The 1,137,580-nt window shown below is 45.7% G+C and overlaps 2 protein-coding genes across 6 annotated transcripts; both read left to right on the top strand.

Annotated features, from left to right (window-relative positions):
* Positions 1-233,726: 233,726 nt before the first annotated feature.
* On the top strand, positions 233,727-798,564 carry DNAJC6 (DnaJ heat shock protein family (Hsp40) member C6). 4 transcript variants are annotated; one of them, XM_069641980.1, is made up of 20 exons: positions 233,727-233,945; positions 378,806-379,019; positions 506,880-507,030; positions 546,782-546,831; positions 547,006-547,154; positions 556,804-556,926; positions 562,288-562,421; positions 562,992-563,186; positions 602,803-602,920; positions 639,247-639,326; positions 659,702-659,895; positions 660,008-660,091; positions 674,694-675,125; positions 684,160-684,306; positions 696,686-696,766; positions 732,762-732,896; positions 735,366-735,632; positions 737,945-738,093; positions 769,657-769,833; positions 790,786-798,564. In XM_069641980.1, exons 2-20 carry the CDS (start codon positions 379,007-379,009, stop codon positions 790,888-790,890), a joined length of 2,784 nt encoding a protein of 927 aa, XP_069498081.1. In that variant the 5' UTR covers positions 233,727-233,945; positions 378,806-379,006; the 3' UTR covers positions 790,891-798,564. The 4 variants fall into 4 exon arrangements, with proteins under 4 accessions (XP_069498081.1, XP_069498080.1, XP_069498079.1 ...); XM_069641979.1 differs by lacking the exon at positions 378,806-379,019; XM_069641978.1 differs by lacking the exon at positions 233,727-233,945 and having other exon boundaries at positions 378,493-379,019; positions 660,008-660,061.
* A 47,857-nt stretch (positions 798,565-846,421) lies between these two features.
* Positions 846,422-1,023,952, top strand: LEPROT (leptin receptor overlapping transcript). 2 transcript variants are annotated; one of them, XM_069641977.1, is made up of 4 exons: positions 846,422-846,485; positions 982,453-982,528; positions 1,016,690-1,016,876; positions 1,021,566-1,023,952. In XM_069641977.1, exons 1-4 carry the CDS (start codon positions 846,479-846,481, stop codon positions 1,021,680-1,021,682), a joined length of 387 nt encoding a protein of 128 aa, XP_069498078.1. In that variant the 5' UTR covers positions 846,422-846,478; the 3' UTR covers positions 1,021,683-1,023,952. The 2 variants fall into 2 exon arrangements, with proteins under 2 accessions (XP_069498078.1, XP_069498077.1); XM_069641976.1 differs by lacking the exon at positions 846,422-846,485 and adding an exon at positions 934,069-934,252.
* The last annotated feature ends 113,628 nt before the right edge of the window (positions 1,023,953-1,137,580 follow it).

Raw genomic sequence — 1,137,580 nt, 5'->3', positions numbered from 1 at the left:
ACACAAGCATCTTGCTCTCTCATCCAGGTTGTTTTTGCATCTGTGAAGTCTTAATATAATCATCCAGGATTGGAAACTACCATTTCGATCTACACCGCAGAGTGGCCCAACTTCCCTGGAATTGTCCTCTGGGCATGCATGCTACAAGATGAACAAGACATCTGGCATCGTGTTCTGGAACTTCTCTTGAAATGAAAGTTTGTACTGTATTCATGGCATTGGGTATAAGAGTGCAGACGTAAAAACTCTCCTTGGATGTGCTCTCTCCCACCTTTCTCATGTGTTGATACCACATGTTATTACCCAAGTGTGCTGCATTGTCTAGATATGTATTTATCCCCTCACTCACTATCTTCCTCTGCATTTCTCCTACATCTCCCAAATACAAGGTTTGTATACTGTCCACAAAGTGAATCAAAAGCAGTTTTTATAGTGGGGAGCACCATATGGGCCTTTGTCTCAACAGAAATACCAGTGTAATAGTGTAAAAGAGGAGGAATAGAAAGACAAAAAGAGTAATAATACAGGTATATACTATGAACAGGACCATTGACATCTACTTTTCGTGCCATCCTGTTGCTGGTTGCATGTGTCCATTCTCTAGAACCATGTCAGCTTCTAGCTTCCTCATTTTTAATACACTTCATCAATTTATTTTACACCTGTAGTTGCATTATCTGTTCATTGATTGCAATTAGCAGCCTTATAATCACATGGCCATTTTTAGGATCATGTAAAAAAGTGTGAATATCAACCTCTCTTCTGACGAGCAGGATAAGCTTGAAGGATAAATACAAAAACAGCAAGCACAAGCATGTGCACATCACTGTCTGTGAGGACCATAGAGGTTCGCTACTTAGAACAAGTATGCACCAAGAAATGAATCTGGATATTGTGCTTGTTTCCCATTCCTAATCAAGAACTGATGTTTAGGCATAACTTTGATAAGTCAATATAATTCTAAAGCACATTTTTCAAGATTCCTAAGACTCTCAGCAAGGGTTTGCACTCCTACTAAAATATCTATATGGAGTGTCCATTTGAGTCTTAGTCCAAATGCAAAATCTGCATTCATCAACTGGTCGCCTTATCGTCCTCCTTCTTGGTCATCAATCGAGTCTGCACACGCTGAAATTCTTTTTCTTGTCTTGCTTCTGGATCGGCAACGGTGGAAGGGTAGGTCTCACCTTTTATAGGATTTTATGTCATTTAAGTGAAGCCAAGCTCGTCTCCCTTGGACCTTCACAGCTGAGGGTGTTCTGTTTTCAACGCAAAAGGGGCCACGAAAACCTGGCTCAGGCCCCTTTTTGATGCAGTTTTTCACTAATACAGAATCTCCAACAAACACCGTGGGTGTCAATAAAAGTTCACTTGATCCAGTTGTTGAATTGTCTTCATCTGTGTTATGAGATCGACCCCCCTGATGCTTTATTGATCTGCAATGAGAGAGATGCTAGAGGTCATACATGTCAAATAATCATGTAGTTCATCAACTAAACTTTTAGCTACACTCTGGGCATCACTTCTACTTCTAGACAGAGGTGTAACAGGCATTCTCATTCACAGCCCTGTTACTATTTCGGGGGGAACAGGGGGTGGTCCGAACCAGACTGATTCTGAAGAGCATATAAAGCTAAGGGTAGGCAATATAGCCATCCCTTCTTCAATGTAAATGTAATCTTGGCCATCCTTTCTTTAAGGAGGCAGTTGAGTCTCTCACATATCCTGTTTTCTTGTGGGTGATAAGCAGAAGAAAACTTGTATTTGAACAGATAGGGCTCCTACTGAATATAAAACACCTCATTCACAAAATGTAGCCCATTGTTAGATCTCAGCCCCTCACACACACCCGATCTTGGAAAGACTTTGCGTATTAAAAACATTGCTGCGCATGTTGCATCAGGGTGTGTGCACTGACCTGCCTCAATGCACCTGGAGAAAGGACACACCACCACTAGTAGATACCTATATCCATTACAAACCTGCACCATATTGACATAGTCAATATGTAAATGCTGAAATGGACAATTCGGTTGAGGTATTACCCCTCTAATTGTTCTCGGTGTATGCCCACCAGTAAACTTAACACACGATGCATTTCAGCATAAAGAACGCAACATGCATGTTCTAACAGATTCAGCATGAACCAGTCATCTGCAATCGCTGCAGCAAGACTATCCCTAGTTACATGCGTGGGGTAATGCATCTGTTAAAGTGCAACGTTTAACAATAAACTGTCCTCACCAGCTTTCCAGTGCTATCTTGTTGCCATAATGCTTCAGTGGGGGATAAAGAACACCCCCTTCACTTCGATAATTCCTGCTTATACTGCAACGCACTCCCTTGAATCTCCATTAATTGGGTCGTCGATAATTTATTAAACCCTTTTTGTATTACCATGGTCATGACTACCTTTTCTTAAACACTCGGGGGTATCAAAACTCAAAATATCTGGAGAATATGCAACCCTTTTGTCTTCTATGTCTGCGGCTTTGTTCTTGCAAGAGACCAAATCTGTTTGCTTAGTGTGAGCTGTGCACTTAACGACTGCTATGGCCACTGGGAGTTGTAGTGCCTGTCCAATAAGGATGCGTGCTGCACTGGTGTGCTGTCCGCATGTAGGTAGCCCCTCCTTTTCCAATGTGCTAGCCCTGTGTGCACGGTTGACGTCACATAGGCGGAGTCACTGTACACGTCACTTCCTGCCCTTTGTGTTTCTCGAGCGGGACAATATGCGCCACCAATTCAGCTGCTTGTGCTGAAAAGTGAGACAGTAACTTTGCCCTTGCTACAACTTCAATTTCTTCATTTAACTTGTGCCTTACTACTTATGCGCCTGAATGCCTCTGCCCACTAGTTTGATCAATTTTTGAAGAACCATCAATAAAGAGAATTTTCCCTCCTAACAAAGCATTTTCTTTCATACAGGGTAGATCATCATAAAATTCAACATAATTTGCACAGCCATGCACATGATCGCCTTCTTCTATTGGCTCAGCCACAAACATGGCTGGATTCACTATATTGCATCTCACAATTTTAATCGTCGGATTCAAAATCATTATCTCATAGGCTGAAGCTCTTTGGGATTTCAATGCACCCTTGGGTTTTTCTAAAATGGCAAACGGAGCATGCTCCACAAAGAGAGTCATAGAGCAACCCATGACAATACTTGTAGACTTCTCAATTGCAAAAGCGGCGGCTGCAAATGACTGTTCGCAAGGAAATTGTCCTTTCAGAACGGGGTCTAAAATCCCACTGTAATATGCTAAAGGCTTGTACCCTAATGTGGTCCACTGTGTAATTACTGCTCTCACGACTGTCCCCTTTTTGTGTGAAAACAGATACAATTTCTTTGCATAATTGGGAATTCCTAAAACGGGGGCTGTACAGATTGCTTTTTTCAATTCCTCAAACCCTTCCTCCATTTCTTCAGTCCACTCTATCTTCACTTTATCCACATGTGCTTTCTTTAAAGCTTGCAAAAGGGGTCTCATGTATGATCTGTAATCAAACACCCAGGCTCTAACATAGTTGCATAGTCTCAAAAACTGTTGCATCTGTTTCACTTTGTTTGGCTTTGCAGTTTTCATAATCGCCTCAGCCCTTTCCGGTGTCACCTTCTTTCCTTCATGTGAAATCAACTGCCCTATGTATAACACTTCTTAGCAGTATTGTATCTTTTCTTTGTCTACCTTATATTCCTTGTCTGCTAGAATAGTCATCAACTGAATCGAGTCTTGCCTGCGCTCATCTTCCGTCATGCTACAAATTAAAATGCCATCTACGTACTGTATCGCCGCACTCTTAAGATCAATATTGGCTAAGTCCATCTGCAAGACTCTATTAAATATTAATGGGGACTCACAGTACCCCTGGGCAAAAGAGTATGTTTCAGTTGAATTAGGCAGACCGTAAAAGTCTTGCCAGTCTTTATGCAACAGGATTGAGAAAAATGCATTTTTAAAATCGATCACCATGAAATATTGAGCTTCCACTGGGATACTGCATAGTATCATCTCCAGGTTGGGAACTAGAGGAAACTCTGCTTCTACAATACGGTTAACCGGTTTCATATCATGTATAAATCTCCACGACCCTCCCTTCAATTTTTTTGATCAGATACACAACGGTATTACACGATGATTCTGATGACACCAGAAACCCTTGTTTCATCAGTGCTGAAATATTCCCTCATCAGCCTCTCGAGACATGGGGTACTGTCTTGCTAGAGGTGAAATTTCCCCTGGCTTCAGTTTTATTTTGACTTCCCTTATTCCTTAAATAGGCCTATGTCATAAGGGCCTGTCGTCCACAGGACGCTTAGCACCTTTTCCAAGTCTTCCTGAAAAAATGCTGGATGCTGCTGCATTATCGCCATTCGCTGTGGGACTTCCCTTTTCTCTATTCTTATCCAATATGTGATGCTCATAAAGAACACTACCTGATAGTCTGTTTGGTCTTCCCTAAACATGTCGTCATCAGTGATGTCAGTCAATCTGTACCCTTCAAGAGCTATTACTGTTCTCTGTGGTCTACTCTCATTGTCCATTCCTTCAAGCATCGCCATTTCCCTCTGTACTATGGCTGCTTCCAATTCTATAAGGATAGTCTGTCCCCCCTCTTCATCCATAGGTATCTGTGGCCTAAACAAGAATTCATCAGGTATCCTGACACTTTGTTCAACAAAACTAGGTAGCCATGTCAGTAGAATGCTCACTCTGACACCATCTATCACTCCTAGGTGTTCCCGTTCTCAGGCCAGTAACTGTTCCAGTTGGCAGTTGGCTAAGACGAAATAGAAAAATAAATCTCCTCAATGATGGTGAAGGTGTGAAGGTCAAATACTTCTGGGAAGACAAGTATTCAAATTGAATTCTAACTTATTCTTGGTAGGACCTTAGTTTATGCAAGTGCTCAAAATTGTGGCCCCAATCCCATAGCCTGAACTTGTTGTTAAACTCTCTTACAATGATGCTCACAACGTCCTCCAAACACACAGACCATCCTATTTCATTAGAGATGCTTGCGATCTGTTAAACAAATGGTCGGGTCAATGCTTTGCCACCTCCTACCATATGTTGCCCCAGTCAGCTCTGTAGGGGAGACATAGGGTCTCTATGGCCTTTATGTACACTAGGCCATTCCGCAACAACATTATACCCAACAGAGATGTCAGACCCAGCTATATCCATAGTGCCTCCACTGGCATACACTGAGAGAGGCCGAGGAGTGCCCTCCATACCCTGCCTGCCAATCTGTTTAACCAGATCATATTTGTCATAGGGGTAGCTTCCAACCCATATTTTATTGCTGGTAGTATGTTTTGTTTTTATTCCAGGAGGACTCCCTCAAGGCTATGTCCTGCAGTTTGTCCCACATAGGCCCTCAGAATTGCATTACGTGCTACTCCATTTTGTGTTTTTGTTTCGATCAAATCCACATACTTGTTATCAGCCCTCATCTGTATACCAATATATTTATATATTAGTGCCTTTTTCTTATGTCAGCCAATATAGTAGTTGTTCTCCTGGCTTTTACATAGGATCTACTTACCACCATACCCTGGGTCTCATCCATATTAATGATCAGCGCATCTTCCAGGGCAGATTTGATCAATTCAGAGAAGGCCCTTCTGATCCCAACTAAAGCGTGGTCCATTAGGACCACATCAACTTCGGCAGAGAATCCAGTGTTTGCCAACTCTGGGGCATGGGGGAAACTATAACGGCTAGTCTTGAGGGCAAGTCTGCCAGGTAAAGGGTTAAATAGCATGGGAGCCAGTATACAGTCCTGCTTTAGTCCCTGCTTGATGGTGATCCTGACTGTGCAAGTGCCCATGCTACTCTACCTCGCCTGTGCACTTATTCCCCCATGGAGCTGATATATAATTTGCAACAAAGACTTCGATACAGCCCAATCATCCAGCTTGCGACACAGTCATTCTCTATTATGTCAAAAGCGGACTTAAAGTCCACGTAGGCCGCATATAGTGGAGGGTTTCCATGTCCTCTGGCTTCCTCAGTATGCAGAGCTTAGGACAATATAAAACAAACGTATACCTACTTGTAGGTAGTAAACATTACTTAAACTGTATAACATGGTAAATAGTGTTGAAACTATTGGGTGGATTTACATAACCCTCTTCCATAATGAAAGGTAATTTACAGCGAGTGGGAGTGATAGAGCTATCATAAGTACACACAATACACCATAAAGAGGTGGGTAATTTACATAGATTCATAACTGAGACTAAAAACATGAAGCATAAGGCGTGGCTAGCAGTGCCGACTATGCAGACGTCTTGCTGATTGCCTTTGTGTGAATCCCAGCAATGATGCAAATTTCACTGCTCCCAACTTTCATCCGTAGAGCGAGTGCTGCTGTTCCAACATCATTGGGGAATGGGTGGACGTAATATCATCTGTGAACTTTGACGGTAAAACGAAAGACAGAGGTATCTTCCCAATATGAGCGCAGCAGTGCCTTTCCAAAATGCTGCACATGCATATTCGAGAGAGCTCTCCTCCCACCCTCTCGCTTCCACTGGCTCCTTTGCCTGGGTTCGGGGCCACTGAGCATCACACTCTGGCTGCCACAGGATCAGGGCGGTGTAATAAGAAGTCTTACGGTCGGCAGAACCAAGGAGCGTTACACACCCGGACTGCCGATGAGCAGAAGCAGCCCTGCCGAGGATCATTACAGCACCACGTGGAACACTGGGCACCTTTATCTGCGGCCCAATCACAACACCGAATGGCGGCAATGAGCCACTGTAGCCTTAGCAGCTTGCATGAACCAGCGGTAAGAACACTGCCCAAGCGGTATGGATGCCTCTGCCCGTCGCATCACATAATCTCGAAGGGGGATACCAGAAGTGCAACAGGCTGGTGAAATCCTTGGTTCTGCTGCACGGTGCCCCTTAAAAAGCTTGCAAAACCTCAGGCAGTTTACGAGGGTTGAGGGAGAGAGAACTGCCCGCCATATCACGGTCTACAGGTGCCTGATCCACGACAAACCTTTTTCAGGGATGCCTACCCCTGCATATAGTAGAGACAGCATAACGATTTGACATGTCATTTCATTGGAAGGTAGAGGGAAATTAAGCTTTGGTGTTGCCTGCTCATAACAACGTTGCCCCCCCCCCCACCCCCTTGTTGCGACACGTTTGGGGAGGATCTCAGGGCATCACAAAATGTCAAGACATTTGAAATCACAAACAAATGTGGACATAACCACAATGCTATTGCCCCCAGATAAAGGGGAAAAGGCAGAAATGGCAAAAACACTACCAGTGTCCCCAGACAATCCTGCAGGCCTATTGGCCACCAAGGAAGACATCCAAGCCTTCGCAGCCGGCATTAAGACTGAATTACATAGTTGCAGGGCTGAAATTTCCACCAAAATTGACCGGTTGGACCAGAGGGTCTTGCATGTGGAACAAGGGACTGGGAGAAATGGAAGACTTGGTAACGGTTCAATCGCCGATGGTGACAGAATTACAGCACAGGATTCAGATCTTGGAAGAAAAAAGTGAAAATATGGAAAACAAACATGAGGACATGGAAAATAGAGCCTGCAAGAACAACCTGTGCATTAGAGGGATTCCCTCCTCGATCGTGGATCAAACCTTGAATGACTATGTCGTTAACCTTTTTCACACTCTCTTGCTGCATCTGGACAAAGAGTTGTGACTTTTGGATCAGACCCACATGTTTCAAACTCTCCTCCCGATGTGATTACTCGTGTCCATTTCTTTACCACCAAGCAAGAGATCGTCTTGGCTAGCCACTCACAGGGGAAACTGACCTTTCAAGCAACTGCACTGCAAATTTATCAGGATCTAGCCATAACGGCACTACAAAAAATACGCTCCCTCAGACCTCTGATCTTAATGCTGCAGGATCAAAATATTAATATTGCTGGCTCTTCCCCTGGACTCTGCAATTTATGTTCAAGGGAGCGTTCTGCACCATCAGCATGTTGAAAGAAGCGGAGGCTATTCTGAAGGACTCCACTTTGAATGAAGGCAGTGACTCCCCAGCGGCATCTCATGGGGCTGACGCTAGCGAAGCCCCTAAACCAAGATGCACCACCTGGATAAAGGTTGTCAAAGGAGAAAAACCAGGGAATTCCCCACAACACTCCTGATTGTATATTGGTGTTAAGATACAGCGAAACCCCAATGCAACTTACAATTTCCGGATGACTGGATCAGGAGCCGGAGGAGTGATCTTCTTCAGCTCTGGGCTACACACAGTTCATGCCTGGCCTCGTGTACGTTGTCACCTAATGGCTGTTGGGGCACTTTGCCATTTGTTTTTTTGGTTCTTTTGGATTTGTTGTTTGTGAATTTAAATGGTGTAGTTGAAAAACAGTTGTTGAATGGACTCCTAGATCTCCTGGTTCTTTATGACAAGTGAGTCTATCCTGAATCACCCCCCTGCACTTCGCCTTTGAACCCTCAAGTGACATCTCGATCCCATCAACAGTTGAAATGTCTGTCCCTCAAAGTAAAAAGGCTGAAATATCCTGCAAAGCGTGTCAATTCTTCGACTGAAAGACATGGACAGTACTGTAGTTCTATTGCAGGAGACCCATCTACTCCCCTCAGACTTTTATTGCATTTGTTTTCTCTGACTGCACATCGTTACCAGTCGAGGTCCCACAAAAACCCTTTGATTGCATTCAACAAAAAATGTTAGGATGGCGGGGTAAGAAAGCAATGATTTCCAAAGGGGTAATGATGGGGAGCACCAGGATTGGAGGGCTCAAGGTTCCTGACCTGCGCATACCACACAGAAACAATGGCTACATTTGCTTACCTCATCCAGAGTTACGCTAAGGGTTTGGGACTGGGTTTTGAAACAAAAAAGGATCTCAAGGGGCATTATGCAGACAGGTGCCTTTGTGAACTGGAAATGGGGCGGCCTTCAAAGCGTTTCACTAATGTTCAAGGACTGGCACCCACACACCTTTGAGAATTGCAAGGTAATATTTCATCTGTCTGAAACAGATTTTCCAATACGCAGCTACACCATTGGATAACACATCCATTACTAGACAGAGGGCAACACGCACCTTATCCGCTATCAAGCTTACCCTAAAAGATGGCCCACAAGCTGGCAGTGTCTCCAGGATATACAAGCTTTTAAGGAATTACATTTTGCTTGCTTGCCATACATACATGAGCACCTTTGTGGAAAGGGATCTTGGATATTCAATAGATGACCCAACCAAACCTTGATAAACATATGGACTGTTCTTCTTCCAGATGTGTAACCAATAATGAATGCGCCCTAAAGCTCCTATTCCACTGGTATTACTCCCCAGTGCAACTGGATTACTTTCAGTCAACCCTCAACCCGACATGTTGGCGTACGAGTGGGGCACGAGGCACATACTATCACATGTGGTGGGACTGTCCACTGATTTGCACTTTTTAGGAAGACATTGTTAATATAATTGAGGCCATCACACATATTAAACTCCTGATGCAACCGGAGGTCATTCTGTTGGGGGTCCCAGTTCAAGGCATCTATCCTAAATCCGGGAGAACCGCCAAGCTGATAACAGTTTCTCCTGGCAGCTAGCACAAAACTGGAAGTTGCCCGAGGGCCCATCTCTAATCATGTGACGGATTAAGGTTTGGGACATTCTTGTTGCTGAGAAAGTCATGGTGGCCAAAGAAGGCTTATTGCACCAACTCACTGATAGTTGGGCCCCACCTCTGGACTTTGATCAGCACTTCCCTGCTAGAATGTACAAATGTAGGATTCCAGGCCTGTATGTACAGATCTCCTCATGCCACCAGTCTCTCCCAATTACTATTTGGTTCCTGTGGGGGGGGTGTGGGGTGGATGGTTTATGGGATTAAGCAATTCTGTTATGTCTGAATTTTAAAATGTAATGTTACCCCGTGTGAACAACCGAATAAATATGTGTTAAAAAAACATTTATGTTCTTTATCCTCATACTAGAACTACCAATAGCAAATTAAACCAGATCCCATACTGGGGGATATCCTGAAGGAACTCTGCTATTGATAAGAAAATACAATTAATGTTTTAGGAAATGTTTTATGGTGCATACTGTGAGAAACAGGAGGGTGGTGTCACATATAGACCCCAGTGAATCTTTGTTCAGGTGGCCAGGGCACAGCCACCACCTTTGGATCCAGACCTTAGGGGTGGACCATTACAGGACGATCCCCTGGACAGGGGGTCATTGGGGACTGGTGGAGGAATGCCCTCCAGTGAGAGGCGGTATTCCCCCTTTTGTCCGACACGCCCCTACCAGACATCCCCTCTGTCTTTGGAGGATATTGTCAGCAGAATCCTGTCGCACCTCAGGGGAAATCAAACCATCTTTTGACCCTTACAAGTAACCTTGTCCCCCACTATTCTAAACCCAGAGGACAGTTAATGCATCCCTCCTTTTCTGACATGTCCTTAAACAAGCAATCGACCGTCATGACAGGAAACTACAATTCTCATAATTCCCTTATCCCACTGAGTTACCCATGTACTACAACTAGAAAGAATGCCTCTAGTAATATGGAGTGGCCCTGCCCCACTGAGACCAAGCAGGGTCAAGCACACAATCATAATAACATCCATTCTGCCTTTAAAAGACACATTTTCCATCACAACTCCACCTCCCCAATTTCGAAAATCACTAGGAAGAAGAGGAGGCGACATAAGAATAAAGATTACTCAAAACCACACAGAGAGAGAAGACATACTTCCCCATGTTGGTACTGAACTGTCCTACTAATATTCAAGACAGAGGTGGCACATGGCGAAACCTTGACCTCAGATCTGAGCGAGGCGAGTCTTTTCCTGACAGAAGGCGTGGCTGGTGAGTTTCTGAGTGAGGGGAAACCTGGCACGCGTGTGAGGCTGAAGCAGTAACTTGTCCGATATATATGAACTTTTCTTGTGAGCATGAAATCCACTATTTAACCATAAGGAAAGGTGCATTATGGGATATGTAGTGGAAATACAACATCAAAGACATCTGCACCCTGCCTATAACTTGTGAACTGTGTACAGATGCTACAGAGTAACAGAGTAGTCCAGCATAGTGAAAGTGCCCAATCGAAAGTCTCTGTTTAGACGAACATTTAAAATGGTGAGAAAATGTGAATTGAAGGGATTGGAAGTTTAGGGGAAGGAAAAACCCTACAAGTGCTACAATTGCAAGATCCGAGGGAGGCCTACGTGGAATCAAGTGTTTCTTGTTGAAAGAGGTCCGAGCTCGACTGAGGGAGACCTACAGGAACTTTTAAATCCCTTGTGAAAGGTCTGAGCCTGGCTGAGGGAGATCTGCAAACAAATATTGTGCCTCATTACAAGATTGGCGGTAAAAAAATCAGAATTCCGGCATGCCTGTGCTACCGTGTCCAGTGGATTCAGAGTCAGCGTGCATTCACATTCTGGCATGCCAGAAATGGTAGCACCGGCATGCCGGTAACACCAGCAAACAGCCCCAAAACACCCCATACCATCATCCTCACTGACTCTGATTCCGGCTCCGCACACACGGACCTACCGGCACCGCTGTTACCGGTACCAGTATTACCATGACTGGAAATAACTTGATTGCCGGAACAGGAAATGTACCAGCTTCCATTAAAAAAAAAAACACAATCCATTGTAATCCTCAGTGCACAGGAGTCAGAGCCCTATCCATAGCACTGAAAAACATACCCAGGCATGTCCTTAAGGCAACCTGCTGCACGGAGGTGCAAGCCGCGATTCAGTGTAGCCAAACTGAACATGTTGGTGGACACGCTGATGGAGAACTCTGCGGAAGTCTTCTGCAGTGACCTACAGAGCCAAATCCAACTGAGCAAAAACGCCATCTGGGAGGAGGTCGCCCGGAAGGTGTCCGCGGTGGGACAACCCCCAGAACAGTTGGGGACTGCCGCCGCAAGAGGTGGGATTATCTATGTCTCCGGCTGCGGAACCTCCTTGCCCCGAGCGCGCCCATGGCACGGCCACAGGAGGGGGACCACCATCTCCAAACAAACTCCAGGCCTGGGAGGAAACCTGCAGCAGCATAATGCACCTGGATGCGATCGAGGGAGTTGGAGATGCGGAGGCTGGAGATTTCACATCCAATGAGGCTGGTGAGTTGGAGATGCGGAGGCTGGAGATTTCACATCCAATGAGGCTGGTGAGTCCCTGTAAGCCCAATGTCATATCACACACCTTGTAGCCCCAGTGCTAATGGGTAGACCAACATGTCAATTATGTTGTACCGGAGGCCAGTATAGCCCTGCTGGCAGTCAACCACCGTCAACCTGGTTGCACACATCCACATCAAACCTGCCTGCAACCCACACCCATAGACCGCTCACACATTACTCCGGTCCCCTGTATTTCCCCCACAAGTTGCACCTGCAGGCACGCAGACAAACATCCCTCTGACACTGCACAGCTGCTGTTGTCACTGCCGTGCTAACACATGCCCAAAGTCACGTCAGTGTCAAGGACCCCCACAACCAGCAGATGACAAGATGCACACATCAATGATACATGTGGCACACATGTCCCACCCATCATGTCCCATCCTGCCAAATCACCATCAACGCAGCAACTGCCATAGGTAGCAGACACATGTGTAACACATCCGTGTCACAATCAGACAACCCCATGTCATACAGCTTGTGTGGCACACCCCTAACACCCAAAATGGAAAACACCAGTACCCCAGGCAACAGGCACTGCACACACCATGTACACACACTGCACATGCACCCACACAGCATCCCCGACACTTGCTTGTGTGCACCATGCCATGGCCATCACCATGTCCATGACAACGCACATACATCTGAAATCACTAGTACTTATGTCTTTCTGATGAATCCACAACCATCACTGATGCCCTGCCTTTCTAACATACGCAAGCACATCATCTTGCAATGAGGCCAAACAGCCGACCACATCGAGGAACACCAGGGCATGCCACCGCCGAACCCCCACCACCTCCACCCAGGATTCCAGTGCATCCAATTGAGGAATTCAGGACAGCCAAATTTGGAGGCACTACACTGGATGCTCAGGGTCCCCTTTTGTGGAACACTCTTCCAGCAGGTATACGGCAGATCCAGAGCTATACCGCGTTCAAACGTACCATCAAGACTCACTTATTCAACTTGGAATAACTTTCTGACCCATTGCTCCTTCTCTTTTCTTGTTTGTCCTCGTCTTGTTCTTGTTCCATTTGCGCCCTGGAGCCCACGGGCATGTTGGCGCGTTACAAAAATTAAAATAAATAAATAAATCCGCCAACAGACTGGAGCGGGCAACTACTCCAGCCGCCCAACCACCACCGGAACAGGAAGCACCTGTTGGCCAACCACCACTCCGACAGGAGGCACCTGTTGCCCAGCCACCACCCTGACAGCAGGCACCTGTTGCCCAGCCACCACACCAACAGGAGGAACCTGCACCCCTTATGCAAGGGTGTCTACCCGACAACATTGGGGAAGATGGTGGGGCAGATAATGTGTCAAGCAACCACAGCTATGCCGATGCTGTTGGATTCAGTCCCCTGGGCCCAATGAGCCTCCAACCCAGACAACCACCACCCCTATGCAATGTTTGTGATATTGAGGGCCGCCTGTCTAGGATGGAGGCATGACAAGAATCTATGCACACAATGGTGCAACACTACCTGGATGAGGCCTGGCTCATGCGGGACACACTTCAGGACACATCCAGGAGGACCGCACGGATGCTGAGCAGAGCCACACAAGGCATTTACCATCTGGCATGGCGTGGGAGGGAGGGGAATGGGTCAATCTCAACCCTGGTGGAGTTCATCACTGTGTTGGTGCCAACACTGGCTGACCAACAGCACATGCCCTTGCCACTGTCGCCATCCTCAAGTACCACTGCCACAAGTTCCCTACCGAAGGCGTAGATCACAGCGGCTGACTCGCCCTGCAGAAGGGCACATCCCTCGGCATAAAAGGGGAAGTAAATAGGACAGAGACTGGGTGTGTGTGGGGAGGGATAGTTGGGGAGGGGTTTTAGGGATAGTTGGGGAGGGGGGATATTTGGGGAGGGGTTGTGGGGATAGTTGGGGAGGTGGTATGGGGATAGTTGGGGAGGGACAGCTGGGTGGGATTGTAGAGGAAATTAAGGCCTATCACAAATGTAAATAGTTATTTTTGTCAAAACATTTTTGGTGTAGAAAAATAATCATGACTGGACATTGATCTTTCAGTATGAGTGCATTTATTCATGTGCAGTGCCCAGTGTGGTCGATGTCACGTGCCGTGTGTGTAGCAGGTGCTCAAAAGTAGTGGTGTATAAGGTCTCCACGTCTGGCACGTCTATCATTGCCATCATGGCATTGGGCATTATCCTCATCAATACTTCCTCAGCCTCTGGTGGCAGCATGTCCATGTCAGGGGCCAGGGAACATTGTGCCTGATGCACATGTTGTGCAACATGGCACATGCCAGCACACTTTTTCCCACCTTCTCAGGGCTGTACATGAGGTCTCCCCCAGATTTGCTGAGGCAGCGGTACCTGGCCTTCAACAGCCAAAAGTATGCTCAATTGTGCAGCGAGCGCGTACATGGGCACGGTTGTACACCTGTTTGTGCCTGTTGTGGGGTTGCCTGACGGGGGTCATTAGCCATGGCATCAGGGGATACCCAGCATAACCTGCACGGGATCAACAGAAAGAGTGCATGTCAATTTCCTGGTCATTTCATATTGGCACAGGCTGTATAGCGTTCATTTGAGAAGACTAACATGCACAGGCAGAATTGATTTTAGATGGCATATGTTCTTTTTCGTGTACCAGAAGGGAACCTTGTCAGGATGCATGTGGGGTGTGTGTTGTGCTGTTGCATTCACATGGACCATTCACAGACAACATTACCTCTAACAATTTCCATGCAACTGACACAAAGGGATGTAAATGTCACTAATGTGTCACAGATTAAAATCAACTATATGTACAACGGCACTTTTAGCATTTAAATGGTATGCATTTGGGATTTAGTGCTAGTATCGGTATGCAGTCTTTATTACGAATCCTTTATATAGACATGCTTATATATCGTAACCCATATGACGAATACACATATTGATGATATATGTGTGTGTAGGGTAAAGGGTTAAATAATTGCAATAAGGGTGGGGGAGGGTATTCAGATGTGCGAAACAGTGAATCGGGTGACCCCGCCCCCTTAAAATCATATATTAGTGGTAGTTAAGTATTTTCGTAATTTTGAAGTTTTGGTCTTAAAGAATTCCATTGGAAGGTGTTCCTTATGAAGACATGACACAGGTACTAACAGGCAGTGTACCTGTCAAATGTGTGTGCATCATCAAATTATTTTGGGGTAGCAGCTTCTGGATTCTCGGGCTTAAGCATCATGAGTTGTGATTTTTCCTTGACTGTGTTTTGCTTATCAGTGCCACTATGGTGTGGTACATTCTGGTACATGTGGTTTTGGTTTATTGCTGGACCGAATAGATGTAGTTATGTATGCACTGTATATTTTACATACATGGAGACAAGGCTGTCAAGGATTTGCGCTCTGGCATGCTACTAATGTGTTGCACCTTCAATTACACCTACTCACTTGCACATTTCATGTCCTCACAATGCTGAGTAGGGTCATGCCCCCTTCAATGTGTGAGGTTTATTATTGTGACAATTGTGGGTTATAATGTTCCTTGCTCTTATTCTTCATCTACCTTTGCCTTTTAATGACCTTCCAGCCTCTGTGCACTTTCCCAGAGGTTTGGTAATTGTTTCAGGAAATTGCAGTAGGAATTATGATGGATTAGTGCATGCAGTGTGCTCATCCACTGGTCATGGGTTTCATACTGGGCCATATTCCAACACTCCACATGGCCTTGTAGTTAGACTCATCCTGCAGCCAGGTACGATGTACAGTGTGTTGTGCCATGAACCGGAGCAGCGTAGAATTCTGCAGCAGCATGAAGTCATGTGTAGAGCCTTGGAATCTTGCACAGCAATGTGTGATGAGGTGGTGGGCATCGCACACCATCTGTACGTTGAGGGAATGGTACAGCTTTCTGTTGCGGTACACTACATCCACAGCATGCCTGACCACCAGCTCCACATGTGTGCAGTCCACCGCACCAATTACATTAGGCATGTCTGCAAGTGCATGGAATGCTATTTTTGTGGCATTTACCTCCTCAGCAGTCCGTGGTAAGCTGATGTGGTCCCGTACGTGGGACAGGAGTGTATCTAGCACCTGGAAGAGCATACGGGAGAAACAGGGTTGGGAGATACCATTCCGCTGCCCCACTGTGTGCTAGTACGTGCCTGTGGCAAGAAGGTGTAGCACAGACACTACCTTCAGCAAGGGGGGATGGCTGTCCGGATATTAATGAGGCTCACCAGGTCATCATGTATCAGGTCTACTATAGTGGAGATGGTGTCCCTGTCTAGCTGATACAGGGTGTGGATCTGAGCAGGGGTGAGGTGCAATGGGGTGGCCCTTAGGCGAGGGATTGGTGGCTGCCTGTGGGGTACAACCTGCTACATATTGGGGATTTGCTCGGCCATGATGGCCCTCCTTCTCCTCATGTGCCTCTGCTGCATCCTTCGCCCCACTGCCTCTTCAATCAGTAGCTCTGCAGGCATGTCCTCCAGCTCCAGTATTGCTACAGCTAATGCTTGAATTGTGGTTCTGGAAAGGGTGTGGGGTGTCGGAGTGGTCCTTTTGTGCTGTGGCACAGAGCATTGGGTCCACCTGTGCTGATTTTGAGCACCTGTGATATGATTATACATACCAGAATCCACTTAACGCCTGGTCCGCGATGCCAGTGATTCTGGCATTCTTTTCACATTGTTTCCGGCATGTCCATGCTGGTGGTTGCATGTCCATGCACCTTGGAATGTGCACTAACTTATGCCATGCCGGTATCACACGCACAGCTGTCAAGTGTCTCCGCTGATACCGGCAACAGTGTTGCTGGATGCGGTGGGTCCCTTGCGAATCCAGTGTTACCGTTGTCGCTAAACGGACTACACCGGTCCGCAAAAAGGTGCTGGTATGGATATACCGGCAACGCTATTTCCAGACCGGCAAGCTTGTAAGGAGGCCCATTGTATTTAAATAGGGTCTGAGCCTGAGGTAGACCGAGTACAAACTGTGAGCCTTGAGACCCGAAGTGTAATACATTTGGGGAAGGTAGCCCCCTGCAATCATTGTTGAACTTTTACAGTAAACGATCTGAGCCTGACAGATTGGGACCAAAGTGAACTATGTTTGTGAAAGGTCTTTGCCCGACTGAGGGGGACACACGTGAACTTTTTGTTGAAACATCATTTAGAAGTGGAAAGAGAGACTTTAATGTGGAAGGCCAGGCAGGCCACGATCCACATTTTGGAACTGTTTATTTTGTTGAAACCCGAGCCAGAGTTTGTCATCCTTCCTACAAGGACTGCTGTCATGGCCATTGGGCAAGGGCCCAGGCCTTCCGCACCCTCAGGGTCCAAATGGACCATCACCTTCAGGGTCCAAATGGACCCAGTCCGGCGCCTCTGGTGCCAGGCTCATAGAAAAGTAGGCTTTGAGTGGCCATAGAAGAACATTGGGAGGCATGTGCAAGAATCCCTGGAGAGGCAAGGTGGAGCCACAAGGTCGGGCCAAAGGGAGGGGCCAGAACCAGCCTATTTAAGGCCAGCCCGACCACATGCCCCAGCTTTGCGTGATTCTGCTTTGCAGCATGACGCTTACCGGTGTTCCTCAGCTCAGTTCCTGTTACTCCACCTCTGAAAACCATCTTACCTGAAGCGTGCAACTCATTGCTAAAGGGGCATCTTACCTTATTCCAGCCGCTCCATCGCTGAAGGCGCACCTTACCCGATTTCAGCCGTTCCATTGCTGAAGGCGCATCTTACCTTATCCCAGCCTCTCCATCGCTGAAGGCGCATCTTACCTGATTCCAGCCGCCCCATCGCTGTGCACGCACCCTACCTGCTTTCCATCGCCATCGGATACGGAGCCTTTCCTCACCCGATCCGGACATCCAGCGACGCGGGAGCCCCTCTTCTTTTCTTTATCATCACGGTATCTTTATCCGGGGCCGCAGAACGGCCTTCGAGCATCCAGACTCTGCTCCACGCCGCCAGACCGCTCCTGCAAGGGAAAAAGAACACAACAGGTTTGAAATCTTATAAATAACAAACGCTTGGCCGCTCCATAGCTGAGTTTAGAACTCCATTATAATGGCCAACTTACCTGCTGACTTGAGAGCTCTATCATCTTCACCTATTGGCAAGAGAAGAGATATTGCAAGAGTTATTTTATTATTTTACAATCAAGGCAAAAGACTCACTGCCAAAGACATTATAATGAATGAGCAATAATCATAACAAAAGACTTACCTTCCAAGTGGATTGGTCGCAGCCGGTCTGGATCACTTCCTCAGCCCAGTGAAGCAACTAGGCCCACTCTAGACGCCCTGCTGAAGGAAACAGGATGGAGAGCTCAACATTACAAAACAACAGCATCCAGAACAGCCTACACCGCAGCAGCTGGGGAAGATTGCCGATACAGGGGAGCCAAGTGACCCAACGCCCCTGCAGAGACCAGGTGATCGTAACAGAATGGGAAGCCTCTCCGAATCCCTGCCTGGGCATAATGGAAACCTCTGAAACTGACCAGTTAGCCCAATTACTGGGGGAGCTGCATGCTGAAGTGCAGGCCTCAAGACAAGAGACTAATTCCTTGAGAAGAGACCTAATAGTAGCCCGGGATCGGACGGGTGAGTTGGCAAGGCAAATGCTACAGGCACACGCAGGACAGGTTCCGTTACCCGGGGTTAGACCAACTCTTTTGCCACCACCTTCACCTCCAGTGCAAGTGGTCCTTCGGGAGGCAGTCCCGCTGGTGTAACGCTCACCTGACTCCCACGGAGGCACTGATCTGGACTGGGTTGCTGTGGCCTCTTCTAGGGTGATGCGACTGGACAGGACCCCCGAATCTTGCTTGTCTAATCCGCAGGAGAATCCTTCTGCAGATGGAGAAAGGGGGTTAGCTATCTACGGAGTGGCTTTGGCTTCCCACCTCCCAGTTCACTCTACGTTGGCCACCTCCTAAAATTCCCCCCGCTAAGTCTCACCTTAGGTTTTGAAAGGATGAACTCTCCATCCTGCTTCTGGTGCAGGGGTGCGTGTATATCCAGTTACTTCACTGGTTAGCTGGAAACGTGAGGTTCAAGTTCACCTGACTTTCCAGGCAAGTGCCGTGAGTATGTAGTTCGTAAAAGTTCAAGAAAATAATCTCCCTTTCATCTGTCTTTGAAATCTGAAGTCCGTTCCTTATTACAGAAACTGCGGGAGTTTTAGGAGTGAAGAATGGAATCGCCGGAAATAACGCAGGTGGATAAGAGGTAAGATGATTCCTTGAAAATGTCTTTTAAATACATCCAGTAATGCTTTGTCTTTTTTCCCCTTAGGGGCCGGGGTACGGTAACTGCCCAAGAAGCAGCGCCGACCCGAGATGCTGACAGGACCCGCCTAGTACAGACAAGTAAGTATTAAAGATGGAACCCAGGTTTCATCATAACGATCCTGCTGCTCACCTTTTGTCTTTCTTCTTCCACTAGGTGCAGGTATGCGGTGGACCATGCAGAGGGTCGCGATGAAGAATGAAGATGTTTCGTGGACAGGTGAGTGAGCACGGCGCTGCAATGAGCGACGCGAAGCATTTAAAATAAACTCTTCTTCTTCAGGTAGCCGGCGTGACGACTCCGGACACAGGTAAGCAACTGGCAATGTTCTTGTTCTCACCTTCTCTCTTCTCTCCTCTCCTTCTAGGTGTTCCAGGATCTAATCGGGCGTGGCTGGAGCCGGGATGCAGGAGCTGACACGGTGAGCGTCCAGCTGCTAGGAGCAGAACAACTCGAAGCGTGAGCTGCTGTCTGGGCGTGGCTTAAATAGCCTCCAAAGAAGTTCCAGGTATGTATCCTTCCCCAACCAGGTATGTATCCTTCCCTGACCACGCCCGAGTGGCAAAATAGTCCCACAGGTAAAGTAGTCCCATTCAGGCCTCAAGGAGGCCTGGATGTTGCAGCATGATCTGCATCAGGTAAGTTTACACAAAATCACTCTTTACATAAGTTCACTTGTTATGAGCCTGGCGCCTATGGCGCCAGGACTGATGTCCAATATGAGCCTGGCGCCAAAGGCGCCAGGACTGAGTCCACAGGGCCCCTACCAGGGGCCGCTGGACCTCCCCCCTGAGAACATGATGTCTGCTTCCGGGGACGCTGGATCCGATCTGGCTCCTTGGGGGTAGGCATCATGACAGCTGGCTCCTCCAGAGCGCTTCTTCGGCGACCCGAACAAATACGCTGTGTTCATGAACCAGTGCCGTCTCCACTTCTTGTGCCGACCAGGAGCCTTCCCTAATTACAGCGCAAGGGTGGCTTTTGTACTTTCGTATTTGGGAGGCTGTGCAGCTGACTGATCTGTCCAATTGGTAACCTAGGATGATCCAATACTTCGGAACTTTGGGGAATTCCAACGGGAACTGGAAAAACTGTTTGCCAGGCACACCCAAGGACAAGCATTAGACAACGAACTACTATCTCTGAGACAAGGGAGCCATTATTTATTGACTTACATTGCCATCTTCAACTGCATCATAGCACAGACTAATTGGCCAGAGGAGAAAAGGACCACACTTTTCTACCGGGGGCTACGGGGTGAGCTAAAAGATGTACTAGCTCAAGTGGTCAATCTGCCCGAGTGTTGTGTGGAATATATCAACCTGACGGTGCAATTGGACCATCGCTTACAAGACTGAAAAATGGACCACACAAGGGCGGAAGGGAGATCAGTTTACATGCAACCTCGGGACAATCAAACCAAGGGTCGAGAAGCTACCGAACCTATGCAAATTGGGGGATTGCGAGCTCCCATTTCCAAGGCTGAGAGGGAAAAAAGGGGACAACAACAACTTTGTTTATATTGCAGAAAAGCTGGACATCTTTTGCAAGATTGCCCTATTAAACCCCCCAAGAAAATGGTAGGTGCCACGGAGAATGGTAACGAAGAAAAGGAATAGAAGTGGGGAAACTTGGCTGCATGGCAAGTGTAGGGGTCCACTTGTCTAGCGGAATTAAGAAAGTTGTACAGACCTCCCACCTTGTCATCCCGGTACTAATAACCCACCACCAACAACCGTCAAGAGTCCATGCTCTAGAAGCCTACATAGATAGTGGTGCGGTGGGAAACTACATCGATCAGGATTTGGCTGCACGGATAAGCCTTCCAATTCAGCAAAAACCACGCTCGGAAAACGTCACTGCCGTAGATGGCTCGCAGCTATCTTCTGGGCCAGTAACTCAACACACCGATAAGGTAATGCTGACATGTCAGGATGGTCATCGGGAAAGTATTTTGTTTTATCTTATAGCGGCCCCCCAGTTCCAAATGATGTTGTCAATGTAAACCAGGACCAGAAGAGACATTGCAAGAATTATTTTATTATTTTACAATCAAGGCAAAAGACTCACTGCCAAAGATATTATAATAAACAAACAATAATCATAACAAAAGACTTACCTTCCAAGTGGATTGGTCGCAGCCGGTCTGGATCACCACTTCCTCGGGCCAGTGAAGCAACTAGGCCCACTCTACGCACCCCTGCTGAAGGAAGCTGGACAGAGAGCTCAGCATTACAAAACAACAGGGGCAACACCAGCATCCAGAACAGCCTACACCGCAGCAGCTGGGGAAGATAGCCGATACAGGGGAGCCAATTTGAGGGCGGGCTCCAACCGTGCCCCAGCGCCCCCGCGGAGACCAGGTGAGCATAACAACCACCTTACTCCATGTGGTCTAACATGGGGAGGAGAGCCGAGTCGGCCACATTTATTATTTTGAACACCGATTTTTCCTTTGCATACATTTCTCCTTTTTATACTTTTGTGTACAATAGATAGAGTAGGCATTAGGTTTTGTTAGCATAGTCCATTTTGATTTGACAGACACTATTAGGACTGTGTTATTTATTATTTGGTGATTGTGCATGCTCCCAAACTTAGATATAGAGCTAGATAGGAGTTCTACCACCCCGTCTTTGCTAAATAAACACCCTTGAACTGTGCTTCTTTTGGGCCCGTCTTCATTCCTGATTCCTGTTACGCTCACCTGGCTCCCACAGGGGCGTCGGTCGGACCCGGACAGCTGCGGTCTCCACCCACGTGATGCTTAGTGCAGCGATGACTGACTGGATCTGCCCTCCTAATCTTGTCTGCTTATCCCGTAGAAATATTCTCCTGCAAGTGGAGAGATGGATTTAGCCACTTGTGGATTCAAGTGATGACACCCCCACAGTCCTCCCCAACTAATCACCTCCGAAATGCCCTCACAGCAATCTCACCTTATATTCTTGAAAGATGAGCTCTCCATCCTGCGTGGATTTGCAGGGGCGCGTTGATTCCAGTTACTTCACTGGTTTGAAGGCTCGGGAGAGTTCTGGAGAGTATTGACTCTGAGGTTCCTGGTGAGGACCAGTAAGTATTAAGTTCATAGAGTTCAATATGTCCGATGTGCACTCTTGTTCCCCCCTTCCTTTCTTGTCTTGCAGCTGGCTCGTGAAAAGATGCTCTTGTGGCAGCTGGTGGCGCTCAGGTAAGAGTCTGTATTACCCGGCGCTGTCCGGTAAATGTTGCACGAGGAAAACGTGTTGTTTTGTCTCTCTTTACAGATGCGGCACGTGAAAATATGGAGAGTCACAAAAGGATGCCTCCGGTGGTAAATCAGGTAAGTCTATGGTGGTAAGAATTATATCTGTTGGTTCCCTTGGCTCACCTTGTGGTTTTCTTTTGTCTCCTAGGTGCAGAAGTTCGGTGAAGAAATGATGGAGGCAGCGCCGACCCGAAGGATGCTGTGAAGACTGGTGAGTATGGCGCGGCGCTGCAGCTGGAGGTGCGGCGCGTGCAGAAATGATGTTCTTTACAGGTCCGGAGACAAGATGGATTCAGAATCAGGTGTGGAATAGAAATAAGTTTGTTTTCTAACCTTGTCCCTTTCTTTCCTCTTTGTTTTAGGAGCTCCGGATTCGAGGCGGGCGTGGCAGAAGACTGGATGCAGGCTGCAGGCACGGTGAGTGTTATGCTGCTGGATGCAGAATAACGCGAAGCGTGTGTTGCTGGTCGGGTGTGGTTGAAATAGCCTCAAAAGTAGTCCCAGGTAAGAAGTCCCTAGAACCACACCCGAGTAAAAAATAGTCCCTGTAGAAAAATAGTCCCTTTCAGGCTTCATGTTGGATTGCAGTCATTTGTAGCATGGTCTGCCTGAGGTAAGTAATGACTATGAGCCTGGCGCCTTAGGCACCAGGACTGATTCCTACTATGAGCCTGGCGCCTGAGGCACCAGGACTGAACCCAGATAGCCCCTAGCCGGGGCTGCTGAGGTTTCACTAATTGTCTAGATGCCTGCTCCCGGGGCTGATGGGCTTGGTCCGGATGCCTGGGGGTAGGCATCATGACAATTCCATCCCTACATATGGTGTCAGTGGTGGGATGGGACTCAACTGAAACAAGTTGGGAACCTACAATCTTGAAAAGACTTACATCCTTGTCATTGAAGAATACTTTCCTCATCCGCAAGTTAAAATGGGAGTTGTATTCAAAACCAGGCAATTTTACTTTTCAGAAAGAATGTTGACGGCAACACTTATCACCTTTTTTGCCCTCAAAATGGTCTAGTACAAAGCAGAAATAAAATCATAGTCTCGTTGAGGTTAAAGATAGAACATCCCCAGGACCGGTTCATCTATATTACTCCCACCGAAGAAGGAAAGTTAAACATGTTACTCCTTTCCTGTGGAGATAATATTACATTCATGTTGCTACATTTCTCACCAAATTGAATAAAGATCCGTAGGGGAGGGATAGTGGGAACCTTAGTCTATGAAACCCTGTAGAAAACACTCATAAAACTGGGGACGTAACACTGCTGAACATTTTTTTTTTCCTAATGTCAAAATGGAGAGATTCATTAATAATATAAGAACTAAATAATGGCACGCCTGTTGAACTACCGAGACCAGGACTCCCTGCTGCAAATGGCACGAGCCATTGGCCCCATAACCTAAAATGGAGATCGAATCGGGTTTTTCCCCCCGACTATACTAAGGAGGTCCAAAAAGCCTGTCAATCCTTCGAGTCTGTCAAAAGAAAGTTGCATTCACTTGGTGTAAAGTACACGCTCCTCTTCCTGGCGCAGCTTAAGGTCCACTATGAAGGAACCGTGCACCTCTTTCATAACCCAAAGGAGGCATGGACGTGGCTTGAAACACAAGTCTTGTCACTGCCAGAACACCGAATGCCGAAAGGACGACCCAGAGGAGAACCAAGTTTGGGTCAGGTCCCAGCAATAATAGACCCGCAAGTGATTGAGCAAGAGGCTCCCATGGAATTGATGCCCGGGGAAATGGGCAATGGATGACTGGGTGCCCACCAACGCTGAACAGCACCTTTGTAACTGGCCCAGAAACAGACAACTACAGCGGTTACAGGATCAGTGGCACTGACTCACACGACCTGCTGCGCAACCAGTTGACACAGTTTTTACACACCCAGATGGTGCAGAGTTAGGGCAACAGGTGCTTCGAGTTTGGGTGGAGTACAGGGAGGGAAGGAGGGACATTTCGACAGCCACTGTTGGCATGATGGGGCTTTTCATAAGGTTAAGAAGGTACTCGGGACACAAGGGCCAGGGGTGAGGGGTGACTCACACTGGGAAAGGTCGGTGGATGCAAGGGGCGAAACTGGAGAAAGTGGTACTTCCTGGGCAGTAATGGGATTCCCTTGGGATGATGGCTCATGGAGGGAAGATCACAGTGATGACCTGGAACGTGAATGGGTTGTGTTCCGGGTTTAAGAGGAGGCTAGTACTGCAATTCCTCAACAAGCTCTCCACTGATATTGTTTTGCTCACAGAGACTCATTTAGCAGGGACTGAATGCAGATTCTTCCTCAGATCTAATTATAAGGTGGCCTTCCACGCAGATTTTTCCTGGGATCTAGGGGAACACTTATACTGCTGCACAAGACGGTTCCATTCCAACTGACGGAAGTGAGAGCTGACCCAAAGGGGCGCTATGTCCTAGCCAGGGGCAGACTAGGGGGCGATACTCTGGGAATGGTAGCAGTCTATGCCCCCCCTCCCCACTCTCCGCGAATCTCCTGACAGAGCTGCAGGGGCTCATGCTTCAGTGTCAGGCTGATACTTGGATACTCGGGGGTGGGGGACTTCAATGAGGTGATCGATCGGGGCCTACATAGGTCATATGTGGGCTCTAGAAACCTGGCAACCTGTACTAAATTACACTCCTTCACTGAAGCCCTGCGGTGGGTCGACACGTGGAGGTGGCTGCATCCCACCGAGAGGGGCTACTCTATGTCATGGATCAACTTCTTTTTTGTCCCGGCACACATGACACACCGACTGCTGTTGGCCAACTATCTGGCCAGAGGGATCTCAGACCACTCCCCCCTGATCATGGAGCTAAAAAGCGGGAGGGAAAAAAGCCAAAGGGAATTGGCGCCTCAACACCTATTACTTAGGGGACACCACATTCGTGGATGGCCTTGCAGCTAAGACCGATGAATATTTTAAGGTAAACATAGGGTCGGTAGACAGTCCAGTCACGCTCTGGGAAGGATATAAAGCCACGTTATGGGGGGAAGCCCTATCAATGGTGGCAGCCAAACAAAGGCAACATGTGGAGGATGTGGAGCTGGCTGAGAAGAAAGTACATCTCGCGGAGGCAGAATTTCTCGCCTCTGGGCCGCAGAAGGCCAAAGGGGTGCTAATCACAGCACAAGAGGCACTTCGCAATATCGCACTAGATAACGCTAAAGAAGCTCACATGGCGAGACAGAGCCAAATTCATGAAACTGGGGACAAAGGGGGCAAAATGCTGGTCTGGCTGGAAAGGAGGGACGGGGGCTCAAGGCATGTCTGCGCCCTGCGGGATGCCAGGGGGAGGAAATCACCCGTAATACAGATATAGCCGAGGCCTTCGGTCAATATTATGAAGCACTATATAGCATGGGGGAAGTGGACCATGACACTGGGGATCCAGAGATACTGAACCGGGTGCCTATCCTGAGACTCTCCGACAAATGAGCTTCCAAACTGGAGGCTGATATATCGGAGGAGGAGGTTGCCGCAGCAGTGGCACAGCTACAGACCGGGAAGGCACTGGGGCCCAACGGATTTCCAATAGAGGTCTGGAAACGCCTGGGTGAGAAAGTAGGTGGCCACATGCACCACCTCTTCCTATAATGTAAACGAGATGGGGCCCTCCTACTGGATCTTAAAACAGCAAGTATAGTGGTCCTCCCAAAGCCTGGCAAGCCCCCAGAAAACTGCGCCTCATATCGGCCTTTATCCCTAATAAATGGGGAGGCCAAAGTCCTGGCCCGAGTCTTAGCCAATCGTCTAATGCAGCTGATCACTTCACTGATACACCCAGACCAGTGTGGGTTCATGCCAGCCAAGTCTACGAGAATGCACATGCGTTGGCATGGCACCCAAAATAACGGATGAACTGGCGCTCATCGCCATAGACTTTGAAAAGGCGTTCGATACCGTGAGATGGGAATCGCTATGGAACATAATGCAAAAAATGGGTTTCGGCAAAAATGTCAAGGCCTGGGTCCGGCTATTGTATACCTCCCCCATAGCAGCGGTAAGGGTGAACCTTCACACTTGAAAGAGGCACGCTGCAGGGATGCCACTTCTCGCCACTGCTTTTTGTTCTTGCGATAGAACCCCTAGCAATACAGCTCAGAGAAAGCCCAAACTGGGTGGGATTTAAATGGCCATGGGGGGAGAAGATAGAGTATCGCTCTATACGGATGACCTCTTAATATATATAAGCAATCCCAAGAATTAATGCCCAGTAGTGACAGGGATACTACAGGAATACCAGAAATTCTCTGGGCTCAAAATAAACTGGCAAAAATCTGTTCTATTCCCAATACAGGGTGAGACAACATGGCTCCCCTGGGAGTGCCCATACAAAGTGGCCGCAACAGGCTTTAAATACTTGGGAATCCACTTTAGCCCACAACTAGAAGACTACATCCCACTCAATCTGACTCCTGTGATGAAAAAGTTTGCATCAGTCACCATACACCGGCAATCTCTCCCACTGACCCTATTGGGCAAGGTTGCCCTGTTTAAGATGCTATCCCTGCCCAGGTTCCTATACGTTCTGCAGAACCCCCGCTCCCAATCCCAAAGAAGATCTTTACTGACATGGACGGATCCTTGAGGGGGTTCTTGTGGGCGGGGTAAACAACCATGGGTGGCAATGAAAACACTACAACAATCCATGTGGGAGGGGGGATAGGTTTGCCCAACATGTGCAGATACTACTGGGCAGCTCAGCTGGGGTCCGTGAACGACTGTCTACATGGGGGCCAAACTCTTCCGCACATCGCTGCGGAGCGAAGAAGATTGAGAGGTAGGACACCCAGCCAAGCCATATACGGGGGGAAAACGATACGTTGACACGCTACCTGGACCCATGAGACACACATGCCAGGTCTGGGCAGAGGCGCACCAGGACATCGGGTGGGGCCGGCAGCCAACCCTGGTGCAGCCCATATGGCATAGTTGTTACACTAACCTGGTGTCTGCAGGGACGTTGGGGCACGGTTGAAGCCCTCCCTGGACTTGGCTCTCCTGGATCAGTCTCTGCTCCCAGCTGCTGTAGTGTGGATTGCTCTGGTTGCTCGCATTGCCCTTGCGAGATGGGAAGAGGCAGGGAAAATGCTGCGGTTGAATTGCGATCCCCCTCGAACCCTTCGTTCCAGAGTGAAATGAGCATACGTTTTCCCATATGGTCTCACCTGTTGTTTTGTAAGGATGAGCTCTCGGTCCTGCTTCTCATCAGCAGGGGCGCCGTTGAGGACCTAGTTGCTTCACTGGCCCGTGTGCGTGGTGGCCCAGTCCGGCTGCGACCAATCCACTTTGTAGGTCAGTGTTCGTAACTATGATTATTGTCCGTATCCTTTTAATGACTTTTCCCAATGATTATTGTCTGTAACCTTTGCAATGTCTTTTCCCAATGATTATTGTCTGTAACCTTTGCAATGTCTTTTCTCTCCCCCAATAGGTGTAAAGATGGCCACGCAGTGTCATGGTGTTGGCAGCGTGTCCAAACAGTGCCAAAGGAGAATTGAGCGGGCCCCACTCGAAGGTAAGTAGGGTTTTATGGTTGCACGCGAGGCTTATGAGTTGTGCGGCCAAGCGTAAGATGTTCATGCAGTGTCTAACCTGAGCGTTCCTTTTATCTTGCAGGGATGACCTGGCGGCGACTGATGGAGAGCGACGATCCAAGGACCTGTCGGCGGGTGCCAGATGGATGGATCTGAGAGGATGCTGGAACAGGTGAGGATGCTGCCCGACACCGATGTTTCCGGGAATCCGGTAAGAAGCTACGTGCCACAGGCGATGGTTTTGCAGAGTCAGGTAAGGTGCGCGCTGAAGATGCAGAGTTGGAATCAGGTAAGCTGCGCTCGAGCGATGGTATGGCTGGAGTCAGGTAAGATGCGCGCTGAAGTTGCAGAGTTGGAATCAGGTAAACTGTGCTCGAGCGATGGTATGGCAGGACTCAGGTAAGATGCGCGCTGCAGATGATGTTCCAGAACCTGATGAGGGGCATGCTGAGATGGAATCGGGTAAGTGCTTCAGACAGCGGTAAGTGTTACGCTGCACACAGCAGACTAACACGAAGCACCTGCATGCCGGTGGGTCTGGCTTAAATAGACTGGCCCCAGCCACTCCCCTTTAGCCCCACCTTGTGACTCCACCTTGCCACTCCCACAGACTTCTGCACGTGCCTTCCAATGCTTTCCAATGCCACGCCTGGCCTGGAAGCACGTGCCTTAACCATGATGTGTGCAGAGCACACTTTCTTATGAGCCTGGCGCCAAAGGCACCAGAACTGAGTCCATTTGGACCCTTTTAAGTATATTGGTAGTGGCCCTTGACCAGTGGCCATGACAGCACTCCCCCTCAAGGCCCCTCTCATGGGCGTTCCCCTTCCTGGTCCTGGGTTGTCAGGATTGTCTCGATAGAATTGCTTGACTAGTCGTGGAGCATGGACAAATTCAACGGGTTCCCATGTGCGATCTTGGGGCCCATAACACTCCCAGTCGATCAAGTAGTATAGTTTTGATCATACTATCTTGGAATCCAGTATGCTCTTGACCTCATATTCTGGTTCTCCTTCTATGATCTCTGGCTCAGGTGGTGTTGTGATCCAGTGTCGGGTTTCATTGGTTTTAGATGGGAAACATGGAACACTGGATGGATCCGCATATTGGCTGGTAGATCCAATTTCATGGCGGCAGGGTTGATGATGGCTTTGATGGGATAAGGTCTGAGGTATCTTGGGCCGAAGGCCCGAGGTCCCTTCAAAGGAATGTTTTTTGATGCCAGCCATACTTTGTCCCCGACTTGATAACGCAGAGCCTCTCTTCTGTGTCTGTCCGCAAAATGTTTTTGTTGTTCCTTTGTCAGTCTAGAAAAATGGATAACTCTCATATTTGACGGCAAACGTATGTTGGTGGCCGTGGGCCAACCGTCTCATGCACGATATGACAGATATATAGGTTTCCGAGTTTGCCAATGAACGACCATTTTGATGTAACAAGGATCGCCATTTTGTTTTCTAACCATTGCTCATTGCTTTCTGTTCTTATTGCTTTGCAGCACATTTTCTGCTTACACTGCTTGACTGAAAAACATTGTTGTCTGCACGTGAAAGGACAAGGCCACAGGGCCGCGAGGATAACAAGAGTTCGTTGAAACACAACGTAGGCAGCGCCAGGAAGGAATGCCCGGCTCCCTCCCGAATGTAGCCTTGAAGCAGAGCTGCAGGGCATTTAATCATTTCGCAGCTGCCAGCCAGTCTCGTTATATGGTAGAATATGTTAAAATAAAGCAGCTAAAGGCTTGAATTATGCTCTTCTTACGGCCCCCCTTTACTGAGACCTGTAGAGCGTGTCGGCTCCCAGGACACGAATAGCACCTCATAGATAGCAAGGTCTGGAATGTGACTCTTCCCCCGTATGTAGCTCACTTCCAAGAACAGAAGCACTGTGTTCTGTTCAACAATTGAAAGATGCCTCCGCACTTGCAAATTGCATATTGTTACTAGAATAGATATTCGAAGGTGTCATAATTGTCGAAAGTGTCCATCATCACACTGAGTTCAAAGAGACCCAATAAAGGGGGGTGTTAAACATGTCATAGCTGATTGTATGATATGCATTTTGTATATATGTAACTGATGTACGTAATTCACTCTCTTGCGTCCCTCAAGGTCTAGAGATACATGTCGTGGGGCGTGAGACCGAGTTGCCGAACTGAGACTATTTGCTTTGCAATAAACCCTAGCTTTGGGAATACAACCTCGTGTCTGGCGTATCTATTGTGTGTGGTGACTTGCCTTGTTTCCATAGACGTAAGGGACCCCTAGGGGCCCCTTTCAAGATGGCACCTGAATAGGGACCCTCCCCCACTTGTTCCATCGCATAAGTTGTAATTGAGTCAAGGCGGAGAACGGCGAGGACGGGACGATCGAGCCGGGATCAAGAGGTGTTCGGGGCGCCCTGTAGAAGTGATGAGAGATTCCTTTGCAGATCTGCACACATCTGATCCCTGATCGATGTGCCTGGCTAGAGAACAAGGAGGCGAGGGTCCCGAAACGAGGCGGAAGCCAAGAAACGCAGACACAACATCATTGGTTGCGTCAGTATACAGACGACTTGTGTCCGGAAGGACAAATTGATTTATCAGGTGAGTCATTCCCCGATTCAAAGTAATCCTGATATTGGTTGAGAGTTGACTTTGCAAAATCAAACGCCCTAGGTAAGGTTGATTAACCAGGGGGAAGGTTGAAACATGCCTGGGGTATTGTCCACCCTAGCAGGGTTTTTCCGCTGTGGTAGACAATCTTTGGAAGATGGCCAAATTGCACCACCTGGGGGAACGCCGGCATATGAGATGTATGTGAAGTATGGAGTGGGTGCAATAATATTCTGTGTGACTTGGCATAGGCAAACCAGAAAGCAACAAGACCATCAGTGGCCGATTAATGGTTGTTTTGAGATAGCGAGAATAGATAACTTGGAAAGGGTGTTGATAATAAAGAAAGCGCGTCCTGCAGCATTTGATATCGTTAAGGACTGGAGAAGGGAAGCAATGCTCCGATTTAGAAGTAGAGCCAAGCATGCGCGCAGGCATAAATCGAAAGGTGAAGTAGCGGAAGAAATGGAAGAGGAGGAGTGGAATGAGAGTCTAAGGAGATCAGGTAGACGTGACCAGTTGAATATGGAAAAAAATATACCCACAACGAAAATTGCACATAGCAGATGAATTGATAGAAAACATATTGATCCATACAAAACAAGGTCCAAGATCAGAAGAGAGGCCAAACACGTCAGTAACTAGTGCCCAAACACCGCCCGAAGCCCAAACTCTCCCTCCTGTAGCTCAAGCCCTCTCACAGCCACAGACCACGCACGTAACACTTCCTATCAGCCAACCAGGCCCGCAGCAGACACTCCCTGTTCCCATTGTCACATCCGCACCTCCCGCCTTAGATACAGACTCGGTACGGTCTGTCCCTCCCGGGGTTGAAGTTGAAACCACGGGGGCGAGAGGCGGGATTGAGCAAAGTAGATGCACGAGGGTAACTCGCAGTGAGATCAGCAAAGAAAGGAAGGTGGAATTGCAGCAACATGCAGAAATGTATATAGACAGTAATGATGGGACGGCATTATTGGCTTTGATGTATGACTTCCGAAGAAGCAACGAAAGACAGGTAGTGTTGGAATGCATGGGTGAATATTTGGTGGAGAGATGGAAACAGTTAATTGGGAAATTACCACTGCAGCGATTGTTAGATTTGAATGCATTAGCACGCTGTAGGGAGAGGGATGAAGGAAGTGAGAGAACATGTATATGGACTTTTTGAACTTAAAGATGAATTAGATAATGATTATGCCGAAATGTTTACTGCACCTGGGTACAAGGGTAAGGATATCGGGAGACATAGGAAGGAAGCTGTAGAGCCGTATATACAACGACGATATTCATTGTCGTCAGTGCAGAGGGGCAACAAGTTGAAAGTATGTATACGAGAAGCGTTTAGATGGATGTCGGATCCCAGTATCCCCACAATGGAGATACATGAGATATTTGATGAATATTCCATGCCCATGAAAAGAAAAGCACTGCAGTCGATGGCTGAACATTTACTAGACAAAGATATAAAAAAACAATAAGGCCAGCCCACCTGAAATAATGGAAGTATATAAGAGAGCACTAGAGCGAGGGACAGAAGAAACAGCCCTATCGCTTGATCTGGGAATATTGTTACACATGAGAGAAGGGGGAGGGACAGTAAGTGGGGAATTTCCTATGAGAGAGGTACCACCTACCTTTGTGCCCAAAGTAGAGGTTCCCGCAGCGGGCAACATAGTGGCGTAGGTAACACCAGCCCATTATACCACCCAATATGTGCATGTCCCCTTTTCCAGACAGGAGGTGAACAACATAAAGCAGACGATTCCTGATATAAGAAAGAATCCTGCAGGTTTTACAAGGAAGTAGAGTTCTGCCTGCAATCATCCGTGCTTACTATGGGTGACATAGACCTAATATTCCCAGTGATCCTGCCAACAGACATATGGAAGCAAATAAGAAAGGTGGATGACATAACGACCTTTGGCGCCACATGGGCGGACTTGATAATAGAAGACAGGAATAAAGTGGTTGGAGGAACACCGGGACCGAACCTGGTAGCATTACCAGCACGCATAGTACAGAAATTAAAAGAAATTGTCCCAGAGAAAAGAATTCAATGGGACAAATTGACTGCATGTGTACAAGGCAAGGATGAGTTAGCAACAGATTATTTTAACAGGTTTGAAGAAGTATTTGCAGACTTCAGTGGGCAGGATTTGAGCTCGGAAGCAGGAAAGAGGTTATTTGTTGACAAATATGTGAGGGGGTTAAAACTTCCAATCCAGAACCTAATAATGACATCAGAGAGTGCATGGCAAGCAAAAACGCTGGGCGAAGTATTACACATGGCCCAATATTATGAGAACAGAGTGACTGCGGAGAAAGAAAAAGAGGAGAAGGATATGTAAATCTGAAAACACGGGTACTACTGCAGCAAGTAGTAGGACATAATAGAGGGAGAGGGAATGCACAAGGAAGGAGTTATTCGAATATGCATGCGGGACCAGTGGGACCAAATCAGTGTGCATATTGTAAGGAGGAAGGACACTGGCGAGCGCAATGTCCACATCTGCAGAATAGAAATGGGTCTGGTCAGAGGAGACAGCATAGAGGGCACCAAGGAGCGAATGGACCAAATAGGAATAATATGCAGCAGCACCACAATAATGGAGGTAATCAAAACCAAGCCCAAAACCAAAGTGCCCCTAACCAGAGTCAGGGACAGCAAAACCAACAGTATGGAAACCAGAGTGGCGGAAATAGAGGGAAGAGTGGGAATGTTTTCGATACACAGCCAAACACCTATTACAGTAATAGTAATGATTACACATCGGACGATGTGTTATTTCCCCAATAGGACAGCCCAGGACAGGGGTCGGAACCAGTGTCTATTCCCGTGAATCAGAGAGGACCCTACGTAGAAATGAGAGTCGGGAATGAGGAGCACCGCTTTCTTGTAGATACAGGAGCGCAAAAGTGTTCAATAGAATATCACTTGGTTCCGGATATACCACTGTCAGGGCAAAAGAATGTTTCCGTAGGGTTCGCAGGTACACCAGTCATAAACCCAGTGTTGCAACCAGTCCCAGTTACTATAGGACCATTCACTGAACAATGTCCTTTCCTTTTAACAGAAAATTGTGGGGAGAACCTGTTGGGATTAAATTTGTTGAAAAAATTAGGTTCCGTTATACATTGCACGGCAGACGGGGTGTTCCTAACGATTTGGCCACAAGATGCCCCTGTGTCAGAATTCATGTCTGAAACTTTACCAGGAGAACTAAGTAAAGTGACAACCTGTATATGGGCAATTCATGACAACGATGTAGGATGCTTGAAAATAGAGCCAGTAAAGATCATTTTGAAAGAGGGTGTTACACTACCGCAAATTCCTCAATACAGAATTTCGGCTGAAGGTGAAAAAGGATTGAAGAGTATTGTTACAAATTTGGTGAAATTAGGGGTGATTGAAGAAATTACAGGCAGTACATGCAACAGCCCGATTCTTCCAGTTTATAAAAAAGGAGGCAATGAAGTACCATACCGTTTCATAATTGATTGCGCGCGCTAAACAAGGTAGTAGATCCACAATTTCCTTTAGTGCCAGATGTCACTACAATATTGACATTGATACCTGTTTCAGCAGAATACTTTAGTGTAGTTGATCTAAATAAATGCGTTCTTTAGCATTCCGGTGGACAAGGACAGCAGATATTTGTTCGCGTTCACATTAGGAGAATGATCATTTACATTCACGCGGATTCCACAAGGTTACACGGAAAGTCTGAGTATTTACAGTAGAGCATTGAAAGAGCAGCTAGACATGCTAGAATTACCAGTGGGTTGCGTACTCTTGCAATACATAGACGATCTATTATTAGCTGCTGACACAGAGGAGATTTGTAAAGAAAGCACTGTATTACTACTGTCACACCTAGCGGCACATGACCATAAAGCTAGTTTGAAGAAATTTCAATATAATCGAAAGGAGGTAGCTTATTTGGGCTACCTACTTTTGAAAGAAGGGAGAAGGCTAACGCCAGAACGCATAGAAAGTATTTCTTGTATGCCTATTCCAAAGACACAGAAAGGAGTCAGAGCCATAATAGGCATGGCTTCATATTGCCGACAATGGATTGGTAATTTTGCGTTAATTGTGAAACCGATGGTGAATTTGACTAGAAAGGATGCGGTTATGCCTCTACAGTGGGATGAGGAATGTCAGAGAGCATTTGATCAATTGAAAACTGCATTATGTTATGCTCCAGTTTTGTGCACACCAAATTATGAAAAGGTTTTTAGATTGTGTGTGAAAGTGAAGGATGTGCATTGGCGGTTTTGACACAGGAACAAGGTGGAAGAAATAGGCTGTGCGGCTATTTTTCTTCTGTGCTGGACCCTGTAGCACGCGCACTACCACGATGTTTGCGATCTGTCGTGGCAGCTGCTGCGTCAGTGAAACAAACGGAAGGGATGGTATTGGGGCATACTTTAATTCTGATGGTGCCACATGCCATAGACGTTCTATTAAATAGAACACAGACGCAACACCTCACCTCTGCTAGATTGACAAGATATGAGGTTATCTTTTTCGCACCCATATCCAAATTATGAGGTGTAGCGCTTTGAATCCTGCAGAATTAATGCCACTACCCATAAAAGAAATTGGTGACAACGAATCACCCCACCATGATTGCTTAATGGTCACTGAGGAAGAAACAAAGGGGAGAGTTGATTTAAGTGATACCCCACAGAAAGAGCCAGATGGAGAGTTGTTTTGTGACGGCTCTTGTTTTAAATTACCTGATGGCACGACAACTGCCGCGTACGCTATCACTACCCTAGAGAGCGTTGTAGAAAGCAAAAGACTCCCCTACAACTCGGCAAAAGCCGCAGAGATAATAGCATTGACCAGAGCCTGCAAGATTTCTGAAAATGTGAATGTGAATATATATACTGATAGTCAGTATGCTTTTGGGGTGGTTCATAACTTTGGTCGACTCTGGGCGGAGAGAGGGTTTTTGACATCACATGGCACCAGAATTCAACATGGCCCTTTGATTGTACGATTGCTGTCTGCACTCACGTTTCCAAAGCGCCTAGCAATAGTGAAATGCGAGGTACACAAAAAGGTAACATGCAAAGTAGGAGAGGGAAACGCGTTTGCTGACAGAATTGTGAAACAAACTGCCACTGATTTAAATACCAAAATGATGACGGTTCAGACTGAGGAAGCACCCTGTATGATAGAAAATGGAGTTGCCACTGTCAAAGAAATGCAGGCCGAAGCTACGGCCGATGAAATTCAAGAGTGGGCAGAGGGCTCTGCTGAGTTGGATCTTGAGGGTTGTTGGGTGGACAAGGGAACTAGAAACTGGATGTTGCCAAATTCATATGTGACTGCAATGGTCACAATGGCCCACAGCCCTACTCACATCTGTGCGAAAAAGAGAATACAGCACCTATTTACAGTATGGCAGAATGTACACATAAAGAAGAATGCAGAGAGGTTGGTGCAGAACTGTATCACGTGTTTACAACTCAATGTAGGAAAGGGAACAGTGACTCCAATAGGCAGTTTTGGCCCGCCCTCTATGCCTTTTGAGGTAATCCATTTTGATTTCATAGAGATGGAGAGATGCCAAAATTTGAAATATGTCTTAGTGGTGTTCTGTGCATTCAGCAAGTGGGTGGAGGCATATCCCTTAAAAGACTGCACAGCAATGAGCACGGCAAAAGTAATGCTTAAAGAATATTTTTCCCGTTTTGGCTTGCCCCGTGTCCTATGGTCAGATAATGGCCCACATTTTGTGGGCGCAGTGGTGTTACAGATATGTGCGGGTCTTCAGATTGATAAGAGATTCCATAGTTCAAGGCATCCGAGTTCGGCCGGTCTTGTGGAGAGGCGCAACGGGATTCTCAAGTCAAAAATAAGCAAGATATGTGCAGGAAGCAAGTTGAGTTGAGTGGATGCATTGTCAATAGCGCTATTATGCATGCGTATGTCTGTACAGGCTAAAACTGGGCACTCCCCGTACGAAATCGTAATGGGGAGGCCGGCAAATGTTTGGTGCGCACCTCAGCCAAAACGACTTCGAGAGGTAGAACATCCTGTGCTTAGTACTTATTGTGGCCTTTTAATGCAGAAATTGCATTTGATTCATCAGCAGGTGCAGGAGGCTTTACCAGTGAGATACACCTGTCCGGGGCACACGCTGGAGCCAGGAGACTGGGTGCTGCTTAAAAATTTTAAAAGAAAGACATTGTTGGCACCAAGGTGGCGCGGCCCCTATCAAGTACTCTTGGCAACGCAGACGGCGATACGGGCGGATGGACGGAAGTCGAGGATCCATGCCACCCACGCCAAAAAGATTCCAACTTCACTGAAAGACTTGCCTGACCCAGACGACCGGGAAGAGACAGCGGTCCTAGAAATGAAAGACACTGTTGCCAGTAAGCCGACACCAAATCTGCCCAAGCGAGAAGTGAAACTCGATACAAACCTGAGACGATTGCCAAAAAGGGGGAAGGGCAAAGAGTGCCCCAACGTTGCCCAGCAGAATCTACATCACTGTTGGCCGACACGAAATCTGCCTTGCAAATACCGGCAGACACTAAACGTGTACCCCTTTGGCGCCCACCAGCACTTGCCAGCACACCAAAGACCGAATCTGCATCACTGGCGCGGTGCACACCAGCACCTGCAGTAGCGCCACAGGCTGACTTTGAGCCTGGGTCTGGAAGTGCACCGGCACTGTTCACGGATCACACTACCAGGAGTGAGGCGATATAATTTGCGGCCTCGAAAGACAAAGTGATCCACAGTTATTTGATGTTTATGTCAACCTCTGGTTCCGCTCATGGACAGAGAAGGAACTAGAGGTGTAGCGGAGCGAAGCGTGAGAATTGTGCAAGTCGGACAATTCAAGACTCGCAGCTCCTCGGTGCGATCATAAAAAGTACATGTGTCTGGAACCATAGCGGACAAGCTGGGCGCACATGGTACTAAGGCAATAGATAACTGATCAAAAGTCCTCTGAGCAGTGTGAGGAAGGACAAGTGATCTTGCCTAAGAACAAATAAGCAAATCCAGTCTGTAAAGGACTGGCAGAACTGAACTGTGACAATTCCGTTGAACTTATTGACATCAGAGCAAGTGCAACGAAGTGAGATATCCACGACGAACTCTAAAAAGAAAGAAGAAGGGCGATGAGAAACATGTCGGAACCGGTTTCAGCCTCCTCCTGCACCGCTGCTGAGAATGAGTTCATTGTAAAGACTGTAAGCTTAAGAAAAACGCATGGTAAAAAGAATTGTATGCTGGCACTGACAATAATTATGTGCTTTATGAGTGTGGTAGCACCAATAATGACAGCCCTAGTATTATGGTATGTGGAATCGATACACCCATTGGGAATGTTTTTACCAATAGTTAATATATCCACTGCTGAAAGCCCAGTTCAGGTGATTACTTATACCTTGTCCCCAATGGAACAAAGACACAGGGAAGGGTTTGGGAACGAAACGTTGTTATTAATTATGAATATGGCACATGCAATTCTAAAGAAAACAAATTGCTGGGTATGTGCCCATTTACCGCAGCATGCTGGGAAAGGAATAGGTTGGTATGTACAGCCATTACCATTACGTTCTGCATGTAGTGCATCTTTAAGTGCAATGTTCTATGGGAAATGGAATAAGAGTAGTACGGGTCAAATAGACAGAACAAACATGAATGAGTTTGAGGAAATAATTATGAGGCCTATGGGTTGTTCCATATTCCATAAAGCACAAGTGATGACCCCAGAGCCTACGAGGAAAAGTACACGAAAGATAACACGACAAAATAGACGAGATAGACTGTCCCCACCAGTTAAAACATCTGTGATGACGTTTCGTGTAAGAACAGACGGGAACAAAGATACTGGAGGAGAGTTTCCCCTTCTTACACGGTGAATTATAACCCAAGAACTGTCCCTTTTTGTCTAAAAATAAGAAAGGCTCCTATTCAGTCGGAACATTTACTGGATGCATGAATACAGTGGTATTAAAATGGGAAATAGAACCAGTATATGTGGGAGATCCAGTTTATTTTATATGTGGAGAGAAAGCATATCCTTGGTTGCCCAGAAACTGGGGAGGTACACGTTACCTAGGTCTACTGTTCCCAGGAGTGTTCCTCTTAGAAACAGCAGACATGGCCAGACTATCCAGATCTAGAGCCAAAAGGAGTAGCGAAGGTGTTCTGATAGCGACTGACGTAGCAAAAACATTCATTCCATTTTTGGCCCAAATAGTGAACTCCTATAACAGAAGGCAGCTGTCCAGAATACTAAAAAAATACCAAAAACACAACGACGGATATACTATTTAACATGACGTTGGAAGAAAAAGGAATCAGGTTAATGACGCTGCAAAATAGAATAGCTCTCGATGTGATCCTGGTTGATCGTGGGGGAATTTTCAAGATTGTGGGATCAGCGTATTGTGTATTTGTAGATGATTATTCCCCTACGATTTTTGAAGCAATAAAGAAAATTCATGTCCTAAGCTCCGAACTCCCTACTGGAGAAGGAGGCTGGGGAATAGAGTCCTGGTTTTGGGGAATATTGCGTTCTTGGGAGTTGGAAGTTGATCTCGATATTAGTAGTGGTGTTTTGAATATTCATAACGTGCTGTTGTTGCATACACTGCCTACCGATAGTTTGCACTGAGGTAAATGAGGGATGTACTAAGGGATGTTTGCATATGATGACAAAAAGAAAACAAACTTATGGTCGGCTGACCAAGACACAAATGAGATGAAAACAGTAAAAGCATTGATGGCTATAGATATTAATGAAGATGATGATGCTTACAGTAGCATGCAAAATTCAGACATAAGTACTTCAGACTTAATGTCATCAGAGGAGGATACAATGAATGGATGAGACGTTTGGCATATGGCCAAAGGAGGGTTTGTCAGTCTAGAAAAATGGATACCTCTCATATTTGGCGGCAAACGTATGTTAGTGGCCGTGGGCCAACCGTCTCATGCACGATATGACAGACATATAGGTTTCCGAGTTTGCCAATGAATGACCATTTTGATGTAACAAGGATCGCCATTTTGTTTTCTAACCATTGCTCATTGCTTTCTGTTCTTATTGCTTCGCAGCACATTTTCTGCTTACACTGCTCGACTGAAAAACATTGTTGTCTGCACGTGAAAGGACAAGGCCGCAGGGCCGCGAGGATAACAAGAGTTCGTTGAAACACAACGTAGGCAGCGCCAGTAAGGAATGCCCGGCTCCCTCCCGAATGTAGCCTTGAAGCAGAGCTGCAGGGCATTTAATCATTTCGCAGCTGCCAGCCAGTCTCATTATATGGTAGAATATGTTAAAATAAAGCGGCTAAAGGCTTGAATTATGCTCGTCTTACGGCCCCCCTTTACTGAGCCCTGTAGAGCGTGTCGGCTCCCAGGACACGAATAGCACCTCATAGATAGCAAGGTCTGGAATGTGACTCTTCCCCCATATGTAGCTCGCTTCCAAGAACAGAAGCACTGTGTTCTGTTCAACAATTGAAAGATGCCTCCGCACTTACAAATTGCATATTGTTACTTTAATAGATATTTGAAGGTGTCATAATTGTCGAAAGTGTCCATCATCACACCGAGTTCAAAGAAACCCAATAAAGGGGGGTGTTAAACATGTCATAGCTGATTGTATGATATGCATTTTGTATATATGTAACTGATGTACGTAATTCACTCTCTTGCGTCCCTCGAGGTCTAGAGATACATGTCGCGAGGGCGTGAGACTGAGTTGGCCAACTGAGACTATTTGCTTTGCAATAAACCCTAGCTTTGGGAATACAACCTTGTGTCTGGCGTATCTATCGTGTGTGGTGACTTGCCTTGTTTCCATAGATGTAAGGGACCCCTAGGGGCCCCTTTCACCTTGGCTCGGTTAAAGTTCTCGGTAGCCGCTTTAAGGGACTGAGTAATGGTTTTATGGAAGGATGTGATTGCTAGCATTTCCAATTCGTCAAGCGGATCAAAGGAGGAAGTCCGAGGATGTCGGCCATTCATTGTGTAGAAAGGGGTCTGTCCTGTGCTAGTATGAATAGAGTTATTGTAGGCAAATTCAGTTAACCAAAGAATGCTTTTCCAGGACCCTTCCGTCTGTTGTAACATACACCTCAAGTATTGCTCCAGAGTCTGATTGGTTCTTTCCGTTTGACCATCGGTTTGAGGATGGTGACTTCTGGATGAACGAAGATCGATTTGAGCTATCTTACAACACCTCCTCCAGAAAGCTGAGACGAATTGAGTTCCACGGTCAGAAACCAATGCAGACGGGAAACCGTGTAATTTGACAAATTGTTCCAAGAATACTGTGGCCAGAATAGCAGCAGAGGGAAGCCCTTTTAGTGGAATAAAATGCGCCATTTTGGAAAATAGGTCTACCATGACCAGGATTGTGTTAAATCCATCACAGGGCGGCAGATCAGTAATAAAATCCATAGACAATGTATGCCGTGATGCTGGTGGTACTGTTAATGGATGCAACAACCCTGCAGGACTTGACTTCTGGGATTTGTTTTGCGCACAAACACCGCAAGTTGCGATAAACTGGGCAACGTCTTTTCTCCAGGTAAGCCACCAATAATTCTTTTGGATCTTGGCTCAAGTCTTAGCAATTCCAGGATGTCCTTCCACTAACGACTCGTGGTAGTTGGCTATTATTTTGTTTTGCACTTCTTTGTCTTGGATATATAGCCTTCCCTGAAAATAAGGTAAGTTATCCAGAATGGAGTACTGGTCCCCCTTACCCAACCATTCCTACTGGGTTGCATGGTCCATTCGGGATTGGAGGTCGATCCAAGTCTTCCCAGCAGGCAGTTGCAGCAATCTGATTTTTAATCCATTCTTCGGGAATAATGGCTACTGGCTCAGATGGAGTGAAAGCATTTTTGCCCTCTATCATACGTGATAGGGTGTCTGCTTTGCCGTTACCCACTCTGGGTCTGTAAGTAATAATGAAATCGTATTCGGCAAAGAAAAGAGCCTAGCGCAGCTGACGCGACGATTGGGCTTTAGAAGTTTTTAAATACTGCAGGTTATGGTGATCCGTGATAACAGTGACCATGTGTCTTGCCCCTAGAAGGTAGTGCCTCCAAGTTTTGAAAGCTCCCTTAATGGCCAGTAGTTCCTTGTCTGTGATTGCATAGTTAATTTCTGGTGCAGAAAGTTTACGGGACCAAAATGCTATGGGATGTAGCTGTCCTGTCTATGGATCCTTTTGTGATAACACTGCCCCAATGGCAACACTGGAGGCATCTGTTTCAACCACATAAGGCAGATCAGGTCGAGGCTGTCGCAGAACAGGTGCTGAGGTGACGGCCTGTTTTAATTCTAGGAAGGTGTTCTCTGCTTCGGAAGGCCAGACAAATTTTTATTCTTTCTCAGGAGAGAGGTGATTGGGTGGACGATCTGTGAAAATCTTGGAATAAATTGTCTGTAAAAATTAGCAAACCCGAGCACTCTTTGCACTCCTTTGGTAGTTGTTGGGGATGGCCACTGAAGAATAGCATCCACCTTGCGTGTGTCCATATGAACTCCTTGTGGGGTAAGCATGAAGCCCAAAAACTCGACTTCCGTGACATGGAAGAAGCATTTTTCTAATTTGGCAAACAGCATGTGCTGACAAAGCTTTTCCAGAACTGCCCTCACATGGCCAACATGTTTCTTTGGATGTTGAGTAAATAAGGATATCATCGATGTAAACAAGGACGCAGACGTCCAATAGTTCGTGAAGCACATCGTCATGAAGAACTGGAACGCCGCCGGGGCATTGCATAGCCCAAAGGGCATCACCTGATACTCGAAAAGCCCATATTTGGTCTCGGAAGGCTGTTTTCCACTCGTTGCCCCGTTTAACTCTCAGAAAGTGATAGGCTCCTCGTAGGTCTAGCTTTGTATAGACTCTAGCATTCTTTACCTGATCGAGCAGTTTGGGGATAAGTGGCAGAGAGTATCTGTTCTTAACAGTGATTTGATTCAATGCCCTATAATCTATACACGTTCTGAGGTCGCCCTCCTTCTTGGGTACGAAAAAGAGAGCCGAGGAGGCAGGGGACTTAGACGGTTGGATGAATCCGTTAGCTAGGTACTGATCTAGGTAAGTCTTGAGATGTTGATTTTCTTGCTTTGTTAAAGCGTAAATTTGACTCCAAGGGATTTGCGCTGCAGGGACCAGATCAATCTAGCAGTCTTAAGGCCTATGTGGAGGCAGGCAGTGTCGGATTGACCCCTCGGCCTTTCGGCCCGTGGCCGGGCCGAAATCGTCCCTGGGAAGTGGTGGCCGGTTTCTGGCCATGCCTGGGCCGGTTTGGAAGAAAAAAAATTGAAAAAAAAGATTTTTTTTTTTTTCCAAATGTTTTTTTTTTCAAAAAGCCTTTCATACTTCTTAGGTCTAAACATGAGTACTAATACAGGTTGGGTGATATTGTATGCATATTTGTTCTATAAAAAAAGAGCCTAAGCGTAAGTGCTATACAATAACATTATCATTTAGCCTTGGAAGTCTGCTTGCGTGTACTTAGGAACAATGCTATTTGATGCCACTTCCTGTTTTGTCAAGGGGTGAAAGGTCATATTTCATCACTTCCAGGGATGTCACTTTGGGGTGGGGTAAAATGGCATCACTTCTGGTGATGTCATCAGAGGTCAAGGGTCGTGAGGCGATGGATGGGACACTTTTTTGAGGCGAGGTGTGGCCACTTTTTTTTGGGTGACCGGGCCTATTTATTGTCCCAGTCCGACACAGGAGGCAGGGTGTTTGCTTGCTCCTTTTGGAACACATCCTGATAGTCCAGATACTCAGGGGGTAAGGCACCAGAGAGCCGCAGGATGGATTTTGTCTTGACTTTTGGGCTCTTCACGTCCTTGTGGTAGCAACTTTTGGCGCATTCTGGAGGAAAGGTCAGCACTCATGTTCGCCAGTCAATCCTGGGGTTATGGGTTTCTAGCCAAGGCATTCCTAGGATCATCTGGAACCGGGGGGTCCCAATGAGATAGAACGAAATGTCTTCCCAATGACCGTCCTGACACATCAGCATAACTTTGTTGGTATGTTGCATCACTGGGCTGTATGACAACTGAGAGCTATCCACTGCGGTGACGTTTTCCGATTGTAGCTTCTGCTGAAGGGGAAGACCTATCCGTGCGGCCAGATTCTGATTGGTGTAATTGCCCGCCACTCCACTATCAATATACGCTTTCAAGGCATGCACCTTTGATGGTTGCTGGTGGTGGACCAAGAGAACCGGGATGACCAGTTGTGAGGTCGGTACTACTTTCTTCATTTCGCTCGACAAGTGGACCCCTATGCTTGCCGGGTGTTGGAGTTTTCCGGGGTTTGTTCTTTTTCCTCATTACAGTTGCACCTACTATTTTCTTTGGAGGTTTTATTGGGCAATCCCGAAGGAAATGTCCTGCCTTGCCATAATATAAACAGAGTTGTTGTTGCCTCCTTTTTTCTCTCTCCGCCTTGGAGATAGGAGTCGTAATACCCCAATCTGCATGGGCTCGGTTGGTTCATGAGTCTTGACTTGATTGTCCCGGGGTTGCATATAGACCGATTTCCCTTCAGTTCTTGTATGGTCCATTTTCCTGTCTTGCAACCTATGGTCCAATTGTACCGTCAGATTAATGTATTCTGCACAACACTCGGGAGGACTGACCACTTGGGCTAGTACATTCTTTAGTTCCCCAGGCAATCCCTGATAGAACAGTGTGGTCCTCTTTTCTTCAGGCCATTTGGTTTGTACTATGAGACAATTAAAGGTGGCAATATACATCAGCAGATCATGGCTTCCCTTTCTGAAGGACAAAAGTTTGTTATCTAGAGCTTGTCCTTGCGTGTGCCTAGCAAACAACTTTTCCAATTCCTGTTGGAAGTCTCCAAAATTGCTAAGTAGTGGATCATCCTGGTTTACTAATGGTATGGACCAATCTGCTGTGCTGCCTCCCAAATATGAAAGTACAAAGGCAACTCTTGCACTATCGTTAGGGAAGGCCCCAGGGCGACACAAAAAGTGAATATGGCATATTTGTTGGGATCGCCAGTGAATTGTTCGGGCGGGGCCAAAGGCACAGCCCCTGGGTGTGCCACTTGGACTGGTGGTGATGGCTGCGGTGGCAAAGGGGTTGGCGCGATTCTGGGTAGTGGAACCTGCCCTGCATGAGTTTGAAGCATCTGCCTCGCCAGATGGTCAGTTTGTTCTTGGGCGATAATAAGGTCTCACCTTAAGGCATTAGTCTCTTGTCTGGAGGCATGCACTTCAGCTCGTAGTTCCCCCAGCATTTGGGCCAACTGGTCAGTTTCCGAGGTTTCCATAACACCTATGCAGAGGTTCAGAGAGGCTCAGCATTCTGTTATGCTCACCTGGTCTTTGCGAGGAAGTTGGGGCACGGTTGGAGCCCTCCCTGGACTTGGCTCTCCTGGATCAGTCTCTGCCCCAGCTGCTGTAGTGTGGATTGCTTTGGTTACTGGCAAAGCCCTTGGGAGAAGGTAAGAGGCGGTGAAAATGCTGCAGTTGAATTGCGATCCCCCTCGAACCCTTAGTTCCAGACTGAAATGAGCATACGTTTTCCCATATGGTCTCACCTGTTTTGTAAGGATGAGCTCTCCGTCCTGCTTCTCATCAGCAGGGGCGACATTGAGGACCTAGTTGCTTCACAGGTCCATGTGCGTTTCAGCCCAGTGCCTGGGACCAATCCACTTTGTAGGTAAGTGTTCATAACTATGATTATTGTCCGTATCCTTTGCAATAACTTTTCCTAATGATTATTGTCCGTAACCTTTGTAATGTCTTTTCCCAATGATTATTGTCCGTAACCTTTCCAATGTCTTTTCTCTCCCCAATAGGTGTAAAGATGGCCATGCAGTTTTGGAAGCAGGTCCAAACGGTGCCAAAGGGGAATTGAGCAGGCCCCACTCATAGGTAAGTAGGGTTTTATGGTTGCACACAAGGCTTATGTGTTGCGTGGCCAAGCGTAAAATGTTTATGCAGTGTCTAACCTGAGAATTCCTTTTATCTAGCAGGGATGTCCTGGCGGCGACTGTTGGAGAGCGGCGATCCGAGGACCTGTTGACGGGTGCCAGATGGATGGATCTGAGAGGATGCTGGAACAGGTGAAGATGCTGCCCGACTCAGATGATTCCGGGAATCGGGTAAAAAGCTACACACCGCAGGCAATGGTTTTGCAGAGTTAGGTAAGGTGCGCGCTGAAGATGCAGAGATGGAATCAGGTAAGCTGTGCTCGAGTGATGGTATGGCTGGAGTCAGGTAAGATGCATGCTGAAGATGCAGAGTTGGAATCAGGTAAGCTGTGCTCGAGCGATGGTATGGCTGGAGTCAGGTAAGATGCGCGCTGAAGATGATGTTCCAGAACCTGATGAGGAGCGTGCTGAGCTGGAAACAGGTAAGAGCTTCAGACAGTGGTAAGTCTTACGCTGCACACAGCAGACTAACGCGAAGCGCCTGAATAAGGGTGTGGCTGGCTTAAATAGCCTGGCCCCACCCACTCCCCTTTAGCCCCGCCTTGAGGCTCCACCTTGCCACTCCCACAGAATTCTGCACATGCCTTCCAATGCTTTCCAATGGCCACGCCCGGCCTGGAAGCACGTGCCTTAACCATGAAGTGTGCAGAGCACACGTTCTTTTGAGCCTGGCAGCAAGGGCGGCAGTACTGGGTCCATTTGGAGCCTTTTGAGTATATTGGTGGTGGCCCTTGACCAGTGGCCATAACAATAATGCACTCCTGGGGGAAATACTGAAGGTGGGGTACCTGGAGAGCTGGGTGGCGGGTGGGATTGACACACTGGCGGATATCATAAAGGACGGGAGACCCCGGTCGTTTGGGGACTTGCAGCTGGAACACAGCCTGGTAATGGGTGAAGGGTTCATACACAGACAAATATCCAACGCTATTGCAGCCCAATTCCCCACCCCAGATGATATTCCAAACAGCTCCCCGCTCGAGGCAAACCTATTTACTACAAACATCCCGACCTTCTGGGCCAAATGTATGGGAAAGCTGTCTGCCATAATGAGAGCCCTGATCCCCCTGGAACCAAAACTGGCAATACTGGGAATATGGGAGGACACAGACCTCAATAAAGAGGAGAAGACCTTCGTGGCAGTAGCCCTGGGTCTGGTCAAAAGATTGATTGCAGCTGCCTGGGCCTCAGCGGAACGCCCAAAACTAAACCAGTGGTTGGCAGAAATGGATTGCTGCATGGCCTTGGAAAGAAGAGTCTACAGAGCTAGGGGATGTCCTGGGAAATTCACGAGGATCTGGGGGAAATGGAAAGACCGGGTATAGACAATGGGAATAAAAGGAAGCCAGATCTGGGGGGCATGGCTTAACAGCCATGAGCTAGGACGTCTTTTCTGTAGGCTCCCGCAGATCCGTCTATGATCCTGCACCACAAGAAGAAAATAATGTAGCCTGAGTCACTTGAACGGCAAATACAGCCATGGGAAACCATGTGGCACGATCTGAACGTGCCCCAGAGAAGATTGGAACCGAAGAACGGCAACTGCAGCTGAAACCGCAACGGGGTCGGACAAAGAGACACCAAAAAGAAAATGGCGGTCAGCTCTGTGGTATGAACATAGGAACACAGAGCCCAATAAAGGAGAAGAACCGTAGAACAGACGGATAGGAAAAGCCTGCGCACACCTGCACGCAAGCTGTGAGGAGGAATCCGTGGTGTCTGCGGACCCCCGATCAGCAGTCAGCTGAGACGGCCGCCGCGGCAACCGAGGTCCTTGCATTGCACACATTGACCAATGCGCACCGCACATGAAGGAGAAGAAAGTGTACCGGAACAGGCCCCCAATAGTTGGGCGAGTCGGCGGGGGCCCATGGAAAGTGGGTGGAGCCTAGGCACACAGCCCTGAGCAGGCAGTGGGGGCCGAGTGATAGAGCGTCAGCGGCCTCACAAAGGCTGCTGCAACGTTGTTGCAAAGGCATCCGTGGAGGCACAGGAAGCCTCAAAGTCACAATAAATGCGCGCGATCTGACGCGCGGCCGCGGACTGTGCATCGGATCAAAGGATCCAGGCAGAACCACCTGGGGAAAATAGATATATTGTACCAGGAAGACTGCCCAGGGACAAACGAAAAGAACAGGCTCCCAGCATGAGAGATGGCGCTCTGAGAGGCCACTCAAGCCTATGGCACATAGAGTGCATGAACACAAGGCAAGTAATAAGGCAACAAACACAGCAGACAGAGGAGAGATAAGACCTACCTCCTGAACAGCTGGATGGCATGACAGGGGAAGCCAACCCAGCAGCAGTAAGACCCTGCGAGATGTAAAGCATGGCCAATTGAGGGGACACAAAGAAAGGAGATACCCTGCACTGGTGGAACCTGATCAGCGCCTGACCCCCTCTGCACACGAAGGGGCTAGAAATTATGTGGAGTTGCACCTGGGATCATAACCCATAACTGTGAAGGACCCCATAGACAACAGACACCACTGCAGGCAGAGCTACGGACAGGACAGGCTTGTCCTGCAAAGGGACCTGGTATGCCAGCTGTGGAAGGGCACCTGGCTAAAAGCCTAAAACAAGAACACTATTGGACCTGCTGCCCACGCTAAGAATATAGAAGAGAGGAGAGTAAAGGGTGATAACCTTTCCCCCACGAACTGTCTGGAGGAAGAGAATTGTAGAGAGGAACGGGAACAGGACCCGACGAGACAACTGTGACCCCTTATAACACTAAGTCAAGGGTCCGACCGCATCGCTTAAACCAGCTGCACTGCTGTTGAAAAGGCCCCAAGTAGTACAATGCACGGGCTGGAACCCGTGAGAAACAGACACCACCGTAAGCACACTGCAAGATGGACCAGAGGGAAACCACAGCCCCACAGGAGAAGAGGAAGCCTACACCCAGCTGAAGGGCACTGTGACCTCAATCAGCATATAGGTAGCCCCCTGACAAAATCTAACAGTAGGCACAGAAGGGTAGGCAAAACATACCCGGACCTCAACTGCCTCGAACTTTAACGCTGTGATATAAGGCAATGGCATCCAAACCACCAAAGACAAAGGGGAAACAAGCCACAATGGAAGACTTCGCAAAGACACCACAAACAATGGAGGGGGTCAAGAACAAAGAGAGGCATGTACAGGGAGATACATCTCCAGCACCTGGCGACCAGCAAATCCTAGAGGCTATAGCAAACCTGAAACTGACATGGGAAACAAAACTGGAGGCAGCCATGACCACACTCCAGGAATCATTGGAGGCTAAAATCGATGCAGTACAGGTGGATGTCAACCTATTGAGACAGGACGTACGTCATTAGCGGAAAGGACAAGCGAACTAGAGAAAGATGTGAAAACGAACACAGCTGCCAGCTCATACAACAGAGATCCATGCACTAAGACAACAAGTAAGCAACTTGGAAAACAGAGCAGAGGAAGCCGAAGAGCATGCACGAAGGAACAATATACACATTGTGGGACTCCCGGAGGGGCAAGAAGGATCGAACCCCACAGAGTATGTTGAGTCCATGGTGCTACAAGAGATAGAGGGGAGGACACTCACTCAAGGATTGGCAGTAGAGAGAGCGCGCAGGGCGCTGACAAGAAACCCCCCCCCGGGAGCTCCACCGAGACCGATCATCGCTAAAATACTAAATTATCGAGACCGAGAAAGGATCCTGGAACATTTACACAAAGGAGGCACTATACAAAGGGCGTCTGTGTCTATCACCGCCTATCCAGACTATACACTCCAGGTGTAAAGGAGACAACTACATTTCGGAACGGTTAAAAGGAGGTTGCGTGAAGCCAACTACAAATACATGTTAATGTACCCTGCTAAGTTGAAGGTGTTTCACAGGAATCGAGCAATATTTTTCGAGACTCCGGAGGAAGCGACAGAATGGCTAGATGCACAGAAGAGACGCAGAAGGAGAGAGGCACAGAGTAACGAGAAAATGTTTCCAGATAGTAAGGTGCCGTATGAACTGTGACAATGGGACTTGATTATAGACACAGGATGTTAGACAATGATGTGCAAAACTGATGAGGCATTAAAGCTGGAGGAGAGAGAACCCAAACTCATACCCCAATAGTTAGGTTAGTTGGGTTGCTGGTAGTGCAGTAACCCCCTGCTGGGCTCCTAGCACCGGCTTGCCAGGATAGGACCAAATGCGGGATCGCCTGAGATCCAAGGATGGAGCTGGGCAACAGTTGGGGACAGGAGGGGAGGCGGGAGGGTGGGGAGTTGGGGAGCGGTAGTGGTAGTAGTAGGGAAACGAGCTTATACCCATGGGCTAGGGCGTGCAACACGAATGACAAGGAGGGATAGAGGTGGGAAAGGGTACGGCTGACAATGGTAGACCTTAAGATAGTGACCTGGAATGTCAGAGGAATTAACAGCTACTTAAAGAGAAACAAGATAATGATGTATTTGAGGCAGAAAATTGACATAGCCCTACTACAGGAAACCCACCTTACGAAAGACAAACAAGAGGTAATGCGGGGAAAATGGAAGGGCACTATTGGGGCAACATACCCAGCATACGCCAGGGGAGTGACCACCTGGATCGCTCCACTTGTACCCTTTCAGCTAGTACGGTCCACAGAGGACCCGGATGGGAAGTTGATGGTGATAAAGGGATTGATTGAAAACAGAGGTGTGTATAATCAACACATATGCCCCCAACCAAAATACCGTGACCTATTTCAAGACATTGTATGGTAAAGTCAGCCCGTACTTGGGAGGGATAGTCATATGGGGGGGTGACTTCAATTGCACGCTAGACCCGGGGATGGACAGATCGGATAGGAGACAAAGCAAACCCACCCCAGCTGCCAAAACTTTGAAGAATCCAATAGGTGATTTTCAACTAGAAGATATCTGGAGGTTACACTACCCGCAAGATAGATATTACTCACACCATGCGGCCCCACAAAACCTGCACACTAGACTGGACTACATGTTTGTCTCCACAGAGATAACTGGAGAGATTGAGCTGGTGGAATACAAAGCGAGGGTCATCTCAGACCATTCCCCATTGATGTTGACATGGCAATACCTACCCCTGAGAGCGAAGATCCCCACATGGTGACTCAGAGCTGAGGCATTAAAAGATGCAGTGTTTAGGGAGGACCTGAGAGAGGACATCCTGGAATATTTTGAAGAAAACACTGAAAGTGTAGATTCAGCGGGCACTCTGGGGAGGCGTTTAAGGTGGTGGTGATAGGAGTGGCCATATCAAAATCCAAAGGGCTCCAGGGTGAAATAATCTGAGAACTACAGGAAGCTGAGAGGGAGCTAGAGCCAACCACGAATAAGGGAGACAGCTCCCCGGAGACGGCCGAAACCATACGTACGCTACAGCGAGAATTTGAGGGACACTGGGAGAGGCTGAGTAACCTAAACTATAAGAAATATGTGGAAAGGCAACATGCGTTCAGAGATAAGCATGGGAGGTTACTGGCATGGTTATACAAAAAGGAGGCACTTAGGTAAACCATCAGGGCAATAAAGGGGAAGAACAGCCAGATATTAGATATCCAAGAGGGAGTGAACACAGGGTTTCTCGAGTTTTACCAACAATTGTATGGAGACACAGCAAGGGGGGAATGGAGCGAGATAGTGGAAACACTGGAGGATATACGCTTGCCAAAATTGAGCATGGAAGAGAGAGAAAACTTAGATGTCCCGATCACGTTGGAGGAACTGGAAGCAGTAGTCAAGCAGCTACCTACCGGGAAGTCCCCAAGGGGGAGTTTTATAAGATGTACGGGTCAGAGGTACTCCAGCCCCCCACCCACCCATTGCTGAATATGTTAAAGGAAGCATGGGAGACAGGCAGGCTACCAGAAACCCTCAGAGAGGCAATCATCATCCCGCTCCTTAAGCCCAACAAACCTAGCACTGACTGCGGGTCATACAGACCACTATCCATGCTAAATCAGGATAGCAAGATTCTTACAGCGGCGCTACCAAACAGACTGAGACAGGTTATAGGCAAACTCATACACCCTGACCAGACAGGATACGTGCCGCATAGAAGCATATCTGACAATCTAAGGCAGCTTCACCAGGTCATAGAGCAATTAGAAGGAGATATACAAGACATAGCAATTGGGTCACCAGATGCGGTGAAGGCCTTTGACTCAGTCAAATGGCCCTTGCTGATGGTGGCCTTGAAGGAATATGGAATAGGGCCTGGGTACCTGAAATGGGTTATATTGCTGTTTAGCTCTCCACTGGCCAGGGTTAAGACGGGAGCGAACATTTCAGACAAATGGCAGCTCAGCAGAGGCACCAGACAGGGTTGCCCCTGGTCTCCGATGCTGTATATCCTCGCATTAGAACCTCTTGCAATATATATGAGACAACAATATGAAACAGTGGGTATTTATACGAAGGCAGGACCCCACCTCATATCACTGTACGCCGACGACATACTGCTACATCTGAGATATCCAGAAGAAAACCTACAGTACATCCTAGAAGTAATGGAGCGATTTGCGTCGCTCTCTGGGATTGCGGTCAACCCCATGAAATAAAGCTTATTTCCATTGGGTAGATATAGAGGGACCCCATAAGAGAACTTACCAGTACTGCAGATACCCTGGGAGACTAGGTCCTTTAGATACCTGGGGATTGCTTTTTTATCACAGAGTGGAAGACGAACACACACATAATAGGGAGAGGGCACTAACACATTTGGAGAATAGCATGAAATTCTGGTCAAAACTCCCCCTGGCCATGATGGGGAGGGTAGCGCTGTTGAAGATGGCCTATCTGCCCAGGCTATTACACTTTTTTGTGAACATCCCTTATGCGATACCCAAGCGCTTCCTGGACAAATTACATAGCCTATGCAGGGGCTTTATATGGCATAACACCAGGAACAGGATAGCCTTATGGAAATTGCAAAATACATATGATAAAGCGGGCATATAACTGCCCAATTTCGAGATCTACTACATGGCCAGCCAACTTCAGTATGTGGCGGAATGGCTGACAGAGGACCCCACAGCAGAATCCAGACTGTTAAAAGCCAAATGTATCTCGTTTTTCCTGAACGAGATGATATGGGTGCCCAAATCAGAAATGAGAGAGCGACCTAGGCTGGTGAAACTGGGATGGGAGATGTGGCGTAGAGCTTGCCGAGCCATAGATAACCCGATCCCATGTTCCCCGCAGACGCCACTAGTGACATTGCTGGGTGTAGATGAGCAGTTACGGAAGACGATCCGTAAGCACTGGGAACCGGTGGGTATAGCCCCATTGGGAGACCTATGGAAAGAAGGGGAAGTAACTAAATTTGAGGAGATAGCAGAAGAAACTGGTCTACACCCGGGGCAATATATCACTTGCACCAGAGTGGTGCAGAAGGTGAAGGAAACATGGCCAGAAGAGATGCTGACTAATCAGCCTGATGAAGTTGTAGAGACAATCTATAATGTCTCGGAAGGTGGACTTGAAGTCTCCCGAATCTATGAACTATTGATGTCTAGGGTGGGCAAGGAAGTGACACAGTTGAGACAAGACTGGGAAGATGAAGCAGGGGAGCTCATGCATGACGGGTTATGGGAAAGAGCCCAAAGATATCATTTAAAAAAGTATCTAGAAATGTGAGGCTGCAACAAACCCAACTATACATAACTCATAGGGCATATATGATCCCTCAGAAGATTGCCATGTTTAAGAACGCGGGAACACAGGCATGCCCTAAATGCGGGGAGGTGGATGCAGGGATGGTGCATATGTTCTGGACATGCCCTGAGATCAGTAAATTCTGGTGTGAAATCACGCACCGGCTAGCCGAGAAGGGAATTAAGCTAGATGTGGAATCTGTATGGGCTTGTATGATGGGGGGCTTTGTAAGACCTCGCAACCTGAGACATGTAAGTAAACTGAAAGACCTGGCCTACATACTGGCCAAGCGCAGAATCGCCATGGGCTGGAAGGCAAGCCACAGACCTAGATTAGAGGTATGGTGGCACGATTTACGAAAATGGGCAGAGGCCGAAACAGTGGTATGGTATGAGGCAGCCAGCGGGGGAGGGGGTGGTGAAACGGAAACCTTAATGGCCTGGAGACACCTGGTAGCTACTCTGCAAGGGTCCACCCAGGGCTGCATGAACGATCAGAACTCCTCGATAAACACAGATGAGGAAAAACCCTCAGCAGCAACTGAAGCTGGAGAAGTGGGTGAATAAGCTCGAATTAAGGGGGGAGGGTAATGAGAAAACAGTGACCACCTGATTTTTTGTGTTTGCTGCTAGATAGCTGAGATATGCACTGTTAAATTGGGTTTTGTTTTTGTTTGTTGTTGTTTGGATTAAAATAATAAAAATGGTTTAAAAATTATAAGATTAATACGCATGAACTTAATGCACCATGCGCTGCTGTACCTTGTTATGTGTTCTGTACTGTTTAAAATAATCAACAGAATAGTTAAAAAAATAATAAAAGAACTATCTTCCCCAGAAAAAGCAGCATGTTCCCTTATAGAAAGAGTGCTCACGACTAATCCTGAAACCTCACCAAACAGCCCTACATTTGAGTCTTCTACTACTTTATCAGAGGAAGTTAAATCCATCTCTCTAGAACGTTGTTTATTCTGTGGAGAGTTGGGCCACGGTAAAGAGATCTGTGTTTGGGATATGGAGGAAGAACTAACGAGGACCCAGGAAGAAGAAAGAAATCCTTTCCACAGATGTCCCACACCAATTCCCTGGAAATTGAGAGACCTGTGGGTAAACCCAAATTACAATAGGAAGAGGATACAGATATTATCGATTTTCCTGAAGATCATATTAATGGGATGATCTCAGGGAAAGACCTTTCTAAAATACCTTCGATAAAATCACTCACCAACCTCTCTTTCCAAACATCATCTAGGGACCAAAAATCTTTTTCTTGCAGAGGGTTTGGGCATCTCATGAGGTGTTGCCCCTTGAAACAAGTCAACTCACCCACTCAGGACTGTATGCTAGATTTCATAGACCAGTATGCAGATTTTTCCACTGGAATAACTCCATGTGAAACACCCTTGTCTAACCAGCATCGGGGGAGGTTTATTTGAGAAACCAAAGGGTGGTTTCACATATAGACCCCGGGAATTTTTTGTTCAGGTGTCTGGGGTACGGCCATCCCCTTTGGAACCAAACCGTGGGGGTGGACTAGTGCGGGAGGATCGCCTGGACGGGGGTCTTTAGGGACTGGTGGAGGAATGCCCTCGGGTGAGAAGCAGTATTCCGCCCCCTTTTGTCAGACATACCCCTACCAGATATCCCCTCTGTCTTTGGAGGATATTGTCAGCAGAATCCTGTTGCACCACAAATCTTTAACTTATAAAAGGGAAAGCGAAAACAACAGGGGAAATCAAACCATCTTTTGACCCTTACATGCAACCCATTCCCCTCCTCTTCTAAACCCAGAGGTCATTTAATACATCCCTTCTTTTCTGACGTGTCCTTACACAAGCTATCTATCGTTACAATGGGAAACTACAGTTACCATAATTCCCTTTCCCCACTGAGTTACCCATGTACCACAACTAGAAAGAATGCCTCTAGTAATATGTGGTGGTCCTGCTCCATTTTCTATCACAACCCCCCCTTCCCCAATTTCGAAAATCACTAAGAAGAAGAGGAGGCGACTAAGAAGAATAAATATTACTCAAAACCACACTGAGAGACCAAAGACAGACTGCCCTTTGTTAGTACTGGACTGTCCTACTAATAGTCAGGCAAGGACAGGCAGACCCAGCCCAGAACTCTCACCTGCAACCTGTTAAAGAACCCAGGAAGAACAGAAAACGGCAGTTGGAGAACTGAAGGCAGGCTGCGTGGCCCATATTGCTACTTGGGCCAAGGAAAAGCGAGACGATGGTGCGCTGACCCAGTGTGGCTGAAGCCTTGCTTGCTGCCTGGACAGAGAGAGACAAAAAGCAGGGAGAGCTGTCCGCAGCAGGCCAGATACAGTCCAATGCTGCTTTCCCTGGGTGAATGTTGATCCCCAGGGCCACAGAGGGGTAGGTGGTGAGACCCTGACCTCAGATCTGAGAGAGGCAAGTATTTTCCTGATAGCATTGCATGGCCGGTGAGTGAGTGAGGGGAAATCCGGCACATTTGTGAGGCTGAAACTTGAACTTGTCAGAAATATATGAACTTTTCTCGTGAGCAAGAAGTCTACTATTTAACCATAATGAAAGGTGCATTATGGAACATGTAGTGGAAATACAACCTCGAAGACATCTGCACCCTGACTATAACTTGTGAACTGTGGACAGATGCTACAGAGTAACAGAGTGGTCCGGCTTCGCAAAATTGCCCAATCAAAAGTCTCTGTTTAGATGAACATTTAAAACTGTGAGAAACTGTGATTTGAAAGGATTGGAAGTTTAGAGGAAGGAAAAACCTACAAGTGCTACGTTTGCGAGGTGTGAACCCGACTGAGGGAAGCCCACGTGGAATCAAGTGCTTCTTGTTGAAAGAGGTCCCAGCCCGACTGAGGGAGACCAACAGGAACTTTTAAATCCCTTATGAAAAGTCTGGGCCCAACTGAGGGAGACCTGCAATCGAACATTGTGTTTGAAAGGTATCCAAGCCCGACTGGGGGAGACCCAATATGAACTGTGAGCTTTGAGAACTTTAAGATCCTAAAGAGAAGGTCTGAAACCGACTGAGGGAGATCTGAAATGTAATACGTTTGGGGAAGGAAGCTCCCTGCTAGCATTCTTGAACTTTTACTGTAAACGGTCTGAGCCCGACAGAGGGGGACCAACATGAACTATGTTTGTGAAAGGTCTGAGCCCGACTGAAGGGGACCCACGTGAACTGTGTTTTGAAGGAGTCTGAGCCCGACATAGGGGGACCCATGTGAACTGTGTTTTGAAGGGGTCTGAGCCCGACAGAGGGGCCCAATGTGAATGTTTTGTCGAAACATCATTTGGAAGTGGAAAGAGAGACTTTAATGTGGAAGGCCAGGCTGGCCTCAATCCATGTTTTGGAACTGTTTATTGTGTTGAAACCCCGAGCTAGAGTACGTCATCCTGCCTACAAGGACCGGCTAACTCTGTGTGATCTGACGTGGGCAGTAATGCGTATTCAGCCACATTTATTATTTTGAACACTGATATTTACTTTATATACATTTGCCCATTTTACACTTTTTTGTACAAGAGATAGGGTAGGCATTAGGTTTTGTTTGCATAGGCCTTTTTGATTTGACAGACACTACTAGGATGCCGTTATTTATTATTTGATGGTCGAGCTTGCTCCCAACCTTAAATATAGGGCTAGATAGGCGTTCTCCCACCCCAAATTTGCTAAATAAGTATCCTTGAAGTTTGCTTAATTTGTGTCTGTCTTCATTTATGATAAGCCTTCCCTACAATACTCTGAAAGGGCGTGTTTAGATTTATCCTAAAAGGTTCTTGAGTGATAGAACAATCACTACACTCCTACTGCAGTGAACTTGACAATGATACACTTGACGATCTCTCTACTGGCTCCCGGTTGCTGCAAGGATCAAATTCAAGTCCTGCTGCATCCTCAATAAGGCTGTCTGTGACTGGGGACCACGCTATCTACAACTGGCTGTCACTGAATACTCTCCCTCCAGAGCTTTACCTTCTTCCGGCACCAACTCTCGGTGTCTCAAGCGCTTCGCTAAACAGTGAGCTGGTTGCAGATCTTTCCTCTGCAGGCTCCCTCCTATGGAACAGCCTCCTCTTCCACTGTGTCTTCAGCCGGGTCTCCTCAAATTCCAGAAGCTTGTCAAGACATTCCTTTTCACCTTCTCCTTCCCTTCCTCCCTCCTCTGCTAAACCCCACAGTTTCTGAGATTGGTGACCAGGGACCTTATGTGCTTTCCTGGGTCCTGGCTTCCCACACCCAATCACCTTCAGCATCCACACGCTCCCAGCACTTGCCTTGGCACCCACCTGCCTATGCCACCACAGGCCTGCACTGATTTATTGGCTGCTGAATACTCTCACCAAGTCACTTAACAGCTACCTGCTGCCCAGCACTGCCCTCTTTGGTACACTTGGCACTTACCACCCCACCTCCTCACCCCTTCTCACGTGCATGTTCTGAATGCTCACCGGGGCTAGTAGGTCCGCCTCTATCTTTCATTGTTATATTTGCTTTGCTTTCCCATGTTCCCTCACTGTGGCCCTGTGGGCGATTTGAAACACAATTTACTTCATGCATAAACGCCTTACAAATGTACAATAAAATATAAAATACAGTAGCTGTGATCTTGGAGCTACTTGTGTGCAGTACAGACTGAGGACACCATCTGACCGGCCATGTTGACTACAAACAGAAAATAGGTGGCGGTCATGCAGTGTCTCTGCTACACAGAGCCCATGGATGGTCTTCATCAAAGTTTCATGCTCATGGCAAGACATCCATGCCCACCAAAGCTTTTGCCTGCTTCTTTGTATTCTGACCCCTGCTCAAGCCGTGTGCAATGTGCAAAAACAAAGCACATGGGCTGTACTACAAAACAACATGGCCTGCTGCCATGCACAGAATAAAAAGAGCACTTTGAAGGAGGACCTACCACGCGCCAGTTGTAGTTCGCCTGTATTTATCTTTTTTCTAGGCACTGCCTCAGTTATATTATGGGTGACTTGTACAGCACTTCATGCTGGGATCCTCCATACTATAGGCGCTGGACAGGAGATGGAACCTATGTTGCAGCTCATTATCCAAACTAAGATGAGTTTGCTGTCCCTGACCTTTCCTCGCAGACTATTATATGCAGGCTGCACATGGTCTGTGGTGGAAATGCAATAGGTATCCAGGGCATGGCCAAGGACCATGGCCTCACTGTATTGAGCCATCCGCGCTTAGAAACCTCTGGGCATTAAGAGCGTTATAAATAACCTCTCATATCATATATCATGCTCGCACCCCGCCCTGTGGATGGCCTCGGGGTGAATGGCAGTATAGTCAGGGCCTGGTGGCAGGCACATTTAACATGCATATTAACCTAAAGCCCCAGAATGAATTGCTATGGGTTTGCATGTTCTCATGTGGTTCAGTCTTTTCAGGAAATGACATGAATTGTGAATGTTCACAGCATCTGTGTTTTAAGCTACCGTTTGAGGGTCATGCAAGCAGAAAAATAGGCTAAACGATGGAGCAAATGGCCTGTTGCATTCGAGTTTCGAACGTGGCTGTCCAAAGAAATTGATATATTCTAATGGATTTATTCTGATGATAGACCCAAAGAGAATGTCATTTTTAGTTTGGGCTATAAGGTGTGGTGCTTGTGCCACGTATAACCCGATATTGTTGCTTTAGAGTACAGAGAAGGAGAAATGGCATATGAGGAGGGACAACTCCCGACAGCTTGTCGGTGTTGTTTGGTTATTTTCCCACCCATTGACTGCCCAACACCATGCTACTCCCTATGGCCATTCCTACCCCGTTCCGGCCCCTCTCCACTCAAAACACATACTCGTGGGAGATCTTTGAGCTCACTTTAATCAAGCCTTATCATCACACCTTGCACTGCCAGGGTTTTTTACAGCAGTCTCCTTTGAGTTAATAACTTAATTCGAGTTGTGAACCCACTAATGGTGTAATACAAATGTTTTAACAACATCTGTCTTAAGTCACTTGATTTATAAGCACTAGTGTCCTTCACTGAAGTCCTGCTAAAAACAAGCATTGGTGAGGCCAACAGTTTTGGCTTGTGTATAAGTATTAGGCATTTGCCAAGCACTGCTATTATATGCCCAGGTACTCACACAATTGTATTCCTGCTATCATCAATGGCCAGTTAATACCACTAAGGCAGTGCCTGGCAAGTGTCTTTGCCATGCGTACAAAAAGCCCAAACTGTTGGCATTGCCAATGCTTGTTTAGGCAGCGTTCTGTACATTTAAATGAAACCAATAAATTTTATACTTGGACATCCAAGCTACTATTTCTGCAGTTTATTTGATTTTCCGTTCTTGCACGGAAATGAGATGGACTCCTTAAGTGGCTCAGTGATGGTCACTGATACATGACTTATGATAAACATCACTAATGCAGCAAAGCAATTGTTCTGGGAGATCTGCTGATAAATTGCATCTATTAAAGATTATTACTGAAGCATTCCAGTTGTGCTTCTTGGTAATATACAATTGAAATTAATATGTTTTCAAATTCAGAAGCTGAGTAATTATTTTTTTTACATCCTGACAATTAAATTTATAGAGATCAAAATAGGATTTGTGATCACAGTAAAGCACATAGAAAGCATCCTCTGTCTGTAGCTCGCACAGGACTTGTCCATGCCTTACTCCGCATTCCAGCGCACCCCTTTATCATTATTATTATTGGGGTATTTATTGAGTGTGGACCTAGCTTCAGGAAGCAACAGAGCACTTTACAATCATAGGGGGAAGAACACAGTGATGGAAGTAGAGAAACAAGGGAGCGGGGAGCTACCAGGTGAGGGGGAAGGCAGACAATTTGGCCGCAGGGGGTCTCCCAGCAACTCTGAGCACCACCCCCACTGTTCCCACTGTCCGAGCCAATCCTTAATAGCCAGATGGAAGTGGTGATGTAGGACTCAAAGAGAAGGCTTAACCCTAGGGCTGCTTCTGTGTAGTTCAGGGGTGGAAGCCTCTTTGGTTCTTGATAATTGGCGGCGGGCGAGTAATGCAAATTTCAGATAATCAATTTAAATTTTATTGAGGAAGTACCAATTCAGCTTTGCCAAAGGTCAGGTCTCTAAACAGAAAGGGGGTCTTTTTGGAACGTGTGGGCCTTGCACACAGAGAGTAACACAATTTATGAACATGAACTGTTAGAACCTGTTTTCTACTCTCCCCATAGATGGGGGATGGTAGAAAGCACTGTAATGTAATTGACCACTATTGCATTGGGAGGTAATCTACCCTTTTACAGTTTCTTACAAAAGGAAAGAGTCAGGAAGTTCTCTGTAAATATATGGTATTGGTCAAATAAAGGTAATCTAGTGGAAAGGGGCTTTCCCGCAGAATCTTCTTGAAATATATTGCCACTGGTGCATTTTAAAGCATGTTTATAAAGATGAGCCCTTGAAGCGATCCACTACTTTAAGATCTGCCACCGCTTTATCTAACGGTGAATTCCACTGCATCAAAAAATGCAGTTATTAGATGCAACCTCTGCTGAGATTAAACCAAGGATTTTCATTGGTTTATCCACGTACCACCCAAAAGTATCAGAGAGGCAACTTCATGTCGATGCGAAACATTCAAGCCACAGAGGAAATGCTGCTGCCCAGAGCTCGTGTGCCGAGAGAGAAACCGTCCATCATCCATCCGGTGACATGAGAAGAGCATGTGTTAGAGAATGTGGAACTCACGTGCAAAGAGTATGCCTTCATCAGAGTCAGTGTGCCAGAAAAATACGTAAATCAAACTGCTGTGCCAGAGAATATGCGCCCAAAGATAGGTACTTGCCATTAGTTATGTAAGCACATCTTTTATTTTTTTTAACGAATCAGGGCCATCTTAACAGTTTTTGGGGTCTGGGGCACAGGCAGGCTTGGAGCCCTCTCAAATCCATGTCCTACTCCCCACACCCCCATCAAAACCGGTCAACCCCCCCGCTCCCCGAAACCCCTGCCCTCCTCCCAATCTGAAAAATGTAAGGGATTACATACCTTGAGTCAAATTCAACAGATACTCGTCTAAGCAAATGCCCTGATTATGCATGGTAATCCCAATTACTCCAGCTCTCTTCTTTTGATCACCTTACAATAGATCCAAGGCGCACATCTCTACATGCGTTGGCGGGACAGGGGGGCATTTACATTCCTAGTTTAGGCTACAAGCTCCCGTCTATAGGAAAAAGCCCTTATTTGCGACTTGTAACTCATGCCCCCATTGGACAGCCTAAGCACTCTCTCGCTACAGGGCAGGGTGTCATTTTCGCACTGTCCAACTAGCCCTAGCCTTTGGCACATACTACACATCTTTCCCTCTCGTCCGCAGGTCTCTCTCTGTCCCTCCCTATCTGTGTATCTCCATCCATACTGCATGTATGCGCGTGTGCAGTATTATCTCTCTACCTATAGAGACGGCGAAAGAGAATGCTAGAGTCTTGCTCTATCCGCATAGGTGGGTCTTGAGATAGGCTTTGGTATACACATAAAGTAAACAACATGACAAGTAGTAGCAGTGGGCTTGCACATGTGCCATATTGCCTGTAGCAGTAGCTCCTCGCTAGAAAACATTACTATTTGGAAAGTGACCCCCCTATAAAGGTGGTCCTGGAGCTCTTGCTGTGTCGAGAAAGTGTCAGGCTGGCATTCAAGGGATCATCTGTGGAACTCCTGGGTGAGGGAGGGGAGTCCTTGTCAGCAGTCAGCACCCCGTGCTGATACGCTATACTCCTCTTGGGTGGTGCTGGGCTGTCAAGCCACAGGGACAATGCATATGGCACAAGCTAAAATTATTGGCCTTGCAAATGCGTGTTTTTAACAGGATTTCGGCGAAGGACCCAGGGAGTTTTTATAAATCGAGTGGCTGAAAGCAACCTGGTTAAGAATTCTTTTTTTTTATTGCACCAGTAGCTGGTTTACGACTGCCATGAAGTCATTCATTCTCAGAAGGCTGCTTTGAAAAAACACTGGCATGAATTTTGAGTGCAAAGTTTTTTGGTAAGGCTTGATAAAAGCGAGCTCAAACAGTTCCCATGAGGAGAGGTTTTGGGAATGAAGGGGTAGGAACTGGGTGGAATGGCAGTAGGGATTAGCATGGCCATGGGCAGTCAATGGGTGGGCAAATCACTAAACAACACCAGCAAGCTGTGTGTTCCTCCTCATATGCCATTTTTCCTTATCGGTACTCTTATGCAATAATTTAGGTGTATACATGGACGTCATTTAGGGGTCGCCAGATGTCGCAACTGCAACCTCTGAGGTCTCCCTTGCGACCTCTGTGGTCGCCCTTGCAACCTCTAGAAACCAATTTTGTTTTTTTATGCAAGCTCCTGAGCTGTGGCCAGCACCATGTGGCTCTTTACTTCTGGGGCGGCTGGCTTTCTTGTTCAGGCTCCTTAAAAAAAAATAAGAAAAATAAGAACAGGAGTGCCACAAGTCTAACACTTTCAGCACTGACCCTAAATAAGAAAGAATAGGAATACCAAATAATGTGTCTTTCTGGAATTCTATACAATAATTGCTAAAGGTTTATTTCAGGCACACTTCAGGGGGTGAGTCACTGATTTAGTCTGTTCTTAAACACCTCAACTCAGCCTTTCATCCTTCTGAGGGCAATAAATGAGTACCAACACAGGTTGGGTGATATTGGGTGTATATTTTTTCTATATAAAGCGCTTAAGCGTAAGTGCTATATAATAACCCATCATTATCATTTGGTCATGGACGTCTGCTTGCATTCACAGTAATTTGGTAATATGGGCCTATACACATTGATCTTAACGATACATGTGGTGATCCATTCTTGTATGAAATGTACATCACATAATAGTGATATTGTAACCATATTTTTCGTAGTGTACAATGCTATGTGATACCACTTCCTGTTTTGTCAACGAGTGTTCCATCGCTTTCTGCGATGTCACTTCGGGGTGGCGTCAACTGACATCACTTCCTGTGCTGTCATCAGGGGTCAAGGATCGTGTGATGTCACATCCCTGGCATTTTGGTGAAATGACGTCCCTGAGTGTATAAGTGTCGCAACCAACACCTAATAGCCAAACTAAAAAGAAACGTATCCTGCTAACAACATTCAGAACAAATGTGCATATATAATAATCTACCCTGAATCTGACTATAAATTCCCATGAATAACAAAAGAAGGTGGCTGTCAAGGACCATCAGATGATAATGGACATAGCACAAAGATGCATCTTCTTCCACGGAATGAATTTAAATCACATCATCACTGGCATTAGACACCCTTATATTTTGTGCACCTTATGAAACAACTTGATGAACGTTAACAATCATGGGCCTGATTTACAAAGTACTTTTCAATGGGATTTTCCAATAGAACAAAATGTTTTTGTAAATCAGTCCTCATATCTTTTCACAAAATCCCAGCACCCAAGTTTGAATATGTGAACAGTCACACTGTAATTCCTCATCCGGCAATGCAATCTTGACCAGCAACATGACATCCCCCAGATGTTATTACTTCGACCCTCTCCACCCATGAGACCCAAGACCAGCGTGGTCCCAATGATGTCAACCCTGTGATCTAGTTGGCTCAAATGTGTGCTGGGCATGTCTTTTCATACCCTCAAAAAGCAGATTGTGTGAAATTTCGATGCCTTATATATTCGCCATTTGCTTCCAATCGGGTCACTTGGATTAACCTGTATTCTCCAGTACTGCATACGTTTGCAAGCCGGCCTAATTGCTTTCTCTTTGCACACACCTCCATGTTCATCTGTCCACGGGAGTTGCTCTTCTCCCCAAATTCCCTTGCATTGTTTATTTTCCAAGTGTATATATCTCACCAGAAGCCCTAATCCTGTCACCATTGCTTCACACAAACCAATCTTCTCATCACAGAGCACCATACAAGATATATGGTTATGCCACCATAAGAACTTAGGGTGGATAGGTTTCTAGTTCATGTTGTATTTATAATATGTTTACAATTGCTACAGGAGGAAATTCTGCCAAAAGGAGAAACACCTCTTCGAACCGGAAATGTTGCCAGCATGTGTCAATGGGGCAGAGGCACACACTGTGTAGGACCCCTCTGCACATGCCTGATGCAGCAATGATGGAGTCAATATCCAATAATTGGAACAGCTGTTCATACTGGCATTTGGCCTATGCCAAAGCACTCCCACTGACGGCTGATATGAGTAGATGCCTACAGAAATCTATACTTAGGCATTGTGAGTTGAAGCAATTTGCCCAGGATCACACATTGGCAAAGTAGGCTTCGAGCACAAAATACCCTGGTGTAGGGCAATTTTGCACCAGTGCAGGAAGTTTTGCAGTGACATCAACATTGAAAGAGCAGCACACAAATGGAATTTGCAAGGCTTCACTGGGGCAATATTTTTGCAGCAGTAGATTGGCCAAAGCAGTGAATCTTTTTTTCATGATCATTGCAGGTTTAAGAAAATCATCGTAATCATACATAATAAAGACATTAAAATGTGGGCACACATGATTTCAAAAACTCCTAAATAATTTAAAATTAAAGTTCATCTGGAGGATAGCTCAGGGGCAACGTGCTCGTCTTGGAAGCAAGACGACACAGAGCAACACAGGTTTGATCCCATGGTCCGCGCTTGGAAACCTCTGGATATTAAGCGTGTTATAAATAACCTACCATATCATAAAATAAAATGCTTGAACATTTCAAAAACATTCTTCCAAAATAATTCTTTGCACTGCTTCAACCTCATCCAAAAAGAGTTCCAAATGTCAACAGTCTGGTTAAGGAGCAGTTGTCCTGGATTACTTACTACCCACAGACAGTGCCAAAAGACCACAGAGCAGTGGGGCACTGTCTGGCAGCCGAGCAATTTCTGCAGACTGGGTAGAGGTCCCCTTGGTTAAAAAACAGTAAATTCGGCCCGAAATCACATCCCTTTAAAACATGTATTAATTTACCACTTCACATTATGCGACTGGAACTTAGGCTGCAGCTTGGTTTCGTTGCACACTGACCCAGGAGCGCAATTCTTCCTGACTCACACATTATCTGCTGCCCGTCTGCAGCTGACCCAAGTCAGTGGATAGCACCCGAGCTGGAAAGCCATATTAAATTGGGCAGGCCCCTGGAAAGCACAGCTTGTGCATCTGCATTCCTTTAACTCTGGCATGCTACATGTTCACACTCTCTTGAGACCAAGAACTAGCAAATCCTCTTTATGAGGCTACGCGGTGTGAATGCCTGGCAGCGGCTTCTTGTATTTAGGTTCCATGTGGCCGCGGACAGCTTACAAGTTTAGCGTAGAAATGGCACACAGGTTCTACAGAGCGTGAAGAAAGGCGCTAGATTCCTAAAGTGAATGTGCCCTTCTTGTTATGATAATCCCAGGGCCTGATTTACAGAAGCGTTTTTTCAATGGGAAACTCCCATTGAAAAAGGATTTGCATAGCAGGCCTTAAATGTATTAATACGGAAAATATAACAACATGGACCAGTGGATTGAGGACGGCAATATTCCCTTATTCTTTTGTTTTGTCATTTCTCCCATCACACATTCATACTCACACTCTCATATCTGAAATTCATCTTGGATACTCATAAAGGTGACTTCACATATATCATCATCTACATCAGTCAGTTAACAAAATGTTTTTTTGTCCCTTTTTTTAATACAGGTGTAGATGTCTGTGTATCAATATCACAAACAGAATTACAGGTCGACATCTGTTTCGGTTGTCTAAACTGGCACTATCAATCTTGCCCCTTTGTTGTTTCAACCTTCATCAGGACACAAAGTGAAGTACTCATTGTGTCTTGCTTCTGGTAGACTGGGGTGAGCCACACCATCTATAATAAACACATAATAATAAAACCTATTGTCATTTGTCCACTTGTCATCCTCATTTGTTTAATCACTATTATTGTGTCACAGTAACTCTCCTAATGTTTACACACATCCCACTCACCTCCACATTTAGTTGTCGGAGGCGGTGTAGATGTTGTGGACTAAATCCTCCACAGGCTCTCGTATTTAGATCAATTCTTGGAACTCGGCCTGCAAAATCGAAGAAACTCAGGCTTTACTTGCGCATTGGTTCCAGTTCAAAAGTATCTCAACCTTGACCGCAAAATATTATTATTTATTCTGAGTACAGAGGTAGTATACTCACTTTCAGTTTAGTAGTGGGTAGCAAGGTCTCAAGTCCTGCTGAATTCCCTCAAAAGATAAGTAGTCTTGTTCACAATGTAGGGCGTATCCTTTCGTTTCACTTTGCATTGGAAACACCATTATTTAGAATATGCTGGGCCACCTGCTCCGGAGTTCTATTTTCACATCCCTCTATGTATATAACATGGGTGTATTTAGATACTTACCACTTTCACCGTGGGCATCTCCTCATTCTCTGTTCTAAAATTTCATTATTTTGTTTTGTTTGGTGCTGATGACTGTCGTCTTTTCAGCCACTCCTCTTTTTTTTTTCCTCAATTCAGTTTCTGCAAACCAGTTCCACAGTACCTCACTAGTTTGCACATTAAATGTGCATACAATCTGCAAATCAAAACGTCTCTCGTCAGAATTCTGTTTGTCAGTGCTTGTTTGCAAAATGGCGCATGTTACTTTTTATTGTTTATCTATCGCCCTTCCTTGGTGCATACTGTTTGCCCTCTCAATTGTAGCATATAGAGTAAACTTAATGCTCTTAGAGTTTCCTCGCGTATTACACGATAAAACATTTTATGTCCGTTTTATGTTTCTTGTGTGCACCACTTTCCGTGCGGCATAGTGCTACCAAGGGCATTTCCCAGCTTGTTAATAATTCCTCTGCTTTCTGCGATATCTCAAAGGTATTATTCCTTCTGCGCACATTCAACTTACAAATTCTGAGTTGTTTGGGTAAGCCTGCTTTCCCTGCTTTCCCTGCAGTGTGATGCTGACCTAGACTTTCAACTGAATGCTGGTATTTCGTCCATGTTTTACTGCACCCTAGTAAAAAAGAAATCCACTTTTTGGATTGGATTGTTTTGGGATTGCTTCTGGCTTGTTTTCAAGCTGCAGATTTTTTTTGCATTTATTTTGGATTTTTGGGGGATTTTTCCAAGCAAGGATTTACTTGTCTTGGGTTGGAGGATTTATTTTGGATTTTTACTAACTTGTTTCTCAGTAAAAGCAATCCACTAACACTAATTGGCAGGCACACATTTTTACAGTATTTATTTCGGATTTTTTGACAAGCACTGATTGTTTGGTCTTAAAGTGGATTTAGGATTTTTTTCAACTTGTTAATCAATAAAAACCAATCCAGCAACACTACACATTTTTACTGCATTTATTTTGGATTCTTTTACAAGCAAGGATACATTGGAAGATTGATTTTTTCCAACTTGTGTCTCTGTAAAAATAATCCAGTAACAAAGGCACACATTTTTACTGCATTTAAATGTTCGAAAAATAATGTCAAACTAGTTTCAATGTTGATTGCAGTTATTTAGCATTTTAATCTGGTTAAACATTTCGCAGAGTTAAGGTTTTATTTATTTTGCGTTTTATTGGCGCAAATTACAAGTCCAACTGCACTTAACTAATTTCTCCAGTAAATAATGCCTATTCGCTAACATTCGGGGTATAGCAATTTGTAGCAATGTGTAGAAGAAATGGCTAACACCTCGGCCATCCCATCTCCCTTTGGTGCAATAAAAATTCTACTCTGCTTAACTATTTCTTCATCAAAAAATGCCCTGTCGCTAAGCTTTATCTTCACGGTATATGATTTGCAGCCATAGGAATAGCACTCTATCCATTGTCTTCAGTGGCTTTAGTGGCTTTGCCAATGCTTGTTTTAAACGTGGCTTCAGTGGCTTTATCAGTGGGACAGAGTCTGATTAGGCACATTAGGTGAATAACCAATCATATACTCTTGAATAAGATATATACAAGAAATTGAAACAAAAGATACTAAATGTCAGAAACTTGCAATTATGGTAAAACATTTTTGAGGTGACATCTCAACTTGGATTTAGCTACCAAGTGTGGGCTATCAGGAGAGCCGCTGGTGAAGCCCAGGAGGAGAGGGGCTGGTGTTAATGCCCCATGTCTGCTGTAGTGAAATTGTTAGATAAACTGCCCAGATTGAGACTGGTCTCGAGAGTTTTTCCAATGTCATTCTCGGGTGGTTTTTGAGCACATTGCCAATACTGACCCGACTGAGTCCGGTCTCTGGTATCCGGTCTCTGCTCTCAAACCTTGATTCCAACACCCCCTGTGTCCTCATCTTACTTGATCTCTCTTCTGCCTTTGACATGGTCAACCATGCCATCCTGCTCAACCGTCTCCATGATAACCTGGGTATCACCGGTCAAGCCCTGGCATAGCTGACTTTTTTCCTCTATGATCGACTCTCCCCGGTCCAACTTTGGTCCTTCTTCTCCTCTATCTTTATCTCTACCCGTGGTGTCCCCCAGGGGTCTAACCTCTCTCCCTGGCTGTTCAACCAATACCTGGTACTTCTTGTCCACTGCATTGCCGCTCTCTGCCCCAAGTTTCAGTACTATATGGATGACACTGAGATCATTTTCAGGCTTCCTTCGCGCACCTCTTCTCCATCTCTCATCTCTGACCGTCTGTCTGCTATACAGGAGTGTTGTGCCACCAATGATCTCTGCCTTAATGCCAGTAAGACTGAGATTCTCCTCATCGGCACACCCGCTCCCTCCTTTCCTGTCACTCTCTGGTCATCTTCGACTCCACACTCTCCTTCTCTCCTCACATCTCTGACGTCTTTAAGAAGTCTCATTACCAGCTGCACCTCTTCAGATGTATTCTTCCTTTCCTCTCATTCCCCCAGAAGCTAACTGTCTGCAGAGCTCTGGTGCTCTCTAAACTGGATTATTGGAACAGCCACTTTCTAAATCTGCCTGCTTCTACTCTCCGCCCTCTGCAACTCATCCAGAACAGGACTGCGAGACTTGTCCTTGGCCTCAAGCCCAGGGGTCATATCTCTCCAGGACTGAAATCTCAGCACTGGATCCCAGTAGCTGCGAGGATTAAGTTCAAAACCCTCTGCATTGTCCACAAGGCCTTCTGGGGGCTGGGGCCTCGGGCCTCAATACCTTCAACTCCCTCTTCCTAAATATCTTCCTTCTCGAGCTCTTTGCTCATCCGCCTCCAACTCCCTCAGGGTCAGTCGCTTCTCCAAGCTACGAGTTGGTGGTAGATCTCTTTCTTCGGCTAGGGCCTCCCTCTGGAACTGACTCCCTGCCTCCTTGAAACTTGAGGCGAACCATCTCCGGTTCCGGAAGCACCTCAAAACCTTCCTCTTTGCTTCTGCTTTCTCTCCTCCTCTCCTCTGCTGAATTCCTGGCTGAAACTGTACTTACTGGTAACCTGGCCACCCTCTGATCTCGGGCCCAGGTCCCCGCCCCTGCCAGTTACACACCTGCACTACCTCCCTGGCAATCGCTGCACTTGGGGACTGTTTCTGTATCCCTACACTGGGATTGTACCTTTTTACAGTTCTAAAAATGCTACCACTAAAGGTTCAAACACTAAAAGTTCGATCCTTTGGTGGTAGCATTGTAAAAAAAAAAAACAGGGGCTGCGATGGTGTCCCTCGCAACACCCCGCTCACTATACTTTATAGTATAGTGAGCAGGGGGTTGCAGGGGGAACCCCTGCAGACTTCCGTTAAAAAAAAAAGAAAAAAGAAAAGGACCCTATGGCGCCAGTTCCCGATCACGGAAGTGAAAGGGAACTGGCGCTGCAGGGACCCAGCGTGAAGAGGAAGGTAAAGGGGTTTGTTTATTTTAGGGGTGTGGGTGGGGGCGTGTTGAGGGTGTGGGTGGGGGTTGTGTCATGGGTGTGTTGTGGGTGTGTTGTGGGTGTGGGTGGGGGTGTCGGTATGTACGTGTGTTCGCATGAGAAAGGTGCAAACTGTTGGTAGTTCGCACCTTTCTCATGCAAACTTTCCAGGCCACGGGACATTCAGCCGTGGTCGCATCACGTAGATCCCCCTAAACTCCCCCACCAGCACTTGACTCCTGATGTCTGCACTTATCCTTGCACTTGCCACCAACTGGCTCTACTTCTCTTATTGTTATTTATTCTATTACCCCTTGTACTGCACTGTCCCCCCCCTCCCACTCTGCACTTCTCCTCCTCCCCCTTCCTCTGACCTTGCACGATCTGAATGACACTTGGCCTAGTAGGATCGCTGTCTGTGTGTTCCCTCTGTTCCCCCTCCCTTGCTGTGTTGCGCCTTGAAACACTTGTGTATAGGCACGTTATGAATGCCATATCATATCAGGTCCACTTTTGTCATTTGTGATGCTGTGCTGTATTATTATTGGTGAACACCTTTGCTGTGTGTGTGTTGTATCTGCCAATTTTCCCCATGCACTTGCACGATTCAAATTCAACGTGACAGAAGATCCTCTGTCTGTTCTCCCTTGTCTTCTCCCCTTAATTGCACTGGTAAAACTGCAGAATCGCTGCCAGGCCTATTTGCTGTGTGTCAATGTTAAATGTATGTAACGCACTTACGCTGCCTGTGCAGACTATTATTGTCTCCGAATTTCAAGGGCTGTCAGCGACTTTTCATTTTTGCCATGTTCCCACCCTCCTTGAGTGCTTTGAAACACTTTCCAGTGTATTGGCGCTAAATAAATACACAATACAATACAAAATAAAAGATGGTCAGCCAGAAGGAGCTGAAACATTAACCCCCCACTGAAAAGCTACACATCCTTCTTTTTCAGCAAGTGGCTGATGTGGAGAAACCTGTGTTACAGGGTGACGAGGTACTAAGAAAACTTCTGTATAGCCCAAGCAAAGTGACTCACAGAATGGCTCCAGCAAACGCAGCTTGTAAGGCAGGCTCTGAAAAGCACACATTTAAAGCCCCAGACAGAAAGTAATATAGAAAGGAAAGTATTTCTGTGTTGTAAGACTGCTGACCAGCAATATGGGGGCAATTGATGGGGGGCCCCCACGGACCATTACCAGACCATACTAATCCAGGACCAGTTGGTCAAAGGAACAGAAGTGAAGGACCAAATCCCAATGATGTACTTTTATAAGTTATTCACATACAAGAAATTAAAATACTAATTGCCAGAAAAATAAAATGTATTTTTGGTAAATGCTTAAATAAAATATTATGTCTGGGTTGTATGTATGTTTGCGTAATTTTGTTTTTCAGGGGGAGTCTGCTTGTTTAGGGCTTGTTTTGAAGGGGAATTGAGCTTAATTTTTTCCTCCTGACCTGGCAGCACACCAACAGCAATGGCGAATCGAGCAAGTGTGGGCGTCGGCTTTGGATCAAAAAACCATGCTAAGGAGGCTGTGCACACTGTTTTGGGGTTATTTTTTTGTGAGTGAGGATTGTCAGGGGCCCAAATGATAATTTCTGGTATTTGAAACTCACGAATAGCCTAGATCCAGGAGGGGCTGTTGGTGGAGGTGGGGGAGGGGTGTCCGGTGTCCTGCTCGCATTAGTTGGAAAGTCTGGGCTCCCACTCGAGCCCATTCAATCTTTGGTCACTTGGCTGTATAGCACTCTACCTTAAAGTGAACTATGAATTCAAGATATTAATAATGTATTATGAACTCCGTTGTTACTCCGATTTTTTTTTATATAACTCTTCAGAGTCAAAACATTTTTTAAACGCAGATACCACTGGTTTGTAAGTAAAGTCGGAACTGTTTAATTCGTGACTGCATGCCTTGGCCTCATCTGGGTCCCCGAACTGGAGAAGTACAGGTTGGCCCCATGTCGGAGGTGAATACTAGCTTTTTGTAAATGATGTTGAATACATTTGATTATCCAGATAAAATGAAACGATTTGTGTCAAACTAGAAGCCATCCTAGGTATACGCTAGGCTTTAAAATTAAGTATTTTTTTTTGTTGCTGACTTTCATTACCCATTAAGAAGTGCCATTTGTTGCTATTAGAATGTGTAAAATTAATGTTTGTGCTTCTATTTCAGTGTACTGGGATAGAATGAATTTGCATCAGAAGCTGGCCATCGAACATTGCCTGGAAATGGCTCTTCAGTGGAAAATGGGGGAGTGCCAGAACCACTACAGTGTTTTAATCTGATCCCGGTCCGGTAACAGCATAAGAAGTAAGCACCCCTTGAGTAAAAATGAAAGTTGGTTAACGCCCCTATTCAAATAAATGCTTAATTTTCGCTGCCAGTATGCAAATGAAAACATAGTCTTCCTGCTGCCTCATCTCTCCCCTCTTCCCCCGACATTCCTGTGAAGACATCTTGGGGACATCTTGGGGTTGATACCCTTGTTTAATTTGCAATAGACTATATGCCTAAGCCTACAGCCCTATAATGTTGCATATTGTGCTTACAAAGCTGTTTCACCAAAGCATGATACAATGTTAATAATAACCAGTTAGGCTTAAAACTAGAAAAGCAGTAAGAAAACAAGATAAACAAACCACCATAAAGTGAAAATATTCTTGTGGATGCAGCTTTATTACATATAGAAATCTGAACATTTTCCATATCTTGATATAGATTTTCAATTTTGAGAAACCTAATCATTTTTTATTTCTTATCTGCTCAGAGAAACATTCTTCTTGTTACAGACATTTTGTTGGAGATTGTGATGAAGGCAAAAAGACAGATGAGCAACTTGGCATGCCACTGCTGGACATTGAATGTAGCAAAATGGAAGAAAGGGGAAGATTCATTGGATTGTCACGGACAAGAATTTATAAAAGGTACGTAATGCCATTTAGAAGGTAGATGTGAGCTTAGAGTCCTTTGGATAACCTGCATGCAATGGATGGGATGCAGAATAACTCTGACACCAAATAATCGAACCAACTCAGGAAGATGGCAAAGGTTTCTGTTTTAATATCTAAAACAGGGAGTCACAATGGATGTACACTTGAGCACTCAGTAAATTTCACAAAAAATGACATCTTTATACTAAAGCTTTGAACGGCTTGCATTTTCTGCAGTGCATTACACACGTGCAATCTTTTCTTCGCATATGAAAGTTTACTTGATTCTTAACTTTGTGTTCAGTTTCTATAAGGTCCATATATTTTCTTCAGCCAGTATTCTCAGGGCGTTGCGCTTTGTCTTTTGTGCCATCATCTTCCCTTTCACTCTTTTTCATATTCCTTCGTGGAGTTCCTCCCACAGTGTCCACTCTTCGGAAATACATTATCTCGGGGGTACCTTTTTTCGAATATTCTTCGGTGTATGGTCACAACTGCTGGTGTCAAGCATGGCACAATCTCGGGCTTCAAACAGAGAGGCGGTAGTGGGGGCTGGGCTTCCTGCAGAGGCATTCAGCTGCTCCTCTACCCATGTTAAATATATTTATTTGCAGATTGTACAGTGCAAATTGTCTACTGTGCTTCCTTTCATCCATGCATCCCTGTGCGAAGCCCATCTTCAGCAAAGTTATAATACTTGTTATAATCCTTTCAAGATCTACCTGTTGGGTAGATGTGTTTTGCTAGCTCTTTTAAAACTATTTCCACAGAATTCTTCCTTTTTGCATTTCAGAATGTATCCGTTAAAGTAACAGAAATGGACCTTGCAGAACTCTCTGCTGTTGAGTACTGAAAAGCACTGCCAAACAAAATTGGTATCTACCGAGTGAAGCGGATGGCGCTACTTGTATTTCTATGCAAGTCTACTTGCAACTTAAGGAATGCAAAATGTATTATTTTTCAAAACATTTAGTTATTGTATCATAAACTGCTACCTGGGATGTTTTAGGGACCTTCCTTGTGGCCTACCCCCCCCAAACCATCTCCCCGTGGGCCCTCTTGCTCCCTGCGTTGGGGTTGGGTACTCTCTTCCCCCTTTCTCCCACGCATGATTTTGTGTTCTCCCCACTCCTTCACCATTGCTCCCTGGGCAGGGCCCCCCACCCGACTCCCTTGCTCTGTGGGCTTGCCCTGGGTCTCCATTTGACTTATTGGTTGGTTTCTGGGTCCCCATTGGACTTCTTGGTAGCTCGGCTGCGTCTGGGTACCTGCTACATAATTGATCCCTGAGTTGGGTCCCCAGCCTCCTCCCTTGCTCACTGGGCTGGGTCCCCGCCTGACTCCCTAGCTCCCTGGGCTTAGACTGGCTCCACATTGGACTTCCTGGCTGGTGTTGTTTTTTTAATCCATGCATGTCCACTAATTGTAAAGCCACCAGTTCTGGGATTGCTACAGTCATGCTTGTACACTTTCAGGTTGAACATCATTGTGCTTCTTTTAATAAATACAATTAAATAAAAATCATGTGTTTAATTCTTTTTTTCTTTATTTTTTAATACATAATATCCCATTAGCCTTGCTTGGCTTTCCTGTCATTGGGCCCAAATGACTACTAAGACCTAATGAGTGTAATCACTTTTGGAGGGTTGGGATTTTTATAGGATTGTTTTCAGTTTAAATCGTCTCCACCAGGGAGGGTTTCTAATTTACATATTTTGGGTGTGTTAAACCAAAAGGAAGCCTAATGCAATCCATTGCTTTTGGGATTGCATTGCTTTTGAATTTTAGTGGATTGTTTGGGGATGGCATTTCTTTTGGATTTTTATAGGATTGTTTGGGGATTGGATTACTTTTGGATTTTTAGTGGATTGTTTAGGGATTTGATTACTTTGGATTTTTATAGGCTTGTTTGGGTATTGGATTGCTTGTGGATTTTTAGTGGATTGTTTGGGGATTGCATTGCCTGGATTGTTTTCGGATTGTATTTCACTGACGATTGCTAATTAACATATTTCGGGTGCATTAAGCCAAAAGGAAGCCAAAAGCAATCCACTGAGTACAATGGGAGTTTCTGCAGTTAAAGAGGAATTAAAGAGGATTTAAATGTTTGGGAAAATCCAGTAGCAATCCACTTTCAATCCAGATTTCTTTAGTAGGGCATTGTCTAAACACTCACATAGGCGTTATGAATCCCGCTCCCATTAACCTTTCCCAATCGGAGTTCTACTGACTTCCTACTTTACATACTCCCATTATAGTATGATGTACCTTTGTTTATACCGTGTGCATCGTCTAGTTGTCAACAGGTGGGCATTATCCCATTGTGCTTACCTTGATTTGCTACTCGCAGCGTTCTGGCAGTCTGACGAGCGCATTTGTATCCGCCCTCCTCGCTTCCCACTACCATATGAAAGTTCGATAAATATAGAAAGGGGACGAGGATACTCTGCTCTCGCTAGTTGCTATATTTCTTTCAAACATACTTAAGTCAAGTTCATTTAAGACACCCGCGTTTGGTTAGGAAAAACGAATTCTGATTCTATTCTGGCATAGTTAATGTTAATTGCCATGGTCCCCTCACAGGACTATTTCTTGCTTGACATCCATAGTAATATTCTCCCGGATTGCAAATCAATGGGGCTGGTGGACTATAAACCTCATGTACTCAGGGGAAATATTATTGTTATCTTTGGCATTAGTCACCATAATCAAGTGGCAAAGCTCAATATGTAATGGGTATATTCTAATTCTTTGGATTCATTATCTTTATCTCAGTTGTCACACCTCATGTGGTGTTGCTAAATGTTATACTTCGCTGGCCAAGCTTTCACAGAACATCTATGATATCATGTATACCTTATCTTTTTATGATAAGGTTATTTCAGTCTCTTTCGAGTGGCTAATACCCCAACATTTTGTGAAGGAGGCTAACTGAAGGCTTCCCATTCTAAAATATATGAAAAGGGCTTGGGCAAAAGGAGGTTGAAGTTCATCAAGATATGGTTCATAGCCAAAGTCCTGCTTTATCCTAAAATAACCAGTGCCCACTTTGAGCTTGTCACTTGCCAGGACTATTCCTCTTCTTGTGTGAGAAACCATTGCCTCTTTCTTAAATGTGTGTAGTAACTGGGACCACTACAGGAAGTACAACCATGATGCAGGAACTAGGCAGGGATAAGGTAAGGATAAAAGTAAGGTACTTTATTAGTTACAGGTCAAAGGTAGGAGTTAACAGGAGAGCAGGCTGTAACATACTTCCATGTCCCAGCTCCCATCCTGAAGTCCCTTCCCAATCGCCAAACCGCAGAACTCCCAGGCCCCTTGCATGCCATAATCCCTCACACATTCCAGGGACAGCTCACAGCACAACCATCAGAGCATGCAAGATACCACAATTTATTAGCCAAGGCATTTGTGTTATTCTCAGAGTATAACCAAAGATCTTGACCGCCTAACTCAGAAAGCTTTTTCATTACATGGACAATCCACAGCAGACTCCTTCCCCTTTCCGAACTCATTACCTGAATTTTTCAAGTGACAGAGAATGCCATAATCTTAGACCATACAATACAGGCTTCATAGAGACCTTACTTTCTATTCGACTCAGATCAAGTTGCATCCAAATTACCATATGGGGGCACTTTGTGGTAATTGAAGCAGGTTTTAAAAAAAGGCCGGAAGTGGACGCACAGTCCCAAAGTTTGGCTTGAAAGGTAGCGACAATTGTAGCCTGCTTCTCATAAAATTCTAACGCTGCCTTTACTTCACCCCTGCCATGCCGGGTAAAAAAGGCGCGGGTAGCTCCACTATATTTTTCAAGATTTGAACAAGCTTTAACAAGTTGAGCAAACCATTGACCATTCGAGTGGAAGTGAGTGCCAACATACTCATAGAAAAAGACCTGCTCAAGCTCAATGGCCATCTACCCTGATATCAAAAACCTGGTCCTTAGCAAACCTGTGCTTGAAAACCAGGGATTTGGTTTTGGTGATATTCAAGAGCAGTCCTAGTTCCTCACATTTCCTGATAAAAGTCACCATGGTAACTTTAAGACCCTGTTTAGATGTGGCCAACAATACAACATCATCTGCAAAGAATAGACAGGGGCAAGTGTCTCCTCCCTTTTTCGAGGGATCCACACCATTTTGTAAAAGGGCTTCTATCAACTCAATATAAATGCTGAAAAACGGGGGGGACAACACGCAACCCTGCCTAATGCCCTTTGTAACTTCAAATTGTGGAGTAGATTCACCTGCTAAGCCATGCCTTACAACTACTTTATTGTTACAGTAAAGCATTTGGGCACAATATATTAACTGAGATGGCATTTCTCTCCTTTCCAATGTTTGCCAGAGAAGATTGCATAATACACCGTCTAATGCTGTTTTAAGGTCGACAACAACTGGATACCATTTCATTTTGCACAAAACGGTTTTAGGGAGAAATCTCATATATGTGCTAGTTCCCTCCAACTTGGAGACCCCTAGCAACTTTGCTGGATTTTGAGTCTTGTTTTTTTAAACCTGTAGAGAGTGTGACCCTTGTTCCCACTTTTTCATGTATTTAAATGTGATTGTGTACAGTGTTTCTTTTGGTTATGGAGTCTGATAGGCATCATCCTTTACATTGTGTCCCACAGCACCTTCAGTGCAGTGGCACAGGGAAGTCTTTCAGATTTCCCAAAGGTTTAAATACCTTCTCTTGGTTAAACTACTATTTCCAAGAGCAGTAAAGTGAAATTGACTTTACTTACATTTGCAACTTTCTAGACCCAGAACACACTAACGTACAATAGGGTGCTGGAGGGGTTACCTAGTATCCCCTTTGTCTAGCTTCTCATGTAACATTTTTATGTTACCCTGTTCTCATTGAATGGCAGGTGGCCTTGGTTTTGTTTTAACTACCATGGTGTGCATTTACCGCTATCTGCCTTTGCAGCTGCAGTAAAGCACCCAAGTGTGCCATTTTTGTCAAAATGGCCCCGGTCTTCTTTTTTCGCCATTTCTTTGTGGAAAGGTCCTTCTTGAGATTTACTCTGCACACCAAACCAGGTCTGGTCCAATTGTTCATTTTGCCTTTGGCGGAATTCACGAGTGAAGCCCTACTCTGGCTCCAGGGTGTCTGGGGTAGGCAGGAAGTGAGGGAGGTGCCCGAAACTCCCTGTGCTTAGTCTCCTAGGAAACCTAAATGCACTCTGTGATGATTGGCTGGCTGACTATCAGGCAAGGACAGCCACCCTGCTGGTTGATTGCCAGTTAGGCTGGAATGAATGGGAGAGAACTGAATAAAAGGCAAGTGTTTTGGCTTGGAAGGCAGAGTTGACGACTGGACGAAGTAACCGAAGAAGAGCTTGAAGAGGACGCATGCTGCAACTCCTGGACCGTTGGTTTGCCCGGTGAAGCCCTGCTGCAGTGCCGAAACGCCAATTTTGCATCGACAGAGAAGCCCCTGCAAGGATGACTTCTCCCCTTGAGTTGGTGGGACCAATCAACTCCAAAGTAAGCCACCTGGACATCCATCTCCCAGCAGGTTGAATTTCCACAGGGTTGCTGCTGGAAACCGTATAACCTGGGAGAGGAACACAGATTGTGTGTGTTGCTTTTAAGCTGGCCAAGAGCTCCAGGAAGATTCTCCGGACTCCCAGGAAGCAGGACCGACTAAGCCCGAGCCCCCTCAACAGAGTGTGGGACACCAGAAGCAAGGAAAATCCATCTCGACAGCCAGGAACCACTGTGTTTCTATTTGCCATAGACGCGAGGAGCTGAAACACTGAACTGCCACTGAAAGTGAAGTTTGCCGGATCCGAGTTTTGACCATCCCAATACAGTGCAGGAGTCCCCCGACATCCTCCCTCTTGTTCCCACGACAGAGGCCCAGGAACAGTGGGATCCGCAGACCTGCACAGGAACAGGAGTCCTCTACTGCATCTTTTCATCATTTTAAAGGTACTGTAAAAAGTCTGAGAGAACTTACCTCTTACTCTAGAGTTGCTTGCATCTTCTACTACTCACAAGTCTAATCAGCTTGTGGCCCTACATTTGATTCTTCTTTTTGTCAAAGACTTCTAAAACATTGTGGCAAGACTTTCTACTTACCTACAAAGAAGTGCTTCAGCTTACATAGACATTTGCCTATTGACTTTGGCTTAGCCTCTTCCACTGAATGACTCTTATTGGAGGATCTGAAAGTATTTGCCTGCTTAAGAATATTTGTGGTCTCTTGTTTGTTCTAAATAATATTTTCCTTTGACTTATTGCTATATGATCCTAAATGCAACAGTGATATATTAATGTCCCCAGCACCCTACCAATTGAAGTCACCTGAGGTTGTAGGTCATGTCTGTGGGCCATCCCAAAAGGGTATCTACTGATTTAGAGATATTAAGAGTGTGTATTTCATGAAGTGTGTTTGAGTGTTACTATTATATTGCTCCCTTCTGAAGAAGGCTTATTCTAACTGACTGATAAATACATTAATAATTGTTTATTCAAGAAACCTTGAGTGCAAGAGTTTATTTGAATACTTGTAGCTGTAAATCTCTGTGTAGCTCCACTGCAGCTCACATTGACCCCTCTTGAGAGAAGCCTGGCTTCTCAACACACTACCAAAACTGTGTAGTACAAGCTTATTCCAAAGGTTGGGTTTCCTATAACTGTAGTCCGAGTTGTTTGTAGTGTTCCTAGAGGGTACTGCATAAAAAACCTTGCCTAACAGACGGTGTACTTTTGAACCAGCAGATTGAGGCGAAAACTTTGGTCAGTGGTAGCCATACCAGACTGAAACCCCACTTGGAGGAAGCTAATGCTGTTGTTACTTTGCACCCAGGATTGAATACGAGTCTGCGTGCCGGGGCTGTCGCACCCAGTAGGTCTGACCTGCCAGGCGCAGCACCCCGATAGGCAGACTTGTCATGGAAGCACAGGCATTGTTGGCAACTGTGCCAGTGATTCCGTCCCCCTATGGGAATCCGGTGCCTGACTTCCCGCGCCGCCGGGACTTGTAACTTCCCGGTGGCACCGGGAAGTCAGGCAGCGGATACAGTGTTACGGAGTTGGTGGCAACCCCCCGGTTGCACCGGCAGGTTACCGCCAACCTCATAAAGAGGCCTACAATTACCTTAGCAAATAGCTTCACCGCAGAGACACGCAGACCAGGCTTCCAGTGCAGCCACTGTGCACAGCCTTGCCAAGGACACAGAGAGAGGGAAAGTTTCTAGTTAATGGAAGAGAAAGGGCACCTGTAGGAATATAAACTGAACATCCTCATATATGCAAGCAGGAGAAATCAAGTTTGTGGTGCCTGCAAATGTGATCTGAAGCTGGGATACAGAGCCTATAAGTTCAAGCCAGGCTAGGGTAGCTTTTCCTATCCAACCAAAGGTAGGATGATACAAATGTAATACCAGGTTCAAAGCCGAATGTTCTGTCTGAAGGCCTAGGTTATCAGAGATGGTAACTTGTTGAGAACATGCAGCATCTTCGGGACTGTTCTCACCACCTTGAATAGTTGCACTTGGCCTGGTAATTTCTTAAGCTCCAATGCTGAGAAGGCCCTCTTTGCCCAATCCCCACCCACCTTCCACATTAAGCTCAAACTTTGATGCATTGCCCCTTTACAGCACACTAACCTGAAATGTCTTAGTTGCATTTAGAAGGTGGTCGCAGGATTAGCCACCAGATAATGTTTTAGCCAATCGATCTACTAACCCCCTATACAACGTTTTTGTAGTCTACCATACTAACCAATCCTGATCCCCGCTAGGTTTTTTGTGTTTATCTTTTTGTTTGTGACGCCACACAGCAGCCTCAAAACTGGATGACGGACTCGAGGTTGGAGAGAGACTACTGGAGAATGTTGCATTGTTCATGTCTCAATCCCTGTTAATCATTTTTGAGTGAAACAGTGAAACTTTTGTCGCATGGCTGGACTCTTCCATTCTTAGAAAGAAAGTGGTGTCCATAATGACGGGCACTCCCGTCCCCTGCACACCTTTATACTGAGTAAATCAGTCAAGAATATTTCAAATCCATGTGAAGGTCATGTAAGTACAAGTTACATGTTGTTGTTTCTTGATAATGTCGTAGAAAATGATGATATAAACTTGGATTTTCAAATTCTTCTTTTATAGTCAAAATAAATGTCACACAACGTGTTTCGGGAATCACTCCCTTCGTCAGGTGCAAATCAGATCACTATAATACAATAAAGAAATGTACATTTTTGGGGAAATAATACATTCAAGCTGCTGATGCACATATATAATCCATAGGATAATCGATATTCATGAGAATTTGTTACACATCATTGACTCGACAATATTGAATGTACACTTCCTAAGGGGAATTCATTATTAAACTTAAGATCTCAATAATAGTGTTTTCATAGCAGTATCCCCGAAAGTCCAAAACCAGACTGTAGAATAGACGTGCACGAAAGGTACGTGAATAGTGTTGAGCCAAGTATCCCTAATACGTATACTAAAGTGAAGCATGACTAAATGAGAACACCCAGCGTATCGTGCTAAATGTAGTATGGGTTCCAGAGCGTAAGTAAGAAGAATGGAAAAGTACCTAGATGAATTAGGGAAAGAGCTCCCTGTGTAGCTGAAGTACTGAGTACAGTTCGGTCATGGAGCCGATTCAAGGAACAGCTCCTGAATATTGAGTGAAACAAAAAATGGTCTGGTATGAATGTCAAGATGTATCATACGAAAATAGCATAAACCTATGAGTAAGTAAAATAATGTACCTCGAGGAAAGTCACAGCTAACATTTAGTGACACTGTTTGATCAGGACTCCAAGAACAGTTGGAGTTCAATGCAGCATAGATCGCACACTTTTCAAATAGCTTCGATGCAACTAGGGAAATGTGCATACATTACCGAATGAAAAAGCTACTGTAAAAAGTCTTCTATTATTTTAGGAACATAGTCTGGAACTAAACTTTGAAGTTCGCAGCGGTATGTCTAGGAAGCGGAATCGGCCCCTGGACTCTTCTATTCTTGGTGCATGGGGATTTCCTCGGCTTGGTGCCTCTTCCTGGTAATTGTAATTGGTTATTCATAATGTGCTAAATACCCAGAGATTTTTAAGCACAGACCCAGGGATCGAACCTGTGTTGCTCTGCGTCGCTTTGCTTCCAAGGCGAGCGCGTTTCCCCTGAGCTATCGTCCTGAGACTTTATTAGGCAGGATTAATAATTCCTCTGCCTTAATTCAGATGGTAGCAGAGGACGGCCGCTAAGACCGCCAGCAATTGATCTAATTTTTCCGCTGCGTGCCCCAAGGGATGTGTTGCGACCTGCACGGACCGGATTGAAAACCACATGTGGACACTGAGAAGATCGTCAGCAACCGCCTTGGAGAAATTCCTGCCCACTCCCCGTGGGACACCAAGCAGACCAGATGGAAGAGTGGGAGTGACGGTGCTTCATTTTGGGGAGAGAAATTGTTGTTTCGTGATTTGTTTTTGTGTTATTTATGGAGTACACCTGTTTCCAGGCGTTAGCTAGGTTACAGAAAAATTATAGAAGTATACCTTTTTTAGGCACTAGCTTAATTTACGGATGAATTATTTATGAATACCTGTTTATAGGTGGTCAACTTAGTTTCGTATGAAGAGATTTTTACCTATGTACAGACGCTAGCTTAGGTCGCAGAAGGTGGTTTCTTAGTGTATCTTTATATATGTATTCCAATGCTCTGGTGCAGAAGGACCACATGTTTTCAATAGTTTGTATCCCCTGTGATTTGAAAAGCAGGATTATGGCCGTTGGTAATTTGCGATATTGTGTTTTGGGATATTGTAGGGTTTGAGAGCGCACTCAAAATATTGGGGTTCTGCATTAGGGCTAGTGACATCACACAAAAGGTTTTTAATAGGACATGATACGTTGACACGAGGGTGAAGGCCGGCAGTGGGGCACAGAATTGTTGGCAAAATGTAAAAAAAGTAAACATGGAAAAGATGGTGGTTTTTAACTTGACGAAGTGATACTGAAGCTGTAAAGCAGTGTTGTACCTTTTGGGTTGGGCTCTAGGAGCATGTGGAAGAATTGTGGCTTGGCCTTTAAGGGCGGAAGAATAGAGTGTGGTTGGTGCACAGAGCATGCTTTTGTTGGTGTTGGTGAAGCCGGAGAGGCAGGTGGAGTAAATTCAGAGGTGTTGCGGCTTTGGAGAAGTTGATCGAGAATTGACGATAATTGTGACAGTTAATTCGATAATTGTTGAAAAGTGTAAAAAAAAAGAACCCGACTTGGGATCAAGTAAGTATCGGCAGTAGGAAAGTGACTCGTCATAAGGAGGGATACTCCCCTAAAGCATATGTGCAAGTCCATTCAGCATTATCAGGACAAACTATGCAAGTATAGCGCGGGATGGACTTGTGATACAGGGGACAAAATGGTGAAGCCATGGCCCAGGGAAGGCAGTTTTTCAGATCTGTGCTGCAACGCATGACCTCGTTTTTACATGCTGCATATAAAGGGAAACAATGGAGTAACCAATTAGCTATACAGGAGCTAGCTATGGAAAATGTTTGAGGACAAGGAAGAAGACCCACCCAAGACAAAGTGGATTCTTTGCCAGCATGATGTGGGGGGACAAGCGCCCAAGGCTCCTCGGCCACCTCCGCAAACCACAGACCCTTTGACAGAAGGCCAGGTATTTTACCCCTTGAAGGAATTAAAATCAGCAGAAGGATACACTAACCCTGTTTATGCACCTCCTGCTTATAGTAGCGAAGACCACATCTAGTGGAGCGAAGCTGGTGAATAAGAAAACATGGACTATGATTGATGAACACAAAGAGTGCAGCGACCTGCAAGAGAAGTTGAATGGGGGCAACAAGATGCCTCAGGGACACAGTGGAGACAATGAGGTGACAGTCCCACCAAATGAGAGGGTGGGAGGACAGATAATGCTCCTGGATTGAAGGCCTGCAGCAAAACATAGAAACATTGAGGAGGAAGCTAAAGAACAAAAAGAGAAAGAGGAAGAGGACAGAGAATGGGCAGATATAAGGGAGTAGGTGAAGAAAAAAGAGAGAGCAGAGAAGGAAGGACAGGAACAATTGAGAAAGGAGGCAGAGAACGTAGAAGAGAAGGAGAGAGCAGAGACAAAAAAAAGAAGGCAGAAAGAAATAGGGGGAAGGCGATGAGAAAGGCTGAGGAAGAAAAGGAGAGGCAGTTGCAAGTGAAGAGAGAGAAGAGGAAAATGGAAATTGAAAGACTTGTTAAGGAACATTGACTCAGAGGGGAAGAATAAAGAGACAGAAGACAGGAACAGGAAAGAGAGAGAAGTAGATACAGATGACTTATACCGTTAGATGACATTATGACAGGACCAAAGCATCTAATGACGAGGAGCAAAAGGATATACAGGGGAGAATAGGGATACTGTATAGGAGCAGGAAGGATAGTGCTATTGCCCCTAAGGAAAGCAGGAGTATAGGGGGGGTCCCCATTGAGGGGGGAGAACAATTCACAATTCTTCTTTTCTCCAGCTGAGCGTGGAGAGCGGTCGCCGGTGGCCTGAGGGGATCAGCAGGCCTGGATAGCCCTGCCTGGGCCTCCGTGAGTTTTGTGTTCTTTGTGCTTTAAAAAAAAAAGGAAAAAGAAAGTGAATTGTTTCCACGCGCTCCCAGCGCGGTGTTTGGCCTGCTCCTGCTCCCCCCTCCCACTTCCTGGTCTTCCCCTCCCTCCCCGCCTCCCTGCCCGCCCACACCCCCCCCCCTTCCTCTCCCTCTGCCTATAACCTTCCCCCTCCTGGGCAGCCCTCTGCCCGGCAGCCCCCGCGGCTAAGGGCCCCAGGCCAAGGGCGACTCCTACAGTGCGGCTCCCTGTATGTCTGCAGGTGTCCGCAGGGGACGCCAGGCGCCAGCTCCTCCGCTCTCCGGCCCACCCCTCCTCACCTTGCTCACCTCATCCGCATGATGCCTCGCCCCCCCTATTCCAATTTTTTGGTAAACTAGAGTGCTTTTTCTCCCCTCGCAGGATTCTCAAACTTAGGTGGCCCTGACCTACTACGCATTACTGTTTGCTCTGCATTGTGTTAAACTAGGGTGTTTTTCTCCCCTCGCAGGATTCTCAAACTTAGGTGGCCCTGACCTACTACGCATTACTGTTTGCTCTGCATTGTGTTAAACTAGGGTGTTTTTCTCCCCTCGCAGGATTCTCAAACTTAGGTGGCCCTGACCTACTACGCATTACTGTTTGCTCTGCATTGTGTTAAACTAGGGTGTTTTTCTCCCCTCGCAGGATTCTCAAACTTAGGTGGCCCTGACCTACTACGCATTACTGTTTGCTCTGCATTGTGTTAAACTAGGGTGTTTTTCTCCCCTCGCAGGATTCTCAAACTTAGGTGGCCCTGACCTACTACGCATTACTGTTTGCTCTGCATTGTGTTAAACTAGGGTGTTTTTCTCCCCTCGCAGGATTCTCAAACTTAGGTGGCCCTGACCTACTACGCATTACTGTTTGCTCTGCATTGTGTTAAACTAGGGTGTTTTTCTCCCCTCGCAGGATTCTCAAACTTAGGTGGCCCTGACCTACTACGCATTACTGTTTGCTCTGCATTGTGGTAAACTAGTGCCCCCCACTCACTTCCTGTCTGCATACTCGTGGCGTCCGCTTCCCCTCCTTCTCCATGGTGCTCTCTATCTCGCCTATCTACTCTAACTGCTTCTCCATTGACTATACTGCTCTCCTCACTAAATCCGGTAGGAAAAAGTTTAAAAAGGACATCCTGGTCTCCAACCCAGGCCTCCCTATCGCTGACACCTACACGAGCGCCTGCTCCAAGGAAACTCTCACTGACATTCTCTTTTTCGTGCCTTCACCTGACCTATGGACCCCTCACATGGTCGCTGTGCTCTCTCCTTTCTCCACCTCTCCCATTAATGGTGGCACCCGTTGGGATGTCCTCTTGGCCCCTTTCCACTCCTCTAAAGCCATCATTAATGTCTATGCTAACGGGACCGTCTTGGTCCAAGGCCCTCAGGCCAACCTTCACCTCTTTGATAGACGCTTCCCATGCCTCATCAACCTCCTCTCCGCTCCCGCTGTCCCCCCTCCTCTGTCCTCGGCTACCTTGCCTCTCCCCTCCCTCCCTGCCCCTTTTCTTGCTCCCTCTTCAACTCCTTCTCTAACACCTCCGCAGGGCGTACCTCTGATCTGTACCCCTCCCCGGAAGTTTTTCAAGGGTGGCAACCTTCTCCACATTGCCACTCTAAATTCTCGCTCTGCCATCAAGCACTCCTCTGATATCTGTCGCCTTCTTGAGGAACTGGACCTCGACGTCCTCGGTCTCACTGAGACTTGGTTCACTGCCAGCTCTGCCACCAGCTTCGACACACTCCTACCTGACGGCTACAAGATCCTCTCCGTGCCCAGGCCCAACCGTTCAGGGGGTGGTGTTGCCCTTATCTTCCCTGAGTGGATTCCTGCCACTGTCACTCCTACGCAGACCTACTCCTCTTTTGAATGTCTTGTCTGCCGACTCTCTCTCTCTCCTAGCCATTCCCTTACCGTGGCTACTATCTATCGGCCACCTGGTCAAATTTCCTCTTTCCTCTCTGAGTGGGCTGACCTCTCCTCCTCACTCCTGTCCTCAACCACCCAACTCCTCTTTCTCGGTGACTTCAACATCCACCTCGATGCCTCCTGTCCCCCCACTGGTCTCTTTCGCGAACTCTGCAACTCTCTCTCACTCTCTATTCTCCCGTCTGGGCCTACTCACTCTGCAGGGCACACTCTTGATGCTCTGATCTCTTCTGACCTTCCCCTCTCCCTCCCTCTCTCCACTCCTCTCTCCTGGAGCGATCACTTTCTCCTATCCTCCCACCTCTCCCTCCCTACCCCACAGGCAAAGCCACCCTCTTCACTGCCACCCACCTTCTCGGTCATCCGGCCCATGAAGCGCGTGTCAGTTGAGGCTTTCGCTGCTACCTTCTCGCCCCCTCCCCCCCCGGCTGACTCCCACCCTGACACAGCCCTCTCCATGCTCTATTCCTCTATATCTGATACTCTCGATATCCTTGCCCCCGTCATGAGAAACCGCCTGAAGCCCAAAGCCAAATGTAACTCCTGGTATGACTCGGATCTCGTCACCCTAAAACGCAAGTGCAGGGTGGCAGAGAGGAAATGGCGTGCTTCATGTTCATCCTCTGACAAACTGGCCTGCCGCCTGCTCCAAAAGCAATACCGGCTCTCCGTTCTCACCAAGAAGAGAGCCCTTATCCAAGCCCGCATCTCTGAGGCATCTAACAACTCGGCCGAACTCTTTAAAATCTGCAAGGAGCTGGCCAACCCTGCTGCAGTCTCTACCTCTCCTGTCCCCTCCCAGGCCCTCTGCACTGCACTGGCCTCGCACTTCATCTCAAAAACTCAGGACATCCTGTCCTCGCTCTCCTCCGCTCTCCTCCCTCCCTCTCTTCCCGGCTCTTCCTCTTGCTCTCTTGCAGCAGCCCCTCCGCCCTCCTTCTCTGCTTTTCCACCTTTTTCTGCTGATGAGGTTTCCAGACAAGTCCGATCTATGAAAGCCTCGTCTAAACAGGTTCACCCCTGTTCCTCCAAAACCATCAAGGACCACATCGACTCCCTGGCTCCTGCCCTGGCTGACTTTTGCAACCACTCATTCGCCTCTGGAGTCTTCCCATCCCCCCTCAAGCACTCCCTTGTGCACCCCCTCCTCAAGAAACCCTCTTCCGACCCCTCCTGCCCGGCCAACTATCGCCCAATCTCCATTACTCCCTTCCTGGGCAAACTCCTGGAGAAACTGGCCATCTCCCATCTTAACCTCCATGCTGAATCTGTTGGTAATCTTCATGACCATCAATCCGGCTTCAGAGCGGCCAGAAGCACGGAAACTGCTCTCCTGAACATCCGTGAGGACCTGCTCCTTAACCTCGATTCCAACACTCCCTGTGTTCTCATTCTGCTCGATCTCTCCTCTGCCTTTGACACTGTCAACCATGCCATCCTGCTCAACCGTCTCCGTGATAACCTGGGTATCACTGGTCAGGCTCTGGCATGGCTGACCTCTTTCCTTTCCGGTCGACCCTCCCAGGTCCAAATGGGCTCCTTCCTCTCTGACATCTTTTTCTCCACCTGTGGTGTCCCCCAGGGATCCAACCTCTCTCCCTGGCTTTTCAACCAGTATCTGGCACTCCTTGCCCACCGCATCGCCGCTCTCTGCCCCCACTTCCAGTGCTATGCGGACGATACCCAGCTCATTTTCAGGCTACCCTCGGCCTCCTCCTCTCCTTCCCTCATCTCCGACTGTCTGTCTGCTATCCAGGAATGGTGTGCTGCCAATGACCTCTGCCTTAACGCCAGTAAGACTGAGATTCTACTCATCGGCACACCCACTCCCTCCTTCCCTGCAGCTCTCTGGCCGGCCTCCCTTGGCCCCCTTCCCGCCCCTACTTGCAAGGCTAAAAACCTCGGGGTCATCTTCGGCTCCACACTCTCCTTCTCTCCTCATATATCTGACGTCTCTAAGAAGTCACACTACCAGCTGCACCTCCTCAGAGGTATTCTTCCCTTCCTCTCCTTCCCCCAGAAGCTCACTGTCTCCCGAGCCCTGGTTCTCTCAAGGCTGGACTACTGTAACAGCCTCTATCTTAATCTGCCTGCCTCCACTCTCCGCCCTCTGCAACTTATCCAGAACAGAACTGCGAGACTTGTCCTTGGCCTCAAGCCCAGGGACCGTATCTCTCCAGGACTGAAATCTCTTCACTGGCTCCCAGTGGCTGCGAGGATTAAGTTCAAAACCCTCTGCATTGTCCACAAGGCCTTCTGGGGCCTGGGGCCTAAATACCTTCAACTCTCTCTTCCTAAATATCTTCCTTCACGAGCCCTTCGCTCATCCGTCTCCAACTCCCTCATGGTCAGCCGCTTCTCGAAGCAACGAGCTGGGGGTAGATCTCTCTCCGCAGCAGGGGCCTCCCTCTGGAACAGCCTTCCTGCCTCCCTGAAACTTGAGGAGAACCATCTCCGGTTCCGGAAGTACCTCAAAACCTTCCTCTTCGCTTCTGCCTTCTCTCTCCCTCTCCCCTGCTAAACCTGCTTAACTCCCCACTGAATTCTGCACTAAACCTGCATCTGGGCCACTCTCAGCGACCTCGGTCCAGGGCCCAGCCACTCTCCACTTGCACTGCCTCCCTGGCTCCCCCTGCACTGTGGGACTGTCACTGTATCCCCACAGCCCCCCTTCCCAGCACTTCTCAGCACTTGCTCTGCACTTACCTCGCACTTGCCACCAGCTGGCCCTTTTTATTTATTATTTATTATTTTATTACGCTACTTACCTTGTACTGCACTTCCCCCCCACCTCCTCCCCCTGCACTTTCTCCTTTTCCCCTTACCTCTGCACTTGCGCGATCTGAATGACACCTGGCCTAGTAGGATTGTTTGTCTGTCTTCCCCTTGTTTCCCTCCCTCCCTGCCTCGTCGCGCCTTGAAACACTTGTGTATAGGCGCGTTACAAATACCATATCATATCATATCATATCATACTGGATAGAAATTGGGGAAACGACAGGGGAAATGCATGTTGAAGAGGCTTAATTTCAAAGACAGTGATGACAGCATGGGAACCATGGGGTCAGACAAGGACCTAGTAGAACGTGTTGAAAACGAAGTTAGGAGGCCAGGGAGCGGGAGACACTATGGGACAGAGAAGAGCACATGAAAAGGGGAAAGCTAGAACCTGAGGGACGCCTCAAGCGTTACGTTACAAATGTAGATCATATAGCACAACTTACTCCATATGTGCAGAGGTTGAGAGTATTATTGGGATGAAAGAGAACCAGCATGATCAGAGCATTTACAGCCACAAAAGACACAGGGAAATATGACAGGGGTGTGGGGCTGACACAGTTTCCATTACTAGAAAATGGCAGATGACCGTGTTGGAAACAAGCAGGGTACTCCAGAGTGACAGAACACAACACAGCGTACAATGGAGCGCCGTTCAATAACTACAGAGCAGTCCTATGGCAGGCTCTGAGAGTGCAGTACCCAGACACATCTGAAATAAGCATGATTATGGCATGCAAAATGTGTGAGGACGAAGACCCACTTCAATACATTCAGGAGATACAAGAACGTTGGCATCTTGAGACGAGGGAACTGTGGGATAAAACAGTGGGTTTATTTTACCACATACTAAGTCAATGGCCAACAAAGCCAGTACAGAAGCAATGAAAGAAATCAGAAGGGATGGGGGCGAAGCCGTGGTCAGAAATTCAGCTGACTATAGTGCAGGAAAATGCGAGAAAGAAATGCAAGGAAAGAAAGCAGGAAGAAGCAAAGTTAGTTCCGAAAAACTGTCAAGGTATACAATGGAAGGGGCAATGGTGATGAGTGGAGATGGCATAGTTAATCAGAATGCGCAGAATCAACAAAAGGTGGAAGAGGGAAGGCTGGTGGGAAGAGAAGGTGCCAACTCTTGGCCACAGGGAAGAGAAGGGGTTACCAGGGGGAGAGAAGATGGGTACCCAATGCAGCAGGTTAGAGACAGATTTACCGAAGGACAGCCTAGACCCACGGGAGGTCCACCACAATGCTGGACATGCGGAAGAATGGGCCCCATTTCGTGAATGTATAGAAACAGAGGTGGCATGCAGCAGAATGGGGGAACAACATATCAACCAACATAGCAGGCCGAGCAGCCTGACTATTATGCCCAAGATCACATGCAGGCACAGACAAATGAGCTGCAAATGGCACCAGCACAACGTGTACCAGTACAGTCACAACAGCCCAAGGTGTACATATCACAATCACAAGGACACAAGCAGATACGGTAAACATCACAGCAAGCACCAGCGCAGCAGAATGCTGTTGCCACAAGACACGCATCCTCCGTGATACAGACTCCCATACAGAGGCTAGGGGGAAGGACTATAGAGGGGGTTAATCTCTTCATACAGACGGGGGTGACTTTATATCCACAACAGACCAGCTCACAGAGTGGCTTGATGTGTTTAATGGTATCTGTTTCCCCAGAACGGAACGAGGAATCGCATGTAGGGGCAACCATAGGTGACAAGACGTTCTCTTTTTTCGTGGATACGGGTCGACCAGTATCCCCCCTGTAATAGGGCGGGGAAGTACGAAGTACCCAATGTCAGGCATTGCCATGAATGCTCTGGGGCTATGGATTTGGTTCCTTTTACTGATTACCTTCCAATTTCTATAGGGGAACATGACCTTACCATGCCACTGTTATATTCCCGACAGACACCAGTTAACATAATGGGAAGGGATATGATGAGCAGGCTTAATATGACCATTTCAGTCACTGAGCAATGGATAGTGTGTTCTACCCCAGGAATTTACTACATGAATGCACAAGAATGTATTCATGCATTTTGCGGTAAGGCCGTACAGTGGGGGGTGCCTGTAGACCCCAAGCTATTTCAATACCTAGTGCTATTAGCATGGCTTCTAAGGATACAGGACAAACTGCTTTGTTTGTGGAACGTTTTTTGTTGTTCAGATCAGAGATTCCCTTAGATGAGGAAGAAGGATGGGTGTTTCCACTGGAATTGGAGACAGTTATAGTGAGAGACAAAAGGATAGTACTACACTGCACTGATGACACAGGATGAGCATGAAGAGCAGTGATTGCGGTAGGAGAGGAGCACGGACTGACTTGACAGATGAAGAATTGTTTCAAGAGGACTATTCGGACCTTGAGACAGTGTTATTTATGAGCATTACTTGCTGGGTGAGCATTCCTTACAGGGAAGTACCAGAGAAAATGTCCCTACTGAAAAAGACGCCAGCGTAATTTCTCGAGGAAGACTTAGCGCAGATACCAAGCATGCTATGGACCAACAGCCCATGTGACGTTGGCTTATTGAAAGGGGTGGGAGCTTTCAATCTCAAGTCAGGGGCGATTTTACCAAAATCAAAACAATATCCTTTATATAGGGAAGAAGACAAAGGCATTTTTGAGACAATTTCTGCTTTAGTGCAGCAAGGGATTTTGGTGCCATCAGAATCACAGCGTACAAAGGCAGTGTACCTGGTGAAAAAGGCATCAGGGGGATCATGGCATTTTATTCTTGATTTGCACCCTCTGAACAACTTTGTTGAAGCAGAATTCCCGTTAGTTCTCAATCCTGCCACAGTATTGTGTAGCATTCTGCCAGAAGCTACTCATTTCACAGTGAAAGATTTGAAGAATGCTTTCTTCTCTATCACACTTCACAAAGAGTCACAGGATCTGACATAATGTCTACATAGAAATAAATAGTGGAAATAATCAAGACTTCCTCAGGAGTACTGCGAGTCTCCTTATATATTTAATAGGGTCCTCCAAATGGACCTAGGGAACATACATTTGGACAGCATGGTTATTCAGTATGTTGACGACATTTTGATAAGTTGCAGGTCACAGGAGCAGTGTGAGAAACCTGAGGGTATTCTCCCAAGTAGACCTTGAGAATCTCTTATTCAGGTGGCCGGGAAGGACTGGTGCTCTCAGATCCCAACCCTGGGGGTGGATGAATGAGGGAGGATCACCTGGATAGGGGAGCCCGGGGTTATGCTCTGGGGAATCCCACAGGCGAGATGCAGTATCACAACAGGGAAGAAGGTGAGGAGGACGAACTCCCTAAAGCTTTTGTAGGCTGCTCCAAATCTACCTCCCTTCCACCCAACAAATCTCCCTTACACGAATCCAACAATCCCCCCGCATCTGGTTAATCTATTAGGAACTGAAACCCTGTAACTACATCTTCCAAAATCCATGTCTTCCTTTTACCTACCCAAGTACTCCTAGTCATTTTTCTCCATGTCTCCTCTGATGATTATTTCCCAAACGCCCAGTCTACTTTGACAAAACACTACTGTCCCCACAATCCCCCCTATTCATTTCACAAACCCTACCAAACTCACCCTTTCGAGCTTACCAAGCCCCCTAGGACGAGGAATATAATTTCTTATGACACCTTTTCATCATCCTGCTTAGCAGGATACGTATAAACTCAACCCCCGCCCCCTTTCCGACACAAACACTTTCTTACACCGTGAAAGACAACAGACTAAACTGAGAGCTGTTTACCTGACATATCAGAGTCAGGCAATTGACAATAACTACACATACCTGATGTCCCCTTTCTCTCCCCCACAGGGGTAAAAAGTGGAGCACAAGAGCACACTTTGAGCAAGACTCAAAGTGTCTTTGAGCAGCTATTCCGAACCGACAGTTCAAACAGAGGAGAAAGACGGTAAGACCTGGAGGGACAACGAGGAGGGAATTGCCCGTACCCTTTTCAAATCAGACCTGCAAAGCCTCTGAGAGGGAAATCATAAGACTGGGAAAAACAGCTAGCGTGTTGTGTGACAGATGTCAACAGCACACAGGGCCTTCCCGCACTGATAGCCAAAGTGGGGAGAAGCGCTTGTAGCTGTGGTGCCATCATTGACTCATGAGACAAGAAACTCCAACAGTTCAGCACAGCCAGTGAGTCAGAGATCTGATATGATATGGAATTTATAACGTGCCTATAAACAAGTGTTTCAAGGCACGATGAGGCAAGGGAGAGGGAACAGAGGGAAGACAGAGACAACGATCTTAATAGGCCAGGTGACATTGATATTGCGCAAGTGCAGGGGGAGGGGGGAAGTGCAGGGCTGAGGGGAGGCAGTGCAATATATAGGATAAACAGTAAAAATAAATAAAACAATAAATAAAAAGTGCAGCCAGCTGGTGGAAAGTGCATGGGTAAGTGCAAACATCAGGTGTCAAGTGCTGGTAGGGGGCTGTAGGGATGCAGAAACAGCTGGCAAGGGTTGGCAGGGGGCAGTGCAGGTGTGCAACTGGCATGGAGAGGACCTGGGCCTGAGATCAGAGGGTAGCCAGGTAACCAGTGTAGTTTCAGTTTCAGCCAGGAGACCAACAGGGGAGAGGAGGAGAGTAAGCAGAAGCAAAGAGGAAGTTATTGAGGTGCTTCTGGAACTGGAGATGGTTATCCTCAAGTTTCAGAGAGGCAGGGAAGCTGTTCCAGAGGGAGGCACCAGTCGAAGAAAGAGATCTACCACCAACCTGTTGCCTGGAGAAGTGACTGACCCCGAGGGAGTTGGAGACAGATGAGCGAAGAGCTTGAGAAGGAAGATATTTAGGAAGTGACAGTTCAAGGTATTGAGGCCCCAGGCTCCTGATGGCCTTGTAGACAATGCAGAGGACTGATAGTAAACGAAACTGTGCTGGGCCCAAGGTTGCAGGCAGCAACATTGTTGAACAAAGAACTTGTGTACTTGAACTTTAAAAAAAAAACCCAGTAAAGGTCCAGAGGCAGAGTGGTCTGGTGCTGCTGGGGCACTCATTCAAAGGACTCTGACTGGAACCTTTTTTTGCTTTGCTTTGTTGAAACTACGAGAACCACGAGGCCTTAGCGGAGGTCGGCGTGAGATGTCAAAGTGGTCATACCAGGGTCGAGCAAAACCCCTCTTACACTTAAGTCTTTGAAAGGTTGAGGAAAACTGATTGAGCTGTGAAATTGGCAAATGTGAACACGACTAAAAGATGCCTGTGGATTGGGGGTCAACAGTGATGTACGCGTGAAAATTATGGCGACCAGTGTAAACCCGGCTGAGGGATGTCCACAGTGAATAGTTGTTTAAAAAGACATTGAGACTTTTGAATGTTACATTTTGAGTGAAAGGCCATAGTGACCCCGACTGGGGGATGTCCACAGTGAGTGGTTGGTCTGAGCCCATCTGAGGGAGGCTAATGTTGAGAGAACGATCAGAGCCCGGCTGAGGGGAATCCACAGGCGAAGAGTTTTGGGAAGGAGCTAGCACCATCCTTCATTCCCAAGCACTTTAGAATTAGACAAGACTTCTTTTAACTGTTTCGACACTACAAGAGACCAGGGGGAGGACCAGCACTAAAGAGGAGGTAGTTATTATTTAAATGTAAGGTGCAAATAACTATTAGCTGAATAAATTGGTAAATGTTACATTCTGTTTAGTTTTTCTCAAAGCACGGTAGAAGAAGGCTCTCTGTCAAAAGGAATGTTGCCTGCACTAAAAATAGACTACAGGCATTGCCATGGTGTTCAGGAGATGTGACAGGCCAGCATGTAACTCAGCAGCTGTTTGCTTTCTGTCAAAAAGCCCAGGCAGGCTAAGGCTTGTGCACACATTGCCGAATTATGGAACAAAAGGTTTTGAGGAGATTATAAGACCAGATAAAAATATCAGTTGAATGAATGAGATATGGAGAGCATGACGGGAAAATATTTTTACATATAAACGTTCATAATGCAGCAAAATGATGAAAACAGGAGCTACAGTGTATGTTTGCATAGGCTAGCAGTATGTTAAGTAGCATGTTCTAAATGGAAATTCGACAATGAAGGAAGGAAGACTGTAGCATCCTTTGTAGGGAAGAAGGACCGTTTTGGATGGAACCATGCCCATATCCAGAGATGCCACTACAGCAGGTTAAGAGTATATAAGCTCCTGCCTGGCTCCAGTCTGTAGGAGAATGAGACGGTTGAGGGACACCATTCAAGCAGCAGAGTTCTTTGCTCCTATCCTCATGTCTGTATAGATTAAACTTCTCCTTGAAAGATAAGATTCTTGGCCTTGCTTCCCTAGAGGGGTGCATTTACTCTGGTGTGTGCGTGATTAGGGCTACCCGTATAATTAAGCGGTACCCTTGTAAGTTGGGCTCCCTTACAAGAGTAATCACCAAAGTGAAGGATTATTGAAGAGACTTTTTGTTTCTTACCTATGGTCCATCAGACCTTCTAAGGCAAGAGACTTTGCAGAAAAGAGACTTGGCCCCAAGAAGTTCCTGGTATCGTTGAAAGGAACCTTAACTTTGTGCTCAAGAGTCCCGCCTTGTCCTGTGCCAAAAACGTGGGGAAGGGAGACCACAGCCATACCATCCTGACTTATTATTTGGTGAGCACTTCTTTCTTTTCTTGTAAACATTATCCCACACTATTTTGTAACTTAGCGGTAAGGATTGGCAATCGTTTCTTTTAGTATAGGTCCTTTTTATTTGACAAGATGCCACTAGTACTGCCGTATTATTTTTTGATGGCTGTAAACTTGCTCCCATCTTAGATTTATGTTTAGATTAGGCATTTTTCTCACCCATTCATGCAGTTTAATAAACACCCTTGACCTGTGATCAATTGTTCTGTCTTTATTTTTGCCACCATGAGTTCCTTACAGCAGTGACAAAAGGACTTGGTACAGTTGTTGACAGTACTAGCGGGAAAGGACTACAGGGTAGACAAGGCACAGCTACAATATTGCTAGAGTGAGGTTTTATACATTGGACAGTTAATATCACATGAGGGCAGGAAGGTAACCCCTGAAAGAGCAGAGCCGATTTTCAGAAAGCCACCACCACAGGCTGGGAGATAAATGCAGCAATTCTTGGGCCTCTGTAATTATTGCAGGACCTGGGTATTTGACAACAGCACTTGCACTAGACCTCTTCTAAGCGGGCTCATGGAGGCCCAGATGGGGTACGGTAAACTAACATGGAAAAGGGACATGACTGAGTGATTCAAGAAACTGAAATGGGGCAATATGCACAGCCTTAGTGTTCGGTATTCCAGATTACAAGGCAGAATTGTACATGTTCTCACACTCCAACAGAGTAGTGGTGACGGCAGTGCTCACAGAAGACGACCCTAGGGCATAAACCAATAGCTTACGTCAGTGGACATTTATATCCAGTAATGTGGGGTCACTATCCTTGCAAACAGGCATTGGCTGCTGCTGCCTTTGCAGTAGAGAAGTCAGCAAATGTCACAATGGGCTGTACCACCATGCTGTACATGGAGCATGCCCTTTTTACCATTCTTGAAAAGCCAAAGAGCACATTGACCACGCAGAGAGCAACTGGATACGAGGTAATCATCTCGAATCCAGTGACAAAAGTAGTAAGGTGCAGAGTTGTAAGCCCATCGACATTCATAGCCGAACCAGTGGAAGGAGAAGATTGCGTCCATGACTGTACCACGTACATTATGACGACATCCCTAGAGCAAGGGAGAATGCCCTTTGAGTGGGGAGGTACTCTTTATTGACAGGTACTCAACTATTGACCAGACCACAGGAGAGAGACATACTGGACAGCAGTAATAAAGCTAAAACCGAGCAGGACAGTTGAAGTAGTGGCGAGTTTGAGATTTTTCAGCACACAAGGCAGAATTAGTAGCTCTCATAATAGCATTAGAAGCGAATGAGGACTAGGAGATCACAGTGTACTCTGACTCCACCTATGTGACATACATGCAGGTCTGTCATGTTGGAAAAGGAGGGATTATCAACATGCTGACGGCATACCAGTGCAGCACATGCCCCTATTGCCTAGACTCAAAGATGCGCTGCACCTCCCATCAGCCATAGTGGTAGTGAAGTGCCAAGCCCACAGAAGGGGGCAGGATGCGATCTTCCCCGGCAATGAAGCCGCAGACACAAAAGCAAAGTGAGCAGCATATTTCACAGAAATAAACAAGTTTGACACCCCACCTAATAAATGCGCACGCACGATTAACATGATATTGCGAGAGGGATATAGTTCATTGTCCGTTACCCAAATAGTGGAATTCCAGGGGTGAGCACCAGCAGAGGAGAAATAGCTGTGGATAAAGAGAGGGTGTTCAATATCTCCCACAGATGTACTCTGGCAACAGGAAAGCACCGGAAAACCAGTGGTTCCTTTTGCATTATTGCAGATTGCGCTTACGCAGCTGTACTACCCTACCCACCTCAGTAAAGATGTTCTTGCAGCACATATAGGGGGAGACTGGTTCTGTCCCAATTTGGCAGAATATATTGCCACTTATATGCACAATTGTATAGTGTGCCAAAAGTTGAAGAGGGTCACACGTTGCGTGTAGTGTGAGGAGCAATACCGCGCTTAATAGGCCCCTCAAACATCTCCACATAGATCATGTGGACATGATTCAAGTATGCAATATCTACAGGTACATGATTGTGCTAGGGTGCCCATTTTATCGCTGGATCGAAGCTGGTCCATGCTCACACGGCAATGCCCTCACAGTGGGCCAGGGAGGGTGCAAGGTCCTGCATTCAGACAATGGACCTCACTTTTCATAAACAACATTTTCGAGCACATTTCAGCCCAGCTGGGGATTACGCATACGTTTTCCTGTGCTTATCACCTGCAAGTGAATGAGATTTGTGTATGCCTCAATGGCTTGTTCAAAGAAAAAATTGACAAAACAATGGTGACACTGAAAAAGGGGTGGCTTCATTGCCTGCCCCTAGCCCAATTCTCATTGCACAATCAACCTGGATCCGACCACTATTTTACCCCCATGAGGTGGTGATGGGACGATGCAGCACCTCCTGCTTGCTCCTCCCACTAGAGCGTTGACAGATGTCCAAAATGTTGCTACCTGTTCTCAGTGATGAAATGTGTATCTTGCTTCGATGATGGCTAGTGCCTCTTTTATCTCTCAACAGTTAAGGTCCCGGCTGGGAAGGTCAAAGAAGAATGATGAAGACAACACAACAGTAGAACAATCTGAACTGCTTAAGCAACCGCCTCTTTATCCAGGAGATCCTATACTCTTGAGAAACGTTGTAATATCGTGGCACAAGCCGAGATTTGACGGCCTGCTCACAGTAGAACAAGCAACAGACACAGCCGCCAAGCTAGTGGGTAAATAGGCATGGAACTACTTTGGTAATGTCAAGCTCTGCAGCAGTGAGACCCCCTGGGGTGAACCGTAGACAATCCCACACAAGAAGAACAAGAAGAAAAAGAAAAACAGCAGCAAATTCAAACACAATCAAGAACTAGAGCTAGACCAGAGCAAATTGAAATGTGAGATTAAGCACATTGGGCCTCATTAGTTTGGCGGTAGCCTTGCTGGTAAACCTGGCAGGCTGCTGTCATACTTCTGAAAAATTTCCAGCACCGCGAATGGGCAATTACTGGGGCATTCTGGCCTCGCCGGACCCGGTATTTGCCCATTTGCAGGCACCAGAAAATAATGCTCCGCATTCCCATTGAATCCCATAGGGCTCAATGGGAATTGGGAGGTTGGATGCACCGGCACCATTCAGAATGGTGCCGGTGCATCTGACATGCTGTGCTCGTGGGTGCCGCTCTGCCCGCCAGGTCAGACCTGGCTGGCTGAAAGGCACACGTGAGCACAACTCATAGTTTGCCTGTCCGGGAACTACGGTACCAGCAAGCTTACTGGTACTGTAGTTCCCGGACTGGCAAACTTGTAATGAGGCCCATTGTCTTTTCTTCACACTAGGTGGCTACTGCATATATTTGAACTGTCTTTCGACAAGTGATTTCACACATGTACACACATTAAAAGGCACTTTATGAACTCGTATCAGCTTTGGAGCAGATGATACCAGCTAAAATATTTTTCTATGCTTTTCTTCTATATGTACACACACATGTCCAGTATTAACAAGAAGCAGCGTACCCATTATTACTTTGCTTGGGGACCCAAAGGTCAAGCGACTGTTTATTACTGCATTAGCACAATATTACCATAGAAGAGTTTAATTACTCTAACAAATGACAACATTGACCATTAAGGTCCTGATTCACAGACGTGTTTTATTATGGTGCAATCCCATGGTAAAATGCTCTGTGAATCAGGCCCTAAGAGTTCTGATAAGTTTTGATGTCGGATGTTTTGACAAAGTCAGAACCGTACAGCACTATACGACATGGAATCTGAGGGCAAAGCAATTGTATTAACATTCTGTGCATTCTGCTGTCTCTACCTATTTACCCTCTTTGCATTACAAAAGGTTGCATTGTCTCATGCACAGACTGAATTATATGTTAACACAAACCCAATTCCAGCCATCACTGAAACCATATCTGAACAGGCCACTAGCACTGCCTGAGAGGTAAAAAGGCTCACGCGAAGTGAAGACATGAATTTTTAACATATACATGTCCATCTAGCCAATTCAGCCCACGTTTCTAACATGTGCTATCAGCACATGATCAAGGTGGGGAGACAAGCAACGAAGGAGAGCTGCTTTGTGTGCTCACTCATCCCTGATGCCATGAGTGCTTCCAGAACATTCATAGCCACAGAAGTTCCAAAAGCCAGAGGAAAATGTTTTATACATCTAGCTCTCTACACCACAAGAGGCTGATTCAAGGGAAGATGGGTCACATTGCGATGGATGTCACAGAAGACGTTCCAGTATGAAGATCGCTACATCAAGACTCAAGCTGTGACAGATGACCACTGGAGTGTAGACAAAAAAATAGAATACATTTTGGATGGCCCAAACAAGGGAGGAGCCAGAACAGTGACACAAAAGGAGTTGCAATGCCTAAAGACAGGAAAAATTGATACAGGACTGCCAGGATGATGGGAGAGACTTCAGCTGCTGGTGTATTCACAGGAGAAGGGTGGTTGGAAGGAATGGTGGGGTGCAAAGCATATGCACTCTTGAAAGTTCCAGTAGAAGTGGTACAGAAAGAAAATGAAGATTGCCTCAAGGAATGGTTGGCAAGCACAAAGCTGCTCACATCGGTGGAGAAGGAAGTAGGTCCTACGCCAATCATACCACTCGAGAATGCTTCCCTGTGTTTCCAGAATGATGATCCATTGAAAGCTGTAGTGAACAAAGGATGCAGACAAACATCGAAGATACCGGGAATGAAGGTCGGTACTGTAGAGATAATGGATCACTACTGGGCCTGTGGGTCCAATGCATACATGCAACTACTGCCAAACTGGGAAGGAATATGCTCTCTAGATAGTTGAACACACCATCATTAGTAGTGCCTCGGAAAGACATACAAGTAAAGGGATTTCCCAAAATGGAGGTACACTAAAGGAAGAAGAGATCAGTGGTGCTCACAAGAGTGATACGAGGAAACTACATTGCATCTAAGATGGAAGAAGCACTCAATGTGATACCAGCAGAGCACAGACTGTTCAGCAGAACTGAAATGTTCTTTGCATCAGTTGTTCCTGGGCTCCAGGCCAACTCAAACACCAAATGGCTCTTGATTACCAGATGGAAACGGTTGCAGACAATACATTTGACAGTGAAAGGGTTCAGTGCTATCAAAAGAGAACTGAGAGCTGTCCGACTGATGACCCTACAGAACAGATATGTTCTAGATCTCCTCACAGCAGTGCAAGGAGGCAATTGCACCAAGCTCAGGCCGCCTTGCTGCGCATACGTACCCTCAAATGACGGAGAGAATGGAACACTCACAGAAGCAATGACCTGCATGCCAAGATGGAGGCAGTAACAAACCATGTTGTAGAAAATGAAGATTGGCTGACATATATCTTTTCCTGGATACCATTGTGGATGTGCAGTTGTCTGAAGGTACTCATAGCTGCCTTAGTACTAGTATGATATGATAGGATATGTCATTTATAACGCGCCTATACACAAGCGTTTCAAGACGTGATAGGCTCGTACTACTAGCCTTCTGTGTTATTACAGTAGCTACAGCACAGATCAAGAAGCCCACCGAGAAGACAATGGGGATGAAAATATCACTGGAAGTCGAGACAAAAACAGACGTAGAGACACAGACTTTCGATGTATTACACTCATACCTGAAGCTATGTGCTCTGTTTCCTCCAGGCACAAAGTTCTCATTTCTCACAGATCCACACAACTGTATGGGAAAATGGGTATGGTGCAAGCCCGACAGAGACCCAACATCCCGAACCACACCAGCCCTAAACCTCCCCTTCAACCACGATCACCCACTCATCTGACATACTCGAAAAAATTAGGTTACGAAATGGTTAATACAATAGGTGACAACCACGAGTAAAGAACCTTGTTTTTTCACCAGGAAACTAGTAACGGCTGTGGAAAACCGTCATTACCTGACAGAACATCTCCTGAGAAAGTGCTGCAGGCAATCGATTGAGGTTCATTCAGATACAAACCAGGTAAGACAAACGAACATGAAAGTAAACACCATTAAATCAGATAACACACAATAGAGTAAAAAGACATATAGATAAAACATAATTTTCTCGGTTACTTTAGGTTGGCAAATGGAGAACAAAGTGGAGTTCATAACCACGCAAAAGAGAGGAAGGCAGTTAATTTTGAATGGATACGTATTCTACAAAGAAAGCCAAAGAAAAGACCGAATTTACTGGCGCTGCACAGAATATACAAAAACTAAATGCAACGCAAGAGCGATAACAGTGGGCTCAGAAGTACAAGGCAAACATGAACACAACCATATGCCTGATCAAACTAATATAATCATCAGAAATACCTTGACAGAACTAAAAAGAAAAGCCATTGAACATCAAGGGGAAAGTAGTGGATCTGTGCTTAGAGATGTTTGTGGCAATTTACCAACCCATATAACAGCACAATTGCCAGCAGAGAAACTAATGCAGCGCACAATAAACCACACAAAACAAGTGAAAGAAAATCTGCCACCGGCACCGATGTTATTTGAGGATGTAATAATCCCGGATGTTTACAAGGTAACTGCCAAAGGCGAACATTTTTTCCATGCCACAATTGAGATGAACAGTGAGAAAATATTAATATTCTCTACAGCAGCGAACTTTGAACATCTAGCTCGTAGTAAAAAATGGCAAAGTGACGCGACATTTAAGATATGCCCACAACCTTTTTACCAATTTTACACAGTGCATGGAACCATAAATGATAAAATAATACCACTAGTATATGTTTTAATGCCGAAAAAACTGAAGAAGCACACAAAATCGTGTACAGTAAAATTAAACAAACGGCACCAGAATCAAACCCAGAAACAATAATCATGGACTATGAATCAGCTCAGATTAGAGGATTTTCGACAGTGTACAGAGAGACTAGGGTTCATGGATGTTTTTTTCATTTTACGCAGAGTGTTTGGCGAAAGATACAGAAATTGGGATTAGGTACAAAATATACAGAGGACAGTTGCTATCAGTTTAACATTAAAAAACTTTTTGCTTTAGCGTTTGTACAAGAAAATTATGTTATTGATTTTTACGAACATTTGATAGACAGTGATTACTATAAAACTCATGAAGAGGACAATACAAACTTACTGGACTACTTTGAAAACACTTGGATTGGGCAGTTAACTCGAAGTGGAAATAGACGCAGACCAAAATACCAAATACAATTATGGAATTGTTACCATGGAACGATGGAGAATACACCAAGAACAAATAACACACTAGAAGGCTGGCATAGCCACTTAAATAAGAATTTCAGCATCCACAATCCAAATCTATGGCATTTTCTAAAAGATTTAAAAATAAAAGAACAACACCAGGAATTTCGGTTCTCACAAACACTATCATTGGCAAACCAGGCACCAAAACGTAGATTTCAACGTGGAAAACAAATTCAAACGATTCAAAGTACTCTGGATTCCATTGTGGGATAGGTACAGTAAATCCAGACAATCCAACCAGGAAATCCATTAATCCGAAAAAAAACAAAACCAGTAAGAAACAAATCCATTACTCTAGGACGAAGGACGACGAAAATCCAAATGTGAAGCTGCAATCCATGAGAATGTTCAAAGAAAAAAGGCATGAAAAAAACATAATCCGGGAAAGAAAAAAGTATTAATCCAGACGCAAACACAGAAGAAACAAAAAAATCCACGATCCACGGTGCATAAAAGGAAAAAGAAAATCCAAATCCAAACGACCCAGTAAATCCAGTGAAAGAAACAGGATGCATCCAAGCGAAAAGCAGAAAAAATCCCAAAAATCCAAGAGCGGAGTAACAGCCAGTCGACCGCGGGAGAACTGTTCGCAGAATGAACTTTAAAAATGGAGGTTATGTTTACGTGCAGGACGTAAGAACCAAAAAATAAGTATTAGTACTTAACTAAATATATGTTTAAAGCAATATCACCATCTAGTGGACGTTTAATATATTAAAGATTTCAAAGTTTAATTAAAACATATATATATATATATATTTACCATAACACTTTTTAAATTACATATGGTTACACTTTTAAAATTATATATTGTTACATTTCGAAAAAATAAAGAAACTATTCGACATTATTGGTTTTCGACATTTTTTTTTTCTAAACATTTTTTTCGACATTTTGACTGTCTAAATTATTGCTTTCTAAATTATGACTTACCACCATCATGGTCACTTGGGGGGAGTGGTGAAGGTATGGATCCCAAAGCTGCCTTTCAACAGGGAAAATGGTCAAGGAAGTGTGGTCAATCTCTTGACCAGAGGGGGGATTTAAGAGGGAGACCTAAACATGGCCCTTGTTGCACCTATCCCACTCTCATCTCGGTGGCAGGGAAATGAAAGGTCCCTCCTACCCATGGTTGATGTATCGCAGGTGTGAGAATCTCTATTCATGCAGACAGCCATTCAGACTCTACCCCGATGATGTTGTTGAAGAGACGAGCTGAGCCTGCAATCAATGGAGCAAGTCAACTGACTGTAATCTTGAAGAAAGCCGATGAAGTCATGACTGGCACCATGACATAGATGCTTTAGACATGAAGCACATAGGCATCCCTGCATGAAGCTACGCAGACACTTCAATTAATTTTTGGTAGACACAAAGAACATGCTTATGAGTCACTTAGATAGACGACTGACACACTGTTGCTATGCAGGAACCGCAAGTTGCAGAAGAATACATATGAACTGCTTGCTGATGCTTAAACACAACTAACATTGGGAGCCATGTAAATCAAAATGCAAGCCACTATTACATTGGAATTAATGTAAAGAGCTGAAAGGACTTGAGAATACAGAGAGGGGCTGATAGACTGATACCGCAGAGACGGCCAGACCAGGCTTCCAGTGCAGCCACTGTACACGGCCTTGCCAAGGACATTGAGAGAGGGAAGGTTTCAAGTTAACAGAAGAGATAAGGCACCTACAAGAATTTAATCTGAAAATCCTCATCAACACAAGCAGGAGAAATCAAGTTTGTGGTGCCTGCACATGTGATTTGAACCTGGGAGACAGAGCCTATTCATTCAAGCCATGCTAGGGTAGCTGTTCCCATCCAACCAAAGGCTGGAAGATATAAAAGTAATACCAAGTTCAAAGCCGAATGTTCTGTCTCAAGGGCTAGGAGATTGGAGATGGTAACTTTGGGGCTGTTCTCACCACCTTGAATAGTTGCACTTGGCCTGGTAACATTCCTAAGGTGCAAGCCTTAGAAGACCCTCTTTGCCCAATCCCTATCCACCTTCCACGTTAAGCTCACACGTTGTTGCATTACCCAATTACAGCACACTAACCTGAAATGTTTTAGTTGCAACATTTAGAAGGTGGTCGCAGGATATATTTTATCCAATCAATGTACTAACCCCTATACAATGTATATGTAGTCTACCTTAATAACCAATCTGGATCCCCGTTAGGTTTTTTGGGTGTATCTTTCTTTTTGTGACGTCACGCAGCATCAAAACTGGACGACATACTCGAGATCGGCAAGAGAGTAATGGAGAATGTTGCATTGTTCATGTCTCAATCCCTATTAATCATTTTTGAATACAACAGTGAAACCTTTGTTGCATTGCTAGACTCTTCTATTGTTGGTGCAGGGGATTTTTTCTCGCCCCGGTTCCACTTGCTGGTAATTAGGGAGATTAATAATTCCCCTGCCTTCTTTCAGATGGCCAATCTGTCATTGCTTGCCCATCAGCTACTGTGCCACAAATGGCTTCTTTGCGTGTTCTTACCCATCCATTATTGTTGACAGAATGCAAAATAAACTGAAACTCCTGTCATGTTGGTGTTGTGGATCAAGAGCCCAGACACCGTTCAACCTAAAGACCAACATAGTTCATTTGGGACAACGGCAGTGTTGTGCCAAAGTAACCAACATAGACAATTATAAAGTGCAGTTAAAAATAGGCAGAACGGTGATGGAACTCAACCTCAAATATAAGGAAACCCAGAGTTCGTAATGTCTCTCAGAGTGTGGTAGTACAGGAATTCCGTTCCAGTTTGGGCCAATGGTGCTCCAAGAGAAAGTTCCAACAAAGTTTCCTGCACCCTTTTCTCCATCTGTAGACCAGTCCATCTACGGTGCACAAACCTACGGTGCTGCCTCAAGGAAGGAGGGTGAAATAGAGCTGGAATTTCTCTGTCAGGAGGGTGTATAGCACCTGCTCTGATATTCCAGCATCTATGAGGACCTGGACTTCTGGCAGCAGGGTTGGACTGGCCCATAAAGTTGTCTCGGGAACCAATGAAAAAGTGGCCCACGGTTGCAAATGGCATTTCATTCCTTTTTCAACACTGTTTGAGTAGTCAGCAAGGGCGGTGACAATGGGCCTCATTCTGACTCCTCCGGTGTGTTTGGATAAAGTGTGGTGCAAATTGTGCATTTTAAAGAATATTTATTCAGCTACACTGGTCAAAAGTGGTCCACTTTGACCTAAAAAACTGGCCCACACCAGCATTTTTTGTTTTCGGTTCGACCCTGGTCCTACTGCCCTATAGGCCAGTCCGAGCCTGTGTGGCAGCCTGCCAAGGCATGGAGGAGAGACTTCCGGTCTTCCTGAAGGTTGAGTGTCCTGGATCCCTGCCCTCTACAGCCAGAGTCTTGCTCTCGGCCCCCTGTTCTGACTCTGTGAGCTTGAGACAGCCTCCCTGTGGGGTGCGTGTCCCCCCACCTACCAGTATCACCTGCCTAAGGCCAACTGGGCCCACAGGAATCTTCCTGGTCTCCGTATCGTCCTCCATCTGCCAATCTTTGCTTTCCTACTCCCTTCCTCCTACCAACCCCATCTCTCACTCTTCCACACCTCCACTCCATACCTTTTATGCCACCAAATGGAATCTCTGCCAGATTCCACCTATCACTCCGTGACGATCTCCAGTTCCCTGATGCCCACCTTCAATGACCCTATCATATATTTTAACCTTCAGGCCCCTTTCACCAACATTCTGACATATTCCACACTCCTGCTCACTGTCTCCACCATCCTCTTCAACTTGGCACAATCCGCCTGCTGCTATTCTCTACCAATCTCCTTCTCAGCCTCTCTGGATGACTCTTCCAGAGCTTTCCCAATGTCTTGCGTTCCATCAGCAACCACTTCCAGATCTGGCACTGCACTTTCACCCACCTCGCTACATTACTATGAGGTGCAGAGTGGACGGATTGATGATTGATTGTGAAAATGTGAGCACGGGTGATCATTCCTTTAAATTAATGCTAGAGCATCACACAGCCTTATTACTGATATGATAAAACATGATATGAAAGGTTATTTATAACGCGCTTAATACCCAGAGGTTTCTAAGCGCGGACCGGGGGATCAAACCTGTGGCGCTCCATGTTGTCTTGCTTCCAAGGCGAGCACGTTGCCCCTGAGCTATCCTCCCAACAAATTAACTAGTGAAAAGATCAATGCCTCAAAAAGGAAAGTGAACATGAGCACAAAACCATGTAGGTTGGGTGATTCTTTTTTTAAAAGAGGTTAGAAATAACATCCTGGTATGGCCATACCGCTCTAGACTCTACTTTAGCTAAGTCCCTGCTCTTTCCCTCACAGCCCCTCTAGCCTCCCCCATAGCTAAGGCCCTGTGCTGTGCATGACAAATACAAGAGCATGTGATTTTGATGCGAGCGGCAATGCTATGGGATCTCCTGGTCATGGGCCTGAGGCTACCAAATACTTAGCTTTTTTGGCCTGAGCCAGTTCCTCCTGCTGGCTTGAGGGTCTCCTTAAAGTCATCAGTGCTTCTTCCAAGAATAGTGCTGCAGTGGGTGGGCTTGGCGAAGCATTGCACACAGCTCCCATGCGCTTCATGCTTCCCTTTTGCTGCTGCCGTGTAGGTATAGGCGCCCACCCCAGGTCACTGCCTTGCCTTATTAAGACAGCCAAACGTTTGGAATGTGTCCGGTGTATGCTACTGTTAAAATGCATAACAATGACTGCATTTGCTGCGCATGAAGACTGACTAAAATGCATCCCATTTTTTTATAAATACATGTCAAACTATATTATTTCTCAACGTTGATTTTTTACTATTATTTACATGAAGATGTATTAACTATTTCTTTCAGGCAGAGTTGTGTAATGCAGGATGTCTGAGGCCTTAGCCCAGCTAAGTTAATAAGGCATTTCGGCCATAAACAATACCTGCTGGGAACAAGTCCTTCTTGGTCTTGTTCTTGCCTCCCCATACCTAACCAAAGGATTAAGGGAAGGAGTGACCCATTTAGCCAGAGTCTTATCAATGGTCACATCAGTGCTATAAGGTGAAATTAAGGGGAAATTGATGAATTCTCACTTCCAGTCGTGCTACAATAAGTGTGTCTCTATCAATATACCCTGCGCTATCAGGGGGGGCTTCAGAAATCTGCCCTGAGGGCTCCAAGCCATCCAAAGTCAGACCCTTGAGCTTTGTAAATCAGCATCCGGGGTGGGGGTTGGTTGCTCTGATCGCAGGCTGAATATCACAATCTCAGCCCCCACCCGTTCCAAGCATCCTGATGGCTGCTTCCCTGTCCTGCCACCTTCCCCCAACCTTCCACTCTCTTCCCCTCGGGTCTCTGGTCCCTTCCCACAACCCTAAACTCACTTACCTGACTCTATCCTTGGCACCGCCCCCGCACCAGCTGACGCTCCGTGTTCCCGCCAGCCGGCATGGAAATTCAAGAGGAACCACAGCAGCCATTTTAAGTAACTATTTCGTCCCGGTTATTCAAACAAAATACATTGCTGTTAAGAATAACCGCAGGATGCAGACTTGAGGTACCAGGTTTATTGTTAATACAGAGATTTCCCTATGGGAGGGAAAAGGCGCTGCACAGGGCACTGTCGTCGGCTTCATTAACGGCTCTCCCGTGCCTGTCCAGGACCATGGTTATGGTTCTGGAACCACACGGGAGAGTATCCCATAACATTTGCACCCCGGGTTTCCGGATTGAAAACACAGTGCGCTAACAGCAATGGTAACGGTCCCGGGGCATATTGTTAAGGCACTCGCTGTGCTCATGCCTATAACTTGGGCACCGTGCCGTTACCTGATTCGGCCAGCCAGATCTGATGTAATTGCTATAGTGTGTGCTATCATCTTTGTGCAAAACAGTAGCCAGCAACAACGTATCTAACTGTTGTCATTTAATCCTGAGCGGGACATCTCTATGCACCACCAGGTCCTTTCCTTTAGTCTGGCATACTACGCGAAGACCTCCCTGCTCAAAGGCCTGGGGTTGAGCTTCTATTGTGGAGAACTACCACTCTCAACCCTGTATGCACAAGCATTAATACCTCAGCAACAGCAATCTAATCACAAATTCCAAACAACAGTCTAACTGTTGTCATAAAAGATTAATTAATTGATTAAAAGAAGCGAGCCTGGTGGCGCCCAGACTGTTGGCTTATGGAGGTAACCAAGCATGCTAATATCACTTGGAAAAGACCAAAGCTTGCACAAACACTTCGTCCGGGAGCAGTGAGAAAACAGGACTGTACTCTGCTAATTGGAGGATGGACAGGGAACCAGAGAAGGGGGTTACAAGAATGGTAGGTTTTTGTTTCAATTGTTATTCTTTTTAAAATAAAGAAATGAGTTGGCTGCTTAATAGGAAATGCAAAAGATCACATGATCTTCATGTGAAATTTAAACAATTTCGATTCTTAAAATCATAGCTATTTTAAAGTTTGCTTGGCACGTCTGTCTTAATCCACGCAAACGGCGTCCTTTTGTTCCGTCATCTTAATGGAAAGCTGAGGCTCAATCAGGGAAGAAATGTCTAAGCTCTGGTGAGCTGAGTCACACATCAACGTTATTATCGCAAAGGCCTTGATTTTTATCCTCGCGAATAATTCATGTCAAAACAAAGACTGAAGCCTTTCACCACAAGGTCAGACATTAAACCGCAGAAAATGTCACGTTCTCAAAGAGCCATTCACGCTTTCTAATGCATTCAGGGCGCAGATGCGTAACTATCTGGCCTAGTGCTTTCCATGTCTGATCGAAAGAAATATGGATACTGGTGATAAGGGACTTAAGGCTGCCAATTTCAACATGCGATGGCGTTGGAGACATAAGGCAATTGGCTCAAAAGTAACATCAGCTGCTGTGTACAACATTATTCCTCAGCGAACTGAAGAGGTTGCCTCTCCTAGACTTGCGTATGTGTGTGTTTGTAAATGTATACATGTATACACACACACACGCAGACAATGGGCCTCATTCTGACTCTGCCGGTTTGGAAACAACGGTGCCAGTAAGATTACCAGCACTGTTGTTTCTGGACAGGCATATTACAGGTCTGCCTGCCGGAGTCGCCAATGCAACAGGGCTGATCCTTCCGGGCACAGCAGCCACGGTAGATAGCCCCCTTACAGAAGTACCAGCACCATTAAGAACAGTGCCTGTGCTCCTGTGTCCCCACTCCCATAGAGTCCTACAGGACTATATACAGGACATTCTATGGGAATGAGGAGTAACAATTTGCCGGCGCCTGACTTCCCGGCCGCCGGACTCGTAATGAGCCGGTGGCACCGGGAAGTCAGGTGCCACTAAATTATTACAGGTCTGGCGGCAACCCGCCGGTAGCACCTGCAGGGTTACCGCTTAACTCGTAATGAGGCCCAATGTCAATATTACGGTGGCCTTTATTTAAGCCCAGCATAACATTGATGGTATTTGTTAAACATACCTCAATGCTCCAATCACAGAAATACTGGACGGCATTACATTGAATCACATACTGCACTGTAAAGGGAAAGGCCATAGGTAGCCCACTTTGAACACCGAAGATATCCTCCTAAATCACACATTCTGCACCATACATGGTCAGTCTTTATACATCAAAGCTATCCTTCGAAATCGCATGCCCTGCACCATGCATGGTCAAGCTTTATCTCCCTGTATCATGTGTCCTGCACTGTCATATACTATACCATACATAGTCAGAACTATGCCTTCAAATTGCAAATAATACACCAGACCTGTTCAGGCTTTAGACAGCAGAGCCCTCTTTTAGTATTGCAAAATATCTGTTTATGAGTGAGGGGATACCTTCCTGTCTCCAGGAGACGCCCTGTGGGGTCAGTTCACACGTCGTGCATGCCTGCATTAGTGGCAACGCTTTAGACACCAGAGCTATCCCTAGTGACAAGGTCAGTAACCTGCCATTGTGACAAGGAGATAGGAACCCCTCTCAGCCTGGAGTGGGAGGCACACCATGGTGAAAGCCAGAGCCAGTCGTACCCCAGAGGGAAGTCGGTGGCAGTTGGGAGGGCCCATAGTTTGGTCCCCTCCTCAAGTGCCAGTACCCGCTTACATCACCCCATGCCTCTTCACATCCACGATGGACAAGTTTTCTCTAGGCCTAAAGCCAGTGCTACAACCGTATGAGATCATAACTCCACAGCACAGACAGCAACCCACGTTATAAATAGTTTAGAGCCAGAATCTCCTAATCAGAAAACATAGAGCGAGGCCTCGGTGGAGGGAGCGGAGGACCTATGCGGATGGCAGACATGCCGGTGGTCTAAAAAAGATCGGGAACTGCACAATGCAGCTGGTCAAAGTCATAAGAACTGCGAGAACATAAACAGACGATTTGTCGGCCCGCGTATCTCTTCTCATGGAGGTCGACTAATTGAGGCCACGTTTGGAGATTCCAGCTCCAGATAGTGTGCGAAAAAAGATTAAAAGGGTTTCCCTCACAACAAATATGACGATATCAAGAGATAGTGAACACTGGAGGCACAGGGGTTGAAAAGGGATTACCTTTAAAATGGAAATAAACTGTCAGTCCTGATGAAGGCCGCTCTCCACACAAATGAGGGAGGACGCGTGGGATGGGTGTACTTCCGATATCCTGGCTGAAACACAATGTGTCGACATTTTTCATCATACAACATCCCTTAAATTGGATAATTGAGACCCAACAAGGCTAAAACCAATGTCACAGGAACAGGATTGATGTCCTTGGTTGAAATGCCACACAGGTAAGCTAGCTATCAGAAATGTGTCTATATAAAGGACTGCCTGATAACTTAGGGACAACAGTCGTTTTTGGCAATAGGTCTTCCTACCATAGCCCAATAGCTTAAAAGAGTTTTATTTAAAATTGTGCACATATGTGCTAACATTTATCCAGTGAATTGTAATGATGTTGATTAATATTTGGTGTTAAATATTTTAACGTACTAAACAGAGCTGTGAAGATGAAGAAAAATATACTTTGTATAAATAAGTGGAAATAAATGCAATTTCATTGTTGGACATATTTTTCAATGAGAATAATGAATGCTTGTATGTGCTGGCATGGAGCACAACAGTTCAGGCTTGGAGTTGAACTAAAGTAATTATGAGGGTGGGGTTGCCTATTTGCTTTGCAGCATTCTTTGTTGATGATATCAGCCTACCTTGGTGTTGGGGAGTAGGCTGGTAGCAGCTATAATTTAATTTCGGCTTCCCCAAGGGTGAAAGCCATTTTACTGCACTGGTAGCTCAATGTACCATTTTTGTAATCACTGGTGTACCAATGTATATTTTGATGTTCTCCTATGAGCCATTTTGTATTTTGGGACTTCCTTCGTTCAGAGGCAACCATGACCCCTCCCCCTCACTTCCTGTGGGGTAGTTTGGGCTAGTAGATATCTAGATGGCTACCCAGAATGGTTGGCTACCTGACTCCTTGTCCCCTTCGACCGTCCCTTGGTGATTGGTGGGCTGGCTTTGGCCAGTTCCTTTTTGCAGTGGTATTAAAGACTGCCTGCCTGTGCCTGCACTATTACTACTCAGTGCCTGGAATTTGGAGGAAGCTCATCTGCTGACCTGCTGAAGGAGGTTTTCCACCAATTCCCACCGGTTCTGAATTTTACTGGGTCATATGATCTTCTTAAAACTTGCTCACCAGCCGAGTAGTCTGGATAAATATATAGTTCTGAAGCCTCATAACAGAGAGCCCCCTTCTCCCTGGCCATTCGCCGAATTAGGTCTCTGTCACAATAATTGAGCAATCTAGCCATTTTAGTGCATGGATGGGCCCCCAGCTTAGGGACAGGAGCAAGTGCGCGATGCACACACTCGACCAAGAATTGTGCAGAGAACTTAGAGTGGTCGAACAATGCTTTTTAACAGATTTTCAACATATGTTTCCATGGGACCCTTGCAGGCCGATTTGGGTATCCCAATTATGCAGATATTGTTATGCCACAAGCATGAATCCAAATCCTCGCATTCGTTATGGGTTTTGCCGACCTCTAGTTTCAGCTGCGAGATGTCACAGTCCTGCCTGTTGATCCTGTCCTCCGTGGCTCCAATCCTTGTTTCATTTATACGAGTGCTTTCCTTCTCCAGTTTAGATTTGAGAGAGCTAATGGTCGACACAATATCATGAAGCTTCATATTAACAGTCAGGAAACCACTCTGCATAGCAGCCAACAACTGGCACTCACAAGCATCTACAGATGTTGATGCAGGTTTGTTGGATATGGCAGGATCTGTAGTGCCCGCTGTCCTGGCAGGCGTGTTGGTAAGTGAATACATCGGGCCTCTTTCCTGCCGCCGACCCTTTCGTAATGATAATCTCTCGTGGTACCGAAGTACATGCCGTTCTACAGATATGCCCACTTGTGAGGATCAATGGATGGGTATGGGGAGAGGCAACCCAAGAAGGGGGTGACTGTCGAGAGACCGAGGTTTGAGGCTCGCCAACTATGACCTCTTAAGATGCTAACCCCCTGGATGACACTATGAGGTACGGGAGGCGGGTGCCACGGCATGGTTGACCCCAAGGCAGGGAGATTGAATGTAGGGTGACAATCCCTGTATGTTGCAGCACAGGTCCTGCAACAGAACAGCCTGATATTGAGAAGCTACATTAGATCAGAGGGTCCTTGGATATTCGCCCCGGCAGTAGAGGCATAAAATGGTGGGCAAATAGAGATGGCGTAGTGAAAAGGCTGCTGTCTGAGTCCCGCTCAAATGGAACCCAGGCAGCAGAGCAAAGCCAGCAGTCAGGTGGGCCGACGGTGTACTCCATGGATCCCCACTCAAAAAGGGGGGATATGGATGCAGGGGGGAGACAAGGCCCCCAGCCAGAATTAAACCAAGGGCCGGGAAGCCCTCAAGGCCCAGGTGAGAAGGTGGAGTTGCAGAAGGATACCAGTGTGGGGGTCTGCCCATGTGCGGCAAGGCTCAGCACCAATCTGTAGTGAGTCAACACTGGGTAATAGAGAATAAGGACCAACAGGCCCGCCGCCAACTCAGCCAGCCAGCACACAGCAGGACCATCCAGCAGTAAAAGGAGAGAAGTCGGCTGATGCAGGCAAATTCAGTTTGTAATCAATAAGCTGGGGAGGCGGCCGCCCAGCAGGTGTTAAACGGGAAGTCATATTGAGCCTCCTTCTAATATATATTGGCCTAAGCCTAGTCACTCCACGAAGAAAACCGTGTTGCAAAGTTCCAATTTTAGATCGACTTTGCCGCCATTTTAGGATCATCCGTCATTTTGATTTCTGTTCATATGTAATTCTCTGTTCTAAAATGGTGGACTGTGTTTCCAACTTGTAACCAAGCCTTCCCGACCTCTGTGCCTAGTTAATGATTAGACTGTCCAAGGGCCGAATGTTTAAACTAGGTAATGAGATCTTGTCCCGTACATGACTTGTGGTTTTAGGATTGTCTGCACTAACAAGCCTCATCCACGAACACACATCAAGGACAATGTAATGTAAATATCGAGCATGGACACTGGAAGAACTGCATTGTGAAGGGATATGTGCTAAGACTTACTGCTAAATCCAGGAATACACTTTGCCATTGTAACTTGTTTGTAATATAAACCAAATGTAATCCGTGAGCATATTATTGTATGAGCCATAAGTGAACTCGGCACAAACTCTAGACCACAGATTATTAACATGCGGAGGGGCTAGACATTATTACTAAATTGAATAAATATGCAAGTGTCTAGATGTCCAGTACCTCTCACTCCTCACATTGACAGCTGGTACTCATTGTGATGTATTGAGAGCCAGATAGCTATTTGCATTTCTGTTTCTTTGTAACTGTACAGTAGATTAAAGATCTGTGAATCTTTGCAGCCTATGTTTGGTGTATTTCCTTTTGTGGTACTCAGCCTCGATATTTCCTCTTTGCTTTTACAGATGGTGCCAAAATAGGGACCCTCAAGATTGATGCCATCTCGTTGAAGGTTGACGTGGCTATCGGACCGGGATCAGACAGTGAAAAAGGGGGCCCCTTTCTTGGATGAGATGCGATACCTCAACAGTACTGCACGACCCGATCCCTGGAAGGTGAGCCCGTGGTCCGAGATAGCATCTTGACCAGGGTCCTATATCGAGGCGGGCAATTTTGCCGAAATCACCAACCACGTGGGTCCTTTGATGTCCTTAGAAATCCGATCGGACCTCCTTTGTCCTTTGATCAGGTGAGTCGTGACCCGATTCTTAAGTATCCTGATAATTTGTTTTGGCGCATTGTTCTTGCAAGTACAATTATTGACCAGGTAACACCAGGAATCTGATATGCCTGAGAAATATTCTGCCTGCTTCATGGCGTTATTCCGCAGTGACAGAAAATCTTTGGAATTTAGCCGTCCGGCGCCACCGGAGGGGTCTCCGGCGTGTACTATTTACTGTAAGCACGGCATTGGTAGTATAGTGTTTAATGATATTTGGCACAGACAAATTAGATATGCTTCTGAACTTCAGTGGCCAACCAATGGTAGTTTTGAAATTCCTTGTATAGAATATTTAGAGTCTATATTATTTTTTTAAAAAGGCTGGACCTGCAGCATTTGATGTATTAGAGAATTGGAAAAAAGAAGCTATGCAGCAACTTAAAAGTAGAGAAAAACCTGTGCGCCGTCATAGGTCCAATGCTGAAAAAGCATTGTTATATGATCAAAATAAACAGTCCGAGTCAGTTAGAAATATGGATAGGGCTTTTCAACTTGGTATTCAGAAAATATATCCGTCTAAAGACTTTCATGTGTCTGATGAGTTAATTGACACTTCTAAATGAACGAAGGCCTGGTGCCACTGCGCCACCTCCGTATGTACATATCCCTGCTGCTTTACCTCTTCCTGCTGTCGTTCCTCCTCCCATAGTAATTCCTGCTCCTCCTATTGTTCCTCCTTTTGTTCCTCTTCCTCCGGTTGTTGTTCCTCCTCCTATCGCTACTCCTCCACCTGCACCTCCGCCTTTACCTACTGTTACGGGTCTGGTGGATCTGTCTTCTGCACCAGTGATAGCACCTTTGTTACCGATTGTATACGATTTATCTACTCTTTCTCTTCCGAGTGGTTCTGTTTCACTTGTAGTTGATAAGGGAACGGAATCAAAGATTGTAACTCGTAATATTGTGTCTAAAGAGAGAAAGCACGATTTGATTGCATGGGCCAAACAATGCATGGAGAGGGGTGAACAATCTGATGTTTTTGCCACACTCTCTAATCTAGAAAGTTTTCCCGAGAAAAATGTTTTTATCGAAGGGTTGGGAATTCAGAATGAAGAAATTGATGGTGGTAGCTTTAACGCTATTTTTGTACAGAAACGGTTCCTTCCTTGTTGTAAGTCGATTAATGAGGAAACACAAATTTGTACAAAAGATGTGATTAGATGGATTTCAGACCTGTCGATATCTCCCGTAGAAGTATATGACACGTATAGTCAGTATACGCCAGAAATGCAGAGGAAAGTGATACAGGTTATGGTAGAATACCTGCAGGATGAATGTATGAAGAGAAAGATTTGTTGTCCTGCAGAATTATTTATTATCTATAAGAGAGATTTTTTGACTGACTCTCCTTCAGCTGCTTTAGCACTCGATCTAGCCCTGTTGCTCAGTAAGCGTTTAGAGTTTCCTATCTCTCAGTTGCCTAAGAGAGAGGTTCCGCTGACATTTGTCCCAAAAGTCGAGGTTCCAGCTGATGCCGGAACAGGTGCTACTGGGTGGCATTGTAGACAAATACGATGGGTCTGCAAAAACCTTTTGTGGATTCCTTGACTCTTGTTTAGTCCACTTTACCTTTAAGCCCTAATATTTTTCAACTCCCAGGGCGAAGGTGGGCTTTATAATCTCGCACCTCTCCGGGAATGCACTGACTTGGCCTACTCCTTTAGTCAATTCTGGAGATGCCCTTCTGGATGATTACGATGGATTCATACAGGCCCTTAAAACCATGTTTGATCACCCAGAACAGGTCTATAGTGCCCAGGAATGTCTACTTGACTTTCGGCAAGGATCCCAGGACATGCTTATGTATGTCACACGATTCAAACAATTGGCCAAGGAAGCGGATTGGTCTTCAGAAGCAAGCTTTACTCTTTTCCGAAGGGGGTTAAATGAAGAAATAAAAGACGAATTAGCCAGAGTGGCTTGTCCAAGTTCATTCCAGGCCCTTATGGATCTTGCCATGCAGATAGACTTTTGTATCCAGGAAAGGAAGGCAGAGAGGAAAAAGACCAAGATGTCTTTCCAGAAAGTTTCCCTTGAGACCTCATTGAAACCCAACCCTACTCCAGTCTCTGGTTGCCTTCCGTGGACCCATATCCAGAAAGGATGAGAAGGATCCACACGGGCTTATGCATGTATTGTGCCTCGGATAAACCCCTAGTTAGAGAATGTCCTCTAGCCCCTCCACAGCGTTCGGGAAACGCCAGCTCCTGATCCTAGATGGAGCAAGGCTTCGGGAGAGAGATGTTTGCTCCACATCTATTCCATCCTTGAACTCTCCTGGACAGAACAATCTAGTGATTCTACAAGCCCTCCTATCATCATCCAAGAATGAGACTTACCCCATTTTGGCCTTGGTGGATTGTGGGGCTATGGGAATATTCATTGATCAAGATTGGGTCTTTAAACACCACATTCCATATGAAACACGAAGTATCATGCAACCTGTGGAGGCGATCGACGGAAGACTTCTCACTTCAGGACCTATATCCTTGCAGACCAAAGAAATCCAACTCTCGATAAACCATCACCAAGAGTTGATGAAATTTGACATCATCAAGTCAGCCCGTTACCCCATGGTACTGGGTATGCCCTGGTTGCAGAAACACAATCCTTACATCAATTGGGCAGCAGGATCCTTGTTTCTTGGTTCTGAGTTTTGCATGTCTCACTGTCTATGCCCGGATTCCTCCTTGACAACTTCCGAAAGCACGCCAACAGACCAGCAAGGCCCACTCATGGTTTCAAACGTCATGCAGGTTCCTAGGGCCTATCAGGAATACGCTGATGTGTTTTCAACTGTTATAGTCCAGGCCCTAGCCCCTCACAGACCTGAAGACTGCGCTATAGACACAGAACCTTCAGCAGTGATTCCCTTTGCGAGGATTTTCATTCTATCCGAACCGGAAAAAAAGGCCCTTAGAGAATACTTGGATATCAACCTTGAAAATGGCACCATAAGACCGTCTAAATCTCCAGCTGGAGCTTTGTTGTTTTTTGTTCCCAAGAAAGACACTAAAGAGCTTAGACCTTGTCTTGATTATTGTGGATTGAATCAGTGCACCCTCAAGGACTGCTATCCCTTGCCCTTAATCTCTGATATCCTGGAAGCGGTGAGAGGGGCTGTGATCTTCACGAAGTTGGATCTCAGGGGTGCCTACCATCTGATCTGTATCAGGGAAGGAGACAAATGGAAAACAGCCTTTAGAACACCCTTTGGTCACTTTGAGTACTTGGTCATGCCCTTCGGGCTTGCAAATGCCCCCGCAGTATTCCAACGCTTCATGGATAGGGTGTTTTCTGACATGTTGTTCCTCTTCGTCATTGTTTACCTGGACAATATCTTGATTTACTCCAAGGATCCTCAAACGCATGAAGATCATGTAAAGGCAGTTTTGCAATGGCTACGTGAACACAAACTCCTAGATAAACCCGAGAAATGCCTTTTTCATGTCACTTCTGTTCATTATCTAGGATTTGTCCTTAGTCCAGAAGGAATAGGAATGGACCATTCAAAGGTAAAAGCTATACTATCTTGGCCTGTTCCCACTTCTGTGAAACAGATGCAATCCTTCCTGGGGCTTGCCAATTTCTACCGGAAATTCATACCATCCCTTTCTGAGATAGTTCAACCGATCATTACATTATTGAAAAAAGACACCCCCTTCCTCTGGACCCTAGCCCAGGACAAGGCATTCCAACGATTAAAAACAGAGTTTACTCAAGCCCCTATCCTTGCTCAACCCGATATTAATCGACCATTCCTAGTGCAGACGGATGCCTCTAACTAATAATAGGAGCAGTGTTAAAGCAAGAATTCGAGGATAAATTAGAGCACCCCATTGCTTACCTCTCACGAACCCTAACTTCCAGCGAGACTCATTACTCCGTCTTGGAAAAGGAACTGTTGGCCATCCGTCAAGCCTTCACCGAATGGCGGCATCTACTTCTGGGAGCTAAACATCCTGTCCAGGTCCGTACAGACCATCGAAATCTTCAAGTTCTGCAATCTATGGAATGTAGGAATAGCCGTCAAGCCCGTTGTGCCTTCTTCTTTGCCTAGCACCAGTTCCACATCCATCATGTCCCCGAATCACAGAAGATAATTGCTGACACTCGACGTCCTGATTACGAAACTCTTGAAGATCGGGCCTAACCAAAGATGTTTCACCACACAATTTTTGTAGCTCAAGCAGTCAATCTCCTGGAAGACATTCGAATGCAAACCCAGTCCTCTGAAATCTGGAAAGAATTCACAGGAAAGATTCGATGGAGTCTAAAAACTGGAGATGGATATTTGTTCAAGTACAATGCCCTGGTCATTCCCACACAGAGACTGCTACTATGGATTATTAACCTCTGTCATGACACTCTTCACTCCGGGCATCATGGTGTCACCAACACCCTTCGTCTCGTACAAAGACAATTTTGGAGGCCCAAAATGAAAACTGACATTCAACGGTACATTCAAGCCGGCACAGTCTGCAATCAAAACAAACATGATAACAAGAAACCAGCAGGTCTCCTACTCCAACCTACACTACCTTCTAGGCTGTGGGAGTTCATCGCTATGGACTTTATCGTGGCATTACCACCATCTATGGGCTATATGACAATCATGGTCACCATTGATTTATTCACCCACATGGCCCATTTTACACCATTGTACAAATTGCCATCTTCCTCAGAACTCGCTGGCATATTCCTGGAACATATATTTCACCTTCATGGACTCTCATCCAAGATCATATCAGATCGAGGACCTCAATACATCTCTCAATTCTGGAAACATCTATGTCGTATTCTTGGAATCCAACGTGCTCTCTCATCGAGTTATCACCCACAGACTAACGGAGCTACAGAACGTGTGAACCAGACCCTGGGACAATACCTTCATTGTTTCGCCACCAAGGTACAGGACAACTGGTCACTCCCTATACCCATGGCTGAATTCACTTACAACAACTCTGATAATTTGGCGTCAAGACCAGCCCTTTTTATTGCAGCCAAGGATTCCACACGTCAGTTCTACCTTCCATTCTCCCACATCCCACACCTGTACCAACAGTTGACTCCTGGATTGAAACTCTCATCAATGTTCACAAGGAAGCCAAAGAACATTTAGAAAAGGCCCGGACTCACGCTAAACATTATGCGGATACCAAAGGAAGACCAGGGTCTTCTTATGCCGTCGGTGATCAGGTCTGGCTGTCCTAGAAACTACTGCCTCGACATTTACGACCAAACAAACTAGCCCCCCGTTACTATGGACCTTTTTCCATAAAGGAAATCATAAACCCAATCACATTCCGGCTCAAGTTATCAGACTCTTGGAAGAAGATTCATCCAGTTTTTCACACTTCCTTATTAAAACCTTACATCCGATCCTCCCGGAAATCCTGCAGACCCAACCCTGTGGTTGTGGACAATCAGCTGGAATATGAAGTATCCAGAATATGCGACTCCAGGTATAAACGGGGTCAACTTCAATATTTGGTCGAGTGGAAAGGATATCCTCCGAGTGAAAGAACCTGGGAACCACTTTCTAATCTGAATACCCCTCGATTGCTCAGAAGGTATCAACTCATACACCCGGGCAAACCTGGTGGAACACGTTTTCGGAGGAGGCATGCTGTCATGATGCACAGAACGCGCCTCTTTTGGACTTCCTGGTCCTTGTCACAACGGGGCTTGAACTCTTTGATACTCCCAACATGGCCATCTAACGTGGTACGTCTTGCCCCAGCTTCCACGTCGGACGTAGCACATTCTACAAATAGACCATGCCCCCGCGGCCCAGCGCGTCTCAACGCTATCGCTGTAGTGACTAGACGTGTGCTACGTAGTTCGCTGAACTATTCTCCTGTCCTTGGTTCCCGGACCATCTAATTTCCCAATTCATTCCTCCCTCATCTCTTTACCTTGTTTCCCGGATTTTGTGTACCTCCTTCATGTACACTTCCTCGCTTCCTGGACGCCATTAGACTGTTCCCCCACGTTTCCTCAAAACGCTATCCCGCGGTCTAGTCTTTTTCCAACATAGCCGCCCATTCGTTACTCGGTGGCTCAGCGCATTGCAACTGTGCATACCCGTGTTGCATGCGCTCCTTTCTGTGAATCCTTCTGCGGTCTTAGTCCGCCTTCATTTCCCTTTCCCCCGCTTCCTAATTTCCTTCCTTGCTACCAGTCTACCCGTTTTACCTTGCCTCTTTCTTCCTGGATCCCTGCCTCTCCACCTTCTTCTACGTTGTGCTCATTCGTGGCAGTTGTGTGTTGCATCCTCACACCCGTCTTTGGAGTGCTCCTCTGGAGATTTCTGCTTCAGTAACGTCAAGTTACCTCTCATCAGATCAGCCTATCGACAGTCCTCTTCGGTGCATTGTGGTTTTTTTTTATGCCCTAGTGGCTTTTTCTCCTGAAACATATCTGGCTGTCGCGGAGTGGAGTCATTGTGAATTTCTCTATATAGAGTCACAGTGGCTTCCTTTCGAGTCAGACCGTATCTGCTCACAAAGAAGAAGTCTCCAGCGCGACACCCCCAAAGAAAGAAGCTGAACTATTCTACCTCATCAGGTGTGGAGGAGGAAGGGACTCTGGGGGTACGCAGTAATTCTAGCAGTGAGGAGGACATAGCAGATTTCGTGGTCAATCCAGTAAAAAAGTCTGATAGTCTTGAAAGTATCCTGGAACGCTGAACGCATGCTGGAGTCAGAGGAGACTCGCGCGGGCTTGTACAAAACCCGATCCGTGCACAAGAAGACTTCCTCCAAGAAATCCTGCAAGGAGCGATCTCAGGTGAGAAGGTGGGAATTCCCTGACAAAAGATGCCACAGCAATGACAACAGTGAAAACCATGCTTAAGGAATATTTTCCTAGGTTTGGTTGGCCAAGGGTCATCTGGTCAGACAATGGTCCACATTTTATCGCTGCTGTAATTCTGCCGATATGCGTAGGATTACAGATCGATAAACGGTTCCATTTGGCTAGACATGCTCAAAGTGCTGGATTGGTAGAGAGACACAACAGAATTATAAAGAACAAGCTTGCTAAGATGGGTGCCGGCACCAAACTGAAATGGCCGGATGCCATTTATTGTTATTGTCGATTAGAACAACCCCACAGACTAGGACTGGGCTCTCCCCTTTTGAGGTGGTTATGGGTAGGCCAGCTAACATTTGGAATTTGCGTAAGCCAAAGGCCCTGAAGGATATTGAACATGTACTTCTTTCTGATTACTGTGACCACTTAACTAAAAATCTGTAGTTGATTTATCAACAGGTGCGAGACTCCCTCACAGTTAAATACAAGGGGCCAGGTCACAGTATTCAGCCTGCTAGCTGGGTGCTAGTAAAAGCATTCAAAAGAGTATCCTGTCTCGCACCGCGTTGGAGGGGCCCTCATCAGGTCCTACTGGCCACACAGACCACAGTACGAGTGACTGGACGAAAGCACTGGATCCACGCGTCGCATGTCAAGAGGATACCCTTCCCTTTGCCACATGATACTGTCAGGGGTAGACCTGGGGTGGCACGCAAAAAGCATGCAGCGAAACCTAAGGTGAAGAAGCTGGTGGGTGCCCTGCACTATGGGCCAAGTTTTGTGGATGTGTGTAGTGTTCAGGTAGGATGGGGAAGGGTGCTGCCATACAGGAGACTGCTTTGTCCTCCCTGTAGACTGCAGGCACTGCAAGTGCATCGAGACTACACTTCCCAGCATGCCTCGCGCACAGACAGCCAATCAGGGATCGGATCGGGCGTGGTACGCCCCATCGCGCATGCGCGAAAACATCAGCACAGGGCTTGTGCTCGAGATCGCCGGGGAGAAGGACGTGAGACACCGAGCTCCGCCCCGCCTGATTGAGAATCCAGCCCCTCGCCTATACTCAGATAAGTTGGGAACGCATACCCAGGGGATCGAAGCCGCGCAATACTCAGTCCTGAGAAAGCCCGTAGAGGGAGTTTTGGGAAGCGCAGGGGGCACAGTCTCCCAGTCCATATCGCTCGCCCCTGCGCCGGCATACGAGATAAGTACTAGCCCTGGGATAAAAAGTGTTTAGCAGCGCGAGTCATGCAGATATGAGGAACGCAACTTTGGCATTGTAAAACGGAGATTACCCGCGCCCCAAGCCACGCGCGGCGAAGCTCGCTCTGGCATTTTTACTGACGACTTGTTTGCTAAAAAGACAAGCACGGCGAGCGGCATAGTCCATGGGGAGCCATATCATTAAGCCTGGGAAGAAAGTATGAATGCGGCATGGAGTGAATGACCATGTGTATGTGTGACCAAGAATAACACATATTCTTTCTTTGTAGCGGAAGACGTGACCAGTCTACACCATTTTAGAGACGCAGCACAGACTGACAGCTTATCAAGGACCAAGCACTTGGACCGGACAATGAACCCAAGCTAAGTGTTGCATGCTAGTCTAACTGTGACAGTGGTTGCCCACTGCCAATTGAACTGCTCAAAGGGGTCAAATGTTTGTTTATGTGATTCATAATTCAGAAAGCGTACTGTTTGGCCCAGCCTGTAGGCACTGTAGGCATTATCATGTGGTGTGTTATGAAGATGATGATGAAGGTGTGCAGCAGTTGGGCCTCACCCAATCTCCCTCTACCTACCCATTACCTCGCCCTACTCCTTTTCCCGGTTTTCCCACAACCCCCCAACCTATCCAATCAACGAGACCCTAACCCTCTTTCCCTGTCCTGGTCACGAATGCCTGCGTAAGCTTCGTCTTGCAGGTATCAAGACCAGTGTGGGGGTAGTTGGTACATCCACTCCTGCGCCAGGTACCGGTGTGCAACCCTGACAGATACAGAAGATACACAAAATCCTACCTGCTCTGCTCCCAGCGATCATTCAGCATTGAGCAGAATCGAGAGTCCTTCGGAGACTCTCCCTGAGCCCGTGGGGCCTGGGGAAACAGCCGCTTTATCTCCACACTCTCCTACAGATACTTTTTCATCACTGTTACGTTCTGTTACAAATCTACCACTTCCATCAGGAAGCAACGACACGTTGTTCGCAGATCATGCCGTATCCAGAGTCACAAGGTACGATCTGCATCTACGGAGATCGACTTACTGCGCGGTTCGGCTGAGCCAACAGAAAAATCATCATAGGGCTTACCTTTTGGCCCTGTTCTTTTGCATTCAAAGAAATCTGTTGGCTAGGGATAGGGAAGGACTAAGAAAAAGCGCAATCAGGTGATCGCCAGCAACTAAACTCTGGATTATTTCGTTTGAAGAAACAATGCCTGCAATCGCTCTCACTCATATGGAACAAATAACTGACTGCGTGGCCAATCGAAACAATGGACAATCAAATGCATGGTCTCTTAAAACATATTGTTGTTTTGTAATTATGTTAACCGGCTTCACAATAGTAATTGCTTTGGGATTTTGGTATTTGGAAGAAGTACATTCGCTTGAAATTTGTTTGCCCACTGAAAATGTACCTACTGTTTCTACACCTTTTGTGCATCTGCATACTCTATCTCCTTGAGACTCTCAGCACAGACAGAGTTACCACAATAACACTTTCCTACTCATCATGAATGCAACACATGCCATTTTTAACAAATCTAATTGTTGGGTCTGCTCGCATTTACCGCAACATGGAGATAAGGGGTTGGACTGGTTTATTCATCCTTTGCCTGTGACTACTGCATGTTATGCTTCTTGAAGGGTGCTATTCTTTGGCCGATGGAATGATAGCATCTCGGGGAACTTTGATGGAACGAATTTGAATGATTTTGAGAAATGAGTTCTAACGCCCCAGGGATGCTCAGTTTTCGCAAATAGGAGCAAGCTTAATATTGCCTCCATTAGGCCTTCTGATAGACTGTGCCGACCTTTTCAATCTTTGATCTCTTTCAAGATGGCGCCTATAGGCAATAGGGATGCCACGCCACCTTCCTACACTGTTAACCACAGCCCCGATTCAGTTTCTTTCTGCATACAGACGAATGGTACTCAGTCAATGGGCGATTTCAAGGGCTGCACCAACGTTGCAAACTTGACCAGTGAGGATAGACCTTTGTATGTAGGCGAACCTGTCTACTTCATTTACGGTAATGAAGCCTTCCCATGGCTACCTAGGGATTGGCAGGGAACCTGTTATTTAGGAATTCTGTTACCCGGGGTATTCATAGCGAACACCATAGGAATCTTAAGGCTCGTCCAAGGCGGGATGAGAATGGTGATACTTCATCACAAGTTCTGGGTGACGTAGCGAAATCTTTTGTACCTTTTTGGTGACAAATATTGAACTCTGAAGATATCAGAAGACTAGCAAGAGTACTGTAAAGGACCATCAACCGGACCACTGACATACTCTATAACATGACTTTAGAACAGAAAGTGATAAGGTTAGTGGCCCTACAGAACCGGATGGCATTAGACGTCATCCTGGCTGAGCGTGGTGGAGTATGTAAATTAGCGGGATCCGCTTGTTGTGTTTTCATGCCAGATTCCTCCCCAATCATCTTTAAGGCTATGCAACATCTGCACGTCCTTAGTTCAGAAGTGCATGTTCCTGAGGGAAATTGTTATCTTAACGCTTGGTTCTGGGACTTCTTACGATCCTGGGGATGGAAGATACTTTTAGTTTTTCTGATTATTCTGGGTGTTCTGTTGTTCTGCTGTTGCTGTGTACAATGTCTTCCTGTCATATGTTCCGTATTAGGAGGATGTTGTGCACAGACTATGGGAACATTAGGACAAAGGGTACGCGCACCGGAAAGAATGACCAATGAATTTGTGTTGAAGGAAATTTCTGTTACAGACCTTATGGCGATCAATATCTCTAATGATTGTGATTCAGGGTGTATGGACATTGAGACGTGGAGTTACTCGTAAAGTGACTAAAAGTAGTTTAGCACTTGGCTTAGGCCAAAAGGAGGATTTGTTAAACGGGAAGTCATATTGAGCCTCCTTCTAATATATATTGGCCTAAGCCTACTCGCTCTGCGAAGAAAACCGTGTTGCAAAGTTCCAATTTTAGATCGACTTCGCTGCCATTTTAGGATCATCCACCATTTTGATTTCTGTTCGTATGTAATTCTCTGTTCTAAAATGGTGGACTGTGTTTCCAACTTGTAACCAAGCCTTCCCGACCTCTGTGCCTAGTTAATAGTTAGACTGTTCGAGGGCCGAATGTTTAGACTCGGTAATGAGACCTTGTCCCGTACATGACTTGTGGTTTTAGGATTGTCTGCACTAACAAGCCTCATCCACGAACACACATCAAGGACAATGTAATGTAAATATCGAGCATGGACACTGGGAGAACTGCATTGTGAAGGGATATGTGCTAAGACTTACTGCTAAACCCAGGAATACACTTTGCCATTGTAACTTGTTTGTAATATAAACCAAATGTAATCCGTGAGCATATTATTGTATGAGCCATAAGTGAACTCGGCAGGAACTCTAGACCACAGATTATTAACCTGTGGAGGGGCTGGACATTATTACTAAATTGTATAAATATGCGAGTTTCTAGATGTCCAGTACCTCTCACTCCTCACACTGATGGGCTGGTACTCATTGTGATGTATTGAGAGTCAAATAGCTATCTGCATTTCTGTTTCTTTGTAACTGTACAGCAGATTAAAGATCTGTGAATCTTTATAGCCCGTGTTTGGTGTATTTCCTTTTTTGGTACTCAACCTCGATATTTCCTTTTTGCTTTTACACAGGAACAATCCAACCTCCATCACAAGAGCAGCAGGTGAGCTGAAACCGAAGTGGCCCCAGGCAGGGGAGTCGCGGACAGCCAGAGGTCGATGCAAGGTGGGCGTGGGGTCAGGTTGCACGATGGAAGCAACCAGCCAACTGCCAGAAGTAGAGTAAACAGGCCGCTGCACAATCAGGTCTCAGAGAAGGAGCACTCACCAGGTTGCGCTGCTGAGGCACGGCTGCGGGGCAGATGCCGTCAGCTAGGAGGACGAAACTCCAGATTCCCAGCCGATGGGCTGCCTCATAGTGCCAGGGCGTGCTGAGCTTCGACCCCAAATCCAAACACCACAGGGCAACTGAGGGCCAGGAGGTTCTGAACGGAACACGCCGCTCAATAGCCACTTCTCTGCCTGAGGAATGAAGGCAGGCTCCAACGTCTCCACTGCCAGCCAGGCACGTAATGGTACAGAACCCGACAACAGTAGCACTATTCGTTCAAGGATGGCGCTGCAGGTGCACCACACAATCAGTCATATATAGAGATGCTTTCAGTGCTGTGTCAACCGTAGAATCGAGGATTTATGATGAAAAAGGATATCATGGGCCCGAAGCTCGCAGCTCAAGTGACCATCGTGCTGGCTGCTCAACAGCGCCCCCCAGTTCTGAATTTTAAAACATCACTTGGCCATACTGGCTCTGTGTTGTGGTTTGGGCATATCCCGGCTGGGATAATCTGCTGCAAGTTCAAGCGGACTTCCTGCATGCTCCTGCTTTCTCCAGCAATGTTATGAATCGGCTCATTCATCCTGAGACAATTTTCTAGGCTGTTCACTGCCATTTCGTGCTGTTTTGTACCAGGGTCTCCCACCACTGGTTACTGCCATCAGCTGAAAAGGGGGGTGAGACCACTACACTGCCTCACCTGTCACTTGGCCTTTGCTAGGTCACCTCCACAGCTTCCTCATTGCATGACTGCGTTCTGTGTTTGTGCCAACCTCCTTTTGTCTACTACATAGCCAGAATACATCTTTCTGGGTTCTTCCCTCTTCAGTGAGTCATCCTTGCTGGTGTTTTACTGCTGACTTGAGGGGCTGCTTATTCTTTTGTTCATCTGGCTGTTACGATACGATATGATAGGTTATTTATAACGTGCTTGATACCCAGAGGTTTCTAGGCGTGGACCCAGGGATCGAACCTCTGTTGCTTCATGTCGTATTGCTTCCAAGGCGAGCACATTGCCGCTGAACTATCCTCCCGAGAGTACTGGTCCAGGGTTCAAGTCCTTGGTAACCGAACCCCTGTAAACCATACCTAGGAATAAGTCTTAACTTGCCTGTGTTGTTTTGCCTTGTTAGAGCCATTTTCATTAAAACTGTGAGTACTTATCTCTGTGTTTTGGGGTGGAACCTTATTCAATATACTCACTCTTAGGGGTCCATTTGAACCAGGGTCGACATTCTTTGGGAGGAAGTTGCTACCGCATTTGCCATTTAACATGGGGGTCTTCCTGATTTGCTGCATTTTCTTTTAGGGGTTCGGGGCAGAGGCGGCGTAGACAGGGTAGGGCCTGAGCGGGCAAGGCCCTCCCAAAATCTGTAAATGCTCACTCAGCAGCATTGTGTGGACATTTACCCAACTACATTAGCATCAGGCTCCAATTGTTAGACAATCCTGGCTACGCCTCTGGTTCGAGATGTCTTGATTGGGATTCCTTCTGGTCTTTCCTGAGGTTTTGTATTTTTAGTTATAAAGCACTTATGCCTAAGCACTGCACAAAAGGACAAAGCCATCCAAATTCATGATTAAACATGCAAAATACAATTCGATTACAGAGTAGAATTAAGAGGGAGACGTCAGAAGAAATGTGCTGATTCTAGAGCAGAAGGCAGACAGGGTGGAAGAGAGATTTAAAAGAAGCAGGGAGTTCCAGTACTTCTGAACATAAAGAGCAAAAGATGGAAAAGGAGAAGGGGCACAAGGAGACTTAGGGAGATTTAGACGCAACAAGAAGAAACGGGGGGATCTATGTGGTTTTACCTGCTAGAAAATGGCGAATGACAATAACAGTGCATAGAAAGCAGAAAATAAAATATCAATTTTTATCTTTTTTCTATTTCCGGGAATCCCTCCAAACACACAATTCCCTATGTGTTTAACCTCATCCCAACTCATCCACACCCCTTTTACCCCCTTACCCAAGCCCCTATGTATATATTTACAAAATGTCAATGTTTTTCTCTCTGTTTTCTATTCGCTGTTATTGTATTCTCTGTAATTTTTTTCATTATTTTCACTGGATACCGAAACAAGGACTGAGAACAAAGAGAACGAGGAGGGGAATATAAAAGAAATGAGAGAGGAGAGGTAGGGTGAAGGAAGACCATGGAGAGATTTGAAAACAGTACATAAGATGTTAAAAAGATGGCGGGATTCACAATAAAGCCAAGATAGCAAGAGTAGAGCAGAGGAAATAGAGGAACGTGGAGGGAGGGAGAGAAGAGTGCTAATACAAGTATGACATACAGAGCAAAGTGGGTGCTGATAAGCAGGAACACCAAACATCAGAGAAGTGCAGCAGAAGAGACGAGAGAAGATGATGGCAAAATAAGGGTTTTAGTATGGAACAAGGTCAAGAGTTGGCGAATAATCGTTGATATATCAAGTAAGTGAAACAGACATATGTTGGCAGTGAGCGTAGAATTGAAAGTTACGCCAAGCTTGTGATCAGAATCAAAGAAGGGTAATAGAACAGAAGGAAAAGAGAGTACCGAGTCAGAGGGGTGTGAACAGAGGAAGAAGCACAGACGAGAATGTCCATCTTGGAGGGATTCAGACGAAGAATGCGAAAGCGTATCCACTGCTCGATTGCAGGCAGGCATGAGGAAAGAGAAGTGTGAAGAGAGCCAGAAAAGTCTGAGATAGAGAACCCAAAGTTGAAAATAACATCAAAAAGACGAGAGGTATAAAAGGAGAAAATGAGGGGGCTTAGAACCGAACTGTGGAGGGACACCATTCAGAAGAGATGTGGGAGGAGAGTAGGAGCCAGACCCAGAAACAGCAAAGGTGCGGTTATGGAGATAAGAATAGAACCAGAGCAGGACAGAGTCAGCAAAGCTGTGTCTGTGTGTAGGAACTGTTTCCCTCCTGTAACACTCTTATTAATTATATTTGCACCTTTTTTATTATTAATATAATATGCCCCAGAACGGCAGAATTAATGTAGACCATCAGTGTTGACCGCAGAGGCATCCATGGCTATTTTTTCCTTTGCAAAAAAAGGGTTGGTTGCCGTTTCTTTCCACCATGTCTATATAACAAGAGTGGGACGTTCCTTTTAGACACTGTTCTGTGTGTTGTGCCGGTACTAAGAAATGTGTACTGTTTTATTAGACTTTCGTGTTCAGTTTTTCTCACCTCCTCCTATCCCTATATGTTGTGTGCCTATCTGTGATAGTAGACCCACATTAAAGTACTGGTATGAGGAGAGGTTCGTATTTGTAGTGATAGAGATATATATGTGTAACATAATAAAGGTATATATTTTTCAGTATCTCAGTGTGGTGTGTTTTCTAGAAAGAAGTGCATGGACTAATTATACCTTGTGTCAGGCTGCTTTCCCTACCTGATAGTTTACTCTTGACGCCCTATCCAAACTTGGACTTACCTTTCAAGAGAGTGTTGGCTTCTCAGGGTTAGTGGTTGCACAGCGCTCATTAGAGAGTTGTGCAAAGAGTGACGCAACACCAAGCAAGTGGCTAGAGAGACTGCAAACATGAGATTTCATTTATATTGGACTGCCTATCCTATTACCTCACCCACACACACTTTCTCACACTTCCAGCATACTTTCCTTCACTTTTCTGCCACGACTGCAACCTCTTCAGGCCTACGGATGGTGCACCCAACTTTGTGCGGTACTTTTAAGAATCTACACTTCACTGTCTCTTTTCTGCTCGTTGTTTCATCTTAAACAATCCCCTGCAGCTTTGAAGCATAACACTGAAACCAACGTTCTGGTACTGCCTCAACAACTAGTGAATCCTGTGGGGGGGGGGATTTTATTTTAGCCTGTGTTTGTGTGCTCGGTTTGAGAGGAGTTTCAGGCTTTTGGGAGACAGCAAGGTCTGGTAGAAATGAGCAGGGATTCTGGCCCTTGTTCTGACCAACGCCTGACCAATGCTGTGTGCTGGCCCTTCCATGGCCTTTGATGCATCTCTCAGTCTGCCATCCAACGTACTATGGAAGATGAAATGGGGGCAGACGTTCTTAAATTGCAGCAAGTCCTTTCACTGAACCAAGGGGGAATGACTCAAATAAGCCTTAGAAAGTCACTTGTGGTAATGAATGGAGTTTTCGGACTGCCCACTTCTGATCTGCCAATTCGCAGATCAGTGTTTGTTGTAAATGGGCTACAATGTATCTATCGGATACAAATAGAAGGTGAGGAGTTGACTGTAGCAAAGCGAGGCCCACAACAACAGGCCAGTGGCAGGAGTGTGGAACTGCAGGTTTTGTCATGTAAGGCCTACTCCCCTCTTACCTAGACTAATAGACCTCGCTACGTAGCCTAGCAGGTATTGTGCGAATTTACCGAAAACAAAAGTATGAATGTACAAAAAGTCCTAAAAATACATGTACTAAAAGTTCTAATTATATATATATATATATATATATATATATATATATATATATATATATATATATATATATATATATATATATAATATATATATGTTAGTAATATATTAAATAATACATAATTCAATACATATTTTGTCAGGCAAGTTTTTATTTATTTTGTTTTGGCCACTAGATGGCAATAGAGTAATTTAAAGCAAACAATATATTTGCCGTATAACTTTTTTTTACAAGTAAAATGTAATGTCTATTTTGCGTCACTAGATGACATTTGAGTCCTTTGGATTTTCTTTTTCAGGTAATATTTTGTATTAGTTCTGTAACTTTGACCATTTCCGCTCGCCATTTTTTCTCATTTCTGCACCGGTTTCGTTTCGGGTGCATGTGCTTCTTTTGCGCTCATGGATGTCTATGGTTTTTTGAGTTTTTCTTCATTTTTTCTGTTTATTGGAATCGTTTTTTCTATTGGATGTGGTTTTTGGATGGATTTTGTTTTGAACGGATGTTTTTTTATTTGGATTGCAACTTTGGATTTCTGTCAGCTGTGGATTTAACAGCAAATTTTCCAAATGTAAGTAACAGTTTCTATTTCCTTCTAATGTTAATGCACAATTTAACTGCGATTTTCCTTTTACATGTGGTTTCTTTATGTAACGTGCAAGTGTGTATTTTTTAACTGGTTTATTCACACTTTTTTTTATTTTACTGTGTTTTTTAACTTTGCAAATGTTGAAAACACAATGAAGTTGATGTTGAAGGCCAGGCTGTTTAGATAGTCCGTTAGTGTTAAAGCATTGCAATTTCTGCTCTTTCCTTTAGTTTTGCAATGTTTTCTATACTTTTGTATGTTTCTTTGTGCTGTCATTTCCCACTTATGGTTTGATTAATTGCGGTTTCCTGTAATTTTTTCTAATTTTGTAAGGTGTTAATGAACTTCCATATAGTAGATTTGTGGTGTCCCACCGCCCAGTTCATAGCATGATGCCATCCTTCCAATTTATTACTGGTTTTAGGGGTTTCGTTCAGTATTGCTTTGTAGCAATTCCAGTTATCAATTCTTATTTTCGGTTGCTTTCTACTGCTCCTTTTTAATTTCATATGCTGCTACTAAATGATTTATCTGTACAAATTTTAAAGCATTGTATTTTTTAATATAAAACTGAAATTCACTGTCATTCACATAATTTTGTTGTAGGCCATGTTTTTGCAAATTTCTCCCTACAGCTTGATTAAAATGGAAGTAGCACCCTTATATTTCAATGTCCTTAAAACGTCCTAATTGCTTTCATTGCTGATAACTCATAATCCATAATACATTTCTTTTGGTAAGATTCTTGTTACTCATTTTCTGTTTGATATAATCAAACACATCTCGATATATTTTCTCGCTCTTTTGACCCATCAATATGTATATAAGTGGGAAAAAATTATCACATATTTTGCCATGTATACTGTATAGCTGAGTAAAAGGTTTAGGACAGCACTTAAATGTGCCGTCCATTATCCATGTTTTGCTGAACTTTAGACGTGCCAAATTGTGTTCGATGGTGAATATTAAGTATTTGCTTGTTTCATTTTCACTTTCATATAATGAGAACTGCTGACCGTCCTGCGTTAGGTGCATATTTTCTGGTATCTGTACATCACTAATACGCTTTGGTAGCGGTTGCGTATTTTCATTTGGTGCTCGCTGATATATTACTTGTCTTTTTAACAGTTTTGAATTTGGCATCTCACTTGATAAATGTTGCGGCACTTCGCTCAGTACTTGCCTGACAATATTGCCACTGCTACCCACGTCTGTTGTGGCTTTTCTTTTTAAAACAATTAGCCTTTGTTTAACTTTGATTTTGCTTGTATTTGACACATGATTATGCTCTCTCACGTATTCAACTATTTCATTTTTTGGCCATGCGCGTCCCCAACAATTATATTTTTTATATTCGGCGCATTTCCACCATGTTTTCTCTTCTTTTTCAATATGATATAAATATCCAGAATTCAGAAGTTGCCCATTCCCCTTAACTAGAATTAAATAGGTAGCTTTTTCCATTTCACACATATCCTACGGCATTAAAATAAACACTATTAGTTTTCCTTTTAACGTTATTCGACTCTTTTTTAATATTGTCATTTGTTGATTCTAAACTTTCATTTTTACAATTTACTGTGTTTTCAATGCATTAGCAGATGTAATGTTGTCACTGGTAAATACGTACAGTCGCTTTCACTCTCTTTTCACTCTCTTTCCTTTCTCTCACAGAATTCTCAAATGACAGGTTAACTTTTGTTTTCGGCCGTTTTTATTCATTCCCTTCCTGGCTTTGTTTTCTCGCGTTGTCTCTTATCCAATCATTTAGCCACATTTGTCTTTCGTATGAGGAAGTGATTTCTTAAATCTTAGTGTCCTTTTTCAAGCATTTCCTTACTCTATTTACTGACATTCAGACTTTTTTCGACACTGCAGACCTTTTGTATGCAGTCTTTACCGTCGTGGGACATTCAACCGCGGTTAAATCACGAAGATCCGTCTAGCAGATCTTGGGTTTTTCTCCATGTATAACATACTACCAAGTGTCTCCACCAAATCAATAGAAAGTAGATTTGCACACTGAAACTGTAAACATCTGACCTGCACCCATAAACACAACAGGTTTCACAACTGCTTCGCCCACTGTCCACTAATGACCCCACCTTTTTCTTGCAGTGCAATGCACAGAAAGGCCACCAAAAGTAGCAGGGTGTTCTACAAGAGCATTTACATAATATGAAACCGCACTGATGATTCCCAATGAGGGTGAAACACGCATGTGGTTACCTGTGTCCTTGAGAGCTGTCAGTATAGGGCTGATCAATCTATGCGTACAAGAGCACTGCTCGTAAGAAAACATTTTGAAGGGAAAAGCAGGCTTTTGAGCTCATTTGCACACCCACAATTCATTGCGCAGTGACTCTGAACTAGAGGTGAACTTCCACGGATGGCTATCAGGAGATGCTGTGGCAAGTGTGACGTCTTTTCTGAAATGGCCTAGTCTACTCTTATTAATATATTTATTTCAGAATTCAACGTGCCTTAGGCTTTAACACATTATTGAAGCTGCAGGGGATAGAAAATGAGCCCCTATTTGGTAGACCTGACGTGTAAACTATGCAAACATTACATTTGTATCTTGTGCTAATTGTTATGCAGTTGCTCACACAATGTGTGGTTGATGCCTGTGTAACCCAAACACGCAATAAAATGATGATCATCTTCACAGCAGGTTTAACCGGCTGATTATGACCCGCCACTTTAGGATACTAGTGCAGCAAGGGAGCTTAAAAAAGGGCAGTACAGTTCCACAATTCAGTCAGGATAGTTCACCTCGCAGGTGAGTATCGCCCGATTTACATGCTTTTGAGTACAGAGGTATCAACACAGATTTTGTGATAATCAGTAGTGGTAAATAATTATTATGGGAGGGGCATGAATATTACCCCTAAGTATGCCTTAGCAACTAGCATAGCACGGGAGCCCAAACTAACCAAGGGGGGTTTGTGCAGGTTCTCCCTCAAGAAAGGTTTTTGAATAATGGGTTAAAATGCTGAATTATGCAGAACACACTTAAAGGTGTTTTAGAATTTACACTCAATGTTTTTGGGCTCTGTGTAAAGCAAACATGAGTATGTTCCTCAATGTTTGATGTCTGTCTCTGTTTTGCGCTATTAAGCCTCCTGGGCAGTGGTGCGCAATATAAACATAATAAAGAAAAGTGAATAATTGGGTAAAAAGCCAGATAGTTTGACATTGGTTTTGTAGAGTACCTCATTTAAAAATCCAATAGATGCAAGTACCAACATTGCTAGGAACATACTCATGTTTGCTTTACACATAATGCCAGTAATGATATCATAAGGAAACCGTCCATGTTGTTTCTTCAAATATAGGGCAGTATCGCCACGCAAGAACATACTCTTTTGGGCGTTGACATTAAAAATGCCATGCCACAATAAGAAATCATTTCCAAACATGCCACAACAAAATGCCAGTCTAGCCATAAACACCCAGTAAAAAATGCCATGCCAAAGAAATAGATAAACCGGCTGCATCAAAATGCCAGTCTCGCCAACAACAACACTTATCATGCATGCTTTATTATAGATGCCCAATAAAAAATGTCATGCCAAGGAAATAGCTGGACAGGCTGCACCAACATGACAGTATAGTGTGATGAATCGTACGGATGCCAAACACTTCCTGATCCTGACATTGGGGGTGGTGTACTGCAGGATGATCACCCGGGATAAGAAAAGTGTCAGGGGGGTGATGGATTCTTATGGGATGAGACGCGATATTCAACCTCCTGTAAAGAAGATATCCTACAAATAACACAGTATGTGATGGCTTGTTGTCATCATCATTTCATTGTTCCACAAGTGGACTATTTGAATGTGAACTCTTCAGTGCTTTAAGTAATAAACATTGTTATAACCCAAGAAATGCAGATGGTTGTAAATCCCCCTAGCTCCCAAAAGCATAACAAGAGGAAGTTATATAGTAATAGCAGTCTTAAGACCAAAAATCCATATTCCTCTTCTCAAACCTGCATTATAACTAATTCATGTGATATCCCTTTGTTAAATGTCTTAGAAAGTAGAAATCAAATTTTTAATAAAGAAGTATTAAGAGGGTGCTCGGAGTGTGTGGTCTTGCTGTGGGTCACTTTGCCCGATTTTCTTCTGTTTGCATTATTTCAAGATTGCCAACTAATCCTTATTTTACTCTTGGAATTGTTACGCTCACCTGGTATCCACGGGGACGCCACCCAGCCAGTTGGTCGTTGGTGCCCTTCCCAATGATTCCCTGGTGTGGTCTTGGTGTCGATGGGATTCCGCCTGGAAATGAAGACTATATTAGGACTGGGCGACCAAGGTAAGTTTTCCCCCACCTCCCTTGTGTTTCCAGCCCCTCCAGGTTCTCTTCTCACCTGGTTGTCGGAATCAGTGGGCTCTCCGTCCTGCTCTCTGGACAGCGGCGCGTTGTCTTTTGTGGGCGCGGGCGGTCCAGTTACTTCACTGACTGCTGTCCTTGTAGTGTCTTTCAGGTAGGTCTTATTGCGATTGATGGCGTCGTAATTCTTGCATGCCTTTTCTCTGTTCTAAATGTCTCTTTTTTTATCTCCCTAGGAGCGCGGAGTGTCCGCTTGGAGAACTGGATATGCTGGTTCTCACCGGGAGATGATGGCGCGCTATAGCGCTATGATGCGGTAAGGAGGCGCTTTGCGTAGCGCAGCAATGTGTTGTCCTCACTGACCTGTGCTTTTCTCTTTTCGTAGGTCGCAGTGAGTTCCCAGCGCAGATGGAGTTCCGGAGCTATGCCGGCCGAAAAGCAACCAACTAGGTAAGTCTTTAAGCGCTTTGTGGTTGTAATGTCTCCACTACCTCCTTTAATGATTTCTTCCTCCTTTTCGCAGGTCCTTCGATCCGGGCGGTGAACTCCACCAACAGAGCTGCTCAGGAGCTGCCAGCAGTGAAGGATGATGAATGCAGGTAAGACTCAGCTGCTAACTATGTTCTTGGCTTTTCTGCAGGTCCGGAATTTTCCAGGCTCGTGAGAAAGCTGGACACAGTGAGCGTCACGTTGCTAGAAGCAAAGTAACGCGAAGCGTGTTGTCTTGTTCGGGTGTGGTTTAAATAGCCACTGTAAAGTAGTCCAGGTAAAGTAGTCCCTAGGCCACCACACCCAAAACACTAGACCGCATAGCTTGGTTCTAGGAATCAAGCTATGTGGATGCCTCCATGTTGGCTGAAAGCCTAAATTAAGTAGTTCCTCAAGCAGACGTCTTTCCTTACTGATGAGCCTGGCGCCAAAGGCGCCAGGACTGGCCCCAAGAGGGCCTGAGAAGTGGATGCCAGGCCTTATTAGTGATCCAAGCCCTTATTCCACCTGGCCAATGGGCTTGCCAGTGGGGATCAGGGATGAGGGTCGTGACAGGAATTGCTGTGATTGGCTGGAGCCTAAACCTCATTCAACTCATTGGTTCATTGTGAGCTCCCGCCCCTTCCATTCGAGGAAATGCTCAAAACCGGAACCTTGCGTGCATCAGCACATGCGCATCGAGAGAGTGTGAGGTGAGTACTGTCTTGCTGTCTTACGGCCCTGCTGCCCTGGGCTCCAGCACGGGTGAGCAAGCAGACATATTCAACTCCTAAATATTTTATTAGATCTGCTCCTCACTCTTTGGCATATTATACGTGCCTGTATTCTAGCACCTTAAGTACTGGTTCATATATACACTTCCTTCACACTCAGCATTGTGTCGTGGAGGAGGAGAGTTGGACTAAGCCTACCCCTTAAGTCAGTCAGTGTTCCCCGCAAACACGCTGGGTAGTGGTTCTGATTCAACTAGGAGTTGACTGGTTTACAACTTAAGGAGCAGATAGGCAAAGAATAAATCAATGATGTATTTTTTCTCTTCCCCCCTCGTTAGTACGTAAGGAACATATACAGACAACATTGACTGGTTTCTTAAATATGAACCAGTGTTTGTCCATGAATATTCCATGACCAAAATTGTCTGTTAAGCATAAATATGTGAGAGATTCAGTGCAAGGTGGATGTGCAGACCATCCTTAACTATTCCTATTGGAACCTTGGTTTCACCTTCCATGTTGAATTCAAATACACTAGACGATTTACGCATGGCAGCAGTGAACTTAGATGGGACCACACTTTTATAAGCTGGTGTGATGAACTTACAGTCATCCATTTAGTTGGAACATTTGGATCCCGATGATGTATTACACTGTTCTGTTGTGGGTCTGATCTGTGATGTTTTCATCTTGGCCCTAGCAATCGCGAGTGAGCTGGCTAATAGAGTGCGCTTTTTTCCTTGGTCCTAAGCGACCTTCCTTTGAGGGGGGAGGATTCTAAAGAGGAGGTTCAATTACACAGATCCTAAGCAGGTGGTTTGCCTGAGGCTTCTTCAGCTTCTTTTACTACATCTCCCCATCTCCCCAGGTTGTTTAGTGCGAGGGGATTTCACTTGTGCAATACACCTACCATTTTTGGAAACGGCTCTGTGAATATTTTGCATGCTAATAGGTTCTCCCGATAAGAAAATGATCACTGCTCTACTAGAGCAAACCTTTCATCTAGGGAGCAGATTGTGGATGTGTTTTTTTCCAGGTACTATCTAGGATTATCAACTCGATGGATCGAGGTAACAACACGTTAGAATATGAATTATGTGAGGTCCACCCATCCATAAAGGAAGTACGGGGGAAAGTGTCTTTCTTAGAATGTTTTAATTTGGCTCTTGAGTCTAAAGTGTCTAAACCTGCAGTGCACGAGGAACCTAATATTGCTATTATTGTGGCTGAGGTGCTTAAGAGGTTGTGTGATGAAATTCTGTAACTGAGTATAAAGAAGTTGGCGCTACAGACCACGGTCCCTCTTCACCCTTGAGAGACTTAAATACATTGGAGTCCTTTTCTCAAGGTGCGGTAGATATGGGGGTGGTTGCTCCCGATATGTATGTAGCGACGTGATGAGTCAAAAAGATTACACTGATCACAATGTTGTACCTAAATTGCTTTCTCATGCAAATACTAATAACAAAGTAGGCCTAAATAAATAATAAAAAAATCAGAAGGCCATGTCTAAGCAGACAATCAGGGGCTCAAGGAAATGTTTGCGTGGCCTATATTTGGCCCCTAATATGAGGTCCTGTAAATAAGTGACATTGAAATCTGTGTCCTTGGGTAATCAGGAAGATGGTCTCTCTTCAATTCAGTTAAGGGAGACAAAGATTGAAAATTCTCTACAATTGGTCCCTTGTACCTCTGATGATATCAATAAAGCCCCCAAAAAGTTGGTCATATTTACAGATGATAGCATCAATTCCATCTGTTTTTCTGTTTATTCTGATGGGTGGGAAATTCCTGATCTCACCCCCCGAGGTCTTGAGCCTCGTTATGCCCCAAGGAGATTTAGATATCAACATTAGGGAAAAGATTAAAGAAGCTAGGGCCACCTTGTTTGCCATACCTGAAAAGTGGTGTGTGCCACCTTCTGTTTCTAACTTAGCAAATCATGAGCTAGCCCCAAAGATGCCCTCTGGGCCAGTGGTGGGTCCACTGAGGTCAAGCCATGTAGTCCCTCCATATGATTTAGTCACTTCTGTAAATTCTCCGCCGGAAAGTGTGTTTCTAATCTTCCATACTCTGGAAGAAAAGGGACAGTTAATTAATAAACAGGTCATTGTGGCTAAATCAACGACACATGTGCCAGTAAATGGGCCCCTGTTACCAATAAGCAAAACACTGCCTTTTCCTTTACCTAGAATATCAGATGTTGAGTAGGAATCATGTGTTCCTATAGGCACTTTAAAGGTTAAATCAGTTGATGGTGACAATCCTCTTTACTTAATGTTGGAGCCCAATTTCAGACTAAGAGGTTACTACCCCCTTAACAGACAATACATTTTGGCTTTATTCAAGGAGATATCTAATTTGTCAACAATTACGCCATTGAATATTGCTTGTGTAGTATTTGTTGACAACGCTAGAGTGAATATGGTTACGATTGGTCCATTTTCGAAAATGATACGGGTTTGTACTTTCTGAAACTGAACATTTTAAGACAACGGGCTCTGAATTGTATGGCGTGGTTGATGGTTCTAAGAATGAGGGGCTTCTGCCTAGAGAACCTGTGAATAACCCAATGTTTGTTTGTGAGCCACTATTAGTGAATGTGAATTGTGGGCAGACTCAAGATTCTCAAGTGGCAAATGGTAATAAAGGGCCCAATCTAAATCAGGGAATATTTTTTTATTTACGATTGGGCCCAGATTGTGAATGCTTTGTATATAAAAAACAACTATCTGGGCAATTGAAGTACAAATAATCTCAACATCAATATTTTATCATGGAACACACACGGATTGCATCATTTGTTGAAGAAAATAGAGCCGTGGCAATCATTGGATTTAATATGTTTTCAAGAAACTTGAATTATAGATGAACTGATGCTGGATGGTTTTACTTTATGTTACACGCCTGCTACTAGAGGACTGAAGGGCCGCCTAAGGGAGGCCTTCTGTGTGCATTGAAAATGAAGAACAAGGTAACTTTGGAAACGTTGTCTAATAATAACCCGAATATACTTGCACTGAAGCTTAAATGGTGGCAGTATGGCTGTAACAATTGCAAATGTTGTGTTGTCCTTAACATCTATTTAAGGAATACCTTGGAGACTTTTTTGTGATTTATTTGCCATTCTTACCATATGTATGTGTGATGACCGCGCCTCTCTTATTGTTTTAGGTATTTTAATAGTGAATGTCTTAATAACAAATTGTATTGTTTGAAAGATAGAATAAATCGTTCTTCATGTCAAAAAAGAGAGGTAGATTAATAAGGGAAGGTCTAGAAAATTGGAACGTAGTCGTAACAAACAGTTACATTAGTGGGGATTTACCTGCTGCAGTGACATGGTCTAATGGTGTTACAGCGTCAACGCTTGACCACATTTTTGTGTCCCAATACCTATTCCTTTCATGAAGCTCAATGCAGGTTCAATTACACATTATGGGTAGTAACCATAGTCCGCTTCTTTTGACTTTGTCATTAGATTTAGCCGGAACGGGTGATATTTCAATTCCTCTGTTAGAAAAAAAGGAGCATGATCATGCCGTTCTCTGTAAACCATATATGTCAATTAGATGTAATTCCCTCATTGAGAATACTTTTGTTGAGGGTGACTTCTCAAACCTACTTCTGGGGATTATGCTCCTTTCTTGTCTAGGCTATTAAGTATTTCATCCTTGGTTATTACTTGGGGCGAAGTTGTGAAGAACATACATAGCACAATTTTGGCAAAGAAACACAATTTAAAAAAAGGAGCTAAGAAGGGCTGTGAGGAGGTTACCCAATGCAGGGGGTTCTGGTATTGCTACAATTAAGCTGCTAAAGCAGAAGTACAGAAATTGGGGAAATGCTTACAGGGTGCTTAAACTCCAGCATAAAGCTGAAAGAATGCTAGCTATAATGCAGCCCAAAAATGACCCTGATTTCTGGTTTTTAATGAAAACCCCCCTTACCTAGGCCTCTCTACAACTGCACCCAATTTCGAGGGAGATATGGGATGATCACTTTACCAATTTATAAGCTTATAGAGATGTTTGTGAGGAGGACCTAAATGAGTGCCCTTTCCAGGAGGAAACATGGAATGGCAATGTCTATCTAATAATGTTGAAGCTATTATTCGAGCAATTGGTAAATGTATGATCTCTAACGCTCCAGGTCCTTATTGCCTGTCAAATGCATCCCTTAATTCTGCACCCTTCCTGTGGGCTGAAAATGTAAATTTTTAATTAAAGTTATGCAAAAAATTTGGCTCAGTTTCTTTAAATTACTTGTTTTTTGCTGACAACATCGTTTTATTTGATTTTACACCGGTTGGATTGCAGTGGGCATTATCTGCTGTAAATAATTATTGTAAAGGTTTGGAGCTAACCTTTAGAGTTGAGAAATCTAAAGTTCTAGTCATGAATTCAAAAAGAACCGTGATGGCTAAACCTAAGATGGTAACCTATGTGGGAGATTACTTGAACAGCTGGATCATATTAAATATGCGGGAGCGACTATAACCGCCAAGAGAGTGTAACAGGTCCCAGCTCAGTCTATTGTTTTATTAACTTCCTCAGCGATTACCCAACTGCACCAACTTCATTTAAGATTTGCCAAATTTTCTTTAGCACTAGTCCTACTATATTATCATCAAAGATTAGTACCTAAACTAATTTATGGCGCAGAGACTTTTTGGGGAAAAAAGAGATTGGGCCAAGGTGGAAGCAAGAATTTGGGAACAATTTCTATTTTTACCTCAAGATGTTCCAATGCCAGCTATTTGCCATATGTTGGGTACTCTTTCCTTAGGCTCGTGAATAACCTGGGGGCATTTGCACTTATACCGAAATGTCTTGCTTCCCCCCGAAGTTTCTCTGTTTACTCTTTTTGACGATCTCATGAGCGCTAATTCTTGTCCAGTTTTATCCGAATGGAGTATTTAGTGCAAGACTTATGTGTGTGTGGTTAACTGACTAATTAATTACTCAAATGTCTTCTTTGTTTAAAGAAAATGCTGTTTTCACATGATTAGGTGTCAAATAGACAATTGGTAAGTACATATAAACTGTTTCATAATTTTTGATATGATATCAAATCTTTTAATGTTTTACAATCTTTTTATTGAGGCATCCGTCTAAACAATGTTGAAATTTGAGGGTACGGTTAAAATTAGATTTGTTCCCTACTCAAGGTATTAGCGCTAGGCTAAAAATATCTAAACACACAGTTGTGTCACTTTTGCCAAAAAGAGGTGGAAACTCTAGAACATGTGTTTGTTAGATGCAAGGCATTGGATCATCTGCTTAACCAGTTGTTTGATACATTTGGTCCAGTAGAAGATGAGTCCTTGCTAAATACCTTATGGCATTGTTTGTTATGTGACCCTTCTACTGCTCTATGTAGTGCTGCTACACATTTTTTATCTTCTCTATTTTTAGATGAACAAATTGTATGTTGAAGTAGGCTGTACCATGAACTATGGGACTTTTTCATTGCTCACTGTATTGCTGCTATCTACTTACTATGAAATGTGTTTTATTGTCACAAACATTTTCTTTTCTGATTTTAGTCTTTTGTACTCTTCTTTTGTCTGTGTGAAAAGCTTATGATAAGCTATATCACACAATAAATAAATCAATTAAGAAGAGGTTAAGAAAACAAACTATCATTAGGGACTTCAAGTCCAATAATTTCCTCAGCACTGGAACGAGGAAGAGCGATGCAAAGGAACAAAGAGCATGAGGGGTCAGCTAATTAACAAAAATGACCCAGACCTGAGGGAGACTGAGAGGCTTAAAGGCCCCCTCAGGTGCAGGTAAAGAGGAAGCAGGACTGGAAAAGTTAGTGCGGCCCATACATGCTGTGGAAGCAAGAAGTAGAGGAGCAAGAAGACGCCAAGATCATGACGGGTCCTGAGAGGCACTGCGCCTCTAAAACTCAAAACTGCAGAGTTTACACAGATGGAAGCATAGAGAAGAAACACCTACCCTGTAGGACTACGTTGTGCAGAGGTTGCGCAGTGGGAAGCAGGCATGGTGTGAGCACTCCAGAGGTCTCAGGTGGCTGGGTTACACCAGAGACTCTTGGGAGACAGAGCTGCTACAAATCAGTGTGTCGGAAGCAGCTGCAACTAAAGAGAGAGAGTGCCATGGTCGGGAAAAGCCACAGGTCCAGCAGTCCTGCAAACACGAAGTGGAACACCTTGAAGTGACTTACCAGGTGAGTCTGAGACAGACGAGTGACTCTGGGGTGCTCTGGTGCAGGCCACATGTTTAGCGCAGGCAGGATCACTTGCGACCAAGGGAAAAGCAAGCTAATAAGCATTACGTATATTGAAAACTCAGACAAGCAAGTTAATAAGAATTACGAACACTGAACTATTGAACATTGACAAAAGTGGCTAATGTTCAATCCAAAGAACCCTAGAACTGAATATATGAGTTTGAGAAAACACCAACAACCCGGTGGGGAGCCCTTATTAGAATCCCAGGTATACTACCAATACCCAAGCCAAGAGACATTAAAGAACAGGCAATATCAGTCTAACAGAAGCTGCCAAACACAAGAGGGAAATGTTGAAAAGCCCCAGGGTTGTCAAGGTTGTGACTCAGGTTCTGCGATACCTATAATTGTGGTTTATTTAAACATACATTGCTACAGTCAAGGTAGACGCAGAAAAAAATACTTTATCCTGATCACTATTTTGGTATTGATGCAGAAGGGAAAGAAAGGTTGCAAACAAGTTGGAAGAAGCTATCCAGAGGGAAATGACCATCGTTTGTAGAAAAGTCCTAGTTTGATCAATGTGCATGTTCTATTCCCTGAAAGCTGCTTGAGTTATGATACCAAAGAAGACTACTGAAGTTATTCTAATCTGAAAGTTACTATTGAAGCACTTTTCTGTTTGGATGTTGAAGAAGTAGGCGGGCAGGAAAGTATACCCCTAAGGCAAGAGGTCATTTCCCAGAAGAGATCTGGTGAAAGGATAAACCAGGTAGCAGAAGTAGCAAATGCTGAAGAGTGGTACTAATAGAAAACAACACATTGAGTTGTGACATGGGGAAGAATTGTGAAGGCTGGTTGAAGAAAAGTTACAATTCTTTCTACAGTTAAAACTGTGGTGAACCATCCTGATCAAACTATTTATTGTTGCCACACATGTGAGACAGTTCTTATTCCAGGAGGCGTGAGAGCTTTTGACTTGTTCACGATATTTTATTGAAAAAACAGAACTTTGTGAATTTGAGTACAAGAACTTAAGAACTATACTGGAACTATGCTGGAACTTTGTGTTAAGACGGATTTCCTTGTTTTACTCTTCAACTGTGGGGAAAAACCTTGTTTTGATCTGGGGAAGAGAAGTTTGCCCAGACCACTATAAGAGAAATTGATCATATTGTGAAGCAGGTCATATGTTTATTTGTATTTATTTGACCCGTGCTGGAAATACCCAGGCATCTTGGTGCAACATCAACACAAAGAATTTAGCGCAGAAGTGGTGCACGCGGCTGGCGCACAGAGGGAGCGTGCACCAGTCTGTGCCAGCCGCGTGTGCCAAAACCCATTTTGACGCGCAGCGTATTCGTGGATACTAACATCCAAAATCAGCCGTAGCACAGAGTACAAGAGCGACCCGGCAGCAGTGCCAGTTACTCCCCCAACCCTGCCCCGTGCGCCAAAATTATCGCACAAATCCAGTACATGGCGCAAAGGCCAGTGGACCATCATACAGCCCCCCAACCACAAAAACGTGTGGAAAACTCCAAGGGCACCCCTCGGAATATGCATACCCCGCTCGTGCCAGTGAAAAAGTGTGAAAAACTCCCCGCGCACCCCTCGGAATACGTGTACCCGCTTGCGCCAGCGAAATCGCGTGTAAAACTCCCCCCCAACACTCGGAATATACATACCCCACTTGCGCCAGCAAAAACTCATGGAAAACACCTCGCCCATCCCTCAGAATACGCTACCCCGCTTGCGCTAGCAAAAACGTGTGGAAAACTCCCAGCGTACCCCTCGGAATACGCGTACCCCGCTCGCGCCAGTGAAAAAGTGTGAAAAACTCCCCGCGCACCCCTCGGAATACGCGTTCCCGCTTGCGCCAGCGAAATCGCGTGTAAAACTCCCAGCCCACCCCTCGGAATATACATACCCCACTTGCGCCAGCAAAAATGCGTGGAAAACACCTCGCCCACCCCTCGGAATACGTGTACCCCACTCGCACCAGCGAAAACCCAATGAAAACTCCCCGTGCACCCCTTGTAATGCGCATACCCCACTTGCGTCAGCAAAATCACGTGGAAAACTGCCTGCGCACCCCTCGGAATACGCGTACCCCACTTGCGCCAGTGAAATTGCATGTAAAACACCCCGTGCACCCTTCGGAATACGTGTACCCCGCTCGCACCAGTGAAATTGCATGGAAAAAGTCCCCCCTGTGGTGCGGGTTGCCTGCGGAGCATGACCAGGGGTGAAGGGCTGCCTGCAGGGCATGCCCAGGGGTGACGGGCTGTCTGAAGGGCATGCCCAGGGGTGAAGGGCTGCCTGCGGGGCATGCCCAGGGGTGGCAGGCTTCCTGCGGGGCATGGTAGGGTGGATGGGCTGCCTGCTGGGCATGCCCATGGTTGAAGGGCTGCCTGCGGGGCATGGTCAGGGTGGATGGGCTGCATGCGGGGCATGCCCAGGGGTGAAGGGCTGCCTGCGGGGCATGGTCAGGGGTGACGGGCTGCCTGCGGGCCATGGTTAGGGTGGATGGGCTGCCTGCGGGGCATGGTCAGGGTAGATGGGCTGCATGCTGGGCATGCCCAGGGGTGATGGGCTGCCTGCTGGGTATGGTTAGGGTGGATGAGCTGCCTGCGGGGCATGCCCAGGGTGATGAGCTGCCTGCAGGGCGTGCCCAGGGGTGAAGGGCTGCCTGCGGGGCGTGCCCAGGGGTGAAGGGCTGCCTGCGGGGCATGGTCAGGGTGGATGGGCTGCCTGCGGGGCATGCCCAGGGGTGAAGGGCTGCCTCCGGGGCATTGCCATGCATAAATGTACAACAGAGCAACACAGTGGCAACACATGACTGAGGCAAGGCTCATAGAGACATGCACAAAACCAATGAGAGTACGCAACACTGATAATGAAGATATATGAAATGTATTAAAAAACATAATAAAATACATAATGAAAATCACACTTGCAAATTAAGAAATAATGAAAGCAATACCAAAAAAAAAACTATCCAATGAAAATCAAAAATCCCCGACATGAAAACTGAAAAGTGGTCCATCGTCAAAGTCCAAATAAAATAAATATAAAAAAAACACAAAACACCATTGACCCATGGGATGTTCAAATAAAGAAAGTATGTACAAGTCTGGAACTATATACACTGCAAGTCCAAAAGGAAACCTACCAAAAATCCTATAAAACAAAACTATGGACATAAAGTGGAGCAAAGTCCATGAACTCCAAAAAAAATATAGAAAACAAATGAAACCTAAGCCTAAAGAACTATGTACAAAGGCGGCGGGCTAGTCCTGCGGCTCACTCTTTGATATTCCGGGCCAGGGCATCATCGAACTCCACGTCAATGTTCCAGAAGCGGGCCTCTTCCCTGGCCTCGAGGTCTCGCAGGGATGCAGCCATGGCCTCCTCCAACTCCCTGCGAATTGCCTCCAGGTACCCAGCCCGCCTCAACACCCAGCACATGGAGTTCTCCGCCCTGACCATTGTGAGCTGGGCCTCCTCTGCCCGCCGTTGCTCCGCATCTATCTGCTGGCCCAACCGCTGCGACACGGAAGACACTCCCAATCCTGGGTCCTCCTGCCCGAAGGCTGATGCCTGCCCCAGGGCTGTTGATGGCCCCAAGCCATGATCGCTTCCACCCTGAGCCTGCTGCTGCCGTGCACATGCCCTGTCTGTTGATGCCTGCATATCCTCCTCTTGCTGGGGTCCAGTTGGTGGGGTGGCCACCCCTGCTGGACCTCCGACTCCCGACTGTGGCAGGGATGTGTCCTCCACCAGCCTGGCCACTGGCTCTGGGGCAGCTCCACAGGGGGTCCAGGTGATACTTGGGCTGGAAGATGGCACGGAGGACGACTGGCGCATAGGGGGTTCAGTTGAGGAGGGGGTCACAAGAAGTTCCAGCACACGGATGAACCCAGTGCAGATGACCTGTCCTAGTAGGTCGACGTGGCCAAAGAGGGATCCGAAATTATGTGCATTGTCCAGACGAGAACCCTGCACGTCATCCCGAATCCCACGTTGGCGCAACGCCACCCCAGCTAGGACAGGCTCAATACGGTCACGGATTGCAACGTCCGCAGAGAGAGGAAGGCCAGTTGTTGTATGTGCATCCCCTCCCTGAAAACGGGTCTGGAAGGAGGCATCCCTGCTGGTGCCGAATGATGCAGTCACATGATCGGGGACAGGATTACACACAGGCACCTCTGTGGCGGCCTGTGCTGCCTCCTGTCCCTGCCCCTGGACTGCACCACTAGCACCAGTGGAATCCCCCCCCTCCAGGCCCCGTATGTGGGTCTTCCACGGCCTCCTCCTCAAACAAACCTCCCACCAACCTGCCATCTTCCTCCAAAGGCCTCTGTGGGGACTCAGCTGCCCCTACTGCTGCCTAGGAGTCCACCGACAAACACCGTTTCTTGGACCTATCCTCGGCAGCTGCGGTCATGGACACGGCACCAGACTCCTCTCTGTCCTAAGAGACGACTACCCGGGTGGGGAGCTGGGCCCTGCGTCTCCGGGGCAGTGGCATCCTTGCCCCTGTGCTCCACAGCACTGTCTCTGCCTTCTTCATCAGACAGGGAGAGACAGAACACAGGCATCAGGGCACTGTACAATGGTCGTATACACACATGACAGTTGCAGATGAGTGGCAGTGTCAAACTTCACAGATGGCATCACACTCCCCAACACACATATCATTTGAACCCACACACATGCACAAATTAACAGGAATGGTGCATCAGGCAGCAGCATCCATACACACACAACAGCATGAACACCTAAAGGTCAGCCTGACATCACAAGCAACACGGGGAGTGCCAAACACATGCACCCATGCCACCAGACAGACATGCATCTGCATAGCTCTCAACCATTTGTCTTGCAAAGGCGGGTGAAATCACCCGATTTTGTTTCTGGCGGGTGAGACGCCCATTGGAATGAATGGGCGTGCAGGAGGCCTGGCGGGTGAGTCAGCCCTTTGCAAGGCGGGTGACACCCGCCAAAAGCGGGTGAGTTGAGAGCTATGCATCTGTACATCTCCACCACCTGTCACAGTGCAATCACCGGCAACTATGTCACATCTGCCAATCGGCTCACTACATATCTGTGTCACATGCATCCATGGCGTATCACAGTCGCACACATGTCAAACACACACGCACATGTACACCGTGCACATACATGAAGGTGGGACCAGCATCCGTGTGTCACACCACAACCATGGCATAGTACATACACAGAAATGCTAACATGTGTGCATCTGCACATTCATTTGTGCATCATGCTTTGGAACACATACACCATTGATGTGCATCACACATGACTGGACTCACATGCGGCAGGCTCATGTCCCTGCACATACACATCCATACATGGGCCTTTCCAGACATATGTCCATCCTGCACACTCCTGGAACACCTCAACATGCACTGCGTCCAATCAGTACACATGGACACTTACCGCTCAACTCCGGACTGGTCTGCCTCTCAAGGACCTGGAGGTGAAGCACTGGGCGTATGCGTTCCTGGACCCTCATCTCGTCGTTGGTAAGGCAGACCCGGCACCCGTCTGCATCCAAGAGGTGCCGGGCCTTCCTGAGGATCCTGGACCTGAAGACCTCCCAGCGCTTATGGAAGTGTGGTAGGTCGTGGGTTGCCACCCCCTCCGCGTTGATGGCAACCACGTTGTCCATCCAGATATCCAGATCCTTCTTCGTCCATCCATGTCGGCTCGTGTTCTTCCAAAGAGGGCATCATAATGCACCAGGACTTGCTCCACCAGATGCCAACCTCTCCTGCTGTGAAGCTGGCAGCCCTCTGCCTCTCTGACTAGGGGTTGCTTGTGGTCTCAGATGTTGTTTCCCCCGACATGGAAACCCCTGAGGCAGGTGTGGGTGTGCAACTGGGTCCTGGTGCTGGGCTGTGGAGTGATGGAACTGCAGTCGGGAGTCTTCTGTTCCAGCAGGGGTGGTCACAACAACTGGACCCCTGCAGATGCTGACGTGCAGACACCAAATAGCAGGGCACGTGACCAGCAGGCAGGCAGCAGCAGATGGCTGGTGGGAGTCGGCTCGGGGTTCTGGGGGGCAGCAAAATGGACTTCTGGGCAGGAGAGTGGTCTTCCATATGCTGTTGTGTGGCCAGCTTGATACAGAGTGATTTTGCACGTGACAAAACAGCACATCAGCGTGTAATCCGAGGAAAGGCCCTTAGTGCGTGGGCAGTTTCCTCGGCACGGGTGCATCTGCACATGCAAAACCAGCACGTCCAGGTGTGAATGCGTGTAATTCGAGGAAAGGGTCTTAGCGCGTAAGCGTGCCAGTGACGTTACACACATGGGTGTTGCCTTTAGCACGGGCTAAAAGTGAGCGCGGGCCAGCAGTCCACTGTACGTGCTGTTCGTGGAGACCAACCTTTTTGCTTACTCTGCTGGAATCACACGCAATTACTTCACAGCGTTTGAAGTTCGTACCTCTTCTTTTGGCAGGTTGTTGCCTACGCGCACAAGCACGTGTGTTCTCTTTTTTTTCCACTCACGGCAGTCAGTGAGTCGCGCACGCTATTTTTCCCACTGTGGTTCCCCCTGTGCATCGCGTACCGCTTTTGAGGTCATAGTAGCCCGTGTGTCCACGCGTACGTGTTTTTTGTGTCCCTTTGTACAACACTGTACTGCTGGAGGTTAAATCCACGCACGTGGGCTACCGGGGTCGCGTGCACATTTTTCTTTTGTAAAATTACAATGTATTGTTTTTATATTTTATCCATTTCTGATTTTTTTATTTTATTTTTATTTTCGGGGGTGCCTGAGCATTGCGTGACCTGTCATTTTTCCCCAGGGGTCACAGATAGCCTTGCAGGAGCACTGGGGTACCTATTCCATCCAGTACCCTGCCCCCTTCTAGCCAATTGCCCAGGACAATTGTTGAGTGCACCTCCCATTGGCTACTTTCCATCTGTGCCATGGTTGGGAGGCCACCAAAGGCTAAGGGCGGCAAAGCTGGGCATCTTCCCAGGGCTGGGCATGGTCGGGCATTTGGGCACAGAGACCAGAGAGGACAGGGAGTCCAGGGTGGCCAGGGTGGCTACAGTGGCTACAGAGGCGGAGGAGGCAGGGGTGCCCCACTGGTGCAGGATGCCCAGCCACGTGCTGGTGCAGACATGCCACCACCCCCTGTGGCTCCTGGTGATGCAGCTGTTGCATCACAACCTGGTGCCCATATGACCCAACAGCAATTTACATCTGCTGTCATGGGCCCACCGGTGGTGGTAGCTGCAGGTGCAGCTGTGGGCACCACCACCCGGGCTCTGGGTCAGGCAGCACATGTTGCGTTGTGCAACGAGGACTCCCAGGACGATTTCCATCTTGTCTGGAGGTGCAGGTCACGTGTGTCTAGTGTAGCTGTGACTGGAGCGCACGTATCTGGGGCAGTTATGACATCTGCTGCCCCAAGCAGCTGGGTGGTGGTAACTGCATGTGCAGATGCAGCCAACACCACCCCAGCAGTGAGTCAGACCCAAGCCAGACCTTCTGTCCTCATACCAACACCCACTGCCTCGGTCCAGTCCACCAGCGCCACTGCCTCCACTGATCGGGGCAACATTGGCCAGTCAGGGTCAGTACCAATGGCCAAAAGAAGGAAGCGTGCTCCTGCGCAAGAGGCTGAGACCCCAGACACGCCTCCGGCCTCCGGCACGTCAAGGAAAAATCCTTTCTGCAAGCAGGAACTGGACTTCCTTGTGGACTACGTGTCAGAACACCAACGCGATATGCTTGTGGGCCCACAGTGCCATACAACGCATCACCAGCGTTGGTTCCACTGGCAGCATGTTGCAGATGGTGTGACAGCCATTGGATTCCAGGTGCGCATGGCTCAGAACTGCTACAAGTGTTGGAATGACCACCAACGCAGTGCAAAACAAAAGCGTGCCTCCAATTATTCCATGTCTCTGGTGACTGGTGGTGGGCCACCACCAGAGGAGGATGAATTCACTCAGCATGAAGAGATCGCTTCAGAGTTCATCCCGGAAGAACAAACCCGTGGAGTGGAGAGAGGATGGATTATGATGCATTGTCTGGTGAGTATTGATGCGTGTAACTCAATGACATGTGTGACCCTCCCAGCCACAACTTGGCTCCTTCCTTTCTTCAATTTCCCTCTCTACCTGTGGTGTTCACTAGGGGTCTGACCTCTCAGCCTGACTTTACAAACAGCACCTGGCAGCTCTCGCCTACTGCATTTTCATTTTCTGATACGACTTCCAGTGCTATGCTGATGACAACCAACTCATTTCCAGGCTGCCCTTGGCCACCTCTTCTCCCTTCCTTATTTCTGATAGACTCATTGCCATTTGCAATTGGTGTACTGCCAATGATCTCTGTCTAAATGCCAGCACGACTGACATCCTCCTCATGGGTACATCTTTGCCATCCTTTCCCCTCACTCCTGGCCAGCCCCACTTGGCACTCCTCTTACATCCACCTGCAAGGCCAACAACCTCAGGGTCACCTTTGGCTCAACACATTCCTTTTCCACACACATTTCTGACGTATCTTGAGATAGATTAACTTCTTCACCTGCTCAGGGGTACTGTGACTTTCCTATCATTCACCTACATGCTCACAGTCTCTCATGCTCTGGTTTACTCAAGGTTGGAGTACTGTGACAGGCTCTTTCAATATTCAACCTGCCTCCACAATACACCCTCTACCACTAATCCAGTACAGGACTGCAAGACTTGTCCTTGGCCTCATGCCCTTGGATCCTACCTTTCCAGCTCTGTAATCCCTTCATTGGCTACCAGTGGATCAAGTATGATACTTCAGACCCTCTGCATTGTGAACAATGATTTTTTGGGACTGGGTCCAAAATACCTTCAACAATCCCTCTGCCAATTCCTCCCCTCTTGGGTCCTTTGCTCCTCTACTGCACACGCCCTCCAGGCCAGTCGTTAATTAAATAGATAAGCCGAGAGCAGATCTGTGTGTACAGCTGGGAGCTCCCTTTGGAACAGCCAAACTTGAGGAGAAACATCTCTGCTTCCGGAAGCACCTCAAGACCTTCCTATTTGTTCCTGCATTAGCCCCTCTTCTCCCCAGCTGAAAAGTTTCCTCTGTTGGCACTGTGCCCCTGCACACACTCTGTCCTTCGGGCCCAGGCACCTGCTCACCCTGCCTCCCTGCTGCACTGCCTCCAGGCCTCCCATTGCAATGGGTCCTGTGCGTGTGTAACGCTCACCTGATTCCCGTAGAGGCGCCGGTCTTGACTGGGCGTATACCGTATCTTCAAAGGTGATGTGTAACACACGGCTGGCTCTTTGGGCTGGACCTCTGTGCACTGTATGTCTGGCTCGAAGGGTAAGATGTCTGCAGATAGAAAATGTGGGATTAATGAACTGGGTTATTGAATGTCTCTCTCTTCTTCCCTTTCTCTTCTCCTGTAGAACCCCAAAGGTTAACGCTCTCACCTTAGGTAAGTGAACACCGTGCTCTCCATCTGCCTCGAGGCAGGGTGCTGTAACCAGTTTCTTCACTGGATAAGGGGAGCAGACCTCTTGACTTCAGAGGACTGCTGTCCGTCGTTTACTGCACGAACGGTAAGTTTCGAGTAATTCTAATGTCTTTAAAGTCTTTAGTAATGATGTCTCTTGTTTTGCAGGGTTCCGGCGATGGCAGATGGCGGGCTGAAGTGAGTTGAAGATGGAGCCCGTGTGATGAATAGAAGCGCCTGGAAGCACGTAAGTAAGCGCTTGTTGCCTGCTTCAGATGCGCTCTAACTGTCTTTTTATTTTGCAGGTACAAGTTCGGGGCGGCTGCAGGGTGCCGGAATACCCACTGGGTTAGATGTGGAAAGGAGTAATGGCACGTGAGTATTAAAGTTCCCCAATGTCTTTAAACGCACCTTGTTTTGTCTTTCAGATGCGGGATGCAGCGCCGAAGGCCTCCGGAGCGTGCAAAGAGTTGGTAAGCTTTTGTCTTTCAGATGCCAGAATGCAGTGTGAAGACCTCCGGAGCGCACGAAGAGTAGGTAAGCCTTTGTCTTTCAGATGCCGGAATGCAGCGCGAGGCGTTGGTGACAGCCGATGGACCAGGTAAGTGAAGAGCTGTCACTGAAGACCGTAATGCTAACCTGTTCTTTCTTGTCTTTATAGGTGTTGCTGAAGACTGGATTCAGAATGGTAAGCCTTTTTCCTTAGGCCCAGGATCAGATGCAGAAGACACGATGAGCGTTCTGCTGCTGAGGATGCAGAATAACGCAAAGCAAGATTCATCCATCGGGTGTGGTTTAAATAGCCTCCTGTAGTGCTTAGGTGTCTCCTTCCACAGCCACGCCTAGGTAAGAAAAGAGTTCCTGCTTTCCAGAAGAGTTCCAGTGTTCTGAATCTAGGGAGTGGCTCCTGCCCCACCCAACAGGAAAAGTAGTTCCAAACAGAAGAGGATCAGAGACTCAACTGGCAGGCAAGTAAGCAGCATGGTCTGCTGCAGGTAAGTCCACCCAAGCATTATGAGCCCAGCGCTTCCAGCGCTGGGACTGGGCATATTTATGAGCCTGGTGCCACTGGCGCCAGGACTGGGTCCAAAAGGTCCCAATTGGGACTGGTTGGCACTCGGAACCTGGGTTATGGATCTGCTTCCAAGGGAGTTGGGAAAACCCTGACCTTTTGGAAGCAGAGCTCATGACAGCGTGTACCCATACAGTCCACCACTCTTCTTCTCGCACTCAACAGTTTTGCCCTATCCAAATTATCTTGAACTTGCCACTTGCTGGCTGCACTACCACCTTTTGAATGACTATTCTATCATTGGACTTCATTTTCCTTCTTTGGTCTCCTCTGTTTGGCACGTTCCCCTTCTCCCCCTTCCAGGGTCTTAAACCCTTTATCCCTTCTCCATGCACTTGCATGTTCTCAGTGTCACAGTGCCCAGTATGATAGTTGTTTTGAATTCCTTTTCTCCCTGGTTCCCCTCCCTTTGCTTGTTTGCGCTCTGAGCCACTTGCGTACGAGTGTAATCTTGATGAGATGCCATATCATGTCATATACATCATTTGTCCTTGGTGCAGTGTGTCTCACTCTGACTGTATGATAGCAGTGGCTCCCCATGCACATATGTGCACAATCATGTTCCATGTGCAGTCCATGAATGCCCCTAGGTGTCCTTGACCACCTGCTCATTGTAGTATGTGTCCAGGATGATCCAAGTGTCATTTCATTTGGACAGCTATGTTATGCTCACTGTAGGTCTGTGTGTCATCACGCACAACTTCAGGCTGTCCACATCTGTATCATGCACATGGCTCCCCTTGTTACAGACTGACTGCCTCTTTTCAACTGGTGTTGTGTCTTCTACATGCATGGATGTACTATTGGTGGTTCCTCATCTGTCCTCCATCATGTCCACTTCTCATCGGCTGTAGTGACATTTGAATGACGAAATGCAATAGACACATGCCAACACTGTCTGGCAATGCAGAGTTCTGTGGGGAACCTTTCATTGCCATGCAGTGCCTCCCTGCTATTGCCCAGAGGGTGGGTGTTTCACGGTATCCATGCTACATGGTGCATGCCATTTGCACATGATGGCTGCAATTGTCCTTACACTGCCGTCATGTTTGGAGATTGTCAACACTACGTACGTGTTGATGTTGGAAGGGGCTACACATGTACTGCACCGCACACACCCACCCCTGTGCCAAGTAAAGCCCTTCAACATGCAAACACAATGCTGCTGTGTGATGGTGACCTGACATGTATGTACCCATGTCCCTCCTTTCACTGTATAGAAAGGCACTAGCGTAGGTACCTCCTGTGACACATGTACTCTGCATAGTGGATGGTAGTTGAGTGCTGCACACGAACAGGCATGTTACATGTGTCATGGTGTGTTTGGTTTGATTTCTAGCTGTGGCTATTTGTGTGTTCCCACATGCTTATGCTAGGTGCCATCTCTTTGTTGCCATCTCTCATTTCTGCCTTGGATATGTGCCTGCTAGATGTTGTGTGTGATGTGCAACATGCAATACATGTGTTGCCTTCACATTTTGCACACATACTTTTCTGCTTTTGGGATACCCTTGCATTGCAATGCGACTGGATGCATGTTGGGGTTTGAGTTGCCTGTGACATGGCTGTTTCATTAGTTGGTTGTCAATGTTGTGAACTGTATGTGTGTGGTATGTGCTACTGACATGCGTGTCCTTGTTTCTTTTCTTTATGTTGCAGGTGATGAGGCACTGGCGGCAGAGGATAAAGATGTCATCCCAGACACGGTGGTCAGATCACATGACCAACCAGGCACCAGTGGTGGTCGTGGGGTGGCAGCCCACCAGAACCCACTGGTGCTCCAGGCCATCGTATCCAGAGCTGACTCTGAGTAAGCCTCTGATGTATCCTCTGACCACTATGTTGAGCCGGATCTGCATCATGACGTGTTGTCGCTGGTAAGTGATCCTATGTTGGATGATCTTCTGTCCGTGACAGCTGCAGTAGGGGAGCAGGCAGGGTTGGAATGTCCACCTGTGGTGGTTACGGGTGCCGGTCACACTCAACACCAGTTGGCCAAGTTCCTGGGCCATTTGGTCAACGGAAGGATGCAGTCCTGCAGCCGTGGGCAGCACCAACACAGCAAGGACCAAAGCTCCTTGGGCCCAGCAGGTGTGGTGTCCGGCAACGCGGTGGCCGTGTGCCACTGGGGTCAACTGAGTGGGAGCGTTCCATGATTGCCAAAGCACAGCAACAGGGGGAGCAGTTGAGATGATTGCTCAAGGTATGGAAAGTGTGACCCATTCCATCCTCCCCTCTGTAAGGCAAATGGTGCTCCAGCAGCGGGCTACGCAGTCCACGTGCCGCTCACTCAGGCTGGGCATGGTGGCATCTGACAGGGCACGCCGGACTGAAATGGTGGCTCTGCGTCAAGCACTTGATGCCCAAGCAGAGGCACACCGTGAGGCCTTGAGGGTGGAACACCAATCCCTCCAATCTACTCTGGCTGTGCTCTGGATGAACGAGAGTAGGCGGACAGGAGACAGGATGGTGCAGCTTGAAAGAACCATCTCAGCTGAACTCCATGCAAGCCGGGAGTTGCTTCGTTTGTCATGTGAGGCCATGCAGGCAGAACTCCATCTTACACGTCAGTCCTTGCAGGAGGAAGCACGTGTGACACATGAGGTAATGCATGCTGACCTACGTCTCATTGCCATGCAGGACCTGGCTTACCAGACCCGCACGCTTGCTGCCATTGAGGGGGCAAGGCGTGGCTAGGCGTGGTGAGTCAACAGAGCCACATCCACCTTCTGATTTCCATCCAGAGGGTGACGATGACAACCTATCTCCCACATAGGTCGGGCCGTGCAGGCACTGAGACCAGTGAGTTTTTTTAAATCTCAACATCTACACAGGTGGGTGTTGAGGTGCACCCTCTACCTCCCCCTCCTGGGTGCCCCCCACCCCCTGGGTCATATATGGCCATTTTTGATTTTTTACATTTTTCCTACAATTTATTGATCTTTTCCAGGAATTTTTTTTTCTGCAAATAATAGTTTTTTCTTATGATTTGTTTCATTTCTGGTAAGTATGTTTATTTTTTTATTTTTTTCAAAATTTAGTTTAAATTATTTCTATTACTTTTTTGTTACTTTTTTTTACAAGAAATTTACTTTTTTTAATTTTGAATTTACTGATTATTTTAATTTTTTTCCTGCAAATAATTGTTTTATTGATTTTTATTTATTGCTGAGTTTTTATTTATTGCATTTTCTTTTGTCTATTGTGCATTAATGTGACAGTGTGGTGCTTTGTGGCATTGGAAGGCATCCATTGTGTGTTCCAGCTGGGCCCATTCCGGCTTGCCTTGTGTATGTGTTTTGCTTGTGATCGTGACACATATGCTACTCCTGCTTCCCCTTTCCATGGGCTCGCAAAGGATGGCTCGGGGTAACAGCATCTCACATAGGGCCATTGGGCTTCCATCATATCTGTGGCCAGCCTGCAGTCCTACTTGTGTGTACACCCCTAGTGGGTATTCCGGATGGATTCTCCAATGCATGTCTGCACTTCACTTTGGTGAGTATTATGTTGACTGTGCATTTAATCATGTTGCTTATGATATATGTTCATGCACTTCCTGCTGTAGGTGGTACCATGCACCCTTTGGCTGAGTAACACACACTGATGGTGGGAGGGGTCCGTGTGCTGACAATGTTGAATTGGGACGATTTCCCCACAGTGATTTGGATATGGCACATGAAGGCTGCATGCTGAATTATCCATGTCACCACCCATTCCTTGCTTGCACCACTTTGGCCATCTTGCAGCCCTGGCTGGTGTTTTGATGTGCCATTTGAAGTATGGCCGCATTGCTCTTCACTTGACTGTCATGTTTGTGTTCTGGACCTGCTCCCCCCTCCCATTGGTTGCACTTGGCCCTCGTGACAATCCCGCCAACCAGGAGGCTGAAGCCTGCCACCACCACCAAAAGCCCACAATGGAGCCCCTGCCTAGCCCTGTCCACCAGCCTTCTGGGTCCTTTGATTGTCACCCTGTCTCCCTCCCCTTCACCATCACATCCCCTCCCCTTCTGCACCGTCTTCTTTCCCTGTGTGTGCTTTCTTCCCCATCTCCCCCCTTCATGCATTTTGACCTTGGCCCCCTCCTCCCTTCTCTCCTCCCTCTCCCTTTCCACCACCCTTTCCCCTCCTCCTTGTCCTCTGTCTGCCATTTTCAACCACTACCCCAAATGCCATCAGGCATGGTGATACGTAGCCGCTTGTTCTTTGCAGACATTTCCCCTTCTGCCTCTGTCCATCCGGCCCCCACCTTCACCTTTTTTAGTATTGTTTTAGCACTTACTTTTATCATTGGTCCCTCCACCACTGATTACAGGTCGTCTCTTCCCCATTCCCTTCTGTCTTTCTTCTCTCCCTCCCCAGCACTATCTTGATTCTTTGTCAACCTTCCACAGTTTCACTTGTTTTGTTACTCTCTTCCCTCCTCTTCCCTCACTCCCCTCCTTATGTGACTCCTGCACTGCAACTATTGCCGTCAGGCATAGCAATGTTGATGCTAGTTTTGTTTTCCCACATTCCCTCCCTGGACTCTCCCTTATTGTTCCAGACACTTGTAATATGTACTTTGATTTGGTAGTTCATTTTCACTTTGTGGACTGTTTGAAGGACTTGTTGGAATGTACTGTTCTTCTCCCTTGTTCCCTCCCTCATTGAGGCACTTTGATGAACTTTGTGTGTAGGTCGTATAAGGATTTTCAATGAATCAGTGATGGGTCACTGTCTGCTATTGTCGATGTGGGGTACTCTGTACAGGATATGTTCTGCTGGTCAATGAATGATCCTATGTTGTGCTTTATTTTGAGGTGTCAGTGGATGGGTGTGGTTTAACACACAGGGGGGTCGTTGAGTGCAATGTTCACATGTGCTGTGTACAGGACACTGAGGCTCACTTCATTTCACATGCATGTATTCGATGCATGTCCCCACTGATGCAAACACTTAGGCAATGCCCCTCCCACCAACTACGTTGACACCATGCACACACGTGCACCCAGATTGCCTTCTTAGGCATGCTGTGTCCCGACAATCCATGTTCACTTTCGAGTCATTGATTGTGTAAATGCATGACAGGGTACTATTAGGTTGATTGCACTTTTCTAAATGATGCTCAAGGAGTTTCCCCAATGCAATGCACCCTCACTGTGCTGTCCAGTGAGCGGTGTGTTGCAGGCCACACACACACAGCTCACAGTGTTTGATATGGCAATTTTCGATTGTCCAATGTGCATGCCAACAGGTATTCTGACTTTTGTTGCTTGCACCACTGGTGGCATGCATTTGTGTCACCGTTTTCAGGGTGTGAGGTTTTGGTCAGTGATTCCATGTCAGGTGTGATTGTCTGGTGCCTATTTACTTTTGTCATGTGGCACTTCATGATTATTGTGTCATGTGTTGTGCATATGGTTGAATGTTTTGCCATTGCATACCATGGTATGGTGTGGCAGATGGGGGTCATGGGGGTTGGGAGGGTTTGGGTGGCATACCAGTACTTTCATGCCCTGTTTTGCAGGGGGGGGATATGCAACTTGCAAGTGTTCCTTTTGGTCACATGGGATTGGTTGTGTTTATGTAGTTAGGGTTGCACACAATGTGGCACTTCCGTGGACTCATTCTCAGGATGGTAAGGTTGTGACAGTTAACTGTCCCTTTCTCCTCCTCGATTGGGACCTGGTATGTGTCAGGCCTGTGTGCACTCCGCAGGGGTTGGAGTTTAGGTGAAAAATGTGGCCACAAGCTGGGTACGGGCTGCCTCGCCACATGCCCTTTCCCCTCCCATGCGCAGCGGCCGTGCGTGTAGTTGGGGATGTGGGGGAACCACCATGTCCACCGGTACGCCATGCCGTGTTGCAACTTTGTGCATGACACATGCTGCCACAATGATCCTGCACACTAATGGGGGTGAATATAGTAGCTGTCCACTGGAGCGGTCAAGGGAGCGGAAGCGTGTCTTGAGCACTCCGAATGTGCACTCCACTATGGCCCTGGTTGCAATATGGGCTGCGTTGTATCTTACCTGGGGTGGTGTGGTGGGGTTCCATATTGGTGTCATCATGTAGGTGCTCAGAGGGTAGGCACTGTCCCCTGGTAAGGTGATAATGGTTGTCATTAGTTGGGCTTGTGTATTTGTCTGTGTGTGACATGCATGCATGTGCACAGGCATTTGTACTCACCTAGGAGCGATGTGTTGCCATGCTTCCCAGCTTCCAGGGCCCGGCACAGGGCGGATATTCTGAATATGAAACTGTCATGGGTGGCCCCTGGATAGTTTGCATAGAGAGAGGTGATGATTCCCTTGGCATTGCATACCACCTGCACGTTGATGGAATGCAAGTGCTTGCGGTTTCGATAGTTGTGCTCAGTGGCCCTAGGTGGATGTAGGGCCACATGGTTGCAATCTATGGCACCAAGCACTTTGGGGAAGTATGCCACCCTGTAGAATTCCAGGACCATGGCCTGCCTTTCTGCGGGTGTTCTGGGCATGTATATGTGCCTGCGCACTGAGGGTCGCGCAGTGATGATTGCCAACAGCTGGTGTAGGCAACGTGACTGCGTGGGCTGTGAGACGCCCCCCACTATGGCAGTTGTCTGCTAAAATGACCCAGTGGCCAAAAAATGCAGTACATTGAGCACCTTCTCCAAGGGGCTCAATAATTGGGAGCACATGGTGGGTGATGTGAGTTCATCCTCCCACTGCCTGACCAGCTTTAGGATGATATGAGGTGGAAACCTATACCTGCCATAGACCTGGTCATCAGGCATCCCAAAAAGGCTGGTCCTGGGCAGAAAAATGCAGGGACTGGCTATTCTCCTCCTCCTGCAGTGTCCCAAGATCACTGCTGTGAGGAATGGGACATTCATTGTAGCTGTATATGCTTGTCTGTTGTTTGCGCGCACTTTTATGCTGCGTGGGGGTGCTTCCGCCTGCTTTCATTTAGCGGATGTAACTGTGCGTGTGCGTGTGTTTTGACGTGTGTGGGTTTTCCCTATTTGATTCCATCAATACGTGTTGTTCACTAGCGTGTGGGCGTTGCATGTGTTTCCCAGCGGTACTTCCCACGTTACGCCTACATTTTCACGTGTTGTTCCCCATTCCCCGTGTCCTGCCCCCTTTTTAGGTGTGTGTGCGAGAAGTTGTGCGCTTTCCCCGTTCCTGTCGCGCAAGCGTTTAGAAAGTCGCAGTTATGTGTAAGGTAAGTGCAGATTTGGCGCACATCCCGGAAAAAACAAGCGCAGGCTCTTCCATGAATCGCACGCGTGTGATCCGCAGGTGTGCACCAGCTTTTTCACGCTTGCGGCAGCTTGCACCACAAATTTCGGCACAAATTTATTCCATGAATTACCCTCAATATGTTGTATATTTATGTTGTATTGAATTGCCACACAATTTGTTTTTGTTTTGATTGTTGTATGGGTGTGACGGTTAGATATCCCGTTAGTTTATTTTAGGCAGGAAAAATCCTGAACAGGGTAGGGATAATTCTGGTCTAAGGGTCCAAAACCAGGGGGACACCTTTTAGTGGTTTTAGGTTAGAGAAAACAACCACACAAGAAATTAAGGAGACTCTCAAAAGTATGCATCCGACTATTTGTCCGGGAGACCTACTACCATCAAAGGTAATTTTTGAACACCAGGACATTTTTATTCCGTATTTATGTAGATTTGTTAACACTTTTTTTAAGCATAGTATTATTCCGCAATCAATAAAAGATGTGACAGTCACCCCCCTGTTGAAAAAACAGGGGTTGGACCTGGTGAATACAATAATCTACGGCCGATCACAAACACATTGTGCTATCTTAAATTGGTGGACAAGGTTGCGGCCACACAACTCCAAATACATATGGAAGCACCCTGAATCTTCCATAGGAAACAATCGGGATCTAGATGCACCCATGGCACTGAAAGTTCTTTGGTCGATTTACAAATGCAAATGCTGGGGGCTTTGGAGAGAAGTGGATCAGTTGTTGCTGACCCTCTTAGATCTGTCAGCAGCCTTTGATATCCTAGATAACAAGATACTATTGGGGAGGCTGAGGGTGACAGGGGGGCTCTCTGAGGAAGTGATTCATTTGACGGATCAAAAGACCGGAATTAAGGCATCCAACCATATACCAATGACACGCCAGTCACGAGGATCCAAAGTCAAATATATTTATTCAATATTAGCATTTGATCAAATGGATTTGATCAAATGGATCTCAGTGCCCCAAAATGTAAAGGACACTGTGAGGAGAGAGAGAGAGAGAGAGAACACAAGTACAACAAGCACATATATAGCAAACTTCACAGCATTAGAAGGCATTGCCCCCTTTGTCCAGACATCATCAAGCTAGGGTAAAAGGGGCTACTGCGTAATTCATTATACCAAAACATTCTACACTCTTGCTGCCAGTGCCAAGACAATTTATTATCTGAGAACCGGGTGCATCTGGATGGTGGAAAACATATTATGTTCCCTATGTTACCTCTTTGCGCTAAGGTCAGACAGTTCTCAAGCAGGAATGAATAACAACTCCGGTGGGGGAACACATACATCCATGTATATTTCTTTCTAGCTGCCTGCTATAATGGCCTAACTAGACAGAACGGCACCTGGGTTTGCAGATTATTCATGCTTATGTATAGCTTCAAGGTTTTCTCATTATAAGACAAAACAAATCATGTAGCAGCCTGGCATCCCTAACTATGTGAGCAACTCAAGGTTCAAGCAGCGGTCGGTTACTGTGCTGAAGCTGAAAACCAGAATATATATATATGCAATGAGCAGAGAGCAGAGCAAAAACTCAAAATGGCCTCCTTACACAAAATGGATCCTCAAGCAATGATTTTCAGGTTCACATGTTGCAACATTGTTTCATGATGCAAAAAAAGATACGAGTGGCATAGGCCAACATATAATCAGATGGCATAGTTGCATTTATATTTCTACAGAGCCTCCTTTTGGCCTAGGCCAAGAGAATCACCCAAAAACTGCATCTTTCTCAGACCAAGAGTCTGAACTGTCGTCATCGGAACAACCTGATTCATTTTCATCAAAAATGTCAATGGACATTAATTCTTTCTTCGTGGCAACTTATGCTACCATTGCATTGTTGGAGATTTTAGACAGTTCGGGTTTCAGCTTGATCTTTATGACAGATTGGGCACAGCTACCCCCTATCATGGTGCAAATGGCGGGTTAACACTGCACGCAGCAACAACAGAAAAGTATGATACTGAGTATTATGGCCAACCCCAGGATCTTAGCATATCCCAGAACCAGCCACCAATGTTCCAGTCACCCTTGGGAACATGAAATTCTGTACTTAGTAAATGCAACCTTTTTATTGCTTTAAATATTGTGGGGGAGGAGTCAGGTATGAAAACACAGCACACAGACCCCACTAATTTGCATACACCTCCATGCTCCGCCAGGATGACGTCAAACACAATCCTATTTTGAAGGGCCACCAGCCTGATTGTCTTTTGCTCTAATGTCATATTATACATTATGTCTGTTGTTTCATTGATCGTCTTCTCCAGAACTCTGGCCAATCTCCTAATGTTGTACGAGTTTATCACTTGTCCACAGAAGGGTACAAAAGATTTTGCCACATACCCAAAAATTTCCCAGGCTGTATCACCATCTGTTTGCTGCCTGGGGCGTGCTTTGGAAATTGTGGAAGTAGTTGCAAGATATACTCCTGGCAAGAGTATCCCAAAGTAACAGGTACCTCCCCAATCCCTGGGTAACCATGGGTATGTCTCATCCCAGCATACAAAATAAACAGGACCGACCCCCTATGTACAATGGTCTGTCTTCATGCCCTAAGACGGCAGTATTTGCGCACCAATCAAAATTGCCCATTTGGCGAGTGCCATTTTTTCGCATACAAAACGGTACAGAGTGTGGGCTATGGTTTATTGTGTAGGAGGCTGGCATGGCATCCCTGTTGCCCATGGGAGCCATCTTGAAAGTGATCATAGATTGATAGGGTCTGGAAATCCTATCGACAGGTCTGGTGGATGCAATGTTTGGTTTGCTTTTGTTTCAAAATATCGAACAACCCAATGGTGTCAATACAAGTCCCTCAAAATCATTAATGTTAGTACCATCAAAGTTCCCTGTAGCGCTATCATTCCATCTTCCGAAAAATAGCGCCCTACCAACCCAGCCCTCTTTTCCCATGCTGTGGTAGATGTGTGCAAACCCAGCAGTTTGTCTTGTCCAGGATGGCATGCGTGGCATTCATTATCAACAAGAGTGTTGTTGTCATACCCCCCTCTATGTTTAACATCCCAAGGACAGAGAGTATGGGAAAGGACGTGTGGGATCACCATTGTGGTCGTGTTCATAGTTGGTAACATAGTATCAAGCGGATGTAAGTGCTCCAAATACCATAACAGGATTATCAGAGCTATTACAACACATGCGAATACCGTGATCAATATACATTTGGCCTTCAAGGACTATTTTTTCATTTGCACATGCCTAACTTCATCAAACTGGTCACCAGCATTGTCTGTACGGGCGGCCCCAAACAGAGGCATAGTTCTCTAAAAGTTTCTCAGCATCCGTTTTAGAGCTTTGCTGTCAACCTCTTACAGTTTCTTCATAGGCAGCACCTGATCGCACTGTTAGTCTTGTCTGTAGGCAGCTTGTCTGTCCTTGCCAACCCCTTGCCCTCTTTCAAACTTCCAGCAGAGGGTTGATGAGGGGGCTGGCGTGATTCAGGTATCCTTTAATTTGTTGGTTCAAACAGAACGCAAGTAGATCACAGAGGTGTCGGAACAATGAGCGTGCTTGTCCCCACAAGGACCAAAGACTGTACACCTTCAAAAAGCACCGGGAAAGTGTGGGTCTGGCTCATATGCTCCCTTTCCCTAGCCCCTCTCCCCTGCCTTTCAAGTGGCAGTGCCGAAGATAAAGGCTACTGCAAAGTTGTAGCGTTCTTCTTGCCACGTGGTCACAGATTGTACCTGGTTGCACCAGGCAGGGAGTGATCAGAAAACAAAATGCTGTTGTCTCCAGAAACAGGTGCAGATGCAGAGACAGCGTTGGTGGAGGATGATGCAGACAATAAGGAAGGCAGTGAAGATGGTGCTGCAAGCTCCCCAGACTCTTCAGGCTCAGGAAGTAGATTGAACTCAGGCTTGGCATTCTGCGAGTCGATCAGTGGTGATGTATTCTGAGAGATGGAGTCATCGATGTCTTTGTCATCCCACTTGTCGTAGGGAAGAGGAAGCGGGATCCGCTTAACGTGTGTGGCATGGATCCAGTGCTTTCGGCCTTCGACACATGCTGAAGTCTGCGTGGCCAGGAGGACCTGGAAGGGGCCCTTCCACTGAGGTTCAAGGCAGTTTCTCTGATCAAAGTTTTTCGTGAGGACCCAGTCCCCTGGCCGCAGACGATGACCTGGCCCTTCGTATTTGGCAGGAAGAGCCTCTCGCACCTGCTGATTAATCAAACGCAAGTTTTGAGTTAACTGATAACACCAATCGGCCAACAAAGTGTATTCTATGTCACTCAACTTCCTGGGCCTATGTACATTCCATACGTTCGCTGGACTCCCCATGATGATCTCATGTAGGGAGAGACCAGTTCCTGATTGTGCGGTTGTCCGCATTGAGAGTAAGGCTAAGAGCAAGGCATCTGACCATTTCAATTTGCTTTGGGAGCATATGTCTGCAAGTTTATTCTTCAGAATACCATTGTGACATTCCACAAGTCCCGCACTCTGAACATGCCTCGCTGAATGAAAACATTTGTCAATTTGCAGGCCTGCGCATGTTTGAGGTATTACTGCTGCAACAAAATGCGTGCCATTGTCAGACCAAATTATTCTTGGCAACCCAAACATGGGGAAGTACTCCTTCAGCATGGATTTGGCTGTAGACATAGCTGTACAATCTTTCAGTGGGTGGGCCTCAACCCATTTACTAAAAGCACAAATAACCACCAGGACATATTTTTAGTTCTGGCAATGCTCCATCTCAATGAAGTCAAAGTGTATCACTTCAAATGGTGTGGAGGGAGGAACAAAACTACCTTTTGGTGTCGGTGTTCCCTTTCCAGTGTTATGTTGCAGACAGACCATACAGTTTTGGACAAGTCGTTCAGCAACCTTTGGGATGATCTTGTTATACCAGACAGGGTCTAAAAGCTGACAGATTTTTTTCGCACATATATGTGTCGGACCATGTGCCATGGTGACTATGGCGGCAACATATGCTTTTGCTAACATCCATCTTTGTTTGGTATGCTCAACCCAACAACCCTCATTGTCTAGTCCTGCGGGACCCTCTGACCATTGTTTGATTTCTTCGGGAGTAGCTTCTGTCTGAATTTCCTTTACCGATCCCTCCCTCCATTACGCAAGTGTCAGTGACCCATTTTGCTGAATCTAAAATGTACATTTTGAAGTGCACGTCATTTGCAGTTTGCTTGGCAATTCTGTCAGCAAAAGCATTTCCTTTTCCCAAGTCATCTGTCCCTTTTTGATGTGCGGCGCATTTCATTATTGCTAGTTTGGTTGGGAGTGCGAGTACCGACAACATACCGACAACAACTGCACTATCAAAGTGCCATGCTTGATCTTCGTGCCATGCAATGTTAAGAAACCCATCTCAGCCCACAGACGTCCAAAGTTATGAACTACCCCAAATGCATATTGGCTATCGGTAAATATGTTTAAACTAAGACCTTTAGATATTTCACAGGCTCTAGTCAAGGCGATTATTTCTGCAGCTTGGGCCGAATTATATGGGATTCGTTTACTTTCTACAACAGTAGTCAAAGTGGTGATAGCATAGGCAGCAGTGGATGTGCTGTCTGGTAATTTGAAACATGAGCCATCACAAAACAGCTCTCCATCTGGTTCTTTCAAGGGTGTGTCAGTGAGGTCAACCCTTCCCTTAGTATCTTGTTCAGTTACAAAAAGGCAATCATGTGATACAATGGGCCTCATTACACGGATGGCGGTAAGGGCTTACCGGTACCTGTATTTTACCGGTACCGGTAAATTCTTACCACCTTACTACGAGGTCCCTTTGCGGGTTGGGGAATTTAACACCTGCTTTTTGCAGGCGTTAAAAACCAACCCGCAAAGGGACCAGGGAGCTAATTACGGTACCGCAATTCGCGGTACCGTAATCAGCGCCTTCCCCATTCCCATAGAGCCCTATGGGGCAAAAATGGGAATGGGGAAGGGCAATGGTGGAAGGGGGAATTACCGCCCCGCCAACCTTGGAATAGGGCGGTAATTCCCCTTTCCACCAAGGCGGTGCCGGTATTTTACCGGCATGAACCATGGCGCTAATAGCGCCATGGTTCACCGTCATCCGTGTAATGAGGCCCAATGTCACAGTTTTCTGTCTCCTGTGGAGAAGGTAGCAATTCAGCCGGATTCAGACACAACATCTCTTCATTTGGATATGCAGAGCAAAAAGAATCAGCTTGTTTCTTGTTAGCCTAGCCGACGTGAGATGTGTCTGCGTTCTGTTCAGCAGAACGTCTACTGAGTGAGATACCATGACGGTGACCCAGAACCATCCCCTCACTTTGCTTTACTGATGTGGCGGCAGCAGCAGCAGCTCTCAGACAACGCAGCAAAGAGCATGCAACAGGATCCAGTGTGGAGGAAAAATAACCTCATGGTCTACTCTTACCCCCATGGTCCTGTGTCAATACAGCCAAAGTGCATCCATCTCTTTCATGTACATACAGGACAAAGCATTTTTCATAATTTGGTGTCCCCAAAACTGGAGCTGAACACAATGCAGCTTTGAGCGAATCGAATACTGTCTGACAGTCCATGGCAAGGACGAAGGAATATCCTTTTTCGTCAACACCAACATAGGCTTAATCATCAAACTAAAGTTTGGGATCCACCGTCTACAATATGAGGCCATGCCAATTAAAGCTCTGACCTCTTTCCGCGTATTTGGGACAGACATATCAGATATGCTCGGAATTCGTTCTGGCGTCTAGCGTCTTCCCTGTTTCAACAGGAGGTATCCTAAATAGGCCACTTCCTGGCAACAATATTGGAATTTCTTAAGTTTTGCTTTATGGCCATGTTCTGCTAAGTGTGTCAATAACAATACAGTGCCCTCCTTGCAAGTGTCCTCTGAATCTGCGGCTATCAGCAAGTCATCAATATACTGTAATAATGTGCATGTGGGGGGTAATTCTAATGTATCCAACTGTTCTTTCAGGGCCCCAAATACACACCATCCGGAGAACAATAAATCACAGCATTCAATTTCTTCAACAAATTTAACTCCAACAAATTCTCGCCACAATTCTTGGTCAATGGGAATGGACACTGCTCAGTGAAAGGACCCAATGTAATGGGCACCGACATTGAAACCGGGCAGATTACTGGTGTACCTGAGAACCCTACGGAAACATTATTTTACCCTGGAAGTGGTATATCTGGAACCCGCTACTAAGAACACATGCTCCCTATTCCCAATTCCTATTTCTACGTAGGGCCCTTTTTGATCAATGGGAATAGGTACTGGTTCCAGACCCTGTTTGGGCTGTCCTATGGGAAAAGTACATGATCAGATGTAATGTTTTCAGTTTAATATGCATTGGAGGGTTTATCGAATATGTTCCTGCCACCTGTATTCTGTTGGTGGTTCCCCTTGGCCTTCTTAGGGTTGTGTCTGTGGCTGCGATTGAGATTATTTGCATAATTATTTCTTCCAGGGCCCCTTAGGCCTGGACATCCCCTCGATCGCCTAGATAGGTTACCATTCGTTCTCTGCTGGAGAATTGGCCATTGTGCACGCCAATGGCCTTCTTGTCTATAGTATGTACATTCGTTAATCGATGGGGACCTAATTGGGCCTGGCCCTGTGGTGCGTACTGTCCTCTAAACTGTGCGTTACCACCTCTAACTCCCCTTGCCACTTGCTGAAGAAAAACCCTTGTTTTCAATTCACCTTTCTTTTTCTCCATCATATCCTTGTCTGCATTGACTCTATTTTCATAATACTGAGCCATGTGTAGAACCTCAGATTGCGACTTTGCTTGCCATGCGCTTTCAGACATCATAATCAGTGTCTGTATTTCGGGCAACAAACCTCGCACAAACTTGTCGACAAACAATCTTTTACCTGGTTCTGTACTCAGATCTTGTCCACTAAATTCCGAAAACACTTCCTCATACCTATTAAAATATTCTGTAGCACCTTCCGACTTGTTTTGCATGCAATCAGTGAATTTGTCCCAAACAATCCTTTTCTCTGGGACAATCGTTTTCAATTTAGTCACAATGTTCATAGGCAATGTTAAGATAATCTGCGGCAGTCGCTCACCAGCCTTCCTATCCCTGTCTGCTTGTGTCATGGCAGCCCATGTGTCACCTAATCTTGGCCCGTCATTCACAGACCTAATCTGTTTCCATATGTCAGAGGCAAAATAACAGGAAATAACAAATCACTATCGCCCAATGTTAACACTGATGAATGCAAAATAGATTCAATTTCCTTATAGAATCCAGAGGGATTCTTTCTAATATCTGAAAACGATTGTTTAAGCGTATTTACTTCTTGCCGGGAAAATGGGACATGGACAAACTGGGAAATGTAATGCGCCTCAATCGTGCGTGTTTCACCTCCATTAACGGCTGGAATTATTACCTTGGGAACAAATGTTGGCGGAACCTCTCTCATATGTAACTGCATAGTAGGCGGGTCAATCATGGGAAGGTCTAAACGTCTATTCGACAACAGGGCCAGATCATAAAACAACGCAGTCATTGGGGTTTCTGGTAAAAAAGCTCTTTTATCAATCAGCATTAAATCAGCCGGACAACATGCGTTACTCTTCAAACAATCGTCCTGTAAATACTCGACCATCACCTGTAACACTTTCCTTTGCATCGCAGCAGTGTATTGGCAAAATGTATCATGAATTTCAAGCGGGGAATAGTGGCATCTGAAATCTATCTAAGGGCATCTCTCACACAAATACGCATCTCTTCACTAACCAGTTTTGAAGGAGGGAAGTACTGCTTCTGAACATACGATGTCTGCGTCTTATGCTTGTCTACAAGTGATTTGTGTAAACGATCACGTTTTTTCTTGAACACAAATATTCTACTCAAATAATTTTGCATCTTCACGCTGTTACTACAAGTCCGGGCAAGGACCACATGGTCATGCAATTCTTGCGGCGCAACTTCATCCGTTAAATCACCCCATATCTCAACCAAATATGAAGCCATTCTTTCAAGCAGTACCTTTTGGTCGGTGAAATCCCCATGATCGGATAAAGAAGCCAAAGTGGCACATTCATCGCCCCCTTCAACATATGTTTTAGCCCACCGGTGCAAGTCCATCTTCCTTTCTTTGCTAACTGTACTACGGGTTTCCCTCTAATCATTATAAACCTCCGACAACGGGGCAGAACCACTTGGATGAGAGTCAACATGCAAATCTGCCTCGCTAGGCAGCGGCAGAAATGACGCTGGCAGCGCAGATGGGAGAGAGGCAGTAGTAATTGCAACAATTGGCACAGGTGCCAACACAGGAGGGGGCGCAAGCAGAGGAGCAGCCGGAGCTGGTACATAGGGAGGTGGTGCAGTGGAATCATCAATTGGGTCAGACCTTCGCTCATTCAATATCTTATTTATTAATTCATCTGACGCATGCATATCCTGAGAGGGATATATATTCTGTATCTCTAACTGGAATGCCCTGTCTAAACCTCTGATTTTATCTTCTTGTCTCTGTTGGTCATGCTCTAATGCTTTCTCAGCATTAGTCTTATGTTTGCGTGCATGCTTTTCTCTACTTCACTAGCGTTTTTTTGCTTCCTTCCTCCAGTCCCGTGATAGTGTCAAATGTGGCAGGCCTGGCCTTTTTGCGTAACAATACAGTTTGTAAATGTGCTATGCGGGTTAGCTCAAAACTTCCGTAATTTGGCCATTGAAGTTCGAGTTCATGCCTAGTTTATCTGTGCCAAATCGTGTTAAAAACTATTACTCCTAATCCATATTTTACATACATTACATATGCCGCTGACCCTTTGGGTGGAGCCGGTTGGCCATATTCCAAAGATCGACTTCCGCAATGCAAAAATCTAGCAAAGCAGGATGCCAATTTCCCAGGCATAGTTACAACCCATACTCTCTTTACCTGGGTGTTTGCTTCTTGCAAGGCAACTCTCAACAACAAATATCAGGGATTTCGGGTATCGGGGCACGACTCACCTGATTTCAACAATCGTCTTGAAAGACGCAGTCGTTGTGTCTGGCGTGTCCTGGCCCAAACTGCCTCGATTCCGGGACCCTCGCCACCGTGCTCGCAAGACACAGTCTGCCAGCAAGAGAAAGGCTGTGCGCAGATCTGCAGAGGAATCACTTCTCACTTTGCATAGGGGTGCTCCTAAGGCACACGCCGATCTCGGTCCGATCACCTCGTCCTCGCTCGTCTCCGCAATGGGGCATCAGTGGGAGGGTCCATATTCAGGCGCATCTTGACAGATCAAAAGACTGGAATTAAGGCATCCAACCATATACTAATGACACGACAGTCACAAGGATCCAAAGTCAAATATATTTATTCAATATTAGTATTTGATCAAATGGATCTCAGCGCCCCACAATTTAAAGGACACTGTGAGGAGAGAGAGAGAGAGAGAGAACACAAGTACAACAAGCACATATATAGCAGACTTTGCAGCATTAGAAGGTATTGCCCAGCCCCCTTTGTCCAGATATCATCAGGCTAGGGTTCAAGGGGCTACTGCTTAATTCATTATACCAAAACATTCTACACTCTTGCTGCCAGTGCCAAGACAATTTACTATCTGAGAACCGGGTGCATCTGGATGGTGAAAAACATATCTTGTTCCCTATGTTATCTCTTTGTGCTAAGGTCAGACAGTTCTCAAGCAGGAATGAATAACAACTCCGGTGGGGGAGCACATACATCCATGTATAATTCTTTCTAGCTGCCTGCAATAATGGCCTAACTAGACAGAACGGCACCTGGGTTTGCAAATTATTCATGCTTATTTATAGCTTCAAGGTTCTCTCATTATAAGACAAACCAAATCATGAAGCAGCCTGGCATCCCTAACTATGTGAGCAACTCAAGGTTCAAGCAGCGGTCGGTTACTGTGCTCAAGCTGAAAACTAGAATATATATATGCAATGAGCAGAGAGCAGAACAAAAACTCAAAATCGCCTCCTTACACAAAATGGCTTCTCAAGCAATGATTTTCAGTTTCACATGTTGCGACATTGTTTCATGATGTGAAAAGTGATATGAGTGGCGTAGGCCAACATATAATCAGATGGCATAGTTGCATTTATATTTCTACACATTGGGTGAGATCATTTCTGGAGTGTCGCACATCAAAGGTTCACTGGGGAGATAATGCATCTCAGGCAGTATTATTGGTATGTGGAGTCCCCCAGGGGACATGTTTGTCACCATTGCTTTTTGATATATATATATATATATATATATATATATATATATATATATATATATATATATATATATATATATATATATATATTCAGCCACTGTGTCAGGAGCTTGAGCAGTTAGGCTTCTTTTTTACCAATTACGCGGATGACTTCCAGCTCACTATGGAAATAAGTGGAAGTTATACTGAGGACCAAATGAAACTCAAAAACATATACCAAATAATCAGGTATTGGATGTCCACAAACTGGCTATGTTTGAACACAGGAAAGACTGAGCTAATGATTTATGGTTCCATACAAGCCAGGCAAAGTCTTAGTCAGGCCTATGCAAGTTTTACAATCGAGGACAATCAGATTGTAGTAACGACCAAGGTTAAGACCCTTGGCCTTTACATGGAGGCAAATTTAAACACAGATACTCATGTTCAATCGATTGCAAAAAATACAAATTATTATCTTAGAGTTTTAAGGCTAGTGAGCCCAATGATCACTAAGGAGAACTTTGCTAAGCTGGCAAGGGCTGTAATTCTCTTGTGTCTGGACTATGGTAACTCCCTCTTTGGAGGAGCTAGTAGAAAGTCCATACAAAAACCTCAGATAACTCAGAATGCAGCCATGCCTATTGTGTATAAACTAACGCGGATAGACCCAGTATCCTTAGTTTGGAAAGAACTACACTGGTTACCTGTAGCAGCCAGAGTCTCGTTTGAAATACTGACTTTTGCACATAAGTGCATATTGGGGATAGCTCCCCAGTATCTTAGAGACAGGCTGGTTTTATACCGACCTACGAGAGACTTGGGATCAGCCAAAGCACATCTTCTTAAAGTTGAATGTATAAAAAGAGCCCAGGGAAGAGGTTGCTCCTTCCCGGTCCTGGCAGCATGAGCATGGAACGAACTGCCCGAATTCATGCGAAAATAGGGAAACCACACTGTTTTCATGAAACTTTTGAAAACTCAGTTATTCATGTAATATATGGATCGTCAGAGTACTCCCTTCTGTATTTGTTCCGTGCCTGGACGCCTTAGGGCTTTCGCGCCATATAAATAATTTTACATAACATAACCTTAGTGAGGCGTTTCTTCAAACTGTTTATTTAATAAAATAGCAAAAGTTGAAAACTATTTACAAAGTTGTCCACCTCACATTTCTGACCCTTCACACTAGGCAGGTAATAACACTTATCATGCTTGCTTTATCAAAGGTTGCCCAGTGTGAAATGTCATGCCACAGTGAGAAATGGCTATACTGGCTGAACCAAAATATCAGTTTAGCCATGTAATAAAATGCATCATAATTGCTTTATCAAAGATGCCCAATACAAAATGGCATGCCACAATAAGAAATGGTAGGCTGGAGGCACCAAAATGCCGGTCTAGCCACATAATAAAACGTATCATGCTTGTGCTATCAAAGAAACCCAATACAAAATGTTATGGCACAGTAAGAAATGGCTAGACAGAATGCAAAATGACAGTCTAGCCACATAATAACAGTTACCATGAATGCTCTATCAAAGATGCCCAGTAAAAAATGTGATGCCACAGTAAGAAACAGCTAGACTGGCTGCACCAAAGGCCAGTCTAACCAAGTAATAACACATATCAGCCTTCCTTAATATCAACAGTATTTTTTACTCGGCATCTATGATAGATGACAATGAGCAGAAAGTTCCCTATTAGGGAACTAACGTCCCCTGCACATTGTCTGGGCTCATAATTGAGCTAAACATTTGAGAGTGACAGATGTAGTACGTATAAGGACTTAGACTGTCAATTTGTGATAATTTAATGACTTTTCAAAATATTGTAACCATTGCAAATGGTAATTTAAACAACAAAAGTGCTCAGAAATATCATCCACATGAACATTCAATTAGTAATTTAAGCTGAATTTATTTTTCTTTTTCATATAGCCCAATGTGTTTCTAGAAACTCTCTTCATCAAGGCGAGCAATCATAATGTTTCTATTTTCTAAAAAGGGATATCAAACGGAAAAATTTGAAATCAGTTTTATTTCTGCTTATTGAATCAATTCTAATATTCAATTATAGTCAGTCGTGCTCAACTTATCACACAGTTTACAAAGATAGCTAGGAATTTAGAAATCACTAAACCAAAATGCAGTGCAAACAATTTTGTCATGCCATGGTTTACTAATTTGTGATCTTATTTTACCAGTGATCATACATTTCAATTATCCTCTAAGTGGTTTGTATCAATCTTAGCAATGTGAAATTTCCCAGAAATTGCACGCCACCACTTTGGCCCAATATCATAGGTTCAAAAAGTTACCCATAGGTATACGAGTATATCTACGTCCAATCTTGTGTAAGGAGAATCAAGACTTTATTAAATGCTGGGAACAGATCTTAAATAAGTGTTCACTGGACCTTATCCTACTAACAACTGAGGAATTAGCCAAATCATTGTCAACCATCAACCAGGAAAAAGAGGAAGTCACACATCAGTTGTCTAAACTTAAAACAGGGGAAGATTTCCGATTGATTCTGGAGTACACTAACTGCAAATTGGACTCTTACAAAAAAGACATTGAGCAATGAAAAATATGCAAATTCCATAGGGACATTCTGGACTATGCCCGGGACATTACCTACATGTGGCAAGAGTTCTTTAACAATACCAGACATACACCTACTAGACCAGGAAGACAACCACTTACAAAAAATAATTCTGATAGCAGTAATGTCGCTAGTGGCGAAGGTGAAAATACCAGTACAATAAGTATAACGATAAGTAGCCTAGTGATACCTCCAACAGAAGGTACAGTAGCATCACAACAACCAAGCACATCTTCAAAGACAAACACCTTACAAATACCTTTTTTTAGGCAAAGGCAGACCCGAAGAGGGAGAAATAAAACCAAGACAAAAGAACAAATAGAAAAATCCATTGTACTGAACATCTCGTCTAAACAACTATCCAAAGCACAAATGGACATGCTTAACCTAGGGATTTCTTTAATTCCCACTAACAACGCCACCATCTTTGAGGAAGAGGTTAACCTATTTAAACTAATTAGAAAAATTGAACTAAAGGTTTTCTTTGACACCCTCCCTGAGACAATGGAAGAACCAATTCAACCTGAGTTTCTTGAAATGAGAAATAAGAGTACATTTCACCCGCAAGTGAACCATCCACTAATTAACATGTTTAAACTCAAGACTACTAAAGATCTTAGATGCCTAAAATATGACCCAGTACTCAAAGGCAATATCAGAAAACACCAACTAAGATTGATCAAGGATTTGGCAGATGACAACATCATCACACTCAAACCGGCAGACAAAGGCAGTGCACTGGTGCTTATGGATACAACTCTATACAATCAAGGCTGCCTTACACTTCTATTGGACACAAGAGCATATCTCACCCTAGACAATGACTCAGTGACTGCTATTAAAGAATTGATTAAGGAGACAGTGGATAAAGCACTAGAAATGGATTGGATCTCTGAGCACACTAGAGCATTCCTGATCAAAAAAATTCCCTATAACACCAGTATTTTACGCATTGCCTAAAAGTCATAAAAGTGTTACCGATCCACCTTTTAGACCAACTGTAGCAGCGACAGAGAGTGTTTTTCATCCTTTGGAAAATTATCTTGACAGAGCAAAACAACCATTGGTACAGGTGACTTCAACTTACTTAAAAGACATTTCACTTTCTATGGATATTGGAAGAAGTACAAATTGAAGAATCTAACTCAATACTGTTCACATTAGATGTGAACAGCCTCTATACATCGATCCCACACAATGAGGGTATTGAGGCCATGGAGGGGTTCTTGTTGCAACATGATGAGACCCTGGTACATAATGTATTTGCAATTCAACTGATGAATATAATACTCTACAACAACTACTTCAGGTTTGATGGCAAATACTATGTACAGATATCTGGCACATCGATGGGCTCATCAGTGGCACCATCATTTACCAACATGTTCATGTACTTTTTTGAGAATTCCCATGTACTGTAGACACAACCTTGGATGAACAAAATCAAATGCTGGAAACATTATATACACAATATTTTTGGAATCTGGCAAGGCACAGAGGCAGAGCTTTTACAATTCTTCGAATATCTAAACAGTTGTTATGAAAGGATAACATTTATCATTGAGACTGGCCGACTGGAAATACACTTTCTAGACATCAACATTGTCCAAACAGGGATCAGATTTACAACTAGCATCTATAGGAAACCGACAGATGCTAATAATACTTTACATTTTATAAGCTTCCACCCGAAACACGTAAAAGAGAATCTGCCCTTCAGCCAATTGCTAAGATTGAAAAGGATTACATCTCACCCAGCGAGTTTACAAAAAGAATACGAAAACATGAAATCTAGATTCTCAGAAAGAGGATTTCCAGAGGAGATTATTAACAAAGCGATCATCAGAACAAAAGGACAAAAACGAGAAGGTCTGCTCAAGGGACATGGGAAGAAGGAGAATACCAGACTTATCCATTCACTGAAATTCCCAAGTCAAAGTTATCAAATTAAAAGAATCATCACCAAAAATTGAGATTTAATTTCTGTTCCCTGAACCACCAATGCTCGCATACAAAAGAGGGAAAAACCTAAGAGATGAGTTCATTATAGCAGAAAGACCAAAAAGACATGAGCAAACCAAAATGTGGCACATTTGCTTGCCTCAACTGTCAGCATTGTAACAACTTAATAAAAGGGGACTATATCAGACACCCTAACACAAGCAAAAAAATACCTCTGAAGGACTATGCAACATGTGACAGCAAAAACATCATATACACATTACGTTGTCCATGTGGCAAATATTACGTTGGTAAAACGGCTCGTAGAGCTAAAGAGCGGTGGACAGAGCATAAATCCAGTATCAGAACAGCCAACATAAAATGACCAGTGTTAGGGCACTTCAAGGAAAATGGTCGCAGCACAGATGAGATGTACCGTAGTTGAGGTATTGCACCCATTACCAAGAGGGGGAGATAGGGCCAAAAGACTCTTGCAAAGGGAGCTGTATTGGATACATAAATTGGATGCCATGACTCCTTTGGGGATTAATGAGGATTACTTCCCAGGACCTTATCTCTAACTAGGACAATGATACATCCCTCCATAACTAGGCAAGGCTCACACGCCAACAGTTGAATACTTAGAATAATAGATCTAACAGATTGTGAAGGTAACATTTCTTCTGTTAATAACACATAAATTGGGCCTACACTTACGTTTACTATTCAGGACCATTGCGTATTTAGAAAGGGAACTCAACTGAGACAGAAAACTATCTATGTCTAACACTAAGAATGTTAACTCTAATAGAGACAGAATTGAGACAGAAAATTATGTTTGCCTAAACTCTCAATGTTTAACACCAAGAATGTAAACCCTAATTGGGACAGAATTGGATTCCCTATGTGGGTACTAGAATCCTATGACTGGTTCAACTCGCAATACATGTTATACATAGAGACATGTTTTGGATGTGAATAGAAATATTCACCATTCGTACTATATTCTGAGATGCTTTTAATACTTAGAATGTGAACTCAGCTGACGCAGAGTACAGGTTCTCTGACAGGGCTCCTTACAAGCTCAAGATGCATATGAATTATTGCCATCCTTTATTCTCTTTAACGGATTCTATTTTAGAAACTTTGTTGCAACAACATAGTGACTCTTATGGGAATGTAATTAGAGGAATGAATGACCAGTAGTCATCCATACTGCTTAGTGACTCATCCTTTTAGTATGACTATGACACCGATTCCCGCCAAGATACATGGGATTTGACAGTTTTAAGATATAACTCCTTCCCTATTTTTTATAAAAGTAAACCACTGGACTATGACACCAATTCCCACCAAGATACATGGGATTTGACAGTTTTAAGATATAACTCCTTTCCTGTTTGACCCATTTTTAGATTGGGAGAATTTTTACCATTGGGTTAAAAGCTTTTACATTGCGGCGAAACACATTCTTTTGACATTATTTTGAATTCATTGGGCATGCCTACATTGATAGACATTCCCTTGATCTACAGTCAGTGCATCAGCGTTAGCTTCAATTTACTTACATTTCATACGTTATAAACTAGATTTGACACTACGTGTTGTTTACATGTGATGTCAAGCACGCTTTGCATCATGATGTCATCTTTACATGCTACTATTAATAGCGGCCTTCTTGGTTTCCATGTCCTGTTTGGAACACGGAGCACCAGAACAGATTCAGACTGCACTGAATAGTAAGTATTCTATAGTATTCTATAGTGTGAGAAACCTGATGGTATTCTTCCACCTACTCCCTCAGGATCTTCCATTCAGGTGGCCAGGGAAAGGCCATTGCTTTTGGATCCCGACCCTGGGGGTAGGCATGCGAGGGAGGATCACCTGAGTGGAGGGTCACAAGGGATTGGGAGGAGAATACCCAAAGGAGAGAGATGGTATTCCCCCATTCCCAATAATACCCCAACCCACTCTCCCTCAGCCTTCATGGGATATTTTCAATCACACCCCATCTCCCCTTCCCCATTTCCAACAAACACTGAGACAAGGAAGATGCAACTAAGATCAATGAGGATTACCCATAGGAAAAGCATTGGGAAACAAGACAAGGCCTACTACTATTGCAATCTCCCACTACGCTGTCCCACTAATAGAGTCAGGCACTTTATCCCAACTGTGCATACCTGACTCTTCCCTACACTATAAAAGGTGGGGTTCTGCCAGAAGCAGGACACAAGCTGGGGAGGCAGAATCTGAGGAGCAGAGAGCAACAGGAGCATAATCTTGGAGGAGAGTGGCGTGCTGAGACGCTGACCCGGTGTTGGTGAGGGGCTGCAGCATGGCTAGGGAGCCGTACCTCCAAGAAGCCGTAGTGAGGCAGCCTGCATCCTGTTGACAACAGTCGGTAAAGTGCTTGTTCCCTTGGGACCTGTGCCCTTCCCAAGGGTGTCTGAGGGGCAGGTGGTGAGACGCTGACCTCAACCCCGCATATCCAGAGGGAGACTGCCTATCAACGTGACGCTGCCTGGTGAGTTTCGTGAATGTCAGAGAGAGAAACACTGCAGCATGCGTTTGACTAGATCTGAGCGGTGGAAAGGCACAGTTTGCAAAGCGCCACGGAATGGAAAGAGAGAGAAAGCAAAAGTACAGAACGTGTAAGAAATTACAGAACGAGGGAAAATAGAAAGAAGGATAAGGAGCTAGTGGTGCTGAAAGAAAGTAAAGCAGAGTAAAGGCATGTGAAGTGTGCAAGAGGCACGAAAATCAATCAGAGAGGTACAAGTGTGTACGATAAAGGAAGGAACTGTGCGAGAGGCACGATATAAAGACAAGAAACCAAGTGTGCACTGTGAAGAAAAGGGTGCAAGTGTGCACAGTGAAATAAAGGAAACAAAGGGAAGAAATAAGGAGTGCAGGAAGCACCGGAAAGGGAAAGGTTGTAAAGAAAGAAACAGATGGGTGCAATTGTGCACGCTGTAAAGAGGAATGCATGCCAGAGAAAATAAAGCAAAGGAAGGTGCAAGTGTGCACGATAAGGCAAAGGAAAGAAAGGAGAGCAAGGAGGGATACAGGAAGCACCTGAGGGTTAAAGGTTAAAAAGGAAGAGCAAGAAATAAGCAGAGTGGTTAAGGGTCAGAGTGCTCCCGATTGGGAGGAGCAAAGAGCACAGTGTTCTCAAAGGTCTCCGATACTACAACTGTACAGTGAAAGGTACATCCTGACTAGGAGAACTGTGTTTGTTTAAAGACTAAAGGGGCCTAAGCTTGGGGAATGTAATCCTGAGAGGCCTAAGAAGAATTGTGTAAGAAACAAGAGGTACATTCCCACCAGATTAACTTTGTTTGTTAAAAGACAGAATGGGGCCTAAGCTTGGGGAAGGGAACCCCGAGGGGCCTAATCAGAACTGTGTATTCTTTGTTTTGTTTGGAACTGGAAAAGTCCAGGCTTGGGGAAGGGAACTCCAAGAGACCCACGGATATTGTGAACTTTGTTGATTTGCTGCAAGAGCCCAGTGTGGAAGGTTCTAAGGGCTACCTTGCCTTTTTAAAGACTTCCTCGCACATTTTTGTAAAGAGCGAGGGCAAGCATAGGTTTAGACAAAGACGGATTCTTGTTTTGGACTTTCAGACACAGACAGCCCTTAGAAACATCAGTTAAGGGAACCATCCCTTTAGAGTTAGGGCCAGTTAGGCATTGCACCAACCCAGAAATCTTAGTAAATAAAGGTCTTGAAACTAACATCTTTGAGTCTGTGGGGGTCATTACGAGTGTGGCGGTAAGGGGTTAACAGCACCGGTAAGGATGCCGGTGCCATTAACCCCTTACTGCCGTATTCCGAGGTCCCTTAGTGGGTCCCACTAAGGCCGGCTGGTAAAAACAGCCGTCCTTAGCGGAAGCCGTTAAAGAGCCAGGGAGCTAATAACGGGCCCGTAATTTACAGACCAGTTATTAGCTCCCACCCAATTCCCATTGAGCCCTATGGGTGCTTGAATGGGAATGGGAAAGGGTTTTTTGAATGGGGTCTTATCGGGTTCTCCAAGGTTGGAATGACCCGCTAAGTCCCCATTCAGAGAACCCGGACATGACTTTGGAGGCAGCAATGGTGCTAATAGCATGCCTGTCTCACATGTGTCAAAACCTATTTCCGTCCCGTACATTCTTTAACTAAGTAAGGAAAAAACAAGGGTCTTCTTTATACAGAAGAGCGACTCTCTTCTTCTGGACTGAAGTGTTGTACTCACTGCCTGGTGATGAGGTGATGAGACTTGTTCTCCAGATTATATAACCAAAAAGCTCTAACAGTTCTATCGGAAGATTTCTCCATCAATATTAGGCAACAAAAGAAAGTCTCTTCAAAGTACTTATGTATCCTTAGACATTCCCTCTAAGATTGGAAGAAAGATGCTCTATAAAGTGGTTGAACTGCTTAGGGAAATGGGTTACGACCATTCCCCTGTGGCCGAAGTTCAATCTACTAATGGTAAAAGCTTCCCCATGCAACAGTTGGGTTACTCCTGATGGGTGTGGGTGGTCCGTCTTCATTTTCAGTGATTATGTAGGCTGTCAACAAAGCTCTCAGTGGGCCTCATTACGACCCTGGCACTAATGGGTTACCAGCGCCGTAAAAGGCTGCAGCACCGTTAACCCATTAGCGCCTAATTACGAGGTCCCTTTGCGGGACCCGGCCTTAACGGCTTGTCTAGACCAGCCTTTAAAGTAGGGACCCGCAAAGGGACCTTCGCGGTAAGTATGGTACCGCAATTTGCGGTACCGTACTTAGCGCCTTCGCCATTCCCATTATGCCGTATGGGGCAAAAATGGGAATGGGGAAGGGCCATGGGGAAATGGGGAAATACCGCCCCGCCAACCTTGGAATGGGGCGGTATTTCCCCATTTCACCATGGTGGACACGTTACGTTACCAGCACCAACCATGGTGCTAATAGCGCCATGGTTTAGCGCCGGTATCGTAATGAGGGCCAGTGTCTTTTTGGAAATGTTCCAAAAAGTCAATTACAAAGACAGAGGACTGGTCATGTCTAGCTGCATCTTTAAACAATAATTATAAGCGGCTGGGGGAGTGGGGCACTGTCCTCTAGGATAGAGTTGTGCACGAGAAATTAACTATATTGTCTTGGAACTCCAGAGGTCACAACCACATCATAAAAAATCACTCATTGGTACAATCGTTGAAAAATCATCTTGATTCTTCAAGAGCACTGGATTCGTTTCCCAATTGTTTTGGGTGATTATTAGGTTGATTTTCAAATAGCTGTACGAGCAAAGGGCAGACGTCTTTCAGGTGGCCTTCTCATTGCTATTAAAATGTCCTCTTTATTACATTATGAGGTCCTTACTGATTCAACATATGGGATCTTGGCTATAATCGCTAAACTAAAGTTTGGGTCTGGGCAGAAATCGTTGATGATTATTAACATATATTGAAACCCAGCCCAATACCCTTTACCATTATTCTTGGGCAAAATTAATCAAATCTTAAATGAAATTTGTGGTAACTTGGAGAATCAAGAAGTGATTATTGCTGGAGAGTTAAACTCTGGTTGCAGACCGGCAATTGATACAAATACTTATACCACACACGTCTCAACTTATATGCAAATGGAAAATGTACAAATGATGTAAAGCGGGTTGACTTAATGCAATCATGGGCACTCTAGATGTTGAATGGAAATGTGATGGGCAACTTTCCTGATAAAAACACCTGCAGGAATGTGTGCTCCAAATCTTGTTTCAACTATATATTGCTTCTGTGAAGTTGTGTGCTGATTGCAATTCATTTTCTGTTCAAAATACACAATTTAGCGGTCATCCATTTCTTGTTGCACATGTTGCTGCTGGTATTACTACATCTATTTGTCCCCATGTGTCAAATCTGTCAATTAGCGGCCAGGGAAATCGGGTTGCACTGAAGATCAATAATATCAGATCCTTCAATAAACATACTGCACAATTAGTTCATAAATGGACATTAGAAGAAAAGTTGAACGTCTTTGCTCAGAAGCCTTTTGCAGCTTTTATTTATAATCTACAACCTCAAATAAAAACGTTATCATTGAGTATGAGTAAAACTCATCTTTACACCATGAGGTTCAGTTAAAGAAAAGACAGCTTAGATCGGAGGTCAGGCAAGTTCAGAAGTCGACAGCAATATAACTATACATTTTATATTGACTTTTTATTTCAATTGTTTTGCAGCAGTCATACATAAAAAGGTTCTTCTTTACCCATAACAAGTTTGCAAATAATAAGTCGATCAGAGTCAAGATATTACTTAAGATAACCTCAATCTTAAATTTAAAAATGTGAATAAAATGCTTTTAAGATCAAAGAACATTTTATTAAAATCAAAAAATAGCTAGTTTTCTGGTGGAATTAAAATCTTCCTATAAAAGGTTATAATTCTCCATTCTAGCCAATCAGAGTGAGGGTAGACCCAATTCTACCCCAGAGGTTTCGAGTATGGTTTGTTGTGATTACAGCTAACATATCTCTCATTCACATTGGGAGAGGGGAAATCGGTGACTTTGATGCCAGTTTTTGCATTCTCTCCAAAATCTGACAAACCTCTGGGATCATTACCGAGATATCTGACTAAAACGCTTTTTGGAGAGGCCAATTTGTAAGATTTAATTTCCTCGCGTGCATGTTTTAACATGAATGAATGGCTTTCTATGGAGGATTTCTGGTGTCACCTTTAAAGTGGCAATGAAACTCTGCTGACAATAGATGTACTCAAATTTTGGTGTAACACAATAAAAAAAATGTGAAATAGGGAATGAGATGGAACAAGACATTTTCACTTCTTCAGCAATACTAGTTTTGACACAGCAATCACTGTCTCTAGGTCATCCTGGTTATTTGTTGGCCACTTGAGTAGGGGGATATGATATTTTACTTATAGCATGCCTATACATGTGTTTCAAGGCGCAATGGTGCTGCTGCCACTGTACTGAATAACTGTAGAGTATTATGCAGCCCTGCAACCCACCATTCGTGGATGATATCCCAGGTGAACTAAGAGACCTTCTCCCTATCGATTAGACACAGAAAAGAGTGTTCAACTCTCTGTCCAACCAATAAGACAAAGGGTATGGCAAAGGAGAGCGCCGCTGGGCACGCAGTAGCTGAAAACAGAGAAGAGAGTGTCAGTATACAATAGATAACGGAACAAGAACAAACAACACTGCACCCAAATGATTGTTACCTGTGATATACTGGAGGTCAGGGAGGAGGTGGTAGAAGGATGGGAAAGAGCTACAACCCGATGGAATGATGATGCATCTAGGGAAAGGATGCCATACCCAGGTGGCCGGGGTCACAGGGAAGAGGTATGGGGGAATCTGCAGTTCCGGTACCAAAGTGGAGTTCCAAAAACTGTTCCAATAGCCAAAGTTCAAGGTCACAAGGTTCAGGTGTCCAAATGCCAATTAACCAAATCAAAAAGGGCAATACTAGGGCTGTCCAATATCCAAAAAACTAAAGGTATCATAGTCCAGAAATCCAGCAAGCACAATGCAATTCCAAAAACACACCACTAGCCTAGTCAGCTACAAATCAATGAGTCATAACCTGGAGGCATTTAAATAACCAGCAGAAGCTGTTTCTGGATTGTGTCATTGTGTGTCATGTGCCTGTCAATGCGTCACGTCATTGCGGGGGCCTGCGCACCTCCACTGATGTAGGAGCTGTGACTGCTGTGCAGCATGAGCGAGACACTAGGGAAGCCGCCAGGAACTCTGCATCGCCCTGGCATGATGCAGTGCCATGGGCAACATATGGATATGGCTCAGCAGGCGTGTGGTAAGTTGAAAATGCATGACGCCAGCATGGGCAGACCTAAAGCAGTTTATGTGGGTACTTTTGCTGGGTGACGTAAGAAAATGTGTAACTAAGAGACGTAACTGGCCAGCAGTGGATCCTAGAACAAGTACACCACTAACTCAGGCAAGACAGAATCTATTGGTAACAATTCCCGAGGTCTGTCTGAGAAAAACTGACTGTGCGAAAATGAATAGGTGTAAACAAAACAAAGGAGAATATCCTGCTGATTACTTAAACAGACTGAAAACTGTGTTCTCTGAGAAAAACCTGAGGGCATCCTTACACCTACTCTCCTTGTATCCTCTTCTCAGGTGGCCAGGGAAATCTCTTTTGGACCCTGGGGGTGGATATGCAAGGGAGGATCACCTGGGTGGAGGGTGCTAGGGGATTGGGTGTACAGGGTTAATTTTTATTGTGGTGGGTTTTAAAGGGTTAAAACATGGGGTTAAGCGCGGACCCCCTACAAAAAGATTAAAACATTTTAAAAAATGCATTCAATTAATATTTTGTCATTAGAAAATCAGGACATTTTTTAGGCAATTTCATTAGATGTAAAAAATGTGATGCTAATTCCATAAACCCTGCCACTAAAGGTCATCTATGTGGGTTGGCAGACAAAGCTGCTGGCTGAGCTTGTGAGTGTAGCAAGTCATTATATAGTCTCTCAGGAACAGAAGAAAGAAAACACTTAAGCAAAACTCATGGCATTGCAACTGCAAGGTTTTCAAGCCAGAGACAGGGGCTCTTCAGGGGGAAATGAAACGGGATAAGGGGAGTTTGATGTAGAGACTCTGCAGACACCTATGACGGGTGACAACAGGTCATATTCGTGAGAAACCAGAGGGTGTCTCACCCACTAGTGCCCTGGAATCTCTCTCTCAGGTGGCCAGGGCATGGCCATCGCTTTTGGATCCAGACCTTGAGGGTGGACCAGTGCAGGAGGATCACCTGGGTGAGGGGTCTTCGGCAAGTGGGGGTGAAGCAGTCGATTGTGAGACATGGTATTCCCCCCTTTTTTGCTCATCTACCCCATCCTACTTTGTTGGATTCTCAGAGGTCCCAACCCCCTCAACCCCCTTTTTACACAAACACTAGGCTGAGGAAGAGGGTGACTGAGAGTAACAAGACTAACTCCCATACATTGTACTGGACATGTCCCATTAATCGGGTCAGGCGAAGTCAGGCACTTGACTTCAAGTGCATAAACCTAATACCAATTAGCTCTCCTCACACGGATAAAAGGCAACACCTAAAGACACACTCTGAGCAAGGCAGAAACACAATTACAAGCAGGACTTCCGGGGGGACGGCAAACCTACTGAAGCAGAGCGACGGACCAATGGACGAGAGCAGAATGTGGAAAACCCCAAGAGTTCCCTACTGGTGGTCGTTACCTCTGACAGGCCGCAGAAGTCATGTGGAGAAGGCCAGATTATGCATTTCAAAGACATCAGCGACCATTCTGGGTGAACGGCAGAGTTGGTGAGGCGAGGCCAATCCCGTGGTACTGACCTTTACTCGTGAATTGGAAATCGTAAAATCAAGAAAGAAACGCACAGGGCCGTTGAGCTGGCAAGCGACCAGAGAGATTGGTGTGTTAAAGAGAGTTTGAAGTAGCAACATTATGTCGCATGTGAAGGCCGTATGCATGTGGATGAGACGTGAAGAAAGGCAAACCGCTGAATGAACTCTGAAAAAGTAAAAGGACAACCATGGCATCAGCGATACTGAGTAACGGAGTGGTCTGGTGAAAGAAAGTAGCCCACTCCAAAGTCTCAGTGGAAGGTGCATTGTTTGTAACCATAAAGTGAATAAAATGCAAAAGCAAAGTAATCCAAATGACCTCCTAGAGAAGGGGAGAGAAGAAGTTTATTTTGAACTACAGGTCGAAATGGTCCTGCAAAGGTCTGTAAAGAAAGCCACGCAGATTTGAAAGTCTTCAACACCTGAAAGTGGTCTGAGCCCGGCTGAGGGAGACCCCAAATGTAATAAGCTTGGGGAACGGAGTGCCTTTGCAAGTTTTGTTAAACTGTGTGCTAAAGAGTTCTGAGCCTGACAGAGAGGGACCCTTGTGAACTGTGTTTGAAGAGGTCTGAGCCCGACAGAGGGGGACCTACATGAACTTTGCGTTGAAACAGTATTTTGGAGGTCGGAACAAGAGACTTTAATGGTGAAGGCCAGGCGTGCCTCAATCCATGTTTCAGAACTGTTTTTTGTTCTGATAATCCGAGACAGAGTGTGTCATCCTGCCTACCAAGACCACCTTACTCCATGGGGACTAACGTATGGAGGAGAGGTGATTTAGCTAACTTTATTAATTTGTACACTGATTTTTTTCTTTGCATACATTTCCCCCTTATTCACTTTTTGTACAAGAGATAGTGCAGGCATTAGATTTCGTTAGCATATAAGGCTATTTTGATTTGACAGATTCTAAAAGGACTGTTTTATTTATTATTTGATGGTCAAGACTACTCCCATCTTAGTTATAGGGCAGAGTAGTAGTTTTCCAACCCCGAAACTTCAATAAAGATTTTTACAAATTGTACCTATTGTGTCTGTGTCATAATTGTGATACCAGGCCTGCCCTACATAGTACAGTCTGTAACTATAGTAAGCAGGAGGGTCACTTGAAGTTTGAATGCCTCAACTGACGAGAGCAAACCTTTCTCCCCTCCCATGTTTTCCTATCTTTCTCATTCATAATACCAAAATGGCTTCTCCGGAAAATAAAATCGTACTGGGATAGCCTGAGAGATAGTAAAGTTAACCTTGTTGATCAAAAAGGGGCTCACGTACAGTGTATGATAGAGGAGCACGCTATACACTGCCTTGTGAATATCGAAGCCAGCCAATTAAATTGTTCCTTGCAAAACTACTGTTCCTCTTTTGTCTACTACTATCAAATCTGTTGATATTTCTAATGTACCTATATTGTACTGGCAGAGGGATTACTTACACTACCAGGGCCTAAATATGTAAATTCCAGCAAGGATCTTGTTAAATTATTCTCACAAGTTCACACTTGTCTCTGGTCTCAGAATGACAAAGAAGTAGGTTTCATATACAACATACAGCCTGCTAGGATCAGGGCAGATCCCTATAAGCCTCTTTCAGAGGTCCTTCGGGACTCAGTGCATCCTGATACAGAAAAGTGTATAGTGACTGTTATTAACTCACTATCACATAAAAAAATAATTTTCTCAACTTCAACCTCTAGTAGCACTCCTATTTTACCTGTAGAGAATCACAGAAAAGACACTGGGCCTCATTACGAGGTAGGAGGTAGCCATGGTGCTATTAGCACCATGGCTTTCCCCTTACCGCATTCCAGGTCTGGGTTCTTGGAATAGGGACTTACCTGGTCATTCCAACCTGGGCCTCATTATGACCTGGGCAGTAAGGGAATACCGGTACCGGTAAGGGCACCGGTACTGGTATTCCCTTACCGCCCAATTCCGAGATCCCTTTGCGGGTCCTCCCTTAACGGCTGGTTTTACCAGCCGTTAAGGACGGGACCCGCAAAGGGACTTTGGAGGTAATTACGGTACCGCAATTTGCGGTACCGTAATTACCACCTTCCTCATTCCCATTGAGCCCTATGGAGGCAAAAATGGGAATGGGGAAGGGCCATGGTGAATGGGGAATTACCGCCCCTGCCAACCTTGGAATGGGGTGGTAATTCTGCCATTCACCATGGCGGAATCGGTAGTTTACCGGCGGCAACCATGGCGCTAATAACGCCATGGTTACCGCCCGAGTCGTAATGAGGCCCCATGAGTCCTCTGCATCCGCGTCTCATTCCTGGTTCCTCACCATACCAATTTTGGTTAACAGTGCGATCACCCCCTTTTGGCTTTGTGTGCCACCCTGTGGTGTATGTGAGAAAAATAGGGCAATCGTACTTTTGGTGCAACCAGGTGGTCATCCAGGAAGCATCCATGCAACAGTCTGCACGATCCTGCAAGGATGTCAAGTGAGGCCACTGCATTCGGTTGGTTGGACAACCATATGCCCAGCCAGAGAGCAGGGAAAGCTACTCTATCAGCCAAGACATGTTCTTTTGTAACTTAGCTGTGAAGGGGTAAGTGAGCAGAACAATTAACAACAGAACTTGGTTCAGGCAACATTGGAGCATCAAAGCGGGCAGAACATAAAGAGCATATTTTTTTGGTGATGCTGCTACTGTCAGGAATCCCAACCTTTTCCACAATTATCCAAAATCATACAGAACTTGAAAACATATTGTGTACAGTTTGTTTTCTGGGCTAATTTACATGCTTTCATTAAGGCTGCAAGTTCTGCTATCTGAGCAGAAAACACATTGGGAAGTTTGGTGCTCTTAATATAGGCTGTGGAGTGCTCACAGCATAGCTAACAATAAGCCTGCCTTCAGCGTCACGGAAGAACAAAAGATCTAAAACGCAATATGCATTTGATAAAGGTACACTGAGAGTATCTTTCTGGGCCATGTGAGGGTAAATGTGACAGACAAACAATTATGCGGTTCTCCATCAGCTAGATTGGGCAATTAAGGGGCAGGATTGGGAACAGGGCACTCAGAATAACGTGTGATGACTTTGACGGAATCCGTTCATATTGTGAAAGACAGGAAGTATAATGATTCTGTGTTTTTGTTTTAAGCAGCAGGGCTGTGATAGCCTGAGGCACTGCAGCAGTTATAGAGGACAAACACCAAACACCCTCACAATTATGCTGCCAGGGTAGCAGCTGCTAAAGACCAGAGACAGAGAGGAAACCGAGTGGCAACAGGATCTAGAGCAATGCTGTAGTTTTCTAAAAGGAAGTGTTGATCTCCATGTTTTCTGTTAGCTCTGCTAGAGCAACCCCATCTTTTTAATGACAGAAGAGAGTGAACAGTTTCTTGCAATCAGGAAATCTAAGGATGGTCCAGTGAAAACTTTTTTTTAAGGGTCAAAATGTGTTTTCTACTTCTGGCAAGCATATCAAGGGTTCCTGAGTATCTAGAAATGTAATATTCTCTGCCGTTTTAACAAGAGCAGAATAACCCAATATGCATTGTGGATAATACCCAACCATATCCAGCAATGATTAAATTTGAGTGATAGTGGTAGGTTTAGACAATTTAACAAATGCCCCAACATAGATGTGAGATGATGGGTACCTGCAGGAGTATCGTTATCCAAATAGTGTAATCTTGCCTGACATAACTGTAAGCATTGATTCAAGGCTATATGAACATTTGTGTCTGTGGGGGTTAAAAACACTCTAGTGTCTTGTGTATAGGCTTCATAAGCGGGGGATGGGCGGGGGCAAGGAGAACAGGCCAAAGCTGTCTTATCCCCATTCTGCACAAGTACAGCTTTTCCAGGAAACACAATTTCATCAAAATTATTTTTCAATATTTAAGAACAGAAGGTGGGAGACTGTGGGCCTCATTACGAGGTGGGCGGTAAGGGATACCAGGCACCGTTAATGAGACCGGTGCCGGTAATCCCAAGGCCGAGCTGGAAAGTCTTTGCTGCGGTCCTCTCACATCTCCTTGCTCGCCTGTTGTCCTGATCGCTGGGCTTTCCCGGCAGTGACTAGCAAGTTAAATCTCCTTGTTGCTTTCAGCTGTTCCATCTTTAAACTCCCACTTCAAGGAAGGGAGTTGCTCGGAGCCAATAAGCTTCCTCCAAGCACCAGACTGCTCATTCTGAGTATTCAGCATTACTCAGCTCCTCTTCCTCATCTCAGTCTTTATCATTCTGTTTGTTACAGAATATTGAGGGATACTGTCAGCAGGCTATATGGGTTGTTGAATGGGATGATCACAGTATGACATCAAGGCATGAGGAATGGAAGGGATATCTTCAAAAGGGAAAGGGGTATACCATGTCTCAGCTGATGATGCCGCCCCCCTGAGGGTTGCCTCCCCTCATGTGATCCTCCCTCAAATAGCCACCCCATGGTGAGGATCAGGTGGTGGTTGCCTTCTCCTGGCCACATAAGGAGAGGCTACCTCTGGGAAAGGAGTGATGACATTGTCAGATTCATCACAGTATGCAACACATTTTTCAGGGTTGGGAGAAGCTTGCCCCTCTAGAAAGGTAGATACAAAGACTCTGGGAAATCCCTAATCAAAGACTTTATTTTATTTTGTAGTTAAAGAGCAGACTTAGCCCGAGAGCAGCGCAGTGCTATACATGATGTGGGTAGCCAGCGTTTGGACTGGCATCTTTTGACAGTAGTGCAGTACTGTGAGTTGCGGTCTGCACATCTTTTTTGCATGTAGGCAATGTTTGCCCTGGTTCTTATACCATGCCAAACTACACTTGTCGTTGTGCAATTGTTTTCTTATATGTCCCAGTGTTTTTAAAAATAGGGCAAACTTTGCCCTAGTGATAATACTGTGCAACTTTGAACTCTTGCACCGTTGCAAAGTTTCTGTAATCTGGCCCCTGAATGGTATATAACTCATGCTATGTTACAGTATTGACAGGCATTAAATAAATGTATTACAAGGGAAAAATTATCCCAACCTGGTTACATGGCCTTGAGATCTTAACCTTCATGAGAAATTATCTTTAGATATTCTAAAGGGACTGTTATGGAAGAAATGTCTCCGACTACCCTTACATTTACCAATACCATTAGTTAAAATAGAATTAGGAATTCAATCCTTGGACTCTATAGTCCTATATGTAAAGCTGATGATATTTTTCAAAATACTTAATCCACAGGAAAATCCGCTATGTGAAGATTTGAGAACTGGGTGCATCATGGGTTCCTCCACTATTTTGAATCAATTATACATGGCGTGCCAGAGAGCGCTGGAAAACAGGATCAAATAGTGACGATTTACTTTGTAATCGAAATACGGTGAACCTGAAAGTGAACATATGGGATATGTGCAACCAGAATGAACACATTTGGAAACAGAAAGTACATGAACACTACAGACAGACCACTCATAGAATGAATAGAATGCCCATTCATCCAAAAGTGTTTCCAGCGCGTAAAATAAGAACTCGCTATCTCAGATTCAGGTGGAATATCCTAAATACATTGGATGTAATCGGGCCTCGTAGAGGGATTGAACCCTGTGAAAGAGTCTGGCTACTCTGTAAAGGGAAAAAAGAAACAATGAAACATCTCATTCGAGAGTGACCTGCGACCATGGAAGCGAGGTATCAGTGGCTTCACCGCTTCATATCCGAGATCCGAATACATCAATCTGAACCCTTGGGGTGTCTTTTATTAGCCGGCACCACAAATCTGTAATCATAGCACTTGTGCACTTTAATAAGGAAATGTTGTGTTTGTAGAGTTCATAGAGCTTTAGTCTTTGCACTGTATGGGTAGGTATCTATGTTTTTAACTAGCTACCTATCAATATACTATTATGTACGAACTCCATTTTTGACAGATAAAGCTCCATATCTCTTAACAGTCCTTAGCACTACTGGCATATGAGTCTTGTGACTTCTCATCTTTATTTTCAATTTGTTTTTTATATAAATGTATACATTGTAATATGAATTGTATAGGTCGGAGCACTGTTTCATTAATTTGTGATAGGTCTATACAGGTATGTGTAAACCAATCACAATACAAATACAAATAAATAAACAATGTATCTGAAACATCCATTCACAGGTTTCCTTACTGTAACAGTCCTACCAGATTCTGCTGACTATGAACACTGTAAAGTGCCAGGAACTACCCATCTGTGCCATTCTGTAAAAGGAGAGAGGCTCTTAGGTATAGTCTGCCTTCTAAACACTGCTAGTGTTCTGTTTCCCTTACTATTGTGAATTATTGGACAAGATGAGTTGCCTGAATATGAATATGAAGATGGATGTTTTAAAACAATGGTACCAGGTCCAAAGGCTCATCTTAAAAGAAATAATCAAACTGTCAACACAAAAGACATAGTAACTTCAGCAGATGTCAAAAGCTGGACGTGGGGGAAGAAGGGTAGAGTTGTTTGGCAAGGGAGTAAGTGTGGGACTGCTTGAAGGTATTGGGGAGTACACTAGGATTTGGCTTTCTTCCTGGTGGAGTTGAGTGTGCTTTTGGACACGTTCTCCCAGAATGCTATGCCCTTCTTAACTGGGTTTCTGCTGAAGATTACCAAAAACCTTTCAGTAACTATGCCTAGCCTGTATAGGTCAGCAACAACCACGACTACCACTTACACTGCTTTTCTAAACACAGATACAATCAAATGGCCCATGCTCTCTGCCATAATAATAATAATATGTGAAATGTGGTGCTCGGTTTATTACCTGGAAGTTGGGAGGAGTGAAATACCTAGTTGGCCCAACCAGGATATAACACCCTAGATGCACGCATTGTCTTGTTCCCAAGGTGAGCACATTGACCCTGAGCTATCTTCCTAAGCGGCTATAACTTGGGTAGCTTGATATTCTACTAACATTTTATATTTTGAAAACCAGGAACTGAGTCAGATCTAATGGCGAATAAGGAATAAGGTAGACACCAAGACCTTGCTTTTCGCCCATGTGCACAGCTTTTCACGTTGTGACTCGAAGCCATTGCTGAACTGTTTACTTAGTTGTTGTAATTATTGTAACCAATGCTTTGACGTGGTGTGCTTTATAAATGACAAAATAAATAAATACATATGTGACATAAAGAAACAATGTGACACTCCTGGGAGAGATTCATTTCTTCACCCCCTTCTTGGAAGGAAGACATATGGTAGCCGCTCACTATTTCTGTATGAATGATGATGAAGAGGGACCATACTGTTTTTGGACAGTACACCTAATACACTATGACACTACTACTGAAAAGCTGTGTTCCAACAAACTTAGAATATCATGCATAGAAATTCGCCCATTTCCAGGTGTGATGCGCGATCTGCGATCTGATCCAATATCCCTTTCCAATACACTGTGTCCAGCATATTTCTGGGGTATTACTGTTGTAGCAACCTGGCAGCTTTTCAGGTGAGAGCATCAAAGGTATATATAATGGTGCATAGTTGGTCCATATTGGGGGATTCTATAGGTCAAGGGAAGGTTAAGCTATCCCTACCCTTGTCAGGATGCCAAATAACCTCCAATTGTTCGAAGGGTGATGCTTTTCGTCTAGCTCAAAAGAAGAGCTTGATAAGGACATTGAAGCGAGGGTGCAAACTGTGATGTTGTAGCGTGGAATGTTTATAAAGGCCAGTAACATGTTGAAAGATAAGGACAATTAGAAAAGTCACATGGCATCCTTATTAGGGCACAAGGGGGGCTTGGTGAACTGCAAATCACCTCTTATCTGAGTACAATGACCAGATAGATACCTGCAAACAAATTGGTTCTGAATATCACACCTGCTGGTGAACAGATTGAATGGGACATGGCTTGCTCAGAAGTGCAAGAGTTTTTGAATAACCGGCTCCAAACCAGGCCGGTGGTTCACATGAATGACCCTAGGATACCACCGGACCGTGGCCATGGTGATTCATCAGGAAGTTCTCTGCTTGGCAATGCAAGCACTCACAGTGCTCAGTTCAAGTTTACGGGCGGGTTTGAAGAATGTGGGCTCCCACCTACTGAATGCTGTCAGGTCACTGGACAGGACGTCTACTGGATTGGGTGATGCATCCTCTTGTTTTGGAAATAAAGGATGATGATTGGGTGATGCATCCTCTTGTTTTGGAAATAAAGGATGCTGATTGGGTGATGCATCCTCTTGTTTTGGAAATAAAGCATGCTGAAGGACCAAGCCGGTGTGTCCTAAGAGCCCAAAGGAATAACTCCTGATGTCTGGTTATGAGTCTGAAACTGATGGGAGTTCCGTCCAATAGAATCTCCATAGCTATAATGTATGAGTAAACGTAATACAGGTCTGATAGTAACAGTGGCACAATATCCTGGAAAGGAGTAGGCAAAAGTGTTTGCCTTTAAATTAATTATTTAATGCAAACAATAGCTGTATGTGGGCGAGTAGTATTATTATGACATTAATTTCACACTGAACACACTATTTATTGGCTAATCAGAAAATATAAGTAAGTACACACTATGGCATTCCATTTAATTGGCCACCATTGGTTACCCCGCATTTTCAAAATGTGCTTGACATTCTACCACTAATACGCAGGATTTCAGATCTAGTAAATCAGACACGTGCTACAGACTACTTACGACACTGAGAAATGCTCTTTTCAGACATCATACAAAACTGGCCCTTTTTGAGCTGGACAGGACACAGTAATTTTCCTTGGAGCATGAGGTGTAGAGTCAGGAAAGGCTAGGAAAGCAGCTGCACAGTGGAGCACTGGGTGGCTGGGGACAGATGAAGAACAATCAGTACTTGAGCCATTGGTTTTGGAGAACACCTGAGCTGGTTTCTGCAATACCCTCACCCCATGATGAACGGGCTGTGCCGGGGATGGTAACTGAACTGTTATATTAGCCGACTGAATCGCATAGACAGAACAGACGAGCAGGTTTGCTTAGGCACCCATGAAAAACAGGATGTATTCACCAATGCTTTGGAAATTGCAATTCAGAAGCTACCAATGAAACCAGTTTCAAAATCATAAAAGGACCAATGAAACATGGCTTGAGCTTGCTGTGACATTGCAGGATGTGGTTGTTTTTCATTGTTTGCCAAACTCAGTTGTGGACTGCATAGACAGGAGACGGTATCTGGACTTTCCATCGAAAATGAATTAATCATTATTCATTCGATGTAAAGACCATAAACCACAGGAGATATTTATCGCTTATGATCAGCAATTTGCTTATAATTGTATTTAACATGTTGTAGCCCGTGCTGGTGATTGAGGAGTATGGGGACAATCTTCTGGTTCTGGAACATGCAGGGGTGGCAACCTACCAGGCAATACGGAACATACCAATGGATAAGATTGCGGTAGGGAAATTTGGCTAGAGGAAGGAGTTCACTCCAGATGTCTTGGTCTTATGATAGAACAGACTCTCTGCAGTTTTATATCATGCAGTTAACCCATTCCATATGGCCATCCATTTGTGGGAGGAAAGTAGTCTAGTGATGAACTTGGAAACCTAATTGTTCAGCCGGAGTGTGCCGCCAGAGTGTGCCAGAATTTAGCCTGAGTGTGGTTCAACTCAGACCACTCTGTCAGGCAAGCCGCAAAGACAGACATCACAAACAGATGTGCCAGATTTTCTGCAGAGGGTATTGCTGTGAGTGGAATGAAAGGTTCCATCTTGGAATAAGTGTTGACTGCTACCCACATGATCATTTTCTTATGTGATGGAAGCAATTCAGTGATACAGTTCATAGTTACATCCTGCCATTGGTTATCAGGAACCTTTAATGGCTGCAAGAGCCCAGAACGGGGTTTTTGAGTTTCCTTCTGCTGTTCACAAACTGTGCATTGGTTTGGTATTATTCACCATGTGGGACCCCCAAACCTGATGGTGGACCATCTCTCATTTATGTTGTTTTGTTCTGTCTGCCCTGAATTGTGACACCACTAAAGGGGTTTCAGCAAATTTCTGACAACAGTACATGCAGCCAGACTTGCAATTATACCATGCCTTCTAGGATTGGCTGCCACTGAGAGCCCTATTCTCAACTTGCGCAGTGAAGGTGCTAAAGCGCACAATTCACTGTGCCAAAAGAGGACTACTATTCTCAAGTGGGCCTGGGCATCATCGTAGAGCACGACAGTGATCTGTGAGGATTGCACCTGTTTTAAACTGTTACGGGCGCAATCCAATCTCAGCAGCATTTTTGTAAAATAACGACAGACTCGTTATTTTACGAAAATATTGCCGAGAACACAGATTAACATGTTCCTATACACCAAAGTGAGATGCTTCAACATTGCAGGATGTTGAAGCTGCTTACTGTGGTGTATAGAAAAGTGTTCATATACACCTTTATGGTGTATATGAACACTTTCATTTAAAGCGAGCAGCTTCAATGTTGCAGCATGCAACGTTGAAGCTGCTTGCTTTGGTTTAAATGAAAGTGTTCATATACACCCGTGTGGTGTATATGAACACTTTCATTTACACCAAAGCGAACAGCTTTAATGCAAAGTTGAAGCTGCTTGCTTTGGTGTACATGAAAGTGTCCATATACAAAACACAGGTGTATATGAACACTTTCATCTACACCAAACAAGGCTTCTTGTGGCACTCCTCCAGTTTAACGGCACCAAAAGGGTACCGTATTTGTGCACTAGTTTAGCGCACATATTAAACTTGCGGAGTGCCACAAAAATAGGCTTCCAAAAAGCCAGTTTCCTAATGTGGTGGTTGCTAGGTTGGTTTCCAACCCATCCCAGCAACCGCCAAATATATTCCGAAAGTGGCGCATTCCTTCCGACTTCGGAGGAATGCGCCACCTTCAGAATAAAAGGTCGTTAAGCCTTTTAATGTCCTTTTCGGAACTCAACACCTAGATGAGAATAGGGCCCTGAGGGTGTCGTGTCACAAGCTTTATTACCTCTGGAGCTTGCACTGATACTCTGACTTGCTTCTCTAGTCATGACAGAGCTCTTATTACAGTTGGTTAAATGGGCTTCAGAATTGCTAGAGGGTCCACTAGTTTCGTGGAGTTGGAAATTGTGGAGGGCAATGTATCAGCTTTCACCTAAATCAGGCCAGGACGGTAAGATAATATGTAGTTGAGGGTGAAGGTGAAAAACCACATCCACTGGCCATGCTGAGGGGTGAGACAATGGGGTTCATTTAGGAACATCATAAACAGGGTGCAAAGATCATTCCAGCAGATGATGCCATTGCATGAATCCATTTTTTCTATCCAGAACCTTGATTGTAAATTGGGTAATTGCGTAATTGCACTATGCTGGGGTGAGATTTCATGAGTAGTAGGCTACAGGATGAATTTACGTGGCCTTTCCCTTCTAGGACAGTAGAACTCCCACGACACCAATGAAGGCATATTCAGAAAATGATGCTTGTAAATATCAGGATGCACAAAGACTGCATTGAACAGACGGCTTCCTTGAGACTGGTGAAGACTTCTTGCATGGCTAAATACCATAACATGGGAACAGATTATTGGGTTTGTTGCTTAAGAGGTTGCGCTAGCTGGGAAAAATCTTTTACAAATAGTCAGTAAAAGTTGTAAAAATCTAACAATCTCTGGATTTTAATGAGATTGGTAGGTGTGGGCCACTCCAGGACTGCTTGCATCGTCTTCTGACCCATTTTCACACCGTTGAGCATGAGAAGATGGCCCAAAAACTCCACTTCCCTTCATAAAAATATTGTGTTCTTAATTGTTTTAGTACCTCCCAAATGTTGGATATGTTTTTGTCTATTATGGAACTAGGTGAGCATATCATCCATGTACATGGTTATGCAAACCCCACACAAATCATAGAATAAGTTGATGATGAAGTACTGAAAGGCAACAGGAGCATTGAAAAGGACACAAGGCATGACAGTGTACTCAAAATGGCGTACTTAGTTTTGAATGGGGTCTCCCAATAGTCCCCTTCTCGGGTTCTTTACCAGATTGTACGCTCCATGGAAACCAAGCTTGGTAAACCATGAGACATCTTGAATTTACGCGATGAGATCATGAATGAGCAGCAGTGGATAGAGATTCTTAATTGTTATCTGGTTTAGTCCGTGTTAGTCACTGAATAGCCACAGTGCTCCAAATTTCTTGTTTTAAAAAACAAATGATTGGCGATTCAGCAGGCAAAGTAGAAGATAAAATAAACCGCTTCTGCAGTGATTTGTCCACGTACGTCGTCATGTCACATTTTTCTTCAATATACAAAGAAACATAAATAATAAATAAATAAAAATAAACAAAGAATAAATTGACTTGTGTGGAATCTTCTGATCAGGGGTGCGATTGATCAGGCAGTACGAGGGACAGTGTGGGGGTAGTTTATCATCTTCTGCCAGTGATAACACATCTGCAGGCGCTTGATATTCAGGTAGAATATCACTCTCAAAGGGAAATACGGCAGTGTTAGCTGCAGCTATCACAAGAACGTAATTGACAAACACAGGGATCAGGCAGATTTTCCGACTGCTCTGAGATGAACAAATTACTTGTTTCATAGATTAGTTGACACTAGGATTATGCTCAGACAACCAAACAATTCCCAGATTAACTTCTAGGTTTAGCATATCGATGAGATCAAAGCAAATGTACTTCTTATGATCCCGAAAGCGCATTCGTAAAGCCATCGTCACATGAGTGAGGATAGATTGGATCCATGTACATTGTGGATTGACATGCGCTGAGACTTTAAGGACATTGGTGTTGGATGATTGCAGATCCATAGAGTTGCTGGTGGCTCCAGCATCAATGATAGTGGCACCTTTCACCAGTGTTGCAGTTCCTAGAAACAGAATGAGTTCATAGATGTGCGGGGATGTGATCTGATGACAAGGCACATGGGGAGAACAAATAGAGGGTTAGATATGCTTGAAGATATGTTACCTGTCATCTCTGAGCTGCAAAGTTTGGCATTACTCGATAAGGGGCAGTCTCATGCAAAGTGACTTATGTTTCCACAGTACATACACAGACCTTCCAGATATCTTATTTCTGTCCTCCAATAACCCATTATCCATAGTCATGGATTCTTCCTGGACTAAGGTCTTGGCAGGATCAAGAATGAAAGGGTTCAAAACGTTCCATTTTCTTGCACCCATACTAGCGATCCTGGATTGTCCTAATCAATTAAAAGTGCCAGAGCGATAAGCTCTTGGGTGTGGCTGGTGTGGAGGGCACATGTACTATGGTGTCTGTGTTGTAAATCAGTCATTTGACTATCCTCCGATTAGAGGAGCTCAGCAACCACTTTTTGAAAATGAGCAAAATAAGCAAACCCATTCCTAGTGGCCTGTTTCAATGTCAACATTTGCACTCACTGGCCTTGCACAGTGAATGTCTGGAAAGCATTTTCTTAAATCAGCACTGTAGCCTCTGTACTCCCTAAGAACATGGCCCTTTGGACAGAGTGATGGGCTATCCCAGGTTAAATCATCACTCCTAAATGCGAAACAATGAACAAGACTTTGCACTGATAATTTGGAAACTAAAAGGGCTTTAAAATGTGGGAGACACTAGATTTGTTAGAGTTTATAATTATTTTGGTCACCATAGAAACACTCTAGTATGGGTAATGTGTAAGAAGCATATTGGTGATTCTTGTGTGGTAAAGGATAATGAAATGGCCTTGCTCTCAGATTCCTGTCCACATGTTCTTGAAGTGCCTTGACCGAGTCGCACATTGCAGGTGTTTCTGATCACCTGTATGCTGATGTAGCCCCTGTTTCCCGGCCCTAGTCCATGCAAGGGTGTACTATTCACTCTCCGGAGCAGGTACAGTTCCCATGAATACCACCACCTTGGGTAGGGAGAGGCGCTGCCCCTGCTAAAATAAAATCAGGAGATGGACTACATCCGGAGTTCTTAGATCATTAAAGGACACCGAAATAAGAATGAATTTTATAGGGATCCCAACAGGGACCCCTTTTAAAAAAAAATAAAACCACTTATACTTTTTATACCTTTTCCCTAGAATTCCCCTGGCGTGAGTTCCAAGTGACTGGGGATCTGCTACATCAGCTCACCCTTCCTTGGAGGGGTCTCAGGGACCCTTAGAGTGAGCCTGGCACAGCGTACCCCCCGACCCAAACCCAGGTACTACCCACATGGAGTGTGAGGTCAGAGGATGCCCTCTTTGTGTGGTCCAATCTTGCTAGGTGGTCTCAGGCAAGCCGCCACACTATCGCACTACCTCACGTCAGAGTAACCCCCTCTAAACCGCCTAAGTTAAATAATGACCATATATATAACGTCCTACCCCTACTTAACTTTAAGTTTACTTAACATACCCCCTAACATTGTTCTACTCTTCTGGGTGAGCCCCATTGGCTGGGGGCGGCCATCCGATCTCACGGCTGCACACGCAGAACGTTACAAATCTTTGGGGCAGCACTGTTAGCCTGGTGCTGCCCCGTCACTGCTCGGCTCACGCCTCCATCGTGAAGTCAGGTGCCGGTCTCAGTACCATGGGGGACACCTTATGATCAGTGCTGCATCAGCAGCTATGGTGAGGTCAGGAAGCATCCCCATGGCAACAGGGGACGCCACCATGATCACCACCAGGTGCCACGGCCTTCTTCTGGCACGCTCCATCAGCAATGTGTCGTTACACGCATGGTGTGGGTTACACACTTCACCTGGGCGGCCCTTGGCTTTTCTTCACCTCGTCCACTCAAAAGAGCAACACAGGATTTCCTCTCTCCTCTTCACCCGGGTTGGTCGGCGAGGCCAACCCTGGTCTTAACCTCCTGGGTGGAGCAGGCTTCTCAGTTTCCTCATTTCACCTCTTGGGCTGTGCCTGGCATACGCAGCCCAGGAGGATGTTTATGAAGGGTCCGTCTTGTTGGCCATGAGGCGGGCCATCAGGGGTACGGCCAGGCAGCCTGGTCTAGTCTGCCCACTACACGCGGCCTGGGCCAGGCTATTCTTTGTCGGCCTAGGCAGCACCTGGCAAGCTGGCTAGCCTATGCCATACATTTCACTGGACCCGTCCTGTGTTGCCCCAGGTCAGGCCGACAGGTGCCACGGCCCAGGGTAGCCGAGTGGCCCCTTGCTTCAGCAGCTTGCCCCCCTAACTCCCTCTCTGTGGGAACTTCCCACACGCCACTCTGCACCATCAGATGAACTTAGGCATGGGGGGTGCTTGAGGCAGCGACCCCTCCGGGTAAGTCTTTGTTTTTTCTCTCTCTCTCTCTCTCTCTCTCTCTCTCTCTCTCTCTCTCTCGCTCTCTCTCTCCCCCCCCCCCTCTGGGCCCCCCTCCCTGCCACCTTCTAATTGCTGTCTTTTCATTTGGAATCTTCCATCCCTCCATCCCCTGCCCTAGCCATTCCTGTGCAGGGGATGGAGGGATGGAGGGGAGTCCCATGGTGGGCTGGATGGATTCTTCCAAACACACACACAGGACAAAGAATCAAAACACACACTACACATTTAATAAAAAAAACCTTTATTACCCTGCTTTCTTCATCTTTATTTTTAGGTGTTCCCAGAGCGACACACATGCCGGGACCCCTGGGGCCATGGGCTACATGTCTCTACTTTATTGTCGTCCAGCTAGGCTGTTAATTGTTGTAACACAACAGAAAGAGGCATTAGTCCAGGTACAGAAAGGGGGAAAGACAGTCAGTCAGACTTTTGACTCACCAATACTGCACAGGAGATTTTGTGTGCTGGTACCAACCCTCCTATGTCCAAGCGCTCCTCCAGGAGATAACGATGTACATCAGAAAGATATGCGGGCTGGGAACGTCTGTGCAGGACAAGAATATGTGTCAATCCTCAAGCTGTGACCTGTAGAGCCAGCAGGGCTGGGACAGCAACTGCACAGTGAAATACCAGTGGGACTTTGGAGAGATGAGGCATAATCAGCAGTCGGGCGTGCCTAGGATCCTCCCATCAGCAGGAGCTCAAGCCTCTAGCGTACCCCAGACTCCACAAAGATGGTCTGTATAACTACACTGGTTACAGGAACTCTGGGGATGAAAGCTAGGAAACGGCATGTGATGGGATTAACTTGTTTGAAGGCACTAGCAGGGATGGGACATGGAGACAAAGAATGAGCAGACAAAGAGTTTAGCTGGAATCTTGCCAGCCGGACGAGATAATGAGGATGAATTACATTGCAAGGTGAGGGCTGTGGGCAGGGAGCTAGCCATCACAGCTCGCCTGCACCTTTTGTTAGTGACTTGACCTGTGCAGAAAGAATTGGAGGTAACTTCTGCAGTATCTCCAGAGAGCTTAGAGACCTGCAAAGCAAGTTGTCTGCAAACCTGGTTCCTGATAGTCGTTCAGAAAAGCAGAAAATGCATACAACAAAGGCTACTACTTAGGCATTACACGTATCCACCACAAAATCCAAGTTAGAGGAAATGGAAAGAAGTATATTTTTGAGAGACATTTGTGCCACCTTCTGAGCAACCCATTTGAGGAAACCCACTTCAAAATGGCACTTCACAGTTCGATCTCCTGCTTCCTGTTACTATGGATTATGGATAGAGTCAAATGTGTCAAACAGATCAAAGAGTCGCATCAGAGCAATATGGTTCTCATGTACACTTTATGAATGTACTGCATGCCAAAGAAATTTTATCTTATTTGACTATGAACAAGATAGGGTGAACTGGAATTCTTGAAGGAATTTGTTCACAGGAAATGTTTACTTAATCATCTATTGTTAGTAGTGTCAACAATGGATGAAGACTATCCCAAGGTCTCCTAGGATCTCTTTGGACTTTGATTAAAAGCTTCTTGCCAGTTGCATTCATTGTGTGTGCTAGGCCGGAATGTAATACTATTTATGTGGTCTGCTGACTGTGCAGAACCAGTGCTGCTTTTTACCACTGTGGCTAGACCAGGTACAATGAAGGAATATAACCTTTAGGGGGACTCATCCAGCAAGCCAAACCACCAGTGGAATTCAGAGGAAATGGAAGGTTGACATGGTTTGTTAGTAATGCTTGAAATGCCTAGATAATTGGCAGGCCAACAGTCCAGGGATTAACCAACAGTACTGCCAACCATCACTATTTGGCTATAGTAACATTTCTAAGAGCTATTTTGATCGGCTTAGCCTGTGGAGGGGCCCAGACTCGCATGGCAATGCAAACTAAATTGTTGTGAGATAGTTTACTGGATTGAACCCAAGTGGCTAGTCAATGATGGAGAAAGTACCATCCTAATATGCTGTTTGTGTCAAGATCAAGTGTGAAATGTTCATGGGTTAAGATCAACTGTTATAATTGATCAATATTATCCACCAGCTCCTAAAGCTGCCACGGTCATTGAATGGCTATATGTACATGGCATGGTTGCAATTTCTGTTTGCATATCTACCTAAAGTTGTCACTTTTTCCTGGACCAAATGTTTTTATGATGGTAATTGGTAGTGATATGATATGATAGTTTATTTATATAGCGCCTACACACAATGTGTTTCAAAGCGCTTCAAGACAAGGGAGGGAAAAAGGGAAAATAAAATAACATTTTTACAGGCCATGAACAATACAAATGAGAAATTAACTATCGTACTCGGCCTGACGACATTTCAGATAGTTCAAGAGCTAAGACATAGATAAGGAAGGGAGGGGGCGAGTGGAAAGGAAATGGAAACAGAACAGGCGACTACAATACTAGGCCTGACAACATTTCTGGTAGAGCCAGAGAATAACAAAAGGCGAGGGAGAGGGGTGCAGAAAGGGAGGGGAGGAACAAAACAAGCGACTATCGTACTATGCCTGATGACATTTCAGATAGTTGGGGGGGCAGTTAGGGGGAGGAGACAAACAAGGTCTCTATCATAATAGGTCCAGGAACAATTCGGACAGAGCAAGTGCAAAGAAGAAAGTAAGGGGAGGAGATAGGAAAAGGGAGAAAGGGAGAGGAGGATAGACAGTGAGTAAGCAGTGAAAAAGAATGGCAAAGCAAGAGGGGAGAGCGAATACAATTGCAGAAGTCAGTAATAACACATAATGTTGCGAGCGAACACAAATGCAAGCCAGGATTTAATATGAAGATGGGTATAGCCTGATTCAGGGCCACCATGAGTACAAGAGGCAGGGGAAGTCCAGCATGAGAGTTGAGAAAGGGTGACGCACCATGAGTCAATGAAGTCCATGAAAATCAAATCCAAGCATTGGCCACAAGACAGTAATGGTGAAACCAGAATGTATCAGGACAGACTTCTGCAGAGGTAAGATGTAGGGGCGTGTGGGCTGGAGAGGGCTTAAGAGGGGGAAGCAGGGTAGAAGAATCAAGCAAAAACAGGCAACACCTGTATGCGAGGAGTGGGGGAACAACGGAACATTGCAGGGAAAAAGAGGGGGGTAGGGGGCTCAATGGAGCAACACGGGGGCCAAGAGGAGGGTGTGGGGGCACAATGAGCAACGCAGAGGACAAGAGGGGGGCACAACGTGCAACACAGGGGACAAGAATGCATGGAGGGTCACAATGGAGCAACACAGGGGACCAGAGGGGGGTCGGGCGGTACAACGAAGCAACACAGGGGACAAGAGGGGTGGTGGGGATCACAACAAGCAAGATAGGGACAAGAGGGGGCTGGGGGGCACAACGAGCAACAAGGCAGACAAGAGGGTGGTGGGGCACAATGAAGCAACATGGGGGACAAAATGGGGTGTAGGAGGAACAATGAGCAAAACGAGGGACATGAGGGGGTGGGAGATCACAACAGAGCAACATGGGGGACAAGAGAGGGTGGGGGGCACAACGAGCAACACAGAGGACAGGAGGGGGTGGGGTCACAAGGAGCAACACATGAGTCAAGAGGGGGATGGGGGCACAACGAGCAACACGGGGGACGAGAGGGGGAGGGGTGCACAATGAACAACACAGGGGGCAGAGGGGGGTGGGGGCACAACGAGCAACACAGGGAACAAGTGGGGGGTGGGGAGGCACAAGGGAGCAACATGGGGACACGAGGGGGGTGGGGACACAACGAAGCAACACAGGGGACAAGGGAGGTGGGGGGCACAACGAGCAACATGGGGCACAAGAGGTGGTGGAGGGCACAATGAACAACATGGGGGACAAGACGGGGTGGCGGGCACAACGAAGCAACACAGGGATAAGGGGGTGTGGGGCACAATGAGCAACATGGGGGACAAGAGGGGGCTGGGGGGCAAAACGAGCAACACGGAGGACGAGTGGTGTGGGGGGACACATCAGATCAACGCAGGGACAAGAGGGAGGTGAGGGGCACAACGAAGCAACACAAGAACAAGAGGGGGCACAACGAGCAACACGGGGAACAAGAGTGGGGTGGGGGCACAACAAAGCAACATGAGAGACAAGAGGGGGTTTGGGGATATAACGAGCAACACAGGGGCCAAGAGGGCAGTGGGGGGGGCACAACAGAGCAACACGGCAACAAGAGAGGGGTGGGCGGCACAACAAGCAATACAGGGGACAAGAGGAGGGTTGGGAGCATTATAGTAGTGGACAGGGAGCAGACAGGACCTTTGATGCAGGTCTTAGGTGAAGAGGGCCTGCTCCCACCTCCCGGTTGCTGCCATTGGTTAAAGGTTGCCAGCCAACCAATGGGAGGGGGAGCAGGCTCGAGGCTCAAAGCAACAGGGAAGCAAAGGTTGGCGCAACGTGCTTGGTGATCTTGGAGGGTGACAGTGGAAGGCAGAAGAATCAGATGAAAGGGGAAATCCGGAGCATAGAAGAAAATTACACGCAGTGCATGCGCTGTAGTCGGATGGCATCAAGTGATAGACATATTTTATAAATTGTGATCCGAAATGTCAGCAGACATCGCGCCGAGGTGCGCATTGCCCAAAATGCAGTAAAGTCTTACCCACATCACCATGACACATAGGAGGCATCGGGGAGGCAGGGGTATGGCTACAGGAGCATCAGCCAGCAAGGCTGCCATCCAGGAGAGGAAGTGAAGAGAAATTACTTCCCCGAGCCTAGTTGCCGGCCTTAGGTGAAGAGGGCTGGCCCCTGCCTCCCGGTTGCTGCCATTGGTTAAAGTTGGCCAGCCAACCAACGGGAGGGAGAGCAGGCTTGAGACTCAAAGCAACAGGGAAGCAGAGGTTGCAGGAACGTGGTACGGGCATCTTGGAGGGCCACAGGGGAAGGCAGAAGAATCAGATGAAAGGGGAAATCCAGAGCATAGAAGAAAATTGCACACAGTGCATGCGCTGTAGTTGGATTGCATCAAGTGGCAAAAATATTTTCTAAATTGTGATCCAAAATGTCAGCAGACCTTGAGCCGAGGTGCGCATAGCCCAAAAAGCAGTAAAGTATTACCCACATCACCATGACACATAAGAGGCATCTGGGAGGCAGGGGTACGGCAACAGGTGCATCACCCAGCAAGGCTGCCATCCAGGAGCAGAAGTGAAATGTGGAAATGTAATTTCGAATGCATATCATAAATTTGATATCCACAGCATTATTTGATAATATGTACCTGTGTCTTCCAAATATATTTGGATCCCTGGCTTTAAATGTGCAACGATGTTAACCTGATCTTATAATACACACTTCATATGATGTATGACAACCGTGCTGTCTGATGGATTATTGATGAAAAAAGGCAGAAGTAGATATGATTAGATGCCTATAAACATGGTAAAATCAGGAACACAAAGGGGTGGATTCACAGAGAAATTATTGGTAGTAACTCTGACTTACTCTTGATTTATTACTTGAGAGAGAATATCTCTGCGAGCAACTCACAATTACTGCTGGTAACCTCATTGTGAATTGGCCCCAAAGAATGGCGTTAAGGAAAAAGCTGAAATGTGTTGGTTTTTACCATATATTTGGTTTTTACCACATATGCACGGAACATTGGTTTCGGTAGGACCATAAAACAGTAACTTGTATTCTATAATTTGGATCATTTATGTATCATAGAACACATCTTTTCATGTGGTGAAGTGCACGAAGAATTGAACACCTTTATGGGGTAATTTCTATTTCATCCAGTGTGTTACAGTTTACGTAAAACCTTTTCACACTTAAAAACATTACATTTTTAAATACAAAATTACATTATTTCACATGTCAATAGAACATCATAACATTTATAAGGATACACTCAATAAAAGCATTTATTACAATTTAGGACAATTAACAAACATATTAATACCATTCAACAGTTTTTTAATTGCCATCCACAATTTTGTGATGGCGATGGTTAAAGACATTTGGTTACTAACTGAACAGCGGGTCCAGAAACTACAACTTGTAATTGCCTCCAAACCGTGTACAAATTTCCTGAGGAGCCTGATATGTATGTCTTCCAAACTTTTGCATATAGTTAAAACATGAGGAGCATCTTCCATCATATGTTCAAGTTGGAAAACCATACACTATCTATATTTATTCTCAATATCGTACCAATAGTCACGCCCCACAAGAGTTGGGCAACAGATTCATCCTCAACAAGAGAGAGATTTGCCTACATCTGGGCAAGGCAAATATCTCTGGGGTTCGAGGTATGTAAATCCCAACCTTGAGAAGTCACTTCGGGACTTCAGGCATGTTACATTTTCTTTGTTTTTACACCAACTCCAACTCTTAACTTTGCTCATAAATCCCTTCCTTAATAACTTGTATTTCATTTGGGGACCCAGACAATATCACAGTGGCTCTTGATTTCTCGCAACTTCTTTTGGGAACCTCCACAAGGGCAGATCCAATCAGGGTAACTTGCGGCCAATCCATATCTTTCATAGCTTTTATATAAGGCCCACCATGCTTTATATGTAACAAAGTGATTTAATACATCAAGCCTAGCTTTCACCGCATGGACTGTGTAGGGGCTCTGCGAGGGGGACTTAAAAGCTTTCTCCAAAGCAATCACTCCAATTTATTTAGCTCCATAACACAACTCTTAATATTTGCCTCCAGCCCCTATAAAATATACGTTATCAGCTTCTGCTCATATACAAGCCAGATGCCTTGTAGACTATAAGCAGCAGTTCTCGTGGCAAATCTCTTCATGGATGCTAACAGGGTCAGCACTCTTCCTTTTTTACTGCCCCATAGTTCCTTATTACTTGGTTTATCCACCATCGTATAACCTAATTATACGTATGAATTCACCTGCAGGATGGAACCAATTTCTCTCAAATGAGTTTTCCTAAGACTAAATGCCATCATTTTTGTTTTCTTAATATGTATCAGTTACATTTGTCATATTGTATGAACGCCTTAATACTTCTATTTAAGCCGACATACATATAACCTTGTATTATTACGTCGTCTGAATAGGCCAACCAGGGGACTTGTTCGGAGCCAGGTTTTGGTGGGAAGTTATAACTACCCTTTAATATTTCCAGTAGAGCAGCAATATAAAGATTGAATATCATAGGTGCCAAAACACAACCATGCTTTAAGCCTCTCCCAGTACCAATCTCCTTGGTTACTGGACCCATGCTGCTCAATCTCACCTGGATGGTGGTGTTATTGTGCAGTTGTACCATTGCCAATAGACGCAACAGCCCCTCTGGGATGTTCCACTTTTTTAAGTGGCCCCAACGAATGGCTCGTTCTATAGTATAAAAGTCGGCAGCAAAGTCTATGTATAATGCTTAGAGCATCCGGTTGTTTCTACTACAAGCCTCCTTTATTAGAATATTTAATGTCCATATATTATGCACAGTAGACGAACATTTCCTAAACCCTGTCTGAAATGGGGATCACACTCCTGCCGTAATGGCCCCCTTTTGGAGCTACCATAACACTATTGATGCAAATATTTTGCTCGTAATATCCAAAAGAGCCGGTAGTTTATAGTTTGCAGCGCAAGAAGATTTTATACACTGGTGCTATATGAGATTTCTTTCATGAAGTGGGTATGGTGCCATTCACAAATTTGCTTTCAAACAACAATGCAAGAGGTTTCACCCATCTCGTAGGATCTTTTTTCAAAACTAAATTTCTATGGCGTCTGGAAGGGGGAAAGCAAGGTTGTCCATTTTTGTAGGATGACAAAGACATTATCCTCTGAAATATCTAAGAACGAGGCCAACGGTTCTGAAAGACGTTGTATATGTAGTCCTCTGGCCTGATGCCCAAGTATATTTTCAACATATTGGATCCAGACTGTTTTCTCGATAAGACTGATTATCCACTTTTTCTTGTTACCACTCACACTATTAAGCATGTGCCAGAGCTTCTTTGAGTTGCCTTTCAATATATATATATTTTTTAATATATTTTTTGATGTTCATTGTCAAAAATAACATCTTACATTGATATGATCTGATATGATATGGCATTTGTAACGCGCCTATACACATTTCCGTTTCCAGCAATAGTCATGCCATATTGCCAATCAAGTAAATACACAGTAAACATTCCCCTTCAACACCCCACCGCCTGCCCTAATGCACCTCCAGCTCTGCATACAGCCCTATAGCTCCCATTATATACAGCCCTGTAGGTCCCATGATAGGCGCTTGACAGTACCGTTAAATTAGAAAGGTACACTTGAACATAGATCATCCATTTACGTCAATGCATCCGCCTTATTTTCATGGGCTTTAATATCTGAGGGATATAGTAAACTGTCTAACAATCCAGTCCATTCTGTCCCATTCGGCATCTGCAGGTTGGAGTACATAGCTTCCAGCCTAATCAGCACCACAAACTACACTCCAGCCTTTTTCTGTATGTCTTTTTCCCAATCCCCAATCTTAGGGCCCACTGGAGCAAGCCAAGTCATGGCAATGCGCCTCTATGCCAGCATCAATGCTAAATCAGCCATTTATCCAACTTTTTTTAAACTTTTTCATAGGAAATTGGCCCAGCAGGCAGGCTAATGGAGTCAACTCCACCAAGGTGGCCCCAATTACATGCATTTTCTCTACCACCACGTTCCAGAGGTGGCATATTTTTGTACACAACTATAGCATATGTCGGAATGCTGCATCGTTCCCTCCGTATATAGGACAACAAGTGGACCTGGACAGTTCATTCTATGTAGACATAATGGCGTCAGGTAAGTTCTTTGTAATATGTTGCATTGTGTCAGCTTCAATCGCGCATTGGAGACACCGACAGTGTATAACTACATATGCTGTCCCATTGTGTATGCTCAAAGATTATCTCAAGATCCTTTTTCCATTCCAGTTTCTTGGTATTCCTTTGCAATAACCCATCAAATATAGATATGGGTCAATGACTCACGTTTAGGTCACATATGCTTGCCTTTAGGGGACTGCTCTCTGGTTCCTCCGGTAGTGACAACCATTATTTCCGTGCTCTGCCTGTGATCTCAGCATAAAAAAGATAATCCCCTTTATTAATGTCCCAGGTAACACAGAACAGCATAAACAGACATTTTTATAAAAGTCACCCAACACAGATAAACCCTGCAGCTGCAACTATTCAATACTTTCTTGATGTGTGTTCCCTGGTTGTCTCTGCACACAGGCAAGGAAATATTGGGGGAATATATGGGTGCACCCTCAATAATCTTTTGTGCACGTTGCCATGTATCCTTTCCAAGTGTAATTAAAGTGCTAAGGACGAGTATACTCGTCCTTTTTACATAGACTTCAATAATAGCCTGGACTTAAGGGGTTAAAGGTGCCCAGTGCATCCCCTTAGATGATACCTATATTACTGCTTTGAGTATATATGTCCTGACCAATTTTTCCAGTAGTCGCAGTTCAGGCGTCTTCTCGTCTGATAACCATTGTGCTAAGTACTGCATTTGGGCAGCTAAATAATATAAAGTCGGGTACATGTAGGCCCCCTGATTGGTCATTTCTCTGCATTGTGGATAAAGCGGAGCTATGTCATCACTGGGCGCCCGAAAAAGTTGCAAACTGAAATTCTGAATGCAAACATGCAGGCGTGCATAGATCATCACATAGCTCTCACATCCATTGTGCAATAGCGCATTCCCAGCCTTACGACTGCGGGAGACACCCCCGCAGCCCCCAAACCTCTTATACCAGGCAAGGGAAGCAGGGGGACACCGCCAATCACCCTGTGCAGTATAACAGGGAATCAGCTTGTTCGTTTACTGTGAATGCGCAGTAAACGCACATTTGTTATTTTTTGGGGATCATTTGGGGGTGATACGGATAAAGCTACCCTCCTGCGATTCTTTGCCCAAAGTATCGCACTCATAAGAGTATTCAGTTTCCGAAACATGGTTTTCGGTTTGGCATAAGGCACTTTAGCAAAATAATACAGAAGATGAGGTTAAATAACCATGGTTGTAAGTGCTACTCTGCCCATCAACAAAGAGGGTAATGTATTCCAGAAAACGGAAGATTTTTGTTTCCCTTCTATAGCCCTTAAAGTGTTATCACTATGGGCCTCTCGAAACTCCCTTCTAATTTGTATCCCTAGATATGTAAAAGAGACTTCCTCCAATGTAATTGGTAGCCTATCTCTTGTCTTGCTAAACTTGCAAGATTTGTGCTTGTTAATGTGCACACCTGACATCGTACTAAACGAGTCGAGCACCTCCATCAGGATCGAGACATTACCCTCTCGGTTTGAAACATACAAAAGCATGTCGTCCGCATATAGTGAGACAATATGGACCTCCCCATCTATCTGTATGCCAGCATCTAACATATCCCTTTTCAACATACATGCTAACAGTTCCAATGCCAAGGCGAATAGGGTTGAGGATAAAGGACATCCTTGACTCGTACCCTTTATCACTGCCCATTTGTTGGATATACGTTTCCCTGTCCTGACCTTGGCCGTAATAGACTTATACAATAATTTGATCCATTTAAGCATCGCTGGTCCCACATTAAATTTGGCTAGCATGGCCCATATACATTTCCATCTCACTGAGTCGAATGCCTTCTCATCATCCAGGTGGATTCCCTCTCTGCCTGGTGGGGGTGCCAGCCAATCAGGTGGCTAGGAACGTGGGCTTGAACTGCAGGTAAAAGCCTGCGTTCCATCATGCCGCCTGACGGCCGACTCACCCTGCCACCATCTTCCCCCACCGTCCGTCTCCTTACTTTTAATTTTTTACATGGCTCCACACCCCTATTTACCATATTTCGGTGGCAGCGGGCCTCTCACAGGCCGCCATGGAAAGGGAAAAGGGGCTCCGTATGGAGGCCCGCCTTCCCTTTCCTTGGCGGCCATCGTTGTAAATTATTTTTCTATGTTCAAAGAAACGCGTGCAGCGTCCGATTGAATGAACGAACATCCGTTTTTTAGCACCCCAGGTTACCGCTTTGGTAGCCTGGGGTGCTAATGGCCTTGCAATGGGGGATAAACGCCACAGTTTTTTATCCCTAGGTGCTAATGGCCTTGGAATGAGGGCTTAACACCACAGTCTTGGGCACAGTCTGTAGTATGGGCTATGATATGTTGGAGTTGCCTCAGATTATGTGGGGTATCCCAATCAGCATAAATCCAGTCTGATCAGTGTGCACTAACCCAGTTACAACTCTTTGTGACCTATTGTCTAACAACTTACTCTCGATTTTAACGTCAGAGTTCAACATCAAAAGGGGGCGATGTGCCCCCATATCCAGATGACCTTTACCCGGTTTGGGCAAAGTGACTATTACTGCTTCTCTCATCGATGTAGGAAGAAGGCCTGTATCATATGCTGGAGCAAGACCTTCATCAATTTTTCACTAAGTTCTCCACTGTAAGCCTTGAAAAACTCTGCAGGCATGCCATCCAGCCCAGCAGACTTCCCCATGGGGAGGAACCCTATAACATCTTTCACCGCCTGCAGAGTCAGCGGTTCATCCAGTTCTGCAGACAGGGCATGGTTTAATTTGGGGATATCTATTAATTCCAATGTATTTATCATATCCGTCCATTTGCATGGTGTTTGTTCTGTATATAGCTGTCCTTTTGTTGACTCACCACTCTTCCCTACATGTTTCTAATCTTCGGTTTTAAATGAGTCCTCATTTCTTAGTTGACCACACATGCCAGTAACCTACCTACTTGATCACTGTGCCTAAGTAAATGACTTACATGACTTATATGTACCTCCTAATCATGTTTACCCAGGTCTTCCCATTTTGTGATACATTGTTTCCTAAACTCTTGTAATACTGTCTCTCTACCCATAGGGCTCCCTGTCCTGTTTTCTATTCAGTCTAGACTATTTTCTATATCACGTACTGTTCTTCTCAATGAGGCACGCACACCATGTGTGGAGGATATGCAGAAGCTCCTCATCACCACTTTTGATGGCATCCCATTGACCCTTGATTTATCTCAAAGCAATCAACTATTTGTGTTCCCAGGTCCTCTCTATAGGATGTGTCTCTCAGTCCTTCCACCCGCAGCCTCCACATGGGGATACTAGCCCTACTTTCATTTATCCGAAGTATCAGTTCCAAAGGAGATTGGTCAATGTCCTTCCAAAATATTGCATGACATGTCACATATTAACATGTTCCCTACCCAAGAAAAAAAGTGATCAATTCTTGTATATGTCCCATGTGAATTTGAGTAGAAATGTGGGTGTTCCATTCACCACAAATCCACTAAATTCCAGTTAGTTAAGGTCTTGTTTAAGGACTGAGAGGCATTGGATGTATGAGTTGTGCTTACCAACCTATCTGTAGTCGGGTTAATCATGCAGTTGGAGTCACCTCCCCACAACCAATTTTGCCTACCTATAGTTAGCACATCTGTTCAACATTTTGGGGGGAAAATCCTGATTGTCCACTTTGGCTTCCTATAAGTTAATTAGACACACTTTGCTGCCTTCCAGGATGCCTAGCGCTATGATGTATCTCCCCTCCGGGTTGGAGTGTGTTACTGAAATTTGAAGTGGGACCCAGTGCCACACCATACCTTGATCAGGGAGTTTAGTCTAACGGGGAGCAGGTGCGTCTCCTGAATAAAGGCAATGTTTCTTTAAATAGGCTCTCACCAAGCACCTCTTTGTAAAATTATTCAAAACCCGCACATTCTATGATATGCGTTTAATCAACCCAGCCATTGTGGTGTATCGAGTAGTACCCTCTCCCAACTACCTACAGATGCCTGCCTGGTTTCTCCATTAGGGGATGCATCTCATGTCACACCCCTTACTTTCAGCAGACGGAAACCCCTTCTCCTGGTGTCTGACCTATCAATAGACTATTGTTGTTTCCTTGTTTCATCATTTGAGAGCCTAAGGTGTATAACCAACCTGAACAAAACCAATAGAACTCTGAAAACATTTAAACTTCTTGACAGCACATGGCCACCCAAGATTTCCTGAGCTATAATGCTCATGTGTTCGGTCTGCAGCTCACGGGGGACCCCAGAATCTGCAAGTTGCACACGTGCGGGCCAACTGTCTTCCAGAATGTCCAAGGAGCCATTTGTCGAAGAAGACAGCAAAACCCAACACCCAACAAAGCACCTGACCAGTGTCACCCTCTGGTTGTGTTAACTTACCGCAGATCAAATCAAATTGCTTTCAGCCTTCATCATTTGAAGAACCCCTTTGTAAAAAACTGGGCATCTCGCTTAGGTTCTCAATGGACCTTCAGGATCCAGTTTGTTTCAGCACGGGGAGGCAACATCCATCTGTGAGCTTGTGGCATCAATATCTACCCCTCCAGCTAGGGCATCTTCAGCACTAGTCCTATGATTTTCCTTCAACGCCTCTCTCAGGACCGTCCTCTGTGCAGATATCGAACCCCTGTGGTTGAAGTCAAAGCAGAGCGTCCACTGGCCAGTCAAACAAAATTGAACTCCTTCAGTGCAGAGTTTTTAGTTTTGCCCGGGAATAACAGCATGTACCTGATTTGTGCTTGCTTCATGATGGTCTTAATTCTATCCATGCTCTGCGCCATGTCTGTCCCTGCCATGTGTAGTCTTGGAAATCTGCCAGAGACGTGTTGCCTTGTGGATCCTACCTCCATGCTGCTGATGGCGGTTATCAGTTCCTTGCTCATAATCTTTGCTACAATAGCTCAGGATGGTGCCCCAGGTGGTGCTCCTGGTGAACGCCCGATGTGCTCTTTCCACCACAAATCCCTGTGTTAAGTTAATTGATTGATTGATTTAGGTTTTTATAAACCATGCATCCACCGGAGGCATCTTGGTGCTGGAGAAAACAACAGGGGCAACGTAGCCTAAAACAGGTGCGTCTTAATGACGCACCAGAAAACAAGATGATCTTCTATGATATGATATGATAGGTTATTTATAATGCGCTTAATACCCAGAGATTTCTATGTGCAGACCCGGGATCAAACCTGTGTTGCTCCGTGTCCTCTTGCTTCCAATGCAAGCACGTTTCCCCTGAGATATCCTCCCGAGCGCGAAAGTTAGGAGGCAGTGAGTTCCACAATTTAGCAGCTGCGATAGAAAAGGAGCACTCCCCATTCTGTTCATGGTCTTGGATTTGTTTCATTCTTGGCCTCATAACGATGCGATAGTTTTGAAGCAACTGTTCTCCAAAATAGCCATGTTATTCTGTCTCATTTCCATCAAAAGGGTTTCAGATATCAGGGCATTGAATGTTGATAAAAAGTGTTTTCCCCGCAAGGAGTGACCTTCTGTGTCTCTAGGAGAACTAAGTGCATGATTTCTTCCATTTCATATCCAGAATTTCCAGAAGATTGTGTGGTGCAATGCTTTTCATGTTTTGAATTAAAGACAGAGGGGCTGAGGGCCTCTGGTTCCTCTCAGCTGCTAATTTCTTATAGAATACCCCATAAGGCTGTGTCCCCAGCCACTTTAGCCAGGTTTGTTAGATGGTTCATGAAGGAAGCATGTATTGACATTTCTTCTTTTGGATCACATTCAGTAAGGGGTGCAATGGCTTCTAAGGCCACTTTCCTGGGGGGTAAGTTTGGAGAAAATTTTAAAGGCAGCTGATTCGTCCAGAAAGTCCATGTTCAAGACATTTTATCCTAAACATATTGATCATGTTGCATTTCATGTGATGCAAGGGCTTTAAACTTGCATAATATGAAGCCTCCTGCCTTGACATAGAATGGTTAATCCCCCTCACTAACGTGATAGGGAGTTTAGATTCTATGAAAGACTAGGAGGAGAGTATAATCCCACCAATTTTCGATTTGTTTTGCATACAGCTTTGGGGGTGCAAGAAGGACCCGCAGCAGGTCATGAATTGATTTCCATCCACACTGCAGTATTTGGTCTTCAGGGATGGCGTCTGGTGTAGTGCAGCTGCAGAAGAGAATATGTTGTTTGAGTGAAGGCCTTAAATGGGCAGGGTCTCTGCCTATTTGTTGTTAGTAGTGCCTGACCTGACCTTCATCTTGGTTTGGGATTCTCCCCTTGAATATGACTGAAATACTGTTTTCAGTCTTCAGTTAAAGAAACTTGTTTTGTGTAAAAGTGTTTTCTTTGCTGCTGTGGTGTCAGATAGTAAAGATTGTTATGTATAATACTCACCTCCTTGTCTTTAATAATATCTAAACCCCCTCACACGTTAGTGGGGGGGATTAACCATAGTTTTTATTTCTTTGCAGGCTGTAATTGGACTTGGAAACAGAAGTAACTCTGCAATTAATGCACTTACTTGTTGGGATGAGGTCCCAAACTGTGTCTACGTTAGCTGCACTATTAGCATCACCGACAGCAGACTGCATGACTGCAAGCAGCACTCCAGATAAGGTGCGTATAAGGCCTTTTTACGCACAGACATCTTGTCAATATGGCCGTTTTAATTCTTCCTTGTGTACCACTTACACATGCTATTTATGGCAGCACCCCCATAAATCATAGAGCTCACTAGTGACAGCCTGGCTAGCAGTAGCTTGCACATCCACTCTTTAGTTTAGCAATCAACACAGTACCTTGAAAGAAGCAACTGGGAGGAGTCATGCTCTGTTTCATTTTTTTAACACTCTCCTCTGTTAATCATTCTATCAAGATAGTACTTTCTGAGTAATGTAAAAGGGAATTAGTGTTTTCTTCACTTTGTTCAACTGCCTGCATTTTGTAGGTTGCAGTGTTATTAAAGCATCTTTAATCATGAACAAATCACTTTGTTTTAGGTCACATGTAGTATTGTGTCAAATTAAAATTGTCTTAACAAGGGCTGCATTTCTGCTTAATTGGTTTTAATGGAGGCAGGGCAGTTGCAGCAGCATGGACATTTGATACTTTGCTTTCTTTTCATCACAGAAGCACACCAATTGCATAGCTAGGCATGTGGTCTGACTTTAACTCAGTTTCTGACCACCCACCAGAAGCAGCTACAATGGATACAGGTAGAAGCAGTGCTGTACATATTTTCAGTGACACAGATTGTACCTGTACCTCTCAACAGGACTGCTATATATTCAGGCAAATAAGCCTAATTTATCAACAGACCTTCTATACTGTACGCATGTCATCGCACAATTGCAAATATTCACAGCAGGGCTGATTGCATCATGCCCACATTTCTTAGCAGGCCTGCAATGTTTTGGGACAGTACCTGAATTCTTTAACAGAGCTGCTGTTAAAAAAGCACGAACATGTTTTCGCATTTTCTGCAACATGCTAACGTACAGAGCAAGAACAGTGTCTGAGCTCTTCCCACCAACCTCCGACAGTGTGAGAAGATGGCATTGCTGTCATATGCTTCAATCCCTTCTACTGGGTCTTGCATTTTTCAAATCTTCTGCTTCTCCCATGTCCGAGTTCCACTGCCAAAAATCTAGCACATTTCAAAGCCTCATTATGAATCTCCTGACTAATGTAGGAAACTCCAAACTGGCTTAGAGCTATTGACAAGCCATTTATGTCAGGCAAGCCTCACATGGAACTACCAGTGCCCTAACCCTATGTGCCTTTCGGTAACAACAGCCTGTTGGGAAAGGTAGCTCGATGAGTCAATAGCTCTGCTGCAGAGATTGCATAACTTGATAGTTCATATCCTGGTAATAGGTGAGTTAATGAGTCTGCACCAGAGACATGCATTTAAGATGCAGGTAACATTCATTTGTAACACAGTTGACTTAACTTTGACTTATCAAAAGGACTACTAAATGTTCAGTGATTCAGAACACACACATTTCATCCAGGATGCTCTACTTGTTATGGCTCAGAACACACAAATCATCAGGGCTGCTATACCTGCAATTGCTCAGGCCACAACTCTTAAGGGCAGCTGTGCTTGTAATGGCTCAGAACACTCAGAACACACACCTCATTTGGGCTGTGATACGTTTAATGGCTCAGAAGAAGCACATCCCATGAGGACTGCTAGATGTGTAATGGCTCAGAACACACATCTCATCGGGGCTGCTATACTTGTGATGGCTCAGAAGTAGAACACACCCATCCCATCAGGACCACTATCATTTTAATGGCTCAGAACAGGCTCATCTCATTTGGACTGCTAAACCTGTGATGGCCAGAACAGACATATCTCATTTCGGCTGCTACACATGTGATGGCTCAGAAGAAGCACACACCATGAGGACTGCTATACTTTTACTTGCTTGGAACAGACACATCTAATCTGGGCTGCTATACTTGTAACGGCTCAGAACACACACCTCATCAGAGCTGCTATACATGTGATGGCTCAGAATACACACCTCATCAGGGATGCATTACCTGTGATAGCTCAGAACACACAGCTCTTCAGGTCTGCTATACTTGTAATGGCTCAGAACAGACACATCTCATTTGGGCTGCTATGCCTGTAATGGTTCAGAAGAAGCACATCCCATGAGGACTGCTATATGTGTGATGGCTCAGAATACACACTTTATCAGGGTTACTATACCTGTAAGGGTTCAGAACACACAGCTCTTCAGGGCTGCTATACTTGTAATGGCTCAGAACAGACACAGCTCATTTGCGCTGCTATACTTGTAATGGCTCAGAAGAAGCACGTCCCATGAGGACTGCTATATTTGTAATGGCTCAGAACAGACACATCTCATTGGGCTGCTATATTTCTAATGGCTCAGATCACACAGCTCATATGGGCTCTTATACATGTAATGGCATACAGTGTTGGTAAAGCATCTGAATTCAAACAAGTGCTGCATATGGACAGACAAACCTCTAACTCTATAATTCCCAGCCTAATGGCCAAAAGACAGTTTGCACACATCTAAAAAGGAGCACCTAATGGTAGAGCTGCACTAGATTTTTGAAAAGAAAAGGCATTTTCAGATGTTTGGATATTTATTGGTTCAATGTTAAAAGAGAAACAGAAACACTGGAGAGGAAGAGCAACTCTGAACCTAAGCAATACAGAAGGACAAATGTGTGGCAGTGGGGGGGGAGAAGGGCAAGGGACAGAGAACATACTAGACAATCCAAACGAGGAATTCGAGCAACAGGAAGAAAGAGCAATGAGCTACATGATAGGGCAACAAAGAAAGTGAGAAGGGAAACAGAGTTAATAATAGGACAAACACACAAAAGGAGTGAGGGATAGAAGCAGAGCAAAGAGACATTTGGAGACAGTAAAATAAAACAAAGATCAACAGCAGGTGGGGAGAGATGGAAATGGAAAAGCAAGAAGAAAGATAATCAAAAGGAGTAGTAACCACAACCTAGAAAATGAAAAACTAGATATAGCCAGAGTAATGACATGAGAGACGAAGAGGAGTTATATCAACCGATACAGCGAGATATAGGAGGGAAAAAGCAACAGTAGAATTTCGAGATGGGGGAGGCAGAGTGACAGAGAAATAGACCGCAAAATGTGGCATTGCAACAATTGAGGGTGAGAGGTAGAGCGTCAGAAGGTTAGTGACAAGGGAAACAGAGTAGCAAAGGGAAGGAGAGATTGATCAAAAACAGAGTAGCTGACAAACAGGTAGTGTCAGGCAGCAACAGTAGGCCCGGGAGGCAGAGAAGTGATGCTTGTAGAGGGAGGGACTTGATTTATGAATCACCCTATGTAACTAGCTGGCATCTGTACAGTTTGTGTGCCCAAGTATCATGAAGATGAAGCTGGGTAGTATGCATCTACAGGTTTCTTGTGTGGGGAAAATGTTTTCAACAGGTGCAATAAATTATTTAGAACCACTTTGAAATACAGCTGTTTTGTCACTTAGTTTTCGAACAAAGTTTTGTTCGAAAACTAAAAACAGTTTTAATGTTAAAAGTTTTAATTTTATGCACAAATTGGATAGTTGTCAGACACTTTTTACTTTCTTGCGAAGGAGGAAAATAATTTTTACTCTCTTGTAATTGGATTTACTCTCTAATTCTAAAAATGGACAGTAAAATACTCTCACTCCAAAATCTTATCTGCAGCACTGACTGCAAGTCTACGCACGGCACAGTGGAGTTTAAGCCTTCCGTCTCAGGTGAGATTGATGAAAGCAGGCTCACCGTCAGCCAGCCACTGTAATACAGGGAAGGTCTGCATATGAGAGGATTCTTCTTGCAAAACCCAAACAACACTGCAAACACGGATTGGAAGTCAATGAAGAGCGCCCAAACCTTCTGGTTCCAAATGCAATTGCATTAATTCCAGGGTGTGAGTGGGTCAGTTTCATCCTTTGTTTTAGTGATTTGTAACCAATAAGAAATAATTTCGCTAAAATTGTAAGATAATTGCTATCTCCACTGAACAACTCCTTTTTGTATACGCAATGCAAAGTGGCCATGTATAGCACACTTCTGATGTTTTGGCAGCCTCTTGGTGCATGGGTCTGACATAATGGGAAAAAGGCCAGCAGGAGTTTGTGGGGTTAGAGTGGGAGGTGTGACACCTGAGGTGTTTGTGCATGCAGGCCTGAAATATCCAAGTCCTGTGTACCGGTATGTTTCCACAATGGAAAAATACCTATTTCTTCTGCATTTTATTAGGCACAGACATCATGAAAGAGTTTTACTGTGGCAATGCTGGCATATAGAATCTGGGCACAGGCATCATGAACATGTGCTATACATTGGCAATGCTGGCATAATCACATTAACATAACCCAACATATATTGTGGCAACCTGGATCATGAAACTGTGTTTTACAGTGGTAATGTAGGCTTATACTGCTGTACACATACATTTACTATGACATTGCTGGTATTTACAGTTGCAGTGTTGGTATATACTGCAAGCTCATGGAGCAGAGTCTGCATCAAAGCCACCCATCAAGCAGCAGTCTCCACTCTTCACCCTCGTCTTGTCAAACTGGATATTAAATTATGCCTCCTATTGTAACGATTGTGTGTATATTGGCCTACGCCAAGTTGCTTAAAACTGTACGCGAATAACTCTCTACGTCAAGGTCTTGCCCTTAGAAATTGATGTAAGCCGCCATCTTGAATCGAGCCACCATTTTAAGTTCTCTTGCTGTGTAAAAGTCACCCTGTACATCAAAATGGTGGACGATGCCATTCCGAACAGAATCTGGTCGTCATGACCTCAGTACAGCTAATGTATAACTTGCCTACAGGCCACTTTTTAAGGTCGTGAACTTAGACCTTGTCCTTCTGTTGACCTGTGTGTAAATGGATTACCTGTATCAACGGAACTGATCTATGCACATACTGATGTATATATTAAAAGTTGACCTGGCAGAGACCCTAGACCAGTAATACATTCATGGAATGGTTAACTCGCGAAGGGGTTGGACAACAGGCTGGAGAAATGTATATAAGCCTGAATATCCCAATGTACAGTCTCTCACTGAATACATCGAACCCCGTTGAAGTTCGTTGTATTGTACTGAGGGCCGATAGCTATCCGATCTGTCATTGACTTTGTCACTGCTTGACCTTAAAATAAAGTACTTTGTGTGTTCCTTTGTAACCAGTGTTTGGTGTGTTTCCTTTGGGTTTCCCGGCCTCATATTATTTTTCTCTTTTCACAGTTGGTGCCCGAATAGGAACCCTCAATATTGATGCCGGACCATTAAAGGTTGACGCATGCTATCGGACCGGGATCGGACGGTGTGATACTACAGGCCCGACTGAATGAGACGCGACACCTCTACAGCGCTGCACGATCCGATCCTTGGACGATAACCGTGCGGTCTGAGACAGCATCTTGACGAGGGTCCACTTTTGAGGCGGGCAAATTTGCCGAAATCACCAAACACAAGGTAATATTTGTTAGGTAAGTTCTTTGATAAACCGTACGGTCCTCCTTAGGGTTGGTCAGGTGAGTTGTGACCCGACTACAGCGCTGCATGATCCGATCCTTGGACGATAGCTGTGCGTTCTGAGACGGCATCTTGACGAGGGCCAACTTTTGAAGCGGGCAAATTTGCCGAAATCACCAAACACAAGGTAATATTCGTTAGGTAAGTTCTTTGATAAACCGTACGGTCCTCCTTAGGGTTGGTCAGGTGAGTCGTGACCCGACTCTTAATTTAACCCTGACAATTTGAATTTGGCGCATTGTATCTGCAGACACAATTATTGACCAGGTAACACCAAGTATTTGAGAAATGCCTGGGATATTGTCCAGCTGCTTTAGGGCATTATTCCGCAGCGATCACAATCTTTGGAATTTAGCCGCCCGGCACCACAGGAGGGGTCGCCGGCGTTTACTATGTATTGTAAACATGGCATTGGAAGTGTAGTATTTAATGATATTTGGCACAGACAAACCAGACATGCCTCCGAACTTCACTGGCCAATCAATGGTAGTTTTGATATCCCTCGTATTGAATACTTAGAGTCGGCCTTGTTAAAGAAAAAGGCCAGACCCGCAGCATTTGATGTTCTACAGAATTGGAAAAAAGAAGCGTTGCAGCAGCTTAAGAGTAGGGAAAAACATGCGCGCCATCATAAAACGAACGCTGAAAAGGTGTTGTTATATGATCAGGACAAACAGTCTGAGTCAGTTAAGAATATGGATAGGGCTTCTAAAGACCTTCATGTTTCTGATGAGTTTCTCGACAAATTGTTAAACGAGTGAAGGCCTGGTGCCTCTGCACCACCTCTGTATCATCCTCTTCCTGTTGCTTTGCCTCTTCCTGCTGTTATTCCTGCTCTCCCTGCTCAACCTGTTGTTCCTATTCTTCCGGCTGTTGTTCCTCCGCCTACTCTACTACCTCTTCCCATTGCACAGTAATAACACCTCCATTGAATCTGCCTGCACCTCCACTCCCGGGTGGTTCTGTACTGACTATAGTTGATCGGGGTGCCGGGTCGAAGTTTGTTACTCATAATACTGTCCCTACAGATAAAAAGCAGGATTTGTTTGCATGGGCTAAGCATTGTATGGAGAGAGATGATCAAGCTAATGTTTTTGCCACACTGTCTAATATGGATAATTTTCCTGAGAAAAATGTTTTTTTTGAAGGTTTAGGGATTCATTTATGCATAATGTGGGGTAAATTAAATAATGTGGATCTCCCACAATGGCTGAGGGATCTGAATACTTTAGCACTTTCAAGAGACACTGTGGAGAAAGTACATGAGCATGTCGAGAGGTTGTTTGAGTATAGGAGAGATTTGGAGAAGTTACGGAATGAGGATAACGAAGAAGAGAGTATGTATGTACAGAAACGATTTCTTCCGTGTCGCAAATGGGCATATGAGGAAGCACGAATTTGTACAAGAGATGCGATTAGATGGATTTCAGATTTATCGATAACTCCGGTTGAGGTATATGACACATACAGTCAATATACGCTAGAAATGCAGAGGAAGGTGATTCAGGTAATGGTAGAGTACCTGTAGGATGAATGTGTGAGGAAGAAGGTTAGTTGTCCCACAGAGTTACTGGGTATTTATAAGAGAGCTTTTTCACTTGACATTTCTTCGACTGCTTTAGCGCTCGACTTAGCTCTGTTGCTTAGTAAGCGTTCGGAGTTGCCTATATCTCAGTTGCCTATGAGAGAGGTACCTCCGACATTTGTCCCAAAAGTTAAGATTCCCGCTAATGTTGCAGCGGGAACAGCTGCTGTGGACATTCCCGCACATTATGTATCGCAGTTTGTTCACGTCCCGTTTTCACAACAGGATGTGAACACTATTAGGCAATCTATTCCCGACATTAGGAAAAATCCGACAGGATTCTATAAAGAGATAGAGTCCGTCTTGCAGTCCTCAGTGTTCACCTAGGCGATATTGACTTGTTATTCCCTGTACTCCTGCCCGTAGATTTGTGGAAGCAGGTTAGAACAATAGAGGATGCACCTGGGTTGGGAGATACGTGGGCGAATATAACTAGGCTTGACGGGGAAAGGCCAGCTGGTGAGAGACCGCCTCAGGTGATACTCACTTTGCCTGACAGAATAATTGCGAAATTAAAAACTATAATTTCCGAAAAAAGAATTATTTGGGACAAGCTTACGGCCTGTGTCCAAGGAAAATCTGAGGGTGCCACCGAGTCCTTTAATCGGTTCGAACGAGTATTCTCCGACTTCAGTGGACAGGATTTAGGCACAGAGTCTGGGAAAAGGTTATTTGTGAACATATTTGTGCATGGATTGCTGCCTGACATCCAGTCACAGATGATGTCTTCCGAGAGCGCTTGGCAGGCGAAAGCCCAATCAGAAGTCCTGCACATGGCCCAGTACTACGAGAACCGTGTCAATAATAAAAAAGATAGAGTCGAAAAGAGAAAAGGAGACTTAAAGACTAAAGTATTGTTACAACAAATTGTTAGAGGCCCCAGAGGGGGTAGTTTGCAGATTAGAGGTCAGTATGTTCCACAAGGAAACGTGCCCTTGGGTCTTGTGAACATTAACCAGTGTGCCTATTGTCGCCAGGAGGGTCATTGGCGTGCACAATGCCCCGTCCTTCGACAGAGGTCGAATAACACATTTGGGAGTATGGGTAGACGACCCAGAGGTTGCCTCGGGGTGGGGGGCCCTGGTAGAGGTCAGTTTTCACAGGATCCTCAGCAACCTTTTTCACAGGACAATCAGACTTCGAGTGTGGATACTAGAAACATATTCGATCACCCTTCTGCTGCTTACCTCTCTGAGGAGCTTCCTCTTGACGATATTCTGTTTTGTTAGGATTGCCCAAAGCAGGGTTTGGAACCTACACCTATTCCCGTTATTCAGAAAGGTCCCTACGTTGAAATGGTAGTGGGAAATAGGAAACATCAGTTCTTGATAGACACTGGAGCACAGAAGTGCTCCATTGATCATTCTCGGGTTCCAAACATTCCACTGTCAGGGCAAACCAATGACTCCGTAGGGTTTTCTGGCACACCAGTCATTTGTCTGGTTTCTTCGCTGGTACCTATTTCTTTGGCTCCCTTTACAGACCACTGTCCATTTCTTTTGACCTCGTATTGTGGGGAAAACTTGTTGGGGTTGAATCTGTTGAAGGAATTAAATGCGGTAATTCATTGTTCATCTGATGGAGTGCGTTTGACGATTTCACCACAGAAGTTTTCTGTTTCACAATTTTGTCTAGACCTTTGCCACCAGAATTCAGTAATGTCCCGGAGTGTTTGTGGGCGGCTGACAACAATGATGTCGGTGTTCTACAGATTGAGCCTGTTAGAATAGTCTTGAAACATGGTATTAAGCTGCCACGTATCCCGCAGTATAAGATCTCAGTTGAAGGTGAGCGAGCTTTGAAGAGCATTGTTTCTGATTTTGTGCATCATGGGGTGATTGAGGAGATTACAGGAAGTTTGTGCAATAGTCTGATCTTACCCGTATACAGAAAAGGTGATAATGCTATTCCGTTTCGTTTTATAATTGATTTGCGTGCCATCATTAGAGTTGTCGCTCTGCAATTTCCAACTGTGCCTGATGTGATGACGATATTAACTATGATTCCAGCTATGGCTACTTAGTTCAGTGTTGTGGACCTGAAGAATGCTTTCTTCAGTATTCCTATACACAAGGACAGTAGATATTTGTTCGTGTTCACCTTAGGGGGACGCTCGTTCACATTTACTCGTGCACCTCAAGGTTACACCGAGAGTCCTAGCATTTATAGTAGGGCCTTGAAAGAACAGCTTGATGACTTGCTTTTAGCAGCAGATTCTGAGAGCTCTTGTAAAGAGGGCACTGTATTGTTGTGCATCCATCTAGCTAAGCATGGTCACAAAGCTTTGCTTAAAAAGTTTCAATATTGTTGCCAGGAGGTCGCCTATTTAAGCTACCTCCTATCAAAGGAGGGAAGAAGATTGACACGTGAAAGAATAAAACACATTTCTGGCATGTCTGTCCCAAATACACAGAAGGAAGTCAGAGCCTTAATAGGTATGGCTTCTTACTGTAGGTTATGAATCCCAAACTTTTCACTAGTGATAAAACCGATGTTGGCTTTGACAAAGAAGTGCATTTCTTCACCATTGCCATGGAAATCGGAACATCAACAATCATTTGAGCTTCTCAAGACTGCATTATGCTCTGCACCGGTTTTGGGTACACCAAATTACAACAAGGCCTTTGTGTTGTTTGTGCATGAATGTGATGGATGTGAGTTGGCTGTATTAACGCAGGAACATGGAGGGAAGAATAGGCTGTGTGGTTACTACTCTTCCGCCCTTGATCCTGTCGCATTCACTTTGCCAAGATGTTTGCGAGCTGTCACTGCTGCTGCCGCGTCTGTAAAGCAGAGTGACGGAATGGTCCTAGGCCATGATCTAACCCTGATGGTGCCTCACTCTGTAGATGTTCTATTGAACAGAACCCAAACGCAACACCTCACTTTCGCACGATTGAATTGATTTTGTTTGCTCCCCACATCCAAATTAGGAGGTGTTGTGTTCTTAATCCAGCTGAACTCCTACCTTTCCCGCAAAATACTGTTTGCGGTGATGACGAGTCACATGACTGCCTGTATACTACTGAACAAGAAAAAAAGGGCAGAATTGATCTTAAGGACACTCCTTTGGATAATGCGCAAGGGGAGCTATTTTGTGATGGCTCCTGCTTCAAACTTCCGGATGGTACATCCACAGCTGCTTATGCAGTCACTACATTAAGGATGGTTGTAGAGACCAGGAGAATTACGAATAACTCTGCGCAGGCCGCAGAGATTATAGCATTAACCCGAGCTTGTGAGCTTTCCAAAGGGCTAACGGTGAATATATATACTGACAGTCAGTATGCTTTTGGGGTAGCTCACAACTTTGGGAGACTTTGGTCAGAGAGAGGGTTTCTAACTTCACATGGGACCAAGATTCAGCATGGCCCCCTGATAGTACAATTGCTCTCGGCGCTCGAGCACCCTAGTCAGTTAGCAATCATGAAATGCGCAGCGCACCGCAAGATCACAGATGATGTAGGAAAAGGGAATGCTTTCGCTGATCAGATAGCCAGACAAACTGCCACAGATCTTCGCACAGAAATGCATGCTCTAAGAGAAACTAGGGATGTCTATGTAATGGACGAGGATATTGGGTCTGTGCGGGATATCCAAGCTGATGCCACAATGGAAGAATCTAAGAAATGGGCTGAAGGCTTGGGGAAATTAGATGATGATGGGTGTTGGGTGGACACAGTTGAAGGGAAATGGTTACTTCCTAATGCCTACATAGTCATGATTGTTACTATGGCACACGGTCCCACACATGTGTGTGCTCAACAGATTACGAAAATGTTAGAGAAAGTCTGGGTAAATGATAAGATTTAAAAAATTGCTCACCATTATGTCCAAAATTGCATGATTTGCCTACAGCACAATGTGGCAAAGGGGACGGTAACTCCAAGGGGTAGCTTTGGGCCTCCTTCTGTCCCGTTTGAAGTGATTAATTTTGATTTTATTGAGATGGAGCGGTGCAATAGCTTAAAATATATCCTTGTGGTCATTTGTGCCTTTAGTAAATGGTTTGAGGCTTTCCCTGTCAAAGATGCTACAGCCATGACCACTGCGAAAATTATGGTAAAAGAGTACTTCCCGTGGTTTGGGTTGCCAAGAGTCATTTGGTCGGACAATGGTCCACATTTTGTTGCTGCTGTAATTTTACAGATATGTACGGCACTAAATATTGATAAGCGATTTCATTCGGCTAGACATCCTCAAAGTGCCAGGTCGGTAGAGAGACATAACGGTATCCTAAAGAACAAAGTCGCAAAGACGTGTGCCGGTACCAAACTAAAATGGCCGGACGCCTTACCGTTCGTGTTACTAGCCATGCGCACTATCCCTCAAACTAAGACTGGGCTCTCTCCATTTGAGGTGGTGATGGGGAGGCCTGCCAATATTTGGGGTCTTCCGAAACCTAAAGCACTAAGGAGTGTTGAGAATGTATTTCTTTCAGACTACTGTAACCAGTTGACTAAAAATCTGTATTTCACGCAACGCATGTCAAGAACTTCCTCACCCAACGCTGCACGTTACAGAAGAAGCAGAACCCCTCACTAACGCTGCAATCGATGATCCTGAAGCAGCAAATAGCACTGTGAGTGAGTCGGAGAATCTCTCTGAGCCCGTGGGGCTTGGGGAACCGTCCATTTTGTCTCCACAGTCTTTGGAAAAGTCATTTCCGGAAACCATTGCTCCGAATTCTGCAACTTCCGTTGCCCCGATACGTTGCTCCCCTCAGGAAGTGACGTTACCTTATTTCCGGATCAAACAGTACCGGGAATCTCCAGATATAATCTTTGGTGGAGAAAATAGACCTACGGCATGGTTCGACTGTGCATTAAAAAAAAAAAGGAAAGGATCCTCAAGGGCTTGCTTTTGCCCAAATTTGAGAAAGAGGATTCTGTTGGCTAGGGTTGGGGAAGGACTAAGAAGCCGCACGACCGGGGGGTCGGCAGCAATAAACATTGGGGTTTCCATCCGAAGACTATGATGCCTGCCACCGCTACTGCCCGTATTGGGCAGTAGCGACTTGTAAATAAGGGGGTGACCAACTTGGACAATGAACAATGTGCCTGGGCCTCAAAAACGTATTGCTGTGTTTTGATGATAATAATTGAGGTTTTTATAGTAACTGCTTTAGGATTCTGGTACGTCGAGGAGATTTATCCTCTAGAGCCTCTTTTGCCAACTGAAATTGTACCTACTGTTTTTACTCCTTTTGTACATTTGCATACTCTGTCACCTAGGGACTCTCAGCGTAGACAGAAGTATCACAACAATACTATGATGTTGATTATGAATTCGACACATGCCATTTTTAACAAAACCAATTGTTGGGTCTGCTGGCATTTACCACAATATGGGGATAAGGGGCTAGGTTGGTATATTCATCCCTTACCTTTGACGACTGCTTGTTATTCCTCTCTTAGAGCACTGTTCTTTGGCCGATGGAATGATAGCATCTCGGGAATTTTGATGGAACTAATTTGAATAATTTAGAAAAACGTGTTCTGACTCCCCTGGGATGCTCGCTTTTCGCAAATAGGAGTAAACTCAACGTTGCTTCAATTAGGCCTTCTGATAGACTATCTCGTCCTTTCCAATCTTTGATTTCCTTTAAAATGGCTCCAATAGGCAATAAGGATGCCGTGCCTCCTTCTTACTCTGTTAACCATAACCCCGATTCAGTTTATTTCTGCATACAGAGGAATGGCACCCAGTCAATGGGAGATTTTAAAGGCTGTGCCAACGTTGCAAATTTGACTGGGGAAAACAGACCTCTGTATGTAGGCGAACCTGTCTATTTCGTTTGCGGTAATGTAGCATTTCCCTGGTTGCCCAGGGATTGGCAGGGAACCTGTTATTTAGGGATCCTGTTACCTGGGGTATTCATAGCAAGCACTTTGGAAGTTTCAAAGGCTCGTCCACAGCGGGACGAGAATGGTGATACCCCCGCACAAGTCCTGGGAGATATAGCAAAATCAGTTGTGCCATTTTGGGGGCAGATAGCAAATTCTGAAGACGTCAGGAGACTAGCGAGAGTACTGGAGAGAACCATCAACCGGACCACAGATATACTCTATAACATGACATTAGAGCAGAAAGCGATAAGATTAGTAGCACTCCAGAATCGGATGGCATTAGATATCATTCTGGCTGAACGTGGTGGAGTATGTAACATAGTGGGGTCTGTTTGCTGTGTTTTCGTACCAGACACCTCCCCAACCATTTTCAAAGCAATTCCGAATCTGCACGTCCTTAGCTCAGAAGTGCATGTTCCTGAGAAGAACTGGAATCTTAGAGCTTGGTTTTGGGATTTCTTGCGGTCTTGGGGTTGGAAGGTGCTTTCAGTTTTGCTGATCATTTTGGGAGTTCTGCTATTCCTTTGTTGTTGTATCCAATGTCTGCCTAGTATATGTTCGATGCTAGGGGGATGTTGTGCTCAGGCGATAGGTATGATAGGACATAAAGTATATGCCCCGGATAAAACTTCCAAGGAGTATGTGTTAAAAGAGATCTTAGTGAACGACCTGATGGCCATAGATATCTCTGACAGCGATCAGGGTGTATGAACGATGACGTATGGAGTTACTTGCAAGGAGATCCGAAGTAGTCTTAGCACTTGGCATAGGCCAAAAGGAGGGTTTGTCAAACTGGATATTAAATTATGCCTCCTATTGTAACAATTGTATGTATATTGGCCTATGCCAAGTTGCTTAAAACTGTACGCGAATAACTCTCTACGGCAAGGTCTTGACCATAGAAATTGATGTAAGCCGCCATCTTGAATCGAGCTGCCATTTTAGGTTCTCTTGCTGTGTAAAAATCACCCTGTACATCAAAATGGTGGACAATGCCATTCCGAACAGAATCTGGTCGTCATGACCTCCGTACAGTTAATGTATAACTTGCCTACAGGCCACTTGTTAAGGTCGTGAACTGAGACCTTGTCCTTCTGTTGACCTGTGTGTAAATGGATTTTCTATGCACAAAGTTGACCTGGCAGAGACCCTAGACCAGTAATACATTCATGGAATGGTTAACCCGCGAAGGGGTTGGACAACAGGCTGGAGAAATGTATATAAGCCTGAATGTCCCAATGTAAAGTCTCTCACTGAATACATCGAACCCCGTTAAAGTTTGTTGTGTTGTACTGGGGCCGAAAGCTATCCGATCTGTCATTGACTTTGTCACTGCTTGACCTTAAAATAAAGTACTTTGTATGTTCCTTTGTAACCAGTATTTGGTGTGTTTCCTTTGGTTTTCCCGGCCTCATATTATTTTTCTCTTTTCACAGTCTGAGCTGCCCACCTTCACAGCCACCGTTCCCTCCTGGGGGGAACTGGAGCCCCAATTAAGCCACAATGAGCCAGCACAATGCCTTGCCAGGTCCTGTCTTGCAGAGAGGCCATTTCCTAAGCAGGCATGCTGCCCACGGGCCAACAAAGTCACATGTTCCTCATTAATCCTCAGACCATTGACACCCGACCACCAGGCATCACTGTAAAGGGCAGCAATGTTAAGGACAAAGACAGTTTGGCCTTGTTTGGTCCTTTCTTTAAAGTCCTAGGTTCTGGTCCAATTGCCTGTACTGCTATTACCTCTACCCATAACAACCTCCACCACCATGGGAAATGCACTTGGACTGAAACTTCAATAGGAATGAGACTGATCACTATCGAACAACTGCCTTAATTTTTATTTTTAGTTGCAATCAGCTTATAGCCTTAATAATTGTTTTAGTCACTACTGTCCTATAGCCTTAGTTTTTATTGTTTATTTTTTTTATTTATACATGTAGCCAGCATAGGCTTTATATAAAACAGACAATTACAAGACATCACATTATTATCAATAGACTTAAAAACTGTAACGCAAATATTTCAACAAGACATCCATTACGCTTTCAACATTCAGTGGGCACAATCATTATTCAGTTAATGCTTTTAAAATCTTCATAATTTCTACATAGAATGTCATCATGTGATGTATCAGGTTAGTATCACTACCTTCCTTCAGATTAGACCACAGAACTTTCTTTTACTAGAGTATTGCCGCATAGTACGTGTTCTTAGAGTTGTTAGACTCTCACCTGCTCACAGTATATGCATAAACGACACTTCCGATCGTGCGTGGTATACGCATTCTTGCTCCCACTGTTTTCAGAACTTTTGATCGGTTACACTTGCAGAACAAATAATTGCGCATGCTGTCACTATTAATGTAAGCATCAATATGATTGCACCTAGTGATGCGATTTGACCAATATGCCATAAAGGGACCGCTGTTTACATGCGATGCAAGCCTTACCATGTCTATTCTTGGTACGTATCTTTTATATCTGCCTTCTGCTCTGTACTGCTGGGCACCGGGATTCTATGCCATGTGCTCGCCTGCTGTACCAATTGAGAACAAGCTGCGTGTATCCCTTGTTTAAAAATGTGCTGTAAAATGCAGCCTTTTAACCCCTTATTTTCTAAATATTCTTTCTGGAGGGAAACCCCAGTGGCCCACCTAGGTTGGTGAGGGTGCCCTCTCTGTGCTTGCTTGCTCGTGGCCTTAAGTGGGAAATCGTTCCACCCCTCCAGTAAAACAATTCAACAACTCTCACTGTCCTTGACAATAAATATATGTTGCAATATACAATTCTGATGTTTGCCTTCAATGCAGAGGAGGCGTGCCTGTTTGTAATCTTTAATACGGTTTCATTTAGGGAGTCATTGCTGCACTGTAAATATAGGTTGTTAAATTATTATCGCCGACATTTTAATTTGTGGCTCTAATTATCTGCTTGAAATGGAGCGAATGAGAATTCCAATAAATCGACGTCTGACTAAGGAAATCCATGCCATGTTTTGTAGCCAATGGGTGATGGGGTGGCTGCCTGCTCGTTGGTCCTTCCCTTCATCACCCCCACGCGATTCCAGCACAGCCTCACGCGCAGCTGAACTGAATTGTCACGGGAGGCTGCCCCCGCGCGACAGTCATAGCCTGGGTGACCTTTGACCGGCTATGAATATCAAATCAAAAGTCGGCGTGTCACAAACCACGGGTGCCTGGTGGCGCTGATCTGCAGCAGCCGCAGCAGCAGCAGCAGGAAGACGCCGGGGATGGACGGGACTGCAGCTGAAGGTAGGGCGAGCAAGGACACGATAGGCTGCACGAAACGCCAGCAGAGAGTGATGCTGCAAAACCGCGCGCGCGGTAGAAATTCCCTGACAGCGCGCAGTCACTCCGCCCGTCTCTTTCTAGTCAGGAAGCATGCCTGACAGGCTGTCATTGCGTAGTGTCATGCCTCATATTCCCTTTTTAGAATTAAGATATGCTGAGTCTAAATGCCCGAGGGAATTTCTAATTCCGCGGTAGGTAATTCTGTCAACAGGAAGCTAATGATTAAGGGCACGAGATGTCCCCGTGGCGTGACGCTGCACGCGCACGGCATTGCGACTGCACCGTGCAGTTCCATTACCAGGTGCCGAGGGGGTGCGGGAACTCGGGATGCCCCCTCAGCGCGTCGTCATTCCGAGGAATGTTGCGTATCCCTCGCGTTATAACGCCGCTGGTGCTTGCCTGCAAGCCGCCGCCGCCGCCGCTTTAGAGTATTAATCGCCGCTGGCTCTTGCGCAGAGGCATTATTGCTCCCGGCTTTAAGTTTGCCGCACATGGGGCATTTACACAATTATTTCTCCTTGATGCGTGAATCACGCGCTGGCCTTCGCAGGCTTCTACGTCGGTGCACAGTGAGTCGGGACTCTCGTGTAGGGCAAGAATGCCGGGGCTGCGCGACATTATCACGTCTCACGTGCACTGTGCACGTGGGTCCTTTAACACTAGAAAGCAAGCGCTGTAGGAAGGAGGAGAGAGAGTGGAGGTTCAAAATCAAGGCAGTTTTGAAAGTATAGTGGGGAATCTATCCTTCTATCTACCGATCTGGCATTCACCCTTTCTGTCATCATATCCTCACGCCTATCTGTTCGTTTGTCTCTCCGCCCTTCTTTCTCTATCCATCCATTCCTCTTTCGCTAAATATATGCATTTATATATCCGTCTCTATATTTCTCTTTCTCTCCATCCATCCATCCATCCATCCATCCATCCATCCATCCATCCATCCATCCATCCATCCATCCATCCATCCATCCATCCATCCATCCATCCATCCATCCATCCATCCATCCATCCATCCATCCATCCATCCATCCATCCATCCATCCTTTTAGCTATGTGTTGGTGCGTGTGTGTGCTCTGAGAGAGAGGAACACGCATACAGAGAGAGCCGGAGAGAAAGAGAAGTGCAATTTCTTTGAAGTACTAAAGGAGAAGTCTTACACTATGGCTATGTGCACACACGTAAACACTACTAAAAGAAAAGTCTTACACTATGCATATGTACACACACACACACAGGCAGAGTTGGGTTGTTCCTTTTTAGATGGCTATCTTCTTTCCCAGTGATTGCTGGGTTGGTTACACATTTGCTGGATCCTTGAATTCCTGAACGTGTTTGAAGTCGCAGCGACATTATTTCTATTTTACTTACGAGTACATTATTTAATAGTGACATTTCAGTTGGTGTGCAAGCTGAAATCGGCGCAAAACTGCGCATTCTGTGTTTGCGTTTCTTTCTCTGAAAGTGCACTGTTTTGCAGTCAGCGGATCTCTGAAACGCATGCGATTCAGTTCTGCGGATGCGGCTCCTAACACGAAGGCTCAGTGCAACCAGTTACTGATCCCATTAATTGTGGACATGCCCCGAGATGAGCCGCACAGAGGCCGTGCCGCGCTTTGTTGTCTTTCCGGAGAGCAATTGTTATGTCCTTGGACGTGGATTGCGCTCATCCAGTTGCCAGTGTAATCTCTGACATGTAACTGCTGACCGGACTAATCTGTTCCAGACACATCCAGCCATCTCTCCCAAAGATTAATCCTCGGCTAAGCTTCATGCTGCAGCCCTGAACTCTGCACACTTCTTTTACTCATCAGATTATCTGCAAAGTTCCTTTCATTTTTTTTGTTCTGCCATAACCAAACATTTTTCCCCCCAATACTTTTGTCATTTGGTTGTTTTCAATCCTTTGACAAAAGTTTAAACGTTAATACAAAAGCAACATTTATCATATAAAATCAATACAAAAGCATCGAATAATTTTATTAACAATATACAATCATCAGGTAATACATTTTAAAATGTATAATAAAAATACAAAGATGACTCAAAATTCATTCAGGGCTCAATGAGACTAAAAACCCCACAACTGGTAACACAGTTGATGTAACCCGACAGGCTAAACACAAATGCAAAAAAGGGCGTCCTTTATGCTTAGAGTGATTAATAATTCTGTACTTTTCACACTAAAAAATGCACCAGCTTTTAGGCTGCATTCTCCAAGGCTAGAATACTTACATGTTTTTTTTTAATTGCAACAGAATTTCTGTTGGAAGGAGCGGGGCCCGAAACTGCCATCGTAGTCCCTATTCCTACCACCAGGACTGTCATCCTTTTCTCCCACGGTTGATAATGGCTCAGGAACTTGGTAAGCCCCCAGGCCATTATCCAAGACAAATGGAAAATAAACGGACCACCACCATGGTGGTGTGCATCAATCTCTCCCGCCACATAGGATTCCCAATGAATGCAACTGTTATGGATCCCTAGCCTGTCTGCCTGCTTCAAAATATTATGTTGGCAAAGGAACCTGCAGATTCTATGAATTTAGGAGAGGAGTGGATTTCTCACTCTGTGTCCAGCTCCATATTTGGACTCTGATCAAAATGGGCGTCGAGCCAGAGAAACAAATGGAGAGCATATCCTGTGTTTCACTGCCTTAGGGTAATTTGGGCCCCAACAAAATGACGGTCATAGACTGCTGGCTGCTGATATCCTCGTCTAGCGCTGCAATCCATGACACCCTCAGTCTCGTCACCTCTCTTTGTGTGTACTGGATTTCACTTATTTAGCTCTAAAGATTGGGGTCCCCTACCTGCTGTTGGATCCACACTTCCCGTGAGAATGAGCCTCTCTTGAGTGATTTTTTTGCAGCAGCTTCTTACTGTTATCTCTCTTGCAGAGTATTTATGGTGGCAGATAAAGGGCTGATGATAATGCCTTTTCCTTTTAATCAACGCAGCTGAATACAGCTTTTAGAAGTCACCTTTCTCCACTCCATCTCCTAACTGCTTCATCAAAGGAAGTTTTCAAATCCCCTTCCTGCTAAACTTTACACCCACACCTATCCCTCCTTCTGTGAAACCATACTGAACTAGTGATCTCTTTACCTGCCTTCTTGTGGTCAAATTACCCAAGCATTAAAAAGATTATGTGAAGCTGTCACTCACCCAGACCAATGTGATTGCCCCAAATGTCATCACAGATGAGCGGTAGGCTGACTGTCTACTCTTAAAATTGTTCTGTCAATTAGCAAAGTTAAATAAAGATTTTTAGTCCATTTGGTATGCAGGCTTCTAATTGTATTTGACCTACTGTTGAGTGTTCTCAATGTCACTGGGCCTAGTAAGATCGTTGTTTTTGTCCTCCCCTGTTCCTTGCCTTGTCGCGCTCTGAAACACTTGTGTATGAGCGCGATAGAAATAAAATATCAATTTCAATATCAATACTGGATTGCAACATGATAAAAAAAGAAATTTTGTGGATTAGAAACATTGTTGTTAACAAGTGTACCTTTATAGAGAACGAAGCATCTCTTCCAATTTAGCATACACTTTTTATTTTCTTTATATTTTCAATTTGTTGCCTTATGGTTTTGCATAAACAATTGTCAAAAAGCATTCCAACATCCATTATGATTATATTCACTATAGATTTTATACTCATAGTAGAACTGTTTTCACAAAAAGTAGGACTGCTGTTCTTTTTGCCTTACGTAAGGAAGCATTCTTTCTCTGTTTCAAACAATATAGCTCTTCATCAGGGACAAATCTGAAATATAGTTAAACAAAGTACCTTAGTATAATGAATGCTGTTTCAAACCAACAAATACATACATCCTGATTATGTTGTAGTTTGCAATCTATATGAGTCCTTTCCGGTCAAAGATTCTGGATTGTCAAGTCCAGATATGAGAAATCAATAACAGGAAATCATTTTTTTTTCTTTTTTCAAATTACGATGCAGCTATATTTGTATTTGGGTTGTAAAAAGACCACTTTTCAGAGTAAGCTAAAAATAAATGTCTACATGTGTGTCTAGCATACATTAAAGACGTAGAGAGGCACTTTCACACTCGTTTTCGGATGTTCGGATGTTGAGAACGACGAGTGTACAGCTTTCTGCATATTCCTCCGACATCCGTCAATTCTACATGGTACAGGGTCTGCCAGTGGAGTGTCAAATGCTGCACATTCACTGCAGTTAGGATAGACACCCCAGCCTGCACTGCAGTTAGGATAGACACTCCAGCCTGCACTGCAGTTAGGATAGACACCCCAGCCTGCACTGCAGTTAGGATAGACACTCCAGCCTGCACTGCAGTTAGGATAGACACTCCAGCCTGCACTGCAGTTAGGATAGACACCCCAGCCTGCACTGCAGTTAGGATAGACACTCCAGCCTGCACTGCAGTTAGGATAGACACCCCAGCCTGCACTGCAGTTAGGATAGACACCCCAGCCTGACATCACAGTGAGGCAATCATGATGTTTCAGCATTAAACAGAGCCATCACACATGTGCAATCTCTACAGTGTGTGTTTGAGACACCTGACATGGTTCATCATCCCCAGAAAGGCATGTAAGTAGCCATGTTTTTCAAGGGAAGGTGGTGTCAGCATGGCACCGGATGTCTCCAGGAGCAGTACACTGCAAAAGAAAGGCATTTCCAAAAAATGATGTTAAGGAACCCTCCGGAGATGGGATTCTCCCTGGTGCTCTAAGACCACTTTTGTAGTAATAGGGAATGTGTGCTCTTCCAGAAGAAGGCGGTTTCATCCTGGGACTCTCTTATCCCAGTACCAGGCAGACATCTTCTCCTGACAGGATGCACATTCTCTTATTTGATTAGTTAAGAATATTTTGGAGCATAATACACCAGGAATGTGCTCAATCCCATAGTAACTTGTTTCACTGAGACAACACTTGAGTCAGCATCACATATAAATTCCAGCCGGGTAGACGCGTCCATGCAGTAAACATGAGCTGCGAATTTAATTGAATTTTTGTGCTTTCTAAAAAAGGAAACATTTGGAGTTGCAATTTATTTGCATGTTTTTTTTATTAAAAAAATGATCAGGAGCATATTGTTTTTTATTGCATCAACTATTTGTACTGCTAAATCCTTAATCAATGAACCAATTGAATATCGCCGCCAGGGAGAAAAATAGAGATTATACATTCTCTTTTTATGTACATTTAGTGAAATGGCAAAACAAGTGAATATTATTGTTTGGCACTCACGGTCTGAATCCAAAGATGCTCTGTTTTCCCTTCAGCTGCATGCAATCTTGTTTGATTTGAGATTGTGATGTGAATATTCAGCGCTGTGCAAGAGATACTCTAGTCTGCAGGATCAAGAGAAAGATTCTTAGTTGGGGGTAACAACAGTAGGAGAGTGTCAGATCCGTGCACTCTGGGTGGATGAGCGCCTCGTTGCACCCAGAGTCATTGGGATCTCCATGTGGCCTCCGTCGTAGGGATCACGATGGTCACTTGGGTCATCGGATGGTCATGTTATCACAGATCTTTCATAATGATTTTGCAGGAACCAAAATAACTGCCTTCTGGCAAATTGACCTGAAAATTAGCATTGAGAAATGATGTGGCAAAAGGTCCTAGTCAGTGCTCCCCACCTAGGAATGTGCGAGCGCGTAAAAATAAAGAGTTGATCAATGAAGTCATTGCATCCATTTGTAAGGAGATATAACCACAAGTCCCAGAATTCCGAGAACACAAACCAGGACTGGAAGGCTTCTCATGAATATAATTGGGATACCTGAGAGCTATGTGACCGAGTCTTCAGTGGATGGTGCTAACCTGCAGGTGGAGAGAGCAAATAAGACATTTAGGGGAGGCATCTATCGAGCTGACTGATTGCTCTGCACTGTAGCGCAGCATTGCACCTAACAGTTCTAACAATACCTATGAACACCACTGACCACTAAGCCACCTACATTGTATCTGCTCTCGTGGGGGTGGGTGCCATGGGGTGGTACTAAATGTGCATGTCAGCTGGGGAGGGCTGAGGGTTGTGCCTCTCTATTCTTCTTTAATGGGAGCATGCAGAAATGTAGAGGGCTCCCCTTATTTGCATCGTGAAAAAAGCATTAATATCAGCGAACACCCCCTTTAAAGTGCAGAGGTTCGAAGTTAGTGACAACTGCAAGCAACCCATCTGCCAGGTTCTACCACGCGAATGCTGCACTTTTATTCTGGCACACATTTGAAAAGAGATGAGGAACACAGGCTTACATGCTGCATATGCATTGTAATAATTGCAGTTTGGATGTTGAGGATCCCTTGTGGGTGGGTCAAGTATAAGGACCTTAATAGCGCGTGCATACCCATATCATTATACATTAGGTTGACGAGGCTAAGACAGATGCTATCAGGGCAAGGCAGAAGCGGGCAGGATTTCACATATGTTCAGGTATTCCAAAAGGACACATTTCCAAAGAAGCTTAAGTCAGCAGGACGAACTGGGGAATGGGCTAGTAGCGGATTAAAACATCCATGGTTCTTAATAGTACGACAAATATTTTAATACATTATTTTAAAAAAAATCTTCCTTGTTCACAGTATTGCCAAGTAAGATCCTACTAATTGGAAAAGTGAGATCCAGTAGTTTCAAAAACATAGATTCGAATTTTCTTAATCAGTGCATGTTTCCACCAGTACAGATTCTAGGTTAACAGAAATGTAAAATGTGTGCTCATTTAAAATAAATAAATAAATAAATCAGTTATAGATTACTATTTGAAATTGGAGTCTGTGAAAAATATAAATCATAACTTATGGATCAGGGTTTCTTGTGTTCAATTGAACTCTCTTTTAAATTGTTTCAAATACAGCAAATTAGAATATAAATAACAGTCCTGTGATCTACCACACTCCCCAGCGCGACGTGAAGTGGGTCAGTGAATGTCTGGTGCAGTCATTTAAGGTGGTTAAATGAAGTCCCTCTCTCAAATAAGAAAACAGTATATACAAGAAGCTACGTAAGGTGGAGGAGAGACCCCCTAAAACATGTCTTGGTGGAGATCACCCTTAAAAACATGGATCTTACAGGCTGTGATGCTTCTGTTAACTGCTCTCCAACTTAGAACCCACATTAAACTAGATGTTGCCATAGAGGTATGCACTGTACTATTGTTGCTACCATTTTTTTCTCTGACAAAAAGCTTTTCTCAGCAAGCATTTATGGAGCTGAAAAATCCTTATTCACCACCAGAAAGAGTTTTCCTCTCAAGATTCAGACATAGAACGATGTAGAGGAGCCGATGTATACATCCACAGGATACCCCCCATCCCTACCTCCTTTGTATCGGAGACATGAGAGCGTGCCTTGCCTGACACCAGCTATCATACCCGTACCGCAGCGAGTATTTGGAAGGAGATATCCATTGAGACAACCCTATCGAATGTCCTCTCGAATTGACGACAACCTACAGGAGGTACTCCCTGAAGGAATATAAGAAAGAGCTAAGCAAATTAACTGATGACGTTATAAGAACGTGTGCGCGACGTCCCGAGATACCGAATGAAGACGAAGTATGGATCCTAGAGGGCAAATAACGAAGTAAAGAAAGTGGACTATCAAAGTTGAAAAGAAAAAGTTTACATGTTAACCAAGTGTGGCAGAAAACAGAAGTTCAATGAATGTACAGACGCTGAAACGCAAGGTAGATCAAGTCATCGTATAGGCTAGCTATGAGTAGTGAATAGAAGGTGGAGCCGCCATTGTATAGAAACTGGACATTGGTCTCATAAAATAAATAAGCCCAACCCATGAAAGGGGAAGAAAAAGCTGTGTCGCAGCAGAATAACAGGTTGCTGAAGCTGCATAGCGAGGCTGCCAGGCCTGTAGTCAAGATCCTAGAAATCAAGGTCAGCCATCTACTCTGAAGAAGAACGAGTGTGCAGAGGACGAATTCTCTAACTTTAAGGTGCAAGAAAGAACACAAAGTATGCCACGTTTTAGTTCATTGAAAGCATTTTAAAGCTGCAGAATGGACCAAATCGTGGTCTCTTGTCACATGAGCCAGTTCGAACTTGGAGTTCCAGACACAATAGCGAGTGCCCTCACTCCTGTGCATTCCCAGGATGAGAATACTCTGCAAGGCCAAGTTCAAAGACAGTTTCATGGCAGAAGGCATGGGTAATGAGAGATGTTGGGCTAATTGGGTGGTGAGGTAGCTTCATGTCCTATCTCCCTGCATCTTGGTCTTGGCTTACGTGCTGCTAAATTAACCGAATGTTCCAGACATGGCACAAGCGTGCTAACCAATTGTATTAGTCCGTATAACAAAGGACCCTATATCTTAGAAGAGCAATGAAACACGGTGTAAATATTTCTTCTTAAATTACATGTTTGAAGAGGTAGGCATAAGTTGTACACCCGATAAAGGACTGCCAATAACAATCTTAGCTCCTATATGATTGTATATTTAGATGTTTCCCTTAACCAATCGCGACCCTGGATAGGTTTTTCACTATTGCCACGCAGTATGACGTCACTCTGACGCATAATTAATATATTTTTTGTTAAAATCACTGAGAGACTGAGCGTACGTCTATTGATGTTTGTTGTAACCTCCCTGTTTTAGATACATTGTTAATAAAACAGTATCTTGCCAGCTTCTTGAGTTTGTCCGGTTATTGGCACTCTGGTGTAATGCCATCCATTAACAGATGCATGTTCCAAGGGCCTTAAGCTCATGTGGTAGCAGTGCGGATGGTTCCAGATCCAACCTATTTTGACTTCAGAGTTTTGGACCATCGGGCATCCTCCACCATTATCTGGAAGATTGTGGAGTTTCCTGTGGAGATTATTCTGGTGGAATCCCATCCATTAACAGATGCACGTTCCAAGGGCCTTAAACTCAAAGACAAACATTTGTAATTGCCCCATGCACAAATGCAGAACACAGAGCTCTGGTGAAGTAAACCAGCAGCCATATATGTTTTTAGATTTGGCACATGCAGTGGTGCTTCTGCCACTTGTGGTGAAAACATTGTTAACAGAAAACAGAAAAGAAGGGGTACAGGACAAATGGACATGACCCTTCAAGGTTGTAGGCAAACTTGGAGAGGTGAATTATTTGGTAGACTTGGGCAACCCCAAGGAGGCCCCTAGGGTCTTTCATATCAACCGCCTGAAGGCTTATGTTTCCAGACCAGAGAGAGGAGCTTTGCTCTTAGCTTCTAATCAAGAAGAGGAGTAGATTGAGCCTCTCCCAGATCTTCTCAGGGGACACCCTTTGGATGGGTCTATAGGAGTTAAACTCTCTTCTAATCGGACTCTGCATCAACAAGAGGAGTGCAAGGCTCTGTTAAATCATGTTCCCCCTCTGTTCTCACTTACACCAGGCTAGACACCTTGGGGCCAACATGACATTGATATTGGTGATAGTGTACCTGTCATACTGAGGGGCTACAGAATGTCAGATGATGTGAGAAATTACATTAAAGAGGAGGTCAACAAGATGCTTGACCTTGCAGTGATTGAACATTCCACAAGTGCATGGGCTAGCCCTGTTGTGTTAGTGCCGAAAGCAGGTAACAAAGAACTTTGTTTCTGTGCGGACTATAGAGCCTTGAATTCATTGACTAAGACTGATGCCCATCCTTTGCCAAGGACAAATGAACTGGTGGATAGGCTGGGCTAAGTAGAATTCCTCAGTACTTTTGAATTGACAGGTGGTTATGGCATATTGCCAGGACTGACCATGCCAAAGACTAAACAGCATTCTCAACTCCAGAAGGCTTGTATCAGTTTAAGGCCTGCCCTTTGAACTAAAGAATGCACCTGACACTTTTCAGACAATGGTCAACCATGTTTTGAATGGGTTAGAGCAATTCTGCATGGCATACTTGGTTGACATTTCAGTGTTCAGCCCCGTTAGGCAGAATTATATGCTGTACCCTCTGGGAGCACTACACACAATTAAGACTACATGTGACAGTACAATTTCACCTTTGGTACAAGCCTGTACTACACAATTATAGTGGTAGCAGTAGTGGAGCAGCCAGACTTATCTCAAGAGTAAGTGAGCAGTACAAGGAGTTACACAAAGGGACAGCAATTACTATGGTTCAGGCAAACACAACAAAAGTAAAAGAATATATATTTATTTACTCAACAGTTGTTTAACATTTCACTAGTCTAAGCAAGTCCAAAATCACAATCACCAATACACCACACCACTTCCCTTAAATTCCAGACAAGTTAAGCTCACAAATGAAGTGGGAGCAAAATAGCACTCCAGCAATTTAAAAGGGAGGAAAGACAAAGTTATTAGAAACTAGGCAACACCAACAGGTAAGTAATCAGGGCAGTAGAACAGAGAGACTACAAGGTTAAAATCAGATAGAAAAGGCTTAGGGCAAAAGTCAATGGTTCAAAAGTCTTTTGCTCAAGATAATAGGTTCAATGTAGTTCACGTAAAGTTTGTGGCACAGATTCCAGATGAGGTTGGTTGGTAGAAAAGTTAGTTCAAAGAGAAGAGAAGGACAAGCCCTCGGATTGGAGAAAGATTTCAAACACTTTCACCGCGGCTGACCAAAACGGACAACCGGATTTGCAGAGTACCTTAGAACGGAGAGGGAGCTCTAGCTGAGGCGGACATTCCTGGTGGTTCCTGCAGGCTCACGGTTCCTGAAGCGACTGTCGGACGGACACGGAGTAGGAATACTGGAGGGTCCTGCGCCACCCTGGGAAGAAACCAGCAGCAGAGCAAATCAATGAATAAAAGGTGCGCTCCTTAAAATACAAGCAGGGTCCGACCTTCATGGCTATCCGGCCCACTGTAGCTCTGTACAGCGAATTCGACCAGACGAGCGGTCCTGGCTTGCAGTTTGGCCGAACTGGTTGGTCCCACCAGCTCAAGGGAATAAATTTCCTGGAGGATCGTCTCTGTCATCGGATTTGGAGATTCGGACCTGCAGCAGGGCTGTCATGATGCCTACCCCCGGGGACCCAGACCAAGTCCAGCAACCCCGGAAGCAGGCATCAAGTTACCCCAAGCAAGCCCAACAACCCCCCATCTAGGGGCTATTTGGGTGCAGTCCTGGCGCCTATGGCGTCAGGCTCATATGGAGAGTCAGTCCTGGCGCCATAGGCGCCAGGCTCATAGATTAAAACTTAACTGATGCAGACCATGCTGCAAACCTACCTGATGCAGACCATGCTGCAAGAGCTCCAAGCCAAACGTGGCTTGGAAGGGACTATTTTACCTAGGGACTATTTTTTCACTTGGGTGGGGCTGGGGAGGAATACTTACCTGGGACTACTTTGGAGGCTATTTAAAACACACCCGAAAAGAAGCACACGCTTCGCGTTATTCTGCTTCCAGCAGCATAACACTCACCGTGCTTGCAAGTCTGCATCCAGTCTTCTGCCACGCCCGCCTCGAGTTTGGAGCTCCCAGAAAAAGGGAGAAAGAAGGAGAAAAGGTTAGAACAAGAGAAATACCTTTGATCCTTACCTGAATTCCCAATCCATCGCGCCTTCGAGCTGGAAGAAAGAAGTTATTTTATGCGCGTCACCTCGCCTGCTGCAGCGCCGCGCTGAACTCACCGACCTTCGCAGCATCTTCACATTTCACCGCATCCTCCTGCATGTTCCCACCGCACTCTGGCACCTAAGGAGAAGACAAGAACAGCAAGGTGAGCCAAGGGAATACACAGAGGAATACCCCCCATAGCCTTCCTTGATTTTACCACCGGGGGTACTATTCTTCTTCACGGGTCGGCGCAGCTTCCACTGCATCCTAGCCGAACCCCGGCCCCTAAGGGGAAACAAAAGGACAGCAAGGTGAAACAAGGGACTAACAAGGGGAACCCTCCTCACCACAAAAGACTTACCTGATTTTACCGCCGGAGGCATTATTCCCCGAGACTGCATACTTTCTCTCAGCGCCTGAATAAGGGAGAAAGCAACAGGTTATGTATGGACATTATTTTATCGAACTGTGTTGGATAATACAAATCCTTACCAGAACATTATCAGTTGCCACGAGGAACTCGTCAGTAGGGTCAAGCTGCAACCTGCAAAGAATCAGACAAGAGTGAAAGTCATTCATTTGAACTCTTACGAACTACATACTTACGACGTCTTGCCGGGAATATCAGAGTCAATATTGTCCTGGAACTCACCAATTCCTTCGAGCCAGTGAAGCAACTGGTTATCTACACACCCCTGCGCTCAATGCAGGATGGAGAGCTCATCTTTTCAAATCATCATGTGAGACAATAAGAGGGGACATCCAAGGTGATCGGTGGGGAGAACAGCGGGGTGGGGGATTTACGCTCATTCAACTCCACGGGTGGTTAATCCCCTTTCTCCATTTGCAGAAGAATATTCCTACGGGCCAAGCAAACGAAGCTAGGTGGGCCAGTCCAGTCCGTCATCTCGGCCCTACATGTCACATTGGTGGAGACCGCAGCAGTCCAGTCCAGATCGACGCCTCTGTGGGAGCCAGGTGAGCATAACAGAACGCAAAGCCTTCCTACAAATTCCCACCAAGGCGTTATGGATACCTCAGAGACTGACCAATTGGCCCAATTACTAGGGGAACTGAGGGCCGAAGTGCATTCCGCCCGTCAAGAAACCAATGCCCTTAGGAGGGAACTGATTTTGTCAAAGGAGCAAACTGATGACCTTGCTAGGCAACTATTGCAAAGCCAGGCTGGACAAGCACCCCTACCTGGTTCCGGGGGAAATCCAGCTGCTGTGTTATCGAGTAACCCTGTCCAAATAAACCTACCTGGAAATATTCCATTAGCTCCACCCGAACGCTTTGCTGGAGATCCCAAAAGGTTCGCCGTGTTTATGAACCAATGCCGCTTACACTTTTTATGCAGACCTGGAGCCTTCCCAAACGATCAAGCCAAGGTAGCCTTTGTATTGTCATATCTCAGCGGCAGTGCAGCTGATTGTTCAATTCCACTAGTTACTCAGGATAACCCAATTCTTCGGGATTTTCAGGGCTTTCAAACGAGCATGGAAAGACTATTTGCCCGGCACTCCCAAGGACAGGCCCTGGATAACGAACTTTTGTCCCTACGACAGGGTAACCAGGACCTTCTATCTTACATCACAACCTTTAATAGGTTGATAGTGGAAACTGGATGGCCTGAGGTAAAACGAATCATGTTATTTCATAGAGGGCTTCGAGGAGAACTCAAGGATGTCTTGGCTCAAGTCGTGAACCCACCTCAAGACTGTGCTGAATATATAGACTTAGTGGTCCAGTTAGATCACAGACTTCAGAACAGAAAGGCTGATCGAGCCAAGTTTGAGAACAGGGTGTTGGTCAAAACCCACGCTAACCCCAAAGGAGCAGAGGCTTCAGAACCCATGCAAATCGGAGGGGTTAACAGACCCTTAACCCAGAAGGAAAGAGAAAGGAGACGACAAATGCAATTGTGTCTATATTGTGGAACTTCTGGGCATTTTCTATGGGATTGCCCTGTAAAACCACCCAAGAAGGTGGTAGGAGCTGCTGATAAAAGCCATATGGAGTCAGACTTGGGTAACAACCACGCCCGACAAGCGTAGATGTCCGCTTGCCAGGCTTGAAGCAGGATACTCAGACCTCGCATTTCATCATACCAATGGTCCTCGTAGATCCAGGGCAGCCATCGCGTATGCACGTAGTAAGGGCATACATTGATAGCGGGGCCATAGGAAATTATGTGGACTACGAATTGGCTTCCAGGATGAATCTGCCTCTCTGCCGAAAAACCACCTCAGATGTCATCACCACAGTTGATGGAACTGAAATTGCCTCAGGGCCTGTAACTCATTCCACCGCAGAGATGACATTATTGGGTCCGGATGGGCATCGAGAGGCTATTGTGTTTGATCTAATCAAGGCCCCACAGTTCCAAATAATACAGGGGATACCTTGGTTGGAAACACATAATCCTTGTATTGATTGACGAGAGAAGAGAATAACCTTCCCGGATTGTGCGCAAACCTGTTACCCAAAGAAAAATCTGAGCGCAGGCCTGGCCACAGTAACCACAGCAGTCATGCAACTACCTCCTGAGTACCAAGAATTCCAGGATGTCTTCCAAAAAGAACAGGCAAACACCTTACCTTCTCACAGATCGTACGATTGCCAAATCAATCTCATACCCGGTGCACAACCCCCTTGTAGTAGGATCTATGCCCTTACGGAACCTGAGAACCTTCACCTACGACATTACTTAGACCAGTACCTTGCCAATGGCTTTATTCGCCCATCTAAGTCCCCTGCATCTTCAGCTTTGTTCTTCGTGCCCAAAAAGGAAGGTGACCTCAGAACATGCATAGACTACTGCGCATTGAACCAGATAACTGTTAAGAACCGATACCCATTGCCTCTGATCCCTGAACTACTAGACCAAGTGAAGGATGCTTGCATATACACTAAATTAGATCTCCGGGGGGCATACCATCTGGTACGTGTAACAGAGGGCGACGAATGGAAGACTGCTTTCCGCACTAAGTATGGGTTATTTGAATACCAGGTGATGCCTTTCGGGGTTGTGCAATGCACCTGCAGCCTTCCAATACTTCATGAACGATGTCCTTCGTAAACTCATTGACGTTTGTGTTGTCGTATATATCGATGATATTCTAGTATACTCCTCTTCAGAATTTGACCATGTGAAGCATGTCCGAGCAGTCCTTGAGAAATTGCGCCAGCACAAACTATATGCAAAACTGGAAAAATGCGTTTTCCATGCCACAGAAGTTGAATTCCTTGGGTTTATCCTGACCCCAAAGGGAGTCCGAATGGACTCACGAAAGGTGGACGCAATCCTTAAGTGGCCATCACCAAGTTCAGTTAAAGGAGTACAAAGTATGCTCGGCTTTGCCAATTTCTAACGTAGATTCATCCCAGATTTTCCACATGTTGTACATCCCATCACAGCACTCTTGTGAAAAAATAAACGCTTTATGTTGACTGAAGAAGCTGAAAATGCCTTCCAAGAGCTGAAAGCGAAATTCACGTCTGCACCTGTATTAAAGCTCCTGCGCCCTGAACTTCCATACATAGTGGAAACTGATGCATCCAGTCTAGCCACGGGAGCTGTCCTGTCTCAAAAGGACCCTGAAACTGGCCAGCTTCACCCAGTAGCGTTTTGGTCCAGAAAGTTCTCGGCACCTGAGTTAAACTATGCGGTTACCGATAAGGAGTTATTAGCCATTAAATCCACCTTCAAGGCTTGGCAGCACTATCTTCTCGGTGCCAGGCATACCATTACTGTGATCACCGATCACCGGAACTTACAGTATTTAAAGATAGCCAAGGCCCAATCGTCACGTCAACTCCGATGGGCATTGTTCTTTGCCGAGTTCGATTTCGTGATAACCTATCGACCATGTAGTAAGAATGGTAAAGCAGACGCCTTATCCCGAATAGGGATGGGAGAGGCAAAAGTGAACCCTGAACCAGTACCTATAATTCCCGAACAAAGGATTCTTGGCATGACTTCTCTACAGACTCTAGAGGACATTCAGGCAAAGATCCAGCAACTCTTTGATTCTACAGCATTGCAGGACTGGGTAAAGAAAGGCCCGAACTACTCTGTCACCAATGATCTGCCTTATTACCAAGGATGGCTATTTCTGCCACACAAGGAACTACAAGAGCTAGTCATTTCCCGTTATCATGATACCCTAATGGAGGGGCACCCAGGTATTGCAAAAACTGAAGCTAAAATTAAAAGATAATTCTGGTGGGCCACCTGGCGAAAGGATATTAAATCATTTGTGATGTCTTGTGGCATTTGCGCCCAAAACAAAAGTCAAAAGAAAAAACCAGCTGGACTCTTACAACCTTTAGACATTCCGCCTACACCATGGCACACCTTATCGTTAGACTTTATTACTGATCTACCCCCATGCAATGGATTTAACACCATTCTAGTTATTGTGGATCTTTTTTCCAAGATGGCCCACTTTATTCCTTTAAAGGGATTACCTTCTGCTTCAATCCTGGCCAAGGAGTTCCTTGAAAACATTTTTCGGATACACGGATTTCCGTCCGTATTGGTCTCTGACCAGGGCAGTCAATTGATTTCACATTTTTGGAAAAAATGCTGTCAATTGGCGCAAATCGATGTGAGGTTATCGACCAGTCACCACCCCCAGACCGATGGTCAAACGGAGAGGACCAACCAGACTCTCAAACAATACCTGCGTTGTATGTTACATCAGACGGAGAGTAATTGGAAAGACATTCTTTGGATCGCCGAATATGCATACAATAATTCAGTACACTCTGGAACTGGACAAAGCCCCTTTTATACCTTATATGGGCACCATCCTCGAACCTCAGATATTGACTCACCCCAACACTTAGAAATCCCGCAGTGGACCATCTGCACACTACGATTACACAAGCCTTTAAGGAAGCAACTACACATTTAAAACAGGTGAAAAAAAAATTACATAAAGATGCTGATCGGCATGGAAGTGATTCTCCACAATACCAAATAGGGGACCAAGTATGGTTAGCCACAAAACATATACCTCTAAAGGGAACACGGACCTTTAACCCCAGATATTTGGGACCTTACTCTATTAAGACCATTCTCAACCCGGTGGCTGTCAAGTTGGACTTAACTGCTAATATGCAAGTTTATCCCGTCTTTCATGTGTCACTTTTGAAGCCAGTACAACCAGGGACAAGACTAACCAAGCCGCCAGACCCCATCCTTGTAGACGGAGAACCCGAATTTGAAGTTAAGAACATCCTGGACTCCAAGCTGATGAAGTCAAAACTTTTTTATTTAATCGACTTGAAAAGTTACGGACCACAGGAAAGGTCATGGGAACCTAGTGACCATGTTCATGCACCCCGATTGGTGAAAAAAAATTCCACCGGAATTTCCCAGACAAACCGAAACCACAGGGAAGAACGACTTTAGGAGGAGCATTGGGGGGGAGTGCTGTCATGATGCCTACCCCCGGGGACCCAGACCAAGTCCAGCAACCCCGGAAGCAGGCCTCAAGTTACCCCAAGCAAGCCCAACAACCCCTGCTAGGGGCTATTTGGGTGCAGTCCTGGCGCCTATGGCACCAGGCTCATATGGAGAGTCAGTCCTGGCGCCATAGGTGCCAGGCTCATAGATTAAAACTTACCTGATGCAGACCATGCTGCAAACTTACCTGATGCAGACCATGCTGCAAGAGCTCCAAGCGAAACGTGGCTTGGAAGGGACTATTTTACCTAGGGACTATTTATTTACTCGGGTGGGGCTGGGAGAAATACTTACCTGGGACTACTTTGGGGGCTATTTAAACCACGCCCGAAGAGCAGCACACGCTTCGCATTATTCTGCATCCAGCAGCGTAACGCTCACTGTGCCTGCAAGTCTGCATCCAGTCTTCTGCCACGCCCGCCTCGAGTTTGGAGCTCCCAGAAAAAGGGAGAAAGAAGGAGAAAAGGTTAGAACAAGAGCAATACCTTTGATCCTTACCTGAATTCCCGATCCATCGTGCCTTCGAGCTGTAAGAAAGAAGTTATTTTATGCGCGTCGCTTCGCCTGCTGCAGCGCCGCGATGAACTCACCGGCCTTCGCAGCATCTTCACATTTCACCGCATCCTCCTGCATGTTCCCGCCGCACTCCGGCACCTACGGAGAAGACAAGAACAGCAAGGTGAGCCAAGGGAATACACAGAGGAAAACCCCCCATAGATTTACCTGATTTTACCACCGGGGGTACTATTCTTCTTCACGGGTCGGCGCAGCTTCCACTGCATCCTAGCCATACCCCGGCCCCTAAGGGGAAGCAAAAGGACAGCAAGGTGAAACAACTAACAAGGGGAACACTCCTCACCACAAAAGACTTACCTGATCTTACCGCCGGAGGCATTATTCCCCAAGACTTCATACTTTCTCTCAGCGCCTGAATAAGGGAGAAAGCAACAGGTTACATATGGACATTATTTTATCGAACTGTGTTGGATAATACAAATCCTTACCAGAACATTACCGGTTGCCACGAGGAACTCTTCAGTAGGGTCAAGCTGCAACCTGCAAGGAATCGGACAAGAGTGAAAGTCAGGCATTTGAACTCTTACGAACTACATACTTATGGCGTCTTGCCGGGAATATCGGAGTCAATATTGTCCTGGAACTCACCAATTCCTTCGAGCCAGTGAAGCAACTGGTTATCTACGCGCCCCTGCGCTCAATGCAGGATGGAGAGCTCATCTTTTCAAATCATCAGGTGAGACTATAAGAGGGGACATCCAAGGTGATCAGTGGGGAGAACAGCGGGGTGGGGGGAGTTACGCTCAACTCCACGGGTGGTTAATCCCCTTTCTCCATTTGCAGAAGAATATTCCTACCGGCCAAGCAAACGAAGCTAGGTGGGCCAGTCCAGTCCGTCATCTCGGCCCTACTCGTCACATTGGTGGAGACCGCAGCAGTCCAGTCCAGATCGACGCCTCTGTGGGAGCCAGGTGAGCGTAACAGGGCTTCACTGAGCAGTTCAGTCGTGGTAGGGGTGCTCTTCTTTATGTTCCTCATTGGTTCTTTTGTTCCTGTGGTGACTCTGCTCTTTCAGTCCCAGAGACCTGGTTTTTATGCATTTTTCCCCCATTCATACACCCTGGCTGTCAATCACACAGCAGGGTGGCTTGCCTGGCAAGGCCAGTCCCCTTAGCCAATCAGACAAGAGTGCGACTTGGGTTGTTAAGGCAACTCATGGCAGGGGCCCAAAGATCCCTCCCTCACATCCTGCCCCTCTAGACTATCAGGCGCCTCAAGGAGGGCTTCTGTGCAGAAGCCCGCGAAAAGACAGCGAACAAAGGAATCATCCCCGGTTTGGCGCACAGATTAAAACACGAGAAAGACTTTAACAAAAAGAAATGGCGAATAAACCCAGCTGGAACCAAAATAAAATATATTTGATCAAGCGGGTTTATGTTCGAGGCTACTATAATAGCCTGCAACAATACCAGGTTTATATAATATAATCGCGGTAGGAAAGTTAGGGTAGATACCACTGCCACCAGCCAAGTCTTAGTGTTAAGGGAGCAAAACAAGGTTCCAAGAGGCACCGACAAAAAGGGATAAATATTAACCCTTCCCAATACTCCATGTAAAATGGGATGTACTAGGTCTGTGGTTTAAAGTGACTATATAAAGTTAATGGCAACTTTACATGTTTCTGGGGGACAGGAGTCAGCCCCAGAAAAAATGGAGTCAGTGGGAAGTCTCAAAGACAACCCTGTGTCACTGCACTGACGGTGCTGTGTAACACACACAAAAAGTGGTGCACATGGAGTAGGTGAGGCTCTAGTGCCCAAGATCACACAAACAGTAAACATACACACAGCAAAACACATGTAAGAGTGGGAAAAAAGGCTCACACTCCTACCAGGTGAAATAAATAAATCCTAGAAATCCAGCAAAGCTGCTGGGGGACTCTTTAGGTAAGGGAAATCAGCCATTTATGAGAATTCTCCCCAACACTGCCCCTCCCCCTCCAGACTAAGGGACAGGTGGATTTAATCCACTACCTCTAGTCGGTTAAAAACATCCTAGAGAGACCATCAGCATTTTGGTCGTGACATCCTGCTCTCTGCTCAATGGCAAAATCAAACCCTTGCAGGCAGAAGTTTTGGGTTTTCCCCGTTCATTTGCATTAACCATCTCAAGGGCTGGTGGTCAGTTTGAATCACAAAAGTAGATCCATACAAGTATGGTCTAAACCTCTTCAAACTCCACACGATGGCAAAGCAGTCACGCTCTATGGTTGCCCACCTTGTTTCTGGTTCCTTCAGTTTCCTACTGATGAAGCAAATGGGGTGTTCCCTACCTTTCTCATCCAGTTGACTAAGGACTGCAGCTATACCTATATTTGAGGCATCTGTCTGCACAATAAAGGGTTGGTGATAATCAGGAGCACTTAGGACTGGAGCTTGACAAAGGGCTTTCTACAGGCTTTCAAAGACTTGAAATGTTGGTGAGGAGATAACATTCAAGGGAGAAGCTATGGTCCCATAGTCCTCAATGAAATTCCTGTAGTACCCAGTGACGCTTTGGAAAGCTCTCACTTGGGTTTGAGTAGTACGGGTGGCCCCGTTTTGCACAGCTTTTACTTTGGTGGGCAATAGCCTTATCTCACCTCCTCCTACCTCATGACCAAGGTAGACCACTTTACTCTGTCCAATTTGATATTTGCTTGCCTTTATGGTCAGATGGGCCCGCTCAAGAGCCTGCAAAACATATCCCAGGTGATCAATATGTTCTTTCCATGTAGGGCTGAACACTGCAATGTCATCCAAGTATGCCAAGCAGAAGTCCTCCATCCCATTCAGAACTTGATTAACCATCCTTTGAAATGTAGCAGGTGCATTCTTTAGTCCAAAAGGCATTACCTTAAACTGGTAGAGGCCTGCTGGGGCAGAAAATGCAGTTTTCTCCTTGGCATGGTCTGTTAGTGCTATTTGCCAATAGTCTGAGGTTAGGTCAAATGTTCTGAGGTATTTGGCTGAACCAAGTCTATCCACCAGTTCATCTGTCCTTGGCAAAGGATGGGCATCAGTCTTAGTGACTGCATTTAGAGTTCTATAGTCCACACAGAATCTCAACTCCTTGGATCCTGCCTTTGGTACTAGAACAACTGGACTAGACCATGGACTTGTAGAGGGCTCTATAACCCCGAGATCAAGCATCTTGTTGACCTTTCCTTTCATGTGGGATCTCACATGTTCTGACATTCTGTACCCCCTGCTTTTGACAGGTAAACAGTCACCAGTGAGGATATCATGCTGGCCCCAAGGGGTCAATCCTGGTGATAGTGAAAACAGGGAGGCAAACTGATTCAACAGAACTTTGCACTCCTCCTGTTGTTCAGAGGTCAGCTGAGAAGAGAGATTAACTCCTTCTATTTGTTCATATAAAGGTTGGCCTCTGAGGAGGTCAGGTAGAGGTTCACTCTCCTCTTCCTCCTGAGCTGAAGTTAGAAGCAGAGCTCCCACTTCTGGTCTCGAGACATAAGCCTTTAAACGGTTGGTGTGAAAGACGCAGGGAGTCTCCTTAGGTCTGCCTAAGTCCACCAAATAGTTCACCTCTCTAAGTTTGCCCACAACCTTGAAGGGTCCTATCCATGTGTTCTGCAAGGCCGTCTGCCTTGTGGGGAACATAACTAATACAAGCTGGTCTTCAGAGAACTCATCCATGCTGGCCTTCTGGTCATACCAATGTTTGACCAGAGCCTGACCTGCTTTCAAGTTATCACTTGCTTCTGCCATCATGTGTGACATTCTCCTCCGGAGACCTATCACATAGTCAGTCACTCTGACTGGCTTGGGGCAAGGAGCACTCTCCAACCCCTCCTTCATCAGGGCCAATGGACCTCTGACTAGATGGCCATAGAGAAGTTCAAAGGGACTGAATGCAACTCCCTCCTGAGGGACTTCTCTATATACAAAGAGAAGGCATGGCAGTAGAAGGTCCCACTTTTTCTTAAGGGGTTCCTCTAAAGCACCTATCATGCTCTTCATAGTATGATTAAAACTCTCTACCAGTACATTTGTCTGTGGATGTTAGGCTGTAGAGAACTTGTAGGTTCACAGTTTTTCCACATGGCTTGCATGTAGTGGGACATAAAGCTGGATCCCCTGTCGGATATCACTTCCTTAGGAAACCGTACTCTGGTAAAAATACCAAGTGGAGCCTTAGCCGCATCCTGAGCCGTAACAGTTCTCATAGGTATGGCTTCTGGGTATCTTGTAGCATGATCTACTGCAACCAGGATGAACCTGTTCCCTGAAGATGTGGGAGGGTGAAGGGGACCGACAATGTCAATGCCCACCCTCTCAAAAGGAACTCCCACCACTGGGAAAGACACCAAGGGTGCCACATTCTTGGCTCCACTCTTGCCAGAGGTTTGGCAAGTGTGACAGCTCCTACAGAATTTGTCAACTTCTGAACCCATCCTAGGCCAATAGAAGTAGAGAGAGAGAGAGCCTTTCCTTGGCCTTCTTGAAACTCAAGTGACCAGCCAAAGGTATATCATGGGCTAACTGTAGGAACTGGAGTCTGTTAGCAAGGGGCACTACAAGTCTTTTGCAGTCCCCAGGGGTAGACTCAGTCGGTTCACTGTATAAGAGGCCATCTTCCCAGCTTAACCTGTGCTTTCCAACTTCTTGTCCATCAAGTTGGTTAGCAGCCTGTTGTCGAAGACCTTCAGGAGTAGGACACTCTCTCTGTACTTTGCTAAAGTCTGTCCTGCTGGGTCCACCTTCTGCCAGTAAAGACTGCAGCTCAGGATGTTCAACAGGGTCAAGATCTCAAACTAAGACAGTGTCTTCTTCTATATCTGACTCTTCAGATATTGGTTCAACCACACAAGGTTGCACCTCACACTCTGCCTCAGCAGGTGGAGTAGTCACAGGAGTGACCTTGGACAATCTTGGTGAGGTCCTTTTTGGTAGCACAGGGGTGCTGTCTGACTTTTTCCTGGATGTCTTGGGTTACCCCTTTGCCTCATTCTTTCTAGAAATAGCAGCGAGGGGAGTAGGAGTGACATTTTCCTCCATCATCTCCTCTGGAGAGCCTCTCAAGGTTGTCTCCCTTGCAGACCTTGTGAGCTCCTGTTTCCTTTTACTTGGAGGCCTGGGGGGGGGCTTGACACAACTCCAAGAGCTTTAAGGTCATTACCCAACAGGACTCTCCTAGGTACTTCACTCTGCACACTAACAGGTATCTTGACAGTCATATCATTACACTGGATGAGAGCTGGTAACTGGGGAAGCATTTGCACAGGGCCTCCAGCTAACTTGGTGAGGTGTTTGGGTACCTTATCAACATCCTCCACCTTGAAAAATGATTCGTCCGCCACAGTTATGCTGGCTCCAGTGTCTCTGATGGCAGGGGGTTCCTGACCATTCACAAGAACACTATCTATATAATACTCTTTAGTATTATCTGGGATGGAATTATAGACATCTAAATGCTGTTGTTCCCACAAGCCCACAAGCCCAGGGACATTAAAGAAACACTAGCTGAGACGCTCATGGGTTCTTCAGCCAGTAGGTGAAAGTTTCCACTTGCCATAGGTACTTCTTCCTCTGGGGCAAAGGCTAAGGAGACAGTGTGGACCCCTGAAGGTTTACCCTTACATCTGGGATCCCCTTTCACATGGTCACACAAACATAACATTTCCCAAATGGTTTGATGACTGGGGGTTTGTTCTGACTTCCATCTGGTTTGGGTCCAGATGGTGCACTAGCCTGATTTGATTTCCCTTGTGGTTTACCCTTATGTTGCTGTTTGTGGCCCTCTTTTGGATTGGAGGTATTAGAATTCTCTTTGTTGTCTTTCTTTGGCTGTTTCCCCTCATCCTTTTTCTGAGTAGCCCCAGAATCCTTGTGAGTAGCCCTGTTGGCAACCCATAAGTCAGCAGCCTTAGCTAACTTCTTTATATTAACCATCTGGTAGAATTGCATGGGTATCTCATCCCCTATTCACCACCAGGTGCCTCATTCCAAGCTTGTGCTTTGATGCTACAATACCAAGGAAAACCTGTATTAACATATAGTGTTGAAGCTGGACAAATAAATGCTCCACCAATATTGTTCTTGTCTAACTTGACGAACGGACAGACCTGCATATATATGAATGCCATGATCACATAGATCGCATTCTGATTACTGGCAAAAGTGTATATAAATGTAGCAGAGTAGCAAAAGCAAACTGTATAACGTCATCATTGAAAAATGTAATACATGCAGCATAATGTAAAAAGTCTTTTGATGCATTTATGCAATATAAAATATACAGATGGCATATACATCAAGTTTTACTATATAACTGTGATGTTGCATGAAGGCAGCATCTGTGTCACATGGAAGGGGACATAGCGGATCATGTGTAAAGGGGAGGAATGGGAAGGGGAGGGATTATTGTTATGGAGTTTGAGGAAGAACAAAGACGTGGAATGTAAACCTCCTCCGGTGTCTGCCTCTCTTTAATGCATGCCACATGAAAGAGGCTGTGTATAGCTAGATAGCAAGACCCCGGCGGGTCTGAGTCTACCATAACTAAAAAAATACTGAGTGACGAAACTACATACAGAGTGCTATGTAGAACAATAACAATAATGTAATGCAGTGTTATAAGATAGTTTTTAGATGTCATTTTAATGGCCATTAAATAAGTGAATAGAAAGACAAAAGTACTTTCATGCACTAGATCATCATTAGTGTTCTGAATCTGTTCAAGAATGTTTATAATTTGTGCCATTCATCTGAGTCATTTAATCCTGTAATATGGCATCTAGTAAGAATGATTAATCACTGTTCAAACTCTATAAATTTGTTCTTATCATTTTGTTCATCATTACTTAACCTTATTTTTCGCAGGATATAGTCCAAGTAAAGTTGTTATATTTATGCCCCATTAAGGTGAGATGCTAGTTGTGCAGTCACAATTGTGTTACGAATGCAACGTTTGTGTTCGGCAATACTTACCATTTATCTTTCTTTCAGTTTTGCCAATACACAATGTATTGCACAGACACCAAATTGCATTGATGACCATGACCATGCACCTGTTCTCTGTGTACCTGAACCAATAACTATCCTTACCCCTTTGAAAAATGCTACCAATATTGCAGCCAGCACCAATGGGCCCAACACCCTTACCAGATCATACAACACCCCTATTAGAGTTAAAATTCCAATGTCCCTAGACCTGAATAACACACACTACTCTCTGGCCAAAGTAAATGCCCCTTTGGGCCTCATCCTACCATCTCCCAACCTAGAAGCTCCACTTCCACTTTGGGTTGTCCTTATAAATGTGCGATCCATCCTAGCCAACACTCTTGACATTTCTGATCTTATCACCTCCAATATTCTAGATCTACTAGCTGTCACAGAAACCTGGCTACATTCTGCAGCAGGCCACTCCACCTCCACCTCCATTGCCATCCCCGACAATTACACCATCTTCAGGAAAGATAGAACAAACGCCAAAAGGGTGGGGGTGGGCCATCATTGCCAAAAACCCCATATATATCAGAGAATCAAACATCCATTCCCTCCAATCAGGAGAGCGACTTTCAGTCAAATTGACCCTATCCCACACAGCCACATTAACACTACACCTCATCCACAGGCCTCCTGGCCCATCAACATCTTTTGGAGAAGACATGATATGATATCATATGACATATCACAGCTCCTCTCACTGGATACCAAATATTTGTCCAAAATGTCCCGATGAGCAATGTAAATGTTGGTTTTAATGACAAAACTGATACCCACGCCTCTGCCTTATCCAACTGCATCGAAGCCCTTCAGCCGATGCATAACTGGCCCCCCTCATAACAAAGGTTGTATATTAGACTGGTTTATTGACTTCAACTGTAACATTAGCATCCTCTCCAATATGCCCTGCACTTTGTCAGACCACAATTTTATATCCTTCTCAATTCCATTGAATAACAGACCCTAGTTATATCACAACCTCCACGAGCCACTCTTGCAAGAAATTCCTGGAACATCACACCAGCAGCCTACTACCATTGCTGAAGTCCGTCACAGACCATCAACAGTCACTAAATGACCACACCACAATGATTGAACTATGTAACCAATCACTCCTATCTTCAATATAGAAGGTGGCACCCATCAGAAAACATAAACCTAAACCTCTTTGTCACATCAACACCTGGTTTACCCCCAACCTTAAAACCCTTTGCATATCTAAGAGAGCAGCTAAGACCACCAGGAAAAAAGACCCATCAGCCTCCAACAAAGAGTGGTTCACCTCTCTGTCCAAAATATACAAACAGGCTATTCTTCTTGCCAAATGCACAATTTACAATGACATAATCCAAAAAGCAAGCTCAGGTACCCGAGAGCTCTTTGCCATATTGCGGGAACTAGAATCACCAATTCCCCCTTCAGACAACTGCCTCAGAGACACCACCTGGTGCCCCAATATTCAAAGTGCCTTACTGCACAAAATTACCCTTTTACAATCCAAAATTCTTGCCTAAAAATAATGTATTGGCTTCCAAGCCACCGCCTGACCCTTCATCCTCACCACCCCTCCTCTATACCCCATGGTTCAAGTTCACCACTGTCACTGACCTAGAAGACACTAAGATCATAAAAGGCCTGAAACCCTCCAGATGCCAATGGGACCTTTGCCCAGCTGCTGGCATCAAATACTGTGTGGGTGACCTTGCTTCATTCATTACTTCCCTAATCAACAACTCCTTTTCCACTGGGATTGTGCCTGTGAACTTTAAAGATGCCTGTGTCCTCCCACGCCTGAAGAAACCAGCCCTAGACCCTAAAATCCCAACTAACTACCACCCCTTCCTACTCAAAATACTGGACAGAGCTGCATTTCTAAAAATTCAGAAGCACCTTGAAAACAACAATCTCCTAGGGTTACACCAGTCCGGATTTTGCCCAGGCCACGGAACATAATCAACACTCCTTGACTTAAACATTAAAATGTATGAGCTCAAAGACAAGGGTAATCTTGCCCTCCTGCTAGACTTCTCAGCAGCCTTTGACTTAGTGTACCACAAAATACTTTGGTGGCACCTTTACTCCATTGCAACAGCTTGGATCTCTTCCTTTCTATCAATCACAACAATGAGAGTTTTCTCCTCTTCCGCATCAGCCCATCCAGCCCCAGTCACCTGCAGAGTCCCCGAAGGCTCCTGTGTCTCCCCTACTCTCTACAATAGCTTTACAAAGCCTCTCTTTGACCTAATTGACAACTTGGCTATCTCCTACACTAACTATGCGGACGATACCCAAATCCTCCTCCCAATTTCTGGCTCCTATGACACAGACTCCAAGTATCTCACCAAAATCTACCAAACCATCCAAGCCTTGATGGCCTTACACTCCTTATGCCTAAACAACGACAATACTGAGTTACTCTTGATTGGATCTCAAACACTTCTAAATAGACTTGACGATAAATACAAATCCTTCAAAATCGACAGCATTACCATTGCAGTCTCCAAAGAAGTCAAAACACTGGGGGTCTACCTAGACTCATCCCTCTCACTTTCTAGACAGGTAAACGCAATTGCATCATCAGCGGCCTACATAACCAAACTTATTAATTCAACTTCAGGTGGGATACAAAGTATGGTGCCTTGAAAGCCCTATTCAGGATGAAACTTGAACAATGGAACTGGTCTAACAACTACGTACATTTATCAACCTTGTGATCCTATAGACGTGTCTCAAATGTCACTCATAGTTACATAAAACCCAGACCTACCTCTGACAGAGCTCAAGTCCGGCTGTTCGCAACCTAATACTTATACTATGCACAAACAAAATCCCACTCTTTGTTTCCTGGGGTGCCTACCTCAGGATTCCACTAGCCCAAAGAGTATGCCGCATTTGTAAACTACCAGGAATTATATAGACAGCAAAATATGTCTTTACAGAATGTAAATTGCTGGGCCCAATGTACATGACTATGCTTGGTAGATATGTTCATAGCTACGACACAATACAAAGTGAGGCGTTTTGGGACTACTGCTTAAACTCAGAGTCAGAGAGTTTTCACATTCGGTTGTATTTTCTGTGGTGCCACATTGTAAAACTATTACCTGCAGATAGGAAGGCCTCTCAGCAATGCTTTTGGGACAAATTATTCACTGCGTGCAACCCGTAGTTTATTTGTTACCAGATTGTATGTAGCGTTGTGTTTTGTTGATTTTATACCAAGCGTAGTCATGTACATTGGGCTCAGCAAGTGTTCTACTCGTTTAAATATGGCTTACGTGTGCCCCAATGCTATGTACCATTTTTCCTCTGTTCTTTTAACTTGTTTGCTTCTTTCCCTGTTGTAACCAGTTCGTAATCTCAACACGTATTTTGAAACTTACTTCAGATTTGGAATTGTGTTGCCATATGAATTGAAAATCGTTTAGGTAATGATGAATGGTGAATTGCATTTTAAATAGTATTTTAACGGAAACTATTAATTAGAATTAAATGTTCTGTAAAGTTTCTTTAAGAATCAAATACAAATAAATAAATAAATGAATGAATTAATGCATGCAGACCCTTCCTCTCCACAGACAGCTGCATGTCAATTGCCCTTATCATCTCCAGATTAGACTATTGCAACACCCTTATCGCAGGGTCTACCTCCTGTAACATTAAAAAATGTCAAGTAATCCAAAATAACACTCTTAGAGCAGCGTTGAACAGTCCGAAAAGAGAAGCCAGAGGAAGTGTGCACTGGCTAACCATTAAAGAGCGCATTCTATTAAAAACACTAACACACAAATGCCGTCCAACACCGCACCCAGATACTTCTAAAGAAAATGTACAAATCCCAATCCAACAGACCTACACAAGCTTCACAATCACACCTCCTCACTATCCATAGATTCAAAAAGTGGGCGTTGCAGCCTCCCAGCAATAGCTGCAAAATAATGGAACACCTTACAACTACACCTAAGAACTGAACCTTCGATCTTCCATAAAAGCATCAAAACTTCTCTCTTTTCATCTGACCTACAACACCAGACCTCCTAAATCTGAGCAAAAACCTATGCACCACGTTCCTTACGTGCATTAGACTAACCTTCTGTAACCAGCGCTTAGTGATTATACGCCCTTTTTGCTATTCTTTGATGCCTTCTATGTAACTATGAATATTGCCTATTTTTCTCTTAATGTTATACTAAGATGAGCATTCTGTAACCAGCACCTCAATGCCCTCGGGTTTGGTGCGCTTAAGAAATGTCAAAATAAAATAAATAAATAAATAAATGCTAGTATTGCAATTGTTGAACATATTTTTTTTCCATTGTGTAGCAAGGCTGATATTGACTTTGACACTTCTTTCAGTTAAAGGGCAACAAATGCAACTACGACATGGAGTTGTGTCCTTTGGGAAAAGGCATACTGCTTGTTTCAGTAATCATCAATTGTTTTTTCACCGTCCGAGATACATTGTTTTTCATTAGCAAATCTCTTACGTTTTACCCTTCTGTAGGCAAAACATGGACATTTCAAAGGAATTTTTCCTTCTTCCAACACTTTCCAATTTTTCTTGATGATTTTTTGTACTTGGTTAGAAATGTGAGTGAAATTACTGAAAAATACTAAATTATCATCATTTGGGGATTTCACATTAAATTCGAGAAGAGCATCTCTTGTTATTCTTTGTTCTCTTGAAAGCTTTCCATATAGTTTTGTCCGAGTACCCGCATGCTTACAACATATGACTTAATCCAGTGGTCGCTGTCAAAAAATCATTTCTATTGCAACTATTTATTTTTAAACAAAAAATTGGCCCTCTGGCAAATTCTCTCTGAGATGTTTTGGGCGACAGCTGGTAAAAAGGAGGAGAGAATTGGGATCCGTAGACTTGTTATACGGTTTGACTTTAAGGTTTCTGTTATCACTATCTGCCCAGATTGTAAGGTCTAAAAAATGTATATCACTATTGTTGGAACTCAGTTAATTTCAAGCAGGGATTTTGCTCATTCAACCACAGGAGAAACTGGTTTAGTTCATCTGTTGTACCTCGCCACACCATTAAAATATAATCTATGTAGTGTTGGCAAGTTATTATTTTATCTCGGAAAGGATTTACATTGTTGGCAATACTGGTAAATTCTATATTCTCGACGTATAGGTTAGCCAATGTTGGGGCTACTGCAAAACCCATGGTGGTACCATGAGTTTGATGATATAATTTACCATCAAAATAGAAGTAATTTTCCATAAGGGCAATGGTGAAGGAATTGGGTGTCGTACCCTCATGTCATTTACAGTATAATAATTCTTCGACCATTGCCAACGTCGCCCGCTTGGGGAATTTTGGTGCATAATGAGATAGTATCGAATCCCACAAGTAATTCACCATTCCGATCGAAAGGATGGCCTTCTGCAAGTTTAATCGCTGCAGTGGTGTCTTGTAACTATGAAGACATACGTTTCACAAATGGTTTCCGTTGCAAATCTGCACATTTTGCTAATGGTTCGAGAATGGAGCCAGTACTAGAAACAATGACCTGGAGGGTAATACAGTGTTTTATGTATCTTTGGAATTATGTACAATTTAGGAATGGTAGATTTAGAGGCTACTAGAAACTAGGCTTCTTGCTTGCATATCGAGCCTCTTTTTTTAAGGCTTTATCAACTTTAGTGGAAATAAGGTGCTTTGCAACTCAACACAACCACAGCACTCCTGGGAACGTGTTAGTTACATTTTTAGGGGCAAGTCACAAGCACCACAGCGGTAAGGACAACCTGTCCTACATAGGTTAAAGGCTGCACTGGCAACCAACGAAGACACATACTAGGAACCCTAACACAATAAGAATCGAGACAACAAAGAGGCAATCAGCCCAAGGACTCACTGGCATAACTGAGACCACACCTGGTCAAATCCCCTAGCAGCTACAAAAAGGCCAGACCTGCTAAAATCGTCTAAGGATAAGATACAACCTAGAGGCGCAGTACAATGCACAAAGTGAGTGAAGCCAAGAAGGGTGGAACAAAAGAAAGGTTCCCAAAACCGACCACCACCGAGAATGACATGAGCAGCAGTACCTCAGGCCACACAACCTTGACCTCATCACTGATGACCTCGCCCCCCAAGGATCTACGGAGGATCTTCAACTCTATGCAACAAGGCTTTGCCACACTCAATGATAAGCTTGACAGCATAACTATCAATGTAACATCAATCAGGAATCAGCTGGAGAAAGCGACAAAACGTATCACTGAGCAGAGACAAGGATCAGCATGACTGAAGACACACTTGAAGCGTTACAGAACACAATAACCAATATGGCCAAAGATCTAGGCACAGTCAAACTGAAGTGTGAAGATCTCGAGGCGAGATCACACTGCAACAATATACGCATAGTAGGAGCCCCCGAGGGTGCACTTAAAGGCCCGATGGAACTGAGTGTCGAAGAACTGCTAAAGGACCTGTTGGAAGATCCAGGATGGTCGGCAATGTTTGTCATGGAATGGGCGCACATATCACTGGCTGCTCATCTGAAACCAGGTGCCAACCCAAGGCCAATAATAGCAAAACCTATGAACTACAGAGACAGAGACCTAGTGCTACGGGCCGCCAGAGACAAGCAGGAATTAAAAATGGGATCTAATGTGCTCTGCATATTCCTTGATTACACCCTGGCAGTACAGTAAGAATGGCAAACATTCTTGGGGGTAAAGAAGATGTATCGAGAACGTATGATACCATATGCAATGTTATATCTGGCCAGATTATGCTTGCATTACAAGATTAAACCCTATTTTTTTATGTTTCCAAAAGAGGCAGTCACCTTTGTTGAGACAAACATTCCCTTACCTGATAAGCAGATGCCTTGAGGAGATGATGCCAATTAGTGAGATCCCCTGAAGAGAGAACAGAACTTGCTTCAATAGCCGAACTGTCGTAGTGGTTTGTACTTTCAATCACAAGATGCACTTTAGTCACTACCCACAAGTGTACAATGCTGTGTTGTTTTTCTAGCACTCTGCTGATCGACACAATTCATCATGAGTGATATCAATGAAATCAAGATACAAAAACATAAGCAAAATGATGCTAGCATTAGCACCTAGGCTAACACATAAGGCCCCAATATTGATGATCTGGAGTATTATACCAAGATCTTTTAGAAATGCGCTAAATACCCAACTGCTCAAATCATTTGTGGGGGAGACTTCAACACTATACTAGATGTGCTCCTAGACCGGATGTCGAATACCCCTAGGTCTCTTACTGGAGCATAGTTATACACACACAAATGGAAGACCTGGGTCTGAAAGACGCCTGGCGATCATTACATGGGCCACAGAGGGCATGCACCTTTTACTCATCGGTCCACGACATGCACTCCAGGATCGATTTATGGCTGGTATCGCAGAGGGTCTTGAGCTGGTCATCAGAGGCTACAATACTAACTAGAATACTATCTGACCACTCACCGGTGCTACTGTCAATTGCTATCCCTGAACTCACCCCGCAAAGAACAACATGGCGCTTTAAGGCAGCTGCACTGACAGACCCAGTTTGGAAAACTAGTCTGGCAGAACATGTCACCTAATTCTTTGAAAACAATGATGGTTCGGTCACCAGTCAAGCAGTTCTGTGGCAAGCCTTTAAGGCCTATATTAGGGGCACTGCCATGTCCACTAAACTGGCAGTACTCAGGGGTATATGGCGTGAACTGGGGAGAAGGGAGGAAGCGATAGCCAAGCTTCAGGAGCAATATGCAACTGCCTCATTGGCACAGACGGCTACTGCCACCAAAACACACCTAGACGAAGTCCGCGCAGCTGCAGATTGAGAATTGCGCTACTTCGATAGACAAGCGGCCGCACAGAGATATGGCGAACAAGAAAGACCGGGCAGACTGCTAGCGCAGATGGAACGCAGGGAAAGGAGTAACACGAACATCCCATGTATAACCAGGAGGGATGGAATTGTTGTCACACGTCAAGAAGAAATTAGCAAATTCTTCTACAACTTTTATGCTACATTATACTCCCACTGGGGGAGGAGTTTCCAGTGGTGCACATCGCTGACGAATCGGTCAACGATCGGCTGGAAGTTGTGTGTTGCATAACTAGCCAGGTCCCCGGATATCCGAATTGCCAGATATCGAAAGCCATGCCACTCCACTTGATAGGGCAGTCCGGGGGGGTAGCCTGCGCTCCACCCTTTACCGGAAAAAGAACAAATTATCCCCAATTAATTCTCAGTCTGCTAAACTCGCCAAAGCGGATGAGCATCCGCATCACTATAGGGCAAGACTGGGCTGGGTCCCCCAGATATATCAGAAGATCATCTGCATATAGAGACCTCTGGTCTTCGTGCCCCTCCGGCCATCTAAATCCCGTCCAAGCTGTGCTCTGGCAAAGCCACAAAACAAGTGGCTCAATCGCGAGGGCGAAGAGAAGGGGAGAGAAGGGGCATCCCTGCCGCATACCCCTGCCAAGAGGAAAGGGTCGGGAGGTCCGCCCATTCACCCTGAAGTCTGCCTGGGTATTTTTAAGTAATTGTACCCATCCCAAAAATGTATCTCCAAACCCCATGCGTCGCATAATTTCCCAAAGGCTGTCCCATCGGATCGAATCAAACGTCTTCTCAAAATCTATCGCCAATAAAGCAAGTGGTGTATCTATAATGGGAGCTTGTTCTAGTGCCAGATGGAGGCGGCGCAGATTCATTTGGGTCGACTTATGTGGCATAAAGCAGCATTGGTCTGGGTGGACCAGGGTTGGAGCGACCGATTGTAATCGGTTAGCTAAGAGTTTGGCAAGAACATTGGCTTCACTATTAATTAGCGATATGGGCCTATAGGAAGCACATCTTTCAGGGGATTTGTCCGATCTGGGAATAACCACGATGGTCGCCTTACACAAGTCTGGTGGATGGGTGCCCTGTTCACGGGCACGAAGAAACATTTTATGGAGGGGGGATGCTATTTTGTCCCCACCCAACTTTTGCCAGGTTTCAACCGGAAATCCATTAGGGCCCGGTGTTTTCCCCGCTTGCAATTGTGTTGTAGCCTCAGCAATTTCTGCATCCGACAGGTCGGAGTCCAATTGCTCCTTCTGTTGTGCTGAGAGAGATGGCAGTGTAATATTGTCTAAAAGGGAGGGGTCCAGTGAGAGAGCTGGAACCCGATATAGGTCAGCGTGGAATTCAGCAAAAGCTTCCGCTATCTCGGCGTCCTACTGGCAACGTTAGTTGTGTGGAGTGACAATTTTCCGGACATGGCATTGTTCCTCATCCCTTTTTTCAAGCCAGGCTAGCATTTTGTCCGCCTTGTCTCCAAATTCGTATATCCTTGCTCTGGAATTCCAGTGGGCCTGTTTGGCATTGTCCAGCACCATATTCCGAAGGCGCTCTTTGGCGCGCTTAAGGGACCCGTGAATCTCGGTGGTTGGGTCGGGAATTTATTTATTTTCCCAGCTATTCACCTCCCCTTCCGCTTCTATCATTTGGAGTTGTTCTTTCCTTCTATTTGCTGTCCAGGAGATTATCTCTCCCCTCAGCACCGTTTTATAGGCCTCCCATATCGTCACCAGGCTTTCCACTGCAGCTTCATGGATCTCAAAGTATTCATTAGTCACTTCAGTGAGGCGATCAACCAATTTGGCGAACCCAAGGTAATAGTTGTTCAATCTCCATGTTCTACGGGGGATTATACCATGCATTTGCAATTCCACCGTCATTGATGAATGGTCCGAGATACCATGGGGAAGAAGCTCCGCGGACATTGCCCTGTGCAGGTCGGTGTTTGGAAGGAAAAAGTAGTCCAACCTAGACAGAAAGCTGTGGGCTCCCGAATGGAACAAATATCCCTTAGTTCCCGGGTGTAGTTCCCGCCACACATCCCGGAGGCCCAAGGCAGATATAAAGTTGGCCAACTTCATGGGGGTGTCAGGGTTTCGGTGCCTAAGGTGGGTGCGATCCATGATATTACACATGACATCGTTGAAATCTCCCCCCAGAATCCACATGTCGGTTTGATGTTTTCCCATAAGTGTGGTCAGCTCGTCTAGGAATTCTTGCCCCAGTCCCGGTGGTGAGTACACTGAAGCAATAGCCAGCTTCTTACCCCAAAGTGTTCCCAAGATTAACACATAGCGACCCCTAGGGTCTTGCTCTACAATTTGTGGGACAAACGGGATGCGTTTATGTATCTGGATAAAAGTACCTCTGTATCCCATTGTGGACGGTAATTAGTTCCTTGAAAGAAGGCACAGTTTGACCCTGCCAGGCGTGTCTCGGTTATCAGAGCCATATCAGGGGAGTGTCTATTCAGAAGTTGCGTAACAAGGCACCTTTTGATCCCAGAGCCCATTCCGTTCATGTTCCAGGTGAGCAGTTTAAGAGATCTGGGACGATCAACGGATGACGGCTGGGGTTGTACGGACACCATTTACAGCACGTAATGGGGATTCTTCCGGATGTCATGATCAGAAAGAAAGGACGGTAGCACGCTGGTGTGTGCTGTGGGGGTGAGGTTCTTGTGTGAAGTAGTGTGATGTCCCTCGTACAAAGGGTTGTGATTGGATCGTCATGTGAACATGTGATAGCCCCGAAACAACAAAAAAATATGCAAACTCTCCCCTTCCTCCCACTCCCTATACTCCACCCCAACACGAAGTACCTGTCACCCAAACATTGTTGATACTCAAAAGCTTAGGGCGTCAGCTTAACACTCCAATACTAACAAAAACAAAAAGAAAAAACTCTATCAATGGGGGGGGCCTTCCTGGAGCTCCATCTCCTGCGCCATCTGTTTGAGTCATTAGTGTTGGATTAAATCATATGGCAAGAACAGAGACCAAGAAATAGTGTGTTGTTGTGCCGCGACAATCCGCAATGTTTCTTTGGTGCTGGACCGTAGCCTGCTCATCGTTCATTCCGGTCCGCTGCCAGTTCCGGGGCATCCTGTACCAGCACTTCTGGATCTCTCACAGGGGAGGTGTGACCTGGTCTAGGCCGGGGTCTCCCTCTCTGTCTTGTTGGTCTCACGGTCCAGTCGCCTTCGATGTGAGCCTCTGCCCATTTCCATGCTTCTTGCGGGTCATTGAAATGTACTGCGGTTCCTTTATGGTAAATTTTGAGCTGGTGTAGTCAGGAAAAAAATTATCCGTTGTGGGTAATTGTCTGAAGGAGGGCATCTCTGTCCCGGTAATTGAGCAGTTTAGCGATTACCGTTCGAGGTGGCGCACCTGGGATCGGTCTGCCCGAGGGCATCCTGTGGGCTCTTTCCACTGACAAGAATTTGGAGAAGAAGTGAGGCGCAAAGATATCCACGAGCCATTGTTCTAAAAATAGCTCTATGCTATGCCCTTCGTCTCCCTCCGGAAGTCAGAGAATGTGCACGTTGTTGTGGCGAGATCTTCCCTCTCCCTCATCTACTCTGGATTCTAGGGTTTTCAGACGGTTCAGGGCTTGTGAAAGTTTCCGGTTGACGGCGTTGATGTTGTCTTTCGCTTCGGAGATACAGTGTTCCGCCTCCCCTGTTCGGGAGGTAAGCTTTTGAAGATCATAGTGCAAAAAGGAAACATCTGCCGCAATGCTGTCCATTTTGATCTCCATAGAGGAGTGAGACCTGGCGATGGCGGCCATCACGTCCCGTAATGAAAGAGTATCCTCGCCAGTGGGGGAGGTCGGCCGCGTTGCTTGGCCCGTCGGTGCCGGAGTGGTGGCGACTGCAAATTGATCCATGCTTCTCTGTGTGGACGCTTTCTTTTGTTCATCCTTGCCCATCTTTGTGGATTATGTGGAGTTTGTGCTCTGTTTGTGGAATCAACGTAGCGTTGTCAGTAGGCTAAGGCAGAACCTCTTTCAGTGTCAGGTATCGCGAGCCGGAGGTGGCAGGGTTCGAAAGTCTTTTTCCCCCCAAGTCGGTCTGTCCGAATGCTTCATCAGGAGGGGCCACATACTTGAGGTGCGCCTGGAGGCGCTGGCGGTGGCTCTGACCCAATTATCGGGCTCAGTCCCGCCTTCCCCCACCACGCAGTCGGCAGTCTCACCGGGATGGTCTCCACCTCGGGCGATCTCCCTCAGGGCAATCCCCCGACTCGGGGACAGACGGGCTGTTGGGCCAGGACCGTTGGGCGTGTATCCCACGTGATGCCGCTGCCAGGGCACCAGAGCGCGGCGATCCCAGGAGCCCCTGGCGGGAAAGTAGGTCATCCTCCTATATCTAGCGTATGATCTGCAGCTCACGCGGCCACAAGACAAGCAGGCTTCCTTGGAAGCTGTACCCTCCGTCAGTAGTCTGGTTGATGTGTGCTGCCTCTGTCTCCCCTATCTACAGGATGTTCCTCTCGGCGGGGTCCGGGCTCTAACTCCACTGCCTCCTGGGTCCGCGCACCCCAGTAGCACATGCAGCTGTGGGGGCAGCCCGCCTCAGGCAGAGTTGTCGCCTTCCACCTCTCTTGTTTCTCGGCGGACCCTCAGTGGGTCAGCATCTTCGGATCTCATGGCCACAACCTCCCGCCGCTATTCGTATATTCAGAGGCAGGCCATCGAAGGTCGTCTATGTCACCGCCTCTGGGGTACGCAGTGCAGAGCCGGCACGGCCACCCCGAACAACTATCTGGTCGCTTCGTTCAGGTGCCGTCGGCCATTTTGAGACCTGCGCCTTCAGGGCTACCGGCACTCAGCTGTCTTCAAAGTTTCTCAATTGTCCAGCCAAGTAGACACAGCAGACTTGGTCAGCCGAGGCCCCCCACCTCGCGGGTTCAATCGGTGCTTTCTGTTGGTTTTTTACCCACGAAAATGAGGCGCCTGCAGGATCTCATAGGGCTTATGTCCGCATCGTTCGCATGCAGGCCACGCCCCCCAAAACTTTACATGGTTGACTTACTCATTTGTACAGTGCTTTAATGACACGCTCTTCAAAAACAGTAACTTCTGCTGTATAACTACTAGAAGGAGCACAAAACGTTGAAGGAGCTCTAAAACCTGTCTCATTATTTTGTCGCTGAAACGTTTGAGCAAAATGCTGTTTCAAATGTATCTTTCTAACCAATTGTCGAAACTACAATCACAGCTGAAAATGTTCATGTACGATGTAAGTAGATAAGTCGTCTAATAAGCCTTTCTGCTCTGTGTCAGGGGTGGTTCCTCATCCCATTCTGTTCGCATTGTGTCCCTGCCTATTGGGTTCTTCCTCTTCTGCTTTTATATCTTTCCCTTCCTCTGGGGGTTCCGTGTGATTGAAACAAGTCTCTATCGCGTGTTGTGTCATCTCTAGAGCTGACTTCACCTGCACTAAACAAAGTATTAGTGACCCTGACTCTCTTGGCATTGGACACTTCTAAGTTGGCTGTGAATGTTTTTTTCGTGGGAGAAATTGGACAAATCTTTTCTCATCCTACGGATGCGATCTCTTATATTAAAGTCCTTAAATTCATCAAGTTCTTCATTAATCTCCTCTAGATGCTTTTTGAATACTTCTAGTGACACTCATTTTTTATTTCGTCTTCTAGTGTAATTATTTTGTTCACCAATATATCACTAATTTCTCTCACAGTATCTATGATCAAGATTGTCCAATCTCTCCCTCATTGGTACTCAATATAACTCCACTGGATAACAAACTCCTTGTTATCCAGAAAGAGACTGGGTTTGTTTCTTACTGTCAACCCTTGAGGCAACGTGCCTTTTCTTAGATACTCTAACATAATCGTACCATGTATTTCTGTAAGAATTACTCTTTTTTTCAATTGAAGTAGCTCATCCAATTTGTCAGGTTTGACGAAGGGTGGACTATCTCCATCTGTTGTGAAAATTGGCACTCTAGCTAGTAATTCACTGACATAATTCTCATAATAATGTTTTGTTTTTTCTGTTGCCATAGGTGATTAGCAGTCACTAGCATGAAGCCACTTTTCACTACCTTAATGAATAGGTAGACTCTGAATGTCTCATGACTGATAGCATACTAGAAACAAATATACCTAAGAGATACTCTAGGGGAAAAAACAGAGAAGGTCACCCGTAGTAAAGAAACCAATAGTACAAATGAGACCTTACCAGAAGATAAAAGTAAGCCCATGCCTGCACCTACAGACTGGGCCCTTCCTTTGTCCGCATTCACCTGGCCCACAATGTTGCAGCGCCATTTGTGCACTGACTGCGGCACCAGCTTTGGGCTCTCTAGTAAGGTGTGCTTCCCCTTGGCCTTGTGTTAGGCCCCATCTCGCCCTTGCCTGCACCACCATGTGTTGGCTTTCTACACTGTCTGCATTCATCTTGTTACCATCACGGTGCACCATTTCCTCGCTGCCATCAGCACCAGTTTTGTGCCTTACAGTTATGAGTGCTTCACCTTGGCCTTATGTTGGGCCCTCAAGCGGCTATGCCGGCACCCACAAGTGTTGGGCTTTCCTTTGCTCAGCATTTTTTATTCGCAACATTGTGGTGGCCTTTATCCACTGACCGCAGCTCCATTACTGTTCAGCATCAGGGAAGGTGTTATTCTCCTGGGACTTTTGGGTGATATATCGCCCAAGCCTGCACCCGTTTGTGTCAGGCTTTCATTTCTGCTGGTGCAATTTTCTTATGGAGCTGCACTGTGAGCCCCTGTTTCTCCTCCGCTTGTTTTCCTGCTACAGGAGCTATTGCTTTGCGCAACTATTGGCTGACCTTTCGTTGGCTTATCATAAAATAATTATTTTAGGAGATTTTAATCTTCACCCTAATAATGCTCTTGATCTTTAAGCTGCCAAACCTATTTAGTCGTTTACTGAATGTGGCCTGCATTTTAGTAATCATTCGGCTGGCAATCAGCTTCATCTCATTTTCTCAAATATTGCTGAACTTCTTTCTTCCTCCCCATTGCTGGTGCTTTGGTCAGATCACTTTCTGATTCCTTTCTCCTTTCCCTTTGCTCAGCCTGAAATCAGACTGAATTCTCAAACCAAGTTCCAACGTCGCTGGTTTAATATTCCTCCTGATACCATTGCCAAGTCTACTGTAACTTTAACTCAACAAGGCATTCTCACAGATATTAATCTCTGTGACTCTTTGATTGAGGCCTTGCAATCTACTGCTGACCTCCTGGCACCTTCTAAACTGTCTATTGTGCGTGCCAAACACTCTGCTCCATGGTACTCACCCGAACTGTGAACTTTAAAACAAAAATGTAGACAAGCTGAACATAGATGTAGATGGCACCGCTCTCTGGATTCTTCGGCTAGACTGGTGTATGTTCAAGCACGTAACACTTACCAATGCTCTATGAAAAATGGTAAAGCTCTAAACTTCGCTGATCGCATTTTGAATGCTACCTGCTCTTCTAAATAATGAACTCAGGTGGCTAAGGGACTGACCACCCCGGTTCGCCCCCTCCTATCACCTTGCTTACGCAAGCACATTGTGACCGTATTGCGCTCTTTTTTAAAGAAAACATTTACAAAATTCAGGAACAGATAGCTACTGAAAGACATGTCCTTCCCCACTCCTCGGAGGCTTCTTCTTTCTCGGTCAAGCACTCTACCAATGCTTTTAAGTTTGTGACGGTGACAGACACTATGGTCTCCACTGCCTTACTTAAGCTTAAATCTGCTTCCCCACTGGCCCACTTCCACTTTGTATCCTTCAAACTCTTTCCCATGAACTCGTCCCTTTATTCACGTCAGCCTTTCAACATTCTTTCTCAACTGCATATATTCCTGATTTGCTTAAACACACTGCAATCTCTCCCTTATTGAAGAAACCACACCTTGATCCTGTTGCCGTGGAAAACTACCGGCCAACAGCTCTCCTTCCTGTTGTCATGATATTGCTTGAATCTATCGTCACTCCACAACTTTCTGTCTTTTTTTAAACAACCCATCTCCTCCATCATTTTCAGGCTGGTTTTCACCCCGGTACGGGTACTGAGTTTGTTCTGGTGTCCCTTCTTGATGATATTGCTTTACTTCAGGACAGCAGAGAGATGGGTATTCTTATTTTCCTCAATCTCTCCACAGCCTTTGACACCGATGACCATGACAGACTCCTCCACTGTCTTCATGAAGCTGGAATCTCTGGCACTCTTTTGAAATGGTTTTTGTCCTTCCGCTCCAACCGAGTTCAAACTGTCTCTCTCCCTCCTTTTACCTCTTCTCCCACCACTTTGGACTGTGGAGTCCCTCAGGGATCAGCCCTTTCCCCCTTTTGTTTGACCTGTATATGCTGGCTCTTGCCAAATTAATTTCCAGTTACGGTATACATTTTTTCTCTAGCCGATGACACATAGATCCTTTTCCATCTTAATGCCCTCTCTACTGACTCTCCTCTGAAGCTAAAGGACTGTCTTTCGGCAGTCGCAGATTGGATGTCCTATAACTGACTCAAGCTTAACGGTGATAAGACTAACGTCTTGTTTGTTGGCTCAACGTGTTCTGACTCATCCTGGACTACTGACTATTGGCACTCGTCCTGAACCTTCCTCTGTTGTAAAAAGCCCAAATTTCAGAAATCCGCCAAACTGGCTTTGCCAAACTTAAACTACTTAAAAAGGTTCCCCCCTTCCTCCCCACCGAATCTCGATCTAATATTGTGACAGCCTCCATTATGGGGTCAATTGATTATTGTAATGATATCTATCTTGGCCAACCTGAATCCCTGCTCCAACGACTGTAGATTGCTCAAAACTCAGCAGCCCGCCCTACCCTAAATGCCCCAGACTGGCTCACTTCCGGGACCTTCTTCGCCAACTCCACTTCCTCCCTATGAAAAGCTGTGTTATGTTTAAAACTCTCTGTCTTGTTCATCGAGCTATTCACAATGCTGGGGCAGAGTTTCTGCAATCCAAACTGGTACCTTCCGGACCATGCAGAGCACTCCGTTAGACTAACCAATCTCTGTTCTGTGTTCCTTGTTTATAACTGGCCCAGGCCGGGGAAGGTCTTTCTCTGTGCTCAGTCTTACTTTGTGGAATGCTCTCCCATCTGAGATTCCCAATATCTCTGAGAAGACTTTTCTGTTCTAAATTCTCTAGTTGCTTCCTCTCCTCTGCCTCCCTTTAGCGCCTTTTGCCATCACTGGTCTTGTTCATGCTTTATTAAGTCTCAGGACAATAAAATACAATACAGGTGCCCTATTTCAATGTACTCCTCTTTTTTGGCCTCACTGAGTGGATGTCTCCCCCGCTTGCTTCTCCTGAATATTCACCACCTCTGTGGACTAATTCGTCTCAGTCCAATCAATGCTGTTTAACAAAGTGCATGCAGTGGACATTACAGTCACAGCTCTCTACTCTCCTCCTTGAGGCCTTCACCAGAAGAGGAATCCACCCACCTAAAGGCATCTTGACTCTACTACCCAATGACTTCACACTGACTGACCGGGCAGCCCTGGAGAGGCCAAAAAGACACTGCTTCTTTCTTACGTCACCTGTCTTCTGCTAGGCCACCTGGTGAGGTCTTTGTGCTTGTGCATCTCTCTGCTTCACCCTATTTCCTTCCATCTCTTTCCCTTCTGCCTCCAACCATGTTGCTCCCGATCTCACCTATTTATTGTAACTGTTACTCTATCACTTATCTTTTCTCCCTCTCGAAGCTTGGAAGAAAGTTCAAAAAGAATCTCCTGGTCTCCAACCCAAGCCTGCCCATTGCTGACACCTACATCAATGTACCTTCCAGGCAGACTGTCACAGACATCCTCTTTGCTGCTCCCTCCTCGGCCCTATGGACTCCTTATATGGTTTCTGTCCTCTCTTCCTTCTCCTCGTCTCCCATTAATGGTGGCACCAGAATGGAATTTCTCTTGGTGGGTTTCTCATCCTCTAGGTGCATCATTAATATCTATCACAATGGCACTATCATGGCCCAGGGCTCTCAGCCCAACCATCTCCTTCTAGACAGGCATCTTCCGTCTCTCATCAATTTCTTCCCATCTCTCGCCACTCCTCTGGTGCCCATTCCCCTCCCCCCCTTCTCCACCTCCGATGGGTGTACCAAGCCCCTTCTCTCGTAAGACCTTCAAAGGTGGTAACCGATCCACCTTGCAATGCTCAACTCTCGCTCTGCAGTCAACCACGCTTCTGATATCTGTTTCCTCCTCAAAGTCTTTGACTTTGATTTACTCACCATCACTGAGATGTGCTTCACTGCCAGCTCTATCACTGCTTTTGACACACTCCTCCCTCAGGGTTACAAGATCCTCTCCAAGTCCAGGCCTAACTGTTCTGGAGCCAGAATGGCCTTGATTTTCACTGACTGGATCCCGCATGAATGCCTCGTCTGCAGGCTTGGCGTCGCTCCAACCCCTTCACTGACTCTTGCCACCATCTACAGGACCCCTGCTCTGGTCGCCCTCTTCCTCTCTGAGTGTTCTGACCTCACCTCTTCCCTTCTTGCCTCAATCTCCAAACATTTCCTCCTTCACTACCTCAATATTCATCTTCACTCTTCCGAGGTGACCACTAGAGGCTTATGTAGCCTCTGTGATCTTCATCCCTCAGGACTGACACACTCTGCCGGACATTCGTTGGATTCTCTCATCTCCTCCGACATTCCTCTCTCCAACCTTCTCACTAATCCTCTGCCGGCACTGCCTGTCTCCTTCTCGGTCATTCGACCAATGAAGTTAGTGTCAGTTGCTGCCTTTGCTTCCACCATCATTCCCCCTCCCACTCCTGCCACGGACGCCCACACTGACTCTGTCCTTGCTAATCCTCACCTTTCTATCACCATCATCCTGGATATCCTTTCCCCTGTCACAAGGATCTGAATGAAGCCTGCCTCCAAGCGCAACACCTGGTATGATTCTGCCCTAGCCTCTCTGAAACGCAAGTTTCGAGTGGCTGAGCGGAAATGGCAGGCTTCGGTCTCATCCTAGGAAAAACTGGCCTGTCACCTGCTCCAAAGACAATGAAGACTCTCCATTCGCTCTAAGATGAGGTCTGACACCCAAGCCTGCATCTCCGGGGCCACTAACAACTCTGCCAAACTGTTCAAAATCTGCAAGGAACTCACCAATCCATCTGCAGTCTCCACATCTCCCATTCCATCCCAGACTCTCTGTACCTCTCCGGCCACCCACTTCCTTTCCAAAACTCAGGACATTCTGTCCTCTCTTGTGCACCCCCTCCTTAAAAAGCTATCTTCCGACCCTTCCTAATCTGCTAACTATCCCCCTATCTCTGTTACCCCCTTCCTGGGCAAACTCCTTGAGAATTGTGCCTTCTCCCAACTGACCCAACACTCTGATTCTGTCGGCTGTCGCCATGTCCACCAGTCTGGCTTCACAGCTTCCAGAGGCACGGGAACTACTCTACTGAACACCCGTGACAATTTTCTCTCTAATCTTGACTCTAAGTCTTCCTCCTTTCTTATCATCCTGGATCTCTCCTCTGCCTTTGACATGGTCAATATGCCAAACTGATAAATTGCCTCCAGGACACCATTAGCATCACAGGTCTGGCTCTGGACTGGTTGACCTCCTTCCGCTACCAACAGACCTTCTCAGGTCCACCTGTGCCCTTTTCTCTCCCCAATACACTCTCTGCCTGCGGTACCCCTCAAGGCTCTATCCTCTGGCTGTGGCTTTTCAATATCTACCATGCCCCTTTGGCCCATCTTATCTCTTCTTTCACTATTCACTTAGTATTATGCAGATGACATGCAGCTCTCCTTCAAGCTCCCCTCTCCTTCCTCCTCCTGTTCCTCTCTCATCCCTGACTACCTGACTGCCATTCAGTCTTGGTGTGCTGTCAATGATCTCTGCCTTAATGCCAGTAAGACTGAGATCCTTTGCATTAGGACCCCTGATCCCTCCTTCCCTCTGGCTGCCCTCTATGGGCCCCTCCCCTCTCCCACCTGTGAAGCAACAAACCTTGGTGTCATCTTTGATTCTTATGTCTCCTTCTCTTCTCACATTATGGACCTTGCCAAGAAGGCCCGCTATCATCTGCACCTCCTCAGAGGTATTCACCCTTTCTTCACTTTCCCCCAGAAGCTCAATGTCTCCAGAGCTCTGGTCCTTTCTAGGCTTGACCTCTTTAACAGCCTCTTCCTCAATCTTCCTTCTTCCTCCCTTCATCCCCTTCAACTAATTCAGAATAGGACTGCAAGTCTTATTCTTGTCCTCAAGCCCAGGGACCGCATCTCTCCCGCCCCAACTTCCCTCCATTGGTTACCGCTTTCTGATAGGATCAAATTGAAGACCCTCTGCATCATCCACAAGACTTTCTTGGGACTGGGAGCCCATTACATCCAACTTTCTCTCCCTAAATACCTCCCTGATGGAGCCTTTCGGTCTTCTTGCTCCAACTCTCTGTGAACCAGTCGCTTCTCCAAACACAGAGTGGGGGTAGATGTCTCTCCTCTGCAGGAGCTTCCCTCTGAAATAGTCTCCCTGTCCCTCGCAGGCTTCCGCCTGATCTCCTTAGGTTCCGGACGGTCCTCAAGACCCTCCTTTTCTCCTCCTCCTTCCTTCTCTATCCCTCTCCCTTGCTAATCTCTTTCCTCCTCATCTATGACTGGCTCCTGGTTCCCTTCTGAGTTATATAGGGCCCCACCCGCCTCCTAATCTCCCTCATCCCAGCGTTTTACATGCTTTTCATGGCACTTGCCCATGGGACTCCCTTTTACACTTGTACTCCACCCTGTTTCCCTTCACTTACCACCTTAGCACTTCGTTTGCTCTGTCTTGCACATCCCCCTTTCTCCCTCCCTCACACCTCTTGTTCTGCATTTGCACAATCTGAATGTCAGAAGGCATAGTAGGAGTGTTATTGTATCTTTCTCCCTTGTCCCCCCTTTTGTTGTCTTGTTGCATCTTGGAATACTATTTATTGCCTTGTAAATATCATTAAATACAAATAAATAAGCCTCCTCTATGCATGGACCGTGCACAAGACTGGATCATAGGGGCACCTATCATTAACCATCATAGATACCAGGATGTCCTGCAAAAGTGGGGCTGGACCGACCTCCTCTTGATTCATACATGAGGAAAAGTCTGTGAACCTGCCATCCAGTGTGAGGCAAAAGAGACCAGAGCTGCTAAATAGTATAGCTCCATATCATTTGATTTCAATTCCCCCCTGTTCACACAATCCTCTAATCCCCCGCATTGCAAGCCTGTGGTGCTGATGCAGTGTTCTCAAGCGAACTGCGAGTGGTTCCGTGGCAATTGCAAATAGTAGCAGGGATAATAAACATCCTTGCTGCGTACCCCACCCTAGTTGAAAGGATGCAGAGTGTTTTCCAAATAGACAATTTCTTGCTGTGATACCTGTGTACATGACTTTAACACACTGAAAGTAGTATGCAGGCATCCCAACCTTCTCCAAAATCATGAACAAGTACTCCCAAGCAACCGAATCAAACACCTTCTCCATATTCAAAAGCACGACAATCACTTGCACAGAGGGATCGATTTGGGCCTCAACAGCAAACATCCGCTTCATGTTAAGTGCTGTAGAGCGACCCGGGACAAAGCCTGATTGATCTAACTGTACAATGGAAGGGAGCTGGGGAAGTAGTCTCTCCACCAGTATCTTAGAAATAAATGTGTGTCCATGTTAATATGGGATATTGGCCTATAAGAGGTGCAGTCCATAGGATCCTATCCTGGCTTTAGAATCAGGGAAATTATGCTCTCCTGCACTGCAGATAGAAAACAATCCACCCGCAGGGCCCCTTGTCTGACCAGTAATAAGCGATCAGCTATCTTGGGGCCACATTCTTTTAGATATTCTGCGGTAATCCCATGAGAGCCCGGAGCCTTAGATGTGGGGAGATTTTTATTCGGTTTCATGATATCATTAACAGTGATGGGAACATTTAACATTTCTCTGGTTGCAACATCAAGTTCCGCTAGTGGGACCTCCCCAACAAAGTGCGGAAATTCAGCCACTCTCCTTTTCAATCCTGTGTTGCATGCAGCCCATTTTAAACACAATATTGTCCAATATTCAGTTCACAGAGTTGAAGCCAGAATTCATCTGGGCTAAAAAAAAGTGGTTAAATCCGCACTCTGGTGGGGAGACACTACTTCTCCCACAGGATCATGTGCACCCCTTAGCCACCATTGTGTCATCTCGTATGGGGCTGTGCCCAGAACAAGGACCCACAAGTTTCCTTTTCAGCAGGGGTCCCTGCTGCAAGAAAGACAGATTTGCTTGTTTTTTATTTCCTTTCGCCATCCACCTCACCTCCCAAGGCCAGTGCTGCAGGACTCCCCATGGCGTTGTACAGGGAGACAGTATCAGAGTGTAGAGATCTAGGCCCCTGGGTCAATACCACCAAACAGAATGCAGCACCAGCATTCCAAAACACAGCGCGTGCAGTTAGTGATGCGAGGGTTCCTCCACACAAAATAGTACCCAAACGTCTATTAATATGGTCAGTTGAGAGCCTCACAAGCCTCCAGGTCATCCGCATATTTCCTCAGCAGGGCCCCACATTCAGGCCCACTAACTCACACCGAGGGCTCTCATTATCGTCTGAGCTCCACGTGGCAAAATAGCACCATGACTACCACCAATCTCGGAAACATCATTCCTTATGTTTGTCGTGAAAAACAAAAAGTGCTAAATTATCCTTGTACAACCAATTGCCACTAAAACAATTCTAAATTTCAAGACAATCTTTTAAAACAATTCTCAGGTTTCGTACCCTCTCCTCCCTCCTGTCAGCTGAACCGACTGTGATTCCTTGGATTCCACTTAACTTAATTATTAGTAGACTGTTGTTCCCCAGGCAACAGTGGGGGCTGTGCCGGTGTCCCTCTGAACATCATGGAGATGCACCCACATTTTAATGCTGTACACTTTTACTGCCGTGAGAGTAGAGAAGATGATCCTATGGGGTCCGTGGAATCTGGGTCCGTGGCATTGACAGTCGTTCCAGCGACGGACATAAGAGCGAACAAAGACCCTCTCCCCAAGGAGTAAGAATGGATGCTGATACTTGTTTGGTCCCACACCGCCTTCAATCTTGTTTTGCTGATGAGATGCAGTAACCTATGAAGACACAATTCTAACACTCCTGGTTAAAGCCTTAAGATAGTCCCCAAATTCATTTTCCAGAATTTCTGCTGACTTATGTACATCAGCACCTATGCGTGCGGGTGAGAGAGGTGTAAACATTCTAGGACCCGTCACCACATCATGGAGACTAAGGTGGTGATCCTTTTCAGGCTTTTTCCACAGACAAAACAATGCTAATGGAAGGCAATATAGGTATGACTTATGCAAATCAGAACACATTCTTGACAATTGGGTTTTCAACAAGCCATTGAGACTACAGTATACAGGGCAGGCAACTATGCCTTTTGGGACATCATTTCAATTTTTGGGATATCTGGGAGGGTAGATGTGCTGCTGCCATCGCCGATCGGTCCGCAGCATTGTTACTAAATGCTACAAAGTCCACTTGGTTAGTATACAGAGTGCATTTAACAACCCCTAACGCCACAGGCAATGTTAATGCATCAATTACTCGTGAAAGCAGCGCAGCATGCTGCACAGAGGTCCCATCAGATCTTCTAAACCCTCTTTTCTGCCATTTAGATAACCCAGAATGTATTGTTGTGGTGACATACGCAGAGTTGGAGTAGCTAGTGAATGCCTTCCCCTTACTCATTTCCAGCTCCCTCATAGGTCACACAATCATGAACATTATCACCACGCTGCACTGGATCAGCCAAAAAAGTCGCTGGCTTTACTACGTGACATCTAACTGGTCGAATTCAAGCTTTTGACAAAATAAACTCGTACCCTGAAACTCTCTGAGTAGTCAAAGTTGATTTAGATTTTTCCAAAATTGAAAAACTGCATGCTCCATGTACAGTGTCACCGGGCAGCCCATAGTAATGGCTGAAGATTTATGTATTGCAGAGACCACTGATGCAAGAGATTACTCAGACAGAAACTGACCCTGCATAAGTGAGTCTAACAACCCACTATAATAGGCCAGGGGTTTGTGACCTAACAATGTTTTCTGTGTTAGGACTGCTGTCATTACCTTCCCATCTGTACCTTACCATCTGCGCTCTGTAAACCGCTCTCTTTTGCCTGTCCCCAGAGTTCATGGTGCGAGAATAAGAGGCCGCTCTTTCTCGATCAGAGCTGCCATGTTGTGGAATGCTCTTCCAATTGCCCTTCGTGCCTGTCTGACTCATACTCTTTTTAGGAAAGCTCTGAAAACTTTGCTTTTTTAGTCTATCACATAGTGTTTTCTTTGTTTCAATCATAGTGCCAGGTTACCTCTTTTGGTGTTGGTTGCACTGTACTTCGGTACGAAAACTGTTAATATAACATAACAACATAACATGTGTATGCGGAAAAAGAAAAAAATGTTTTTTGGTAAGCTGGAGTCGCCAAAACTGGAGCATTACTGATTGCAGTCTTGATCTCCTGAAAACAAGTTCTCATTTCATCTGACCACTCGATCGGATTCTGCTCTTTCTGTGCTTCCTTGAGAGCTTGCAGCAGGGTCCTCGTGTAAGTATAGTAGTTGAAAATCCAAATCCTAGAATAGTTACAGAGCCCCAAAAACTGTTGCATCTGTTTTACCGTAGTTGGTTGAAACATGTTCTGAACTGTGTTGGCTCTCTCGGGCATTACCCTTCTCCCTGCACACAATAGTACCTGTCCCAAATACACTGCTTCTGTTTGACAATATTGCAGTTTTTCTTTGTCCACTTTGTAACCCTTCTCTGTGAGCATGGTGAGGAGCCTGACTGAGTCTCCTCAACACTGTTCATCTGAATCACTACAAACAAGTAAATTGTCCACATACTGCATTACAGTGCTGGACATTTGTAAGTTCCCCAAATCCTTCTGAATAACTCTGTTAAAAACACTTCGAGACCCACAGTACCCCAGGGCTAACCGTGTGTTCAAATCTCTGTTCATGATACATAAATGCTGTGAGGTATTGGGAATCGGGTTGCAAAGGAACCAAGAAAAAGGCATTTTTCAAATCCATAATTGTGAAGTGGGTCGACCCAGTAGGGATGTTACAGAGAATGGTAGCAGTAGTTGGTACCACCGAATATTCTGCTTCAACAATGTTGTTCAGAGACTACAAATCCTGAACCATCCTCCAACTCAACCCCTTTGCCTTCTTCTCAGGGTAAATGGCTGTGTTATATGGGGACACACAAGGTTCTATAATGCCTTGCTTCAACAATGCCGTAATGGTCTCTAAAATCCCTTTGTCTGCTTCCTAAGACATGGTGTATTGCCAAATCCATGGTAACATTTCTTCTGGTTTTAATTGTATTTGCACTGCCCCTACACATTTCAATAACCCCACATCATGGGGATTTTTCGTCCATAAGTGGTCCGGCACTCTCTCCAAATCCTCCTTCCAATATGGCGATGTTTTTCTCACGATGAGCATGGTCTGTGGTACCTCCCTTTGCTCCACCATTACCTGACAAGGCACTCCAATCTCAAAGACCATTTCTCCTGCGTCCTCCACATCCTCCAAGAATTGCTCATCAGACACGTCTCTTAATGATGAGGTTGGATCAATAGACAACTCCCTCTATCTCCTGTGACTTGGCAGGCGGGAACAAACATTCTAGTGGTGTCTGTCATGCCCGATCTCTTATTTCAGGTACCCAACTTAACACTATCATTACCCCATACAAGAATAAAGCAGAATGTACTGGCACCCCACTAATCACGCTGTTGCTACAATACACAGGGAAAAGCACTGCTCCTCTTAATGGGTACAATCTTGGAGTTGAGCATACTATGCTGTCCTTTGTGATCGACATATTAACTTGCTCAGAAGGTCTGTTCCCAAAAGGTTCACCTGAGTATCTTTGCAGTATAACAAGGAAGCAGATAAAGTTTGATTAGCTACCTTGATACATAAATCTTCAGTGTATGGAACCGATAAGACAGCCCCAGAAAATCCCTGCGTGTCCATTGCTTTGTCTGATAGGGAAATCCACCTTCCTTAATACAGGATTTCGTGGCCCCTGTGTCGACCATGAAAGAGAATGTCTGTTTACCTACCTTTACACCTATCTGGGGTTTCTCTTCTGGATCTGTAGTAACCGATAGAATTGGACATGTCAGAGATACCTGTGGGCTGGCCTATTCCTGATACATTTGAGCACCAGGATGCCAAAAAAAGGGTTTCCTCAGAGTACACCAGTATAATGGGTAACTGTCCCATTCGGTAGAGGATTTTTCTCCCAAGCCTGTACTGGTGCCTGGGCTGACATGGTCAGTGCATGAGTCTGTGCCATTCCAGTTCCCAGGTTCTGATCAACCAGGACTTGCTGCAATGGCACAGAGTTCTGGGCATAGTGCGATATTTGGGTATTCATGTGGAGGGGACCTGCGTTAAAATACTGTGGTTGACTTTGACAATCCCATGACACATGCCCCATTCTTCCACACACCCAACACTGCACTTCATACATTCCTCCATACCCCATTGAATTGGGGCCAATTCCTCCAAATCTGCCGAATGACACAACACCTCGCGAAAATCCACCCTAACCCATAGAAATCCTCTCATCAGTCTTGGTTCAGGTACATACCCATCCGTCCATGATTGTCCCATTCCAGAGTCTATCTGTCCTTGTTGTCCCAACTGTCCCTGCTGTCCCTTTGTGGGGCTGGTTATCATCGCCCCATCTAAACAAATCTTCTTGTTTTCAGGACCACCTTGGCCTCAGCCTTTTGTTCCTGGTCAATACTCTACTTTTCCTGTCGCCTCTTACAAAAATGCACAATGTGCATCTCCTGCCTTCTCTTCGCCTCTATCCATACGACCTTGTCTAGGTCATGCTGTACCTCTTTAGGCAGTCCCTTTTTCAACATATGATAAACAATCGCCACATTTTTGTCCCATGCTTCTCCTGTCTCTGCCCTCCACATCTCCTGAATCAACTGAATGAGGGCAGTGGGATCCTTGGCATATATATTTCATTATTTTTTATTTAAATATAACTTCATTGTTTTTGCCAAAATATAATTTATGTCTTGCATATCAGGATACATTATCCTTAGCACTCCCCAAACTTGTGCCCTATAGTTATTGAAGGCAGCTCCATCATGGGTGTTCGTGTCTAATTGAATTCCCGGATATCCCACCTTCTTCCACAACTTCCCCCGTCAAGGCCATGAACAGGTTTTTCATGTACCCAAATGCCAACATGACACTGGCAGTTTGCTTTTCTAGAGCATAAATCGACTTCCCCGCCCCTGCAGTGAGTGAAGGAAGCATCTTCATTAAGTTATTCTGGTCCATGTGTGACCACAGGACATAATACACCCTCCCCTGACCCTTCTGGAGTAGTGGGTATTGAGTCACTTTTGCCTTTACTAGGGCTTCCCCTAGCTGTCTTTGCCTTTCCCTACAGCCATGGGGGCTCCATGGCCCACCCGAAGACCCCATGGCGTACTTTGCAGTGTCCTTACTACGCGGGAGGCGTAGTTGTCACACATGGACCAGAGCATGTCTGTCTCCCAGTCATCCTCCTCTTCCTCCTCTGTCCCTTCTATCACATCCCTGATCCTTCTGTGGGGATGAACACACCCTTGGTGCTACCGTAGCAAGCTGCCTCTCTTTCCCTCAATTCTAATTTCGCATCTGTAGTGGTGCTTTCCTTTTTCATGTCCACACTTACTCCCGTTATGACAGATTTATCTAGTCATATAAGAATCTGAACATGTCTCCATCTTCCTTCCTCCATTTGCTGAGTTTCTTTGTTCTCGTCTTCCTGCTTTTTACTCCTATCATGTTGTACCCATGCCACTTTGCTCGTTCTTGTCTTTCCACTACTCTCCGTAATCTATCCTCTATCCTGGAACCGGGGGGCAATTCTCCCCTCACTGTCTCTCCTTCACGCCTATTCCTTACAATGCTCTCTCGCTCTGGCTCTTCTAGTCCCAAGGTTAATGCTGATTTATCCTTAAGATAGACTTTTCTTCTTTCCTCTTCCATTCGGGCTCGACAAAAACCTTTACTAAAGAAGTTGTTACCCTTCTGCTTCCCTCATACTCCTGTCTCTCGAAAATTGGTGCCGATGGAGGTGTTACTCTTGACAGTCGGAGTAGTCCAGAGTAGTCACTGGAGAATATGGAGGTTCAAACTCTGGATTTTTACACCCTTCTGCGGGTGACAACGGATAGCACCCATATTGGGGCGGTGCAGAAAGAATTCCTGCACCTTCCTTCCTTGTCCCTTCTTCCATAGCCACGACCTTCTGGGTTTTCCCGCCATTCTCATATAACCTCCATAGCACCAGGATATTCAGTCTATTGTCCAATTTCGACCCTTTATATTTGGTCCCTAAGAAAGTACGCAGATTTTCCAATGTATGCTTATCACAGGACCCCTCATTAGGCTACGGTTTAGACATCATACCCTTTGTTTCCCTCAACCATTCCTGATGATATTTCAACATGTTTATTTTATGTACGCGGAGCACTTGACATAAATGATTCAATGGAATTTCCATGTTTCAACAAAAAAACAAAATCTCGATATTATAAAAAATAAAAAAGTCAGTACTAAAATGACTGCATAAAAATTCCTTTTCAGTCTCTTTAAAGATTTTTCCCACACTCACTCTCTGCACTCACTTCTTTATCATAACTGCCTCAATAATACGTATTCCTTAACCGTGCACAAAAGACAATGGGTCTCATCACGAGTTGGGTGGTAGCCCTTAAATGTGGCGGTAACAGTCTTACCACTGCATTTAAGGGTCTGCCGAATCTCAAATCTGGCAGCATTTACCCTGAGCACTGGGGCTAAATGCACCAGAAAAATTCAAATTTTTGGCTCGATTACCGTGCAATAATACCACTGGCTGTAATTGCACAGAAAATTCCCCATTGGGTCCAAATAGGGAATGGGGAATTATGTTTACCGCCCAACCCATGATCCAGCAGTAATACTGCTGGATGGGTGGGCAGTAATGCAAATACAGTTGGGCGGTATCCCAGTCTGGATACCGCCCAACTCGTGATGAGGCCTAACATCTTATTAAACCCCGCCGGCCCAAATCCTTTCAATTCCTTTGAAATTTCACCTTCTTTGGAGCATAGAAGGAGCGCAATATTTTCCACTACAACACCACTGTATCTCTTCCTCTTTTCACAAGTATGGCCTTTTCTACTAGAGAGCCATCTTTCCCGAAACTACCAGAAGAGATCCACACTATGTTAGACTAACCAAGAGACTCGAGTTGCAGAGTCCGCCCACGCAATTAGTACAAGTAAGGCCTTACCAAGCTATGCCTCAGAAAGTTATCTACGAGTGGTCTTACCATAAGATGCCACCTCACTCTTAGGTGAGGGCTCCAGGCAACCAGTCAAGCAATCTGAAGGGTATCGAGACTTTCCCCACGAGTAACACACTGCTCTGAAGGACTACATTGCTAAAATAACGAACTATATAATAATAAAAATGTAACAACATAAAACAATTCATATACTTCCTAAAACACATTCACCCTTCAACCTGCTTAGTCCTTTCTAATCCCACAAACACATCTCTTGCTCTACCTAAAAAAAAACAAACATGAAAACCCCTGTTTCCTTTTTCTCCTACTATACCCCACTAGGTTTCCCTCCCAAAGATGCACTTAAGTGGATGCCAAAACCTCGAAGTGCTCAGAACTGGTGCTCCCACAATCGGTTCTGCTTCACAGCTGGGCTGCAGAATTTACGCCTCGGGACCAGACAGGCCTCTTGGTCCCTGTAAACCACTTATTTTTTGTGTACAAGTTGGTCCCTGCAGAGAAGGACCACAGTCGAGCTGGACTAACAGGACACCCCCAATATTATCAGAGAGCCTAAGGTTCCTACCTGGCTCACCTCTAGAATTAGTAAATGTCCTTTTTTCCATAAAGCAAGTACAGGCAGCGGGCATGGGGCTTAGATTACATCTAACAGTCACACTAACCCTGGTCTCCCTGAACCACACAAAGAACACACGTGTCGGCTGTGACAAGAATAAATTACCATTCACACAATTGAATGGCTGCATTTTGCTTATCTGAATACATTTGGGATTTGTACTAATTCTAAAGAATGGAACATTAGATTATTAAGTCTTCTGCACTGTACAGCTACACAACCCATATTGTCTTGGCACATTATATACTGTTTGCAACAGTTAATACACTCCCCCAGATACTGTTACAAAGGCATCCCCCAAACATGATTAGCTGCCCTGTACAGAGTAATCTAAAACCCACACAGATCATTGGAAACAGACATTATAACACAATCCTCTAAAAACATACGATTAACAGGTTTACATTTCCAACATGCCCCTTCCCAAAAACCTCTCCATATTTGGTGGCCTTGCCTCTTAGTTACACAACAACATAATTCCTATTAATGACGCACACTGACCTGTCCCAAAACTACTGAAGCACATGAAGATGAAAGACACGTAGATTCCCTTTTGACATATTTGTGTTTGCTAATCGCATTGCCCAAATCTGTCCAGTGTCTGATTTTTAAGATTTCTACGTGACTGACCTTTCGTATTCACATGAGTTCCGCCCACTCTCTGACAACACAATCGATCTCTGGAAATGTATTACTACTGATCTCTGCAAGTGCCCTGGGAGAGGCCACCTGTTCCAAACAACCACGCCAGTTCACAAAATGCCTATCTCTTACAACAATGAGCTTTCCTGTTTACCAGAGATCATATCTTCCGTTTGCAGATGGCTCAATTGCTGGAGGGCAAACTGAACGCAGCCACTCCGTTCACCAATTTACAAAATCTGTTCCCTGACTGCTGAAGGGGGCCTTTGCGATCCTTTGCCGCGATTGTGAAAACACCCTTCTAATGAATCGGAGACCCATGATACACAGAGCAACCAGACCTCATATATTTCACATCTTTTACTAAATTCGAAAAATACTTCCCATACATGGATACCATTATGTGTGTATTTTTATACCTATTATGATCTCCTCTCATAACCACCGTTCATACAGCTAAACTACACATGCACATATTGATCACCTGCTTCACGTGAGGGGCCCTACGTTTACAATGTTTCATCGTTATGTTTCTGCGCGCATGCAAATCTACGAATGTATCACCTCTACACAAAATAACACAAAGTAACCCAAATGTAACACTTATCCCATTTAGCTTAACTATTGTAATATTTGTAGCAATTTGCGAAAGTGACAGAAATGATGATGATGATGACGTGTCCACGCCCCAATCAGTGGTATGGTGTGCGAAGTTCAAACATTTCCAATTTCCCAACACCTGGGATACCTAAGCCACCAAATACTGCTAAAAGATAGCTGGACTTTCCAGTTCATCCAGCCACCCTACCTGTATTGTCCCTGTATCCTTTTATTGTTTTGTCCCCGTTCAGTTTCTCTTTTTTCCTGACCTGAGTTGTAGCCTCTCAGTGTCGACTTGCAGGATTTATCATCCTCAACGCCAATACTGTCTTATTCCTTTTTCCACCATTGCACTCCCCATGTAACTTAAACACGTCTCTTAAGCCCTATCCATCTATGTATCTTTGGGCATTTCACTGTTCCGCTCTGCACAACGGGCCCCTACTCCTGATAGACAATAAGCCATGCATAATGCTATATTGAACATTATGTTACTGCTCTATCTGTATGTCTACCCTTCCTTCAGCATTTGTTTTTCATGTTCCTTGTACCATTTGTTTTCTATTTACATTACATTACACTCCCCTGGTTTAATATAAGATTTTGCAAAATGATTTATGAAGTGTAACTTATCCTTGACTAATGTTCAGAAGACAGTGCATGGATTTTCCTTGAATCCTGATTTTCATGCCACTTTCCCCAATTCCACTGCCTTTTCCATTCGGTCAGCAAGGTGGCAAAATGAGTCTCATTTTCCTTGCAGTATCCTCTCCCTCAATATGAGTTTTCAATGTTTGCCTGATCCAATCCAATGATTTTGTCAAAATTCCCAACCACATTGGAAGTATCCCATAGCTCAGTGCACGAAGTTTCTGATGGCTGAAAATATGTGGTAAAAACCACAAGCCTGGATTATGTGAAAATGTTGAATATAGTCTATTCCACACAATCCCAGCTGGTTTCTGACTTTTTCTCTAAGGTTTGGCATCTCATTCATCCATTTGTAAATTGTACGTGGCATATTATTGCACCATACAAAAAAGTATTGATGATAAGTTATTTTTTGTTCTTTCTTTGACATCACAGATGAATTTGTGCCATTGGACAGTGCTATGCATATAATTAGCCCCTTGACCTTAGATTCAGAGAGATGTATTTTCCTCTGTCTAAAATGAGGTTTTATCATTACAGGTGTGTGTCTATGCCTTATTACTGTTGTGTGAGGCACATTTTTGATACTGATTGGCAGTGTCTTGAAGATGTGCATGATATAGCGTCTCTCCACATTGCCCTGAAAGCCATGCTCAGGATTTAATCTCAGAGACAAGCAGTTCATTGCAGCATCATTTAAAGGGCCATGTACTGCGAAGATGCTCTTCCCTTGCCAAAATGCTTTTCACAGGGAGTCTCCCTGTCCTCACTGTTACATCACACGAGGCCATATTTGATTCAAAAGCAATAGATATCACTCTAATGAATTCGAGCAGGTTTTATGTCTCACTATCATGACACTGAAGACATCTACACCAGTGTGTAACCTCCTGTGGTATCAGAAGAAAGCCTACAGATTTAATGATGGATCATCGAGCACCATCACAGCCATGATGTAGTTTCCATGTTAGTGGAAGTATGCCTAAGTTCGTTGCTACCATAACATTGAGTGCATGTTATTTTGCTCTGCCTATTGGAAATTCAAACAGCTTCAGACTGCACAACCACATCATCATTTAAAGCCTAACAAATCCAACACATTTCGCCAAGTACCCACCATCTGGAAGTCGATGGCGCACTTACTCTGGCATGCTAGAGTAAGACATCTCAGATCGGTGTTGGATGTCAGCCAAGAAGAACTTTCTGAAATGTTATAACTGTAGCATACATGGCACATGTGGTCTAATGAGTTTGTCAGCTTACAAAAGGTCCAGCGAAAAGGGCGGGATGTGAGTTTCAGGGCAATATGGGCCTCCTTTGAGGAACATGTGTATGATTGGTTAAACCGACAGTGATATGAGGATGTTTGTATAGGCTGTATTGTGCTGTGGTGGTTGTGGCAAGCTCCTGGACTCTTGGGTGCATGGCCAGAGGTGTCAAGTAGTGTAATAGTATGTGTACAGAAGTGGACATGGCCTCAAGCGGCTGTCTTATGTGTGTGGGTTGTGACCATTGTAGAGATAGTTGGGTGCATGGCTGTATTATGGTGTTGTGATTGTGGCCAGCTACTAGACTCTTGGGTGCATGGCCGTAGTCTGCCAACTGGCGGCAAGTAGTGTAATAGGATGTATACAGAATTGGACAGGGTGTGTGGCAGCTGGGTTATTGGACTGCCCAGAGGGTTGTGGCTACTGGGTAGATGGCTGTATTATGCTGGTGCAATTGTGGCCAGCTACTAGACTCTTGGGTGCATGGCAGCAAGAGTCTGGCCATTGGTTGAAGTAGTGTATTGGTATGTGTAGAGAAATGTACAGGACTGCAGGCGGTTTAGGGTAGGGGAGTGGAATGTGAATGATTGCAAGTACTGCAAAAGTATGTGTACAGAAGTGGACATGGCCTCTGGTGGTTGGTTTATGTGTGCGCGTTGTGGCCAGTGTGCAGAATGTTGGGTGCATGTCTGCATTATGCTGTGCCAAGAACCTGCCCACTGGATTGTGCTTTCACTCAGGATTCTGCCCACTGGTCATAGTACTGTAATAGTATGTGTAGAGAAGTGCACAGGACCTCAGGCAGGTGGCTTATTGCACACAAGAATCTGCCGACTGGTTGCAAGTACTGCAATAGCGGCTGCTTTATGTGTGTGGGTTGTGGCCACTGGGCGGATTCTTGGGTGCATGGCTGTATTATGCTGGTGTAATTGTGGACAGCTACTAGACTCTTGGGTGCACCCAACAGTCTGCCCACTGGATTGTGCTTTCACCCAGGATTCTGCCCACTGGTTGAAGTACTGTAATAGTATGTTTAGAGAAGTGCACAGGTCCTCAGGTGGGTGGCTTATTGCACCCAAGAGTCTGCCGACTGGTTGCAAGTAGTGTAATAGTATGTGTAGCAAAGTGTACATGGTGTGTGGCAATTGGTTTATTGGACTGTCCTGAGATTCTTGGGTGTATGAGAGTCTGTCCAGTGGGTGCAAGTAATGTAATAGTATGTGAACTGAAGTGGATAGGGCCTCAGGCAACTGTCTTATGTGTGTGGGTTGTGGCCAGTCAGCAGGTTTTTAGGTGCATGGCCATATTATGCTGCAGTGGTTGTGGCCAGGCCCTAGACTCTTGGGTGCATGCATGGAGGCCATGGGGGCCTGGCCACAACCACTGCAGCATAATACGGCCATGCACTCAAGAATGTGACACTGCCATATGGATTGCAGAAATATGTGTATAGAAATGCAATTTTCTGATTACAAAGAAGCATGACACCAAATAATCATATACTCACTGTATACATTGCTGAGGCACTGTAGACCTGTTTTGAACTCAGTGTAGAATACAGGTGAGGTGCCACTTGTAGATTAGAATATTGTGGCATGTGGAAGTGCAGGAGAAATCTGTGTTGATTGTCTGTGGTAAAAAAAAACATAACATGTTAGGATAGGTACTTGACAATGTGGTATTGCATTCAATTTCAGATATATTTCTGTACTTTGTGGACCTTCATAATTAGTACTTTACAAGTACCATGCTTTAAACAAGTGTACTGTACAATGTGCTCAGTCCTGTGTTTGTTTGCATAATCATTCGGTCTGTGGGGGTAAAAATCCATGCAGGTTAATAATAAAAAAACTTAATTTGTTGTTATGTGGCACACTGTTTCATTGACGTGTGCACTGCTTACAGGAATGTTTAAGTTGCATATCTATGTGTTGTTGCTGTTATAAGTTTCAGTGGGAGGAATTTAAATGGTGTATGATGTTCCTTTTGAAAGTGGTGGTAGTATGGTTGCAGTTAGATTCCATTTGGTGTATTCTAACTGTTTATCTGTTTTCCTTTTTTAGCAGTAAGTCTCTGTTTACACGTTTGATTGATGTTGGTGTTTTGTAAGTAGTGTAGCATTGGAAACTAATATTGCAGAATTGTGGGGGAAATTAGATACCTGTTGGCGTATTCTCACTTTTGGTAGTTTGAAAGTTGTTGAGGGTAGGTTTGTAGTACTGTGATTGGTGAAGGTTGATTTTGGCAGTTTGCCCGCTGGAAGTTATACTATAGTGCTGCGGGTGCAGTAAGATAGCAGTTGGGGTATTCTGGTTGTTTATACTTAATAAGTGTTGAAGGGTTTCCTCAGAAGAACTTTCATTTTTGCTAGTGGATTTGAATTTGTGTCATAATGGGAAGTAATATTGTACTATTATGGTTGTAGTTAAATACCAGTTGGCGTATTCTAAATGTTGAAAAAGGAAAGAGAGGAGGGCACCACTTGGTAGTAAGAAATGTCTATACCTCTATTAAAAGAAAATCTATAAAGATACTTTAGCCTGGAGCAGCCAGTCCATAAAGGATCCCATAGCACCGGGATCTATTCAAACCAATATTCTCCAAAAAACAAAGTGGATCCACTTTGTTAGGAAAGGCGCTTCTCAGTTGGCCCCAATAAATGGTTGCTGTTTGTTGGATAAATGCTCATAGTAACAAAAACTTTAAATGAATGTGAGACAGAAAATGTTTAATGCACATTTCTGAATTGTTGGATGAAAATCTTCTTAATAGATAACACATAGAGCATCCATCGAAAATTGTCCATAATACTATGGTGTTAGTGCCAATGCATTTCGGTGAAAACCTTCATCAGGGCAGTATTACAGCTCAACATGATACATTGTATATTTATTCTATTAACAACAATTTTAGCAATATTATTAACAAAGGTTGCAAAATTCATTATAATGTAACGAATGAAAAACACGTACCCATTCGTGAAAACACATCCGTATGGAGAATTGGAAGCAAAAGGAAAGGCAATTCAATTAGTATTCTACGGTACTAAAGGGTGTGTCAGTAATTCAACAAGCTTACAGATACTCCATACCTTCATAGGGTCTCTGAACGCCTGGTAAACCTCGTCCCTTGTTAGCAAAACGTAAAAATCTGGAATGAAATATAATTTTAGAACCAGGGGTAAGCCCCTCACTAATTTAAACTAAGCTATAAGTCCTAGGGAGTGTCAAATCTTACCTGACGGTTTGTAAGACGATTCACCCGCAAGTGCAGCGTCCAGCGCGCTTGCGGTGTGAATGATTGTGTATTTAAGGGTAACCATGGAGACGAAGCGAGGCGTCGTGGTCACAAGGAAGCACGTACGCCTCGCGCCCCACCCCCTGGCGTTAGCCCTGGGGCGGGGATATCTCCATGGTTACAAGAAGCTTGTCGATTACAGCCTTCTTAGTAAAACACCAGTGGGTACGATTGTATATGGGAGCCGGGTTAGTAGTATCAAAAGTACACTCTTAGAACTGGCGGGGAAGCTCTTAATACACTCTGTCTCGTGTAAACGAGGATGTATGGGTATTATAACATGACAAAGTGTTAATGGCTATGATGAACATGATTATATCCATTTATTAACTATTCGCATTCATCGCTGGGGTATTAAACGAAATTGGTAGGGGTCATCGGACGGGTATCTAATATAATTAATTACTCCAGTGTTTTGAAATTTTTGGTAGTAGAAAAAATCGCACACAGAATTTATGTCCATAGCGGTAAAATGGAAATTACTACACTTTAAATGTGTATACCCACTCAAATAGGAGTGAAAAATACTAATCAAACAGTTAACAATAATAAACAGAAAATCATTTATCACAGCAAATTCTGTCCATCTACATGAGATAACTAGCCCATTTCTCTCAACCATGATTAAGCAATTCCAGCCTGAACCTGTTGGGAAAAAAATTATTCATTGAGTCCCAATACTTCATAGATAGCACATATAGTTGATCTCTTCATTGAGCCCTCTCGGTGTGAGGGAGCTCAAACGGTCAATCCAAAAGGACTCTCTTTGGTCCATCTTTCTTTGGAAATTCCCATGCATTTCTTTTTTCATGATCACTTCTAGAATCACAAACCGGATTTGGGCTAAGTTATGTTTTTTCTCATCCCAATGTCTTGATACTGCTGAATTCACGTTATGGTTCCTTATGCAAGATCGATGTTCGTTCCATCTATTCTTTGCTGTTCTGATAGTTTGGCCCACATAATATAGTCCGCATGGGCATTTGATAGCGTAAATAACATTTTGGGAGTCACATGTAGCAAAACTCTTAAGTTTAATTGTCTCTCCTGTGTAGGGATGCTTCACTGTCTCTCCTTTTATGACGTAGCTACAATTACTACAATTCAAACACGGGAAAGTGCCAATCTTTGTTGTGAATTTCCCTTTTAAAGGTGGTTTTGTTTGAACCAGTCTGTCCTTTAGATTCTGGCTTCGCTGATATACAAATGTAGGAGTTTCCTTAAACAGTTGTTCAACTCGTTGATCGCATAGAAGCATATTCCAGTGTTTCTTGATGATACATTTAATGCGATTGCTCTGACGTGAATATTTGGATACGTAAACCAGCGGTGGAACTTGCTCTTGTTTCGTGTTGACCTTCAATAGGTCTTCCCTCCTCTGGGTGGCTACCCGGGATTGGGCTGCGTGTACTTCTTCATCTGAATATCCTCTATCCAAAAACTTTTTGCCCATCTCTAAGATGGCTTCCTGATAATCCTCTGGGTCACTTACAAGTCTTTTCACCCTCAGCATTTGACTGTATGGGAGGTTCTTTATGAGGCTTGGCTGATGGAAGCTAAGGCGATTAAGTAGATTATTACGGTCTGTTGGTTTACGAAAAATGGTGGTCTGGTATCCCATGGTGGTGATCTTGATGTCTACATCCAAAAAATGGATGTTGCTGAATGAGTATTCATGAGTGAATTGAATTCGCGCATCAATGTTGTTCAGGTATTCAAAGAAATTTAGCAATTCTTCCTCTGTATCTCTCCATATTCCAAATATATCGTCGATATATCTTATCCAGAGGCCCAATTTAGAATACCAATTCTTATTCTTTAGTATGTTTTCCGATTCAAATTTATGCATAAAGGAATTTGCATAGGAGGGGGCCATAGTGGCTCCCATAGCTGTACCTGCCATTTGAAGATAATATTCATCCTTGTATCGAAAATAAGAGTTGTTACTAATGAATTCAAGGAGTACCATTATAAACTCTTTCTGGGCTGGTATTTCTTCTGCATTTAGTAGCATCCACTCTACAGCCTCTCCCCCTAAATCGTGCGGGATCGACGTGTAGAGGCTCTTGACGTCGATTGTGAAGCAGATATTCTGGGCTTCAAATCTGGTGGAATTCAACAATTGTAAGAAGTGGGTTGAGTCCTTAATGTATGTATTTGTTCCTTGAATCAGTGGTTGCAAGAAGAAATCTACATATTTGCCTAAAGGTTCTAATATGCTATTCATTCCTGCCACAATTGGTCTCCCAGATGGACCAAAGAGAGTCCTTTTGGATTGACCGTTTGAGCTCCCTCACACCGAGAGGGCTCAATGAAGAGATCAACTATATGTGCTATCTATGAAGTATTGGGACTCAATGAATAATTTTTTTCCCAACAGGTTCAGGCTGGAATTGCTTAATCATGGTTGAGAGAAATGGGCTAGTTATCTCATGTAGATGGACAGAATTTGCTGTGATAAATGATTTTCTGTTTATTATTGTTAACTGTTTGATTAGTATTTTTCACTCCTATTTGAGTGGGTATACACATTTAAAGTGTAGTAATTTCCATTTTACCGCTATGGACATAAATTCTGTGTGCGATTTTTTCTACTACCAAAAATTTCAAAACACTGGAGTAATTAATTATATTAGATACCCGTCCGATGACCCCTACCAATTTCGTTTAATATCCCAGCGATGAATGCGAATAGTTAATAAATGGATATAATCATGTTCATCATAGCCATTAACACTTTGTCATGTTATAATACCCATACATCCTCGTTTACACGAGACAGAGTGTATTAAGAGCTTCCCCGCCAGTTCTAAGAGTGTACTTTTGATACTACTAACCCGGCTCCCATATACAATCGTACCCACTGGTGTTTTACTAAGAAGGCTGTAATCGACAAGCTTCTTGTAACCATGGAGATATCCCCGCCCCAGGGCTAACGCCAGGGGGTGGGGCACGAGGCGTACGTGCTTCCTTGTGACCACGACGCCTCGCTTCGTCTCCATGGTTACCCTTAAATACACAATCATTCACACCGCAAGCGCGCTGGACGCTGCACTTGCGGGTGAATCGTCTTACAAACCGTCAGGTAAGATTTGACACTCCCTAGGACTTATAGCTTAGTTTAAATTAGTGAGGGGCTTACCCCTGGTTCTAAAATTATATTTCATTCCAGATTTTTACGTTTTGCTAACAAGGGACGAGGTTTACCAGGCGTTCAGAGACCCTATGAAGGTATGGAGTATCTGTAAGCTTGTTGAATTACTGACACACCCTTTAGTACCGTAGAATACTAATTGAATTGCCTTTCCTTTTGCTTCCAATTCTCCAAACGGATGTGTTTTCACGAATGGGTACGTGTTTTTCATTTGTTACATTATAATGAATTTTGCAACCTTTGTTAATAATATTGCTAAAATTGTTGTTAATAGAATAAATATACAATGTATCATGTTGAGCTGTAATACTGCCCTGATGAAGGTTTTCACCAAAATGCATTGGCACTAACAGCATAGTATTATGGACAATTTTCGATGGATGCTCTATGTGTTATCTATTAAGAAGATTTTCATCCAACAATTCAGAAATGTGCATTAAACATTTTCTGTCTCACATTCATTTAAAGTTTTTGTTACTATGAGCATTTATCCAACAAACAGCAACCATTTATTGGGGCCAACTGAGAAGCGCCTTTCCTAACAAAGTGGATCCACTTTGTTTTTTGGAGAATATTGGTTTGAATAGATCCCGGTGCTATGGGATCCTTTATGGACTGGCTGCTCCAGGCTAAAGTATCTTTATAGATTTTCTTTTAATAGAGGTATAGACATTTCTTACTACCAAGTGGTGCCCTCCTCTCTTTCCTTTTTCATCTGTTTTCCTACTTGGCACAAAGAGGCGGAGCACACAGCTTAAGAAGTTTCAATACATAAATACGCAAATAACATTTGAAGTAAAAATTAGGATGTCTTACACAGACATCGAAGCCCTGACCACAAATCGGGCTGACACATTGGGCTTTTCGACAGAAGAAGCAAATGCTTTATTGGGTCTTATAAAAGACAGTGGTTTCGGAACTGGGAACAGCAAACTCCAAGATCCCACACAACAGGTTAAACAACTAGAGTACCTTATACGTAAAGAAATAAATCGCAAACTACATGCAATAACCTTAGGAAGATACCATAAGAGTCAACGAATTCCAAGGGGACTACGCATTCAATTACGCCCCACATTATGCAAGGAAAGTAAGACTTTCGTAAAGAAATGGGAAGCAATACTCAATAAATGCTCACTAGATCTGATATTACTGACCATACAGGAGTTGGCAAAAGATTTAGCCGGTCTTAATAAGGAGATTCAAGAGATTGAAGCAGCTTTAACGGCAACCTTAACCAGGGAAGAAGTAGATGCAATCCTGCAAGATATTAATGAAAAATTGGTGGAATACAAAGCTGCATTAGAATCTAAAAAAATCCGGAAATTCAAAAGAGACACTTACGACTATTTAAAGGATGAAGTGTACAACTGGATGGATAAGTATCCTCCACCACTAAGGAAACCCAGACCCACGAATTCTAGTGAGACATCCAGCTCAGGTGCAGATATCGAGAGTGAACCTACAAGTCGGGAAGAGGCCAGCACGGCAAGTACTTCCAGCTCCTCGAGAGCAACTGAAGAAGCACCATCAAGAAACGTTGCTGCCCCTTTTTTAGACAGAGGAAGAGGAGAACTCGAAGGGGGAAGTGAAAAACAAAGAGGGAAACCCAACACGAGGTTACAACAAAAGAAAACATAGTGATGAATCTTTCCGCAAGGGTATTAACTAGTAAAGAAACAGAGACACTGCAGAAAGGATTAAGTTTTGTCCCTACGTATGACAGTACACTGTTTGAGTCCAAAATAGAACTTTACAAACTAATCAGAAAGATGAAACTTAAAGTGTTCTTCAACGAGCTGGAAGACCAACAAGCCAAAGAAGAAACAGAGCTGAAAGATTTTAGAAGTAAAAGCACGTTCATTCCTCCAATAAGTGTACCTTCTATTGAAATTTTCCAAAAACAGGTTGCAAGAGATTTCGAAAAACTCAAGTTTAAAGGACATTCACCACGAAACATGAAACCTCATGAATTAAAATTGATACGAGATTTATATGGAGACTCGTCGATTACAATAAGGGCTGCAGACAAAGGAGGAGGTCTTGTTCTGTTAAACACACAAGAATATGAACAAGAGTGTGAAAGGCAACTTAGTGACACTAATACTTATGCCAAATTGCCACATGATCCGACACCAGAGATAAGAGACAATTTAAAGAATTTGCTTGACAAGGCGGAAGAATTGGAGTGGATAAATCACCATACGAAGAAATTTTTGACAAATGCTTGCCCTAAAATACCACACTTCTACACACTGCCAAAGGTGCACAAAGATCCGGTTAGTCCACCTGGGAGACCAATTGTGGCAGGAATGAATAGCATATTAGAACCTTTAGGCAAATATGTAGATTTCTTCTTGCAACCACTGATTCAAGGAACAAATACATACATTAAGGACTCAACCCACTTCTTACAATTGTTGAATTCCACCAGATTTGAAGCCCAGAATATCTGCTTCACAATCGACGTCAAGAGCCTCTACACGTCGATCCCGCACGATTTAGGGGGAGAGGCTGTAGAGTGGATGCTACTAAATGCAGAAGAAATACCAGCCCAGAAAGAGTTTATAATGGTACTCCTTGAATTCATTAGTAACAACTCTTATTTTCGATACAAGGATGAATATTATCTTCAAGTGGCAGGTACAGCTATGGGAGCCACTATGGCCCCCTCCTATGCAAATTCCTATATGCATAAATTTGAATCGGAAAACATACTAAAGAATAAGAATTGGTATTCTAAATTGGGCCTCTGGATAAGATATATCGACGATATATTTGGAATATGGAGAGATACAGAGGAAGAATTGCTAAATTTCTTTGAATACCTGAACAACATTGATGCGCGAATTCAATTCACTCATGAATACTCATTCAGCAACATCCATTTTTTGGATGTAGACATCAAGATCACCACCATGGGATACCAGACCACCATTTTTCGTAAACCAACAGACCGTAATAATCTACTTCATCGCCTTAGCTTCCATCAGCCAAGCCTCATAAAGAACCTCCCATACAGTCAAATGCTGAGGGTGAAAAGACTTGTAAGTGACCCAGAGGATTATCAGGAAGCCATCTTAGAGATGGGCAAAAAGTTTTTGGATAGAGGATATTCAGATGAAGAAGTACACGCAGCCCAATCCCGGGTAGCCACCCAGAGGAGGGAAGACCTATTGAAGGTCAACACGAAACAAGAGCAAGTTCCACCGCTGGTTTACGTATCCAAATATTCACGTCAGAGCAATCGCATTAAATGTATCATCAAGAAACACTGGAATACGCTTCTATGCGATCAACGAGTTGAACAACTGTTTAAGGAAACTCCTACATTTGTATATCAGCGAAGCCAGAATCTAAAGGACAGACTGGTTCAAACAAAACCACCTTTAAAAGGGAAATTCACAACAAAGATTGGCACTTTCCCGTGTTTGAATTGTAGTAATTGTAGCTACGTCATAAAAGGAGAGACAGTGAAGCATCCCTACACAGGAGAGACAATTAAACTTAAGAGTTTTGCTACATGTGACTCCCAAAATGTTATTTACGCTATCAAATGCCCATGCGGACTATATTATGTGGGCCAAACTATCAGAACAGCAAAGAATAGATGGAACGAACATCGATCTTGCATAAGGAACCATAACGTGAATTCAGCAGTATCAAGACATTGGGATGAGAAAAAACATAACTTAGCCCAAATCCGGTTTGTGATTCTAGAAGTGATCATGAAAAAAGACATGCATGGGAATTTTCAAAGAAAGATGGACCAAAGAGAGTCCTTTTGGATTGACCGTTTGAGCTCCCTCACACCGAGAGGGCTCAATGAAGAGATCAACTATATGTGCTATCTATGAAGTATTGGGACTCAATGAATATTTTTTTTCCCAACAGGTTCAGGCTGGAATTGCTTAATCATGGTTGAGAGAAATGGGCTAGTTATCTCATGTAGATGGACAGAATTTGCTGTGATAAATGATTTTCTGTTTATTATTGTTAACTGTTTGATTAGTATTTTTCACTCCTATTTGAGTGGGTATACACATTTAAAGTGTAGTAATTTCCATTTTACCGCTATGGACATAAATTCTGTGTGCGATTTTTTCTACTACCAAAAATTTCAAAACACTGGAGTAATTAATTATATTAGATACCCGTCCGATGACCCCTACCAATTTCGTTTAATACCCCAGCGATGAATGCGAATAGTTAATAAATGGATATAATCATGTTCATCATAGCCATTAACACTTTGTCATGTTATAATACCCATACATCCTCGTTTACACGAGACAGAGTGTATTAAGAGCTTCCCCGCCAGTTCTAAGAGTGTACTTTTGATACTACTAACCCGGCTCCCATATACAATCGTACCCACTGGTGTTTTACTAAGAAGGCTGTAATCGACAAGCTTCTTGTAACCATGGAGATATCCCCGCCCCAGGGCTAACGCCAGGGGGTGGGGCGCGAGGCGTACGTGCTTCCTTGTGACCATGACGCCTCGCTTCGTCTCCATGGTTACCCTTAAATACACAATCATTCACACCGCAAGCGCGCTGGACGCTGCACTTGCGGGTGAATCGTCTTACAAACCGTCAGGTAAGATTTGACACTCCCTAGGGCTTATAGCTTAGTTTAAATTAGTGAGGGGCTTACCCCTGGTTCTAAAATTATATTTCATTCCAGATTTTTACGTTTTGCTAACAAGGGACGAGGTTTACCAGGCGTTCAGAGACCCTATGAAGGTATGGAGTATCTGTAAGCTTGTTGAATTACTGACACACCCTTTAGTACCGTAGAATACTAATTGAATTGCCTTTCCTTTTGCTTCCAATTCTCCACACGGATGTGTTTTCACGAATGGGTACGTGTTTTTCATTCGTTACATTATAATGAATTTTGCAACCTTTGTTAATAATATTGCTAAAATTGTTGTTAATAGAATAAATATACAATGTATCATGTTGAGCTGTAATACTGCCCTGATGAAGGTTTTCACCGAAATGCATTGGCACTAACACCATAGTATTATGGACAATTTTCGATGTATTCTAAATGTTTACAGTTTTTCAGTTTTGCAGGGTATGTGGTCAAGCACGTTCATTCTTGTTTTTGGATTTCAATTTTGCACTTTTGTGAAGTGCCTTCGTACTATTATGAATGTAGTTACTTGCAGCTGTGTATTGATTGCAGTGGTATGGGCTTTGTTAGACAGCTGTTGCCTTATTCTAACATTATTCATTGAGGAAAGTTTGTAGACCCTCATACTTAGTATTTTTTTAAGTACTATGTGGGAAAGAATGTTAGTGTGTCCTTTCCACAGTTGTTGTTTCTGTGACTATAATCATTGGGTCATTGGGGAAAAAACTGTTAGCAGCGCAACTGATGTCCTCATGGACTAGTTGGTGTATGCTAAGTTGTTCCAGTTTCATAGGGCAGAAGGTTATTTTTCATTTCAATTACATATCTGTTGGTGGGTATTCGGCAGTAGGTTATGTTCATTTTGTAGATTTGTGAGTGCATTTTGGTTTCAAGAATATTAAGTAGGTATTTGCAAGATTTTCTGGTAATCTCTGGTTCAGAGTAATGGAAGTATCATTGCATTCAAACCATCCACATGTCTTTTTAATGTATGCAGTATAGTGACCTGGAGTGGTTGCGGCGCCTGTGTGGTAGATTATGCCTACTGTTGTGAAGGTTTTCTTGCCAAGTGATACTTGCCTGTGTGTGAAGCTAATAAGCTTGCAGTTGTTTTTGGTACCATCTGCCTTGTATCGTAAAAGCATTACTATTACATATTGGCTATGTGATTGTATTTGTAAGGTGGAACGATTGTCTGAATTGCAAGTAGTACATAACATGCCATGGTTTGCATTTTGTACAAGCTGTTGAAATGGAATGGATTCACAGTTAGGTATACATATATACACAAAACGCTTGTTAGGGACTTGTTCCTGCCCCCACATGGCTGCAGAGAGTGCATGTATGTTTCCCCATTTATAAGTATGTTTTTGCTTTCCAGTACTTGCAGTAAGTACATTAGAAATTCTTGTGGATCTTCCTGTGTGTTTATAGTGAATCTCACCATTCCCGCACAGTAATCCAATTCCTGCCTTATTCCTGAGACACTGTAAATGTTGTCAGGGTTGTTTGTTGCCCTGCGCAATTTAAGTAAATGTTTTCAACAATTGGTGGCAATTGGAATATATTGATTGCAACATTTGCATAGCAATCTACACCAGTTGTGTTGGAAAATTTGAATGGACCAGATAGTTCTGTGTCACAGTCATTTGATGGAATTCCACGTGCTTCTTTTGAAGAGGTACTTTCCTTTCTTTCATCAGTTGTGTATGCATTTGCCTTTTTAGTACATACTTCTGTGGTTGTGGTAATAATTGAGGCAGTAGCAGCTGCTTTCAATTTCTTGGGTGGTACTTTTGGGAGATCACATATAACTTGTGTTTAGACTAGTTTGCTTTTACAAAGGTTGCCTTGTTGAGGAACAGGGTACATTTTGAGATGGGTGCGTAGAGGGCAAGCAGTCTGTTGTATTCTACGATGCAAGGAATGTCAGGTTTGACTTTGCTTGCATCAGAATTGACAAGAAATAGTCCTTCAAGTGTACGTAAGTGTGACAGTGCTACGCAACTCATGCCTTCTTTAAAGACTATGCTGCCAATGTCAATCAATGCTTGATCTAGGCTTAGACCTTGTGATTTATGAATAGTGACGTGTATACTAGAGACAGAGAAAACTGTTCTCTGCACACATATATGTCTTTGAAAAGAAGGAATCAGGCTGTTGAGCATCCTATCATTTTAACTTCTGAAAGTTTGTCAAAGTGGATGCTGACAAACTGAATGTTGTTGTCACGTGGGTATGTCTGAAAGCCAACAACTGTACCAAGTGTTCTATTAACTAAACCTTGCTCCTAGTCAAGGTTATGCATTAGCAATACTCAAGACTTTAAACACAATGTTAACATTTTCTCCAAACCAGCTGTGTTGGAGATAGAGTTTTTTAAGCTATTTAATCGTGCTGTGGCATGTTGACACATAAGTACTGTCATACCGTGCATGTCTAATTTGTCTGTGGAGTAAATTTGCTCTATTGGTTGCATTTCCTTTTTCAACATTGTTTCATTGAATTGTGTACAGCTTGCTAGGGTTGGCATTAAGAACATGTATTTTACATTTCTGTTTGCTAATTTTTCCATGACATCAGTAGCATATGTGTTATGCCCGTATAGCTCATGGATGTGTCTGCTACATAAGATAGACTGTGCTTCCTTAAAAAGCACACCAATCTGAATACTTTTCAAAATATTGGCATAGGTGAAGTCTGCAGTCTGACGCATGTTTTCAGTTAGTTCTCTGTATTGGAAATGCTGCCTCAGATTTACATTTCCTATGCTGCCAAGTGTGTTACTGCACAGTTTGTGTCCTAAGGTTTTATAAATAAGTTTACATTTCACTGGTGTTCATTGAAGAATATCTCAGAAAACAATAACATGTTTTCCTCCATAGAGTTATTCGTAGTCCGTTTTGGGGGACCTCTTGCAATCTGAGGTGAATCAAAGCCAACATTAGGTTGGAGACAATGCTCACCTCATCTATTAGGAGCATTTTCATTTGTTTCAAAACTCTGCGTAGATCCATAGCAGCTTTTGCTGAAAGTTTGTATCAGTCTAATTTGTTTTGGTGTTCTACTGGAAGGAGTAGCAATCGGTGTAAAGTAACACCACCTATGTTGTAGGCAGCTAAACCTGTGGGGGCAATTACAACAGCTGAAAGCTTGTTGTTTATTAATTGTTGGAGGAACATGCTGATAATTTTTATTAAGAATGTTTTGCCTGATCCAGCTTGACCACTTACATACATGTGTACAGGTTTATAGTTTTGACAGGTACACGTTTTAGTTTTGTGCTGCACACCATGTTCATTTGCTTTAGTTACTTCTAGGAAAATGTTACGCTGCTCATTATTGAGTTGTTATTGCAGTAGAGCAAAGTTTCTTCAGATTGTTCATTCTGACACACGGTCTTTTCTACTCCAGTCATGGCTAATTCTGCCTCATTTACTATGAGTGGCTCTCCAAATGGTACTTGGTTTCCTGTAAGTGAAGGTCGACTGCTCTCAGGAGTGTCTACATTTAGTTTTGCTAGAAGTTCTTCTTCTTGTTAGCATTCATAGTCTAACATGTTTGTGTACTGTGTAAAGTTTACTTCTGTTATAGTGCTTTCACTTGCATTGAAAGCATCTTCATAGGAGGCATTGGTGTCTAATAAATCTTCCTCTTTTCTCCATGGTTTAGAAAGTTGCAGTAGGGTCATGTAGTAAAGTTCTCTATGTTGAGGAGTTTTTAATGATAGCTTCATATGATTAATGAGGCTGCGGTTGGTAAGTTTAACCAGGCTGCCGTCACAACTTTCGACTATGTATTTACCTTTTTTCTCATCTGGTTTAATATTATATTTGTATGAGACATTTTTGGCTATGTGGTATAGACACATGGGGCCTCATTACGAGTATGACGGTCTGGAAACAACGGTACCGTTAAGCTTGCCGGTACTGTTGATTCTGGACCGGCATACTCCAAGTTCTGCGGGTGGGTGCCCTCCCGCCAGCCAGGTCAGACCTGGTGGGCGGAACAGCACCCACCCGCAGACCATGCGGATGCACCGGCACCATTCTGAATGGTGCCGGTGCACCCGGCCTCTCCATTCCACCCTACGGGGCTCAAATGGGAATGGGGAGCATCTTTTACCGGCACCCAGGAATGGGCAATTACCGGGTCCGGCAAGGCTGTAATGACCCGGTAATTGCCCATTCCTGGGTGCCAGTAAAAAAACAACTCTGGCGGCTACTGTGTAGTCGTAATGGGGCCCATGGTTTCCAAAGTACTACTCCTTTCTGGGTAATATTTGTCCAATAAATTGTTTTTCAAAATGTCCTGGCTGTTGGCATCATTTTTGGCTATTGTTTCTATGTCTTCGTACTATTTAAGAACTCTTTTTCTGGATGCAGCAGGACCAAGGCTTAGCCACACTATGTTTTCTGATTTCCCATATAAGGTTGTGCCAGTTAAACGGTCTGCGGCTTCGTAGCAGCCATATTCTCCATGAGAGAGCATTTTTATGCCAAAGCTGTATAATTTTTGTGACAGTGTTTTGTCAGATGATATGTCATCCCAGAGGTCTTTCAGCTCTGTTTTCCCAGCTTTGGTTAAGTAGGCTGTGATATATCGTGCAACTGCAATGGAATTGTCTGCAATGTACTGCACATCTATGTTTGCATTCCACAGGAGGGCAATGATTGCATTGTAATCATTGATGTACTTTGATGCTTTGGTTCTTTTTATGCAGTATGTGTTCTTAGGTGATTTTCCTTTCACACTGTGTCTAACAGAAGACATGAATCTGTTTACTTGTCCTTTTACTGAAACTGGTTTAGGGAAACCAAAGCGGCATTTGGTTTAGTATTTGCTTTTGTTTTTATATTTGCGCCAACAGTAATTGCCACACTTGTGTCTTTGAAACCACAAAATGTGTGCCTGTAGGTCACTATGTGCGCTTTCTGAAGGGATTTTGCAAGTGACATATTTGTGAATGAACTGCAAAACAGTGGTATCACTGTCTTGGCCAAATTTAGGAGCATCCTTAATCCAACAAAGCATGTGGATTTGTGGTGCTCGTCTGGATCGATATTCTTTCCTCCAAAAGAAGTGTTGCACTTCTCTGAGGGGAGGAATTGCTTCATTACAGATGAAGTGCTGCATGGCAATAAAGCGGTGATGGCAGTACCTTGACACATTTACATGGTGAAGAGAGCAGAGTTCTCCTGGTGTTTTCATGTCTATCCCAGCATTGTTTTCATTTGCTATGCGTAGGAAATTTTGCAAGTCTTCCCATTGTTCTGACTTGAGTGTCGTGTAGACCGATGAGACCTCCGTCCCCAAGTGACGCACAGGGGAACTAAATAGAAACCCGCTGTACGACCTTTGAGGCCACAGGTGAGAGATGTCTTCTCGGATCCACGGAGCCTCTAGGAACACCGATGCTGCTGTCAAGAGGGAATGAGGTTAAGCACCAGGCAAGCACAATACAATAAGGAAAACAAGTAACTAAAGTGTCTTACCTATCTGGTGTAATGGAGACCCAGGTGACCTAGTAGGGAGGTTCGAGGCTCATTAGATGCGGCGGTCCCTGGAATGGTAGAACCGCAGGTTCAGCGTGGATGAAGAGTAGCCACCTGTGGGAGTCAGGGCTGGACTTGAATCCCCAGTAGGGAAAAGGCGTAGAAGATCAGCAAGGTACCAAGGGATGATCCAAAGACAAGTCGAGGTGCAGTCCAAATATCCGGCAACAGGTAAAGAGTTCCAAGCAAAAGTACCAAGGGGTGTCCGAGGGAGTCCGTGATAGATTTCCGTGGTCAAGGTAAACAAGGAGCAAGTTGTAACGCCAAACAGTGTCCGAAGCCAGCTGAGAAGCAATGAGCGTTCTGCCTCTCAGTACTTTATACTGATCGCCCCTGGGTCACGTGACTTCTCTGGATCATGTGACGTCCACCAAGATCACATGGGGAACGCCGTAGTGTATCACGTGACTGGCGTGAGGACGTGAGGCCGCCCTTTCTGCTATACGTTCTCCAAGGCAGTTGCCAATGCAGAAAAGGTTGCAATCGAGCCCGTACACTGGTACGGAGTTTTCGGTTCTGTGGGTTCACCGAATCACTTGAGCCTCGAAGCTTGGGAGGAGGTGTTGGGGGAATGTGGGCAGTGTTCTGACGTGTCGTGGCCTGGTGTGCAGAGGATCGCCTAACATAGCCCCCCCCCAACGGCCCACGACCCCGTGGGCAGGACGGATGATCCCTATGGAAGCGGGCAACCAACCGCGGGGCGTTCAAATCAGACGCGGAAACCCACGAACGCTCCTCCGGGCCGTAACCCATCCAATCCACCAGATACTGGAGTCTACCCCTAAACCACCTAGAACCCAAAATGGCCGACACCTCAAAAACATCAGGAGAGGTCAAGGACACCGGCGCAACAGGGGTACGAAGACGGACTGAGTCGGGACAGGGTTTGAGGAGGGAGACATGAAACACAGGATGGATACGCCAAGAGCTGGGGAGTACTAAACGGAAAGCCACCGGATTAACAACCTGTGAGATCACATACGGACCGACAAAGCGAGGCAGCAACTTCCGGCAACCCACCAGTCGAAGATGCCGGGAAGATAACCAGACCCTAGAACCCACCACCAGAGGGGGAGCAGCACGACGCTTGCCATCCGCACGGGCCTTCATGGAGGCCTTTGCTTCAGTGAGATGAACCACTGTACTTGCATGAATAGCCGAAAGATCCCTAAGACATGTCGTGGCCGCAGGATTCAAAGAACCAGAGGCATCAGGGACCGGCAAAACCTTGGGATGTTGACCATAGAGGGCGTAAAAAGGAGAATAACCAGTAGCTGAATGAGCCGCGTTGTTATACGCGAACTCCGCAAGCCGCAAAACGGCCAACCAAGAGGACTGATGTTGCAATATGAGGCAACGAAGGTATTGTTCCATCGATTGATTCGTCCTTTCGGTCTGGCCATCGGTCTCCGGATGATAGGCCGAAGAATACCTCGTATCGATGCCCAACAGTTTCGTCAAGGACCTCCAAAACCGAGAGGTGAACTGTGAACCTCGATCGGAAACAATGACCGAAGGGAGGCCGAATAACATAAACACATGTTCAAAAAACAAGTCCGCCAAGACAGGGGCCGAAGGGATACCCCTACAAGGAACAAAACGGGCCATTTTAGTGAACGTGTCCACCACTACCCAGACGGTGTCAAAGCCTTTGGACTTGGGGAGATCGGTAACGAAATCCATTGTTAACGTATGCCAGGGCCTGGGAGGTACCGGGAGTGGAAGCAACAATCCAACCGGTCGACCCCTTTGATGTTTAGCCTGAGCACATACCGCACAAGATCTGACATAACACTCTACATCGCGCTTCATAGAAGGCCACCAACACCAACGCTTGAGAAGATCTAAAGTGCGCTCTTGTCCGGGATGGGCATTAAAGGGAGCGTCATGAGACCACTCAAGGGCTAGGTTACGTGTATCAGGTGTAGGAAGAAACAGGCGTTCATGTACGAAAGGTAGACCATCAGAATATACAGGATCCCATTCTCGCAACTGGTCAGAATGATTGCTAGTCCAGGACCGGACCGAATCTAATAGTGACAATGAGGGTGTACAGAGACAAATCACATGGCTTTTACCGAGAACAGTGTCGGGGAATGTAGGCAACTGGACCCCACCCGGAGAACGTGACAAGGCATCCGCCTTCCCATGTGAAGTGCCAGGACGGTGCATGATATGGAAATCAAAGGCGGAAAAGAAAAGATGCCATCGGACCTGTCTGCTATTGATGCATTTCAAAGAAGCCAGATCCTGTAGGTTCCGATGATCGGAGTATACCGTGACGGGATGTCTAGCCCCCAGAAGATGATGACGCCAGACACGGAAAGCATCCATGACAGCCAAGAGTTCTTTCTCCGTGACGGTATAATGAGACTCAGTACTGGAAAACTTACGGGAATGATATGCAACTGGATGTAATTTGCCTGTATTTGGACATGTTTGTGATAATACCGCACCGAGGGCAAAGGAAGAGGCATCCGCCTCAACTATGAACGGAAGATCAGGATTAGGATGTTGGAGTACCGGTGCGGTAGTAAAGGCGGTTTTCAAAGCCTCAAAAGCCTCCTGCTGTTCTCTCTGCCATTGATAAGATACCTGAGGACTAGTCAGGGCTGTAAGCGGGGCTACAATTGTGGAAAAGGAAGAAATGAAACGTCTGTAAAAGTTGGCGAACCCTAAAAAAGCCTGCAAGGATTTGAGTGTACGAGGTACTGGCCAATCTAATACTGCTTTGACCTTAGATTCATTCATGGATAACGCCCCAGGGGTGATGTGAAAACCCAAAAACTCGACAGTTGTCTTATGGAACTGACATTTCTCAGGTTTGGCAAACAAGGAATGTTCTCTCAAACGGGTCAATATTTCTCGGACATGAATCACGTGTTCATCAAGGTCACGAGAAAAGATTAGGATATCGTCCAAGTACACAACCATATATACATCCAATATATCCCTGAATATGTCGTTCATGAATCGTTGGAAAGTGGCCGGGGCGTTACATAGGCCAAAGGGCATGACCAGATATTCGTACAAGCCATACCGAGTGCAGAAAGCGGTCTTCCACTCGTCTCCCTCGCGGACGCGTACTAAGTTGTATGCGCCGCGTAGGTCGAGCTTAGTGAAAACGGAAGCGTGTGTTAAATGGTCTAGAAGTGGAGTGATTAACGGGATGGGATACCTATCCTTTTTAGTGATAGCGTTAAGACGCCGATAATCTACACAAGGGCGTAAATCCCCCTCCTTCTTAGGTACAAAGAAGATAGGACTTGCCGCGGGTGAAGTGGAGGGGCGGATATGTCCTAGTCGCAGGGCGTTCTGTACATAGTCTTTCAATGCCAGTTCCTCCGAAGGGGACAAAGAATAGATCCTGCCCGAAGGAATATTGGAATCGGGAAGCAGTTCGATTGGGCAGTCATATGGTCTGTGTGGAGGGAGTACTTCAGACGAGCCCCGGTCGAACACTGACTCGAATTCTCTGTATTCTGGCGGAATCCCAGATACCAACCCCCCAACAGTATGTGTATGCACAAGCTCCGGATCGTCGACAGTCAGTGCGAGTTGGGCTAAGGCCCCCAAAGCCCGGGAAGGTGTGTCAGGGGCTTGATGGACCGGAAGACAATAATTCTGACAGATATCAGACTCAAAGACTACAGTACCTGACTGCCAATTGATCAACGGATTATGTTCATGTAACCATGGAATCCCTAGGATGATGCCGAATTGGGGTGTGGTGATCAAATCAAAACTCAGGGTTTCGGTGTGTACTTCTTGTATGGTTAACAAGAGGGGTGCGGTTTGCTGTTTGACAGGACCAGAAACCAGTGCAGAGCCGTCCACGGCTTGGACATGTTCTGGTCGTGTTTTCACCACTAAAGGTAGGTTGAGGGAATGGGCCAAATCAATATCTATGTAATTACCAGTGGCACCTGAATCAATAATGATATTGACTGCATGAAGAAGGCCTGTAGAGGGACATAGGGTAGCCTTTACAGAAATGGGTTGAACACGAGTAAAGGCAAGGGAGGTACCCGGAGAAGATGACGGAACACTCGACCTGTTCTCCGGTTCTAAGGTCGAGCCGTCCGAAAAACCTGACTCTTCCTGGGCCGTCGAGGACACTCTTTCACGAAATGTCCAGTGGTACCACAATAAAAGCATGCATTATCCACCCTTCTACGTTCTCTCTCAGATGTTGTAATAGGACTACGTAACCCTCCCACTTGCATAGGTTCTTCGGTACTGGAAGCAGGAGTGCCAACAAGAGTGGGAGAGGAAGTGGCCCCCAATTCAGCTCTACGCTCCGATCGTCGTGCATCTACCTGCAAGACCAGATCAACCAATTCCTGGTACTGAGTAGGCATAGAAGGGATCACTGCTAGTGCATCTTTCATGGTGTTACTCAACCCCCTATAGAAAACCACCGCCCTCTTGTTTTCTGGCCATGATGTTTCCGCAACTAGCTGATTGAATCGGGTGATGTAATCTATCAGAGACCTTTTACCCTGAGTCAATTCCAACAACTCCAAATCCCTAGACTGTACTTTGTGTCGGGTATCGAATACTCGGGCCATTTCTAGGACCAGCAAATCAAAGTCGTAGAGAACTGGGCTGTTGTTCTCTAACAGGGGATTAGCCCAAGCGGCTGCTGTTCCGGCCAAATGGGAAAGGGCGAAGGCAGCTTTAGCAGTGGTGGTGGAAAAAGCCAAAGGTCTGCATAGGAAATGTAACTTGCACTGATTAATAAAGGTTCTGAACTTCTTGGGATCCCCTTGATAGCGTTCAGGAGCAGCTAGGGGGGAAGGGGTTGGAAGTATCATCGGAGTTGGGACTACAGGAGCAATAACGGGAGAGGGCGTAGTGGAGGAGCTGGCATCGCCAAACTCAGGGTCTGCAGGAAGGGAATGTTGAACACTTTGTATGGAATCTAACCTTTGATGGATCACAGCGTTTGCGGCGGCCATATCTGCCCTTAATATTGTAATTGCCTGAACCAAAGCAGCTATGGGTTCATCCGTGGATCCCTGCATCGTCTGACACGACTATACGGCTTCTCAGTCTGTTCTGACTTGAGTGTCGTGTAGACCGATGAGACCTCCGTCCCCAAGTGACGCACAGGGGAACTAAATAGAAACCCGCTGTACGACCTTTGAGGCCACAGGTGAGAGATGTCTTCTCGGATCCACGGAGCCTCTAGGAACACCGATGCTGCTGTCAAGAGGGAATGAGGTTAAGCACCAGGCAAGCACAATACAATAAGGAAAACAAGTAACTAAAGTGTCTTACCTATCTGGTGTAATGGAGACCCAGGTGACCTAGTAGGGAGGTTCGAGGCTCATTAGATGCGGCGGTCCCTGGAATGGTAGAACCGCAGGTTCAGCGTGGATGAAGAGTAGCCACCTGTGGGAGTCAGGGCTGGACTTGAATCCCCAGTAGGGAAAAGGCGTAGAAGATCAGCAAGGTACCAAGGGATGATCCAAAGACAAGTCGAGGTGCAGTCCAAATATCCGGCAACAGGTAAAGAGTTCCAAGCAAAAGTACCAAGGGGTGTCCGAGGGAGTCCGTGATAGATTTCCGTGGTCAAGGTAAACAAGGAGCAAGTTGTAACGCCAAACAGTGTCCGAAGCCAGCTGAGAAGCAATGAGCGTTCTGCCTCTCAGTACTTTATACTGATCGCCCCTGGGTCACGTGACTTCTCTGGATCATGTGACGTCCACCAAGATCACATGGGGAACGCCGTAGTGTATCACGTGACTGGCGTGAGGACGTGAGGCCGCCCTTTCTGCTATACGTTCTCCAAGGCAGTTGCCAATGCAGAAAAGGTTGCAATCGAGCCCGTACACTGGTACGGAGTTTTCGGTTCTGTGGGTTCACCGAATCACTTGAGCCTCGAAGCTTGGGAGGAGGTGTTGGGGGAATGTGGGCAGTGTTCTGACGTGTCGTGGCCTGGTGTGCAGAGGATCGCCTAACACCCATGCATACTCTGCACAACTTAAAGTGACAATCCATGTGGGTGGGCCAAGGTTGCATAGCATACACTGTACACCTGTGTGATGTCGGAACCAGTATTCTTTAGTACCATGCATGTTTGCAAGAGATTTGTAATATTTGACTGTAAAACTTCATCTTTCTCTTGCACCTTTTGAAGTAGCTGCGTAGCAGATATGTTAAAAAAATTGCAACCTGTTTTCAATGTGTTCGCAACTCCGTAACATAGAGTTGCTAGTTCACTTTCAAAGAGGAGGTGGAATATATATTCAACGTTTTGTCTGAATCTGGGGTCTTCAGAATACATTCATAAAGAGCAGTATTCTGATGCTGTTATTTGTATGCATCTTTCATCATACCTTCCACCTTTTCCAGTAGGAAAGAGCAAAGGAAAGACTTGTGCTTGTACACTTTTTTCCCATATGCTGATTGGAGATCCTTTGGCTTGCCACATTTGATTTGTCTCTAGTGCATTGTCTATGGTGCCTTTGGAGTGCAGTGGGTAAATTGCATGTTGGTCTAAAATATAGAGGCTGTAGTAGGATCTAGAAGTTCAAATTGGCCAGTTGACGAGGAATCCTGAATTATTTCTGTGGTTTCTCTCAGGGTTTCTTCAATGTTTATGTCTTTGTAGTATTCATTGTTCTCTATAAGATAATGCAGTGCTTCTCTCACTTTAAGTTTACTAGTTGCTGCCAATTTGTTTTGTCTTTTGTAGGTACACCATTCACTAGGATAATCAAAGATTGATCTATTGGCCATTGCACTCCCAGGGTGTCTACCTTTTCTTTAAGATCTAATGGCAAATAAACTACTTTGCCACAAATGCCTTTCACTAATTCAGAAGGAAGCAAATTGGCTGTTTTCGGTTGATGGTGTATTATCGCTTGAAAAGCGTGCACTGTTTGGATTACAATGCTCTCATACAAATTAAGCTGTTGGAGTGGTTTTGGAAGTGGGAATAGTTCCAAGTTATTAGTTTGTTTGTTTGTTTGATATTTATTATGCTCGCCAGACCCGCAGGTATCAGGGCGCAAGCAATAAGAAGTCATACAGCTTAGTACACAGGTTGCATTGGTTACAAGTAATGGCAAAACATCTAGTCTAGTAATTATTGGTGTATGGTACATAAGCAGTGGTAGGAAAAATATAAACAATCAAGATGCAGAGGAAATGTACAGTTATTTACACGTGTGGTTAAATTCTACCAGTTCATTTGTCAGTATTCTCTAAGAGTCATGTAATCAGCTTTTGTCTAAATTTGGCAAAGGTGTGGTCCATTCTGAGTGGGGTGGGTAATGAGTTCCATAGTTGAGCCGCTTTAACTGGGAAACTGGTACCCCCAATCGTGGATAGCTCAAAGCGAGGCACCTGAAGGCAGTTAGAGTTAACTAGTCTCGTGGGTCTAGTAGATATTTTTCTGGAAAATCTTTCTATTAGATATCGTGGTGTGTTGTTATTTAGGCTTTTATGGATGAGGGAGGAAGTTTTCAGTTTGATTTTCTCCAGTGTGGATTGCCACTTGTGTTTTCTTCTAGTTTCAGAAATATGTTCTTTCCTGGAGATACTGTGTGCAGCTCTAAGGACATTATTTTGGAGTATCTGAATTTTGTTGGTAATATATTTATTTGTTCCAATGTATAGTGCATTACAGTAGTCTAGTCTAGATAAGATGAGGGCTCTAGCTAGGGTCATACAGCTGTTGGATGAGAGGAAGTGTGTGCCTGCTCTAATTAGTTTGCATGTGTATGCTGTCGAGGAGGCTAGGGAATTTGCCTGTTTCGTGAATGTTAAGGTGGAGTCTAAGTAAAAACCTAATGGTTTTACTTCCTTGGCAACCTTGATAAGATTCCCATCAATGATGAATGATGAGTAGTTTGTGCCAAGTCTAGTAAGGAGAAATGCGGATCCCAGGATGAGAAGCTCTGTTTTGTCATCGTTCGGACAGAGGCCGTGAGTGGCCATCCATGTCTGAACGATGCTGTAAATTCTATTCAGCAGTGCTGAATCCTTGCAGTAGTCACCGGTAAGTGGTAGGAGGATCTGGGTATCATCTGCATAGTTAAGTGATACCCAGACGGTCCAACTCATCAAACAGGGGCTTGGTGAATATATTATACAAGGTTGGAGAGACACATGAGCCCTGGGGCACCCCGCAAGTGATGGGGATGGGGTCCGCTGCTGCTGAGAGCGAGAAGACCCTCATGGTTCGGTCACTGAGGAAGGATTGTATCCACGTTATAGCCTCACTGGAGAAGTAGGCAGCTGAGTCCAGGTGGCTACATAGGACGTTGTGGTCCACCAAGTCGAAAGCCGCCGACAGGTCCAGGAGGAGGAGTAATGTAAGCTTTCCATTGTCTCTTAGTTTGTCTATTTGGGCTTTAAGATCAATAAGAGCAGTTTCTGTGCTGTGTAATGGCCGGAAACCAGATTGGCGGGAGCCTAAGAGTTGGTTAAGTTCTAGGAAGTTCTGGATTTGGATGTATGCTAGCTTGTCTAAGATCTTCAGTAGGAATGGCACTGTGGTGATGGGCCTGTAGTTAGTCGGTATGCCGGGGTCTAGCGTTTGTTTTTAAGAAGGGAGAGTACCCAAGATTCCTTAAGATTGCTAGGTATCGTGCCAGATGTGACGGAAGGATTACTAAGTTTGGTAATGAAAGGTGCTAGATCCCTCGCAGCATCCTTGATAAATTGTGCTGGCCATTGGTCACCTCTACAGTTAGATGGTTTGAGACCCAGTATAACTTTCTCAACCTCTATAATGGAGACTTTGGAGAAGTGAAATTGGGTGGCATGCTTAATTTTAGATGGAGTTGTTTTGTTGGGTGGTGGTGTGGTTACAGTTAGTGTAGCTTTCTTTAGTGCTATTTTGTTTTGAAGGTTAGCCACTTTGTTAGCTAGCGCATGCTGGATGCCAGCGCACCATGTTTTATCTTTGACACAGTTGTCTTGGGCTGTAATAGGATTTTCTAATTCTTTTAGAATCGTGAAAAGTTCCTTCATGCTAGAGTTTGCTTGCATGATTCTAGTATTGTAGGTATCTTTTTTGGCCAGAAGTATATCCCTCTTGTATTGGATGAGATTTTCGTTTTCTTTAGTTTGTTTTCTACAGTGGGGGGAAGTTTCCATGCAGTTTCGCATTTTCTTTTGTCTAGTCTTAGGTTTTTTAAATGGGGAGTAAACCAATCGTTGAGGTGGCTTTTAGGCTTACTATTTCTAAGTTTTAGCTGGGCGATATTGTCAAGAGTAGTGTTCATAACTTTGTTATGCTCTTCAACTAGGATGCTAGGATCCATATTGTCAGGTAAGGAGTTGAGGGTGGGCAGGTGGGCAGGATACAAGGGAGTATTTTTTGTAAAATGAATTTTTGGGAGGCTTAATTGTGGCTATGTTAATGTTGGTAGGTGTAGTGCTAGCACTACTGGTAGTTCTTCTTAATACATTTAGTTTTAGTTTTACATTTTGGAAAAGAAGTCACACTTTGTTTCCTGCTACCTGGTACCGTTTTGCTGAGTGACTGTATTAGCTGTTTTGTTTGAACTTTTTGTACAAAGTCTTCTAGAGGTGGAGGGCCATTTTGCCTGGATTGAGTTTTGTTTGCTCTATTTCTGCGTTGTTTGAATGGAGTTGGGTTTTGGTAGGCATTGTCTTGTGTCTGTTGGAGAAAAAAGGAAAGTGTGGGTATGGAAGTTGTGCAATGTATTTGTGTGTGCTGTGCATGATGGTAGGTATATGCAGAGGAGTGTGAGTGTGCAAAGGGTTGTTACTTTTCGTTGGGAAGGTTGTACTGGTATGTGTGTGTGTTCCTGTGGGAAAGGTTTGTTCATTGTGTATGACAGTGTAATGTGGTTGAAAAAATAAGGACATCACAATGTTTCATAAAAGTAGCGGGTATCAACATATGGGTGTTCTGATGACAATAGAAACCTGGCAAGGTTCAATGAGTAAGGGTGAAGTGAGTGCCCTAAGGATGGATAAAACTGTCTAGGCTACAATACAACAACACTAGACTGTCTGAGTAACAGGCAGAACACTACAACAGTACTGCACTTACTTTGTTGGATGTGAAGAGTTGGTGTCTTCTGGGTTTTATCTTCCAGCATTGACATCACTGGCTTTTAGGAGGCGGTTCTTTACTGCAGTTGCAAAAGAAGGATGTTAGTGGGTATGAATGTTAATGGTACAGTAATAGCAGTAGGAGAACATATTCTTTTCGATTCTAGGAGGATTTGTTGGCAGGAAGAGTTAGTGTGTGTGTGTGTGCAATTGTAAAGTACTGCATTCGAGTGGGTACTTGGGAAGTATTAGTATTGTTGGTGGGGGGCTTGTGCTGCAGTGATAACTGTGGCATATGGGGCCGCAGTTTTGGAGTGTGTGAGATGTTTCTGCACTATTTCCAGTGGATATAATTAAATACATATGCAATGATGGTCAAGCCCCCTAGAAATTCCTTATATGAAGATTTCTGACATTATGCTGGTGAAATCCAAGCCACAGTCCTTGGCTATCTTTCAAAGAATAATGGAGGTGAGCTTCTATAAGATTAATATCACAAAGGAAGATCTTTGGTTGCACCCAGCGTACGTAAAGAAAAGACTATATGAATGGGATTGGTCCACAACTATAGATGAGATTGGGGGCTATCAACTATATTGTAAATTTGCAAAATTCACTCATAAAAGATGGCCTAGATTAAGATACATAGAATGCTTTCCATGTGAAAAGATTTGTTCAATCTACATGCGTTTTAGAATGAACCAAATGAACACACAAGTATTAGACAAAAAGCGCTTCAGATAGTTGCAGTTTTTGTGTGTATGATCAGCAGCCAGAAACTATTAAAAATCTAGTTATTTACTGTCCACATTATGAAGAGATCAGATTTGCTCAGTTGGGAGCAGCTAATATAAGAAATACATGTCTGCCAAGAGAAGGCTTATGGTCCAAGTGTATGGCGAGTCCCAATAATTCATTTTTGTTTGCATTGGGCCGATTGCTCCTAAAGATTGAATCAGATTTGTTAAACCTATTGCCTAACCAGTCTGTGTAGAGTATGGAGTAGTCGAAGAACAAGATGTCTGATAATGATATATGCGGTCAAGTGCAAATCGTAGATGTCATTAGCAGTGAATCTTTGTTTCTAACTTCTGCAATATGAAAAGCGTGTGATATGAAATCTAGCACTGATCTAGGAACTGAGAAATGTAGTTAGTACTCAGTCTTGATTTTAATTTTGTGAAAATCTGAATATAGAATCTGATGCATCGAATATCTATTTAGTTGTTTACATTTTTAAATTTTCTGTCTAATCTTGGTCGAATTTATGTATTGTATAAACAAGTTTACTTATAAGTTTGATTCAAGATTGATGTTATCCATGTAGAATGCATAAGGGAATATTGGATTTTTGTTTGGCTCTTCATTTTAAGATGTATATGTTTTTAGATATGTATGTTCTATTGATTTATGTCTTTTGTTATATATGGTAAATTGAACGAACAGAGTAATTTTATATGAAGTATGTGTAAAATGTTTTTTAAAACTGAAATGCACAATAAAAAAAACAAAAAAAAACATGTTACACAAGGGATGAAAGGGTAGGGAAAGGGCACCAACCACAGGGATAGGAAAGGACAGATGGAGAGAGGAAGATGTTTGGTGTGCCTCATGGAGGTATGGGGCACTTCCTTCATGGTCACGGACCGTAGCCTTGAAACTACTCAAGAACTGCTGTAGTGGCACTCAACCTACTACCCTGTTCGAAGGCGACAACTCTCCGGACTACTGCTTTGTGGCTGAATCTCAGGTGTTGCTGCATGGAGGTAGTCCCATAACTGTACAGCCCAGGTTTGCAACGACTGAGTGCCATGTGGCACTCTTTGCAGCGAACATTGGCCACACTACCTATGGGCTTATCTCCAACGGTGGTAAAGAGCTTCCACACCCAAGACTTAAGTTGGCAGCTGAGTAGGGACTTACACTACCTCATTCTCTTCATCCTCTTGTTCCTCCTCTGCATCAACATGCCTGCCCCCCTCTCCAGGGTGTTGGGGAGGTGGTGGTGGTGATGTTGGTGGGTGTGGGGTAGGTACTGAGGCAGAGGCAGCAGCAGCAGCAGAGGTAGACATGGACGCCATTATCCAAGTAAAAGTAGCCTGGAACCAGGAACAGAGCAATCTGCAAAATAGCAGGAACATAGCAATATGCTAAACAGTAACCTGCAGCAGTAGTCTTGGAACTTTAGCAACAGGAATGCTAATTACAGGCAAGTGCTCTGAGCACCAATCCAGCAGTAGCAATGCCAATGACACCAAGTGCTCTGTCATGGAAATCCAAAAATAGATTGAGGACGAGCACTGGGGTGTGGACTTTTATAGGGGTGCTCAGGAGTACTTAGCAGACAGTAGCATGCTTCGCGGACCCTTCAGAAAGTTCAAGAAAGTCTCCAGATGGCCAGGGGCATAGTCTGGGACGTCTGCAAAGGTTAAGCTTCATAATAAATCACTTTTGAATGGGCCAAAAACCACTTTTTGGGTGTTCAGGGACCCAGACCCTGTTCGTGAATAAAGGCCTGTGCTCAGCGTGGGTGCGGTCACATGATGACATCGCGAAAGTTTGCGAATGGGACAGCTGTCCGTATGACACCTATTGCGCGGGCTCCGTTCTGCGCATGTGCATAGGTGTCGTACGGACAGGGTTGGGGTCCCCCAACTACTTAAAAGTGTGACACATGTGCGGTGGACAATTCCGAACAGGCGCATTGTTCATAGGACCCAGGGGATGAGATGCGCATGCATCCAGGGGTCCGCCAGACAAGGGAGGGGTCCCCAAAGTAATAAAAATACGTCACCGCTTTGCGGGCATCACGGACAGGCCCGTTGTTCGTAGGACACGGGGGAAGGGAGGCGCATGCGGCCAGGTGTCTGCCGGACATGGGTGGGATTCCCGAAGTAATTAAAATACGTCACCGCTTTGTGGACATGCCAGGCAGGCCTGTTGTTTGTAGGACCCGGGGGAAGTGATGCGCATGCCCTCAAGTGTCCACCAAACAGGGCATGGGTCCTTGAACTAATTAAAAGTATGACAACTTTATGGACATGACAGACAGGCATGTTGTCTGTAGGACACAGAGAATGTGATGCACCTGCGCCCAGGTGTCTGTAGGACAGGGGTAGGGTCTGCCAACTAATCAAAGGTATCTCACAGCTTTGTGGTCATGCGGACAGGCAGGGAGTCTTACGGACACCTCCATTTTTGCAGACTTTCCGGACAGGCGTGGTGTCTGTAGGACATCTCCATTTTGATTAATTGCGGACATCCAAGGCAGTCGCATGCTTCGTGGACTCAAAACGGTGCTTTTAAAAAAAGAAAACACATACACACACACACAGCAACAATGTAGACATAGAACTTTATTTGCACACATTAATACACACAATTACGAAAAGGAAGGGGTATCAGAAATGGAAACCTATACAGGGGAATTAGGGTTTTCCACAAGTGGGGCTTCAGGGGAGGAAGGGATTGAGCTCTCATCGTAACGTCTTTGTGTACAGGGAATTTGTGGGGATGGGGTTGATTGGGACAGGGGGAAGAAGTATGTGTGCAGGTGGGGCAGTGGTATTTAATATTCTCCAAAAGGGGGGGCATTGCCTAGAGCACCATTGATGTGGTTGCTCGTTTAACGGCCTCCGTGGGGAGCCCTCTGATATGCAGGAAATCTGGCGGTTCCTGCAACTTAAAGAAACCATAGCTGCCGCACCCGGTACACTCCAAGCACAGCTGGTGCTAAAATGTGCGGCTGTCTCTCCCCCTGAGCTCCCGAAATTGGTGAATGAAGTAATTGCCCGCCGGACCCAGCAGCATCAAGGAGCACTCTCTGTCACAAAACTGGAGTGGACCTGGTGCTTCCGAACAGCAGGTGCAGGACTCGTGGAGGCGCTGCCCCCACCCACTGCATGGTGAGCGAGACAACAACTGAGAACAGTGGCCCATCGCGGCTCACTCTGGGGGCGCGCTACCTGGCTCCCTGCCTGCCTGCCCGCCCGCCCCGCCTGACATCCTCTGATCCCCGTACCTGGGGCTCTGCGGCTCCCGATCTGTGCACACGGCAATCCAGATCCATACTGCGGGGCCAGCTCGCCTCCTCCCATGGATCTGCTCCGGTCGGCGACAGCGGCAGCTTGCAGGCTTCGGGCCTGAATCCAGCACAGCACAGCTCATCACCCCGCCACGCGCCTTGCAAGGCCTGCCTGCAGCAGTGAGGGGCATGTAGCCCGAAGCCCCAGTGAAAGCCCAGTGAAAAGTGAAAGTGAAAGCCAGTGAAAGCCAGTGAAACCCAGTGAAAGCCCCAAGCGGGATATCCATGCTGAAGCCCGTGGCCTGTCTGCATCCTGGGACTCCTGTGGGGCGAACATCCAGATCTAGAGCCCAGTGGAGGGCCAGCAGCCCCCCCCTGCAGAACTGACCCTACCTGGGTCCCACGTCCCTCCTACCAATTCCTGGGGTGCCCCGGCCCACCCAGCAACCCATCACTCCCCCCCACCAAGGTGCCATGAATCGACCACATGATGCTGGACAAGGGTAGCCCTCTCCTCTCACCCTCATCGCCCTTGGGAGAAGAACAAAACCTTCAAGAGCCCCGGTGAAGGTGAGCGGGGGTCCTATTGAAGCTTGCAACACAATACACAAGCGATCCTGCAGGAGAACCCTGTCCCAGCTGGAGGGCGCTACGGTACTGATCTACTCTAGGCTCTACAGTCTCATAAAGCCCCCTGGGGCACCCAACATCCTCCTAGGGTGCCCCAGCCCACTCGGCGACACATCCCCCCCGCCGAGGACATTCCCGGACGACTTACAATGCCAGGAGAGGAGGCCTTCCCCCCCTACCTCCTTCGCCTCCGGGACCCAAATATAACAGTTGGCTCTCTTCCTCCAGGCCCAACAGGTCCGCTACAGATGGCTCTTCCCAACAGCATTACAATTCACCTATAAAGGTACTCTACGAAGAATCAGCCACCTAGAGGACGCTGCACAAAAAATGCATTCACTCTCACCCGGGATGGCCTCCCCAGGGGCCTCCAACACTGCCACAGTTGGGGATCCTATGCCCCCGCCAAAAGAAAAGCGAAATACATGGACAAGGGTCCCAAGGGACAGAAGGAGGAAATGACCGTATGCTACAAGATGACGCATAAACAGTAGGCCGGGAATCTATGACATCGGATACCGATAGCCCACAACCTCGCACAACCGGGGTCTGAGTTGACACAACCCTACTTTCCTTCAGACCCGGTTCTCCCCGCCCTCGACAAGACGCCATATACTGAAACGCTGCAGAAGAACCATCTCACATCCACAGCAGCGGGCCCCCCCACGGCTCCTGCCCACTTCCGAGGTATGTTACACCTACAAATCCTTGGAAGGCCAGTTATAGTCTGGCCGCAAGTTCCAGCCATGTTGGCTGACCCCAGTTGTCTGGCCCAGTTGGCCTGGGGTGGGGCCGGCCCTACAAAGCCGGCACTCCCGCTAGTTAACACCCGGCCTCCCTGTTGGAGGCAGGGACTAAAAACCCAAGAGCAGGATAGCAACCAATCCTATCTATCCGAGGAATGGCCGACTTCAACCCGACCCATAGCTCTCACTTGAACCCACCAGAGGTTCCCCCCCTCCCACCCGGGATCATAGCACCTTGAGAGTCATCTCCCTCAATGTCAGGGGGCTGAACTCCCCTCCCAAACGTAAATCTATCCTGCAGAAGCTCCAGGACGAGGAAGCAACAGTGGCCCTGCTCCAGGAAACCCACCTACTGCCAACAGACTTTGGGCGCCTACGCTCACAATAATTCCCAAAGTAATTCATTGCCTCAGGTGGCAACAAGAAAGGGGGCACAGCAATTCTCTTTAAGAAGGGACTGAACCCCCACATCCTGGAAACTAAACTCTGCCCGGAGGGAAGATTTGTGGCGGTGAAGTGTCTCTTGCTGGACCAGCTGTATACCTTCATCTCGGTGTATGCCCCAAATACGGGGAAAGTCGCATTCTATGAAGCCTTGAACACCGCCCTGGTTCCCTTCACAGAGGGCCAAATCATGATGGGAGGAGATTTCAATGGAGTGCCAGACCCCACGAAGGATAAGTCACACCCGGCCTCCTCCGGACACTTTGCCCTTGCCCTCGGCCTGCTACGATTATTCAGGACCCTGGAGGTTGACTCATGGTGGATGTTGCACCCCTCGGAAACGGATTTCACCTTCTACTCCTACGTCCACAGAACCTTTTCGAGGATCGACCTCGTCCTGACATCACCACAGGTACTCGCCTTCACCAATGAGGTGTCCATTATCTAGAATACTGTCCGACCACGCTCCGGTGACCCTCGAGATCCGCACTCGTGATCCGTCCCGGACAGCCCGCCGCAAATGGTCACTGTATGACCCAATGCTGAACAAAATGCCAATAAGGGACGCCATAGCAACATCAATCTCAAACTTCTTCCAGGAGAACCCCAACGAAGACACTTCCTCGGCCAATACCTGGGACGCCATGAAGGCGGTCATCCAGGGGGAACTGATAGCCCGTGGAGTGGCGTACGACAGGAGCAGGAGGCAGGAGCAGGAGGCAGACACGCATGGCCCTTGAGGAAGATCTTCGGGAAGCGGAAGCTAGGCATGAGGATAAAGGATGGTCCCCCAAAACACAACGAGCGCTCCGGACAGCACGGAAGAAAATCGAGGCGCACTATGCCGAATTTACGGCACAACTACTAGCGAAGGCCAAACAATTTTATTACGTCAGGAACAATAAAGCAAACAAGTTAATGGTAGCAAAACTCGCCAAAATCAAGAATAGCACCATTATTGGACTGCGAGACCCCCAGGGCACAAACCAATACTCGGAGCCGGAGAAGCTACAGCTAGCAACTAACCATCTTGTACAAGTGATGTCCGCACAGCCACGAAACCTGCAGGATCAGACAAAATATCTGCAGAAGGCCACCCTCCCTCAGCTGAAGCCCTCAGCTCGGGACACCCTGGACGTGCCAATCTCAGCAGAAGAGGTAGAAGAGGCTATTAAAATGTGATTAAAATGTCACCGGAATGCTGCAGCAATGCATAACTGTACTTGTTTCCTGCCTTGTTTAAAATAAACATATTTAAAAAAAATATGTATTCTCCAAGATATGTCTCTATACAAATTATTTTAAGTCTGCAAAAGTGTTCAGCAATTACTCAATTTTTGCCTCCAGGCTCTCTAGTTTATTTTGTACACTGTTCGTTTCATTTTCTATGTGCCCATGCACTTGTGGAGGAGTTCCTGTTTCTGGGCCATTCCTTTTATATCCCATATGTACTGTTAAAGAACAAAATATGTTTCAGGTACATGTGAAGCAATGTGTATTAACTGTCTTATTTATGAAACTGCACTGTGTACTGTTGGAGTTACTGGCACTCATTACAAATATGCCGGTCCGTAAACAATGGTACTGGTAAGCTTGTCGGTACTGTTGTTTCCGGACCGGCATAGGTCTGACCTGGCAGGCGGACCGGCACCCGCCCGCAGACCATGCCGGATGCACCAGCGCCATTCTGAATGGTGCGGTGCATCCGGCCTCCCCATTCCCATTGAAAAATTGGAATGGGGAGCATCTTTACCGGCACCAGGGAATGGCCAAGTACCGGGTCCAGCAAGGCTGTAATGACCCGATAATTGCACATTCCCAGCTGGCGGTAAGAAAATGACTCCGGCTGCAGCTACCACTGGCATGGCTACCGCCGTAGTTGTAATGAGGGCCACTGTCTTCACTCATTTCATCACAAGGGACATTTTCTTCCAGCCAGTCCAGGGTGCTTGCGATTTCTGTGTATAAAAAGAGAAACATGTTTTACTACTATTGTACACAGAACAAACTGCACAGTTATAGGAAACAATATAGTGTACTTACCAATTTGTAGTACAGTTTTGCTATCAGTACTTTGCACTCGTCCCGCTGACAGTTTTTTCTCAGGTTGTATGTAATGCAGCATTGAGGTAATACTGTTGGAAGCACAGGTTATTTTTCTGCTTGGTGCATTGCATTCTGTTGCACACTCTATGCAATTGCATTGCTGATTTTGTAAATACAGAGTTTGTACACCTATTTAAGTTTTCGTTACAATTCACTTATGTGTTGGTCTTTAAAGATGTTCTATTTCTTTGCTGAATGCTATCATAATGTGAAACAAACCCTGCGCTATTCGGCAGTGTGGATGCTGCCTGACGTCCACGTATACAATCGCATGGTCCGCGGCCTCTGTGGTTATCAGCATGGGTTTAGTGAGTTCAGTATGTTGTATGGTAAAAGGGTAGCCTGGTAAAACCTATGAAATTCAGTAAAAACACTTTGTTGAAGGGTCATAGTTGTATTTGTATTTACTTTATTTGTAAAGCGCGCCTGGCCCAAAGGCATCTGCGTGCCTATCTTAGGTTACAATAATATAGTATACACACAGCAGATTTACATAGAAGCATATAGTAGAAATCACAAATTATACATACAGATAGACAGAAAAATAAGGGTCAAGTCGCAGACATGCAAGGATGAAATAAGGCTTAATATAATTAGAAGACAATTACAGAAGATAAGCAGTGTATTTACAGAATGTGAGAAACTGGAAGGTATGGCAGCAAGGTCCTGCAAAAATACATAAGTGATCAGTGTGCCAGTAGGGAGTTTTGGGCATCTTGGGTGACCAGCCACAACTTGACTTTACGCTTAAATGAGAAGGAGGAAGGTTTGGTCCTGAGAGAGATGTGCAAAGAGTTCCATAGTTTGGAAGCAAGAACTGGGAAGCTCGCCACGTCTGCTTTCTGCAGTATCTGGGTATGTTCTCGGCGGGCAGGTAGAGGTGTGGTGAATGAAACGATTGTCCAGATAGATGGGAGCCTGATTAGGCACCCATTAGTGCATGAGGGCAAGCATTTTAAGGGATATTCTTTGGGTAACTGATAGTCAGTGTATACTTCTCATGATGTCTAGATGTGTTAAGATCTAGGGAGATTTAGGGCTGTCCTGATGCCATTATTTTGACTTACCTGAGTTTGTTTAAATTGCGTTGGCTTGTCCCTAGGTAAAGTGCATTAAAATAATCGAGTTTGGACATAACCAAGGTTTTCGCAAGGACGGTGCAATTGGCAGTACTGAGGAATGGACGGCAAGCTGTGATGAGCTTGCACGTGTATGCAGCAGCTGAGATTACAGCATTGGTTTGTCTGTTGAGCGATAGTGTAGAGTCAAGGTAAATTCCTAAAGTTTTAGTATCATTGGAGAACTTAATGGTGTTGCCATCAATATTAAAAGCTTTAAATGACGGATCTAGTCTGTTAGTCAGTGTTGAGAGCCTAGGATGAGGAGCTCTGTCTTGTCGTCATTAAGACAGAGCTTGTGTTGGGCCACGAAACCCAGATAGTCAAGTATGTCAAAAAGTGGTTTTGTAAACACATTATAAAGTGTAGGAGAGACACAAGAACCTTGTGGCACCCCCACATAGTACTGGTGATGGATTGGCAGAGGCAGACTGGGAGAAGACCCTCATGGACCTGTTATCCAAGAAAGATCTGATCCAAGTGGTGGCTTTGTCTGAGAAATGGGCCACCATTTTAAGATGACGGCAGAGGATTTGGTGGTTAACCAAATCAAATGCCGCTGATAGGTCAAGGAGTAATAGCAGGGCCAGTTTACCATTGTCTTTTAGATCCTCAATTTGTGTTTTGAGGTCAATGAGTGCAGTTTATGTTCCATGCCTAGGCCAGAAGCCTGATTGTCTAAGGCCAAGAAGTTTATTTGATTCCATGTATTTCTGTATCTGCAGATAAGCTGCATGGTCTAGGATTTTAAGCAGAAAAGGGACAGTGGTGATGGGCCTATAGTTAGTAGGTATGCTTGCATCCAATCTGGGTTTCTTCAGAAGAGGGATGACCCAGGCATCCTTGAGGTTGTCAGGGACTGTGCCGGAGTTGAAGAGGGAGGTATTAAGAGCAGTGATGAAAGGGGCTAGTTCAAGTGCAGATTCCTTAATAATGGGAGCAGGGCAGGTATCGCCCTGGCAGTTAGAGGGTTTGAGTTTGCTAATGATTCTTTCGACCTCTGGGATAGTGAGTGGTAACAAGCTGAATAGTGTGTGTGTGTGTGTAATGGTCGAGGTTTTGCCGAAGAGGGGGTTAGGCTTTGGGTCGTTTCTGAAGGCAGTTATTTTTGTCATTAATTTTTCATTTGGAGAGTAGATATCTTATCGAAGAGTGTTTTTTGGATGTTGGCACACCAGATACTGTCTTTGCTGCAGGTATCAGGGGGGCAAGAAGGGGACTCTAGCTCGTTTAGAATTTCTAACATTCTAAAAATGTAACGTTATGTTTAAGTTGCGCTAATAAAAAAACCTATCAAATTCAGTGAAAAAACTTCGTTAAAGAGACGCTATGGTTAAGTTGTGGCAATAAAAACCTATGCATATTATGGTAACAAGTAAAACCGCAAATACCCAGAAATTTGCCAGTTATGGTAAGCTAAGCAACCATAACTCGCACCACCACCATGCACTGCTAAGACTAACACTGATGACATTAAAGATGACACCACAAACGTCATTGATGACATCACTGATGACATCACATGTGTAGTTTGTTCTCATGAAATGTCCCTACAAGGGATTGTGACTATCATGATGACAAAAATGTGTGAGGGGTGTTTGGGAGACATATTATGAACTATGTCTTTCATTAAGGAATGGACTGATGTAAACAACATTCCACTCCAGTGTTCTTTCTAGTACAGCAACCTACTCATACATAATCATATACATTGGCTGCAGCATGCACCATAGAGGTGCAATATTTATAATGTTGCAATGTTGGATAATAAAATGGTGAACGGTTAAGTATCAGACTTTTGCATACTGTGCAACATGTCATAACTAGCTAATAAAGCATCACTTACTACACTCTTGTACTGCTACAAACAAAACATAAAGAGACCACAAGGCATACAAATCTGCGGCATTTAGACGGACTATACAGTTACCCAAAGAGAAGCAGTATCATCAGAAACTGTTCATAACCTAAATGTTTATGTTGATGTACAGAAATGATAGCTGTGTTTCAGGCCTGCTTCTTCCCCTCCGAGGCGCAGCCAGGATTGTCTAAAATGTTGGGCCTGAAGCTAATGTAGATGGGCCCGCCACAGTGACATTAACATCTGCAAATGCCCACAAATTGCTGTTCATTGGACATTTATATATTTTGGGTGGGTCTTGCACGCTCATGCCCTACCCTGTTGACGTCTCTGCTTCCCCTATGTATATGCATCACAAGATGCGACTGAACCCTAAGGAAAGTACTGTAAGAACATATGAGAAGGGTAACGTCCGCAAATACAGTACCTTTTGAATTTTCCGTTTCTGACTGTCAGTGAAGAAAACCAATTGGCCTAGATATGCAGTGAACAAAAACAAGTGGCCCAGATATGTGATGTCATCAGTGATGTCATCAATGTTATTTGTGATGTCATCTTTGATGTAATTGTGTTAGTTTTAGCAGTGCAAAGTGGTGGCACGAGTTATGGTTGCTTAACTTACCATAACTGGAAAATTTCTGGGGGGTTTCGGGTTTACTTGTAACCATAATATGCATAGATTGTTATTAGTGCAAACTAACTATAACGTACCTTCAACAACTTTTTTTCACTGAATTTGATAGACTAACAATAGGGAGTATACAGGTAAAAACATAAAGTGGCCATATGTAAGCAGTAATCCACCAAACTTTCAAATTGAAGTGATAATATCATCGCCATGTAGGCTATTTAGGCCTTAATATAGTGGCACTGTAACGAGGGGATACAGATTACATTCAAATAAACTGGGTAGTCTAGAGATAGGAGGAATCAGAGCCATGAAATGTGCAAATAATGCAAGTGCAAATAACAAAAAAGTAGGCTCTGACCATCAATAAAGTCATGGGAACAGTCATGAATGGAATGACCTACAAAAGTATATCTCATGTCTAGTGCAAATAACGCAAGTGCAATAATGCAAGAAATAAACAGATAGCATGTATCAAAAAGGAAGATAAAATGCTAATACATACACGAGAAAATATCAAATATTGCATAAGGCATAAGCAAAGCTACTGATCATGCAAGATTTGTTATTGTAAAAAACTCTTGAATTGATGTTACTAAGTAAAACTACATATTCACGTTCATAGATGAAAGTGCATAGTCCAAGTACAAATAAGCATGAATGTAAACTCTACACCTAGTGCAAAATAATAATCCAATGATGAGCTACAGAATATTAAAAGTAGTAAAGCTATTTGTTACCTTCAATTTAACTTCATCCACCCTCTTTGATACTTCTCAGACTACCATAGTCTATATACAATATTAGAGACGGTTTCTCTCAAATACAAAAGCAAAGGAAAACTGCAATATTGACCACATACATGAACCACCATAGTACACAAAATTCTAAAAACAGATACAGCAATAATACATAATCAATCTTGAACATGTCTATCATTACAGTGCTAGACAAAGTCGTCTAGCAAACTTCTGAGTTTCAAAAACACTAGTAACACATGTAAGTCAGTTTAAGAACACAAACAATTCTGTGTCTCCATTTAGCCCTCCTGGTTTCATAGTTTCAAATTGTATGATAAATTTGGCTTCCAATTGTCTAAGTCTAAGTTGTCTATTGCCTCCTCAGGGATGTTTTGGCACATGTGCTAATCCTGTGAAGTTCATGCAGCGAACATCTTTATTGTGTGCTTCCAAAAAATGTAATGCAATAGGATAATTCTCATCAACATTCTTAATGGCTCGATAGTGTTGTAGAATTCGAAGCTGGAGTAGACCTATAGTCGAGCCTATGTATCTCAATCCACAGAGACTTCCAATAAGGTAGACAACAAACTTAGACAAACAATTAATTTGGTGTCTGTAGATCCAGGTTTTGGTTTCTTTGCAAGCAAAATCACACATCTTACAGTTCATACATTTGTAGAAAACCAAGGGACTGCCTTGCACTGGGCAGCCAACACTCATGAAAGCAACCTCTTTGCATCGTATTTGGTGTCAGAATGGTGGACAAGGACGTAGCCTTAGAGAAACTGACAGACATTTGTTCTTTAAGTGTCTTTTGAAGGCCTTTGTCCATAAGTAAGACAGGCCAATGCTTTTTCAGAATAGATCTGATCTCGTCTGCTTGATCAATGAAAATGGTGATGAACCTAACATCGTCTGATGCAGTGTGTTTGTTCTTTATCTCACCCTTCAAAAGATCATTTCTCTTTGTCAACGCGGCTTTCTTCAAAGTTCTAGTAACATTTTGAAAAGAATATTCTCGTTGCAATAACCTATCCTGTATGTTCACAGATTCTTTGAAAAAATGTGCTTCTGTAGAACAATTGCGTCAGGCCCTCAAAAATTCCCCATAACGTATTGCGTTGATAAGTAGAGCTGGGTGATGGCTTGTAGCATGGAGAACTGAATTGCCACTAGTCGGTTTTCTGTACAGGTCAGAGGTGAGTTAATCATATACCACTGTGAAATTGATGTCTAAAAAAGTTAAAGTGATGGTGCTAGTTACCATAGTTAGCTGTAGGTTCATGACATTGCTATTTAAATGGTCAACATAAATGACAAGTTTTTTCTGGGGTCCATTTCAAATTAAATGAACCTGTACCAAATGACTATATGTTCTACATACTCATCACACTGTTCACTCCAACCTAAGGTTTGCTCCCACCAACCCATGTACAAATTAGCATAGGTGGGGCCATGAATGAGCCCATGGCTTGACCCCGGACCTGTCTGTAGTTTACCTTGTCAAAAACATAGAAATTGTGTTCCAAACAAAACATTAACATGGTTAAAAGCATGTGACAAATCAACTTCCGGGGCACCAGTGGTCCAGGGATGTGTCTATCACTATATTTGTTTTTCAGCGTGCATTTCAGTTTTTTTTCAGAATCTCTTTCAGTTTCTTTGTGTTTGCATATGGGTGATTTGTTGGTAGATGTTTATATATGTCTGACTATTTGAAACTCTTGGTTAAGCTGCGCTGTGGATGTTTTATTTATTCATTTTTGTATTTGTGTTTATGGTTTAAAAAATAAACCTTGCACAAAACAACAGTTAATATAATGATTTCAAAGAGTCGCAGAAATGTAATATCAAAATGTAATATTTTGGTTCAAATTTATTCACAACGTGTTACAGAGCAGAAAAAGAAAAGAAAACAAAAGAAAGGAAGAAATTAAATAATCACTTGGATCTTAATTCCAGCTATGCCTCCCCTTATAGGTCAATAGATAACAACCTTTTTTGTTAAAATTAAACAGTCATTCATATACCAAAGCTACACTTGTATAAGTCCTCATAAATCTATAGGTGCATAGACTTTTCCTTTTGCTGCTTGCTGATGTGATCTCTGCTTTGGGTACTGCTCTATTTTGTCCCTGATCATTTTGATGCTCCATGTTTTGCTCTGCTCTGACTCCTGCTCGATGCCCTGCCTCTAATCATTTCCTGGCTTCCTGCTCAGCTCTCTGTACATAACCAATTTCCTGCTCCCCGCTTGGCCCATGCTCCTCACTACGTCTAATTTCCTCTCCCTACTCCCTTTTGTACTTCCTGATGTTTTCCCTATCACTCTGTTCTCCAAACAATAATGTACCTCTACTCTCTTCTGCTCACCACTCTTGCCTCTGCTTTATGTGGTGCCCCTGATCCTTACTTTTTCTGCCCTTCTTGCTCCTTGCAAGTTTTTCCATTTTGTCTTCTGACCTGGCCCAGACTTTAGAACATACCATTGTTCTTTTACACATTATTGGCTGTGCTTCACACCCATATGGTGTCTCCCCCTCTTTGAGGACACTCTAGTGTAATTGGAACAGAGCAAGAGTAATAGTGAGCCCTTTTTTTCACTTCACACATGAAACCGTTGTAGTGTCTCACCCTAAAGTTCCACCACACATGCGTACACACACCCCTGCTGATTAGCCTCCTTGCTCCGATGTGTCCACATTGGCTGTATTCATCCGAGGGTTAGCCCCGCCAGGCCAGAACATGACATCTCTCCCGGGCCAGCAGAGAACATGTCCCTTCAGCTATTTATGGTTCTTCATTTTTTCAATAAAACGCACTGGCCATCTGATGCACCTGACGGGACGAGAAGGTAAATTGGTCTGCTTCATGTCGTGGCTCCTGTCTATCCACCATTACTTCATCCTGCAGTCCCCTATCACCGTCTTCAGTTTCTCTCTTGCAGTACCTTTTGACATGAGACACATTTCGGGTGATCACATGGTCATGCCGTCAGGCTATTACCATCTACCCCTTGACATTTGAGGCAGTTAAGGGTCTCGGATCAAACCTGGAGTGCTATTACCCTGCGACAGACTAAAACACGATCTCCAACCTTTATTGATGTTCCCACAGCATAATTCCGATAATCAGCCTATATTTTCATCTCCTGTTTCTCAAGTTTATCCACCAATGCCCCATCTTGCACATGGATGGTTATCTGACCAGGTAGAAGAGGGAACTCTGCTCTCAGTTTTCTCCTGAATATCAGCTCTGCTGGGCACCTATAACCTTGTAGAATGTTGCACAGTCTGGTTGAGTGACATGGAATGTAGCTTGTTTTGTTTGAATACCTTATTGAGATTGCCCATGAATCTCTCATGTCATTGGCCTGAGTCAACACACAAGTTATATTTTGATGGTGAATTTCCATGTATTGCATGAACCAGGAAAACTCCATATGACTAAATGGCGGTCTGTTGTAAGACTTGAGCACATCCAGCATTCCCCATGGTAAGAGTATGTCATCAGGTTCTAGGATTATCGTGCTTGCTGGGGTATAGGGGACCAAATGTACTATGGGAAACAGGGAGTACTCATCCATGACTACCAACCAGTACTTGCAATCTCTAAAGGGTCCAAAGAAATCAACCGCTATGTGCCTCCACACGGCACCTGGTAACTGGTCTGTCCAGCTGCATTGTGCTCTGACACAGATGACACAACCTGCTGATGCATAGAACAAGTACATCTATCCTGTGAAACCACAAGGTGTCTCTGATTTATCTCTTTGTAGCACCAACCCCTTGATGTCCTTCATCCAGTAAATTGACCATTTGTTGTCAAAGCTCTAAGTGACAGTTCGGTTGCCTCTCATGACAATCCTTCTGCAGACACAGAGCACTCGTCCTTTACCTGTTTGTGTGCACACAGGTAAACTATGGGGTTGCTTCTATCTTCCAGGCCTCTAGGATACACAGAACCCCATCGTCTGAACACAATCAGCTCCTGTACCCCGAAGCGTGCCAATTCACTTAGTGCATTCTCCAAGGTGAGTGGATTTTATTGGTCCAGATGGGAGAGTCTGAGTGAGAAAGTGGACGTGTTCTTTGGACAGAGAGACATCAGATGACAGATCATAGAGTGGATGCCAAGATATGGAATCAGCTGGCTTGCTCTCCTTGCCTGGCTTATAAACAATGATGAAATTGAATTGGTAACCTGCCTTAAACTAATTGGAGGTGAAAACGCAAGTCTGCAGAGAGGCAGATCAGTTTAAAGTTTTCTTCTTTGACACTGGAAGTCATATATGGCCTCTGAAGGGACTGTTTTAATGGGCCATTTTCATCTTAAAAGTCCACTTCCACTGTGGCGATTCTGTCTAACATCTGTGAGACAGGCATGGTATCAAGATAGACACAGAAACAGATGAGAATGGGATTTCCCTGCCTAAATAAACTAAGGGTCGTCAAAGTCAAAATGAACAAAACAAAAAGTCTGTCTGTGTCTAAACCTATGTTTGCCCTCACAACCAAGAGAAAACGAATAGTGATAAGATAGTTCAACTGAAAAGTGGTCAACCTAAAGTCTGGAGCAATAACGAGCTCTGGTGGTTTAGTTCATCCAAATGCCTTCTCTTCAGAGGACTGGTTCACTCTCTGGGCTCAATACAGTTCAGTTCAGCATTAACGTTGACAAAAGATTTAAGGCTCCCTTCCCCAAACTGCAGGTTCTGTTCAACACAAAAGGTCACAAAGGTGTTCAGGGTTCCCTTCCCCCTCCTGCAGGTTCTGTTGAACACAAAGGTTCACAAAGGTGTTCAGGGTCCCCTTCCCCAAACTGCAAGTTCAGTTCAACAAAAGAAGTTACCAAAGGTTTGAGGCTCCCTTCCTCATACTGTACACAGTTCCACTCAGACACTCTTCACAGGTTTCCTCACCTCTCAACACCTTGGTTGTTGCTCCTCCTGGTCTTGGCGCAGTTCCGGACCACAAAGTCTACCAATCACAGGTCACGGAACTAGTCACCCTAATCCTGCCTCTAGCCTTTTCCTTCTTCTGGCAGTTTGTCTATTGTTCTCTTCTCTGGGTCCTTCCTTCTTAGACCCAACTTGTCTTAAAACGCTTTCATGCCCGCTTTGGGCTTCTCATTGCTTTCTTTCATCTGCTTTTTATATTTGGCTCCCACTTCACTAGCTCCCCATGGCACTCAATGGCCCAGGAGTCGTAGCCTGTGTTACACTGTTTCATGAATTTTCATTACTGGCCAGGCACTTCCTTTCAGCTTCGTGGTTCTGAATCTTTGCAAGCCTGTCATATGTGATCACACAGTCACAATGTATTTCTGTGTATAGAAGCACTCAGAGTTTCACAATGACTCTGAAACTCACCTGCGTTTGCGTCGTGATGTCAGAGGTTCTTGTTTCCCCTCACGGAGACAGGGCTTCTCCACATGCCCCTTTGACAACCTTGAGCTGGAACAGCCAGCCAGGGTAACGAGCAGTCTTCAGTTTGCAGCCCAGGGATCGCTCACAGAAGCGGCTCTCTGGAGTTCTTTTCTTCAGCTCCCTGTAGACACGGCTCCCTTGCCACACTGTGAATCCTCCTATGCAGACCTTCGGCAGCTCGATACTCTGCTCTCTTGGTGACACCATGGGACTGGACACAACTTCCTGATGCTTCTTGCGCTCTCACCAATCGCTTCCCCTCTCCCAGGGCTTCCAGCTGCACTTATAAACATTCAATCTTTGTTAAAGACTTTCAGGTGTTTCTCTCCTGATTGGCTTGCCTGACTCCACTCAATGCAATCATTGGGACATGCCTGACCTTCAAAGACTGTAGGTTGCATCTCCTTCAACCCATTACTATTAAGGTTTTTCACCCAGATCATCTTCTTCATTTGAGGATGCCTCTTCCTCCTCTCAGTACTCCGCATATTGGTGGGAAAGAAAACACAGTTGCGGTAGCCTGAAAATGTAGAGGTGATGCTCCTTCACTTGTCCATCCCCAGGGCTGGGATCCAAAAGCAATGGCCTTTCCTTGGCCACCTGAACAGAGGATACCCGGGAATAGGAGTGAGAATACCATTGAGTTTATCACACATCTCTGTCTTCCAAATGTCAATAACTGTGGTTGTCCAATCCCCTTTCAAAGATAAATTTGAAAGGGCATGGATCTTTGCCACAGTTACAGACATCACTCTGTTTAAAATGTAACAACCTTTCTCAAACAATTCTCACTAAACAGAAATGCAAACTTTTCTTCCTCCTATTTTACCACTGTCGCTCAATCACTTACAACTCGAATTCAAATTTTAATGATTTTCTGGGTCACAATCTCTACTTCTCTGCACACCTTAGGCTGCAATATCAATGCCACATAATTCACTGCAACACAAAGCTTCCACATACATTCATGGGCTCTGAACAATTTAAATAGAAATAATGAATTCAATTTGAAGAAAAATATTTCACACTTCCATTAAATTCAATTGCAATGATGAAAAATAATCCACATGCTAGTCCCCTCAGTTTCCAAGGCTACAGTTATTGAGATAAAGCATTTTGTAACACATCCATCAGCATAAGTATCTATGCATTTAATTCATCCTGAGCACGCATGTAGCATGGATTGAATGTATGAGAGTCCAGGGGAAATCTTTCATTTGTGAAAAACAAAAGATTAGTTTAAAAAATCCCTGCCTATCCAATTACCTCGACTTTTCCTTTATTCAAAATGCTACCCCCTTGCATAATAGACATGTCAGAATCTCAGCTCCATTATAAGGGCCTCATCACGAGGTGGGCGGTATCCCTGTTGTAATACTGGCCAACTATGATAGCTTTAGTGCCCACCGGTCCAGCAGTGTTACCGCCGGATCACAAGTTTGACGTTAACGGTAAATCCCCATTCCCCATTGGGTCCATTGGATCCAATGGGGTATTTTCGGTGCTAATACTGCATGCTAATACAGGCAGCTAAATGGGGTTTTCATGTCCAGACAACTAGACCATTATGTATATAAATGGCTTGTAGAAAAGACAATGTATGCACCACTTCTATGTAGGCTAGATTCTCTTCAGTGATGTTACTTTTTAATTACTGGACAAATGGTACCTTTTTCTTTTTCAATGGAAAACTTTAAACAGTGAGAGAACGGGTAGAAAATAATCACCCTCTCCCTTTGTCCTGGAAAACTTTAGCTTTAAAACAATATTCTGCTTGATGGTATACTCAGGAATTACTTCAATTATATTATGTTCTAGGTGTGCACACAGTGGCCCTCATTACGACCCTGGCGGAGATCGTGGTGCAATATGCACCATGGAGCACGGCGGAAAGCTGCCGATACCGCCATGGGGGTTGGCGGATTTACCGCCCCATGCCGACCTTGGCGGGGCGGTAAATCCCCATTCCCCATTTTACCCTTCCCCATTCCCATTTTTGCCCCATAGGGTATAATGGGAGTGGGGAAGGCGTTAATTACGCCACCGTAAAATACGGTGGCGTAATTAACAACAAGGTCCCGTAGCGCCATGGATTTCTCCGCCTGGAAAATCCAGGCGGAAAACGGCTCCATGGCGCTACGGGAACTCGTAGTAGGGCGGACGGGTCCACCGCGAATACCGCTGGCGTAAACCCACTCCGCCAGGGTCGTAATGAGGGCCAGTGAGATGTCTATTTAACTCCCCAATAATTCTTCTGTGCTGGATATCATTAAACAGAGAGAGTGAAGGGATCTCATTGTAGACACACCATGGGACCTAATCTATCAAATACATCTTTTTCCAGAAGCACATACCCTTCTGAAATGTTCCCTAACTTCTTGGAAATGCACAATCAATGTATATATTCCTACCCCTCAGTACTGATGAATCACAGGGGCCAGGATTTAATCGACTTCCCTTTATACTATCACTCCCCTCAGGATTATTTCTTCTTTAGAACATACTTGCATATGAATTTGATTTGGCTTTATCACAGACAGGTGGACATTAGCCGGCAAGATGGGATCAGCTTTACTCCACAGCCTGCCTGTTATTTCTTACATTGAAGAAGGAGTAGGGCTTTAACTCCTAGTAGGGCACACTTACAATGTTCCTATATGTGAAAAGTACAAATATCAAATTATAAATAGATACCATGACAAAATAATATCCAAAATAACATTAAAAGATCAATCAAATTACACTCTATTTACATTTCAAAGCACATTTCAAATATAATTTTTAAAATGTATCAAACATGTCCAATCATGTCCAATAAATACTTTAAAAAGCGTAGAAAACTTGTACATAATTGTGTACATTTTTTTTAATTGATACATTATTAAATGATGTCCTTCTCACACACCTCCTAGATGTATCTTCAGCCATCAGCCACCACAAACATCTCTCAATAATACATTTGGGGTTTTAAAATATTTTTCCACCCAAAGCCATACATAATAAAGTGCAACTTGCAACAAGTCCAATTCTGAAGTGAGGCCAACATGTTCAAAAAGTCTCTGACTTAATTGTATCATAGTTATATTCAAACTTATCAAGCATGCTCATGTATACCAATCCCAGCATCCTACATTCAACGAGCACGTGCTTCGCTGATTCCAAATGGGTGGGAAGTTTGCACATTCGACAAAACCTCTTCTGCAACGGAATACCCTATTGTGACCGTTGGAGTGTTAATTACTTACAGATTTTGGCTTATAGCTTATTGATACTTTTTGGCACACTTTATTTTTCCATCTCAAGGTAACATGCATGTCCCTGCAGATACTATGATACGTGGCACACTAGTGTGCACCCTTTCTTCAGGACAATATAAAATGTGCCTAATTTACATAATTAAACATCAAATTAGAAAATAGAGCACTACAATCTGAACATTTCACAAAAAGAACTATGTTGCTGCAACATCTACTTCCAGAATTATGGGAAAGATGGTCCCTGTGTAAGATTTAACAGACATTTAGTTCTCACCTTATGTATATTAGTCAATAACAGATCATCTGGTGTCTTCAGTTCTTAATATGAATGACCTAGGCATGGCAGTAATAATGTCTTTGAAGTTAGATGTTCTTGGGCCTTATAGATGTTCAGGTAATCTTTGTTTTTCCATGTATTATCTTGTTCTGCCTTCATGAGGGACAGGGACATTGAAATATCAGATTAGACAACACAGATCAAGCAGGCCAAACTGAACCCTCCATTAGTTGTTCATTATCTTGAGGCCCCCATACACAAATGCAATCGATAAAAACACTGGCTTAGGATTGATAGGCAGTTCAGTCTCCCTGTGACTAAGTTTCTGGCCAGTTGGTATCTTTATGGCTGAGCCCCCCCCAGTTAATCTCTGTGAGAAAGCATGGGACCTGGTTTACATCTTATTTTGGGGGAGGTGGCATGAGCAGAATACAGATGTCAGAGTTCAGTTCTAGTTTCCCATTCACACAGTCAGCTTTTACATATACTTTTTCCTGTTCTCCTTAAGTTAGCATTTTCCACAAAAACACAGTAGGTTATCCATTTTAATAAACAGTTATACCATGCTTTCTGGTACTTGGACATCATTATCTTCGGCCTTGTCAATGATAGGTTTTTTTGAGTGGCTCCAAAACATTGCACGTTTTGTTTGTGTGTGTGTTTTCCAAAGGTCTTTCACAGGTCGCAGTTGTAAGGAACTCCTGGTGGCAACAGTAAAGACAGACACAAGTGATCACAATTCAATTGTGTTTATTAAACTGTATAGGTAGTTTGGAAAAATGCCTAATCTCAACCTAAATCTAAGATGGCAGCAAGCTTCGACCATCAAACAATGATAAGGCAGTCCGAGTGGCGTCTTGTCAAAATAAAAGGGCCTATACTAAAACATCTATTGCCAATCCTTACACTTAAGACAAAAAGAAGTTTGGGATAATGTTCATTAGAAAGAAGGAAGTGTTCACAAATAATAAGTCAGGATGTGGTAGTCAGGGTCTCATTTCCCCACGTTTTCAGCACAGGGCAAGGTAGGATTCTGGAGCACAGCACACGCTCACATTTTTCGAGCACGAGCCAACAGTTCCACTCTTAGGAATGAGGGCCTTCGGTGGTTAAGTCTCTTTTCTACAAAAAGTCTCTCGCCTCTGAGGATCTGAATGGTGCCAAAATAATAAATAAAAGTTCCTTTCGGTACACACATTTGGTGATTCCTTTTTCACCCCTGGACCCCCCCTTTTCTGGGCTTAGATCCAGAAAAAGTTCTTAATGATATCAGGCCCTTCGGTAGTTAAGGTTTCTTGATTCCAAGGGCCTGACAGGTTCAACGTTTAAAACAAAAGTTCAACAAAAGTAATTTTCTGGTTGTCCTTTGGGCAATGCTCTTCACCCTTGGGTCCCCCTCTTACGGATCAGACCACTTCTCTCTGTCGGGTTCACTCTGGCATGGCATGGATTCAAAGACTTTCCCTTTTGCCCTTTTCTTTTTTGCATTCACGGCTCGGTGGGTGTTGGCATCTCACCCTTGGATGCCCCTCTTCCGGGCTCACATTCTACTTGACTATTCACCTCCCTCCATCTGGTTCACTATGGCTTTCAATGCAATTTTGTCTGTGACATTCCCGATTCTTAAAGTCTTTTAAACAATTCACTGTGCCCATCCCTGAGCCGGGTTCACTCTTTTCTTTTTTAAACATTTATCTTTTATTGGCATTTCAGGGTACAACAGAGGGCAAGTAAGATCACACGGATAATGATTATACGTAGATATGTATCACAGTGTCCGACAATTAGGTGTACCACAATCAAATACTGGCATGCATCAAAAATAATGGTTCTGACATAATATAATGTTCATTTTGCATTAATCTGAATGAGCAATTGTAGTCAGGTAGGTGCGAAATTCAACCCTGATAGCATGGGTTCTGGATGAGGAGGGTACAGATTTTCGTTTTTTTGGGCCCAGGTTAGCACCTGTAGCCATTCTGTTTCCCTGTGGGGGGGAGGTTTGCATCTTTACATTTTAGGAGGATGGCCCTTTTAGCAATCATGCAGTCTATATGTGCATATGATCGAAGGTTCTTACATCTGATATCAGGCCACATACCAAACAGTGCCCTGAGAGGGTTGCGTTCCAACATGAATCCCACCACTGTGCACACTATTTCTAGGAGTTTGTCCCAAAAACGACTTAACTGGGTGTAGAACCAGAACATGCGGAAAGTCAGCGCCTAGGGCAGCCATGTTCACTTGAGAGGGACATTTTGGATAATCTCGCCGGGGTATAGTACAGGTTGTTTAATAATTTAAATTGCATAAACATAAACCTGAAGTTAAGTGATACTTCCTTTGTATGGGTGCACGTATGCCTCCATTGGCCATCAGTGAGGTCAGTACCCATCTCCCTGGACCAACCGTTGGGTGCTCGTGACGTTTGCGGAGCCATTTTACTCAGCACCATTTTATAGAAGTTGGAAAGACTGTGTCTGCAGTCCCCAGAGTTGGCGATGTATGTCAGGATAGGGGCCTCAGGTTGTTCACAGGGGTAATTGGGCCATCTGGCAGTCACTGCAGCATGGATCCTGTAATATTGGAGCAGTTCCCCTCCCGATGACCCATGTCCTGCTTTCCATGTAGTAGGTGTGATTCATTTCCCTTCGGGGGATATAGGTCGGCCAGTGCTCTGTAGCCCAGACTTCCTATTTCGGCTGAACTGCTTTATCCCTGGTAGGGCATAACTCAGGGAAGTTCCATATGGGGAGCCATCGATAGTATGGGTGGTTAGTCCCTGTAAGGGCAAAAAATGACCGACATGCTCTCAGTGTGGATGCGACCGGGTCATAAGGACAGTCGTCTCTATATTTATGGTCCAACACCACCGTCTTGAGGTCCGAGTGACCTGCAGCTAGGGTCTCCAGTTTAACGTGGGGGTGAGGGCTGTTCCATAGGGTACCAGAATGTAGCAAACTGTGCCCAGGAAGTAATACAGTATAATTCTAGGTGTGGTGCAGTGAATCCCCCTCTCTCGTATGGAAAGGTCATGTCCACCCATTTCATATGGACAGCTCCCAAGTGCCATAAGAACTGTTCAAAGAAACTGTATATCCCGGCGAAGTAGGACTTTCCCTGCCAAATCGGGACATTGGCAAATGTGTAAAGCATTTTGGGTAAAATCATCATTTTAATCAGGGAGATTTTCATAGCAGGGGAAAGGGGTAATGGTCTCCATCTATTCAGCTTATTCTCCACCAGTGTCTAAATTGCCTCGTAGTTGTGACGGACCAAACTGGAGTGAGTTCTAGACACCGTCACTCCCAAGTATTTAATATGGTCTGGCGACCAGCAGAGTGGGAAGGCACCACAACAGTCCAGGGTTTTGTCAGTGAGTGTTACGCTCACCTGGTCTCTGAAGCACGGTTGCAGCCCTCCCTGGAACTGGTTCCTCTAGGTCAGGCCTCTTCCCCTGCTCCTGTGTTGTGAACTGTGCTGGTTGTTGGTACTGCCCCTGCGAGAATACGAGAGGTTGTGAGAATGCTTTGATATGGCTGTGGTTTTCCCTCGAAACCTTCTTCCCAGAATGTGGTGAGCATGTGCCTACCCATATAGTCTCACCTGCTTATTTATGATGGTGAGCTCTCTGTCCTGCTTCTCACTGCAGGGGCGCCTTAAATAGACCTAGTTTCTTCACTGGTCCATGTATGTGGCAGCCCAGACAGGCTGTGGCTGAACCACTTCAAAGGTAAGTGTTCTTCAAAAATGATTATTGTCCGTATTCTTTTGTAATGTCTTTTTGCCGTGATTATTGCCTGTATCCCTTGTAATGTCTTTCCTTCTCCCCAATAGGTGATGAGAGGCCCAGCGGAATTGCGGTGCTGGAAGTTAACCCCAATGAAGGCTTGAGGAGCTTACTGTGTCCCAATAGGTGGTAAATTTGGTTCCAAGGTCAAGCGCAAGGATTATGTTGCGTGCGACCTTAGCGTAATGTCTTTATGTTGTTCCTAACCTTGTTTGTCCTTTTCTCTTGCAGGGATGGCCTGGCGAAGTCAGATGGGACTGCTGCTATCCGAAGATCTTATCGGCGGGTGATGGATGCCTGGATCCACGAGGATGCTTGCCGAAGATGGGCTCCCGAGTAAGTGGTGGAAGTCGGGATCAGGTAAGGTGTGATCCGACTGCGGTTGCTGCTGGAATTAGGTAAGGATGCACTTCAGGCGATGGTATTGCTGGAATCAGGTAAGATGTGTTGCAGGCGATGGTTATTGCGGGAACCAGGTAAGATGCGCTGAAGACGATGGTTATTGTTGGAATCAGGTAAGATGCGCTTCACACTATGGTATTGCTGGAAACAGGTAATAGGCGCTTCAGGTGATGGTATTGCTGGAATCAGGTAGGATGCGCTTCAGGCAGTGGTGAGCGTTATGCTGCTGAAAGCATGCTAACACAAAGCACTTGCATGCAGGCGGGGCAGGCTTCAATAGCCTGGTCTCAGCCACGCCTCTTTGCTCTGCCTTGTGGCCCCACACTGCCACTCCCAGAAGATGCTGCACGTGCAGCCCAATGTATTCCTATGGCCACGCCTGACCTGGATGCATGTGGAGGCCCTGCAGGGGAGGAAATAGCACGTGCCCCAGAATAAAAATGTACAGAGCACATTTTCTCATGAGCCTGGCGCCAAAGGTGCCAGGACTGGGTCCAACTGGACCCTTTATGTGATGGAGCTTGTGGTCCTTGCTCTGTGGCCATGACAGCACTCCCCCTCAAGGCCCCTCTCATGGGTGCTCTTCCTCCTGGTCCTGGTTTGGTGAGGTTGTTATGATGGAAATGTCTGATTAGTCGTGGGGCATGGACAAATTCACTAGGCTCCCATGTACAGTCTTGAGGTCCATAACCTTTCCAGTCTATAAGGTAGTACAGTTTAGATCGCACTATCTTCAAATCCATAATGGTTTTGACTTTGTATTCCGGTTCTCCTTCTATGATGTCGGGCTCGGGTGGTGCCTCAATCCGAGTATCTGGTTTCATTGGTTTCAAGAGAGAAACATGGAACACCGGATGGATCTGCATATTAGCTGGTAAATCCAATTTCATGGCAGCAGGGTTAATGATGGCTTTGATGGGGTAAGGTCCCAGGTACCTGGGACGGAAGGCCGGAAGGCTCGGGTTCCTTTCAAAGGAATGTTCTTGGACGCCAACCAAACCTTATCCCTGACTTGATAATGCAGAGCATCACTTCGATGTCGGACTGCACATTTTTTCTGTTGTTCTTTGGCTCTGGTCAGGTTTTCAGGTGCTTCTTTGAGGGTTCCAGTGATAGTCTTGTGCAATGTTGTAACTGCTGGCATTTCCAATTCGTCAAGTGAATCAAAAGTGGACGTTTGAGGATGCCGACCGTGCAATGTGTAGAATGGGGTCTGTCCATTGCTAGTGTGGATGGAGTTATTGTAGGTGAATTCGGTCAACCAGAGGATGATTTTCTAAGACTCAGTTTGTTGTAACACACACCTCAGGTATTGCTCCGAGGTCTGGTTGGTCCGTTCAGTTTGGCCATTGGTTTGGGGAAGATGACTCGTGGATAACCGGAGCCAATTTTGGCTATTTTGCAGCACCTCCTCCAGAGATCTGAGACAAATTGTGTTCTGCGATCTGAATTCAATACCGATGGGAAACAATGTAACTTTACAATTTGCCCCAAAAACACAGTGGCAAGGACGGAAGCAGTGGGAAGCCCCTTCAATGGAATAAAATGGGCCATCTTGGAGAATAAGTCTGCAATAACCAGGATTGTGTTAAACCCCTTACAGGAAGGAAGATCAGTCATAAGGTCCATAGACAGCGTATGCCATGGTGCTGGTGGTACAGTCAAGGGACATAGTAACCCTGCAGGACTTAACTTCTGAGATTTGTGTTGTGCGCAGACACCACAGGTCGCAATGAATTGGGCAATGGGCCTCATTACGAGTCAGGCGTTAAGGGTTTTACGGCGCCGTAAACGGCGCCGACCCTTAACGCCTGATTACAAGGTCCCTTTGCGGGATGGTGATTTTAACGCCTGCTTTTTGCAGGCGTTAAAAACCATGCCGCAAAGGGACCTTGGTGCTACGTACGGTGCCGCAATTTGCGGCACCGTACTTAGCGCCTTCCCCATTCCCATTATGCCCTATGGGGCAAAAATGGAAATGGGGAAGGGCCATGGTGGAAGGGGGAATTACCACTCCGCCAACCTCGGAATGGGGTGGTAATTCCCCATTCCGCCATGGCGGAGTCGGAAAGTTACCGGCATGGACCATGGTGCTATTAGCACCATGGTCCATCCGCCAGGGTCGTAATGAGGCCCAATGGGCCTCATTACGACCCAGGCGTTATTGGGTTAACGCCGTCGTTAACCCTTAACGCCTATTCTGATTTTAACAGCTGCTTTTAGCAGCCGTTAAAATCCATGGCGCTAACCTGCCATGATGCTAATGACGCCACCGTAATTTACGGTGGCGTAATTAGCGCCTTCCCCACTCCCATTATGCCCTATGGGGCAAAAATGGGAATGGGGAAGGGAAATTGGGAAATGGGGATTTACCGCCCCACTCACCTTGGAATGGGGCGGTAAATCCGCCATCCACCATGGTGTAAACGTAGTTTACACCATGGTGGTAAAGTTGGCGTAATTACCGCCTGGGTCGTAATGACCCCCAATGTCTTTTCTCCGGGTTGGCCACCAATAGCCCTTTTGAATTTTAGCCTGAGTCTTGGCAATCCCTGGGTATCCTTCCACTAATGATTCATGGTAGTTTGCTATTATCTGGTCTTGTAATTTCTTGTCCTGAATATATAGTCTCCCTTAAAAATAGGGTAAATCATTTTTGATAGTGTATTGGTCTCCCCTAGCTAGCCACTCCTGTTGTGCTATTTGATTCATCGGAGATCGGAGATCGGTTTTCAGTCATCCAAACAGGCGGTTGCAGCGATTTGGTTTTGGGTCTGTTGTTCGGGATTGATGGCCACAGGCTCAGATGTTGTGAAAGGTTCTTTGTCCTCCCCCGTGCGTGATAGGACGTCTGCTTTCCCATTGCATACTCCAGGTCTGTAAGTAATGACAAAATCGTATTCTGCAAAGAAAAGAGCCGAGTGAAGCTGGCGTGAAGATTGGGCCCTGGCAGTCTTCAAGTATTGCAGATTACGGTGATTTGTGATAACCGTGACCATGTGTCTTGCTCCTAGCAGATAGTGTGTCCATGTTTTGAAGGCTCCTTTGATTGCTATCAGTTCCTTGTCAGTGATTGCATAGTTTAATTCCAACCGTGGAATACTTACGGGACCAAAATGCTATGGGATGTAATTGCCCCGTGTCCGGGTCTTTTTGTGATAATACTGCTCCCATGGCTATGCTGGAGGCGTCTGTTTCGACCACATATGGCACGTCGGGTCGAGGGTGCTGAAGAACTGGTGCTGAGGTGAAAGCAAGTTTCTGCTCTTGGAAGGCTTTTTCTGCTTCGGGGGACCAGAAGAATTTCTTATTTTTTCTCAGTAGGGAGGTAATTGGATTAACTATTTGTGAAAACCTTGGAATAAACTGTCGAGAAAAATTGGCAAATCCAAGCACACTCTTTACCCCTTTTGTGGATGTTAGTGACGGCCACTGAAGGATAGTATCCACCTTGCGTGTGTCCATGTGTACTCCTCATGGGGTAAGCATGAAGCCCAAAAATTCAACTTCCGTGACATGGAAGAAATGTTTTTCCAATTTGGCAAACAGCCGGTGCTGACAAAGCTTTTCCAGAACTGCTCCTACATGGCCAACATGATCCTCCTTGGACGTTGAGTAAATAAGAATGTCATCAAAGTAGACGAGTGCACAAACATCCAATAATTCGTGAAGCACATCGTTCATGAAGAATTGGAATGCTGCCAGGGCATTACATAATCCAAAGGGCATGACCTGATACTCGAAAAAGTCCATATTTGGTTCGGAATGCTGTCTTCCATTCTTTTAGGGAGAATTCTCCAGAATGTCTAATTTCCCTTACCTACTGAGTCCCTCAGCAGCTTTGCTGGATTTCTAGGATTTATTTTTTCACCTGATAAGAGTGGAAGCCTTTTTTTCGCACTCTTACATGTGTTTTGCTGTGTTTTACATTATTGTGTTCATAGACTATGGAGTCTCACCTACTCCATAGGCATCATCTTTTTACTGTGTGTCAAACACCACCTTTAGTGCAGTGACTTCCTAGTCTAAACTTCATTTTCTGAGGCTGACTACTGTCCCCAGAACATGTAAAGTTGCCATTGACTTTATTAGTCTTTTTAAATTCACAGACCCAGCACAAACTATCTTACATAGAGTACTGGAAAGGGTTAATAGTTATCCCTTTTTGTCTGTCTCTCATGGAACATTATTTCGTTCCCCTTTCTTTAAGATTTGGCTGGTGGCAGTGCTATCTACCCTCTTTTCCCTACAGCGGTCTATGAAAATAGCCTTGGTACTGTTTTAGGCTAAGTTAGTAGCCTCGAACTTAAACCCGCTGGACCCTTTTTATTTTATTTCGGTTCCGGCTGGGTTTATTCACCATTTCTTTTTGTAAAGGTCTTTCTCGTGTTTTACTCTGCGCGCCAAATCAGGTTTGGTTCCTTTGTTTGCCGTCCTTTGGTGGGCTTCTGCACAGAAGCCCTCCTTAGGCACCTGAATGTCTGAGTGGGACAGAATGTGAGGGAGAGGTTTTGAGACTCCCTGCTGTTGCACTCTGTATGATTGGCTGTGGTGACTGTCCCACCAGGACAGCCACCCTGCTGTGTGATTGACAGCCACCCTGCTGTGTGATTGACAGCCACGCTGTGTGAATGGGGAAAAACTGCATAAAAAGCAGCTCTCTGGGACTGGAAGGCAGCGCCACTGGATTGAGAGAACAGAAGAGAAGCTGGAGGAAGAGGTCCACTACCATGACTGAACCTCCCGGTGAAGCCGTGCTACGTGTCCAAATCTCCAAACTTCGACGACAGAGAAGATCTGCAAGGAATCTTCTTCCCTTGAGCTGGTGGGACCAACCAGTTCACCAAACTCCAAGCCAGGCCTCCCTCTTCTGGTCATATTTGCTGTGCACAGCTCCAGTGAACCGGATAGCCAGGAGGACCGGACCCTGCTTGGGTTTTAAGAAGCACACATTTTATTTGTCGCTTTGCTTTGCTGCTGATTTCTTACCTGGGCAGTGCAGGACCCTCCAGTCTTCCTCCTTCCTGTCAGTCTGACAGTTGCTTCAGGAACCGTGAGCTTGCAGGATCTGCCAGGAACGTCCGCCTAAGCTACAGTATTCTTCTGCTCTAAAGGTACTGTGCAAACCTGGTTGTTTGTTCCGTCCGACCGCAGTGAAAGTGTTTGAAATCTTTCGCCAATCCGAGGGCTTGTCCTTCTCTACTCTGTAAAGTAACTTTTCTTCTGACCAACTTCATTTTGAACTCTTGACAAAGACTTAAACGTGAACTACTCTGAACTGTGTGATCCTCTGCAAAGACTCTGAACTATAGACATTGGCCCAGGCCTATTGATTAGAATCCTCATTATAGCAAGCCTTTTATAGATTGTCCTGCCTACTTACTTGTTGGTGCTGCTTAATTGTGAATAACCTTGTCTTTCCCTCCCTTTTAAATTGCTCGAGTGCCATTTTGCTCACACTTAATTTTGAGCTTAACTTGTCCAGAACTCATTGGGTGTTGTGTAGCATATTAAGAGTGTGATTTTCTGCTGCTTTACTTTAGTGATCTGTTTTACAAATGATATGTAAATAAATGTATATTCTTTTACTCAGAAACCTTGAGTCAGTGTTTGCTTGAAGAATATGGATTGCTGTCCTTTGTATAACTTCTGATACTGCTCACTTTACTCTTGAGATAAGTCTGGCTGCTCAGCCATCGCTACCACTTTACTGTGTAGTACAGGCTTGTACCAAAGGTGAATTTGTACTGTCACTTGTAGTCTTAATTGTGTGTGGTGTTCTGCCTAACACATTCATCTCCCTTTTTAACTCTCACAAGGTGATAGGCTCCTCGTAGGTCCAGTTTTGTGTAGAGTTGAGCATTCTTCACCTGATCTAGCAATTTCAGGATGAGTGGCAGGGGGTAGCTATTATTTACTGTGATTTGTTTCAGCACCCTATAATCTATACAAGTTCTTAAGTCACCCTCTTTCTTTGGTACGAAAAAGAGAGCCGGGCGGATGAAGCTGTTAGGTACGTACTGATCCACGTAAGACTTCAGATACTGGTTTTCTTGCTCTGTTAGAGCGTAAATTCGACTGCAGGGGGTTTGTGCTCCGGACACCCGATTGATCTGGCAGTCGTAGGGTTTGTGTGGAGGCAGGGTGTTTGCTTGCTTCTTCTGGAACACATCCTGGTAATCCAGATATTCAGGGGGTAGGGAACCAGAGAGCCCCAGGATAGATTTTGTCTTGAGTTCCAGGCTCTTTACGCTTTTGAGGTAGCAGATATTAGCGCATTCTTGAGGAAAGGTCAACACTCGTGTTCGCCAGTCAATCCTAGAGTTGTGGGTTTCCAGCCAAGGCATTCCTAAGATCATATGGAACTGAGGCGCCCCAATAAGATTGAAAGAGATGTCTTCCCGATGGCCATCCTGACACATCAGCATGACTTTGTCGGTGTGTTGCGTCACTGGGCCAGATGACAACTGAGAACCATCCACTGCTGTGACGTTTTCCAATTTTAGCTTTTGCTGGAGAGGAAGGCTTATTCGTGCAGCCAGATCTTGATCAATATAATTTCCCACCGCTCCACTATCAATATATGCCTCCAAGGCATGTACCTTTGAAAGTTGTTGGTGGATGACCAAAAGTACCGACATGACCAGATGTGAGGTCTGTACAGATTCCTTCTTTTCGCTCGACAAGTGGACCTCTACGCTTGTCGGGCGTTGGAGTTTTCCGGGTTTTGTTCTTTTTCTTCTTTGCCATTGTTCGTTGCAACTACTATCCTCTTAGGGGGTTTTACCAGGCATTCCGAGAAGAAATGTCCTGCTCTTCCGCAGTATAAACAGAGTTGTTGTTGTCTCCTCTTTTCTCTCTCCACCTTGGAGATCCCCTGATCTGCATAGGCTCGGTTAGTTCACAGATTTTGATTTGATTGGCCCGGGGTCGCATATAGACTGACTTCCCTTCAGTTCTTGTGCAATCCATTTTTCGATTCTGCAACCTGTGGTCAAGCTGCACCGTCAGATTGATGTACTCCGCACAACCTTCGGGAGGGTTGACCACTTGGGCTACAACATCCTTTAGTTCCCCACGCAATCCCCAATATGAGAGTGTAGTCCTCTTCTCTTCTGGCCAATTTGTCTGTGCTTTGAGACGATTGAAGGTAGCGATATAGGTCAGCAGATCTTGGTTTCACTTGTTATCCAGGGCTTGTCCTTGGTGTGTCTAGCAAACAATTTTTCCATCTCCCGTTGGAATTCCCCAAAGTTTCGGAGAAGCTTTGCATTCTGTTGCGCTCACCTGGTCTCTGAGGGGACATTGGGGCACGGTTGCAGCCCTCCCTGGAGCTGGCTTCTCTGGGTCAGGCTTCTTCCCCTGCTCCTGTGTTGTGAACTGCACTGGTTGTTGGTACTGTCCCTGCGAGAATGCGAGAGGCTGTGAGAATGCTGTGATATGGCTGTGCTTTCCCTCGGACCCTTCTTCCCAGAATGTGGTGAGCATGCGCCTACCCATATCGTCTCACCTGCTTATTTATGATGGTGAGCTCTCCATCCTGCTTCTCACTGCAGGGGCACCTTAGATAGACCTAGTGTCTTCACTGGTCCATGTGCGTGGCAGCCCTGACCAGCTGTGGCTGAACCACTTCAAAGGTAAGTGTTCTTCAACAATGATTATTGTCCGTATTCTTTTGTAATGTCTTTTTGCCGTGATTATTGTCCGTATCCCTTGTAATGTCTTTCCTTCTCCCCCATAGGTGATGAGAGGCCCAGCGGAATTGTGGTGCTGGAAGCGAACCCCAATGGAGGCCTGAGGAGTTTACGATGACCCAATAGGTGGAAAGTTTGGTTCTAAGATCAAGTGCAAGGATTGATCAAGTTGCGCGCGACCTTAGCGTAATGTCTTTAAGTTGTTTCTAACCTTGTTTGTCCTTTTCTCTTGCAGGGATGGCCTGGCGAAGTAAGACGAGACTGCAGCTATCCGAAGATCTTCCGGCAGGTGATGGATGCCTGGATCCGCGAGAATGCTGGCCGAAGATGGGCTCCCGAGTAAGTGTTGGAAGCCGGGATCAGGTAAGGTGTGCTCCGACTGCTGTGGCTGCTGGAATCAGGCAAAGATGCTCTCTGACTGCGGTTTCTGGTGGAATCAGGTAAGATGCACTTCAGGCGATGGTATTCCTGGAATCAGGTAGGATGCGTTGCTGGCGATGGTTATTGTGGGAACCAGGTAACATGCGCTGCAGGCGATGGCATTGCTGGAAGCAGGTTGGATGCGTTGCACGCAATGGTTATTGCAGGATCCAGGTAAGATGCGTTTCAGAAGATGGTATTGCTGGAATCAGGTAAGATGTGTTTCAGGTGATGGTATTGCTGGAATCAGGTAAGATGCGCTTCAGGCAGCGGTGAGCATTACACTGCTATAAGCAGACTAACGCAAAGCACTTGCATGCGGGCGGGGCAGGCTCAAATAGCCTGGTCCCAGCCACGCCTCTTTGCTCTGCCTTGTGGCCCCACCCTGCCACTCCCAGAAGATGCTGTACGTGCATCCCAATGTATTCCTATGGCCACGCCCGACCTGGATACACGTGGAGGCCCTGTAGGGGAGGAAATAGCACGTGCACCAGAATAAAAATGTGCAGAGCATATCTTCTTATGAGCCTGGCACCAGAGGCGCCAGGACTGGGTCCAACTGGACCCTTTATGTGATGGAGATGTGGTCCTTGCTCTGTGGCCATGACAACAAGGTGGAATATTTTGGTTTTAGAGAAGTTAATTGTGAAGACAGCGGGTCACCAGCAGTTACTCGACTCGGCTTCTTAGTTTCAGGATACTTTGATCCTATCCTTTGTTCAGTGAGAACTCAAGAGATCGACATGATATGGGTTTTGGAGCCTTCTCTTATCCAGAATCTCCTTCACGCCAAAACTAAGAGAACCCAATGGAAGATCTGTTCACATACAGGCACACCATATGTGGACCAATCATGGACCACTGTGGTCCCAGGCATTCACAACACACCAGAATCTCTGGCACCCAGGATGTGTATTGGAACCAGACAGTCCAACCCAGATCCTGGAAGCACACTCACAAGGCATGCAGAAGCCTCCGAAAGCTTGGCATTTCGCGGGAGAATGCATGCCCAAATAAGGACTGACCCGGGTCGGCTCGACCTGTGGAAGGTGAAGGGGCAAGATGGCCAAAGGACAGGACAAAGAATCTCGTGGCATGGCCATTTTGGATCCAGGCCACCTATTTGTGCCAAACGCAGTAAATGCGGTTTACCTGGCAGAAAAGGGTTAAAAATATATTAAAAGATAACCTGTCACCAGCCCTGTCCAAGGCACATCTGCACTTCTCCTAAAAAATCCTTCGAGAGTATCTAGGGCCTTTAGAAATGACAGGAAGACCCAAGTGCACTATACTGTAAGGTACATTGTGCACTTGCAACATGTTGCAAAAAAGTTGCAACATTGACAAGGACTAAGGGAAACAAGGTCTGCCAATACTGACTGTCTTTAAGGGCATGTTAGTTTCCCCATAACAAAGTTAATGAAACGCCCAGGGGAGTGCAGCTGAAGGCTGTGCTTCTCTGGCAAAGTCAGACTGTGGTGTTAAACAGCAGCAAAAAGTTGGGGGGTACACAACTGGAGGGAAAACTTCACATAAAATGGGAATCCTTCCTAACACTTGCCACTCCCAGTCCAAGGGCAGCGGGAATTAATCCACCTCTGGATGAGTCTCATGTTCAGGTCGGTTAAACATTCTGTACAACCCATCAGCATTGCTATGTTGGACGGTTTATGGTCATAAGACCGAAAAAAAAAATCTCAAAAAATAAAATCTCAAAAAAAGTCGTTTTTTTTTAATGACATTTTTTATTCGAAATGGGGGTGGGGGGTTCCCTCCAGGGGGGTTCCCTCCCCAAACCCCCTTTTTTAATTTTTTTTTTTTACCATTTTTTTTTTTAATCCCGGACCCCAAAATAAATATATAATTAAAAAAAGAGAGTGAAGTCAAAACCTTGAAGGCTTATGGACCAACTGAGCAACTTTGGATTCTCCCCCTTCATTTAATTTGCCACTTTAAGGGCTTATGGTCGGTTTGCACAGTGAAGTGGGTCCCATAGAGGTAGAGCCCCAGCTTCCTTAGGGCCCACACAACAGAGAAATATTCTTTCTCAACTGCGGACCACCTTAGCTCTCTGTCCTTAAACTGGCGACTAATGAAGTCAGTAAGGTGTTTCTTACCCTTCTCATCTACTTGTGATAGTACAGCTCCTGTCCCAGTTTCAGAGGCATCTGTCTGCACAATAAAAGGTATTTGGTAATCAAGGGCCCTGAGAACAGGGACCTGGCACAAGGAGCCCTTTAAGCCATGGAAGGCCTTCCCACACTCTTCAGACCAAGTTACCTTCTTGGGTTTCTTAGGAGTGGGGAGAGCAGTCAGAAGGGCAGCTATGATGCCATAGTCTGTCGTGAAATTTCTGTAGTACCCAGTGAGTCCTAAAAAGGCTCTCACTTGGGTTTGTGTAGTGGGGGTAGCTAGTCTTGTACTGCTTGTACTTTACTGGGTAGAGGCTGTATCCCCCTCCACCTACTTCATACCCAAGGTAGACCACTGAACCTTGTCTAATCTTGAACTTACTGGCCTTTATGATCAGGTGGGCCTTGTGTAGAGCCTGCAACAAAACCCGAGGTGTTTCACATGATCCTCCCCGGGGGCACTGAACACTGCTATATCATCCAGATATGCTAGACAGAATTCATCCAACCCATTAAGGACATGATTCACAAGCCTCTGCATTTTTCAACCCGAAAGGCATTACCCTGAACCGGTAAAGACCCTCTGGTGTTGAGAAGGCTGTCTTCTCCTTGGCATGTTCTGCAAGGGCTATTTGCCAAAAGCCTGCAGTGAGGTCAAATGTGCTGAGGTATTTGGAGGCACCCAAAGTATCCACGGCTCATCTGTTCTAGGCAAGGGGTGTGCATCTGTCTTGGTGACAGCATTCAGAGCCCTGTAATCCACACATAACCTCAACTCCGCGGTGCCTGCCTTCGGAACCAAAACCACAGGGCTGGACCAAGGACTACTAGAGGGTTCAATCACCCCAAGATCCAACATTTTGTTGACCTCTGTCTTAATGTAAGAGCTTACTTTGTCTGACATTCTGTATATCCTACTTTTGGTAGGTACACTATCTACTGTGTTAATGTCATGTTTGCACTGAGGTGTCAAACCAGGAGTTTGTGAGAACAAGGGGCCAAAAATGCCTACGCAAACTTTTTACCTCAGCTTGTTGATGAGAAGTCAGGCGAGGGGACACTTTGACACCCTCAATGGAGATATCAGAAGAACTGCCCTGGAACAGGTCAGGGAGAGGTTCTGACTCCTCCTCCTTAACATCTAAAGCCAGCAGCAGTGCAGCGATTTCAACTTTTGGGATGAAAGCCTTCAGTCTATTTACATGGAACACTTTTGGAGCTTGTCCAGCTCTTCCAAGGTCCACTAATTAGTTGATCTCATCCAGTGACTCCACCACAGTGCAAGGGACTGACTATGTGTCTTGTAAAGCTCTAGGCCTTATAGGATTCATGATCAGGACTTGCTGACCTTGTGTGAAATGTAATATTTATTTATTGTGATATAGTTACATTATAATCTTTACATAAATGTACATATAGCGATATACATATATACACACATATAAAATATAAAATATAATTAGAAACAACAGAATAGCATAGAAAACCATGAACATATAGTTGTAAATCCTGCTTTCAAGTAGAACAGTAGCACAATTCTTGTTCAGCTTATTATAAGGTTATACCCAGACCAGCTTCCACTCTCAGCCAGATGTTATACAATGCTATCAGCAGACTCATACTATTGGAGTTAACACAATGGTGCCAAAAAAGTTCTTCCTTAATGTACTCATGATTATGAACATATTTCCCCAGGAACTAATTAATCGTGCTGGTCATTACCAGGCATTCTGTTAAAACATGCTTAGCTGACTCTAATTGATCTTGTAATTTACACAAGTGCCAAATTCGCAAATCAGCAGCAATTTTATCTTTTCTCCCTGAAATCATCAGAGTAGGCAATTGCTCCAATCTGAGTAATAGAATAAAACGTCTAAGCCTTACTGATGGACAGAGGTTCAGGTAACTCTGGGGCTTCATAAAGTCATATAATCTGTGCTGCAGAAACTGATAACTTTTTAGGCTCCTCAAATGTCCATAGTTCTCTAACCAGTCCCAGAGATCTATTCGTTTTCCACGTGCCCTATTTACCTTATCAGAGTACCCCCCCTCTGTTGCCATCCTATTACACTAAACATTTTAGTCATCTGATCAATAATTGAAAATGAAGTGTTCTCCCTCGCCATTTCCTGATGTACAGCTGTTAGTAGTCCATTGCTTGTGTCTCTGGTCATTCTTAGGTACAGTGCTGCCCGCTTTTTCAGCACCATGGCCTTCAGGGAGATCAGCCCTAGCTCTAACCTTATCAAAGCCATTGGGATACCAGGGGGCAGACCAAGAATACGGTGCCAGAATCTCCCTTCGATCACCTGTAACCATTTGAGGTCCATCTCCAGGAGGGCTTCCAGTCCGTATGTTATAGCTGGGGAAAAAGCTTGTACATATAGATGGCGCGTGCCCTTTAACGTACAACCTCCCTGCTTGATGGTAAATCTGTAAAATAGGGCTGTTAATTGAGCCGCTTTTATGACACGCGCTTGTTTACATGCCACAAAGTTACCGGCAAGTTCGAAATCGATACCTAGGTATCGGTATAGTGGGGCATACAAGATGTTCACCATGCCTACCGTGAGCTGCACACAAGGTACTTTCTTATTGGTGTACCTCATAACCTGCTTCTTCTCCAAATTGATGCTAAGGCCGGTGACAACGGCATATTCCCAAAGGGTTTCTGCCGACCTCTGAATCCCACTAATGGTATAGTCATATATTACCAAGTCGTCTGCATAGGCCAATACGGGGCAAACAGCTTTGCCAACTTTGGGAGGACAGTTTTTTGCAGCAGATATTGCTACCGGGATGTCATAAATATATAGATTATATATTAGGGGTGCTGTGACACAACCTTGTTTTACTCCCCTGTTTTGGCAAACTTTGGCTGTCATGCGACCCTCTTGATCTAGTTTCAATCTGACTGTATTGTCTTGGTGTAATATCCTGAGATAGTATAACAGACCTTCAGGGCAACCCATGGATTTCAATTTTTGCCAAAGGCGCTCCCTGGGGATAGAATCAAACGCTGCTGTGAACTCTATGTATAGGGCATACAGGGGAGGGACCCCCCTTTCCTAGCCCTAGTGCGTAACAGGTCCATTACCAGAATATTATAAGCAGTGAAATATCCCTGTCTAAACCCACTTTGGAATTTTGATAGTATGCCAAAAGTCTCCACCCACAACTGCAGTTCTTTTAACAGGAGTGAGGCGAATATCTTCCCCGTGGCGTCTAACATTGAAAGTAACCTATAGTTACTTGGATCTAATCGGTTTCCCTTTTCAAACACTGCGATAAGTATCGCCGTTTGCCATGATCGAGGTATTTTGCCTATTTTTAAGATCTTCTCGTATAGGATAACCAGCAGGCTAGCCCAGAACTCAGGGTGGGATTTAATGTCAATGTTGGCCAGCCCATTAGGACCAGGTGCTCGAGAAAATTTGTATTCTATGATCTTATTCAATATGACTTTGTATGATACATTGATAGGTGCCACTAGTGGAGGGCTGCCTAATGGTATTAATTTCTCATCTATTGAATTAGTATTTTGATTTTCCAGGAATGTTATCCATACCGTAGCTTCAATGGGATTTACTAATGGACCTTTCCCTGCCCCTCGGGCTTCGCACAGAAGGGACCAGATTTTACGAGTCTTACCTTCGCAGATGGTTTTCACCAAACTTTGCCAGGAAAGATTCTTATCTGCCCTTTTCTTAGCCTTAATGGCTGATCTGTTTTTGATCCTTCTGATATTTGCATGTAATATCTCCATGGGGCCATTGATTTCCTAACATTGCGTAACTCAGCTCTAAGTTTCCTTTTCATGTCTCTGATCGTTTTATCATAGGGCAGTTTTTTTTCCTCTGATCTTATCATAATCCCCATAGGAGCAGCAGCATGCTTTTCTGCAAAGTCATGAATCCAATCCTCTATGGAATTGATTGTCATCTCATCGGACTTTGGGAAACAGCATGGACTATCCAAGGCCAAGGCTTTCATTGCATGGGTTAAGTTTTTGTCTGACCAAGATATCCTTGTGCATGAATTATTTGTAAGTGCATTGCCCATATTGCTAAAAAAGCATCTCCCCTCTAGCAATATTCAGCTCACATATCAAGACGGCATGATCGCTCCAGTCAATAGGAATGACTATCATATCCTCAACCTGTAATTGAGTTTTAGGGCACACAATTATGTAATCCAAGGTGCTATAGGAGGTACCGTTTGACCATGTATGATGACCAGGATAGTCACTAATCGTTCTCCCATTTAACATTTCCATTTCCCAGCACTCAAAGAGATGTTCCCATATTCCCCCCACAGGATCTTTTTTTGTATGTTCCATAGCTCCCTTCTCATTCAATTTAGGGTTCTGAGTTATCCTCCCATGCCCAAACATATGACAGTTAAAATCACCAGCAACTATTATTCCTGCATTACCAGATGTTATCAACCAGTTCGCCAGAAGATCATGAAGAGCATCTTGCAGTTGTTCTCTTTGCACAGCTCCAGGGGGATTGTATAAGCTCACCAGTAGGAATGTACCCTATCTCCCTTATTGTCAGGGATCACTTCTACTGCAATCAAATTACTTTCTAATTTAGTATTAATCTGCCTCGAGCCCAATGTATTATCCACACCCATGATCAAACCTCCGTATGGCCTGCCTTTTTCCCCTCTTTTTGAATGGTAGATCACATATCCATCTAATATTAGGGGATTCATGGCCCATGTCTCTTGTAAACAAAAACAGCTATGTCTATCTAGCAGTTTCGTGGAGCCCTCCAAAGATAGTAGATGAGTGAAACCATGACAATTCCAGGACAGTATGGTAAAATGTCATTGTTTCACAAGAACGTCTGGAATTGCTTCCACCAGCCATTTTAGCACTTGTTGGACGTCTGATACCTCCACCTGCTTCCCTTTTAGTGGTCTTGGGCAGTCTCTATCTGCCAGAGGAATGTCCGGCTCGCCAACCGGACAATTTGTATCTATTTCGTTCAGATCAGTGTCAACCTCCACATCCACCGCTCTCAGTTCCTCTTTGTAGCTTCTTATTAATTGCGCTGTAGATAAGAATTTATAATGCAGCACAGAGACATTAGGATTTGGGCCTTTTAGTGGTTCCATAAATTGAAAATCATCGGATTTGAGGACCCGTAGTTGTGGTACTGAGTTCAGTCTCATCAAGAACTCTGAACGTGAAAGCCATTTGTTGTCCCCACTTTGATAGAGATTCTTGATCAGACAGACTCGATTCTCCACAACCTCCTCTTTATTGTCTGTGATTGCAGTCAATGACACTCCAAGGTTTTCCATCGCCATCAGTTGACTAATCTCCTTTGCCTCCATTATAACCTCATCATCACACACGATGTCCACCTGCGAAATATCCATCTCCTCTTCCAGCTCGTTCACCTTTGCTTGCTCAGGTAGCAGCCAACTCTTTAGGCAGCCCTCGTCAGCTGCCTTTCTTTTCTTGGCTCTGGTTGCTCTTTTCTTGGCTTTCTTAGAGGGGAGCCCCTTAGAGCACTGCTCCACCTACTGGGAGGTCATGGCTTTCACTTTTTTGTTCTTTCCGACTCGTCTAGCCAATCTTTGCTGTTTTCGTGAAATGAATGGGTCAGGACTATCCAGATTCCGATCTATCTCTGAGCTTTGCTGTTCATCCAATTCATCTGCTATGTGTATGGCTTCTGAGAGTTTGCCTTCTGTAGACCATGTTGACTCACTGCAGAGGAACCCACATCCCCAATAAATCCTGCGCTTCCCAGGAGGTTCACCCTCAAGCTGGGAGCAGGCCTGTCTCCTTAGGCCTTCCAAAGATGGGCACTCACATTGGCCCTTACTGAATTCTATCCTGTCCGGACCATCTTCTACTAACAAACCCTGTAGTCCAGGATGGTAATTGGGATCAAATGTTTCAGGTAACACCTCTTCCTCGTCAGGTTCAGGTGTTTTACTAAATACATCCACCTCAGTGGTAGGTGAGTTAGAAGGAATATTCTCTTTCCCTATTTTGTCTTTCTTGACTCCTTTAACCTTGGGTTTCCCCTTTGGCTTAGGCTTGGCATTGGACTTGGCCAATGCAGTCCTTGTTTGTGACCTTGTGCATGGTCTTTCTGCTGTGTCACCCACAAGCCCTAGAGCTCTGAGATCAGTCCCCAAGAGGACCTTTCCTGGGACATCTCTCTGAATGCTCACTGGAATCCTGGCCACTGTACCATTTATAGTAAGATTTACAGGCATATTTGGGAACTTGAGAGGTGGGCCATCAGCCAATTTAGTGGGTAACAGGGGAGCTCTGGCAACTTCCTCTGGGTCTATCAAGGTAGAATGCACTACAGTTCTGCTGCACCCATTACCCTAAGTGCAGGAGTATCTGTTCCATTAACTGCCGCCAGAGTCATTTTTTTCCGGCGAGCGGGAATAGGCAATTACCGGGGCATTACAGCCCCAGCAGACCCGGTAATTGCCCATTCCCGGGCACCAGAAAATATGACTCCCCATTCCCATTTCAGTCCCATTGGACTCAATGGGAATGGGTAGGGTGGTAGCATCGGCACTATTCAGAATGGTGCCGGTGCTACCGTCAAGGTCTGCGGGTGGGTGCCGGTCTGCCTGCCAGGTCAGACCTGGAGGGCGGAGAACTCGGAGTATGCCAGTCCAGAAACAATGGTACCGGCAAGCTTACCGGTACCATTGTTTCCGGACCGGCATACTCGTAATGACCCCCACTGTCTTGAAAATAGTGCTTGGTAATATCATGATTCCTACCATAAGCCCCTGAGACTTTAGGCTCTCAGGAACCCAGGGAAACTAAAACTACCTCAGAGTCTATCCCACTGGGAAGGAGTCTGAGTCTGAGGAGAAGAATGCCCTGTGATCTCTTCCTCCTCACTAGAGGAGAAGGCCAGATTCGCAGAGTGGAACCCCAAGGTTTTGACCTTAGATCTGGGGCCCCCCTTCACATGGTGACTTGCTCCACAAGCCACACCAGATCCACTGGGTCTTGGGACATAGGGAGGCTTACTGTAATGAAGGTTCTGTTTAGAAGGATAACCTCCACTACCCTATGTGTTCTCTTGTGACTTACCCTTAAATGTATTTTTATGGCTCTTTTGGGAGGAGGTTTTATCAGATCTACCACCCTCCTTATCTTTGGACTTTTGCCCCTTGTCCTTCTTACCAGGATGAGTCTTGTCCTTATGGGAAACTCTATGTGACACCCACAAATCTGCTGCAATGGCCAGCTTGTTAGGTTCTAACTCCTTTGAATCTGCCAAGTGCTGCTTAAGCTCAGGGCAACAAGATGCAAAATATGTTCCAGCATGACAACACATATCATACCCTCAAAGGTGGAGAGGTGATAGCCTTCAACCCAGTTCTTCAAAGAATCGGTCACATATGACACCCAAGTACTACCGTCTTTCTTTTTGTACTCTCTGAACCTCCTCAAGTATTGGGCAGAGGTTTTCCCAAACTTTAAGATGAGAGTTTGCTTCAACTTTGCAAAATCTACTCTTTCAGCCTTTGACATCTCCATAATAGCACTGCAGCCAGTCTGGCGAAGTCTGCTGAGTAACCATGCAATCTTATCAGCATTCACAACCTTTTGATCTCCACATGCATACTCAAATGCATTCAACCAGTCCCTAATGTCATTCTTCTCATCACACACACTGAGCAGATCTTTTGGAAATCGTGGGTGAGAGGAGGACCCAGCCCCATGTCCAGAACCCTTGGTCCATTGGAAACTTGAAGATTGGCCAGTTCCAATTGGTGATCCCTGTCCTTCTGTTTTTCTGTCTGCTCTATCTTCAGCCTAGCCATGTGGAAATCAAGCTCCCTCTGCTTAAAAACCAGCTCTTGTTTCTTGAATTCCAGCATGGCCTCAGCATCAGAACTTGCAGAGGAAACCTTAGACATTGCATTCTCTCTGTTACCATGGGTACCATGAATGAGGGCAGTGACAGAACTGTCAGTTCTGTCAGTGGGAGCAGCTCCACCTCCTTCTGCACTCTCATCAGTGGTTATGGCATCAAGTTGCAACTCTTGCCATTCCATGATTCTTTGAATCATGTCCAATTGTGTACCTTGAGCAGGTAAACTTCTCTCAGCACACATCATTTTAGGTGTTTCTGATTTAGAAGCATAAAAGGTTATGTTGGTAATTGTTTCCATAATTTTAGATATGTCTATGGCCTTTACATTTATCACTACTGGGTTACTATGTGTCCTGGGTAGGGGTAATCTGACATGCCTTCACTAGTGCGCAACACTGGATACCTTCAGTCCTATCCCACCTCTGTACACCAATGTGTTAAGATGGATTTCTGAATTCTGACCTAGTGGGCAGAGGTTCAGAAGGCCACCCTAGTTTCTTGGAACAAATTGGTGGACAAGCCAGACCAATCAAGGTAGCACTGGCGGCGGCCAAGACTATGTCTCATGATGGGTGAGAGTGACTAAAAAAGACCTCTATGAGCACACAGAGTAAAGGGCACTTACAAATCACTCCCAGTCAGGTGTATATGTATATATATTAAAAATACAAATACATTTATTCAAGGCCTTTGAGTTTCAACGCAATAGTTATTAACAGTAACACTTATAAACCAACATAATCTTACTAAAATACATATATATAAGACCTAGTGGCCTAAAGGGTTAATGCACGAAATAGGTCCACAACCTAGAAAAGGGAAGGAAGCAGGTGTGCAAAGAGTCTTTAGGCAATTCTGCAGTAGTCACAAAACCTAACTGAAAGGCAGTCCAGTCCCTAAGAAGAGGGGAGCCTATTGCTCAAATGTACTTGCAATGCTAGTGCACGTGGTAGTGAAGATGGGCGAAATGGGGTCTCTTGAAGGGTCTGTAGCAGCTCAGGAAAGTGGGTGAGGTGATGCAGAACAGGTTGCCACTATTCATGGAGGGTCTCCCCGTGAGGGCAGAACAGGTTCCAGGAGTTGGGAATAGTTCATTAGCTCAGGCTATCTGTGGATAGAAGAGGGGCCCTCAGGAGCCACCCATGTGTAAAAATGGATAGATGCACTAGGGGCTACTGGTAAGGGTTGCAGTTACTCACCAACCCCTGGCATACTCCGGACCAAACTTTGGCAGTCGAGCCACTTCAGGTGCAGGTTCAAATGCAGCAATTCTGCTGCTCTGCGTCTTTCTGCAACGGTGTTACAGCGTTGATTCCCAAACGGGACAGTGGGGATTTCTCCACTCCCGGTGGATGGATGAGGCCAGTTTCACTGTAGCAGGCTTCAGGGCACAGAGGGGCACAGCTGCAATGCACCTGCAAAGTTTGTCACCATGGCTGGGCGACACGGTAACCAGGAAAGATACATGATAACCATGTGTACTCTGGTTCAGGCGCTCTCTCTTTACTCCAGACCTGGTAACGCCAAGTATATGAATTCGGTGTGAGAGTGCCGTGAACACTGAGTATGCGATGTACCAGGTTTCAAGGGCCTCCTCGAAATGGCGGTGGTATCAGGGCAAAACTCCTGCGCAAGCTGGTCAGCGCTCTAGTTGGCTCAGGGACACTTCCGAGAAGACTTACTTGCAGGGTTTGATGAAGGTGCTGAGAATAGTTGGTCCCACTATTCCAATGGGTCGAAGCATCTTCGCAGACCTCTTAGTTCGATCAGATGCAGAGGGGTCCTGTGGGACGACAGCAGGCTTATGATGCCAAACCTTCTAGCGGGTCACCAGCAGTTCCTCGACTCAGTTTCTTAGTTTCAGGATACTTGGATCCTATCTTTCCTTCAGTGAGAACTCAAGAGATCGACATGGTATGGGTGTTTGAAGCCTTCTCTTAACCAAAATCTTCTTTGTGCCAAATGAAGAGGACCCAATGGGAGATCTGCTCACATACAGGCACACCATGCATGGACCAAGCATGAACCATGGTGGTCCCAGGCATTTACAGCATACCAGTCTCTCTGGCACCCAGGATGTGTATTGGATCCAGACAGTCCAACTCACATCCTGGAAGCACACTCACAAGGCATGCAGAAACCTGCAAAAGCTTGGCTTGTTGCGGGACAATGCATGCCCAAATAAGGACTGACCCAGGTCGCTCATTCCTGGGGAAGGTGAAGGGGCAAGATGGCCAAAGGACAGGACAAAGAACCTTGTGGCATGCCCATTTTGGAGCCAGGCCACCTAATCGTGCCAAACCCGGTAAACAAAGTTTACCTGGCAGAAAAGGGTTAGAAATATATTAAAAGATAAGCTGCCACCAGCCCTGTCCAATGCACTTCTACACTTCTCCTAAAAAATCCTTTGTGAGTATCTAGGGCCTTTAGAATTGACAGGACGACACAAGGGCACTATACTGTAAGGTACATTGTGCACTTGCAACATGTTGAAGAAAAGTTGCAACATTGACAAGGACTAAGGGAAACAAAGTCTCCCAGTGCTGACTGTCTTTAAGGGCATGTCAGTTTTCCCATAACAAAGTGAGTGAAAAGCCCAGGGGAGTGCAGCTGAAGGCTGTGCTCCTCTGGCAAAGTCAGACTATGGTGGTAAACAGCAGCAACATGTTGGGGGGGTACGCAACTGGAGGTAAGGCTTCACATAAAATGGGAATCTTTCCTAACACCCTTGCTAAGAATAGAAGCTGGAATGCAAATGCTTGTATTTCCTTTATGCATGTTAAAGTGCTTGTGGTGCTGTTTGGGAAAACAGCTAATGAACATGCAGTATGAAAATGGATCTGTGTGATCCGACCGCGGCTTCTTTTAACACGACAGAAACGTTTGCATGGGAAATGCAAGAACACAAAATGTTCATACATTTCCCATGCAAACATACAAAACACACACCCCCAACACATTCCCACCCACACCCCCAACACACCCCCGCACACACCCTACTTACCTTGCACCAGTTCTCTTTCACTTTTGTGAACGGGAACCGGTGCCGCATGTGTGAAGTTTCAGGACTGATCACACATTGTGTATTGGTACTCAATTTGGTTTGGTGCAGTTTGCTGTACATTGGCGTGTGCAGTGCATAGAATTACGTCTCCCACTAGTGTCTAGTTATAGGGTGTTTTGTGCATGTTTGCACTGCTCCAGTGGCCCATTTGTGTTTTTATCGATGTTACTGTTTATCTGCAAGTTTGTGTGGATGTTAGTTTACCTGAGTGCATCTGCCAGACCTTGAGTGAGGGTGTTGGTGTTGAATTTTCCAGATTCTTTGGGAAATGGTGAGCTGTGTTGTTGTTTTTTCTGGTGGACAATTTTGAATGCATTGACTGATTAGGAATATTGCACAGCGCTCCATTGCTTCACAGGCTATATTGAACCCAGGGCATATAGGAGTGAGTTGTTCCGGAGCGGTTGATGCATACCTCTGTCGTGTGGCCTGAGAGGAGACAGCTGAGTGTCGCCAGTTCCTGGGCTAATTCATTTGATGTGTGTGTGACTGCCTGTGAGGATAGTGTGTGGATGGTATTGTTCCTCATAAAAGGCATGCTGGTTAGGTTTCCGAAGATAACAGGTGGGGGAAGTGTAGGCTTTTGGGCATATGCCAGTTGTGCTTTTCCTCGGTGTGGATATGTTTTTCCTGTTGGTTGTGGTTTATTGGTGCTTTGTACTAGTGTTGAGCATCCACCCTTGTAGATGCGTTCCAGTATTTCCTATTGTGTTGGTCCATAAATGATGCCACTGTTTACGGCAGATGAACATACGAGATGAGAAGAACCCTTTATTAGATCGTTTTTGTCTACATTTCTCCCAAAAAATCAAGGATCATTTGGTGGCTTTATTTGTATTCACTAGGCTACAAGGCTGGTCTAGAAATCAGATGAAAAATGAGTGATACATAAAGACAGATTAACTAGGGTAAGGAGTCACAAATATGGGACAAAACAAACGGGTCGATGGCAAGGGCAAGGAATAAAAACGAGATATGTTTGAGACAATCCTTGTTGTGTATTTAAATAATCCAGCAGACTGTCAAATTGGGCTGGGTTGGGTTGGGTTCGTGTCAGTAGCAATGTCCCATGGGCTTTCCCCCCTGTTCAACAGAGAATTCTGGTGTCTCCCACTTTTCTGCACAGCCTGATAGCAAAAAACTCGGAGATAAATAACTTAAATACAAGTTCAGATCGCCTGCTACTGTCCTTGGTTAAGTGGACTATTTCATGTCCTGCAGAGTTCTGTGTAAACACTGCAAGTGTTGGCTACCACTTAAGCGTGAGTGTAACGTGTGGGTGAGAAGCGTAGCATTAAGTGCGGGGAGGATAAGACATGTGAGCCAGTTGGAAAGGTCAGAGGGAGGTGGGTTAGTGCCCCATCTGCATATGTACCTGTGAGCTCAGGACTACACAAGTAAGAAGTCTAGCCCTACAAATCATCCCGTGGTGCTGTGAACTGCAGGAATGGATAACCTGAGCTAGGAACAGTAACACCACACCTAGCATTGCAAATATTGAAGACACATCTTGGTTGTCTTGACAATATTTCAATTTTTAACCCCAGAGATAACGCCCAGTTCCCTGCCTTGTGTGCAAAATCAACTCGGCTGTGGCTGGCTTTATTTTTTCTGAAAAAAGAAGCTGCTAATTTCAGAGCCAGATTGCGAGTAAAAGCCCAATTAATTAGAGTACGCCTGCTATACTCTCGCATCATGACAAACTGCTCTGACCTTTTGACCCATTACTCACTGTGATCCTAGGCAAGTGACATGTCCACTGCGAATGAGAATTTCCAATATTTGGCAAGGGCTGCCTCATTACTACCCCCTCATTTGACTAGAACCCCATGAAGAAGGATGTTTTTTAATCCTTTTTTTCCCTTAACTCGCATCACTCGCACACACACATGTTAGAGCGTTCAGGTTGTCGTGTGTCAGTCGTGAGCTGGAAGCCCAGTTCCTATATCAGCCTTTGTCTTCAATTAGTAGCCAGTAGTTTTCTTTCCCATTTTTAATGGGGGACCACAAGTCCCAGAATGCAAATAAAGTAACAGGACAGAATGACCGTCTCATATCTGACACTGAGCAACTTGGGAGCACTGCTATGAAAATTCCCAAACATGCACAAAATACCCTTAGGTTTTTTTTGTGCAGTCAGAATCGACTATTGATTATAGGGTGGCCCTCACACTTTTTCTAGTGCTTTCACACATCTCTCATAAGCGGACACAAATGCCCCCTGCTGAGACCATGGAAACTGAGGAGTATAGCCTCATCGATGCCTCTCCCAAGTCATCATCGATGCCTCTCCCAAGTCATCAGCCTTCGCAAAGTTGCAAAAGTAGAGACAGTCCTCTTCTGCAAATCTTCACGGGGATGATGAGTGCAAATGTCAGCATTTTGCAAAACCCGCCAATGTGAGTTTAGCAGCACAGTTTCTTTAGGTATTGTTTAGGCAGCAAGGGGCTGAGGAACACTTTCCAGAGGACATCTCTTTCCTATGCACAGAAACGCATGGGGTGGTGGGGGAGAGGAGGGGTGAGGCCTGGCAATGAACGCAATACAGTAGTCAGGATGTGCTGGCTTAGTACACGGGTACCCAACCTGCTGCTCGCCAGATGTCTTGAACTACGACTCCCATGATGCCTCCATTGACTATACTGCCTGGGTCTGCTGATAGTTGTAGTCCAAGACATCTGGGGAACAGCAGGTTGCCTAAACCTGTTTAGGCGTGTGTACCTGAGAGAGTACGATGCAAATAAGATTAATGTGTTCATAGCTAAAATTTAGACAGAAGAAGATAGCATGGTTTTTCTAGAATCTCACTTTTGGGTGAAGTGATGGATCCAGGAGTAGACCACGCAACCTTAGGTTCCAAAATCAACAATTTAGCCACACAACAAAATGATCACTGCATGTTTTACTGTCATGTTATCACTGACAGTAAAAGAGAGGGGCCTGGGGCAGGCGGCTCGGATAGGAAGTCCAATAACACTGGAATTTTAAATGTGCAGTATCTCCTGCTCTTCAGTAGGTACTGCTCTCTGCAATAAAGATAATAACCTATCATGTCTATGAAAATAGGGGCAACAAGTACAAAGACTCATTGGCCCTCATTAGGACCTTGGCGGAGAACCATGGTGCTATTAGCACCATGGTCCATGGCGCTAAGTTGCCAACTCCGCCATGGTGGTTGGCGGACTTACCGCCCCATTCCGACCTTGGCGGGGCGGTAAGTCCCCAATCCCCATTTACCCTTCCCCATTCCCATTTTTGCCCCATAGGGCATAATGGGAGTGGGGAAGGCGTTAATTACGCCACCGTAAATTACGGTGGCGTAATTAACAACAAGGTCCCTTAGCGCCATGGATTTTAACGCCTGCAAAAAGCAGGCGTTAAAATCACCATGGCGCTACGGGAACTCGTACTCAGGCGGTAAGGGTCGGCGAAGTTTACGCCGGCGTAAACCCCTTACCGCCTGGGTCGTAATGAGGGCCATTGTATTGAATGCCCAAGACCTGTTGACCTAGTTTGTCTTTAATGTGAATAACTATAAATAAAACAGGCATGTGGCTGACGAACATTTTGTGCATTTGATGAAGTTTTGATCCTAGAGGTTTCGACTTTTAAACTACAGTGGGAATTGTCATTTGTTAGTTGCCCATGTCAACTTCAAGTTATCTCCATACTAGTCTGTGACCCGGCTGGTACAGATTGGGGGAAATCATATTTGCATGTCATTTGCATGGGCAGAAGTGGGCATGGGAGAATGGAATCTCATTCGGGTGCAGACGTACTGGGGGCCACTTGGAAGGAAAGAGCATTAGCGAGGACACTGAAGAGTGGTGCGTGGGAGGCTAGAGTCAGGGTGAATGCAGATGGTGAAGTAGAAATTACAAATCTCATTGTTGGGGCTGATGACCAGGATGGCTGATGTGCTCCTTCTTTCAGAAGAATACAATGGTGGAGATGAAACAGTTGATCTCATATTCATCAGAAGTTGTCTCCGCTTTGAAATGTTGAGTCTCTTTGGATGCAACATCTCGTCTTTAGTACCTGTATTTGTTGCGTCTAATGGATTGTTGTCCTTCGAACAGAAAGGCCTATTCCGGGCAGCAGCCACAGTGCCAGCTGTCGTGAACAGACTGGGCAAAGTGGAGATCGGAAGGAAAAGGCCAATGGGAGAAAGCCTAGCCAGGCACAAAAACAAAAAAAAAATACACCACCAGGAGAGGTGAGGATAATGACAAATCCTTGATGGCAAATCCTTAGAGGGTCTGTAGGAGGCTCTGAGCGATAACTAACACCCGGAGAAGTAAACAGCCTGTGTACATACAGGATCTCCAGAATGGTCTGTACAGAGGCAATGAAGTGCTGAAGGCAAGAATGGAGGATCACGAAGGAAGCAGAACTCGAAGAGAGACCAGGACTGACAGAGAGAGTAGTGGGGGAGGCCAAAATGGGGGACGATGGAAGCAAACAAAGGAAGAGCAAGAAAAACCAGTGTCTTACCCGGGCCGGGTAAATGAAAGGGTTGAAATGTGCTGGTGCTGCGCACCCTCGGAATACAAGTAGGATGTGCAAATGCCATATTGAAAACGATTGGACCGGTAAACGGTCCTTGTTAAAGCAACGTGATGGAACACAAACGTGAATCCGCTTCCATTGATGCCAGAAAGACCATCGGCGTGCTGTGATAGGTGATTAGGCACAGCTTTTTGGTGTGTTTTGTATGTTTCTAAAGAATCAATCATTTAATCATTTTTGGTAGGCAATAATGCACGCTTGTGAAAGATATATTTCGTTTTAGGTGTATGATCTGACAATAGGTCAAATAGGGAGGTAGGGCGGGAATTGCTAAGATGTTTTCTCTGATTCCATTTAGAAGGCCTGGTGCCTCCCAATGGGGTACACACGTTCAATGAGGTCAAGTATTTTCAATTAATCAACAAATTAAAAATACACCACTAATAGAAACTGGAAGGAAGAAAGAATGCATTGATAGAGGGGTGATTTGCATCACAGTGTCAGCAGACAGTTTTTAGTTTGTAACTTACATATTTTTTAATGATTTCTTTGTTGTATAAATTGTATGAACTATGGCGCAACACGATCAGATTTCACATACTTGTAGCTGGATACCAATTATTTGGCTCCAATCTGTTGAATCCTTCGAAACCAAGATACTTGAGCAACAGTAGCCTTGTGGTTTGCCTTCCTCTGTAAGGTAATATCCTTTCACCTTTAAATTTAACAGCCATAGTCAGCTGGAAGTTGGACGGGGGTACCACAAAGACATTAGGGATCGAGATGGGGGTACGCCAAGGGTGTGTCCACGCTCCCAAATTATTCTGTTCATTCATTAATGGGCTTATCAAAAGGTTGCTTGAGTTCTCTTCAGATGCTGATCTTTGAAAGGTACAACATCCTGCGCCTCCTCTTTGCTAATGATGCGGGACTCATGTCACTCTCACCAAGTGGCCTGAAGTCGCAATGATCTGAATTCATGGAATTCTTCAGGGCTTACAGCTTAACTATTAATATAGGTAAGCCGGAGGCCTTGGTATTCAGCCTGGCAATATGATCACGTGCAAGGCAGGCATAAAGATGCAAGTAGATGAGGATCTTATTGAGCGGGTTGAGACCTATGGGCTGTGTGTAAAGGATGATTGTAGATGGATCGCGCAAGCAACTAAAACTGGCTTGACTTTATCGACATACAGTTGTGCGATTGCCAGATTTAGTAAAGAGCATGGGAGTGTATTGGTTAGTGTGACCATTGAAGCCTACAATTTGCAGGGTGGACAGGAAGCCCTGTATGGGGCAGATCTATGGGGGCATGTGAATAATAGCTCAGTGCCTGTAATTGAGAATAACTTTATTAAGAATAGATTATGTCTAGTGCTCCAAACAAGTGCTCCAAACTTGCTGAATCATTTGGAACTTGACCTGCAGAGGATAGGCTCGCAGTGCAGATCCAGACCTTTTATTTTATTGTGCAAGACTCTGGACTACACCAACATTGTATAAATACAAGGAGGCGGTAAGGGATCTAATGGGCCAACCAGGTGGAAATGTGCTGCCGTAGTTTTCACCTATAAGTAAGGACTTTGCTGCCATTGAGCTTGGGGCACTATTCATCTGACCAGAGCTGATGTGTATCTCAACCAAGTCTGTGATCAAAATAGCCCTTAAAGCTAAAGTAGAGTCTGGTTAATCAGAAAACCAGAATATAAGCACATAGATATTGCAAACAAACTCCTGGTTATGAGGAATATTTAGATTTTGTTCAGCCTAAAACATTGTATGTCAAACTGCGACTAGGTATTCTAACAGTGAGACAATGGAGTTGCAACTCGACAACTGGTGGAGAGGTAGAATAATATCCAATATGTGGCACCACAACAGAAAGCATTACTCACTTCATGCTTATCTGCCCAGGATATTTGGACATCAGAAAGACATATCTAAAATCTCTGTTCTTAGGCAGGTCAATTCGCACCACGGATCAGGCGATGATATTGTGCCGTAATTCGAGTGATAGTCTAGGGGTGCATTCCGTGGGCAATTACCTGACCAGAGCATAGAGTCTGAGAATGACACGAAAAAAACTGTTGCCTAGTGATATCGTGATTAATGCCTGTTATAAAATGGTGACTGTTGGGATTGGGAAATTCCTGCATTTTCTGTGTTTTAATGTGTATTGTCTCATAGAATGCATCCCCCTTTGGACTGGATTTATGTTGAAATGCAGCATATTATAGAATGTATTTATGCACATTGCACTTTTCGTTTTTCAATGATTCATTGAAGTGCTCGTCTGCTTAAAAGCTCTGAAATGCTGGTATAGGATGTATTAAGCATGGTTTTAGGGGAATTTGTATTTATGGAGCTGAGTATTTTAAACATTTGAACACTGCCTTCTTTAATGTTGTCTTTGTATATACTTTTATGGCATGATGGCTGAAATAACGCTCAAATTAAATAAAATAAAATTTAACAGAGATGAAACAACTTTCATTTTTATCCATCTTTCCATTGTTTTTTTTTTTCTTTCCCAATGGGGAGTACACCACTTGTATAGGATATGGGTTGTTTGACCGAGGTCAATAAATTTGTGGCAGAATTGACCGTAGTTGATTTTGACGCAAATTTATTTGATCTTCAGCCAAACAAGCCAAATCCCTGTCCCGCCAGAAGCCCTATATCCACCCCCCTCCTCCACTTACCTGATTGCCGTCCGCCAGCGCTTCTCTTACACCCGTGCAGTGCAATTTCCGTCCATGCAACGTGGGTCACAACTGACGCCGAAGGGTCCTTTCTCAGTTTTTTAGTTTTTTAAAGTCCCACGCTTGCTATGTCCCGGAAGCGGGGGACACCCCCGGAACCCCTGTTCCCATTATAGTTAGCAAGGGTAACGGGGGACACACCTGAAACCCCTGTTCCCCTTGTTCGCTATAATGGAACCGTATGGCCTAGTTGTACAGATTGTTGGTTGTACGATCATGTCGTACAGCCTAAATTCAGTCAACTAGGCCATGCGGTAATTTATTTTCGGTCAAATCGGATGATACCCTTTTATAGCCTTGAATGTCTACCTTCTATGCCTTGACGCTTCCTAAACTAAGTTCATCCCACCTGACCCTACACTTTTCTTCCCCTTCCCCCCTTGCCCTCTTCCTCCTGTATGCAAGTGGAACATTATTAAACACTGAAAAATATAGTATGTGAGCATGTAGCATAATTAAAACAGCAGGAGCCACTGGAACAGTTCCCAAATACATGTGACATAACCATATGAATATACACTGCTTCATCCAGATGTGGACCGCCTTCATCCATTTCTTCAGTGTGGTGATTATTGTCACAGTGCCTATTGCTGTCCTGTCAGGCCATTGCTGCTTTTACTTGGAGCATTATCGTGTCGTTCAGCTCCTTATCATTGCTCTGGTCACCCTTCCTGCCACCCATACACCTCTCCCACCCCTTGCATCTCCAAACTGAAGGACCTCTTCTGCTGTGCCCCGGCGCTGTTTCCCCATTTCTATTTAACCCTCTTTGATGAATGCAGCAGCCCCAGAGACCCTACTGATAGCCCTGTCCTTAGTGCTCCAGGTTTTTTCATGTGATGTTAACAGCTGTTTGGACAAAAGAAATTTAGTAGCGGCCCAAACTGTGTGCTTGTTGTAAAAGCTAGTCGTGTTGTTCTTTTTGGGACTATTTTAGGCCATCCTACAAATAAGGGCTAAGGAGGGAGTGTTCGCCTCCAAAAATGCTTATATCGCGCAGAGCAGATGGAAAGCCTGTTTTGGAAGGCCATCTGTATGCTTTGTTTCCAGTTGCTAGAACTACATCCATGTTGCTAGGTACTTGGCAACACCGACATACATGAATTTGTGAACTTCTACACTCTGCTTGTTTGGAGTCCAGGGCAGCACCATCTGAGCTGGTTTAATGATGTCGATCCATTGTAGTCCTAGGACGAAGTGGGTGGCATAATTCTGTTCCTTTGTAGCTTGGTCGGAAATGTGGCTAGAAATGACATTCCAGTAGTTAATGCAGAAGAGGTTAACTTGAAGACCGGGTGATTTCTTCGGCCCGCAATAGCAACAGTCTACAGAGGCCGCAAAACTGGGAGAATGCATTATTGGCAATACTGCTGACCTATGATACAAATGACAGATTTGCAAGTTACAAAACTCAAAAAGAAGGTGTCATTGGAGAGCCTGTGATTGGCAACCGTTTATATGTTATCACAGTCTCCAGTTCCCTGCAGCAAGACCTCTGTTTCTAAGCACGTAGACATGGGGTCTCCAACATGTGGATCGCCTATATTTTGGACTGCAAATGCCATGAACCCACACCATTGACTGTGCTAGTTAGGACTGATGGACGTTGTAACCTCTGGAGAGACAATGACTGCAGACAACCGATTTAGCCAATGCCTAATTTGACATATTCATTCTTGAATGTAAAAGAGACACCCAATAGTCTGCCAATGGCCCCCATATTTTTCTGGTATTAATTCATGGAACCCATAAACATACACAGGTAGCCGATATCAGGCTATTTAAGAGTTTTGCTAAGATTAGCCTCTCTGCATTGAAAGGTTTCGACATCAGAACCCATGGCACTCACCATAGGGATCTCTGAGATCAAGGATGCCGGTTTCACCTAATAGTTTGGGTTTGATGACAAAGGACAGGAGTCATTGCAAGACCGTTCCATGAGAAAACCTGATGCTCCACACAAGCGGGCTTTGGCCCTCTACATTAAAGGCCACTAAGAGGCTGATGAGAATCAGTGCAAAGCGTATTCCCTGCATGTGAGCAATTCTTCCCTAATATTCAAGAGTGTGGGTGCGGCTTTCTGTTAAGATTAGATGCTTGAACAGTGTTTTGTTCCCGATGAAGATACAGTTGGGCAGAAACTACTGTTTCAAATATTTTTATCAGACATGGGAGGCCAGAGGTCAGTCGATAGTCATTCAGGGGCGTTAGGTCTGCCTTACTTTGTTAAAGGAGGATTTATAATCTCTTGCTTGAATGTTAACCATATGAATGGAGGCTTTAATAAATGAATTGATGCTGGGGCGACATCAGACTGGCAGAATTTGATGGCTTTTGTACTGCAAATATCTGTTGACACTTCAGATCTTGGTAACGGCATCCACCTGCACCAGAGTAAACTGGTTGAGCATGGGTGGACGATGAGTTCTCCAGCACCTAATTATGGTTGCACCTCATTAAGGAGGGTGAAACTCATTCACTGAATGAGTAAATATGTTCCAGAAGTAACAAATTGCTGTGTTACTCTTGGGATGGACCTCTATGCAGGGCTCAAGCCCTAGAAACAAAAGGGGGGTGGGGTGACAATGACTCATGCATTGGGAAGTAACGTCACATGAAGTAAACAGATCCGAAAATTAAATATGTAAATGTCATTAAGCTTGTCTTTCACAATTGAAGAAAGTTCACAGACAAAATACGTATTTGCCAAGGGAACATATTTCCCAATAACACCTTTTAAAGTTAAGATTATTTAACAAAACATGTCATTTATAGGGTATGCAGTAGTAAAATCACCGCAAAAATGGCGCCTGTGCAACAAATTGCGGTAAAAATGCTGTGGTTTGACTCGGTAAAGGTGTACCCCATTATGCCATTTAAGGGGAGCGGGATTTGCATTGGTGTCCCCCGCTCCCCTTAAATGATATAATAGGTCTGGGGGTTGCGGGGGTGTCCCCATCATCCTTTACATGGATTGCAGCAGCAAAACCACTGCCTTTTTGCCGCAATTTTTTGTGTAAACGGCCATTTTTGCCGCAATTTTAACACATGGCACCATTTATATTGGGCTGTCAATATCCAACATGTCAGTGGTCTGTTATCAATCATTCTTGTGGTCTTGCGGTTAGATTTCTTGCCTCCTGCTGATGTGTTAAATGTTTACATTTTTTTAAAATCATTAAAACACACATGGGACTGCGTGAACCCTTTCAAAAAAGTAGACGGGTGCCGTGCCCCCGCGCATCCTGCTACTTGAGCCCTGTTAGGTAGTAGATTTAGCGACGTACTTTGGTTGTGGCACGTAGGCTGTTGTGTGTGCCTTGTAGTGCCTTGTAGTGGGATATCTTTGTTGTGAGAGGAGCATACTGATTTAACAAGTGTTGGATTTAACATTCCACGCAGTCAGGACTGGTTGGTATTTTCTAATCTTCCCTTCAGATTTCCATCTTACATTTCCAGGGTGTGGGGCTCTTCTGGGAACCCTGTTTGCAGCCTGGATTGCTGGTTTTGGCTCTGTGGGGTTACATTGCGAGGGCCTCCAATCGGCAGGCCTTATGCAGAGCAATCTGTGGGTAGTTTAGTGGCCGTGTCAGGGCAGATGGAATGGCTGCTTCTGGCAGGGGTGAGGTATGTGTCTGCTTATCTACATGAGAATGGTGAAAAGGATGGGGGCGTGACCAGACCATGAGTCGGACTTCTTGTGGTGTGCGGCTTATTAGCTAGAAAGGGGACATGAGTGCGTGTGGCCTCGTGAAACACTATGCTGTGTGGAGAGACCAAACTGGCAGTGAAGACTGTCACAGTGGCATATTTCATCCTCACTCTCCCTGCTCCCACTGCCTCAGTCGACCCCGTTCACTTTTTAAAAGCTATATAGGATTCACAGATGAACGTTCACATGAGGTGCAACAACTCAGAGCCATGGGTCACTGGTGCCACTATGCACCTGTCAGGAAAACCAGCTTTGGGCTGAAGCGTGTGGTTAATAGCTGTGTGGGGTTAAGGGTGTGCTCTGGTCCGTAACAAGAATGTTATGAAAGAAGGGGGGACTGACAGCAAAAACGCATATTCTGCAGAGCGGTGTAGCATTATATTTGCTCATTTCCTTCTCGCACACATGGGTTGGCTGTTTTTCTTGATTCCTCTACTCTGATCCTCCCTCTCCAGCCTACATCTGCAGGAGTCTGTCCTGATACATTCTGGTTTCACCATCACCGTCTTGTGGCCAATGCTGGATTTTACTTTGATGGACTTCATTGAGTCACATTGTGTCACCCTTTCTCAACTCTCATGCTGGACTTCCTTTGCATCTTGTACTCATGGTGGCCCTGAATCATGCTGTTCCATCTTCATCTTGTATCCTGGCTTGCAACATTATGTGTAACTACTGACTTATGCAATTGTATTTGCTCTCCCCTCTTGCTTCTCCACTCTTTTTGACTGCTTACTCTCCTCCTCTCCCTTTCCCTATCTCCTCCCCTCCTCTCCTTACTTTCTTCTATGCACTTACTCTATCAGAATTGTCCCTGGTCCTAGTATGATGGCAACCTCGTCTGTCTCCTCCCCCTCCCCTTACTTGTTTTTTTCCTCCCCCCGCCCTCCAGCACTATCTGAAATGTCGTCAGGCCTAGTACGATAGTCGCTTGTTTTGTTCCTCCCCTCCCTTTCTGCATCCCTCTCCCTCACCTTTTGTTTTTCTCTGGCTCTACCAAAAATGTGGTCAGCCCTAGTAAGGTAGTCGCCTGTCTGTTTCCATTTCCTTCCCACTCTCCCCTCCCTTCCTTATCTATGGGGGTCATTCTGACCTTGGCGTTAAGGGGTTAACGGCTCCGGTAAAGGTGCTAGAGCCGTCAACCCCTTACAGCCACATTACGAGTTCTGCTTGCGGGACCCGCTAAGGACGCCTGGTAAAATAAGGCATCCTTAGCGGGTTCCACAAGCAGACCAGGGTGCTAACAATGGGCCTGTTGTTAACGTGCCCATTCTTAGCACCCTCCCCATTCCCATTGAGCCCTATGGGGGCTCGAATGGGAATGGGGATGCATCGGGTCCGGGTTCCTTGAATGAGGAATTACCGGGCCCTCCAAGGTCAGAATGGCCCTGTAATTCCTCATTCAAGGAACCAGGACCCGGTACCCGGTATGGGGGTAGCCATGCCGCTAACAGCGGCATGGTTACCTCCATACTCGGAATGACCCCCTATGTCTTAGCTCTTGCACTATCTGAAATGTCCTCAGGCCGAGTACAATAGTTAATTTCACATCCTTACTGTTCATGGCCTGTAAGAATGTCATTGTATTTTCCCTTGTTCCCTCCCTTGCCTTGAAGCGCTTTGAAACACATTGTGTACAGGCACTATATAAATAAACTATCATATCATATCATATCATGAAACATGTGACTTCTAAACGCGGGATCGAGATTCAAACCTAGGTTGCGCTGTGTTGCCTTGCCTCCAAGACACACGCATTGCCCCTGAGCTATACTGTGTATGGGAACTTGGAAATAAGGCGACAATTGCAATTGTTCTAACATTATTGACTGCTGCAAATCAAAGTGACAGCAGTGGGCGTGGCAGAAGCACATCAACTCCTGCTGTACAAAGAAACAACTACTATCGCCGCAACCCAAAGGGTTTCCTAATAATAAGCTAGTAAAACAGGCTTTGCACAGGAAGTAAGCCATCTACCATGTCTGGGAGCTTCCACTGAGTGTAATTGAAGCATTTTTCATTCAAAAAAACCATTGGTACCTTATTTTAATATCGGAAGCATGAAAGATGAACCAGTCTGGTTCATCAATACAGGTTTCGCATAGCTCTCGGAAGCATGTGCGTTAACTCGCTGAATTATCTTTATGGAGCAGTTTGCTATTGGTCCACAAATGGACTCCCGGTATTATTAAGGTTAATATGCTAAGAGTCTAAACAGTTCGTAACTACATTTTAAAGCGCCTAGCCATCACGTGGGTACGTGTGTGCGCTAGGCAAATACTATATCAATCTACGTAGTATTTTGTAGCCTACTATCTGCCCTGGATGTTGATGTTTTGTGCAGTTAAATCCCAAGAGTGGAAATATGCGTGTTGGGTCAAATAGGTTGATAATGGGGATTCCCGTGCACCAATCGCATTTCTAAGCTAAACATCTCACCGTGTACTGCTCTTGTTCAAACAATGCGTGTTTAAGATATAATGTATTATTTTGGATCATTCTAGATGAGAGGAAATAGCCATGCACGACTGTACACCCAGGGATGGTGGTCACACACACATACCAGAGCAGTCACGGGGCTGCATGCTGAAGTGGAAGGGCCGGTACCCTGCCTGCGTGTGGGAAATGGGAGGATGAAAGGCAGGCGAGACAAAGACACCTAAGGCTTCCGGGGAGAGGGGCGGAGTCGCGGGGAGGGGGTGGGCGAGCTCCCCTGGCAGGAACTGGAAGTGCCCCCTCCTCCTTGCAGCCCACCCTCTCGGCGCCCGAGCGCTCTGCCCGCGAGCTATGGGAGCGCAGCCGCATCCCTGCCAGGCAGCCTAGAGAGCCGGTGGGCTTTGGGAGAAGTTGGGCCCGCTGCCGCCGAGCGCCCGCAGGCCGACCCCCGTGAGCGGAGCACCCCCCCCCCCGTGCGGCCGCCCACCTGCCCCATGAGCCTCCTTGGTAGCTATCGCAAAAAGAATAATAATGACGGCTATGAATCTTTGCAGCTCGTGGACGGTGACTCGGGCGGCAAGGAGAGGCCCGGTGGAGGCGGCGGTGGCGGCGGCTTCCGGCAGTCAGTGAGCGGGGCTGCAGCGGCGGCTCCACCAGGGCCACTGGCGGTGGCGGCGGCGGCGGCAGCGGCGGCGAGGAGCCCGGCCAGGCAGCAACAGCACCAAGCGGAGGAAACCAGCAGCATCCTCAGCACCATGGACAGCTCAGGTCAGTCTGACTCCATCTCAATTGAGCAGGGCAGGGACCCGGCCTCTCTCTCTCCATAGAGATGCACATTCTGAACCTTATAATGACCACATGAAGGCGCATCCGGCATAGGTTAGGCCTTTCCATCCCTGAAAGTAAGATGTCCGGCGCTTTTAAGAACATGTTTCAGCTTTAAATGTGTGATTATTCTAGGGTTTGGAAACGCTGCAGCAGACTACAGTGTCAATAATAGGAGACTGGTGTAATCCTCGGCGCACCTTGGCGATTAACAGTCACTCACACGTTGTTCTGTCAAATAATTCGACTCTGTTCCCCAGAAGGCATCGGCCTGTCTGGTGTTTTACTAGGATTCTAAAATATCCCCTAAATGATCTTTCTGAAGAGGCAATCTACACGGTTGCAGCTGTATTTGTCAAATAAAATGAAATTCATTGTGTAAGAGTGACTGTGCTATATTGACGTTCTGCACAGCTCAGCCTGTAGCCCCCCATTCTCCCACGTGACGTCATACTAAAATGAGCATCTTTGCAAAGATGAACCTCGGGCGTGGGGCGTAGTTCCAGTTCTTCTTTAGAAGTGAGTTAACGTGATGACAAGTACATGCTCAGTTGGAAATTCCAATGGGCCGGTTCCAGTGCAAAGAATGTGTAGCTGGTCCATTGGAAATTCCAAAGGAATCACGAATCCCAGCAAACCCCAAAACGTGATCTTTTGTGAAGAAGTATTATTAACCAGTAGTACATAAAATGGGATCTCAATAATTTTACTTTTTGGAACAACCACCTCTTGGTAGTCCAGCAAATAGGCCATCATTCAATGCGTGTACATATTATAAATTTGCCAGCAGGTGTTAATGATTAGGTTTCTATGTGGTCGGACTCCCACCTGTTGTGTTGATTCCAATCACCAAGATTGACATGTGCAGTGTCTGGGCCGTTTCAAATATGCCTCCTTTGTAACCAGGAAGTACATAATGTTCAGTTATACGAGCTCAAATATAAATGGCTGAGGAGGCGGCCAATCTGTAACGGATCTGTACATATGGGAGTCTTCCTATATTCCTCTTTTGGGGACACTAATGGATGTCTACTAGAACATGTCTGCGGTGCATTGCTAGTGTGGCATTGGTTCGCAACATTAAACACTCTGCCGATTGTTAAAGCTGTTGTTTCTAGGTTAGAAGCATACATGTAGGCTGTCAATATGAGTTTGCTGGTAACACGCCATTAGCACCAGCGGGTTACTGACAAACTTGCTTTACTCTTAGTGGCACCCGATATCCCGATTTTACTGGGATATTACGGGTACCGCCAACCCGGAACTCCATGGAATGAGTTTGCTCCTATCACCGGCACCTGTATTAACAGTGCCGGTGAAGGGGCAATTCTTTGGTGGAAGGGGCCTGAGCTCCCGGCAGGTCAGTCATGCTGCTAGTTCACTGGCCCTACCAGCAAACTCAGAGTGTGCTCTTCCGGTAGCAATGCCGGATCCGGTGTTACCAGAATTCTTTCCAGCATTATTACCGGAGTGGAAAACTTAGTGGGTCATCTTTACCTTTGTAAAGGCATGTGACCCCCACATGGTCTTTGCCTGAAAAAACGCAGCTCGTAATTTCTTTTAGTGAGAACGATGCACAGCATGCAGATTAACAATCAGTTTCACATGGATGTGTGTTTTGTTTTTTTTGTCATGTGCTTTGTAATGTTCACAATGGTGATTATTTTGATGGGGTGTGGTAAGAGTATCACAATTTACTGGCGTAGAAATGGACCCTGCCAGAAAATTACAATGCATCCAAGTTTCGTTGCCCAGTGCTTGGATGAGCGGCAATGGGGCGCATTGTTAAGGCCGCTCCGAGTACCACATGCACCCCTGCATTTCTGCTCCAGTGATGCTCATATCGAGTCCCCTCGTAGTGGGGTGGCAGGCACCTGTACGCATGCACAGGTCCCTGCCATAATACACCAATTAATATTACACCTATCCAATAGCGTCAAAGCAGATTCTACACCAACAGCATCTATATATACATGTTTACTGCTGTCAATTGATTACTATTATCAAAACATTCCTACCCCTTCATCACACAGTGTGAATATAAGTGGCATGGCATGACAACAAAGAGCATTGATTGCTTTAGTAAAATGCATTTGTAGCACAAGAAAACAACGCTTGCTTTAGCCGAGAATAATGGTATCACACACAGCTGCCATGGTGTTGTTACGTATCGAGTGGACCTATATAGACGAGGTCATAATTGTAATAAAAAAGGGACTATGTTGTGTAAAAGGATAGCACGAGCATGGTTATGTGTTTTTATTGTATTGTAATTAGTTTTATAATGAAGGCGAAGGAATGTTTTGATAATAATAAATTGACAACTGTAGTTAAAATGTAAATGTAAATGCTGTGGGTGTGGAATCTGCTTTGACTCTATTGGACAGGCGTAATATTAGTTATTGTTTTGATAATCAGGGCTGACCTATCCCAGCTAGTTTCTCGGTTCCCCCTTCAAGTGTAGTTTTGGGAAAAATGCACTGCCTTCATGGCAGGCAGCGTTTAATTGTACACACTGCTTGCCATGCGAGCAAGGCAAGCAGCGTTTACAATGAATCCCTATGGAGTCCGACGGCTTTATGCTGGTGCATGAAGAAGGCAGGCTCCATAGGGATCCGCAGCATTTGTGCCTGCATGAAAATGAATGCTGGCATACATGCTAGGGTATTTGATTGGTATGGCAGGGAGGAAGGGAAGCGGCGGAAATACAAGTTGCATAACCAGTGGACCCATATGCAGGCAGACTGGTAACGTGCCCTGGGTGACATTGAAAACATGCCACATGCTCCCCCCCACCCACCCAGGTACACACGAAACATTGGGCAGGTGTTGGCAATAAAAGGGCGTGGGGATTTATTGCACAGTTATGGTCATAACAAAACATAATCATAATTACAGTAACCATAAAATGCTGTACTTTTGGGCATCAGGTTCCGAGGTTACCCCCTCTGGCCCAAGCCACTATTCTTTTCCCACGACAGTGTGGTCACCGTACAGTGACCTGTCTTCTTTCTCATTCTTCTCGTCCTTTTTCTCAGGGTGGGAGGGTTCTGGGAAAAAGAAGAGACTCTGAGTGCACAGAGTACTCTTTGGTTTGGGTCCCTGTGCAGGGACCACAAACTGGATTGCTTGGGTCCCCGTACAGGGACCCAAACTGGTTCTGTTTTCTGCTGCCTAAAGCAGCTCCTTATATAGGACCCGGGCGCTGTCCCTAGGTCTTTCTGTGTGGTGGGGGGCAGAGCTGTGGTGCCAGCCCCCTGGCCGGCTACGGCCGACAAACGATGCATCTTATGGTGCCTAACAAATGCTCCCCGCCTACTTCCTTTTTTTGCGGGGCCTGGTGCTTCGCCTCCCAGTTGGAGGAAGGCAAGGTGTTACTTAACACGTGCCCTCCCCTCTGTGTTTCTCCGGGTCGGCGACTGTGCGTCGCCTTTGTAGTTGTGGTGGGGGAGAAGGGGAGCACTGGCCCCTTTGTTGGGCTGCTGCTCGCCCCTCTCCTCTGCCTGGCTGCCATGGGACACAGGTTACCAGGTCTCGCCTGGTGTCTGCGGCGTTGCCCATTCTGACCCTCCTCACCGCCATACACATTGACGAAAATGGGGTGTGATGTTAATGGAAGTGGTGAAAGCCTTATTCAAGGCTTTTACTCCTTCCATTAATGATACGCCCCTGACCAACATGTGCCCCATTGATTTTTGCTGCGGTCGAAGGTGGTGTGGTGTTGCACGTTTGGGCATTCATACCTAGCTTTGTGAATGGTTGTATAACAGCACATAAACTAGGGTCGGGCTGGATTACTGTGCATGAATTACACCCATTCATTTAAAACTATCAAAATTGCACGGAGAGGACTGTGAACACGCCAGCAGATACATCCGCTCAGTGTTATTTACCATTTATTATTTAAAGACCCCACTATAGACAACAGTAGTGTGCAAAATGCAAACGGGGAGAGCATAATACGTGACGCGGTAGTTGATTCCCAGTTGCTAGATTCTAAAACCTGTTATTTTACTCTTAAAATACAATAACATAGCTGCCAACGGTTGGGATGCACCATACGGGTGGCACCACAGGAAACGGACACTCCTACTCTGTGCTGGTTTTAGCAATGCCATCTGCGTCCAGAACATTGGCCTTTTCATGAACCGGCAGCTAGGACAGAGCAGTGAATGCTGGCATGGCGTGGCCAAGGATGAGGCAAGCAGCCATGTGCTGGGAGCCTGAATGTCATTTCATCTCTGTATGTGGAGCATAGTCACGTGCCATTGTCATAGCAAAGAGAGTCCACAAGCCAGCAAATGATGGCTGCTGTGGATTATTGGATGAAAATGACACCAGGCCTATACTGCGCCGGATGCAGTGTTAAAATGCCATCAAGAGAATACAAACAGTTTTTAAATTGGGGCTGGGATTTTCAAACCCAGCACATAGTGAAATCATGTAGTGTCTCCTGAATGACCAACACGTCTGCATACGCTAAAATGGAATTACTTGTATAGGCATTACGGATATCTGGAAAACTCTTAAAACATCCAATAAATATAAAGTCTTCACAAATGTGTCAATAGTTCAGCTTGAAAAACCCCTCCTGGAATCAAGAGTGTGGTCGACAGTGGAGGCTACAATGTTTTCTCAGTGTCAGTCATTGTGAAGAGGAGCTAGCTCGCCTTGAGAAGCCTACAAAATCATTATCGGAGTGTGGGAGCCGAGCGTGGCCGGCAGTGAATATTGCACGTTTTTCTCAGTGCTGGTCATTGTGAGGAAGAGCTATCGCGCCTTCAGCAGGCTACAAAATCATTACCGTTGTGTGGAGTATGGGAGCCGAGTGTGGTTAGCAGTGGAGGCTACAGTGTTTTCTCAGTGCCAGTCATTGTGAGGAGGAGCTACCTCGCCTTCAGCAGCCTACAAAATAAGTACTGTGGCATGGAGAGCGGGAGCTGAGTGTGGTAGGCAGTGAAGGCTACAGTGTTTTCTCAGTGCCATTTATTTTGAGGAGGAGCTACCTAGCCTTCAGTAGCCTACAAAATCATTACTTCGGAGAGTGACGCGGAGTGTGGGAGCCGAGTGTGGTCGGCAGTGGAGGCTACAGTGTTTTCTCAGTGCCAGTCATTATGAGGCGAAGCTACATCGCCCTCATCAGCCTACAAAATAAGTACTGTGGCGTCTAGCGTGGGAGCTGAGCTTGGTCGGCGGCGAAGGCTACAGTGTTTTCTCAGTGCCAGTCATTGTGAGGAGGAGCTATCTCACCTTCAGCAGCCTACAAAATTATAACCGCGGCATAGAGCGCAGCATGGAGTGTGAGAGCCGAGTGTGGTCGGCAGTGGTCTGCAGTGTGTCGGAGTGCGAGGATGCGCAAATCCAGTTTGGTAAACCCACAATCTTTACTAAACTGACTGTGTGCCTGAAGCGGTTTGTGACCCCATCACTCTGCTGGAAACGACCCACGCAAATAACTCTTTTTCACTCATTCAAAAACGTACTTATAAAGCAGTACTTGGCCTTCCACTGACCTCTCTGGGTCCCCCACTCTTATTCAAATCATTGTGGGAGCTTTTGAAAACTGCCATTTGAATGACATTTTTAGTCACTCTACAAACAGCGTGACCCCATCTTCGCCCTTCACGGGTGTAGTATTGAGGGGGGCGGCTAGGCGTTGGAAATGTCTAAGGTATATTACCTGCGCAGGGAAGGGGTGAATACCTTGATAAATGTGATAATGGCACAGGTGCATTTAAATGAGAACCAATAACACCACAATTTCAGTTTGTACCCGACTGATCTGTCATTGCCTTAGGCCCCAATCAACTCAACATTGTTTGGTGGTCTGGAGTACACGCTCATGGCGACAAATATACAGAAGAAAATAAATGAATGCTTTAAGGCGAGGACATTTTGAAGTCTAGGCGATGCTGATTCGTTTGAAACAGTAGTCAATAATAGCCAACACCTGCAAAGTGAAGAATTGGAAAGGGGCTCATTGAGTTCCCCTTCTAGCCCGATCTTGGGTCTTCAGAGGACTCCAATTCAGCCGATTAGGTTTACACCGAGCCATAATTCAACTCTCTAAGTGAGCCATAGACTCATTTGAGTTGTCAGCTATGGTGGATCGCACCCAAAGGGAACACAGTAAAATCCAGACGACGGAAACCGCCGCCATTTTACCTGCTCTGAACTTTGTTTTAACATCACTAGTAAACGGCTTCAAACTGTTGAAAAGTGAAGTCCAGCTACAATCGGCATTCTGTTGGAAATGTCCAAAGATGCAAGTAACACCGAATCAACATTAGTGGGCTTGAAGACTGTACTAAATACATCAATACTGGATTCAACAAAAGACTTGAAGGCGGAAATTGTGAAACAAGAAAATAAAATCTCTGAGTTACAAAAGGACATTGGTGCAGTCAAAGATATGAATAAGGACGGAATGCTAAATAGTGGTGGTACAGATGGGCTAGAGGCATCTCCAGTAATGGGTTTAACTGTTGGTGAGCAGAATTCTCCACATTACTTTTTTGACCTGACGATACTCAGATTTCAGAATCCGTCCTAGAGGAGTTTAGATGACTGGCACAAGCAGCCGATGACTCGCTGATATGCGGAGCGTCAATTGCTGACCCGACGGAAGTGGTCGATGTCAAACCCCCAGAGTCGACAGTACCTCAAGAAGCTGGGCAAGAGGGTGGGAAGAGCAAAAAAAGGAACAAGAAAAATCCAACAAGGAGGTGACCAGTTGGCCCCCAAATCCAAAAATCGAAAGTCCCAAAAAACAAAATACTCTGTTAAAACAACATTTTTGCAAGGCTTATCGACTCCAAATGTAAAACGTAATCGAAGCACACAGAGAATGGTGCTCCCCACTGAGAATTTTGAGCAGCAAACATCGTCCGTGGATAATAATTGGAAAGCGAATAAATTACCCAAAACTAGCACAGCCTCAAATATAGCTGTAAACACCAAAGTCTCTGCGAGCTCCAAAATGTCTATACGTGAAATCTCTACAGCCAACATCAACAATATAGGTAAATAAGACCCGAGGTCTCTAGAGGATAACGTGAATCCCATAGGAAAAGTGAATATTATAACCTTGGGAACTAAGACAGATGGAGTGGCAGACTTGAAAAGACTCGAGACAATTTTTTATCGGAGTAAAAAACAGAAAGCGTTTGATCCAATCAAGGATGCAGTAAGAGACCCCAAAGACACCAAATCTAGGGATAAATGAGCAGATTGCACAACTATCTCAGAATCATATGTTAAGGTCACTTCAAACGCTATAGGTCCGATAGTCATGTAAATACAACATGACAGTATTGTAGATGGAGATCTCTCAGGGTGTCAGGGGATGCTTGTGCCCCTTTTAACAAGCCTACCTCACCGTCATCACATTCTCTATACCAAGGGTCTGGCTCAGGATAGAGAAGAAGTGTGGTGATTAAAGGGCACTTAATTGTAGCAGAATCCTATCACTCCTGAAGAAGACCCCTATGCTATACATGTTCTCATCAACAGACATTGAATACGTTCATCTCATGTAAACTGTATTTACATCGCAGAACTAGAGCTAAAATCATGCCCTGGCAGGGGAGCATAAACAGTCTGGGAAAGGCCTAGTCCTGAACCTGGCAGTGCCAACAGCATCTTTGCTGCATTATTTGAGGAGGGTGATGTTTCAACAGAGGTAGGTAAAAAACAAAATGTGGTCCATACTACTGGAAATAATTGGCTAAGTAGTCGATAAGTGTCATGGTCATGAAGTCAGGGGCACAGGCATGCAGGGGTCCCATGCACAGGAGACCTGGGCGGACACTGTCCTCACGCCTTTGGCACCAGGCTCATGAACAAAAGTAAACAAGAACATCCATTTAACACCAAAAGGCTTTTATTATGGACATAGCACTTCAGATGCATTAACCTTGAACATTCCATCCATTAAGCAAGATGCATTAACATTCCATCCATTAAGCAGCCCCAAGTGTATTCTTGGGTGTGGCTGCTAATGGATTGCCTTTGCACGTGTTCACTCTCTAGGAGTGGCACGGTGTTGCTGATAAGCCGACCCTAATGGGCGTGCTCACGATCTCAGCAATATAAGCTGCCCCGATCCTCAAGACAGACGCTTCGCGTTATTCTGCAGTTGCAAGCGGCGTAACGCTCACCGTCGCCTGAGGTTAGACTTACCTTTAAAGATCCTGCTTCCTGGTCATCCTGCTTCCTGCCAACTTACCAACTAGAGGGAGCTGTTCTTACCTGTACATCTCTTCGGTGAACCAAGTATTCACCTTTACACTTTCTGGAAATCCAAAATCTTCATCTTGGCACTGCAGCACAACACACTCCATCATCAACAGCAGCGCCTGCAAGGAAAAACAGAAGACAAGGTTAGACATTGAAAAAACAGTCAGTTTAAGTTTGCGCTTCACCATACTTCACGCTTTTCCTTAAACCATCACTTATCTGCTGTTGAACATTGCAGTAGCATCCATCTTCCATCCGGCCACGTCTCGCGTCTCACAGCTGCATTGAGGCCGCATTTCCATCTAAGGGAAGAAAACAGAAGAGAGAAATTATTGCAGGCATAAATAGGAGCAACATATAAAGACATTAAAGAGAATTAACAGCATCACAAGAGCTCAATAAAGACTTACCAATCATAAGGAGAAGCATAGTCTCAGCTGGACTGGATTAATCCTTATCAGGGATCAGCGAAGGAACTAGATCCCAATCGATGCCCCCCTGCCCGAAGTAGCAGGACGGAGAGCTTATCTTCCATAATTCACAGGTGAGCTTTATGGGCCGGCATATGCTCACAGAAACCGTACTTTGGGGTGAAGTGTTCGAGAGGTACAACAGTCACAGTTTGGCACACTCACACACTCTTATCTCCACGCAGGAGCAGTATCACCACGTACCACTGCTCATGGCTTTTCTAATGAGAGAGAGGTCTGAAGGAGGTGATTCAAGTTCAGAGAGGGCTGCAACCGTGCCCCAAAGCCTCTGCAGAGACCAGGTGAGCGTAACAGAATATAAAGCCTCTAATACTCTCTGCCTGTTATGGAAACTTCAGAAACAGATCAGTTAGCCCTCTTACTAAGGGAATTACGGGCTGAAGTACATGCTTCAAGATAGGAAACCAATGCATTACGGAGGAATCTTATTGTAACTCGAGAAAGAACTGACGAATTGGCAAGACAAATGCTACAAGCACAAGCAGGACAGGTTCCACTGCCTGGAGTGACCCATTCTTCTCATTCTTCCACACCACAACAATCAACACCGGTTCATGTGGTTCATCCAGGAGCAGTGCCTCTAGCCCCTCCCGAACGCTTCATCGGCGACCCAAACAAGTTTGCTGTATTTATGAATCAATGTCACCTTCATTTCTTGTGCAGACCAGGAGCCTTTCCTAATGACCAAGCCAAAGTGGCGTTTGTACTCTCGTATTTAGGAGGTAGTGCGGCGGACTGGTCTATACCTTTGGTAAATCAAGATGACCCTTTAATCCGGAACTTTGGTAATTTCCAACATGAGATGGAAAAATTGTTTGCCCGTCATATTCATGGACAAGCACTGGACAACGAGTTGTTGTCACTCAGACAAAGGAGTCAAGATCTATTATCCTATATTGCAACCTTCAATCGTTTTACAGCCCAGACCAACTGGCCAGAAGGGAGGAGGACTACACTCTTTTACCGAGGGTTACGAGGAGAACTTAAGGATGTGTTGGCGCATGTGGTGAATGCCCCTGAGAGGTGTGCAGACTACATAGACCGGATGGTGCAACTCAATCATAGGTTGCAGAATCGGAAAATGGATCAAGGTAGATCACAGGGACGGTCAGTTTACGTACGACCTCGTGAGAATCAGACTAAACCACATGAACAGTCTGTGCCAATGCAAATTGGTGGCTTACGAAGTCCCCTTACCAAAGCAGAAAGGGAAAAAAGGAGGCAACAACAGCTTTGCTTATATTTTGGACAAGCAGGTCACTTCCTCTGTGACTGTAAAACCACCCAAGAAAACATTTGGGGTAACAGACAAAAATGATGAAGAAGAAGAACAGAGCACGCAAAACGCCAATGTCCGGCAATGTAGGGATCCGCTTGTCGAGCATAAAAAAGGAATCCGTACAGACCTCACATCTACTCCTTCCAGTGCTTTTGGTGAATCACAAGCAACCATCAAAAATACATGCCTTGGAGGAATATATTGATTGTGGAGTTATAGGTAACTACATTGACCAAGATTTGGCTCTCCGAATAGGCCTTCCTCTCCGACAGAAGCTGAAATCGGAAAACATCACTGCTGTGTATGGTTCTCAGCTATCATCCGGCCCGGTGACACAATACATCGAGAAATTCAAGCTTGTAAGAGGACATTACTTTCGAGCTCATCGCTCATCGGTTCCAGATGATACTGGGAATGCCCTGGCTGGAGACCCACAATCCTAGAATCAACTGGCGAAAATGAGTTCTGACATTTCCTCATGATTGTGCCGACACATATTACAAAAAAGATGACACGAATCTGAAACCGAAGAAAGGAATGGTGTTGGGCCTCATCAGCTCCTTACTGCTTGAATATCAAGATTGCCAGGATGTCTTCAAAAAGGAGCAAGCCAGCGTTCTGTCCCCGCACAGACCCTACAATTGTCAAATAGATCTTGTCCCCGGAGCCCAGATCCCTTGCAGCCAAATTTACACTCTGACAGAACAGGAAAATCAGCATCTTAGAACTTACCTGGATCAGTACCTGGCGAATGGTTTCATTCGCCCATCCAAGTCACCTGCTTCCTCGCCCTTATTCTTCATGCCTAAAAAGGAGGGGGACTTACGAACTTGCATCGACTATATAGCCATCAATCAGATCACAGTAAAAAATTGATATCCTTTACCACTTACACCAGAGCTCCTGGACCAAGTGAAACATGCTCAAATCTACACAAAACTGGATTTAAGAGGAGCATACCCTCTTGTAAGAGTAAAAGAGGGAGACAAGTAGAAAACGGCCTTCTGCACGAAGTACGGCCTCTTTCAATAAAAGGTCATGCCCTTCGGGCTATGCAATGCCCCAGCGGCGTTCCAATTCTTTATGAATGATGTATCCATGAACTACTGGACGTTTGCGCTCTTGTTTACATTGATGACATTCTTATCTACTCAAATTCCATGGAAGAACATGTAGGCCATGTCCGGGCAGTGTTAGAGAAGCTTCGACAACACCAATTGGATGCCAAGTTGGAAAAATGTTTTTTCCATGTACTGAAGTCGAGTTTCTCGATTTCATGCTCACACCACCATGCTCACACCACAAGGCGCACATATGGATACACAAAAGGTGGATGCAATCCTCCAATGGCACTCACCAACATCTACGAAAGGAGTGCAAAGCGTGTTCGGATTCGCCAACTTTTATCGTTGGTTTATACCTGGGTTTTCACAAATTGTACATCCAATCACATGCTTGTTAAAGAAAAATCAAAAGTTCCATTGGTCGACAGAAGCTGAAGAAGCCTTCCAGAAGTTGAAACTAGCATTCACTACAGCACCAGTCCTTCGACACCCACGACCAGACCTACCTTACATAGTTGAGACAGATGCTTCAAAAATAGCCATGAGAGCAGTATTGTCACAACAAGACCCTGAAACAGTACAACTACGCCCTGTTGCATTCTGGTCACGCAAATTTTCAGCCCCCGAGTTGAACTACACAATCAGAGATAAGGAATTACTGGCGATTAAAGCAGCATTCAAGGCCTGGAGACATTAACTTCTTGGGGCGAGACATATGGTCACTGTCATCACGGACCACCGTAACGTGCAATACTTGAAAACCGCCAAAGCACAATCCTCGCATCAACTTCTTTGGGCTCTCTTTTTCTTGGAATACGATTTTATTATCACTTATAGACCTGGAGTACGCAATGGGAAAGCATACGCTCTGTCATGCATGAGTGAAGAAAAAGAGGCTTTTACAGCATCCGACCCCGTGGCCATAATTCCTGAGGAAAGGATTCAAACCAGAATAGCTGCCACCACGTGTGTGGATGACAAAAGAACCACTTTGCAATCCCCGATGGATCAATCAACACAACAGGAATGGCTGTAAAAAAAAGGTAACCAGTACACCATCAAAGACAATCTACCGTATTTCTAAGGACAATTATATGTCCAAGACCAAGAACTGCAAAATCAAATCATCACAAATTACCATGATTCATTAGTGGAAGGACACCCAGGAATAGCCAAAACTCAGGCTAAGGTAAAACAAAACTACTGGTGGCCAACCTGGCAAAAAGACATTGCCTAATGTATTGAAACCTGCAGTGTCTGTGCACAACACAAGACTCAGGAACAGAACCCCGCTGGCTTACTACATCCCCAAACAGTACTGCCAGCACCTTGGCATACCCTGTCGATGGACTTCATCACAGATCTTCCATGGATACAACACCATATTAGTCGTTATGGATTATTCTCCAGAATGGCTCATTTCATCCCTCTGAAGGGACTTCCAACTCCGTCAACTCTCGCTTCTGTGTTCCTAGAGCAAGTTGTTCGATTGCATGGATTTCCATCAATGTTAGTATCGGATTGCGGAACTCAATTTGTTTCTGCCTTTTGGAGAAAGTGTTGTATGATTGGCAAAATCGATCTCCGGTTGTTCACAAGCCATCATCCTCAAACTGATGGGCAAACTGAACGAAGCAACCAAACTTTAGAGCAATATCTCAGGTGTATGTTGCAACAGTCCAAGGATTCTTGAAAAAATATACTCTGGATAGCTGAGTATGCATACAACAACTCTACAATGTGCACGGAAGACATCCGAGGACATCAGTATTTGATCCACCTGATACCCTGGAAATGCCAGCCATAAAAAACTTGCATAAAACCATCACTCAGGTTCTTAAGGAGGTGACAGAGCATCTGACCAAGGCTAAGGAAAGACAAAAACTGTTTGCTGATCGACATCGGAAGGAAGCTCCCACCTACCAGATTGTAGAAAAGGTGTGGTTAGCATCCAAATATATTCCCCAGAAGGGGCCAAGAGCCTTCCGCCCAAGATACCTGGGCCCCTATACTATAAAGTCCATTATCAATCCTGTCGCCATGAAATTGGAGTTACCATCTCACATGAAAATTCATCCCGTATTTCATGTTTCTCTCCTCAAACCAATGAAATCCAATACACGGTTTAGGTCTCTGCCAGAGCCCGAAGTAATAGATGGAGAACCAGAATATGATGTCAAATCCATCCTGGGCTCCTAGGTGGTTCGATCAAAATTGTATTACCTAATTGACTGGAAAGGTTACGGACCTCAAGACGGAACTTGGGAACCCAGTGAACAAGTCCATGCTCTGCGTTTAATCAGACAGTTCCATCGCAATAATCCCACCAGACCAGGACCGGGAGGAGAACCACTCTTGAGAGGGGCCTTGAGGGGGGTGCTGTCATGGTCATGAAGTCAGGGGCACAGGCATGCACAGGAGACCTGTGTGGACAAGGCGCCAGGCTCATGAACAATAGTAAACAAAAACATCTATTTAACACCAAAAGGCTTTTATTATGGACATAGCACTTCAGATGCATTAGCCTTGAACATTCCATCCATTAAGCAGGATGCATTAACCTTGAACATTCCATCCATTAAGCAGCCCCAAGTGTATTCTTGGGTGTGGCTGCTAATGGATTGCCTTTGCACGTGCTCACTCTCTAGGAGTCCAATGGACCTCCTAATGGGCGTGCCCACAATCTCAGCCATATAAGCTGCCCCAATCCTCAAGACAGACGCTTTGCGTTATTCTGCACTTGCAAGCAGCGTAACACTCACTGTCGCGCAGTGCCGGCTGCTTACATTGGGCGGGTGGGCGCCGCCCCCCCACCACAGAGAGAAGAAGAAGAGAAGAGAGTGAGTCTCTCTTTCTCTTAAGAGTTAGTTACGTTTTGTGCAGAGCTGCAGATTCTTTATTTATCTATTTATTAATCTGCCGCTCTGCGCGGCCTTGAAGCCTGAGCTGCTGGTGGCCTGGCCCAGGCCTGCTGCCAGCTACTGCGGCGGGGCGTCCAGATTTAGTAGCTTTTGGCCAATGTAGAGTGCGTGGAGCTTCTGGCTCCACACACTCTACGTAACCATTCGCCCATTGAAGAGGCTGGCGGGGCGCTGGAGGGGTGGCCCTGCACTCTTTGGCATTCTACGCAAACAGCGTAGAGTGTCTTCTCCTCCTTGTGGGCCATAGCAACAAGTTGTGGATGGATTGTCATTGGCTGTTTGCCAGACATTGTGTGGTGGGTGGAGTCGGATCATGGGCACAAGTTGCCTCGCCCTCCTTCTAGTTCTTTCTTTCTGAGCCCCCCTGTTACTGCTCAGCTGCTGGTCGACGTGGACTTCTTCCAGCCAGGGACCTCACCACCACCAGGCCCATCCACAGACGAGACTGGTCACCGGACGTGCTGCCTCGGCTCGCCTGCTGCCTGTCCTCCTGACGGAGTTCAGTGCCCAGGCAGATTGATTAACAAAGCAGGTAAGTTAATTTAGTAACTGCGACTGAATCTTGCCCGCCTGAATACGCGCTGCGGCCCGCACAATGCTGGTCATTTACTTGTGTGGGCCGCGGCACGGGCACGGCATGTGTTCGGGGTTGCAGTAAGTTAATTTAAAGTAAATTGCTTGTTTAATTTCTGCTGCGCAGCCTGCGTAGCTGAATCAATCCAATCCTTCCCACGGGCCGCCTTATTCAGTGATTCCGAATATGCGCTGAACAGCTGCGGCCTGCATGGTCGTGACTCGTGCACCACAGTACTTGTGTGGGCCCGGGCCGTGGCGCGTGTTCAGGGTTGGCAACTTGCAGTGTATGCTTAAGCTTGTAAGCTTGTAAGTTCAGGCCTACAAGTTTAGGGAGAAGCATACACTGCAACTTGCAAGTCTGCAATGGGGGTCCGGCGCCGGTGATGTATTCTCTCGCCCTCCCGCTTTGCTTTGTTTGATTGAGCCACTTTGCTGTATGGTTGGAATCAATTATTTTATGGTTTTATATTGTGTCACCACTCACCGCCGGTGACACAAATAAAACCATAATATTGATTCCAACCATCAGCGGCCTCACACACTGGAATACAGTTTTTCGCATTGATGGGTTCTACTCTCTGCTAATGCAAACGCTCCCCGTTAAGCAAGAGCTTGTGCTTTCACTTCAAAAGGCCCTAGGGAAGGAACCGCTTACATGAAAACGGGGCTACAAACATTTTTAGTGCCAGGATTGGAACACGTGTTGGTGGGACTGCTGTAACACCGGGTCTTTTGGTTGTAGCCCTGGATAGAAGGTCAGGGGCTACAAACCAAAATGCGAGCTAGGCCTGAGTCCCGACGGTGAGTCCCGAGGACTCCCGACCATACCTACATCAACATAGTCAGATCTTTTCCAGACCTAGCAACACCCCTGCGCTAAAGTTCTTCCATTTTGGGTCATTGATTGTCATTTGTCTGTATCTAATTATTGTACCATATTATCTTGTATAGCGTTCTGGCGGCGGCACTCTACACATGTAATACATGAAAAATGAAATGAAATTAAATGAAATGTAATCGTTTTGAGAGTTACCTGCCTAGTGTTTTCCGGGCTTTATGTGGTCTTTTACAGCATGTACCAATTTGGGAAGAACTAATACATAGCAAACATATATTTCACTTTTATTTTAATCAAACCTGTGTGATATCTTATATAGAACTCAAAATCCTAAAGAGAAATGAATGTGGAGAAATAAATCATTATCTGAGTTTAGTGATGTTTTATATTAGTATGGCTAGTTTTTTCTGAAAGTATTTCTTTAAAAGGCACTTTCCCACACCTCTGTGCCTTGCAGGTACCCCTTCCTGTCACTGTCAGAGGTGGGGTTCTTCGTGTTTCTGCTTCTCGTTATTAGAAACAGAGGCCCAGCTCCCTGAGAACTGCAGTTTTGGGAAGACGGATTCATCCCTCTGCTATGACATTCAGGGTGTGGTGGTTAGGAGGGGGGGTTTGCAACAGTTTTGCTTGATTGGTGCGGGCGTGAGGCAGGTGGTAGATGCGCGGGAGAAGGAGGGAAGGGCAATGTACAGCATTGTGCGGTCCCTGTTGCTTGGCGAGACCGCTTTACGGGTGGCTGCAAGTTTAGTGTTCAGAAGCTAAGGGTTAAATGCTGTGGAAGCCAAGGCTTCTATTGTCTCTGTATGCTGCTTGTGTCGAACATAGCGCTTTGAGGTGCTGGCAGTCCAAGGTAGCGCTGTGTGGTGCGGGCAGTCCATGGTAGTGCAGTGTGGTGCTTCTGGAGCTCAATGGCAATGCTGGTCACTTGGCTTGAGGATAGTGATGTTTGATGCTGCTAGATTGCTGTGCAGTGTATTTCATGGGGCTGATGGCAATTCTGGATGGTGGTTGATGCTTGGTTGCATTACTGTGCACTTTTAGGGGTTGCTGGTAGTGCTATTTGCTGCTGCCACTTGATGATAGTGCTGGACATTACAGCTGCTCTGAAGCCCCACAACTCAGGTCAGGGCCATGAATCCACACACCTGACCCTTGGTTATGAATATAATATGGCATTTATAACACGCCTATACACAAGTGTTTCAAGGCGCGATGAGGCAAGGGAGGGGGAACAGAGGGAAGACAGACAACGATCCTACCTACTAGGCCATTACTGACTATATAATGAATTTCTTTATGCATACTCCATAGTACCAGCTATTCTCAATACAAGCTAGTGTAAAGTACACCATCACACTTGCACACGTAAGAATAGTCTACCACCATTAATATGTAAAACCTAATGCTTTTTTTCATATTTCTGTGGGTTTTTTGGACAGTAAATTGCACATTTTGTAGGCCATTTTTCCAAAAGTTTCCCAGGGGGAGAACCCCCCGCACCCTCCTTGGGGAGGGGGGGGGAGGGTGGGCTCGCTACAAAATTCACCCTGGGAAATGTACACCCCACCAGCTTTCAAACTCACCAGCTGCCACTGCTGTCGCCTGAGGTCAGACTTACCATTGAAGGTCCTGTTTCCAGGACATCCTGCTTCCTGCCAGCATACTTACCAACTTGGGGGAGCTGTTCTTACCTGTACATCTCTTTGGTGAACCAAGTATTCATCTTTATACTTTCCGGGAAGCTGAAATCTTCATCTTGGCACTGCAGCACAACACGCTCCATCATCGACAGCAGCGCCTGCAAGGAAAAACAGAAGACAAGGTTAGACAGCGAAAAAACAGTCAGTTTAAGGTGGCGCTTCGCCATCCTTCGTGCTCTTTCCTTAAACCATCACTTACCTGCTGTTGAACATTGCGGTAGCATCTATCTTCCATCCGGCCGCGTCTTGCATCTCACAGCTGCATTGAGGCCGCATTTCCATCTAAGGGTAGAAAACAGAAGAGAGACATTATTGGAGGCATAAATAGGAGCAACATATAAAGACATTAAAGAGAACGAACAGCATCACAAGAGCTCAAGAAAGACTTACCAATCATAAGGAGAAGCATAGTCTCAGCTGGACTGGACTAATCCTTATCAGGGATCAGTGAAGGAACTAGATCCCATTTGACGCGCCCCTGCCTGAAGTAGCAGGACGGAGAGCTTATCTTCCATAATTCACAGGGGAGCTTTATGGGCCGGCATATGCTCACAGAAACCGTACTTTGGGGTGAAGGGTTCGAGAGGTACAACAATCACAGATTGGTGCACTCACACACTCTTATCTCCACGCAGGAGCAGTATCACAATGTACCAACGCTCACGGCTTTTCTACTGAGGGAAAGGCCTGAAGGGGGTGATTCAAGTTCAGGGAGGGCTGCAACTGTGCCCCAATGCCTCCGCAGAGACCAGCTCAGTGTAACAATAAATTGAGGGCCTCAGAAAATGCACTTTAATGAATTATGACCTTTAAAGTGTTGGACTGGAACACGCAGGGTTCCACCTCTTTTAGCCCAAAGGGGATGAGAGAATTTGTATTTGGCATCCACGATTAGATCCTAGTCCAGGAAACATGGCTGATCTAGAGATTACATTTGGATGGGTTCCTGATAGTCGAGCAGTTAGAGACTAAAGGAAATAGTGGTCGACCAGTTGGTGGCCTATTGATTGCTGTCCGTTCATCAATAAGCCCAATTTGGAACTCATATCGAACTCAACCACTGGCCTTCTTGCCGCTTTATTGACATTTAGAGGTCCAAACTCACCCCATATGATTGTGGTAATAAATATCTATTTGAACTCTGCCTCTTCCACTCTAACCGACTTCTTGGAATCTCTGTCAGAACTGCTGTTAAGGATCAAACTACAATATGGTTGAGTAGGAATTATATTAGCAGCTGATTTAAATTCCAGTTCATTAAGTCCTCAAGGTTCGGCAGAGATTGTCTAATCAAAGAACCAACTTCAAATGGTGGGATATGGCGGCCCTTTCTTGCTAGCTCGGATTTTATAATGACTAATGGCAACATAAAAGGTTACACTCCACCAGCCTTTACCTGGACACGTGACAACACAGGATCAACAACAGATTATTTATTTTTGTCGAGGGATCTGTTTGATAGGTGCTCAGATTTCTGAGTGAGAAACAGCTCATTAGACAAGGTGTTACTGAGAGCGTGCTCCCCTTCAAAATGTGTGGATTATCTCTGGGGGTTGGATCCCCCAGGTCAATCATCTAAGTCGAATCCCTCTACTCATACCCACGCGTTGGATGAAGAAACCCATCAGCGAAAAAGAGATCTTCCAAAATTACACTCAGACTATAATGTCGAGATGAAAAAGTTACGTAACAAGTATAGAGGGTAGTCTCGCGCTAATAGGAATTAGGGTGCAAAATTAAGGGGAGCTGGGAGCTATTTACCTCCTGCTTGTTGCCTAGAAGAGCCTGGTTAGTTTGAACCAAACCACTTTTGGCTTCCCAAGCCAACTAATGCACAACAAACACACCAATGTGAATTTGAGTTTGGGACAACCTATAAATAAACATTAGGACACATCTACACAACATTTGAAAGCATAAGGGGTCATAAATAATGCACAAAAAGATGTTTTGCATCTTATGTGGGAGTTAGATTTGCAGAACACTATGTAGTAGCTTTGTGATCCACCATGGTAGCTCTTGGCCCTGCTCTGGTAGCTCCTGGTCACTTGTTGATGGTGGATTCTAAGGAGCTGCTTTTAACTCCTGCTTATCCAATCTTAATTTCGATCCCTGAGTTACTTACGACAACAGCAAGGTGCAGAGATGATGTTGATTGTCTTGCACAGCAATAGCTCGCGCTGTTTTTTGGCATTAGTTAATAATATGAATTGCAACCAAAATCAGGCGCAAAGTAATGTTATATCTGATACAACTTGGTGCAGATTCTTTGGTAATGGGTACAAAACACCAAATAAGAAAATGCATAGTGTGAGTTATGAGGCAAATTGGAAATTAACCCTAAACAAAGATCTAATAGCAGACCTAATTAAAAAGTCCTCTTCTTCCAGAGCCTCAGGTCCTAATGGACTGACTAATCTAATGCTGTAACAGAATATACAGCTCTGGTCAATGATCATTTTCGTGCTATTCAATGAAATATTGAACAAGCACAAGCTTGCAGCATCTTGGAAATCAGCTGTTATTATACCAATTTACAAGAAGGGGGATTGGATTGGGCTGATCCTGCAAACTATCGCCTGATTGCCCTGCTGGACGCAGACAGCAAGATCTTTGCAGGGGCAGTGTTAAGAGCTCTGGAAGAGTGGGTAAGCAAGGAAAGGTCATTCTAAAATTCCAGACAGGTTTTAAGAAGGGTCTGTCTACTTACGCTTAATGGTTTAGTAATATTGATCGTATTCAACAATTCATGGAAGAAAAGTGGCCCAATACTATACAGGGCCTTGTTAGACCTATCAAAGGCCTTTGATACAATCAATAGGGAATGACTGTGGTGGAAACTAGACTCCTGGGACCTGCCTAAATCATTATTGGCAATACTAATAAGTATGCATAAAGAAACAAATCTAAGAGGAAGGCTGAATACCACAGATGACTTATCAAGGGGAGTGTGTACTGAAAGGGGGATTAGACGCGTGCATTGTCACTCTGCTCCTGTTCAACTTATATTTAGCTGATTTGGCAAATTCTCTAATTCCTCACCCCTTGATTAGCCCGAAGATTGGCGGGCAATCTATAAATTAGATAACCTATGCCGATGACATTGTCCTGCCGGACCACTCACCAGTAGGCCCTCAACGTCTCCTAAATGCATTTGGTGAATATATCAGGAAAAATGATCTTTTGGTAAATCCTCAGAAATCAACAATTGTGGTTTTCAAAAGGCCTCAGAGGATTGCCCCTTATTTTAAGTGGCAATTACTGGAGCAACCTGTGCCATGCGCGAAAGAAGACACTTATCTAGGTCTTTAGGTGTCACAAATCCAAAAGCTAAGTCGTTTGGCATTGGACATGGAACACAATTTGGCGCCTCTGGTGGCGAAAATCAAAAAACTGTATAGTTGTTAGGAAACACAGTGGCACTCTGTCTTACCTTCTGCGGTGTTCTGCCATCAGGTCCTCGCGTGGATCTTCGGCGCGATTTTCTTTCCGGCGTTCTTCGCCATTTCGGGCAAGGCGGTTGTTCATGGCGACCAGGACCCGTTTCGCGGAGCACTGCAGGTTGCCATGGCAACTGGGACGGCATTTCCGGCGTCCCGGTCACGTGCGACAGCATGCAGGCTCACGTGACCCAACCTTCTCAAGGATCTGCAAAACAGTGCCGCGGCGCTCCTGATTTTGAGCTGTCCCATGTTTTGATTGCTAATTGATTTATGGTAATTTGACCCCAGCTTTGTCCCACGGATTACGCTGCACTCCTCCTTGTCTGGTTAGTCCCTGTTTTGTTGTCAGACCTTTGGCTACGTTTTTTGGACTGCTTACTCGGCCCTTGATATTGACCTGCGCGTTGCTGACTTCCTTTCTGTTCACCGGAATAGTCCTTGCTAGTTCCTTGTCTCTTTTGGTGTATTGGAAATAGAGCTTCTTTTTATTAATTTTTCCTATCTTTTGACTGTCTCAATCTATGTGATCCCTCCCGTGACTCTACCTGGAATTCTCTGCTGCACGTCTGGACCACAAATCTACAAGCTTTGGATTGGTACCCCTCTGGAAACAACCAACTTCTCTACTGACGCTACAGGAATTCTCCTTCTCCAACCCACGCTTCATTGAACTCCCTCTATCCTCTGGTCCCAGGGGTGCTTACCTTCTTTAGGCGTCCTCGTGCCGTCGTGTCCGGTTGCATATGTGACTAGAGACTCACTACCTTAGAAGTAGGCGTCCTCGTGCCGTTGGGTTCGGTGGCAATTGGGACTAGAGACTTGCCACTTCAGTTTTAGGCGTTCTTGTTCGTTGGGGTAGATTTCCCCTGGTTACCAGAGGAACTTGCCTCTACAGTCAGTCCAGTGGTAAGTCATCTAACCCTTTCTGCTCTGGGGTTCTATTTCTATTCTATCCTGATTTTTGGCTTACGTTGTTTCTGTTATTTCAGGCGAATAGACTTACTGTTTCCAAGACCTGATTATTCCTTAGTCTGTTATTCCCCTGACGCAGGTTAGTCTATTATTTGTATATTGTAATATAGGAATACGGGTTCGTTGTGATTGGTGGTAACTGCCTTCTATTTTACAGGTACTTTCACAAACTGGCTTGTCACCAACTACTTTGGGGTACACTGCAGTCATCCAAGGGCAATCCACGGCATCTTCTGGTCTCCATCTTCTGGTTAATACCTTCCTTGGTGTGTTTTGGTTTTCCTTATCCAAGGGTTGTATTACCTTGAAGATTTCCTCAGCTACACTACAACTGCAAGGCCCACCGGAAATCTTACAATAGTGCAGAATGACCTTTTTCTCTAATCCCTATACTAAACTATTATGAAATTAACGTAATCCCTTCATTGTTATACAGTTTGGAGACATGCTTGCACTCACAGGATTTTAATTGGGCTAACATAGAGGGAAGGATCTGGAAAAAAACCTTACATCTGCCTATGGGCCTCTGAAGAGTGAGCCTGAGATACGAACTGGGCCTTCAATTGATGAAAGTATACGTAGACTGGAAGATAATTTCCATGTACAGGTCGACTGTGAATCGACAGGCAAACACTTTGTGCAAGGACATTAACCATGAGATGCAGAAGGGCTCAAGTTCTGTCTTGAACCAGATAGAAAATGATGTTGCCAAAGTATTCGCACAGCGAAGACCTAACAGCAAATCCGATGGGTGTAAAATCATCTCTTCTGCGCCTAGACTGGATCAAAACTATTAATTAAATGCAGGGATTAACTTTAGCACTGTTGCAATATGGCAAATCTTGTGGCTATCTCTCTAGATATTTGACACGCTTCCCAGATAAAAACATGAGGATGGACTTTTTGAGGCTGAGCCTCAATTTGGTCAACTCAGGTGACAAATTGAGCCTCCAGAGAAAAGTTAACCTCTAGAGACAGCCATTATTCTATGTGTAATTAAATGGTTGTTCAAACCTTGAAACATATTCTGATAGACTGCAGGAGCACTGTTGATTTGAGATGTTGTTTACTTGGTAGATTTGTGGACAAACTTGATTGCTTATCTTACTCCTTTTGGGACATGCTATCGGCTGATCATGAAACAGGGTTAACCATACAGGTATTGGAGGTGCTTAGAACACTGGGTTTTTTAACAGAGAAAAAAAAATTAGGTTATAGGTAATAGGACCGAAAACAAAGAACCGAAAGACAAAAGGATCGAATCAAGAGGATCGAAAGTCAAAGGTTCGACATCAGGTAGAAATCATGTAAAAGGTCATTTGATCGAAACCAAAGAATCGAAGATAAAACAACACAACATATGAAAATTCGATTGATAAAGGGTTAAAACCAAAGGTCTGAACAAAGATTAAAGAACCTTGTGTAGAAGACATATGCACAGGTGACAGTTGAAAACAAACTGGCAGTGCATGAGAGAAGGTGACTAGGAAACACCAGCTGACACAAGAGAAAGCGAGAATAACGTATTACCTGACTGAAATCATCTGGAAAGTGAAACGTATGAAATTGATGAAATACTAGTAAAATTGGCACGTTAGAGTCAGCGAACGATATTTAACGATAAATTTCACTATTTCAGATACATACTGAGTACGAAAATGGAGTATATAAAATCTCAAATGGGAGGAACCCAATTAGTATTTGAAGGCTACATCTATAATAGAGAAACGACACATAACGAAAGTAGTTACTGGAAATGTACAGAAAAAAAAATTAAAGTGTACAGGAAGAGCGATAACAGAAAATGGAAATATAAGGTGTACAGGAGAACGCAATCATATGCCTGACACTACAGCTATAATAATTAAAAAATCGATAAATGAGATTAAAAAAAATGTAGCAGAAAATCGAAATGAAGCAAGCAGCGCACTAGTGAAAAAAACATATGAGAAAATGCCACTCCATGTAGCAGCCCAAATGCCAAACACGAAACTAATGACAAGAAATGTAAATAGACAAAAGCAACAAAAGGAAAACCTGCCGATGGCACCACAAACATATCTAGACATGCATGTACCTGAAAGTTTACAAAATACTGAAAAAGGAGAACAATTTCTGTTGGCAACATTGGATATAAATAATGAGAAAATATTGATTTTTACTACTTGTACTAATTTATCACACCTAGGAGATTCATCGATATGGCACGGAGATGCAACTTTCAAATCATATCCAGCACCCTTTCATATGTTTTATAGCATTAATGGAACAATTAATGGAACAGTATGTCCTTTAATTTATGTTTTAATGCCAGGGAAAACCGATGAACTCTATAGATGTGTAAATACAAAAAATCAAGGAATCATTGCCAGATAAATCACCGAAAACAATAATCATGGATTTTGAACAAGGTCAGTTAAAAGCTTTTGAAAAAACACACCCAGACACTCTCACACAAGGATGTTTCTTTCATTTCGGACAATCAATATGGAGAAAAATACAAAAATTAGGCCTAAGAACAGAGTACATATAAAACAGTGACTTTCAGCATAAAATCAAGCAAATATACGCATTGGCATTTGTGTAAGAGGACAAAGTTATTACATATTATGAGACATTGATTACAACACCATATTTCACCAAAAATGAGGACAAATTAGCTGATTTAATGGATTATTTGGAAAACACATGGATAGGACAGTTAACAAGAAAAGGAACAAGGCGAAGAGCAAAATACCCAATAACAATTTGGAATTTTCACCGATCGGTAAAAAAAAACTGGCCAAAAACGAACAATATCCAAGAAGTTTGGCATATCAAAATAAACAGGGAATTCAATATAAATAATCCAAACTTATGGCATTTCGTGAATCACCTTAAAATGAAACAAACATCGCAAGAAATAAAAATAGCACAAACAATTTCACTGGAAAACACTTATAAACAAAAAAAAAAATACAGAGATTACGAGGAAAGAATTGCAAGCATAGTGAACAATTTCGAAACGATGGAAGCAATGCAGTATTTAGAAGCCATTTCTTAAAAATTAAAATGCTAAAATAAATAAACAAAAACTCACCAAAATCACCATCACTGTAATGCAAGTGAACTCACCAAAACGAGGAAGTCCAAAATCCATAGAAAAGTTAAAAAAAACACCAATCTAGGAAAAAAACATACGAAAAGTAAATCCAAGAAGAAAATCCATAGAAAAGTTAAAAAAACACCAATCCAGGAAAAATAAAAAACATACGAAAAGGAAATCCAAGAAGAAAAACTCCAATAGAAAAGGCATCCATGCAGCGTAGCAATAATCCATTCTCGAACAAAAAAATCAATCCCAAAAAACCGTCTCCATAGAAAAAAAACATCTCCGAGATGGAAAAACAGCAGATCCGATAAAAAATATGAGAGCGGGTACGGATGGGAACCGGTCCAGGAAAAAGGAACTCGCAAAATGGCGACCACGCCAGTTTACGTAATGTGGGACGTCATATGTTGGCCGCTGGATAATAAATATAAACAAAACTTGGATACTACAATAAGTAATCCAACATCGCCATCTACTGTTACAAAAGTTTGAAAAAGTTTGCAAATGTTAAATATATTTATTTAAAATTGCAATATTAATGTTTATATACTACATTAACTATGTTATTTATACAACATTAAAACATTAACTATATGTTATTTATAAAGCATAAATGAAACATAAAATACAAGTAAAATATATACAAAACATTATTAAAATGCTAATAAAACCAATATTATTAATACAAAATTAAAGAGTAACTCATTATTTTTATTAAATTTATTGATCGAAAATGATCGAAAATTATTCTCAAAAATGACTTTTTGAAACTATTGTTATTCGAACAAATGTATCCTCACCTATTGCAGTCGATCCTTTTCATTTCGATCCTTTGACTGGACACCAACACATTATATGGCAATCAATGAATTTTGCTTTAATCTTTTTTTTCCCCTTGAAATTAATTTTAATGTATTGAACATTATTTGTATTTGATATATGAAAAGTCGAACATTTGGTTATATCACAATAAAAAAAAGAAGGCAGAGAGCACTCCAAGCCTTATGCTCCTTTTCTTCTTAGTCGAAAATATTAACACATTGGCCGTCATTACGAGTTCGGCGGTAACCATGCCGTTATTGGTGGCATGGCTGCCGCCGAAATCGCGTCGGGGTCCGGGTCCTCGGAATGAGGACTTACCGGGCCATTCTGAGTTCAGAAGGCCCGGTAATTCCTCCCTCCAAGGACCCGGACACTTTCCTTCCCCATTCCCGTTTCATCCCGCATAGGGCTGAATGGGAATGGGAGAGGGAGAAAACAACGTGCCATTACGAGATGGTAAGCACGCCTGGTTTTCCCAGGAGTGCTTACCGTGTCCCGCGAGGGGAACTCGTAATGCGGTGGTACGGAGTGAACAGCCCCGGCACCTTTTACGGCACTGTTCACTCCGTACCGCCAGGGTCGTAATGAGGCCCATTGACTCCCAATCCTGCAATAAAAAGAACACTATAATGACAGGTTTCTGATAGGGAAGCCCCTTGCCCTTCCCCCCTCCTTACCTTATTCAACTAGAACAGCATTCTACTGCTTCCTACGGTTGGTAGATTGCCACTGTATAAATGAAAACCTACATGTATACATACATACAAGATCTTATTGTTGTGCTTTGATTTATATGAATTGTGGCTTTGCATTGCTGCACCATATTTGCTCTTTACGTGGAAGTATAGCAGCTGATGAAACCCACATACTTGTTCATGTTTCTGGAAACCAGCAATGGACTTTCGCACCACCTACCCCAAAGCTTTGACTTGTATATCATGCAGATTATTACACCGAGTCTGTTCTGGCCGAGGAGAGTTTGACGCATCACAAAATTAATCAAAACTCTAATCCTTATGAGATAGACATTAAAAAGGAAGCATCGAGGCAGAAAATAATACCTAAAGTAAATGAAAGTACTGTAAGTAGTACAAAATGTGGTAACTGATAGCCCATGTCTTTAGAACCCTTGTTCAAAGATAAAGGTAATGCCACTTGGTAAGCAGCATGTTTTGGACATGTGAGGCAGTTGGGGTGTTTACTGCATTTTGTTTCCATGTTCTATGACACTTATGGAATAGCCCATCTCTTATTTATGGACAGCATGCCAAACAGATTCTTTGCTCATGTCCTGTGTGTGTGTGGAACATTAACAACTTCAAATAGGGGTAGTATTGCATGTTAGATATCCCATTGCCAGAAGAAGTGTAAGAAGTGTTTTCATGCTATTTGATCCATACAGGAGTTTTCACCAAATCTTGAAACTTAGAAGGATATTCAGGGTATACTGGGAGAGTACTCTCTTGTACAGCGAGCCCAAGAATTCTGAGGCAGGAGTCAACCGGAAGTTGGTTGTGCCCCCGTGTTACTGGTGGTTCCTACTGGACTTAGCTCAAAACATTCTAATGGTGCGTCATGTAGGAGTGACCAAGAAATCTGACACGTTGTTTGCTCATTTATACTGGTTCCCGGTGGGTGTAAATATGTAGGAATTTGTATGGTCTTGCCCTACTTGTCAAGCATCCAGTAAGTCTGGTAGGGCAACAAAGCCCCCCTAAATTCTCATATTAGTGGTTGGACGGCCTTTCAATGGAATAGGCATGGACATTGTGGGTTTTTTGGATTCTCAGTCCACCTCAGGGACCTGTTACATTTTGGTTATGGTAGACCATGCCACCTGGTACCTAGAAGCTGTACCCTTGAGAAGCATCAAAGCTCATGTGATGGTAAAAGCTATTTATGACAGGAGATCCCACTTCATATCTGTGTATATGAAGACCAAGTGGGGTGAATGTGGGGGTAATTTACAAGTTCTCCACAGCCTTTCGCTCACAAATCAATGTCATTGGCGTGTTATAGTCAACTGTATCTCTGCCCTTGGCTTTGCTTCCATTCCCACTAATTTCTTGAACTGTCTCTGTACTTGCTCTGGCAATCCCTGACACAGAATGTGGTAAAATACTGGCACTGTTTTCCCCCACGGCTCCCTTGTTTCCAAAGTCCAGTGTTCCTGAATACTTTGAATGTAAGCAAGCGGATATTCATCATCTTTCATCTTACTTGCCATAATTGCACCTATATTTGGCGTATCAGGATACTGTATCCTGAGTGCTCACCACACATCTGCTCTACAATTATTAAATGGTGCACTGTCATGAGCTGTGTTCTGTGCTGTGACACTTGAATATCCTGCTCGTGTTCAAATGTCATCAGCCCTTTCCCAAAGAATGGCCCTTTCCCAAAGAATTAACATATTTTCTGTAGCACCAAGCCATCCGATCCCTGTCTTTGTAAGATTTTGTGTCCCCTTCTGACAGAATTCTGCCCTTTTTATCAAGAACACAACCTCTAAACCTTTCCAGAATTTAGACAAACGTGCGCAAGGAGTATGGCCTAACACCTCTTAAAATGTGCACAGAAAAATCACAAGAATAAATGATATTATTATATAATTTTAACAATTTCGTTCTATGAATTATCCATCTTTTTAAAATTATGCTCTGGCCCAGAGGGGTGTGGTTTCCCAAAGCACATGGTGGAATTTCTGGTTTGCCCACTTCCTCCAAGCTTAGCTTGCTCACAGAGGCACTGCTCCTCCCAGTTTCTTTCAAGAGGAAGCCATTTACGACCCCCCTAATTTAACATTTGCCTGAGCCAAGGAAAGCTCATTGTTCTGTTTCCTGAAGCCCCAGGTACCCCACCCCTAATTCAATCAGAGAAGTGTAATCTCCTTTGGTGGGAACAGCAGAAGGCAGCCAGGCCTGTGAATGCAGTTGCTGGGCAAGTTTCAACTCCTGTCGGGGGTAGTTGCCGGGCAGAATTCAATCTCTTCAAGCCAGGCTTCAGCTAAATGTCACTTTTGTTCCAGTTTTCTTCATTCAAATCAAACTTACAATTTTTACACATGCAGCTAGAACGCTGATTCTAAGTTCCAAACTATGACATTTAAACAGTTGCAACCTATGTGACACTCAAAAGTAGGTCACTCATTTATTTTAAACATTTCGATTTTAGTGGTTTTAAATCCCATTTCACTTAAGCTGCTGACATCCACAGCTCAGCCAGTTTTGTTATAAACATTGCTTTAGGCTCTTCATCTTTCCAGATTTTGTATGCACACAAGACTACATTCTGCCAAATGTCTGCTGGTGTTCAGTGAGATTTTTGAATATCTTGCAATGTTTAAATTAGGCATTTTTACCTTGCATTTCGGAGAAACAAATGTGATTTCAAAGCACTTTTTGAGCTAACAGGCACTGCTGTTTTTCCTTTGGCACCACGTTTCACTCATGGCACTTCTGGCCCATCACGCTCGCACTGGTGGGTGGCAGGCCAGGCGACCATTTTGGTGTGCGCTAAACTGCGTGGTTTTCCTGGATTCTGGCGCAAATGTGGGCTTTTCCGCCATCTTGGATTTTCTAAGCCCACAGCACCAAATGTTGTAGCATAATAGTTCAAACCTGGGTCAAGACACCTGACAATCCCCGCTGCCCGACTGCACTTTGATTTCGAGTCGAGGGGGAGTCAGGTGCAAAGGATGTTTTGATCCACGCGCTGGGATGTTCGCATCATCTTCTTCCGATTCCGCAGATGGCACAGTTCAGCATCTTTTCCTCCATCAGGGTGGATCGATCGGTTCTCCTCGCCGGTCCTGATGGGAGTATTGGGCGGTACCCCGGGCCCCTCGGATCTTTGCTCCCGGTCCCCGGGTCGTCCTCCTTGGACAGTCTCCATGGTTTCATCTCTCCTAGGATGACAAAGCAAAAGCGGCAGAAACATATTCATAGACATTTCCCCACCACTATTAATGGTGGGGCGAACATATACATTTTATACATCAGGAGACATTTGCATTCAATTGTATAGGCTATATGTGGAATATTTTAGGGTTGGACTTGTATTACTCTGGAGCGGCCCCCTCTGAGATTGCAGAGGACTCCTCCAGTTGCTGCAGTGTGTGCCTGGGATGGCAACACTTTAGCTGATTTATATGGACCCACTTGTCTTCCCCTTCCGCCGAACTACCTTTGGGGATGCGGATCTTGTAGGCGACTGGGGAGATCTTGTCTACAATTTCAAAAGGTCCTTTCCATGTAGGCAAAAATGTCCGCTGTTTGGCCTGGTTCCTTTGGTAATTGTATAGATAGACCCGGTCTCCCACATTGTATTCTTTCCTAGTGGTCTTCAGGTCATAGTGAGTTTTCATACTCTCGGCTGATCTTTCTAGATTCCGCTGAGCATAGGCAAAAGCATGTTGGAGGTGTTTCCTTAAATTCTCAACATATTCATGAGTAGTGGAAGCATTGATTAATGTCTGCTCTTGGATCCTGTAGAGCAAATGCTGGGGAAGCACCATCTTGCGTCCAGTCATCAGCTCAAACGGTGACATTTTAGTTGCAGATGAAGGGGTAGATCTGATGGCCATTAGGACAAGAGGTAATCAGATATCCCAACGTGGCCCAGAATCTGCCACAAACTTTTTTAAGATGCTCACAATGATTCTGTTGTATCTCTCCACTGCACCAGAAGAGGCTGGCCGGTAAGCAATATGTAGCTTCCTTTTAACCCCCAGTATCTCCCACATTTTAGTCATTACTTCGCTGGTAAAATGGCTACCTCTGTCTGACTCAATCCTTTGGGGTAGACCAAAACGCGAAAAGATGTGGTTGATCATCAGGGCAGCTGCTGTTTCTGCCTTGCAGTTTGGGGCCGGGAGACATTCCACCCATTTAGTAAATAAGCATGTCGCCGTCAACATGTACTTATTTCCCCTAGAGGAGCGAATCACAGGGCCCTTGAAGTCGACTTGCAAATCTGACGATGGCAGTGTCATCCCCCTCTTTTGGAGAGGCGCGAGGTGTGTGAGGGATGTTGGCTGAAATTGTGCACACACAAGACACCCATTCAAGTATTGTTCGAGATCCTGCCCCATGTGTGGCCAGTATGCAACCTCTCTTAAGATCTCAAGTTTTGTGTGAACCCCCCTATGACCGGTGGTGGCTGCATCATGGGCGTGACTTAACAACAGGCTTCGGAATGAGGTAGGGACCACCCACTGATCATGGCCAGCTTGGGATTTCCTTACCAACAAACCATCTTGGATTCGGAACATTTTTGGACATTTCATCAACACTCTAAGGTCCTCTTTCCCAATGTAATTGGTATCCGTCAGGGGAAAGTTCTCAGGGTCCTCAATGTGTTGGTAAAACTTACCAATTATTGGATCCCCCTTCTGAGCCGTAATCAAATCAGCATCTGGGGTCTCCTTACTCCATTGTGCAGTTGAAAGATCATTGTGAGCATTTGTCTGTGACCGAGTGATAGCAGTGACCTGGATTGCCCCCAACAGGGACTCAATCTCTATTAGATCCCCTTGGATGGCTCGAGTTTTGGCCAGCTGATCAGCTAAGTCATTTCCAGTTTTGTCTGGTCCCTCTACTTTGGAATGACCCTTGATCTTTTTCCAGTAGATGGTCATCCCATTCACAGTGACCAGATCATCAATGTTTTGAATTAACTTCCCATGTTTCAAGGGTTTGTTATTAGCACATAACATGCCTCTGGTTTTCCAATGAACCAGGTGCTCCACGAACCCGTTCCGTACATAATCCGAATCTGTGATTATGACCAGTTCGTGGAGTTGATGTTGGACAGCAGTGAGGATGGCTTGATACACAGCCATCAACTCTGCCACCTGACTACTTCGGGGACCAATTTTGTATCCAGCGGAGGGTTCTGGGGACTCATTCACCCATGCATTCCCTACGCCGGCCACAAGTTCTTTTTCCCCGTTGTTGTCAACATGGTAAGAGCATCCATCCACATATACAGTGGGCATTCCCTCACACTTGTCTTCTTCAAAGACTTTGTGTGGGGAATTAAGGTATGCCTCCATGTTGTCCTTGATTTTTAGACTTTCGTCCTCGAGACAGTTTTCTCTGGCACAATCATGCAAGTCAGCCAGGCCTTGCACAAGGGAACTCTTCTTGTTTTGGCCATATCTGACCTCCACAGGAAAGTCTTGCATTGACAGAATCCAGAAAGTAATTCGGGAATTACATTTCCAGCCCGGATTCTTTCACTTTGGAGATATTGCAGAGGCTGGTGCGGAGTCTCCACTATGATGTGTTCCCCCTGGATAAACGGGTGGTAATTCTTCAATTCCCACACTGTTGCCAGGAGTGCCTTCTCACAATCATTGAATTTCTCCTCGACAGAGGATAAAGTTTTGCTCGCATAGGAGATTACTTTATTGACCTTGTCATGCTTTTGATATAATACCACAAGCAAGCATGTATTAGAGAACCCTGTCTCCAAGAAAAACTCCTTGTTTCTGACAGAGTAAGCTAGGCAAGGCGCTTGTGAGAGGCTTCTTTTGAGCTGTCTTACTGACTCAGATTGTTCTGGACCCCATTCCCACTTGACCCCCCCCTTCAAGAGATGAATCAGGGGTCTGGTGATCTCTGCGTAGCCCTCAATGAACTTTCTGCTGTAATTGGTCAGTCCAAGGAGGCTCCCCTGTTCCTGCAGAGTTGTGGGGTCTTTCAGTTTCTGAAGTGCTTCCACTTTCTTTTCCTGGGGACAGAGACCCTGAGGAGTAATCTCATGCCCCAAGAAATTAATACGGGTTCTACACCACTGTGCTTTCTGAAAGGAAAGTTTTGCTCTGGCGGCCCTCAACTGTGTCAGAAAATAACAGATCTCAGCTATGCGTTCCTCCACAGATGAACTTTTGATGAGGACATCATCTACATAAGCCAGGTTACCCCTTGCACCCAGGTCGGACATGGCCTTGTGTAGGAAAATGTTGAATTCATTGCCGGAGTTGAGGTATCCGAAGGGAGTTTGGGTCCATGTGTACTACTGGCCCCCAAAGGTAAAAGCCAGTTTGTATTGGTCCTTCCTACTGACAGGCATGGTCGAGTATCCATTTGTCAGGTCTATTGCAGTGAATACCTGTGACCCCTGGATCTGGGCCAGCCCTTGGTCAATGTAGGGAAGAGGCCATCGGGAAGTATGGGCCCGTTTATTGAGCTCCCTAAGATCAGCACAGAGCCTCCACTGGCCGTTTGACTTCAATATTCCCAGCACCGGATTATTGAAGGTGCTGTGGACTGGACGGATTATTCCCCGGGACTCAAGGTTCTTAATTATTCCAGTACTGGACTCCATGGATGCAAGAGGCAAGCGATATTGCTTCACAAACACTGGAGTCATGCCAGGGTCCGTGGGAATTGTTGTTGTGTGGATATCAGTGCGACCACAGTCATATGAGTCCACTGCGAAGAGATCTTGGAAATCCAAGAAAACTTGTTTCAACTTTTGCTTCTGTTCCAGAGTCACACAGGCATCAGCTAGGTTGACTCTCTCTTCCACCATCTGCCTGAAGCCTGGAAAGACTTCTGGTTTTGCTATCTCAGAGGCCTCCTCCAGCTGGGTGGAGAAGTCCCTGGTCAGAGTGCTGATTTGGACTGGAGGCTTCAGGTGGGAAAGGCAGCCCTCATGGACCTGGAAAATCACCTCATCCCTTCTGAAGTCACAAGTCACATCTTCCGTACCAAAAGGGCAGGAAGTGTACACCAGGAAGTTCCCCCCATGCCGGGTAAAGATCCTGTCTGGTGTTGTATTGTCATCACTGTCACTGTCAAAACAGTCCTTGGGGATTGGTCCTAACAGTTCATTTCCTAAATCAATGGAGAAATGTCGGTCATCAACCGCCATTCCAATAATGGTGCCTGCGGCTAGAGTAATACTCTTTAAGTGGCTGTTATCCACCTCTATTGGAACGGTGTCGTGTTCTATGTTGACTAATGGTGTTGGGTTTACCCCCGACCCTTGCTGTTGGAGAGAAGCACTTAGATGAATATAAGCATCAGGGTTTTTTAATTTTTGTCCTCTTTTAACTTTCACTTCCAGGGAGAATTGTCGGGTCTTTTCTGGGATGGTGACTTCCCCTTTAATCTGAATTCCAACTGCATAAGGTAGCAATTGAGCTGACCTAAATGCTTTTACTGGATCATCAAAGCCCATGGGATTATCCGCTAATCGGGACCACGCTTTGAAGTTTATTAGGTCCAAACTAATGGCAAAGCGATTGAGAATGTCACTGCCTAAGTAAAAGGCGGCAGTGACGTCTCGCACGACCCAACAATTATGGACTATGCTCTTGTTGCCAATGGAGATTTTGAGCATACACCTGCTTGGCAGGAGATCTTTGGAATTGGGTGCTTCCAGGTCCATTTCCCATTTGTCTATCAGTTTGAATGTGGGAATGGCTGGATCTTTTGGGAGTTGGCGGAACATGGCTTCGCTGATGAAGCTCTTACCGTTGTTCACACACACTCGGGCGAGAACAGAGTCCTTCCCATCATTTAACTGAACAGGGATGAACAACTGCTCTCCAATTTGCTGAATATCAGCCAGGCTCGGAGCTGATTTCACATCTTTTGGACTATTGGAGTGGGAATGTCTGATTGTGGATTAGTAAAGAATTTCAGAGTGTTGATTTTCAGAAATAGAGAGGACCCCCCATCACCAGTCTGTTGTCCTACTGCTATTACTGTCACGCCTGGAATTTGGTTGTTCTGGAAGTGAAATTCTACAGATTTTTGTTCAACCATGTGGTAGGTGCCGTTTAAACTAACCTGGTTGACACTCTGCTTTAATTTTATTGGTCGGCTAGTCTGGGTCCAGAGGACCTTGTTTACGCAATCTATTAGGGGTGACAACCTTCTCAGGAGGTCATTCCCTAGTAAACAAGGGGTGCCCTCTGGAGTCACTACTGTGACCGGGTGTTTCACCTTGTGTCGCCCAATTTTGATGTCCAGATCTGCAGTCCCCTCGATGGGAATTTCCTTCCCTTCAAAGTTCTGAAGTTGTCCAGGAAGAGAGGTGAGAGGAATTCGGTAATTCTCCCCCCTTCCTGCATTTAGTTAATCAAAGGCCCTTTTTGGACAGAAGGGTAGCTTGGGATCCAATGTCCACCAGTGACAAAATTGTACCCTGCCCCTGTACCTGTACCGGGGCATAGTATCTTCCCTCCTTCTCCTCAAGGGGCACAGATAATGCTCATTTCTGGACAACTGGTGGGCTAATTTTCTGGTTTTGGACATTGAGAAAGAAGAGATTTGGGCAGAGTTCGGCAGGAAGTTTTGGGAATCTGAAAGAAAAAGTTGGCAATTGGATATTGATGCGGTTTTGGGTTCCCCTGGTTCCGGTTCTGGGCCGCCCCCCCCCCTTTTGGAGGCAGTCACCCGGGTGGGTTTGAACCAGGGGTTTTCGGTATTGTTGGTTCTAGGATAGAATGATGGGCGGCGACAGCTCAATCCCCACATCTACCCAGTCTATTGATGCGGTTTTGGGTTCCCCTGGTTCCGGTTCTGGGCTGCCCCGCCCTTTTTGGAGGCAGTCACCCGGATGGGTTTGAACCAGGGGTTTTCAGTATTGTTGGTTCTGGGATAGAATGATGGGCGGCGACAGCTCAATCCCCACATCTACCCAGTCTGGGTTGGAATCCCTTGGGACCCATTTTTCCTTGGGAGGAGTTCCCCCATCTCTGAAGGAGAAGATCCTTTTCCCAGGATCCTCAGAGGATCCCTCTCCCTCAAATTGGAAGACCAGTACCTCCTCCACTGAAAAATGGGTCTGTTTGGGTCCTTTGTTTCACCTACCTCCTCTCTGCTCCTTGGGTGGCAGACTTTCAGGGGTAGGAGATTTTGTTTCCGGTTCCTGGGTTTCCAGGGGCTGTTTATAAGTGGGGAAGGAAGCTTCCTCCAATGCTTTACACCCCCTTCCCCTTGTGCCTTCTCCCTGGGAACCTGTGGGTTATCGGGATGCTGCCCCCGTCATTGTTCTGGAGCACCAGGCCCAGAGATTGGGGCATTCTGCGCCGGCATGCTCATCTGAGGGTTCTGTTGAGCCCTCAGCATGTGCCCCAGATCCCGTGCCATATTTTGGACCTGACGCTCTAACTGGGAAACCCGCTCAGGCTGATACGGGGTTCTATTTTCTCCCCTGGGCTGATCCCGGGAAGGGTAGCTATCCCTTCTCTGGTAGTACCCCGGATTAGGGAAGATTTGGGTACCCCTTCACCCTTGGCCTCCCCTCTCCCGGATTAGGTTGTCTGGGCTCAGGGAATTGGGGTAAGAAGGATGGATGATTTTGAGGCTGGAAATTGGGTGGATACCTGGGAAAAAAGTTCTGCCCAGGGTTTGGTGAATTTCTGCCCTCCTGTGGGCAGTTAGGAGGGAAGTTCCCTGGGATGCCTGCCCATCCATTCCTGGGTGGTACTGGGCTATGAGCCCCATACTTTTGTCTGGATGGTAATCTGCCATCCCCGTGGCCTTGGGCTCATGTGCGCCATGGGACATGGGGGTGGCAGAGTCCAAGGACTGGGAGAGATGAAGGCCTCTGGTACTAGGGCTCCTGAGGTTATGCTCAGGTGTTTCCCTTTCCCAGCGAACCTCATCTCTATCAGTCCCTGCTCCCTGTTGCCATGCAAGAGCCTGTGCTTTCAGTTCCTCAGCTAAGGCCTTACTAGACTCTATCAGTCTCTCCTGCATGGCTACCTGTTGCTGGAGCCTATCATTGTGCTGACAGCCTCATTCTCTCTCTGTGCCTCCTGGTTGGTCCTGGAATACTGGGCCAGTAATTGCTGAAGGAAGGTTACCTCCTGATTCCCTTCCCTACTGGCCTGTTCCTTTCTTGCCAGAGCATCTTCCACCCTCCTGGTGTGCTCTAACAAGTTCTGATGCTCTTTTTGGAGGTCACTCAGTCCCTGGAGGGCCAGGTGATTTTCTTCAATTTATTCTTTTAATTGTCAGACTTCCTGGCCTAAGGTGTCCCTTTCCTGACTAAGAGCCTGCATCTTTGCCGCCAGGTCGTCCCTCTGCCTTTTAAGGGCCACAGCTTTCTGGCGCTCTTCTTCAAATTCTGTCTGGGTATCCAGGTCTTTCAGAATCAGTTTGTTGCTCTCTGCCTTCTCCCTATCTAGGTGGCTTTGCAGGGTGACTACCTGCTCTGCGCATGCCCTATTGAAGTCCAGTTGTTGCTCCAGCTTTTACTGGCTCTGCAGTAGGGCGTCCAAACCTTCTTGGTATTCCTTCTGCAAGGCCAGAATTCTGGTATCCTGGTCAGACTTTTCCTGTTGCAGGATACCCATATCCTCTTTTATTTTAATGATATACTGCTTACTATCATTTTCTGACTCCTGGCTCCTCTGCAGCCTCTGCTCGAAAGAGACCAGGTCAGATTGGGCCTTCTCTAATGCCATCAGTTGCCTGTTTGCCAGATCTTGGTCTTCAGCACATTTGTCCTGTATGGCTCCCATATATAAATATAAATATTCCTTTATCCTGACAATCTTGTCGTGCTCATCTTTGGCCTTAGGGGCCATATATAGTTCGCTCAGGGCCACTTGTAAGGGACCCTGATCTCTCCATTTATCTGACCCAGTTAAAGTGACCTGTTGCGCGATTGCCTGCAACCACACATTCTGTTCCGGTTCAGTCCACTCACCTCTCAAATAGTTTATGTAAGAGGTGCTCTCTAGCTATCTTCATATCTACCAATGTCGTCATTCTGGAAATTGATTTCCTTCCTGACTTACAGAAGTTTGTATTTTATTTTGCAAAACAGACCGTCACCTTAGAGCGTTCCTTTGAGGAGTGTTTTTACAATGTAATACAGCGTGGTGATCCAACAGGATTTATGTATCCTATCAGTTAGCAAACTGTATCAAGCTGCACAAGTGGTAGATCTAATCCAGAAGTCCCGGCTCGAATCCCCACTCTGTTAATCGACTTCAATTCAGTACTCCAACTAAGTCAGTGCCTAGTCTGGGATGCTCAAGGGAAGCCCTTATTTATATATTTTTATGACTAGTTCATAAATCTGGATGATAAACCCTTGTATAACGCCCCTCTCTTTGAATCCCCCTGACCTCACTGAGCCAAGAAGTAGGTTTGTTTTGCAAATTAAAAGATTTATTTTACAAATTAAACAATATATATATATATATATATATATATATCACACTTTTATAAATAAATTAATACTTGATAGCACTCTTATGAATATGACAGTGATCAACAATGAATAATATTATACGAGCACACTTTTTGTAATTACTTAGGAGTTGGTATAGAGATGATAAGGTAGCTGAGAATGCTTTTATGGTTTCAAGGAAAAACAATGATGGAGAGAATGCAGCACAGAAAGAAACTGATATGGTTTCAACAAGAGAGAATATAATCACTTTTCCCCTATGCAATATAAAGAGAGGGGAAAAGAGAGCACCCATTCTTCAGGAATACATCAAATGCAATACCAATTCAGTTCCCCCCTAGCAAGCCTAGAGCAACAGGGATGATTTAAAAACACAGGCAAAAATACTTTAAATGTGATTTGCAAAGAAGTGAAAATATGCTAAAAATGATTTTAATTCCCTATAGGAGATTCAGGGTAGGTGACAGCTACTTTGAATGAGTTCAGGTCAACACTAGCAATGATTCATGAGGGATTATCAGGTTGAAAACGAATTTCAGAAATGCAAGCAAAAGACAGCTATTTTGACAGGTGAAGTTTGAGCTAGTTGCAATTCGTGGCATTTTTTCCGAGTGCGTCGAGCGCGATTACGGAAAAACTATAAGGAGTAGGGCTTGTTGGAAAGCTGAGGATCTTAGCTTTAAGATGAAAGTTAAATCTCGTTCCTAGCATGTGCAGTTCCAAAGACACAGACAATTTTGTGAAGGTAGTTTCTCGAAATTAAAGTAAACTTCAGAATGACAAAATGACACTTTTACAGGTTTAAAATCGGGGAATGGACACACGATTTCTATGATGCAGTTCTGGACAGGTTTGAATCAGATTATTTTAGACTAAGAGATTGGTTCTGGCACAGTTTTCAGGATACTCACTCCTAGTCTTGGAAGGAATGGGACTTTTTCACTGATCTGGTCAACAGGTTTGGACTGGACTCCGGGCGGTTGGTTCTGAAGTCACAGCTATCTGGGTCAGCTCTGCTCTGCTGGTCTGGATCTCCGGTTCTGGCAAAATTTCTTGGCACTGCACAGCGGTCTGGTCTGGGTCTGGTCTGTGGTTCTGGATACAGCACTGCTTTCTGGGTTCTGGCATAGGGTTCTAGCCAGAATCAAACAGCACAGCCCGGCTGTTGAAGAGTTGAGTTAGGTTGCAAAAGATTTTGAGGCCTGCTGAAAAACGATTCAGCTGGTGGGTCAGGCCCCTCTGCTACAAGTTCTGGAGTCTGGATTCTAAGTTCTGATTCTGGAGTCTTCTGGATATTGTCTAGTCCGGCAAAATGCTTCGCAAGAAATCAGTTTGAAGTGGAAAGTGAATCTCCCTACCTAGGTCCCAGTGGCTCCTTTTATGTCTTTTGAAAGTGGGTGGGAAGGCTGACTTTCTATGCCCAACCCTCTGAGGATCCTGATAGGTTAGAGAATCTACCGTCCTCTGATTGGGGAAGAAAATGAAGTGTCATCGTGATGAGGTAGGTTTATGGGTCAGAGGATCCTCCCCTTGTCAATTTGCACACAAATCTCTTTTTGATCCAAATACATATTTATCTATGTACAATGTTTCTAATATTATATGTCCAGTTAACATATTTTCTGTAGCACCAAACCATCCGATCCCTGTCTTTGTAAGATGTTGTGTTCCCTTCTGACAGAATTCTGCCCTTTTCATCAAGAAAACAACCTCTAAACTTTTCCAGAATTTACACAAACGTGCACAAGGAGTAAGGCCATCAGATGATAAAGTGTCAGATTTTTAACATACAGACATTTGGAGTAATACCTTATTTTCCGCTGCTACCCCCAGAACATACCACAGAGTCCTAACACCTCTTAAAATGTGCACAGAAAAATCAAAAGAATAAATGATATTATTATATAATTTTGACAATTTCGTACTATGAATTATTCATCTTTTTAAAAATATGCTCTGGCCCAGAGGGGTGTGGTTTCCCAAAGCACATGGTGGAATTTCTGGTTTGTCCACTTCCTCCAAGCTCAGCTTGCTCACAGAGGCACTGCTCCTCCCAGTTTCGTCCAAGAGGAAGCCATTTACGACCCCCTAATTTAACATTTGCCTGAGCCAAGGAAAGCTCATTGTTCTGTTTCCTGAAGCCCCAGGTACCCCACCCCTAATTCAATCAGAGAAGTGTAATCTCCTTTTGGTGGGAACAGCAGAAGGCAGCCAGGCCTGTGAATGCAGTTGCTGGGCAAGTTTCAACTCCTGTCGGGGGTAGTTGCCGGGCAGAATTCAATCTCTTCAAGCCAGGCTTCAGCTAAATGTCACTTTTGTTCCAGTTTTCTTCATTCAAATCAAACTTACAATTTTTACACATACAGCTAGAACACTGATTCTAAGTTCCAAACTATGACATTTAAACAGTTGCAACCTATGTGACACTCAAAAGTAGGTCGCTCATTTATTTTAAACATTTCGATTTTAGTGGTTTTAAATCCCATTTCACTTAAGCTGCTGACATCCACAGCTCAGCCAGTTTTGTTATAAACATTGCTTTAGGCTCTTCATCTTTCCAGATTTTGTATGCACACAAGACTACATTCTGCCAAATGTCTGCTGGTGTTCAGTGAGATTTTTGAATATCTTGCAATGTTTAAATTAGGCATTTTTATCTTGCATTTCAGAGAAACAAATGTGATTTCAAAGCGCTTTTTGAGCTAACAAGCACTGCTGTTTTTCCTTTGGCACCACGTTTCACTCATGGCGCTTCTGGCCCATCACACTCGCACTGGTGGGTGGCAGGTCAGGCGACCATTTTGGTGTGCGCAAAACTGCACGGTTTTCCTGGATTCTGGCACAAATGTGGGCTTTTCCACCATCTTGGATTTTCTAAGCACACAGCACCAAATGTTGTACCATAATAGTTCAAACGTGGGTCAAGACACCTGACAGCTCCTCGTCATATATCTCTGACGCTCCTTGTCATATATTAATCAACACCCTGTTACATTTCTTTTTCCACAATCCCCATTCCCTTATTTTGCCAGTCCCCTCAATCTACTCACCATTCGCTTTTCAACTCAAGCTCCTCTGGATCGTCCCCTCCTCCAATCAGCCACCATCGCCTTTGGTCCGCTCAGCACCTGTGGAAACCAGGAGGGATTTTGGGAAATAGGAACTCGTCCCACCTATATCGATTTGCTTGTGAGAGTTCTATATCGGCCGCTGTCCACAGGAAACTTTGCAATCCTCTTGCTAAATGGCAGAGGATGTCTGATTTTCCAAAAATGCTAAAAGCCTACTAACCGACTGACTTGAACCATCCTCTTTCTGCTACCAAGTGAACTCATAGGTCCTTTAAGACGAGGTAACAGTATCTGAGATGGATGGAGAGGCAGATTACTCATACATCAATAATCAGACCGACTCAGGAAGTTGGCCAAAACACAAATGTTTTAGTTGCAATTATTTAAAACAGGGAGTACAACCGGCACCAACAGATGCCGCACAAGTATTCTCTCTCAAGAGTTCTCAAAGCATTTCATAAAACACAGCTCTATACTAAACATTCATCATCACTGACGTGATACTACGTGGCAAAATAAGAAAACATACTAGGGGATGTGATAGGCTTAAAGGAAACATCTACGTATACTTTCCATGGGAGACTGGACTGTGATTGGGTGCCTAAGGTCAGGTGGACAGCTATGCGCACCCCTTGTGCAAGTCATCTTCTGTGTCATAGTAATACACAACATTTTATTGGATTGTCAAACTATAGGGCTCTTTGCTATGTGGCCCTCAATGATTGGTTGGCACGCTTGTACGCTTCTGGAATATTCCACTTGCTAGCTGCATCCACGCTGGTACCCCAGGTGCTGGAGGGGTTGGCCTGACCAAGCCTCCCCACCCAATTAGCCCAACATCTATCATCACACCTGCGGTCTGCCATTCAATTCGTTTTTTTTTTAACTCAGCCTTGCAAAGGATCACTGTCCCTGAGAATAAAAGGAAGTGAGAGCATGGCCGTATCTTCTGGTCTCAGTGTAGCTCGCCCCAAAGTCCATTTTCATTTAACCATGTGACAGGAGACCATGTTTTGAGCTCCTTCGTTGTATTTAATACTATTAAATTAATAAAACCTGGCACTTCGAGTGATTTTTCATTACACCTCAAACAGGAGCTTGACTCACCTATCACTGTATCTTCTCGAGTAGATAACCAGGTTCTTTGCGGCCTCAACTCTTGACAGTGGGCCATGCAAGCCTTCTCGATCCTCCTTCGCGGTCAGCTGTTTTATTCTACTGCGCCGCACTTTCGGCCCTTCTATTCAATGGCTCCAAGTTTGCTAAAATGCTCTGTGTAACATCCAGATTCTATACACACTTATATACATTGGTGGCACCGCCTGCAGTCTATTCACTACCTATAGCCCACACTTATATATATTGGTGGCACCGCCTGCAGTCTATTCACTACCTATAGTCAGCCTTAAGATTGCTTGGTCTACTTGCGTCACTGCATCTGTACATTTGTGAAACGGCTTTGCATTTTCTTCAGTGCTTCTCCGCACCTGCAATCTTTATTTTGCTCCCAAAATGTTGTTTGATTCTTTACTTCACCATCAGATTCTATAAGGTGTATGTACTCTCTTCATTGGCAACTCTTCTGGGTGCGTCACTTCTGCTTCATGTGACATCACCAGTTTTCTCTTTCACTCATCTTCACACTTCTTCCTTCAGAAGACTGTCATTTCTTTGCGGATACATCATATAGGGTTTTCTCAATAGATACCTTTTTTCAAGGACTTTTTGTGGTGTATGTACCATTACCGGTGTTGCGCATGTCGCAATTTCCAGCTGCCAACATATAGGCAAAATGGGGGTGGGACTTCCGCTAGAGGCACTTGGCTCCTCCTCAACACCTTTCTGGACACAACCTTTTACAGAGAGTGCTCCCTGAGTTAGACACTGCCCAACATTTGTACCTCCTTGTTCTGCTTATATGGCTTTTTCTTTATATTTTTCATTTATATTTTATTTTGGTTATTTATTGGGCGCAAACCTAGTTTCAGGAAGCAACAGCGCAATCTACGCTATAAGTTGCATAATGCTATGAAGTCAGTCATTGAAGTGAATTAGCCAAGAACAGCTTAAGACTCTGCACCCTTGCAACTGCTCATAGAACAAGGAATAGTGCATTTATACCTCGCCAGCCATCACTTATCTTTTCCTTCCTCCCTGCTCTCATCATCTGATGGAAAAGACCCAACCTCGTGACTTCTTTTTGTGACCCCTAGCACTGTGTTCTCACAGCAGGAATGTGCTGCAAAGTGACAAAGTCAAGCTTGTCAGTGTCCATCCACACTAAGGATGCGCGCCGAGTGAATCCAAAGTCTAACCTTGAGCATGTCTCATACATAGTTGTTTGAGACCCTACAAATACCCCCCTTTCCTTGTGTTGGAAATTATAGTCTCCTTTTTAGCACACTCATGGTTACGATAGTGTATTTCTTGCCACATTTCTTTTCTCCATAGCACTTTCAATAGAAGCTATTCATCATCATTGCCAGTGATGTCAATATTTAGATGGACTCCTACCCTGACCCAGTACTTATCTGACTGGTTTACTCTTTATTTTCCTCAGATTCGACAGGAGTGATATGAGGCCACACTTATAATGACACATTCTTTGTCCACTGTTTACCTTTTCTGCTCCATTGCCTCTAACATGGCCTTAGCGATTCTCATTCATATAGACAGGCTGATTCATGGAATTAATGTGCGCTGAAATTTTCGGCGCACGCGTGCGAATCGCAGCGCAAGTGCGAAAATCGCAGCGAAACCCACGCACAGCGATTCATGGAAGTCCGTGCGCGTGTAAATCCCAGGATGTGTGCCAAAATTCTGTGTAGCGCACGCTGGCGCACACGTCTCCAAACAACGTGTGCTACGCGCACAGCGAAATCGCACATAGCGCTGCGCACCCAACAAAAGTAGGTGGAACAGGGGGCTTGAGACGCGGAATGGGGAACAACGTGTGAAAATGTGGGCGTCACGGGGGAAGTACAGGAGGCAAATGCACGGAACAACCACACGCACGTTCAAAACACGTATTCATGGAATCGAACGGGGCTAACACGTGCGCCAAAGAAGACGCGCTAATCCGGAAACACGTACACCAGCAGAAAGCATGCGTACATGGACCCACGCAGCATAAAAGTGCGCGCAAACAACAAACAAGTTCAAACGCCAGGATGAATATACCGTTCCTAGCAGCAGTGGTCGTGGGATACCGCAGGAGGAGGAGGATAGTCAGGCCCAGAATTTTTACACCCAGAACCAGCCTTTTTGGGATGCCTGATTACCAGGTGTATGGGAGGTACAGGTTTCCACCTCACATAATACTCGACCTGGTCAGTGAGTGGGAGGATGACCTCACATCACCCACCCTGTGCTCCCAAGTACTCAGCCCCCTGGAGAAGGTCCTCACTGTACTGCACTTCTTGGCCACTGGATCATTTCAGCGAACAACTGCTAAAGTGGGGGGGGGGTGTCACAGGCCACGCAGTCACGCTGCCTACACCAGGTGTTGGCCATCATGACTGCATGCCCATCAGTCCGCAGGCACATATACCTGCCCAGAACACCTGCAGAAAGGCAGGCTGCCGTCCAGGATTTTTACGGGGTCGCACAATTACCCAAAGTGCTAGGTGCCATTGATTGCACCCATGTGGCTCTACGTCCTCCCAGGGCATCTGGGCACATCTACAGAAACCACAAGCACTGGCATTCCATCAACGTCCAGGTAGTATGTGATGCCAAGGGAATCATCACCTCAGTATATGCCAACTATCCAGGGTCCGCCCACAACAGTTTCATTTACATAATGTCAACCCTAAACCGGGACCTAGGAGCTGGGCGGCATGGCGATACATGGCTGCTCGGTGAGTATAAATACCTCTGCACATGCATGCATGTCACATACTGAGTAATGTCACAACCCCACTAATGATACCCATCATCACCTCTCCAGGGGACAGTGCCTACCCTCTGAGCACCCACATGATGACGCCAATTCGGAACCCCACCACGCCACCCGAGGTAAGATACGACACAGCCCATATTGCAACCCGGCGCATAGTGGAGCGCACATTCGGAGTGCTCAAGTCACGCTTTCGCTCCCTTGACCGTTCTGGTGGGCAGCTACTATACGCTCCCCCAGTAGTGTGCAGGATCATAGTGGCAGCATGTGTCCTGCACAACGTTGCAACACGCTGGGGCCTGCCGGTGGACATGGTGGTGCCCCCACATCCCAAACCACATGCACACCCGCTGCGCATGGGAGGGGAAAGGGCATGTGGTGAGGCAGCCCGTACGCAGCTGGTGGCTAATTACTTCACCTAAAATCACACCCCTGCGGAGTGCAGACAGCCCTGGCACATACCAGCTGACAATCAATGATGATGACATAAGGGACAGTCAACTGTCACTACCATACCAGCCTGAGATTGGTCACCTGGAAGTGCTACATTGTGTGCATCCCTACCTACTTAAAGACAACCAATGATGTGTGATAAAAAGACACACATATTCATGCTGCATGAATGACTACCCCCTTGCAAAATACAACATGAAACTAGTGCCATGTCACCCAACCCCTCCCATCTCAGCTACCCAAAACACCATGGCATGTCATGCAATGTGAAAGCAACCAAATGAATGCACAACACATGACACAAGTGTCACAAAGTGCACTGTCTGAAATGGAAACAGGCCACAGACAATATGCTCCCAGTAATCAATAAGAAACAGCACACATGAACAAATACTTACCAGCAACACAATACAGAAACACAGGATGAAACAGTGGCAAAATATGACAGTACAAAATCAATGTAGTGCAAGTCTTACAACCTGAATACGCCAGCACATCGACCCCTTCCAATTGTACAGTGTTACTGCCACGCAAATGTCTCAGTGTACTGCATACAACCTGAAATCCATCAGCAAAGTAGACAGCCTTTTGAAGACATGAGGAAGGAACCTGCAAATTAGGAGGAAGACATGGATGCACAAGCACATATCAATACACCATGCAGTGTACAAAACAACAACAATATCCACTAGGAATGTCTACACAGTATTGACTACAGACTGCCCACACAGCTCATGGGAGCCCAACGTCACTGTGTAATTCACTGTCACTTGGTCACACCCTTTGCAAGCCCATTGAAACGGGAAGCAGGAGGGGTGTGTGTCTCACGAACCCAAGCATTTAACCTTAACTCAGGACGAGCCTGCATGTGCCCAACAGGAATACAAGGCAACACACTGTAAAAAAAATTTACAAAAATAAAAAATGGCCATGTGGGGGCCAGGGGCTGTGGGAGAGGCCACCCAAGAAGTTCGAGGACAGGGTGCACACCAACACCCACCTGCGTGGATGTTGCGAAAAAAAAATACCTCCTTGGGCTCATGGCCTGCACGGCTATGCCATTGTGGGAGAACTGCTGTCGCTCTCCTCACCCTCTGCCGCTGCATCAGGAGGTGGTGGCACTATGGGAGGCAGCCCATGCAAAGCCCTGGTATGGTCCTCCATGGCAGCAAGCATGCAGGTCTGGAAGGTCTCATTCTGGAGGATTAAAGTGCGGAGATCCCCATGCAGCACCTCACGGGTTGCCTGCATTTCTGGACGCATGGCCTCGTGTGATGCCCGGATCTCCTCACGTGTTGCCTGCATCTCAGCTGAGAGCAAACGTGTGAGCTGCCCCAGCTGCTGTTCTGCCCTAAAATTAGTGGAAGCCGCAAGGTCAACCAGAGTCTGCCTGAGGGTATGTAGTTCTTCCCTCAGGGCTTCCCTGTGGTCCTGGGACTATATTGATATCGATTGGCGCAGAGTCTCCAGTGCCACCCGTTGATCCCTATTAGACGCCAACATGTCTTCCCTGTGTGATTGGCAAATAGAGTCTGTTGCCTGCTGTTGTTGCTCCATCTGCCTTTCAGGGGGCAGAATGGAAGTGGCCACCCTCTTCATTGCCTGAGCCATCATTTCTACTGATGCTGCCTGTTGGGTTGCAATACTGTACATGGAGTTTTCCCATATAATATTGCCTAGTGGCGCACGGCCACCGCGTCGACGGGCACCACACCTGTTTGGGGCAAGGAGATCTGGACCTTGCTGTGCTGGCACTACCTGAGGCTGCAGGACTGCATTCCCCCTCTGATCTGCTGTCCCAGGAACAGAATCGGATGCTGTGGAGTGTGACCCTGCATCCGTAACCGCCAAAGGCGTACCTACCAACACTGAAATCCCCATAGAGGGTTCTACCCCTGGTCAAGGTGGGTTGGACAGAACAGAATCCCTGCCAGAAACACTTACCTGCGACTGCACATAAGTCTCATCATCCAACTCAGCACCTGAATAGAGGTCTGGGGAGGTGCACCCAGAGGCACCCCGGGACAGTATGGTCTGCAGTAACATTGGGTTTTCACCCACCACCACACCACGTCCCCCACTGGTGCCCGGTCGTGCCTGAGATTCCTCCTGGGTCTGCACCATCTCCTCAACCTCAACAGCACCAAGTGCGTCATCATCTGCAAAAACATGAAAGACAACAAATGGAAACAGGCATGAGCACCATAGCCAACACATAGGCCGTGAAAAGCCAGAGATCCAGTACATGAATTACACATGTCCCATATGACTATAACCCTGCCATGCATGCACTCTCAAAGAGTTGGAAGTGGAGTCAAAAAGGCAGACACTGGGGAGAGCAATATGGATATGCAACACATTTGCAGCATGTTGGGTAGCACTAGCATCACACATCAGGATGTGAATGCCATGTCCAAAACACATACATGGCACATGCCACCACACAGATGTCATGTAGCATAGCCACAGTAAATTACAAAACTACAGCAATATGTCAGTGAATGAGTAATGTCACACATCCATGTCACATCAACATGATGCGAAGATTGATGCTGAATAGTGTTGCAAAATATGCATGTGCCACACACTGAAGCACATCCAGTGTCCAATAACACAGTCATTGTGGGCCGATTAATGGTTGGTCCCTTTGACATCACAGGAAACACCTGTCATCTTCCACATGCAAACAGGCCCTTATGAAAATGTTCTGCAGGCCAAGACTCCATCGGCCTGAATGGTCTAATCATTAACATAACCGTTTGAAAATAGTGCCCCAGTGTGCGCTGTGAACAATGACCGAAACATAGCACATATGTCACAATAGTGCAGAAAAATGTCTAGCAAAAAGTGGAGAGTGGAACCAATCAGCCTGAATGAACAATTACAAAATGTGAACTATGTAGTTGCAAGATGACAGTTCAAGGTAAAGTGCACTAATGTGTGCCTAATTGGCAACTGTGGCCAGAAGGGATACAGTCATAGCCAAATCCAAGGCACGTGAATGTATGGGAGGAAGCAAATGGGTGACCCATAGCACTCAGGAGTACAAACCCTCACCTGGCACTGAATCAGAACCCGTCACCCAAACAACATACACATGGATTACACACACACGCATGGCCACTCACCGGACAATGCTTCGTAATCAGGTAGATCTCCCACACCTTGGATCTGTTCCTCTGTGACGAAGGTCCCAGCAACAGACTCATGTTCAGTGAGTTTGTTGTCCTCTTGTGGAGACCCACTGCCAGTCACCAGAGTAGCGGCATGATTTGAGGCCAGCTTGTTCTTTGCTCTGCATTTCAGGTCATTCCACCGCTTGTAGCAATCATCAGCTGTGCGCCTCACAAATCCAAGGGCACTTATGCAGTCCACGATGGTCTGCCAGTGTGCCCTACGTTGACCAGGTGTGGTTTTGCACCCTGCAGTCACCAACACTTTGCGGCTATATGCCGACACATAGCTCACAAGTGCATTAAGTTCCGGGTCATTAAAGCTAGGCTTCCTTGACGTGCTGGAGTGTATAGCCGTGTCTGGGGTCTCAGCCTGTTGTGCCAGAGCACCCTTCTTCCTCTTCTTTAAAGGTGGAGCGGAGCCAGAGTGGCTTACGCCGCTCTGGTCAGTAGAGGCAGAAGCACCGGTGGACTGGGTAGTAGGAGTGTGGGAATGCACAATGACCATAGGTCTTGTTGCAGGCATTGGTTGCAGGGAAATGTTGGCAGGGGGAACGTCTGTTTGATGGACCTGGACCGACACTGTCCTGGCTGGGATAGTCAGAGCTTGGGCAGATGGAGCTGCAGCTGCCCCTGCAGCTTCCCCACCCTGCCTACTCGGGGCAGCAGATGACATAGCTGCCCCAGATCCACGTGGCTTGGTGACAACAACTTGCACCGCCACACGTGGCCTAGACTTGCTGACCTGGAAGTCAGCCTGGGAGTCATGCTGTGCCAGGTCGGTGCCACAATGGGCTGGTCCAACAAAGGCTGAGCTGGGATGGTGTCAGCCACTTTTCCTCAACCATGGGGAGGGGGCATGGGTGTCCCTGATTGGTCCTCCACACATGGGGGTATAGGGGCACCCTGCAAATCCCAGCCACGTCCCCTACAGCGCCCACCACGGCCACCTTTTGAAGGTCGGCCACCTTTGCCTCCCTTACTGCTTGGTCGCCTCCTAACCATGGCACTGATGTTGTTGTTTGTATGGGAGTTGCAGTAAACAATTGTCCTGGGCAATTGGGGGACAAAGGGGTAGGGTACTAGATGGAATTCGTACCCTAGTGCTCTAACAAGGCTGTTTGTGACCCCTGGGGGAAGATGACGGGTCACGCAGGCAGCCCAAAATAAAAAAATAACGTGCACGCAACCCCTTGTAGACCACGTGTGTGAAAAAATGTACCCGCACTATGCTGTGACACCCAGAAACACAAAAATAAGCGTACGCGTAATACACGCAGCCTACAATGACCTCTGAAGGGGTACGCGATGCACAGGGCAAGCACAGTTGGTAAATACGTGCACGACTCACAGTCTGCCTGGAAAAAGAATGTGAAAAATAAGCGCGTGTGCACGTTGGCAACACCCCCGCCAAAAGAAGAATTGTACGCTGTCTGAGGAGACAGGACAAAAGAAGAAGTGAACGCTGTTTGAGGAAACAGGCCCAACAAAAAATCTGAAAAAAGCTATCAGAGGTAACAGGGAGTACAAACTTGAAACGCTGTGAAGTAATCGTTTGTGAACCGACAAGAAGTAAAGAATTCACCCACTCGCTCTCCATGAAAAGCACGTACAAGGAAATGGCATCCGACACGTAGCTTTGAAACCGGCCCACATGTACACGTCACATACGTGTGTACGCGCTAAGGCCCTTTCCTCCAATTACACGAGCTGACACTCGGACGTGCATTTTTTGGACGTGTACGATGAACATGCACCCGTGTTGATGGAAACGCCCGCGCGTGTCACGTCACTTACGCACGTAGGCCCTTTCCTCAGAATACACGCATCCACACGTGGACGTGCAGTTTTTCCATGCGCGATGCCACGTCATGAGGGAAACGCCAGTGCGGGTCACGTCACAGAAGCGTTTACACGCTAAGGGCCTTTGGTCCAATGAAAACGCGTACATGTGCTGACGCGCTTGTGCGCTAAGGGCCTTTCCTCCAATTACACGCTGATGTGCAATTTTTTCATGTGCCAAATCACTCCGTATCAAGCTGGCCACGCGAAAACACACGGAAGACCGCGCTCCTGCCCAGAAGGCCGAATTACTGCTCCCCAGAGCCCTGAGCACGCTCCCACCTGCAATCTGCTGCTGCCTGACTGCCTGCTGCCCACGTGCCCTGCCATTTGCTGCCTGCACATCAGCCAGGGGTGCAGTTGCTGTGACCACCCCTGCTGGAACTGAAGACTCCCTACTGGGATTCCATCGCTTCACAGCCCAGCCCCAGGACCCAGTTGCCCACCCACTCCTGCCTCTGGGGTTGCCATGTCCAGCACAACACCATCTGGCAGCACTGGCAACCCCCAGCCAGAGAGGCAGAGGGCCACCAGCTTCAGTGCCAGGGAAGTTGGTGTCCTGGTGGAGCAAGTCCTGGGGCAGTATGATGCCCTCTTTGGAAGTTTGCGCGCCGACAATGAAGGACAGACCAGGATCTGGATGGACATCGTGACTGGAGAAAACGGGAAAAATAAAGGGGTGGACCTGCACTTCAAATCCTGATCCTTAAGGTATAGAACAACAATATCCACGATTGGATCAGTGAGACGGGATGACACTCTTTTAGTACATATTCACATTTTATTGGCTAAATTTAGCATATATAAAAAACATTTTTCGCAATATAAAAAATCCGTAAAAAACTTTTCATAGCAACATTCATAGCCACATACAAAACTCATTCATATTTCCACACATATGATCAGCACCCGTGACATTTCATTTATCATTAGGTTACTTTAGAAATACAACTTCATTACACATATTACAGAATAGACCCAGTCCCTAAGATTAGGTGTCATGATGTATCTAGCACCAGTTTTTTTGGGTCAGGTATTTATTGTACAGAAAAAACGTCGACACGTGTTTCGGTCGGAGACCTTCCTCAGGACGTGAGGCAAAGTAAAGATTCATCGCCCCAATTCTTAATGTGTAAGGGCCCGTAACCAATCTAAAAACAATCATAAAAACAAAGTGTCATCCCAATTTATTTAGCAAGGTGACTATTAGTGTCACAATGTGTTCCCGATTTATGAACACATTAGATCCCTACTCACCCCCAAGTTCCAAATCGAGAGAAGGTGAACGGAATGCAGAATATTAATTCTCCACTGGACTCAGTGCAAGTACTGAACCTGTGGAACCAACAACAAACAAATATTTCAAAATTCTTTCCAGCTATCCAGCTAAAGATTTCAACTTTAGCCATTAGACTACGCAGGTCACAATCATATACAAAAACCACACTTACATGTGCCCATGGTACAACTTGGAACCAATCGTCGTGGTTTTGCCACTGTAAATTGCAGCGTAGAAAAACACGCTTGATGTTTCACTCACAGCGTTCTGCCAAGAGAAACATATATATGGATCATATCCTTTATGTAACTCCAAAACACCTCATAGTGTCTATGCGTGAAAAAGACCCGCATGGGAATAGATATTAACCACTCACCCTACTCAGTGTTAATATCATCACACCCCAGTGACACAGTGGGAATGAAAAAACATGTGCCCATGCTATTTTCAGAGAATAAGTGTCCTCTCTTGTCTCTCCTAATAGCCCGTTCTTAATATATTGTGGCTACTAGTCACCGCGTGAAACGTAGATACCAGCATGCACCCCCATTAGCTAAAATCGATTCGGAACAATCATGGCTGTGCCTTGGTAACTCCCTCTTTTATGAAATATACTCTCAGGATTGGGAAATATATCATGACGGTACATGCACCCCGTATTATTCGTATCACATCCAAAAACTTTCTCATGCGGTGGATAAACTCAACTCCGGCGCTCCGCGTCTGTCCTTGGCGCACGTTTCATAAAAATAGGGTAAGTGATACCAGCATGCACCTGCCGAATGGTCTGTGCCTCATGAATGGGAAAACTTCCAACATACAAAAAATGCCGAAAATTGAAAACACAAGCCTCAATCGGCAACGGGTCTAACCCATCCTGACTTGTGGTGCACGAGAAAAGCACAGGAATACATATAACGGCGCAGTCCATATTTAGAAAGACAGTGAGTATTTACCGTGACGCGTGCATCAAGTATCCTTCCAGCATGGCAACCGCGTCTGCCTACAACCACTTCTTCATTCATGGAAAACTAAACATAGGTGAAGGACTATCTCTTATAAGGGATACTGGCCTTGCTAGACACTAAAAAAGTACTAAAGAACACATTTAGGCGGATGCACAAGTATATACTTATACGTATGTTTCCTACATGGTAACATTGATGATACCAAAGGCCATAACAACAACAAATATTGTCACAACGTCATACCCAAATTGGAGATAAAAATGACAACCCAAACCATGGAAAAACAGGTGGCGCAGCAGTTGCACTTATTACGAAGGGCCATTTTCACATGAAGAAAAGGCCAAAATACTACCTTGCGAAGGAAAAATGATGATACCAAAGGCCATAGCAACAACAAAAGTTATCGCCCTGTCTTACCCAAAAATGTAACCAAACGTGATACCCACAAGCAGTGACAACACAGTTCTAATAATCACGTTATTTATAGAGGACGGAAAACCCAAGCCGAGAGCCCAAATAAATTATAGAGCTGCCTAATTCAAGGAACTGGGTCTGTTTGTTTATAAATCATCGTATGTGATTACCTCACACGATTTTTCATTTGTTTTACATTTGTCCTTCAAACAAAATCATTGGTCAGCATGACATTCAGAAAACCATGTGGCCATATCTTTTTACATTTTGTTATTTTAGGAAGACAAAATTACCACAATATGCCAGAATATTACACAATTTAATTATATAAAGACTGACTAGAGTAGAGCAAAACAACTTTTGCATATATTCTTTTGTACATCATATCACCAGGGAACAAAAACGCAAAAGGATGGTCCCTTTGCTGGCCCATGTATTTCAGTGTATAACCCTATATGTGTATTTCATGCTGTACTGTAGCAGCCAGACTCATTGAGATATTACAAACATATATATGGACACATTTCCTTTACTCTACAGGGTGAAGGTAAAACTCATACATTTTAGAATGGTATTCAAAAGCATGCATCGCCCAGTTTAAAGATATTGAGTATCGGGACCCTTTCCAATTAAATCAATTGTTTATAACCAAGTTGTTCCATTCCACCGATACATTTAACCCTCTATGGACTGTATTTAGGGTATGGATCCGTTTCTGTTCAATGCGGTGTAATGTTATACCAATATCACCTCCTCTCATGTTGGGCTTGATATGTTGTAATACAAACCACCTCAGATCTGTGTCTTTATGTTGCATTCTCACAAAATGTTCAACCAATGGTTTATCTGCTACTTTATTCCGTATACAGCTTCTATGCTCAGATATGCGCTGTCTGATTTCTCGTGTGGTTTTACCTACATATAGTAAATGGCATGGGCAAGTAATAACGTATACAACATTCTTAGTTAAACAATTGGTGTGGCAATTCATTTTCCAGATTCTCTGACCATATTGGAACTCACGTTTTGTCTCAGTCAGAGGACATGCAACACAACCGCCACACTTATAGTGGAAATACATGGGCCAGCAAAGGGACCATCCTTTTGCGTTTTTGTTCCCTGGTGATATGATGTACAAAAGAATATATGCAAACGTTGTTTTGCTCTACTCTAGTCAGTCTTTATATAATTAAATTGTGTAATATTCTGGCATATTGCGGTAATTTTGTCTTCCTAAAATAACAAAATGTAAAAAGATATGGCCACATGGTTTTCTGAATGTCATGCTGACCAATGATTTTGTTTGAAGGAGAAATGTAAAACAAATGAAAAATCGTGTGAGGTAATCACATACGATGATTTATAAACAAACAGACCCAGTTCCTTGAATTAGGGAGCTCTATAATTTATTTGGGCTCTCGGCTTGGGTTTTCCGTCCTCTATAAATAACGTGATTATTAGAACTGTGTTGTCACTGCTTGTGGGTATCACGTTTGGTTACATTTTTGGGTAAGACAGGGCGATAAATTTTGTTGTTGCTATGGCCTTTGGTATCATCATTTTTCCTTCGCAAGGTAGTATTTCGGCCTTTTCTTCATGTGAAAATGGCCCTTTGTAATAAGTGCGACTGCTGCGCCACCTGTTTTTCCATGGTTTGGGTTGTCATTTTTGTCTCCAATTTGGGTATGACGTTGTGACAATATTTGTTGTTGTTATGGCCTTTGGTATCATCAATGTTACCATGTAGGAAACATACGTATAAGTATATACTTGTTCATCCGCCTAAATGTGTTCTTTAGTCCTTTTTTAGTGTCTAACAAGGCCAGTATCCCTTATAAGAGATAGTCCTTCACCTATGTTTAGTTTTCCATGAATGAAGAAGTGGTTGTAGGCAGACGCGGTTGCCGTGCTGGAAGGATCCTTGATGCACGCGTCACGGTAAATACTCACTGTCTTTCTAAATATGCACTGCGCCGTTATATGTATTCCTGTGCTTTTCTCGTGCACCACAAGTCAGGATGGGTTAGACCCGAGGCCGATTGAGGCTTGTGTTCTCAATTTTCAGCATTTTTTTTTATGTTGGAAGTTTTCCCATTCATGAGGCACAGACCATTCGGCAGGTGCATGCTGGTTTCACTTACCCTATTTTTATGAAACGTGCGCCAAGGACAGACGCGGAGCGCCGGAGTTGAGTTTATCCACCGCATGAGAACGTTTTTGGCTTTGTGATACGAATAATACGGGGTGCATGTACCGTCATGATATATTTCCCAATCCTGGGAGTATATTTCATAAAAGAGGGAGTTACCAAGGCACGGCCATGATTGTTCCGAATCTATTTTAGCTAATGGGGGTGCATGCTGGTATCTACGTTCCACACGGTGACTAGTAGCCACAATATATTAAGAACGGGCTATTAGGAGAGACAAGAGAGGACACTTATTCTCTGAAAATAGCATGGGCACATGTTTTTTCATGTTTTTTCATTCCCACTGTGTCACTGGGGTGTGATGATATTAACACTAAGTAGGGTGAGTCGTTAATATCTATTTCCATGCGGGTCTGTTTCACGCATAGACACTATGAGGTGTTTTGGAGTTACATAAAGGATATGATCCATACATATGTTTCTCTTGGCAGAACGCTGTGAGTGAAACATCAAGCGTGTTTTTCTACGCTGCAATTTACAGTGGCAAAACCACGACGATTAGTTTCAGGTTGTACCATGGGCACATGTAAGTGTGGTTTTTGTATATGATTGTGACCTGTGTAGTCTAATGGCTAAAGTTGAAATCTTTAGCTGGAGAGAATTTTGAAATATTTGTTTGTTGTTGGTTCCTCAGGTTCAGTACTTGCACTGAGTCCAGTGGAGAATTAATATTCTGCATTCCGTTCACCTTCCCTCGATTTGGAACTTGGGGTTGAGTAGGGATCTAATGTGTTGATAAATCGGGAACACATTGTGACACTAATAGTCACCTTGCTAAATAAATTGGGATGACACTCTGTTTTGATGTTTGTTTTTAGATTGGTTACGGGCCCTTACACATTAAGAATTGGGGCGAAGAATCTTCGCTTTGCCTCACGTCCTGAGGAAGGTCTCCGACCGAAACACGTGTCAATGTTTTTTCTGTACAATAAATACCTGACCCAAAAAACTGGTGCTAGATACATCAAGACACCTAATCTTAGGGACTGGGTCTATTCTGTAATATGTGTAATGAAGTTGTATTTCTAAAGTAACCTAATGATAAATGAAATGTCACGGGTGCTGATATTATGTGTGGAAATATGAATGAGTTTTGTATGTGGCTATGAATGTTGCTATGAAAAGTCTTTTACAGATTTTTTATATTGCGAAACATTTTTTTTATATATGCTAAATTTAGCCAATAAAATGTGAATATGTACTAAAAGAGTGTCATCCCGTCTCACTGATCCAATGGATATTGTTGGACATCGTGACTGCCATCAACGCGGAGGGGGTGGCAGTCCGCGACTTACATCATGTCAAGAAGCGCTGGGAGGACTTCAGGTCCAGGACCCTCAACAAGGCCGGGCGCCTCGCGAAGGCAGCGGATGCCGGGGCCAGCTGTTGGACCACCAAATGAGGGTCCTGGAACGCATATGCCCAGCACTCTACGTCCAGATCCTTGAGAGGCAGACCCGTCTGGAGTCGAGCGGTAAGTGTACATGCAGAGTTATTGGACGCTGTGCGTGTCTTGGTGTGCCAGTAGTGTGCAGGTTGCACATGTGTTTTTGTAGGGCCATGTAGGGATGTGTATGAACATGGGCGTGAGGCTGCCACATGTGTGTCCTCTCATGTGTGAGACACATTAATGGTGTATGTGTTGGTAAGCATGCTGGACAAATGCAGGTGTGGGAGCACACATGTTTGAATTTCTGTGTATGTACATTGGCATGGTTGTGGCATGGATGGTGGTTCCTAATGCATGTATCTGCACTGTGTACATGTGCATGTGTGTGTATTTGACAAGTGTGCAACTGTGATGCAACATGGATGCATGTGACACTGATATGTAGAAGGCTGAATGGCAGATCTGACATGTATGGCGACCTCATCACTGCAACAGTTGGAGGAGATGTAGACATGCATGTAAGTGTGGTGGCGCGTGTGCATGTCTACTGCACTCCCTGTGTTTCATGTGATGTCTGGCTCACCTTTGAATGCTCATGCTGTTGTATGTGTATGGATGGTGCTGGCTGTTGTGATATGGCTGTGGAATTGCTCAAGTGTGTGAGTTGAAATGACATGTGTGTTGGGGATTGTGATGCCATGTCTGAAGTTTGACACTTCCACTCATGTGCAACTGTCATGTGTGTATCAGTCCATTGTACAGTGCCCTGATGCCTGTGTCCTATCTCTCCCTGTCTGCAGCGTCAGCTGATGAAGAGGGCGGAGAGGGTGCTGTGGAGCACAGTGGCAAGGGATCGCACCACCATCTGGACATGCAAGGCCCGGCTACCCTCCCAGGTTGTCATCTCGTCAGGGAGTGAGGAGTCCGGTGCCGCGTCCCAGGCTGCAGCTTCCGAGGGTAGGTCCAAGAGGCGGAGGTCTGAGTTGGACTCCTCGGCAGCAGAAGGGGCAGCTGAGACCCCACAGGGTCCGACGGAGGAAGATGGCATGGAGTCATCCAGGTTGGTGGGGGGTTTGGTGGAGGAGGAGGCCTTGCAAGGGACAGACACAGGGTCTGGAGGTGGGGATTCCACTGGTGCTAGTGGTGCAGTGCAGGGGCAGGGACAGGAGGCAGCACAGGCCACTGCGGAGGTGCCTGTGTGTAATCCTGTCCCCGATCCTGTGACTGCATCATCCTGCACCAGCAGGGATGCCTGCGTCCAGACCCGTTTTCAGGGAGGGGATCCGCTTACAACAACTGACCTTCCTCTCCCTGCAGACGTGGCTATCCGGGACCGGGTTGAGCCTGTCCTGAGTGGGATGGCGTTGCATCAACGGGGCATGCAAGGTGACCTGCAGTGTTTTCGTGAGGACACTGCACGTCATCTCGAATGCCTCGTTGACCGCGTTGACCTACTGGGACGGGTCACCAGGGCCGGATTCCTCCGTTTGCTGGACCTTGTTCCGACCCCTCCTCACCTGAACCCCCTATGCGCCAGTCGTCCTCCATGCCATATTCCCACCCATGTATCACCTGGGTACCCTGTGGAGCTGCCTCTGACCCTGCGGCCAGGCTGGTGGAGGACACATCCCTGCCACAGTCGGGAGTCGGACGTCCAGCAGGGGAGGCCACCTCAACAACTGCACCCCAGCCGGAGGAGGATGTGCAGACAGCAAGAGCCAGGGCACAGGCAGAGGCACAGCAGCAGCAGCAACAAGGTGGGAGCCATGAAGGCTCGGGGCCTTCAACATCGGAGGGGCAGGCATCGGCCAGAGGGCAGGAGGACCCAGGAGCAGGACTGGAAGTGTCTTCCGTGTGGCAGCGGTTAGGCCATGCTATAGATGCAGAGCGGCGGCGGGCGGAAGAGGCGTGGCTCACCATGGTCAGGGCAGAGCTCTCCATGCGTCGGCCGTTGAGGCGGGCAGAGTGCCTTGAGGCCACTCGCAGGGAGTTGGAACAGGCCATGAGTGCCTCCCTGCGAGACCTCGGGGCCAGGGCAGAGGCCCGCCTCCGGGACATCGACATGGAGTTCGATGATGCCCCGGCCCGGGACACCACAGAGTGAGCCGCAGGACTTGCCCGCCGCCATTGTATATAGTTAGTTAGTGTTAGGTTTCCTTTCCTTTTCTTTTTTATTTTGGTTGCACTTGGACAATGCACCACGTTTTTGTATATAGTTTTTTATTAGGTAGTATTTTTGGTAGGTTTCATTTCATCAGTTGGGCTCATGGACCCTGCATTGTTCATTTGTACATAGTTCACCATTGGATTATTCTCATTTTTTTTATTTTCACCATGGAGCAATGGATTTCACTTTCTTTTTTCCCTTGAATTTGCTTTGTTGGACTGTGACTTTGGACATAATTTCTTTTGGATTTCTTTGGATTATGATTTTTATGGTTTTTTATTCTTTTACGGACATGCAGCATTTCTTTAATTATTCCTATTGTTGTGTGTTTTCTTTTAATTACATTCATGTTATGTTTAATACATTTATTCTTCATACTTCGATGTGTGGTTTTATCTCATTGGTTTCATGCATGTCATGATATGGATTTTCACATTCACTTGCACCAATTGTGTGTGTGTGACGTACATGTGTTCATTTACATACTTGCCTTTGGGGTTGTATCATGTAATTGCCTTTTCTATGTGGGTGGATGCAATACTTGGTTGGGTCTTTGGGCTGGGGAGGCTGGCCATAAGGGCCATGATTGAGGATCGTCATGACGTAGGGGCAGGGGGACATAAGTGGGGGCCTGCTGGCAGGTGGTCCACATTGCTGGGAAGTGGGGGTGCAGGGGGACATGAATGGGGGCCTGCTGGCAGGTGCTCTGCACTGCTGGGGGGTGGGGGTGCAGGGGGACATGAGTGGGGGCCTGCTGGCAGGTGCCTTGCACTGCTGGGGGGTGGGGGTGCAGGGGGACATGAGTGGGGGCCTGCTGGCAGGTGCCCTGCACTGCTGGGGGGTGGGGGTGCAGGGGGACATGAGTGGGACATGAGTGGGGGCCTGCTGGCAGGTGCCCCGCACTGCTGGGGGGTGGGGGTGCAGGGGGACATGAGTGGGGGCCTGCTGACAGGTGCCCTGCACTGCTGGGGGGTGGGGGTGCAGGGGGACATGAGCAGGGGCCTGCTGGCAGGTGCCCCGCACTGCTGGAGGGTGGGGGTGCAGGGGGACATGAGTGGGGGCCTGCTGGCAGGTGCCCCGCACCGCTGGGGGGTGTGGGTGCAGGGGGACATGAGTGGGGGCCTGCTGGCAGGTGCCCTGCACTGCTGGGGGGTGTGGGTGCAGGGGGACATGAGTGGGACATGAGTGGGGGCCTGCTGGCAGGTGCCCTGCACTGCTGGGGGGTGAGGGTGCAGGGGGACATGAGTGGGGGCCTGCTGGCAGGTGTCCCGCACTGCTGGGGGGTGAGGGTGCAGGGGGACATGAGTGGGACATGAGTGGGGGCCTGCTGGCAGGTGCCCCGCACTGCTGGGGGGGTGCTGAGGAACATGAGTTGGTGATCAGCAGTGCAAGCTGACATGTGGCTTGGCTCGGGGGCATGCCCATGGTGGATGGGCTGCCTGCGGGACATGACCAGGGGTGCAGGGTAGTCCCCTGTGGTGTGGGCCACCTGCAGGGGCCGTGGAGGGTGTCGAGGGAACACCTGGGAGGACCCACACTGCCAATTCACGTGTAGGACTCCCCGCGCACCCCCGAAATACACCTACCCTGCTCATATCACGTGTGAGACTTCACGCAAACCCCAGTTATACACGTACCCCGCTCGAACAGGGGCAATCGCGTGTGAAACTTCCCACGCACCCCTGAAATACACGTTCCCAGATCCAGTCGCGTGTGAGACTTCACGCGAACCCCAGTTATACACATACCACGCTCGCACAGGGCCTTTCGCGTGTGAAACTTCCCGCAAATCCCACGTACCCAACTCGCACAGAGCTAATCGCGTGTGAAACTTCCCGCAAACCCCAGTAATACACATACCCCACTCGCACAGGCCCTTTCGCGTGTGAAACTTCCCACGAACCCCAGTAATACACATACCCCACTCGCACAGGGCCAATCGCGTGTGAAACTTCCTGCGAACCCGAGTAATACACGTACCCCACTCGCACAGGCCCTTTCGCGTATGAAACTTCCCACGAACCCCAGTAATACACGTACCCCACTCGCACAGGGCCAATCGCGTGTGAAACTTCCCGCGAACCCCAGTAATACACGTACCTCACTCGCACAGGCCCTTTCGCGTGTGAAACTTCCCGCAAACCCCAGTAGTACACGTACCCCACTCGCACAAGGCCAATCGCTTGTGAAACTTCCCGCGAACCCCAGTAATACACGTACCCCACTCGCACAGGCCCTTTCGCGTGTGAAACTTCCCATGAACCCCAGTAATACACGTACCCCACTCGCACAGGGCCAATCGCATGTGAAACTTCCCGCGAACCCCAGTAATACACGTACCCCACTCGCACAGGCCCTTACGCGTGTGAAACTTCCCGCAAACCCCAGTAATACACGTACCCCACTCGCACAAGGCCAATCGCGTGTGAAACTTCCCGCGAACCCCAGTAATACACGTACCCCACTCGCACAGGCCCTTTCGTGTGTGAAATTTCCCACGAACCCCAGTAATACACGTACCCCACTCGCACAGGGCCAATCGCGTGTGAAACTTCCCGTGAACCCCAGTAATACACGTACCCCACTCGCACAGGGCCAATCGCGTGTGAAACTTCCCGCGAACCCCAGTAATACACATTCCCCGCTTGCCGTGCTGGTACAGGGTTAGCGCAGCCCTTTGCCCTGGATTGGGGATTTTGATGGCTTTTCCCTGCGTGAGGGGCATTCTTGGGGGCGTAACTGGCGCTGCTGCAGGGTCGCTGCGCCACTGTGTGCCACGGCTGGTTTTGGTAGCTAAAATCCATGAATACGCTGTGCGCGGAAATTGATTTTAGCACACGCGGCTGGTGCAGAGATTCACATACGCACACTGTGCGCCAGCCGCGTGCGCCACTTGTGCGCTAAATTCTATGAATTACCCCCATTATGTTAAAATGTCTGTCACACCAAAGTCTTAGGGCCTCATTACACGGACGGCGGTAAGGGTTTACCGGTACCGGTATTTTACTGGTACCGGTAAAACCTTACCGCCTTACTACGAGGTCCCTTTGCGGGTTGGAGAATTTAACGCCTGCTTTTTGCAGGCGTTAAAAAACAACCCTCAAAGGGACCAGGGAGCTAATTACGGTACCGCAATTTGCAGTGCCGTAATAAGCACCTTCCCCATTCCCATTATGCCCTATGGGGCAAAAATGGGAATGGGGAAGGGCAATGGGGGAAGGGGGAATTACTGCCCCACCAACCTTAGAATAGGGCGGTAATTCCTCTTTCCACCAAGGCGGTGCTGGCACATTGGTCCACCGCTGTCCGTGTAATGAGGCCCTTACTCACTTGATTCAATTCCTGGGATGGAGGGCAATACCTTTACCTGGGGGTCTTCCTTACAGTCTTTTCAAGACACTGCCCATAGACCTCTCCCTTTTAGTCCCATGACGAAACCTCCCATCCTAGATGACCTCACCAGTCTTGACCATGCTTTCCCTGATAATAGTGGAAAACAGAAACAAAAGCGAAAGTGTGGTACACTTGGGCTTCTGGAATTATGGGAAAGAGGTAGTAATGTAAGCAGGTCCCTGACACAAAATCTTCATCATTTGCACTGTGGGGTGCAAATGTAAAGGGCATAAGGCAGCGTACAATGACTTTTTCCCTTCACATTTGAACTCTGCAGTGCAAAGTTAGTGAACACTGCCTGGCATGGTGGCATGCTAGGCATCATTTACATTTTGATTGTGAGTGCCCGCTGCTTGTCGTGCTGGTTTGGCAAGCAGTGCTCACAATTGAAATTAAACACTGCCCGACATGCGTGAATTATAATTGTACACACTCCCTGCCATGCTTGCATCTTTAAAGTCTTTACCTACTGCAGGCTCATCACAAACAACTTGCTACGATCTAAAATACATTGATTAACTTCTTAAAGAAAGAAATCACGAAGTTTGAGACCGAAATTAAAGATATCCCAATCACTGATTTGTTTGGAAGTTCTCCTCCCGTAGGGTCTTCTCTAAAGGTTTGTCCCATGAAACCTGACCCGAGTCAGTTTTGTGCCTTGTCTTTCTCTAATACCGTCCATCTCACAAAGAAGAGTCAGGCTTTGGTCATGCAGAGGATTTATGCCCTGGCTGCATTCATAAACTGCTTACTGATCCCACTGTACTGGTAGTTACTGATTTAATAAATGTCTGATAACTTTTCTTCAGAAGGCTTTTAAGATGTTGAGCGATCTAATATCTTGACCCTTTGTTTCTGTTCTCTCGATTTCAACAGTAAAGACATTACAAATGAGAAAAGTTACTTTTGGTGCCCCCCTTCACGAGTGGCAGATCCAGGCCTCGAGATAAGGGTTGTGCCAGGACTCTTTACGCATGAAAATCTTGTAAATATGGTAGTCTTATTATTTTCCTGCGTACATTTACACATGAGTTTAGAGCAGAGGGCAGTGCAAAGGTCAGGTTACTGGACAGAAACCAGAAGGCCTCTTTTGATTTGTATCTACATGGATATAATTGCAAGCCATAGAGAAAAGCCTCTGAAACAAAAATTATTTCTCTGAAGCCTTTCAAAAAAGGAAACTGCACACCGTGATAAAAGAAATTATTTCTTTCCATTCAGCTTCAGCTGTGCTGTGTGTAGATGCTCATGGAGCAAACAGAGCATTGTGCATATTTATTTTCCTAGCATTATAGGATTGTATAATTAATAAGATGGAAAACTAAGTTGCAATTGAGAATTAATCTTTTGTAACAAGTTATGCTTTTTTCCAGTGAAAGCAAACCAGTATTGCACAATTGTATTTTTCAGAGTGCCTGTTCTGTGTGCATAATCATACAAGGGCAGATCATGTTTACACTTCTAATTTAATTTACACTCTAATTATACAAACAGTGTGTAAAATAATGAGTATGCACAGTCTAGTTTACATACATTCATCTGTGCGGTCAATGGTGTACATTATTATATATGTTCAGTGGCAGCAGAGTCTTTGCTCAAGGGTGAGTGATTGTCATTACACCAATCACCGGCGTTATAGCCTCTTAAATCTTCAAGACTGCAATTAAAACATCCAAAACCTGAATCTCCAGGAAGTGCAAGCGCTGTTCAAAGACAAACAAATGAAAGTTACATTTCTTATTGAAACTCAGCAAAACCTGTCCCTGTGATTATCCAGATAGGTATTTAACTGTAGGTAGCACTTCATACATGCTACGTCCAACATCTAGGCACGGTTATTGGTATACCTCAGTTGATACTCCGTTTACCGACGTCTGAAGGATGTTAGCCAATAAGATAGCTCAGCTGGTTGAGTGGTCGTTGCTGCGATCTGGGCGTGATCTGTAGGTTGCAGGTTCCAATCCCAGTAAGGCCAACTCAGCCTTTCATCCTTTCGAGGTCGCTAAAGGAGTACCAACTTACGGTTTGGTGATAATTGTGATAAATATGTTCTATGTACTGTGCTTGGCAAAAAGCGCTATATAAATAACAATTTGACTGTGAAATTAGGTATAGAATTTAGCATGGAGTCCTTGCCTCTCTGCTCTGTTGCATCCTAACATTGGCATACCATTAGGTAGTAATAGCTCCAGGAAATGAGGAATTTCATTAAACATCAAAAGACAATTTTGCTATTGGACCTCAAATCACACAATACAATTCATGTTTGCTTTACTATGTAATTGAGTAGGTTTTTTTTTGATATGATATGATAGGTTATTTATAACGCGCTTAATACCCATAGGTTTCTAAGTGCCAACCCGGGGATTGAACCTATGTTGCTCCGTGTCATATTGCTTCCAAGGCGAGCTCCTTGCCCCTGAGCTATCCTCCTGAGTCAAACAGTTTCAACATTTAAATATATATACAGGAGAGATCAAATGGCCAGACCTTAGAAAAATCATGAAAGGTGTATTCTGTCACAATGCAGAAAGCTGCTGCTTGGTAATTTTTTCCATTCAGTTTTTGCACACGTTGGTTGGATGTCACATACGGTTATAGGTAATAGGACCGAAAACAAAGAACCGAAAGACAAAAGGATCGAATCAAAAGGATCAAAAGTCAAAGGTTCGACATCAGGTAGAAATCATGTAAAAGGTGATTTAATCGCAACAAAAGGATCAAAGATAAATCAACATTACATATGAAAATTCGATCGATAAAGGGTTAAAACAAAAGGTCTGAACGAAGAGTAAAGAACGTTATGTAGAAGACATATGCACAGGTGACAGTTGAAAACAAACTGTCAGTGCGTGAGAGAAGGTGACTAGGAAACACCAGCTGACACAAGAGAAAGCGAGAATAACGTATTACCTGACTGAAATCATCTGGTAAGTGAAACGTATGAAATTGATGAAATACTAGTAAAATTAGCATGTTCGAGTCAACGAATGATATTTAACGATAAATTTCACTATTTCAGATACATACTGAGTACGAAAATGGAGTATATCAAATCTCAAATGGCAGGAACACAATTAGTATTCGAAGGCTACATCTATAATAGAGAAACGACACGTAACGAAAGCAGTTACTAGAAATGTACAGAATATAAAAAATTAAAGTGTACAGGAAGAGCGATAACAGAAAATGAAATATAAGGTGTACAGGAGAACACAATCATATGCCTGACACTACAGCTATAATAATAAAAAAATCAATAAATGAGATTAAAAGAAATGTAGCGGAAAATCGAAATGAAGCAAGCAGCTCGCTAGTGAAAAAAACATATGAGAAAATGCCACTCCATGTAGCAGCGCAAATGCCAAACACGAAACTAATGATAAGAAACGTAAATGGACAAAAGCAACAAAAGGAAAACCTGCCGATGGCACCACAAACATATCTAGACATGCATGTACCTGAAAGTTTACAAAAAACTGAAAAAGGAGAACAATTTCTGTTAGCAACATTGGATATAAATAATGAGAAAATATTGATTTTTACTACTTGTGCTAATTTATCACACCTAGGAGATTCATCGATATGGCACGGAGATGCAACTTTCAAATCATGTCCAGCACCCTTTCATCAGTTTTATAGCATTCACGGAACAATCAATGGAACAGTTTTTCCTTTAATTTATGTTTTAATGCCAGGGAAAACAGAGGAACTATATAGATGTGTATATACAAAAATCAAGGAATCATTGCCAAATAAATCACCGAAAACAATAATCATGGATTTTGAACAAGGTCAGTTAAAAGCTTTTGAAAAAACATACCCAGACACTCACATACAAGGATGTTTCTTTCATTTCGGATAATCAATATGGAGAAAAATACAAAAATTAGGCCTAAGAACAGAGTACATAGAAAACAGTGACTTTCAGCATCAAATCAAGCAAATATACGCTTTGGCATTTGTGCAAGAGGACAAAGTTATTACATATTATGAGACATTGATTACAACACCATATTTCACCAATAATGAGGACAAATTAGCTGATTTAATGGATTATTTGGAAAACACATGGATAGGACAGTTAACAAGAAAAGGAACAAAGCGAAGAGCAAAATACCCAATTACAATTTGAAATTGTCACTGATCGGTAAAAGAAAACTGGCCAAGAATGAACAATATCCAAGAAGGTTGGCATAGCAAAATAAACAGGGAATTCAATATAAATAATCCAAATTTATGTCATTTCGTGAATTACCATAAAATGAAACAAACATTGCAAGAAATAAAAATAGCACAAACAATTTCACTGGAAAACACTCATAAACAAAAAAAAATACAGAGATTACGTGGAAAGAATTGCAAGCATAATGAACAATTTCGAATCGATGGAAGCAATGCAGTATTTAGAAGCAATTTCTTACAACTTAAAATGCTAAAATAAATAAACAAAAAGTCACCAAAATCACCATAACTGTAATCCAAGTGAACTCCCCAAAACCAGGAAATCCATTCTGAACACATCTGTAACAGGAACAATCGATAATCCAAGTCCTAAATCCATAGAAAAGTTAAAAAAAACACCAATCCAGGAAAAAAAACATACAAAAAGGAAATCCAAGAAGAAAAATCCATAGAAAAGTTAAAAAAACATCAATCCAGGAAGAAAAAAAAAACATACGAAAAGGAAATCCAAGAAGAAAAACTCCAATAGGAAAGGCATCCATCCAGTTTAGCAATAATCCATTCTCAAACAAAAAATCTATCCCAAAAAACTGTCTGCATAGAAAAAAACATCTCTGAGATGGAAAAACAGCAGATCCAATAAAAATATGAGAGCGCGTACGGATAGGAACCGGTCCAGGAAAAAGGAACTCGCAAAATGGTGACCACGCCAGTTAACGCAACGTGGGATGTCATACGTTGGCCGCTGGATAATAAATATAAACAAAACTTGGATACTACAATAAGTAATCCAACATCTCCATCTACTGTTACAAAAGTATACATGTTTGAAAAAGTTTGCAAATGTTAAATATATTTATGTAAAATTGCAATATTAATGTTTATATACTACATTAACTATATGTTATTTATACAACATTAACTACATGTTATTTATAAAGCATAAATGAAACATAAAATACGAGTAAAATATATACAAAACAATATTAAAATGCTTATAAAACCAATATTATTAATACAAAATTAAAGAGTAACTCATTATTATTATTACATTTATTGATCGAAAATGATTCTCAAAAATGACTTTTCGAAACTATTGTTATTCGAACAAATGTATCCTCACCTATTGCAGTCGATCCTTTTGATTTCGATCCTTTGACTGGACACCGTCACATACATTTTACTAACTTGCAAATGAGAAGAGTCATTTTTACTCTCTTCAAATCACATTTACTCTCAAAGTTTAAAAACAGGGAGTAAAATACTCCCGCCTCAAAATCTTATCTGGAGCACTGGGCAGATCATTCTTAGTTTTGCCTTCTTAAAGAGTGGATTGGTATTTAATTAGAGTTATACAATATCCCAAATAGTCTAACTTTTGTAAAACATTGAACCTTGAATTTAGGACTGTACACCTTGCCTTTGGAATTCGAAGCCTCGCTCCTGCTCTGGCCAGTGCCGAGATGGGTGGCAACGTGCTTAGAAATCCTACGAAATTAACAGAAGCTAGCAGCATACAAATCCTTCCTGGTTGAACTTCTGCCCTTTCAGGCATATCGCTTTGCCATGTGATTGCATTAGTATTATGTGACTGAACGGGTTTACTTGCTGTCTCAAATTCAAACGAACCCGATAACTGGCTTACACATGGTGATAGAATCCATGCATGTCTTCTTTTTCCTGTGGAAAAAATACACCACACTGGTTAATCCTCTCCCGTGAGTAAATTAAGTTGACAGTTTACACATGTTATCTAAATCACTGATGTAGCTTTTCATAAGACAGAAACATTTTGCATTACTAAAATGATGTCCGTAGCCCTGATATCTATCTTTGAATTAAGCAAAATACATGTCCTGTGTTGCAGTTTAGCTTTAGACATTTTTACCCTGGCTTGTCTGATGAATGATCAGCTCTTTGGGATGGGCGCCAAAGAAGCAAGAGATCAGACACACACAATGATGTTTACTTTCACTTGATATACAAAGGCGAGGACTTAATAGTTAAGAGGTGCAAATGCGTTGGGATGGTAACTGAGAAGCTCCTTGTATTGTTGAGCAGAAAACTGTGAGTATCCCAAGAGAAGTTTTTATCAGCTGAGTGGGCTTCCGTGGCAGAAGATCTCAGGCTTTGGTGTTTCTGCATCTCACTTCTTGCCAGGATGCCACCCAGCCCTAGTGTTGTTCGGCTTAGGGCCATGTGCCACTTCTCACTGAGATGACACCCGGCCTGCGTGTCCTTCGGGGTTAGGTATCCCATACCCCATTTCTTATTGGGATGCTGCCTAATATGAATGTTTCTTTAGTTCCTGGGTTTTTAGCCTAGAGATCAAGTAGCCAAGAAAGGGATGGTTCAGTGGGGAGGAGAGTCCCTGATTACCTGCCTTTGTTTCCCATCTGGACCCTACCCCACTTCTTTGCTCCTCTGGGCCCCAACTGTCTACTGCTCCTGAGTTCCTCTGACTCATTTGGGTTTCTCCTTCATTCTTCCCACTCTGTGTCCTCTCCTTTGTCTCTTCTTCTCTGCTGAACTCCTGCTTGTTCACCCCTTTCGCACTTCCCTCCTTTGAATCCTCCCTCTCTAGCTTCCATGCTTCTCTTTGAGCTTGTCGGGGCTAGTCCTTCCAATCTTGGAGCGTCTTACAGTGGCTTTGTGATTCCTTTAGCCAGAGAGCCTCTACATGTCTCTCGCCTCCGTCTCTATTGAAAGCCTTCAGTGCTAATAAGTAATAAAGTCTAATCACCTTACCAGAATCATGACTCCCTCTGCACCTCCGTTTCTTTTTGTCAGCTCTTCAGCCGGGTACCCCTTCCTGGCCACCTTTGATCTCATTTCTCTTTTTCAGTTTCAGCAAAGGGCGCACTGCCAGTTTGCTATATGGTGAGAAGCAGCTTATTTGGTAGGCCATGGTAATGGCTCTATTTCTTGTCATTCTGAGCTGGAACGTGCCTTAATCCAAATCATGTCTTCTTGACTTTTAGGGCTGGGATACCTCAATTCCATGGAATGTTCACTTGCACTAGAAAAAACAAAGGGCTCCTGGCTTGGCCCTGATCTGCCCAGGTAGGCTTGAAACTTTATAGTGAAATGATCAGGGTGACTGAACTTATGTGTACTCATCACATTGACCCTACACAAAGAAAAACATTGCTCCTGATCAAAGTATGAGCAATTCAGTAATTTGCCCTGTTGTTTTAATGCATAAAATGTAATTTTCTAAATTGTTTTTCAGATTAGGACACACATTGATAACAAAAACATCTGTAAGCAATACATAGATGTTCTGTCCAGATAAATTGACTGGAATTGAATGCAGATGGAAATGTATCATCCCTTACAGGAGCTAGGGATTTTGGTGAAAAAATTACATGTGAATAAGTACAAAACAGTACACAATTGACAGTGTTGACACTACAAATTGGGGACAAAAAGGTAGTCGACACTATTGTGTTTTGGCCAATTCATCAGCTATTCCATAAAGCTGGCAAGTGGTTGGTCTTCATCAGGACGGGAAAACAAGTTGAAATGAAGGTGTCCTACTGTTCTCTGTCATAGAATGACAAGAGATATCTGGTTTAGAGTGTATATTGTTTCAGTGTTAGTTACCATTATTTATAAGATGCATCCAAATGCCAATTCATTGAAACAATGAAATGACCTATTCCTATGAAATAGGTCTCTAGTCTTACCGTGTAGTGCGATTGTCACGGCATGAGTTGGTGAAAAACCTCCTGTGTTAAATCTAAGCGACTGCTGCCACCTTTTCTGGTATTTCTTGTATGCCCAAATCCCTATGGGTAACAAGAGGGAAAACCCACAATGCTGCTAGTAGGGCTAAATTCCTCCATATACGTTCTATACAACTACTATATTGAGTCTGTCTGGTGGTTAAAATACGAGTCTTACCCTTGGAGGAAAAAGCGCTGGGTACTAAGTCCTTTTGATGGACGTCTGGATACAGATCCCCTGTGTAAATTATTCTGCCGAGGTATATCCCATTACTGAAAAAAGGAAAACAAACGGGTTTTAAGTCCCACTTGGTTATGCTACGGAATCAGGCCTGTATAAATATCTAGATGTGAGGATCTTAAAGGCATGGTGATCGATTAAAAATGGCTTTCATCAATAATATTTTGGCAGAATCCTCTCATTCACCCCTGTGTGTTTTTTCGGGCGCTGGAGTGCGTTTTTCTTAATAATTTGTGATTTGGGCATTAGTATAACGACTGGGCACAGAAATGGCCTGCGAGAGGCTAAAACTATAGCCGCACTCTCAGACGTTTCAATAGTTTGTAATGAGCTTGATCAAAGCTAATAAATATTGTTGTTGCAGAGACCGGTCCTACTAAAAAGGAGGTACCACGGGGCATTTGGTGTACCCTACTGACTTCCGTGAGACCATGTACAACATGTGATATTCACACTGATCAAGGCTGCGAGTCATAGTTATTACGCTTGTCTCTGTGTTATATAAAGTTTCCTGGGCATAGTCGACATATACTGTTGCCGAGTCTCATACAGCAATTAATTGTAAAGTTCAGATCCTAGAATTATTGCGGTCTTCGGAGAGAATAAATCCCCCGACACGCTGTCTGCACTGTCCGTGCGGTGCTGCAGCCGAGTTGCTGTGAGCGCTCTAAAGTGCTGTGCAGCATTGGCATGGTAACGCTTGTGTTTCTAGTCGGGCGGCTATTTTGGACTCTAGGCGTAACTACGGGGAACGCACGAGTTGAACTACTGTGTTACAGGGGCCGGATTTTAATTCAAAAATGCCCATCTGTGCCCCTGATGGCCGCATCATATGGAGCCTCACATTTGATCTAATTAAAATTGTGAAAATTGAAAACATATGTATATACGAGACTGAAACGAGTAAATAGTCACGTGTGCATGCTGAGCCTTAATCACTTGTTGCCATGGTGGTGTCACAATATTCTCCATTGGTGGATGCAGAGCACTCATATTGTCATTGCAGTGTGATTGAGTGCATTCTTTTGTGCAACAAGTTATAATGTGATGTAGCGTCATATTTTCTTTTTTCAAGTAGAGTAAACATAACGAAAACAACATATTTCTGATGTAGTGTGACATTGAATTGGCAGGCAGTACATTGTTCATATTGTAAAACTTGATCAGCATACATGTGAACATCATTTTTTTTTTTAGTCGATGAATGTGTGGGTTTAATTCTATGAGCAGTCTATCAATGGAGAAATACTTTAACTGCTCTTTTGCAAAAACATGGTAATTTTGTCTAAACCGTATATTCAGAAACAAAAATAGGGTTATTGCTAGTGTCTTGTTCGCTAGAAATGTCTTAGCCAACCAGTTGTGGGTATGATACAATACACAGTCTACTTCGCCTCATGGTTGGAAACATGGTGCAACAAGTACAGTTTTCTGCAATGTAATGGCAACTACAGTCCAGAGGATATGTTATCATAGTTAGACCTGGTGTCACAAGAGAAAACTTGTCCAGGTGATTCTGATGGCTTTTGTATTACGCATATCAGTAGGGCTTACTGGTGGGTATAATGGAGACCAATACTGACTGATAATCCACATCCTGAAAGTATGGGGGTGCTGGGGTATAGGCAAGAAACCGTGATGAGGCTTATTCATTTTTTTAGGTGTGCCAGAAATGTTTCCACTCAACAGCGATGTTGAGGCCATCCTTTACTGTGTCGAGTCGGTGAACCCATCTTTGTTCCAGCTTAGTCAAGGCTTTGTTGATGTCTCCCCCTTGTCTCTGCAGGGTCATCTGTTGTAGCACAAACCATTTGATATCGTTATTGGAGTGTCCCATTTTGGTGTAGTGCTCTGCTAGAGGCTTGCCTGGCACGCTGTTCTTGATACAGGACCTGTGCTCGGAGATTCTTTGCTGGATTGCTCTAATGTTCTTGCCAACGTATAGGAGTCCACATGGACGTTCAATGATGTAAATGACACACTTGCTGTTGCAATTTGTGTGTGTCGCCAGTTCCCAATGGATGTTCTTATGACTAAATGTTTTCTTGGTGTCTGTAAAATCACATGCGCTACAGTGGCCGCATTTATAGTGGCCTTTTACCGGGAGTAGATCCCACAATGTGTTTGATTCGTTGGCAGAGTGAATGTACGTGTGTACTAGAGTATCCTTCAAGTTTGTTCTCAATTATGTGCCAATGTTTATTCACTGCGCTCTTAATCAAGTTACTTAATGGACTGTAAGTAGTGACGCACACGAGTTTGTCCAATGGTGTTTTAGTCTTTGGTGTCAAACATGTGTTTTTGTCCATGTTTGCCGCTCTCTTTCTGGCATCACTGATGTATTTTTTGGGATACCCTATGCTTAACAGTCTTTCTTGTAAATCATTAGCATGTGATTCAAAATGAACCTTGTCAGAGACATTCCTCTTGATCCTCCCGGAATTGCCCATATGGTAGGTTGTATTTGAGTCCTTTGGGATGGTAGCTGGTGAAATGCAAAAGGCTTTTGCCGTCTGTAGATTTTTCGGTAAAGTTCCATCTTTAGTATATTTCCTGACCTGTATATGTGTAGATCGAGGAAATCGATTGCATGATAATCCCACTGCATGGTGAAATTGATGTGGGGGTTCCATTTTTTGAGCCATTGATGGAAAAGTACCAGTTTGCTGTTGGTCCCATTCCACACCAGGAGGATGTCGTCGATATATTGACTCGATAGGGCTATCTTGTCCCTATATGGGTTGGAGTTTGAGGTGATATGGTCTGCCTCATAGTGTGCCATATACAAATTCGCCACATAAGGGGCAAACGTTGCCCCCATGCTTACTCCCTTTGTTTGTTTATACAGCTGGTCTTTAAAAAGGAAGAAGTTCTCTGACATTGCCAATCTCGCACAATTCCAGATGAAGCTGGTGGAAGCAGACAGGTCTTCAGAACCTCTAGTCCCTCTTGTTGCGGGATGGAAGTAATAGGGCTTCTACATCCATGGTTACCAGGATACAATTACTTGATAGTTTAATCCTTTCCAAAACGTGTATCGTGTCTGTAGTGTCTTTGATAGCGGGGTTCAATGAATTGGCATTTAGATGCATTTTATAAATAATGTTAACTAACACTGACCCAATACACACTTTAAACCACATATGTCTTGTTGTCATTCTCAGACAGAGAACAGTAGGACACCTTCAGTTCAACTTGTTTTCCCGTCCTGATGAAGGCCAACCACTTGCCAGCTTCATGGAATAGCTGATGAATTGGCCGAAGCACAGTAGTGTCGACTACCTTTCCGTCCCCAGTTTGTAGTGTCAACACTGTCAATTGTGTACTGTTTTGTACTTATTCACATGTTATTTGTTCACCAAAATCCCCAGATCCTGTAAGGGATGATACATGTCCATCTGTATTCAATTCCAGTCAATTTAACTGGACAGAACATCTGTGTGTTGCTTACAGATATATTTGTTATCAATGTGTGTCCTGCTCTGAAAAACAATTTTGAAAATTACATTCTATGCATTAAAACAATTGGGCAAATCGCCAAATTGCTCATACTTTGATCAAGAGCAATGTTTTTCTTTGTGTAGGATCAATGTGATAAGTGCATATCACCCTGATCATTTCACTATATATGTTCACTTGCACTACATGTTACATTTCTCAATATTGGCACATGCACATTTTTACTAACTGAATCATATAATAGCCTCAGTAACTAACAGTATGCTTTCATATTTTAAAACTGACATTAGAGCCTGATTTACAAAAATGTTTTCAATGGGACTTTCCGATTAAAACATGTTTGTAAATCGGGCCCTTAGATTGTGTACTTTTAGACAAAGGGATTGAGGGCACACTTATTTTAGCATCTTTATTAAACACTGAAATATTGCAAGCTTTGCATTATTATATGTATGACATTCGTTTCAAATGCAAGCACAAATCATTATTAAAATTGAGGTTATGGAGTATACAATCAATATGCTCAATTTTCTTTAAAAAGCCAAAGGCTGCTGTGGTCTAAGTAACACAGTTTGCTTGCCTCGTTGCCACTTTACAACATGTTGAGCTGAATAGAGCTGAGGAAGTGTGCCTTGTAGCTGTAGAAAGAACTCTCTAAGCACATTCGTGTAGCCCTATATTGAAGTCCAGTCAATATTTTAAAGCACTTGGCCATTTGCATGTTTACCAGTCTTTCGGGGCCTAGGTTTCCTCGTTATTCTGGGCTATTATAAAAACAGTAACTTTTCCCTTTTAAGATATCATTTGCGTTGTTTTCTTTTTATCAGGAGCTTTCATTAATGGCTTCTTTTCTTTGCAGTTATCACAACAATTAATCAATAACGTATTTAATAAAAAGGTTTTCTGAACATCAGAACATTCATTAGCTCTGTTCACACCCGGGAACATTTCATTAAATACATTTTTAATGTTTGAAGCATTGAGCAGTTGCCAATTTTTGAAGCTTGTGTATTCCGCGAGCTTCTGTGTATATGCATTTATGCACCCACATTCTTTTCCCTTTTTCCAATGTTCGTTCATTCCAATAATGCAAGATTTATGTCAAGCTGTGGCTACTTGCCACCAAGACTGCAGCGTACACCATCTCTTGTGTTCCTAGGTAGTGTTTCAAGACTTCCCCTCAACCGAGATGGCAAGGCAAGCAATTGAAGCGCAAGTTGACGCTGTACCACCAATGGTAACTGCTGGTCATAGCCCAGCAGATTTTAGTATTGGACTAAGGGTAGGGGGTCCATTGTTATAGGGGGTGATTTTGCTTACAGCTCAGTGTGGACATATCTCCTGTGACCATTAAGAGTATACTTTTGCTCTTTTTCCAACCAGTAGGACTATCATGCATTGCCCCTTGCCCCCAATAGGAATCCTGTGCCTATTTTGAGTTGCTATTGCTGTGCAATAGAGTGTTCATTTGGTTGTTGTGTTATTTGTTGAACATTGGGTGAAGCCTGCATGACATGTGTCATCACATCTTGTTGGTACTCAAGGACTCCTAACATGTTCCGACATAAATACCTCTGATAGCTGTTCTGCCTTCTAGGCATACATCTATCAATGCACTAAGGGCAACTTACACAACATATAGCAACACGTCAATGGGATTTCACAATTATTGAAAATGAGAAACAATACCCCCAGTTAGGAGAGCATGCATCTCACTGTATAATTTCAGAATGAGGGTTTGCATGGAATTTCCATTCACACTATTTTTATTGGAATATAAGTAACTTCTTAAAAAATGCATGCATACATGAATATTCTTTTAAATATCTACGGCCTCCACAGGCTGAAAACTATCAACAACTCTCTGTCAGGCTATGAAACTTCATTATTGATTCATAGTCTGCATTTTCAACTGGAATGATGCAGGTTCAATTTAATTGGATCATGATTTTTAAATGTTGTGCACACAAATGCACAGAATTACTATCTATAATATCATATGATATGATATGGCATTTATAACACACCTGTACCGAATGTTTCTAAACGCGACAAGACAAGGAGGAGGAAACAAAGGGAGGACAAAAAAATTATTTTACCACGCTTGTGTCATTCCGATTGCGCAACTGCAGGGAAGAGTGAAGGGGAGAAGTGCCAGGAGGAGAGGGGAAGGAAGAAGTGCAGGTAACTCAAAAAGTGCAGCCAGCGAATGGCTCCTAAGTGCAAAGAGAAGGGACTGTAGAGTTGCAGGTACAGACCCTTGAGTGCTGGGGGAGCCCATAGGCAGCACAAGGGAAACTGGTCATGCAGGAGCCTGGGCCCGAGTTCAGAGGGTATCCACTTGACCAGAGCGCGGAGCAGTCAGGTACGTCAGCATGGGAGAGGAAGAGAGAAAGTGGAAGCAAAAAGGAAGGTCTTGAGTTGCTTCTAACACCAGAAGTGGTTCTGCTCAAATTTGAGAGAAGCTGTACCAGAGGGAGGCCCCAGCAGAGCACAGAGATCTGCCACCAACTCTCTGCTTGGAGAAGCATCTGACCCTCAGAGTTTTTGTCCCAGGGCTGCTGAGATACGATCCCTGGGCTTGAGGCCAAGGACAAGTCTTGCAGTCCTGTTCTGGATAATCTTTAAAGGTTGAAGTGAAGAGGCAAGCAGGCTTAGAAAGAGGCTGTTGGAGTAGTCAAGCCTAGAGAGGATCAGAGCTCTGGAGACAGTGAGCTTCTGGGGGAAAGTGAGAAAAGCAAAAATACCTCTGAGGTGGTGCAGCTGATAGTTTGACTTCTTAGGGACATCAGAGATGTGAGGCGAGATGGAGAAGGTGGAGTCGAAGATGACACCAAGTTTCTTAGCCTCAAAGGAAGGAGCTGGAAGATGGCCAGAGTGGGCGGCCGGAGAAAGAGAGGAAACGAGGGAGCAGGTCCCCCAATGAGGATGATCTCAGTCTTACTGGCATTAAGGCAGAGATCATTGGTGGCACACCATTCCTGAATTGCACCCAGGCAGTCTGGTATGAGAGAAGGAGAAGAGGTGGCTGAGGGGAGCCTGAAATAGAGCTGGGTGTCATTCGCATAACGCTGAAAATTGCAACAGAAAGTAGCGATGCGGTGGGCAAGAGGTGCCAAGTAGTGGTTGAAAAGCCAGGGAGAGATGTTAGACCCCTGGGGAACACCACAAGTAGCGACAGAGATAGAAGAGAGAAAAGACCTGAGCGGGTCGGTCAGTGAGAAAGGAGGTCAACTAGTCCATTATGCACACAACTGAGAAAGTTATTTTAGGTTGGATTGAATTGACATCTCACTTCAATTTACATAGAGTGATATTAAATACATGTATTTTGATAACACCGATCCAAACCACCCCTTTTCAGATTTAGCAGTAAAATAGTTATAGAGTGCATATATCAATTCTTTTGGGGACATATCATACTCACTTTTGTTAGTCACTGGAATCATGAAGCCTGTAGAAATCTGTATGTGTTCCCAGGGGAATCATCATCATCAGGTTTCCTTCTGCAAATCCCTTCTGGAAATGTGTCATCCACCTAGAACGGGAGCCTTCCTTTCAGCAACCCTTAGGCACTACCCACTTCCACAAGTAAGTAAACCTATCAGCTGACAAAGGGTCTGTAGCCTCAGAGCAAGATAATGCAAAGTGTGGGAATTTGAGCTGCAGAAATAGTTCAGAGAAGCAAGATCTTTGCTTCATTAGTTTAACAAACATCTGGAAACTTGGGTGATAAATTCGGGGAGAGCATGCGTGTTCCACATGAGTTTTAAGAAAGGTGCAGAGACCAGTTTGAATCGGTTCTTAATGAAACGCCTAATAGATCCATCTAGACTTCTCACTAGCATACTCCTATATGGTGCGCTTCTGGACCTATACGCATCATTCGATTGCATTGACCGTAACATGCTTTGGAATAAACTGTGGAATTGGGGCATGCCATCTGGGCTCCCAACAAGTATTATGTTACTCCACAGTAACAGCTCAACACAGTTCAGGTTCGATATGGGAGGCAATCTTTCGAAAGAGATTAACACCAGCATGGGTCTAAAACAGGGATGTGTGCTGGCCCCCTGTCTTTTCAATTTATATTTTAGGGGCCTGGAAGATGAGCTTCATGATATAAGATAATTTACCCCTAAGATTGAGTACAAGCATATTAGGTGTTTAGCTTTGGCAGACATTAATTTATTGGATACAACAAATGTTGGGCTTCAAAGATTGATAAAACTGCCATAATGATTTTTAAAAGTGGCACAAAACAGGATGGCTGCAGTTGGTATACAAACAAGAACAAATTAAGGATCTGAATGTACTTACTGTATCTGGGCTACCCTGTTCTTAACTCGTGCAGTAAAAGCGATGTAACAATAAGCCTTTAAAGAAGTTGATTCTATTAGTAACTCAAATGAAAAGCGTCAAACGAAATTTTGCAGGGTCTCTCTGTTGCTGCTACTAAGATTTTATAAACATAAGGTGGTACCTTCTTTATTATACTGTATCATAGTTTTCGATACACCTGGGGGAAAAGGAAAATTTAGGGATAAATCGAAATGAGTGGGGTATCATTAAATGCAACTTCAGCCCTGCTAGGAAAGAGTGGATTACAAAGATAATTTCTAGAAGCGTCCAGCCACATCCCAAGAGAGATCTAAGCTCATTCCACATGAATCTCCTAGTACGACTCAAATGCTTCCAGGTTGCCTTGCTCAGGGTGCTACTCACAGATGAGCGACAGATCAAACAAAGTCACCCTCATTAGCTTAAACCCTTGTTTGAACCAAACTTTCCTGGCTCTTGGTGACCATTATGCAGCTATGGATTGTGTAGGAGGGTATTTATTGTCTCCTGAGTATTAACAGAGCCCAACACAGCTTTTTTTTTCTCCAGACTCATTGGCAAGCATGGTGAGGTTAGGGAGGTTTGCCATTCTGTATTTTGCTGGACTGACAATTGTAATGTCTAAATGTTGCAAGGTTTTGTAGGCAAGGAACTAGAATCACAGTGTTTATCCCATAGCAATCAAAGAACATCCCTGTGGTCACTTGCTTTCAACCTCCAGATGAAATACCGCATAGGCCGATTATATTAGGTAATCACAGCGGCCAATCAACACAAGATCAGACTTTCACTTTGACACCATTGACAGGATAGGCAAGGGATATAAGGTGGGCACAGGGTGACATAATGGGTAATACAAAACACCTGAATAAATTTATATTGTTCATTTTCAGTTTTTACTGTAAATGTCTACAAATTATGCATCGATGATCCTGGGGAAGAAAGCCAAATTATCTATTTACTGTATAAAAAATAGATGTAAAAACCTGATACCTGTGTCTGCAGGATTGACAATCATACGCAGGAGTAGTGACAAAGATGGGGATTAAGGTTGAAATGGGATTAGGCAAAAGAGGTTGAGAAAAGATCTTTTTCAGCATCTTGCCAACAACCAAATGTCTAACGGATAACCATACCTCAGTTGGAGGGGAGTTCTAGACCTCAAGCGTGATAGAGGAAAATAGCTGGTTCTGAGTTTGTGTTTTCCATGCAAGCTGAATCTCTAACCAAATCCCTAAAAAACATTTCACCAGTAATATATTGGACGACATAATTAATGCATGCAAGAGTGGTGATTTGACTGAATTTTGGAAATTGGTAGTGGGCAAGGACCCTAATGTACACGACCTTCAACCAGGGACGTTGTTTCACCAAAATGCCTGGAGTAGCGGAAGTGACATCACATGACCCTTGACCTCTGATGACATCACAGGAAGTGATGTAATTTGACCCAACCCCAAAAGTGACATCACTGAAAGCCATGGAACACAACCTTTCACCCCTTGAAAAATCAGGAAGAGGCATCACATAGCATTGTTCCTAAGTACACAAAGAAAAATATGGTCACGATATCACTATGATGTGATATACATTTCATACAAGAATGGATCCCCATATGTATCGTTCATACCAGTGTGTATAGGCTCATATTACTGTGAATGCAAGCAGACGTCCAAAGCCAAATGATAATGATGTGTTATTATAAAGCATTTACACTTAAGCGCTTTATATAGAACAAATATACATACAATGTCACCCAACCTTTGTTGGTACTCATTTATCAACCTCAAAAGGAAGGATGAAAGGCTGAGTTGGGGTGTTTAAGAACAGACTAAATCAGTTTCTCACCCCCTGAAGTGTGCCTGAAATAAACCTTTTAAAGAGTCTAGCAATTATTGTATACAATTCCAGAAAGACAAATGATGTGTTATTCCCACTCTTTCTTATGTAGGGTCACTGCTCATAATGTTACACTTGTGGAACCCTCTGTTTTTTTTATAGAGACCTGAACAAGAAAGCCAGTGACTCCAGAAACAAAGAGCCATAAGGCACTGGCCACAGCCAGCCCAGGAGCTTAAATTTAAAAAAGAAAAAAACAAGATTTTTTTGAATTTTGACTTTCTTTATAGGGGTAGCAAGGCAGACCACAGGGGTAGTTGCGATCCCTGGCAACTCCCAAATGATGTGCCTGCCTCCTACAGTGTACACTAGACACAGATATATGCTGAAAGCCTTTGGATGGGCTTTATCGTGATCAACAAGAGCCCAACTGTGAAATTCAGCTGCTCTTTGGAGGCTTACTAGAGGACAGGGAGCCACTCATTATTATACTAAAGGAGGTTGAGGGGGCAATAAAACTCTGAGGGTTGGAAAGGTGCTGGTACCTAATAACATACCAATCGACCTTTATAAGGATAAATTGAGGATGAGGGCCCCAGTGCTGTGTTGTGTTTTTAATGCTGCTGTTGGGAAGGGTCAGGTCTCACAGTCATGGCTTGAGGCTGAACTTGTTCAAGAAGGGAAATAAAGATCTACCAGGGAACTATAGACCCATCTCCCTTCCTGACGCAGCCGGCAAGATTTTTCACAAAGGTGGTTTTGGGGCACTTACAGTCATGGGTTGACCAGGTGAGTATTACAAACCAGTATTATAAACCATGTACACTTGGGCTTTCAACAAGGAATCAGCACTTTAGACCAGAGCTTCAGACCCGAGCTGATATTGGAAAAATATACTAAACTGAAAAGAGCTAAGGTTATGCAATATTTGTTTACCTTAAAATGGCATTAGAATGTGTCCCAGATGGTAACAATGAACAATTGCAGGTACTAAAGAAAAAGAATATTCCGGAAAATATGTTGGCATTCCTCAAATCACTTCACTCAGTAATCAAGGTGACTGTTCGATGGGGACTAGGTGGGAAATTGACAGAGCCTATTTAGGTGCAAAGGGCAGTACGGCACTAGTGCGTATTGGCCCTTCTCCTCTTTTGCGTTTATATAAACAATGTAATGAAGGAGTTAGTTAGGAGTTGCCTGGACCTGCCGAAAATGGTCATGGAAACGTTTCCGGTGTTGTTCTTCGCTGACGATGCAGTCCTGCTGGCAACTACTCCAATGGGCTTGAATCATACCCTGTCAGTATTCAACTGAAAGTGCTAAGAACTATGTCTAGAGCTAAACAAAGAAAAGACCAAGCTAGTGGTCCTGTGACATACAACAGCTAAGAGTGTGAAACTGAATGTCACTGTAGATGGCACTCAGTTGGGAGCAGGTAATATAGAGGTGTAATTAGGACATTCTTTACAAGTCATGGCAGGGGGGTAATCACTACAGCATTACAAATCTATAGCTTACAAGCCCCCCCCCCATCAGCTTTGTATGGAGCAGAAATTTGGGGCCACACGATGGCGCAGTCTGAGTATTATTGAAAATAAATTCATGAAAACCCTAATGATGCAGCCAACGGGAGCGCTAGTCTTTGCGCGCAATGTGACTTGTGTCCTATTGAAGCTCTGATTAGCTCCAAACCCCAGCTTTATTGGGTAAGGATTTGGTCTACTCCATCCGTATTTGGTCTACTCCATCCTTATTTAAATATAGAGAAGCCTTCCTTCGTCTGAAGGCTATAGATCGCTTCCTTGATTTAAGAATGTGACACTAGTGTGAGAAAGGCATGGTATCAAGAGAGACACAGACTCAAAAGTATTTGTTTTAAAACCTTTATTCCTGGGGTGGTGGAACTCTAAATGGATGGTTCCCTTAACTGATGTTTTTATGGCCTTTGTTGTCTAATAGTCCAAAATAAAGGTCTGCCTGTGTCTAAACCTATGCTTTCCCTCACCATGTACAAAAATGTGACTGGAAGTCTTTTGAAAAGGAAAAATAGTGGTTCAAAAAAATGGCAAAACCAAAGTCGGTTTTAGGTGGTCTTCTCACCAGGCTGTTTGTGAGACCTTCTACACAGGGCCCTTACAGTGAATTCAGATACCTTCAATGTCTTTGAATTCCTCGGGCTTCCCTTCCCCAAGCTTCAACCTATTCACTTTCAGCGTCTACCTTTCTCAATAGTCCTCTCATTGTTCCCTTCCCCAAGTTCAGGCCTCTTCCAGGTTTCAAAACACAAAGTCAGTGTCTTCAATAGGCCCCTCAGGGTTCCCTTCCCCAAGCTTAGGCCCATCTAGTTTCAAACACCAAGACACCTGGTCAGGATGTGCATTTTTCTTATGTACAGTCTTTCTTGCATATCATCCTCTTATGGGGTACAATCAGAGGCTTTCGAAAATGCCAGGCTCTTTGCTTTTCCTCAGCGCGACCACCCTGACCCTTTGCCCCTTCCTTTCCTTTCCCTTTTCCGTGCACACTTGCACTGTCATTTACTTCTTATCTTAGTTGTCCCTCTTGCACACTTCTCTCATGTTTCTGAGCACTCTTGCACTTGTTTCTTTCTTTCTGGGTCACTTACACCCTTTTTATACCGTCCTTTCCTTTTGTGCCTTTGGCACCTTTTCCACAGGCTTCTAGCTCCCTTTTCATTAATATCTCTTCATTGACCAACACGCACGCGTGTCTCCCTAGGTTAGCGGTTATACTGTTACTTGTATCTTTGTTGAACACTTCCTGTCAGCTTCAATCGAACGGTCATTCAAACGCAGTTCTCTTTCTTACACATTTCTAGCGTTACCGTGTATTGCACTCTTCACAACCCGGCTCTGCAATGCTTTCAGACTCACCGGGCTGACTTCTGCACTGAAGCTTCAAAACAGTTCTTCGCTCCAAGGTCAGGCTCTCACAGCTTGCCCCTCAGACACTCCTGGGCTGTCTCACCTGCCCAGGGGAATGAGAACTTGCATACGCAGGTTCTGCAGGAGAGCGGCACTCCTCTCGGCTCCCATACACTGACTCTTCTTGGCTCTCTGGAGACACGGCTCCCTTGCCATGCTTCTGCTCTTTCGCACTGCAGTTTCTCAGCGTCTCGGCATCCCGGTCTCTGGCCTCTGGTCCTGGGCAACTCTGGCATCTCCTCTCTCCTCCCAATTCGCTCTCCTGCTTGCTCTCCTACTCGCTCATACATAGGTGTCAGACCACACCTTTTATAGTGAAAAGACCATTCAAGTGCCATCAGGTGTGAATAGTTACTATTGAATGCCTGACCTTGCCTGACTCTATTAGTGGGGCAACTAGAATTCTTGCTATGGTAGGTTCCCCTTGTTTTACCCATGTTAGTCCTACGGGTAACCTTTACTGATCTTAGTTGCCTCTTCCTCGTCTCTGTATTTGTTGGAAATGGGGAGGGAGAGATGTGGTGAGACGGGAGATATCCCACAAATGCTGGGGCAGAGTAGGTTGGGGTGTTTTTGGGACTGGGGAAATACCATGTCTTGCCTTTGGGTATCTTCCTCCCAATCTCTTGTGACCCTCCACTTGGGTGAACCTCCCTCGCTTGTCCACCCCCAGGGTCGGGATCCAAAAGCAATGGCCCTTTGCTGGCCAACTGAATGGAAGATCCCGCGGGAGTCGTGGGATAATACCATCAAGTTTCTCACACTAGGCTTGTTGCAGCTAAATCTGGGCAATTTATGGAATACAACACAAGAAATTACTGTCAGCACAAACACCTTTGTTAAAAATGTATGTATAGAGGTATCAAGGCAACGTATGGAAAGAGCTTGACAGTTCTTAAGTACTGAATGGTTATACTTGAGAATAAAGCAGGATTTCAGGTAGGAAGCTTATTTCGACATTATTAGTCCACAATTTGCACATGCCCTCTATATCCAATTCTGCACTAATACCCTGTAAGTGGCATGCTTCACAAAAACCTGGCATGGGTCTAAAAGAACAAAATGCTGGTTCTGTGGGGGCACCAGAAGAGTCTAATCCCAGTGTTTAGACTGATGAACATATGACATGTAAATGTGGCCATAGCTTAATGTAGAAGTACAGACAATTCAATGTTGCAAAATGTTTACATCGGGCTTGGTTGAGGAGGGAAACATTTTCAGAATCAGCTTACCCCCTCATGATGTGACTTCTTAATCGAATGTATGATGATTGGGCATACGAAATATGGGTCTTAATAAGCTGCCGATATTTTATTTATTTATTTATTGCATTTATAGAGCACACTGGCAGCGCTGTTACAAGGGTGTGTCTTAGTTACGAGTTACATACTTTGCTTACAGGTTACAATCGGCATAGCAAAGTTAGGTTATATGGGTATAGCGTAAGGAAATTACAGATGGTTTAGTTACATGAGGCAGTTACAATCAGAACATTGCTTTACAATGGGTGACTTGTAAAGTGGGGGGTGGCAGGTTTAGATGAACAGCATAGTTTTGATCGCTTTGTAGAAGGCTAGGTGGGATGATATTCCTCTGAGGTTGGGTGTCAGGGAGTTCCACTGGATAGTGGCAAGGATCAAGGGACGCTGGAGCCTCCCCCCCTGCTCTCAATACCTTGGGCACTGCGAGTAGATTGGTGTATGAGGTTCTGGTAGGTCTAGCTGTGTGTGGTCTTGTAATTCTTTCTGTACTGGGGGGCTGCTTGGTGGATACATTTGTGTGTGAGGGACAGTGTTTTGAAGATAACCCATTCTTTAATGGGGAGCTAGTTGGCTTTTTCCTGACAGCTGATATGTGGTCCCTTCTGGAGATGCCGATGGCACCCCGGAGAGCATTGGTTTGGACAGTTTGGAGTTTTTCAATATTTCTTGTAGAGGTGCCAGCCAGGAGGGCATTGCAGTAATCAAGTCGGGACCCAATTATGGCTCTAGCTATAGTTAAGGCGTTCTGCTCAGTAACGAATAGATTTAATATTAATATTATCGTTTTATGAAATGTTATAATGTATTTCCTAAGTGCTGCTGTTTTTGTCATAATGTGCTTTTATGGTTTTATAGCCGAATAAAGCTAAAGTGAGGTGAATGGGCATGAGAGCATTGCACTCGCCGGAGATAACCCTACCTTTTTACTGACGCTAAAGTGAAGTGAGGTGAATGGGCATGAAAGCATTGCACTCGCGGGAGATAACCCTACGTTTTTACTGACGCTAAAGTGAAGTGAGGTGAATGGGCATGAGAGCATTGCACTCGCGGGAGATAACCCTACTTTTTTACTGACGCTAAAGTGAAGTGAGGTGAATGGGCATGAGAGCATTGCACTCGCTTGAGATAACCCTAAGTTTTTACTGACGCTAAAGTGAAGTGAGGTGAATGGGCATGAGAGCATTGCACTCGCTGGAGATAACCCTACTTTTTTACTGACGCTAAAGTGAAGTGAGGTGAATGGGCATGAGAGCATTGCACTCGCGGGAGAGAGCCCTATGTTTTTACTGACGCTAAAGTGAAGTGAGGTGAATGGGCATGAGAGCATTGCACTCGCGGGAGAGAGCCCTATGTTTTTACTGACGCTAAAGTGAAGTGAGGTGAATGGGCATGAGAGCATTGCACTCGCGGGAGAGAGCCCTATGTTTTTACTGACGCTAAAGTGAAGTGAGGTGAATGGGCATGAGAGCATTGCACTCGCGGGAGATAACCCTTTGTTTCTACTGACGCTAAAGTGAAGTGAGGTGAATGGGCATGAGAGCATTGCACTCGCGGGAGAGAGCCCTATGTTTTTACTGACGCTAAAGTGAAGTGAGGTGAATGGGCATGAGAGCATTGCACTCGCGGGAGATAACCCTTTGTTTCTACTGACGCTAAAGTGAAGTGAGGTGAATGGGCATGAGAGTATTGCACTCGCGGGAGATAACCCTATGTTTCTACTGATGCTAAAGTGAAGTGAGGTGAATGGCCATGAGAGCATTGCACTCGTGGGAGATAACCCTATGTTTTTACAGAACTTGCTGGTTGACTACCTATGAGAAATGTTTAGATACTGTGAGCACGTTTGAAAACTATCAGTACATATATAGCAAGCCTGCTGCAAAGAATTACTCCCATCTCTTTGTGAAAGGACTAGTAGCTGGTCCACTAACCCCAGCTGCTGTCACTGAATAAACGGGTTAGCTTTTTAACATGTGGTTTAGACACGGTTGGTGATAAGCGCCATAGGCAAGAAAAGGTAGCCCAGCCCCCCAACCACATTCTGTCAGCCATTGCATGCCAAAAAGTCAGGAACATGCCAAACGGTTGGGTACGTATGGAGGAGCTGGCAGGGGGGTGGCTTTCATCCTCTGCTAGTCCCATCAACCACTTCCAAGACCCCAATTTTTTTGTAAATCAAGGATTTGCAAGAAGATCATTTGGACGCCCAGTATCAGAGAAACCAATGGTGCCAGGTGTGTTCTTGGAATTTGCAGTTATAGGATGTGAAAGGTCTGTCACTACAAATGCACTAAATGACCCTGACTTGTTAGTGGATGACTTTAACCCACCAGCTGAATGGGGATCAATTATCCAATGCATAGCAAGGAGCCGATGACAGGCCCGATATTTGGCAATGCTTGGAGGCATAGGCTATGGGTTCCTAGTGCCTTCAGTCACCCCCTCAGCTCATTCACATCTCTGAAGTATGGACCTGCGGGGAAAGACTTGTGGGCACAAGGATGAGAGCAGCACTTTGCCTCTGACATTTGGGGAAATCGACCCGTGGTATGTTCATTGTGATGTTTTTCATTCCTTGTTGTGTCTATTTGTGACACCATGGCCCTCACTATAAGGTTGGCGGAATGGGTTTACCGGCACCGGTAAACCCGTTCCGCCCTATTACAAGGTCTCCTCGCAGGACCCGCAATGGGCGCCTGCAAAAACCAGGCGTCCTTACCGGGTCCCGCGACGGGACCAGAGAGCTAACAACGGGCCTGTCATTAACGGGCCCGTTGTTAGCTCCATCCCCATTCCCATTGAGCCTCGAATGGGGATGGTCCGGGTTCCTCAGACGGGGAATTACCGGGTCCGCCAAGGTTGCGATGGCCCGGTAATTCCTCATTCGAGGATCCCGGGCCCGGACTGCGGTATGGAGGCAACCATGCTGCTAAAAGCACCATGGTTACCTCCAACCTTCTAATGAGGCCCCATATGTTGGATGCTGAGAGCTCTTATTACAACATTTTATGGAGGATGCATTTCTATGAATCTGTTAAAAGGACATATCTGTAGATTGGTTCCTGCTGCTTCCACATTGGTGCAAGATATATTGCTTGTTTAATCTGATCCTGTCCCCTATTTCCATGACTGTTCTTGCATTTTGTTGTTATGTGCGTGTGGGCGCACACGCATGCATGTGTGGCTGCGTGTGTGCGCGTGCATGTGTGTGCCTCTAGTCATTTGGGTTTCTGCGGTGCCCTTACTCAATGTTGATCTTCTATGAGTTTGTGTTTCTCCTTTTTTGATTTCCCAGTGTTACTTCACAACTCGATTTCCACAAAGACATAGCTTGATCGCTGAATGTCAGAGTAATCCGCTGCAGCACAATATGACAACGAATACATAAGAAAACACATTAGCGGTCTCCTCTTCTACTATACACGATGCTGGTCGGACTAGTAGCGATTTATTTACTCAGATCACCAGCAACAGCAACTTGAGTCCAAACTACTAATCCAGCACTCAATTGTAACAACAATCATCTCACACAGGAAAACGACCTGCAAACTCATACAACATGCACGGTTCTTTGTGGATTCTTTACTCTTAAAGGATGAAGAGAACACAAAAGCTTGAGTATACTACTCTCTTTGGAGTAAATTCCCTGCAAATAGAGCAAACTGCATAATATTGTTGTATGCGTTCAGCATGCTTAGACACACATAATCTGAACTGTCCAGTTCAGTGCTTTGTGTAGGCCGTGCCAGGAATGGGGCAGCTCCTTTGTTTGAGCTTCTGACAGGGAGACTGATGAAGCAGCTTTGCCTCCAAAGGCTGCATTGTGCCGGCTTATATTTGCATTCTGTTAAAGGAAAAGCATTTGCCTCATGTATATTTGTCTCCAAATCTTTTATTGACATCCTGGTTTGCTTGCCAATTTGTATATAGTTTGTATTTTCCTTTCCTGAATATATGATATTTTTTGTTAAAGAAATTGTACCGGCAAACTAAGCATACGCGAGCAAAACTCTAACCCTTGGATTGCTGCGTTTTTAGCATACCTTTCCCTGCGGTTCGAGCTAGGTGGACCGGTCCTGCACCCACATGCTTCTAAAGGAGCACGTGTGTAGAGCTTGGGACAGTTGGCAGTCGGAATCTGTAGAATCAGGAGCAAATACACAGAACTCTAGAGAGGGAAGTTCATTTGTCTAGCTAGAGGGTTATGCAGGATTGGAGTGTAGGTCAGGTTAGAGTAGTTTGAAATTGATAACAGTGCCTAGCTAGAGTTTGGTAATTAGGGTAAGATTCGGAATGGGCAGTTGGGGGTTGGATCCCATGTTTCGTGGTTGGAGGAGAAGCGGAAAAAAGCATTCCTGCACATACGGTCATTGCATAGGTGAAGGGGAGAGCTCACCAAAGTGTTTTTAGTCACACGTTCATTTTCTAGGTGGAGGAGAGAGTATTCTTAAAATAGGAAAATCTGGGGTTCGTAAGTAGACAGTGCGCTAGTTGATACCACAAATATAGGGAGATAGTATGGCCTGCTGCAATGGCACCCTTCCACTGGCGCCACCTAGTGAACACCAGTACAGGTAAACATGAAGTTGGAGATGGAAGGTAAGCTCAGTGCGCAGATCCCAAAGTTCTCGACGAAAGTCCATAAAACAGCGTATTGTTTTGGCTTCCAGTCCCAATTTATTGGTGACAAAACAGCCGACATTGGGAGCATGCTGATTTCTTGCTGCTACTTTGTCATGGGGATTTGACCCCACTACATTTAAGAGCTATTGAGCTTCAGATATTCCTATTCACTCTTAAGATACTGTCATGATGCCTACCCCCGGGCATCCAGACCTAGTCCATCAACCCCGGAAGCATGCATCATGTTACCTGGAGCAAACCCAGCAACCCCTGTTAGGGGCTATCTGGGTACAGTCCTGGCGCCCATGGCGCCAGGCACACATGGGGCATCAGTCCTGGCGCCATAGGCGCCAGGCTCATATGTTAAAACTTACCTGATGCAGACCATGCTGCAAGGGATCTAAGCATCCAAGCCCATGTGAGGCTTGAAGGGACTATTTTATCTTAGGGACTATTTTGTTACTCGATTGTGGCTGTGGAGGAATACTTACCTGGGACTACTTTGAAGGCTATTTAAACCACGCCCGAAGAGCAGCACATGCTTCGTGTTATTCTGCATCCAGCAGCGTAATGCTCACCGTGTCTGCAGTCAGCATCCAGCATCCTGCCACGCCCACCTCGAGTCCAGAGCGCCTAGAAAGATGGGAAAGAAGAAGAAAGGTTAGAACAAGAACTTCACTGGATTTCTTACCTGATTTCGGATTCAGCGCATCTTCGAACCAGAAACAGACTTCATTTAAAATGCGTCGCATCGCCAGCAGCAACTCCGCGCCATACTCACCGTTCCTCGCAGCATATCTACAATCCGGTGCTGTCTCCATCACCTGGTTGCCGCATTCCAGCACCTAAGGGGGACAAGAAAACAACAAGGTGAGCCAAGGGAACGAACAAGGACAATCTCTTGCCACCATATGCTTACCTGATTTTACCGCAGGAGGTATTATCCACCAGCACGCCAAATCTTCCTACGCTGCACCTGCAAGAAAAGAGAAAGCAGCAAGTTAAACCTTGGCATCATTTACCGGACAGTGTTAAAAAACACAGACTCTTACCTGAACGCTTTCAGCTGCCACAAGACGATCATCTTTTGGGTCTAAGATGCAAAAGAAACAAGGAATTGGACAAGAGTGATTAATCGGACATTTTTAACTCATTAGAACTACATACTTACGGCCTTTCGCCCGGAGGTTTGGAGCCAGGATTTGTCCAGAACTCTTCCAATATCCTCAAGCCAGTGAAGTAACTGGCCATCAACGCGCCCCTGCATTCTTCGCAGGATGGAGAGCTCATCATACAAAACTATAAGGTGAGCTTTGTGAAAGGGAATGTCAGAAGTGATAAGTGGGGACGCAGTGAGGTGTTAATACTGAAATCCACGGGTGGCTAATCCCCTTTCCCCGTCTTTAGGAGACTATTTCTACGGGTCAAGCAGACGAAGCTAGGTGGGCCAGTCCAGTCAGTCGTCTCTGCACTACGCATCACGTTGGTGGAGACCGTGGCTGTCCAGTTCCGCTTGACACCCCTGTGGGAGCCAGGTGAGCGTAACAGATACATACCCAATGGAGGGCAACAATTCTCTTGCTTCACATACTAATCTGCTTTTCACGACTCTGGAACCACGCCTTGATAACGACCTGCAAGGTCGAAATACGTGTCGGCTGTTTTGTGACCAATAAATTGGGACTTGAAGCCAAAACAATACGCTGTTTTATGGACTTTCAATGAGAGAGTATTCTTAGGTGCACATATTTGTTTCAGATGGGAAAAGAGCACACTAAAGCATTCTTAGTCACACATTCATTTTTATATGTGGAGGAGAGAGAACACCAATACATTATTAGTCATATTTTCATTTTATAAGCAGAAGAGAGATGATGCAAATGCATTCTTGGTCTTACTAACATGTTCAACTTATACATAGAGGATGGAGTACACCAAAGCATTCTTACTCATCTGTTTATTTTATACGTAGTGGAGAGAGCATGCCAAAACATTCTTAAACACACATACTTTTTTTAAGTGGGAAACGTGCTCCTTCGAGCATTATTGGTGACACATTCTTTTTACATGCAGAGGAGAGAGCACAACAAAGCATTCCTAGTCAAATGTTCATTTATGGGTACAGGAGAGAGCAAGCACCCAAGCACATATTCAGTCACATGTTCATTTTTTAGGCAGAGGAGAAAACACTCTAAAGCATTCTTAGTCACATGTCCCTTTTATAAGCAGTGGAGAGAGCACTCCAAAATATTCTGAGAAGCACACCATTGTTGATGGTGATAAGAGACCATGCAAAAACATTTTTATTCAAAGAGTATTTTGTTGGTAGAGGAGTCACCAAACCATTGTAAGGTGTGCGTGAATTTCTTTAAGTGAGAAGAGAGCACGCCAAGGCATTCTTAGTCACAAGTCTTTTTTATCGATGGAGGAGAACACACCAAAGCTGTTGTGTAGTCTGCTTATTATACTACATTTGAGATAGATGTGTATTACAGGGCCTGCGATAGGAGCTGTTTATTAAAATTAATTTTATATGTGATGCCATCAGTGATGTCATCAATGCCATTTGTGGTGTCACATTTCATGTTCTGGGTGTTAGTCTTAGCAATGCATGGTGGTGGCGCAAATTATGGTTGCTTAGCTTACCATAATTGGCGAATTTCTGGGGTTTTCAGGTTTCCTAGTAACCATACGTCACTTTAAAAACATTTTGTCATTGAATTTCATAGGTTTTTATTAGTGCAACTTAACCATAACGTCCCTTTAACAGCATTTTCTCAGTGAATATATATGTATATTGGACACAGGTGGTGAGAGTCACAATGATATAGCTCAAGATGGTGCAGGCATTGACAAAGCCATAGAATTGTCAAGTTCAAGCAGTGTGTACAGGAAGCAGGTTTTACGTCCTCCACATGCTTCAGTTTACAGTACTTTCCAAAGATGGTCAAAAAACACACATGTTAATGGTTGTACAACTTGGCAGACAGTCACATCAACGGTATTACCCAAATTGTTCGTTTACAATTATTCGAATGAACAATTGACCGAATTTAAAGCGTCACAATTGACCTTTTCACAATTGACCGAATATATATATATATATATATGGGTGTTGGGGGGTTTAGCGTTGGGTGAGAGGTTGTGGGCGGTTTCCCCCCACATATATGGTACAATTGACCTTCACAATTCGGTCAATTGTGAAAAGGTCAATTGTCATTTGAACAGTTGTAAAACGAACAATTCGTATACAACCACATCAACACCACTACCATCTCTAGCAACAACAAAAAAATATAGCATTCATCGCAAAGTTCACTAAGCAGACCTTCAGAATGAGGAGATGAAGTTAGGGCCTCTCTCACTTCCCAAAAAAGTCTTCTGTGTCCAGTTATTTCACAGCTTAAGAGCAACAACCACTTATTTCAGTCGGCTGTCAGTGCAAAAAAAGCATTGTGCTAGGGAAGCTGACAACCAATTTGGGCACCTCTTCCCTGTGGGTCCACATGAGATGCATCATCCACAAGTTTGGCAAAAGGAAAAGCCGACCCAACACTACTACTGGCAATCGATACTTTTGCAGCACCATCCCGCACATTTTAGCAGAGAAGCTTGCAAGTACATAGCTCTTTAGAAGTCCATTGGGAACACCTTATTTTCCAGCTAGTCCTTCGATCTCAAGACAACATATTTCCCCCTCAGTGCACCAGCCCACGGTTCCGCAGGCTTTTGAGCATGTTACGAAATATCACAAGTCTGCACTACTTCATGAGCACTACAGTGCCATGCGGCTACAATCAGGTTCTGGAAGCAGTGGTAATGAATGAGATTGAACCACTTTTAGGGTAAGAAGGTGTAGTTGATAATGAATATGCAGACCAGAGCTCAAGTTCAAGGGCACATATTTCCTGGCCCCCATGGGACAGTGGATAATCTTCAGCAATACCCCTTAGCCGCAATAACCAGGAGAGCAGGCCCTCCATCATGCAGAACTCAATGTCCTGTATCGCGGTGGAGGTGGATGGTCCATTTGCTGACGTGGCCAATACGGGGGTGTTCTCAGATGGGGACCACACCGCATGTGTGCCTCACCTCCAGACTCAGGCTGAGGGGTGCCCTGTGGGGTGACCTGTGGGGAGAACTGTGGGCTTGGGGTTTGCACAGCATCCTCAGCCAGGGTGCCTCCCTCGTGAGTGTTCTCCTCATCATGGCCCTCTTCCTCATCACCACAAACTACCTCCCCGACAGAACTCGTGGCAGCCGACTGTGTTCCGGCATGCTACAATTCATCGCTTGTGGCCACGTCCTGTGTGACGGTTGACTCCTGGGGTGTGGCAGAAGGTGTTTGTTTGTCCTGTGCTGGGGGCTCTGAAGATGGTGGTGCACTGGTGTGTGCCTTGCGTGGCACTCGGACCATCCGACTGCCCCTGGACGTCGATGGCCTGGTGCCATCGTCCCTGGCCCTGGGCCTTTTGGCAGGTGTACTGGCCTGGGCACCTGCTTCACGCTCATCGCTGTCTGTATCCGTGCCTGTGGAGGACAAAGAGAGGCAGGGCATCAGTAATGGTGGGACATGCATCATGCATGCATTGGTGTCTGTGCAGTTTGTGCCATGTAGATTGTTGCATGCTTGTTGTGGCAGACAGGGTGCGTGCTATGTTAGGGGGGGTGGAATTGGCATCCCTCAGGTTTTGATATGTTAGCCGTGGTGTCGGCTGTGGGGCCTACAGGTGTGTTGTGGCTTGCGTGCAGTGTGACACATGCTGTTAATCTGTGTGTCGGGTGTGTTTTGGGAATGGGTGAAGCATGCAGCATGCATGTTGATGTGGCAGTGGTAGGGCCAGAATCTAGACAGGGATATGTGTATGTGTGAATGATGGGCCATGTATTGGCTTGCATCACTATCACATGTGTTGGCCGACATTGTACTTTGCATGTCAGTTGTTTGTGGGGACACTCACCTTCAACAGCTGATGATGGTACTCCGAACTCCGCTGCACCAACTCCTTCAATACCCTTCGTGTGTATTGTGGAGCTGCACGTCTCTTCCCACCTTGTAAGTTCTATGGAGGAGTGGGCCCCGCCGCCTGTTGCCTGCCCCTGGCTGCGATTTGCTGACAGGATGTTTCTTACTCGCAGGTGAAGATCGTCGCACCGCTTCTTACAATCCTTCACGGTGCGTGCAGTGGTGCCAACCGCACTGACCCTCTGCGCCACATCCTCCCAAATCTGCTTCTTCCGGAGCTGTGCCGAACGCCTCAGGTGTGCGCAGAATACCATGTCCGCCTGCTCTGCTAAAGTGTCAGCCAACATATTTAGTTCCTCGTCACTAAATCTTGGCTTGCGCTGGCGGGGAGCGCCTTTATGGGTGGCTTTAGACATCTTCTTCAAGGTGTGTATGGTATTTTGCCAAAACAGGTCCTGTCTATCAAGGATGGCAATGGATTGTGTTTTTGAAGACAGCCGCCGGTGCATTTCCTGTTCCGGCGCGATGACGCTACTTCCAGTTCCGCTGATGACAGAGCCGGTAATACCCTTAGCAATATTAGCAGGTCCGTTATTTAGGGGTGGTCAGGGGTGGAGGAGGTATCAGCGCATTTCATGATGCCGCTATCGGGGTTTTGAGGGATGTTACTGGCATGGCGGTATGTCCATTACCGGCATGCCAGTACAGCCGTTACTGGCATGCCTGTACATGCGTGCACGCACTCTCGTATTCAGCCGCTATTTGTGGCATCAAGGCTACACGGACGCGTGATTATCGCCATGCCGGTAATGACGAGATTTTACCCCAAAACTCGTAATGAGGCACAGTATGTACAAAGGGATGGAGATACCTCAGTGAGTTAAGTGCTAGTTGGTTGTAAAGGAGTTCATGTTGCAGCCAGTCAAGTCTTTCAGTTCCAGGAGCAGACTCGGATCTGCATCCTTGCAATGCTGAAAAATGTTATACTGTTATTTGAATAGCATTAATATAAGTTAATAGCAGTGCTAAAAAATGAGAAGCTAAAATGTGCAAGAACCGTACAAAAAGGGATTCATTCATACTTCTTTTATACAAGACGTTTTGATAAAAGTTTCTTCATTATTTTCAGTTTTATGTAGAATGTGGTACTTAGCCAATCTGCTGTATTAAACACAGGCAACGGATTCTGCTTGCGAAAGAAATCAATCCAGAAATATTAGTATGTTGATGTGAAGTTAGGAAGGCAGACAAAGTCGTCTATTTGGTAAATTGGAGACTCTGAAACATGGACAGCTGTTCTCAAATTATTGGTTCTCTACTTGACCAAATTGTGTGATCCTGGGCAAATCACTTTTAATTATTTATAACATCTTATTTTCCTTAACTGCTCACACTGAGGACACGTACAAGTGCTTCACTTCAGGTTTCCAACTAACAAGCTGAAGCATTTACCCTTAAATGGGCCCTTAAAACTCTCTGCCCTCCCACTTGTCCACCTCCACACCCACAAACACTATGCATTTTGGCCCTCTTTGACATTCTTGACTAGAGGGACATTTGTCTTAAAACTGCCAGTGCTGGAGGATGGCACTGATGGCTCAGTATCACAAGACTATGGGCCTCATTACACGGAAGGCGGTGAGCCATGGAGCTATTAGCGCCATGGCTCATGCCGGTAAAATACCGGCACCGCCTTGGCGGAAAGGGGATTTACCGCCCCATTCCAAGGTTGGAGGGGTGGTAAATCCCCCTTCCGCCATTGCCCTTCCCCATTCCCATTTCTGCCCCATAGGGCTCTATGGGAATGGGGAAGGCGCTAATTACGGCGCCGCAATTTTGCGGTGCCGTAATTAGCTCCGAGGTCCCTTAGCGGGTTGGATTTTAACGCCTGCAAAAAGCAGGCGTTAAATCCCCCAACCCGCTAAGGGACCGCGTAGTAAGGCGGTAGGGATTTACCGGTACCGGTATTTTACCGGTACCAGTAAATCCCTAACGCCATCCGTGTAATGAGGCCCTATGCCTGGTTAAATGAGCCTACACTTGACAATTAATGGAAGCATCTGCACCTGTGAGGCTTATCTTATTTATTATGATTAAACCTGGCACACAATGTCTTTAACTGGTATAAAATGGCAATACCTGCACAATTGAGGCTGCATTTGACTTCTGCTAACAGCATAGGGTAGATTCATACGGCTACCTATGGCCTTTGATGTCTATACATGACATATACAGATTTGCCTAGCATACAATGTGGTACGAGAGGCTGCATGTGGCATACTATAGTTATGCCTGGCACGTTAGGTTTCAACTGGTCTGAAATTTTAGTAACACGCCATATTAGGCTAAGAACGAACTGCTACTGGCCTTTGATTGTTCTGCTGGATGTGCCCCTGTAAACTCATGCAGTACCCATGGCAGATTGAGGCAGGACTATAGTAAATATATGGCTGGAAATTAAAATAGCCTTTAGTACTATTTATTATCATGTAAACCTTACACTTATTCTAGGTATTCATTATTACAATGTGTGATGTCACTGGGGCCTCCAATCATATGCAATAACTTCCTGTGATGTCACCAGAGTCAAAGGTTATATGATCACATTTCCTGTGATGTCATCAGGTATGTGATTTCGCTTCCGGTACCCCTTGCATTTTGGTGAAGTGAAATGCCTGGTGTAATTCAAATCCTCATTTGCTGGAGTGTCTGCAGGAGCAGTGCCGTGCAGTGTCTGAATACTGCAACAGCCATCACTGCCAATTGGAGTGTGCCTAACACCTCCATAGTGACAAATGTAGGAGAGTGTTTGCTCTTTACTTCAGCCTTTTGAGGAGGCCACCCATTGGTATGGCGTGTACGGCATGTCACTAAGTGAGATACTGCCACTGCTGAATCTGTTGTAATTAGCAATATCCAGTGCTGGATTAAACCATGGGGAGGCCCCTAGGCAGTCGAAATGTTGCCCTCCGCCAATCCCCCTGGAAATTGATTTCTATACATTTTACATTTTCTGCAACACTCTATTTTGATCCGTTGTCGCCGGCCCCTAAAGCAGTGGGGCTCATAGGTAAGTGCCTACTTGGCCTAATGGATAATCCGGCACTGGCACTATCCAACAGAATAAAGAAATATGACATCCCTGATGATGCAGATGCAGTGCAAATGGGCGTGAAACTGTTCTCAACCTTGCAACAGAATCTGTACTTTGTTGTCATTGAGGGGAATATGGACTACCTCACACACCACCCCAGCTTTTGCCCAGCTCCACTGGCTTCCCGCTCTTCAGAGAATTGCCTTCTAAGGACTCAACACACATCTTAATTTTACAATAAACTGAAACCCAGTACCCACAAAAACACCAGACAACGGAGTCAGCATCTTCTACACATTCAGCTCTTCAGACTAACATGTACACAAAAAAAGGCGTTTATCCAGTGGGCACTCCAAGCATGGAACACCCTATCACTTCACATCTGCAATGCACCCGGCATCATCAGTTTCTGAGAGAACCTTAAAACATACCTGTTTCCTTACATGTTGTAACTTCTGTTTCACCTCCAACCTTTTGAGCCTTTGAATTTTGTAAGGCTCTCCGAGAACATCTGGGTAGGGTCAGCACTGAACAAAAAAATCAAATAAAAGAAAATATTATTGCATAACTATCTTCTGGCATCTCTCCTTGACCTATGGTTTAAAGTCCAACTGGCAGCGATTATACAAAATGGGCGTGAGGCTGAGAATGTGGACTGCAGAGGGTTGCCATTCACAATGGTCAGAGACCAACAAGCCGTTGTTGTACCCCTTTGCTGCAAAGTCGGTTATCGGAATGCCCACGCTAATCTTCAGCTTCTGACACTGTATCAGGGGGTACCATGATGAGCTTTGCAACCACAAGAGACTGAGTGATGCACTTTATGCAGTCTGCTTGCTGTATGCATAGGTGCTCTAAGAATTTGGAGGCTCACTGCAGACCATATGGTGAATGTCTGTGTTGATGATTATTCACTAAACTGCAGGCCCGCCAAGCGGCCACTGTGGCCATCTGTGCTTGTCTGTGGAATACCTAACCTGCCCCCGGCTAGTGTGAAATGTGAACGGGTATTTAGCATGGCTGAGGTTACTGTCTCAGACCACAGGAGCCACCTCATGGTAATGTGAGAGAGTTTACTTTCATAAAATTAACAAGCATGTTACATATGATATGATATGATATGGCATTAATAACGTGCCTATAAATAAGTGTTTCAAGGAGCAACGAGGCAAGGGAGGGGGAACAGAGAGAAGACAGACACTGATCTTACTAGGCCAGGTGTCAGTCAGATCGCGCAAGTGCATGGGAAGGTGGAAAGGGAAAAGTGTGTGGGAGAAGGAAGAGGGAAAAGTGCAGTACATGGGACAGTAGAATAAATAAGATAAATAAAACGGCCAGATGGTGGCAAGTGCAAGGTAAGAGCAGACATAAGTGCTGGTAGGGGGACTGTAGGGATACAGAAAACAGTTCCCAGGTGTGGGGGTTGCTAGGGAGGCAGTGCAGGTGTGCAATTGGCAGGGCCTGGGCCCGAGATCAGAAAGGGTGGCCAGGTAACCAGTGCAGTTTCAGCCAGGAATTCAGCAGGAGAGAGGGGGAGAGAAAGCAGAAGCAAAGAGGAAGGTTTTGAGGTGCTTCTGGAACCAGAGATGTTTCTCCTCAAGTTTCAGGGAGGCAGGAAGGCTGTTCCAGAGGGAGGCCCCTGCCGAAGAGAGAGATCTACCACCAACTCATTGCTTGGAGAAGCGACTGACCCTGAGGGAGTTGGAGGCGGATGAGCAAAGAGCTCGAGAAGGAAGATATTTGGGAAGAGAGAGTTGAACGTATTGCGGCCCCAGGCCCCAGAAGGCCTTGTGAACAATGCAGAGGGTTTTGAACTTAATCCTAGCAGCCACTGGGAGCCAGTGCAGTGATTTCAGTCCTGGAGAGATACGATCCCTGTGCTTCAGGCCAAGGACAAGTCTCGCAGTCCTATTCTGGATAAGTTGCAGAGGGCAGAGAGTATAATAATAATAAATAATAATAATTTGGCATTTAAATAGCGCTACGAACCCTCAGGTATCTGTGCGCTGCTTATTATTACCCACGGTGTGTGGTGCTCATTTATCGACCTCGGAAGGATGAAAGGCTGAGTTTGGCCCTGCCGGGATTCAAACCTGCGTTAGCAAGCTCTGCACGAATGTCAAAGTGAGCGCTCTACTCGCTGCCTCTATGCAGGCAGATTTAGATAGAGGCTGTTACAATAGTCCAGCCTAGAGAGAACCAGGGCTCTGGAGATGGTGAGCTTCAGGGGGAAGGTGAGGAAAGGAAGAATACGTCTGAGGAGGTGCAGCTGGCAGTGTGACTTCTTAGAGACGTCAGAGATGTGAGGAGAGAAGGAGAGTGTGGAGTCGAAGATGATCCCGAGGTTTTTAGCCTTGCAGGTGGGAGCGGGAAGAGGGCCAAGAGAGGCCGGCCAGAGAGCTGCAGGGAAAGAGGGAGCGGGTGCGCTGATGAGTAGAATCTCAGTCTTACTGGCATTAAGGCAGAGGTCAATGGCGGCACACCATTCCTGGATTGCAGTCAGAGATGAGGGAAGGAGAGGAGGAGGCCGAGGGTAGCCTGAAAAAGAGCTGGGTATCATCCGCATAGCACTGAAAATTGGGGCAGAGAGCGGAGATGCGGTGGGGAAGGAGTGGCAGGTATTGGTTGAACAGCCAGGGAGAGAGGTTAGATCCCTGGGGGACACCACAGGTAGAGAAAAAGATATCAGAGAGGAAGGACCCAAGTTGGACCTGGGAGGGTCGGTTGGAGAGGAAAGAAGTCAGCCACTCCAGAGCCTGACCAATGATACCCAGGTTATCACGGCGATGGTTTAGCAGGATGGCATGGTTGACAGTGTCAAAGGCAGAAAGAGATCAAGCAAGATGAGGACACAGGGGGTGTTGGAGTCAAGATTGGAGAGCAGGTTTTAACAGATGTTCAGGAGAGCAGTTTCCATGCTTCTGGCAGCTCTGAAGCCAGACTGATGGTCATGAAGACAACCAACAGATTCAGTGTGGAGATTAAGCTTGGAGATGGCCAGTTTCTCCAGGAGCTTGCCCAGGAAGGAAGTGATGGAGATTGGTCGATAATTAGCCGGGCAGGAGGGGTCAGCAGAGGGTTTATTAAGAAGAGGATGCACAAGGGAGTGCTTCAGGGGGGATGGGAAGACTCCAGTGGCGAAGGAGTGATTGCAGAAATCGGCCAGGGCAGGAGCCAAGGAGTCAATGTGGTCCTTGATAGTTTTGGAGGAACAGGGGTGAACCTGTTTCAATGAGACTTGCATAGATCGGACTTGTCTAGAAACCTCGTCTGCAGAGAAAAGGAGAAAGGCAGAGAAGGGGGAGGGGAGGTGGCTGCAGAAGGGCCAGAGGAAGAACAGGGAATAGAGGGAGGGAGGCGATAGGAGGAGAGTGAGGACAGGATGTCCTGAGTTTTTGAAATGAAGTGAGAAGCCAGCACCGTGCAGAGGGCCTGGGTAGGGACAGGAGAGGTAGAGACTGCGGCAGGATTGGCCAGTTCCTTGCAGATTTTAAAGAGTTCAGGCAAGTTGGTAGATGCCGCAGAGATGCAGGTTTGGGTATGAGCTCTCTTCTTGGTGAGGACGGAGAGCCGGTATTGCCTTTGCAGCAGGCGGCAGTCCAGTTTGTCAGAGGATGAACATGAAGCACACCATTTCTTCTCAGCCACCCGCACTTGGGTGACGAGATCTGAGCAGTGGTCGATGTGAGCGGTAGCGGTCGGGAGCCGTCGGGAGTGGTGCTCCTCTACTTTTTTAAATTACCTTTTACAGCTCCTATACTTTTATTTTAAAAATAAACCATTCCAGAATGGTTTTGTTTTAAAATAAATGTGTAGAAACAAGTTGAAACTTGCACTTTGAGTGCACTGCACTGAACGTTCCCTTAAACAGCAGGTGCAAGTGGTTGGGTGTGTGTATTGTGTGTGGGAGGGGTCGTGGTGATGGGTTTGTGGGGAGTGGGTGCAGGCCAGCAGGGAACATAGTTCCACTACTTCTTTTCGTACACCGTACACTTCGACCACTGGATCTGAGTCATACCAGGAGTTATACTTGGCTTTGGGCTTCAGGCGGATTCTCAAGACGGGCAAGGATATCAAGAGTATCAGATATAGAAGAGTGAAGCATGGAGAGGGGGGTGTTTCAGGGTGAGAGTCTGCCAGAGAGGGAGGAGGGGGTGAGAAGGTGGTGGCGAAAACCTCAACTGACATGCGCTTCATGGATCGGATGACCGAGAAGGTGGGTGGCAGTGATGGAGGTGGCTTGGCCTGAGGGGTAGGAAGGGTGAGGTGGGAGGATAGGAGAAACTGATCACTCCAGGAGAGAGGAGTGGAGAGAGGGACAGAGAGGGGAAGGTCTGAGGAGATCAGAACATCGAGGGGTGTGCCTTGCAGAATGAGTCGGCCAGAGGGGAGAATGGTGAGTGAGAGAGAGTCACAGAGGTCACATAAGAGTCCAGAGGTGGGGCAGGAGGCATCCAGGTGGATGTTGAAGTCTCCAAGAAGGAGGAATTGAGTAGTTGAGGCTAGGAGTGAGGAGGAGAGGTCCACCCACTCAGAGAGGAAGGAGGAAATCTGACCAGGTGGCCGATAGATAGCAGCCACAGTAAGGGAATGGCTAGGGGAGAGAGAAAGCTGGCAGATGAGGCATTCAAAAGAGGAGTAGGTCTGTGTAGGAGTGACAGAGGCAGGAATTCACTCAGGGAAGATAAGGGCTACACCCCCACCAGAGGGGTTGGGCCTTGAAGTGGAGAGGTTCTTGTAGCCGTCAGGTAGGAACGTGTCAAAGCTGGTGACAGAGCTGGCCATGAACCATGTCTCAGTGAGACAGAGGACATTAAGGTCAAGTTCTTCAAGAAGGCGGCAGATCAGAGGAATGTTTTACAGCATAGCAAGAGTTAAGAGTGGCAATGTGGAGAACGTTGCCATCCTTGAAGGTTTTCTGGGGAGGGGTACAGATCAGAGGTACACCCTGCAGAGGTGTAGAAGGAGGGCAAAGAGGGAGGGGGAAGGAAAGGTAGCCGAGGAAAGGGGAGGGGAGACAACCGGAAAAGAGAGGAAGTTAATGAGGTGCGGGAAGCGTCTATCAAAGAGGTGAAGGTTGGCCAGAGGGCCTTGGACCAAGACGGTTCCATTAGAGTAAACATTAATAAAGACCTTAGAGGAGTGGAAGGAGGCCAGGAGGACGTCCCAACGGGTGCCACCATTAATGGGAGAAGAGGAGAAAGGAGAGAGCACAGCGACCTTATGAAGAGCCAATAAGTAAGGTGAAGGCACGACAAAGAGGATGTCGGTGAGAGTTTCCTTGGAGGAGGCACTGGTGTAGGTGTCAGCGATAGGGAGGCCAGGGTTGGAGACCAGGATGTCCTTTTTAAATTTCTTCCTACCAGATTTAGTAAAGAGAGTAGGATAGTCATTAGAGAAGCAGTTAGAGAAGATAGGAGAGACAGAGAGCACCAAAGAGTAGGTGGCAGAGGAGGGGGGGAGGGAGAGGAGGAGACACTGGTGAGAGTAGGAAGACAAGATAGTGAGCAGCAATTAAGTTGCGCAATAGGACAGTCTCTCAGGGTTAAAGAGCTCACAATGCTCAACTTTAGAACCGGTGAGACGCCACCTAAGTTTGGGAATCCTGAAAGGGGAGAAAAGGCCTAGTTTTCACAGTGCAAAATTTTAAATACTGAAACGGTGCTTATTACAACAACATGTGGCGAAGCCACCTACGTTTGAGAGTCCTGAAAGGGGAGAAAAGGCCTAGTTTTCACAGTGCAAAATTTTAAATACTGAAACAGTGCTTATTACAACATGTGGCGAAGCTACCTAAGTTTGAGAGTCCTGAAAGGGGAGAAAAGGCCTAGTTTTCACAGTGCAAAATTTTAATTACTGATACAGTGCGTATTACAACAACACGGGGGACAGCACAGCCGTGTTTAAGAGTCTAAAGGTGGGGTAGGTAGGGAGGCTAGTGGGACTAACCAGTGGAGACTGGCAACTGGCGTCCACTGCGGACACCTGTAGACACAACAGGACCCGCAACCGTGGGAGCCGCCCTTTACCTAAGGGGCCCTTAGCCGTGGGGCTGCTGGGCAGGGGCTGCCCTGGTAACACCTGTAATGAGGAGGAGGGACGTGAACCAGCCAATCAGGGTGGGCTGGGAGGTCTGGGAGGTTAGGGAGGGGACAACCTGCAAGACCACGGAAGGGGAGAGGTGGCAGGGGAGCACACAAGGGAGAAAAGGAACAAGACAAAGCTTTTAAAATACACACGGCCCGTGCAGGGCCAGAATACCTTGTTATGGAGCCTGCAGTCACCAGCTCAGCCCTGGATGGAAGTGGCGAGCGCAGTGAACTGCTACGCTACCTAGCTTGGCCCGGGAAGGCACACCAACTAATCACGGAGGGCTGGGACGGGTGGGAGGCAGGAGGGAGGGAGGGGACAACCTGCAAGACCACGGAAGGGGAGAGGGGTCAGGGGAGCACACAACGAGGGCGAAAAGGAACAAGACAAAGCTTTTAAAATACACATGGCCCAAGGATGGTGGAATACCTTGTTATGGAACCTGCAGTCACCCGCTCAGCGCTGGATGGAAGTGGCAAGTGCGGTGGACTGCTAGGCTACCTAGATTGGCCCGGGACCAACCAATCAGGGAGGGCTGGGAGAGCTGGGAGGCGGGGGGGAGGTAGGGAACAACCTGCAAGACCACCCGCTGAGCCCATATCAAGACTATAGTGAGAGGGCACACCAGCACCAGGATTTGGAAGACCAAACGGTATCATCAGATGAATTAAATTTGAGTTCTGTAAGGTACGATAAGTTAGTTTCTCCTCAAGTTAAATGTAATGTATGGTTCATTTCTACTTCTTTTAATGCTTAGTTAAAGTGCTCCCCTTAATTTAAAGCATACTTAAGTTTACATTTTCTGCCTAATTTTTTACTTTATTCATTCCACAGCCCAGTAAGTGGTGACATTGTACTCAGTGGAGATTCTACCTCAATTAAGAGGCAGCCCCCACAAAGACTCCTAAATCACTCCAAACTCCAGGGCCTAGCCCAACCCCAAAAATGTCCTGTTTTTGATGGTTCCACCTCATTCAAATGTATCTCTACCTAGTGGTGATGCATAATTCCCAGCACCATTACTATTCAGCCCAGTGAACAGTGGCATTGTGCTCCCTGGTGGTTCTTGGCCCTATCTACCAGTGAAGGTATGGCCAATAACTGTGCTCTCTGGTGGTTCTGCCTCAATGCATTTGGCTCCTCCTACTAGCAGAAGCACTGCTGATTTCTTCTGGGCTCAGTCACCTACACAAAAGTAGGGTGGTGCAGGAGCATGTGCCTCAGCATGGAATCCTCCTTTGGCATGTTGTTCATCTCCCCTTGACTTACGGTTCTGCATGCTAGGTCATTCTGTCTGTCCTCCCCTGGCCAAGTAGCACCATGCATAGAACTCCACCAACAGAAGGCCATAGTGCAAGTGGTGGTAAAGCCCCTGCTTCTGCTTGGTGATGGTGCCAATTGGTCGAGCTGTCCTGGGCTGGACACTGGGGGTTGGGAAGGTATTTGCACTGGCTGAAAGCCCGGGTGGCATCCGAGTCGCTTCTTGCATGACTGGCTACCCCCCTGCAACACCAACAATGCAATTAACAGCATCAAATGCCCGTGTGGCATCTATTACGTTGGCTACACTACAAGGAAGTTCAAAACACGATGGAATGCACAATGCTCCAATGTCACCATGAACAACCCAAGGTCACCGGTAGCCATACATTTCCAAGAAGCAAGGCACAACATTAGGCAAATGAATTTCCAGGTTCTGGAGACGGCTGGGGACAGAAGATACAACATGGACATTGCACGACTATTGAAGCAGACAGAAACACAGTGAATACATCTTTTGGGCTCTCTACCTACTCATGTCATAAACGAGGAACAAGACTTTGCTTGCTTTATTTGAAGCACCATGAATATTACTATTTACTAGGAACTATAGGAATATTACTATTACTAGGATGAGGGTTTTATATTTATGAACTATACTTTGTGACCTGTCCTCCAGCTTTAAACATGTCTTTATCCCACGCCAGGTGCTATGATGCATACATCTGGATATGTATTGTAAGTTTGTGAGTTGTAGTTGTGAGATCGTGTTTTATAATTGGCCTCGACTTTCCTCTAACCCCTTGGGTACAAGACCACGTCTGGATGAACATTCACACGAATTCATATACATCACAAGCCTGTGGACTGTAGACGTGAATGTGGGTCTTGGAATTGGCATTGACTCCCCTCCAATGCTTTGGGCACAACACCATGGTATGTTGATGTACGAATACCACTTATGTATGTGTTAGATAGAATTGGCCTGTATCTTTTCTATTGACATTTCCGGCAACTACCGTTCAGTGTTCTCCCAGGACATGTTAGGCAGTCTTACACAATGTATTGTTCTGACCAGACTCCTACTCTATTCTCTGCTAACCCAAGATGTCATCTTAACAATTGGCTAGCTTTCCATCGGTTGAATGGATTTTGGTTTTGTCTGAATAGACACACCTGTATGTAACCTTTTCTAGGTGGCTCCTCACTAGCTTTCTAGTGTATTTTTATCCTCCTTTTGGATCTCCTTTTGTTAGACATGAATTGCCAGTTTAATCTTGCTTTAGTGCCCACTAGTACTTCTCAGAGGACTTACCCTCATAATCAATATAGTTATTTACCGACAGGGTCAACTAGACATTACTCATTCTAGTACCTCTCTAGTATTTACCCCACTCATACCTTCTTAATTAGTACAGAGGCTTGCCGTTATTGGTGTTTGTAAATCAACTATCTTTGAATAACGCATTGCAAATCATTACGGAATGTTTTTTTTTACTCGTGACATCATTACGCTCCTTTGATGACATCGCCACGCTTGACGTAGAATCAATCCCAGGTCTCCCAACGGGTTATGAACAAGCCGCTCAGCTCCCTCCTGGATGCTGTTGATGCCGCATGCACGAGACGTCCCTGTAAGGTGCCGGGATACACATGTGCAAGGATACACATGTACGTTTTCTCACATGGAATCTGACGTCCATGGACTCCATTATGAAGTACCTAATATTTGTCAGTGAACTGAATCTGTCTTGTGTAAGCAATAGCAAGGACGCTCACATCATCAAATATTTGGAATCTTTCCAACAATAGTGTTAACCCACAGAACCTTTCTTGTATAAATATTAACCAAGGACAACCTCGTCCATCCAGTACTTGGAATCTTCTGACCAAAACTGTCAGCGGACAGAAACTACAGCTCAAAAGGAGATTGGTAGTTCCATTCCGCAGTGCTGTGTTATCTCTTGTTTTCTATTTGCTAGAACATTGGCTCTTGTCCTAGGAAAACCCTATATAGCAGTTAACTGCTTTTATTTATACAAGAGGACTGTGGTGTGCCAGACTCAAGGTCACTGGTGCACAGCCTAGTTTCTCACACAGAACACTGATGTCATGTACTTTAACTTTGCAAAAGCAAATCTCACAGCTTGCATTTTTACTGAATATTAAACTGCATTGCATTCTGCATTAACACCTAAGCATCAAAGGCTGGGCCTACGGCTCAAAAACATGCAACTATAAGCCTGGCTGACATGGCTTGACACGACTTATGTTTCACATATGTTACATTCAGAGCACTTAAAAAATAAAATATAAAGGTGGATCTATTTGCTGTATATTGCTCAAGGATATCACTTGTAGTATGGACCGTTTGAATCATCCTCTGCCCTACATACTGTATGATTGCACATATGTCTACGCCTTTCATGTATGCACCCTGGTGCAGAGTTTGTAACAATAAAGCAATAAAGATAACCAATGAACGATAAAGAGGAAAACAAGGTTTCTGGCTCCGTAAGAATGGTGCAAACAAGAGGACTGGGGTGGTCTAGCAATATAGAGTCCTGGAATGTACTGCTTAGAAGAAGATAACATGAAAGGTTGCTGAATATGTGCTATACAGGTTTATTCTAAATTGTAAGTAGTATTGTGAGTAGTTCCCATTTTGGCCATCTGGTTTTGGGGGCCTGGTTGAGCAATGTTTTCTATGAACTGAACGTTCCTATTACAGTATATTGTACAAAAAGAAGTACACTCTTAGCAGAGGAAATACAGGAATGTTGTCAGAATGCTTCAAGGAGTCAAAAACCCCAAAATAATGGAAGGTTCCTTCAAGAGGTATTGTTTAGGCGGGCAACAGGCATTAACCTAACTGTCTTCCACAACAGTCAAATCAGTGCTCACTGTGATGGAATCTTATGGAAAAGAAAATTCTCTGGAAGGAAGCAATTGTTTTTCAGAGGCTGAACAAGGCTGCACTCAATGTATATGGCTGTATGAGGCGGTGTCTCCCAGCAGGTCCTTGATGAGTCATGCTGCATCTCAAAGCGGAAGGAGGGTAAAGCAACACACAAAATGAGTCTACAAACAAATTGATTTAGTGTAAACAACCTTATTTACAAATTGTTATGCATGAAAGTATGTATGCACCTATGTAACACCTTATGACTTTCAAAGTATGCAATACAAATGACATATTTATAGAAAATAAGGAAGTGTCTCGTGAGATTGTGATACACTATTGTGCACACTGTGAGCTATGCTCAGTCACCACGTCAATGGGAAAGAAACTGATGTGAGTGAGTGCAAAGGTTTAGAATACAGTGTCTTCTGCCAGGCTTGGCCGGACTCCCAGTTGTTTCTTGTGGATGCTGGACCACCTTGGAATGCTTTACATCGTGCATTTATATTTTTAGTCATATGATATGATATGGTGGGTTATTTATAACGTGCTTAATACCCAGAGGTTTCTAAGCGCGGACCCGGGGATCGAACCTGTGTTGCTCAGTGTAGTCTTGCTTCCAAGCCGAGCACGTTGCGCTCAGCTATCCACCCGAGATATGCCTTTTTAGAGGCCATTTATGGACTTGAAGAGAAATACTTTAAGAAGCCCGTCGCAAATTGAAAAACCTGAATGGTACACAGTACTTCCTTGAGAAAGGGCATGTATAGATCTCGTCATATGATGGGAATGAGATACAGCTGAAGAAATTAAACAGTAACCAATGTGGTGTAGAAGCAACAGGTGTCAGCTCAGCTGTAAAGGATCAGCCAAATTATCTTTCTACTTAACATACTCTTCAAAACCAGCGGAAGGCATCAGCCTACATATGCACAAGGCACCTACTTATATCTCATCCCCAACCTTTGTGCAGATGTGCACTTGAAGAGGTAAGATTGAAAACAACGCTTCTTGGGGGACGCTGTTGAGCAACCTGAAGATGGCTGCCTAGCACTGTGGCTCAGTGTTGAACTAACGAAAATCCGTGTTTTCTTGGATCCCCCTGCATTGAAAATCAGCCCACGCAGAGTTGATGGTGTGAGCGGCTGTGGTCCAAAGACTGGATGAATTGACCGATCCTGTGCACTGTTTGGCCCCCCTGCGCTGCGTGTGTATGGGTGAGTCTGCTGGCTCTACTGCCCTGGCTTCCTCGACTTGGGGCAAGCTGTGCAATGTCTGTGGGCCTGCGGCCTTACCCGAGCGAGGAAGTCCCACGCTGGGCGCCTGCACTGAACGCTAGTGAACGCCTGGGACCCTTGGCGCCTACCATCGCCCAACGGCAGGAAAGCTTGGGGGGGCGGCCCCCAGTGAAGATTGCTCTGACTCACCCTGTGTGTTGCCCGCATCTGGCCGCCCGCAGGTTGGGATGGGGGTCGGCTGTGATTGAAACCCCTGTGCGCCTGATCCGGCCTGTGAGATCCTGCCCTTGATCGACGGGGGCCCTGCAGCGACCATCTCAGCCGTGAAAGTAAGTCCTCCAGTGGGGATCGGTGTGCGGCGCTCAGAGACACTAATGCGCCCACACCGCAACGCTGCACTGTTCCATCCGGCCACCAAAGGTTGAATGCTGCGTGGAGGAAGCGTGTGACCCGAGCCCTGTGCTGCATTCCGTGGCCTCCAGTGGGGGGGATTGTAGGGTGAGCCAGGAAGGAGCTGGCGCCACTTAAATTCAAATATGGACTGAACTGGACACGTGCTTGGTGAGACGCAGGAGTTCCCCCCACAAATCGCAGGCAAGTGCGCTCGTAGGGGCAATTAAATCCGGATCCTTTTTGTAAACCTCCCGACTGAATTGGACTTTGTACACCCACCCAGGCCCTTGCACATTACTCCCCTGCTGCACCTCACTCCTGGCTGGTACCGTTGCCTGGTGCATAGCGCGCCACGTCTCATCCATGCAATGCACAACAGATCTGAGCTCTTGAACATGTTGGATGCACCGCTTGGGCAACATTGATTATGGCGATATCATGCCTGCCCCCATCAGACTGGCTGGGCGTGCTGGGTTGCTCTGCACGCCAATTCATGGCCCCACACCCAGGACTGGAGAGAGGCTATACTACCCACTGAACCGTGCTCTGGCCTGGCCACGGCTGCTAGCTCGTGCCCACGACTGCTTATTTTGCTCTTATCCTGCGCAAACACCCTTGCTGGCACATATCTGTATACTGGCGTGCTCCACTGACAGGATTGTTATGTCCGGGAGCAGGCCACTGCCCCCTGATCTTGATGCTATGACCGAGGGACACGTTGATGTGTAATATACACCCCGACCTTATACACAACTAGTGTAGAAACTCATGTGAGACAGATGCAGCGCCGGCTCCAGAGCTCTAGCTCACCCCATTTCTGATCCATGTGGCTCTAGCCAGAGGCAGCTAATACATACCTCCTAACTGCTCTGGGTGGGGTGCTCTGGGGTGGTGGCCTGGGCCCACTACGCGTCTTTGGGATGGCAGCTGGACCTAGCTGCGCTACAACTGCCCCAGGGTCAGGGGGCGCTCTGAGGCTGTATTTGTGCTGACCAACAATAGCCGTACAGCTGCAGCTACCCCCCAGGAATCCTACCCATACAATGTCAACTAGATCCTGAGGCGTAGACAAGGTCGGAGCCATGGACAAATTTGCTAAGTCAACACCTAAAGCTGAACAGGGGCAGTCCGTCCCCACCCGTGAGGAAATGGACATGCCAGTGGATGCTCCTGTCCATGACCTCACTAGCATGATGGAATCCATGGCCAAAAACTTTGCATCCTTCCACGAAAAACTGGATGACATAAACACAAATGTGGCATCACTCAAGTCCAAATTAGACCAGCAGGGCACCAGGGTCACTGGGGCCGAATAGGTTGTACACTACATACTCCACACAGTCCAGGGGAGTGTAGACACTAATCTATAAATCTGTCAAGTATGTGCTAACGAAAATCCTGAGGGGAGATATGTCATCCTACATTGTGTGATATCAAACTGGGAGTACTTGCTGGTGAACACATACCGCCCGAACGTTGACACGCCTGAATTTGGACCTCCAGGCTCATCCCTCCACTTAACTTGTTCCTCGGTTACCTTTGCATTGCTGCCTTGGGCCATGCCATGCATGACCAACATAGGCAGCCTCTCTGTCTTCTCATGTCACGTTGCTCCACTCGCCTGATGTCTGTTATATCTCTTCACTGCTCCCAGGACTTCTAGCTGTTTTTGTGGCAGCCATGAACACATCCCTCAGACACTTGGTGACTCTCTCTTGCGCTCTTCGCTGCTTTCCCACCATGATCTCCATAACCGCTCCAACAATCTGGGCTCTCCTGTTTAGTCCTCAAGCTGTGTCCAACGCCACCAAAGTCAGGGGGTATCAAAGCACTCACATGGCATGATCTCCTCAATGCCTCGATCACCTGGATCCATCTTTCCCTTGCCCCTTCCAGGTCTCCAGATCTTCTGCCTTTTTCCTGTGTCACTTCACCTTCTCATACCAGTCTCCATTGGTGGGGACTCCCTTGACATGTTCTTATTGGCCTCAGTGGTTTACTAGTCTGTGTCCTCCTCCTTCCGGATGGATAACCGGTTCTGCCTTCTGATCATATGGTCTGATAGGGGAGGGGTATAAAACCTCAGGCAGCCATCTTCGTTTTCATTTTTAATCATCCCTGGAACTTTCCGGTCAGGGGTCAGCGTTCTGACATCATCATGCCGGATTAGGTGTCTTGAATACCCAAGATAAGTGCCTTTATGTGTGCTTTTGTGTTGCAGGAGGGTGGACACGCAGTGTCAGCCAATGAGGAGTACACACCATGCTGAGCATACTGCAGGAGGCACTTGGAGTGACGCATCCAGTTAAAGGACACTTCGAGGAAAGAATGCTTTTTTCCAGGAACAGTTGCCAATGTGTAAAGAAACCAGATGGGACCGAATCCTTTACCGACCCTTACTCGCTCATGGTTAACGATGTCTATTTTTGGACATGGTCGTGATGACCACATTTCCCCGTGTTCGGACCCCAACGCCACCCTCGGTGCCCCTTTCCAGACGTTTCCCTGTGTAAGGGTCTTTGCCTTCTGCTTGGGGAACTATACTCTTTTGATTCTCCCTGAGTTGTCTTCTCTCCCCCCATCCCTCCTGACACCTGGGCTTTCTGTTCCACCATCACATTTCGTGCTGTGTTATATATGCTGCCACTTCTCTTGGTTGACCCCCCGCCCCCTGTCCCTGAGTTCTGTGCTCCCTCTCCCTTTTTATTTGTAGAACGTTTAAAGCATGTCCTGACCCAAAGGTAGTGAAGCACTGTATATTCATACGGACACAGGATTTAAAAGGTGATTTACATGCCCACATGTCATGTTGCTCGCCCCCTCTGGGCACTGCATAGAGCGCTTGATCAGCATCCTCACGAGTCTTGAGCTGCTTGTCCTGCTTGTCCTAGCATTTTGCCATGTGGCAATATGTATGTAGCGCCTGCCTCTCATCAGGCCCTCCGGTCCTCTTCATTGTACCCTCTGCCATGCCGGGCCCCTTCCACAGCATGGTGACACCGTGAGCACTTCTCCTCAGGTTGGGGGCCGTGGGGGTAGGGTAGCTATGGAAGCAGTAATTGTGCAGCTCCCGCTCCATTTCATAGCACCAGAGCCTCCGCGGAGGCCGTGGGTGCTTGTGCTACTTAAAATGTTGCATGGAACATGTGCACACACAATGCCATGCTTTGCGAATCATTTTGCATTGCACTCCTTTTAATGCAGAAGGATGAGAGCACCATTCATGTATGGAATGACCTACTGAGTCCAGTCGATGTACATGACATGTACATGACAAACGTTGGCAGACTGGTGGCCACACCATCAATCAGCCTAAAACCAAAAGACATTGCTTCCCACATTTTAATTACATTAGGAGATGTAGCACCCCCTCCCTCCTCCTCCACCCATTTAACTTCATGGCCAAGCTGCTTTCAATCTTTTGTTGCCCCCACTATGCTCAAGGTCAAGTGCCCCCCACCTCTATAAACTTGGATGTCTGCATCTAAGTGTTGCTTGGATGATGATTCCTGGGCCTCCTGTCCATCAGTTCCATGGTTTGCACCTGTGCCTTCTTGGGAAACAAGGTGTTTGCTGTACCAATTGTACAATGCGTGTTTCCCTGTATCCCTACCGATTACTTATAAAAGCCTGCACGCCTGCCTCGCTGCACTTCCAACGTTTTACAATGTTCCGAATACTATTTGTGTAGAATTGTCTACTTCCTGCTTTGTTCAACACCCACTGGTTTCCTCTGCACCGCATGTCCGCCCAGAAATATTTAAATACACAAACACTGGAGATGTATTGCATCAATCGAGATATCCTGCAAACACGGGATATACCACTCTCAATGAGGAATGCATGCTTACCTCCTTCAGACAATTCTCTGATGGAAATACATTTCATTCTGTAGTGTAAAACATCCGCAACACCTAGTGCTATTTTGTGATCTATTGATTTTCTTAGTGATTTGCAGCTGCAGCTCGTAATATCACATTTTTCTGGCTGATCCCGCATTTCAGACAGCAAACGCGGTTATTGCCTGGGTGCACATTTTATATTTTGCAGCTGTTTTGGTCAGCACTCTGTGATGTCCACTTGATTGACCTGCTACATTAGCTGCTCTTCCTCCCTGGTGTAGGACTATAAGATTGCAGTTGTGTTGACGTTCCGCAGATCAGTCCCCAGGCCACACCATTTAACCAGCAGCACAGTCTTCAGCAAGAATTGTGTGCTGAGCCCCACATCTCATATTGGCGTTCTTCCTCATCATGATGAAATCACAGGTTTTCCTTCTTAGAAGGAGTGGACAGGTGTAAATATTTCCCATGGATGCGTGCGAGCGACTAAGCATGCCGATGGAGCGCCAACCAACCACAGAGAGCCCGGTGAAAATGCTGCATTTTACAAAAACACGTTTTGTGAAGAATTGGGTGAAAAGCCATAGAATTTCAGATCGGTTTAGGAGGCTAACACAAGTAAAATAAAACCTACAGATGCCAAATCATCAACAATGCAGATGAGCAGTTTCCAGTTCACTTTCATGATGCCTTTGCACACAGCATATGCCAGTGTTCTGCTGGCGTAATAACATATTTTCATGCTGGCTGGGCCCAATAATGGCAGTATTAATACTGTAAGACAGGAACGTGCCAATATTTGTCAACATATATTGTGACAAGGTCATGGATCTGACCCTGTCAAGAGGGGATGGGGTCCCTTTTCAGACTGGGGTAGGAGGCCTACCAGGGTTTTCTCCAGTGCTGGTCCTGCGCATAGGCACAATGTAGGAGTTAGGAGGGCCCCAGCCATTCTTCTTTCTACTGGTGCCTGCATGTTTGAAATGAGTACCATCTTTTCTTGCCCCGTGCTTGAACGGCACAATGCTGGTACAGTCTCTTTCTTGTCCCATAGGACTTTAACGACCAGCATGCCTAGTGGTGGAAAATCAGGGAAGCAATCTGACCAAGGGAGAGACCAGGAAGACTTTCAGGGCCTCAGAATAACCCGAATGGCAGCCCAACAGAAATAAGCTGAAACGTGACACAGAAACACAAGAGAATAACCACTCCAGCATACACAGAGCACTCCATTCTGCTTTCCAGCCATTGTAACGTAACGTGCTTACCCACAAAGACAATATGCTTACCTGTGACGGGCCGCAGAGCGCTAACCCTGTCATACCGGCATCCCATACATTCCAGAAATCCCTTAGATGAACTGTGACATTGGTATTGCTTCTTACTGCAGCGGGCCACCATAGCCTAGAGCCGGGGACTGGTGTGCAAGAAGCAAGACCAATATACCAAGTGGAGGAAGGACAGTGCAGAAGCATGTGTAAGAGGATTGCTAAAGGAGCATGTAAGGTGAGATATTGGTTTGTGGGAGAGAGTGTTACTTTGGGTTCAGTGTGTGAGCAAGTTGTGTGAGTGGAACTAATGGAGAGCAGGGCGTGAATGGGAAGTTGACTGTGGAAGTGAAAGGAGAGTAAATGTGAGTGAAGTTGTGGGTGAATTCTAATGGTTTTGAGGGGAAGAGACCTCATAGTAGAGGGGAAGCAATAGTATAGACACATCTCGAATTATGGTGTGGAGAGTAGTATTGGTGTGGAGGAGAGTGGGGAGAGAGAGTGAGTAGTAGAGAGTAAGATCAGAGGGTGGAAGTAGTTGGTAGAAAGAGGAAGATTGGAGGGAGAGAAGAGAAAGTGTGAGGGAGGGGAGTAGTAGGGAAAGGAGTAAGAGGAGGAAAGGGAGTGAGATAGAGTGACATATGGAGAGGAAAAGAAGGGTGCATAAGGACAGGACCAAGTAAGGCCTGAGTGTCTGGAAGTCACCAATCCTTGCATTATACTGCATTAGGGACCTTAGGTTAGGGACCGCCTAGATTGTTCCCAGAGTGAAGTAGAAATAAATTGAATTTGCCATCAGAGCCAGACAGACCGCTTCTTAGATAGCGGGGTTACTAATTCCTAGATTCAAGCCTGAGCTTGAGGGAAACCTAGGATAATGAGTGAATGGCCCGCACCAGACAAGACAAAGAGGGATGGACTTCAGCAAGCTCCTTTACCATTCTCAAAATATACCTCCCTGCTCTGTCTTCGGTGTGTTTTTGAGGCATTCTGTGACAATATGTTGCCACATAAGAACACAGTCATACTGGCTCTGCTAAGAAAGCCAGTTCATGTTGACGTTGTCAATAAAAGCCAATATTTCCACATACGAACACTGTCATTTTGGATTTACCCATAATACTATTGTAAAAAACATGTCCATGCTGGTTGTGCCAATATATGAAAGTATTGCCGTGTATGCCAGTACTCCCACATAAGAACATTTATGTTGGCTTTGTTTATAATACCATGCCACCTCAAGAAAAGGTGTCTATACTGGCTGTGCCCATGTAGGCCAGTATCCTCTTGTAACAATACTCACTTTGGCTTTGCCCAAAATGGCAGTAATAATATCATGCCACTTAAAGAAAAAATGTTTTTGATGGCTTGCCTATATCGGGCTGCTTCCTCGTGTAAAGAGAGTCACTTTGGCTTTAGGAATAATGGTAATAAGGTTATACCACTTAAATCAAAAATGTTGATGCTGGCTGTGCCCATGTAGACTAGTATCCCCATGTAAGAGCACTCACATTGACTTTGCTTATAATGCAGTAATAATTCCCTGTGACTGCAAGAAAACATTCCATGATGGCGCTGCCCATGTATGCAAGTGTCCCCCTTTAAAAAGACTCACTTTTGCTTTGTCCATAATGCCAATAATAATATTATGGCAGTTCAAGGAAACCTGTTCCATGCTAGTGTGCACCGCTCCTCCAACCCCACTTGCGCCGCTCTGGCTTGTCCTTTCTTGTAGAACTCCTCCTTCTTCCTAGGCCTTGCACTGGTTCCTCTGGTCACCCCAGTTTATCGCTGCCTCTCTTTCCATCCTTTCTACATTGACAGGCATACATTTATTATCACTCGCATTCACCAGTCCCTAGCCCTGCTGCATTCACACACATTCATTCTTTCCCAGTGAAATTCACCACCCCTATGCACACTGTCACACATAATACTCATACCTGCATGCACATACACACTGCAGTCACTTTCACACAGGCATACACGCACACACACCATACCTTCTCAAAATCACTGTAGCTTCAGGCTCCAGCTTTCAATCTACTGGATGGCCATCCAATGCACCATATAAGGTGGAACCAGTAAGCAGGTGTAGGTGTCAATCAAACACTCCTTTCTGAGTCCAGACCGACATGCTGAGTTGTAGGATTTCACTTCCCAGGCCCTATCCAGCAAGGAGGTATACAATAGTGCCCATTTGGCATGTTTTGGGGTGCAGTACCCTAGCTGTCCATGCAAGACTGGGGAGATACAATGCCCTGTCCTTACATAGCCCATTTGGCAGCCCCAGCTCGGTTAGTCCATGCAAATGGAAACCTTGTTTTCTCAAAAACACATCTGGCCCTGAAGCACTTCTGCAGCTGAGGGAGTTCTCAGGCGTTCAACCGGCGACTTTGGCTCATCCATGTCATTGTTGATGTCCTGGGTGTTAGTCTTAGCAGTGCACGGTGGTGGCGCGATTTATGGTTGCTTAGCTTACCATAACTAGCAAATTTCAGGGGTTTTTCGGTTTTAGTTGGAACCATAACGTCCGTTTAACAAAGTTTGTTCTTTGAATTTCATAGGTTTTTATTATTCCAACTTAACCATAATGTCCCTTTAACAAAGTTTTTTCAGTGAATATATATATTTTATTTTGTTTGGCTGAATTTGTTTCAACCTTTGAAAATTCACAATTTACAATTCAAAATAACATCTAAATCAATCAATATCTAAAAACCTATTTTACAATATTTCGTAACTTCCATCCATTTTAGAGCGCTCACAAAAAGATACACTAATACTCACTCACATGGTCAATCATTTCAAACTGAACTGCAAAATGTATAAGTCCAGCATCAATATATATATTATGTTCAGAGCTTATATTTTGAATTTAAACAGTTTCACCATTTTTGTCAAGATCAGTGTGTTTTGAATAAGGAGTCCAAAAACTGAACTAGCGCAATTTTAATTGTTATTCTGGGAGATGTAAAAATGTTATGCCAGACCTCCGTCAAAGATAAAATATGTATTTAGTGCCACATTATGCCCACACAATGAAGTTTACACCATTGATTTTCAGCCAATAGATGTAGAACCAAAAACGTTCATGATGGTTAATTGTACCCTCTGTTTACTTTTGTTTTTGGCAGTTAAAACCAGTATGCCAAGTATAAATTCGGTGTGCACTAGGGATATATAGTTGCTGTCATTTAGGTATTTGTTTGGGTCAGGATAATCATACCAGTCATTGTCAACACACTGCTTTGTTTTTGTGTCCCTTCAGTTTGGTGCTCTCCGTCGGCATGCCGTCGCTCTTGCTCGTTGTTGCACACTGCTTTGTTTCTGTGTCTCTGCAGTTTGGTGCTCTCCATCGGCATGCCGTCGCTCTTGCTCGTTGTTGCACACTGCTTAGTTTCTGTGTCTCTGCAGTTTGGTGCTCTCCGTCGGCATGCCGTCGCTTTTGCTCGTTGTTGCATGCTGCTGCGGTTTCCTCCCCATCCCCACATTTTTGGTGCCTCACTGTGTTATCTGAACACAAAGGAGATACCCATTAACTCTCCTCGCGACCACCCTCTTCATTCTGGTTATTGCCCTGATGTACTTGTTTTCCTTCGACCCAGTCTTACCGCTTACGAGTGTAGCTTCTTGCTGCTGTGTCTCAAAGGCAGCAATTAGAATGTCCTCAATATGGCAGTCACTACCGGATGACTGTGTACCCTTCTTTTTAGCTCTGATTCACATTTGTTTTAAAGGTACTTCAAAACAATGACAATATATCCCTTCCTCATCAACCTTTTAAGGTTCTACACATTGCCAAAATTGTTCATTTATTATGGGTTGGGAAAGGAAATTGGGCTGGACCCAGTAACCTTGCAAGTATATTTGCAACAGGGTTGATGTTCTATGCGTGACCTAGGAGAGTCTACTAGCTCAATCCCTTGAAAGGTGATCACAGAGTTTGTCACAATGCTATATCATTCTTTTTGGACCCCAAATTATGCCCGACATACTCGGTGATATGAAGTCTCCCGTTTACCCAGTCCCTTGATACATAGGTGATTGGTATGCATGGCCTCATGGCTTTAAACTTTAAGGGGTCTTATAGGGGTGTTGTTTCCTTTTGCCACTAGGTTATAACAATTTGCATCATATAGGGTCACCATTTTGATATTGGTCAGAGTATACCTCAACAGCAATAGTTACTGATCAGCCCTTGCATTCCATGGCAAATCAGGTAGGAGCAGCATTCCCACCTCAATGTTCTGAAGGAGTTGTGCCCAATTGTAATAATTGAAAAAGATGTGCTGATTGAATTGTCTTAGACGGTAGGTTAAAACTATCTCAAGTTTTTCGTAATCATTATGACCGTAAACGTTATATTATCGATGCTTACTTATGGAGACAGTCACAATCGATTGGAACGAAATTGAACATATAGTTCAGTATGGTATGGTATTGTTTATTTATTTAGTGCCTATACACAGGCAAGTGTTTCAAAGCGCTCAAGGAGGGTGGGAACAAGGGAAAAAAATGAACAGTCGCTCAGAGTCCTTGAAATTCTGAGGTGACAATAGTCTGCACAGGCAGAGTGAGTAAAACATACATTTAACAGTTTGGGAGATAGCAAAAAGGCCTGGCAGCATTCTGCAGTTTTAAGGGGTCAAGACAAGGGAGAACAGACATACGATCTTCAGGTGTGGTGCATATGGATCGAGCAAGTGCACAGAGGGTCACAGAGGGGAGGGAGGATCAAATGCACCAAGTCGGTTGAGACTGGGGTATGTGCTGACCAAGAAAAGCAGATTTGGATAATTAACTTAGTGTAGGCTGAGGGTGTCTGCTTGAGTAGAAGATTTGATAAATAGGAAGGCAAAGTGAGAACTACAATGCATCCCTGGCGTTACTCCTCTAACCAATCCAAATTGTCTTTTTTAAGCCCTAAAGTGCCCATTGGCATATCTTTGCATACTTTGTTTTGATGCAGTTTTTACTGTTAGCTGTAAGGTGGTGCTAAAGTGGCACCTATAAGCCAAAACAAATTCTAGAAGGGAGATGTGATATTATGCGGTGCGCACAGTTTGTGGGTGTTGTTTGGTTTTTCCCCACTCATTGAATGCCCATTGCCAGGCTAATCCCTAAGGCCATTCCCACCCACTGCCCGCCCCTATCCTCCCAAGCACATCCTCCTGGGATCTCTTTGAGCTACTTTATTCAAGCAGTAACTTCAAACATAGTGCTGTAAGGGCCTGTCACTGTTATGACAAAGCAGTCTTCAGGGAGGTAACAGCTTAATTGCAACTATAGCTTCAGGACTGGTGTAAAATAATTGTCTTAACCAAGCGTGTCTTCAGCCACTTTATTTGTAAGCACTATACTTGCCCTTTTACTGAAATCCTGTTAAAAACAAGCATTGGCAAAACCAACTGTTTTGGTTTGTGCATAGGTATTAGATAGGCATTTGCCAGGCACAGCTATCATATGCCGAGGTACTCACAACATTGTGCAGCTGTTATCATTTTAGGGACAGGTGGTACCATTATGGCAGTGACTGGCAAATGCATTTCCTAATGCCCACACAAAAACAAAAACTGTTGGCATTGCCAGTGCTTGTTGATATGTTCTGAGCAACGTCTTTCCTTTTGTCCAGCTTAAACACATTCCCACATCTTATACATGCCAATGCCATTAAATGCATTTGTGCTTTCACATAGGCAAGGCACAAAAGCTTATCTTAAGATTAACTCCTAACTATGACCGGCAACCTGAACCCGTCATCCATTATAGACGTTAATGGACACAGAGGGAGGTGTCGAGCTGGTAATAACCCGCTTTCCCGGTGCGGCAGGTCCAAGCAAAGCAGAGTGTCTTCACCAAGTGCTTAGAGAGATTATGGCCAGGAACGCTCCTCCGTGTGGCCATTAGGGCCATTAACATCCGGTCCATCTCAGGTGCTTGGCGTGGGATGCTGTGAGGAGAATAAAATGTGGAAAAGCGAGGAGACAGCAGCAGGATTGGTTCAGCTATGGATACGGGCAGCAAAGTGTATATTGATATGGGGGCAGTGATATCTCTTTAAAGTTAAAAAGCTATAGGGTATTATTTTGTGGAGCAATCAGCCTATGCATTGAGGGAGAGCATGCACACTATTTATTGCTCACCTTAGTCTTATGCCCGCAGTGTCATGAACCATCGGACTCGTCCCTTCTGGACTTCCTGGGCCCCGACCCATAGAGGCTTACACTCAGCAGTACATCCAACATGGCCACCGAACGCGGAATGCTGCGCACCAGTCTCCGTGTCGCACGCATCACGTTCTATAAAGCGGCCACACCCTCGCGGCTCTGCACGTCTCAACGCTACTGTTTACTGTGGTTGACGTGTGATGCCGAAGTTCGCTCTCGTTGACTTCTTGTTCCTGGTTCCTTTGAACCCTCCACATCCTCCTTTCCCTTGCCCTCCTTATTATCCCGGATCTCCGCGTACACTCTGCCGAGTGTAAGCTTCGCTGTTTTCAGGAATTCCCGGACATTCAGAACGATCCAGGATTCGGATCGCAGAACGCATGCTGGAAGCCGAGGACATTCGCGCGGGCTTATACAAGACCCGTACCGTGAGCAGGAAGACTCCATCGAAGAAAGAACACAAACAGGTGAGAAAGGGGGAACCCTTAACAACAGAAGTTCAGAATCTCAAGGCCGAGAATGGCGCATTAAAACAGTTAGTCCTATCACGTGATTCCGCGACCAAAGAGAGTGTATTGCTGGGCGGAATAGTGGATAAATATGATGGCTCATCAAGAAACCTTCGCGGATTCCTTGATTCGTGTTTAGCCCACCTTACTTTTAAGCCCTATTACTTCTCTACCCCCAGAGTAAAAGTGGGCTTTATGATTTCGCATCTTTCAGGGTGCACTAACTTGGGCTACGCCCTTGGTTAACTCTGGAGATGCTCTCCTGGATGACTATGATGGTTTTGTACAAGCTTTAAAGGCCATGTTTGACTGCCCAGAACAGGTCTACAGTGCCCAGGAGCGGCTACTGGACTTCCAACAAGGTTCCCAGGATATGCTGACCTATGTGACACGCTTTAAGCAACTGGCCAAGGACGCAGATTGGTCCCCAAAGGCCTGCTTTACCCTTTTTCGAAGAGGATTGAATGAGGAAATCAAAGATGAGCTAGCAAGGGTAGCTCGCCCAGGTTCCTTCCAGGCTCTTATGGATCTCTCCTTACAAATAGACTTCTGCATCCAGGAAAGGAAGGCGGAAAAGAAGAAGACTAAAATGACTTGCCAAAAAGGCTCTATAGAACCTTCCTCTAAAGCTGAGCCATTTTCTGCCCCCTCTACAGACCCAGAACCTATGCAATTGGGGGCCTTCCGTGGACCCATATCCCCGCAAGAAAGAATGCGACGGATCCACACTGTGCGTATTGTGCCACAGACAAACATCTTGTGAGAGAATGTCCCTTGGCTCCCCCACGTCGTTCAGGAAACGCCAGCTCACGATCCTGGATGGAGCGCAGTTTCGGGAGAGAGATGTTTGCTCCACATCTATTCCATCCTTGAACTCTCCTGGACAAAGCAATCTAGTGATCTTACAGGCCTTCCTATCGCCATCTAAGAAAGAAACCTACCCTATGCATTGGTGGATTGTGGGGCCATTGGGATATTTATAGATCAAGATTGGGTCACTACCCACCACATTCCATATGAAACTCGGGGTATCATGCAGCCTGTAGAAGCTATCGATGGAAGACCCTTCTCTTCAGGACCCATCACCTTACAAACCAAAGAGATCCAGCTCTCCATAAAACATCATCGAGAGAATATCAGATTTGACATCATAAAGTCTGCCCATTATCCAATGGTGCTGGGTATGCCCTAGTTGCAGAAGCACAACCCATACATCAATTGGGCAGCAGGATCCTTGTTTCTTGGTTCTGAACATTGTATATCTCATTGTCTATCCATGGATTCCTCGTCATCCTCCCCAGAAGACGCGCCCACAAAACAGCAAGGCCCATTCACAGTCTCAAATATTATCCAGGTTCCTCGGGCCTATCAAGATTACACGGATGTGTTTTTAACTGCTATCGTTCAGTCTCTACCCCCTCACAGACCTGAAGACTGTGCTATAGATACTGAGCCTTCAGCAGTAATCCCCTTTGGAAGGATGTTCATACTATCCGAGCCAGAGAAAAAGGCACTACGAGAATACTTGGATACCAACCTAGAAAATGTCACCATACGATCCTCCAAATCTCCAGCAGGAGCTTTGTTGTTTTTTGTTCCCAAAAAAGATACCAAGGAGCGAAGGCCCTGTCTTGATTATCGTGGCCTAAACCAATGTACCCTCAAGGACCGTTATCCCTTACCCTTAATCTCGGATATCCTGGAAGCGGTGAGAGGAGTGGTAGTCTTCACGAAACTGGATCTCAGAGGTGCCTATCATTTAATCCGTATAAAGGAGGGTGACGAATGGAAAACAGCCTTTAGAACACCCTTTGGACATTTTGAATATTTGGTTATGCCCTTCGGACTTGCCAATGCCCCGGAGGTCTTCCAACGTTTCATGGACCGAGTGTTCTCCGATATGCTGTTTCTCTTTGTCATAGTTTACCTGGATTCTAATATACTCCAAGGACCATCTCAAGCATGAAGAGCATGTTAAGGCAGTCCTACAGCGGTTACGTGAACATAAACTCCTGGCTAAACCCGAGAAATGCCTTTTCCATGTCTCTACTGTTCATTATCTAGGATTCGTCCTCAGTCCTGAAGGAATAGGAATGGACCACTCAAAGGTAAAATCCATACTATCCTGGCCAGTCCCAACCACCGTGAAACAGATTCAATCCTTCCTGGGGCTTGCCAACTTTGACCGTAAATTCATACCGTCCTTCTCGGAGATAGTTCAACCAATCATTACACTGTTGAAGAAGGATACTCCCTTTCTCTGGTCAGCAGCCCAAGATAAAGCCTTCCAACGACTGAAATCAGAGTTTACACAAGCCCCCATCTTGGCTCAACCAGACATCAATCGACCTTTCATAGTGGAGACTGATGCCTCTAACTACGCCATCGGAGCAGTTCTCAAGCAGGAACTCGAGGACAAATTAGAACACCCCATCGCTTATCTCTCGCGAACCCTAACTCCCAGCAAGACTCATTATTTTGTCCTAGAAAAGGAACTGTTAGCCATCCGTCAAGCCTTTACAGAGTGGCGTCATCTACTTTTGGGGGCAAAACATCCTATTCAGGTCCGTACGGACCATCGGAATCTTCAAGTGCTACAATCCCTGGAATGTAGGAATAGTCGTTAAGCCCGCTAGGCCGCCTTCTTCGCACAGTATCAGTTCCAAATACAACATGTTCCTGGAACTCACAACATAATCGCTGATGCCTTATCCCAACGTCCCGACTATGAAACTCTTGAAGATTGATCCTTTCCCAAGATGTTTCCTCACACAATTTTTGTAGCCCAAGCAATCAGCCTCCTGGAAGACATTCAAATTCAAACCCAGTCCTCCGAGGTCTGGAAGTAATTTACTGGAAAGAATCGATGGAATCTCAGAACAAAGGATGGGTATCTGTTTAAAGGCAATGACCTGGTTATTCCCACACAAAGACTGCGACAAAGGATCATGAACCTCTGCACGAGACCCTCCATTCAGGACATCATGGCATCTTCAAAACTTTCCGTTTGATACAAAGGCAGTTTTGGTGGCCTAAAATGAGAGTCGATGTCCAATGCTATATCCAAACCTGTGCAATCTGCAGTCAAAACAAGCATGAAAATAAGAGACCGGTGGGCCTCCTACTCCAACCGACACTACCAACAAGGCCCTGGGAATTCATTGCTACAGATTTTATTGTAGAGTTGCCACGTTCCAGGGGATACACAACTATCATGGTTACCATTGACTTATTCACTCACATGGCTCATTTTACGCCCTTATACAAACTACCATCTTCCTCAGAACTTGCTGGAATCTTCCTGGAACACATATTCCGACTTCACGGACTCCCTTCCAAAATCATATCAGACAGGGGGCCCCAATACATATCTCAATTTTGGAAACACCTATGCCGTATACTAGGAATCCAACGGGCCCTCTCCTCCGGTTATCATCCCCAGACCAATGGAGATACTGAACGTGTGAAACAAACCCTGGAGCAATATCTTCGTTGTTTCACCACCAAGGTCCAGGACGATTGGTCACTTTTGATACCTATGGCTGAATTCGCCTATAACAATTCGGATCACTCGGCTGTCAAAAGCAGCCCTTTTTTCTGTAACCAAGGGTTCCATCCTTCGGTTCTCCCATCCTTGCTTCCACATCCTACACCAGTCCCTACACTCGACTCCTGGATTGAAAACCTCATCAACGTGCACAAACAAGCCAAGGAACACCTTGAAAAGGCCTGAGCTACTACCAAGCTCTATGCAGACTCCAAAAGAAGACAAGTGCCCTCCTATGCAGTAGGTGATAAGGTCTGGCTATCCTCAAAACTACTGCCCCGACATTTACAACCGAATAAGTTGGCGTCCCGGTACTATGGTCCCTTCTTCATAAAGGAGATTATTAACCCAGTGGCCTTCCGACTCAGACTACCAGACTCCTGGAAGAGAGTCCACACAGTGTTTCATACATCTCTACTGAAACCATACGTCCAGTCCTCCCGGACTGCTCCAAGGTCTACACCAGTGATTGTCAATGACCAGCTGGAATATGAAGTGTCCAGAATATGTGACTCCAGGTACAGACGTGGTCAGCTGCAATATCTGGTTGAATGGAAGGGGTACCCTCCCAGTGAACGCACATGTGAACCATTCTCAAAGCTTAATGCCCCCAGATTACTCAAAAGGTACCACCTTATACACCCCGGAAAACCTGGAGGAACAGGCCTTCGGAGGAGGCATGCTGTCATGAACCATCATACGCATCCCTTCTGGACTTCCTGGTCCCTGACCCATAGAGGCTTACACTCAGCAGTACATCCAACATGGCCACCGAACGCGGAATGCTGCGCACCAGTCTCCTTGTCGCACGCATCACGTTCTATAAAGCGTACACGCCACTGCGGCTCTGCACATCTCAATGCTACTGTTTACTGTGGTTGACGTGTGCTGCTGAAGCTCGCTCTCGTTAACTTCTTGTTCCTGGTTCCTTTGAACGCTCCACCTTCCTCCTTTCCCTTGCCCCCCTTTTCATCCCGGATCTCCGTGTACACTCTGCCGAGTATAAGCTTCACTGTTTCCAGGAATTTCCGGACATTCTGAACGATCCAGGACTCGGATCGCGGAACGCACGCTCGAAGCCGAGGACATTTGCGCGGGCTTATATAACACCCGTACCGTGCGCAGGAAGACTCCATCGAAGAAAGAACACAAATGGGTGAGAAAGGGGGAAACCTGTGACACTCAGCCTCTTAGGACAATAACTTTGCAAACTCATATACACAAACATTAACACATGTTAAAATATGTATTACAGCTGATGGATGCAGAACACATTTGTTCTTTCTGCCCCACCTGGTGGGGTACATATCTCATCACTGTGGCAAGGGTATAATACTCTTATCACCAGGAAGCTCACATGGTCTCACATAAAAAGTGGGCAGGCTAAAAACCTCATCGGTTGAAAAAGATCATCTATTTTGTGGGGGGTATTGCTCATCATGTAGGGAGTGTGACTTCACCGCTTGTGTTCAGTTTGGTTCCTTATTAAGGCGGAAAGACTGTATCTCCAGAGTAAGCATGCTCTTCCTGAGAGCGGGCTGGGGGATCAGAGCTTATCGGGCTGTAAATCACTGGTGAGTAAAAAAAATCCAACTTGGAAATCATGAAGAACATAGCCTGGGAGGGCAGTATCATGCTCATCATTGGAAGGGGGAGGGCCAGTTCCCTGGGTCGATACTCAGGCCTCATCATTACAGCCGCAATGCACATCACCCAGGAACACGTGTAGTTTATCATTGAAGCATAATGGAGTATGGAAATCACAGAGTGCCTCATTTAAGCGGGAATGGTGTATCATTGGGCAACACAAGTCCATGAGGTTCAAGGTTTTAATACTCCAAAACAAAAGAGATTCATAATTGTGAATGCAAGCATTCATCACTGGGGGAAAAGGTCATGAATGGTGGCTAATCTGTGAGCTGACAGAATTATCACTAAAGCTAATCAAAGAGTGGGATCTCGCCAGTGAGGACGATGAGCCACATCTATGAAGGGAACAAACTCATCAATCGTATCAAGTAGCTTTCCCAGGACGGGACATAGGGCGCAATATGCCTTGGAGAAAGACATGGACATCTAGAGCAGGGTGCTTGATTGCTGCTCCTCATTTATCTCCCAGTCAGGATTGAAAGTGAAGCAAAATCCTAATGTTCTCAAGAGTCAATTGTGTTATTCATGTTGTTTACTATATTCATAGATCTACTTTGGAATCTGATTGGCAGAGTTTGATCCCCCATACGCAAGTATGCGGATGGCACACAGTAATTCATAATGGCAACACCAATTGAGGGTGGTAGAAATATTACTTAAGAGAGATTGAGCTTTGGAGGTCCAGACATTTTTCTAAACTAAATCCATCAAATACGAAATGGCGGTCTCTGGCTATTCATAAGAGACAACTTTCCATAGAAAGGGGGTTGATCTTATTGCCATCAGGCGGGGGTCATTATATGTTTGCCAGTAATTCTGGTGGGATACCGGCAAACAGACCTACCGTTACCTGATATCTTGGTTTTACTGGAATATAACATGTGCCGGCAACAGGGGTCATTCTGCATTCCTTGGACCGCCATTGGTATTATCAGTGCTGGTAATACCGGCTTTTTTTTTGATGGGGGGGCTTTTGGCTGGAGGTAAATCAGTCAGCCTCCACCTGCAAACTGGTAGTTTGACGATTCAGGGAACGTGGTGATAACCGAATTACCACCACGTTTACCGCCACTTTTTCCACACAGCCAAACTTTTAATGAGGCCCTATGACTATGATTGTTCTCATTTTCACAGAATCACAAGGATTTAGACTTGACACCCAGTTTCACTAGTTCCAACATGTTGAGAATCCAGGAAAACCAGATAAATGGTCAGTTGTTTCCTCAAAGGGAAATAATTGAATACATCTTGGTGGTTCCTTTTCGCACAGTACTCTGGTAAGCCTCAATTGGTTCAGGTGACTTTGACTTGCCCCCCCCCCCCCCGCCCCTAAAATCAACCCTTGCTCTTCATAAAGTTATCCAGCATGGAGAAGAAGCGAGCAGAGGTTGTAAATCCGACTTTTCATACATTTGGAAACATTACAGATATTTGTTGATAGCAAAAGGTAACATAATTAACAACCTTATTAAATTATGAAAGTCAGTACTTTACAACAATGTGTGCACAACACTTACAACAATACTAATAACATTGTATACTTGATGGCTATACACATGCTCATAATTCACAAGAAGTGTTTAGTCATTCATTGTAATGTTTGATTTTAAATTGTATAGCCTAATCAGTGGGCAATTAGTGAGACAGACTATTGCTTTGTAGTGGTCGCTGCCATGAGCCAGAAGGGCACGGCCACGAGACACTAGTTCTATAGTGTCTGTGCTTGTTGCCACTGGAGGAATGAGTGCATAGCAGAGAGGCTGCATTATGCATACAGTGAGGCATTGTAGTTCCTGTCTCTCAGTCATCTGGTTAATGAACATCTTACGGGGTCTGGAAGGTTCAGGTCGCAGAAATCTGCTGTGAGTGGGGATGGCAAAATTCCGATGGTGAAAACACTTTTGATGGGCATAAAATGATTCCAATGTTTGTCCAGGACAGGAAAAAGCTAAAGACATTTCTTTTTCGCTCCTTTGTAACATTTCATTTTCAGTCATTGCTTTGTCTGTTCTCAACATATCAGTTTCAAAACCTGCCTTATTATCTAATATGTAATTAAACTGATTAGATATTTGTGGCCAAATATAAATCGTTCAGTTGCAACTGTGTCTTTTATATGTACACCCAGAATAAATAAATTCATTTTTGGGAGCAGAGGGCGTATCCTTGAGGACCACAAGCTGAACTTAAGTAGAGAACTGGTCCGGTCACTGCTAAAACGACAACTCAGTGGGACTATATCACCTGATCACTCGGTGACAATAACTAGAATAATGATGGGTTCTAACAGATTTCAAACCCTGCTCGGGATATGATTTAGTGCAACAGAGGCATTGGTTTATCTATGTATAGTTTATTAATCTGAACAAATACAATGTACTTGTCTCTATTCAGGTGCCTCGTCACCAGATATGGATGCCAACTATGGAGGAGGCTTACTGGATATAGTGAAAGGAGGAGCAGGAAGACTGTTCAGTAACCTAAAGGACAACCTTAAGGACACCTTAAAAGACACCTCTTCAAAAGTAATGCAATCCGTAGCCAGGTAAAGTACTGGACGTTGTGTTTGTCCTGCTCTTTATTTTGGAGTTATTGTAAGTGGGCCACACCTTCCGAAGAGGACGTTTCACTCGTAATCCATTGCGATCAAAACGGATGAGTTCGGTAAGTGAGTAGGTCTGGATTGGGGAGGGAGACGAGTGGAATGTCAAGTGAAGGGAAGAAGGGACAAGCAAGAATGGGGGCGGGAGTGATAAGGGGCTGCAAGGGGGTCCCATGGATTTGCCATAATGTATTATTGGTTATTTATAACACGCTTAATACCCAGAGCTTTCTGAGCGTGTACCCAGCGATCGAACCTGTGTTGCTCCGTGCCGTCTTGCTTCCAAGACAAGTGCATTGCCCCTGGGCTATCCTCCCTGCTAAGCGGGGACGGAGGAAGAAGGGCAGAGGGATGGATGTTTGGAAAGTACTGCAGTTTGGTGAGTGGCCCCCAGAGAAGCAAAGGTGGGCCGGGAACATAGCAGGAAATTCATCATTTTTGCAACCCCTGTTGCGCCACACTCCCTCGCTATGGTGGGGTGGGGGGTGCGAGAAGGATTCATTTTTCAAACAGAAAAAGGACCAGTGTAGAAGCAGGGGCAGGAGGGGATTGGCTGCCCCACTTGGCACTGCGGCCCTATTAACCGGCCCTCTGCCCCCGCTCAGTGCCAAAAGCTGCCTCTTGTAAAATGGCCCTAAAAATTCAGTTACAAATGATACATTTATGCAAAACCTGTAAAGGAGCTACGTGCAAGTCCCAGATTGTTGTGGAAACCATCCGAGGAGAGTGTATCCATGACACCAGCAGCGGCCTATGCATTCCACCCACTATGTCTGTATTCTGGAAAGGTTTTAAGCAGTGGCTGTGTGAAGTACCAGCAACCCAGACCCAGAAAAGGACACGTGCATTCACAATTCCAGGAAATGATTACAGGTTTGGGATTAGCGAAGCATCACCCAAGCCTTGCTGGAATAGAGGAAATCCTGACCTGTGTGTCCGCGCACATTAGAACACATCTGAGGAGTAAAGTCAGACAGGAGCTGGGAAGGGCGCAATGTAGGGGCAAACCTAAATGCTTGCAGGCATAAGGCGCCTCACAAAGCATGTAACACACCAGAAGAAACTTCCAGTAAAATTCCCATTTAGGGAGAAAGGCATTCCAAGAAAACACATCATTCGCAACACCAACCACTTCAGTGTCTCACACATTGGTGCGTATGATCTGCTACAGTTACACAGTTAAAAATATCAATGTAAACACGTCATTTCAGTGCTGGAGGAGAAGGATACAAATGTAAATGGCTGCACAAAATGATATTGAGCAAGTGCAATTATGTTGCTCTGTACGAGTCAGTTGGCCAGTCAGCATTTTATTAAACATGCATTTAATAGACGTGCCAATAAAATTGATGAAAGCGTTACAAATCAAGTTGGCTGATTGCGCTGCTTATGTTAAGTTCTAGAAAGTAAAAGACTGCTTTTATGATACGCTCTCGTTGCTAAGCAGAGTGTTCCTGTAGAGCACTCATTATGAATCCACAGAACATACATTACCCACATTTACATTATTGCACGCAGAAAATAGGTGATGAGTGAAAATGAAAAAAAGAAAAAGAAAATGATTTAGTTTACGCTACAAACTCAATGTCAGCATAAATTGAGAAGATTGTGATAGAATCAAATTGTGAGGAATTTACATTTTGGAGTAAAATAATTGATTTCTCTTATAAAAAATGATTTTATATAAAAATTTGTTGTGTGAATATTGTTGATAAATTTGATGCGTGAATAACTAAACATTTGGTTGTATATACAATCCAAATTGGATGTGCAGGGGATGGGTGAGTCCCACAAGTGTGTGGACACCTGTTGTCTGTCCACAGAACCCGTTCGTAGAACGGGTACTTTTTGCTAGTAATAGTATATACCAAGATAATTCACATGATTCCATGAAAGCGCCCTTGCTACAGAAGCTTCAAAGGGGCTACAACATGGAGATGAATTATAGCACTGATTAGATTGTGTAGCCTTCGATCTTGCTTTATGCCTTTCCTCCCTGTAACAAAGTCTTTAATGTCGGGGCCTCTACACAATTTATCTGTATCTGGCCTGCGTCTACTATTTTTTGAGTCCTCCTTTCCTGAATTTCCAATTTGCCTCTTGTAGTGTAGATCACATTATCCATTCATTTGAGGGGATAAGCGTCTGTTGGCATCACAGCTTTCCAGAGAGTTGGATGAGTGCTCAACCTGATGGCCATGGATTATGACGCCCACTTCCTCCTGAAGACATGCTAGTTCAGCTTCTCCACAAGTCAGTAAGGAAGTTAGGACGGTCAGGAGGCTCTTTTCATTTGTTCCCTGTTTTCTAATGCCTCTGGAACATTAATTTACAAATGTGGACTTTGTAAACACCAATTAAAGAACAGACACAATTGACAATTTATGGTATTTTCCTCTACAAGTAACTCATAATGTAATGTAATGGGCAATCGTATAGCACCTTTCACCATTGGTATGATCTCAACACACTGTAGGTTGAACACCCTTGGGGACCAGAGGCCAAGTATAGGACATTTGTCAGAGAGTTATAGAATGTGTGTGTGCATTTTAGCCAGTACGAAGGTAGGTAGGGGTGGCCAAATCCCTGCTAGTCACCACTGTTGAGAGGAAATGTGGGTGGGTGCAGATAGGTAGTCTGGAGAGTATGTGAGAGAGATATTATGGGTGCAGCTAGAACACATTTGTATTGTGGGGGTAGCTGCATTCTAATGGCAGAGGAGTTGTACAAAGTATGTGAAGCAGGAGAATTCATTATGTTTGCAGCTAGACTGAATTTTATTGTGGTGTAGAGAAGGAGCCAAGTACCCCCACCTCCACCAACTCGCCCATAGTGCCTATATGTGGGGAGCCAGAGTGTGAGACACGTCCAGTACCAGTGAAAATACTGATACCTAGGAGAATCTTGGAAGCAAGGTTCCCATTGAGAAAGCCATATCTGCATACGAGACAGAAGATGAATGGTGACGTCACACAAAGCAAGACTGACGTGTATAGAAAAGATGCAGAGACGAGAGAATATAGGAAATTCTATAAGGTATCAAGAAAGTATCAAAGATAAGTGTCATTTTGGGATCAAGATGAAGAAGCTTATGCAACGACATAGATCAAAATGTCGAGCTGTTTTACACGTGTACGTATGCAAAGAAACGTAAGCAGTATTCTTGAGGCTAGCTTTATAGTGAATAGATTGCGGCATGCGCCAATATATACATATATAGGAGTCAGTAAAGAATGGATGTTTCCACCACGTACAATAGCAGAGCTGAGCAAAAGAAGTATGGCCGCTTTTCCAGTATGTCGCAGTTAGAAAAACAAGTGAAATTACAGGCGAATCTCAGACAGGCGAAGCTGGATGAGCCAAGAAGCCAAGACCGTATCAGGCTGCAGTGAGCTGACATTGGATACAAATCGTGTGAAAGAATGGAGCTCCTGTTCAGAAGGCATGGACAAAATCAAGAAGACGTCAGAGGTCTATTAGAAAATAGTATTTTTAACACTCTAGAAGCTCGATTTCGTGGTCTTCAGTGACGTGGGGAGAAAATGTTGGACGAACATGATGGTCACACATACGCATGAGGGCAGAGCGTGTCTTCACTCCTCTGAATTTCCCAGAGCAAAGAACACTCCAAAGGACAAGTTCAAAGTCCTAATTGACAGCAGACCACTGAGGTGATGATGGATGGATATATTAATTGGTGGGAATCTATGGTTAAAATGAGCTCACCAGCACCTGGACGCCCATCCTAAGTGCTGCCATACGTAGGTGGAAAAACTACTACTGACGGCGGTTAGAAGCCAACCAATGATAGGGTCCTCTAGTTATTTAGCCAATAGAACGTTGTGTATTTAATGACGTTCATAGTGACCTGTTTGAAGGGAGGGCTTAGTTGCCCCGCCTGATGTTAAGAAGCCTATCATTTTATTCCACTGCCTAAACGAGTATGGATTATATACTTAGATGATCTTGTTAGACCCTACCGCACTTGGCACTAGGTTTTTGTATTTTTCCACGTAGGATGACATTAGTAATACGCAGGTTAACGTCACCTATGACAATTTTTTGCAATATAAGATTGCTTTTTTCTAAGATGCATTGAGAGATTTTGCGCTTAGACGTCCGTTCGTGTCCGTTGCACTCCCTCTTTTAGATAATTGATATTAAAACAGTTATCCTTTTGCCAACTACCTGAGTCGTTGCTATTATTGATGTTTGAATAATTTCTGCATCCACCATCCATATTAAAGGTATTGCTATCTCATCTTATGAGGCTGGGAACTCCAGTTCAGTGGGGATAGCTGCATTCTAAAGGCATGGGTGTTATGCAAAGTGTCTTAGAGTAGGGCATGGTTGATGAGGTTGTCTGGAGAGTATGTGAGAGAAAACATTAGGTGTGCAGCTAGACCGTAATATACAACCTTTGTGGCATCCCTTAATCAGAATACACTTCAAGTTAGGTAGACATGCAAAACAAATGGCTTAAGAATAAAAGAAGATATTTACATTCTCCTTAATGGTTTATCTGAAGTGTATAGGCTTGGGGAAAGTGTATGTGCAGACAATGAAATTCAGAAGGTTCATTTGCTTATATATGGGGTTTTTCTGAAAACTCGAATAGATTTCACTATGCCGTTGGCTGACAATCCTATACCTAGAATATAGCAATGAATAATATTTTTACTTGTATGAAACCGAATGCTATGTAATGATAGCCGACTGGAGACCATCTCAGCTCTAAGCTAATTCAAGCATTTGTGACGAGTTCCCCTGTCTGACCTTAGTGGTGGATAGTGTGGTTGTCAAGAGGGCGGGTGCCACACAATCTACGTGATGCTGGGCCCGTTGGCCACGTGGCAAGAATCACCTTACTACCCCACTATGCTAGGAACAGGGCGAAGTACATGGGGCAAGAGAGGATCCTGACACTTTACAGGATGGTTGTATTAGCGGATGACATTACCATCAGGGTGGGCTGCTTTATCCCAGACTCCTCATGGAAAATCCCACAGTGTTGAAACATCAGACACATTTATCCATTGTAGGGCCTTCTACCACACAGACAGGAAGTGGATAGAAAAAAAGCAAGCATCCACACGTTATCACAATACAATAGCATACACAATCCCAGAGTAGACGTCCACGAGGTCCCATTTGTGGAGAGACACTGACCTATTTCATTCCTACACAGTCTAGGGGAATCATTCAAGATCTCTCACGGGCAGAGAGACACCATCTGTCTTTGATCAGAAGCTGTCACCATGAACCATAAAAGGACTACCCAATGCTCTCTGTACATGAGCGAGCACACTTATGTGTACCCTTTGAATCCAATTCCAAGATGACGGACCACCAGTAAGATGACTCAGTGAGCAGCTGGAAAGGGGCAGGGCTAAGGCAGATCCACATGTGGTAGTGCCCACCTTGCAAAGAATTCCTGGAACTGCCCTCAGTGCAATCTAGTTATTTTCTCTATTACATAGTTCTTCGTCTGTTAGAGGATCCCTCATCCACTATTCTGTAAGTCAACTAACTATAGTTGTGCTTTTGTGCGCATTCCGCTACAACTCACTGACGGGCTATGATGCTAATGCCTGTGGCTCGAATGTTGGGTTTCTTCAACTGTGACTCATTCCGGACTGTGCCACTGATGGCTGTGCTTTCTTCAGCTACATGTTAAATGCTTCTCAACACCTACCCTGTATTGGCCACCAAAATGCTCACCGAAAGGTCACTTTGAAAGCAGATTTTCACCCATTCTAATTTTTGCTTTTCTCTCCACCTACCTCAGCCCTGCAGCAGCCCCAACAGATTCTCTTCCAGTAAAGGCAACACAGTTGTGAGCTCTTCTCACCAAGAATGCTTCCTATTTTCTTTTCCTTTTCGTCCCCGTTCTCCCGAAAACTAACTACAAAATTCATAATCTGTTTCTGTATCACCTTTCACACCGGGACACCTTTACATAACTTAAAATAAATTCCAGAAAGTTACCTTAAAATGAAACCTTGTCATGCCTATTTGCCAACACAACTCAGCGGCAATCAAAACTACAATGGCCATCCATATTTACCTGTGACATATTATTGTGCAAAACACATGCTTGCTTGATGCCTTCATGCATCACATCCCATACTTCATACCCTTGACGACATATCCATCGCTCTCTTGCTTTCTAACTATGTTTGAGCTATATGAAACCCAAATGCAAATATATACGTAATTACTTCTGTACTACTGCTATTGCTCCTTTGAACAGGGGTGCTATGCAGACTGTCACCCCGTATCCCACTCCTCGTGTTTGCCATCAGCTTCTACAGTAATAGAGTAACCATTATAGTGCTAGGAAACCGCACGCATATGCTTATTATCAACTCCCTATGACCCACTCTCATTCTTACATCTCAACATCCACAGCTACTACTGTCAGGTCTCCTACTGCTGTGGAGGCATTAACTCCTTAATTTCTACAGTCTCCCCGAGACAGGTTTTCTGAGGTGAAGATCATCCACCATCCCCTGGCCACCAGTCCGTCCTCCTCCCTGAGCAAACAATTAATCCTTTTACAAGTCAAATTCATCAAGCCTGAGAACTTTTTTTATAAGGTCGCTCACCACCAGGTTGACCCTACCTTGAACTTGTACATATTATGGAAACCTGGTTTACAGATAACTATTCTACAGAAGTAGATGACTTCCTTCCAGCAAGCTACAAAATTCAGGTCAGCAACATGGCATTTCCCTCAACTGTCCTGCCTATCGTCACACCACCTTGTTACCTACTTACTGCCCCATTGCCTTCAAAAGTGTTGCAGGCTAATCAAGAGACAGGCAACGGGGGTCACCTCTTCCAACTTTGTAGAGGTCTTCAGATCCTCTGCCCACCCTTGCCCCTCCTTCCAAGCAAGATGGTAACCGTGAGTAATGTTTGCAGGCCGCCTGTTGGACCTGGCAGAGCTGGCATTTAGCTGCAGCTTGAGGGAATCGCTGCTTACGCTGTGCCATGGTCCCCTGGATTCCAGAAGTCATCATTCTTGCTGTTATAATAGGTCCAAGCAGGGGTGTTGCTAGGTCTGGAAAAGATCCGGGGCTATGCTAATTTTGGGACTGTCGGGACTTGGGGCTAGCTAGCATTTTTGGTTGTAACCCCTGAGCTTCTATCCGGGGCTACAACCAATAGACCCAGGGCTACAGCCCCTTTAGCCCCCCCTAGCAACGCCTCTGGGCCCAAGTATATCAATAAAGAGGAACACTCAATAAACAGAGTAACACGAAGTACATGAGAAAACCCAGCTTTATTCAGATATGAACTGCCGGCAGAGCATACAAATGAAAATCTCAAAATGGCGTTAAGAACAACAAGGTTTTAAGTTAGAAAAATGTCACTGCTGATGACATGAATAGAAATTATCTTAAAAAACGTATATTCGTGTTTTCAGTTAGTGGAACATAACACTCACTCTCAATCAGCAACCCCACAACAGAGGACATTTTGTCTTCCTACCTCATGGGGAAGACAAATTCATATCATATTCAAAAGAACGGCTATGTGCAACACAATCTCATTCCCTGTTGTTTAACAGAAATGGAAAGTAAAGGACTTTCACTCTGATGTTATCGTACCCAATATCTAAAAAATATATCTTTTATTATACCCATCACCAATACAAAATAAAAAGATATTATGAAATGTTAAAAACATTAATACAGTGCACACTCATAGAATCTCGAATTCCTATTGCACATCTGGTGTGTCATACACGTAAATTCGTTCTCAAAATTCGCAATTGTCCCAAACACATTATGTTGGAACGTGAGTAAGGGCCACACTGGTCAAAATGTATCTACACTCATACAATTGCCCTACATGTACATGTTTCAGTCCGCGAGGCGTTAATCTGCTGGATGTTCTTCAGGGCCCACACAAATACTCCTATGCACGTGCCTCCTGCACACTGGCTCAGCATTGACTGTGTTATTTTTTTTTTTAGATCTGCTGCCTTCCAAGCTAACTTTTTGTTTGGGGGGAGGCTTTATTTGTGGTCTTGCAATTTTCATCTGGTTGATGGACTTTCACCTTTACTGATTTTATGAAGCATCATATCAAATGTCTTCCTATATCGGTGCTCTTCTGTTCTCTTTGCTTTCTGTTTTCTTGTTCTCGGCTGTTTTCATTGTAACCATTTCACCAACTCATTCATTTTGGTAAAGCGCTTTGGCATAAAGCGCTATAGAAGTCAATACATACCAAATAACAAATGCTCACTCGTTTCCTGCTTTTCCAGAATATTGACATTGCACTAATTCTCTTTATGTTCTCGCTGCCACTATCATAAAAAGATGACATCTCCAAATAAAAACTTCAGCAAATGGCGGGGTACTTGCCCGCACCTAACAGACTAATAGAAAACCTGATCTGCACTGCTTAAAAACAGAGACACCTTAGAGACTACAACAAAGGAATACATCGGAAACACAGGGCATTTCTCCATTTGCATCATTAAAACATACCTGCCAAAGTCTCTGTGTTTGTAAAGAGCTTACAATCCTTTTCATAAAAACTCCTTTTAACTGGACACCTTGAACAAACCCAGTTCCACTGACGTATTCCTCCATGACATCCCTTACTGTCTGTAGATAAATCTCCACTACAGAACTCATGAAAACGTTTACCAAGAAGAATGCATCATCAGAAAAGGTACTACTGTGCCCTACCATCTTTAAAATATCTGATAGAAAATATCTGATACAAAATATCTCTACTCCCGTCCCAGTGTTGGCAGCCTTTATAAGCAGCTCATTGTTCCAGGTTGTGTCCCAGACTGCTTGAAGAGAACCATTTTCTCCCCTCGTCCCAAAAGGCCTACAGTAGAGCTAAGCATCCTGGCCAATGTGGTGAATACCACTGCCTAACTTTGTGGATGACAGTGGGGTGGTCAAAGGGACAGGAGGCCATGTATGCTGGAAGATGCTAGACATAGCAGGACATATATGGTGGATCCCCAGAACACCCCAAATGTACCCCCATGATAAGGCAGAGCCAGTCAGAGGAGCACTCAAATACCCATAAAACTCCATGCACAGTTGTGGGAAACGGGGGCTTCAAAAACCCTTAAATATACACCTTATCATACGGTGTACCCACTCAGAGAGTCATTCAGGCATCCTAGTCAGACCCAAACACACAACAAAAGAAATTAAACCTTCCCTGTTAATGTAATGCAATTGTCATTTGTATAGCGCCTTTCACCATTGGAATGGTCCCAACACGATGTAGGTTGAATGCCCTTGGAGGACAGAACTCCAGGTATGCGAAATTCATCAGAGAATTATAGAATGCGTTTGAGCATTTTAGCCAATACTAAGGTAGGTACAGGTGGCCAAGTCCATGCTAGTCACCCATGTTGAGCAGGCATGCATATGGGTGCAGAGAGGTTGTATGGAGAGTGTGCTATGTGTGTAGCTTGACCAAATTTTATCATGGATGATAGCTGCATTCTAAGTGCAGAGCTGTTGTGCAATGTGTCTTAGAGTAGTACATGTAGTGAAGTGGTGCTGAAAGGAGGTATTCTGGAGAGTATGCAAGAACAGAAGAATCATTATGTGTGCAGCGAAACCACATTTTTAACTTGAGGGATAGCTGCATTCTAATGGTAGACGTGTGGTGCAAAGTGTTTTAGAGTAGTGCATGATAGCAGATATGTGTGTGTTGGTGGCCGTGCCTTCGGCTAGTATCCATAGGCATGGAGTGAGATACGTACCTGTTTGTCCTGGCTGGTTCTTAGTTGTGTAGATGCAGCTGGATTTAAAAGGGGGTGAATTCAAAGTGCGGCTAAATTCTGGCCATTGGCTATATAAATGCAGTATTGCCTACCCTCAAAGATTCATCAAGCTGTGAATACAATGGCTACCCTCAAAATTCATCTAAATGCAATATATTGGCTACCATCAAAATTTTGCTAGATGTAATACATTGACTACCCTAAAAAATTAAAATACACATGACAGCCTCAACCAATTGCTATGAAGATGGGAGGAGAGGGTAAAAGGCACATAAACAAACACAGGACTACACCACAAATGCAGTACCCTCTAGAAGTAATCCATCACAAAAAAGGATTGGAAATCACACTCAAAACATAGGTAAATCCTTCCAAAAGAACCCAAAATAGGCTGCAAACTCCATACCAGATGCTTGCTGTACGGGATAGCTAAGGATTACTAACAGGAAAGAAGGCCAAATCAGTAACAATGGACTACAAAAACAGAGGACAGGGATACCTGACTGCCTCATCCAATTGCCATGAAGAAGGGATGAGAGGGGACAGAAACAAACAAATCACTTCACCACAAAGGCAATGCCCTTTATAAGCAATACAGCACAAAAAAACAGATTGGAAATCACACTCAAAACGCAGGTAAATCCCTCCAACAATAGAACCCCAAACAGGCTGTAAACTCCTTACCAGGTGCACGTTGTACAGGAGGGCTATGGATTACTGCTGTGGGAGTGTCATTTATCAGGTTTTGCACGGACACATGGGGCTTCTCACTGCAGCAGGATGACCATGCATAGAGTACTGAAGTGACACATGGGGCTTCCCATTGAGGCAGGAGTGTAATGCATTGCATACCCCAATAAATACAGTGATCCACATGACAATAACGGACCCATGGAGATCCCAAGTCTACACCAACCACCAGCATCAATTGTTGCAACCTCATCTCAGTGACCAGGCAATCAGTGCACTGCCTGCCATCAAAGAACAATCCCAACCTGGAGATCTTTGCAGGCCTCTACATCCCTGACTGCATCCCTTTTGTGTTTCTAATCACCGTCAAGCAGATGCTCATGGACTTCATAAACACTGCAGCCCCTTCAGATGACACAGTTCAACAAATGCATTGCACTATGAATTCATTCCTGCAAAGTTAGTGATCCAATACAGTGAAAGACTCAGAACCATGAAAAGGACCTTTTATTCTCTATTGAAAGTAGAGTAGGTTTACAACATAAGATTCTATACTGTGAAAAGCATGTTCCTGACCGCTAAGGATGTCAACTGATGTGCTGGCTTTGAGGTTGCATACTATTCTTACTTTTGGCCTTCAGATGGTGCTGTAATCGCTGCATACAAGCCAACATTATTGCCATGGAAGGACACATAGCCTATGGGTGTTTTGGGGATTTGTACCTGACCATTGACTGCCTACGGTTATTCCCACCCACTATGTGCCCTTTGAGGTAACTCTATGCTGTCTGAGCCACCTTCTGAAACTTATGGGTCGATTCATGGAAATAATGTGCGCCGAAAATTCCCGCGCAGAGGTACCAAAAACGTGTGAATCGCAGTAAAAGTGCGAAAATCGCAGGCAAACCAGCGCACATCGATTCATGGAAGTCCGTGCGCGAGAAAAACATTGGATGTGCGCTAAAAATGTGCGCCGCGCATGCCGGTGCACAGGTCATCCAACAGCGTGCGCGACGGCTACTGCGAAATCGCACATAGCGCGGTGCACATCTCAAAAGTAGGCGGAACACGGGGCGTAACACGCGGAATGGGGAACAACGTGTGAAAATATGGGCGTCACGGGGGAAGTACAGGAGGCAAGTGCGCGGAACGCCCACACGCTCGCCTACAACCCGTATTCATGGAATCGAATAGGGAAAACCAGCGCACGGTCAAAGACGCGCACAGGGCCAAACAAGTACGCCACAAGAAAGCAGGCGGTACTGCCCCTGCGACTGAAAAAAATGTGCGCCAAAATGTGCGCTAACAAAAAGCACCCATATACAGCCATGATGAATGGGCCATACAGTGGCCCTCTAGGACAAATGAGGTGCAAAGGGGTACCGACAAACACGGACACCCGCTGTGTGAAAAATAGCATGTGCGTGTGTTCCTGGGTGCTCCACACGCGATTGGCCTGGCTACGTGTACTTCGGGGTGCGCGGGAAGTTCCACACACGATTAGCCTGGGTACGTGTACTACAGGGTGCGCGGGAAGTTCCACACGTGATTGGCCTGGGTACGTGTACTCCGGGGTGCGCGGGAAGTTCCACACGCGATTGTCCTGGGTACGTGTACTTCGGGATGCGCGTGAAGTTCCACACGCAATTGTCCTGGGTATGTGTACTTCGGGTGCGCGGGAAGTTCCACACGCGATTGACCTGGGTACGTGTATTCCGAGGTGCGCGGGAAGATTCACACGCGATTTCAGCAGGGTACGTGTATTTCGGTGGTGCCGGGGAATGCTACACGTGATTTGGCCATGTGGGTCCTCCCAGGTGTTCCCTCTACATCCTCCACGGCCCCTGCAGGCAGCCCACACCACAGGGGACTACCCTGCACCCCTGCTCATGTCCCACAGGCAACCCATCCACCAGGGGCATGGCCACCAGCCAACCCACATGTCACCTTGCACTACTGATCACCAACACATGTCTCCCAGCACCCCCACCCCCCAGCAGTGCAGGGGCCCCCTCCACCAGGCCCCCACACATGTCTACCACCACCCCCACCCCCCAGCAGTGCAGGGGCACCCTCCACCAGGCACCGACTCATGTTCCCCTGCACCCCGACCCCCCAGCAGTGCAGGGGCAGCCTCCACCAGGCCCCCACTCATGTCTCCCACCACCCCCACCCCCCAGCCACCAGGGGCAGCCTCCACAAGGCCCCCACTCATGTCTCCCACCACCCCCACCCCCCAGCCACCAGGGGCAGGCCCCCACTCATGTCTCCCTGCACCCCCACCCCCCAGCAGTGCAGGGGCAGCCTAAACCAGCCCCCCACTCATGTCCCCATGCACCCCCACCCCCCAGCAGTGCAGGGGCAGCCTCCACCAGGGCCCCACTCATGTCTCCCACCACCCCCCCAGCCACCAGGGGCAGCCTCCACCAGGCCCCCACTCATGTCTCCCTGCACCCCTATCCCCCAGCAGTGCAGGGGCAGCCTACACCAGGCCCCCACTCATGTCCCCCTGCACCCCCACCCCCCAGCAGTGCAGGGGAAGCCTCTACCAGGCCCCCACTCATGTCTCCCACCACCCCCAACCCCCAGCAGTGCAGGGGCAGCCTCCACCAGGCCCCCACTCATGTCTCCCACCACCCCCACCCCCCAGCCACCAGGGCCAGCCTCCACCAGACCCCCACTCATGTCCCCCTGCACCCTCACCCCCCAGCCGTGCGATTTGCCTGGGTACGTGCACTACGGGGTGCGCGGGAAGTTCCACACGCGATTAGCCTGGGTACGCGTACTACGGGGTGCGTGGGAAGTTCCACACGCGATTAGCCTGGGTACATGTACTTCGGGGTGCGTGGGAAGTTCCACACGCGATTAGCCTGGGTATGTGTATTTCGGGGTGCGCGTGAACTTCCACACGCAACTGGGCCTGTGAGAGTGGGGTACGTGTATTCCAGGGGTGGGCGGGAATATTTACTCGCGACTGGGCCTGGGAGAGCGTGCTACGTGTATTTCCGGGGTGGGCGGGAAGAGTCACACATCCGCCTACGACGCGCCGAAAAATAAATGGTCCAATCCTGAAACACGTACGCCAGCATGAAGCAGGCGTACGTCGACCTGCGCAGCATAAAAGTGCACGCAAACAACAAACAAGCTCAGACCCCAGGATGAATATACCGTTCCTAGCAGCAGTGGCCGTGGGTTACCAAAGGAGGAGGAGGAGGATAGTGAGGGCCCGAATTTTCACTACCAGAACCAGCCTTTTTGGGATGCCTGATGACCAGGTGTATGGGAGGTACAGGTTTCCACCACACATAATACTGGACCTGGTCAGTGAGTGGGAGGATGACCTCACATCACCCACCCTGTGCTCCCAAGCACTCAGCCCCCTGGAGAAGGTCCTCAATGTACTGCACTTCTTGGCCACAGGATCATTTCAGCGGACAAGTGCCATAGTGGGTGGGGTGTCACAGGCCACGCAGTCATGCTGCCTACACCAGGTCTTGAACATCATCACTGCACGCCCATCAGTCCGTAGGCACATATACCTGCCCAGGACACCTGCAGAAAGGCAGGCTGCTGCCCTCGATTTCTACGGTGTGGCACAATTCCCAAAAGTGCTAGGTGCCATTGACTGCACCCATGTGGCACTACGTCCCCCCAGGGCATCTGAGCACATCTATAGGAACCGCAAGCACTAGCATTCTATCAACGTGCAGCTAGTATGTAATGCCAAGGGAATCATCACCTCAGTATATGCCAACTATCCAGGGTCCACCCACGACAGCTTCATTTACCGAATGTCTACCCTAAGCCGGGACCTAGAAGGTGGGCGGCATGGCGATACATGGCTGCTTGGTGAGTATGAATGCCACTGCACATGCATGCATGTCAGATGCAGAATTATGTCACTACCCCACTAATGATACCCATCACCCCCTCACCAGGGGACAGTGCCTACCATCTGAGCACCCACATGATGACGCCAATTCGGAACCCCATCACGCCTCCAGAGGTAAGATACAACACAGCCCATATTGCAACCCGGGGCATAGTGGAGCGCACATTCAGAGTGCTCAAGTCATGCTTTCGCTCCCTTGACCGTTCTGGCGGGCAGCTGTTATATGCGCCCCCAGTAGTGTGCAGGATCATAGTGGCAGCATGTGTCCTGCACAATGTTGCAACACGCCAGGGCCTGGCTGTGGACATGGTGGTGCCCCCACATCCCCAACCACATGCACGCCAGCTGCGCATGGGAGGGGAGAGGGCACGGGGTGAGGCAGCCCGTACGCAGCTGGTGGCTAATTACTTCACATAGAAATCACACCCCAGTGGAGTGCACACAGCCCTGGCACACACCATCTGATAAGCAATGATGACTCGACCTGACAATTAAGACGAACAAAGGGACAGTCAACTGTCAGAACCATAGGAGCCTGAGATTGTTCATGTGGAAGTGTCACAATGTGTGCATCCCTACCTACACAAACACCACCAATGCAGTGTCATCAAAAGACACACTTCCATGCTGCAGAAATGAATACCCACTCGCAAAATACTACATGAAAACAGTGCCATTTCACCCAACCCCTCCCCGGCACGGCCACACAACACACCATGGCATGTCATGCAATGTGAGAGGAAACAAATTAATCCCCACAACATGCCCCAAGTGTCACCAGCTACAGTGTCCCTAATGGAAACATGGCCACACATGAAATGCTCACAGTAATGCAGGACCTACAACACACATTACCAAATACTTACCAAAAATACCAATCACCTACACAACCTCCAACCTACCTTAAACATGACATTACAGACTTAAAAATTTGCTAGTCTCACTACCTGATGATGCCAGCCCTCCGAACACTTCCAAGTATACAGTGTTAGCGCCACGCAAGAGTGTAGGTGCACTGCTTACAACATGGACTCCAGTTCCAAGGTGGACCGCATTGTGAAGACATGAGGAATGGACCTGCAAATTAGGAGGATGAGATTAATGCAGAGGCACATATCAATACACCATGCAGTGTACAATACAACAACAATATGCACTATGAATGTATACACAGTATTGACTACAGACTGCCCACACATCGAATGGGAGTCCAATGTCACCATGTACGTCAATGTCACTTGGGCACACCCTTTGCAAGCCCATGGAAACGGGAAGCAGGAGGGGTGTGTGTCACAAAAACCCAAGCATCTGAACCAAATTCATGACAATAGTTTTGCAAAGGTAGCGGGCGCCCCTCTCTCGAAACAACAGACTTGATAACCTGTTCAGTGGTTATTAGCCACTTGAGAGTTTGCAGCCACTGCTTTTACTCACTGTGCCTTTCACAGATGGGAAATATCCATTTTCATATCAGTCTTTGTCCTGCCCAGGGGCAGTCCAGCACCGAAATGCAATGGCAATTCCAACCTGAACAAGAGTACCACCAGCAACCCCATACACGTGTTTCATCCTTGTTGGGGATCATCAGTGAGGTGAAGCTGATGCCTCTCTAAGCACAGTGAGAGGGAGACCACGTCTGGTTGCCCCCAGGAGACCTAGGGTTACCAATCCCATGTTCCTTGAAAAATAGTTTTGCAAAGGTAGCGGGCGCCCCTCTCTCGAAAGAACAGACTTGATAACCTGTTCAGTGGTTATTAACCACTTGAGAGTTCGCAGCCACTGCTTTTACTCACTGTGCCTTTCACAGATGGGAAATATCCATTTGCATATCAGTCTTTGTCCTGCCCAGGGGCAGTCCAGCACCGAAATGCAATGGCAATTCCAACCTGAACGAGAGTACCACCAGCAACCCCATACACGTGTTTCACCCTTGTTGGGGATCATCAGTGAGGTGAAGCTGATGCCTATCTAAGCACAGTGAGAGGGAGACCACGTCTGGTTGCCCCCAGGAGACCTAGGGTTACCAATCCCAGGTTCCTTGAAAAATAGTTTTGCAAAGGTAGCGGGCGCCCCTCTCTCGAAAGAACAGACTTGATAACCTGTTCAGTGGTTATTAACCACTTGAGAGTTCGCAGCCACTGCTTTTACTCACTGTGCCTTTCACAGATGGGAAATATCCAATTGCATATCAGTCTTTGTCCTGCCAAATTCATGACAAGCCTGCATGTGCCCAGCCACAATGCAGCTTATGCCCATGGGAGCCACACAAGGCAACACACTGTCCCCAAAAAATAAATAAATGAATAAATAAATACATTTAAAAAAAGGGCCATTAATGGGCCCGGGGGAGTGGGGGAGGCCACCCAGGAGGTCTGAGGACAGGGTGCATACCAAAACCCACCTGTGTGGATCGTGCGAAAAAAAAACACCTCCATGGGCTCATGGCCTACATGGCTACCCTATTGTGGGAGTATCACTGCTGTCGCTCTCCTCACCCTCTGCAGCTGCATCAGGAGGTGGTGGCACTATGGGAGGCAGCCCACGCAAAGCCCTAGTCTGTTCCTCCATGGCTGCAAGCATGCGGGTGTGGTAGGTCTCGTTCTGGAGGATAAGTGTGCGGAGGTCCCCATGCAACAACTCACGGGATGCCCGGACCTCCGCCCTAGTTGCCTGCATCTCAGCTGAGAGCGTACGTGTGAGACGCTCCAGCTGCTGTTCTGTCTTTCTGTTTGTTGAAGCCTTAAGCTCAACAAGAGTCGTCCTGAGGTGAAGGAGTTCCACACTCAGGGCTTCCCTGTGGCCCTGGGACTGTATGGAAATGGCTTCCTGCAGAGTCGCCAGTGCCGCCCGCCTGTCCCTGTCGGACGCCAACATGTCCTCCCTGTGTGACTGGTGGATGGAGTCGGTTGCCTCCTGTAGTCGCTCCATCAGCCTTTCGGGGGGTACAATGGAAGTGGCCACCCTATCCATGGCCTGAGCCATCATCTCTGATGATGCTGCCTGTTGGGTTGCCATACCGTATATGGATAGCTCCCATGCGGTATTGCCAGGTGGCTGACGGCCACCACGTCGGCGGGCACCACACCTGTCTGGGGCAAGGCGAACTGCGCCTTGCTGTGCCGGCACTGCCTGAGGCTGCAGGACTGCTTTCCCCCTCTGATCTGCTGGCCCAGGAACAGGATCAGATGTCGCGGAGTGTGACCCTGCATCCGTAACCACCAAAGGCGTACCTGCCAACACTGACATCCCCATTGAGGGTTCTAACCCTGGTACAGGTGGGTCGGACAGAACAGAATTCCTCCCAGGAACACTCACCTGCGATAGCACATAGGTCTCATCATCTGAATCGACACCTGAATACAGCTCGGGGGAGGTGCAGCCAGAGACACCCCTTGAGAGCACGACCTGCAGCAGTTGTGGGTTCTCACCCACCACCACACCACGTCCCTCACTGGTGGTCGGTCGGCCCTCAGGCCCCTCCTGGGTCTGCACCATCTCCACAACCCCAGCAGTATCAAGTGCGTCATCCCGTGCAATGACATAAAAGAAAACAAATGGAAACAGGCATTAGCACTATGGCACACAATTAGGGCTGAGAGGCTACAGAAACAGTACTTGATTGACACATGTCCCACATGACTAAAACCCTCCCATGCATGCACCGTCACTGCGTGTGAAGGGTAGGCAGATGGCACACATTGATGACACCAAGATGGAAGATGAACACATTTGCTACATGGTGCCTAGTGGCATCACACATTGGCCAGTGATTGGCAGGTCAAATACACATGCCATCACACAGATGGCATGTACCCTAGCCATGAAGTGAAGAGGGAGAGGAGGTCACCAATTGTTCATTCAGTCCAGTTTGCTAATGTAATTGATTTTTTCATTGAAATGGTTCAAATGTGTAACCTGCAGCTGCCAGTCCAAAATGGTCCTGTAGCACAGGGACATGTCTAAACAAATCATGTCCAGGAAACAAAGCCAGTCCACTGTACCATAGCCATGTCAGACATGTGACAATAGGACTGAGAAATCCAGAGTAAAAGTGGTGGTATGCAAACAATCTGCCTGAATAAACAGAGGTAAATAAGCAACAATGTTGTGGCAAATGACACTCCAAGGGCAACTGGCGTGGTGTTGGGCTGGATGTCTAATTTTGGCAGAAGGGATGCTGCTATAACCAAATGCTGGCGCGCAGAATGTATAGGAAGAGGCACATGGGTGACCCAAACCACTCAGGCACACACACCCTCACCTGGCACCCAAACAGAAGCCCTCCCACACACACCATGCACATGGATGACACACACATGCATGTGCACTCACCGGACAATGCCTCGTAATCTGCCAGTTCTCCCACGCCTTGGATCTGTTCCTCCGTGATGTAGGTCCCAGCAACCTGCTAATGTGGAGTGAGTTCTATGTCGTCTGCTGGAGACCCACCTCCAGTCACTAGAGTTTCGGCATGACTTGAGGCCAGCTTATTCTTTGCCCTGCGCTTCAGGTCATTCCAGCGCTTGTAGCATTCATTAGCTGTGCGCCTCATGATTCCAAGGGCACTTATGATGTCCGCAATGGTCTGCCAGTGTGCCTGACATTGTGCAGGTGTGGTCTTGGATCCTGCAACAATCACCATTTTGCGGTCATGTGCAGACACATACTCTACAAGTACATTCAGTTCGGCCTCATTGAAGCTGGGCTTCCTTGACGGGCCGAACTGTGTAGCCGTGTCTGGGGCATCAGCCTCTACTGGACGAGCACTCTTCTGCTTGGAAGGTGGTGGGGATCCTGAGTGTCCTACGCCACTCTGGACACTAGGTCCAGGAGCCCCGGTGGACTCTGTACTAGGAGTGTGGGATTGCACACTCAGCATGGGAGTTGGTGCAGGCATTAGCTCAAGTGTGATGGTGTTAGGGGGAATGTCAGCATGATGGACTTGGACCGACACTGTCCTGGCTGGGTGTGTGAGAGGTGGGGTGGATGGAGCCGCAGCTGCCCCTGCAGCCTCCCCAGCCTGCCTACGCGGGCCAGCAGATGACCTAGCTGCCCCTGATCCACGTGGCCTGATGACACCAACGTTCACCGGCGCACGTGGCCTAGACCTGCTGACCTGGAAGTCAGCCATGGAGTCACCCTGTGCCAGGTCTGGTTCCAAAGTGGGCTGGTCCAACAAGGGCTGAGCATGGATGGTGTCAGCCACGTTAACCTCAACCAGGGGGGGGGCATGGGTGTCCCTGACTGCTCCTCCACACATGGGGGGCTAGGGGCACCCTGCAAGTCACGGCCACATCCCCTACCGGATCCACCACGGCCACCACTTGGGGCTCGGCCACCTTTTCCACCGTTACGGCTTGTTCGCCTCCCAGCCATGGCACTGATGTTATTGTGCGTATGGGAGTCGATGTGAACTATTGTCCTGGGCAATTGGGGGTCAAGGGGGTTGGGTACCAGATGGTAATCGAACCCTAGTGCTCTAGCAAGGCTGTATGTCACCCCTGGGGAAAGATGACGGGTCACGCAACGCACAGGCACCCCAAAAAAGGGAAGTAAGGTGCACGCAACCCCTCCTAGACCACGTGCGTGGAAAAATAAACCTGCACTATGCTGTGGCACCCAGAAACACAAGAATGAACGTATGCGTGTCACACGCAGCCTAGAATGACCTCTGAAGGGGTACGCGACACACGGGGCAAGCACAGATGTGAAATACGTGCGCGACTCACCGTCTGCCAGGAACAAAAGCGTGAAAAATATGCGCGTGTGCGCGTTGGCAACACCCCCGCCAAAAGAAGAATTGTACGCTGTCTGAGGAGACAGGACAACAGTAGAAGGGAACGCTGTTTGAGGAAACAGGCCCAGGAAAAAGAGGAAAAGAGAAAAAGCTGTCAGAGGTAACAGGGAGTACGAACTGGAAACGCTGTGAAGTAAATTGCGTGTGAACTGACAAGAAGTACAGATTTCACCCACTCGCTCTCCACGAAAAGCACGTACAAGGAAATGGCGTTCTACACGTACCTTTTATACACACGTCACAGACGCGCATACGCGATGAGGCCATTTCCACCAATTACGCGCTTTGACACTCGGACGTGTATCTCTTTTTTTTTACACGCGCCATTCTCTACGGCCATGCGCGTGACGTCACAGCTGCGCATGGGGGCCTTTGGGCCAATGAAATCGTGTATTCGTGCAGACGCGCTTACACGCTAAGGGCCTTTCCTCGAATTACACGCAGACGTGCAGGACTTTTCACGTGCCAAATGACTCCGTATCAAGCTGGCCACGCGCAAGCACACGGAAGACCACGCTGCTGCCCAGAAAGCTGATTTACTGCCCCCCAGAGCCCCGAGCACGCTCCCACCTGCCATCTGCTGCTGCCTGACTGCCTGCTGCCCACGTGCCCTGCCATTTGCTGCCTGCACATCAGCCAGGGGTGCTGTTGCTGTGACCACCCCTGCTGGAACCGAAGACTCCCGACTGGGATTCCATCGCTTCACAGCCCAGCCCTAGGACCCAGTTGTCATGTCGGGCACTGCAACATCTGGCACCACTGACAACCCCCGGCCAAATAGGCAGAGGGGCACCAGCTTCAGTGTCAGGGAAGTTGGTGTCCTGGTGGAGCAAGTCCTGGGGCAGTATGATGCCCTCTACGGAAGTGTGTGCGCCGACAAGGAAGGACGGACTCGGATCTGGACGGACAGCGTGACTGCCATCAACGCGGAGGGGGTGGCAGTCCGCGACTTCCAACATGTCAAGAAGCGCTGGGAGAACTTCAGGTACAGGACCCTGAACAAGGCCCGGCGCCTCTTGAAGGCAGCGGATGCTAAGGGGCGCCGGGGCCACTTGTCGGAAGATCAGATGAGGGTCCTGGAACGCATATCCCCAGCGCGCCACATCCAGGTCCTTGAGAGGCAGACCCGTCTGGAGTTGAGCGGTAAGTGTACATGCATCATGATTGTAAACTGGCCGTGTGGTGATGTGCCAGTAGTGTGGCGTTTGCACATCTGTTTGTATGGGGCCGAGCATGGGTGGGGGTGTACAGGACCGTGAGGCTAACACATGCGAGCGCTGTCATGTGTGAGACATGGATGATGCTTGTGTGTGTAGGCTTGCATGCCAAATGCAGTTGTGTGGGCACACATGTTTGTATGAATGTGTATGTAAGTAGGCATGTTCATGATGTCACGCATGTATGTTGTTTTCAGCTGCATGTATCAGCACTGTGTACATGTGCATGTGTGGGTATCTGACAAGGGTGCAACAGTGATGCAACATGGATGCATGTGACAGCGGGATGTGGAAGCCTGATTGGCAGATGTGACATGGATGCCCATCTGAACACTGCGACAGTTGGCTGAGGTGTACACATGCATGCAAGTGTGGTGGTGTGCGTGCATGTGTAGTGCACTCCCTATGTTGCATGTGATGCCTGGCTCACCTTTGCCTGCTCATGCTGTTGTATGTGTATGGATGGTGCTGGCAGTTGCGATGTGGCTGTGGTATGGCTCATGTGTGCATGTAGAAATGACATGTGTGTTGCCAATTGTGATGCCATGTCTGAGGTTTGCCAATGCCACTCATGTGCAACTGTCATGTGTGTATGTGTCCATTGTACAGTGCCCTGATGCCTGTGTTTTATTTCTCCCTGTCTGCAGCGTCAACTGATGAAGAGGGCGGAGAAGGTGCTGTGGAGCACAGCGGCGGGGATCGCACCGCCAGCCGGAGACGCAAGGCCCGGCTCCCCTCCCAGGTTGTGATCTCGTCGGGGAGTGAGGAGTCCGGTGCCGCGTCCCAGGCCGCAGCTGTCAGGGGGAGGTCCAAGAGGCGGAGGTCGGAGTTGGACTCCTCGGCAGCAGAAGGGGCAGCTGGGACCCCACAGGGCCCAACGGGGGAAGATGGCTCAGAGTCATCCAGGTTGGTGGGGGGTTTGGTGGAGGAGGAGGCCGAGCAAGCAACAGAGACAGGGTCTGGAGGTGGGGATTCCACTGGTGCTAGTGGTGCAGTGCAGGACCAGGGACAGGAGGCAGCACAGGTCGCCGCGGAGGTGCCTGTGTGCAATCCTGTCCCTGATCCTGTCACTGCATCTTCTTGCACCAGCAGGGATGCCTACGTCCAGACCCGTTTTCAGGCAGGGGATGAGCTCACGACAACTGGCCTTCCTCTGCCTGCGGACGTGGCTATCCGGGTCCGGGTTGAGCCTGTCCTGACTGGTGTGGCGTTGCGTCAACGGGCCATGCGAGGTGACCTGCAGTCTTTTCATGAGGAGACTGCACGTTATCTCGAATGGCTCGTTGACCGCGTCGGCCTACTGGGGCAGATCACCCAGGCCGGATTGCTCCGTTTGATGGGGCTTGCTCAGACCCCCTCCTCAACTGAACCCCCTATGCGCCAGTCGTCCTCCGTGCCATCTTCCCACCCATCAGTCACCTGGGTGCCCTGTGGAGCTGCCTCTGACGGTGCGGCCAGGCTGGTGGAGGAGGCATCCCTGGACGTCCAGCAGGGGTGGCCACCTCAACGACTGCACCCCAGCCAGCGGAGGATGTGCAGGCAGCAGGAGGCAGTGCACGGGCAAGGGCGCAGCAGCAGCAGCAACGTGCTGGGAGCCATGATGACTCGGGGCCTTTGACATCGGAGGGGCAGGCATCGGCGGAGGGCAGGAGGACCCAGGACGGGAAGTGTCTTCCGTGTGGCAGCGTTTGGGCCACGCCATAGATGCGGAGCGGCAGCGGGCGGAAGAGGCACGGCTCACGATGGTCAGGGCGGAGAACTCCATGCGGAGGGCCCTGAGGCGGGCCGAGTTCCTCGAAGCAATCCGCAGGGAGTTTGGGGGGAACATGTGGACGGCCCTGCGGACCCTCGGGGCCATGGAGGAGGAGCGCCTCCGGAACATTGAGCGGGAGTTCGATGATGCCCTTGCCCGGAACATGCCGAAGTGAGCCGTCGGACTAGCCCGCTGCCCTTGTAAATAGTTCTGTAGTTAGTGGTAGGTTTCCTTTGGTTTAGCATTTTTTTTGGACCTTTTGGACAATGGGCCAGATTTTTGTATATATTATTTTTTTTTTAGGTAGTGTTATTAGATAGGTTTCATTTCTTCTGTTGGGATCATGGACCCTGGATTTTTTATCTGTATATAGTTGACTTTTGGATTTTCATTTTTTTTTATGATTTCCCCATGGAGCAATGGTTTTCGATTTTAATTTTCCATTGGATTTACTTTTGTGGACTGTGACTCTGGACACCTTTCGTTTGCATTATGATTTGTGGTTTTGTATTATTTCACGTATCTGCTTGTTTTTTTTTAAATAATTACATTATTGTTTTTTTATTTTTGGTTCAATTTATGTTACGTTTAATACATATTTTTTTCAAACTTGTGTAGTATCATCTCATTGGTTTCATGCATATCATGATATGGGTTTTGACATTCACTGACACCCATTGGGTGTATGTGAGGGACATGTATTCATTTTCAAACTTGCAATTGTGGTTATATCATGTTTTTGCCATTTCTAAGTGGGTGGATGCAATACTCAGGTGGGTGTTTGGCATTTGGAGGCTGACCATAAGGGCCAGGGATCTAGATTGTGTTGACATGTTGGCTGGGGGACATGAGTGTGGGCCTGGTGGAGGCTGCCCCTGCACTGCTGGGGGGTGGGGGTGATGAGAGACATGGGTGGGGGCCTGGTGGAGGCTGCCCCTGCACTGCTGGGGGGTGGGGGTGATGGGAGACATGGGTGGGGGCCTGGCGGAGGCTCCCCCTGCACTGCTGGGGGGTGGGGGAGCAGGGAGACCTGAGTGGGGGCCTGGTGGAGGCTGCCCCTGCACTGCTGGGGGGTGGGGGTGATAGGGGACATGAGTGGGGGCCTGGTGGAGGCTGCCCCTGGTGGCTGGGGGGTGGGGGTGGTGGGAGACATGAGTGGGGGCCTGGTGGAGGCTTCCCCTGCACTTCTGGGGGGTGGGGGTGGTGGGATACATGAGTGGGTGCCTGGTGGAGGCTGCCCCTGGTAGCTGGGGGGTGGGGGTGCAGGGAGACATGAGTTGGACATGAGTGGGGGCCTGTTGGAGGCTGCCCCTGGTGGCTGGGGGGTGGGGGTGCAGGGAGACATGAGTGGGGGCCTGGTGGAGGCTGCCTCTGGTGGCTGGGAGGTGGGGGTAGTGGGAGACATGAGTGGGGGCCTGGTGGAGGCTGTCCCTGCACTGCTGGGGGGTGGGGCTGATAGGGGACATGAGTGGGGGCCTGGTGGAGGCTGCCCCTGGTGGCTGGGGGGTGGGGGTGCGGGGAGACATGAGTGGGGGCCTGGTCGAGGCTGCCCCTGGTGGCTGGGGTGTGGGGGTGATGGGAGACATGGGTGGGGGCCTGGTGGAGTCTGCCCCTGCACTGCTGGGGGGTTGGGGTGGTGGGAGACATGAGTGGGGGCCTGGCGGAGGCTGCCCCTGCACTGCTGGGGGGTGGGGGTGGTGGGAGACATGAGTGGGGGCCTGGTGGAGTCTGCCCCTGCACTGCTGGGGGGTGGGGGTGGTGGGAGACATGAATGGGGGCCTGGTGGAGGCTGCCCCTGGTAGCTGGGGGGTGGGGGTGCAGGGAGACATGAGTTGGACATGAGTGGGGGCCTGGTGGAGGCTGCCCCTGCACTGCTGGGGGGTGGGGGTGATGGGAGACATGAGTGGGGGCCTGGTGGAGGCTGCCCCTGGTGGCTGGGGGGTGTGGGTGCAGGGAGACATGAGTGGGGGCCTGGTGGAGGCTGCCCCTGGTGGCTGGGGGGGGTGGTGGGAGACATGAGTGGGGGCCTGGTGGAGGCTGCCCCTGCACTGCTGGGGGGTGGGGGTGATAGGGGACATGAGTGGGGGCCTGGTGGAGGCTGCCCCTGCACTGCTGGGCGGTGGGGGTGATAGGGGACATGAGTGGGGGCCTGGTGGAGGCTGCCCCTGCACTGATGGGGTGTGGGGGTGGTGGGAGACATGAGTGGGGGCCTGGTGGAGGCTGCTCCTGGTGGCTGGGGGGTGGGGGTGCAGGGAGACATGAGTTGGACATGAGTGGGGGCCTGGTGGAGGCTGCCCCTGCACTGCTGGGGGGTGGGGGTGATGGGAGACATGAGTGGGGTCCTGGTGGAGGCTGCCCCTGGTGGCTGGGGTGTGGGGGTGCAGGGAGACATGAGTGGGGACCTGGTGGAGGCTGCCCCTGGTGGCTGGGGGGTGGGGGTGGTGGGAGACATGAGTGGGGGCCTGGTGGAGGCTGCCCCTGCACTGCTGGGGGGTGGGGCTGATAGGGGTCATGAGTGGGGGCCTGGTGGAGGCTGCCCCTGGTGGCTGGGGGTGGGGGTGATGGGAGACATGAGTGGGGGCCTGGTGGAGGCTGCCCCTGGTGGCTGGGGTGTGGGGGTGCAGGGAGACATGAGTGGGGGCCTGGTGGAGGCTGCCCCTGTGGCTGGGGGGTGGGGGTGATCGGAGACATGGGTGGGGGCCTGGTGGAGGCTGCCCCTGCACTGCTGGGGGGTTGGGGTGATAGGGGACATGAGTGGGGGCCTGGTGGAGGCTGCCCCTGCACTGCTGCGGGGGTGAGGGGGATAGGGGACATGAGTGGGGGCCTGGTGGAGGCTGCCCCTGGTGGCTGGGGGTGGGGGTGATGGGAGACATGAGTGGGGGCCTGGTGGAGGCTGCCCCTGGTGGCGGGGGTGTGGGGGTGCAGGGAGACATGAGTGGGGGCCTGGTGGAGGCTGCCCCTGTGGCTGGGGGGTGGGGGTGATCGGAGACATGGGTGGGGGCCTGGTGGTGGCTGCCCCTGGTGGCTGGGGGGTGGGGGTGCAGGGAGACATGAGTTGGACATGAGTGGGGGCCTGGTGGAGGCTGCCCCTGCACTGCTGGGGGGTGGGGGTGATGGGAGACATGAGTGGGGGCCTGGTGGAGGCTGCCCCTGGTGGCTGGGGGGTGGAGGTGCAGGGAGACATGAGTGGGGGCCTGGTGGAGGCTGCTTCTGGTGGCTGGGGGGTGGGGGTGGTGGGAGACATGAGTGGGGGCCTGGTGGAGGCTTCCCCTGCACTGCTGGGGGGTGGGGCTGATAGGGGTCATGAGTGGGGGCCTGGTGGAGGCTGCCCCTGGTGGCTGGAGGGTGGGGATGATGGGAGACATGAGTGGGGGCCTGGTGGAGGCTGCCCCTGGTTGCTGGGGGGTGGGGGTGCAGGGAGACATGAGTGGGGGCCTGGTGGAGGCTGCCCCTGGTGGCTGGGGGGTGGGGGTGATGGGAGACATGGGTGGGGGCCTGGTGGAGGCTGCCCCTGCACTGCTGGGGGGTGGGGGTGGTGGGAGACATGGGTGGGGCCTGGTGGAGGCTGCCCCTGCACTGCTGGGGGGTGGGGGTGGTGGGAGATGTGAGTGGGGGCCTGGTGGAGGCTGCTCCTGCACTGCTGGGGGGTGGGGGTGATAGGGGACATTAGTGGGGGCCTGGTGGAGGCTGCCATTGCACTGCTGGGGGGTGGGTTGATAGGAGACATGAGTGGGGGCCTGGTGGAGGCTGCCCCTGCACTGCTGGGGGGTGGGGGTGATAGGGGACATGAGTGGGGGCCTGGTGGAGGCTGCCCCTGCACTGCTGGGGGGTGGGGTGGTGGGAGACATGAGTGGAGGCCTGGTGGAGGCTGCCCCTGGTGGCTGGGGGTGGGGGTGCAGGGAGACATGAGTTGGACATGTGTGGGGGCCTGGTGGAGGCTGCCCCTGCACTCCTGGGGGGTGGGGGTGATGGGAGACATGAGTGGGGGCCTGGTGGAGGCTGCCCCTGGGGGGTGGGGGTGCAGGGAGACATGAGTTGGACATGAGTGGGGGCCTGGTGAAGGCTGCCCCTGGTGGCTGGGTGGTTGGGGTGCAGGGAGACATGAGTGGGGGCCTGGTGGAGGCTGCCCCTGGTGGCTGGGGGGTAGGGGTGGTGGGAGACATGAGTGGGGGCCTGGTGGAGCTGCCCCTGCCCTGCTGGGGGGTGGGGGTGATAGGGGACATGTGTGGGGGCCTGGTGGAGGCTGCCTCTGGTCGCTGGGGGGTGGGGGTGATGAGAGACCTGAGTGGGGGCTTGGTGGAGGCTGCCCCTGGTGGCTGGGCAGTGGGGTGCAGGGAGACATGAGTGGTGGCCTGGTAGAGGCTGCCCCTGGTGCCTGGGGGGTGGGGGTGATGGGAGACATGGGTGGGGGCCTGGTGGAGGCTGCCCCTGCACTGCTGGGGGGTGGGGGTGGTGGGAGACATGAGTGGGGGCCTGGTGGAGGCTGCCCCTGCACTGCTGGGGGGTGGGGGTGATAGGGGACATGGGTGGGGGCCTGGTGGAGGCTGCCCCTGCACTGCTGGGGGGTGGGGGTGATGGGAGACATAAGTGGGGGCCTGATGGAGGCTGCCCCTGTGGCTGGGGGGTGGCGGTGCAGGGAGACATGAGTTGGACATGAGTGGGGGCCTGGTTGAGGCTGCCCCTGGTGGCTGGGGGGTGCGGGTGCAGGGAGACTTGAGTGGGGTCCTGGTGGAGGCTGCCCCTGGTGGCTGCGGGGTGGGGGTGGTGGGAGACATGAGTGGGGGCCTGGTGGAGGCTGCCCCTGCACTACTGGGGGGTGGGGGTGATAGGGGACATGAGTGGGGGCCTGGTGGAGGCTGCCCCTGCACTGCTGGGGGGTGGGGGTAATGGGAGACATGAGTGGGGGCCTGGTGGAGGCTGCCCCTGGTGGCTGGGGGGTGGGGGTGTAGGGAGACATGAGTTGGACATGAGTGGGGGCCTGGTGGAGGCTGCCCCTGGTGGCTGGGTGGCCCCTGCACTGCTGAACTACTATATTAGTGCCTTGAAAAAGCCAAGGAAGGGCGAAACACACGCACGTGCCTCCTAGTTATGTTGGTACCAATTTATGATTTAGGCAAAAAACTGAAAAACTAAGGAAAGTCATATAGAAGATTATGTCATAAAACATAATTGGGGGCCTGGTGGAGGCTGCCCCTGGTGGCTGGGGGGTGGTGGTGCAGGGAGACATGAGTTGGACATCAGTGGGGGCCTGGTGGAGGCTGCCCCTGGTGGCTGGGGGGTGGGGGTGCAGGGAGACATGAGTGGGGGCCTGGTGGAGGCTGCCCCTGGTGGCTGGGGGGTGGGGGTGGTGGGAGACATGAGTGGGGGCCTGGTGGAGGCTGCCCCTGCACTACTGGGGGGTGGGGGTGATAGGGGATATGAGTGGGGGCCTGGTGGAGGCTGCCCCTGCACTGCTGGGGGGTGGAGGTAATGGGAGACATGAGTGGGGGCCTGGTGGCTGGGGGTGGGGGTGTAGGGAGACATGAGTTGGACATGAGTGGGGGCCTGGTGGAGGCTGCCCCTGGTGGCTGGGGGGTGGGGGTTGTGGGAGACATGAGTGGGGGCCTGGTGGAGGCTGCCCCTGCACTGCTGGGGGGTGGGGGTGGTGGGAGACATGAGTGGGGGCCTTGTGGAGGCTGCCCCTGGTGGCTGGGGGGTGGGGGTGGTGGGAGACATGAGTGGGGGCCTGGTGGAGGCTGCCCCTGCACTGCTGGGGGGTGGGGTGATAGGGGACATGAGCGGGGGCCTGGTGGAGGCTGCCCCTGCACTGCTGGGGGGTGGGGGTGATGGGAGACATGAGTGAGGGCCTGGTGGAGGCTGCCCCTGGTGGCTGGGGAGTGGGGGTGCAGGGAGACATGAGTTGGACATGAGTGGGGGCCTGGTGGAGGCTGCCCCTGCACTGCTGAGGGGTGGGGGTGATGGGAGACATGGGTGGGGGCCTGGTGGAGGCTGCCCCTGCACTGCTGGGGTGTGGGGGTGGTGGGAGACATGAGTGGGGGCCTGGTGGAGGCTGCCCCTGCACTGCTGGGGGGTGGGGGTGATAGGGGACATGAGTGGGGGCCTGGTGGAGGCTGCCCCTGCACTGCTGGGGGGTGGGGGTGATAGGGGACATGAGTGGGGGCCTGGTGGAGGCTGCCCCTGCACTGCTGGGGGGGGTGGGGGTGATAGGGGACATGAGTGGGGGCCTGGTGGAGGCTGCCCCTGCACTGCTGGGGGGTGGGGGTGGTGGGAGACATGAGTGGGGGTCTGGTGGAGGCTGCCCCTGCACTGCTGGGGGGTGGGGTGATGGGAGACATGGGTGGGGGCCTGGTGGAGGCTGCCCCTGCACTGCTGGGGGGTGGGGGTGGTGGGAGACATGAGTGGGGGCCTGGTGGAGGGTACCCCTGGTGGCTGGGGGGTGGGGGTGGTGGGAGACATGAGTGGGGGCCTGGTGGAGGCTGCCCCTGCACTGCTGGGGGGTGGGGGTGATGGGAGACATGGGTGGGGGCCTGGTGGAGGTTGCCCCTGAACTGCTGGGGGGTGGGAGACATGAGTGGGGGCCTGGTGGAGGCTGTCCCTAGTGGCTGGGGGGTGGGGTGGTGGGAGACATGCGTGGGGGCCTGGTGGAGGGTGCCCCTGCACTGCTGGGGGGTGGGGGTGATGGGAGACATGGGTGGGGGCCTGGTGGAGGCTGTCCCTGCACTGCTGGGGGGTGGGGGTGGTGGGAGACATGAATGGGGGCCTGGTGGAGGCTGCCCCTGGTGGCTGGGGGGTGGGGGTGATGGGAGACATGGGTGGGGGCCTGGTGGAGGCTGCCCCTGCACTGCTGGGGGGTGGGGGTGGTGGGAGACATGAATGGGGGCCTGGTGGAGGCTGCCCCTGGTGGCTGGGGGGTGGGGGTGATGGGAGACATGGGTGGGGGCCTGGTGGAGGCTGCCCCTGCACTGCTGGGGGGTGGGGTGGTGGGAGACATGAATGGGGGCCTGGTGGAGGCTGCCCCTGGTGGCGGGGGGTGGGGGTGCAGGGAGACATGAGTGGGGGCCTGGTGGAGGCTGCCCCTGCACTGCTGGGGGGTGGGGGTGATGGGAGACATGGGTGGGGGCCTGGTGGAGGCTGCCCCTGGTGGCTGGGGGTGCAGGGGGAAATGCGTTGGTGGGCAGTAGTGCAAGGTGACATGTGGGTTGGCTGGGGGGCATGGCCATGGTGGATGGGGTGCCTGCAGGACATGTGCAGGGTAGGCCCCTGTGGTGTGGGCCACCTGCAGGGCCCGTGGAGGGTGTAGAGGGAACACCTGGGAGGGCCCACACGTGCAATTCATGTGTGGTGCTCCCCGCGCACCCCTGTAATACACGTACCCTGCTGCTTTTGCGTGTGATACTTCCCGCGCACCCCTGGAATACACGTAACCTGGTGGAATCGCGTGTGATACTTCCTGCGTACCCCTGAAATACACGTACCCTGCTGCTTTTGCGTGTGATACTTCCCGCGCACCCCTGGAATACACGTACCCTGATGGAATCGCATGTGATACTTCCTGCGCACCCCTGAAATACACGTACCCTGCTGATTTTGCGTGTGATACTTCCCACGCACCCCAGAAATACACGTACCCTGCTGCTTTTGCATGTGATACTTCCCGTGCACCCCTGGAATACACGTACCCTGCTGTTTTTGCATGTGATACTTCCCGCGCACCCCTGGAATACACGTACCCTGATGGAATCGCGTGTGATACTTCCCGTGCACCCCTGAGATACACGTACCCTGCTGCTTTTGCGTGTGCTACTTCCCGTGCACCCCTGAAATACATGTACCCTGCTGCTTTTGCGTGTGTTACTTCCTACGCACCCCTGTGTCAAGATGTGCGTCCCGTGGACGCTGCGTACCTGTGTTTCCTGAAGGCTTGCCCGCCGGGGTCGCCAGGACGTTGATTGTAGAACGAAAGATGACAGGGTAACGCCAAGAACCGGCCCAGGTCCCGTCCTGATTTGCAGGATTGAAAATGGGTCTGATTCCTGAAGCCACGGATGGACACTTCCCTGGATTTACGTGGTGCCAGAACAGTGCGAGCACTGAACAGGGTAGGTCGGTAGATGTTAACAGCAAGCTTGAGTGCATTGCTTGTGATTCTGCGGAGACCCTCTCGAAGATGGTGGAAGAAGGCAGCTGAGACTGTAGTATGGCAGCAACTGCAGGCAGCAGAAAAGGCAGAGTAAAGGTACCGTAGAGGCACTGGTACCCAAGCACAAAGCAGAGGAGTATTCAGGCAAGGGAAGGTGGGCAGGCAGCAGAGGGGTAAGGCGGCAAGAAGGGAAAAGGAAGGGACAAGAGGCTCCAGACCAGGACCAGACTAAGCCCAACCCAGGGAAGCCAGACCCCCAACCAAGGAACCAGACCAACAGGACAGGGGAAGGCAGGGCAAACTGGAAGGGAACAAGGAAGGCAAGCGGAGTAACCAAGTATGGACAAGGTAATCCAGTAGCGAGCGGGAGGTCAGGACCAAACTGCGTTGAGACGCGGCGAGTACAAGACCAGGAAGCTCTTTTATAGAGACTCGGCATGGAAGCGAGGCTTGACCCGCAATCCGAGTCGGCGCATGCGCGGAATCAAGGTATTCATGGAAACGAGGCTTGAACCACAAGCCCGTTCCCTGCCGCTTCCGCGTATGAACGCATGCACCCCGACTCGCCCGGAGCGGGCACGCACCCCAAATGAGCAATGACCTCGGAGAATGCACCTTCAGCCAAGACGATACCGCGGGTACAGCCGCCAGGCATCTCCCCGCCCACGAGGATACGGACATTCCTGTTCCCGGGTGAGTGTCCTAACACCATGCCCCCTCCCAGAAAGACCCAGGGCCCCCGGTTTACAAGGATGGCGTAAATAGAACTCACGCACCAAACGAGGAGCATGGACATTCCCAATAGGTTCCCAAGTTCGGTCACAAGCTGAATACCCCTCCCAATCCACCAAGAACTGCAATTGACCCCGATGGAAACGAGAATCACAGATTTCCCGGACCTCATATTCAGGAACACCCTGTACCTCAATGGCCGCAGGACGGGAGCCCGAGCGCCCATAGGGGTCATCCAGGTAAGGCTTAAACAGGGAGACATGAAAAACGGGATGCACCCGCCAGGATGGGGGCAAATCTAGTTTAAATGCCACCGGGGAAATCCGTCTAGTAATTCGAAAGGGCTCTAGGAAACGGGGAGCAAGTTTCGTAGGTAAGTTGCGAACAGGTAAGTTCTTGGAAGAAAGCCACACCTTCCCTCCAACCCTAAATGTGGGTTCAGGGGTACGCCTCCTATCTGCCTGGGCCTTCATGTCCTCACGTGCCTTAACCAGGGTACCAGTCGCCTGAGCATGCAGTCTTCGGATCTCTTGAATCAGCTGATCAGCAGAGGGAACCGTGCTTGGTCGTACAGGAGCAAACGGAAAAAGTCTAGGATTGAGTCCATAGGAACAAAGAAAGGGGCTTAATCCTGTAGCAGAATGGTTCGAGTTATTATAAGCCACCTCAGCTAAGTCCAAATGCAATGCCCAGTTGGTCTGAGAGGCATTGGAAAAACAGCGCAGATACTGTTCCAACGTCTGATTGGTCCTCTCCGTCTGTCCGTTGGATTGTGGATGATAGCCGGAACTAATGGCCCGATGTATGCCCAGGTGACGACACAGCTGTTTCCAAAAAGATGATATGAACTGGGAACCACGGTCCGAGATGATCTTATCGGGTAGTCCATGTAACCGGTAAATGTTGTGCAGAAATGCTCGGGCCATGGAACTAGCAGAGGGAACTTTAACAAAGGGGATAAAATGAGCCATCTTGGAAAAACAGTCAACTACTACCATTATGCATGTGAAGCCCTCGGAAGGTGGTAGTTCCACTATGAAATCAGTAGCTATAGTATGCCATGTATATGGCGGTGTCTCGATTGGTTGGAGTAGACCAAGTGGCTTCCTTCTGGGTATCTTTACTTGGGCACATACTGGACAACATTACACGTATTGTTTAATCTGTTTAGCCAATCCTGGCCACCAAAACTGTCTGGCGACATGTTCTTGTGTTGCACGTATGCCCCGATGGCCCCCAATCTTCGAATCGTGAAATGCTTGCAAAATGGCAATTCGAAGAGAGTCGGTAGGTGCATACAATCTCCTACTGAAGAAGAGCAACCCCTCGTTCTCACTAACTTGGGGTAATTTCAATAGTTCCGTTCTGTAGGGATCTGCCAACGTTTCTTGTAAGAACATATCCAGACAATGAGACACGGAAAACAAAAAATGTTCTGGGGCTAGCAATAGCTGATTCTGGCTGTCTTGCTTGATGTCTTCCAAGGAGCGAGACAATGCGTCTGCTTTCAGATTCCGAGCATTGGGTATGTAAGTGATTGTGAAATCGTAATGTGAAAAGAAAAACGCCCAACGGGCCTGGCGGGAAGTGCAACATTGAAGAGATCGTAGGTACTGTAAATTTCTATGGTCGGTACGGACCTCAACAGGAACCCGGCCTCCCAAAAGGTGATGGCGCCATTCTTCAAAAGCTAATTTGATAGCTAAAAGTTCTTTCTCGATCACGGCATAATTCCGTTCGCTTGACGTTAATTTTCGGGAAAAATAAGCCACTGGGAATTCAACATCTGACTGCGGGTCCTTCTGTAGCAGAACAGATCCAACGGCGAAATTCGACGCATCTGCTTCCACAATGAATGGTCTACTCTCGTCGGGATGATGTAGGATGGGAGAGGTGCTGAAGGCTTCCTTGAGACGTTCAAACGCATTAGTAGCTTCCTCATTCCACACAAACGACGTCTTACTGCTGGTTAAACTGGTTAAAGGTGCTGTGAGATTCGAGAAACCTGGTATAAAGCGCCTATAGAAATTGGCGAATCCAAGGAATCGCTGAAGGGCCTTCACATCATTAGGTTGTTGCCATTCTTGAATTGCCCGTAACTTAGTTGGGTCCATCTGTATGCCAGAACAGCAAATCACGTACCCAAGAAACTCAATCTTGTCTTGATTGAAGAGACATTTCTCAGCCTTGGCGTATAAGTGGTTCTGACGTAAATGGCTGAGAACTTCTTTGACATGTAAAATGTGTTCCTTCTTATCTCTTGAAAAAATCAGTATATCATCTAGATATACCCACACAGATATTCCGAATAAATCTGAAAATACGTCATCCATCAAATGCTGGAAAACGGCTGGGGCATTGCATAGTCCGAAAGGCATTACACGATATTCATAGTGCCCCAAGGGTGTCTTAAAAGCCGTTTTCCACTCATCACCAGTCTTAATTCGTACCAGATGATATGCCCCTCTTAAATCCAACTTAGAAAATATACAGGCAGAGTGCAAGGATTCCAGGATATCACGTATTAGAGGCAACGGATATCTGTCCTTCCGAGTAAGATCATTTAACTGCCGATAATCCACACAGGGACGTAAAGTGCCCTCCTTTTTCTTGACGAAAAACAGCGGAAATCCTGCAGGAGACTTGGAAGGGGTGATATACCCTTTCTGAAGACAGTCGTTTAGATATTCTTGTAAGGCTGTTCTTTCTTTGGGGGATAAGGAGTACACTCGTCCATGTGGAATCACAGAATCTGGCAACAGATCTATGGCACAATCAAAACTTCTATTAGGAGGCAGAGGAATGTCCCCTGGTTCCGAAAACACAGAAGAGTAGTCTGCATATTCAGATGGTACGGTAGATATCTGGCATACATAAGATATTCCATTCACCTCTGTCTGTGTGGCAGTTGTGGATATCCCAACAGATAACCCTGAGGAGGAACAATCCAGTAAACAACGATCTGAATTAAATGTCAATGTAAGGGTTACCCAATTAATTTTAGGGTTGTGATACAACAACCAGGGTAAACCCAACACGATCGGATAAAATGGTGACTTAATCACATCCAAAGATTCTTTTCCTGATGTTCATTGATCCACAACTGCAGAACTCCGGTGTGATGTTGAATGGGACCAAAAGACAAAGGTGTACCATCAATGACCTCAATCGGTGTAGCTTGATTCTTCTTAAGTAGAGGTATCTGGTTCTTCTTGACGAACTCAACATCGATATAATTGCCAGATGCTCCACAATCTAGAAGACCCATGATTACAGTTGACTTGTCCTGCCAGAGTACTTTAATTCGGAGTACCAAAAGGGCTGCGGGTGACATGGGCAGTAAGAAACCATCGGTATCCGGAAGGACTGGTTTAAATGGTGGGCCTGTCATTGCCTTCCTTATACATGACAGGCCTATTAGTTTTCCGACTTCCTGAGTGGTCGTAACTGACAAGTACCCAAATAGTGCCCGGCTGCACCACAATACAGGCATAAGTTCAAGTCCCTTCTTCGTTTCCTCTCCATCGCGGACAAAGGTCCTCTGAGTGCCCCCAATTGCATGGGTTCCGGACCCGTTTCTGATCTACTTGAAGCACCAGCAGGTAATGGAAAAGACCTGGAGTACGTCCTCTCCAACCGACGTCTTTCTCCCTTCCGCTCAGCCAAACGGTGATCGATTTGAAGAACCTGTTCCTGAAGTACCTGTAAAGTATCCGGTTCTGGTATATGAAGAAGTTCATCCTTGTACTCCTCTCTCAGGCCCTGCCGAAAAAGCGTCTTTTGTGTTACTTCTGGCCATTGAGAATCCGCCGCCAATTGACAGAACCGACCGATGTATGTGATCAGATCACTTGAACCCTGCTTTAAATCCATCAATTGATTTTGTGCAGTGGCGGCCAAGTTAGGTGACTGGAACACTTCCAGGAACGCTTTCTCAAAGGCAGCAAAATCACTCAGAATTAGACTGTTTGAGGACACCAAAGGAGCTGCCCATGCAAGCGCATTTCCGGTTAGATTCCCTAGAATATACCCAATCTTCGCCTTCTCGTCGGTGAAACGGGAAGCCTGTAACAAAAAATGAATCCTGCAATGATTACAAAATTCGGCCACTCTTCTAGAATCCCCATCAAACTTCCTGGGTGTCTTCTGTGCCATGGCAGAATCAACCTGAGTTGTGGTGCTAGTCCTATGCACCACCATCTGACGTAGTGTCTCATTTTCTAGACGAAGCGCTGTCATTTCAGCCCTTAAAGATCTGATTTCGTCTCTAAGATCAGAGGATTCCTCCATCTCTGGGTCCGAATCGGAGGTTAGGCGTCTCAATCTGTCAAGATGTGCGTCCCGTGGACGCTGCGTACCTGTGTTTCCTGAAGGCTTGCGTGCCGGGGTCGCCAGGACGTTGATTGTAGAACGAAAGATGACAGGGTAACGCCAAGAACCGGCACAGGTCCCGTCCTGATTTGCAGGATTGAAAATGGGTCCGATTCCTGACGCCACGGATGGACACTTCCCTGGATTTACGTGGCGCCAGAACAGTGCGAGCACTGAACAGGGAAGGTCGGTAGATGTTAACAGCAAGCTTGAGTGCGTTGCTTGTGATTCTACGGAGACCCTCTCGAAGATGGTGGAAGAAGGCAGCCGAGACTGTAGTATGGCAGCAACTGCAGGCAGCAGAAAAGACAGAGTAAAGGCACTGTAGAGGCACTGGTACCCAAGCACAAAGCAGAGGAGTATTCAGGCAAGGGAAGGTGGGCAGGCAGGAGAGGGGTAAGGCGGCAAGAAGGGAAAAGGAAGGGACAAGAGGCTCCAGACCAGGACCAGACTAAGCCCAACCCAGGGAAGCCAGACCCCCAACCAAGGAACCAGACCAACAGGACAGGGGAAGGCAGGGCAAACTGGAAGGGAACAAGGAATGCAAGCGGAGTAACCAAGTATGGACAAGGTAATCCAGTAGCGAGCGGGAGGTCAGGACCAAACCGCGTTGAGACGCGGCGAGTACAAGACCAGGAAGCTCTTTTATAGAGACTCGGCATGGAAGCGAGGCTTGACCCGCAATCCGAGTCGGCACATGCGCGGAATCAGGGTATTCATGGAAACGAGGCTTGAACCACAAGCCCGTTCCCTGCCGCTTCTGCGTATGAACGCATGCACCCCGACTCGCCCGGAGCGGGCACGCACCCCAAATGAGCGATGACCTCGGAGAATGCACCTTCGGCCAAGACGATACCGCGGGTACAGCCGCCAGGCATCTCCCCGCCCACGAGGATACGGACGTTCCTGTTCCCGGGTGAGTGTCCTAACACCCTGATGCACACGTACACAGGACAATCGCGTGTGGAAGTTCCCGCAAACCACTGAAATACACATTCCCCGCTTGGCGTTTGCTGTTTGCCAGCCCTGTGAACTGGTCCAGGGTTAGCGCAGCCCTTTGTGATGATTTGGGGATTTTGAAGGCTTTTCCTTGCGCAAGGGCGTTCTTGGGGGCGTAACTGGCGCTGCTGCAGGGTCGCTGCGCCACTCTGCACCACGGCTGGTTTTGGAGGCTAAAATCCATGAATACGCTGTGCGATGAAAAGGATTTTTTCGCACGCGGCTGGCACAGTGTATCGCACGGGGACACTGTGCGCCAGCCGCGTGCGCCACTTTTTTGCGAAATTCTATGAATTACCCTGTCAATGTCTTCATTGCAGCTTTAAACTACCTCTTGGTGGAATAGCTCGAGAGCAGCGTATTGCTGTACAGAGTGTGGGTAGCCAGCATTTGGGCTGGCACCTTTTAACAGTTGTGCACTACTGTGTTCTATGTGCATTGGTATGTGCGTCAATTGGAATGAGACCTTGGTCAGGTGTCGTTGAAAGAGTCATGCAGTATGTTTTCAGCATCAAAATCACCAGTCTAACTAGTGGACACTGGTTAGATATTATATCAGTATAATTGAATAAGAACTAACACCATTTACATCTTGCATCATACTGCTCTGCAGTCGAGCGGGATTGGTAAATGTACGAACATTTGTTTACTATTGTGATGACATAGCACGCTACTACGTGATGACGTCACTACCAAGCTCCGCAATTTAAGTCGGCCACTTTGTAACTGCATTACACGCAGCTACCACAAGGAGAAGAACACATCCCTCTCTAGGAAGCCTAGGTAAGTGAGCGCTAGACTAAGCTATTAACATAGCTGCATTAGGAATAGACAATCTTTCTCTTTATACAGATTAGTTAAAATGCCTTACATTTTTAGAAACTTGCAGCTGTGATATGGTGACTGGGATGACCAGTTTTTTAGCTTGAAGACCTTCAATCCCCTATGTTTTCTCTGCTTCAAAATAGGGTAAGATACCCTTATTTATACACAGATTACTCCATATATTTGGATACCAACAACACTTAGACATATTATGTGGCATCTTTTCACAAGAATGTAACAGGATTTTCAATTGAAGTTTCTTGAATACTTTTGAGACACAGTAGACCCACCACTATCGATGGCCATTTACCAGTATTGAACTGGGTAAGACATTACTTAACTATTATTGATTGTTCCAGTTGGCTTGATAGGGGTTGATTTGTTTGCCTCTTAATCAAATTTCTGAATGAAAACGGACTGCAATCTTTCTTTTTTAGTCATTTAAATCAATTACAAAGGTCAGAAGTACAAAACAATGTAGATCATGAAAACTAGAGAGCAGATTTAATGAGGTCTACTATTAGCCCAGTCTTATACGATCTGACAATTATGAATTTATTTTTGAGAAACACATGAATGAATGGTTATGAACTTTACCTATGTGATGAACTTTATCTATGTGGTTGAACAGAAGCCTAAATTTGAGAAGCACTTTCTAATGTTGATTTAATCAGAAAGATGTGAAGTATGACTTATTCTTCTGAATTAGTAATTATGTTTTTGAAATCTTTTTTTAGATGTGATTGAATTATAGAATTTGCCCCTGAAGAAGAGATGATTCTCGAAACGCGTTGGGCCTTTTGAATAATTAAAACTATACATGAAAACTACAATTGACAATGATTTTGTGCTATCATTGAAGATATCCTGTAAAACTGTAATCATGTGAATTGACAAAAATGGAATAATTATCTATGATATATACATTGTGTTAACAACACTAAACGCAGATTGTGTGGCTCTAATTTTGAGCTTGTGAAAGTGTGCAGGGAACTTATTCTGTGTTCAGTCATTTTTGATGTCATCAGTGTGCTTATGAGCTGTGCAATGAGGCACCTGTCTCATTTCAGGGGTTTTGTTGTATTAAATCAGCATCTTGACCTCCCTTTAACTAAGGTTTTTTCCACTGAATATATGGTTCTCTGTTCTTTCATCGATGGACGTATTTTCGATGGTTTGTTTTTGAAGCTTTTTTTTCCTTGAAAAAATTCATTGAATGTTTTCTTTTCTTTTTTTGGTGCAGGGTACCCCCATCCCCTCTCCCATATTGTTATTTATGTATTCCCAACCACTCCAACCCCTTATATGCACTTCCCCACCCCCCTATACTTTTCAGAGAAATAACCATCGAAAAAAAGGGCAGTCGATGAAAGAACGGTTTAAGGAATATATGTATATTTACATAATCTTTGTCCTTTTTTTTCTTTACAAGCTAATGAACAAGATGATGTTTGAGTATGTAGAGTACTTTCAATAATGTAATGTTTTTATCATTCTTTCCAGTTACACAAAGGGGGAGTTAGACATTTCCTACATTACGTCTAGAATTATTGGTAGGTCTATTCATTATTTTATGATTTATTTAACTTTGAAAGATAAAAAAGAATCTAATTGGCACTTTTGAATGCAAACTATGGACCGTTTCACATTACCTCAAATTCATCCCATCATATATTCCTCTGTTGCTATTTTGGTCTCAATGTTTCATTGTGTCATTTATCTTACAGTGATGTCATATCCTGCAGAAGGTGTAGAGTTAGGTTTTCGAAATCATATAGAAGATGTTCGGTCTTTTCTCGATTCAAGACATCTTGATCACTATACTGTGTTTAACCTGTCCCAGAAGTCGTATCGCAGTGCCAAGTTCCATAACAGGGTAAGTGTTGGATGCAGAGTATCACCTAAACTACAGAGATTGAATCAATGAAATGCTATTGTTATAAGACAAACAAAAGAAAACAATGTCATTAAGAACCTTTTCATACTGAAACATTTCACTCCGGTAACTTCACCAAGTTCATCTGGCATGCTCTCAATGGGGCCAGACTCACCCTGGCCCAGTGTTGGAAAATTCCCTGTGGGTCCCATCACAGGTGGCGAAAACTGTGGAACACCTGGGCAATGGAGAGAAGGACTTCCATCTTGTACAAAACCTTGCCCAAAATCCAGCATGCCTGGGCCACCTTTGCTGACCCTTGTTCACCTACATTGAATAACACTTATAGGCCTGCCTTGTTTAAATCCCTGTCCTCACTTTTACTCCCTTTGGAACTTCCCAAGATGGATATCCTTTTTTTGCTTGCCATCGACCTGTCTAATTTATTCTCTGTTCGCCCTTGTTCTGATGCTCCCTTTTTCTTCCATCCTTGTTTGCCATTGTCTACCTGGTTCATTTCAAAACTTAAATAAAGTTGTAGGAAAAAAAAAAATCCAGAAGGTGTTTGTTGCATTAATTCCATGGAGCACAGCAATTTGCTGAGTTAGTGCTTTGACTTCGGATGTACAAAGTCTTTTTTAAAAAGTGTGTTTCACACTATCAGCATTTTTAAAAATAGATTATGTTTATGGTTTCGGAAAAAGCAATCCTCACATTTCCATTTAATTTATAATGATTCCGTTTTATTTAAAAGCATCCCCTTTACACAGTCTAAAATAATAATGCTTTGGGGCTACACATGCTTCACTCTTTCGTGAGAGCTTTTTCATGGGTAATCAATTTAACATTGCTTTCATTAGGAAGCTACCTATAGAGTCTGGGGCCAGCAGGATACATTGTCCAGTAGTGTGACTGCAGTTCTTCCACCATTATAACCTAAGTTGTAATAGTTATTTAATTTGTAATACACTTTTCTCTTGTTTCAACATGTTACGTGCTCTATTCTCTCTGTTACAGGTTTACATTCCTGAAGCTATATGATTATTTTGAAAATGTCATTTAAAATTTGTTCATATGCAGGAGGAGAGTTAAATCTGGTTCAAAATGTGGCTAATTCATGGATGGTATTGCCAGATGTCAAGACAAATACGGAACTTACATTTTGTGTAGTTAGACTGGGCTTTCAGCCTGATTGTATAATATTTCTAATTTCTAAAAACAGGTGTTACAAATACTTACTCATAATCTTGCTTTACTGAAGGTTTTTACTTTATTCTAATTTATAACATGGTCATGGCCACTATTATTTTGATTTCAAAATGGTTGCATAAAGACATTACATTTTCAGTTTCTCTTAACTATTAATGATAAACAACAGCTTTCTTCTAATTTGTATTAAATATTTTTAAAAAATCTTAATTAAAAGCACAAATTATAAGGTAATAACATGGGGGGTGCAAATTCAAATCTTAACTCTTTCGGTAATAAGTGAACAAGTGTTCTAATAAATAACTCTTTGCATATCTGTTAACCTGGCCTTGCAATACTTTATATAAACATGTTCCCTTTATATTGAAAATAAGTAAGGCCTAGGCCAGATAATTGAATGTATACTCATTCATCTACTTGGTAACTATGACAAAATGGATACTTCTCTCCAGGTTTACAGGAATGAGTAATGGATAAAACAGCCACTGAGTTATCCCAATCATAAAGGTGAAGCTGGCAGGCATACCTCATTCGTCCCTTTAAGGTCACATGGGTCGAAGACAGACTATGCTCATTAGGAGAGATATAAGCTAGCATAGAAGCAGACAAAACAACAATAGTACTGCAATACCAAAATAAAAGTGTGTCCAACCTAGGTTATATCAAATTAGTATACTTTAATTAAACTCAAAATACAAGCACACTAATCAACAAAACTATGACCCACCCTCTTTCCTTTGCTGATCCGCCAGAGCGCCAGGGGACCACTCCGGTGGTGATAGTGCGTGATATAAATATCCTTTAACATTAACTTGTAAAAGACGACATAGCACTATGTAACTTAATGGAAGTGAGCACTGTGGTTCTGAAGACAGGGGTGTACAAGCAACAATTTCAGCCGCAATGTTAAGTTCGCTGAAGATTTATTTTAAAAAGGTGAGGTATTACTAGTCAATTGGGCTCGTTAAAGCAGGCGAAATGGAACAGAACCACTTCAGATACCTTTAATGCGTGATTTGGGTGCTCAACAGAATCAGTGCCATGGTGCTTTAAATAGGCTGAGTCGGAGACAAGAGGTTTTGAGTCGGTTGCTACCAATTTATCACAGAAGTTGAGACAGTCGCATTGGCTTGAGATGGTCCAACGATGCAGTGGGTTCCTGTATCAGTAATCAGCTCGAATAATGGGAACAGCAGGTGGTGGGTCGGTTTGGCATCTTGATTCAGTGGAATCAGCTTGAATAAGTCTAACGAGGTGATGCAGTTCTTCGGTGGTGATCGGCTCACATAGATGGAGCACAGGCAGGTGAATGGGTCAAGTCAGTACCTTGACAGCTGGACAGCGGATCAAAAAGTGGAGACTGTCAAAGACGGCTCCAAATGCTTGCAGCATCTCAAAAGCACCTCGAGAGAGCTGGCTCGAATGGGTCAAAGCGAGAAAAATAGGGTCTTTTCTTGATTTGTGGTTGCTGGAGGTACCCGTCCAGGGTCTCTACGGGAAAAGTAAGCAGTTGAGCTGAACTTCCCAGCAAGGAAGGTTTTTAGAGAGCACTTGCTGGACCTGCCACCTCCAGTGAGCAGGTTCGGGGCTCAGATTGCAATCGGCCTCGTCCAGCCAGCAGATTACCCCAAATGTTCCTCTGGGATGTCTTCACCTCCCTGGAAGAGGACTTTGGAGCAGACCGTACTCCCCAAAAAGTTCCAGCTGTAATCCTTTATTAGTACAAAGATGATTCAACAGGGCAGATGGTATCACCCCTTTCAAAAGGTAATTTTCCAGTGTGTAGCCTTTTGTAAGGTGTCAATTCTGGGCTGAGTTTTCTGACTGGTGATGGCATACCCAGGGTTATTTGTCTGCAGAAAGTGGGGAGCGGGTACAGGAATGTTGGGAGCCCTGGTAGACTCCCAGATGGTGAAACCCTTTTGTGGACTGGTGTTTCTCTTGTGGCTACTTTAACTCAACTCTCTTCCTGTCTCTTCCTTCATCAAAGTGTCTCTTTTAATTACCACCTTGGAGAGATTTCCTTTGGATTAGCAAAGCCTGTACTTTGAAGCATTGAACCTCAATTTGCCTGATGGGGGCAGTCTCTGTATTCCTGGAAAATGACAAACCTTTCCATAGGGAAGCCAAAGGAATTTTCTGGGGCTGAAACGTAGCCCCAAAGAGTGAATACACAGTAGTCCATGGCAGGACAGTCAATAGAAACCAAAATGACAATGGGCCTCATTAGGACCCTGGCGGTAAGGGGTTTGCGCCAGCGTTAGCTGCGCCGACCCCTTACCGCCAACTACGAGTTCCCATAGCGCCATGGTCATTTTTCCGCCCGCTTTTTGCGGGCGTAAAAATCCATGGCGCTATGGGACCTTGGTGTTAATTACGCCACCGTAATTTACGGTGGCGGAATTAACTCCTTCCCCACTCCCATTATACCCTATGGGGCCGAAATGGGAATGGGGAAGGGTAAATGGGTCAATGGGGACTTACCGCCCCGCCGACCTCGGAATGGGGCGGTAAGTCCACCATCCGCCATGGCGTAAACGGACTTTACGCCATGGCCGGAAAGTCCGTCGATGCCGGAAAAAATCCGCCAGGGTCGTAATGAGGGCCAATAAAATGACAAAAAAATGTTTTTCGCCAGTATTATTGTGGATTCCTAGAGACCACTGTGTCATAACCAGACATGTCTTATATTGATATTTTCATCTGCCACCAGGTACTGGGAGCACAAAGTTATATAAATTATTATGTCATATGGATCATGGGCACCTACCGTTAAAATGGGTTTCAGCAACTGTTTGCAGAAATGCAAATCACTTTCTGGATGCCATGTTGACATATGATATGATAAGTCATTTATAACGTGCCTGTACCCAAGTGTTTCTTGGCATGACAAGACAAGAGAGGGAAGGCAGAGGGAGGACAAGACAAACGATCTTACTAGGCCTTGTGTCATTCAGATCATGCAAGTACGAGAAAGAGAAGTGCAAGGGGAGATGGAGGGGGGAAGTGCAAGGGCAAGGGGAAAATAAGGTGCAATGCTCTGAGTAAGTGCAGCCAGGGCAGCACGGCTCTGGGTAGTGCAAGAACAAGGGACTGCAGGGTTAAAGTTACACCCCCTAAGGGCGTGGTAGGCCCAGAGCCAGTGCAAGGGTCACTGATCAAGAAAGAGCCTGGTACCCAGTGAGACTCTGAGGGTAGCCAAGCAACCAGTTGGTACAGCAGAAACCTAGACATTTAGTACCTGATTCACATAGATTTTCACTGGAGCAAATTAGCAACTGCCCATTGCATATTTGCAACTGTGCCCTTATAATCTAATCACAAAGACTTACACTGGAGCAAACGATTCAATGCCTGGAGCATCTTTGACATCCCCTTGAGCAAATCTTTGTCAATGGCATTTTATGTAAGCATTTCAAAGATGCTCCTAGCATCTCTAAATTTGCTCCACTTTTAGGCGTTGCAGGGATGGTATAAGGAAGCAAGAGCAGACCTTGGCAACACATGAGCATCTCCTGATTCCCACCGATGCAATTGTGGTGATTCAGGAAGAATTTTTTTATAATTGCCATTGGCTCAGAGAAAAGGAAGCTGCTTGGTTGACTGTGCCAAGATTGAAACCTGTGATCATTAACTTATTTGCATTTGACAGCTGACACATTATATGCATGTATCTCTGTTTCAGGTACTTGGCAGCATAATGAACGTTGATCCAAACATGAAGAAACACAATGTCAGGACTCTCATTTTCAGCCAATGGAGAGAATTTGCTAATGAAAGTTGAAGCTGCAAGGGCCGCAGTTTTGCAAAATCCTCTATTCTGACCCCTGCGAATAATGGCATTGATATTACTTGCCGCCCCTAAATAGTGATGTGTCGCCTAAGGTCTGTTTAGCTCAGGGGTGTTGCTAGCTCTGGAAAGGATAGGAGGCTAGGCTAATGTTGGGACTGTCAGTACTCAGGGCTAGCTAGGCTTTTGGTTGCATCCCCTGAGCTTCTATCCGGGGCTACAACAAAAAGACCTGGGGCTATATCCCCCTCAGCGCCCCTTAGCAACGCCTTTGGTTTAGCAACACATTGACATGCGTGAGCAGCATCATGCCACATGTCTTTCAGACTCTCTCCTTGTATCTCTTTGCTTTGAGGCTGACTTTGAAAATCAAATAACCTACCTCTAACTATAAGCCTAGGATTAGAATTCCTACTATCTTCTTCCCGGCCTGCCGCCTCCCCGTCCCTACAATACCATTAATTAAAAGCCCACAGAAGAAGCCAAACGAAACCATCTTTAGATACAAAAGTATTAAACTCTCTGCACAATCTTAATATTGAGTTGCTCTTCACCTCAGCACGTTAGAATTATTGCCCTCATGGTGGGCGCTTTTTTTGATAGTTACTGCTTTGTGTCCTTAAACTGCTGTGACCAGTGTCACACGGGTAAACACTGGCAGCAGATTCGCTGTCAGGCTCCTGGTGGCAAGAGTTAGATGAATTCATGAAATTCACAATTAACACGTCATTTAATTATCTCACAGTTCAACAACAATTCAAGTCATTTTCAATGTTCATGAATTAGCACCTGTAGTGGCTGCGTCAACCAATAAGAATGCCCGGAACATGGGCTGTATTTTGCAGTACAAGCCCGCGTCTTGAGCATTCGCGTGGCTGACTGCAGCCTCCCCTCCAGCACGACTCACACTACTAGCCTTTACTTCCCTAAATATCTTCACCTGTCTGCTGTGCTCTTTCCTCTTGGCCACACTACTAACCCAAACACAAGTGTGAAAGGCCATGAAAAGAAAAGAGGGTCTCTTTCTCGGACTGCCTTTCCTTTTGGCATACTGCCCATCTTGGAATGAGCTTTGTTTTCTTTAATGTACAGGTGGCATGGTTTCCCTTTGGTCTTTGGTACAGTCCACTGCAGGCGGTGATATTGCTAAAATACAAATCGCTGAACATTCTACTGTGGCTCAGAAAATACAAGTTAGGATTCAATTTGTATGTGTTGTGAGGTGCCCTTTAACATAAGGGCTAGTGGAACATTGGGAGCCATTGTAAACACTTTGCATGAGGTGAGATCTTAAAGAAGTACCAAGACGAAAGAAAGGAAAACGTTCCCTAACTTTTTATGAGGAACTTGGGTCACACCCTGCACCATCACAATGGAAGAATCCATAAAATGCTGTTCTCTAGAATCATCTCCTCTTCAGTATTCCCACTAGAAGTGCAGATATATGAAAGGGGCAAAACAGATAACTCTCATACATAGGGTTGAGGACCCAACAATGGGTGCCCCTATTGCCTTCGTAATAAGTAGAGACACAGCTTTAGAATATATTTTACGGCATGAAGCCCGCAGTGATACCTACCTGTAGCGGGAGGACTGCTACTTTAGAGTAAAGCGTTTTACAGTAAGAAATGTATTTGTTTCAATGTAAATAAAACTCCACCCGTGACTAGAAGTTTGAACATCTCTGTCGTTCTGTATCACAGCCCCAAAGAAGGTCCATGGATTAATGTATGGGTCTGAAACAGGTTGCGTTGTGTTTTGAATAAACACATCAGATGGAGCTTTGAATGTAGGCATTGTTGCATATAGGGAATACCTCCAGACACCTGCAGATTGTACTTTGCAGGATTTACACTCACTCCACCGTTGAAGGAGCAAGGGATATAACTGTTTTGAAAAACAAATTATATTAAGAACATTTAAAAAAATGATGTCATAAACCTACTGTACTACTTTCATGTAACTAAAAAAAAGTTGATACATTTCAAATGCACTACTTTTAATAATAATTTAAACTAGGTGGTTTGTTAATAAAATATCTTCTTTTAGTATTCCCAGTTCTAGAAAGTATAACTCAAGGGCATGGGTACAAATTTGAGAGTGATAGATGCTAAATTTGTTAAATTAATCTGGGGAATTTCCTTCTGTATATGCCTAGTGTTCTCCTTTGATATACCTCCAGATGTGCCTCCTCACCTACCAAAAGGGAACTCTGCAAGTTTGTTGAGCAGGATTCTAGCCACATGAAAGAGTTATTGCCGGATATACAAAAGGAAGCACATAACATCAATGATGTGTTCTTGCGAGAACTGAGGATACATGATGACTAGCAATGCTGATCAGAAGATGAAAAGTCCCTGTGAGATCTGTGGTAAGAGGCTGATGAGAAGTGTGCCCGGAAGGTGAAAAGTCCCTGCAAGCGTCGAGGAGAATGGCTGGCATGCAGAGTAGGCTGGAAGTTGATAGGGCCCTGTGTCACCACTGTTGAGAGGCTGAGCAGCAGTGCTGACCAAAAAGCAGCCAGACCCTGCAAGAGTTGTTGAAAAAAGTGGACAAGCAGTGTTGGTTGGAAGCTTTCGTGTTGGTGCAAGAGCCAAGTACAAAGACCGGTGAGCACTAAAGGCTGCAAAGCAAAGAGCCTACTGGGGTGAGTGGGGGATACAGAGATACAATCTTCAGACAGACAGAGAGAAGGACGGCTTGCAAGCCTATTCCAGGTGTCATCCAATGAAATCATCGGAAGTCCCGGAACGTACCCACATCTGGATGTCTGCCATTAAATCTATAAGCAGTTCCAGAGAGAAAGAGAAAACAAAAGAAAAAAGGATGTGACACACCATATCCTGAGGAAAACGAGAGCACAGCCATGCTCCATACTGGACCGTGTACTGTAGGTACTCAAGCATGTAACAAACACCAGCAAAGATTGTGAGAGTGAAAGAACAACCACCCTGCACCACAGAACCTGTAGTCGCAACAAACACCAGTAAAGATTGTGAGAATGAGGGAGCCACTGCGCTGCCTCGTGGAACCTACTGTGAAAGTTCCCATGCATGTAACAACCATTCAAGATTTTGAGAAGGAGAAAACATCCGTGGTGTATGATAGACCTGGTAGAAAAGGTCACCAAGTGTCTACCAACTGCCAATGAATATCATGACAAGAAGAGAAGAATCCACACTGTATTTCAGAACCTGGAGTGAAGGTTTATAAGTGCATAAGAATGTTCAATGGGTATTGCACAAAAATATTGTAAAAAAAAAACAAATGGTTGAAATGATCGGATTTCGGCTGTACCAAAATTACGCACAGCTGAAAATGCAGAACATTTCAACCATTCTGTTTTCATTATAGCGAATAAGGGAATCAGGGGTGGGGTGGGGGTCTCCCTGCATCAAAAACAACAAAGTTTTTAAAAAAAAAGAAATAAAGAAAAGGACCCTGCAGCACCGGTTCACATCCACGGAAGTGAAGGGAACTGGTGCTGCAGGGACTTGGCGGCACACAGCGACGTAAGGGGTGGGGAGAGTGGGGTCTATAAAGGCCATTTGGCTGTAGGGTGCTTATTTTCGCATACGAACATTTGGAATTAGACATTTTCGTGTCCAAAATGTTCATATTGGAAATAATCATGTACATCCTGTTTAAATAAACATTGAGAAAATACACATGTGAAGACAATGGTATAAGAAGGGCAGCTCCCCTGCATCCTGGAACCCAATTAGCAGCTTTGCGCATTCTCCACTGTGCTAATAGAACGTTGGTGAAAGAGAGAGGCCAGCGACACATCCAGGGACCTTCAGTGAAACTTCCTCAGACTAATAATATAGGCAGCCATGGAAATCCTGAACATCTAAAATTAGATGGGAAAACATATTCTTAATTAAATGTATAAGTCTAATGCCATCCTTGTTTAATGAGCATGTCACGTAGGTTTAACTGGATAAGATTAAATTGAGTTAATACATCATATGTCAGAAGAACATTTCTCTTACCTGATCCCATGCCATCAGGATCTCCTTTATCCAGTCCTAGGTTTGTTTCACTTTTCCATGATAATCATGGTGTTACAATAAGAACCAAATGAGACGCGCCATTTGCTAAACAGACCGAGACCAAGTAGAGAGGATCCTGATAACCTGAAGCTAGTTAGAAAATAACCGAGACCCAGTAGAGAGGATCTTTATAACCTGAAGCCAGTTAGAAAATAGGAAACCTTGCAATCTGGAGTGTCTTCAAGGATCTTTATATGTGAAATCCCTAATTGACGGAAGGTTTTCTTTCTTTTTTTCTCTCTCTCCTTTTTTCTTTTCTCTTCCTTGCCCCCAATTTCTATCTATCCTGTTCCTTTTTCTCTATCCTTTAGGGACATCTGCCCCCTGTATATATTGTACAAAGTTGTATTGAATGTTTTCATTTGATTTTTGCTTATTGACCTTCATATTGTATCTTTATTGCCCTTTATTGCAAAATTCTAATAAAAAGTGTTTTAAAAAAAAAGAAAATATTAAACTGCTGCGGTTTAGCCAGTCCGAATAGCTAATATATTTAAAAATGAAATACTACATATTTGTATCTATGAAGACTGTATGATTTGTCGTGCAAAATATGGATAAATTGTATGTACTGTTTTGTTATCCAATCTCCAAGGTTTCGGAGTGCAGTTGGCCGGTACGGCAAGCTCCCAGTTTGCACAATCTGTATGCTGTGTGTAAGAATATGCATAACTGGTTACAGCAGAACCCAAAAAATGTCTGTGTCATCCACTGCATGGTAAGTACAATACAACGTTTTGTGATGTGTGGATACAAGTCTTTAGTGAAATATTTGAATTGCATATCACATGTTTCCATTATGTTGGAACAGAAATACTTTTTCAGAGTGCAGCCTTGCTAAGAAGTTTAAGAATGCATCTACCAATTTCTGATTTTATTTTAATGTAAACATTGCATACAGTGTGTTTCTCAGGCTTCAGGGAGGCACTTTTGAAGTATTGAGACACAATTCATATGTCAATGAGAAAAACAAATATACCATGATGCTTACAGGACAGTGATTGCCAGATAGATGTAAGTTAATCTCCAAACAAGTATGTTCAATATAGCGACAACCCACACATTAGGGGCATGGATGGCCTGTAATATTCCCAGCCCTGCACGACCCTGAATGTGGGGGTTATCGGTTTTAGTACCCTAAGGCACCAATTGCATTTTTGCATTTTGCTTTTTTTTATGGAAAGGGGCTCCACCCATATTGCTCCGGTCTTATGTTCCTAAAAAAGGCTCCAAACAAAGATGGCCGCATTTGACATCAGAGGCGCATTAAACCATGAAGAGGAGTGAACAACAAAAAGTGAGGTAGACGTTCATACCCAAATAAATTCGGTTCGTTTTTTTAACTCATGTTTTATTGCAAAAGAGGGCCCATCACATTAAAATTGGTCATGATCTGCCCCTAATGAACCAATCCAATCAAGCCCAGACTGCTATTTCAGCATTGTGCTTTTCAGGACACATGCAATCACACGTGCATTGTGGCACTGATAGGCCTCATAGATGATGCACAGCTTGATTGTCTAGGTTAAGTGAACATGAGACTGTCAGACCACTGCATTGTGGTCAGCGGGACCAGTCCTGTTACTTGCCTGAAGAGTCGAGATCAGCATGGTGACAAACGTGCTGTGACATGCAAAGTGGTGTGTGGTGTTGGCTGCAGCAAGACAGCCCAGGGCACATGAGCAGCATGCAACTCGGGACATTGCACCCAGCATGGTAGAGGGTGATCAAGGTTTTAGACTGGTATCTTCGGCCTTGTGTTGCTATTAGACTGGAAACGTGACCCTTGGGTTTCCCCAGCAGGTTACAAAGGCTAGAAAGAGGACTTTTGTTTTATTTGTACACTACAAGATGTCTGCCATAATCAGTTGTGTGAGGCTATTGCAAGATAGCCAACCGCTTTCTGAGGGTTATTCTGTCCCTGTTCTACTGGGTTGCAGAAGCTGGGCACGCCTTCTTCCTGTGAGATGATTTTGATTATTATCTGGATGTCAGTGTCTTGATGGTGGCCCCTCACATGCTTCCTTTTCTCGTGTTGCTGCTGAACTCATCATGGATACATAATGGTGGACTGTCAAAGTAGGAATATTACTACTGTAAAAGTTATTTAGAATGTCTCTATACAAACTAGATTTGATTGTGAAGATGAATGGTAAAATGGTGTGTTAGTGATATACACATAGGAGAAATGTCTACACAAAAATGCACTATTTGCACAAAAAAACTTGTTCACAAAAAATATATGTTGATTGGAAATTAATTGTTGTCTTATAATTGTTCAAAAATGTATTTTATGAAATTGTAACAGAATAAAATGATATACTTTTAATAAGAACACACTCTCTGGTCCTCAGCACGCGCTTTCTGAAACACATTTATTGAATTTTTCAGCACATAGGGCATCCTCTCTGTTTAGCATATGCTGATGAACTCATCGACAGCATCTTCCTTTTTTTGCTGCTTGGAACTTCAACGGGTATCTCGTATAACTGTGTTATTTCCTGCTTTGCAAATTTTCCTCCATTGGAGACTTATTCAAGTGGACATTCTGTCAACCTCTGTGCTGTTTCAAGAGTAGAAAATGGGATTACTGTCATCCAACCCTTTCCATCTGGACATACCCCAATCACAAGTAGTTTTGAATTAAAGAAAATTATTATGTGCAGTAGCACCACAGACTGGGAACACATTCCACAAGATGCCTGCCACGTTATCAGGCATTTGTGGAATATGTACTTGCAGCCTACAATGTTCACAGGAAATCTAAATGAAGAATTTGTGCCCATATGTATGCGCAAGCAATGCTGAACTATGTGGACTTAAACAAAGATTCAAAGATACATGAATAGAGTTAGCCAAGTCACTAGTACATACTATCTACCGAGCTTTTATCGTCTGATCAAAGTTCTTGCAAACAAGCCCATGAAACATTAAACCATACACATCAACCTTCATTTCCTTCAATGCTGACCTACTGTTGTCTATTAGAGACATTCATTTAATCACAGATGTGAGGGTCTGTATCACCGGAGGTATGTGACCTTGTTTATCTTTTCTTTCTCATTTAGAATGTTTTATTCCAAATAGATCTCGATTAGCAAGGACCATAAAAATAGCAGAGTCTGCTTTGTAAGTCCAGAACATACAGTATTGGTGGGTAAGATTAATAGCAACACATTTTGACAACATCTACTTCCAAAACAGTCACAGGGCCATATGAAGAACGTTGTAGGGATTGAATTCGGAGCGTAGACAAGTAGACAGAAATGCAATGATTGAGATGATGACCATTGCCCTAAAACGAAGGGTGCTAATGAGGTATGTATAGTGAATTGTGATTGTTCTTTTCTAATGCGCTTAATGCCAGGAGTCCAGTTTGTAAGCGCAAGTTCATTCCAATTAGAGTGTCTACTAGCTATTGTTAACATAACCAATCATTTACAAGTGACTTCATGCAATTGTGTCGGTTAACTGTTATGTTCAAAGGATTTTGCTTGAATTAAAAAATATAATCAGAGAATCAAATAAGACGGGGCGAACATTCCACTGGCCTATTTCGCAGCCCACACCGAATCCTCTGGCTCGGAATATGTGTACTGGCAGCACAAAAGAGCACCACACTGGCGCATGGGCTCAGCATCGCTTTAGGCCAAGCAGAAGAGCCACATCTCCCAACTCTCTTGCACTCCTTTTGTTGGTTTTGTTAGGGATGTACAAGGCAGGCCCGCAAAGTGTGTTTTAGATGAATTTTGGTGAAGGTTGGTAGTCCCTCCATGGCAGTGTGCTAGTTTTCAGTGCTTCGTGACCTCCATGTGCTCCCTATTGTATTTATTATCCATCCCTCTGTTACCTTTCCTTTTTTCCCCTTGCTTCACCTCATAGACATTTTAATATATATGAAAAAAGAATTTCCCTTTCCTTCCCACTGTTGCTTTTCACCTTTGTTTTCCCATAAAGGTTAATAAAGCAACCACAATCCCTTTTTCCTTTTGTATTCCCAAGCTAATTTAGCTGTATGCTTGGCCTTTTTGTCCATGTGTTTCCCTTATTTTGAGCCCAAAAAATGAAGGAAAACAATGTTCACTTTTGTATTTTTGCTTGATTGTGTGAAACCTCAAAAGCCTTTCAATTTGTGTGTGAAACAGAGAATATCTCCCGTGTTTTAGGCACTCCCTTTGTGTATCTGAGAACCTTTTCCAATTGTCTCATATGAATGCATTTGTTTAGTATTGTCATACGCTTGCCTTTGTTATTTGTATATTGTGAGTCCCTCCTTACTGATAAAGCGCAGGCCTGGGCAATATATTTGGAGGGAGAAGAAGAATTTCTCTGCTAACGAGGATTGAATTGCCACTGCCAGGTCATTAAGGTGAATGTTGTGCCTCTTGTGATTGTCGGAGTAAATGCGAGATGCCCACAGCCAGAGCACCTGTTGATAAGGTCGAAGACTTATGTGGGTACATTCCAGGAAGGGGGAAGGAGGCAGGGCAGACAATGGAGCATTTGCTACTGTCGTGGGAGAAGGAAGATGGGGTGGGGTAGGAGGCAGGACCGCTGGAGTGGGCCATGCCAGTGCACTGGGACCTTCGCCCAGATGTGTTGGAAGTATCTCGTGAGGCGTCTAGGGAGGACTTTCAGGTCCTAACTGCTTTAATGGAGTCAGCGTTCATTTTAGCTGTGTATACTCTACAGAACGTCCTGGACATGGCTGGAATTGGCTTTTAGGTTGCAGAGGAAGTGGTGGTTGCCAAGCAGGAAGAGGGTGTATTAAAGATCTAGGAGTAGTGTAGCAACCCAGAGGACTCGGACTTGTACAAGGAAAGGAAGCAGATGGTGGCGCTGCAGGAGATGGAAGAGAAACAGGTGGAGACATGGGTTGTCTCTCAGCAGATGGCTCAGGAGAAAGAAAGGCGTCTGCATCTGTTCCTGCCCTTAGGGGAGGCAACTTCGCTCAAGCCCTGAACTTGCATGGCGGCCATTACTGGAAGGGTTGTATCACTGCATAATTGGATTAAGTTAGTGCATTTTCTGCAATGCAACTGCCAACATTCCAATATTCTCAAATCAGCATCTATTTTAAAGATCTGTTCCCCTGTGGCATTAATACCCGATCCGTCAGGCCAAATAGGGTGTTAAAGCCATTAGCACCCCAGGTTACCAAAGCGGTATCCCAGGGTGCTTAGAAAAAAAGGATTTTCCCTCGTTCAACGGGACGTCGTGCACGTCCTATTGAACGAGGGAAAATCCTTTACAAAGATGGACGCCATGGAAAGGGAAGGCGGGGCACCATACGGAACTCCTCTTCCCTTTCCATGGTGGCCTGAGGGACACAAAAAGAAGAAGCAGATGCAGCGGCAGGACAACCTGCTGCCGAAAAAAGGTAATTGGGGGATGAGGGACTGGGATTACAAAAAAAGAAAAAGGGAACAGAGGGTGGGGGAAGATGGTGGTGGGGAGAGATGGCCGTCAGGAGGCTTGGAACGCGGGCTTGTACTCTCATGTGATAATGTATTTTAATGCCAGAAACCTGACGAAACATAAGATAACTTGACATTTAACTAATATGGAAAGAACAACCCAGTTGTTGGGGAGCTGGGGGAAGGTGTCTGATGGCAGATATGCTAATACAGTGTTCAAGAAGTGACATGATTAGGATCGGTTAACAATATAGGTGGCTGTTATATCACATTCGAAAAGCATACTCCGTGTTTCCAATGGAATAATTCCTATCATCACTAAACTTACTGTCAAAGAATCGTAACATTTCTGAAGCATATAAGAGAAAATACTAAGTAATTAATTGTGTGTGAATCTCATGTTTGCCAAAAATAAGCAGCTGTACTCTTACATGCTCTATAACACTGATTAAAAATATATTACAACGATTCAGCAATCCATTTGTTATACAACGTTTCTCACAAGGCATAGCCTCTCTGAATTACTGGACTGAGTAAATTGGCAAACTGATGATTTGCTAAAAGAATTCACAGATTGATTGATTTATTGAGATTAAATATTGAACGCTTTCGGAAGCTATCAAGACATCCCTGATAAAGTGCTTTGAATTCTTACTCAACAGGATGGCCGTGCAGCCTCAGCAGTCTTAGTCAGTGCTATGTTTTGTTTCTGTCATCTCTTCTCCAATCCAGTGCCTGCTATTCAGTTGCTGAACTCAAAGCGCCCAGGAATAGGACTTTGGCCATCCCACCGGAGGTACTACTGAACGTTGTTTGAATTTGAATCAAAACAATTTTTATTTATGCCTGCTGTTAAAACTATTTCATGCTAGAAGTGTTTTCAAAAGATGTTCCTGTAGCAGGGAGCAGTCAAATGAGATTTTGAAATCGATCATGGACAGCAGGGATAATGCCTTTGGCCGTGAGTGAGTCTTGTTTAATAGCGTTAGAAATGGCAGAACATTACTCAACTGTTACCAGCCAAAAGGATTACATAGTAAAGAAAAATCTTTTACAATCATGCTGTGTATGCGCAAATAACCAGATTTGGAGGGTAAGTGCGGTATTGACCACGCTAGCCATTACCAATCTTGGTAGTATACTAAAAGCAATGGTACTGTGTTCCTGAAACGTAATATATTATCCCGGAAATAGAACTGCAGAAGCGCAGTAGTGCACTCTCTGCAAAACCACTCACACGAGGCCAAAGGCTTGATTCCAATGAAGCCTTTACACGGATGTGCCATCCTAAGAGCGAAGGGAATGGATTCATGCAAAGTCTCGGAATAGTTCACATAACAGAAGGTTTCACTTTCTTGTTTTGCAGATACATTGGCTATATTTGTGACCTGGTGGCTGACAAGCCCACCCACCCGCACTGTAAGCCCGTTAACATTAAGTCAGTCACCATCAGCCCTGTTCCTTTTTTCAATAAGCAGAGAAATGGATGTCGACCGTTCTGTGATATTCTTATTGGAGAAACCAAAATATTTACAACATCGCAGGATTATGAACGGATGAGGCAAGTGGTTTTATACTTTTTTCTTACTTGCAAGTTTTATCATTTCTTTATTATTTTTATTTGATTCTTTTACATTCCGGTCATAAAAATAGTGTACTTCCAGTCAATATGAAATGTAATATATCAACATAGTTTATCGCAAATTTTAGTCACTAAATTTCAATCAGTAGTTCACATGCATTCTTACCATACACTAGCTCATGTCCATTTATTTTTTCTATTTCTGTCAGAAATATTTAGTACTACTACTCTCCAATGTTGCTATTACGTTTCAGAGCAAAGGGAGACAATATTGATGTAAATGGGCTTTCAAGGATGTGTCACAACATTCTGCACTTTGATTCAGCCACCTTAGTGCCATGTTGAAGTACGCCTTCATTGTAGTGTGTCATCGAGTCATGAAGAAGGATCTATGTGATGTTAACGAATTAAATTACAGAGAATGTTTTTTAACCGAAATGTGTTTAATGAAAGAATATCGAATTTGTTTCATTTTTTTATTTGCGTGGTCCCCGCCAAGCTACCCATTTCCCTGTGCGTTTGAACCCTCCCCACCCCTTTTTACCCTTTACCGCACCACCATATATATTTTAATAAAACATTTTTTTTTCGTTATTATGGTTTCATTAAAAAAAAACATTCTGTTTTCTATTGACTAAAATTACTGGATACCATGAAGAAGGCTTGAACTCCATGCTCCTCGGATGTTTGAAACATCATGAGAGAAGTACATCGCCCCTTGCCTCTTGCTGCCTTCCAATATGGGCCTTGCAATGCTCCCACTGCTATGGTCATGCTCAATGGGTCAGAGGAGCAATGTGACACTCTAGTTCTCTTCTGCATTTGGCTCCATTATAATGCTGGTGTGCTAGAGAAGAGTGCAACATGACTACACTCTCTCCTGTGCTGACTTTCTCTGCCCTTCTTCCTGTATCCATACAGCCTGCACCTGAGACGCAAAGCAGTACAGCTCATCCGTCTTGCTCAGGGCCCTATTGGAGATTGGGGGTGGAATTAGTATATTGCAGTGTGAGTGACATGTAATGGGAATTCCTGGCAATGGGCTAAGTACCTGCCCACTATATGTGAATCATCTAAGGAAATGAGGTGACCACTCGAGCAATTGGTGGTGATCCCAGTGCATTGTATGGCAATTATGAGAATTCGGCCATGCATTTAGCATTTCACAGCAATCCTTGTCAATATGGTGTAATTAGGAAAGATTTATCTTTTGGAGACTTTCCCTCTATAGTTTCTATGGACCCCCAATCTTTTTGCTTTTTTAGTTTTTTTTTTTTACCTATTCTGACTTTTTGAGGGGAAGTAAAGCCTTCAACTTCACTTCCCCTGCCTTTTGCTTATTTGTTATGGGGAAACGGATCAGTCCTTCAGACTATCAGTACTGTGAAACCATGTTTCCCTTTTTGTCTTTGGCTTTTTGTAACTGTTAACAATGCAGTGCAATGGGGATACATTTGTATCATCCTAGTCTTTTACACTTGGGATTTTTTGTTTACTTTTATAAGTGCCTAAAGACAAGCTAGTGGCAGCAATTATATGTTGACCATTTTTGTGTTATTTTGAGTGTGCAAATTTGCATTTACCACTTATGGCTACTAAACATTGGGAGTGCCCCAAAATGGCCAGGCCACATGTTTTCACCTGTTCTTTGGTCATATTGTTGTTTTGCCTTCTTCCTGACTTGCTAGGTCAGGAAATCCCATATAAGGTCATGCACTTGCTCTGGAAATCGGCAGTTGTGTGTGTGGCTCAGGAAGGCAGGGGACTGTCTGGTCCCATTCCACATTTCTGTAAACAGAGAGACTAGGTGTGGGGCATGAGTGAAACCAATAGATGTCCCTGATTGGACAACTAATGGATGTTTGAATGGTGCAGATCCTTACCATTGGTGGGTTTTGACTTGCTTTCAGGCTAGTTTTTGGATAAGAAAAGGACTCCTCCAGCCATTTCTTTAGATCAGTGTTGGAGCCAAGAATCCCTCATAGAAGAACAGCTGATTGAAGACCTGAAGAAGTCCATGGTCCCTTCCTGTGTCTGGCCCGGTAAATCCCTGTTGGACTACCTGATCATGCAAACAAGCTGTGTGGTGCTGCAACCCCTGGACTTGTGGGACCAACCAGTCTCAACTTGTTCTCGAGGATCCAGCCGTCCTGAGCCTTCAGAAGTTTCCCTGGACCACCCAGGAGACTGTCTGGCTGTCCAGTGGGCTACCTCACTAGAACCATTGCCGTTCAGTGTTTGCAGCCGGAACTCTGGTGTCCCCCAGCTTGTGGTATAAGTCACCTTCCTGCCAAATCTCCGCTTCCTAGCTTCAAGGGATCCTGTCCTGGAAGGTCTTCTACAACCACAACTGGAACAATGCCTACCGTCGATTGTGTGCAGTAGCTGTCACCGGAACTCACCTGCCCACATATGTGAAGTGTCCTAAAGAGGGCTGCACCAGTGTTTTCTGCATTTCTCCATCGCCAAAGGTTGCACTATGCTCTTAGGCCTGACTGGAAGAATCCTTGCACCTGCAGAACCTGGCACCTCAAACTGGAACCAACGGCAGGAAATGCAACCTCCAACAACCCCTAAGGAGGGAGTAGAGCAGTAGAAGGTACACACTGTACCTTCTGTATTACCTTCTACTTTTTTCCCTTCTACCACTGCTGGTTCTACCTCTGCGATAAATCCACAACCCACTCCGCAAGCGAATGCTCCTTCTCGCACTGAGTCTGTATCTGGGTTTCCTTCTATTGAACACCTTGTGTCTATGAAAATAGACAAACTCTTGTCTAAATATGCTCTGGCTTCTATATGTCCATCTAAACAGTTTCCTGTGACAACGGGAGGCCCTCCATTGATGGATGTACACCCAAAACAAAATAAAGCTGCTGCCGTGCCCACGCAAATGATACCAATTTATTTGAATCAGATCCCTAGTACCCAACTTGGAGATAAGACTAAACAGTTGCCTGTTAAGGCCTTTTCCAAGAAACACGACTCAAAGCATTTTCTCCACTCTTGGTGATTAAATGCAGAACTTCTCCGTTCCCCAAATATGACTTAAACCGAGCTAGTATATTGTCAATATTTGCAGAGATTCCACTTTTGGAAGATATTAGCTCTGCAGATAATGAGCAGATAGAATTTCTCAATGATCATGACTTCTCTACTTCCAGGATTTGGTTACAGTCAAGAGCGGTTTTAAATGCTTTGTGGACAGCTCACCTTGAACTATGTAAGCGATATTCAATCAACACTACAGCTAAGTCAATGCCTAGTCTGGGATGCTGAGGAAAACCCTTATTGATGTATTTTTATGTCCAGTTCAGTACTCTGGATGACAACCCTTGTATAACACCCCCTTCTTAGAATCCCCCTGACCCCACTGAGCCAAGAAGTAGGTTTGTTTTGCAAATTAAAATGTTTATTTGAAAAATGAAACAATATATATATATCACACTTTTATAATGAATTAATATCTGATAGTACACTTAGACATATGATGTGGATCCACAATGGTTAATGTTACAGTGGTACACTTGATTACTTAGGAGTAATATAGAGGATGAGGTAGCTGAAAATGCTTGATGGTTTCAAGGAAATGCAAGGTGGAATAAAATGCAGTACAGCAAATAAACTTGATATGATTTCAACCAACAACAATGTAATCACCTTTCTCTGGCAACTCACTCCCCCCTTTATACAATATAAGGAGACGGAAAGGAGAGCACACAGTCTTCAAGAATCCCAACAAATCACACTTTATAATGCAATACACAGTTCCAGTTCCCCGAGCAAGCTTAGAGAAAACAGGTATGAGTTTAAACCACAGGTGAATTACTTTGAAATGTGGTGGCAATGAAGTGAAAAGGTGCTAAAATTTCTTTTAATTCCCTCTAGAGGTTCAGGGTAGGTGATGGCTACTTTATATTAGTTCAGGCTCATTTTAGCAATGCTCTATGAGTAACTAGCAGGTTAAACGAATTTTAGCAAAGAAAAGCAAGGACCTGCTGACTTTTTTACTGGAGAAGAAATCAGGCCAAATTGCAAATCGCGGTAAAATTCGCGAGTGCGTGAATCGTGATTACGGCAAAAGTATAAGGAGTAGCATGTCGGTGCTCGCCTCGGCGTGCGGCGGTTTCTCTGCCGGCTCGTTCCTCTTTCTTTGGAACGAGCTTCCACTCCCCTCCCTGTCTGCCGGTTCATCTGGCGGTGGCGCTCCCTGCTCCAGTTTCTACCTCGCCGATCTCTCTGCACTTTCTCGCTTCCTCCTCCTTGTCTCAGTCGCTGCTTCGGCGGCGGGCGTTTTTCTCCTCTTTGCCGCACTCGCGGTTCTCCAGTTTTTCCCTTTCTTCTTTCTGTCTTGTTTCTTCTTTGGAAGCGCTCTCTTTCTACCGCGCCTGTGTTTCGTAGGGCCGGTTGCTCCGTGGCTTCCTTCTCGCCTCGGCTGGCGGATCCCTTTCTCCTAGGGATCCTCCTCTCTCCTGCACCTTACTCCCGTTCATCGGAGTTTTGTCGTTTTGGACTTACTTCCTGTGGTCAACCCTGTGGATCTCGTCTCTTCTTCCAGTCCACCAGCCACATTGGATCTTCGCCTACTTCTTTGCCAGAAGTCTCCTAAGGGTTTTTTCCCACGTGTGGGTTTTTTCCCTTTTTTCCGGCCTGTTCCCGGAAGAGGGGCCCCAGGACGGCTGTCCAGTCAGCCATCACTGTGGCTTCTCACCGAGACAGGCAAGTGCTACCTAAAAAGGAAAGGGACTACCTAAGCCGGCAGAATCTACGAGACTCAGATCACTCTGAAGACTCAGGTGAGGAGAGTGTGGAGGGACAGGAAGACGAAGGGGTTCGACAGCTTAAGCATTCACAGATTGAAACACCAAGAAAGACCACGATGTCAGCCGAAGAACAAGTCCAGGAGCTATGGAAGGCTTTCCAAGCCATGTCACTGGAATTACAGGGGGTCAAGACTGAGAATGCCCTTCTCAAACAGATGGTAGCGGTCCGGGAACCCTCACATCCCCCAGAATTACCCCCTATGGCTCTTTCTTCTGGAAAATTTGATGGCTCACCTAAGAAGGTAAAGGAATTCTTGGTGGCCTGTACCGTTTACTTCACCTTCAGACCTCACACTTTCTCAACGGACCAAGCCAGAGTGGGGTTTCTTATCTCTAATATGACGGGGAATGCTTTGGCCTGGGCTTCTCCGCTAGTGACAAACGGTAATGCCATCATACAGGACTTCTCTGGGTTCCAGAACCTACTGAAACAGACCTTCGAGCGACCCGAACTATCTTTTACTGTGTGTCAGGACTTGCTGGATGTAAGACAGGGTGCTCTAGTTGTACTGTCATACATCTCCTCCTTTAAGATTCTGGCAGCAGGGGCGGGATGGCCAAAACAAGCACAATATGCTGTATTCAGGAGAGGGTTGAGAGATGAGATCAAGGATGAGCTTGCCAGATCTCCACGCTCTCCCACGTTTCCAGATCTACTCGCTGATGCTCTCCACATCGAGTACCGTCTCCAAGAGAGAAGGGCAGAACGTCGGAAACAAAGAGGATTGGGTAATCCCGTAGACCCTCCTTCACACTCTCCCTCTGGACGCTTCTCTTCTACTCAGGGCGAAGAACCGATGCAAATCGGAGCCACAAGGGCACCTCTGTCATCTGCTGAGAGGCGGCGAAGAAGAGAAAAAGGTTTGTGCGCCTATTGTGGTTCCGACCAACATGTTCTAAAGGACTGCTCTGAGGTACCGGAAAGGAAGGCGGGAAACGATTACCCTCGGCGTCAATAGGGACTGGTAGCCGGGGGTACTCAGATCTTCTTCAGCGTCCCTACGTGACACTTTCGTGTCGGCTTCAGAATCCCAAGAGGATTCCAGACTGATGGTACTACCCGTAACCTTGAACGTCAAAAGTGTACCGGTGGAAACATTAGCCTTACTGGATTGCGGCGCGGCAGGGAACTTTGTGGACACTCTGTGGGCTGACAAGATGGGTCTTACTCGGATAGTCCGGAAGGTGGGTCAGAAAGTGGAAGGAGTCGACGGTACACCTTTGTCGTCCGGACTCATCACTAATACTACCGAACAATCTCCTTGGTTATCAACCAACACACAGAGGTCCTGCAATTCGACATTATTAGAGCCGCGCATTTCCCCATAATCCTAGGCATTCCTTGGCTTCGGAGGCATAATCCGCATACCAACTGGACAGAAAATCGACTGAGTTTTTGTTCCACATACTGTTCGGTCAACTGTCTTCCTCCCGATACCAGGGGAGATCAACAGTCGGTTAGGGTTCTCTCCAAGGATCATGTGGGTATTCACGCTCTTCCTAATTTTTGTGCCGAATTCTCCGGGGTCTTCCAAGAGAATCTTCACGCTCGGCTACCTCCTCATCGGCCAGAAGACTGCTCAATCGATCTCGAACCTAATGTACTGGTTCCATTTGGGCGCATGTTCTCTCTTTCTCAGGCCGAAAAGAAGGTATTAAGGGGCTATCTGGATACCAACTTGGAGAATGGTTTTATTCGACCTTCGAAGTCACCCGCTGGAGCCTCCCTGTTCTTCATCAAGAAGAAAGACACAACTGATCTCAGACCCTGTATTGATTACCGGGGCCTCAATAAGGTTACGATTCGTGATCGGTATCCTATGCCACTCATAACCGACATCATTGAGGCGGTACAAGGGGCTCGAATCTTCACCAAATTGGATCTCAGGAACGCATATCATCTGCTTCGCATCACCGAGGGGGACGAATGGAAGACAGCTTTTCGCACCCCCTATGGTCTTTTTGAGTATAGAGTGATGCCGTTCGGTTTGGTGAACGCACCGGCTGCATTCCAGAGATTCATGGATAGGTTGTTCTCGGATCTGCTGTCGGTCTCGGTCATAATATACCTCGACGACATCCTGATTTTCTCCCCTAACATGAAGGAGCATATCAAACACGTCACCCAAGTTCTGTCTCGTCTTCAGGAGAATCAGCTGCTAGTCAAGGCCGAGAAGTGCAAGTTGGCAGTATCCTCGGTTCACTATCTCGGATTCATTCTTTCTGAAGAAGGGGTTGCCATGGACCAAACCAAGGTGAATGCTATTCTTGATTGGCCAGCCCCTACTTCGGTTCGGGAAGTCCAAAGATTCTTGGGATTAGCAAATTACTACCGTAGATTCATCTCAAAATTTTCGGAGGTAGTTTACCCGTTTACGCGCCTACTCAAGAAGGAGGCGGTTCAGTTTTTCTGGTCGGACGAGGCCGAGAAGAGTTTCGGTTATCTCAAGAGTTTGTTCTGTACTGCTCCCATCCTTCAGCATCCTGATCAATCACGGCCATTTATTCTGGAGACCGACGCATCAGCTGTCGCAGTAGGAGCGGTTCTTCTCCAGACCATCCAAGGTGTGGAACATCCCGTGGCATACATGTCAAAAACTCTTTCTCCCAGCCAACTCAATTATTCTGTACTGGAGAAAGAACTACTGGCCATGAAGCTCGCCTGTGAAGAGTGGCACCATCTTCTACTAGGAGCCAGACATCCGTTTCTGATTAGGACAGACCATAAGAACCTCAAGGTACTACAAGAGTTGGAGTGTTCAAATTCCAGACAGGCCAGGTGGGCCCATCTTTTTGCACAGTTTGAATTCCAAGTCTCGCATATCCCGGGATCACAGAATAGTCTGGCGGATGCCTTGTCACGCAAAGACTCCACCAAAGAACACATGGCAATCAAGAAGGAGTCCATGTTCAACCGCAACCAAATCCTGGCTTTTGTTGGTTCTTTCCTTCAAGAGGTGAAGACTGCCCTAATTCAGGAAAGGCCCCAACTACCCCTACGTCCTACCTCTCCCTTTCAACAAAGAGGGGACTGGCTTTTCTATAAACAGAAATTGTACATTCCTGAAGGTCCTCTTCGCTCTAGAATCCTGAAGTGGAGTCATGACTCTCGCTCGGCCGGCCATAGAGGGGACGAGAATACCCTTGAGCTTCTCTCTAGAACGTTTCTTTGGCCAAACGCTAGAAAGGAGACCTATGAGTATGTCAAGGCTTGTCCAATTTGTGCCAGAGCCAAATATCGCCTGGGGAAACCTTTGGGTCTGCTTACTCAGGTCGAACTTCCTGCTCGTCCATGGGGTCTGATATCCACTGATTTCATTGCCGATCTGCCGGTCTCGGAATCCTGTACCTGCATTATGGTTACGGTAAACGCTTTTTCTAAGCTGGCACATTTCTCTCCCCTTCCAGGTCTGCCCACTGCTGCAAAGGTGGCAGAGGTTTTCTCTCGGGACATATTCAAGTTACATGGTCTCCCCGATAAGATAATATCGGATCGGGGAAGTCAGTATATCTCGAAGTTTTGGACTGCCTTGTGCAACCGGTTGGGCATTGAAAGAGCTCTGTCTTCGGTGTTTCACCCAGAGACCAATGGTCAGACGGAACGCCTGAATGCGACCCTGGAACAATACCTAAGGTGTTATATAACTCAACATCAAGACAACTGGGTCTCTCTGCTTCGAACTGCGGAGTTCTCGTACAACAATACCAGGCATTCCGCCACTGGACTCTTTCCTTTCTTCTGCACTTATGGGGTTCACCCTCGTGCTGTGTTTCCAGAGGTTTCCAGTTATACCAACTCCCCGACAGTGGAGGAGGTATTAGGGAATATCAAGGAGGCCCAGACTTCAGTTATTCGGAGTCTAGAGGTCAGCAGGCAATGGACAAAATCCTGTGCCGATCAACATCGAAAAGAATGTCCAGCATGGAAGCCAGGTGATCAGGTGTGGTGGTCCACCCGGTTTCTGCCCAGATGGACATGGCCTTCTAAACTGTCTCCTCGTTTTCTGGCACCTTTCACTATTCTCTCTAAAGTTAATCCAGTCACCTATCGCCTCCGGCTTCCTTCCTCTCTTCGCCGCATTCACCCTGTCTTTCATTCCTCTCTTCTCAAACCTTACTGTCCCGACCTTCACCATAGATCTATTCCCAGATCTACCCAGGCACGTTCCCCGGAGCCAGATGAGTATGAGGTATCTCATGTCCGTGATTCCAGGTATTATCGCGGGCATCTCGATTACCATCTGTCCTGGAAGGGTTACCCTGAGTCGGAGGACTCATGGGAACCGGCTTCTAAAGTTCATGCACCAAGGTTGCTGACTACTTTTCACCGCCGTTAACCAGGGAAGCCCGGTGCGGTTAGGTGGGGAGGAGGTCATACTGTCATCCGCAATCGCTACCGCGGGTGGCTGCTCCTTCCACGTTGGAGGCTGCAACCCGGCAGGTAGGGCATTGCAGTCCCTTCTTTGTGTTTGGTCTCGGGACATTGGCCAATCGTAGCACTGCCGGAAGTTATCTGCCCATCATTCCCGGCAGTCGCTGCGTTTCAACCCTTAGCTGGCGCTCTCTCCAGCGGCTCTGGTTCTTGCGCTCTGTTTTCTTTTGGCTCTCCCAGCTGTGCCCTCTGCTCGCCTCGGCGTGCGGCGGTTTCTCTGCCGGCTCGTTCCTCTTTCTTTGGAACAAGCTTCCACTCCCCTCCCTGTCTGCCGGTTCGTCTGGCGGCGGCGCTCCCTGCTCCAGTTTCTACCTCGCCGATCTCTCAGCACTTTCTCGCTTCCTCCTCCTTGTCTCAGTCGCTGCTTCGGTGGCGGGCGTTTTTCTCCTCTTTGCCGCACTCGCGGTTCTCCAGTTTTTCCCTTTCTTCTTTCTGTCTTGTTTCTTCTTTGGAAGCGCTCTCTTTCTACCGCACCTGTGTTTCCTAGGGCCGGTTGCTCCGTGGCTTCCTTCTCGCCTCGGCTGGCGGATCCCTTTCTCCTAGGGATCCTCCTCTCTCCTGCACCTTACTCCCGTTCATCGGAGTTTTGTCGTTTTGGACTTACTTCCTGTGGTCAACCCTGTGGATCTCGTCTCTTCTTCCAGTCCACCAGCCACATTGGATCATCGCCTACTTCTTTGCCAGAAGTCTCCTAAGGGTTTTTTTCCCACGTGTGGGTTTTTTCCCTTTTTTCCAGCCTGTTCCCGGAAGAGGGGCCCCAGGACGGCTGTCCAGTCAGCAGTCACTGTGGCTTCTCACCGAGACAGGCAAGTGCTACCTAAAAAAGAAAGGGACTACCTAAGCCGGCGGAATCTACGAGACTCAGATCACTCTGAAGACTCAGGTGAGGAGAGTGTGGAGGGACGGGAAGACGAAGGGGTTCGACAGCTTAAGCATTCACAGTCGGTTCTAGGTTCGTTGGAAAGCCTAGAATCTCAGCTTTAAAATGAAAGTTAAACCACAGTTCCGAAGATACAGACAATTTAGTAAAGGTAGTTTTTCAGATTTAAAGTAAAACTCAGAATGACAGGTGACAGCTTGCAGCTTTAGAATGACAGATGACAGCTCGCAGCTGTAGAATGACAGATGCCAAGATTTCTTGGAGGCAGTTCTACTTATGTTAAAATAGTTTGGATTAGATTATTTTAACTAAGAGATTGGGTTCTGCACAGTTCTGGCGGATACTCACTCCTAATTTTGAAATGAAAGGGCCTCGTCACGGATCTGGTCAACTGGACTGGACTTCGGGCGGTTCTGCTCACAGCGTCTGGGTCAGCTCTGCTCTGCTGGTCTAGCCTCTCTGGATACAGTGGACTCTGGTTCTGGACACTGCTCTGCTTTTTGGTCCGGATCAAGTGGATTCTGGATGTAACACTGCTTTCTGGGTACTGGCAAAAGTTTTTGGCAAAGAGTTCAGACAGCTCGCCCGGCTGTGGAATAGTTTGCAAATGATTTTAAGGATGCTGAGGCCTGCTGACAAATACTTTTGCTTGCAGTGGGCCTTCTTGGTTCAAAGTTCTGTAGTCTCTGTTTAGCTTGGAAGTCTAAGTGTTGTATCTCTGGGTGTGAAGTCGTCGGTCAGCACGCTACGCAGCAAATGGAATTCAATCTCCCTAGCTGGGTTTCAATGTTCCTTTTCATGTCTTTAGAAAGTGGGTGTATGCGTTGGTCATAACTAAACCTGCCCCTCTCACTTATCATTGGCCAATTCCTCCTCTCTCCCTTGATTGGGGGAAGGAAATGTGAGTCAGAGTGATGCTGTAGGTTTTATGGTCAGAGGAACCTCCCCTTGTCAGATTGCACACAAATCTATTTCTGACCCAAACACATATTTATCTATGTACCATTTTTCTAATATTATAGGTCCAGTTAACATATTTTCTGTAGCACCAAACCATTCGATCCCTGTCTTTGTACGATGTTGTGTCCACTGATGACAGAATTCTCCCCTTTTCATCCAGATAACGACCTCTAAACCTTTCCAGATTTTACACAAATGTGCACCAGGGATATGGGTTACAGATGATAAAGTGTCAGATTTTTAACATGCATACATTTGGAGTAACAACCTTTTCTCCACTACTATCCCCACGAACATCCCACAAGGTCCTAACACCTCTTAAAATGTGCACGGAAAAATCCCAAGAATAATGATATTATTTATGTAATTTTAACCAGTCCGCACTATGAGTTATCTATCTTTTTAAAATGATGCCCTGGTCAAAAAAAGGGGTGTGGCTTCCCACATCACATGGTGGAATAACTGGTTTATCAACTTCCCCAAGCTCAGTTTGCTAGCAGAGGCACTGCCCCTCCCAGTTTCTCCCAAGAGGAAGCCACTTTACGGCCTCCCCAATATAACATTTGCCTGAGTCCAGGACAAGGCTTTGTTCAACCTCCTGCAGTCTGCAGGTACCCCTCCCTTAATTCAATCAGAGAGGTGTGATCTCCTTTTGGTGGGGACAGCAGGATGCAGCCAGGCCTGGGAAGAGTGGCTGAGCAGGTTTCTCCTGTCGGGGATAGTTGTCAGGCAGAATTCAGCTAAATGTCACTTTAGTTCCCAGTTTTCTACATTCAAATCCAACTTACATGCAGCTATTTTTTATAGATACATTAAATAATTACTTCCTTCAAGTCATTTCAGAATATAGTTTTACATTGTATCCACCTCTTAGCAAGTCTTTCCTTGGCCTGGTTTTGGTTCATTTGTTCAGTTTTACACAAAAGTCTGGTGATTTTAAAACGCCGGCTTTCTGATAGTGGTGAGCACCGGTACTGCATCCATTTTTGACATTAAGAAAATGAATTCTCAACAGTTCTGGGTTGCTTTTGGCAATCAGCATTGCCATTCCCAATGGTTTCAGGCTACTGTGTGTGTAGCCCAATGGTGGTTTTAGGCAGTGCCCTCCTGTGCTCACAACATAGGCAAAAATGGGTGGCAGCCTATTCTTCATGTTTTCCCTGTGCACTCTCTGGGGAGTTCTGGCCATCATGATGTTTTCAATGCCAGTACTGCACAGTTTTATATTAGGGCTTGGATGCATGGGTAAAAATATCCCACAAGCCCCCCTTCTTGCGATGGCCATTCTGATCTTTCACTGATGGAACTCGCAAGATCTGGGATGTTCGCCTCATCTTCTTCCAATTCCGTAGATCGCACAGTTCAGCATCTTTTCCTCCCTCCAGTCGATCAATCAGTTCTCCTTGCCTGTCCTGATGGGAATATTGGGCGGTACCCCGGGCCCCTCGGATCTCTGCTCCCGGTCCCTGGATCGTTCTCCTTGGTCAGTCTCCATGGTTTCATCTCTCCTAGGATGATAAAGCAAAAGCGGCAATACCTATTCATAGACATTTTTCCACTACTATTAATGGTGTGGCGAACACATACATTTTTTACATCCGGTTACATTTTTCAGTCTTGTTTTAAAAACCAAGATAGAACAGGAAGCATTTTTACAAGAATCATAATATTTCAGAGACTACATGGGATAATTTAGGTTGGAACTGGATTAATCTGGAGCGGTCCCCTCTGGGATTCCAGAGGATTCCTCCAGTTGCTGCAGAGTGTGCCTGGGATGGCAACACTTTAGCTGATTTATATGTACCCACTTGTCTTCCCCTTCCGCCAGACTACCTTTGGGGATGCGGATCTTATACGCTACAGGGGAGATCTTGACTATAATTTCAAACGGTCCCTTCCATGTAGGCAAACATTTTCGCTGTTTGGCCTTGTTCCTTTGGAAATTGTATAGATAGACCCGGTCCCCCACAGTATATTCCTTCCTGGTGGTCTTCAGGTCATAGTGGGTTTTCATGCTATCAGCTGATCTTTCTAGATTCCGCTGAGCATAGGCAAACGCATGTGGGAGGTGTTTCCTTAAATTCTCCACATACTCATGAGTTGTGGAGGCATTTATCAATGTCTGCTCTTGGGTCCTGTAGAGCAAATGCTGGGGAAGCACCATCTTGCGCCCCGTCATCAACTCAAATGGTGACATTTTAGTTGCAGATGAAGGGGTAGATCTGATGGCCATTAGGACCAGAGGTAATCGGATATCCCAACTTGGCCCAGAATCTGCCACAAACTTTTTTAATATGCTCACAATGGTTCCGTTGTATCTCTCTACTGCTCCAGAAGAAGCTGGCCGGTATGCAATGTGTAGCTTCCTTTTAACCCCCAGTATCTCCCACATCGTTGTCATTACCTCGCTGGTGAAATGGCTACCTCTGTCTGACTCAATCCTTTGAGGTAGACCAAAACGGGAAAAGATGTGGTTAATCATCAGGGTAGCTGCTGTTTCTGCCTTGCAGTTTGGGGCCGGGAGACATTCCACCCACTTGGTAAACAAGCATGTGACGGTCAACATGTACTTGATTCCTCTAGATGAGCGAATTACAGGGCCTACGAAGTCGATTTGCAAATCTGACCATGGCAGTGTCATCCCCCTCTTTTGGAGAGGTGCACGGTGCGTGAGGGATGATGGCTGAAATTGTGCACACACAAGACGCCCCTTCAAGTATTGGTCAAGGTCCTGCCCCATGTGTGGCCAGTATGCAACCTCTCTTAAGATTTCAAGTGTTGTATGAAACCCCCTATGACCGGCGGTGGCCGCATCATGGGCGTGACTTAACATCAGGCTTCGGAATGAAATAGGGACCACCCACTGATCATGGCCAGCTTAGGATTTCCTTACCAACAAACCATCTTGGATTCGGAACATTTTTGGACATTTCATCAACACTCTTAGGTCCTCTTTCCCAATGTAATCGGTATCCGTCAGAGGAATGTTCTCAGGGTCCTCAATGTGTTGTTAAAACTGACCAATTATTGGATCCCCCTTCTGAGCTGTAATTAAATCAGCATCAGGGGTCTCCTTACTCCATTGGGCAGTTGAAAGATCATTGTGAGCATTTGTCTGGGACCTAGTGATAGCAGTGACCTGGATTTCCCCCAACAGGGACTCTATTTCTATTAGATCCCCTTGGATGGCCCCGGTTTTGGCCAGCTGATCAGCTAAGTCATTTCCAGTTTTGTCTGGTCCCTCTACTTTGGAATGACCCTTGATCTTTTTCCAGTAGATGGTCATCCCATTCGATGTGACCAGATCATCAATATTTTGGATTAACTTCCCATGTTTCAGGGGTTTGTTATTAGCACATAACATGCCTATGGTTTTCCATTTAACCAGGTGCTCCACGAACCCGTTCCGTACATAATCTGAATCTGTGATTATGACCAGTTCGTGGAGTTGATGTTGGACAGCAGTGAGGATGGCCTGATGCACAGCCATCAACTCTGCCACCTGACTACTTCGGGGACCAATTTGGTATCCAGCGGAGGGTTCTGGAAACTCCTTCACCCATGCATTCCCTACGCCGGCCACCAGTTCTTTCTCCCCGTTGTTGTCAACATGGTACGAGCATCCATCCACATAGACAGTGGGCATTCCCTCACACTTGTCTTCTTCAAAGACTTTGTATGGGGAATTAAGGTATGCTTCCATGTTGTCCTTGATTTTTAGACTTTCGTCCTCCAGACAGTTTTCTCTGGCACAATCATGCAAGTCAGCCAGACCTTGCGCGAGGGGTCTCTTCTTGTTTTGGCCATATCTGACCTCCACAGGAAAGCCTTGCATTGACAGAATCCAGGAAGTAATTCGGGAATTACTCACATTTCCGGCCCGGATTCTGTCACTTTGGAGATATTGCAGAGGCTGGTGTGGAATCTCCACTATGATGTGTTCCCCCTGGATGAACGGGCGGTAATTCTTCAATGGAGTGCCTTCTCACAATCGTTGAATTTTTCCTCCACAGAGGATAAAGTTTTGCTCGCATAGGAGATTACTTTATTGACCTTGTCATGCTTTTGGTATAATACTGCCGTCAAGCACGTTTTAGAGAACCCTGTCTCCAGGAAGAACTCCTTGTTTCTGAAGGGGAAAGCTAGGCAAGACGTTTGTGAGAGGCTTCTTTTGAGTTGTCTTACTGCCTCGGATTGTTCTGGACCCCATTCCCACTTGACCCCCCCTTCAAGAGATGAATCAGGGGTCTAGTGATCTCTGCGTAGCCTTCAATGAACTTTCTGCTGTAATTAGTCAGTCCAAGGAGGTTCCTTAGTTCCCGCAGAGTTGTGGGGTCTTTCAGTTTCTGAAGTGCTTCCACTTTCTTTTCTTGGGGACAGAGACCCTGAGGAGTAATCTCATGCCCCAAGAAATTAACACAGGTTCTACACCACTGTGCTTTCTGGAAGGAAGGTTTTGCTCCGGCGGCCCTCAACTGTGTCAGAACATAATGGATCTCCGCTATGTGTTCTTCCGTAGATGAACTTTTGATGAGGACATCATCTACATAAGCCAGGTTACCCCTCGCACCCAGGTCGGGCATGCCTTATGTAGGAAAATGTTGAATTCATTGCCGGAGTTGAGGTATCCGAAGGGAGTCCGGGTCCATGTGTATTGCTGGCCCCCAAAAGTAAAAGCCAGTTTGTATTGGTCCTCCCTACTGACAGGCACGGTCCAGTATCCATTGGTCAGGTCTATTGCTGTGAATACCTGTGACCCCTGAATCTGGGCCAGCCCTTGGTCAATGTAGGGCAGAGGCCATCGGGAAATATGGACCCGTTTGTTGAGCTCCCTAAGGTCGGCGCAGAGTCTCCACTGGCCGTTTGGCTTCAATATTCCCAGCACCGGATTATTGAAGGTGCTTGTACTGGACGGATTATTCCCCGGGACTCAAGGTTCTTAATTATTTCAGTAAGGGACTCCATGTCATGATCTCTGCTTCCAAAAGATCAGGACTTGCCCGACTCCCTTGGAAGCAGACCCATAACCCCGGTTCCGAGTGCCAGCCAGTCCCAATTGGGACCTTTTGGACCCTGTCCTGGCGCCAGTAGCACCAGGCTCATAAAGATGCCCAGTCCCAGCACTGGAAGTGCCGGGCTCATAATGCTTGGGTGGACTTACCTGCAGCAGACCATGCTGCTTACTTACCTGCCAGTTGAGCCCCTGATCCTCTTCTGTTTGGGACTACTTTTCCTGTTGGGTGGGGCAGGAGCCACTCCCTAGGTTGAGAACACTGGAACTCTTCTGGAAAGCAGGAACTCTTTTCTTACCTAGGCGTGGCTGTGGAAGGAGACACCTAAGCACTACAGGAGGCTATTTAAACCACACCCGATGGATGAATCTTGCTTTGCGTTATTCTGCATTCTCTGCAGCAGAACGCTCATCGTGTCTTCTGCTTCTGATCCTGGGCCTAAGGAAACAAAGGCTTACCATCCTGGAATCCAGTCTTCAGCAGCACCTGTAAAGACAAAGAAAGAACAGGTTAGCACTACGGTCTTCAGTGGCAGCGCATCTCTTACCTGGTCCATCGGCTGTCACCAACGCCTCGCGCTGCATTCCGGCATCTGAAAGACAAAGGCTTACCTACTCTTCGCATGTTCCGGAGGTCTTCGCACTGCATTCCGGCATCTGAAAGACAAAAGCTTACCAGCTCTTCGCACGCTCCGGAGGCCTTCGGCGCTGCATCCCGCATCTGAAAGACAAAAGAAGGTGCGTTTAAAGACATTGGGCAACTTTATTACTCACGTGCCATCACTCCTTCCCACGCCGAATCCAGTGGGTATTCCAGCACCCTTCAGCTTCTCTAAAGCTCCAAACTTGTACCTGCAAGATAAAAGGGACAGTTAGTGTGCATCGTGAAGCAGGCTACAAGCGCTTACCTACGTGCTTCCAGGCGCTTCTATTCCTCACGCGGGTTCGATCCTCAACTCTCATCAGCCCGCCATCCGCCATCGCCGGAACTCTGCAAAACAAGAGATATCATTACAAAAGACTTTTAAGACATTTGAAGCGCCCAGAACTTACCGTTCGTGCAGTTAACGACGGACAGCAGTCCTCTGAGGTCAAGAGGCCTGCACCCTTATCCAGTGAAGGAACTGGTTACGGCACCCTGCCCCGAGGCAGATGGAGAGCTCGGCGTTCACTTACCTAAGGTGAGGGCGTTAACCTTTGGGGTTCTACAGGAGAAGAGAAAGGGAAGAGGAGAGAGGCACCCAATAACCCCAGTTCATTAATCCCATATTTTCTATCTGCAGACATCTTACTCTTCGAGTCAGACATACAGTGCACAGAGGTCCAGCCCAAAGAGCCAACTGTGTGTTACACATCACCTTTGAAGATACGGCATTCACCCAGTCAAGACCGGCGCCTCTGCGGGAATCAGGTGAGCGTTACAGAACGCAAAGCCTACAGTAAAACTCCCACCCAGGCGCTATGGAAACCTCGGATACCGACCAACTAGCCCAGTTACTTGGGGAACTAAGAGCAGAAGTGCATGCAGCCCGTCAGGAAATGAATGCTCTAAGAAGGGAACTGATTATTTCCAAGGAGCGAACAGACGATCTCGCTAGACAATTGCTACAGTCACAAGCCGGACAAACTCTGTTACCCACATCAGGGGTAAATCTTCCTTTAACATCCTCTACGAACCCAGTGCAGATCAACCTACCTGGGAATCTACCTCTGGCTCAGCCCGAATGATTTTCTGGTGACCCAAAGAGGTTTGCAGTATTCATTAATCAGTGCCGGTTGCACTTCTTATGCCGGCCAGCAGCCTTTCCAACTGATCAAGCTAAGGTAGCTTTCGTGCTTTCGTACCTTAGTGGCAATGCGGCAGACTAGTCGATCCCTCTAGTTAATCAAGATGATCCGGTTCTCCATGATTTTCAAGCTTTTCAGCTCAGTATGGAAAAACTGTTTGCAAGACATTCACAGGGGCAGGCCTTGGACAATGAGCTCCTTTCATTGCGACAGGGTAATCAAGACCTTTTGGCTTATATTGCGTCTTTCAACAGACTGATAGTGGAAACTCGATGGCCTGAGGACAAAAGGATTACGCTGTTTTATAGAGGTCTACGTGGAGAGCTCAAAGATAGTAGTGAATCCCCCGCAAGACTATTCGGACTATATTGACTTAGTCGTTCAAATTGACCACAGACTGCAGAACAGGAAGGCCGATCGTTCCAAGTTTGATGCTCGAGTATTTTCCAAACCACCAACTCCTACCAAAGGAGTAGACTCCGGGGAACCCATGCAAATAGGGGGCCTGAAAGGACCACTAACACAAAAGGAGCGGGAAAGGAGAAAACAGCTGCAATTATGCCTCTATTGCGGAAACTCAGGGCACTTTCTTCGAGACTGTCCGGTGTAACAAGCCAAGAAGGCAGTAGGAGCTGCAGTTACCAGGGTCACAAACTCTGAGCAGGGAAACGACCTCGCCCGACAAGAATAGAGGTCCTCTTGCCGAGCGTTAAAACCAGTTCCGTGACCTCGCATTTCGTGATACCTATGGTCCTCATTAGCCCTGAACATCCGGATCGATTACATGCGATTGAAGCTTACGTCGACAGCGGTGCCATTGGCAATTATGTGGATCATGAAATGGTTTTGAGGATGAATCTGACTCTTTGTCCAAAGGCTGTAAAGGACGTCATTACTACGGTGGATGGTACGGAGATAGCCTCTGGACCAGTAACGAATACCACCCAAGAAGTGACGCTAGTAAGTCAAGATGGACACCATGAGAAGATCGTGTTCGATGTGATCAAGGCCCCTCAGTTCCAGATTATTCTAGGAATTCCTTGGTTAGAGAAGCACAATCCTCAGATCGATTGGCGAGCAAGAACGGTTCAGTTTCCAGAATGTGTCTCTACTTGTCACCCTCGACCTGGTGTTGCACTGGCAGCAATTTCCTCGGAGGCTCCCCAGTTACCTCCTGAATACCTAGAATTCCAAGATGTTTTCCGGAAGGATCAGGCTAACTCTCTACCTCCTCATAGGTCTTATGACTGCCAGATAGACCTGATACCTGGATCTACTCCTCCTTGTAGTAGAATTTATGCCCTCACCGAGCCTGAGAATCTTCACCTCCGACAATACCTGGATCAATACCTAGCGAATGGGTTTATTCGTCCTTCCAAGTCCCCTGCTTCCTCAGCTTTGTTCTTCTTTCCAAAAAAAGAAGGGGACCTTAGAACTTGTATAGATTATCGCGCCCTGAACCAGATCACCGTTAAGAATAGATATCCGTTACCTTTGATCCCTGAACTCCTGGACCAAGTCAGAAAAGCATGCATATATACAAAGCTGGATCTTAGAGGAGCCTACCACTTGGTACGAGTAAAAGAGGGCGATGAATGGAAGACGGCCTTCCGCACCAAGTATGGGCTATTTGAATATCAGGTCATGCCCTTCGGACTTTGCAATGCCCCGGCCGCCTTTCAATATTTTATGAACGATGTCCTCAGAGAGCTCATAGATGTGTGTGTTGTTGTTTACATTGACGACATCCTCGTTTATTCTTCATCGGAAACTGAACATCGGAAACACGTGAAAATGGTCCTCGAGAGATTGCGTCAACACAAACTTTTCGCTAAGTTGGAAAAATGTGTTTTCAACGTGACTGAAGTTGAATTCTTGGGATTCATATTATCACCTAGCGGAGTGCGTATGGATTCAAAGAAGGTCGATGCAATTCTCAAATGGCCATCGCCTTCCTCCGTAAAAGGTGTTCAAAGCATGTTAGGCTTCGCTAACTTTTACCGCAGGTTTATCCCCGAATTCTCTCGAATAGTCCAGCCCATCACCGCCTTGTTAAAGAAAAACAAACGTTTTGAATGGTCTACCGAGGCGGAACAAGCTTTCCAGAATTTGAAGACTAGATTTATCTCTGCACCGATCTTAAAACATCCTCGCCCAGAACTCCCCTACATCGTTGAAACTGATGCTTCGAGCCTTGCCATGGGGGCAGTTCTATCACAAAAGGACCCAGTAACCAATCAGTTGCATCCCGTGGCATTTTGGTCCCGCAAATTCTCGCCTCCTGAAATCAATTACACTATTACTGATAAGGAACTTCTAGCTATCAAGTCCGCCTTTAAGGCTTGGCGGCATTATCTTCTGGGGGCCTGACACACCGTTACTGTGATTACAGATCACCGAAACCTGCAATATTTGAAAACCGCAAAAGCTCAATCCTCTAGGCAACTCCGTTGGGCACTATTCTTTGCCGAGTTTGACTTCATAATTACCTATCGACCTGGTACAAAAAACGGTAAAGCTGATGCCCTTTCTCGGATGGGCGTGGAAGAACATTTGATCAATCCTAAACCTGTACCTATCATTCCCGAACAAAGAATTCTAGGTGTAATCGCCACACAATCCATAGAGGAAGTTAAGGATAAAGCCAGGCTACTGGTAACTCCAGCAGACATACAGAATTGGCATCTGCAGGGAAGGGACTTTACGGTGAAGGACAACCTATTATATTTCCAAGAACGGTTATACCTGCCCAGCACAGATTTACAGAAAAAGGTAATCTCTTGTTATCACGATTCTTTAATGGAAGGACATCCGGGTATGACCAAGACCTCGGAAAAGATCAAGCGCTACTTCTGGTGGCCGTCTTGGAAAAAAGATATCAGAGACTTTATAATGTCCTGTGGAGTATGCGCCCAAAACAAGAGTCAAAAGGAAAAACCAGCCGGCCTCTTACGCCCTATTGACATCCCGCCTCGCCCTTGGCATACGCTTTCTATGGACTTCATCACCGATCTACCTCCATGCTCCGGATACAATACGATCCTAGTAATCGTGGACCTATTCTCCAAGATGCCGCATTTCATTCCACTCAATGGCTTACCAACAGCAGCAACTCTGGCCCGAGAATTTCTCGAAAACATCGTCCGACTGCACGGTTTTCCTTCAGTTCTAATTTCGGATCGAGGTAGTCAATTTATTTCTCATTTTTGGCGAAGTTGCTGTCGGTCGGCTCAAATTGATGTGAGACTTTCGACCAGCCACCACCCTCAAACCGATGGACAAACTGAGAGGACCAATCAAACTCTGGAACAGTATTTGCGCTGCATGCTACAACAAACTGAAAAAACTTGGAAAGATATCCTTTGGATAGCCGAATATGCCTACAATAACTCTGTCCACTCGGGAACTGGGAAGACCCCGTTTTTTCTTTTATACGGTAGTCACCCTCGAACCTCGGAGTTGGATCCACTCCAAGATCTTGGAACACCAGCAGTAGACCACCTGCATTCTACAATCACCCAAGCCTTTAAGGAAGCCGTTTCTCACCTTCAAAGGGCTAAAGAACAATACAAGAAAGGAGCAGACCAACATCGGAAGGAAGCCCCCCAATATCAAGTAGGAGATCAAGTCTGGTTATCCACCAAATATCTACTTGTACCGGGGCATTATATCTTCCCTCCTTCTCTTCAAGGGGGCACAGATAATGCACATTTTTGGACAACTGGTGGGCTAAATTTTTGGTTTTGGACATGGCGAGAGAAGAGATTTGGGCAGAATTCTGTGGAGAGCCTGGGGAATCTGAAAGAAAAAGTTGGCAACTGGAAATGGTTTCAGGTTCTGGGCTGCCCCCCCCTCTTTTTGGAGGCAGTCATCAGGATGGGTTTGACCCATAGGATTTTGGTATTGTTGGTTCTGGGATAGAATGATGGGCGGCGACAGCTCAATCCCCACATCTACCCAGTCTGTTGATTAGGTTTTAGGTTCCCCTAGTTCCGGTTCTGGGCCACCCCTGCCTTTTTGGAGGCAGTCACCAGGATGGGTTTGAACCAGGGAAGTTTGGTTTTGTTGGTTCTGGGATAGGATGATGGGCGGCGACAGCTCAATCCCCACATCCACCCAGTCTGGATTGGAATCTCTTGGGACCCATTTTTCCTTGGGAGGAGTTCCCCCATCTCTGAAGGAGAAGATCCTTTTCCCAGCGTCCTCGAGGATCCCTCTCCCTCAAATTGGAAGACCTGTACCTCCTCCACAAAGTGGGTCTGTTTGGGTCCTTTGTTTCGCCTACCTCCTCTCTGCTCCTTGGGTGGCAGGCTTTCAGGGGCAGGAGATTTTGTTTCCGGTTCCTGGTTTTCCAGGGTCTGTTTACAAGTTGGGAAGGAAGCTTCCTCCAAGGCTTCACACCCCCCTTCCCCTTGTGCCTCCTCCCTGGGAACCGGTGGGTTATCGGGGTGCTGCCCCCATCATTGTTCTGGAGCACCAGTCCCAGAGTTTGGGGCATTCTGTGGTGGCATGCTCATCTGAGGGTTCTGTTGCGCCCTCAGTATGTGACCCAGATCCCGTGCCATATTTTGGACCTGGCGCTCAAGTTGTGAAACCCGCTCAGGCTGATACGGGGCTCTATTTTCTCCCCTGGGCTGATCCCGGGAAGGGTAGCTATCCCTTCTCGGGTAATACCCCGGATTGGGAAGATTTGGGTACCCCTCCACCCTTGGCCTCCCCTCTCCCGGATTAGGTTGTCTGGGCTCAGGGAATTGGGGAAAGAAGGATGGATGATTTTGGGGCTGGAAATTGGGTGGATACCTGGGAAAGTAGTTCTGCCCAGGATTTGGTGAATTTCTGCCCTCCTGGGGGAAGTTAGGAGGGAAGTTCCCTGGGTCAGGTGCTTGGCTGGATCCCCCCCTTGGGCTGGAGGAGTCTACGCATAACCCAGGATGGGTCGGTTTCCCTTGTAACGGGGACTTACATAATAAGAGGAGCGGGGGACCCCATTTGTGGGACTACCTTCTCGACTCCCTGTCTGTGACTAGCCCGAGGGCCTTCTGGGCTGTGAATTATTTGGTGCAGGCATGTTTTTAGGCCCCCCCATCTCCAAATCTAAAACGGGGGCAACCTTTACCTCCGCCACCTTGGCAGCAGCAGGGGTGCTGTTGGTTTTGGGGTTTTTCTGCGCATTACTTTTATTTTCTATGGGCTTCTGCACCTCATAGATCCGGGTAGCCTGTTCAATGACCCAGTCTAGTGACCTCTTCTCGTGAAAATCTCTCACTAGCTGGGTCATGATGTATTTGGGCAAGGCATGGAAAAAAGTATTGACAAATTCTCTGCTGTCCGTGCGCACCCTCTGGTGGTCTGCGCAAAGGCACGCTTCAATTCTTGCACAAATTCTTGTGGGGCCTGATCCTCCCCACATTGCAAATTATAGGCTGCCTTGCGAGCCTCTTGAGGATTTCTATGAACAGAGAAATGTTTCAAGATAGCCGCCCTATATGCGGACCATCTTGAATGGTTTTGGTCCTCCAGCCCTGCAAAGAAACTGGAGTATTCTGGGGAGAATGTCCACTTGACGTACTGGATGCAGCTATTGCTGTCCTTCAAATGGAAAGTCTCCATCATTTGCTCATAGAGCTCCAAGTGTTCCCAAACAGAATACTTGGCGTTCTTATGATAAGGCGTGATAACACTCCTTATTGCCTTTATTTGTTTCAATGAGTCCTTAAGCAAGGCCCTTTTTGCCTTATTGGCCTTTTTGGTTCGGGTAACCCTGTCCATTCATCCTCTGACTCCGAAGCACTGCTCCCAGAGGTGCCCGTCTGATCTTCCAGGTTTTCCCGGATTCTGCGAGCCTGGGAATGGCTGGCAGAATGTGGGGACCTGGTCTCCTGTGTCCTGTAACGCTCAGAGGAGTCTTCAGATCCCTCCTTGCTGCCAGGATTTGATGGGTACCTCCCCCCCCCACTGACCTAACTGGGCAGAGGTTTTCAGGATGCCCTTAATGGGTCTACTCTCCTGGGGTTCCCCACTAAATTGCACTGTGCTTGGGTGCCCATACCCAGATGCCCGCCCCTCCATTCCTGGGTGGTACTGGCCTATGTGCCCCATACTTTTGGCTGGATAGTAATCTGCCATTCCTGTGGCCCTGTGCTCATGCGCGCCAGAGGACTTGGGGGTGGCAGAGTGCTGGGACTGAGAGAGATGAAGGCCTCCCGTACTAGGGCTCCTGAGGTTATGCTCAGGCGTTTCCCTTTCCCAGCGAACCTCATCTCTATCAGCCCCTGCTCCCTGTTGCAATGCAAGAGCCTGCGCCTTCAGTTCCTCAGTTAAGGCCTTACTAGACTCTATCAGCCTCTCCTGCATCGCTACCTGTTGCTGGAGCCTATCATTGTGCTGGCAGAGAGCCTCATTCTCTCTCTGTGCCTCCTGATTGGTCCTGGAGTACTGGGCCAGTCTTTGCTGCAGGAAGGGTACCTCCTGAGTCCCATCCCTACTGGCCTGCTCCTTTCTTGCCAGAGCCTCTTCCACCCTCCTGGTGTGCTCTAACAAGTTCTGATGCTCTTTTTGGAGGTCACCCAGCCCCTGGAGGGCCACGTGATTTTCTGCAGTTTTTCTTTTTAAATGGCAGACTTCCTGGCCTAAGATGTCCCTTTCCTGACTAAGAGTCTGCATCTGTGCCGCCAGGTCGTCCCTCTGCCTTTGAAAGGCACCAGCTTTCTGGCGCTCTTCCTGAAATTCTGTCTCAGTGTCCAGGTCTTTCAGAATCAATTTATTGCTTTCCTCTTTCTCTCTGTCTAATCGAATTTGCAGGGTGGCTACCTGCTCTGTGCATGCCCTGTTGAAGTCCAGTTGTTGCTCCAGCTTTTTCTGGCTCTGCAGTAGGGACTCCAAACCTTCTTGGTACTCCTTCTGCAAGGCCAGAAATCTGGTATCCTGGTCAGCCTTTTCCTGTTGCAGCGTATCCATATCCTCCTTTATTTTAGTGATGTACTGTCTGCTGTCATTTTCTGACTCCTGGCTCCTGAGCAGCCTCTGCTCAGAAGAGTCCAGGTCAGATTGGGCCGTTTCTAACGCCATCTGTTGCCTATTTGCCAGTTCTTGGCCTTCAGCACATTTGTCCTGCATGGCTCCCATATGTAAATATAAATATGCCGCTACCCTGGCAATCTTGTTGTGCTCAGCCTTAGCCTTAGGGGCCATATATGGTTCACTCAGGGCCACATGTAAGGGACCCTGATCTCTCCATATATCTGACCCTGTTTCAGTGACCTGTTGCGCGATTGCCTGCAACCAGACCGTTTGGTCCTGATGAGTCACTCACCTCTCACAAATAGCTTATGTAAGAAGTGCTCTCTGGCTATTTTGATGTCTACCAGTGTCGTCATTCTGGAGATTTGAGTTCCTTCCTGACTTACCGAAGTTTGTATTTTATTTTGCAAAACAGACCTTCTCCTTAGAGCGTTCCTTTGAGGAGTGCTTTACAGCGTACAACAGCGTGGTGATCCCACCGGATGTATGTATCCCGTCAGTTAGCACACTGTATTTAGCTGCACAAGTGGTAAATCTAACCCAGAATGTCCCGGACGAGCCCCCACTCTGTAAGCGATATTCAATCAACACTACAGCTAAGTCAATGCCTAGTCTGGGATGCTGATTAAAACCCTTATTGATGTATTTTTGGTACATTTGATTACTTAGGAGTAGTATAGAGGATGAGGTAGCTGAAAATGCTTGATGGTTTCAAGGAAATGCAAGGTGGAATAAAATGCAGTACAGCAAATAAACTTGATATGATTTCAACCAACAACAATGTAATCACCTTTCCCTGGCAACTCACTCCCCCCTTTATACAATATAAGGAGATGGAAAGGAGAGCACACAGTCTTCAAGAATCCCAACAAATCACACTTTATAATGCAATACACAGTTCCAGTTCCCCCAGCAAGCTTAGAGAAAACAGGTACGAGTTTAAAACACAGGCGAATTACTTTGAAATGTGGTGGCAATGAAGTGAAAAGGTGCTAAAATTTCTTTTAATTCCCTCTAGAGGTTCAGGGTAGGTGATGGCAACTTTATATTAGTTCAGGCTCACTTTAGCAATGCTCTATGAGTAACTAGCAGGTTAAACGAATTTTAGCAAAGGAAAGCAAGGAGCTGCTGACTTTTTTACTGGAGAAGAAATCAGGCCAAATCGCAGTAAAATTCACGAGTGCGTGAATCGTGATTACGGCAAAAGTGTAAGTCGTTTCTAGGTTCGTTGGAAAGCCTAGAATCTCAGCTTTAGAATGAAAGTTAAACCACGTTCCTAGGACAAACGGTTCCGAAGATACCAACAATTTAGTAAAGGTAGTTTTTCGGATTTAAAGTAAAACTCAGAATGACAGGTGACAGCTTGCAGCTTTAGAATGACACATGACAGCTTGCAGCTGTAGAATGACAGATGACAAGATTTCTTGGAGGCAGTTCTACTTAGGTTAAAATAGTTTGGATTAGATTATTTTAACTAAGAGATTGGGTTCTGCACAGTTCTGGCGGATACTCACTCCTAATTTTGAAATGAATGGGCCTCGTCACGGATCTGGTCAACTGGACTGGACTTCGGGTGGTTCTGCTCACAGCGTCTGGGTCAGCTCTGCTCTGCTGGTCTAGCCTCTCTGGATACAGCGGACTCTGGTTCTGGACACTGCTCTGCTTTTTGGTCCGGATCAAGTGGATTCTGGATGTAACACTGCTTTCTGGGTACTGGCAAAAGTTCTTGGCAAAGATTTCAGACAGCTTGCCCGGCTGTGGAATAGTTTGCAAATGATTTTAAGGATGCTGAGGCCTGCTGACAAATACATTTGCTTGCAGTGGGCCTTCTTGGTTCAAAGTTCTGTAGTCTCTGTTTAGCTTGGAAGTCTAAGTGTTGGATCTCTGGATGTGAAGTCGTCGGTCAGCACGCTCCGCAGCAAATGGAGTTCAATCTCCCTACCTGGGTTTCAATGTTCCTTTTTATGTCTTTAGAAAGTGGGTGTGTGCGTTGGTCATAACTAAACCTGCCCCTCTCACTTATCATTGGCCAATTCCTCCTCTCTCCCTTGATTGGGGGAAGGAAATGTGAGTCAGAGTGATGCTGTAGATTTTATGGTCAGAGGAACCTCCCCTTGTCAGATTGCACACAAATCTATTTCTGACCCAAACACATATTTATCTATGTACCATTTTTCTAATACTATAGGTCCAGTTAACATATTTTCTGTAGTACCAAACCATCTGATCCCTGTCTTTGTACGATGTCCTGTCCACTGATGACAAAATTCTCCCCTTTTCATCCAGATAACGACCTCTAAACCTTTCCAGATTTTACACAAATGTGCACCAGGGATATGGGTTACAGATGATAAATTGTCAGATTTTTAACATGCATACATTTGGAGTAAATACCTTTTCTCCGCTACTATCCCCACGAACATCCCACAGGGTCCTAACACCTCTTAAAATGTGCATGGAAAAATCCCAAGAATAATGATATTATTTATGTAATTATGACCAGTCCGCACTATGAGTTATCTATCTTTTTAAAATTATGCCCTCGTCAAAAAAAGGGGTGTGGCTTCCCACATCACATGGTGGAATAACTGGTTTATCCACTTCCCCAAGCTCAGTTTGCTAGCAGAGGCACTGCCCCTCCCAGTTTCTCCCAAGAGGAAGCCACTTTACGGTCCCCCCAATATAACATTTGCCTGAGTCCAGGACAAGGCTTTGTTCAACCTCCTGCAGTCTGCAGGTACCCCTCCCTTAATTCAATCAGAGAGGTGTGATCTCCTTTTGTTGGGGGCAGCAGGATGCAGCCAGGCCTGGGAAGAGTTTCTGAGCAGGTTTCTCCTGTCGGGGGTAGTTGTCAGGCAGAATTCAGCTAAATGTCACTTTAGTTCCCAGTTTTCTACATTTAAATCCAACTTACATGCAGCTATTTTTTATAGATACATTAAATAATTACTTCCTTCAAGTCATTTCAGAATATAGTTTTACATTTTATCCACCTCTTAGCAAGTCTTTCCTTGACCTGGTTTCGGTTCATTTGTTCAGTTTTACACAAAAGTCTGGTGGTTTTAAAACGCCGGCTTTCTGATAGTGGTGAGCACCGGTACTGCATCCATTTTTGACATTAAGAAAATGAATTCCCCACAGTTCTGGGTTGCTTTTGGCAATCAGCATTGCCATTCCCAATGGTTTCGGGCTACTGTGTGTGTAGCCCAATGGTGGTTTTAGGCAGTGCCCTCCTGTGCTCACAACATAGGCAAAAATGGGTGGCAGCCTATTCTTCATGTTTTCCCTGTGCACTCTCTGGGGAGTTCTGGCCATCATGATGTTTTCAAAGGCCATTACTGCACAGTTTTATGGTAGGGCTTGGATGCATGGGTAAAAACATCCCACAACTATTTGAACTGGATTTTGAACTGCAGATAGATAATTTGAGAACAACTGCGAATACAGCTCCTACTAATACGAAACAACAGTTTTCAGAGTCTTTGCCTTAATCTACTGTTGTATCAAAAGGTCTGGCCTCGAACCTATTGCAGTGCAAGTGCCGATGTTCAAATAGTTAATCATAATCTCCCTACTGTGTTACCTCTGTCTTTATTAAGTTGGAACACGAGGCGTTTTAGACATCTTCTGTCCCCCTCGATTTATAAACTGGCTAACTACGATATCATCCTCCTTCAGGAAACTTGGTTGATTCAGTGACCCTCTTGGGACAATCACCATATTATGTCGAACCCGGCTATTTGTGCTGCAAAAGGTCGACCTATGTCTGGGCTTATGGTCCTTTTGAGAACCAGTCCTTACATCCATCTGATTTCACAGGAGGACTACACTCCCTATTTGCAACTGGTTCAACTACACATTTTTGACACTACTTACTACATATTTAATGTTTATTGGAATCCGGCACCACAAACTACTGGCGCATTTTTGAAATCACTTGAGACTCTGTGGCAGAAAACTCTATTGAGCCCTCTGTACACTCATGTAATCCTGGCCGGCGATCTGAATTTACACTGCTTGGATAACAGCAAACCCTCTAACGCAGTTAGGCTGAGACGTTGGACCAGTTTTGTGGAATCCAGAAATTTGATTATGGTCAATTGTAAATTCCCTGAAGATAACCCACCCCCCCCGGTCGACATGGAGGAGGGGTACGATGACAGCAACCATTGACTTCATCTATGTCAGCCGCAATTTATTCCACTCCTTAACTGGATTCTACATAGTACCTGCCGCTGAAAGTGACCACGATAAGTTGAACTTGCATTGGTCAATTAATAAGAACTTTGACTACTCTACTGCTGCTATTTCTGGTACAGTCCAGGTAAATAATTCAAGAAACCGGCTACGCTGGACTGAACCAAAGCTGATTCAGTTTAATATGAAGTTACAGACTGAATTTCAGAACTTGTTGACTTCTACTTCTTGTGAGTTTTATTACACCAAACTGCTATATTTATTTTCCTCTACGTCTAAGCCGCACAGTAAATGCCCAAATTTACATAATTTTGACCAGAACATGCAGAAACAAAAAGCAGCACAATTGTTGCCAACTGAACTTCGTTGGTCTACTTTTAAGTTAATCAAAACTAATTATAGGAATTGGAGGCGTTCATACCGGGCCTTTCTGTTTCAATCAGACGGGGAATCCATACTAGCACAACTGGCTTCCAAAAACACTGCGGGCACATGGGCGCTAATTAGTAAGACATATAAACACTCTCAAACACTCTGCAAATCAATTATGTCTCTCTGCCTCAGTGGCTCGCTCATTTTTCCAGTCTATATGCTGCACCTACTCCACATCTACCCCAACGTTCTCCTATCTTAAAGGGCCCCTTCTCTCTGTTGTTTACTGAAGAGGATGTTTCTCACTACATCCAAAAAGCCAGTAGGTCTAGAGCTCCTGGCCCGATGGCCTTTCAAACCTGGAAACAGTTCCCTAAAATCTGGTCTGCCATCCTATTTGAGGTTTTTAATCAGGTGGTGTCAACCCAGCGGATTCCACCCTCCTGGTGTAGCTCGATAATTGTCCCAATATTCAAGAAGGGTGATAGGCATGATCCAGCTAATTATAGGCCTATCGCCCTTCTTGACGCTCCTGGGAAATTTTTGCTTCCTTGATTCTGTGAGATTTACACCTGTGGATTGACTCTGTGAATATGCGAGACAAGTTTCAGACTGGCTTTGTGGCTGGAAAGGGCACAGCTATTAATATAGCTACTCTCACCTCAATTAGGGCCCTCTGTCAGCAGCAGGATCAGTCTATTTTTATTGCTTTCATTGACTTTAAGGAAGCCTTTGATTCTGTTGACTGTTCTTTAATGTTGCATAAATTAGTTTCAATGGGCTGCCCCTTCTCTATAGTCAAATTAATATCGATGCTTCATTCGAATACTTCCATACGTATCAGGCTTTCTTTAGATGGCCAACTTACTGCACCCATTCCAACATTTTGTGGCCTTAAACTGTATCCTTGCTGCTACCATTATCTTTTATCCTTTATATGGGTGCAAGGTTTATAGATATTAAATCTGATGCCTCGAAGTTGGGCCCTCATCAAATTTCATGGGTCTTATATGCCGATGACCTTATTCTTTTATGTAAAACTCAAGTGGGTCTACAAAGACTGATTAATGGTTTAACATCATATGTAGCTGAAAATACCATGACCATTAACTTAGCCAAAACTCATATTATGGAATGCTATAATTGTAAACTAAAGAAACGGAAGCAATTTATTTGGTCCCTGGGGCAAGAACGCATTTTAACTACATCTACATACAGATACCTAGGAGTTATGGTTAACAACTCTGCAAATGATACTATTCATGTTGCTGACATAAACATGAAACTCCAGACCCTAATTTCTCAATCAAAAGCTATCCTCTACAAATTTAGTACATTCTTTTGTAGCCACCTTCTTTCATTTTACTCTTTGAAAGTGATTCCTATTCTTTCCTATAGCGCTGAATCATGTGCTCCAAAAGCACGTCTTTTTTGGGATCGAATGGAGGGCAGGTTTTGGCGATCGATTTTTAACTTGCCCAATTGTGTACCCATTGCTCTAATCCTCTTTGAATTGGGTTTACCATCTTTGTATAGTATGATAGCCTGGAAAGCAATTGCATTATTGAGAAAGTGTCTTATCGCCTTACAATATGTGGATATCTCTGGGGTTCTAGCGCAATACCTATTACAATCAAACCATCACTACCCATTAAATTGGTGAAATGTAGTTGCAAACATTCTTATTGATGCCGATATCACAATCGACACCCCAGTTACCAATCCTAATTGCGCTAAAACATAACTTTATCAAAGGGATTTGATTTATACCAGAGAACTGTGTTCAAGTTATAAAGATTGGGATCCCGCACAATATGGATATGAAAGGTATAGAATTCCTGAGCCTTATTTAATCAAATACCCATCACACAAATTTAGAGGAGATTATATGCGGTTTCGCTTAATCTTTGGCCTACCAAGGAAATTCAATGTAGACAAAAGATTTTATTACCTAAGGAGAACATTTGCAGATTTTGTAAATGTATTAACCACCCAGAAACCTTGAAGCATATTGTTGCATACTGCCCCGAACTACGTTCCAAACGCTGCAAATATTTTTTCCGTTATTTCAAACAACTAAAATCTATTGACAATCAAGAATTTTGGCTGCAAGTATTTGGTGCTAAACAAATGTCTATTAAACTGGCTACTATTGGATATTTGAATGAATTGGAACTTTAAGATTTTAAAAAAATAACTGGGTGAGGAAAGAGTTAACTTATGAGAAATGTTATTGTATTAATTATCAATTGTTGTATCTCATTATTATGTATATCTGTTTTGTTTTATATGTTTGATTATAATTGTATTGATGGAATTTTCATAAATTGAAAGGTTGTTCATTCAGCCAAAACAATTTAAAAAATGTTTTTAAAAGAAGCTACACAGAACTCAGAGTGCCCCTTGGACTAAGCCTGGCAGCTCGTCCATTTCTACCAAACCTTTGGGTACTTCAGGCCAAACCTAAGAAGTGTAACCCAGTTCACCCAAGCTGGGCTTTCCTAAATTCCACCACAGGCAGTACTTTGGTAAAATCTCCTAACAAATGATGTTTCAGTGGTGGGATCCTTGTAGTTTGGACACACTGAGTCTTTGGGACACCAGTGTTCAAGAAAACCATCCTCTAAGGCTGGTTGAACAAGTTTGTAAGCGTAAAAGAAAACTTAACAAAACAGTATGGAAAACTATAAGCAAGAGGCCCTTGCTCAATTTAAGGTAGGACAACTTAGAGAGTTGTGCAAAGGGATAGGCCTTAGCTGTAAAGGGAACAAATAAGAATTGATTCAATTGTTGATGAACTTTCAGAAGTCCCCAAGCAAATCTGTGTCCACTAGATCCAACATTGACTTGATGAGGATGTTGAGGAAGATTGTGAAATGAATCTTGATCTGGAGGAAGATGACATAGACTTGGATGTAAATGCAGCAATAGCTGGAAATGTAGCTGCAACCTATTCCCCCACATCGGTCATCTTACACCATTCCTCCTGAAATATGTTTGGAACTGAAGAAACAAAAAGCCAGGATTGTAGAACTGAAACTGCAATTGGACCATAGGAAGCTGGAATTTAGAGAAAAAGAAATGAGACATGAGAAAGAGATCTTTTGATAACTCTTCTTCAGATTCAGGGTCCTCTGGTGTGGATGCTTCCAGAACCAGAAATCCAAAGTTGCCAAAGGATCTGGTGAGTATGTGTGATGAGAAGAGTGATATAATTGACTTTTTGAACATTTGAGTTAGCATGTAAAATGTAAGAGGTGAGTGCTGTTGATCAGGTCCCTTGGGTGGGTTCTGTCTATGCTCCCCAGATTGGATATGATGTGATTCTGGAAATGGATGCTGCATATAGGAAGGACTACAGTTTGGTCAAAGAAGCCCTCATAGACAGATGTGGGAAGAACCCTTCCCAATATCTGGAAAGATTTAGGGAACATAAGAAGAAAGATGGTGTGTTATGGGCAACCTGGGTGCGTACATCCCTTTAGAACCTGGGTTCCATGTGATTTCATTGAATATTTTAAAAGAATACGAATTTGTAAAACAACATTTTTTGTCAATTTGGCTGCACATATATGCACGGGGAGACCCCCTGCAGCTCTCACCGACCCTATCTTAATTATAACGATTACCCACCTCCCACATATATTAATGGTCAAATCCGAGGAAGAAAATGTGTTGAATTCGTATTTAATGAATTCTTCTATGATGTAACCTCCGCTTCCTGAACATGGATGGGTGTATTGAAGGCCACAAAGTGAGAAGGTTTGATGACATGAGGCTTCATGCTAGAAAGCATTTTTGATGCCTGTTCCCCAGAATTGAGACAGCACCTGGCTGACTCAAAATAATTAGACCTTAAGAAGCTAGCAATTGCTTTTGACTTGTGGGTAGCCAACAGGCTACTCACAAGGACTCTGGGTTCCTCACAGGAAGGAGGAGGGGAAGAAGAAGAAGAAGAAGGAAGAGGAACATAATTCCAATAAAATCCAATACAAAGAGGACCACAAAAGGAACACAGATAAACACTATGGGGAATTCAATAGGGCTAGTGAAACCTCTGGAGCCAAACCAGAGAAAGGTTACCAGAACCTCCCCTTCCAAAACACTTTTGGCAAGTGTGGGGTTTGTGGGTCTTGTGACCATGTGAAAGGGGATCCCAGATGTAAGGGCAAACCGTTGGGGATTCCATCTGTCTCCTTAGTCTTCACCCAAGAAGGAGGAGCTCCTATGACAGGTGCCGTCTTTCACCCTCTCACTCAAGAACAAATTAGGGTTCAAGCTAGGGTTACTTTAGTGTCCCTTGGTTCCAGGGAACAACAATATCAGGACATATCTAACTTCATACCAGATAACACCAAGTGTTATTTCAAGGACAGTGTTCTAATTAATGGTCAGGAAACCTCTGCCATTAGAGTCACTGGGGCCATCATCTCAGTGGTTGATAAGTCTTTACTCAGCTCAGAGGAAGTAGCTAAGGCTCCTCTGAGACCCATTACGCTTGCTGGAGGCCCTATCCAAATTCTCCCCATAATGCCTATGCAATAACATGACTGTCATGATTCCTGTCAGTGTTCAGGCAGAAGTGCCCAGTTCTGTGCTTTTGGCCAATGACCTAAAAGGCCTTAGGTGTTGTCTCAGACTCAGCAGTGCCCCCAAGGCAAAAGACAAGGGCTCAAACAAGGAAGGCTAGAGAGGCCACCTTGCAGGACCTCTCCAAAGAGATCAGTAAGAAATTCAGTGCCTTTCAAGAGTAAAAGGGCCCCAATCCCAAAGCTTCCATTAGGAGAAAAGCTCCTATGCCCTGAAATGCTTATGGTCACCCCTGTGACCTCCAGCTCAGGCTGACTTGACTGAATCCCCAGAAGACCCACCTACTAGTGACACAGGGGTGAAGGAGATTCAACGTTGTTTGAACGATCTGGGTCCTAGAGACCAGCCTGGCCTGCAGACTTTGCTTGCAGAAGGTGGACCCTCTGGGGCAGACTTAAGCAAGGGGCAAAGAGACTGTCCCACTCTTGAAGGCTTGCACAGGCAAGTTGATTCCTAGCGTGAAGGGCAAGATCCTGGGAAGCACAGGCTCTATTGGTAGGATTGGCTCCTAAATAGTGAACCTGTAGAGTCTACTCCCGGAGACCACAGGAGACTTTTAATGCCCCAAGAAGTAAGACCATTACATTTGCAGTTGGCTTATGAGGTGCTTCTTTCTGGTCACATGAGTACCAAAAAGAACAAGGAAAGACTCTTTCTTTCTACTGGCCCCCAATGGGTGCAGCAGTAGACAAACAATGCAGAAGTTGTCACACTTGTCAGTTGGTTGGCAAAAATGATTCCAAGAATGTAGGACCCTTGGTGCCTCACCCAGATATGAGAACTCTTTTTGAGAGGGTTGAGATTGACGTTGTTGGTACCACTGAACCTCCCACTTCCTCAGGCAACAGATCCTTTCTTATTGTAGTGGAGCATGCCACTAGATACTCTGAAGCTATTTCCATGATAACTGTTACTGCTCAGGCAGTGGCCAAATATTGTTTTTTTACCAGAGTAGGATTTCCTAAGGAGGTGATCTCTGACAGGGGGACAACTTTATGTCCCACTACATGCAAGCTATAAAGGTGGTGTAGGACCAATTTCTCCCTAAAGCGGGATTCAAATCAACACACCAAACAGTGCCCACGGAATACACTTCAGAACTCTGGCTGAATATTCCTCTAACATCCTTCACATCATCACATTCTCAGTGCATTCGTAGCATTATTTGTCTTCAGGAGCAACCCAAAACGCTCATGTACAAAATTATATTTTATTCAGTAACACAAATATAAAAATAAAACAATACAAAATACATTCACCTAAAATGAAATCACTGTTAAAGAATGTATTATGAAGTTTTTATATTTTTTATTTTTTATATAGTTTTAATCAAACCTTTAAAAATACAAAACAGTGGCACTCTTATTCCATTACTCAGTTTAGCATCATCCATTAAATTAACACAGATTATTTGTCATTTCAAAGTTCATAAAGTGTTCTCCTTAGTGGTCAAGTTCAGGATTTGTATGCTCGACGTCAAGACGTTCCTTTATGACTCGCAGAAAAGTGGACCATGGAAACATCACTGATCTGTTTGACCCATCAAACATTACTTTCCACCAGTCATCGGCACTCAATGTCTGTTGTTTGTTAATTACAGCACCCAAAATTTGAGTTCTTTGGGTTCAAAGCGTTGGCAAAACAACATTAAGTGCTTCAGTGTCTCTTTGCCATTATTGTGATGGGGTTAGTAAGGTAAGCCTCAATTTTCTTCTACTGTAATACAGTCATCCTTAAGGCAAATGTTCACTGCACAAAACACAGGGAATGTGTTTGGACTCTGTTCCATATACCTCACGCCTCTGGATGTTCTCTCCTCTCCAGTATTTCTTTTTGGTTACTGTGACAAGCCCTCTGTTCAGGCTGGTGGCAGTGTACCTTTTTGTACACCATTTTGTGTTCACCATTTTGTGGACTTTTGTCACAGGCTGTTGTTTCAGCTGTGGTAGGGGATACAAGTGTCGCCATTTACCCCAACTGGTGGTTTTACTTTCCTAAACCCTGCACATGAGGACTTGTCCTTTCTGGACCCTTCTTCTACCTATCTGGGTAGGGGAGGATTATCTCTTTACCTTTGTCTTTGGTGCGCTTCCCAAGGAAAGCCTGCAAAGCTTCTCTGAGTGGCAGGACAGCGACTGGAGAGGTGACCAAACCTCACCTGTCCTTTGTCCTGCAGCGTGCCTGATTGAAACCAGTTCAAACTGGGATTCTGGCTAGCCCCATTGGACAACCACCCCCTAGGTTTGAATGGTGCATCGGCCATGACTGGTGGACTCAGCCGGTGTTTTGGAATAAATTCTGAGGTTCTGGAATTCAAACTCAGAGTAGACCACTGGAACACAAGTATCCAAAGAGGAGGATGATGACGGATGCCGTCAGCAACTTCCAGTGACCGCCAGAGCTGTTGAATAACCGCTAATGCCTGACCTCGACTTTGACGCGGCAGGGAAGATCTCAAGAAGACTACTTTCTCCATAGTCTGGTGGGCCAAACTAGTTTCGGGACAAGCTACAATTTGCGCCTTCACTGAAAGAGCTGCGACCACCACGGCCTGCAATTCACCAATCCCCAGAACGTGTGCTGGATTGCTGTGCATTGTCTCTGGAAACACGGTTTAGCCTGAAACTATGTGGGCACCTTTCTAAGCCTGCAGCATCTCGAACCATCTGCAGAAAGTCTCCTTGCCATAGGTGAAGACTGAGAAATGGAGAAGAGTTGACAACCATCGCTCCACCGAGCCCGAAAATGGCTCCAACGAGCCAGAACTGATAAGATCCATCTGCATGAGAGCTGTCACCAGATCCGCCGAAGTCCCCTACTTCTGTCGCTAACCGTCTTGCAGCAACTGCTTCTTCGCTTGATGGTACTGTCCATCTCCTGGTAAACTTACCTGGAGCCTACTTGCTTGATCCTGACACTCTGGGGGCTGCAGATAATGTGTATCTTGTACCCCTCCAGGGCTCAATAGAGTTACATTGGGAGAACAACCCTTTGTGCTCTAGCAGGAAATCTGTCTCTCTGGGACATTGGTCCTTGGGGCAATCCTTCAGGGGGTCATCCTAACTTCCCTGAGCCTGTGAAACCAACCATTGTCACTTACCTGCAACTGTAGGGAATCTAGAGGGATCCTACCACTCTTGACACTGTACTTTGCTTTTCCTGCCTTTTCTGCCTAACCCCTACCCTCTGGACAATGAGAGACTCCTACCGGATAGGATTGGACTCATAAAACAGGTTGTATACAAAGTTATGAAAAGTTACAAGGGTTTGGAAAAGAGTTTACATATATGTTTCAGTTGGCTTTATTATGTGATGTATTACCCTAGATGCTATTCTGAACATATATACCTATGGATGCCTATGGGTTACCTGTGCTAAGAATATAGCAAGTGCTCTTTATGGGAATATTCTATTTTTACTTACGTGTGCACCTTAGTGTATATAAATTCTTATTTATGTATACATAACTTTACAGTGTACAAGTGTTTCTTTGAACCAAGGAGTTATCTAAGTTATGTGTACCTACTACAGCCCTCCTCCCCCCTCAGACTAACCCTGCCGGCTCGTCCACTGCTACCAAACCTTTGGGGAATTCAGGCAAAACTTCTCTGTTCACCCAATATGGGCTTGCCCAAGTTCCCCTAACAATGGCGATACCCAGCAAACGCTGTATGTACCTGTGTATTTGAAATCAAGAACTGGACTATGTTGTGCATAGCTGGGCATATAGTGGCATATGGTGTGTCTTGTTATATGATATCAGTACTTATTGTTTTGCCAGAAGTAATACCATGCAATGTTGGAAATGTCTGTGCTTTTCATGAGACTACCTGGCACTGGTGAAAATGCTTCGGACTTTGACTGCAAAACCTGTCCAATTTGGGAGGGTCTGGATTTTCATATCGAAACCTGGCAATAATGTGAGTTGCCTGGGACTGTGATGGCAATAGTTGGTATATGATAGCAATACCTTCCATATAATGTGAGTACCAGAGCATGTCATGGCAACATCTGTCAAATGATAGCAATACCTTCCATAAAATGTGAGTACCAGAGCATGTCATGGCAACATCTGTCAAATGATAGCAATACCTTGGCACATGATGGCAATCAGGGACCATGCTAATGTCGGAACTTTCAGTCCTCGGGGCTAGCTAGCCTTTTGATTGTAGCCCCTAAGCTTCTATCCAGGGCTACAACCAAAAACACGGGGCTATAGCCCCGTCAGCCCCGCCCTAGCAACGCCTCTGATGTCAATGCTTGGAAAATGCCTATAAAATGTCTATATTAATGGCTAAACAATTGTTTTACATCGCTATTCCTTCATAGTATGTGTCCTCCTGTTTGTTAATTGAGGTAGATATGCTTTAGTGGCCGAATTGAGAAACATTGTACCTGGCCTCTTCGTTTATAATCCCATCTATGACAGTTAAGCAAAACAAAGTGTCATTTTGGGCGAATCACTCCATGTCTCGAGCTGTTAACACAGATACGATAAGTCCACCTATATGTGGTGTGTAGTGATGCCTCAATTGTAGGTTGACACCATGTCCTGGCTTCTATCATCCAGTTCCACCCTTGGCCCACATATTTTACAGGTCTATGTACTATATTTTTGGATTTGTAAAGTGCGCTACAGCCCAAAGGCATCGAGGCGCTGTTGAATGAAATGGTCTTGGTTACACGTAAGACGGCTTGGCTCTGGGTTACCTAGAACATGCAGCCCAACAGTAGGAATTTCTCAGGATACATACCCAGGTGGTTCAAAGGGAAAGCATACCTCATACAATGTACGTTTAACCTAGTGATGAATAAAGAAGAATACATACATAGGTGGTTACAAATTTAGAGTATCATACAGTCGCAGTGAGGGTTTCATCATAGATAGTAATACCGTACAGCCTAAATGGGTGCCAGTGGTTCATTAGTGACACAAGTAGTACTATGCCATACAAATAGCATGGTTTTTATTGCTTTGCAGAAGGCCAAGGGCGAATCAATCCTTCTAATGTGGGGGGGGGAATAGAGTGTTCCAATGGGTCGCGGCCATAGTAGGGAAGCTAGTACCTCCTGTTCTAACTCTCCAGGTCTTAGGAGTGGCGATTTGTTTGGTGTAGGCTGATCTGATGGGTCTGGCTTAGATTGGCTTGGCTATTCTTTGGACTATAGTGCCACAAATGCTCGAGATGATCCATCAACAGTCAATGGTCTCTTTAAAAGGCTTTTCGGAACTTGGTCTGTGCTTTATCACGTGCCAAAAATGCCTAAAGAATATATTTGACTTCTTAAATAAGGTTCTCTGTGTAGTATTTTAACAACCTGCCTTTTCACGCTCACACTTCCTGAACATTGAAATTCACATCGCACTACTTCAGACCAACATCTCTTTATGTGTCTGTATCAGCCTTCATTCATATTGCTGGTTTTTTCGTTCCGATCGTGTATTTATGGCAGAAACGCACTGATGATACGACATGTACTGATATTGTGCTGTTGATTAAATCTCCCTTTTATGGCTTTAGGGAATTTCGAGTACAAGAAGGGAAGGTTGTTATCCCTTTGGGAATCACAGTCCATGGAGATGTTGTAGTTTCCATCTACCACATGCGATCAACCATCGGTGGACGACTTCAAGCAAAAGTGTGTACCTTTTTACATCTTTTTTTTACTGCACATAGGTTTTATAGAAAATGTTACACAATATAATATGTATATGAATCAGCAAAAGCGTCTCTGCAGTTATAGTAAAAGTGGATTCCACAAAAGGAAAATACTTTCCAGCTTAGGATAACTTTGGTACTGTTACACGAATCTGCATAGCACTCCTATGGGAAAGTTTTTGTGAAGTTCATCTGGGGGTGGTTAAGATATAGGGGAGCACAAGCGCACATTTTCCAGGCAAACCTCCAAAGGCAACTTTTGCTCTCACCTACAGAAAAAAAACTATCTTAGATCTAAGTTGTAATAATCACTTAATTTGGTTGAGACCGAATGCCATCAGCGAAGGTGTGCAATTCTGAGCTTTTTGATTTTTGCTGTGCGGAATGATGGTGGTTTTCTCTCTCAGAAAGTGGAATATTCTAAACAGGAATCACTTTAAAAATGCTTGATGCTGAAAAGTTTAGTTCACACACGTATATTTTGTTGGACCCAACTACTGACACACCAGCAGCTGCAGTGTGATTTGGCAAAATGGCAGCTACAGAGTAAGTGGCCTCAGGAACACAATGGAGAAGTCACACCAGGGAGATACCTACTGAGGTTCCTTTGATCTGCGGAAGACAGGGTATGAGGGAAAGGAAAGCATAGCTGGAGAGGACCTCCAGACTGGGGAACAGTGACAGCCATCTTTGATTTGCAAGGCCCCCACTTCCTTACTGAGACACCCTCATACTTCCTGCAGACAAGGCAGTCTGGGAACTGATATCACAACAACTAACCCTTGTTACTTCAGCAAGGATTGGCCCCTTAAAATAGGCTTGGTATGCACCAACCCACTCTGTCAAAGTGACTATATGAGGGGGCAGGTGCGTAGGAGACCCATCAAATCTGGGGGGGGAGGACAGGGGACACCTTGGGGACTTTTTATTTTATTTATTTGTTGTGTTTTAGTCAAATAACTGGACTTTTCACAAAATCAAAATAGCAGTACGTATTAAATTACATATAGCATCACTGTATAAAACAAGAGAAAAGAAAAGAAAACCAAAGAAAATTAAGAAAAAGAAAAGCAGTTCAGAGTATAAAATCCTCCAAGCAATGGACCTTAAGAGAGATATTTTATAATACTCTATTTAGAGAGATCTTTTATAATACTCTCACCTGCGCTTTAAGTGCAGATGCTTTATGGAGTTTCGCCAACCCTTCCTATCCTATTCCACTTGGACCCTCAATGATGGAACACTTTACAGCAGTGTATGAGTTGCAATCATACCTCAGCACTAGGGTCTTCCCTGGATTTACATGGATGGCGGAACAAGTGCTGTTTTGAATCTCAAGGCTCTGCTTTATTTTTTTCTGGGTCACCCAGATGGTGGTGGGTACCAAAAATGCAGTTGCATCCCCATTTGAAAACAAGCGTTGGCCACGCCAACTGTTTGGGCTTTAATGTAGGCATGGAAAAGGCCCTTACCAAGCACCGCCATAGTGGTATCAGGTACCCACTGATGGTAGCAGCTGCAAAATGGTGCAAGTACTTGAACATTTAATAGCAGTGCCAATACGTATAGACAAGCAAACACTTGCCATTGCTTGATTTTAGCAGGACTTCAGTGAAGGAAATGCATAGTGCTAATAGAGTGATTGATTGATTTTTGATTGATTGATTGTTTATTTGTATAGCACCTATACACAATGTGTTTCATCCATCCAACAAAAACCCATGAAAGTTGCTAAGATAGCCCTAATAACATGATGCTGTGTCGCAAGGCAAGATGCCACGCACACTGGCACCAGCTCCCACTAAAGGACAGGTCAGAGGTGAATATATACCTTATTTAAGGTTAGTCCTGACTTTAGACCTAGGCTGCAGGTAGGATTGAGTGGAAAGGGAATTGATGCAGGAACAGCCTGCTGTGACTGTCTCTTCCTGGAGAGGACCCAGACAGGGGTGCATATGACACTGGGGCAGTGGGAGAGTGCCAAGCCCGAGCTCCCACGTTCCCTCTAATAAATCCTCCCCATGCCGGCCTGCACCTGGGAGAGGGAGGCCACTTTGTGTATTATCAGGCCTAATCAATGCGCAGACAGATATGGTGTAGTGTATATATCTGCAATTATTTCAACAAACGACTTGTAATCGTCCTCATGCAGGCCTCGTGAGCATGGCTCAAGTGTTAGAAGAAGACGCATTTTTTGACTCCACCATTATCTGGGAACATGAGGCGAGGCACCATTCTTCCTTGTACAAATTTCCCCTCTGTACCCTTCTCTACTCCACATTCTCATCTGCTGTATACCCTTTTCTCCCAAGTCCCTTCACTGCACCCCACACCAAGTTATTCCTCTGACACACTGCCCTCTGCACTTTCTCACTTGTCTGTACTTCTCTCTCATTTGCAAAACCCGAAGCATCTCCTATGCCATTTCTGCCCTACACCACTCTCCCTGGGTGCTGGTCTTTCCTGCACCCCTCTCTCCCCTGCACACACTGGTCACCCTGTGCTGCAAACCATCTCTATCTTTCATCTGCACTCCGTTCTTGTTCCCATCTCTCCTCTCCGTTGCTCCTCTCTTTTTCTGTCCTCTGCACCCTTTCTACCCCTTTTCACTTTGTAGTCCCACACTCTACTGAACCCCAGTACCTCACTTACCATTCCCCCATGTCCAGCACCCCACAACTCTCATCTACAGTTACTCAGCACTTTCTCCTCAGTCTTCAGAGCACCCTCGACATCCTGGCTTATATTTCACAGGTTTTCTCTTGCACGCCTTGCATGACCAACCACTCCATATAGCTTCTCAGAATAAGCTGGAACAGGCATGCCAGATCCATGACCTTAAAAGGTCCCATTGATACCTGCAAGCATTACCTCTTAAGAAATAGTAAGGAGCATGGATATTTGGAAGGGGGGACAGACACACTAAGTCCACGTACTGCTGAGGCTCTACCCCCAAAATCTGATCGCACTGCGACTTCTCAAGTACACTGACAGAAATAGCCAGGCTGAATAAAACAGGGTGAAGCTTAGCCAAGACCTACAGAAAATGAGCGCTTGATTTCTTTTAAGAGAGTGCAGGATAGGCCCCAACAAATGGTTTACTTTGGGCATGGACAGAGTTCAGGTCTGTGCTGCTAATAGTTTGTTTTATGGAATATAATAACACTTTGGTCATAGCGCTTCATGCTAGATGCTTTCAGCTTCTAGGCAATGTAATACCAGGTATTATTATCCTCATTTGAACAACACTGAATTTATGAAAGGTTAAGTGGAACCTGCTGCTGGGTTTGAACTAGCGAAATGCAGGTAGCCCTCATGTTAGAGACCAAGCTTTAGGTGTTGTACTATCCAAACTTCAAGCCGGTGTGATTTGGTGGGAAGAGGTGGAGGGGTGTGCCTTAAGTGAGGCCTACAGATATTAGAAGAGTATACATCAAGTGTTTTCCCTTGCCTACCTTAGATATTACTATGGAAAAGAGCACATATCCCATGTAGCAGCCCTTCTTGAGATTGGCTCATCCTCATTTTACTTTATATGGTTTCAAGAGGATTTTGTATACAATGTCAAGCCATCTCAGGCAGTGTCTGCCCTTTGCAAGCCAGGCCTGGGGTACAGGGACATCTTGGAGAAAATACAGTCTTCGCCAGACTGTGTGATCCTGGGCGAATCGTGAGACACCCCCCCCCCCCCCCGACTGTGCATCCTTTTCTACATATGTTTACTTGGGATCACCTAGAAGTGACTCAGTTGGCAGTGTACACTATAACGAAACACCTCAATCGTAAATGTTCTAACAGAGTTTCTTGTTGCTCCATATATGCTAAGCATGTTGAGTGAGTGTGAAGAAGGACAAAGTGCAATAGATGTCACCTCCAGCTGGGGACCCGGTCTCATTTTGGGAAGCAGTTATAGATACATAGAATTTGTAATGTTTTTTTGCAGAGAGACGTATCAGGTGCAGTCAGCGTGATCCAACTATAAGGAAATAAACTAGAAACAATCTCAAAGTAACCTGACGGTTTAGAGGCACTAGTATACTGTAAGCAGCAAAAATAATCGTCACGCCCTTCTCCTTAAAAAAGGCAATACATAATATATTAAACAGTGTTGTGGTATTTGTATAGAAACTGCATGTACATGTCAATATATACCGGCTGCCATTGTGCACCCTTGATCCTCTGCTGTATAGGTGAATGGCCTCCGTATGTTTTGAGCGGACTTGCAAGCCTGTGTTGGCCAATGCTTGGAGCTTAAATGTGAGCCGTGGCTAACCATCAGTAAGGAGCGAACAAAGAGCTGTTCCGAATAGTGATGTTCCTCTCTGGTAGGGGGTGGGGCACACTTTCATGAATTGAAAAACATGAGGGTGGCACTGGCAGGGCCTCAGGTTTTTCAATTAAGGAAAGTGTGCCACTAACAACGTCAGATATACAGGTTATAAACATGCGTGGCATGTTGCAAACTGATCAGGGAATCCTGGCCTCTTAATATTTCATTGAAACATTAAGAGACCAGGATTCCTTAATGAGTTTTGCAACGAGCTGTGCATGTTAAGAAACTGTATATCTGACATTGGCACATTGAATTCACCCCAAATAAATCCATTGCCAACGTCAGATATACAGTTTATAAACAGGCGTGGAACGTTGCAAACTGATCAGGCAATCCTGGCCTCTTAATGTTTTAATTAAGAGGCCAGGATTCCCTGATCAGTTTTGCAATGTGCCACGCGTGTTTCAAAACTATATCTGACATTGGCACAGCCGTCCATTCCCTCCAATAAATCCTCCCCATGCCGCCCTGCACCTGGGAGAGGAGGGGGGGCACTGGACTGACTTACCTTACAGTAGCTACTGCCTGCTCAGCCTGTTCTCACTCGATAACACACATGCTGTGACAAGCACAGAGTGCCTGCAGCACGCGTCCCTGCCTGGCTTCTCCTTCGTTCTGAAAAACGGAGGCTGAGGCTGCGCAGCAGTGCTCTGCGCAGGCAGGGCACGTGCAGTTTGTTTGTTCCCTGGCCTGGTTTTGTAGGTTAACACCAATCCAATACATGCAAGTAACCAACAGTGCACAGGAACATTAATGCTTTGATATTAAAAATGCCATGCCACAATGAAAACATGTCCAACTGGCTGCACAATGTAGACCAGTGTAGACACGTAATAACATTACAGTAAAGCATGCCACGCCTCATTTAGACATACCTAGACTGGTTGCACCAAAATGCAAGTCGAAGCAATAACACTCATCAAGAAGAGAACAAAAATTCAAGCCCACGTCTCTGTGGCTTCTAACAACACAGCCAAACTCTTTAAAATCTGCAAGTAACTGGTCAATCCTGTTGCGGTCTTTACCTCTCCTGTTCCCTCCCAGGCCCTCTGTTTGGCTCTGTTTCTCACTTCTCTGCTAAAACCCAGGAAATCCTGTTCCCCATCTCCTCTTCCTCTCCCTCTTTTTCTCTTGGCCCCCCTTTGGCCAGCTCTACTTCTATTCCTCCTTTCTCCTCTTTCTCTCTGACAATACCTGATGAGGTTTCTAGACAAGTCTGATCTATGGAGGTTTTGTCCAAACAGGTGCTCCCCTGTTCCTCTAGAACCATCAACGACCATATTGACACCCTCTCTCCAGCCTTGGCTGATTTCTATAATCACTCTTTCACCACTGGAACGTTCCCCTCCCCCTTAAGCACTTCCTTGTACACCCACTCCTCAAGAAGCCATCGACCTTTCCTGCCTGCCTGGCAAACTATCACCCAGTCCACATGACCCCTTTCCTGGGCAAACTGTTGGAAACAACTGCCCATCTTCCAGCTTACTCTCCACACTGAATCGGTTGGTTGACTTGATGACCATCAGTCTGGCTTCAGAGCTGCCAGAGGCACGGAAACTGTTCTCCTGAACACCCATGAAGATCTGCTCTCTAACCTTGATTACAGCATTCCTTTTGTCCTCAACCTCCTTGATTTTTCCTCTGCTTTCGTCACGGTCAACCACGCCATCCTGATCAATCGACTCCATGAGAACCTGGACATCATGGATCAGGCCCTTGAGTGGCTGACCTCCTTCCTATTGGACGGCCCCTTCCAGATGCAACTTCTTCACTTTCTATCCACCACATCTCTCTATACCTGTGGCATTCCCCAGGGCTCCTTCCTCTCACCCTGGGTTTCAACCTCTTCTTGGCCCCTTTGGCCCACCTGATCTCCACCTTCTCCTATTATGCAGATGGTACTCAGCTTTCCTTCAGGCTCCCCTCAGGCTCCTCTCCTCTCTCTCTCTCTCTCATTCCTGACTGTCTATCCGTAATTCAGGATTGATGCACATCCACCGATCTCTCCCTTAATGCCAGTAAGATAGAGATCCTTCTCATTGGTACCCCTGTTTTCCCCCTCGCACTCTGACCACCTGCCTTGGGCCCTCTTCCTTTGTCTTCCTGCGAGGCAAAAAACATTGTTTTCATCTTTGACTCCACTCTCTCTTTCTCTCCTCACATCTCAGACATCGCCAAGAAGTCCCACTACCAGCTGCTCCTCCTCAAAGGGACTGTTCCCTTTCTCACTTACACCCAGAAGCTCACTGTCTCCAGAGCCCTGGCTCTCTCTAGGCTGGACTACTGAAACAGCCTCTTTTTCAGCCTGCCTTCCTCTACTCTCTGCAACTAATCCAGAACAGGACTGCAAGACTTATCCTTGGCCTCAAGCCCAGGGAACATATCTCTCCAGCCCTGAAATCCCTCCACTCGCTCCCGGTTGCTGCAAGGATCAAGTTCAAGACCCTTTGCATTGTCCACAATGCTTTCTGGGCCCGCTCCCACACTACATCCAATGCTCTCTTCCAAAATACCTTCCTTCTCAAGCCCTTCGACAGCTACCTCCAACTCACTAAGGTTTAGACGCTTCCCCAGGCAGAGAGTGGGGGGAGGTAGATCTCTCGTCTATGCAGGTGCCTCCCTCTGGAAAGGCCTCCCTGCCCCTATCAAACTTAAGTCAGACTGCCTGGAAGCAGCTCAAAATGTTCCTCTTCTCCTCTGCTTTCTCTCTCTCCCTCCCCTGCTGGCCTACCTGACAGACCCTTCAGCTGTACTGACTGGTTGCTGGGCTACCCTCAGAGTCTCACAATGTCCAGACTCTTTCTTGATCAGTCACCCCTGCAATGCCTCTAGGACTAACACGCACTTAGGGGCTGTAACTGTAACCCTACAGTCCCGTGTTCTCCGTGCACTACCCAGAGCCACATTGCCTTGGCTGCACTTACTCAGAGCATTGCATCCCTGTTTTTCCCTCCACTCTCCCTTGCACTTCCCCCTCTCCCTTTCCCCTGCACTTCTCATTCTCCCACCTGCACGATCTGAATGACACAAGACCTAGTAAGATTGTTTATCTTGTCCTCCCTCTATCTTCCCTCCCGTGTCTTGTCGCGCCTAGAAACACTTGTGCACAGGCACATTATAAATGACTTGAATCATTTTATCACAGATGCCCAGAAAAATATACAATGCCCCAGTAGGAAACAACTAGTCTGGCAGCACCCAAATGCCAGTCTGGCCAGGTAATTACACTTAGCAGGACTGCTTTATCAGAAATGCCCAGTTATAAAATAAAGTCATACCAAACTGAGGAATGACTAGACTGGCTGCACCAAAATGCCTATGTAGCCACTAATATCACATACCATGCCTGCTTAGCCTGGACATGGTCAACCATTATGATTTGTCGGACAATCCTGCCCTCCCCACAAACATCCTCTCTCCCTCCCATCCCTACCTCAACCTCCAAAATCGGCTCTTTGGGCCAGAATTACCTCCACGTCCCTCTTCCTTGTCCCAGATCTTACGTATGAGGCTCCTTGACTCACAGGTAAGTACTGGGATGAGGAAGAGCGGAACTAGGAGTAATGAAGATTACATGTAGCTAAGTAATGCATTACCTCCATGTACCTCTACCTCATCCCAGTACATGCGTATGAAACAGAGTGCCTCATATGCAAGTACTGGGACGAGGAAGAATAGGGCTAGGAGTAATGAAGATTACCAATAAGTAATCAAGGCATTAAACACAAGTAGTGGTGCAACACCATTGAGTTGACTGGGATTCACCCCCTGCCCCCGAAATGTTGGGCTATGTTGACTCGACCTGGCTGACCTTCAGAGCAGTTGCCGGACAGAACAGGATAAAGATTTTAAACGGCACCTTGGTTTCACTATTAACAAGAGCCCAGCAATTACTAACATAAAGCATTTCACTGTTAGTACCTGCATTCAAATGCCAAATTTTTTATGCAATTGAAATCGTGATGTGGGTTTAGTACTTGCATGCCAGAGGAGTGATTGGAAGGGTAGGGGAGGCCACTCAATTCTCGCAGTAGTCCATAAGTGGGAGCTTTCAACCTTAAAGGAGAGAGTTAACTGCTTGTAGCATTGAAGCTACACTAGAATAGTCTCATTAAAAGGCGTACAGAAATTAGATGCCCCACACAAATAAGTTTGCCCTTCCTCAACCGCCCGTGAAGTTAGTGCCTCGCCCAACATTTGAAGGGTTAACCCCCCCGAAATGTAGGTTTTGTTGTACCCCTGAGCGCAAGCACACACACCATTCACCATATACACACATGCACACCCAACCATCCATACATACATTTAAGTGTGCACTCTCACCATACATGCACACGAAGGCAGCCATCCATACATTTAAGTGTGCACCCTTTCACCATACAGGCACACCCAGGCAGCCACCCATACATTTAAGTATGCCCTCTTTCACCATACAGGCACGCACACCCAGGCACCCACCCAATAATTTAAGTGTGCACCCTCTCACCATACACTCCCGCAGGCAGCCACCTATACATTTAAGTGTGCACCCTTTCACCATGCAGGCACACCCAGGCAGTCCACGTACATTTAAGTGTGCACCCTTTCACCTTACACTCACACACACATCTGTCATGGGGTTTAGGGGAGCCCTATTACTTCAAAAATAAATGGTTTATTTTTGAAGTCACTTTCACTTCCATAAAGAAATTATTTCCGTTAAGGACCGAACCATAACGGAAATAATTTCTTTATGAATGCAGAGTGACTTCAAAAAGATATTGTTTCTTTTTAAAGTCATAGGGCTTCCCCAACCCATGACATGGAGGCCTCTGGCCTAGGGTCTTCCATTGCATGGGGTGGGGGGGGATCCATCGGACTTCAAAAAGAAAGTTTCTTTTTGTAGTCCATCTGCCTTCATAAAGAAATGATTTCTGTTACAGAAATAATTTCTTTATGAATGCAAATAGAAATCAAAAAGAAACAATTTATTTTTTGGAAGAAAAAAAAGAATGTCATTTTTTTTCTCTAAGTGGGACCTCCTCCCAGGACATATGCTGGTGGCGCCTCCTGCAACGCAGGGGCTGCGGGGGCCTGTTATGCCAGTGCGTGGGGCAGCAGCAGAAGTTGCAGACAGTCAGTCTACTGTAAGCTTGAAAAAGTAAAAGTAGACTCTACTTTAACTTTTGCAAGCTTACATGACAACTGCAGCCTGCAGTGCAGGATGCAGTCGTATTTTACAGCATATACACAAATAATCTGGGGGGATAAAAGCTATTATATCCCCCCACTTATAATTGTGGGGGTGATTTGTCCCCCCCATCTCCCCATGTCCTACGCCCATGAGAGGGGGTGAGGACCCCCCTTAAATAAATTATCTTTTAGCTCCTTTTGGCAAAGCATCCAGAAAAACCATCTTGAAGAATCATCTTGAAACCATTTTGAAGAAGATTACACAGGATCCTTCTTCGGGTAAAACTGACCCAAAGGCCCCATGCATTGGGGAAGAAGACAAGGTTACCGAGGAGGGTGCAGACCCTTTCCTTAAATTTGTCAGGGGAGTAACTGAAGTGACCTGCTGGGAGAAAGCCTTGAATGCAGCTAGATACTGATATCCTGTCTGCTGAAAAGGCAAGCCCTGCAATTGTCCCAGCAACCTTCCTGGCTAGGAAGGCTAAGAAGGGCACAAGATGGACTCTTCTTTTCTACGGCCTGGTCTATGGGCCCACAGCCCACCGTGGAACAAAAGAAGCTTCCTTTGGCTCTTTCTTCATTGTTATGCCGCTATGAGCTGCTCTGAGTGTGGTTCAAGCACCTTCAAGCTCCTGCAAGGACCAAACAGAACTGTCTTTGATACTCTCTCAACTTCAAGCCACTTTGAGTGCCTCAGAGCTATTCTTACCCATACATTACTGCCTATTCCAAACTTCTTTGAGCCATTGGTCATTTCCTCATGTTGAACTGCAAAACTGCACTGAATCCTGTCTAGCCAGCTCACCCGACTCAACGCATCAAAACGTGCCCAGAATCCGAGCTCAGTGCTGTTGAGACCATAAAGAAAATAAGATGTTCAGAAAGTATATAAAGTGGTTCTGTTCCTCTTGCCTTGTTCTGTGGGCCTTAGTGACATATAACGCCCCACTGTATGCCTTAAAAAGGTATTCTTTAACATGTTTGACTTGTATACACAGCTATTTACTTGTCGATCCCGGTTCTGTAAACCAAAACAAAAGAGATTGGCTGGATGGTTTATGAGTAATCCCAACCTCTGGTATAGCTCTGGGCAACCCTCCAGACCATGGTTCTTCAGCCTGCCAAGCCAGTGCAGAAAGGAGAAAGACCATATGCAAATCAGGCATGGGCACACAACAAAATGGGCAGACCAGCCAAAACTGCTTGTCTCATCCCTTCTGCATGAGACAAGAAGCAACCTAGACATTCTTTGACCTCATTGGGCATAATCGGTGGGGTGACCATCAAAGCAGACACCAATAAACATCATTCCTTTCATAGCTGGGCCCTGCTCACAGAGCTGACATTAGTGCACTAGTGTGATATCAAATTGCTGTGGCTGTATAATTGTGTGCTCTTATCAGTCTCCCTGCCATCACCACAAATATCTTGTATTTAAAGATGTATGTGCTACCAGACTGACCAAGGCATACAATTATTATAATGTAGATTAATGAGAGGTGCACAAGATTAAAAATCCACCTCTGTCTGTGGGGACTTGTCCAGCAGCAATCAGGAATGTACATGTGACAGTTGAACCTGCTATGTGCCACTGCAAAACTGGAGCTGATGGTGCCTGTAGCTCAGCAAAGACACATATGTGCACTATAATGTTGGCATGGATCATTTTTGAAAGGGGGTTGAGTAGCACACCTCCACTTCAGAAACAGAATTATCTGCATCATCTTAGTATTTAGAAATCAAAAAGGTTTTGCCTATTTGGACCTTATCAGATGGCCTTTTGTCACAGCCCTTTACGGGAGAAGTGGTAAAATTCCAGCACTTTGGAGCTGTCCCTGACCCTGTCTACTCTTTGTAGACTTTAACATTTTGTGAGATTAACTTTAGCACTTGATTTAAAAATGTTTTTTTAATATTCAATTGTAGGTTTTTCCCAGGGAGAAGTGTGTGTAGCGTATGGGTGTATGTTGTTTAAGTGTATGTAGTATGAGTGTTTACCATAAACGTGTATTACAGTATGAGCCTGTGGCGTATAAGCCATACGGTCTACATTTGATACATTTACACAATTTGCATCTTGTAAATGATTTCTATATATATGAAAATTAAAATAAATGTATTTGTAACTCTGTTGTCAGTTTTTACGTATAGTAGTAGACATGTAGGTAATGTACATTTCATACACATACATGTTCATTAAGTGAAGGACATGTTCATTAATTTAGCATGCCATCAAGCCCATCTATACAGAGGCGACAGAGTAGCATAACTGTTTGTCATTAGTGTGTGTGTCATAAGAGCATGTGTCTTAAGATTATATGGTGTAAGGCGTAACAGTGCAAGTGTTTGGCGTATAAATGATTTACATTTCAATACATCGCATATACACATAAACATGTGGGTTGTAAGACTGTGTGTCATAAGTACATATGTTGTAATAGTGTGTGTTGTAAGATCATGTGTGTGTGCTGTAAGTGTGTGTGGTTGGTACATGTGTGTGTCGTAAGAGCCTGTGTTGTAAGATTGTGTGCTATAAGAATGTGAGTTATAACAGTGTGTGTAATAGGTGTGTGTGTGTTGGATGAGCATGTGTCATAAAGCATGTTTTATAAGAGCATGTCTTGAAAGTGTATGTGTGTCTTAAGTGTGTTGTGTCTATGTCGCGTCTGTGTCCTATGTGTGCACATCATGTGTGTACTGTAAGTGTGTGTGTCGTATGTGCATGTGTTGCATGTGTTTATGTGGTAAGAGTGTGTGTGTCATAAATGTGTGTTTCTATTTTAATTTTAGTATTTATGCTTTTGGCTAATTCAAGCCTTTTGCATTACATGCCATTAAAATCCATACATTAAGTGTGTGTTTTGTATGTGCATGTGTCATGAGAGTGAATGTCATAAGATTATGTGTTGAAAGTGTGTGTGTGTGTTGAAAGGGTTTGTGTCACAAGAGTATGTTTTGTAAGAGCTTGTCTTGTAAGTGTGTCTAAAGTGTGGTGTGTATGTGTCGTAAATGTCTGTGTCGTAATTGTGCATTTCGTGGGTGTGTGTCATATATGCTGTATGTGTGTGTCATAAGAGTGCATGTCATACAAATGTGTGTTGTAAGTGCATGTGTCCTAAGAGTGTGTGGTGGAAAGTGTGTGAGTGCCTAGCATGGTAGTGTTTGGCGTATAAGTAGGGAATGAGTGTTTGATCTAAAATTATGAATGCACATGTCATATGAAATCTTACTTTGAAGTTAGGTTTGACTTTCATGTGTGCTTTTTTATACATATAGAAGGCTTATCAGATTTGTACAGTTAGTACATGTATGCAATTTACATCACCAAAGAATGGTTTTTAAAGTCAGTCCTGACTTTGATGGGAATGTTCAGACATATATTAGGCTACATGTACAAAAGGTACATCTACCACACAGTCATATACGGTTTTTATAATAAATGCACATTCATTCTGCTTATGGATTATATGCTTCCTCTACATAGGTAACATTAAAGTGAATTGGATGTGAATCTTTAATACGTACAGAGGGTGTATGTGAGTTTTAAAACGTATCCATGTAAGCAATTTACATCTTCTGAAAACATGACTTCAAAGTCAAAACTTAAGACAAATATCATTGTACATATCCCACACATAGGTGTACAGTTCATATATTAAATGCACATTAATTCTGCTCTTGTTATACGTCTTATATATATTAAAGTTCCCATTAAATTGACCTCCAACTTTGATATGCGTTATCACTATGTCTAAAGGACATACAGGAGTTTTGCATTTCGTACATGTATGCAATGTACATTTCCTGTACATCTAACATACACCAGAAAACTGACATCATTGTCAGTCCTAACTTTGATGTGAGTTTTCATATGTGAGTCGAGTACATGTATGCAATTTACATCTTCTACATGTACGTGTATAGTTCTTATGAATTATGCATATTCATTCTGTGCATGCATCCTATATAGATACAACTTAAAATGTGTATCGCAAAATTGGCCAGCTCAATCGTTTTGCAGTGCATCAATCATGATACTATGTAAGTGCATGCCGACAATTTTGAACTTCAAAGTGGACAATTTTGAGAAATTTGAGCCGAAAATGTATGTTTTTTCTTATGTGAAAACTCCATGTTAAAAGCAGTTTGCATGAGTATTTGTATATTATTGATTTATAAAGCCCTTTCACCAAAGCATTGTACATTAAAAATAGTACAGTAAGCAGAATTTGGCAATTTAAACTCCAGTCATAGTTTCAAGAAGAAGAAAGCAAGAAGATTTTCAGATTAGAGCGAAAGAGAAAGAGTATAGGAGGATCGAATACCAAGAGGTGGTGAATAATAATGTTTAGGGGTCAATAGTGAGAAAGATCTAAAGTGGGATAGGGCAAAGGGAGGTTTAGGAACAACCAGAAAGACCTGATTTTGGAAGACGAGATAGCGAGGAGGAACATAGAGAGTCAGTACAGAAGACAGAGGGGGGGGGGGGGCAAGCATTTAAATACTAACGTAATCAGGAGTCAAAGGACAGCCAGAAGAGAGAACGGAGGCAGGGATTAATAGAAGCATGGGGAGAAAGACAAAAAAGATTAAGAATAGAGGAGTTGAAGATAGAGTCTACGGGACAAGATGGTAGGAATAGGGGTAGTGTGAAACAATAGTTGAAATGGGATAGCACAAGAGCAGAAGTAAGGACCTTAGTTCTGTTACAAGAGAGGAAAGAGTGGGCTTTGCGAACTAAGAATAACGAGGAAGCTAGTGGAAGAACAGATGGAGAAAAAGATATGGAAGTGGGAGGAAGTGGGGAAGGTATAGAAGAAGAAACAGGGACAAAAGAAATATCAGTTTTTAGAAGTGTTAGGGTGGAGGAAGTGAGGGTGCTTTCAGGATTGTATTTAAAGAAAAACAGAGGAGAAAGTAGCATAAAGAGTTCAAAACATAAACAAAACAAAATTAGCTTGAATACAACTCTCCTTGAACAAATCAAAAATGTTTCATGCAATGGTGGCTGTGGAATTCTTCTGATTTATTTCATGGAAGGGTTCAAGAGTTCAAGAGTTATTAAAATAAATTATTTTATTTTCTGAAACTGAAGGACAATTCCTCTTAACCTAAACTATGCTGTATATATATATAAATATATATATATATATATATATATATATATATATATATATATATATATATATATATATATATATATATATATATATATATATATATATATAATATGCATTCAGCCAACAAGGCTTTACATATAACACATTATTCATTTACGATACATCTTCCATCACTAATTCATATATAATATAACAATTATGAACATTTTAAAACACAACACATAGCTAAAATCCTATTTAAAAACCAGAATTCCATATGACAATCTTTCTTAAATGGATAAAATGGATAAAATTACATCATCAAAATTGATAAAATTGCATCATAAAATCTCATCATATGATAAATCAACCCTGACATCTTGCTACCAACATAATAAAAAGAACCCCTTGTAGGTAGTGTCTTTTCGTCAGCAATGAATGTTAGCATGTCCACACTTAGAATTGTGAATACTAGCCTGCGTCGCATCTAGATAGAATTGTGAATGTTAGCATGTCCACACCTAGATAGAATTGTGAATGTTAGCATGTCCACACTTAGAATTGTGAATACTAGCCTGCGTCGCATCTAGATAGAATTGTGAATGTTAGCATGTCCACACCTAGATAGAATTGTGAATACTAGCATGTCCACACTTAGAATTGTGAATACTAGCCTGCGTCGCATCTAGATAGAATTGTGAATGTTAGCATGTTCACACCTAGATAGAATTGTGAATACTAGCATGTCCACACTTAGAATTGTGAATACTAGCCTGCGTCGCATCTGGATAGAATTGTGAATGTTGGCATGTCCACACCTAGATAGAATTGTGAATACTAGCATGTCCACACTTAGACAGAATTGTGAATGTTAGCATGTCCACACTTAGATAGAATTGTGAATACTAGCCTGCGTCGCATCTAGATAGAATTGTGGATACTAGCATGTCCACACTTAGATGGAATTGTAAATGTTAGCATGTCCACACCTATATAGAATTGTGAATGTTAGCATTTCCACACCTAGATAGAATTGTGAATACTAGCATGTCCACACTTAGATAGAATTGTAAGTATGGATCAATCGGAAGTATGGACACTAGCAGCTGCGCTAGTCATGTGGAGGGGGTGAGGAGCATGCAAGGTTATTAAGGGAGCGGGCGGAGGGGACAGCTAAATCCTCAAACGGCCTCGAATGCAAAAACGGGCACGTACCTCCTGAGGCTCAGGGTGTACAAGCATCCCGTCATGTAAGATTACACGAGCCCAACCGGTCCACTCCAGGATAGAGATACAAACTAACCAATACCACTAACAATTTCCTTCTCTGCATACACCTCCCAAACTCCAAACCAAAAACAACCACAAACCTCTAGCGCAGCAAACCGCACGAACCTCACTACACTGCAACAACAAAACAAAAAACACACATAGACTTGCACATCAGCACACGACGACTACCAGCTGCATACACCCCAGGACCAACCGACGGAACCACCGGGCTGAGGCTGCCAACAGCACATCACTGCAATCTTGCAATTTTCCAGCGCCACCCACTAACCCACCCCTCCCTCCCTCTTTCAGAGCCGCCAGAGCGCCAGGGGACCACTCCGGTGGTGATAGTGCGCGGTACAAATGACCTTTAACATTAACATTAACATTAACATTAACATTACATTATTTTCACATGTGATGTCATCAGTGATGTCATCAATGATATTTGTGATGTCATATTTGATGTCCTGGGTGTTAGTCTTAGCAATGGACGTAGATGGTACGATTTATGGTTGCTGAGCTTACCACAATGGGGGAATGTGCAGTGTTTTTTGGTTTCGCTGTGAAGTGTAACACCCCTTTAACAAAATGTTTGTACTGAATGTACATATATATATATGTGGCAGGGAACGAAAACAAAGGGGCTAAACATGTGATGTCGTCTGTGATGTCATCAATAATATTTGTGATGCCATCTTTCATGTTCTGGGTGTTAGTGTTAGCAGTACACATTGGGGATGGCAGGTATGGGCGCTTAGTTTACCATAACTGGCGAATTTCAGGGGTTTTTCGGTTTTAATTTGACCCATAATGGGGAGGTAGAATGTTTTTTTTTTAATGAAGTACACAGGTTTTTGGTAGGGCAACTTAACCATAACGTCCCCTCAACAAAGTTTTTTTGTAGTGAATTTTACAGGTTTTTGGGAGGGCAACGTAATCATAACGTCTCTGTGGCAAAGTTTTTTTTAAGTGAATGCCATACGTTTTTAGTAGTGTAAATGCATCGTGATAAAACTGTAACTAACATTTTGTACTACACTTATCAGAGTTCTAATACTAACACATAAGCATAGTTCTGTAAGGGAACATTTGAATTAACTGGCCACCTTAAAAAAAAATGTACAATATCCTATGCTATTGCACCGCATGGGGGCGTGTTGGCAAAATCATACACACTTCACAATGTCATGTCTAACTGGTTAATAGTGGGAAAGTACATTGGGTGTTCTGGTTGGAAATTGTAATTATAAATGTTCCGGCGCAGAATTCCACAATGCAAGTGTTGAACACAATACAAGCACAAATGCATACCGACGTATCTGGATCAATAAACCCCATTCCCCTCCAAAGAGTGCGGAATGAATGCCATTAGCAATCAAGATTTTGCAGCACTGATGCGTGGTATCAAAAAAGAGGATTTTTTCTCTTCACCCGGAATGCCTCTGGCTTCTCGATGAAGAAAAGAAATCCTCAGTCAAGATGGCCACCATAGAAAGGGAAAACGGGTGTAGGATAGAAAGCCTTCTTCGCTTTCCATTGCAGGCTGCAGAAAGCAAAAATGAAACGGTATCCCCGTAATGGGAGCACCACATGTGTGTTCCTTGACAAATTTGTGGTTATGAGCAAGATCTTTAGCACAAAGACAGTGGCTGATGGACATGGCGACCTAAATGCCATGTTTTGTCCCTTCCAGTAAAGACCAGTAGCCACATCCACGACATTGTGGACATTTACCATACATAGAGGCTCCCCCTCAGAGACGGAAGCTGTACTGTTCAGTTGTTATGTACATCATGACAATTGTTAAAAATGAGAACACAATGACATGCACAAGACAAAGCTTTTCGGTCGTTGTCAATGACGTCAGAACATGTGTTCTACATGTAGTAATTTTTTTTCTATAAAAAAGAGTGTAAAAAACGCAAAGAAGTACTGTACTTAAGTTAACATAAAATCCCAAAGAAACTGTGTGATGTGAAGGATAATGACGTCAGAAATACTGGCAGCAACACCATTACCAATCACCTTTCCACATATAATGTCGTAAGTGGAGCAAGTCGAAAGGTGTACAGATATGTGTATTTTGAGGGTGTAACCCTGTATTATTTCACAAATTTTCTGGCCATAGGGCATCTGCGTGACAGAAATTGGCCTGATGGTGACAGAAAATGGCCAGACGGCACTAAAGCATATGAGATGGGCCTGACACTCCTGCACCCAATGCAAGTGGTGCGCAGTAGCTTTCCTAATAATGTTCCTTGGCTGCTTAAACAAATGCGTCCATGTGGATGTACGTGCTGTGATGGAGCAACTATAAAAGAACACATTACGTCCTGCAACGTAGCATACCACATTGTAAAAACAGAGAGTACATTTGTAAAGAAAACACGAACATATAAGAATTAGTACATACGTTTTATTTTACAATAAAGTGAGCGAAATTATCACTCTATGTGATTAGTAAAATAGTTTGGTTTCACAATGACCTGTGTGAAATGATCGCTCTATGCTCATTTTCATAGAAGTGGAATGGTTGTCTTTTTGGGTGACAATGACAATTTGAAAGGCCACGTTCTTTTCTCACACACAGAAAGTTAGCGGTGCTGGCAAAGTAGTCAGTTTCCTCCCACAATCATGTGCAAAACGACGTCCACCGTTCGGATGTAGACCAGCAGAAAGGATGGAATGTTACTTGTTATGACGACAGAAGCGTGTCTCTTTGGTAACAATGAAAATTTGAAAGGCCACGTTGGTTTTGTACACACAGAAAGTAAGCAGTGCTGCCAATGATCGCCCTATGCACATTTTCATAGAAGTGAAATAGTTGTCTCTTTGGGTGACAATGACAATTTGAAAGGCCACATTCTTTTCTCACACACAGAAAGTTAGCGGTTCTGGCAAAGTAGTTGGTTTCCTCCCACAATCATGTGCAAAACGACGTCAACCGTTATGATGTACACCAGCGGAAAGGATGGAATGTTACTTCTTATGACGACAGAAGCGTGTCTCTTTGGGTAACAATGAAAATTTGAAAGGCCACGTTGGTTTTTCACACATAGAAAGTAAGCCGTGCTGCCAAAGTAGTCGTTTTGCTCCCACATTGATGTGCAAGACGACGTCAACCGTTCTGATCTACACCAGCGGAAAGGATGGAATGTTACTTCTGATGACGACAGAAGCGTACACACACACAGGGCCGACACGATCATCCCAGTGAATTATGACGCTCAGACAACCGGAGATGAACAAATGGAGTTGATGGGTGCAAAATATGTAATCCATGACAATGAAAATAGGGAAGGAAATATCTGACGGGCAAAAAGGGGAAAAAAATGTATGAATGCGCAACCTTTGGATAAACTAAATTTATGACACATAACATTTTTATTGAAAATGTAATTAAATAGGCTGAAATGCAGTGGGACCCTATGGAAGGCGACAATGTGCAATGTCCATATTAGGGTTAGAAAATGGAACGGTACTGAAAGCTGGAATGTCGTTATTAATAATAAAATTATTGTTTGGAGGTAGCAGCGCGGTGGAATACCAAACAAAATGTGTAGCACCACGCAGCCTTTCTACAAAAGAAAATTTTAACACATACTTATTTTAGTAAAAATTATTATAATTTGGGGTAACGTAGTGGTATCATACAAACGTCAACAATGTGCAATGTCCATAATGGGCAAAAGCATGACACCGGAACATTAATCTTGTAAATCTTTATGAAAAAAAAAAATGTATGCGGGCAAAGTGAAGAAATACTGTCAGTGTGCTATATAGTTGGCAGACAGAGACTTACATGATTTGGACGGCCTCCATTGCGTGCGCTGCAGGCAAACAGTAGTGTGTGGGGATCAGTGGCTGTTCGGGAACTAATTTTGCATGCTCGGAGCAAATATTTTTGAAGCATAACCTTATCAAGCGATATGTTTTTCAAACTGTTACTCTCTAAATTCTTTCTACTCTTTCCCTGTACGTCAAGGTTAAAAAACAAGGGACCTTTATGGGTGTCGACATATATGCGGCTGTACTGAGCTCATAGTGAAAACAGAAAACGCAGTGGCCTTCACTCTGAATGCAAATACATTCTCATTTTGCAACAACACATCAGTGGCTATTCATGAGAACGGCTAATCGTCGACACGTGCAGAAGGGCTGTGTGTATGAAATAGTGCAGGTGGCAGTCTCAGATTTCAAACAGTAGGATGCCAGCCTGACTTGTAAGCGATATTCAATCAACACTACAGCTAAGTCAATGCCTAGTCTGGGATGCTGAGGAAAACCCTTATTGATGTACTTTTATGTCCAGTTCAGTACTCTGGATGACAACCCTTGTATAACACCCCCCTCTTAGAATCCCCCTGACCCCACTGAGCCAAGAAGTAGGTTTGTTTTGCAAATTAAAAGGTTTATTTGAAAAATTAAACAATGTATGGGAGAGATACTTTATATTAGTTCAGTCTCTCTTTAGCAATGCCCTATGAGTAACTAGCAGGTTAAACGGATTTTAGCCAAGGAAAGCAAGGAGCTGCTGACTTTTACAGGTGAAGAAATCAGGCCAAATCGCAAATCTCGTTCATAGCACAAACAGTTCTGGAGATACGGACGATTTTGTGAAAGTAGTTTTTCGGATTTGAAATTTTAAAGCTCAGAATGACAGATGACAGTTTTCAGTTTTAAATATGACAGAATGACACAATTCTAGGAGGCAGTTCTAATAGGCTAAAATAGTTTGGATTAGATTATTTTAAACTAAGAAATTGGTTTTGGCAGAGTGAGTACTCACACTATATTTTTGAAATAAGCCGTCAAGGTCTGGTCAGGTTGGACGGGACTACCGGCGGGTGGTTCTGAACAGCGGTCTGGTCTCTGGTTCTGCTCTCAGCACTGCACAGTTCTGGTCTCTCTGGATCTCTGGTCTCTCTGGATCTCTGGTCTCTGGAGGTTGATGGATTTGAAGTCTGGAGTCTCCCGGCAAAGCGTCCCGCAAGAAAGTGGAAAGTGAATCTCCCTACCTGGGTTTCAATGTTCCTTTTTATGTGTTTTGAAAATGGGTGTGTGCGTGGCATAACTGAGCCTGCCCCTCTCTACTTGTCATTGGCTCAATTCTCCCCTCTCCCAAGATTGGGGGAAGGAAATGTGAGTCAGAGTGATGCTGTAGGTTATATGGTCAGAGGAACCTCCCCTTGTCAAATTGCACACAAATCTATTTCTGATCCAAATACATATTTATCTATGTACCATTTTTCTAACATTATAGGTCCAGTTAACATATTTTCTGTAGCACCAAACCATCCAATCCCTGTCTTTGTACGATGTCGTGTCCACTGATGACAGAATTCTCCCCTTTTCATCCAGATAACGACCTCTAAACCCTTCCAGATTTTACACAAATGCGCACCAGGGATATGGGTTACAGATGATAAAGCGTCAGATTTTTAACATGCAGACAAGTAAGTAACAACCTTTTTTTCCGCTACTATCCCCAGGAACATACCACAGGGTCCTAACACCTCTTAAAATGTGCACCGGAAAATCACAAGAATAATGGTATTATTTATATAATTTTGACCAGTCCGCACTATGAGTTATCTATCTTTTTAAAATTATGCCCTGGTCAAAAAGGGGTGTGGCTTCCCACATCACATGGTGGAATAACTGCTTTGTCTACTTCCCCCAGCTCAGCTTGCTAGCAGAGGCACTTCTCCTCCCACTTCTCCCAAGAGGAAGCCATTTTACGACCCCCCCCAATATAACATTTGCCTGAGCCCAGGACAGGGCTTTGTTCAACCTCCTGCAGTCACCAGGTGCCACTCCCCTTTCAATCAACAGGGCCATGTGATCTCCTTTTGGTGGGGCCAGCAGGATGCAGCTAGGCCTGGGAAGAGTGGCTGAGCAGGTTTCTCCTGTCGGGGGTAGTTGTCAGCTAAATGTCACTTTAGTTCCCAGTTTAAATCAAACTTACAAATTTTACATATACATTAAATAATTACTTCCTTCAAGTCATTTCAGAATATAGTTTTACATTGTATCCACCTCTTAGCAAGCCTTTCCTTGGCCTGGTTTGGGTTCATCTGTTCAGTTTTACACAAAAGTCTGGTGGTTTTAAAACGCCGGCTTTCTGATAGTGGTGAGCATCTGCATCCATTTTTGACAGTAAGAAAATGAATTCCCCACGGTTCTGGGTTGCTTTTGGCAATCAGCATGCCATTCCCAATGGTTTCAGGCTACTGTGTGTGTAGCCCAATGGTGGTTTTAGGCAGTGCCCTCCTGTGCTCACAACATAGGCAAAAATGGGTGGCAGCCTATTCTTCATGTTTTCCCTGTGCACTCTCTGGGGAGTTCTGGCCATCATGATGTTTTCCATGCCAGTACTGCACAGTTTTATGGTAGGGCTTGGATGCATGGGTAAAAACATCCCACAAGCCCCCCCTCTTGCGATGGCCATTCTGAACTTTCACTGATGGAACTCGCAAGATCTGGGATGTTCGCCTCCTCTTCTTCCAATTCCGTAGATGGCACAGTTCAGCATCTTTTCCTCCCTCCAGTCGATCAATCAGTTCTCCTTGCTGGTCCTGATGGGAGGATTGGGTGGTACCCCGGGCCCCTCGGATCTTCGCTCCCGGTCCCCAGGTTGCCTTCCGTGGTCAGTCTCCATGGTTTCCTCTCTCCTAGGATGCGAAAGCAAAAGCGGCAATACCTATTCATAGACATTTCTCCCCCACTATTGATATAGGGGGGCGACATATACATTTTAGAAATCAGAAGATATGAACATATACATTTTTTCTTTAAATTAGGAGACAATAACATATATATATATATATATACAAGAATCACAGAATTTGATATGCTATATGTGGAATATTTTAGGGTTGGAACTGAATTACTCTGGAGCGGTCCCCTCTGGGATTCCAGTGGATTCCTCCAGTTGTTGCAGAGTGTGCCTGGGATGGCAACACTTCAGCTGATTAATATGGACCCACTTATCTTCCCCTTCCGCCAAATTACCTTTGGGGATGCGGATTTTGTAGGCAACAGGGGAGATCTTGTCTATAATTTCAAAGGTCCCTTCCATGTAGGCAAAAATGTTTGCTGTTTGGCCTGGTTCCTTTGGAAATTGTATAGATAGACCCGGTCCACCACGGTATATTCCTTCCTGGTGGTCTTCAGGTCGTAGTGGGTTTTCATGCTATCAGCTGATCTTTCTAGATTCCGCTGAGCATAGACAAAAGCATGTTGGAGGTGTTTCCTTAAATTCTCCACATACTCATGAGTTGTGGAGGCATTTATCAGTGTCTGCTCTTGGGTCCTGTAGAGCAAATGCTGGGGAAGCACCATCTTGCGTCCGGTCATCAACTCAAATGGTGACATTTTAGTTGCAGATGAAGGGGTAGATCTGATGGCCATTAGGACCAGAGGTAGTCGGATATCCCAACTTGGCCCAGAATCTGCCACAAACTTTTTTAATATGCTCACAATGGTTCGGTTGTATCTCTCCACTGCTCCAGAAGAAGCTGGCCTGTAAGCAATATGTAGCTTCCTTTTGACCCCCAGTATCTCCCACATCTTTGTCATTACTTCACTGGTGAAGTGGCTACCCCTGTCTGACTCAATCCTTTGAGGTAGACCAAAACGGGAAAAGATGTGGTTAATCATTAGGGCAGCTGCTGTTTCTGCCTTGCAGTTTGGGGCTGGGACACATTCCACCCACTTGGTAAACAAGCATGTAACGGTCAACATGTACTTGTTTCCTCTAGACGAGCGAATTACAGGGCCTACAAAGTCGATTTGCAAATCTGACCATGGCAGTGTCATCCCCTTCTTTTGGAGAGGCGCACGGTGTGTGAGGGATGATGGCTGAAATTGTGCACACACAAGACAACCCTTCAAATATTGGTTGAGGTCCTGGCCCATGTGTGGCCAGTATGCAACCTCTCTTAAGATTTCAAGTGTTGTGTGAAACCCCCTATGACCGGCTGTGGCCGCATCATGGGCTTGACTTAACATCAGGCTTCGGAATGAGGTAGGAACCACCCACTGATCATGGCCAGCTTGGGATTTCCTTACCAACAAACTGTCTTGGATTCAGAACCTTTTTGGACATTTCATCAACACTCTTAGGTCCTCCTTCCCAATGTAATCGGTATCCGTCAGGGGAAAGTTCTCAGGGTCTTCAATGTGTTGGTAAAACCTATCAATTATTGGATCCCCCTTATGAGCTGTAATCAAATCAGCATCATGGGTCTCCTTACTCCATTGTGCAGTTGAAAGATCATTGTGAGCATTTTTCTGGGACCTAATGATAGCAGTGATCTGGATTTCCCCCAACAGGGACTCTATTTCTACTAGATCCCCTTGGATGGCCCCGGTTTTGGCCAGCTGATCAGATATGTCATTTCCAGTTGTGTCTGGCCCCTCTACTTTGGAATGACCCTTGATCTTTTTCCAGTAGATGGTCATCCCATTCGATGTGACCAGATCATCAATATTTTGGATTAACTTCCCATGTTTCAAGGGTTTGTTATTAGCACATAACATGCCTCTGGTTTTCCAATTAACCAGGTGCTCCACGAACCCGTTCCGTACATAATCCGAGTCTGTGATTATGATCAGTTCGTGGAGTTGATGGTGGACAGCGGTGAGGATGGCCTGATGCACAGCCATCAACTCTGCCACCTGACTACTTCGGGGACCAATTTTGTACCCAGCGGAGGGTTCAGGAAACTCCTTCACCCAAGCATTCCCTACGCCGGCCACCAGTTCTTTCTCCCTGTGGTTGTCAACATGGTAAGAGCATCCATCCACATAGACAGTGGGCATTCCCTCACACTTGTCCTCTTCAAAGACTTTGTGTGGGGAATTGAGGTATGCCTCCATGTTGTCCTTGATTTTTAGACTTTCGTCCTCGAGACAGTTTTCTCTGGCACAATCATGCAAGTCAGCCAGACCTTGCGCGAGGGGACTCTTCTTGTTTTGGCCATATCTGACCTCCACAGGAAAGCCTTGCATTGACAGAATCCAGGAAGTAATTCGGGAATTACTCACATTTCCGGCCCGGATTATGTCACTTTTGAGATATTGCAGAGGCTGGTGTGGAGTCTCCACTATGACGTGTTCCCCCCTGGATAAACGGGTGGTAATTCTTCAATGCCCACACCGTTGCCAGGAGTGCCTTCTCACAATCGTTGAATTTTTCCTCCACAGAGGATAAAGTTTTGCTCGCATAGGAGATTACTTTATTGACCTTGTCATGCTTTTGGTATAATACTGCCGTCAAGCACGTATTAGAGAACCCTGTCTCCAGGAAGAACTCCTTGTTTCTGACAGGGTAAGCTAGGCAAGGCACTTGTGAGAGGCTTTTCTTGAGTTGTCTTACTGCCTCGGATTGTTCTGGACCCCATTCCCACTTGACCCCCCCTTCAGGAGATGAATCAGGGGTCTAGTGATCTCTGCGTAGGCCTCAATGAACTTTCTGCTGTAATTAGTCAGTCCAAGGAGGCTCCTTAGTTCCCGCAGAGTTGTGGGATCCTTCAGTTTCTGGAGTGCCTCCACTTTCTTTTCTTGGGGACAGAGACCCTGAGGAGTAATCTCATGCCCCAAGAAATGAACACGGGTTCTACACCACTGTGCTTTCTGAAAGGAAAGTTTTGCTCCGGCGGCCCTCAACTTTGTCAGAACATAACGGATCTCCGCTATGTGTTCCTCCAAGATGAACTTTTGATGAGGACATCATCTACATAAGCCAGGTTACCCCTCGCACCCAGGTCGGGCATGGCCTTATGCAGGAAAATGTTGAACTCATTGCCGGAGTTGAGGTATTCGAAGGGAGTCCGGGTCCATGTGTACTGCTGGTCCCCAAAGGTAAAAGCCAGTTTGTATTGGTCCTCCCTACTGACAGGCACGCTCCAGTATCCATTGGTCAGGTCTATTGCTGTGAATACCTGTGACCACTGAATCTGGGCCAGCCCTTGGTCAATGTAGGGCAGAGGCCATCGGGAAGTATGGACCCGTTTGTTGAGCTCCCTAAGGTCAGCGCAGAGTCTCCACTGGCCGTTTGGCTTCAATATTCCCAGCACCGGATTATTGAAAGTGCTGTGGACTGGACAGATTATTCCCGGGGACTCAAGGTTCTTATCTATTTCAGTAAGGGACTCCATGGATGCGAGAGGCAAGCGATATTGCTTCACAAACACTGGAGTCATGCCAGGGTCCGTAGGAATTGTTGTTGTGTGGATGTCGGTGCGACCACAGTCATATGAGTCTACCGCAAAGAGATCTTGGAAATCCAAGAAAACTTGTTTCAACTTTTTGCTTCTGTTCCAGAGTCACGCAGGCATCAGCCAGGTTGACTCTCTCTTCCACCATCTGCCTGAAGCCTGGAAAGACTTCTGGTTTTGCTATCTCAGCGGCCTCCTCCAGCTAGGTGGAGAAGTCCCTGGTCAGAGTGCTGGTTTGGACTGGAGGCTTCAGGTGGAAGAGGCAGCCCTCATGGACCTGGAAAATCACCTCATCCCTCCTGAAGTCACAAGTCACATCTTCCTTACCATAAGGGCAAGAAGTGTACACCAGGAAGTTCCCCCCATGCCGGGTGAAAATCCTGTCTGGTGTTGTATTGTCCTCACTGTCACTGTCAAAACAGTCCTTGGGGATTGGTCCTAACAGTTCATTTCCCAAATCAATGGAGAAATGTCGGTCATCAACCGCCATTCCAATGATGGTGCCTGCGGCTAGAGTAATACTCTGTAAATCGCTGTTATCCACCTCTATTGAAATGGTGTCATGTTCTATGTTGACTAATGGAGTTGGGTTTACCCCCAACCCTTGCTGTTGGAGAGAAGCATTTAGATGAATATAAGCATCAGGGTTTTTCAATTTTTGTCCTCTTTTAACTTTCACTTCCAGGGAGAATTGTCGGGTCCTTTCTGGGATGGTGACTTCCTCTTTAATCTGAATTTCAACTGCATAAGGTAGCAATTGAGCTGACCTAAATGCTTTTTCTGAATCATCAAAGCCCATGGGATTCTCCGCTAATCGGGACCAAGCTTTGAAGTTTATTAGGTCCAAATTAATGGCAAAGCGATTGAGAATGTCACTGCCTAAGTAAAAGGCGGCAGTGACGTCTCGCACGACCCAACAATTATGGACTTTGCTCTTGTTGCCAATGGAGATTTTGAGCATACACCTGCTTGGCAGGAGATGTTTGGAATTGGGTGCTTCCAGGTCCAGTTCCCATTTGTCTATCAATTTGAATGTGGGAATGGCTGGATCTTTTGGGAGTTGGCGGAACATGGCTTCACTGATGAAGCTCTTACCGTTGTTCACACACACTCGAGCGAGAACAGAGTCCTTCCCATCATTTAACTGAACAGGAATGAACAACTGCTCTCCAATTTGCTGAATTTCAGCTCGGCTCTGAGCTGATTTCACATCTTTCTGGACTATAGGAGTGGGAGTTTCTGATTGTGGATTTGTAAAGAATTTCAGAGTGTTTTCTTCCAGCGCGGAATACCACTTTAAACTGGAAGGAAGGTTGATTTTCAGAAATAGAGAGGACCCCCCCTCACCAGTCTGTTGTCCTACTGCTATTACTGTCACGTCTGGAATTTGGTTGTTCTGGAAGTGAAATTCTACTTGGTCAGATTTTTGTTCAACCATGTGGCAGGTGCCGTTTAAACTAACATGGTTGACACTCTGTTTTAATTTTATTGGTCGGCTAGTCTGGGTCCATAGGACCCTGTTCACGCAATCTATTAGGGGTGACAACCTTCTCAGGAGGTCATTCCCTAGTAAACAAGGGGTGCCCTCTGGAGTCACTACTATGACCGGGTGTTTCACCTTGTGTCGCCAAATTTTGATGTTCAAAACTGCGGTCCCCTCGACAGGAATCTCCTTCCCGTCAAAGTTCTGCAGTTGTCCAGGAAGAGAGGTGAGAGGAATACGGTAATTCTCCCCCCTTCCTGCATTTAGTTCATCAAAGGCCCTTTTGGACAGAAGGGTAGCTTGAGATCCAGTGTCCACCAGCGCTGAAATTGTACCCTGCCCCTGAACTAGTACCGGGGCGTAATATCTTCCCTCCTTCTCCTCAAGGGGGCACAGATAATGCACATTTTCGGACAACTGGTGGGCCAATTTTCTGGTTTTGGACATTGCAAGAGAAGAGATTTGGGCAGAATTCTGTGGAGAGCCTTGGGAATCTGAAAGAAAAAGTTGGCAACTGGAGATCAGAGCCAATGTGGGTTCCCCTGGTTCTGGTTCTGGGCCACCCCCCACCCCCCTTTTTGGAGGCAGTCACCAGGATGGGTTTGAACCAGGGGATTTTGGTATTGTGGGTTCTGGGATGAGATGGCGGCGGTAGCTCAGTCTCCATATCTCCTCAGTCTGGATTGGAATCCCTTGGGACCCATTTTTCTTTGGGAGGAGTTCCCCCATCTCTAAAGGAGAGGATCCTTTTCCCAGGATCCTCTGAGGATCCCTCTCCCTCAAATTGGAAGATCTGTACCTCCTCCACAAACTGGGCCTGTTTGGGTACTTTGTTTCTCCTACCCCCCCTCTGCTCCTTTGGAGGCAGACTTTCAGGGGCAGGAGATTTCGTTTCCGGTTCCTGGGTTTCCAGGGGCTGTTTACAAGTGAGGAAGGAAGCTTCCTCCAAGGCTTTACACCCCTCTTCCCCTTGTGCCTCCTCCCTAGGAACCGGTGGGTTATCGGGGTGCTGCCCCCGTCATTGTTCTGGAGCACCAGGCCCAGAGTTTGGGGCATTCTGCGGTGGCATGCTCATCTGAGGGTTCTGTTGAGCCCTCAGTATGTGACCCAGATCCCGTGCCATATTTTGGACCTGGCGCTCAAGTTGTGAAACCCGCTCAGGCTGATATGGGGCTCTATTTTCTCCCCTGGGCTGATCCCGGGAAGGGTAGCTATCCCTTCTCTGGTAGTACCCCTGGTTGGGAAGATTTTGGTACCCCTCCACCCTTGGCCTCCCCTCTCCCGGATTAGATTGTCTGGGCTCAGGGAATTGGGGAAAGAAGAATGGATGATTTTGGGGCTGGAAATTGGGCAGATACCTGGGGAAAAAGTTCTGCCCAGGATTTGGAGAATTTCTGCCCTCCTGTGGGAAGTTGGGAGGGAATTTCGCTGGGTTAGGTGCTTGGCTGGATCCCCCCCCTTGGGCTGGAGGAGTCCACACATAACCCAGGATGGGTCGGTTTCCCTTGTAGCGGGGACTGACATAATCAGGGGAGTGAGTGACCCCATTTGTGGGACTACCTCCTTGGCTCCCTGTCTGTGACTGGCCCGAGGGCCTTCTGGTGTTAGAGTTATTTGGTGCAGGCAGGTTTTTAGGCCCCCCCATCTCCAAATCTAAAACGGGGGCAACCTTTACCTCTGCCACCTTGGCAGCAGCAAGTGTGCTGTTGGTTTTGGGGTTTTTCTGCGCATTATTTTTATTTTCGATGGGCTTCTGCACCTCATAGATCCGGGTAGCCTGTTCAATGACCCAGTCTAGTGACCTCTTCTCGTGAAAATCTCTCACTAGCTGGGTCATGATGTATTTGGGCAAGGCATGCAAAAAAGTATTAACCATCTCTTTGCTGTCTGTGCGCACCCTTTTTGTAGTCTGTGCAAAAGTACGCTTTAACTCCTGCACAAATTCTTGTGGGGCCTGATCCTCCCCACATTGCAAATTGTAGGCTGCCTTGCGAGCCTCTTGAGGATTTCTGTGAAAATGTTTCAAAATGGCCGCCCTGTATGTGGACCACCTTGAATGGTTTTGATCCTCCAGCCCCGCAAAGAAACTGGAGTATTCTGGTGAGAAGGTCCACTTTACATATTGAATACAGCTTTGACTGTCCTTCAAATGGAAGTCTCCATCATTTGCTCATAGAGCTCCAAGTGTTCCCAAACAGAATACTTGGCGTTCTTATGATAAGGCGTGATGACACTCCTTATTGCCTTTATTTGTTTCAATGGGTCTTTAAGCAAGGCCCTTTTTGCCTTATTGGCCTTTTTGGTTTGGGTAACCCTGGTCCATTCATCCTCCGACTCAGAAGTGCTGCTCCCAGAGGTGCCCATCTGATCTTCCAGGTTTTCCCGGATTCTGCGAGCCTGGGAATGGCTGGCAGAATGTGGGTACCTGGTCTCCTGTGTCCTGTGACGCTCAGAGGAGTCTTCAGATCCCTCCTTGCTACCAGGATTTGATGGGTATCCCCCCCACTGACCTAACTGGGCAGAGGTTTTCAGGATGCCCTTAGTGGGCCTACTCTCCTGGGGTTCCCCACTAAATTGCACTGTGCTTGGGTGCCCATACCCGGATGCCCGCCCCTCCATTCCTGGGTGGTACCGGCCTATGAGCCCCATACTTTTAGCTGGATAGTAATCTGCCATCCTGTGGCCCCGTGCTCATGTGCGCCAGGAAACATGGGGGTGGCAGAGTCCAGGGACTGGTAGAGGTGAAGGCCTCTGGCACTAGGGCTCCTGAGGTTATGCTCAGGAGTTTCTCTTTCCCAGCGAACCTCATCTCTATCCGCCCCTGCTCCCTGTTGCATTGCAAGAGCCTGCGCTTTCAGTTCCTCAGTTAAGGCCTTACTAGACTCTATCAGTCTCTCCTGCATCGCTACCTGTTGCTGGAGCCTATCATTGTCCTGGCAGAGAGCCTCATTCTCTCTCTGTGCCTCCTGATTGGTCCTGGAGTACTGCGCCAGTCTTTGCTGCAGGAGGGTTACCTCCTGAGCTGTGTCCCTATTGGTCTGCTCCTTTCTTGCCAGAGCATCCTCCACCCTCCTGGTGTGCTCTAACAAGTTCTGGTGTTCTTTTTGGAAGTCACCCAGTCCCTGGAGGGCCAGGTGATTTTCTTCCATTTTCCTTTTTAAGTGGCAGACTTTCTGGCCTAAGGTATCCCTTTCCTGACTAATTGCCTGCATCTGTGCCGCCAGGTGGTCCCTTTGCCTTTGGAAGGCACCAGCCTTCTGGCGCTCCTGATCAAACTCTGCCTGGGTATCCAGGTATTTCAGAATCAATTTATTGCTTTCCTCTTTCTCTCTGTCTAATCGAATTTGCAGGGTGGCTACCTGCTCTGTGCATGCCCTGTTGAAGTCCAGTTGTTGCTCCAGCTTTTTCTGGCTCTGTAGAAGGGAGTCCAAACCTTCTTGGTACTCCTTCTGCAAGGCCAGAAATCTGGTATCCTGGTCAGCCTTTTCCTGTTGCAGCCTATCCATATCCTCCTTTATTTTAGTGATGTATTGTCTGCTGTCATTTTCTGACTCCTGGCTCCCGTGCAGCCTCTGCTCAGAAGAGGCTAGGTCAGATTGGGCCTTTTCTAACGCCATCTGTTGCCTATTTGCCAGATCTTGGCCTTCAGCACATTTGTCCTGCATGGCTTACATGTATAGATACAAATATGCCGCTATCCTGGCAATCTTATTGTGTTCATCTTTGGCCTTAGAAGCCATATATAGTTCACTCAGGGCCACATGTAAGGGACCCTGATCTCTCCACGTATCTGACCCCGTTTCAGTGACCTGTTGCGCGATTGCCCGCAACCAGACCGCCTGGTCCTGATGAGTCCACTCACCTCTCACAAATAGCTTATGTAAGAGGTGCTCTCTGGCCATTTTGATGTCTACCAGTGTCGTCATTCTGGAGATTTGAGTTCTTTCCTGACTTACCGAAGTTTGTATTTTATTTTGCAAAACAGACCGTCTCCTTAGAGCGTTCCTTTGAGGGGTGCTTTCACAGTGTAAAACAGCGTGGTGATATAACCGGATATGTGTATCTGGTCAGTTGGCACACTGTATTAATCTGCACAAGTGGTAACGCTAACCCAGAATATCCCGGCTCTGAGCCCCCACTCTGTAAGCGATAATCAATCAACACTACAGCTAAGTCAATGCCTGGTCTGGGATGCTGAGGAAAACCCTTATTGATGTATTTTTATGTCCAGTTCAGTACTCTGGATGACAACCCTTGTATAACACCCCTCTCTTAGAATCCCCCTGACCCCACTGAGCCAAGAGGTTAGTAGTAGGTTTTGCAAATTAAAAGGTTTATTTGAAAAATTAAACAATGTATATATATCACACTTTTATAATAAATTAATATCTGATAGTACACTTAGACATATGATGTGGATCCACAATGGGTAATGTTACAGTGGTACACTTGATTACTTAGGAGTAGTATAGAGGATGAGGTAGCTGAAAATGCTTGATGGTTTCAAGGAAATGCAAGGTGGAATAAAATGCAGCACACCAAATAAACTTGATATGATTTCAACCAACAATAATGTAATCACCTTTCTCTGGCAACTCACTCCCCCCCTTTATACAATATGAGGAGATGGAAAGGAGAGCACACAGTCTTCAAGAATCCCAACAAATCACACTTCATAATGCAATACACAGTTCCAGTTCCCCCAGCAAGCTTAGAGAAAACAGGTATGAGTTTTAAACACAGGCAAATTACTTTGAAATGTGGTGGCAATGAAGTGAAAAGATGCTAAAATTGATTTTAATTCCCTGCAGGAGGTTCAGGGTGAGGGAGAGATACTTTATATTAGTTCAGGCTCACTATAGCAATGCCCTATGAGTAACTAGCAGGTTAAACAGATTTTAGCCAAGGAAAGCAAGGAGCTGCTGACTTTTACAGGTGAAGAAATCAGGCCAAATCTCAAATCACGGTAAATTTACTTGCGCGCGTCATGCGTAATTACGGAGGCAGTATAAGGAGTAGGAAGTCGGTTCTAGGTTCGTTGGAAAGCCTAGAATCATAGCTTTAAGATGAATCGTTCCTAGCACAAACGGTTCCGGAGATACAGACGATTTTGTGAAAGTAGTTTTTCGGATTTGAAATTTTAAAGCTCAGAATGACAGATGACAGTTTTCAGTTTTGAAGATGACAGAATGACACAATTCTAGGAGGCAGTTCTAATAGGCTAAAATAGTTTGATTAGATTATTTTAAACTAAGAAATTGGTTTCGGCAGAGTGAGTACTCACACTATATTTTTGAAATAAGCCGTCAAGGTCTGGTCAGGTTGGACGGGACTTCCGGCGGGTGGTTCTGAACAGCGGTCTGGTCTCAGCACTGCACAGTTCTGGTCTCTCTGGATCTCTGGTCTCTCTGGATCTCTGGTCTCTCTGGATCTCTGGTCTCTGTAGGTTGATGGATTTGAAGTCTGGAGTCTCCCGGAAAAGCGTCCCGCAAGAAAGTGGAAAGTGAATCTCCCTACCTGGGTTTCAATGTTCCTTTTTATGTGTTTTGAAAATGGGTGTGTGCATGGCATAACTGAGCCTGCCCCTCTCTACTTGTCATTGGCCCAATTCTCCCCTCTCCCAAGATTGGGGGAAGGAAATGTGAGTTAGAGTGATGCTGTAGGTTTTATGGTCAGAGGAACCTCCCCTTGTGAAATTGCACACAAATCTATTTCTGATCCAAATACATATTTATCTATGTACAATTTTTCTAATATTATAGGTCCAGTTAACATATTTTCTGTAGCACCAAACCATCCGATCCCTGTCTTTGTACGATGTTGTGTCCACTGATGACCGAATTCTCCCCTTTTCATCCAGATAACGACCTCTAAACCTTTCCAGATTTTACACAAATGTGCACCAGGGATATGGGTTACAGATGATAAAGCGTCAGATTTGTAACATGCAGACATTTGGAGTAACAACCTTTTTTCCGCTACTATCCCCAGGAACATACCACAGGGTCCTTACATCTCTTAAAATGTGCACCGAAAAATCACAAGAATAATGGTATTATTTATATAATTTTGACCAGTCCGCACTACGAGTTATCTATCTTTTTTAAATTATGCCCTGGTCAAAAAGGGGTGTGGCTTCCCATATCACATGGTGGAATAACTGGTTTGTCCACTTCCCCCAAGCTCAGCTTGCTAGCAGAGGCACTTCTCCTCCCACTTCTCCCAAGAGGAAGCCATTTTATGACCCCCCAATATAACATTTGCCTGAGCCCAGGACAGGGCTTTGTTCAACCTCTTGCAGTCACCAGGTGCCACTCCCCTTTCAATCAACAGGGCCATGTGATCTCCTTTTGGTGGGGCCAGCAGGATGCAGCTAGGCCTGGGAAGAGTGGCTGAGCAGGTTTCTCCTGTCGGGGGTAGTTGTCAGGCAGAATTGAGCTAAATGTCACTTTAGTTCCCAGTTTAAATCAAACTTATAATTTTTACATATACATTAAATAATTACTTCCTTCAAGTCATTTCAGAATATAGTTTTACATTGTATCCACCACTTAGCAAGTCTTTCCTTGGCCTGGTTTGGGTTCATCTGTTCAGTTTTACACAAAAGTCTGGTGGTTTTAAAACGCCGGCTTTCTGATAGTGGTGAGCACCGATACTGCATCCATTTTTGACATTAAGAAAATGAATTCCCCACAGTTCTGGGTTGCTTTTGGCAATCAGCATTGCCATTCCAAATGGTTTCAGGCTACTGTGTGTGTAGCCCAATGGTGGTTTTAGGCAGTGCACTCCTGTGCTCACAACATAGGCAAAAATGGGTGGCAGCCTTTTCTTCATGTTTTCCCTGTGCACTCTCTGGGGAGTTCTGGCCATCATGATCTTTTCCATGCCAGTACTGCACAGTTTTATGGTAGGGCTTGGATGCATGGGTAAAAACATCCCACAGACTGCAGTAATGATGTGTATGTGTTGTAAAAGGAACACAATAAGTTCATTTCGTACAATGAGTTGTAAGGTGCACCGTACGATATGACAATGCTAACAATAATTATTCATATTTCTTTTTCATCTACCACGTCTCTCTAAAGCTCACCTTTCCAAGCAGTGTTCCATAAGTGCAAAAAGTGCACTGGTGTCTTCTCAGGGTAGGTTTGTTACCGCTGATGTTTGCGTTCAACAGAAAACGAAGTAAACATGGCGGCCGTATCGAAAGATTACGACGCACTTCACGCTGTGCCACAGCCAATCGGTGCAAGCGCAACATGGTCGCGGGCAGCACGCCACGGAGTAGCCAATTGCAATCTTGTCTACGGAGCGAATAGGGAAGTGTGTCCGCGGAGAGGACATAGATATCACTAATTTTTACATACATACTTTTTGTTGCTTTTTCAGGTAACTACTGAATGGATTGTCACAAAATTTACAAAAGCACCTTTCACGTCCAAGCCCCTGCCACTGGCGCAAATTTGGTACAAATCTGTCCAGCGGTTTGCCCTGTAGCCGTGCGCAAAGTTTTCCCCCATTCAGTCTATGGGAAAAAAAGACATTTTGGAACCCCCCCCTGTAACTTTTCCCCCCCTGGACCAAACATCACCAAACTTTGCAAAAAAAAATTCAGAGTGGCCCATATACTTTTTCTGCAAAGTTTGGTGAGGATTAGTCCAGGTGGAGCGGAGTTTTAGGCCGCCCAAAAAGTGCTCTTCCCATGGAAACAGCAACTTAACCATAACTACACGGCCACTACCGTGGCCGTGTAATATATATACATATATATATATATATACATCTAATAACATCTACGATTAGCATTTGATGTTACCCCTAATTCAGGGGACTAAGTTGCAATAGTTTAACAAATGAAATATATGAAATATATCCATATTATATGTTATATTTTAGAATACATGATTTACGTTGATTTCGTATTCAATGTAAAATGTGTGTATTAAACTAAATAAACTCAGCTAGGTTGGAAACTGCATACTCTAAGCATTGTTGGGAGTCTGCAGGAAACATAATGGAATGTGTACTTTTTATGTTTGTCAGTGCTTGGGTTTTAAGAGACGGATTAAAAAAAAAATTCTTCTGTAGGAGTAGTATAATTTCACAGCACATGCACATGCAGAGTACATCTACAATGAAAACACTAAAGTTAGACATGTATTTACATTTTATTCTTGGCTAGTCTCTTGACACAGACAACTTACTGCCTTCTTCTGTTCTTCCTGCTTCACATTTTCTGTTATGCTCCCATACTTTATTGGGACTTATTTCCTCGTGTGACCTGCTAATGCCCCTTCTCTCACCTCCTTTCATCTCCTAATGCCTCACTTGCAACCCCTGTTGTATCCCCTTACTCTTCTCCTGGTACATGATTGCTTGGTTTTCTTTATTGCATTGATTTAATTATTAAACATTTTTTGATAATGGCGCACTGCAGAAAATGTTTCTGGCCTCGTATCAGCAGCCAATCTCCACCAGACGTTTCTAATGTGTACGACTATGTACTTTTATCAGCAAGTTGAGAAAGGGTGTACTTGTGAACACAGGTGAATTGGTGCTATGCGGCAGCATCAGAAAGACACGTGGTGAAAGGCGATTTATAAATTCAATAAAGTGCAATACAAATGTGGTGACTAATCTGTAACCAACACATTAATTTATTATTTGAATTGTGTGTTTTGAAGAGATGTCAAATACTTTGCATCTTTTGCTTCATTTCAGATGTCAAACACACAGATGTTCCAGATACAGCTCCATACTGGCTTCATAGCGCTTGGAACATCGGCTTTGAAATTTACAAAGTAAGTACAAGATGAATCTAACAGAAAACCAAATGGTTGCATTTAAGATCTCATCTTTGGGATAAGGCATTCCGTTTCTCGGGTAAGTAAAGGTAAGTAATGCTGCTGGCTTAACCGGGAGAGCATGAAGGAGCCATGTGGAAGGAGATGAGAGAAAGAGAGAGAGAGAGAGAGAGAGAGAGAGAAGGAGAGGAGAGAGAGAGAGAGAGAGAGAGAGAGAGAGCAGCTTGGTTTGATGAGCCCCAGTGGTACCAAGGATCTTAAGCAGATATGTGAAGGCAAAGCTTGTGGCACGACAGTGAGCACCAATAGGAAGCAACAGAGATGTAATGGAAACACAGGCTTCGGAAAAGGCCAGCAGCATTCTACTTCATTATCTCATTCTAAAAGCAGCACTCCACACTCCAGCCTTTAACTCAGAAGTGTAAGTACACACATAGACCATAGACACACACACACACTCTCTCTCCCCCCCCCCCATCTTCGCCTAGGCATAGCCCAAGGTTTACACAAACACAAGTCATGTATTGACGCAAACAACTCTGAATGTGACCTATTTGTGAGTCCCTGGTCACCCTTGATCCTAGTGGGGGTAGTCAAGATCAGTACATCAGACATATCCCAGTTGACACGGCTGCATCTTTCTCTTTGTTAGACGCCTGTGCATACTTCACAGCCCACAGGCTGCACAAGGCGATGGATCACCTCCCTGCCTATCTATTTAGGGGAAAAGCTCCAGGCCTGAGCATGATTCCAGCTGAAGTGTGTAAGCATTCTCAAGACTGGGAGCTTCTGTTAAGTCAGTTATTCCTGCCTTTGTTGCATGTAGTGCATTCCCTGTTTCGTGGTTAAATTCCATTATTATAAATACCACTTTTGAAGAAAGGTCCCTTTAACGCAGTTACCCCGGATATACCGAACAGTCTAATTGATAACAACTGTAAAACCTTAAGACACAATGGGCCTCATTCCAAGTTTGCCGGCCCGGTAACAACGGTACCAGTAAGCTTGCTGGTACTGTTGTTACCGTACCGGCAAACTATGAAGTCTGCTCGCCGGAGCCTTTTCACTCACCAGGTCTGACCTGGCAGGCGGAATGGCACCCGCGAGCAGATCTACACGGTAGCACCGGTACCGTTATTAACGGTGCCTGTGCTACATGCCTCCCCATTCCCATTGAACCCTATGGGGCTCAAATGGGAATGGGGAGCAGTTATTATCTGCACCCGGCAATGGATAATTACCGGGTCCGGCAGGGCCGGAATGCCCCTGTAATTGCCCATTGCTGGGTGCCGGTAAATTCATGACTCCGGTGGCAGCCATGCTGGTAATTACTGACATGGATACCGCTGGACTCAGAATGAGGCCCAATATATTAAAAGAACTAAACAACTGGATTTAGGGATTAGCGAAAAAAAATCCGCCCTGAATGGGCCCAGGGGAGTTTTAGGCCGGTGCTTTCCAAAATCGATCAGATTTTCACGCTCACACACTTGATTAATAATTATGCCTTTGCAAAGAACATGTCTCTATATGTCACTTTCTTGGCCTTTACGTTAGCTTTTGACCTTGTTAGAGAAAAGCTATGGGCCAAATTAGCAACAAACATTGGTAATGCCAACAGTTTCGGCCTTTGTGTAGAGATGGCAAAAGCATTTGCCACACACTGCTGTAGTGGCATTAACTAGCCATCAATGTTAGTAGCTGCACAATGGTGCAAGTACCTCGGCATATAATAGCAATGCCTGGCAAATGCCTAAAACTTATACACAAGCCAAAACTGTTGGCTTTGCCAATGATCATTTTTAACAGGACTTCCGTGAAAGACACACATAGTGCTTATAAATCGAGTGGCTGAAAGCAGACCATGTTAAGATTTTTTTTTACACCAGTTGCGTGTTTACATTTCCAATTAAGTCAATCACTCTTGTAAGACTGCTTTGAAAAAGCACTTCGAGCACAACGTTTGATGATAAGGCATGATAAATCTAGCTGAAAGATATCCCAGGATGATGTGTTTTGGACGGGGGGAGGCAGAAAGTGGGAAACAATGGCCATTGGGATTAGCATGGCCATGGGCAGTCAATGGTTGGGTAAATAGCCAAACAACACCAACGAGATTTGTGTTGTGTCCTTCCTCATATGCCATTTCCAAATTGATACGGATAGGAGTCTGCTTAATATCATCATGGCGTTGTACTCCAAGACTACTATCCAGATGTGTGTTGGCTCCAACGGACAATTAACAAAGAAGATGTTGACAGACAGAGGAACACAGCAACGTTGTTTATTGGCACTCGTCCTTTTTTGCCTCTATACTGACAACATGGGGTTTCATTACAGGTTTGCCAGTATCATGGAGGTAAATACACCAGGATAGCAGTAAACTGTATTACCGTTAACAGCACTCGATCTGGCAGCATTACCGCTGGATTACGAGTGCTGGCAATGGTTGTAAATTCCCATTCCATGGAGTCAGATTAGACTCCATGGGGGGATTTGCCGGTTTTATTGGCAATGGTAATACCGGTGGCGATAATACTGCTAATTTCGCTAGTAAGACGCCTGACTTATTTATTTCTATTTTATGTATTTGTTTATATAGCGCTGCAGCCCACGGGCATCAGGACGCACAAAAAGAAATAAGATAGAACATGAAGCACAGGACAAATGAGCGTAAAATAAATTTAGCTACCAGATCTATGTGAACAAATATATTTTCAGTTGCTTACAAAAATGTAGTAGATTACTTTCCAGCCTAAGAGTCAGCAGCAGGGTATTCCGTGCTTTAGGTTCCAGCGTACTGAAGGATCTTCCATTTCCCAGTATACTTTTGGCTTTAATACCCTTGAGTAGTCCAGTTCCTGAGGACCTTAATGTTCTGCTGGATTCATATTTTGTCAGTCTCTCTGAAAGGTAACAAGCTCTTAGCTGGAGGTAAATCAGGTGCCCGACTGTGAAACATGTAGTTGGCCGGTGCGGAAAGGTGCCGGTATACGGTAAGACTGGCACATTAATTCCGCACCGGCCACCTTGTAATGAGGCCCATGGTGTAGGAAGTCCTGGTTGCATCTGAAGACATTCCATCCATTTCCGGGAAATCGGCCCCTCTGCCTTTGTATGCAGACGACTCTTTGCTATTGGCTTGGAGTCCAGATGCACTGAGAGCCCAACTAAAAGCAGTGCCAGAGTATTGCAATAAGAACCAATGAATTTTGAATAAGCCAAATCTAAATTGAGCTTCTTTGGCAGGAAATCTGCAGAATGTACTACTAAACCCAGTTACTGTTAGGAGGTCTTTAGTATACTTCCTAGGTCGATGAGGGGGGTGTAACAATATGCCATTAAGGCATTGGGGATGAGCGGGATATCCTCAAAAGGTAAAGTGGGATACCATGTCTCATCCGATGATCCCATGGTACTCTCCCGGAAGTTGTCTCCCCGCATATGATTCTCCCTCATATAGCCACCCCCATGGTCAGAGGAATGCACCTGCCACATTCCAAAGGTTGGTCAACAATGCTGTGAATGTGTTGGATGAATTTTGCATTGCATATCTGTATAATATAGCAGTCTTCAGCCCCACTTGGGAGGAACATGCTAGACACCTGGAAATTGTGTTACAGGCTCTTCAGAAGGCTCATGTGACCACAAAGGCTACCAAGTGCCAGACTGGTCAGCGTTTTTTGGTCTGCCTTGGGCATGAGATTGGTGAGGGCAAGATTCAGCCTCTTCCCAGTGAAGTACAGGCTGTTCAAGACAACCCCCACTACCCAAATCCAAGTGTGACCTTTCCTAGGTCTCACTGAGAATTACAGGAACTTTATAGCAGACTATGGCACCATAGTTGCCCCTCTGACTGCCCTCACTACTCCTAATAAACCTACAAATGTTTCTTGGTCTGAGGAATGTGAGAAGACCTTCCAAGACCTGCAAGATTCCCTTTGTCAGGCTGTTAAATAGCAGGCAGGAGCCAGTAATTCAGCTTCAACAAAAGACAGTTTCTATTCTCCAGCATGGGGTCTGGCATGGATTCACATGCTCATGAATATTCCCCGTCGTCAGGCTGGGAATCCTCGGTAAAGAAAAAATCAGTTTCAGTTTAGTTTCTGAACTGTCTTTCTCCTAATAACCAATCACTCGCCTCTGGGTCATACTGTCCCCAGCCAATGACTGCCCTCTACCTAAGCCCCTCCTCTGGCAGCCATCTTCAGATTTTTACTGCACGTTCAAGTGTTGGGAGTCCTTGTGCTATAGCTCTCGAGCTTTTACTGCGTTTTGTGATTTTTCCAAGAGTTTAATCTCATTTTCCGGTCAATCGAGCCTCAAGCTCCACCGTTTCTACTACCGATCAACGGGGACCCGTTTCATAATTTTCTATGCCCCTCAAGGGCAAAGTTTTCATCGAGTTCCGCTTCTTGGAGGATTCCAGAAGATGGTTGAGGCCTACCCCGTGTGGACATGGCCCAGGACAAAGGGAGCACGACGCTCGGATCCAAGCTGTTCAGGAGCTGCCCTGGATGCAGATTGCAGAATCGCTTCAAGGAGGTCGAGCATTCTAGTTGCCTCTACTGCCTTCATGAAGATAAAACGCACGTGGAGAAGGACTGTGCGTTTTGCAAAAACATGTCGGAGCGGACCATGAAGGATCGGCGCATACGCCTCACCAACTGGCTGGAGGGGAAGAGCCCAGCAGCAGGTGAGAAGAAGAGGTCCGAGCGGTCTTCTAAGTCCTTTGAGGGTGCTCCGGCGACAGGGGCCCAACAAAAGGCAAAGCACCGCGAGTCTGCATGCACCGGGAACGCCGAACGGTCGGGCTCCTCGGCTGCCAGGCAGGGCGCACTTTCACTGACGCCATCAACCACGAGCCAATGCTCTGGCTCGGGGAAAAGGAAGTCGGAGAACCCGGATAAGCTTCGGGAGAAGTCCCGGTCGATCCCGACAGAGACAGCGGAGGGGGAGCGAGCCAGCGACCCTACCCCCAAGGCGAAGGCCTCAAGCGCTTCCAAAGTCGTGAAGGCCTTGATTCACCCGGCTAAGGCCTCTTTAGAGGGAGTCGTGCCAGCCCTGGCCTAGCCTGTGGAGGCTACCCCAGTGGAGGTGACCTCGGGGCCCAGAGTTTCCCTGCCACCTTGGAGGGAATCCTTTTTTCAACCCATCGAGAAGAACCCCGTGAGAACCCAGGTGGAAAAAGAGGGGGGGCGGTGGCCATCAGGGATACAGCCTCTGAAGAGGAGCTGGCTGAAGTCGTGAAGATCCTGGACAAGAAGTTCGAGGAAGTCCTGTCCCGCGGGAGGGATCCCGATGAGGCGGACGAAGAAAGCGACGGTGGCACTGATGAGGTTCCCGTGGAGGTGGAGGATTCCACTCCCCAACCGTTGCGCCTGTCGCAGCCAGTACCTGGGCCACAGGATAACTCAGGAGCAATCTTGATGGCGATCCAGCCTTTGTGTACAGAGATAAGGACAAAGTTGCCCTTACCCCCAGCGGACGACCTAGCGGAGCCTGGACCATCAGGAAGCCCTCCAAGCACATGCTGGGATAGGTGGAGGAAGGTTAGTTACTATCGTCGCTGGACTTGGAGGAGGCCTACATCCACTTCCCCATTCTAAGGGGACATCGAAAGTTTGTCAGATTCATAGTCCAAGGACGGCAATACCAGTTCAGGGTCCTCCCCTTCGGATTGAAGTCGGCGCCCAGGGTATTCACCAAGTGCCTAGCACCAGTGGTGGCGTGGCTGCGCCTGCAGGGTATCCACATCCACCCCTACCTGGACGATTGGCTCATCCGAGCAAGGACAAAAGAACTCGCCGTCGAACACACAGTGAAGACCGTCCAGCTGCTCACGGATCTGGGATTTTCCATCAACTTTGCGAAATCTCACTTGGTTCCGTCGCAAGTCACACTGTTCCTTGGAGCCAGGCTCGACACAGTGGCGCAATTGGCCTCCTCATTGGAGGAAAGAACGAAGGTCATCCTGGGCAAGGTGCAATGGCTGTCCACCATGGACGAGGCTAGGGTAAGGTCCATCAAGTCCCTCCTTGGCATGATGTCCTCATGCATCTACCTCGTGCGCCTGTGCAGGCTGAGGATGCGTCCACTACAAGAGTTCCTTGACGCCCGTTGGATGCAAGCGGCGGGCAGCTTCGAAGAGAGGATCTCGCTCAACAAGACCTTTTGCCAAGCGATCCGGTGGTAGGCCACCCGCGCTGGCTGAAGTTGTGAAGATCCTGGACAAGAGGTTCAAAGAAGTCCGGTCCCGTGGGCGGGATCCCGATGAGGCAGAAGAAGAAAACGACGGTGGCACTGACGAGGTTCCCGTGGAGGCGGAGGATTCCACTCCCCAACCATTGCGCCCGTCGCAGCCGGTACCTGGGCCACAGGATAACTCAGGAGCAATCTTGTTGGCGATCCAGGCCTTGTGTACAGAGATATGGACAAGGTTGCCCTTACCCGCAGCGGACGACCCAGCAGAGCCTGGACTGTCAGGAAGCCCTCCAAGCAAGCGGAGGAGAACTCATCCCACACCGCCGTTCCAGCCGGCACAGCCCTCACAGCCTTCATCTCCTTCCCCGGATCCGAGGGATGACACGGGAACGGAGACGGCCATGACGGGGACCAATGACGACGGTGGTGACGACGGGATGGGCCTCCCATCACCACCTCCTCGGGCCTCTCCGCCTGACGAAATTGGCTCCTTCCACGCCATGATCGCCTGGGCATCCAAGCTCTTCCAGCTCTGCCCTGTAGAACAGAAGAAGGAAGGATTCCGCTATCAACCTCGTGAGGCCAAGAGGAAGACGGTCCTCTCGGTTCCATTACTTGACGACATCTGGGACGAGGGGCTGGAGCTCCTGAAGAACCCGTCCACAACCCCTGCCAAGAGAGACCGGTATGAGAAGAAGTGCCGGGTCCCGGATTCTACCCCCATGTGCCTTAGGGCGCAGCCGACCCCAGATTCGGTCGTCTCAGCGGCGGCCAAGAAGAAAGCAGTGAGAGCGACGGCTTCGACTTTGACCTCCCCGCCGGACGGCAAAGGGAAGAAATTGGATGCCATGGGATGACCGGACATCTCGTCAGCGGCGACGACGATTAAAGCGGCCAATGCCCTCGCGATTGTGCCCCGCTACGACAGGGAGCTGTGGTTTAAAATCGCTCCTCTGCTGGACTTCCTCCCGGACGACAAGAGGGCTGAGGCCCTGGAGATCCTGCCGGAAGGCGAGGTGTCATCAGACCACGACATAACGGTGGCCACAGACATTGCTGACACCGGCTTCTGCCAGATGGGCAACGTGTTTGCCTTCGCCGGCGAGGTTGGCTCAAGGCAACCGATTTCCGACAGGATGTGCAAACCAGAGTTTTGGACATGCCTTTCGACGAAAACAACCTGTTTGGCAAGACAGTGGACGAGTCACTGCAGGCCATCAAGGCGGACACAGAGACGGCGCGGGCCTTGGGAATTTTGCAGCAACGACGGCCGCCCTTTCGGAACTCCGGAGGCAAGCAAGGTGCCTCCATAGGATTCGTCGGTGGGTCCTCGACGTACCGCCAGGCGGCCCGTTCTTCGTCGCAGGAGCCCTACAGAGGACGCGGCAAGTCAGGAGGATCTCGTCTTCGTTGTCAAGGAGGCCAAGGCGGCAAGGCCGCTACCAAGCAGGACTGAACCGGCCGTAGCGTCGGGCCCCCATCTGAGCACCCCGGTGGGAGGCCGGCTGGCGAAGTTCGTCAGCGTGTGGGTGTCCATCTCCACCGGCCGATGGGTGCTGGATGCCCTGGCCCACAGGCACACTCTTGAGTTTCTAAAAAAGTGCCCCTGCATTCCACCCATGGCCAGGAAGGAAAACTATGTCTCTCAACTGCTGCTGGAAGTAAGGGCGATGCTCAAGAAAGGAGCCATCAAGCTCTTCCCAAAGAGGCTCTGGGGCTCCGGAGTGTACTCACAATACTTCCTCATGAGAAAGAAGACCGGCGGCTGGCAACCCATCCTGGACCTTCGTCGTTTAAACAAGTACATCAAGTCTCAGAAATTCCGTATGGTCACCCTCCAGCACATGCTGGGACAGCTGGAGGAAGGTGAGTTCCTATCGTCGCTGGACTTGGAGGATGCCTACATCCACATCTCCATTCTAAGGGGACATCTAAGGTTTCTCAGATTCATAGTCCAAGGACAGCAATACCAGTTCAACGTCCTCCCCTTCGGATTGAAGTCAGCGCCCAGGGTATTCACCAAGTGCCTAGCACCAGTGGCGGTGCGGCTACGCCTGCAGGGGATCCACATCCACCCCTACCTGGACGATTGGCTCATCCGAGCAAGGACAAAAGAACTCGCCGTCGAACACACAGTGAAGACCGTCCAGCTGCTCACGGATCTGGGATTTTCCATCAACTTCGCGAAATCCCACTTGTTTCCGTCGCAAGTCGCACTGTTCCTGGGAGCCAGGCTCGACACAGTGGCGCGGTTGGCCTCACCATCAGAGGAAATGACGAAGGCCATCCTGGGCAAGGTGAAATGGCTGTCGACCATGGACGAGGCCAGGGTATGGTCCATCAAGTCCCTCCTCGGCATGATGTCCTCGTGCATCTACCTTGTGCGCCTGTGCAGGATGCGGATGCGTCCACTACAAGAGTTCCTCGACGCCCGTTGGATGCAAGCGGCGGGCAGCTTCGAAGACAGGATCTCACTCAACGAGACCTTTCGCCAAGCGAACCTGTGGTGGGGCACCCGCGCGCATCTCGCGGCGGGTATGGATGGACTTCCAGACCCCGGCACATCAGGAGACGGTGACGACGATGCCTCCCTGGAGGGATGGGGAATGCACACCAGAGATCTCCACGCAAGAGGCCTTTGGCTCCCGGAGGAGAGGTCACTTCACATCAATGTCCTGGAGCTCTGAGCCGTGTTCTGGGCCCTCAGGTCCTTCCTTCCGATCCTCAAGGGCAAGGTGGTGAGGATCTTCACTGACAACACCACCACAATGTTCTACATCCGGAAGCAGCGAGGCACCAGATCCCCAGCCCTATCCAAGGAGGCCCAGGATCTGTGGCACTGGGCCGTCGCCCAAGGGATGTTTCTGGTACCCTTCCACCTGGCAGAAATAAAGAACACCATCGCCGACTCACTCAGCAGGGAGCTGCGCTCGTGCCACGAGTGGGAACTGCTGCAGGATCAAGTGGATCTACTATTCCAACGATGGGGCAATCCCCAGATCGACTTATTCGCGATGGCAATGAACACCAAGTGCCAGAGGTTCACCAGCAGGTTTCCCCAGCCGGGGAGCATGGGCGATGCCTTCTCATTCCCCTGGGACGGCCTGTTCCTCTATGCGTTCCCGCCGTTACTGTTGCTGCTGCGACTCATCAACCAACTCAGACGGTCCTGGTGCAGGATGATCCTCGTCACACCGGCGTGGCCGAGACAGATCTGGTTCCCGGACCTTCTGGACATGTCAGCGTACCCCTCAGTCAAACTGCCGATGGACGCAGATCTCCTCTCCAGAGAAGGAGGCGCCATCCTCCATCACGACCCGGGGTCACTGAACTTGCAGGCCTGGCTCCTACAGCATTAGAGTTTGGAGAGTATGATATCCCGGCGGACTGCAAGGAGGTGCTTGCAAAGGCCAGGGCATCCTCAACTCTCAAGTGCTATGGACACAAATGGGAGAGGTTTTCTGTCTGGTGCCGGGCACAGAAGATTAACCCTCTGCGGATTACTGCCCCTCAAGTGCTGCCGTACTTGCTATCACTGGCCAAGGCGGGGCTGGCCCATGCCTCCATCAAGATCCATCTGGCGGCTATCTCCCGCTACACAACAGAACTCTGGGGCGCTCATCCCTGTGGTCCCATCGCCTGGTGAAGGAGTTCATGAAGGGACTGTTCCGATCTTTCCTTCCGGTGAAGGGTCCGGCCCCGGCGTGGAAGCTCAACGTGGTGCTGACCAGGCTCATGGGGCCACCATTCGAGCCTCTGCATTCGGCACTGTTGAAGTTCCTGTCGTGGAAAACTGTGTTTCTTGTGGCCATCACCTCCGCACGACGGGTGGGAGAGATCCAGGCCCTTTCCTGCAAGCCCCCATACCTGAGTTTCCATGAGACAAGGGTGGTGTTGAGGACGCGCCCCTCCTTCATGCCCAAGGTGCTGTCGGACTTCCATCTCAATGAGCCCTTGGTGTTACCTGTTTTCTTCCCGTCGCTTTCGTTGCCGGCAGAGAGGAATTTGCACTTGCTGGATGTAGCTAGAGCGCTGAAGTTCTACGTGGACCGCACGAAGAGTTTTCGGAAGACATCACAGCTGTTTGTGAACTTTGGACCTGTGAACCAAAGGAAAGCCCTCTCGAAGGCTTCCATTTGCAAATGGCTCACCGGCTGCATCATGACTGTCACCGGTTGACGAACCGACCGTTGCCCGGTCGTCCGAGTGCCCATTCGACCAGAGCGATCCTATCTGGTGTACCCCTGCTGGACATCTGCAGGGCTGCTACATGGAGGTCGACGCACACCATCACGAGATTCTACTGCGTCGACTGGGATTCCAGGGAGGAGTTCAGAGTCAGCCAGGCAGTGCTGCGCAACCTGTTCGCCTGAAGGTGGGCCTGGTGAGGAGGTAAGAGATGCTTAATGTTGAGTTGATGAAATGCTTAATGTTGAGCCTTGCCACCTCCCGTGGTTGTGCATGTGTGTACTGCTATGTATTCTTATATTCATGAGCATGTGAATCCATGCTGGAGAAGGAACAAGTTACTTACCTGTAACATTTGTTCTCCAGCATGGGTCTGGCATGGATTCACATGCGAACCCTCCCACCTACCCCTCTGCGGCTCTTCACTTGGTCCTATTGCCACTTTACGTGCTACCAAATCCGAAGATGGCTGCAGAGGAGGGGCTTAGGTAGAGGGTAGTCATTGGCTGGGGGCATTATGACCCAGAGACCAGTGATTGGTTATTAGGAGAAAGACAGTTCAGAAACTAAACTGAAACTGATTTTTCCTTTCCCTTAAGTGCAGCTTTAGTAACTCATAAAAGGCTCATATTACTGGGTTTTAAGAGCACAAATATCCACCTCTGGGTGCCGTCTTCTTAAATGTCAAAGGTTCAAATGTTCATTCACATCTGAGCGTTTCGGGTGGGGTTTCGCATAGAAGAAAAAGAAAATGAACTCACAGTGCTTCCTTGTCACAGAAAGCTACGGCTGTTAGACCTGAGTCTCATATGCACACAAGCTCATTCACAGCCGACCCCACTGCTTGCTGCCAGCTTTGTTGCTCTGCGAGCCCGTATTTGTAAAATAAATTGCTCGATGTTGCTTCGGTGTCAGTTCTGTGGAAAGTGAGGAAACCAAGAACCCTGTTCCCTCGCTGTCTTCACCTCTTCCCGTGGCTACCACTGCGGACCTGTTTCCTGGTTTCTGTGGTCTGGTGTAGGGGTTTCCTCAGTCCCGGTGGCAGACCGACCTAGTACACCCACTGGAAGCCAGAGACATCCGTGGTCCACTCTTTGGCCCTCGTACTCGATTCCTAGACAAAAGTATCAGGAGACACAATGAGTTCCTGGTTGCCGTTTTTAATGGTACATCCCCTCTTTCCCTCCCCTCTCCAGGTGTGCCCAATTCTTTCCACCTCCCCTCAGGCAACCCCTCCCTTCCCCTGTCCACATCCCGAGTCGTTCCCTTTGCTACTCCCTTGGTCTCGCTGACGCTTTGTTCAAGCCCCCAACCTCGTACTTCGCCAACCCTGTAGTTATTCCTGCTGCGGGCATAAAGTAAGGGAATCCTCACATTAGTTAACCATCTTTTATTGGATTTTAGTTTTAATGTAGTATTCTCGGGTCTGTACAGAGGCATTATGGGAGTGGTAGTTCCTGGTCCGATTTCGACTGTTCAGTTACTTCCTGCGATTCCTAACAGCGATATATTGTCTTTCCGTGGGTGCATGGTTATCTCATGTCGCTTGGGCGCCTCTTTGTCATCAGTTGGTTTTACTGATTCCTTTCCTCTTCGCCCGAAATCACAGTAGCCTACAAACACCGGGTCTCTAGTCGTGGCAGCTATTCGCTCTCCCAGGTCTGAGTTTTCTTGCTGGTTTTCTGTTTTTTATTATAATGCCGGCCATCCCCTCGGGCCCCGTGCAGCCCAGCCTCACACAGGCACAGGTGCTGAGGGTACCTGATTACCAGAGATCTTTCATAGTGCATACAGATGCCTCTGACACTGGAATAGGAGCGGTACTATCACAGCCTGATGACAAAGGCAGGGAAAATCCTATATGTTTCATCAGTTGCCACATTAAGGACAGAGAGCTCAGTTGGCCTGATGTGGAAAATTAATGTTCTTCCATTGTGTGGAGCCTTAGGAAGCTGAGGCCCTACCTCTATAGGACTCACTTTATTTTGAAGACTAACCATAGGCCCTTAAAGTGGTTGATGAACATGAAGGGAGAGAATCCTACATTGCTCAGGTGGTCTATAAGACTTCAAGGTTTGACCTCACCATTGAGCATTGGCCAGGTGTTCAACATTTCCTGAGAAATATCCTGATCTTGTAGCCAATTTTCAAATTAAATATACTCATCTGGTGGTCCTAGGGGACTTTAATTTAAAATACTGTTCTCCCAGGCCCCCTACTCTCATCCTATTTGCTGAAAGTATTGCTGATCTCCAACTTCATCAACATGCTGATAGCCCAACTTATAAATTGGGCAACATACTGGATTTGGTATTTTCGCCTAAACCCCTGCTTACACTTCAGGTTATTGAACCCATCCCTTGGTCTGACCATTTCCTGGTCTCTTGTAGACTGGAAATTATTGGCAAACCTGTTATAACTCTGACAGAGAAGATCTGGCAGCGCTCCTGGCGTGCTGTGGACACCTCAAATTTGGCTACTTTGATCCAAGCCAAGTGCAGCCGTGAGTCAGCTGTGGATTGTCTTCTATGTCCGAGGTCTTCCTCGAAGTTGCTAAAATGGTGGCCCCTCTTCGGTTGATTCAACCCCGTAGACTGCCCCCTGAACCATGGTTCACTAATCTTTTGAAAGAAGAACACCTCACATTGCGCCAGTCAGAACATAAATGGCGTAGAATTTATGATCCTGCTCTTAAAATTCAATATAAAGCACATTTCGCTGCATATTCAGCTAAAATTGAAGCTGCTAAAATGGCACATTTTACTACCAATATTGAATCAATCCTCTCTTTCTCAGCCAAGGGCCCAGTTTGCTGCTGCCAAGAACCATACTTCAGTGGAGAGGCTCACCCCTACTGTCACACCCACTCAGGAGCTCTGTGACGTTCTGTCTCACTTCTTTATTTCTAAGATTGACGCTATCAGACAAACCATCGCTTTGGCAGTGTCAAGGGCTGGACCCATTGATAACACCACCCCCCCCCCGATGTCTCTGATCCTACCATTGTTAATACTTGGTCTATCTTCCCGACTTACACCGAGGAAACCATCTTAACAGGTATTGAAAAAATCAAGTCATGCTCTCCCTCGGATGCTATTCCTTTACGGATCATGAAAGATATTGCCCCTGATTTACTATCAGAGATTACCAAAGCTATAAAAGACTCCTTTCAAACAGGATATGTCCCCCGGGAGTTGAAGTCTGCTAGGGTGATCCCTCTTTTGAAAAACCCACTTTGGACCCTACCACTCCTTCTAATTTCTGTCCTATTTCACTTCTCCCTTTTCTGGCTGAACTTTTAGAATCACTGGTGACCCCCTTACTATCTACTTTTCCAGAATCTTCTAATTTGCTGGACCCCGTTCAGTCCGGGTTCCGTCCCGGTCGTGGCACAGAGTGTGTTCTGGTCGCCATCTTGGATGATATTACCAGGCTGGTGGATGCAGGTGGAGTGGGTGCCCTGATTTTGTTAGACCTATCATCGGCTTTCGACACTGTTGACCACTCCATCCTGCTATCACGCCTCTCCTAGTTTGGTAGTAGCTTAGTTGCGGATCGCCCTCAGACCCTCTCGATGCCTCCTTTTCTCTCTGTTCCTTGTCACCTCTGTTGTGGAGTGTCTCAAAGCTCCTCTCTGTCACCTATATTGTTTAACCTCTACATATGGGTCCTTGTGTGTCTCATCCGCTCCTTCGGCATCAGGTGCTACTCCCATGCCGACGACACCCAGATACTGATAAGATTAGAACTTGATCAGACTCAGGTGTCGTTGTGCTTGCGGGGGTGCCCGACTGCTGTCGGAGACTGGATGAACCACAACAGGCTCAAATTGAACAGGGACAAGACTGAGGTGATGGTGGTGGGCTATCCCCCTGATCCTACACTCTGGGTGTCCTCCTTCTGGCCCTCCTCCTTGGGACCCCTGCCGATTCCGGTTAAGAAAGTGAAAAACTTGGGTGTGGTTCTTTCTGCATCCTTATCTATGGACCAACAAGTCTCTGTGGTCTGTCATGCTGGTCATTTCAGCTGAAAATTCTAAGAGTATTACCCCTGATCCCGGTCCCTCTGCACCCTCCCGTGGTTGCTGCCATGGTTCTATCACAAATAGACTATTGCAAATCTTTGTATCTAGCCCATCCCAATGGCCTGATTAAACGGCTGCAGCGGCTGCAAAATTTGGCCGCAAGGGTAGCCAAAGGTTCCCCCTTTGGAGCGCTCATCTCCCCTGTGTTATGGAACCTGCACTGGCTCCCTGTAGCTCAACGGGTTGAATTTAAGCCCTTGTAGATTGTACACCGTGCCCTTCATGGTCAGGGAGCAGAATACCTAATAGTTTATGCGCTATCACCCTACTCGACACCTTCGCTCAGCCACTTCCAAGCAATTGGTTGTTCAAAAGCACAACAGAGACCTGCTTGGCGGCCGGGCTTTCTCTATTGCTGCAGCAGTTCTGTGGAATAATCTCCCACTTATAAAGAAAACCCCTAACTATCTGGAGTTTAGAAGGCGGGTTAAAACCTACCCATTTTGAATTGTCATGGGGCTGTCTCTATCTCTCTTAGCGGCATGATGCCTTTGGGCGATCGTGCGCTTTACAAAAATCACTAACATAACATAACATAACATTACAATGCTGATGGGCTTAGAATGTATAACCGACTGGAACAGGAGTTCCATCCAGGGGTGGATTAGTTCCTCCTGTCACTAGTCTGGTGGAGGGGGGATTGTTAGGTATGTTTCGTCTTTTAAGCATAAGCAACTTTCTCTCCATATTCTATGGACCCCCAAACGTTTTGCTTTTGTTTTACACCTTGTCCTGAGTTTTTAAAGAGAAGTAAAGGCTTCAGCTTCTCTTCACTGGCCTTTTTGCCGATTTATCACGGGGAAACTGACTAGTCCTTCAGACTGTTAGTACTGGGAAACTATGCTTCCCTTTTGTCTTTTGACATCCTGGGGGGTTGAGGGGGGCTTCGTTCGAGAGCCCAGCTTGAAATGTAAAAAAAAAGAAAATGTTTTTTTTTCGGTTGGAGGATATGGCCTTTAGTCACAGACCGTTTGAATAGTACCCAAGAGGGTATTTTGTGTTAAAATGTAAGCAAATGGTGATATTTAAAGACTATTTATTGAGCAACAATGGTCAAAACTACTAGCTGCATAGTGAAGTAACTCATCAAACTGTCCCACATCGGCCAAAAAAGTGGCCCATTTTGACTGGCCTACACTAGCATTTTGCATTTTTAGCACGGGCATTGTCCTATTGCCCTATAGGCCAGACCGAGCCTAGCAGCTCTTCCATAATGGCCGAGGGGGCATCCACCCAGTGGCCCCTTCACCCATTATGGAGGAGCTGAGGAGCCAGCCCAGTGAAACACTGAGCACTCCCTCAGCTGCTTTTTCCAGCGGAGGGCGTGATCCTGGGCTGGCTAAACTTTCAAAGTGAAACACTGTTTCCCTTTGACAGTTCAGGTCCCCAGACGCACATGTTCACTGAGCCATGCAAGGCTGGGGGCGTTTTGCTTCGCCAGCCTTGCATAGCACATTGGAAATGCTGACTCGGGCACTGCATGTGTGAGGGGGAGCTCCTGCGCCTCCTCGCACATACGGACAGAGCAACCTGGAGCAGGGCATTTCAGCACCCACGCGCAGGCCAATGCAGAAGGTACATTTATGTTAATTTATTTTGTATTTAATTATGTGTATGGATGCGTGTATGCTTGTGTTATGAGTGAGTGTATGGTGGTGGGTGCTGAGGCGCTGTGGAGCCCAGAGGACAGGGGTGGTATTTATTTTACTGGATATCTATCATAGATGTCCAGTCAAAAATGCCATGCTTTCACCCCTGGCCCACCCGTGCCAATTGCAAACTGTTTGGCTTTTTACCCATTTTTTATAAATGATGCTCTAAAATGCAACATTTTAACCCATTATTTTAAAAATATTAATGGCTGTAAACCCCCCCGAACCTCCCTTGATTGGTTTGGGCTCCGTCGCTGCGCTCGGTCACTATGGCATTTTTATGGGAAATATTTATGCCCCTCCACTTAAAAAATTCACCAGCTCCCACTGGCCCTGAAACTGTGTTGGGAATGGAGTGGGGGGAGCTCAGGGACTGTGGTGGGAGCAGGATGGGTGGGAGCCATGGGACAGTGGTGGGAGCAGGGTGAGAAGAGTGAGATGAGGGAGCCATGTGACTGTGATGGGAGTATTTGGGGGAGCCCAGGCTCTATACTGGGAGTAGGGTGCAGTGACGGTGTGCAATATTTCATAGCCATTTGTACATACGGTCCATTTGACATTTTTGGGGGGGTCCGGCCTGCCCAAAGTTTGCTCAGGGGGGGGGCGGCAGGCTAAAAACGTTTGAAGACCACTGCCCTAAACTTACACTAAAGGGAGTTTTAGTTACTTTTAAATGTGCCTAATGACAAGCTGGTGGCCGCAGTTACGTTTTTACCATTTTTGCGCTCTAAGATTCTCCATCAGTTGGCCATAAAAGCTAAAAGAAATCTCGAAGGAGCCGATTCAACGGTAATAATCCTGATAGAGAATCCTTTGAAAGCAAAGAAGGTCCTGGAAACAACTGGAAATGGACTGGATTAAAACAGGACTGGAAATGAGACTGGTAAAACTGAAGAATAGTTTCCTAGTAGTGGAAAAAAAACTGGGAGAGTTGCCTAAGTATCTGCTAAAACATCCCAGCAGTGAATCAAGATATGTCTTTCTTAAGGCCCTCCTTAACCTAATTCATACAGGCGAGATCCTAAGTATTAGAGGGCAAAGCCAGAATATCATATCATTTTGTAAAATGTGTGCAACTCAAAATAAGCAAAATCTGCGTCATTTACTCATAGAATGCAAAGGAACTCGGAGAACTTTTGGAATCGCTTGATCTCGGGGCATAACGCCACCCTGATGATTGCAGTGGGTCAAGTCCTTTCAAAACTTGGCATGACCCATTCAAGCGTTGGGCAGAACGGGACCAGTGCCTCACCAGTCATTACGGCTTTATATAACAGTAGAAACCAATAACGTAATTTGGGTTGCAGGTTTCCGGGGAAATGAGGGTTTCTTATTTTTTCTTATTTTTTTTCTATTTTTCATATCTTTTTTTTATTTTTTTATCTTTTCGATTTTCTTTTTAGCCTTCTATTCTATCGATGTTTCTTTTTGTTAGGCATATTTTCCATTTTTGATGAAATGATTTGTTAGATAACTGTATTTTTACTGTGGTAAATAGACAAAATTGCTGTTTTTTATATTTTGTAAAGATCTATTTGATCCAAACAAATAAAATAAAAAATAAAAAAAATAAAAAAAATAAAGAAATCCATTTTATCAGCTACAACATATGGAAGGTATGGCCTGTGCTAAGTTATAAAAGTAGATTTAGAGTGTAAAATTGGAACAACGGTTTAATGGATATTGGGTAAAAGTGAGCATTTGAAATAACATATATTCCTATGTAGGTAAAGCTGAGTAAGCCGTTGGGTGAGACTAGGCGGTTACCTATAGCAACACCAGCAGAGATGGTATCAACATGTTGATTTGCTTTGGCAGCATAATTCCTTGACATGCCCTGGTTGAATTACCCAGCCAGACAAAAAGTGGTGTACTGCAAAAGTGAATCTAGGTTTATTACTGGAGAAAAAAGCGGGCTCTAGTTGGCGACCACTCCTGCGCTAAGCTCTAAGTTCTTAGTACTCTCGTAGTGATGTATGCAAGGTCACAGGTTGGTACAGGTGAGGCCCACACCTCTTTGGTTAGGTTGAGGAAAAGATCCTTGCTACTTTGCACTGGTTATTTCCAAAAGGATACATGTCCATGCTGAATGCGTTTGATATGATGTACGTTTATTTTAGTTAAGACTTATGGTCTTGAGTTGGTCAGCCGACACGTGTTTCGACCTGTAGGGTCTTTATCAAGGTTGATGTTAACAGTACACATATCCAGTAGTAATTGATATGGGTAACAAATGTGTGTGCTAGAGCTTGACTAAGTGAATCATTTAGTAAATCCATTTTTGTGTGCATAGGTAACATTTTGCAGTGTAAGTTACATGGTAATTGGTAGTACATGATATATACATTTGTTTTTAATACATTTGTTTTGGACAGTGCCAATGGAGAAGGAAAAGAGGGGGGAAAAGAGCGAGAACAGAGATGGGTTAGTATCGTAGTTCCTTATGATTGTGGGGTATGGGGGTCAAGTTATATTGGCGGTTTGTACTTATGGTCTGGTTTAGGTGGGGATGGGGTCTGGATTCCCAGATGGGATCCCCTGTTGGGGATGGGCTGATCTTATGTGGTCCCAGTATTGGGGATTAGATATTCCTGTGGCTGAAAATAAGGGCGGTAGTACTTTGTTACTTAGTGTGGCAATTTTGCAGGTAAGTATTTTTAATTTTGCATTTGCAAATTGCTTGTGGGGTGGACCATGCATGCCTCCAGTGCTGGTGATCTTGCCGTGTGTTCCAGTGCATAGCTTATGGTCCTGAGGGGTGTGAGAGGTGTTGGTCCCTGTGCGTTAATGGCATGTGAGAGTGAAGCGCAGTGGTATAGCGTATTGCTGAGTGTGAGCGATAATTATTAGAAAGGAGGGGGTTCGCCGCCATCTTTCGGTGGCTTATTGCCTTGAAAACACCCAACTATCCCCATGCGTAACAACATTTTGGGTGTCATTGTTCTCCTTATCGTCATGCTTTTCGTGGGTAAATCTAGATGTCCGAGCTCATGACCTTTTAACACCAAAAGATAAGGGTCACTGAACCATGCTATGTTCTAGAGCCCCATGATTTCAGCTGAACAGTAGAACTGTTTGGAAGAACTTTTTGATATCTATGAGTTAACAACAATCAAAGTATTTGGTACATGCAATGTGCACACTGATGAATGTAATGTTATATGTATACATACTGTAAACAATGAATACATTTTGCAGAATTAAATTATCAATTCAGAAATGTTTTTGGGAAAACATTGTGACATTTTTTACAAATTGGTGTTGCATTTGTCGGCGTGTGCTCAGGCATTGGGGAGGGGATTCCCATATCCCTTCTTTTTTGTTGATAGTAGTCCCACATTTGCCAGTGGGATTTGATGTTAGCACCTTTAAATTAATTGAAAAGTCTCTGACAAATTCCAGAATTTCATTATATACGTCCTGTAAGGGAGGCATGGTATCACAAGTACGACACTGACACAAAGGATACAATTTGTAAAACCTTTATTGAAGTTTCAATGGGGTTGGAGAAACTCCTACTTTGCCCTATAGCTAAAATGGGAGTGGTCTCGACCATCAAATAATAAATAAACAGTCCTAGTCCGTCTCTGTCAAATCAAAATGGCCTATACTAACAAAAACCAAATTCCTGCCCTATATCTTGTACAACAGATATGAAAAGGTGAACATGTTTGCAAATGAAAGTCAGTGTTCAAATAGAAAGAATAAATGAGGCAGAGTCAGCTCTCCTTCCCACGTTGGACAGCACGGAGTAAGGCAGTCCCTGTAGGCAAGATGACACACTCTGGCTGAGGTTCTTAACACAAAAGGTAGTTCGAAACGTGGATTGTGGCCCGTCTGGCCTTCCACGTTAAAGTTACTTTCCAACTTCCAACACACAGTTCACAAAACAGTTAACGTTGGTCACCAATTGTGAGAAATTAGAAATTACAGAATCTATACCTTTTTTAAATGTAACTAAACAATACATGTAATATAGAAAAAACACTGCAGGGTGTGTCTCAGTACCTTCCCTGGACTGGTAAGGACGTTGCATCCGTATAAGGGAATGGGGTTTGATGCCCTTCAAACTTCTCATTGACGCCTTCTGTGCCTTTTGAGACTCCACTGATGTTTAGTATGCTACTTAAATGATATAACTTGTTAACTCAATATGTTACAGCGCTTTCATCATGTCATTGCATTTAAAAACGACAATGATGATAAACTTACATTTGAGAATGCAATTGTTCATTAACATTCAGGCCTGAACTGGACGCATGTGACTCTCCAGACAAATATCCCCAACTTTTCCACGTGATCCTGGACATTGAAATAGAAGCGGCTGACAGGCAGACAGATCTCACCCCTCCCTGGGAACATTTTATAACAAAAGACATTAATCCCAACATGCTCTTTTCTTCTCAACAAGAACATCAAGATGCTCTCGCAGTTGGAGGTAAGAGCTGAATTACTTTTACAATCAACCATTCTTTTGATAATATTTCATTATTCTGCTTTTTAAAGATGCATCCTGATATTTTCTTTGGATTCATGTTTGTGTTTTGCAGGGAAGCCTCCGGTTGAAGTACCTCAAGATAATTTACGGACCGCTGCAGGGCAAGGTGCATTTTTTCCATCTTTGAATTGGCAAGGTACTTTCAGATGAAATTCTAACTACTGGCAGTATGCCTTCTGACAGCCATGTTATGCCGCTGGCATTCATGCAGTCATTGGGAGAAATAGAAGCCGGAGGGCCTGATTCACACAGATATGCATCAGATTAAGTCAAGAGATGGCTGTTACATCTTAGATGTGCAGCTCCTACCTTGCCCATGATTCACACACCCTAAAACCGGAACAAATCTAATGATTCCTGGAGCTTCTCTGAGATTCCGCTATACTAATCATGGACATCATACACATGCGCAAACAGTTTTAGGCTGATTCCGGCGCTCCTCACAATATTTAAATAGAGTAGGTGCAAAGCCGTGTAACAGAGGTCTATTACCCTTAGACTGTAAAGGGAAATAATGCTGCAAACTTAAGTAACTAGACCTCAAAGTGTTTCGCGCTTAACTGGGCATGCTTATGGTATGCCCAGTAAATCAAATAGCACGAATATAGGAGTTAATTCGTGAAGGTTGGTTTCTAAGTCTGTTGTCCTTTAAGACAGTGTGCCCATCCGTATATTAGCCTTGCTTTGTTAAGAAGTCTTATGTTCTAAAGAATATATAAAGACTGTTACTTTTTCCCAATTCGTGTGGTTTAATTCAAAGTAACAAATTCTTGCATTCAGGTAGTTATACAAGATGAAAGACAAATTGCATGCACAAAGTTCTGATACGTTCAGTTCAAAGTTCTTTTTGCAAAAAAAACAAAATTGTTATGAATCCTGTTACATCACAGGGGAATTCAGTTACGCTTGGTGAATTGGGTTTCAATAGCTGATAGTCTCTAATGTAGAAGAATAATAGTTGTTGGATTGTGTGTTTTTGATCACTGTTGCTCCACAGTTCGAAATTGCACTCTGTTTGTACCTTGAATGCACAGAAATAGTGATTTAGATTCTTAGCCCTCTGATTCACTGTTACTTCACAGTTAATTTGCAGTATTTGAGGTTTGCAAGAATTCCATTTGTTACCATCACTTATGTAAATATTCTCATGTTGAGATTGTGCCTTCTTATTCTACTACCCGACACGTGTTTCACCGTCTGTATTCCGACGGTTCCTCAGGGGTATTATGGTAAAAATATTAATACTTGAGAGATATTGCCAGGTTGGCCTTGGTTGGGTTGTGTGATTGGTCTTGTTTGAGTTACTCCTAATAAGAGTTAAGGAAAAAAAAGAAAAGGGGGAGAGGGAAAAGAAAGGAATCGTATAAAAATGATAAAGCAAAACGAGGGAAAAGTTACTGCTGTAAGCATACATTTTATCTGTTTGTTTCAGTCTGGTATTAAACCAAACGGCATATCACATTATGGTTTGTAATATTTGGTAGCTAAACTGGTGGTGCCATGGGTGTTAGATTTTAACAATTCTAAATTACTACATAGGGTACATAAATCACTTTGAGCACTTACTTGAGTGGCCTTTATGGTGAGGTAGGTTGACAGTGTTTTCCACATGTTGTAATGAGAGTTCTGAGAAAGGGGGTACAGATAGCAGTTTCCTTTGTCCCTTATTATGTAGAAAGTGTTTTTTTAGCTTGGACATCTCAGGAAGCCTCCAGAGTTCTCCAGATTTGCCTCTTTTGTAGGCTTTTTTTTATGAGATATATGAAAGCAGGTGCAAATCCAGATGCTCCAGGTGATCCTGATTTTCTCCTGTGCATATGTTTGTGAACCGAGCCCTTTATGGGCAACTTGGCACGATAGTAGAGCACATTGAAAAGTTTGAATGGATGTGGTGCTTTGTGCCCTACTTAGCACATTTTCCAAATTCAAAAATAATGCAAGTAAATGTGAAGAGTCCATCTAGAATTGTTGTCTGGTTCCATTTTATCTCCACTTTGATTTCTCGACTTTTCTGTGATCCATACATTCAACACGCTGACGTTGCTTAAATTAATATGGCTTTCACCCCCGCTTTGGGGGCAGATATGGATGGTAATGGCCTGCCAGCCCGAGCCTAGAGATGGGGCCCATTACCAGCCATGTCCGCCCCCTACACCGGGGTTGAAAGCCACTCGCACTCTGGGGTATATCCGGTGTGCGAACAGTTTATTTGTTTCCTCTGGAGATTGACTGCACAAGTGAAGCCAATCTCCCCAGAAAGAAAAAGAAAAGATGGCTGCTGCCATTGGGAAAAGGGGCCCGGGAGCTGGAGGAGCACCGTGACCGGAGCACAAAGCTCTGGTATAGCAGGTAAGTGGGGAGGGAGGCAGGAGGTAGGAAGGGGTATGGTTTGCTTTGGGGGGTGAAGAGGAAACAAGGAGAGGCTTTCTATTGTTTCCCCACATAAAAAAAAGATGCTGCCACATGGGTAAGGGCCCCGAGTGGCTGGAAACAACTGCCATTGAATTTGTGTTTATCGTTTGCTGTTCCAGCCACCTGATTGGCTGAGCGTCCTTCCCAGGATACGAATATGATTTAGATCTCCACAATAAGGGCCTCATTATGAATGCTGTTGTAATTGCAGCACTCAATATACCACTACTGCATGCAAACTGCATGCAGTAAGGGGAAAGGTCTGCATGCTTCTGAGTCATGAAAATCCTTCCGTTTTTTTTCCAATTCGAGTCCTCCAGAGCTCTGTGGGGAAATACCACATTACCACACGTGGGATTACATCTGGTGATGCTTTTCTGTGGAAGAAATGTCCTCCACACAAAAGCAGGTGGACACAAAGAGGTTCAGTAATGAAACTCGTAGTGTGCCTGTTAAGTAAAATATGCAGTATTTCCAAATACCACTTTTAACATTGCAAAGAAACTTTTAATGACGTCCTAACTGTTTTTAAAAGATTATTTTTTGTCATCTGAAAACAAAGAGTTCATTTTGGTTTCTCTATTAAAGAAACAGCAAGGTGCAAGCCATTTAGACACTTTGGTTTGCTTTGGACATCCCCTACAGGAAAGTTTCTAACCGTTTCCATTAAGATTATACTGCTTGCTTTCAACAGGTGCTAGCAGGTACTGGTCCGGCCTCTTCAACCCACTGTTTACAGCAATATATGATTATATTTAAGTGGTCATGTGCTTAACCCAAATTCCACTCTGTCACCCTGTTAGGTAGATTTTCCTTCTTGGGTGAAATTCTCCCCACTGTGTGAGTCCCCCAGCATTTTTGCTGGACTATTGCATTTTTGGACTGATTCTCCTGAGTGGGATCCTTTTTCCACACTCACTTATTATTTTACTCTAACCTTGGGAACCCCCTTTCTCTCTCTTTTGTACTTTTTAATGGAGTTATGCTTTCCTCCATGTTTTCTGGCATCTACATATTATTATTTCAGCACCCAGCACTTTCTGTGCAGTGTTTCTGCAAGCTCTGTGAGCTTTCCTTTTTACTTTACCCGTATTAACACAAGTTAGCAGGGCAGGGGGACACCCTTATGTTCCTCCTGTATTTTATTTTGTGAGATAAGCAAGCCCCGTCTTATGTGGAGTGCTGAGGGGAAACATTGTCTCCCTTTTCCCTTTTCCCACGGTTTCAGTAACTTTTAGTTACTGCTAAAAGTTCATCTGGCAGTCTGATGGCAGTGTACTTTTTACATTAGCTTTTGTGGACGTTTGTCGCAAGCTGCCATCACAGCTGTAACAAGGGCCACTACGGTCACCATTGCCTAAAATGATGGCTGTACTTTTTTAAGACCAGCTCATGATGACTTGTTCTTACTTGAGTCTTCTTCTACTTGCTTGGGTGTAGGAGGTCCTGATGGGTGCATGAAAGGACAGGAAGTGGGGGAAGTGACAGAAATTCCCCAGGTTTTTGTCCTCCAGTGGGCTTGCCTGGAACCAGTTTGAGCTGAGAGGCTGGCTGTTCCCTTTAAACAGTCACCCCCCAGATTTGCTTAAAGCTTGTCTGGTGATTGGTGAGCTCAGGCCGTGTTCCTGCATAAAAGACGAGGGTCTTGGAGCAGAAACTCAGAGTCAACCACTGGAAGAAGGACGTCCGTAGTCACTACCTGTGACTGCCAGTCCCAGCTACAAATTCTGTGCGACAGGAAAGCCGCGAAGCAGATGACTTCCTCCCTTAGACTGGTGGCCATAACCAGTCCTAAAACGAACTGCATTTTGCACTTTGCCTGGAAGAGCTGCAACCTCCATGGCCTGCAATTCACCAGTACATGGGGTCCTGTGCCATTTTGCGGTGCAACGTCAACCAAAGCACGGTTTCGTACAAAACTTTGCAGGCATCCTCCTGAAATCCCAGAGATTGTATGCCACTCCTGAAAGTCTCCTCAGCCAATACAAAGACCGAGAACCAGAGAAAAGTCTACCACACAGAGCCGTCCTTCATCCGAACCCTGAAAATTGCACCAAATAGCCAGTGCTGCGAAGACCTTCTGCTGGGCGTCCAATTCCTCAAGAGAAACCACCAGATCCATTGCACAATTATTTTCTTCAGTCCCCAAGACCAAGAAACTCGAACCAGAGTCTGCTGTCACCTCTCCTTGGGGACCGTCCTGCTGCACAAGCTTCTTCACTGATAAGGTACCATTCAGTCCCTAATTCTTACCTTGGGCCTGCTTTGTTGTTCCTGTGCTTCAGAGGGTTGCAGTTAAGCTGTTACTTGCATTCCCTCCTAGGCCGCCATTGAGCTACATTGGGGTGGACAACCCCTTGTACTCTATACAAAAGAAATATTTTGCTGCTTACCTGTACACTTGAATAACTCTTCATAGACTCTGCCTTGTTTGCTGCTTACCTGCTTTTCTTCTTTTGCAATGGTCACTGGACTCCCTGTGCCCCTCTCGATTCTGTGAGACTCACTTAGTCTAGGGCTGGACTTCCTCAGATTTGGTTAAGCAGGGGTTAACTAAAGTATATACGGTGGTCTAAAGTTTACATACCTGTTTGAGAAGATTCTACCACTTCTGTGTTACTTTAGAAGTGTTCTAAAGTATCTTTTATCCTTTTGCTATTGCATATTATTCTGTGTTCAATGCTACTGTGTGATAGTACTTGAAGCTTTAGTATATATAAAATAAAGATGTATTTTTAGAGAACTGCCAGTGTGTAAGTGTTTGCTTGAATAAAGTTTATCGTGACAAATCTAAGAATGACCCTTCTCCCCTAGAGACAGACCTTTCCCATGGTGCCAGACGGGTACATCCACAGTACAATAGTCCCCCATGGGAGCAGGGGAAGAGGGGGGCGCAACGAAGGAGGATCACATGGGGAAGGAATCCCGTTGGGATTTGATAAGGCCACCATCAGAGAAAGTGGTATGACCCTGCTTCAATACACTCAACCCCTTCTCCAACCCTAAAACCTCCTACCCCCTCTCTAGATACAGCCAATGTATTTTGCTGTCATGTCAGTCAACCTAGCATGCATTACAAGAGTGAAAGACCAGAGAGAAGCAGAGTGAATGGTTTAGCTTCTGAACGCCAGTGACCGGCCCAAAGCAGTACAAAAATCCCATGCATGAATCTGAAAGAAGCTCAGCTGGGACGCAGACGACAGAGAGTGATCCTCTGAGGAGGAACAGCAGGAGCCGTACACAGGAGCAGCTGACACGAGTCGCGAGGAAAGCCATAACCAGAGTAGAAGGAGAACCTGAACATTGTCCACGATAAAGGGACTACTCGGGTTGCTGCCAAGTGTATCCTCTGAGCTTCCTAAACCCTGTGAAGTGTGCGCAAGAAAGAACACACAGCCTGGAAGGGTCAGAAGACTGCTAACACACGACAGACCCCGATGGATACCCTAATGCTACTGGAGCTCAGAGAAGGGACACAGCTGCCCAGGTACAGCTGGTACCTATGAGGAAGAAACAAACAGGTACACGGGTTACCCAGGAGGTGCTAAGGTCTGAGGAAGCAACAGGGTGAACCCAGAAGCTGGAAAAAGAGGGTCTGGGACCCTGAAGCATAGCAAGAAGAGTTGTATACTTGGCAGGAGAGTGAACCAAGCAGATACGACGCTAAGTGCAAGTCTGGGATCCACACCCAAACAGAAGGGTCAAGAATAAGAGGGTCTGAGACCCTGATTGCAAACGAAGCAAAGTAGGAAGAGTTGAATACTTGGCAGGAGAGTAAACCAGGTAGATACAAAGCTACAGTGCAAATCTGGGACCCGCCACAACTAAAAGGTCAAGAATGAGAGGGTTTGAGACCCGGATTGCAAATGAAGCAAATCAGGAAGAGTTGTATACTTGTCAGGAGAGTGAACCAGATGGATACAATGCAACAGTGCGAGCCTTGGACCCGCACCTATATGAGAAACCAAAGTTTAAAGTGACAAAGATTAAGAGGGTCCGGGACCCTGTGAAAGAAAGAGAGACAGTTTATGAGATAACACTTGCTTGGCAGGAGGCTGAACCAAGCCATGTAAAGTATTGCAAGTCTGGGATCCACACCCACATGAAAGGTTGAGAATAAGAGGGCCAAGCACCCTGGAACTGACAGAAGGAACCCTACGCTTGATAGCAAACTGTGCCAAATTTGTAGAATAAAGAAGTATGAACACAAGACGCATTCCCTTTAGAATTGCCCAGTGACACTTTACCAAAAGGGACAGAGGGGCTCAGGAACCCTAAAGAAATGGGCATAATATAAGAAGAGGTCTAGGGGAAAGGAGCACATCCCTAGCATTGGCATCTGGTATTTTTGGAAAATTATTTTGCATCACTTTTTATTACCAGAGAGAGTGAGAACTTTTCCGTTGGTTGAAAATACAAAGAACACTTTTTACTTTGATAAGAGATCATTCTTGCATGGTTGCTTTAGATTGTTAGTATTAGGGACAGAGGTAGGGTTTGAGACACAATGGGGACTGACTTTTTTAGTTTTGGATGCCCTGACAATGTCACTAGTTTTATTTCAAGTAGGGAAACCTCTCTTAGAATTAGGGATATAGAGGCCTTTTTTAATCAATACAAGTCTATACTCAGAAGATATGCCAGCATTGTGTTCAAGCCTTACTACTGCACCCTTACAGTGTGTTCCAAGTACTGTGTGCCTCACTACAGACCCCACCACTCCTAGACTAAGCCTGGCTGATCAGCCATTTCTACCAAACCTTTGGGTATTTCAGACTAAACCTAAGGGGTATCCGACTCTTCATCCAAGGTAGGCTTTCAAAAGTATTATCACAGATAGGACTTTTGTAAAACCTCCTAACACACCCAAACCCCTGAAAAATGTGGCAAACTCAACGAATAAGTGAACGTTTGGTTGTTTCAAGTTTCAGTTTGGATAACATCATTTGTATTTAAACATGCTCAACAGTAGGCTGGCAGACAAATGCAAAACCGCATTAACCATATCATCTAATGGCCCAGTGGATGACGTCATCAGATACAGACGCACAGAACAGCCTGGATGGCCAGCTGTTCACATGCATATAGTTTTTCCATCTACCACTATCTAGACCAATAGTTTATGCTTTTAGTGGTTGCACAAATCCGAAACCTTACAATTGAATACATTGTGTGAAAGCTCATCTATTAACCTGTGTTCTTGCGAATGTGCAGTGTTATACATAATCAAGTAGTTGAAAAGGTCAAAGTCAAAGCCAAAGCCAAATGACCAGAGGGTCCAATACAAATATTATCCACTTAACCCTTTTGACAGCTCGCCCTGTGCAAAAGGCTAGGATGTGGCAGAGTTCAGGTGAACGCCAGCTATACTAGTAATATTAGAGAATGGTGTTGCCTCATCTGCAGAAAGCCCAGTCTGCAAGAGTCATATTTAGTATGTGTGAATGACAGGAACAATAACCCCCAATAATCTCATATAAACCACTGTGGGGAATTCTCTGACCGCCAAATCTATCAAAGACATAGGACGATAATTCTGAAGCTATGAAAAATCCTTTTCTAGCCTTTGTGCCAGTGTTTTTACGGTATAGCGACAGTAAAATGCAAAGAAATCTATTGGCTGTAATGAAATGAGAAAATGAGTGTGCATCGCATATAGTTTTCCGGTTAATATCCCGGGCATGGTCCGTTGTGGTGCCTTAGTTTCATCTTTTACCTTTCCAATTGTTATCGCTTCCTACAACGAGACACCAAAGCTAGAGGAAGAACAGAGTGGGCAAGAGATCATGATAGAATAATACAACTGAATTTCAACAAGTGAACACAGAAAAAAGGAAGTGGCGCATTTCATATGCAGTTGGGCTGAAACCCTAATTTGCAGGAAGTTATCAAACATATGAAGCTTATTTTAGGAGTCAGCAACCCATATTGCACACACTAACAGAGGGCATATGGGCATCATAGTTATGACCGTGTTTGCTCAGAAACCCCCTGCCAGAATGGTTGTGTCCCATTCCCTGAGAATTAATCTTAGCCACAGGCTTCTTTGACCTTCAGTGGAGGAAGCCATTTGTGCATTTCAGCAGCCACAACACATGCACCTCTCAGAATACAAATAATACAAATCAAAATGTGATACTTTGTATCACATGAAATGATTCAGAATACGTTGGCATAAACTATTAAGTACTTCAGGTGACAGACGAGAATGTTCAGCAGACAATAATTAGGGGCAACTCGTTCCAATGTATCCAAATTTCGGTGGGCAATATAATCAGTTATAATTGTTGGTTATCTTCCTGCATGTAAAGTTTTATGAGTTAATTGCATGTATGTGCTTAAATGTGTTTGCAGATAGGAGATGCTGACAGAAAAAACAAGAGGCACAATGCCAACTATACACAAATCCAGATCAGGAACACTATGTCAACGGCAGGTCTTACCTTTGCCGATTTGTTGTTCTTTTTTAGGGAATAATGGTCTAACGTTTGCAGAAGCCACCTTCCCACGGTAACCTGACTGGGTTGGTGGCCTCTGGGACAATAACCAATTGAGGGGAAAAAAACAAAGGGAAAAGAAAAATCTGAGTCTGGATTCCCAAGAGCGTTGCAGTACCGGCTATAGGACGAGCAAAACACACAAAAAGATTGGAGTCCAGCAGGATACTGAATAGGACTCAGGAGGCAATTCAGGAAGACAGCGAAGCACAAGGAAGGAAGGGGGAAGCAGAACGGAGAAAAAAGTGTAGAAGAACAAGGTAAGAATTTAGGGCTAGGCAAGGAATAGATCAAGCTACACTATAACGCAATAAAACGCAGCTTACCGGGTCTGCCGCTATCTGAAGTAGTGTTTGATAACAGAATCACGGAAGTGGAAATGCCACCATGCTGGGGGGCACCGCAACCATGCTGGTCGCCATCTTGGAATGGGAAAATCCAGCAAATGGGAGGCTGCAGTAAAAAACAAACAAAGACCCCGAAAAGGTCTGGAACGCCAGCCCCTGTGTCGCTGAATGAGGTAAGGCATGACAGTATACCCCCCATCCAAGACCAGAGGGACCTGGTTTCCATGGGTGTAAGCAATGAAATCTACCAACAGACGCGGAACATGAACATGAGATGCCATTTCCCAGGAATTGTCACAAGGATGAACACTTTTCTAATCTATCAAATACTGTAGGCATCCAAGGCGAAATCTAAAATCACAAATGCCAGCAACTTCGAATTCATCAGAGGCAGTGCCAGAAGGCTGAAAATGATGAAGAGGGACTGCCAACAGCACAAGCCAACAAGGATTTCAGCAAGGAAGAATGAAAGACAGGATGTATTCTGTGCCAATGGTCTTTAAGGTGCAAATGAAAGCAACTGGATTGACTTGTTCTGAAACCAGAAAAGGTCCAAAGTACTTAGGAGATAGTTTAGACGGGACCAAGTGGCTGGGAAGAACCTTTGAAGCCAGCCAGACCTTGTCACCGGGATGGGACTCAGGAACTTCAAATCGTTTCTTATCCACCTGGATCTTGTTACAGACTTTCGAGTTTTCTAGACTGCGAATAGCAGTCTGTCGGGCTTCATGCAGTCTGTCAAGGTGAGCTTTCAAAGTGAGAATCAGTGTCTCTTTTCCGATTGACAAAGGAAAGGCTCTTGGGTGGTAACCATAGGAACAAAAGAATGGAGACATATGTATAGCAGAATGATAAGAGTTATTGTAACAAAATTCAGACATGGCCAAATAGGACTCCCACTCATCTTGAGCCGCTGAAGTAAAACAGCGTAAATACTGTTCCAAGGACTGGTTGAGTCGTTCGGTCTGGCCGTTGGATGGTATCCAGACGGCATAGCTCGTTCAATCTTCAAAGAGTTGCACAAATGGAAGCAGAACTTGGTTACAAATTGGTATCCATGGTCTGAGATGATCTTCCGTGGAAGGCCTTGAAGACAGAAAAAGTATTTTTTTTAAACCTGAGCAGTTTTCGAAGCTGTAGGCAGCTTATGTAAGGCAGAGAAATGTGCCAACTTGGAAAAGCAGTCAACTGTGACCATAATGGAAGTGAAGCCATTTGAGGGTGGTAGATCCACTATAAAGTCTTTGGAAACGGGATGCCATGGTCCTCACAGAACAGGATCTTGATGCAGTTTCCCTGGGGGCAACCGATGTTAGGGTTTGGATTGAGCACATACAGCACAAGTAGATACATATTGGATGACATCCTTAGCCACCGTGGCCCACCAGAAATACCTGAATAGCAATCGTTTTGTGGCTAACACACCTCCATTTCCTGCCATTGGTTTGTCGTGGCACAACTGACGTATTTTGTTTTGTAAAACTGCTGTAGGAACAGTCTATCCTGAAAGAACAGTCTTGGTTTGATAGCAAAAGTAAAGGATTGTCCAACTGAAAATCTTGAAACAATTCCAAATTCCATGTAGCATCCCATATTGCAGACAAGAAGGGTGATACATGTCTGATATAACACTGGTCAGCAATAATGGAATCTGTGCAGGGAACAGATCAGGAATGTAGTCTTGCCTTCTAGTGCAATATGCAATTGTATTTTCTGAGCCAGGAATGCAAGTTATCTTCAAATCATACTGCAGGAAAAAATAGGCCCATCAAGCATGTCGGCTGTTTTGACAATGCAGCTGTTGGAGGACTCTTAGGTTCCGGTGATCCGTCCTGATTTCAATGGTGTGAACCGACCTCCTAAGTAAATGTCTCCATTCTAAAAGGGTCTGCTTCATCGCTAAAAGCACCTTTTCTATTATGGAGTAATTAATTTCACAGAGAAGAAGTTTCCGTGAAAGGTAGCAACATGATGTTCATTGTTTTCTGAATCCTTCTGCAGAACACCTGCACGAATGGCCACATTGGAGGCATTGGTCTCCACGATGAAGGGTCAGGAGGTCAGGATGGCACACTATAGGTGGGGAAGAGAACAGTGAAAAGTGAAACGTTTTTATAAAGCAGCCGCAGCTTCCGGTTTGCACACAAATGTCTTGTTGCCTTTTAGCGTGTCTGTGATAGGTGCAGCGATTTGAGAAAAGTGCTGGATGAGCTTACAGTAAAAAATGCAAAGTCCTAGAAAGCTTTGTACAGTCTTCACAGAGTTGGGCTCCGGCCAATTGGTTACAGCTGTTATCTTTTCCGGGACCATTGAACCCCCTATTTAGACAGAACAAGTAGGCCAAAGAAGATTGAAGAAAAGACCACTTTTCTGGTTTACCTAACAGTTGGTGGGTGCACAGTCTATGAAGGACTTCTCCCACATGGGTTATATGTTCCTGAGGGTTGGACGAATAGATCAAGATGTCGTCCAAGTAGAGGATAACATTGTGATACAATATATCAGCAAAGACATGATCCATGTATCTTTGGAAGACAGCTGGAGCAATAATTAGGCTGAAAGGCATCACTTTATATTCCAAATGACCATACAGGGTGCAGAAGTCGGTCTTCCACTCATCGCTTTGTCTGATGCATAGTAAATGATAGGCACCTCACAGCTTGAGTTTGGTGAAGATCTTTGCGACTCTCAGGGCTTCAAGTATATCAGAGATTAATTGTCATTGAGTCCCTGATAGCCCAAACAAGGATGTAATTCTGTGGAACCCTTTTTAGGAACAAAAAAGAGAAAGGCTCCCGCCGAAGACTTGGATGGAACAATAAGATAATTTGTTTGATTGATATCAAGGAACACTCTTTGAGTCTTCTTCAGGCTCTGATAGCTTCAATTGCACAATCAAACGGGCCATGAGGAGGAAGAGATTTCTCCTCTTGATCACTAAATACATCATGGAAATCGGAATACTGAGGTGCAATGGTATGTATACAAGACACCAAAGAAGAACCATGCTGCGAAACCTGAGACGAAATCTGTACCACTTGGTTCTTCCTTTTTATGCAATGTTGCAATCAGTATTCAGAACCTAGAAATAATGCCCGAGAGGTTCAATTGATGTAAGGGTTGTGGAAGCGCAGCCAGGGTATTCCAAGTATGATGGGGGAAATGGGCAGTTTTATCAGATCAAATTAGAGGGTTTCCACATGATTGACAGTTGTCATGTGCAAAGGAATTGAATGCTCCTCAACTAACCTCAAAACCAGGGGCTCTCCATCAACACCTTTGACTACCACTGCTTTGGATATCCTTTGTCTGGGTATTTGATAATGCAGAGCCCAGACATCATCCATGAAAACCCCTGCTGCTCCATAATCTACCAACGCTGGAACAGAAGTGAAAACGCCGTCCTTCCACTCCAAAGCAACACTGATCACAAGTAAACTGGAGGACGAAGTCTGGGATACATCATTAGTCAACAGTGGTGTTTTTTCTAGAGGTCCTCAGGCCGTAACCAATTGCATAGGCTCAGGAACCTCCGGGCCTGAATCTGTTCTACCAGCCGTGCGTGGAAGCTGTGTTAGGGGAACAGACCTCGAACGTCTCTTTTCTGACTTTCTCTCTTGTAACCTATACTCCAACTATAGGACCATTGTAAGTAGATCCTGAAAGGTAACAGGCTGTGGAACCTGGGCTAGCTCGTCTTTCAACTCGTCATTTAATCCTCGCCTGAATAGAGTGAATTTGGCCTCCTCAGGCTATCTAGTTTCATCAGCAAGTTGCTTGAATTTTGTCACGTAACTTAGACGGGAAGCAGATCCTTGTTGGCAGTACAGCAACTTCTCCTGTGCAGTATAGTTCTGGAAGTCCAAATATCTGTTGCAATTCAGTAACAAAGGCATCCAATTGGTCCAGTAACGGACTTGCGGTTGTCACAAAAAGAGGTGGTCCAGCTTAAGGCACATCCAGTTAAATGCAACACAATGTAATCAACCTTTGATCAATCGTTAGAGAATTGAAGAGGCTTGAAGATGAACTGAATCCTGCAAGCATTCAGGAATTCTTGCAAGTGTTTTGGACCGCCGTCATATTTTTCACAGGCAGGGAACAACCTCTCGGTCCATAACAATCTGGCGCAAGGCAGCATTCTCCTAATGCAATGCCTGCACTTCGGCAGTCAAGTTCTGCACGGCCCGAGTAACTGTTGTACCTGATCCATTGTAAGAACAGAATTGGCAGGTTTATTTGCCGCTTTATTCTGTCAACGCCAGGTCTTACCTTCACCGACTCCGTTTTTTATTTTTGGGAATAACACTCTATCGTCTGCAGAACCCACCTTCCTGTGGTAACCTGACCCGGTTGGTGGCATCCGGGACAATAACCAATTGAGGAAAAAAAAACCTGAATGGAAACAAAAAAAGTATGGATTCCCAATAGCACTGCAGTACCGGCACCAGGAGAAGCAAAATACACCAGAAGACTGGAGCCCAGCAGGATACTCAATAGGACTCAGGAGGCAATTCACTAAGGCAGCAGAGCACAAGGAAGGCAGGGGAACCAGAACGGAGAAAAAAAGGGTAGAAGAACAAGGCAAGAGTTTTGGGATAATAAAGCGCAGCATACCAGGTCTGCCGCTGGTTGAAGTAGCGTTTGATATTGGTATTCTGGAAGCGGAAATGCCGTAATGCTGGTGGGGGCACCGCAACGATGTCGGTCACCATTTTGGAATGGGAAAATCCGGCAAACAGGAAGTTGCAGCAAAAAAGTGAACGCAGACCGCAAAAATGTCTGAAACGTCAGACCATGCGTCGCTGAACGAGGTGAGGCATGACACACTATGACTGCTCTTATGCAAAATTATAGTATTTATTATTGTACTAGGTTTTATGGTTGATGTTATTTTAACTGTACCCTGACTTGATGTTTGTACATTTACATTTTTATAAGGGGGAAATATACTGTTTTCCTGTTTTCGGGGTAGAAACAGATAATTGTGGCAAAAATGTGCTGGCTGTTTTTTTATGTAATGTGGTGTCATGTGTTGATTTTAATTACGATTTTAGTGCATTAACACATCTTCGGAACTGACATCCCTGGTTTATTTTGCTAATAATAGTGAGAGCTACATCGGAAATTACACAACCTCCACTGCTTTTCAGAACTGCTAATGAATGGTGTACTGCTGCAAAGTGGAACATCCTGACTCCACTGATTGCTGAGTTCATACCAGATTGAAACCCGTGGTCACACTTGCCAATCTTTAAAGTATAGCAGCATAGATCGGCCACATAAAAAAGAATAATTCAAATAAGGAAATGATAAACAATTTAGATATTAATATTAACAAATTCGACATAGCTTGAAGGGGTGTGTGTAACATTAAAGTGTAAACTCTGATTGGCCACGTGCTAAACATAAGAGCCAACATAATGCATTTAACAGTAACCCTAATATTAACTAACAATGCTACTTTTTTGTTACATCTTAGATCAAAGATCTGACAGGACTGGCGCCCACCCCAACTCTGAAGATCGAGCCGCATTAGTCCATGAAGAAAGTGAACAATCAGACGATGAACTGCTGTCACTCTCCAGCCAACACAGCAATACCAGCGCGGAGAAGCAGCACGGAACACCAAAGCACAACAAAATCCAGGAACCGCAGGTGCCTCCTCCACCACCTGAGGATGTGGACCTTTTGGGCCTTGATGGGTGCCCTGCAAATAAGGCTTTCTCTTCCCAGCCAATGGCTCCACCTTCTAACTCAGACTTGTTAAGTGATCTGTTTGGAGGGGTCCCACCGGCAGTGCCGTCATCAGGCGATGATCTGTTTCATGGTGTTGGGTCCAGTTCGGCCCAGTCAACCCCACGGAAATCAACAGCCTCACCTTCCCCATCACCTCTGCCAAAAATAGGAGAAGGTAATGTAAATATATTCCGCCGCAACGGTTTCATTTTACAGCAAAAGCTTTGCTATCTGGCACTCTCATATGTAGAATGGTCTATGAATTGGCATCCATCATGGCCATAATAGCATCAATGCAGTTTGTAAAGTGCCAGATTACTAAGTTTAAAGTGTGAATAACAGAGCATTCCAGATACCAGTAGTATGTATAGATAGTAAAGATAGTATGCTGGCCAATGCTGCAGAAGTCCAGTTACTTGTTTGCTTCGAATATTTATTTCCTCTATTCACTGGGACTTTGCCATTCAGAATACAGACATTCTGATGGTATCTGTAATATTTTGTTATCTGGACTACTTGATTCCCCAAGGGAGGAAAACCGATACTTTAGGATACTTTAGAGCCACAAATAATGAGCATACTTAATTGTTTGCATATTACTTTTTTCTAATTTTCTTCATGTTGAACCTGGGTACAAATACAATTTGACCATCTAGAGCATGCTGTTCAGGGGTAAAATGCATTTCCATCCTTGGGCTGTATAGAAAAAGGAATGAGTAAACAAAGAAAACAAATGGTTGTCACAATTTCAGAACAGAGCAAGGTGGATCCTTAAATAAAAATACCCCCCTAATTGAATATTCAAAGCAGAACATTTTGGAAGAACTGTGTTGCTAAATCTTTAAAGAAAATGGGGAAGGTACCTAGAATGATACTCAGTACGCAAAAGGGTTTGGCATCACACTAATTGTCTATCTGGAATGCAGCCAGACCTACTGCAATCCCACCCAAAGTTTTTAAGCAAGTGGACTTCCATTCATCTCCTATATCTTCATGATTTTTTCAAAATATCCGATCTACACAACTTTATTCACTTAAAAAAAGGGCTCACAAATGAACATCTTGTACGTTAAGTTTCATAGTAATAGACCATGAAGTGTTCTGCTGGTTAATTCCAAGTGCTGTCTGTTAACACAGTTTTTCTTAAGTCCACCCACAGGGACTTAATACAACTAAACCTTGGGCAAAACAGAAACTCTTAGTATAGGCCTGTTCCACTCAGTAGAGGGGTAGCTATGGCAGAGCAGTCAGGCGTATTTTAGGAGGGAACGAGAGGACTGTAGGAAGGTACAAATAACTTATAGAATGCATATGCTCCCAAGAAACACTTATACACTGATTTATTGTAAAAATAATGGCTTATTTTATATACACACAGGCAAAGAGAATTCTTTGGAAAGGTAAGTACTATTATAAGTCATAAACACAATTATAAAAACCAACACAATACTTATGGTAATTAAACCAAAGTATAAGATGCATTTAGAATTGCAGTATTCTATGCAAGGTGAGTAAAACCCAGTGCTACTCATTTAGAATGGCAGTATGCCATTCATGGGGAGTAGAACCACATCAGTAGACTTTTAGAATGAGAGGTAAGTTGAATTTATTAGTAGTAAACAATGTTGCAAGCAAGCACTTTGCAACGCATGCAACGTATTCTGTTTCAGGAATATACATTGACACCAATATTACTTTCTTGAATAGTGGAACTGAGAGAAAGTATCACCAGGACAAGTGGTCCTTCAGGACTGCGGGAGGAATGCCCTTGGGAGAGATGCAGTATTCTCCCCTTTCCGACACACACCCATACCCGACACCCCCTCTGTCTACATGGGAAATGTTAAGCCAAGTCCCATCCTACCCCACTACCTTTCGCTAAAGGAAAGAAGGCCAGAGCCTCATGGGAAACCTCATTTACCCAAAACCATACATCTACCTGCCCCGATCTGACATTATCCTACCCAATTTTCCTCTAATTACCAGAAAACACTACAACTTCCCAACTCCCCCTTCCTTTTTTATACAAACACTGAGATGAAGAAGAGAGGGACTGAGAGAATGAAGATCACTGAGAAGGAACAATCAGACACAGAGGACAGATTCTTCCTTTTTAACAACAGACTGTCCTCTTAACAAGGACAGGCAAGGTCAGGCCTCCCTCTACAACCACTCACACCTGATGCGAGTTGACTCTCCCAGGAAGTATAAAAGGTGGAACATACGGGCATACTCTGAGCGATCTAGGGACGCTGAATGGTGCACGGAAGCCAAAGGGAGAGAATCCGAGCTGGAGAGACCCTGGAAGGCCTGGAAGAAGTAGGACTGCCTGATTGCTGGACCTGTGAGTACAGGGGAGGCTGCAGTGTGAGGAGGGAACTGTACCTCCAGGTAGCCAAACCAGGGGCAGCTGGGATTACTTGGTGGTGCCCACACCAGAGCCCCTGCCCTGGGCAAAGCATGAAAGTCCCGGCATATGAGGGGGCAGTTCCCTTGAATTCCTGCAGCTCCCAAAACCTGGTGAGCTAGCGAACTGGGAGCAAAATCAGAGTGAAGGATTATGGGACTTGAAGTCCAAAGACATTTTGGTGAGAAAAGCTGAACAAGGTGGAACACAAGAAAGTGCAGAACTTCCGGGGTGAAGGCGAACCTACTGGACCAGAGTGACCAACAGAGGGATGAGAGCAAAGGGTAGGGAAACTCAGGAGTTCCCTTCAGGAGGTTGTTGCCGCCAAAGAGGCATGAAAGACACGTGGATAAGGCCAAATCACAGACAAGAAGACTGCATTGTGTTTCAAGGATGACAGTGACCCTCCCGGGTGAAAAACAGAGTTGGGGAGGTGAGGCCAAGCATGTGGTTAACCTTGACTCATGAATTAAAATTGCAAATACAAGAAAAGGAATGCACAAAGCCGGTGAGTTGGCGAGCGACATGAAAGGCTGTTGTGTGTTAAGGAAAGATTGAAGTTGCAGAAGTATATCGCACAATTGAAGCCTGCACGCGTGAGGGTGGGATGTGAAGGAAGGCAAACATGTGGTGAAGTTTAAATTACCCCTAGCTGTGAAACCAGTGATACAGAGTAGCAGAGTGGTCCGGTGAAAAGAAATAGCCCATTTGGAAGTCTCTGCCAAAGGTGAAATGTTTTGTTATGAAGCGATACAATGAATGAACTAAAAAGCGTAATGATCAAAATTAACCTCCACAAGAAGGGGAAGTAGAAAGGTGAATGTTGAACTTTTGTGCTTATGAGATCGAACTACCCAGAACAAGAGACACTGGGGTAAATAACACAAGAGTGCGGGCTGAAGAGAAAGTCGAAGTGGTCCTGGGGAGGTCTATAGTAAAAGGCTTGCACATTCGAAAGTCTTCGACATCAGAAGAAGGTCCGAGCCCAACCAAGGGAGACCAGATGTGTGATAAGTTAGGGGAAGGAAACCCCTAAAGGATGTGAATTAAGCTTGGGGAAGGGAACCCCTGCAAGTGCTGTGCTTTGAGAGGCCTGAGCCCGGTCTAGGGAGACCTACGTGAACTTTCTATTGAACTATTCTCTGAGAGGTCCGAGCCCGATCGAGGGAGACTGGAAGTCTGATAGGTTAGGGACAGGGAACCCCTAAAGTATGTGAATTAAGCTTGAGGAAGGGAACCATGCAAGTGCTGTGCTTTGAGAGGTCTGAGCCCGATCGAGGGAGACCTACGTGAATTTTTTGTTGAACTGTGTTTTGAAAGCTGGAACAAGAGACTTTAACATGGAAGGCCAGGTGGGCCTCGAACAACGTTTTGAACTGCATTTATTTTGAGAACCTGAGCCAGAGTGTGACATCCTGTCGACAGGGACCACCTTGCTCCGTGTTGTCTAACGTGGGTAGGAGAGCTGACTCAGCCACATTGATTCTTTATATTCTAACACTGATTTTCCTTTGCATACATTTTCTCCACACATATTTGTTACATTAGAGCAAAGGCTGGTAATAGGTTTTGTTAGCATAGGCCATTTTGTTTTGACAGACTCCACTAGGAGTGTGTTATTTATTGTTTGATGGTCGAGAGTGTTCCCATCTTAGATGTAGGACAAGATAGGCATTCTTCAAACCCCTTTTTCAGAACAGTAAAGGTTTTCCAAACGTATCTTTTGTGTCTGTCTTGCTTTTGATACCATGGGCTCCTCATAGAACACAATTCACATTTAAGCAGTAACTTATGAATTACTTTTCAGAAGGGCAGCATGCACTTGAAAGATAAGTACGAACTCAGTATTACACATTTAGAATGGCAGAATGTAATTCAAGATGAGTAAACCCCTATTGGTAGTAAAAACTTACACTTATTCTGTTTCAGGAATATGTAGGCAAACCAACATTACTTTTTAGAAGAGTGGAACAGAAATCAAAAGTAATTAAATAACTTTGTATGCTTTTTAGAATGGCAGTAAGCAATTCAAAGGGTAAGTAAGACCTTTGTAACAAGTGGTAACCCATTCTGTTTTAGGAATATACAGTTACCACGGTAACACGTAGCAAGTAAGTACTTTGCAACACTTGTTATATTTCCTTTACAGAGGCCTTATACTTTAGAATTCCTTCCTTATTCTAGTGCATGAGTGTTCTCAGAAGCAAAAGGGAGGCACTGGTGGTCCAGTGGTCAACAGTAGGCAGGTCAGGATTAGGCACAAACTGTAAGAAAGTCTGTGTCCCAGAGTATTTCTCATCAGACAAGTAAGTACAGACTTTAGAGTTAGTAGAAGTGGTCAGAGACTTCGTAGAAAGCTCCCTAGATGCGTTCCAGCATTAGGCCTGGCCGAATGGTATGGGTGAACTCCGAACTACAAGAAACCAAATGAAGAACGGTCTTTGCTGAACGGATTTGCCTTGCTTGCTCAGTCCAGCACTTTGGTGAGGGGGACTACAAAGAGTGGAATCTTACTTCTGGAGGTTCAGCAGGATTCCACTGAAGTTTCAGCAAGGTTTGTTTAGAGAAAGACGTTGCACAGCACTCAGCCTCAAGGTCCCAGGGAATTGACGGTTTGCAGCCCAAAAATGTCACAGCTCATCATGCAATGGCTCGTAATACAGGTCTTCTTAATACTGATTGGTCCCCCCAGTCCAAAGGTCGGAATCATTGTCTTTGTGACTCCTCTGTTGCATGGAAGAAGGGGTCAGCACAGGCAGCGGTTACACAGCAGGCATCTCTGGCCACTGGAATCAGCCACAGCTGTCTTCTCTTCTTCTTCCTCATTAGATTCAGCTCCAGTGTTTGGCTTATCATCAGCTTCCAGATACAGGCCATTTATCCAGGAACCCAGCCAATCAGAACACATGCTACATTTAAACTTTGGGGGTTGGCTGTCCTTTGAAGATGGCCAGTCGCCCAGTTAGGACTTGTTCCAAGCAGTTATGCCAGAGGAAAAAGGGCTAAGGAGTTTTAGACTTCTCCCTCATTCCTCACTCTGGAGCCTCTGCGGGCTTCACAAAGGTTTCCTACAGATGACAAAAATCAAACAAGGACCTCCCCCTCCCAGGACAGCAGAAGAAGGACCAAGAAAGGACAAGCACACTAAAAATGGCGAAACACGCATACAACCACCATTTTAGGTGAATGGTGACCCTAGCAGTCTGCGAATAAAAATCACACAAAGGTTGGGAGAACACTTCGACTGCCACCAGTCATAATTGTAAGCTTGTCAACTTAACAGAAATGTTACAGGATCAGTGAGAAAGGGAATACTATAGGCCTCATCACGAGTTGGGCGGTAACGCTGGCGCTAATAGCGCTGGCGCTATCTGCCCTACTGCCAAACACACCATCGTTATTAGCGCCAGATCACAGGTTTGGCAGATTTGGAAATCCCCATTCCCCATTGAGCCCATTCGGGAATGCCCCATTCCCCATTGGGCTCAATGGGGAAATTTCGCGTTCATACCGCCGGCGGATTTCCCGCCGGCAGTATGAGCGCAAATTTTCAGCGGATTTCCCCCCAGCTCAGAGCTGGGGAGAAATCCACCGAAGCTCTGATTTGACTGACCCTTAAATCCGGCGGTAACAGCGCTACCACCGGATTTAAGGGTTACCGCCAAACTTGTGATGAGGCCCTATGTATTCTCTCATCAGTCCACATAAGGTGCGGTGTGCTGATCTCACAATGGGGAGTTTGTAGAAAGGATAAAAAGTATCCTTTTACCTTTAGTTCATACAAGAAACTCAAAATAAAATAAAACGCGATGCCCAAGGGACCCCGAGCAACACTGCACAGAAAGTGCTCTGTGCTGCAATAATAAATTTCAAATGCCCAAAAAGTTATAGGGTCTCATTCCAAAAATAAAGAATGGAGAGTCATAAAAAGGGCACACATAAAAAGATTAAAAGAAAGGGTGAGTGGAGAAAAAGGTCCTACTTACTCAGGAAAAATAATCCACTAGTCCAGCAAAACGTGCGGTGGATCTCACAGTTGCGGGGCTGATTAAGCATAAATATGAAAATCTAACCAAACATTGTTGAATAATTAACTCAAGAAGAAAATATCTGAGCACACTGCTGGGGGGTTTTGATGTACCCTTTCTTCTGGCCCTATTTTCAACAACTACAGGAGAGATGCCAAAAAATAAAAAGCATGAACACGAATACATTGTTACTGTAGACTTTATACCAACAAAACAACAGAAGACAGAGTCAGCAAAAGAAGAATGTTGAGCCAACCATTCCTCACTACACAGAGACTGGAATAGTAATATCTCACCCCAACACTGCTTTCCCTAGTTGGAAGTCTGCCCAAGACACTAATATTATTCATCTTACTGTATGCGGACGATTCCACCATGTTAGATAGAACTCCAAATGCTCTTAAAGCCCAATTAAATGCTATTACGCAAGACGTAAGCTCTTTTTGAACGGAAAGGGTCTTGTTACCGGTGCAGTGGTTACACTAAAATGGGTCTACAAAAGAGCGACGACAAACAATATTTAGGCTTTGGTCAAGAAAATGAAAGAATTCTTAAGTCTCAGCCGAAAATGAGTAAAGGGGCCTGAACAATAGAGATTTGTTAATTTACGGTAGATGGTGAAGTTAATCAAACTTAATTCTAACTCAGAAAAGCGTACTTACTTAGTTAAGCAGACGTCGGGTATAAATAATCGTCTGTGTTCTCGAAACTTCTCCTCATGAATATTCTACTAGGGTCTGGAGTCGGCGGGAACTCGCAACAGACTAATTCATAGAAAGCTTTGTTTCTGGAGGTTTCACATGCGCATGTTCTGGTGGGATACCATTGAGCTAAGTAGTGTGCACATTGCCCACTAGATGGAGATCACTACCGTACATTACACGTACATAGTTTGCACCAGATTTTTTTACAAACTGACAGCTGGCAGAAGATAAGCTTTTAAGAGACAAACAGTTATGTGAATCTGATGTCTCTGGGTTATGTACTTTTAAATTGTTAATGAGTACATTAGATTAATATAATACTTTCTCTATAGAGTCTTTAATGTGAAGTTTTCGTATCTTTGAGTTCATGGATTTTGTTCTATCTTTTAGGAAACAATTTAAGAAAGCTTGATTGAAATTTTCTTTCAAGATCAAATCAATATTATTTTGATCTATTTTCACAGGGCCCCTAAAAGGACTGGAGCCCCTAGGCCGGTGCCTACTTTACCTATTTGGTAATCCAGGACTGTCTGTTGTGCATTCAAAAATGTATATTACTGGTAGGATCCACTACTGTACATGAACCATTTCCATTGTCAAGATGAGAATAGAAATTATTACAAATATAATTTCCCTGATGTGTAGATATTTACCGTAATAATGCTGATGGTAGTTCAATAAATCCACCTCTTTTGCCGACACGATGCTGGTAAACCTGTAATTCGGGGCATTCCCTTAGATTACCACAGCAATAAAGGTAACTTCTGTCAACAGCAATCATCACAAAAGAACCTGCCTGGCCTGAATGAAGTGAAATACCATTACCTTCATTTTTCACCCTAAAAAAGACTTGGGGGGCAGGGGGGTGACCAGTAGAAGTCATTAGTGAATACACAAGCCTGGGTCAACCAATAAGCAGCAATCTAAACTGAATCCAAATCTCCACTCCTTTATGAGTAAAGGGGATCTGCACCCAGGGAAGGGAGTTTAGCCAATCAGGTGGCTGGAACAGCGGGTGAGAATAAACAATTCCTGCCCGCTGTTACAGCCACCCGGGGCCATTCCCCATGAGGCGCTTTTTTTTTCTTCTGATTTGGTGAGGCAACAGGGAGGCTCTCCACATTGGAAAACCCCAGTTCCCCGTACCCCCACCCCAACATACCTCGAGGCCAGAGCCTTGCACTCCGGTCCCCGATTCTCCTCCCATCTGGCCCCTACCATCGAAATGTTCAGAGGACGATGGCCATTTTGGAACATGTTTATCATGACTGCTGTCATCCGAAAAGGGACCTTTTTCCAATTCAATGGCAGCCATTTTTTTTTTCTCCAACGGGAGATGGGCTCGCACAGGGTAAATCCTGAGGTGCAAATAACATTCACGCCCCAGCTGGTGGGTGGACATGGGGTTTAAAGGCCTACAGCCCGAGCAGAGCCCCTCGCTTTGCTCGGGCCTACCAAAGCTTGGGCTGGTGAGCTGTTAAACCCCATGTCCACCCCCCAGCCAGGTCGTGAAAGCTGTAATCATCGGATAATGCCGCCCTAAGATTTGTATGGCAGCAAGTTTGGCTTCAATAAATGCTATGCGGATAATCCCTAAAAGAAAGTCTCAAATACTGATGCGTTCCACTGGATCTAGTACTTTTTCTCCCTTCAATGCGAGATACAGAACACAGAAATACAGACCACTACTGCCACTTTTTCAGACTGCATAGCTGAACTGGATTTTCATTCTATTATCATATTCCTTTTGCACATTCAGGAAAATGATCAAAATGTAATTTGATTGTCTTTGCACAGATAAAAGGCCTGACCGGGATGAAATTTCATAGGGAATGAACATCTACCTTAAAAATATACCTTCTCAAAATGTCTTTTTATTAGTACATATTTTAATTCTTCTGCACTCTATTATTAAAGAAAAGAATATTCTTATAATTAAGAGCTGAAAGTGGTACAGAATGCTTATGCTTTAGAAGCACACACCTTTACAGGGTTTGTGGACGCTTCTAATTTTGAAGGTAGAGTATGTCATAGAGAGAAACTAATATATCCATTATCTTTTATGGACAGTGTTTGACCCGTTTGGAACAAGTCCTAAAAAGTCTGCCCCAGATCTGTTGGGTTCCTTCCTTGGTACACCCAATAGCACCAGTGATGCGTTTCTTCATGGAGCAAGAAGTCCTTCACCCACAATGCACAGCGATCCTTTCAACATGGGTAAGATAAACAGAGTGCCTGTGTGTGTTAAATGTAAACTAGTGGTAGTCACTGAGCTATTGACATTTGATAATTATAACTTGTATTTAAGTAGGATTCCTAAGAATATGTTGGTTGCTAAATAAAACTGATGAGACAATCCTTTTTCCAGTCAATGTATATTAAGATATAATCCCACTTCTAAAATCAAGTTTAATTCTGCTCGTGCCACATATCATGTAACAATGCATAATAAAATCAGTGTTTTCAATACATGTTATTAAGTTATTATTCTTTTATAGTGCACACATATCCACCATAGTGATTTTAAAGTGCCCAGCATTTTCGGGTTAGAGGCGAATTGTGACCCTGCGCAGGGTGGCAGCCAGACCATGGTCTTTGTGTTGAAAGGAAAATGGGAGCAAAGGTTTGCAAAAAACACTGAATTTTCCCTTTGCCCTTGTGTCAGCCTCCTCTACTGTCTTTTTCATGAAACTCTTAAACAAAACCATGTAATGTTTTCATATTGTTGACCATTAGCACAGAACACAGTATTTCTGTTACTTTAGTTCCTATATGGTTGCAAACACATTCTTTTAGGACATTTTCTTTCCTTAATCACAGATCTCTCAGTTGATGAAGGAAGCACACATCCATTTTTCTTCAGAGTGATCACTTTTAGCAAAAGCTTGACTTCCATAAAAACAGGAAATCCCATATCTTATAGAAAAGTGATCTCGGCCAGTTTAGAAGGCTCTTCCCAAGGCAGAGAAATAATGTACCTAATGTTATAGTAGCTGTACTGTAGGACACCTGGGGTCCCGAAGCACACCAAGACCACAGAAGATAAGCTCCACTATTTATTTGGGGACTATGTACAGGTAGCGGACAACGAAAAGTGAAAATTGGAATCCTCCCACCTATAATAATAATGATAATCCGGATGGTCTCTACCCCAACACAATGTCTCTCTTGTTGGATGCTTATAACTATAACTTTGGGCCTCTGGAGTCAATGTTTGAGCCTCCAAGTCCATTTGAGGTTACCTTCTCTCCTCTCCTTAGGCATTAAAGGTTTGTAGGGATCCCGACCCTTTTCCTTTACGCTATTCTGGATGCAGACGTTCTGTGGTCTTGTACCCCTAGACTTTCTCTGGCAACAAACCACCTTGAGGGTGAAGGCGTTGGTCATCACAGGCAGGAAGAACTAAAGATGTGCCTCAGGGTTGCAGTGCATACCCTTGGCTTGATGCCCTTCTTTGCCTTTCTGAACTTACAGTAAACTTATTGGCTCCGTCTCATTTCCCCTTCTTCCATTTGGTCTTGGTTGGCTCGACCTTCTCTTCTCTTCTCTTCTCTTCTCTTCTCTTCTCTTCTCTTCTCTTCTCTTCTCTTCTCTTCTCTTCTCTTCCCTTTGTCTTTCCTGCTCACATTCTCCATCTAGTGTCAGTGATTCTGCATCACTCCTGGGTCCACCTGTCCATACATCCTCCTGTTCCTGATGTTCACCACCTTATTCAAACATCCCTATTTTGTTGGTATCTCCTCTAGCTCCTCCTGCACCTAGCCTTGTTTACCCTTCCATTGTTCCTAGGTCCTACTTCGAGATCTTCCTCTCTGTCAAATCCTCCTGATAATCCTCATATCTTGCCAGGTCCTTTGCTCCCACCTCCCTTCTATACCCAGCTCCTTGTTTAATACCACTAATTCCTCTTCCCAACTCGCCCCTCCATGTGTTACCAACTCCTTTCTCTCTACCTCCTTTTCTCCACTCTGGCCTCTAGTTATTACTAACTCCATTCCACCTCTCTTTCACCATCCCTGCCTCCAGTTATTTTCACCTCCTTTTGCTACACTGCCTTGTGTAAGGAAGGCATGGTATCAAACAGTGAAGACAGAAACGAGTGATCACAGTTCAAGGGTGTTTATTGAACTTCAGTGGGTTTGTAGAACGCCTGTCTAAACCTAAATCTAAAGATGGAAGCAAACTACGACCATCAAATGATAACACAGTCCTAGAGGAGTCTGTCAAAATAAAATGGCCTATACTAATAAACCTGTTTTCAATCCTTACTTTTAAATACAAAATAGTGTGGGATAACAATGTATGCAAAAGAAAAGTGTTCAAGAAATGATATGGCAGGATAGGTGAGCAATTGGCTTCCCTTGCTCAAGTTTTAAGCACAGGGCAAGGCGACACGTGCAGGCTTTGCACACACTCTGGCTTCTTGGCCACGAGATGACAATTCAACACATATGCATCAGGGCCTTCCATCAAAGTCTCTCTCACAATTACAGTCTCTTATTTGCAAAGGGTATGATGTAACAAATAAAACACAAAAAGCCTTTGTTTTGTCAGGGTTTTCACTTTCACAAATTCAAGACTGGTCTCCCCCGTTTGGGCTCGAACCATGGATCCCCCTCAGCCAGGCTCAGATCCTCGTTGCTACAATGTTCACAACTTGGTCTCCCTCATTCGGGCTCAGACCTTGGATCCCCCTCGTCCGAACTCAGATCCCTTTTGATACCAGAATTGAAGACCTTCGAATGTGCGATGGGTTTTGATTAAACCATTGCAGGACCACTTCAATACACTTCACAAAATGTACACTTTTCATCAATCTTCTACTTTCGTTTCTCTTGTCCGGATACTGTACAGAGACCTTGGACTGAGCACATTCACAGTGCTGAACCACTCTGTCAACAGTATAGTACCTTTCCTTTTAATGTTCAAATATTCAGCAGCAATTTAGCTTCACTCGCGTCTTTTATCACATGTGTTTAACAATCTTTGTTCCAGCGCTCTTTTTACAATGTTGCCGCTTGCAACCTTGACTTCAACACAGACCGGTGTAGCATCGGTCTCCCCAACTCACTGACTGTGTTGTTCTCTGTCGCTTCTTTGTTCTTGGAGCCAATGTAGAGACAGTTACGCTGGAAATAGGAATATGTTCAGTGCTGTGCTAAAGCCAGCAGTTGCATGACAGCTTGAGATCCTGAAAGAGTTGCTGCTTGAAAGGAAAAGGTAATTTCTCAGGTGCGCTTCTTCTTTTTTTTTTGGCACACGGACCAAACGCCCTTTCGTAGACCGCGGAATACTTAAAGGAAAATATTGATTTAACTTCTCATTCAGGAATGTGGTGTTCTCAGATAGGATGCTTCATGGAAAATGTTCAAGGCTCTACATTCACTGCATCGTAATAAAGGGAGCTAGAGGAGTACCTATAGAGCTATTTCACTATTTTATTTCATATGCTATGCCAGCCTATGTTCCTTGTGGAAAATGTACATTAAACATGACACCTGTTTAGGTTGGATCATCAAAAGGATGGAAAAACATGCCTTTATTACTTCTCTATAAGCCAAGCAAAGCGCTGATTGGCCAGAAGGTTTGACATTCCTGTCAATTAGTGTCAAACAATTCTGGCTGCCTGATTGCTCACAATGCTGGGCATGCTGGCCAATCAGGGCACACAAAATATTCTGGTCTTTTGGCAGAACTAACCACACATTCTTATTGGCAAGAATGTTCAGTCTCTCAGATTGGGTGGTATTTTTTTTTCAATCACAGGTAATCATGGAGCCAAAATCTTAATTTCGCACTGCCAGGTGTAATGTTAGAGGTGGCAAATTATGCACCAAATCTACCCTTCCAATCCATAGTATTTAATATGTTATTTTCATCCATACCGAGTGGGATGATAGCTACATTTCAGAATAAGGCTTTCTTTAACTTGATCCGTGGTATTCCGCAAATCTATTAGTGAGATTAGGGCCGATTTCCGGGTTCTCGGATATTTGTCTTCCAATCCAAATCTGCCTAAATCTGCTATAAGAGCTCTAAATCTTCATGGAAGTTTGGGAGAAGTACAGACAGGTTTGTTTGGGCTAATTGGAGGGTAACAAACATACACAAAATAAGATTCAGAAAGGGAGGGTTTGGGTAAGGCTCGGTGGGAGGTAGCAATAGGAAATGGAGTCCAGTGCATCCATGCATTTTATCTAAATTGGACAGTACATTGAACTCTGCAGTAAGGCATCTCAGCTGATGAATGCACCTCCTGCAGATACCTATGTGTAACCTGCAGGTCCCAGGTTTGAATCTGGATAAGAAGAACTCATCTTTTCATCCTTCTGAGATTGATCAAATTAGTAACGTTGAAGTGTGGAATTGTAAGATTACATGCCAGCCCAGCAGAATCAGTCACATGTCAGGCATGCATGGGACTGCATTTCATCATTCAGCAGTCAACACACTGTGTGCCATTGAGGTTTATAATATTACAAAATAGTGACTGTATAACAGACATGGGCATCTAATAAACCTTTAGGGCTGGAGAAGATTCGGTCATGCATTGGGAGTGCATTAAGGTTCATCCATTTGAGTTTTCTTCCATGAGGACTACTGAGTTTATTTATCTAATAATAGGGGGTTCCCATGGGTGCAGATGAATGACTTCAGAAAGGCCAGTAGGGCTGAGGTGGAGTCAGCCACATGTCAAGCATTCATGATGTACACTCTTGACATTCCTAAAGAATAGACTTTAGTCGGGTACAATTGCAATGGTATGAGCTCTGTACCTGGAGAAAAAACACATATCATATATCTACATTAGGAGAATGCTATAATTTGTTTGCTTTGATTGTTGGCACGGACAGGTCTGACCTCTCAAACAAATATCTACAGAAACATTTCACCAACATGAAATGTTAAAAGCTGGACCCAAATCCCTCAAACTTTACTTCAAACCAATATACCCAAATACACTGACATTCTGGTTATTTGGGTTTCAGCTGAATGTCCTTACCCAGGCTTAGTCAGGAAGAAAGTAGAGAACTGAGTTCATCAGAAATATCACACCAGTTTGAAGGTACCTTGAAAGATATCATGGGCAGATATCAAAAGGATGGCCTGCATCTTGACAACATTAGTAAATCCATTTTGAGAGACGCTAATGAACAGTAAGAATACGAATGGTGGCTACTAATTGCATGGTCTGAACTCTCCCTTTAACAGTTACAGCTTGCTATACCACCATGTTTGAAGATAAATTGGCTTTGATATCCATGTGAATAGCTCATATCTTTAGTGTAAAGCCATGTTGCTATAAATCGTAAAGGGACAGAGATAGATGAGGAGATATTTGTTTAAGAGCCACAGGATTCCTAGCCTCAAAGTGTTATTAACACCTATATCTGGATTTGTGAAGACTAGTCAAAGTGATTTGAATAACCGATTTCTTTAAATGTCAAACAGTGACTCACAATACTATTTTAGGTCTCTCGTGCAAGCAGCATGGATCCATGTGCCATAATTATGTCTGCATTTTCTTTCCCATTTCCATTGACATCTTCTAGATTCTGTTTATTTTTACAGTGGTGCTTTAGCCCAATCACATATCCTTTGTGTTGTACTCCGGACTGGCCTATAGGGCATTAGGCCCATGGCTGAACCAAAAACGCAAAATGCAGGTGTGGGCCAGTTTTTTGGATCAAAGTGGGCCACTTTTTTGGCCAGTGGGGTCCAGTTTGATAAGGTACTGCACCATGCGGCTAGTAGATTTGACCAGTGTTGCTGAATAAATATTGGTTAAAATGCACAATTTGCATCACGTTTTATCAAAAAACTCCCCCTTGGGTACTATTCAAACAGTCTGTCACAAAAGGAATGAATTGTCATTTGCAACTGTGACTCTCTTTTTCATTGTTGCCCGAGACAATTGTTTGCCCCAGTCCGACCCTGGTTACTGTGAAGTGGAAAAGGCTTGAACGCACTTGGGTCTGAAGAAGGGTGCTCTCGTGAGGTACTCTTTGCTAATAAACATGCAGCTCCCTAATTTGTTTCAGTGCTTTTTCATTGAATTCATGCTGCCTCTATTGCATTGTGACCCGCTCTGCGTGGGGTTAACTCCTGTTGTGCTGGGCATGGTTGCAATATGTTGCTTAAAGGGGGGGTCATGTTTACCCTTTTTCTTATACTTCCTGTCAGAGCTGTTCTTCGCCTGTTTAGCAAATCTGACCCTCAGGTTCTAGAGTTTACGGATTGTTTCGGACACTGGGCCCCTTTACAGAAGAGACACTCTTTTTAAATGTAGTCACGGAGGTCTGTACATCCCAACACAGTAGTCAGAGTTCGAACGTTTAGTGTTTTACTATTTGCCTCAACACGTCATAGGCCACCACATTATAACAGACGCCCTATCTGTGGGGAGACTAGCCGCCGCGTCTGTCTGTGTGCTGCTTGCATCTTGGGCCAGACCCAATGATCTCCTGAAGGTTATCATTTGTATCAGCACTAGGGGTCACTTTGTCCGATTTTCCCTTTTTGTCACAACTCGTGTTGAATTTACCATTTTCTAATATTGGAATCTGTACCTCAACTCGCACGCTGAGGCCCTTCTTTCTAGAACGTGTTCTCTTTTCTACATAATCAGTATTTTTTTGCAGATGGTGACGTAGTCCCAGAGATCCAGGACACTTTGTTCCAGTTTTACTTGTCTATGTAGTGTTTTACTTATTTGCTCAGCATCTCTCAGGCTTTAACTGCTTTTTTGCCGCCTCTGTGATTGAGCGATTTTAGATTCTCAGCACCTCTCAGGGCCCAAGTGCTTCTAACTTCTCAACACCTCTCAGGGCTCACGTGCTTTTAACTTCTCAGCACCTCTCAGGGCCCATGTGATTTTAACTTCTCAGCACCTCTCAGGGACCACGTGCTTTTAACTTCTCAACACCTCTCAGGGCCCACATGCTTTTAACTTATCAGCACCTCTCAGAGCCCACGTGCTTTTAACTTCTCACCACCTCTCAGGGCCCACGTGCTTTTAACTTCTCAGCACCTCTCAGGGCTCACGTGCTTTTAACTTCTCAGCACCTCTCAGGGCCCACGTGCGTTTAACTTCTCAGTACCTTTCAGGGCCCACGTGCTTTTAACTTCTCAGCACCTCTCAGGGCTCACGTGCTTTTAACTTCTCAGCACCTCTCAGGGCCCACGTGCGTTTAACTTGTCAACGCCTCTCAGGGCCCAAGTACTTTTAACTTGTCAACGCCTCTCAGGGCCCAAGTGCTTTTAACTTCTCAGCACCTCTAAGTGCCCATGTGCTTTTAACTTCTCAACACCTCTCAGGGCCCATGTGATTTTAACTTCTCAGCACCTCTCAGGGCCCAAGTGCTTTTAACTTCTCAGCACCTCTCAGTGCCCACGTGCTTTTAACTTCTCAGCACCTCTCAGGGCCCACATGCTTTTAATTTCTCAGCGCCTCTCAGGGCCCAAGTGCTTTTAACTTCTCAGCGCCTCTCAGGGCCCAAGTGCTTTTAACTTGTCAGCGCCTCTCAGGGCCCAAGTGCTTTTATCTTCTCAGCACCTCTCAGGACTCACGTGCTTTTAACTTCTCAACACCTCTCAGGGCCCACTTGCTTTTAACTTCTCACCACCTCTCAGGGCCCATGTGCTTTTTATTTCTCAGCACCTCTCAGGGCCCAAGTGCTTTTAACTTCTCAGCACCTCTCAGGGCCCATGTGCTTTTAATTTCTCAGCGCCTCTCAGGGCCCAAGTGCTTTTAACTTCTCAGCTCCTCTCAGGGCCCAAGTGCTTTTAACTTGTCAGCGCCCCAAGTGCTTTTAACTTGTCAGCGCCTCTCAGGGCGCAAGTGCTTTTAACTTCTCAGCACCTCACAGGACCCACGTGCTTTTAACTTCTCAGCGCCTCATGTCACTGCAGTAGCTCTACAAAACCTCCATCCTTCTCCAAACATCGACTGATTCTGTGAGTTTCGTGTTCTCTCTTTTTAGGGATCTATGAGGACATTCTCTGCCTCTTGAGAATATACATATTACTCACACAGCATGTGTGACAGTGTATGTTAAGGTTAGCAAGTATTTGTACTGCACTCATCATCACCGTTATGGTCTTGCGGCGCCTGGCCTTGTCTGAATATGTAGCGTATTTCTCCCCACAAGGATGTTGCCAGACCTTTCGTTTGTGGATAAAGGAAGGTAAGGTTGGAATGTTTGACAATGGTAGAGGGTGAAGGGGGTATCGGGGGGTAGATGGTGAAAAAGGATACTACGATAAAATAAACACATTCTGAGGTGAGAGACAATAGGGGTGAGGATGCTGGGAAATGGTTATGGCTGTTGGGATGATAGTCATTGGTGTTCATGAGACGAGGAGTCAATGATGTACAGCCCAGTTTTACTTTGGTAACAATATCTAGACCGACCAAAATAAGGTGCTAGATGATGTTGGTGATTGGTTGTGTGATTGGATTGGATTGGATTTTATTTATAAAACGCAACGTTCGCCTAGAGGCATCTTGTTGCTCCCTGTGGGACAGCGAAAGAAAAAAAGCCTAAAAGAGGAGTGTTTTAAGAGTTTTGCAAAACGTGCAATGAGCAGGGGTAGCTCTACGCAAGAGAGGGAGAGAGTTCTAGAGAGTTGCAGTAATCACTGAAAAGGAGCGACCACCAATACGACTGTACCTGCCTAGAGGGACAGTCAGCAGACAGGCATTAGCTGACGGCAAAGCTCGGCTCGGCTCCGCTCGGGATGTAAAGCAAGAATTTATCCCCAAGATATTCTGCCCCCTGGTATAGAATGGCCCAGTGGACCAGAGTGAGGAACTTGAGTCGTGCTCCAATGGGCCCTAATATTCTGGAGGTTATCACCAGTTTGTTTTTCAAGAAACCCCCAACACCCCTTTATCAGGTGAGAGTACTGATATAAGGAGATTAGGGGAGAGGAGAAAAGGGGACGTGTGGGGATGCAGTCCAGTGTGATTATGTTCTTTAGGCTGTGCATTGGGTATCACATATCATGGGGATCAATACATGTGGAACTAGAAACACTGTGAGCTAGGAAAGTCCAGTTGGCTCTTGAGCTAGTAGACCTCAGAAAGCTAGTTGTGGTCCCTCATATATTCTAGTGGTATTGTAGAGTATAGAATATTTATCTAGTGGGGATAATATAGTATATAAAGCCCAAAATGGTGTGTTGGTGAAAAGCAAATTATTAGGTGTGTAGTACTAGAGAGGTTACCTAAGGTTCATGACATATTATTAATGGGTGTTTTATTGCACCAGGCCACTATCATAGTAGTCTCTAAGCATGTAGCCTTGTCCACGTTAATGGGCATGTGTCTACCCCAGGGACTAAACGATCTTAGTATGCTGGAATCAATGAACTGGAAAGTAGTGCGATGTAAGAGACGATGACTGGGAACCAAAAATGGCCCTGGAAAGGTTCTTCAAAGCAGCCCCATATTACACCTTGTGGAGTAAGCCCACCACCTTTTAGCAGGGTTGGGGGGTAGGGTTGGTTCTCCCTCAAGAAAATGTGTACGTACAATGGGTAACCCCGTAAAAGAGACCCATTGGGAAATCTCCACAGTTCCCTGTAGGCCAGTCCACTGCTGATTGGAGAGTGGGTGTATATGTATTGTAGATGTATATTTACATCTATGTTCTGGGTGCATGAGAGGCTTGAGATGTGCGTGGGCTCTCCTTGATATATTGTGGGCAAGGTTTCCTGGGTCATCCTATGGGTAGACTGTGTCATTTTAAAGGTCGAGATAGGGATATGCTGACAAAAGGCTGCTGACAATAACATCCTTTATGAACATAATGGAAGACAATATAGGAAGTACGGCAGAAAAGGATACGCAAGGCATTAAAGCCAGGAGAGGCCGCTGCACATCTGGAGAGGGGATTTATCCCATTCAAAATTTTGCTACATGGAAACTGATTCTTGGAATCTTGTTACATTCTATCTATGACTTACATGGACAACGGAACATGAATTTCGAAATTACACCCATTTAGGAACTGAAAACATATAGACAAATAAATTGTGTATTTTGAGACTTCATGATACTTTGATACCATGAGAAGCCAATACGAATTTCAAGAGACAGCAATTGCTGATAATTTTTGTTGGCCTTGAGAATGACCAGGGGGTCGAAACACGTGTTGGCTGTCTACAATCTGAAGAATAAATACTTAACTTTTGAACTAACTGATTGACTGCAGCAACACCTGCTTTATATTAGTGAACTCTTATCAAATATCAAACTCTGTGGGAAGTTTGAGGGAAGTAGACACTCGCTGCCACCCTCACCATCTATTTCTAACCATAATAATTTCCTTTTTTATCTATTTTCCAGGAAGATTGAACTGTATACCTATGAATCGAGAGTGGTAACTAGCGCACACTCAAAGATTGATCCCACACCAGCAACTATTGGCCGAACAGCAAATCTGTCTTCCAGGAAGCAGAAAATTAGGTGTATGATAACTTTTTCCAGAGATATATCTTTTTTCAGAGATAAAGGATACACAATGGAAAAGTGGTGTATATACGAATATGGTTTCATAGCAGAAATAGTTACAAGCACAAAAGGAAATCATCCAATTTGATGTTATTATTAAGACGCAGCCATTCGCTGTTAATGGGGAATACACGTGTAAACCTGGGTAATCCATGAAGAGATTCCATGTTGGTGCCACACAAATCCACGAAAGGCTTACGTATAATCCACAGCATAGAAGATCCCATTGTAAAACTTGATAGATTGTGTAGTTAGTAAACGCTTTCCTGAAAAGATGAGCAGTGATTCCACATAAGTAATGTTATGTTAAATTGATTTATTCCATGTACCACTGCCAGGGTCTCCAGGTGCTCCTGTGGCTCCGTAATGTCAAGTGGGAAGGGTAGGTTAGGGCGGAGTGCAGGGATAAGGCAGGTGTTGTGCTCAGCTGTTGATGCGTTTAGATGCTTGTGTGCTCTCTGGGTGTGTTTTGTTTTGTGAACTGAATGCTTATCGATTCTGGATGGGCAGCGGCCAGTGTTTGTGTTTCTGGGTATTGGTGACTATGGGGATTTGTGAGTTGGTTTCAGAGTGATGTGAGGTTTGGGTTTTTTAGCAAGGTGGTTCCCTAGCCATCTGAGCGAGTGTGGCACGTGTGGGGTGAGGGAGGGTGGTAGAGAAAAGGAAATGGTTAGTAGGTTTTTGGGTGGTCTCTGGATACTGTGCCGCTATGCTATTGTTTTTCTTTTTTGTGGGGCTCATCTGTACGCTGGTATGAGGTAGGATTGATGGGACAAGAGTAAAAAGAATGACTGTATAAGCAATAGCTATGTCCTCACATCTGTTCCTTGCACTGAAGTCCTGATTAAAAAATGGCATTGGCAACACTTACAGTTTTGGCTTGTGTCTAGGTGCCCTACAGCATCTCTCTGTCTGCCACTCACTGCAGGGTCAAACACTGGCCTTACAGCTTCTTTATCGACTTGCCTCTTTAATTTATTCTCCTGGTACAGCTCGATACTGGTCTCCTGCCAGCCTCTTATTCTCTGCTCCAGCTGTCTTCACAACCTTCTGAATTTCAGCTTCTTTCACTCTGCTTTCTATAGGAACATGATCTTCGTGGCATGCCGTTCCCATTGCACAGGTGTGAGCCCTTCCTTTAATAGGTCTCGCTCTGACCTTGGTCCGATCCTCATAAACATAGAAACCAGATTCCCTGTGAATTCTATTTCTTTTCTGCTCCTAACCTCTCATATGAACTACTTTTAGAGGGTGACTGGTCAGACTGCATAATCATGGCTGGGGAAGGCTGCATCATCTTTTTTTTTACTTCTCCTTATTTCTCTATTCTTTAACTTCTGGGCATCATCTGCATTGGAAGAGTTCTTGTAGTAAGGCCTTAAGCAAGTGGTTACAGAAAATATAAATTGCAGTTACATTCGAAATGCAGTAGTTGGGAGTTATATGGGCAAAGGAGCATAATCGCTGCATTATTGATATAGTGCAATATACCGTAATGATTGTTTAATAAGATAATCTGAAAAGAAATTAGTACATGGAAAAAACTGATTTCAGTGAAAGTGGAACCTATTAGATACTGGGCAGTATTTTGGTGGTAAATCCACTGGAATACCGATCAACGGAATTACCATTACTGCCACTTGGTTCTGTGGAATTACTGCCAGTTTACAAGTGGTGATGGCGGTGTTAGTCCCCATTAATTTGGAGCTCATAGGACTCCATTAGGGATGTTGGCTGAATTATCACCGGCAGAATTACTGGTGCAGTAATTATGCTGATTTTGCCGATTTGTCGGCAGAAAGTGGGAGGAATTCACTCCAGCATGATGCTGGAGGGAAATTCCCACTCCAGGGCCATACTCGTAGTATGGCAGATTGGGAAAAGTGGCGGTAATTCCATTGCCACCACTTTTTACCTGCACCGCCATACTCGTAATGAGCTCCACTACTGTGTTTTCGGCACCACGGTTGCTGATTCAATATGTTTTTTGGCTCTCATTTTAATTCAGAATGCTATATCATTGTATAATAAATTGCATTCATATACATTACTACAACAACCCAATGTTTGTTAATCCAGCTGCTTCCGGCACCCCATCTGTTTCAATTCAACCTGATACTTCCGAACCCTGGCAGTGGAGCAATACGTCAAGCACACAGGGTAAGTACCATTTCTTTTTTTTAAATGTGTTATTTTTAATTGTGACTGTAAACAATGCAGATTTATTCTATTGTGGTTAAGAGCTCCTCCTGGTCTCATCGTAAGAGGCAGAGACATTCCAGTGCACCATATCCCCAGCCTCATGTCACTCACTATGCTTACCCTGGTAACATCAGATGGAAGTAAATGGCCCTTTGAACAGCTGAGGGGAAATTTAGAGAACTCTCTATTGGTCCTTGGACGCGCGGCCGCGGAGTCCAAGTATCCATTAATGAGTGGGTAAAATGATTTTCAGAGGGATGCAAGTTAGCGAGCACTTTTCACGTGCTCCATCGCAGACCCAATCACCTGCAGTCGCAGGGCCTTTAGTGGATCAGGCTGGCCCCAGCGTATCAGTTTTGGACAGAAGAAAGTGTGGTACTAGCGTGTTCACAATCTAAAATCAAAATGGCTGCCACAGGTGTAATAACGTTTGCTTGTAGACAGCGACGTCCCGCCACTATGGGCGGGTGGCGGCACCCCCCCTGCCTGAGTGGCAGGTCTCCACCTCTCCTGAGTGGCAAATAGCACTGTCCACCTGTGTGCTTTATTTGCATAGGGGATTTGCACAGGGCGACTGTGCTGCTTTTCTCTTAGCGGAGGCATGCCACTGCTGCTCCATTTAAATTGTTTTGCTTGTATGAGGAGCTCTTTAGACAGCAGTCAAGTACTTAGGCACTGCTAAATTGCTTTACATAGTTACAAAATCCACCTCGAATGAGGGAAATAAAGTATAGAACTGACTGCTGATAAGCTACAGGGATCTACAGTTCTAGACATTGAAGGATTCATTTTCCTTCGGGCGGGTGGTCTGTAAACAGCATGCACACAATTGCACATATGCTTTTTACAAACCAAAGTCATTTTCATAAATTTCTATGGCAGAAGGGGACATAGATGATACATAATACGTTTCGGAACCAGCGCCCCATTCACGCCACCATACAAATCCTATAGTATCTCCTGCTACATCAGATTTGGATGTGGGTGGATATAACATGGTTTTCCCATGGCATCTGCTTATTGACACTCAAACAAAATGCTCTGTTTCCGCAGGAGTCCATTTAAATATCTTCCTGCATGCACATACATTGCCGTTGGCATTTGAGACTGCATGCATTACAAAGTGTACATATGCACTGAAACCCAGGATTGCACGGATTTGCATGCATTGGTTGCACCTTATAATGCAAACAATCAAAGATGCACTGAGCTAATCATGTTGTGAACAGATGCTACACTTCCACATCTTAAGCAACACAAATTAGATCAGGCCCTGCCAATAAGCATTGCATTCAATTTTAGTGAAAGGAGATAACAGGGAAATTGGTTTATGATCTACAAATACATTTAAGTTCCCCTCTGTGTCAGCGACAGTGAACCACGAAAACAAGAACAGGTGAAACCACTTAGCAGCAAATCCATTATTCTAAGGGAGACAGTGGGCCTCATGACGAGTTGGGCAATACCCTGGTAGTAAATCCGCCACAATACCACCCAGCTTAATTACTGTTACCACCACTTCGTCCGGCGGATTACAAGTGGTAGTGGCGGTGTAAATCCCCATTTATTTTGAATCCATTGGACTCAATGGGGCTTTTTTGCCAGAATACCGCCGAATCTGCCAATTTTTCGACGGTGAGGGGAAGAATTTACCAATGGGATTTTTCCGGAGGAAAATCCTCCTCTCCAGGCCCAACCGTATAATTTGGCGTAGTGGTAAAGTTGGCGTTAACGGATTCACTGCCAATTTCACCACTTAACGCCATACTTGTAATGATGCCCAGGCCTGATTATAAGAACTCTCCCTCCGAAATAGAATTACCAGCATCCTTTTGTGTTACAAGAATCAAAAACGCTTGGGCTTGCCTACCCGTGCAGATATCAATCTGTCACACCTGCGTGTGTGTGCACTTATTGCTTTGAGCTGGGCATTGACTATGTGCTTGATGTTGTTGTTGTTGTTTTGGGCATTACGAATGAAAAGTATCGAAGTGCTTGACCCTACACAGAGAAAGGTTGAGAATATTTGCGATAGGTTAGTGAAAGAGTCACAATAATAAGGTTTTAGCTCTTTTTTTAAATGCAAGTAGATATTCTGGTAAATTGTTCCCGTGTCTATCGGCTAGAATCATGCATGACTGGCTTGATCACAAATGCGTTTGAATCCAGGGCTCTGCATAGCAGATTGCTTCTTCAAGGGTGGGTACAAGTGTGCTGCTTAAGATGAGCTTTAATGCACGTGGGGAATATTCCATCTAGAGCTTGATGGGTATGGGTTAGCAATTTGAAAACAATCCTATATTTACCCACAGCCAATGCAGTATCCTCAGGATTGGCGATATGTATATTACACAGCAACGGTAGTGGCTGTGTAGTTATGGTTAAGTTGCTAATCCCATAGGAAGAGCACTTTTTGGGTGGCTTATAACTTCGCTCTCCCTGGACAAATCCTCATCAAACTTTTATGGCCCACTCTGAAGTTTGGTGAGGTTTGGTCCAGGGGGGGCAAAGTTATAGGGGGGGTCCCAATATTTTTTTTTTCCCATAGACTGAATGGGGAAAAAACTTTGCGCACGCCTACAGCCCAAACCGCTGGATGGATTTTCACCAAATGTGCGGCAGGAGCAGCGACTCGGTCCCGAAATCGTGCTTTTGTAAATTTGGTGAAAATCCGTCCAGTAGTTTTTTTTAAAACGATTTTTTAAAATGATCAAAAAGTAGGTCTAGAAACACTTCCCTGTTCGCTCCGTGGGCAGGACACCGATTGGCTAATCGGCTCGCGTCATGTCCGCGACCATGTGACGCATTCGCTGATTGGATGGTGAAGAGCGTGAAGTGCGTCAGATTGTTCTGATGCGCCCGCCATCTTGGATCCGCCGACAGCGCTGCGGCGAACAGAGGTGAAATGTCGTTTTGGGGAGTGTTTTGGTGTGCAAAGGTGCTTGGGGAGTTTTGGGGAGTCAGAGATGGGTCAAATACTGTATTTGTTTAGGTGGCAGGTGCTACTGATGTATTCTCCATGCCCGCGCTGTCCGGGATATCCGTAATTAGTGAAAATGAGGGGTGTCCTAAGGACAGTATTCCGGTCCGTGCTGTCCGCAGGCAAGTTGAAACTGCTCTAAGGATACGCGCGGTGTACGCAGACATAAAAATTGCCCATATGCCACAGTTAAAATGTTTCATTCTATGGGTGTGATATGCTGCAGTGGTTGTGGCCAGGGTCTACAGTCTTGGGTGCATGGCCACAGGCCATGCACCGAAGACCGAAGATATAAGTACTGAAGTTATAAGCCAACATGGGTGTGATATGTTGCAGTGTTTGTGGCCAGGGCCTAGGGTCTTGGGTGCATGGCTGAATTTATATGCACCAAAGTTATAAGACACCATGGGTGGTTTATAACTTTGCTCTCCCTGGATGAATCCTCACTAAACTTTGTAAAAAGTGTGATATGGGTGGGCCCATATAGACAGTTAAAATATTTGATTCTATGGGTGTGATCTATGGGTGTGATATGCTGCAGTGGTTGTGGCCAGGGCCTAGAGTCATGCACCCATGACCGAAGTTTCATGCACTGAAGTTATAAGCCACCATTGATGGCTTATAAGTTCGCTCTCCCTGCATGAATTTTCACCAAACTTTGCAAAAAGTGTGATATGGATGGGCCCATATAGACAGTTAAAATGCTTGATTCTATGGGTGTGATCTATGGGTGTGATATGCTGCGGTGGTTGTGACCAGGGCCTAGAGTCTTGGGTGCATGGCCGCAGTGGCCATCCACCCAAGACTCCAGGCCCTGGCCACAACCACCGCAGCATATCACACCCATAGATCACACCCATAGAATCAAATATCTATCAAATATTTGCAAATCTACAGTTTGTGTACTGTTTGATTTGTATAGTTTGTATGTGAAGTTTTGGCTAAGTCATGTCATTAAGATTGTAGAGTTGGGTAACCAGCACTGCAGTATAACATATCCATGGAAGTAAACTTTTTGTATTTTGGTGAATGGTTAGATGTTTGCTTCAATGTTTCTGTTATGCAGCAGTATTTATGCGTTGTATTAGAATATACTTACTGTTTGATTTTTTGAGATTGGATATATTTTTTTCATAAATTGGGTAACTGGAGCACATATTCTTTTTCAATTTCTGTGATAAAAGAAAAGCGCATGTTAGTGTATGTATTTTATAAAGACTTATTACATTGCATGATAGACATTTCAGCTTTTTTTCGACCCTCATATTTAGTAGTTTATAAACCAGTGTACTATGCAATTTGCTCAGTTTCTGTGTTTGTTTTTCAAATCATTGGGCCTCATTATGAGGTGGGCAGTAAGGGCACCGGTGCCGGTAATCCCTTACCACCCTACTACAAGGTCCCTTATATAGTTTTTTAATTGAAGTTTTGTTAATGTTTAAGTACAGTTTAGTTATAAAATTTTGGTTTTAAGAAGATTAAATAAGCATTTGTAAGATTTGCTGGTAATCTCTGCTTTACAGTAATGGTACTATCATTATATTCGAACCATCCACATTTCTTTTTTATATATGCAGTGTAGTGACCTGCATTGGTTGTGACTCCTGCGTGGTAGATTATACCTATTGTTGTGAAGGTTTTCTTACCAAGTGATACTTGACCATGTGTGAATCCAGTCAGCTTGAAGTTGTTTTTGGTACCATCTGCATTGTAATGTAGAAGCATTAGTATTACGTATTTACTATGTGTTTGTATTAGTAAGGTGGAGCGATTATCTGAATTGCAGGTACTACATAATCTACCATGGTTTGCATTTTGTACAAGTTGCTGAAATGGAACGGATTCACAATTAGGTATGGATACATACACAAAGCGCTCAATAGGGATTTGTTCCTGTGCCACATTGTTGCAGAGAGTGTATGTATGTTTCCACATGTATGAAATCTGGAAGATTTCATTTATAGGTATGTTTTTGTTTTCCAGTACTTTGTAGTAAGTACATTAGACATACTTGTGGATCTTCTTGTGAGATTATAGTGAATTTCACCATTCCAGCACAGTAGTCCAATTCTTGTCTTATTCCATGAACACTATACGTGTTGTCAGGATTGTTTGTTGCATTTCTATGAAGGACTAACATTTGCAAACACAATTGGTCTGTACTGTGTAAGTAAATATTGTCAACAATTGGTGGCAATTGAAATAGAATATTCATTGCTACATTTGCATAGCAACTTACACCAGTTATATTTGAAAATTTGAATGGACCAGATAGTTCTGTGTCCAAGTCATTTTTTCGGGGTGTGTGTTGCTTCTTTGAAGAAGTCCCTGAGTTACTTTGAGTAATAGGTTCTTCTTTGGTTGTGGTAATTAATAAAGTATTAGCTTCTTTTACTCTCTTTGGAGGATTTGCAGTGAGATCCTGTTGCATTTCTGTTTGAATTAGTTTTCTTTTACAACGTTTTCCTTTTTGTGGAACAGGATATGTTTTTAGATGGGGGGTGTATAGTGAAAGTAGTCTATTGTATTCTATAATGCAAGGAATATCAGCGTTTACTTGCATCAAAGTTGATTAGAAATAGACCGTCAAGTGTACGTAAGCGTGATAGTGCTACGTAGCTTATGCCTTCTTTAAAGACTGTGTTCCCAATATCTATCAATGCTTTGTCTAGGGTAAGACCTTGTGATTTGTGAATGGTGACTGCATATGATAGACTTAGAGAAAATTGTTCTCTGCGTATATACATGTCTTTGAAGAGAAGGAATCGAGCTGTTGAGTGCCCTATCCTTTTTACTTCTGAAGGTTTGTCAAAGAGAATATTGACAAACTGAATGTTGTTGTCACGTGGGTATGTTTGAAAGCCAACAACTGTACCCAGTGCTCCATTACCTAGTCCTTGCTCTACGTCAAGGTTACGTTTAAGCATGACTCTACAGTTTAAGGATAATTTTAATATTTTCTCCAAACCAGCTGTGTTGGAGATAGAATTTTCTAAGGTATTTAATCTTGTTGTGGCTTGTTGACACATGGGTAGTGTCATACCATGTACGTCCAGTTTGTCTGTGGAGCAAATTTCAATTATTGGTTGCATTTCTTTTTTCAACATTGTTTCATTGAATTTGGAAGAGCTTGCAAGAGTTGGCATTAAGGACATACAATTGACATTTTTGTGTGCTAATTGTTCCATGACATCACTAGCACATGAATTATGGCCATAAAGTGCATGGATGTGCCGGGTTTTTAATATTGCTTGTGCTTCTTGAGATAGTATACCAACTGTTAATTCTCTGTATTGGAAATGTTGCCAAAGGTTGACATTTCCTATGCTGCCGACAGTTTTAGGGCAGAGTTTGTGTCCTAAGGTTTTAAAAATAGGTTCACCTTTCACTGGTGTCAATTGAAGAAGATCTCCGGAAACAATAATGTGTTTTCCTCCAAAGAGCTCTTCGTAGTTTGTTTTAAGTACTTCTTGCAATCTGAGGTGAATCAAAGCTAACATTAGGTTGGAGACCATGTTCACTTCATCTATTAGTAGCATTTTCATTGGTTTTAACACTCTGCATAGTTCCATTGCAGCTTCTGTAGAACGTTTGTAATATTCTAATTTGTTTTGGTGTTCTACTGGAAGGAGTAGTAATCGGTGTAAAGTGACACTGCCTATGTTGTAGGCAGCTAAGCCTGGGGGGGGCAGTTACAACAGCTGACAGTTTGTTGTTTGTCAATTGTTGAAGGAACTTGCTGATGATTTTGATTAAGAATTTTTTGCCTGAACCAGCTTCACCACTGACGTATAGTAGTATAGGTTTGTAATTTTGGCAGGTACATTCTTTATTTTCATGTTGTACACAATGAGCAATTTCTTTTGTTACTTCTTGAAAAATGGTACGCTGCTCTTTGTTCAGTTTTGATTGTAGTAGAGTTAAGTCTTCTGTATCTTCTTCATAGTGACACATGGTGTTCTCTACTTCTGTTATAAGCTAATTATGCCTCATTTGCTATTAGTGGCTGTCCCAGTGGTTCTTGACTTCCTGTTATGGAAGGTTGACTACTGTCGGGAGTGTCCTTATCTAGTTGGGCCTGGAGTTCTTTGTGTTGCTGTTCATTGTGCAACATTGTTTTGTATTGCGTAAAGCTTATATCGGTGATAGTGCTTTCATTTGCTTTGAAAGCGTCTTCATAGGAGTCATAATTTTCTAGTATCTCTTCTTCTTTTCTCCATGGTTTAAAAAGTTGTAGCAGGGACATGTAATATAGTTCTTTATGTTGAGGAGTTTTTAATGACAATTTGATATGATTAATTAAGCTTCATTTGGTAAGTTTCACTAAGCTGCCTTCACAATCTGTCACTCTATATCTACCTTTTTTTCATCGGGTTTAATATTATTTTTGTATGTGAAGTTTTGGGCTATGTGGTATAGACACTTGGTTTCCAAAGTGGTACTCCTGTTCGGGTAGTATGTGTCTGGTAAATTGTTTTTCAAAATGTGTTGGCTGTTCGGATCAATTTTGGCTATTGTTTCTCTGTCGTCATATGATTTGAGAACTCTTTTTCTAGATTTAGCAGGACCAAGACTTAGCCATACTATGTTTTCAGATTTTCCATACAAATCAGTACCGGTTAAACAATCTGCAGCTTCATAGGAGCCGCATTCTCTATGAGAGAGCATTTTTATGCCTTAACTGTACAATTTCTGAGATAGTGCTTTGTCCGATGATAGGTCACTCCAGAGTTGTTGAAGCTCTGTTTTTTCTGCTTTTGTTAAGTATGCTGTAACATATTGTGCAACTGCAGTGGAATTGTCTGCAATGTACCACACATTTATGTTTGCATTCCATAAGAGAGCAATGATTGCATTGTAATCATTGACATATTTTGATTCTTCTGTTCTTTTTATGTGATATGTGTTCTTAGGTGATTTACCTTTAACACTATGTCTAACTGAAGACATGAAGTTGTTCACTTCACCTGTTTCTGTAAATGGTCTAGGGAAACCAAAGCGGCATTTGGTGTAGTATTCCCCTTTGTTTTTGTATTTGCGACGACAATATTTGCCACATTTCTGTCTTTGAAATTGCACAATTTGTGCATGAAGATCACTATTTGTTATTTCCGATGGAATTTCGCAAGTGACATATTTTTCGATAAACTGTAAAACAGTGGCATCATTGTCTTGACCAAATTTAGGAGCATCTTTAATCCATAAAAGCATGTGGATATGTGTTGCTCCTCTGGCTTGGTATTCTTTTCTCCAAAAGAAGTGTTGCACTTCTCCGTGAAGAGGAACAGTTTTATTATAAATAAAGTGTAGCATAGCAATGAAACGAAGATGGAAATATCTTGAAACATTAACAGGATCAAGAGAGCAAAGTTCTCCAGGTGTTAGTATATCCATGTTTGTTTTATTTTTGCTTGATATGCATAGGAAATCATGTAAATCTTTCCATGCATATTCTGCACAACTTATTGTAACAAACCAAGTGGGTGGGCCAAGGTTTCTTATCATACAACATACATCTCTGTGACGTCGGAACCAGTACTCTTTCGTACCACGCATGTTTGCTAACATATTTGTAATGCTTAATTGTAAAACCTCATCTTTTTCTTGCAATTATTGATTAATTGCGTAGCTGACATATTTTGAAAGTGGGTTCCTGATTTCAATATGTGTGCAACTCTGTAAAATAGAGTTGCTAGTTCACTTTCAAAGAGTAGGTGGAATATGTATTCCACATTTTGTCTAAATCTGGGATCTTCAGAATACATTCGTAATGAGCGGTATTCTGATGCTGTTATCTGAGTGGGTCTATCATCGTACCTTCCTCCTTTGCTAGTAGGAAAGAGTAGAGGAAAAGCATGTGCTTCTATACTTTTTTCCCATATGCTGATTGGTGACCCTTTGGTTTGTCGCATTTGCTATGTTTCTAGTGCATCATCTGTGGTGTCAGAGTGTAATGGATGAATTATATAATGGTCTAAAATATTGGATACTGTAGCAGGATCAGAAGTTCAAATTGACCAGTTTCTGGTGACTCTTGAATTATTTCAGTTGTTTCCCTTAAGTTTTCTTCAATATTTATTTCTTTGTAGTATTCATTATTGTCTTTTAGATATTGCAAGGCTTCTCTAACTTTATGTAAGTCTACAAGTTGTTGCCAAATGTTTTTGTCTTTTGTTGGTACACCATTTACTAAGACAATTAAAGATTGCTCTATTGGACATTGCACTCCCAAAGTGTGCACATTTTCTTTCAGATCTAATGGTAAATAAACTACTTTGCAACAAATGCCTTTCACCAATTCAGGGGGAGCTAATTTTGCTGTTTTTGGTGGAAGGCGTATTATTCCTTGAAATGGGTGCACTTTTTGAATTATAATGCTCTCATATAAATTGAGTTGTTGCAGGGGTTTTGGTAGTGGGAATAATTCCAAGTTGTTTGTGATCGCACGTGAAGGAGTTTGGTTGTTGTCAAGTTTTGTAGTGCAGTAACTGCAAAGTATTAAGGGGTCAGTTATTTCATATTTATTTTCTGCTAAAAGGTAGAGAGCTAATTCAAACCATTTGGAATCTTCATTGTGTTCTATTTTGTATGTTACATCTACAGTTTGTGTGTTACTTTTATAAAAAGTTCTGCGGCAACACCCACACACATGGTTTGGTACTTCAGCGGATGTACTTTTAAATTTTTCACATACTGATTGAGGAACTGGCGTAAAGATTTGAAAGATTTTTTAGGAATGTTACACATTGACGTGCATGGCCATTTGTATACTGGACGTTCTGGTTCAGTCGAATGGAGAGGTAATTCTGAGTTTTCTGGGGATATTTTTGTAAGCAGTATTTCTTGTTCCATTATGGTATTATTAATTTTTTCATAACCTCATCCACTGATAGGTATGGCAATTGTGTTTGTTTGGTTTTGTTTGTATGCTCCTTCATTAAAATATGGTTCTGTGCTCGTGGTGTGACTCCATTCGCCTCCACAGATATTTAAGAAGTTATTTTTGTTGAGATTCCGTTTATTGAGAAGTTTTTTGTAATTTAGTAGTTAGTTTTGTTAGTGCTTTCATTCTGTTTAACACTAAAATTAATAACTTTCTTTTGAGAAGGATTGCACTGTCTATCAAAGGTTCTAAGATTAATTTTCTATGGTAGGTTTGAAGGGTTGTGGATGATTTGTCTCCTGTTTTTATAAGATTCTGAAGGACTCTGTGATGGAACATTTTTGCTAAAATACTTTTTTTGGTATGGTTACTTGCTAGTATATCAAGATTTATAGGAGCAGTTTTAGCAGTAGTGGTAGTCGAATTCTTGTTAATCATTTTCTGTTTCGGTTTACATTTTGATAGAGGAGGCAAAGTTTCTGTACTGGAAGCTTGTTTTGTTTCACTAAATGACTGTATTAGCTGTTTTGTTTGAACTTTTTATACAAACTCTGGTAGAGATGGATGCTTATTTTGGACATTTTATTTTGATTTGCTCTAATTCTGCGTTGCTTTCTACGGACTTGCTTTTTGGTAGGCATTCTTTGGGTCTGTTGAAAAAAAAAAGAATGTATGGGTTGGGCTGTTCTGCAATGTATGTGTGCTGTGTGCATGGGTATGATGGGAAAGATGTATGTGGTGGCGTGTGATTGTGCATTGGGCAGCTACAATTAGTTGGGAAGGCTATTCCTCTATTTGTGTGTTACTAAACCGCGGTTCAGATGAGAGTAGAAAGTGAGCTAGTGGCGAGGAGAAGCATTAATAGTAAACCTAATGGTATAAAATTAAAACAGTTCTTTGTTTTGTAATACTAAAATTCTAGGGGTTGAGTATGTTATTTGTGTTCCAAAAAACAGGGATTTGTGTGCCATTCTGCCTGCTAATCCCTGTTTAATAAATGGGGATTTGTGGGCAGAATGGTTCAGAAATCTCTGTTTTTTTTGGTGCGCAAATTACATGAATGAACCACACAGTGTGTTTGAGGAACAGTAAGAATATGTACTTACTCTTTTTTTTTGGAATGAGCAGGTTTCTTCGGATATGTTTGTAGTTCAGATGCTATTGATTTTCAGGAGAGTGGTCTTCACTGCAATTGTAAAAGAAAGAAGTTAGTAATTTTGTGTGTTTGTAGCACTGATGTTAATGTAGACGTTGATCTTTATGTTTTTGTAGTAGTATTCTTGTTTGATATCTGAACATAGTGTATGCATGCATTTCATTTCATTTCATTCATTTGACAATGTGCAGCCTTTATATTTTAGTTCAACATGCTTTGCAAATGAGTAGAAGGTGTGTTGTAGATAGCAGACAGGTTTGGAAGTGACAGTTGATTATAGTAGATGGGAAACATTTCAATAAGTTAATTTTATAGGTTATGCAGGTTTAGTGGTATTACTCTGTTTATATGCATTCATAAGAGTTGTACATGTACATACATGCCAACATTTTGTAGCAGCTAGGAGGGAGATTCTCTCCGAGCAATCGGGAGAGCTGAATTTCCCCTTAGAATGCATTGGGATTAGAATTATTTTACGAGGGAGGCAGTACAAAACAGCAACATTTTTGCCAATGAAATCGTGAGTCTCCCGCCTAAATCGGGAGGTTTGGCATGTATGTATGTACTGTGAATACAATATCGGGAACATTTATTTTTCCCATAGGATTGCATTGGGACTAGCATTAATTTAGGTGGGAGATTGTAAAAAATAGTGTGATTTTTCAATGAATAATCGGGAGTCTCGTGCCTAAATCGGGAGAGTTGGCATGTATGTATAGGTTATGCAGGTTTAGTGGCATTACTCTGTTTATATGGATTCATAAGAGTTGTACATGTACTGTGAATAAAATATGTATACCTGTAGTTTGTATTCATGCATGTAGATATAAATACAGCTGTAAGTAGAAATCTTGGAGAGTTGGAGAGTAGTTTTTGTAGTAGGTGCTTTCAAATGATATGAGACTTGTACTCAGAGTGACCAACAGTACATTTGAAGTGTGGAACTCTGATGATGGAGTTAGATGTAGAGGTCTTGGATGTGATTGGTGGATGGTTGTGTGACTGCTTAGCTGTATCCAATAAGGGAATGGCACAGAGAGTGATGTGGAAAGGGTAGAAGGGCTGGTAAGAGTTACGCGCTGCGCGGACACCGTGGCTGTTCGCGGATAGGGCGTGCCACATCTGGGGTTTTCTAGCAAATCCAGTATGGAAAGTGGACTGTAGGGATCAGCCAATTAGATGTTGACGTTGTGGATTTATGTAGAAAGAGAGTGTGTGTAGTGAAGTTGGCAGAGGTGGAGAAAGTCAGGATGTTGGTGCTCAGAGATATCTTTGTGCATACTTTACAGCAGTATGCTCAATGTAGGCATGTGGCAAACAATTTCGATGTTAAAGGAGTGGAGGTGGTGTGGAGCGCTGTGCCTGATTGCAATGTAGAGCGAATTCTACAAGTTTATGAAGATATGGGCAGGATGAACAGTCCCCATATGGTAGTTTTGCACTATGGGGCTTTCCATTTGGGCTACGTCAGTGCCCCTACTTTGTTGGTAGATTTGGAACAGTTGGTTCAAGCAGTAATGAACATCCTTCCAAATGCGAAAGTAATTTTTTCCAGATTACTACCTAGGGCAATATGGGACAATAGTTCTGTTTTTTGTCCTCAGCAAAACATTGCTAGGTGTGCAGTCAACCGAGGCATGTCTGCTTCCATGCTTAGTTAGAGCTGGTATGTTTTTCTGTAATAATGAGAATATTGATTCGAGTAATGCTGTTTATTTTAAAGAAGATGGCATTTCCTTATCTTTTTTGGGAAATGCCATGCTGTTTTGGAATGTAAGGGTTGCTTTGGAGAAGGTTATGTGAAGATTTTAGTAGTAAAGTAAAAAGAAAAAACCCCAAAAAAAATACAAAATATCAGGTGTCTGCCAGACATCTGCAAAAAATACAAAAAAAGGCTCTTTTCAGAGCCAACCTCAAAGGGGAAATGGGGCACACTATTTAAATTTACATTCACCAAACTTAGATTTTCGATATGTCCGCGGACATGGCGGTAGTCTGCGGCCAGCACGTATTACATACAGGGATTCTGGGGTAGAGAGGCATGCAAATGAGAATGAGCGGAGCTAGGGATTGGTCAGTAAAGTTTACTGGGTGTGTTGTGTAAGGAGAGATTTTGTCAGAACGTCTTTTTCCTGAGAGTAGAACACATAGCTATGGCTGTGTGTTTCCGAAAACAGATTATCTGGATTTTGGGAGACTCATGGATACATTGGTTGGAGGTGCATGCAGAACGCTGTGGAGTAGCTGCAGATCTTGGATTCCCTCATGTGGAAGTTCACTGGCATGCAGTGCGTGGAATGAAATGGCTGGACTTGGTACCTCTCTGTGCTACTTTAGAGACAGAGCATCATCCAGACATAATTATAATTCATTGTGGAGGGAACAGTTTAGGACATGTGTCTGGAATTTCTTTGCAATTTGCAATGACAAATGTGACTGCGTTCTTCTTCATTTGCTCCACAAATGGAGAAAGCGAGGCGTAATGTCAATAAGGCTCTTTGTGCCTTTCTAAGAGATTTTGGCATGTCCTCTTTTCACAATGAAAATATTATGTTTCGCAGCACATACATTTTTCGCAGAGATGGAGTCCATCTTACCTATGCTGGCAATCACATTTTTCTGAGAAATGTACAAAATGTATTGCAAACTTTTTTGGAATTACAGTCATCTATTTTTCTGTAGATGTTGACGATTTCAAGTTTTTCAAACACACAAAAACACAACCAAAAGGTTATTTTCAGAGCGAGCACTTCCCCCCAGAGAAAAGTGCATTGGTTTTGCTAGGGCAGCACCCTAAAGCTTTATATGTCCTAGGACTGTCGCGGACTTCCAAAAAATGCACAGGACCCAGCACTATTTATTTGCCACTTTTATTTTTAAACTGTGAAAGGCGGCTCTGAAAAGAGCCGTTTTTTTGGATTTTTGTTTTTTATATTTTTTGTTTTTTTTTTACACATGACACACTAGGAGAAGATGGCAAAGGAGGCTGAGGAAGGGACACCAACCACAGGGATAAGGGTAGGTGGAGAGAGGAAGATGTAGGGTGGGCCTTACTTAGGTAGGTAGCAGGTCCTCTGCTGCTCCGTGATCGTAGTCTCGAAAGCACTTCGAAGACTCTCCCCCCTGCAGAGTACTGCGTCGCAGTACATACACAATATTTTGACCCTCGAAAGGTAAGGGTCAACAGCATTGCAAATGGCCTGTGAAGCAGCTGGAGGGATGTGCTCTCCCACAGGAGTGTCTCTTGTGGTGAGAGGAGCGGAAACAGAGGATGCTGTAGAGGAACTCAACCTACTACGTTTATCACAAGGTGCAACCTTGCGAATATCCCCACTGTGGAACGACGTTAGGTGTCGCTTCATGGATGGTGTACCAAAGTTGTAGGAAACACGTCTCCCGCGACTCAGCACCATTTTGCACTGTTTGCAGGTGACCTTGTTCGCACGTGCTTTTGGTATGTTACCATGAATGGTAAACAACCGCCACACCCAAGACTCCCGGCGAGTGCTGGTAATAGGGAGTTCCTCGACCTCATTCTCTTCATCCTCTTCATCCTCATTCTCTACATCCTCACACCTGTTCCCCTCTGCAGGCCCTTGGGGAGGTGATGGTGGTGAGGGTTTGGGGGTGGTGCTGAGGCAGATGTAGCAACAGAAGCCATGGATGCCATCAGGGTTGATGAGATAATCTCAGCAAGAGCAGCAAAGGCAGCAAACATCAATTTGCAATAGCCAGAAGTACAATGAAGATCAGCTCTGGGGTGTGGCCTTTTATAGGGGTGGAGGGGTGCGCTTCGCGAACAGATCAAACACCCAAAGAGGTTCAAAAAGTTCCAAAAAGTATGTGGAAAGCCAGGGTCATTGTCTGGGATGTGTGCAATGGTGAATGTTTACTGTAAAATCATTTGGATTGTCTGAAAAAGTTATTTTAAAATGTTGGGGAACCGGACAGTGTCCGCAAATTAGGACACACGCTCAGCGTGGGTGCGGTCACATGATGACGTCGGGAACACGTCGTGAAGGGGACGGGTGTCCGCAGGACAGTAAATGCACGGGAACTGTCGTGCACATGCGCGCTGGGGTTCTACAGACAGTGTTTGGGTCCTCAAATAAATTCAAAGTGCAACACAAGTGAGACGGACAGTTACGGACAGGTGCGATGTTCGCAGTACTTATGGGTGTGGTGCGCATGTGCGTAGATGTTCTGCAGACTGTACAGACAGGTATAGTGTCCTTAGGACACCTCCATTTTGTTTAACTATGGACATCCCGGACACCGCGTGTGTTTGTTAGGACAGTTTCAACTTGGCTGTGGACGGTGCGGACAGGTATAGTGTCTTTAGGATTCCTCCATTTTGTTCAGTTACAGACATCCCGGACACCGGGAGTGTTCTGAGAACAGTTCCATCTTGATTGCGAACGGTACGGGCAGGTATAGTGTCCTTAGGACATCCCCATTTTGTTCATTTACGGACATCCCGGACACCGGGTGTGTTCTAAGAACAGTTCCATCTTGGTTGCGAACGGTACGGACAGGTATAGTGTCCTTAGGACACCCCCATTTTGTTCATTTACGGACATCCCGGACAACCGGGTGTGTTCTAGGAACAGTTCCATCTTTGCTTGCAAATGGTACGGACAGGTATAGTGTCCTTAGGACATCCACATTTTGCAAATTATGGACATTCCGGACAGGCGCGCTGTATGCGGACATTTTAACTGCTTTTTAAAAAAAATAAGACACAAAGGATTTCATTAAAAGAAACATAATATTTTTTTTATTATATACATATACACAATTTATGAAAGAGAGGGAGAAGCAGAAACGGATACAAATATAGGGGAATTAGGGGTTTGGAGAGGATGGATGGGAGGGTATGAAGGGATGGATGTCTCATCAAAACGTTTTTCTTGGTGTTGAGGGTTTGGGGATAGTTGACTGGGACATGGAGAGGGGGAACAGGTACATGTGGGACAATGGTATTTAATTTTTCCTTGTATGTGGTCCTCCACGAACTGTTTCAAAACATTGAAATTTTCCTTGAGCATGTCCATTTTCTGTTCCATGTTTTGCAGAGTCTTTTTCAATATGTCTTTTGGTGTATTATTTTCAATGTTTGTATGGTCTGTTAAGAATAAATATATATATATGTAGAGTACACATAAAGTAATGATTATTAATTTGCTTATATAGAGAAGTGTGTACCATTAGTATCACTGTCTTCAGACATTTCCTCACGTGGAAAATTTTCCTCAAGCCATTCCAAAGTACTGCACATTTCTGTGTGAAAAACAAAAATATATACATTTTAGTGTATCTAATACAAAATGTTTAGAAATATATAAGAAAAAAGAAGTTACAGGTTTGAAGTTGTCTGGGTCGGGGACTCCCTATCCACCACGCACCTTATTTTTGGACAATTGTGAGTCAGCCTGCAGCCTGGCTCCTGGTTTGTCTGGGAACCAACTCCAGGGTTCCCAATATGCTGAATGATTAGGTGGGACGACAAACCTGTGGATGATGATGGGTGCTGGGGGGATTCAATAATCCAAGAAATAAGCAGATTTGCTTCGGTTTTGGTTCATGGTCAGGTCAAAAGAGTCGTATTCGTGCTTGTAATTTTTTACTTTATTATTGTTTTTGTCGATTCACCAGAATAGATAAGAAACATCAAAGTGGCAGTTAATGCCAATTGTTCAACATTGGTGAGTGCCAACAGCCGACGCGCGTTGCGACCTAAGTCTTTTTCAGGGCTGTGAGTTGTGAATTGATTGGGTGGTTAAGTGCAGTAAATGGCGCAATGACATTATTATAGACCACAAGTAGATTGGAAAAAATCAACATTGAAAGTGAGATCCAATGATGGCCACATGATGTTATCAGGGTATGCATGAGGTGATTATAAAAGCAGTCATGGAATATTAGCAAGGTATGTTGGTTAGGTTATTAAGTGGTGACGGTGAGTGAAGGTGAAGTGGGTTACAAACAGCAAGACAGTAGTATTCAGATTAATGCATATTGACATTCATAACAGATGGTAACATTGGTTAGGACAGCGCACGAGCAAAGTACCAAGGGAGAGAGAGGAAAGGAGAACAATTTGTTAGTTGGGGGAGAGAGCCAAATTACAATAGTAGGGCAATGAGGTGTGGAGGAGGGTGTTAAGCTTAACCAATTGAGTAGGATGGAGGGCTCTGATTCGAGCTGATGGCTGGTCCTCCCGGGTCTGGGTGCCAGTAAGGCTGGATAGTCGGTTCTGTGAAAATTATGGAAGGAGGATTATAATCCGTGGAGAGAGACAGGTTGGGAATTGCACCCGTATTGGGGGTGCATGTGAGGACATAGGTGGGTAGATGACGGGGGGGGGTGTGGAGCGGCAGTTGTGCCGTGTGGAAGGAGTGGATTGGAAGTTTAAGGCAGCCGGGGGCTGTGTTGAATGCACAGGCTCTTAATGCGGATGCAGAGGAGAGCAGTGTGGGGGCCTGATGAGGCAAGCGATAAGAGCGGTAGCCGGTAGGCGTGCTGGAGCGAAAAGGAGTAGTGGGCTGAAAAGGAGTCGTGGTGTTAGCACGGGTCATGGAGGAGGCGAGGGGCTGTGGGTGCGAGTCCCTAGATGCAATGCGGTGCATGGGTCTGGTATAGGACCCGAGGCGGTCAGTTGAAGGGTTGTGGGCGTGATAGAGGAGAACCTCTGAGAATAATGAGGTTTAGGTGTGGTGGCTAGGACAGAATTTAAGAAAAGGCCCGGTAGTGTGGTGCTGGGCATGCTGGGACGGTCAGAGAGAGATGACACAGCTGCTGCGGGTGACCGGGAAGCGCGAGTGGCGGTATGATGGTCGGAAGGGTCTCTTGTTGGGCATTAGCAGGGAGGACCCAAGGGACGAGTCGGGGCACCGCGCTAGTGCAGCAGGCATGTCAATTAGGCCAGGATCTTACCTAATGCCGGAGTCGGCGGATAGGAGCCGATGAACTTGTGTCACGAAGAGAAGCGTGATGCATGTTGTGAAGACTTCCTGGTTAAGTGTAAGGCTCAATACGATTGGTCGCTGTATGGAGTGAGCTGATTGGTTGCTTAAAGAATTACCCTGATTGGTTATCCTATGGTTGCATACTAGAAGTGTAGACGGTCTAATCTAATGTTGAGGATGAGTGATTGTAAACTCATGTCTCATGGGGATGAGAAGGTGGACATGTTGGATTGGTGAGTAACAAGTAATAAAGGTGGAGAGAAGGGAATGGTTGGGTTTGAATTAGTTGGGGTAGCATGAAAACCGTGCGGTCACATGGGTCATGGAGTGCCATAGCCCCAGGAGTGTTAATGTAAAGCGCATTAGATGATGGCTTGCATGGAGGTAGTAACCCCCTTGTAGAGAAGTGGTAAATGGTGAAATAATTGCCCTGATTAGTTACCCTATGATTGCATGCTAGGAAATTAAACGGTCTGCTCTAATAAAGGGGATGAGTGATTGTAAAACTCATGTCTCATGGGGATGAGACGGTGGACATGTTAAAAATGTGAGTAGAAAGTAATAACGGTGGTTCGTTTTAGAATTGTTAGAGTTGCATTAGGACCGTGCGGTCACGTGGGTCATGGAGTGCCATGGCCCCAGGAATGTTAATGTAAAGCGCAATAGTTGATGGCTTGCATTGAGTGAATAGGACCCCGATCCCCTTGTGGAGGAGAGAGGGGGAGGAGGCACTTGGGAGAATAAGGGCAACACAATAGTAAGGGGGGGGTCAGGATGGAGTGGCACCCCCAGTTGGTGGTGACCAAGTAATGGGGGATGAGTGGGCCAGGCCTATAGTTGTGACACTATATCAGAGTTGTAGATGGGTTCCAGGGTTCACATGGAAGAGAGCACAAGTACATTCACAAAAAGACATGGAAATCATGGTCACTGTTTAATCCAATTGTGATGGTTCTGTATTTGCATATTAAGCGAGCTTCTCTTTGGCGGAGCAGTAGTTCCCTCTCACCTCCTCTTTCGTCTGATGGTATTGATTCAAGTCCCACAAAGGTGATGCTTTCCTTGATATCCAGCTGGTGTTCTTCTTGCCAGTGGAGGGCCAGTGGGTATTTGGTTTCTTGCGATTGCAGGGAGCCGAGGTGTTCCCTAATTCTTGTTCTGAGTTCCCTTTTGGTACTTCCAATGTATTTTCGATTGCATACACATATAATAGCGTAAATTACATATTTGGATTTGCAATTGATATACTGTTTGATTACATGTGTATTGGTTCCACTGAATTTTAGGTTCTTAGTAGTTGTGGCGAATTTACACATGGAGCACATTCCATATTTATAAAAACCTACAGGTTTGTTGCTCGTAAGCCAGTTGTCATTTGTTTTTAGAATCGGTTCCATGAAGGATGGGCTTGAGATGGTCTTGAGTGTTCTAGCCTTAGTATAGGTCATACTGGGTTTGTCAGGTATCCATGCTCTGATGTCTTCATCAATTGATAGAATGGCATATGGGATACCTGACTAGATGTCCTGGGTGTTAGTCTTAGCAGTGCACCGTGGTGGCGCGTGTTATGGTTGCTTAGCTTACCATAACTGGTGAATTTCAGGGGTTTTTCGGTTTTCCTTCGAACCATAACGTCCCTTTAACAAAGTTTTTTTACTGAATTTCATAGGTTTTTAGTAGCACAACTTAACCATAATGTCCCTTTAACAAAGTTTTTTTACTGAATATATATATATCTCAAAGTGTTGGTGACTGTACATGCCGAGGTGTTTTGTAGCATTTGAAGATGTTTCACTACATTGTCAAGAGTGCCAGCATAAAGCAGATTTCACTGATCAATCTTGGAACAGATGATAGCACTTGCAAATGAGGCAAAATACAGTTCTGAGAGAAAGCGGCACAGTTGCCTCAGCAAAATAGGATGATAGATAGTGGAGTTAGAATGCATTAATCTGTGGACTTACGTGAGAGGGGAGACAAATATAACTCCCAGTGTTAGATGATTATCTTCGAACCTGAAGAAGATATTACTGGGTTATTATAGATGGAGACAAGCAATAGCTCAGTCTTTTAACCCTAGTCAGTTGTCTGTCATCCATCATTCAACCTGCTAAAAATATATACTGTATTGAGCTGCATTGGATTGATGATCATTCCTAAGACTGAATATGATCTGCATATTGTCGGCATAATTCTGGGAGACCACTTCCAGGTCTACTGGTAAATCATGGAAAGGTCTCATATAAATGTTGAACAGCAGTGTCTACGAACAATCTTTTGAAGAATGGGAATATTCATAACAGGGCGCTACTCGAGCAGGCCTCCCGGTCCGGGGCTGATTTATGTACAAGAGGTGCGCAATCCATGCTTGGTTGAGATCATTCCGAACATATGTATCTTAAAATGAGATCTTTATATAAGTCAAAACACAAATAGTACTTATTTCATCCATTCCCTAAGAACTGTAGAAGGGCATGGATCATCTGGACATGTTTTAGGATTCAGACTGTCTAGTAAAGATATAGTAGAGAATTCAAACTGGGGAGTAACAAATATGAGCAGAGGGGCAGACCATGTTATTTCTTTTGAAGTAAGTTCAGTGTTTGAATTGGGCACCAGGACATGAAGGGGATAGTTAATGCTGGACCTGACAATGAGTGTAAGGTGCTAAATAGCTTTTTTCTGTACATTTATTTTAAATTGTATTCGTTTTAATGTTGTACAAACAATACAAGGGACCAAAAGTAGGAAGCTCCAACAATGTGCAAGCACAGACACGTTAAGTCTCTTGTTTATGGCAGTAACAACCTTTATAGTCCGCACCAACTAGTGGGTGGGTGTCAAGGTGGTAAAAGTAATGGGACCAAAGCCCTTCTCAGATTTGCCCCGAGGTATGTCTGTGGAGGTTTAATAAAGTAGCACAGGACATGCAGGGGAGCCCTTGCGGGACAGTACACTCAGACTTTCACAACAGGTCGCATTAAGGGAACCTAAAACCAGCCGAAAGCAATAATAAGCCAACAGGAACACACATGTTATTCAACAACAACCACACTATGTGAAAAAGTGATAATTGAGGCATTTCACTCATGTTTCAGAACACTTATCCCGAGTCGTCGCCAGGCGGTTGTCCAGCAGGGATGGATTTCAACAGATTATCAGCTCCTTCTGTGTCCCAAAAAAGATAGTCCTTTCCATTCATGGAAATCCGGAGCTTGGCAGGTCGGAGGAGTCCTGCTTTAATGCTGCACTCCATAAAAGCCTTCTTTATAGCATTCAGGGACCTCCTTTTCTTTGACCCTCATACTCCAAGGTTTTCTTGGCCGCTGCAGCCTTCAAGATCCTATCTCTGTCGCGGGAGTCGCTAAGCCAAACCCGAAGCATGGGGTCCCCAGCCAACGTCAGCTTTGCTGTAGATGTAAATGTTTTGAGCCTGTAGCATTTGTCAACATATATAGGGTCTTCGTCCACCTCAAGGTCCAGCAACTCCGGTAGCCAAGTAGTAACAAAGTCTATTGGGTCATTTCCTGAAACCCCTATAGGGATGCCAATAACACAGATTTTCTATTCTGTTTTCCATTGCCTTGTCACCGACTGCACTTCCTGACTGATTTTCCGCACCAAGGGCAGAGTTTGTGAGCACTGATCGTCCAGCTTGCTGCTCTTTTGTTACAGCATGCAGGACCTTGCTTCTAGCTGAGCCACCCTCTCCGTCAGTTTGTCAAACTTACTGTCCATTCTGGACATTGACTGCTCTATCCGACCCAAAACCGCCATGACAGGGTCCTGGGGAGTGGGTTTATCTTGGCTGCGTTTGCCACTACGGAGCGCAAAAAAGTCAGTTTCCTCAGGGATAGTTTTTTTGGGTCTTTCCCACTGCCATTTGCACTTTCTGCCTCCTAAATAAATGCAGGACTCGGAGATATACTTAGAAGGTGGATCATGCTTCAACGTCCGCTCTGCAAGACTCGGGGAAACATAATGTGCCAGCCAACTCTAAACGGCACCTCTCGCTGTGCTTTCGAATACCTCCTTACAGCTCACATCCTCCCTGTTCGTTCCACCCTACCCGTCTTTAAACCTAGTGACCCCTGCCCTGAGTCATTTCCCCTGCGGTGCTGCTGCTTACAAGGCCAATGCAGGTGCCTGCTTGCTCACACCCTCCAGCTGTGGCCACGCGCCCCCGGAGCTCCTCTTCATTCACTCCAGCTGGGCTGTGCGGTCCTTACAAGAGTGTGCAGAGTGGCAAGGCACCCTTCCCTTGACGCAAGTCACCCCTCTTACGACTCTTCTGGGACTCACCCATGGTACACTCCCACTGCTCCAGCTGCTTTGTCCTTCCCCCACTCCCGGCGCACACCACTAAGGCCTCAGTCTAAGCGCCAGAGAGGTCTAACGCTCCAGGGTTCGAGCCAAAGCTGCACAGTGGTTCACCAAAAGACCGGAGCAAGCCTCGCCGCCTCACGGTGCGACAAAACAGTCCACCATCGCATCATCCTCATCTCTTGCCTCATCTCAGCCTCATCTCTCAGCCTCTTGGACTGAAGCTTCACAGTGGAGCTGCCATCTTGTTCGTGCTCTCAAGCACTCTCCGTTATTCCACATTGGATGCTTTGATTTTTTTTTTTTTACTATAGACCTATTTCTCTGTTTACCTTTCTTATGAAGCTACTTGATGCTGTGGCCACACCGCAGCTCAGGTCTTTTTTTTAACACTTTATTTATAGCACTTGACATTACAACAAAAGAGTGAGCATGGTGCAGCACTAGGCAATAACAGCATGAATACAAACATTTGGTGCAGAGCAACGACAATCATGTAGAATGAACATTGCATCTGATCACACAGAAAGCATATAAGTAAACAACGATTAATGTATAGGTCAGGTGGAGTTGTTGGTGGGAGAAGACTCAGACGACCCATCCACAGCATTGGCAGAAAGAGAGGAGATGTAGGAGCGGAACTGGGACCACATTGGAGGTTGTAGGGACACCCAGGCCTCCTCAGTATCTGAGGCCCAGGTCACGGCAGCCATCCACTGTGAATGCGTGGGGACATGGGGCCTGAGCCAGCATAACAGGAAACAAGGAGTTGCAAGAAGCATGCATAGTCCCGCCAACCTCCTAGAGTCCCAGCCAAGACCGGGAAAGTCATGATAAAGACATCGTAGTGCAGATGGGGTAATATCGTGGTCGAGGATATCAGACATTGTGGAGCAGATCTCTCCCCAGAATTGGGTAAGGGATGGGCAGAACCAGAGCATATGGAAGTAGGTTGCATCCTCAGAGCCGCACCTGGGACACCTGAAGGAATGATCTGGTGATATGTGGTGTAGCCTGATTGGAGTGTAGTGGAATCTGTGTAAGATTTTGAATTGTATAAGCTTGAAACGCGAATTAAATGACACATTATGGGTACGAGCACACATATGCAATGATCAGTGATATCGATCCCCAGGTCCTCTGACTAAGAGCATCTGAGATAGTCAAATGGAGGTGTAGACTTGGATTGTAATAGGGCATATGGACACCTTCCCTCTAAAGGTATTAGCGTTCATGAGTTCGGCTAAAATAGGATCATCAGGTGATATAGTCGGAAAACTCGGGTAGCATCTTAAGGCCTGAGTACTGAAGCCAGATAGGTGATCTCCGCCGTAAGACCTCAGGTAAATCAGCCCACTGCGAGAAGTTGCCCTGAACAAAAACATCACAGATAGATTCAAAGCCGACTCTGCCCAGAGGTGCACTACAGGGACCGGAATACAGGGAACACCCGTAATGAAATTCCAGAGGGGCAGACAGCCATGAAAAGGGCGATACTCGTTAGACAGCGACCAGATTTTAGATAGAGAAAGAAATGTGGTGCCCACTGGATCCAACGGACTACAACTAAGATTTGGGGGAGAGAGAACCAGGAAGCGAATATCGCATTCCCCAACCACCCGCTGTTCCAGTCTAACATGCAGAGGAGGATTCGTAGTATTAAACCAGTGCGATGCGAATTGCGCTTGGACGACCAGCCCATATTTTTCAAAGTTGGGAGCTCCGAAGCCGCCACTGTCCATTGAGGTAGCTAGAGTGTCTAGTTTAAGGTGAACTGCACCAGAGTGCCATAGGCACGTGTTAATCGTGCGGTTTAGAGATTGGAAAAATTCCCTACCGGGCCAAAGAGGAAGGCTGAGGAGGCGTTAAAGGGGTTGAGGAAGCACAATCATTTTTAAGATACCAACCTTGCCTGCTAGAGAGATTGGAAGTTTAGCCCATCCCGAACATTTCTTAGTCAGTGATTTTAAGTAGTTTTGAAAGTTCGACTCAAATACTAATTCAGATTGACGGGCGACGACTGCCCCAAGGTAAGTGAGTTCGGATTGTGACCAGGTGAATCTCATCATAACGTCGGGTGGAGGAAGTGTGGCGTTGGTGAGGGGAAACAGCATGGATTTGGAGCAGTTCACCCTAGTCCAGATATCCGTCCAAAGTGAACAAGTGATTGGGGCGAGGTTGTGTTCCGGTGAGCAAATAAAGTGTAGGGAATCATCAGCATATAGGGAGACAAGATCAGGTGTACCCAGTAGTCTCAGGCCTCGGTGCGAGTGCATCTGTCGTATCCTATCTGCTAGGGGCTCAATGGCTATGGCGAAGATTAAAGGGGAGAAGGGGCACCCCTGTCTCATGCCTCGGGCGATGTGAAAGAGCGGTGAACATCTGTCCTAAGTACGACCCTGGCGACTGGATCTGAGTATAATAATTTAACCCATGACAGGAAATGGGGACCGAAATTACATTTATCATGCACACGCCAGAGATAATCCCATGAGACAGAATCAAAAGCCTTCTGCATATGAGGGCCGCCGCACGACCTGAGTGTTAGGGTCAATTTGGTTAATAATGTTAAATAGATGGCGACGGTTTAGAGAGGTAGATCTTCCATGGATAAATCCCGACTGGTCTGAGTGAATGATGTGAGGCGTGTAAGGGGTTAGACAAAGGGCCAAGATCTTAGCAAAGATCTTAATGTCACAGCTAATTAGGGAAAGGGGGTGTTACAAACCGCATAGGGTAGGGGGTTTGCCCGGTTTCAGTAGGACTGTTATAATGGCCTCATGAAGGGAGGGTGGTAATATACCCGCCTCGCAGGACTCCTCCCATAGTACCAGAAGTCGGGGGACTAGCCGCGATTTGTATTGCTTATAAAATTCGATCGGGAGGCCGCCAGAGCCAGGAACTTTGCCTGAAGCCAGGGAGTCAATAGCTTCGGATATTTCTTCGGCCATAACTGGTGTGTCCAGATCATTGCGAGTTTCATTGGAAAGGACGGATAAGGGAAGGCTATCCAAAAACACGTCCACTTCAGAACTACGGGTGATATCAACATTCGAATATAAGGATTTGTAGCATGCTAGAAACTCTGCATTGATGTGCCCTGGGAGAAGGGCCAGAAAACCATCAGGTTTCTCTATAGCAGGAATATAAGGGGAACTCGTTTCCTGGTGGAGTAGCCTGGCCAAAACACAGCCAGGCTGTTCACCTTCTCCATACCTCCTGGCGCGAGCAGGACCGTCAATTAATTTCCTTTCACGCTCAGCATGCATGCGGAATGTATCTAATTCTATGCCGATGTTGGAGAGGAGCTCAGTGGACTGTGTCTGGGCATATTGGGCCTCAAGAGAGGAGAGTGCAGCTTCACTTTTTTATATGTCCCTTCGGATCACTTTAATGATCCCGGATTCCTTAGAGATGGCAATGCCCCTGATGTAGGCCTTCAAAGATTCCTAGAGGGTGGCCTGCGTGCGGGCAACTTAAGTGTAAAATAATCATCTATAGCTGATTGCAGGTCCCAGTTAAAGGCTAAGTCCGAAACGGACTGCGGCTTCATCCTCCACGACCAGGTTTTTTCCTGGTCAGAGTCCCAGTCAAGGGAAATTATCACCGGGGAGTGGTCTGAAAACATTCGGGGTAGGATTGACATATGCGTGATGTTCCTAATGAGTATGTCAGATGTGAGCCACCTATCTATCCTGGAATGCGAATCATGTACAGAGGAATAGAATGAATACATTCGGGAATCAGGGTGTACAAGTCTCCATGCGTCCAATAGTGATAGCTGCGATAGAGCGGCCAGAATCATTTTAGCAGCACTGGAAAGTTGGCGGGGCCGAGAATCCGATCTATCCCAGTCAACATCAAGGATCGTATTGAAGTCCCCACCCCAGGGGATCGGGACAAGGGGGAAACCAGCAAGTAGGGAGACCAGGTGTGTATAAAATGCAGGGTCGTCTGTGTTGGATCCGTACACATTGAGAAGTACAACCTCTTTACTATGCAGTCTGCCGTGAAGCAAGAGGTGACGACCTAATGGGTCTACATGTGATTTGATGTGTTGAAACCTCACACTCCTAGGAATCATGATCATGACCCCCCTGTTTTGGGTGGAGTAGCTTGTGTAGTACCTTTGGGGACCCCAAGTCTTGGCAAACCTGTTTCACCCCTCAGATCTAGTGTGTATCTCCTGTAAGAAAAGGATTTTAACCCTGTGGCGTTCCACATACAACTGTAAATTCTGCATCTTTTTATAATTTCTGAGACCCCTCACATTCCAGCTCATGCAGACCAAGTCCTGATCAGCCATCAGGGTAACCAAACAACATGGGAAATACTAGATATTGGGTCAGATGTCTATCAATGAATTGCGTACACCATAGTATGAGCACATACTCAAGCCCTACTTCGCATGTCAAGCATTTTTTGTTGTAACTCCCCCCCCACCCCTTCCCACCCACAACCTTCTCTCAATCAGAGGACTGAAAACCCAACTCCCAACAAACGACAACAAAAACAACAGCATCAACGCCTGGGGTTTGTGCACATTTTGGGCGGTGATGCTTCGGAACCGGGACCAAAATTAGGATCAAAGTGGCACTGTGTGCTAGTGATGAGCAGAGACAGGCAGACCAAGTGCAATAATTAGAGCAATCCAAGGGTGAATAGAAGTGTGCAAATAACATGACAGTCGGTACATGGAGTTCCCAGCATCAGGATACACAGGGATCAGAAAACAATTGGGCACAGCATACCATCTTAGGCAATTTACTCCACATGATATGATATGATATGGCATTTGTAAGGCGCCTATACACAAGTGTTTCAAGGCGCGATGGATATGATTGTGTAACCAAGCGTGGATGGACGGAGAAATGTAGTGTACAACATTAGTGGCGGATCATATAAGTGGAGGGGCTGAACAATTTAAACAACATTAGCAGGGCAGGAATAACCAGTCAGCACAGGGCCGATTCAAGGGCCACCCCAGCCACAGGGCTGGGGGATCAGCAAATGACCTACGTGCATTACATGTCAATCATCATGGCATGGAGCATGATCATATGCACAGGTGAACTCATCCAGGAAAGTGATAGTCAATAAATTTGGAGACCTCCTCAGGGATGGTAAAAAAGAAAACCTGGTTGGAGTGTTTGACCCTGAGCTTGGCTGGATATAGCATTGAGTATTTGACCCCAAGATCACGCAGCCTCCTCTTGGCTGCAAGAAAGGATTTACGCTCCTACTGGACTGCCACAGAGAAATCTGGGTATAAGTGAATCCTGGAGGATCCTAGGTAGAGGTCTCCCTTGACCCTTGCAGCTTTGAGCAGGGGGGCATCACGGTCACAGTAATTTAAGACTTGTGCTATAATAGGGTGCAGTGGTGCACCCAGCTTTGGTTTGGCTGTAACTGTGCGGTGAGTCCTCTCAATTGCAAATTGAGGTGAAGGCTTTGGAGAGTCAAGGAGTGCCTGCAAGGTCCGTTCAACAAAGTCTTCCATGCTCCCCCCGATCTTGTCCTCGGGGACCCCGATGATACGAATATTGTTGCATCTAGAGCGCGATTCGAGATCCTCATTCTTTTTGGCAACCTCAGAAATCTGTCTGGAGAGTGTTGAGATATCAGCCCGAAGGCCGCACCCACTCTCATTTCAACCTCAGTGACTCGGTTGTCAGTCTTTTCCATGTTGGTTTTAATTGATGGTACCATTCATGTCATCCAGTTTGGAGTGTAGGGTGGTGAACACCTCACTCATGAACTCCATCATTGATTAAGATTCAGGGGGCTCAGGAGGATCCGATGCGGACGGTTCATGTTCCGAGATGTCGCCAGCAGGTTAGGACGGTGTTTTAGTGAACATATTGATAGAACTCTGTTTTTTGCCGGCACCTTTTGTCATGGTTCCACGGGGAGTCAAACATTGATAATTGAACAGTTTGAACAGGGCACAGCCGGCTCCAATGTTCAGGCCCCCTGCTCGGGCTCAGTGAAAGTGGTGATTCGAATGGCTAGAACCGAGTGGTAGTAGGACGGTAGGTGCAGGAGAGCGTATTGAGTTGCAGTGAGTCGGTGGTAAGTAGCTATATGCATAGAGTCAATTTCCGGTGTACCACAGGAGTCTGGCCAGATGTATGGGATCCTGTAGCCTCACACGCGATCTTGGGCAGCAGCCCAGAAAGGGGGTGTAAAGAGAAGAAGGTGTTGGGGCCACCCAGGGCAGCTAGGCATATATGAGATCGGCAGCTGGATGTAATATTGATGGTGGATTTTAGCCGGGGGAGCCGATCATCCCGAGACCAATCACATGAGTGCTGCAGAGTGCATAGGCCAGACCTCCGAGTAAGCATACGCTAGTTCAGCTAGTATGGGTATCCGAAGTTGCATGGAGGTCCTGCAGAGTGATTATAGTTGGTTGCACATAAACAGTAGTAGATGCGCTCTTGGCAAGGTTAGATTGGCATTGGCAGACTCACAGAGCTTAGGTAAATCCCTGTTACGCTGTAGGGTAGGTAAGGTAGTTGGATGATGCGATGACCCCAACCCTAGGGGCGTCAGGGGAGTTCAGTGGGGAGCAGTGCCGGTGAATGAAGCGAGTTGCTGGTGAAAACCCCCAAGCAAAGCGGCGCTTGACTCAGCTAGCCTCGGGTGTTATTATGTGACTTGTGTTCCAGAATGCTGCACCGAAAGTGCAATGGCGTCCCCAATCATCAAACGCAGGAGGAGACACTGAAGAGGAGGCAATGTTCCCACCCAAAGGCAGGTGGGGCGAAGCACCATGCGAACCCCCAGATCAGCGCCGCAGTCAGCCGCTACCGTGGACTCACCGTGTGGGCAAGGAGGAGTTCCAAGCCTCGGGGGAGGACGCAGGGTCGTTTCCAGTGTTTCACCGGGCCCACAGTAACGGCTGCCGGGTTAACGCAGTTGAGGCAGGGCGGGCAGATAACGGGCCGGTGTATGCTCTAACGGGCGGGATTCCAAAAGATGCACGGTCTGCTAATTCTATTGAACCTCTCCCCTGCTTTTTGACCCTTTTGACCTGGGACATCGATTTACCAAAATGCCAAGGGTAGCGGAAGTGACATCACACATCCTATATCATAGGAAGTGATGTCACATGACCTTTGACCTGGATGGCATCAGTTCCTCTTAAACCCTGGTGAAATAACAGGAAATGGCTTACAGGCGTAAAAAGATTTACATAAATGTAACATTTATCAAATACTAAATCGGTACAATAGCAGACTAGGATATTTTTTAAACCAACCACATTTTAACAAGGGTGCTGTCTTCATATGCCATGGATGCGGGTCATAATATGATAGGGTTACACCCAATAGACTCAACATAGGGACGAGCCACTGCCATAGATATGCCACTTCAGCATTGTGTGGCCAGTTACTTCCATATTATGCCAGTTATAGCTGTATGTCAGGTATTTAAATGATCAGTGGAGCCCCTACATTGCCAGTTGCTGCGATATTACAGTACCCAGAAATCCAGTAGATGCAAGTCCAAAACAATGCACAGGAGCATTAATGCTTTGATTCATGATAATGATTTATTTATATAGCACTTTCGCCAAAGTACTATTCATAGCACATAATTAAATACAATTATCATTTCATCCCAAGTTGGAACTCATTTACCTACCTCGTAAGAATGAAAGGCTGAGTTGGCCTTGCCAGGATTCAAACTTGTAGATCACAAATAAATCGCAGCAGTGAGCACTTAACACGCTGAGCTATCTTACCGCTTTGCTATTAAAAATACAATGCCACAACAAGAAAACATGTCAAAACTGGCTGCACAATGTAGGCTAGACATGTAATAACACTTATCATGCTTGCAGTAGCCTCAATGATGCACAGTAAAACAATGCCATGCCACAGTAAAACATACCTTGATAGGTTTCACCAAATTGACAATCTAACCACATAATAACACTTATCATGCTTACTTTATCATAGACGCCCAGAAGAATATAAGAGGCTACATTAAGGAAAGTGTAGACTGGCTGCGCCCAAATGCCAGTCTAGCCAGGTAATTACCCTTCTGATTGCTTTATCAGAGATGGTCAGTACAAAATGTCAAGCCACAGTAAGAAATTGCTTGATTAGCTTCACCAGCATGCTATGTCTATGTAATACCACTTATGAGGCTTACTTCATTATACATGCCCATAAAATATGTCATGACACAGTAAGAAAAGGCAATACTGGCTGCTCCCAAATTCCAGGCTAGACAGTTAATAACACTTATCATGATTACTTTATTATGAATGCCAAGTACAAATATCATGCCACAGTAAGAAATGACTGGACTTGCTGTACCACAATGCCAGTCTAGCCAATAATACATATCATGCCTGCTTTATCCTTGATGACCTTTATGTATTAGCACACCCCTCCCTTGCCCTGCCCCACCCTTCCCACACGTCTCCTCTTCCTCCCTCTCTCCTCCAGCCTGAAAAATCAACTCCTCGGCCCAGTATTATCTCAATGTCCCTCTTCCTCATCACAGTACTTATGTATGAGGTAAGGTGCTTCATAGGAAATTACTGAGATGAGGAAGAGTCTCACTAGGAGTAATAAAGATTACCTGTAAGTAATCCAGGTATTTCACGAAAGCACATACATTCACACACCACTTACTCCTTTTACATGCACTCATTCCCCATTCACTCATTCAGCTATTATTGATATTTATATTTTATTTGTATTGTGCGTGTACACAAGTGTTTCCGAGCGCAAGGCAAGGGAGAACAAAAACAACGATCTTACTAGGCCCAGAGACATTGAGAACGTGCAATTGCATGGGAGAGAGAAAGGGGAGAAGGGCTGAGCAAATGAAAAAGATACATAATAAATATATAATAAAAAGCAACAAAAAGTGGTAATGCAGCCAGAAAGTGGCTAGTGCTGGGATTAAGGCAACAGACAGGCAGACAGGGTGTGTCTGGTAAGTGCAGGGGGGGGGCTGTATGGTTATAGATACAGACCCCAGTGCAAGGTATTGACAGGAGGCATTGCGGGTGGGTGGCAGAGTGAGTAGGTACTTGGGCCCGGAGGTCAGAAGGTAGGCCAGGTGCACGGTGCCAAGAGAGAACAGATCAGCAAGGGAGAGGAGGGGCGAAGGCAGAAGCAAAGAGGAAGGTCTTGAGGTGCTTCCGGAACCGGAGATGGTCAGCTGTTGTGATAACCAGTAAATGGGGGATTCAATGTAATAGTTTCAATATACTACAGTTCAAAGAGGGGCTATCTTTACCATGGAAAATGCAATTATTGATAATGCACATTGATTTATTTCCTGTTACCATTTTTCTCTGTAAGACATCACATTTATTTAGAAACATTTATTTACAATCATTATTGAAAACATCTCTGTGTAAAGTTACCCAAAATTCCTCTGATCTCCATTTCCACTGGTTCTCCTTCATTAATTTGTGACAAAGAAGTAGAGTCTAATTCTGTTTCTGATTGAAACAGAGATATATTATTCACCTCAGTCTTTCTAATAACTGATAAGTACTAGTTTTCCTACTGTCTGCTACTTAAGTTAATATAGTGGGAGTGGCTCACACAACTGAGATATCTCTAGACTTGGCACCACCTCACTCACTAATTTTAGTTTTTTCTATTGGGTGTTGTGTAAACCAAAACTATTGCACTGGCAAAAACAACTAGGAGAGCAATGACACGTGAGAAGCTACAGCTTGTGGATGTTGTTTAGTAGTTTACCCGACCATTGACTGCCCATAGCCACGCTAACCCCTATGGCCATTCCACCCACTACCTTTCCTTCCATCCCCAATAACATCCTTCTGGGATCTCTTTGAGATAGCTCTATCAAGCAGTAACGTCAAACTTTCGCCTGACAGTGTTTCTTGTAACCAGTCTGCTGAGAGTTAATGGCTTGATTGCAGCTGTAAATATGCTATTGATGTAATAGACATTTTTTAACCAAGCGTGCCTTCCGCCACTTGCTTTTTATATGTTACATGCAAACGTCCTGTTAAAAACAAGCATCTGCAAAGCCAATGGGGTTGGCTTCTATATAGCTATTAGATATCATATGCCTGATAAATCACACAATGTTCCAGTTGTTGTCATCTTATAGCCAGGGAGTACTAATAGTGCAGTGCATGACAAATGTGTGTCCCATGGCTACAGAGAAGCACAAACTGTTGGCTTCGCCAATGCTTGTTTTTGTTTAACTTTTCCAACTCATTCCTGTACCCTTTTGACTTTGTTATAATACTATATGCCCCTCTTAAGTACCTTGGGACATAGGCTGAAGGCTGCAGTAAATAACATAGCTGGTTCAGAGGCAGCACCTCTTCCATTAGTACCACTCTTGCTTATTCTTCCTTTTCTACCAGTGTTCTTCCCACACTGGTCCACAGAGTGCTATTCAGTTCGTCTACAGGCAAGGTATGTTAATGCTGACTGTACGTTTAGTTCTTCCAATCATGTGTTTTCTTTTTCGTCACCCACCTGATTTTCGCCCAACATATATAGCTCACTAAATTGAGTTGAACTCCCAGACGCTGGCAGGCCGTATTTAGTAGTTTAATCAGTTGGCTCACATGGTCTTCTTATTCAGGACCGGAGGCAGCTGTGCTATTTTGTACTATTTTGCTTTCGATACATGCACTCGCTGCTTGCCATAACGAGCTCTTAAGAAAAGGCTCAAGTACATGCGTGCGACTTGCAGATTCCGCTCATCATTTTTCATAGTTTTACAAGCAAAGTGAGAATATAATTGAACGCATTTAATGGTGATACCTACGTTTCCTTTTTACCATTCCCTTGCGCATGCGCCTGCCGCCGTTCATTATAAGCTTCTTTAATAGTGACGTGATCCTGAGATGTGATACATTACTCACACCGTCCAATTAGTTCGTTAATAGACGACTCGCTTGGTAATTCTGAATGTCAACTATTTAGATTCGCGTTCTCAAGCAGATGAATAGTTGCAAGGATCTTTTTATTTTTATTTATAATGAATTGGACATATGAAAAGCAAACAAAGCGAATAGAACAATAAATGGCTTTTAACACTATTAACGCGATAAAAAATAAAGCATTTGAAGAAATGTTCTATTGAACCAACACAGTAGAAACTTTGAGAAGCTAAATAAATTAATAGAACAAGGGGAAAAAGAGAGAAAAGAAAAGAAAAAAAAAGGAAAAATAAATAAATAAAAACAAAACATAAAAAAACACACTAAACGAAAAGAACACCTCAATACGATCATATACATTATAAAAACATGCAAAGAAATTGGCACAAAATACAACAGTCTAAACCAACATATCCATACTGCATCATTCCTCACTTCCTGAGACACCATAATATTGTTTATTTAAGAGTCTTTCTCCCCTAACTCTAGTTCTTTTAGGACTGTGACTACTTCAAATGTCAAAAAGACTTCCTCACCCGATGATAATGGCTCCCAGAAAATATCAGTATCACCTTCCTTTCCTGGCTCAAGTTACATTCCTCTGACATCGGTTAATATGTCTACCTCAATGCCTCATTCACATCCTGTTCACTGTGGAGGAGGCTTGACTGTTGAGTTAAAATACAATTGGGAACTGCTTCAATTAATTTTGATCTTAACCATGTTAGCCCGCTACCAATTTTGAACTGTCTTAATTGTGTTTTTGTATTTTGACAGAGGGAAAAAGCTGATAATTTTTCCTCGAGCAATATCTTTCCTTGATAAACATCCTAATATTTTGCATTTCTCTCTCATCTGTACAATTTAACAGCTTTGGGCTCACAGGGACAGATTAAATGGGTGTTTTTATTTGTTACGCAAATTGTACAGCAGTCGAAAAGAGAAGATCCCTGATTTGCCATCCCATGCATCTCAGATTTACTAAAAAAAAAAAAAAAAAAAAGCTGCGTCACCTCCAGTGAGCAGTAGCTTGGGTCACAAGGCCAAAACATGTTTGGGGATGCTTGTTGTCACGTGCAGAAGGGATGTGACCTAGTATTCCGGGCCTTTCGTTTTGTAATGGCTTGGCAGGCAAAGAACGATGGTCTGAAGTGTTGCCCAGAGCAATGCCAGCCATCACCTCTTTTGTTTTGCTGTAGTCATCCCCAGTGCGACAGGTATGCCCAGACGTGGGTCCCGTACCTGCTGGGCCTAGAGACCCAAGCTACTCCTCACTGATGAGGCCCAACAAGGTCGAAACATGTTTGGGCTTGCTTGTGGTCTCGTGCTGAAGGGATGTGTCCTAGCAGTTTGGGTGGGACTACCCCTTTTTGGGTGGGGCCAACCCTGATTTGCATATGGTCTTTCCCCTTTAGTAATGATGTGGCATGCGAAGTGCGATGGTCTGGAGGACTGCCCAGAGCAATGTCAGAGGTTAAGATTAATTCTAAACCTTCGCAATTCACACGGTGATCGACAGCGACGTAGTAAGCAAAGAAGCTACGGCACCATTCATAGACACATATGAGTGATTTCAGCAAGCGCACAGAAGGCGCTTCGGAGTGAAGACTTCCAAACAACTTGTATATCAACCTGTGACACTGTAAAAGAATGCTTCAGATGACCCACCACTGTGAGACTTTGCGGACATCACAAAATCCTTTTCACCTGTCCTGAAGACGGCACCTCAAGATTAGCAACCCACAGGGTGCCAGAAACACCACTAAGTGTCTACCAGACAAATGTGAAGATAATCATACCACATTTGAAAGTCACCATGTGGACTAACCCACACTGCAATCAGCTGTATGATTAAGTGCAATTGTATAAGGTTGTTGTGAGAAGCCTTGAATAGTCTATTCTCACCCGTAAAATCACGGGCAAACAAAAGGTTTCGGATGATGACGTAATGTGTTTAGTGATCATAAGAAAAAATGTGTTTATGTATGTAAAGTAATTGGGGTGTTCTTTTGATATACAGACCACCTAAAGGGATCTGTACTAAGTGTGCTGCAATCCATCCCAGGCCAGAGTCATACAGGTGGGGTAGCCTAGGTCCATGTTACTATTATATTCTAAACCTTCAAGCCATCACCTCATTGTTTTGCTGTAGTCACCCCAAGTGGGACGGGTATGCCCAGGCGTGGGTCCCGTGTCTGCTGGGCCTAGATACCCAAGCTACTCCTCACTGATGAGTCATAACAACGCGAAACATGTTTTGGGATGATTGTGACCTAGCAGTTCGGGCTGAACTGCCCCTTTTGGGGTGGTGCCAAGCCTGATTTGCATATGGCCTTTCCCCTTTTGTAATGGCATGGCAGGCGAAGAACGATGACCTGGAGGTTTGCCTAGAGCAATGCCAGAGGTTAAGATTAATTCTAAACTTTACAGCCATCCCCTCTTTTGTTCTGATGTTGCACTGCTTACAGCATTTCTGGCTTCCAGCTCCTGCAATAAGGGCGGACAGCGACACACTGAGCACACTTTGTGCGCACGCTTCAGCATGACTACAGGTTTTTAAACATTGGCATGGTGGGTGGTTCCAAATAGACTGTCACAGCTCAAAGGGCGCTCAGACACCACAGGTTGCCAAGATTCCAGGCAGTTCTGTTTCTGACCATCCCCTTCTACTATAACCAGAAGCAGGTAAAGAACTTCCAACTAGCCAAGATTCAATAAACTGCCATTTCTTTCATTTCAGGAGGTGTAGGTCTAAGGAGCAGATCTGCTGCTACCAGCCCCACCGGGTCTGTCCACAACACGCCAACCCATCAGTCCAAGCCACAGCATTTGGATCCTTTCGCTGACCTCGGATCACTTGGTGCCAATTTAGCAGGTTGAGTAAAAGAAGCATTAATCACAATATGTAACACGGCGCTCTGGGGACCATAGAAGAGAGACTGCAATCAGGGTGTATACTTTGTCCAAGAAGAACATCAGGAGTGTTGTTGGGAGTGTTTAAGTTGGAGCTGTAGCTACTTTGTAGGCGATGGATGAAATAAAGACAAGGAAAGTATTGTTGGTGAAAGGGTGTGAGGAAGCGAGCTGGGTCAAGGACTGTATTATGAATATCAGTGTTTTTTAAATAACTCCTTCGTGGGGGCGGATGGGGGCAGTTAGACAAAACTGTCTTGGTCCATAAATAAGTTGTTTAAGACTTCAATCTGTATGAAGTCAACTGGGTCATCCCCTTGGCATTTAAGACTTCAGGCACAGACTTACTCAATGACCTCAATCAAAGCTCTGTCAGACAACCCAAACACAGCCATTGGGCGCAATATTAGACATAGGGCTTGGGTGATAGGGCAAGACAGGCAAGTATCAAAGTCTGGTTTATATAAACTGTGTTTGATTTTGCAGATTAAACTGCACTGTTGTATTGTTTTGGTCCATGGTTGTTAAATTGCACAGGTGAATATTGCTTCTGGCGGTGGAAAATTGCCACTATTAGATTAATCTGTTCAGATGATAAGAGGAACATGTTCTAAAGTAGTCACAAATAAAAACATTTATGTATCACAAAAGGCCAAAAAGAAGGATTTAAATTCGTTCCTACAGAGAAAACATTCAGGTGAGCAAATCAAGCATCATTGATACGGTGCAGAGGCCGTTCCGGCCAACATGGTCCCTGTAGACACATTTAAAGACCTGAGAGCTGAGAGGGCGTTCCACAAAGTTAACAGGCCCATGAGGCCCCATATGGTTTGATGGTGAGGTCCATAAAGCTATTAGAACCCATGTCGCCCTTGAGAGTATATCGTTTTTATAAATACATAAATGTTGTATTCTGCCAGAGCAGTCATAGGGATTTGGTTGCAGATGCGTTGCTGGTAGCGTTGAAATGTAGTGCTCTGACCAATCTGCTTCCTATACAAACCAATCTCAGAGCTGCACTGGATAGAAAAGTCCACAGATTGTCTGATGAGAAGGCCTGTTGAACTTTCGAAGGGTTGTTATGATGGTTAGAACCTGCTGTCCACAATGTATGAGTGTCTAAATAAAATAAAACATGATCTAATGAACCGTGATCTTAGTTCAATGGAGGGGAAACCGATTAAGAAGTGGCTCGGCAGCTGGAGTGAACAAGTGTACTTACATGCCATTCTTTTTGGGGAAATAAAGTGGGAGGACTATGACATGCCACGTAGCTGCACGTAGGATCCACGCTTTGGGATACCATTCTCAGTAATGGACTTAGTGTAAGGAAATGAAGATAGACAACAACCATGATACCGGTTAATATGTGCTGGAAATTAAGGGGCTCAGGATAACATGACATGAGGTCAAACAGGTGGCAATCAAGATGTAATGCAGTGAAGTGCATCTGGCATCTGAGAGTCAACCCCGAGGGAGCAGTATGGGATTGTGAGAAGGATATTACATGTTTCTTATCCAATTACCACAATGTTTCCAGTATTGTAAGCAAGCAAGGAGATCCATGGTAATGTTTAGGTTTACAGAGATGATTGTACTCGAAAGAAAAAGGAAGTGGTGTTACAGCAAAGGTCATTGGTGAGGCCTCATCTAAAGAATTGTGACAAGTCGTGGACTCCACATTTCCGATAGATAAATATAGATTGCTGCTACTTCAGATAGAGATCCGTCAGCATTGCACCGTGTTTCTCCGCGCAGTCTGCACGAGAAGACATCTGAATGAGACATTGACATGCCTCAGGGGTGTACATGAAGGAAGGGAGGAGAGTGTGACCTGCAGCACGTGCAGTTCTAGATTGAAGATCTATGAGCTACCAGAGATGGCCCTAGTCTGCTTCTTCACAGCAAGAGTGGGGAATTCATTGCACTGCCTTCCGGAAGGAGCGGTGGTAGGTACAACTAGTTAATAGAATTCAGAAAGGCATAGAACAGACAAAGCAGCAGTGTCAACGTAGGGGCATAGGTAGAGCACGTGCCTTGTAAGCACATTTGAATTATTTTAAAGATAGACTTTTCAAATGTATTGTCAATGATCACTTTCAGAGGACGGCTTTGGGTGCACACATTGGTTAGCCAAAGAAATGTTATAACATTGGTAGGACATATAGATAATAACAATTAATTCAGAGTAGTAATGTGTGCACACAAAGCCACCCTCTTAAAGTGGTCCATTGATGTGTAAATGTAGAGAACAGTTACAGAAGAAGATGCGAGTGAATAATGGGTGTTCGTAAAATAAGGAATTAGGGTTCTTTTTTTCTTTTTAACCTTCCAATTTGTGACAAGTTTTCTTATCATGAATAACATAAGTAGATGTTCTCATAAACAAGCCTTGCATTTGATTGCTTTGCTTCTTGTGTATGTTCTGTAGGTGGCTCCTCGTTTGGCAGTAGGCCTACCACACCAACTGGCATGGGTGGGGGATTCCCCCCACTGAGCTCCCCGCAGAAGCCATCACCTCAACCAGGAGGCGGTGGAGGCTGGCATCCAAGCACAGGGTATTCTTGGCCCCCGTCACAGACAAAACCTCAGCAAAGTGTCCCGCATTCTTCCCCACAGAACAGACCAAACTACAATGTCAGCTTCTCGGCCATGCCCACCGGTCAGGGCGATCATCGCAAAAGCACAAGTAACCTTGGTGAGTAGTAACATGTTATTTGTACAAGTGTCTGTCTCTTGACCAAAATTGTCTCTTATCGGATAATATTATTAGTATGTGTTATCAATCCTGAGATCATTACTGCAGTGTTCAATATATTTTTGGAAGTATTAGTGATCATACTTATACAGGGACATCAAGAAATTGGCCTGTGTGGGAACTCACGTTCGCATTTATCCATTCATGAGAATCCTTTAGCGAATGCTTATAAAACACTGCAAATATCTAAGGAGTTTTACACTTTTGCAATTCAGTCCAACCATATCACGAAAGAGATGATCTTCGCTGAAATACTAGGCCACATCCCCTTTGCCATACTCGGATCACTCATCAGGTGGCATTTTTGTGCTTTCAATGAGGGTCTAGTAATTAGTGTTCTTCTGACGCCTAATATCAGACTCTGCTGCACTGATGCACAGTTCTGATACCCTCACTCACTTACCAGCCATCTGTGCTGGCCTCACTATGTGAGCGCATCGACTCACTGATTTGCAGAATCACAATTCATTGGAATTGAGTCTGGCTGCTTTGATATTTCTTGAGGTAAGGTGAGACTCCTTCACCATTTGCACTGATTTTCTGTGCACTACAGTGATAGGGTTTGGGATACCTGAATAGTAAATGCAGAAACACCTAGATTTGGGATACGTGGATAGAGGGATGAACACCTGAAATGGGGCACAACAGTAAATGCAGAAACACCTAGATTTGGGATGCCTGAAATGGAGGTACAACAGTAAATGTAGAAACACCTAGATTCGGGATACCTGGGTAGAGGGGGAAATGCCTGAAATGGGGGCACAGCAGTAAATAGAATAACACCCAGATGTGGGATACCTGGACAGAGGGAGAAATGCCTGAAATGGGGGCACAACAGTAAATGCAGAAACACCTAGATTTGGGATACCTGGATAGAGGGAGAATCGCCTGAAATGGAGGTTCAACAGTAAATACAGAAACACATGGGGCCACAGCAGTAAATGCAGAAACACCTAGACTTGGGATGCCTGGACAGAGGGAGAAATGCCTGAAATGGGAGCACAACAGTAAATGCAGAAACACCTAGATTTGGGATACCTGGATAGAGGGAGAATCGCCTGAAATGGAGGTACAACAGTAAATGCAGAAACACATGGGGGCACAACAGTAAATGCAGAAACACCTAGATTTGGGATACCTGGATAGAGGGAGACACGCCTGAAATTGGGGCACAAGAAAGTCCTGTAGACTGCCCGGTGAAAGTGGCCCGGTGAGTCAGAAAACAAGCCTGTCCAGGTAGAATGTGATTACTTGTAATATCCTTCTGCCTGGGCAGATATATTTACTGCATGCCTCTGTGGTGCCAGATTTCCAAAGTACATAACCACTGGAAGACAGCACAGCACTGTTGGCCCTTCTACAGTGGCCGCCTCACCCGTGCTAGATCAGTTGGAGTAAGTAGAAAAGGCTGGGGGCAAAGAGCAGTAAAATCAGGAGTGGTATGGTGGTATTTGTCATCTATAGCAGGCCTGGAAGCTTAACTCCAAAGGGGATAAGGTACGAATGGGAGTAGGACTAAGAATAAGGCAATAAGGGCACCTCCTCCAACTGTGTATTACCACAACAAATTATCTAGAAGGCTCCCCTGAAAGAAGTGGGGTGAAACCCTCTCAAAAGGTGGTAAGAAAAGAAAAAGGGAAAACAGGCAACATGAGATATCCAGTACCTGTAACTCGCTATTCAGTCTTTACAGAATAAATCAAGACTATGAAAAGGAACAAGGAAATCCACCAATCAGGCCAACTGGCCAAGTACAGGATTGGTGCATGGGAAGCAATCAAGGTGTAGACAGGGAACTTTCTGCAGGCCGCTGCTGAGGCACTGATTTCTCCTCTGTCTGATTTTTAAAGGCCAGGATCCACTCCCTTTGGTGTCTATCAATCCCTAGCATATAGCACAGGTCAGGCACCTGCTTGAACATAGGTGGTCAGGCAGAACAAGCGTTGTGCTCCACATAGCTTCAGTGCATCCTGGATATGGATGTCACTGAAGCCGGTAGCTGGAGTACAGCCTCCATCTGCCCCCTTCCTGGCCTGTCCGAGATGTCCCAGGATTCGCCCAGCCAAGTCAACTATAGAAATGGTGTGATGGCTTCCCACTAGTGCAGGGTCCTGGATCCTAACAGGTGGACAGTACATATTGTGAAAATATGGCACTTTGGATGCATGAAACTGCGCTTTAACACTATAAAATTTACAATTGACAAATAGCTGCTTCAAGTATTTACATAATTTTTCTAATTCACTTTAAAGATTCTGCACATAAAGGGCCTGCTGACAATTTTGAAGACTTGCTCTCAAGTCAAGGGTTCAGTGCACACAAGGACAGGAAGGGGCCCAGAACGATAGCAGAAATGAGAAAAGAGGAAATGGCTAAAGAGATGGATCCCGAGAAGCTAAAGGTAAGAGCTCTGCTCATATTGCGGTTATGGTAGAGGAGCAAGTGCAAACTGAGTGTCCCATTCTCTCCATGTGACTGCGGGAAACGGGCTTCCATGCATTTATGCCGCCACGCCAGAAATGCTGGGATTGAACCTTTCTATGTAGCTTGACCATATCTATCATAATCAGAAAAACAATATTCACCTCCACATCCGCTACACACATTCTCGAAGATGTCCAAAACTGAAAACTCCTAAACTACCAAAAAACATTTTGTTATAAAACATACCCTATATCGTTTCCCTAAAAGGCCTTGTTAACATTTATTTTGCTGAGGAAAACACATAATCAAACCTACCTATCTGCAACAATGCCTACTTAAATACTATCCTTACTGAACCCTCTGCTCATCTACCTCCAACCTTCTGCGAGTGAGCTGGTTCTACAAGCAGAGATTTGGAGGGAGATATTTATCCTCAGCAGAGGCCTCCCTCTGGAATAGCCCCCCTGCCGCCCTCCGTCTTGAGCCTGATCCCCTTAAGTTCTGGAAACTCCTAAAGACATTCTCTTTCTCCTCTTCCTTCTATCTCCCTCTACCCTGCTAACTTCTCTTCTCCACTTTATCCCTCTCTCCCTCCTTTCCACACAGTTTGCTGACTGGCCGCTGGGTGTGCCTCAGAATCTCACAGTTCCTTGGCACCCTCCCCAGTCCTCTCGCACTTGCCTCCGGGCCTGCACTTTCCATATCGCTACTACACTAGGTTAAGGACCCATGATAGTGGTATCTCGCAGTAATTACCCAAGTTTCTGACTGACTGGGCGCACTTGGACTGCCCTCCCCCTGAACTTGTGCTCCCCCTGCACTTGTTCCCCCCTCCTCTCTCCTGTACCATCTGTGCACTTGCAAGATCTGAACGTACCATGCCTTGAAGATCATCATCTATCTTCCCTGTCACCCCTTCTTGCATGGTGGTGCCTCAATGCACTTGGAAAAACTGCAGAATGGTGGTCACACCCATTTGCTGTTATCTGCACTGTTATTTTGTATTATGTGACTTACTCTGCCTGTGCAGACTTGTATCGTTCAGAAATTCAAGGGCTCTGAATGACTGTTGTTTTTTCCCTTGTCCCCCCCTCCTTCAGCTCTGTGAAACACTTGCCTTGTGTATAGGCGCTTTACAAATAAACATTACCATACCATACCAAAAAACACACTGGGCATGATTGTAAGTTTGGCGGTAGCTGTAAAACATCCAGTAACTACCATTACCAGGTCTTTTACCACCTTGATACCAAAACTGTTGTTTGTGCCCGCTTTTGTGCAGAGGTAAGTACCTCCGCACAAAACCATTACTGCGTGCAGTAGTTATTGGGTGTGGTAGTTATCATATGCAGTAATTACCAGGTCTCATTGAGTCATATATAACTTCAAAATATGGAATAACGAAAGGTCCGCGTGACTTGGAATCATGCAGACCTTTCCAGCACCCAGTAATTACTGCAGTTGGTAACGTTCAATGAGCATCCACCATATCACCATATCAACATTCAATGTCAGACAAGGTAGCAGTTAACCTGGGCCATCTGTGACATCTTCTCAACAAAATCAAGCATTGTTTGAGCCTCTACTTATAGCTCCTTCCTGATCTACTAACTATTGAAACACGCTTCCATTTTTGGGCAAACTTTCTGCGATTTTTGCTCCTCCACCATGTCCTGTCTTACACACAGGTACACTGTTGGAATGGATCAAGACACGAGAGAGGCAACTTTACTTTGCTCCATCTGCGCAAATCTTTTAGTTTCTCCCTAAGAGCACAGTCAATTCTATTTAAGGATGTGCTGAAATGGTGGATGGTTTTGGAAGTGGCGTGCTGTTACCCTGACCAGCGTCGCTCCCCATCTCGACTCATTGTCTAATTGCATACATTTACGCAGACCGTTCAATGGCTGATTAAAATAGCTTTGTTATAATTCTGTATTGTGCAATAACACTGTTCTGATCTGGCATACGCATATTGACTTCGTCGTCATCATTCATGCTGCCCGTACCATTGATCTCCGAGTCCGTCACGTTTATCATGTCATGTGTACCATAGGATCTAAGAGTGTCGGTCCACTGGTCTATAAACGCTTCATTTCCACTCGACTCAAGCTGGGCTTACATGTTCTTCACCACGTGTAGATATATAATCCATCAAATCACTTCCTCGTATGAGGTATTTGATTAGGTTCCTAAATACGATGTGATAGTTTCCCTTGCAACATTTTGCAGTATTCCAGAAGATGTTTTGATGTTTGTTAAAGTAGACGATATGCTGCAATTTGTTCCCTTTCTCCCACACCAACAGCAAGGAGGCAGGGACGATACATGGGCATCTTTAAAAGCTCCAACACTTTATTTGTTCCCTAAAAATTATTACAGAATGCTTCCACTTGTAGCCCTTCTATCATACCATCTGATACTCTTTTTAAAAAATGTGTTTATTTGTAAATCAACATACAGGAGAAATTATACGAACGCATTACATGTAGCTTCTCAAATCGTGCAAACCCAGAGTCCCCTTCTCCCATCCCATACGTTCCCTGGCGAGCATAGTTCTCAGGCCTTAATTGGACTGGTCTGGTGGCAGTAGCGGGTCGTCCATAGCGTGAAGGGCTCTTGCAATCAGGCGCGGTTTGTGGGTCAGGGCCGGGTAGTTCAGGTCATAGTCCAGTACTGGCACCCAGATGTCTCGAAATCGGTGAAGCAGTCCCGCTTTGGTCGCTGTGACCCTCTCGGCTATTAAAATATCCCAAAGTTTAACCCAGCAAAGGGCCATCAAGGGTCCGCCAGCAGACTTCCAGGTGCGGGCCACCGTGATCTTAGCCGCTAACAAAAACTGGGACACTAAGGCAGCTCTTCTCCCCGACCGCGGGTATGAGTCTGGCAGTGGAATCCCTAGGAGGACCTGTTTGGGCGTGAGCGGAATGGTCACTTGGGTGACATCCTTTATGGTAGCTAAGCAAAGAGTCCAGAACTCCTTCACTTGGGGGCAGGTCCACCACATGTGGAAGTAGGATCCTGGAAGGCCGCAAAGTCGCCAACAGTGGGGGTCTAGTGCCGGTTGGAAGTGGTGAAGGCGTTGAGGGGGGTAGTACCAGCGCAGGAGTAGCTTATGGGCACACTCCCAGTTGGTAATGCAGCAGGATGTCGTCCGCGTTCTTGTCCAGATGTCCACCCACCTGTGATCCTCAATGGTGTGTCCGAGGTCCGTTTCCCATTGAGAGATGTAGGAAGGCCTAAACTGGGGGGGTCCTCCTGCAGCAGTCTATATAGGGCAGAGATCTTTCCCTGGGCCGTTAGGTCGTTCACTGTCAGCTCTAGTGAGGTGAGGGGTCTCGTGGCCGCCGCACGGGTCTGCGGGTGGGAGCACCAGTGCCTAAGTTGGGCGTAGGAATACCTATCCGTTTCCGCTAACTGGAAAGTCATCTTGCAGCGTTCAAAGGTTAGGGGGGAATTCCCCTCGAAGAGTTGTCCCAGAGTGGTGAGACCCCCTGCAACCCAGTTTCTAAAGTTTTTGGGATGGGCCCCGGGGGAAAGGCTGGTTTGAGGAAGATTGGGGAGAGCGCGCTCAGGTCTCCTGGGACACCCCGGTGACTGCGAGCCCACTCCCAAACCTTTATCATTTGTTTTGTGCTGTTAGAGTGCCCAGCCAACTTCGACGTAAGGCTGTAGATAGGAACGGGAGGAAGCGCAGGGGGAGAGAAAGGCAGGATTGTTCGATTTCCACCCATTTCGGCCAACTTGTAACAAGCCCCCATGCTTGGAGGTGGGCTAGTTGCGCTGCCATTTGGTATTTATGGAGGTCGGGTTCCTCCAGGCCTCCCAGTCTCGTGCTGGCGGGATGCGTGCTTTCTTCCCCCTCCAGATGAAGTCCACCATCTTTCTTTGGAGCCGCTGTAGGGGGGGAGCGGAATGGTGATCAGGAGGGCGGCACAGGCATAGAGGAAGCGAGGAAGTAAGTTCATTTTGCATGCCGTGATGCGGCCTAGGAGGGAGATCTCTTGTGATTGCCAGCGGGTCAGATCCTTTTCTAGTTCCTCGAAGAGTGACGGGAAGTTAGCCCGATAGACTTTTGTTGGATGTGCGGGGATCTGGACCCCCAGGTAGGGGATCGATATTATGCTCCACTGGAAAGGACCTCTCTCCTCCAAGGACTCTCGTTCAGCCGGGGTCAAACCCACTCCCAGAGCCGCTGACTTTTGGAAGTTAATCGCGAATCCCGAGACCATCCCAAAGCTGTGGATTTCAGTTAAGGCCTCCCTGATGGATCCCTCAATGTTTGTAATGGTGAGCAGAACATCATCCGCATAGAGGGCCACTTTATGTTGCGCAGAGCCAATACTCAGGCCACTGATTCGGGGGGGTTTTCCAGACTCGTTGAGCCAACGGCTCCATGGCCAAAGCAAAGAGCAAGGGGGACAGAGGACATCCCTGTGTCGTTCCGCACGTGAGGGAGATCGAGTCCGATAAGTGGCCGTTGATTCTCAGCCTAGTCCTAGGGGCCTGGTAATTCACAAAGATCATTTTCTGGAAGCTCGGGCCGAAGCTAAAGGCCTCTAGAGTGAGACGCAGATAAGACCAGTCCACCTTGTTGAACGCTTTGGTTGCGTCCAGCGCCAGTAAAGCTAGTTGTTGGGAGTCCCGAGTGGCGATCTCAATTAGGTCCAGAGCCTTGCGGATGTTGTCTTTTGTCGACCTATGGTGAATAAAGCCCATTTGATCTGGGGTCTATGATGTTCGGGAGGATAGGTGCTAGACGATTGGCCAGGATCTTGGAGTATATATTGGCATCCAGATTCAGCAAGGCAATGGGTCTATACGAGCTAATGTCGTGGGGGTCCTTCCCAGGCTTGGGGATAAGGACTGTGATAGATTCTTGCATTGTTGGGGTGACCATTCCAGTGGCCACGAATGAGTTGTAGAGGCGGGCCAGGGGGGCCAATAATTGGGGCCGAAAGAGGCCTGAGGCTCTAGATTTTAGGCTCTTAATGGCTGCCTCCACCTCCTCGGTCGTAATCGGTGCTTCAAGGTCTTCCCTGGCTGCCAAGGACAGGTTCGGGAGGGCCGCCTCTCGAATGTATGAACGTTGCTTAGTCGGATCCTTCGGGGCCGCCGTCATTATTTCCAGTTGGTGGGCGGTTGCCAAGCGTACTTTCTCGTGGTCCGCGTAGTGGATCACCCCCTGCGGATCACGGCGGCCCAGGATGGCATTCCTACTCTTCACCTTTGCCAGTTTGTTCACCAAGAGTTTGTTGGCCTTATTGTTGTGTGCATACTACCATTGCTTGGTTCTGGTTAGCAGATTTGCCGTAGCCTCAGCGTAGTGAGCTTCCAGCGTTTTCCTAGCCATTTGTAGGATCCTGTAAGATTTGGGGGCCCAGCCCTTCCTTTTGTGAGTAGCTTCAGCTTCATGGACCTCAGCCTCCAGGACGGCTCGAGTCGCCTGCTTTCTTTTGTGGAATGCGGTACCTTGGGCGATCAGCTCTCCTCTAAGGACCGCTTTCATGGTATCCCAGGTGTTGGCCGGGGAAGTGTCCTCGTCCCGGTTTTCAGCAAAAAAATTCTTGATGGAGCTTGCAATTGAGTCTCTCACAGCCATGTCCCCCAGAATAGGGTCATATAAGCACCACCGGCGGCGTGGAAGGGGCTCCGGGTCATGGGACCGCAAGGTCAATGTAACTGGGGCATGATCCGAGAGGATCCGGGGGCCAATTACCACATCATCAGTGAAAGTCAGGATCTGTGGGGAGGTCAAGATCAGGTCAATTCTAGAGAAAGTACGATGCACATATGAGTAGAAGGTGAAGTCCCTTTCATCTGAGACAGTACCCTCCAAGAGTCTACAATGTTCAGCGTGCGAAATAGGTGGAGCAGGCCAGTGGCCAACTTCAGGTCTCTGGGTGTCGGGGGGTGGGACCTGTCCTTGAGAGGGTCCGGGGCCCCGTTAAAGTCTCCTCCAATGACGATATGCCCCTCAATGAATGGGAGGAGGGAGTCCTCTAGGTCCTGGTAGAAGCCCTCCTGGTATTCGTTCGGAGCGTACACCGAGATGAGGGTATAGGGCTAGCCATGTATGGTGCATTTGATTGCAATGAAGCGACCCTCTTGGCATCGTCGTGAGTCAAGGATCTGGGGCTTCAGGTCTTTCGTGAATAAAATAGCGGTGCCTCCCTTCTTAGTTCCGTTAGAGGCGAGGAATTGCAGCAGAAAGAATCTGCTTCGTAAGCGAGGAAAGTCCACCGGAATCAAATGTGTCTCTTGCAAGAAGGCAATTGAGGTCCCGCCGTCCTGTAGCCTCTGTAGAATTGATTTCCTCTTCGGGGGGGAGTTCAGGCCCCTAACATTCAAGGTGGTGAACTAAGTTTCAGATGCGAAGGTTGGTCCGGAAGATCCACTTGCTGGGGGGGGGGTCGTGGGGGAGTTAGGTCAGCCATGGACGTGAGACCGTAGTCATTTCGGGGTCTCCTGTGGTAGAGGGTTTTTTAACTGGTCTAACTGGCCTCCAACGGGAGGAATTCACATTCACGAATGACCTCCAACGAGAGGTCCAAATTGCGGTCAGGGGGTCGATTTAGAACTATCCACATGGCTCCTAGGCGCCCAGGCTGTCATCTGACAGCGCCAACATGGTTGAAGGTGTCTCCAAGGGTAGGGTAATGGCATCCGCCTTGGAGGGGGTTATGGACCACATGGGGTCCGCGGCGAGATGTAAAAGCTTCAGGCGTTTCCAGTACCATGTGTCTGGTGCAGGCATTATAGCGCTTTATTTAGGTTTGCGGTTCCTCTGCACCCTTGACCATGGGGTCGGTTTCGGCTTTGGGGAGGTCGTGTCTAGAGCCGGCTTGTTCGGCTCGGAGCAGAGGGGTCTGAGGACCCAGGGGAGTCCGGATGAAGGATTGATGCTGCATCGTCAAGGTGGCTGATGGTGCGCAGGGTGCCCTTGTACAAGAATTGTAGAGCCGTAGGAAAAAGCCATCGATAACGGATCTGCTGATCCCAGAGAAAAAGTGATTAAGGCCGGAGCATCCTGCACTTCTGAAGAGTCAGTGGGGAGAGGTCTTGGAAGATCTGTATCGCGATTTCCTGGAATGAGAGCTTGTCCTTTCAACGGCCAATAGCTGCTATGGCCTCCTTGGTGGTGTAGAAGTGGACCCTAGTGATCACATCCGGGGGGAGTCTGTATCGATACCCCGGCGAGGGCGCAGCCTGTGGGTCCGATCCAGCAGGAGTTGGGTCTCATCCAAGTCTGGCAGGAGAGACTGAAAGAAGGTGCTGACATATTCAGGGAGCTCCCGATCGGAGATTGAAGCGGGCACCCCGCAGAGGCGCAGGTTGTTGCTGCGAGAGCGGTTTTCCATGTCCGCCTGCTTATGTTCAAGGATTTCGGTTCTCGCCACTAGCGACTGGACGGCGCGTTTAATTTCCGTTAGCGAGGTGGAGTGGTCGGTGGTTAGGTCCTCGACCTCCCCAACCCTCTGTTCTATGTCGGCGACTCTTTGTTCTGTCTGTTCCAATTTGGCGGTGAGTTCCGTCATGCAGGCTCTAAATTCCGATTTAATATCGCTCATGAAGGCTTGGAGATCCTCCTTGGTCACAAGTGACCTCCCGCCGTCAGCCGGCTTCTGGGGAGTAAGTTTGGGGGGGCCTGCTTTCTTACCCCTCTCCGAGGCTTGCAGCATGGTAGAGATGTCGGTTGATTTAGGGAGCTTTAGTGCTTTGGTCATGGCTCTGAGGCGAGGGGACATCGCCCAAGGGTGAGTCTCGTGTCCACGTTCCACGGAAGGCAGAAGAAGGCGGCCAAATAGATGTATGGGATGGGTAGGGCCAGGGCGTCCCAGGCGGTGGAGCAGACAGGTTAAACTTCCAGATTCTCACGAAGCGGCACAGTTCATTGTGGTTGAGCAGTCCAGCAATATGGGTGGCCGTCTAGGACGATGGCGGCGGAGACCTCCGACCCCCAGCCGGTGGCAAGGTGACATGGGCAGGGGTTCCCCAGGAAGTCGAAGAGGGTGACACACTGCGTATGGGGTCAGGGCTAGTGGGCTAGAGGGTCCTCTGACCAGGTGGGGTCTGGGAGAAACAGTAGGCTCCCAAGGGGGGATGTTGCAGTGGGCCCCAGAGCGACCCCGGGAGAGGCTGGGAGCAGGTATGCTGAGGGGCTGCCAATCTCACCTGGGCGATGTGCGTGGCCCCCACACGAGCCGGGGTCACGCTGTAGCTGGAGGGCCTCCGATGGTAGCCATGGGAGGCAGGGCCTCACCCCCGGGAGCAGCAGGCAGAAGGCAGGCAGGGGCGCCACAGGAATCGAAGAGGGCGCTGGTGTAGGGCAGGAGAAAGCCCCCTCAAGGGTCCCGCAGAGATAACAGGGACACCAGCGGGGCCGCCGCTGGAGGTGGGCGGTGGGTAAGCCTCCGGCTCCAAGATCAGTCCAAGGCCCACGGGGCCGCTGCCACTGGTGGTGCAGCAACTGGCAGTAAGTCGCCGGAGCTCCAGCAGCGGGCCTTGCAGCGTCGAGGATCAAGCACAGGGGGGGGGCGTCCCGCTGCAGGATGTCGGGTGGTGCAGGCCTCATCCGTGGGCCCCCGCTATCAGATGCAGTTCAGGGCTGATGATGAGTCCCAGCCGCCAGCTTGGGATTAGTCGCGGAGATGCGGCCGCCATTTTGGGCCGTAGTACGGGTGTGGGCGTCCAAGCTCCCCGTCGCATTTTCACCATTGGCAAGAGCGTTATGCACTCAAAACGCTGTCATGGACCTCAGCAGCTGAAGGCTCGCCATCTCGTATCACGAACCCGGCTGGAAATGGGCAGAATTAGGGCTTAGCCGCGGGCCCATGTGGAGGCCATCAAAGGAGCTGCCTCATCGCTGGCGCTCCAGGCCACGCCCCCCCATCTGATACTTTTTAACAGAATGGCATAGTCATCATATACCATCCAGGATTGGAGGTTAACTTCTTGCATATGACAAGAACGCTTTGGAGGCACCGTCAATGGTTCCTTCTACTTCGCAGAGGAACTTGACTCCAGCCAATTATTCCAGTTTTGCAGAACTTTCTTTTGCTTCAGTGATTCCAAATCCCTTGAGACTGTCTCGTGCAATCTCACTTCAGTGTGCACGAATCTCGTATGATGCAGATTTGGTTTAAGCGTGGATCTGTGGAGTTCTTCAGGCAGCTAGATGATCTCCTCATTGCCAATACCCCAGTTATATGTCAGTGTAACTTGGCCGCATATTTTGATGTGGTTTGTTTCCTTTGGTTTGTTACCAGTGTGAGGTTTTTCTTCGCACTTAAGAAAGTGCAACATCAACTCTGTGGGCACTATCCCAAGTGGTTATGAATACTTTTAGACCAAGGCCGACTTTTCAGCTAACACTCGATCTAGTCGCTAGTGGCGAGAACCCAGCATTGGCCAATTTCCAGTCAATACAAATATGGTTTAGAAATCTCATAAATAGCCTGGAAATTATTCAATAAGTGGTGGCTGTTTGAGTCCACTGCGAACTCTGAATCCTTCACACCCTCTGCTTCATAAACCCGGGCACCCCTGGGATATGTGACCCCACTGCATGGCTCCAACACCATCCACTGCAGTAAATCCTCAGACAAATGCATACTGGTTTTAGTCCTGGCCTCCAGGACAGCCACTCCATTTCTTTGCTGGCCCTCACCCAGCACATCCCAGCCCCACCACTCACTCATTCCTCTGACAGTTTTACCTCCTAACTGAGTGACTAGACAGTTCTCTGTAACGGTTTATTGTGAATCCACTCTCAACACGGTGTCACAACCTTATCCCCTTCTAGGGGTCACGGGCCCTTAAGGACCTCATTTGGCTCGCCTCGGATGCCCTGGAGCCAGTCTTGGCATTGCAGGCATAGGAGACGCTTGCAGGAACAGGGTTTCAATGAGCATTGAACCAGCATGGCCGCCCCCAGGTGGAATACAGGAGAACTGCATCCTGCGGTCTAGCTTCCAGGGTGGGGCCCGCCCCAAAGACACCTGGGAGACCGCCTTTCTATTTAAACCATGCCTGTCTTGAAGCACGCGCTTCGCGCTTATCTGCTTAGGAGCGTGACGCTCATCTGGTCCTGTCCAGCATACCTCCGGCTTCATCGACATCCAAGGCCCGAATCTTCTCCATCCTTACCTGCATCTCTGCATCCGTCGGCTAGACGGTGTCCTCCGGCTTCGTCGACGTCCAAGACCAGTCTCTTCTTCATTCTACCCTGCATCTCTGCATCCGTCGGCTAGACGGTGTCCTCCGGCTTCGTCGACGTCCAAGACCAGTCTCTTCTTCATCCTACCCTGCATCTCTGCATCCGTCGGCTAGACGGTGTCTTCCGGCTTCGTCGACTTACAAGACCAGTCTCGTCTTCATCCTTCCCTGCACAGCTGCATCCACCGCCTGGGCAGCACCCTCTCCTCCCGGATTTTCGAGGACAATTCACCTCCGGGCCGCCATGGCCTGCAAGATAAAGCAAATCACAGGTTAGCCATTTGCAAGGACGCTTCCGTGCCGCTTGGCGTTCACTTACCTGTTCGGACTCGCCTTCGGCTACTTCGCAGTATCATCACCTGCAGCAATAGTAAGAAGGTTACTACCGGCGAATTCATCACGGCAAAACCCCACCCAAAGACATTGTTCCACCAGTCAAGACTCACCTGAATACTTACCTGGATAGGAGTTGCAGCCGGCCTGAACTCCGGCCCTCGCCAGTGAAGTAACTCAGCGATACGGTGCAACATCGATGCGCCCCTGCCCAGCGTGGCAGGATGGAGAGCGCATCTTTACATTATACAAGGTGAGAGCCATCACTGGGGGAAAACTACAGGGGGAACCCGGGTGGAGGGTCTCGAAGAAGGAGTTGTTTCTAAATCGCCCCTCCTGTCTTCCAGTGTTACCTCTACCGATTCCAGGGGCAGGCGAAGGGTTCTGAAGAACTTCCCGGTTATCGAGAGGCGCCCCCGTGGAGACACAAGGTGAGCGTTACAGAACGCGAAGCACTAACTTAATAATCCACCTGGGCGTCTAGGATGGAACCTTCAGAAACAGATCAGCTAGCCCAGTTGTTGGGACAGTTGCGTGCCGAAGTCCATTCCGCGCAGCAGGAGACCAACGTGTTACGAAGGGAACTGATTGTCGACAAAGAGAGGTCGGAGGATTTAGGGCGGCAGCTTCTTCAGTCCCAGGCAGGACAGGCTCCCTTGCCCAGATTGGGTCCGTCCACCTCAGCCACCACCAGTAATCCAGTTCAAATCAATCTCCTTGGAACCGTGCCACTAGCTCCTCCTGAGCGCTTTGCGGGAGATGCCCGGTGGTTCGCCACTTTTATGAACCAATGCCGCCTCCATTTTCTGTGCCGACCAGGGGCCTTCCCTACGGACCAAGCCCGTGTTGCCTTTGCACTATCTTACCTCAGTGGGAGTACAGCGGATTGGTCTGTGCCGTTCATCAGTCGAGATGACCCGCTGCTGCGAGACTTTGATGGGTTTCAACGGGAGCTGGAGAAACTCTTCGCTCGACGCCACCATGGGCAGGCTCTAGATCACTCCGTCAGGGGAGTCAGGACTTGCTAACCTATATCACTACGTTCAATCAGCTGGTGGTCGAGGCTGACTGGCCGGAGGATAAACAAACTACCTTGTTTCATCGGGGTCTTCGTGGAGAGCTAAAGGACGTCTTGGCCCAAGTGGTGGACCCGCCCCAGAATTGTGCTGAATTCATCAGTCTGGTGGCACAACTGGATCGTCGCCTACAGGATAGGAAGAGTGACCGTGGGAGATCGGATTCGCGTCCCTTGTTCTTACATCCCAAGGAACACTCCTCGCGGGGCCCTGAGGGAACCAGTGAACCCATGCAGATAGGAGGTGCCAGACCTCTGTTAACCAAGGCCGAGAGGGAGAAAAGAAGGGAGATGCAGCTGTGTCTCTACTGTGGCAAAGCAGGCCACTTCTTGAAGGAATGCCCGGTTAAGACCCCAGACGAGCACTCGGTGCCACCGATAAGGAAACTCTGGAAGAGGAATCGGGAAACGACCAAGCCCGGCAATTGTAGGGGTCCAATTGTCGAGCAGAGAAACCCAGCTTCAGACCTCCCATTTTACGCTACCGGTGATCTTAATTCCCCACCAGCAGTCGACCAAAAAGCAGTCACTGGAAGCTTACCTCGACAGTGGGGCAGTGGGGAACTATATCGATCAGGACCTTGCGGTAAAGATGGGCCTAGCCCTGTGCTCCAAACCAACTGCAGAGATGGTTACCACGGTTGATGGCACCAACATTGCTTCAGGCCCCGTCTCAGAGTGCACCAGTGAACTTACCCTTCTGTGCGAAGATGGGCATCGTGAAATCATAGCCTTTGATTTAATTAAGGCGCCCCAATTCTGGCTGATCCTGGGAATGCCTTGGTTAGTGGCTCACAATCCTCGAATTGACTGGCGAGCTCGGGAACTGGTTTTCGCCCGTAGCTGTACGCATACCTGTAACCAAAGGGACGAAAGGGTCGAAAGGGACTGGCTCACACCCTTGGAGGGGTCGTGACCCTGCCTGCTCATTGCCAAGACTTCCATGATGTTTTCCAGAAGGAACAGGCAAACACGTTGCCTCCCCATAGACCTTATGATTGCCAAATCGACCTGCTGCCCGGAGCCCAGATTCCATGTGGGTGCATTTATGCGCTCACTGAGCCTGAAAATCAACATCTTAAGGCATACTCGAAGCAATACCTGGCCAATAGCTTCATCTGCCCGTCCAAGTTTCCAGCCGCGGCGCCGTTATTCTTCGTACCAAAAAAGGAAGGTGAAAGTGAGAACATGCATCGATTATCGTGCATTGAACCAAGTGACTGTCAAAAACTGCTATCCATTGCCCTTGATTCCGGAGCTACTGGACCAGGTTAAGGAAGCCCAGATTTACACAAAGTTGGACCTAAGAGGGGCCTATCATCTGGTGTGCATCAGAGAAGGGGACGAGTGGAAGACGGCCTTCCGTACAAAGTACGGCCTATTCGAGTACCAAGTAATGCCGTTTGGCCTCTGCAATGCCCCAGCCGCGTTCCAATACTTCATGAATGAAGTCCTCCGAGAGTTCATTGATGTCTGTGCTCTTGTATACATTGATGACATCCTGGTGTATTCCACGTCTGAGCAGGAGCATATAGGGCATGTGCAGCGGTCCTGACTAAGCTTCGTGACCACCACCTTTATGCGAAACTGGAAAAGTGCTTGTTCCATGTTACGGAAGTGGAGTTCCTGGGCTTCGTTCCTTCCCCCCAGGGCATTCGAATGGACGCACATAAGGTGGACGCAGTCCTCAATTGGCCAGCCCCTACCTCAATCAATGGAGTCTAAAGCATGCTGGGGTTTGTGAACTTCTATCGTCGCTTCATCCCAGGTTTTTCTCAGATTGTGCACCCAATCACCTCGTTGCTCAGAAAATGCTACAAGATTTTCACCTGGACCGAAGAAGCAGAAAAGGCCTTCCAAGAACTCAAGACAAGGTTCACCTCGGCCCCCATTTTACGTCATCCGCGTCCAGAGCTCCACATGGTGGAAACTGATGCCTCCAGTCTGGCCATGGGGGCGGTTTTGTCCCAAAGGGATCCGCTAACTGGTCAGCTACACCCAGTAGCCTTTTGGTCGTGCAAGTTCACGCCGGCCAAACTCAACTACGCAATTACCGATAAGGAGTTATTGGCCATAAAGGCGGCTTTCAAGGCCTGGCGGCACTACCTACTCGGGGCCCGGCACACCATCACGGTGATAAGAGACCACAGGAACCTCCAATACTTGAAAGCGGCAAAGGCCCAATCTTCATGGCAGCTGCGTTGGGCTCTATTCTTTGCAAAATAAGACTTTGTATTAACATATCGACCTGGTGTCAAGAACGGCAAAGCGGACGCTCTCTCCCGCATGGGCACAGACGAGTTGGCACATACGCCGCCTGATCCAGTGGCTATCATACCGGAGAATCGGATCCTGGGCATTACTTCTACTTTGACCCAAAGTGAACTTCTGTATGAAATCCAACAGGTTCTCACCCAGGAGCAGCTACAAGAGTGGGCCTCCAGAGGAAAGCACTACAGTGTCAAGAACCAACTGCAATATTATCGTGAACGGTTATTCATCCCGTTGAAGGAATTACAAGAGCAGGTCATCTCCGGGCATCATGATTCCCTTAAGGAAGGCCATCCAGGCATCACCAAGACTCTAGCCAAAATCAAAAGGAACTACTGGTGGCCCACGTGGCGGAAGGATGTGATCGAATTCGTGGCTTCGTGTGGAGTGTGCGCCCAAAACAAGTCCAGCAAGCAAAGACCAGCTGGACTCCTTTAGCCCCTGGCCATCCCACTAGGCCCGTGGCACACATTGTCGCTGGATTTTATCACCGACCTTCCCCCGTGTCAAGGCTTCGATACCATCTTGGTGATTGTGGACTTATTTTCCAAAATAGCCCACTTCATCCCCTTTAAGGGACTCCCAACTGCCTCCGGTCTCGCCAAAGTCTTCTTGGAACAAGTCGTGCACTTGCATGGATTCCCGTCGGTCTTAGTATCTGATCGGGGAACTCAGTTTGTGTCCAGCTTCTGGAAAAAGTGCTGCTCCTTGGCCCAGATAGACATCCGTCTATCCACCAGTCACCACCCTCAAACCGATGGCCAGACCAAGAGGACAAATCAGACTCTTGAGCAGTATCTGCGCTGCATGCTTCACCAGGGAGAAGGGGATTGAAGAGAGTTCCTATGGATCGCAGAGTACACATATAATAACTCGTTACACAGCAGCACGGGGCAAACACCATTCTTCACGATCTACGGTCGCAACCCACGGACTTCCGGACTAGACATCCCTACCACCCTGGAAATTCCGGCAGTCGAGACTCTGCATACGACCATCACCCAAGCTTTCGCCAAGGCTCAGGAACAGCTATGACAAGCCAAGTCGCGCCAGAAGAAGTGCACGGACCAGCATCGTTCAGAAACTCCTGTCTATCAGGTGGGAGACATGGTGTGGCTTGCCTCCAAGCACGTACCAATCAAGGGAAAGCAAACGTTTCGTCCACGGTTCTTGGGACCGTACCCAGTGGAAGCTATCATTAATCCAGCAGCGGTGAGGCTGTCGTTACCAGCCAACTTGCGTATACACCCAGTTTTCCATGTGTCTCTCCTGAAACCCTTCAAACCGGGAACCCGTGTAACAACCCCACCTGACCCGATCATCAATCAAGGAGAACCTGAGTACGAGGTAAAAGACATCCTGGACTCCAAGGAGGTAGGGTTGAAGCTTTACTACCTGGTGGACTGGAAGGGGTATGGACCTCAGGATAGGACGTGGGAGCCTAGTGAGCATGTTCATGCCCCTCGTTTGCTCCAACGCTTTCATCAGACATTTCCCTCTAAACCCAGACCTGACCGGAGAACTACCCTGAGAGGGGCCTTAGGGGGGAGTGCTGTCACAACCTTATCCCCTTCTAGGGGTCACGGGCCCTTAAGGACCTCATTTGGCGTGCCTCAGATGCCTGGAGCCAGTCTTGGCGTTGATGGCATAGGAATAGCTTGCAGGAACGGGGTTTCAATGAGCATTGGACCAGTATGGCTGCCCCCAGGTGGAATACAGGAGAACTGCATCCTGCGGTCTAGCTTCCAGGGTGGGGCCCACCCCAAAGACACCTGGGAGACCGCCGTGCTATTTAAGCCACTCCCGTCTTGAGGCACGTGCTTCGCGTTAATCTGCTTAGCAGCGTGACGCTCATCTGGTCCTGTCCAGCATACCTCCGGCTTCATCGACATCCAAGGCCCGAATCTTCTCCATCCTTACCTGCATCTCTGCATCCGTCAGCTAGACGGTGTCCTCCGGCTTCGTCGATGTCCAAGACCAGTCTCTTCTTCATTATACCCTGCATCTCTGCATCCGTCGGCTAGACGGTGTCCTCCGGCTTCGTCGACGTCCAAGACCAGTCTCTTCTTCATCCTACCCTGCATCTCTGCATCCGTCGGCTAGACTGTGTCCTCCGGCTTACTTCCAAGACCAGTCCCGTCTTCATTCTTCCCTGCACAGCTGCATCCACCGCCTGGGCAGCACCCTCTCCTCCTGGATTTTCAAGGACAATTCACCTCCGGGCCGCCCTGGCCTGCAAAATAAAGCAAATCACAGGTTAGCCATTTGCAAGGAGGCTTCCGCGCCGCTTGGCTTTCACTTACCTGTTCGGACTCGCTTTCGGCTACTTTGCAGCATCATCACCTGCAGCGATAGTAAGAAGGTTACTACCAGCGAATTCATCACGGCGAAACCCCACCCAAGGACATTGTTCCACCAGTCAAGACTCACCTGAATACTTACCTGGATAGGAGTTGCAGCGGCCTGAACTCCGGCCCTCGCCAGTGAAGTAACTCAGCGATACGGTGCCACATCGACGCACCCCTGCCCAGCGTGGCAGTACAGAGAGTGCATCTTTATATTATACAAGGCGAGAGCCGTCACTGGGGGAAAACTACAGGGGGAACCCGGGTGGAGGGTCTGGAAGAAGGAGTAGTTTCTAAATCACCCCTCCTGTCTTCCAGTGTTACCTCTACCGATTCCAGGGGAAATGTGAAGGGTTCCGAAGAACTTCCCGGTTATCGAGAGGCGCCCCCGTGAAGACACAAGGTGAGTGTTACACACGGGAAGTTCCTTCCCTCCCCACCCAAGGTGTGATGAAACAACCTGTTTAACAGATTATTTTATTCAGCCCTACTTCAGACACATAACATGCCCCTTGGACCTCCCCCCGCACCATTAGCTAACAATGAGCCAAGAACCAGGTCAGTGTACAGGAAATATAGTTGTATTTATTTTAATTAAAACTAATAGTCAATGTCAAACACCACTTTATCCGTGCACACACAATAAACTTCTCTCAACATAAATAAATCACAAAAGTTAGTTGAAAAGAACACAAATCACAATTCTTTACTTTCTATAAATTGCACTTCAAGAAATATTTAGCTGGTAGTGAACACATTTATAAATGTAGTGCTGCACAATTTTGATTTTCCTGCGTGTTTAAAAACTAACAGTAGGGTTTCAAGATTGGTACGAATACATATGGCATTATGATTTCACCTACATTTTTGGTTTAAAATAAACACAGGGTGATTTAGTGGTCAGATCCCCTACTTTGGGTTGCGTTGCGTAAGTCGGACAGAAAAACTAGAATGATTTGGGGAATTTTGGATTCAGACCCCCCTCCACTGAAAGGCCTGTGTTAGGGGAAAGTTGGACAAAAGATTGGAGTGATTTAAGAACAAAGACACCCTTCTTCCTCAAAGAAATCTGGTCAACAGGACAAAAAGGATTACCCATTTAAATTATAGTCTTTAGTTGTTCACCAAACACTGGGAAGAGAACTTTGTTAATTTCGAATGTTAACAAAAAGCACCCAGTAGTGTTCCACCAAATGGGGAATTAATTGAATCAATCTTTTTAGTTAATTAGGCTATGGATCTACACAGTTTTGCTGCCTCCCCCACACCTTAGAAAGGGAAAGGATTTAAGGCAAGCAGACTCCCCATCTTTTGGTTTCTCAGGGCTCGGTTCTACTTACATAGGAAGCCTCAGTTTAAAGTGCTGGACAGTCAGCTGCATGTCAGGACACTCTGGAAAGGTGGGGCAGGGGTCTGAAGGATGGCCTCCCACTCTCCACCATAGAACCCGGACAGTGTTTAGGACTTCCTAGCAATAGTCAGCTCCTCTCAAATGCACTCTCAGCAATATCCTCTGGTGTTTCCTTGCAGCTGTCAGATTGTAAATTGCAGCAGCACTCTTTTGGTGGTAAATTTCAGCAGCTCTGTCCCTTCCTCCTAGAACGGTCCCCCATATATAGCAGCAATGACACCACCAATTGTACAATCCTGGGGGAGACCCTGCAAGAGTTCACACAAATGGGATTGGGCAGTTACCCTTCTCTCTCCTCCTAAACCCAGCCTCCCTCTCAGGATTTGAGTAGGGGTCTAGAGCAGACATATGGTAGCTTAATTTATAAGCCCCATTCGTTCTCACGTCAAATTTAAAAAAGAAATCTAGTTAAGTGGCAAACCTTGATAATGTTACTAATAACTGCCATAACATATATATTTTCCTTATAAATTAATCATGGGGAATTAAATAAGACGACAGCCAGGTCCACAACATTTTGCACGGCCATGTGGCAATTTTCTGCCATTTCCATAAAAAGCATAACAGTTATGAAAATGTAAATTCCTACCCATATTCCTAATTTTACCCTTCACGTGTTTGCCAACTCTTACCTTTGTGACATTTCCAGATCAGCCCGGAACCTAGTTTAACTGGCCATTACAGTTCCCTAACTCGCAGGTGCATGAATTGTATAGCTCCAGAATCACCTAGAAATTACCTGAAATATGGTACATAAATGAAGAAAATCCAGTTTATGGTTTCCAGGAAAAAGGCCTAAATGATAATTGTCCTTTTAAAATAATAGTAAATCTTCATGTGGGACAAATGGCAATTCTCCCGCCTCCAGGCCATATGGTCTCACTGGGCTCTCCTGTAACCAGAGCTTTTTCTTTCTCAGTCTCTTTGAAGTGGGTTACCTGTTTGAAGTTGATGTTTCGGGCTCTCTTAATTGAATTGTTTTCACAACTACCCTCTTCACACCTACTGTCTACATTGTGGTCATGCATCAGCCAAGCAAAATGGTCCTGCAGAGACAGCCAGTCTAAAGAACACTTGGCTTTCCACAACTTCCAGAGCAAGCCACATTTTATTGCAGTTGTAAACACTAGGATGCCAGCCTTCCAGTGTTGAAGTTTCTTGTGACATGTGTCCAACAGCCAGTAACAGGGCTTGCCTCTGGCCTACAGACATTCTTCCATGGAAACAAAGTGGCTTTTCAAATGTCACTGGTATTTTGTATGGAAAGAACATAATATACATTATTTTTTGTCAACACGCACAGTGTCTTTTTCCTTGACATTTTTCCTGTTATCAGTGGTATATTTTTCCCATTTAAACTGCAAATACACATGTCAATCCTTTTTTGGGGTCAGTGTTTAAAAATCTTGCTTTTCAGGTGAAAGGGACCTTCAGTTTTCACTTGCAGCCACAAGCAAAGCCATGTTTGTGTCAGTGTTGAAAGATCCTGCTTTTCATGTGAAAAGGACTTCAGTTTGGGGCCTTTGAATGCACCCCACATCTCAGCAACCGACCCAAGCAGATTGCTGCTTTTTTTAACAACCTCTCCCCAAAAATAGTGACCACAATAGCTTTGTAGCCATCTCCCCTTACTGTGCTTGGGCCTTCAGCTGAATCTTTAGGTAGACACTTCATTTGTACCATACAATTTAACTATGACTTTTACCCCTTGCTGTTTTCTGTGAACATGGCAAGTCAGCAAATCTTAATATCCTCTCCACTTATAATGTGCAGGCCACATTTCTTTTACTACAGAATTCCAGTTGTATAGATGACATTAAACAAAATGTTTTGTAGTGTTCTAAAACTGGTGGTGGGAGTGCCCTCTCCTCTTCCTGGTCCATCCAGATGCACATGGTCCCCTCTGCGGTGTAGGTACAGGCAGTAGATGTAATGAGGACTGACGAAGAGGGAGAACTCACTCATAAGACAAACTGTCACATTATTAATCATACTATATAATAAAAGGACAGATGTATGTTTGGCCGAAGCCGTAATGCACCTGCTTCACCTGTTACCACCGCTAGAGGGAACTGTTGCCTTACACATACAACAATAAGACTTCAGTTTGTGCAGTAGAGACTGCCTGCTTCGCCTGTTATCACCGCTAGAGGGAGCTCATGCCTTACACAAACAATAATAAGGCTTCAAGTACATCTTCCAGGCAAACAAAATGTGTAATTTATCAATGTTAAGACACAATTAGCTGCAGAAAAGGCCCAAGACAGAGATTCCACTTTGATACAACTTTGACAACTTACCTCAAGTTGCATACACCAAGGAAATATATACATAACAAAATATATAAACAGAAATTCATTTGATTAAGCTGCTCAATGGAAATGTAACAAAAGCAATAATGTGAAACCTCCACCAAACACAATGCCCTGTGTACACAGGCTTTTGCATTAGTTATGAATAAAAGGACATGCATTCACACTCTCTGCCTCTGGCTTTGACTTCTGTCCTGTCCCGAAAGCACCTAGCATCAGAGACTCAACGACTTCTGTTCTACTTGCAAGTCCATCACACCAAGGCAGGCAGCCCAATAATGGTTTATCTTAGCACACTGCATTTTAAATTAAGTACTACCATCTGAGTCTCTTGCAACTGAGAACAAAGTCAATAACACTGAACCCAAGTACCGTCCTTGTTGATTTTGGAGATACTGGAAATATTTGTAGTTAACGGCACCAGGGCTCACGCTGCTCTGTCTTTGCAGTGTCAGCCACTGTCTGCCTGCCCCCCTGAAACTCATCATCCCTGTGATGCTTGGAACTACTCATAGTCTCCCAGGCGGCTACAGGAAGACTGAGTCCAAGCACCACCTAGCAGTGTCCTCAGTTTATTCTATTACTTAATAAACAATGTATAAAAGATGATCATGAGGTTAGGTTACAACCACCTGTTTAGCAGAGCAAGGTGTGAGGCTTCAATGCAAAATTAAAGGATAGAGGATCTTCATTTCCACTAAATAAAGAAAGGCCTGGAAGCTTGGCACTGTAAAAGAAAGTGGGTGTGCCCCTCAACCAACATATTTATTATTAAAGGGCTAGGCGAGGCAAGTGGCTCACAACACAAGCCCTGTCTGATCTGCAACGCCAATGCCCACATTGCAGTCATTAAAGGTAAGCATCACTGGATGTTGTCCGGTCAATATAGTTGTTTTCATTCAAGTTTCAGATGACCTCATAACAGTCAATGAATATGGTGGGGAAAAATATTGCAAACCAATGTTAAGAATTAGCACATTATTCTTCATTTACATATTTCCTAATGTGAGGGTTATCTTCAATTCAAATCCCACCATTGTAGAAGACCCCGTGTCACATTAACCAGTGGCTTACATTGAGGCAATGTGATGGACTGTAGCATAAACCTTATAGCAGTTAGATTTCAAACAAGCGTTGTCATTGCAAGTGTGGATGACTCATGCTCCCAACCTCAAAGACAGCAGCAGTAGGGAATGTCAGGCAGGCAGACGGTGGAGCATGCAATACCTTCGCCACCCTGCCACTAAAAAGGAATCAGGAGTCACATCCAAATAGCTGAAACGTCCCAGGCCACGGCTCAGGAAAAGTCCTTTCTGCAGTAAACAGAACCTCTCCAGCAGTCGCCAGACAAGATGGCTATCCTTGAGTGGGGCTATTGAACTTCCAGATGATTTGACAATGCATGATCGCAATGCCTTCTAACTTAGGGTTCTTCAGTGTAGGTGAGCATTGGCCCATTTTGGCATTGTCAATGTTAGTTTTCTCTTTGCATTAATTTTTTCTTGGCTACACGTCCTAGAATATATGAAAACCCAGTCCTGGACAAAGAACCCCCTCGACTTGTGGTATCTGAATCGCTCAGTAATAAGCATGGCATCCCTTACAGAAGGCACAGGTGGGCAATGGGCATCACTTTCGACTTGCAATTAAGCAAATGAAGCACATCTATGAATTTTCACACATACAAGTAAAACTGTTCTTATAGAAAGTATTTCTGAAAGAAATGCCGGAGTTGCACCTGTGAAGAAAAAAATGTGCAGGTAAGCAGGAGCAGATCATTTGGCGATAAAGTCAGCCACCGGAAAAAAAAACGAAAAAAACATCCTGTTATATATCTCACACACTCTTCTCAAAGGTGGGGTTTGGAGTGGTGGGCGTCAAGCTCAACAGAGGGGGTTGGCTGAACCTGATCGTACAAGGCTCCTTGTAACATAGATGAGTCAACGGACTACATTTCTCGATCCTGGCATCACATGATTAACCCAGTAAAAGACCAGCACTGTAGGCGATGCCGTTTCAGTTGAAATGATAACACGCCCAAACATGACCGCTGCGCGCTTCATGGTGCATTTCTCATGTTGCACCACCGCCTGGTGGAGTTTTTATAAATTGCAGAAGTGTTTGTTTTGGTTTAAATTAATCTAAGATGTTCAGGCATTTTATGGGATGAAAACGTCCCACTGCTGTTTACCATTGCCCATGAACTATGTTCGTGAGTTTCATTATATTTTACACCACTGGTACAATGTGTTCTTATGTCCTTCTAGTCTGTGAGGGTCCGGGACTTTAACATACCATACATATGTTTCCCTACGTGCCAAAACCCCACCTGCATTGGCTTTTTCCATGCCTGAAAAAGGGCCTGACATTTGCAGAACTCCCTTGCTCTCCACACTGCTGGAGGATTTTCAATAATGAGTCAGTGAGAAGAGGAAGTTACACCTCCTAAAAAACAATGTACATTTGAAAAGAAGCTGTCCAAAACAGATGTCTGGCCAAGCAGCAAGGAGAAACATAAGGGCTGCCACGAATACCTGGGGAAAATACAACCAAACACATGAATATATTTTAAGAGTTTGGGTCTTTATTTGGAATTCAAGAAACTGAAGTTGGGAATAAAGTGGAAAGGAAGTCACAGGGACAAGCAAACTAAACCATCTGAAGGGATATGTCTCCTATAACCTAATAGGACTCTTACTGACTTGCCTTTGTCCCGTTTTGTAAGCTGTTAAGTCTCTGGTCAAGATTGTGTGTCAAAAAAAGCCTTGCCCAGGGGTCCTCTCCAGTTCTCTGAGGTCTCCTGAGACCCATTTTAAACCTCATCTCCAGTGGTATGGCTCCCGTTTCGCCACGTAGGACCCCTAACCTCAACAGTTGTGATATGAAATCCAAATGTTGAGACAAGTCCATAAATGAATTATATCCTTTCCTTTACCATATAAGGTAAATGACACAATAAGCCTCTTCCAAGATACTCTTCAGTTTTGCTTTAGAATGGTGTCCTCAAATGTCTCTCTTCGTGTCACTCCCTGTCCCTTACAGTCTCCAAGCACAAGGCTCTCCATCAAATGCTCTGCTCTTCATGGGTGACATCTCCTCCTAGGCCACAGACATCTTTTAGGCATGGCAAGATATTGTATTGTAGCTCCAGGATCTGTTGCAGCAAGTTCCACAGTTTCTCCCAGAGAGGGTGCCTAAGTGCCTGGTTAGCTTCTGGTTTACTTCTATCGCTTGGGGCACGAACCTATTACCCATGCCCATCGTACTTCCATACTCTCCAAACTGATACTCATGCACTCATACCTGGGGGCCTGTCGCTATACTGTGCTACTTGCCCTCAGGCTGGATGCTGTCTACCCTCGCCAATGTTCCTAAGTGTGTTCGTCCTCCCACTTTTCCTTGACAACAGAAAGGAATGTGTTGTCTTTTTTGTGTCTGTTACTTTCCCTGCACCTCCAAGGCACTTGTCAGCATCTTTCTTCCTGACGTCCTGCATCTTCAAATTCCCTCCAATCATTGTTTTCTCTTCCTGGCAACTGCCCCATTTGCCTCTCTACAATGTTTTACCTCCACGTCTCTCCTTCTCTCTCTCTCTCCATCTCTCTCTCTCTCTCTCTCTCTCTCTGTCCATTTCTTCTGCTCCAATACCTCTGCCTGTACAAACTAATTATGCCACACCTCCTCCTCCTCATGCACCTTCCAATCCTCCTGCACCTTCCACTCCTCCTGCACCCCCACCCCATGCACCTCCACTCCTCCACCTTCCACTCCTCCTGCACCTACACCTCCTCCACCTTCCACTCCTCCCGCACCTACACCTCTTGCACCTTCCACTCCTCCTGCACCTCCACCTCCTGCACCTTCCACTCCTCCTGCACCTCCACCTCCTGCACCTCCACTCCTCCACCTTCCGCTCCTCCTGCACCTACACCTCCTCCACCTTCCACTCCTCCTGCACCTCCACTTCCTGCACCTCCACTCTTCCTCCACCTCCACTCCTCTTGCACCTACACCTCCTCCAACTTCCACTCCTCCTGCACCTACACCTCCTGCACCTTCCACGCCTCCTCCACCTTCCACTACTCCTGCATCTCCACTCCTCCTCCACCTTCACTCCTCCTGCACCTCCACCTCCTCCACCTTCCACTCCTCACGCACTTCCACCTCCTCCACCTTCCAATCCTCCTGCACCTACACCTCCTCCACCTTCCACTCCTCCTGCACCTCCACCTCCTGCACCTTCCACTCCTCCTCCACCTTCCACTCCTCCTGCACCTACACCTCCTGCACCTTCCACGCTTCCTGCACCTACACCTCCTCCACCTTCCACTCCTCACGCACTTCCACCTCCTCCACCTTCCAATCCTCCTGCACCTACACCTCCTCCACCTTCCACTCCTCCTGCACCTCCACCTCCTGCACCTTACACTCCTCCACCTTCCACTCCTCCTGCACCTACACCTCCTCCACCTTCCAATCCTCCTGCACCTCCACCTCCTCCACCTTCCACTCCTCACGCACTTCCACCTCCTCCACCTTCCAATCCTCCTGCACCTACACCTCCTCCACCTTCCACTCCTCCTGCACCTCCACCTCCTGCACCTTCCACTCCTCCTCCACCTTCCACTTCTCCTGCACCTACACCTCCTGCACCTTCCACGCTTCCTGCACCTACACCTCCTGCACCTTCTCCTACTCCTGCACCTCCTCCTCCTCATGCACCTTCCACTCCTCCTGCACCTACACTTCCTGCACCTTCCACTCCTCCTGCACCTCCACCTCCTGCACCTTCCACTCCTCCTGCACCTCCACCTCCTGCACCTTGCACTCCTCCTGCACCTTCCACTCCTCCTCCACCTCCTGCACCGCCACTCATCCTGGACCTACACCTCCTAAACCTTCCACTCCTCCTGCACCTCCACCTCCTGCACCTTCCACTCCTCCTGCACCTCCACCTCCTGCACCTTCCACTCCTCATGAACCTCCTCCCCATGCAACTTCCTCTCCTCCTGCACCTTCCACTTCTCCTGCACCTTACACTCCTCCTGCATCTCCACCTCCTGCATCTTCCACTCCTCCTGCACCTCCACCACCTTCCACTACTTCTACCTCATCAATGCTTATTGCTCTGCTACTCTGACCACTAACCTTTCTCTCTCCTTGCTTATATACCCCTCCCCCCCCACACACCCTCTCTAAACTGGGTTTGCCCTATTGCGGGGCACCTTGAATGTTTAATTGGCCTGCTCTGAGGAATGGTGTTTGGTTGAGCATCAGATTACCTCAGAAATGTGTGATTGACTTCCCCAGCGTTGCTGGCCGCTGTGGACTGAACCTATAACAGGATGCTTCAGCATTTTGATTTCTACACTGTTACGCATGTGCATACTGTCACGTACATCGGGAGTGGGGGGCAGAGCCAGCAGAGCTCTGCTCTTTTTTGCGGTCACTCAACCACACAATAATACATGGTGAGCATATTTGTGGGCTTGATTTCTCTGGTATTGTTTCAATTGGTTGCTAAGCAGCAGGGCTCAAGTCGAGGGTACACGTGGGTGGACGGAGTCCCCCCTCTTTTTTCAGAGGGCACCCTGATATGCTAATTTCTGGTGATGCCACATTCAATTGGTATGTTAATGAGTCCCCCCCACTTTTATTTTAGGACTTGACCCCTGCTAAGCAGTGATATCCCTTGTCTCCACATAAGCTTGACACAGGGTATTGTCATGCATGTTTTACAAAGTCCCCCTAAACGGGACCACGGTCTATGCCCTGCTGACCCAACCTCCTGCTTTGGGGAGAGCAGCAGATCCACCCCCCCCCCCATGCTGCCCGAGACCACACATCACCTAGCGTCTTTTCCGTCACTCCAAGCCAGCAGCTAGGGCTAGGCAGGAGACATCGTCACTGGGAACCGGTGAAGTGAGAACACCCAGTTTTGCCTGTTCATAGTGGCCGAATCAAGTAAACCTTGAATAGCGCAGTGGACCCACAGACCCATCTCCTGCATGGGGCACTACCCCCCACCCCCAGCCAAAACATCTGTTTGCATATCCAACGTGTGAAGGAGATGTGAACGATGCAATGGTAGTTTATACCAAATATGTTTTCACGCAGTTATTTTATGGTGCATTCAGCTCCATCAACTTTTCAGGATATACAAAGAGGATATCAACCTAGATCCCAAAACGGTGCATTCTAGTGGGTGTGGAAGAGTTTGTGAATACTGCTCGTGTGCCACCCACCCAATATGCCTAAAGGTCCATATCTCCTGGCAGAGGTGGGCGTTCAATGACTGACCGTACACTCAACTTGTTTGATTTATTATCTGATCCGTTATTTGGAAAAACGTGGAGAAGAATGACATTTTTGGATACAGGATCACACATATTTGCAGCTGCTCCATTCCATTCAATGCCCACATGTAGGTGACATGGACAATTATTCTGCAACAAATGTATTCTGAAAGGACCTCTGACAAAAACATAGTGATGCCCACAAGCAGATCTGCGTTATTCCAGGGTTTCTATGAAGAAGCCATTGGGCTGCGCTCACGCCATTTCAATACGAGTTAGGTCATGAGCTTGATATGATATGATATGATAATGTATTTATATCGTGCTCGTACACAAGTGCTTCAGAGCGCGACAAGGCAAGGGAGGGGAACAGGGGAGAACAAAACGATCTTACTAGGCCCAGTGACATTGAGAACGGAAAAGTGCATTGAAAGGGGAGAGTGGAAAGTGTGGAGCAGAGAAGAACATAAATAAAATAAATAGATAGTAGAGGCAATAACCAGTGGTAGTGCAGTCAGAAAGTGCTGTGTTTAAGGCCGCAGAATGGGTAAGTCTGATAAGTGCAGTAAAAAAGAAGAAAATGGGGGTGTGGGGAACTGTATGGGTACAGATACAGTCATCCAGTGCAAGGGGTGGCCAGGAGGCAGTGCATGAGGGGGGCAGGGTGAACAGGTACCTGGGCCCAGGGAACAGAGGGTGGCCAGGTGCACGGTGCCAAGAGAGCAGTTCAGCAGGGTAGAGGGAGAGCGAAAGCAGAAGCAAAGAGGAAGGTCTTGAGGAGCTTCCAGAACCGGAGATGGTTCTCCTTAAGTTTTAGAGTGGCAGGGAGGCTGTTCCAGAGGGAGGCCCCAGCCGAAGACAGAGATCTACCCCCAGCTCGTTTCTTTGAAAAACGACTGACCCTGAGGTCCAATAAAGGACTCGACCCTCAATGCATCCGGCAGCTGAGAAATACTGTAGATGGTTGTCCATTATGCTGGGTTCTCGGTAGAATCAGCCATCCAGGGGTGACGCTAGGTCTGGAAAAGATCAGGGGCTAAGCTAAGGTCAGGACTGGCGGGACTCGGGGCTAGCTAGCCTTTTGCTCGTAGCACCTGAGCTTCTATCCAGGGCCACGACCAAAAGACCTGGGGCTATAGCCCCCTCAGCCTTCCCCCTAGCAACGCCTCTGCAGCCATCTACAGAGGATGTGCTCCTTGAAGTCCATTATCCCCTGAGTAATGGCTATGTGGCCTGTGCCATGCTTGGAGATACCCCCAGACAAGCACTTACAACTGTGAGTTACTAGATACGTGCCCTCTCTTCTGAAATGTGATTCCGTTGAGCCATTCTAGTGCGACTGATGTTTTGGATGTGGATCCTCCCCCTCTACTGTTTTGCATGCACCTGCACCTGCTCCTCCTCCTACTTCATGACTCAGTTCCTCAAACATAACAAAAACGCACAATTACTTAACTGGACTTGCACTGGGCTAATAAACACTGCATGAAAATCCAGAATGCTTTTTTACCCCCTTAGGTTATATGCCATTACAGCCCAAATACCCTCAGTGCAGGAGGCTCGTAAGATGTCCAACTAAAACCTATCCTTGCGCGCGCGTGTGCGCGCGCACGCACGCACACACACACACACACCCCAAAGTAAAGTTCACCCATCCCAATCCCAGTCTGCAAAGTCATGCATGAAAGTGGACTCGCATTGTAGTCGGCCATTGCCAGTCCAAATCTCAACAAGCACCAAAGATTACTCTGCAACCTGAGTCCTGTGAACTGCAAGGATATGAGCTGCAACACAGTGCTGCCGTCCTCCTCCAAGAAGGGAGTCTGTGATCTCAGACAGGCACCTGAGAGTACAGGAAAGTGAAGGGAATGATACTGTAGTGTCCAGAATCCTGCAAAATCCCCTCAAGACCACTTACTTCCCTAGATCCAGAGTACAGCACTGCACCCCATCCATCAACACACACTCATCCTAATGTTAAATGATCCTCGTCTGAGGGTGCACTTTCTCCCCCTTTTGGTAGTAGGTGTCAGACCTTGTGCAGAAGATTCAGAGAGATATGAGCCATTGCTGGTAATTTTTAATGGTACAGTGAAATGGCAGGAAAACTGCTCACATGTGGGAGGAGGAGGGGGCAGACAGTGCTCAGAGGTCTAGAGAATATGTCATCTTGAGTACAGCCATTGATGCTTGACACATTACTAACTGGCCTTTTCATCAAGGGTGGACAACAATCATTCACCTGAAAAGGTGCACATCGACAATTAGGGGCAATACCAGGCACTGTTCAGGAGGTTGGTTAACGATTTAAATGACACCTGGCCTAGTAAGATCGTTGTCTGTCTTCCCTCTGTTCACCCTCCCTTGCCTCATCCCGCCTTGAAACACTTGTGTATAGGTGCGTTATAAATGCCATATCATATCATCACACCATATCAGTGTGGTATCCAAGTCAGTATTACAGTAGCATTGGAGCCAACGGACAGAACATTGAAAATAGGGGAAAACCAAAAAGAAATGAATTGATAGGATCCCAGTCGGTCCAGGGGGATACTTTCGAACCTTGTTCCAGAAGCTGCTTCCTTTGGCAGGTCAAGTGTCATGATCATGAGGCACGCGCAAGGATAGGCTTAAGAACAGCATGGCACAGCATTGCCTTTTGAGCAAGATGAGACCACCAAACCCTTGAGCCTGACAGCATTTTGATTGAAGAAGGGAACACTCGGCAACAGGTCCCCTCGGCTACCGAAGCCCCGGTTTATAGTCTTTTGTCTCTAGTCAAGCGTTCCTTTCTTCACGATGGAAAATTATACTTTTAACAACTGATCCAATTATTATTGTTATTTGTTTCTAAACTATGCCTATATCAGCTATTACAAAGTGGAGATATTCAATTTAGCTCACCCGCTGTTCCCTTTCCCAAGTACAGTGCTTTTCTCTGGAGGAAAGCTAAGGGGCAACGTGCTCGCCTTGGGAGCAAGACGACGCGGTGCAACACAGGTTCCATCCCTGTGGCCGTGCTTACAAACATGTGGGCATTAAGCGCGTTATAAATAACCAATTACAAACCACTGCACATCAGCACCAATAGCGTAATCATCAAGCACTAGCGTAAGGGAGGAAGGAAGGATAGCTCAGGGGCAACACGTTTGGCTTGGAAGCAAGGCAATGCAGCGCAACACAGGTTTGAATTCCGATCCCGCGCTTAGAAACCACGTGTTGGTATTAAGCATGTTACAAATTAACAATAAAATAAATAAATAAGTGCATCAGGTCACAGCACCATAGGTCACCAGGCATGTTGGGGGTTGGCTCTTCAGGGCAGCGAATAATGTTACATGCCGGCTATGGCAAAAGACCTGTATTAAGGAGGTGTTGTTTGCATCTGGTTCCCCACCGTGTAGAGAGGGAAGTATACATGCAGTTTGTCTTTAGCCGCATCAGTGTAAAGGAAAAAAAAATGTATTGGAAGCTGCATGCCCAGAACAATGGTGAAAAGTAGTGCACGTCAGACGATATCACAGCTGTCGATAATGGGATGGGTGGCTGTACAAGTAAAGGTCAATTAGGGGTTCTGTTCAAACCTGTTTCTGTTGGAAAATAAGGCCGTCACCATAGTATCATCTTTACCCTCCACCTCGTCAACCCTTTTTTTCACAGAAGGGAACTTTACAAACTGTGGCCACAGTAAAACATAACGCACAGCCCTTGAACCTCTGTTTAGGGTATTTGCAGCGCACAACATTATTGTATCACGACCTGTCTAGGGTATATGGTTCATTCCTGTAATCCTCCTTTTGCAAAAATAGATGTGCATGAAATGTATGGTTACATTTAAAACTAACATTTTTTTTTTAAATCTAGGGTGGAGAAATTAAACTGGCCACAAGGTGGCAGTATTGAATAAGAAATAGATAGCAAGATTTTTTGGAAACTTCAAGATTTTGTGTTTGGGTTTGGGATTGTGACAATTGGGACAGATTACACGAGCCGGATTCTCAAAATATACATATGGTAGCCCCCTGGGGTACCTGCTGGAATATGCCTGGAAGGTGAAGAGGCATGTGCTTTTTTCGGATGTAGCCTTTAAGCATCACCACCTGATCTGTGCAGAACATGCACCAACATTGTATTATTGGTAATTTACTGGCAGAAACTATGGGCCTCATTAAGAGTCCCAGTATTAATGCATGCGTTATCTCTCCTCCAAAAGCATTGTATCCGGAGCTGTTGGAAACCGCCTGCTTTGTTTGGAGGAAATGTCCTCCACAGAAACCATTTCCCCATGCGGTATCACTTCATTTCGCCAATGCAGTCCAGTCATACCTGCCTAACCTCCGGAATTTTTCCAGAGACACCGGAATTTTAGGCATTTCTCCGGGTCTCAGAAATTATGTCGTTCTTTCCGGGTCCCGTCATATTCTCCACCTGATTGGCTGCTGCCGGTAGCCAATCGGGTGGAGAAGTGGGCAGGACCCGGAAACGGCGCGAAATGTTCGTGCCCACTGCCTGCACCACTATATGAGGCCGCTCCTGGCGGCCAGCATTCTCTGACTTTTTCTTTCCTTTGCCTCAAGGCGACCGGCGACCGCCGTAATAATACTGCTTTCAATCCATGTCCATGAATGATTTTCAGTGCTATAGTAAGCAAAATGAAGGTGGCGCTGCAGCGAAATAATCTCCCTTGTCTCTTCGTAGTCTCTTCATGCCTGGTGCATAACATTGCACATATTGTTCACCATTATTAGTCGTCTAGGCAAAATGCCTCTAACGTGGACTAAAAGTTTACTACTAGCAATACACACCAGGGAGATGGCAAGATGGCTGGTTACTGTATACTATTAGCCATGCTAGATGCACCAGCTAAAGTATTGGACAGAATTATTGGCTGAAATTTGACAGGTGGGCGGGGCGTGTGGGCAGAGCCAGGTGCAAATGGGCAGGGTCTCGTGTGGCTGTGGGCGGGGCATACATCTCAGGAATTTTGATTTTCAAATGTAGGCAGGTATGAGTCCAATAGGTCCCAACTATGGGGAAAAACTAACGGGTGCGAATGACTCTTAAGCATGCAGACCCTTCCTATTGCAGTGGACACACTGCATGCGGAAATGGCCATTCTGCTGAACTCTTAACGAGGACCAATGTCTCGTCAGTAAGTTTAGAACTCTCTGCTGATGACACCTAACTGCAGGTTTTACTAGAATCATGCTGCGTAACTGCTGTGTTGAATGTGTGTGTGCAGTGGTATTGCTGACGCTGGACTGTCCGTTTCCTTTCAGCTTCTGGACTGGATTGAAGGGAAGGAAAGAAACATACGGGCCTTACTGTCTACAATGCACACGGTTTTGTGGGAAGGGGAGAACAAGTGGAAACCTGTTGGAATGGCGGACCTCGTGACCCCAGAACAAGTGAAGAAAGTCTACCGCAAAGCAGTTCTTGTTGTCCATCCAGACAAAGTAAGTGCACCTCGGCCAAAATATCTTGCAATCAAGAATGGTGGAAACTTAGTGCAAAGTAGATGCATTCAAACAACAGATGTACAGTCCGGCGTTTCACTCTTTCTCCATCATGCTTTCTTAGCATCGGGTCCTCTTAGCAAGCACCTCGTGGTGCATTAATTCGTTTATTTTCTGTGAGTGAGTGAGTGAGTACAGAATGGCCTGGCCCATCTGTGAACGAGCACTAGGACTCTTCTTCCTTAGAGTGAGGCCGAAGCTACATCATTATATAGCGGTGCTACTGCTAAATGTACACTAATAAACGTAAGCCGCCACTCCTTCCTGTGCAGGACTCCAAGGCAAAGTCTCCCCTCATCCAACATCCACTTACTTGCTTAAGGTAGATCATTGTCCTGGCAACGGCAGCGTTTTGGACGCTTTACTGTCTCTTACATGACTTTCTTTAAAGACATTTACTGTGGACTAATTTAATCTGAGTTTTAATGAACCCCGTGATAGCCAGGCCACCAAATGTTAGCCATAGTTACATGGTCTAAGGCTCTATTTATTTATTTATTTGTTTTAATTTTTGATAACGCACCAGCTCGCCCAGGGGCTATCAGGGGGCTCATCAACCCTCACATATAAAATGACCATATGCTGGGGAATGACCAGCACTCTGTCTCCCCCAAGACTGGACCGGTCATTTGGCCATTCTCTTTCCTATACAGGTGAAAGACATACCAAGCCGAGAAGAGGCGACACCCTCCACGGTGGAATCTAATTACTTTGCCATTTGGTGTATGTAAGAAACTGGCCGTGTATGTTTTTAATAACTATTATTTAATTCTATAAACACGAGCATCTTGCCCACCTCCAAATATGCCTCCTATCTCCAAACATCCTTACAGTGCCCAGTTCCAGATGTTTAAGTGCGTAGCCAATAATAGCGGGCACACCCATATCTATATAGGGCTTTTTGAAGGCAGAGTATTTTACAGCATATGGGCCGTATTACGAGTTCGGCAGCGCATGAAAAATTGGCAGTAATGCGGTTGTTACCACTTCATTACTGCTGCATTACCGCACCACCAAATTACATGTTTGGCAGTGAGGTGGAGGAAAAACCTCCGGCAAAATACTGGAGGTAATTCCGCCGCCTTACCGACAAAATGCACCCATGTCGGCTGTATTACTGCTGGTGGTAATACCGCTGAAATCCTCAACGGGGACTAACACTGAGAAACCGCCACTTGTGATCCACTGGTAATACCGCCAGACCAAGTTGCAGTAAGGGTAATTCCACAAGATTGCACATCGGCAGATTTACCGCTGAGATACCACCAAACTTGTAATGAGGCCCATTCTGGCAGATGAGCGCAATGGGATTTTTTGAGACTAAAATGATAGTTCTCATTCCCGCCTGCTACTTTTTAAGCAAGTATAAATATACTATACATTTTTCAAAAAATAGGTTTTTTTCTTGCAATGCGGACTGTCTTTATATCTAACAATTCCTGTTGCTGAATAGAAGCTCTTTATCATATGGACAGTCTGTACACCAGGCAGCACAATAATAGTTATTTTTTTTTTAAGTGCTGCTCATGCATGAAAATGGTCCGCCACAGACATTTCCGTTGCTCCCCATTTTTCCCTGCTTGATGTATTGGACTGATTCTAGGGTGTAGAGCAGGCAGGTGCATTGCTTTTCTGGGGGCCCATCATCCATCTGAGGCTTATACATTCAGTAGCATTAGAATTGCTAATAACAGCTCTTATTGCAGTACTTGCCTGCATGAGGAATCTGGAAAGTGCAGTATTACACCTGACATTACAAATCCTGATTTTGGCTCTCACTGAAACGCCCACCACAGAGAACCACAGCTGCGCCCAGAATTCTGCTGAATTGGTTGTGTGCATCCATGCTCTTTGCATGTTGTGTAGGTTGGGAAACGCTATGTTACCATGTCCTTGAGTGCTTACGGGAAAATAGTGCTTCTTTGCTCAGAGGAAAAATAGTGAGATAATTCCTCTTAAACTCAGCCAGATACCCCCAAAACATGTATTTTACCACCAGCATGAATGAGGCGTTTGTTTCAGAGTCTCTGACACAGACAGAGGTGCATAGAGCTATATTATGCCACTTATATCTAATATTGTGATACTACACTTCTGCAAACAGTGATGCGCGGTAAGTCCCTCTGTCTCATTTCTCTTTAGTTTTCCCTCATCTCTGAGGCTGTTGGTTTTGTGCGAAATAGTGTAACGAGCCCACTGTGCAGCTCTGATTAAAAGAATTATTAAATTCTGGGCAAAGGATCGCATACGCTGACACTTGCGTATCCGTGGCCCATCTTGTGACATTTTGATTTGTTCATGGAAGAGATTTAAAAAGGCACAATAATCTGGGTGGTCCCAGGGTCTGGTGCCTTTTTACATGCCTGCTGCTAAAGAAGGGGCAATGCAGGTTGTCAATCACATGCATGCATGCAGGGGAAATCCAGAGGCCTTCAGGCCACTCCACAACATTGAAAACTGGATTACCTCGGCTTTGCACTCCTTCGCCCCTAAGGAACCTTTTACAAATCTTGCAAAAGAAGAAGTCAGCAAAAAGCCCCCCTCTGTACGCTGCCCCACCCCGCCCACAACTCAACCACAGATTTCCAACAAAAATTGGTGGAAATCGGGAGGGAAAACAAAATACAAAACCACCATCAGCTACGCTTTTACAGGGCGGAAGTCATCACAGCCAAGGAAACACAATACTCCCAAAGCAAAAATTGGGCACAACACAAAGTAAATGTTCAAGATCATGCAAGAATCCAAGGCTCTGTTTGCTTGTAATGTGACCCCCACCCCAATGAGTGAACTTTGCAATCGGAGTGCACCCCATTTCAACAAAGCATGCATCGCAATCCAAGAGCATCTGAATAATAAAGGGTGTCTGCCTCTACCCCCCACTAACGAAACAACATCCATGCTTCCACCACCACCCCTTCTGAAAGTCTTCTGCCTATCCATTAGGGATGACCTCTTCACCACCACTGACTCAGACAACCGTACTGGATCCCGGGAGGATATCTGCTCCCCCCCACCCCCACAATCTGTTCAAACTTCATCTCAATATGTCCGTAACTGATACCTATTTTACTATCCTTCCATCAGCCCCGTGAGGGTCATTTTTGCTTCCATCAGCCCATTCTCAAACACCCCATTTTACTGGAAAAGTCCTGGAATAATTCATATATGTCCAACTCCGGGATTTCATCGAAACAAACAACCTCCTGAAGAGGCACGTCCTGGCTTCAGACCATCTAAGTCATCAGAATTAACTCTATGCTCATTCTGGAACACACTCGAGAATAATGCAGACAGAAAGTCAGAGAGCACGGTCATCCTCTGGACCTATAAACTGTCTTTGACACCATCAGTCACAAGATCCTCCTAAAGTGGCTGGGAGACGATGGAATCAAAGGAACAGATCTACACCGGATCACCTCCTTCCTCACTGGTAGAACCGAAAGCACTTTCAGGGCTCCCCACAAATCCTAACCATGGCCACTGACCAGTGGGGTAACCCAAAAATTCACACCGTCACCTCTTCTTTTCAACATCTACATGAGACAGGACACCACTTATGCACCTCCTCAACCAAGCTGGAGTAACCTGCCCGAGCTAAGCGTACGACATATACATAATCTACAAACTTCAGAAGAAACCGATAATAAACATAAAAATATACCCTGCACAAGATGGCATGTCAATAACATCAAACAGACTGAAACTCAACCATATCAAACAGAACTGAGGATTTCCAATCAAGGGCCATCTAAAATTGCCTCAAGCCCCTGGTTCAACGAGAGCCATTCCCAAAACCATACTCTAGGCTAAGGATTTTGGAACCATGATGGACAGTGCTCTAACACAGGTAAGAGCTATTGTCAGAAACTGCTTCTTACTAGACCACACTGCATCATACCATACGTAACATTCTGCCATGTGAAGACAAAGGACAGTGGATATGGCAAGGGAAATGTGCACAACATCACACAATGATTACGTATGTATCAAACAACACCCAAGAAACACGATGCATACAAGTAAACACCAATGTTGTCCAAGTAGAACATGATACAAGTATATGTAAATGAATGTGGGATAAGCACTTAGATACTCTGTATAGTTCAAAGGAAAGTCAACAAGCTCCTCATGCACAATCACTATTAAGGGTTACTGTCAGAGTTGAGTAAAACCTACAACAGCAAAGAGAGGCTAACCTAATTTGTGAAACTTTTGACAAACAATAAGTAGGACTAGTGCTTACAGAATAGAGAGGAAAACATAGGCACTTAAAGATGCAGAAAAAAACGCACACCTAACAATCGATAGGCGACCAAGGGAGGATTGCAAGGGAAAACCAGGAACAGACTCAGAGAGGGAATCGGGGAAAACACAATTACAAGCCCAAACCCCCCGCCCCCCTCCCTCCTCCGCACACCACCCAGGCAAGGGAAGGAAACGGGAACCCAAATAGGAATTCTCTCAAAGATGGGTAATCTAAATAATCAGGTTTACAGTGCAGAACACAGCAAGGGCAAAGATCTATGCAAGAAAGACAAACGGTGCTGTTCAGGAGCAGACACACACTGGAAAGTGCCATCTCAAAAGGAAGGGATAACTAGAAAGGTAGCAGAAATATAAATATGAAACCAAACTGAAAATCCAAGGATTCAGGAGCAGGGATCAAGGAACAAAGGAACAAGAAGCTCGGAAATAGAAACTAAGAATAAAGAAGAAGGGATTGGCTACAAACAGGAACACTGCAACAAACGGGGGTGGGAGGGTTTGGGGTTCCCCCACATTTTTTTAAAAATAAAACATTCTGAATTTTTCATTGTAAACGTTTCGTTATAAAATACCACTCTGTTTTTTGATTCGTTATAATCACATGTAACCGTCATAAGGTTTGGAAGTCTAATAGGGAAGGGGCTACAAAGCCTGCCTTCGCGTGACTGGAACAAGATCAATGGCAGCGAACAGTGACATATTCACCCACAAAGCCATGGATGTGATCTCTCTAGTGCTTTGAGAACTGGTCCAGGCAAATATCCTCTATCTCAGACTGATGGATTACCTCATGCAAAAGCTACAAAAAGTTCAAAATGCTGCAGCCTGTTTACTCCTCAGGTTGGAAAGGTTTGAAGATATCTCCTCACCGCTTCTCACACTTAATTGGCTTCCTGTCAAGAAAAGGATACATTTGAAAGCAGCCCGTTACTTCACCCAGCGTGCCTACCACGGGAAGGGCCCACTTTCTTTTAGAAGCATGTTCCAGCATTAAACGCCCTTCAGTACAGTACAGTACCGCTGCTTTATTGTCTTGAACTGTAACAGGAAATGACAGGAAGGATCCTCATTCTCCGTACTGACCTCGAAACTCTGTAACACCCTTCCTATACATCTCTGCATAAAAGAAAACCACCCAACATGCAAGAAACTACTCTAGACAAGGCTCTTCAACTAAACAAGCAAGAGAAGAAACAATGAAATAATATAAGAAATAGTGAAGAAATAATGACCTGAGAGTTGCACAACACGTGACTACAGAATCCCCCACCAAGCATATATGCAGAAAAATATTCAGCCCACCTCACATAACACTCTAAAGTGTCAATCCAGCCTAACAGATTCCTCAACCTTGCAAACCTTGATCACAAGCCTCTCCTCGCACCTGAAAGGTTGATTGGGGTCAGAAGCTAATATTTCATACAAATATCCTCTGCAACCCTCGCATCTTAATCTTAATCTTACTTAGGATACAATTCCTATTTATCATCCAAGCAATCCGCTGAAGACATCTAAGCATAAGATATTGCCTGATTACAGATACTATTCTGTGGCATGGTACTGGAGTGGACCACAATTGTACTCCCCAAGGAAGAACACTACACCCAAGCCTCACAAAGCAGCCTAGCCCTAACCCAAGTGCTTTCACCTATCATCCTCTTCCACCAAGTAACTCCTCACTACTAAAATCTTTTAACCCTACACTATTCCTCTACTATCAACAAACCATACTAATGTTGCTCACGACCAGGGGGCTGCCCGTAAATCGATCCTGTGTTGGTATATATAAACTCCCTTCACAAGAACAGTGAGTTACCATATCTGCAATCAGATAACAGGTACTTCCGTCCTGCAACACCACAGGCTTACTGCATCTGCCTTCTGTGAGGTGCCAGGAATGAAACGCAGACAAAGAGGAGTCATCTTTGGATGTAAACTTTTATTTAAACTTTTATTTAATGTAATACAGGGGTTGGAAAATGCCTCACTATCCCTTATCTAGGAGGTATTTCACTACCTTAACCAAAACTAATGGGTCTGTCCTTTGTCAAGATGTCCAAAGCAAAATATTTGTACTGTGTTCGAAATCCTTTTCTAGCCCTCACACTCTAAAACAAATTCTAAATTGTGAAGGATATTGTCTCAGGTTTTTAAAGTGCACAAATGTTCAGATCCAACACAAAAGGGTAAATACAACTAAAAATATCCAAGTGGACAGCGTTCACAGTTCCAGGGAATGGCTCCTTTCCCCGGATTCCGTTTAACAAAATGAGAAGTTCCAACAAAGAATAATCCAAGTTCCTTGTAACCCCAAGAGGATGACTCTCTCCTCGCTGTTCTCGGGGAAATGGCTACCTTCCACAGGTTTCTCTCTACATTCAAGACAGTTCAAAACACTTAGGGCATGGGTCTTCCTTGGGATTCTCTTTCACTGTTTTACAATATGTGTGAGGGTCCCAGACTTGCAGGTTACCTAGTATACTCTCCTGCCAGGCTCTGTTCCACCTCTACAACCATTCATAATCTCAAGGGCATGGCTCTTCCTTGAGATTATTTTCCCACTGTAGTTTATTACACACATTTGATTGGTATGTTCTCCCACCAGGCCTTAGATCCAATCTCTTTCACTTTCCTCCATACACTTGCCTTTGCCTGGTATACTCTATGCCAGGACTTATATTCAATATTTCAAACACTTAGCTGCAGTTTCTTTACAAACACTTGGCTTCACCTGTTATACTCGCATACCAGGACTTTATATAGTTACTTTTCCTTATATACAAAAAATTAAATGTGCCCAATGTTGGCTCATCGACCCTTGTTTAACAAAGTCTGTTTCAATATTTGCAGTGTCTCTCATGCTTCTCTGCTTCCACCCTTTTCAATCTGCTGGTTTGCGTGCGTTCCATTAGCCACTGTGTCTTTGCTGTGTCCTTCCTTTCTGTGCATGGTCCACGCTGCCTGGAACTCTCAGGCAGCGGGCTTCCTGCACTTTGGATCCTCTTCACACCGTTTGCATTTGCCTTCTGTGAGAAACCTAAAGGTGTCTCTTTGTTTAGTCCCCAGGTATCTGTCATCCAGGTGGCCAGGACACGGCCATCACTTTTGGATACAGTTCCTGAGGGTGGACTAGTGCTGGAGTGGGACACCAACGGGTGAGATGTGGTATCCCCTTCCTTAAACACCATCATTTCCCCATCCTAGCACATAGGATATTCCAAAACACTGCCCCCCCACCCCTTTTCCGACACGAACACTTTCGCACAACACGAAAGACAATGGACAAACACCAGAGCCGTTTACCTGATATGTCCCAATACAAGGGTCAGGCAAAGTCAGGCAATTGACCAGAATCACACACACGTGACGGCCCTTTCCCTTCCCCACAGGGATAAAATGTGGAGCACAAGAGCACAGAACAAGCAAGGCAGACAGCACGACGTGAGAGCCAGTTCCGTCTAGCAGTTAAAGAGGAGGCGAAATACGGCGAGAGGAGACCAGGGGGAGAAGTGGCCTTGCCCTTATCGAAAGAGATCCGTAAAGCCTCAAGAGAAGGAATCGTAAGGCCAGGAACAATAGCCTGCATATGTTGGACCAGATGTCAACGATACCCGGGCGCCTCCTCCGCTGACAGCCAACCTGGGGAGAGACGTATGGCCACATGGTACCAGCCTTGACTCTACAGGCACGAAAGCAACGCTGTTCATCACAATCCATGAGTCGAGAGGGAGAACTGGTGAAGAAACCAAATTGTGCTGAACATAAGTAGCGAGAGGCTAATTGAACTTTGAATACAAAGAACTGTTAAGAGAACAGGGGAAAGCCAGCAGAGCAGAATCAGACACCACGTGGGTACGCGCTTGTAGTGATTACCCTATTGTGGAACTACAGGTACCAGAAATCCGTGGGAGAAAGGCGAGAAGAAGGGTCGAAGTTGTCATTCAGGGGTCATGCAAAATCTTCTGTACCGTTCAAAGTCTTTGACCAACCGATGATCGTGACGCAAAAGGAAAGTGAATCCCGCTTGGTGAAGTGAATGCATAAATTGTGTATCGTAAAGGTTGGCCAGAGTGAACCCGGAAGAGGGAAGCCGACTAGCAGGAATCAAACCTGAAGATTTGTTAAAAAGGACATTAAGATTTGTGAAGCAAGATGTATTACAAGACAACGAGAAGTGAACTGTCTTCCTTGGCAATTGGGGACCGAGCCCGGCCGAGGGAGATCCTGTCACATTCCGGGCTAACTGGCGGTGATTGCCACGGATACGGCTGAGCCGCCATTAGGATGTTCCACCACGTTTTCCTTTCCGAACGGCTGCATTGCTCTAGTGTTTTCCATCATGCCCGCCGCTGGGATTACTTAGTTCCTGTATTCCCAGCAGTCGGCGTGTTGCAACCATCTGGTTCGGCTTTCCAGCTCTTTTCGGTTCCGACGCTAGTTTTTCTCCTTTTCATTCGGCTTCATACCAAAGCGCTCTATTTGCCTTTTCACTCGCTCTCCTCCCTGTCCTTTTTCCTTCTCTCCCGGTACGCTGCATTTGTGAATCAGGTCTCTCTCTCTTTCTCTCTCTCTTTACTAGGCTTTTCACTGTAGGTCCACACGCTTGTCATGATGCATACCCCCGGGCATCCAGACCACGTCCATCAGCCCCGGGAGCAGGCATCATGTCGCCTTGAGAAAACCCAGCAACCCCTGCTAGGTGCTGTCTGGGTTCAGTCCTGGCGCCTATGGCACCAGGCTCATATGGGACATCAGTCCTGGTGCCATAGGCGCCAGGCTCATAGGTGCACACTTACCTGATGCAGACCATGCTGCAAGAAGATCCAAGCCCATGTGAGGCCTGGGTGGGACTACCTTACCTTAGGGACTATTTTGTTACTCGGTGTGGTCGGGGAGGAATACCTACCTGGGACTACTTTGGAGGCTATTTAAACCACGCCCGAAGAGCAGCACACGCTTCGCGTTATTCTGCATCCAGCAGCGTAATGCTCACCCTGCCAGCAGCAGCATCCAGCCTGCTGCCACGCCCGCCTCGAACCTGGAGCACCTAGAAAGAAGGAAAGAAGCAAACGTTAGAACAAGAGTATTACCTGATTTCTTACCTGATTCCGGATTCATCGCATCTTCAAACCAGAGGAAAGACTTTGTTTTAAACGTGTCGCATCGCCAGCAGCAGCGCCGCGCCATACTCACCGTTCCACGCAGCATCTCTTTGATCCGGCGCTGTCTCCATCTTTACATCGCCGAATCCCGGCATCTAAGGGGAACAAGAAACAACAAGGTGAGCAGAGAGAACAGACAGAGACAATCTCTTTAGCCGCCATATGCTTACCTGATTTTACCGCCGGAGGTATAATTCTTCAGCACGCCACATCTTCTAATGCCGCACCTGTAAGATAAGGAGAATGCAGCAAGTTTAACCCTTGGCATTATTTACCGTACAGTTTTGGGTAACACAGACGTTTACCAGAGCGCTTTCAGCTGTCAATCTTCTTATTGGGTCAAAGCTGCAAGATAAAAGAGGAATTGGACAGAAGCGAATTGCAGACATTTTGAACTCTTACGAACTATATACTTACGGCCCTTCTCCAGGACCTTTTGGAGTCAGGATTCGTCTACAACTCTTCCAATATCTTCAGGCCAGTGAAGTAACTGGTCATCAACACGCCCCTGCGTGCTTCGCAGGATGGAAGGCTCATCCTTCAATAATATAAGGTGAGATTTCTGAGAGTGCGCTTCAGAGGTGATTAGTGGGGAGGACAGTGGGGGTGCTATCACTTGAATCCACAAGTGGCTAAATCTATCTCTCCACTTGTAGGAGAATATTTCTACGGGCAAAGCAGACAAGATTAGAAGGGCAGATCCAGTCAGTCATCGCTGCACTACGCATCACGTGGGTGGAGGCCGCAGCAGTCCGGGTCCGACCGACGCCCCTGTGGGACCCAGGTGAGCGTAACAGAATGCGAAGCCTATCTACAGATCCTCACCCGGGCGTTATGGAAACCTCAGAAACCGACCAACTGGCACAACTATTGGGGGAACTTAGGGCGGAATTGCACTCTGCTCGCCAAGAGACTAATGCCCTCAGAAGAGAACTAATTGTATCGAAGGAGCACACAGATGATCTCGCTAGACAACTGCTGCAAACTCAAGCTAGACAAGCACCCCTACCTGGTTCCGGGGGAAACCAAGCTCCGTTGTTATCGAGTAACCCTGTGCAAATAAACCTACCAGGAAATATTCCATTAGCTCCACCCGAACGCTTTGCCGGAGATCCCAAAAGGTTCGGCGTGTTTATGAACCAATGCCGCTTGCACTTTTTATGCAGACCAGGAGCCTTCCCAAATGATCAAGCCAAGGTAGCCTTTGTATTATCATATCTCAGCGGCAGTGCAGCTGATTGGTCAATTCCACTAGTTACTCAGGATGACCCAATTCTTCGGGATTTTCAGGGCTTTCAAACGAGCATGGAAAGACTATTTGCCCGGCACTCTCAAGGACAGGCCCTGGATAACGAACTTTTGTCCCTACGACAGGGTAACCAGGATCTGCCAACCTATATCGCAACCTTCAATAGATTGATAGTGGAAACCGGATGGCCTGAGGAAAAACGAATTACATTGTTTCATCGTGGAGTTCGGGGAGAACTTAAAGACGTCTTGGCTCAAGTTGTGAACCCACCTCAGGATTGTGCAGAGTTTATAGACTTAATGGTCCAGCTGGATCATCGACTCCAGAATAGAAAGGCTGATCGAGCTAAATTCGAAAATCAGGTATTGGTTAAATCCAACGTTGCCCCCAAAGGAACAGATGCATCAGAACCTATGCAAATTGGGGGGTTAAAGGACCCTTAAATCAAAAGGAAAGGGAAAGAAGAAGACAGATGTGTCTGTACTGTGGAACTTCAGGACATTTTCTACAGGATTGCCCTATAAAACCACCCAAGAAGGTGGTAGGAAAGAGCCTGATTCGGAAAACGACCACGCCCGACAAGCGTAGAGGTCCGCTTGCCGAGCTTAAAGAAGGACACTCAGACCTCGCATGTGATCATACCAATGGTCCTAATTGATCCTAGACAACCCTCACGTATGCACGCAGTAAGGGCATACATTGATAGCGGGGCCGTAGGGAACAATATGGACCACAAATTGGCTTCCAGGATGTATCTACCTCTCTGCCGAAAAACCACCTCAGATGTCATCACCACAGTTGATGGAACTGAAATAGCCTCTGGGCCTGTAACTCATTCCACCATAGAGATGACACTATTGGGTGAGGATGGGAATCGAGAGACTATTGTGTTTGATCTAATCAAAGCCCCACAGTTCCAAATAATACTGGGGATACCTTGGTTGGAAACACATAATCCTTGTATTGACTGGCGAGAGAAGAGAATAACCTTCCCGGATTGTGCACAAACCTGTTACCCAAAGAAAAATCAGAACGCAGGCCTGGCCACAGTAACCACAGCAGTCATGCAACTACCTCCAGAATACCAAGCATTCCAGGATGTCTTCCAAAAGGAACAGGCAAACACCTTACCTCCTCACAGATCGTACGATTGTCAAATCGATCTCATACCCGGTGCACAACCCCCTTGTAGCAGGATCTATGCTCTTACAGAACCTGAGAACCTTCACCTACGACAATACTTAGACCAGTGCCTTGCCAATGGCTTTATTCACCCTTCCAATTCTCCTGTATCCTCAGCTTTGTTCTTCATGCCAAAAAAGGAAGGTGACCTTAGAACGTGCATAGACTACCGCGCACTAAATCAGATTACGGTAAAGAACCGGTACCCATTGCCTCTGATCCCCGAACTACTAGACCAAGTAAAGGATGCGTGTATCTACACTAAATTAGATCTCCGAGGGGCAAATCATCTGGTACGTGTAAAGAAAGGCGACGAATGGAAGACGGCCTTTCGCACCAAGTACGGTTTGTTCGGTGTGTAATGCACCAGCAGCCTTCCAGTATTTTATGAACAATGTCTTTCGTGAACTCATTGGCGTCTGTGTTGTCGTATACATAGACGATATCCTTGTGTACTCCTCCTCAGAATCAGACCATGTTGAGCACGTACGTGCAGTCCTTGAGAAACTACGCCAGCACAAGCAAAATTGGAAAAATGTGTTTTTCATGTTACGGAAATTGAATTCCTTGGATTTATCTTGACTCCAAAAGTAATCCGAATGGACTCACGAAAGGTGGACGCAATTCTCAAGTGGCCATCACCTAGTTCAGTTAAAGGGGTGCAAATCATGCTCGGATTTGCCAATTTCTACCACAGATTCATTCCGGACTTCTCACATGTTGTACATCCCATCACAGCACTTTTGCGAAAGAACAAACGTTTCTTGTGGACCAAAGAGGCTGAAAAGGCCTTCCAAGAGCTGAAAGCGAAATTCACGTCTGCGCCTGTCTTAAAGCATCCACGCCCAGAGCTCCCATACATAGTGGAAACTGATGCATCAAGTTTAGCCATGGGAGCTGTCCTGTCCCAGAGGGATCCTGAAACTGGTCAACTTCACCCAGTGGCATTTTGGTCCAGAAAGTTCTCGGCACCCGAGTTAAACTATGCGGTTACCGATAAAGAGTTATTAGCCATCAAATCCGCCTTTAAGGCTTAGCGACACTATCTTCTCGGTGCCAGGCATACCATTACTGTAATCACCGATCACCGGAACTTGCAGTATCTAAAAACAGCCAAAGCCCAATCATCGCGCCAACTTCGATGGGCATTATTCTTTGCCGAATTTGATTTTGTGATCACTTATCGACCAGGCTGTAAAAATGGCAAGGCAGATGCCTTATCCCGAATAGGAATGGAAGAAGCATATGCGAACCCGGAGCCGGTGCCTATAATTTCTGAACAAAGAATTCTTGGCATAACTACTTTACAGACACTAGAAGAAATTCATTTAAAAATCCAACAACTCTTCAATCCAGCAGCTCTGCAGGACTGGGTAAAGAAAGGTCCGGATTACTCCATCATCAATGACCTACCCTACTATCAAGGACTACTATTTCTACCACACAAGGAATTACAGGAACTTGTCATCTCCAATTATCATGATTCCCTAATGGAAGGTCACCCAGGTATCGCAAAAACCGAAGCCAAAATTAAGAGACAATTCTGGTGGCCCACCTGGCAAAAAGATATAAAGTCATTTGTGATGTCTTGCGGCATTTGTGCCCAAAACAAGAGTCAGAAGAAAAAACCAGCTGGCCTTTTACAACCTTTGGATATTCCACCTACACCATGGCACACCTTATCTTTAGACTTTATTACTGATCTACCTCCATGTAATGGATTTAACACCATTCTAGTTATCGTGGATCTTTTTTCCAAGATGGCCCACTTTATTCCTTTGAAGGGATTACCTTCTGCTTCAGTCCTGGCCAAGGAGTTCCTCGAAAACATCCTTTGAATACATGGGTTTCCTTCTGTATTGGTCTCTGACCGAGGTAGTCAATTCATTTCACATTTTTGGAAGAAATGTTGCCAATTGGCGCAAATCGACGTAAGGTTATCAACCAGTCACCATCCCCAGACCGATGGTCAGACGGAGAGGACCAACCAGATCCTTGAACAGTACCTTCGTTGCATGCTTCACCAGACCAAAAGTAATTGGAAAGATATTTTATGGATTTCCGAATATGCATACAATAACTCTGTACATTCAGGAACCGGACAAAGCCCCTTTTATACCATATATGGACACCACCCTCGAACCTCAGAACTCGATTCGCCTCAGCACTTAGAAATGCCTGCAGTTAGTCATTTACATTCTACTATTACACACGCCTTCAAAGAAGCGACAGAACATTTGAAGCAAGCAAAAGAAAAATACAAGAAAAATGCTGATCTACATAGAAGTGAAACTCCACAGTACCAAATTGGAGATCAGGTTTGGCTAGCTACAAAACACATACCTCTGAAAGGAACTCAGACTTTTAATCCTAGATATTTGGGACCTTACACCATTAAGGCCATTATCAACCCGGTGGCCGTCAAACTGGAATTACCCTCCAATATGCGAATTCATCCTGTCTTTCATGTTTCACTTTTAAAACCAGTTCAACCAGGAACAAGATTAACCAAACCACCAGATCCTATCTTGATAGATGGAGAACCTGAATTTGAGGTGAAAAACATCCTGGACTACAAGGTGGTTAAATCAAAACTTTTTAACTTAATCGATTGGAAAGGTTACGGGCCACAGGAAAGGTCATGGGAGCCTAGTGACCACGTTCATGCACCACGATTAGTGAAGAGATTCCATCGGGACTTCCCAGGCAAACCAGGACCAAGGGGAGGAACGACTTTAGGAGGGGCCTTGAGGGGGAGTGCTGTCATGATGCATACCCCCGGGCATCCAGACCATGTCCATCAGCCCCGGGAGCAGGCATCATGTCGCCTTGAGAAAACCCAGCAACCCCTGCTAGGGGCTGTCTGGGTTCAGTCCTGGCGCCTATGGCACCAGGCTCATATGGGACATCACTCCTGGCACCATAGGTGCCAGGCTCATAGGTGCACACTTACCTGATGCAGACCATGCTACAAGAAGATCCAAGCCCATGTGATGCCTGAGTGGGACTATTTTACCTTAGGGACTATTTTGTTACTCGGGTGTGGTCAGGGAGGAATACCTACCTGAGACTACTTTGGAGGCTATTTAAACCACGCACGAAGAGCAGCACACGCTTCGCGTTATTCTGCATCTAGCAGCGTAACGCTCACCGTGCCAGCAGCAGCATCCAGCCTTCTGCCACGCCCGCCTCGAACCTGGAGCACCTAGAAAGAAGGAAAGAAGCAAAGGTTAGAACAAGAGTATTACCTGATTTCTTACCTGATTCCGGATTCATTGCATCTTCAAACCAGAGGAAAGACTTTGTTTTAAACGCGTTGCATCGCCAGCAGCAGCGCCGCGCCATACTCACCGTTCCACGCAGCATCTCTTTGATCCGGCGCTGTCTCAATCTTTACATCGCCGAATCCCGGCACCTAAGGGGGACAAGAAACAACAAGGTGAGCAGAGAGAACAGACAGAGACAATCTCTTTAGCCGCCATATGCTTACCTGAATTTACCGCCGGAGGTATAATTCTTCAGCACGCCACATCTTCTAATGCTGCACCTGTAAGATAAGGAGAAAGCAGCAAGTTTAACCCTTGCCATTATTTACCGGCCAGTTTTGGATAACACAGACTTTTACCGGAGCGCTTTCAGCTGTCAATATTCTTATTGGGTCAAAGCTGCAAGATAAAAGAGGAATTGGACAGGAGTGAATTCCAGACATTTTGAACTCTTACAAACTATATACTTACGGCCCTTCGCCAGGACCTTTTGGAGTTAGGATTCGTCTACAACTCTTCCAATATCTTCAGGCCAGTGAAGTAACTGGTCATCAACACGCCCCTGCGTGCTTCGCAGGATGGAGGGCTCATCCTTCAAGAATATAAGGTGATATTTCTGAGAGTGCGCTTCAGAGGTGATTAGTGGGGAGGACAGTGGGGGTGCTATCACTTGAATCCACAAGTGGCTAAATCTATCTCTCCATTGTAGGAGAATATTTCTACGGGCAAAGCAGACAAGATTAGGAGGGCAGCAGATCCAGTCAGTCATTGCTGCACTACGCATCATGTGGGTGGAGGCCGCAGCAGTCCGGGTTCGACCGACGCCCCTGTGGGAGCCAGGTGAGTGTAACAACGCTCCCCTTTTGTACGCTTTTCTCTTCTCTCTCCTCCCGCCTCGGCCAGACTCCCGCTGCTAGCTCCTCCTATCCCACTCTCTTAGACTCCTAGTCTGACACTATTAGCATACTAGTTGTCCTCCTTATTACTCCTGTGGGTTGGATTGTTACATCTGCTGCTCTGCCTCCTTGTATTTACTTACCATCTGAGTGTTGTTAACATCCCTATCCATTCGGAAGGAGGCCAGCTACGCCCATAACACCCAGGAATTTTTTTCTGCCTTTTGTTTTTTTCCCCCTGATTGCCTGTTCCCGGGGCTGGAGTCGTGGTGCGGTTTGTCCTAAATCCACCACAGCTTCTACCCGTGTCAGGTCACCCGCATCAAAGAAAGAAAAGGATTATCTGGCCCACCGGCAAGGCATCAGCAAGACTCCTACCTTGGACTCAACAGGTGAGGAGAGTGGTGCTGAGAGTGGGGAGGAAGGGACCCCATTTCTGGAGAAAGAAAGTCCTTCGGGGGAGTCACAGGACAGATCCAGGGGTGAAAAGATATCACCCAAAGTTCATTGAGAATGGAACTGTTTAATTAGTCGAGTACGACTGTGAGAGGTCTGCACCCGGAAGAGGGGGTCCTAGGTGTGAAGTCGCCACACAAAACCATTACCTGGAACAGAACGTTTGTGTTTGTTTGTTGAGAGTATCAGATCTTAGAAGGCAAGGAACTTTTGTTGCAAAGAGACTTTAACCATAGGAGAACCTGATAGCTGGAGTGGAACTGTCGGCTCATGCTGGGGAAAGCTCGAGTGTGTGCAGTGCTCAGGAGACCCACCTTGTCCCGTGCTGAAAATGTGGGGAAGGGAGAACCCTGGTAATCACATCCTGACTTATTATTTGAGAACACTTCTTTCTTTATTGAAACCCTATCCCACACTCTTTTGTATTTAGCATAAGGATTGGCAATATTTTGTTTTTAGTATAGGCCTTTTTATTTTTACACAACGCCACTAGAACTGCCTTATTTTTATTGGATGGTCGACGCTTGCTCCCATCTTAGATTTAGGTTTAGTTTAGGCCTTTTCCACCCTGAATTTACAATTAAATAAACACCCTTGAATTGTAATCAATTGTGTCTGTCTTTACTGTTGCCACCATGAGTTCCTTACATATGGTGTCAGGATTGGGATGTGACTCAATTGAAAGAAATTGGGGAACCCTACAATTTCAAAAACAGAGTCAGATAGCCTCTAACCCTTCCTTTACCAGCAAGGAATCGATAGGGGTTGATATCAGTAGCAGTAGGGAAGCTACTATCCCCCCTGGAAAAGAGGAATCATTCCTATGAATTTCGTTTTGATAAGCCCTGTGGGGTGCTACATCCGATTAGGCCCAAAATCTGGCCTAGCATGGAAGTTCAGGATAGATGTCTTGGCAGGCGTTATTGATCCCGAATTCCAGAGAGATGTGAAGGTTCTCTTGCAGAATCATGGGGAGGTCCCTTTTGAGGTACGCTGAGGAAATCAGATTGCTCAGGGAACGTTGGAAAGAGCTCTATTCCCTCAATTTAAAGAAAGTGAACCAGATGAAACAGAGAGAGGTAACTTTGGCTTTGGGGAAGCTGACAAATCTCTTAACAGCAAAGCAAGGAAGAGGACGAACTTACCATCTATCCCGACCTGGTCTATGCCCAGCAAAATGATCCATTCCTTGCTGAAGCCTTCTTACAAGCAATTCCAGAAGAAGAAGGTAGAGAGAAGGGCAGTCACTTTTTTTTCTTCTTAAAACAAGGGTTACTTTATAGGAAAGAAACCTACATCGAGGTTTTGGTTAAAACCCAGTTAACAATACCTAAGAGTCATCGAAAGGTTGTGCTAGAGATCACACATTCCCATCTTACTGGAGGGCTTTTAAGACAATTTAAAACACAGGCACATATTAGTGGGAAATTTTATTGGCCGGGTATCCATGCAGATATAAAAACTTTCATCCAGACATACAAAATATGCCAGAAGACCAGTCCGCACATCCCATTACCTTCCTCTTTGAACTCATTGCCAATCATAGAACTCTCCTTTTCGAGAATTGGCATGTACATAATAGGTCCCCAAGAAACATCTACATTGGGAAATAAATATGTCCTAGTGATCATAGACTACGCAACCCATATATACTGAGGCAGTCCCAAAGCAAAATAACACCACTCAGCAGATCCTTCTATCATATTTCTCCAGGGTTGGGTTTCCCAAAGAAGTACTCACAGACCAAGGCTCACACTTTAAGAGTAAGCTTACGTCCAAAACCAAAGAGCTACTCCACATCACTATGTTGCGAACTTCAGTGTACCACCCACAAACCGATGGTCTGGTAGAAAGATTCAATAAGACGCTAAAACTAATTTTACAGAAATTAGTAGACATGGACGGGAAGGACTGGGACCAGATGATCCCATGGGCATTATTTATCCTTGGAAAGGCCCCCCAAATTTCCACTGGTTTTTCTCCCTTTGAATTGCCCCTTTAAGCAGTCAAAATCCCCAAAGGGATGACTATTGCTCTGATAATGTTAATGCTGGTGGATTCTCCCTTCAGATCCATCTGCCCTATGGACCAGCTGTGTCACTTGAACAATGGTTCTATAGGATATTTTCAATTTCATGTTGAATTCTCAAACTAGTCATTTCATACCACCTGTGTTCAAATATTGGCTGTGTAAAAATATGGACTTCTCTACTCTATTTTTTTAAAAGAATTGTACATTTATACCAAATAAAAGAGAAGACCGCCAGCCCACCCCTGATCATCCCTTCATTTATGCCACACCCTCACCCTTTGTAAGCTTCCCATGGGCTGGTCTCAGATACCTTGTGCATGTTTGTTCTCTCCATTTGTTATATTACCTGTGCGTGACTCCTCTTATTGTTCTGCAACTGAGTACTTTCCATAGTAGACATCAAAGAAGGGTTGAGTGTCCAGCAAAGCTGCTTCATGATTCAGGAAAGAAATAAGTGTTTTGTTTGGCACATTTGAAAGGGTCTCCATTTGTAATTTATAATTCCCTTACTAAAATATGAAAATGCAACTGACAGATAAAGTATTTCTGAAATATATGTATTATATATGCGATTGAGATGATTCACTTGTAATTTAACATCATCCCAATACAATCTAGAATAATAATGAGCTGTATAACAACTATGTGGAAACTAACTAATACACTGGCAAACACTCTTTTGGACCCGACGGCTGATGCCTACTTCTCTTGTGTAACTTTGCTGGCACTTTTAAAGTGGGAAGACTATGAAGTTTGGCAAATACGTGGCTACCACGGGCACCAGAGAAATTCATAAATATGCCTTCCCACTATATAAAAAAACCATGAAGACCATATTAGCTTGGTATGACTACGAACAATCTATGGTAAATCTGCATACTTAAAACTTTGCCAAAGAATTTGTGACATATATCTCATTTAGATTGGAATTACCCTCATATGTTGAGCAATTTTTGGGTAACTATTTAATATGGGATTATTTGCACTTAAAACCCAACACGGTTAAATCTGGGGAAATTGAAGGTGCTTTGCATCAGCCCTCTGTAGCTAACAGGGACTGTCGCTTATCTAGGACAAGTGCACTTGAAATGGTTCGACATCTGTCATGTGAATGTGGCTCTTCGATTGACCTAAGGGTGCGCATGATGTGTTCCGCAGTGAGATCTATCTGGAAACACACTGTGGAGGGATTTTATGAGTGGTAAAAACCACGCCTGCATCATTTATCTGACTGCTGTGGAGAGATTTAGAGAAGATTTTTCAAATATTAATGTGACTGTTAATTTAGTTTGTTGTGGAACTGTATTTGGATCGCTGTGAAAAGTTGAATAAACTGTATCACAAAAAATAAACAAAATAGAAATATATATATGCATTTGTAATTGATGTTGAACAGTGAACATTTACACATTTCAATGTTAAAATCGAAAATGTCTCTGCAGAAAGACGGTCTACCTTATAGTTATCATCAAAGTCTTTGACCCCAAGGTTCTTTTTGCATCAGACGTTAACAGCACATAGTTATTAGTGAGTCAAGCAATGCTTGCCATAGATCAAGCCTTCAATTAACCCAGGGATAAAGTGTAGTGATTGCTATTTCTCATGCATATATGGCTTAGTACACGTTGCACAATCTATACCTGAGGTTTAAAATCTCCTGCACTAGGTAAGCTATGAAGATTTCTTCTTCACTGCTTTGGACCATAATGTAATTGGATCTAGAAGGAAAGTTCTTACATCCTAAATTTACCAATAGATTTTTGTCCTGCATCTCCCTTTGCTACTAAATTCAAAGACGGCCTGTGGGGGATCCCAACACCTACACCAAAGCAAATATAGCTTTATTTACTTCCCAGGAATAGGTGTTATATGACTATATTACAGTATTTTTGTTTATTTATTATTTTTCATTTTATTGTTTAAAGCGCAGACCTAGCTCAAGAGCAGCGGACCACTGTACAGAGCGTGGATAGCCAGCATTTTGGCTGGAATCTTTTAACAGTAGGGCAGTACTGTCAGGTATATGCGTCCATTGAAATTAGTCTTTGGTCAGGTGGTGTTGAAAGAACCATGTTTTGAGAGATTTGCAAAATTGGAGAATTGCAGTGGCATTCCGAGCTGACACTGGGATCGAGTTCCAGAGTGTGGGTGCATGACAAGAGAAGGATTGTGGATCAGGCAACTAGGAAAGCGTGCTCAGATTCTGATAACATTGTACTCGGGAATCATTCTGAGAACGGATGTTTAACATTACCAACACTTCTTCAATAACTATTTATTTGATGCCGGTTCTCCACTGCAATGTCTGAGCAATATTTCTTCAACATGAACACATAGACCTACGATAAACATTTATTTTTTGATGTTACTTTAATTACAGGCAACTGGACAGCCATACGAGCAATATGCAAAGATGATTTTTATGGAGTTAAACGACGCCTGGTCAGAATTTGAAAGTCAAGGCCAAAAACCCTTGTATTTATGAACCATATCCTCGAATATTGGCATTATTCAAAGTCGGTTTGTGTTTAAAGATTTCTTAATTGTACGGTGCTGGGACTCCTGCAGGCAAACACAAATTCAGTCTAGACGAACATGGCTACAAGCATCAAGTCGAAGAAGTCATCTGACACCTTCCCAACTGGCGACAGACTTGGGAGCTATGATCTTTCACTCCCCGAGATGCACTTGGCTTTCTGAAAAATATTCACGGAAGGACATTTTAAAAAGCTGCAGCTGTTGAGGTATTTCCACAATGAGTAAATTAGGCTAGCTGAAGGTAATGTATAGATAATTGCAAAATAAATGTTAACAGAACTGTGCACGTGGCAGTATGTTATGTGATTTATAAACCAATAGTTTGGTTCTTACTGCTCAGAAACTAATATGGTGCCAGAGACCAAAAAGATCAACAAGTAGAAAATGATCATTGTACAAATATTGTATATTGCATTTTCAGTTTTACTCCAGAAAGACAGCGTCCCGAACAAACCATGCATCGAGGGCATTACCTAATGAAGATGCCATTTTATGAGCCGATGGGCAAAGACTATGAAGAACGTAGATTTGGGTCAATTCATTAAGAATATACGATTGCATAAAAAATCTGATTTTCGATGTAAACAATGATTTGTTATTGTGTTATTTAACTCCTGGTAAAATGTGTTTGGCCTGGGTGGTATTGAAAAATGTCCAATCCAGCCCTGCCTTGGCAGGAGGTCATGTGAGTCATTAAACAATTGCAATGCAAGGATGTAGGAGTAATTTGCTCCCCTGTTTATTTTAAAACAGTATCATTAGCTGGTGCTTTTAATGGTGAGCCGATATTTTGTTAGCCCCTTTGGAATAGGTGGACTAAAATAATATTGTTTTGGTAATTAATTAGCAAATGCTGTTTTAGTAATGACACTTATTATTTTTTTTAAAGGCTAAAGTACACTGATTTTCATCATAGGACTCATAGTGCGTTACTGGTAAATTGATATTAGCTTGGATTTACAAAAAGGCAATTCACACGTTTCAATATCAGTAGAGCATACTCAGCTGATATTTTAAAGAAATACACTATAAAGTACAAACCCTTTCAAATGACCATAATGCACACCGTGCTGAATTACATAAGATGATTATACACACAGCTTCCATTTGAATTTTCAATTTAAAAACGTTTTTTATTTTTTTTACATTTTCTATGGAATCTATGGATTTTCTTAACCTCAGAAATGGAAATGCATTGATGTAGGAAATAGAGATTTAGTTCTAAATGATTACTAATTAAATGGGGCTCTTTCTAGAAGGGGACATTTGACCAAGAAAACCTGAAAGGAGTAAAAAAGTACAGCACGCAGTTTTTAACCACACATACATTTCTTACACTCTTCGAGGTTATTCTAGCAGGTTAATTTCATAAAGTTACAATTGAAACATTACCTGCGCTGTTAGGTTTTCTATGAAAGATTGCATGTTGCACCAAACAATAGTGCTTTTTGTGCTTGAAAAATCACCATATGTGAATGTGGGTGCAGGTTTGAAAGGAAGCCAACAATGCCTAGAAATATGCTAAAATAATATTCAATATTCCTTTTTAAAGTGTAAAGGAACCACGAGATGATTCACCCATGGATGTACTCTGCATGTTAGACACATCCGGAATTTGAATGATCCAGGCAGAGACAAAACGAAGATTAATGTTTCCGTTTGTCATTTTCTGAGTAAATAGAAAACCTGCTCAACACCTTTCACTAGTGGACGTGCGAGTTTACATTACACAGATGCATAATAAAGCACAGTTGGGTGCACCCAGGGTAAGCCATGACCTTCCCACAACCTGTGCATGAATGCACATTTATGTTATAGAAACAAAATGGCTATCTGCCTGGAATGCACTGTGGAACACTAAAACATTTGTGTCATCAAACGTCTGCTTATATTTAAAAGATATGTGACGTTCTTGTATAGCGTTTCTTAACTCTGAGTGAACATATGCGAATTAATCATGTTGAATAAATGAGAGGATTGATACAGGTGTGAGAATAAACATTAATGTATCAATCAATTCTATTTTTTAATGTTTCTGAATACTCCACTCATTTGATCAGGGTTCTGTCCTTTGAAAGATTTCCTTTGCAAACGTGCCCTTATCGAGTTAAAGTGGCATTATCGGTTTTAATCAAGTTTTAGTTGATCATGTTTTTCCAATCAAGGTCAATGACATTTCCAGGCACATGTAAGAACTTTTTGGATCCGAGAGGGGTTGTTGGAAGAAATATAATTCCCGCCACATCTGCACACTGAGAGCAAGTACCCACAGCAGGCTCATGGTTTAGAAAATGTAAATGTAGCTCCATATTTTGACAACGTCTACCTAAAACATTTCTGTTTTCTAATGTTTCTGGATTCCTTAATCTGCCTTAATCTTTGGTCACTCTATTCACCTGGGTTATGTCCTTTTCAAAACAAATGTTACACTTGACAGGTATGGTACCTTACAGAGAAAACTAACAGATAAACTACCTTAGTCTACTTGTGAACCTTTTCCACCAGTGACTATTTAGAGGCTATAATTGTTCGTGCCCATCACATTCATGTCATAATGACATTAGTAAAATCGTTTTTTCAGTCTTAGAGGGAAGCGACTAGATAATCGTTAATAAATCCTTCTCTACCAGCAACGAGCAGGGAAGGAGAACGCTCATGCTACTTTCTCCCATCTACTGCTTAGTGTAAGCTGAAAAGCAGAGAAGTCACATAGTGGCCTCCACCCTTTGTTCCCATAAGATGCAAAGGTAGCGGTCACAAAGTGGAAGATGAGCCCTACTGCAACTTCTAGCAAATGGACGTAGGGCAAAGACTGGAACGTTGCACTGTTATTCTTTCCCAATGTAATCAGAATTCTATTGACAGTGTGTGAAGTAGCTTTTGCTTTTCAGTTGATAATTGAGTGATAAAGTCCACACATGGATCGCTATAGCCTGGTCTGTTCACTGTAGGGGATGCAGAATCCAGAGGCTTCTTTTCTCTGCCGGTTCATTCCATATACTGACACTTCGGTTACTATGACGATTAGGGAAAGCATGCATTACTAACGCCTACGAATAGCATCTAGGAACCATTCAGTTTGTAGTGTATGCTATACACATCTGATTAATATGATTCTTATTATTATTACAACCATTATTTTTAAGGAAAAACGCTTTGATTATTACAAGTGTAACATTACATGCATTTCAGCATGATGCGTGATATTGGCGTCTAAACCTGGAAATAAACGAGGACATTATATGAAATAGCTAACCCTAACCTAACAAAGCTGTTGATACATGACCGTGCATAGTACAAGCCGTTGAAAAACATTGCAAACTCTGCAATTTAAGTGATGTTAGGTTTTCACTTAAACTCACATTAGTAGTGAAAAACAAGAGTCACGGGGCCTTGCAGTCTTTCCTCCACGTCAAAGCACAAGGATAAAAGGTTACAAAATAAAGGGTCAATATAGTAATTTAATGAGCTCATTCACCAGCTAGTCAATTACTGCTGCATAAGTACAGGGGGTGCACAGCAACTGACCTATAAAATGCATGCAGTGGTGGTCGTCCAGGATCTGGCTCCTCCATAGCTTCATACAGTAACTGCGGGGAATGGAGCGTGGTTTCACCAACTATTCAACACTAAGTCAAAGATTAATGAGGCAATCAGTCCGTTTTCAAGGTCCATTGCTGTGCTCCTTAGGTGTGCTTACCTTGTTGCGTTACTGCTTCACTAGATAAAGCAAAGCGTGCAGAGGATGCATGTGGACCCTTCATGCCACAGCAGTGCCCTTGGCCGAGCACAGAGCAAAACATATCCTTGGCCAACATCAGCTTGCCTGCGACATAGGCAGGTCCTTAAACAGGTGCTCAGAGGTTGGTCATCCACTTAACTTGGGCCTACTCTCAGCACCTGTCCTTGTGGGTGTAAATGGAAACTAATGGGCTTGTATGTAGTCTTTCGTTTTGAGGACCAGTCCTGTATCGAGGATCTCCTCTGAAAGGGTGTGTAAGGTAAAGTTTTGCTGGTTGTGAACTAGCAGAGGTAACTTTCCTTGTGTGCACTTCTTAGCATGAGTTTCATGCATGGCATTGCTCCTTTTATTAAGAAAACGATGCACTTGCCTTTGTGATGTAATCAGTAACATCATGAGGGTTCTCTATCCCCTCAGTTGACCCCACATTTCCTTATAATGCTAGGATTTGATCTGTACATCTTCTCTTGCCTGTCTGCTGTTAATTAGTAGTCATGTGCACATTCAATAACACATTTGCTGTGACTGTCTATTTTATGGGGATGCATTTGCTGTTAGTTACTTGACAATTACACATTTTGAATGACACATTCAATTAAACATTTATTTTCTGGGGTCTGTGCTCTAAAAGCAATGCCCAGCTCTCACAACCATATTAGGGTCATGTGCATAATGTAAACTACTCTCCCAGTAACCACATTGATGCTGGCAGTGCATTTCCCCATGATGGTCCTTAAAGGGATTGCCATCGTGAAATGAAAACAACATTAAAATTGTTACCCTTTGCAAGAGGTATAATGGCAGCAAAACCGTGATTGATATGGGTGCTGTCGAAGGTTCTGTTCTGTGCATTGCATATACCTCTGCAGCGGTCCCAAACAGGCGCAGAGATGTGTGGACATTGTGGTTTCCTTCGTACAATCCCCACTTGCCTAATTGTCACAAATGCACACATTCTAATGACTTTTGTGAATCAGCCGCTATTTTTCAAGCAAGCAACCAAAATGGTGTTATTGCTTGCTTTAACTTGATTGAAACAAATTCTGTGACTTGAGCTGCACATTCGCTACTGTTTGTACATATTTCTAAGTTAAATTTAATGTGCCCAGGCATTGCTAACACATTGGTGTTCAGAGAATTCCTCAGCTGTAACAATGGAATCAAAAGGTCTGGCATGTCCAGTCAAACTGTTTTGTGACCGCCAATAAATGAACGGTTTTGCTACCTGAAGATTGTGGCGTTGAACCCATTATTATGATTGTATTTATTCAGCGTGAACCTGACTTCGAGAAGCAATGGAGCACTTTACAGAGTTATACAACAATACAGATGCATAACAGAGCGCTTTACAGAGGTATTCAACAATACAGATGCATAACAGAGCGCTTTACAGAGGTATTCAACAATACAGATGCATAACAAAGCGCTTTACATAGGTATTCAACAATACAGATGCATAACAAAGCGCTTTACAGAGGTATTCAACAATACAGATGCTTAACAGAGCGCTTTACAGAGGTATACAACAATACAGATGCATAACGGAGCGCTTTAAAGAGGTATACAACGATACAGATGCATAACGGAGCGCATTACAGAGGTATACAACAATACAGATGCATAACAAGGCGCTTTAAAGAGGTATACAACAATACAGATGCATAACGGAGCGCTTTTCAGAGGTAACCACAGAACAGATATACAGCAGGAGGTGGGATACAGAGGGGCACAGAGGAAGGCTAAAACGGTAAACGGGTGGCAGGGAAAGGGGGGCAGGCGGCATCTAGCGAGTCAGGTGGTGTGAGGGGCTTATGCGAACCCACTGCTTGAAAGACTCAAAGCCATTGGAATCAATTGTTTCTTTTTATTGGATCTCAACTTCCTAAAATGTCTTTTCATATAGCAGACAGGCCATCTTGAGCCACCACCATAATATATAAAATACACCATTGACCTTTCCTCTCTTAACATCATGGTGTACACTATTCACTTCCCAATGTTTCCCGCAAAATAAAACTGGATTTCTGGATGACTACACTTGCTGTTGAAACAGTCTGTTGTCTGCAAAGTATCTCATATCTTGACCTTATCAAGGATAACATGTATCCCTGTGGACACCAGTCGACACAGTCATAATTTGATGAGTCAAGAGAAACACATTATTTCAGCCGTCTGCCAAGTGCACACCGGCAAACACCATCGCTTAACTGTAAAAAGGAAACCTGAAGAATGCCGTTCTTCTGACGAGGGATTGAGAAATCATTGGTCGACCTATTGTTACTTTCAGAACTTCTTCACTGCTGCTCTTTTCTCCGTAGTTCTGAATTCACACAGAACCACACTATAACTGGTCAGTCTGTGCTTCCAAATTATTCTTCAATTTACATAAATTATGTGTCTCTGATCGGATGTTGGATCTAGAATGGTATGTCCATGAAGCCGTGACACTACATTAACTGTAAGGCCGGGCTTAGTCGCCTATTAAATATAAAATGTCAGTGTTGTGTCCTGTTTATCGACAATGAATATGTATGAAGAAGATATACAAATAATAACTTTAAATGGACATTGTTGACATATTTCAAGTACATATCAAAACTGAATGTATTTTACTATTCAGCGAGTAGAGGAGCGCAACTGGAAAATGTTGACAAATGAAGGGAAACGATAATGATTAATATCTTCTAATTTACAGGCACAGTTAATCTGAAAAGAATTTACTGGAGTACCGCTTTCCTTGTAACATTTTTTAAAAGAAAAGTTATTATAATGTAATTGTACATTTCCTCCATATCATTGATCCAAAGCCATTCCGTTTTTCCAGTTTAACATAATGCTAGGGTTATTTAGAAAAATTGGAAACCTCTTTTATGTTGCCATAATTAAAATGGCTTAAGTTATGGAGCAACAGCACGTAATCATTGTATGATGTTCTCCAAATGTTATCTATCTCCGGAGAAATGCGATAGCTTTAGCACCAGTTATATTAAGCGGGGTGTATGCACAGTGCTTTTTTAAGTAAATAAGCAATTCCACAGCACAGGAGTTATTTATACAACACGATGTCATGTTTAAACAGTGTAATCTTCTTTACGACCTATTAAATGACAGCCCTCCCTCATTATTTAATGAGACATGTCTTCAGGATCCTATTTTTGACAAACAAATCATCACTACCTAACATGTAAAAATCGTTGTACAGTTTGGGTTAAAGAGACAATCTTTATTTCTATGTGTTACATTTTCATGTTTTGATGGCAGAAGTGCTGTAGTTAATACTATTGCCTAATTTATTCATGCACTATTCTGTGACACGGTACATTCTACGGAAGGCAATTGCAAACGTGCCACCCAAAGGGTTCAGACATGGTTAGAATGAGGCCTTTATCTGTTTTGTCAATTACTGATCCATGTAATTAATTTGATCACCCCCTGACAACAGTGTATCTGAAATAAGATGTCATTGTTTTCTTCCATATGCAAAATGTATATCTGTTTAAGAACCTTAACATAAACAGCATAGTGTTCTATTACTTATTATCTTATGCTAAATAATGTCGAGCTTTGTTTCCATCAGGGTTGTGCTTGTCATATTTAAAAAGTGAACGGAATGTGGATCATATTCCTGTGATTTTGTGATTACTTTTCATTGTCATATGTACACTCTTTTGTGTGGATTAGGCCTAGCTAAGAAACATTTCATATCAATTTACTGTATATTTTGAAAATACCTAATACATTTAGAGGAGTGCAAGCATTCAGCATTTAATTTGCATCTGCCCCAAAAGTATCAATACATCCTGAAAATATGTCACTAAATGAAAACATTTTTATGTTGTTCATTATTTGAATGAATAAACTGCATGTTCTTAAATCCCATACTAGTATTTTAAATATGTATGCTTGGCTTATTATTGTATTACAAAGTGTTAACATTTATTTTACTAATTATACAAAAAGAAATTATCTGTATGATTAATTTAAATAATTTATTGAAATTCTCGGTTGATATTTATGTACATTTTATAAATAAAAATGAGGAACAACACAAACGTTGAATAGGGTTTTGTTGTGCTACATGCATCAGTTGGATAAAACGTTTGGAGTTTTGAAGAAAAAAACAGAGACGTAGAACCGCACATACAAACTGCTGAAGATATATCTAATATGGCTGGTCACATGGAAGTTAAGATTGTAGTATTGAAGCAACACAGAATGCCTGGAGAACTAGTGTCCACCTCATGTTAGATGGGTTGCATAATTGTACGGTCTCATGTGGAGAATTACATAGAAAAGTCAGGAGAAACCTGGGGTGAGCTGGATAATGCCTTTCCGGGCATAGGGGATTTATGGAAACATTAAAACTATTAGGCACTACTTCCACCCTCAGAGTCAAAGTCAAGTAATGAATCACTGATGCAGACCATGCCAAAGTGGCAGGATATAGCTTGAACTGAATCCTATTTGCTGATCCACTGTCAAATTAATTCAAACCGGGTTCACCTTTCCATCCCTAATCTGTGTTCCCTACAGCAATCCTCTGTATCCCTTCTCGTCACATTTCTCTTAGTGATTCAGTTATTTTGATTTGATTTTGGAATTTAGAGTGCACACAGTAAAACTAATATGATTATAGGCATTAGGCAATCAAAACCAGAGAATATTTTGTTGATGGAATAATAGACATCAGCATTATATTGTTTTCTCATTTGATGCAGGAACATTTTCAGCAATCAAAATGCATTTTAGTTTTAATTTATGTATGAAGAAATCTGAATGGGAACATTCTGTTGAAATGCAGACAAAAGGTATATCAGATTCACAGAATCTACACAATTATTATAATCTTATCCTGTGATAGAAAGAAGAAATGCTAAAACAAAGCAGAGTAAACATTGTTTTGTGTTATAATGGTTGCTTTACCCTCTGTGGCGTGGTGGAGAAGGGAGTCGGAAAAAGGAGTGACATGTTTCAACAAACCTTTATTTAAGAAATAATGAAAATAACCTACTCTCCACATCTCTAAAGGGTTACCCTGACCTAAACAAATATCAACTTGGGTGCTTATTGTGAGGATGTTTGACCAAACATAAAGTGTCTGTCCTCTGTCCAATAACCCACTTTAACTCTACCAATAATCTATGAAAGGGTCCAGCATCCAAAGGAAAATAGGACTCGGAGAATGACTCGCTTCTTTTGGTGTACTGGCTCAGTCTTTATCTCTTTTCCAACAATCCTTAGCACTAGCTTCTGTTTCAACAGAGTATGGTCAGGAGAATGACTCCCTTCTACTAACCCACCTTGCACAGCCTTGAGGACTGTCTTGGGATAGTCTTGGACAATAGTCCTCAAAAGTATTTTCACTTCTTCTCAAGGGCTCCTGAAGGCTTGCTTTACAGTTCCAGCAATTCTTCCCTATTTTATGACGTTATGAAGATTACCTCCAGACAGCTCTTGTCGGTTATCCTCTATAATCCTACTTGGATTACCACTGTGATGAGGGAGATTCCTCCAGATGCACTCTTGACTCTTAGATCTTTGGATATCACTACTGCAACGAGGGAGATTACTCCTGATGCTCTCATAACTCCTGGTTCTCTGGGTATCACTACTGTGATGAGGAAGGTTACTCCAGAGGTTCTCTTGACTCTTGGGTCTCTGAGTACCACTACTGTGATGACGGAAAATACTCCTCAGGCTCTCGTGACTCTTAGTTCTCTGAGTATCCCTACTGTGATGATGCCGATTAATCCTGAAGTTCTCTTGATTCTCTGGGTATCATTACTGTGACAAGGGAGATTACTCCTGAGGTTCTCTTGATTCTCTGGGCGTTACTACTGTGATGAGGGAGATTACTCCCAAGGTTCTCTTGATTCTTGAGCTGTCCCAAACCTGTACTGGGTCCCCTGCTGCTCCCGTTATGTGTAGCATGTCGGGACTGCATCGCTGGTTCTTCTTGGGGTGATGGGCTGACTCGTGTTGCTTCAGTGCATCCTGATTTCTGCACTCTGTTCCCCGCTTTGTCCTTCGTCCTTCGACTTGGGCCACATGGCTTTGGTACAGTTGCAGGATGACACGGTCCATCTGCCCAAGGTCATGCCACTGCTGGGTTCTTTCCCACTCTTCCACCGATCAGGAGGTTGGCCTAAACTGCAGTGCTTGGCAGACAGTTCTTTGGTGTCCACGCCGCTGGGGATCAGCTCTCTTGCAGCTTCTCGTTCCCAGGTTTGAACTTCACCAGGGCTGGACGGCTTCATGCTGGCTGCTCTCTCCATTTCCCAGTCCTTTCTCACTTTTTATTTCATGTGGCTGGATCCTTCCCAGCGAAAGGTCAGAGTCCTTCTTTAATGTTGTTGAGATAATCTTTATGCCTCCTTGGGACCAACTCTTCTCAGAACTATGCTAAGGCAACCTGTTATTATCCAGCAGGTTTCTTTGGCTCTTCTTTGTCTGGGTCATATTACTTCATGGATCAAAGATGTAGGCTTTGTGAATACGCCTGCAATGCAGTGAAAATGCTGGGATCACTGGGCTGAGCCTTTACAGCACATTTGGCGTGTGAAGGATTGATGTGCTGGGAATTTGTTCAAGGGCACACACTTGATATTGATCTGCGAGAAAGGGAATTGGTCGATATTAATCAACAGCAGATCATCCGTATAAGGAACAACTGCGAGCGAAGAAGGAAAAAAAAGAAACCTACACCATACTATGAGAGAGAACCTCCGTTTATACGCAGAATAGAGTGAGAGAAGAAATCCTGGAATAAACACGTGGATTTGGTCAGAGTGAGAGTCAGTCCATAAGAAATTGGTTGAGTCTAAAGGCTGAGTTAGAGTATTAGAGTATTAATATACAGATTGTGCCACCTATAGTAAAGAAAGGGAAACAAACACTGTGTTAACAAACCATTGTGGATAGTGATTGATGATACACTGTCATTTTTTTGTAATATCAAGACAGATCACTGAGAGGGAAGTGTGAGTGAATGATGGGATAAAAGAATGTGAGCAGGAAATTTTGAATTATGTAGATGTAATATGTTATTTTTATAAACAATTTTTGTAACAAAACAATATGTATTTTTGAAGTGAAACAGTGAGTAAGAGTATATTGTAATCCTCTATCCACTGGTCCATTGTGTTATTTTTTCTGTATTATTGCCTGAAGGACCAGGGATTGAATTCAGGTACCCCTAATTTTTGGAATCAAAGATGTAGGAGACATTAACATAACAGACAGTAGGGTTATCAGAGAGTTCTGACAGGTACTTAGTCCCAAGGGAAAAGAGGTTAAGGAGTACCTTCACAGAACAGGAGTCCTTATCCCCATAAGGGGGGTCTCTTCCTGTGAGGTCCTGCTTTCAACCACACCTAGAGGGACTATTGGGTAGCAGTCTCCCCTACTGAGCCTCACAGGGAAGGGCTCCTCCTTGGGAAGAAGTGAGGAGATCCCATGAATCGTCACACCTCTCCATCTGACCATTAGTTTGTAAATGACAGACAGATGAGTTGGGCTGTTGTACAACCAATTCTTTACTTATAGTGCCCCAAAACTTTGAAATGATCAAGAACTCATGACAGGAATAATTACATGTGAAAACCATGCAAATGTCATGTCTCAACTAAGGGCACAAAAAACCAACTAGAAGACAAAAAGTAACCTCTAAGAAGAGTAAAATATGGCATCACAGAGAAGGTAGGCCACTCCATAATCGATAAGCAATTCCACAATTAAATCAGTAGCAATTGTATGCCATGTTTATGGACAAATCTCAAGGGACTTTAATATTCTGATCGACCACTGATATTCTGGGCTCAAACAGGAAAAGTAACAGATCTGAAAAAATCCACAGACAAGGACAACCAACTCTGAGATAGCCTTAATGCTCCATATCGTGATATAGGTGCAACAACAACTAACTAGCCGGCATGCACCATGTAGTGTAATTCATCATCAGTTAGTAGAGACAACGGGGATACACATTTTGGGTCCAATCTCACTTTGGAGAGAGAACAAAATACATATCCAACAACTGATTCTCAGGCGTGTATGTTCTGAGCTGAAGCAGCTACACAAGGCAAACCTGCGTACAGCCTATAAAAGGCATCTGCCTTTGCATTCCTGCTGCTTACTACACAGGTTATAACAAAAACATACTGTGCAACAAAGCAAGCCCAATAAAGTACCCAATCAACACCTGCAAATTCTGATGATGTGATTAAAGTTCAAATGAAAACAATCCCCCAGAAAACAAATGTCACCATTCAGAATAGGGCGGTGTAAATGCCAACTCATGCTATGTAACAGAATCATTTATTTCAAAAGTAGTAATGGAATTAGACAAGCAAAAGGTAGGATGCACAACCCCTTCAATACAGTAAACAATGCTTTGAATTTGGCAGTAGAAAGGAACGTGTAAATAATGGCATTAACACAGATGCATATATTTAGATGTCCAGAAACTATAACAGCACTCATGAACTGACTCCGCACAATTTGTCTGATCTCTGTTTCATAGGTTCAGCTTACTACAGTTTGATCTGTGGAAAGACGGACATTTAAAGGTTAGTAGATCTGGTAGTTTCAACATCAGTGAAATAAGAGGGACTTATTGAATAGTGGAGTACAAGATATCAAATTACAGGTCTATTTTTGTAGGGCGTGTGATTGTGAAAGGAAAAATGGCTTCCATGAGAACTAATATAGTAAGTAAATGTATGAGTTACATCATATAGGTTTACGTGAGACTAGAAACAAAAGTGCTTTAGAGTAAGCAGGCATTTTGGCAGAAATGGCCACTGCAGTAATCAACCTAATAATGCAGAGAAACGTGTGCAGACTTCAACCAATACTCGGTCTCTGAGACATATTGATAGGACAAATACCCTTAAGGCAACCAATCAGATTATGCAGCGATTTGCAATCACATGACCACCCGGTTTAAATTAGCAGAACGTGTCCTAAATCAGAAATGCGTAAAACATGAGGAACCCATCAAAGGGGTTTAAAAACGTGTTGTGCGAGTGGCATGCAAAATCTTCGCAACAAAAGAGGGTGAAGAAGCAATGTTTAAAATCCTTGAGTGAGTCTTCAAATGCCTTGTCAACTACCTTGAGGAACACTCTCTTTATGACCATTCACAATCTCCACCAAAACAACACTTGGCAACATCTCCAAATGTCTAGCCACAGCCTATCACTATCACCTCTCCTCCATTATAATCCTTCTTGATCACTTTGTAGCCTTTGACACTGTGGATCATCACTTTCCTCCAAACCCTCTCTTCCTTGGCTTTAATGGCACCTCGCTCAAATGGGTTGGCTCCTAAACCTCCGACCACTGACTCTCCATTTTCTGGAATACTAACACATCCTCTGCCACCTACTTCCTGTGGGTGTGCTCCCAAATATGTGTCCCTGGCCCACCCCTGTTCATGCTCTTTGGTTAAGCTCATATTCTCCTTTAGCATTCACTTCCAGCTCATTGCTGATGACACCCAGATCGTCTTCTTCTACCAATCCTTCACCCCACCATCTCTCAAACCATCACCAACAGCCTCACAGCCATCCATCACTGGAGGTTATTAGGCTGCTCTTCCAAAACACTTCAATGCTAACCCACACTCCCATCTCTCATTTCCTTCCTAGCGGACATCCTCACTCCTTCACCAAAGGCTCGCAAACATGGGCTTCACCTTGGCTGTGACATTTAACTCCAACAGTTGATTACAGTCACTGCCACAGCTATGAATTTCCTCAACATCAGAAACATTCACCCCCAACTCACCAACCATTCAGCCAAATTGCTGATCTCTGGTCTTATTCTCAGTAAACTAGAATACTGCTCAAGCGTACTCCTTGGTCTACCTCTCAACTCCTTCTTTTCCCATAAGAAAGTCCTGAACTTTGTGACTCGCAACTCAACAACCCAATCCATTCCTCTGTCAAATCTGCACAACGCTACCATGCTGGGTGGCTCTCAATGCAAAATCACTCACTTGATAAATTGCTTCTTTTTGTCTTCAAATCCATCCACAGTCTTGTCCCCCTACTTGGCTGTCTGCATTTCCCTCTACTCTCCCTCACAAACACTATGCTCCTCCTCCTTTTTTAAATTCTCAGTCCCCCACAAACCGCTGCACTTTCTCCCATTTCTGCTTCTTCGCCTAATTTACCCTACCCCACTGGAAAGCACTCCCCAGATAGTACACTCCTGAACAAGTTCAAATACATTACATCATAACAGTTGCATGTCGTCAATCTGTGAGTTAACCAGGTTTATCGTGTGAGTACTGCCCATCTGGCAAATGTTCACCCATCCAGACCACCCTTAATGTAACTCTGCATCCTCACCTATACATGACAGGTAGTCTCGGAAGGGACCCTGAATATGCTTAGGCTAGCTTGATGTCACAACCAGCGTCACATACCCTACCCTCCTTCTCATTAACATAAGTTAAATATTTGAGCCATTCACCACCTGTGGAAGCCATTGTAGATTTCCAGTATTTCAATTTAGATGTTTTTGCTATGACAAATCCAATGTTAAACAGTCCACACACAGGTTAGATACTTTGCCAATATTGCCCAGGAGGTATTCAGGCGGCGAGAGCACCGGGGGATTGCCCACGATATCATGTAGCACAACTGCCACCTCCTGCAAGAACCTCCCCACCCTTGGGCAGTCACAGAACATATGGAAGGAGTCTGCCCTCCAGCATTTTAAACATTCATCACTCATTTCCAATGAGAACCTGGCCAGCCGCACTGGCGTGTAATACAATTGGTTGAGCACCTTCAACTGTATAAGTTGAATAATCGTGCATTAAGCAAGACTTCTCTTGTAGGGAGACAATATTTCGGACATTGCACATCCTGTATCTCCACCGCCAGATCCCGTTCCCACTTACTGTGTGCCGTATTACAAGGAGACTTACCGGCTTAAAATAATCTATACAGGTTGTAGATCAGTCTTCCAGTACCTCCAGTCGACACCACAGCCTCTATGCAACCTTGGGGAACCGGCTCTTGCAGGAACGATGGCCATCTACAACTGAAAGCTGCTTGCATCTGGAAATATTGTAAAGTTTTAATGGGAGTATTAACCAATTTCTCCACAAACTCCTCCAATGTCAGAAATGCCCACCCTGTACATAAATTCCCCAGGAACCATCTGTCTGTTGGCATCCCAGGACACTTGAACATCAGAGTCATAAGTGGGAGGAAGCCAGGGGCAATTCCATAAGGGCATCCCAGCACTGTATGGAGCGCTAGCTCCCTTCCTTTTAAACAGTCTGGACCATGGGTTGATGGTGGTACGAATCAGGTAGAAAGTTCAAGAGTCTACAACCATCAAATTATAATGACGCAGTCCTAGTGGTTGTGAAAACAGAAAAAAAATATGAGGCCGGGAAGCCCAAAAAGAAACACACCAACACAGGTTACAAAGAAACATACAAGTGCTTTATTTCAAGCTACAACAGTTACCAAGTCAATTGACAAAAGGATAGCTATTTGGCTCTCAGTATAACATAACGAACTTCAACGAGGGTTCGATGTGTTAGTGAGAAAGAGCGCACATTGGAATACCCGGGCTATTTATACAATTTGTGCAGCCCTTGGCCAACCCTCTTGCGGGTTAACCATTCTGCGAAATACAATACTGGTCTTAGGGTTCCTTGCCAGGTCAACCTTTAATATATGCATTTCGATTAGTTTCGCTGATATAAGTACTACATTTACATATAGGTCAACAGTAGGACAAGGTCTCTGTTCAAGTGGCCTGCAGGCATATTAATTATTCAGCTGTACGGAGGTCACAACGACCAGAATCTTATTCGGCACGTCATTTGGCCTCCATTTTGATGTTCAGGGTTACTTCTGCATAACAAGAGAACCTAAAATGGCGGCTTAATCCAAGATGGCGGCTTACATTGATTTCTCTAAGGTCAAGACCTTGTTGTGGAGTTTGTTTGCGCATGATGTTTAGACAACTTGGCGTAGGCCAATACACATATGACTATTACAATAGGAGGCATAATATTATTTCTATTCCGACAAACCCTCCTTTTGGCCTATGCCAAGTGCTAATACTATTTCTAATGTCTTTGTAAATAACTCCATGCATTGTCGTCCATACATCCTGAATCGTTATCTGTAATATCTATAGCCATTAGGTCGTTCACCAGAACCTCTTGCAACACAAACTCTTTAGATGCTCTATCTGGGGCATACACTTTATGTCCTATCATGCTCACCGCCTGAGCGCAACATCCCCCTAGCATTGCACATATACTAGGTAGACATTGGATACAGCAACAAAGGAATAGCAGAATTCCCAAAATAACCAGTAAGACAGAAAACACCTTCCAACCCCAGGATCGTAAGGAGTCCCAGAACCAAGTACTAAGACTCCAATCTCCCACAGCAACATGCACTTCTGAACTAAGGATGTGCAAGTTCTGTATTGCCTTGAAAATTGTCGGTGAGGAATCTGGTGCGAAAACACAGCAAGCGGACCCTACTAATTTACATACTCCGCCACGTTCTGCCAGAATGACATCTAATGCCATCCGGTTTTGGAGCGCTACCAATCTTATTGCTTTCTGTTCCAGTGTCATATTATAGAGTATATCCGTGTTCCAGTTGATGGTTCTCTCCAGTACTCTTGCTAGCCCCCTAATATTTTCAGAATTCGCTATCTGTCCTCAAAATGGCACAACTGATTTTGTTATATCTCCCAATATTTGCCCAGGGGTATCTCCATTCTCGACCCGCCGTGGGAGAGCCTTAGAAACTTCCAATGTGCTGGCTATGAATACCCCAGGTAACAGGATTCCTAAATAACAGGTTCCCTGCCAATCCTTGGGCAACCAGGGAAATGCTGTACTACCGCAAACAAAATAGACAGGCCCCCCTACATACAGAGGCCTGTTCTCCCCGGTCAAATTTACAATGTTCACACAACCTTCAAAATCTCCCATTGACCGGGTGCCATTCCTTTGTACACAGAAGGGAACTAAGGTGTCGATTAATGGAATTAATGTGCGCTGAAAATTCCCGCGCAGAGGTGCCAAAACGTGCGATTCGCAGTAAAAGTGCGAAAATCGTAGTGCAACTGCGAAAATCGCAGGGAAACCAGCGCACATCGATTCAGGGAAGGCCATGCGCAAGAAAAATATCGGATGTGTGCTGAAAATGTGCGCGGCACACGCCGGCACACAGGATATCTTACGGCGTGCACCTCGGCCACAGCGAAATCGCACATAGCGCGGTGCACACAACAAAAGTAGGCGGAACACAGGGCGTAACACTCGGAATGGGGAACAACTCGTCAAAATGTGGGCGTCACAGGGGAAGTACAGGAGGCAAGTGCGCGGAACGCCCACATGCTCGCCAACAACACGTATTCATGGAATCCAATAGTGCAAACCAGCGCACGGTCAAACCAGCGCACAGGCCCAAACACGTCCGCCACAAGAAAGCAGGCGGTAGTGTCCTTGCCCCTGAAATAAATGTGCGCCAAAATGTGCGCCAACAAAAAGCACCTATATACAGCTATGATGAATGTCACATACTGTGGCCCTCTAAGACAAATGACGTGCAAAGGGGTACGCGACAAACACGGACACCCGCTGTGTGAAAAATAGCGTGTGCGTGCATTCTGTGCTGCGCGGAAAGTCCCACACGCGAATAGCCTGGATCCGTGTATTCCGGGATGCGCGGGAAGTCCCACATGTGAATTGGCTGGGTCTGTGTATTCCGGAGTGCGCGGGGAAGTCCCACACGCGATTGGCCTGGGTACGTGTATTTCGGGGTGCGCGGGAAGTTCCACACGCTAATCCTGCAGGGTACGTGTATTCCGGGGTGCGTGTGAAGTTCCACACGCGATTGGTCTGGGTACGTGATTCCGGGGTGCGCGGGAAGTTCCACACGCTAATCCTGCAGGGTACGTGTATTCTGGGGTGCGTGTGAAGTTCCACACGCTAATCCTGCAGGGTATGTGTATTCCAGGGTGCGAGTGAAGTTCCACACGCTAATTCTGCAGGATACGTGGATTCCGGCGTGTGCGGGAAGTTCCACACGCTAATCCTGCAGGGTACGTGTATTCCGGGTGCGCGGGAAGTTCCACACGCGATTTCAGCAGGGTATATGTATTTCGGGGGTGCCGGGTAGTACTACACGTGAATTGACCGTGTGGGTCCTCCCAGGTGTTCCCTCTACACCCTCCACAGCCCCTGCAGGCAGCTCACACCACAGGGGACTACCCTGCAGCCCTGCTCATGTCCCGCAGGCAGCCCATCCATCATGGCCATGCCCCCCAGCCAACCCACATGTCACCTTGCACTACTGATCACCAACGCATGTCCCCCTGCACCCCCACCACCCAGCATCCAGGGGCACCCTCCACCAGGCCATCACACATGTCTCCCATCACCCCCACCCCCCAGCAGTGCAGGGCACCCTCCACCAGGCCCCCACTCATGTCCCCCTGCACCCCCACCACCCCCACCCCCAGGGGCACCCTCCACCAGGCCCCCACTCATGTCCTGCTGCAACCCCACCCCCAGCATCCAGGGGCACCCTCCACCAGGCCCCCACTCATGTCCAACTCATGCCTCCCATCACCCCCACACCCCAGCAGTGCAGGGCACCCTCCACCAGGCCCCCACTCATGTCTCCCATCACCCCCACCCCCCAGCAGTCAGGGGCACCCTCCACCAGGCCCCCACACATGTCTCCCACCACCCCCACCTCCCAGCAGTTAGGGGCACCCTCCACCAGGCCCCCACTCATGTCCCCCTGCACCCCCACCCACCAGCATCCAGGGGCACCCTCCACCAGGCCCCCACTCATGTCCAACTCATGTCTCCCAGCACCCCCACCCCCCAGCAGTGCAGGGTGTTAGGGAGAATTCTCTGTTTAGGCTGAATTTCCTAACCTAGTGAGTCCCCAGCAGCTTTGCTGGATTTCTGGAGTTTGTTTTTTTACATCCTGCCAAGAGTGAGACTCTTTTTCTCCCACTCTTGGACATGAATGTGTGTAATTCCTTTGAATGTCAATGTGTTCTATGGGCTATGGGGTCTTTTACTCCATAGGGTCTCATATGTTTTTCTATGTGTGTTACACCGCACCCTCCATGCCGTAGCACTGGGGCGTCCTAGCGGACCTCCATCATAGACTCCATACCCGGGGACTGACTACTGTCTCCCCGGGGATGTAAAGTCACCATTGGCTTTACTAGACCTAAATTTACTAACAGAACTAGTACAAACCATCCTATTGTGGACGTACTAGTAGGGGTAATTCGATTACTCCTGGGTCTGTTATTCGAGGGGGCACTGTCCCGTCCCCCCTCGTCGAGTTTTGGCTGGTGGCAGTGGAAACTACTTGTTATATTCGACCCCGAATATAACCCTATGGGATTCTTCCCATTGTTGGAGGTTAATACTTTTTCTTGTTAATCTCTAACATACCACCGGTTTATTTATCTTCAATAAATCTATCGGTTGGTATTTTCTACCAGATCTCGGTTTTTAAAGTGGCGTCTGTGTTCGTCTCTGTGACTCCTAAACCAAAGGTTGAGCCCTTTGTTCCACTTTTGGCGGGCCTCTACACAGAGGCCCTCCAAAGTGGTGCCATTCTGCCTGGGTACCACAGTGAGTGTGGGAGGGGGTTTAGGCACCCATGACTGAGTGGCCTTGCCAACTCAAGTCGCACTCTGGTGTGATTGGCCCAAGTGGTGAGCCACCCCGCTCACCACTTAGCGTGTTTTGAGTGAGAGCTAGGCTGAATGAAGGGGGGTTTTCTGCATAAAAGCAGGGCTTTTGGGACTGGATCTTCAGAAGTCGCCACAGGACCTAAGAATCCGACGAGGGTAAAGCTGAGCCGACCTGCAACGACGACACCTCCGGTGGAGCCCTGCTGAACCGACTCACCACTTCCCGACGACAGAGGAGATCTCCCCGCCGGAGAGTCTCTTCCCCGGACTGGTGGGAACAACCAGTCTCCTTTGCTTTTTCTTCGCTCCAGGACGCAGTGGTCGAATTGCCCGTGCAGGGCACCCCGGCAACCGGATAGCCACTACCCCTGTACCACGACCAAAAGGTGGTGCCTTGTGACAGAGCACTCCGCGGCTGGTCTCTTCCCTGGTGGTGCAACGATCTTCAACTTTCCTTCGACAACGAGATCATCTCTTCTCTTGGCAAAGACCCGACATGCATCCACCACCAGGAACAACTGCCCCCGCCGGAGCTGTCTCTCCACAAACAAGGTACCGTGTCCGCCTGGCTTCCCTTTCTGCCGGATAGAGTGAGGTGTCTTAATCCTCGCCTCTCCATTGGGTCGCCTCCAAGCTTTCTTAACTTTCTGTTCTGAACTGGTCCAATCTTTCCATAACAATTTGCGACAAAGACTCTAAGCGCATTTCCACTGAGACACTTCTTTGGGTCATATCGCCTTGCCCTCTCCGAGTGGGCCTGGCCTCAGAACTTTCTGATCTGCAGTAGACCCTGCCTTACTTGCCTTGCATTTGTTCGTAAAAGTGTTGGTCGCGAGTGATTTCATAACTCACGGATACTAGAGTGCCATCTAGGTTAAAGCATACACCTCTGTCTGCAAATAAATGATGCCGTTGAACCTAGACTTGTCGAACTATTGTTAGGGGGATTGATCTTTTTCTTATAGTAATTGTGATTGAAGTTGTTTGCCGTATTAGTGCCAGAGTGTTTTTCATAGATGTGTTTTTATAAATAAATAACTATATATCTTTACACCGAAGCCTTGTGCCGTGTTTGCTTGTTCTACTGTGTAAATTGCCCTATGTTGTATACTCCACATACTGCCTAACTCTTCTTGAGGGAAGTCTGACTGCTCAGCCACAGCTACCAAGTGAATCTGTGTGGTACAGACTGCTACCAAGTGGGTTTACTGCCAAACACCTGTAGTCCTAAATCTTTTGCAGTGGTCCCAGAGGGAACTGCACAGGTTTCCGCCTAACACAGGGCACCCTCCACCAGGCCCCCACACATGTCTTCCATCACCCCCACCCCCCAGCAGTCAGGGGCACCCTCCACCAGGCCCCCACTCATGTCTCCCATCACCCCCACCCCCCAGCATCCAGGAGCACCCTCCACCAGGCCCCCACACGTCTCCCATCACCCTCACCCCCCAGCAATGCAGGGCACCCTCCACCAGGCCAAAACTCATGTCCAGCTCATGTCTCCCAGCACCCCCACCCCCCAGCAGTGCAGGGCACCCTCCACCAGGCCCCCACACATGTCTCCCATCACCCCCACCCCCCAGCAGTCAGGGGCACCCTCCACCAGGCCCCCACTCATGTCTCCCATCACCCCCACCCCCCAGCAGTGCAGGGCACCCTCCACCAGGCCACCACTCATGTCCAACTCATGTCTCCCATCACCCCCACCCCCCAGCAGTGCAGGGCACCTTCCACCAGGCCCCCACTCATGTCCACCTCATGTCTCCCAGCACCCCCACCCCCCGGCAGTGCAGGGCACCCTCCACCAGGCCCCCACTCATGTCCCCCTGCACCCCCACCCACCAGCATCCAGGGGCATCCTCCACCAGGCGCCCACTCATGTCTCCCAGCACCCCACCCCCCAGCAGTGCAGGGCACCCTCCACCAGGCCCCCACTCATGTCCCCCTGCACCCCCACGCATCAGCATCCAGGGGCACCCTCCACCAGGCCCCCACTCATGTCCAGCTCATGTCTCCCAGCACCCCCACCCCCCAGCAGTGCAGGGCACCCTCCACCAGGCCCCCACACATGTCTCCCATCGCCCCCAACCCCCAGCAGTCAGGGGCACCCTCCACCAGGCCCCCACTCATGTCTCCCATCACCCACACCCCCCAGCAGTGCAGGGCACCCTCCACCAGGCCCCCACTCATGTCCCCCTGCACCCCCACCCCCCAGCATCCAGGGGCACCCTCCACCAGGCCCCCACTCATGTCCAACTCATGTCTCCCATCATCCCCACCCCCCCAGCAGTGCAGGGCACCCTCCACCAGGCCCCCACTCATGTCCAACTCATGTCTCCCAGCACCCCCACCCCCCAGCAGTGCAGGGCACCCTCCACCAGGCCCCCACACATGTCTACCATCACCCCCACCCCCCAGCAGTCAGGGGCACCCTCCACCAGGCCCCCACTCATGTCCCCCTGCACCCCCACCCACCAGCATCCAGGGGCATCCTCCACCAGGCGCCCACTCATGTCTCCCAGCACCCCACCCCCCAGCAGTGCAGGGCACCCTCCACCAGGCCCCCACTCATGTCCCCCTGCACCCCCACGCATCAGCATCCAGGGGCACCCTCCACCAGGCCCCCACTCATGTCCAGCTCATGTCTCCCAGCACCCCCACCCCCCAGCAGTGCAGGGCACCCTCCACCAGGCCCCCACACATGTCTCCCATCGCCCCCAACCCCCAGCAGTCAGGGGCACCCTCCACCAGGCCCCCACTCATGTCTCCCATCACCCACACCCCCCAGCAGTTCAGGGCACCCTCCACCAGGCCCCCACTCATGTCCCCCTGCACCCCCACCCCCCAGCATCCAGGGGCACCCTCCACCAGGCCCCCACTCATGTCCAACTCATGTCTCCCATCATCCCCACCCCCCCAGCAGTGCAGGGCACCCTCCACCAGGCCCCCACTCATGTCCAACTCATGTCTCCCAGCACCCCCACCCCCCAGCAGTGCAGGGCACCCTCCACCAGGCCCCCACACATGTCTACCATCACCCCCACCCCCCAGCAGTCAGGGGCACCCTCCACCAGGCCCCCACTCATATCTCCCATCACCCCCACCCCCCAGCAGTGCAGGGCACCCTCCACCAGGCCCCCACTCATGTCCAACTCATGTCTCCCATCACCCCCACCCCCCAGCAGTGCAGGGCACCCTCCACCAGGCCACGACTCATGTCCAACTCATGTCTCCCATCACCCCCACCCCCCAGCAGTGCAGGGCACCCTCCACCAGGCCCCCACTCATGTCCACCTCATGTCTCCCAGCACCCCCACACCCCGGCAGTGCTGGGCACCCTCCACCAGGCCCCCACTCATGTCCCCCTGCACCCCCACCCACCAGCATCCAGGGGCACCCTCCACCAGGCGCCCACTCATGTCTCCCAGCACCCCACCCCCCAGCTTTGCAGGGCACCCTCCACCAGGCCCCCACTCATGTCCCCCTGCACCCCCACGCATCAGCATCCAGGGGCACCCTCCACCAGGCCCCCACTCATGTCCAACTCATGTCTCCCAGCACCCCCACCCCCCAGCAGTGCAGGGCACTCTCCACCAGGCCCCCACACATGTCTCCCATCACCCCCACCCCCCAGCATTCAGGGGCACCCTCCACCAGGCCCCCACTCATGTCTCCCATCACCCCCACCCCCCAGCAGTGCAGGTCACCCTCACCAGGCCCCCACTCATGTCCAACTCATGTCTCCCATCACCCCCACCCCCACCCCCCAGAAGTGCAGGGAATCGTCCACCAGGCCCCCACACATGTCCAACTCATGTCTCCCAGCACCCCCACCCCCCAGCAGTGCAAGGCACCCTCCACCAGGCCCCCACTCATGTCCCCCTGCACCCCCACCCACCAGCATCCAGGGGCACCCTCCACCAGGCCCCCACTCATGTCTCCCAGCACCCCCACCCCCCCAGCAGTGCAGGGCACCCTCCACCAGGCCCCCACTCATGTCCCCCTGCACCCCCACCCACCAGCATCCAGGGGCATCCTCCACCAGGCGCCCACTCATGTCTCCCAGCACCCCACCCCCCAGCAGTGCAGGGCACCCTCCACCAGGCCCCCACTCATGTCCCCCTGCACCCCCACGCATCAGCATCCAGGGGCACCCTCCACCAGGCCCCCACTCATGTCCAGCTCATGTCTCCCAGCACCCCCACCCCCCAGCAGTGCAGGGCACCCTCCACCAGGCCCCCACACATGTCTCCCATCGCCCCCAACCCCCAGCAGTCAGGGGCACCCTCCACCAGGCCCCCACTCATGTCTCCCATCACCCACACCCCCCAGCAGTGCAGGGCACCCTCCACCAGGCCCCCACTCATGTCCCCCTGCACCCCCACCCCCCAGCATCCAGGGGCACCCTCCACCAGGCCCCCACTCATGTCCAACTCATGTCTCCCATCATCCCCACCCCCCCAGCAGTGCAGGGCACCCTCCACCAGGCCCCCACTCATATCCAACTCATGTCTCCCAGCACCCCCACCCCCAGCAGTGCAGGGCACCCTCCACCAGGCCCCCACACATGTCTACCATCACCCCCACCCCCCAGCAGTCAGGGGCACCCTCCACCAGGCCCCCACTCATGTCCCCCTGCACCCCCACCCACCAGCATCCAGGGGCATCCTCCACCAGGCGCCCACACATGTCTCCCAGCACCCCACCCCCCAGCAGTGCAGGGCACCCTCCACCAGGCCCCCACTCATGTCCCCCTGCACCCCCACGCATCAGCATCCAGGGGCACCCTCCACCAGGCCCCCACTCATGTCCAGCTCATGTCTCCCAGCACCCCCACCCCCCAGCAGTGCAGGGCACCCTCCACCAGGCCCCCACACATGTCTCCCATCGCCCCCAACCCCCAGCAGTCAGGGGCACCCTCCACCAGGCCCCCACTCATGTCTCCCATCACCCACAGCCCCCAGCAGTGCAGGGCACCCTCCACCAGGCCCCCACTCATGTCCCCCTGCACCCCCACCCCCCAGCATCCAGGGGCACCCTCCACCAGGCCCCCACTCATGTCCAACTCATGTCTCCCATCATCCCCACCCCCCCAGCAGTGCAGGGCACCCTCCACCAGGCCCCCACTCATGTCCAACTCATGTCTCCCAGCACCCCCACCCCCCAGCAGTGCAGGGCACCCTCCACCAGGCCCCCACACATGTCTACCATCACCCCCACCCCCCAGCAGTCAGGGGCACCCTCCACCAGGCCCCCACTCATGTCTCCCATCACCCCCACCCCCCAGCAGTGCAGGGCACCCTCCACCAGGCCCCCACTCATGTCCAACTCATGTCTCCCATCACCCCCACCCCCCAGCAGTGCAGGGCACCCTCCACCAGGCCACCACTCATGTCCAACTCATGTCTCCCATCACCCCCACCCCCCAGCAGTGCAGGGCACCCTCCACCAGGCCCCCACTCATGTCCACCTCATGTCTCCCAGCACTCCCACACCCCGGCAGTGCTGGGCACCCTCCACCAGGCCCCCACTCATGTCCCCCTGCACCCCCACCCACCAGCATCCAGGGGCACCCTCCACCAGGCGCCCACTCATGTCTCCCAGCACCCCACCCCCCAGCTTTGCAGGGCACCCTCCACCAGGCCCCCACTCATGTCCCCCTGCACCCCCACGCATCAGCATCCAGGGGCACCCTCCACCAGGCCCCCACTCATGTCCAACTCATGTCTCCCAGCACCCCCACCCCCCAGCAGTGCAGGGCACTCTCCACCAGGCCCCCACACATGTCTCCCATCACCCCCACCCCCCAGCATTCAGGGGCACTCTCCAGCAGGCCCCCACTCATGTCTCCCATCAACCCCACCCCCCAGCAGTGCAGGGCACCCTCACCAGGCCCCCACTCATGTCAAACTCATGTCTCCCAGCACCCCCACCCCCCAGCAGTGCAAGGCACCCTCCACCAGGCCCCCACTCATGTCCCCCTGCACCCCCACCCACCAGCATCCAGGGGCACCCTCCACCAGGCCCCCACTCATGTCTCCCAGCACCCCCACCCCCCCAGCAGTGCAGGGCACCCTCCACCAGGCCCCCACTCATGTCCCCCTGCACCCCCACCCACCAGCATCCAGGGGCACCCTCCACCAGGCCCCCACTCATGTCCAACTCATGTCCCCCTGCACCCCCACCCCCCAGCAGTCAGGGACACCCTCCACCAGGCCCCCACTCATGTCCCCCTGCACCCCCACCCACCAGCATCCAGGGGCACCCTCCACCAGGCCCCCACTGATGTCCAACTCATGTCTCCCATCACCCCCACCCCCCCCAGCAGTGCAGGGCGCCCTCCACCAGGCCCCCACTCATGTCCAACTCATGTCTCCCAGCACCCCCACCCCCCAGCAGTCAGGGGCACCCTCCACCAGGCCCCCACACATGTCCCCCTGCACCCCCACCCACCAGCATCCAGGGGCACCCTCCACCAGGCCCCCACTCATGTCTCCCATCACCCCCACCCCCCAGCAGTGCAGGGCACCCTCCACCAGGCCCCCACGCATGTCCCCCTGCACCCCCACCCCCCAGCCATGCGATTTGCCTGGGTACGTGTATTCCTGGGGTGCGCGGGTAGTCTCACATGCGATACCATCAGGGTACGTGTATTATGGGTCCGCGTGAACTTCCACACGCGATAACAGCAGGCTACGTGTATTACGGGGTTCGCGGGAAGTTCCACACGCGATTGCCCTGGGTACGTGTATTTCGGTGTGCGCGTGAAGTTCCACACGCGACTGGGCCTGTGAGAGTGGGGTACGTGTATTCCAGGGGTGGGCGGGAATATTTACTCGCGACTGGGCCTGGGAGAGCATGTTACGTGTATTCCTGGGGTGGGCGGGAAGATTCACACGGTCGCCTACAACGCGCCTAAAAATAAATGGTCCAATCCTGAAACACGTACGCCAGCATGAAGCAGGCGTACGTTGACCCGCGCAGCATAAAAGTGCGCACAAACAACAAACAAGCTCAGACGCCAGGATGAATATACCGTTCCTAGCAGCAGTGGCCGTGGGTTACCAAAGGAGGAGGAGGAGGATAGTGAGGGCCCGAATTTTCACTCCCAGAACCAGCCTTTTTGGGATGCCTGATGACCAGGTGTATGGGAGGTACAGGTTTCCACCACACATAATACTGGACCTGGTCAGTGAGTGGGAGGATGACCTCACATCACCCACCCTGTGCTCCCAAGCACTCAGCTCCCTGGAGAAGGTCCTTAATGTACTGCACTTCTTGGCCACTGGATCATTTCAGCGGACAAGTGCCATAGTGGGTGATGTGTCACAGGCCACGCAGTCACGCTGCCTACACCAGGTCTTGAACATCATCACTGCATGCCCATCAGTCCGCAGGCACGTATACCTGCCCAGGACACCTGCAGAAAGGCAGGCTGCCGCCCTGGATTTCTACGGTGTCACACAATTCCCCAAAGTGCTAGGTGCCATTGATTGCACCCATGTGGCACTACGTCCCCCCAGGGCATCCAAGCACATCTATAGGAACCGCAAGCACTGGCATTCCATCAACGTGCAGGTAGTATGTAATGCCAAGGGAATCATCACCTCAGTATATGCCAACTATCCAGGGTCCACCCACGACAGCTTCATTTACCAAATGTCTACCCTAAGCCGGGACCTAGAAGCTGGGCGGCATGGCGATACATGGCTGCTGGGTGAGTATGAATGCCACTGCACATGCATGCATGTCAGATGCAGAGTTATGTCACTACCCCACTAATGATACCCATCACCTCCTCACCAGGGGACAGTGCCTACCCTCTGAGCACCCACATGATGACGCGAATTCGGAACCCCATCACGCCCTCCGAGGTAAGATACAACACAGCCCATATTGCAACCCGGGGCATAGTGGAGCGCACATTCGGAGTGCTCAAGTCACGCTTTCGCTCCCTTGACCGTTCTGGCGGGCAGCTGTTATATGCGCCTCCAGTAGTGTGCAGGATCATAGTGGCAGCATGTGTCCTGCACAATGTTGCAACACGCCGGGGCCTGGCTGTGGACATGGTGGTGCCCCCACATCCCCAACCACATGCACGCCCGCTGCGCATGGGAGGGGAAAGGGCACGGGGTGAGGCAGCCCATACGCAGCTGGTGGCTAATTACTTCACATAGAAATCACACCCCTGTGGAGTGCACACAGCCCTGGCACATACCATCTGATAAGCAATGATGACTCGACCTGACAATTATGACGAACAAAGGGACAGTCAACTGTCAGAACCATAGCAGCCTGAGATTGTTCATGTGGAAGTGTCAGAATGTGTGCATCCCTACCTACACAAACACCACCAATGCAGTGTCATCAAAAGACACACTTCCATGCAGCAGAAATGAATACCCACTTGCAAAATACTACATGAGAACAGTGCCATGTCACCCAACCCCTCCCCGGCACGGCCACACAACACACCATGGCATGTCATGCAATGTGAGAGCAAACAAATTAATCCCCACAACATGCCCCAAGTCTCACCAACTACAGTGTCCCTAATGGAAACTGGCCACACATGAAATGTTCACAGTAATGCAGGACCTACAACACACATTACCAAATACCTACCAAGAATACCAATCACCTACACAACCTCCAACCTACCTTAAACATGACATTACAGACTTAACAAATTGGTAGCCTCACTACCTGATAATGCCAGCACTTTGAACACTTCCAAGTATACAGTGTTAGCGCCACGCAAGAGTGTAGGTGCACTGCATACAACATGGACTCCAGTTCCAAGGTAGACCGCCTTGTGAAGACATGAGAAATGGACCTGCAAATTAGGAGGATGAGATGGATGCAGAGGCACATATCAATACACCATGCAGTGTACAATACAACAACAATATGCACTATCAATGTATACACAGTATTGACTACAGACTGCCCACACATCAAATGGGAGTCCAACGTCACCATGTACGTCAATGTCACTTGGGCACACCCTTTGCAAGCCCATGGAAACAGGAAGCAGGAGGGGTGTGTGTCACACAAACCCAAGCATCTGACCCAAATTCATGACAAGCCTGCATGTGCCCAGCCTCAATACAGCGTATGCCCACGGGAGCCACACAAGGCAACACACTGTCCAAAAAAAATAAAATAAAGAAAAAATCAAAAATGGCCATTAATGGACCCAGAGGTGTGGGGGAGGCCACCCAGGAGGTCCGAGGACAGGGTGCACACCAAAACCCACCTGTGTGGATCTTGCAGAAAAAAAACACCTCCATGGGCTCATGGCCTGCACGGCTACCCTATTGTGAGAGAATCACTGCTGTCGCTCTCCTCACCCTCTGCAGCTGCATCAGGAGGTGGTGGCACTATGGGAGGCAGCCCACGCAAAGCCCTAGTCTGGTCCTCCATGGCAGCAAGCATGCGGTTGTGGAAGGTCTCGTTCTGGAGGATAATTGTGCGTAGGTCCCAATGCAACAACTCACGGGATGCCCGGACCTCCGCCCTAGTTGCCTGCATCTCAGCTGAGAGCGTACGTGTGAGACGCTCCAGCTGCTGTTCTGTCCTTCTGTTTGTTGAAGCCTCAAGCTCTACAAGAGTCGTCCTGAGGTGAAGGAGTTCCACCCTCAGGGCTTCCCTGTGGCCCTGGGACTCTATGGAAATGGCTTCCCGCAGAGTCGCCAGTGCCGCCCGCCTGTCCCTGTCGGAAACCAACATGTCCTCCCTGTGTGACTGGCAGATGGAGTCTGTTGCCTGCTGTAGTCGCTCCATCAGCCTTTCGGGGGGGACAATGGAAGTGGCCACCCTAATCATGGCCTGAGCCATCATCTCTGATGATGCTGCCTGTTGGGTTGCCATACCATATATGGATTGCACCCATGCGGTATTGCCAGGTGGCTTACGGCCACCACGTCGGCGGGCACCACACCTGTCTGGGGCAAGGCGAACTGCGCCTTGCTGTGCCGGCACTGCCTGAGGCTGCAGGACTGCATTCCCCCTCTGATCTGCTGGCCCAGGAACAGGATCAGATGTTGCAGAGTGTGACCGTGCATCCGTAACCACCAAAGGCGTACCTGCCAACACTGGCATCCCCATTGAGGGTTCTAACCCTGGTGCAGGTGGGTCGGACAGAACAGAATCCCTCCCAGGAACACTCACCTGCGACGGCACATAGGTCTCATCATCCGAATCGACACCTGAATACAGCTTAGGGGAGGTGCAGCCAGAGACACCCCTTGAGAGCACGACCTGCAGCAGTTGTGGGTTCTCACCCACCACCACACCACGTCCCTCACTGGTGGTCGGTCGGGCCTGAGACCCCTCCTGGGTCTGCACCATCTCCACAACCCCAGCAGTATCAAGTGTGTCATCCCCTGCAAAGACATAAAAGAAAACAAATGGAAACAGGCATTAGCACTATGGCACACAATTAGGGCTGAGAAGCTACAGAAACAGTACTTGATTGACACATTTACCACATGACTAAAACACTCCCATGCATGCACCGTCACTGCATGTGAAGGGGAGGCAGATGGCACACATTGATGACACCAAGATGGAAGATGAACACATTTGCTGCATGCTGCCTAGCAGTGGCATCACACATTGGCCTGTGATTGGCAGGTCAAATACACATGCCATCACACAGATGGCATGTACCCTAGCCATAAAGTGAAGAGGGAGAGGAGGGCACCAATTGTTCATTCAGTCTAGTTTGCTCATGAAATTGATTTTTTCATTGAAATGGTTCAAATGATTAACCTGGAGCTGCCAGTCCAAAATGGTCCTATAGCACAGGGACATGTCTAAACAAATCATATCCAGGAAACAAAGCCAGTCCACTGTACCATAGCCATGTCAGACATGTGACAATAGGACTGAGAAATGCCTAGTAAAAGTGGTGGTATGCAAACAATCTGCCTGAATAAACAGAGGAAAATAAGCAACAATGTTGTGGCAAGATGACACTTCAAGGGCAACTGGCGTGGTGTTGGGCTAGATGTCTAATGTTGGCAGAAGGGATACTGCTATACCCAAATGCTGGTGCGCAGAATGTATTGGATGAGGCACATGGGTGACCCAAACCACTCAGGCACACACACCCTCACCTGGCACCCAAACAGAAGCCCTCACACACACCATGCACATGGATGACACACACATGCATGTGCACTCACCGGACAATACCTCGTAATCTGCCAGTTCTCCCACGCCTTGGATCTGTTTCTCCGTGACGTAGGTCCCAGCAACATGCTCATGTGGAGTGAGTTCTATGTCCTCTGCTGGAGACCCACCTCCAGTCACTAGATTAGCGGCATGACTTGAGGCCAGCTTATTCTTCGCCCTGCGCTTCAGGTCATTCCAGCGCTTGTAGCATTCAGTAGCTGTGTGCCTTATGATTCCAAGGGTACTTATGATGTCCGCGATAGTCTGCCAGTGTGCCAGAAGTTGTGCAGGTGTGGGCTTGGATCCTGCAACAATCACCATTTCGCGGTCATGTGCGGACACATACTCTACAAGTGCATTCAGTTCGGCCTCATTGAAGCTGGGCTTCCTTGACGGGCCGGACTGTGTAGCCGTGTCTGGGACATCAGCCTCTACTGGACGAGCACTCTTCCTCTTATGCTTGGAAGGTGGTGGGGATCCTGAGTGTCCTACGCCGCTCTGGACACTAGGGGCAGGAGCCCCGGTGGACTCTGTACTAGGAGTGTGGGATTGCACACTCAGCATGGGAGTTGGTGCAGGCATTAGCTCAAGTGTGATGGTGTCAGGGGGAATGTCAGCAGGATGGACTTGGACCGACACTGTCCTGGCTGGGTGTGTGAGAGGTGGGGTGGATGGAGCCGCAGCTGCCCCTGCAGCCTCCCCAGCCTGCCTATGCGGGGCAGCAGATGACCTAGCTGCCCCTGATCCACGTGGCCTGATGACACCAACGTGCACTGGCGCACGTGGCCTAGACCTGCTGACCTGGAAGTCAGCCATGGAGTCACCCTGTGCCAGGTCTGGTTCCACAGTGGGCTGGTCCTACAAGGGCTGAGCATGGATGGTGTCAGCCACGTTACCCTCAACCGGGGGGGGGCATGGCTGTCCCTGACTGGTCCTCCACACATGGGGGGATAGGGGCACCCTGCAAGTCACGGCCACGTCCCCTACCGGATCCATCACGGCCACCACTTGGGGCTCGGCCACCTTTGCCACCCTTACGGCTTGTTCGCCTCCCAGCCATGGCACTGATGTTATTGTGCGTATGGGAGTCGCTGTGAACTATTGTCCTGGGCAATTGAGGGTCAAAGGGGTTGGGTACCAGATGGTAATCGTACCCTAGTGCTCTAGCAAGGCTGTATGTCACCCCTGGGGAAAGATGACGGGTCACGCAATGCACAGGCACCCCAGAAATGGGAAGTAAGGTGCACCCAACCCCTCCTAGACCACTATTGGGTGGAAAAATAAACCTGCACTACGCTGTGGCACCCAGAAATACAAGAATGAACGTATGCATGTCACACGCAGCCTAGAATGACCTCTGAAGGGGTATGCGACACACGGGGCAAGCACAGATGTTAAATATGTGCGCGACTCACCGTCTGCCAGGAACAAAAGCGTGAAAAATATGCGCGTGTGCGCGTTGGCAACACCCCCTCCAGAAGAAGAATTGTACGCTGTCTGAGGAGACAGGACAACAGTAGAAGGGAACGCTGTTTGAGGAAACAGGCCCAGGAAAAAGAGGAAAAGAGAAAAAGCTGTCAGAGGTAACAGGGAGTACGAACTTGAAACGCTGTGAAGTAAATCGTGTGTGAACCGACAAGAAGTACAGATTTCACCCACTCGCTCTCCACGAAAAGCACATACAAGGAAATGGCGTTCTACATGTACATACACACGTCACAGACGCATATACGCGATGAGGCCATTTCGACCAATTACACGCTTTGACACTCGGACGTGTATCTTTTTTTTTACACGCACCATTCTCTACGGCCATGCGCGTGACGTCATAGATGCGGATGGGGGCCTTTGGGCCAATGAATGAACGTACGTGTGCTGATGTACTTACGCGCTAAGGGCCTTTCCTCGAATTACACGCAGACGTGCAGGATTTTCACGTGCCAAATCACTCCGTATCAAGCTGGCCATGCGTAAGCACACGGAAGACCACGCTCCTGCCCAGAAAGCCGAATTACTGCCCCCCAGAGCCCCGAGCATGCTCCCACCTGCCATCTGCTGCTGCCTGACTGCCTGCTGCCCACGTGCCCTGCCATTTGCTGCCTGCACATCAGCCAGGGGTGCTGTTGCTGTGACCACCCCTGCTGGAACCGAAGACTCCCGACTGGGATTCCATCGCTCCACAGCCCAGCCCCAGGACCCAGTTGCCCACCCACTCCTGCCTCTGGGGTTGTCATGTCGGGCACTGCAACATCTGGCACCACTGACAACCCCCGGCCAGAGAGGCAGAGGGGCACCAGCTTCACTGCCACCGAAGTTGGTGTCCTGGTGGAGCAAGTCCTGGGGCAGTATGATGCCCTCTTCAGAAGTTCCCGCGCCGACAAGGAAGGACGGACTCGGATCTGGACGGACATTGTGACTGCCATCAACGCGGAGGGGGTGGAAGTCCGCGACTTCCAACATGTCAAGAAGCGCTGGGAGGACTTCAGGTCCAGGACCCTCAACAAGGCCCGGCGCCTCTTGAAGGCAGCGGATACTAAGGGGCGCTGGGGCCACTTGTCGGAAGATCAGATGAGGGTCCTGGAACGCATATCCCCAGCGCTCCACGTCCAGGTCCTTGAGAGGCAGACCCGCCTGGAGTCGAGCAGTAAATGTACATGCATCATGATTGTAAGCTGTGCGTGTGGTGATGTGCCAGTAGTGTGCAGGTTGCACATCTGTTTGTATGGGGCCGAGTATGGGTGGGGGTGTACAGGGCCGTGAGGCTAACAAATGCGAGGGCTGTCATGTGTGAGACATGGATGGTGCTTGTGTGTGTAGGCTTGTATGCCAAATGCAGTTGTGTGGGCACACATGTTTGGATGAATGTGTATGTAAGTAGGCATGTTCGTGATGTCATGCATGTATGTTGTTTTCAGCTGCATGTATCAGCACTGTGTACATGTGCATGTGTGTGTATTTGACAAGGGTGCAACAGTGATGCAACATGGATGCATGTGACAGCGGGATGTGGAAGCCTGATTGGCAGATGTGACATGGATGCCCATCTGAACACTGCGACAGTTGGTAGAGGTGTACACATGCATGCAAGTGTGGTGGTGTGCGTGCATGTGTAGTGCACTCCCTGTGTTGCATGTAATGTCTGGCTCACCTTTGCCTGCTCATGCTGTTGTATGTGTATGGATGGTGCTGGCAGTTGCAATATGGCTGTGGTATGGCTCATGTGTGCAAGTTGAAATGACATGTGTGTTGGCGATTGTGATGCCATGTCTGAGGTTTGCCAATGCCACTCATGTACAACTGTCATGTGTGTATGTGTCCATTGTACAGTGCCCTGATGCCTGTGTTTTATTTCTCCCTGTCTGCAGCGTCAACTGATGAAGAGGGCGGAGAAGGTGCTGTGGAGCACAGCAGCGGGGTTTGCACCGCCAGCCGGAGACGCAAGGCCCGGCTCCCCTCCCAGGTTGTGATCTCGTCGGGGAGTGAGGAGTCCGGTGCCGCGTCCCAGGCCGCAGCTGCCGGGGGGAGGTCCAAGAGGCGAAGGTTGGAGTTGGACTCCTCGGCAGCAGAAGGGGCAGCTGGGACCCCACAGGGCCCAACGAGGGAAGATGGCACGGAGTCATCCAGGTTGGTTGGGGGTTTGGTGGAGGAGGAGGCCGTGCAAGCAACAGAGACGGGGTCTGGAGGTGGGGATTCCACTGGTGCTAGTGGTGCAGTGCAGGACCAGGGACAGGAGGCAGCACAGGCCGCCGCGGAGGTGCCTGTGTGCAAGCCTGTCCCTGATCCTGTCACTGCATCATCTTGCACCAGCAGGGATGCCTACATCCAGACCCGTTTTCAGGCAGGGGATGAGCTCACAACAACTGGCCTTCCTCTGCCTGCGGACGTGGCTATCCGGGTCCAGGTTGAGCCTGTCCTGACTCGTGTGGCGTTGCGACAACGGGCCATGCGAGGTGACCTGCAGTCTTTTCATGAGGAGACTGCACGTCATCTCGAATGGCTCGTTGACCGCGTCGGCCTACTGGGACAGGTCACCGAGGCCGGATTCCTCCGTTTGATGGGGCTTGCTCAGACCCCCTCCTCAAATGATCCCCCTATGTGCCAGTCGTCCTCCGTGCCATCTTCCCACCCATTAGTCACCTGGGTGCCCTGTGGAGCTGCGTCTCACGGTGCGGCCAGGCTGGTGGAGGAGGCATCCCTGCCACAGTTGGGAGTCGGACGTCCAGCAGGGGTGGCCACATCAACGACTGCACCCCAGCCAGCGGAGGATGTGCAGGCAGCAGGAGGCAGTGCACGGGCAGAGACACCGCAGCAGCAGCAGCAACGTGATGGGAGCCATGATGGCTCGGGGCCTTCGACATCGGAGGGGCAGGCATCGGCCGCAGGGCAGGAGGACCCAGGACGGCAAGTGTCTTCCATGTGGCAGCGGTTGGGCCACGCCATAGATGCGGAGCGGCAGCGGGCGGAAGAGGCACGGCTCACGATGGTCAGGGCGGAGAACTCCATGCGGAGAGCCCTGAGGCGGGCCGAGTGCCTCGAGGCAATCCGCAGGGAGTTGGAGGTGAACATGTCGACGGCCCTGCGGACCCTCGGGGCCATGGAGGAGGACCGCCTCCGGGACATTGAGCAGGAGTTCGATGATGCCCTGGCCCGGAACATCCCGAAGTGAGCCGTCGGACTAGCCCGCTGCCCTTGTAAATAGTTCTGTAGTTAGTGTTAGGTTTCCTTTGGTTTTGCATTTTTTTTGGACCTTTTGGACAATGGGCCACATTTTTGTATATAGTTTTTTTTTTATTAGGTAGTGTTATTAGATAGGTTTTATTTCTTCTGTTGGGATCATGGACCCTGGATTGTTCATCTGTATATAGTTGACTGTTGGATTTTCATTTTTTTTATGATTTACCCATGGAGCAATGGTTTTTCAATTTTAATTTTCCATTGGATTTACTTTTGTGGACTGTGACTTTGGACACCTTTCCTTTGGATTATGATTTGTGGTTTTGCATTATTTCACGGACACGCTTGTTTTTTTTTTTAAATTCACATTTTTGTTTGTTTATTTTTGATTCAATTTAGGTTGCTTTTAATACATATTTTTTCTTCAAACTTCAATGTGTAGTATCATCTCATTGGTTTCATGCATATCATGATATGGGTTTTGACATTCACTGACACCCATTGGGTGTATGTGAGGGACATGTGTTCATTTTCAAACTTACAATTGGGGTTCTATCATGTTATTGCCATTTCTAAGTGGGTGGATGCAATACTCGGGTGGGTGTTTGGCATTGGAGGCTGACCATAAGGGCCAGGGATCTAGATTGTGATGACATGTTGGCTGGGGGACATGTGTGGGGGCCTGGTGGAGGGTGCCTCTGGATGCTGGGGGTGGGAGTGCAGGGGGACATGAGTGGGGGCCTGGTGGAGGGTCCCCTGCACTGCTGGGGTGTGGGGGTGCTGGGAGACATGAGTGGGGGCCTGGTGGAGGGTGCCCTGCACTGCTGGGGGGTGGGGGTGATGGGAGACATGAGTTGGACATGAGTGGGGGCCTGGTGGAGGGTGCCCCTGGATGCTGGGGGTGGGGGTGCTGGGAGACATGAGTGGGGGCCTGGTGGAGGGTGCCCTGCACTGTTGGGGGGTGGGGGTGATGGGAGACATGAGTCGGACATGAGTGGGGGCCTGGTGGAGGGTGCCCCTGGAGGCTGGGGGGTGGGGGTGCAGGGGGACATGAGTGGGGGCCTGGTGGAGGGTGCCCTGCACTGCTGGGGCGTGGGGGTGATGGGAGACATGAGTTGGACATGAGTGGGGGCCTGGTGGAGGGTGCCCCTGGATGCTGGGGGGTGGGGGCGCAGGGGGACATGAGTGGGGGCCTGGTGGAGGGTGCCCTGCACTGCTGGGGGTGATGGGAGACATGAGTTGTACATGAGTGGGGGCCTGGTGGAGGGTGCCCCTGGATGCTGAGGGGTGGGGATGCAGGGAGACATGAGTGGGGGGCTGGTGGAGGGTGCACCACAGTGCTGGGGGTGATGGGAGACATGAGTGGGGGCCTGGTGGAGGGTTCCCCTGGATGCTGGGGGGTGGGGTGCTGGGAGACATGAGTGGGGGCCTGGTGGAGGGTGCCCTGCACTGCGGAGGATGGGGGTGCTGGGAGACATGAGTTGGACATGAGTGGGGGCCTGGTGGAGGGTGCCCCTGGATGCTGGAGGCTGGGGGTGCAGGGGGACATGCGTTGGTGGGCAGTAGTGCAAGGTGACATGTGGGTTGGCTGGGGGGCATGGGCATGGTGGATGGGCTGCCTGCGGGACATGGGCAGGGTAGGCCCCTGTGGTGTGGGCCGCCTGCAGGGGCCGCGGAGGGTGTAGAGGGAACACCTGGGAGGACCCACACGTGCAATTCACGTGTGGTGCTCCCCACGCACCCCTGGAATACACGTACCCTGATGGAATAGCGTGTGATACTTCCTGCGCACCCCTGAAATACACATACCCTGCTGCTTTTGCATGTGATACTTCCCACGCACCCCTGGAATACTCGTACCCTGCTGCTTTTGTGTGTGATACTTCCCGCGCACCCCTGGAATACACATACTCTGATGGAATCGCGTGTGATACATCCCGCGCACCCCTGAAATGCACGTACCCTGCTGTTTTTGCGTGTGATACTTCCCGCGCACCCCTGGAATACACGTGCCCTGATGGAATCGCATGTGTTACTTCCCACACACCCCTGATGTACACGTACCCAGGACAATCGCGTGTGAAACTTCCCGAGAACCACTGAAATACACGTTCCCCGCTTGGCGTTTGCTGTTTGGCAGCCCTGTGAACTGGTCCAGGGTTAGCGCAGCCCTTTGCGAAGATTTGGGAATTTTGAAGGCTTTTCCTTGCGCCAGGGCGTTCTTGGGGGCGTAACTGGTGCTGCTGCAGGGTCGCTGTGCCACTCTGCGCCACGGCTGGTTTCGGAGGCTAAAATCCATGAATACGCTGTGCGATGAAAAGGATTTTTTCGTACGCGGCTGGCGCAGTGTATCGCACGGGGACACTGTGCACCAGCCGCGTGCGCCACTTTTGTGCGAGTTTCTATGAATTACCCTGTGAATCGGGGCTATGGTTAATGGAGAAGGAAGGAGGCACGGCATCCTTATTGCCTATCGGAGCCATTTTAAAGGAAATTAGAGTTTGGAAGGGAAGAGACAGTTTATCAGATGGCCTAATAGAAGCAACATTAGGCTTACTTCTATTTGCAAAAAGCGAGCATCCCAGGGGAGTCAATTCACGTTTCTCAAAATCATTTAAATTAGTTCCATCAAAGTTCCCTGAGATGCTGTCTTTCCATCGGCCAACGAATAGTGCTCTAAGAGAGGCATAACAAGCAGTCGTTAAAGGTAAAGGGTGAATATACCATCCTAGCCCCTTGTTCCCATGTTGCGGTAAATGGGTGCAGATCCAGCAATTACTCTTATTAAAAATGGCATGCGTTGAATTCATTATTATCATTAAAGTGTTATTATGATACTTTCGTCTATGCTGGGAGTCCCTAGGTGACAAAGTATGAAGGTGTACAAAGGGAGTCAGAGCAGCAGGTACAATTTCAATTGGCAGAAGAGGCTCTAGAGGATACATTTCTTCAAAGTACCAGAGTCCCATGGCAGTAACTATACAAATTCCAATTACTAGCATCACAACACAGCAATACGTTTTCGAGGCCAGGGCACATTGATCGAGTTGGTCACCCCCTTATTTACAAGTCCAATGCGAACAGCAGCGGTGGAGGTGGAAGACATCGTAGTTTGTTCAATCGACGACCCCAATGTTCATTGCTGGCGACACTACGGTCGCGCGACTTCTTAGTCCTTCCCCAACAGTAGCCAGCAGAATCCCTTTTTTTTCTCAAAACTTTCCTTTGCAAGAACAAAACTCTCAATTACTCTTTTCTTTTCCAGATGCACAGGCAAAACCCGTGCCGTAGTTCTATTTTCTTCGTCGAAGGTCGTACCTGGTGGTTCCCGGTACTGTTTGATCCGGAAATAAGGTACCGTCACTTCCTGAGGGAAGCCACGTATCAGAGGCGACGGAAGTCGCAGAGCTTGAAACAATGTTTTCCGGAAGTGACCTTTCCAAAGAGTGTGGAGACAAAATGGACTGTTCCCCAAGCTCCACGGGCTCAGAGAGATTCTCCGACACACTCACAGCGCTATTTGCTACTCCAGGATCTGAGATTGTAGCATCAGCAAGGGGTTCTGCTTCTTCTGTAACGTGTGGCGTCGGGTGAGGAAGTTTCTTGACATGCGTCGCGTGGATCCAATGCTTCTTTCCAGCCACCGCACTGCTGTCTCGGTAAGCAACAGCACCTGGTAGGGTCTCTGCCAGCGAGGCGCGAGGCAGGAAGACCTTTGGTAGGTCTTCACCAGGACCCAACCTCCAGGCTGAATATTGTGTCCTGGGCCCGTAAACCGTACAGGTAAAGCTGATTGAACCTGATGATAAATGAGATAGAGATTTTTAGTCAACTGGTTACAGTAGTCTACAAGCAATACATTTTCAACTTCTCTCAACGCTTTAGGCTTCGGAAGACCCCAAATATATGCAGGTCTCCCCATCACTACCTCAAATGGAGAGAGCCCAGTCTTAGTTTGAGGTGTGGCACGCATGGCTAACAATACAATAGGTAAGGCGTCCGGCCATTTCAGTTTGGTGCCGGCGCATGTTTTAGCAAGCTTATTCTTTAGGATACCGTTATGTCTCTCTACCAACCCAGCACTTTGAGGATGTCTAGCCGAATGAAATCGCTTTTCAATGTGTAATGCTGTGCATATCTGCAAAATTACTGCTGCAACAAAATGTGGACCGTTGTCCAACCAAATTACTCTTGGCAGCCCAAATTGTGGGAAGAATTCCTTTACCATAGTCTTCGCAGTGGTCATGGCAGTAGCATCCTTAACGGGGAAAGCCTCAACCCATTTACTAAAAGCACAAATGATCACAAGGACATATTTTAGATTGTTACACCATTCCATCTCAATAAAATCAAAGTGGATGACCTCGAAGGGAACAGAAGGAGGCCCAAAACTACCCCTTGGAGTTACTGTCCCCTTCCCCACATTGTGCTGTAAGCAAATCATGCAATTTTGGACATAGCGTTGCGCGATTTTCAAAATTTTATCATTTACCCAGACTTGTTCTAACATGTTCGTGATCTCCTGAGCACACACATGCGTAGGACCGTGTGCCATCGTAACCATCGCCAGCACATATGAATCAGGGAGCAACCATTTCCCTTCAAATGTATCCACCCAACACCCATCTTCATCTAGTTTCCCCATCCCTTCGGCCCACTTTTTAGACTCTTCTATTATGGCATCAGCTTGGATATCTCGTACAGACCCAATACCCTTATCCATTACATAGGCATCTCTTGTTTCTCTTAGAGTATACATGTCTGTGCTAAGGTCTGTGGCCGTTTGCCTGGCTATCTGGTCAGCAAACGCGTTCCCTTTCCCCACATCATCTATGACCTTACGATGCGCTGCACATTTCATGATCGCTAACTGACTAGGGAGCACGAGTACCGAGAGCAATTGCACTATCAGGGGGCCATGCTGAATCTTGGTCCCATGTGAGGTTAGGAACCCTCTTTCCGACCAGAGCCTCCCAAGGTTGTAAACCACCCCAAAGGCATACTGACTATCAGTATATATATTTACTGTATGCCCTTCGGAGAGTTCACAAGCTCGGGTCAACGCTATAATCTCTGCGGCCTGCACTCAGTTATGCGGAATTCTCTTAGTTTCAACAACCGTACTCAATGTAGTGACTGCATAAGCAGCTGTAGATGTGCCATCCGGAAGTTTGAAGCAGGAGCCATCACAAAACAGCTCCCCTTCCAAATTATCTAAAGGAGTATCTATAAGGTCTATCCTGCCCTTTGTTTCCTGTTCAGTAGTATACAGGCAGTCATGTGATTCTTCGTCACTGCAAACAGTATCTTGCGGGAAAGGTATGAGTTCAGCCGGATTAAGAACACAACACCTCTTAATTTGAATGTGAGGGGCAAACAAAGTCAATTCATACCTCGTCAGCCGTGCAGAGGTGAGGTGCTGTGTTTGGGTTTTATTCAATAGGACATCTACAGAGTGAGGTACCATCAGGGTTAAATCATGGCCTAGGACCATTCCCTCACTCTGTTTTACAGACGCGGCAGCAGCAGCGACGGCTCTCAAACATCTTTATCAAAGTGCATGCGACAGGATCAAGGGCGGAAGAGTAGTAGCTGCACGGTCTATTCTTCCCTCTGTTTTCCTGTGTTAACACAGCCAAAGCACATCCATCACATTCATGCACAAACAACACAAAGGCCTTATTGTAATTTGGAGTACCCAGAACCGGTGCAGAGCATAACGCGGTTTTGAGAAGCTCAAATGATCGTTGATGTTCCGACTTCCATGGCAGCGGCGAAGAAATGCCCTTCTTCGTCAAGGCCAACATCGGTTTTATCACTAGTGAGAAGTTCGGGATCCACAGCCTACAGTAAGAAGCCATACCTATTAAGGCTCTGACTTCCTTCTGTGTATTTGGAACAGACATGCCAGAACTGTGTTTTATTCTTTCAGGTTTCAATCTTCTCCCCTCCTTTGACAGGCGATAGCCTAAATAGGCGACCTCCTGACAACAATATTGAAATTTCTTAAGCGAAGCTTTATGACCATTTTCAGCAAAATGAATAAGCAACAATACAGTGCCTTCTTTACAAGCACTTTCAGAATCTGCAGCTAAAAGCAAGTCATCAACATACTGAAGCAGTGTACAAGTAGATGGCAATTCAAGGGTGTCAAGCTGCTCCTTCAAAGCCCTACTATAAATGCTCGGACTTTCAGTATAACCTTGAGATGCACGAGTAAATGTGAACGAACGTCCCCCCAAGGTGAACGGGAACAAATATCTACTATCCTTGTGTATAGGAATACTGAAGAAAGCATTCTTCAGATCCACAACACTAAAGTGAGTAGCTGTAGCAGGGATCATCGTTAGTATCGCTGTCACATCAGGCACAATTGGAAATTGTGGGGCGACAACTTTATTAATAGCGCGTAGATCAATTATGAAACGGAATGGGATTGCATTGTCGCCTTTCTTGTACACGGGTAAAATCGTACTGTTACATAAACTACCTGAAATCTCTTCGATCACTCCTCGATGCACAAAATCGGAAACAATGCACTTCAAAGCACGTTCGCCCTCAACTGATATTTTATATTGCGGAATGCGTGGTAGTTTAACTCCATGTTTCAAAACTATTTTAACAGGTTCAACCTGTAATACCCCGACATCATTGTCGTCAACCGCCCACAAACATTCCGGGACAACACTAAACTCAGGAGGCAATGGTCGAGTCAAAAACTGAGAACTGGGAAGTTGCTGTGCTGAAATCGTCAGTCGCACTCCGTCAGAGAAACAATGAATTACTGCATTTAGTTTCTTCAACAGATTTAACCCCAGCAAATTCTCTCCACAGTTTGAAGTCAAGAGGAATGGACAGTGGTCCGTAAAGGGACCCAAAGAAACAGGCACCGGTGAAGTAACCGGACAAGCAACTGGTATGCCAGAAAACCCTACAGAAACATTAGTTTGCCCTGACAGTGGAATGTTTGGAACCCGAGAATGAAAAATGGAGCACTTCTGTGCTCCAGTGTCTATCAAGAACTGATGATTCCTATTCCCCACTAACAGTTCAACGTAGGGACCTTTTTGATTAACGGGAATAGGTGAAGGTTCCAAACCCTGCTTCGGGCAATCCTAACGAAACAAGATGTCGTCGAAAGGAAGCTCTTCAGAAAGGTAGGCAGCAGAAGAGATATCAAATATTTTTCTTGTGTCCACACTCGAAGTCTGATTATCCCGTGAAAAAGGTTGCTGAGGATCTTGTGAGAACTGACCTCTATCAGGGCCCCCCACTCCGGGGCGACCTCTAGGTCGTCTACCCATACTCCCAAATGTGTTGTTTGACCTCTGTCGAAGGACGGGGCACTGTACACGCCAATGACCTTCCTGGCGGCAATAGGCACATTGATTAATATGCACAGGACCCAAGGGGACGCTCCCTTGCGGAACATACTAACCTCTGGTCTGTGACTTAACTCCTCTGGGATTTCTAACAATTTGCTGTAACAATACTTTAGTCTTCAAATCTCCTTTCCTCTTCTCGACTCTATCTTTTTCATTATTGACACGGTTCTCGTAATACTGAGCCATGTGCAAAACTTCAGATTGGGATTTCGCCTGCCAAGCGCTCTCGGAGGACATAATCTGTGACTGGATGTCAGGCAGCAATCCACGCACAAATTTGTCCACAAACAACCTTTTCCCAGACTCTGTGCCAAAGTCCTGTCCATTGAAGTCAGAGAATACCTGTTCGAATCGATTAAAGAATTTGGTGGCCCCTTCAGATTTTCCTTGAACACAGGCCGTAAGCTTGTCCCAAATAATTCTTTTCTCAGGAATTATGGTTTTCAATTTTGCAAAAATCCTATCAGGCAAAGTGAGTATTACCTGAGGTGGTTTCTCACCAGCCGGTCTTTCCTCATCAAGCCTAGTTATGTTAGCCCACGTATCTCCCAACCCAGGCACATCGTCTATTGTTCGAACCTGCTTCCATAAATCTACGGGCAGGAGTACAGGGAATAGCAAGTCAATATCACTTAGGGTGAACACAGAGGACTGTAAGACGGACTCTATCTCTTTGTAGAATCCTGTCGGATTTTTCCTAATATCAGGAATTGATTGTCTAATAGTGTTCACTTCCTGTCGCGAAAACGGGACGTGAACAAATTGTGATACATAATGTGCAGGAATGTCCACAGCGGGTGCACCTGTCCCAACGTTAGTGGGAATCTGAACCTTTGGGACAAATGTCGGAGGAACCTCCCTCATTGGCAACTGAGATATAGGTAATCCGATCGCTTACTAAGCAACAGAGCCAGGTCGAGCGCTAAGGCAGTTGAAGAAGTGTCGGGTGAAAAAGCCCTCTTACAAATACCCAATAACTCTGCAGGACAACTAACCTTCTTCCTTACACATTCATCCTGCAGGTACTGTACCATTACCTGAATCACCTTCCTCTGCATTTCTACTGTATACTGACTATACGTGTCATACACTTCATCTGGCGTTATCGATGAATCCGAGATCCATCGAATCGCATCTTTGGTACATATTCGTACTTCCTCAGATGCCGATTTACGACACGGAAGGAACCACTTCTGTACATACATACTGTCGTCTTCATCAGCCTCATCCCGCAATTTTTCCCTCCTATACTCAAATAACCTCTCAACATGACCATGTACTTTCTCCTCAGTGTCCCTCGAAAGCGCTAAAGTATTCAGATCCCTCAACCCTTGTGGGAGATCTACATTATGTAATCTACCCCACATTACACATAAATAAGTCCCCAAACCTTCAATAAAAACATTTTTCTCGGGAAAATTGCCCATATTTGATAATGTGGAAAAAACATCAGCTTGATCACCTCTCTCCATACAATGCTTAGCCCATGCAAATAATTCCAGTTTCTTTTCTGCAGAGACAGTATTTCGAGTGACAATCTTTGACCCCGCACCCTGATCAACTTCAGTCGGTACAGAACCACTCGGGAGCGGAGGTGTGGGCAAATTCAATGGAGGTATTACTATCGGCCCAGGGGGAAAAGGTGGTAGCGTAGGTGGAGGAACAACAGCTGGAGGAATAGGGGCAATAGGTTGTACAGGGGGAACAGAAATAACAGCAGGAATAACAGCAGGAATAACAGCAGGAATGGGCAGAGCACCAGGGAGAGGATCATACGGAGGTGGCGCAGAGGCACCAGGCCTGCGTTTGTTTAACAATTTATCAATAAATTCTTCGGAAACATGAAAATCTCTAGAGGGATAGATTTTCTGGATACCGAGTGAGAAAGCCCTATCCATACTCTTGACTAACTCTGAATGTTTTTCTTTATCATATAACAACGGCGTGCATGCTTATCCCTACTTTTAAGCTGCTGCAACGCTTCTTTTTTCCAATTCTGCAAAACATCAAATGCTGCAGGTCTGGCCTTCTTCTTTAACAAGACCAATTCTAGGTATTCAATACGGGGGATCTCGAAACTACCATTGATTGGCCACTGAAATTCTGGGGCATGTCTGGTTTGTCTGTGCCAAATATCATTAAATTTTATACTTCCAATGCCATGCTTACAGTACATAGTACACGCCGGCAACCCCTCCTGTGGTGCCGGGCGGCTAAATTCCAAAGATTGTCGATCGCTGCGGAATATTGCCCTAAAGCAGCTAGACAATTTCCCAGGCATTTCACAAAAAATTGGTGTTACCTGGTCAATAATTGTGTCTGCAGATACAATACGCCAAATTCAAATTGTCAGGGTTAAATTAAGAGTCGGGTCACGACTACACCTGACCAAACCTAAGGAGGACCTTACGGTTTACCAAAGAACTTACCTAACGAAGTTTACCTTGTGTTTGATGGTTTCGACAAATCTGTCCGCCTCAAAAAATGGACCCTCGTCAAGATGCCGTGTCAGACCACACGACTATCGTCCAAGGATCGGATCGTGCAGCGTTGCCGAGGTATCGCGTCTCGTTCGGTCAGGCCCGCAGTATCACACTTTCCGATCCCGGTTCGATAGCCTGCGTCAACCTTCAATGATCCGGCATCAATCTTGAGGGTCCCTATTCGGGCGCCAACTGTGAAAACGGAAAAATAATATGAGGCCGGGAAGCCCAAAAAGAAACACACCAACACAGGTTACAGAGAAACATACAAGTGCTTTATTTCAAGCTACAACAGTTAACAAGTCAATTGACAAACGGATAGCTATTCGGCTCTCAGTATAACATAACGAACTTCAACGAGGGTTCGATGTGTTAGTGAGAGAGAGCGCACATTGAAATACCCGGGCTATTTATACAATTTGTCCAGCCCTTGGCCAACCCTCTTGCGTGTTAACCATTCTGCGAAATACAATACTGGTCTTAGGGTTCCTTGCCAGGTCAACCTTTAATATATGCATTTCGATTAGTTTCGCTGATATAAGTAGTACATTTACATATAGGTCAACAGTAGGACAAGGTCTCTGTTCGCGACCCCGACAAGTGGCCTGCAGGCATATTAATTATTCAGCTGTACGGAGGTCACAACGACCAGAATCTTATTCGGCATGTCATTTGGTCTCCATTTTGATGTTCAGGGTGACTTCTGCATAACAAGAGAACCTAAAATGGCGGCTTAATCCAAGATGGCGGCTTACATTGATTTCTCTAAGGTCAAGACCTTGTTGTGGAGTTTGTTCGCGCATGATGTTTAGACAACTTGGCGTAGGCCAATACACATACGACTATTACAATAGGAGGCATAATATTATTTCTATTCCGACATGGTGTCTTGTCAAATTATAAGGGCCTATACTTATAAACCTACTGCCAATCCTTACTTCTAAATACAAATAGTGTGGGAAACAATGTTATGCAAAAGAAAAGTGTTCAAGAAATTATATGTTTGGATATTCAAGCCGGTGGCCTCTCTTCCCCACGTTTTCAGCACGGGACAAGGCGGCACACTCATGCTTTGCACAGTCTCTGGCTTCTCTAGCACAAAGATGCAGTTAAAATCTCAGTATCAGGGCCTTCTATGTGAAAGTATCTTTGCCATTCAAAGTCTCTTACTTCAGAGGGCCTGATGCAACAAACAAACATTCAAAAGTTCCTTTCTCCTCAGGATTCTCATGTACAACTTCCTGGGTGATTCTCGATTCACCCCGGGCCCCCCTCTGCTGGGCTCAGACCCACTTTAACACAAAGCTTTCAATTGATCTCCCTCTGTCGGGCGCGGACCAAATTCATGTACTTTTCCAAACTTTCTCTACTTCATCGAAAGTGAAGACTTGCAACTGTGCACAGGATTTGGCTTGACCCATCGCAGGACCACGTTGATTCTCATTTATACGTTCTCTTTCAATTGATCTACCTCTGCCGTGCTCGACCAACTTTATCTAACTTCATCACTTCTCAGCTGGGTACCTTACAGAGGCCTTCGATTGAGTACCCAAGTGGTGCCGGACCACTCTGTGAAAGGTATTGCAACTTCCCCATGCTATAAGGCAGGAGTGCACATACAAAGCATTCCTCCTTTGAGGTTCTCCTTGCCACCTCTTTCATATGCTGATATCATATGTTATTCCCCAAGTATGCTGTACTGTTCAGGTAATCATTTAACTCATGATCATCCTCCCTAGCACTTCTCTTAGGTCTCATTCTTTTCTTATGGGTTTCTATAATCCTCTCATGCAATATGTCAGCATCATTACTTCTTACTGGAGCGATAACAGAAACATTTGTCAGTGGACTTGGTGTTTTTACATATACTACCTGTGCAGGAGAAAGTTCTAGAAGCCTCATCCTATTAACATAATATGGAGGAAAAAAGGTATCTTGTATAATCTCCATACGTGACCTTCCCCCAAAAGGAAGCCTAGATGGATCTATCACAGGACTAGGGACAATTACATAAGGTATCAGCTGCCTTGTAGTTACCACATCTGTACCCTCCTTCTGCATAGGAAGATATACATGAATCTTTGCTATATTTGTATCTAAATAGTAAGCAGTACATACTGCAAGCGAGATAAGGATCACAATAAACCAGATGCCTGTATAAATGATGTATAGGTAGGCCCACTTCATGCAGCAGTAGCTTCTTGCACATAGTGGAGGTCTCTCGTTGTTGGCCAAGACATTGATACTATTGATGCTGCTCATTCTTAATCTTTTTTAAGGAAAGAAAAATCAACTTTTATTCGGGCACCATCATGCACTACTCTGGAAGCTGCTGAATCTGCTCCACAAGTTCCTCATCCAGCTGGCTGATTGCAGGATGACTAACAAAGTTTCTCATGTAGACAAAATAATCATCCTTTCGTCAGGCAAGATGTGGATGTCTCTCCAGCAAAAAGTAGAAGACTACAGACAGTAGGCTCTGGATCTCTTCCCTCAAAAGTCTCATTCAGGATGTCCTCATTGTTCTTTCAGAATATAGGTTGACTTGTTCAATAATATCTCATAGCAATTTGTTAAGTGCCACTGTATTCCTCAGGTCTCTCAAGAAGGTGCGAACATCAGTTTGTCTTCCAACAAGATGTGGGCTTCCTCAATCAGGTAGTGAAAAACCAACCCTACTAGTCTAAGAGAATTTTCCCCACTGTATTCGGGAAGCTGGAGAACTTGCTTTATTATGGCTGCAAGCAATCTCCTCATGATTGGACCGTACTTAGGATCTTGCAGGAAATTACGAACGTCAAAAGTTCTCCCCAACAATGAAGGGCATGAACAAAGAATGTAGAGAAAAATAGCAAGGATGATCCAATGAACGTTGTCATTGGGCACCACCATGGGCGCCTCCAAAGAGAAACTCAGTGAGAAAGGAATCAGGGTACTGTTCCCTTTTACAGTCGTCGAAAAGGAAATCCAGATCTGGCATTCTTTCCTTCCCGATCAAGACTTAAACATGTCTCAGTCCAATGTTCAGCAAGCTCCTGTGGCTCAAGAACAAAGAGCCTTCTTTCACTCCTTTTTTAGCAACTTAAAAGAGTGTCCCGAAAACAAGCCACAGTCCAATGTACTCTGTATCTGTTTATTTGACAATTTCGACTTCCTTCTTCCTCGTCATGGATCTCGTCTGCACGTGCTAAGGTTCTTCCCTGATGCTTGCTTCCAATGGGGGTGGAGGTGAAGGGGGTTCTCCAGTGTAGATCTTTACGTCTCCAAGAAATATCCACGCACGTCTTCCTAATACTTTCACTGCTGACGGCATCACGTCCTCCACGACAAATGGGCCGTTGAAGCGTGGCTCGTGCCACCTGCACCTAAAGTTCTTGATCAGGATCTGATCACCTGGGAAAAATTTGGGAGGACATAATTCTTCAGATCCGGTTGTTGGATTGTCTCCATCTGTGTTCTGAGCCCCACACCCCTTCCGTTTGAGCTGATCTGAAATTGAGTAATCACGTAACTCCTTTCCTAACAATTCTGCTGTCATCTGGGCATCACTTCTAGTTCTTGATGGAGGTGTGAGGGATGTCCTCATCCGCCTCTCTGTCATAATTTCATGGCTCAGTGCTACTGCGAGAAACGTCCTTTTGTACTTGGTGTGGTCTCCTTCTCCCCTGATCCCAAATATGACAATTTTTGGGTTGTGCTGATCTGGGGACCCCAGGACTCTACTAATCCCGTTGATGCATTGGACCCAGAAGCCCTGAATAACCTCACAGTAACAGATCATATGGTAAAATGTCCCCTCTGCCCGTTTGCAGTGCAGGCAGTTTTCATTTTCTATTGTCCCCCATTTCATCATCATAGCCCTGGAGTGGTAGGCCTAGTGTAGTATCTTGTACAGAATCAAGCAAAGTTTGGTGTCTATGCCAATTTCCTGGGGGGAACACCAGCGCTTCAACCCACTCCTCAGGCTCTAGTAAGACCAGAAGTCTCTCCCATTTCTCCCAAAGCCTAGAGAGGTCCTGGGCCCCAAAGGCAGATATCACCTGATAAAGTGTGGACGTGACCTTGGCAAGGATCTTAGTTTGGAGCATATTTGCTTCTAGGGGGGAACACTTTGGAATATCTGCTGGGGTGGGTGATCATACTTGGATAGCGCGTGCGAGTTGCATGTATCTGTATTGGTCCCCAGCTGGCAGTGAAAATGTATTCTGTAGGTCGGTGAATGTGACTAGGTTTCCATCTCTGAGTATGTCCGCTAGAGACTGTATTCCATGGTCCTCCCAGCGTGTGAAGTGCCCCATTTTCAGGACCTCCGGGATGTTTGTATTGTTTCATAAGGGTTGGTCTGCTGTCGGCCTCCCTCCCCAGCCTGTGTGGTGTATGGCCTCTACCCGACCTTGCGGGCCTTGCGTATCAACCCGGATAAGCCAGTCAGGTTGTTTTCACTCTTGTATAGTACGCAGAGGGGTGTGATTGTCCCCATGTGTCTGATCTCTCCCCTGGTATGTGGGAGATCTGGGTCCCTGTGAAGCCAGTCATTAACTACTCCCAGTTGTGCAGCCCAGTAGTAGGCCCGGAGGCATGGTAGGCCTATCCCACCCTCCCAGTCAGAGCGCTGAAGGGTTTTTAAAGCTATGCAGGGTTATTTCCCGCCCCAAAGAAGTCTCCTTGGGGTGGTCTCTATAGAGACAAAGGTCGGCCGAGTAATGTGGAGAGGGGCATTCTGCAGGGCGTAGATGATTCTTGGAGGGCTAACATTTTAAAGAGGGCTGCCCTGTCCATAAGCGTTAGTGCGAGGGATTGCCAGTGGTTGGCATCAGCTTCGAATCTCTCTACCACCGGCTGTAGATTAAGTCGAACAAATTCCTCATGATTGGGGCTAACTACAATACCCAGGTGTGTGAAGCTTTGTATGGAGATGGAGTAGGGGCAGTGTTTTGGGATTGCCTCTCTCCCACCCTGTAGCATGAAGAGCACCATTTTCTGCTTGTTTTCCTTCAGGCCAGAGAAGGCCTGGTATTCGGTAAGGATATTTGTTACCGCTGGGCATGCGGTCCGGGGACTTGTCCATGTAGACGAGGAGCTCGTCTGCGTAGAGTGAGACTCTATCTTCCCCTCCCCAGGGCCACTTGAAGCCGACCATTCCAGCGCAGTCCTCAGCCTCATTGCGAGTGGCTCTATAGCTAGTGTAAAAAGTAGAGGGGAGAAGGGACAGCCCTGTCTGGTTCCCCGCCTGAGCCTGAAGGCCCTGGACGTGGACCTGTTCACTCGTACCATTACCTCCGGGGAGTCGTAGAGCATCTTAACCCATGATATCCTAGAGAGCCGATCATCCCACTGAGTCACAGGTTTTTTCAAAGACCACCGCTAACAGTGCGAGTGGATCTTTTATTGCGGCTGCCTGATCAATGGCTAACTGGACCCTTCTCAGGTTCATCTGGGTGGATCTAGACGGCATGAATCCACATTGGTCCAGGTGAATTAGCGAGTGAATGGCCCCCAGAAGCCTGTCGGCCAAGACACGGTCGAGAACCTTGGCCTCCTCATTGATGAGAGATATGGGCCTGTAGGAGGCCCAAACTTCTGGTGATTCACCGGATTTAGGGCTCACTACTATGGCTGCCTCTCTCAGATCTCGGGGTAGCCTCCCCTTCTTCTTGGAGCATTCCAGCATGTGGTGCATGTGGGTTATGACCGTGCCCCCACCCTCTTCCAGGTCTCCACCAGAAACCCGTTGCAGCCCTGGGATTTCCCTTATTGAAGTTGGGATTGTGCCGCACCAATCTCCTCCTCTGTGATTTCTGCCTCCAGGGTAGTTATTTGTTGTTGTGAGAGCCTGGGTATTGCAATGGTCTCTAGGAAACGTGAGCTCTCATTTCTCGGAGGTGTCGGCTGCTGTGAGTACAAGAGTTCGTAGAAAGCTGCGACTGCCTCAGCAATCTCGGCGTCGTCGGAGAGTAATTCCCCCTTGGGCCCCCGTATTGCACGTACATACCCTTTGTTTGGGCCCGTTTTTCTAGCCACGCTAGTGTCTTTCCGGCCTTATCTCCGGTCTCATTAATCTGGCTGCGCATGGCCCAGTGGGCTGTCTTGGCATTATCTAGCGCCAAGTTTCTCAGTGCCTCCTGGGCTCTGAGCAGCGCGTCTCTAGGCACCTCTGTTCCTATTGCGAGGAGCTCCTCTTCTGCCCATGCTGCGCGTTCTTCAGCCCTAGCAATTTCTGAGTATGCAGTCTGCAGTGGGCTGACACCAGGGAAAGGGCCTCCCCCTGTAGCACCGCTTTGTACCCCTCCCACAGTGTGATGGGGCTATCACTGATCCTTTGTTGATGGAGAAGTATTCCTCTGTCTTCTGAGTGAGAGCCTCTGCATTTTCGGGCATTCCCAGATAGTATGCACTAAGGCGCCAGGAGGAGTTGGGGGATTTTCAACCATGTTTTATTGTCATGATCAGGGGGGAATGGTCAGAGATGCCCATGGCTAGGTAAGTGGCCGTTAGTGTGTGCGCCATGTCCTATGGGACAAAAAATAGTAAATGCGGGATAGGGACTTGTGTGCACCGGAGAGAAGGGAGAACCCATAGTCTGAGGGATGTATTGTGCGCCACACGTCCACCCACCCATTGGTCTCCCTTGGGGTGGTAGAACTGGTCCACCTGTGCGTGGCCCTGAGTCTGTGTTTGGGGGAGTCTGTTATGGTCCTAGGGGGGTTGACCCAATTACTACGGTGTGTTACATGGGGTCCAATCGCCCTTTAGACCTTCCTCGGTTCCCCGCCTCCTTCCTAGATATCTTGGTGCCCAGGCAGGGCAGGACAAGTGTCCGCAGCATTTGTCCCTCTTTCCGCTTTGTAGCCCACAAATATGCAGGTCCGTTTCTCTGCCTGTAATGTGGGTGTGGCCCCCTTGTCTTGGGTTAGTGCTGCCTCAGGAGCACAGGTGTCACCACTGGGCACTTTTCTGCCTGTCCCTGTTCACCCCAGGGCTGTGTGTGTCTTTCGAGGATCCTGATGGCAAGGCCACCCCTCAATCAGCTGCCTTTGTTCCAAGGAGTCTTATGCACATATCCGTTAAGAAGCCCCTGGGTGGGTGAGCTGTTGTGGAGCACTAACCGGCTCCAATGGCGTAGGTGTTGCAACCCTCTGTTGGGATAATATACGCCTGGGGGAGGGCCTTAGATTCTCGGGATGCCTCACCTCTGTTCCGAGAATGTGCCACGCCCAGGTTGGCATAGCTGGCATTACGCGCTCTGCATGGGCGCACCAGCTCCTATCTCCTGTGCAGGTGGGGAGGAGGGTTGACGGGTGTAAGCTAGAGCCTCTGCCGCCCGTATCACTGCCTCCTCTCCTCTGCTCGAGTCCCACACAGGCACCTGCGGTCTCCTGACCAATGATTTGGGGGTCCAGTAAAGCGTCTTGCAGGTCTCGGCGGTGCCTGGAGTGGGTGGGTGGTCTGAATGCCAGCAGCTCTTATTCCGTCACCAAAATGGTGGAGTCTGCTCTGCAGAGGGCCGTGGGTCCGCTTGTCCATTCCCCAGACACGATTTCACTCAGGATTTCAGCTAAATGGTGCTGAGGTGTTCCGTCGTGATGGCGGATGCTTTCCCCGTCAGTACCAGCTCAGGGGGCCAGGATAATTGGGAAAGATGTCGGCGGCTGCCGGGTGCGGGTTCCTTTACTCTCACGCATGCGCAGTCTCTGAGCTGCGTATTTAATGACTGCATGGGCTACTGGGAGTTGCAGTGCTTTAATAAGTCTGTCCAATAAGGTGGCATATTGCACTGGAGTGCCGTCTACTCGGAGGTAGCACCTCCTTTTGCAAGGTGCTAGCCCTGCGCGTACTGTCGACGTCATGTCGGCCGAGTGACTGTACACAGTTACTTCCTGGTATGCGTGATTCTCAAGCACGCCAATCAGCGCCACTAATTCTGCAGCCTGTGCTGAAAAGTGAGACGGTAGTTGTGCTCCTATCAATACTTCAAACTTCCCATTGCCCTTGTGCTTCACCACAGCAGCACCTGTATATCCTTGTCCATCTTTTTGATCGATTCTAGAAGAAACATCAATAAAGAGAATCTCCCCCGCTGCCAAAGCATTTCTTTCACCCTCTGTATCTCATCATAGAATTCCACATAATTCGAGCAATCGTGTGCATGCTCGTCTTCTGCTAGTGATTCTGATATAAACATGGCAGAGTTCACTATTCCACATCTGACAGCGTCATCTGCCAATGGGACTCTAGATACAACTCCTTCTGTTACGTGCTATGGCGCAGGACACTGGGCTTACTCTACTGTGACGTTCTTTGTCTCACAGTTTCTCAATTGCTTGGCTCCTCTCCTCAAGTCAATTACTTAATAACTCGACACTCATCTTCTCGAGTTGTCTTTTACCCCAACCTCCCTCTGTTACTTGTTTCCCCTTATCACTTTCTTCACTCACTGCCAATTCCCAATTTTGCCACCTCACTCAGTTTTACTCACCATTTGCTTTTTCGACTTCTGGCTCTCGGGATCGCCTCCTCCTTATCAGTCGCTTCAACCTTCCATCCGTTCAGCTTCCTGTAGAAGTTGGGAGGGGATTTTAGTTTTAAAACTATTTCTGCTATCTACAGGTAGCTTCATGTCCTTTCAGCTGAATGGCAGAGGACATTTGATATTGCCAGGAACCCCAAAGCTTACTCAGGTCGATGGCTCTTGAACCATCTTCTCTGCTACTACGTGAACCGGGACAGCCGACCTAATCCTTTAAGACGAGGTAGCAATACTTTGAGATGAATGGGGATGCAGAATTTACTCAATAATTAAAATGACTCAGGAAGTTGGCAAAGTTGACTGTTTTATTATCAATTTTCTAAAGAAGGGAGTACAATGGACATCAATGGATGACTCATAGCATGTCCTCTCAATATATTCCATAGAAAACATGAGTTTTATAGTAAAACCTTGTCATTGATGATGATAACCTACGTATTCACTAACGTCATCCTACGTGGCAAACTACAAAAACCTAGTGGCAAATGTGATAGGCTTAGAGGGTACATTTAGGTATACATTCCATACTGGATATAAATACATTATATACGCAATAATATGTGTATGTGCAAAGATTTAAGTAGGCAGCACGATAAGAGAACTACGCACACGTATTTAAGTACATTTGACCTCAATTGGCAGCCAAAACCCACTACTGCCTTTTGCACATCATTGGCAGCAAGAACATCAGATGGATCACAAGTAAAACATCAGATACATTGGGCTACAGTGGGTTATCCTTAGCAGACGAGATGGAAACAAGGAAAATTACTCTGCCAAACGGAGGCCCGATTGATCTGCAAATTTAAAAAACTGGAAGTGGGCCTTAACAAAGACAGTGAAATGTCAGCTTTTTGTAAATCTTGTCACCAAGAACGAAGTTTAGAAACATTTTACTTTATTTTTGTGAAGATCTAGAATAATGATGCGGGTTATAAATTATTCTAAATTTGAACTTCCGTATGTTTTTTAAGCAATGTGTAAATGAATATTGAGTAACTTATATTAAGGCCTAACCTGAGGATACCATGTATATAATAGAGAAGAGCGCCATTTATACATATAAATTCCGGGTCCTAATGGAGCCTTTCATGTATAGACAACTCAGTACTCATTCGAATGAAATATAGTGTTTCTTTGCACATACGCATCAATACAGTACATGAACTGTATGCCCTTAACTGAAAATATCTATGTGTATTTCAGTATTGAATCTTTATAACATTCAAACCCACAGAAAACATCCAGCAGGAAGGAAATGGAACAGTTTCTGCCAGCCCTAGGAACCTTCTCAGTTTTAAAGCGTAACATTGTCTAGCAAACAAATCGCTCTTTCTAACATTATGAGGTTATAACCCTCTGTAATTTTTAAATAAACTTACGCACTAATTAAGTCTAATTCAGAATCTACTGTTTCTGTCAAAGACATAATGACTTTCCCTTTGGACACAGGGTTATGTTATTTTTGCTATCTTTAAACACACCTCCTTATTTTTACCATTACGGAGTCCCCCACGTGGTTTCAAATTGATAATTAAAATTTCAGCCTGATTCGCTCTTTATCAGATGTGTTTTTTAAACCGTAAAACGTACCTTACACTTGCCCATTTGGGCAACATAACAGTATCGTTTGGGAACTAGGCCATTAGAAACTGGCCTTAAGCCTCTGATTATCCCAAAACATGGCGCCTGGCCGCACGTAACGTGGAAAGGGAAAAGGGCTTCCCTGCGGCGACCATTGCAACATGAATAAACATTAGCGTCCAAGCGACAGCGCTGTTTGGAACAAGGAGAGCCGGCGCGGGGGACTGTTCAACCTGATGCTCGGTAAGCAAATGCTGTTTATCTCGCCCATCTAACCCTAGAGCACTTTATATCATTACTGTAGCAGCCAAACGGTTGATGTACTTAGTAGAACACTCGAAATATAAGAGAGTGGAACTTGGAAAAAATGCCGCGCAAAATACTGCAACCTATTGCAAACTGTTCTTGCAAGTTTCTGTGTCAGATCTCGCACTCAACATGTTGCGCAAACCAAATCCGTAATGAACATAGATCTTTAACACAGTTAACCTTTGGCGAATTCTATTTCAGATGGGATTAACCCCTATTTATACGTCTATTTAAAGCATAGCTCCCAACCTTTTTTGTCATCTAGGCGGGTGAAAACACCCGATTTTCTTTTTGGCGGGTGAGAGGCTCATTGAAGTGAATGGGCGTATGAGGGACTTGGCGGGTGATTTGTCTGCTTTGAAGGCGGGTGACACCCGCCAAAAGCGGGTGTGTTGAGAGCTATGTTTAAAGTGGAATCTCATAACAGACATAGTAGGTAAGCTCTAGTCATTTTTTGTAAATCATTTTTCATATTATTCTAATGTTGACTATTCACTTGACTACCCTATTCAAAACAGCTTCTAAAAAGGTTTCAGTAGCTATGCTTAACCCATGCCAAACTAATGGATGAACAGTGTTTTAGGGATAGGCACTGCAAACAAGGCTCTTATTAGACTTTGGCTTTTGGAATTCTGTTTAAGTCAACGCTTGAGACCGACATATATGATGATGGTGTGTCACTTGAAATGGACAAAACAAAGTTTCCATAATATATAAACTGAATCTTTAATTTTCCAACTTTGTTTGCAAGACACTATGTAAACCAAGGAATAATGCCGTGTTCATGATTCTTTTTTTTCTCCTTTTTTCCACCCCTTATATTCCTCCCCTATACCCCTCCTCATTCACTGTCTTTGGTTGCATTTTTATCTATTTTGCTTTCCAATTTGGCATTTTGAAATCATAAGCTTTTTTTTGTGTAAAAATACCCTGAGACAGTATGTAATATATGCCGTAGATTTGAAAAAGGCCCTACCAGCTGAAACACGTGTCATCTAAAAGGGCCTCTCATTAAAACAAGAGTTTCTTTTTGCTTTGATTACATTAAAAGGTTTTCCACCGTAATTTTCTTGTGGCACATTTTTCTGGTGAGAACCTAACTACTATGTTCCATACTAGTCTAAGAAAGTAATAGGCTCCTTAACATCAGGTGGAACTACTAAGCCCATCCTTCAAACAAGTCACTATGAACGTCACTATGAACGTCACTAAATACACGACGTCCCATTGGTTACACAAACTATAGAGCTCTTAATTACGTGGCCCCCTACAATTGGTTGGCACTATTACATCCGTCAGTACTTTTCCACCCACGTTAGCAGCACGCAGGCTGGACTTCCAGGTTCTGGTGAGCTGGTCATAACCATAGCTTCTCACAAATTAACATATCATCTATCATCACCTCAGTGGTCTGCACGTCAGTTAAGCCTTGGAAATGTTCCTTGCTCTGGAGCATTCAGGGGAGTAGAGGCACGCTCTGCCTCTCTGCGTAGGTGTGGTTTGTCCAGTTCCATCTCTCCACATGACTGACGACCACATATTTGAGCTCTGTTGAATTTAAAATACTACTTTTAAATGAAGCTCTGATGAGTTCCTTGTTTTCGTCCATGCCTTCTGAACAGGAGTTTCATTCTTTCATACAATTGTAAGTTATGTCTGCTCATCCCAGTCCGATAAGACCTTGACTTCTTGGGGGTGATCCAGTCTCGCTTTTCTGAGATTCACTTCTGTAATTTCGTTGTTTTTCAACTGCGGCACACTGGAAAAGGCCTTTCTTCTCTGATCCAGCTCTGCTATAATACATTGTGGAAACATCAATTTTTTACTTTATTCCTATATATGTATACGTTGGCGCATGCCGCGGTCTATTTACTACATAGCTAGCCTCAGGAATACTTCATCTGCTTGCGTTTCTCTGCATCTGTATATGTGTAAAATGACTTGATATCTTCGTCGTTTCTGTAGCATACATTTTTTCATCTCAAACCTGAGATGTCACTTATCTTACTGTCTTGATGCCTTATAGACTATATTCACTTCTCTTGACTCTGCATCTCTTCCATTGTACATCAGTCTGGCTTCACGTGATGTCACCAATCTGCTCTTTCGTTCATTGATCCTGCTTCTTCTGGGATTTAATTCAAGTGGCCATCATACTATCTCATATGTAGTTATGGCTTTCTCAATGAGAACCCTGCACCAGGATTCTCCTTGGTATCGGTATTTTCACTGGTACTGCACGTGTCTCACACTCTGGCTCCCAACATATAGGCAATATGGGCGAGATGCTTGAGGTGGGGGTACTTGGCTCCTTCTCTACACCGTGTACCCAACACAAGCCCTTTAACATGAGGCAGCAATACTTTGAGATATATGGAGATGCAGAATATACTCAAACATTAATAATCAGACTGACTCAGGAAGTTGGCAAAGTAAGTCTGCTTTGATATCAATCATCTAAAACAGGGAGTACAACGAACATCAACCAACATCCGCTCGATCTTCTCACTCAGCGAGTTTCGTTGAAAAAGAAGGTTATATAGCAAAATCTCATCATCATTGACGTCAATCTATGTGACAAACTACAAAAACCTACTTGGGAAAGTGATTGGTTTAAAGGGAACATCTAGGTATATGTTCCATACTTGTCTGGGAAAGTGATTGGGTCTCTGACATCAGGTGGGGCACTAAGCCGTCCTCTAGTGCAAGTCACTACGAACGTATTCAAATACATGACGTCCTATTGATTATACAAACTATAGGACTCTCTATTACGTGTCCCTCTACAATTATTTGGCACACTTGTACCCCTCTGTACTATTCCACACACACTAGCAGCACACAGGCTGGCACCCAGGTGCTGGTGGCTGGTCGTAACCATAGCTTCCCACCAATTAGCCTGCAATCTATCACCACTCTTGCAGCCTGCCAGTCAATTAGCCCTTTGATCATTGGCCTTGGAAATGTTCTCTGTGCGTGAGAATAGAGTGGGTAAAGGCATACTTTTGGTTTCGATACAGCTCAACCCAATATCTATTTCCATCTCACCATGTGACTGTAGACCATATTTGAGAGCTTTTCTGTATTTGAAATACTATTAAATGTTGAGCTTCGGACATCTTTATTGTTCTTGCTCCTCACCTTAGACGGGAGCTTGTTCTTTTCAAACGTTTTGTAACTACTGCAGGTACATTCAGGCTCACGGTGGCCTTGACTTCCTGGTGCTGGGCCAGCCAAGCCTTTCTCGAATTCACCTCCATTATTAAGTTTTTGTTTCGTGCCCTGGCTACCTGAGAGAGAGATCCCTAGGGACACCTTCTAGTTTCTCACATACCCTTCCTCTATGCGATGTAGCCACATCTGTTTCACAGGGGAACCGGGAAAGGAAATAGATGTTCCCCTGGTCTTTACCTTTTCGGTGTTTCACAGTGAAACAGTAGGGTTGCAGGTCTAAGAACCATTGCATGACTCGAGGGTTAGAGGCCTTTCATTGACTTGTCCATACTAAAAGTGGGGGACCGTGACAAGTGTGATCTTCCTTCTTAGAAGATCGTATCTTATATGGGTGATTGCCCATTTGATGGTAAGGGCCTCTAATTCCAACACAGAGTAGTTATTCTCACGTGTGAAGAGTTTTTCGACTAGTGAATACGATAGGGCGTACTAACCCATTACTTATTTGTGATAAAATTGCTCCTAACCCTGCGAGAGAGGCATCAGTTTGTAACATAAATTCTTTCTAAAGGTCTACTACTTTTAGGATTGGGTTCTGACACAAGGTTTGTTTTAAGTTGTTGTAACATGCATTGTCCTCATCAGTCCAATGAATCTTGTGGGTTTCAGCGTTCTCTAATTTATCTATTAACCTAGCTGTTCTATCTGAGAAATTTGGGATAAGCCTACGGTAATAACCAATCAATTCTAGGAATGCCCTAAGGCAGCGTTATTCAAACTGGGGGGTGCGGCCCTCTGGTGGGACGCAGCCTCATGCCCAGGTGGGCGCGCATCCACAGCTTTAAACTAAACATTAGCATCCATTACAAAAGGATCGGGCTGTTGCTTCATCACCGAGCAGCAGCTCGATTCATGGCCCCTGCCACACATGCTTAGTGCGACAGGGGCCGGGCTTTGTCAGGTCTCAGGCTCGCATTAGAAGCCTATTTAGGAAGACAAAAAAAAGCACACACTTTGTTTGCCGTGATGACAAGCCATTGCAGCAAAATAAGGTGTGTACTTTTTCTTTTGTCTTCATGAATAGGCTCCTAATGGAGCCTGAGGACCCACAAAGGCCCGGCCCCTGTCACACTGAGGACAGGGGCCTGGCTTTTGTGAGGCCCTGCAGGCTCCATTAGGAGCCTATTCATGAAACAAGGTAAGTGCACACCTTGTTTTGCAGGGATGACCAGCCCCTTCCATATGAATGCAGAGCAGGAAACCACTAATGATGGCTCATTAGTGACATACTGCCCTACTTTCAGATGGGAGGGGTGGGAGGGAGAGTGGGCCAATCCATGGCAGCCAGCTTTTCTAAACTTGCATTTGGCAAGGGCCTCAAGCTGTGCTGCTGGCTCAATCTGGCTGACTGACAGCCAATGAGGATGGAAGGCGCCACTTCTTCCAACAATAAATAGTACTCACCTGCAGCTTCAGTGATCCTGCTTCAGATTGCATCCATCAACTCCAGAGTTACATGCTGTCACGAGGTTCCTGCTTTTCTATTCTTTTACTTTCAAAAAGGTAAGTGGTATTTACATACATGACCAATAAATAAATAAAGTGCCCAGAAACACAAGGAAAATCGATGCGTGGTGGCCTCTGTTCTAGTTGATAAAACAGAGGTCCCCACGATCCTTGTTTCTCCTGCAGCAGCAGTGGCCAGGGACAGCGCCAGGGCATTGTATCCCTTTCAAATTGTAGGTGCCATTGCATTTTCAAACTTTTCACATGAGAGGGGCCTTCACTGAGTCTTGGAGGCAGGAGGAGCAACTGCCACCATGTTTCCAGTCAGAATTCAACTCAGTGATGTATTCAGTTCTCTGTTTTTTTGTGTGCTGGTGCTTAACATGTGCGCTTTGCATTACAAGCTGTATACCGCTGAATGGTTCCACTCTAAGCGGGGGAGAAAAGAGGTCTGTGGGGACTCCGTACAAGTGAATAGAAAAAGACCCCATGGTCCTCATGTCTCCTGTAGCACCAGTGGCCAGGGAAGGCACCAGGGCCTTTCATCCTTTTCAAATTACAGGCGCCAAGGCATTTCAAACTTTTCACATGAGAGGGGCCTTCACTGAGTCTTTGGAGAGGGTGAGCAACTGCCCCCAAGTTGCCAGTCAGAATTCATTTAGCTCAGTGATGTATTCAGTCCTCTGTTTTTTTGTGATGCTGCTTAATATGTGCGCTTTGCATTACAAGCGGTATGCCGTAGACTGGTTCCACTCTAAGCGGGGGAGAAATGAGGTCTCTGTACAAGTGAATAGTGAATTGTGAAGGGATGGGTGAAGCGGCTATGGTTGTCTGAAGGCTTATTGGAGGCAAAGGTAGAATTTCTTTCTTAGAGGGCCACCACATAATGCCCCAATGGTTTGTGGCTAGCACAAGCAGTTAGCAATGTCCCTTGCCTTTCTTTGGATTCTGCAAACTAATCAGGTCTTCAAGTTGGGACCCATAGTACATGTAGAACACCACAACACATGTGGTGCACTATTGGAGGACTATGTTTTTTTCAGCCCCTAATTTTTGCTCAAAAGCCTTCTGGTGCATGTGTGATTTTGTCACAGCTACATGTTTTGTATTTTTGTTTTTTAATTATCGTTTTCAAATCCTACTGTACATCATTTGGTACGTAAATGAAGTTATCAACAAAGCATAGGAAAAGGCATTAATATGGGAGTTTACATTTTTTCATAGGTGAGGAACCCATTTTGAAATGGAGCACTTCTTTTTGCCCAAAAATGGTATTGTGAAAAGGAAGGCAGACGCAGACATTGGCCCTCATTACGACCCAAGCGGTAAGTATCGAACATTACCGCCATGGCGTAATTTACGTTTACGCCCTGGCCCCATGTCGTAAAGTGCGGCCCATTCCGACCCATCGCGCACAAGCATTACGCCATGGCAGTAATGTAAAGTACGCAATGCCATAAATGACCCCAAAACGGCCCCTACCGGCATTGTACGCCGCGCAAGGTGCACTTCCGCCACCCATCATAGCGGTCACCGCAATAAGCGGTCACCGTAATTAGCGGTGACTGTAAATAAGCGGAACCGGAAGTAGCGTCATCGCGGCGGAACGGGAAAGAGCACGGCGGCCATCTTTGAAAACACAATCCATTGCCATCCTCCCCAACCATTCCACATCCGACCCTGAGACCTGTCGTAACCCATTACCCACCAATTTACCAACTTGAAAATGCCAAAAGCTGTCAAAAAAGCCTGCGATCGGCAGCGCCAGGACCGCTTCTCTCGTGAGGAACTCACCATGCTTGCGGAGACCCTCCAGGACAATGACAGCCACCACAACTGTCACCACAGAATCAGCAGCAGCAGCGCACATTACACAAATCGTGCCCACCGAAGGGACAGTCTCTGCTGCAAGCAGCACTCTTGGCGAAATTGCTGCCATTGCAGCCTCCTCTGATAGTGAAGCTGGGATCATTGAGGAGATTGAGGATGCAAGCCCCACTGCCCACCTACATATCCCTAAGCAGCCTGCATGCGGATGCCACACATGGGCAGTTAGAGGACGAGGATTGGCCAGCCACCCCATCCCCGCTGCCGGAGGTGAGCAGCCCAATGGGTATGCCAATGCCATTAGTCATGAGCCAGAGGAATCAACAGACCCTGGATGAGATCGTCACCCGGCAGCAGCAACTACCCTCGCTCCTCAATGAGCACTTTGCAGAGTGTGGGGGGGGCAAGGGATGCAATGGAGAGATGTGCAGACAGAGTCATGGCTGCCATTGAGCCCTCCACGAAGGACATCTGCACAGAACTCGCCGCTGTGCGGCACGTAATCTCAGAACTGGTGCAGACCATCCGGGACATGCGTCCAAATGTGCATGCAGGAACCTCCTCGTCAACCAGCTTGGCACAGAGCAGCCCCATCCGACGATCAGGGAGGAATGTTCCCAGCACGGGCAGGGGTGCCACGGGGGCCAGGGGAGGGGACTGTCATTAGTGGCTGGACAGTGGAGAATTACTGCATCACACACTGCTGCACAGACTTACACCTTCGTATGGATTCAAGGGGGGAGGGGGGAGTGGGTGTGTTGGGGTGTTCAGGGGGGAGTGGGGAGGGGGGAGTGGGTGTGTTGGGGTGTTCAGGGGGGAGGGGGGAGTGGGTGTGTTGGGGTGTTCAGGGGGAGGGGGGAGTGGGTGTGTCATACCTTTTCACAATCATAATACACTTTTTTGTTTAGCACAAATCAAATGTGTGGACCTTGCTAATTGCGTATGTGTGCTTTATTGTTGTACAGTCCACAGTGTGCATGTCCCAGACACACACAGTGCCCCAAGTGCCGTCTCCATGTTACACGCACACGCCGTGTGTGCTAGAAGCATTGGTCAATGAGATTCTGACGCATTTCACGCCCCTCCTGTGCATCGCTGCCTCCTTGAGGTGCTGCCCCATCCCCACTCTCATCATCCTCATCGTCAGGTGGTTGCAGTTCTGCGTCAGGGGGCAGTGGCACATTTCGTCTGACGCACATATTGTGTAGCATGACACATGCCATGACGATCTTCGCAACCTTCTCATGGCGGTATAGGAGTGCCCCGCCAGACCTGCTGAGGCAGTGGAAACGTGCCTTCAGTAGGCCGAATGCCTGCTCAATCACCACACGGATACGTGCATGGGCACGGTTGAAGTCCTCCTCATGCTGGTTCTGTGGGTTCCGGACTGGTGTAAGGAGCCACCTCTTCAGGGGATAGCCTGCATCACCTGTAAGTGGGCAACAATGTATGTGTCAGGGATGAGATTGATTTCTGTACATGACGTGCCATGATGCCTTGCATTCAACTGTTACTTTGCACCACTTTTAGTTGCGCTAATGGATTCACACTATGCAACCGGTATATGTTCATGGCTCTCATGTACAGTTTTGCATGCCAAGACACAATGCAGGGGGGACAAGTGCCTTGTGAGTGCCCATCCACTGCGTCCGTTCAGGCCGTTTCTTTAGGTGACCTGGCACGTGTCCTGTGAGGTCAATGCTCACATGATTGCAACATTGCTGTCTGCCTCATTATGACCCCAGTGAACAATACTGATGTCAATAGGGACAGTTTGTGGGCCTTGCTGTCTGTGTTGTGGTGTATTTATGTTCCTGTCCGTCATGTGCCTCCTTTGTGCGCAGTTATGGGGGACAGGCCTTTCAGTTGATGGTGTTTGGTGACGTGCATGTAGGTGCTTTTCGTTGGAGTCAATGTGGTCACATTTTGTACAATGCACTTGCAGATGGTTGTGTCATGGTTGGGAGACACCTTCATTCCCATGTTAGGGCTGCTTAGGTCAGGCATCACGTATACAGTTGTCAGATGACGTAAGTGCTGCCTCAGGGTATGATCTGGCTACTGCTAGTCGCAGCCAGGTGAAGTATGCATCATCCCCCCCCCCTTTCTGCCAGGTGAAGTATGCATCATTCCCCCCCCCTTTCTGCCAGGTGAAGTATGCATCATTCCCCCCCCCTTTCTGCAAGGTGAAGTATGCATCATTCCCCCCCCCCCTTTCTGCCAGGTGAAGTATGCATCATTTCCCCCCCTTTTCTGCCAGGTGAAGTATGCATCACCCCCCCTTTCTGCCAGGTGAAGTATGCATCATTCCCCCCCCTTTCTGCCAGGTGAAGTATGCATCATTCCCCCCCCTTTCTGCCAGGTGAAGTATGCATCACCCCCCCCTTTCTGCCAGGTGAAGTATGCATTGGTACGTCGATCACCTACCCACTTCACATTTCCATGCTCATGACATTAGACTCACCGAGTAGCCAGGATCTTGGGCCTGCATGTCGCTCCATGTAGCGTGGTATTGTGGAGTTCCTCAGGACCATTGAATCATGGGTTGATCCGGGGAATCGGGCACAACAATGTGTGAAGATCCTGTTGGAGTCACAGACCATTTGCACGTTGATTGAGTGAAATAGTTTACGGTTGCGGTACGCTACCTCCATGGCATGTGGGACCACCAATTCCACATGGGTGCAGTCGATGGCACCAATGCAACCAGGTATTCCAGCTAGTGCATGGAAACCCATTTTGGTGTTAGCAATCTCCTGGGCAGACCGTGGCAATGAGATGTGGTTGTCTGTGTGCTTGAGGAGGGCATCGAGCACTTGGATCAGTGTACGTGAGAATAATGGTTGTGATATGCCATGCAAGTGCCCCACTGGGTGCTGGTAGGTGCCTGTGGCCAGGAAGTGGAGCACGGATACTACCTTCAGTAGGGGGGATGGCGGGGGGTTTTCAATCATGCTGACGATGTCATTGTGTATCATGTCCACAATGGTGGTGATGGTGTCCCGGTCCAGTCGGTACAGGGTGTGGATCTGCTCAGCAGTGAGGTTGAATGGACTGGCTCTGATGCGTGGGATTGGGGGCTGCCTGCGTGGTGCCACTGGCTGTGCTGGTGGGGCTTGCTGGCCCTGCTTTGCCCTCCTTCTCCTCCTGCGTCTCCTCTGTGCAGCCTGCTGTTGTTGTTGTTGTTGTTGAAGTTGTAGTACTTGCATTGCTATCAGGTCCTCCAGCCCCAACATTGCTAGTCCTATTGGTATCATTGTGGAGTGTGACTGGGTCTGGGAAGGGGTTGGGTGTGCTCTTTTTCTACTTCCTGAGTCTGTATTGCCTCCACCTGTGCTGACTCTGTGCACCTGTGGCAGCTGGATTCACTGCACAAGGCCCTTTACGGTTGGTTCGCGATGGCGTAATTAGCACCATGGCGGTAAGGTACTTAACGGGCTGGGTGATGGCGTTAGGTGCATGTCCGCTTGGGTCGGCATTCACGTACCTTTGCGCCATGCCGGTAATTACGGTGTGGGAGGGCCGCTAATGGCATCGTAGTTAACGGTCACGGGTCATGATCGGACCTAGCGGAAAACTATGGCGGTAAAAATTTACCGCCATCGTTTTTCACTTAGCGCCAGGGTCGTAATGAGGGCCATTGACACAGGAAAAAAACCTGCAAAAGCCAGGAAGTATGATGGCACATATTTAGACCTTGGATTTACTTCCATTGTGATCAGAGGTGAAACGAGGCCTCAGTGTGTGGTGTGTGGAGCAACTTTAGCCAATGAGAGCATGAAACCAGCCAAATTAAGACGCCACTTGGAAACAAAACATGGGGATCTCATTGGCAAGAGCAGAGACTTCTTTGCTCGCAAGTTAAAAGTCATCAGTCAGCAGAAAAGTACAGTGCAAAATATTGCTTCTACTCCAGCCAGTGCACTGAAGGCATCTTATGATGTTGCCTACCTCCTTGCCAAAAATAAAAAATCGTTCACCGATGCTGAGAAAGTCATTCTACCAACAGCCATCGCAATGTGCAGGAGAATGGGTGCTGAAAGTGTAGCAGACAAGCTAAAAATGATTCCTCTGTCAGACACCACCATCAGCCGACGTGTGTCTGAGATGGCAGAAAATATCACTGCTCAGTTAATCACACAGCTGTAAATGAGTCTATTTGCCTTACAGTTGGATGAGGCAACAGATATATCCCAAGAGGTTCATTTAATAGCCTATGTAAGGTACTGTGGGGCAACCACAATATTGGAAGACTTTTTGTTTTGTAAGGCCATTAAAACTAGGGCAACAGCATCAGAACTGATTGACATTTTAAATGATTTTATGAGCAGCCACTGTTTGAAATGGGAAGCCTGCGTAGGAATCTGCACAGATGGTGCCCCTTCAATGTGTGGAGATAGATCCGGGTTGAAGGCCAAAGTGTTGGCAGTCGCTCCACATGTTGCATGGACACACTGTATAATTCACTGTGAAGCGCATGCTGCTCGGAATATGGACAATGAACTTACTGATGTACTCAGTTCAGCTGTAAAAATAGTTAATGCCATCAAAGCACAGCCAACAAGAGCACGTCTCTTTGCAATTCGGTGTGCAGAAATGGGGTCAGAACATGATAGTTTGCTCTTTCACACAGAAGTCAGATGGCTGTCCAGGGGAAGAGTGCTCCAACGTGTGTTTGAACTCCGAAATGAAGTGCAGCAATTCCTTTTGGATGTGGACACTGGCAAAGCAAACCATCTGTGTGATCCCCGCTGGCTTGTGCTCTTGGCAAACCTTGCTGATATTTTCGATAAGCTAAATACCCTCAATATGTCTTTGCAAGGAGCCAATGCCAATTAATTTACAATGAATAAAAAAGTATTTGCCTTCCAGAGGTTACCTAGCCCTCTGGAAACGAACAATTGGAGCTGGGGTAGCAGTTCAGTTCCCATTGCTTGCAGAAGCAATTGAGGAAACAGAGTACAACCTGCTGCATGTCCTAGAACCAATCACAAGTCACCTAACAACATTAAGGTCCAGCTTTGATAAATACTTCCCTGAAGAAAATGCTGGCATTAATGACTGGGTGATGCAGCCTTTTCTGGCAGAGGAGACGGTGCATCTTCCATTTGATGCCCAGGAGGAGCTGATTGAGGTTCAGTCGGACACTATTCTGCAATCTGAATTTAGGAACATTGCAGTGAGTGACTTTTGGCTGAAGGTAATCCTGGAGTATCCTACATTGGCAAGGTCTGCTATATAGTCTCTTTACCCTTTGGGTCTTCCTACTTGTGCGAAATAGGCTTTTCAGCATTGGCTGTACTGAAGACTAAATACCGCACAAGGCTGGAAGTGGAGGACAACCTCAGAGTGACGGTCTCAAAAATAAAGCCACACATTGACTCACTTTCTGCAGAGAGGCAGGCCCACCGTTCCCTTTAGTGCTTGCTCTGTAAAATCAAATTGCCTTCTGCAGAATATACTAATAGGAATGTATTTTGAGAAAATAAAAGCCCTACTGGAGAATTTTGTGTTTACTTGCATGGTTTCTATGTTTGGATTGGATGTGATTGTCCTAGTGTCTTGGAATGTCTCCCCAACAGCATATCCCTTCATAATTATGGCACAATGCATTCTGCAGCCCTCTCTATAAAAATAAAAATAACACCAACACAGAGGGGCGGGGCAGGTGGGTCCCGAACTATTTATTTTCTGCTCAGGGGGGCCATGGAATAAAAGGTTTGAAGACCACTACCCTAAGGTCTCTCTTGGTTTTAGGTGTGGGTGTATCTAGAAGGTCTTTTACTTTTTCTTGTTGGGGCTGTACACTGTCATTCCCTACAAAGAAGCTGAGGTATTTCACGGCTGATTAAACCAGCTTACATTTGGATGGATTGGCAGTTAAGTCGGCTTCTCTGAGGATTCTCATACTAGTAGAAAGATGGAAATGTTGATCTTCCCAAGTCTTACTATAAATTACTATGTCGTCAATATAGGCCCCACAGAAATCAGAGTAGGGCTGTAATATCCTGTCCATAAGCCGCTCGAAAGTGGCTGGGGCTCCATGAAGGCCAAAAGGGAGGACTATGAACTGGAATAGGGCAAAGGATGTCCAGAAAGCTATCTTTTCCTTATCAGGTTCATGTACGGAGTCCTGCCAATATCCCTTGGTTAAGTCATGGGTTGATAGAAATGTGGCCTTCTCTGTTTATCTATTAACTCATCAATGCGCGGCATCGGATATGCATCAAAGGCAGAGATGACATTGACCAATATCCCTTGGTTGAGTCAAGGGTTGATAGAAATGTGGCATCCCCGTGTGTATCTATTAACTCGTCAATGCGCAGCATAGGACATGCATCAAAGGCATAGATGGTGTTCACCTTCCTGAAGTCAATGCAAAACCTCCAAGAATTATCAGTTTGTGTTACCAACAGAATAGGGGAGGACCATGGGCTTAAAGAGGGCTCGATAATTTTTGCCTTCAGCATTGTGTTCACTTCCTCAACCACTATTTGTTTTCGGGCTTCTGGGAGTCTAGAGGGTTTTAAATGGACCACTTTTCCCTTTGGAGTTCTGATATAATTATAAGTACCATGTGCTCTCCCTGGTTTCTTTCAGAATACATCAGGGAATGCCATAACCAGGTCATTTAAATCTTCTTGTTTCTATCTAGATAGTTCTTGGGGGAATAAGCTAAGAACTGTTTATCTCCTCTGGTACCAAACAAGACTGTATCGAGGCAGAGGCTACAGAAGGATTTTCTTTAACCTCCTTTAAGAGATTTACGTGGTAAAGGTGGGTCTTTTGCTTCCTATCAGGTTGGACTAGTCCATTGGTACAGGTCCCTGTCTACTCTAGCACCCCATATAAGTTTATTTTCATAGGTAGGTAAGAGGACTAACACCTTTTGTCCTACTGAAAAGGATCTTAAATTTACCTTCTTGTCATAGGTGGACTTCTGTTGTGCTTGGGCTCTTTCCATGTGAGTGTAGACTAGATTTCAAACAAGTTTCATATCCTCTCGCAATTGGGTAGCTGTTTATGAGAAGGGAATAGGTGCCACTCCCCTCTCTTCCCAGGTCTCCCGAGCATGTCTAAGACATCTCTTGGTTCTTTACCGTGAAGTAGTTCAAAAGGCGAGAAGCTGGTGGATGCCTGAGGGGTATTTCTTACTGCAAATAGGGCACACGCGATGATGCCATCCCAGTCCTTTGCATCCTTATCTACCAGTTTTCTGAAAATCATTTTAAGGGTTTTGTTAAATCTCTCTACCAATCCGTCCGTTGGGGGTGGTAAACTGAAGTTCTTAAGGTGGGAATATTTAGTAATTCCTTGACTTCACCCATGAGTTTGCTCAGAAAATTGAATCCCTGATCCGTTAGAATTTCCTTGTGGAAACCGACGCTAGAAAAGAATGGTAGTAGGTGTTTTAAGATTTGCTGGGTTGTATTATTCCACATGAGGAACACCTCTGGGTATCGGATAGCGTAATCAGTGATTATGAGAACATATTTGTTACCCAGTCTAGTGGTTTTCAACGGTCCAATGATATGCATCCCAATTCGGGAGAAAGGGATTTCTATGATTGACAAGGGATTTAGAGGGGCAGGTAAGGGAATGTGTGCGCTGGTTTTCTGGCATATTTCACATGTCTGGGAGATGTTCTCTATGTCAGCATGGATACCATGCCAGTAGGATTTCACACTGATGAGAGATGGGTTTTGTCTTAAATGTCCCACTGTGAAGTGAGAATGTGCAATCTCTAGCACAATCTTTCGATGGGTTTTGGGGATTACTAATTGAGTTTTACTTAGGCCTTCTCTGAAGGTTTCCAAACTATATAATAATCTCTGATTCAGGAAGAAAAAGGGGCTTCCCTTTTCTAGTCATTCTTCCTCAGGTATCACTTGTAAGAAAGCCTTTGCAAGTGCTGAATCATTTTGATGGACGAAGGCTAGATCGGGAAGGATGGTAGTTTCTTCTTCCTTCTTTGCCTCAGTGATGGGTGGTTCATCAGACTCTCCGAAACCTAAGCTACATCTCTGTTTCTTCTGGTTCACTTTCTTCCTTAAAACAGGAAAATAGAGCCTTCCCAAGAATTCCCTGCACAATTTTGTTCCTACTATGTATTTCAAATGGAGTGGTTTTGTAGGAGAACCTTTAACCCTCCCCGGAAGTTGGGATCTATGACGCCTGCTAGAACATCCAGACCAAACGTCTAGGTTAGGCCAGATTTTGGGACCAATCTTATATAGACACCCTCATGGGGTATTCGGAATAGGTCTGTGGGAATCATCCCTCTTCCCCCCAGATGGATGGTTGGTTCTCTGCTGCTACAAATATCAAAGCATATGGATTCCTTTGTGGCAGTAGAGGGATCTGAGACTCTGTGACTACGTTTCTGGAATTTTAGTGTCCCCCAATTTGTCTCAATTGAGTCGCATCCCACCCCTGACACCACATGTAAGGAAGGCATGGTATCAAACGGTGAAGACAGACACAAGTGATCACAGTTCAAGGGTGTTTATTGAACTTCAATGGGTTGAACACCTATCTAATCCTACATCTAAGGATAGGAGCAAGCTACGACCATCGAATAACAATAATGCAGTCCCAGTGGAGTCACTGTGAAAATAAAAGGGCCTATACTAGTAAACCTATTGCCAATCATTACTTCTAAATACAAACTGTGTATGCAAAAATAAAAGTGTTCAAGAAATAATATGTCAGGATAGTTGAGCAGTTGGCTTCCCTTCCCCATGTTTTCAGCATGGGACAATGTGGCACGCTCGAGCTTCGCACACACAAGGATATAGCTCAAAACATAGGTATCAGGGTCTTCTGTCTCTTCAAAGGCCCTCATTAGGACCTTGGCGGAGGACCATGGCGCTATTAGCACCATGGTCCATGGCGCTAAGCTGCCAACTCCGCCATGGTGGTTGGCGGACTTACCGCCCCATTCCGACCTTGGCGGGGCGGTAAGTCCCCAATCCCCATTTACCCTTCCCCATTCCCATTTTTGCCCCATAGGGCATAATGGGAGTGGGGAAGGCGTTAATTACGCCACCGTAAATTACGGTGGCGTATTAACATCAAGGTCCCTTAGCGCCATGGATTTTAGCGCCTGCTAAAAGCAGGTGTTAGATCCGCCATGGCACTAAGGGAACTCGTACTCAGGCGGTAAGGGTCGGCTATGTTTACGCCGGCGTAAACCCCTTACCGCCTGGGTCCTAATGAGGCCCAAAGTCTCTTTCCCAATGAAAGTCTCTTAATATTTTTCTTATAAGGATTTTCACATTCCTAAGTTTGCAGGTTCATAGTTTACAATGGGTTTCCCTCCTTCAGGCTGGGACCCCCTTTTAACACAATTTTCACAATTGGTCTCCCTCATTTGGGCTCGGACCACTTTAACACAATGTTCACGATTGGTTGCCGTCATTCGGGCTCAGTCCATTTTAACACCATTTTCACAATGGGTATCCCTCGTTCGGGCTCGGACCATGTAGTTTCACATCTATGCTTTGCTCTTTGTATAAAAAATCGAAGACTTACGATTGTGTGATGGGGTTTGCTTAAACCGTCGCAGGACCACTTCGATTCACTTTATTTTTCATTTCCATCTTCTCTTTACTTTCACTTCTGCCACTTCTTGGCTGGATACCTCACAGAGACCTTTGATTGAGCACACTTGCAGTGCCGGACCACTGTGTTACTGGTATTGTATCTTTCTCTTTCAAAGTACAAACATCCATCAGCTATTAAACTTTCCTTGTGTCTTTCATCACACGCGTTTCCAATCTTTGTTCTCGTGCTCTTTATACAACGTTGCTGCTTTCATCCTTTACTTCAACACAGACCGCTATTGTATCAGTCTCCCCAACTCACTGGGTGTGTTGATCTCTCTGGGGCTGGTTTGATTCTGGAGACAAGTACGGTAGCACGGCGGCTGCTGCTCCTCCCTGACTTGATTAGCCATGCAGGAGGGCCCTGGGTAGCTCTGACACACAATGCAGGATTCTTCAGTCTGGTTTCCTGGCCTTGCGCTTTTTAATCGGAAGGTTTCTTGAAAGTAACAGTTTCTCACTGGAAAGGTCAAGGGCATCTCCCTCCTTGCGTACCCTTCTTGGCCATCTTTCTCCCCTTGTTCAGCTGCCGTCTGTGTTCCTTTGTGTGCGTTGCCTCGCTTAGAGTGTGCTCTTGGGGATGTTTAATGGAAGAACAGATGTGAGTGGGTTGCAGTAATTGCCTAACTATAGTAGTGGGACATGTCAGGTACAATGCTCAGGCGTGAGTCTCTTTTCTCCCACAGCAGGCGGTCCGTTGTGAAGATACATTTCTGAACTCTGACCTAGAGGGGCAGAGGTTCAGAAGGCCAGCCTAGTTTCTTGGAACAGGGTAACCTCTGGACAAGCCAGACCAGTCAGGGTAGCGATGGCGGCGGTCAAGACTAAGTCTCAAGAGTGGTGAGGGTGACTGAAAGCCCGCAATGAGCACACCAAGCAAGGACATTTACAAATTACTCCAAACAGGTGTTATATTAAAAATATAGACACATTTATTACAAGGCCTTTGTAACATCGACCATAGCAAAGAATCACAATAAAATTGCCTGGTTACTTAGCAGACTGCCCCATTCTGGCTGCAGTGCCATTATGGAAATGTCGAAGGCTGAGAGAGCAGATTTTGCAATATTGAAGCAGACTCTCATTTTAAAGTTTGGAAAGACTCCTGCCCAATACTTAAAAAGATTCAGAGAGTATAAGAAAAAAAAAGGTGGTACTTGGGTATCTTATGTAACTGAATCCTTAAAAAAACTTGACTGGCACGGTTGAACGTTATAAAGTTTCTACCTTTTGAAGGTATGCTAAGTCTTGTCATGCTGGAACACATTTTTGCCTCTTCTTCCCCTGAGCTTAAGCAGCATTCGGCAGATTCAAAGGAGATAGATCCTAAGAAGCTTGCCACTGCAGCAGATTTATGGGTGTCACATCGAGTGTCCCATAAAGACAAGACTGATCCTGGTAAGCAGGAGGAAGGGAAAAAGTCCAAAGATAAGGAGGGTGGGGAAACTGATAAATCTTCTTCCCAAAAGGGCCACAAAAAGAAAAATAAGGGTAAGACACAAGAGAACTCACAGGGTAGTGGAGGTCAGCTTCTGAAACTGAACTCTGGTTATAATAAGCCTCCCTATGTAAACATACCCAATGGATCTTGTTTTGCTTGTGGAGCAACTCACCACGTGAAGGGGGATCCCAGATGTAAGGCCAAAACCTTGGGGGTCCACTCTGCTAATCTGGTGTTCTCCTCTTACGAGGAAGAAGAGATTAATGGAGCATCCTTCTCCTCCGACTCCTTCCCCAGTGGGATAGAAGCTGAGGTAGTTTTAGTTTCCCTGGGTTCCTGGGAGCCTAAAGTCGCAGAGGCTTATGTTAGGATTCCAGATAACACCAAGCACTACTTTAAAGACAGTGTGCTGATCAATGGAGTAGATACTCCAGCTCTTAGGGATAGTGGGTGCAGTCGAACTGTAGTGGATTCTACCTTGGTAGACTCAGAGGAAGTTGCCAGAGCTACTCTGATGCCCACTAAGTTGGCTGACGGCCCACCACTCATGTTCTCAGTAATACCTGTAAACCTTACTATTAATGGTACAGCCGTCAGGATTCCAGAGAGCATTCAGAGGCGTGTCCCAGGAAAGGTCTTGTTGGGCAATGATCTCAGAGCTTTAGGGCTTGTGGGAGATACTACTGACAGACCCTGCACAAGGTCTCAAACGAGGGCAGCGTTGGCCAAGACCAATGCCCTGCCCCAGCCAAAGGGGAAACGCAAGGCTAAAGGAGTCAAGAAACCAAGTAGAGGGAAAGAGAATATTCCCCCTAACTCGCCTACCACTACGGTGGAGGTAGTTGGTCAATCACCCGGACCTGATGAGGAGGTAGTGATGCCTGAAGTATTTGACCCCAATGACCATCCTGAACTAAACGTTTTGTTAGTAGAAGGTGGTCCTGACAGGGAAGAATTCAGTAAAGGCCAACGTAAGTGCCCATCTCTGGAAGGCCTAAGGAGACAGGCCTGCTCCCAGCTTGAGGGTGAACCTCCTGGGAAGCATCAGATTTATTGGGAAGGTGGACTCCTGTTTAGTGAGCCCACAGAGTCTACAGAAGGAGACCATAGGAGGTTGGTGGTTCCCCTTGCTGTAAGACCCTTCCTCCTGCAGCAGACGCGCATAGTGTGCCCCTTGCTGGTCACCTTGGTATTAAGAGGACCAAGCAAAGGTTATCCATGCACTTCTACTGGCCCATTATGGGGGTGTAAGTAGAAAGTCACTGCAGGAGTTGTGCCTCCTGCCAGTTATCTGGTAAGAGTGGTTCAACAATCCAAGCTCCATTGGTACCACTCCCAGTTGTGGGAGTACCATTCGAGAGGGTAGGGATGGTCAAAGTCGGTCCCCTTGACCCCCAAAAATCCTCAGGCAATAGGTTTATCCTGGTATTGGTCGACCATGCCACCAGATATCCTGAGGCCATCCCATTGAAAACTGTAACTGCCAAGTCAGTCGCAAAAGCTTTACTCAGCATCTTTACTAGGGTTGACTTCCCTAAAGAAGTTGTATCTGACAGAGGCAGCAACTTTATGTCAAAGTATATGCAGGCTATGATGTGGAAGGAATGTGGGGTCACCTACTGTCATGATGCCTACCCCCGGAGCACCAGGCCAGGCCCAGCACCCCCGGAAGCAGGCATCATGCCCTCGGGTAAAAGCCCAGCGGCCCCGTATAGGGGCTCTTTGGACTCAGTCCTGGCGCCTTTGGCGCCAGGCTCATGTTGGACATCAGTGCTGGCGCCCTAGGCACCAGGCTCATAAAGGGAGGTGTTTTGTGCACTTACCTGATGCAGACCATGCTGTACGCTTCAGGCCTCCCTGAGACCTGAAAGGGACTATTTTTTCATAGGGACTATTTTTTGACCAGGGAAGGATACATACCTAGTTGGGGAAGGATACATACCTGGGACTTCTTTGGAGGCTATTTAAGCCACGCCCAGACAGCAGCTCATGCTTCGCGTTGTTCTGCTTCCTGCAGCTTAACGCTCACCGTGTCTGCTTCTGGACTCCAGCCACGCCCGCCTCGAACCTGGAAGACCTGCAAGGAAGGAAGAGAAGAGAAAGGTGAAAACCAAGGACTATTTCAAACTTCTTACTTGCATCCGGAATCTTCTCGCCAGCATCCCTGAAGAAAGACTTCCATTTAAAAGCATCGCGTTGCTCGCTGCAGCGCCACGCTTCACTCACCTGTCCTCGAGACATCTCCCGGCTCCATCGCGGCTGTCAGCATCGGACGCCACATCTCTGCACCTAGGGGAGAGAGGAAGAAACAAAAGGTGAGCAGAAGGAACACAGAAGGAAAGCCTGATTAACAGCCATAATACTTACCGGCTTTTCTTCCACATTTCGGGTCGGCGCCGCCCCGTTGGCAGGTACCGTACCCCGGCCCCTATGGGGAAAGGACAAGAGACATTTCTGGGGAATGATAAGGACATTTAGAGGGATCGCCCTCATCACTACTCACCTCGGCAGTTTAACCCCTTGACGCATCGCCTTCATTCTGCACCTGAAATAAAGGACAGATCACAGGTTAGAAAGACAACATAAAGGGGGCCTCACTTGAACTTTGAACTTTCATACTTACGGCGCATTGCTCAGGAAAGTCAAGTGGATTTTGCCAGCGCCATTCTGAAAACCAGTGAAGTAACTGGACGAACGCGCGCCCCTGCACCAGAAGCAGGATGGAGAGTTCATCCTTCCAAACCATAAGGTGAGCTTAAACCGGGGTTTGGAGGAAGTTAGAGAGGAACGAAGGGAGAAAGGGGGGAGCTAGCACACTATTCTGCAGACTGTTAATCCCCTTTCTCATCTGCAGAAGGATATTCCTACGGGCCAGGCAAGCACGATTTGGAGGTCCTGTCCAATCGGTGTTCCGGGTCCTGTGCATCACGCTAGAAGAGGCCACAGCAATCCAGACTAGACCAGCGCCCCCGTGGGAACCAGGTGAGCGTTACACCTACAAGTTTTCTTCCGCATACCACCCCCAGACAATGGTCTGGTGGAACAGTTTAACAGGACCTTAAAAAGTATGATTGGAGCTCTGGAAGAACCTCAGAGAAGAAAATGGGATCTTCTTTTACCATGCTTACCGTTTGCCTACCGAGAGGTACCACAGGAGGGTGTTGGCTTCAGCCCCTTTGAACTTCTGTTTGGTCACCCTGTAAGGGGACCCTTAGCCATAGTCAAGGAGGGATGGGAGATGCCCACTCCCCCTATCACTACCAACATAGTAGACTATGTGTTAGGGCTCAGAAAAAGGATGGTACTCCTGATGGGTCTGGCTAGTGACAAGATGAAGGCAGGACAAGCCCTGGTGAAACATTGGTATGACCAAAAAGCTTCCCTCATCAACTTCAAACCTGGTCAGCAAGTCCTGATCATGAATCCTATAATACCTAGAGCTTTACAGGATAAATGGTCAGGCCCTTACACAGTGGTGAAATGGGTGAGGTCAACTATTTAGTGGACATTGAAAGGCCTGGACAGGCTCCAAAAGTGTTCCATGTAAATAGGCTGAAGGCTTTCATCCCAAGAGTTGAAAATGCAGCACTGCTATTAGCTTCAGATGTTGAGGAAGAGGAGTCTGAACCTCTCCCTGACCTGTTTCTGTCATGATCACTGCTTCCAAGGAGCCAGGACCAGCCCAACGTCCTTGGAAGCAGGCCCCTAACCCTAATCCTAAGCACCAGCCGGTCCCCACTGGGACCTTTTGGACCTTGTCCTGGCGCCGGTGGCACCAGGCTCATCAAAACCATTGGTCCCGGCACTGGAAGCGCCGGGCTCATAATAGGTGTGAAGATGCTTGGGTGGACATACCTGCAGCAGACCATGCTGCTTACTTACCAGCCACTTAGAAGCCATCTGAGAACAGGAACTACTTTCTTACCTGGGTGGGGCAGCTCCACTCCCTGGATACAGCACTGGAACTCTTCTGGAAACTGGAACTCTTTTCTTACCTAGGCGGGGCCGTGGAAGAAGACGCCTCATCACTCCAAGGCTATTTAAACCACACCCGATAAATGAAGCGTGCTTCGCGTTATTCTGCATCTGCAGCAGAACGCTCACCGAGTCTGCTCCGGCCTTTCTTCTTCCGATCCTGGACCTGCAAGAATCCTACTTACCATTTCAGTATCCAGACATCATCAGCACCTGCAAAGAACAGAAACAACAGGTTAGCAACGCGAACTTTACACGCAGTGCTTACTTACCTGATCCATCGGCTGCGGCCGTTTCTTCACGCCGCATCTCCACCTGCAAAAACAAAAGCATTGCCATACTTACCGGCACGCTGTGAATTCCGGATTTCTTCGTTCTGCATCGCCGCCTGTGAAGACAAAGTATCGTTAACAACTTACTGGCATTCCGCGGACTCCGGCCCTGCAACCCAACATCTGAAAGGCAAAAGAAAAGACATTAAGCAGGTATTTACTTACGTCCATCACGCTCGTCGCAATAAAACGCCTGCCAATACTCTGGCGTCTCTTTAACACGAACTAAGCTGCAAGAAAAGAGACAGTTAGAGCGCTTGCCATACTTACGAACTTCCAGGCGCCTCACTTCATCTTTCATCTCAAGAGCCCTGCAATACATAAGGGAAAAGCATTATACAGAGTCTGCATATAAACGTGCCACGCATGTAAAGACTATAAAGACAAAGGTGTCCAGAAACTCACCGCTCGTGCAGATAACGACGGTAACCATCCTTTGAATTCAAGAGGCCTGTGTTTCACCAGTGAAGGAACTGGCAACGGCACCCTACACCAGACGCAGATGGAGAGCCCAGCATTTACCTATATAAGGTGAGCACGTTGACCTGGGGGCTCTACGAAAAAGCTAGGAAGAGAGAGAGAGAGGGACATTCAACAACCCAGACCATTAACCCCCATATTCTTTCACCTGCAGAAACCTCACTCTTCGAGTCCGACACACAGTGCGAAGAGGTTCGACCCCAGAAGCCAATCGAGTCCTGCACATCACTTTTAGAGTCACAGACAGCTTCCTGCCAAGACCCGCGCCTCCGTGGGAATCAGGTGAGCGTTACAGAACGCGAAGCCCACCACAAAACTCCTACTCAGGCGCAATGGAAACCTCAGACACTGATCAACTAGCCCAGTTGCTCGGGGAATTAAGAGCAGAAGTACATGCAGCTCGTCAGGAAACGAACTCTCTAAGAAGAGAACTGATAATTTCCAAGGAGCGAACAGAGGACCTTGCTATTCAGTTGTTACAAACGCAGGCAGGACAGACACCTTTGCCTGTTCCAGGAGGAAGTTATCCTTCTGCATCATCTTCAAATCCAGTGCAAATCAATCTGCCCGGTAATGTTCCCTTGGCTCCGCCCGAAAGCTTTTCTGGTGATCTAAAGAAATTCGCAGTGTTCATCAATCAGTGCCGCCTACACTTCTTATGTCGACCAGCTGCATTCCCAACAGACCAGACCAAGGTGGCTTTCGTGCTTTCTTATCTCAGTGGCAGCGCCGCAGATTGGTCGATCCCTTTAGTCACCCAGGATGATCCGGTTTTACATGATTTTCAGGCCTTCCAGTCCAGCATGGAGAAACTGTTCGCAAGACATGCACAAGGGCAGGCCTTGGACAATGAACTTCTCTCATTACGACAGGGTAATCAAGACCTCTTGACTTATATAGACTCCTTCAATAGACTCATAGTGGAAACACAATGGCCCGAGGACAAGAGATTAACGCTTTTCTACAGAGGTCTGCGTGGAGAGCTCAAAGATGTGTTAGCGCAAGTTGTGAATCCTCCACAAGAATGTTCTGACTATATTGACTTAGTTGTCCAATTGGACCATAGACTACAGAACAGGAAGGCAGATCGTTCCAGATTTGATACCCAAGTGTTTTCTAAACCACAGACCTCGAATAAGGGAGCTGACACTGTGGAACCCATGCAAATGGGGGGCATGAAAGGACCTTTAACCCAGAAAGAGCGGGAAAGAAGAAGGCAGCTGCAATTATGCCTCTATTGCGGAAACTCAGAACACTTTATTCGGGACTGTCCAGTGAAACCAGCTAAGAAGACTGTAGGAGCCGCGGATACCTGTACCACAAATTCTGAGCAGGGAAACGACCTCGCCCGACAAGAGTAGAGGTCCTCTTGCCGAGCGTTAAGATCTGTCCCGTGACTTCGCATTTCGTGATACCCATGGTCCTCATTAGTCCTGAACTTCCGGATCGTTTGCATGCAATTGAAGCTTACATTGACAGCGGAGCAATCGGTAACTATGTGGACCGTGAAATGGTATCAAGGATGAATCTACCCCTTGTCCCTAAGGCAGTGAAAGACGTCATCACTACTGTGGATGGCACGGAGATAGCCTCCGGACCAGTAACGCATGCCACCCAAGAAGTGACGCTAGTGAGTCAAGATGGACACCGGGAGAGAATCGTGTTCGATGTAATCAAGGCCCCTCAGTTCCAGATCATTCTGGAATCCCTTGGTTAGAGAAGCACAATCCTCAGATCGATTGGCGAGCAAAGACGGTTCAGTTTCCAGAGTGTTTTACCACTTGTTATCCTCGGCCTGATGTTTCACTGGCGGCAATCTCTTCTGAGGAGGTGCCCAAATTACCTCCCGAATACCAGGAATTCCAAGACGTCTTCCGGAAGGATCAAGCCAACACCCTGCCTCCTCATAGGTCTTACGACTGTCAAATAGATCTGATACCTGGAACAACTCCCCCTTGCAGCAGGATTTATGCCCTCACCGAGCCAGAGAACCTTCACCTCAGACAATACCTAGACCAATACCTAGCTAACGGGTTTATCCGTCCTTCAAAATCTCCAGCTTCATCGGCTTTGTTCTTCGTTCCGAAAAAGGAAGGAGACCTTAGGACTTGCATAGATTACCGCGCCCTGAATCAGATCACCGTTAAAAACAGATATCCGTTACCTTTGATCCCTGAACTCCTGGATCAAGTCAAAGATGCATGCATATACACAAAGTTGGATCTCAGAGGAGCCTACCACTTGGTACGGATAAAAGAGGGCGATGAATGGAAAACGGCCTTCCGCACCAAGTACGGGCTATTCGAATATCAAGTGATGCCCTTTGGACTGTGTAATGCTCCTGCTGCTTTCCAGTATTTTATGAACGATGTCCTTAGAGAACTCATAGACGTGTGTGTTGTTGTCTACATTGATGACATCCTCGTCTATTCATCATCTGAAGAGGAACATCAGAGACACGTTAAAAAGGTTCTCGAGAGATTGCGTCAACATAATCTTTTTGCTAAGCTTGAGAAATGCGTTTTCAACGTAACGGAAGTCGAGTTCCTGGGATTCATATTGTCACCTAACGGAGTCCATATGGATTCAAAGAAAGTTGATGCAATCATCAAGTGGCCATCACCAACCTCTGTAAAAGGAGTTCAAAGCATTTTAGGGTTCGCTAACTTTTACCGCAGATTCATTCCTGAATTTTCTCGGATAGTCCAGCCCATCACCGCTCTGTTGAAAAAGAACAAACGTTTTGAGTGGTCTTCTGAAGCAGAACAAGCTTTTCAGGACTTAAAAGCTAAATTCATTTTTGCACCTGTTTTAAAACATCCTTGCCCAGAACTCCCCTACATCGTGGAAACGGATGCTTCTAGTCTTGCTATGGGGGCAGTTTTATCACAAAGAGATCCGGTCACACACCAACTACATCCTGTTGCCTTTTGGTCCCGCAAGTTTTCGCCTCCCGAGATCAACTATTCAATTACAGACAAGGAACTTTTGGCCATCAGATCGGCCGTTAAAGCCTGGCGGCATTATCTTCTAGGAGCCAGACACACAGTCACCGTAATGACTGATCACCGCAATTTACAATATCTAAAGACAGCCAAAGCTCAGTCTTCCAGACAGCTTCGCTGGGCTCTGTTTCTAGCAGAATTTGACTTTATAATTACTTATCGACCAGGCAGTAAGAACGGAAAAGCAGATGCTCTTTTCCGGATGGGAGTAGATGAACAATTGACCAATCCAGAACCAATACCCATAATCCCAGAACAAAGAATTTTGGGTTTGGTCAGCGCTCAATCTTTTGAAGACATCAAGACCGTGGTTAAATCACTCCTATCTCCGGGCGATTTGCAAGATTGGCAATTAAAGGGGAAAGAATTCTCAGTGGATCAAGACCTACCATATTTCCGAGGACGATTGCATTTACCCTGTGAGAAAATACAAAAACAAGTAATCTCCTGTTATTACGACTCTCTAATGGAGGGTCACCCTGGCATTACCAAAACCATGGAAAAGATTAAAAGACATTTCTGGTGGCCGTCATGGAAAAAGGATATTAGAGACTTTGTAATCTCCTGTGGTGTGTGTGCCCAGAATAAAAGTCAGAAGGAGAAACCAGCCGGCCTATTACAGCCACTAGACATCCCTCCCTGTCCATGGCATACCCTGTCCATGGATTTCATCACAGACTTACCTCCATGCTCTGGGTATACTACCATTTTAGTAGTCGTGGATCTATTCTCCAAGATGGCTCACTTCATTCCCCTGAAGGGTCTACCATCAGCCTCAGTATTGGCCCGAGAATTCTTAGAAAACATCGTTCGGCTACACGGTTTTCCCTCGGTTTTAGTCTCCGATAGGGGAAGTCAATTCATCTCTCACTTCTGGCGCAGTTGCTGTCTAGCCCAAATTGATGTAAGACTTTCAACTAGTCACCATCCCCAAACTGACGGACAAACCGAAAGGACAAATCAAACTCTAGAGCAATATCTACGTTGCATGCTCCAACAAACTGAAAACCCCTGGAAGGATATTCTTTGGATCGCTGAATACGCTTACAATAATTCGATTCATTCTGGAACAGGGAAGACTCCCTTCTTCCTACTATACGGACACCATCCTAGAACCTTTAACCTGGATCCTCCCCAAGAATTCGAAGCACCTGCTGTGGATCACTTGCACTCGGAGATCACCCGTGCTTTTAAGGAAGCCTCGGCCCATCTGCAAAGAGCTAAAGCTCAATTCAAAAGAGGAGCAGATCGACACCGTAAAGAGGCTCCTCACTACGCTGTAGGAGATCAGGTCTGGCTATCCACTAAGCACCTGCCTCTAAAGGGACCCCGCACCTTCATCCCGAGATACCTTGGACCCTATCTCATATCTGCCATAATTAATCCGGTGGCTGTCAAATTGGAGTTACCTACGCATATGAAAATACACCCAGTATTCCATGTCTCCTTATTAAAACCAGTACAACCAGAAACCCGATTGACTGAATTCCCAGAACCGGTTTTAGTAGATGGAGAACTTGAATTCGAAGTTAAGAACATCCTAGACTCCAAGATCTCCAAATCTAAGTTATATTATCTGGTTGATTGGAAAGGTTACGGCCCCCAGGAAAGGTCTTGGGAACCTTCAGAATATGTCCACGCACCTCGTCTGGTCAAGAAATTCCATCTGAATCACCCCGACAAGCCAAAACCCCCGGAGAAGACACGCTTAGGAGGGGCCTTGAGGGGGGTACTGTCATGATCACTGCTTCCAAGGAGCCAGGACCAGCCCAACGTCCTTGGAAGCAGGCCCCTAACCCTAATCCTAAGCACCAGCCGGTCCCCACTGGGACCTTTTGGACCTTGTCCTGGTGCCGGTGGCACCAGGCTCATCAAAACCATTGGTCCCGGCACTGGAAGCGCCGGGCTCATAATAGGTGTGAAGATGCTTGGGTGGATTTATCTGCAGCAGACCATGCTGCTTACTTACCAGCCACTTAGAAGCCATCTGAGAACAGGAACTACTTTCTTACCTGGGTGGGGCAGCTCCACTCCCTGGATACAGCACTGGAACTCTTCTGGAAACTGGAACTCTTTTCTTACCTAGGCGGGGCCGTGGAAGAAGACGCCTCATCACTCCAAGGCTATTTAAACCACACCCGATAAATGAAGCGTGCTTCGCGTTATTCTGCATCTGCAGCAGAACGCTCATCGAGTCTGCTCTGGCCTTTCTTCTTCCGATCCTGGACCTGCAAGAATCCTACTTACCATTTCAGTATCCAGACATCATCAGCACCTGCAAAGAACAGAAACAACAGGTTAGCAACGCGAACTTTACACGCAGTGCTTACTTACCTGATCCATCGGCTGCGGCCGTTTCTTCACGCCGCATCTCCACCTGCAAAAACAAAAGCATTGCCATACTTACCGGCACGCTGTGAATTCCGGATTTCTTCGTTCTGCATCGCCGCCTGTGAAGACAAAGTATCGTTAACAACTTACTGGCATTCCGCGGACTCCGGCCCTGCAACCCAACATCTGAAAGGCAAAAGAAAAGACATTAAGCAGGTATTTACTTACGTCCATCACGCTCGTCGCAATAAAACGCCTGCCAATACTCTGGCGTCTCTTTAACACGAACTAAGCTGCAAGAAAAGAGACAGTTAGAGCGCTTGCCATACTTACGAACTTCCAGGCGCCTCACTTCATCTTTCATCTCAAGAGCCCTGCAATACATAAGGGAAAAGCATTATACAGAGTCTGCATATAAACGTGCCACGCATGTAAAGACTATAAAGACAAAGGTGTCCAGAAACTCACCGCTCGTGCAGATAACGACGGTAACCATCCTCTGAATTCAAGAGGCCTGTGTTTCACCAGTGAAGGAACTGGCAACGGCACCCTGCACCAGACGCAGATGGAGAGCCCAGCATTTACCTATATAAGGTGAGCACGTTGACCTGGGGGCTCTACGAAAAAGCTGGGAAGAGAGAGAGAGAGAGAGAGAGAGAGGGACATTCAACAACCCAGACCATTAACCCCCATATTCTTTCACCTGCAGAAACCTCACTCTTCGAGTCCGACACACAGTGCGAAGAGGTTCGACCCCAGAAGCCAATCGAATCCTGCACATCACTTTTCGAGTCACAGACAGCTTCCTGCCAAGACCCGCGCCTCCGTGGGAATCGGGTGAGCGTTACAGTTTCAAAGCAGTCCTTCAGATAGCTCCTTCGAGGGTGTCCGAGTGGCCCCTCACCTGACTTCTGATCAGCAGGCTGAGGTGAAAAGTTTGCTTAGGCAATTTTCCCCCCTGTTTTCACAGTCCCCTGGTTTGACACCTTGGTGCAAACATAACATAGACACAGGAGACAGTGTACCTACCAAAAGTAGGGGATACAGGATGTCAGACAAAGTACGGTCTTGCATTAAGACGGTGGTCAACAAAATGTTAGATCTTTGGGTGATTGAACCCTCTAGTAGTCCTTGGCCAGCCCTGTGGTTTTGGTTCCAAAAGCAGGTACTTCCGAATTGAGGTTCTGCGTGGATTACAGGGCTCTGAATGCTGTCACCAAGACAGATGCCCACGCCTTACCTCAAACAGATGAGCTGGTGGATACCTTGGGTGCCTCCAAGTACCTCAGAACGTTTGACCTCACTGCAGGCTATTGGCAAATAGCCCTCGCAGAACATGCCAAGGAGAAGACAGCGTTCTCAGCTCTGGAAGGTCTTTACCAGTGCAGGGTAATGCCTTTTGGGTTGAAGAATGAACCTGCCACTTTCCAGAGACTTGTGAATCATGTGTTGAATGGGTTGGATGAATTCTGTCTTGCATATCTGGACGATATAGCAGTTTTCAGTGCCACCTGGAAAGACCATGTGAAACACCTTGGGATTGTGTTACAGGCTCTTCAGAAAGCCCACTTGACCCTAAAGGCCAGATTGGACAAGACTCAGTTGTTTACCTTGGACATGAAGTAGGTGGAGGGAGGATACAGCCTCTACCCGGTAAAGTACAAGCAGTACAAGACTGGCCTACCCCCACTACACAGACCCAAGTGAGAGCCTTCTTAGGACTCACGGGGTATTACAGAAATTTCATGGCAGACTATGGCGCCATAGCTGCCCCTCTGACTGCTCTCACCACTCCGAAGAAACCCAAGAAGGTAACTTGGACTGAAGAATGTGAGAAGGGGCTTCAATGGCTTAATAGACTCCTCGTGCCAGGCCCCTGTACTCAGGGCCCCTGATTACCAAAGACCTTTTATTGTGCAGACAGATGCCTCTGACACTGGGATAGGAGCTGTACTATCACAAGTAGATGAGAAGGGTAAGGAACACCCTATTGGCTTCATTAGTCGCCAGTTTAAGGAAAGAGAGCTCAGATGGTCCACAGTAGAGAAAGAATGTTTCTCTGGTGTGTGGGCCCAACGGAAGCTGAGGCCCTATCTCTATGGGAACCACTTCACTGTGCAAACTGACCATAAGCCCTTAAAGTGGCTAATGAACATGAAGGGAGAGAATCCAAAGTTGCTTAGGTGGTCCATAAGTCTGCAAGGTTTTGACTTCACTATTGAGCCTAAGCCAGGTGTCCAACATAGCAATGCTGATGGGTTGTCCAGAATGTTTAACCGACACGAACAAGAAACTCATCCAGGGGTGGATTAGTTCCCCCTGTCCTTAGTCTGGGAGAGGCAAGTGTTAGGAAAGATTTCATAACTGTATGTAATTTTCCCTCCATGTGGCAACCCCCAAACTTTTTGCTGTTGTTTTACACCCTGATCTAGACTTTGCCAGAGAAGCGCAGCCTTCCGCCGCACTCCTCTGGGCTTTCGCTCAATTCTTATGGGGAAACTGACATGCCCTTAAGAGAGTCAGTAAGGGGAGACTTCGTTTTCCCTTAGTCCTTTTCTCATGTTGCAGCTTTTGTTCAACATAACACAAGAGGGCACTGTAGCCAAAGTTACGGCACTCTTGGGTCTCTAGTCATCCCAAAGGCCCTAGAAACCTCTCACTGGACTTATTATGGACTGTGCAAGTGTGTCACTTCTGCATGCCTTGTGTGTGCCTCCAGGATGTGGGCTGGGATGTCTGATCCCAATACACATTCTAGGTGCCAGAGAGTCTAGAATGTCCTGAATGCCTGGGACCACCATGGTCCGTGATAGGTCCACGTATGGTGTGAGTGTTTGTGAGCAGATCTCCCATTGGGTCCTCTCTGTTTTGGCGTGAAGGGAACTTTGGATAAGAGGAGGCTGGAAACACCACTACCATGTCGATCTCCTGAGTTCACACCGAACAAGGGATAAGGAGCCAAGTATCCTGGAACAAGAAGCTGAGTCGAGGAACCGCTGGTGACCCGCTGAAAGTTTGGCACCCTGAACTGCTGTCGTCCTGCGAGACCCCTCTGCATCTGATCGTCCTAGAAGGTCTGCAAAGGCGCTTCGACCCATTGGAATAGTGGGATCAACTATTCCCGGCACCTTCATCAAACCCTGCAAGTAAGCCTCTTCGGAAGTGTCCATGGGCCAACCAGTGGGCTGACCAGCTTACGTAGGACGCTTTGCTCTGTCACTGCCACCGTTTCGGGGGAAGCCCTCAAAACTTGGACTACTGCTTGCTCTGTATCCACGCACCCTCACACCGAATTTCGTACACTTGGCATTCCCAGGTCTGAAGTGAGATGAGTGCGCCCGGACCAGAGTAAACGCGGTTGCCGTGTTGCCCTGCTGTGGTAACAACCTGTGCACGTCCGTTGCATTTGGGACACCCTCTAACCTGCATCCGGCTGCGCAGAATCTACAGTGTCGAAACGTCCTGATCATCACAGCTGAACCTGCCAGCAACGTGAACTGAACTGGAGAAGTCTGGGTCTGCCTGCGTCGGGGACCGGTGAGTAGTCCATACCGCAACTGGTGGCCCCTCGCGCAGGAGCCCGTTTCTTTTCTACCGCTGTTATGAAATAGCGACTCTATCCCACGCTCTCACACTGCCTCTGCCCACAAGTGGAGGCCCTGATTGAGTAGTGGGGACTTGTTTTGCATCGCTCCATTCACCTTCCTGAACTGCCTGATATCCTCGAAGAGGCCCTCTTTGGTCCATTGGCACCAGCGTGTGCAGGTACTTTTGAGCACAAGGCTCCTCTCTTCGTAGGGCTCGGACTTCCTCCTAGTTAGGTGTATTTCAGATGTCGAACTGGGTCTAAGGATTACTTGCACTGCCTGTTTTCCTTCCCATCTACGTGGTCTACACATTACGTGCTCCTAACTCCTAGACCCCTCGGTCTTGTATGTATCTTGTATTGATTGTGATGTGTTGGTTTACTTTAGTATTATATTGATTCTTTGCTATGGTCGATGTTACAAAGGCCTTGTAATAAATGTGTCTATATTTTTAATATAACACCTGTCTGGAGTAATTTGTAAGTGTCCTTGCATGGTGTGCTCATTGCGGGCTTTCAGTCACCCTCACCCCTCTTGAGACAAACCGCCGCCATCGCTATCCTGACTGGTCTGGCTTGTCCAGAGGTTACCCTATTCCAAGAAACTAGGCTGGCCTTCTGAACCTCTGCCCCTCCAGGTCAGAGTTCAGAAATCCATCTTAACATCCATGAGAAAGTGTTTATGAAAGGAAAGGAAGGGGTAAGGTTCCTAAATATCCTATTGAGTAGGATGGGGTAACAGTGTTAAAGGGAGTGGCATACCACTTCTCGCCATCAGGTGTCCCACTCCCCGAAGACCCCTCACTCAGGTGATCTGACCGCACTGGCCCCCCCAGGGTCTGAATTCAAACGTAATGGCTGTGCCCTAGCCACCTGCGAGAGAGATCCCCAGAGACTAGCAGGTGAGACACCTTCTGGTTTCTCACATTATCTACCTCACGGAGGTGGTTCCATTCTTTTCCATGATCGCTCCTAATGAATGTTGTACCTAATGCCTTTTCTATGGACCACATTAGTCCTGCTCCTCATCTGGCAGACATTGTGATGGACATCCGGAATATGACATCTCTGGGATCTGTGACTCCCGTTTATCTCGTGGATGCCCGAAATATCTTGTTGACTGGAAGGGATATGGTCTCATGAACGGACCTTCGTTAAGAAGTCTGATATGCATGCCCTTGGGCTGGTTCATAAATTCCATTGTTTCCACCTTGACAAACCAGACCCGTGTGCTCCTGGGGCGTGGGGGGCATCCTGGCAGGAACTGGAGTTCCTTCCCACGCCATGGATGGTCTCTATGGAGACGTTTATGCCTTCAAGGCATACGCCGTTAGCATTCTAGTTGTTGCCTTGCGTCATCACGCTTTAATGCCTTTGCATCATCACACCACCTCCTTCTTCTGGATATTAGCCCCGATGGATGGCAGGGAAGCAGTGCCACAACTCTCTGTGCTATATGTTCAAGGATAGGCGTCCCCTGCCATGTAGACCCAGGGGAGCAACAAAGCAGGAAACCAAAAGGAAGAATGGGGTCACGCGGGGCAAACCGCTAGAAAAATCAAACGAAGTAAGTAACCATCATTATGAGAACCCAATGAGGGGATAGGCCAGGTCAAGGATAATATAAAATTAAAATATCTTTATTGTTCACATATTAAATCACATAACACATAGTGCTGAATCCATGATAAAACAGCATAAAAACAGACAATAAATATTGAATATATACAGATAAAGTGCATGACAATCAAATATTCCCCCTACAGTACAGGATGTGAACAGACTGCGAAAAAGCCTACATGTCTACTGTACAGGGGGCGGAAAGAGGAAAAAGAAAAAGAAAGGGGAAAAAGAGCTTTGAAAAGAAAAAGGGCCCCCAAAAGGGTCCTATTATTATCCCCAATCTAAAAGTACATACACAGTCCAAGAATCAATTCTAAGTATAAATAGAATAGTTCAATCAATTTTAGATAAAAATATAAGAATAAGAAAGTGCTAACTGCAAAGTTACAATACCTCTCCAGCCTATTGTTCTGGAGTGGCATAATTAATGGAAAAATTGAATTTAAGAATTGTCAGATAGGCTTGCAGTGCAAAAGTGATCGAAATGCAACCTACAGCACTTGTCACCATTTCAACCACAGCAACTATCTGTGCTGCCCTGGTGCTCCGTGAGTAATTGTGTTCCTTGTCACCTGTTCTTGGCATCCTCCTGTGTTTTTGTTCCATTTTCCTCATCTTTCCAGTTTCTCTGCCCTGGTTGCCCTAAGTCCGGTCCTGAATTTGGGTCCTGGTTTCTACTGCTCCTGTATACATCTGCTCAAATGTCACCTGAGGATTCACCACACTCCTGTATACTGCAGACTCCTCTGGATCTAGGGGTTTTTCCTCACAAGGTTATCCCCTATTGTTTGTACCACTTGGGGGCACATGGAAATGAGCTGTTCCATACCAATTGACTCCATTGTGGCTTCCTGGTGTGACAGACCTTACCTTTTCAGCTCTCATGACAAAACAAGGAGACAGGTAAAAGACAAAGAGAAAGTTGCTAAATCTGACCGGAGCGCTCAAGATTCCTTTTGAAGGGAAGATGCTGTTTGGCAACTCCTTGGAGGACCAGGTGCATCGTGTGTTCAAGGCCGACAAGCATGCAGACAATCATCATAGTCATCTGAAGGGAGTTGGAGGTTTCGGGGCTGCCCTGTGTCCAAAGTTGCCTTTTCAGTGGTTCTGGTGTGGGTGGACAACACATTGGAGGCTTTGAAATTGAGGGGAGATGGGAGCTATTTAGCTCCTTATTGTAGCCTAGAAGAGCCAGGCTAGCTTGACACCAACAGCTACCAGGAGCAGCTTTTGGCTACCCAGGCCAACTGATGCCGAATATTAGGCCTGATTTTCTATACTCTGGCTTGGTGGACAGTTGTATAGAAGGCCAACCTATATTGTGACAGGAACAACTATGGGGAGCTGTAGCCAAACAAGTTCAAGGTAACAGTTACAAGGGTCTAGGCTAATTCTCAAGAGGTGGTGAGTTTGTGAAGGGTCCACAATGAGAACACACAATGGAAATCACAGATTGCACTTACACAGTATGTATACAAATAGTTATTTATTTATGGCCAACAACACTATGAAAAATACTACTAACAAATAGAAATATCAAAACAAAGGGGGGTCTGGGAATCTCTCTACCAGCACGAACACAGCCGAATGACCTGTTCTTGGGTGAATAAACCCTGGGAGAGACTCTACCAAGTCTTTAACTCACTGTCCCTTTCACAGAGAAGAAATGTCCCCGCATATCAGCCTTTGACCTGGCCAGGGGCAGTCCAGCACCGAAATGCTAGGCAATTCTCCTCTGAACAAGAGTACCAACAGCAACCCCATACACATGTTTCAGCCTTGTTGGGAAACATCAGTGAGGTGAAGCTGTGCCTCTCTAGGAACAGTGAGCAAAGGTAGAAATATCACACAACACTAATGGATTACATATATACAGTCACTGGTTGAGGGCATAATACAAATCAAACCCCTGTATAAGAAAGTACAGATTAGATTATGCACCAAAGGTCCACAGAGAATGAACCCTAACTTCAAATGTCCTTCCCTCAGTTGTCTGGAGCCTTATGACCAAATGTTCAGGAGAGTTCCAATAAAGATTGTGAAGCTGGAAAAAATGAAGGTAGGGTCTCTGGTGTCCAGTGAACAGTTCCAAGGGTTAGAGGACAGTGTTTCCTAACTAACAGAAGTGTCCCCAACTTTCGGAATGCTTGCGCTGGCAAGGTATGGTAAAACCAAAGTATAATGAAGGTTTTGTAAAAGTTCAGAAAACTTTTAAGGGAGTGTAGGGGCAGGTAAGAACCACTGTAAATTACCCCCTGTTCTCTGATGCTCCTCAGGACTTGGCAGGTCAATGGAAGAAGGTGTGGGGTTGCTTTTCCCACCATCAGTCGCAGTCCTCAATGTACAGGGGTTGCAGGTTCGAGCTGGTCTCTGGTTGGTGTCTTTCGCTGGTGCAAGGACTCTCGGATGAAGAATGCAGAAAAACTTGATGCAGGACCCTTCTCAGGACTGGACTCCGGTTAGGTAAGCTGTTTCGGATGGTGGTTACTGCAGCACGGCGACGCAAAGGGCCTCACTTGTCGTGGTCAGACTTTCCCTCTTTTCTTGGGTCCCCTTGAAGTTAGGATGCTGAAATGTTACTGAGGTGAGTCTTGTAGGACAAGCCGAGGATCCCCCAAGTTCCAGGTTGGAACTCAGAACAGCAAGGTCGGCAGCAGGGTAGCCCAAACTCAGAGCTGGTCAGCCACAGGACAGTTCTGGGACACTTCCAAAGGCTCTTCTTTACAGGGTACTGAGCAGGCATCAGGAATGGATGTTCCCTCCACTCCAAGAGTCGCAGCTCCCTAGCAAGACTGCTGAAGATCACAAGCAAGACAGGGCTCCACCAGAACAGGAGCAGAAGTTGGTCACCAGGACTCCTTCAGTCGGGTCTCTGGTCTCTCCACAGGTCTCACAGCTGGAAAGGCTCTTGGCTCTTTCAGGTTACTCCAGAATCTCTGAGGAATGTGTGCAGGCGTCCTCTTCTATCCTTAAAGCCAGGTGACAGCCGAAACTCCCAATAGCCAATATCAGGTCTAGCCACACACACACCCCAGCAGTGGTTCAATCAGGACCACTGGCGGGAACACTCATGCATACCACTCAGACACACTGAACCCAGTTTGTGGATTGGGACCAGACAGTCCCAGCCCACATCGGTCCAGCAAACACACAAAGCCATCCAGAAGCCCGCCAAAAGACTCTGCTTTCCCAGGCACTGGAAGTCCATATAAAGATTTTCCTGGCCTCACAGGCAAGGAAGAAGGATAAAGAACAGAATGTCCAAAGGACAAGTGAAAAACCATGTGGCACAGCCATGTTTGGACACTAGCCACAGTTAGTAGCTAAACACTGTAAACGCGGTAAGGCTAAAACGAAAATCAACCAAAAATGGTAAAAAGTCACTGCTGCCACCAGCTTGCCATTTAGCACACATGGAGTAACCGAAAATCCTTTGAGTGTTAGCCTAGGGAAAAAAGAAAAGTGTACCCCAATGTACTGCATTGTAAGATGCATTGTACAATGATTAAAAGTTACCACAAGTGACAACAAGTTACTAAAAGTAGTAACAAAGTCGCAAGACTAAGGGAAACAATGTATGCCAGTACCGACAACCTGAAGGACATGTTAGTTTCCCCATAACAGATTAGCAAAAGACAGGGTAGTGAAGCTTGAGGCTTTCAAAAATAAAAGCAAAATGTTTGGAGGTACATAAAAATTGAAGGAAAGGTATAGTAATGAGAAATATTTCCTAACACCGACCAAATACACCTATGTGAATTTAACTTTGTGATATTGGGGCAAACATTATGATACATCTATATGCAATGCATAAGGAGTCATGCATACTGATGAAAACTACATCTTTGCATTTTATGTTGTAGTTAGATTTGCGGAACACTATCTACTCGCCCCTCCTTCCCCAGTGGTAGCTCCTGGTCCCTGGTAAATGCTGGAAACTGTGATGAATCTAGTGAGATCATCACTAGAACCCCGGTATGGGCCTCCTCTCATGTGGCCAGGGGAAGGCAGTCGCTACCTAATCCTGACCCTGATGGTGGTATCATGTGGGAGGATCACATGGGAGGGGACTCATTCCAGGGGGAAGTTTTGACCTCCTTATCTCATGATTCCCCTATACTTCCCAAAATACTTATGGCTTATTGTTAAATAAACGTTACACAATTCCCTATGTACTTCAGTACCCATAATGCATATGGTACTGAGAAGAGGAAGAAGGGCTCAGAGGCAACAAGGATTTAGAATGCTGTCTTTCAAAAGGTGCAGGCTAGTTGTTAAAGACCAAGGCACCTGAGTGGGACATTTAAATCGTAAAAGGAGGAACAGCTGTAGGAAGAAGGAGAAGGAGGTGAAAGAGATGTCAAAGGCTGTGCAAAAGGTCTAGCTGTTGAAGCAGAAGTTACCTGAGATGCAGGAGGAGCCACGGAACCAAGAACGCCAGTGGAAGCCGTCACAGAGGGTGAAGGTGAGCAGAAGTGGAGAGTACTGTAAAGAACTCATGGTGGTAACCGTAAAGACAGACACAAGTGATCACAGTTCAAGGGTCTTTATTAAACTCTATGCAGGTTAGAACAACGCCTAATCTAAACCTACATCTAAGATGGGAGCAAGTGGCAATCATCAAATGAAAATAAGGCAGTCCTAGTGGCGCTGTGTCAAATAAAAAGGGCCTATACTAAGAAACTTATTGACAAAACTTATAACTAATATAAAAAGGGTGTGGGATGGTTTTCAAGAAAAGAAAGAAGTGTTCACAAATAATATGTCAGGATGCAGTAGCTTGGGTCTCCCTTCCCCATGTTTTAGCACAGGGTAAGGTGGGATCTTGGAGCACACCACCGACTCGAGCCTTGTCGACACTTCTGTTCCAGTTTATCAGGACCGTCAATGGCCAAGTCTCGTTTCACTTGAAAGTCTCTTGCCTTCGAGAACCTGACGTATTCTAAAAACAAACACAAATTTCCTTTTTACGTTTTCTTTGGGTGATTGATTCATCCCTGTGTCCCCCTTTTCTGGGCGCTGACCCTTCACAAATCATATTCCACAAAAAAATCAATAACAGTTCCTTTTCTTAAAGGACTTTGGGTGCTGGTTTCACCCCTGGATCTCTGTCATTCGTGCTCAGACCCCTCTCGACTGTTAGCCTCCTCCTCCGGGTTCATTATGGCTTTTCTTTACTCAGAAATCTTAATGTCTTTTTACACACTTTCAGTGGACATCCCTCGGCCGGGTTCACCTTTGTCAGCACACTGTTTCTCGGGACTTTAGACTTTGCCCCCTTCTCGTCAGCATCCCTCTTGCCAACTTCAAATTCACATTTGCTTTCAATGTTCATGGAATTCACTTCTCTTGCTTTCATGCAAGTTCTCAGGTCAAAGGCTTTCGACTCTACAGGGATTTTGCTTGACCTCCTGCATGACCACTTTGACCTAACTTGGCGGTTCACTTATGGCCTTCTGGTATTTGCAGTTTCACTCAGATGGGGATCGACCAGAGTCTCTTGAGTTAGCATCCACATGGTGCTGGTTCCCTCTGCAGCTGGTCCCCCCTTTAACACTTTGACATTTCTTTGAACTTGGTTCAGCTTGCCACTTTGTGTCTTTCATTCACCACCACCCGGCTCTTATCGGCTCTCCCCTTGACTCACTGGCTGTGATGAACCGCTTGGCTTTCCTTATAACTAAAGTCAAGCGCCGGTACCACGGTAGCAGGAGTTTCCCTCGCTCCCGCTTATCATCAGCGACATGCTCTATGTACTGTTGACATCTGCTGCAACATACTTGGGCTATTGTCCTCGGTCTTACGATTTGCTCTGCGGAGGTTTAATGGGTCTGTGTCGAAAAGGGCAAGGTTGTGTCCCTCCTGGTCAGCCTCTCGATATTCGCAGCCTTTCTCCTCTTGAACTGCTGGACCTGGATAGCGTTCGCGTCGTGCGGTCTGCCTTTCTCGTACTGTGCTCTCTGCTCCTGTCAGCCCAGAAAGAATAGACACCCCCTCGATCGTGAGGCACTACATTTTGTTGCCCGAAGACCAACCGCCTCATGTGCTTAGTATTAGAAATATATAGCCATAACCTTTACTAAGGTGCGGCCATTTTAAAGCGACTGAAATCGCCATCTTGTTTTCTCTAACGTTGCCTTTTTGCCTCATGTAAAACTGCTTTGCTGAAATATTATTCTGCTTCACTGGTGCACAATGCAAGGCCACGACACAGTAACCCAGACAGAAATGCTCGGTCCCATCCCTCGCAAATCCTTGGAGAGTGAGCAGCAAGGCATTCTAATCAGTACAGCAGGTGCCAGCTAGTCTCGGTAAGTACAGTAGAAATGCTGGAGCGAACATTAAAAGTATTGAATTATGCTCTTCTTTGCGGCCCGCCTTCCCTGAGCCCGGTAGAGTCCTGGAGGGCAAGTTGACCCCCCCGGCACACAAATAGAAACTAGGAGATAGCAAGACCTGGAATGTGTCTCTCCCTACGCACAGCTTGCTTGCAGAAACAAAAGCATCGTGTTCTTTAAAACACAGATTTATGTCTGTGGGCTTACAAAATTGCAAACTGTTACAAAATGGATGTTTGAAGGCGTCAAACTTGTCACCATTGTCAATCATCGTGCCTAGTTCAAAGGAAATGCAATAGGGGCATTATAAATTGTGACACTACTGATTACTAGATGCTTGTTTTGTATGTAACTGTTGTACGAATTTCTTTCTCTTGCATCCCCCGAGATCTGGTAGACACACATTGCGGGGCGTAGGACCAGTTGGCCAACTAAGACTATTTGTTTTGCAACAAACCCTAGATTTTGGAAATACAACCTCATTTCTGGCGTATTACTTCGTGTGTGGTGATTGTGCCTTGTTTCTATACGCGAGGGTCTCTCTGGGGCCCCTTCAAGATGGTACCCGAATAGGGACCCTCCCTCAATTGTTCCATCGTGTACGTTGAAAAATAAGGAAGGCGGAGAGAATGGCGAGGGCGGCACGATCGACCCGGGATCAAGAGGTGTTCGGGGCGCCCCTGCGAAAGCGATGAAAGTTTCCTTTGCAGATCTGCACAGAATTGATCCCTGATCCACGTGCCCGGCCAGAGAACAAGGGGGCGAGGGTCCCGAAACGAGGCAGAGTGAGCCAAGATAAGCAGACACAACGTCATTGGTTGCGTCAGTATACGGATGAATTGTGTCTTGAAAAGACAACTTGATTGATCAGGTGAGTCGTGCCCCGATTAAAAAGTGATCCTGATATTGGTTGAGAGTTGATTTTGCAAAATCAAACACCCAGTGTAAGTTTGATTAGCCAAGGGTAAGGTTAAAACATGCCTGGGGTATTGTCCACCCTAGCGTGATTTTTCCGCTGCGGCGGACAATCTTTGGAAACTGGCCAGGTCGCGCCACCCGAGGGGTCGCCAGCGTATGAGATGTATGTGAAGTATGGTGTGGGAGCGATAATGTTTTGTGAGATTTGGCATAAGCAAACCAGAAAGCAGGAAGATCTTCAATGGCCGAATCATGGGAGTTTTGAAATTACGAGAATAGATAATTTGGAGAAGGTGTTGATGAAAAAGAAAACGCGCCCTGCAGTATTTGATATCCTTGGCATAAGTCGAAAGCAGAGAGAGCGAAGGAAAAGGAAGAGGAAGAGTGGAATGATAGTTTGAGAAAGTCAAATAGACGCGAGCAATTGAGCATAGAAAAGATATACCAACAACGGGAGTTGCATTCATCAGACAAATTAATAGATAAAATATTGACAGTGTAGGGTGTCCTGACCCACGTTTAAGCTATCCTGCTACAACATTTGGTGCTGTGGGCTTAGGAAATTCAAGATGGCGTAAAACCCACATGTGCGCCGAAATCCAGGAAAGCTGCGCAGTTTGCGCGCACATTAAAATGGTTGCCTCACTTGCCACCCACCAGTGCGAGAATGAAAGGCCGGGTTGCCATGAGGGAAATGGGTTGCCAAAGGAAAAACAGTAGCGCCGGTTAGCTTCAAAGCGCTTTAAAACCACTATTGGACTACCCGCACAGTAGTCCGAAACCATTGGGAATGGCAATGCTGATTGCCAAATGCAACCTAGAAGTGTGGGGAATTCATTTCTTAAATCCCAAAAATGGGTGCAGTACCAGTACTCACCACTATCCAAAAGCCGGCGTTTTAAAACCACTCTGTGTGTTTCTGAAGGCAAGCCAAAATGCCTATTTCAAACCTTGCAACATGTGCAAAATATTCACTGAACACCAGCAGACATTTGGCAGAATGGAGTTTTGTGTGCCTACAAAATCTGGGAAATGAAGAGCCCAAAAACAATGCTTATAACAAAAATGCTATGGAGTCAGCAGCTTAAGCCTAACTGCAACTGGATTTAAAACCACCAAAATCGAAAATGTTAAATTAAATGAGTGACCTATGTTTGGTGTCACATGCCTTTGTAACTGTTGAAATGTCATAGTTTTGCACTTAGAATCAGCATTCTAGCTGCATGTGTAAAATTACAAGTTATTTTAAAAGCAACAAAAAGTTAGCTGAAGGTCTGGCTTAAGGAACTTGATTTTGCCTAGCAACGGATCCCATCAGGAATGAAACTTGAGTCACAACTATGTTCCCAGGCCAATGTTCCTTTTGCTGCCCACAATAAGGATATGCCATCTATCTGATAATTGAATTTCCTGTGCTCTGCCAGAGAGTGAACAAAGCCCTCTCCACTCAGGCAAAGGTTTTTATTACAGACGTCGTAAAAAGTGGCTTCCTCCTGGAGAAGCTGGGAGGGGCACTGCCTGTGAGAAGCAAGCTGGCTTGGCAGAAACTGGAAAGACTGGTTTCTGTACCATGTGACCTGAAAAGACACACCCCTGCAGCAAGGATATGGTTTTATAAAAAGGGGGATAATTCATAGTGCGGACATGTGAAAATTTTATAAATGATACCATAATTCTTGTGATTTTTCTGCCCACAGTTTAAGACGTGGTAGGAACCGGTGGTATGTTCAGGGGGGTTTTAGCGGAAAAGTGGATATTACTCTAAATGTGTGCATGTTAAAAATCTGAAACTTCATCAGTTAATGTCCCTACCCCCTGCACACATGTATGTAAAGTTGGGTCCATGTCGGAAATTGAAAAAGCAGTTAAAAAGTCAATTATGTACACTCTTTGAATGCAAGCTCCGAGAATGAGCAGATTTGGACATAGACATGGCTAAATTCAGCCACACCATGTATATGTAATTTCAAACAACTGTGTAACTCTGAAGTATGGATTTTGATCATATATATATTTGGGTGCACAGATGACAAGGGAGGTTGTTTCAAGAGATCATAAAATGACATCAATCTGACTCACAGTTCAGTTTGCCAATCAAGCGGAGGAATGGAAGCCTGACCAATGACGAATGAGAGGGGCAAGTCTAGTGATGCAACACACACACCCATTCTCAAGAAACAGATAAAAGCAGAGAGTCAGGACACATAGAGACATTCAATTTCATCTGCCGCTGGAAGCCCTGCCGGAAAAATCCATACTTACCTCCATCAAACTCCAGAAAGCCAAACTAGAGACTTCAATCTATCCAGAGCAGAGACCAGACCAGAGAGAAAGCAGTGCTGTGCCTAGCAGAGACCAGACCAGAGAGAAAGCAGTGCTGTGCCTAGCAGAGACCAGACCAGAGAGAAAGCAGTGCTGTGCCTAGCAGAGACCAGACCAGAGAGAAAGCAGTGCTGTGCCTAGCAGAGACCAGACCAGAGAGAAAGCAGTGCTGTGCCTAGCAGAGACCAGACCAGAGAGAAAGCAGTGCTGTGCCTAGCCGAGACCAGACCAGGCGCTGTGAGCAGAATCCGGAAAGACCTGACCAGACTGAAGATCGTGACCAAGTCGCTTTCCTGTTCAAAATCTCTTGTGAGTACTTAGCAAAACTCAGAACACATCTCTTAGTTTAAATTCATCTAATTCAATCTATTTAACCTAAGTAGAACTGCCTCCTATCTGTCACCTGTCATTTCTAGTAAAATTTGTCACTTGTCAAAGTGTGCGTTTAAAATTGGCAAAACCAAAAACGACCTTTACTAAATTGCTCATATCTCCGCAACCGTTTGGGCTAGAGACTTGCAATAACTTTCATTTGGAACCTGAGATCCTAGGCTTTCCTAGGACCCCAAAACGGTAGAGATAGTCCTTGCGGTTCCTCTGTAATAGCGCTCGGCGCATCCGCGAATTTTGCCGCGATTTGCAATTTCTTCACATGTAAAAAAACTGCTGCTGCCTGATTTCATTTGCCAGAAATTCGTTTAACCTGCTAACTATCCCTGCATCATTGCTAGGGTGAGTCTGGACTAATATTAACTAGATACCACTCACCCTGAACCTCTGAAAGGGAATTAAAAAGCATTTCCAGCATATTTCTCATCCATTGCTAGCACATATCAAAGCATTTGGGCCTGTGTTTTCAAAACTCCTATCTGTTTTCTTTAAGCTTGCTGGGGTGAACTGAATCACATTTGATTGCATTTCTGAGAACTGTGTGTTTCCTTCCATTTCCTTGCCTTGCATCAAGGGGGGGGGAGGGAATTGCCAGAGAAAAGTGATTACATTGTTTTGTTGAAATCATATTGAGTATTTCTATACTGCATTTCATTCATTCAACCTTGCATCCATTTGAACTCCATAAAGCATTTTGTACCACCTTCTTCTTTTGTTCCTATTTACCAGTGTGCTACCTTATCCATTTCATGTCAACTCATTAGTGATTATAAGAAGTGTGCTAGTGCCAGATTCTCCGTTGTTGATCTTTATCATATCAGATTAAGTGTGCTATTCAATTATTAATTTATTATAAGGTGTCATATATATATCTATTGTTTAAATTATCAAATAAACCTTTTAAACTTGCAAAACAGAACTACTTCTTGGCTCAGTGGGGTCAGGGGGATTCCAAGAGAGGGGTGTTATATAGGGGTAGTCATCCAGAACGCATGAACTGGACCTAAAGATATATCAATAAGGGTTTTCATTCAGTATTCTAGACTAGGCGTTAACTTAGCTGTAGTGCTGAATTGAATCCTCTTACAAAGTGGGGGCTCGAGCCGAGACGTTGGGTTAGATTTACCACTTGTGCAGCTTAATACAGTGTGCTAACTGACGGGATACATACATCCAGTCGGATCACCACGCTGCATTACGCTGTGAAGCATTCCTCAAAAGGGACACTCCAAGAAAAGTTCTGTTCTGCAAAACTAAAATACTAACTTCCGTAAGTCAGGACAGAGACCAATCTCTAGAATGACGACCTTGGTAGATATGAAAATAGCCAGAGAGCACTTCTTACACAAACTATTTGTGAGAGGTGAATGGACTCACCAGGACCAAACAGTCTGGTTGCAGGCCATCACGCAACAGGTCACTGAAACAGGGTCAGATATATATAGAGATCAGGGTCCATTACACGTGGCCCTGAGTGAACTATATATGGCTCCTAAGGCCAAAGATGAGCACGACAAGATTGTTAGGATAGCGGCATATTTATATTTATACATGGGAGCCATACAGAATAAATGTGCTGAAGGCCATGATCTGGCAAAAAGGCAACAGATGGCGTTAGAGAAGGTCCAATCTGACCTGGTCTCTTCTGAGCAGAGGCTGCAGAGGAGCCAGGAGTCAGAAAATGAGACCAGACAGTACATCACTAAATAAAGGAGGATATGGATGTGCTGCAAAAGGAAAAGTCAGAACAGGATACCAGGTTTCTGGCCTTGCAGAAGGAACACCAAGAAGGTTTGGACTCCCTACTGCAAAGCCAGAAAAAGCTGGAGCAACAGCTAGACTTCAATAGGGCATGTGCTGAGCAGGTAGTCACCCTGCAAGGCCACCTAGATAGAGTGAAGGAGGAGAGCAATAAACTGATTCTGAAAGACCTGGATACCCAGGCAGAGTTTGATCAGGAGCGCCAGAAAGCTGGTGCCTTCCAAAGGCAAAGGGACGACCTGGCGGCACAAATGCAGGCTCTTAGTCAGGAAAGAGACGCCTTAGGCCAGGAAGTCTGCCATTTAAAAAGAAAAATGGAAGAAAATCACCTGGCCCACCAGGGGCTGGGTGATCTCCAAAAAGAAAACCAGAACTTGGTAGAGCACACCAGAAGGGTGGAAGATGCTCTAGCAAGAAAGGAGCAGGCCAATAGGGACATTGCCCAGGAGGTAAACCTCCTGCAGCAAAGACTGGCCCAGTTCTCCAGGACCAACCAGGAAGCACAGAGGGAGAATGAGGCCCTCTGTCAACACAATGATAGGCTCCAGCAACAGGTAGCGATGCAGGAGAGACTGATAGAGTCCAGTAAGGCCTTAACTGAAGAACTGAAGGCACAAATGCAGGCTCTTGCATTGCAACAGGGAGCAGGGGCGGATAGAGATGAGGTCCGCTGGGAAAGAGAGACTCCTGACCATAACCGCAGGAGCCCTAACCCCAGGGGCCTTCATCTCCCCCAGTCCCTGGACTCTGCCACCCCCATGTCCCCTGGCGCACATGAGCACAGGGCCACAGGGATGGCAGATTACTATCCAGCTAAGAGTATGGGGCTCATAGGCCAGTACCACTCAGGAATGGAGGGGTGGGCATCCGGGTATGGGCACCCAAGTACAGTACAGTTCAATGGGGAACCCCAGGAGAGTAGGCCCATTAAGGGCATCCTGAAAACCTCTGCCCAGTTAGGTCAGTGGAGGGGGTACCCATCAAATCCTGGCAGCAAGGAGGAATCTGAAGACTCCTCTGAACTGCGCAGGACACAGGAGACCAGGTCCCCACATTCTGCCCGCCATTCCCAGGCTCGCAGAATCCGGGAAAACCTGGAAGAACAGACGGGAACCTCTGGGAGCAGTGCCTCTGAGTCCGAGGAAGAATGGACAAGGGTTACCCGAACCAAAAAGGCCAATAAGGCAAAAAGGGCCTTGCTTAAGGACCCCTTAAAGCAGATTAAGGCGATCAGGAGCGTCATCACGCCTTACCATAAGAACGCTAAGTATTCTGTTTGGGAGCACTTAGAGTTGTTTGAAAAAATGATGGAGACTTTCCATATGAAGGACAGCCAAAGCTGTATTCAATATGTAAAGTGGACCTTCTCCCCGGAATACTCCAGTTTCTTTGCGGGGCTGGAGGACCAAAATCATTTAAGATGGTCCACATATAAGGCGGCCATCCTGAAACATTTTTCTGTTCACAGAAATCCTCAAGAGGCTCGCAAGGCGGCCTACAATTTGCAATGTGGGGAGGATCAGGCCCCACGAGAATTTGTGCAGGAGTTAAAGCGTGCTTTTGCGCAAACCACCAGAAGGGTGCGCACAGATAGTATAGAGTTTGTCAATACATTTTTCCATGCCTTGCCCAAATATATCATGACCCAGCTTGTGAGGGATTTTCATGAGAAAAGATCTTTAGACTGGGTCATTGAACAGGCTACCCGGATCTATGAGGTGCAGAAGCCCATAGAAAATAAAAGCAATGCCCAGAAAAACCCCAAAGCCAACAGCACCCCTGCTGCTGTCAAGGTGGCAGAGGTAAAGGTCACCCCCGTTTTGGATCTGGAGATGGGGGGGCCTAAAAACCTACCTGCACCTAATAATGCTAGGCCCAGAAGGTCCTCGGGCCAGTCACAGACAGGGAGCCAGGGAGGCAGCCCCACAAATGGGGTCCCTCGCTCTCCTGATTATGTAAGTCCACGTTACAAGGGAAATCGACCCATCCTGGGTTATGTGTGGACTCCTCCAGCCCAAGGGGGGGGATCCAGCCAAGCACCTAACCCAGGGAACTTCCCTCCAAACTTCCCACAGGAGGGCAGAAATTTACCAAACCCTGGGCAGAACTTTTTCCCCAGATATCCTCCCGACTTTCAGCCCCAAAACCATCCATCCTTCTTTCCCCAATTCCCTGAGCCCAGACCACTGAATCCGGGAGAGGGGAGGCCAAGGGTGGAGGGGTACCAAAATCTTCCCAACCAGGGGTACTACCAGAGGAGGGACAGCTACCCTTCCCGGGATCAGCCCAGGGGAGAAAACAGGGCCCCGTATCAGCCTGAGCGGGTTTCCCAGTTAGAGCGCCAGGTTCAAAACATGGCGCGGGATATGGGTCATATACTGAGGGCACAGCAGAACCCCCAGATCAGCATGCCGGCGCAGAACGCACCCAACTCTGGACCTGGTGCTCCAGAACAATGACGGGGGCAGCACCCCGATAAATCACCGGTTCCCAGGGAGGAGGCACAAAGGGAAGGGGGGTGTAAAGCCTTGGAGGAAGCTTCCTTCCTCACTTGTAAACAGCCCCTGGAAACCCAGGAACCGGAAACAAAATCTCTTGCCCCTGAAAGTCTGCCTCCTAAGGAGCAGAGGGGGGGTAGGAGAAACAAAAGACCCAAACAGACTCAGTTTGAGGAGGAGGTACAGATCTTCCAATTTGAGGGAGAGGGATCCTCAGAGGATCCTGGGAAAAGGATCTTCTCCTTCAGAGAGGGGGGAAACTCCTCCCAAAGAAAAATGGGTCCCTAGGGATGCAAATCCAGACTGGGGAGATGTGGAGACTGAGCTACCGCCGCCCACCATCTCATCCCAGAACCAACAGCAAGAAAATCCCCGGGTTCAAACCCATACTGGGGACTGCCTCCAAAAAGGGGGGGGCGGCCCAGAACCGGAACCAGGGGAACCCACAATGGCTCTGATCTCCAGTTGCCAACTTTTTCTTTCAGAATCCCAAGGCTCTCCACAGAATTCTGCCCAAAATTCTTCTCTCGCGATGTCCAAAACCAGAAAGTTAGCCCACCAGTTGTCCAAAAATGTACATTATCTGTGCCCCCTTGAGGAGAAGGAGGGAAGATATTATGCCCCGGTACAAGTACAGGGGCAGGGTACAATCTCGGCACTGGTGGACACTGGATCTCAAGCTACCCTTCTGTCCAGAAGGGCCTTTGACGAACTGAATGCAGGAAGGGGAGAGAATTACCAAATTCCTCTCACCTCTCTTCCGGGACAACTACAGAACTTTGACGGGAAGGAAATTCCCGTTGAGGGGACTGCAGACTTGGACATTAAAATTGGGCGACATAAGTTGAAACACCCGGTCATAGTTGTGACCCCGGAGGGCACCCCTTGTTTACTAGGGAATGACCTCCTGAGAAGGTTGTCACCCCTAATAGATTGTGTAAACAAGGTCCTCTGGACCCAGACTAGCCGACCAATAAAATTAAAACAGAGTGTCAACCATGTTAGTTTAAACGGCACATGCCACATGGTTGAACAAAAATCTGACCAAGTAGAATTTCACTTCCAGAACAACCAAATTCCAGACGTGACGGTAATAGCAGTAGGACAACAGACTGGTGATGGGGGGTCCTCTCTATTTCTGAAAATCAACCTTCCTTCCAGTCTAAAGTGGTATTCCACGCTGGAAGGAAACACTCTGAAATTCTATACTAATCCACAATCAGAAACCCCCACTCCTATAGTCCAGAAAGATGTGAAATCAGCTCAAAGCCTGGCTGATATTCAGCAAATTGGAGAGCAGTTGTTCATCCCTGTTCAGTTAAATGATGGGAAGGACTCTGTTCTCGCTCGAGTGTGTGTGAACAACGGTAAGAGCTTCATCAGCGAAGCCATGTTCCGCCAACTCCCAAAAGATCCAGCCATTCCCACCTTCAAACTGATAGACAAATGGGAAATGGACCTGGAAGCACCTGACTCCAAACATCTCCTGCCAAGCAGGTGTATGCTCAAAATCTCCATTGGCAACAAGAGCATAGTCCATAATTGTTGGGTCGTGCGAGACGTCACTGCCGCCTTTTACTTAGGCAGTGACATTCTCAATCGCTTTGCCATTAGTTTGGACCTAATAAACTTCAAAGCTTGGTCCCGATTAGCGGATAATCCCATGGGCTTTGATGATCCAGAAAAAGCATTTAGGTCAGCTCAATTGCTACCTTATGCAGTTGAAATTCAGGTTAAAGAGGAAGTCACCATCCCAGAAAGGACCCGACAATTCTCCCTGGAAGTGAAAGTTAAAAGGGGACAAGAGTTGAAAAACCCTGATGCTTACATACATCTAAATGCTTCTCTCCAACAGCAAGGGTTGGGGGTAAACCCGACTCCATTAGTCAACATAGAACATGACCCCATTCTAATAGAGGTGGATAACAGCGACTTAAAGAGTATTACTCTAGCCGCAGGCACCATTATTGGAATGGCGGTTGATGACCGACATTTCTCCATTGATCTTGTAAATGAACTGTTAGGACCCATCCCCAAGGACTGTTTTGACAGTGACAGTGATGACAACGCAACACCAGACAGGATGTTTACCCGGCATGGGGGGAACTTCCTGGTGTACACTTCCTGCCCCTATGGTAAGGAAGATGTGACCTGTGACTTCAGGAGGGATGAGGTGATTTTCCAGGTCCATGAGGGCTGCCTTTCCCACCTGAAGCCTCCGGTCCAAATCAGCACTCTGACCAGGGACTTCTCCACCCAGCTGGAGGAGGCCGCGGAGATAGCCAAACCAGAAGTCTTTCCAGGCTTCAGGCAGATGGTGGAAGAGAGAGTCAACCTAGCTGATGCCTGTGTGACTCTGGAACAAAAGCAAAAGTTGAAACAAGTTTTCTTGGATTTCCAAGATCTCTTTGCGGTAGACTCATATGACTGTGGTCGCACCGACATCCACACCACAACAATCCCCACGGACCCTGGCATGACTCCAGTGTTTGTGAAGCAATATCGCTTGCCTCTCGCATCAATGGAGTCCCTTACTGAAATAATTAAGAACCTTGAGTCCCGGGGAATAATCCGTCCAGTCCACAGCACCTTCAATAATCCGGTGCTGGGAATATTGAAGCCAAACGGCCAGTGGAGACTCTGCGCCGACCTCAGGGAGCTCAACAAACTGGTCCATACTTCCCGATGGCCTCTGCCCTACATTGACCAAGGGCTGGCCCAGATTCAGGGGTCACAGGTATTCACTGCAATAGACCTGACCAATGGATACTGGACCGTGCCTGTCAGCAGGGAGGACCAATACAAACTGGCTTTTACCTTTGGGGGCCAGCAGTACACATGGACCCGGACTCCCTCCGGATACCTTAACTCCGGTAATGAGTTCAATATTTTCCTACATAAGGCCATGCCCGACCTGGGTGCGAGGGGTAACCTGGCTTATGTAGATGATGTCCTCATCAAAAGTTCATCTGTGGAGGAACACATAGCGGAGATCCGTTATGTTCTGACGCAGTTGAGGGCCGCCGGAGCAAAACTTTCCTTTCAGAAAGCACAGTGGTGTAGAACCCGTGTTAATTTCTTGGGGCATGAGATTACTCCTCAGGGTCTCTGTCCCCAGGAAAAGAAAGTGGAAGCACTTCAGAAACTGAAAGACCCCACAACTCTGCGGGAACTAAGGAGCCTCCTTGGACTGACTAATTACAGCAGAAAGTTCATTGAGGGCTACGCAGAGATCACCAGACCCCTGATTCATCTCCTGAAGGGGGGGGTCAAGTGGGAATGGGGTCCAGAACAAGCCGAGGCAGTAAAACAACTCAAAAGAAGCCTCTCACAAGCGCCTTGCCTAGCTTACCCTGTCAGAAACAAGGAGTTCTTCCTGGAGACGGGGTTCTCTAATACGTGCTTGACGGCAGTATTATACCAAAAGCATGACAAGGTCAATAAAGTAATCTCCTATGCGAGCAAAACTTTATCCTCTGTGGAGGAAAAATTCAACGATTGTGAGAAGGCACTCCTGGCAACGGTGTGGGCATTGAAGAATTACCGCCCGTTTATCCAGGGGGAACACATCATAGTGGAGACTCCGCACCAGCCTCTGCAATATCTCCAAAGTGACAGAATCCGGGCCGGAAATGTGAGTAATTCCCGAATTACTTCCTGGATTCTGTCAATGCAAGGCTTTCCTGTGGAGGTCCGATATGGCCAAAACAAGAAGAGTCCCCTCGCGCAAGGTCTGGCTGACTTGCATGATTGTGCCAGAGAAAACTGTCTCGAGGACGAAAGTCTAAAAATAAAGGACAACATGGAGGCATACCTTAATTCCCCCCACAAAGTCTTTGAAGAAGACAAGTGTGAGGGAATGCCCACTGTGTATGTGGATGGATGCTCTTACCATGTCGACAACAACGGGGAGAAAGAACTGGTGGCTGGCGTAGGGAATGCATGGGTGAATGAGTCCCCAGAACCCTCCGCTGGATACAAAATTGGTCCCCGAAGTAGTCAGGTGGCAGAATTGATGGCTGTGCATCAGGCCATCCTCACTGCTGTCCAGCATCAACTCCGCGAACTGGTCATAATCACAGATTCGGATTATGTACGGAACGGGTTCGTGGAGCACCTGGTTAATTGGAAAACCAGAGGCATGTTATGTGCTAACAACAAACCCTTGAAACATGGGAAGTTGATCCAAAACATTGATGATCTGGTCACATCGAATGGGATGACCATCTACTGGAAGAAGATCAAGGGTCATTCCAAAGTAGAGGGACCAGACAAAACTGGAAATGACTTAGCTGATCAGCTGGCCAAAACCGGGGCCATCCAAGGGGATCTAATTGAGATTGAGTCCCTATTGGGGGAAATCCAGGTCACTGCTATCACTAGGTCCCAGACCAATGCTCACAACGACCTTTCAATTGCACAATGGAGTAAGGAGACCCCTGATGCTGATTTGATTACCGCTCAGAAGGGGGATCCAATAATTGGTAAATTTTACCAGCACCTTGAGGACCCTGAGAACTTTCCCCTGACGGATACCGATTATATTGGGAAAGAGGACCTAAGAGTGTTGATGAAATGTCCCAAAATGTTCCGGATCCAAGACGGTTTGTTGGTAAGGAAATCCAAAGCTGGCCACGATCAGTGGGTGGTTCCTACCTCATTCCGAAGCCTGATGTTAAGTCACGCCCATGATGCGGCCACTGCCGGTCATAGGGGGTTTCACACAACATTGGAAATCTTAAGAGAGGTTGCATACTGGCCACACATGGGCCAGGACCTCAACCAATATTTGAAGGGGTGTCTTGTGTGTGCACAATTTCAGCCATCATCCCTCACACACCGGGCGCCTTTACAAAAGAGGGGAATGACACTGCCATGGTCAGATTTACAAATCGACTTTGTAGGCCCTGTGATTCGCTCGGCTAGGGGGAATAAGTACATGTTGACCGTGACATGCTTGTTTACCAAGTGGGTGGAATGTCTCCCAGCCCCAAATTGCAAGGCAGAAACTGCAGCGGCCTTGATGATTAACCACATCTTTTCCCGTTTTGGTCTACCTCAAAGGATTGAGTCAGACAGAGGTAGCCACTTCACCAGTGAAGTAATGACAAAGATGTGGGAGATACTGGGGGTCAAGAGAAAGCTGCATATTGCTTATAGACCAGCTTCTTCTGGGGCAGTAGAGAGATATAACCGGACAATTGTGAGCATATTAAAGAAGTTTGTGGCAGATTCTGGGCCAAGTTGGGATATCCGATTACCTCTGGTCCTAATGGCTATCAGATCTACCCCTTCATCTGCAACCAAAATGTCACCATTTGAGTTGATGACTGGACGCAAGATGGTGCTTCCTCAGCATTTGCTCTACAGGACCCAAGAGCAGACACTGATAAATGCCTCCACTACTCATGAGTATGTAGAGAATTTAAGGAAACACCTCCAACATGCTTTTGCTTATGCTCAGCGGAATCTAGAAAGATCGGCTGATAGCATGAAGACCCATTATGACCTGAAAACTTCCAGGAAGGAATATCAGGTGGGAGACCGGGTCTATCTATACAACTTCCAAAGGAACCAGGCCAAGCAGCGCAAATTTTTGCCTACATGGAAGGGACCCTTTGAGATCGTCGATAAGATCTCCCCTGTGGCCTACAAGATCCGCATCCCCAAAGGTGGTTCAGCAGAGGGGGAAGACAAGTGGGTCCACATAAACCAGTTGAAATGTTGCCACCCCAGGCACACTCTGCAACAACTGGAGGAATCCTCTGGAATCCTAGCGGGTACTGTATCAGACTAATTCAGTTCCAATCATAAAACCTACCACATCTAGTCTCTAAAATATTGTGATTTACATGAAACTGTCTCTAGTGATGCTGTTTTTTTTTTCAAAATAAGAATGTAATATTTCGTTACGATGAAATGCATATGCTGCCCCACTATCTCAACAGTGGTGGAAAAAAAAAATCGTCTATGAGTAGATATTGCCGCTCTTCCTTTATCATCCTAGGAGAGATGAAACCATGAAGGATGACCAAGAAGGACGATCCGGAGACCGGGAGCAAAGACACAACGGGCCCGGGGTACCGCCCAATCTTCCCATCAGGACCGGCGAGGAGAACCGATCGATCAGTACCGGATGGAGAAGAAGATGCTGAACTGTGCCATCTACAGAAGAGGAAGAAGATTATGCGGACAGACCGGTGCGTGGGTCAAAACCCTTGGGCACGCGACTCCCCATCGACCCAAACTCAAAGTGCAGTCACGTGGGGGGGCTTGTAGGGTGTCCTGACCCACGTTTAAGCTATCCTGCTACAACATTTGGTGCTGTGGGCTTAGGAAATTCAAGATGGCGTAAAACCCACATGTGCGCCGAAATCCAGGAAAGCTGCGCAGTTTGCGCGCACATTAAAATGGTTGCCTCACTTGCCACCCACCAGTGCGAGAATGAAAGGCCGGGTTGCCATGAGGGAAATGGGTTGCCAAAGGAAAAACAGTAGCGCCGGTTAGCTTCAAAGCGCTTTAAAACCACTATTGGACTACCCGCACAGTAGTCCGAAACCATTGGGAATGGCAATGCTGATTGCCAAATGCAACCTAGAAGTGTGGGGAATTCATTTCTTAAATCCCAAAAATGGGTGCAGTACCAGTACTCACCACTATCCAAAAGCCGGCGTTTTAAAACCACTCTGTGTGTTTCTGAAGGCAAGCCAAAATGCCTATTTCAAACCTTGCAACATGTGCAAAATATTCACTGAACACCAGCAGACATTTGGCAGAATGGAGTTTTGTGTGCCTACAAAATCTGGGAAATGAAGAGCCCAAAAACAATGCTTATAACAAAAATGCTATGGAGTCAGCAGCTTAAGCCTAACTGCAACTGGATTTAAAACCACCAAAATCGAAAATGTTAAATTAAATGAGTGACCTATGTTTGGTGTCACATGCCTTTGTAACTGTTGAAATGTCATAGTTTTGCACTTAGAATCAGCATTCTAGCTGCATGTGTAAAATTACAAGTTATTTTAAAAGCAACAAAAAGTTAGCTGAAGGTCTGGCTTAAGGAACTTGATTTTGCCTAGCAACGGATCCCATCAGGAATGAAACTTGAGTCACAACTATGTTCCCAGGCCAATGTTCCTTTTGCTGCCCACAATAAGGATATGCCATCTATCTGATAATTGAATTTCCTGTGCTCTGCCAGAGAGTGAACAAAGCCCTCTCCACTCAGGCAAAGGTTTTTATTACAGACGTCGTAAAAAGTGGCTTCCTCCTGGAGAAGCTGGGAGGGGCACTGCCTGTGAGAAGCAAGCTGGCTTGGCAGAAACTGGAAAGACTGGTTTCTGTACCATGTGACCTGAAAAGACACACCCCTGCAGCAAGGATATGGTTTTATAAAAAGGGGGATAATTCATAGTGCGGACATGTGAAAATTTTATAAATGATACCATAATTCTTGTGATTTTTCTGCCCACAGTTTAAGACGTGGTAGGAACCGGTGGTATGTTCAGGGGGGTTTTAGCGGAAAAGTGGATATTACTCTAAATGTGTGCATGTTAAAAATCTGAAACTTCATCAGTTAATGTCCCTACCCCCTGCACACATGTATGTAAAGTTGGGTCCATGTCGGAAATTGAAAAAGCAGTTAAAAAGTCAATTATGTACACTCTTTGAATGCAAGCTCCGAGAATGAGCAGATTTGGACATAGACATGGCTAAATTCAGCCACACCATGTATATGTAATTTCAAACAACTGTGTAACTCTGAAGTATGGATTTTGATCATATATATATTTGGGTGCACAGATGACAAGGGAGGTTGTTTCAAGAGATCATAAAATGACATCAATCTGACTCACAGTTCAGTTTGCCAATCAAGCGGAGGAATGGAAGCCTGACCAATGACGAATGAGAGGGGCAAGTCTAGTGATGCAACACACACACCCATTCTCAAGAAACAGATAAAAGCAGAGAGTCAGGACACATAGAGACATTCAATTTCATCTGCCGCTGGAAGCCCTGCCGGAAAAATCCATACTTACCTCCATCAAACTCCAGAAAGCCAAACTAGAGACTTCAATCTATCCAGAGCAGAGACCAGACCAGAGAGAAAGCAGTGCTGTGCCTAGCAGAGACCAGACCAGAGAGAAAGCAGTGCTGTGCCTAGCAGAGACCAGACCAGAGAGAAAGCAGTGCTGTGCCTAGCAGAGACCAGACCAGAGAGAAAGCAGTGCTGTGCCTAGCAGAGACCAGACCAGAGAGAAAGCAGTGCTGTGCCTAGCCGAGACCAGACCAGGCGCTGTGAGCAGAATCCGGAAAGACCTGACCAGACTGAAGATCGTGACCAAGTCGCTTTCCTGTTCAAAATCTCTTGTGAGTACTTAGCAAAACTCAGAACACATCTCTTAGGTTAAATAGATTGAATTAGATGAATTTAAACTAAGTAGAACTGCCTCCTATCTGTCACCTGTCATTTCTAGTAAAATTTGTCACTTGTCAAAGTGTGCGTTTAAAATTGGCAAAACCAAAAACGACCTTTACTAAATTGCTCATATCTCCGCAACCGTTTGGGCTAGAGACTTGCAATAACTTTCATTTGGAACCTGAGATCCTAGGCTTTCCTAGGACCCCAAAACGGATAGTCCTTGCGGTTCCTTTGTAATAGCGCTCGGCGCATCCGCGAATTTTGCCGCGATTTGCAATTTCTTCACATGTAAAAAAACTGCTGCTGCCTGATTTCATTTGCCAGAAATTCGTTTAACCTGCTAACTATCCCTGCATCATTGCTAGGGTGAGTCTGGACTAATATTAACTAGATACCACTCACCCTGAACCTCTGAAAGGGAATTAAAAAGCATTTCCAGCATATTTCTCATCCATTGCTAGCACATATCAAAGCATTTGGGCCTGTGTTTTCAAAACTCCTATCTGTTTTCTTTAAGCTTGCTGGGGTGAACTGAATCACATTTGATTGCATTTCTGAGAACTGTGTGTTTCCTTCCATTTCCTTGCCTTGCATCAAGGGGGGGGAGGGAATTGCCAGAGAAAAGTGATTACATTGTTTTGTTGAAATCATATTGAGTATTTCTATACTGCATTTCATTCATTCAACCTTGCATCCATTTGAACTCCATAAAGCATTTTGTACCACCTTCTTCTTTTGTTCCTATTTACCAGTGTGCTACCTTATCCATTTCATGTCAACTCATTAGTGATTATAAGAAGTGTGCTAGTGCCAGATTCTCCGTTGTTGATCTTTATCATATCAGATTAAGTGTGCTATTCAATTATTAATTTATTATAAGGTGTCAGATATATATCTATTGTTTAAATTATCAAATAAACCTTTTAAACTTGCAAAACAGAACTACTTCTTGGCTCAGTGGGGTCAGGGGGATTCCAAGAGAGGGGTGTTATATAGGGGTAGTCATCCAGAACGCATGAACTGGACCTAAAGATATATCAATAAGGGTTTTCATTCAGTATTCTAGACTAGGCGTTAACTTAGCTGTAGTGCTGAATTGAATCCTCTTACAACAGACACAAAGCAAGGTCCAAGAAGAGAGACTAAAACGATCACGTCCGTAGCAACTGCTCAGCCCCCTCTTGTTGCTCAGCCCCTTCCAATTGACCAAATCCCAGCCCAGCTACACACTGCACAAACAGTGCCTCCCATTAGCCAGTCAGCGCCGCAACAGTCACTTCCCGGGCCTGCTGTCCCATCTGCACCTCCCTCTCAAGAGATCGGTTCTGTCCCATCTGCCCTTTCCGTGATTGAACTTGAACTTGTTGAAAAAGAAGAAAGGGCTGAACAAAGGGGATGTACGAGAGTAACTCGTAGTGTGTTTTGGCAAGGAGAGGAAGCGAGAGTTGCAAGAACAGGCCGAATTGTATATAGATGGGAATGATGAAACATCAGCGATGGCTTCAATATTTGACTTCAGGAGGAGCAACAAAAGACAGGTAGTGTTGGAATGCATGGGGGAATATTTAGTGGCTAGATGGAAACAGTTAATTGGGAAGCTGCCTCCGCAACGACTGTTGGATTTGAATGCATTGGCACGTTGTAGAGACAGGGATGAAGAGATGATGGAACATGTAGACCGACTCTTTGAACTTAAGAATGAACTTGACAATTAATATGCTGAAATGTTTGCCACACCTGGGTATAGGCGTAGAGATATTAGGAGAGATAGAACTGAAGCGGTAGAGCCCTATATACAGCGGCGATATTTGTCGTTGCCAAGGCAGACAGGTGACAGACTAAGAGTGTGTATACGAGAGGCGTTGAAATGGATTTCAGATCCTAGTATTCCCACAATGGAGATACACAAGATATTTGATGAATACACCTTGCCCATGAAAAGAAAAGCACTGCAGATAATGGCTGAACATCTGATAGACAAAGATATAAATGAGAAGAAAGCCTGCCCCCCTGAAATAATAGCATTATATAAGAGGGCATTTGAACGCGGAACAGGAGAAACAGCCTTATCACTCGATTTGGGAATATTACTACAGATGAGAGAGGGGGGAGGAACGGAGAGTGCGGTATTTCCCATGAGAGAAGTCCCACCTACCTTTGTGATAAAAGTAGAGATTCCTGCAACAGGCACCGTAGCGGCGCAGGTAACGCCAGCCCATTATACCACCCAATATGTACATGTTCCCTTTTCCAGACAGGAAGTGAACAACATAAAACAGACGATTCCCGATATAAGAAAAATCCTGCAGGATTCTATAAAGAAATAGAGTCCTGTTTGCAGTCGTCCGTACTCACTATGGGTGACATAGATTTAATATTCCCAGTAATACTGCCAGCAGACATATGGAAGCAAATAAGAAAAGTGGATGATGCAACGCCCTATGGTGCCACATGGGCGGATTTAGTACTAGAGGATAGGAATAAAGAGGTGGGAGGGAAACCAGGGCCAAATATGGCGGCATTACCAGCACGAATAATACAGAAATTGAAAGGATTCAATGGGACAATTTGCATGTGTTCAGGGTAAGGATGAACTAGCCACAGATTATTTTAACAGATTCGAGGACGTATTTACAGATTTCAGTGGGCAGGATGTAAGTACAGAAGCGGGAAAAAGGCTATTCGTCGATAAATATGTGAGAGGGTTAATACTTCCCATTCAGAACTTAATAATGACATTGGAAAGTGCATGGAAAGCAAAAACGTTGAGTGAAGTACTACCGTATGGCTCAATATTATGAGAACAGAGTGAACACCGAGAAAGAGAAAGAGGTGAAGGATAGAACAAATTTAAACACAAGGTTGCTATTCCAGCAGTTAGCGGGACCCAATAGAGGTAGAGGAAACGCCCAGGGCAGAGGTAATTTGAACATGCATGGAGGGCCCCTGGGACTGAATCAATCTGCGTACTTCAAAGAGGAAGGTCACTGGCGAGCGCTATGTCCACACTTGCAAAATAGAAATGGGTACAGCCAGAGAAGACAGCATAGGGGGCATCCAGCAGCAAATGGGCATAACAGAAATCACATGCAGCAGCACCAAAATAGACAAGGTAATGGTACCCTAAATCAGAACCGAGCTCAGAATCAAACCTCTAATCAGAATCAGAGCCAGCAGAACATGCAAAATGGGAATTGAGGAAGGGGCGGGAACATTTTCGATACTCATGCGAATGCGTACTATAATAACAGCAGCAATTACACATGATGTGTTGTTTCCCTAACAGGACAGCCCAAGACAGGGGTTGGAGCCAGTGTCTATTCCTGTGGATCAGAAAGGACCCTACGTAGAAATGAAAGTCGGGAATAGTGAACACAGATTCCTCGTGGATACGGGGGCACAAAAGTGTTCGATAGAGCATCACTTGGTTCCAGAAATACCACTCTCAGGGCAAAGAAATATTTCAGTAGGGTTCGCAGGCACCCCAGTGATAAATCCAGTGTCCCGACCAGTAGCCGTGACATTAGGCCCATTCACTGAATACTGTCCATTCCTTTTAACAGTGAACTGTAGGGAGAATCTTTTGGGATTAAATTTATTGAAGAAATTGAGTGCAGATGCACTGTACACCAGATGGAGTATTTTTGACCATTTCACCACAGAATGTACCAGTATCTGAATTTGTGTCTAAACATTTGCCAGGCGAATTAAGTGAGGTGCCAACTTGTATTTGGGCTATAAATGACAGTGTTGTTGGATGTTTGAAGATAGAACCAGTGAAAATTGCTTTGAAAGAAGGAGTAATGTTACCGTGTATTCTGCAATATAAAATCTCAGTAGAAGGAGAGAAAAGATTGAAAAGTATTGTTTCTGATTTGGTAAAATTGGAGGTGATTGAAGAGATTACAGGCAGCACGTGTAACAGTCCCATTCTCCCGGTGTATAAGAAAGGAGGTAATGAAGTACCGTACCCTTTCATAATTGATCTGCGCGCATTAAACAAGGTGGTAGATCCTCAATTCCCGTTAGTCCCAGATGTTACCACGATTTTGACCATGATTCCTGTCTCAACTGAGTAGTTTAGTGTTATTGACTTGAAGAATGCGTTCTTTAGCATTCCAGTGCACAAGGAAAGCAGATATCTGTTGGCATTCACGTTAGGAGGAGGATCGTTTACATTCACGTGCATTCCACAAAGCTACACAGAAAGTCTGAGTATTTACAGCAGAGTATTGAAAGAACAACTAGACACGCTAGAGTTACCAGTAGGTTGTGTATTGTTACAATATATAGATGATTTGTTGATCGCTGCAGATACAGAAGAGATTTGTAAAGAGAGTACTGTTTTACTATTAACACACTTGGCAGCACATGGCCACAAAGCGAGTTTAAAGAAGTTTCAATATTGTCGAAAGGAGGTGACTTATTTGGGTTACCTACTTTCGAAAGAAGGGAGAAGACTGACGCCAGAGATGATAGAGAGCATTTCTGGTATGCCTATTCCAAAAACGCAGAAAGGAGTCAGAGCTATAATAGGCATGGCTTCTTATTGTCGGCAGTGGATCGTGAATTTTGCTCTCATTGTGAAGCCAATGGTGGAATTGACAAAGAAGGATGTTGTGATGCCTTTGCAGTGGAATGGAGAATGTCAGAGAGCATTTGAGATGCTCAAAACTGTGTTGTGTTCTGCTCCAGTTTTGGGCACACCAAATTATGAAAAAAATGTCAGATTGTTTGTTCACGAGAGTGAAGGCTGCGCGTTGGCTGTTTTGACACAGGAACAAGGTGGAAGAAATAGGCCATGCGGCTATTTTTCTTCTGCACTGGACCCTGTATCGCGCACATTACCACGATGTTTGCGAGCTGTTGCAGCAGCTACTGCGTCAGTGAAACAAATGGAAGGGATGGTATTGGGGCACGCCTTAATTTTGATGGTGCCACATGCCATAGACGTTCTACTCAATAGAATGCAGACGCAACACCTCCCCTCTGCTAGAATGACTAGATATGAAATTGTCCTCTTTGCGCCACACATCCAAATTATGAGGTGTAGCGCTTTGAATCCTGCTGAATTAATGCCAGTACCCAGGGAAAAACTTGATGGAAATGAATCACCTCCCCATGATTGCTTAATGGTTACTGAGGAAGAAACGAAGGGGAGAATTGATTTAACAGATACCCCACAAAAAGAGCCAAATGGAGAGTTGTTTTGTGACGGCTCCTGTTTTAAATTGCCGGATGGCACATCAACTGCTGCCTTAGCTATCACCACATCAAAAAGTATTGTGGAAAGTAAAAGAATCCCCTACAACTGTGCACAAGCAGCGGAGATAATAGCCTTGACCAGAGCTTGTGAGATTTCTGAAAATCTGAGTGTAAACATATATACTGACAGTCAATACGCGTTTGGCGTGGTTCATAACTTTGTCCGACTTTGGCTGAGAGAGGTTTTTTAACATCACATGGGGCTAGAATACAACATGGCCCTTTGATTGTATGATTGTCGTCTGCACTTACGTGTCCAAAGCACCTGGCAATAGTAAAATGCGAGGCGCATAAAAAAGTAACATGCAAAGTGGGAGAGGGAAACGCATTTGCAGACAGAATTGCGAAACAAACTGCCACTGACCTAAATACCAAAATGTCAAAGGTACAGTCAGAGGAAGTGCCCTGCATGATAGAGAATGGAATTGCCACTGTCAAAGAGATGCAGGCAGAAGCCACTGCAGATGAAATAAAAGGGTGGGCTGAGGGCTCTGCTGAATTAGATCTGGAGGGTTGCTGGATAGACAAGAAGAGTAGGTACTGGATGCTGCCCAATTCCTATGTAACTGCAATGGTCACAATGGCCCACAGCCCTACTCATATTTGTGCCAAAAAGATCGTCCAACATTTAGCCACAGTGTGGGAGAATGCGCACATAAAGAAAAATGCCGAGAGGTTGGTTCAAAATTGTATCACGTGTTTACAACACAATGTGGGAAGGGAACGGTAACTCCAACAGGCAGTTTTGGCCCTCCTTCTATGCCTTTTGAGGTAATCCATTTTGATTTCCTAGAGATGGAGGGATGCCAAAACTTGAAGTATGTTCTGGTGGTTATATGTGCATTTAGCAAATGGGTGGAAGCATATCCATTGAAGGACTGCACTGCCATGAGCACAGCGAAAGTAATGTTAAAGGAATACTTTGACCATATGACACAGAGCATTGTGGGCGCAGTAATATTACAGATTTGTGCAGGTCTCCAGATTGATAAGTGATTCCATTGTTCTAGACACCCCATGTCTGCCGGTTTTATTGAACGCCACAACGGTATCTTAAAATCCAAGATCAGCAAGATATGCGCAGGAAACAAGTTAAGCTGGGTAGATGCATTACTGCTAGTGTTACTGTGTATGCGCACATCTGTGCAGGCAAAAACTGGGCTCTCCCCGTATGAAATCATTATGGGGAGGCCAGCAAATGTTTGGTGTGCACCTCAGCCGAAAAAGGCTAAATGAACTTGAATACCCTGTGCTCAGTATTTATTGTAATCTTTTAATTCAAAAATTGCGTTTGATTCATCAGCAGGTGCAGGAGGCATTGCCAGTAAGATGCACTGGTCCGGGACACGCACTGGAGCCAGGAGACTGGGTGCTAATCAAGAATTTTGAGCAAAAGACATTGTTGGCACCCAGATGGCGTGGACCCTATCTGATCCTCCTGACTACGCAAATGGCAATTCGGGTGGATGGGAGGAAGGCGTGGATACACGCAACACACGCCAAGAAGGTCCCACCACCGTCTGAAAAACTGACTGATCGAGACGACCAGAAAGAGATAGCGGCCCGAGAAATGAAAGACACGGTTGCCAGTTCTTTGCCACAAAATCTGCCTGATCCTGAAAGAAAGCGTGGAAAGATTGCTGTGAAAGAGGAAGGGCAAGGGGTGCCAACGTTGCGCAGCAGAATCTGCATCACTGCTGGCAAACACAGAATGTGTACCTCTTTGCCGCCCACCCTCTTTGGTTGTGCCGCAGCCTGAAAGGAAAGCTGCATCATCACTGTGGCGCCCACCATCATCTGTTATTGCGCCACAGGCTGACTCCGAGCTTGAGTATGGAAGTGCATCCACACTATTCATTGATCACACGATACCAGGAGCAAGGCGATACAATTTGCGGCCTAGGAAGAGGGAGTGATCAAACCTGCATTCTGTTGATCTTTTTGTTGCCTCTGTTTCCTATTCTCGGATGAAGTAGGAACCAGAGGCCTAGAGGAGAGCGGTGTGAGGGTTGTGCAAATCGGATAGCCCAATAAACGAGGCTCCTCGGTGCTAACATAAAATCCATGTGTCCTGAACCCGTACGAACGAACAGGCGCACATGATACGAAGGCAATTGATAACTGCTCTGGAGTTCTTTTGAGCAATGTGCGGACGCACAGAGATCTTGCCCAACGTGTAGCAATCCAGGCTGCTAAGAACTGGCAGAACAGACTGTTGACATTTATCGAACGTATTGACATTCAAACGAGTGCAACGACGAGAGACATTCACGACGAACACTGCAGAGGAAGAAGGACCGTGAGAGAAGAATGCCGGAACCAGCTTTTGCCTCCTCCTGCACCACTGCTGATAATGAATTAAGCATAGCGCATAGAAGGTCACAGAAAGGAAAGGGCCGAAAAAATTGTATGCTGAGCTTAAGGATAATAATGTGTATAATGAGTATATTGGCCCGATAATGACAGTTTCAGTATTATGGTATTTAGAAGAAATACACCCATTAGAAATGTTCTTGCCCATGAGAAACATCTCCACCACTGAAAGCCCTGTTCATGTAATATTTACACTCTGTCCCCAATGGAAGAAAAACATAGGGAAGGTTATGGAAACAACATGTTACTGCAAATAATGAATATGACACATTCAATTTTGAAAAAGAATAACTGTTGGGTGTTTGCTCATTTGCCACAACATGGTGGCAAAGGAATAGGTTGGTATGTGATGCCACTAACATTAAGTTAGGCATGCAGTGCATCCATGAGTACATTATATTATGGGAAATGGAATAAAAGTAAAACGGGTCAATTAGATAGCACAAACATGAATGAATTTGAGGAGATAATTATGAGACCCATAGGTTGCTCCACATTTCATAGTACATGAATGATGCAAAAAGCTACGCCCAAACCAATGCCACAAGATAGATTGTTCGTGCCGGAAAAGTCATCTGTAATCATATTTCGTATGAGATCAGAAGGAAATAAAGATGCAGTGCCTCCCTCCTATACGGTAAACTACAGCCCACGTTCTGTTCCTTTTTGCTTAAAGAAGGGCGCCTATTCAGTAGGGACATTTACTAGATGTATGAATACAGCAATTCTTAATAGGAAAGTAGAACCAGTGTATGTAGGTGACCCTGTATATTTTATATGTGGGGAAAAAGCCTATCCCTGGTTGCCTAGAAACTGGGGAGGTACTTGTTATTTGGGACTTTTGTTCCCAGGAGTATTTCTTTTAAAAACAACAGACATAGCCAAACTATCTAGATCTAGGCCACGGAGGAGTAATGAAGACGGATTAATAGTAGAGGACGTAGCAAAATCATTTATACCATTTTTGGCCCAAGCAATAAACTCCTATAATATATGACAACTATCCAGAATCTTAGAAAAAACAATAAATGGAACAACAGATATATTATACAACATGACATTAGAGGAGAAAGGGATTAGGTTAATGACACTACAAAATAGAATGGCGCTTGATGTAATCCTGGTTGATCGTGGCAGTGTTTGCAAAATTGTCGGATCAACGTGCTGTGTATTTGTAAATGACTCCACTCCTACGATTTTTGAAGCGATAAGAAAGCTACATGTCTTGAGCTCTGAACTCCATACACAAGAAGGGGATTGGAATATAGGCACCTGGTTCTGGGAGTTATTATATTCATCGGGATGGAAATTATTTGCGATCCGAGTAGCAGTATTAGGAATATTCATGACATGTTGTTGCATACACTGCCTACCTGTAATTTGCACCAACATTAGTGAAGGGTGTGTACAGATGCTAGAGAAAAAAAGCACTATTAAATCAACTACTCATGGTAATGATGAATCAAAACAGTAAAAGAATTCATGTCAATTGATATTGATGATAATGAAGATGAAACCAGTAGTGTGCAAGATTCAGAATTTGATTCAGATACTCAGTTGGAGGAGGATGCAATGTATGGATGAGACGTTTGGCATACGGCCAAAAGGAGGGTTTTGTCAGTCCAGAAAGAATAGACACCCCCTCGATCGTGAGGCACTACATTTGGTTGGCCGAAGACCAACCGCCTCATGTGCTTAGTATTAGAAATATATAGCCATAAACTTGACTAAGGTGCGGCCATTTTAAAGCGACTGAAATCGCCATCTTGTTTTCTCTAACGTTGCCTTTTTGCCTCATGTAAAACTGCTTTGCTTTGAAATATTATTCTGCTTCACTGGTGCACAATGCAAGGCCGCGAGTGGGTTACTGCGTTATGTTTCAACATGCCAGACAGAAATGCCCGGTCCCCTCCCTCGCATATCCTTGGAGAGTGAGCAGCAAGGCATTCTAATCAGTACAGCAGGTGCCAGCTAGTCTCGGTAAGCACAGTAGAAATGCTGGAGCGAACATTAAAAGTATTGAATTATGCTCTTCTTTGCGGCCCCCCTTCCCTGAGCCCGGTAGAGTCCTGGAGAGCAAGTTGACCCCCGGCACACAAATAGAAACTAGGAGATAGCAAGGCCTGGAATGTGTCTCTCCCTACGCACAGCTTGCTTGCAGAAACAGAAGCATTGTGTTCTTTAAAACACAGACTTATGTCTGTGGGTTTACAAAATTGCAAACTGTTACAAAATGGATGTTTGAAGGTGTCAAACTCATCACCATTGTCAATCATTGTACCTAGTGCAAAAGAAATGCAATAGGGGCGGTATAAGTTGTGACACTACTGATTACTAGATGCTTGTTTTGTATAAATGTAACTGTTGTATGAATTTCTTTCTCTTGCATCCCCCGAGGTCTGGTAGACACACGTCGCGGGGCGTGGGACCAGTTGGCCAAATGAGACTATTTGTTTTGCAATAAACCCTAGATTTTGGGAATACAACCTTGTGTCTGGCATATCAGTTCGTGTGTGGTGATTGTGCCTTGTTTCCATACGTGAGGGTCCCTCAGGGGCCCCTTCACTCCACCTTTTATCCCTGTGGGGAAGGGAAAGGACCATCAGGTGTCTGTGAGTCTGATAAATTGCCTGATTTTGCCTGACCCTTGTATTAGGACATGTCAGGTAAACAGCTCTGGTCTGGTATTATTCTGTTCTCTTGTGTGTCATGCAAAAGTGTTCGTATCAGAAAAGGGGGCGGGGGAATGGTTTTGAATGTCCTACATGGTAGGATGGGGAAAAGGTGTTGAAGAAGGGGGAAACTGCATCTCACCCATCGGTGTCCCACTCTAACTCCCCCCCCATCCAGTTGATCCTCCCTCGATTGTCCACCCCCAGGAACTGGATCCAATAGCGATGGCCATGTCCTGGCCACCTGGATGACCGATCCCTGGGGACTAGCTAGTGCGACACCTTCAGGTTTCTCCCATGCCCTTCCTCCATGCGATGTAGCCACATTTGCTTCACAGGGGAACCGGGAAAGAACATCCACGTTTCCCTGGTCTTTTCCCTTCCGGTGTTCCACTGTGAAACAATAGGGTTGTAGGTCTAGAAACCATTGCATGACCTGAGGGTTGGACTCTTTATGTTGGCTAAGCCAAACTAAGGGTGAGTGGTCTGTAACCAGTGATAACCTTTGTCCCAATAGGTAGTATCTAAGATGGATAATGGCCCACTTGATGGCTAGGGCCTCTAGTTCCACCACAGGGTAGTGTTTTTCATGTGGGAACAACTTGCGTCTGGTGTATAGTGTGAGAAACCTGAAGGAGTCTCCCTGTCTTAACCTTGAGGATATGTCATTCAGGTGGCCAGGACATGGCCATCGCTATTGGATCCAGTTCCTGGGGGTGGACCAGTAATAGAGGATCACCTGGAGTGGGGGTCCTGAGGGAGTGGGAGTGGGACACCGACATGTAAGATGCAGTATTCCCCTTCCTTTAACAACATTTCCCATCCTATCACCAAAAGTGAACATTGAGAAACCAAAAGAATTGAATCCCATTAAAGTCAAGAGGGGTCTGAGCCCGGCCAAGGGAGACAAAAGATAGGATTAAATCCTGCAAAAGGCGGCGAGCCCTACTGAGGGAGATCCAAGGGCGAAGCCGTCACCCAAAATTGACTGATGAAGGAACTGTGATATATTTGGAATACAATTGAGATGGGTCAATGCCCAGAAGAGGGGAACCCAGGAGTGAACCCAACACCCAGCGAACCTTAGAAAAGAACCTTCATTTGTTAAATGAACTTTTTGTTTGGTTGTTTGAACATGTCAGTTCCTCGAATGCAAGAGACTTTCAAGTGAAATGAGACTTGGCCATCGACGGCCCTCATTAACTGAAAGCTCAAGGGTTAAAAGCTGAACTATCATCTTGTGCTGTAAAAGCCTGAGTGTGTCCTGAGAGCTGCCATTAGAACTGTCGTCTCGGGCTGGAGAATCCCGGGATTGTACTGTGCTCCAAGCTTCCATCTTACCCCATGCTCCAAACGTTCGGAAGGAAGACCAGGGTTACTACATCCTGGCATATTATTTGAGAACACTTCTTTTACTCCCTGAGAACTATCCCACACCCCTTTTTGTATTAGTTGCAAGTTTTTTACAATAGGTTTCTTAGTATAGGCCCTTTTTATTTTGTCACAACGCCAACTCAGACTGGCTTATTTTAATTTTATGGTTGACACTTGCTCCCATCTTAGGTTTAGTTTAGACTAGGCGTTTTTCCAACCTGCATACAGCATTCCATTGTTCAATAAACACCCTTGAAATGTGATCCCTTGTGTCTGTCTTACTTGTTGTCACGATGAGTTCCTCACAATAGTATGGGGTGTTCTAGTCTGTCGCAAATTTGGGACAGGACGGCCCCTAACCCTGTAAGAGAGGCGTTCATCTGTAACACAAACTCTTTTGAGAAGTCAACTACCTTTAGGATTGGGTTTTGGCATAACGTCTGCTTTAAGATGTTATAGCATATTTCATCATCGGTCCAATAAAGTTTCTGGGGTTCAGCATTTTTAAGTTTATCTGTTAGTGTAGCTGTTTCATCCGAAAAGTTAGGGATAAACCTATGTTAATATCCTATTAGACCAAAGAAAGCCCTAAGATCTCTTTTAGTTTCAGGAGTTGGAGTATCCAAGATGGCTTTTACCTTTTCATGTTGGGGCTGTACATTCCCACCCCTACGAAAAAGCCAAGGTATTTCACGGGAGATTGGGCTAATCTGCATTTAGCTGGATTAGCAGTTAGGCCAGCATTCCTGAGGACTTTCATGGTGGTATAAAGTTGGAAGAGATGGTCTTCCCAAGTCTTAATATAAATGATTATCGTCAATGTAAACCCCACAGAAATCAGAATAGGGCTGTAGGATGTTATCCGTGAGGTGTTGGAATGTAGCTGGTGCACCATGTAGGCTGAAAGGGAGGACTTTAAACTGAAATAATCCTAAAGGCATTGAAAACACCGTTTTTTTCCTTATCTGGCCTAAATACAGGTACTTGCCAGTACCCCTTTGTTAAATCTAGGGTGGATAGAAAGGTGGCTGTACCGAGTTTATCAATTATGTCATTGATGCATGGCCTGGGTTTGGCATCAAAGTCTGATATAGCATTAACTTGACGGAAGTCTATGCCGAATCTCCAGGAACAGTCAGGTTTAGTGACCAACACGATGGGAGAGGACCATGGATTTGAGGAGGGCTCAATGATATTAGCCTTCAACATTTTGTTGGATTCCTCGATCACTATCTCTTTACATGCCTCTGGTAGACGATAGGGTTTTAAATGAACTACCTTGCCTTTTGGGTTCGAATATAATGGTATGTATCTTTTTGCTCTATTGTTTTTCGGAGAATACATCAGGGAATGAGACCACTAAATCTTAACTCGGATGAAATTAAGTCAAAGTTATCTATATCTTTGGGAACCAGGCAGACCAGTGCTTTAGCATGGGTGGCAGACCGGTTCTGCTTCCACTGTTTTAAGAGGTTGATGTGATAGAAGTGGACTTTCTGTTTCCGGTCTGGTTGCGCTATTTTATATGTGCATATTCCCGTTTGTTCTATTACCTTGTAAAGTCTGTGCCACTTTGAGACAAGTTTGTTCTCGGAAGTGGATAAAAGGACTGGTACTTTCTGTTCAATAAAAAAAGATCTCAAATTAACTTTTTTTTAATCATAATTGGCGTTTTGTTGGCTGTGGTCCTTTCCCATATGAGTACAAACTAAGTCCCGAACCAACTTCATGTGTTCTCGCATTCTAATGGTGGTTTGTGATATTGGAATGGGAGCCTACTCTTGTTTTTCCTGTGTTTCCTGGAGCATGTCCATGACATCTCTCAGTTCTCTTACATAGAGTAGCTCAAAGGAAGAGAAACCTGTGGAAGCTTGGGTGGATTTCCTCACTGCAAATAGTGCCCATGGGATCATTTGATCCCAGTCTTTCCCGTCCGTGTCTACCAATCTCCGTAGAATTAGTTTCAGGGTCTTTTTGAATCTTTGTACTAGACCATCGGTTTGAGGATGGTACACAGAAGTTGGCAAGGTGGTAATGTGAAGTAGCTCTTTGACTTCAGCCATAAGTTTACTCATAAAATTCGAACCTTGGTCGGTTAGTATTTCTTTGGGAAAACTGACCCTAGATAAATACAGCAGAAGATGTTTTAGGATCTGCTGAGTGGTATTATTTCACATTGGGAAAGCCTTGGGATATCGGGTTGAATAATCCACGATCACTAGGACATACTTGTTGCCCAATTTAGATGTTTCTAGAGGTCCTATTATGTCCATACCAATTCTTGAAAAGGGGACTTCTATGGTCGGCAGCGTGTTCAGAGGCACAGGCACTAGGATGTAGTGGGCTGGTCTTTTGACATATTTTGCAGGTCTGTATGACAGTTCTTATATCAGCGTGGATACCTGGGCAGTAAACCTTTCAACTAATATGCGCCTGAGTTTTGACGTGTCCCAAATGCCCTCCTCTAAGATGGGAATGTGCGATCTCTAGCACAACCTTTCTGTGGCTTTTAGGTATTACCAGTTGGGTTTTATTACCAGTTGGGTTTTTATAAAACCTTCTGCGGTGGTTTCTCTTCTGTAAAGTAACCCAAGTTTTAAGTAGAAAAAGGGACTTCCCTTCTCTGTGCTTTCCTCTTCTGGAATTGCTTGTAATAAGGTTTCTGAAAGGGCTGGCTCATTTCGCTGGCCAAAGGCTAGGTTGGGATAGATGGTGGGTTCTTCTCCTTTCCTTTCTTCGATGTTAAGAGATGTATAAGCTTCCCCAAAGCTTAAGCTTCCTCTTTCTGTTTGATCTTGTTCACATTCTTTGAAGTGAGGAAACAGAGCCCTTTCCAGAATTCCCTGTGCAATTTGGTCTCCCCAGCATACCTCAAAAGAGACTTCAGCGTGATTCTGTAAGAGAACCTTCACAACTCCCTGGTAGTCAGGGTCAATAACTCCTGCTAAGACATCTATCCTGAACTTCCATGCTAAGCCAGATTTTGGGGCTATTCGTATGCAGCACCCCAGAGGGGGTATCAAAACCAAGTCTGTAGGAATCATTCCTCTTTTCGTATGGTGGATAATAGCTTCCCTACTGCTAGAGATATCCAACCCTATTGATTCCTTGGTGGCGATGGAAGGGTTAGAGGCTCGCTAAGTTTTTGAAACTGTAGGGTTCCCCAATTTGTTTCAATTGAGTCACATCCCACCACTGACACTATATGTAAAGAACTCATGGTGGCAACAGTAAAGACAGACACAAGTGATCACAGTTCAAGGGTGTTTATTAAACTGTATGCAGGTTGGGAAAATGCCTAATCTAAACCTAAATCTAAGATGGAGCAAGCATCAACCATCAAATGAAAATAAGGCAGTCGTATTGGCGTTGTCACATAAAAAAGACCTATTGCCAAACCTTACAACTAATATAAAAAGGGTGTGGGATGGTTTTCAAGAAAAGACAGAAGTGTTCACAAATAATATGTCAGGATGTGGTAGCTTTGCTCTCCCTTCCCCCACATTATAGCACAGGGTAGAATGGAATCTTGACGCACAGCATAGACTGGAGCTTCGCCAACAAGAGTCCACAGTTCTGTCCCAGTTTATCAAGACCATCAATGGCCAAGTCTCGTTTCATTTGAAAGTCTCTTGCCTTAGAGGGCTGACGTAGTCTGATAATAAACAAGCAGAAAGTTCCTTTTCACATTTTCTTTGGGTGATTGATTCACCCCTGGTCCCCCTCTTCGGGGCTCTGTCCCGTCACAAATCGTATTCCACAAACAAATCAATAACAGTTCCTTTTCTTAATGGACTTTGGGTGAATGTTTCACCCCTCGATCTCCCTCATTCGGGCTCGGACCCCTCTCGAATGTTAGCCTCCCCCCTTCGCGTTCACTATGGCTTTTCCTTGACTCACAAATCTTAATGTTTTTTTAAACACTTCCAGTAGACGTCCCCCGACGGGTTCAACTTTGTCAACACACTGTATCTTTGGACTTTAGACTCTGCCCCCTTCTCATCAGCATCCCTCTTCTGGGTTCACTCTTGCCAACGTCACATTCATATTTGCTTTCAATGTTCAGGGGATTAACTTCCACCGCTTTCTTTAATGTTCCTAGGTCAAAGGCTTTTGACTGTACATGGATTTTGCTTGACCTTCTGTATGACCACTTTAACCTAGCTTGCCGGCTCTCCTACGGCCTTCTGGTATTTGCAGCTTCGCTCAGACGGGGATGGACCAGAGTCTCTTGAGTAGCGCCCATGTGGTGCCGGTTGTTATGACTTGAGGTCCACGTGGATTATAATGCCTCCGTCCTCAAGCACCAGTCAGAGAAGAGTAGAATACTCGCTGACCAGTTATTGGGGCCGCAGGAGATAGGCAGGAACAGGAAGCACCGGGTCCCGGGTGGCTGAAAAGAAAAGTAAGGTTAGAATGCAAGTATAAGGTTATCACAATGAATAATGGTGAATAGGAGAATAATAAACACCTACCCCAAGGATAACAGGTGCTAGCGTGGGACCTGACTGTTCCCACCTGAAGGAACGGAGGGCAGGATGCTGGCAGTCAAGGTTGCTGAGATTGGGCGGAATACTTGAATCTGGGGAAGTAGTAGTACCAGAAATGTTCCAGGAGTTGAATCTGGGGAAGCAGTAGTACCAGAAATGTTCCAAGGAGTTGTAGGAAACCCACAACTAAATGTCCCAACGGTAAACAAATCCAAAGGATAATCCAGGCAGCAGTCCAGTAAGGGAATCCAGTGGTCAAAACAGCTCCAAGATACAAGGTTCAGTGGGCAAATCCAAAAGGCAATCCAGGTAAACAAAACAAGGTCAAGAAATCCGTAAATCCAACTAGAGAGGTCCAGATAGCTACTAGCCGGTGAAAGCAGCTGAGAAGTACTGAGGAAACGGACCGGCGCTCTTTTTCAAGCGTCTTTCTGGGTCACGTGACTGCCCACCTGGTCACGTGACCGATTCCTACATTGCTTCTGGGTCACGCAACCGCTAGTCGGTTCACGTGACCCCTTGTTGCAGAGCATTGCATTCTTGGGGTGCTCGTGTAGTCGGGGGGGCACCCCTGCGTGCCCACAAGTGCCAAGGCAAACCCCAGTACAGGTGGGGACAGAGGCGCCAAGGACGCCACAAGGGGCGACATGCTGCCGAGGACTGAGTGGAAGGGACCCGCGGTCCGTGTGAACGCCGAGGCCCCAGCAAGCAAGGAAGGTAAGGGGGTGGAGGCTAGGGGGCGGAGGTTGACAAGGAAGGCATGACACCGGGTCCCTCTGCAGCTGGTCCCCCTTTTAACACTTTTACCATTCTTTGAACTTGGTTCAGCTTGCCACTTTGCGTCTTTCATTCACCACAGCCTGGCTCTTATTGGCTCTTCCCTCGACTGACTGGCTGTGATGAACCACTTGGCTTTCCTCGTAACTGGAATAAAGTGCCAGTACCACGTTAGCAGGAGTTTTTCTCGCTCCCGCTTATCACCCGCGACACACTCCATGTACCGTTGACATCTTCTGCAACACACTTGCGCTATTGTCCTCAGTCTTACGATTCGCTCTGCAGAGGTATCACGGGTCTGCGTCGAAAAAAGGGCAAGGTCATGTCCCTCCTTGTCACCCTAACGATATTTGCCGCCTTTCTCCTCCTCTTGAACTGCCGGACCTGGATAGCTGTCTCGTTGTGCGGTCTACCTTATTTGTACTGTGCTCTCTGGCTCCACCTTTTATCACTGTGGGGAAGGGAAAGAGCCTTTGCGAGTGTGTGATTCTGATCAATTGCCTGACTTCGCCTGACCCTTGTATTGGGACATGTCAGGTAAACGGTTCTGGTGTTAGTCTGTTTTCTTGTGTGTCGTGCAAAAGTGTTCGTATCAGAAAAGGGGGGGGCTGTTGTTTTGAATGTCCTACGTTGTAGGATGGGGAAAGGGTGTTGTAAGAAGGGGGACACTGCATCTCACCCAACGGTGTCCCACTCCCTGAGGACCCCCCATCCAGAGGATCCTCCCTCATTGGTCCACCCCCAGGAACTGGACACAATAGCGATGGCTGTGTCCTGGCCACCTAGATGACAGATCCCCGGGACTAGCTAGGGAGACACCTTCAGGTTTCTCACAGTAGACACAGCGGGAAGCAGCATGTCAAGAAGAAGCCCAGCTGATAAGGAGACGTGCACTCAACTCTGCACACAGCGTTTAGGTGAGAGAGAAGCCGTGGAAGATCAATGGAGCTTTCAGAGCTCCAGGAGACCGACGCACAACACAGTGAAGGTAGCATTATCAGGAGAGAGAGTGGGCAGGACACTGGAGGTCTGCTGCAACACCACCATGATAATGAGCTGCCCAAGCAAGCCTGGGAGTTGGCTAGATGTAAATGCTGACCCTGGGGTGCTCCTCATAAGAAATTTGTTAAAAACTAATATTTTTGAATATCGAACAATTAATGAAAGAAAGCAGAAACTTCATAATTGTGAATACCGAACAATAAAAGAAACAGAGCAGAAGTGGCCAGCATTACCAACAGCCAAGAGACTTTGAGAAAACTACAATAGATCAACAAAGGCTCAACTCCCCTTTCAGTAGATACACATTAGGGAAAGCTTATATACTCCATTGCCAACAGCCAAAAGGCTGTGAAACCATACAGAGGTGACAAGGGCACAACTCTCCCTTTTTAGGATATCAACTGGGGGGAAGTTGAAACCCTACAGCCAACAGTCAAAAGACCATAAGAAAAGCCATTTATTGTTATACATTCTTCCAAGAGAGATTGGTGTAGAGAATCTTGGAATCAATATTGCCATCACGTTTGAATATAGTTGTAAGTGTTTTCTTCCAGTCAGGTGAGTATACCAGGAAGGAAGATGGCTTGATGAAGTATAATTGTGATAAAAAGTTCTTTGTTGATTTAATGAACTTATTAACCTTGTAATTTGTTTGACAAGCTGTGGCATCATCAAGAGACGTTGCTGTGCTATCCTGACAAAGGTAGTTTATTTGAAGAAGGTGTGACAGACTAACAACTGTTGGACATTTTGAAAAGAACAATTTCCCAATGGTTTGGGTTTTGAACTTGTGTTATGAAAGATAGACATTTATCTTTCCAAGAAGGATATTGTGGAAAAGACCAGGTGTTTTGAATCGTGAAGAAACATTTGTGGAAAAGACATGTGCTGTGCCACAGGGAAGAACACAGTGGTTGGAAGAAACCTTTTGTGTTACCTTGAACAGAACTTTGTTGATTCAGAACTGTGCTCAAACTATTCCTGAATTGATCCAGGGCGAGGGAGCCCAACCCTGATCACAAAGAGTGCTTTCAGATTTCTTTAAGTTTGAACTGATCATTTGTTTTGTTAAACTAAAATTAGCCATACATTCCGTATATAATTTCATTGTTTGTATTAGTGTGAGGGTCAGAGAATTTTAGGACACTACGTCACTTTTCTTTAGTTTTAATTTGCTAGGCATAGATCTTTTTGTTAGGATAGGGAAAGATAGGTATTTACCCATCCTTTTTCATTTAATAGATGGCTAATCGTGGGAACTCTTTACCTTTGTGTCCTCTCACATTTCTGACCCCTCACAATACACAGGAGCTGCTTTGAGCTCCTGCTTATCCAATCTTAATTTAGTTCATTTTGGGCTGCTGCGCGGAGTGCAATTTGCTGTCTCTGTGGGTGATTCACATCATGGGGGTGGAAAACATTTAAGTAGACAGTTTGAGCAGAATGTTTACTTCCTCCTGTTGGGTGTTGTGCCAGACAGTGTTTCGCCTAATCTTAAGGAAGTTCAGTGTTCCAGTGCTGGATCTGTTTGCCTCGCCTCAACCCAGCCCAGCTGCCCTGGTTCTGCTCCAAGTTCCCTTCTCCGTGAGCTTGGGCAGAGCATATTATAACAGTGTCCTGCCTGAAGGGGCTTCTCTATGCCTGTCCTCTTATACCTCTGCTTCTCAAGGTGCTGTTCAAGGTACAGGACTGTGGCCGAGGCGCTTCTCGTATCCTCTTCTATTCGACCTGGTGGTATCTCCTGGGTGGTTTCTGCCCTCTTCCCTGTGCCCTCTCAGGAAGGTTCTGAGGTCTTCTGCTTCCCAATCAAGGCGCGGGGTTTGGAAATTGAGAGGCAGGGGTTGCATAGGCTGGGTTTGATTCCACAACTTACTCCAGCAGTACAAACATCCAGGATGACAGTTTATGATAAGCATCGTAGGAACTTTGCATTGAGGTGTGGTAAGATGTTTGTACAGACTGTAGACTACTCTGTACCGATGCTTTTGCAATTCTTGCAAGAAAGCATGAATATAGGCCTGGCTGTGTCCTCTCTCTATGGGTCAATGGGCAGCTATTATGGCTTTTAGGGAACTTTGGGTTGTGAGTACTGGATGTAAGCCACTGGTGACTCGGCTGCTGAAGAGTTTCCTGCTGACCAGGCCAATAGTGTATGCAGGGCCTGCATGCGACCTTCCTTTGGTGTTGTGGGTATTACCAGAATCGCCATTTGTAACAGGTGGGCATCAAGTTTCTCACTTGGAAAGCAGTGTTCCTGGTGACTACTTCCTCTGCCCGCGGGTATGTGAGACTGGGGAATTGCTGTGTTCAGCTCTGTTCCTGCAGGTGCAATCAGATTCACTTATTCTCTTTGTGATCCGAAATTTCTTCCAAAGGTTCTCTCTGTTTTACAGGCACAGGACATTGCTCTTTCATCGTGTTTCCCCTGTCCCTCTTCTCTGGAGGATGGGCAGTGCACAAGATCTGTCTTGATGTACCTGGCCAGGATTACTTCCAGTAAGCAGTCAGAAAGCTTGTTTGTTATGTTTGGTGGTCCGAAGACTGGCATGCATGCGACTGACCCTATTTTTTATTTTGAAGCGGGAACATGACAATAAAATGCATCACGGTGCAGTACAATAATCGCATGTACAGAAAAATGTATACTGCAAACTTAAATTACAGGTGAGATCAACAAAACAACAATAAAGAAACATTAAGAACGATCAAAATCAGATAAAACCTAACATTTGTAACAGCCAGAATTCCATATCTAAGACTTTAAAACTTTTCGAACATTAAATAATCTGGAATCAAAAGAATTTCTGAAAGCCAAAGCTTTCTGGAATGTTACTGTAGCACCAGAAAAGGAACGTTTCAGAATCACCGAACGTATAAAGCTGGGGACTACAAGACGTAGCAAGTCCCGCATGCTATGGGCTCGAGGGCCTCCAGAAATGTTCAATTTGTCATATAGATAAAAAGGGTGTATGAAAATGATGTGCTTTATATAAAATACCGCATTTTAAAATGAATTCTGTGATCAAGAGGACGCCAGTGCAAACCTTTCAAAATCAGTGTGATGTGATCAAAGTTCTTAGCAACGTAGGCTAATTGAGCGCCCACGTTAAATACGGCCTTTAAATATGCCAAAGAAGATTCAGGGAGGGCTATTAACGATGAATTCCCAAAATCAATATGTGAGAGAATTAAAGATTGCACCAGTACAGGAAAACGTGATTTAGACAAATAGTGCTTTAATCCAGATGAACTCAGAGACATACCCATGTCTGCCAGAAAGAGGTTGAAAAAAAGTGGTCCCCTAGGCACCCTTGTCTAACTCCCCTATGCACCTCTATAATTTCTGACAGATACCCCAGTTCGTCCAACCGTACCCTTATGTTGGTGTCCCTGTGTTGCTCCTGGTTAACCCCACTGTCTTAACTTATTCCAAAGAAGGGCCCGGTCCACTTGGTCAAAGGCCTTCGACAGGTCGACCCATGCGCCAAAATGGGGTAACGATCTATTGCCTTCGGTCTGCTCACTTACAAGATTTAAGATGAGGCCATTTAACATTGTTGACATCTCCTTCCTGAAGCCTATCTGGAAGCGGGATAAAATACCATGATTTTCTACCCACTGTTTCATCTCATTCAACAAAAGCTTCATAAAGATTATACTCTCTATGTCGAGCAGTGATATAGGTCGATAATTAGCCGCTGCTCGACGGTCTCCAGCTTTGAAGAATGGGATGACTAGAGCCGTTTTCCAAGAATCTGAAAATAGACGCCTCTTAAAGATCTTGTTAAACAAACAAAAGAGAAGTTGTGACCACAAAACTGGCTGTTTTTTGAGTATTTGGTACGTCAGGCCATTAGGGCCTGCTGCCCACGAAACATGATTTAATAATTATCTCCTCCAAATCCCCTGCGTCAAATTTCAGATGCCATGGTATCTGTGGTGTAGCTACAAAATGGGAACTGTCGATATTTTTAAATACTCTGTTAAATGCTCTATCCAACCCTTTTCTGAAACCAGATTAAACAGTGTGGCTCCGGGACCGACTTCAAAATGGTTGATGAGCGTCCAAACATTTTTGGTATTCCCATCTCTGAGAAGTTTGAGGACCTTCTCTCCATCATTTTGAAGTCGGGGGCTCCCTGAAGAAATGACCATGATCTATAGTTTGCCTTTTCTCTGCTCATTTCTACCTTATAAGCTTCTGGCGGATACCCTGCTTGCTTTATTTGCCGTAAAGCCTTTCTATATTCTCTTTTCATTTTCTGTGTTTTTTCATCAAAGGAGTGAGTATGCCTTTGCTTCACCTGATGAGCTGGCTCATTGGGAGCAGATGTAGCCAAAGAAATTTGACAAACTTGTGGGGGTGGCAGTTTGTTTCCCAGGTCACTTGTGGAAGCGTCTTCAGCTGTCTATTTAGGTTTTCGCCTTCACTTCTATACTTTACTAGTCTAACTTTACACTGCCTAATTCTGCTTGGAAGAGAGCTGAATAGAGCAGGAAAAGATAGTTGCAGCCTACTATGGTCGCTACCATCGTCATGCTCCACAACTAAGGTAGAAGGCAACGCCTACAAGTTCTGGGAAACAAATACATAGTCTAGAGTCGAGGAAGACTTGCAGTAGTTATAAAATCCATCAATTCATTCATACAAATTTAATTTGCACTTGGAGAGTGACAGAACACAAAGATCTGCATAGATGAAGAAACATGTTCAAACATTTTTAGAGCAATGCAGTCAGGGGATGATGTCTGTAAAAGCATTTGGGAACCTTTTTTTTTTTTTTTTATTTACTTGTTTATAATCAAAAGCATTTGATTTTTACAAGATGTTGATACGCAAAACAGAGAAACACATTTTGTAAAATAAATATAGATGCAGATAAAAAGGAGGAAAATAGAAGTAAAAGAGGATAACAAGAAACAGAAAAATAATTGAAACCAGGAAACTAGGCACTTCACTACAGAACCTTTGCGTCTCAACATAAAAGAAAGTCACTGTTCTTTGAATTACACTTGACTAGTTTGTAAGTTCTGGTTTAGACTCAATGCTGCTTCTAAAATCTTTACTGTCGCTTTCTACCACTTAGTTCTGTCTCCAGCAATCACGTCGTATATCAAAGGAGCAAATAGGCTTCCCGCAAAAATGAGGTTCTAGTGCAAGTCATAAGTAAATGTCTCAGAGCTTCCACTCTTCCTGGGTCCAGACAGAATCTGCAAGTACGAGCGTCCCTTTTCGTACGGATTGCTATGATTTCCTGCGTTGGTAATTGATTGAAACTTGTTTTCATAAAAGTTATATGCATTTTTTTGTTGGGGAATTTTATGCAGGAGCTCATAGGTTGGTTAAGTTTATTTGTTGTTGCTGGTAAATGAGCCAGGAGTTTGTTTCCTATTGTGTTTTCACCAGTTTGGATCCAATCTGCTTGCGCTATTTTTGTCTTGATTCTGTTGGGGTTCGCTATCAGATCGTCTGCCGAACAAGCCAAATCTGCTAGTTGTTTTGTGAGTTTTTGAACCCAATTATTTAGTGCTCTGCAACGTCCTTGGTTAAGCTCTATCTGGACCAACTTGTAAATTGGAATGCTATCTGGAAGAATAATTTTCCGAAAGAGACGCATCTTGCTTTGGTCTACTGATGCTTGTAATGATAGTAAACCCAATTCACGTCTAACAGCAGCAATTGCAGAGGATTTAGGCAGCCCTAACACGGCTTTCCATAGATAGCCTTCCAGTTTGGTCCATACGGTGTTATCAATGTTCAACGCAGCGTCCATGCCGTAGATTATAGACGGAACTACCTTTTGTTTGTAGTATTGGATCGCTGGAAGAAGCGAGAATTTACCAAATTTCCGATCTACTAATTTCATTTGGATTGTCAGAGTTTTGGTCTTTGTCCATAGCGCTGAGATTGTCGCACTTTTTGAATCCATCATGATTCCAAAGTATTTTATAGTAGACACGGATTCAAGTTTTGTGTTGTTTAAATACCAGTGGGCTTGATGGATCGTTGCTGGACGACTTTTCCCCATCGTCAAAATTTTTGACTTATGGATGTTTATCTCCAAATCATTATCGCTGATGTAACTTGCCAGGTTCGTAAATTGGCGTTGGAGACCTATTTGGGTTTGATCCATCAGGATCAAGTCGTCAGCATATAACAATCTTGAGATTTCAGTATTGCCCAATTTAGGTGGAAAGGCTCTGACCGCTGGTTGTGTATGCTGGAAGTCTCCCATGAAGGCGATGAATAGGGCCGGAGCGAGCGGGCAGCCCTGTTTAACACCACGCTCTGATGAAAATTGGTCCGATAACATCCCTTGCCGATTTAAGCATACTCTTAGTTTAGTATCCGTGTGTAATGCGATCACCGGGCATAGGATCTTTTCAGGGCAATTCCACGTTTTTAATTTCGCCCATAGCCTTTGACGGCTGATCTTGTCAAAGGCTTGTGTTAAATCGATAAACGCAATATAGACTGGAGGCGCACCATTCTTAACATTGTCCTTTACGATTTTCAAAATCAGGATGTTTATGCTGGTACTTGCGTTTTTAACAAAGCCTGTTTGAAATTTATCTAGACAGGGTGCCGATCTCGCCCAGTTGTGAAATCTAGTTAAAAGAAGGGTGGCGAAGATCTTCCCCATGATGTCAAGAAGGGCAATGGGGTGGTAGTTTGCTGGAATTTCTCTATTTCCCTTTTTAAAAACAGGAACTATTACCACCTCAGACCAAGTTTTAGGTATTAGCCTAGTGATCGTACATTGCTTAAACATTGTTGTGATTAGGGCGGCCCATTCCTCTGGGTGCTGCTGATCGATATTGGTTAAGCCATCAGAGCCAGGCGCCCTAGAGGTTTTTAATTTCAGGATAGTTGCCAGAATTTCATCGCGATCTGCCAGATCTTCCCAAGGTGATGTTGTGCAGCATAGAGATTTGTTTGAAGTTTGCGAGATAGAAGCAAACTGAGCTGAGAAAAAGCTTATCCACGCCTGTTCTGAGACGGCGTTCGAGAGTTGGTTGTTTGTCACATCGTTTTTATCTTTGATCAGGGACCAGAATTCTCTTGGATTTTTTTGTTGTTAGAGTTTTTAGCATTTGCTCTGAGTCATTCTGGTACATTGCTGCTTTATGGTGTCTCACCCAAGATTTGTAAGATCTTGTGGCAGCTTTGGCGTAGTCCTTTTGTACCTGATTATTGGAGACTTTAGCCAGACGGTTTAATTTACGCATCTGCTTTTTTTTCAAGGCTAGTTCTTTATCATACTCGTGGACCCCTTTTCCATTGGGTCGGTGACATAGACCCTTTTCTTTCCTATGCGGCAACAACAAGGGCATGTAATTTGGTCTACTTGTTGAGTCTATCTTTGTTTTACTGAGTGCATCAAATTTATTGGCGATTTCCTTGATGTTGGTTGCTGTAAATTGGATTTGCGACGACTTTCGCGCTACCTCCACCTCAAAAGGATATATTTGCTTTGGAGTTGATTCGGACTTTAGAGTCATTATCAGAGGATTATGGTCGCTAAATTTTGTTCTGTATACCTCAAAATAGTTAACAAAGGGGAGGGAAGGATAGGAGATGTAAATATGATCCAGTGTTGCTGACATTTCGGCACGTTCTCAAGTTGGAATTCGGGGTAAATGGCCTCTAGCTGGTGCGACATTGTAAAATGTTCTCGAGTCCATAAAATCAGTCCAAAGCACACCTCTCAGAGCAGAGAGGCAGAGATTTGGTGCCGCAGCAGTTTGATCAACTCTTGCGTTAAGGTCGCCACAAATTATGATGTAGTCAGTTTTCTCTTCAAGAAGGAATTTATTTATGGTTTCCGCGATGGTATCAAGAAATTCCATGTTAATTGTTCTCTGCGGGTTTTAGTAGACATTGATGATTCCGAGGTTGGATTTCATATTGCTTCTTGATATAGATTCTATATGGAACCACTCAACTAGTAGAGCTAACATGCCATATGATTCGGCCACTTTCTTTTTGCTAGAAATGCCCAATCCAATTTTAATTGCCGTTAGGAGGCCCGATGACGGTCTTCCAAACAAACCTTTACTGCTGAAGAGATGTGTATGTCATATTCATCTAGTACTGGTGGTTCCATAAGCCACGTCTCCTGGGGGCAGATAATATCAAAGTCACTCAAGTCAAAAGGGTCTGGCTTGGTAAGGTGATCGTGACCCCTCGTGTTCCAAGAACACATGATACTCCTGTTCCGTCGTAAACATTCCAATGTTAGAGGTCCCGTAGGCGTCGCTGAATCTTTTAGTTGTTAATCTTGCTGGTTTGGGTTCAGAACCTTTTTTAACCATCTCCAAGGCCCCGACGGTTCACGCTTTTTATTGTGGGCCCACTCAGCAGTTTCATCAGTGGACTCTGAGTGCCTGTAGATTTTCCCCCGTCTGGGATTTGAGCTCCAGTTACCTTCATGTTGGAATTTTCGATGATTTGTGTTGGTGTTCGACGAGTATAATCTCGATCTGAATCTCCCTCTGCTAAGTTCAGGTTTCTCCCTGAAAGCGACTCTTCTACTGCCCACCGGCAGATCTGTAGTGTTTAGGTGGCGTTCCGAAAGGTCCACCGTCGCATTTGTTCGCAGAGGAACAGCCTTTTCCGCACCTTCAGACACAGGAACTTCCTCTATCGAGAAGCCTAATTGAATTAAGGCGGCGATCACATCTTCGCCACCGTCCAGGTCCACGAGATTGTTCACGTGAAGGTATGTTTTAGCCTTCCAGTCTCTATGGTAAGGCTCCACCAATACAAGATCTGATGTTTTTAGAGATTTCAATGCCGGTATGCTGGTTAAGATTTTCAGGACCGTGTTTCTGTTCAAGACGAGGAAATTTTTCCCGGCTGCGAGTTGTTGCATTTTATAGACTCTGGTAGATGTTACTTTAGAATCGCACTGATGCCTTATCTCCCCCGATATCTTTGTAGTATTTACAGTTTTCGTCTTTTCAGGTATTTTTTCATGTTGTTTTAGCCGCACATCCCATTTTTTGGCCGATGTGTCCGCTGGTAGTTTTTCGCTCTCTTTACACATTGTAATTTTTGTTTTATTTGTGTTTGAAGGCAGGGATTTACTCACAATTTATGGTTCTTCTCCATCATTTACGTTTAACTCCAAGTTCGTTTCCTCTTCGTTCAGATGGATCGTCAGGTCAAGAAGTGAATTCCCCATTGAGCCTTGCTCATTTAGTTTGGAATTGTCAAGTTCGATTATAGTTTGTTCCATTTCTGAGTTACTGCCTACTGGGGCTTGAGGTGGCGCGTGGATAGTTGCAATCTTTTCCTGAGTCGAAGCAATTGCTTTAGGAGTTTTAAACATTGCTGGCGTTTTTGGGTGTTCTTTGCTTTTGTTCCCGTTTTGAAGCGTAGTTTGTGCCCTGGCTTCTAACGGCTTGATTTACCTTTGCACCTTTTGTTTGTAAATCCTTTGTATTTAAGGACAGAAGATGTTCTAACTGGGGGTTTTGCCTATTTTCCCCAAGATTTCTTGCAGTGGTTAGTATGGTAATTAAAGATTCAAGCCGGGTAAGCTTTGAGTCCCATTGTTTCTCTTTCTCCACGTTTTGTTGGTTTTGGGCAGTAATGAAACCTTCCAAAAATGTTACTTTTGTGTTCAGGGCCGAAACAAGAGTTAAAGAATCCTTCATTGAATCGTTAATTGATTCATACAATTTTACAAAAGGTGCCAGCCCCACTGTTATGGCGGACATGATTGTAAGTAAGTCTGGCTTTTTTGTTGGCGTTTCTTTGGGAAGGTGGCCCACCATGTCACGTGGTCTTCTATTTCTAACTGGTGTTGAGGTGTCTTTTAGAAAGTCATTGTATGAAGACTGTCTTCCAGATGGAGGGTCAGATAGAAATATCTTTTGTCCATGCGTAACCAGCACAGGTGGAACGATTCTAGGAAGGGACTTATTCCTCAAATCCGGTTGGGCTGGTATTGGTGACAAAGTCTTTCTTTGGTTCTTTACTTTCATTGGAGGGGAAATAGTTGATGGTATTAGTAGATTTTCCCCCTGTCCGGCTCTCTCCGAATGATGTGGGGGGACATCTTCATCGAGCAGATTTATTGTCTCTGTTTGTGCTCCCGTTCGACAAGGGTTGATCCTATTTCCTTGCACATCCCTGTCACCTCGGCTACTGGATAGTGGGGTGGTGGAGTAGCCACACTGGGCCTCAACTGCACTATGAGTAGAATCCGCTATTTTTTCTCTTTGTAGCGCCACTGGAGGTAATTCCAGCAGAACATCGAGCATCTCTGCATCGGAAAGTTCGGTGTCTGTTTGTGGTATCCTCTTTGTTTGTTTAAAAAAGAATTCTTTGAGCGTGTGTGGTGTCGGAAGATTTTGAAAGGTGGATTTGACTGAGTCACATTTTCTTTGTTTCTGAATTGTAGCCCTTTTTAGTTGCTGGGAGCTATGCTCTAAATGTTCCCCCAGTTCCTTTCCACTCTTTCTTAATGATGCTCTTTTTTTTAATAGCGCCATTGCAATTTCTCTTTTCTGGGCAATGAGCTCACCAGTTACGGCATTTTGTCTGTTTCCCTGAGTTGGTCGATCTGGGGTTGCGTCCGTGAACCCATTCTCAATAACAGGCAAGGGAGCCTGTTGCTGCGAGTCTTGGCTTTGCCACGAGGTGGCGGCAGAGAGAAGCTCTGCAGTGACGTCGCCTGAGTCTAACACAGGCTGATGTTTGGAAACGACAGCTTCCGCTTGTGAAAGGACTTGGTGGTCTTGGATAGCTGAACCCTCGGCAAAAGTAGCGGGTGGCCCCATCTTCCTCACCGATGGGGCGAGAGGGACGTGGGAGCCACAAGCCAATGCCGCCGCCGGCGCGGCGACCCGCAAGCTGAGATCAGCCGCGTGGGGTCCTACGACTCCGCTTGGCTCACTCTCACTCGCCGCAGCGGAGGCCTCCGGGGCGCCGACAGGCGATGGCGGCGGGCTCGTACTGAGCAGCGGTCTCCCAGCGTCCAACCTTGGGTCTGTTTCAGCGTGAAAGGCCTCCCCTCGCTGGTCCACTGCAGCCTGGCCTCCAGGTATGATCAGGGGCGAGAGGGGGGAGGCAAACTGTGTAAATTGGAAACAGAAGGCTCTGGTTGGGGAGGTAGCGATGCCGGATACGATGTTTCACAGGAAACGTTAATAGAATCCTCCTCCGAGCTTTCACTCGTTGCATTCTCCAAAGTCCCGTAGGAAATGTCGTTTGATGTTTTCTGAGCGTTCAAAGGGCTTACGACCTTACAGGATGCTTTCTCAAGAGGGTTCTCAAGGTGGCTAAAGTTCGTTTGGATGGGGGGCACTGAGGATCCTGAAGGTAGCGCTTTTTTCACTGGCATAGTGCCAGAGTTAGCATTAATTCCACGGTTTTTCCTTGCCGTGTAAATTTTATGCGATTCTTTCTGCTTCTCAGGGCATAGTAATTTGCTCCTCAGTACCCTACCAGATGGGCTTTGTACTTGGGGACAAAGAGGGGAAAGTTCTGAGTTATCCATAACACTTTCAGGTCTAGGAAGTAGGGGGTCAGTTTGCAAATCCATGCCTCCTTACCTCTTAGCTTCCGTAAACTGCTTCCTTACCATCCACCAAACAGCCAGCGGCCTTTACTACGTCGGGCTTAACACCGCAAGGGTGTGCTGGTCTCTGCTTTGTGGCCCTGGATAAGTCACGTGAGCAGACACGTGATAGGCACAGCGCGCCACCTCCTCCTGGCAGCGAGCGAGTTTTAAAGCGCGAGTTCGTAAGAACTCCCAGCACAAGTGTTCAGGTAGCAGCAGCGGCAGCAAGAGTGTTCTTTCCTCACAGGGATTTCAACTTCTGTGGATTTACACACGCCGCTCGGCTGTGCTGGTCTCTGCTTTGTGGCCCTGGATAAGTCACGTGAGCAGTCGCGTGAAAGGCACAGCGCTCCGCCTCCTCCTGGAAGCGAGCGAGCGAGTTGGAAAGCGCGAGTTTGTAAGAACTCCCAGCGCACGTTTTCAGGTAGCAGCAGCGGCAGCAAGAGTGTTCTTACCTCACAGGGATTTCAACTTCTGTGGATTTACACACGCCGCTCGGCTGTGCTGGTCTCTGCTTTGTGGCCCTGGATAAGTCACGTGAGCAGTCACGTGATAGGCACAGCGCTCTGCCTCCTCCTGGAAGCGAGCGAGTTGGAAAGCGCGAGTTCGTAAGAACTCCCAGCGCACGTTTTCAGGTAGCAGCAGCGGCAGCAAGAGTGTTCTTTCCTCACAGGGATTTCAACTTCTTTGGGAACATTTAAAACATGTCTTTATAATAATAGCCACCCCTCAACTTTATCATGATGAAAAATTGTATAATCTTCTCGAAATAATAAATCAAATATATGTTATTGGGGGCATTAAATCAAATTACAGTTATGCAACTACATCAACTTTGTGCGACACAATAGCATCCACTATAACGTCTGCAGGGTCTACCACTGAATAAGCATTAATAGGTATTTTAATTGAAGCTTTTGAGTCAATGATCTCCTTCCAGACATAGGCTGTATGGGAACAGAAATGTGATTATTCCAATTCCGTGACTTTAGCGGTTTTGAACATGGGATTCGAAAGTTAGAAATCCAAACAGGAATATTGGTTAGGGTAATCTCTATTTCAACTGCAGTAAAGGATGACACAAACATTTTAAATGGTGACAATTTTCCAAGGGTAGCAACAGAGTAGAAACAGTTCCAACCACACCTGTCCAAGTACTACCCTCGATTGGTCACAATAAGGATTTTATAGACTTAGGGCGTCCTGCAGTTAGCTAGATGAAGAATCCTAGGCCAGATCCACAGTGATCCTAATGCCTCTCCCTGTAATGGTTTTGCAACGCTGCAAAGAATTAAGTTGCCTAAATGCACAACAGTAGCAGGGGTCGACCTCCTTCGGGGGGCGGGAGGAGTGTTGAATGCTGGTACACATGTTCAAGGGTGATTTGTTGTGGTGACTGGTAATACATCGGTGATGGGTGTTGCATACATGCCAACATTCCAATGCAACTGGCAGGGAGATTCCGTCTGATAAATCGGGAGACAAAAATGTTGCCATAGGGAATGTATTGGGGAAAGAATAATTTTAGGGTGGAGAACGTGAAAAATAGTGATATTTTTCACACAGAAATCGTAAGTCTCCCGCCTAAACCGGGAGGGTTGGCATGTATGGTGTTGGAGCAGCATACTTGTTTGTCTGTGTTTTTCTTCATGGATCATATTTTCACTGCTATATTTGGTTTGCCCCACAAGTAAGTACTGGGACAAGTAAGAGGGACATGGAGGTAATGAGCCAGTTACTTACCAGTAATCATCATTACTCTTAATCTTCCTCGTCACAGTACTTGCAACCCACTTCTCCCACCCTGGGGTGGAGTGAAACTATGCCTTGTGTTAGCGGGCATTGAACTGATACATGGTGGTAGCTGGGAATGTTACACCCTCGGTAGAGACGGTTGGTGCATGTATAGTGGTTTAAAAAGTTTGAATGGATTCCTGACAGGGAGGTTGGGTACTCTCATAAGTATGTGACGGTCCTCTAATAAGTACTGTGACGAGGAAGAATATGACTAGGAGTAATGATATACATGATGTAATGTTGTGTTACAGCATTTTGTTTACTGGTTAATTAGGACACCTTTAACGGTAGCTCATTCATCTATCCACCATCCGTTTGCCCACTATTTATTCAAATGATGTTGTTCTGTGGAGTTAGGGGCGAGCTGCGTCACGCCGTCACAGACAATACGCCTGGATAGCGATGCCCTGGTCCTGAATACAAGCTTCAGCAGTTTACTTTCCAGGCCAATCTGCACCGAATTAACCGTTGAGAGCACGGGGAGTTGACACGGCTGAACTGGCTGTCGCCTTGACCAGCAACACTCAAGCCATTACCTCCACGGCCCTCTTCCCAACAACGTGGGGGTGCGTTCTCTTGGTTTTACTTGTTTGACCCGCCCCTTCGCTCCAGTGTAACCATTGAGAGCACGGTGACAGCTTGAGCCAGCGTTCTCACAGGACGCAGACGCAGAAGAAGGCGGAGTTAAAAGCTGTGTTGCTAGAGCTGAGGTCACGAGACACGGGCTCGGCTCTCCGCTGTTTCCGGTATAGAGAGCTTGTGTTGTTTTTTTCTGGGACCTAGAAAGCAATACAGCGGCTTTTTATTTCTTCTTAAAGCAGTCGCACTATGGCTGGAATGAAAGGTAACGTAGAGGTGGCGAGGGGATTTGTCCAGCTGCTCGTATCGAGTGTTCTGTACTTTACGAATGTTCTGTACTGTGGTTTTCTATTGTTAAAATGTAAAATTCTGTTAAGTATTGTTTTGCATCGGCTTTGATTACAAGTTGTTTGCGATTCCAGCGTGAGTCAGACAGGGTGGTGTAATTTCCTCTGTGGTATTCAAACTTTTTATGCTGGTGTTTACGATAGTTCACTGGTATGGTAATGTTTGTTTGTATAGCACCTACACACATTAACTCCACGTTCCCTCTTCCCAGTACTTACCTCATGAGGCCCCTGCCTCCGACACAGGACTTTCTTTTACTCCCTATAACTCCTCCCCTTAAGCCATGTCACTCAGGGTATTTGTATTTTGTTTATTTGTATTGCGCACCTGGCCCGTAGGCATCAGGGCGCATTTCTTAAAGGTACATATGTTACAGACAAAGTCAAGCAGTTACACAGTATACAAGGTAAAGTTACATTTTTCCTGCCTTTTAGATATTTGCATGTGAATGGCAATAAGACAATAAAGCAGTGCTGTAAAAGAAGCACAGAGGCAGGCCTGTGCTTGTGATCCTTTCTTTAATCAAGCACAAACTGAACTTGAGACAGAAACCCTGCCTCCCGTAACACGTGGGTCGCAGCCCACTCAAGTAATAACAATAGAAAGGAGATGCAGCTCCTTGTGCTATAAATAACAGAAACGGGACATTCCATCTCCCCCTTCCTAAACATACAAACTGGGGTCTTTAGTTCATTTCCTCTATCCACCTTGATGATTTGCGTATTGTTTTCCGCGATGGACTGCGTGCCAGTAGAAGCTTACGCAGTCGCTGTGACTGTCATCCGGGTCTCTGTCTCGACCAGATGAATCTTCTGTTCTTCTTGACTCAGTGTATGGTGAGTTTCAGTTGCCCTCGAAAGTCCGAAGAATTTAGAATTCCGAGTGATGGTGCCCATCGGGCTTGCGGCTGTTATCATTGACCCGTGTATGTGTGTCACAGTCATTGGCTCTGGCTTGAAAGCTACGTTATCATTGGCATCTTGATTTTGTTGGACCAGGACCTGATCGCCTATTTGGATGGATTTTGATTGTGCATGCCTCTGACGATCCGCATATTCTTTCATCTTTGTTTTGATCTTCTTGCGTTTCGCTCTTGCAGTGTCAATGTAGGTGTCAGGAAGGGCGGCCTGGGGATTGTGGGATAGCTTTTCTTTGTTCACTACTCGTCCAAATATCAGGGCGGACGGTCATTCCCCCGTTGAGCTGTGAGGGGGTGTTTCTGTGTTCGTAGTAGTGTGCAGATGGCTTGCATGAATGATCCGTTGGTAATGGAACAAACTTGGAGTGCCGTTTTCGGTTGCTCATGCATTTCTACACCATTCCATTCGCTTGTGGCCACAGTGGCGTGATCTTGCGATGCTGTAAACCAAGATGTTCTGCGAACATGGCGAAATCATGTCCACTGAATGGTGGGCCGTTGTCTAATTTTACTATGGATGGAATCCCATAGTCTGCAAAGGTTTTGTCCAGAGCTGGTATTACTGCTTGGGGACATATGGAGTGGATGAGGTGCACTTTGGGGGTCTGGGACATTTCGTCGACAATCACTAGTACACACTTGCCATTTGCTAGACGCCCGAACATGTCAACGGCCACTTCATCCCATACTTGTAGAGGCATCCATGATGTTTTAAGAGGCTCTGGGAATGTATGTGGGGCAACTGCCTGGCATGCGATGCACTTTCCTAATAGTTGTTCCACCTTCTCATCCATCTGGTGAAACCCTACTTTGCCTCGTGGCTTGTGGTCGACACTATTCCTCTGTGTCCCGAGTGTGCTATCCCTAGTACTTGTTCCTGCAGACTAGCGGGTTGACAATTCTGTTCTCTTTTAACAGAAGACCTTCCGGTGATGTTGATAGTGTGTGTCTGATGAGTCTGAAAGTGCAGAAGTGTCTTTCTTTGCTTGAAGGTAGGATTTGTTCTTGATTGAGTTTGTTGTGCCACTGATCAGACTTTAGGCACTCATAGCTGGCCCTTCTTCAGGGCTTCAGTTAGCTGAATCATCGTGATGGACTTGGGAAGTGCATTGCTTATCACGTAATTTATATATTGATTCACTTTGCCAGACTAACGTTCATCGTGTGCTGGAAGTGGGTACCTGGACAGGAAATCCACCAGGTTATTTTCTTTGCCAGGGCAATGTATAATCCTGAAAGAGTACTCTTGTAGCGTTAGACCCCACCTGTCAATGCACATTCAGTTGCTGAAAGACTGCAGCTTGCATAGGCTACTATGTGTCTCGGAGAGTCTGGTGATGCCCCTGGTTTGGAATGTGCTAGTATCGCTCCTAGCCCCAGTGAGCTTGTGTCCACTGTCAGTTCAGTGTCAAGTCCGGGTCATAGTACGCCATGCAGGATGCTGACGCGATGCACTTCTTAACTTCCTGAAATGCATCTTCGCTTTCATTTGACCAGTGCAACTCTTGATGTTTTCCTGCGAGTAATCTGAGAGGCGTGCTTATAGATGCAGAGTCCGGAATATAGCGCGTTCAGTAGCTCGCCATTCCCAGGAATGAACGTACTGTTGACACTGAGGTGGGCGTGGGGGCCTCCACTAGCGCTTGCACATTTTCGGTGTCGGGTTGTAAACTGTTGCTTCAGAATATGTCTCTAAAGAATTTCAGCGTTGATTTGCTGATTTCACACTTATCTGGGTTGACCGTGAGAGGAGCGTCTTCAAGGGCCATGCACACCCTTCTTAGAGTGTCATCATGTGTTTCTTGAGTGTTGCCAAAGATCAGACTACAATTCAAGCAATTTGGGATGTACGTGATAACTTGTTGAATTTCATTTGGAAAGATTTCGGCGGTAGATGATGCACCAAAGCTGAGCCTTTTGTATCTGAATAATCCCAGATGTTTCGAGAATGTGGTGATAGACCTAGAGGATGTGTGCAGTTCAAGCTGGTGATAGCCCTTGTTTAAATCCAGTTTTGTGAATACTTTTGCCCCTTGGAGTAGATGAATCATGTCCGGCATCCTGGGGTCAAGGTGGCGTTCTCTTACTATAGATATATTTGGGACTCTGATGTCTACGCAAATTTGGATGCTGGTTTTGTTCTCTTTTTTTTGGGCACAGGGACTGTCGGAGACACCCAGAGTGTGGGTCCTGACGCTGGTTCAATGATATCTTGTTTTAACAGGGATTGAAGTTCATCTTCCTCGTGCCTCTGAATATTCAGAGGGATGCCCCTGTAGTGCTGGGCCGTCCATGGATTTATATGTAGTTTGATCTGTTTGTCTATTAGCTTCCCTAGACCCATGAACAGCGTCGGAAACATTTTCTGTATCATATCCTTCAGACTGGTGGTGTATGCGGACATAATTTGGTACATTATGTGAATGAGGCCCATTTGGATGGCTGACTTGAAGCTCAATATGCTTTCCCCCTGGTACCTCACCTTTTATGACGTAAATATTGACTCTTTGGCTTTTGTCCTTGTATTGGTATGTGGCCGTGAACATGTCTCGGCAGTTGAGGTGTTTGCTTGATCCATAGGGGTAGATCGGGGTGTCTGGTTCACTTAACTCTTTCTTTGTGGTGGGAGACATGTATGTGTCGTCATTAATCACATTTACCGTAGCTCCAGTGTCAATTAGTAATTCCTTGCTCTGACTGTTTAGTTGTAGCACTAATTTCGGGCTGTATTCTGCAGCGATGCTTTTTCCAATGGCATGGACATATCCTTGCTTGCGGTCGCCACTGGATGAAGAGGACTGTGATTCTTGTCGCTGTCGTATCTTCCAGATATCTGAGTTTCTGTCTCGGTTTTCTTTGTTGGGAGTCTTGCCTGCTCCTGTAACGACTAGTGTTCTCCCTTTTCTTCGCGCCATCTGTCGTGGCGCCAGGTCTCTCGTGATGTGCTGTGTGAGCAGCGCCTACTGGTGGTAGGTGAATATCGCATGTAGGGTCATTGGCTTTCCCGCCTTAAGTGGTGGCCATCTTGCCTTATGTTCCTACAGACAGACTGGAAGTGGTTTTTCTCCTCCAATTTTGTCACAATGATGACCAGTGGCCGGGCAAGGGCCAACATATGGGAATTTGAACCTGTAACATTTCTTCTGTTCCGCTGTGTGTTCTAGTGTGTGAATGGGGCACACTGCTGCAGCTGAGGCAGACTGCATAATTTTGATATTTCTTAGGGACTCTGTTTGTAAAATCTCTTCCAGTGTCCTGCTTTTTTGAAGTAGCTTCTTGTGGAATTCAGGAAATTCACACCCAGCTATTGCCTGTGATTTGAGTGCTTCATCTGTCGAGTGCTTCATCTGTCGAGTATCGATCAAAATCACAATATTTTGCCAGTTTTCTCAGTCTCATTACAAAATTGTCCATGTTTTCACCTCTATCTTGGGTGGTTGTGTGAAAGATGTGTCTCTCGTAGTCCACATTTCTCAATGGTGCAAAATAGTTGTTCAGAGAATCAATTATGCCTTGAAATGTGTCTGTGTTGTTTTCTGGCAGCTCAAATACAATGTCTCATACTACCGGACCAAGCAAATGCATCTGGATTCCCATTAGGCAGCGTTCTTCACGAACCCCAGATGCATCAATATATATTTGCAGTTCTTTAAGCCATCTGGCCCATCCAGGCGCCAAGCTGCTGGTGTCTGAAATGTCAAATTGAGGCATGGCCTGTAGTTGTAGTGATTCAGTGCCACTCTCTCCATTGTGTTCTTGGTGGTGAAGTGTGGGACTAGATTGAGGGCTCTGCAGACTGTCTGCTTCATTAATAGACATGATGGCAAAACGGGTGCACAGCTTCTCACTTTAAGATTTGTGTGAATGGTGACTGGGGCGCGTTGCAGCTGTGAGTAGAACCTTGATGTCACTTGGAGTCACTCCTTTAAGCACGTAGATCGATGACGGGTTGAATGGTGTAAATGTCACTTTGGACTTGATCCACATTTTGCGGTTCGCTTTTATGAAGAAACGCAGTAATGTTTGTGCTGGTCGTTTCCTCTATGGCAGTGCAGTTAGAATGCTGGTGCGCGGGAGATTTGAAATGCGGAAGAAATGAGGCCTGTCTGGAGCGTTCGACGGTACGCGTGTGGCAGCGCGCTGTGATGTGCGATTAGCGATGTGATGAGGCGGCCTGCCCAGCACACGTGTGACGTCGCACAGCGGTAAGTATTTATCTGTCCCGCTCTGCAGTTCAATTTGGATGCAGCTCTCATCCCTTGTGACGCATGCAATGTTCTGCCGTGTGTGCCCACAGGCTGGAGCTTCGAAGTAGCAATGAGGCAGTTAACGGGGTTCCTAGCAATGTTTCATCATTGACATAGCCTCGTCCCCATTGTTAGATATTTGCATGTGAATGGCAATGAGACAATAAAACAGTACTGTAAAAGAAGCATAGAGGCAGGTCTGTGCGTGTGATCCTTTCTTTAATCAAGCGCAAACTGAACTTGAGATGGAAACCCCGCCTCTCGTAACACGTGAGTCGCAGCCCACTCAAGTAATTTTTTTTTTTTTGTTGTAAAGTATTTTATTGTCATTTGCTTATCATACAGTTAGGCTTTATCATTTAGTACGTTTTAAGCATAGCAAAATGTCTTTTCCTTTTGTGTAAATAACAACATTTAACAACAACAACAAAATAACCAATTAACCGGAACTGTCTTCAGGCTATAGCTTGTATTCTGTTCTTCGGTACGGGCGTAGGGCGTAGAGGACTAGTAGTTCGGATATTGGGAGGTCCTGTGAGGGTTACCACTGATGTTTTGGCTGAGTATTTCATCTAGAGTATCGGAAGGGGTGTGCAAGTCATGGGGGGCTTGTGGTCAGCAGTGAAGTGTATATCTCTCAGGAGGGCCTTCCATGATTCAAAAGTGTCATTTGTATCCTCTTCTTCAACAGAGGCCACTTCCTGCCAGGCTTTGGTTTCAGCTTCTGTCCATCTCTCCAACTCTCTGATCCAGCATTCGTGTCTCGGGGCCCCTGGCGATTTCCATGTCATTGCGATGGATCTTTTTGCCAGGATGCAGGATATGTCCATCAATTTGACAATGTCTTTGTACTTGCTTATTCTGGAATATGTGCCTGGTAGGCACTCTTTTGGGACCCAGCTGTATCTGGTTATCCCCTCATCTGTGCAGGTTTGTTTAATCCCGGCCCAAAATGTCATCGCCCTGCTTCATGTCCAGGACATGTGGATCAGGTTCGCTTGGTCGTTGCCACACCAGGGGCATTGTGAAGAGGCCTGTTTATTAAAGCTGGCCACTCTCTGCGGGGTCATGTAGGTCCTATGTAGGACATTTAGGTGTATTTGCCTGAATCTGATGTTTCTGAACACTTCTTTGTGGTAAAGTAATGCTCTCTCCCACTCTTCCTCGGTCAGCATCATTTCCAAGTCTTTTTCCCACTTTTCCTTCAGTGCTGCGCTTCTGGGGTTGGGTTTGTCCATCAGTCGGTTGTACAGCCGGGCCACCGGTTTCCAGCCGTCTGAGGTTGTGGATCTCCTGTAGGAGAGGGTCTTGGGTGGGTTCCTCAGGCCAATCGTTCCATTTCTTTTTGGCAATCTGTTTGACTCGTTGATACCACAAAAACTGGCCTCTCAGAGTCCCACCAGTGCTTGTAGTGATTCGAAGTCCCTGAATTTGCCATCCTCAAACACGTCACCCTATGTGTAAATCCTGACTCTTTTCCCAGCTTCTCATCACTGGGAGATCTGTCCTAGTCTTGCACGCGTCTGCTAGTATTGGGGTGTTGGGCAAATAGTGGTGCTTCAGATGCACCATAGAGCAGGTTTTGGACCATATATATGCCTGCCTAGTTTTGTGATCATCCATAGTATTTCCCTAGGGAACAGCGAGGAGGGTGTTTGTCTCAGTAATTCGATCTCTGCGGTTGTTTCATCTGGGAGCCATCTCATCAAGTGGCTGAGCTGCGCCGCCAAGTAGTACATCTGGAGATCGGGGAGTTGAATCCCTCCTTCTTTGTATGGCAGTGTGAGGATTGCTAGGGGAAGTTTATGTCTGGGTGGTCCCCATAGGAAGTCTTTAATTAGTACCTCAAGTTTCCTGAAGAAGGGCGGTCTGATGTAATGGCAGATATTTACAAAGTAGTACAGGAATCGTGGGAGGATTATCATTTTAATAATAGATGCTCTGCCCATCATCTAGAGTGTGAGCTTTGACCAACATTTCATGGATTTACGCAGCCCTCTCATCACAGCTTCTGTGTTGCATTCATGCATAAGTTCTGTAGTGTGTTTCATATTAACCCCCAGGTATCGGAACATTTCAGACTGCCACTTTATCCCGATTTCAGGTAGGTCGTTTTCATCCAAGTCCCTGAGCCTGGCCAGTGGAAATGCGCAAGATATCTGTTTGCTGAATCGGATCCCCGAGTAACGTGCGTAGTTGTCAAGAATGTCTAATGCAACCTGTGCGTTGATTTGTGGGTCTTTCGGGTACAGGAGTATGTCGTCCGCATACAATGATATTATGGAGTGTTTGTTGCCCAGTTTTATACCTGCATCAAAGTACTGTTTTCTAAAGTAGATAGCTATCGGCTCGAGGCATAAGATGTATAACCGGTGATAGCGGGCATCCTTGCCTGGTTCCCCTCGGTATCGCCCAGGGTTTTGACATTGTGCAACCAGTTTTCACTCTGGCTACAGGCGTGTTGTATAGTACCTTGACCCATCTCACAAAGCCTTCTCCGAAGCCAAATTCCATCTGAACTTCGATCAGCCACTCCCAAAATATGGAATCGAAGGCCTTGATTGCATCCAGTGAGAGTACTGCGAGGTCTTCATCTCTTGTGAGGGTTTCCGCCATGATATGTTCAAGCCTCCTCAGGTTGGCTGTGGTGTTGCATCCTGGAGCAATCCGTTCTGGTCTCCGCGGACTAGGGTTCCCACCACCTTCGCGAGTCTTTTAGCTAGTATAGTAGTCAGGATCTTACTGTCGTAATTCAACATCGCTAATGGGCGATGGGAATCACAGTTGCTGGGTGGTTTGTTTGGTTTAAGCATGGAGATTATGATCGTTTCCTTCATGGTGTTGGGCAGGATCCCAGTTTAGTATTCCTCCAGGAAAACCTTGTGCAATGTTTGGGGTTAGAGTTGCTTCATAAGCCTTGTAGAATTCAGGTGTCAGGCCGTCGCTGCCGGGGGCTTTCCATGTAGCAAGTGATCTGATTGCTTCCGTCACGTCTTCCGTAGTTATCTCCTCGTCTAGTGCTTCCCTTTGTTCAGCGGTCAGTTTCGGGAGTTCTATTTCTTCTAGGGTGGCCTTAAGCTCTTCCCTGGGTACCTGTTTGGTGTGTGTGTATAATTTGGAGGAAAATTCTGCGAATTGTTATTGATCGCTTGTTGTGTCCGGTGCGTTCTTCCGCTTTCGTCTGTGATTTCGGTTGGGATATGTCTTGGGTGTTCCCGCTTATACAGCCAGACCAGCAGTCTGCCTGGCTTGTCGGCTTCTTTGTGTGTCCTGGCTGTGTATGTTGCAAAGTCAAACTTGGCTAGTCGTTCCCAGGCTGATCGACATTCTTCTCTGATTTCCTTCAGCTTTGTCTCCACCTCAACCGCGGCGTTGATGTTGGCTTCTAGGCGTGTTATTTCCGCTTCATTTTCCTCTAGTTCTCTTTTTAGTTGCTTCCGAACACCTCCCACTCCCGCTGTAGCTTCTCCTCCTGTCACCACTTGCATGGCTTCCCATAGTGTGCCGCAGCCTGCCACAGTACCTTTTGTTGATGTGTATGTATTCCTCCATTTTGGTGCCGAGATCCTCTCTGAACTCGTGGTCGGTGAGTGCTGTGGTGGGCATTCTCCACATCAGGATCGGTGGCCTAGGCCCCTTGAGTTTCCACTGCATGAGTAGGGGCGAATGATCAGAGATCGACCTGCCTAGGTATGCTGTGGACTCTGCTAGTGGGAGTTGTTCCCTGTCGATGAACAGATAGTCTATCCTTGTGTGTCCTCGTGTGTATCTTATGTGGGGATGAGTAGTAAGAGTAACTTCTTTCCGTGGGGTGGTGTTCTCTCCAGATGTCTATCGGGTTCAAGTGTGCTCAATTGTGTTGTTCAGTGCTTGTGTAGCGGCATTGTATGGTTGTTGGGGTGGCTCGGATCTGTCGGTGGCTCCGTTTCTGACATAATTGATGTTGCCTCCCCATATGAAGGTCCCTTCTCGGTGATGTGTTATCTTGGCATATACTGTGTTGAGGTGGTTGGGTATTCCATGTTGTGGGATGTAAGAGTTCACTAGGCATATTCTAATGTGTTCAATTGTTCCCCACATTATTAGTTACTTGCCTTCCTTGTGGGCCTCTAATCCCAATAGTTGTAATGGTACATTAGGGTTCACCCATGTAAAGACTCTCGTGCGTATTTGGTGTAAGGTGCCCCTCTTCCAAGACCTCCCCATCGTTCGGATAATTTGGATGTGGTTTCTTCCGCGAGGTGGGTCTCTTGGAGCATCACAATCGAGACTTTATTTCTGCGGAGATAGGATTGAATCCGATTCCTACGTAGGTACGAGCCCATCCCCCCTCACATTCCATGTCGTCCCCTTAGTTGTGTTGCAATTTTCACGGTGCCCTAGGTTTATTATTGCGGTCCCCATCAGTATTTCGGGATGGTTTCCACTTTCAGCTGGAGGTTCTCACTTTTAGGTTCCCAAGTCCTTTTGATTCGGGTCTTGAGGTTGTCCTATCCTGCGCCTCACTGACTTTTGTAGTTCGACAGTGTAACAAACAAAACGGTTAACATAACTGGAAGTGGTGTGCCCAGCGACTGCATTTTTCTTGCGGTGCTCAGGCGCTCTCGCGCCGTCTGGACCCATCTTAGGTATCGGGCACGAGCGGGGTCGTACAGGCAACTGGCCTGTGTTGGTCTGTCCGTGGGGGTTGTGCTCTGTGCTTGGTGGGAGGCCGAGCGAGGGCCGCATCTGTTTAGCAATCTTATTTTGAAAGTGATGATTGTGGTTCTTGGTTACATTTTGTTTGTCCTGGGAGTGCGGGTTAGAGGGTGGACGCTCACCTCCTACGTTGCTTTGTAGTTTCACTTCAGTCTTTTAAAGGCGGAGTATCTTTGCCGTCTGCCAGATTATTATGTTCCATTCACATATTGGCGGCTGCCGGAGTCTCTAGGAATATCGCACAACCTTTGCAAATGACTTTCAATCGTGTCTAGGCCTGACTCCTCGGCCGCCGCCGCCGAGTGTGACGAGGACAGTGACTACACGGCCCCCGTAACGGAGGCTGTAGACCTCTCAAAGGAGCGTTCACGCTCCTCGTCATCCGTCCCCGGCCCCGACAAGCCCGGCTCACGCCCAGCTTATGGGGATGAACACCCCGGCGACAAGGACGCACAAAAAAAAACACCAAAGCACATACCCCCAGGCACACATTCGTCGAAGACGAAGGCAGCCACAGCGCCAACGGGGACGCCGGGCCTACCGACGTCTTCCGCCGACCGTAAGGGTCGTCAGCCCTCCCCGCGACAGGCGACTGGGCACTCCAAAAATAATGGCGCTAACACCAAAATTTCCGGCGACGCGCATCGCAAGAGCGCTAACATTGCTAACAAGGACTCGACGAGCAAAGGCTCGACGTTTCATAGCGCGACGGCGACCGATCCCTCGGAAGAGAGTATGATCGCCGAAAGCCTCGCGCGCATAGCATCTAAGGACGGCCAAAGACGTACGGCGAGTGCAACGCCGAAAACCGCGCACAAGGCCAAAGATACGCCGAAGGCGCCGGAAAACCTATCAGGCCTGTTCCCGACGCCGACAGAAGGCCCTAGCCAGCAAGAAGGATACTCAGAAGGCGAAGGCTCTCTTTCTCTGACGTTATGGGACAGAACCAGACTATTACAGGAGGAAGAAACCCCCTTTTCTTTCCCAGACCGTCCTGGCCGACCTCAGTGGACCTTTGAAAGGTTCCAGACCTGTATGGACAAACTAGATAGGTTCATGTCCGTCCCAGAAGACAGGGCACCCAAGAGACCAAGGGAGGCACCCCTGGAGAGTCCAAGGGCTAAATACCAGAAGTTTTATAACCCCATACAGGAGGACATAGACACTTACAATCCCACTGAGGAAGACACCTTCTTCCAAGAGGAAGATGAGTTCACCTATGTTGAGGACCAACAAGAAGAGGAAGGTTTTCACGAGGAAACTAACCTATGTGAGGAAGGATTCCAGGAAGACACAGGCGAGGGCGACCCAAATCCCTGGCAGACACCGGCTAGGTCGACTGACACAGGCAGTAGCTGTAGCAGTATAGTCATCAGGTCTACTGAAACTACACCAGTCAGGAACCCTTCGCCTGTTGATGATCAACCCACCTTCAATGCACTGCTGAGGAAGGCAGCAGCACATTTCGAGATCGAAACTGGGGAGGTCACCCCAGACACCGTTTTTGTGGAGAGGATTATCAAAGAAACCCCCCCCCCCACTAGCCAGGTTATACCCATCCTCGCCTCAGTTAAGAAACGTATTACACCTTCTCTTTCCACTCCGGCATTGGTGAGAGGGGTCAATCCAAGGATTGAGAAACTGTTCTCTCCCTCTCAATCAGACCCATTATATATTAAGGGTCACTCAATCCCGGACTCCCTGGTTGTGACCAACACCAGGAAAAGGGCAGGAGTCCCACTATCTACTAGCGAGGCACCCCCAGACAAAGAGGGGAAGAAGCTGTATGCCCTAGCCAAGAGAATCACCACCTCTGCAGCATTCTCTACCAGAATCGCCAATAATAAGACCCTATTGGCAAGCTACGCCAATGCTCAATGGGCTAAGCTCAGACAGGACATCGAAGAAGCTCCCAAAGCCCTAAGGACTCGTTTACTGACTACAGTTAACGAGGGCTCTCTGGTCAATCAAAGCATCGTCAAGAATACCCTCGATGCAGCAGAGACGGCTGGCCGCACTTTGGTACAAGGAATTTTACTGAAGCGTCACGTCTGGCTTCGCAATTCCGGATTTAAGGCGGAAACACAATCGTCCCTTATTAATAAACCCATAGAGGAGTCCAACCTCTTTGGGAGAGCAGTGGATGACGCGCTGGAGAACGTGAAGAAAGAATTTGATACAATAAAGACCTTAGACCAAATTTCAAAACCCCCTAACAGGCGGGGATTTGGTAATAAGTGCTTTTTTCGTGGACAACGCCAGCAACAAAACCAACAACAACAGTACTCTGCCAGCAACTACCAAAGTAATAGCGGCCAGTACAATCAAAGGGGTCAACGTCGTGCAAGGGAAGAGGCCGGGGTTCCACCCCAGATGTTCCCAAGCCAACAACACCACCAAGTGACGCGAAGATTCGCGTCCCCTCCCATGCAACGCCGGTCGGGGGCCGGTTAACATCCTTTCTTCCCGCATGGGAGGGAATAACATCGGACCGCTCGGTACTTTCCACCGTAGCCCGCGGCTACTGTATAGAGTTCAACAGTTCCCCAACATACAGACCCCCGAGGGGACGCCGCATGACACCAGAACACCTCGCCATCCTTCTCCAAGAAGTAGACCAACTACTGGAAAAAGGAGCCATAGAGGTCGTGCCTCTATCTCAGGTAATGGAAGGTATTTATTCAGCGTACTTCCTTGTACCCAAAAAGGATCTAACCATGCGCCCTGTATTAGATCTGCGCCCAGCGAACAAGTTTGTCAAACCCCAAAAGTTTCGTATGGTGACCTTACAGGAAGTGATCCCACTGCTATCACAGGGAGATAACATGACAACACTGGACATGAAAGATGCATACTTTCATATTTTAATGTTGCCAGCACACAGAAAATACCTCAGGTTCATGATAGAGGGCAAACACTACCAGTTCAGAGTGCTACCATTCGGCATAGCATCTGCACCAAGAGTATTCACAAAAGTACTGGCAGTGGCAGTGGCAGCGGCCCACCTGCGCAGGTTATCCATCCCAGTATACCCTTACCTCGACGACTGGCTCATAACAGGGGATTCTTACGAGACATGCTTCTCAAACACCCCAAAGACTGTAGACCTTTTGTTCCAACTGGGCTTCTCCATCAACGAGAAGAAGTCCAGCTTAAACCCCAGCCAAGTCAAACAATTCCTAGGGCCTCTAATTCGAACAAAGGACGGCCTCGTCTTCCCCTCCAACGAGAGGGTCCAAAACATGCTGTTTCAGATCCCCCAATATGTGGCAGGTCGAGAGGTGACGGTGCGCAAAGCGATGCGATTGCTAGGAAGGATGGCGTTGTGTATTTATTTGGTACCTCACGCGCACCTGCGCATGCGCCCAATGCAAGAGTGGCTCAACAGCCAGTGGTGTCAGGCCAGCGGACAATGGGACGATCTAGTGGTGGTCTCGCAAGCCTTGGTTCTCTCGCTACGGTGGTGGACAAAGGAAAACCTGATAATAGGGAAACCCTTTGCCACACCCGCGGTGGAGGCCACTCTAACCACGAACGCATCCCTCACAGGATGGGGGGGCTCACCTATCCCATCAGACTGCTCACGGAGTGTGGACTCCGAACGTAGCATCCAAGCACATAAACCTACTGGAGCTACTGGCGGTGTTCAAAGCACTAAAAGCCTTCCAGGAACACCTGCAAGGGAAGACAGTGATGGTCCTTACAGACGGCACCACAGCCATGTACTACATCAACAAGCGGGGGGGCACCCACTCTCCAGGACTGTCCAAGCTGTCCCAGAATATATGGAAGTGGGCTCTCAAACACAACATGTTCCTACTGTCACAACACGTACCAGGGGAACTCAATCTGCTAGCAGACGAACTCAGCAGAGACTGCCCCCTGCCCGAAGAGTACGAATGGCAATTGCACGAAGACATCGTCTTAGGCGTCTTCACGCAATGGGGATTCCCAGAAATAGACCTGTTCGCAACTCTGGAGAACTCGCAATGCCAAAGTTACGCCTCCAGGTACTCCCAGAACCAGTCCAAGGGGAACGGTCTGTCGATTCAGTGGTCAGGGAAATTTGTTTATGCCTTCCCCCCCCCGACTCCCCTTCTCAACAAAGTGGTGCACAAGATGCACCTGGAGCAGGTTACCATGATACTAGTGGCCCCAATGTGGGCCCGGCAGCCATGGTTCGCTCACTTGGTGGAGATGTCCCTATCTCCCCCAGTGAACTTCCCTGCCCGTACAACATGCTGTCACAGGACAAGGGCAGGACACTACATCCATGCCCTCAGACCATGAATTTAGCAGCCTGGCTCCTGAGATCATAGAATTTGGACATCTACAACTCCCGCAGAGATGTATGGACATCCTCAGGGAAGCCAGAAAACCTAATACTCGCCACTGCTATTCTAGCAAGTGGAAAAGATTTGTCATCTGGTGTAGAGGTAAGAGCATCAACCCGGTTGACTGCTCTCCCACTAACATTGTTCTGTACTTGACCCATTTACTGGATTCAGGTCTAGTGTCCAATTCCATTAAAGTCCACCTAGCAGCACTTTCTGCATGCACCACTTCCCAACTTAAAGTGTCGTGGTGGAAGATACCAGTTATCAAGGCCTTCATGGAGGGGGTAAAGAGAATACACCCTCCGATAGCTAACCCAGATCCCGGATGGGACTTAAATGTGGTACTTTCTAGACTCATGGGCCCTCCTTTTGAACCCATGCACAAGGCAACTCTTAAGACTGCTTTCCTAATAGCTATCGCCTCCATTAGGAGAGTAAGTGAATTACAGGCTCTTTCTGTTCTAGACCCCTTCGTAACAGTTCACAAGGATAAGGTGGTTCTACGCACACATCCAAGGTTTGCACCAAAATTAATCTCGAAATTCCATGTAAACCAGTCAATAGAACTACCAACGTTCTTTCAAAACCCTTCCAGCTTGGGAGAAAAAAGTCTGCATACACTAGATGTACGCAGAGCTGTCATGTTCTACATGGAAAGAACCAGACCACTGAGAAAGACTAATCAGTTCTTTGTCTCGGTGGCAGCAGGAAGAGAAGGAGATGCAGTTTCAAAGTCCACTATATCTAGATGGATTGTTCAATGCATCACTCTCTGTTACACTCTTGCTAAGAGAGAACTACCCTTCAAGCCAAGAGCACATTCCACTCGAGGCACTGGGGCTTCCATAGCGTTCATTGCAAATGTTCCCCTTGAGTCCATCTGCAAAGCGGCTATCTGGAGTTCTGTGCACACCTTTACAAAACACTACTGTCTAGATGCACACTCTAGATCTGACTCCCAGGTGGGACAGGCAGTATTAAGACATCTTTTCTCTACTGTTCTTCTCATAACCCACCGCCAACTCCGGGTACTGCTCGCTAGTCTATGCACAGCATGTGATTCTAAGCAGATTAACAAACATCAGAAGACAATGCATTACTTACCGTAAAAGCATTTCTGATGGTTGTATCTGCTTAGTCACATGCGCCCACCCTTCCTCCCAGCTCGGATGGAAGGAACATAGACACCTTTCTACATCTCTCTCTCTTTTCTGTACTCACTCACGTATAGAAGGCTCCCTCAGGGCAGAAAAAATACAAACAGAGGGACCTTCGACGCGTGAGGGATTGTGGGTACAACGCACGTCACTATAGGGATATTGTTACAGACACGCCTTGTCGACGTCCCCTTTTCGACTACGAAAAACAAAATGCAATACTCCGCAGTGACCACTGGATGTCGGACCTATGCACAGCATGTGAATCTAAGCAGATACAACCATCAGAAATGCTTTTACGGTAAGTAATGCATTGTCATATATTTCAAATTTAGTTGTCGGAGCCTCGCTTTTATTGGCACAAATGAGTTTCTTGCCCTTTGGACATTTGGAGTGTAGGGTAAATGCCGATTTTGGAGTTGTCACGTTCTATGATTCCTCCCTCCCTAGAAAATTTCAAGATAGTTTCTCTGTCCTGAAAATTAAGTATCTTGGCGATCATGGGGCGAGGATGTGAGCCTGGTGGTGGTTTCTTCTGGAGGGACCTATGTGCCCTTTCTACAGCTTAGCCTTGTGTTAGTTTCTCTGTGCCTATCTCCTGTTGTAGCAGGGCCTCCATGCAGGCAGTTGGGTTCGAACCTTCGGTTCCTTCTGGTACCCCTAGTATTCTGACATTGCCCCGCCTGGCACGTCCTTCGGCTTCCTCGGACCATGCCTCAAGTATAGCCACTTTCTTCTCTAGGTCTGCCACTCTAGCCTTCAGATCTGTGGTGTCTTCCGTCGTTTCCTGTAGAATGTTGAGAACGTAGAGTTGTCTTAACGTTTGTCACACTCTCGGTTAGGTTCTGGGCAACTTGACTTCGTCGATCTTTGTGTCTATAAATGTTCGTAGTGCAGCTATATCTTCCAGTAGTTGTCTGTCTTTAGATTCCCCTTCTTTTACTTGCGATAGATCGGAAGTTGATGAGGGGGATTGAATTGGGGCCTGTGTCTTGGTAGGACATGGTGTGGTTTCAGCGGATTGATGCACAGTGTAGTACGGAGGCAGTGTGCACTGGTTTTCAGTGTCGGCCCGTCTACCGGGTTTCAGGTCTTGGCGCATGACTCTGGCCTAATTTGGTGGAGGCCTTTGCTTGTATGGGGCTAGTCTAGCTGCCCTCTGGTTCCAATGGTTCGGTGTTTCGGGTGTAACAATGACTCACCCAGCACCACAGTGTGCTGTGTGGAGCTCCCGCTGTGAGGAACTGGTGTTCGCTTGTGGGTGCCCACGGTGCAATGTCTGTGTTTCCTGATTCATTCTGGGGGGTGGGGGGGGGGGGGGTCTCAACCGTGGGGTTGGTGCGTACCAATGTTTTACTAGGTATGACTGCCCCAGCACCTCCGCCTACTGCGTGCCTGCCCCGGAGCCCTTCTCACCTCTTGTGTGTCTTCGTTCTCTTCGCCGGGGCTAGCTGGCTCGCAGTCTGTGTGGGAGGAGATGCCTCTGTTAGCTTGTCAGGGCTAGCGTGTGTTACAGGATCAACTTCCCCGTAGTCTTGAAGGGTGCTTCCTTCTTCTCTGCAGCGCTCCACGTCGCAGGTGGAGCTCTCGCTTGCGGTCTACCGCGGCTCCGAAGCGGGGTCGCAGACGTGTGTCTCAGTCGGTCCCTGGCGCTGGAGTAATCCTCCCGTCCTCCGTGTGCTCGGTGCCTCCTCATTTACTGGCGAGGTTCCCTGGATTCAAGTGCTGGCGTGTGTCTATTCGTATTTCCCCGGCAGGATGTACTACTTTCTGGTTTCCGCGGCTCCCCATGCTCTGCTGCAGATGTCCACCTCTTAAGGTGAAGGCGGTAGGCGATCCCCGCATAGAGGGCACCGGTTTCAGGGATCGGCCGCCATCTTGGATGCGTTTCAGGTAGGGGGGGGTCGGATCAAGTGAAATTGCTCTTCCACGGCAGTCCGATTCTTTTGCTGGTTTGCTGCACCTTGCCAGGCACCGCTTCTGACACCCCCGTGACTATATTTTAAGTTGTAGGAGTTCTTCCATCCATCGAAAAAGGATCAAGATACAGCGTCGCGGCTGGAGCTCGGCGTCTCTGCCTCTTCACACCTTGAGCTCCAGGCCACGACCCCCCAGCCCACTCAAGTAATAACAATAAAAGGAGATGCAGCTCCTTGTGATATTAGTAACAACAAAAACGGGACATTACACTGCCTCCCGACAGGTTGGATTGTTCCTGGCGTGGGGCACCAGGGAGCAATGATTGCTGGACCCCTGGTGGGGCTGTGTGGTGGGGCCTCAGCCTCCTTCAGGTGTGGCATGCTCCCGGTCCCCAGGTTGAGTGGGAAGCCTCGCCCGGTTTATAGCCTGGCTCTAAGTCGGCGTGCAGGCATCACGGCCCATGTCCTGCAGGGACTGGGGGTGGGTAAGGCAAGGAGGCGCGGGCTCCGTAAATACTGCTCTGCCTTTCCACAGCCGGTGTGGCTGCCTCCACGTTCCATTGTGGAACGGCATAACGGCTCATTGAGAGAGGATGAGGTCAATCTATGCCTAACGGCCCGTTTCCAAGGGGATAAATTGATTATTTTCCCCCATTGGTGATTTCTCCTGGCCTACTGTTTAAATGTATATTCAGCAAGTTGATATGCTGATTTGTTGTTTATGCTCGCCATGGGCAAGCACAGTGCAAAACATAGGCATCTTGTCCTGTCTTCATCCTCGTCTTCCTCTTCACCTGAACTTCACAAAAGGAAGAAGGAGAAATCAAGGCATTTTTCCTTGTCCAGGAAAGATATAATGAAGTTGCTAAAGCTTCATGCTGGAGGGAGTCGCAGCCACACACATGGGTACAAGCGCCGGCATTTATCTTTCTCATCATCCTCATCTTCTGGCACTCAGTTCTACTTTGACGCTTTTCGTTCCTCGTCAGCTGATGCAGAAGAGAAATATCTGGACAGAGAAGATGTGGAGGAAGTCCTTACACAAGTTTGGGACTGCATGGGGTTTTCGGATCCCCTGGTACCAGTGAAGGGGGCTGACCCTTTTATTCGCCAGTATAGGCATACCCCAAGGATGGGGTTGCATTTGGTGTCTGATATCCGGGATAAGATCTGCCTGAGAAGATTGCCATAAAGTGGGGTATTGCAATCTCTACCCATTGAAAGGTGGTGAGATGATGCTCTCGGATTCAATTGCAGTTGATGATATCCTCGCCAGTCTGGTGGGTCGCTCCTCTGTCTGCAGAGGAGGTAGCTGTCCCGGCCCAGTGGACTGTACAGTTAATTCCGGCCTAAAGAAGGTTCATGCAGGTGCACATCTGTCCCTCAGGGCAAATATCTACGGTTCCTACACAGCGGGAACTGCTAAATGGTTTCTGGAAATTGAAAAAGGCCGTGAATGGGGGTTCTGACTTCAATATTGTATATTGGGGACTGGATGGCATCTCTGGGACTCCAGGCTGCATATTACCACATGGTTTTCCGGCCTCGTCACATGGCAGTTCTTCTGTTTTGCAGTGGGATCCCGTCATTTTCAGTTCTGAGTGCTCCCGTTCGGGTTGCGCTCGGCCCCCAGGCTGTTCAACTATCTGGTGGTTCCCCTGGTGGTACATCTGTACCTGAGGGACACGCTATTCCACTTTGCCCCAGTCTCTTCAGAACTAGTACTGAATACCATATCCAAGCTTAAAGCCACCAATTGAAAAGGGGACAACGTCCCAGCAAAAATAATGTGCCTCTACCCTCACCTCCACCAACTTTGTTAACGCCTCTTTCAACACTAACCCAGTCCCAGCCAGCATCAAAGAAGCTTTGGTCACCCTACTTCTAAAAAAAACATTACATCCCACTGTGCCCACTAATTATCGCCCAATAACAACGGTCCATTTCTTACTCAAAATCATCGACTAAATAGCATACACTCGAATCCAAACTCACCTCGAACAAAACCATCTGCTTCGTACCAGACAATCTGGGTTCAGGCCTAATCGTAGTACGGAAACAGCCCTTCTGGATCTTAAAATCCAGATGGACTCTTATCAGAGATCAGGGGAAACTGTATACTCTTGCTGTTAGATCTGCAGCATTTGACCTTGTGGATTGCGACAAACTCTGCAACTCTCTAGCTAATGATTCCAACTTCTCTAAAGACGCCACTAAGTGGGTGAAATCCTTCCTAGCGGAATGTACCTCTAGAGTCTCTATGCAAAGAAGCTGCTGATCCTATCCCAGTTCCCATAGGGGTTCCCCAAGGATCATGCCTTTCTCCAACCCTCTATAATGCATACACAAAGCTACAATTCTCGGCATTAGACGATATGGGTGTCATCTACACTAATTTTGCAGATGACACCCAAATCCTTATACCTCTATCAGGCAACTATGATCAGGACACATTAACCATAAATAGAATATACGCCATCATCCAAAATTGGATGGCGTTGAATAATCTTTGCACCAATGATGAGAAGACAAAACTAATCATTGTGGGATCACAATCCAAAATAGCTGCCCTCCATGCAGACTACCGCTCTATCAATATCGATGGCACACTGATCCCAGTACTCGAGCAAGTTGAAACCCTTGGCGTATACATAGACGCTAACCCCACCATGACCAAACACATTAGCACCCTCTCCTCATCCACTGCTTATACCTCCAAACTAATCTCACTTAGCCGACAATATCTGACACCGTCCAACTGCCTCACCCTGGCTAGGGCCCTGCTGCTAAGTTGGATTACTGCAACGTACTAGACACCTCCAACACCAATCTCAGTAAATTGGAACTGATGCAAAATAAAGTCCTAAGAGCAGCTCTAGGTATAAAAAAAAAAAAATACAAACACATCTCCCAGATCAGGAATGATGCTCACTGGCTACCTATCAAAGCCATCAACTTTGTATTACGCATAAATGCCTCACCAAAAAAGCCCCGATTTACCTCAATAACGCAATACATAAAAAAGAAGCCACCAGGTTGCTTGGATCCAACGAGAATCAATTCTTAGTCATCCCCCGTTAAAAAAACTCCAGAGCAGGGTGCAGTAGTTTCCATGCCCTTGCCCCTATACAGTGGAACTCCCTTCCCATCAGCATAAAAAAGACTTCTCTCACAGGATTTAAAAAACTTCTAAAAACCTAGTTATTTAACCAAATATTAGCAACATGTTGTTTGACTGAATCTGTAAATATCTGCACACAATTATATGTATTATCCCTGTTTATAAATAACCTATGTATTTTGCTGTTCCATGTACAATGTAAGACTAATTACTAAGCTGTCTGTAACCACGTCGTGATACCCAAGGGTCTGGGCGTGTAACAAATGTAAAAAATAAATAAAATTGAGAACTTTCCCTTACTGGACGACTGGTAGGTCAAGGCGGCTCTCCGATGGACTGTTCTGGCTCATCTCCAGATGGTCTGCCAGGTATTACGGGACTGGGGATTTCTGGTGAACTGGCAGAAGTCTCAGATGGAGCCCTCTCAGGATCTGGTTTTTATTGGGGCTCAGATTTGCACCAGGATGGGGAGAGGTTTTCTGTCCCAGGAGAGGGTCCATTGCCTGCTGCCTGTTCTGGGCAAGGTTCTCTGGAAGCAGTATGTCTCGGCTCGCCTATTGCTCAGGCTGCAGGGGCACATGGCTTCTTGCATGGTTATGGTTCCTTGGGCGCGTCTCCGTTTACGTCCTCTGGTGTTTAATCTTCTCTCCCACTGGCTCCCGACATTTCAAGTTTACAAGGCTTTGAGGGTCTCCCTACTGTGGTGGTTGGGGGTACTGAATCTCCGGGCAGGGCTGTGCCTGGTCTGTCCTTCTGTGACCACTCTTACTACAGACGCCAGCGGAAGGGGTTGGGGGCAGCGTTGGGCGTCCTCTCGGCCCAGGGGTTGTGGGCTCCGGAGAAAGGCCATCGGTCATCCAATTGGAGAGAGTTGTGTGCCATTCACTGGGCTCTGGTGTACTTCAGGGTGTTTCTGGAAGGTCGGGCAGTTTTGGCCCGGAAGAACACAACAGCCTTGGCATATGTCAGCCACCAGGGGGGTTCCGGCTGCTCCTTGAATGCTCTGGCTGCTCAGATGGGTTCTTCATCTGGTGTCCCTGGTGGCCTTGCATGTCAGGGGGGTGGACAATGTTCAAGCTGATCTTCTCAGCCGCTGGTTACCCTCCTCTGCGGAACTGGTTCTATAGGAAGGGTCTTTGCAGAGATATGTGTCAGATTCGGGACCCCCGTTCTAGATCTCTTTGCCTCTCCAGCAAAGGTTCCCCTCTTCTGCTCCCGGTTTCAGGCCGAGGGGACTCAGGGGGTGGACGCCCTCACTGTGCAGTGGCCTTGGGGTCTCCTTTTATGCACTCCCTCCTCTTTCCCTTCATCCCTGGGTGGTTTAGCGCATCAGGGAGTCCGGGTTGAATGTGTTGTTGGTTGCTCCTATCTGGCCCCACCGGAGCTGGTTCCCCTCTCTGTTGGAGCTTCAATCCCAGGAACCTTGACCAGAGTTGCCTTGTCCCCTGCAGGGGGGTCTGGGGTTTGGGATCCGACGGATTCAATGGGCAGTATGGCTATTGCACGGTCTAGGTTGATGTCTCAGGGGTTTTCAGGTCCAGTGGTCGAGTCTATCATGAATGCTCGTAGACCTTCTACTCTGAAGGCGTATGGTAGGCATTGGGGCCATTTCCGGGATTGGTGTAGGCAGTCTGGGATCCCTCCCCTGAGTTCTGGTCTGCCCGCTATTCTCCAATTCCTCCAGGAGGGTTTTGACAAAGACCTAGCGGTCTCCATGCTTCGCTCTGAATGGGCCTCCATAAAATTCCTCTTTGGGACTCTGATGGCCACCTGGATGGGGAGGTGATGGTGGGGAAGTTGCCTTGTCCTTATAAAGGGCTTCCACCTTGGGATCCTCATCTCGGGGACGCCTTTTGAGCACATTTCTGAGATTGACATCAAACACCTTACGTTGAAGACTGTTTTTCTTATCACTATCACTCTACCCGTAGGCTGGGGGAGATTGGGGCTCTATTGCGTCACCCCCCCCCCTTTCCTGAGGGTACTGCCAGATGAGGTGGTGTTGAGGTGTGATCCAAAGTTCCTACCTAAAGTTGTAACTCGGTTTCACACCTCTCAAGATCTGGTTCTCCCAGCCTTTTTTTAGGATCTGCAAACGCCGGAAGAGGTGGCTTGGCATGCCAATGATGTGCGGCCGGCGGTGTTGGATTATTTGGCTAGGAGTGCCCCTTTCCAACAGTCTGATAGTCTACTGATTACTTTTGGTCCAGCTGGAGCGGGTCGCAAGGCCTCAGTGGTTTCCATTAGCCGATGGATCCGTGTTGATGTCTCCATGGCCTGTGTGGCTTCTGGTCTGCCTGTACCTGAGCACATTCAGGTGCGTTCCACTAGGGGTTTGGCGGCTTCCTTGGCCGATGCAAGTTGGTTTTCTCTGCAGGAGATTTATAGTGCTGCCACCTGGACAGATCAAAGCACTTTCATCAACCACTGTTGGTTGAATGTCTCCACTCGGGGGATGGTTCCTTCAGGGTTGGGGTTTTGTCAGTGGGAATGTGAATTTGGAGTTATTAAAGTATTTTATTTTTTTCTGCATTTTTTTTGGCTCCGTGTCTCATTGGGACCTTTTTCCCCATTGTTGCTATGGTATGCCTCATGAGGTAAGTATTGGGACGAGGAAGAGTGGACGTGGAGGTAATGCTCTGATTACTTACCTGTTATCTTCATTACTCCTAGTCCTAATCTTCCTTGTCACAGTACTGACGATCCTCCAGGTCCCATTCTCCAGCTTGGTTATGTAAACTGAATGACGTGAGTAAAGGGGAGGAGTTATAGGGAGTAAAATAAATAAAAGAAGGTTCTGTGTTGGAGGCAGGGGCCTCCATAAGGTAAGTACTACTGTGACGAGGAAGAGTAGGACAAGGAGTAATGAAGATTACCAGTAAGTAATCAGAGCAAGACAAGTGTTTCAAAGCGCAAAAGGAAGGAGGGAACAAGTGGAAAAAACAAGTCATTCAGAGCCCTTGAATTTCTGAACGATAACGCTATGCACAGGCAGAATAAGTGCATATAATACAATTAACTGTGTAGATAACAGCAATTAGGTCTGACTTACGGTTTAACTGTACTGGCCTCTTGCCCTAACTTGGGTCAGGCAGGAAGTCATTAAAAGTAGTATTCTTTGTTGTCCTGGAATGGCTCAGAGTGAAGTGTGTTTCTGTCATTGTTTTGTACATTTTTAGCTTGGGATGTGAAGTGCGCTGCTAGTATCAAGGGTGGTTCAAGAAGGCAATGATAAAAGTACTCCTTGGTATGGTGCTTTCCCATTTTGCGTCAAGCAGGGTGTGATGAATGATTAGGTACTGTAGATCTCCATCTTCCGCCCTCTAATACTGCAGGTAAGGTTTGATGAAAGCTTCTCTGCACCGGCCTCTTGTTGTCAGTGCTGGAAATGGTAAATAATTGCTATGGTAGCCACCTTGGGTTTGGCAGAGGTGTGGCGCCAGGTCACACAACACAGTATCTCTTCATGAAAACGAAGCCTGGCAATTTGCATAAAAGCAAACTGGGCCCCCTTATAAGTCCCACAACCAGTGCTGGAAATGGAAAAAATGTATTGGGGGAACTGTCACCTCTTTGGAGGGGGTGGGCTGTGGGAAGGAGGGGTTTGCGCCAACGGGCTTGGCCCCAGGCCAGGTTGCGCAACGCAGTATCTCTTCATGGAACCCATTCCTAGCGATTTGCATAAAAGCTTCCAAGACAAACGCGTTGCCCCTGCGCTATCCTTCCTTTCCTATCCTTACAGTACATACTCATCAAAATTCTTTGCCATGTTCCTCACTGCTTTCTTTGGACATTGTGATGCTCATGGTGACTCTGACTCAAAAGCACTGACCCATTCGCTTCCAGGTGTGTTGATACTTGCGCTGGGACTTCACTCCAATATGGCTGATTGGTTACTCATTCCCCTGGAGACACTTCTCTGCCTATTCTTCCTTGGTTTTACTGTCTACCAATCGTTCACTCGATTCCCCTTTTGGCTCATGAGGCGCTTCAAGAAACTTGAGTTGCGGGACGGTCGTCTGGGAACCATCCGTGGCCATGCCCATAGACCCCTTCTTGGAAGACATCTGCCATAGATACGTTTCATATGTCGCCCATGTTTTTTTGCGTGGATCTTCTGTTCTTTAGTGCTTCTACAGGAGCAACCCCCGTAGATGAGTCAGAAGTTGAGCAATATTCATGCGGAAACTGCTACAGCGCTCCGAGTGTCCATGCTCTGTCTTAGTACAATTCTGAAAATCTTATTTAGTGTCCGTATAGTACCGCTTATCCATTGCCTCTTGGCTACACGGCTGTGATTTGCTTGTGTGTGCTTCGTAGGTTGGACAGATAGTTCTGGGACTCTCTCCCTGGGAATGGAGGTTTGTTTGTCTTTATTTCTTCATGAAGACCATGCGTGGCATATATGTTTTCCGAAGCTGCAGTTTGCCAGCAGTGGTGGATCGGAAAAATTCTTCTGCTTATCGTATCCACCATAACAGGTTGTTCTACATTTGTGGACCCAAATGCCATGCTATTATATGCTCAGTTTTTTCACCTTTTAGGAGACTGGGAGGGTGGTGTTGAGAGAGGGCTGATGCTTGACATCATATGCAGTATCGTATTAGGTCATCCATATGTTCCTTCAGTCATGGAAACCATACGAGCCTTGCCTTGGTTTTGACAGCTCCCCGACATCCTAAGCTTAGGTACCAGTGCAGATGGGCTCACAATTTGGGTGTTCAGCAATAGTAGTCCTTCTGTAGATCATTGCTGTGCTTGTTTTTGTGCTGTGTGTGTTTTCCCATTCTCTGCTTCTAATCGCAGTTTCGCGCCTTGAAACGCTTGTGTATAAGCGCGTTATAAATGCCAAATATCATCATATATAAAGGTTCTACCACTACTGCCTCTGTATTCATTATGATATATTTTATCTCTCTGTACCCTTGCTGAGAAACAGGCCCTCAGTATGTGGATGATGTGATTAAAAAATGTGTAGGACTGTGTCCACCTGGATGGAAAGTATGCCAAGTTCACGCCTTATTCTTGAAGATGAAGTAGTCGCTTTTCAGTTCATGCTGGTGGATGTAACGCCACTTGGGCTTAATGATTGGTAATCACTGAAAAGGGCTTTCTGTAAATGTGTTAATGGTGGCATTTCCACAAGACTACCTGCCTCTCGGGACATCTATGGGGTGAGGCTATCTACTTTTCTGATGTCTTCCTTTTATTTGCTTACCCAGCTCTTTTTCCATCTTTTGTCTTAAATGGGATGACACCCATTAGTGTTTTAATGCCATCGGCTGGATGGATGCCTCGGTAGTCGTCCTTCTAGGTGTTCACTTCAGACAGCCCGTCCCATGGCATAGCTGCTCATCTATGAACTAAATGTGCCACTTCTTTGATGTATATTCCCTTTGCAGAGCTGACCATTTGTAGGGCATCACCCCCCTTCAATCCCAGTAGGCTGCCTTGACTTTATTTTTGTCTCGTGAAACCTAGATTTGATGTCCGCTACGAATGTCCCTCTAGTTGAATTGGTTTAGGTGGTGAAATGACTACAGATTGCCGGAGTACATTATCGGCAAAACCACCTACTCTGCTAAGTCGGCAGTGATCCCAATCATAAAAGAAAAATGGAGACAGCTTATTGAGGAAACCTCTTTCGCCTTTTGTGGTAATGTGGGCGAGGGCAGGCCATACTCGGGAGGGGTGGATCACAGTAGCAACCCACACAGCAGTAGAATAAAGACTCCAAATAAAAGACTGTCCAATTGGAGTTCTATAAAAATGTAAACAATAAAAAAAGTAAATGGCAAACTAGAAAACGCAAGCAAAACTACACTCCTGTGGAGAGAACACCGACAATGGGCCTCATTTCGGGATTACAACCCCGGTAGACCAAAAAGTCAGGCGTCCAGTAAATTGTAGGACTCTATGGGAGTGGGGACCATGGAAGCACCGGCAATGTTAACCCGCCCGCAGACCTATGATATGCCGGTCTGGAAACAACGGTGCTGGTAAGAATGAGCCCCAGCGTGGAACTAGCATAGAATATCACTTTGGGTACTTGAGCAGGGCTGAATGGGCAAGAAATTGCAGCAATGCCACTATTCAAAACGATTTTTCTTTTCAAGAAAAAGGCAGAGATGGTTCCTGAAAGTCACTATGGTCCCAGTAAGTGTACAACGGTGGACAGAGCCTCTCATCAGTACATTGTTCTTGGTCTTGGGTGGTTAGAGAGTGTTGAACTGGGTTTCTTTGTCCTATCCTTGCAGTCAAACCAGGTTCGAGATGCATTAATCCAGGTGCTGAGTTGGGTTTAAGGCAAGTCTGTGCAGTTTGATGCAGCATTAGGGTCCAACAGGCTTGGGTTGGCGGTCGAATCAGTTTGAGACAATGTTCACAGGGTCTAGTCGATGCGTGATGCAATGTTTTTCACATGGCAAGAAATTGAGATTTGATGAGCAGCAGTTAAAACCAGCTTCCGGGTATCGATCATCATACGATAGGGCATCATCTGATAGGAAGAGGTTGCCTCTGGCGTACCAGGAGCTAGTACAAAATGTGGTGCAATTAAGTTTCCCTGAGATGCAAATGCAAACTTTAACCTTTTTTATGTATGATTTATTGTGCTTTCAATTTGCTCTAGATGTGCTATAATGCTTCTTTATAAACCTTCCCAAATACACAAGGTTGTCACATAGCTATGTTTGTATGACACCAGTTGGCCTGGATAGCTACAAGTAGCCCCTGGTAGCTGTTGGTGTCAAGGTAATCGGGCTCCCCTAAGCTAAAAATCTTCTAGCAATTTTGAACCCAGTCTCCAGTGGATCGAATTGAGATGCGAGACTGGTCATGTTGGGTGTCCTGACCCACGTTTGGACTATTATGCTGCAACATTTGGTGCTGTGGGCTTAAAAAATCCAAGATGGCCGAAAAAGCCCACATTGTGCCAGAATCCAGGAAACCCGCGCAGTTTTGGCGCACACCAAAATGTTCCTCTGACCTGCCACCCACCAGTGCGAGCGTGAGGGGCCAGGAGTGCCAGGAGTGAAATGTGTGCCAAAGGAAAAACAGCAGTGCCGGTGGCTCAAAAAGCGCTTTGAAATCACCTTTGTTTCTCTGAAATGCAAGCTAAAAATGCCTATTTTAAACATTGCAAGACATTCAAAAATCTCAATGAACACCAGCAGACATTTGGCAGAAGGTAGACTTGTGTGCATACAAAATCTGGAAAGAGAAAGAGCCCAAAATAATGTTCATAATGAAACTGGCTGAGCTGTGGATGTCATCAGCTGAAGTGAAATTGGACTTAAAGCCACTAAAATCGAAATGTTTAAAATAAATGAGTGACCTACTGTTGAGTGTCACATAGTTTGCAACTGTTAAATGTCATAGTTTTGAACTTAGAATCAGTGTTCTAACTGCATGTGTAAAAATTGTAAGTTTGTTTTGAATGAAGAAAAACTGGGAACAAAAGTGACATTTGGCTGAAGCCTGGTTTGAAGAGATTGAATTCTGCCTGGCAACTACCCCCGACAGGAGTTGAAACTTGCTCAGCCACTCTTCCCAGGCCTGGCCTGCATTCTCCTGCCCTCGCCAAAGGGAGATGACACCTCTCTGATTGGATTAGGGGAGGAGCACCTGAGGGACTGCAGGAAACTGAACAAAGCACCATCTTGAGCTCAGGCAAATGTTATATTGGGGGGGGTCGTAAAATAGCTTCCTCTTGGGAGAAGTGGGAGAAGTGCCTCTGTGAGCAAGCTGAGCTTGGGGGAAGTGGACAAACCAAAAATTCCAACGTGCTTTGGAAAAGCACACCCCTTTGGGGCCAGAGCATAATTTTAAAAAGATGGATAATTCATAGTGTGGACTTATAAAAAATTATATAAATAATATCATCATTCTTGTGATTTTTCTGTGCACATTTTAAGAGGTGTCAGGACTCTGTGGTATGTTCTGGGGAGTATTAGCGGAAAATAAGGTTGTTGCTCCAAATGTATGCATGTTAAAAATCTGACACTTATAGAGGGCGCTAGAGGGCCATCCAAGATGGCCGCCATGGCCTGAGCTCCCGCATATGCCCCGCATCAATCCTTAACAATCCTGCTGTTTCCTGCACTGCACAACCCCAACCCCTCGTCTCCTGACCCCCTGATCTACCCAGCTACCGGCCAGTGGTTTTCCGACGAGAATCGGCCTCTCTGGACCTGTTCGGGACCCTTGGGGCCCTGGATCCGTGCCCCACACAGCTAGCCCACCGGAGCAGGGGACGCCGCAGCCCACGTCCAGCAGTGGCCCGTGGGTGCCTGCGCCGCGCCCCCGAGGGGCCCGCCTCACTCAGCGTGGACCGTGCCCTGCGGGAGAGCCGGATCCGGAGCGCGGTGCCCCCCGGGCGTCGGCGAGCGACGGAGGCTCAGCGGAGCGGGTCCGACATCCGCCTCCCAGACGCGCGGCCTACATCGGCGCCCGCCACCCAGCGGAGCCCCCCGGCGTTCCGCCGGAGTTCGGGGAAGAGAGGCCGGAGGACCAGCAGGGGCTCCGGGTGCGAGACGGGGAGCCCTACACAGCTGGACCGCCGAGGCAGAGGACGCCGCAGACCACATCCAGGCGCGGACCGAGCCCTGCGGGAGGGCCGGATCCGGAGCGCGGCACCCCCGTGCGGGGACGAGCGACGGGGGCTCAGAGGAGCGGGCCATCAGCCGCCTTCCAGGCGCGCGGCCTACACCGGCATCCACCCACCACCCAGCGGAGCCCCCAGACGTTCCACCGGAGTTCGGAGGAGAGGGGCCGGAGACCAGCAGAGACACCAGGTACGAGGGGGGGGGGATCGCGTGCCGCCCTGAAGTTGGCTCCGAGCCGGCCCGTCCCACCCCCTCGCCTACCCCCCCCGCCCAGTTAGCCCCGGCCACAGGAGGCCACGATCGGGGGCTGTGGGGTGTGGACCGGTGCTGCGGTTCTGGCGGACTGTCCAACACTCTTGTGGCGCTATTTCCCTGCACCCCGGCACCCAGACAACCACCATACTGCCAGTCGGGAGAGTTATTTCACCCACCTACGGAGGCTACAACATCAAGCCTGACAAGGCTCCTCACCCTCTGTCTCCCCACCGCAGTATCAGAACTATCTCGGGGGGGGGGGGGGGGGGAGTTCACCAGCGGCTGGACCAGCCACCACAACTAGTCGCCAACCCCTCACCCATCAAACCAGATCAGCCCCCGAGAGCTCGCAGAACACAACCCAAAAAGCGGAGCTCCATTTTGTTTTTTGAATTACAATCCGCCCAGCACCGAGCAGCACTCCTACCCACCCCAGACTTTACAAATACAGCGGCTCTCGCTTAAAGTGCACAGGCTCCATAGCAGAAATGGGGAAAAGCGACAAGTCTCAGAGGAAATTAACCTTTGAGGGTGGCGCGACTCCAAGATCCCACGTCCAACGGGAAGACCAAATGCCCGCTCCCAGCGGTTCGCCCCCCACAGAGCCAGAGGGTAATCCATGTGAAATAAAAGAACTCCCTTTAGACCTGAAGGCAGGCATTGGTAACCTGAACAACAAAATGGATGGTCTCGCCTCCAAGGTAGACCTACTTCAACACCGCATCGATACTCACGCAGAACGTCTAAACGAGGTCGAGCAAAGAGTGTCAAATCTAGATGATGGCACATCATCCCTCTCAACCAAAGTTTCGCAACTCGAAGCCCAAATGAAGGCAACAATAGCTAAATGCGAGGACCTTGAAGGTCGTTCAAGGAGGAATAACATAAGAATCGACGGGGTGAGGGAACAACAGCCGCAAGGTAGAATGGAGGAGTTCGTGGAGTCGCTCTGCTCATCACTCTTCAGTAGAGATGCACTGTCTCAATGTTCATAGTAGAGAGAGCTCACAGGATTCCATCGATCCGGCCGGCCCCCGGTGCACCGCCTAGACCTATTATTGCCAGGCTGCTCAATTACAAAGACTGAGACACTATCCTCCGCCTGGCAAGGGAGAAAGGCGAGCGGCTTCATGATGGGGACAAAATCCATGTCTATCCAGATTTCTCGCCCACGGTACAAACCCAGAGGAAATCATTCACCGCCATCAAACAAAGGCTCCGGGCCAATCAATCTTTCCCGCACGGCTCAGAGTGCAGCATGGGGAGAGGGTCCACTTTTTCCAATCACCCGAAGATGCACGCTTGTTCCTAGATCAGATGGGCTGCCCGGACCTGAATCCCAACCGTCCCAGGCCCCAGAGAGACAGAAACAACAGGAATCCGCCGTAACTCGGAGTGACCGGGGGCGAAGTGAAAACTCGCAAGTAGATACGTCGGAAACGGGCTCTACACATAGTGAATTTAATGCGGGGCAGGGAAGCCTGGTAGGCCCCAGGCGCCCCTAGCACAGCTCCAGTTTACCCCCCAGGGTACACTCGGCTACCAGTAGGTCCCTAGGCTGAGTCCCTCGGGGGTACAGTTTACACAGCGGAATGGTTTCCAAATGTTACACTGTTTGGTTTAAAGGGTTTAGGTGGGTTCTCTCTGTGGGCCAGTTGGGGGTTGCCCACCCGAAAGAGGGAACACCATGGGTGTGTGGGGGACTGTCCACGGACGGTGCCCTCAAGGTTCATCAGGAAAGTTCTGCGCCACCAGCTCTCAACCCCCCCACCCCCCCCGCGCGCTCCGTCTCCTGGGCAGATTCCAATGTCGCCTATTCATGCAAGTTACAAAGCTATCAGCAACAGAGCCAACAAGCCTCTCCTCGGTGCCTGTCCACGACCAACTGCAGTAAACGAAAAGCAGACAATTAGAATGCCTTACCCGAACCATTCAACCTTTTAACATGGAACATTAGAGGCGGCAATATTCCAGCCAAAACCAGGAAAATTCTCCAATACCTTAGGCGGCACGACATTGACGTGGCTATGATCCAAGAGACCCACCTTCTACCGGAGAGTGAGCACCAGTGGGCCAAAAGCTGGGGCTGTCACAGATACTACTCCTCTTATTCAACCTACTCCAGAGGAGTCGCCATACTTATACACAGAAGGATGAGCTTCCGCCTGATACGCATGGCAAAAGACGTGGAGGGGAGAGCCATCATGGTGAGCGGGATCGTAACCGGACAGAGGGTGACCTTTGTCAACTCCTACGCTCCAAACACAGACGGCCCTGACAATTTTGGATGGGTACTCACCCAACTCTCCAAGCAGGACCCTGTGACCATAATCTGGGGGGGAGACATGAACACTGTACTTGACCCACTAAAGGACAGATCAAAAGCTTCACCACTGCCTTCCACCAAAGCCGGCCTCCAAATAAAAGAGATCTGCAACGCTTTCAGCCTGATAGACATCTGGAGGGTCTCCAATGGCGACTCACAGGAATTCACATTTCATTCACCTGTACACAACTCGAGCTCACGTATCGACTATCCCTTCGTCTCTGCAAACGGCCCCCTGACAGGTGATCGATGCTGTATACATCCGAGAACTCTCTCCGATCATTCCCCTATCGTCCTCAACTTAAAACCATCCACTCCGACACCACCGTTGCAGAGATGGCGCTTCAAGAACGGCGCGCTAAGGGATGAAGTGTTTGCTTCCGAACTAAGAGACGAGATCATGGTGTTTCTTGATGCCAACGCTGGCTCAGTCCCATCCGCAGGCACAATCTGGGAGTCACTAAAATGCTTTATTAGAGGAGTCTGCCACGCCAAGGAAAATGGCATCCACAAGCTCATCAAGCGCGAGCTCACAAACGGCGAAGGGAAACTAAAGAACCTTGAGCGCCAAGCCATTAACGGGGCGGATCCCAAAATATCAGCAGCTCTGAAGGAGGAACTGACAAAATTCAACCTCGCAGCTGACCGTGAGGTCAAATTCCTGAATCGTAATAGCCAAGCTCGTCAGTACGGAGAAGGCCAAAAGCCCTGGGCCCTTCTAGCAAACTTACTCAGAGCCGACAACAGACTTGCTCACATTGAGTCGATTCGGACCGCTACGGGCGAGACAGTCTATACTGATGAACAGATAGCGGAGGAGTTCAGAGTCTTCTATCAAGAACTGTATAGTGCTAAACTCAACAAGTCTTCGGCGGTTCCACTGGACTACCTGGAGGACACGGAACTCTACTGGGTCGAGCATTCTCTCCGAGAACCTCTAAACGAAATGATCACGCAAGGAGAGATCTTGGAGGCCATAAAGTCCCTCCCCAGCTCCAAAGCGCCAGGACCCGACGGACTGACGGGTGAATTCTACAAGTCCTTCGCGGGAACCTTGGCCCCCCTCCTAGAGGCAGTATATGCGGAGGCGCTGGAAAAAGGACATCTGCCCCCTACCACCTGTGAAGCATATGTTATTCTATTACACAAGCCTGGCAAACCACCAGAAGACTGCTCTTCATACCGACCAATATCTCTCCTCAATCTAGACAATAAAATACTTGCCAAGGTGCTGGCCAGGAGGTTGATGCCATTAATGCCTGCCCTTGTTCTGGCAGACCAAGCCGGCTTCATTCCAGGCCGCAACACGACGTTTGGCCTTAGGAGAATGTTCGGCGTCATGGCCGCTCTAGATCCATCACTGCAAGCTGTGGCGGTGCTTCTCGACGCCGAAAAGGCATTTGACTCGGTCGAGTGGCCCTTTCTGTTCACGGTGCTGTCTAGAATGGGCCTAGGTGCCCGATTTATTAACCTGGTCTCTCTCCTGTATACCAAGCCCTGCGCCAACATTATTGTTGGTACAGCCAAGTCAGCCCCAATAGTTCTGCAACGAGGTACGAGACAAGTCTGCCCACTGTCGGCCCTGGTGTTCGCCCTGGTGATGGAACCTCTAGCCTCCAATCTGCGGGAACAGAGACAGCAGAGGGGACTCATTATAGGCCCTCACAAGCTCATCATCTCACTCTACGCCGATGACGTAGCACTATTCATGCGAAATCCGGAAGAAAATCTCAACCCAGTCATGAGGGAAGTCATCAAGTTCGGAGCAGCATCAGGATTGAAAATCAACCACTCAAAATCCATCGTATTCCCCCTAACACCAGCCACAAAACAGTTCCCAGACGACTTCAACCTCACATGGAAGTGCTCCGGAGTTGGGTACCTCGGGATACAGCTATCTCTAAAACGGCAGGAAGTGTTCCGGGATAACTATGAAGTGGTGGTCAAATCACTTCAGGACAAAATCTCTCGTTGGAAATCTCTTCCGTTGACCCTCTGGGGCAGGATCTCCCTGGTGAAGATGGTGATTTTACCCAAACTATTATATCTCTTCAACAACATCTCAATGTCGCTGCAACAATCCTTCTGGAAAAAATTGAAAAGCCTGGTCCTTGAATTAATCTGGGCGGGTAAGCCAGCGAGAGTGGCATACACCACGCTAACACTCCCAGTCACCATGGGGGGATTGGCTCTGCCGGACTTGGAAAGATACTATTGGGCGGCCCAAGCACAGTTCCTCAGCCACTGGTACGCCTCCCCAGCGATCCGACCTCATGTACAAGTGGAGCGAGCCCTTGCAACACCTAACTTCCTAACTGCAATCGTCCTTAGTCAATTGCCAGTTCCCAGCGCCACGATGAATGTGATGCTCATAACGTACAAAGTCTGGAAGACGCTGGCCCAGAAACTGGAGGTGCAGTCACGGTACTCCCCACTCCTACCCATCAAGTTTATTCCCGGAGTCCCGCTGACCTCGGAGACGGTGTTTCACAAGTGGGTCGACAAATTGAACATACAAACACTGGGGGATCTCTTCACAGAGGAGGGGTTTCTAACACCACAGCAGGCAAAAAGTAAAGGAGGAAACGCGGCCCTGGACGTATTCATCTACTTCAGAACTCGCTATGCCATGCAGACTCTACTGCCAGACTTCCCTAGTCAGCCACCAACGTGGCAATTACTACACAACGTCATCCAGGGCGAGGGCAGGCTGGTATCACAGATCTACAAGGCCCTCACCCCCCACACATCCGTCGCCAAATCAGGTGCAAAGGCTAGATGGGAGAAGTCATTACAGATTAAGATTTCTGATGAAGACTGGCTCTATAGCCTGAAACAAACTCAAAAAGTGGCGCTAAACTCACGCCTTAAACTCATCCAGTTCAACTTTCTCCATCAAACATATCACACACCGGCGAAAACAAACAAGCACCACCCAGACACAGAAGCGAAATGCATCAGATGCGGGTTAATCTCTGCAAACTTTACTCATCTAGCTTGGGAGTGCCCCGAACTCTCGCCCTTCTGGAAGCAAGTTCTACAGACGACAGCGGCTGTTGTTGGAGAACCAATACAACCAAGCCATACAGCGGCCCTGTTGGGCATGACTAGGCTGCTCTCCGCGCCAATAAGGAAACTGGCGGGGGTAATGTTGACTCTGGCCCGCAGGAGGGTGGCCATGGCATGGGGCAGAGGCCCCCCCCCCCCCCGTCGGCCCTCGCCTGGCGCAAAGACTTGCTATATTACCAGGATGTGGAAACGGATTTCATTAAATTACTCCCTCTGCACGCCCGACCTCTAGACATCTGGGGGCCATTAACCCCTGTTCTTGATGGCCGAAGCGGCTGAGCACACTGCTGCATCTTCAGACTCGGAGGACTCCCCCCGGTGAAGTCTGGCCCTGGTTATTTCCACGCACTCGAAGTGACTGCTGGAGGGGGCACTATCTCAAATAAAGAGGACGCTGGTTCATGGGAAGGAGCTAGGGTGGGGCGGGGGGGAGGGGCAGTGGGAGGGTTCTGGTTCCAGGCTCAAAGTTTAAGTCCACCCTAATGTGGGTGTGAAGTTGTATCGTGATTTAAATACCAAAATAAAGTTTTTTAAAAAAAAAATAATAAAAAATCTGACACTTTATCATCTGAAACCCATATCCCTTGTGCACATTTGTGTAAAATCTGGAAAATTTTAGAGGTCGTTATCTGGATGAAAAGGGCAGAATTCTGTCAAAAGTGGACACAACATCTTACAAAGACAGGGATCGGATGGTTTGGTGCTACAGAAAATATGTTAACTGGACATATAATATTAGAAAAATGGTACATAGATAAATGGGTATTTGGATCAGAAATAGATTTGTGTGCAGTTTGGCAAGGGGAGGATCCTCTGACCATAAACCTACTTCATCACTCTGATTCACTGTTCCCTTCTCAAATCAGGTCAAAGAGAAATCCTTGACCTATCAAATCGTGAGTGGGTTGGGCAAAGAACGTTAGCATCCACACCCATTTTCAAAAGACATAAAAATAGCCACTGGAACCCAGGCAGGGACATTCATTTTCCATCCTTCAACTGAATTCCTGTGCAGCACGCTGACGGCGACTCCAGACTTCAAATCCATCAATCTCCAGAGACCAGAACTTTGAACCCAGACTCCAGAACTTGTAGCAGAGAGGCCTGAATCCACAAGCTGAATCCTTTTTCAGCAGGCCTCAAAATCATTTGCAAACTATTCAACAGCCGGGCGAGCTGTTTGAATTCTTTGCCAAGAACTTTTGCCAGAACCGGTAGCAGACCCAGAAAGCAGTGCTGTATCCAGAGAGACCAGACCCAGACCAGATCGCTGTGCAGTGCTGAGAGCTGACCCAGATCGCTGTGCGCAGAACCAGTACCCAGTGGCGAGGGAACCGCAGCCAATCCTGACCCGATCCGTGACGAAGTTGCATTCCTGTCCAAAATATAGTGCGAGTACTCAGCCAGAACTGTGCAAAACCAATCTCTTACTTTAAAATAATCTAATTCAAACTATTTTAACCTATTGAGAACTGCATCCTAGAAATCGTGTCCCTCCTTTTGATTCAAAGCTGCAAAAACTGTCGTCTGTCATTCTGAGCTTTACTTTTATTTTGAGAATCTACCTTCACAAAATCGTCTGTATCTCTTGAACCGTTTGTGATAGAAGCGAGATTTTTATTTTAAAGCTGAGATTCTAAGCTTTCCAACAAGCTCTAAACACGACTTGCTACTCCTTATAGTTCCTTCGTAATTGCGCTCGTCGCACGCGACTAAATTGCCGCGATTTGACATTTTTGTTTTATTTCAGCCATGTGTAAAAATATTTGTCTTTTGCTTCCATTACGGAATTCCGTTTTCAACCTGGTAACCAGCCCTGAATCATTGATAGGGCTGGCCTGAACTGATTTAAAGTATCTCTCACTCACCCTGAACCTCTAGAGGGAATTAAAATAATTTTTAGCATATTTTTTCCTTCTTTGCATACCACTTTTAAAGTACTTTGCCTGTGTTTAAAATCATCCCTGTTTCTCTAAGCTTGCTAGGGGGTAACTGAATTTGTATTGTACTGTGATTGTATTCCTGAAGACTGTGTGTTACTTCCACCTCCTTACATTGCATAGAGGGGGGGGTGAATTGCCAAAAAGGGAAAAGTGATTATATTATGTTTTGCTGAAATCGTATCAAGTTTATCCCTGTGTTGCTTCTTTTCCACCTTGCATTTCCTTGCACCATATAAAGCATTCTCAGCTACCTTATCCTCTATACTACTCCTAAGTAATTAAACCAGTGTGGTAGTATAATACCATCCATTGTTTATCACTGTCATATGTCTAAGTGTGATATCAAATATTAATTTATTATAAAAGGGTGATATATATCTATTGTTTAATTTATCAAATAAACCTTTTCAATTTGCAAAACAAACCTTCTTCTTGGCTCAGTGGGGTCAGGGGGATTCTAAGAGAGGGGCGTTATACAAGGGTTCATCATCCAGATTATAACTTGTCATAAAAATATATAAATAAGGGCTTACCTTGAGCAATCCCAGACAAGGCAATGACTTGGTGGGAATGCTTGATTGAAGTCTTTATCAGTCAAGGTCAGGTCATGTGGGTTTGATGATTGCAGAAGCGGCAAGTTGAAGGCTTCCACAGCTGTGAACCGTTGTGTTTGAACCAAGGTGGTGATTGAGCGATGCTGCTGTGATTCATCGTTGAGCTGGTTCAAAGATGCAGGCAAGCACTTTGAAGTTGTGTAGTTCCAAAAGCTGCACAGTGGGTCCACTCGGCTTGAAAGGCATTGAAGGCAATTTGAAGCTAAGCAAACATGATTCCAGCTCCTGTTTGGCTTCTGGTTGCCGCAATATAGGTGCTGCATGATGAGGCGAGTCACGTAACTCTGCTCTTCCCTGTCCAGTGAGGTAAGCTGGTACCTGCAGGGATTTGTTGGCCTCCAGTGTAGAGCCCATATCCAGTGCACCCCCCAATATTCCCTGAGGATGGTTATGGGTCAGAGCTCTCCTCTGCTTTGGATGCACCCACCTTCACCTCAATGGCAGAGGACTTTGAAATGGACTGCACTCTTAATGGGGATCTAGAGATGTCCTTTTCTTGGTGTTCAGTAAAGAATCAAAGAAGGAGTTGGAGATCCTCTTCTTATGAAGGGTCACATGGTTTTGCAGAGAAGCATGCCTGCTGTAAGGGTTCAAATTGCTGTCACTGGAACAAGTGACCTTTGCCTTCTTGCATCATACCCTTAGTGCTTTTATCCTACAGTAATTTGAGGGCACATGAAGGAAAGAGCCCTAAAGAAGGGCAATATGTTTGTAACTGGCTACCCTAACTCCACACCCTTCCCATGCTTGCAGCTTCAAACACCATTTCGTGTGAGGCTGGCCTTTTGTTGTGAGAGTGCCCTTTTGAAAGTAGGGCTCCTAGGAGATCTCCTGTGAGAGCTCCTATGCCCGACGGGAGGCGTTACCCTTCCTCCCAGGGGAATCAATGGAAGACCTCAACTTGACCATTGTTTCACTGGGAGCAGTGTAGACATCCAGTCAGCCCTGAACACACATTGCCCTAACATAGCTCAGCACACATGGTTGACACTGGTATGATATCAAAATGTGTTTATTGTCTGCTCTTATGTCATTATACCATAACCTGGTATAGCTTATTCTTAGTTTACACTTCTTGCTGATTAATATGGTTTCAATTATTACATTTTGGATCAGATGTGCAGAGGTTAAATTGCAGCCTCTGTCTGCAGTGACTTGGGGTCAAGGCAGCTCTCAGGAATGCACATATGTTCTTTGAACGTGCAACTGAAGAACAGGTGCTGCAGCTGTTGTCGCAGCAAGGGTACATGTATGCACTATGCTTTTGGCATTGAGTCTGATAAACAGAATTACATGCATCATTTTATTAATTAATAGAAATCAAAAAAGACAGGGCTCTTGCCACCCTTGTAGGTGGCATTCTGTTAGCTTGCAAACTCGGAATGTTTAAATGTGTACTTTGGTTGGTATTAGTGGACATACTTTGCATAACAAATTGAAGTGTCGACAAACGGTGTCTCTGCCATAGATTTTCATAGTGCAGCACAGCTTTTTATTTTTCCTTTTCAGCCCTGCTCCCAGTATACTGGCTATGAAGAATGTCTCCTTTTTTCTTTATGGTCTTGTTTCTTTCGGTGATTCTGTGATATTTCCGCATGTGCTAGTTTAGCTCCCCCTCCACCTTGAAGGCGTAGGTCCTTGCTTCACTCGTTGAGGAAACCAAGACCGACGACTCTCATAATGGTTGATTTTGCCACATCTTCCACATGTCTGGCCCTTAGAGCAGCTAAATTGTTGCCACTGGGCAACAAAGCGGGTGTTCTGACCTGGAACTGCCACTGTTTGCGTTGATGCATGTTTTAGCAACTGTGTACGCATCTTCCACTTTATTTGCTTTCAAGCTCTGTTCAACCAAGCCGCCCCTTCTTCCACAAGTTCATGGGGCTGTCCCAATTCTAGTGTTTTTGTTAGTCAGATGCCAGGTTCTCTCAATTTTTGTTTCCTGAGTTTCACTTAGTAACACCCCTGGATCACTTGGGCAACTTCTCATCTTCCTCATTGAGATTACATGTGAAGGCTAGCTGCCTCAGTTGAGCATGAATCCTCTTCTTTTTGCTTTGCATCTCTCAGTAGAAGGTGTTCACGGTCCAATTTAACAGCACTACTTTCACTGCTTGATACAAGCTGTCAATGGGAGACCGTTTTAAAATACTATACATCAGGGCCTGCCATATATAGTGACATTGAACATTTCACTGTATCATTGTCTTCCCACATGGCATCCCAAGTACGTTTCAAATCTCTGTACCCAGGGTGCAAAAATTGCACTCTACACTAGCGATTGGCTAGTGATAATTTACTCTTGGAGAGTAAGAGATGGTGGGCTGTGTGTACGTATTCACCTGAGGTGGCGAGTGAATTTATGGCTGGCTGGTAACTTGAAAATGTGACCCCCTACTGTGCCCATAGTATCCATACAGAGGGGGCAACACATGTTGGTGCATGCTTACCTGCTGTCTGAGCAGGGGGTCGGGCCCTGAGTCCTCCTGGTCCAAACAGGAATTGCCCTTTTCTTCATCTGCCCTTCACTGCAGACGCCTGATATTCTCCTATATGTTCTAAATGTCACTCGGGTAATTTCTTTAGTATCCTTTTTATATACATTTTCCAGTGACCAGGTGCAGGGTATAAAATTGCTCGAGCTGGGAGCCGTTTAGCTCCCGACTATAGGCTAGGACAGCCTGGTTAGCTTAATATCACCAGTTAACGGGAGCTACTTTTGGCTCCTGGTGACTGGTGCCCTACAACCATACCTCATACCTATCTGACATTCGCTCTGTGTATGAGAATTTGTATAAACGGTGTATTAGGCAACCTATAGTAGATGTTCAAAGCGTGATGGTTTACAGTTTGCATCTCATATGAAAGTTAGATTTGTGGCCCGCTATGTAAAGAGAAAGGTGGCATCACCAGAAAGATGGCCACAGAGATGACCAGCTTTGGCAATGCCAACAGTTTGGGCTTTTGTGTACGTATTGGAAAGGCACTTGCCCGGCACTGCTGTATTGGTATTAACTGTCTATTGATTGTATTGGGTGCAAAATGGTGCGAGTACCTGGGCATTTAATAGCAGTTCATGGCAAATATCTATGTGCAAGCCAACACTGTTGGCTTTGCCAATGCTTATTTTTAACAGAACTTCAGTGAAGGACACACACAGTGCTTATAAATCAGTGTCTGAAGGCAGACCTGACTAAGACATTTTATTACAACAGTAGAATGTTTATCGCTCCAAGTAGGTCATTAACTTTCAGAGACTGCTTTGAAAAACACTTTAAGGCACTTGGAGTGCAAAGTTTGATGATCAGGCTTGATTAAAGCAAATTCACACGAGGAGGTGTTTTGGATGGGGGAGGGAGGGGTAGAAACTAGGTTGGACTGGCTATAGGCTTTAGCAAGGCCATGCGCAGTCAATGGGTGTTGTGGTGAATCTGATGATGTCATCACTCCTTCCCAGGGGGCAACCTCACCATGTGGCCAAGGGATGGCAGCCGTTACCTAATTACACAAGGAGGACCACATGGGGGTGGGACGGAGGCGACCCACGGAAGGGTGATGCATCATCAGATGAGACATGGTAATTCCCTTTCCCTTTTGTGGATACCCCTTCCATTTCCCATGTCTTCATGCCATATTGTGCTGATTCCCTTCAACCATCCACAAGACCTATTGGTAACGCCTTCCAATACTCTACACATAAAACACCAATAACTGCCTACAACTCCCATATATCTATAAATACTGGTACAAGGAGACTGAATCGAGTAATTCAGATCCCCAGATATGGTCTAATGGTTGTGAGCATATGATAGGTTCCGGGACATTTAAAAGCTTTACCCAGGGGACGCTCTCTAGCCCTGGCAAGATGGAAAGGAATTCAATAAGGCAGAAGAATCAACTGAAACACTCAGCAGTAGAGTGAATGACAGAGCAATATAACAGGAAGGTCGTTGTTTCTTCCCAGGTCTTTTTTCCCTGGCAATTTACAGGCCTAACTTAGGTTAAAGCTTTAAAAAGGAGTGGCATTGATACTGGCCATACTCATGGATTTGATGAGTTAGTACGATATGGGAAAGGAGTATTAAGGAGAGAAGTAAGACAAGCGCTCATATTGGACCCTGTGGATTATTTGAAAGTAAGAAAATTAAAGCAAGCTCACGCAAATTGGGTCAGAGACACCTGTTGCTGCAAAAAGACGTGGAGATAATGCTTCAAGCTATTAATTATAGAGATATGTCTACTATTTGGAGATTAATATGACAGTCCCTCGCAAAGTTATTTGCAAGCGCATTCATTGTCAGGGGTGCAATGGGAATCCTACTTTGCTAATCTTTACTCTGCCAAACTCTGATCAGTATCTGATTGAGGAAAGGAATGTACAGGAACAGTGCAAATCATGGGCTGTCCTTATTGTGGAATTGGATGCGAATGTAATTGCTGTTGGGAAGGCGAAAACATCAAATGCCCCTGGCCCTGATTGCCTCTCTAATTTAACTTAAAATCTGCACCATTACTCCTGGCCAGGGTGCTATTTCAGCTTTTTCAAAACATAATTTGCACTCGCCAAGCTCCATCATCTTGGAAGGACGCAACTGTGGTTTTGATCTTTAATATGGGCATTAGGTCGGAACTACCGACCGGTCTCCCCTTTTGCCATGTTTATACTGCGATCTCTTGGGAACTGTATATGTGTTTCTGGTAAGTTAGATATATACCAATCTGGCTTTAGGAAGGGGACAAACGCATCATTGAATTGCCAGTTTATCCATCTTTTAGCCAACCAGGTTATAACGTCAGACTGACGGCGGTATCTGGCATTTTTAGATGTAAGGCATTTGTGTAAATCGCTTAAGATTGTGGAGCAAACTGAGGGCTGCTGGATGTCCGGGAGCATTGCGAGACATGCTTGCGTTACTCAGACTTGACCAAAGGAGGTCCTGTTCAGGTTGGATGTATAGTGAGCGGGGCCTTCACCAGGATTGCGTTCTGGCCCCGTTGCTTTTGAATATGTAGATACTGCCTATGTGATATTGGAGCTAATACACCAAAATTGGGCTCACTGAAAGTGCATTACCTCCTATATGCCGACAATTTGGTTTTGGTTGATTACACCCCTGTTGGCATTCAGCGGTCTTTGAAAGCTGTTGGCACTTATTTTCAGGATATTCAACTGAACTAAATCTAAAATCCTGATTTTGAATACTCTTGAGGGGCAAGAGGTGCGGAACCAAATTTGTTTGTTCAATCAATGAGCAGAAAATTGAGGTGGTAGACGTTTTTAAATATCTGGATGTTGTAGTTAAGGCAAAACCATGGCTAGGTGATCTCATGACTAGTTTTCCTCTGCTTTTGAGACGGTCAATCGCGCCATTTTGATCACTCTCTGCAAGGCATAATTTAAAAAAATAAATTGATTAGCAAAATGTGCTAATTAAAATGTTCTTGAATAGCAAACATTGATTAGCAGTTGTGTACTGATATTTTTAATGTCACCAGAAGTTATTTCTACCCAAGACATAAAAGGAGCAACAATACAGCATTTTCTGTACCTCTGAAGTAAGAGATTAGTGAGATGAGTGTGTAAAATGTACAGGTTAGTTGCATGAATGAACCCAAATAAATAGATATGATAAAAAGGCTCGGAAAACAGTTTTCAGTCTAAGGCTCTGTGTAACTTGGTGCAGCCGGTGTTGCACAGGGCAGAGTCTCATTTATTGTTTGGTTGCCCCATCATTTTCTGTGTAAGAAGTTCACAAGTTTCATGAATGAAAAAGTTCATAATGTTAAAGGAAAGTCATAGCTTGAGACTAAATATATAGTATGGTGTTGCAGTAGGCAAGGTAAATGTGACTTCAGGTGCATATGATGGCACTTGCCTGTCATTGATATTAACTGTTTCAGTACAGCATTAAATACTGCTTTCGGGGAAAGGCAAGGCCACTGAAGGACCTCAAGCCTGAGCCAGGTAGGCTCAAGCACAGCATTCCAGCCCTGCCCACCCATGAAAGTGATATTTATTAATATTAGCACTCTGAGCCACATTTGGAGGCAATGACATGTTTTACTTTAGCAATACTCTAACTACAAAATATGTATCATCTTGGAATTGCAGGACTGTCTTGTCTTGATTGTCTATGATTAGGCATGACCACGAGCTTCTTATCTCCACCCCGTTTCCGGCTGTGAAAACACACTCCTGGTCATCAGTCACTGATGTCAAAACTCACCCTAGGCTGTGTCTCAGCACTAAAAGACAGGTGTGTCTATGTTCATGTGCTCATCCACATGACTAAACGTATACAGTCAGGAATTATAAAGGTCTTAGACTCCAAGAGATACCACTCTGACGCGTTACTCTGAATTATACACTTGACACAGGAGTTATCATATTAATACATTTAATATGACCCCCTCACCTCTTTCTTCTGAGGGTTTGTATTCTCCTTACACAAGCAAAAGCAGACATAACATCACCTATGAACAAGATTGCCATATGGGCAAAGAGCATGTTTGATTCTGTAAGTAATAGAACAAGTGGTGGTTTAGTTTAAACGCATGGGTAACCTTTATCCCTTATTAAGCTATGCTATAAGCCATAAGTCTCCATGCACACAGCAAGCATCCACCTGTCGCTCACGTTTAGAGCAGTGTGTGCTTCAGACTCCTTCTGGTGTTGATGAGTTCTGCGTAGTTGGGACTGGCTGTCTTGCTCGTATGCTGCTGCTACTGCTCTGCACTACTCCCCAGGCCCTCCGTCTTGAAACTGGACTGGCAAGTCTACTCCCCTCATTTCCTCTTATTGTGCTGAGCTATATATCAATCAAGTAAAATGGTGGCTCTGCACATGTGGGTTTGTCATATCTGCTGTTTGAAACCGTGAGAGCTAGCGTGTCACTTTGTTCGTTCGAGGTCGAACTCCTAGGTGAAACTACATTGGATGTTTTTTTTCCATCTCAAAGCGAGATGTCTGTACCTGTTAGTGTCTTCACTGTAATCTATGGCATTTTGTGAAGTTCTGCAACATCCCACATCATATACTTCTGCAGGTTATCTTAGCCGGCTGTCTGTTATCAAGGGATATATTTCTCACTTGTAACCCAGTGCTTCCCATTGTACCCTATGGGCCTTGACTTTTGTTAAAGGTGCTTCTGTTCACGTCTGTCAATTTCCTGTTCCTGACTTCTTATCAGATAACACTTAACTGTGTGAGGTTAAAAAGGCTACTAGCTGACAGTTTTGTGGTCGGCTGAACTACCAGAGCAGGAAACGCACCATTTCCTGGTCATTGGCTGATCTGCAGGACTTACAAACACTTGTCCCTCAAGTGTTGCACACGTTGTATGCATTATTAACATCTATGTTAAAGTGTCATGTCTCTCTAAAGAACACATTTTATGGCTATAGTCCATATGCGATAAGAAAAGCTGTCTTAAATTAGTCTGAGTTCATGTCGGTCTATTAAAAAAAATAAAGTAAATACATACTGATCTTTTGAAAACAGGATATAGTTTGCTTGATGCATCCAGATCACTTTTGGTTTGCAATTATTTGAAAAATAACTTTTCTCACCTAGCACTCCGACGCAGGTCTTTTGCACTTTTAAGAGTGGAGCAGGTGGTTACTGCTGCACTCTCCCTGTTAGCCCCTTTGAACGTGCGCCGTGAACCGAGATGAAAGGGTGGAGAAAGCCCTGAGGGTAAGAGGAATGCAGTCCAAGCTGTGCTTTCATTGAACTGGATAATTTAAATAGCTAGCTGTGCTAGACAAGTCTCAAATTAATTGGCAAACCTGCAGAATTGCATCACCAATGCTATGCAACACTGCTTATTTTATGCCTTGCCGTGAGAATCACAAATCGGGCCTTGGAGTGGTTGACCTCCTTCCTCTTGGACCATCTCTCACAGGTTCAACTTGGCTCTTTTCTCTACACCACCACCCTCTCCACATGTGGTGTCCCCCAGGCCTCTAGCCTTCCACCCTGGCTCTTAAGGTCTACTTGGCCCCTTTGGGTCACCTGATTGCTACCATCCCCTCTAACTTTCAGTTTTATGCAGTTGACACTCTGCTCTCTTCAGGCCCCCCCTCAACCTCCTCTCCCCTCTCGCTCATTCCTGACTGTCTAGACGGGATTCAGGATTGGTGCGCCACCAACAATCTGTGCCTTAATGCCAGTACGACGGAGATCCTTCTCATTGGCACCCCGTTCCCGCTTTCTCCATCTCACTCTGGCCGCCCTCCTTGGGCCCTCTTCCTTCACCTTCCTGTGAGGCAAATAACCTGGGTGTCATCTTTGACTCCACTCTCTCCTTCTTTCCTCACATCACTGACCTTGCCCAGAAGGACTACTACTAGCTGCACCTCCTCATAGGTTTTCTACCTTTTCTCACTTTTCCCCCAGAAGCTCACTGTTTCCAGAGCCCTGGTTCTCTCTAGGCTGGACTACTGCACCAGCCTCTTTCCCAATCTGCCTTCCTCTACTTTCCGCCCACTGCAACTAATCCAGAACAGGACTCCAAGACTTGTCAGGTACTGTATCTCTCCAGCCCTGAACTCTTTCCACTGGCTCCCAGTGGCAGCAAGGAGCAAGTTCAAGACCCTTTTCATCATCCACAAGGCTTTCTGGGGCCGTGACCCATACTAAATCCACCTCTCTTCCAAAATACCTTCCTTCTTGTGCCCTTCATTCAGCAACCTTTAAACTTTCTGAGGGTCAGGCGCTTCTCCAGGCAGAGTGTGGGGGGGTTAGATCTCTCTCTCTCCTCTACAGGTGCCTCCCTATGGGATGACCTCCCTGTCCCTCTCATACTTGAGCCTGTCCCTCTCATACTTGAGCCGGACCACCTGAAGTTCCGGAAGCAGCTCAAGGCTATCCCCTTGTCTCTTTCTCTCTCTTTTTCTCTACTACTCTCTCCTCCCCACCCTGCTGTCTGCTGAGCCGACTTGTTGCTTGGCTGCTCTCAGAGCCACACTGCACTTACTCAGATCAATGCTGCCCTGATTGTACTCCCCCCCCCCCCCACCCCCCCCATCCCTCTCCCAGGCACTCTTTCCCCCCCCCCTTCACTTTGCATTGTCGCACTTGCACAATCTGAATGAAACCAGGCTGTTAAATTTTTCCATTCCATGTTCGATTTTCCCTCCAGTTGTGTACCCCCCAACTGTTTGCTTTGCTTAAACACCATATTCTGACTTTGCCAGGGGAGCACAGCCTTCTGCTGCACTCCCCTGGGCTTTTTGCTCACTTTGTTATGGGGAAACTGACATGCCCTTAAAGACAGTCAGCACTGGGAGGCTTTGTTTCCCTTAGTCCTTGTCAATGTTGCAACTTTTCTGCAACATGTTGCAAGTGCACAATGCACCTTGCAGTACCGTGCACTTGGGTCTTCCTGTCATTTCTAAATGCACTTGGGTCTTCCTGTCATTTAAGCCCTATATCCTCTCGAAGGATTTTTTAGGAGAAGTGCAGATGTGCCTTGGACAGGGCTGGTGGCAGCTTATCTTTTAATGTATTTTTAATCCTTTCCTGCCAGGTAAACTGCGGTTACCGCATTTGGCACAAATAGGTGGCCTAGCTCCAAAATGGCTATGCCACGAGGTTCTTTGTCCTGTCCTTTGGCCATCTTGTACCTTCACCTTCCCCAGGTTGAGCCGACCCGGGTCAGTCCTTATTCAGGCATGCATTTTCCCACCAGGCTTTCGCAGGCTTCTGCATGTCTTGTGTGTGCGCCCCCAGGATGTGGGCTGTACTGTCTGGTTCCAATAGACATCCTGGGTGCCAGAGAGTCTGGTGTGCTGTGAAGGCCTGGGACCACCGTGGTCCATGATTGGTCCACATATGGTATACCTGTATGTGAGAAGATCTCCTATTGGGTCCCCTTTGTTTTGGCGTGAAGGAGATTTTGGGTAAGAGAAGGCTCCAACACCCATGCCATGTCGATCTCTGGAGTTATCACTGAATGAAGGATGGGATCTAAGTTTCCTGACACTAAGAAGCCGAGTCGAGGAACCGCTGATGACCCGCTGGAAGGTTTGGCACCCTGAGCCCGCTGTCGTCCCGCTGGACCCCTCTTCATCTGGTCGTCCCAGAAGCCATTTGGCTATTGCAGCAATTTTATGAAAAATATTTTTGTTGATTGTTTATCGTATCATGAATTAGAATTGTATTAAGTATCTGCTTTTAAACATTTTGTTTGTATTTTGTTTGTATAAAATCCGATTACTGTTTTGAATATGAAGTTTTTCTTTGAAATTCTTTCTGTGTGTAAAGCTTTGCTAAAGTTGAAACTAAATCGCACAATAAATGAATAATCTAGCAATTGTAAAAGGGTTTTACGGGGTGTTAATTGTTGTGTGCATGCCATACTTTGGGAAAGTAAAGCAAATTCCCAAATCTTTAAGACATTTCAAATCGTTGTGCATTTCTCCATGTTAAATTGCTATACAGGTATTTATTTTATTTTCAATCTCTGCAATGGTCATTTTAATCAATAAGTATAATGCCACCACACACTCCTAAGAAAAATTGAATTTAATTTCTTTTACTCTTCGTATGTGCTCATTTCTATGTAAGTTATCCATTAATTAAACATTCATCATTATGGTAACTTATTCATGGGAGATGAATAGTTCCTAGGCCACAGTGAGTAGCTCCTGGTTAGAGGAACGTCCTGACATTCGGGAGCTACTTATAGCTCCTGCTCCACAAATCCCAATTTCCACCCCTCGGGTGCATAGTAAGACGATGCCCGTTTTCTAGTTGAAGCCACTTTTTGCATTTCCAGTTGATGTAGTTCTTTATTAGAAACCTATATTTGGGTTTGGATCGTTTTTTATTTATTTTTTATTCAGCCTCTTCCAGAAAAGTGATTTAAATTATATATAATTTTGTTTGTTCATTTCTACTTAGCACTTGTTGCCTTATCCTTCAGTGGAGCCATAGGTCTAACATTTCTTATGCTGGGCTGTGTCTTGGAGAATTATGGGTAAGTGTAATTGATTTTGATTGCATGACTGAAAATTGTTTTGCTTGGTTTTGTGCTTATTGATCAACACATTGTCAAACCCTCTCGTTAATATTTCAGTACTACTTGTGATATTATAAAATGAGTAGTACAGCATTTGGCAAATCATTTCCTGCATTGTGTGGTGTGAATCTAAAATCTGCCTTGGTTTATAAGGATGTTGCAGGCACCTAGCAGTATCTAATTCTAAAAATAAATGTTTCTTTATATTGCTCTTTCTGCCCGACTCCAGCCTCTAAAAGCAGTACTTGGACTAAGTACCGAACCTGTGCTGGTCAGTGTAGTCTTGTTTACAAGATCAATATTTACTGTGGTTCATCCCCATTAGTAAGGCCATTTCTGAAAAGGGGGTGTACATGGAGCACACATTTAAATGTATAGTAGGAAACCCAACCTGACGATCTGTATCTTTGTAAACTATCCAAAATGATTGCTGGATGGAGACAGTGGTTAATGCTTAGATTTTATCACATTTTAATTCTCCATTCACTTCTCACTGAATGTCATAGAAAACATACTTAAAAAAACAGCCTTTTATTTGAGGCAGTGCCTAGTGGGTTAGTATGTATGTGCTTTCCCCCACATCCATTCTGAGAAAGATATCTCTAATAAAGTGCTTTCAAAGAGAGAAAACGACAAAGGAGCATACTTTTGTTTCGACAATCCTGGATGCTTAGTGACAGTCCATTCACTATCTTTAGACCGTCCACATTTCAAATCAGATTCTTCATTTCACACACTGTAACATGGGTCCTATTCTCAATGACAGAAAATCATATGTAAATCGGGGATCAAAATTAGCCACACACATAGGAAAGCCACAGTCCTGAGCTTTACCATCCCCACCTTCCTCCGCTTTCTTATCCCATTACTCATCAGAACTACCTCCCATCAAATCATGCCTACCAACACCTTCACTCCTAAACCTGCCACCAACAACTGGATATTCCAAACACACACCCCTCTCCCCAACATAACCTGCACCAAAGGCATACATATCGTACTCTACTGGCCTGGCCCGGCTCCTTTGCCCCAGACATCACCCTCTGCTCTGCCCCACGTCCTTCCTCCCTAAACAACCAGCATTCCCAACCACATACCAAAAGAAACTCCAGACTCTCAGGACGCACCCATCGCCAGCACCTCCCCATCATACTCTACTGGCCTGGCCCGGCTCCTTTGCCCCAGACATCACCCTCTGCTCTGCCCCACGTCCTTCCTCCCTAAACAACCAGCATTCCCCACCACATCCAAAAGAAACTCCAGACTCTCAGGACGCACCCATCGCCAGCACCTCCCCATCAACAACCCTTACCCCCCCCCCACACAATCTCACTACCGCCATGGCACCCATAATTCACGAAACCCTGGATACTACTGTCTCCATTCAAAACTGCAAAATCACCAGTCCACTTGACCCAACCCCCCCCATCGCCATCAACACTAGATAACCCCTACTAAATGCAATGTCCCTTGGAGCACATGCAATTGAAATAGATGACTCCATACTAGAGTTCAAACTAGATTTCCTGGCGCTCACGAAAACCTGGCTACATGCTGCATCAGGTCCTCAGATTACATTAGCCGCCCCAACCGACTATACCCTCCTCAGAGCAGACCGCACTGATACATAGGTGGGGGAGTAGCCATCGTCCATAAAACCACACTACTATTTAGGGAATGTAAATTAGAAGCACTCGGTGGCTATGAAATTCCCTCCCTCAAACTAGCCGTCAACCATCAAGAAACCATTAATTTCCTAATAGTTTACAGAACACCCAGCGCCCCAAGCAAGCCAGAACTAGACCTACCTCTTCTAATCACTCCACTACTGAAACCTAAAACAAAATACATCATCCTAGGAGATTTTAACCTAGGCTATGATGACCCCGTAGACAGTAAAGCTGCAGCCTGCAAAAAGGCATTCCAGGAGATGCAATTCTCCCAAATAGTTAACGCCCCCACTCATTCCAAAGGAAAAATCCTAGACTGGGTACTCGCTCTTAATACCACAGTAACTGTAACAGACGTCTTCCAACTACACTGCACCTACCACTGCCCAATTAAATTCACAAAAAAGATAGATACTGACCACAAAACCGCAAGTTGCAAATTACCACCCATACTGGTCAGAAATATGTGTAAGCTCGCCTCAGAAAATTTTAAACCAGTACTCAACAATCTACTCGATGCCAAACCTCAGGCCAATACCAGCCCAGAAAGTATCTGCGGTTGATGAAGTAGCACCGCTCAAAGCACCGCTCAAAGCCAAGGTGCCAGAAGCTAAACGCAGCACCCCCCTGGATTAATAATGAACTCATAGAACTTAGAAGAGGAAAACACCTAACTAGAAAAAAATAACTCGCCTGACCTACGAACCAAACTACAAAAACTAGCCAAAGCCTACAAACTCAGTTTGTGGGAGACAAAGCTGAATCACTCAACGACCGCATAGCAGCCGCAGCCTCCAACTCCAAATAATTATTTACCATTATCAAAGAACTAGAAGCACCCATTCACCCCACTAACCCCATAGTTCCGAGTAAAGCCTGGTGTACCACCATTCAGGATGCCCTAGCCTTCAAAGTGACCACTCTCCAAAATAAAATAGCCTCACAAAAAAACCTACTAGATCTTACCACCACGCCCGCCCACACCCTTTGACCATCACCATCTGCCCTGATGTACCGGAATTCAAGTCACCACTGAGCAAGTCCTTCAAACAATAGCGTCCCTCAAGTCCTCGAACTGCAAAGGCGACAGCAACCCAACTAAAGTAGTCAAAGAATGCGCCACCATACTAGCTCCCACCATCACCAATTTTGTGAATGAATCCTTAATTTCCAGTGAAATTCCAGCCTCCGTTAAGACGGCCTGGGTCATACCTTTACTTGAAAAAACCTTCCCTAGACCCTATAGTCCCCACTAACTATAGGCCAATAACAACAGTACTATTCCTCCTAAAAACATTGACAACATGGCCTATTCCCAAGTACAACACCATCTTGAACAGAATCGCCTAATAGGGGAAAGACAATCAGGTTTCCGCACCAGCCACAGTACAGAGACTGCCCTACTAGACCTAAAAAAACAGATGGATGCCATCAGGGACTCTGGCAAACTGTGTATCCTCCTTCTCCTAGACCTGTCGGCGGCTTTTGACCTGGTCGACCATGACAAACTTTGCCAAACCCTATCCACTAACTTCCACTTCTCACATAAGGCTACCACCTGGATAAAATCCTTCCTCTCTGACCGCACCTCAAGAGTTTCCATAGGGGAAGTTGCAGCAGATCCCATCCCAGTACCACTAGGTGTACCACAAGGATCCTGCCTCTCCCCCCATCCTCTACAACGCCTACACCAAGTTATTTTTCGCAGCACTAGATGCCATGGGAGTATTCTACACAAACTTTGCTGACGACACACAGATCCTCATTCCCATCACAGGTAATTTGGATCAAGACACTGCCACCATTCACACATCCAAAACTGGATGGCTTATAACAGCCTCTGTCTTAATGGAGACAAAACTGAGATTCTCCTAGTTGGCTCCCTTAACAAACTCGGCAAACTCCACCCAGACTACACCACCATAATGATTGATGGCACACACATTAACATCTCCCATAAAGTCAATACACTGGGAGTATACCTAGATTCGAATCTCGCTATAAACAATCACATTAGCGCACTCGCTTCCTCAACAGCCTACACAGCCAAACTCATCACACTTAGCAGGCCTCTCCTATCTCCTGACAATTGCTTGACACTTGCTAGAGCCCTCATCCTAGCCAAAATAGACTATTGTAACATCTTACTGCTAGGTACCTCCAAAAAAAAAAACCTAACTAAACTCCTACTCATACAAAACAAAGCCCTCAGAGCAGCTTTGGGCATTAAGAGAAGAGAACACATCTCACAACACAGAAGAGAGGCGCACTGGCTCCCAGTACAGTCTAGAATCCTCCCTAAAACGCTCACTATCATGCACAAATGCCTATGGGACACTGCCCCTACCTACCTACCTACCTCAATAATTGCATTGCATGCAAAACCACATCGAGATTCCTCAGATCCAGCGCAAATATCCAACTGCACATTCCCCGTTTCACCACCATAAGAGCAGGTAATGCCAGCTTCACCATTTCAGCCCCCCGTATCTGGAACTCTCTAGCCAACGAAACCTCACTATCTTAAGTTTAAAAAACTACTCAAAACCTGGTTGTTCACCAAGTACTAATACTCTCTTAAACATTCTTTACCCTAGACGGTAAATAGCAAGCAACACTAGATCATTTCTACGTCATATGATAGACTATGTTATATACGCCTGTTATAGTGCTGCAACCCAAATTGTATGTAACCCAGACTTGATAACTAAGATATGTACTCGGCTGTAATCTAAGATGTATGTAACCTTAATTTGCTAACGAAGATATATGTAACTACGCCGTGATACCCAAGGGTTTGGGCGTACACCCAAATGCAATAAATAAAAAAAAAATAATAAATAGGATTTGCTGAGCAAAGAGCAGCTCCTGGGATTGGGCATAACCAGTTAGGCAGGAGTTGCCTCTAGTTAACCAGGAACTAGGATTGAATGTGCAGCAAATCAAATTTTGTGCAAGATACAAACATTTTGTTAATTTTGCAGGATTCGAAATTGAGATTCTTGCCCGAGAGCCCCAAAGTGAAAACTGCTGCAGGCATAAAGACAACGCAGGTGTTTTAAAATGCTGCAGTGCTTCTCACTGCGGCAGCTTTCGCGTGGAGTCTCCTGGGCTCCCCCAACCCTGAGTGAGAAATACAACGTTGTTGTATTTGTAAATGCCGCAGTATTTACAAATCCAACAATGTTGTTATTCTGAATGCGACAGCTTTCGCTTGAGTCTCCTGGACTCCCTCAGGGTTGGGGGGAGCCCAGGAGACTCCACGCGAAAGCTGCCGCAGTCAGAATAACAACATTGTTGTATTTATGATTTCTGTGGTTTTCCAGCAACGGCAATCACAAATACAACAATGTTGTATTTTTAATTGTCACGCCTCAGCTTTTTGCCTTCATTTTGTGTTTTCTGTGCTTCCCTGAGCTTGGGGATCACCAAAAACTTAGTGAAGGCAGCCTCCTCAGCTCTGCTCTGGCTGCAGTAAGCAAAAGCTCCCAGTAGGGGCTTTTGCTGCTTTTTTAGTGCCGCCAGGGCAGAGCTGAGGAGGTTGCCTGAAATCGCAAAATGGTTGCTCCTATGTAAACACTTGAGCCTCGTTTGCTCAAAGTGTTTACATAGGAACTTTCATTCAAAATGTCTAAACTATGTTTTAGACTATTGTCCATCATTTTAGCAATTAATATTTCTGAGCGCACCATTCCTTTAAAGGATAGTTCCGGGACTTTTTTTTTATTGTCCCTACGGTTCGGCCATGTGTTTTAAGCATAAATCGGTAGATGGTAGAAAACTTTCCTATGGACCTTACCCGACTTTTCGTCCATTAACGCACTCGAAATCAGCCGCCATTTTCTGATAATCCTATCATTTCCCCCCATCGACCTGGCTCACCTGCTTTTGCGGCACTAAATCAAATCCCCCGCCCCTGAAACAGACTTTATCAAAACATTCATATTCCCCGCCTCTATCCGTGACGTGACTGTGCTGCGTAGGCAGACGCGCCCAGGCGTCTTCTACGCAACTCCACACAGAACCCGGAAATCAACACAGATCAGCTCACAACACAGCGCGCCACAATTCGGAATATGAAACTGTACTTTTAAATCAAACCGCAAGATTGTAAATTTGGTAAAGTACATTTATTTGACATCAAATGTTTAGAGAATATTCAGCGATTTGCATTTTTCTTTGCTCACGTTCCAAAAAGTTCGTTTTGAGGCACGCGATGTTCCTTTGCTGTACACAGGGTCTTAGATCATCTCACAATACAGCGCCACAATTCGGAATATGAAGCTGTGGTTTAAAAGCAAACTGCAAGATTGTACATTTGGCAAAGTACATTTATTGGACATCAAATGTTTAGAGAATATTCAGCGGTTTGCATTTTTCTTTGCTCTCGATCCAAAATAGTTCGTCTTGAGGCAAGCGATGTTCGTGTGCAGTACACAGGGTGTTGGTTTACGATAAAATAAGCTCTTCGGTCGCACTGATAATCGCATGGCTGTTCCAACAACGAGGCACTAGGCCACCACAACGGTCTGTATGTTGCATCTAGCCGTTAGTACCGCGTAAGGGCATACTTGTACTTGGCGATCGTCCCATAAAATGGTCAGGGTGGTAACGTTGTTCACGCGGAGAAGCAACTGGCGGTTGAAAAACCCATCCGCCGGTGTCTGGTACTCGTGACACACACAATAATGAGTGATGTACCTATTTAAAAAACATAAAAAATGAAATTAGTCTCAGCATCAGATCTTTATTAAAATTATTCATTTTATATATTAGGTCGGGAAATTATTTCATAGCTAGGACAGTGCAACTGGGTATTATACGTCATTTCCAGTAACCCACCCCCTCTCCTCCGCCTTTTTCACAGCCGCCTGAGCGCCAGTGGACCACTTCGTCACTGATATAATATGGCATTTGCAACGCGCCTATACACAAGTGTTTCAAGGCGTGGCGAGGCAGGGAGGGGGGGGGGACAAGGAGAAGACAGACAACGATCCTACTAGGCCAGGTGTCATTCAGATCGCGCAAGTGCAGGGGTAGGGGGAAGGTAAAAGTGCAAGGGGAAGGGGAGGGGGGAAGTGGAGTACAAGGTAAGTAGCATAAAATAATAAATACATAGGGACAGCTGGTGGTGAGTGCAAGGTAAGTGCAGAACAAGTGCTGGGAAGGGGGGGGCTGTAGGATACTGAGACAGTCCCCCAGTGCAGGGGTTGACAGGGAGGCAGTGCAGGTGGAGAGTGGAAGGGCCCAGGACTGAGGTCGCAGACAGTGGACCAGTTGTAGCAGGGGAGAGGGAGAGAGAAAGCAGAAGCAAAGAGTAAGGTTTTGAGGTGCTTCCGTAAAAGGAGATTGTTCTCCTCAAGATAGTGCGCGGTACAAAACAATATGCCACATTGAACGAACAAGTACAACTTAACCCGTCTTTAAAGTTACTGTATAGTAATTAAATTGCGGTATAAACTCATCTAAAGAGTTACTTACATTATATTTGCATTTTCCGTTGTGTCTGTGCGTAGGGCAGCCCCGAAATACCACTCCTTCTATGCCGACGTTATTTCTTCTAATGAACGAACATTAAATGGCTACCGTTTCTGAAATTTTATTCATTATCGTTTCTTACGTTATTGCACCACACCCCCAAAAAGAAGTCTTTCGGGATGGTCCTGGCCTGTCAAGGTCAAATAACAATAGAACCTTATACTGAGTCGTGGGCCATTCCGGCACCCGAGCAAAAAATCAAAGCAGCTGACCTTCACTTTGAACGAGCACACATTCCTAGTTAGCTACATTCAGTGTAAGGCCATCTCACAAGACTTGAAATTTATACTCCATCTTTGCATTTTGTATGCGTGCTTTGCAGCCCCAGAGAACCATAAATACGGAGACATTCTATATTTTTTGAAAAATGATTTATATTACTGTTTGGTTTAATTTAATGCGCAAATGAACAAGGTTGGATAGACACATTGCATGTACACTGAGCAATCACTTTTATTTACACAATACATAGCTACACATATTCAATGGGCCTGCGACATGAGGAGACTCGAGAGAACTGACAATCAAATTACAATCATTTAAACCGTGATGTGTATTTCTCAATGAGCTCTTCTTTAGGTGGACATGGAACAGAGGCAATGTTGGGTGGCAATGCAGTTGTCCCCTGCACAGGTTCGTTCACAACTCCATGTATGTGCCTATCTATGACATCCACAATAAGTCTCTCAATAAACTCATATTGCATATCCTCAAACACTGGTTTGATCACCCATTGTTTACTTCTTTTAGTGAAGGCCTTATTGTAGCGAAGCGTCCCTAAAGTTCCGGTCATCCTACTTTGTTGACGGCCAACATTATGGTTATGTGCCAAGACCGCTAGAAGAGTCCGATTTATCATGCCCTCCATGCCAAAATGCAATCGTTTTGGCCTGTACTTTAGGCACATATTGTGGAACACCTCCAAATCTCCTGTGTGGCAGAATTCCGCGAGTCCCCTCAAATCTCTTGTTATAGTTTTATTAAATACAATCTTTTCAATGGCTTTGTGAGTGGGTGATGAAGGAATCAACCACTTCTTCTTCCGTGCCTCCTCTGTGGACAAATGGCCATGTTCACAATTGTGGAAATGTTGGTTTGTGTTCCAACGGTGAACGTTGGTACAGTGTAGCATTACTGACCGCCATTTTTCCAGTAGGATTTCCAACGACCCTCCACATGTTTTTGAGCTCCACCAAAGATGGTTGCTGATTGACTTGGACCACTGTGAAATACCTTGCATATCTTTTTTTTTTTACCTGCAGCCGACATTTTTTTATTGATTGTTTTTGCAAGATGCCAAACGTCAAATTGGTGATTTATATTTTTGTACTCTTCTCTCATTGTCTTGGCAATTGAAACGTGTCTGTCCGTGGCTATCAGGTCGATCACCATTCCCCGCGATTGTAGTTCTTGCAATGATGCTACAAAGCCAACTTTCTCCATGGCCACTGAGGATGTACTTTGTGACACCTGCACGACCACCGAACTCACAATTTTCTTACTTTCCATGTCCTGAAAGTGGTAGGTGCAGTACTTGGCTGAAAATCCTGGGCTGTCGCACTGTCCATCACCGGCTAGCCTGAACCGTTTGCCTGCGAATGTACGATCAATAGACATTTTTTCCATTCTCCAAGCTTCGCTAATGGCTGGAAATAGATAATCGGTTTGGTATTTGTAGAACTGAGTTTTCGCAATGAAATGGATTCCCACAAACTGAAAGAAAGACTCTAACTTTTTAAAACTTGAACCACTAAAAAGTGCAGCCGCTGCACAAAGTAGATTGCCTGCTGGCAGTTGCCCCAGCATGGGTTGTGCAGACCATGAGAAAGGATGATATTTTGTACAGGTGGCATGTATTTTAAGGTTAGTGCCTCGAATTGCACGAGTCACATTAATCAATGGCTCCCCACATACTTCCCCACCAACCGAATGCCCACATTTCATCCGAATAATAATATCAATCAAACAACTATCGAATACAATGAATTTGGCCTCTTTCCTTATACTGTCACTCTGCATCCCAGCTGGTTCGGCCTGTAGCGTTGAGGACATGTCACTCACATGAAAGGTATCGTCTTCCGCTATGTTCAGTGATATTGATGGTGTTTCATTGTCGTCCACTTCATTCTCTTCCATTGCAACATCTGTTCCTTCTCCGGCGATGGGTGAATAAAACAATTTCTTCAACTTTCTCGCGGTCTTAGTTTTTGCGGGTGTGGATTCTGTAAATTGATCTCCGACTGCATCCGAACTACCAGGAGGACATTCACTATCAATGGCTGGTGGTGGTATAGCTCCGTTGTCAATCACTTGATATTCTTCCCATTGGCACGATGCATCTCCAGTCTCAAGTCCCTGCCAAAAGGTTTGACAAGCAACATCTCTCGTTCGCTTCACTGTCTGTGTAGATCTAGTTCGTACACCCACTTGCAACTAGAGGACAGATTGGAAAAGGGATGTTCAGTTTAAACACAACCTACAGTATTGAACTATTAACAGTGAAAAACAACATAATATAGTGACCAGGACACTAACCTTCTTTTGCTTTCTTTTCTTTGAAACTTTCTTGCCTCGAACTTCAACATCAGGACGCTGTTGCTCCGACTTGTGTGTGCATGTCTCCACTTCCTCTTGCGCTGCAACGACTATATTTTCATGATAAGCACATCCATCACGCACTGACGCTCCATCGACTCCCTGAAACATAGAACTTTCATTAGTATGTATAATAATATTGAAAACACAAAATGTACTTGGGGACCAATACCCACGTACATCTCAATAGCAAAACACGAATGAACGCTTTGTGTAGAACATTCAAACGACAATTATTCACGCATAGTTGATCTAGTTAGATGGAACTGTCAAGATCCATACCTCGGGCTCCTCATAGACGTCCATTGATGATATTATTGAAGATGATGCTTCAGTAACTCCCTGAAACACATTAATTGCATTAGTATGGTTTTCTATTTTGTTAAAAAGAACATAAACTTTGTGCAGGCGTCAACGGCTCATCTAAATAGACCTGCACAAATGATCAGTTGTCTAAAATAAATAATGGATATGTAAATATGATTCGATTTGCTCGATCGTTGGAAGTGTCACCACCCAGAGATCTGCATCAACTACTAGGGGTGATGTTCTTGTAGAAGAAGCTCCGTCATCTCCCTGAAACATAGTACTTGCGTTAATAAAGAAGGAAGTATAGCGGATGTAATCACGTCATATGATTTCGCTTGATCGAACTGTCAGTATCCATACCTCGAAATGCATAAGAACATCGAGGGACGATGTAACTGCGGTGCACACTTCTGCAAGCTGTTGCGCCGACCCGTAACTGCATGCTCCCCCTTCTTCTTGGACTAATGCTCCATCGACTCCCTGAAACATAGGACTTTCATTAGTAATGAACACAATATTGAAAAAAGAAGACACATAGGAGGGCGACGACAGAAGGACATATCAATGGCTAAAAACGAAAGAAACATTGTGTGTAACAATCACGCTACAAGAATGCAAGATCTGATGATCTCCATCGATGGAACTGTCCGGAAACGTACCTCGAGCATCTGAGTGACATCAACGGTTGTCGTCAATACGTTGGACTCCTCAGCATCTCCCTGAAAGACAGTACTTGCATTATTTTGGATAACAATAATTATAACTGAAAACAAAGACTAGAGGACGAGTACAAGGGTGTACCATTAGGTAAAATAATTACACGATAAATTAAAACTATTGATTTACATGCCTAAAACAAGTCAGTGGCAGAATAGCCAAGTAAGATTACCCGATAGGCGCTTGAAGTGGCTGATGACTGCAATAACGACACGGATGGAGAATCTTCCGCCTTCATATTGAGTGGATACATAAATGGGGAAATTATTGTTAGCTAATGCTACACACTTCCGCAAGGCCGAGAGATAAATACATAAACTTGACTCACCAGTGGAGGGATGTGGACGAATAGAGTGGGAATAGCGGTTGAGAGCAATTTTCGCCTCGCTCGCGGTGTGTTCTTCTTTATTAGCAATGATGTGGAGTACATGTCTGAGCTAAAGTGCCTGCTGCAGATGCGGTATCGATCACCCCTCTTGTCCGCAAAGACTTCTAGGACTCTACTTTCAAGCTCAGACGGTGGATATCCGCAATATCGGACCCATTCTCTTATCTGATCTATTGTCTTAGGGAAAACATGCATTATAGTACCTTCAGATTTATTATGGGTCTTCGAAGGGCAACCGCCAATGGAACAGGCAGGCATTGTGGAAAGTTCTGAAAAGTAAAGATCAACAATTCTCTATGAATACCAATGTAAACTCAGAACATGTGACTAGTTCCTTGCATGTACTGTCTTGAACGAAAAGAAATTGGACGCAAAATGATTATGGTACATGGCCTTACCTTGACGAACAAACAGTTAGATGCAGGGATCAGAGTAGTTTCTTGTCGTAGAACAGGGAGCAGTTCACAGGTTGCAAACTGAGGAGTTTCCTCGAAGTGGTCACGGAAGTTCACAGAGACGAAGAGCAGATAACCAGCACCTTCACGGGTTGACTAGCAAAGCGCAAAGAAGTTCTCATTAGAAATATGAAGTGGGTTATAAAGAATTCGAAACAGGGGTGTGTTTGTGAATGAATGACGTGTATATGTCGTGGCCTTATGCGGTTTGCAGGGGGGCGTCCAGCGTGAGGGGGGATGCTTGGCAGGAGACACGGGGTCTGGAGGTAGACATGGGAACAACAACCCATGCTCTATAGACCACTTTGAAGTGTACATGGTCTTTGGCACCTCTTGGCCTTTATCGCTCCCTGACAGCTCCACTTGCCAGCACAAGTACCCAGGTGCGAACTGCCTTTGATAGGGCGGGGGGTGGATTGGGGCGGTGGTCATGCAGACAAGACACAGGAAGACTCGTGAATGGAGACACACTTATGTGGATTGCAGGGGGGCGTCCAGCGTGAGGGGGGATGCTTGGCAGGAGACACGGGGTCTGGAGGTAGACATGGGAACAACAACCCATGCTCTATAGACCACTTTGAAGTGTACATGGTCTTTGGCACCTCTTGGCCTTTATCGCTCCCTGACAGCTCCACTTGCCAGCACAAGTACCCCGGTGCGAACTGCCTTTGATAGGGCGGGGGGTGGATTGGGGCGGTGGTCGTGCAGACAAGACCCGTTTGCCGCAGGGCCTCACCAAAGAGAGGCCATCTAACTGCATGTAAGAGGCAGGCTGCAGGATCTAGTACATGGAAGGCAGGGGGGTGAGTTTATAAATACCTCACGCTCCTAGGAGAATATATGGGTGCAGCTCACCCTGGAGACCCTGGATCCCTAGGCAGTTAGTCAGCAGCAGGCTGGCCTGTGGTGGCAAGGCGGCACGGGCCAGAGGGGGTCATCTCTGTACCCGGTGCCCAAAAGGATGATTTATTATGATCAACTATATTGATTATTTACCTATAACCATGTTTTGTATCAATAAAATCCAACGGCCTTTTATTGCCAACGCTTGAACAAAGTGGTGTGGTAAGTATTTTTGGGGGAGGAGGCAAGGCCGGGAGGCTTGATGCCAACCCGCAAAATAACATATGTATGTCTGCTGCATATGGGTTCAACGGTTATGTGGATTGAAGGTGGGCGGCCAGCGTGAGGGAGGATGCTGGCCGGAGACATGTGGTGTGACAAGACAAGGCACAGGAAGACTATTCAATGGAGACACACTAGATTCATTTAAAAAATCAAAACAACCATTGTTAAAATATATGTTGGGTTTTATTTTAGATCTTAATTTCAATAGAACATAAATAATAAACATTACACATTGTAAAGTTCCGGTTGCAGCACATCCAGGGAAAATCCGCGGTATTGTCCACTGTCGCTGGGGAAATGTTGTCTAATGGCAAGTACCGCACAGGCAGGTATTACTCTCCGAACGCGGTTTCCGAGCCTCCCGTGAAGCCACCAAGTGAAGCAACGATAGGCCACCAGCCTGTACCACCTGTGAAAATGAAAGATGCAAACTGTATTAAAATGACAAAACTTTCTTATCAATGTCGATTCAGGTAAAAAATGTCATTCTGCTTTGAAAAAAATTCTATCTAGAAAATGCACAATATGGAACCAATTTACATTCGAATGATATGTAGATGTAATTTTATATGTGGGAGACGACCATGAAATAGTAGTGGCATCACTGACATCACAACTAGAGTATACTTACTCGTTACTCGGATTACGCGGACGAACAGTGCCGCGAAGTTCGTGCATAAGCGCCATCATCATCCTCAACACGGTCCGTGAGAGGCAGGCTTCCCTGAACTCTGGCAGCTCGGTGATGCATTGCGGACTTGGCTCGCCTTCCGAAATGTAGGCCAAGCACCCGGAATTTTCACGGCAGCAGCAGTTCTCCTCCTCAGTTGGCATTAGCTCGCACCGATTGCACGTGCACCAGGTGGAGACGCCGTCCATGCGACATGGTCCAGGCTCTTCATCCGTTGACTGGTCCTCCCAACTGCCGTCCGAATCCCCATCGTTTTCGCGTGCTTGCCTTTCCAGTAGTTCTTCCTCGGTGTACTCGGGCTCGTACATATACGGCATTATTGTAACCATTGTGTGGTAAAGAAAGTAAAATAATTTACAGAGATGGTACAGGTGTTCACAAGGCCTAGAAGCGGCGAAGGTAGCTGACCAGAGGACAGAAACGAGTCACAGAATACTCAAAGTAACACAGCGAGAGTAATGGAATCGAAAATCTGCTGCTGTGTGTTGTGAAACGGTGTGTTTATACTTATTGAGGAAAGAGGCGTCCTGCCATTTCCATGGCGACACTTCATTAGCTGAGGCGCAGCGATTGTTGACACGAAACGTGCTTTGGCGTTGGGAAATGGGCGGTACGCGTCTGCTGATGTCAGGCTCAGGGGCGGGGGATTTGATTTAGTGCCGCAAAAGCAGGTGAGCCAGGGCGATGGGGGGAAATGATAGGATAATCAGAAAATGGCGGCTGATTTCGAGTGCGTTAATGGACGAAAAGTCGGGTAAGGTCCATAGGAAAGTTTTCTACGATCTACCGAGTTATGCTTAAAAACACATGGCTGAACCGTAGGGACAATAAAAAAAAAAGTCCCGGAACTCTCCTTTAAGGAAGAGATCAAGTGAGCCAGGGCGGCCATGTAGATATTGAAGAACCAGGGGGATAGGTTAGGTCCCTGATGGACCCTGCAAGTAGAGAGAGTGATAACTGAGAGAAATGGGCCAAGTTCTACCTGGGATGGATGGTCGGAGATAAAGGAGGTAAGCCACGCCAGTACCCAATCGGAGATGGTCCCGGACGATTGATCAGGGTGTTATGGTTCACTGTGTCGAATGCAGAGGAGAGTCGAGGAGAATGAGGACAGAAGGAGAGTTGGAATCAAGATATGAGAGCAGGTCTTCACGGGTGTTCAGGAGAGCAGTTTCTGTGCCTCTGTATGCTCTGAAGCCAGACCGATGATCGTGGAGGCAACCAACAGATTCAGTGTGGGAAGTAAGCTGAGTGATGGACAACTCCTCCAGTACTTTGCCCAGGAAAGGGGTGATAGAAATAGGGCGATAGTTTGCCGGGATAGAAGGGTTAGCAGAGGGCTTTTGGAGTAGTGGGCGCACCAGAGTGTTTGAGAGAGGAGGGGAAAACTCAAGAGGCAAACGAGACTTTGCAGAGGTCTACCAAAAAGCTGGAGCTAGTGAGTCAATGTTGACCTTAATAGTTTTGGGTGTCCATTCGTCTCCTAATAACCCTTTAAGGCTGCATCTTCCTCGTCCCCTTCATCGTATTTCTTTGTTTCTTCCTCTTCATCCCCTCCATCTAATTTAAATGTTATTCTTCCCGATAGCCATTCTCCTTTATCCCCCTTGCTCTTTTTCCTCACCTCCTCCTCTGTCACCTGCTCTGCTTCATTGAATAACACTTCCACCTGTTGGCGTGTGTTCTTTTTGATGTCTGATAGATATTTTGTTTTGCCCTGTTTGTGCATCTCCTCTCCTTGTGTTTCATTCTCCCCCATTGCTTTACCCTGGTCTCTCTGAGAGGTTTCCTGCCACGGGTTAGTATACCCTGCGGCTGGTCACAAGGTAGGATCCTCTCCTCCTCCTTCCTTTCTTTCCTTTCCTTCTTCTTTTCTTTCCTTCTTCCTTCTCTTCTTCCTTTCTTTCCTTTCCTTTCTTCCTTCCTCAGAGCACGGGACTGCGCTCAGGACCTGGCAGACATTTGCGTACTCGCCGTCTGCAGAGCCTTCTCTGTGATGCGCAGTGAACAGGTCAGGGGTCGCCTGACCCGCACCCACAGGGAGGGCGGTCTGTATACCCTCAGCGATCCGGGGAAGACAGAGATCTGGCTGGGGTCTGCAAAAACGTAGTCAGGGGTCCACCAATTGGAGCATAATAAAAAATAAAACATACTCAAACATTAGAGCAAACACCAGACAAGAAGCAACACTGTTGGGTGAGCACAACTCAAACGGAACAGTGGATGGGCTCTGATCGAAAGGCTGACATTTGAATGGAATACAAATAGTATTATAACAAGAAATACAATGGCCGGACATCCAAACGCTTGCAAGTTAGAGTTCACTTTGTGTCTGTTTCGCAGGATCCATTCGTTTGTAGACATCATCTCCTTGAAGTTTACGTAGATTAGTGAAGCGTTTAACAGTTTCCCCATTACAATGCCTCCCCATGTGGTACCGCATTTACTCACGCCCCACCCCGGAAACATTTGTTATTACTGAAGTAACATTTGTTCCGACCACCAAAATTTTAATACACTGCCGTTGGCCAGCACCATTGGGAACAGGACACGAGATACCCTGCAGCTGATCGGAAAGGGGACATTCACACAATCCCTGTTGTATGACTTTCGCAAACTCTGTAGTAGATAATTTGGAGGCTGCCCACCTCCCCAGAGCTCAAGAATTTACTGTCTGATTGGTCCTGCCAGGAACATCACTCGTCCAGTGTTCTTTTCCCACAGCCGCCTGCCAATGGACATCAGTGGTCCTCTGACCAGCACACTGGTACAGAGCCACCCTCCCTGTTGTGCCATGTAGGGTGGCTGGTTTGCTGACTGCCTTGTATTACATCACCCAGTACTAGTTATGTTGGCTTTCTTATGGTGAGCAGCTTCAGTCCCACCCCCCTTTGCAGATCTCAAGTCGCGTTGGTCACGTGATTCAGATTGAAGTTTCTCAGGTCCAGCCCGCCCCAAGGGATTTACCACTAAGTGTGTACACCTAATGCATGAATATCCCTTACCGTTCTCGGTAAAGCCCTTTGTACGGGCGTCTGTGTCTTAGAATACCTGTAATTTCCTGTATAGCTGCCCCCACCATCCCCCTTCTTTTACTCTTGCAGTTGGTAGCTGCGTCCCCGTATCTGGTGCTGAATTAGCACCTTTAACACACCTGGATTGCACTGTTAGCGCTGAGGCCCAAGCTAATGGGATTGTACACAAAACACATTATCATTTGAAGCTTCTAAGAAAGTCGGACAATTGATTTCCGAAATAAGTTGTGAAACTTATGATATGATAAGGTTATTTATAACGCGCTTAATACCCAGAGGTTTCTAAGGTCGGACCCAGGGATCGAACCTGTGGTGCTCGGTATAGTCTTGTTTCCCAGGCGAGCACGTTGCCTACTGAGCTATCCTCCCGAGACTTATGATGTGCTCCTTGATGTGTGGTGAGATTTGGAAAGAAGGGAGATGTGTTGTATGGTACGACGTCCTTTCATCGCCTGCCTGTTCATCCCCAGGCTTTTTAACGTGAACATTCCATGCTCATCTAATTTTTTTGGGGGGGGTGGGAAAGGGCAGATGAGGGTTTGGGTGGGTGGGCAACAGCAAAAAATAGTGTGGGAGGGGGGCTTGGAGGGGGCACCCCCCAAAAAAAAGGGGGGGAAAAAACCATGAGCACATTCGATGGAATGTGCACGTTAAAAAGCCTGGGGATGAACAGGCAGGCGATGAAATGACATGGAACCTGTTGTATAGTGCTTGGGAATGGATCCAGGAACATGATGATGTCAGATAGGTTGTTGTGTGTGACGGTAGAGGAGGATGTTGTGTGACACGGTAGAGGAGGATGTTGTGTGTGATGGGAGAGGATGTTATGGTGTGATTGAGGGAATGCTTGTAGTACAGGTTCTAGCGCAAGGCAGTTGAAGTGCCCCTGCCTGGGTGATGGGAGTCAGTGTTTTATCGCAGTGTCATCATAATATAATTTAATATGACTGAAATAAAGTAACTTGCTGGAACCTACCTGATGTGCCTGAGGATCGTGCTTTACTTCAGAAACATTGGGCAGATCCACTATTTTGACACGACTTGTTAACTGTAATGCCATGTTGGGCGATCCATCTAAGAAAGACATGAACGCACTCTGGTCCAAAGTGATGCCATTTGCATCATAAAACAAGTGCCACGGGGGAACATATTACAGCTTATCGAAAATCTTTTCAATTGGCTCCCAATCAGGGCCAGGATACATTTGAAGATGGTTGTTTTAGTTCAGTTCACAAGGCAGTCTATGGAGCAACACCGGATTAATTGAAAAAGGGAATAATCCTCGATCAGCCAATTAAAATGCTGCACTCAAGCAACACTGTATCTGAATTGCCCACGCCCAAAGATGATGAGAGCTAATGGTAAATCATTCTCATATTCTGCATCCGTTGCTTGGGACGCTCTCGCTCCACTCCTGCGCCTTGAAATAATTCTACTATCCTTTTGGGAGAGTCTGAAAACTTGTTTGAATAAGCAAATGTCAACCTCCTCTTTCTTCGCCCCAGTATTAGTTTATGACCTGTGTTCTATCTTGAGTCTTTTTGTTCACGCCCTGATGACTGTCGGGTTTTCGGCGTGTAATAAAGTAAATAAATACATACATTGGAAAAAAGATGTCACAAGGCTCGTCTCTACGGCAGGCTGTACCATAGCTGTTACAGCAGAACAGATAGGGCTGCAACCGAGGAGGGGTCTCCTAAACCCATACTGATATTATGCCAGGTCAACTTCAAACATTCAGAACTTAAACTGCCTGGAAATTCAGACGCGACAGTTAGGAAATAAAGCAGAGAAGGTGGGAAAATAATCCTCTCAGACCCCATAATTGGTTGCAGATTAAAAAATGTAAACAAACTTGTAAACTAAAAGAATCTTTTTGTCCATCTGATGCACATAAAAGCTAACCGAAAAGGACAACCTAAGGACTCAAATATTCACAAGCAATTCCTGAGACAGCCAGCGGTGGAAGAATGATTGCCGAACATCTTCCATACACGAAACAGCATATTTGCCACAAACCAACCCAATGATGCATGGACCACTGCAGTATAACCCACTTTACATTAAATCAATAACGCTAAGTGCCTCTGCTTTTTTAATGTAATATCAACTCATTATTATCTCAACATTGAAATTATGATGAGCATAATTCTGAGATGGCAGTTGCGCAAGGTGTGGCTAAGGTTGGAAAAAGAAACTCAATGTGTAATTAATGATGGGACCCTTAATGTTTAGAATATAACAATCAACTAATCCTTCTTATCTCGTCATCAAAACCATAATACTAAACTAAAATGTTATGACTTAATCAAATGACGAAATGATTGAATAATCTAAGAGGGCTACACAGGTACATCTTTCTCTTGTCCATAATTATGGCAGACAGGAAATGTTGGAAGTTCACAGGGAGGGAAGCAGAGATGGTGCTAACGACGGGGGCTGGGACAACTGTCAATTTGGCAGTAAGGGATCTTCAAGAAACTAGGAGTGGGTGTGGAGTGGAAATGAGCAGATCACCAAGTCTCGGGTGAGGTGGGGACCTATGTGTTGAGTTAATTACTTTAATATTGTTAATCTTAAAATGTTTCCTCAATGATTCTCGTCATGAGATGTGTGTGTGACTGACTATACAAGGCCTCAGGCAGTCACATTTGTAATGGCAGCACTATTAAATATGTATTTTTGAAGCTTGATGTATTACTTTCTTAATCACTTTTTGAGTAGAGCCCATTTACTTGTCAGAAACCGCACAGTATTTTAATGGGTATTTGTTAGACATTTTGTTTTAATCAGTTCAATTTCGAGCTCCTGCACCTTCTGTTGAATGGGAAAGTGCTTTTTATGGACCTATACGATTCAAACATTTGCAGCTAATCATGAGTTTGTAAAACTTTTGGTTTTTGAAAGAGTTAGTGTCAGGACTAACAAACTGTCCTACTGGATTGACCACGGGATCTGCAACATCCTCCTCATTACTAGAATTACTGCACACTCCCAAAGTACCTTCCTCCTCCTCACCTGATGAAGTCGGATAGTTCAGCTTCTTTCTTCGGGTGTGTCGCGACTTCTTCTTTGTGAGCAGATACAGTCTGCCTCGAAAGGAAGCCACCGTGACTCTATATACAGAGAAATTAACGATGACTTCTCTCCACGACAGCCAGATAAATTGCAGGGGAAAAAGCCACAAGGGCACAAAAAAAAAACACAATGCACAGAAGAGGACTGTCGATAGGCTGATCCGTTGTGAGGTAACTTGCAGAGATGGAAGCAGCAACTCCGGAGGAGCACTCCAATGACGGGTGAGTGAAAGCAGAGAAAATCAGCCACAATGTAAACGGAACGTAGCAGGAGGAGGAGCAGGGAACCAGGAAGTAACAGGCAGGGAGGAAGGGCAAGGGAACGGGAAACTGGTAGCAAGGAAGGAAAAGGAACCGGGGAGAAGGAATGAAGCGGACTACGACCACAGAAGGAAACGCAGAATACGAGCGCACGCAACACGGGAAAGCACAGTTGCAATGCGCTGAGCCGCCGAGTATCGAATGGTGAAATACTCGACGGGCAGCCATGTTGGAAAAGACTAGACCGCGGAATAGTGTTTCAGAGAAATGTGGCGGTACAGGGTGTCGGAGTTTCCACCTCCGCCAGACTCGCCAGCTGTCGTGACGGTATGCCCCCTTTGAAGACCCCTTCCTCCCGGTTTACCTGGATGAAATTTGTGAAACTGGATTAGTAATCGGGGGGGCATGAACTTGAGTTTCTGGTTCCCAAGTATCCTCTGATGAGGGATAGCCTTTCCAATGTATGAGATACCCGAGGCGCCCTCGATGGTACCGTGAGTCACGGATTTGGGACATTTCGTATTAATCCAAGGCAGAAGTGGGCTGGATCATTAACTTGGGTGAAATTTGCTTCCTAGTATCGGGTACAAAAGGGTGTAAGAGAGAGGACTGGAATACCGGATGGATCTGTCTGAGGGTCTTTGGTATCTTTAAACGGTAGGCAACAGGATTGACTGTGGACTCTATTCCAAAAGGTCCGATGTATCGAGGATAGTTTGGAAGGGTGAAACCGACGGGGCAAGAACTATGTGGACAGCAGAACCTTTGTGCCTGTACCCCCAAGTAGGCACTTGTCTCTGATGTTTATCGGATTGCTCCTTATACCCTCTGCTGGCCTCCTGTAAGCTCTGTTTAGCTGTGTCATGAGCCTCCTAAAGCTGTTTGAGTGTAGTCTTCAAAGACGGGATGTTGGACTCTTTCCAGACGGTAGGTATGATGGATTGAGGATGGAAACCATACGTACAATAAAAGGGGCTGATACCCGTAGCGGAATGCACCGCATTATTGTACGCAAACCCAGCGGTGGGAAGCAGGGCTACCCAGTTGTCTTGTTGTTGATTGACAAAGCATCTCGGATACTGTTCCAATGTTCCGTTGAGCCTTTCGGTCTGGCCGTTTGTTTGGGGGTGGAATCCTGAAGAAAGGGCTCTCTCCATGCCCAAAAGTTTACACAAGGCCTCCCAGAATCTGGAGCTATATTGGGTACCTTGTTCTGACACAATCTTCTGGGGTAAACCGTGTAAACGAAAGATATCTTTGAGAAAGACCTCAGCCATGATGGAAGCTGCCGGTAGCATGGACAGCGGAGGGAAATGTGCTAGTTTGGAATAAGAGTCAACAGTAACCATGATGCATGTTACAACCCTGGGAACTAGGCAGTTCAACAATGAAGTCGGTAGAGATGGACTTCCAGGGATCCAAAGGGATCGGATCCTGGTGTAATAATCCCAAAGGTCTTTGGGTGGAATGCTTGTTCTGTTGAAACACTAAACACGATTGTACGTAGGTCTGTGTATCAGTCTTCATGTTTGGCCAATGGAATGAACGTTTAAGCAATTCAATGTTCCTCATGTCCCTCGATGTCCGGCGGTTTTAGAGTCATGACACCACTGAAGAACCTGTTGGCGAAGTCTTTCAGTGGGCAAGAACAGTCTACCATGGACAAAGCATAGACCATCTTTAATGCTGACTGGCAGCCCACTAGTGTCCAGTGTTGACCCATTCAGAGAGGCTTCCCTCACTTGCTCCATAAAGGAGGTCACCATTGTAATTATTCGGGTATGTGGGAACATCATCTCCTTTCTGTAGGTTGGGTTAGTGTCGTCTCGGCGGGACAATGCATCCGCAATCTGGTTCTGGGTACCAGGTATGTAGGTTATGGAAAAATGAAATTGAGCAAAGAAGTGAGCCCATCTGGCTTGTCTGGTGTTGTAGCATTCTTGGTGTTTGAGGATCTGTACATTCTTATGCTCTGTACGTATTTGGAAGGGATAAAGACTCCCTTGGAGTAGATGTCTCCACTCAAGGCAAGCCAGTTTCATGGCAAGGAGTTCCCTTTCTATGACGGAATAGTTCCGTGGGCTTGTGGTCAAAGTCTTTAAATAGTAAGCCACAGGATGTTCCCGGCCTTGGTCCGACTGAAGGAGAACAGCACCTACGACCGCCGCTGAAGCATCAGTCTCCAGGATAAAGGGTCTTAGTTGATTTGGCTGCTTAAGAATGGGTGCTGTACAGAAACGGTGTTTCAGACTGGGAAAGCTGTTCTCATCTTCTACTGACCAAATAAAGGGTCTGGAAGACTTTTTTAACAAGGAAGTTATGGGAAGAGTTAGTTGAGAGAACTCTGGAATAAACTTTCTATAAAAATTTGCTAGTCCCAAGAAACGCTGGATCTCTTTGATGGAGGTAGGTGACGGTCAGTTTAGGATGGCTTCGACCTTCTTGGGGTCCATGGTGATTCCTTGCTAGTATAGAATGAATCCCAGATAGGACAAGGAGGACTGGGCAAAGGTACATTTTTCCGGCTTTACCAGAAGGTGGTGGTGGTGTAATCTGCGTAGAACCTCTATAACTTGGGAGGGATATGGTCCTTCTGATTGCGGGAATTCACTAGGATATCATCCAAGTATACCTCTGTGTTTTGCCCCAATAAATCCGAAAACAAACGTTCCATGAACCTTTGGAAGATCGAGGGTGCATTCACCAGACCAAACGGCATCACCTGGTATTCATACAGGCCGTAGGGAGTGTGAAAAGCCGTCTTCCATTCAACCCCTGCTCTAATCCAGAGCAGATGGTAGGCATTCCGTAGATCGAGCTTGGTGAATACTACTGAGCCATGGACAGCTTCCAGAATTTCGGAGATGATGGGCTTCGGTTAGCGGTCCTTGATGGTCACTTTAAGTCCCCTGTAGTCGATGCACGGCCTCAACTCCTTGCTGTCACGCTTGGGGATGAACAAGGCACCTGCAGGCGATTTGGAAGAGCGGATCAATCCGTTAGCTAGATTGTCATCGAGGTAGCGCCCGAGTACTGCCTTTTCTGACAAAGAGAGGGGATACATCCTTCCGAAAGGAACCAAGGCCTGAGGGACCAGGTTAATCCCACAGTCCTCGGGTCTATGCGGAGGAAGTGCAATGGGTACCTGTTCCTGAAATACTTCAGAGTATTCAGAAAAACAACCAGGAATACAATGAATGGAACCCTTCTCCGTAGCGTATACTGTCTTTACGGTTTCATGTAATGGTTCCAGTAAAGACTCCCTTTGACAGTACTTGGAGTGAAAGCTCAGTAGGTTGTTATTCCAATCCACCGTGGGGTTGTGCTTCCGGAGCCAACCGATTCCTAAGATGACTGGGAAATGAGCAGCACGGATTATGTCAAACAGTATCAGCTCTTTATGTTGCTGTATAGAGACTTGTACAGCCTTGGTGGTATGGGTTATGACTCCAGAGCATAAGGGAGTACCGTCCACCCCTTCAACTTTCTGGTCTTCTTTCTTGGCAACTCTGAGTAGACCCACCTTATCTGCCCACAGGGTGTCCAGAAAGTTTCCTACGGCTCCGCAATCCAATAACGCCTGAGTGTCAACCTCTATATCCCTGAAACGATGTTTGATTCCTATTACCATCAGGCGCAGGTCTTCAGAGGTCTTTGCAGAGGTTACCGAGAGTGTGGTGTAGGAACAAGGAAGAGTCCCTCGGTAATCTGTCCTACCAACTACCGAGGGCGTTCGTTTTCCGACCTTCTGGGGTCACATCTGGGAAATCCCTCAATAGATTATTAGCTGAACCGCAATACATGCAAAGGCTTTCATCACATCTCCTTTTCTTCTCTTCGGCGGTCAATGGAGGTCTGGTGATACCAATTTTCATGGGTTTGTCTCGGGCTTTCCGGGTAGCAGGTGAGGAGGCTGGAGTGTGAGTGTCCGGGAATGAGGTAGAGCTACGACTCTTCTTCCTTTCGTTCTTCCGTTCGATTAAGCGGAAATCAATCCGTAGAACTGCCGCTAGCAGATCCGAGAAAGAGTCTGGACGAGGAATCCTGGCAAGCTCGTCTTTTCATTCTTCCCGCAATCCTCTGCGGAAAATCGTGTACTGGGCCTGTTCTTGCCAACCAGCCTCAGTAGCCAATTTCTTGAAGGTGGAGATGTAGGAGAGTAGGTCGGAGTACCCTTGACGCACATCCAGCAAGTCCTCGCTGGCGATATGGGCACATTCCGTCCGAAGAAAGTTCTGTTTCAGGAGGTCTTTGAATGCAGCGTAATCCTGTAGGACTGGGTCTGACTGGGATACCAAAGGGGTTGCCCATGCCAAGGCGTTCCCAGTTAAGTGCGTTGTCATAAAACCCACCTTAGCATGGTCTGTGGAAAAGACATTTTGTCTGAATGTGAAATGTATATTGTAGGCTTCAAGAAATTCCTTTACCTTTCTTTCTGAGCCATCAAACTTCCCTGACACCAGGGGTAAAGGGGGTAGATCCGTAGTTTGTTCTCTAGCGGCACTCTCTGCTGAAGCGCCGCATTGTCGGTCTTAAGTGTCTGGACCTCAGCATTGAGGTTCTGGACCGCTGCCACCAGCTCTTGTAATTGCTGTGGCGTGGCCATGTCTTCACTTGGGCGTTGCAATCTGTCAGGACTAACAAACTGTCCTACTGGATTGACCACAGGATCTGCAGTGTCCTCCTCACTACTAGAATTACTGCGCACTCCCAAAGTACTTTCCTCCTCCACACCTGATGAAGTCGAATAGTTCAGCTTCTTTCTTGGGGTGTGTCGCGACTTCTTCTTTGTGAGCAGATACGGTCTGCCTTAAAAGGAAGCCACTGTGACTCTATACAGAGAAATTCACGATGACTTCTCTCTGCGACAGCCAGATAAGTTGCAGGGGAAAAAAGCCACAAAAAAAAAACGATGCACAGAAGAGGACTGTCGATAGGCTGATTGTGAGGTAACTTGCAGAGATGGAAGCAGCAACTCCGGAGGAGCACTCCAATGACGGGTGAGTCAAAGCAGAGAAAAACAGCCACAATGTAAACAGAACGTAGCAGGAGGAGGAGCAGGGAACCAGGAAGCAACAGGCAGGGAGGAAGGGCAAGGGAACGGGAAACTGGTAGCTAGGAAGGAAAAGGAACCCGGGAGAAGGAATGAAGCAGACTAAGACCGCAGAAGGAAACACAGAATACGAGCGCACGCAACACGGGAAAGCACAGTTGCAACACGCTGAGCCGCCGAGTATCGAAATGGTGAAATACTCGACGGGCGGCCATGTTGGAAAAGACTAGACCCCGGAATAGCGTTTCAGAGAAACGTGGCGGAACAGTCTAAGGGCGTTGAGTTTCCATCTCCGCCAGACTCGTCAGCTGTCGTGACAGTTAGACCCAAGCCTTTCATCAAAACTGCGGACCCCTTTGTCTTTAAGTCATACATCTGCCTCAAGGACTCCCAACACAACACTAGATCCACAACTGACCTAATCTAACGTCTTCAATAAATAGATTTGCCGACTAGAATGCACAGTATAGGGTTAACACATAAATCACGTAATAAAATGCCATCCGCAGAGGAGAAATTAATGAAGTGATTCCTGCAACAAAACTCATCGAAGACCTCTTTTCATACTGGTCTTTGGAGTTGATACATCTGGCATGATTCACTAATATATGATAACATGGTTTATTGTAGGGTAAGGGACATTGAAAGGCTACCCAGTCAATTTACCGAAAATAATTCAGAGTGGTACATTTCACTGAAGACCATAATACCAAAAAACACTGAAAATATATATAGGGTAGTGGGGTGAGGGGTTACAAGGAGTCTGGTTGGGGTGACGTTGGACCACCCAAATTAAAAAAAAAAAAAAAAAAGTAAAAATAAGTTTTTCAGTATTTTGATTGCAATGAAATGTACCACTCTGAATCTTCCATCAGTAAAATAATATATAACCCATTGAATGTTATTTGTAATTGAGAAATGTTGTAGGGCAAACTCTATTCAACTGCGCTTTGGGAAAAGTGTTCAGTGGACTGCTGCTTGGGTAAATGTATATAGGCTTCCCCACAGCCTATGAACAACAAGAAAATATGTTACACCCAATCCATGCACATGTCTCTGTTCTGTAATAGCTCGTTGGCTGCGAATTATGATTGGATACAGATGTGAGTTGTCCTGGTAGTCAAATTGCTCAATGATCATAGGTCAAACTCTAAGTTAAACTGTTTATTCCAAAATCCATGCCTGATTTGCACAATTACACATGCCCAGGTGCCAACACATGTTGAGACCTATTAACGGTCTTTGTCAAGGCTGGGCTGAGGGTGCATAAATAAATAAAATAATCATGTAGCACACATCGACCAGGATAAACATTTGGGGTGAAATCAACATAAGGAATTGTCAGAAGAGAGAGGGGGGGGGGGAGAAAAAATCAAATTGAATAATGGAAAAAGAAAATGCATTGCATCCTTAATAGTATATTGTGCCTTTTTGTTCCATTGTGCACAGTCTGCTCTATTACGCCTTAGTGTACACAATTGTGACCAGAAACGTGTGCTCATGCACGTTTCCCCCATTACTTATATTATAATGGGACAATTACTTGCATGGTGTGTTAGAATGATGAATGCAGTGCCTATGTAATCTTATTGCAGCATATGTGATTTGCTCATGTTCATTGTAAGCAACGGTATGTGTCTTTACCACCTATGCGTTCCACACCATATTGCTGGCATTTTCTTGAAATTACCTCTCAAGAAGAATGCATACAGGTGCAATGCTAAATGGCACAGTTATTGTTCATCAAATCTTTTCCCTGTACAGGCTCACCTTTTTAGACAAGATTTCTCATTTTTTTTAAGAAAAAAGGCATTGGTTGGCAAATAATGTTGATGGTTAGATGTACTGTCCTAAGAAACAGAAATTGTCTGTGTTACATTACCATGCCAGCATCCAACCTGTACATGAGAACTTGAACTTTTTATTGATTCTCTCGAGCATTGATTCGTGTAGGAATTACTTAATAGCTTCATGCTAAATTGGGAACGCTGTTAGATCTTAGCTATCCTAGTGCTTGACAGTTACGTGTGATTGTGCATCATAAATGATATGATTATAGTGGGTTTCCCTTATTGCGCAAGTATCTCGTTCCAGTGAGTCCTTAAACAATTGTTGCCAACTAAAAGTGTGGTTGATCTGATAACATTCACTCCTAAATGGAAAAAAAGGAGTATATATCTTTAATCAGTCGCTTTGTGAGCTAGCCATTAGAAAGATATGGTGCTGCGTATGAGGCCTCTCTCGAAATTACTTGTCCCTTTTTGGCTTAAAGCTCAAAAGTTGGAGTCACCTGGTTAGCGGGAGGCTCCTGCGTGCTTCCACTGCGTCACTATTTTGGATGCTGACTATTATGCGAGCGGTGAAATCACATGTAAAACCTGCAGTGTCACCAAAGTAAGCACAAAATGGGCCCGTTGTGAAGAACTGTTAGTGTTTGTCACCGCAGTTTTAGTGATGCGCTATATTTTATAGCATTAATAAATTAATGGTTGTCTGATACCACCACACCAGCTGCCATAAGTAGTAGTCAGTTTGTAATTGTAGCCTGTTCTGACCCACAATGAAAAAAGACACAAATCGGTACAGTCAATTTCTTGTCCTCTATTGCAAAATTATGCAGTGCTGGACAAAATCCACACAAAACGTCTAGGTTTTGGAAACCTCTAGAACGTGTACGGTGCCAGCCTAGATTCTCCACTGCAGAGGAGAGTAAATATCTACCCGATCTAATATCGATATAATAAGTTATAAGAAACTCTCTCATTCCACATAAATCATAAATGCGGTATTCCGCTTGCTGGACACTGGTAAATCTAAAATTTGCTGCCAGTATCTAGTGCAAGCGCTGGTCACCAAATTAGCGAGAAAGTAAAAACCGTTTCCACTTATTAGGTTCTAATAAATCCATGTTGCCTAAAAATACTGGAAGCCAGCACTAAGAGCCCTAGGAATCGTGTCCTGATGTACCTACTAGCACAAGAGTCTTAACAGGATGTTAGGTAGTTGTATATCATGATATGCTGTATTGACTAAATCATATCTTCAATGGATGTGTATCCAAGTATAAGCAACTGTCCAACTTCACGATGTTACCATTGCACAATACATAGGAATATAATTCACCTATCCTAATCCACATGCATATCATTTTGTGACAATCTTCAATCGCAGCTGTTCCCTGCAAAACACCCTCTATACCGGGACATATCATTTATTTACTGTGAAATCCCTGTATTGTTGTCCATCAATGTAAAGAGAAAGTTATGAATACACTTAGTAAAGCATACAAGTCTCAAAACAGTTGGTGGAAAGCCAAGTAGCATCAAGTCCCCTTCGCAAATAACACAAACAAATATGATTCAGCAAATAATGTCACATAGCATAATGTATGAAAATACACCCATCTCATGAGCTACCAGACCCTCGACAGGCACTGGAAGCAGAACAGGAACAAGGTTCCCCTAGAAAACACACAGACACTCAAATGCACCACTATGCCAATTCTTACCTCTGCACCAATAAACAATAGAAGGCAGCTAGACCCCTCGATTAATTTGGTCTAGTATAAGGAATGCACGTTGGCAATAGTAAGGCAGACACAAGTGACCACAGTTTGAGGGTGTTTTTTGAACTTGCCCAAGGGTATGATAAACACCTATCTATAGATGAGAGCAAGCTACACCCATCAAATAATAATCATGCAGTCCTAGTGGCGTCTCTTCTAAATAAAAGGACTTGTACTAAAAAACCTATTGCCAATCCTTACCACTAAGTTAGAAATAATGTGCGGTAATGTTCATGAAAAAGGAGTGTTCACAAAATATGTCAGGATGCTCGGCCCGATGGCCTCCCTTACCCACGTTTTCAGCACAGTGCAAGGCGGGTCACTCGAGCAAAGCACACACTCTGGCTTCTGCGGCACGAGGACACAATTCCATTTTCCTGGTTCAGGACCTTCTGTGTCCAAGTCTCTTTACTTCTTGCAAGTCTCTTGACGCAGAGGGCCTTCTGTACCAAAAACAGCACACAAACGTTCTTTTCCTTTCTTCTAGTATCCAATTTGGATGTTCACCCTGGATCCCCCTCTTCCAGGCTCAGATCCTTCCTAAGCAAGGTTCAGAGAATCTTTTTTTTCGGGTGACTCTCGGTTTACCCCAGATCGCCCTCTGCCTTGTTCAGACGTACATTATTATCGAAGACTTTTGAATGTGCACAGGATTTAGCTTGACCCATGCATGACCACTATGATCTCAATATTTCTTTCTCTCACCTTCGGCATTCGTTGGATACCTAACAGACTTTCGAAATGATCACCCACGTGGCGCCGTACCACTCTATGTGCGGTATCTTTTCTTGGCCTCCCAAAGTCCAAAGATAAAGTTAAGCTACTTCCTTTGTCTTCCAATTGTATTTGCGTCGCGCATCCCAAATGCCTCGCACACTGTTCTCTTAATACAATGTTATTTGCAACCTTGGTTCAAAACACCAAGCTAGTTTGGTATCGGTCTTTCCGACTCACTGGCTGTGCTGTCTTTTCTGACGCTGCTTTGTTGTAGGAACCAAGGACAGTACCACAGCGGCACTCGCTCCTCCGCGCCTTGGTTATCGATGCAGGAGTGCTCCGGGTACCTCTGCCACATTGTGTACGTTTTATCAGCCTCAGTTTCTTGCTGTTTAGAACAAACAAACTTTCTCAATTCTTTTTCCAAATTCTTCTTTTAATATTTACCGTCACATTACTTCATTCAAATTTACTATGAACAGCAGTAAAGAGAAAATTGCATTTCTGGTTTTAGAATTGTACACGGATGGAGATAAAATTTTAACAAATCTATTATTTAAACCATCAGCTGTTAACAGCATCTTACATGAAGTGAGCAATGACCCGAAACATACTATTGGAATCTCCCCATATGTTATGTTTTTAAGATTCAGGAGAAATTGTAGTTCAGGTGAACCTTTCAGAAAACATATGAAACGACTCAAATCGACATTTTTGCAAAGAGGTTACCAACTGAAACATTTGATTAAAGCATTGAAAAAGCGAATAAAATCCCTCGACTATTTGCTTAAAGATGTAAAGAGTACAAAGACGAAAGTTAATATAGTCTCCATGTACAGTAACGATACCCTTATCTTAAAAGGCATTCTGAAAAAACTTTGAAATACACTTAAAACGGATGACTGCATCAGCACATTTATAGAAGAAAGTCCATCTATAATTTACATGCAAGCCCCTACAAGAAAACATCAAATTAGTCCAAGCAACCTTAAACAACGAAGGATCTGAGCAGTTATCTGAATATACCATCGCCTAAAGGAACGTATAAATGTGGGAGTAGCAACATCTGTCCCCAGATGCAGAATGGAGTCAAAAATCAAACCTTACCAAATGGCAAAAATAGAGGCATTAACCAATTCATAAACTATAATGGCAAATTTGTTATTTATGGGATCAGATGTGTATGTCAAACTATATATCGGAAGTACCATCAGGGCTTTGAAGGTGAGACTCTTGAACACATGAGAGCCATAAGGAATAGAGATTCAAGATATCCATTGGCTGTACATTTTAGCATGGAACATCAATACTCAGAAATGGAGGAAATTAAATTTTTGGGACTGGAAAAAGTTAACATGCCAGAGAGAGGTGGTAATAGAGAACTTCTCCTGAGAAGAAAGGAAGCTGAATTGATTTGTTAAATGGATACAGTGTATACAGGTTTAAACACAGAACACGAGATGGCCTATTGGCTTTAGCCATAGCAACCACCAGAAGATGGACCGAAGTATATACAGTGATGCATGATATCTGACATATGTGAACAAGTCCTGAGCAATTGTGACTTGTATATAAGCACGGAATTTCTTGAATTTATGCCTTTTGAGTGATCCTATATTACGTTTTGAAATGTATATGATCACAGAATGTTTTGAATACATGTAATCTGAGTGACGTATCATTACGTATTGCGGCAGGACGTGAGTGCCATATGAAAATGTTTTTGACAATTATGAACCAAAATACTCACTGAGTTAAAGATATAGACAACGCAAATTAGGATTAACATTTATCTTTAGTGCAAAACTAAGAAGATTAAAAATACCAAAGAGGTGAAATTTTACCTTTTTGCAAAAGAGTGACTGTAATCAAAAAAGATAGTCAAAAGTGAAGCGCCAGGTGTGCCTTTAAAATTCAATGGAATCCAAAATGGCAACGGAAATGCGGGATGTGCAGACGTGATGATGTCATAGTGCTTAAGCGTAATAACGTGACCTGGGCAAACGAGTACAAATGAGCTCAATTTGAGCTTCTTTAGTGTGTGGCAAGCAAGGAGTAAGGACAGGTGTATCCACTGTGAGATTATAACCAGTTAAGGTTGGGGAATCCACTAGAAGTTTGCATATTTTTTCAGACTTTAATCAGAAATTGATCAGATTAGATCTGACACATTAGGTAAAGCCTTAGCAATAATTTTATCTTTTTGAAGTTCAAGTTAAGTATCTTACCCATATGAGCCATTGACTTTAGAAAAATTGTAACCAAAATGTTTTACCCATTATAACTCTAAATAAGTGTGTTAAGTCAAGCTCCAGCATCTTACCTGTACTATCAGCATACCTTTTAGAAGATGCTGACAGTATAAAAGTATACTCTAGCTAAGAAAGTGAAACTTGGAATCAAATGTAATTAAGATATACAAACCTCCCATGAATAGAAAAACAATTAAAATAAAACTATTAATCTCTAGGTCACACACACAAGACAAACGAGGAATTATTTTGCCTACAAAGAAAGAGGAGTTTAAGATGAAGATAGTAGGTATTTGCACTATGAAAGGCACAAAGGAGTTAGTGAACTCACTGAAGTAGAAGAAAAATGCATCAGACTTTTATTTTTCTTATTTTATTATACTTTTGTAATAGATTCTCTGCTGAAGAACCATAAGTATAGAGCATGGGGAAACACGTGTTGAGAGAAAGACAAAGTATTGAAGCAAAGTTGAATGATATCGAGTAATGGGACCATAAATATTAAAAGCAGCATTTGGAAAAAGAATTGAGAAAGTTTGTTCTAAACAGCGTGCCGTTAGCGCATACACAAAGACGCAATTGGGTCAAAAAGTATTTTTCAGGATTGTTTCGGTCACATACCATGCGTCCAAGTGTGCAGACAACTGGAAACTGTGAATATTTAAAAGGATTCGCCAAGGCCATAAACCCAGTCTTTGACCGGAATACGGAAATGCATTGATCAGCCTCAGTTCCTGATCTTCAGTTTCTTACTTTCTAAGACTCACGAAAGTAAGGGTCTTTAGAGGTCAAGGATACTTCCCTCCTTGCGAACCTCTCCGGTCTTGCCCTCTTTCTCCTTGTATTAAACTGCCATCTTGGAACTGCTGTTTCCTCAGGTGTTTTGCCTCGCTCAAGAGTGTGCTTTCGTGCTCTGCCTTTTATCCATGTGGGGACGTGTGATGGAAGTCAGGTGTGTAATGATCTGTAATTGCCTGACCTTGCCTGACCATAGTGTTGGGACATGTCCGGTGTACGGCTCTGCTGTTAGTCCGTTGTCACTCACGGTTAACTGTTCATGTGAAAGTGTTTGTGTCTGGAAAGCGTGTGTGGGGTGGGGGGGTTGAGTTCCTGGTAGGATGGGGAAAAGGTGATAAAAAGAAGGGGTTACCGTGTCTTGCCCTCCGATATCTCACTTCTGCTCCCTGAATACCCCTCATCCAAGTGATACTCCCGCACTGGTACATCCCTAGGAACTGGATCCAAAAGCAATGGCCGTGCCCTGGCCACCTGAATGACAGATCCCCCGGGGAATAACGGGCGAGACACCTTCAAGTTTCTCACACTAGCTACACACATACTTGCACACCTCCACGTTTGCCTCAACAGCTTTTAGAACACAGATACCCCTCGCTAGCTGCACACAATATCGTTCTCAAGCAACCATTGCTGCCAGAATGCAGATGCCATAGTCCATTGGTCTTGCTGCACACATTCTACTGATCATACACTACCACTGAATCACACCTAGCTCTAGTATGCAGCTACACACAACCTATTCCACTCTTTTGCACACATACCAAGTGCACCTAAGCACCTTGTACTAGACTACCCTCTCTACTGACCTAGACTACTTTCCCTGAGGGCAATCAACCCACAGCGCTTTGGAATCATAACCATGGTAAAAGGTGCTATACAAATGCAACATAACATAACGTAACATAACTGTGGAGACCGTGTTCAGTGGTCTGCATCTTGCAGACGAGTTTGGATTCAAGTTGTAGTTTGAGTTCTCAATCGCCTCCCCTCTTGCCAACTGTTACATTTTGTAGTCAAATGACCTTCATTCCCTTCTTGTGATCCATCTGATGGAACTTCTGCCAGTGGGTTGCCAAAGGGAATCTGCGATCTTGGCTGCTTAGAGTTGCCAAGTGTTCTCGTATTCGCTGTCTATATAGACCTTGGTACATAGGGATAGCATAATCTGCACATTTGGCATAACAGTTGATAACGAATTAGGTACTAGTATTGTTATAAAAGATGTTAACAAATTCTTGAGTAATGGAATGTGCATACTTTGCACATAGTGCACATCCCACATTTGGTAAAACATGTTTTCAATGGTTGCAGCCAAGTTATTACAGTACTAGCTGTGTTCTTAGTTGGGGATACAAATGAAGGACTCAATTCCTTGGTAAACATGATCCCTGGTCTAGCAACGTTTGCAGATCCCTAGCAATGTGCAGTAAGTCCCAGTGTCTTGTAAGTGCCTGAAAAATGTTATTGCTATCTTTACAGTACCTTGTAATGAATTTGGTAGTGTAGATATGCTCTCTCACTTTGTTTAGATAGTACCGGGGCTGTCTCCCTGGCAGTAGTTCAGATCCTATCACATGCTTTCAGTACACACCCCTCCGAGTACCCTCTTTCTTGAAATTTGTTTGTGAATAGGTTGCATTTTTGTTCAAACTTCTCCTCATTGATCTGACAAATTCCCCCACTGGTATGTTATAATTGCATGGTCATAAAACGACCTAGTATTGATGATAATAATTTAATTGGTTTTATCTCTGTTGTTTGGAAAGTGTGTAGCAACAAGAATTCTACTATGCAATAAGATGTCACTCGGTGTATAATGTTCTGTTTTGGTATTGCTTTGATCCAGTTTTGGTATTGCTTTAATCCACAGAGTGTATTGGCCGATGTTTGTGCTGCTGTTTTACGTCATCAGCCCTATTCCGTATTTCATTTCAAGGAGATTGGGTGGAGATTCGGATGCTTCTAGTAGTGCCTGTAGTGAAATATCTGCTTTCTTCACAACCGGAATTGTTGTTTCAGCATTTGGCTTTGCTATTATACTTGCTCGAGCTAACTTGGTGAGTTCTAATTTCCTTTAAAATGTTCTTTATTGTTACCCTTACAAGGAGCTCTAGTTATTGAAAGAAATGCATGCAACATTACATGGTGGCTAGACCACTTTAAATTTGTAACCCACTGGATGCTGTCTTTCACTTGCCAACATTTGTACTTGAATTGCATGTGGTAAGTATCGTACAATTGTACACAAAAATGTCCATCCTATATATAGGATAGGATATATGCAGGCTTCTAAGCACTTTTTCGTTCTTACAAAGTACTGACCTGACTATCCTTAGCCGGACCAACTACTAGGTTTAGTTTGTATTTAGTAGTAAAACAAATGTGTTTCATTCTAACGCAGAATGATGAACCTTCACCACACGCCCAACAAAAAATCTCACTTTTCTTTCTCCTCCAAAGCTTTCCTCAGCCAGTGTTTGCCTTTTAATTACCATATCTATTTTCAACCTTCTCTTTATTTACATCCCTCACCCACACAGATCATGACCCTTTTTTAGGGAATGGCTTCTCTTTTGTCTTAACTTTAAGCATGGCTCAAAATGTTATATTGCGAGATGGACATTAGTTTATTTCCATCATGAATATAGCAAGACAGGCGATATAGTAGTGTATTTCGGGGGTAAAAATTCATGTTGCATGCTACTACCCAGCCATAAGTGACTGGCCACCTCAATTCTACACATACACACAGCACACCATTTCTTACTCATCAAGAGACAATTATCACCAGACAGTTGCTAGTAGCAAGTGCAAATTATGAGACCCGGTGTATTCTATAATGTAACACAATGATAGATAATTCTGGTGGACCCTTTACATTTTCAACTTTTTGGAGGATAACATTGATATGGTGTGGAATTTATCTCCAAGCAGCACTTTACAGAGCATTTATTTTACCTCTAGCTTCCCATTGTTGTAGATTTGCCATTGTAGATAATTCGCATTGCTTCCACTTCAGGCGCAGGTGGAGGGATAATAAACATGGCCACCCTAACTTGGAAAACGTTTAAAATTAGTGTTGTATGTGCCATTTTGTACAAGCGTGGTAAGTGCGATATACTGATGAGAAATCTCGCCAGCTGTTGATAAGAGACACTCCACACCCCAAGCCTATCAGAAGCTTTGTGCACTGCGGGATCGGATGGATGGATGGATGGATGGATGGATGGATGGATGGATGGATGGACGGACAAGATGAACTCGTGGAGGGACGGGATGGAACTGACTGGACGGGAGGACTGATAATTTTGTCCTCTTATCAATGTCCAGTCTTTGCACACCAGTTTACTTTGGGCATCGTAGTTCTGAATTGTAAATATTTTCCGTCCGGTTTATTGGATTAAAGTACATGCATTCACTGTATTATGGGCTGTTTGTTTTTGGGGTGTAGGTGCATTATCCTGGTACCATGATTTCTCATGTAAGCTTTGCAAATGTGTGGATGTAAGTTGCAGCTATTGTAGTGCATTGTAAAGAGTGATTTACCCCCAAAAGACTTACTTATCCATACTTGTGGGTAAGGTACTTTGTGTATTAACCCTATTAGGGTGGTGTGAGAAACCAGAAAGTGTTTTTCCCGCTTGTCCCCGCGGCTCTCTGGTGGGTAGAGCACGGCCATCACCTTTTTGTATCTAGACCCTAGGTGTGGACCAGTGGGGGAGGATCACCCGAGTGAGGGCTCCTCTGGGAGTGGGACACTGAATGTTGACCCGGTATCCCTCAATCTTATGCAGATGACACTCAGATCTTCATCACAATTGGTAATGTTGAAGAAACTTTTGCTAGGATTAGTGAATGTCATCGGGAGATTAGTATGTGGATGTCCTCTAATCCGCTTCAATTGAATCTTGCAAAAACAGAGTTTATCCTGTTTGGACTTGAACACCTTCTTTCTGCTATTAAAAAAAACAGCCAATCCTTCTACTTTTGGTAGTAGAGCATAACTTTGCTGCTAAAGTAAGAAACCTTGGCTGCGTCTTTCAGGACAATTGGGGCTCTGAAAGCCAGGTTGGAGCTAAAGTGAAAGCAATCTTTTATTCATTGAGACTTTCGTCAGGTTCTTCCTTATATTCCAGAAGAGGATCATGCACTGGTGGTGGGAGCAATCACTAATGCCCATCTGGACTATTGTAATAGTCTATTGATGGGCATTTCAAAACTGTCCAAGCTTCAGGAGTCCCAGAATGCAGCAGTTAGATTCGTTTGTGGATTGAGCAAAACCTCCCATGTTTCACTCTCTCGTCAATCACTTCATTGGCTGTCGGTTGATGATCACATTAAGTTTAAGGTGGCATGTCTGGTGTTCAAGTGCCTGAATAACTTGGCCCGGACTATCTGAAGGATAAGATTGGTCACTACCAGCCTTCCAGATGTCTACTATCACAGGACCAATTCTTTCTGACTGTCCCTCCGTCTACATTTGTATTGGGGGGGGGAGGGGGCAGAAGATTTGCAGTTTTTGGCCCAAGACTCTGGAATAGCATCCCTAGAAAAATCAGGACTCTTGGCTCACTTTATCCATTTTGCAAGGGCCTAAAACATTTTTGTTTTAAATAAAAAAGCTCATTTTTATGCCCGTTACGAACCCTGTCTGGTTCTGAGGATAGGGCTTAACTTACTCATGCAATTTTGTTTCCTGTTTCTTTCTGATCTCATCTGCGCCATTATACGGTTTGGCCTGTTCTGAGCACAATATACATTTTTCTAAATCAAATAAAAAATCCCTGTAAAACCTTTATCCCATCCTACCCGATGGGATATTTAGAAACCCAACCCCCTTGCCCCCCCTTTTCCTGCAAGAACACTTGTACACGGACAGCCCACTTGGGAGAAAACTGACTTGCACCCGAGTTGTGTCCATGACATATCCCAATACTATGATCAGGCAATTATCGACAATCACTCACACCTGACTTCCATTACACTTCCCCATACGGATTTAAGGTGGAGCATGAGAGCACACTCTAACCAAGACAAAACACACGAACGTACAGCAGTTTTCGAGTTGGCAGCTGAAGAGTGGAGAAAGACAGCCAGTCATGAGAGGTTTGTGAGAAGGACACACCCTTGACCTTTTTAACAGGAAGCCGTTACTTTCAAGAGACCTTCAAGGAAGAAAATGTAAGACCAGGAAACAAGGCTGAAGAATCCTGCATTGTATGTGTGAGATACTGAGGGTCCTCCCGTTTAACTGAACAAGGCTGAGCGGAGCAGCAGACGCTGTGGTATCGTCCTTGGCTCCAAGAACAAAGCGATGGAGAACAATACAGCCATTGAGTTGGGGAGACCGACGCCCGACCGGTCTGTGTTGAAGTCCAGGTTGCAAGCGGCAACATTGTAAAATGAGCACTGGAAGGAATATTGTTAAATGCGTGTGATGACACACGATTGAAGCTAAATTGCTGGTGAATATTTGAACATTAGAAGAAAAGATACGATACCGTTGACAGAGTGGTCCGGCACTGTGAATGTGCTCAGTCAAAGTTCTCTGTATGGTATCCTGACAAAAGGAAACGAAAGTAGAAGATGGATGTGAAGTGTACATTTTGTGAAGTAAATTGAAGTTGTCCTGTGGCGGTTTATGCAAAACCCATTGCACATTCGAAAGTCTTCGTATCAAAAGGGGATCTGAGCCCGAACGAGGGAGGCCAAGTTGTAAATATTGTGGAAAAGGGGATCTGAGCCCTGATGATGGGATCCATGGTCAAAGCCTGAGTGAGGCAGAACAAATTGTGAACGTTGTACAATAGGGTTCTGAACCTGGATGAGGGAGACCCCTGGTCCGAGCCCAGAGGAGGGAGACCAGTCTTGAACTTGTGGAAGTACAACCCTGACAAAGGAAAGAATCTTCTGTGTTTCGTTTGCTGCATCGGGCCCTCTGAAATAAGAGACTGTCATTGCGAGAGTGACTTTGGTGGAAGGCCCTGATGCCTATGTGTTGAACTATTATCTTGAGGCCAAGAAGCCTAAGTGTGTGCAAAGCACGCATGTGCCGCCTTGCCACGTGCTGATGTGTGGAAGGGAAGCTAATTGCTCAACTATCCTGACATCGTTTCTTGAACACTTTTTTCTTTTGCATACATTGTTATCCTACACAATTTTGTAAGGATTGGCAATAGGTTCATTAGCATAGGCCCTTTTATTTTGACAGACTCCACTAGGACTGCCTTCTTTATTATTTGATGGTTGTAGCTTGCTCCCATCTTTAGATTTAGGTTTAAATGGGCATTTTACCAATCCAATTAAGTTCAATTAACACCCTTGATCTGTGATCCCTTCTGTCTGTCTTCACTGTTTGATACCATGCCTTCCGTACAGTAGGTTATATGCTGAAGTCCACTCTTTGTCGAGAGATTTTTACAGCTTCCTGCTATAAATGTTACTTCTGTGTTCCTAGTCGATGCTCTCATCTTATGGATTCCCATCATGTCTGTTTTTGGTTAGTGGAGGAATTGCAAGAAATGCCAATGTTCCACAGTCACCTTCAGTATTAGTCCAATAGATTGTTTTGTCCATGCCATTAGAGGACTCTTTAATGGCGCACAAACTATGTAAATCCAAAAATATGAATTCCAATATTTCATAGCCCTTCCCACTGTCGGTCCTGCATCAGAAGGCCCTTCTTATTTAACAATTGTGTCTACAAGCAGTTTATCTTAATATTTGGTATTTTTCTTGTATTTCAGATCAGGTGGGGAGCCTGTGGACTCGTGCTGGCTGGAAACACTGTTATTTTCTTAACCATTTTAGGATTCTTCCTTGTGTTTGATAAGGGAGATGACTTCAACTGGGAACAGTGGTAGTTTCACGATGGATACATTGAGGAACCATTATAGCACTTTTTCACTCTTTTTGTGGGAGGAGTATATAACTACATCTTTGTGCAAGTTCAGCTATCGGTCTACCGCAGGGGTCTTCAAGTTTGCAGTCTCCTGGTCTACCATCTACATTGTCTCATTTTATTTTAATGTCTGAATGTACTGTACAGTAATTGTAGTATAAACCAATCAAACTGAAAAAGAAAATGTATATATTTTCTCTTTCCTTGGCTGAAAACGTCTTGTGCTATGACAGATCTCTGAACAGCTTCGTGTTGTGTCCTTATAACTAGGAGCAAAACATAAAGGGGCACCTTTTTATTTGCACGGTTGGTCAAATATTTTATACATGTAACCATTTCATTGTAATTCATACATGTACATTATTTCACAACACTAATTTTTCATGCTTTGCTTTTAATCTATAAATTACATATAATGGGTCAGATAAGGAAAATGGGTAAACAAAGCAATAGTGTAATTGAACAATTTGCAGTCAAGGACAAACAGTTAAGCAAACTGACAACTTGCCGTGTAATTAATAATTTGAAGTAGCGTGAAAAATAAATTCACATAAGTATATCTAATGACCAATGGCTTGTTGAAAGTACAACCACTAGGCATTTTCAGGGCCCCATCCACTAGCTATTTTTCACCATGTGAATGTTACTAATTGCATCTTCTATACAGCATCCTTAAAGGAAACCATTGATAATAGTTTGTTACATTTTCAGAAATAGGGCTGCATATAATTGGGTATCTGGAGTCCATCAGCAACAGTCGATTTTCTAACAAAACGTACGCGGAATGATAAAGTTGCTGATATTTGTGTCTATTGGAATGGTCCTTATAATTAAGTAATTGCAAAGTAGTTCTCTTTTTGTACAGTAAATGTGTTGAAACTACGTCCATGCTTTTATGGTGATGAACCGGTGACAGCCCTGGATTGTTTTGTATTACTGCACATGTTAAGGTATAAAGCAGCCTATACATCATTTTAGTGGTGTCTTCAAACAAATCAGTATCCTTACCCGAAAGTCTGCTTCATTACGTGATTTGTGGTGTGCAGGCAAAAGGCGTAAACCAATTCCTACAATGCTTAACCACATTCCGTAATCGAAGGATATGTGAAGAAATGAATTAAAATGGGTGCAGTTTGAACATTACCAGTTACTACAAATCTCCATAATGGGTCAAAATGTTTTTGAAGAGCTTGGCTACTGAAATCTAATGAATTTCAAAATAAGTGTTGCAGATAACCAGTATTCGAAATTTATATTGGACCGCTGGCCACTGTAATTGATGTGAATTACAGATTTCTAAAATGTATATCTTAGATTGGAACAAAATGGTTGATTCCAGTGCATTAAAATCTATATTGAAATAGATGTTCCTAAACCTTTGCCCTTATTTCTAATTAAATGTCTGCACTACTTTTGACCGGCTGGTTTGTATTTAGCACTTAAACAACATTGTGTGGGACTGATAACGTTACATTAATCTAGTACTGATGAGGACTTCATTATGAGGTTGATAGTAACAGTAAAAACAAATAGTTTCAATACCATTTTGTTTTTAAAGTAATACCTAATTGTGTTTTTAATTCTCATGTGATATTCGCTGCATGAGGTACAGCGAACGTACTCCATAGTTATTGACCCAGCTTGCTACTTTTTGTACTCCGCCCACGCAATCTTTTCTAATTGGGTGGCATTTAAAAGAAAATGTGGCGTTTTAAGTTGCCACTTGTTTTTACTGTTGCCACCATACTCGCAATGAGGCCATTGGCCCTCATTTTAACGCATGTCTTTTGATGCAAGTCAATAAATTACATTGTAATGTCTCTGTGAAGAGACCAAGGAATGCTAACAATGTGTTCATGCAAATACTGACAAAAAAGGCAATTATGAAACCGACAAATACTAGCCAGGCTTTGTATGTAGATGCTTTTAGTGATCAGGGTTTTGCTAATCTTGAAAAAAGAATTGTACACTTTCTGCTTTCAATGGTGATGCAGAGTGCAGCTTAAACGCATCATTGCAATGCAGTTCCCACTTTAAACATTAACATTAAATGCTACATTAGCGTGATCAGACTTCAGCTTTCACTGTTGCGACACTTTGCAAAACTGTTTCAGATTAACCTAATAATGTATACCAAAGTGTAAATATGTTGGTTTAAGTGTTTAAATAAGTATTGTATGCTTGAAGATCAGCCTACATTAAAAGAAATGTAAGCACTAGTGCTGCAAATAAGCGTCAACTTCCCTTCTTTTAGTCTTCTTGCAAGTCCTCTGCAGTGAGTGGGATCATGTTGGAACCAATACCTTTTTCCATATACATGGTCTGACGTTTTCCCCTTTGCTTGCTTCTCCCTTTTTTGTACCTTTTTATATTCAGTTCTGTGCTACAGTTTAGTGAGTTCAGTTAGTGTGAATGTTGTGCATACGCGTGCCCCTCAAAAAATAATTGTATGGTTTTGTCTTGCATGGAGTAGAGAGAGTCCCATGTCAAGCTCGGGTATCACTAGTCCACATTGGGCTTTGCTCTTCAATTTTGGAGGGGGAAAGCCACATGACAATTTAAAAGTGTCTGCACAAGCCAGCTGTGATGTATCTTCATTTATATTTGATTTGAAGTGGTACATTAAATTCAGGGATTTGGGTTGTAGCACTCTAATGGAGAAAGCAAGGGTGATTTGTAATTTTTCAAACATGAAAGTGTCATCACTTTTCTTCCCATTTGTGGATTTGAATTTTGCATGTGACCTGTATGTCTTCTTTCTGCATCAACCAAGACTATTATATACCCAAAAGTGCACTTTCCACTGTCTCCCACCCCTCCTAATTGTACTGTTCGTCTTTACTTATTGTGGTACACTGCATTATCGTACATAAAACACTGTGTCCACCCAGCCCCCCTCTACATCACCTTGATGATGCTGGGATGGTCTAATATCTCCACAACATTGCTAGATCAATTTTGTTACTATGAGCACAATGCTTAATTTAAGTCTGGGGTCCTAAAATCGTGTATCCCGAGCACCCCCAAAAAGCCTTTTTACTTTGTATCAAACATAACTCATCACAATTGCAACCCATCCTATGTAGTGTAAAAGAACAGGTCATGTAATGCAAATTTGTTTTTTTACTCCATACACAGTTCATCAAAACCTTTTTATGGCCCTGCTTTTGACCGTGTATACGGTCTGCACTTTTCACTTCCGTTTTGAGATTAATTGCTCCCTTCATCCATTACATGGGCTATGGAGGGGGATGACCATGTGCCTTCACCCCCTTTCTCCCACCAACACTAACATATCCTGGCTTGCCGCTGTGTATTTACTGCTGCTGTGTCCACCTAGGCTACCCTCTTAATTGCCCGCTGTACTTTCCACCTTTACATTAAGTTCCAGCCTTCCTGGTAGTCCCTTCTGCACAAACTTCCATTCGTTAAATAGTGTGAGTTATCGGACACAGTGATCTTTTCCATTGCCCTCTCCAACAACATGCTTTATAGGTGAATAATGGTTGTACATGTGGTTGTCCCCTGCCATTGAAATCATTGGAGACAGAAGCAGTATGTCACACAATGGATCAACTACAAAGTGGCGTGTTTAGGTTCAGTATACTAAAACTGTCCCTGACCTTGGCAATATTTATTCTCAAGTATTTGAACATTTTCTTTTCGACTATTGGTGGTGATTGCCTAGTAACAAACATTTCCTACCCCCACCCTCTCTAACTCTTCCCCCTCCTCCAAGTGGGCACACCACTGATGTGTTTCACTTTAGTTTTAGCCCAGTGTGCCTACTGCACACCTAGTTGGCAATGGCCAAGGTTTTGAAATTATCCCTTTTGTTATGGGTAGCCTTGGAGAATACATAATGGTGGCGTGATATGTTCAAATAATTTCATTCTGAGAAGTAGTCTTGCCGCTGCATTTTTAACTCTTTGAAGTTTCCTCATGAGGTAATCTGGGAGTCCGAGACTGAGGCGCTTGCATAGTCTAGTGTATATAGTATTGGAGAAATTATGCCTGTGGCCTTTTGGTTGAATGTCAAGTAAGGTAAGATGTGGTGTAGCATGCACAGCTGGGTGGAACTGCTTCCAAAGATGGTTCTTACTTGTGGATCAAGAGCAAGGGTGTTGTCCATTGTCGTTCCAAGATTTCTTACTGAGGTTGATGGGTGTTGGTGACCTATTTTGTCAGGCCAAGAGATTGAGGTGGAATTGGAACCTGTGCGATCAGAGCATCAATTATTTTTTGCTAGGATTGAGTTTGTCATCCATGCGTCCACCTGTGCAAGGCAGTTTGTAATGTCTAGCGTTTGGTGACATGTCCACAAATGTGTAAATTGTTTGTGTCATCTGGGAAATTGTAGCAGTAGATACTAGATCTATTGATTAGTAGGGCTGTCAGGAAGATGTTGAAGAGTAGAGGTGAGTGTGTGGATCCTTAGGGTACTCCAAGAGGGCAAGGCCAGGAGTTTTAGGGGGCCAACAATGGGTGTTTCTCTTTTACCCGTGAGGAAAGAGGTGATCCAGTGTAGTTATTTCTTTGATACCAACATGTTCAGTCTTTTTAGGAGGATCTCGTGAGCGATGGTGTCCAAAGTGGCTGAGATGTCCAGCAGGATGAGCACACTCATTGATTTGGTTGCTTCTAGTCTTTTTAGTAGGTAGTTGGTTCTTTTGAAGGTACTGCGAGGCGTGGTTTCTCTATCAATATTGGGAATGGGATAGATGGGTTTTCTCGCCAGAGCAGGTGAACTATGGAGCAGACGGTGGTTATGGTTTCATGACAGAAAGTGCCATCTAGAGTGTGTCCCGCTGTGTGGGTGGGACCCTTAACCATCTGTGGTGTAACGTGGCAAGAATCGCTCCAAGTGACTTTGTAATCTCGTCTTCTGTCACAAACTTGATGTTGAAATCTCCAGGTTTAGATAGATAGTTGTCACTCTACAGACAGCATGGGGGCCTCAATGAGTTTTTCAGCAAAGTGTGTGATGTAGGAGGGAGGTCTGTAGATTAAGTGGCAGCTTAGTGTCGCTGAGAGAGAGCTGGAGTAGGTCACGGGGCAATTCACAGTGATGTCAATGGAGGCTGTTGAGACTATGAAGGATTCTGTGCTCCAGAGTTATGCCTCCTCATCTCTTCTTGTTGCAATTAGCTGAGATGATCTTGAAGCCTGATGGGGTACACTTGTGGATAACAGGCTCTGATGATCTGAGAGCCAAGTTTCTTTGTTAAAAGTAAATCTATCTGGTTTTTGGAGAGAAGATAAATGTCTAAGAAGTGCTTGGAGACAGAACACGCAATGATCATGAGGCTTCCTTTTGCCTGTTTCTGTGTGGGTTTGGCTGCTTGGAGTGTTGTTGTGGTGTTCAGATGTGCCTTCGTTAGTTTCTCAGTTATCCACTTTGGGGCTTTTGCAATTCAAAGAGGCTTAGCAGGTTCTTCTTGGGGTCTGGCACATTGATCTTGCTGCATGGCTGTTTTGGATGGTAAAGGGTGCTCTGTGATGAATGGAGTAACCAGTATTTCTTGCACGCCCATTTCTATGGTTGGTTGCATTGCTGTCAGGCAAAATGTTAGGCTGTTGATGAGTTTGCTTTCTCTGAACAATATTTGGTCATAGTAATGTGGTTCAGCTGGGTGCTTCAGGAGGTATCTGAAATAAAAGCCATCGCTGGTTACCTTGAGATGAGGTAGTGTGAAGCCTTTAGAGTCTCCAATGCCCGATCGGAAGGGGTAGTGGGAGCTGCTTCTAATTCTCTCCTTGTTCTTTCTTCCTTTCTGATTCTGCTCTCTTTGCGGTTTTTAGGCATCTTGTTACCGTGTTTTCATCTTGTAGTTGGTGAGGATCAGGAAGAGGGGGTAATATGGTAGGGCGAGATGAGAGGTGATATTTAAAGTTTTGATTTTTGTCGGGCCTGCATTTGAGGATTTCCTTATCCCTCTAACGTTGATTAGTTGGGAGATTTTAGAACTGTTTCAAGATTACGCATATTAACTTTTGAACTATGATGATCAGATGATTTATCAGGGGTCAGGTTATGAAGAGAGTTCCTTTGGTGCAGCAGTGTATGTGGTGTGAGAAACTTGACGATGTCCCTGTAAAGACTTGGGTGGGGGTAGGTGGGGTAGGAGGGGGTCTGTACGTCTGATGTCTATATGGTAGAGGAGAGGCCCAGAGGACCCCAGCCAAGATTCTCTATTATTGGTACGTGGTCGAGCAATGAAGGCCTAGCTTCTCAGGCGGTGATGCAGGTAGGTTCTTAAGTACAGTGTAATCCCCAAGCCCCCACAAAGGAATGTCCACACACTGTATTACTGAAAACAGTCTTTATATAATTATATAATTAATATTCAAGGTTATGTACACTATCACAATAACTCACTTTGTACTCAGAAAATCAACAATGGTAAATATATACAGTTCTACAGTGGTACCACAAATATTATTAGATCTCATTAAAGTGCATCAACTATACTGTCAAAATGCCACACACAGCAATAAAGAGGAAACCAACAGTAGAGAGAGGAAGGAAAGCAAGATGGTTGAACACTTGGCAGATTACTGGCCCCTACCACTAGACAGTTTGTGTGGAGCCCCCCCCCACACCTGGCAACCTGTAAAAGAAAGAGATAGCACAAGCCCAGTCCATATATTGATCAACAGTCTTATTCTCTCCTATAATGTTTTTATCCCCCCCACCCCCATGTACCTGGTGGAGCAGAGTTCTTCGAAGAAGCGTTGATGGATCCTTCTTAAGAGACTCCCTTTAAAGCAGGAGTCACGGATCATCGAGAGGCGTTGAAAAAGGCGAACTTGGCGTCAATGAGAAGTTAGAGGCTGCCGAGACCACAGCGTCGATCCAGCCGGTGCTCGTCGGCGACGTCCCACAAGGAGGAGGTGTGCGGGGCACCTCACCGTTTAATAGTTCTGGACCACAGAGAGTTTCTGAAGAACTGTAGCCTGGCAAAGGCGTCGAGTCGTCTAAGTCTTTGTGTTCTTCAGGTGGCGGGAACCCACCGGTGGATTCTCCTCTGCACGTCAGCGTCCTTGACTTTCTCCAGCAGGATAAAGCGGTCAACGGTGCGGACAAGGAAGTCCTTAGCGGGCGGCTCCGGTCGTCGGCTGCATGGCATCAAGCGGTCCCCTCTTCTGGGGCAACACGGCTTCGACGGGCCTCCAGCGGTTACGGCGATACTCCGAACGCTGGGCGACGGCAATGGACTTCGACGGCAGCGATGTCTGGGTGCTTCACTTCGTTCTCCTCAGCGGTCCCCGTCTCCGGTCTGCAGCCTTTCGAAGGTCTGGCTTCCAGGGAGCTTCGGCGAGGGTTAGCGGTGCTCGATGGTCCCTCGGAGCACGGGAAGAGGGCGCCTTACCAGGCCCTCTCTCGGATCAGTCCTCGACAAACGGGACCGCTTTTAGATCGGGTCGAAGCAAATGCAGCAGCAGTTCTTCTTCCAGTTGGACGTCGAGGATCAGCAGTTCCAGTTACTCTTCAAGTGTAGACCATAGCTTCTGAATTTCCAGTGGTGAGAGGTCCCCAGATATACTATTGTCTCTCATCCACACTGCTGGATCACACTCAGCAGCCAATCATCGAGAAGGGCATTCTTGCAGTCAGTCAGCCAATCAGGCATACAGTGCATTCAGGCCATACTCCTCCCTCTCAGATACTCACAACAAGGAATGTGTATAGGGACAAGTACCCAGCCATTCAACACCACACACTGCATTCAGGCCAGTTTTGGCCAGGTCTGTCTCAGTCTTTGTCTCTCATACCAGAAACCAGACCGTCACAACAAGAAGTGCGTATTGGTCCCACACTCAATTCACCCAGGTCTCATCCAAAGGGTGTACCCATAACGTACAGTTGCTGGGAAGGCTCCAGCCAGTCTGGCCTGGACTTCACAACAACACAATATATGGAACTTCCACCCAACAGCCAGTCAGCAGGAAGGGACCGAGTCAGGGCTTCCCAGGACTTTGGGAAAACAAGGTAACAGGCAATCGAAAGCAAGACACCACAGGGGCTATCTTGTTTCCTATCAGGAATCAACTGATTCCAATGGCAGGGCCTGGGTATCCCAAAATGGAGGATACTCCGAGCACCTGTCAAATTCACGATGGAGCTGCCACCAGCCTATACCCTGCTCTGTGGGCTACACACAGGTGCCCAAAAACATACACTAGGGGCACAGGGTTGTACCCCCACCCATGGGTGCCATAAGGGTATCCCATGGGTCTGTAAACCAAACCAAAACCAGGCAGAGCTGCACTGCCAGGAGTCCCACATGGACTCCTGGGCAGAAAACAATACAGAACACAAATGATAAAGGACTACAGGACAAGGACAGGGAGGCCCTGTCCCTCCAATGCATTTCCAGCATCACAGTTTCACCCTCTAGTCCCCGTTGATCTGTCATCCAAGTGACGGCCATCGCTTTTGGATCCAGTTGCTGGGGGTGGACCAGTGCGGGAGGATCACCTGGATGAGGAGTTTTCGGGGAGTGGGGAACTGGATGGTGAGACGCAGTATCCCCTTCCCTGTAACACTTTTTCCTGATCCTACCAGGTATGATACTTGGGAACTCAACCCCCCCCCCCTTTTCCCGACACAAACACTTTCTCACTGACAGCTCACCGTGAGCAAAAACGGACTAACACCAGAGCCGTATACCTGACATGTCCCAATACAATGGTCAGGCGCAAGGTCAGGTAATTACTGATAATTATGCACACCTGACTTCATCACACTTCCCCCACATGGATAAAGGGCAGAGCACGAAAGCACACTGAGCAAGGAAAAGCACACGAGGAACCAGAAGTGCCAAGATGGCGGTTTATTACAAGAAGAAAGACGGTGAGACCAGAAAGGGTTTCAAGGAGGGAAGTGCCCTTGACCTTTTCAGACCGTTACTTTTGTGAAACTTGGAAAATAAGAAATGTAAGACCAGTGACTAAAGCTGAAGAAACCTGCATTGTGTGCTGGAGGTACCCGCATCGAAAACCAAGGCGGAGAGGAATGTTTTGCTGCCGTCGTACTGTCCTTGGCTCCTACAACAAAGTAGCGCCAGTAAAGGCAGCCCAGCCGGTGAGTCGGAGAGCCTGATGCCAGACCAGCCTGTTCGAACCAAGGTTGCAAGTGGCAAGATTGTATGAAGAAATCTAAAGAGAACAAAGTGTGAAAGTATGTACGATCAACACAAATATAATTGAAAACCAGAGGAGTGACTGCACTTTGGAAGCCAAGAAATATACCATAGACCGTGTTCTGGAACCATGCGAGTGCGAAGGTCTCTTTGGAAACCTAACAAAGGGAATTTTGAGATCGAAGTGGTCCTGCAATGGCTCAAGCTAAACCCTGTGCACATTCGAAAGTCTCCGATAGTTTAATGCAAACTGAAATTGGTCCAAGCCCGTCTGAGGGAGACTAATTGTGTAAGAGGAAGGATCTGGGCCCGGCTGAGGGGGATCTGGGGCAAACCGTGAGTCACGCACAAGTGAATATTCTCTGAACATTGTAAAAGGGGGATCTGAGCCCGGAAGAGGGGGGGGATCCAGGGTGAATCACATGAATTGAGTATTTAGAAGAGGAAAGGAACTTTGTGTTTTCTTTTGCTGCATCGGGCCCTCTGAATCCAGAAAGTTTGATAAGTAAAGAGACTTGGGCACAGAAGGCCCTGATGCTGGTAATGGAACTGTATCCTTGTGCCGAAGAAGCAAGAGTGTGTCCTTTGCTAGAGTGAACCGCCTTGTCCCGTGCTGAAAACATGGGGAAGGGAGGCCAACGGCCTCAACATTCCGACGTATCATTTTGTGAACACTTTCTTTTTCATGAACACTACCCCATACTATTTGTATTTAGCAGTAAGGATTGTCAATAGTTTTATTTCTTTTTTAGTATAGGCCCTTTTACTTTGACAAGACTCCACTAGGACTGCATTATTATTTTTTGATGGTCATAGCTTGCTCCATCTGTAGATTTAGGATTAGATGGGCATTTATCACACCATTGTTGACATTCAATTAAAGCCCGTAAACTGTGGTCACTTCTGTCTGTATTACTGTTGATACCATTTCTTCCTTACAGCGGCTATGCTTATGATTCTAGAATTTAAGAGAAATTGTTTCTGTCTGATACTCTAACAGGGGTCTGGTTTCAGTGAGAGAGGGCTGATTACAGTATAATAGGTGTTAATTTAGCTTGGTGCTGGTTCAGGCAAATACTGAGTCCAGCCAGTTATGTGTGTTGGAGGTGTAGACTAATACCATGAGCTATGCAGTTATTATGGGGAAAGCATTGTAAGTTAAGATCTGTAGGTGATTGGTATGCAAAGACTGTTTGTGTTTGGTATGTCGGCACAACTTAAAAGTAAACTAGGTTTTGTAGGATTGGCGACATTTAATTCATTTGTACTTTCCACCCAGCCTAAACCAGGCGAACCCAATTTTACTTATTTTTTTTTTTTTGCCTTTATTTTATGTCTTTTTATCAATCTGGGACCCCCAGTTAAAATTAATTCGCTACAGCCTCCCTCCACTCTTAGGACAAGGAACACACATGGTTGCGCAGAAGATCTAGTTATTAACATTGAAATAATTTAAACATAAACGCATGCGTCCATGGAATTTCTATACCCATGATGAAAAAATTATCAATATACTAGTCACCTATTTGTCAAGTCTACAATTCTAGAAATGGAGACTCTTGTGGCCCGCACATCACCATATGTATCTATACATTTAATTCACCAGAAGCATGGACCAGGAATTGAAATATGCACACGATTCAAAGGCGATCTATCGTTTGTTAAAAAGCAATTAATTCAAAACATCCCTGCCTACCTAATTCTCTCTACGTCCCCTTAATTGAAAATAGATACCTCCTTATCCCACTTATTCAATAGACATGGCAGCATTTCTGCAGTATTCTAGAAAAGTCAATTGCAACAACCCTTCTGCATGTAAATTACTTGTAGGAATAAAAATGTATGTTCATCCTGTATGTGACTAAAATCCTAATTAAATAAAGAGTGTACAAACTTCAGCCTTATGTAGTCTGTTGTAATTGGTGTGCAAGAAGTGTGTGCGGAGAAGATGTTGTCCTCTCGGGTTTTTAAGGGAGGGAGTTGTGTTGTATTTAGATCTGTGAGGTTGGCTGGTGATTGGAGTGTGGGGGTGTTGATGAACGTTTGGTGTGCGGGGTTCCACGGTTGATAGTTGGACCTGCTGAACTGGGCTGGGTGGATGTCCCAGTACTTTTTCTCCTATTTAACTACAAAGAATAAAGTTACCTGTTAACTTACCTTCAGGCTCCAGTGTTGTGTAAGACTGGTGACCCACGATACTTCACATCCCATCCTCGTCGCCAGTGAAGTATCGTGGGTCACCTGTCTTACACAACGCTGGAGCCCGAAGGTAAGTTAACAGGTACGTTTATCCTCAAGTAGTTACATAGGAGAGAAAACAACATCACAGTGAGTCCGCGATAAACCCAAGAGAATGTCCTAAACAAACAGGCCACAGATGATGAACACAACAGAATTTGAAAAAAACCATAAAATGGCCCTTGACAGCTAACATCCAGCGAGGGTCTAACCCCATAACACATGCTACCCCTGAGGCCACAACACAAAGACAACAACATAAAAGGTCTCACCGACACCTACCATCATTAGTCCTCAGTACTTGAAAGTGCCTTCATGCACATGTATGAACCCCACAGGTCAGGATCCAGCTCCCTCAAGTTCTCTGCCACACCGCGACACCTGTCACAAAAGTCCTGCTGGCATGTCCACCCCTTGGTGCACATAAAACACATGACCTTCTTCTCAGACTCGTTGGGAACTTGGCCACCCTTGCTGCGATGCACTGAGAGGCACTTCCCTTGCCTGAAAAGCTCTTCATTACCGTTGTGAGCAGCCACCTGGCTACACAGTTTCATTCTGCTCTGACGCAGCAGCTCCTCCTGGTTACAAAAGGTCCTCACTCTGGCACCCAACCAGCATATCCTTCCCGTGGTGCTCCGTCCTCGCGCTGCGTTCCGAATGACCGTCCCGTTCCAACCAGATCAGCTTGTACGCCGGCTCCCCGTCCAGTGACGTCATCACAATGCTTGCTGGATTTGAACAGACAACACGGCAGTGCGCACAAACGCCAACCGCCTCGTCCATGCCACTTCAGTTGTCACTGTGCCGCCCAGCCCCAGTCAAGTCAGCTTTTTCCACCACACTGCTACGGAACAGTAACAGAAACGCACCTAGTCACCAAAGCGTGCTGCAAAGTTCCTCACGGAAGGACACAGACCTGCTCCGTACTCGGCCCCGCCTCACTGATCTCCGTTCCAGGACACCCGATGCTGCTGGTGCAGTCACCCCAGACACGGCACCCTGGCAGTCAGCCCGTACCTCTCAATGCTGTTGCCTGGACCGCCAAGACACGGACAGCTCCCCATAAGCAGGTGCAGGCCCCTGTGCACAGTCTGCAGCCCACAACGCCGGACAGTGAGCCACCTCAGTCCCCTGCACATCTGTTTAGCAGCACGGACGTCACAGCACCCCCCCCCCCCCCCAAACCGTTCCTCCTTCTTGGACCACAAGACCTTGTGCTTCAACTGAATAACTGAATCCTCAGGGCCCCCTCCCTTGACCCGAACCGTAGACCTCTGATTCTCCTGCACCGTCCGGCCTGCAGGATCCACCGAGCCAACTACTTCTGGCAGTCTGGGACTGGAAACGGGTGGATGGATGTCACCCTCGGAAGGCAGTACTCCTCACCTGCTGCACCTTCCCAGCAGCAAAAACATCCTCTTCACCAGTGAAGTATTGTGGGTTACCTGTCTTATTCAACGCTGGAGCCCGAAGGTAAGTTAACGTTTATTTACATAGGAGAGAAAGTACTGGGACGTCCACCCAGCCCAGTTCAGCAGGTCCAACTGACAACTGTGGAACACTCCAAATGACATCACCAGCCTACTTCGCAGATCTAAATACAGCATAGTCTTCTAAATGAGGCAGAAGTTTGCACACTTCATTAAATTCAGATTTGGTATCTTACCGTTGGCTTATTGGTCATAATCCTGGATGGAAACATTGACAGACCGATATCTGTTGCAAAAATGCTGTAGAAATGGAAGAGCACTGTGTGTTTTACAATTTATGCTACTTATCATTTGTGATACCTAGGTGTCTTGAGTTTGGTATTTGGTGCTTCTCTGAGGCTATAAGCTGTGTAGGACCAATGATGAAGTGATGAACCACTCTCTAGATGTGACCCCAGGCAACATCAACAATTCTCTGAGTGCGAAGCAGGACAATATTCACAGTTCTATCTAAATGCGACTTGCGTGATAATCAAACTTCTCACTAGTTGTGAATCAGGTTAGTATTAGTAGCCTGGTTTGCTATGTACTGAGGGTAGGTAGAGTGGCAGGGCTTCCGGACTAGAGGGATTACTCTACTCCCCACAGAGGCCACACCTACCTTGTTAGTCGCTGCTGGTTGACGGCTGGCCACTGGCCTCCCCTGCTGACACCTGATGCTGCCTGGAATCGGGACCGAGCAAATGACAATGCTTACAGGGTGACTGATAATAAATCTGAAAGTGCAAAGAGTGTGGGATGGTGATTGAAGGCATAGCTCATATATGCACTAAGCACTTTATTAGTATATCCAGTGCAAGATTACGACAAGGGAGATAATGATGCATCATATTTAGCACTGAAGTGTGCATTATACACTTCATTATCTATGTACATTAATGTATACTGTGCACTTCCTATATGTTACGGGTATTACATTAACGCAAATTGCGTTTGAATAAATATGTATACAAATGTATTATTCACTCTAAGTACGATATTGAAATAATGTTACTATGCAGTTTATGTACGCAGAATGCACTTTGATAATCATACATACACTAAGGGCTATATTAAAACAATAACTAATAGTATATGTACTATTCCTATAGTGCAACATATTGAGTGTTAAATTGTTTAATTTATAGTTAGCCGACTTACGCGAGGCTCTTTGCAATTTAAATATCTGTACTGTGAAGGTTAGCGTTCATCAGACCAGCTGGTTCGCCTATGCTGATGTCTTCCTGTTAATTGACCATTCCCCTAAAGGGCTCCAATGTCTGCTTACGGCTCTGGGGGCATATGATGAAGAAAACAGACTTACTGTGACCGTAGGGAAAAGTAAGATTACGACATTTGCCTGCAGAAATAGTCAGCGTAAGACCATTACATATAGGCTGAATGGTTCGAATCTGTTTCTTCCTATAAATATCTAGGGATATATATCCAGACTACCTTAAAATGGTCCATTCACTAGTCTGAAAGTCTGAAACTAAGGCCAATGTCAGAAAGCTGTTGGTGCTATTAGCTATTTTATATGGCGCCAGGGTGACCTTTCATTTTCCACGATTTTGCAACTATTTTCTGTGAAAATACTCCCAATTCTCCATTATGGTATTGCGATATGGGGACACTGTTATCTAGCAGCTCTAAAACTCTTTGAAGCAAAAATGCTTAATAAGCTGTTTTGAATGCCCCAAGCCTTGCCCAATCAGTTTGTACGTGGATTTTGAGCTCAATGATATAACATGCAACTTTATTTAAGGTTGTCACGTCGTGTGAACATCTACGTGTCCTACATAATGGTACCACGATGGTGAGCTTTCTACATGCATTCTTGGAGCTTGAAACTTATAGATCAAATGGAACTATTGGCGCTATTTTAACATTATATCTTTAGTGGAAGGAAGGCTGTCTTAACCAATCTATGCTGGGGGATGTGTACCCTGTGAAAAGTGGACTGAAATATGTACTAACCAAACTCCATCATGAACAATATTTATTGAATTTGTACACAAAAAGCAACAGTGGTACCTATTATGATCCTAGAATAGCTCACTTATCCAAACCTACTTATATTGTTGCCTATCCCAACAGTGCCATTGTGAGACAATAGGTTTCTTAAGTTTAACATTAGTGAGGCCTTCGTAACTAAAGGTGCTTTTGATGGCATTGCTCGAGCTAACAGGTTGTGCCGTTTATGCCGCACATCTGTTCCTGAAACCTTAATCCACTTAATGATTGAATGTGAGAGCCTCCAACAAATCTGATTAAGTTTTATGAAATCTTATGACAACACTATTGAGTGCTCTGACATGTCTTTGTTCTGGTTGAGATTTCTGGAGGGGAATGACCATAACCTGATCTTTTATGTGGTGAAATGTCATTGGAAATGTGCCGAAATTTTGAAACATGTATGCTTTTGATCTTCGTTCAATTGACATTTAATAGCCTAGGCTTGACATATTTTGTTTTAGCTTTTTTTTACCTCTGATTTTATGACTCTTATGACTGATGTTTCAACCATTATCTTAAGTCCGTTTGTATGTTTTTTAATATGTATTGTGATGGATATATAAATAATAATATAGTTTATACACTTATCCACGTACACATACATGCATTTTAACGGTATTTGTGCAATCATTATGTATTTTGCACTTTAACAAGTGCATACAGCAAGATGCCCTATGCAATTTATTGGTATACTAAGTGACATATTCAGAACTCGTAATGATGTACTTACAAATGTTACACCGTCTGATGTACTTAACATTTTACACTGTTATGTATTCAATACGCAAGTTAGCAATATGCATTTTCCTGCTGCGGTATTAGACCAATGTTTAAAATTCTTTAATAGAAATTGATAGTTATTGAATACACTATGTAGTCTATTAACATTGGTACACTCTCTCCATCCTTTCCCCTCACTCTCTGGCCGGCCTCCCTTGGCCCTCCTCCTGCCCCTATCTGCGAAGCTAAGAACCTCAGGATTATCTTTGACTCTGCACTTTCCTTCTCCGCACACATCTCTGACGTCTCTAAAAAGTCAAACTTCTTACTGCACCTCCTCAGAGGTACTCTTCCTTTCCTCTTCTTCCCTCAGAAGCTCACTGTCTCCCAAGCTTTGATTCTCTCTAGGTTGGACTACTGTAACAGCCTTTTTCTAAATCTACCTGCCTCCACACTCCGCCCTTTACAACTAATCCAGAACAGGACTGCTAGACTTGTCCTTGGTCTCAAGCCCTGGGATCGTATCTCTCCAGCTCTGAATAAATCCCTCCATTGGCTCCCAGTGGGTGCAAGGATTACATTTAAAACCCTTTGCATTGTCCACAAGGCTTTCTGGGGTCTGGGTCCAAAATTCCTTCAACTATCCCTCCGTAAATACCTCCCCTCTCGAGCCCTTCATTCCTCTAACTCTAACTCCATCAGGGTCCGTCGTTTTTCAAAGAAGCGAGCTGGGGGTAGATCTGTCTTCGGCTGGGGCCTCCCTTTGGAACTGCCTCCCTGCCACCTTGAAACTTGAGGAGAACCATCTACGGTTCCGTAAGCTCCTCAAGTCCTTCCTCTTCGCTTCTGCCTTTGTCCCGCTTCTCCCCTGCTGATCTGCTTTCTCTTTTGGCACTGTGCACCTGGACACCCTCTGTCCTTCGGGACCAGGTATCTGCTCGCCCTGCCACCCTCCTGCACTGCCTCCGGGCCACCACTTGCACTGGGGCCTTTTATCTGTACCTATACAGTCCTCCACCCACTCTTATTCTGCACTTATTAGATACACCCTATCTGACTAACCTAGCACTTTGCCACTTACAGGCTGCACTACCAATGTTTTTCTTTTTTCACCTTATTTACTGATTATCTATTTTTTTTCTCTCCCATGCTCTGCACTTTCCAATTTCTCCCCCTTCCATGCACTTCCCCCTTTTCCCACCCCCATGCACTTGAGCGTTCTCAATGTCGCTGGGCCTAGTAAGATTGTTTTTGTTTCTCCCCTGTTCCCCTCCCCTCTTCGCGCTCTGAAACACCTGTGTACGAGCGCGATATCAATAAAATATCATATCAAGAGTACAAGAAGTAACCAGGGTAAACCACTTAATATAAATGAGTGAAAATCCATGAAACACGGGCACCAAAATTTCACGTGTGCAACGGTATCTTTGTGCGTGTAGGCGTGGAAGAGTGGTTGCTCATGTTTGTCTGTGTATATGAAACAAAGCGAACAGAAGAACAATCAACTCTGAAGAAGCCGATGATGGGTGAGCCGTGTTAGTTTAGCAGTTCTGCTATTTGCCTATAAAGCCTTTTAAATCTTTGATTAAACACAAAAATGAGGAACATTTTGGAGTGAGCGTCTGCCTCATTTACCAGATGTGATTGCTGTACCGTTATGTAAGAAGCAACTGGCACAGTCGAATATTCCAGCACCCACGCACTAAGCTGAGCTCATCAAAGTCAGGTGTTTGTGTAAAACATGCAAAGGGCTGGAATTGTACTTTTTTAATATATAAGAAGGCAGCAAAACTCAACTAAAAATGATGGAAACACACATGAAGCGCATTCTGGAAATGAGAAAGGTGAAACAATGTGCTGCCATTAACCCAATACTAACCAAAATCTACATTTTATCACAAAAAGTACCCGGAACAGTATCATAACAAATAAAAAGGCAGCAAAACCCATCTGAAAATTCTCCATACATGCATGAAAAATATTTTGGAAATGAGAAAGGTTGAACAATGTGCTGTCATTAACTCATTACTGCCTAAAACCTTCATTTTTAAAATAAAAGTACCAGGAATAGTACCCTAATATATGAAAAGGCAGCAAAAAGCTTCTGAAAATGATAGACGCACATGAAGAATATTTTGCAAATGAGAAAGTTGCCATAATATGCTGTCATTTACTCTGTACTGCCCAACATCTACATTTGAACGCAAAAAAGTATGCAGAACGAGCCACAACGGTACCCTAATACATGAAAAAGCAGCGATACCCGTTATTAACCCATTACTCACCAATATGGTCTATGATGTATCTTTCAGTACTTGCATATATGGAGTAGAACTTGGCAGTTAAAGGTAGGAGGATATGCTGTATGGTAGATGAGCACAATTTGCTTGGGTATGCTGTATGGTAGATGAGCACAATTTGCTTATCCTGGAAGTGCCTGAGTATATGGTGGGCATTTGATGCCAACACCTGCAAATTATGTTCATGCTATGGGCTCTTTTACCACGCACTGTTGCCACTTGCGTCCTCACAGAACCGCTTCCTAGCATCTCCTCCAAGGTGGCCTGAGGACGGCAGCTGCTACCTGATCCCGAACCAGGGGGTGGTATTAGCCCGCAGGATCACCTGGGAGGAGAAGGGCCCCAAGGGACGGGGATGGCTCTGTTAGGAGAGATGCACTATTATCTTCTTCAGAAGGGGCAATTTCTTTAATGCCAGAATGGCTTGCTGTCAGAATAAGGCTTCCCTTCTCAAACCTACCCGCCTTGTTGGTAGTGAAAACCATTATGGTCAGCATGGAAAGAATATGTATGGGAAGTGTAAGTATTGTATTGTATCGTATTGTATTTAAGTTTATAACGCGCCGGTAGCCCGCGGGCATCAGGGCGCGGGGGAAGTCCAGGATAATCTATTGCGCTCGAGTATCTCTTTAGTCAGCAGTCATGGGCAAGACAAACTTTTCATTGGAAAAGATGAGTTTTCAAAAGTTTTCTGAAACATAAGTAATTCTCTTCCTGCCGTAGTGTTAGAGGTAGTTTGTTCCAGCAGTTTTCAGTCTTGACTGGGACAGATTTTCCCCGTCCTTGCACACGTTTTGCTCTGGGAACCTTTAGGTAGGCCTTATTCTCTGATCTAAGGCGTCTTTGGGGCATGTACAGTGAGAATTGCTTCTTAAAGTATTTTGGGGCTTCTCCATGCACACATCTGTGTACTATGGTCATCGATTTAAAAAGTATTCATTCTTCCACACTTAGCCAGTGTAGGGATCTACTCCCTGTTGTAACAGGCTCCCTTTTTTGATGCTCTTAATGATACGGACTGCGTCGTTTTCCATAACCTGACACTTTTGTAGTTCTCTCTTTGAGGCTCCGATCAGTAGGGCATTGCCATAGTCCAGGCATGACATTATAACTGCTCTTGCTATAGCGGCCGCATTCGCCTAATTTATAAATGGCCTTATGGCTCTCATGAGGTGCATATAGTAGGCATTATTTTTCTGTAGGTAATATACCTATGCCTCTGATCCCAAAGAGGCTTCCACAATCATCCCAAAGGTTTTAACCTGAGGCATCACTGGGACCCTGGCCTGTTTGATGGTGAAGGCCTGATATTCTGTCCCTAGTCTAGATCTAGCTTGTTGTGTCCCAAAAAATCCTCAATTTAGTTTTTGTATAAAGACACATCCAGTGACATTGCATCCAATTGTCAATGATGTTATACAATCTATGCTATATTCTCCCTTGAGTTCGAACACAAGCTGCGTGTCATCGGTGTAATTGGTAAAGAACACGCTGATTTATTCCAGGTGCTTGCATAAACCTCTCGTATTCAGGTTGAATAATAAAGGCGACAGGCTAGCACCCTGGGGGACGCCATATAGAATGGGGGCGGCCTCCGAAAATCCGGCACGTCACCTAAGTCAATGCCTAGCGTGTAATGCACAAATGAAATCCTTATTTATTTGTCTAAAAGTTATTTTATTCTGAACAATGTACTACTCATATCAGGCCCCTCTCCTTGGACCTCCCCGGTCACACTGAACCAGGAATCAGGCTGGTTTGCAAAGTGAAAATATTATTTAGATAGTTACAAATTAATCACACTGTTTTATGGGTATACAATAATCACCAATGGGATGATGTAACACTACTCAATCTCTTTAATGCACAAGGAGTAATAGTGAGCAAAACAATTCAGCACAGAAATAATACTTTTGTGTGTGTTCAGATCAAATAGCAGTGTGGTTACTATTTCCCCCTGCACACCCCTCAACCCCCAGAATAGGCAATATAAAGAGATAGGAGGAGAGAGCAGGTATTCACGAATGACAGAATTCAAACAGAATATCAATCCCAATATCCCCCAGCAACACGAGAGAAAAACAGAATTGATTGGTGAGCGGTCAGAATGGTTTTAAAGTTATCTTGAGAATGGATTGGGTAAAAACAATAAATATGGTTTAAATTGCTTAGATTCTTATGGGAGCCGCTTTGGATAGTGGCAGGCAACACTAGCAATGATTTAATACTAAGAAGCAATGTGAAATCTTAAAACGGAGGTCTGGAGCAATCAAAAGTTGTTTTAAACGTGTCAAATCCCTAAACGAAAATTTGTGGCAAACTTTTCCGTGCGTGATAATCACGATTATGGGAGAACTATATGGATTTGAATGCGGTATTCGATGTGAATTAAAGCTGTGAATGGTAGCTACAAGCAGAAGTTGTGTTTCTAGCATGAAAACTGAAGAAGTTATGGACGTTTTAGTGGAGGTCATTTTCCTGAGATGGGCACAAGAATGGGAAGCCGAATGCACTTTAAAATGACAAAAAGGATTTCTTACACTAGAGGGTGACTATGAATAAACGAATAACACACAAGAACACAGCCACCTGATCAGGGCGACTGCTTGCAGCGGAGCTTGCCTACCTCAGATGAAAAATATCAGCACAAAGATAGTTTTTACAATACTAGCACGGGAGGAAAATAGGAGGGATAGGATAGAGAGTTCAGGCAATTCAAAAGTACTCCTAACAATGCAGGTTCTGAAGACAAGATAGTATGGTTTTAAGATGGGGATTGGCTATGGACAGTACATATGCTAGTGACACAGTTCTATCTATAGATACTCACTACATATGTTTTTTACACAGAACCGTCAGGGATTCTGGTCAGGACAGACTGTTGGGCACACCGGACTGGACTGGGTCTGCAATCAGCAAGGCACTCTGGTCACCGCATGGCAGGACTGGACTGGATCTGTTCTTTTTGGTTCTGATGTTAATTGTTTTCAGCGGGCAAACAGTACAGCACAGACCGGTGTATATATTTTGAAGCTTCCCCTTAGGTGGTGGGATTCTGGTTCTGGAATTTAAGGCCTAGCTGAGAATGGTTCAGCTATAAAATGGGCCTTTCTGCTTTGCCAAGTTTCTGGAGTCTGGAGCAAGTAAGATGGATAATTCTGCTGCAGGGTGCTTTGCCAGCAATCGGTTAGTGGGTGAATCTGTCTGTCCTTTTTTCAGTGCTGAGCTCTCTATTTATGCTTCTGATAAAGGGGTGTGTGTGCTGGTTTATCCTAAGCACGCCCCTTTGCCAGGGATTGGTCAGGGTCTCCTCTCTGCCTTAATAGGAGAAAAACAGTGTGTCGTCTTGATGGCATGGGTTTATGAGGACTAGAGTCCACCCCTAGCCTCTTGAACACAAAATCTACTTTTGGCACAATACATATTTCTACATATGCAACCTCTATAACAACCACATATATAGATCACATATTTTGAGTAGCAGATACTCCTCAAAACCCTGTCGCTGTAGGATCTTGTGTCTGCTTTCCACTGAATTTCACCATTTTTATCAGCAACACAATGTCCAGTTTATTAGAAACGTTATACAAATGTGCGCGTTGAACATGGGCATAAGTGTATGAAGTTTCAGGCTTCTATCAAAAAACATTTTGTATAATATCACATTTTCCACTGTTTCTTCCCAGAACATGTCACAGAGTTCTGGCGCCTTTTCAAATGTGCAGCCAATATTTACATTAACAATGCTGTTATTTTTGTGTTTTTGGCAATTCTACACCTTAAGTTATCAGTCTTTTTAAAATGTGTCTTTGGTCCTTATTAAGCAACAAATGGTTGTCTCCGCCTCCTTCTATCTCCCTGCAGTTCAGAAGCCGTCTCCTCCCAGTTTCTCCTGGGCAGAGGCCGAGACCATTTACGACCCTTCACACTTGGCATTCCTTTGAGCTGGAGGAAGTCCATTGTCTCCTTCCCACTGCAGCCCAAACTCTTCCCCCACCCTATAATCATCACTTAGGTGTAATTTCCTGGTGGAGGGAAGCAGAAGGGAGGGGCCCTGCCTTTGTGAGGGAAGCTGTTCTACTAGTTTGGTTGTTTTTAGTCAAGCTTAAATTCAAAAGTTATTCTTTTGCATTTTTCCTTTGCTTAAACAAACTTGTAATTTCAAACGAGCGGCTAGAACACTTATTCCAGATCCTAAACCATGGGATTAAACAGTTACAACATAGGTTACTCTCAGTAACAGGTCACTTAGTTTTCAACCATTTGATTTCAGTTTGTACAAGTTTACAGTTTCTCATGCAGGCTTCTGACAGCTGTCATTCAGGCGGCCGAGGGTACTGTGCCCAGATTTTGACAGATTCCACAGGCAGGCAACTTTTGCTGTGGATGTTTCTCTGACAAATTCCGCTTTCCAGGACATTGTAATAGCACAATGATTTCTTGAACTAAATGAATTGTAGCACCCAGCAAGAATATTGGATGTTTGAGGATGTTTTGTACCAGCATTCTGCAGTTTCAGCAACCAAGAAAAAGGATTTAACGCAAGATTTTGGATTTCTTTCAGCAAAGCACTGCGTTTCCCTCTGTGCTCCATTTTTACTTGTTGTGATTTTAACAGGTGGAATGGTTTTAACAGATGGAATTTTCTAGGGATCTGGAATGTCCCCCTCTGGGTTTCCGGATCCTCCTCCTATTTGCAGCAGAGTATGCCTAGGATGGCAACACTTCAGCTGGTTGATGTGGACCCACTTGTCTTGCCCTTCTGCCAAACTGCCTTTGGGGATGCAGATTTTGTAGGTGGCTGGTGAGATTCTGTCTACAATTTCAAAAGGACCCTGCCAGCTTGGGAGGAATTTGCGCTGTTTGGCTTGGTTCCTTTGGAAATTAAGTAGACCCGATCTCCTACTTGGTATTCTTCTTTAGTTGCCTTAAGGTCATAGTGGGTCTTCATACTGTCTGCAGATCTTTTTAGATTCCTCTGAGCATAGGCAAAAGCATGTTGAAGGTGATTCTCAACATACTCAACATACTCATGAGTTGGAGGCATTTATCAAGGTCTGTTCTTGGGTTCTGTAGAGCAGATGCTGGGGAAGCACCATCCTTCGTCCAGTCATCAGCTAAAACTGAGACATTTTTGTTGCAGAAGAAGGGGTAGATCTGATGGCCATCAGGACAAGAAGTTATCAAATGTCCCAACTTGGCCCAGAATCTGCCACAAACTTTTTTAATATGCTCAAAATAGTCTTGTTGTATATCTCAACTCCCCCACTAGATGCTAGCCGGTAGGCAATGTGTAGTTTCCGTTTGACCCCAAGTATCTCCCACATCTTGGTCATCACTTTGCTAGTTAAGTGGCTACCTGACTTAATCCTTTGGGGTAGTCCAAAATGCGAGAAGATGTGATTGATCATCAGGGCAGCTGCTGTTACTGCATTACAATTTGGGGGCGGGAGACATTCCACCCATTTAGTGAACAAACATGTCATGGTCAACATGTACTTGTTCCCCCCAGAGGAGCGAATCACGGGCCCGATCAAATGGACTTGTAAATCTGACCAAGGCAGTGTCATCCCACTCTTTTGGAGGGGAGCACGGTGTGAGAGTGATGTTGGCTGAAATTGGGCACACACAAGACACCCCTTCAAGTATTGGTCGAGGTCCTGCTCCATGTGTGGCCAGTATGCAACCTCTCGCAAAATTTCTAGTGTCGTATGAAACCCCTGATGAACGGCTGTGGCTGCTTCATGGGCGTGACTTAGCCTCAGGTTTCAGAATGAGGTGGGGACCCCCCACTGGTCATGGCCAGCTATGGATCTCCTCACCAACAAACCGTCTTGGATTCGGAACATTTTTGGACATTTCATCAACACTCTGAGGTCCTCTTTCCCTATGTAATCGGTATCCGTCAGGGGGAAGTTCTCAGGGTCCAAAACCTACCAATTATTGGATCCCCTTTTTGAGCCGTAATCAAATCAGCATCTGGGGTCTCCTTACTCCATTGTGCAGTTGAGAGTTCATTGTGATCATTTGTCTGGGACCTAGTGATAGCAGTGACCTGGATTTCCCCCAACAGGGACTCGATCTCAAGTAGATCCCCCCTTGGATGGCTCCGGTTTTGGCCAGCTGATCAGCTAGGTCATTTCCAGTTTTGTCTGGTCCCTCTACTTTAGAATGATCCTTGATCTTTTTCCAGTAGATGGTCATCCCATTCGAGGTGACCAGATCATCAATATTTTGGATTAATTTTCCATGTTTCAATGGTTTATTATTAGCACATAGCATGCCTCTGGTTTTCCAGTTAACCAGGTGCCCCACTAACCCGTTCCGTACATAATCTGAGTCAGTGATTATGACCAGTTCATGGAGTTGGTGTTGAACAGCCGTGAGGATTGCTTGATGCACAGTCATCAACTCCGCCACTTGACTACTTCGGGGACCAATTTTCTACCCAGCGGAGGGTTCTGGGGCATCATTCACCCATGCATTCCCTACGCCGGCCACAAGTTCTTTTTCCCCATTGTTGTCAACATGATACGAGCATCCATCCACATAGACAGTGGGCATTCCCTCACACTGGTCTCCATAGACTTTGTGTGGGGAATTAAGGTATGCTTCCATGTTGTCCTTGATTTTTAGACTTTCGTCCTCGAGACAGTTTTCTTTAGCACAATCATGCAAGTCAGCCAGACCTTGCGCGAAGGGACTCTTCTTGTTTTGGCCATATCTGACCTCAGAGGAAAGCCTTGCATTGATAGAATCCAGGAAATAATTCGGGAATTACTTACATTTCCGGTCCAGATTCTGTCACTTTGAAGATATTGTAAAGGTTGGTGTGGAGTCTCCACTTTGATGTGTTCCCCATGGATGAACGGGTGGTAATTCTTCAATGCCCACACCGTTGTTGCCAGGAGTGCCTTCTCACAATCGTTGAATTTTTCCTCCACAGAGGATAAAGTTTTACTTGCATAGGAGATTACTTGAGAACCCTGTCTCCAAGAAGAACTCCTTGTTTTTGAAAGGGTAAGCTAGGTAAGGCAGTTGTCTTACTGGCTCGGCTTGTTCTGGACCCCACTCCCACTTGACCCCACCTTCAAAAGATGGATCAGGGGTCTTGTGATCGCTGCGTAGTCCTCAATTAACTTTCTGCTGTAATTAGTTAGTCCAAGGTGTCTCCTTCGTTCCCACAGATTTGTGGGTCTTTTATTTTCTGGAGTGCTTCCACTTTCTTTTCCTGGGGACAGAGACCCTGAGGAGTTCTCATGCCCCAAGAAATTGACACGGGTTCTGCACCACTGTGCCTTTTGAAAGAGTTTTCCTCCGGCAGCCCTCAACTGTGTCGGAACATAACGGATCTCCGCTATGTGTTCCTCCACAGTTGAGACTCTGACTAGAAAATCATCTACATAGGCCAGGTTACCCCTTTCACCCAAGTCTGGTATGGCCTTATGTAGAAAGATGTTAAATTCATTGCCGGAGTTGATGTATCCAAAGCGAGGCCGGGGTCCACATGTACTGCTGCCCCCCGAAGGTAAAGGCCAGCTTGTATTGGTCCTCCCTACTGACAGGTACAGTCCAGTACCCATTAGTCAGGTCAACTGCAGTGAATACTTTTGACCCCCAGCCCTTGGTCAATGTAGGGAAGAGGCCACCAGGAAGTATGGACCCATTTGTTGAGCTCCCTCAGGTCAGCACAGTGTCTCCACTGGCCGTTAGGTTTCAAAATCCCCATCACCGGATTATTGAAGGTGCTGTGGACTGGACGAATTATCCCACAGGACTCAAGGTTCTTAATTATTTCAGTAAGGGACTCCATTGATGCGAGAGGCAAGCAATATTGCTTCACAAACACTGGAGTTATGCCAGGGTCCGTGGGAATTGTGTGGATGTCGGTGCGACCACAACCATGAGTCCCCCGCATCGAGATCTTGAAAATCTAAGAATTTAATTTTTGCTTTTGCTCCAGAGTCTCTCAGGCATCAGCTAGGTTGACTCTCTCTTCAACAAATCTGCATGAAGCCTGGAAAGACTTCCGGGTTGGCTATGTCAGCGGCCTCCTCCAGCTGGGTGGAGAAGTCCCTGGTCAGAGTGCTGATTTGAACTGCTGGCTTCAGGTGGGGAAGGCAGTCCTCGTGGACTTGAAAGATCACCTCATCCCTCCTGAAGTCACAGGTCACATCTTCCTTACCATAAGGGCAGGAAGAGTACACCAGGAAATTCCCCCCATGCCGGGTGAAGATCCTGTCTGGTCTTGTCATCTTCGCTATCACGGTCAAAAAAGTCGTTGGGGATTGGTCCAACAGTTCATTACCTAAATCTATGGAAAAATGTCCGTCACCAACCGCCATTCCAATAATGGTGCCTGTGGCCAGAGTGATACTCTTTAGGTCGCTGTTATCCACTTCAATTGGAATGGTGTTTTGTTCTATGTTGACTAGTGGTGTTGGGTTTACCCCCAACCCTTGCTGTTGAAAATGAACATTGAGATGGACATAGCGTCAGGGTTTTTCAGTTTGTCCTCTTTTGATTTTTACTTTCAGTGAGAATTGTCGGGTCCGTTCTGGGATGATGACTTCCTCTCCAATCTGAATTTCAACTGCATATGGCAGCGGTTGAGCTGACCGAAATGCTTTCTCTGGGTCATCAAAGTCCATGGGATTACCCGCTAATCGGGACCAAGCCTTGAAGTTTATTAGGTCCAAACTAATGGCAAAGCGATTGAGAATGTCGCTGCCTAAATAAAATGCAGCAGGGACATCTCGCACGACCCAACAATTATGGACTATGCTCTTGTCGCCTATGGAAATTTTGAGAATGCACCTGCTAGGCAGGAGATGTTTAGAATTGGGTGTTTCCAGGTCCATTTCCCATTTGTCTAACAGTTTAAATGTTGGAATGGCTGGATCTTTTGGGAGTTTGCGCGACATAGCCTCGCTGATGAAGCTCTTACCGTTGCTCACACATACTCGGGCGAGAACAGAGTCCTTCCCTTCATTTAACTGAATAGGGATGAACAACCAAGCTTTGAGCTGATTTCTCATCTTTTATAGGAATGGGATTTTCTGATTGTGAATATATGTATTGAATTTCAGAGCGTTTCCTTCCAGTGTGAAATGCCACCTTAGACTGGAAGGAAGGTTGATTTTCAGAAATAGAGAGGACTCCCCATCACCAGTTTGTTGTCCTACTGCAATTACTGTCACGTCTGGGATTTGATTATTCTGGAAGTGAAATTCAATTTGGTCAGGTTTTTGTTCAACCATGTGCCGTTTAAACTAACATGGTTGACACTCTGTTTCAATTTTATTGGTCGGCTAGTCTGGGTCCAGTGGACCACGTTTACATAATCTATGAGGGGAGACAATCTACGCAGGATGTCATTCCCTAGTAAACCAGGTGTGCCCTCCGGAGTCACAACTATGACCGGGTGCTTCACCTTGTGTCGCCCAATTTTAATGTCTAAATCTGCAGTCCCCTCGACAGGAATTTCCTTCCCGTCGAAGTTCTGTAGTTGTCCAGGAAGAGGGGTGAGAGGAATTTGGTATTGCTCCCCCTTCCCGAATTCAGTTTATCAAAGTCCCTTTTTGACAGAATGGTGGCATAGGATCCAGTGTCCACCAGTGCCAAAATTGTACATTGCCCCTGTATTTGGGCCGGGGCATAAAATCTTCCCTCCTTTTCGTCCAGGGGGCAATGATAATGCACATTTTTGGCCAACTGGTGGGTTACTTTCTTTGCTTTGGATACTGACGGACAGGTGATTTGGGCAGGATTCTGTTTGGGATCTTGGGAACCTGTAAGAAAAAGTTGACAGCTAGATATGGGGCAAGTTTTGGGTTCCACTGGTTCTGGTTCTGATTCTGGGCTGCCCCTCCCTTTTTGGAGGCAGTCACCAGAATGGGTTTGAACCAGGGTATTTTCGTGCTGGTCATTCTGGGTACTGATGATGGGCGGTTTTAACTCTGTCCCCACATCTACCCAGTCTGGATCCTTTGTGATCCATTTTTCTATGGGAGGAGTTCCCCCTTCCCTGAAGGAGAAGATCCTTTTCCCAGGATCCTCTGAGGACCCCTCACCTTCAAACTGGAAGATTAGCACCTCCTCCACAAAATGGGCCTTTTTAGGCATTTTATTTCCCCTACCCACCCTCTGCTCCTTGGGTTGCAGACTTTCGGGGGCAGGATATTTTGGTTCTGGTTCCTGGGTTTCCAGGGGATTTCCACAAGTGGGGAAGGAAGCTTCCTCCAAGGCTTTACACACCCCTTCCCCTTGTGCCTCCTCCCTGGGAACCGGTGGGTTGTCGGGGTTCTTCCCCCGTCATTGTTCAGGAGCACCAGACCCTGAATGTGAGGAATTCTGAGCTGCCATGCCCATCTGAGGGTTCTGTTGAGCCCTCAGCATGTGACCCAGATCCTGTGCCATGTTCTGGACCTGGCGCTCTAGTTGAGACACCCGCTCTGGCTGGTATGGGGTCCTTAGGTTTACCCTGGGTTGATCCCGAGAAGGGTAACTATCCCTTCTTGCAAAATACCGCTGGTTAGGGAAGTTTGGGTACCCCTCTACCCTTGGCCTCCCCTATCCTGGATTGGGCTTTCTGGGCTCAGGAAAGTGGGGAAAGAAGGATGGGTTGTTTTGGGGGTTGTAGTTTTGCGGGGAGTTAGGGGTCCCATTTGTTGGGTTACCTCCCTGGCTCCCTGTTTGTGATTGGCCCGAGGGCCTTCTGGGTTTGGGGTTGTTTGGATTGTGTGCGGGAAGGTTTTTGGGACCCCCCATCTCCAGATCTAAAATGGGTGCAACCTTCACCTCCGCCACCTCAGCAGCAGCAGGGGTGTTGGTTATTTTGGGGCTTTTGCTACTATTTATATTTTCCAACAGCTTCTGTACTTCATAGATGCGCATTGCTTGTTCAATGACCCATTCGAGTGATCTTTTCTCGTGAAAGTCCCTCACTAGCTGGGTCATAATGTACTTCAGGAGAGCATGAAAGAAGATGTTCTCAAATTCTTTACTGTCAGTGCGCACCCTTCTCGTGGTCTGTGCAAAGGCGCGTTTGAATTCCTGAACAAATTTGTGCGGGGCCTGGTCTTCCCCACATTGTAAGTTGTAGGCTGCCTTGCGATCCTCTTGAGGGTTCCTATGAATGGAAAAATGTTTCAGGATGGCCGCCCTATAGGTGTACCATCTAGAATGGTTCTGATCCTCCAGCCCCGCAAAGAAGCTGGAGTATGCAGGAGAAAATGTTCACTTTACATATTGAATACAGCTTTGGCTGTCCTTCAGATGGAAAGTTTACATCATCTGTTCAAATAACTCAAGGTGCTCCCAAACCGAATATTTAGCATTTTTGTGGTAGTGCGTGATGACGCTCCTAATAGCTTTTATTTGTTTCAGCGGATCCTTGAGTAAAGCCCTCTTGACTTTGTTGGCTTTTTTAGTTCGGGTCACCCTGGTCCACTCATCCTCTGACTCAGAGGCACTGCTACCAGAGGTGGCTGTCTGGTCTTCTAGACTCTCCTGGATTCTGCGAGCTTGGGAATGGCTGGCAGAATGTAGGGGCCTAGTTTCTAGGGACCTGTGGTGCTCAGAAGAGTCTTCTGACTCTTCCTTGCTCCCAGGATTGGCTGAGTACCCCCCCCCCCCGCTGTCCTAGCTGGGAAGAGGTTTTTAGTATGCTCTTAGTGGGCCTAGACTCATGGCGTTACCCAGCAAATTTTACCGTCTGATCTCTTGATGAGTTATATTTCTGAGGATCCATTTCTCTGATTCTCCCCTCACTGGAGACTCCCTGATCAGAGAAGATGGCCCTAGCACTTGGGAACCTGTACATAGATGCCCGCCCATCCATTTCTGGGAGGCGCTGACCTATTAGCCCCATATTCCCCATTGGGTTTAAGTCTACCATCCCCGTGGCCCTTGGTTCATGTGAGCCAGTGGACATGGGGGTGGCAGAGTCCATGGAATTAAATAGATAAGTCTCTGGTGCCAGCGTTCCTGATGTGATGCTCAGGGGTTTCCCTCTCCCATCTGACCTCATCTCACTCATCCTCTACTCCCTGTTGGCATACAAGAATCTGACCCTTTTGCTCTTCTATTAAGGCCTTACTGGTCTCTATTAATTGTTCGTGCATGGTTATTTGTCTATGTAGCCTGTCGTTTTTCTCACAGAGAGCCTCATTGTCTCTCTGTGCTCCCTGTTTGATTTGGGAGTATTGGGCCACCTTTTGCTGCAGGAGGCTCACCTCCTGAGTTCTGTCCTTACTGGCCTGGTCATTCTTTGCCAGAGCATCTTCCACCCTCCTGGTGTGTTCTAACAGCTTTTCATATTCCATTTTGAGTTCACCCAGTCCCTGAAGGGCCAGGTGATTTTCTTCCATCTTAGTTTTTAAATAACTGACAACCTGGCCTAAGGTGTCCCTTTCCTGAATTAGAGTGCCCCTCTGTGCAGCCAGGTCGTCCCTTTTTGTTTTTTGAATGCACCAGCTTTCTGGCGCTCTTCATCAAATTTCGGTTTGGGATTCAAGGTCTTTGAGAATTAATTTATTATTTTCCTCTTTTAAGGATTCTAGGCGGTTTTGCAGGGTGACTATCTGCTCTGCAAAGACTCTATCATAGTTCAATTGCTGCTCCAACTTTTGTTGTCTCTGTAGTAGAGAATCCAACCTTTCTTGGCACTCTTTTTGCAGTGTCATTAATTTGGTATCCTGCTCTACCTTCTCTTGCTGCAGGAGATCCAGATCTTCCTTTACTTTTGTCAGGTACTGTCTGGTTTCTCTCTCTGAATCTTGGCTCTGTTGTAGCCTTTGCTCTGCAGAGTCCAGATCAGTTTGGGTCTTCTGTAGGTATTCTACTTGCCTTTTTACCAGGTCTAGGTTTTCGGCATATTTTTCCTGTATTACTCCAATGTGGAGGTACAGGTATGCCGCTATTTTGGCAATTTTACATTGCTCTTTTATCCTTGGGGCCATATACAGTTCACTAAGTGCCTGGTGTAATGGACCCTGCTCCTGCCATGCATATAATTTTATGGCAGTGATTTGTTGTTTGATTTCCTGCAGCCAAACATTTTCATCCTGCTCAATCCATTCACCCCTGACAAACAATTTGTGCAGTAGGTGTTCTTTTGCCATATTAATTTCCACTGGGGTTCGCCATTCCGGAAATATTAATTTCCTTCTGACTTATCTCAGGGTTACTTTTACCTTTGAAAAACAGGCCCAACTCCTTTGAGTGTTTCTAGTGAAGGGTGCTTTAACAGTGTAGCACAGTGTGGTAGCCCAACAAGGTGTATGTACCCCGTCTGTTAGCACGCTGCATTAGACTGTCACAGGTGGTATGTCTAATTCAGGATCTTGTGACGAGCCCCCAATCTGTAAGTGATTTCAATCCGGCACTTCACCTAAGTGAACGCCTTGCGTGTAATGCACAACTGAAAGCCTTATTTATTTGTGTCTAAAAGTTCTTTTATTCTGAACGATGTACCACTCATATCACGCCCCTCTCCTGGAACACCCCCGGTCACACTGAACCAGGAATCAGGCTGGTTTGCAAAGTTAAAATATTTATTTAGGCAGTTATAAATTAATCACACTATGTTTAATGGGTATACAATAATCACCAATGGGGTGATGTAACAATACGCGATCTCTTTAATGCACAAGGAGTAATAGTGAGCAAAACAATTCAGCACAGAAATAATACTTTTGTATGTGTTCAGATCAAATAGCAGTGTGTTTACTATTTCCCCCTGCACACCCCTCAGCCCCCCAATAGGCAATGTAAAGAGATAGGAGGAGAGAGCAGGTATTCAGGAATGACAGAATTCAAACAAAATATCAATCCCAATTTCCCCCAGCAACACAAGAGAAAAACAGTATTGATTGGCAAGCGGTCAGAATCGTTTTAAAGTTATCTTGAGAATGGATTGGGTAAAAACACTAAATATGGTTTAAATTGCTGAAATTGTTTAAATTCTTATTGGAACCACTTTGGGTAGTGGCAGGAAAACATTAGCAATGATTTAGTACTATGAAGCAATGTGAAATCTTAAAACTGAGGTCGGGAGCAATCAAAAGCTGTTTTACACGTGTCAAAAATTCCCTAAATGAAAATTTGCGGCAAACTTTTCTGTGCGCAGTGATCGCGATTACGGGATTATATGGATTTGGGATGCAGTTTTAGATCTGTGAATGTTAGCTACAAGCAGAAGTTTTTTTCCAGTACGAAAACTGAAGAAGCTATGGATGTTTTAGTGGAGGTCGTTTTTCTGAGATGGGCGCAAGAATGGGAAGCAGGAATGCACTTTAAAATGACAAAGGATTTCTTACACTAGAGGATGACTATGAATAAACGAATACCACACAAGAACAGAGCCACCTGATCATGGCGACATCTTGCAGTGGAGCTCGCCTACTTCAGATGAAAATATCAGCGGAAGGATAGTTTTAACAATACTAACATAGGAGGGATATGATAGAGAGTTTAGGCAATTCAAAAGTACGCTTAACAATGCAGGTTCTGAAGACAAGATAGGCTGGATTTAAGATAGGGATTGGCTATGGACAGCACATATGCTAGTGACACAGTTCTATCTATAGATACTCACTAGATATGTTTTACACAGAACTGTCAGGATTCTTTTCAGGACAGACTGCTGGGCACACCGAACTGGACTGGGTCTGCAATCAGCAAGGCGCTCTGGTCACCTCACGGCAGGACTGGACTGGATCTGTTGTTTTTGGTTCTAATGATAATTGTTTTCAGCAGGCAAGCAGTACAGCACAGCCCGGCTGTATATATTTTGAAGCATCCCATTAGGTGGTGGGATTCTGGTTCGGGAATTTAAGGCCTAGCTGGGAATGGTTCAGCTATAAAATGGGCCAGCTATAAAATGGGCCTTTCTGCTTTGCCAAGTTTCTGGAGTCTGGAGCAAGTAAGATGGATAATTCTGGTGCAGGGTGCTTCACCAGCAATCGGTTAGTGGGTGAATGTGTCTGTCCTTTTTTCAGTGCTCAACTGTCTCTATTTATGCTTATGATAAAGGGGTGTGTGTGCTGGTTTACCTTAGGCGTGCCCCTTTGCCAGGGATTGGTCAGGGTCTCCTCTCTGCCTTGATAGGAGGAGAAAAACAGTGTGTCATCTTGATGGTGTGGGTTTGAGGCCTAGAGTCCACCCCTAGCCTCTTGAAAACAAAATCTACTTTTGGTTCAATACATATTTCCACATATGCAACCTCTATAACAACCACATATATAGATCACATATTTTGAGTAGCAGATACTCCTCAAAACCCTGTCGCTGTAGGATCTTGTCTGCTTTCCACCGAATTTTCGCCTTTTTTATCAGGAATGCAATGTCCAGTTTATCAGAAAATTTGGACAAATGTGCGCATTGAACATGGACATACATGTATGAAGTTTCATGCTTCTATCAAAAAGAAATTTTGTGTAATATCACATTTTCCACTGTTTCTTCCCAGAACATGTCAGAGTTCTGGCGCCCTTTCAAATGTGCAGCCAATATTTACATTAACAATGCTGTTGTTTTTGTGATTTTGACAGTTTTACACAATAAGTTATCAGTCTTTTTAAAATGTCTGTGGTCCTTATTAAGCAACAAATGGTTGTTTGTCTCCGCCTCCTTCTATCTCCCTGCAGTTCAGAAGCAGTCTCCTCCCAGTTCCTCCTGGGCAGAGGCCATTTGCGACCCTTCACACTTGGCATTCCTTTGAGCTGGAGGACGTCCGTTGTCTCCTTCCCACTGCAACTCAAATGCTTCCCCCACCCTATAATCATCACTTGGGTATGATTTCCTGGTGGAGGGAAGCAGAAGGGAGAGGCCCTGCCTCTGTGGGGGAAGCTGTTATAGTGGTTTGGTTGCTTTTAGTCAGGCTTAAATTCAAAATTTATTCTGTTGCATTTTTCCTTCGCTTAAACAAACTTGAAATTTCAAATGAGCAGCTAGAACACTTATTCCAGATTCTAATCCATGGGATTAAACAGTTACAACATAGGTTACTCTCAGTAATAGGGCACTTAGTTTTCAACCATTTCATTTCAGTTTGTACAAGTTTACAGTTTCTCATGCAGGCTTCTGACAGCTATCATTCAGGTGGCCGAGGGTACTGCACCCAGAGATTCCACAGGCAGGCAACTTTTACTGTGGATGTTTCTTTGACAAATTCAGCTTTCCAGGACATTGTAATATCACAATGAGTTCTGGAACTAAATGAATTGTAGCACACAGCAAGAATATTGGATGTTTGAGGGTGTTTTGTACCGGCATTCTGCAGTTTCAGCAACCAAGAAAAAGGATTTTAAAAGCAAGATTTTGGATTTCTTTCAGCAAAGCACTGCTTTTCCCTCTGTGCTCCATTTTTACTTGTTGTGAAGCCCAGTGACATGTTTCAGGAGTGAGATCTCTGTTCCACCACTGACAACATGCATGGTAGATTTGGCAGCCATCTTTTTGTGTTGCTGTAAAGACCGGAGGGGGGGGTCTGCACTTCCGCTCTCTATATGGTAGAGGGGAGGCACAGAGACACAGAGACCCCAGCCAAGATTCTCTATTATTGGTATTGTGGTCGAGCAATCAAGGCCTAGCTTCTCGGGAGGTGATGCGAGCTGGTTCTTAAGTACAGTGTAGTCCCGGAGCACCCACGAAGGAATGTCCACACACTGTATCGGTTAAAACACAGTCTTTATATAATTAATATTCAAGGTCATATACACAATCACGATAACTCACTTTGTACTCCGAAAATCAACAATGGTAAATGTGTACCACTATCGTTATTAGATCTTATTCAAGTGCATACGGTCAGAATGACACATAGATCAAAATAAAGAGGAAACCAGCAGTAGAGAGAGGAAGGAAAGCAAGATGGTTGAGCAATAGGCAGAATACTGGTCCCGCTACCTCGCCACAGTTCTGTGTGGAGTCCCCCCCCCCCCCCCCAACCTGGGCAACCTGTAGAAGAAAGATACAAGCCCAGTCCATATATTGTTCACCCTCAGAATTCCCAATAGTTCTGCAACACCAAAGTACCTTGGAGTTATAGCGTTCTGCGTCAGGGAAATCGACAACCCTTCTTGAGTGTCCTCCCTTTCAGGCAGGAGTCACGGGTCGTCGAACGTCTGACGGGAAACGGGTTGAGCTACGACAGTGAAGTGGCCGCGTTGTTCCTAGCGGTGCTCATTGACGGGGAAGCGTAAACGTCCTGCAAGGAAGAGGCGTGCGGGGCACCTCAGTGTTAGTTCTGGACCGCAAAGAGTTGAAGAACTGTGGCTCAGCAAGGGCGTTGAGTCATCGGCATCTCTGTGGTCTTTGGGTGGCGGGAAACCCACCGGTGGATGCTCCTTGGCGTGTCGACGGTCAGGCCTTCTCCAGCAGGATACAGCGGCGACGATGCGGACGAGAGCATCCTTGGATCAATGAAGTTCTTAGGCAATGGGAGCACAGCGGCTCCAGTCCGCGACGGCGGTCATCGACAGTGGCGGACAACAGTTCGGGCGCTTCTCCTTGGAGTTCCGCAGCAGTCCCTGTATCGGGTTGGCAGCCTGTCGAAGGTCTGTCTACCAGGGAGCTTAGGCAAAGATCAGCTGTGCACGGTGGTAGCTCGGGAAGAGGGCGCCTTACCAGGTCCTCTCTGGGTCAGTTCTTGAAGCACAGCAGCTTTCAGATTGTGAAGGAGAGCAACAGCAATTCTTCTCGTCCAGCAGGGCTTCAGGATCAAGCTTCAGTTACTCGTCGTAGTGGACTTCAGCTTCTGAAGACGATTCCTAGCAGTGAGAGGTCCCCAGATATACTGTTGATCTCCCATTCATTCCGCTGAGTCACACTCGAGCATCCAATCACGACTACAGGCATTCATTCAGGCATGCAGCCAATTAGCCACACGAGGTATTCAGGCCATTCACTTCTCTCCAGACACTCACAACAAGTTGTGTATTGGGACAAGTACCGAGCCATTCAACACTCCAAGCTGCATTCATACCGGTTTCGGGCAGGGCTGTCTCAACCATTGTGTCAAACACCAGATACTAGACCGTCACAACACAGAATGCGTATTCGTCACACACTCCATTCACCCAGGTCCCACCCACAGGCGTACCCACAACATACGGTCGTTGAGAAGGCTCCAGCCAGTCTGGTCGGCACTTCCCCACACTACCATATACGGAACTTCCACCCACAGGCAGTCATGGGGAAGGGACAGAGGCAGGGCTTCCTGGGACTTCGGGAAGATGGTAACAGGTGATAGAAGGCAAGAGGAAATGGGGGCCATTTTGTCTCCATCAGGAATCTACCGATTCCAATGACGGGGCCTGGGCATCCCCAAAATGGAGGATGCTCAGGGCAGCAGTCATTTCAGCACAGAGCTGCCACCAGCCCGTACCCTGCTCTCTGGGTCACACATAGGTGCCCAAAAACATACACGAGGGGCACAGGGTTGTACCCCTACCCATGGGTGCCATAAGGGTATCCCACCGGTCTGTTCACCAAACCAAAAGAGAGAGCTGCACCGCCAGGAGTCCCACATGAACTCATGCAGGGAAAACATCACAGAACACACAATAAAAAGCAGTAAAGGACAAGGATACGGAAGCCCTGTCCCTCCGATGCATTTTCGCAGTTGCAAAGCGCGATTTCCATAGGTTTTGGCGCGCACAAGGGTTGTGCGGCCATTTTGATATTTCTGGCACCATCAGAACACAGGGATGCCGCATGGTAGAGCAAAAGTGGGTCAAGACATCCCACAGAAGCGTAGCATTAAAACCCTGTCTTCTAATGAATATAATTACCCCTTCAATCTAAATCAATCATTAATCCCTCCTAAATCCTTCCCTAAAGGTGTGGTTACAAAACACAATAAATTCAATGAAGTTGAAGGTTGTATTTGTGAAGCAAAAAGAGATCAGAACATTGGGGACTTCAAGTCCTGGGATGAGGAAGAGGGACTCTGAGGCACTAAATTGCAATGTGCAGTCTAGTGTTTTAATGGCCCACACCTGAGCGGGTCTTTTGAATATTTAAAACCCCCTCAGGTCCAGGCCAGGAGTACCAAAGGGTGGAGCAGTAGTAGGAGTTCCCAGCTGCAGTTGTAGCAGGAGAAGCAGAGTGTCATAAAGGTCGGAGCTGCCACTGTCTTGGAAGCGGATGTTGGCTTTGAGACGGTCTCTAAGACTGATGACCTGAAGTGCAGAGGTAGCTCCGCGGGATGCAATGTTTTGTGCGTGCCTTTTTCCAATGGCTAGCGAGCACCAGAGTGCACTAGGAGCAAGAGAAGCTCATTTCCTGATCGGCATGGGCCGCGGGAAAATAACTAAAGTAGTCAGCTGTGCACAAAGCGGCAGAGCCAGCTGATAGAAGGAACGCATATGCAGAAACTGGAGAGTTTTCCTTTGTGGGGTAATCCTGGAACTCTTCAACCGCTGGCTGCTGAGAATATTTTTGAATACCAAGCAAATGTAAGAGTCATATTGGCGCAATAAGAACTTTGAAAAAGGACAAGAAAAGAAATTCTGTAATCATTACTGCCAAAGCCAAGAATATTGCCCAAACAAAGAGGGGGCAATCCTGAAGCAAACTAAGAATCCTCATTCCCAAAGTAAAACGGGGGCACTATTTCAGAAAAACTATAACCACCATTGCCGTAAAGTGGGGGCAATAATTCAGGAAGCATATAACCTGCATTCACAAAATGTGCACAGCTGCACAAAGATTGTAACCATTATTCTCAGGGTGATTTCCTAAATCAAGAAGGGGCAAGTGTAATAAAGGGACATTATCAGCAGTTATTTGATGTGAACGTGGGAAGTCAAGAGTGGCATGAGAGGAGCCCTCCAAGTAAAAAGTATGAAGGAGGAAAGTAACATCACCTGCATTGCATGTGACACATAGAACACTGTAACAAACAGCATCAATGTGTATCATGTCTTCCCAGAAGAAGTTATGAAATTTGCTGTTATTAAAGGTCATGGACTTTTCCTAAATGTTTGAAGCAGACCTCACCACTGAGTACTTGTAGTAGTGTTAGGAGTCTTGTCTTGGCAGGCGAGTATACCAAGAAAGGGTTTTGTAGTGTTAGTCCTCGCAGGCTAGTGGACCAGGAAGAAATCGTTGAAGTACAGCATTGTGGTTCAAGGTTGAGAAGAAGTGGCACAGCCACTCGTGTGTTCTATGAATTGTGGTTGAATCATCCTGACAAAACATTTGTGTTCATACAGAAGAATTGTGAAATCATTTGTGTTATTAAGAAGTTGTCTTGAACTATTGCATACAAGTGGTGAGAAAGACTTTTGTTTACTGAAAGCTTTGGTAAAGCCAAGTGAAAGACTTTTTGGAATAAGAGGAACTTTGTGATCAGAACTTGCTACAAGAGGAACAATTTGTATTGTTTTGCTAATCCTACTTTGAATCTGGGAAAGGAGATTCGACCCAGGTTAGGTTCCAATGATGTACAGTTACTAGGTTTATATTGAATACAACTGTTATGTCTGCTAAATCTAAATTGGCATATCTTACCTTTTAAGAGTTTAATGTATGATTAAGTGTGAGGGACAGAATCCTTTTATTAGAATGTTTTCCTTTAGTCTTAGTTTCCTACGTAGGGAAACCCATGTTAGGTTAGGATAAGCCAGGCATTTATCACACCCTTTTAAGTTAATAAAATGGCTTCTTGTGAAAAACCTTTACCAAGTTGTCTGTCTCGCATTTATGACCCCTCGCAGCCCACTGGCAGATCTGTAATGGAAGGAGGGTTGGGGGTCTGTTAGTAGGATTAAGAGAGAATAGAGAAAGAGCTTTGATGTGCTGTTGACAGCTCCTGTTTGGAGAAACTGGTCAGTGAGCGTTGATGCTTTTTCAGCTGGTAGCCGGTATGTGGTGTTTAGGTATGCTTGTGCATGGTTTGGTTTTATGTTAGGTTGAGTGTTGTGAAGTGCGAGCGGTTTGTGGTCCGGTAGAGGTATGGTTTTATCCTTTTCAGAGTATGTAGCTAAGTATGCAGAATCTTTTTTTTTTTTTTTTATTTGGCTGTTTTTTAAACAACCTTTTAAATCATTTAAAGATTTAAAATCACATCACTTAGAACTAATCATAATACATATATGAACAACTGATTTGTGTGTCACAGAATATTAACAAAGCAACATTTAAAACATATTAAACATGTAATGTAGAAACGTAAAAAAATGTATCGTATGAAATAAAACAAGAAAGAATTTAAAATGGTAAATTTACAAGGTCAGATTAACTGTAACTCTTTCATAAATTGGCTCCAATACATTAATGATTTTGGATTTATCATTGTTTAAAGGACAGATTCAAGAGCCAAGTTATAAAATTCCTGCCCGTTATTACTTTAAATCTGTCATAGTAAAGATTTACAAATTTGTTTTGTTTTAAAAAAAAAAAGAAAAAAAAAACTGTATTTGCTTTTGAATAGCCATAATATAAGTCTTTTCTGTTAATTTAGGTCTAGCAGATTCAGAAATTGAACTATGGCTATTCGTACGGTGGTAGTCTTTGCACAAAAGATATGTTCCGGCAGTGTGTCAGAAGTCATGGTTTGAAATTGATCAAACAGTTGTTTAAAATATGAGCAACGTCTGATTTTTAGATTTGTACATTCTGCTATCAAGTGTTGAAGGGTCTCTCTCCTCCAAGATTACAAAAGTGGCACACATTTTGATATTTAGGAATTACACCTCGATGAGCTAAGATATCTTTAGTGTGCCACAGATTGAATCTGATCTAGAATTCTCAATTCTGGAGATGTAAATCTGGGAAAATAGCTTTCTGTCACACAAAATTTCTTGTATTCAAAAAGATTGAATCTGAAATCCACGCAAGTGTTACATTTTGCCGTAGATTGGATCCGTTCAGCTTGGTATCATTTTCGCTTGGCCCAAGCTGGATTTTTGTATCAGCATTTCACCAGAAATATCTGATCAGCTAAGATGTTGAAGATGAATTTCTTCCATTTATATTGTAAGTAATGATCAGATGCAAGAAGATAAGCTCCCAATGTGCCTAATAAATTGTCTGTTTGCCCAGTCATAATGCACTTGCTCAAAAAAGCAGTGAGTTTCCATGCATATGCTATATAAAACAAAAGTGTTCCCAATTCAAAGTGTATTATTACTATTGGTACACAGGAAGGCAAATTTAGAACTTTCCGCCAGAATTTTCTCTCTAGCTTATCCCAAGTAGCTTCTCTCAGGGATATTCTCATCTCAGCACCATATGTTAAAATTGGTACTCCTTTTTAATTAAAGTAAATGAGCATTGAGCATTGGGCTACAGGTGAATTTACCATATTTGTACAATATTGCTCTTTTTTGTGAAATCAGTGAGGTCAGCTTGTTTCTGACTGTTAATAAATATAATTTGTCATTGATTTGATTGTTTGTTGGTACCTAAAATATTTGTACTGATGGACCTTTTCTAGCTTAGTTCCCTGTAGTGTCCACACCTGGTGGATTTGTTTACTCAAGGATGCAGAATTGGATAGTTTTTAGTATGGTTAGTTAGAAGAACCACATGGCTAACTTACACAGTTAGGCTAAATGCAAAATATGGCTAATTTACACAGTTGGGCTAAATGCAGGTAGATGTATATTAGGTAATAGGAGTAGTAAGGTTTTGCTGGCGTACAGTAATGGCTGTACTTCTTGCCCACACCACACTTACTTTATCAGTCGCTGTGTGTAGTCTACATCAGGTGCCCATGGGCTAACGAGGCAAACTAGTTACGTGACCACCAGAGGTCCATGTTCAACTTCTTAGAGGGACAAGTGGCGTTCCCCCACACGATCGAGCACTAACGGGTCTGTGAGGCCCTTAGATGCCCAGAGCTTCAAATGCGCTACACTGAATGAATCAGCATGTGTCTATCCTTCCCCGACAGGTTCATGTAAACCGTTGAACCCCATTGTGATGGGGATTGGGGATTGCAATTATTCCCCATTAACAAGAAATTCTCAGTAAGTGCTGGTCATAAGCTTGTGTTAAATCCCTGCCATTTGTACACTCCCCCCATTGCTGTAACTGTAGTTAATGCTGGAGTTAAGTAAAGTAGTGCTACAGGTATGTGCCTATCAATAGAAATTAAATATATACACACACAACTTATTTCCCAATTGTTAAAGTAGACTGTAGAAAAAATAAAATAAAGACGTGCCTAGGTGGTAAATTAAAGTGGTTGTGTGCTGTGCTGTCTGGGTCCTGTGTTTTGTTGTGTTCATGTACCTGCAGGGAAATGACATCCCAATTTAGTTTGTGTTATTCAACTTTTTCGGTCATCCATTTTAGGTGGCTCTGAAAAAGTAGTTTCAACGTGGAGGGTGGTGGTGTCGTCCACCTGCAGTGTGAGTAGGTGTGCTCTGATTTTACCTAAAGGTTGGATAAAGTTCCCCTGTGGGTGAAAAAGGTGGAGGGTCCCAAGGGACTGGAAGGGGGCACTAGAGTGAGCTGGGAGAGCTGGTGGAGAGAGGCGAAAGGCAGAGGGCATTTGTATCTCTCATTGCAGCTTTTCAGCCCTTTTTGTCTTGCTAGGGCCTTTCAGCCTGGTTGTAGAGCACACAGGGACTGACCTTGCCAGTGATCGGACCCTGTGCAGGGTTCATTGTGTTTCAGTGAAGGCTGCTGGGCGCCTGGTGGTCGTTAGGAGGCAGTCTCAGTTCCAGTGCAGTATGATGTGTTTTTCCCTCTGCTGTACCTCAGCTGTGAGGTAGGAATGGGGTATTGCGAGGGAATTGCTGCCCAGCACAGGTGTTTTTACTATCTTTGTGGGGCTGTCTGTGAGCCTCTTAGAACGGCAGCTGTAAGGAACTCATGGTCACAACAGTAAAGACGGACACAAGTGATCACAGTTCAAAGGTGTTTATTAAACTCTATAAATGGGTGAGAAAAATGGCTAATCTAAATCTAAGATGGGAGCAAGCTTCGACCATCACATAATAATAAGGCAGTACTAGTGGCGTCTTGTCAAATAAAAATGGGCATATACTAAAACAAAAACTATTGCCAGTCCTTACAGCTAAGTTACAAAAATACTGTGGGATAGTGTTCACAAGAAAAGAAAGACGGGTTCACAAAAATGATAAATCAGGGTGGTATAGTGAGGTCTCCCTACCTCCCGTTTTTAGCACGGGACAAGGCGGGCCTCTTGAGCACAGCACACAATGGGCTTTTCCAGCATGAGGCTACTGTTGTTCTCAGCAATATCTGGATCTTCGGTGGTCAAGTCTCTTTACACAGTCTCTTGCCCCGAGAGCCTGATGTATCAAAATAACAAAAGAAAAAGTTCCTCTTTGTAATCTTTTACTATGGGTGACGACTCTTCACCATGGTATTCCCCCCCTCAACCGGGCTCTAATCCTTCTCGACTGTTAGCCTCCTTCTGTTGGGTTCACCACGGCTTCTTTCGCCTAATAATTTCACCTCTAGTATTCAGGAGTTGTAATGTCATTTTAAATAATCTTTCACTGTGGGCTTTTATCAACTGGTTTCACTCTTGCCAAAGCAATGTTCGCAGGGTTGCTGTTTTCCTCCCCGCTTTGGAAGCATCTCTCAGCCGGATTCACATTTGCCTTAGCTTTTCCACTTTACTTAATTCCGGATTTTAGCCCCCAGTCAGGCTTTCTTTTAAAGCCCCCAGCCAGGCTTTCCTATAGGTTGTGGGTCACAGACTTTTGACTGTTCAAGGGTTTTTTACTCAACCCTTGTGTGACCACTTTGACCTCACAACAGGCTCTCTTAGGGCCCTCTGGTATTTGGAGATTTAACATAAGGGGACCAAGCAGAGTCTTTCGATTGAGCGCCCAAGTGATGCCGGACCACTCTGCAGCTGGTTTTCCCCTGCAGTTTTAAAAATTCTATAACACACACAGTCTTTGTTCTTTAATTCGCCTTATGTTGCCATTTGCAACCTTCGCTCAACATAGTTTGCTGCTTGGCGTTTCTCGTCTCTGGAGTCAAGAATGATACCATGGTAGCAAGCGTCTCTCCCTGCCTTGGTTATCAGTGTAGGAGGGCTCCTTGCACTGTTGACATCTGCTACACCACATGCTGGCTGTTATTCACAGTCTTATGATTTCTTTCAGGGAGGCTTCCAGGGTCTGGGTCGAAAAGGGCCAGGGCACTTCTCTCCTTGTCGTTCTTACTGTTCTGGCCGCCTTTCTCCTCCTCTTGAACTGCCGTCCTGGAATAGTTGACTCGTGTGGTCTACCTCGCTCATAGTGTGCTCTTGCACTCTACCTTTTATCCCTGTGGGGGAAGGGAAAGGGCTGTCAGGTGTGTGTGGTTATTATCAATTGCCTGACTCTGGTGATGGGACATGTCAGGTAAACAACTCTGGTGTTAGGCCCTTGTTTTTCATGGTGTAAGATGTTTTATCATGGTGTAAGAAAGTGTTTGTGTCGGAAAACGAGGGGTGGTAGAACCTCGGAATATCTCACGGGGTAGGGTGGGGAAGAGTTGTTATGAGGAAGGGGTACAGCATCCCACCCGTCAGTGTTCCACTTCCACTCCCCGAGGACGCTTACCAGGTGATCCTCCCACATTGGTCCACCTCCAGGGAACTGGATCTAAAAGCGATGCCCGTGTCCTGGCCACCTGAATGACAGATCCCCAGGGACTAGTCAGGGAGATGCCTTCAGGTTCTCACAGTGCGTAATAAAACGCACACATTGATAACAAAGTGACATTTTCATTTTAGCTGTGTCAATGGGTAATAAGATTACCTAAACCTTTGTTGGTGTTGGTTCGGTATTACAGCCATTATGACATTGGTAAAGAGTGCGAAGGATCACGAGTGTAAATATTTACTCTAGCAGTTTTTTTTTTTTGTTTTTTCCAGGTATTCTTGTTCATGACTGTATCAGATATATATATATATATAACTGTTCATGTAAGAGAGTCACATTTTACGAGGAATCTCAAGTGCTTAGCCTATGAGCCATGTCATGGAGGAGAGGTTTTGCCAATAATTCTGCAGTATATTGGTAGTCTTGAGGCTACCCAAGCCCTGTCATGCAATTATAGATGTTGCAGATTTATGACCCAGGGTTTGCTTTTCCAAGTAACCTTTTTATTGAGCTGCTTTTTTTTTTTTTTTTTTGTTCGGAGCAGGGCCGTAGGCTACTCAGAGCTTTATTTGCAGCCAACTGAAGTTGCAGTGTTTCACACTTCGGTTTTGCAGCTCCAAGAGGAAGTCCCATTGTCCTTATTCTTAAATGGAGCTGAAGAGGCAGACTCAGCTGTCAGCCAATTTCTTTTGGGGGGGGCTTTTTTTTTTTACTCAGTAGGGCGACCCCATTTGTTTGGGGAAGGCGTCTGTAAGATCTGTCGCTTTCACTCATAGGGCAAACGGTTATACTTTTGTTTTCTTTACTTGGGTACATGGACCAACCCACTGTGTTGTAACGTGTGTTTTTTTTTTTTTTGTGGGTTTGACAGGGTTGTGGCTGTAAATCCCAGTGTACGTGTTTGTGTGTATTGTAATTTGTAATGTGGTAGATTGCAGCTACCATAGGATTGGGTCAGATTGGGTTTACTCAGAAGCCATTAAATAACCCATTCCAGCCGGCGGCTGGGGAGTTGTATGAACATTGTGTTACCCAGTGGAAAGGGTTTCAAGCTCAAACTTAAACTGTATGAAGTTGCATTTATTATGGTGACAGGGAATAACAATAAGTTCCACTTGACATGGTGGGGAAGCTGTGATGTGTATATCCCACCAGTACTAAGGTATTTGGGGATTTTAGTCTATGTTGGGTTTTGGTGGGTTGTTGGATTCCACATTGTATTAATGTATCTAAGTACAATATTGATCTAGCGTATCCATTAAGCACCTGTGTGTCATGGTCATGCAGCCATGTATGTACTACAATGTTGATGTGATTGTTGGATGGGATTAGTGTACAATGTATTCCTAAGGTAGAGCTGCTATATATATTTATTTTCTATAGTATAAATGCTACTCTGTCCCAGGGCTGACTACTCCATTGGTGTATGTATTTCTTTGCTCATATAGAATATTTTAGCCTCCCCCAGTACCTATAGAGGTCATTGCTTTATTTTCTTTTACACAGGCAAAGGAGATCTGGGGGCTAGCCCTACTATCTCCTAGTGGAGGTAATTATTATTTTTTAATTTATTTTGACATGCCTATGGTTGGAGTTGTGTTCTTATTTTACCCCGGATACTCTGCACGTTCGCAGGTGTGTGACATCTCTCATGTTTACCTACAGGTTGTCTGTCTAATAGATATATTCCATCAGGTGCTTCTCGTACACTACAAAATTGACTTTGTAAAGGAAGCGAAGTGACAACGGTCCGATGGTCGGTGCTCTACGAAACTAGATTGCTATCCTACACCTGGGATTAACCACTCTACTTCTAAGTTGGATGGAGAAAGACATGATTATGACTGTCTATACATCAAGTTTCCCATAATGCTGACAATCATCTTTTTGCCCAAACTGCATAAGAACATGAGGAGACTCTGAGGCAGACCGATAGTGACTCTAAATGGAGCATTGGGAACCTAATTTCATGCTGGCAACACTATATGTTGTCTCACTTTATACATCCATCCAACATTCCGATGGCAAACGAGCATGCAAGTACTTCTTGGAAACAAGGTCTTAAAATTTCTTGTCCCATGGTGAGCTGATCATCGAAATGATCGATATGTTTGACCAACAATGTCTTCCTTTTTAACAATGACTCCTACATTCGACTATAAGGCACAGCAATGGGCACCACCTTTGCCCGGCTTATGCCAACCTAATGATTGGTTGGTGGGGAAAAAATGTATTGTCTGGATGGAAGCAAACAGCACATTTAAAGACAAGATCTTACTATGGCTGTGCTATATTGATGATCTCTTCATTCTCTGGCAAGGAGACGAAGGAGAATGGAAAAACATTGTAAACATTCTCAATGATAATTTGTTAAACCTGGAGTTTACAGAAAAGCATAGTAAAGAAGCATTCATTTTTCTGGTTGTTGTAGTGAAAGCTGACCAAGGTGAAATCGTAACTGAATTATATTGAAAACCCACAAGCTCCAATATGCCGTTGCATGCCAGTAGCAATCACCCCCCCCTATACCTAAATGGAGCATACATACAGTAAATTTGTTGGGATATGCTGGAATTGTACCAAATTGGAATCTTTTGATAGAGAGTGCCGAGTAACAGCATGCAATTTTCTGAACCAAAGATATCCCAATGACATTTTTGAAACAGCCAATATCAAAGGACAAAGTTTGGATCGTGACTTACTCTTGCTAACAAATAAGGTGCTAGTCAACAAGCAAGACATTGACCAAACAAGACTTATTCTCACCTTTGGGGTTCATTCCAGCCTTATCCGGCAAACACTACACCGACATTGGCACGTGTTGCAATTGGATGCTAATTTGTCTTCAATTTTAGGTGAAAGAGTAAACATTTCATTTAGAAAGTCTACATCTCTTAAAGACTCCCTAGTCTGCAGCTTCATGACTCCTGACGAACCTAGCAGCTCTTCTACATGGTTGAATGTGCACCCTCCTGGGTTTCATAAAGGCACAAACTGCAAGGCATGCAAATTTGCAGAAAATAAGACCAGCTATTTGCATCGGCTGTTGGGCCACAAAGTCCAACTGAATGTAAGCATCTCATGCAACACAGAATATGTGGTATATGTTCTGACATGCATTTGTGAACTTGTGGTATGTTGGAAGCACAATCGGAAAGCTCAAGCGCCGTATTATACCGCACATGAGAGCCATCAAAAATTGTTATCCCTCCTACCCAGTGGCATTAAACTCCCAATAGAAACGCAATGGCAAATTGGAGTGCTTTAAGGTTTTTGCTATACATTCCATAGAGAAACACTGCAGAGGAGGACATGGAAAGCTCGAGCTGCGCCAAACGGAGACGAAATACATTTTGGATCTCGAAACAAAGAGACCAAAAGGACATAATCTGGACGAAGAACTGTGCACCTTTCTGGTTAGCTGATACAGCAATAAAAAAAAACGAATAGGCCATTTTGAGCAGTCATGTGCACAGGTTGATTGGTAGGCCTTCCATTTATCTCTCTTCTCTATCCTTGTTCCCCATATTTGCCCAGCTCCTTCCACTTGAACTTTTGTTGTACTCTCTCCATTCCTTATTTTATTATTATTCCTTTCTTGTCTTTGTAACATTTTTTAGGTTTGATCTGTATGATTGTTCAATAATAGATTCGAGAGATGGTCCCTTTGGTAGGCTTCTTGTTAAACCAGAATGTATGTGCTCGCACCACACACTTTTATGTCTGAACAACCTGCAAATTTAAAATGCCCATACAGATTTGCATTTTGTGTGTGGCAATTCCGTCCAGTTATCTGGACGCAGGGACTTGTTCGGGCTATAACATCAAGCAGGGGTGTTGCTAGGTCTGGAAAAGATCAGGGGCTAAGCTAATGTTGGGACTGGCAGGGTTTGGGGCTAGCTAACATTTTGGTTGTAGCACCTGAACTTCTATCCGGGGCTACAACCAAAAGACCTGGGGCTATAGCCCCCGTAGCCCCCCCTAGAAACACCTCTGACATCAAGCACAATGCACTTTATTCAAGGTTCAATGCAATTTGACCTTTTAGCCATTTAGTTTCTTGTATGTACTGTGCATTCTATTTGAATTTTTTTACATTTCTATAGAATGTCATCTATTTGCCTGCCTCTACATGCTGTGGCAATCATAAGAGGCATCATGCACTATGCACCTTACTCTATGCACAATGCACTTTGGCTATCTACAGTCATTTTGTGCTTTTGTGGTTTGCATGCACTGTGCACTTTATCTGTACAATGTCAGACAATAATGTTGTGCTTACTAAATTGCCCGATTATCTTTGTTTCTGTCTCTGCGTAATAACAGGCACATTGCATTATATATTAACTTTTGCACTGTGACTATCTTGATATAGTGGAACTTTAATGCAGCACACACTTTATTAGGACTTGAATATGCATTTGAATTTAGGATGCTCTCAGTAATTATATTTTAACATTGGATCCTATGAGTTGGCACTGTGCATAACATCTGTGAATATGTAAAATTTCGGTTTATGCTTCGATTCATATGGACGAGCTGTAACCATAATTTCTGGTTAGCGTTGTGTACAAACAATGGGCATCATGCACTATAATTCCTATTCCAGGCACCACACACCTTTGCTCATTCTGTCGCAATGAAGGCTGTGCTTATTTTGAATTGGCGGTGTATTTAAAACTAGCACTGCAGTTTGCCGTGGAATTTTGCTAACGATCTAGATAAGTTGTTCTTGTACTGGTTTGTAACTAATTTTACACTGCCTTCCCATTCTCAGCATGGCTGAAAGTGAACTGCATATTAGAAAATGTTCAAAATTGGCCAACTGCACTTGCAAAGACTTTGTCTGTACTTCTTTAGTAACACTACAGCTATAGAAAGACCACAATGACTACCCGCAAAGAATCCTAGAGAACATGAACTGTCGCTTTAAAAACAGGATAAGAGCAACTTTTTAATTTATGTGAACAAGTGGCCAGCAGGTTGCAAAACACGTAATACCGTCTTACCTTTTTACTGAGTGATGGAACGTTAACTTGGAATTGGTCCTTGACAATCCCTTTGGCTGACAAGTTTAATTCTGGGCAATTTTGTGGGATCCACACAAGTGCAACCTCAAAGCGCAATTGAATGTACCTTCTTATTCTCTTATTTATTTATATGTCTATTTGTACCAAGTTGCACATTCCATAATGCCACCTAGTAGCCATTGCTGGAAGTTCACCTCCAGGCCTGAGCCGCAACAGCAAGGCATTGTGGGTATGCAAATTAGCTCAAATGCAAACCTTTTTCTCCAGGAAATTGTCTTTGTCTGAGAGGGCAGTGCTACTTTATACATAGCTTAATCCACCTCAGATACTCCAGGCCCAATGCCGTGCTGTTGTGGCTCTGATCTAGAGGTGAACTTCCAGCAATGACTACTAGATGGCATTGTGGGATGTCAAATGGACTTTCCTACTTTCACATTTAGGTTTTTTTCCTCTATCCTTTTTTAAACCCACCTGTGTGTGTGTGTGTGTATGTATGTATGTATGTATATATATATATATATATATATATATATATATATATATATATATATATATATAGGACAGGAGATGGGGGTGCACTCTAGTTTCCTGCACAGTTAACCTACTCAACTACTGGTGTTCTCCTAACGGTTTCTGTGCTCTTCACATCATCAGGGAGGCAGTTTTAGCTTGCCGCTCACAGCAAGTGCGGGTGTTCACAATCAATGATGATTCTGCTGCAAGGACTTCAGGTAGCAGTAGTAATCAGGTTGGCAAGGAACAAGCTCACACCCAGTCCCACAGTGGGGAAAGTGGTGGGGAGTGGCTAACAGTGAGGCACTCCAAAGTAGGCCATGTCCTCCCGGTGCAGCACCCTATTAGATTGTGAAGATTCCACCCTTCCGAAATACAAGAAATATGAACAGGGAAGAGGGGCGCACTCTAGGTGGTGCTTGCAAAGTGCGGTGTGTGCCAATTGGTTGCAGTAGCATTAGTGCTGCCAACTGATTGTGGGTAGGTTGGCAGTGACACAGTACTTTGAGAATGGCTGTGGGTAGAGGTGGTGGAGGATGTGGTGTGTTTGTGCATTCTGGTAAGTGCGACCTATGTTCGTGATTGTGTGTTTTATGGTGTGGGGGAGTTGGGGTGAAGTGCTGCTACCTACGTGTGGTACGTTTGTGCAAAATGGTAGCTGCCCACGTGGCCATCATGTTAACTTCTGGAATTTGCTGCTGCGTAGCGCCATGGCGGTGTACAGGTTGGGTAGGAATGTTGGTGGCAGCGGTGTCTATATCGCAGAAGCTGACATGGAGACATGCATGGTGGCATTACGTTGCCGTGAGTGTATTCAAGACCTAGACCATTGGATGCATGGCCGAAGGCCGTAGGCTGTAGGCCATGCATTCAAGAGCCTAGGCCTTGAGGACACGCACGCCAGTAATGCATTTTTCAATGTGCATGAGTAAGCGGGTGGTGGCATGTAAGGAATGGGTGTGGAGCCCATTTCAGCCGTTATAGGCACATGTTGCAAGCAGATTGTGGATAGGCTGTTACAATACTTTGTGAGTGGTAGTGGGTACGCCCTTAGTATGTGATTGAAAGTGCACAGGGATGCAGGAGAGAGTGTCTTCTTTGTAAATGATGGTAACTGTTGCAATTTGTTACTACATAACTCCATGGCGGTGCCCTGTGGTTGGAGTTGCTGCAGAGAAGTGTCACACTGTGTGGGCACTGGGTGCAATGCTTGCGTCACTGTTGCATATGTGCATAGTGGTAGCTGGCGAAATGCTGATAAGTTTTGTTAAATAACGGTGGGGGGAATGTCTGCAAGGAGCAGCTCCACTGGAGCAATGCAGGTTTGGCAGTGTATGCGGCACAGGGTGGTGATGTTTGGGAAGTGTGTGAGGAGCACATTGGTGACTGGCTACAGCAGGACAAGTGACTTGCAAAGTGTGAATTGTGCATAACATGCTTGTGGTGGTACATGCCATAGCATTTGGTGTGTGGCAGGAGATGGTGCAGTCAGAAGTTGAGTAGTGTGGCCACAGGGTGCAGTGCATACGTAATGTGACTATGGAAGTGGGTATGGTTCAAGGGCAGCTTATCTGTGGCTGGTTATTCTGCTGTGTGCACATTTATTGAAGTAGGCGCAATGTTGTGAAGGTGGTGTGCATATGTTGCCAGTGACACAATAGAAGTGCTGCTACCTACGTGTGTGCAAAATGGTAGTTGCCCACATGGCCGTCATGTATATTTTTACTATTTGCTGCTGCGTAGCGCCATGGCAGTGTGCAGGTTAGGTAGGAGTGTTGGTGTCTATGTGGGTTGTCGCAGAAGCTGACATGTAGACATGCATGGTGGCATTACGTTGTGAGTGTGTTCAAGGCCTATACTATTGGCTGCATGGTAGAAGGCCATAGGCCATGCATTCAAGAACCTAGGCCTTGAGGAGACGCATGCCAGTAATGCATTTTTCAATGTGCATGTGTTAGAGGGCGGTGACATGTAAGGAATGGGTGTGGAGCCCATTTCAGCCGTTATAGGTCCCTGTTGCAAATAGATTGTGGGTAGGTTGGCAGTAGCACAATAGTTTGTGAATGGTAGTGGGTACGCCCATAATATGTGATTGAAAGTGTGCAGGGATGCAGGAGAGAGTGTCTTGTTTGTACATTATAGTAACTGTTGCAATTTGTTACTTTATACCTCCATGGCGGTGCTCTGTGATTGGAGTTACTGCAAAGAAAAGTCATGCTGTGTGGGCACTGGGTGCAATGCTTCTGCCAGTGTTGCATATGTGCATAGAGGTAGTTGCGATATGCTGACATGTATTTCTTCAATTACGGTGGGGGAATGTGTGCAGGGAGCAGACCCACTGGAGCAATGCAGGTTTGGAAGTGCATGTGGCACAGGGTGGAGATGTTTTGGAAATGCGTGTGAAGCACACTGTCGACATGCTACAGCAGACCAAGTGAGTTTCAAAGCGTGAATTGTGCAGTTATTGGTTGTGGTGATAATTGGAACATGCCAAAGTATTTGGTGTGCAGCAGGAGATGGTGCAGTTAGAAGTTGGGTAGTGTGATGTGGGCTACACTGACCCACTCAACAGAATACGTCCTCCACATCACCAAGCTGCACTTCAGCAGAACCAGCAAAATGGCTGCGCTGGCTCCTGTGAGTACCATTGCATCCAAACTGAGTTTTGCAGCGACAAAAGGAGGGCTGCCCTGTTTTGACAAGCGCCATTGTGCAAGATGGAACAGGATGCACCCTGAGAAAGGCTACTAGGGTGTGTTCTTGTTTGTATTAAAGAAATGGAGTGAAAAAGCAGCGCTGCTTTGCTGCAAGCCCAAAGTTCCTATTGAAAAAGGGAATATTTCACCTTTAAAATGATGCGGCTCTGATGCTATTTTTCCCCTGTTCTTCAGCACACTACCTTTTATCAAAAAAAAACTGTCATGCCCAGCCAATATTCACATTGTGCTCCATCAGAAAAGAGCCTTATTCCCGAATGGCAGGCTGTGCCAGCCAAATCTGAGAAATTCAACAAAAGCTTTACTTCAGCTGCATGGAAAAATGCTTAAACATTTGTTACAAAATGTCAAAAATCACTGCTTGAAAAGAAATTCTAGCTTTCTGTGCACATGTCAATTTCAGGAGACCTTTGCCTTGTACAGACTGTTGTGTACAAGAAGCTAACTGTGGCTACAAAACAATGTGGAAGTTCAGATGGAAGAGACAATGTGAATTTGCAAGGAAAATGCCAGCTGGCTTTACACATGGAAAAATTGGCTTTTGCAACACAGAAATAAATTGCTGTTTTAAAAGTACCACGATGAACAAAAACTTGTCTGTGCCTAGCAATGTAAAGGGGTTTGTTGCTGGGAAACATATAGGGCATGTTTTATCCAACAGGTTTGTTTTGATCCAGGACAAAAGAAAATAAAAAGAATTAAACTGCATTGGCTGAAATGTGCAAGCTCCAAAACAGGCTTTTCCCTGCTGGCTAAGCTAAGGCTCCCCCTAAAAGGAGCCACCATAAACTTCCAGGACACGAAAGTGATAATTACTAGGTTGGAAAATTCTGACTGACCAAGACAAAGAAAGTTCACATACTCATTAGACTTTGGTCTGGACAGGGGCCTCTTACAATAGAAATTCTGGGACAAGAGGATGTGAAAAAGAAAATCTGGTACTTCTACAAGAAGCTTCAAAGAAAAACTGCATGACAAACCCTGGATTTAGGGGGATGGCCTGGAAAGGCATGACCATATTTGGAGGACAATGCTGACCATTTGGTTTAACCCTTTAAGTGCCATGGGTATTCCCCCCCCAGTGCCAAAGCCTTTTTTTGGTGATTTCGGTATGTGGCCATTCAATGCCTTGTAACTTTTTTGTTACATGAAATATCTCTGCAAATTCGGCCCCTTCTTTCCCAACAAGTAGGCGGTCATAACGCCACCCAGGAATCCTAGATTGCTGTAGGGGGGTGAGAGAAAATATCCAAAAAGTGCGAAAATGTGTTTTTTCAAAAAATGTGAATTAAATGATGTACAAAGAAGCCTGTGTTTTTTTTCCTTGTAAGAGCTAGGAACAAATGGTTTGTTGTGCTGAATTCGCCAATTTTCTGGCTTTCAAGAACAGGTTGAGTGGAAACAAAAAAACATTATTTAGATGTGGTTATGAACTGTTTTGTGAGAGGTAGGCTATATTTGGCCATTTTTACCAATTGGACATGCATGAACGGAATGGAAGAAAAGGGTAGGAAAGCCGAATTGGAGGACAGAAAGGCATACATTTCTGAAAAGTAGACAAAATTCCAAGTTTAGGAAGGGGTGATTTGCAGGAAAATTACCGAAAAAAAGGTATGCATTGGACATGGTTGGCTTGGTACGGCAATGGCTTCTATGAATTTTGAGAAAAGCAATGCCCCGCTACATTCCCCCGACTCTTTGTTAGGAAAGCACACATTTTTTGTAGTGTTTTACAAAACGAGCAATACCACAAGCCAAAGACTGAGCTATGGTACACAGGAGATTTATGCTTACGGCCTGAACAGACGTAGTTAGCATGTGTAAATAAGGAAAACCAATGTGGAGATGAAGGGCAAGCATACATTTTTCTGAAAGAGCACAGGCAGACCTTTTCAAGGGTAGGTGACTTGTGCAGGTTACAAAAGTGTATGGTGCCTAAAGCAGCGACTAAATGTAGGGCACATTTGGGAAATTAAAGGGTTGTGTGACACAGGGCACAAAGGGCACCAGCAAATGGGTCAAAACGTTATGAAAACCACACAAGCACAACAAATGTTATACCTTCCCATGGGTGCACCTACCTGGGCACAAAGGGGAAAGCCGAACATACCCCTAACCCCAAGTCTTTTCAGAAATGTCTGAATTTCATGATTTTTCCAGACGGGCACACCATACAGATATGGGCCTAGGGTGTCCAAGCCACCATGGAAAACTGGGAACCCCATGCATTTCCGAAACGAGGACACCCGTGGGAATCCCAAGAGGTCTCATTTGCTCAAATCGGCCCAGAATTTATTACCCAGACACCCCGGCAAAGTCCGAAATGTGCCAAAAAAAATGCATTTTCCGCACATTTCAATCGGCTCACCCATCGAAACACGCCGCCAACAACACATGGCCTACCGTCCCGCGTTCCCACAGTTGTCCTGATGAAAATGGTACCTCACATGTGTGGGTGCACCTACCTGGGTGCCAAGGGGAAAGCCTAAAACACAGGTAAGTTTAGTAAACAAAGAAAATAATTCAAAACGGCAGGCTGCCCTTTAGCTAGGGGCTGAGGGGCACCCTACACCGCTGGTGAATTTTCTAATGTGAAGGGGGGTGCACCTCTCCACCCCCACCCCAATTGGATGGTTGGCGCATCTCATGCAGCCCTCCCTGGGGGCAGATAAGGGGGGGGGGTTGTCCTGCACTCCTCCCTGGGCTCAGGAGCCCCTTCCTAGGAGCAGATATCTGGTCCCAGGGAGGGCTGCATGACATGGCACCCACTACATTGTGGGTGGTGGGGGTCAATGCCCCATCCCATTAGAAAATTCCCCCTCCCTTTGGATGCCCCACAGCCCCCCCCCCCGAAAATGCGCTCCACCATTTTCAAACCAAACCTTACTGCCCCACCCACTGGAGGGCCTGTCCCGCAATTTTTGATGGCTCTCTCCCCCCTCACCCCAAATGGCTGGCAGGGGCACCTCATGCAGGCCTCCCTGGGCCTTCTACAAATGGCTGTGTGAGGTGCACCCCCCCCTCCATTTGGGGTGGGGGGAGAGGGCCCCCCGGTGATTGGGGCAGTAAGGTTTGGGCACCCTGGCACCAGATTGGCCCACTAATGTGCCCCTCTGCGCCCAGGCAAGTTTCGTAAACAAAGAAAAAAATGGAAAATGATACACTACACTTTAGGGAGGGCTGAGGGGCACCCTAAACCACCAGGTAATTTTCTAATGTAATGGGGGTGACCCTCTGCCTTCCACACCAAATGCAGGGGGATCTCATTCAGCCCTCCCTGGGGGCAGATGCCCCTTCTTAGGAGCAGATATCTACCCTCCGGGAGGGCTACAAGGGGTGTCCCCATCTCCCCTTGGGGTGAGGGGGAGAGGGCCACCCCGCTTTTCTGTAAAATAAATCCCTGGTGGCTAGTGGCCCCTCCCACTCCCCCCCCAAAATTCCCTTTTGTTTTTTTATTATATACCTTTTTATTTTGCCCCCTTCCCTGGGGGCAGATGATCAGCCATCTGACCCCAGGGGGCCCTAACCTGCAGGCCCCATCCTTTGGGGGGCCTGCAGACTTATTATTTGTGGCCCTCCTCTCTCCCCCATTTTGATGGGCGGCCACCTCATGTACTCCTGTCTGGGGCATAAATCTGCCCCCAGGGAGGGCTACAAGGGTTGCCCCCCCTTTGCACTTGTGGGAGGGGGAGGGCCATGAACCTTTCATGGGGGGCAAAAAAAATCCCCACGCCCCATCAGTTTTTTTTTTTTCTTTTGCCCCCTTCCCTGGGGGCAGATGATCAGCCATCTCCCCCCAGGGTTGTGTACATATGTGCCCCCATGCTTTGGGGGCCATGCTTACTGTAAGCAGCCTCCTCTCCCCCATGTCACAAACTCATCCCTGGTGGTCCAGTGGCATTGCTGGGTGCGGATCGAGCACTCTGCCCCCGTTCCGCGCCCAGCAATGCTGTCACAAAGGATGTCGTTGGAAAGGGGAGAATCTCCCCTTTCAAACGACACCTCCCTTGATCTCCGGCTTGAAATACTTCCGGAGATCGAGGGGGAGAAAGGTGAAGACTCACCTTCTATTTTTACTGCAGCAGCCTGAAATGGCTGCTGCGGTAAAAATTACTTTCACGCCGGCGTGCTTTACGCACGGCGACATGAAACTGCAGGTAATCCAGCCCCCTGGCAGTGACGGGGGACCTCCCACTCACATAGCCAGGGAGTTGAAGTACTGTTTTGAGCGATCCCTGCTTTGCAGGGATCGCTCAAAACAGAGTGCCAAAAAGGACGAGCTATCTCGTCCTTGGCACCCTGGAGGGAATTCCAACGACGAGATACCTCGTCCTTGGCACTTAGGGGGTTAAACAGCTATTTTTTTAAGGAACTTTTCAGCCTTTTATCTTTGCAACAGGACTTTGCAAAAATATGAAAAATTAACAGTTTAAATGTGATTTTATGGGCTTTAATTTAAGACGTCATAGACTTCACTGCCACATGGGGAATAGAAATGGCAGAGAATTGGATATTATAAGGAAATTATCCATGATGCCATTACAAATTTTAACACTTACATTCCTAATGATAATCCACACCCATGTATAAGGTTATGGAATTTTAGGCTGAAGATTACTCACTCAAAATGACGATATTTGTGGGTTGAGGGATCATTGCAGGGGGAAACCTTAACTTGGGTGCTATCTATCCTAATTCAAAAAGTGATTCTATTCAATTGTGCTTTGGATATGTTCATGTAGAATGTTAACCAAGTGTAGTTCATTAGTTTCTATTGTAATTAAAACCCCATTGGTTATTGATGCCCAATATAAAAATTTGTTTGAGTTTTGTGAACTCTAAAAATAAATAAATATTGTATTTTCACCAACCGGCCTGGTTCATGGTCCATTGTGACCCGGGATATTTGTAAAAGGGGTTGTGAGATGGGTCAGATACCGACTCAATTTGAATTCTTTGAAATTAAAGAAAAAGCATTCCGATTGAGCACCCCACCCCAGGCTAAGTCCAAGTGTCCTGGTCCAGTGTGTGACGCCCGATTGGAATCCTTACGAAATTGGGGGCTTGTCTGGGATTGAGTTGTTTATTCACCCGTGACAGCCTAACACAGCAGACTAAACTCCAAGTTAGGAATACTTTGTGTAGTTGCAATACTAGCTTACACTGTAGAAGCACCTCCCCAAAACAAATCATCCTAACTGCCAGGCCTGTGTATAACATTTAAGCTAAATCAACCCCATAAATAGACAAAAAGCAATAGAGTACAGATTACCTTTACATAAATTAATAAAGAAAGAACACTTTCCAGAATGGCCACAGTATAGACCAACACAGCTAGGGAGCACCTTCTGCACAAACTATTTTTCAGGGGGGATGGCCAGAACAAGATGGAAAAAGTCTGGCTAGAAGAAATAACGCAACAGGTCACCACCATAAACATGGATACATGGCAGAAAGGTGTCCTATTACACCAATCTTTGAGTAAGTTATACATGACTCCAAAAATTAAAGAGGAGCAGCCTAAAATTGTCGGCCTATATCTACCTTCATATGGGAGAGATGCAGGAAAAACATGAGGAAAATACAACTCTTGCGCAAAAGCAATCTGAACTTTTAGCCCGAATCCAGACTGAACTGAAATTAGCGGAACAAAAATTGAAAAAGAGCCAAGAGTTTGAGGCAGAATATGGAGATTACATTAAAAAGCTAAAAGAGCACTTGGTGCTCCAACAGCAGAATAATGTAGACCGAGAGGCCCAGTTAGATGTATTAAGAGTAGAGTGTCAGGAAAAGTTTGACTCTCTCTGTAAGAGAGTCAATGGAAGCTGACTCAACAATTAACATATAACAGGGCCTGCTCTGGACAAATAGCCATGCTGCAAGATCAGGTCAAAGGGTGGAAGAGGAAAATAATTAATTACGAGAGACCTCCACTCCCAAGCAGAATTTGATGAAGAGTGCCAGAAATTAGGCACCATAACACAACAAAGGGATGACCTAGATGAACAAAGGGCTGCCCTGTGTCAGGAGAATGAAGTCCTCACCAGGAAATGTGTAATTTAAAACCAATCTGGAGAAAAGGGAGTTTGATCTACAGGGACTGACTGGCTTAAAAAATGAATATGACAAATTAATAGGACTTTGGAGGCACATGGAATTCGAGTTAGAGCATGCCATATAGGCTCAAAATGTGCAGAAAAGAGAGGCTTACTTCCTACAACAAAAATTGGCTCAGGGTGTGAGGGTGTCCAAACTATTCAGGCAGCCCAAAGAGATAATGAGGCCTTCTGTGAGGAGAATGATGGACTCCACAAACAAGTGGCAGCTCAAGAGCGGGTCATAGAGGCCAGTAAAGCCCTGGTAGCCGAGCAAATGGCTCAGATCTTTGCCTATTATCAAGAGATAGGGGCTGAGAAGGAAAAACTAGCAAGGTTGGAGAAAGAGCATCCTAGATCTAATACAAACTGGAGGGACCCCGCACAGGTAGAGAGGGACAGGGCAACCCCTAATCATAGGATGCTGACCTCTGTACTAAGGGACTCCAACCCATTTAATACATTAAACACTGCTGACTTCCTGTCTACTGGTCCATATGGACCAGAAACCATGAGGCCGGCAGAATTAAATATGTTGTGTCTGATGGATCTGACAGGTCAGTGCCCTCCAGAAATTGATGGACGGGCGTCCCTGTATAGATACCAAAACATCGAGGCTGATGTCTCTGCAAGGAAGTCTCCTCTGAGGGGAAAGTCAGGGAATTAGATTTACAAAAATACTAGCTGCAATGGGACCAGTTGGTTCAATTTGATGAAAAACCGAATGAAATGAGGCCCAAAAAGAGCATTTGAAGACCTCCACGCAATCAGGCCAGTGGGGAGGGAGGGATCCTCCGCCAACCCTGTAAGCAGGGAGGAGTTGGAAGACTGCTCTTCTGCGTGCCAAAGGGGAGTAAAACTAGGCCCCACCATTCTGCGAGCCTCTCCCAAGCTCAAATCAGGGAGCGCCTAGAAGATCAGGAGGGGTCCTCCAACAGTAGCACCTCTGAGTCTGAGGGCGAGTGGACTCGGGTGACAAAGCCAAAGAAGGCAAATAAACTAAAGAGAGTTATGGCAAAAGACCCCATTAGGCAGATTAAGGCCATTAGGAGTTTCATAACCCCATACCACAAAAACTCCAAATATTCTGTCTGGGAACATTCGGAACTCTACGAGCAAATGATGGACACTTTTCACCTTAAAGGCATCCAGAACTGCATAGAGTATGCTAATTGGACGTTCTCGCCAGAGTACTCCAGCTTCTTTGCTGGACTGGAGGTCCAGAACTATTCAAGATGGTCCACCTACAGGGCGTCTACCCTGAAACACTTTTCCGTCCACAGAAACCCCCAAGAGGATCGCAAAGCAACCTACAATTTGCAGTACGGGGAAGATCAGGCCCCACGAGAATTTGTGCAGGAGCTAAAATGCGCCTTTGCACAAACCACTAGGAGGGGGCGCACGGATAGCAGGGAGCTTATAACTACCTTCTTTCACGCGTGCCCAAATTATATCATGACCCAGCTGGTGAGGTATTTCTATGACAAATGATGATCTCTGGACTGGGTAATAGAGAAGACGACCTGCATTTATGAAGTCCAAAAACCTGCTGAAAATAAAAATGTGGGTACACTCCAAGCCAGCCAACACTTCTGCTGCTGTTAAGTTAGCAGAGGTGAAGGTTGCCCTTATTTTAGACCTAGAAATGGGGGAGCCTAAAAATGCACCAATCCCAAACCAGCAAAACCATAGGCCAAGAAGGCCTTCAAGCCAATCACAAACAGGTGGCAACCAGGGAGGTAATCCCACTAATGAGACCCCTAAGTCTCCTGAGTATATAAGTCCTAGATACAAGGGCAACTGGCCTATCTTGGGGTATGTTTGGACTCCTCCAGCCCAAGGTGGGGGGTCCGGCCAGGTAAGTACTCCCCCAGGAAACTTCCGTCCTAACTTCCCTCAGGAGGGCAGTGATCCCCCAAATCCCGGGTTAAGTTTCTTTCCCCAATACCCTCAAAACCCCAACCTGCAGGGCAACCCTCCTTTCTTTCCCCGGTTTCCGGAGCCCATACAACCCAATCTGGGTTGAGGGGAGTGCAAGGGGGAGGGCTACCAAAATCCACTGTATCCAGGGTACTACAGGAGAAGGGATAGCTACCCTTCCCGTGAACAACCGAGGTATGAGCAGAGACCCCCTTACCAGCCGGAACGGGTGTCTCAACTGGAGCAGGCAGGTCCAGAACCTTACCCAGGATCTGGGTCACATGTTGAGGGCTCAACAAAACCCTCAGATGAACTTGGCGGGTCAGAACCCCAAAACCAATGGTCTGGCACCCCAGCTAGGATTTACGACTATTGCCGACTCATGTTGCAATATTCCACTGTATAATTGATCACTATTGTAACTCACTGCTGCCTGGATGTGTATTGTTATAACCTATTGCTGCATAGCCTATAACATCTGGTTTTCTAGCCCAACTACGCAAAACTGAGTATCCTATGCTTTTATATTTCGGCGTCTAACTGTAATGTTATTTGCCCATGTACTATTCTTGCAGTGCTCCATTTGTACAGCATCATCGTCGTTCTAATTCAGATGCCCTCAATTGCTAGACACCCCTTGTTAAGATTGTCATAAGCATATATATGCTCATTAGTGCTATACGTTATAGTACAACCGCAATGATGTTACAGTGCCTAATCTTTAACATGTTCCCATACTGCATCATACCAAACATACTATGTAGAGGTGGTACATTCATCCCATACCTCAACGGACTTTCTAAACCAGGTGCCCCCGCCACCACCCCTTACCCTGCCCCACACCATTCCTCCCTACTACAGCCCCATTTCAGCCCACTCAGCACAGTAATACTATCAATAGTCCCAACAAGCCAGAACTTGCCACGCCCAGGATAGTTCCATCTCACTCTCAAGTAAATACTGAATGCTGGCCATCGCTCCCAGTAGTAGGTACTACCAGACTTTATCGACTCAGAAGCCGCGTACAGTTTAGTAAACAGCTGCCCACCCTCGACTCTCAGACTCTAGCACAAACCAACTCTCTCCCTGCAAAAGGCACTATCAGGCTCCAACGACTCAGGACTCACACCAACCCCAACATTCTCAACCAAAACTTCCTTCTACATAAGGACACTATTATAACAAACCAAAGAGTGACCACCAGGACCTAAAACCCGACCACCATTGCTGAACACAAAGGTGAACCCACAACCCTTATCAAAGCCACACTCATCAACGCCCACTCACTAGGCGCTCATGCTAGGGAAATTCACGTCCTTATCATTGACCATAATTTAGACTTGCTTATAGTCACCCGAATCCTGGCTTCACCAAGCCCCTGGACCTCTGCTCTCTATCGTCATCCCACCTGACTACACTATCCTTAGAACTATCCTTAGATCAGACAGCCTCAATTCTATCGGTGGAGGTGTAGCCATCATAGCCAAGTCAAATTTACAGCTAAGATCTTGTCTCATTGAAAACCCTGAAGGATATGAAATCCTACTAGCCAAATTCATTCTCAATTACAAAACTCAATCTAGTTATTGTTATTGTTATTTTGCATTTATATAGCGCCTTATATACCATTGGTATGGTCTGAAGGCGCTGGTAGGTTGAACGCCCTTGGGAACCGAGGTTCGGGTCAGTGGAGCGATTCGAGAGAGTCAAAGGTGCGTGTGCGCACCAGGTATGTGTGCAGCTGGTGCGGAATTTCTGTGGTAGCTGCTTCCTAGCGATAGGTGTGGTGGTTGAGGAATCAGGGGTATGTGTTCGGTCTGGCAGGAGTTATCCAGTCCGGGTGAGGCAGCGTTAGGCCTGACGAGAACGCCTGGCTGGGGGTGAGAAACCAGCAATGTTTACTTAGAGTGATGGGGAGTGAGCGGCGGATGTTGATATGAGAACAGTTATACCGAATGGTGTCATAGTATCTCTGTGTTCTACTTGAGTGGTGGTGTAAGGAGAGAGTAAGCGTGGGGTGTGAAGTGAAGTATGCTCTTACCACAGTTCCTTGTGTTCCACATCAAAGTCTGCACATCACGCAATCCAGAGGGGTCCGGCCCGTGCGATGTGTTTTGTTTCTCATCTGCTCTTATGCACTTTTCATCGGCTCTGCGAATTCATCCGTATAGCATACTCGTCCATCTAGCATAGTCATGCGCTCTGGTCCGTTCATTCATTTGTTTCGTGCGTTCACCCGCTCCCCAGGCTCATCTGTTACGCCCTCATTCGTTTCAGAGGCTCATCTGCCAATCACTCGTCAGTTCTGCATTCATCAGGTCCATTCACTCTTCGTACAATGTACTTATCTGTTTTGAGTACACTCGTTCTCTCGCTCTTATTCTCGTTCGTTCGACGCATACCCGTTCTCTCGCCCTACTCAGCTGCTTACCACACTCGGTCACTTGACATACTCAGCCGCTCGCTACACACCGTCGCTCGCCAGATTCAGCTGATAGCCACACTCAGCCGTTCCCTAACCTAAGCCCTCCGCGGTCCATGTTCTTCCCGCAGTACACTCAACTGTTTTCTACATTCATGTGTTCTCCATATTCTTTCAGCCGCATTCTACATTCATGTGTTCTCCACATTCATCTGTCCACCACCTTTATTTGCTCTTCATATTCATTCGCTCTATACACTCACTGCCCTCCACAGTCATCCGCCCTCTGCAGTCATCCGCCTTCTGCAGTCATTCGCCCTCTACCGTCATCCGCCCTCCACAGTCATCCGACTTCTACAGTCATCCGCTTTCCATAGTCATACGCCTTCCACAGTCATCCGCTCTCCACAATCATCTGTCAGCAGCGTTCATCTTCTATGTGCATTCCACACGTTGGTACTCAGTCGATCTCCACTTCCGGCCTCTCACCCTCTACTTTTCTCTACTCATTACGTGCATCTGTTCTCCACTTTCTTCAGCTCTGTATGCTCTCCTCGCTCAACAAGCTCCTTCGGTCTGCATGCTCTTCCATTCTCCACCTTCCTCTACTCTCTACACACAGCCGTTCTCCATATTCGGCCCGCTTTCTACAGTCAATTGGTTTACACACTCGGACCACTTTCTACAGTCAATTGGTTTACATACTCATCCGTCATCCCCATTGGTTTTGCTTGTATTATACATCAGGTCTGTGGACTCAACCGTCTTCCAGACGCACCTGTCAACCGCTTTCATCCTCCACATTCATTAATACTTGTCTAGAATCGTCTTTATTCATTCGCCCTTCTCACTCATCCGTTTGCCACACTCATCGGCTTTTCAAGTTCGCCTATGCTCTATTTTTCTTTTATCCATTGAGTAATTCATATTATTGATTTCACTGTATAGATCTACATTAATCGTTTTAATTTATTTTGAGAATATTTGATAGTCTTGTCTTTTTTTTATTTATTTATTTATTTATTTTTGCTTTTGCTTTTGCTTTAGGTGCTTCGCTGGGTAGTGATCTATAGGTCACCCAACTCCAACACCCAGCCAGAAATAGACATACCACTTCTACTAGCACTCTTCATCAAACCTAAGAACAAATGTGTTATCCTTGGAGACCTAAACCTAAGCTTCAACGACCCTTCAGATCACAAAGCCAAAGCCCTCCATGCGGCCTTCACAGACATGCATTTCAACCAATTTGTCAACTCTCCCACACACACAAAAAGGAGAACATTGGATTGGATACGATCACTTAACACCACCATAACTATTGACAACGTTATACCAGTAGTCTGGTCAGACCATCATAGCGTAAACTTCACCCTCCATTGCAATGAGATCCATAATCCTATGAACATAACCCTAGACACATACGAAACCAGGAACAACCTCTGATAATCTGAACCCCCCTTAAACAAAAATCTCACAACCTCAGTGATCACCTCTGATAACCCAAGCACACTAGAAAATACCTACCACAAATGTCTTACAGAGGCAATAGACTCTCTAGCACCAATCGCAACCAAAAAACTCCGCCCCACCAAAAAATCATCATTTTGGTTCAAAGATGAATTAGTAACACTCAGAAGAACCAAGCATGCCCGCGAACACGTATAAACCCCCCTCCACAGACACTGCTAATGCTTTTAACATAGCGTATAAAACAGCTATCATATCGCACAAAGCAAATGCCTTTAATCTCTGTAACTGCAATGCAGCTTCAGACTCCAAAGAATTGTTCTCTATCCTAAGAGTACTGGAGAATTCCATTCCAACACCCAGCCCAACTAACATCACCAAAGAATGGTGTACTACCATTCAAGATGCCCTATCCTCCAAAATCCAACTGCTGCAAAAGAAAATAACCACCAAGAGAGCAATAATCACCAGCAAAAACCATGAACCTACCACACCTCATGCACCTTATGATCCAATCATACCCATGTTCGACTTTACACCAGTAACACAAGAACAAGTGAACTCCACCATTGCCAAAGTGAAAGCGTCAAACTGTAAGGGCGACAACTTCTCTGCACACATAGTCAAAGATTGCGCTACCTCTCTCAACCCCATCATCACCAACTTCGTTAACGCTTCCTTCTGCACCAAACTAGTCCCATTCAGTATCAAATAAGCATGGGTCACTCCTCTGCTCAAAAAACCCTCCCTTGACCCCACAGTACCCACTAATTATCACTCAATAATCACCATTCCATTTCTACTCAAGATCATTGATAAAATAGCCTACTCACAAATTCAAACACACATCGAACAACGCCAACTCTTAGGAGCTCGCCAATCTAGCTTCAGACCCAACCGTGTTACAGAAACAGCACTCCTAGATTTGAAATCGCAAATGGATACCATTAGGGACTCAGAGAAACTCTGCATGCTATTGCTACTTGACTTGTCGGCTGCGTTTGATCTCGTAGACCATGACAAACTCTGCATTTCACTAACCACTTCTCAAACTTCTCAAACAATGCCACCCTCTGTGTCCAATCGTTCCTCTCCGAACGCACATCTGGAGTCTCCATAGGTAAAGCAGCAGCAGATCCTATAGGAGTCCCCATACGGGTACCGCAAGGCTCCTGCCTCTCGCCAATGTTATTGAACACCTACACCAAACTCCTCTTCGCAGCACTAGACGACATGGGTGTCATCTGCACAAACCTCGCAGATGACACCCAGATCCTTGTCCCCATTACCGGGATCTACGATCAAGACACCTTAACAATTAACAGAGTCTATACTGTTATTCAAAATTGAATGGCCCTTAACAGTCTGTGTCTCAACGATGAGAAGTCTGAAATTCTCATTGTGGGCTCCGCCTCAAAAATAGCCTCCCTCCAAGCAGACTATTCAGCAATCAACATAGATGGCTCTATGGTTCCAGTCCTCAAACATGTCAAAACATTAGGAGTCCATCTCGATGCCAACCTCTCTATGAACAAACATATTTCAGCACTTTCCTCATCCACTTCGTACACATCTAAACTCATCTCATTAAGTCGCCAATTTCTAACACCAACTAATTGAATCACCCTACCTAGAGCACTAATACTCTCGAAGCTGGATTACTGCAACACACTACTGATAGGAACTTCAAACAATCTCACCCAACCCCAACTCGGGCATAAAAAAAAAAAGCTGATCTCATCTCTTACATCAGGAGGGAAGCACATTGGTTGCCCATCAAGGCAAGAATACTATTCAAAATACTATGTGTTACTCACAAATGTCTTACTAACAAAGCCCCTACCTATCTTAACAGTGCCATTAAGAAAAAGAAGCCCAGCCGGGTGCTAAGATCCAATAATGACGAACTCCTAGAGATCCCCCGCTTCAAATATGCTAGAGCAGGAGGGAGTAGCTTCCAAGTCCTTCCCCTAAATATTGGAACTCACTCCCTACCCATATCAAAAAGGAAGATTAATTCCCCAAATTCAAAAAAAGATTAGAAACGTGGCTCTTTAACACATTCTAGCAATCCTGTAGACATACCTACATCCCCAGCTCTCTTCAGCCTCCCAATTTCTCAGGTAATACCCACCCTTGAGAGTAAGATCGTTCTATATGTACATTCTTCCCTCTCTACTGCTTATCTTTTCTAACATTCAACTTTCACTGTGTAACTACAGCCAACTTCCATCTTGTAATAATGTTCTGAATACCTATGCAAATGTAACTATGTATATTCCATTGCCAATGTAACCACGCCGTGATACCCCAGGGTCTGGGCGTGTAATAAATGTAATAAAATAAAATGAATAAACAAATAAAAGGATGGGGAGAGAACCCCGACAATTCACTGGTTACAGAGAAGGCGGCACAGGGGTAAGGGAGGTGTAAAGCCCTAGAGGAAGCTTCCTTCCTCACCTGTGAAAAGCCCCTGGACACCGCGGAACCGGAACAAAAATCTCCTGCCCCTGAAAATCTGCCACCCAGGGAACAAAGGGTGGGTAGGAAAAATAAAGACCTCCAAAAAGGCCCATTTTGGGTAGGAAGTTGGTGTCCTCCAATTTGAAGGGGAAGACTCCTTAGTGGATTCTGGCAAAACAATCCTCTCCTTCAGGGACGGGGGAATTCCTCCCAAAGAAAAATGGGTGTTAGGGAGAATTCTCTGTTTAGGCTGAATTTCCTAACCTAGTGAGTCCCCCAGCAGCTTTGCTGGATTTCTGGAGTTTGTTTTTTTCTCCTGCCAAGAGTGAGACTCTTTTTCTCCCACTCTTGGACATGATTGTGGTGTTCCTTTGAATGTTAATGTGTGTCATGGGCTATGGGGTCTTTTACTCGATAGGGTCTCATATGTTTTTTTCTAGGTGTGTTACACAGCACCCTCCGTGCAGTAACACTGGGGTGTCATAGTGACCCCCCACCATAGACTCCATACCCTGGGACTGACTACTGTCTCCCAGGGCATGTAAAGTCACCATTGGCTTTACTAGTCCCAAATTACTAACAGACCAGTACAAACCATCATATTGTGGACGTACTGGTAGGGGCAATTCGATTGCCCCTGGGTCTGTTATTCGAGGGGGGCACTGTCCCATTCCCCCCCCCCGTCGAGTTTTGGCTGGTGGCAGTGGATACTACTTTTTATATTCAATCGCGAATATATCTCTATGGGATTTTCGCATTGTTCGAGGCTAATACTTTTTAACATAGCCTCTAACATACCTCCGGTTTATTTATTTTATATTAATTCACCGGTTGGTATTTTCTGCCAGAACTCGGTTTTAAAATGGCGATTGTGTTCGCCTCTGTAACTCCAAACCAAAGGTCGAGCCCTTTGTTCCACTTTTTGGTGGGCTTCTCCGCAGAAGCCTCCAAAAGTGGTGCCACTCTGTCTGGGTACCACAGGGGGAGTGGGAGGGGGTTTAGGCACCCTGGACTGAGTTACCTTGGTAACTCAAGTCGCACTCTTGTGTGATTGGCCACCACTTAGCATGTTTGATTGACAGCTAGGCTTAGTGAATAGGGGTGTGCTGCATAAAAGCAGGGCTTTTGGGACTGGAACTTCAGAAGTTGCCACAGGACCTGAAAATCCAATGAGGGAGAAACTGATCCGACCTGCTACAACGACTCCACCGGTGGAGCCCTGCTGAACCGACTCACCACTTCCCAACGACAGAGGAGATCTTCCTGCTGGAGAGTCTTCTTCCCCTGACTGGTGGGCACAACCAGTTTACCTTCTTTTCTCGCATCCCAGGACGTCTTGTGGTTGAATTGCCTGTGCCAAGCACCCCGGCAACCGGATAGCCACTTACCACTGGACCGCGAATAAAAGGACCGCTCCTTTTAATTGAAAACTCCGCGGCCGGTTTCTTCCCTGGCAGTGCAACGGACTCCTGCTTGCCTCCCCGACGAGATCCTCTCTTCCCCCGGACGAAGCACTGACTTGCACCCGCTGCCAGGAACAACTGCCCCCGCTGGAGCGTTCTTGCCATTTTAAGGTACCGTGTCCGCCAGGCCTCCCTTTCTAAAGATGGCTACAAGGTAACAATAATCCCTTAACCTTCTGGACTGGGCTGGCCGCCTTGACCATCTAACTGGTCCCTTTCTGTTGATCCAACTCCTTCTGAACTTTTGCAAGACTTTTGGGCACTTTTAACCGTGTGACCTTGGACACATTTCGACCGGAGCCTCTTAAAGTGGGTCTGGCCTTGTTAACTTTGACTTTACGGTTTTAACCTGCCTTCTTCTCCTACTGTGTTCTTCCAAAAGTGTTGGGATCTTTTTCTATCTTTGCTTTGCCTTTCTCTCGCTTTTTAACCGATTGATTAGAGTGCCATCTTCGTTAAGCGCTCACCGCTGTCTGAAAATAAGTGTTGCTTTACTTAAGACTTGTCTAATAATCGTTGAAGGGAGTGTATTTCTTTTAGTGACCGTGTTTTTGAACTGCTTGATATTAGTGCCAGTGTGTTTAACTAGATGTGTTTTTTTAAAATAAATAATTATATCTCTTTTACACCAAGCTCTGGTCAGTGTTTGCTTGTTCTACTGTGTTCTTTTGACCTATTGTGAATACTCTGCATACTGCCTAACTCTTCTTGAGAGAAGTCTGACTGCTCAGCCACAGCTACCAGGTAAATCTGGGTGGTACAGACTGCTACCAATTGGGTTTACTGCCAACCACCTGTAGTCTTAAATCTTTTGCAGTGGTCCCAGAGGGAACTGCACAGGTTTCTGCCTAAGAATGGGTCCCAAGAGATCTAAAGGAAGACTGGGTGGGTGTGGGTACTGATGCAGAATCACCCATCCCTGAACCCCAGAATTGTCCTGCGGAGATGAAATAGTAGTGGAGGGATCCTCCCCACAAATTGGTTGTAGTGACTGCTGCCCGGTAAGCGGGTGCAGCACAGAGCTAAGGGAGACGGGGGATTCCTAAATCTCCACTATTTCAGGATGTCAAATTTTGATTACAGATCCCCAGAAATTAGTCCAAAATGCCACTGTGTCAGAGTCCAAAATAAAGAAATTGACCACCCAGCTTGCCCACAATGCACATTACCTTTGTCCGCTTGAGGAGAAGGAGGGTAGATTTTATGCCCCGGTCCAAGTGCAAGGGCAATGTACATTTTCACCACTGGTGGACACTGGATCCCAAGCCCCTCTTCTGTCAAAAAGGGCCTTTGAGCAGCTAAATTCAGGAAGGGGGGAGAGATACCAGATCGCTCTCACCCCTTTTCCTGGACAACTCCAGAACTTTGACGGGATTTAAATTCCTGTCGAGGGTAGAGCGGATTTGGAAATAAAATTTGGCGACATAAGGTGAAACACCCTGTCATAGTCATGGCTCCAGAGGGCACACCCTGTCTACTAGGGAATGACATCCTGCGCAGGTTGTCCCCCTGAATAGACTGTGTGAACAATGTCCTCTGGACTCAGACTAACAGGCCAATAAAATTATAACAGAGTGTCAACCATGTTAGTTTAAATGGCACATGCCACATGGTTGAACAAACACCTAATCATATTGAGTTTCAACGCCAGAACAATCAAATACCTGACGTGAAAGTAATTGCTGTAGGACAACAAACTGGTGATGGGAACGCCTCTCCATTCCTGAAAATCAACCTTCTTTCCAGTTTTAAGTGGCATTCCACACTAGAAGGAAATACTTTGAAATTTTATACTGATCCCCAATCTGAAAATCCCAATGCTATATTCAAAAGTGATGAGAAACCAGCTCAATGTTTAGCTATTCAGAAAATTAGACAACATTTGTTCATCCTCATTCAGTTAAATAAGGGGAAGGAGTCTGTTCTTGCCCAAGTGTGCATGAACAAGGGTAAGCGCTTCATCAGCGAAGCTATGTTCTGAAAGCTCCCAAAAGATCCAGCCATTCCCATATTTAAATTGATCAATAAGTGGGAAATGGGCCTGGAAACTCCCAATTCCAAATATCTCCTGCCTAGCAGGTGTATGCTCAAAATGTCAATAGGTAACAAAAGAATAGGAACATAATTGTTGGGTTGTGCGAAATGCCCCTGCTGCATTCTATTTAGGCAGTGACATTCTCAATCGTTTGCCATTCATTTGGACCTGATAAATTACAAAGCCTGGTCCTGACTAGGGGGCAATCCCGTGGACTTTGATTCAGAAAAAGCATTTTGGTCAGCCCAATTGCTGCCGTATGCAGTTGAAGTTCAAATTGGAGAGGAGGTCACCATCCCAAGACGGACCCGACTATTCCCACTTGAATTAAAAATTAAGAGGACAGAAATTGCAAAATCCTGACGCACATGTACACCTCAATGCCCATCTCAAACAGCAGGGGTTGGGGTTAAACCCAATACCATTAGTCAATGAAGAACACAAAACCATTTCAATATTGATGGATAACAGCGACCCTAGGAGTATCACCATTATTGGAATGGCAGTTGATGACTGACATTTTTCCATGGATCTAGGACATGAACTGCTAGGACCAATCCCCAACGACTGCTTTGACAATGATGGTGACAATGAGTTACCACCAGACAGGATGTTCACCCGGCAAGGGTGTGAATTTCCTGGTGTACTCTTCCTGCCCTTAGAGTGAGGAAGAGCTGACCTGTGACATCAGGCAGGAGGTGATATTAAAGGTCCACAATGACTGCCTCTCCTACCTGAAACCCTCTGTCCAGGCCAATACTCTAACCAGAGACCTCTCCACCCAATTGGAGGAGGCCACTGAGATAGCCAGAAGTCTTTCCAGGCTTCAGGCAAATGGTTGAAGAGTGAGTCAACCTAGCTGATGCCTGTGAGACTGGAGCAAAAGGTGAAACGGGTGTTCTTAGATTTTCAAGATCTCTTCGTGGTGGACACATACAACTGTTATTGGGAAAAAATCATTCAACAACAATTCCCATGGACCCTGGAATGAATCCAGTGTTTGTGAAGCAATATCGCTTGCCTCTCGCATCCATGGAGTCCCTGACGGAAATGATCAAAAACCTTGAGTCCCGTGGGATAATTTGTCCAGTCCACAGCACCTTTAATAATCCGGTGCTGGGGATTTTAAAACCGAACGGCCAGTGTAGACTGTGCTGACTTTGGGGAGCTCAATGAACGGGTCCACGTGTCCCAATGGCCTCTCCCATACATTGACCAAAGACTGGCCCAGATCCAGGGGTCAAAGGGACACACTGCCATTGACCTGATGGGTACTGGACCGTGCCTGTCAGTAGGGAGGACCAGTATAAGCTGGCATTTACCTTCAGGGGGCAGCAATACACGTGGAACCGGACTCTCTTTGGATGCATTAACTCCGGAAACAAATTCAACATTTTCCTACATAAAGCCATGCCCGACTTGGGTGAAAGGGGGTAACCTGGCCTATGTGGATGATGTCCTGATAGAAAGCTCAACTGTGGAGGAACACATGGCGGAAATCCGTTATGTTCTGACCCAGTTGAGGGTTGCCGGAGCAAAACTGTCCTTCCAAAAAGCACAGTGGAGCCGAATCTGTGTCAACTTCTTGGGGCATGAAATAACTCCTGAGTGTCTGTCACCAGGAGAAGAAAGTGGAAGGACTCCTAAAACTGAAAGACCCCTCAACTCTGCGTGAGCAAAGAAGCCCCCTTGGACTGACTAATTACAGTAGGAAGTTCATTGAGGATTACGCAGAGATCACAAGACCCCTGATCCATCTGTTGAAGGGGGGGTCAAGTGGGAGTGGGGTCCAGAACAAGCCGAGGCAGTAAAGCAACTCAAAAGAAGCCTCTCACAAGCGCCTTGTCTAGCTTACCCTGTCAAAAACAAGGAGTTCTTCTTGGAGACTGGGTTCTCGAATACATGCTTGACAGCAGTATTATATCAAAAGCATGACAAGGTCAATAAAGTCATCTCTAGACATCAGCAAGACTTTATGTGGAGGAAAAATTCAACAATTGTGAGAAGGCACTCCTGGCAATGGTGTGGGCATTGAAAAATTATCGCCCGTTCATCCAGGGGGAACACATCATCATAGTTGACTTCACACCAGCATTTGAAATACCTCCAAAGTGACAGAATCTGGTCCTGAAATGGGAGTAATTCCAGAATTACTTGATTTCTGTCAATGCAAGGCTTTCCTGTGGTGACCGGATATGGCCAAAAAAGAGACCCCTCGTGCAAGGTCTGACTGACTTGCATGATTGTGCCAGAGAAAACTGTCTCGAGGACAAAAGTCTTAAAACCCAGGACAGCATGGAGGCGTACCTGAATTCCCCGCACAAAGTCTATGAAGAAATCAAGTGCCAGTGAATGGCCAAAGTTTATGTGGATGGGTGTTCCTACCATGTTGACAACAACAGGGAAAAGGAACTGGTGGCCGGGCTTGGGAATGCCTGGGTGAATGATGCCCCAGAACCCTCCGCTGGGTAGTTAGGTGGCAGAGTTGATGGCAGTATATCGGGCCATCCTCACTGCCGTCCAACAACTCCACAATCTGGTCATAATCAATGATTTAGATTATGTCAGCAACGGGTTCATGGAGCACCTTGTTAATTGGAAAACCAGAGGCATGCTATGTGCTAATAACAAAGCTCTCAATCATGGCAAGCTAATCCAAAATATTGATGATCTGGTCAGGGATGACCATCTATTGGAAGAAGATCTAGGGTCATTCCAGAATAGAGGGGCCAGATAAAACTGGAAACGACCTAGCTGATCAGCTGGCCAAAACGGAGCCATCCAGGGAGATCTCCTTGAGATTGAGTCACTGTTGTGGGAAATCCAGGTCACTGATATCACTAGGTGCCAGACAAATGCTCACAATGAACTCTCAACTGCCCAGTGGAGTAAGGAGACCCCAGATGCTGATTTAATCACGGCACAAAAAAGGGACCCGATTATTGGTAAATTTTATCAACACATTGAGGACCCTGAGAACCTTCCCCTGACGAATACTGATTATATTGGGAAAAAGGACCTCAGAGTGTTGAAGAAGTGTCCCCAAATGTTCCAAATCCAAGACGGTTTGTTGGTATGGAGATCCATATCTGGATGTGACCAGTGGGTGGTACCTACCTCATTCCAAATTTCTGATGCTCAGTCACGCCCATGACTCGGCCACAGCCGGTCATCGGGGGTTTCACACTTCTTTAGAAATCTTGCGGGAGGTTGCATACTAGCCACACAGGGGCAGGACCTCAACCAATACTTGAAGGGGTATCTGTGTGTGTGTGCACAATTCCAGCCAACATCACTCGCACAGCAAGCCCCTCTCCACAAGAGGGGGATGACACTGCCTTGGTCAGATTTACAAGTAGATTTCATCGGGCCTGTGATTCGCTCCTCTAGGGGGAACAAGTACATGTTAACAGTAACATGCTTGTTTCCCAAATGGGTGGAATGTCTCCTGGACCCAAATTGCAAGGCAGAAACAGCAGCTTCCCTGATGATCAACCACATAGTCTCGCGTTTTGGCCTTCCCCAAAGGATCGAGTCAGGCCGAAGTAGTGACTTCACCAGTGAAGTGATGACAAAGATGTGGGAGATACTTTGGATAAAAAGGAAACTTCACATTGCATTCTGCAGTCCTCTAGTGGGAGAGTTGAGAGGTACAATGAAACCATTGTGAGCATTCAAAAAAGTTTGTGGCAGAATCTGGGCCAATTTGGGACATCCGATTACTGCTTGTCCTGATGGTCATAAGAACTACATCTTCTTCTGCGACCAAGATGTCTCCATTTGAGCTGATAACTGGACGAAGAATGGTGCTACCTCAGCATATGCTCTATAGAACAAAAGAGAAGACATTGATGAATGCCTCCACAACTCATGGGTATGTTGAGAATCTAAGAAAACCCCGTCAACATGCTTTTGCATATGGTCAGCTAAATCTGGAAAAATCTTCAGAGGGTATGAAGACTCAATATGATTTAAAAACAACCAAAAAGGAATACCAAGTAGGAGACAGGGTCTACTTGTACAAGTTCCAAAGGAACAAGACCAAAGAGCATACATTTTTACCAAGCTGGCCGGGCTCCTTTTGAGATTGTAGATAAAATTTCACCTGTCGCCTATAGAATCCGCATCCCCAAAGGAGAACTGACAGAAGAGAAATGGGTCTACATTAATCAATTAAAAAGTTGTCACTATAGGCACACTTTGCAGCAAATTGAGGAGCCACGAAAAAACCAAATAGAGGAGACATCTGAAGCATGAGAATAAGAAAAAAGAACCAGAAGGGAACGGATAGATTTACAGGTATAATTATTTAAAAGGGAGTGTTTTTCTTCATTGTCAGGATGAAAGTGATTCCCAAAACTTCTAAAAATATCCATAGTTATGTGTCTTGTGAGTGAGCTTTTGTCTTGTTATCTGAATATTGTCATTATTGCAATGTATGGGTGTCCCACTGTTGTCACCCTTCATGGAGGGCAGTCAGTGGTAAATGTAATAACCGGTTCTTTATCTTATAGATTCCTACTGGTTGCGCCCGTCAAAGACCACAGAGGACCTCCCCGGGAAGAAAATCTGGGTGTGCCACTCAACACCATAAAGGAAGAACTCAGGGAAAGCTGTGGATGTCGTTCCATGTGCCAACGAGAGACAGCGAGAGGATTGTGGCGTACCACTCCCTGATGGAAGAAGGACTCCTACCTGATGAACCTCATTTTTCCCTATCTGATGAACCTCATTTTGCCCTACTTGATGAACCTCATTTTGCGCTACCTGATGAACCCCATTTTGCGCTACCAATTAACCCCACTTTGCCCTACTCTCCCTCGACAAAGTCTCAGAAAAGTTGGGGGGGAAATATGTGGGCTACTTTGACCCACTCAACAGAATACTACCCCACATCACCAAGCTGCACTTCAGCAGAACCAGCAAAATGGCTGTGCTGGCTCCTGTGAGTACCATTGCATCCAAACTGTGTTTTGCAGTGACAAAAGGAGGGCTGCACTGTTTTGCCAAACACCATTGGGCAAGATGGAACAGGTAGCACCCCGAGAAAGGCTACTAGGGTGTGTTCTTGTTTGTCTTAAAGAAATGGAGTGAAAAAGCAGCGCTGCTTTGCTGCAAGCCCAATGTTCCTATTGGAAAGGGGAATATTTCACCTTTAAAATGATGCCGCTCTAATGCTATTTTTCCCTGTTCTTCATCACACTACCTTTATCAAAAAGACCCTGTCATGCCCAGCCATATTCACATTGTGCTCCATCAGAAAAGAGCCTTATTCCTGAATGGCAGGCTGTGCCAGCCAAATCTGAGAAAATCAACAAAAGCTTTACTTCAGCTTCACGGAAAAATGCTTAAACCTTTGCTACAAAATGTCAAAAATCACAGCTTGAAAAGAAATTCTAGCTTTCTGTGCACAATTTCTGGAGACCTTTGCCTTGTACAGACTGTTGTGTACAAGAAGCTAACTATGGCTACAAAACAATCTTGAAGTGCAGATGGAAGAGACAAACCGAATTTGCAATGAAAATGCCAGCTGGCTTTACACATGGAAAAATGGGCTTTTGCAAACCAGAAAAGTACCATGATGAACAAAATCTTGTCTGTGCCTAGCACTGTAAAGGTGTTTGTTGCTGGGAAACATATAGGGGATATTTTATCCAACAGGTTTGTTTTGATCCAGGACAAAATAAAATAAAAGGAATTAAACTGCTTGGCTGAATTTTGCAAGCTCCAGAACAGGTTTTTCCCTGCTGGCTAAACTAATGCTTCCTCCAAAAGAACCACCATAAACTTCCAGGACACGAAAGTGATAATTACTATGTTAGAAAACTTTGACTGACCAAGACAAAGATAGTTCACATACTCATCAGACTTTGGTCTGGGCAGGGGCCTCTTACTAATAGAAATTCTGGGACACAAGGAAGTGAAAAAGAAAATCACACCTCCCTGGGACTTCTACAAGAAGCCTCAAAGAAAAACTCCATGACAAACCCTAGACTTAGGGGGATGGCCTGGAAAGGCATGACCATATTTGGAGGACAGTGCTGACCATTTGGTTTAAAAAGCTATTTTATTAAGAAACTTTTCAGAATTTTATCTTTGCAACAGGACTTTACAGACATATGAAAGTTAACAGTTTAAATGTGATTTTATGGGCTTTAATTTAAGACATCATTGACTTTGCTGCCACACGGGAAATAGAAATGGCAGAGAATCGGGTATTATAAGGAAGTATACATGATGCCACTGCACATTTAAAAACGTACATTCCTAATGATAATCCACACCTGTGTATAAAGTTATGGAATTGTAGGCCGAAGATTTCTCAATAAAAACGACAAAAACTGTTAAATGGATGAAACAGAGTCTCAAAAACTGTAGAGTTGGACTATCATGAGCTGCACAAAATATGTAATCTGCTCATGTAATTTGTTAAAATGCTACTATGGTACAAATGTGCCATTTATGGCAAAGCTGGGTTGTGGCAAAATTAACTGTGGGAGCTTTTGAACATTGTAAAACTCACATCATAAATCTGACATCAAGCCCTTGAAACCCAACCAGCTGAAAGCAAGGCATCAACTGTTACCCCAGACCAATCCAGTGGTTTAGAGGCGTGCTTAGCTAAGCCTGCTCTACCATATTCTTCTATGATGTCACCATGCTCTTTGTAAAGAGTGGTTGACAGAACTATAGTCTTTCCTGAATTTCTTGCGCCCGTGTTCCTGATGTTCCACATGCATCCTGCCAGCCTCCAGATCCCACTGCAAAGCCAAAGCATAGCTGATTCCATATCCCAATGACAGGCCAAAAGCAGAGCTGACCCTACTCCTGCCAGGCCAAAGTATAGCTAAACCATCTCAGCAAAGTCCTTGATAAGTAAATCCCACTAAAATCCCATTAACCAGGGGAAAAGCTGTGGGTCCTTTTAGCATCCGGAGACCAGACCGGTCTTTGTTCCCCTCTCTAAGCAACCCTATCCATATCCTGATAACTTGTCCAACTGTCAGAATTCTCTTTGCATCTTGTCCTTGATCTCCAAGCGTTAGCATCACTTTTCTCTTCAATTCTGTCTGGCATAGATCATAAGTCATTAGCGATATTTTGATTAAATAAATTCATTTTCCCTAAAGAAAAGGGGTACACTGCATGAAGGGTTACAACTGCAGCGTAACTTATATTCACAGGTGGCGTTACTCTTTCCTTAGCCATTAAATCTAGTTTAAGTAAAATTTGCCTTAAAACTGATTTTCTCTTTTTCACTGCTCTATGTTCCTAAAAACGAACCTCACTCTACCTTCCAAATCTCTCTCAATTCACCAGCTAGAGACCTCCTTTCACCTCTATATTGTCCCTATGATATATATCTATTCTTCAGTCCAGAAGCCGCATTGAAAATCCGAGTATTTCACCTGGTTTCCATAAAATGTGTTTGTCACTTTAAACGGGAATTGAGAAAATGCAACTTTCCAATGTGTGAATTCGGCTGCAGCATGTTTTAACTTTCTACTTGTTTTTGAATTGTATGCCTCTTGATGCCCTGCCTTGTGATTGCTAGTGTTTATGCATTCCTGTTGACATGAGAAATCCTATTTGTCTCAAAGATTTAACTGCACATTAATTATTTATTTGTCCATTTCTGAGTGTCATTTCATGCTATTACAAAGAAGGGAAGGTCAGATTTTGATTATGTTTGCTGCCTCTTATCACTGATTACCTGCTACTTCTTTCTATCCACTCAGAATTTGATTATTTGTTGGTTGAGTGAACATTGCAGGGGGAAACTTAACTTGGGTGCTTTCTATCCTAATTCAAAAAGTGCTCCTATTCAATTGTGCTTTGGATATGTTAATGTAGAAGGTTAACCACGTGTAGTTCAGTAGTTTTATTGTAATTATCACCCCATTGGTGATTGCTGCCCAATATTAAAATGTGTGTGATTTTTGTGAATTGTAAAAGTAAATAAATATTGTATTTTCACCAACTGGCCTGATTCATGGACCATTGTGACCTGGGATATTTGTAAAAGTGGGTGTTGGAAGGGTCAGATACCGGCTCAATTTGAATTTGTTGAAATTAAAGAAAAAGCATTCCTATTGAGCACCACATCCCAGGCTAAGATCAAGTGTCCTGGTCCAGTGTGTGACGCCCGATTGGAATCCTTAACAGTGGCCACAGGGTGCGGTGTGTACCTAATGTGAGTCTGGAAGTGGATATGGTTGAAGGGCAGTTTCTCTGGTTACTCAGCTGTGTGCACATTTATTGAAGTAGACCCTATGTTGTGAAGGTGGTGTGCATAGGTTGGCAGTGATACAATAGCGTATGATCGGTAGTGCATAGGGGTGGTGCAGGCTGCACTATGGTTGTGGCTTCTGCTAAGTGTGACACATTTTCGTTCATGGGTGTTTTATGATTTGAGGGCGATGGGAAGAACTGGCGCTACATATGTAACGTTTGTGCATAATGTTGGGTGCCCACATGGTTGTTTGCTTGGATGTGCAGTGTTGCGGTGGATGTGGAAAGGGTTACAATGTTTCCTGTGTGCCTAAAGGTGTGCTGGGGGTGTGTTAGGATGTTTGTGGATGCTACAATACTGCCTTCTTTAGCAGACATTTGTGGTGGATGGGCTTTGCAAACAAACGAAACGTGTACTGAGAGTGTGGAACAGTAAAAAAGGAGTGGTGCACAGAAATGATAGTATGCAATGCAGAGGTTTGGTATGTGATTGGTGCATGCATGTTTTGAAATGTGACAGCACCCAATTTGGGGAGTGCTGCAAAAAGTTACTGTGCAAAGGGAAGAAGTATTGTTGTAGCTTTATTGGGCCATGGCCCTCACTGCAGATGGAAAAGCGCACATGTACTTCCTTCCATTACGAGCAGGGTGGAAATAGAATTGTGGGAAATAGACAATTAGGAGTTTAAGGCGTGGTTCGCAGGAAGGGGCTTTACGATTTTGTCACGATCCTGTGTCGTGAGGGTGGTCGACATAGAGAGATGCACCGTGCTTATCGTCTATGATATCTTTGTGCGCCATCTGCACAGGTGTTGTGTGCAAAGAGGCATTGATTCTAATTTCGGGTTGGAAGGAGAGGATGATTTCTGGGTCTGTCAGGGTCAATTCAGTTTCGGCAGGATGGTTCGCCTTTGCAGATATGTGGTGTCCGTCATGAACATGGACTGTGTCGTGGTGCACTATGGAAGTGCAAATTTGGGTTACATGTCATGTGGATGATTAATCTGTCTACTGATGAGGTTGCTGGACGCAGTGATGCATATTTTCCCTACTGCCAAGGTGGTTTTCTCATGCATCACACCAGGAGCAGTGTGGGTCCATGACAGTGTAATTTGTCCCCAGCCAGCGGTCGGAAGGTGTGTTCTAAACAGATTTATGCGTCGATTTATGCAGACTGCTGGCATGTTCTCCACCTACTATGAGATCATGAGGTCGCAAAATATGCAGTGGTTCCGTAGACATGGCATTTATTTGACGCCATTGGCAATGCCGTTTTCTATCGCACTGTGCAAGAAGCATTGACCAGAATGTTGTAAAAATGTGAGGACAGACAAACGCATACAAAGGGAAAATGCAGAAAAAAATGTGTTGGCACAAATGTAATTAAAAAAAACTTTCACACATATAGGCTGGAAGACTGCCTAGTTTCATATTGTTTGCCACCCACAAACACAACCCAACCCCACCTTCATTATCGTGAAAAGCTAGTGGATTACGCAGTACTTTCAGGATGGCACGTGCTACATCTTGGGTGGCTATGTGGATGTATGCGGATGGAGAAATTGTGCATACTTTCATTGAACTTTGCAGTGGACGTGCTTTGGAATGGCCTGACATTTGTACTGTGAATGTGTAACATCAAGTGGGGGACATCAAGTGTTGCACAGCAGTGACAGTGTTCGATGATGACTCCTTTAATGCGAATGGTGGATGCGGGTATGCTTGTTTACCAGTAACCTAATGAGGTACTGCTGCAGAAAAGATAGTGCAAAGGGAAGGAGGACTATACCAGTTTTACAGGGGTGCGGCCCACGCGCTAATTTGGGAGGTTCACGTGGCAAAATCTGCCCCTTTACACCACCTTGCCCAATTGCCATGGCAGTGTGGGGATTTGCCAATCAAGTAGAGTGGGTGTGGTTAACAGGAAGGGAGGTGAAACGGTTACGCATTATACTCTGCGTACTGAGGGTGGATGACATGGCGAAACGTATTGTGTTGCCTGTAGGTGATCCCTTTGTAATAGATTGCGCGATATGAATGACACCTGGCCTAGTAGGATCGTTGTCTGTCTTCCCTCTGTTCCCCCTCCCTTGCCTCTTCGCAGCTTGAAACACTTGTGTACAGGCGCGTTATAAATGCCATATCTCATATAGATCTGCACAACTATGCCCTGCAAAGAAACTTTGACGGCAGGGAGTGGATGCTTTGTGTAACTCTGTGCCATTTCGTTGATATGCATGTACTTGCAAAGACCTCTCCACGTTTCCAGTAGTAGATGTTATCATAATTCATTAAGGCGGCATGCATATGGGTTACCTGCCTTGCTTACATTTGTCCCGTAGATTGAGGAGGTTTCTGGGTCCCTTGAGGATGCTTTTTCCCACCGCCAAGGTGCTTCTCTCACCTACAATACCGCGAAGAGCATGGCCTACGAAGGACGGTGTCACATCAACAGAAGCATGTACACTTTTTTGTCCACTCGTGGAATGTTCCTCTGCAACAGTGTACTTATTACTTGTGGACATGCTGAGTGTTTCCAAGACAATGGCATTTTGTTGTCCACCATTGGCAAAGCAGTTTCGTTTGCTTGTCTACAGGATGCAGTGAAGCGTTTACTGAATTAATGTGCGTAGAAGAAAACTCAAAAGCTACTGAATGCAGACAAAAACTGTGTTTTTGTAAAAGGATCTAAAAAAAAGAAAAAAGACTCTTTTGAGTTGCCCCTTACTACGAACTCCCCCCTGCCCTGGATGCAAGTTATTACCGACGGCCGCACGCAGCACGAAAGTCACATGCTGGGATTTTGTGGGTGGCAGCCACGAAAATGGAACTGTGGGGATTGTCCAATGAGTTGCTTAGGATGTGCACCAATAAGAAGAGGAACTCCTGCTGCACTGGGTACCGGCCCTCGACGTACTTGGGGACTCGCACATGCCACATTCGACGCTCTGCACAATGTTGCACTATGGAAATGGAACTGTAGTGATTGCCCTATCATGTGCTGCTCAGGGTGTGCATCAGAGGAACGCGTGCTAATAGGAAGAAGGACTCCTACGGCTTTACTGGGGCGCGGCCCTGGTGGTACTTGAAGAAAGGCACGTGCCACATTCTGCGTTTGTGAGCATGCTGGCCAATCGAAATGGGACTATGCCCTTTGGCCAATGAGGTGCTCGGGTGTACGTTACAGAAAAGAGCACCAATAGGGAGAAGAAGTCCTCCTGCTTCACTAGGGCACCTCCCTTGCAGTGATTGGGGAAAGACACATGGAACATTTTGCCCTTCTCACCATTTGGCTAATGGAAATGGGACTACGGACTTTGGCCAATCAGGTTCTCTGGGTGTGCGTCACAGGAAAGGGAGGCATTCACTTTTCCAGAACTTTGTTTACTGCGGCTGGCAAACATGGCAAGGCACACAGTTTTCATCGTGGGTGATTACTTTGTGGAAGAGCTGTGCGTGTATGCCCTCCAAGAAGACTTGTCTAGCAATTTAGGTTTGGAGGGAGTGGACGTTTTGTGGAGTGGTATGGAATCGTGGTGTGTCGGCAGACTGCTTCTAGAATGTCGATGCATGGCCTCTTCAGCAACTGTACATGTTGTGATTGTGCACTTTGGAGGCTTAATTTTGGCTTCCATGCCTTGTTCTTGTGTGTTCAGTCAACTGAAGATTTTGATGAAAGCAGTACAGCACATTTTTCCTACCTCCCAAGGTGCTTTTCTCATGTATACTGCTGCGATTCGCCTGGCATTATTCCAATGCTTCCTGTCCACAGCCAGAGGTCGGAAAGGGGTCTCATCAACAGAAGCATATGTGACTTCTTGAGTGTTGCTGGGAAGTTCTCCTGTGAGAATGAAAACATTGTTTCCCGATACCCTTTCAAGGGAACTGGCATGTCTTTGTTGGCCAGTGGCAATGAAATATTTGTGCACAATCTACAGACTGCACTGAAGACCCTACTGTAAGATTGTGAGCTGCAGTTCAAAACACACAATCACGTATGAAAACCGCAAAGAAAGTGTTTGTTTCTAGGGAAACACCTCTACATTTTGTTTAAAAAACAACGGTTCTTTTAAGAGCCACCACAGACAACGACATGCGCTCCCCTGGTACAAAGTTATTCCACCACTCCCGCGCACGTGCAGCACGAAAAGTCAGCAAATATTGCGATAGTTGCTGGGTGGCACGTGGTACATATGCCCTTTTTGCAGATGAAGCCCATAGAAATGGCCCTGCATGGACTACGGGATTGGGCAATGAAGTTTGTGGGTGTGGTGTGTACGGTCCGACAGAGCTACACTGGGTATTTGTGCACAGAAATACAGAGGGTGCTGTTATGGGTGTATGTTTTACGAGGCACAGCGTGCGGATTTCAGGGTATGCCAACATACATTCAGTGAAAGTGAATGCAAAACACTGTGCACTCGCTACTCATTTACCAATCTATGATGTATATGTGTACTGCTATGGACTAGGTACAATGAAGTGCCTGATTTTGGTTTGTGTGTGTGATACGCAAACATGGCGACATTATTATTGTTCATTGTGCAGGGAACATTGCACAGCATGTTACAGGAGTTCCAGTGCCGTTTGAAAAAGGAGACGGCACTTGCCCAGTTCATGCGTTTTTTCTCACAGTATGCAGCTACCGATGCGGCAATGTAATTTTCTTTTTGCTCCGTCAATGGAAACAGCACGGTACATTGCAAAGAAGTGTATTTGTGCATTCATTTGTCATGTGCCAATGGCATACTTCGCCTATGCCATTATGATGTTTCACAGCACAAATACTTTTTCCTACCTACAATGTTCAACTTACTGTGCCAGCTATCTCGATTTCTGCACACCCCATCTAAATTGGCTTGGTGCCTTTCTTGCAAGTAATGATATTTTCTTTCAGTAAGTGTTGCGCTGTGACTGTCTTCAAAACACTCTGCAACACGTAAAGAAACTTCTTTGTACAGCGCACTCCTTTCTAACTGACTGCACTACAGTGTTCTCTACAATGCCATGACTCCCGCCCTGCATGCGTGCATTGGCAATTGTGTTGTTCATTTGTGAAAGGTGCTTTCTTTTCTTACCTTTTCTGTTTGTTCCCCAGTGCATCTTTATTTATTATCGTGTTTGCATACACGCCACAGAAGGAAAGCCAGGAAAAGTCCAGTACAGAAGGGGCAGCACCTGCCTAGTTATTATAGGGGGCGTGCAAGGAGACGGAATTGTCGGGTGGCCATCGCCTATATAGGCGGTACTCGTTGTAATGCTCCTGTAATGACTGTTGCAATGCACTTCCAAGTACCTTCCCTGTGCACAGTAGCGCATTGCACTACATGTACAATACAATGCCCTTTACCAGGTAAAGGTCGGTAGCGCAGCATATGCTTTGGAAAGGTTGTTTTACAGCTCCGCTGCCCTACAGGAGTGCCCATCTAGTTGCCCGCAGCAGATGTGGCAAATGATGTACATGAAAGTACCTAACGTCATTCTTTGAAAGGCAGTAGTCGGCCCATTACTTCTTTGTCCTTCAATTTGAGTTGTCGTCACATGCAGTACAAACACTTTATGCTACGCCATTACAGTTAGTGGTACCCTTCACGGATATACATACATTGTGGAATACAAGAATGTTTACAACAACGCCAACCACAGCTTCTTTACCTATGCCATGAAGCCATTTATTCTGTGGAACCCATGCACATACAGCGCTTTTCCAACCATCAGTAAACTTATTTGCGCTCTGCATGTTCTTCTGTTTCCTTATTTGCCTGCCTTTACATGCACTAGTATGTGCGTGCGGAAGGTGCACCAGCTTTGCAATTTTGCAGCCTTATTACAAACTGTCGCACTTGCAGTTACATATTTTCTTCAACTGTCTAACTGGCAGGTGACCTGTTCGTACGTTCCGTCTCAGTGCTCAGTGCATATACAATGTATCAGTTTCACGGGTCATGGAAAGGGACGCAGCTGATAAATCTAAGTAATGCCACATTTAACACGCCGATGTCCCAGGGCAGGTTGTTGTTCTTTGTTTAGCGGTGGCCGTTATACAGTTAGGAGTAATTTAGCCACACATCGCTAAGTTTGCAGAGCCTCCCACGAAGTGGACAGCAATACTTTAAATGAGTTGGCCTACTGCATGAATACATAGGGCTGGCGACAGGGGGGGTGTTATCAGCATACACTGCATGACCTATGCATGGGTCTAGGTGTGGAACGTAAACACGTATGCTTCCACAACTACTTAAAAGTGCATTTCAAGATGCAGACACTAATGGAGTCCTACAGATTGCCGTGTAATTGCACATACGCCAACCAGTTGAAGTCTACATGTTACTAAAAACCTTTTCTCTTTACTGAACAAACTACCATAAAGCAATGTTATGCTTAAAGTGTCTGTAGGGATTTGGTATTATCCTGCATCCTAATGGAACCTTTGGTCAGTGTACTGATTGACAATAGAGTGTTAAGGGTTAGAATGTTTATGTGTGACTGGGGTTCTATGTGGTCAGTTGGGAGATGTAAGCCTACCTGGGAGGATGCAGGTGTATGTTGCCCTGAACCCAGATGTACCTGACATTATATGACCATCATAATGTACTGGAACTAAATAAAGAAGTCACTGGAACTTCACCTGAGGTCATGGTCATCTGTGGGGAACAAGGAGTTCTACATTGGCGACGAGGATGCTGGCTGTGCTGGGGGGACAGCATTGAAGATGGCACATACACCTCCCCCCAACCCAAGAAGAAGACCTCCCAGGTAGGGCGAGCGCTTAAAACTGTAGGCGCAGAAGGGCCCAGCGCATGGAGCTCAGGGGCAGAAAGTAAGGGGCTGCGCCAGAGCCAGGGGCCAACTGGCCTGTCACTAGAAGGACAGGTCAGGGAAAGAGGAAAGCAAGAGACTGAGGAGGGGCTGAGGGCCCAGAGACTGATGGCTTAAGGGGTCTGGGACCACTAGCTGCAGCATGGAGGGCTTGGTGCCCATGGCAGTAGCAATTTGAAGAGGCCTGGGGTCTAGTTACGCCTGGAAATTATGAGGAAGCCATGCTGGGCAGCTGAGGGATATAGCCAAGGCAGTAGCAACAGGAGAGGCTTGGAGCCTAAGCTGCGCCGGGAAATTGAGCAATGAGGAGGCATGCTGTGCAACTGAGGACTATAAGCCCAAGGCAGTAGCAACAGGAGAGGCTTGGAGCCTAAGCTGCGCCAGGAAAAGAAACAATGAGGAGTGAAGTTGTACAGCTTGAGGCATGGAGTTGGGGCAGCAGCAATAGAAGAGGTTGGGAACCTAAGCTGCGCCTATATGTCAAATAGAAGATTGGTGGCGAATGTGAAAAGCGCCTGGAGCAGAGGAGGGTCCTGGGGGGCCATTCCAGCGTTTGAGGGGGCTTGGAGCCCATACCTGCACTGTAGGAGCTATCACTTATATGAGGTGATGAGGATCTTTGGGGGCATGTTGTCAGTAGTTCCTGAGGGGCTTGGAGCCTACTTAAGAACTGAGAGATGCGGTAGGAGGCAAAGGGGGTACCATTTTTATAGCAGGCGGCTGGCAGCAATGAAAAGCAGCATTATGGAAAGGAACGCTTCGGGAGGTGATATTTACAAAAGGAAGTGTGGCAGATGGATTGGTAAATCCATTTCTGTTGCGGGCGGCTGTATTTCCGCCCGTTGGAATTGTTTTCAAAAAGCTTAAGTTGTGAATGATCTTAATTGCCAGAATGAATAACAGAGATACTTTTAAGTTAAGAGATGATGCTTTCACGAGCATAAGTAAAGGAAGCAATTTGGTCTTGCCTTCATTGAATTGGTTAAGTAGTTATAATTAGTTATTGATTCAGAATCTGTTGTCATGTGAGGCCTGAATGGCATTTGGACAGTGTGAGTGCATGAGAGTGTGAACCTGTATGTTGTCAGGTGTAGTTTCTTGTGGGATAGGTTGTCCTGTAATAGGGGTACTTCATGGAAGTTGTTGAAGCTTAAGCGCAGAGAACAAAGTTTATAGTTTTTTAGATTGGATTTAGGTCTCAAGGGTGTTTGTAATTAGTCAACCAAGGGATTAAGTGATCCAAATGTGAGGTTTTATTAAGTAGGTTAAAGTTGCATATTAGAAGAAAGAGATTGAGATATGCGTAGTAATAGTGTTTTCTGAAATGCTATTTGGTATTTATGTTGTAGGTACATTGGTATGAGAGGTATCTTGCAAGTGGTAGTTAGCATGTTTGATAGGTGTGCACGGATGGTGTGTAAAAGTCGTGGCCTCTGTTACCTCTGTCAACAAATACATGGTAATGTTATGATGCAAAGGAAAAAATTGTGGTACGGTCATGTTCAACTAACACGCTTTTCCTTCCACAGATGGACATTTAATGAAATATAGGTTGCATTGACAACATTGCTAGAGTTTGGTATGTGGAATCTGAAGTATAGTTATGTGCACTAATGTTTTATTTCCACAGGTGGGACTTTTGTAATGCAGATGTATTAAGACCTTATTTAATGCTAAAGTTTAAAGTGCTAAGTGTCAAACAAAGTTTTTTGGTTTGGTTGTTTGGTTTAGAAACCATTCAGAGTTTCATGATGATACAGCAAAGACTATAGTAGAGTCATTGATGTTGGTATGATGCTGGTGTGAATGAAGTGTGGTTTTCCCTAATAGGAGCTGTATTGTATTTAGGAATACTTTCAACATGGGCAATTTAGGGGTAATGGTGTCACAAGAAGTGAAGTAGTTACCCAGGTATCTGGGATACTCAGTCTAGTTGGAGGTGGTGTGTATTTAGGTACATACCGGTTTGCATTGTTGGGTGTGAGGGAGATGTGTGTGTGTTCTTTTGTGGGACGATGAAGTCAAGTTTAGGAAGAGAGGTATGGGTGCCTCTATTTGTAAAAGTTTTAGTAAGGATGTTTGAGCAGTTGGGTGCCTTTTCCTCACTTGGTAGAAAGAGGAAAGGGGCATTGATTGTAATTGTGTCCCACGGCTGTGTGGACTATTTTGGAATATGTAATGAGACTAGCAGAATGTTCTCAGTTAGGAGTGATGAGGCAAGTGCATTGAACGTGGGGTTGTTTGTGTGCGTGTTGTTATTAGCCATTATGGTTAAGTTATCTACTTGTGTTTTTATGTCCCTAAGGAAGGGAGATATGTAGGGATTTGGTATTATCCTGCATCCTAATGGAACCTTTGGTCAGTGTATTGATTGACAATGGAGTGTTAAGGGTTAGAATGTTTATGTGTGACTGGGGTTCTATGTGGTCAGTTGGGAGATGTAAGGCTACCTGGGAGGATGCAGGTGTATGTTGCCCTGAACCCAGATGTACCTGACATTATATGACCATCATAATGTACTGGAACTAAATAAAGAAGTTACTGGAACTTCACCTGAGGTCATGGTCATCTGTGGGGAACAAGGAGTTCTACAGTGTCCTACTAAAAACCTATGAAATTCACTAACACAAAACCTTGTTAAAGGAACGTTATGGTTAAGTTGCACTAGCAAAAACCTATGAAATTCAATGGAAAAATGTTGTTACAGGGATGTTATAGTTACAGGTAAAACCCAAAATCCCCGAAATTTGACAGTTATGGTAAGCTAAGCAACCATAACTTGCGTTGCCACCGTGCACTGCTAACAATAACACCCATGACAACACAAATATCATTGATATCCTCAAGTGGCTCCACCTCCTCTCCAAGACCGCTCCAGAGCCACTGTAACAGCCGGGCGCGCTCCTCTCTCCGATCCACCAGTGGGCATGTGTTGCTGGGAGCACCCCGGTTGTAAGAGAAGTCCTGAAACACTTGTGTGTGAGCATGAAACAAATAAAATATCAATATCTGAGTGGGGGCAACCTGGAGCTGAGGGAAACCTATCTGTTCTTGAATGATGCCTCCCCGGGTGGACAGGGGTCCGGCACACAGGGTGAGATCTGAGCCATTGCACAGCTGGGCCTACTCGATGGGAGGGGCATCGATATCCTGGCCACCCACTGCTGTGGGAGAGTGATGGCCAGGCTCGCTGGTTTAGCGGGTGACCTTCCCTCATGCCTAGATACCTGGAGCTTGGTCACATGCGGCGGGTCTGGGGTTTGAAGACTCTTGTTTCCACCTGACCACCTCCCAGGCTGTCTCTGGCCCTCGTCTCCTCCATCTCCATCCGCCCCAAAAGGGGAGTGGAAGGTCACAGTCAGGCAAGGATGAGTGGATCAGCCAGCGATGGAGCTGCCTGCCTCTGTCAATGTGGGAAGCCCCCGTCGTGCTGCTGCAGACGGCCGGTAGGATTCCCAGGCTGAGCGGAATTTATTAAATTTTTAAACCACAATGTTCTTGGCTGACTCCCAAGCGGAGAAGCTAGACTGGGCACTGGGCCTTCTAGCCTTTCACGCAGCAGGCCAGGAGGCACTGCCTCCTGTAAGGGGTCAGAAATGCTAGGTGGGGAACTTGATAAAGGCCTTTCCCAAGTGGCCATTTTATTAATTTATAAAGGTGTGATAAACGCCTCACCATACCTAACCTAAAGAGGATTTCCCTGCTTATCAAACTAAGACTAAAGGAAAACACTCTAATAAAAGGAATCTGTCCCTCACACTTATGCATACATGAAACTCATTAAGGTATTATATGGCAATACAGGTTTAAGAAAATGATAGTTATCCTCAAACATAAACTTTGTAACCATGCATCCTTGTAACCAGGGTAGGAGCTCCTTACCCAGGTTTAAAGCAGGATTTTCCAAATCAAAGTTCCAAATAAGAAAGTTCCTTTTAGTAGCAAAGCTCTGCTCTGAATATAACACAAAGTTCTTCTCACTCAAAACGTCTTCCACTTGGCATTTCACAAAGCTTCCACAAAATGAAAGTCTTTGTCTCCAAACCTATAGACAATTTTTCAACATAACGTCTGCTCCTTGGAAAAAAAAACATCCACAATTCTTCTTGATCAACAATGTTTTATCAGGATGGTTTTACCACAGTTCATCAAACACAGTGTCCTTGCCACTTGCTTTCCTTCACAACCCTATTTATTTTTCATTTGTTGCAGTGAACTGAACCCTTAGGTATCTGGGTGCTAGTTACATTGGAAGAAAGAATAAAATAGAAAGTACATCAGGGATTATGCAGAGATAGTATATAAAGATGTATACACGAAAGTACATGGGGGGAGTGTGAGGGGAGGCAGGTGAGGAAGTGTCTAGAGTCTTGTTCAGGGAGCTTTAGGTGAAAAGCCAAGTTTTTAGGTTTTTACTAAAGGTCCAGTTAGAGAGTTCCTTTCTCTGGGTGATGGGGAGATTGTTCCAGAGTTTAGCCGCACTGACTGGAAAGCTCGATCCCCTGCGGTCTTTCTGGTGAGGTTAGGCATTTTAAGGAAGTGGCAATTTGTGATTCTTAGTGGGGTGTATGTTTCCACCTGGCATGAGAGATACGCTGGGGCATAGTGTTGGTGGTGCACTTATGTGTGTGATGGAGATGGTTTTGAATTTGATCCGCTCATGGATCGGATGTCAGTGTGCATCTTTTCTGGCTTCTGAGATGTGATCGTACTTCGACAAGCCTAGAGCGGCCCGAAGGAAATTGTTTTGGATCGTTTGTAACTTGCCAAGGTTACACTCAGAAGTGCCTGCAAAGAAGGTGGTGCAATAGTCCAATATGGCTCTGTGGATGGCTCTGGCAATGGTGAGATGTTTGGATGTGAAGAGGAAGGGCTACCTTCAGCCACAATGCAGTAGTTCAAAGTCTTCTTCCTGGTCCACTAACCTGCCAGGACTACCACTAACAATCCCTTAACTGGTATACTTGCCTGCCAGAAAGAACTCCTGCGCTGCTACAAGTATTTCGTGTTGGGGCTTGCTTCAAACCTTTAGAAAAGTCTTTGACTTTCACCAACATTGAGATGAAAAACGTCTACTGTTGGATACAATACATATTGGTGCGGTTTGTTCCACTGATTTATTTGTCACATGCGATGCAGGTTATGTTCAGATGTACAATCTTTCTGCAATATTGTTCTCTCTTTACTTTGCCTATGTTGGTTATATTCTTTCTAAAGTATTGCCCCCTCTTTACTTTGGCAATGATGGTTATAGGTTTTCTTCAGTGTTATCCCCTCTTTACTTGGTCAATGCAGGTTCCTATCTTGGTTCAAAATTGCCCTCTCTTTGCTTTGGCAATAATATTTGTAACCTTTCTTCTCTTGCCTTCTTTCAAAGTGAGTATAATGCCAACATGACTTTCTTGCATTAGTTTTGTATTCGAAATGTGTGTTAGCAGTCAGCGATCGACAATGGAGCGTCCCAGGGTTACCTAATAAAGGGCAACTCACTACGTGTCCACTCAACCTGCTTTCCACTTCTCCCACTTCTGCTACTTCTGTTGATTCCTGAATGTCTGGCAGCTTCGGTCATATTTGCGCAGCCTCCGCTGTTCGGGAAAGGAGTCTCTCTTGCTCCTTGTACACTCCGGTGCTCGCCAGCCACCAGGACAAGGCACAAAATAAGGAGAGTTTCTCTAAAACAGGAGAGCTTGTCAAAACACTGCTTGCCACTGCACTTCAGGTTTGCAACTTCAAAGACTCTCAGGACTGACATCAGCTTCAAACATAGCAGCGTCTCTGGCGTCTTTGTTTCTCTGCTTCTGCAACTGTGGCTGGCAACCTCTTCTACTGCTCTACTTTCTTGTTCTAATGCCCTGCACCTTAAGGGGCTGCACATTTTTAAATGCCTTGCTCAGAGGGGGGGTCATTAGAACCATTAGGCTGCACACTGCAGTTCTGTACCTCTGAGCCTCTCTTCCCGGTCCCAGTACTTAGACGTGAGCATTGGGTGGTGATTTTCTTGAAACAGTGTAAAGGCCTGTGAATCTCAGATTCCTTCGTGCAACCTTGAAGTTACAGCCAATTGATGCATCTAGTTTCCTTTTGTATTATTCCAGATCCAGTTGAATAGACAGCACTAGGCATTTGTGACAATTTTCTCTGTTTTGGGTATCTGGAGTTTTAGAGGGGGCAGTTGGGTCATCTAGTTAATGGTTGTGACAGATTGGTGAAATGCTGAAGTTAGGGTGTTAGCCCAGCTTTGCCATAGAGTGTCTCATTACACCATCTGTTTAGCAGGCAGTACTAGCACATTCCTGCTGATTTGTTCTTGCTTATAGGTATTTGAATTTCCTGATTGCACCCATAAAGGTGCAATATTTGGACCATGAGGCGCAAGGGGTTCATGTTCAAGTTGAAGAGTGTTATCCTTGGTGGTTCGTGTTGTGTATTGTTGTCCAACTATAGAATAAGTAGTGCCAAACGGGTGTTTGTTCTTATTTATTTGGTATCTGAGGTTCTTTGTCACTTGAAGGTGGTGAGAACAATTAAAGCATAGATTGTGGTTAGCGATTGATTCACCTTTTGGCTCTCATCCACTGGAACCTGCAGGACAAGTGTTCTTCTGAAATATAGATGCATGCCCTTAAGGTCCTATCTCCCTGCTCACCGTGGCCCCCCCATTGACTTTGCCCTAACTAGCAAGCGCTCCTCCTCCAAACGTAGGCAATGTGCTATTTCAGAGCAGCAAAAGTTGATGTTTGTCCAGGTTTTGTGAAAGACCAGGGCACCCAAAAAGATGCCTGAATAAGTTGCACATAAGAGAGGCACAAGTGGAAGACTGCATTGAGTTCATATAGAACATAACCTTGTTCATTGCAGAGTTAACTGGAAGTGGCAGTATTTTTAATTTTGGTTTCATTAATGATGCCACAGTTAAATTGGCTTTTCTGTGAGAGCAATTGAGCCAATGCTTGTAACAAATGCTTATTTTCACACCATGCAAGCCTCATTATGATGCAGTTAAAAGGAAACCAGGGACAACTCCAAAATCTGATAAAATAATGCTACCTTTATGCAGGGAGTTCACATACACAAGCCTTGAAAATGGGCCCGCCATAGGTTCATAACCAGCACATTTACATCGCGTGGACATTTGAAAACCTACATCTAGGGATTGGTCACTTTTCTGAGTATTAACAATGTGTGTGTAACATAAGGTGCAGATTGTGAGAATGTGATGTCCAGCGGGTTCAACTGGAACCCTGAATGGACTCGAAGGGTGCAGCTGAACTCCGAGAGATGAGACCTCTCGCCCTTTGAACTCTCTTTACAACCCTTCAGTCAGGATTAAGTCGCCACAGGATTGAGTAGTTACATCAACATTTCTGCCTATGTTCCATTGCAACTATTAGCTCCTTTTAAAACCTTCTATATAATTTGCCTTCAGACCACCACCTACATTTTTATGCAATATGGTTAAAGCCTTTCTGTGTCTTGAAGCTTTGTCTGTCAATTAACATTTTTTTTTATCTTATCTAAATGTCCAGCACGTGCATTAAAGCTTTGTCTGTCGATAAACATAAAGGTGCATGCAAATGAGATGGGACACCTATGATAATTCAAAGCTGAATTCAAACCTTTTGCGGTAAACACTCTCTTTTATGGTTCTATAAATGTAATGAATTGTAAAAAGAAAGTTGTGCTGCATAGTGAGATGAGCAGACAATGCTAGACCAAGAGCTATAAAGAAAAGCTGTAAAACGATGATGACAAGGTGGCATCGTCCATACCTGATATAATATAGCCTTAGCGGCCGAGGAAGGAATCAAGATCCGCCCCCAAACCATAATGACACCTCCTGAGGTCTGTAAGGCTGTGCAGATAATGGTGGTAAGAACAATATAGGTTTTGAAGTTGTGGGAGTTAAATTAGAAAACGTTATTTAATAGTGAGTAAAGTGAATAGAAAAAACCTACTTGTGAAATAAATTAGGTTTTTGTTTTAAAGTGTTTACATAAGAAAGGTCTCTATGTAAAGTGAGTAGATCAACTGCAAACTTGGATGAATTGGAATGATTTTAGCATAAGCATGCAGTTGGGGTAATGTATAAGTGAAGTTTCTCCAGCAGACGTTTTCCTTGTTTTAGCTTTTCCTTTGGTACATTGGATGTGGCTGTGTCTTGTTAAAAGAAATCTTGTTGGGAAATGGCATCGCTGTTTGCTGAATCCAGGGAAATTATGGATGTTCCTCTGTCCACATCTGTAGCCCGAATGTTCTGAATGCCGACAATAGCAATGCGTATTGACTCACATACAAGCTTTCTGACTGACTGTGGAGTGGCTATTACCTCTATTAGCTAATGAATACGAACTGACTAACCCATGTGATAAAATCCCCTATTAAAGCATTGATCAATACTTAGACAAACACTTTGCTAAACTAAATAAAAACAAACCTAGCTGCGCAGCCCTTAGCCGATCACCTGGAGGCGGTGGAGGAAGGGTCCCACTCACTCAGATGTAAAACAGTTTGCCTATGTAAAGACGAATGGCTTGCTGAAAGGAGCTTGATGTTGCCCTGTCTGGCAATTAAAATGTATGTTAAACAATAACGATGACAGATTAGATCACTGCAGAAGTCGTAGCATCCTTATGGACACCGCTTTTAATACTCCTTTGTAAATATAATTGACAGTGCAACGTACCACGATGTTGCTGTATGTTGGGATGACAATGGAGATGATTGTGCCTGTTTTTGGTGGCCTTCCTAATAACTGAAGAATTTACTGTGGATTGGGAGAGAGCATGATTCAGGTCATTTTCAAGAGAACAACATTTGAAAGATATCAGCGCATTGGCGCTAGGTCATTTGCACTGAATGTTGTGTTGGAACTCTACATTGGATGGGCCTGAAGAATTTAGCACAGGATGGCACAGTTGCAAATCCGGGTGGTTGTCTACCTTTATATGGCAGCCAGGTGTAGCAGGAAAGCCTTCTGGGGTGGTAGGCCATTTGTAGTGTCCTCTAGTTGATATCTGCTGGTTTTACATAGCTGTCCATGGAGGGTGCTATGGTGGTCTATTTTGAAATGGTGGGGCTCCTGTCATTAATGTCTCATTGCAACATGGCAGATTGTCTAGTGCTATTGGGAATACTTGTGTCTATGCATGCAAACCGGAACCGATGTTTGCTTGCAAAATCTTTTCTTTCTGGCACTTTCTGGACATCTTCAATATGAAGGCATGCGTTACCATTTACTCCTTTGTCTGGCAGCCATCTTGTCTGCATGGGAGTCGGATGAATTTGCACCGAGCTTCTTCCAATGCTTTGGCCATTCACACCCTTGTTTTGCAGACATAATGGTCCTGCTGATTTTGCAATCTGTCACCTGTTGTTCTTGCAAAATTACATTTTTTACTGGAACTCGGCTGAGCGCTGATATCCTGCAATGTCAAGATAATACATAACACCGAAGCAGTAGTTATAATGTTTGCCACTTATCATTTTGGGTTACGTGGTCCCAATGTATTTTTCCTTTGTCCGAACCTGTTTTTTAAAATCTGTAAACATTTTCTGTACAGTTCTCTTTAGAAGCTGCCTTTTGCTTGAAGGATAGGGGAGTATTTGGGTTTTATTTTGTTCCTCTGCACGCGTTTGGACCTGAGAGACTGCCCTGACCAGAAAGGGGACCCGTCAAGTGATTTGTAACGTGCAGTGTGTGTGAGAGTACACGGATGAGGGGCTCATGTTCCTGACCCCTTTCATCCTTATACTCTCACCCGAACTTCAAGTCACAGATTTATGTGCTCAGTACCATTTCCATGTTGATGTTTTCTAAGGTTAATCCTGAGCTGCCCTCCCTTCAGTCGCATATCAGGGCATCTGTTCTAGGAGAGCCTTTTCACCAAAAAGCAATGTACCAAGTGTACCTGAACCCATGTTCTTTACACCATCCTTTGCCGATCTGGATTAAAGTATTTGGGTGTGACTTCGTGGGAAATTAAAATAAGTTGTTGTGAACGCAGAAGCTGCATTCGTTTATTTTTGTTATCTCTTTTTTTTGAACAAGAACAGCATCACACCACAGGAAGTGAAACTTTACGAATATTACCTAATGACACCTGGAGCAGTTTGACCACGTCCACTGGCTATTCAGTGAGCGCCCATCCATTTTAGCATGGTATTGCTGTACCATTCCGCCATACCTTTCTTCATATTCACATTCTGAGGCGTTTATTTGCTTCAATTGTGGGTAGGTGTGTTGAATAAGTAGTTCCTGTAAGGGATCCAAATGCCGGTGAACTAAACTAACATGGTTAACACTCTGTTTTAATTTTATCGGTCGGTTAGTCTGGGTCCAGAGGACCTTGTTTACACAGTCTATTAGGGGTGACAACCTTCGCAGGAGGTCATTCCCCAGTAAACATGGGGTGTCCTCTGGAGTCACAACTATGACCGGGTGTTTCACCTTGGTCGCCCAATTTTAATGTCCAAATCCGCAGTCCCCTCGATGGGAATTTCTTACCCGTCAAAGTTCTGAAGTTGTCCAGGAAGAGGGGTGAGAGAAATTTGATAATTCTCCCCCCTTCCTGAATTCAGTTTATCAAAGGCCTTTTTTGACAGAGGGTAGCTTGGGATGCAGCGTCCACCAGTGCTAAAATTGTACCCTGCCCCTGTACTTGAACCGGGGCATAGTATCTTCCCTCCTTCTCCACAAGGGGACACAGATAATGCACATTTTGGACAACTGGTGGGTTAGTTTTCTAGTTTTGGACACTGATAGAGAAGAGATTTGGGCAGAATTCTGTTCGGCGTCTAGGGATTCTGAAAAGGAAATGTGGCAACTAGCGATGGGAGAAGTTTTGAGTTCCCCTGGTTCTGGTGCTGGGCTGCCTCCCCCTTTTTGGAGGAGTCACCAGGATGGGTTTGAACCAGGGGATTTTCCTGCTGTTGGTTCTGGGGTTGAATGATGGGCGGCGCTAGCTCAGTCCCCACATCTACCAAGTCTGGATTTGAATCCTTTGGGAGCCATTTTTCTTTGGGAGGAGTTCCCCCATCTCTGAAGGAGAAGATCCTTTTCCCACGATCCTCTGAGGATCCCTCTCCTTCAAATTGGAAGATTTGTACCTCCTCCTCAAAATGGGTCTGTTTGGGTTCTTTGTTTCTCCTACCCCTCTCTGCTCCTTGGGTGGCAGACTTTCAGGGGCAGGAGATTTTAGTTCCGGTTCCTGGGTTTCCAGGGGCTTTTTACAAATGGGGAAGGAAGCTTCCTCCAAGGCTTTACACCCCCCTTCCCCTTGTGCCTCCTCCCTGGGAACCGGTGGGTTGTCGGGGTGCTGCCCCGTCATTGTTCTGGAGCACCAGGTCCGGAGTTTGAGGCATTCTGTGCAGGCATGCTCGTCTGAGGGTTCTGCTGAGCCCTCAGCATGCGACGCAGATCCTGTGCCATGTTTTGGACCTGGCGCTCTAGCTGTGATACCCGCTCAGGCTGACACAGGGTTCTCATTACTCCCCTGGGCTTATCCCAGGAAGGGCAGCCATCCCTTCTCTGATAATACCCCGGGTTTGGAAGATTTGGGTACCTCTCGACCCTTGGCCTCCCCTCTCCCGCATTAGGTTGTCTGCACTCAGGAAATTGGGGAAAGAAGGATGGATTGTTCTGGGGTTGAACATTTTGTGGATACCTGGGGAAAAAGATCTGGCCAGGATTTGGGGAATTTCTGCCCTCCTGGGGGAAGTGAGGATGGAAGTTCCCTAGGTTGGTGCTTGGTTGGATCCCCTCCCTGGGCTGGAGGAGTCCACACATAACCCAGGATGGGTCTGTTCCCTTTGTAGCGGGGACCTATGTAGTCAGGGGAGTGAGGGATCCCATTTGTGGGAGTACCTCCTTGGCTCCCTGTCTGTGACTGGCCCGAGGGCCTTCTGGGCTTGGGATTGCTCTGATTTTGTGAAGGCGGGTGTTTAGGCCCCACATCTCCAAATCTAAAATGGGGCAACCTTCACCTCTGCCACCTTAGCAGCAGCAGGAGTGTTGGTTGGTTTGGGTTTTTTAGGATTGTTCTTGTTTTCTATGGGATTTTGTACCTCATAGATTCGGGTGGCCTATTCAATGACCCAGTCTAGTGATCTTTTCTCATGAAAATATCTCACTATCTTGGTCATGATGTACTTTGGTAGAGCGTGGAAAAAAGTAGTGACAAATTCTTTGCTGTCCGTGCGCACCCTTCTGGTAGTCTGCGCAAAGACACACTTTAATTCCTGCACAAATTCTTGTGGGGCCTGAGCCTCCCCACATTGTAAGTTGTAGGCTGCCTTGCGAGCCTCTTGGGGATTTCTGTGAACAGAAAAATACTTCAAGATGGCCACCCTATATGTGGACCATCTAGAATGATTTTGGTCCTCCAGCCCCGCAAAGAAGCTGGAGTATTCTGGTGAGAAGGCCCATTTCACATACTGAATGCAGCTACTGGTGTTTTCAAATGGAAAGTTTCCATCATCTGCTCAAAGAACTCTAAGTGCTCCCAAACAGAATACTTAGCGTTCTTATGATAAGGCGTGATGACGCTCCTTATTGCCTTGATTTGTTTTAAGGGGTCCTTAAGCAAGGCCATTTTTGCCTTATTGGCCTTCTTGGTTCGGGTAACCCTGGTCCATTCCTCCTCTGACTCAGAGGCACTGCTCCCAGATGGGGCCCGTCTGGTGTTCTAGGTTTTCCTGGATTCTGCGAGCCTGGGAATGGCTGGCAGAATGTGGGCACCTAGTCTCCTGTGTCCTGGGGCACTCAGAGGAGTCTTCTGATTCCTCCTTGCTCCCAGGATTTGATGGGTACCCCCCCCACTGTCCTAACTAGGCAGAGGTTTTCAGGATGCCCTTAGTGGGCCTACCCTCTTAGAGTTCCCCACTAAACTTCACAGTACTTGGGTACCCATACCCAGATGCCCGCCCATGCATTCCTGGGAGGTAGTGGTCTATGAGCCCCATACTTCTGATTGGATTGAAATCTGCCATCCCTGTGGTCCTGGGCTCATGTGCGCCAGTGGACATGGGTGTGGCAGAGTCCAGGGACTGGGAGAGATGAAGGCCTCTGGAACTAGGGTTCCTGAGGTTATGCTCAGGTGTTTCCCTTTCCCAGCGAACCTCATCTCTATCAGCCCCTGCTCCCTGTTGCCATGCAAGGACCTGAGCTTTCTGTTCCTCAATCAAGGCCTTACTAGTCTCTATCAGTCTCTCTTGCATGGCTACCTGCCTGTGGAGCCTGTCATTGTTCTCACAGAGAGCCTCATTTTCTCTCTGTGCTTCCTGGTTGTCTTTGAGTACTGGGCCAGTCTTTGCTCCAGGAGGGTTACCTCCTGCGTCCTGTACATACTGGCCTGGTCCTTCCTTGCCAGAGCCTCTTCCCCCCTCCTGCTTTGCTCTAACACTCTTTCATGCTCTTTTTGGAGGTCACCCAGTCCCTAAAGGGCCAGGTGATTTTATTCCAGTTTCTCTTTTAAGTGACAGTCTTCCTGGTCCAAGGTGTCCCTTTCCTGAGCAAGAGCCTGCCTCTGTGCCGCCAGGTCGTCCCTCTGTCTTTGAAGCACGCCGGCTTTCTGGCGCTCTTCATCAAACTCTGCCTGGGTACCTAGGTCTTTCAGGATTAATGTATTGCTCTCCTCTTTCTCTCTGTCTAGTTGGATTTGCAGGGTGGCTACCTGCTCTGTGCACGCCCTATTAAAGTTTATTTGTTGCTCCAGATTTTTCTGGCTCTGCAGTAGGGAGTCCAAACTTTCTTGGTACTCCTTCTGCAAGGCCAGAATTCTGGTATTCTGTTCTGCCTTTTCCTGCTGCAGGATACCCATGTCCTCTTTTATTTTGACTGTATACTGCCTACTTTCATTTTCTGACTCCTGGCTCCTCTGCAGCCTCTGCTCAGAAGAGTCCAGATCAGTTTGGGCCTTTTCTAATGCCCGCAGCTGCCTACTTGTCAGATCTTGGCCTTCAGCATTTTTATCCTGTATGGCTCTAATAGATAAATATAGATATGCCGCTATCTTGGCAATCTTATTTTGCTCATCCTTTGCCTTAAGGGCCATATATAGTTCACTCAGGGCCACATGTAAGGGACCCTGGTCTTTCCATATATCTAACCCTGTTGCAGTGATCTGTTGTTTGCCTGCAACCACACATTCTGGTCCTGCTCTGTCCATTCACCTCTCACAAATAACTTATGCAAAAGGTGTTCTCTAGCCATATTGATGTCTTCCAATTTCGCCATTCTGGAAATATTAATTTCCTTCCTGACTTGCAGAAGTTTTACTTTATTTTTGCAAAACAGACCGTTTGCTTAGAGCGTTCCCTTTTGAGAGGTGCTTTTCACATTGTAAGACAGCGTGGTAGCCCAACAGGATTTATGTATCCTAATAGTTAGCACACTGTGTTAAGCTGTCACAAGTGGTATATCTAATCCAGAAATCCCGCTATGAGCCCCCAATCCTTAAGTGGTTTCAACCGAGCCCTCCACCTAAGTCAATGCCTAGTGTGTGATGCCCAGCTGGAACCCTTATTTATATATTTTTATGTCTAAAGTTCTTTTATTTCTGGATGATGTACCCTTGTATAACACCCCTCTCTTTGAATTCCCCCCCGGTCTCACTGAACCAAGAAGTAGGTTTGTTTTGCAAAGTTAAAAGATTTATTTGATGAATGAAACAATATACATATCACACTTTCATGAATATGACCAATATCTAGATATCACACTTATTAATATTTATACACTGATCAGCAATGGATGATATCACAACAATCAACAATCTCTTTAATCAATAGGAGTATGGGTGATACGAATAATGTAGCAGAGAATAACTTTGTGTGGGTTCAATGAAATGCAATGATATGAAGTTAATGCAGCACAGAAATAAAACTTGATATGAATTCAATCAAATACAATGTAATCACTCTTTCCCCCTGTTACTACTCAATCCCCCCCTATTATGCAAGATGAAGAGATGGCATGGGGGCACACAGGTTTCAGGAATATACAATCAACAATGCAGTTTCACGCCCAATTCCCCCAGCAAGCGTAGAGAACAGGAATGATTTTAAACAGGTGAAATGCTTTTGAATGTGGTTTGAAATGAATGAAAGAAATGCTAAAAATGACTTTAATTTGCTAAATGGGATTCAAAACTAGTGGGAGCTGCTTTGGATAGGTTCAGGTAGACACTAGCAATGATGTTTGAATGACTGGCAGATTGGAAATTGAATTCAGAGGTTGAATGCAAGAAATAGCAATTTTTACATAGAGTGAAATTGAGCCAAATGCAGAATAGCGGCAAACTTTTCAGGGTGCGGGAAATATGGTTACAGGAATACCATAAGGAGTTGGAGTGTGCCTTTTAGTTCGCTTGAAAGCTGAGGATGTTAGCTTCAATTTGACACATACATTTCGATCCTAGCATATACGGTTCAGAAGTTATGAAGGTTTTAGTAAAGGTCGATTTTTCTCAAAAAGAGTCCAGATTTCAAAATGAAAGATGCGCTTTTGAAGATTAGAAACAAAGATTTCTTAACACTAGGGAGTATATGGAGCCACAAGCTACACGACAGCACATCCACCTATCCAGAGGCGCCCCCGGATGGTTTCTATCTGCCGAGACGCTTGCCTTTCTCCAGCAAATATATATTAGCGCAAAGATGATTATCACTACAATTATCACAGGATTATATGGATTAGAGAAGGATTCAGGATAGACAAAAGAAATTCTACAATGCAGTTCTGGATATGTTGGAATGGGTTGGATAGGATTACTTAAAACTAAGAGATGGCTATGGACAGTTCTATACTAAATACTCACAACTATGGGTTTGGAATGGGCCCGTCAAGATCTGGTCAAAGGTTTGGACTGTAATTCGCTCGCCACCGGACAGGTCTCAGGTGCTTGGTTCTGCTCTCAGCAAGGCACTCTGGTCTCTGCGCGGCCTCTGGTTCTGGATCTGATGGGTTGGTTCTGGGTTACAGCTCTGCTCTACTGGTTTGGATCTCTGGGTTCTAGCAAGGGTTTTTGGCCAGGAGCAGCAAAACAGCACGGCCAGGGTGTTGGATTTGTGGTGCCCCTCAGAGGTTTGGGGTTAAATCAAGTTGCAAGATTTTAAAGGCCAGCTGAGAAGGGTTCAGATTTTTGTATTGTGCCTTCTGCTTCAGGGTTCTGGAGTCTGGATAGTTCTGGAGTCTGGATAGTTCTGGAGTCTGGATTCTCCTTCAGAGCGCTTTGCCAGTAGATCAGTTTATGGGTGAATATGTGTGTTTCTCTGTGCCCTCAACAGTCCCTATTTATGTATTTCCCAAAGGGGTGGGGAGGCTGATTATACTATGCCCACCCTCTAGGAAATTGATTAGTCCCAGTATTCCCGCTCTCCTGATTTGAGAAGGAAACAGTGTATCATGATGTGTCATAGTGACACTGTGTTTATGGTCCAGAGAAAAACCCTCCCCTTTGTTTCTACCCAGAAAATCTATTTTTCATAAAATACATATTCACAATATCACCAAGGTGCTAATATTACATATTTACATCCCAAATTAAAAAAGGTACGCATCCGTGAAAGACCCATCTTCTGGAGAGCTTCGGTTCACAAATGACAGTTTTTCGCGCTTTTGTTCGTTTACTCAGTGTCAGTTCTGTACCAATTTTTCCACATACATGCACATACCATCTGGGCATACTCCTGTGAAGTTTCATATTTTTAACATTATCACAACTGCTACAAAGTCCAGAGTAGGTTCTACTTGTGAGCAACATTTTCATTTGAATAACCTCTAAATTCCATATTTTTACCAGTTCGGCACAATTTTCTATAAATCGTTTTCAAAAAGATATTTTCTGTGCTTTCTGAATAAACAAAACTGCTTGTCTCCGCCCCCAAGGTCTTGGCTGGGCTAGAGAGCAGTCCCAGGCCTCTCTGACGTGGCATCTGGTTTCAGCCTACCCCCGAATTAGCATTTCCTTTGAGTAAAAGGGAGTCTTTTGTCTCCTAGCAGAGCAACAGGCCAAAGTGCTCCTCCCCTTTCCTTTCACACTTCCCTGCCAGTTCCCCAGCAGAGATCAGGGGAAAATATTTTTTTTTTGGGAGAAGGTGTGGAATGTCTTTGAAGCCCAGTGTAGCTGGCTTTAACTTTTAACGCAATGTTAAACATAGTCTTGTCCTAAAATACAAATTACATTTTTAACAAATATATCCACCAATCTCTTAATTCCAGCCTTTTTAAAATACAGTTTTAAATTGTTTCTACCTCTATTGCTTCTGATAGCAAGTCTTTCATTTTCATGCTTTGATTTCAATGTATCAGTTTAAATGACAAGTTAAGTAACACAGGCGAGCAGCGGTACTACGCCCATTTTTGACATATTCTTCCAAGAATTTTTAAATGTGGATTTTCTTCTCATAAAATATGTTTCTGCTGAAATTGTGCTTAGGTGAATTCTTTATATACAGTGATGTTTAGCACCCAACAGGGGAGGTTGGATCTCTTGTGATGTTTGGGAACCATGATTTTTGCAAATTTAACAGCCAAGGAAAAACAGATTTTTAAAGCAGTTTCGTTTTCCTCTGTGGGCAGCCAAATGATAGGTTTTGGCAGTGGTCTTCTGTGTTGCCACTGACATAGGCAAAAGTGGATTGGCAGCCTATTTTTCAGGTTTTCCTATGCACTTCTGGGTGATTTTTAGCGTGCATAATGCTTTTCGGCGGCCATTTCTGATGTTCCTGATGCAAACAGCGCACAATGTTGCAGGGCATGGACTAGTGGGTTAAAACATCCCACATGTCTGCCCCATATTGCTATAGTCCTCTGGTGTGGCTTGTGCTACCATCATACGCTCATGGGTGCGTGCCACCTCCACCTCCATGATTGTTTCACTCTTGGATGCCATACGCTTGGCTTCCGTGTCTGCTTCATGGTTTCCACATGACACGAAATCTGTCCCTTTGGTGTGGGCGGCACATTTCACGACCGCTATGCCCACTGGGAGCTGAAGTGCCTTCATGAGCCTGTCCAATAAGGCTGCATGTTGCACTGGCATGCCCTCTGCTCGGAGGTAGCTCCTCCATTTGCAGCATGCTAAGCCTGCATGCACAGTTGATGTCACATAGGCGGAGTCAATGTACACCGTTACTTCCTGGTCTGCATGATTCTCAATGGCGAGTATCAACGCCAATAGTTCTGCAGCTTGTGCTGAATAGTGAGATGTATTCGTACACTGACGAGTACTTGAAACTCTCCATTCGCTAGGTGTTTTACCATGGCCACGCCTGTGTATCTTTGTCCGTCCTCTTGGTCGATTCTTGAAGAACCATCAATGAACACGATCTCACCACCTGCCAGGGCATTTTCCTTTACCCTGGGGATTTCATCATAGAATTCCTCATAGTTTGCACAGTCGTGTATAGGTTCTCCCTCTGTGACTGGCTCAGCTATGAACGTAGCAGGGTTTACTGTTTTACATCGAACTACCTTGATCAATGGATTAGAGATAATCACCTCATAGGCAGACGCTCTCTGAGATGTCATTGTGCCTTTTGGTTTCTCTAGAATGGCGAATAATGAGTGCTCGACGTATAATGTCATGGAGCATCCCATTACAATGGATGACGCCTCTCTATGGCGAACACGGCACCAGCTAAATTTTGTTTGCATGGGAAGTGGCCTCACATAACCGGGTCCAGACTCCCACTGTAATACGCTAAGGGCTTATACCCAGTGAGGATCACTTAGCGAGTACTGCCGTCATAACATTGCCATCTGTGTGGGAAAACAGGTAGAATTCCTCTGCATAATTAGGAATCCCGAGAACTGGGGCCTTACAAATCGCCCCTTTGAGATCTGCAAACCCCTTCTCCATTGCCTCAGTCCATTAATTCTTTCCCTTTGTCGCCTGGGCCTTCTTTAGGGCCTGAAGCAAGGGCTTGGTATACGAGCTGTAATCAAAGACCCATGCTCTGATATAGTTGCACAGGCCTAGGAAGCTTTGCATTTGCCGTGTTCTTGATAGCTTCAGCCCTTTCTGGGGTTACCTTTTTTCCCTCGTGTGAGATTCGCTGGCCTATGTACAGCACATCTTGTTGACAGTATTGTAACTTTTCCTTGTCAACCTTATATCCTTTCTCAGCCGTATAGTCAGTAGCTGGATAGAGTCGCGCCTGCATTGCTCTTCAGTGGTGCTGCAGATCAGAATGTCATCTACATACTGCAAAACAACACTGTCTACCGCAATATTGCTTAGGTCCATTTTCAGGACTCTGTTGAAAATGTACGGAGACTCACAATACCCCTGTGGCAATATCGAGCTCTTCAGATGCATTTGTCTGAAAGTGAACGACATCAGATCTTGCGAGTCACGGTGCAATGGGATAGAGGAAAAAAAGCATTTTTCAAGTCAATCACCGTGAAATATTTTGCCTCAGTGGGTATGTTGCATAGGATTGTAGATGGATTAGGGACTAGAGGGAACTCTGCTTTGACTATGTCGTTTAATTCTCTTAAATCTTGGATTAAACGCCAAGACCCTCCCTTTGATTTCTTGACGGGGTAAATCACTGTGTTACAGGGCGATTCTGACATCACTAGGATGCCCTGATCCATCATAGCAGAATTTGTCTTTGCAATTCCTTCATCCGCTACTCTGGACATGGGATTTTGTCGTGCTCTTGGTAAAATTGATCCTGGTTTCAGTTTAATTTTCACTTCTCCTGCCCCCTTCAGGAGGCCTACGTCTCCAGCACCGGAAGGCGAGAGCCGGCCCGCCCACTACAAGGCTCGCCACGATAAGGCTGGAGCCTGTCTCTGCCTGTCTCGCCGCACGAGCCGCGAGTCGCTAACCCATGCCCGTCGCCACCTTCATCAATATTCATCAATAAAAACCCCAAGCACTCAGTGCACGCGGACCAGCACCTGCCTACTGCTCCTCAACTGGTGCCCACAAAGCCACCTACATCGCCGCACCTGTGCCCTGCCTCCAGTGGAATACACGCCATGTCAGAACCTGTACGGTACCCGCAACCACCCGTAAGCATACTGCGCCTCGCTAACTGTTAAATCTGCCAACTCAACACTGACATTAACTTCTCTGGTACTCCTCAGTGCGCCACAAGCATTGTACTGTATCCTCCACCTGTAGCCATACCTGACCATCCAACTGCAAGCCTATCGCTTGATAGTCCTCATACTTCTATGCATACTCCCCACCGTCTATGCGCACTGCCCACATCTGCCATGTGACTGTGCCTAGCCACCTAGCTCCACGCCAACGTGTATATACCAGCCTATGCACCTAGCCTATGGTGGAATCTGCCTACCTGTATGCACCTAGCCTATAGTATTTGTATGCACCTAGCCTAAAGTCGAATCTGCCTATTCGTATGCTCCTAGTCTATGGTCGAATCTGCCTACCTGTATGCACCTAGCCTATAGTATTTGTATGCACCTAGCCTAAAGTCGAATCTGCCTATTCGTATGCTCCTAGCCTATGGTCGAATCTGCCTACCTGTATGCACCTAGCCTATAGTATCTGTATGCACCTAGCCTAAAGTCGAATCTGCCTACCTGTATGCACCTAGCCTATAGTATTTGTATGCACCTAGCCTATGGTATTTGTATGCACCTAGCCCAAAGTCGAATCTGCCTATTCGTATGCTCCTAGCCTATAGTATCTGTATGCACCTAGCTTATGGTCGAATCTGCCTACCTGTATGCACCTAGCCTATAGTATTTGTAAACACCTAGCCTAAAGTCTAATCTTGCCTATTTTTGGACTTACCTATACCCCGCACCCATACCCCAGGCAACGCCCTAGGCAACGCCCACCACATTTAACATGGCCTCCGCCCACCACAACAGGCCTCCATGTTCTGACTCCATTCGCCCCACTCCATTCCTACCAGCTTTACTTGCACAAGAGCTCCACATCCACCAATCCATACCCACTAACACTGTCCCCAACCACAAATCCACTGCCAGAAGCACATCTCACATGTTACCAGTGTACATAAGAAACACCAGACTAAGAGCCGCACCTCCACAGCTCACACTAATAGTCACAAACCCACACTGCAGTCACTCCCCACACCCCCATTATCACTCCCTCTCCCACACCCCAACTCCCCGCCACTAAACTCCATACCAACACTACCAAACTCCACACGAACCCCGTCAAACCTAGCACACTCGAACCATCCCAAATCCAACTGGCTCTCATTAACGTCAGATCTCTTCAAGCACATGCCACTGAAATACACGACTTAATCGACGACCTCGAGCTTGATGCTCTAGCCATTACAGAAACCTGGCTGCATGAAGCCTCTGGGCCAGCCATATGCCAGTCCCTCCCCCCTGGGTACATCATCCTCCGTCAAGATAGACCAACACACAAAGGCGGAGGTGTGGCCCTAATAGTCAAAGAAACATTGAAGGCTAGACAAATTAAACCCACTACGTCTGAGAACTTCGATGCCCTATCAGTGAAAATCTCCCTCTCTCCCAACGACACCATGACAATGCACCTCATCTACCGGCCGCCAGGCCCACTCCTGAACTTCCAAGCCGACATCCTATACCTCGTAGGGAACAAACTCAAACCCAACACTAAAGCCATACTCCTAGGAGACATGAACCTCGGACTCAATGACACTAAAGACAAACACAGCAAAACCTTTGCTAAAACCCTGCTAGACCTACAATTCATCCAGAGAGTTGACTCTGCCACTCACACTAAAGGTTGCATACTAGACTGGCTAGTCGACCACAACTGCAATGTAGATATCGGCTCAAACACACCACAACCATGGACCGACCACCACCTCATCCACTTTTACATCCCAACTAAGACAGCTAGACAGCTATTAGTCAGAACACTCCTATGCCAGCTGCCCTAGCCAGATCTAAAAAGCTACTCACCAATGAGAGAATGTGTCCACTCCTAGAAGTCTCAGCATTAGCATCACCCTCCTCCAACAACCCCGAAGAACTAGTCGAACTTTACGACACCTCCATCAAAGAGATCATCGACACAATTTCCCCATTAGAGACAAAAAAAGAGAAAAAATTCTTCCACGTCAACTCATGGTTCAACCAAGACCTGCGTGACCTAAAAACACTCAAAAGACAAGCACTCAAAAAACGGCAATCCTGCCCCTCCACCCCACTACGCGACTCATACCTAACTATTGTTAAACAATACAAAAGCACCATAGCCAAAGCTAAAGCTGACTCATACAACACTAGAATCGACAATGCCCAATCACACTCAAAAGAACTATTCACTATCTTCAACGAACTAGTCATACCACCCGCATCCAAACATCAAACAGTCAAAGACGAGAAATGGTGTAATGACATCCAGAAGGCTATGCTTGACAAAATAGACCTACTGCAAAAGAAAATCAAAGCCAAACTTGACAGTCTACCCAAGTCTTCTCACAAAACGCGGATTGCCTCCAGCCCTAAACACCATACCCAACAAAACAGCAATCCCCCACCGCCATTTACCTTTAGAAAGGTAACCGCTCCTGAGGTCCTACGCATCATGAAACAAATAAAACCCTCACTCTGCAAGGGGGACATCGGTCCAGCAAACTTAATCAAAGACTGCGCCGAGCCCCTAGCCCACTTCATTGCTACCTTTATTAATGCCTCTTTCGCCACTGGCTTAGTACCCTCCTCCCTCAAGGAAGCCTGGGTTTGCCCACTCTGGACCCTGACTCACCCAACAACTACAGACTCATTACAACAGTGCCATTCTTACTGAAAATCCTGGACAAGGCCGCTTACCTACAGATACAAGCCTACCTTGAATCTCACAACATCCTAGGTAAGAGACAGTCCGGTTTTCGCCCACGCCATGGCACAGAGTCAGCGTTACTTGACCTAAAGAACCAACTCCTAAACAATATGGATAAAGGCAAATGTGCCATCCTCTTACTCCTTGACCTATCGGCGGCGTTCGATCTAGTCGACCACAAAACCTTAAAGACACACCTCACCAACACAGCTCACTTTTCGGATGAAGCCACAACATGGATCTCATCCTTCTTGGAGGGCAGAGCTATGAGGGTCTACTCAGACCAAGCATCAGCCACTCCCTCCCCTATCAACTGTGTTGTACCACAAGGGTCCTGCACCCCCCCCACACTATACAACTTATTCACACTGCCGTTATTCAATGACCTAGAAGATTTCGGCATAACGTTCACCAATTATGCAGACGATACTCAAATCCTTCTCCCACTAACTGGTGATTACGAGCAAGACCTAAAAACCCTACAAAACACTTATGCCATCATCCAGGCATGGATGGCAGCCAATGGCCTCTGTCTCAATGGAGACAAGACAGAGATCTTACTGGTGGGCCCCAAAGAAACCCTCAGAAAACTAGACAGCAAATACAGTACCTTCTTAATTGAGAACTCGGTAATCTCCGTCTCCTCTGCGGTAAAATCACTGGGAGTATTCCTAGATTCTACCCTGTCCATGGACAGACATGTCAGTTACATCTCCTCCGCAGCAGCCCTAACAACCAAAATAATCAACGCAGTAAAGCCCCATCTGTCCACCACAAACCGCCTCAACATCGCTAGGGCCACCATAGGCGCTAAACTGGACTACTGCAATGTCCTGCTGCTAGGCACCTCTGCCAAAAACATTAATAGACTTCAGATCGCACAGAACAACGCTCTTAGAGCAGCCCTCAATATTCCAAAGATGGAACACATCTCCCTAGCAAGACAAAATGCCCACTGGCTCCCAGTCAAAGAGCGCATTCAGTTTAAGACTCTCACCATTACCCACAGATGCATATCCCAATCTGCCCCTAGCTACCTCACGGAACGGATACAACCAGTCCAGTCACTCAGACCCAAAGGGACTTGTACATTCCTGGAGTGGAGCATACTATGCCATCCTCCCTAAATGAAATTGTCATATTCAACTTTGTCATTAAGTCCCGACCCAAAATGTTTATTGGGGTCTGGCATGAATATAATAACGGTACATTCATCTCACAATCCCCTACAGAGACTGGGAGATTGTCTGTAAAGGAAACTCTACTGTGAGCTCCTGTGAAACTCTGAGTATCTATGGCCTGGCCAGACAACGAAAACTTGCCTTCTCATATGCATAAGCACGTTGCACCCGTGTCAACTAAGAAGGAATATTCTTTCCCCCCTATGACGACATTTACACTTGGTTCCCTGTTAGGGTCTGGTGTCACTGATAGAATACAGCACATCAGAGTTCCCTGTGAGCTGTCCTATTGTATATATAAGTTTGGTCCACTGTACACTTGTGGATTTCCTCCATTTCCAGGGTTGACTCCCCCTACAGAGTTAGTTCCGTGAGGTATTTGCGGAGGTGCCTGTTGGGTATGTCCTTGTGGCGTATTCCCCAGGTTCAGGGGTTGGACCCCTTGTGGCATACTCTGCTGCAAGCCTGGTGCTTGCTGTTGCACTGTGTGATTCTGTGCACTGCCTTGTTGTGGGACGGCAGGCTGATTCACCATGCCTGTTCCCATTCCTTGGCCATTTTGCCAGATGCGTTGGCTTCTGCATGCGCGCGCTACATGCCCTGTCATTCCACACAGCCAACACACTGGCGGTGGTCGGGCCATCTGTCCATTTGGCGTACCTGAACTGCCCATCTGCGCATTTCGAAAGCCACCTTGATTATTCTGAAAACCTCCCTGATTACTTTGAAACCCTCCCTGATTACTCTGCCATCTTCTTCCTCTAAATCCCCTTCTCCTCGGATAAAATCCATCGCTACCCTGGTTATTCGGCGATGGGTTAGTCGCTTGTTGTGCGCTTGGTTCAGCTGGGCTTGTCAACATGGCTCCCTCAAGAGCGTACTTTGAGAGTTTCTTTTGCACCAGCTTCGCTTCCTCACCCTTACGAGTTGCCTCCTTTTTTCGATTCTTTTCGTGCAACAATCTACAGTAGTGTGCAATTGTCAACTGTATTTTGGCCCATGGTTTAGCTTCTACACCTACCAATTTCTTGAGCTGTTTTTGTACCGGTTCAGGCAACCCTTGATAAAATATATGGTAGAATACAAAGATAGATTTCCTCTAAGATTCATGCGTTTCGAGCACCCATGTGTCTTGGAAATTCTGGATAAATCAACGGATCCTCTGACTCTTTTATTTTTTAGTCATTATATCTCCCATATCGGAAGTGTCTGGGTACAGTACTCGTAGCGCTTTCCATACTGTGGCTCTACAGTTATTAAATGGCGCACCGTCATGGGTAGTGTTAATTATGGTTACCCCAGGGTACCCAGCTTGTTTCCATACATCGTCTTCCCTTTCACCAAGTAGGGCGATCAGGAGGCCCTTAATGTCCCCTATAGCTAAGGTGACACCCCCTGTCATTTTCTCTAGCTCATGTATCCACTTCCCGGCTCCCAAAGTCAGCATTGGGAGCTTGTTTTTTAGGTTCTCTCGATCCATGTGTGGCCATGGAATATATTGTGGTCTTGCTCCCCCTTTTTCTAGCAGCGGGAATTGGAATGCACAGTTTTCATTCTCTTTCCCCATAGCTCTCCTGTCTATTGCTGGGGTAGCATTCCTGCATTGCCGTCTACCTGGCAGTGTCCTCAGTCTGTCTACATATGCAGGTACTGACACCCCCCTCTGACCGTGGCGAGTTCCCTCATGTTGGCCAGGCTGCGCGTCGGACTTCGATGGCCTAGATGCGGATTCGCCAGCATCTGAACATCATACCCCTTCCCTTGGGAGCCGCTTTTGCACCGTCTCCCTTCTTCGTGTGCCTCATCCTCCGTCTCCCCACCAGAGTCGGACTCATGTCTGTACCCAGTTTACGCAACACCTTGCATCTTCTTCGTTCTTACCAATCTCCAGCCTATCTAGGAACAGTCCCCTGCTCCCACTACTTCGGGTAACATCCTCAATGTCATACAGTTGAGTGCTTTCTAAGCGCATGTCTTCCCTTCCCCCTTGGGAAATTTGTTCCAGCCCCATTTCAACGTATATTTCATCAATCGTTTCCCCGATGCTTCTGGTGTCGAAGTCATCTTTAATATTTGCCCCACTCGTGCCTGCTACTGAGTCATACGCAGGAAAGAATTCTTTGACGTCTTCCCATTCTGCAACAGGATTGAGTTTTTTAACTTCCTGCTCCAAATATTCAAGATGTCGTGCCCTCTGTCTACGTTTGCGTTCTATATCATCATCGACTTCCTTGCGCTTCCTCGCTTCTTCTCTAGTCGTATCTTCTTCCATTCTCCTTTCATTTCTACATTCCTTTGCCCTTCTAACTTCCTCATCTTCCTGTCTCTTTATTCTCTTTTCACGTACTCTTTGCTCTTCTTCCAACCTTTGCTGATTCTGTCTGTATTTGTCACAGGCTGCCTTCTGTTTGCGATCGAGCTGTTTCTCTTGCTCCTCGCAATATAGTTGTTCTCATTTCAGCCTTTCCTTTCTTTTCGTTCTCTCATCCCTTATTTCCTTATCCTTCTCTTTTTCCTTTATTTGTGTCTCATCTGACTTCTCTCTCGGTCTCACATCATCACCTTTTCCATCAAATTTCAACAATATCTGTCCTCCCATCCATTCGTCTTTTGCAAATGCTATCTCATCAGTTCTGTCTCCACTTCCTTTCCATTTCTTTCCCTCTCTCTCCTTAATGAGAGGTGCACAACTCTGTGCCTGGTCCTTCCTTTCATCATCACGTTTTTCATTGTCACTCGGGACTACAGAGGTAAGATTGATTTCCTGCTCCTTCTCCTTGATTTCGTAACTACTGTACGTAGGTGATTTATTCGCGGGGTTGCTATACCCGGTGGCTGCCTTCAGCTCCCTTAATGGGTAGAGTCTCTCTGACTTACTCCCCTTGATCTCTGGCTCAGGAGGGGCTGGTGTCGTGGTAGGCGTCTCACCCCCCTCCATGCATGCATTTAATATCCAGTTCGTAGGAGGCTCTTCCTCCTTTGACTGTTCCAACATCTTCCAAAGTTCTAGAACAGCAAGACATTTCTCTAGTTTCTTGCCTGTATATGTGGCATGTAGATATGTCGTCATATGCTGTAAGACGGCTTTAGATAAAGACCCGTTCTGTGGCCGCGGCATAAACATTTTGCAGGCGGTACCCTTAACTTATTACGTATTATACTTCTTAAGCTTGGGTGTGTGTTTGGGCAATTGCTTGCACAAATGGGCAAGTGGGGTTATTAAGCCCAAACTTCATTTCAAACAATCAATGATACAGTTCTTTACATTTGACATATAACAGGACACATATGACAGACATTTGACTGACTAGACGGACACCAGCTGGACATACATATACCTGCCTTCTAATAAATACCCCGACATGGGATTTAAATGAACCCCATTAGTGCCGTCTTTAATCGTCACCGTAGTCTAATCGTCCCCCATTATGTGGGCTCTGAGTTCACGTTTCTTCTGACCACTGTATTAAAGAGCAGGAACAAGGTGAATCCTCTTACTTTTTCTCTCGGGTGCCCTCCCGGTAACCTACTTTTTCTCTCGGGTGTCCTCCCGGTAACCTACTTTTTCTCTCGGGTGTCCTCCCAGTAACCTACTTTTTCTCTCGGGTGTCCTCCCAGTAACCACTTTTTTCTCTCGGTTGTCCTCCCAGTAACTGCTTTTTCTCTATTATACTTGAGTCATTAACCCCATATACATATATATATATACAGTCTTCTCTACTTCTGACTATTTTATTTTTCTCCGCCACCCTCCATTACCTTTCCCTTACTTGTTCTAATGCTTACAAGACATTTGCCAAAGTAATGAGTTTATTGTTTCACTCACCGCTCGCATCTTTTCCTGTCTGGAACCTCGGGATCATCGCCCCTCCTTTCCAGCCTCTTGCGGTCTTTTCATACGATTGGCTGCCCATGGGAATGAGAAGGGTTATGTTTTGAAAGGCAGGTTCCTTCAGACCCACTGCAGATTTTTTTTGGAGTTATTCTATCATTGTCCACGGGAAGCTTCTCATCTACTCAGCCGAATGGCGAGAGGACTCGTGATATTGCCGAAGGCCTAGAGTTACTTCGCGCCGTCGGTCTATGGTTGTCTTAGTATTAATAAATGAATAGTTGATGGTCAAATCCATCCTCACGCTACCAAGTGTACAAGAGAGGCGGAGCGTCCTCTGACGGCCCCATAGGTCAGGGCTCACCCTCTAGGACCTTTAAGACAAGATAGCTGCACCAAGTGAGGAATGGGGGTGCAGGATTCACTTACTCCAACACAATCAATTCAATAAGGACAACTCAACAGTTTGGCAAAGGGAAGTCCGTTTAATGACAAGTACAAAAAACGGGGAAACAAATGGGAATCAGCAGTGATGCGATCGCCTGTCTCGCTTCAACTTCCTTGAACTTCATACAAACAGTAACATTTATACTCAAAACTCGTCATCATTGATGTCTAACTCTACACGTTCATCATGCAATATTATTGGTTGGAAAAGGTAACTTAAGTATAGGTGCTATATCTGTATACGGTAACAGAGCATGCAGATTGGATAACTCTTATCGGGTGGGCGTCTACACCCATTCCTCTACATCACACGTGATAGACGTCACTACAAGTACGAAGTTCTATTGGTTATACTAGCTATAGGATCCTAGATTACTTGGTCCATTGTGATTGGGTAGGTTACACCCCTAGACATAAATCTGCACTTTAATTAGCAGCATGCAGAATGGACACCCAGGTGCCTAGTGCCCCAAGAGTCACCCTGCCTCCCTTCCATCAATCAGTGCTTTTGTGCTATGTGTCAATTAGTTGGCTGGGTATGGCCTTGAAACTGTAGCCTCTTATCTGGAGAAGTTATGGCATCCTTGGTTCTGGGTGACATCAGACGCTGGTAACTCCTCACGCCTGGCTAGTCACGTGTCTGTTCACTGTGAATCTGCTTCAATTCCTTTCTTTTCGAGTATTTGATTCTCCTTCGGCCTTGCCACCTGCCTTCACAGGGCAGGCTGGTATGTTCTGAAGTTTCGATTCTTCAGAGTTACCGCTCTCCTCCCTTCCTTAGGTTGACCTCGAATTCCCAGGCGTGAGCTGCTTCTTTGAGTTTTGATTCCGCTCTTCCTTCTGGCTTTAACAGGAATATGAAACCTGGCCTGGTAGGCCTCTGCCCGCCTGGGCATACTTCTGTTTACAAAATGGAGTTGCACTTGTATAGTGTGCTTTATTGAGGTAGATATATGGTTGGCGCTTCCGCTCTATTCTTCTACTAAGCTTTGCAAGCAGTATCGTTTTCTCAGCTTCTTGGGTTCCAAGCCTATTTACACGTGTTGTCTGGTGTCGCCTCTTCTGTGTCCATTACATCTATTTTCATAGCTGCTCGCACTGGCGTGTTTTCTTTGATTGTCGTTTTCGTTCATCCGTGAGTCTGTCCTGGCCCTCCTGTCATTTCCACTGGCCATCCATTAAGGCTCTTTGGGTCTATTCATGGAACGTCTGCAGGTACTCTTCATTTCGTGTCAGCTGCTGGTACCGTTGTCTAAGAGGGCACCGTGCAGCCCACAGGTATGGCTCTTCTGATGTACACTTGGCAGAGTCCACGTGCAGCTCCCTGTTGGTTCATCTGCTCCTCAGGCGGGGGGGAGGGGTACAGGTCATGTCTGGGACCTCCTCTACACCATGATCCGAAAACAAAAGGAAACCTACCTAAAAAATCTAAAATACAACTATATACAAAAAGTGGATCAAAGTCTGTGAACTCCAAATAATAATAAAAACCAAATTAAACCTAAACCTAAATAACTATATACAAAGGCGACGGGTTAGTCCGACGGCTCACTTTTTGATGTCCCGGGTCATGGCATCATCGAGCCCCACGTCGATGTTCCAGAGGCGGGCCTCAGCCATGGCCTCCTCCCACTCCCTGTGAGTTGCCTCGAGGCACTTAGCCTGCCTCAAAGCCCTGTGCATGGAGTTCTCCGCTCTGACCATCGTTAGCCATGCCCTCTCTACCTGCCACTGCTCTGCACCTATTCGCTGGCCCAACCGCTGCCACACGGAAGACACTCCCAATCCTGGGTTCTCTGGCCCGCCCACCGATGCCTGCCCCGATGATGTAGAGGGCCCAGAGGTCACATGCCTCCTACGCCGAGCCTGCCGCTGCCTTTCTGCTGCCTGCCGCTGCCGCCACAACTGCCTCGGGGTAGACGGCAACACCCGGGGCCATCGTGCAGGTGCCCTGCTTGTATGTGCCTGCACATCATCCGTTGCCAGCGTTCCAGTTGCTGGGGTGACCACCTGTGCTGGAGCTCCGACTCCCGACTGTGGCAGGGATGGGATCTCCACCAGCCTTGCTGCGTTGGTTGGGGCAGGTCCACAGGGGGCCCTGGTGGCATCTGGGCCAGAAGTCGGCATGGAGAATGACTGGCGTATAGTGTGCACAGAGGAGGAGAGGGCCGCAAGACTGGCTGACACATGGAGGAAACCCCCGACCATGATCCCTCCCAACTGGGCCATGACACGTGTGTGCAACGCGACACCAATCAGGAAGGACTCAATCCTGTCATGGGTCCCCACGTTCGCAGGTAGAAGAGTGCCAGATGACGTGGACCTCCCCCTCCTTGCCTGCAGATGGGCCTGGGATGGGGCATCCCTGCTGGTGCATGGTGATGCAGTCACAGTGTCGGGGACAGTGACATGCACCCGCCCCTTCCGCTGCAACCGTAGTGGCAGACGCAGCACCAGTCCTCTCGCTCCCGGATGATGGAATTTCCTCAGAGGTTGACAGGGCATCGCGTCGCCGGCCGGTGGAGGCATCCCAGCCGCTTTCCTCCACAGCACCGTCTCCGCCCTCTTCTTCACTTGCTGCTGTATAAAGGGAGACATTGAACACAAGCATCAGGGTACTGTACAATAGTCCCCTAGACAGAAAGTAATAGCACATGAGTGGCACTGTCAAATGTCACTTTCATCATGTCACTCCACAACACATGGGTCAGTGCAGGCAACACACAATCAGGAACAAGCATGGAAAATGCAACAAACATTTGCATCAATGTCCAAGGCACCGTAGAAACATCCAATGGTGGGCTGAAACTTACATGCATCATGCGACATGCTGAACACATGCACACATATCACCGGAGGGTCATGCATCTGGCCCTGTATACCGCCAGACACAGCGGCTACAAGGATGACTAGGCTGTATCAGTAAATCAACACATCATCACAGGCA

The sequence above is a fragment of the Ambystoma mexicanum genome, chromosome 1q (genome assembly GCF_040938575.1).
Source record: "Ambystoma mexicanum isolate Mex_15411 chromosome 1q, UKY_AmexF1_1, whole genome shotgun sequence".
NCBI lineage: Eukaryota > Metazoa > Chordata > Amphibia > Caudata > Ambystomatidae > Ambystoma > Ambystoma mexicanum.
This window is presented reverse-complemented; position numbering and strand designations above follow the sequence as displayed.

What these genes read in the sequence shown, in the direction of transcription:
- DNAJC6 (XM_069641981.1), top strand. Translation starts at nt 378,746, where the DNA reads ATGAGCCTCCTTGGTAGCTATCGCAAAAAGAATAATAATGACGGCTAT. An exon ending in GTGCCAAGTTCCATAACAGG is followed by an intron (nt 547,155 to 556,803) that starts GTAAGTGTTGGA and finishes CCAATCTCCAAG; the next exon opens with GTTTCGGAGTGCAGTTGGCC. An exon ending in GTGGACGACTTCAAGCAAAA is followed by an intron (nt 602,921 to 639,246) that starts GTGTGTACCTTT and finishes GCTTCATTTCAG; the next exon opens with ATGTCAAACACACAGATGTT.
- LEPROT (XM_069641976.1), top strand. An exon ending in TGTGTCTTGGAGAATTATGG is followed by an intron (nt 982,529 to 1,016,689) that starts GTAAGTGTAATT and finishes TTTAATCCACAG; the next exon opens with AGTGTATTGGCCGATGTTTG. An exon ending in TACTTGCTCGAGCTAACTTG is followed by an intron (nt 1,016,877 to 1,021,565) that starts GTGAGTTCTAAT and finishes CTTGTATTTCAG; the next exon opens with ATCAGGTGGGGAGCCTGTGG.